Source organism: Ambystoma mexicanum, chromosome 6p (assembly GCF_040938575.1).
Source record: "Ambystoma mexicanum isolate Mex_15411 chromosome 6p, UKY_AmexF1_1, whole genome shotgun sequence".
In the NCBI taxonomy this organism is placed as follows: Eukaryota; Metazoa; Chordata; class Amphibia; order Caudata; family Ambystomatidae; genus Ambystoma; species Ambystoma mexicanum.
The window spans coordinates 99,185,607-100,339,039 of record NC_090935.1 but is presented as its reverse complement, the minus strand read 5'-3'; the positions used below and the strand labels follow the sequence as shown (position 1 = coordinate 100,339,039).

Here is a 1,153,433-nt window from a genome sequence, read left to right as displayed (position 1 = left end):
TTATTTGTGGGAGTTTCTCTTCCCATGTTAAGGGTTTTAATAACCGTATCTGTTTCCTCATGTCAGCTTTTTTGGTTTTGACATCACTATCGAAGACGTGGGCATGTTTAAAGCCATGGCCTTGTGAACTGTTTTTCACATATGTATATTTTTGCATCATTGAAACATAATCCAAGCCTGGACATATGGACAAGTGTTTGTCAAAATCCTGCAGGGAGGCATTAGACCATTTAATTCTATTCCTCCTTTTGTTGGCGGTTACGGTCCCTTTGTAAGTGTCGCAATTGTTATCGCAGTGAGTTTCCTTCTGTTCCCACACTAAACAAAGTTGACTATGATCACTTTCCTTTTTTAATTTTACAGTCATAGATTGGATTATGTTCAGCATTGCAATGTTCACAAATATATAGTCCAATGTTGCTTCAAAAGGACCATTGCGCCACATACTGGCAGCCTGTGTGTCCCCCTCCACTGACCCATTTAGCATAAATAACTGCATATTTTCCATGATTGTGAACCATCTTCTCTCTTCTACCATTGTTTTCCTTTTGCCTTTGTTTATAAGATCACCTATAACCATTATATAATCAACATTTTTTTCTTCGGCGGCGGCAATCTTGGCAAAAACTTCTTGGAGGAGATCAAAGAAGCGATCAGGTGTCAAATGTGACTTTCCCTAATATATATTGACAATTACAAATAGGTGTAACTTAATACTCAACTTGATGGTTTGAATAAAAGGTGTGGTAGAGTCAAACATTGATACTTTAAAGCCCTTTGATTTCTTTACTGATATCAAAAGGCCTGCCATTGGTCTACCACGCGGCAGGCATAATGCTGGTTGCATGAATATTTCATATCAGTCCCAGATGGGAGCTTCCACCATCCAGGTCTCCTGCAAAACCACTATGTCAAACCCATCAAGTTCCGCATTTGGTGTGTTTGTAAAATGCCTGAACCCACGAGTGTTCCAACATATAAGTTGGATTTTTTCTTTTTTTGTAGGTTGTTATGAGCGGACCAACTGATTACGTCTTTCCTCATTTGATAGAGTGAAATTGGATCCATAAATACGTGGGCTCCATTTCTTAGAGCCTATCCTGGCTTCTTCAGTTGTTTGAGGATCATCTTGATATAGGTTGAAGCCCATTTGAAAGAAAGCATCCCTCGAATACCACATTATGTCCGCAAGAATGGTTGAGTGAACAGAAACTCTGGATCGTGACAGATCCTGATCATCCATGAACTCAACTCTGTCAATGTCCGATGTTGTTATATTCTTTAATTGGGGTATCTCTCTGCAGATATTTATAACACTTGATCGATTCAAATCGAACTGTTGGAATGGGTGATCTCTACATTGCAGTATAAAGTAGTGACTGTTCTTTTGGGCCACTACTTTCGACTTGAATGTGTGCTCTTTAGTCATACTCATGTTTTTTTGCCATTGCATTGTTTTCCTCATGTTAACAGTTTCCATTGTCTCTCTATTTGAAGTTGTTATGTTAGATTCAGGACCTTCTGGCATGAGTTTTGCCTCCTTCTTACTTAAGCCAGTATCCATGGTCTCCTTTAACCTCTTGGCCATGTAGTTTTCAACAGTTTTATTTATTTCCTCTCTCATTTGCACCTCGGTTAACCCAGTCCACCTTGAATCTACCAATTCAATATTGGGGGGTGCCTGAGGTTGAAATGTTTCACTTTCTCTTAGTGCTGCTTCTACTGCCACTGGATCACTTAGTGGTTTGTAGAATAGGCTTGGAGTGATTTTATTCGTACCACTTACAGACGTGGTTCTTGTGTGACCACTGATTTCGTTGATGACTTTTGGTTTTTCTGTGATTTCTTTTGTGACACTTGTTATCTTCAGAATTCGTTTATTTCTGGCTCTCCCTTTGACGGTCTTTGCAGCAGCCACGGCCCTTTTTGTCTTGTTTTTAAAGATTGACCCTCTTTATTTTCCTTGTTCTGTTTTGCATCTATTTTTTGCTGGACGTCACTTTGTATTTTTTCACTATTAGAGTCCTCAATGGTTACTACTATGGGTGTCTTATTTATAGGAAACCCACCAGTGTCACCTTTCACACCAATCCGTGACCGTTGCTTTGAGGCTTCTACAGATGTATTGATACCGAGGACCCCACCAGAATTAAACTGCTTTAGCTGCAAGGGTGTCTTAGACCTTCGATCTGGAAGGTCTGGGAGGTGTTCAGTCTGAGTTTCCGAATCTTTTGGCTCACAATGGGCCTCATTACGACCCAGGCGGACTTCGCGGTGCTAAATGCACCGCGAAGCATGGCGGAAAGCCGCCGATAGCGCCATGGGGGTTGGCGGATTTACCGCCCCATTCCGACCTCGGCGGAGCGGTAAATCCCCAATCCCCATTCTGCCCTTCCCCATTCCCATTTTCGCCCCATAGGGTATAATGGGAGTGGGGAAGGAGTTAATTACGCCACCGTAAAATACGGTGGCGTAATTAACAACGAGGTCCCGTAGCGCCATGGTTTTCTCCGGCTGGTAAAACCAGGCGGAGAAAACCTCCATGGCGCTACGGGAACTCGTAGTATGGCGGAGAGGTACGCCATGCACTACGCTGGCGTAACACCCTCTCCGCCAGGGTCCTAATGAGGCCCAATGTCTAAATATTTCATATTGTTGAATGCACTCTCTTGGTTCTCCCATTGCCTGGCAGCTATTGTTTTGATTTGTTAGTTTGTTCAACAATATAGTCTGGTCATTTAATTTTTGGTCCATGGCTTCATATAACTTGGCTAATGACAGCAGGGCTGTGTTCATTGCCAGTAAGATAGGATCGTTCTCAGCCGGACCTAAAGACTCCTCTTCATGGCTTTCAAAAGGCATTATGGGGCGAGCCCTTTCACCAGTAAAGATTGTATCCCTCCTAGGCTGCCTGGGAGTTGGGGGAACAACTGAGCGTGAATTCACAAAAGCTTCTTCTTCAGAGCATTCTGACATGTCTAGGGATATCTTTGTTTTCTGGTTTGCTACTGGACACATTGTACTCTCCTCCTTAACTCAGCATGTTAATGTTGTGAGAGTGTTGAGTTGGAATAGGTGATAGGTTGTCTACTTGCATTAAATCACCTGTGTTTGAATGTACAAATACAACTTCCTCTTCATTTGTCGAGGCAGAGCTCAAATTCATAAAATTGTGCGCTTCCTCGTCTGCTTGACATGTAATTTGTAGGTTTTGACAGGCCTCTCTCAGTCTTTCTTGAGCCTCAGCTGAGCATATCTTTGGAGGACTTTCAACAATTCTTTCAAGTATTTCAGGTGCATGTACTCTGACATTCTCACACCTTTTGCTTTCATGTTCCATAGTAGTATCTGAAAGTGTGTTTCCAACCCCTACACTTGACATTACTGGCATGCTTGCTTTAATAGCAGCTACTTCAATGTCAAGATGGGTGTTCAGCTCGAAGAGCTTATCTTGTTTTAAATGACAGTTTTTAGTTTGTTGCTTTTGAGGAATTTCAACCCACGTGCTTACATTTAGATTGTAATATGATCAGATGTCAGGTACCTTTGACATCAAGCGGTTCCTGTTTTTATTTCCCACTTTCTTCTCTCCTACACAGTATGCCCCCTTTATCTTTGAATGGAGAATAAGAGGTGTATGTGGCGTTACAGCCATGTTTTTTTGACTGCAAGGTAGTTCCCTCCTTAAATAGGGCAACATTCACAGGCGGCGTGCCAGATTTCAACGTATAGGTTACCTTCTCCATTTTATCACAATCGGACACAATTACACCAAACCCCTTCCAATATCGAGTAAAAGTAAATTGCTATACTTTTCTGTCAATACACAAGTGTGCTTGACTTTGTATCACAAATATGTAATTATATCCTCAATATATATTACAACTTCAGTGATCTTTTTCCAGTTGTTTCCAGCACATAAAACAGTGTATTGATGACAGTAAAGATGAGAATAACGGAAATAGCAATAGCCTCTTACCCTTTCATTCCGTGTATCACAATCTTTAGAATTTATAAATAACACATATATGGAGGTGAGATCTAAAATAACATCACCTTAAGGCACGTTGTGCAATCCACACTGCGAATTTCCAATTTTAGAGGTTAATACCTCCAATTAGATGTGTTAGACCAGTTCAGTAACACTCTGGCAACCCAGGTAAACACAATGGGACCGCCAGACAAAAACAGCCAGCTGTGCACCAGAAGGCCGCACACCCGCGCCGCGCACAACGCACAGCGAACAGCAAACAGTACTTAATGGTACTTGGTGCGCGGCGCGGCGGGTGCCCGAAGATGACAGTATTTGTAAAGAAAAAAAAAAACAACGAGCTGTGTGTCACGTCGTCAATGTGGGCAGGACCTCCTTCAGGAACTGCCTTAAACAAAAGGAGATACGAATACAAACTTAATAAAGTTGAAGTGTATAGAGACAAAGCAGACGTAACTGAGCACGAGTCCAAGAGAGTCCAAATAGGTTTGAGACAAACAAGTCCAAATAGGTTCAGGATAGACACAAAGGGCCTCATTACGACCCAGGCGGACTTCGCGGTGCTAAATGCACCGCGAAGCATGGCGGAAAGCCGCCGATAGCGCCATGGGGGTTGGCGGATTTACCGCCCCATTCCGACCTCGGCGGAGCGGTAAATCCCCAATCCCCATTCTGCCCTTCCCCATTCCCATTTTTGCCCCATAGGGTATAATGGGAGTGGGGAAGGAGTTAATTACGCCACCGTAAAATACGGTGGCGTAATTAACAACGAGGTCCCGTAGCGCCATGGTTTTCTCCGGCTGGTAAAACCAGGCGGAGAAAACCTCCATGGCGCTACGGGAACTCGTAGTATGGCGGAGAGGTACGCCATGCACTACGCTGGCGTAATACCCTCTCCGCCAGGGTCCTAATGAGGCCCAAAGAGTTGGACACGTAATCACCTTGTTGTTTAGGAAGTCAGGCGAGCCAAGTGCTGCATACAAAGACGTCCTCCTGGACGATTTACTCTGCATTTGCACAGCACGGCAGTAGGCTAAATGGGAGTCTTGTGCCAGTTTTCTCCAGCTAGAGCAGCGAGTCCAGCAAGAACAGCAAACAGTACTTATAGAGTCTCTCCTTCTGGGAAAGGTTTCAGTAGATGTAAGCTTATCGAGACCAAGTGATTTGTGTTCTTTTTGACTATTTCCTCAAAGACATCTGGTCGCGCTTTTTCAAAAAGTCAACAGAAAGTGAAGCAGCGCCCCGCTTGGGATTTGTGACCTGTGCCTCTAATTCTGGGATGCTTTCATAAGTGTCCAGAATTTCATTGGTGTCGCATTCGTCATTAATGAGCACGTTCTCCTTATTGTGACAATTTGCAACAGCTCGCTGTGCGAGCAGTGCTAATGAGCATATTGTTCTTTCGCTGGTGATGCGGGCACAAAGTGCATCAGCGGTAACATTACAAACCGGGGCGTTTCCGCAAGCCTGTTCAAGAGGGTTAGCTGTACATGGTAGGTTTCTGTTACAGCTAATATCGTTTAGAGCAGTGATTAAGATACCATTTTCCCCAGAAGAGCAGCTCTCATGGCTGGACTGGGGCTTATTAGCATCTTGGCGCAGATTGTTTGACCACGGGGTACCCAGCCCCCCACTTGCCCTTTTGCTTACTTGGGACAGACGTTTCTTTTCTTGGTGGAGTGCGTACATTGCAGCACCCTCCGATTTGCAGCACTGCATTGTTGGGGGTTGCACCCTCAGCGAACAGAGCAAACACTCTGCTCACTCTGCCTCGGCTCTGCCTCGGCAGTGATATTTGTAGCTCCTCCTCCACACAGCGGATGTCAGTTGCCACGAAGAACAGACTCCTGTCTGTAGGCACGGCAGCTCAGCAGAACGTAAAGTTCAGAAAGCAGGTTCTCTGTAAGCAGCAAATACTGTGCTCAATCTGCCTCGGCTCTGCCTCGGCAGTGATATTTGTAGCTCCTCCTCCACACAGCGGATGTCAGTTGCCACGAAGAACAGACTCCTGTCTGTAGGCATGGCAGCTCAGCAGAACGTAAAGTTCAGAAAGCAGGTTCTCTGTAAGCAGCGAATAATGTGCCCAATCTGCCTCGGCTCTGCCTCGGCAGTGATATTTGTAGCTCCTCCTCCACACAGCGGATGTCAGTTGCCACGAAGAACAGACTCCTGTCTGTAGGCATGGCAGCTCAGCAGAACGTAAAGTTCAGAAAGCAGGTTCTCTGTAAGCAGCGAATAATGTGCCCAATCTGCCTCGGCTCTGCCTCGGCAGTGATATTTGTAGCTCCTCCTCCACACAGCGGATGTCAGTTGCCACGAAGAACAGACTCCTGTCTGTAGGCATGGCAGCTCAGCAGAACGTAAAGTTCAGAAAGCAGGTTCTCTGTAAGCAGCGAATAATGTGCCCAATCTGCCTCGGCTCTGCCTCGGCAGTGATATTTGTAGCTCCTCCTCCACACAGCGGATGTCAGTTGCCACGAAGAACAGACTCCTGTCTGTAGGCATGGCAGCTCAGCAGAACGTAAAGTTCAGAAAGCAGGTTCTCTGTAAGCAGCGAATAATGTGCCCAATCTGCCTCGGCTCTGCCTCGGCAGTGATATTTGTAGCTCCTCCTCCACACAGCGGATGTCAGTTGCCACGAAGAACAGACTCCTGTCTGTAGGCATGGCAGCTCAGCAGAACGTAAAGTTCGGAAAGTAGGTTCTCTGTAAGCAGGGGAGTTGCTAGGTCTGGAAAAGATCCGGGGCTAAGCTAATGTCCAGGCTGTCAGGACTCGGGGCTAGCTAGTCTTTTGGCTGTAGCTCCTGAGCTTCTATCCGGGGCTACAGCCAAAAGATCCGGGGCTATAGCCCCCTCAGCCCCCCCCCTAGCAACGTCCCTGTCTGTAAGCAGCAAACACTTTGGTAGCAAGCGAGCACTGTGATCGATTGTTGTCCCGTGCATAGTATTTGTGCCTCCATTTTGTTTCTCAATCACTGGTTAAGTATTTATCGGAGTGCTGCAGCTCGCAGTCCACTGCCTTAATGTCATGATTTTAGCACACTCATAGGTAAGACAAAACCGACCGGCACCTCGGGCTAGTGTCACCAATGCCGAGGGTTACTCTAGCAACCCAAGACATTCATAGAATGTTGCCATGATTTGGTCAGGAATATTGTCATAGGACTAATCAGGGTCATCTAGAACTCCTTCCTATTACACATATGTCAATTATCAAACATTAGAGGTCATCAAATACATCTATAAACAGTGTAACAATAAAACAACTAGCATTTGCACTTGCAATAAAGTTCCTCTTCATAATCATGATTATAAACACACTCTCAGTTTGTTGTTTAGTATTCCTCTATATGCATTCTCTTGTAGAGGTAATGCAAGAGTTGTAAGGGTGTAGAGGTACGAGTCTGACACAGAGGTGGCATATATGTTGGCAATACTCTTCTTCAACTAAGAACAATTGTGACCTACTGCATCCAGAAGAAGGCTTCTCCTGCTCTGGACTCCAAAACAATGTTCAGTTCTTAATGTTCAAATCTTGACAAGAAACCACAATGTCCAAGTATAAGGGGGGAGTCCTTTCCCATCTTCTTCTCTCACCTCACAAAAGAATGATCAAGTCTGGTTCCTGATCCTGCCAGACTTGATCTGCAAGTCCTCTTTTATAAATGGTTGTCTTGTACAAAACAAATATCACACTGCAAATCTGGTTCATTCTCTTGCTAGATTTGACTGTAGTTCTTTCTTTCCCCACCTGCAGCTTTGTCTCACAAGAAAACAATCATCAAAAGCAAAGTCCATAAAATGTATCATCAAGTCTAGTTTACTCCCTTGCCAGGCCTGACTGCAGCTCAGCGGTGCTTCAATACCCTCATCCAAAAAGCAAAGGTCACATAAGTCTAGTTTACTCCCTTGCCAGGCCTGACTGCCGCTCAGCGGTGCTTCAATACCCTCATCCAAAAAGCAAAGGTCACATAAGTCTAGTTTACTCACCTGGCAGACTTGACTATGGTTTTGGCGTACCAACAAAACCTGTTTAACAATGGGCCCTCGCCCCTTTATGTTTTACTTCTTCAACCTTCTTTTTGTATGGGTCCAAGACCCCTCTGGGATGCCTCATGGTCTTCCCAAGTTGTTCTGCGTCTTCTTTTCCTTGCTGGTGGGTCCCTGACCCTTGTAAACTTTCTCTGGACTCTCCCAAATTCTTGTGTGAGTTCCAGAACCTTCTGGATTACCTTGGGGTCTCCCAGACCTGTTCCATAGTGTTTCTCTCATTCTTGCAGATCCCTGACCCTTTTAGGCCTTCTCAGGATTTTCCCGACTTGTCTTGGATCTCAGCACCTTGCTCACGTGCTTCCTTAGACTGCAATGGGTCCTTGACCCTCCAGTACTCTTCTTGTGCACCTTCCCCAGTTTCATATGCATCCCAGACACCTCTCTCAGGTTTGATGTCCCTTTTTGCCACGCCTGGTTCAATAACCGGCCAGGCACTGTTTCTCCTATGTCCACTTTGTATTTCTCCCCAGGGACTGGGATGAGTGAGATGGAGTTGCTATGCTTTACCCAACCCCCTCGCTTGCTCTTTGAGATCCCTGCCACCTGTTGCAGTAACCCCCATACCTTTCGTGGCATTTTCATCTGCCTTTGGAGTCTTTGCGGGACCGTCTCTGCTTGCTGTGGGCTTCCGAGCACCTTCCAGCTCTCTATGTGTCTTCCCGCCATGCTTTCATGTCTGGTATATCGCGGTCGCATCTCCTGCCTCGGTCACGTGGTCCAGCTCCCGGTTGCTACCGGACCTCTGATTCTCCAGCCAAGACAGCTGTGAACACCTCCTGTGTTCGGCAATGGTCAGGCAGCGTTCCTTGCTCTTAGCGGTAAGCCGTTCACCAGCTCTTGGTTCCTCCAGTGAGGGAATTATAGAAGGGGAAGTGGGGTGAGATGAGTGAAGGGACAAAGAAGGAGGAGGTGCATACCATGTTCTCCCACATAGTTGTCACTGGTTCCATGGAGCGTTTTGGTTTCCTTTCCCATGCGATCCACCCGCTGAGTACCATCCCCAGGGGAACAATCGGGTAGTAGCCTCACCAGCCTGGCCTCATGGGACGAGGGCTCCCCCCATGGAAGCAGCAAAGACTGGGATTCGTCACAGAGCATTAACATTGTACATTGTATAGTCAAACAATATACAGTCCCCATTATTAGCAATAATGTAGATGAATACTATCCCAACATCCTACTCTTCTCCTATTAATTTCCAGAAATGTAAAGCCTACCTATAACCAATCAACAGTGTGTATAGTGTAGTGAACCAGAAAAATGAGTCGGGCTAAGATGTGACATGTTCAAGGCTGTTTATTGAAATAATCAAAATACCTACATAGCCCTACCACTATGTGGGAACTTCACTGCCTAACAAACTAAATCTAATGGTGCTCGTTACTTGTCCAAAGGAAATAGTCCTTAGTTTAAACCCTATATATTATCTGGTCCTACCACTTAGAAAACAGAACAGAAATATGCACCAGAGCAAATAGCCTCTATTCTTGGGTTTGCTTGGCCCTGTTACTGGGATCGCGATTTCAAAGTTCTTAATTTGTCACAATGTGGTCTGCTAGCTTCTCTGCAAGCTTTGAACGGCCAGTCTTAAATCTTTATACAGTTCCTCCACATTCCCTCCTTTGCCTGGGAAAAAAGTCTCTTTAATGCAATGCCACATTTCTGACTTGGTGTTGGAAAATGTTCCCTTCTTTGGTATGGGCATGTGAACCCTACTGGTCCTCTCTGTTCCCAGTCTTGCTTTATATGAGTTCTTTTTCCAGGTCTCCCCAAAGCCCTTTGCTCCTCTATTAGGCCGGCTTTAGTGGGTTCTCAGTTGGGCATATGTGAGTTCAGGTTTTCCCAGCTCCCGTAACTTTCTAGGCTTTCCAAAGCCTTGGATAACAATTTCTCTCTTTCCAGGGTACCCAAAGTCCCTAAACCCTCTGGTCAGCTCATTTGAGCAGGTACACGATTGGGCATCTGCCCATTCAGGTTTGCTGGCTCCCGTAACCTTTTAGGATTTCCCAGGCTTTGAACCAGCTATTCACCCCTGTCAGAGGTGTTACCACTTCGGGCAAGTTTGCTTCTCTGGCTGGACGCTGCTCAGCAGCTGGTGTTCTTCTCTTGCAGACATCAGGGATCCGATCTCTCTACTGTGGTATTGTCTCGGCATTTGTTAATGGTCCCCGGCCCACCACGGCTTCTGTATGGTCACGCCACCAGGCGAGATGATCTTTTCACTGCCTACGTCTCTCTCTTCACTTGAGCTTTGTTGCCACTAGCAGGACACCAGCCTTCCGGCGTCTTGCTAGCGATCAGCTCGCTCTTCACGCCACCGCTGGCTCCGCGGTCTAGCGTTGCTATGACCCTCCAGGATGTCTTCCCGTCAGAGGCACGCCACTGTGTAGGATTCTCTCTCCACCATTCCAAGAGCCTTGTTGTTTTATGTACGTCAGCACAAATGAAAGGGGTGTGTTGCTGCTCTTTGACTGTAGAGTTCAGGTGAGATCCAGCATTACCTCAAGCCAAGGAGATTAAAGAAATGTCATTATTTGGAGAGTCCAAAACAGAATTAACCACAGTGTTTGCGATTCCCATGTAGCCAGACAATATACTCTGGACAGGGAGATCCTTGCAAGAATGTGAGTATTTTTCCCCAAGAGGAGAGTCACTCCAGTGAGGTCTCACATTTACAGATCCCTAGGGAGGGTCTTGCTTGGCCGGCTCACCACCCTAGCCTCAAAGGGGGTGACTACCCTCTGGGGAGAAAGGATGAATAGTCCAGATTGGTCACAACAGTCATCTAAAATTTGTCACGGTGCAACTTAAAATTATACTCACAGTTGTGTTATCAAGATTGGAGAGCCAGTAGACAGGTGAGGTTCCAATTACCACTGTAAACACATTAAATGGGAAGTGTTAAAAACAATATAAAGCCATGTATTAGAAATTGCAGGTGAACGCATGGAATACACCTGCTGGATTTGTCCTTTCCTTCTGCTCGCTCATTTGTACATGGAATTATCGTGGCAGGAGAGCTGCAAATAGGAACAGAGGCTTTTGTGCACTCTTTGCCCAGTCCTACCGCAAATCAATCTCAGTGGTTATCCATGCTCTAGAGAGAACCGTTCTAAGGTAACCTATCAAAAATACAGCAGGACCTCTAGTTCATGAAAAGAAAAATGTGTAAATAAAATGGGAAAAATAGGCTTAATTAACCCCCAAAATATAGAAGCAGGCAAAAAATTGAATTTGGAAAGACTGGTTAAGTACCAATTTTAGGCCCAGAGCAGATTTACTCTACTTTAGCAAATGCATTAGAACAGCTGCTTGCTATCATCATAGCGAAACAAGTCAGAAATCATATACAGCCATGTGGTCCAGCTTCTGCCTGCCAGCTCTGGCGTTCTGCATGGTTTCTGATCACCAGGAAACTCAGGAACTCTGTGTGTTACCTTTGCTCCAGAGCTTGTTTGATAAGATGGATTCACGTTTATCTAAACCGCACCTATTTTCTTGCCAGCTAATCCTGACTTGTGTGTGTCAGTACCTGAATGTCTATTTTTGACAGTTGCAACCATCCAGTAGGTCAGTTTCCCATTGACTTTCCATTGCTCCACTAACTAACAGTGAAAATGGCAAACATGTCATTTATTTATTTATTTATTTGACATTTGTATGGCACCTATACACAAGTGTTTCCAGGTGCCACAAGACAAGATGAGGGAGGCGGAACAATGGAATAAAAACAAAACAAAAGATGGGTATATTGGCCTTGTGACAATCCTACCGTGCAAGTGCTTGAGAAGGTTGTAAGTGCAGGAGGTGAGGGGGTAGAGGGAGAAGTGCATGACTGGGGTGCCTGCAGTGAAGGGGGCAGGTAAGCGCTGGGGGCCCAAGAAGGCAAGTTCCAGTGAAATAAAATGGGGAAAGGGAGGATGGGTGCAGTGAGCACGGTGGACTAAGTTGGGTTAGTCTGGGAAAGGGAGCCAGAGGGCAGGTGCTGGCAAAGGATGCAGGAGGGGACTTGTGGGGGATGATCTGGCACCTGTCTGACTCTGAAGGGACCAGTCCCCGGTCATAGCAGCAGAGGGAGAGTTTTTCTGGGAGGGGAGATGAAAGGAAGAGGAGAAAAGGAAAGTCCAGAGAAGTTTCCCGAACTTTAGAAGATCCGCTCAAGTCAGAGGGGGGAAGGCAGGCCATTCCAGAGGGGGGGAGGGGTGGCCACATAAAGCGATCTGCCTCCCACTCTTTACTTGGAGAAACCTTTGACCTGCAGAGAGTTGGAGCCAGAGGACCGAAGGGCTCTGATCGGGAAGCATTTAGGGAGGGAAAGCTGGAAGCAAAGAGGTCCCAGGCCCCAGACGGCATGGTGGATGATGCAGAGGGTCTTGACTTTGATCCTTGCAGTCACCAGGAGCCAGTGGAGAGATTTTAGGATAGGAGAGATGCGGTCCCTTGGCTTGCTGTCCTATTCTGGATTAGTTGGAGGCGACGAAGGTAGGAAAGAGGCAGATTGAGGAAGAGGCTGTTGCAGTAGTTAAGCCTAGAGAGAGTCAGGGCTATGGAGACCTTGAGCTTCTGGGCGGAGGTGAGGAAAGGTAGAAAGGTAGAATGCCCCTGAGGGGGTGGAGCTGAAAGTCGGACTTCTTGGCAAGGTCTGTGATGTGTGGAGAGAAAGAGAGAGAGGAGGTAAAGATTATCCCAATGTTTTTTGCCTCACAGGTGGGTGAGGGGATGGCGCCCGAGGCGTCTGGCCATTTGGGCCTGCTCCCCAAACTGTTATGTTGTCTCCTCCCAAAATTTGACCAGCCCACAGCAAAGCGCAGATCACCCACAATCAAAATATCTACCTAACAGACTGCGTCTCATAGACTTCTGATTTACTGTCAAAATGAACCGTGCAAATGTCAATCCTGATGCTGTCAGAGTCTATACCTGCGCTCCCACACTCAATAATCAGGTTACACGTGATTTTACCGAATGGAAAATAACCAACAACAGTTTTGCCGAAACATTTTTAACGAATGAAATACACAATTCTTTTTAAGTTTGGGTTGGTTCCCCCAACCCCATAATTTCACATCATTTATCTGTGCCCGTCAAGTGGCACAACGAGTAGAGCACTCGCTTCGACTTCCTTGCAGAGCTTGCTAACGCAGGTTCGAATCTTACTTCCGAGGTCGATAAATGAGCACCACACACCGTGGGTAGCGCTATATAAATGCCAAATTATTATTGTTATGCGACCTCAACCCCCTCCCCAAACGTTTTAACACCTTACCCCACCCCTCATGTATATATTTAAAACCAATTGAGTATTTCTTTCGTTATAAATGTTTAGATATAAATGCTGTTCGTTATTTTATATTTGTTCAAATCACTGCATACCCAGTAATCATACCCAAATCGATGCTTTCTTCATAGAATTAGCATTTATATATCAGACTATTTATTTCCCTATGAAGTTGAATGTCCAGAATGGCCAAAAAGTAACTAGAGGTCTGGGATACCTCCTGTATAATGGTGAGATCCAACTGAGATGCAAAATGTGTTTCTTTTTTTTTGTTCAAGGACCCGTATGAAAAGAAATGTAAACACTCCCTTTATATGGTATTAACATGTGTTGCCAGAGCAGGCAGTTGAATTTTTGACCACACTTTGGGTACATTGATTTGCTTACTGAACATAGCTGCTATGAAATGCATTGCTAACAATTCACAGAGAGCTCATTTTCAATCTGATAAGATGTCTGAATGCATAGCGTTTTGCATGTGAAAACCTGCACATCTGTCCATCTCAGGTTTGGCTTCTGTGAGCACTTCATTTTGAAAACAACCTCGAAAATGCTATTGGGTGCACATTTCTACTGGCACAGGAGAACATGGCGCTCATGTTTATGAACTGCAATGAGGAAATGACACTTTCAAATGAGTGCTTTTCATGAGCAAAACCCATCTGGGTTCAAAGCAATAGGAAGTAGTAGATTATGTAAAATCAAACTGATAGCCTGTCTTAGTGTGTAATGCGCTTAAAACTAGCTCATATAGCATATGCAACACCCCCTGTGAGACCTTTTGTGTCAGGAGTTATCACTAGCAGTTTCGGACTTCAGGTAAGTTACAATTACTTCATTGTAAGTAGTTTAGGTCCTCTGTCCCAGACTCTTGGCCTTCTCTTCTTGCTGTGTTTCTTCTGTTCTCAGGCCTCTGTCCTTCAATAGGCCCAGATGTGCTCCACTGACTCCACTTCCTCGCTCTCTTCTTGCTGTGTTCCTTCTGTTCTCAGTCCTACGTCCTTCAATAGGCCCAGATGTGCTCCACCGACACGGGTTCCTCGCTCTCTTCTTGCTGTGCTTCTTTGGTTCTCAGTCCTCCGTCCTTCAATAGGCCCAGATGTGCTCCACCGACTCTGCTTCCTCGCTCTCTTCTTGCTGTGTTTCTTCTGTTCTCAGTCCTCCGTCCTTCAATAGGCCCAGATGTGCTCCACCAACTCCACTTCCTCACTCTCTTCTTGCTGCGTTTCTTCTGTTCTCAGTCCTCCGTCCTTCAATAGGACCAGATGTGCTCCACCGACTTGGCTTCCTCGCTTTCTTCTTGCTGTGCTTCTTTGGTTCTCAGTCCTCCGTCCTTCAATAGGCCCAGATGTGCTCCACCGACTCTGCTTCCTCGCTCTCTTCTTGCTGTGTTTCTTCTGTTCTCAGTCCTCCGTCCTTCAATAGGGCCAGATGTACTCCACCAACTCCACTTCCTCACTCTCTTCTTGCTGTGTTTCTTCTGTTCTCAGTCCTCCGTCCTTCAATAGGACCAGATATGCTCCACCGACTCGGCTTCCTCGCTCTCTTCTTGCTGTGCTTCTTTGGTTCTCAGTCCTCCGTCCTTCAATAGGCCCAGATGTGCTCCACCGACTCAGCTTCCTCGCTCTCTTCTTGCTGTGTTCCGTCTGTTCTCAGTCCTCCGTCCTTCAATAGGCCCAGATTTGCTCCATCGACTCCACTTCCTCGCTCTCTGCTTGCCCTTTTTCGTACTGTTCTCAGTCCTCCATCCTTCAATAGGCCCAGATGTGCTCCACTGACTCCACTTCCTCGCTTTCTTCTTGCTGTGTTTCTTCTGTTCTCAGTCCTCCGTCCTTCAACAGGCCCAGATTTGCTCCATCGACTCCACTTCCTCGCTCTCTTCTTGCCGTGTTTCGTCTGTTCTCAGTCCTCCGTCCTTCAATAGGCCCAGATGTGCTCCACCGACACAGGTTCCTCGCTCTCTTCTTGCTGTGTTTCTTCTGTTCTCAGTCCTCTGTCCTTCAATAGGCCCAGATGTGCTCCACCAACTCCACTTCCTCGCTCTCTTCTTGCCGTGTTTCTTCTGTTCTCAGTCCTCTGTCCTTCAATAGGCCCATATGTGCTCCACTGACTCCACTTCCTCGCTCTCTTCTTGCTGTGTTTCTTCTGTTCTCAGTCCTCCGTCCTTCAATAGGATCAGATATGCTCCACCGACTCGGCTTCCTCGCTCTCTTCTTGCTGTGTTTCTTCTGTTCTCAGTCCTCCGTCCTTCAATAGGACCAGATGTGCTCCATTGACTCCACTTCCTCGCTCTCTTCTTGCCGTGTTTTTTCTGTTCTCAGGCCTCCGTCCTTCAATAGGCCCAGATGTGCTCCACCGACTCCACTTCCTCGCTCTCTTCTTGCCGTGTTTCTTCTGTTCTCAGTCCTCCGTCCTTCAATAGGCCCATATGTGCTCCATCGACTCCACTTCCTCGCTCTCTTCTTGATGTGTTTCTTCTGTTCTCAGTCCTCTGTCCTTCAATAGGCCCAGATGTGCTCCACTGACTCCACTTCCTCGCTCTCTTCTTGCTGTGTTCCTTCTGTTCTCAGTCCTCTGCCCTTCAATAGGCCCAGACGTGCTCCACTGACTCCACTTCCTCGCTCTCTTCTTGCTGTGTTCCTTCTGTTCTCAGTCCTACGTCCTTCAATAGGCCCAGATGTACTCCACCGACTCCACTTCCTCGCTCTCTTCTTGCTGTGTTTCTTCTGTTCTCAGTCCTCCGTCCTTCAATAGGCCCTGATGTGCTCCACCGACCTGGCTTCCTCGCTCTCTTCTTGCTGTGTTTCGTCTGTTCTCAGTCCTCCGTCCTTCAATAGGCCTAGATGTGCTCCACCGTCACGGGTTCCTCGCTCTCTTCTTGCTGTGCTTCTTTGGTTGTCAGTCCTCCGTCCTTCAATAGGCCCAGATGTGCTCCACCGACTCTGCTTCCTCGCTCTCTTCTTGCTGTGTTTCTTCTGTTCTCAGTCCTCCGTCCTTCAATAGGCCCAGATGTGCTCCACCAACTCCACTTCCTCACTCTCTTCTTGCTGTGTTTCTTCTGTTCTCAGTCCTCCGTCCTTCAATAGGACCAGATGTGCTCCACCGACTTGGCTTCCTCGCTTTCTTCTTGCTGTGCTTCTTTGGTTCTCAGTCCTCCGTCCTTCAATAGGCCCAGATGTGCTCCACCGACTCTGCTTCCTCGCTCTCTTCTTGCTGTGTGTCTTCTGTTCTCAGTCCTCCATCCTTCAATAGGGCCAGATGTACTCCACCAACTCCACTTCCTCACTCTCTTCTTGCCGTGTTTCTTCTGTTCTCAGTCCTCCGTCCTTCAATAGGACCAGATATGCTCCACCGACTCGGCTTCCTCGCTCTCTTCTTGCTGTGCTTCTTTGGTTCTCAGTCCTCCGTCCTTCAATAGGCCCAGATGTGCTCCACTGACTCCACTTCCTCGCTCTCTTCTTGCTGTGTTCCGTCTGTTCTCAGTCCTCCGTCCTTCAATAGGCCCAGATTTGCTCCATCGACTCCACTTCCTCGCTCTCTGCTTGCCCTTTTTCGTACTGTTCTCAGTCCTCCGTCCTTCAATAGGCCCAGATGTGCTCCACTGACTACACTTCCTTGCTCTCTTCTTGCTGTGTTCCTTCTGTTCTCAGTCCTCCGTCCTTCAACAGGCCCAGATTTGCTCCATCGACTCCACTTCCTCGCTCTCTTCTTGCCGTTTTTCGTACTGTTCTCAGTCCTCCGTCCTTCAATAGGACCAGATATGCTCCACCGACTCGGCTTCCTTACGCTCTTCTTGCTGTGTTTCTTCTGTTCTCAGTCCTCCGCCCTTCAATAGGCCCAGATGTGCTCCACTGACTCCACTTCCTCGCTCTCTTCTTGCCGTGTTTTGTCTGTTCTCAGTCCTCCGTCCTTCAATAGGCCCAGATGTGCTCCACCAACTCGGCTTCCTCGCTCTCTTCTTGCTGTGTTTCTTCTGTTCTCAGTCCTCCGTCCTTCAATAGGACCAGATGTGCTCCATTGACTCCACTTCCTCGCTCTCTTCTTGCGGTGTTTCTTCTGTTCTCAGGCCTCCGTCCTTCAATAGGCCCAGATGTGCTCCACCGACTCCACTTCCTCGCTCTCTTCTTGCCGTGTTTCTTCTGTTCTCAGTCCTCCGTCCTTCAATAGGCCCAGATGTGCTCCACCGACTCCACTTCCTCGCTCTCTTCTTGCCGTGTTTCTTCTGTTCTCAGTCCTCCATCCTTCAATAGGCCCAGATGTGCTCCACTGACTCCACTTCCTCGCTCTCTTCTTGCTGTGTTTCTTCTATTCTCAGTCCTCCGTCCTTCAATAGGCCCAGTTGTACTCCACCGACTTGGCTTCCTTGCTCTCTTCTTGCTGTGTTTCGTCTGTTCTCAGTCCTCTGTCCTTCAATAGGCCCAGATGTGCTCCATCGACTCCACTTCCTCGCTCTTTTCTTGCTGTGTTTCGTACTGTTCTCAGTCCTCCGTCCTTCAATAGGCCCATATGTGCTCCACTGACTCCACTTCCTCGCTCTCTTCTTGCTGTGTTTCTTCTATTCTCAGTCCTCCGTCGTTCAATAGGCCCAGTTGTACTCCACCGACTCGGCTTCCTCGCTCTCTTCTTGCTGTGTTCCTTCTGTTCTCAGTCCTCCGTCCTTCAATAAGACCAGATGTGCTCCATTGACTCCACTTCCTCGCTCTCTTCTTGCCGTGTTTCTTGTGTTCTCAGGCCTCCGTCCTTCAATAGGCCCAGATGTGCTCCACCGACTCCACTTCCTCGCTCTCTTCTTGCCGTGTTTCTTCTTCTTCCTAGTCCTCCGTCCTTCAATAGGTCCAGATGTGCTCCATCGACTTCACTTCCTCGCTCTTTTCTTGCTGTGTTTCGTACTGTTCTCAGTCCTCCGTCCTTCAATAGGCCCAGATGTGCTCCACTGACTCCACTTCCTCGCTCTCTTCTTGCTGTGTTTCTTCTATTCTCAGTCCTCCGTCTTTCAATAGGCCCAGTTGTACTCCACCAACATGGCTTCCTTGCTCTCTTCTTGCTGTGTTTCGTCTGTTCTCAGTCCTCTGTCCTTCAATAGGCCCAGATGTGCTCCACCGGCACGGGTTCCTCGCTCTCTTCTTACTGTGTTTCTTCTGTTCTCAGTCCTCCGTCCTTCAATAGGCCTAGATGTACTCCACCGACCCAGCTTCCTCGCTCTCTTCTTGCTGTGCTTCTTTGGCTCTCAGTCCTCCGTCCTTCAATAGGCCCAGATGTGCTCCACTGACCCCACTTCCTCGCTCTCTTCTTGCCGTGTTTCTTCTGTTCTCAGTCCTCCGTCCTTCAATAGGCCCAGATGTGCTCCACTGACTCCACTTCCTCGCTCTCTTCTTGCCGTGTTTCTTCTGTTCTCAGTCCTCCGCCCATCAATAGGCCCAGATGTGCTCCACCGACTCGGCTTCCTCGCTCTCTTCTTGCTGTGTTGCTTTTGTTCTCAGTCCTCCGCCCTTCAATAGGCCCTGATGTGCTCCACTGACTCCACTTACTCACTATCTTCTTGCTGTGTTCCTTCTCTTCTCAGTCCTCTGTCCTTCAATAGGCCCAGATGTACTCCACCGACTCCACTTCCTCGCTTTCTTCTTGCTGTGTTTCTTCTGTTCTCTGTTCTCTGCCCTTCAGTAGGCCCAGATGTGCTCCACCGACTCGGCTTCCTCGCTCTCTTCTTGCTGTGTTTCATGTGTTCTCAGTCCTCTGTCCTTCAATAGGCCCAGATGTGCTCCACCGACTCGGCTTCTTTGCTCTCTTCTTGCTGTGTTTCTTCTGTTCTCAGTCCTCCGCCCTTCAATAGGCCGAGATGTGCTCCACTGACTCCACTTCCTCGCTCTCTTCTTGCCGTGTTTCATCTGTTCTCAGTCCTCCATCCATTAATAGGCCCAGATGTGCTCCACCGACACGGGTTCCTCGCTCTCTTCTTGCTGTGTTTCTTCTGTTCTCAGTCCTCTGTCCTTCAATAGGCCCAGATGTGCTCCACCAACTCCAATTCCTCGCTCTCTTCTTGCCATGTTTCTTCTGTTCTCAGTCCTCCGTCCTTCAATAGGACCAGATGTGCTCCACCGACTCCACTTCCTCGCTCTCTTCTTGCCGTGTTTCTTCTGTTCTCAGTCCTCCGTTCTTCAATAGGCCCAGATGTGCTCCACCGACTCCACTTCCTCGCTCTCTTCTTGCCGTGTTTCTTCTGTTCTCAGTCCTCCGTCCTTCAATAGGCCGAGATGTGCTCCATCGACTCCACTTCCTCGCTCTTTTCTTGCCGTGTTTCGTACTGTTCTCAGTTCTCCATCCTTCAATAGGCCCAGATGTGCTCCACTGACTCCACTTCCTCGCTCTCTTCTTGCTGTGTTTCTTCTATTCTTAGTCCTCCGTCCATCAATAGGCCCAGATGTGCTCCACCGACTTGGCTTCCTTGCTCTCTTCTTGCTGTGTTTCATCTGTTCTCAGTCCTCTGTCCTTCAATAGGCCCAGATGTGCTCCACCGACACGGGTTCCTCGCTCTCTTTCTACTGTGTTTCTTCTGTTCTCAGTCCTCCGTCCTTCAATAGGCCCAGATGTAATCCACCAACTCCACTTCCTCGCTCTCTTCTTGCCGTGTTTCTTCTGTTCTCAGTCCTCCGTCCTTCAATACGACCAGATATACTCCACCGACTCAGCTTCCTCGCTCTCTTCTTGCTGTGCTTCTTTGGTTCTCAGTCCTCCGTCCTTCAATAGGCCCAGATGTGCTCCACTGACTCCACTTTCTTGCTCTCTTCTTGCCGTGTTTCTTCTGTTTTCAGTCCTCTGTCCTTCAATAGGCCCAGATGTGCTCCACCGACTCCACTTCCTCTCTCTCTTCTTGCTGTGTTCCTTCTGTTCTCAGTCCTCCGTCCTTCAATAGGCCCAGATTTGCTCCACCGACTCCACTTCCTCGCTCTCTTGTTGCCGTCGGTTCTCAGTCCTCCGTCCTTCAATAGGCCCAGATGTGCTCCACCGATTCCACTTCCTCGCTCTCTTCTTGCCGTGTTTTGTACTGTTCTCAGTCCTCCGTCCTTCAATAGGCCCAGATGTGCTCCACCGACATGGATTCCTCGCTCTCTTCTTGCTGTGTTTCTTCTGTTCTCAGTCCTCTGTCCTTCAATAGGCCCAGATGTACTCCACCAACTCCACTTCCTCGCTCTCTTCTTGCCGTGTTTGTTCTGTTCTCAGTCCTCCGCCCATCAATAGGCCCAGATGTGCTCCATCGACTCCACTTCCTCGCTCTCTTCTTGCTGTGTTCCTTCTGTTCTCAGTCCTACGTCCTTCAATAGGCCCAGATGTACTCCACCGACTCCACTTCCTCGCTCTCTTCTTGCTGTGTTTCTTCTGTTCTCAGTCCTCCGTCCTTCAATAGGCCCTGATGTGCTCCACCGACCTGGCTTACTCGCTCTCTTCTTGCTGTGTTTCGTCTGTTCTCAGTCCTCCGTCCTTCAATAGGCCCAGATGTGCTCCACCGACACGGGTTCCTCGCTCTCTTCTTGCTGTGCTTCTTTGGTTCTCAGTCCTCCGTCCTTCAATAGGCCCAGATGTGCTCCACCGACTCTGCTTCCTCGCTCTCTTCTTGCTGTGTTTCTTCTGTTCTCAGTCCTCCGTCCTTCAATAGGCCCAGATGTGCTCCACCAACTCCACTTCCTCACTCTCTTCTTGCTGTGTTTCTTCTGTTCTCAGTCCTCCGTCCTTCAATACGACCAGATGTGCTCCACCGACTTGGCTTCCTCGCTTTCTTCTTGCTGTGCTTCTTTGGTTCTCAGTCCTCCGTCCTTCAATAGGCCCAGATGTGCTCCACCAACTCTGCTTCCTCGTTCTCTTCTTGCTGTGTGTCTTCTGTTCTCAGTCCTCCATCCTTCAATAGGGCCAGATGTACTCCACCAACTCCACTTCCTCACTCTCTTCTTGCCGTGTTTCTTCTGTTCTCAGTCCTCCGTCCTTCAATAGGACCAGATATGCTCCACCGACTCGGCTTCCTCGCTCTCTTCTTGCTGTGCTTCTTTGGTTCTCTGTTCTCTGCCCTTCAGTAGGCCCAGATGTGCTCCACCGACTCGGCTTCCTCGCTCTCTTCTTGCTGTGTTTCATGTGTTCTCAGTCCTCTGTCCTTCAATAGGCCCAGATGTGCTCCACCGACTCGGCTTCCTTGCTCTCTTCTTGCTGTGTTTCTTCTGTTCTCAGTCCTCCGCCCTTCAATAGGCCCAGATGTGCTCCACTGACTCCACTTCCTCGCTCTCTTCTTGCCGTGTTTCTTCTGTTCTCAGTCCTCCGTCCTTCAATAGGCCCAGATGTGCTCCACCGACTCCACTTCCTCGCTCTCTTCTTGCCGTGTTTCTTCTGTTCTCAGTCCTCCATTCTTCAATAGGCCCATATGTGCTCCATCGACTCCACTTCCTCGCTCTCTTCTTGCCGTGTTTTTTCTGTTCTCAGTCCTCCGTCCTTCAATAGGCCCAGATGTGCTCCATCGACTCCACTTCCTCGCTCTTTTCTTGCCGTGTTTCGTACTGTTCTCAGTCCTCCGTCCTTCAATAGGCCCAGATGTGCTCCACTGACTTGGCTTCCTTGCTCTCTTCTTGCTGTGTTTCTTCTATTCTTAGTCCTCCGTTCACCAATAGGCCCAGATGTGCTCCACCGACTTGGCTTCCTTGCTCTCTTCTTGCTGTGTTTCATCTGTTCTCAGTCCTCTGTCCTTCAATAGGCCCAGATCTGCTCCACCGACATGGGTTCCTCGCTCTCTTCTTACTGTGTTTCTTCTGTTCTCAGTCCTCCGTCCTTCAATAGGCCCAGATGTAATCCACCAACTCCACTTCCTCGCTCTCTTCTTGCCGTGTTTCTTCTGTTCTCAGTCCTCCGTCCTTCAATATGACCAGATATGCTCCACCGACTCAGCTTCCTCGCTCTCTTCTTGCTGTGCTTCTTTGGTTCTCAGTCCTCTGTCCTTCAATAGGCCCAGATGTGCTCCACTGACTCCACTTCCTTAATCTCTTCTTGTCGTGTTTCTTCTGTTTTCAGTCCTCCGTCCTTCAATAGGCCCAGATGTGCTCCGCCGACTCCACTTCCTCGCTCTCTTCTTGCTGTGTTCCTTCTGTTCTCAGTCCTCCGTCCTTCAATAGGCCCAGATTTGCTCCACCGACTCCACTTCCTCGATCTCTTCTTGCTGTCGGTTCTCAGTCCTCCGTCCTTCAATAGGCCCAGATGTGCTCCACCGACTCCACTTCCTCGCTCTCTTCTTGCCGTGTTTTGTACTGTTCTCAGTCCTCTGTCCTTCAATAGGCCCAGATGTGCTCCACCGACATGGGTTCCTCGCTCTCTTCTTGCTGTGTTTCTTCTGTTCTCAGTCCTCTGTCCTTCAATAGGCCCAGATGTACTCCACCAACTCCACTTCCTCGCTCTCTTCTTGCTGTGTTTCTTCTGTTCTCAGTCCTCCGTCCTTCAATCGGCCCAGATATGCTCCACCGACTCGGCTTCCTCGCTCTCTTCTTGCTGTGCTTCTTTGGTTCTCTGTCCTCTGTCATTCAATAGGCCCAGATGTGCTCCATCGCCTCCACTTCCTCGCTCTCTTCTTGCCGTGTTTCATACTGTTCTCAGTCCTCCGTCCTTCAATCGGCCCAGATGTGCTCCACCGACTCGGCTTCCTCGCTCTCTTCTTGCTGAAATGACAAGCCTCCACTGTTTAGAGCCCCCTCCTTTTTATAGGAAAACAGGTGTGTTGGGGTACGCCCACTTGCAAGTGCACTTGGACTCTGTAATGAGTGTTCTGGCATGCAGCGTAACTAGTGGACTGAGGGTGTCCACTTAACCACAATAAAGACATGCAAATCAATGGCTGCACTAACTGATCGCGCTTGCCCAATGTATAATACAACTACAATTGTATTTAACACAATAGACTCAAAGCGTAGAATTTCTATCCATGAGATTGGATGTATTGCTTCCCAATGTACTTCTGATCACAGCCAACACGTGTTTCGACACAACGGCCCTCATTACGACCCTGGCGGATTTTTTCCGCCAGCGACGGACTTTCCGGCCATGGCGCAAAGTCCCTTTACGCCATGGCGGATGGCGGACTTACCGCCCCATTCCGAGGTCGGCGGGGCGGTAAGTCCCCATTGACCCATTTACCCTTCCCCATTCCCATTTCGGCCCCATAGGGCTCAATGGGAGTGGGGAAGGAGTTAATTACGCCACCGTAAAATACGGTGGCGTAATTAACACCAAGGTCCCAGAGCGCCATGGATTTTTCCGCCCGCAAAAAGCGGGCGGAAAAATGACCATGGCGCTCCAGGAACTCGTAGTTGGCGGTAAGGGGTCCGCGCAGCTAACGCTGGCGCAGACCCCTTAGCGCCAGGGTCGTAATGAGGCCCAACGTCTTTTTCAAGGCTGTAATTGATACAGTGGTGTTATGATTGCATCAGTACATGTTGACATTCACATGTACCAAATAATGCAAAATAATATATACATACCATAATTGTAGTTTGAGGAGAATATGGAAAGGAAAACAGACAAGGACATTGAAACTTTAATATAAAGAACACAATATTATGATAATACTGATTAATAATTACCCTATGGCGTGTTTCCTAGTAGCACATACGTATATTTGTTCTCCCAGTCCAGTCCAAGAAGTGATAATTACATAGCAATTCCTAAATGGAATTGGCGAGGCACCCCACGACCCAACCATTTTATTCAATACGTGCTTGTCCATTATTTCCCTTCCTCAAACACCCAGATCTTTCACGACCCATGATTATGGCACCCACATCTATGCTTGTCCTAAGGGACTCCCTGCAAGGCCCCCCCTTCTACGCAGAGGGAACCAAACTCTGCCTGCTTCCGGGGTCTGCCGCCTCCTCCGTGGGTGGGAACACAGCGAACTACAGGCTTGTTGCATCCCTCCCCACCTCTGATGGCCTCCCAGCTCCCCACCAGGGACGCCGAATCCACCGCCATGCTCTGCTGCTTCTCTCTGCATCCTCTGTGAGGTCCCGGCACTCCGCCAACCAGAGGCGTAGGCAGGGTAGGGCCTGAGCATGCAAGGCGCTCCCAAAATCTATAAATGCCCACTCAGTCAATGTCAATTTCAATGTCCCTGCAGTGGACCCAACAACATTAGCCTCAGGCCCCACTTGTTAGACAATCCTGGCTGCGCCTCTGCCGCCACCAAGCAACACGAGCTCCGACAGTGCTCTCCTCACACCCCCATGAATGGTGAAACATGCCAAGGAAGGTCTGATTGTATGGAAGCTGTAAAATGTCAGCGCAGAGGGAGAAAAGAAGAAACAAGACAACAGGAGAACGTACAGTACACGCTAGTTATATTCCATGCAGGAGAGTCTCGAGTTAGAAATCCTGGCACAGAAAGATGGACAAAGTACCCGGTTTCAAATTGGTGGCAAGAGGAATTTTTCCAATGAAATGGAGAATAAAACGAAAGTGTAAAGGCAGTTTTCGCTTTCCTTTTACGCCCCACTTGATTTTATAGTTTCCCTAACGCATAGTAGGGCGGAGATAATGGCCCTCATTACGACCCAGGCGTTGGACCATGGTGCTAATAGCACCATGGTCCATGCCGGTAACTTACCGACTCCGCTAGGCCGGAATGGGGAATTACCGCCCCATTCCGAGGTTGGCCGGGGCGGTAATTCCCCATGCCGCCATGGCCATTCCCCATTCCCATTTTTGCCCCATAGGGCTCAATGGGACTGGGGAAGGCGCTAATTACGGCACCGTAAATTACGGTGCCGTAATTAGCTCCTAGGTCCCTTTGCGGGTTGGTTTTTTAACGCCTGCTAAAGGCAGGCGTTAAAGTGCCACCCGCAAAGGGACCTCGTAATCAGGCGTTAAGGGTTTAACGGCGCCGCCACCTTTTACGGCGCCGTTAACCCCTTAACGCCTGGGTCCTAATGAGGGCCATAACCAAGAGACAATGGGCCTCATTACACGGTAGGCGGTGAGCCATGGTGCTATTAGCGCCATGGCTTATGCCGGAAAAATACCGGCACCGCCTTGGCAGAAAGGGGATTTACTGCCCCATTCCAAGGTTGGAGGGGCGGTAAATCCCCTTTCCGCCATTGCCCTTCCCCATTCCCATTTCTGCCCCATAGGGCTCTATGGGAATGGGGAAGGCGCTAATTACGCCACCGCAATTTTGCGGTGCCGTAATTAGCTCCGAGGTCCCTTAGCGGGTTGGATTTTAACACCTGCAAGAAGCAGGCGTTAAATCCTCCAACCCGCAAAGGGACCTCATAGTACGGCGGTAAGGGTTAACGGTCACCGTTGCCATTAACGGTGACCGTTAACCCTTACCGCCGTCCGTGTAATGAGGCCCAATAAAGCATGTTCCTGTTTCTACCTACCTGGGTCAGCCTGGTTCCTGCTCCTGGTACATCACTGGCCCAGGCACAACTTGCAGGAGGCAAGTTACATCACTGTGCTTTCTTCCCCGTTTAGGAGAACACTTGGTTGTACGCCTGCATGCTATTTTCGAAACCTTGCTTTTACACCGGGCGTATAGCAGGCGGATCCCATGGGAATCCATTATAAAAACAGCTGGCAAATCGGTGAGTAAATACAAGAGTAACAGGGATGTTGCCTTGCTTTACTCTCCACATTTCCACTCTGCTATGAGAGTGGTAAAAATTGCATCCAGGAGACCAGCAACATGTAAGTGGTAACGTTGATGGTCTCCTGCATGCAATTACCATTTCCTTTAAAAAGGACCCCCTTAATGTGGACACAGCAACCATTTTCTCTTTGGATATCCCAGGTGGTGCTCCAAGTGCTACAAAAGGGCCAAAAGGCCTTGCCCTTAATGGTGGAGTAGGTCCAGGTAAACTCTCAAGTCCAGTTCCAGGCACGCTCCGCATTGTAGAAAGCTGACAATAAGCAGAAACCCATTTAATAGGAACAATACTGATAAGCATGGCTGGCTCTGATGGTTTATCCGGCGCCAGTAGGCCCTCACTTCCTGTCTTCTTTGCAGCAGTTCAGCCCAGTGGTCAGTGATCAGCAGCTGGCACTCCTGTTGCTCTGATCTCAGGAGGATCTGGGGAGCTTCTGAAGGTGCAGAAGATGAGATGTCATGGTGCTGCTAGAGTCCCGGACCTTGAATAGCCACTTGCAGGTTTCTGCTCAGCCAGGTTTGTTCTACTCTCACTGTTGCTTGTTCTTGTGAGTACAGCAGGAAATGATATACTAGTTTCTGAAGTTGTAGCCTGGAACTGTCTTTTTGATGTCAGTTTCTTCTGTTTACCATTGAGGGTTGCTGCAGTCACGTGTTGAATTGCTTTCAGCTTCTGACTGTGCCTGCTGCTTTTGGACATGTCTCAGTTCTGTGGGCAATGGTGACTGTGAAGTTCTTCAGGTGTTGCAATCTCAGTGACGGCATTGGCAACTGGAGATGCCTGGGCTTGACTTCAGCCATTGCAGTTGCACTGGTTCAGCGTGTACTGGTGGTTGGAGAATGATTGCAAGTGAGTGACCACATTGGTCCCAGTAATCAGCATGGCGGATCTCATTGTCACGCCAAAGCATGACGTTTTGAACTGGATGGCGTAGAAACAACTGGGTAACACGTATGGTCTTCTAACGAGTGCATCCACCCTTACATCACGCATGGTGCAGTCTGTGGAATTTGACAATTCACAGGGCTGTAGCCTTGTGTTGCCCTGGCATTTATCATGACATGTGCCAACACAACCTTCAAGAGCCCATTGGCAGATGCTTAAACCCTTGTGTGCCACACAGGTGTGTGCATATGGCAATTTATGGCAAGTTGTAGTGATTTGGTTTCCATGTCATCTGTGTATTATGAGTGGAATGGTGACTGAGTGACATGGAATGCTGTGGGTGAGAATGTTGATGTATGGTTGCGAGTTCTGTGTGAGTCAGTTGCCGTTATGTAGCCTACCCGAGAGGATGCCGGTGCATGTTTGCCTGGAGCTCAGATGAACCTGACATGATAAACCATAAATATGTACTGGAACCTCATTAAAGGAACAACTGGAAAATCAAGAGATGTCAGACTCATCATTGGGAACCCAGAGCTTTACACACGTCTTTATCCAGTATTCTTCTTCTCTCTGAGGGCCCCCCAGGTTTGTAGTTCTTGGCAAGGCAGAAGGGCTTGTGTAAGTACTGGAATGTTCAAGACCCAATGGGCCGTCGAAGATGTTTCATCCATAACCCAGCTTAGTTCATTAGCCCCGTCTATAAAGAGGTTTTCTAATGGCCTTCTCTTTCTTTCTGAGCTACAGGCCCTTTTTGTTGCCCCAATGTTTCGGGTGTTATCCAAAGGAAAGGTTACTTTAGGGGTCAGACCATTACTTCCCGGGCTGGGCACCGAAATTCTCCGCCCCTTCCATGAAAGGTGGAGGAACAGTTCCAAAGACTAGACCCCAGGAGGGCCTTCAATTTCCATGTGGACTTGATAAGAGAACAGCACCTGGATGATCTGCTGGGGCAGGAACACATTTATTTGTGGATCTGCCTACCTAGAAAAGTAGATTTGAGTCAGTAATAATCCCCCTGATTGGCTGCCAGTCATGCAGCTTTGTATTTCTACAAATATCCTGGCCAACTTTCAACAGGACCATATTTTTGGTCCCCTTCTGTTTCATAAGCTGCTTATGATATTTTAGAAAGATTGATGCTCCGTGACAGCGCTTGTTCCTACTGAGCTATACCCTGAGTGAGACAACCCAGTCCGCTATGTGCTTCGTTCGTGGACATGATTCTTCCTGATGTACCCGGCAATGGGATTATCCCTCCCGGTTGATACGAATGAATGCCTGTCTCTGAAGGATGCTCCTTTGCTGTTGTATCCTCACACCAGAGGTCGAAGTGGGCGGGAGCGGTTAGGAGTGGTGCTCTTATACTTTTTATTTTTAAGTTTCACTGTTCCTATACTTTTATTTTAAAAAGAAACCGTTCCGGAATGGTTTTGTTTTAAAATAAAAGTGTAGCAAGAAGTTGAAACTTGTCCTTCACTGCACTGCACATTCCCTTAAAGAGTAGGTGTGTTTGTTTGGGGGTTTGGATTGTGCGTGGGAGGGGGTGCAACAATGGGGTTTGTGGAGAGCGGGGTACACTTCGACCACTGCCTCACACCCTTTATATCTCTCGCAGAGCACAAGTCATCCACTGTCTCAGAGAAGAAGCAAGACCCAATAGAGGTACATTTAGCAGCAGCCGAAAGCACGTGGACCACAGAAAGAGATGGAGCTGTGCAGCTGCGCATGGACGCGACGGGACCAGGCTCGGAGCCTCCAGTGACTACACTTCAGATGTTCCAAGACAACCTCGAGCGCTTTGGACACTTGCCCGCAATGGCAGTGAAAAGGGATGGTCAGTGGAAGACCACCACATTTCTCCAGTATCATCAGCAGAGCCGGGCAGCAGCCAAGAGCTTCCTGGAGGTGGGTCTAAAGTCTTCTTCCTTTTTAGAGAATATCCGCTCGTGCGCTGTGTAGGAGGAACTTGAGGTTGGTGTGTGATTAAGCAGAGAGCGTAACACTTCGTCATGCAAATGTGGGTCACCTGGACTGATAGTTGCAGTTATGGTCATAGTTATCAATAGTGCTAAACAAATCATCTCACATATGTGGGGAACATTCTTACTTTCGCTGCTGTCTGCAGAGGCACCGTAAAGAGCATACCTAGGAAAGCATAACTGGGCTTGTCTAACTTTGCCCTAAAAGTGGAGACTGTGACAGTCACAGTGTCTGTGTGCGTTGAGTGGCAGCTGATACATGCACTTTGCTGACAGTGGGCCTCATTCCGAGTACGGCGCTAACCAATGGCGCTATTAACGCCTTGGTTGACGCCGTACCCGGACCGGCAGCGCCTTGGTGGATGGCGGAATTACCGCCCCATTCCAAGGTTGGCGGGGCGGTAATTCCCCAATCCCCATTTACCCTTCCCCATTCCCATTCTTGCCCCATAGGGCATAATGGGAGTGGGGAAGGCGTCAATTACGCCACCATAAATTACGGTGGCGTAATTTACATCAAGGTCCCTTAGCGCCATGGTTTTTAACACCTGCTAAAAGCAGGTGTTAAAACCACCATGGCGCAAAGGGAACTCGGAGTATGGCGGTAAGGGATTACCGCCACCGCTCTCGTTAGCAGTGGCCGCTATCCCTTACCGCCATGCTCGGAATGAGGCCCCGTGACAGGTTCAGACCTGTGACTGCAGGGTGGAGACTGTGACAGTCACAGTGTCTGTGTGCGTTGAGTGGCAGCTGATACATGCACTTTGCTGACAGTGACAGGTTCAGACCTGTGACTGCAGGGTGGAGACTGTGACAGTCACAGTGTCTGTGTGCGTTGAGTGGCAGCTGATACATGCACTTTGCTGACAGTGACAGGTTCAGACCTGTGACTGCAGGGTGGCAGTCACAGTATCTGTGTGCGTTGAGTGGAAGCTGATCCATGCATTGTGCTGACAGTGAAAGGTTCAGACCTGTGACTGCAGGGTGGAGACTGTGACAGTCACAGTATCTGTGTGCGTTGAGTGGCAGCTGATACATGCACTGTGCTGACAGTGACAGGTTCAGACCTGTGACTGCAGGGTGGTGACTGTGACAGTCACAGTATCTGTGTGCGTTGAGTGGCAGCTGATACATGCACTGTGCTGACAGTGACAGGTTCAGACCTGTGACTGCAGGGTGGAGACTGTGACAGTCACAGTGTCTGTGTGCGTTGAGTGGCAGCTGATACATGCACTTTGCTGACAGTGACAGATTCAGACCTGTGACTGCAGGGTGGCAGTCACAGTATCTGTGTGCGTTGAGTGGAAGCTGATCCATGCATTGTGCTGACAGTGAAAGGTTCAGACCTGTGACTGCAGGGTGGAGACTGTGACAGTCACAGTATCTGTGTGCGTTGAGTGGCAGCTGATCCATGCACTGTGCTGACAGTGACAGGTTCAGACCTGTGACTGCAGGGTGGAGACTGTGACAGTCACAGTGTCTGCGTGCGTTGAGTGGAAGCTGATCCATGCACTGTGCTGACAGTGAAAGGTTCAGACCTGTGACTGCAGGGTGGAGACTGTCACAGTGTCTGTGTGCGTTGAGTGGCAGCTGACACATGACCTTTGCTGACAGTGAAAGGTTCAGACCTGTGACTGCAGGGTGGAGACTGTGACAGTCACAGTATCTGTGTGCGTTGAGTGGAAGCTGATCCATGCATTGTGCTGACAGTGAAAGGTTCAGACCTGTGACTGCAGGGTGGAGACTGTGACAGTCACAGTATCTGTGTGCGTTGAGTGGCAGCTGATCCATGCACTGTGCTAACAGTGACAGGTTCAGACCTGTGACTGCAGGGTGGAGACTGTGACAGTCACAGTGTCTGCGTGCGTTGAGTGGAAGCTGATCCATGCACTGTGCTGACAGTGACAGGTTCAGACCTGTGACTGCAGGGTGGAGACTGTGACAGTCACAGTGTCTGCGTGCGTTGAGTGGAAGCTGATCCATGCACTGTGCTGACAGTGACAGGTTCAGACCTGTGACTGCAGGGTGGAGACTGTGACAGTCACAGTATCTGTGTGCGTTGAGTGGCAGCTGATACATGCACTGTGCTGACAGTGAAAGGTGTTGTGACTGCAGGGTGGAGACTGTGACAGTCACAGTGTCTGTGTGCCCTGAATGACATGGGCAGGCACCAGGTGATCTCTGTCCTTACAGTGTCTTTTCCTTTATCCCTGTCTTGTTTTCACCTCAACAGCTCGGTTTGGAGCGTTACCACAGTGTTGGAATTCTCGGCTTCAACTCCCCAGAGTGGTTAATTTCTGAAATAGGCGCCATGATGGCAGGGTGAGTATATAGTCTTTCTCTTGATATAGGCGTCACTCCCTGATAGTGTCCAACCAACACCAAGTAAGGAAAGACACTAAGGGTCAGGGAGCTGTTCTCCTTTCACTAGCCAGCCTCGAATCTATTCTTCAGAATCAGCATTATCACCAAGAAGAGCTCCTAAAGTTCCTAGCAATTACCTCCCACAGTTTCCTCATCTCTGAAATATCTTCCTGGCGCAATCTGGTCGGAAATATTTTTCACCGGCCAACAGGTGGAGCCGGACAGCTATGCGACTGCGCAACAGAGCGGGTCATGGCTCCTCGGTGTCGCCCTGATGATGTACACAGAGGCAAGTCTGCCGTGTCATCTCAATTGCTTCTCTCTGTTATCAAACGCAGATATTTATTATGGATAACACTTTAGTCACTAACAAAGTTGTGTTTAAACTCTGCTGGGTGAGGGACAGATTTGTATCTGACCCGCACCAGCCATCTCTCTGGTTTCTTGGCAAACACCACGACACCGCAGAGCGCAGGTGATGAATTCCAACGCAGTGCAAGAGCAAGGGGCCAGGGGGTTCTTGGCCCACAGTCGAAAGTAATTGGTGAAAAAGGTGCCCGAGATTATTACTCCAGAGAAACAGAAGACTCAAGCCGATGCCTGAAGAGACGCCTTCTCAGGAGCATTCTTTGTGGAAAATGTTGGGGCGCACATCTAAGAGCTCGGTCTCAAGTTCGGAGTCAAGTCAAAGGGCCTCATTACACGGACGGCGGTAAGGGTTTACCGGTACCAGTAAGGGCACCGGTACCGGTAAACCCTTACCGCCTTACTACGAGGTCCCTTTGCGGGTATGTACTTTAACGCCTGCTGTTTAGCAGGCGTTAAAAACCAACCTGCAAAGGGACCAGGGTGCTAATTACGGTACCGCAATTTGCGGCACTGTAATTAGCGCCTTCCCCATTCCCATAGAGCCCTATGGGGCAAAAATGGGAATGGGGAAGGGCAATGGGGAAGGGGGAATTACCGCCCCGCCAACCTTGGAGTAGGGCGGTAATTCCCCTTTCCACCAAGGCGGTGCCGGCATTTTACCGGCATGGACCTAGGTGCTAATAGCACCTTGGTCCTTCGCCTACCGTGTAATGAGGCCCAAAGGCCCTCATTACGACTCCGGCGCTGGACCATGGTGCTATTAGCACCATGGTCCATGCCGGAGTCCGCCATGGTGGATGGCGGAATTACCGCCCCATTCCAAGGTGAGTGGGGCGGTAATTCCCCATTCAGCATTTGCCCTTCCCCATTCCCATTTTTGCCCCATAGGGCATAATGGGGATGGGGAAGGCGCTAATTACGGCACCGTAAATTACGGTGCCGTAATTAGCACCAAGGTCGCTTAGCGCCTTGGACTTTAACGCCTGCAAAAAGCAGGCGTTAAAGTGTGAATCAGGCGTTAAGGGTTAACGGTGCCGACGGCGCCGTTAAACCCTTAACGCAAGTCTTCAAGCCTGATATGGAAGACATTGCCCTGCTACAGACCCAGCTTAGTGATATGACCATCCCATTGGTAAATGGAGGGAAAAGAACTTAAAAGCAGTTGTGAGAGGCTGACTCCCTTTGTGCAATGCCCTGCACCATTGGACTGCATCTAAAGGTCTTCCGTCTCAAGGCTGTATAGTCTCTGCAGAGTCATCTGAATGCTTCAGCGCCTACACTCTGGTCAAGATCAGTCCTTGCGGTGGATCCTATCCAATGGCAAACACCAGCCTGACCATAACCTCCCGCAGGGGTCCATAAGTGGCAGGGTTTTCCTCCATGATCCATTCCTCCAATAGAAAGTCTGTTGATAAATAAAATGCAAGTAAAGCCTGAATTTATGGATGGGTGAAATGGCCAACCTTGGCACCGCGTAGATCATGGTGGATCTGGAGACAAATCTGCCCGCTCCGACCTTCCGCTCATGGCAGGAAATCATTCATTTTTGGCCATTGTACATGTCTAGTTTCATGTGGTGTTTGCTTCGGACACGCACATATTTTGGCCAGTTCGGAGGCACCCAATGTATTGGCCTCCTCTTGAATGACTTATTTGCATACCTGAAAAAAGCACCAACAATGCATACCACCTGAATTGCCAGGAATTTCATCCCGACCAATTCTTCTTCACCAGGCAATGTTGCACCCACCACTAAAATAAAGTCTATTTGTGGTGTAGTTTGCGTATTTACTGAGTTTGTATTTCTTGGTATGTATAAGTAGGAATGTAGACATGTATGTGAGAGCTCTGATCCTTTCCAGAGGGAGAGACCCCCTTGCGGCTTACATTCTTGACGATCCCTCGCCACTCAGAGGACAAGTGAGGGCACCTTCATGCCTAGATAACATCAGAGGAAGTGTAAAGAAAAGATCGACACTGCTGGAAGCCTAGAGATTTAGGTGGACTTCAAAGATAGCTCAGGGGAGAACAGCCTAAAACCCATCTCCTGTGGGCCATCAACCGGTAGGGCAAATCCCTATAAATATACAAGTGGGTCAAACCAGTGGAGACTCTGCTGAGATCCATCAGACATCGGACTGCTGTGTCCCCCAGATCCAGGAGCTGTCGATCTTGGACCACCAGCAGGAGACGGAAAGCATGCCATGCCCAGTATTTCCTGGTCTCCCAGTAAGACGGGGATCTCAGGCACATTCTGAACCTGGGCTGCCTTAAGAATCTTCTACTGTGGAACACATTCAGGACGCTTCTCCATCTCCACTGAGCTTTTGAGCTGCAAGTTTGGCTTGTTGCTTCCGCCCTCCATACCCACCCCAAACATCGCAACTACCTTTGCTTCGGTTTAGCAAGCGCTTGTAACTAGTTTGCAGTGTTCCCGCTCATCCTACCTTCAGGCTCTAAAATGTCCATGAAGGTCATGGTAGTGGTATTGGACCACCCTCTCTGGGCAAAGGTCTACATATTTCCTTACCTGCATAACTAGATCCTCAGGGCTAAGTGAGGTGTATGAGTACATGACTTTCTGGGCATCCAGAACCAAACTCCTTTGGGGACCTACTCAATCGGGCATGGCTGTCTTTCGCCATAGATGCTGTCTTGATGAGATAGGGAACATACCAACTGGAAGTTCAGGAGAAGTCCTTCTGTAACAATTAGCTGGAACTCAGTCATGACAGATTTGCTTGTCCAAGTCCTCAAAGACTACACAATCAATATGTACTACAGCAATAAGATGGTTGGAGTGGGTTCCTTCATTATGTACATGGTTGCCATGTTCCTATGGGTTTTGGGTGACAGTAATAGCGACTTGCCTGGCTGGTAGTTTGAATAGACTTGTGGAAACTATGAGTCATCTCTCACTAGTCTGAAATGAGTGATTTTGGAGATCTTCTCCAGGGGAGGTCTTCTCCGGATTGACCTGTTCGCTTACAGTCATAACAGGAAGTACATCATCTTCATCTGCATGGGGTTCTATTTGGGTGGTCCCCTTTGAAATGTACTTGTGACTGGCAGAGAGTTTGACCTGGTCTCTGAGTTCCCTCCATCCTACGGATTCCTTTGGTGCTGAAGAAGTTCAAGCAGAACTGTGCAACCATAAACTAGAACACTGCGACCTGTGCATGGAGGACCGCTATGGTAGAGCCCATGGAAGGATGTTCGACTGGAGCACAATTGCTGCAGGATACTTTAGACCATGTCCAAGATGCTGACGCTCCATGTCTAGCTTTTAAGAAGAGTAGATATCAGAATAGGAATCGCTCTGACAGGGTGCTTGGTGTGATATATTGGGTCTCCCCAAATACTTTCCCTCTAGAGACCTTCGCTCAGCTACCTCTAACTCCCAGAAAGATAGCTCAGTTGCAACGTGATCGCCTTGGAAGCAAGACGACACAGCAACACAGGTTCGATCCCCGGGTCCGCGCTTAGAAAACTCTGGGTATTAAGGCAGGTTATAAATACGCAACTAAGGCAAACAACTATGCAACTAAAAACAAAGTATTCCTGTAACAGCGCCTCAATGCCCGTGGGCTTTGTGAGTGCTTTAAAATTGCAAATAAATAAAAAATAAAATAATAATAAACTCTTTGAGGGCAAGACACTTCTCCAAGCAGAGAGTCAGGGGTAGATCTCTCTCTTCTGCAGGTGCCTCCCTCTGGAACGGCCTCTCTGCCCTTCTCAGACTTGAGTTGGACCACAGAAATTTCAATAGCTGCACCAAGGGTGGACTGACCTATAGGGAACTCTGGAGATTTCCCAGTGGGCCTCTGCACCCTGGGCCTCTTGTGTGGTATTTGCACATTTTCTCATAGGAAAAGCATTGGGCTTGCTGACAATGTGTCATATGGGGCCTCTTTGAACTTTATTTCCAGGGCCTCTTTTGGTCCCCAGTCCACCCCTGAGCTGCACAAGACCTTCCTTTTTTCCTTTGCCCTTTCCCTCTCATTTCCTTGCTAACCTACCTGTCTGCTGCCCGGACTGGTTGCTTGGTTCCCTCTGAGCCTCACTGGGTAGGTACCAGGCTCCTCGCTGACCAGTCAACCTTGCACTGCCTCCTGGCCTACTGGGCACTTATGGGCTGTAACTGCAATTCCTACAGCCCCTCTGCCTCCTTGCACTACCCAGAGCCGCCCTTCTCTGGCCCTGGCTGCGCTTACTCAGAGTCATGTTGCCCCGATCGCACTTCCCCCTCCCCTCTGCACTTTCCCCCTCTGCCCTCCCCCTGCACTTCTCGTTGTCGCACTTGCACAATCCGAATGACACAAGGCCTGGCTGGCAGGCAGGATCGTTTGTCTTGTGGCCGGCGCCTGTTATCTGCAATGAGGACCACTCACTCGTGGAAGGAGGACATGAGACGTGTTACTCGAAACTCGTTCTTTATTAAACGAACTGCCCCTTCTGACTCGAGGCTCCTCCTCTTCCTCCTCCTGCCTCATCCCCTTAAGCCTTTCCTTAATGCTGCCTTCTCCCTCACAACAGCGCCTAGAAGCACTTGTGTACAGGCACGTTATAAATACCATATCATATCATACATCATACTCTCATCAAGGCTTCCAACCACCAAGTTTATGCTTTTTACTAGGACACGATCATGTGTTCATCACACAAGATTTTTCTGCCTCAGCAGTACAGTAATGAAATGTGTACTTCCATTGGCCAAATCAGTCCTACTTCTGCTAGTCAGAGAGGGGTTCCCCTTCTGGGCATCACCAGCTAGGCAGAGGGGTTTGGCATCTCTGCATTCCTCCACTTAGCATTAGCGTACCCCCACTGTGGCTGGAGAGGACGCTTGGGTGGCACAAACAGTTCCCCAAGTGTTGCTGTTATAAGTCTTCTTTTAGCTTTCGCCATCATCGGCTCCATCAGAAAGAACACGCAGTTAATATTCTTTCTGGTGGATGCGATAATCGCTCCTGCAGATTCCTCGTCCTCCCAAAATTGTTCATGAAACCCTTACAACTTTTGATTTGACATTGTTGCCTCTCCTCTGCTGTTTGGAAAATAACGGGGTATAACTGGGGTGAGTAGAGAACTTCCGGGGCAAGGGCCACCAGTGGCAGGACCGAGTCACTGCAGAGCCGCACAGTGTCACGTGGTGACTGCTACATAGTGCACAAGCCCAGACTGCGCGTGGATGATATTTCAGGGTGGAAGGATATGGGAGGAATCAATTTACGACTACAACCACTTCTCTGCTCTTGAGCCTTCCTTACTTACTCTGTGACGTTACCCAACACCTGTATACATATTTGGCAATTGTGTTTTGTAGGTATCTACTTATTGTAAGGCTAGTATGATGGCCTCAAAGTTCTCATGTATTGAACTGGTGTGAGCAGCAGAGATGTATCGGATCTCTGCCGCGCAGAAGAAGCGTTCACGAGCATCCCACTCAGAATAACAGCAGTGCGCATGCTGACTCAGAATAACAGCAGTGCGCACGCTGACTCAGAATAACAGCAGTGCGCACGCTGACTCAGAATAACAGCAGCGCGCACGCTGACTCAGAATAACAGCAGCGCGCACGCTGACTCAGAATAACAGCAGCGCGCACGCTGACTCAGAATAACAGCAGTGCGCATGCACGCCCTCCGAACCTACTGACTCAGAATAACAGCAGTGCGCATGCTGACTCAGAATAACAGCAGTGCGCATGCACGCCCTCCGAACCTACTGACTCAGAATAACAGCAGTGCGCATGCTGACTCAGAATAACAGCAGTGCGCATGCTGACTCAGAATAACAGCAGTGCGCATGCACGCCCTCCGGACCCACTGACTCAGAATAACAGCAGTGCGCATGCACGCCCTCCGGACCCACTGACTCAGAATAACAGCAGTGCGCATGCTGACTCAGAATAACAGCAGTGCGCATGCTGACTCAGAATAACAGCAGTGCACATGCTGACTCTGAATAACAGCAGTGCGCATGCACGCCCTCCGAACCTACTGACTTAGAATAACAGCAGTGCGCATGCATGCCCGCATACCCCCAGACCTACTGAGTTAGAATAACAGCAGTGCGCATGCATGCCCGCATGCCCGCATACCCCCAGACCTACTGACTTAGAATAACAGCAGTGCGCATGCATGCCCTCCAGACCCACTGACTCAGAATAACAGCAGTGCGCATGCATGCCCTCCAGACCCACTGACTCAGAATAACAGCAGTGCGCATGCACGCCCTCCGGACCCACTGTCTCAGAATAACAGCAGTGCGCATGCACGCCCTCGGAACCACTGACTCAGAATAACAGCAGTGCGTATGCACGCCCTCCGGACTCACTGACTCAGAATAACAGCAGTAGGCATGCACGCCCTCCGGACCCACTGACTCAGAATAACAGCAGTGCGCATGCATGCCCGCATACCCCCAGACCTACTGACTTAGAATAACAGCAGTGCGCATGCATGCCCGCATGCCCGCATACCCCAGACCTACTGACTTAGAATAACAGCAGTGCGCATGCATGCCCTCGGGACCCACTGACTCAGAATAACAGCAGTGCGCATGCACGCCCTCGGGACCCACTGACTCAGAATAACAGCAGTGCGCATGCACGCCCTCGGGACCCACTGACTCAGAATAACAGCAGTGCGCATGCACGCCCTCCGGACCCACTGACTCAGAATAACTGCAGTGCGCATGCACGCCCTCCGGACCCACTGACTCAGAATAACAGCAGTGCGCATGCACGCCCTCCGGACCCACTTACTCAGAATAACTGCAGTGCGCATGCACGCCCTCCGGAGCCACTGACTCAGAATAACAGCAGTGCGCATGCATGCCTTCGGGACCCACTGACTCAGAAAAACAGCAGTGCGCATGCACGCCCTCCGGACCCACTGACTCAGAATAACAGCAGTGCGCATACACGCCCTCCGGACCCACTGACTCAGAATAACAGCAGTGCGCATGCACGCCCTCTGGACCCACTGACTCAGAATAACAGCAGTGCGCATGCACGCCCTCTGGACCCACTGACTCAGAATAACAGCAGTGCGCATGCACGCCCTCCGGACCCACTGACTCAGAATAACAGCAGTGCGCATGCATGCCCGCATACCCCCAGACCTACTGACTTACAATAACAGCAGTGCGCATGCATGCCAGCATACCCCCCGACCTACCGACTTAGAATAACAGCAGTGCGCATGCACGCCCTCTGGACCCACTGACTCAGAATAACAGCAGTGCGCATGCACGCCCTCCGGACCCACTGACTCAGAATAACAGCAGTGCGCATGCATGCCCGCATACCCCCAGACCTACTGACTTACAATAACAGCAGTGCGCATGCATGCCAGCATACCCCCCGACCTACCGACTTAGAATAACAGCAGTGCGCATGCACGCCCCCCAGACCTACTGACTTAGAATAACAGCAGTGCGCATGCATGCCAGCATACCCCCCAACCTACTGACTTAGAATAACAGCAGTGCGCATGTATGCCCGCATGCCCGCATACCCCCAGACCTACTGACTCAGAATAACAGCAGTGCGCATGCACGCCTGCCGGACCCACTGACTCAGAATAACAGCAGTGCGCATGCATGCCCGCATACCCCCAGACCTACTGACTTAGAATAACAGCAGTGCGCATGCATGCCAGCATACCCCCGACCTACTGACTTAGAATAACAGCAGTGCGCATGCATGCCAGCATACCCCCGACCTACTGACTTAGAATAACAGCAGTGCGCATGTATGCCCGCATGCCCGCATACCCCCAGACCTACTGACTTAGAATAACAGCAGTGCGCATGCATGCCCTCCAGACCCACTGACTCAGAATAACAGCAGTGCGCATGCACGCCCTCCGGACCCACTGACTCAGAATAACAGCAGTGCGTATGCACACCCGCATACCCCCAGACCTACTGACTCAGAATAACAGCAGTGCGCATGCACGCCCTCCGGACCCACTGACTCAGAATAACAGCAGTGCGCATGCACGCCTTCTGGACCCACTGACTCAGAATAACAGCAGTGCGCATGCACGCCCTCCGGACCCACTGACTCAGAATAACAGCAGTGCGCATGCACGCCCTCCGGACCCACTGACTCAGAATAACAGCAGTGCGCATGCACGCCCTCCGGACCCACTGACTCAGAATAACAGCAGTGCGCATGCACGTCCTCCGAACCCCCTGCCTCAGAATAACAGCAGTGCGCATGCACGCCCTCCGGACCCACTGACTCAGAATAACAGCAGTGCGCATGCACGCCCTCCGAACCCCCTGCCTCAGAATAACAGCAGTGCGCATGCAGGCCCTCTGGACCCACTGACTCAGAATAACAGCAGTGCGCAGGCACGCCCTCGGGACCCACTGACTCAGAATAACAGCAGTGCGCATGCACGCCCTCCGGACCCACTGACTCAGAATAACTGCAGTGCGCATGCACGCCCTCCGGACCCACTGACTCAGAATAACAGCAGTGCGCATGCACGCCCTCCGGACCCACTGACTCAGAATAACTGCAGTGCGCATGCACGCCCTCCGGACCCACTGACTCAGAATAACAGCAGTGCGCATGCATGCCTTCGGGACCCACTGACTCAGAATAACAGCAGTGCGCATGCACGCCCTCCGGACCCACTGACTCAGAATAACAGCAGTGCGCATACACGCCCTCCGGACCCACTGACTCAGAATAACAGCAGTGCGCATGCACACCCTCTGGACCCACTGACTCAGAATAACAGCAGTGCGCATGCACGCCCTCTGGACCCACTGACTCAGAATAACAGCAGTGCGCATGCACGCCCTCCGGACCCACTGACTCAGAATAACAGCAGTGCCCATGCATGCCCGCATACCCCCAGACCTACTGACTTACAATAACAGCAGTGCGCATGCATGCCAGCATACCCCCCGACCTACCGACTTAGAATAACAGCAGTGCGCATGCACGCCCTCCGGACCCACTGACTCAGAATAACAGCAGTGCGCATGCATGCCCGCATACCCCCAGACCTACTGACTTAGAATAACAGCAGTGCGCATGCATGCCAGCATACCCCCGACCTACTGACTTAGAATAACAGCAGTGCGCATGTATGCCCGCATGCCCGCATACCCCCAGACCTACTGACTCAGAATAACAGCAGTGCGCATGCACGCCTGCCGGACCCACTGACTCAGAATAACAGCAGTGCGCATGCATGCCCGCATACCCCCAGACCTACTGACTTAGAATAACAGCAGTGCGCATGCATGCCAGCATACCCCCGACCTACTGACTTAGAATAACAGCAGTGCGCATGCATGCCAGCATACCCCCGACCTACTGACTTAGAATAACAGCAGTGCGCATGTATGCCCGCATGCCTGCATACCCCCAGACCTACTGACTTAGAATAACAGCAGTGCGCATGCATGCCCTGCAGACCCACTGACTCAGAATAACAGCAGTGCGCATGCACGCCCTCCGGACCCACTGACTCAGAATAACAGCAGTGCGTATGCACACCCGCATACCCCCAGATCTACTGACTCAGAATAACAGCAGTGCGCATGCACGCCCTCCGGACCCACTGACTCAGAATAACAGCAGTGCGCATGCACGCCTTCTGGACCCACTGACTCAGAATAACAGCAGTGCGCATGCACGCCCTCCGGACCCACTGACTCAGAATAACAGCAGTGCGCATGCACGCCCTCCGGACCCACTGACTCAGAATAACAGCAGTGCGCATGCACGCCCTCCGGACCCACTGACTCAGAATAACAGCAGTGCGCATGCACGCCCTCCGAACCCCCTGCCTCAGAATAACAGCAGTGCGCATGCACGCCCTCCAGACCCACTGACTCAGAATAACAGCAGTGCGCATGCACGCCCTCCGAACGCCCTGCCTCAGGATAACAGCAGTGCGCATGCACGCCCTCTGGACCCACTGACTCAGAATAACAGCAGTGCGCATGCACGCCCTCTGGACCCACTGACTCAGAATAACAGCAGTGCGCATGCATGCCCGCATACCCCCAGACCTACTGACTTACAATAACAGCAGTGCGCATGCATGCCAGCATACCCCCCGACCTACCGACTTAGAATAACAGCAGTGCGCATGCACGCCCTCCGGACCCACTGACTCAGAATAACAGCAGTGCACATGCATGCCCGCATACCCCCAGACCTACTGACTTACAATAACAGCAGTGCGCATGCATGCCAGCATACCCCCCGACCTACCGACTTAGAATAACAGCAGTGCGCATGCACGCCCTCCGGACCCACTGACTCAGAATAACAGCAGTGCGCATGCATGCCTGCATACCCCCAGACCCACTGACTCAGAATAACAGCAGTGCGCATGCACGCCCTCTGGACCCACTGACTCAGAATAACAGCAGTGCGCATGCACGCCCTCCGGACCCACTGACTCAGAATAACAGCAGTGCGCATGCATGCCCGCATACCCCCAGACCTACTGACTTACAATAACAGCAGTGCGCATGCATGCCAGCATACCCCCCGACCTACCGACTTAGAATAACAGCAGTGCGCATGCACGCCCTCCGGACCCACTGACTCAGAATAACATCAGTGCGCATGCATGCCCGCATATCCCCAGACCTACTGACTTAGAATAACAGCAGTGCGCATGCATGCCAGCATACCCCCCAACCTACTGACTTAGAATAACAGCAGTGCGCATGTATGCCCGCATGCCCGCATACCCCCAGACCTACTGACTCAGAATAACAGCAGTGCGCATGCACGCCTGCCGGACCCACTGACTCAGAATAACAGCAGTGCGCATGCATGCCCGCATACCCCCAGACCTACTGACTTAGAATAACAGCAGTGCGCATGCATGCCAGCATACCCCCGACCTACTGACTTAGAATAACAGCAGTGCGCATGCATGCCAGCATACCCCCGACCTACTGACTTAGAATAACAGCAGTGCGCATGTATGCCCACATGCCCGCATACCCCCAGACCTACTGACTTAGAATAACAGCAGTGCGCATGCATGCCCTCCAGACCCACTGACTCAGAATAACAGCAGTGCGCATGCACGCCCTCCGGACCCACTGACTCAGAATAACAGCAGTGCGTATGCACACCCGCATACCCCCAGACCTACTGACTCAGAATAACAGCAGTGCGCATGCACGCCCTCCGGACCCACTGACTCAGAATAACAGCAGTGCGCATGCACGCCTTCTGGACCCACTGACTCAGAATAACAGCAGTGCGCATGCACGCCCTCCGGACCCACTGACTCAGAATAACAGCAGTGCGCATGCACGCCCTCCGGACCCACTGACTCAGAATAACAGCAGTGCGCATGCACGCCCTCCGGACCCACTGACTCAGAATAACAGCAGTGCGCATGCACGCCCTCCGAACCCCCTGCCTCAGAATAACAGCAGTGCGCATGCACGCCCTCCGGACCCACTGACTCAGAATAACAGCAGTGCGCATGCACGCCCTCCGAACCCCCTGCCTCAGAATAACAGCAGTGCGCATGCAGGCCCTCTGGACCCACTGACTCAGAATAACAGCAGTGCGCAGGCACGCCCTCGGGACCCACTGACTCAGAATAACAGCAGTGCGCATGCACGCCCTCCGGACCCACTGACTCAGAATAACTGCAGTGCGCATGCACGCCCTCCGGACCCACTGACTCAGAATAACAGCAGTGCGCATGCACGCCCTCCGGACCCACTGACTCAGAATAACTGCAGTGCGCATGCACGCCCTCCGGACCCACTGACTCAGAATAACAGCAGTGCGCATGCATGCCTTCGGGACCCACTGACTCAGAATAACAGCAGTGCGCATGCACGCCCTCCGGACCCACTGACTCAGAATAACAGCAGTGCGCATACACGCCCTCCGGACCCACTGACTCAGAATAACAGCAGTGCGCATGCACGCCCTCTGGACCCACTGACTCAGAATAACAGCAGTGCGCATGCACGCCCTCTGGACCCACTGACTCAGAATAACAGCAGTGCGCATGCACGCCCTCCGGACCCACTGACTCAGAATAACAGCAGTGCCCATGCATGCCCGCATACCCCCAGACCTACTGACTTACAATAACAGCAGTGCGCATGCATGCCAGCATACCCCCCGACCTACCGACTTAGAATAACAGCAGTGCGCATGCACGCCCTCCGGACCCACTGACTCAGAATAACAGCAGTGCGCATGCATGCCCGCATACCCCCAGACCTACTGACTTAGAATAACAGCAGTGCGCATGCATGCCAGCATACCCCCGACCTACTGACTTAGAATAACAGCAGTGCGCATGTATGCCCGCATGCCCGCATACCCCCAGACCTACTGACTCAGAATAACAGCAGTGCGCATGCACGCCTGCCGGACCCACTGACTCAGAATAACAGCAGTGCGCATGCATGCCCGCATACCCCCAGACCTACTGACTTAGAATAACAGCAGTGCGCATGCATGCCAGCATACCCCCGACCTACTGACTTAGAATAACAGCAGTGCGCATGCATGCCAGCATACCCCCGACCTACTGACTTAGAATAACAGCAGTGCGCATGTATGCCCGCATGCCTGCATACCCCCAGACCTACTGACTTAGAATAACAGCAGTGCGCATGCATGCCCTGCAGACCCACTGACTCAGAATAACAGCAGTGCGCATGCACGCCCTCCGGACCCACTGACTCAGAATAACAGCAGTGCGTATGCACACCCGCATACCCCCAGATCTACTGACTCAGAATAACAGCAGTGTGCATGCACGCCCTCCGGACCCACTGACTCAGAATAACAGCAGTGCGCATGCACGCCTTCTGGACCCACTGACTCAGAATAACAGCAGTGCGCATGCACGCCCTCCGGACCCACTGACTCAGAATAACAGCAGTGCGCATGCACGCCCTCCGGACCCACTGACTCAGAATAACAGCAGTGCGCATGCACGCCCTCCGGACCCACTGACTCAGAATAACAGCAGTGCGCATGCACGCCCTCCGAACCCCCTGCCTCAGAATAACAGCAGTGCGCATGCACGCCCTCCAGACCCACTGACTCAGAATAACAGCAGTGCGCATGCACGCCCTCCGAACGCCCTGCCTCAGAATAACAGCAGTGCGCATGCACGCCCTCTGGACCCACTGACTCAGAATAACAGCAGTGCGCATGCACGCCCTCTGGACCCACTGACTCAGAATAACAGCAGTGCGCATGCATGCCCGCATACCCCCAGACCTACTGACTTACAATAACAGCAGTGCGCATGCATGCCAGCATACCCCCCGACCTACCGACTTAGAATAACAGCAGTGCGCATGCACGCCCTCCGGACCCACTGACTCAGAATAACAGCAGTGCACATGCATGCCCGCATACCCCCAGACCTACTGACTTACAATAACAGCAGTACGCATGCATGCCAGCATACCCCCCGACCTACCGACTTAGAATAACAGCAGTGCGCATGCACGCCCTCCGGACCCACTGACTCAGAATAACAGCAGTGCGCATGCATGCCCGCATACCCCCAGACCTACTGACTCAGAATAACAGCAGTGCGCATGCACGCCCTCCGAACCCCCTGCCTCGGAATAACAGCAGTGCGCATGCATGCCCGCATACCCCCAGACCTACTGACTTACAATAACAGCAGTGCGCATGCATGCCAGCATACCCCCCGACCTACCGACTTAGAATAACAGCAGTGCGCATGCACGCCCTCCGGACCCACTGACTCAGAATAACAGCAGTGCGCATGCATGCCCGCATACCCCCAGACCTACTGACTCAGAATAACAGCAGTGCGCATGCACGCCCTCCGAACCCCCTGCCTCAGAATAACAGCAGTGCGCATGCACGCCCTCTGGACCCACTGACTCAGAATAACAGCAGTGCGCATGCACGCCCTCCGAACCCCCTGCCTCAGAATAACAGCAGTGCGCATGCACGCCCTCCGGACCCACTGACTCAGAATAACAGCAGTGCGCATGCACGCCCTCCGAACCCCCTGCCTCAGAATAACAGCAGTGCGCATGCACGCCCTCCGGACCCACTGACTCAGAATAACAGCAGTGCGCATGCACGCCCTCCGAACCCCCTGCCTCAGAATAACAGCAGTGCGCATGCACGCCCTCTGGACCCACTGACTCAGAATAAGACCTACTGACTTACAAAAGTGTGCTTTGTAAATTAGGACTTCTCGTCAGCCCCTCAAACAAAATATTTGGTGTCTTCGGTTATAGTCAATATTTGGCGTATTCTGTTTTATTGACATAACCAAAAAACATCTTTACTCAAATAATCATCTTCTTAATACAGGACACTGGGACAGACAAGAGGTGCAGGTAAAGGGCACGTGCTGTGCCTAAACAAAAAATCCTCTTGAGTGCCCAGAAAAATCACTTTCCTTATAAACATTACAAACATTGTCCAATTATACATGTTCTCATCAAGCCTCAATAACTTCGTCTTTAAATCATACACCTTTCCAACCTGCGTCGACATGTACGTTTCACCCCAGCTAAACAACTTTGAGGGTCTTCATCAGGACGCTTTTGTCCTCCATGTCCTAATATCCCCAACAGTATCGAATAATAGTTTTCGGGGGTAATCGTTTATCAGGGGTCACCCACAACTATCTATACATAAATATTTCTTTAAATTGACTGTTTCCTTGATTGGCCTGCATCCTAGAGCTTCACACACTGTAGATTCCTTTTTATGTTGCCATCTTTTTTCATTATTAGTGCTGGCTCTGTCATCTCAGCAAAACTACAATCATTTGATGACTTGTGGTGTCACATCGTATGTTCTTCAGTTTTCTCCGCCATATATTGATACAGAAGTTAAACGTCCCCAGTTCCTCAGAATAAAGGTTGTTCGATGCTTGCCCGCGTACTCCTGCAGTGTTTTTTGGTACATAGTTCCGTTAGGGCACCGTAGTGACACGCAACGAGGGAGAGAGAAATTGAGAGAAGTAGAGCCAGGGAGAAAATACGTGTGTGTGGGCCTCATCACGAGTTGGGCTGTAGCCCTTAAATGCAGTGGTAACGGTATTACCGCCGCATTTAAGGGCTGGCCCTATCCCGAGCTGCGCACTAAATTGGCTGTTAAGGTTTACATGGTCCAGTGGTAATACCACCGGGCCGGTCGGTGCTAAGGCTATTACAGTCAGCGGTATTACAGCCGGAAATACAGCCCAACTCGTGATGAGGCCCACATGTTTGCTTGCAAAAGAAGCAGACCCATTTGTGATAGGAAGGAGAAATGAAAGAGAAAGAAAAGTAAAGAACAGGAGAAAGACACAGTGAAAACGAGGCGTAGAGAAAGGAAGAGGAATTTGTTTTGCTATTCATGACTTATTCTTGGTAACTGTCCCTCACACACCTGTCATCTATGCATATTCGCTCTTGATAATGATATGATATGATATGGCATTTATAACGCACCTATACACAAGTGTTTCAAGGCGCGACGAGGCAAGGGAGGGGGAACAAAAGGAGGACAGACAACGATCCTACTAGGCCAGGTGTCATTCAAATCGTGCAAGTGCAGGGAAGGAGGGAGAGGGAAAGTCCGTGGGGGAGGGGAGAGGGGAAAGTGCAGTGCAAGGATAGTAGAATAAATAAGATAATGAAACGGCCAGCTGGTGGCAAGTGCAGGGTAAGTGCAGACATAAGTGCTGGTAGGGGGACAGAAGGGATGCAGAAAACAGTCCAGGGGGTTGCCAGGGAGGCAGTGCAGGTGTGCAGGTGGCAGGGCCTGGGCCCAAGATCAGAGAGGGTGGCCAGGTGACCAGTGCAGTTTCAGCCAGGAATTCAGCAGGGGAGAGAGGGAGAGAAAGCGGAGGCAAAGAGGAAGGTTTTGAGGTGCTTCTGGAACCGGAGATGGTTCTCCTCAAGTTTCAGAGAGGCAGGAAGGCTGTTCCAGAGGGAGGCCCCTGCTGAAGAGAGAGATCTACCACCAACCCGTTGCTTGGATAAGCGACTGACCCTGAGGGAGTTGGAGGCGGATGAGCGAAGAACGCGAGAAGGAAGATATTTGGGAAGAGAGAGTTGAAGGTATTGCGGCCCCAGCCCCCAGAAGGCCTTGTGGACAATGCAGAGGGTTTTGAACTTAATCCTCACAGCCACTAGGAGCCAGTGTAGGGATTCCAGTCCTGGAGAGATATGATCCCTGGGCTTGAGGCCAAGGACAAGTCTCGCAGTCCTGTTCTGGATAAATTAAAGAGGGCGGAGAGTAGAGGCAGGCAGATTAAGATAGAGGCTGTTACAATAGTCCAGCCTAGAGAGAACCAGGGCACTGGAGACGGTGAGCTTCTGGTGGAAGGAGAGGAAAGGAAGAATACTTCTGAGGAGGTGCAACTGGTAGTGTGACTTCTTAGAGATGAAATGAGAGGGCAGTGCAGTGCAGAGGGCCTGGGAAGGGACAGGGGAAGTAGAGACTGCGGCAGGATTGGCCAGTTCCTTGCAGATTGTAAAGAGTTCAGCCGAGTTGTTAGATGCCGCAGAGATGCGGGCTTGGATATGAGCTCTCTTCTTGGTTTGGACAGAGAGCCGGTATTGCCTTTGCACCAGGCAGAAGGCCAGTTTGGCAGAGGATGCACATGAAGCATGCCATTTCCTCTCTGCCACCCTACAATTACGTTTTAGGGTGACAAGGTCGGAGTCGTACCAGGCTTTGGCTTTGGGCTTCAGGCGGATTCTCATGACAGGGGCAAGGGTATCAAGAGTATCAGAGATGGCGGAGTGGAGCATAGAGAGGGCTGTGTCAGGATGGGAGTCAGCCAAAGGGGGAGGAGGGGTGAGAAGGTGCTGGTAAAAGCCTTAACTGACACGTGCTTCATGGGTCAGATGACCGAGAAGGTATGTGGCAGGGATAGAGGTGGCTTGGCCTGAGGGGTAGGGTGTGTGAGGTGGGAGGATAGGAGATTACTCCAGGAGAGAGGCGTGGAGAGAGGATCAGAGAGGGGAAGGTCTGAGGATATCAGGAAATCCAGAGTATGCCCTGCAGAGTGAGTCAGGCCAGATGGGAGAATAGTGAGTGAGAGAGAGTCGCAGAGGTCGCGAAAGAGTACAGAGGAAGGACAGGAGGTATCAAGGTGAATGTTGAAATCTCGGAGAAGGAGGAGTTGAGTGGTCGATGACAGGAGTGAGGAGGAGAGGGTATCCCACTCAGAGAGGAAGGAGGAGATCTGACCAGGTGGCCGATAGATAGTAGCCACTGTAAGGGAATGGCTAGGCGAGAGAGAGAGCCTGCAGACGAGGCATTCAAAAGAGGAATAGGACTGCATAGGAATGACAGAGGCAGGAGACCACTCAGGGAAGATCAGGGCAACACCCCCTCCAGAGCGGTTGGACCTGGGCGCAGAGAAGATCTTGTAGCAGTCAGGTAGGAGTGTGTCAAAGCTAGTGACAGAGCTGGCCTTGAACCATGTCTCGGTGAGACCGCAGACATTGAGGTCGAGTTCTTCTAGATGGCAGCAGATATCAGAGGAGTGTTTGACAGCAGAGCGGGAGTTAAGTGTGGCAATATGGAGAAGGTTGCCATCCTTGAAGGACTTCCGGGGAGGGTTACAGATCAGAGGTACGCCCTTTGGAGGTGAAGAGGGTGCCCAAGAGGGGGCATAAGAGGAAGGAGGAGAGGGCAAGGTAGCCAATGAGGAGGCAGAAGGGGGAGGCACGGGAGCCTCGGAAAGGGGGAGAAAGGGGACAGCAGGAGAGGAGAGGAAATTTATGAGGCGCAGGAGGCGTCTGTCAAAGAGGTGAAGGTTGGCCTGAGGACCTTGCACCAACGGTCCTGTTCAAGTAGACATTAATGATGACCTTAGAGGAATGGAAGGAGGCCAGGAGGACGTCCCAGCATGTGCTTCCATTAATGAGAGAAGAGGAGAAGGGAGAGAGCACAGAGAGCATATAAAGAGTCCATAGGTCTGGCGAAGGAACGACAAAGAGGATGTCGGTGAGAGCTTCCTTAGCAGAGGCACTGGTGTAGGTGGCAGCGATAGGGAGGCCTGGGTTGGAGACCAGGATGTCCTTTTTAAACTTCTTCCTACCAGACTTAGGGCCTCATCACAAGGCTGACGGTAACCCTTAAATGCGGCGGTAGCACTATTACCGCCGCATTTAAGGGTCCGCCAGATCATGGCCTTGGTGGATTTGCCCCAGCTCTTAGCTGGGGAAAATCTGCAGCAAATTTGCTGATTTTTGGCGCTATTACCGCCAGCGGGAAATCCGCCGACGCTAAGAGCGCCAATTTTCCCCATTGGGCCTAATGGGGAATGAGGAATTTCCGAGTGGGCCAAATGGGGAATGGGCACTAACCGTTCCGCCAAACCTGTGTTCCGGCGCTAATAGCGCCGGGGGGTTTGGCGGTAGGGCTAATATAAACTCGTGATGAGGCCCTTAGTGAGGAGAGCAGGATAGTCGATAGAAAAGCAGTTGGAGAAGATAGGAGAGATAGAGAGCACCATAGAGTAGGTGGGAGAAGAAAGAGGTACTGGAGGAGGACAATATCAAAGAATAGGCAGACAAGGAGCGAGAGGCAGGCAGATTGTGCAATAGGACACGATGAAGACAATCAGGCTTAGAGTTAACAAAATGCACAGTTATGACAGGAGAGAAGACACAACTAAGTTAGAGAATCCTGAAAGGAGGGAGAAAGGTCTGGGTTTCACAAGCAATTTTAAATACTGAGACCAGGCGAACACACCTAGTTTGAGAATCCCGAAGGAGGGAGATAGGCCTAGGTTTCACAAGCAATTTTAAATATTGAGACAGTGCATGTTATACCAGGCGAACACACCAAAGTTTGAGAATCCTGAAAAGCGGGAGAAAGGCCTAGGTTTCACAAGCAATTTTAAATACTGAGACAGTGCATAATATGAAATTGAATTGAAGTGCTGCAATGAATAGACAGGAGGACAACTAAGTTTGTGGGTCTGTAGGGGGAGCCGGCAGGCAGGGCAGCATGGACCAGTGAGCAAGGTGAACAAAGGCAACAGGCGTCCCCTGCGGACACCTGCAGACACAGCCAGGAGCCGCCACTGTCGGAGTCACCGTTTGCCTATGGGCCCTTATCCGTAGGGGCTGCCGGGCAGAGGGTTGCCCTGGGAGGATCAAGGTGAAGACAAGAGGCCAATCGGGGGCGTGGGATGCGGGGGGGTGGTGGTCAGGCTAAGAGTCCAGAGGGAGGGGAACAAGGAAGAGGGAACCGGGAACACATGGAGGGGAGAGGGGCACAACGGCAAACAAGGAGCAGCAAACACGAGGCAAAACAATTAAGAGGCCCAGAAGGGTCTTACCAGTAGATAGTGGCCACGGCAGGCACCCGCTCAGCTAAGATGTTAAGTAATAGGCAATGAACTTGAGAAAGGTCCCTCGATCAATAGTGACCTGACCTGCTCCTTGGTAGATTCCAAATAGGGCTTGTCCAGAAGAGCAAACATATAGCACAGTGCCGTCAATGCAGTACAACTCTTTTGACTAGAGATTTCTTTGCAATCCTCTTGAATTTTTACTATTTTCCGTGCGAACATGCACAACTTTTTGACCGATAATCTAGGATAGCTGTCTCTCATTCATGGCTCATTGGGGCCTTTTTTCCAATATAAGTTTGCTTGGTAGACGCCGCCGCTCTCCATCACAGAGTCCAACATGCCCAGTGCAACACCCGGCAGGCGTCAGCTCCAGAAAGACATAGGGCCTCATTACACGGAAGGCGGTAAGGGTTAACGGTCACCGGTAAGGGTACCGGTGACCGTTAACCCTTACCGCCTTACTACGACGTCCCTTTTCGGGACCCGACCTTAACGCCTGGTGTAGACCAGCCGTTAAAGTTGGGTCCCGCAAAGGGATCTTGGTGCTAATTACAGTACCGCAATTTGCGGTACCGTAATTATCTCCTTCCCCATTCCCATTATGCCCTATGGGGCAAAAATGGGAATGGGGAAGGGCCATGGAGAAAGGGGGAATTTGCGCCCCGCCAATCTTGGAATGGGGTGGTAATTCCCCTTTTCTCCATGGTGGTACCGGTATGGTACCAGCGGCAACCATGATGCTAATAGCACCATGGTTTACCGCCTTCCGTGTAATGAGGCCCATAGGGCCTCATTACGGGTCGGGCGGTCAGAATTAACAGTGGTGGTAAACCCGCCGCCACTGTTAATTCTGACCGCCCAATCCCGAGTCCTGCAGGCGGGAGGCGATCTTCCCGCCAGGTCTGACCTGGCGGGTTGAACACCTCCTGCCTGCAGGCAGGTTTCCACTTCCCCATTCCCATTGAGTCCAATGGGACTCAATGGGAATGGGGATTAACACCATTCCGCCTCCGTGACTCCCGGGACACCGGGGCTGTAATGCCCTGGTAATTCCCGGAGTCACAGAGGCGGAATGGTTTTACCGCCGCGGTTACCGCCGGACTCGTAATGAGGCCCATAGTTACAATAGGCCCTGAACAGAACTGCCACACAACCACTGTAATGCTTTAAGATCTACTTCATTGTTTCTTTGCAGGGGGTTTCCTGTTGGAATGTACTTCACAAGCTCTGCAGACGCCTGCCTGCACGTGGCCCAGCACTGTGTCGCCAATATACTCATGGTCGAAGATCACCAGCAACTCGAGAAGATCCTGCAGGTGAGCTGGGGACCCCTTTCCCTCACTCTTTGTCAACACACCTTTAGTGTTATTCCGAGCCCGTTGCAACCGCCCTACCACTAGGAAACTGGAGGTGCGTCCTCTATATTCCGAGGCAGTGTTATACCCCATTCTGGTGCCCCATAGGACTGCACTGGGGTTTGGTGGAATAACCACCAGTGTGTAATTCTGTGAGTGGTCGTTCTGCCCTTGTTTGGAGGTAAAGTCACGACGATACCTCCAACCAATTGTTGAAGGTTTTTCCTGCACTTTACCTCCATAGTGACACTGATTCCGTTGCCACCACTTTTTACTGCACTGCCAAACTTAGAATGACCCCCTCTGTGCTTTTTCCAATAAGATCATAAATATTAAGGAGGCGTGGCTGTCTGGAGGCTCCTGAGTGAATAACGAGGAGCCACGTGGGAGATTCACACAGGCAGTATTTATTAGATGCGGCCTTTCCCAGAACCAATCACTTCTGTTCTTTTTGCATACTAAAATAATATAATTAATGGGCCTGCGGAAGGCAGCCTAAAATGAATAAATATTGATTGCAGAAACAATTGTCAACCTTTGCTCAATTTTATTATATGCTTATGTAAAAGAGGGACCTCAGGGGGGTCTGATCTAATGCATCAATTCCCCACAATAAACAGGTGGCCATTGATAGTAATACAGCAAACTCAATGGGGTGTCATTATAGGTTCGCCGGTATCCCACCAGTAATTATGGCGGGATATCAGCAAACCTACCTACCGTTTTCACTGCCTAATATCCCGGTATTACCGGGATATTACAGGCTGCGGAAAGGCTGGCAAATCCCCATTCCATGGAGTCACATTGGACTCCATGGAGGGGATTGCAGGAATTCCCGGCACCAGTATTGGAGTTCCAGGAGTTTGTCCAGGAATGGGGTGTTAGAGATAGGACGTTAGTTTAACGGAATGGAGGGGTCGGCGGAGGGTTTCTTAAGCATAGGGTGCACAAGGGAGTGCAGCCAAGGCTGGAGCGAGAGAGTCAATGTTGTCTGTGATGGTTTCGGAGGGGTGGGGTCCACCTGTTTGGATGAAGCCTTCATAGATTGGACTTGTGTGGCGACCACATCAGGTGTGACTGGAGTGAGAGAAGAAAGGAGAAATGGTGGCGGTGCCAAGGAAGGCTCCAGAGGTGTAGGTGTGTGATGTGGTGTGGAAGTGGGAGAGGAAAGGATGTCCTGGGTTTTTGCAGTGAAGCTTGCAGCCAGGACTGAGCAAAGGTCCTGGGTGGGTGTGACAGAAGAGGAGGCTGCTGCAGGATTGGCCAGTTCCTTACAGACTTTGAAAAGTTCTGCCGTGTTGCTTGATGCAGTGAAGATGTGGGCTTGAAAAAAGACTCTTTTCTTAGTGTGGATCCAGAGTCGATATTACCTTTGAAGGAGGCGGGAGGCCAATTTGTCAGAGGGTATGCCTGATGAATTCCATTTCCGCTCAGCTATCCTACACTTTATTTTAAGGGCAGCCAGATCGGAGTCGTACCAAGAGTTGCACTTATTGGAAGGCTTCAGTCAGACTCTCATGACAGGGGAAAGATTATCAAGGGTGTTAGGGATAGAGAGATTGAAGTTAGCGAAGGATGTGTCAGGGCGGGAGTCAGCCGCAGGAGTAGGAGGCGGAGAGTAGGTGGAGGCAGAGGCAGCCGCTGTCTCTCTTTTCGTGGGTCTGGTGACTTTGAAACTGAGTGGCCGCACTGGGTGTGCCGATGCAAGAGGAAAGGTGAGCTTCCAGTGTGAAGAGAGAAGAGAGTGGTCCGTCCAAGAAAGAGAGGTAGTGAGAGGGATAGAGAGAGGGATGTCGGTAGAGATGAGAGCATCCAAGGTGTGCCCCACTGTTTTCATGGAGCCAGAAGGTAAGATAGAGAGGGAGAGAGAGTCGCATGATTGCAGAAAGGTCTTGAGTCAGGAGAGTCCAGATGGATGTTGCGGTCACCCAGCACGATGAGTTGAGAGGAGGAGGAGAGTAGAGAGTAGAGAGGAGGCCAGGTCAGCCCATTCCGTGAGGAAGAGAATGGACAGTCCTGGTGGCCAATAGAAGGGGGCCATAAGGAGAGAAGATTTAGGAGAGAGTGAGAGCCTGCAGACTAGGCACTTGAAGGAGGAATAGGCCTGAGTAGGGATGATGGACACATGTATCCATTCTGGGAAGATCAGAGCTGCTCTCCCTCGTGTCCCCTTGGGCCTGGGCACAGAGAGGATCTTGTATCCTTCAGGGAGGAATGTGTCACAGTCCTCTGTCCATGTCTCCGTGACGGTGAGTAAATCAAGATCCATGAGTTCAAGGAGGTTGCAGATGTTAGACTAGTGTTGACAGCAGAGCGAGAGTTAAGCGTGGCAATATGGAGTAGCTTGAATTCTTTGAAGGTCTTCCGCGGGGGCTGCAGGGGATGGTGGTCCCTCCTGAGGGTGGCAAGAGAGCCAGAGGGATAGTGTAGGATGGCGGGGGGCCAAGGCCGACAAGGGAGCCGGGACAGTGTGGCAGGGCCAGGGCGTATGTGCGGAGGAGGAGGAGGGCACAGTAGGCAATGGAGTCTGTGCAGAGGTGGAGGAAGGCACAGTGGGCAAGGGAGCCTGTGCGGAGGAGGAGGAGGGCACAGTAGGCAATGGAGTCTGTGCAGAGGTAGAGGAAGACACAGTGGGCAAGGGAGCCTGTGGAGATGAGGAGGTGAGCACAGAAGGCAAGGGAGCCTGCCCGGAGGGAGAGGCACGGTTAGAGAGGCTCGGGAGGAGCCAAAGAGAAGAAGGTTGAGTTGAGGACCCTGAACTATGATGGATCCATTGCGATAGACTCTAATGATGACTCTGGAAATGGTGAAGAGGTCAAGGAGAACCTCCCAGCGAGCACCACCATTAGTGGGTGAGGAGGCGATAGGAGAGAGAAAGCCGACCATGTAGCGAGTCCATAGGTCAGGTGAGTTAACGAAAAAGAGGATGTCTGTGAGCGTCTCTCTGGCAGAAGCCGTGACATAAGTGTCTGCAATTGGAATGCCTGGGTTGGAGCCCTGTAAGAGGATTCAATTCAACACTACAGCTAAGTCAATGCCTAGTCTGGGATACTGAATGGAAACCCTTATTGATATATCTTTATGTCCAGTTCATGCGTTCTGGATGACTACCCCTATATAACACCCCTCTCTTGGAATCCCCCTGACCCCACTGAGACAAGAAGTAGTTCTGTTTTGCAAGTTAAAAGGTTTATTTGATAATTTAAACAATAGATATATATATCACACTTTATAATAATTAATAATTGGATATCACACTTAATCTGAGCAGTAATCAATAATGGATAGTCTGGCACTAGCACACTTGTGAATAGGAACAGAAGAATAAGGTGGTAGAGAATGCTTTGTATAAGTTCAGATGGATATAATGTTGAATGAAAATGCAATACAGAAAATACTCAATATGATTTCAACAAAACAATGTAATCACTTTTCTCTGGCAATCCCCTCCCCCCTTTTATGCAATGCAAGGAAATGGAAGGAAAGCACACAGTTCTCAGAAATGCAATCAAATGTAATTCAGTTCACCCCAGCAAGCTTAGACTACAGAAGTTTGAAACATAGGCCCAAAATGCTTTTATATGTGCTGGCAATGAAGTGAAAAATATGCTAAAATGCTTTTAATTCCCTCTTGAGGTTCAGGGTCAGTGGTATCAAGTTAATATTAGTCCAGGCTCACTCTAGCAATGATTCAGGGATGGTTCTTAAGAGGCAAACGAATTTTTAGCAAGGAAAGCAAGAACTGCTGTTTTCACACGTGGAGAAATTTGCAAATCGCGGCAAATTCGCGAGTGCGTTTTTCGCGATTGCGGCGAAAGTGTATGGAATAGGAATGCGTTTCTAGGTTCGTTGAAAAGCCAAGATTCTAAGCTTTCAGAGGAAAGTTAAACCTAGCCCAAACGGTGACGGAGTTATGAACGATTAAATAAAGGTAGTTTTTCGGATTTTAAATTTTAAAGTTCAAAATGACAAATGACAGCTAGCAACTAGAAATGACAGGTGACAGCTTTACAAATGACAGGTGACAGTTAGGAGGCAGTTCTACTTAGATTAAAATAGATTGAATTATATTATTTTAACTAAGAGATTGGTTCTGCACAGTCTGCTAGGTACTCACAATATATTTTTGAAATAAATGGGCCTCGCCACGGATCTGGTCAGGTTTTAGACTGGACTCTGGTCTGGTCTCTGCACTTCACAGTGATCTGGGTCAGCTCTGCTCTGCTGGTCTAGCCTCTCTGGATTCTGGAGATTGATGGATTTGAAGTCTGGATCTCTGGATGTTGTATGGTCCGGCAGAGCGCGTTGCAGCAAATGGAATTGAATGTCCCTATCTGTCCTGACTGTCTGCTTTTATGTGTTTTGAAAATGGGTGTGTGTGCAGCATCACTAGGCTCTACCCCTCTCCACTTGTCATTGGCCACTTCATCCTCTTCCCCTTGATTGGGGGAATGAAATGAAGTGTCATCATGATGAGGTCTGTTTATGGTACAGAGAACCCACCCCTGTCAAATTACACACAATCTATATTTTGACCCAAAAGACATATTTGCACAGGTACACATTTGTTTAAAATTACATGCACCCATCACATATCACAGGAGGTATACCCTGTCCAAATCTGCTCTTCCTGAGAGCTTGCATTGAGAAATGGCAACATATTTCACTTTTTGGTCAAGTTACCAATATCAGATTCTTACTCGAATTTACCCAAATGTGTGCAAGGCATGCAGGCATTAATTGATGAAGTATCAGACTTTTCACATGCATACATTTTAAGTAATACCCTCTTAACTGCTAGCTTGCCCCCAGATCATGCCACCGGTTCTAAAAACCTCTTAAAATGTGGGCAGAAAAATCACAAGAATTCTGGTATCATTTAAATAATTATGACAAGTCCGTACTATGAGTTATTCCTCTTTTTCTAAAACCATATTCTGGCTACAGGGGTGTGTCTTTTCAGGTCACATGGTACAGAAACCAGTCTTTCCACTTTCTTCAAGCTCAGCCTCTGTCTCTAGTTTTTCCCCCTCCCAGTTTCTGCCAAGAGGAAGCCATTTTTATTACCCCTGCAATAAACCATCTGCCTGGGCCCTGGAAGGCCCATTGTTCAAGAGGAAGCCATTTATGGCCCCCATAATAAAACATTTGCCTGAGTCAGGACAGGGCTTTGTTCAATTTCCTGCAGAGCCCAGGTAATTCAATCAGAGAAGTGTCATATCCCTTTTGGTGGGAGCAGCAAAATGCAGGTCGGCCTGGGAACACAGCTGTTGTGCAAGTCTCAACTCCTGTCGGGGGTAGCTGGTGGGCAGAATTCAGTTCCTTAAGCCAGGCCCCAGCTAATGTCACTTTTTGTTACCCAGTTTTCTGCGTTCAAATAAAACTACCAATTTTTACATATGCAGCTAAAATGCTGATTCTAAGTTTAAACTATGACATTTAAACAATTGCAACCTAGGTGACACTCAAAAGTAGGTCACTCATTTCTTTTAAACATTTAGATTTTTAGTGTCTTTCAGTCCAAATTTACTTAAACTGCTGAAATCCACAGCTCAGCCAGTCTTGTATAAACCTTCAAGTCACTTCAGAATATAACTTTACATTGGATCCACCTCTCAGTAAGTCTTTCTTTGGCCTGCCTTGGGTTCATTTATTCAGTTTTACACAAAAAAGAAAAAAGTCTGGTGTTGTTTTAAACCGCCGGCTTTCTGATAGTGGTGAGTACTGGTAATGCACCCATTTTTGGGATTTAAGAAAATGAATTCCCCACAATTCTAGGTTGCTTTTGGCAATCAGCATTGCCATTCCCAATGGTTTCGGGCTACTGTGTGGGTAGTCCAATGGTGGTTTTAGGCAGTGCCCTTCTGTGCCCATAACATCGGCAAAATGGGTGGCAGCCTATTCTTCATGCACTTCCCTGGGCATTTTCTGGGAATCTCTGGCCATCATGATGTTTTCAATGCCAGTACTGCACAGTTTTTGAGGTAGGGCTTGGATGCATGGGTAAGAACATCCCACAAGCCCCCCTCTTGCGATGGCCATTCTGTTTCACTGATGGGACTCGCAAGACCTGGGATGTTTTTTTCATCATCTTCTTCCAATAGATGGCACAGTTCTGCATCTTTTCCTCCATCCGGTCGGATCGATCAGTTCTCCTCGCCGGTCCTGATGGGAATATTGGGCGGTACCCTGGGCCCCTTGCGTCTCTGCTCCCGGTCTCCGGATCGTCCTCCTTGGCCCGTCTCCAGGTTTTCTTTCTCCTAGGATGACAAAGGAAGAGCGGCAATACCTATTCATGGACATTTTTCCACCACCATTGATATAGTGGGGTGGCATATAAATTTATAGTCAAAACATATGAACATGCACATTTCTTTTTCCCTTCAACAACAAAACACCCACATTGAGAAACTCAGAATTTGATAGGCGATATGTAGGATATTTTAAGTTAGAACTGAATTAATCTGAGACAGTACCCTCTAGGATTCCAGAGGATTCCTCCAGTTGTTGCAGAGTGTGCCTGGGATGGCAACACTTCAACTGGTTAATGTGGACCCACTTGTCTTCCCCCTCTGCCAAACCGCCTTTGGGGATGCGGATCTTATAGGCCACAGGGGAGATTTTGTCTATAATCTCAAAGGGTCCCTTCCATGTAGGCAAAAATTTTCGCTGTTTGGCCTGGTTCCTTTGGAAATTGTATAGATAGACCCGGTCCCCCACCTGATATTCCTTCCTGGAAGTCTTCAGGTCATAGTGGGTCTTCATGCTATCAGCTGATCTTTCTAGATTCCGCTGAGCATAAGCAAAAGCATGTTGAAGGTGTTTCCTTAAATTCTCCACATACTCATGAGTTGTGGAGGCATTTATCAGTGTCTGCTCTTGGGTCCTGTAGAGCAAATGCCGAGGAAGCACCATCTTGCGCCCAGTCATCAACTCGAATGGTGACATTTTGGTTGCAGATGAAGGGGTAGATCTGATGGCCATTAAGACCACAGGTAATCGGATATCCCAACTTGGCCCAGAATCTGCCACAAACTTTTTTAAGATGCTCACAATGGTTCGGTTATATCTCTCTACTGACCCAGAAGAAGCTGGCCGGTAAGCAATATGCAACTTCCTTTTGACCCCCAGTATCTCCCACATCTTTGTCATCACTTCACTGGTGAAGTGGCTACCTCTGTCTGACTCAATCCTTTGAGGTAGACCAAAACGGGAAAAGATGTGGTTAATCATCAGGGCAGCTGCAGTTTCTGCCTTGCAATTTGGGGCTGGGAGACATTCCACCCACTTGGTAAACAAGCATGTCACAGTCAACATGTACTTATTCCCCCTAGCAGAGCGAATCACGGGGCCTACAAAGTCGATTTGTAAATCTGACCATGGCAGTGTCATCCCCCTCTTTTGGAGAGGCGCACGGTGCGTGAGGGATGATGGCTGAAATTGTGCACACACAAGACACCCCTTCAAGTATTGGTCGAGGTCCTGCCCCATGTGTGGCCAGTATGCAACCTCTCTTAAGATTTCCAATGTTGTGTGAAACCCCCTATGACCGGCGGTGGCCGCATCATGGGCGTGACTTAACATCAGGCTTCGGAATGAGGTAGGAACCACCCACTGATCGTGGCCAGCTTTCGATTTCCTTACCAGCAAACCGTCTTGGATTCGGAACATTTTTGGACATTTCATCAACACTCTTAGGTCCTCTTTCCCAATATAATCGGTATCCGTCAGGGGAAAGTTCTCAGGGTCCTCAAGGTGTTGGTAAAACTTACCAATAATTGGATCCCCTTCTGAGCTGTAATCAAATCAGCATCAGGGGTCTCCTTACTCCATTGTGCAATTGAACGGTCGTTGTGAGCATTTGTCTGGGACCTAGTGATAGCAGTGACCTGGATTTCCCCCAACAGGGACTCAATCTCAATTAGATCCCCTTGGATGGCCCCGGTTTTGGCCAGCTGATCAGCTAAGTCATTTCCAGTTTTGTCTGGTCCCTCTAGTTTGGAATGACCCTTGATCTTTTTCCAATAGATGGTCATCTCATTCGAGGTGACCAGATCATCAATGTTTTGGATCAACTTCCCATGTTTCAAGGGTTTGTTGTTAGCACATAACATGCCTCTGGTTTTCCAATTAACCAGGTGCTCCACGAACCCGTTCCGTACATAATCCGAATCTGTGATGATGACCAGTTCGTGGAGTTGATGCTGAACAGCAGTGAGGATGGCCTGATGCACAGCCATCAATTCTGCCACCTGACTACTTCGGGGACCAATTTTGTATCCAGCGGAGGGTTCTGGGGACTCATTCACCCATGCATTCCCTACGCCGGCCACCAGTTCTTTCTCCCCGTCGTTTTCAACATGGTAAGAGCATCCATCCACATAGACAGTGGGCATTCCCTCACACTTGTCCTCTTCAAAGACTTTGTGTGGGGAATTAAGGTATGCCTCCGTGTTGTCCTTGATTTTTAGACTTTCGTCCTCGAGACAGTTTTCTCTGGCACAATCATGCAAGTCAGCCAGACCTTGCGCGAGGGGACTCTTCTTGTTTTGGCCATATCTGACCTCCACAGGAAAGCCTTGCATTGACCGAATCCAGGAAGTAATTCGGGAATTACTCACATTTCCGGCCCGGATTCTGTCACTTTGGAGATATTGCAGAGGCTGGTGTGTTGTCTCCACTATGATGTGTTCCCCCTGGATAAACGGGCGGTAATTCTTCAATGCCCACACCGTCGCCAGGAGTGCCTTTTCACAATCGTTGAATTTTTCCTCCACAGAGGATAAAGTTTTGCTCGCATAGGAGATTACTTTATTGACCTTGTCATGCTTTTGGTATAATACTGCCGTCAAGCACGTATTAGAGAAACCCGTCTCCAGGAAGAACTCCTTGTTTCTGACAGGGTAAGCTAGGCAGGGCGCTTGTGAGAGGCTTCTCTTGAGTTGTCTTACTGCCTCGGCTTGTTCTGGACCCCATTCCCACTTGACCCCCCCCTTCAAGAAATGAATCAGGGGTCTGGTGATCTCTGCGTAGCCCTCAATGAACTTTCTGCTGTAATTAGTCAGTCCAAGGAGGCTCCTTAGTTCCCGCAGAGTTGTAGGGTCTTTCAGTTTCTGAAGTGCTTCCACTTTCTTTTCCTGGAGACAGAGACCCTGAGGAGTAATCTCATGCCCCAAGAAATTAACACGGGTTCTACACCACTGTGCTTTCTGAAAGGAAAGTTTTGCTCCGGCGGCCCTCAACTGCGTCAGAACATAACGGATCTCCGCTATGTGTTCTTCCACAGATGAACTTTTGATGAGGACATCATCTACATAAGCCAGGTTACCCCTCGCACCCAGGTCGGGCATGGCCTTATGTAGGAAAATATTGAACTCATTACAGGAGTTAAGGTATCCGAAGGGTGTCCGGGTCCATGTATACTGCTGGCCCCCAAAGGTAAAAGCCAGCTTGTATTGGTCCTCCCTACTGACCGGCACGGTCCAGTATCCGTTGGTCAGGTCTATTGCAGTGAATACCTGTGACCCCTGAATCTGGGCCAGCCCTTGTTCAATGTAGGGAAGAGGCCATCGGGAAGTATGGACCCGTTTGTTGAGCTCCCTGAGGTCGGCGCAGAGTCTCCACTGGCCGTTTGGCTTTAATATTCCCAGCACCGGATTATTGAAGGTGCTGTGGACTGGACGGATTATTCCCCGGGACTCAAGGTTCTTAATTATTTCAGTAAGGGACTCCATTGATGCGAGAGGCAAGCGATATTGCTTCACAAACACTGGAGTCATGCCAGGGTCCGTGGGGATTGTTGTTGTGTGGATGTCAGTGCTACCACAGTCATATGAGTCTACCGCAAAGAGATCTTGGAAATCCAAGAAAACTTGTTTCAACTTTTGCTTTTGTTCCAGAGTCACACAGGCATCAGCTAGGTTGACTCTCTCTTCCACCATCTGCCTGAAGCCTGGAAAGACTTCTGGTTTGGCTATTTCAGCGGCCTCCTCCAGCTGGGTGGAGAAGTCCCTGGTCAGAGTGCTGATTTGGACTGGAGGTTTCAGGAGGGAAAGGCAGCCCTCATGGACCTGGAAAATCACCTCATCCCTCCTGAAGTCACAAGTCACATCTTCCTTACCATAAGGGCAAGAAGTGTACACCAGGAAGTTCCCCCCATGCCGAGTAAAAATCCTGTCTGGTGTTGTATTGTCATCACTGTCACTGTCAAAGCAGTCCTTGGGGATTGGCCCTAACAGTTCATTACCTAAATCTATGGAAAAATGTCGGTCATCAACCGCCATTCCAATAATGGTGCCTGCGGCTACAGTAATACTCTTTAAGTCGCTGTTATCCACCTCTATTGGAATGGTGTCATGTTCTATGTTGACTAATGGTGTTCGGTTTACCCCTAACCCTTGCTGTTGGAGAGAAGCATTTAGACGTATGTAAGCATCAGGGTTTTGCAAATATTGTCCTCTTTTAGCTTTCACTTCCAGGGAGAATTGTCGGGTCCTTTCTGGGATGGTGACTTCCTCTTTGATCTGAATTTCAACTGCATAAGGTAGCAATTGAGCTGACCTAAATGCTTTTTCTGGATCATCAAAGCCCATGGGATTATCCGCTAATCGGGACCAAGCTTTGAAGTTTATTAGGTCCAAATTAATGGCAAAGTTATTGAGAATGTCACTGCCTAAGTAAAAGGCGGCAGGGACGTCTCGCACGACCCAACAATTGTGGACTATGCTCTTGTTGCCAATGGAGATTTTGAGCATACACCTGCTTGGCAGGAGATGTTTGGAATTGGGTGCTTCCAGGTCCATTTCCCATTTGTCTATCATTTTGAATGTGGGAATGGCTGGATCTTTTGGGAGTTGGCGGAACATGGCTTCGCTGATGAAGCTCTTACCGTTGTTCACACACACTCGAGCGAGAACAGAGTCCTTCCCCTCATTTAACTGAACAGGGATGAACAACTGCTCTCCAATTTGCTGAATTTCGGCTAGGCTCTGAGCTGATTTCACATCTTTCTGGACTATAGGAGTGGGAGTTTCTGATTGTGGATTGGTAAAGAATTTCAGGGTGTTTCCTTCCAGTGTGGAATACCACCTTAAACTGGAAGGAAGGTTGATTTTCAGAAATAGAGAGGACCCCCCATCACCAGTCTGTTGTCCTACTGCTATTACTGTCACGTCTGGAATTTGGTTGTTCTGGAAGTGAAATTCTACTTGGTCAGATTTTTGTTCAACCATGTGGCAGGTGCCGTTTAAACTAACATGGTTGACACTCTGTTTTAATTTTATTGGTCGGCTAGTCTGGGTCCAGAGGACCTTGTTTACGCAATCTATTAGGGGTGACAACCTTCTCAGGAGGTCATTCCCTAGTAAACAAAGGGTGCCCTCTGGAGTCACAACTATGACCGGGTGTTTCAACTTGTGTCGCCCGATCTTAATGTCCAAGTCTGCAGTCCCCTCAATGGGAATTTCCTTCCCGTCAAAGTTCTGCAGTTGTCCAGGAAGAGAGGTGAGAGGAATTTGGTAATTCTCTCCCCTTCCTGCATTCAGTTCATCAAAGGCCCTTCTTCATCAGAAGGGTAGCTTGAGATCCAGTGTCCACCAGTGCCAAAATTGTACCCTGTCCCTGTACTTGTACCGGGGCATAGTATCTTCCCTCCTTCTCCTCAAGGGGGCACAGATAATGCACATTTTTGGACAACTGGTGGGCTAACTTTCTGGTTTTGGACATCGCTAGCGAAGAGATTTGGGCAGAATTCTGTGGAGAGCCTTGGGAATCTGAAAGAAAAAGTTGGCAACTGGAGATCAGAGCCATTGTGGGTTCCCCTGGCTCCAGTTCTGGGGCGCCCCCCCTTTTTGGAGGCAGTCATCAGGATGGGTTTGAACCAGGGGATTTTGGTATTGTGGGTTCTGGGATGAGATGATGGGCGGCGGTAGCTCAGTCTCCGTATCTCCCCAGTCTGGATTGGAATCCCTTGGGGCCCATTTTTCCTTGGGAGGAGTTCCCCCATCTCTGAAGGAGAAGATCCTTTTCCCAGGATCTTCTGGGGATCCTTCTCCTTCAAATTGGAAGATCTGTACCTCCTCCTCAAACTGAGTCTGTTTGGGTCTTTTGTTTCTCCTACCCCCCCTCTGCTCCTTAGGAGGCAGGCTTTCAGGGGCAGGAGATTTTGTTTCCGGTTCCTGGTTTTCCAGGGGCTGTTTACAAGTGAGGAAGGAAGCTTCCTCCAAGGCTTTACACCCCCCTTCCCTTTGTGCCTCCTCCCTGGGAACCGGTGAGTTATCGGGGTGCTGCCCCCGTCATTGTTCTGGAGCACCAGGTCCAGAGTTTGGGGCATTCTGCGGTGGCACGCTCATCTGAGGGTTCTGTTGAGCCCTCAGTATGTGACCCAGATCCCGCGCCATGTTTTGAACCTGGCGCTCTAACTGGGAAACCCGCTCAGGCTGATACAGGGCCCTGTTTTCTCCCCTGGGCTGATCCCGGGAAGGGTAGCTATCCCTTCTTTGGTAGTACCCCTGGTTGGGAAGATTTGGATACCCCTCCACCCTTGGCCTCCCCTCTCCCGGATTCGGTTGTCTGGGCTCAGGGAATTGGGGAAAGAAGGGTGGAGGATTTTGGGGCTGGAAGTTGGGTGGATACCTGGGGAAGAAGTTCTGCCCAGGGTTTGGTGAGTTTCTGCCCTCCTGTGAGAAGTTGGGAGGTAAGTTCTCTGGGTTAGGTGCTTGGCTGGATCCCCCCCCTTGGGCTGGAGGAGTCCACACATAACCCAGGATGGGTCTGTTTCCCTTGTACCGGGGGCTTACATAATCGGAAGAGCGAGGGACCCCATTTGTGGGGCTGCCTCCCTGGCTCCCTGTCTGTGACTGGCCCGAGGACCTTCTGGGCCTAGCATTATTAGGTGCAGGTAGGTTTTTAGGCCCCCCCATCTCCAACTCTAAAACGGGGGTGACCTTTACCTCTGCCACCTTGGCAGCAGCAGGGGTGTTGTTGGCTTTGGGGTTTTTGGGCGCATTATTTTTATTTTCTATTGGCTTCTGCACCTCATAGATCCGGGTCGCCTGTTCAATGACCCAGTCTAAAGATCTTTTCTCGTGAAAATCCCTCACGAGCTGGGTCATTATGTATTTGGGCAAGGCATGGAAAAACGTATTAATAAATTCTCTGCTATCCGTGCGCACCCTTCTTGTGGTCTGTGCAAAAGCACTCTTTAACTCCTGCACAAACTCTTGTGTGGCCTGATCCTCCCCACATTGTAAATTGTAGGCTGCCTTGCGAGCCTCTTGAGGATTTCTATGAGTAGAAAAATGTTTCAAGATGGCCGCCTTATAGGTGGACCATCTTAAATGATTTTGGTCCTCCAGCCCCGCAAAGAAACTAGAGTATTCCGGGGAGAAGGTCCACTTTACATATTGAATACAGCTTTGGCTGTCTTTGAAATGGAAAGTCTCCATCATTTGCTCAAACAACTCTAAGTGCTCCCAAACAGAATACTTTGCGTTCTTATGATAAGGCGTGATGACGCTCCTGATTGCCTTAATCTGCTTTAAGGGGTCCTTAAGCAAGGCCCTTTTTGTCTTATTGGCCCTTTTGGTCCGGGTAACCCTGGTCCATTCATCTTCTGACTCAGAGGCACTGCTCCCAGAGGTTCCCGTCTGTTCTTCCAGGTTTTCCCGGATTCTGCGAGCCTGGGAATGGCTGGCAGAATGTGGGGACCTGGTCTCCTGTGTCCTGTACCGCTCAGAGGAGTCTTCAGATCCCTCCTTGCTGCCAAGATTTATTGGGTACCCCCCCCACTGACCTAACTGGGCAGAGGTTTTCAGGATGCCCTTAATGGGCCTACTCTCCTGGGGTTCCCCACTAAACTGCACTGTGCTTGGGTGCCCATACCCGGATGCCACCCTCCATTCCTGGGTGGTACTGGCCTATGAGCCCCATGCTTCTGGCTGGATAGTAATCTGCCATCCCTGTGGCCCTGTGCTCATGTGCGCCAGGGGACATGAGGGTGGCAGAGTCCAGGGACTGAGAGAAATAAAGGCCTCTGGTACTAGGGCTCCTGGGGTTATGCTCAGGAGTTTCTCTTTCCCAGCGAACCTCATCTCTATCCGCCCCTGCTCCCTGTTGCAATGCAAGAGCCTGCGCCTTCAGTTCCTCAGTTAAGGCCTTACTAGACTCTATCAGTCTCTCCTGCATCGCTACCTGTTGTTGGAGTCTATCATTGTGCTGGCAGAGAGCCTCATTCTCTCTCTGCATTTCCTGATTGGTCCTGGAGCACTGGGCCAGTCTTTGCTGCAGGAGGGTTACCTCCTGAGCTGTGTCCCTATTGGCCTGCTCCTGTCTTGCCAGAGCCTCCTCCACCCTCCTGGTGTGCTCTAGCAAGTCCTGGTGTTCTTTTTGGAGGTCACCCAGTCCCTGGTGGGCCAGGTGATTTTCTTCCATTTTTCTCCTTAAGTGGCAGACTTCCTGGCCTAAGGTGTCCCTTTCCTGACCAAGAGCTTGAATTTGTGACGCCAGGTCGTCCCTTTGCCTTTGGAAGGCACCCGCTTTCTGGCGCTCCTGATCAAACTCTGCCTGGGTATCCAGGTCTTTCAGGATCAGTTTATTGCTCTCCTCTTTCTCTCTGTCTAGTTGGATTTGCAGGGTGGCTACCTGCTCTGTGCATGCCCTGTTGAAATTGATCTGTTGCTCCAGCTTTTTCTGGCTCTGCAGTAGGGAGTCCAAACTGTCTTGGCGTTCCTTCTGCAAAGCCAGAAATCTGGTATCCTGGTCAGCCTTTTCCTGTTGCAGGATGTCCATATCCCTCTTTATTTTAATGATGTGCTGTCTACTCTCATTTTCTGACTCCTGGCTCCCCTGCAGCCTCTGCTCAGAAGAGACCAGGTCAGATTGGACCTTCTCTAACGCCATCTGTCGCTTATTCGCCAGATCTTGGCTTTCAGTACATTTATCCTGCATGTCTCCCATATATAGGTACAGGTATGCCGCTATCCTAACCATCTTGTCTTGTTCATCCTTAGCTTTAGGAGCCATGTACAGTTCACTCAGGGCCACATGTAAGGGACCCTGATCTCTCCATATATCTGACCCTGTTTCCGTGATCTGGGGTGCGATTGCTTGCAACCAGACCGTCTGGTCCTGGTGAGTCCACTCACCTCTCACAAATAACTTATGTAAGAAGTGCTCTCTGGCTATTTTCATGTCTACTAAGGTCGTCATTCTGGAATTTGAGTTCCTTCCTGACTTACAGAAGTTTGTATTTTATTATTGCAAAACAGACCTTTTCCTTAGAGCGTTCCTTTGAGGAGTGCTTTACAGCGTAACACAGCGTGGTGATCCGACCGGATATGTGTATCTGGTCAGCTGGCACACTGTATTAATCTGCACAAATGGTAGATCTAACCCAAACGTCCCGCTTGAGCCCCCAATTTGTAAGAGGATTCAATTCAACACTACAGCTAAGTCAATGCCTAGTCTGGGATACTGAATGGAAACCCTTATTGATATATCTTTATGTCCAGTTCATGCGTTCTGGATGACTACCCCTATATAACACCCCTCTCTTGGAATCCCCCTGACCCCACTGAGCCAAGAAGTAGTTCTGTTTTGCAAGTTAAAAGGTTTATTTGATAATATAAACAATAGATATATATATCACACTTTATAATAATTAATAATTGGATATCACACTTAATCTGAGCAGTAATCAATAATGGATAGTCTGGCACTAGCACACTTGTGAATAGGAACAGAAGAATAAGGTGGTAGAGAATGCTTTGTATAAGTTCAGATGGATATAATGTTGAATGAAAATGCAATAAAGAAAATACTCAATATGATTTCAACAAAACAATGTAATCACTTTTCTCTGGCAATCCCCTCCCCCCTTTTATGCAATGCAAGGAAATGGAAGGAAAGCACACAGTTCTCAGGAATGCAATCAAATGTAATTCAGTTCACCCCAGCAAGCTTAGACTACAGAAGTTTGAAACACAGGCCCAAAATGTTTTTATATGTGCTGGCAATGAAGTGAAAAATATGCTAAAATGCTTTTAATTCCCTCTTGAGGTTCAGGGTGAGTGGTATCAAGTTAATATTAGTCCAGGCTAACTCTAGCAATGATTCAGGGATGGTTCTTAAGAGGCAAATGAATTTTTAGCAAGGAAAGCAAGAACTGCTGTTTTCACACGTGGAGAAATTTGCAAATCGCGGCAAATTCGCAAGTGCGTTTTTCGCGATTGCAGCGAAAGTGTGACGGAGCGGTGACGGAGTTATGAACGATTAAATAAAGGTAGTTTTTCGGATTTGAAATTTTAAAGTTCAAAATGACAAATGACAGCTAGCAACTAGAAATGACAGGTGACAGCTTTACAAATGACAGGTGACAGTTAGGAGGCAGTTTTACTTAGATTAAAATAGATTGAATTATATTATTTTAAGTAAGAGATTGGTTCTGCACAGTCTGTTAGGTACTCACAATATATTTTTGAAATAAATGGGCCTCGCCACGGATCTGGTCAGGTTTTAGACTGGACTCTGGTCTGGTCTCTGCACTTCACAGTGATCTGGGTCAGCTCTGCTCTGCTGGTCTAGCCTCTCTGGATTCTGGAGATTGATGGATTTGAAGTCTGGATCTCTGGATGTTGTATGGTCCGGCAGAGCGCGTTGCAGCAAATGGAATTGAATGTCCCTATCTGTCCTGACTGTCTGCTTTTATGTGTTTTGAAAATGGGTGTGTGTGCAGCATCACTAGGCTCTACCCCTCTCCACTTGTCATTGGCCACTTCATCCTCTTCCCCTTGATTGGGGGAATGAAATGAAGTGTCATCATGATGAGGTCTGTTTATGGTACAGAGAACCCACCCCTGTCAAATTACACACAATCTATATTTTGACCCAAAAGACATATTTGCACAGGTACACATTTGTTTAAAATTACATGCACCCATCACATATCACAGGAGGTATACCCTGTCCAAATCTGCTCTTCCTGAGAGCTTGCATTGAGAAATGGCAACATATTTTACTTTTTGGTCAAGTTACCAATATCAGATTCTTACTCAAATTTACCCAAATGTGTGCAAGGCATGCAGGCATTAATTGATGAAGTATCAGACTTTTCACATGCATACATTTTAAGTAATACCCTCTTAACTGCTAGCTTGCCCCCAGATCATGCCACCGGTTCTAAAAACCTCTTAAAATGTGGGCAGAAAAATCACAAGAATTCTGGTATCATTTAAATAATTATGACAAGTCCGTACTATGAGTTATTCCTCTTTTTCTAAAACCATATTCTGGCTACAGGGGTGTGTCTTTTCAGGTCACATGGTACAGAAACCAGTCTTTCCACTTTCTTCAAGCTCAGCCGCTGTCTCCAGTTTCTCCCCCTCCCAGTTTCTGCCAAGAGGAAGCCATTTTTATTACCCCTGCAATAAACCATCTGCCTGGGCCCTGGAAGGCCCATTGTTCAAGAGGAAGCCATTTATGGCCCCCATAATAAAACATTTGCCTCAGTCAGGACAGGGCTTTGTTCAATTTCCTGCAGAGCCCAGTTAATTCAATCAGAGAAGTGTCATATCCCTTTTGGTGGGAGCAGCAAAATGCAGCTCGGCCTGGGAACACAGCTGTTGTGCAAGTCTCAACTCCTGTCGGGGGTAGCTGGTGGGCAGAATTCAGTTCCTTAAGCCAGGCCCCAGCTAATGTCACTTTTTGTTACCCAGTTTTCTGCGTTCAAATAAAACAACCAATTTTTACATATGCAACAAAAATGCTGATTCTAAGTTTAAACTATGACATTTAAACAATTGCAACCTAGGTGACACTCAAAAGTAGGTCACTCATTTCTTTTAAACATTTAGATTTTTATTGTCTTTCAGTCCAAATTTACTTAAACTGCTGAAATCCACAGCTCAGCCAGTATTGTATAAACCTTCAAGTCACTTCAGAATATAACTTTACATTGGATCCACCTCTCAGTAAGTCTTTCTTTGGCCTGCCTTGGGTTCATTTATTCAGTTTTACACAAAAAAGAAAAAAGTCTGGTGTTGTTTTAAACCGCCGGCTTTCTGATAGTGGTGAGTACTGGTAATGCACCTATTTTTGGGATTTAAGAAAATGAATTCCCCACAATTCTAGGTTGCTTTTGGCAATCAGCATTGCCATTCCCAATGGTTTCGGGCTACTGTGTGGGTAGTCCAATGGTGGTTTTAGGCAGTGCCCTTCTGTGCCCATAACATCGGCAAAATGGGTGGCAGCCTATTCTTCATGCACTTCCCTGGGCATTTTCTGGGAATCTCTGGCCATCATGATGTTTTCAATGCCAGTACTGCACAGTTTTTGAGGTAGGGCTCGGATGCATGGGTAAGAACATCCCACAGCCCAGTATGTCCTTCTTAAGTTTCCTCTGACCAGATTTAGTGATATGAGAGGGATAGGAGATAAACAGTTAGAGAAGATAGGAGAGATAGAAAGCAACATAGCTAGCTACGGTGGTGAGGAGGATACCAGTCTGATGTAATGAGACACAAGGAGGATGGGGGGGTAGGACGCACAGGGGGCGGGGGACAAAGGGTGCACACATGTAAATTCGATTTTAGCACAACAGAATGAAAACACAATGCAGCCACTGGAACAGCTGAATTTGATTTTATCAAAACAGAATGAAAACACAATGCAGCCACTGGGCACAGCTAAGTTCGACTTTAGCGAGGTATTGAGAGTATGAGTCCAGATGGGACAGAGTGAGGAGAGGGATAGTCAGACGTGTGGAGGTAGAGGGTGAGGGTCTTAGTTGTAGGGACTAACCTTCAGGGAAGTGGTAAGAAAGTTTAGTTGTTCGGAGGGTGTGAATAATCTCCTCAGCCTCTGTGTGTTCATGTGGGGTGGGGAAGGGGCCCCCCCAGACCCTGCCAGGCAATGGACAGCAACAGACAGGGCCTTAGATGTGGGCCTTTGATAGGCTAGGCCGGCTCCCACCTCCCGGTCCACGTGATTGGTCAGATATTCAGACAGGCAGCCAATCGGTGCAGCACAGAGGCTCAGGCACAGAGGAGGGTCAGACCCTATATGCGGGCGGCCATCTTCGAAAGGCCAAAGCCACGCTTCCGACAAAGAAAGGTTCATATTTACTATTAAATGTACATTTATTAAATTGCAGGCCAGATGCCTCTCAAGTAGGGGAGATGGACAGTGCCCTGCACCACAAAAAGTGCACTCTTCATTGTTGCGCGGCACGCACGCTGCAGGATTTTACAAAAAAGCTTTTTTAAAAAGCCCACATCTGCAATTAAGGATGTAGCGCTGCAATCTTCTGCCTATTCATGGGTCTTACCTTCTTTCTGGTGCTGGGAGCAAGGCAGGAGTGCTCAGCAGGCTGGAAGATGTATAATAACCCAAGAAAATCTCAGGGACTTCATCTTCCCCTCCTTCTTCCATGGTATAGAACTGCATCTCACCTGCAGCACTTCCCTTAGCATAACCCCGGGTTCCCCTACCAAGGTGATCCTCCCTCGCTCATCCACCCCCAGGGTTGGGATCTGAGAGTGCCTGTCCTCCCCTGGCCACCTGAATAAGGGATTCCAGAGCCTTGGGAGAATACCCTCAGGTTTCTTACACCTGTCATGAGAATCCGTCTGAAGCCTACCTCCAACTGCAAATCTTGACTCCGCCCTCCCCGCCCTGAAACGCAAGTGCAGGGTGGCTGAGAGGAAGTGGAGGGCTTTGGGCACATCCTCTAACAAACCGGCCTGCCGCCTGCTCCAAAGTCAATACAGATTCTCTGTCCTGTCCAAGAAGAGAGTCCACATCCAAGCCGTTTCTCTGTGGACTTTAACAACATGGCCAAACTCTTTAAAATCTGCAAGGTGTTGGCCAATCCTTCTGCAGTTGCCACCTCGCCTGTTCCCTCCCAGGCCCTTTGTATGGATCTGGCTTCTCACTTCACCATTAAAACTCAGGACATCCTATCCTCACTCTACTCTTCCTCTCCCTCTACCTCTCACGGCTCCCCTCTGGCCACCTCTCCCTCTCCTCTTTTTCTCTGACAACACCTGACAAGGTTTCTAGTCCAATTGATGAAAGTGTCGTCCAAACAGTTGCTCCCCTCCTCCTCCAGAACCATCAAGGACCACATTGACACCATTGCTCCATGCTTGGTCGATTTCTGCAATCACTCTTTCGCCACTGGATCTTTCCCCTCTCCCCTCAAGCACTCCCTTGTGCGCCACCTCCTTAAAAAGCCTTTTGCCGATCCTACCCATCTGGCAAACTATCGCCCGATCTCTGTCACTCCTTTCGTGGGCAAACACCTGGAAAAGCTGGCCGTCTCTCAGCTTATTCTCCACACTGAATCTGTTGGTTGTCTCCATGACCATTAGTCTGGCTTCAGAGCAGCCAGAGGCAGAGAAACTTCTCCCTGAACACCCGTGAAGATCTGCTCACTAATCTCGATGCCAGCCTTCCTTCTGTCCTCATCCTCCTTGACCTTTCCTCTGCTTTTGACACAGTCAATCACGCCACCCTGATCAATTGACTCCATGTGAACCTGGGAATCATGGATCAGGCCCTGGAGTGGTTGACCTCCTTCCTCGTAGACCGACCCTCCCAGGTCTACCTTGGGTCCTTTCTCTCCACCACCTCTCTCTCCACATGTGGTGTTCCCCAGGGCTCTAATCTCTCAACCTGGCTCTTCAATGTCTACTTCACCCCTTTGGCTCACCTGATCTCTACCTTCTCCTCTAACTTTCAGTGTTATGCAGATGACACTCTCTTTCAGGATCCCCTCAGCCTCCTCTCCTCTCTCGCTCATTCCTGACCACCTATCCGCGATTCAGGATTGGTGTGCCTCCAACAAACCTGTGCCTTCAGGCCAGTAATACGGACATCCTTCTCATTGGGATCCCTGCTCTTGCATTCCCTCTCTCACTATGGCTGCCCTCCTTGGGCCCTCTTCCCTCGCCTTCCGATGAGGCGAAAAACCTTGGTGTCACATTTGACTCCACCCTCTCCTTCTCTTCACACATCACGGACCTTGCCAGTAAGGGGCACTACCAGCTGCACCTCCTCAGAGTTATTCTTGCTTTTCTCACTTTCCCCCAGTAGCTCACTGTCTCCGGAGTCCTGGTTCTCTCTAGGCAGGACTACTGCTAAAGCCTCTTTCTCAATCTGCCTAACTCTACTCTCCGCTCTCTGCAACTCATCCAGAACAGGACTGCGAGACCTATCCTTGGCCTCAAACCTAGGGACTGTATCTCTCCAGCCCTGAAATCTCTCCACTGTATTTATTAAATTATTTGTATTTATTAAATGTATAAAGCACCTTTGACCAAATGCACTGGCTCTCGGTGGCTGCAAGGATCAAGTTCAAGACCCTCTGCATCTTCCACAAGTCTTTCTTTGGCCAGAACCTGCTCTACATCCAACTTTCTCTTCCAAAATACCTTCCTTCTCGAGCCCTTCGCTCATCTACCTTCAACTCTCTGAGGGTCAGACGCTTCTCCAGGCAGAGAGTGGGGGGTTGCTCTCTCTCTGCTGTAGGTGCCTCCCTCTGGAATGGCCTTCCATGTCCCTCTCAAACTTGAGCTGGACCACCTGAAGTACAGAATCAGCTCAAGACCTTCCTTTTCTCCTCTGCTTTCTCTCTCTCCCTCCCCTGCTGACCTACCTGTCTGCTTCGCCGAGTGGTTGTCAGGTTACCCTCAGAGTATTACTGGGTACCAGGCTCCTCTATGATCAGTCTCCCGTGCATCTAGGCACTGTAATGGTAACCTCTACAGTCCCATGCCTCATGCACTTACCCAGAGCCGCGCTGTCCTGGCTGCACTTACTCAGAGCAATGCTGCCAAGATTGCACTTCCCCCTTCCCTCTCCCTGGCACTTGCCCCTCTCCCTTCCCCCTGCACTTTGCATTGTCGCACTTGCACGATGTGAATGACATAAGGCCTAGTAAGATCGTTTGTCTTGTCCTCCCTCTGTCTTCCCTCCCTTGTCTTGTCGCGCCTAGAAAAACATGTGTAGAGGTGCGTTATAAATGACATATCATATCATATGGCAGTGCAGGAAAAAAGTGTCAGTAACGGAATTACCATCACTTTTCCTGCTCCGCCATACTACACGTTTGGTGCTGGAGTGGAGGATTTAACTCCAGCATTATGTTGGAGGTAAATCCTCCCACTTTCCGCCAGAAAATCGGCAAAATCGGTGGAATGACCATGGCGGTAATTTTGACCGGCAGTAATTCTGTCGAAATCCACAATGGATTCCTATGGACTCCAAATTAATGGAGACTAACACCGCCACCACCACTTGTAATCCTGCGGTAAATCCGCCGGCCCAAGTGGCGGTAACAGTAATTCCATTGGGAGGTATTCCAGCAGATTTACCGCGGGAATTGCCCCCCCAACTCGTAATGAGGCTGATTGAGCAGGCTGGATTGCACCGGGATGGAGTTTCAGAGGACCTGAGTGTGGCATGTGAAGGACTCTTTCCTAGTTTTTTCATTGGGAACCAGTCTATTTTCCAGTCTAGTGATGATCTTACTGCGAGATCACAGTTTGGTGCTTGTGTTTTTACTTTCACCGTCATGTAGGCCGGCGTACCACCAGTGGCGGCTGCCTTGTAGGTAAAGCACGCGGTTTTGCACCAGATTCAGGCCGAGATTGAGAGCCAGTGTAATTGGTGCAAGGTGGGGTTGATGTGGTCAAATTTCCGTGAGCCGGCGAGGAAACCTTTAGGGGGGCCAGGTGAATCTCCGAGAGTCCTGCGACGAGGGTATTACCCCTGTCAGGAGGCAAGATCTAAGGCCTGCGTCACCATTCAGAAGTCTTGAGGTGGGAGGAAGAGCTTAATCTTGTTCCACATAATACCAGCTCAGGAAGACCCAGAAGCAAGTCTGCTTCCTGTAGAGACCTGTCAGGGCTTGGAGGCCTGGGCACAACTCTCTGTTCCATGCTGCCTCGCTGCCCACCAGAAAAATCCTATTATGCGGCGGCCCCTCTGTGGTCTCTGACCTAGGTAAATCCCGTGCTGATACATACAAGCCTCTGTCTGTCCACTGCATCTCAGCTTCACCCCCTGTATCTATCCAGGCTATTTGTTTCACCCCTAACACATAACCGGCTCCCTCTGCCACTCACAATGGGTCTGCACGCTGCCACCCACTATCCTAACCCTCCCTCTCAACTGCACACACTGCAGCAATCAGTCACGTCCATTGCCCAACCCGTCCTCACAGTGTTGCACTCTTCAGCATTGCGTTCTCCCAGCGGTACGCAACAAGTCACCACCCTGGCCGGTAACCACAATCTTGCTCAGAAGCAACCTTCTCTATGTCCTGCCCCTACTGCCAGCTTTCCTTCTCCCCGGCACCCCGAGCCCCAAATCATCAACGGCTGATCGTGCAATGAAACCACCTGCTTTTCTCATCTTCTTCTCTGGGAACTCTATCTCGGTACCCTCTACAACCCTGAACACCTTGACTGGTGTAGGATATATGCCCACAGACCCACATATCACGCCCACTTCCTCCTGCTCCCCTGCTAAACCATTCAGTCTAACATTCCACAATTCCTCCCCCACTCTTATGCAATCGCGCCCAAACCAAGCTACTTCCTGTCAAAGCTTGCAAGCATCCCAAGCCCACTAAGCGGCACTGGCGCCCTGTCCCCTACCTGCCCAAGCCCATGAGTGCCCTGCCTCCTGCTCTGCCCAATCACATGAGTGCCCTTCCACCCATGCTACCCAAGCCCATGAGTGCCCTGCCACGCACCAAACCCATGAGTGCCCTGCCTCCTGCGCTGCCCAAGCCCATGAGTGCCCTGCCTCCTGCTCTGCCCAATCACATGAGTGCCCTTCCACCCATGCTACCCAAGCCCATGAGTGCCCTGCCACGCATCCCAAACCCATGAGTGCCCTGCCTCCTGCGCTGCCCAAGCCCATGAGTGCCCTGCCTCCTTTGCTGCCCAAGCACATGAGTGCCCTTCCACCCATTCTACCCAAGCCCATGAGTGCCCTGCCCCAGCCCATAAGTGTCCTGCCTCCTGTGCTGCCCAAGCCCATGAGTGCCCTGCCACACATGCATCCCAAGCCAATGTGTTCCCTGCCTCCTGCGCTGCCCAAGCCCATGAGTGCCCTGCCTCCTGCTCTGCCCAATCACATGAGTGCCCTTCGACCCATGCTACCCAAGCCCATGAGTGCCCTGCCACGCATCCCAAACCCATGAGTGCCCTGCCTCCTGCGCTGCCCAAGCCCATGAGTGCCCTGCCACGCATCCCAAACCCATGAGTGCCCTGCCTCCTGCGCTGCCCAAGCCCATGAGTGCCCTGCCTCCTTTGCTGCCCAAGCACATGAGTGCCCTTCCACCCATTCTACCCAAGCCCATGAGTGCCCTGCCCCAGCCCATAAGTGTCCTGCCTCCTGTGCTGCCCAAGCCCATGAGTGCCCTGCCACACATGCATCCCAAGCCAATGTGTTCCCTGCCTCCTGCGCTGCCCAAGCCCATGAGTGCCCTGCCACACATGCATCCCAAGCCCATGAGTGCCCTGCCACACATGCATCCCAAGCCCATGAGTGCCCTGCCCCAGCCCATAAGTGTCCTGCCTCCTGTGCTTCCCAAGCCCATGAGTGCCCTGCCACACATGTATCCCAAGCCAATGTGTTCCCTGCCTCCTGCGCTGCCCAAGCCCATGAGTGCCCTGCCACACATGCATCCCAAGCCCATGAGTGTCCTGCCACCTTCTCTGTCCTTCGAACGACTTGCACCACACAGACCTAAACCCATGACCACTTCTTCCCCCTCGTCAGAAGCCCTACAATTGCACAACCTAAGCTCTAGAACTTCCCGGCAACCCGTTGATCCCCAACAGCTCTCCGACCCTATCACAACCAGCACCAGACTGTTTAGACTATCCAGCCGGACCTCACAACCTCCACCACCCAAACACCTTCCCTCTACCATGAGTCTGCATGCCAACTAATCAGCTCCTACTGACCAGAACAAAGCACTTAATTGCGTCCTTATTAACATCAGATCCCTGGGCGCCCATGCCATCATAGCTCATGACCTCATCCTCGACAACCAAATTGACCCACTAGCCATCACAGAATCTTGGCTACATGGTGCCTTAGGCTCTATGTTCAGCACTGATATTCTCCCAACTACTCGATCCACAGAATCAACCGTGCTAACGCCATTGGTGGCAGAGTCATCTGTCATCTACAAATCTGACCTCCATATCCGCTCCATTCCTGTGCCTTCTACTGAGGGATATGAAACGCTATTACTCAAACTTAAGACTAATCCACAGACTTCTTTCACCATTCTCCTGCTCTAGCGGCAACCTAATGCCTCCAGCTCACCTGACTCTCAATTCCCCCTCCTCATAACACCTTTCTTCAATCCAGCCCCCAAATGCATCATTTTAGGTGACTCCCATCTGGGTTTCAATCATCCCATTGATCATAAAGCTATGACTGTGGTCCAAGCCCTCCACGACATGAACTTCTCTCTGCCCCTACCCACATAAAAGGATGCACACAAGAATGCATACTTTCAACTAATTCGACCATCGACATGTCTCTCATCAGCCCAGTCCCATGGTCTGATCATGATCTGATTGAATTTAAACTACATCACTCAAACCCCCCGAACAACAACACCCGACCACCACCCATCCAAATCCTAGCGAGAAGTACTCGGAAGCTCACTCATGAAACTCTTAAACCTACCTTGGTCACTCTCATTGAAACACGGCCTCCAAACTGCAAGAGCCCCAGGGCCCTCGCCAAACACTACCACGACAACCTCCTAGTCATGCTCGATGAACATGCTATCAAATCTCTGAAACCTTTCAAAACCACTAACATCTGGTTCACAGATTAACTAGTTCTGCTCCGCAGACAAAGAAGAGCAAGTGAGCATCTGCATAAGAAACACGCCACCCCAAGAATGCCTCCCTACTTGCCACCGCTTCCAAGACCTTCAATGCTGCCTCCTATGACAACAGATTTAGCATGGCAGGCTCCAACACCAAGGAACTCTTCACAATCGTGTGTGAATTTTAAAACCCTTGTGCAAAAACCTTCTTATTTCAGCCTGACATAGAGTGGTGCACCACTATTCAAACGGGTTAGGACGAAATTACCTAAGTAGAAAAGTCCTACCACCAAAAGTCTGACCCCCATTTATTCGCATATGTATATGTGTGGGGGGTAAAGTTAATACAAATGTATTGGTGTAAGGTGGGGGCACTCTGGGGGGTCTCCCCCCACATACATATATATATGCAGAAAAATTGAAGAAAAAAACAGACTTTTCGTGGTCGGACTTTTCAACTCTGTAATTTCAAGCAAATCCATTCAAACTGCTCTAACGACCAAAATCAATTTACTCTGTAACAAAATAAAGACTAAGAAATCCCTACTCACTGCCAAACCTATGCACCGGTCCATCATAATACTGCCCAAGCCTAGCCAAACCCCACCTCCCCTTGAAGCCAGTCCCTACCTTTTCCTTCCAACCTGTATCCCAAGTAGCTGTTCTGACTACCATCCAGGCCCTCAAACCCTTCAGTTGAAAAGGGGCTACCTGCCCTGCCAACATCATAAAGCTCTGAGCCCACAGCCTTACCCCCATAGTTACAGAATGTGTTAACTCCTCATTTAATTCATGCAAAATACCCACTACTATTAAAGCAGCCTGGGTCACCCCCTACTAATAAAAACTTCCCTGGACCCGATAGCACCTACCAACTACAGGCCCATTACCACAGTACCCTTCCTATTCAAAATCCTAGACCGCATTGCTTGCTTACAATGCCAGCAATTAATAGAACAACACTCTCTCTTTGGCGTCAGACAATCTGGTTTTCGACCGAAACACAGTACTGAAACTGCCTTATCGATCTAAAAATGCAACTTGACAGCATTAGAGATGCTGGCAATGCAGCCACCCTACTCTTCCTAGACCTCTCTGCTGCATTTGATCTTGTGGACCACGACCTACTCCTGCAAACCTTTTCTGTATATTCCACTCCTCACCAGAGGCAGTGCGATGGATCAAATTTTTCAGAGTATTCATTGACAACCACTCAGCCAACCCTATCTCTGTCCTTTTTGGTGTCCCACAAGGCTCTTACCTTTTCCTGACCCACTACGACACCAACACTAAACCCCACTTTGATATACTTGACACCCTAGGCATCAGGTACATCAAATTTGCAGACGACATGCAAATTCTAATCCCCCTCTCCGGCAACTTCACTAATGACTCTAAGACCATTAACAAAGTCTTCTGCATCATTCAGTCTTGGATGGCTACCCATAACCTTTGCCTCAATGATGAGAAGACAGAGTTACTCATTGTAGGCTCTCCCGCTCGCCTCAAAGCTCTCAACCCCTCTTACGCCTCCTTCACCATTGATGGCTCGACCATCCCTGTCCTCCAACATGCCATTAACCATGACGAGGCATGTCAATGCTCTGGCATCATCAACCTCCACACCGCCAAACTTATCTCATTAAGTAGACAATTCCTGAGCCCCAACAACTGCCTCACGCGTTCCAGAGCCATTATCCTGAGCAAACTAGACTAGTGTAATGCCCTATTCAAGGGCACATCCCGTCCAATCTAGCTAAGCTACAGCTGCTTCAAAACAAAGCCTTCCGGGTAGCTCTGGGCCTCTGGAAATTGGACCACATTTCTGCAACTCGACGAGAAGTCCATTGGCTACCAATAAAAGCATTGATTGACTTCAAAACCTTGACTATAGCACACTGATGCATCTACAATGAAGGCCCCATGTACTTGAACCATTGCATCACAAAGAAACAGCCCTGTTGCTCACTCCGCTCCTCTGACCAGCTCACCCTATCTGTTCCACCTTTTAAACTAGCCAAAGCAGGAAGGGTTAGTTTCAGCACCACAGCCCCCGCTCTGTGGAACTCCTTACCTCAGCTCTTAAGAAATTAGCCTTCCTACCCAGCATTCAAGCGACTGTTGAAAACTTGGCTGTTTGAACTTTCTCCTACTTTGTCTGTTCCACTTCCTACTAACGCAATGACCTGTAACGTTTTTACTCTGTTATTACTCTGTTATTACCCTGTACAAACGCTGTGATACCTGTGGGTCTGAGTGTACACAAATGGAAAAAATAAAATAGTTGAAAAGTACGACCACCAAAAGTCAGTTTCTTTTTTTTTTCCTTAATTTTTTTGCATACATATATGTGGGGGGAGACCTCCAGAGCCCCCTCACCTTAGACCTATACATTTTTATTAACTTAACCTCCCCCACACATATACATATGCGAATAAATGGGGGTCGGAGGTTTGGTGGTAGGACCTTTCTACTTAGGTACATTTTGTCCTAACCCCCAATGAAGTGTCAGGATTTTGCAATCTCTGGGGCCAACTTGTTTCTTATTTTGTCAATGGTGCCTAGGACTTATCCTACCTATGGGTCAACGACCACCATATAAATGCATTCTCAAAGCATGTTTGTGCATTGGGGACTGGGTCTCTCCTGTTCTAAAATGATCCCAAATTCTAGCTTTACGTAACAACTAGCTCCAGAATTGAGGAGCAGGATGGTAATTGAGTGATAGGTGCTGCAGCCATTTATCCTCAAATGCAAGTCCTATGGTTGTCCATATAAATATATTTGGTTCATGGTTGAGACAACTTTAATGTTAGGGTGTGTACTGTGAAAACGCAAATAACCACCAATTAAAATGTGTATTATGTATTTCGTAATTCAAGCACCAAACCCCTTTAGCACATGCATATTTGTCAAATATAAAGATCTGCAAATGTGCATATGTTTCAAAAATTCTCTTTAACTTTATGCATAACAGGCAGGGACACTCATTGGTGCTATTTGTCCCTTTCCCTTCTTGTAGGAGTATTTTGAAAGAGCACAATAAGATAATACTGGACTGTGCATCTCGGAATGCTAAACCACAAAATAATGGATATGGCTAGCTAAGGTTTTGATTATTTGCTTTCATCAGTAAGACAACTATAATGTTCTTATTTTGACTATAGTATATACTGCCAATGAGCATTAGAAATGAACATTGAAAAATGTTTAAAAGATCCACTTTATAATCTTAGTACAATTAAATAATGTAATTGTTTCAATAGCTTCTTTTTTCAGAGAGTAGAAACCAATGTGCCTTTAAAAACAACAATTATATGTTGCTTTCCAAGGTACTGTTTAAATGTGCCTGCTGGTCACTGATTTCTTGGTAGCACTGCTGAATCTGCACCTTCTGTGCTCTCTGAACAAACATAAATAATTAACAAAAATAGACAATAACAAACACCCTTTACTCTATGTACAGACATTATATATATTATTTATTGTGCATTTAGTTTGTTTACAAAAAACGTTAAGCACATTTAAATAAAGCAGCAATTTAAGAAAAAGAAAAACATCAAAAAAACATTTCAATATTACAATTTTTTCCTGTCTAGTAGCAAAGAAAGAAACTCATACACATTTAATAAAAGGAGAATTTGAAAGCTAAAAAGTAAAAAATCATTCTGCATTTCTGTATGGCTGGCAAATTCCTTCACTGTTTCCTTCCATATATGGTAGGCAGCTGCAACTATCACTACTGAGTTTGCCCCAAACAGTGGGACCAGAATTGGTCCCCGGCAATGTCCTCAATTTTATGAACAAAATGTACATCCTATACCGTTCTTTCATGTGTCAAGATATGGCGACTGGTCTCAATGTCCTTGTGGCACAGACTACGGAGACGTGCTTTAGCCGGAACGTTTTTCCAGGCACCAGACAGTGATACCCTCAGGCGGCGCTACTCTCGCAGCAGAGCGTCAGCCCAGGTGTGTATATTCAGTCACCCTTTCCATGGAGGCGGATATGCCACACATATTTAGACTTCGTCAGTGTCTGTTTGGCCACGGTCATGGTTTTTGTTTTGGCCACGTTTATACGCACAGCGGGTTTTTACAGCCTATTCCCCTAAGGCACTCATCGAGTGCTGTATTCCGATTTGTGTGTGGTCTAGGATTATAATATCATCAGCGTGCAAGAGCCATGGTATCCGCACGCCATTTATTTTCGGTGGAGCATTTCGAATTTTGTCAAAGACCCGATTTAAATCAGCCCTAAATAAATAGTACAGGATTGGGGCCAAGACCCCCCCCTTGTTTAAGGCCACAGCTTGTGTTTTGGTATTTCGTACGCAGTCCTGCACGATTCAAGCGAACAGAAGTAGATGTGTTAGTGTATAGCTGCTGGATGTACTGTAGCAAGTTTGATCTAACCCCCAGGCTATGAGTTTGCGCCACAGTAGGCCTCTTGGGATAAGTTCAAAGGCTTTACTAAAGTCTATAAGACAGCAGTTTAAATTGGGCTAATTTTTATTTTCTGTTTCGGCGATTAAGTACTGCAATACACACATGTTAGTAGTTGTACTTCTTCCTGAAGCCGGTCTGGAAAGGGCGGAGTATTTTATTTTCTATCGCCCAGTGAGTAAGTCTCTTTAAGAGAATTGTGGCAAAGATCTTTTGACTGGTGTCCATCATTGCTAGTAATCGGTAGTTGTATGGGTCTAATCTATCCCCTTTTTAAAAAATAAGGAACAGCACCGATTTAGACCACGACTCAGGGTTACTACCCCACGATTCCATGTGCTTGATAGTTTTGTTCGGATCCGCGACCCACTGGAACTCCCTACCACCCCACCCCAGAAGCATAGATTCACATCTAGCTTTCCGGAAAGCTATAAAAACTCTGCTGTTTGTATAACGGGGCTCCTGCCCGCTGCAAAGTCTTCGCCTGTGCTGTTGGCGTAACTTTCACCTGCATTGTGTGATACTGTAACCTGTAACCACCCTATGTAACCATCTACGTTTACACTGCAAGGTAATACGCTCACTGTAACCAAGAGCAAAGCATTGGTCCTTGTAACTAGGACACTTTCTTGCAACAGCGCCTCGATGCCTCTGGGCTGCTCGTGCGCTTTACAAATTAAATAAATTAAATAAATAAATAAAATAAAATAGAGCCGAGTGAGTTTTCATGACACTGTTTCGGATACCGTCCGGGCCTGGTGCACGGGAGCTTTTTAGTCTCATTACGATGTTCGATATATTTTTCTATTTCCACATCCGGTTTTGTCGTACATACTATGGGTTCAAATTGATTGAGTGCATATGTTTTTTTGGCCAGTTGTTGTATTTTGAGGCCACATTCTCAATCTAAAACTGCGTTTCAGCCCAGCTCAATTTTGAGCTTGCTTTAATTGCAGCGCTGGCTTTCCGTTGGTCTTTCTTTTTTTTGGCTATCAGGTGGTCAAATGGTCTACTTGCTTTTATGCGGTGATGCATGATATTATCACCAATTTGCCTGCACTTTGGCCTGTCCGTAGTCTTAACCAACTTGCATGTTGTCGCGCTTTTCCCGTAGTGTGTCGTTTATTTCTCTAATATCTAGAGATGTGCATCGTAAGGCATTTCCCCTAGAGTTTGGAGCAACCAGGCACCACATGTACTCAGTAGCACATGGGGTGCCCATGTATAACTCCCAGCTCAGGGTCGCGTGGTCACTCAGCTTATTGAATTTTAGTGCTACCGGGCTGCACCCCCTTTGTGTAATGGGATCGCTTAGGATATAGTCAATATGTGTGCTAGTTTTACCATTTGACCATGTGTATGTCAGGGTAGACAGTCATACTGTCCAATGCAAAAAGTCGAATCCAAAAATGTCGAGAAAAAAAAATTGTCGTAAAAAAACTCGAATGTGTTTTGTTTTATTTGTATGTTTTTTTGGCTTTAGCTAGTAAAAATAAACAGGGGTTTGGGGGAACCCCCCCATTAAAAAATAAAATTAAAAAAAACACATTTGAAATATTTTTTTTTCGACATTTTTGCATTCGACTTTTTTTAATTCAACTTATTCACTATAAACCGTATGTCAGGTGTCCATCTACTGCCGCTTCTAAGGGCAAAAAAAGTAGAACACGGCTTCCTAAAAAGCGTGACCAGGCACACTCCTGTGTTCAAGTGAGGGGGCTAGCATGTGTAAATTCCTGACATTTAGGTCACCAGCTATAACAATGTGGCCTCCTGATGAGATCTCGTGCCATTGCACGGTGGCGTCATCAATGATGGACATTATACCTTCAGTTCCTACACCCTACAGCGGATCGTATACATTTATGATCAAAATTGCATTTTCTTTGTCCTTAGATATTTGTACTATGGTTGGTAGACGTACAGGGGCTTCCTAATATGTGGGAGGGCAGTAAGTTTGTGTGTGTGTTCCAGCCTAGCTCCTATCGAAAGGCCACCGGTTGCACGAACCATGGTCGAAGGAAAGGCATAGTTTTGTACTATCTGGAAGCCACCAATGAAAAAAGATTGAGTGCACCACGTCTCCTGTAATAAGGAAATGTCATTTTCAGGTAATTTGTTCAAAGCCAGCAGGGTGACATAAAAAGGAGCGATAGCCGCGTGTGTTCCAGGATATCCAACTCAATGTTTTACTAGTCAAAGAACGTCAGTTTGCTCCATTTAGAATTCTCTCAGGGAGCCAACAATCGCCCTCCACGATATTATTTACAGCGCTATCCTTCTAGATTTGGAGCGCACGCAAGGCGGACCTCTCTCATATTTGTTCGTCCAACCGTAGTCTTGCTTGATTCGATCCATATTTTGTCGTTTCTTCTTTTTACGACAAAGGATGAGTGATAGTCCCATTTGAGAAAAAGTATCTGCATGTATTTTAAGTAATGCTGTTGCCAAAACTGATGAAAATTTGATTAAAGCCCAGTTTGTACTACTTCCCATACTGGGGAACTCGACGCGTTCGGATCTGGTTTAATTGCAGTATCTGTTGGAAAATTGCCAACAGCTGAGCCCGTTTCAGAAAGCAGCTTCTATTTGTGGGGTTTCATTCCTCCAATATGGCCCTTTTGCCAAGATCTTTTAATGCACTAATGTCCAAGATGAACTGTTCATCTGCTATAGAAGTCCCTGTTTGGTTAGTCTGTTCCGCACTTGAAGGTTGGATGATCGTTTTTATGATCTCAGCGTTTCCTTTCTGTTTTGTGATTTTTAGAATTTTTTTTGGCTTCTGTTTTGCCATTTGCTCTATACATTCGTTTAACACAACCTTGCGAACTGACTCGTTTGGAAAGGTATTAGCAACCATCTTTCTCCCATGGGTGATGTCCTTGTTGCTGCAGATACCTGTTTCACTGTATGTATTGACTTTTGTCGAACATTCCTGTTTGCCCTTTCTTTGTGCCTTAGGAGCAGGTAGACATTTGATAGCTCTGGATACTTTTGCTGAAAGCGGATTGTTTTGTATTGGTGGGTCGAGTTCGATTGCCGGTGGTGCAAAGATCTCCTCGTAGGCCCAGTTTTCTTGGCCATGCAAGTGTCCTGGTTTATCTTAATTGGTTTAGTTTTCGTGGTACTTTGTGGTTTTTTAAAGGCAGGGAGTGATTTTTCTGTCAGGTCTGTAACCTTTGTGAGAGAGCTTTTGAAATCGACTTGTTCCTTAGCCATTGTCGCTATCAGTAGAGTGATTCAACCTTTGCCATTATCATTTTAATCCCATTTAATATTTGCTTCTCTAGGTTGTCCGGCTCACTGTCCTCTTCCCTGTCGCTCGTGTTGTCAACCTCACTGGTGGTGTCAAAGATAGCAGGTGTAATCAAGAGCGACGTCCGGCCAGTTTCATTCGGTAAATTTGATATGTCTATGTCAATGACATTGTGGTCGCAGTTTTGGACATGACACCCCTTTTAAGCACCCCTCAATCCCACACATACCTTTAGCAATGAGTTGTTGTTGTTGTCTATAGCGTATGAATGAGAGAGTTCTGCCGTATCTTCAACCAGAACCGTAGACGTTTGGTCATCACCTTCAACTTTCCCCACATGAAAAAAGTCTGTGATGTTGGCTTGCATCTGGTTGATATATTTTTTTTTACAGTTTTCCAACCGCAGCATTTTTTTTTTTCCCACTGGAATGGAACTTTGTTTTTTTGGATCACGCTATAAAGTAGTCGCACTTCGAAGTGTTGTTCTGCGATTCGGTGCGGACTTCATTTGTAGGAATGACCTGTGTCGCATTTTCAGAAACCCAGGAAATCTAACCTAGTGTCTAGCACTTGGAGTATCGTGTTCCAACTCCGGCAAGATAGAGGCGCAGGACTCAAAGTGCTTCTATTGCTTTATGGCAAGGTGACTGGTCCGGAGAAGAAGACACAACATGTAATAGCAAGGAACACCAGGCTCAAAGGGGCGAGACCCCGCTGCTAGTAATTGTGCCATTTATTTCAGTGTGCTGGAATTACTCTGCGCAACGGTGTAAGCGCGCTTTTGACTCGGTCACAGGGCTCAAAGGGACACGCCCCACAGTCACCCCATGAAAGATGCTGATAAAAAGACAGTCATATAGGCCGGCTAGAATTTTTGCTCAGCCGAAAGGTGTACTCGGCAAGGAGTTTTGCTCATAATTTTCAAGTTACCCTGTCAAAACCGCTGGACAACAAAAGGAACACTCAAGTCCCCGTACTCACAGTGATATTAGTCCGCAGTTGGTCTACCACTGATGATCGTAGAGTGTAAAGCCTGCTGACTGCCGACTGCACACTTAGTAGCCACACTCCCACATTAATAATGAACAAAAATAGACAATAACAACACAGTTGTAGATCCTGGAACCTGGTCCATTAAAGGCCCTTTAGAATCCGAGCACATCTACAGGCACATCCCACAGAGCCTATCTGAACCACCCACTCCTCCGCCTGTACAGACAATGTGCCCTAAGTGTGATGGTGACATTCCAGCAGAACCCATGAGATGGAAATGCCTTACAGTACCAGGCAAGTCCCCACGAAGGGGGATGTCGCTGGAGCTTCTGCTCTCAGTCTACTTTCAACCATAACAGAACACAGCATCCCACACCCCCTTCAAGATACCTGTGTTTTACTCTTGTCAGCAGCAGCTGGAGTGTCGCTAGCAAACTTGCACCCGACCACATGACTTTCACCCAGAAAGATTGAGAATGAGGGCAATCGTGGATAGAGAGATCATGAAAGAGAGAAAAAGAGCATATAGAAAGGACAAGTGAGAGAAAGAGAGAGAGAGCCAGTAGGCGAACCAGAAAGAGAACAGTGTGGGTATTGGTACACCTAGATTTTGAATGGAAAGCCATTTGGATACCATTCCATAGGCTCCAATTAGTGATCACTGTACTTAACCGTGGAGAAGGTGAATAAGTGTATATTTTGTATTTAATTGTTTTATTGTTTTATGTTTGCACAATAGTTTGTATGGTTTTAATGCTTAATCTTCCTTGCTCTGTACTACATCTGGGGTTTGTTTTGCATTGGTTGTCTCTTTGCATACAATTGTAAAACGCATCTGTAATAAAATGCTGAACCTTTGCTTTCTTGCTTTATTTTCAATTAATTTGTGTTATTACATGTTTTACAAATTATTTATGAAACAATCTGATCCCTGTGGACCTGTTCCCTCTGGAAGTCTAACAAATATGTCTTATATTAACTTGTATACTATTCATTAAGATCCAGGACCAGCTGCCTCGCCTGAAGGCCATCGTGCAATACCGCCATGAGCTGAAGGAGAAGAGACCCAACCTATACACGGTAAGACAACCTCCCCGCCCCAAGTGCATGATCTGAGGGAGAAGAGACCCAACCTGTACACGGTAAGGCAATGTCACTGCATCATGTGCATGAGCTCAAGGAGACGAGACCCAACCTGTACACGGTAAGGCAATGTCACTGCATCGTGTGCATGAGCTGAATGAGACGAGACCCAACCTGTACACGGTAAGACCGCAACCATAAAGTGCAGTATTAAGCTGCAAGAGAAGAACCTGTCCAGTGGTTTTTAATAGGTTCATCCTAATCACATATTTCTGGATACACATCGTCCTTGATCTTCTGCTGCCATTTCCTCCCTTCCATCTTTGCTGCAGTCTTAAGATTCAAGTCTATTTTCTAAAAGTGTTAGCTAACCTGGTACTCTACCCCTATTGTAAAAGATGCCCACATCCCAAAATATGTACTGAACAGTGACTTTTACCCATATGCCATGACCCCATTCCTCCACAGTTAGGAATGTCCCTTGGCATAGGGACCAAAGCAGAGCCTGTTGCCAGGCAGCAGTGAATTAGACAAGTCCACATGCGCCAAACTGCATAGTGCAAAGTGTTCTACTGAAGAGACAAGGCAATGTCCGGGAACACTAGGTCTGATTTAAGAATTAGTGTGAAGGTGTGAGTAGGTCTAAGAGATATAGGGTGTACGATGGTTGAATAGAGAAATCTAATCTTCTCTTGGAGACAAAGTAGAGAATTTCAGACTGGTAGAGGCTGCTGCCTGGTCCATATACTTAATATTCTTGCCCTGTTGATATAAGGCTTTTCCTCTCTGTGAAGATAAGTCAACATGCACTTAAAGCCTTTTGGTTCCAGCGTTGCTTTTAAATTGGGTTCTTATATCTCTTATCATGCTGGAATGTAGCATCTAATCGCAGGACCAGGTTTCAAACTTGTGCTGCTTGGGAGCATCGTCCCTTGGCTATGTGATGAATCCTGCAGAGTCATCACCAAACCCCAGCCTAACGTCTCCTCCCATGTGGCCAGAGAAAGGCAGCCGCTACCTGATCCCTCCAATATCAATGCCTACTGTACTGGTCATAAGGAATCATTTAAATCTATACTCCTATTGGCCAAGTGCACACCTTCTAGGTAAGTAATTATGGATAATTGAAAGATAGTTAGTGGGGTGCCGGGGAGAAAAAAACCTTGACACTGGGTTGTGTTGACAAATGTAAAACCAACAGATGTCCACACACTTGTGGAACCCTGCTGTCCCTTGCACACCCTGTTGTTATTGTAAATACAATGCAAACGTTTCTTTTGTAGTAAAACTGTTTTTCATAAAAGACCTTTTCTCATGACCCAATTTTGTGTAAAAAACTGGTTTGGGTTTTAGTTCAATTGTACATGTATGTTTCCACTTTCACACATAAAGTTTTTGATTCATTTGTTCATAGGTTACAATTGTTATTCCTGGTACAGAAAGAATCACTCATTTATAGAAAATCACACAAATTAGTTTGATCACATTCTCAGATTAACTTTTGTCAATGGTCATTAATGGGTAAACAAAATATACTTGTCAAATTCCTCATTATGTACAGGAGTTCATAAAACATGCATTTTTGGAAAATGCTTATTGTATAGCATTCTACGTGTTTCGGGGTAAGTTGTCCCCCTTTCCTCAAGAGTTGTTCACCTCTTCCCTTTTCACCTGGTTGATCTACAATGTATAATTAATGATAAGATTATAGTTTCCATATAACTTTTATCTGTCATATTCAATTAATCATCTTGTAATAATCACCTGGATGTCCAATTCTTCTACTACTGTAATTTTCCACTTTAAATCAATTGTATTCGGCTTATACCAACAGGTGTCCGTGTTCTGTGTTGACAAGAAGCCTAAAATCAATGAAATGAGCCTATTTAAAAAATAGTGTGCAAAAGTTGCACATGCATTTTAATTGATGCTAATCGTATGATAGTTACACAGTATAAAGATCTAATCTACTGCCTGGAGGAGTTTAAAGAAAGGGTTTTACCTTGCTGTTTGGCAAGTTCAAAGTAAATCCTTGTCTTATAATCCAACCAAGGGGATTGATCATTCTTAAATTCCTGGGCTGGCAGGAAAGCTCTTCCACAAGCTGGGGGCTGTTCCCATCTGCGGAGAAAATATTTGGGTTTTAGCGTGATGGGTGCAAGTGGTTGTCCAATGCTCTTGATAGAAAGAGATTCTTACCACCATCCAAAAAATCAGGCTTGGAACGATGGAATTCAGTCTCTGGTCAGTTCAACTTGAAGTTGTAATTTGCTTGTGGCGTATGGTCTGTGGGATGATCCCAAGCATAAAACATAATAAGTATGGATGTCTACAGTTACTCTAGCTCCTAACTTTTTAAGTAGGAGCAAGTCCAGTCAGGTTAGCTTAATTTTTTGCTACCTGATATCATCAATATCGTATCTTTAGATATTTCCTGATCGCCGCGATGACCAGTCTTGCGGTTTCGTGGACAGAATACTACAATTTGAGTTTTGTTGGTATTTACTCTTAGTTCATTGCAATAGATGTAATCGTGAAAAGCACTTAAGAGATTCTGTAAGCCGGAATGTGTTTTGGAAATTAGAACTAGATCATCAGCATACATTAATGCTTTGACCTGGTGGTTATTGAATTTGGGTGAGTCTGAGATGATGTTTTCGAAGGCAAGTTTCACGTCTTGAATAAAATAATTGAAGACAGCTGAGGCTAAAAGGCAGCCTTGTTTTAAACCGCAAGCCATTGGGATGCTTGAAGATAAGCGTCCATCTAATGAAAGGCGAATTTGTATTGAGGTGTTAGTATGTAAAGATGAGATGATATCAAAAAGTGTAGGCAGACAATGATCACGAAGTAATTTGGCAAATAGAAGGGGTCTGCTGACAGAATCGAACGCTGCATGCAGGTCCACAAAAGCAAAAATGATTTGCTGTTTTGTGGCATGGCACTGGGCTTTAAGGGCATTTAGGCAAATTAAATTGATGGAGGTGCCTAAGCCTGCAACAAAACCTGATTGCTGGGGATCACGCAGTAAAGAATTTTTGGTCCATAAATTGAAGTCTCGTAAAATAAATTTCCAGAATAGTTTACCCGGGGAATCCAGAAGTGCGATGGGGCGATAATTGGATGGTAAGCTACTATCGCCATTTTTAAAGATCGGAATGATTAGTGAAGTCTTCCAAGAGGGAGGAATTAATTTATGCTTTAAAATATTGTGGAAGATGTTATAAAGAATATTAGCCCATTCAGACGGATAGGCCTTGAAGATCATATTAGAGAGGCCGTCTGGGCCCGCTGCCCGAGAGGAACTTGCTTTCATAATTTACTCTTGGATATCAGAGATTGTAAATTCAACCTTCCAAGAGCCAGAGATAGCAAATTGGAGGTTATTGTTAGAAAAATCTGAATCAGTGTAGAGGGATGAAAAATGAGTCAGCCAAACTGAGTCTGATACCCCATTGATCTGCAGAGCACCTTGTGAATTAGAAGTCAGGTTATGAAGTAATTGCCACATGGAGCTTGAGTTTTTGCTCTTCATAGCCCTGAACATCGTCTCACTGTCACATTGGTATAGTATGGCTTTTCTACTACAAATCCAATTCTTGTGTCTACATTTAAGCGGGGCGAGATCAGGGAGAGAGAATTTGACCGTAAAATAGCTCTTCGTGCTCTTCGATAGTCGGTTTTAGAAAACTGAATATCCGGATCGAAGGCATGTAAGTGTCGACCAGTCAACCTTCTGGAAGTGGTCAAGGTATTAAGAAAAGGGCACAATAAATCAGAAGAGTGTGAATGATGGTACAGCTGAGCATGACATTCCACACTATTTCCAAATGAGAGCAAAGATGAAAGGTTCCAGCGCACACGAGAACCAACCGAGTTAACAGATAGTTTGGTGAAAAGATGATCTGTGTCGTCCACAAAAATAGACCACTGAATCTTCAAAGAACGTAGATTATGGTCACTATGGGGAAGATTAGTGATGGTGAGACTGTCTATATGTTGAAACTATTTAGCATTCACATAGATGTAATCAATGATGCTTGAGCTAGAGCCACAATGCCAAGTGCTTTGCAGAGGAAGGTCGCCTGGGAACAGCCCTATTTACCATGTAAAAGTTGCGCTGCATCATAAACGAGGACCACATAGATGTGGCTTGATTGGATCGGGCTTGGTTCCAACAATCAAGATTAATGTCACCAAGAACAATTGTGTGTGAAAAGTATGGGGTTTGTAAAACCATGTCAAGGATGGATGCCAAACCATCATAAAAAGATTCATCGATTTGACCAAGGGGATTATGGTAAATATTGACTAGTGCAATAATGAAGGTACGATGTATGATCTTCACTAATTGGATGTGGGCTTGTATTGATGCCCATGTAAGAATAAACAGGCCCATCTGTGAATTGACAGCAACGAGAAGGCCAGAAGATGGTCTTCCCTTGCTGGGTAGAGCCGGAAGCAGAGTAAGGTCAAATCCATCCCATACAGGTGGAGTTAGCAACCAAGATTCCTGTAGAGCTATGATGTGATAGTTAAGAGAAAGAGTGGACATGGAAGTATGTAAATGAGCATGGCCACGAGTATTCCAACTAGCAAGGTTCAAGAATGATGAAGATAAGGTAGTTGGTGGTTAGGACGAACAGGACAAAGAAGATGTTGGACAGTAGGGAAATTTCTTCCCCAAGCCTTGATAAATATTCACTTTCGGCTTTAGAGATGATATCGAATGTGAGGAAGATTCCGGATATAAAGCTAGGAGAAAACCCAACTCGAACAGTTGCATTTTGCAGCGCCAGATTGAATTCCAAACTACAGCTGAGGGGATATGAAGCCTGATCACAGAAGAACAAGTGTCGGATACAAATTCTATCTGATCTATATCATGGGTGGTGATGGCATTCAGGTCCTCGATGTCCCCAAATATATTCAGGACACTTGCACAGTTTAGATCATATTTAGGGAAGTTACCATCTCGACATTTAAGGATGAAAGAATGAGAGAGAGGTCGTAATTATGATGAAGATTTAGAAAGGACTTGGTAATCGCACTGTGGGTAGGCCGTTTTGGCGATGGAGCCACTGAAAACATTCTAAGACATGATCGTAAGATGTTTTCTTCATCTTGCATTGTAAGCACTGTCGAGCTTTGTGTGGAAAGCTCAGAGTCCTCATGACTCAACTGTATTGGACCTAGGCGCTAAGCTAAATAGCCCTCAACAGTGGCTTTTAAATCAAATAATGCAGAAGCAACAGGAATAGGTGTCTGAGATAAAGTTGGAGCAGAAGTTGGCCTAAAAGTGACATGCTTGAGCAACCTGTGTGCTTTTTGTTTGAATTTGCGTAACAGGAGCTAAAGCAGACATCCTGGAGACTGAAGAAAGTGAGGGGTCTGTCGGCATCTGCAGATTAGACAAGCGTCAGTGCTTGCTTTGTAATCAAAGCGAGTATCAGTGATAAGCGGAAGAGTAGAAACAATTGGTAAATTAGAGGAAATGTGAGATGGGCTGGTTTGTAGTTGTTATGATGGTGTCAGAATAACTGACTGATGAGGTAACTCGTGATGTTCGATGGATTGAACCAGCTGACTGAGTGGAGAAAAAGACACTGAATGAGTGACTGAGGTCGGAGAAACTGAGCTTGCAATAGAGACTGGAGGTTCCATATTAGTAGGAGCAAGAGAGGGTTGCATTTGAAGAGGCACAGGAGGAATGATAGAAGGCACAGCAGATGCAGAAGACTGCCCTAAAGCTTTAAAAAAGGCAGTCAGGGTATGTTTTGAGTGTTTTAAGGCGGTCAAATTTTTAGTTTTCTTGACTGCTGGACGAATTCTTCGGTTTAATGGCTTGACGAGGGGAATCACATTTGTTCCCGTAATGGTTACAGAAGAAGAGTTTAAAACAGGTTATTTGGGGCAGAGAGACGAGGAAGGCATTTGAGAAGGGCTGTCTGAGGTTAAGATTAACGGGGGATGAGATCTGGTTCAGAAGACAATACAAGAGCAGATAAAGGCGCAGATGCGGGGATGTGAAGAGCAGGTAAAGACGGGGCAGTGGGGAAAGATTCAGGAGCAACAGCAGAGTGAATTGGTGGTAATTGAGCAGGATCACTTAAGGTGACCTGAGAAATTGGCACCAATGGCAAAGAGGGAACAACAGTAGGTCTAATTATTCCTGGAATGGAAGGAAGATGACTCGTCACAGGAACAATGAAATAATCTAAGGATGGTTGATTGGGTTCATGCTTGAGCTCAACAATAGGATTAGGTTGAATAGTAGACCGTCTTTGTGAGTGGATGGAGGGGAGATTGATAGTAGGTGAAGAACCATCGGCATGCAGCCATTTGGCTAGATCTTCAAATAAGACAGATTGATTCGAGAGTTTGTGATCTATAGTGTCGTAAAGTTTACTCATGGTTGAGATTGCAAGGTTAATGGAAGTGAGGGCAGCTTGGATGAATGCGAGTTGTTGGGGCAGGGCAGCAGAAGATGTGTTTGTGGGGCTCTTGGAGTGGGCATAGCAAATGAATCAATGAGTGGAGATGAACAGATAACTGAGGAATGAATGGAGATCTCAGCAGGAATTTCTTTGTGAGTTTCCTCAAGTTTTGATGAAATAGATGTCGGACTCGAAGAAGCATGAATGGAAATATCTGAGACGTCAGGCTGCAAAGAGGGGAACTGTTAGGAAATCCCAGTGTTCATACTGGAAAACGTGGAAACTACACCATCCTTACTACCTGCAACGGAAACCAAGATGGCGCCTATTTGGTTCCGTTTTTTCCCACTTCTAAGAGCGGGTCTAGTTTATTCCATGATGGCGACCTCCTCACGCCAAACGCTATATCTGTCTTGCTAGGATCCATGTAGGTGCGTTGCTACTCGCTCCACACCCTGTGCAGCCTCATAGCAGCTTTCGCTCCTGCCTTTGCATTCCTTTTCCCCGCCTTCCTGACTTCAGTCCTCCTTGTCATTCTCTCTGTTATATCCTACTTTCCTTTCTCCCTTCCCGCGGCTGTTCCTTCCTCTGCCGTGCTCTCCTCCTCGCTCCTTCCCTTCGAGCGCTTCGGCCTCGCTGTGCTTCTTTTGCTCCACCTCCTTGGACTCCTTGCCACCCCGTTGGGCTTCCAGTTACTCCTCGCTGGGCTTTGTGCAGCCCCTCTGTGCATCTTCCATGCACGTTTAACAACTATGCTCTGGCTGCCATTCTGCCCCGTTGAGCGTCCTGATTACTTACCTTCTCCCGGATTAATTTTCCTGCTGTAAGTCCCGTGCCGGACCTCTTCTTCCCGAACTTGGCTACTCGGCACTGTGTGTCACGACTACTAACAGCTGGACACGTCTCCTCAAGGCACAAAGGACTGTTTACAAGAAACCTTACCTGACCTGCACGTCTTTTGGAGGTATCCAGATACTTCATCAGGTTTTATTCCCCGAGGGTTTCCCGAGGGTGTCGCCCACGAGGCACTTGGAGCCCATTCTCTGGTCTCTTCAGCGCCTTCTGGGAGGCATACCACAACTTCAGTACCACAGGAACCAAGAAGCCAAAGGAAAAAGAACACCAGTACTGTGAGTACTATCTTTATTATTGAGAGTCTAAGAGATAGCGACGCCATGGATCAACAAGTCCAGCAGCTGATAACCGCGGTCCAGTCTCTCAATACCGAAGTACAGACACTGAGAAATGAAAATAATGTGTTACGCCAAATGGTTACCTCACGGAATGAACTTCCCTCTGGGCCCTTACCGATGGGAGAATTTGATGGCAATCCAAAGAGACTTAAAGAATACTTGGACTCATGTACAGTACAATTTACCCTGAAACCCACCTACTTTCCCACTGATAGAGCCAAGGTTAGCTACATGGTTTCGAACATGACAGGCAATGCATTGGTGTGGGCAACTCCCCTTTTTACCACCAATAATCAATTGATGGATTCCGCAGCAGGATTCGTCAATAGCGTTCAGGCCATGTTTGGCAGGAAAGAACTGGTGGTTACGGCTCAAGAACAAATCCTAGATTTAAAACAAGGCAACACTGAATTGCTCTCCTTCATTACTCAATTCAAACAACTCGCCATAGTAACAGCCTGGTCCGATGATGCTCTCATCACAGTCTTTAGAAGAAATGTGTGCGAAGAACTGAAGGATGAGATATCTCGGGTGGCTCGACCCCAAAATCTGGCAGAAATTATTTCCCTAGTACTCCAAATGGATTATCGCATACAGGAAAGAAACTCTGAACGTCGCAAGAATCGAAATAAGCCTCCAGCCTTCATTCCACATAATGATTCCACAAAGAAAACCACCAGACGCGACCAAAGTGAACCCATGCAACTAGGAACTGCCCGTGGACCTTTAACTCCCGAAGAGAGACTCAGAAGGAAGACATTGGGCTTATGTATGTATTGTGGATCTGATAAGCACATACTATCCGATTGCACCTTGGTACCTTCCCGACGTTCGGGAAATGCTACCACCCGTCCATGAAGGGAACCATGAACGGGTATTGCAAAAGTTCCCTAGACTGCCTTCCTACCTCCCAGAGAATGGTTGTGTTACCAATCACTTTACAGTTTCAGGATGTCACTTTAAACAAAATCCCAGCCCTGATTGATTGCGGAGCCGCCGGACTGTTCATGGATTCTGAATGGGCCAATCAAAATCAAATCAAAAGGGTGACCAAATCCGTTGCGATCCAACTTGAAGGAGTAGATGGGACCCCCCTAAGCTCGGGACTCATATTAGAAAACACTATGGAACTAACTATGAGAATCGCATCACACCAAGAACGGATCGTGCTTGATTTGATAAAGGCGGCCCTCTATCCTGTGATTCTAGGATTACCCTGGTTAGTAAAACACAACCCCTACATTAACTGGGCAGCAGCCACATTGTTTCTGGGCTCCAAAGGTTGCCTATCAAACTGTTTATCCAAGGGTGCCATCGGATTATTCACCACCCCTCATCAGGAAAAATGCAAGTCTCAACCACAATCTGTCTCCAATCTTAATCTATTGCCAGAATGTTATCAAGAATATCATAAAGTCTTTTCCAATGAAGAATTCAAAGAGCTCCCACCACATCGCAGTGATGACTGTGCAATTGATCTCTTACCCGACACACAAGTACCTTTTGGAAGAATGTATACGCTCTCAGGACCGGAGAAAGAGGCCTTAAAGGAGTATTTACAAACCCATCTTCATCATGGCTTGATTACTGAGTCTAAAAGTCCTGCTGGGGCATCTTTATTTTTTATTCCTAAAAAAGATTGTAAGGAGTTACGACCTTGTATAGATTATAGGGGGCTAAATCCAGTGACTCGCAAGGATAAATACCCTTTACCGCTGTTACAAGATATTTTGGAAGCAGTCAGAGGAGCATCCATATTCACTAAATTAGACTTGCGAGGAGCATACCACCTTATTAGAATAAAACAAGGAGATGAGCGGAAGTCAGCATTCCGCTCACCCTTTGGATATTACGAATATAGGGTGATCCTTTCGGGTTAGCCAATGCCCCTTCGGTTTTTGAAAGATTTGTTGATCACCCCTGCTATGATTTGCTCCTGCACTCCCTTGTTGTTTATTTAGATGACATCCTTATTTTTTCAAAAACCCAGACAGAACATGTTCAACACGTGTCGGAAGTCCTCAGATTACAAGATAATCACTTGTACGCTAAGCTAGAGAAATGTTCATTCCACCAGTCCACCATGCCTTATCTAGGATATATCCTTTCTGTTGATGGAGCAGCCATGGACCCGAGAAAAGTCAAAGCCATACTACTATAGAAAAGACCCCAGAGCAGTAAGGCTATCCAGAGATTTATAGGGTTTTCAAATTTTTATAGGAAATGTATTCCAAGGTTTTCTCTGATTATCAAACCTTTGACCTCCCTTATCAAAAAGGGAATTCGGTTCCGTTGGACCGATGAAGCTCAACAAGCCTTTTACTTCTTGAAAAACGCCTTTTCGTCTGCTCCCATATTGAGACTTCCAGATCAGTCACAACCTTTTATTTTGGAAACAGGCGGCTCGTCTTCAGCCATTGGTGGAGTACTCAAACAGAAATTTCCCAAAGGTCTCGAACATCCTATTGCATACATGTCCAAAACACTTACACCATCTGAGTGTAATTATACGGTGTTGGAAAAGGAACTATTGGCGGTAAAAAGGTCATGTCAAGAATGGAGACACCTTCTCCTAGGGGCAAAACATCCTATTCTTATCAGGACAGACCACCGGAATCTGAGAGCTTTACAGAATTTCGAGTGCCAGAATAGTCGGCAAGCCCGTTGGGCGTATTTCTTTTCCTCATACGATATGATTGTTACATACATTCCCGGAACAAGCAACCATATAGCTGATGCCCTGTCTCGCAGTTCCGGCGAAGTGGACATTCCAGCCAAAACAGAAAGTATGTTTCCCCAAACGCCTTTTATTTATTTTGTGGCATCTTTATTGCAAGAAGTCCGAAAACAAAGCAAAGATGTTTCTCCACAAGATATAGAACATTATAACTTGACACAGGAAGAAGGCTTATACTACTTTCACGAGCAGTTGTTTGTTCCAAATCATGACCTCAGGATGAAAGTTCTTCACCTTTGTCATGATCACAAAACGGCCGGAAACAGAGGCATTTCTACCACACAGGAACTAATTGCCCATTATTTATGGTGGCCTGAAGTACGGAAGGATGTTAAAAAATATGTTGCCTCATGCCTCACTTGTCTTCAATTCAAAAACCCCAGAAGACTACCCATGGGAAAACTCGTCCAACCAATGCTTCCTACTCAACCATGGGAAAGGATATCAACGGATTTTATAGTTGAGCTCCCTCCTTCCTCCCAGCACACCAGCATCATGGTAACAATTGATTCTTTGACCAAGTTGGCCCATTTCATACCTATGGCTAAATTACCTTCTGCTGCTCAAATGGCTCAATACTTTTTACATACCATCTTCCGTCTACACCTGACTACCAAAAAGTATTTTGTCCGACAGAGGACCACAATATATATCCGCTTTCTGGAATAATTTGTGCCAGTCATTGGGTATACAACACAACCTAACTTCTGGTTACCATCCCCAATCAAACAGCCAGACTGAAAGCCTCAATCAGTCATTAGAACAATACCTCCGATGTTTCATATCAGCCTCACAAGATAACTGGAGTTCCCTGCTACCTTATGCGGAATTTGCGTATAACAACGCCCATCATTCTGCCATACAAATGTCCCCTTTCTATTGCTCCTATGGATTTCATCCCTCTGTCTTCCCAACCAAAGTGCCATTTCCTACCAAGATCCCTTCAGTGGATGCTCTGGTTGCTGACATACAAGCTGCACACTCAACAGCCCTTTCGTCTCTTACGGAGGCCAGAGCTAAAGCCAAACAACAAGCAGACAAGAAACAATCACAGGAACCCAGTTATCAAGCAGGAGATCTGGTTTTGTTAGCCTCAAAATATCTTCCTAAACATTTGATACCTTCAAAGCTTTCCCCTCGCTATTTTGGTCCCTTTGCTGTTCTCAAGAACATTGGTAAGGTAGTATATCGCATCCAATTACCCCAAACCTGGAACAGAATTCATAACGTTTTTCATGTATCACAACTCAAGAGTCACGTTCCTGACAAGTTCCACAGGAAACAAAATGCCCCATCTCTGCCAATACTCTCTCCTGCTGGACCTGAATTTGCAGTCGCGGCCATCTGTGATTCCAGATATCATCGAGGAAAACTGCAGTACCTTATCGATTGGAAGGGCTATGGACCTGCTGATCGGTCTTGGGAACCAGCCTCTCAGGTACATGCTCCTGCGTTGGTCCAGAAATTCCATCGCTCTCATCTTTGGAAACCCAGACCAACGGCCCCGCGGGGGGGCATACTGTTAGGAAATCCCAGCGTTCATACTGGAAAACGTGGAAACTACACCATCCTTACTACCTGCAACGGAAACCAAGATGGAGCCTATTTGGTTCCGTTTTTTCCCACTTCTAAGAGCGGGTCTAGTTTATTCCAAGATGGCGACCTCCTCACGCCAAATGCCATATCTGTCTTGCTAGGATCCAGGTAGGTGCGTCGCTACTCGCTCCACACCCTGTGCAGCCTCATAGCAGCTTTCGCTCCTGCCTTGCATTCCTTTCCCCCGCCTTCCTGACTTCGGTCCTCCTTGTCATTCTCTCCGTTATATCCTACTTTCCTTTCTCCCTTCCCGCAGCTGTTCCTTCCTCTGCCGTGCTCTCCTCCTCGCTCCTTCCCTTCAAGCGCTTCGGCCTCGCTGTGCTTCTTTTGCTCCACCAGTTACTCCTCGCTGGGCTTTGTGCAGCAACTCTGTGCATCTTCCATGCATGTTTAACAACTATGCTCCAGCTGCCATTCTGCCCCGTTGAGCGTCCTGATTACTTACCTTCTCCCGGATTCATTTTCCTGCTGTAAGTCCCGTGCCGGACCTCTTCTTCCTGAACATGGCTACTCGGCACTGTGTGTCACGACTACTAACAGCTGAACAAGTCTGCTCATGGCACAAAGGACTGTTTACAAGAAACCTTATCTGACCTGCACGTCTTTTGGAGGTATCCAGATACTTCATCGAGTTTTATTCCCCGGAGGGTTTCCCGAGGGTGTCGCCCGCGAGGCGCTTGGAGCCCATTCTCTGGTCTCTTCAGCGCCTTCTGGGAGGCATACCACAACTTCAGTACCACAGGAACCAAGAAGCCAAAGGAAAAAGAACACCAGTACTGTGAGTACTATCTTTATTACTGAGAGTCCAAGAGGAACTTGATTGGGGAAAGAGCTGTGCCTTTATGTAAAGGCTGAGAATGAGGATTGACTGATTTAAGCATTGTACTGTCAGACAATGGGTGAGTGTTCATACATGCCTGGGGTGATTGATGAACAACTGGAGAACTATTGACAGTGGAGGAAAGGGCATTGGGTTTGGGAGTAAGGCATTTGAGATGCTTCACTGGGGACTGGCGAAAAGGCAAATTTAGAAGGCATTACTGGGCCAGTAATGCGCAGAGCTAGAAGAGGGGTTAGCGCGATGGCTGTAAAAATCTTGGGGATTGGACTGGCACTTGGTGACATGCGGTGAGGTTGAGAAGAACACAAGCATTGTTAGACATGTTTGTGGTAGGTTTGTAGGTGTGAAACACCATTCAGCAATTATCACAAGAATAAACAATTTTTGTAATGCTAGGAGTTGATCAATAACCTTGAAAAACACGACAGCAAATTTTGCTAATTAAAAAAATGCCACAAAAAAATTTATGAAAAAAGAAGAAAAGAAAAAGAAATAATAATACAGGATAATAAAATGTACAACAAAAAAAATCGAAAATAAAATAACAAGTAATATCAAGTATAAACAAACAAGTCATGAACGAAAGAAAGCAGTAAGCAGTGAATAAAAATGTACCAAACAAGCCACAGGCGCAGACCGCAGCTAACGCGGGTAAGCGGGAAAGCGGTACTTTAGCCAGTACTTTGCCCGTGTGCGTGCACGCTGTGCGCGTGTGCGAGCAATATGTAGCTAGCTAACTACCATAGGCTACCAGCGAGAGCCAATCCCTGCAAGAGTGAGGCGGGATTACTGAGCACAATGTCAATCAATCTGAATGCAGTAGCAATAGTACCTGCTGATAGTGCGCTGAAAATATGTTGATAGTGCGCTTTCTTTGAAGTTTGCAGGACCGAGTGAAATCCGACAGCATAGCAAGAGTGCAAGCGGGAAAGCGGTACTTTAGCCGGTACTTTGCCCGTGTAAGAGACTATAAGACTGTAAAGAGACTATAAGAAAAGGCAGTTATTGGTCAGTCCTCCTTCCAGGAGAGATTGGTGGGGAGAATACGGGAATTAATGTTGCCATCAAGTCTGAAGTTAGTAGTAGAGTTTTCTTCCTGGCAGGCAAGTATACGAGGAAAGGGCTTAGAGTGGTTAGTCCTGGCAGGCGAGTGGACCAGGAAAGAAGATGGTGGTTTGATGAGATATCTTTGTGGCAAAAGAACTGTGTTTAAAGAACCTTTCATCAATCAAGAAAATCCATGTACTTTAACATTTGGTTGACATGCAGTAGAATCACTGAGACAAATTGATGTTTGCTATCCTGACAAAACTGTTTTCTTTGAAGAAGAAGAATTGAGAAAGACTGACATGCTCTTCTGACAAGAAGTAGTTTCTTTGAAGAAGGTGTTACATGGAAAAAGAACAATGGCGTTCTTTGAACTTGTGGTTTTGAAGGAAGGTCAATCATCCTTTCAAGAGGGATATTGTGGAAAACATTGAGTTGTTTGGATTATCAACCAATTGTTTTGAAAGGGAAATAGGTTGTATCACAGTGGTTGAAAAACACATTTCTATTACATTGAACAGAAATGTGATCTGAGTATTCCTGAACTGATCGAGGCGAAGGGAGTACAACCGTGGTCACAATAAGTGCTTTCAAGAACTTTTAAATTTGAAATACAAAACTGTTTTGTTGAACTAAAGTCGGCCATATTTTCCTTGTACTATTGTGTTGTGTGTATTAGTGTGAAGGCCACATATATTATGGACACTAGGTCACTTCTCTTTAGTTTTAGTTTGCTCGGCAGGGACCTCTCTATTAGATTAGGCAAAGTTAGGCGTTTATCAAAACCCCTTTTTATTTTGAATAAATGGCAAACCTCGAGAAAACTTTACCTTTGTGACCGTCTCGCATTTCTGAAGCCTCACGGCCATCCTCACGGCTTTGTGCCAAGCTGACTTTGCTCCCTGGCTATTACCAGATTGTACAGGCCACTACTTTATGCTCCGGCTCCATTTTTATTGGTTGGTGTAGTCATCATGTGCTTTAACTTGTTTAACTCCTCTTTGTGAAGCGCTCAATGGCTTGTGGCCTACTTTGCGCTACAGATGACTAAATACATGTGGCAGCCTCTCCCTGTCTCCCATGGGCACATGCATGTCACATGACGTCCCTCTGCACTCCTGCTTTGTTAGTGCTGATGCCCCTGTAGTGCATAGCGATTTTCTTGGTTTGTCACCAGGACCTCTACAGGAACCATTTTGCCAGTAACCATAACGCCACTTCCCAGTACCAGATATCCACCCAGCCCTTTACTTATGAGAATCACAGTGAAGGGTAAAATGTGCTGTACCATACGGCCATCCTCCAGCAGAGACAACACCTACTCTTTAAGGGAGAGAAGGGACTCTTTGTGACCAGACCCAAGTGTCCTTTCAGAGGTCCCAAAGCAAGTGGACCCTCTATTGGGGAAGAGGCCACTCCCTGGTGCAGGGTGCCTGGCATATCTCCGAGGGTACTAGGCAACCAGGCTTAGTTATGTCCTCTGTCCTACACTCTGCTGAGTGGGTTTAGCTGTCTGGCCACCCTAGTACCATTGGAGGATGCCAAGTACATGTGTGGCCTTGCACCCTGGACATCCCCTAGTCACAGAGAGGGTTATCCCGCCTATGGGTCAGTATTAAAAGACACCCAGTGCCCTTTCCTAAATGGTCCCACTGGTTGTGCAAGGCCCACAGCATCAATTGTATCCAATGGTGGGACTCAGATCCTATGTGCGGCCCTTTAAGACTTTTGTTCCATGGTCTCAGCTGTCCTAGGTTTCAAAGAGAACCTAAATATTCCATAGCAACCCTCTCCAGTCATGGGTTCTCCTTGGGGGAGAGAGCAGCCTGGGGTATTTTTCCTGGGAGCTCTTTTTTGCCCCCCCCCCATACGACCAGACTTCTGAACTAACTCGACCCTATACCACTCTCCACATTTACATAGACCGCATTGTATCTGCCTCTCACCTTGCCCTCTGCTGGCGGGGGAAGAACGACGAATGTCTACATTGCCCCGGTTTCACAATAGTGACTGCTTGGACACAGATGTCTATGGATCTTGACCCTGGTTTTTTTGTCTGCAGTGGGAGGAGTTCATGCAGATTGGGTCAGACGTGCCAGATTCTAAACTGGATGACATCATCGCCTCCCAGAAGGCCAATCAGTGTTGCATGTTGATCTACACATCGGGGACAACTGGGACCCCAAAGGGGGTCATGTTGAGTCATGACAATGTGAGTATCCACTTAGAAAATGCTCTTTTGATTCTGTGGTTAGAAAGAATACAAATACATTTAGTACTGTATATGTGGACATCATTGACTATCAGGGTCGTTATAAAGTCACTGATTTAAACTGTAAGTTAAAGAAAGCACCCTCTGGTAGAACATTTGCTATAAAACCTAAGAAGCTTTTCATGCCTAAAAGACCTGGACGTTTCCACGGCCAGAAGAACTTTCTTGGGGAGGGGAAGTTAAGCATAGAAAAATGGAAAGACTACAATATAGTTTTCTGCAAGTTGGCTGGTGCGGTATTAACATATTCCAACATGCTACTGCACCAGCCAGCTGCAACTTTGCCGGTCTGGTGGCGAAATTACCTCCAGCTAAGAGTTGGAGGTAATTCTGCCACGTCACCGGCAAAAATCACCTGCACCAACAAAGTCTCCCATTGAGTCCTATTAGAGTCCATGGAATGGGGACCTCCATCGGTACCAGCACTAGTAATTCGGCGGTAATTCCACTGGACCGAGTGCTGGTATCAATAATTCTGTTTACTGGTCTCCTGGCGGGTTTACCGCTGGGATACCAGCAAACATGTAATAAGCACTAAAACCTGATCATGACCTAGATGCAGTCGCTGCAAGGAAAAGACTGGAGCAAAGGATAGCTGAAATGTTCTTGATGCTGAAAGGTGGCTCATCATTTCATCCAACATAGTTGGGACCTCGTTGTTTTCAAAGGAATGGGGGCTACCTCTTTACTTGCCATGATCAAATAGCAACAAGGCACCAGCAAATATAGATGGATGGTAGGCTCCCATCCAGCCAAAGAGGCCTGCCAGGCTGCTACCCTTCCATATGTTTACCCACTTGCCCAGCCCCCCAATGTATAGGTGTGTTCTAGCACCATGACCCACCATAGGCATCCCTAAATAAAATGTGCATCTAGTGGGGGCATAACAGAGGGGGTTACAACCCAATTTTCTGTGACACAATGTTGCCCCTGCCTCTGTTGTTCTGGTCTGCAGATGATTGATGCACCTATTAATTGGTTGCCGGCTGTAAAAATAGCCGCTTTACTGTGCATTTTGTAGAGAGGAATGATAATGTATTGAGACAGACCTCTCCATCAAGGTCAGCAAGATGGTGAGCCAATGGTAAGTAGATGTGGAAGATGAGAACCCCAACTCTTCAGACAAGACTAAGGGCAGGAACCCGCTAGCCCCTGTATCAGAGTCCATTGAGTCATTATGCCTGCTATATCAGAGTCCTTTGATTCAAATATGCTTGCTCTATCAGAGTCCAGTGAGTCACTATGTCTGCTCTATCAGAGTCCATTGAGTCATTATGCTTGCTGTACCAGAGTCCATTGAGTCATTATGCCTGCTCTATTAGAGTACATTGAGTCATTATGCCTGCTCTATCAGAGTCCATTGAATCATTATGTCTGTGGTATCAGAGTTCATCGAGTCATTAGGTGACAAGCTTTATGGCCTTGATGATATAAACAATGAGATATCTCAGCTTCTGTGTGCTACGGCATCTGCCCAGGGTGTGTTGTCTACGTTTCCTACGTTCTCTGATATAGATGTACTAGAGGCCATTTAGCGCCTTAAATCTGCCTCGCCGGCTGATGCTATACCCTTGGATCTTCTGAAGGAAGCCTCGGGTGATCTGATTGCCCATATCACTGCTGCTGTAAATGCTTCTCTTACAAGGTGGGGATTCCGTTTATCCTAAGCATGCATTGGTGATTCCTCTGCTAAAGAAGCCCGCTCTGGATCCTGAAGTGCTGGATAATTACCTGCCTAACTCGCTCCTGCCTTTTTTGATGAAAGTCTAAGAAGCACAGGTCTCCCCTTAGTGCTCGACTTTTCTGGAATCCTCTCATTATTTTGATCCCTTTCAGGCTGGCTTTCGCCCTGGGAGAGGCACTGAATCAGCCCTGAACTCAGTGCTAGATGATCTAGTGCGCTTGGTGGATCGGGTGGTGTTGGAGCAGTTTTGTTGTTGGATCTTTCAGCCGCTTTTCACATGGTTGACCATTCCACCCTGATATCCCATCTCTCTGCTGCGGGTCTGTCTGGCCAAGTTCTTCACTGGTTCATGGCCATCCTGGCTGATCGTTCCCAATCGGTTTCTCTCCCCCCTTTTCGTTCGAGTCCTGTCTTACTTTTCTGCGGTGTTCCGCAAGGCTCTACGTTGTCCCTGATCCTGTTTAATGTCTATATTAGGCCTCTCTTGCTCCTCATCCTGTCTCAAGGGTTCCGCTACTACTTGTATGTGGACGTCACCCAAGTCCTGGATCGCCTTCACCTCACTCAATCCGACACGGCGGCCCGGCTGAAAAAGTGCTTTGAGAACTTAGGAGCATGGATGAGAACTAATTGGTTAAAACTGAATGGCAGTAAAACCGAGGTTCTGGTTGTTGGGACTACATCCCTGCTTCGCTTCTGGACTGCAGAGTCTGGCCTGTTTCTCTTGGAACCTCTCCCTGTGCCTACTTCGTCGGTCAGGAACCTGGGGACCAAAATCTTCGCATTTCTCGCTATGGACGAGCATGTTGCGGTGGTTTGTAAAACTGGACATTTAAAGCTCTGTATTCTTTGGAAGGTCCTCCCATTTATTCCAGCAGATTGTCAGGCTCCGGTGGTGGAAGCACTGGTTTTGAATGGGCTTGATTTCTGTAATTCACTCTATCTGGCACGTGCTTGCTAACTGTTAAACCGGCTCCAGTTACTCCAAAATGCAACTGCCAGATCTATTCTTCGCCCCCATTTGGAGTCCATATGTCCCCTTTGCTAAGGCAACTTCATTGGCTCCCTATTGAAGATCGCATTCTCTTCAAGTCCATGTGCATCGTAGATCGTGCTTTTTATGGCCTGGGGGCAGAATATCTGCATGTGAAATTTGTGCACTATGCTCCTACGCGTGCTCTGCGTTCTCGTTCCGCTCTTCTGGCAGTGGTCCCCGGATTAGACTTTCACGGACAGGCGGGCGTGCGTTTTCGGTGTCCGCCGCTAAAGGCTGGAATGCCCTTCCTCGCGCCATACGCAGAACTGTTGATCATCTCACTTTCCGCCGCCTGCTGAAAACTCTGTTATTCTAGTCCTCATTAAAACATGGAAACCCCTTCACGCAATCCGCGCCAAGGTGCCTTTGGGCAAATATGCGCTTAATAAATTAATTTAACATAACATAACATAACATTGTGCCTGCTGTATCAGAGTGTGTTGAGTCATTATGCCTGCTCTATCAGATTCCATTGAGTCACTATGCCAGTTGTATTGGAGTCTATTGAGTCATTATGCCTGCTGTATCAGAGGCCGTTGAACCATTATGTCTGCTCTATCGGAGTCCATTGAGTCATTATGCCTTCTGTATCAGAGTCCATTGAGTCATTATGCCTGCTCTATCGGAGTCCATTGAGTGAGTATGCCTGCTGTATTAGAGTCCATTGAGTCATTATGCCTGCTGTATCAGAGGCCGTTGAGCCATTATGTCTGCTCTATCGGAGTCCATTGAGTCATTATGCCTGCTGTATCAGAGTCCATTGAGTCATTATGCCTGCTCTATTGGAGTCCATTGAGTGATTATTCCTGCTGTATTAGAGTCCATTGAGTCATTATGCCTGCTGTATCAGAGGCCGTTGAGCCATTATGCCTGCTGTATCAGAGACCATTGAGTCATTATGCCTGCTCTATCAGACTCCATTGGGCCATTATGCCAGCTGCATCAGAGTCTTTTGAGTCATTATGCCTGCTGTATTAGAGTCCATTGATTCATTATGCCTGCTCTATCGGAGTCCATTGAGTGATTATGCCTGCTGTGTCAGTCTTTTGCTTCATTATGCCTGCTGCATCAGAGTCTTTTGAGTCATTATGCCTGCTCTGTCAGAGTCCATTGACTCAATATGCCTGCTGTATTAGAGTCCATCGAGTCATTATGCCTGTTGTATTAGAGTCCATTGAGTCATTATGCCTGCTGTATCAGAGTCTGTTGAGTCATTATGCCTGCTGTATCAGAGTCCTTTGAGTCATTATGCCTGCTGCATCAGAGTCTTTTGAGTCATTATGCCTGCTGTATTAGAGTCCATTGAGTCATTATGCCTGCTCTATCGGAGTCCATTGAGTGATTATGCCTTCTGTATCGGAGTCTTTTGAGTCATTATGCTTGCTCTGTCAGAGTCCATTGACTCATTATGCCTGCTGTATTAGAGTCCATTGAGTCATTATGCATGCTGTATTAATGTCCATTGAGTCATTATGCCTGCTATATCAGAGTCTGTTGAGTCATTATGCCTGTTGTATTAGAGTCTATTGAGTCATTATGCCTGCTCTATCCGAGTCCATTGGCCCTCATTACGACCCTGGCGGAGTGGGTTTACGCCAGCGGTATTCGCGGCGGACCCGTCCGCCCTACTACGAGATCCCGTAGCGCCATGGTGAGTTTTACGCCCAGTTTTTACGGGCGGAAAAATCCATGGCGCTACGGGACCTCGTCGTTAATTACGCCACCGTAATTTACGGTGGCGTAATTAACTCCTTCCCCACTCCCATTATACCCTATGGGGCAAAAATGGGAATGGGGAAGGGTAAAATGGGGATTGGGGATTTACCGCCCCGCCAAGGTCGGAATGGGGCGGTAAATCCGCCAACCCCCATGGCGGTATCGGCAGCTTTCCGCCGTGCTCCATGGTGCATATTGCACCACGATCTCCGCCAGGGTCGTAATGAGGGCCATTGAGTGATTATGCCTGCTGTCTCAGAGTCTTTTGCTTCATTATGCCTGCTGTATCAGAGTCTTTTGAGTCATTATGCCTGCTCTGTCAGAGTCCATTGACTCATTATGCCTGCTGTATTAGAGTCCATTGAGACATTATGCCTGTTGTATCAGAGTCCATTGAGTCATTATGCCTGCGGTATCAGAGTCCATTGAGTCATTATGTCTGCTGTATCAGAATCCGTTGAGTCATTATGCCTGCTGTAATAGAGTCCATTGAGTCATTATGCCTGATCTATCAAAGTCCATTGAGTCATTATGCCTGCTGCATCAGAGTCCATTGAGTCATTATGCCTACTCATGATCTCAGAACCTCTACGGGTCTGGCCAAAACACTAAAGTGCTCGTATGTGGCAGTGAGCCAACACGAGCTGAATTCTAAAAACATCTTGCATTCAGGGATGGGCCACCCAGTTACCAAGCATCTGTCGGTCTTACACAGAATTGTAAAACGTTTCTAGTTCTAGTAAATATGGATAGGATGATCAGTAAGGCACCAGGCTAGTTGTCTGTGTTGGTCTACATTTGTTGGTCATTGCTATGACTTTTTTGGAGGCTCTCTCAATTTGTGTAGCTACTCTCCTCTTGCCCCGCTCTGAGTCCGATGCTGCTTTTATTCCCAGGCTCCTGGGCCCCAGTGAGGTACAGGAGAATAAGCTGAAGGCCACTGGCCAAATCTGCATTCACGGGCCATGGGGAAAACCCACGTAGCATGCCCCTCATCACTTCCATTATTCTGATCTACAATATCCTCCCTGCCATATCATGAAAGTTCCCTTGTCCTACAAGGTGCAGCTCCTAACTTCCTCAGTAGTGATTTTCTGTGTGCTTTTCACATCCTACTGGCTGACAATATCAGTCTGATATCAAAGACTGATATCACAATGAATTCATGTTTAACAGTAAAACCACATCCCAGAATCTGCAGATACTGTTTCGGCCTTCAGCCATGCTTCTCTGCAGGGACAGGAATGGTGCAGGTTCGGTCTTTCCTGTAATGCACTGCTGTTTTGGTGACTTAAAAGATTTCAAAAGAACCCCGTCTTCTGGGTGACAACCAGTCTTTACCCTGGTATTTGTGACTAAAGACCCAGATATCTGGGTTGAAAGGATGACAGGGCCGCTGAGCTTCTCTTTATAAAGGCTGTTGGTCCTGCGCAAAAACATGTGATAAAACTTTCAATAACTTCTGACAATACTGATAAATAGCATTGTCTAAAATCTGTGAATTTCCCCAACTTTCTGGTAGCTGCGGAGGACACACTAAGTAGCCCAGATGCCTACGGGTTAGGTGCACAATATAAATAGCAAAATAAATAAATAAATAAATGCATCAGTGCAGCAAATATGGGCTTAAACGTGTGATCCTGTTCAGAGTGCCATGTGTGCTCCTTCAGGCAAGTGGTAGTGTGTCTGGCCACTTCTAAGCACTTTCTGTGCACAGTGTGAGGGGTCAGTAATCCAAGGCGGACAATGGTTTGGTTATTTATCAAAATACGCAATTTTACTCTCACATTAAATATGATAAAAATGCCTCACGATCCCTACTCTGCTGAGGAATTCCATGCAAGGCAAAGCTAAGGGAACCCACTCTAACCGAAGATAACCGACCCTCAAACCAAGCAAGAAATACACAAAGAAAATATATGGCAATACAACATGACTTGAACAACATTCACAGTTTCTGAATAACCTTCTAATGTCCCGCCCCCAGGATTCAACGTCACTTCTGCAAATGTTCAACCAATGAAGGAAATGTCTCAAATTGGTTCTTGATGTTTCAAAGTCAAAGTGAAAGTTCATTCACCAAAGTTCCAAAGACAAAAAAATCTCTTCTCCCGGCCGAAATATCCACTTTCCACTTCCAGCAAAATAGCACCAATGGTATTCCTAGCCGCAATGTTTTGTCACCTCTGCGAGAGGATTAGCCACAGTTCGAATAGAAATGCAATATCCATGCTGTCAGTAATATACATTTCTGTGTTACCAATTAGTATTTCTTTAGTTACAGTTTTTAAAATTCACAATAGTATATTTGTCGGGGTGACTTCTCAGTACATCTGCTTCCACTTCAACAACTCCACTTCTACTTGATATACCATGAGAACCGTTAACTTTGTCTCACAGTACTCCATCGTGTTTAGACTACGGCAATGCTGCATCTACTGACAACCAGATATACCACCACAGCTTTAGAACCTTGGACTGCTACTACAGTACTGTGCCGTGTTTAAGGGTAATTTTTACAGGGGTCACTTCTTTCAACATCCCTACATCGTGAGGGTTCGTTCTCCATAAATGTATGGGGACATATTACAAATCTGTCTTGCTGAATGGGGTTGGTCCACTAACAATAATCATGAGGGGACTTTGCATTTTCCTGTATGGCCGAACATTTCAAAGTCTTCAAGGAACTGGCCAACCATGCAGCAGCCTCTTCTACTGTCACACCCACCCAGAACCTTTCCTCGGCCCTGGCTACACACTTCATCACAAAAACCCAAGACATCCTTTCCTCCCGCTCTTCTACACCACAGCATACACCAACACCGGAGCCTCCCTTGGCCTCCCAGCCTCCCTCCACTGCCCCTCTCTTCTCTCTCACACGTCATACCCGATGAGGTCACCAGACAAGTCCGGTCCATGAAGGCATCATCCAAACAGGTGGACCTATGCCCCTCCAAAACCGTTAAGGACAATATCAACTCCCTCGCCCCAGCCTTGGCTGATCTCTGCAACCTCTACTTTTCCACAGTAGTTTTCCCAACTGCTCTTTAGCAGTCTCTTGTGCACCCTCTGCTCAAGAAACCCTCTGCCGACCGCTCCATTCCGGCAAACTACTACCCTATCTCTCTTACTCTTTTTTTCAGGGTAAACTCATGGAGAAGTTGCCTATCTCTCAGCTGACCCTCCACACTGAATCTATTCGTTCCATGGCCATCAGTCTGGCTTTAGAGCATCCAGAGGCAAGGAAACTGCTCTCCTGAACACCCGTGAGGACCTGTTCTCAAATCTTGACACTAACACTCCCTCTGTTCTCATTCTCCGTGACTTCTCCTCTGCTTTTCACACAGTTAACCACAACATCCTGATCGCACATCTCCTAGACACCCTGGGTATCACAGGTCAGGCTTTGGCATGGTTAACCTCCTTTCCCTCCGACCACCCATCCCAGATAGAACTCAGAGCTCTTGACTATCGCTCTCTCAACCTGTGGCGTTCCCCAGGGATCTAACCTATCCCCCTGGTTCTTCAATGTCTACATAGCTGCCTTGGCACGTGTGATTACCACTTTTAACTCCAATTTCCAGTGTTATGCGGATGACACAAAACTATCTTTCAGGCTACCCTCAGCGGCCTCCTCCTCCTCACTCATATTTGACTGTCCGCTATTCAGTAATGGTGTGCTGCAAACAACCTCTGCCTCAACACCAGTAAGACTGAGATCATTCGCATTCGGACCCATGCTCCTGCTTTCCCACTTTGACTCTGCCCGGAACCCTTGGACCTGCGCCTGCACCCACCTGCAAGGCTAACAACCTTGGGGTCATCTTTGACTCCACTCTCTCCTTCTCCTCTCACATTTCGGACATTTCTAAAAAGGTCTAACTATCAGCCAAACCTCCTCAGAGTTATTCTACCTTTTCACACCTTTCCCCAGCGTCTCACTGTTTCCAGAGCCCTGGTTCTCTCTAGGCTGGACTATTGCAACAGTCTCTTTCTATCCCTCCCTGCTTCTGCTCTGCGCCCTCTGCAACTCATTCAGAACAGAACCGCAAGACTTATCCTTGGCTTCAAGCCCAGGGACCCCATCTCTCCGGCACTGAAATCTCTTCACTGGCTCCCCATGGCTGCAAGGATCATGTTCAAGACCATCTGCATTGTCCACAAGGCCTTCTGGAGCCTGAAACCCACCTACCTGCAGCGTTGCCTACCCAAATACTGTTCCTCACGAGCCCTTCACTCTTCTACCTCCAACCTTCTGCAAGCCGTTTCTCCAAGCAGAGATTTGGAGGGAGATCCTTAGCCTCAGCAGGTGCCTCCCTCTGGATAGCCTCCCAGACGCCCTCTGTCTTGAGCCTGATCTTCTTAAGTTCCGGAAACTCCTTAAGACCTTTCTCTTCTCGTCTCCCTTCTCTCTCCCTCTGCCCTGCTAACTTAGCTCTTTGCTCTTTCCCTCTCTCCCTCCTCTTCCTAACAGTTTGCTGACTGGCCACCTGGTGTACCTCAGAGGACCACAGAACCCGGGCACCCCGCCAATCCTCTCTCGCACTTGCCTCAATACACCGCATCCCACCCTCCCTCACTGCAATGAGAAATAACCCAAGAAAGTGGCTCTCTCTGCACTTACCCCAGTCTCCACTGACTGGGCGCACTTGGACTTCTCCCTCCCTGTGACCGTCTGTGCACCTCCACGATCCGAACGCACCATGCCGGAAGATTGTCTGTCTGTTCTCCCTTGTCTTCACCCCTAATTGCACTTGGTAAAACTGCAGAATGGCCGTCAGACCTTTTTGCTGTTCTCAAATGTTAAATGTTTTATAAGCACTCACTCTTCCTGTGCAGACTTTTATCGTCTCAGAATTTCAAGGGCTCTGAGCGACTTTTGTTTTTTCTCATGTTCCCACCCTCCTTGAGCACTTTGACACACTTGCCTGTGTATAGGCGCTTTAAAATTAATATTACCATTAGCACCATTGCACCATTATTTCACAAGGTATGCACATTTTGAGGATGATTTCGCCATCATTATTGCCATTCTGAAAAAGTCTTTGTCGGACAGTTCTCTCAGGGGCATATTAGGGTCGATGCATAATACAGTGCGCCATTGGCACCTGTGGGTGTCAGTACCCAGCACTACAATTTGTTTTGCAGATACCACCAGGCCTTCCAGATCTAATGATAGGATTGTCCCTGTACTCGGGTGAGCAGTACAGGTTGAAAAATGAAGTCAGTGGGTACCCTGCCCTCCTTTCTGGTAATCTGGGGGAGTGCTTGGGCAAGTAGCTTGATGTCATAGACAAACATGTCAGGGTTGACAGGGATACCTCTCACTGCTACATCACTTGCCACGGCATGCATTACCAGCATTGCTCTTCGAGAGCACATGCCAGGTGTGGCGCAGACAATCCCTTTGTAAATTAAATGGTCATGTTCAATTTGCTAAGCAGGTCCCTACTGAGCAAGTTGACAGGAGAACTCTCTGAATAGAGGATGGGAGCTCGTACAGTCTTCCCTCCCACCTTGACGTCTAGATCCTTTGTGTAAGGAACTGTTAAAATGGCCCCAGAGAATCCCTGCGTGTCGAGAGTCTTTCCTGTTAGTGGGGGGTTTCCTTCACTAATGCACGACTTCTCCGCTCTTGAGTCCACCATTAAAATTAATTGTTTATTGCCTATCTCTGCTCCCACCAGCAATTCCTCTTCTGGACGTAAGGTCACTGATAGGACTGGACACGCAAATGCTCTCTGTGGGGTGTCCTAGTCAGAGTACATGTCTGTCCCAGGGAACAAGAAAGGGTTTCCCCTACCACGGTAGTTCCATGATATGGGGCTGCTGCTCCGTTGGGTGCAGTTGCGAAAGGGTGTCTGCTCTTGATGGGCCGCTGCTTGGGGTGGGGCTGGTGTGGCTGCATTGCTTGTTGTTGGTGTAGTGGGTGGTAAGGCCCAGGGATTTGGGGAGGTAACTGCGTATAGGTTTGGTGAATCTCCTATGCTATTGAAGTCATTCCACGAGCGGGCCCTTGGATGCTACCTGGGTGGGGAAAGACATACTGTTGTTGATTGTAGTTTTAATTCCCTCCCTGCCTACTGCAACATTACCTCAAAAAGTGCCCCAACCTCCAGCACGTCCAGCAGAGTCCAGGCCCACCACCCCTTGGTCCTGGCCCTCCAAATCCTCCTTGCCTAGACCCTCGGAACCCACCTCGTCCTTGTTGCTGCCCTTAATGCCACTGGGGTCCCAAAAAGTGCGGGTTTCCTCCCCACTGTGCTTGCCCGCTGTCCGACCAAACTGCTGCTATGCTTGCCGGGGTCACAATGGAGGCGCACCCCTTTTCTTCCATATGCTCTGTGGGCGGCTCTGTTAATACTGCTGCTACCTTCACTAGTTTATTTTTAACTAGATTTTCTTCCTCTTCCTGCCGCCTCTGAACGGTTTCTTTCTCTCGCTCTTTGATCTTCCTACAATGGTGAGCTATAATGCTTTGAATCTTGGGCCACCCCTTCGCTTCCACCTCCGCTATCTTATTAAGCAATTTCTGCACTTTTTGGGGAGCCCTCTTTTTTTGATGAAATAAACCAATGATGTTGATTGATCCCAGGTACTGCCCATTTCTGCTCTCCACATCTTTTGAACCCTGAGAATATATTGTGCAGCATCCTCCTCATCCCTCATTGTGCATTGCATTATTGATTGTAAATCTGGTCTGTCTGGGAACGTGTGTCGCAGTGCATCCCATACTTGTGCTCTGATCTTGTTGAATGATGCTCCATCGTGGGCATCGTTACTTAGCCTTACTCCTGAGTACCCAGCTTTAATCCACACCATCTCTGCTTGATCTCCCACTGTGGCTACCAACAAACTCTTAATGTCCCCTATTGCTAAGGGTGCCCCTGCTGTGTTTTTCTCAAATGCGTAAATCCATTTCCCTGCCCCCGCTGTCAGTGGCAGGTGCGCCTTGAGGAGGTTATTTTTGTCCATTTGTGCCCAGGGTACATAGTTTGGTCGGCCTGCGCCTTTGTGTATTAGAGGCATTTGCAGTTTTGTCTTTCCTTCCCGTGCCTATGCTATTCTGCTGAAACATTCCCTTAATCTTCCGTCCCATGGGCTCTCTAATGTCGGTGTGGGCTGGGCGCTTGCTCAGCTCCTCCCTCTCCCTCTTCTTCCATGTCATCAAAGTCACTCCGATATTCCTCGTCCCCTCTTGAATCCCAAGCTCCCTGTTTCCCCGTCCTGCTCTAAGTGCACTGTTCTTATGGGTGCACTGTCTATTCTGAACAGGAAGTCGCCTGACTTCCATTCGTCCCTGGGTGGCTGTTGGGGCACCCCTGCGGGCAACATTGGAACCTCTGTCACTCTCGTTGCCTCACATGCTGCCTGTAATCTTGCCAGTTCAGTGCGCATTGTTAGGCAAAGTCTGCATGCAGTACCCTCTGGGACCACTACACACAACTATGACTACAGGTGTAAGCGTAACCAACCTTTGGTATAAGTCTATACCACACAGTTTTTGGTAGCGAGCTGAGCAGCCAGGCTTATCTCAAGAGTGAATGTGAGCTGTAAGGGTGGTCTACAATCACAAGAATTCAGATAGACACTTATACGCAAGGTTACTTGGTAAAACACTTCTTAATTTATTACACAGTCAGTTAGAAAACATTCACTAAAAGGGGCAATCAATATCACACAAAAATATACTACAGTACTTCACACTTTTCGATTCTGTGACATTTAAAATACTTTGAAGTAGGAGCAAAATGGCATTCAGAACATTTGAACAAGGAGCAAAATGGCATAAGATAATAAAACAAATAGTACAGTTACTCTTAAACAGTGCAAATAATTTGAGTTCACCAGAGGAGTTGATTCAATGCAATAAGTAGGCCAAAGTCAATGGGCTAGAGTCTTGTATAGGTAAAAAAACGTTTCTGGTAGTTAAACGGAAAAGTATTTGCCACGGTTCTCAGAAGTAGTTCATAGAAGAAAGGTTTGTATGTCAGGTCACAAGCTGACTAGGCCTGCAAGTTGCCAAAGTTTCATGCACTTTTGCAGTGAGAGGTAAGTTCTCTCGGTTGAGTTTTCACAGTACCTTATTTTGAAGAAAAAGATGCAGCTGAAGACTACTGTTCCTGGCAGTTCCTGCAGGTCTCGCTGTTCCTGAGCCTCAATCATGGGGACAAGAGGGAGGACGTCGGGGGACTCCTGCACTGCATGTGGACTGGTCACAAAGCTGGCAAACTGGCAAATTTTCGATTCCGGTAGCTGTCGTCAAGCACACAAACTGGTGTCCTTCTCCCTGGTTCTTCGGTTTCCTGCAGCACGCTGTGGAAAATACAACCAGCTCCGAGAATGGTGTCCAGGTGGCTTACGAGTTGATTGGTCCCACCAACTCAAAGGGAGAAGTCGTCCTTGAAGGGCTTCTCTGTCGAGATGAACTTGGCTTTTCGGACATGCAGCAGGGCTTCACTGGGCAAACCAACAGTCCAGGAGTTGCAGCAGCCGTCCTCTTCCAGCACGTCTTTGGTTCTTTCGTTCCAGTGGTCGACTCTGCCTTCCAAGCCAAGAGACTTGCTTTTTATCAAGTTTCCTCCCATTCATTCCAGCCTAGCTGCCACTCAGCCTGCAGTGAGTGCATTTGGGTCTCTTAGGAGACTAAGCACAGGGAGTTTTTGGCAACTCCCTCACTTCCTGCCCACCCCAGACACTGAGGCGCCAGAGGCGGTCTTCAGTCCTGAAGCCCGCCAAAGGCGTAGAAACAAAGGGACCAAACCTGGACAAACTCTAGAAGGACCTTTTCAAAAAGAAATGTCGAAAAAGAAGACCGGGACCTGTTTAAACAAAGGGGGCTCAGACGCCATCTTGAAAAACATTGTTCCCGCGATTTTTAGCAACCGGTGTTCGCGGTTCGGAAAAATCATGGTAGTTCGTTGTAAAACCACTGCCGCCAGCCATTTCGATAGAAAAGGGTAGCATTTGACTGCTACATGAGTTTCAAGACATAGGGGATACTAGGTAACCCCTCCAGCACTCTATTGTAAGATAGGGTGACTGGGTCTAGGAATTTGAAAAGACTAGTAAAGTCCATTTCACTTTACTTGCTCTGGGAAACAGTAGTTTATCCCAGAGAAGGTGTTTAAACCTTGGGTCAGCCTAAAAAGCTTCCCTGTGTCATTGCACTGAAGGTGCTGTGTCATACACATGAAAAGATGATGACTATGGAGTTATCTAAAACTCCATAATCAAAAAGAAATAAACACAGAAAACAAACAGAGTCCCAAAATTCAGCAAAAGACCTGGGGTCTCTAAGGTAGAGAGGAGTGAGCACATTTTGAGAATTCTCCCTAACACGCATTGAGGCTAATTTTACCTCTAGGTCTCTTGCGCTCACCCCGGTGTGGGCTGATACCCGTGGGGGTGAGACATATGGTGGGATTTGGGCCGTACCTGGGGTGGCCATCATAATGCCTGCCGACACATATGTCGGGTTTGTTTACCCTTCTGCTGGGCGCGTTGCTAGTGGGTATATTCCCTTTTTCGTCTCCCATTGTTCCCAGTCTCCTCTGTGCTGGTCTTCATGTCACTATCAGATGTTGCCCCATCCCCTTTTGGGACCTCTTTTTCTACGAACATTTTCCAGAGGTCTAATACTTCCCTTCTATTTAGCAATGGTCTCCCCTTATACCATGCGGTCAAGTAGATGGACATATGGTCAGGAGGCATCTGTCAAAGGACCCCTGTTCTGGCCAGGAGTGGGGCATTCCTTCCCCATTTGTCTCAATCACCTATTGATTGTGGTACTTTTACATTTTTTCACAGTATAGGGGCACGGCCTAACAAGTATGGTCTGGGGGTGTGTCCGTCCCTATTGTCATGTTCGTAGGATGTCTTGTGTCGGGGCTATGCTTCTACTGCTGCGCGACAGTTAAAACAGAAATTCGTCCAAACTAGTTAAGTATAGCCACCTTAATCATGTCTTCAATACGAGTCAATACTGTCAATAATTTCCCAGACAAATCATCATTCTCTTTTCCCCCTCACATGTTCCCCACTAGTGCTTCTTCATACACTCCCTACACGCTCTCCTGATGTGCTCACAGAGGTCACACACGCCCCTCCTGGGCCTCCTCTGTTCACGTTAAAGTATACCAACAAAACAAACTAAAATACCAAGCTAAAATAACAACCACTACATTTCCCGAGCTCTCTAATTAAACGGAGCTTCTATGTTTCTTGTTATAATTTTCTCCCGCACTGGTCGAGACAGTGCACGTGGCGGCACCCTCCCCCTCACTCGGGGGGCTCCTGTATTCCTTTTTCCTTATTCTTAATATCCTTTTTTTCTCTGTTTCTATTGTTTCTATGGACCTCATTACAGGTTTGGAGGTAGCCATGCCTGTAATACAGGCAGGCTACCTCCAAACTTGCGAAAGAATCCTCACCCAAGATTTGGCAATTACTGGGGTATTCCGGCCCCGCCGGACCCGGTAACTGCCCTTTCGCGGGTGCCAGAATCGGGTGATCCACATTCCCGTTTGAGCCCCATAGGGCTCAATTGGAGTGGGGATGCCTGTAGCACCGGAACCAATCATTATGGTGCCTGTGCTACAGGCATGCTGTGCTCGCGGGTGGCTTTCATTCCGCCAGGTCAAACCTGGTGGAATGAAAGGCACCCGCAAGCACAACTCGGAGTTTGCCAGTCCGGATACAACGGTACCCGGCAAGCTTACCGGTACCGTTGTATCCAGACCGGCAAACTCGTAATGAGGCCCATGGTCTCTCTTTGTAAGCATCCGGAAGCCTATGGGTTAGTGGCACTATTGAAAAATTCAGAGAGATAGATAGAAATATCCTTTAAAAAAGTAAATGAAAAATAGCCATAATAAATCACTGCAACGTACAAACCAAAATACACTCTCACTTTCATTCACTGCATGTTCACACTCTTCACACTGCTTTACACGCCCCCCCTACTGTGTTAACCCGAGCAGGCTATACTCACATGTTCATGTTCTTATGAAAGCATCCGTTCATGGGGGATCCACAACAGGCCTGGGCCTCTCCTTGGGACCGCACCCTGCTCCAACGAGCAGGCAGGATTTCTGCCAAGACGGCACCCGCAAGGCCACTCAGCTTATGTGTTTTGAGACTGGTCACCGTAGGTTGGCACAGCCCTTCCAGAGAGGCCACCTGGATACCTCTGCAGGTACGGGGACAATGGAATTACATCGGGGGTCACTAAAATGAAGGCAAGACCCTTTTTACGCACACTCCAGAATAAAGACAGCCACCAAGGGAAATAGGCCAGGAGATAGAGTTGCAAGGATAAAAAAGGTTTAATTGTACAGAATACAAAATATCAGCAAAGGACTCTGCTGCTCGAGAGCGCTCTGATTAATCTAAAGACAAGCAGAAGCTTCAAAAGCCATGTGGCATCATCATATACAGTAAAAACAGGGGCTACTGATTGATAGGACTGTATAGATGGGCCTGCTCCATAGGAGATGCCAAGCTACAATTGGTTAGTTCTGTTGCTGTCAATCAGGAACCACATGGGTCAGCTGGGCTCACCTGGCCCCAAGAGGGCAAAGGTATAATACAATGTTACATCTAAACTAACACGCTAAGCTCCCTATTCCATAATTGTGGCATGCACCTGGGCGGCACGGAAAATGGTGTCAGGGGGAAGTGAGGATAAAATACAGTCATTCAGGGCTTTGTTGATACTGCACTTCCCGCACTCAAGGTCTCCACCCTGGGTTTGATCATTAATTTATCCCTCCCTGTACCTCGTGTTACAAAGGCTGTGTTTTATGTTGGAAGAAATATAGTCGCGCATGCTTGGATCTTTTATGGACTCTTCATTTGTGTTAGGTTAGGAGGGTCGTTTGCTTATCATGGAATGCAGAGGTGTGGGGGATGAATCAGTGGTGTGGGCCTAGCATTTGCGTTCGCTGGGTGAGGGTTAAAGGCCTATTGGCAGTTTAGTGGAGATGAATGGATGATGCGTGGAGCCTGGTCTCGTCTCACGCTCTTGCAGGGCACATTCCTCTGAAAGATACTAAATGTTTTCAACAGTGGAGGGACAAGGGGGAAGCGAACATCCGTGAGAACTGGCTGTGCAGATTCATTCTGCCTTAATAAGGTTGTACCCAGTGAACTGAGTTCCTGGAGTTTGGCGGGTGCAGTGCAATTATACAAGCCTTTGCTTCATGGCCTACTGCAAAATGGAGTTTTGCTCTATGTGTTTTCTAGTGCTGCGCATCTACTGTTGGCGCTACATTACTTCTACATTGTGTTTGATGCTGCCGTTTTCTCCCCCCTTATAGACTACATCACTTCATATGGGGTTTGCCTCACCTGAAAGTGTCTAGGGGGGTGGAATATACTCATTTCCATCCCAACAGACTTCTAGACAGGCTTCAACAAGATAACCTTTAAAGTACTTCAACACCTTCAAGTAGGCAAGGCACTCTTCCTCTGAATATCTGGTTACCAGACATTTGGTCGAAAAAAAAATTGGTCGACCAGACAAATGGTGGAACCAATTTGGTCGAAAACCAAATGGTTGAATTTTTTTTATTTTTTATTTTCACCTTTTTTTTTGGGGGGGGGGTCCCCCCCAACCCCCTTTTGTTTTCTAAAAACCCATTTTTGTAAAAAACGAAAACCCGAAAAATAAATATATAATTAAAAAAAAAGATTCGACCATTTGGTTTTCGACCAAATTGCGTCGACCAAATGTCATTCGACCAGTTTTAGGTCGACCAAATGTCTGGACACCTGAATATCTCTCTACAAAGGAGGCAGCCTCTTTGCCTCTCTTGTCTGTCTGCCACAATAACAACCTTGGCGTGCCTTTAAGACTCACATCTCTATGTCTTTCACAGTCTCTGGTACTACAGGTTATGTACACTTCAAAATTGTCTTAACAAGCAGCCAGTTTCCCTTTCCCAGCTTTACCTGCACCTTTCTGCCAGCTATCAGCCCAAGTAGTTACCTAGAAGCTTTGGTGCCACACTCTTTGCTTCAGGTAATACTTGCTCACTTGTATCTTAGGCCACTTGAACTGTTAGTAACTTCACAGTACAGTTAGATTGCTTTCCAACTCTGAGAAGAGAAAGGCTGGTTTTACTGCTAATATCAGGAGACTCTTGGCTTAGGCAATGCTTGTTCTTTTCTTCAGTAATATATACACTTTAACTTCTTATTTGTGGAAGGTCTACTGTGTTTAATTAAAGAATAGAATTCAGTCTTTCTTTAGAAATCACAATTAGGCACACGTGATCACTTCTTAATGTAGTGTTCAGAGTTTAAAGATTGTAAAGTTTGGTATTGAATTGTGTTCCCATGTAAAAGTGAAAAATAGAGTTCAGTCCTCCTTTGAGAATCACAATTAGGCATACGCGACCACTCGTTGATGTAGTTTTCACAAGTCAAAGGTTTTAACAATAATGTTATCAAGGTTAGGTATTCGTTAAGTGTCTTCACAACGTTCACTTTTCTCAATTGGTGACACGCGACCACTTCTTCAGATAGTGACAGTTTTTTAAAGGGTGAACAATGGATTTAAGTTTGCTTGCTTTCTACGTGAATAAAAAGGATTGTTATGCATACGCGAGTGCTACATTTCCATTATTCAGGTCTTTCAGCTTCAACGTACAACTTCTACTCGCTTTAACTCATACACAAGTGAATAGGGAACTGGATACTGTTGCCAGGAATGCTTGTGCAAGGTATTAGAATGCTTTGCTTTACTCACTGGCTTCTTTAACACTTGCTCTGCGGGTTGCACTGCTTCCCTGGCTTCAGCCACGACATCTACTGCTTCTGGCTTCTTAGGGACCCATACCCTTCCTATGTGAAGGCGTCACAAGTCCGGCCACACGTTAATGGAGCCCCTGCCGTTCCTGAGGTGCACGGCTTGACAACTGCTCCTCGCCTTGGTCTCCAGCACGTTCAGTATGCAGGAACCACGGCAATCAGTCTCCTTGGGGAAATACAGCTCTCCTGCACGCCTTCCGCTGTGCAGCCTCTGCACTTCAGAGTTTGGGGCAACAGGACCCTCTAAGAGCAAGCAGGTGAAATCTGCTTGATTTGCCAGCCTCATGATTTCTTCCTTCTGCTACTGCTGCAACAGCTTGCATTCCAGTCACAGTTCCAGCTCCTTTCTCTCCTTCCTATTGCCAGCACCTGAGGGGCCTTTTATACCTTACATGTTCCTTTAGGTGTGGGCTGTTAGGCTTAATTGCAACTGCATGCCTTGTCAGCCCTCTTCCTTGTCCCAATACTTTTGGGATACTGAGATTTGTAAACCCCTTAAGCAAAGTTGTTTCTTTTAACAATTGAATTAATTTTAAGGGTAGATTTATTTCCCTTAAACTCATTAAATGATGGACTGTTGGAATTAGTTGTAACAGAGGAAGATATTGGATTTAAGGCACTTCCTTTAGATCCTTTTACATTATACATTTGGGGGTAAGGAGGGTGTTTATTCTGAGATACCTTGAAAGGTCTTTCCGTTAATAGGGTTTTACTAAAATTTAACAGAACTTTACTCCGGGTCACAGATCTTATGTATCGGTTGGGGACATTATAATGGCAATACACCATTACCCCTTTTGGCAATCCAGCAAGGTACTTCTTTTCAAAGGACAAATACTGTGTCTGCCATTTTGTTGTTACTTTATAATAATAATAATAATAATAATTCTTTAATGTGATACAGATTGAAAATAAATTCAAACTTTACACATAATACAGATTGCATACATTAATATTAACTCGTTAAGAGAAACAAATCAGCAAATATCATAAGCAGAAGAAAATATGTGGTGAAGCAAAATTCTTTAAAATATTTACAACCTAAAGAAAAACAAAATACTCAAATAAAAACAATTGTGTGTAGTTTATAGTCTTTGCCTACACATCAGCACAGTCTTAGCCATATACGCAAGCATTAGACGTCTCGCTAAGAGACACCCTGCCTCGGAGTCGAAATAAAGGTACAATAGATGTGAAACCCCTGCCTGGTCATAGTGTCACAAGCAATCTTTAACCCACCATAATGAGATGTTTCAGATCAAGGAGCCCAGGTCTTTTTTCAATCAGCTGCCACACATTATACAATGCAATAAACAAATGCATGTTGCAGGTGTTAGTGCAATAAATCCAGAATGAAGTTTCACAAATGGTTAGAGGATCATGTACAAATTCCCCAAGATATTTACAGATTGAACGCCCCAGAGTCGAACACTCAGTCAACAAATGCTTGGCTGTCTCCAAACATTCAGCCGATTTGCATACGCGGCAAACTCGCTCACTGGCAGGGATCTTTTCCCTGGCTCCTACGTTATACAGGGTGGGTAATTGCTCCAGACGGCACAAAATAATGAAACGTCTGAGCCTTTTGGTGGGGCAGAAATACAGATATGCTTGTGGTTGCATAAAATTATAAAGTCTATATTTTACGAAATGAAAGGTCTTTAGGCTGCTCAGGTGTGAAAAATTCTCTAACCAGTCCGATACATCCACCTTTTTGCCGAGCGCTTTTAGAACATCCTTAGAGACAATCACCCCTCTGTGCGTCCAGCCTATATCCATGAGAAATTTGGTCATGTCTTTCAGGAGGGGAGAAGTTGTGTTTTTTTTGCTCACTTCTTGATGGATCACAGCCAGTAATGGATTGGCAGGGCTGCTCTTCCTTTTAAAATATAATCCTGCACTCCTTTTGAGTACCAATGCTTTCAGTGAGGAAAGGCCCAATTCAAGCCTAAGTTGTTACTTTGCCTCGGGGTGGACAATATGCACTTTCACGTTTGGAAAGGCGGGGGCTGAGAGGGTTCCTGCAGCCTGAGACAAAGGCTTTTTGCGCCACTTCCAATGCCCTTTCCTGTTTGCAATAGTGGCATGCATTGATTTTTTGTCATAAACCCATTATCTGAATTTTGAATACCTTTTAGGTCAGTGCACCACCACTCCGACTGCTGCCTCTTTCCCTGCCTCGACGGGCTCCTCTAGAACAAGCTGGCCCTCACCTCCCATATTTGAATTTTTGTTTGCATTCATGTATAATCCCTGGATCCCGCCCTTGCTGTAAACTCTTGGACTGAACCATTTCTTTCTTTTGCTCTTGACAAATAACATAATGATTTGCTACTACTGCCACCAGTTCCATGAGGGGCTCTGTTTGCCACTCCAAGCAAATAGTCTTCAGTTGCCGCTGAAATTTCAGCATTAACCCTGGAACTGAATCAGTCGCTACAGCTTTTTGAGACGCTTATGTGGGATTGCATACTCTACAGTGTGAAGTAAACACACCGTTCACACGATCTGAATAGTGTGCTGGGGACTCACCATTCTTTGCCTTACACACATTTATTTTTCCCCATTCTGTTTCGTAGTGCATACCACTGGGATTGTATGTACTGAATTCCCCTAGCTTGTATCAGTTTATTAGTTTTGAGGAACTTTTTGTGCAGATATCATGTTTTTTAAATTGCTCCTTATAGTTTTCTATTTATTCTTATTGTATTTCTTTATTATTTTCTGTTTGTCGCATGAGTGTAGGCTAATACGGAGACAATTAGTTCCTCTACTCCGTCTGTAATCCTTGGAAGAAAGCACACTTGCGCCTGAACTACTTTGCGCCAACGTTGGTGAAAGAACGATTCTCATTCAAGATTGTTGGTTTTATCTGTTTTTATTTTGTTTGGAAGTTTTAGCCCTTTTTGGATGACACATGTTTCAGCGTTTACACTCCGCCTTTTTGAAATCCGGGCCTTTACAAGTTTGTGATTCGCCCTCTAATGGGTATAGTTCTGAAATCCTGGGTTCAATCCCAACTGCAAATTATATTGTTCCTGCTTCACGCGTCGTGAAACCAACAATCTTGAATGAGAATCGTTCTTTCACCAACGTTGGCGCAAAGTAGTGCAGGCGCAAGTGTGCTTTCTTCCTTGTATCAGTTTATAAGTTCCGTTTCTTCAGCACGCCCACCTCTCTCTTGAGCCATTCATTGATCTGATTCCTACCAGTGCAGAAGGGGTTATAGCATTGGATTACTATTCTGAATTCATCAATTCACTTTTCAGTTTCTTCTCTTTTTCGTTGGATACTCACTAGGGAAATTCCTGAAATCCACAGGTGCCCATGGGTCACTTACCATTACCAGAGTGCCAGCAGTGCCAACCCTCCCACCCCCCTGGTAGCTATCTCGATTGGGTCTTTACTTGTGCTATTGTTATGTTGTTTATTACACCTGCATGACTGCACAGGTGTGAGAAGGGCTTGTAGCGGTGGGCGAAGAAGCACTATTTGCTTGTCCAGACATGGCATGCCCTACTTCTGTCTGTCAATGCATTTGCACACTCAGAGCTACTGGGTTGTGGGACTGTGACTGATGTAAGGCTAGACCTTGAGTTTGTGATGCTGCTGCGGGACTGTGCATTCTTGATGCCCCAACACTCTTTGCACCTTGTTAAACCAGTTTAAGAGTTATATTCCAGCATATAGTATGCTGGTTCCCCCTTTCTGGCGTACTGGTCTCTTTAGACTGTCCCTTTGCCAATTTGCCTCTTTTTTTGTTATATTGGGGGTACTTCTGTTTCGGTGTAATGCACCCACTCCACTTTTTGTGAATATCTTTTATTCACTGTCTTTATTTTGCTGCTGCCTTCCGCCACCGGCTCCCTTGCTTCTTCTAGCTCCACCCTCAGTTGCCTTTAAGCTTTTTTCTATTTATTTATAACTAGCTGTCCCCGGCCACGCATTGCTGTGGCTTAGTCTGGCTCTGGCGGTTCTCCAAGTTGAGGCAGTTTAATTTTCCCGGCGTCGCAACACATTCATTTCTTTTCTCCATTAAATTTCAGAGCTTTGCAATAAGGACACACTTCGGTCATGGTGCCGATGAGAACATGCCGGCTCAAACTATAATCATTAGCTGGGTTGTACGGGAATGCAAGGTGATTGTAATCGCGTGATTGCTGAGCACGGAGTCGTGTTTGAAGCTGATCTGCTGTTTCTTGTTGACGTCTTTTAGCCACTCTCAGCCTGTCAAGTTCATTCTGTTGAGAACGAAGCAGATCAGAAACTGCAGAACGTGATTGCTGTTCTCGCAACCGTGCATCCTAAAGTCTGGCTGCACGTCGCTCTGCTGCTTCCTCGGCACGTATTTGAGCCATTCTAAATCGGAAACATTGAAATGGAATCATAAAATAGCATGTGTTGCTTTTACCTCCAACAGATGGCGCTGTTGTGCAGTAAGATGTTCAGTATAGTGTGTGTTGCTTTTACGTCCAACAGATGGTGCTGTTTTTCAGAAAAAGCATGTTTTTACCTGTCTCAGGTGTGACATCTATGTATAGTAGGTATATAAAAACACGCGCCTATTCGAATGCAACGTTGTGTCAAAATTTCAAAGCAATCAGTGAAGAACTTTTTGAGATTTAAGATTTTGAACAAACATTTTTATTTATATAGATACATGTTTCATCCCTTTGATTTTCTTAGTATCCCTGCTTTGTGGATTCCCAATATAACAAACTTTCCCAGAATTTAATTTCCAGCCTTCCCACTGGATCTGGATATGCTACTGAATTAGATCAAATAATGCAGGTTTTCGTGCTGCCCAAGAATAAACAGCAAACAAGTATACTTTAACCTCACTGCTGTACACCAGTGTTAGGCAGAATCACCTGCAGTACCCTTTGGGAATACTACAGGCAATTAGGACTACAAGTGTAAGCACAATTTCACCTTTGGTACAAGCCTGTACTACACAGTAAAGTGGTAGCGATGGCTGAGCAGCCAGACTTATCTCAAGAGTTTAAGTGAGCAGTAGCACAAGTTACACAAAGGACCAATAATACAGTGATTCAAATAGGCACTTACTCAAGGTTTCCTGGTAAAAGAATATACATTTATTTACACATTGACTTCAAAAACATTACACTAGCACAAGCAGCTCAATATCACACACTAATAAACCACAAAAATCCAACCGGAAAGTAAATTAACAAGTTTAGCTCCAAGATGAAGTGGGAGCAAAATGGCACTTCAGATACTTAGAAAAGGGAGGAAAAGACAAGGTTATAAGAATAGACAGCCCAAATACATTCATAGGCAGGGCAAAGGGTTTCAGATACATACAACCAGCAATTCTTCTCAACAGGCCTGGGCCAAAGTCAATGGTTCAGAGTCTTTTGTCTAGCATAGCACAGTTCTGGTATATAACGGTTAAGTCTTTACCACGGAGATTAGAAGAATTTGGCTCGTCGAAAAGTTTGACGAATGTTTAGAGAAGGACGAACCTTCGAAGTTGAGGAAAGTTTCACGCACTTTCTCGATGGCCGAAAATATTTCGGGACCACGTTTGCACAGTACCTTTTGAAACGGAGAAAGCTGTAGCAGAGGCAGTTGTTCCTGGCAGGTCCGAGCAGGTCTTGCCATTCCTGAGCTTCAGTTGTGGGGACAATAAGGAGAACGTCAGGAGGTTCCTGCACTGCCCAGGGATGAGGTGTAAAGCTGTAACAAGATGTCGGTTTTAAGGTTGGAGTGCCTTAAAGTCCCCCTGGTTTCCTTCCCTCTGGCTATCCGGTTTTCAACAGCACTGTGATGAATATTCGACCAGAATAGGACGGTGTCCAGGTGGCTTGCGAGTTGGTTGTTCCCACCAAACTCAAGGGAAGAAGTTAACTTTGAAAGGCTTGTCTGTCGTTAGAGTTTCAGGCAATTCGGACCTGCAGCAGGGCTTCACCGGTCGTCCAGGAGTTGCAGCAGTCCTCTTCTTTCCTCTACTCTTCAGTTCTTTCGTTCCAGTGGTCGACTCTGCTTTCCAAGTCCCAGAGGCCTGCTTTTAAACAGTTTTCCCCCAATCATTCAACTTGGCTGTCACTCACCCAGCAGGGTGGTGTCCTTGCCGGACCGTCAGCCAGCCAATCACACCAGAGTGCATTCAGGTCTCCTAGGAGACTAAGCACAGGGAGTTTTGGGCACCTCTCTCACATCCTGTTCACCCCAGACACTCTGGCACCAGAGGAGGGCTTCAGCGCAGAAGCCCGCCAAAGGGCAGAAAGGGACCAAACCTGGTTTGGAGCGCAGAGTTAAAGGAATGGTGCAGTCAGAAATATTATTGTCCCTATGGTTCGGCCATGTGTTTTTAACCATAAGTCGATCGATTGTACAAACATTTCCTATGCACCTTACTGGAGTTTTCCTCTTTTGAACACAAGCGAAATCAGGCAGCAGGGTGCGGCCATCTTGTGATAATCTTAACAATTGCTGCATCGCCCTGGGTGACCTGCCTTTGCGGCACTAAATCATATCCCCCTCCCCTGAGCCTGACATCACCAAATCATTGATATTCTCCACCTCTCTCTGTGTTGTTACTGGGCAGCATAGCCAAATGCGCCCAGTCGTCACCTACGAGACTAGATGCAGAACCCGGAAAACAACACACATCGTCTCACAACACAGCGCGTCACAATTCAGAATATGAAACTGTACTTTAAAAGGAAACAGCAAGACTGTACAATCGGTAAAGTACATTTATTACACATTAATTGTTTCGAGAACATTCAGCGATTGACATATTCAATCAAAATGGAACTTTTTTTCTTTGCTCTCGATCCGCAAATCTGCAAATGTTTATCGTGAGTCACACACTGTTCCTTTTTGGTACACAGGGTGTTCGTTTTGGGTAAATGAAGGACTTTGGTCGCACGGTGAATTGCAAGGCTGGTGCATCAACTTGGCACTAGACCAACGTAAAGGTTGTTATGTTGCTCCTAATCACTGGTACAGCGTAAGGGAATACTGGCCTTTGTCGATCGTCCCAAAAAAGAGTCAAATAAATCCAGTGATTGACATGTAGCTGCAGCTGGCGGTTGAAGTCTGGAATAGATGACAATTGCAGAATGGCAAGATGTACCTGTTTGCAGAACATAAAAATAGAAATGTGTCTCAGTAGCCAATCTTTATTACAATCAATCATTTTATTTATTAGCGCAGAGGTGACATAATGTGAACCGAGAGAACACAACGTGGAATATCAAAGTACTCCGATATTTGCTTCCAAGGATAGTGCAATGGAGTATGTTCAGCTTTAAATGTAATGCGTAAACTGAGGCAACAATTCGAGGTGCTCACACAATCTAATGATTTATTAGCGTTGAACCAGGTGGAAACGAGTGGTGGTCTACATGCGTGTCGATGCTGGACTGCCCATGTGCCCGGTAGAAAGACCAGCACACAAAGGTTGTACTTGAACTTCATTGCAATATGCCACACAGAACGAACAAGTACAATGTAACCCAGCAATAATGGTCAGCTATTCGTATTTGGACTAGTTCTGGTATAATATCGTCTAAAGAGAAACTTACATTATATTCGGCATTTCCATTCTCTTGTCGTAATGCAGACCGTAATGCAGACTCCGTTCGTGTCAACGATTTTTCATAAACTGAACTTACATGTAACTAGGTCCAGTTTCAGAATGGACAACCTTATCATAGCTTACGTTATTACACCCCTCCTTCAATTCAATCCCTTTCGGAATGGTCCCTGTCTCTCAAAGTCAAAAAACAATAGAACCTTATACTGTGTGTGCGACGCGTTGGCTTCCCCAGCTCCTTAGCAAAAATTCAAAGCTGGTGACCTTCACTCACAATGAACATATATTCTTAGTTTGCAACATCCCGTGTCAACGCATCCATGAGAACTTGAATTTTGAAGCAATGGCCCTGGAGGAAAAAATTGGGGGCTGTCACTGCTCGCTGTTCATGGCGCTGCTGAGGGGTAGGGGAAACTTGCCAATGACAGAATGCGCCCTACTCCAAAATTGTAGTCAATGAAACACAAAAACTGAGTTAAAGTGTGTCTAGTAATAGGCCCACCTCTGCTTATCTCACGGCCTCCTACCCCATAGCATGCTTTCACAGTCAGTACTTCTTGCGTGACTAGTATCTTATGTAGCATAGGTCTCATCCCTTTTGTGTGACAAGCAGATATTCAGCTGTTTGGGGAACTGTATGGCAAGGGAACTGTCAAAACCCAAAGATTTTTACACACTGTTATCCATCGGGCACTAACACGATAAATGAAAGTCTCACAGTAGCTCGACTAAACTGTGAAATGTGAAAGAAATGTTACATTGTATGTCAATCGTAATAATTGTACTATTTTAAAGAAAAGGACTAAGAGGATAGATTTCAAAAGAAAAATTGCATACTTTATTTGGACACTTTATAAAAACATTTTTGGCAAAAATAAAAACAGATGGTAATCATTTGTACCGGGATTTGAACTGCTCAACAAGCTCTGCTTTGGGAGGACATGGCACGTTGGCAATGTTTTGTGGCAATGTATGTGTGCTCTGAACATATTGGTGCGCAATTCCATGATTATGCATCTCTAAGACTTTAATAATAAGATATTTAACTAAATCGAATTCCATTTCCTCATATGCTGGCTTGACCACCCATTTGCTGCTTCTTTTCGTAAAGGCCATAGTGTAGCGAAGCATCCCTAAATTTCACGCAGTCCTAGATTGTTCACGGCCTACATTCTCGTTATGCGCTAATACCGCTCGTAATGTCCTATATTTCATGCCTCCAATGCCGAAATGCAATCTCTTTGGCCTGTACTCTAGGCACATATTGTAGAACACCTCCAAATCTCCTGTGTGACGGAATTATGTGAGTCCCTTCAGATCTCTTGATAGAGTTTTATCAAACACAATCTTCTCAAGGGCTTTGTGTGGAGGTGAAGATGGAATCAACCACTTCTTCTTCCGTGCCTGCTCTGGGGACAAAGGGCCATGTTCACATTGGTGGAAATGTTGGTTTTCTGTCCAGTGGTGAACGTTGGAACAGTGGTGCATTAGTGACCACCATTTTTGCAGTAGAATTTCCACAGACCCATCACATGTCTTGGAGCTCCACCAAAGATGGTTGCTGAAAGACTGGGACCATTGTGAAATACTTTCCAAACCTTTTTTTTCCCTGCAGCCGAGATTTTTTTATTGATTGATTTGGCAACATGCCATACATCAATTTGATGTTTAATATTTGGAAACTGCTCTCTCATTGTCTTGGCTATTGAAACGTGTCTGTCCATGGCTATGCGGTTGATTTGCATTCCCCTCGATTGTAGATATTCCAGTAATTTTATAAAACCAAGTTTCTCCATGGCCACTGAGGATTTACATTCTGACACCTGCACGACCACCGAACTCACAATATTCTTACTTTCCATGTCCTGATAGTGGTATGTGCAGTACTTAGCAGAAAATCTGGGGCTGTCACACTGTCCATCGCCGGCTAGCCTGAACCGTTTGTCGGAGAATTTACTTTGAATAGACAATTGTTCAATTTTCCAAGCTTCACTAATGGCAGGGAAAAGATAATCACGTTGGTATTTGTGGTACTGCGTTTTAGAAATGAAATGGAGTCCCACAAACTGACAGAAACTGGATAACTTCCTGAAACTAGAGCAACTGAAAAGTAAAGCTGCTGCACACAGAAGATTGCCAGCTGCTAGTTTCCCCAGCATCGGTTGAGCGGACCATGAAAATGTTTTATGTAACTTTTGACAGGTGTCATGTATTTTGAGGTTACTGGCTTGTGTTAGACGAGTCACATTCACCAATGGCTTCCCACATACTTCCCCTCTCACTGTATGCACACATTTCAGCATCTTTATAATCTCCATCAAGCTGCTGTTGAATACCATGGGCCTCATTACGACCCAGGCGGTAAGTTACCGCCTGGGCCGTGACTTTACCACCATGGCGTAAACTACGTTTACGCCATGGTGGTTGGCGGACTTACCGCCCCATTCTGACCTTGGCGGGGCGGTAAGTCCCCAATCCCCATTTACCCTTCCCCATTCCCATTTTTGCCCCATAGGGAATAATGGGAGTGGGGAAGGCGTTAATTACGCCACCGTAAATTACGGTGGCGTAATTAACTCCATGGTCCCTTAGCGCCATGGATTTTAACACCTGCTAAAAGCAGGTGTTAAATCCGCCATGGCGCTAAGGGACCTCGTACTCAGGCGGTAAGGTTCGGCGCTGTTTACGCTGCCGTAAACCCCTTACCGCCTGGGTCGTAATGAGGCCCTATGTATTGGGCCTCCTTTATTAGACTGTCATCCTGCATCACTGTTGTTTCGGACTGAACCGTTGTGGACATATCACCCAAACTGGACATACTATAGTTGATATCTTTGTCTAGTTTGTCGGTCAATTGTGTTGATGCTTCAGTCTCTGTCATTTCAATATCTGTTACTTGACCATGAATAGGAGAAAACATCAATGTCGACAGCTTTTTGGGTGTGATTTTTTTTGGCGGGTGTCGATTGTGTCAAGTGCTCTGCGAGTAATGTAAAACTATCTTCTATACATTCAGTTTCATCTTCATCTGGCGGAGCAGTCCCATTGTAGCAATGGTCCAAAAACACTTTGCTGGATTTGCCGGTCACATTAAATTCATTTTCTGGCCATTGGACAAAGGCATCTCAAGTCTGAACACGCCGCGCCTCAATTAATAGTTCCTCCATGGTGAAAACAGTTTGGCAAGCAGCATCTCTCATTTGTGTTGCTGTCTGTGTCTGCATAGTCCGTACTCCATCGGGCAACTACAGGACAGATAGGAAAAAGGATGTTCAGTGTAAATTCAACATACAGTATCTTAAAATTTACATTAAAAAAAGCATATCATGAAGGCCTCAGCACAAAACAATTGCTAAAAATATAAACTGTTTATGACTAACCTTATTTTTCTTATTTTTCTTTGAAACCTTCTTTACTCTAACATCACCATCAGCAAGCTAGTGCACCGACTCGGATCCGCATGCCTCCCGTTCAATATACGGATCTTGTATACATCCCTAGAAAAGAGTATCCATTTAAAATAAGTCATTTGCATTACACATAAAATTAGACCGACTTTCTTTTATTAGAGGGTACTGTCAGTACGCATACCTCTGGCTCCGGATCGACTACAAAGTCTGGCTCCGGATCGACTACAAGGGATGATGTAATTGTAGAGGATGCTCCAGCAACTCCCTGAAACACAGTACTTGAATTAGTATGGATTAAAATATTGGAAACTGAACACACACTTTGGGACGACGACAAAGGTACATATCAATAGCAAACCATGAATGAAACATTGTGTAAAACAATTACACGATATGTAAATATGATCAGATTATCTCGTTCGATGTAACTGTCAGTACCCATACATCTGGATCAACTACAAGGGATGTTGTAATTGTAGTGGACCCTTCAGCATCTCCCTGAAACTTAGTACTTGCATTAATAAGGATGAAAATATTGGAAATTAAACACACACTTTGGAAAGGCGACATAGGTACATATAAATAGCAAACCACAAATGAACCATTGCGTAAAAGAATTACACGATATCTAAATATGATCAGGTTATCTCATTCGATGGAACTGTCAGTACCCATACCACTGGCTCCGGATCAACTACAAGGCATGTTGTAATTGTAGTGGATGCTTCAGCATCTCCCTGAAACACAGTACTTGCATTAATAAGGATGGAAATATTGGAAATTGAACACACACTTTGGAAGGACGACAAAGGTACATATCAATAGCAAACCACGAATGAAATAATTCGGCAAAAGAATTACACAATATGTAAATATGATTACATTATCTCAAATTCCATGCATAAAACAAGTCTGGAACAGAATAGCTAACTAAGATTACCTGATATGCGCTCAAAGTGGTTGATGACTCCAGGCAAGACATGGATGTTGAATCTTGTTGCTTCATATTCGGTGGATAGTCATGGAGTTTTAAAGGGAAAGTATTATTTGATTTAGAAATGCTAATATTAAAAATTGGTGTGTAAGGAGACTGAATACGAGAAAATTATGCGTATGTAAATGCCTAATACAGCATAGTTATCTGTGCCCATAAATCAATTTTCAATGAGGGTTCTAAAAACAAGGACTGATGTTTAGCAAAATGGTCATTATTTAAAAAGCTATACAATCATATAAATATCGAAAGTATTATAAGTGACATTTAAACCTAAAATACCAATCAATCCATTTGGTAACCTGCACACTACCGCAATGCCTAAAGCTAAATCCGGAAGCGCGACTCACCTGTGGCGGCATGTGAACGAATAAAGTCAGAATAGCGTTTGGGAGCAATTTTCGAGTCGTTCTCAGTTGATTCTTCTTTGTGTACAAGGATGTGTCGTACATATTCGGGGTAAAGTGCAGGATGCAGATGCGGTATCGATCGCCACTCTTGTCCTCCAAGACTTTTTTTACTCTACTTTCAAGCTCTGCCGGTGGATATCTGCAATATCTGACCCATTCTCTTATTCGATCTACAGTCTTAGGGAATACATGCATTGTAGTGCCTTCAGATTTGTCATGGGTCTTCGAAGGGCAACCGAAAATCGAACATGCAGGCATTGTTGTAAATTCTGCAAAATAAAGGTCAACATTATTCAAAATTTATTTTGCATAAACATGTGACAAATAAGGAATTAAACCATACATTGTTCAATGCAAGCATTGTTTTGGGCACCACAGCAAAACCAGTGCAGCGTGGGCGGCTGTATTATAGGATAACTTTCACAAAGAATTCATTGATGTGACGAAAATCAGAACATGTTACTCGTCCCTTGAATGTACTATCATGCATGATAACATAACAAATGAAACTCAAGTCAATAGCAATGAGACCAATGAACATAGCACTACTGAGTACGTTAGTTCAAAATAGATAGAAATTTACAAATGAAGGAGATATGATTTGGATACATGCCCTTGCCTTGACCAACAAACAGATTCAGCAAGCAGAGTAGTTAGTGGCAGGAGAACAGGGAGATGTTCACAGGTAGCACACTGACGAGTTGACTCGAAGCGGTCACAGAAGTTCACAGATAGCACGACGACGAGCAGATTAGCATCGGTCACCGGGGTTCTCAGGTAGCACGTTCACGAGTTGACTTGCAGTGCTCGAAGATGTTCTCATGATAAATATCAAGTGGTTTATAAAGAATTACAAAAAGGGGTGTGTTTGTGAATGAATGACGTGTATATGTCGTGGTATTATGTGTATTGCAGGGTTACGGCCTGCTTCAAAGGGAGCCTGCCTGGAGACACGGGGTATGAGGAGGCCATGTGAACAATGACCCCTGCGCGAAAGATAGCTTTGAAGTGTACATGGTCTTTGGCACCTTGGCCGTTCGCGCCTCTGACAGCACCCCATGGCAGCGCACATCCACTGGTGTGAACTAACTTTGATAGTGGAGGGGGGATGGATGGGCCAGGGGCGTGCAGACAAGGCTCCGGAACACTGCTGAACGGAGAGACACTTATGTGGATTGCAGGGGCGCGGCCTGCTTCAAGGGGAGTCTGCCTGGAGACACGGGGTCTGAGGAGGCCATGTGAACAATGACCCCTGCGCGAAAGATAGCTTTGAAGTGTACATAGTCTTTGGCACCTTGGCCGTTCGCGCTCCTGACAGCACCCCTTGGCAGCGCACATCCACTGGTGCGAACTGCCTTTGATAGTGGAGGGAGGATGGATGGGCCGGGGGCGTGCACACAAGGCACCGGAACACTGCTGAATGGAGACACACTTGATTCACTGAAAAACTGAAACAACCATTGATAAAAAATATGTTGTGTTTTATTTTGTTTTTTATTTTGATGGCACAAAACTACTACACAAAGGTCTGGTTGCAGCACAGCGATGGAAAATCCCCTGTACTGACCGCTGTCACTGGGGAAAGATTCTCTAATGGCACCAACTACACAGGCGGGTATTACTCGTCGAACGCGGTGTCCAAGCCTCCCATGAAGCCACCATGTACAAGAACGATAGGCCATCAGCCGGTACCACCTGTGAAAGAGAAAGATACAAACTGTTTTTAAATGACCAAGATAAGTGTATTAAACCTTAGTTGTCAATGACAATTCTTGTATCCAATGGCATTTTTGCCAGAACAAATGCTAACTAGACACTGCACAATATTGAACGACTTTTATACAACTATTACTAGAGAATTGCAAGACTAAATTGATATGACAATGATATATTGAAGTTACGAGAATATAGGAGACAACCATGAAATAGTAGTGGCCTAACTGACATCCCAACCAGAGTATACTTACTCGTTACTTGGATTACGAGGGCGAACTGTTGCGCGAAGTTCGTGCATAAGCAACATCAAAATCCTCAACACTGACCGTGTGAGGCAGGCTGCCCTGAAGTCTGGCAGCTCGGTAACGCATTGCGGCCGTGGCTCGTCTTGCGATATGTAGGACAAGCATCCAGAGTTTTCTCGGCAGCAGCAGTTCTCCTCCTCGGTTGGCATTAGCATGCACCGATTGCAGGTACACCAGGTGGAAACACTGTCCATGTGACTAGGCCCAGACTCTTCATCTGTTGAATCGTCCTCCCAACTGTCGTCCGAAGCCCCATCGTTTCTGCATCTTTCTCTTTCCAGTAATTCCTCCTCGGAATACTCGGGCTCGTACTGGTAGGGCATTATTGTTGCCATTGTGTGGTAAACAAAGAAAAATAATTTATAGCAATGGTACTGGTATCTGTTCACACAGGCTACAAGCAACGAAGGTAGCTGACCAGAGTCCAGAAACGAGTCACAGAATACTCAAAGAAATACAGTGAGAGGAATGGAATAGAAAATCTGCTGTTGTGTGTTGTGAAACAGTCAGTTTATACTTATTGAGGAAAGAGGCGTCCTGCCATTTCCATGGCGACACGTCATTAGCTGAAGCGCAGAGAATGTTGACACGAGATGTGCTTTGGCATTGTGAAATGGGTGGTACGCGACTAGTGTTGTCAGACTCAGGGGCGGGGGATATGATTTAGTGCCCCAAAGGCATGTCACCCAGGGTGATGCGGCAAGTGATAAGATTATGACAAGATGGCCGCGCCCTGCTCCCTGATTTCGCTTGTGTTCAAGAGACGAAAAACTCTGGTAAGGTGCATAGGAAATGTTTGTACGATCGATCGACTTATGGTTAAAAACACATAGCCGAACCATAGGGACAATAATATTTCTGACCGCACCATTCCTTTAAACACAAGAAGGACTTTTCCTAAAAGAAATGGCGAATAAAATTAACCGGAGTCTGTTTTTACAGATAGGTCTTGGGTGCCATATTGAAAAACATGGCTACCCTTGATTTTGAGTTATCGTTGTTAGCGGTCACGAAAAATCATGGTAATTGATCTAAACCACTGCCACCAGCCATTTAAAATAGGAAAAGGCAACATTTTACTGTTACATGAGTGTTTTGACTCAGGGGAAGCTAAGAAGCCTCTCCAGAACTCTATAGGAAGTTAGTGTGTGCTGGGTCAGTAAATTTAAAAAGACTAGTAAAGCCAATTTAACTTTACATGCTCTGGGAGATGGTAGTCAGTCCCAGAGAAGGTATTTAAACCTTGGGGAGTCTGAACGACACTCCTGTGCCACTGCACTGAAGGTGCTGTGTGACACACAGAAAAAGATGATGTCACTGGAATTGCTTTAAAACTCCATAACCAAAGAACACAAAAGTAAAACACACACAAAATGAAAAGTTCACAGCCCCAAAATATAGCAAAAGAGCTGGAGGGCTCTAAGGTAGAAGGAATTAAGCACTTGTGTGAGAAATCTCCCTCACAATCTGAGGGGGAGTGGTCGACTAATCCTATTACTGCCACAGCTGAGGGGCAAGGAAACAACAGCTGCACCCCATCAATAAATCAAGACGGCAAACCAGGCAGCAAAGTTAGTCAGGTGTATTCCAATAACACTGGGCAGAAAAGGACAGGGAAAGGGCCCCAAAAATCAGGGACCCTGAAATCCCAATTCTCAGTCTTTCATAGGGTTTTACACAATGAGGTTCATACTGAAAATCTGTAAGATGCATTTAGCGGGTACATTAATAATAATAATAATAATTTCGCATTTATATAGCACTACGAACCCTCAGGTATCTGAGCGCTGCTTATTATTACCCACGGTGTGTGGTGCTCATTTATTGACCTCAGAAGGATAAAATTGGCCCTGCCGGGATTCAAACCTGCGTTAGCAAGCTCTGCACGGATGTCAAAGCGAGCGCTCAACTCGCGTGCCACTTGACCGGCTAACGTTAACAATGAGCTTCCTAACAGAACACTTGCTCTCTCAACACCAGACTGGAGCTGTACAATTCCACTTGGGCTACCTCGGTCACACGTCTCTGCCTGCAGCAGGTCTTTCCATCATTTCTAATGGGGCCTGATCAGGTGACTAGCACCCATGTGACCCATGTTCCAGTTCTCAAGGAGAGGGAGCCTCACCTTCCTAAGTGATGTCTCGTGCAGAGGCAGAGACTAACGTCATAGCTGAGCGGAACTGACGCCGTACTTTTCCACTTTAACTTATTCTTAACTCAAACTTGATGGCGAGCAGCATCCGTTGAGCATAACTGATGCCATTACTTTTCCACTTTTACTTAAGGTTAACTCAAACTTGATAGAGAGCAGCATCCGATAAGCGGAACTGAACTGTCGCCGTTAACTTTTCGTGCTCTGCAACACTTGTGTACGAGCGCAATATAAATAAAATAAATTAAAAGAAATATCATCTCACAGCATTATGGGCTGCTTTGTTTGTGCCAGCCAATCATAATCTTTAGGAACTTCCACATCACTTTCCCGATGGCTGCGGTGCTGCTCTGCCCATGGCTCGTGCTCGTCCAGGGGCTTGTAAGAAAATATCAAACACTGTATGCTTCGACTGACGTCCGTGTGATAATGTCGCTCTGATGAAGTCGCCAGGTAGGTGACTTTTTTTTCCTGACCGCTGAAATTCGTTCCCCAAATATTCTAGGAGTGGGGTATAGTTATATATTATTACCTTCAATCCCAGAATATTTTGGAATATCACTCGATACCCTTCGACAATGGTTAGTGCCAGACAGCCTCAAAGGGCTGCTTCATTTAGTCATGACTTGCCACTAAATCTCCAAAATAAGTGGATCCATTTTCTGTGGATCCAGATATGTGTTTGTTTTGAAGTCCACGGTTGCTCACGTTGTGTCTCCTCTTTTCATCCTCCGGTGCTGCAGATCACATGGAACACAAAAAGATTTGGTGAAGCCTTTGGGATGCAAGCGCAGGAGATTGGTGTCAGCTACCTGCCACTGAGCCACATAGCCGCGCAAGTCTTGGACATCTGGGCGCCCATATGCTTCGGTGGGACCACCTACTTTGCAAATCCAGATGCCTTAAAGGTAAGCTATTACCTGGAGAGAGACAGAGAGACAGAGAGAGAGCGAAAGAGAGAAAGAGACAGAGAGAGAGGGAGAGAGGGAGAGAAAGAGAGTGAGAGAGGGAGAGGAAGAGGGAGAGAGAGAGCGAGAGAGAGAGTGAGAGAGAGAGAGGAAGAGGGAGAGAGAGAGAATGAGAGAGAGAGAGAGAGAGAGAGAGAGAGAGAGAAGAAGAGGGAGAGGGAGTGAGTGAGAGAGGGAGGGAGAGAGGGAGAGCGAGAGTGAGAGAGGGAGAGATAGAGAGAGAGAGAGAGAGAGAGAGAGAGAGGAAGAGGGAGAAAGAGTGATTGAGAGAGAGAGAGAGAGAGAGAGGGAGAGAGAGAGGGAGAGAGTGAGCAAGCGAGAGAGAGAGAGGAAGTGGGAGAGGGAGAGAGAGAGAATGAGAGAGAGAGAGAGAGAGAGAGAGAGAGAGAGAGAGGAAGAGGGAGAGAGAGTGAGTGAGAGAGAGAGAGAGAGAGAGAGAGGGAGAGAGAGAGGGAGAGAGTGAGCAAGCGAGAGAGAGAGGGAGAAGGAGAGAGATATAGAGAGAGAGAGATAGAAAGAGAGTGTGTGTGTGTGTGTGGGTTTGTGTTACTAGCCTTGTGGGGACTTGGGCAGGGCAGGAAAACACACTTCTGTGGGGACTTGATTTCACCGTGGGGACCTGAACCCAAGTCCCCACATGGTAATGTGTTCCAAACGACTTAAAAAAAACATCTCTGCCAATTTGTACAACTTTGTGGGTGTGTGTGTGCTTGTGTGTGAGAAATAAATATCCATGCGTGCTGTGAGTGGGCTAGTAGGTGTGCTATATTTGTATGTGATTAAGGTGGGCCGATCCACCTTTCGCTTAAGACCTCAGAATATTCACAATGAACGAGTACAGTAAAGAATCATGTCCCAATCATGTCTAAGTGTCAAGCATTTCCTTATTTTGCATTATTTGAAAGAGCCGGCATGATTCCGCTATTCGATGGGTTGTGGTGGTTCTTAAACTCACCTTACAATAATAATAAGCCTTGGGGAAGTGACCAATCCAAGTAGTGTTTACTCACCTTTTACTACTCACTTCGGATACCTGGATTTCACAGTAATGCTCCCTCCCCCAAGCGAAGATGGCTGAGGACTCAAGTCTCTGTCAAGAGGACAAGGTCTTTCTCAATAGAGGTCTCTTCCCCTTTAATTTAAAGGGGCCCAACAGCAAACGAGGTGACACCTGCTCTGCCTAGTGCCCTGTAGTCTGGCTGTTGACTGGCTGTTCCAGTCCTCCTAAGCATCATAGCGCGGTCATAGCAAGGCAGCAACGGAGCGCTGCCCTTAGAGAGCGCACCCAGCTGGTTAAAAGTAAGCATGCAGGAGCTGGGATGGATAGGAGGAGCAGCGGACAGGAGGAGCTCCCGTGCAGGAGTAGCAGAGGAGCAGAGGAGCTGGGATGGATGGGAGAAGCAGCGGACAGGAGGAGCTCCCGTGCTGGAGTAGCAGAGGAGCTGGGGTGGATGGGAGGAGCAGCGGACAGGAGGAGCTCCCGTGCAGGAGTAGCAGAGGAGCTGGGATGGATGGGAGGAGCAGCGGACAGGAGGAGCTGCCATGCAGGAGTAGCAGAGGAGCTGGGGTGGATGGGAGGAGCAGAGGACAGGAGGAGCTCCCATGCAGGAATAGCAGAGGAGCTGGGATGGATGGGAGGAGCAGCGGACAGGAGGAGCTCCCATGTAGGAGTAGCAGAGGAGCTGGGATGGATGGGAGGAGCAGAGGACAGGAGGAGCTGTCATGCAGGAGTAGCAGAGGAGCTGGGATGGATAGGAGGAGCAGCGGACTGGAGGAGCAGCGGACAGGAGGAGCTCCCGTGCAGGAGTAGCAGAGGAGCAGAGGAGCTGGGATGGATGGGAGGAGCAGCAGACAGGAGGAGCTGCCATGCAGGAGTAGCAGAGGAGCTGGGGTGGATGGGAGGAGCAGAGGACAGGAGGAGCTCCCATGCAGGAATAGCAGAGGAGCTGGGATGGATGGGAGGAGCAGCGGACAGGAGGAGCTCCCATGCAGGAGTATCAGAGGAGCTGGCATGGATAGGAGGAGCAGTGGACAGGAGGAGGAGCTGCCATGCAGGAGTAGCAGAGGAGCTGGGATGGATGGGAGGAGCAGCGGACAGGAGGAGCTCCCATGCAGGAGTAGCAGAGGAGCTGGGATTGATGGGAGGACCAGCGGACAGGAGGAGCTCCCATGCAGGAGTAGCAGAGGAGCTGGGATGGATGGGAGGAGCAACGGACAGCAGGAGCTGTCATGCAGGAGTAGCAGAGGAGCTGGGATGGATAGGAGGAGCAGCGGACAGGAGGAGCTGTCATGCAGGAGTAGCAGAGGAGCTGGGATGGATAGGAGGAGCAGCGGACAGGAGGAGCTCCCATGCTGGAGTAGCAGAGGAGCTGGGATGGATAGGAGGAGCAGCGGACAAGAGGAGCTCCCATGTCGGAGTAGCAGAGGAGCTGGGAGGGATAGTAGGAGAAACGGACAGGAGGAGCTCCCATGCAGGAGTAGCAGAGGAGCTCGGATGGATGGGAGGAGCAGCGGACAGGAGGAGCTCCCATGCAGGAGTAGCAGAGGAGCTGGGACGGATGGGAGGAGCAGCGGACAGGAGGAGCTCCCATGCTGGAGTAGCAGAGGAGCTGGAACGGATGGGAGGAGCAGCAGACAGGAGGAGCTGCCATGGATGGAAGGATGGAGCAGAGTGGGATGAATAGGAGGGGGATGGATGGGATGCAGGAGTAGCAGAGGAGCTGTGATGGATGGGAGGAGCAGCGGACAGCAGGAGCTCCCTTGCAGGAGTAGCAGAGGAGCTGGGATGGATATGAGGAGCAGTGGACAGCAGGAGCTCCCATGCAGGAGTAGCAGAGGAGCTGGGATGGATAGGATGAGCAGCGGACAGGAGGAGCTGCCATGCAGGAGTAGCAGAGGAGCTGGGGTGGATAGGAGGAGCAGCGGACAGGAGGAGCTGCCATGCAGGAGTAGCAGAGGAGCTGGGGTGGATAGGAGGAGCAGCGGACAGGAGGAGCTCCCATGCTGGAGTAGCAGAGGAGCTGGGATGGATAGGAGGAGCAGCAGACAGGAGGAGCTGCCATGTAGGAGTAGCAGAGGAGCTGGGATGGATAGGAGGAGCATGGGACAGGAGGAGCTCCCATGCAGGAGTAGCAGAGGAGCTGGGATGGATAGGAGGAGCAGCGGACAGGAGGAGCTCCCATGCAGGAGTAGCAGAGGAGCTGGCATGGATAGGAGGAGCAGCGGACAGGAGGAGCTGCCATGCAGGAGTAGCAGAGGAGCTGGGATGGATAGGAGGAGCAGCGGACAGGAGGAGCTCCAATGCAGGAGTAGCAGAGGTGTTGGGATGGATAGGAGGAGCAGCGGACAGAGGAGCTCCCATGCAGGAGTAGCAGAGGAGCTGGGATGGATGGGAGGAGCAGCGGACAGGAGGAGCTGCCATGCCGGAGTAGCAGAGGAGCTGGGGTGGATGGGAGGAGCAGCGGACAGGAGGAGCTGCCATGCAGGAGTAGCAGAGGAGCTGGGGTGGATGGGAGGAGCAGAGGACAGGAGGAGCTCCCATGCAGGAATAGCAGAGGAGCTGGGATGGATGGGAGGAGCAGCGGACAGGAGGAGCTCCCATGTAGGAGTAGCAGAGGAGCTGGGATGGATGGGAGGAGCAGAGGACAGGAGGAGCTGTCATGCAGGAGTAGCAGAGGAGCTGGGATGGATAGGAGGAGCAGCGGACTGGAGGAGCAGCGGACAGGAGGAGCTCCCGTGCAGGAGTAGCAGAGGAGCAGAGGAGCTGGGATGGATGGGAGGAGCAGCAGACAGGAGGAGCTGCCATGCAGGAGTAGCAGAGGAGCTGGGGTGGATGGGAGGAGCAGAGGACAGGAGGAGCTCCCATGCAGGAATAGCAGAGGAGCTGGGATGGATGGGAGGAGCAGCGGACAGGAGGAGCTCCCATGCAGGAGTATCAGAGGAGCTGGCATGGATAGGAGGAGCAGTGGACAGGAGGAGGAGCTGCCATGCAGGAGTAGCAGAGGAGCTGGGATGGATGGGAGGAGCAGCGGACAGGAGGAGCTCCCATGCAGGAGTAGCAGAGGAGCTGGGATTGATGGGAGGACCAGCGGACAGGAGGAGCTCCCATGCAGGAGTAGCAGAGGAGCTGGGATGGATGGGAGGAGCAACGGACAGCAGGAGCTGTCATGCAGGAGTAGCAGAGGAGCTGGGATGGATAGGAGGAGCAGCGGACAGGAGGAGCTGTCATGCAGGAGTAGCAGAGGAGCTGGGATGGATAGGAGGAGCAGCGGACAGGAGGAGCTCCCATGCTGGAGTAGCAGAGGAGCTGGGATGGATAGGAGGAGCAGCGGACAAGAGGAGCTCCCATGTCGGAGTAGCAGAGGAGCTGGGAGGGATAGTAGGAGAAACGGACAGGAGGAGCTCCCATGCAGGAGTAGCAGAGGAGCTCGGATGGATGGGAGGAGCAGCGGACAGGAGGAGCTCCCATGCAGGAGTAGCAGAGGAGCTGGGACGGATGGGAGGAGCAGCGGACAGGAGGAGCTCCCATGCTGGAGTAGCAGAGGAGCTGGAACGGATGGGAGGAGCAGCAGACAGGAGGAGCTGCCATGGATGGAAGGATGGAGCAGAGTGGGATGAATAGGAGGGGGATGGATGGGATGCAGGAGTAGCAGAGGAGCTGTGATGGATGGGAGGAGCAGCGGACAGCAGGAGCTCCCTTGCAGGAGTAGCAGAGGAGCTGGGATGGATATGAGGAGCAGTGGACAGCAGGAGCTCCCATGCAGGAGTAGCAGAGGAGCTGGGATGGATAGGATGAGCAGCGGACAGGAGGAGCTGCCATGCAGGAGTAGCAGAGGAGCTGGGGTGGATAGGAGGAGCAGCGGACAGGAGGAGCTGCCATGCAGGAGTAGCAGAGGAGCTGGGGTGGATAGGAGGAGCAGCGGACAGGAGGAGCTCCCATGCTGGAGTAGCAGAGGAGCTGGGATGGATAGGAGGAGCAGCAGACAGGAGGAGCTGCCATGTAGGAGTAGCAGAGGAGCTGGGATGGATAGGAGGAGCATGGGACAGGAGGAGCTCCCATGCAGGAGTAGCAGAGGAGCTGGGATGGATAGGAGGAGCAGCGGACAGGAGGAGCTCCCATGCAGGAGTAGCAGAGGAGCTGGCATGGATAGGAGGAGCAGCGGACAGGAGGAGCTGCCATGCAGGAGTAGCAGAGGAGCTGGGATGGATAGGAGGAGCAGCGGACAGGAGGAGCTCCAATGCAGGAGTAGCAGAGGTGTTGGGATGGATAGGAGGAGCAGCGGACAGGAGGAGCTCCCATGCAGGAGTAGCAGAGGAGCTGGGATGGATGGGAGGAGCAGCGGACAGGAGGAGCTGCCATGCCGGAGTAGCAGAGGAGCTGGGGTGGATGGGAGGAGCAGCGGACAGGAGGAGCTCCCATGCAGGAGTAGCAGAGGAGCTGGGATGGATGGGAGGAGCAGCGGACAGGAGGAGCTCCCATGCAGGAGTAGCAGAGGAGCTGGGATGGATGGGAGGAGCAGCGGACAGGAGGAGCTCCCATGCAGGAGTAGCAGAGGAGCTGGGATGTATGGGAGGAGCAGCGGACAGGAGGAGCTCCCATGCAGGAGTAGCAGAGGAGCTGGGATGGATGGGAGGAGCAGCGGACAGGAGGAGCTCCCATGCTGGAGTAGCAGAGGAGCTGGGATGGAAAGGAGGAGCAGCGGACAGGAGGAACTCCCATGCAGGAGTAGCAGAGGAGCTGTGATGGATGGGAGGAGCAGCGGACAGGAGGAGCGCCCATGCAGGAGTAGCAGAGGAGCTGGGATGGATGGGAGGAGCAGCGGACAGGAGGAGCTCCCATGCAGGAGTAGCAGAGGAGCTGGGATGGATGGGAGGAGCAGCGGACAGTAGGAGCTCCCATGCAGGAGTAGCAGAGGAGCTGGGATGGATGGGAGGAGCAGCGGACAGGGCAGAGGAGCTGGGATGGATAGGAGGAGCAGCGGACAGGATGAGCTCCAAAGTAGGAGTAATAGGGGAGCTGGGATGAATAGGAGGAGCTGCGGACAGGAGGAACTCCCATGCAGGAGTAGCAGAGGAGCTGGGATGGATAGGAGGAGCAGCGGACAGGAGGAGCTCTCATGCAGGAGTAGCAGAGGAGCTGGGATGGATAGGAGGAGCAGCGGACAGGAGGAGCTGCCATGCAGTAGTAGCAGAGGAGCTGGGGTGGATAGGAGGAGCAGCGGACAGGAGGAGCTCCCATGCTGGAGTAGCAGAGGAGCTGGGGTGGATAGGAGGAGCAGCGGACAGAAGGAGCTGCCATGCAGGAGTAGCAGAGGAGCTGGGGTGGATGGGAGGAGCAGCGGACAGGAGGAGCTCCCATGCAGGTGTAGCAGAGGAGCTGGGATGGATGGGAGGAGCAGCGGACTGGAGGAGCTCCCATGCAGGAGTAGCAGAGGAGCTGGGATGGATGGGAGGAGCAGCGGACAGGAGGAGCTCCCATGCGGGAGTAACAGAGGAGCTGGGATGGATAGGAGGAGCAGCGGACAGGAGGAGCTCCCATGCAGGAGTAGCAGAGGAGCTGGGATGGATAGGAGGAGCAGCGGACAGGAGGAGCTCCCATGCTGGAGTAGCAGAGGAGCTGGGGTGGATAGGAGGAGCAGCGGACAGGTGGAGCTGCCATGCAGGAGTAGCAGAGGAGCTGGGGTGGATAGGAGGAGCAGCGGACAGGAGGAGCTCCCATGCTGGAGTAGCAGAGGAGCTGGGGTGGATAGGAGGAGCAGCGGACAGGAGGAGCTGCCATGCAGGAGTAGCAGAGGAGCTGGGGTGGATGGGAGGAGCAGCGGACAAGAGGAGCTCCCATGCAGGAGTAGCAGAGGAGCTGGGATGGATGGGAGGAGCAGCGGACAGGAGGAGCTCCCATGCAGGAGTAGCAGAGGAGCTGGGATGGATGGGAGGAGCAGCGGACAGGAGGAGCTCCCATGCAGGAGTAGCAGAGGAGCTGGGATGGATGGGAGGAGCAGCGGACAGGAGGAGCTCCCATGCAGGAGTAACAGAGGAGCTGGGATGGATGGGAGGAGCAGCGGACAGGAGGAGCTCCCATGCAGGAGTAGCAGAGGAGCTGGGATGGATGGGATGAGCAGCGGACAGGAGGAGATCCAATGCAGGAGTAGCAGAGGAGCTGGGATGGATGGGAGGAGCAGAGGACAGCAGGAGCTCCCTTGCAGGAGTAGCAGAGGAGCTGGGATGGATATGAGGAGCAGCGGACAGGAGGAGCTCCCATGCAGGAGTAGCAGAGGAGCTGGGATGGATAGGAGGAGCAGCGGACAGGAGGAGCTCCAAAGGAGGAGTAGCAGAGGATCTGGGATGGATAGGAGGAGCAGCAGACAGGATGATCTCCAAAGAAGGAGTAGCAGAGGAGCTGGGATGAATAGGAGGAGCAGCGGACAGGGGAACTCCCATGCAGAAGTAGCAGAGGAGCTGGGATGTATAGGAGGAGCATGGGACAGAAGGAGCTCCCATGCAGGAGTAGCAGAGGAGCTGGGATGGATAGGAGGAGCAGCAGACAGGAGGAGCTGCCATGCAGGAGTAGCAGAGGAGCTGGGATGGATAGGAGGAGCATGGGACAGGAGGAGCTCCCATGCAGGAGTAGCAGAGGAGCTGGGATGGATAGGAGGAGCAGCGGACAGGAGGAGCTCCAATGCAAGAGTAGCAGAGGAGCTGGCATGGGTAGGAGGAGCAGCGGACAGGAGGAGCTCCCATGCTGGAGTAGCAGAGGAGCTGGGATGGATAGGAGGAGCAGCGGACAGGAGGAGCTGCCATGCAGGAGTAGCAGAGGAGCTGGGATGGATAGGAGGAGCTGCGGACAGGAGGAGCTCCCATGCTGGAGTAGCAGAGGAGATGGGATGGATGGGAGGAGCAGCGGACAGGAGGAGCTGCCATGCAGGAGTAGCAGAGGAGCTGGGATGGATAGGAGGAGCAGCGGACAGGAGGAGCTCCCATGCAGGAGTATCAGAGGAGCTGGGATGGATAGGAGGAGCATGGGACAGGAGGAGCTCCCATGCAGGAGTAGCAGAGGAGCTGGGATGGATAGGAGGAGCAGCGGACAGGAGGAGCTCCCATGCAGGAGTAGCAGAGGAGCTGGCATGGATAGGAGGAGCAGTGGACAGGAGGAGGTGCTGCCATGCAGGAGTAGCAGAGGAGCTGGGATGGATAGGAGGAGCAGCGGACAGGGGGAGCTCCAAAGGGGGAGTATTAAGGTTGAGTGGCATGATCGACGCTTGGTAAGATGTTCTTTGAACTGCAGGGCCTTCTGGCCTCCCTGAATTGTAGGATGGAGGGGGACAGTCTTACCTGCATCAGGAACTTGTCCCAGAGTACGTTGCAGGAAAAGACCTGGTTCCTGCTTTTCCCTTTTTGCAGTTCTTTTCCAGCCTGGTGATGTTCTGGCTTCTGGTGGTGCTCTGGCCTGCGGAGCTGGTGAGATTGTCGGCCAGGGACAGTGGTGTTTTGGTTTTTGACTGCTTTGCAAGTGATGTAGAATATCTTCCAAATGATGTGTGCTTGAAGGGTTAGCCAGTGAAGCTCCTTGAGAGTGGGATGATTCTCATCATCCTTGAGAGTGGGGGGATGAGAATCGTGGAGGAATTTCCCAGGGGACAAGGTGTTATCTGTGACTCTTGCCACTGTCCAGGTGGGAAATGACCAAACTTTGGACAACTGGTCAGAATCTCGGAGCAGGGCAGAGAGCTTTGACCTTGCTGAGGAGCACAAGCTGGTGACGTGCCTTTCTTGGGTCTTCTTAGGGACGCATACTTTGGATGAGCGTCCAGAGTCAATGCTAAAGTAGAGAGATGTTGCCACTGGGTGAGAGTTGAGGCGTGAATCCGGCAAGCTTTATGTCAGTCAGCAAATTCTGGCCTTCTTGGTTGGATTTACTATAAAGATGAATTTGGTCTACATGTAAATCTCTGTGTCATCTCCGTTTTGGCGTATATTGATGTGAGTGTTGGGGAAGTGGACTCCCAGAGGCTCCATGTAAAGGTGGAAGAGGACAGGAGACCGGATGTTGAGCTCTTCTGGGACTCATCTGTTGGACAGGTGGGTGGTGAACCACTGCAGGACTGTTCCTCGGAACTCTATTCACGCGACGTGGATGTTGACGAGGGCTTCATGGTCTACAGTATCGCAGGCGGCAGAGAAATGCAGTTGGCCGGCCAAGCGGGAATCGTAATGTTCATGATTTGTAGAGTGTCATTAATAACTTGGTGGTGCTCTCTGCAATGTGCTGTAGTCAGCGACTGGATCGGGCAGTCCACAGGCAAGATAAGGCATATCAAAGAGGTGTGAATGGCCACCAACCAGGCACTCACGACTAGGCGTACCTTATATTAGGCAGCTTTGGTTCCAAAACTAAAAACAGTTGCCCTGCCACATGGAGCTATTAAGTCAATTAAATGATTTCAGAATAATGAGGTTTAGGCCTTCAGACTGTAAGGCCCTGGGGGGGGGCATTGTTGTGACGTCTCTAATACCAGATGGGAGAAATCTAATTGCAGGTAGGAGCCGTTCATGACTTCCAAATGAAAGGGGCGCTGCCAAATGAGTGGGACAAAATGGTGTGCCACATACGTTGGGGGGGGGGCACAAACACCCTTGCCCCCCCCCCATAAAATTATACCCATGGGTAGGAGAACAAATGTTTCCACTCCTCCATGACAGTGCAGAAAGGAACAACAGGTGCCTGTGGAGTCTGTATTGCGCTATTATTCTCTTTTCCTGATGGTTCTAAAAATAGCTCTGTATATGCAGTCTATTGACGCTGCCTGCGGGTTAAGAAGACACAACACCTGCTGGCCCCTTTTATTAATGCAATACCAAAATCATTACAATGCTAACATTGAGCATTACATCAATTGAGTTTTAATTGAGTTGCTGACAATAAATAAAGATTAAAGAGCATAAAAGGCTCCATATCATTTTAAATCACCCTTGCCAAGGACAATCGTGCTTTCTCTTACCAAAACCTCCTCCAGGACACTTTAACCCACTATGTTTGAACCTATGGACCTGTAGGGTCCAGGGCATGTGGCAAGCTTATGTGCCACACTATTCAGTAAATAAAGCCGGTAGTGCACACTTATTAAAGTGTCTGGAGTCAGCCACCACTCACATAATATCTTTCCATAGCTCAATCTCTTTCTCTCACTCTCTCTCTCACACTCTCTCTCGGTCGCCGCCCTATAGTTAGGCTGAAACCTACGACCCATAGGAAACCTGAACATTCAATTGCTAATAACGTTTGACTTGGTGGACAGATTTGGATGACATTTTCCAAACAAAAGGTTTGTCACTGGCACCCCCACCACAGTCTGGAAATTATGGAAAAAATATGTGGAAAAATGAAAAGGTTATTAAGAATACAAAGGGCCTCATTACACGGACGGCGGTGGACCAAGGTGCTACTAGCACCTTGGTCCATGCCGGTAAAATACCGGCACCGCCTTGGAGGAAAGGGGAATTACCGCCCTATTCCAAGGTTGGTGGGGCGGTAATTCCTCCTTCCCCCATTGCCCTTCCCCATTCCCATTTTTGCCCCATAGGGCATAATGGGAATGGGGAAGGTGCTAATTACGGCACCGCAAATTGCGGTACCGTAATTAGCTCCCTGGTCCCTTTGCGGGTTGGTTTTTAACGCCTGCAAAAAGCAGGCGTTAAAGTCTCCAACCCACAAAGGGACCTCGTAGTAAGGCGGTAAGGGTTAACGGTACCATTAACGGTGACCGTTAACCCTTACCGCCGTCCGTGTAATGAGGCCCAAAGAAACACTGTTAACGGCCTACTCACATTCATTTGCCCATAGAGTAAAAGTCACATTTTTGGTCAGCCGAATCGCAAAAACCGCTGGGCGAATTTGAACCAAATAAGAAAGAACTTGGGCACATAGTGTTGACTCGATTTCCGGGTCAGGTTGGGGCAAATCCGTCCAGCAGTTTTAAAAATATTTGACGGGGGAGGGGATGCCCACTTCTCCAAAAAATATAGCCATATCGCCCATGGAACTTTGCGGCAGAGAGCTTTTCAGAAATGAAAAGACTTACATTTCTTTATTTTTTGGCTCCATGTGAGTGATTACTGCGGTAATACCGGAGCAATGTCAAAACGAAAGCTATTTGGAGGCTGAAAAAGGATGAAATTGCATTGGGCTAGGGGAGGGGGAAAGTGAACACCATGTAAAGTGAAGAGTTGGGGGTGCTCTGGGGAGCTAGGTGCAGATTGAACATTTTTGGATTGTAGGGGGGATACTATGGGAATCTCACAAGATTTCTGCAGCTACAACGTAAGACACGCTCGGAGAAGAAAATGCATCACATGAACTACAGACTGATAGGGGAAATGGGAGAGGAAGGTACAAAAACAGCTCAGGAGAGTTGGAGGAGCATGGATAGAGGAGCGGGGCACTTTGTGAGTGCCTGTGCAGTCCAGGAAGAGTTTTTAATTTTCGGGCATTATCGAGGGAATGAGGGAATACTGGGGGGTTCCCATGGGCATGGGTAGTTCATTGCTGTTATATGTGTATTTCGTTGCCGTTATCGGGGGAATAGCAGGGGAATCCTGCGGGAATTGGAAGAGAGTGAAAAAAGACCTACAGCTACAGTGATCACATCCAGTAGGTATGGTGTAATTTGTCTTTATGTCACTGGCTATGGCCACAGGCCATGGGCCACAGGCCATGGGAAGCGGGCGTCAATATCATGAGGCGGGTGTGCCCACATCCAACAAGCAGATCGATTCCTACTATAGGCGCGCTGCCAGGCCGCAGCACCTAAGTCACTATTCTTACTATTGGTCTATGGATGGCACAACATGACAAGTTGTTATAGTTAACACTGGAAACAGAGCTGAAGGAAAGCCATGCTGCACAAGCAGTTCTATTCAGGACCTGGGAGCAGGGCATTCTGCACAGGGATTTCACCATCGCACTGCTTGTCCTAATATTGTGCGGGCCCTCTGTGCTGCTGACCCCCACCACCACCAGGCTGCTCTGGCACCTGGCAGTGGGTCGCTCTGTAGCTCCGCCAACCCTCCTTGGATGAAAACGGCCATGTGACTGGATCACGTGCCCATCAGGACCCTTCTTTCCTCTTCTTGGGGTTACCTCGTTGGGAGCATCGTCTTCTAAGGGCATTGATTCAAAGGGCTATTCGTTCCTAACTGGTTGTAACTGGTTGTAGTGACCATGCCGCTCTTTCTTGTTTTATTGGCTGACCATTTGCCCTCCTTTGCACCTGTACGCTGTCCATCCTCCTAACACTCTGGTCCACCTTGCAATTAAGTGTCACTGGCCCTCCTCTTTAAGTGCTTTGAGCACTTATTCAATCTTTCATCCGTCGTGCCATATTTAGCATTTTCTTGTTCTGTCCCTGTTGCTTTATCACGAGTTTGGCGGTAACACTGGCGGTATTACCGCCGGCGCTATTAGCCCTACCGCCAAACCACCCGGCGCTATTAGCGCCGGATCCCGGGTTTGGCGGAATAGTTAGTGCCCATTCCCCATTGGGCCCATTCGGGATTTCTTCATTCCCCATTGGGCCCAATGGGGAAAATTCGCGCTATTACCGCTGGCAATTTTGCTGCAGATTTCCCCCCAAGTCAGAGCTGGGGGGAAATCCACCAAGGCCATGATCTGGCGGACCCTTAATTGCAGCGGTAATAGCGCTACCGCCACATTTAAGGGTTACCGCCAGACTCGTGATGAGGCATCTTTTCCCTATGTACATCTTTCCATTCTAGGCCTGCTTCTATCCCTGTTCATTTTACTTCACACTTCTCTGCACCCCCTTTTTCATTGTATACTCAACTTACACAATGTGACCTACCTCCCTTGTTCTCCTACTGCTCCTCCTGCCATATCAATTGTTGTTTGCAATGCTCGTTGAATAGTAGCGTCCCACTACATTCTGAAACCTGGGTCCCCTCAGCTTATACTATCACTGCTGCTTCGCTAACCGCTTCCCCCTCTAATTTATCTCATACTCCTTGCCCATCTGGACTAGGTGGGGGCACAGGCATTCTTCTGCAGTCTTCCTTCTTTCTATCCACTCCTGTTCTCTCCCTTAAACTTTCTTCCTTTGCTTTGAGACAAATCCAGGGAGTTTGTCACCTCTCCTCAAGGGGTAGCCGCCCCCTTTGGGACTAGTGAGCCTGCTACACTTACCATCCCCTGGGGGACAGGGTGAGCAGAAACCCTCTGGAGGTGACTCTCCCTTAGGGGGCAGAGAAATTCATCCCTTTCCCCCAGAGACTAACACCTTTATGGGTTGTATAGGAAATGCGATGCGTAAGAACCCTTTAACAATGGCTGGCTTGGCTTCTGACCCAAACTACTTTTCATCCTCTTCTGGGAGAACAGCAGAACGACCGTAAAAACAGCCTCCTGAAGTCCAGTCCAGTCACGCGAGGAACCAATCAGGAAAGAGTATCCACGCAGCCCGAAAACTTTAATTAAAGTGCAGTGCATATTGAGGAGAGAGGCGCTCGGAGAGACAGAAAGCAAGACATGGGGCCTCATTACACGGAAGGCGGTAAGGGTTAACGGTCACCGGTAATGGTACCGGTGACCGTTAACCTTTACCACCTGATTACGAGGTCCCTTTGCGGGTTGGTACTTTAACGCCTGCTTTTTAGCAGGCGTTAAAAACCAACCCGCAAAGGGACCAGGGTGCTAATTATGGTACCGCAATTTGCGGTACCGTAATTAGCATCTTCCCCATTCCCATTATGCCCTATGGGGCAAAAATGGGAATGGGGTAGGGCAATGGGGGAAGGGGGAATTACCGCCCCGCCAACCTTGGAATAGGGCGGTAATTCCCCTTTCCTCCATGGCGGTGCCGGTATTTTACTGGCATGGACCAAGGTGCTAAGAGCACCTTGGTCCACCGCCTACCGTGAAATGAGGCCCATGGTGTTGCGCAAAGAGGTCCACGCTAGGAGAGCGCAACTGGAGGTAGGCAAGAAACCAGTGCAATGGGGTGTGGCAGCCTGAGCAAGAATGGAGAACCTCAGCAGGCCGAGGCAAAGTCCGGAGGAGGCACTGCCCACAAGGTCCCATACCGAGTAATCGGGAACCAGAAGGACATGTCCACCAACGTGGAGTACAGTTCAAGAGTTGCATGAGCGGCTCTGCATGGAGACGAGAGGCAGTCAGCCTACATAGCCCTAACATGGAGTACTGCTTGTCAGATACGGGTATGTGGTGGCTTTCAAGGAACGGGTGGCAGGAGGCAAGTCAAGAGGAAGGAGTCCCAGAGTGGAGAGGGCGAAGGAGAGAAGCCTCATAGTGGAGAGTGACTGAGAACACCCCAGAGTGGGAGTGAAAAACAGAAGCCCAGAATGGGGAGAGAAGGCGAAAGAATCCCAGGTGTGCAGAAGGAACAGAGCCACCCCATAGTGGGGAGGGAAAGAGAGAGAAACCCTTTGGTGGCCAAAGAATAGAGACTCCTCCAGAGTGGAGATGGGAACGGAAAGAAGCCCCTGAGTGGGGGAAAAGCCAAGAAGCCCCTGAGGGAGATGCGGGGGAGGGATAGAGCAAGAAGCCCAGAGTGGGGAAACAATACAGAGGGATGCCAGGTGTGGGTGAAAGATCCTGGGAGCCCAGAGTGGGAAATGAGCAAGAGCAGACCCCAGTGCCCCCTCAGAGGAAGAGACTGAAAGAACCCCAGACTCTGAGAAGGTGGAATTCGAAGGTCTCCCCAAAGGGAGAAGGACTGTGAGACACACAATTGTCGAGGAGAACCAGAGAGCCCTGGCTGAAATGCCAGGATAGCACTCCAGCCCTACACCAATTATATGTTTTGGACTGTGAACACATGGAAGGGCCTATGGTAAAGAGACACAAGGTGGGAAATCTCACAATTAACCCAGCAAAACCATTGGGGAAGTGCAGGTGAGAAGTCAATCTGAAACACTGAAACCTAACCACTCCGGACCCAAAGGCCCAAAGTAGCACAAACTCCCTGCAAGCACTATAAACAAGGGGAACACGGGAGGAAGATGAGAAAAGGTTTGGAGTGAAGCAGATGCGCTTCTGGAAGCTGTTGTGAATACTGAAGAAACCCACAGTCTGGGAGAGACCTGCTATGAATACTGAAGAATCCCACAGTCTGGGAGGGACCTGCTATGAATACTGAAGCATCCCACAGTCTGGGAGGGACCTGCTATGAATACTGAAGAGACCCACAGCCTGGGAGAGACCTGCTGTGACTACTGAAGAGACCCACAGTCTGGGAGTGACCTGCTATGAATACTGATGAGACCCACAGTCTGGCAGTGACCTGCTGTGAATACTGAAGAAACCCACAGTGAGGGAGAGACCTGCTATGAATACTGAAGAGGCCCACAGTCTGGGAGTGACCTGCTGTGAATACTGAAGAAACCCACAGTCTGGGAGAGACCTGCTATGAATACTGAAGAGGCCCACAGTCTGGGAGTGACCTGCTGTGAATACTGAAGAAACTCACACTGTGGGAGAGACCTGCTATGAATACTGAAGGAACCCATGGTATGGGAGAGACCTGCTGTGAATACTGCAGAAACCCACAGTCTGGGAGAGACCTACTATGAATACTGAAGAAACCCACAGTCTGGGAGAGACCTGCTATGAATACTGAAGAGACCCACAGTCTGGGAGTGACCTGCTGTGAATACTGAAGAAACCCACAGTGTGGGAGAGACCTGCTATAAATACTGAAGAGGCCCACAGGCTGGGAGTGACCTGCTGTGAATACTGAAGAAGCCCACAGTGTGGGAGAGACCTGCTGTGAATACTGAAGAGACCCACAGTCTGCGAATGACCTGCAATGAATACTGAAGAGGCCCACAGTCTGGGAGTGACTTGCTGTGAATACTGAAGAAACCCACAGTGTGGGAGAGACCTGCTATAAATACTGAAGAGGCCCACAGGCTGGGAGTGACCTGCTGTGAATACTGAAGAAGCCCACAGTGTGGGAGAGACCTGCTGTGAATACTGAAGAGACCCACAGTCTGCGAATGACCTGCAATGAATACTGAAGAGGCCCACAGTCTGGGAGTGACTTGCTGTGAATACTGAAGAAACCCACAGTGTGGGAGAGACCTGCTATGAATACTGAAGAGGCCCACAGACTGGGAGTGACCTGCTGTGAATACTAAAGAAACCCACAGTGCGGGAGAGACCTGCTATGAATACTGAAGATCCCACAGTGTGGGAGAGACCTGCTATGAATACTGAAGAGACCCACAGTCTGGGAGTGACCTGCTGTGAATACCGAAGAAACCCACAGTGTGGGAGAGAACTGCTATGAATACTGAAGGAACCCATGGTATGGGAGAGACCTGCTGTGAATACTGCAGAATCCCACAGTCTGGGAGGGACCTGCTGTGAATACTGCAGAATCCCACAGTCTGGGAGAGACCCCCTATGAATACTGAAGAGACCCACAGTCTGGGAGTGACCTGCTATGAATACTGAAGAAACCCACAGTCTAGAAGAGACCTGCTATGAATACTGAGGAAACCCACCGTCTCGGAGGGACCTGCTGTGAATACTGAAGGAACCCACAGTCTGGGAGATACCTGCTATGAATACTGAAGAAACACACAGTCTGGGAGAAACCTGCTATGAATACTGAAGGAACCCATGGTCTGGGAGAGACCTGTTGTTAATACTCAAGGAACCCGTGGTCTGGGAGAAACCTGCTGTGAATATTGAAGGAACCCACAGTCTGGGAGAGCCCTTTTTTCGGAAACCGACGAAACCCAAGGTTAGGGATAGACCCGTTGAGTATACTGAAGAAAAACACGCTCTGGGAAAGGCCTGTTGTGAGTGCTGAAGAAACCCACACTCTGGAAGGGACGTGTTAGGAACATTTGATATCCAATGTCTGGGTGGAGGGAGGGGGGGTGGCCGATTGTGAAAGCTAAAGACACCCAACGTGGTTTGGGAGAGGCCCCATAGTTTCATCAGCATGACAGGCCCTGCCTGGTGTAAAGCAGCACTGTTGTCGTGAGCACTATGTATCTTGAGAATGACACTAAGATGGGAAGGAGCTTAATCCAAGAATCAGCAGAACATGATGCCTGGGAGAGGTCATCCAAGAGGTGGTTGAATCAGAAGACTGAATAGTATCTGGTCTGTGAGTGGACCCTGTAAGAGCCTTCCCAGAAGAGTTGGCTTGTTTGCTTCATTAGTCTAAGGTTTGTATTTTGAAATTTGGATTGCTGAACTCTTTTGTTGGCCAATCTTGGACTATTGGTGTTTGAACGTCTATGACATGAACAGAACTCTCTAAAGGCACTGCACATCTAGAGCAAGCCCCACTTTACGTTGTCCCATCCTGACACTGTTTACTTTCGATACTTTTCATTGTTTGTAGTTTATCCCCTGGTCCCTAAAGGCAGTTCATCCAACCCGTTTCCTGAACAAAAGGCAACAACGCTAGTTGTTGAGCAATACCTATAACCTGTCGTGTATGTCAATCCTCGGCCTTACCACACCAGGCAGTTCAGATAGACGCATGAAAGAGCGGCATAACCATACCAGAAACACGAGATAGCAGAAATGGCCAACTCCCCAGGGTACCTCCTCGACCGGCTTTTACCGTCTAACTTGGAAGAACTTTGGTGGGACGTATCTAATGGCGTAACGTATTCTGAGAATGTCACTCGTGAGCTAGAATTTTACAAGGTTTTTAGTGGCCTGGATATAGGACTAAGCAAAAGCTACATATTCTGCAAGGGATCCCATCGGGGCCTCAGGAACAGAGATTGTTTACTTCTGTACTTGTGCGTTAAGTCTTACACAGTGTTCCCTTCTCTGAATGCAGGGCTCCCTGGTTGATACTCTAAAGGAAGTGCGACCCACCCGATTGTTTGGGGTGCCCCGGGTATGGGAGAAGATCCAAAGAACATTGGAGGACTCTGAATCCACGTCATCTTTTATTAAAAAACGCCTCAGCACCTGGGTGAAGGGTATCGGTCTAGCAGCCTCTCTCAACCTCATGAATGGGTATGTCATATCAAGCATCTGACTGTGTCATTTCATCTTTTTTCGGAGGTAGTGTGTGTAGTCGAACAAGATAAGATGCCCAACTAGACTAAGGCAAGGCATATTAGCAGCATGATCAATAAGTATTGTCATTGATAGAGCATGCAGAGTACCTAATTATGTGTATGAAAATTCAAGGAACAACTATGAACATGTTAGGAGGTTGACTGGATATGTTAAGACATCAGAGGTTTCTCCATTGTTTAGTTTTGTATGAATGTTGGCACCTTGATAACCAAAATACTATTGTAGTGCGATGTGTCTGCATTGGCGTAAGGATACAGTGCTTAGTCTAACTGAACATTCTTCATCCTCACAGTACTTGATGCTGTAGACTTTGGATCATCCATTTACCAGGACAGGCCTGGATGAAGGCAGCATACACAATGAAATGAATGCTGTGTCCCTTTCCTTTAGCAGGAGAGGATCACAACACACTTGCTCTCCCTTTGTTTTTATAACATGTCATGCTGCTGCAATGTCCAGATGTGTGATGTGTTTCAGAGCAGGAGTGTTCCATTAACCTTTTCTTGACAACGATTTCTGGTGGAGACTGCCACCTTCAAATAGAGGACATGGCAATATGCGCTTAAAAAATCATGTCTCGGCACTTACAAGGATGAAGCGCAGAATGCATTTAGACTTTTTATCAGGAAGTCCAGCTGCAAAGTACAATCAGTGCTTTTCTACTATGCATTATGCAATTTCCTTGAACACCATGTCCACTGCTTGCACAATCTAGCAACTTACGGTCACACTGAAAAATCCCTAGAGGTTCTGTTGTGGGCATGTAATGTAAAGTAAAGGCATCCTGTAAAGTGCACCCCACTGACCTTACACCCCTTGCCCTAAGAAGAGGGGAGGCAAGTGCTTTTACAAAAGAAAAATGAGAACTTGATCTGGTCATAATCATAAGTCCCCCAAAAGGTCTACCGTGGGGGGCACGCTTTGCGATTTGGCAGCAGAGGTGTCCATCAAAAGCGGGGCATTCCAACAACATTGATTCATGTATATTTATATATTCACTACAAAAAAAACTTTGTTGAGGGGACGTTATGGTTTAGTTGCCCCATGAAAAACCTGTGGCCTTGACTAAAAAAAATGTTATTTGTGATGTCATCTTTGATGTCCTAGGTGTTAGTCTTAGCAATGCACGTAGATGGTGTGAGTTATGGTTGCTGAGCTTACCATAATGGGGGAATGTGCAGTGTTTTTTGGTTTCACAGTGAAGTATAACATCCCTTTAACAAAGTTTTTTTACTGAATGTACATATATATATATATATATATATAGGGCAGGGAACGAAAACAAAGGGGCTAAACATGTGATGTCGTCAGTGATGTCATCAGTGACATTTAAGATGACATCTTTCATGTTCTGGGTGTTAGTGTTAGCAGTGCACAGTGGTGATGGCAAGTATGGGGGCTCAGTCTGCCATAACTGGCGAATTTCAGGGTTTTTTCGGTTTTCATTTGAACCATAATGGGGAGGGCGAACATTTTCTTTTTTTTTTTTAGTGAAGTGCACAGGTTTTTCGTAGGGCAATTTAACCATAATGTCCCCTCAACAAAGTTTTTTTTGTAGTGAATTTTACAGGTTTTTGGGAGGGCAACGTAACCATAACGTCCCTTTAACAAAGATTTTTTAATTGAATGCCATAGGATTTTAGTAGTGTAACTGCATCATAACAGTACTTTAGCAAAAAGTTTGTACTACATTTATCGGGGTTCTAATAGTAACACATAAGCACACTAGTGTAAAGGAACATTTGAAGTAACTGCCCACCTTCCGAAGAATTCCACATTATCATATGCTGGCGCACAGCATGGGGGCGTGTTCGAAAAGTCATACCCACTTCACAATGACATGTGTAACTGGATGATAGTGCGGAAGTACATTGTATATTCTTGTAGAAACTTGTAACTGGAAAATTTCCGGCGCAGAACTCCACAAGGCAAGTGTGCAACACAATATAAGCAAGAGTGCATACCGAAGTATCTGGATCATTAACCCCCATTCCTCCCCAAAGATTGGGGGATGAATGCCATTAGCAATCGAGATTTTACAGTAGTAAACCGTGGTACCAAGAAAGAGGATTTTTTGTCTTCAACCAGAATGCCTCCGCATTCCCGGCTGAAGAAAACAAATCCTTTTTCAAGATGGCCACCATAGAAAGGGAAGACGGGTGTTGGATAGAAAGCCTTCTTTGCTTTCTATTGCAGGCCGCAGAAAGCAAAAATGAAACTGTGTGACCGTAAAGGCAGCACCACATTTGTGATCCTTGAGAAATGTATGGTTATGAGCAAGACCTTTACCAGAAAGGCAGTCCCTGGTGGACATGGCGACCTCAATGCAATGTTTTGTCCCTTCCAGTAATGGCCAGTACCCACATCCCCGACATTGTGGCCACTGACCATACATAGAGGCTACCCCTCAGAGACGGAAGCTGTACCGTTGATTTGTTATGTACATCACAACACTTGTTAAATATGAAAACACTATCACATGCACAACACAAAGCTTTTTGGGTGTTGTCAATGACCTTTACATACATGTGTTGTACAGGTAGTAATTTTTTCTGTAAAAATGTGTGTAAAAAACGCAAAGGAGTAGTCTACTTACGTTTACATAAAATCCCAAACAAACTCTGTGATGGGAAGCGCAATGACGTTAGAAGTACTGGAAGCAACACCATTACCACTCACCTTTTGACACATAATTTCGTAAGTGGCACAGGTCGAAAGGTGTGAAGATATGTGTATTGGGCGGGTGTAACCATGTATTATTTTACAAACATTTCTGTGCAGCAAACACTTTCAGTGCACCTTACCTCATTTTTCCTCTTTTAAGAAGATACTAATCTTCTGAACTAATGATGTTTAATAGGGCCTCTGGGTGACAGAAATTGGCCTGACGGCACTAAAGCATATGAGATGGGCCTGACCCTCCCGTAGCCAAAGCAAGTGGTATGCAGTACTTTTCTCCATAACGTTCCTTGGCAGCTTAAACAAATGCGCTCATATGGACGTACGTGCCGTGATGTAGCACCTACAAAAGAACACATTACGACCTGCAACGTAGCATGCCACATTGTGAAAAGAGAGTACATTTGTAAAAAAAACACTAACATTTAAGAATTAGTACAGTAATTTTATTTCACAATAAACTGAGCGAAATCATCGCCCTATGCAATTAGTAAAGTAGTTGTGTTTCACAATGAACTGTGCGAAATGATCGCCCTATTCACATTTCCATAGAAGTAGTAAGATTGTCTCTTTGGTCGACAATGAAAATGTTAATGGCCACGTTGGTTTTTTTCACACACAGAAAGTAAGCGTTGCCACCACAGTAATCGTTTTCCTCCCACATTGATGTGCAAGACGACGTCAACCGCTGTGATCTACACCACCAGAAAGGATGGAATGTTACTCCTTATGGCGACAGCAGCGTAAGGACACAGAGGTCCGACACGGTCATCCCAGTGAATTATAACACATAGACAACCAGTGATGAACAGTTGCATTTGACGGTTAAAAAAGCCGTCACTCGCCAGCTGTAATCCATGACAATCACAATAGGGAAGGAAGTATCTGAGGGGGAAAGGGCAAAGAAAACATGTATCAATACGCAACCTTTGGATAATCCAAAGTTGTAATACATAACATTTTCAGTAAAAATGTAATTCAATACGAGGAAATGTACTTGGACCCTATGGACGGGGACAATGTGCAATGTCCATAATGGGAAAAAAAATCGAATGGCACAGAAAGCTGGAACGTCTTTATTATTAATAAAATTTTTGTTTGGAAGTAGGTGAGCGGAGAAAGGGGAAATAAAACATGTATAAATACGCAACCTCTAGACAAAACAAAGTTGTAACACATACTTTTTTTTACTAAATATTAATTTAATTTGGAGAAATGTAGTGGCACTCTACAAACGGCCACAATGTGCAATGTCCATAATGGGGAACAAAAATCTACGCCACATAAACCTTGTAATTCATTAGGAAAAATAAAACATGTTTTCCCAAAGTAAAAATGTAATGTCAATTCGGTATATAAGCGGGAAAAATACACTTACATGATGTGGACCACCTCCATTGCGTTCGCTGCAGTCAGACAGTAGTGTATGTGGAAGTGTGCCTCTTCAGGAACTAATATTTCATGGTCGGTGCAAACGTTTTTGAAGCATAACCTTATCAAACAATATGTTTTTCTAACTGTTACTCCCTTCATTCTTTCTGCTCTTTCCCTGTACCTCAAGGTTAAAAAACAACTGACCCTTATGGGTGTCGATTAATATGCGGCCGTACTGAGCTCGTATTGAAAACAGAAAATTAAGTGGCCTTCACTTTGAATGCAAATACATTCTCATTTTGCAACAACATATCAGCGGCTATTCATGAGAACTGCTACTCCCGTACACGTGCGGAAGCGCTGTGTGTTTGAAAAAGTGCAGGTGGCTGGCTTAGATTTCAAACAGTAGGACGCCAGCCTGACTGCAGTAATGTTGTTTATGTATTGTAAAATGGACGCAGTAAGTTCATTTCGTACAATGAGTAACAAGTTTCACTGTACCGTATGATAGCGCTAACAAGAATACTTCAATGTTTGACTTTCTACTACCACATCTCATTAACGCTCACCTTTCGAAACAGTGTTCCATAAGTGTAACAAGTGCATTGGTGTCTTCTTATTTTAGGTATGTTAGCGGCGATGTCCGCGTTCAACAGAAAACGAAGTAAAGATGGCGGACGTATCGAAACATTAAGACACACTTCACGCTGTGCCACAACCAATCGGTGAAAGCGCAACATGGTCGCGGCCAGCACGCCACGGAATAGCCAATTGCAATATTCTCCATGGAGTGAACAGGGAAGTGTGACCGTGGAGTGGACATAGATATCACTAATTTTTAGAGACATACTTTTTGATTGTTTTTAAGGGAACTACTGGATGGATTGTCACAAAATTTACAAAAGCACGCTTTCGCGACCAAGCCCCTGCCACTGCCGCAAATTTGGTGCAAATCCGTCCAGCGGAAAAAAAGACGTTTTGGGACCCTCCCTATAACTTTGCCCACCATGGACCAAACATCTCCAAACTTTGCAAAATAAAATCAGAGTAGCCCATATACTTTTTTTGCAAAGTTTGGTGAGGATTCGTCCAAGTGGAGCGGAGTTATAAGTCGCCCAAAAAGTGCTCTTTGTATGGAAACAGCAACTCAAACATAATTGAGTACAGCATTGGAGGGGCGCCTAGAAACAGCACTTATTTGGATGATGCAGAGATGCATTCAAAGCAACCAACTCCTGTGTCTCGCCATTAGGAAGAGAGTTCGTTGATACAGTCTGAGCTTGCAACTCACATTCGAGTCGTCTTCGGTTGAACGGTCTGAGAGGAGCATCTGGTACAAACACCCACAGGGGCTGTTCGATTAGTTTGCTCTATTTTGTTTGAACATAGAGACATGGATGGTGAGATTCCGAAGAAATTTCCGGGATGAGGTATTGGCCTTCTTTTTATTTTTGATGTTCTTTGACTTTTTTTCACACACCATAACATGTCTTTTTTTCTGAGTTGCTTTGCATGCGACCGCATCTGATGACTCAATAACTAAATTAGATTGTGTCTCTTTCAGTCTCGGTTCTGCGAGTGGTGCTTCAGTCAGAGGAAGCACCATCACCTCTAAAGGAGAAGAACCAGTCCTTACTTGATGGACAACTTTGGGCGGCAGACCCACAGTCTGACTTGTCGGGATGTTACTTGCAGTCTGTATTAATTCAATGGCTTGTGTGAAGTCAGACTTTCTACCTGTCATGCCTCGCTCTCCTTGCGATACATCCTCTTCTGGTAAACAATACTTACCATCCAGTAGACAGAACCAATATGCATTCAGAACGACAACAAAGCCGTTCTACACTAGATGGAGGCTTTTCAATGCCCTCCTGGGAAAGCGGCGTTGATTACCAAACAGCACCAATAACCACGTGATGATGTTAGTCACGTGACTATAGTATTTAGGTGCCTTTTTCTAACAACACGCCGCTTCTGATTGATGCTTTATGTTCGTGTTTCCTGAAGCCACGGTGAAGTGTTATAACGTTTACCGCAATCAGAATACAACTGTGTCCTTATTTCATTAACAGTTGTTGCTCCATTCAAGACTCGTATCCCGAGACATTTCCATTCCGAAGCGGCTTTGGAGGCGGAGCCGATTCATGTGTCTGTTTCCCTGGCGTGCTTTCTACAGAAAAGAACACAAGTCCCTCCGGCGTTCTATGGAAGCTTGTGAAGACGGAGCCATGCTGTAAGCTTCCCCAGCATTACAAGACGCCAGTTCCACACATTCATAGCGGTGTATTTGCTACCAGTTTACTCGGTACGTGTACTTAGAGTTTGCCCAGTTTATTTTATTATAGAAACCGCTGACTCAGAGTGAATGAGCGTGACTCCCCAGTTACTAATAGAGGGGAGCTGTTCAATTCGGAACATTCAGGTACTTAATACCAACCATTTGTTGTGCATTACTTTCAAGGACAGATTTGGTACTACATCCCAGAGAAGAAAAACTTGTTTTCCAGTGCAAACGTTATTACTTTCAAGGGCAAACTTGTTTCCAGTGCAAACGTCATACCCAATGTTTTGGACAGTTTCAGAAGAGGAGGACATGTTTATGCTGTGTGATTATTTGTGCACAGAACTAGTGGACGCTCTCCAGAGTGCACCAATCCGGGTCTAGTTCGAACCTCGTTCCGTACGAGATTAGATTCCTACTAACATCCCTTTTCCTTGCCGTTGTTTTCTCATTGTGGATCAACTACACTGGACCTTTGCTTTCTTCAAAGACTCTGAATAAGGTTAGTGGAAATCTAGTGATATGAAATAAAGAGGCACCCTCATTAGACATATACTTACCCTGCCCTTCCTATTACACAGATTGGAGAGTGTTTTCTGTTCTTTGCCCTTTTGAATAATTCCTCGTTCTGTCTGTGGTTATCTATCAGGCAGAGGGTGTAATCATTAGGGTTTTACCTTGAGGATTCAGCGGGTGAAGTTGGGGAAGAAATACCTCCGCAGGATCCTAATTGTATCCTTTTATGGTTGTAATCTACTTGTATCCTTTTTTGGTCTAGTTGGTCAAGTCTGTTGACAGTTGAATTACTTGGGCAAACATGTCACCACCCACTTGAGATGACGGGAAAAATAGTCCTCATCTCATCTTAATCATCCGCGCTTGAATAGCATTTAGCATGACTGTATGGGACTTCACTTCTAATGTAATACTTTCATAAAGTGACACACAGGACGATATACCTAGTACATGGACAAGTGGGTTTTTTGGGCTTTAGGCTCTTCATCCAGGATCAGTTTCCTGGTAGGAGAAAAGGAAAAACGATGCTGTCTTGGCTGACACGTTGAGACATAAGAAGAAACAAACAGCTCACATTTGTCAGTCTCCTCAACTTTAAACATTAGAGGAGTTTTGGATGGCGACTCCCGAGTAGCCCCATTGTTTGAAAAACTTGAGCTACCAGTGCGCAACATTTCACCTGCAAACTCAATGTTTCGTTTTTGTACCAAGGCCAGATTTTTGTCAGCCAGTAACAGGCCGTTCTGAATATTCGCTGGAATCAAATTAATGATTGCCGGGCTTGCCGATACTTTATTAGCATGGACTTGTATGGGTGAGATTCCCGCAGACCCCTGCTAACCCCTTCACCGGGCAAAAGGGGGAGCGGGAGCTTGCGTGCCATCTCCAACATCTCATCATAAATATGCACATCAGAGGGTTTCGACAGGCTTTACTGAGCATACATACTTCAGCTCTGCTCCGACAAAACTGGTGGAACATGTTGCAGCGCTTTTGCTTGATAGAGAAGTTGATGTGAACAATGGCAAACTACGTTTAAGTTCTCAAAATATATATTTCTTTCAAAAGTGTAACAGGGAGGAGCATGATGTTCAGTGCTATCTGCAAACAACTATTATATAAGATGGGCTCCCACCTTCTCCTTTTCCAAAGGTAGACATACAATGGAGCTAATTGCCCCTTCGTAAAACTAGGAGTTACTGAAAATGCTGATGTTGAAAACAAAACAGTGGAGCAGTACCAGTATGAGGTAATGGGGAGGAAACCAAGATGCTCTCAGGCAAAGACAGATGTTGGCAGAAACAAAGACAAACAAAACACATTGGCAATAGATTACATTTCAGTTGTTTCAGGCAATTGCTGGCTCCTTTCCAATATCATGGGAGGTGTCCCTGCAGCCCAACGTCTCGCTTCGCTAGCGCTTGCTAGCTAGGGGGTTTTGATGTCCAGACCATAACTTCCTAAACTCTGGGTTTAGTCCGGAGGCTCCAGGTTTTTATACTCTCTCCGGGTCTCCAGGGAAGAGTGTAGAGTCTCCGGGTTTTGTTCATGGGGGAGCGTCCTCACCAGCACCGCCCCACCATGCCTGACGACTCGCTGAGAGAGTCTCTTGCTGTGGTCTCGTTGCGGACTGCAGCACTGTGTGAGAAACCTGAAGGTGTCTCACCCGCTAGTCCCCGGGGATCTGTCATCCAGGTGGCCAGGACACGGCCATCGCTTTTGGATACAGTTCCTGGGGGTGGAGGCATGTGGGAGGATCACCTGGGTTAGGGGTCTTCGGGGAGTGGAAGTGGGACACTGCACGGTGAGACGCGGGATCCCCTTCCCTGTAATAACTTTTCCCCATCCTACCGGTATGATAAATAGGGACTCAACCCCTTTGCCCCCTTTTCTAACACAAACACCTTCTCAGGGACAACTCACTGTGAGGGAAAACAGACAAACACCCGAACCGTATATCTGACATGTCCCACTACAATGGTCAGGCAGGGTCAGGCAATTACTGATCATTACACACACACCTGACTTCCATCACACTTCCCCACATGGATAAAAGGCAGAGCACTAAAGCACACTCTGAGCAAGGCAAAGCACCCAAGGAAGCAGAAGTTCCAAGATGGCAGTTTAATACAAGATGGAAGACAGCAAGACCGAAGAGGATTGCAAGGAGGGAACCACCCTTGACCTTTTCACCGAAAGATTGCATCTTTCATGAGCCTTCGAGAATAGGAAACATAAGACCTGGAATTAAAGCTAAAGAATCCTGCATTATGTGTCGGAGGTACTGGGGCTCTCCCGTGTTGATAGCCAAGGCGGGAGAAGTGTTTGCTGCCATGGTACTGTCCTTGGCTCCTACAACAAAGCAGCACCAGCAAAGTCAGCCCAGCCGGTGAATTGGGGAGACTGATACCAGACCATTCTGTGTGGAAACCAAGGTTGCAAGCGGCAGCATTGTATAAAGAAGATTATTAACAGCAGATTAGTGAATGAACTTTGAAACTAAGATACGATGCTGCAGACAGAGTGGTTCTGCATCACGTGAGTGCGCATTTGAAAGTCACTGTTAGGTATCCAACGAAAAAGTGTGAACGTTAAGAAAGAGAATTGTGAAATTGTTTTTGTTGTTGTTTAATACCTTTATTCGGTTTAAGCCATATCGGTAGATACACAACAATATAGTTACATTTCACCAATAAACAAAATACAGATTAAAAAGATTAACTATGTTACAACAGTATTAAAAAGGCACAATGAATATGTTACTGAGGTAAAAACTACAGGGAGCAAAAAAAAGTATCAATAAAACAAATCATCTGCTGTTGGGATGAACAATGCCAGATCCATCCGTTACAAATAACCTTGTCCTGATTGTATAAATAATTTTCACAGGTTCAGGGGGTTAGCCCAAGAGCCTTATTCCTCCTCAGCCAGAATCTATGAGTGTATTTGGTGATAAAATAAGCTGCCGTGAGGTCCATGGAGTTCTTACAAAGGTAGATAGCTCTATTGACGGTGGAGACCCTGTGCAATCTAAAAAGGGGTTTTAGATAGGTGATTCTAAAATCTTTCAATTTGTCACAAAATAGTAAAAAATGGTCCGTCGTTTCATCCACATTTTCACACATCGAACAAACATTTCTATGTGATCCTGACCAATTTTTAGTCATGTCTCCCAATGGTAAGGATCCTAAGCGTAGTCTCATATTGAATGCCTTTGCTTATGTTGGTTTAATGATGTCCAAATAGCTCTCGAATCCCTGAGACGCTTTATTTGCTAGGTACACTGGGCCTGTGGCCAGAACAAGTATTACAGCCCTCTCACTAAGCTTTTTGTGCCTGGAAAATGCTTTTTTCAAAGCCATTTTAGCATTGCGGTCCATCTGATGGGGGTTCTGCCAATAGGCAGAAGAACTCGGCTGGGACAGCCAGTTTCTTACATGCATCAACCAGGGGATCTTCTGCCAACCCCTCAGCAATAAGACATGCTCCAGTGTCAGGCTGTATGCCTCTAAATCAAGAATACCCCAGATCCTTACCCAATAATAAACAAGCAGGATGGATATTTCCTCATCTATTGGAGGGATGTTACACTCCATACGGGCAGGGCTGATGGGGGGACTCTGTGGGAGGAGGAGATTTGCCTTTAGGAACTTGTTTTCTGTTGTTCTCATGGCTGATGCATCCGCATGCCCCCAAACCTCAATGCCTTCACCTGCGCCTGATGCTCCTGTTAGGTATCCAAACGAAAGGGTGCAAACGTTAAAAGAAAGAGACTTGTGAAATTGAAGTGGTCCTGCAACAGGTCCAGCCAAACCCTGTGCACATTCGAAAGTCTTCGATACTTGATGTAAAATTGACATTGGTCTGAGGGAGACTAATTGTGTTCAAGGGATCAGAGTCCGGCAGAGGGGGTTCATGGGTGGTCTGTGAGTCACCCGAAAAAAAAAGAAGAACCTATGAACATTGTGCAATAAAGTGAAAAGTGAAAGACAGACTTGAGCCCGACAGAGGGAAGTCTGTGGAGAACTTTATGCTGAAAGGATCTGAACCGGCTGAGGGGCTTTCGGGGTGGATAGTGACTAACCGGAAGTGAATACGTGTGACAATCTAGAGGAGAAAAGAACATGTTTTTTTATTTGGTTGTTTAGGCCCGTTGAGTGAAGAGACTTTGGAAGCAAGGAGACTTACGCTTCGAAGGCCCTAATGCTGATGAGTTAACTGTAACCTCATGCTAAAGAAGCCAGAGACTGTGCTGCGCTCAAGTGAACCGCCTTATCCTGTGCTGAAAACATGGGGAAGGGAGGCCAATGGCCTGAAAACCTGACATATCATTTTGAACACTTCCTTCTTTTTCATAACATTATTCCCCACACTATTTGTAATTAGAGTTAAGGATTGGCCGTAGGTTTTTTAGTATAGGCCCATTTATTTTTACAAGACACCATTAGGGCTGCATTATTATTATTTGATGGTCGTGGCTTGCTCCCATCTGTAGATTTAGGTTTAGATAAGCGTTTATCATACCCTTTTTGAAGTTCAATAAACACCCTTGAACTGTGGTCACTTTGTCTGTCTTACTGTTGGTAGCATGCCTTCCTTACAGCTGCCTCTACTTGTCTCTGTGTGTGTATGTGCACCTGTCATGGCGTGGTGCTGACCCTGGCCATGCCCTGCGGTTGCTGAGCTGACAGCTGAGGCACAGCGGGGAGGGACTCCACTGGAGACGATCCATCCATCAACCGCACCCCCCGGTAGTCAGCCCTTGCTTCGGCTGATGATCTGCTGCTGCTTGCAGCGAGTTTGTGCGTGTGTGTGTGTGTCGTGTGAGCCAGCCCCATGAGCCTCTAATTAAGCCTTCATTGAAGGTGACAACAGCAACATAACACTGTGCTCTGCTTGCCTTCCCAGTCTTTTGAAGCATCTGAAACCCATGCTTAGTTTAACACTTTTAATAATCCAGTATTGCTGCTGCTACATACAGTGAAATGTGTGCCCATATTTGCCGCTAGCTTTCATCCACTGCCCTCTCTGGCCTATCAAAAGGCCAATTCATTTCAGCAAAGTTTCAAGCCCTGAACTCTTCTCACAACTCCTGAACTTTACCAGTAAGCCGATCTCAAAAAACCTCAAAATAATCCTTAACACTTTTTTTTATCATTTTATCAACTACATTCATTTAAACATTTTTATATTTGAATACTGGTTGCATATCATGAAGTTGTTTTACTTTCTGTTGATATTCTAAAGGCAGCTCCAACAACTGAGTTTACGTTTTTGACATGTGGGTGTGGCATGTGGGCGGAGCCTTGTGTGGCTATGGGCGGGCATCATTTTCAAATGCAGGCAGGTACGGTCCAGACCCCTCCTCTCCAATAGAGGTGGAAACGGTACTGCTGCTGCTCAACGTGGATGCTCCAAAATCGCTGTGCGCACTGCTTCAAACTGTACTTTTCAAAATAAAGGAGTGGGGTCCAGGTTCTCTCAACTATCTCAATACGCTGTGAAATACTCCCAGCAGTATTCATACTCTTAAATAATCTCTTTCTGTGATAATAGTAGCTGGAACACAATTCCAGAACTGGGCTCCCTGCCATGCAGGTCTACTTGTGCATCTGTCTCTCTCTTCTCACACGAGAGCAAGAAGAATACTTGTGTACAGGCCCCTTCCCCTTATAAATGAGTTATCATATCACATGGGAGGATAGATTAGTAGCAACGTGATCGCCTTGGAAGCAAGACGACACGAAGCAACACAGGTTCGATCTCCGGGTCCGCGCTTAGAAACCTCTGGGTATTTGGGCGCGTTATAAATACGCAACTAAGACAAAAAAAAAACAATTACGCAACTAAAAAAAAAAGAAAAAAACACAATTCCTGTAACAGCGCCTCGATGCCCGCGGGACACAGATGAATGTCTTTATGTTCAAATAGCCATACATTCACTTTGTCACTTTTATGTCTTCACACCTTTACTTCTTCTAACATTCGCTTCGTCATCACAGGGAGAGACCCTGCGTAACATCCCTTCTTTTCTAGCTCATATTCTCACTCCAACCCCCAAGAAAGAAATATTTTATTGGGTTCTTAGTTCGCAGAATGCTTCTAAGCATGGGACTGGGTTTTGGACCTGTGCAGCCCGGGCTTGTCTTGCTTCCAAGACGAGCGTGTTGCCCCTGAGCTATCCTAGCCTACCTTAACCCCACCCCTAACCTTAAAGCTAACCATGACTATATGGGCCTCATTACACGGTAGGCGGTAAGGGTTTACCGGTACCGGTATTTTACCTGTACCGGTAAACCCTTTCCGCCTTACTACAAGGTCCCTTTGCGGGTTGGGGAATTTAACGCCTGCTTTTTGCAGGCGTTAAAAACCAACCCGCAAAGGGATCAGGGAGCTAATTACAGTACCGCAATTTGCAGTGCCGTAATTAGCGCCTTCCCCATTCCCATAGAGCCCTATGGGGCAAAAATGGGAATGGGGAAGGGCAATGGGGGAAGGGGGAATTACCGCCCCACCAACCTTGGAAAAGGGTGGTAATTCCCCTTTCCACCAAGGCGGTGCCGGTATTTTACCGGCATGGTCCACCGCCATCCGTGTAATGAGGCCCTATATCCCTTGACACAATGGGGGTCATTACGAGTATGGAGGTAGCCATGGTGCTATTAGCAACATGGCTACCCCCATACCACATACCGGGCCCGGGTTCCTTGAATGAGGAATTACCGGGTCATTCCAACCTTGGAGGCCCCGGTAATTCCTCATTCAAAAAACCCATCCCCATTCCCATTGAGCTCCCATAGGGCTCAATGTGAATGGGGAGGGAGCTAATAACGGGCCTGTTAATAACGTGCCCGTTATAAGCTCCCTGGTCCTTTAGCGGCTCCCGCTAAGGGCACTTGGTAAAACCAGCCGCCCTTAGCGGGACCCGCTAAAGGACCTCGTAATGCAGCGGTAAGGGGTTAACGGCACCGGCTCCCTTACTGGCGCCGTTAACTCCTTACCGCCAGGGTCGGAATGAGGCCCAAGGACAATGTGAAAACGTAGAAGTGAAAGCATGGAGAATGCAAGAAGAAGTAAACACAAAAAAGAATGAAATGTCTGAAGAAGTGCATGTAGAAGAGGTAAGTCTACATGTTGTTTTCTGGGTGAAGTAAAGGGGGGAGGGTACCATTTAACACAGGTGGCTTCAAGGAGCTGTATGCACGTGACTTTGAGGCGTGGCGGAGAAAAGTGTCAACTAAAAACGCAAAGGGAAGGGCTTAGAGTAATAAGGATGTTGCATGCTTGCTGACCCTGCACGCCTTTGCTTGCCAATGAAGATCTCTTGGCATAACCAATTCGCATTCCTCTGCGTTGCAGTACCGGCTCCAGGCCCTGGGGCTACTCGCTGGCGCATTATCTGCTGCTCAGGAAGTTATATGCCAGGCTGGGCCTTGATCGATGCCTCTGGTGCCAAGCAGGTGCTGCTCCCATCACTAAGGACACGCTGGAGTACTTCTTGGCGCTCAGCATTCCTCTTTTGCAATCCTACGGTGTGAGTGAATGCACCGGGCCCCACACGATGTCGACGCTGAGCGAATTCCGCCTGACAAGGTCAGAGGCAGCTATTGGCTAACGCGATTGCTCTTAACAGGGCATTAAAGTGTCCCTGCCCGTGCACCGTGACGCCTCCTATGTGATGTGTGTTCCTCTGTTGTTCACGTCTGCCGTTTTTGTTGGCCTCGCTTCACGCGGCTCTGTAAGGAAAGGGCGGGTGGGGGCGGGGGGGTGTTAGTGTGATAGTGGGAGAGGCAGATGAGAGACGTTTGTGTTGATGGGAGCATGTCAGACGTTCCTACGTGGCATTCTGTTTCTAAGGCCTAGGCAGTGACACTTCAGAATATGTTATCCTGCTGGGAGAGAGCAAAATGTGATTTCTGTGCTTTGGGTCTGGGTTAACTGCTGTTATGGGATGGGTAATATGAGAAAAGAGGAGAGATAAGACCTATCTCAATGCATGTTGATGAAGCTACTGATAGGCCCATTCTAGCTGTGTATGTGGGACATTTGCCTTTGTGTAAAGTGAAAAAAGATTCTAGAAGATTCTAGAGTGAACTCAGTCCAGGACTAGACAGGCTGGTCAACGAAGGATACATGTATTGGTTGAGGCGTGTGTGCCATTTGTGGCTTCCAGGGAGAAGAGTAGGGTGCTGTGATGGAACTTTGTGTCGGTATTTGTTTGAACCCCTTCTGGTTATGTGGTGTTCAACCTGGGCGAGTTGGTTTTGTTCTCCCCTGGGTTTGTTCGTGAGGGGATAATAGTCTGCGTGGTGTGCGTGGGTTCCAGGAAATGAAAATGTAGTAATGCTCCTGAGTTATCTATAGTACTTCTAATATTATTATTTTTTAGTTAAAAGAATTGTGTTGACTTTGTGAGTGTCGAGCATTAACCGAAGAATATTGCAGGATGAGTCCGCTAGCTAGACCATGACACGCTATAGATAGCCCTGATGAGGTAAAGTCAAGCAGGGGGTTATACCCCATTAATAATGACGTCATATCTGATGCATATACCATTCACTTTGCTGAAGGGCTTAGACGCTGTGATGCAATTGTACAGAAATGGACTTTGGAGGTGACTCTGTCGTTGGTTGATTACAACACTGACGGACTATACATACAAAGCTACATATCAAACACAGTCTTCACCAATTACAAAATGGGGAGGTACAGAGAGAGGGGCCAGTTTGAAGCCAATTTGTTGTAGTTTGAGGGCGGTCTGAAGATTTGAGAAAGAGCCGTCAGGGAGGCAAGAAGCAGACGGAGGCACCGGATCAAGGAGGGATAGAGGAGGTTGGAAAAAGAATAACCCCAGTGCCACCATTGATAGTAAAGAAAACATGCCTGGGAGCCAAAGACAGAGATAGAAATATAAAAGCCCTATTGTTGCCCAAGCAAATTCATTTTGTTTTCTACCTCAACAGCTGTGGAAAGCCGCTCTCTGGGTGCAAGACTAAAATCCTTATGCCCGATGAGATGGGCAATGGGGAGGTCTGCCTCTGGGGGAGGCACGTCTTCATGGGCTACCTCAACATGGTGGAGTTGACAAGGGACGCCTTCGATAAGGAAGGATGGCTGCGCTCGGGGGACATTGGAAGGCTCGACCGGGACGGCTTTTTGGACATCACTGGGAGAATCAAAGGTAAGACTAACATTCTTGAACACCGGGTTTTCCTTCATAGGAAATCCATATGGAAGATGTGCAAATGATCTCTGCATCTCTGCTCAGTAGGTCTAAAGGGTATCCCGTTCTTTATGGAATGGCGTGAATTCTGCAGAGCTATGTCACAAATTCCCAAGGCCGGTTCTAAGGCCCTCTGCTGTAGAGTTCAGGCATTGCCAGGTTGGACTACAAAGAGCGGCTTTTAACTCTTTGCCTGGCCACCGCACCACCAAAACAGAAATTTGCCACAGGCATCAGCAATCATTGCACCGTCCCTGCAAATTCCTTACCACTCCCATCAAGGTGTATATGTCAGAGGTGTGATGGACTGCTGGTGCTCTGTAGTAATAATGAATGGACATTTAATTTTTTTTTTTTTTTGATTTATTGTTAGTTGCTAAAAACAAATCAACCTTTAACATTTTAAGAATAGAAAATCATCCATTGCTTCAGTTAATACAATAAAATTAGAAGTCAGATTTAAAAAAAAATCTCATCAGAAATGCTAAATACAAATATCCTCAAAAAAATATCATAAAAGAATACATTTCCAAATACACAATTTCATATTAATATCTAAACATTTACAGATGTAACCTTTCATATTCATAAAATCAGATAAATCAATATCACAAACCTAACTGAAAACCATAGCTATACACGTCCTTTATCTGACAGATTAATAGTCCTAAAAAAACCGACCACGGCATTCATATCAGAAGTTACCTCTCCTCCTAAACATCTACTCCAAAGATATTCGACATCAACCCGTTCCAGACTGAGAAAGAAATGTTGAAAATATCTTATTAAAATTAATTGAAGCTGAAGACACTCTACGACCAAATGTTTTGTGGTTTCTAACTTGTTTTCTGTGTTACAGAATCTGCAACTCTTTTCCTCTGGTTCTATTTTATTATATCTGAGGAGGATCTGAGGAGGCTCCCTTTAGTTGGAATTAAATTCCAGTGACATCTTAAGAAATCCCTCCTCACACTTCTACTCGGGTAGATAGATAAGAAGGAATCATGGATCTCAGACCCAGGGACGTTATTTTGGTCGCTGGCTGGTAGGTAAGAATCTAGGTGCAATACTCTTTTGTTCAAGGTCTTCGATACCACACAAGGTTCTGGCAAAAAGATTTCCGAGAGGCTGGCTGCAATGACGTGTGTAACGTATGAGAAACTGAGGGGATTTAAAATGGGTGGATATAGCTAATGCTAGGAACTGCCGATAGTTAAGGACGTCTCCTTTCTGCTCCTCTCTACAAGTTACGCTGTGATATCAAGATCGCCTGAGAGCCTGCATCTATGAGAGTCACTAAGTCACACAGTCCCTGAACTTGGACAGGTGTGCAAACCTTTCGTCTTACATTTCCAATTTACAGAGAAAGTGTGCATTAGTGGATAGTTCTGAATGCATAATTTTCCTGTTCGGGGTTTAATGAACTTGGCCTTGCACGCGCCAACTTGTGGATTGCTTCCTCAAGCTAAAGTTCAACCACGTTGGTTAAGGACCCGTTAGAAATCAAAATACATCTCAAAATTACAAATGGAAAAGGGACTCCCCCTCTCTCCTCTTCCTCATGTTCCAGGTCACTGCCTCTTGCCATGAATCTCATGATGTCATCAAGCTTTTCCCTGAGTCAAACTCATATTTCTGTTTGGGATGATATATTGACAACTCAGGCGAGGAAGAGGCAGGGAGCAGTGAGGATCACTCTGACTGAAGTTCAGTATCCACTTCCACAACACCATTTAAGAAAGGGTCTCATGACCACTGACACGGGAAACAACCACAGAATAATGAAGATCACTAGTACCGGGCGACCAACACGTGGTTTAGTTGTTGGAAAAAGTATCATCAAACAGGCAAGTTTAAATAAGAGCCAGCTACAGCTGACAGCAGGGAGAAGGAGAGGAGAGAGCTGCTGACGCCGGACGGCCGCGTGACCCATAACGAAACTGAACGCTACACTGGAGGGAAGGGAAACACGTCGTGGCAGGTGACGTGAAGGCAAACTCGAATACAAGAATAGGAAGCCGATATGCAGACTGTTCACTGCTCGAAGGGAGAGAGCAGCGGGAACCACACGCTGGGAAAGAAGGCACAATTGGAGTGCAGTGAGCACTGGACGGGATTCACGCACAGCCAATCACCCACCATGGTCTGCACAAGACAAGCCTAGAATAAATACAACACAATCTCACCACTTACATGCCCCATAGAAGTCTGAGATCAGGCACCATACTCCTTCTTGTCATTCCCCCTGTCAAATCGACCAGAAGAGGGGGATCCTCCTTTGTTATCTAAACACCCCCTATCTGTATCACGATAGCCCTTTGCATCCGCTGCTTAGAGGATCACCTTGCCTTCCAATGAGTCCCTGACAGAATGCACTGAGCAACGCAGAGAAAGCACTCCAGAAGACCGCAGAACAGGATCTGCACCAAGTCAACGATACAAGAAACCACCCAGGACTAGTGGGTACTTCTCGCGCTCCATTTCGATGGAAGGTAAGCCGCAGGCAAGGACACACACCTGCACGCATCTGGAATCATACGCTACTCGATGGCACATTGCACAACAACTCTACCACTAGAATGCAGCTAAGTCCCACAAAATAAATTTGGTCTAGCTGAACACATAATCAGTCTCCTTGACTCGCATACTCTCGCCACAGCCTTGACAGCACCGACCCACAAGCCAGCTCCACTTGGGTCTCTACAGGGACTTAGCCACCGCTAAGTATCTTCGTACTGGCTAAAATGCACCCATGCATTGTACTCTCCTCTGAACAATCTCTCATACTTCGGACTTCGGTCCTCCAAGGGCTTTCAACCACAGAGCTTTGAGGCCATACAAATGCCATATTACATAACATTACATTACTTGATATCAGTGGTTGAACTAATTATTGGGGCAAATATTCAAATGCACATGGGTCATTGTACTCACTTGTGGTTTGTCTTTTAACGGCATAGCGGAATAGGTAGGAACATCAACAGCCTCAGACAGCTCCACCAGTCTGTCCCGTGCATTCAAAATCCCTTGAGCATGTGATGTGCTATCCAGAGGTTGGTGATCAAATAGTGTGAGATTCTTCCATGCTTGTGTGCCGGCGATTAAACCTTTAGTCATTAAATGAAACAGTAAAGTAAGATCTGTAAATTCTAGGAATTGGTGTGTTTGGTGAGATAAAGAGTATATTATTAAAAAGAAAGGGTAAGAAATAGGGTGGAAATTGCAAACACCTGCCTCAGTTCTAAACTGCTTATTTTTAGAAAGAGAAGAGATCATGAATTACAGAAAAGGGAGGATTTGATCTAAGCTGTTAAATTAAAAAATTCTAGGAAGTTTTATAAAGTTGTTTCTGGACAAATAAATAATAACTCTGGCTGGAGGCATGCATCCCCCGCAGCACTGACACGCGCATTGTGAATAATCATATTATACCTTAGGTAATGGTGACCCAGGGTAAGATTTATTTTGATCATAAAGTCCAACTTTTGTGATGACCTACCATTAGTTTTGTCCACAGCCGGAGCAGCTGAGGCTATTGAGAGGTAGAGCTCACATAGAGCAGTGGGTCCAGCCTGCGTTCCTGTGGACCTCTTTAAGGAGGAGTTCATAATCTCCAGATCTGTGTGTTTAATTCTATACTCACCAGTTGTAGTATGCCAGATTCTTGGTGCCAAGCAATAATAGTTCCAATACACAAGAAGAGCGTTCCGTAATAGGCGCTTCTTATAAAATATTCAGCAGAACTATATGTTTATTTGGAAGACTAGATTTTAACTAATAGAGTCACCTCCCATGTGCTAGTGGGGTTTCCAAAGGGACCAAGTACAGTTCATCAAGACTTCAGATATAATATATCACTATTCAGATATGCCAGACAGACGAACACGTGTTCATGCATGGCCTCTGCGGACATGAACTCAGCCCGCAAAGCAAACTATGGTCGAATTTTGTTACAATGGTCCTGTTGCAGGCAATAGTAAATCTGATCATAGAATTGTACACTGACTACTCAGCAATGGTCGGATGGGGACTTAATGGGGAGTGAACTCCTAGATATAAAGTAGACAAAGGAGTAAGGCAGAGGTGCATATTGGCACCCACCTTATTCCCATTGTACATAAACGATCTAGCTACCGCCTCTATCTTGAAGCTGACGCCCTGGCCCTGGCGGGTGATAAGATTGGCTTCCTTCTGTTTGCGGATGACGCAGTTTTAATTTCTAAGACTCAAGCTGATCTCAATGAACAACGTATGCTCTTTGCTAGTACACATAGAGCAAAAGGTTTGGAGATCAAATATCACAAAACTAAGACTATGGGGGTCATTCTGAGTGAGGTGGTAAGGGGTTAACGGCGCAGGTAATGGTGCCGGAGCCGTCAACCCCTTGCCGCCTCATTACGAGTCTGCTCACGGGAACCCGCTAAGGGAGCCTGGTTTCACCAGGCACACTTAGCGGGTGCCGCAAGCAGACCTGGGTGCTAACAACGGGCCTGTTATTAACGGGCCCGTTGTTAGCACCCTCCCCATTCCCATTGAGCACTCTAGGGGCTCGAATAGGAATGGGGAATTCCTTGAATGAGGAATTACCGGGCCCTCCAAGGTCAGAATGGCCTGGTAATTCCTCATTTGAGGAACCCGGACCCGGTACACGGTAAAGGGGTAGCCATGCCACTAATAGAGGCATGGCTACCTCCTACCTTGTAATGACCCCATATGTTGTGCCAAGGGAATAGTGGACCAAAAAAAGAAAATGATATGGATATTCAAGGTCATCAACTGGGGAACATTGAACCTTACGTCTACTTAGGTTTGGGATTTACTGCAGAAGGGTTACGGGGCAAGCAGGTTAAAAAAAGCACTTTGACCATGATTAAACACATGTGCTGCAATTGCCAGGTTTGCAAGTGGAAATGGTAATAGATCAGATCCAATAATACAGCTCTAACTATATTTAAAATGATGGCAAGACCAGCCTCAATATACGGCACAGAGCGGTGGGGACGAGGCCTTCTTAATGCAGATTTCCATCAGTTACATCCAGGTGTCCACAAGAGCTCTGCACTCCAAGTTAAGCTGAATGCAATATCAGGTCAATGAATGTTTCTGGTTGTAGGAATGTTTCAACCATTTGTACATTTCTAATCATGCAATGAAATGCTTCAATTATGGTTATATTTATTTGAATGTATTTAATTGACTCTGTATGCATGCTTTTAAGGCTTGTAGTTGGAATAAAGCTAACATTGATGATGATGATGTTGATGTTGATGATGATGATGATGGTGCTGACTGTGATGATGATGGTGATGATGATGTTGATGTTGATGGTGATCATGGTGATGATGATGTTGATGTTGATGGTGATCATGGTGATGATGATGATGTTGATGGGGATGATGATGATGATGTTGATGGGGATGATGTTGATGATGATGTTGATGGGGATGATGTTGATGATGATGTTAATGGGGATGATTTATTTATTTATTTATTTTTACATTTATAAAGCGCTCACACAGCCCGCAGGCATCGAGGCGCTGTTACAGGAATTGTTTGTTTTTCTTAGTTGCGTTTTTTTTTTTTTTTTTTTTTTTTTTTTGTCTTAGTTACGTATTTATAACGCGCTTAAACACCCAGAGGTTTCTAAGCGCGGACCCGGGGATCGAACCTGTTGTTGCTTCATGTCGTCTTGCTTCCAAGATGCGCACGCTGCCGCTGAGCTATCCTCCCGGGACGAGGATGTTGATGATGATGGTGATGGGGATGATGTTGATGATGATGGTGATGATGATGATGATGATGATGATGATGATGATGATGATGATGTTGATATTGTTATATGCTGAGAAAAAGAAAAGCTGGATAAGCCATCCAGCTAAGGTTGGTGCTCACGTTAATGCTCAGTGCACTGAGTTACTTAACATTTGTAAATAGTACTTGTATGTACAATAATGATTCATCAGAAGAGTTTGTGATAAATTGTTACGTCACAATTTATTTATTTTGTTGTGTTATATGTATACCAGAATATTTCCTTCCATAGATTTTACTGCGTAATCCAAGTGCTTACAGCCATCCTAGTAGACTGAAAAAGTGTTGTGGTTATGTATGCCTATGCATTTCGGGGGCTAGCTCCTTCATCAGAGCCTAAGCCACATTCTGTTTGTTTAATAGCATCATCAAACCATAGTTTAAATACAAATTCAGAATCACAAACAAATTCACAATTTGAATAAATAATATGAAGAACATTACATACCAAACAGCAAATGTGGTTGTGTGATGAAAAATAGGGAAAGAAACAACAAATACAAACTTCAATGAGAAATGTGCCAATTTCTGAGTCACAATATCAAAAAAGTAAAGGTTCACATGGGCACTGTACCTGTCAGTCAACGATAAATGATCTAATAAAATTCAAAATGGGAAAAGTATATAAATCCATGCATTGACGTATCCATAGTACTGCATATAAAAAGTGTAAATGCTGAATGGGGCCTATATCTGGTGCGCAGATGTTCAAGTTGGAGTAAGAAAAACTCCTACGTGATCTGCGTGAGAAGGATACATAAAGAAGGTTCAGCCATGTGTAAAGATTTAAAGGTGGTGGTTCATAAACAGGTTTCTTAAATTCTATATTCTGTTAGTCTCGAGGAGCCCCTTACCGTGTGTCACTGTCGCTTGCTAATGGTCGAGTCCTCACGGATCCTAAAACCTTAATGGCGTTTGCTTCCTTGTTTTTGTTGTCGCCATGGTGATCCCTGCGTGGCTGTGCGTGATGTCGGCCGGCATGCCGATGCTGCAAAGCCTCGCGTCCCGTATCCCCTTGGAAACAAGGGAACAGGAATGGGGAACAACCTGGCCTTAAGTCAATGCATTGTATCTCAATGTGAGGACGAACACTTTGTGCTTGATTACATATGTAGTTGTAAGATTGCCGACTGCATCTGCTCTCCATTCGGTATGTCTGTTGTGTATTTAAAACCAACTGGTGTGAATGTGGGTATAAATGGTATGCATATTCCACATAGGAAAAAACATTAATAGAAAAGCAGATTAGCGAGTTCTACCTACTAATATGGGAAGCTGATTGGAGTAAGGTGCAGATTAAAAGACTTGCGGATAAACGCAATTTCTCTGCAGGGCATGCAAATAAGGGTCCCTGAAAGGGAAATGTAATCCTATCTAATGTGGTATATGGAAAAAATGTATAGAGATGAACAGTCTCATTACGGGCTCTCCCAGCGTGAAATAGACAAAATCAGAATAATGCTAAAGAAATAAGGTGCTCAAAGCTGAGGGCCAAAAGTTAAGTACTGAAGCATGTGAATGAATATATGATTTAAAGTGGACCATGCAATTAATGGTCCTTATAAGGGGAGTGACGGCATAGTCGTTATTGTGTATGGAGAAAATAATTAACCTTCCTCCTATTTCATCATGTGCTCTCAAATCACGAATGGATATAGTATTAAATTGGGAATTGTGTATATGTTCAATTCTTAGTTCTTGTGGGAGAATAGTTGTCATCTAATATGAATATTTAACACTATCATAATGTATATTAATTCATATATAACATTCTCAGATGGTGACGGAAGTTCACAAAAGACACATGTTGTAGACCAAGGTGCAATTGATTCTCTATATTCCCATTGATCTCATGTTTTTTTTAAAAAAAACTCTTCATAATCTGTGGGTCACTTATACATGGTTTTGGGCTAAGTAATGAAACTAATGATGCAGATAACTTGACATTTTTGTATTCTTGTAATTAGTGTTCGGGTATACATAAGGACTGTATGTAGGAGGTACAACAAATGTTAAAAATAACAGGACCAATTTATATCTGTGTTAAGTCCATTTGGGGCATGAGTTCCTAGTCTGTCTATCCAGAAGCTCTCTCTTTTATCAAGTCACCGTTGTACATTTTCAAGAGGTTCTTGTCTGTGAATGACCTCCAATATCAAGAAGCATATCTGTGCCAAGTTATGCCCCTTCTCTATCCAATGCTTTGGCACTGATGAACTGGTGTTCTTATTGCGTATACATGAGCGGTGCTCATTCCAACGCAATTTTGCTTTCCTTTTAGACTGTCCCACGTAGTATAGCTCGCATGGGCATTTAATTGCATCGATAATATTTGCTGTTTCGCATGTTGCATAATCTCTTAATGACAGTTTTTCTCCAGTGTGTGGGTGATTGAGTCTTTGTCCTTTTTGTATATAGCCGCAATTGCTGCACTGTAAGCACAGGAAGGTTCCCTTGCATTTAGTTTCGAGTTTCTTCTGTGATGGATGTGTTTGTACTAAGTGGTCTCTGAGGTTCTTACTTCGCTGGTGTGCAAATGTCGGTAAATCGTTAAACAAATGCTCAATTCCTTGGTCACATGCTAATATCTGCCAGTGTTGTTTAATTATTGCCTGGATTCGGTTACTCTGCGTAAAATATCTGGTCACGAATTCAAGTGGTGGATCTGTTTTAACTTTCCTTGGTTTAGTGAGTAGACCATCTCTGTTGATGGCTTCTATTTGAGTTTTTTCTTCAACAATTTTGCATTCTTTATATCCTCTCTTAGTGAATTTTTCTCCAATTTTCTGTAATTCCATGATATAGTAGAGGGGTCACTGATGATCCGTTTAACACGTAGCATCTGGCTGTAGGGGAGATTTCATATGAGGCTTGGTTGGTGAAAGCTTAGTCTATGCAACAAATTGTTGCGATCGGTGGGTTTACTATAGATATTAGTTTGGTATCTCCCTTCTGTAGATTTGATTGCAACATCCAAGAAGTGACTGCTATCCTTGGAGTACTCATGAGTGAATTGGATCCTTTGATCGAACATATTGAGATCTCTGAAGAAAGTTAATAAACATTCTTCACTGTGGGACAAAATGTCAAAAATGTCATCAATGTATCGGATCCAGATCCTGTAAGAGATATTCAATTCAACACTACAGCTAAGTCAACGCCTAGTCTAGAATACTGAATGAAAACCCTTATTGATATATCTTTATGTCCAGTTCATGCGTTCTGGATGACTACCCCTATATAACACCCCTCTCTTGGAATCCCCCTGACCCCACTGAGCCAAGAAGTCGTTCTGTTTTGCAAGTTTAAAAGGTTTATTTGAGAATTTAAACAATATATATATATATATATATATATCACACTTTATGATAAATTAATAATTGGATATCACACTTAATCTGAGCAGTAATCAATAATGGATAGTCTGGCACTAGCACACTTGTGAATAGGAACAGAAGAATAAGGTGGTAGAGAATGCCTTATATAAGTTCAGATGGATGCAATGTTGAATGAAAATGCAATACAGAAAATACTCAATATGATTTCAACAAAACAATGTAATCACTTTTCTCTGGCAATCCACTCCCCCCCTTTATGCAATGCAAGGAAATGGAAGGAAAGCACACAGTTCTCAGCAATGCAATCAAATGTAATTCAGTTCACCCCAGCAAGATTAGACTACAGAAGTTTGAAACACAGGCAAAAGTGTTTTGATATGTGCTGGCAATGAGGTGAGGAATATGCTGAAAATGGTTTTAATTCCCTTTAGAGGTTCAGGGTGAGTGGTATCTAGTTAATATTAGTCCAGGCTCACTCTAGCAATGATTCAGGGATGGTTCTTAAGAGGCAAACGAAATTTAGCAGTTCAGGCAACACAGCTATAAGGAGTAGGAAGTCGGTTCTAGGCTTGTTGGAAAGGTAAGATTCTAAGCTTTCAGAGGAAAGTTGAACCAAGTTCCTAGCCCAAATGGTTACGGAGTTATGAACGATTTTGTGAAGGTTGTTTTTTGGATTTGAAATTTTAAAAGTTCAAAGCGACAGGTTACAGCTTGCAGCTAGAAAATGACAGGTGACAGCTTTGCAAATGACAGGTGACAGTTAGGAGGCAGTTCTACTTAGATTAAAATAGCTTGGATTAGATTATTTTAACTAAGAGATTGGTTCTGCACAGTTCTGCTATGTACTCACAATATATTTAGAAATAGAATGGGCCTCGCCATGGATCTGGTCAACAGGTTTTCTTCACTCGCCACGCACGGTCTCTGCGCACAGCGTCTGGGTCAGCTCTGCTCTGCTGGTCTAGCCTCTCTGGATTCTGGATACTGCTCTGCTTTCTAGGTACTGCTACAGGTTCTGGAGATTGATGGATTTGAAGTCTGGATCTCTGGATGTGGTATGGTCCGGCAGCATGCTCCGCAGCAAATGGAATTGAAAGTCCTATCTGTCCTGACTGTCTGCTTTTATGTGTTTTGAAAGTGGGTGTGTGTGCAGCATCACTAGCCAGCCCCTCTCTCAACTACCCATTGGTCAAGCTTTCCTTTCTCTCTTGATTGGGGAAAAGAAGTGGAGTGTCAGAGCGATGTCATTTAATGGCTTGCAGAGAGGACACTCCCCTGTCAAATTACACACAATCTATATTTGACCCAAAGACATATTTCCCCGATAGACAGTTGTTTGGCATTGCATACACACATCATGCATTTACTGATGGTAGCCCCTGTTCCAACTCTGCTCTTCCTGGGGGCTTGGGTTAAAAATGGCAACATATTTCACTTTTTGGTCGGGTTACCAATATTGGATTTGTCCCCGCATTTACACAAATGTTCGCAAAGCATGTGGGCATGAGGTGGTGGAGTGTCAGATTTTTAACATACATACATTTAGAGTAATATCCTCTTTTCCGCTAAAAACCCCCCTGAACATACCACCGGGTCCTAACACGTCTTCAAATGTGCACAGAAAAATCACAAGAATAATGATATCACTTATAAAATTTTCACAAGTCCGCTCTATGAATGATCCATCTTTTTAGATTTATGTTCTGGCCCCCAGGGGTGTGTCTTTTCAGGTCACATGGTATAGAAACCAGTTTATCCAGTTTCTGCCAAGCTCAGAGACCCTGCCCCTCCCAGCTCCTGCCAAGAGGAAGCTGTTTTACGGTCCCCCAATAAACCATCTGCCTGGGCTCTGGAAGGCCTATTGTTCAAGAGGAAGCCATGTATGGCCTCCCCCCAATAAACCTTCTGCCTGGGCCCAGGACAGGCCTTTGTTCAACTCCCTGTAGCTGCTCCACCCCTAATCTAATCAGAGAGGTGACAACTCCTTTTGGGCAAGGGGAAGAGTGGCTGAGCAGGTTTTAACTCATGTGGGGGTAGATGTCAGGCAGAATTCAGTTTCATTAAGTCAGGCCCCAGCGAATGTCACTTTTAGTTACCCAGTTTTCTGCATTCAAATAAAACTAACAATGTTTACATATGCAGCTAGAATGCTGATTCTAAGCTCAAAACTATGACATTTTAACAGTTACAAACTATGTGACACTCAAAAGTAGGTCACTCAGTTAATTTAAACATTTTTGATTTTTGGTAGTTTTAAATCCAGTTTCAGTTAGGCTGCTGCAGACCTGCAGAGCTCAGCCAGTCTTGTTATGAACATTGTTTTGGGGCTCTTCAACTTCCCAGATTTAGTATGCACACATACTTCATTCTGCCAGATGTCCGCTGGTGTTCACTGAGATTTTTGGATGTGTTGCAATGTTTGAAAATAGGCATTTTGAGCTGGCATTCAGGGAAACAAAAGGTGATTTTAAAGTGCGGTTTTTCCTTTGGCACACATTTCACTCATGGCACCCCGGCCAATCCTGCTCGCACTGGTGGGTGGCAAGTTAGGCAACCATTTTAGTGTGCACAAACTGCGCGGTTTTCATAGATTCTGGCGCACATGTGGGCTTTTTCGGCCATCTTGGATTTCCTAAACCCACAGCACCAAATATTGTAGCATAATAGTCCAAACGTGGGTCAGAACACCCAACAAATCCCCCCCGCCCGACTGCACTTGGATTGAGTCGAGGGGATGTCGGGTGCTAAGGATGTTGACCCACGTGCTGGGAGGTCCGCATCATCTTCTTCCAATTCCGCAGATGACAAAGTTCAGCATCCTTTCCTCCATCAGGGGTGTATCAGTCGGTTCTCCTCGCCGGTCCTGATGGGAAGATTGGGCGGTACCCCGGGCCCCTTGCGTCTCTGCCCCCGGTCTCCGGATCGTCCTCCTTGGCCCGTCTCCAGGTTTTCTTTCTCCTAGGACGACAAAGGAAGAGCGGCAATACCTATTCATGGACATTTCTCCCCCACCATTGATATAGTGGGGTGGCATATAAATTTATAGTCAAAACATATGAACATGCCCATTTCTTTTTGCATTTAAAAATGAAAACACCCACATTGAGAAACTCAGAATTTGATAGGCGATATGTAGGATATTTTAAGTTAGAACTGAATTAATCTGAGACAGCACCCTCTAGGATTCCAGAGGATTCCTCCAGTTGTTGCAGAGTGTGCCTGGGATGGCAACACTTCAACTGGTTAATGTGGACCCACTTGTCTTCCCCCTCTGCCAAACCGCCTTTGGGGATGCGGATCTTGTAGGCCACAGGGGAGATCTTGTCTATAATCTCAAAGGGTCCCTTCCATGTAGGCAAAAATTTTCGCTGTTTTGCCTGGTTTCTTTGGAAGTTGTATAAATAGACCTGGTCCCCCACCTGATATTCCTTCCTGGAAGTTTTCAGGTCATAGTGGGTCTTCATGCTATCAGCTGATCTTTCTAGATTCCGCTGAGCATAAGCAAAAGCATGTTGGAGGTGTTTCCTTAAATTCTCCACATACTCATGAGTTGTGGAGGAATTTATCAGTGTCTGCTCTTGGGTCCTGTAAAGCAAATGCTGAGGAAGCACCATCTTGCGCCCAGTCATCAACTCGAATGGTGACATTTTGGTTGCAGATGAAGGGGTAGATCTGATGGCCATTAGTACCAGAGGTAATCGGATATCCCAACTTGGCCCAGCATCTGCCACAAACTTCTTTAATATGCTCACAATGGTTCGGTTATATCTCTCTACTGCCCCAGAAGAAGCTGGCCGGTAAGCAATATGCAACTTCCTTTTGACCCCCCGTATCTCCCACATCTTTGTCATTACTTCACTGGTGAAGTGGCTACCCCTGTCTGACTCAATCCTTTGAGGTAGACCGAAACGGGAAAAGATGTGGTTAATCATCAGGGCAGCTGCAGTTTCTGCCTTGCAATTTGGGGCTGGGAGACATTCCACCCACTTGGTAAACAAGCATGCCACAGTCAACATGTACTTATTCCCCCTAGCAGAGCGAATCACGGGGCCTACAAAGTCGATTTGTAAATCTGACCATGGCAGCGTCATCCCCCTCTTTTGGAGGGGTGCACGGTGCGTGAGGGTTGATGGCTGAAATTGTGCACACACAAGACACCCCTTCAAGTATTGGTCAAGGTCCTGCCCCATTTGTGGCCAGTATGCAACCTCTCTTAAGATTTTCAATGTTGTGTGAAACCCCCTATGACCGGCGGTGGCCGCATCATGGGCGTGACTTAACATCAGGCTTCGGAATGAGGTAGGAACCACCCACTGATCGTGGCCAGCTTTCGATTTCCTTACCAACAAACCGTCTTGGATCCGGAACATTTTTGGACATTTCATCAACACTCTTAGGTCCTCTTTCCCAATGTAATCGGTATCCATCAGGGGAAAGTTCTCAGGGTCCTCAAGGTGTTGGTAAAACTTACCAATAATTGGATTCCCCTTCTGAGCTGTAATCAAATCAGCATCAGGGGTCTCCTTGCTCCATTGTGCAATTGAAAGGTCATTGTGAGCATTTGTCTGGGACCTAGTGATAGCAGTGACCTGGATTTCCCCCAACAGGGACTCAATCTCAATAAGATCCCCTTGGATGGCCCCGGTTTTGGCCAGCTGATCAGCTAAGTCATTTCCAGTTTTGTCTGGTCCCTCTATTTTGGAATGACCCTTGATCTTCTTCCAATAGATGGTCATCCCCTTCGAGGTGACCAGATCATCAATGTTTTGGATCAACTTCCCATGTTTCAAGGGTTTGTTGTTAGCACATAACATACCTCTGGTTTTCCAATTAACCAGGTGCTCCACGAACCCGTTCCGTACATAATCAGAATCTGTGATTATGACCAGTTCGTGGAGTTGATGCTGGACAGCAGTGAGGATGGCCTGATGCACAGCCATCAATTCTGCCACCTGACTACTTCGGGGACCAATTTTGTATCCAGTGGAGGGTTCTGGGAACTCATTCACCCATGCATTCCCTACGCCGGCCACCAGTTCTTTCTCCCCGTTGTTGTCAACATGGTAAGAGCATCCATCCACATAGACAGTGGGCATTCCCTCACACTTGTCCTCTTCAAAGACTTTGTGTGGGGAATTAAGGTATGCCTCCATGTTGTCCTTGATTTTTAGACTTTCGTCCTCGAGACAGTTTTCTCTGACACAATCATGCAAGTCAGCCAGACCTTGCGCGAGGGGACTCTTCTTGTTTTGGCCATATCGGACCTCCACAGGAAAGCCTTGCATTGACAGAATCCAGGAAGTAATTCGGGAATTACTCACATTTCCGGCCCGAATTCTGTCACTTTGGAGATATTGCAGAGGCTGGTGTGGAGTCTCCACTATGATGTGTTCCCCCTGGATGAACGGGCGTTAATTCTTCAATGCCCACACCATTGCCAGGAGTGCCTTCAAACAATCGTTGAATTTTTCCTCCACAGAGGATAAAGTTTTGCTCGCATAGGAGATTACTTTATTGACCTTGTCATGCTTTTGGTATAATTCTGCCATCAAGCACGTATTAGAGAACCCTGTCTCCAGGAAGAACTCCTTGTTTATGACAGGGTAAGCTAGGCAAGGCGCTTGCGAGAGGCTTCTTTTGAGTTGTTTTACCGCCTCGGCTTGTTCTGGACCCCATTCCCACTTGCCCCCCCCTTCAAGAGATGAATCAGGGGTCTGGTGATCTCTGCGTAGCCCTCAATGAACTTTCTGCTGTAATTAGTCAGTCCAAGGAGGCTCCTTAGTTCCCGCAGAGTTGTGGGGTCTTTCAATTTTTGGAGGGCTTCCACTTTCTTTTCCTGGGGACAGAGACCCTGAGGAGTAATCTCATGCCCCAAGAAATTAACACGGGTTCTACACCACTGTGCTTTTTGAAAGGAAAGTTTTGCTCCGGCGGCCCTCAACTGTGTCAGAACATAACGGATCTCCGCTATGTGTTCCTCAACATTTGAGCTTTTGATGAGGACATCATCTACATAAGCCAGGTTACCCCTCGCACCCAGGTCGGGCATGGCCTTATGTAGGAAAATATTGAACTCATTACCGGAGTTAAGGTATCCGAAGAGAGTCCGGGTCCATGTGTACTGCTGGCCCCCAAAGGTAGAAGCCAGTTTGTATTGGTCCTCCCTGCTGACAGGCAGGGTCCAGTATCCATTGGTCAGGTCTATTGCAGTGAATACCTGTGACCCCTGAATCTGGGCCAGCCCTTGGTCAATGTAGGGAAGAGGCCATCGGGAAGTATGGACCCGTTTGTTGAGCTCCCTGAGGTCGGCGCAGAGTCTCCACTGGCCGTTTGGCTTCAATATTCCCAGCACCGGGTTATTGAAGGTGCTGTGAACTGGACGGATTATTCCCCGGGACTCCAGGTTCTTAATTATTTCAGTAAGGGACTCCATTGATGCGAGAGGCAAGCGATATTGCTTCACAAACACTGGAGTCATGCCAGGGTCCGTGGGGATTGTTGTTGTGTGGATTTCGGTGCGGCCACAGTCATATGAGTCTACCGCAAAGAGATCTTGGAAATCCAAGAAAACTTGTTTCAACTTTTGCTTTTGTTCCAGAGTCACACAGGCATCAGCTAGGTTGACTCTCTCTTCCACCATCTGCCTGAAGCCTGGAAAGACTTCTGGTTTGGCTATTTCAGCGGCCTCCTCCAGCTGGGTGGAGAAGTCCCTGGTCAGAGTGCTGATTTGGACTGGAGGCTTCAGGTCGGAAAGGCAGCCCTCATGGACCTGGAAAATCACCTCATCCCTCCTGAAGTCACAAGTCACATCTTCCTTACCATAGGGGCAGGAAGTGTACACCAGGAAGTTCCCCCCATGCCGGGTAAAAATCCTGTCTGGTGTTGTATTGTCCTCACTGTCACTGTCAACGCAGTCCTTGGGGATTGGCCCTAACAGTTCATTACCTAAATCAATGGAAAAATGTTGGTCATCAACCGCCATTCCAATAATGGTGCCTGCGGCTAGAGTAATACTCTTTAAGTCGCTGTTATCCACCTCTATTAGAATGGTGTCATGTTCTATGTTGACTAATGGTGTTGGGTTTACCCCTAACCCTTGCTGTTGGAGAGAAGCATTTAGATGTATGTAAGCATCAGGGTTTTGCAAATATTGTCCTCTTTTAGCTTTCACTTCCAGGGAGAATTGTCGGGTCCTTTCTGGGATGGTGACTTCCTCTTTGATCTGAATTTCAACTGCATAAGGTAGCAATTGAGCTGACCTAAATGCTTTTTCTGGATCATCAAAGCCCATGGGATTATCCGCTAATCGGGACCAAGCTTTGAAGTTTATTAGGTCCAAACTAATGGCAAAGCGATTGAGAATGTCACTGCCTAAGTAAAAGGCGGCAGTGACGTCTCGCACGACCCAACAATTATGGACTATGCTCTTGTTGCCAATGGAGATTTTGAGCATACACCTGCTTGGCAGGAGATGTTTGAAATTAGGCGCTTCCAGGTCCATTCCCCATTTGTCTATCAGTTTGAATGTGGGAATGGCTGGATCTTTTGGGAGTTGGCGGAACATGGCTTCGCTGATGAAGCTCTTACCGTTGTTCACACACACTCGAGCGAGAACAGAGTCCTTCCCATCATTTAACTGAACAGGGATGAACAACTGCTCTCCAATTTGCTGAATCTCAGCCAGGCTCTGAGCTGATTTCACATCTTTCTGGACTATAGGAGTGGGAGTTTCTGATTGTGGATTAGTAAAGAATTTCAGGGTGTTTCCTTCCAGTGCGGAATACCACCTTAAACTGGAAGGAAGGTTGATTTTCAGAAATAGAGAGGACCCCCCATCACCAGTCTGTTGTCCTACTGCTTTTACTGTCACGTCTGGAATCTGGTTGTTCTGGAAGTGAAATTCTACTTGGTCAGATTTTTGTTCAACCATGTGGCAAGTGCCGTTTAAACTAACATGGTTGACACTCTGTTTTAATTTTATTGGTCGGCTAGTCTGGGTCCAGAGGACCTTGTTTACACAATCTATTAGTGATGACAACCTTCTCAGGAGGTCATTCCCTAGTAAACACGGGGTGCCCTCTGGAGTCACTACTATGACTGGGTGTTTCAACTTGTGTCGCCCAATTTTAATGTCCAAATCTGCCGTCCCCTCGACGGGAATTTCCTTCCCGTCAAAGTTCTGGAGTTGTCCAGGAAGTGAGGTGAGAGGAATTTGGTAATTCCCTCCCCTTCCTGCATTCAGTTCATCAAAGGCCCTTCTGGACAGAAGGGTAGCTTGAGGTCCCGTGTCCACCAGCGCCGAAATTGTACCCTGCCCCTGTACTTGTACCGGGGCATAGTATCTTCCCTCCTTCTCCTCAAGGGGGAACAGATAATGCACATTTTTGGACAACTGGTGGGCTAACTTTCTGGTTTTGGACATTGCTAGAGAAGAGATTTGGGCAGAATTCAGTGGAGAGTCTTGGGAATCTCAAAGAAAAAGTTGGCAACTGGAGATCAGAGCCATTGTGGGTTCCCCTGGTTCCGGTTCCGGGCCGTCCCCCCCTTTTTGGAGGCAGTCACCAGGATGGGTTGGAACCAGGGGATTTTGGCATTGTTGGTTCTGGGACAAGATAGTGGGCGGCGGTAGCTCAGTCTCCACATCTCCCCAGTCTATATTGGAATCTTTTGGGACCCATTTTTCCTTGGGAGGAGTTCCCCCATCTCTGAAGGAGAAGATCCTTTCCCCAGGATCCTCTGGGGATCCCTCTCCTTCAAATTGGAAGATCTGTATTTCTTTCACAAAACGGGTCTGTTTGGGTCCTTTGTTTCTCCTACCCCCCTCTGCTCCTTGGGAGGCGGGCTTTCAGGGGCAGGAGATTTTGTTTCCGGTTCCTGGTTTTCCAGGGGCTGTTTACAAGTTGGGAAGGAAGCTTCCTCCCTGGGAACCGGTGTGTTATCGGGGTGCTGCCCCCGTCATTGCTCTGGAGCACCAGGTCCAGAGTTTGGGGCGTTCTGCGGTGGTACGCTCATCTGAGGGTTCTGTTGAGCCCTCAGTATGTGACCCAGATCCCGTGCCATATTTTGGACCTGGCGCTCTAACAGGGAAACCCGCTCAGGCTGATACGGGGCTCTATTTTCTCCCCTGGGCTGATCCCGGGAAGGGTAGCTATCCCTTCTCTGGTAGTACCCCTGGTTGGGAAGATTTGGGTACCCCTCCACCCTTGGCCTCCCCTCTCACGGATTAGGTTGTCTGGGCTCAGGGAATTGGGGAAAGAAGGATGGATGATTTTGGGGTTGGAAATTGGGTGGATACCTGGGGAAAAAGTTCTGCCCAGGATTTGGAGAATTTCTGCCCTCCTGGGGGAAGTTAGGAGGGAAGTTCCCCGGGTCAGGTGCTTGGCTGGATCCCCCCCCTTGGGCTGGAGGAGTCCACACATAACCCAGGATTGGTCTGTTTCCCTTGTAACGGGGACTTACATAGTCAGGAGAGCGAGGGACCCCATTTGTGGGACTACCTCTTTCACTCCCTGTCTGTGACTGGCCCGAGGACCTTCTGGGCCTAGCATTATTAGGTGCAGGTAGGTTTTTAGGCCCCCCATCTCCAAATCCAAAACGGGGGTGACCTTTACCTCTGCCACCTTGGTAGCAGCAGGGGTGCTGTTGGTTTTGGGGTTTTTGGGCTGGTTTTTGTTTTCCACCGGTTTCTGCACCTCGTAGATGCGCGTGGCTTGTTCAATGACCCATTCTAAAGATCTTTTCTCATGAAAATCTCTCACGAGCTGGGTCATTATGTATTTGGGCAAGGCATGGAAAAATGTATTGACAAATTCTCTGCTGTCTGTGCGCACCCTTCTGGTGGTCTGCGCAAAAGCACGCTTTAATTCTTGCACAAACTCTTGTGGGGCCTGATCCTCCCCACATTGCAAATTGTAGGCCGCCTTGCGAGCCTCTTGAGGATTTCGGTGCACAGAAAAATGTTTCAAGATGGCCGCCTTATAGGTGGACCATCTTAAATGATTTTGGTCCTCCAGCCCCGCAAAGAAACTGGAGTATTCTGGTGAGAAGGTCTACTTTACATATTGAATACAGCTTTGGCTGTCCTTCAAATGAAAAGTCTCCATCATTTGCTCATAGAGCTCCAAGTGTTCCCAAACAGAGTACTTGGCGTTCTTATGATAAGGCGTGATGACACTCCTGATTGCCTTAATCTGTTTCAATGGGTCCTTAAGCAAGGCACTTTTTGCCTTATTGGCCTTTTTGGTTCGGGTAACCCTGGTCCATTCATCCTCTGACTCAGAGTCACTGCTCCCAGAGGTTCCTGTCTGATCTTCCAGGTTTTCCCGGATTCTGCGAGCCTGGGAATGGCTGGCAGAATGTGGGGACCTGGTCTCCTGTGTCCTGCGCAGTTCAGAGGAGTCTTCAGATTCCTCCTTGCTGCCAGGATTTGATGGGTACCCCCCCCACTGACCTAACTGGGCAGAAGTTTTCAGGATGCCCTTAATGGGCCTATTCTCCTGGGGTTCCCCACTAAATTGCACTGTGCTTGGGTGCCCATACCCGGATGCCTGCCCATCCATTCCTGGGAGGTACTGGCCTATGAGCCCCATGCTTCTGGCTGGATAGTAATCTGCCATCCCTGTGGCCCGGTGCTCATGTGCGCCAGGGGACATGGGGGTGGCAGAGTCCAGATACTGAGAGAGATAAAGGTCTCTGGTACTAGGGCTCCTGAGGTTATGCTCAGGAGTTTCCTTTTCCCAGCGAACCTGGTCTCTATCCGCCCCTGCTCCCTGTTGCAATGCAAGAGCCTGCGCCTTCAGTTCCTCGGTTAAGGCCTTACTAGACTCTATCAGTCTCTCCTGCATCGCTACCTGTTGTTGGAGCCTATCATTGTGCTGGCAGCGAGCCTCATTCTCTCTGTGCGTTTCCTGATTGGTCCTGGAGCACTGGGCCAGTCTTTGCTGCAGGAGGGTTACCTCCTGAGCTGTGTCCCTATTGGCCTGCTCCTTTCTTGCCAGAGCATCCTCCACCTTCCTGGTGTGCTCTAACAAGTTATGGTGTTCTTTTTGGAGGTCACCCAGTCCCTGGAGGGCCAGGTGATTTTCTTCCATTTTCCTTTTTAAGTGGCAGACTTCCTGGCCTAAAGTATCCCTTTCCTGACTAAGAGCCTGCATCTGTGCCGCCAGGTCGTCCCTTTGCCTTTGGAAGGCACCAGTTTTCTGGCGCTCCTGGTCAAACTCTGCCTGGGTATCCAAGTGTTTCAAAATCAGTTTATTGCTCTCTGCCTTCTCCCTATCTAGGTGGCTTTGCAGGGTGACTACCTGCTCAGCACATGCCCTATTGAAGTCTAACTGTTGCTCCAGCTTTTTCTGGCTCTGCAGTAGGGAGTCCAAACCTTCTTGGTACTCCTTCTGCAAGGCCAGAAATCTGGTATCCTGGTCCGCCTTTTCCTGTTGCAGCACATCCATATCCTCCTTTATTTTAGTGATGTACCGTCTGCTGTCATTTTCTGACTCCTGGCTCCCCTGCAGCCTCTGCTCAGAAGAGACCAGGTCAGATTGGACCTTCTCTAACGCCGTCTGTCGCTTATTCACCAGATCTTGGCTTTCAGTACATTTATCATGCATGTCTCCCATATATAGGTACAGGTATGCCGCTATCCTAACCATCTTGTCTTGTTCATCCTTAGCTTTAGGAGCCATGTATAGTTCACTCAGGGCCACATGTAAGGGACCCTGATCTCTCCACATATCTGACCCTGTTTCCGTGACCTGTTGCGTGATGGCCTGCATCCAGACCATGCGGTCCTGGTGAGTCCACTCACCTCTCACAAATAACTTATGTAAGAAGTGCTCTCTGGCTATTTTCATGTCTACTAAGGTCGTCATTCTAGAGATTGGTCTCTGTCCTGACTTACAGAAGTTTGTATTTTATTTTTGCAAAACAGAACTTTTCCTTAGAGCGTTCCTTTGAGGAGTGCTTTACAGCGTAACACAGCGTGGTGATCCGACCGGATATGTGTATCTGGTCAGATGGCACGCTGTATTAATCTGCACAAATGGTAAATCTAACCCAGAATATCCCGGCTCGAGCCCCCAATTTGTAAGAGATATTCAATTCAACACTACAGCTAAGTCGACGCCTAGTCTAGAATACTGAATGAAAACCCTTATTGATATATCTTTATGTCCAGTTCATGCGTTCTGGATGACTACCCCTATATAACACCCCTCTGTTGGAATCCCCCTGACCCCACTGAGCCAAGAAGTTGTTCTGTTTTGCAATTTTAAAAGGTTTATTTGAGAATTTAAACAATATATATATATATCACACTTTATGATAAATTAATAATTGGATATCACACTTAATCTGAGCAGTAATCAATAATGGATAGTCTGGCACTAGCACACTTGTGAATAGGAACAGAAGAATAAGGTGGTAGAGAATGCCTTATATAAGTTCAGATGGATGCAATGTTGAATGAAAATGCAATACAGAAAATACTCAACAAAACAATGTAATCACTTTTCTCTGGCAATCCACTCCCCCCCTTTATGCAATGCAAGGAAAGGTAAGATTCTAAGCTTTCAGAGGAAAGTTGAACCAAGTTCCTAGCCCAAATGGTTACGGAGTTATGAACGATTTTGTGAAGGTTGTTTTTTGGATTTGAAATTTTAAAAGTTCAAAGCGACAGGTTACAGCTTGCAGCTAGAAAATGACAGGTGACAGCTTTGCAAATGACAGGTGACAGTTAGGAGGCAGTTCTACTTAGATTAAAATAGCTTGGATTAGATTATTTTAACTAAGAGATTGGTTCTGCACAGTTCTGCTAGGTACTCACAATATATTTAGAAATAGAATGGGCCTCGCCATGGATCTGGTCAACAGGTTTTCTTCACTCGCCACGGACGGTCTCTGCGCACAGCGTCTGGGTCAGCTCTGCTCTGCTGGTCTAGCCTCTCTGGATTCTGGATACTGCTCTGCTTTCTAGGTACTGCTACAGGTTCTGGAGATTGATGGATTTGAAGTCTGGATCTCTGGATGTGGTATGGTCCGGCAGCATGCTCCGCAGCAAATGGAATTGAAAGTCCTATCTGTCCTGACTGTCTGCTTTTATGTGTTTTGAAAGTGGGTGTGTGTGCAGCATCACTAGCCAGCCCCTCTCTCAACTACCCATTGGTCAAGCTTTCCTTTCTCTCTTGATTGGGGAAAAGAAGTGGAGTGTCAGAGCGATGTCATTTAATGGCTTGCAGAGCGGACACTCCCCTGTCAAATTACACACAATCTATATTTGACCCAAAGACATATTTCCCCGATAGACAGTTGTTTGGCTTTGCATACACACATCATGCATTTACTGATGGTAGCCCCTGTTCCAACTCTGCTCTTCCTGGGGGCTTGGGTTAAAAAATGGCAACATATTTCACTTTTTGGTCGGGTTACCAATATTGGATTTGTCCCCGCATTTACACAAATGTTCGCAAAGCATGTGGGCATGAGGTGGTGGAGTGTCAGATTTTTAACATACATACATTTAGAGTAATATCCTCTTTGCCGCTAAAACCCCCCCTGGCCATACCACCGGGTCCTAACAAGTCTTCAAATGTGCACAGAAAAATCACAAGAATAATGATATCACTTATAAAATTTTCACAAGTCCGCTCTATGAATGGTCCATCTTTTTAGATTTATGTTCTGGCCCCCAGGGGTGTGTCTTTTCAGGTCACATGGTATAGAAACCAGTTTATCCAGTTTCTGCCAAGCTCAGAGACCCTGCCCCTCCCAGCTCCTGCCAAGAGGAAGCTGTTTTACGGTCCCCCAATTAACCATCTGCCTGGGCCCTGGAAGGCCCATTGTTCAAGAGGAAGCCATTTATGGCCTCCCCCCAATAAACCTTCTGCCTGGGCCCAGGACAGGCCTTTGTTCAACTCCCCCTAGCTGCTCCACCCCTAATCTAATCAGAGAGGTGACAACTCCTTTTGGGCAAGGGGAAGAGTGGCTGAGCAGGTTTTAACTCATGTGGGGGTAGATGTCAGGCAGAATTCAGTTTCATTAAGCCAGGCCCCAGCTAATGTCACTTTTAGTTACCCAGTTTTCTGCATTCAAATAAAACTAACAATTTTTACATATGCAGCTAGAATGCTGATTCTAAGCTCAAAACTATGACATTTTAACAGTTACAAACTATGTGACACTCAAAAGTAGGTCACTCAGTTAATGTAAACATTTTTGATTTTTGGTAGTTTTAAATCCAGTTTCAGTTAGGCTGCTGCAGACCTGCAGAGCTCAGCCAGTCTTGTTATGAACATTGTTTTGGGGCTCTTCAACTTCCCAGATTTAGTATGCACACATACTTCATTCTGCCAGATGTCCGCTGGTGTTCAGTGAGATTTTTGGATGTGTTGCAATGTTTGAAAATAGGCATTTTGAGCTGGCATTCAGGGAAACAAAAGGTGATTTTAAAGTGCGGTTTTTCCTTTGGCACACATTTCACTAATGGCACCCCGGCCCATCCTGCTCGCACTGGTGGGTGGCAAGTTAGGCAACCATTTTAGTGTGCACAAACTGCGCGGTTTTCATAGATTCTGGCGCACATGTGGGCTTTTTCGGCCATCTTGGATTTCCTAAGCCCACAGCACCAAATGTTGTAGCATAATAGTCCAAACGTGGGTCAGAACACCCAACAATCCGTAGGTGGTGACTGTGGACATGATCTGTCTCAAATTTATACATGAAAGTTTTAGCATATGTGGGTGCCATAGTGGCACCCATAGATGTTCCGGCAATCTGTGAGTAATGTTGTTTTTGATACTTGAAGTATGAGTTCTTCAAAATGAATTCTAGTAGGATGATCAAAAATTCCTTATTTGCTTCCAGTTCTTCACATCCAAGGTGAACAGTATATCTGTGGATACATAAGGTATTGCTCTCAGTTGTTGTACAAATGAGTAGTATCTTTTATGTAGGTAGGAGTGCTTTGAATGAGCGGTTGGAGAAAAAGGTCAATGTATTTCCCAATTTGCTGTAGTATACGGTTGATTCCTGCCACTATTGGTCTTCAAGGTGGTTCTTGTGGATTCTTATGTATTTTGGGTAAAGTATAAAAATGTGGGATACGTGGATGTGAGTTCTGTAAGTATTGGTGTGTATGATGGCTAATCCAAGAATTTTCTTCAGCATCATCAAGTATTCTTTCCAGGTCATGCGTGATTTTTATCGTTGGGTCATTGTCCAATTTTCTGTATGTGTTTGTGTCTGCCAGTTGTCTTTGGCTTTCTCTATCGTAATCTATGGAGTTCTGTATGACCAATGGCCCTCCTTTATCTGCCGGTCTGATAGTTATAGATTCATCCCCATACAGTTCTTTAAGGAGTGTTAATTCATGTGGTTTCAGATTCTTATGTTTGGTGTTAGCAAATTTGATTTTCCCAAATCCTTAAATACTTGTTTCTCGAAGATTTCTACTGCAGATGTGTTGCAGGGTGGTACGAATGTACTTTTTGATTTAAACTCCTTATAGACTGAGTCATCTGTCTGGATTTTCTGCTCTTCTAAGCCATCAAAAAAGATTTTTAGTTTCATCTTCCTTATAAGTTTGAGTACTTCTACCTTGGTGTCAAACAAGGAGCTGTCATACGTGGGTACAAAGCTTAATCTTTTTTGGAGAGTGTTTATCTCAGATTGTGTTAACGTTCTTGTGGAGAGGTTAATGACTAAGTTTTCCTCGGTTGGTATCTCATTTGTGGCCCCTCTCGTCCTTTTTCTTTTCCCCCTCCTTGTTCTCTTTGGTCTCTTCCTAAAACCCACCCCCTGCGGTGCTTGCCCTTGCCTGTGATGATCCTGAGGTTTCTGTTGTCTGTATATTTCTTTCTGGTGGAGCTTCTGTCCCAGGTTCAGATTCTGAGCTCGATGTATTGCTGGATGTGTTTTGTCTGGATTTCCTCATTAGTGGTCCATATTTATCCATCCAGGTGTAAACCTCTTCATTGAAGTAATCATATGTGTCTCTTTTGAATTTCCTGATTTTCTTTGTTTCAAGTTCTGATTTATAATCTGCTTATTTATTGTTAATGCCTGATAGTATTTCTTCCAATTCTTCTTTCCTAAGTTTCATAGAATTAGTAAGTTCTTGTTGGATTTCCTTGATCTCTATATCAATTGTTTTTAAATTTGCTGTCAATTCCTGGATGGTAAGTAAGATTAGATTGAGAGAACCTCTATTCAATATTGCTTCCCATTTCCTAACAAACGCCTTACTTTCTTTGCAAAGTGTCGGTCGAAGTTGTATTCTCAATCCCCTAGAGATCCTTTGATTTTTATAATATCTTCCCAAGGTAATACCGTGGAGCTTGCGATTAATTTCTTTTCTGATTAGGTATTCAAGCTGTTTAATTTTCTTAGCTGGATCTTAATTTGTTGAGCTTTCTTTGTTGAAGCCACTGTCGCTGATCAGTCCTAGGATGGTATTTGCTTCTTCAGTGGAGAAGCCTAGTGTTTCTGCTCGTTTGCTAGTCAAAGCTTCTATGTCCTCAAATGACATGCTGTGTATTGTTATATGCCTCACAGTTTAACACCTTCTAGTGAATTTTTTAAATAATGTACTTTAACGTTCAAGTCCTCTTGTGCCTCTCATTCCCTTACTCCCCTATTTGCAATCAAATGGCCTGCCAGTAGCTAGCAAGCTAGTACCCTGAACAAAGAAATGGCTTAACAAAGGAAATGACTTCATGTTCCAACAGCCCCAATTCAGCATTCCCCCTCTGCCCCTTTCCTATGACCCTCTCCTCCAGGGCCAATCTGGCATTGCCACCTCTGTTGTGCTGTTTACTGGTCATCCACAAACAAATCCGACATTGCAAACAAAAGATAACATTCAATCAGCATTTTTGAGGCTCCAACCTCATACACCACAAATCACCAACAATTCAGCACTTAGTTCGAAAATATATGATTAGTAATTGTGTGTGCTTCATAATGGAAAACGGGGGATGATCGTACAGACCAATGGATATGATATTATAAGTTATTTATAACGCGCTCAATACCCAGAGGTTTCTAAGCGCGGACCCGGGGATAAAACCTGTGTTGATCCGTGTCGTCTTGCTTTCAAGGCGAGCCTGTTGCCGCTGAGCTATCCTCCCGATATCCCGATTCCTCCTGTCACATGGATGTAGTCATTTTTACTCCTAGTCCATCCACTAGATTAAATCAGTAAGTGGAAGTGTGCCCTGTAGTTGCTCACTCCCCGTAATGCATGGCATGCTCGTCTCTGTCATCTTTTGACCTGGAAGTGATTGTTTAATGAGATATAAACAGTGTTTTGGGAGAATACGTCGCTGCACTATCTTCCTTCATTCAGTGGGTAAAATTCACAAAATGTGTTCTTTGGTTGCATCTGTTTATGGAGGGGAAATAGGCAGTACCCCTAGAACAGCCTTTATCATGCTAATATTCACAGCTGCACACCTATGTGCCTGCAAATCTCAATGTGCAGGAATGTAATGTTGCCAGTGAAAACCTCTGCAACTCTGCAAAGTTTTCAAAGTTTTATAGATAACTTCATGAAGTATGCGAAGGCGAAGCCCTGCAACTCCACACAGCCCTGGTTTGCGGATATCTACACAGATATCTGTGTATCTACACAGCCCTGGATACTCATATCTCCGTGCTGTCTCATGAACGGAAGTGCAACGTGACTTTTTCAGTTGTGAAACACAATTAAAAAGACAGGTATGCATAGAGATAAAAGGAGGGTGAACATGTGGGACATAAACTGTTGTGGAAAATGGAAGAAGAGATAAAAGAGCGTGAGAGGGCGAGAGACAGAACAAGCAAATAGATAGGGAAGGAAGTGCAATGTGGGGACACAAAATGTTAGACAAATAGTGGGATACATAATACTTATTTTGGAACTGATTAATAAAAGGGTGCAGACTACTTCAAAATCTTTGACAGGCTCCAGCTATGCACCACTTCATATTTAGGTTTCCGGATTGTAAACCAGAATTTTGGGCACAACCAACATGGAAATGTGCTCTTCAGTGGTATGCTGGCATCTTTTGGGCACAGCAAGCATGAACAAGTTTTAACATGACAATGTAGCACATGATTGGCACAGACAGCATGAACGTGTAGTCTTACAGAGACTTTTGGACTATGTTGTGGGAAAAGGCATTGTTAGGGTCCATTTTTCGAAAGTCCAATTAAGGGCTTCACAAAACTGTCCACTGAGGCAGTACAACACTCCACTCTTAGTATAAGGATGTAATACCTGACTATTTGGTAGCAAACACAGAGCAGCCAGGCTTATTTTCAGAGGGAGAGTGGGCTGTAGGAAAGTACAAAGAACCTGTAGCATACAACAGGTTCAAAAGAAACACTTACACCCAGTAATACCCAATTATACACATTTAGAATAGAACACACCTATTCAGGGGGAGTAAAACCACAGATTACTTTTAGATTACTTTCAGTAATTAAAGGGTAGTAGACCCTGTCAGTCCTGCAGTGAAACTCAGTTAGGAAATATAATTGTAAACCATCCCTGTTACCAGGATCCTTTCTGAATAGTGGAACACAATTTCGTGGAACAGTATGAACCTATAACAACATTTAGGATAACCTCCAGTTATACCAGGTGAGTAAGACCAAATGTTGTAACAAACTATTACAGTTGCTTTTCAGATCAGTGGAACACAGATTAAGGTAAGCAATAACTCTTTACACTATCTTAGGATTACACAAAGCAGACCAAGGTCAGTAAAACCCACGGTACACTTATTCAGAATGGCACACAGCAATTCAAGGTAGGTAAAACCCAAGGCAGACTCATTCTAGACCGGCTAAAGAGCAGGTTAGGGGAAGCAAAAACCAGTTGGTGACCTTATACACTTATTTTCTGAAAGAAATAGGTAGGTGAAGCCAACAGCATTACCTTTGGGAGGAGGAGAATCCTAATCATAGGTAAATAAAATAACCCTATGTACTTTTAGGAATGGCAAAACTCATTCTGAGGTAAGAACCTGTGTAACTGCTCATATTTCAGAGGGACAGTTACCAATACAACTCATACATCAGTAAAATACTTTCAACATTGGATACACTTCAAGGCAAAAAGCCTGACCTTGTAAGTCCTTCCCCAATCTTGAAGCATGAGTCTTCTCAGAGGCAGAAGAGGGACCCCAGTGGTTTAGTCGCCAACTTTTGGCAAGGTCAGGCTAGGCACAGAATGCTGAACAGTCAGAGTTCCTGAGGAAGGCTCTTCAAACAATTAAGTACTTTACTTCAAAGTTGCAAAAAGGGTCCAGAGAAGACATCCTAGAGGGATTCCAGCATTTGGCCTGGGTGAACTGGATGAGGGAACTCCCAATCACACGAATCACCACCAAAGCTTCACAGGACTCTTACAAGGCTTACGGTAAGTAATACCCAAGCCAACACAGTACCTCAGCTCAGTAGAGGAGTTTGCAGCTAGACGTCTTCAGGATTTGTAGCTCAAAACCCAAACCTTGAATTCCTTCTCGTGGTGACTGAAGACAGGACACTGGAAGGGAATTTGCAACAGGGATCAACAGGGAATGGCAATAGTTTCTTTGAGGTGGGTCACAGCTCTGTGGTTTTGGAGCATTTTTTCAGGAGTCAGGAGAAGACTGAATATCGTCGATTGGATTCTCAGCGCTAATCTGGTCCAGCACTGTGGTGAGGGAACTTCAAGGATTCATATCAAGTCTGCAGGTCCGGCAGGATGCCACCAAAGTTTAGGCGAGGTTCGGAATTCAGAAGACTGTGCACCACACAATCGGTCGAGGCCCAAGAGTATTGGTATATTACAGCCCAGCAAGGTCACAGCACATCGTGGGATGGCTTAAAATAATGCAGGTCTCTTAAGTGTAGTAGATCCCACTAGACTCTGGGTAGGGGTAATCGTTTTTGGTACCACCTGATTGCTTGGAAACAAGGGTAACAGCAGGCTCCGGTTACACAGCAGCCTCTCTGGTCGCTGGAAATCTTCTCAGCCAGCTTTTCTTCATCATTCTCTTATGATTGGGTCCAGTGGTTCACTACCTCTTCAGCTCCCAGGAGTAGAACTTAATACAGGAACCCAGCCAATCAACAGGTGTGCAACATTCAGCCCTGAGGCGGTGGCAGTCCTTTAAGGACAGCCAACCTCCCAGTTGCAACTGGATCCCAGCAAGCAAGCTGGAAGACAAAGGGCTGCAGAGTTTTGGACTCCTCCATCACTTCCTGCCTTCTCATACGCTCTGGAACCTGGGCGGGATTACCCAAGGACAACATTTTCACAAAGTACTTTCCCACCCTGAACAGTAGGGGAAGGACCAAGAAAGGACGAGCAATCGAAGAATGGCATAAAAAGAAGAAAGGGGACATTTTGTAAAAATGGGCACCCAAGGGTGCCTTTACTGCAGCTGTGGAAACAGCCGGCCAGTATATTGCACCGAATTAGTAAAAAACCGTTCACTGCCACCAGCCATTTAGGTTAAGCTTGTCACTGTAACAGAAATGTTACAGCTGTAGCGAGAAAGGGGATACTGTATCGCCCCAGCACTCCACATAAGATGGGGTGTGCTGATCTCATCAAATAATATGCTGAGAGGATAAAAATATCCTTTCTACCCATGGGGACAGTTGTTCACACAAGGTAAGACAGAGAAAATAAAAAGGGTAGCCCAAAGGGCAACCCAGAAAAACTGCAGAGAAAGTGCAGTCTGCTGCAACAATAAAATATAGATGCCAAAAAGTTGTCAAAAGGATCAAATCAAAAATACACTACGGAGAGTCAATAAAATGAAACCCATAAAAAGAGGAAAAGAAAGGGTGAGTAGGGGGAAATGATTCACATTCACTGGGAACAAGGTAAAATGATCCAGTAAAATGTTCTGGGGGGTCTCACAAGTGAGGGAGTTTTAGCACTAAAATGAAAATCCTACCCAACAGGCATCATGAAAGTATTTTACAGTGCCAATGCTGGCAGGTATTGTTGGAATAGGCAGCATGACGATGTGCTATACAGTGGCTTGGCTGACAAATTGTCATGCTAGCTATCATGAGGTGTGTTTTACAAGGACAATGATGGCATACTTTGTGGGTACAAAGTCATCATGAACGATGTTTTACAGTGGAATTGCTGGCATATTTGTGAGCAGAGGTATCATAAACAGGTGCTTTACAGTGACAAAGGAGGTATATATTTTTGGCACATGCATCATAGAAATGTTTTATCAAATGCTGCTACATACTGTGACCTGCAATCTTTTGGAGTTGTGCATGTGTTACCCTATAGAACCAACTGTAAATTGTATGACTTTTACACCACAAATCCATACAAAATTTGTCCTGTAAAATTCAGCATTTCACCCTATTTTTTAAAGAATGTTCACAGGGGAGAATCTACCTGAGCCCCCAATAGTTGCTTCTATGCTGCATTGCTAAGCTCAGTTGCCTCATTACTTTGGGTAAGTTCCGCCACTCAAAATATCAGCTGCCACTGCTCCGATATAAATGATGAACAGCATTGAGCGATATCTGCTTCCAATGCCATTAGCTTTTGTTTATGACAATATTTGGGGTTTTTGCACAGACATTTATTTGTATGGTAACATATGGTTGGTTTCCAGATACAATCCCCATATTTATGTTTGCATCTTAGTTTAAAATACAGCAAGACATGGCTTACTCGTACCGGTCCGCTTGCTGATTGTCATGTTGTAATGTTGTAATGTAGCTTTCACAATATCTACGCTGTGGTGAATACCAAAATCAAATCTATATTCGTATAGCATTTTGTTAAGGCTTTTTACAACTATCCATATATAAAATGATTATTACCCAATTAAAATTACTGCACATGCTGCCAACCTCAAATTGATGAAGGACTGAGGGCCCCTTATCCGGATTCCCCTCTGCGACCTGCCAACCACTTCAACCACCTACTTATCTTAGTTTCACGATGCAATGCATTGAAGACCGATTTGATTCAGAACCCATGGGGCAGCTACTCTGGCTCTGTTCACTTATAAAGTGGGTCGTCAGCCTTAGGACCTGCTCTCTTCCTGTGACGTGCCCTTATAGGACTGATGTCTTTTGTTCATTGCAGAACTCATCATCACAGCAGGAGGTGAAAATATTCCCCCGGTCCCTATTGAGGATGCTCTGAAGGAGGAGGTGCCCATCATCAGTAATGCTGTGTTAATCGGCGACAAGCGGAAATTCCTCTCCATGCTGATCACTCTGAAGGTAAGTGCGAGAGGGTTCATCCAGTCTGATTGGTCTGAAGGAGGGTGGGAGAGAACCCATTACTCATCCATGCTCCTTCCCTGAAGATGAGAGAGGCGATTGTCCATTGCGAGAAACCTGAAGGTGTCTCACCCGCTGGTCTCCGGAGATCTGTCGTCCAGATGGCCAGGAGATGACCATCGCTATTGATCTAGTACATGGGGGTGGACCAGTGGGGGAGGATCATCTGGGTGAGGGGTCTTCGGGGAGAGGAAGTGGGACACTGAGGGTTGAGATGCGGGATCTCCTTCCATGTAACACCTTTTCCCCATCCTACCTAGGATCTGTAGGAGCTCTACAGCCCCCCCCCCTTTCCTACACAAACACTTTCATACATGGTAGCAGACAACATACTAACACCAGAGCTGTTTACCTGACACTTGGGTCAGGCAGAGTCAGGCAATTAACATTTCGCACACCTGACGGCCCTTTACCTTCCCGTCAGGGATAAAAGGCGGAGCTCAAAAGCACACTTCGAGCAAGGTAGAATGCACGAGAAGACAGCTGCGCTAAACCGGCAGTTCAAAGGAAGGAGGAAAGCGGTGAGACCAGGAAGGACAACAAATGGAGAATTGCCCTTGCCCTTTTCAACTCAGACCTGTGAAGCCTCCAAAAAGAAAATCATAAGACTGGTAGTTACAGCTGGAGTGCGGAGCAGCAGATGTCAATGGTGCACAGAGGCCTCCCGCACTGATAACGCAGGCAGAGAGGCAAGCTGGCTACCGTAGTACTATCCTTGACTCCAGAGAATAAAGAAGCCAAAGGGTACAGCAAAGCCGGTGAGCCGGAGGAAACTGATAGAAAACCGAACTGTGTTGAGCCCGAGGTTGCAAGAAACAACATTTTTTTTAACTTACAAGAAGAAGAACTTGTGTGTGTGTTTGACCGAGGTCCAGGTTCAGAGGGGTCTGGTGCCATGTGGACGCTCATTCGAAAGGCTCTGACCGGCACCTGTTTTTGAAACTACGAGAACCAGAAGGCCCTAGGAAAGGGCAGCGTGTGGCGTCACAGTGGTTCTACAAGGGTCACGTTGAAACCCTTGTACAATCGAAAGTCTCTGATCCATGCCAGAGGAAAGCTAGGGGAAGGGAATCCAGCTTTCCATTATGATTGCGAACTGTGATAATTGGCAAATGTGAACCCAACAGAGGGATGCCGAAAGAAAGCTAGGAAAAGGAAAACCTGCTTTCTGATGAAACTGAGCAATTCATACATTGTATTAGGAATACATGAACTGTGTTGAAGAAAGGCTCTAGTGAATCCGACAGAGGGACGCCCATTTTTACAAGGAGGATCCGAGCCAATCAGAGGGAGTTCCTAGGGGAGAAGAGCAATCGCCCAAGGTGCAAGATCTCCGAGAGAACTTTTGTTTGTTTATTACTTTGAATCAGCAAACCGGCAAGAGACTTTTGCAAGAAAGAGACTTAGCCTCTGAAGGAGTTTTGATATCGTTGAACTGAACTGTGAACCCGAGGCCCAGGAGTGTGCTGTGCTCGAGAGTCCCGCCTTGTCCCGTGCTTCAAGCGTGGGGAAGGGAGACACAGTCATACCATCCTGACTTATCATTTTGTGAACACTTCTTTCCTTTCTGGTGAACTTTATCCCCCCTCTTTTTGTAATTTAGTAGTAAGGATTGTCAATAGTTTTTTTTTAGTATAGGCCCTTTTTATTTGACCAAACGCCACTAGGACTGCCTTATTATTATTTGATGGTCGTAGCTGGCTCCAAATTTAGATTTAGGTTTAGATTAGGCGTTTATCTCACCCTTTTATAAAGTTCAATAAACACCCTTGAACTGTGATCACTGTGTCTGTCTTTACTGTTGCCACCATGGGCCTCATTACAAGTCCGGTGGTCACCCTGCCGGTGCTGCCGGGGGATTGCTGCCGGACTTGCAATATTTGGGGCCTCATTACGACCCTGGCGGAATGGGTTAAACAGCGCCATAAAAGGCAGCGGCCCCGTTCAACCCGTTCCGCCACATTACGAGGTCCCCTCGCGGGACATGTTAAGCACGCCTGGGAAAACCAGGCATGCATACCGGGTCCCGCGAGGGGAAGAGGGAGCAAACAACGGCCTCTTAACGGCCCGTTGTTTACTCCCTCTCCCATTCCCATTCAGCCCTATGGGGGCTGAAATGGGAATGGGCATGAACCGTGTCCGTGTCCGTGTCCTCGAGTGAGGAATTACCGGGCCATCCGAACTCGGAATGGTCCGGTAAGTCTTCATTCCGAGGACACGGCACAGATGCGGTTTTGCCGGCAGCCATGCCGCAAATTGCGGCATGGCTACCGGCATAACTTGTAATGAGGCCTTTACTGTTGCCTGACTTGCTGGAATTACCGGGGGATTAAGACCCTGGCGTTTCGGGAAGTCAGGCACTGGTAAATGTTAATCCCCATTCCCAACGAGTCCCATAGAATTCAATGGGAATGGGTATAACGGAAGCACCGGCACCGTTAATAACGGTGCCGGAGCTTCTGTGAAAGTCAGTGGGCGGGTGCCGTTCCACCCGTCAGGTCTGACCCTGGCGGGTGGGACCTGACCCACCCACAGACTCGTAGTGTGCCGGTCCGGTAACAACGGTACCGGTAGGCTTACCAGCACCGTTGTTACCGGAACGGCACACTTGTAATGAGGCCCCTTGAGTTCCTTACACCATAGTGTAAAGGAAGGTATGGTATCAAAGTAAGACAGACACATGTGATCACAGTTCAAGGGTGTTTATTGATCAGGGGTGTGAAAAACGCCGTTCCACCCGTCAGGTCTGACCCTGGCGGGTGGGACCTGACCCACCCACAGACTCGTAGTGTGCCGGTCCGGTAACAAAGGTACCGGTAGGCTTACCAGCACCGTTGTTACCGGAACGGCACACTTGTAATGAGGCCCCTTGAGTTCCTTACACCATAGTGTAAAGGAAGGTATGGTATCAAAGTAAGACAGACACATGTGATCACAGTTCAAGGGTGTTTATTGATCAGGGGTGTGAAAAACGCCTAACGAAACCTAAATCTAAGATGGGAGCAAGCTACGACCATCAATTAATAATAATACAGTCCCTAGTGGAGTCTAGTCAAATAAAAAGGGCATATGCAATAAAAAAAAATGTAACCAATCCTTAGCGGTATTCCCCAAAATAGTGTGGGATAATGTTCACAAAAAGAAAGAAGTGTTCACAAAATGATAAATCAGGATGTGTAGGCTGTTGGCTTCCCTTCCACACGTTTTTAGCACGGGTCACTCGAGCACAGCAAACTCTTGGGCTTCTTCTGCATGATGTCACAGTTCCTTTCACCAACATCAGGGCCTTCTGTGCCCAAGTCTTTCGTTCAAAGTCTCTTGCTTCAGAGGGCCTGATGTACCAGAAACAACAAAGAAAAGTTAATTTTTAAATATTTAAGTCGGATAATTTTCTCTTTGCCATGGATCTCCCTCTTCCTAACTCAGATCCCCTCTTTGACAATTAGCCCCTCAGCCGGGCTCAGACCAATTTCAGTTCATAGGCATCCCACAGTCAGGTTCACATTTGCCACAACAATATCTTCTTGTGTGAGTTTTACTGTTCACCCCAGATCCCCCTCTTCCAGGCTCAAATCCCCATTTAAACAATTAGTCCCACTCTTCCGGGCTCAGAGCGATTTCAATTCACAGGCAAGCAAAGACTTTTGAATGTTCATGGGATTCAACTTAATCCGTTGCAGGACCACTTCGATTTCACCGTTCAATAATCTTTTACACGCTTTAGGGGTACCAAACAGAGACCTTCGAGTGAGCACCCATGTGGCGCCGGACCACTCTCTATCTGGTATTTATTTATTAATTTATTTGATATTCTTCAAGCGCCACACGCCAGTAGACCCCAGGTCACAAACAAAAGAACAGGCCTGGTAGATCAGAAGGGGATGGGCATAAGAACAGGACTGGTAGATCAGAAGGGGTCAGGCAAAGGAGAAAAATGAAAAAGGGTTGCAGTCTACGGGGAGATTATTCCAATACTTAGGGTTCGCAGACTTCAAAGCAAGTGCCACCAAACGTTTTAGGTGAAAACAAGTCTGAAATAAAGAGAGCGAGTTATTAGAGCCCAAGACTTTAATGGGTTGGCTACAAGAGATTCTTTTTTCAAAGTAAGCTGGAGCAACATCATTTTGGCATTCATAGGCCAAAGAGAGCAATTTATGTTTAATTCTCTGTCTGAACGGAAGCTAATGTAGCTTTTTCCTCCCCAAAGAGACATGGGGCTTCCTTACAAGTTTGGCTGTAGCCTTGCTGGTAAAACCGGCAGGCTGCCGCCAAACGTTTGATTTTTTCCGGCACCCGCGAATGGGCAATTAGCGGGTCATTTTGGCCCTGCCGGAACCGGAATTTGGCCATTCGGGGACGCTGGAAAAAAATGCTCCCCATTCCCATTGAGCCCCTTAAACTTATAATGAGGCCCAGGGTCAGGATTGGCTAAGCCATATATGGCTCTAATGGCTCCATTTTGTACCGCTTGCAAGCGGGCAATATTGGATTGTGAAGTGATAATGAGCAAGCTATTACAATAAAGCCTCAAATTGATGAGGGCAGTATCCACAAGAGATCTATTTTTAATGCAAAGGAAAGGCTTGATTTGATTCAATAATGTAATGATGTATCCACAAGATGAATGTACACTTGAGACGTGTTGTTTCATGGAAAGTTTGGAATCTAGAATTACGCCAAGAGTTTTTACTGATTTACCTACAGGAATAGAATTAACTAGAATCGAGAATCGAGAAATGAAAATACGAGGAATCGAGTTTCTTCAGCTGACGGCCAGTATTAATGACAAGAAGCTCCATTTTGTCATTATTAAGTGCTAAGGAATTATGGGCCATACATGATTGAATTTCATTGAAGATACAGTTCACTTTATTACAATCAGTCGCATATGTGCCTGATAATTCAAAGAGGACCTGGGTGTCATCAGCTTAATTAGCATATTGGGTAAACAAGAGCCCTGTGGCACACCACACGTGGAAGGGATCGGGACAGCTTCAGCATCCTTGAATGCCACTCTAGAAGTTCTATGATTCAGAAAAGAGGAGATTCAATCCGTCACTTTACCTGAAAGATTTGCAACATTAAGCAGCATTTTACGTAACAGATCATGATCTACGAGATGGATTGTTACCTATTTTGGTTTCATAAAGTTCAATCGCATACAAGTTCTTTGTTCAAACAATATTGCGGCTTGCAACCTTGAGCGTAACACAGTCTGGTTTGCTATCAGGTTTCGCCCGACTCACCGGCTATGCTGAACTCAGCGGTGCTTTGCTGTCGGAGTCCAGAACAGAACCCCAGTGGCAATCGTTTCTCCCAGCCTTGGCTATCCATGCGGGAGGGCCCCATGTACCTTTGACACACTGTAAACCGTTCATCATCTGTAATTCCTGGTCTTATGTTTAATTTCCTTTAGGCTTCTTGAAAGTTGCGATCCTCGCTTGAAAAGAGCAATGGTAATTCCCTCCTTGTCGTCCTCTCTGGCTCGCCACCTTTCTCCTCGGTTTAAACTAACATCCAGGAATAGCTGCTTTCTTGTGCGTTTGGCCTTCCTCAGAGTGTGCTTTTGTGTTCTGCCTTGTATCCAAGTGTGATGGAAGTCAGTTATCAGTAATTGCCTGACTCTGCCTGACCCTTGTGTTGGGACATGTCAGGTATACGGATCTGGTGTTAGTTAGCTCACAATGAACTGTCCGTGAGAAAGTGTCTGTGTCGGAAAAAGGGGGGGGAGGGTGAGTTTCTAGGTATGCTATGTGGTATGATGGGGAAAAGGTGTTATAAGGAAGGGGCTACTGAGCCTCACCCTTCAGTGTCCCACTTCCACTACCCGAAGACCCCCATCCTGGTGATCTTCCAGCACTGGTCCACCCCAAGGAACTGGATCCAATAGCGATGGCCATGTCGTGGCCACCTGGATGGCAAATCCTTGGGGGTTTCTCACAATACCCATCACTCTGATGGACAGTGGGGAGAGCTCATCCATGCAGACCACAGTGCAGGGTCAATGTGATCCCTGTGGAAGGAAATGGAATAGCTTGCCTAGATCACTCTGAAGGCAAGAGGTTGGGGCTCATTCAGTCTTAAGGCAAGAGGATGGGTCTCATCCATTATGATTTCTCCGAAGGCAGGACGGTGGGTCTCATCCATTCAGATCATTCTGAAGGTAGGAGGATGGGTCTCATCCATTCTGATCGCTCTGAAGAAGAGAGGATGGGTCTCATCCATTCTGATTACTCTGAAGGCAAGCAGATCAGACTAACCCATTCCGATCACTCTAAAGGCTAGAGGATGGGTCTCACCCATACCGATCGCTCGGAAGGCAAGAGGATGGGTCTCATCCATTTTGATCGCTGTGAATACAAGATGATGGAGCCCATCCATTGTCATCACGCTGAAGGCAAGAGGATGGGTCTCACCATTCCGATCATTGTGAAGGCAAGAGGATTGGTCTAATCCATTTTGATTCATGTGAACACAAGAGGATGGAGCCCATACTTTGTGATCACTCTGAAGGCAAGAGGATGGGTCTCACCCATACTGATCACTCTGAAGGTAAGAGGATGAGTCTCTTCCATTCTGATCACCCTGAAGACAAGAGGATGGGTCTCATCTATTCTGATCCCCCTGAAGGCAAGAGGATGGGTCTCCTACATTCTGGCCACTCTGAAGGCATGAGGATGGGTCTCATCCATTCTGGGCACTCTGAGCTCAGGAGGATGGGTTTCAACCATTTGGATCACTATGAAGGGAAAGGGCTGGGTCTCATCCATTCTGGGCACTCTGAAGGCAAGGGGATGGGTCTAATCCATTCTGATCACTCTGAAGGCAAGAGGATAGGTCTCACCCATTCTGATCACTCTGAAGGCAAGAGGATGGGTCTCACCCATACCGATCGCTCTGAAGGCAAGAGGATGAGTTTCATCCATTATGATCGTTGTGAAGGCAAGAGGATGGGTCTCACCATTCCGATCATGGTGAAGGCAAGCGGATGGGTCTCATCCATTTTGATCGCTGTGAACACAAGAGGATGGAGCCTATCCATTCTGATCACTCTGAAGGCAAGAGGATGGGTCTAATCCATTCTGATCACTCTGAGGTCAAGGGGATGGGTCTCATCCATTCTGATTACTCTGAAGGCAAGAGGATGGGTCTCATGCATTCTGGCCACTCTGAAGGCAAGAAGATGGGTCTCATCCATTACGATCACTCTGAAGGCAAGAGGATGGGTCTCAACCATTCTGATCACTCTGAAGGCAAGAGGATGAATCTAATCCATTCTGATCACTCTGAGGTCAAGGGGATGGGTCTTATCCATTCTGATTACTCTGAAGGCAAGAGGATGGGTCTCATCCATTCTGGCCACTCTGAAGGCAACAAGATGGGTCTCATCCATTACGATCACTCTGAAGGCAAGAGGATGGGTCTCATTCATTCTGGCCACTCTGAAGGCAAGAAGATAGGTCTCATCCATTACGATCACTCTGAAGGTAAGAGGATGGGTCTCAACCATTCTGATCACTCTGAGGTCAAGGGGATGGGTCTCATCCATTCTGATTACTCTGAAGGCAAGAGGATGGGTCTCATCCATTCTGGCCACTCTGAAGGCAAGAGGATGGGTCACATCCATTCTGGCCACGCTGAAGGCAAGAAGATGGGTCTCATCCATTACGATCACTCTGAGGTCAAGGGGATGGGTCTCATCCATTCTGACTACTCTGAAGGCAAGAGGATGGGTCTCATCCATTCTGACCGCTCTGAAGGCAAGAGGATGGGTCTCATCCATTCTGATCACTCTGAAGGCTAGTGGAAGGGTCTCACCCATTCCGATCATTCTGAAGGCAAGAGGATGGGTCTCATCCATTCTGATCACTCTGACGGCAAGAGAATGGGTCTCACCATTCCAATCATTGTGAAGGCAAGAGGATTGGTCTAATCCATTTTGATCCCTGTGAACACAAGAGGATGGAGCCCGTCCATTGTGATCACTCTAAAGGCAAGAGGATGGGTCTCACCCACACTGATCGCTCTGAAGGTAAGAGGATGGGTCTCTTCCATTCTGATCACCCTGAAGACAAGAGGATGGGTCTCATCCATTCTGATCACTCTGAAGGCAAGAGGATGGGTCTCACCCATACCGATCGCTCGGAAGGCAAGAGGATGAGTTTCATCCATTTTGATCGCTGTGAAGGCAAGAGGATGGGTCTCACCATTCCGATCATGGTGAAGGCAAGCGGATGGGTCTCACCCATTTTGATCGCTGTGAACACAAGAGGATGGAGCATATCCATTCCGATCACTCTGGAGGCAAGAGGATGGGTCTAATCCATTCTGATCACTCTGTGGGCAAGGGGATGGGTCTCATCCATTCTGACCACTCTGAAGGCAAGAGGATGGGTCTCATCCATTCTGATCGCTCTGAAGACGAGAGCATGGGTCTCATCCATTCTGAGCACTCTGAAGGCAAGAGATGGGTCTCACCCATTCCGATCATTCTGAAGGCAAGCAGATGGGTCTCATCCATTCTGATCACTCTGAAGACAAGAGGATGGGTCTCACCATTCCAATCATTGTGAAGGCAAGAGGATGGATCTCACCCATTTTGATTGCTGTGAACACAAGAGGATGTACCCTATCCATTCTGATCATTCTGAAGGCAAGAGGATGGGTCTCACCCATTCTGATCACTCTGAGGTCAAGGGGATGGGTCTCATCCATTCTGATTACTCTGAGGCAAGAGTATGGGTCTCATCCATTCTGGCCACTCTGAAGGCAAGAAGATGGGTCTCATCCATTCTGATTACTCTGAGGCAAGAGTATGGGTCTCATCCATTCTGGCCACTCTGAAGGTAAGAGGATGGGTCTAATCCATTCTGATCACTCTGAGGTCAAGGGGATGGGTCTCATCCATTCTGATTACTCTGAGGCAAGAGTATGGGTCTCACCCATTCTGGCCACTCTGAAGGCAAGAAGATGGGTCTCATCCATTAAGATCACTCTGAAGGCAAGAGGATGGGTCTCAACCATTCTGATCACTCTGAAGGCAAGAGGATGGTTCTCGTCTCACCCATTCTGATCATTCTGAAGGCAAGAGGATGGGTCTCATCCTTTCTGACCGCTCTGAAGTCAAGAGGATGGGTCTCATCCATTCTGATCACTCTGAAGGCAAGTGGAAGGGTCTCACCCATTCCAATCATTCTGAAGGCAAGAGGATGGGTCTCATCCATTCTGATCACTCTGAAGGCAAGAGGATGGGTCTCACCATTCCAATCATTGTGAAGGCAAGAGGATTGGTCTAATCCATTTTGATCCCTGTGAAAACAAGAGGATGGAGCCCGTCCATTGTGATCACTCTGAAGGCAAGAGGATGGGTCTCACCCATACTGATCGCTCTGAAGGTAAGAGGATGGGTCTCTTCCATTCTGACAACCCTGAAGACAAGAGGATGGGTCTCATCCATTCTGATCACTCTGAAGGCAAGAGGATGGGTTTCACCCATACCGATCGCTCGGAAGGCAAGAAGATGAGTTTCATCAATTTTGATCGCTGTGAAGGCAAGAGGATGGGTCTCACCATTCCGGTCATGGTGAAGGCAAGCAGATGGGTCTCACCCATTTTGATCGCTGTGAACACAAGAGGATGGAGCATATCCATTCTGATCACTCTGAAGGCAAGAGGATGGGTCTCACCAATTCTGATCACTCTGAAGGCAAGAGGATGGGTCTAATCCATTGTGATCACTCTGAGGGCAAGGGGATGGGTCTCAAACATTCTGAGCACTCTGAAGGCAAGAGGATGGGTCTCATCCATTCTGACCACTCTGAAGGCAAGAGGATGGGTCTCATCCATTCTGATCGCTCTGAAGAAGAGAGCATTGGTCTCATCCATTCTGAGCACTCTGAAGGCAAGAGGATGGGTCTCACCCATTCCAATCATTCTGAAGGCAAGCAGATGGGTCTCATCCATTCTGATCACTCTGAAGGCAAGAGGATGGGTCTCACCATTTCGATCATTGTGAAGGCAAGAGGATGGGTCTCACCCATTTTGATTGCTGTGAACACAAGAGGATGGAGCCCATCCATTGTGATCACTCTGAAGGCAAGAGGATGGTCTCTTCCATTCCGCTCGTTCTGAAGGTAAGAGGATGGGTCACACCCATTCTGATCACTCTGAAGGCAGGAGGATGGGTCTCATCCATTCTGATCATTCTGAAGGTCAAGGGGATGGGTCTCATCCATTCTGATTACTCTGAAGGCAAGAGGATGGGTCTCATCCATTCTGACCACTCTGAAGGCAAGAGGATGGGTCTCATCCATTCTGGCCACGCTGAAGGCAAGAAGATGGGTCTCATCCATTACGATCACTCTGAGGTCAAGGGGATGGGTCTCATCCATTCTGATTACTCTGAAGGCAAGAGGATGGGTCTCATCCATTCTGACCGCTCTGAAGGCAAGAGGATGGGTCTCATCCATTCTGATCGCTCTGAAGGCAAGTGGAAGGGTCTCACCCATTCCGATCATTCTGAAGGCAAGAGGATGGGTCTCATCCATTCTGATCACTCTGACGGCAAGAGAATGGGTCTCACCATTCCAATCATTGTGAAGGCAAGAGGATTGGTCTAATCCATTTTGATCCCTGTGAACACAAGAGGATGGAGCCCGTCCATTGTGATCACTCTGAAGGCAAGAGGATGGGTCTCACCCATACTGATCGCTCTGAAGGTAAGAGGATGGGTCTCTTCCATTCTGATCACCCTGAAGACAAGAGGATGGGTCTCATCCATTCTGATCACTCTGAGGGCAAGAGGATGGGTCTCACCCAAAACGATCGCTCAGAAGGCAAGAGGATGAGTTTCATCCATTTTGATCGCTGTGAAGGCAAGAGGATGGGTCTCACCATTCCGATCATGGTGAAGGCAAGCGGATGGGTCTCACCCATTTTGATCGCTGTGAACACAAGAGGATGGAGCATATCCATTCTGATCACTCTGGAGGCAAGAGGATGGGTCTAATCCATTCTGTTCACTCTGAGGGCAAGGGGATGGGTCTCAAACATTCTGAGCACTCTGAAGGCAAGAGGATGGGTCTCATCCATTCTGACCACTCTGAAGGCAAGAGGATGGGTCTCATCCATTCTGATCGCTCTGAAGACGAGAGCATGGGTCTCATCCATTCTGAGCACCCTGAAGGCAAGAGATGGGTCTCACCCATTCCGATCATTCTGAAGGCAAGCAGATGGTTCTCATCCATTCTGATCACTCTGAAGACAAGAGGATGGGTCTCACCATTCCGATCATTGTGAAGGCAAGAGGATGGATCTCACCCATTCTGATCACTCTGAGGTCAAGGGGATGGGTCTCATCCATTCTGATTACTCTGAGGCAAGAGTATGGGTCTCATCCATTCTGGCCACTCTGAAGGCAAGAAGATGGGTCTCATCCATTCTGATTACTCTGAGGCAAGAGTATGGGTCTCATCCATTCTGGCCACTCTGAAGGTAAGAGGATGGGTCTAATCCATTCTGATCACTCTGAGGTCAAGGGGATGGGTCTCATCCATTCTGATTACTCTGAAGGCAAGAGGATGGGTCTCATCCATTCTGGCCACTCTGAAGGCAAGAAGATGGGTCTCATCCATTCTGGGCACTCTGAAGGCAAGGGGATAGGTCTCACCCATTCTGATCACTCTGAAGGCAAGAGGATGGGTCTCACCCATACCGATCGCTCTGAAGGCAAGAGGATGAGTTTCATCCATTATGATCGCTGTGAAGGCAAGAGGATGGGTCTCACCATTCCGATCATGGTGAAGGCAAGCGGATGGGTCTCACCCATTTTGATCGCTGTGAACACAAGAGGATGGAGCCTATCCATTCTGATCACTGTGAAGGCAAGAGGATGGGTCTAATCCATTCTGATCACTCTGAGGTCAAGGGGATGGGTCTCATCCATTCTGATTACTCTGAAGGCAAGAGGATGGGTCTCAACCATTCTGGCCACTCTGAAGGCAAGAAGATGGGTCTCATCCATTACGATCACTCTGAAGGCAAGAGGATGGGTCTCATTCATTCTGGCCACTCTGAAGGCAAGAAGATGGGTCTCATCCATTACGATCACTCTGAAGGCAAGAGGATGGGTCTCAACCATTGTGATCACTCTGAGGTCAAGGGGATGGGTCTCTTCCATTCTGATTACTCTGAAGGCAAGAGGATGGGTCTCATCCATTCTGGCCACTCTGAAGGCAAGAAGATGGGTCTCATCCATTACGATCACTCTGAGGTCAAGGGGATGGGTCTCATCCATTCTGATTACTCTGAAGGCAAGAGGATGGGTCTCATCCATTCTGACCGCTCTGAAGGCAAGAGGATGGGTCTCATCCATTCTGATCACTCTGAAGGCAAGTGGAAGGGTCTCACCCATTCCGATCATTCTGAAGGCAAGAGGATGGTTCTCATCCATTCTGATCACTCTGACAGCAAGAGAATGGGTCTCACCATTCCAATCATTGTGAAGGCAAGAGGATTGGTCTAATCCATTTTGATCCCTGTGAACACAAGAGGATGGAGCCCGTCCATTGTGATCACTCTGAAGGCAAGAGGATGGGTCTCACCCATACTGATCGCTCTGAAGGTAAGAGGATGGGTCTCTTCCATTCTGATCACTCTGAAGGCAAGAGGATGGGTCTCACCCATACCGATCGCTCGGAAGGCAAGAGGATGAGTTTCATCCATTTTGATCGCTGTGAAGGCAAGAGGATGGGTCTCACCATTCCGATCATGGTGAAGGCAAGCGGATGGGTCTCACCCATTCTGATCACTCTGAAGACAAGAGGATGGGTCTCACCATTCCAATCATTGTGAAGGCAAGAGGATGGATCTCACCCATTCTGATCATTCTGAAGGCAAGAGGATGGGTCTCACCCATTCTGATCACTCTGAGGTCAAGGGGATGGGTCTCATCCATTCTGATTACTCTGAGGCAAGAGTATGGGTCTCATCCATTCTGGCCACTCTGAAGGCAAGAAGATGGGTCTCATCCATTCTGATTACGCTGAGGCAAGAGTATGGGTCTCATCCATTCTGGCCACTCTGAAGGTAAGAGGATGGGTCTAATCCATTCTGATCACTCTGAGGTCAAGGGGATGGGTCTCATCCATTCTGATTAATCTGAGGCAAGAGTATGGGTCTCATCCATTCTGGCCATTCTGAAGGCAAGAAGATGGGTCTCATCCATTAAGATCACTCTGAAGGCAAGAGGATGGGTCTCAACCATTCTGATCACTCTGAAGGCAAGAGGATGGGTCTCGTCTCACCCATTCCGATCATTCTGAAGGCAAGAGGATGGGTCTCATCCATTCTGACCGCTCTGAAGTCAAGAGGATGGGTCTCATCCATTCTGATCACTCTGAAGGCAAGTGGAAGGGTCTCACCCATTCCAATCATTCTGAAGGCAAGAGGATGGGTCTCATCCATTCTGATCACTCTAAAGGCAAGAGGATGGGTCTCACCATTCCAATCATTGTGAAGGCAAGAGGATTGGTCTAATCCATTTTGATCCCTGTGAACACAAGAGGATGGAGCCCGTCCATTGTGTTCACTCTGAAGGCAAGAGGATGGGTCTCACCCATACTGATCGCTCTGAAGGTAAAAGGATGGGTCTCTTCCATTCTGATAACCCTGAAGACAAGAGGATGGGTCTCATCCATTCTGATCACTCTGAAGGCAAGAGGATGGGTTTCACCCATACCGATCGCTCGGAAGGCAAGAAGATGAGTTTCATCAATTTTGATCGCTGTGAAGGCAAGAGGATGGGTCTCACCATTCCGGTCATGGTGAAGGCAAGCGGATGGGTCTCACCCATTTTGATCGCTGTGAACACAAGAGGATGGAGCATATCCGTTCTGATCACTCTGAAGGCAAGAGGATGGGTCTCACCAATTCTGATCACTCTGAAGGCAAGAGGATGGGTCTAATCCATTGTGATCACTCTGAGGGCAAGGGGATGGGTCTCAAACATTCTGAGCACTCTGAAGGCAAGAGGATGGGTCTCATCCATTCTGACCACTCTGAAGGCAAGAGGATGGGTCTCATCCATTCTGATCGCTCTGAAGAAGAGAGCATTGGTCTCATCCATTCTGAGCACTCTGAAGGCAAGAGGATGGGTCTCACCCATTCCAATCATTCTGAAGGCAAGCAGATGGGTCTCATCCATTCTGATCACTCTGAAGGCAAGAGGATGGGTCTCACCATTTCGATCATTGTGAAGGCAAGAGGATGGGTCTCACCCATTTTGATTGCTGTGAACACAAGAGGATGGAGCCCATCCATTGTGATCACTCTGAAGGCAAGAGGATGGTCTCTTCCATTCCGATCGTTCTGAAGGTAAGAGGATGGGTCACACCCATTCTGATCACTCTGAAGGCAAGAGGATGGGTCTCATCCATTCTGATCATTCTGAAGGTCAAGGGGATGGGTCTCATCCATTCTGATTACTCTGAAGGCAAGAAGATGGGTCTCATCCATTACGATCACTCTGAAGGCAAGAGGATGGGTCTCAACCATTCTGATCACTCTGAAGGAAAGAGGATGGGTCTCGTCTCACCCATTCCGATCATTCTGAAGGTAAGAGGATGGGTCTCATCCATTCTGGCCACTCAGAAGGCAAGAGGATGGGTCTCATCCATTCTGAGCACTATGGAGGCTAGAGGATGGGTCTCATCCATTCTGATCGCTCTGAAGGCAAGAGGATGGGTCACACCCATTCTGATCGCTCTGAAGGTAAGAGGATTCTTGCCTCTGTGAGGTCAAGGGGATGGGTCTCATCCATTCTTGTGTCATCTCCGTTACACAGGTGGCGCTTTCCTGAAATGAGCTGATACATTTGTGCAACAAATAAATATATATATATATATTTCTTGCCATTTGTTTAACATTTAGAGATATACGTTCAATGCAGCTTGTTCTAAAGCCACTGAACACAGTCTTTATTTTGCATTTAGTCAATTTCTCACAAAAGTGTTGAACATTTATGCACTTTGTGTCACTGGTGACACAGAAACACTTTTTATCTCTGTGTGGGAAACACTTGGAGTGCTGAAAATTCATCTGTGAACTCACTAGTACCATGCCATTGCAGCCATCTAATTTAAAATAAGAAAACATGTAATAAATCTTTGAGGCTCCAAGGGGGACGAACGCAAAATTTTACCCGACAGAGAGTTCCATGGTATCGGACCGAAAAAGCCATTTGCAAAAAGTTGATTTTCTTTCCTGTGCATATTTTTAACATTTGTAGATATGCATTCAATGCACCTTGTTCTAATTCCCCTGAATAGTCTTGTTTGTGCATTTCTCATAGAGACCCCACACATCATCAGCAGTGCCTGATCGTATGTGAGACTGCCCAATATGGGAAAGCAGCACATGTGATGTACAAACATCACTCAGAAACAAAAGGTGACTCCTGGAAATCCTGACCTTTGACCTGCAAGGACAGCCAGCCAGCCAATCATGACTGGGTGCATTCAGGTTACCAAGGAGGCTAAGGACAGGGAGTTTTGGGAACCTCCCTAGCTACCTGCCCTGCCAGATACACTGGAGCCAGAGGCGGGTTTCAGTACTGAAGCCTGCGAAAGGCAAAGCAAACAAAAGTGTTAAACCTGAGTTGGCATGCAGAGTAAAACCCAAGAAAGACCTCACAAACAAGAAATGGCGAAAAAAGAAGACCGGCCCATTTTGACACAATGGTCCCCAATGGGTGCTACACTGCAGCTGAGGATTCAGCCTGCGGTGGAAAAACACAATGGTAGGAAAATTATACCACTACCACCAGCCCTTTAAAGTAGTGAGGGTAACATAAAAAATGCCCCATTCGGTTTCATTTGTAAAGCTAGCATTAACACACGCATTAACAGAGTTTCACCCTTTGCAATTGGTCTGTTGTTCAACACTTGCGCAGCATCCAAAATGCGCTCCTGCCACCCTTTCAGTTTACCATCACCAGTCTTTCACAACTGTTCTTTCAACAACCCATTCATTCTCTCAATCAATCCTGAAGGCACTCTGTGATAAGGGACGTGGAAGAGCCATTCGATGCCCATTTCCTGACAATAATTCCTAATTAGTTTTCCTTTAAAATGTGACGCATTGTCACTTTGACCTTTTAACGTTACTCTATGGTACGCTGCCACCTGATCTAATCATTTTAATGGTATTCAACTGCGTAGCTCTTTTGCATGGTAATCGTACACGCATACTTACATCCTCTGCTAATTGGCATTGGACCAATGAAATCGGTTTGCTAAATTTGTCCCGGTAATTTACCTCACTTCAACGTACCTTGAATCACATGTGGAATGGATCTCTGTTTCTGATGCTGACCCACTGGACATTGCAAAATCACTGTATTCACTACTTCTAAAGGAACAGTAATTCCCTGATCCTGCCCACTTTATAGTAGCCTTTTCTCCAACATGCCCACTTTTCTGATGTGCCCACTTAGCAATTCCAGATCATCTTCCTCAGACCTTGCGTCCATAGCTCGAAATTTTGGCAAGTTCATCTGCAATAGAATTGAACCAATGTTCCAATGAATCTGTTGCACAATGCACATCCACATGATACACAGTCACTGTACTGTGCATCAATATTTTGGCGATATCTTGCCGCAGTTCTTTTCCCCATAATTCTTCGGCATGAATCTTCCACCCATTCTTCTGCCATGTCGGCAGCCAAACAGCTAGTGCATAAGCCACAGACCACGAGATAGTATGCACGTAACATTGACCAGGATCTTCTTGCTTTAAAGCCTGACAAACTGCAGTACAATTCTGCAAACTGATGCTCTTTCGCTTCCCTGATGTTGTCAGAATTGTCTTCATTTTGGGATTGTACGACTCTGCCTTCCAGTATCGCTCAGTCCTCACATATTAAGCTGAACCATCAGTGATCCAAGCATGTTCAATTTGTTCACTCGTCAAATCTCCATAAGAGACTCCCCATTTTACAGGAGATTCGCAGATTTCTGTATCATCTGGTGGTTCCAAATCAACGAGTGGAACACCAGCACTTTCTGCGCTATTGTATAAAATGCCACGCCTAATGCTGGCACCCTCCTGTTGTAAAGCGCTCCACTGGCCGTGAGCTAGGTTTGCAATGATAATAATAAATATGAATGTCTAGATTGCGGCCTGTCCTTTTAAGGTAGCAGAGCTTGTTATTGAATCATGCATTAAATAATTAATGTGTTAGAAGGCACCGGAGACCAGTCTCTAGTGTGGGTCCGGGATTCAAACCTGCGTTGTTCTGCATTGTCTTGCTTCCAAGACAAATGTGGTGCCCCTGAGCTATCCTCCCAGCCCCAAATGTGTGTATTTTGCTTTTGGTTTTGACTCTTTCATGTTTCTTTGCTGCACTAATATCCAGTGTCTTAGTAATATACGTTAAGTGTTTTCTATTAAGATGGAGGGGTTGTTCTCTGTAACATTGTAACTTTTTTTGTTGACTTTGTGCATTTGTTTTCTAATGATATGGTGCTCATGGTTCTCTTTTGTTTTAGATTATTTTAGTAATGGTCATGTATCTCCCATCCGTCCAGTAGCAAGTGTTGATCAGACCATGTCTGTGATTTGTTTGAGGGTTATCTCAACTCAAGAGATGATTTTAGTGTTTCCATCTTTATGAGTAGCTTTGTTAATCCAGTATTTGCAATTTGCAACCAGATTATTCATGTTTTGTATTAATAAATAATACTTCCAAACTGTGTGTCAATGACAATGATGGTAAGTCCCAGGAGAATCGTGACGGGATTAGTGGTGCAACTGCTGGAAAGCAGCAACCTGGTTATCCTATAGTACCGGACCATGTGACGAGGGTACAGATGAAAGGGCAAGACCATGGGGACAGTATGACAATGGTGAGCAAGAGCGCTGTCAACCCAGAAGAGTATGCTAAGACAACTCTGGGGTCAGTAAGCTTGATAACGGCCCCCGCACCCATCTTATAGATTCCCACTGCTGCCTGGGACTCACTCTAACAATGAATGACATGACCTGCAAATCTTCCTGCCAGTTTGCAGCAAGCTGTGCCAGGCAATGAGTTGCCTGGAAGTGCCCTAGATGTGTGGGCAGAATGGTTTCCAACACTGCAGATCCTTCCAGGATCCTGACTGCTAGATACCAAACCAAAAGGGCTGAATCTGGGCTGACGCCTAAACTAGTGGCAAAGGGGAAGCCCAAGAGGGAAAAGGCATGTCCACTAAACCCAAAACCTCTAGGTATACCTGATGCCCTGCATCTGGTCAGACTCATGCTCCTGTGGGAGAGGATAAAGGGGTTCCAACTGGCCTGGAAGACCGTGACCCTACGCACCGTCATTAACTTCAGAAGGTATTTGCAGAAGGTGGTCTCTCTGTGCTCTAGAGGGGGTGACCATCTTTAGGCAGCTTCAGGAAGCAGGCATGTTCCCAGTTAGAGGGAAAGTCTCTGGGAAACATAGGATCTATCGTGGGGATGGGGTCATGGACTGTGAATCCGTAGGATCTGTTATTGGGGACCACAGAAGGCTGGGGGCGCCATAATCAGCCAGGTCCCTCCCTCCTGATGCACATAGCCCTTGCGGTACCTTTTGCAAGTGACCTTGGGATGAACAAGATGAAGGAATGTCTGGCTCTTTATTTCTCCTGGCTCAAGATGGGGGTTCCAGAACATCATGCCACTAGCCAGGCAAGGTTAGTACTAAGATCAGGGCACTCCTGGTGCTTCTCCCTGTACTGGGAGTACTATCTGAGAGGGTAGGGATTGACTAAGTACCCTTGTACAATCCTACAGTCTCAGGGTTAAGGCAGGTTTTGTACCACCTTCTTTTTCTACAACCAGTAACCCTGGGGAGGAAGGTTAACAAACCTGTCATGAAAGGGATGCCAAACCGCTTTCAGTGTAGGTAACGTGGTGAGAGGGACAAGTCTAAACTCTCAGGCTGGGGTAGTAGGTTCGCCACAGAAGTACAACTAGTCCACATAAAGAACTCTAGAAAATACATTACACAGATAGACTGAAAAATATATCCTTTATTAAAGTAACTCATAATACTATGATATGATAAGATATTTTATTTGTATCGCGCTCATACACACATGTTTCAGAGCGCGACGAGGCAAGGGAGGGGAACAAGGGAGGACAAAACAATGATCTTACTAGGCCCAGTGACATTGAGAACGCGCAAGTGCAGGGGAGAAGGAAGGGGGAAGTGCAAGGGAGAGAGGAAAGGTGGAAAGTGCTGAGCAAGGGATAAAAACAACAGCAACTGGTAGTGCAGCCGGCAGGGGGCAAGTGCAAGGTTTAAAGAACAGACACAGGGTGTTTGATAAGTGCAGGTAAGGGGATTTTAGGGTTACAGATACAGGCCGAAGTGCAGCGGTTATAAGGAGGCAGTGCAGGTGTGTGGCTGGGTGGGCAGAGACCCGGGCCTGAGATCGGAGGGTAGCCAGGTGCACAGAGCCGAAGCAGACAGATCAGCAGGGGAGAGGAAGAGCAAAGGCAGAAGAAAAGAGGAAGGCCTTTGATATCAGCTTTAATAAATACTTTGAGTACTAATTCAAAGTATTAAAAATATATAAGCGTATTATAAAATCAGTAATACCTAAACAAGGACTCTCCGAATCCCAATGTGGGACCTTTAACAAGGGTAAGCACAGAACATAAAAGCGCAGGGAGCCATCAGATCTAAAAAGCAGGTAAGACCCTATGGGCCTCCACCTTGCAGTACAGAGTCCTATAGATCTATCTCACATCTGGTATATGTGGAAGGCCCTGTTACATATAGGTAAGGGAAAGAAGGGGAAACAATGTTACTAAGAGGAAAACACATGCAATAAATCCCTAGGGTTTAACACACTACTCCATATTCATTCCAACTTCAAAGAGCATACAAGGTATTATTGCACAGGTACATATCATAGCGTTATTAACCCATTCCATGGCCTATACTGACGGGTAACGGCCCGGCAGCCCGAGTTAACGGCCCAATCGAAGCGTGGGTGGTTAACGGGGGCTCTGGGATGCTACCCCCGGTGCAGCGCCATTAGCACCCCGGGATACCAAAGCGGTAATTCAGGGTGCTAAAAAAAAGATTTTCATTTCATTCATTGAATGGGATGCTCACGGAATGGAATGAAAATACTTTTCCAAGATGGCCACCATGGTTGTAGAAGGCGGGGCTTCGTACAGAGCCCCTCTCCCATTACCATGGCGGCCGGAAAAGGGAGATGTAGTAAAGCTGCAGCAACGGCGTCGGGTGATGCCACCGCCACAATCAGGTAAGTGGGGTTGGGGAGAGGGGTTGAGATTATTATTTTTTTTGATAAAGGGAAAGGGTGGGTGTCGTAGCAGGCTGGGGAGGCAGCAACGGGTTCCATGGAACATGGGCAGAGCTCGGGATTATCACCCCCAAACCAAGGAACCTGATTGGCCGCGGCCCCCGCCTCAAGTGCTAAAATAATATATTATAGGCAGAGAGAGAGTATGAAACAAATATAAACCCTAACTTAAAGCTTCCAGAAATTAGTAAAACCTTTTAGCGTTTTTACCTGATTAATAAATGTCAAGGGAAACATAATGTCCTTTTTTTCCTCTGCTCAGTGCACTGTAGATCCAGTGACACTGGAACCCAAGGATGAACTGACCCCAGATGCGATACAGTTCTGTCAGCGGTTGGGCAGCCGGGCCACGCGAGTGTCAGAGGTGGTGCGCTCCAAGGACCCTGTGATCTACAAGGCCATCCAGGAAGGCTTGGACCGGGTGAACCAGAGGGCAGTTTCCAGGGCTCAAAGGGTGCAGAAATGGACCATTCTGGAAAAGGATTTCTCCCTGGAAAGTGGAGAGCTGGGTGAGTACGAACGATACCCATTAAAATCTCTCTTGGCGCTTATTGTCTGTAAATGAAAGAACGCAGCTTGTACTGTACTAACATCCTGTGAAGGATTATCCATAATTGCCAGATGCCCAGTGGAAGCGTTGGTTTAACCCCTTAACTGCTGGGCTATTATGCAAGAGGGCACATGTCCAAGCCTGCATCTCTGGAGCCACCAATAACACGGTAAAACTCTTTAAAATCTGCAAGAAACTTGCCAATCCTACCGCAGTCTCCTCCTCTCCTCCCCCTCCCATGCTGTCTGCTCTTCACTGGCCACCCACTTTTCCTCCAAAATTCTGGACATCCTGTCCTCTCAGTCATGTGCTCCTCCCCATCCCCCTTTCTCTCGCCTCCCTTGGCCCCCTATACACTCCTCTTTCTCTCCCATTGCTCCAGCGGAGATCTCTAGAGTTGCCAGCTCTATGAAAGTCACCTGTAAACAGGTGCTCCCCTGTCCCTCCAGAGCCATCAAGGACAACATCGCCTTTCTCGCTCCAGCCTTGTCTGACCTCTGCAACCACTAATTTGCCATTGGCTCCTTCCCTCAACCTGCCTCTTTCCTCCCTTTCGCCCCTTCAACTAATCCAGAATAGGACTGTAAGACCTATCCTTCGCCTCAAGCCCAGGGACCGCATTTCTCCAGGCATAAAATCTCCCGACTGGCTCCCGGTGACCGCAAGGATCACATTCAAGACTCGTTGCATCATCCACAATGCTGTCTGGGGCCTGGGTCCTTTTCATAGCCAGCTTTCCCTCCCTGAATACCTCCCGGCTAGAATCCTTCTGTCTTCTGGGTCCAGCTCTCTGCGGGACAAACGCTTCTCCAAGCAGAGAGTGGGAGGTCGATCGCTTTCCTCGGCTGGCTCCTCCCTTTGGAAGGGACACCCCCCCCTGTAAGCATTGAGCAGGATCTTCTTAAGTTCCGGAAACTTCTCAAAATGTTCCTTTTCTCTGCTTCCTTCCCTTTCCCCCTCCCTGGCTAACTCTCATCTGCTGCTGCGACTGGGGCCTTGTCCCTTCAGCGTCATGCAGGTGACAGACCACCCCCTACCAGTACCCCTAGCATTCTTTGCCAGCACTTTCCCTTGGGCTCCCTTCCCCGGACTAGCCCAAGTTGGTCCTCCCTGTCCACTGCACTCATCCTCCCTCCCCCATTCCCCTAGCACTTGCCGCCTTGGCCCGCCAACACTTGCCCGCCCCCACTCTTAGGGTTACCCCAGTCCTGCCCTTCACCCTCCACCTCTTCCCCCTTGCACTTACCACCTTGTCATGCATTTGCACGGTAGGATTGTCACAAGGCCAATTTAACAGTTTTTGTTGTTCTACTTTTTCGATTCCCATGATGCCCCACCCCTCATCTTGTCTTGTGGTGCCTGGAAACACCTGTGTACAGGCACCATACAAATGTCCAATAAAATAAATAAAATAAAAATAGGATGAACATACGCGTCCTCAGCCACAGGACGTACATAATAATGCTTCATTCATACACAATGTAAATGCATTTTATACTGGTAAATATGTCACAAGAATCATAGGACCTATGTACATGGCTACCCCTTATGTGTCAAATAATACATTGGGCCTCATTACGAGGTTGGAGGTAGCCTTGCCAGTTTTATGGAGGCTACCTGCATACCGTCAAGAAAATCTGGCACCCACGAATGGTCAATTACCAGGGTATCCTGGCCCCGCCAGACCTGGTAATTGCCCTTTTGCGGGTGCCGGTAGATCCCCATTCCCATTTGAGCCCCTGTTCATAACGGTGCCGGTGCTACAGTCTTACTGTGCTCGCAGGGGCCTTTCATTCCGTCAGGTCAGGCCTGACAGAATGAAAGGCACCCGTGAGCACAACTCGGAGTGTGCCGGTCCGGTAACAACGGTACCGGCAAGCATAACTTGAGTGCAGTGTTGTGTCCAAGGGGCTAATAAGCTCTTGATCATGCATAACCCATCCACAACAAAACCAGGAAATTAGAAAAACGTATTTGTTATATAACAGGGTGGCAAACGCCACCCTAAAGATACGATTCATATCGATCTGCATTGACTTTTCCCCAAATTCTTCCTAATAACCTTTGACTAGCTACATAGATTCGGCTGCATTTTTACAAAAAAGCCTGGCACTCGAAGTTTGAGAACTTCCAATGCAGTTCAAAGGTTACTAAGAAAACAAACAAATGCTGTTTTCAACCTACTTCAATCTGTTTTCCCATAGAGAAAAGGTGCTTCCATTGAGCACATGTAGCTTGACAACTGCTGGACGGATTTGCACCAAATGAGAAACAAGTTGGGCATAATGCGTCGCAGAAGTACCTTTTGATGGTTTGCTGTAAATCCGTTTCGTAGGTTTTAAAAAAATCAACAGAAAGGGCTGGTCCCAAAAACATTTGCATATCTCTCCCATGGTGCATTGCAGCAGTGAGTATTTTCAGAAATGAAAATCTGCCTTTTTTTTTATTGATGCAAGCGTTTTTTGTATTAATTTCAGGGAAACCAAGAAAAGAAAGATGATGGGAGGAGGATGGGAGGAGGAACGGCATGACATCATCTTTCATCTCATTCTTAATGTCAATAGTGATGTCATCGATGACATTTGTGATGTCATCTTTGATATCCTGGCTGTTAGTCTTAGCAGTGCACGGTGGTGGCGTGAGTTATGGTTGCTTAGCATACCATAACTGGCGAATTTCAAGGGTTTTTCGGTTTTACTTGGAACCATAACGTCCCTTTAACAATGTTTTTTTACCGAATTGCATAGGTTTTTAGTAGCGCAACTTATCCATAACGTCCCTTTAACAAAGTTTTTTTTACTGAATTGCATAGGTTTTTACTAGCGCAACTTAACCATAACGTCCCTTTAACAAAGTTTTTTTACTGAATTGCATCGGTTTTTAGTAGCGCAACTTAACCATAACGTCCCTTTAACAAAGTTTTTTTACTGAATTGCATCGGTTTTTAGTAGCGCAACTTAACCATAAAATCCCTTTAACAAAGTTTTTTTTACTGAATATACACTTTCATCGTGTGTATTTGGGAATTTTTTACTAGGATTCCCTTACTTTATATACATGTAACATAGAACATACTGAACCCCCCACTAATGATTTTTGAAGGCCACGGACTGTGCGTATGACATTAACACTACCCAAACACTCAGAGGGTATCTGAAATTGTTCTATCATACCATGTAAAAACTGCACAAGTTTAAAAAGCAGCACATAAACACATTATAAGTAATAATAAATAAGCAGTGGAACCTACACGTCTAACACATCAACCATCCATTTAAATACCATATGTAATGAAATGGATTATACCATAACAAAAACCTATACCTCCAACATAATTACCTCATAGAAACTGCAAAGCTAAGCAAATAGTAGACAAACAAAATACAACAAATACAAATTACCAGAAACTAGTAAGTAAACTTCATTTTTCTTATATATTTGTGTACTTTTTGTATGAGGTACAGAACAATTAATGTATTTGTGTTTTTCACACAGAAATGTGCAGTATTTTGGAGTGGCTCGAGGAGAATTTACCGCGTGACGAAATGTGGGAAGATAGCGATAGTAATGGTACACATTTCTCTGCATAAGCAAATAGTCAGTACTTTATGAGTACTTAACATATATATATTTATTTTTAACAGACCATGCAAAAAATTGAAGAAGTTCCACCAAAAGACACAATGCACAAGACCTTGCAACGCATAGAACAGAAAGTGGACATGCTGAAAGATAATTTCAATGGTTTAAAGCAATTTGTGGAGGACCACGTCAAAGGAAAAATTAGATACCACTGTACTACCTTTACCTGTCCCCCCTCTCCATGTCCCAGTGAACTATCCCCAAACCCTCACCAACAAATAAACGTTTCGACGAAACTTCCATCCCTTCATCTCCTCACAACCATCCTCTGCAAACCACTAATACCCCTCTATTTGTTTCAGTTTGTGCTTCCTCCTTTCTTTCTTATTTGCTGTATATGTGCATAATAAAAAAAATGTTATGGTAGTTTTAATGAAATTGATTGTGTCTAATTTTTTTTTTAAAAAACAGTTAAAATGGCCACGGACAGCGCGCCTGTCCGGCCTGTCCGTAATTAACAAAATATGGATGTCCTAATGACAGTACACCTCTCGATAACATTCACAACCAAGATGTAATTGTTCTTAGAACACACCAGCTGTCCGAGATGTCCGTAAATGTACAAAAAGGGGGTGTCCTAAGGACACTATACCTCTCCGTACAGTCCGCAACCAAGATGAAACTATTCTTAGAACACAGCAGCTGTCCTGGATGTCCGAAAATTGACAAATTGGGGGTGTCCTAAGGACACTGTACCTGTCCGTACAGTTTGCAACCAAGATGCAACTGTTTGTAGAACATGCTCGGTGTCCGGGATGTCCGAAGTGAAACAAAATGAAGGTGTCTAAAGGACACTGTACCTGGCCGTACACTGTGCTCACCATCTACGCACATACGCACCAAACCCGTAAGTCATGCGTACATCGCGCCTGTCCGTAACTGTCCGTCTCACTTGTGTCGCACTTTTAATTAGTTTCATGACCCGAACACTGTCCGTAGAACAATCGCGCGCATGCGCACGACCGTTCCTGTGCATTTGTTGTCCTGCGGACACACATTTCCTTCGCGGACGTGTTCACGACGTCATCATTTGACCGCACCCACACTGAGCGTATGCCATAATTTGCACACTTTGCTTCCCCTACATTTGAAAAGAACTTATGCAGACAATCCAAATTATTTTACAGTAAATAATCACCATTTCATATGTCCCAGACAATGGCCCTAGCTTTCCACATATTTTTTGGAACCTTTTGAACGCTTTTGAGTGATCAATATAGTCATGAGGCACACCCCTCCACCCCTATAAACGGCCACACCCCAGAGCTCATCTTCATTGTACTTCTGGCTATTGCAGATGGATTTTTGCTGCCTTTAGTGCTGTAGCAGAGATTACTTCACCAATCCTAATGGCATCCATGGCTGCTGTTGCTACATCAGCCTCAGCACCACCCCTAAACCCTCACCACCACCACCACCTCCCCAAGGGCCAGCAGAGGGGAATATGTGTGAGGATGTAGAGAACGAGGATGAAGAGGATGAAGAGAATGAGGTCGAGGAACTCCCTAGTACCAGCACTTGCCGGGAGTTGTGCGTGTGGCGGTTGTTTACCGTTCATGGTAACGTATCGAAACCACGTGCGAACAATGTCACCTGTAACCAGTGCAATTTGGTGCTGAGTCATGGGAGACGTGGTTTGTACAGCTTTGGTACGACATCCATGAAGCGACACCTAATTTCGTTCCACGGTGCGGACATTCGCATAGTTGTACCATGTAAAGAACGTAGTAGGTTGAGTTCCTCTGCAGCATCCTCCATTTCCGATCCTCTCACCACACGAGACACTCCTGTGGGAGAGCGCATCCCTCCAGCTGCTTCACAGGCCATTTGCGATGCTGTTGACCCTTACCTTTCGAGGGTCACAATATTGTATATGTACTGCGACGCAGTACTCTGCAGGGGGGAGAGTCTTCAAAGTGCTTTCGAGACTACGGTCACAGAGCACCAGAAGAGCTGTTACCTACCTAAATAAGGCCCACCCTACATCTTCCTCTCTCCACCTGCCATTTCTTATCCCCGTGGTTGGTGTCCCTTCCTTACCCTCCTTTCCCTTCCTCTCCTATTGTGTCGGGTGTAGAAAAAGCCAAAGAAATATATAAAACGACAAAAAAATTTCTAAAAAAGGCTTTTTTCAGAGCCGCCTTTCTCAGTTTAAAAATAGAACTATCAAGTAAATGGTGCAGGCCCCTGTGCATTTTTTTAAAAGTCTGTGGACAGTCCGAGGACAGATAGAAATTTGGGGTGCAACCCTAGCAAAACCAATGCACTTTTATCTGGGAGTAATTGGTGGCTCTGAAAAGAGCCTTTTGGTGGTGTTTTGTGAGTTTGAAAAACTTGGATTCGTCAACTTGAAATGCAAAATAGATGACTATACTTCCAAAAAAGGTTGCAATGCATTTTTTAAATTTCAAATAAAAATCTGATTTCCAGCATATGTAAGATGGACTCCATCTCTGCGAAAAATGAATGTGCTGCGAAACATAATGTTTTCATTGTGGAAGGAAGACATGCCAGCATCTCTTAGAAAGGCACAAACAGCCTTATTGGCATTGCGCCTCGCTTTCTCCAATTGTGGACCAAATGAAGAACGCAGCCACATGTGTCTTTGCGCAATACGAGAAAAAATTATTTGGCAATTTGGAAACATGTCCATGACCTTCTCAAGTCCTTCCTTCATTGCAAATTGCAAAGAAATTCCAGACACATGTCCTAAACTGTTCCCTCCACAACAAATTATATAATTATGTCAGGATGACGCTCTGTAAAGTAGCACAGAGAGGTACCAAGTCCAGCCACTTCATTCCACACACTCCATGCCAGTACACTTCCACATGAGGGAATCCAAGATCTACAGATATACCACAACCTTCTGCATGCACCTTCAACCAATGTATCCACGAGTCTCCCAAAATCCAGATAATCTGTTTTCGAGCACACACAGCCATAGCTGTCTGTTCTCCTCTCAGGAAAAAGACGTCCTCACTAAATCTCTCCACACACAACACACCCACTAAACTTTACTGACCAATCCCTAGCTCTGCTCATTCTCATTTGCATGCCTCTCCACCCCAGAATCCTTGTATGTAATACGTGCTGTCCGCAGACTACCGCCATGGCCGCAGACATGTAGAAGATCTGAGCGTGGCGAATGTACATTTAAATAGTGTTCCCCATTTCCCTTTTAAGGTGGGCTCTGAAAAGAGCCGTTTTTTTTGCAGATGCCTGACAGACACCTGTTATTTAGTATTTTTTGGGGGGGGGTTTCCTCTTAGTTTACTCCTAAAATCTTCACATAACCTGTTCCAAAGCAACCCTTACATTCCAAAAGAACATGGCATTTCCCAAAAAAGATAAAGAAACACCATCTGCTTCAAAATAAGCCGCATTACTCGAAAATATGTTCTCGTGGCTATAGAAAAACATACCAGCTCTTAGCATGAAAGCATGCATGCCTCGATTGATTGAACACCTAGCAATGCTTTGATCAGGACAAAAAACAGAACTGTTGTCCCATTTTGCTGTAGGAAGTAATCCAGAAAAAAATTACTTTTGCATTTGGAAGGATGTTAATTACTGCTTGAACCAACAGTTCCAAATCTCCCAACAAAGTAGGGGAACTCACGTAGCCCAAATGGAAAGCACCATAGTGCAAAACTACCACATGGGGACTGTTCATCCCATGCATATCTCTGCAAACTTGGAGAATTGCCTCTACATTGCAGTCAGTCGCAGCGCTCCACACCACCTCCACTCCTCTAACATCGAAATGGTTTGCCACATGCCTGCATTGAGAATAGTGCTGTAAACCATGGACAAACATATCTCCGAGCACCAACACCCTGACTGTCTCCACCTCTGCCATCTTCACTACACACACTCTCTTTCTACACAAAGCAACAACGTCAACATCTGATTGGCTGATCCCTAAAGTCCCCTTTCCATGATGGATTTGCTGTAAAACCCTGTATGTGGCACGCCCTACCCGCGGACTGGCGCGGTGTCCGCGCGGCACGTAACTCTTAGCCAGCCCTTCTACCCTTTCCACATCACTTGCGAATCCATTCCCTCATTGGACACAGCTAGGCAGTCACACAACCATCCACCAATCACATCTAAGACCTCTACATCTAACTACATCATCAGAGTTCCGCACTTCAAATGTACTGTTGATCACTCTGAATACAAGTCTCATATCATTGGAAAGCACCTACTACAAAAACTACTGTGCAAGTCTCGAAGATTTCTACTTACAGCTCCATGCATATCCACATGCATGATTACAAAGTACAGGTATGCATATTTTATTCAGAGTACATGTACAACTCTTATGATTCCATATAAACCAAGTACTGCCACTAAATCTGCATAGCCAATACATACATGCCAACGCGCCTGCTTTAAGCACGACACTCCCGTTTTTTCATTAAAAAAATCACAGTACTTTTTACTATCTCCCGAAAAACCTATACATGCCAACCCTCCCAATTTACGCGCGAAACTCGATTTTTCCTAAAAAATTTCACAATTCTTTAGTGTCTCCCGCCTAAATTAATGCTAATCTCAATGCGATCGTATGAGAAAAATAAACGTTCCCGATTGCTGTGGTGAAATCTCTCTCTCAGGTGCTCCCGATTGTTCGCATGTCAAGTTATAATATGAAATTATTCAAATTTTCCCATCTACTATAATGAACTATCACTTCCAAACCTCTCTGCTATCTACAACACAGCTGCAAAAAAACAAGGGAATTTCATGAACTTAAAATTCTACTCATTTGAGAAGCAGGTTGAACTAACATACTGAAAATAACATATAAAGGCTGCACATAGTCAAATGAAATCCATGCATACACTATGTTCAGATATCAAACGAGAATACTACCACGAAAACATAAAAATCAACGTGTACATTAACATCAGTGCTATAAACACACAAAATTACTAACTTCTTTCTTTTACAATTGCAGTGAAGACCACTCTCCTGAAAACCAACAGCATCTAAACTACAAACAACGTATCCAAAGAAACCTGCTCATTCCACAGAAGAAAATAAGTACAATACTACCTTTATATTCTTACTGTTCCTCAAAGAGACTGTGTGGTTCATTCATGTAATTTACGCACCAAAAAAAACCATCGATTTCTGAACCATTCTGCCCACAAATCCCCATTTATTAAACAGAGATCAACAGGCAGAATGGCACACAAATCCCCGTTTTTTTTAACACAAATAACATATTCAAACCTTAGAATCTTAGTACTACAAAACAAAGAACTGTTTTAATTTTATACCATTACATTTACTATTAATGCTTCTCCTCACCACTAGCTCACGTTCTACTCTCATCTGAACCACAGTGTAGTAACACACAGAACAATATCCTTCCCAACTCATTGTAACTGCCCAATGCACGCACATTCACACATCACCACAAACATCTTCCCTCATACACACATGCACACAGCACCCATACATTGTAAAACAGACCAACCCATAACTTGTTTTTTTTCAACAGACCCCAAAGAATACCTACCAAAAAAAGTCTGTAGAAAGCAACGCAGAAATAGAGCAAATGAAAATAAAAGTGTAAAAAATAAGCATCCATCTCTACCAGAGATTGTACAAAACATTCAAACAAAACAGCTAATGCAGTCATTTAGTGAAACAAAATAAGCTTCAACTACAGAAACTTTGCCTCCTCTATCAAAATGTGAAACAAAACAGAAAATGCTTAACAAGAATTCAGCTACCACTACTGCTAACCCTGCTCCTATAAATCCTCATAGACTAGCAATTAACCATACTAAAAAAAAGTATTTTAGCAAAAATGTTCCGCCACAGAGTCCTTAAGAATCTAATAAGAACAGGAGCGAAATCATCCACAACCCTTAAAACCTACTGTAGAAAATTAATCCTAGAAGCTCTCATAGACAGTGCAATCCTTCTCAAAAGGAAGTTATTTATTTCAGTTTTAAACAGGATGAAACCACTAACAAAACTGAGTACTAAACTACAAAAAAAACTTCTCATTAAACGGAATGTCAACAAAAATAACTTTTTAAATATCTGTGGAGGTGAATGGAGTCACACCAAGACCACAGAACCATATTTTAATGAAGAAGCATACAAACAAAAGCAAACAAACACAATTGCCATCCATAGCAGTGGGCGAGGATATGAAAAAATTAATAATACCATTATGGAACAAGAAACACTGCTTACAAAAATATCCCCAGAAAACTCAGAATGACCTCTCCATTCGACTGAACCAGAACGTCCAGTATACAAATGGCCGTGCACGTCAATGTTTAACATTCCCAAAAAAATCTTTCAAATCTTTACACCAGTTCCTCAATCAGTATGTGAAAGGTAAAGACAAAATCAAAATGAAAGTGCTGCAAAATATGGATACCTGTCCAGTGCGCAAATTCCCAGGACTACAAGGACATTCATATGCCTGGATTTCAGGACCTATTTGCAAAAGCACCTTCATTGATATCAAAATGATATCAACACATCATTCAATTGTAAGAAATCTAGTGTATAAACTGTACTATGCTAAAATTGCTGCTTTATGACTAGCCAATTTAAATAACACTCTTCTGCATGGTACACCCAAATACCTACAAAAAGAAATCAACCGTATCCAGAGAAAATATTTTGGAAGTGAAAGCCACTTACAAAATGCAATACTTTAGAACAGACTAGCAACAATTCTGCACATGTCAACCTTCTATTACACACATTCAAAAAAGAAATACTAAAATTTAAAAGTACATCCGCTGAAGTACCAAACCATGTGTGTGTGTGTTGCCAAAGAACTTTTTACAAAAGTAACACAAAAACTATAGACGTAACATTCAAAATAGAAGACAATGAAGATTCCAAATGGTTTGAATTAGCTCTCTACCTTTTAGCAGAAAACACATACGAAATAAGTGAACCCTTAATATTTTGCAGTTACTGCACTACAAAACTTGAGAACAACCAAACTCATTCACGTGCTATCACAAATAACTTGGAATTATTTCCACTACCAAAGCCCCTGCAACAACTCAATTTGTATGAGAACATCATAATTCAAACAGTACACCCATTTCAAGCAATAATACGCCTTCAACCAAAAAGAGCAAAATTACCTCCCTCAGAATTGGTGAAAGGCATTCGTGGCAAAGTAGTTTATTTACCATTAGATCTGACAGAAAATGCGCACACTCTAGGAGTGCAACGTCCAATAGAGCAATCTTTAATTGTTTTAGTAAATGGTGTACCAACAAAAGACAAATAAATTTGGCAACAACTCGTGGACTTACATAAAGTTAGACAAGCCTTGCAATATCTGAAAAACAATAATGAATACTGCAAAGAAATACATATTGAAGAAAGCTTAAGGGAAACAACTGAAATAATTCAAGAGTCAGCAGAAACTTGTCAATTTGAACTTCTGGATCCTGCTGCAGTATCCAATCTTTTGGACCATTATACAATTCATCCATTGCACTCTAATGACAGCATAGATGATGCACTAGAAACTTACCAAATGCAACAAACCAAAGGTTTGGGAAAAATGTCTAGAAGCTCATGCTTTTCCTCTACTATTTCTACTGGCAAAGGAGGAAGATACGATGATAGACCCACTCAGATAACAGCATCAGAATACCGCTTATTACGAATGTATTCTGAAGATCCCAGATTCAGACAAAATGTGGAATACATATTCCACCTGCTCTTTGAAAGTGAACTAGAAACCCTATGTTACGGAGTTGCACACATATTGAAATCGGGAACCCGCTTTCAAAATATGTCAGCTATGCAATTAATACAAAAAGTGCAAGAAAAATATGAGGTTTTACAATCAAGCATAACAAATCTGTTTGCAAACATGTGTGGTACGAAAGAATACTGGTTCCAACGTCACAGAGATGTACGTTGTATGATCAGAAACCTTGGAGCACCCACTTGGTTTGTTACATTAAGTTGTGCAGAATATGAATGGGAAGATTTACATGATTTCCTACGCATATCAAACAAAAACAAAACCAACATAGATATACTAACACCTGGAAAACTTTGCTCTCTAGATCCTGTTAATGTTTCAAGATATTTCCACCATCGTTTCATTGCTATGCTACACTTTATTTGTAATAAAACTGTTCCTCCCCTCGGAGAAGTGCAACACTTCTTTTGGAGAAAAGAATACAAAGCCAGAGGAACACCACATATCCACATGCTTTTATGGATTAAAGATGCACCTAAATTTGGTCAGGACAGTGATGCCCCTGTTTTGAAGTTCATCCAAAAATATGGCACTTGTGAAATCCATTCACAAACGAGACATAGTGACCTTCATGGACAAATTGTACAATTTCAAAGACACAAATGTGGCAAATATTGTCGTCGCAAATACAAAAACAAAGGGAAATACTGCACCAAATGCCGCTTTGGTTTCCCTAGACCAGTTACAGAAACAGGTGAAGTGAAAAACTTCATGTCTTCAGTTAGACATAGTGTTAAAGGTAAATCACCTAAGAACACGTATTACATAAAAAGAACAGAAGAATCAAAATATATCAATGATTACAATGCAATCATTGCCCTCTTATGGAATGCAAACATAGATGTGCAGTACATTGCAGACAATTCCACTGCAGTTGCAGGATATGTTACAGCCTACTTAACAAAAGCAGAAAAAACAGAGCTTCAAGACCTCTGGAATTACCTATCATTAGACAAAACACTATCTCAGAAATGGTACAGCCTAGGCATAAAAATGCTCTCTCATAGAGAATGTGGGCCCTATGAAGCTGCAGACCGTTTAACTGGTACTGCTTTGTATGGAAAATCTGAAAATATAATATGGCTAAGTCTTGGTCCTGCTAAACCTAGAAAAAGAGTTCTCAAATCATATGAGGACATAGAAACAATAGCCAAAAATGATCCCATCAGCCAAGACATTTTGAAAAACAATTTACTAGACACATACTACCCGAACAGGAGTACCACTTTGGAAACCATGTGTCTATACCACACAGCCCAAAACTTTGCATACATAAATAATATAAAACCCGGTGAAAATAAAGGTAGATATAGAGTGACAGACTGTGAAGGCAGCTTAGTGAAACTTACTAAACAAAGCTTAATTAATCATGCCAAATTGTCATTAAAATCTCCTCAACAGAAAGAACTATATTACATGTCCCTGCTACAACTTTTTAAACCATGGAGAAAAGAAGAAGAGATACTAGATAACTATGACTGCTATGAAGACGCTTTCAAAGCAAATGAAAGCACTATCACTGATGTCAACTTTACGCAGTACAAAACAATGTTGCAGAATGAACAGCAACACGAAGAAGAACTCCAGGCCCAACTAGATAAGGACACTTCCGACAGTAGTCAACCTTCTGTAACAGGAAGCCAAGAACCACTGGGACAGCCACTAATAGCAAATGAGGCAGAATTAGCTGTGACAGAAGTAGAAAACACCAAGTGTCACTATGAAGAAGATACAGAAGACTTAAGTTTACTACAATCAAACCTTAAAGACCAGCGCACCATTTTTGAAGAAGTAACAAAAGAAATTGCACATGGTGTACAACATGAAAATAAAGATTGTACCTGCCAAAATTACAAACCTATACTGCTGTACGTCAGTGGTGAAGCTGGGTCAGGCAAACCATTCTTAATCAAAATCATCAGCAAGTTCCTTCAACAATTGACAAACAACAAACTGTCAGCTGTTGTAACTGCCCGCACCGGTTTTGCTGCCTGAAACATAGGTGTTGTCCCTTTACACCGATTACTATTCCTTCCAGTAGTACACCAAAACAAATTAGAATATTACAAACTTTCTACAGAGCTGCAATGGAACTACGCAGAGTATTAAAAACAAATGAAAATGCTACTAATAGATGAAGTGAGCATGGTCTCTAACCTAATGTTGGCTTTGATTCACCTCAGATTGCAAGAAGTACTTAAAACAAACTACGAAGAACTCTTTGGTGGAAAACACATTATTGTTTTCGGAGATCTTCTGCAATTGACACCAGTGAAAGGTGAACCTATTTATAAAACCTTAGGACACAAACTCTGCCGTAAAACTGTTGGCAGCATAGGAAATGTCAACCTTTGGCAACATTTCCAATACAGAGAATTAACAGAAAACATGCGTCAATCTACAGACCTCACTTATGCCAACATTTTAAAAAGTATTAGAGTTGGTGTACTATCTCAAGAAGCACAAGCAATATTGAAAACCCGGCACATCCATGCACTTTATGGTGATAACGCATGTGCTACTGATGTTATGGAACAATTAGCACACAAAAATGTAAATTGTATGGCCTTAAAGCCAACTTTTGCAAGCTGTTCCAAATTCAATGAAACAATGTTAAAAAAAGAAATGCAACCAATAATTGAAATTTGCTCCACAGACAAACTGGACGTACATGGTATGACACTACCCATGTGTCAGCAAGCCACAACAAGACTAAATACCTTAGAAAATTCAATCTCCAACACAGCTGGGTTGGATAAAATATTAAAATTATCCTTAAATTGAAGAGTAATGTTTAAACGTAACCTTGACGTGGAGCAAGGACTAGTTAATGGAGCACTGGGTACAGTTGTTGGCTTTCAAACATACCCACGTGACAACAACATTCAGTTTGTCAATATTTTCTTTGACAAACTTTCAGAAGTAAAAAGGATAGGGCGCTCAACAGCTTGATTCCTTCTCTTCAAAGACATGTATGCACGTAGAGAACAATGTTCTCTAACACTTGAATATGCAGTCACCATTTATAAATCCCAAGGTCTTACCCTAGACAAAGCATTGATAGATATTGGGAACACAGTCTTTAAAGAAGGCATGAGCTATGTAGCACTATCACGCTTACGTACACTTGACGGTCTATTTCTAATCAACTTTGATGCAATTAAAGTAAACGCTGATATGCCTTGCATTGTAGAATACAATAGACTACGTTCACTGTACGCCCCCATCTGAAATCATATCCTGTTCCACAAAAAGGAAAACGTTGTAAAAGAAAACTAATTCAAACAGAAATGCATCAGGATCTGACTGCAAATCCTTCAAAGAGAGTAAAAGAAGCTAATACTTCATCAATTACCACAACTAAAGAAGAACCTATTAGTGAAAGTAACTCATATACTTCTTCAAAGAAGCAACACAAACTCAGAAAAAATGACTCGGACACAGAACTATCTGGTCCATTCAAATTTTCAAATGTAACTGGTGTAAGTTGCTACGCAAATGTAGCAATGAATATTCTATTTCAATTGCCACCAATTGGCAACAACATTTACTTACACAGTACAGACCAATTGTGTTTGCAAATGTTAGTCCTTCATAGAAACGCAACAAATAATCCTGACAACACGTCTAGTGTTCACAGAATAAGACAAGAATTGGACTACTGTGCTGGAATGGTGAGGTTCACTAAAACTCACAAGAAGATCCACAAGAATTTCTAATGTACTTACTACAAGTACTGGAAAACAAAAACATACCTATAAATGAAATCTTCCAGATTTCATACATGTGGAAACATACATGCACTCTCTGCAACAATGTGACACAGGAACAAATCCCTAATGAGCGCTTTGTGTATGTATCCATCCCTAATTGTGAATCTATTCCAGTTCAGCAACTTGTACAAAATGCAAACCATGGCATATTATGTACTATCTGCAATTCAGATAATCGCTCCACCTTACTAATACAAACACATAGGGCCTCATCACGAGTCTGGCGGTAACCCTTAAATGCGGCGGTAGCACTATTAGCGCCACATTTAAGGGTCCGCCAGATCATGGCTTTGGCGGATTTCCCCCCAGCTCTGAGCTGGGGGAAAATCCGCGGCACAATTGCCGATTTTCGGCGGGATTACCGACGGCAGGAAATCCGCTGGCGGTAATTGCGCAAATTTTCCCCATTGGGCCCAATGGGGAATGAGAAATTCTCGAATGGGCCCAATGGGGAATGGGCAATAACCCTTCCACCAAACCCGTGATCCGGCGCTAATAGCGCCGGGGGGTTTGGCGGTAGGGCTATTAGCGCCGGCGTTACCGCCCAACTCGTGATGAGGCCCATAGTAACTACATAATACTAATGCTTCTACGTTACAATGCAGATGGAACTAAAAACAACTGTAAACTGACTGGATTCACACACGGTCAAGCATCACTTGGTAAGAAAACCTTCACAACAATAGGTATAATCTACCACGCATGAGCCACAACCAATGCAGGTCACTACACTGCATATATTAAAAAGAAATGTGGATGGTTCGAATGTAATGATAGTAGCAGAGATAACCAGCAAATCTTACAAACGCTTATTTAATCTTCGTAAAGCCAAAATTGAATAACTAATCTGTACTTCAACATTAACAAAAATGCAATTAAAAGACTATAAACAGTTAGAATACGCCAACAAGTATCTAACTGGCCCAAGATTATATAACAGCCACACAGATAAATGAACAGCTGTAAATTGTAACAAAATATATACAGTTAGAATACGCCACAGGTATCTAACTGCTTCAAAAATCTGCAACAAGCCAACAGATAGAACATTAACCAGAAACAACAAGTGAACACTGAAAGTAAACAAAACAAACAAATAGTTTGTAGCATAACAAAAAAAGTTTTTTTTTAATCCGACAAGTTTTTTTTCCCACAGACCCAATGATTTGAAAAACAAACACAGAAACTGAGCAAAATGCACAGTACACTGGTTTGTAAACTAAATATGAGGGTTGAAAAAAGCTAAAATGTCTATTATGCAATGTAATAAGTCTTTATAAAATACATACACTAACATGTTCTTTTCTTTTATCACAGAAATTAAAAAAGAATATTTCCTCCAGGTACTAAAGTAGCATTAAAAATATATTGAATCTCAACAAATGAAACAGTAAGTATAATTGCAAACATTTAATACATTTTCAAAACCATATGTGTGATCTATGGCTGTAATATGGTGCGGTGGTTGTGGCCAGGGCCTAGAGTTTTGGGTGTATAGTCTACGGCCTACGGCCTGTGGCCATGCACCCAAGACTGTAGGTCCTAGCCACAACCACTGCAGCATATCAAACCCATGGTGGCTTGTAACTTCACTGCTTATAACTTTGGTCTTGGGTGCATGGCCTTTGGCCATGCATCCAAGACTCTATGCCCTGGACACAACCAGTGCAGTATATGAAACCCATGGTGGCTTATAACGTCAGTGCTTATAACTTCGGTCTTCGGCCATGCACCCAAGACTCTAGGCCCTGCTCACAACCACCTGATAGATATTCGATTCTATGGGTGTATCTATGGGTGTGATATGATGCGGTGGTTGTGGCCAGGGCCTAGAGTCTTGGGTATATGGTCTATGGCCTACAGCCTACGGCCTGCGGCCATGCACCCAAGACTCTAGGCCCTGGCCACAACCACCGCAGCATATCACAACCATGGTGGCTTATAACCCATTATCACACCCATAGAATGAAACATTTTAACTGCGGCATATACTGAATTTGCACCCAAGGCTCTAGGCCCTGCTCACAACCACCTCATAGATATTTGATTCTATGGGAGTGATGTATGGGTGTGATATGCTGTGGTGGTTGTGGCCAGGGCCTACCGTCTTGGGTGAATGGCCTACGGCCTACTGGCCTGCAGCCATGCACCCAAGACTCTAGGCCCTGGCCACAACCAACGCAGCATATCACACCCATGGTGGCTTATAAGTCATTAGCACACCCATAGAATTAAACATTTTAACTGCAGCATATTTTCAACTTGCATGAAGGACTATAGGCCCTGCTCACACCTACCAGATAGATATTTGATTGTATGGGTGTGATGCATGGGTGGGTATGCTGCGATGGTTGTGGCCCGGGCCTATATTCTTGGGTGTATGGCCTACGGCCTACGGCCTTCGGCCATGCACCCAAGACTCCAGGTCCTGGCCACAACCACCGCAGTATATGAAATCCATGGTGTCTTATAACTTCACTACTTATACATTTGGTCTTGGGTGCATGGTCTTTGGCTATGCACCCAAGACTCTAGGCCCTCCCCACAACCACCTGATTGATATTCGATACTATGGTTGTATCTATTGCTGTGATATGCTGTGGTGGTTGTGGCCAGGGCCAAGGGTCTTGGGTGTATGGCCTATGGCCGACGGCCTGCGGCCATGTACCCAAGACTCAAGGCCCTGGCCACAACCACCGCAGCATATCACACCCATGGCGGCTTATAACTCAGTACCACACCCATAGAATCAAAAATGTTAACTGCGCAATATACTCAATTTCCACCCAACACTCAAGGCCCTGCCCACAACCACCTGATACATATTCGATTCTATGGGTGTGATATGCTGCGGTGGTTGTGGCCAGGGCCTAGGGTCTTGGGTATGTGGCCTACAGTCTATGGCCTGCGGCCATGTACCCAAGACTCTAGGCCCTGGCCACAACCACCGCAGCATATCACACCCATGGTGGCTTATAAATCAGTATCACACCCATAGAATCAAAAATTTTAACTGCGGCATATACTCACCACGCGTGTCCTTAGAACAGTTTCAACTTGCCTGTGCACAGCACGGACGGAAATACTATCACTTACGACACCCCTCATTTTCAGTAATTACAAACATCCCGGACACCGCGGGCATGGCGAATACATCAGTAGCACCTGTTGCCTAAACAAATACAGTATTTCACCCATGTCTTACTCCCTAAACCTCCCCAAGCACTCTGACACACCAAAATACTCCCCAAAACTTTATTTTGCCTCTGTTCGCCGCCGTGCTGTTGGTGGATCCAAGATGGCGGGCACATCCGAACAATCTGACGCACATCACGCCTCACTCCAGCCAATCGGCATACACGTCGCGTGTCCGCGGTCATGACGTGAGCCCATTAGCCAATCGTTATCTTGTCCATGGAGCGAAGATGTTTTGGGACCCCCCTATAACTTTTCCACCCCTGGACCAAACATCACTAAACTTTGCAAAACAATACAGAGTGGCACATATACTTTATTTGCACAGTTTGGTGAGGATTCGTCCAGGGGGAGCGAAGTTGTAAGCTGCCCAAAAGGTTCTCTTCCTATGGAAACAGCAACTTAACCATAACTACACATCATCTTACTCGATCTATATGTATACATATATAAATATATATTCACTGAAAAAACCTTTAATGTTAATGTGCAGTGAAGTTGTGCAGATTTAACGCAACAAAGCCCTTGAAATTCTGCATATCTGGGAAGTCATGGCCAGCTTAGCTCGTCTCACTCCTGTTGATGTCCCCCTTAATTCCATGTCCCCCATAATGCCATTTTGCATGTCATTGTGAATCCCTTCTCTTATAATATGTATGTGCTTGTGGGCTTTGCAACGGGAACACGTCGAGTTAAGCGGGTCATGATGTAATATATTATATGATATGGCATTTATAATGCGCTATACACAAGTGTTTCAAGGCTCGACGAGGCAAGAGAGGGATTGCGCAAGTGGCAGGGGAGAGGGAATGGGAAAAAGTGCCGGGGGAGGGGAGGAGGGCAAGTGCCGGACATGGAATCAAAACAAGTAGTGCGGCCAACAGGTGGCAAGTGCGAGTGTTAAAAGTGCATACAACAGGCGTCTAATAAGTGCAGGTAAGGGGACTGTACTGTTGCAGATACAGACCATAAGTGAACGGGTTGCCAGGAGGCAGTGCAGGTGTGCAGCTGTGCGGGCAGGGACCTGGGACCGAGTTCAGAGGGTAACCAGGTGACCAGTGCAGTATCAGACAGGAGATCAGCAGGGGAGAGGAAGAGAGAAGGCAGAAGCAAAGAGGAATGTCTTGAGATGCTTCCGGAATTGGAGTTGGTTCTGCTCAAGTTTCAGAGATGCAGGGAGGCTGTTCCAGAGGGAGGCGCCAGCCAAGAAAGAGATGTGCCCCCAACTCGTTGCTTGGAGAAGCGCCTGGCCCTCAAGGAGTTGGAGGTGGAGGCGCGAAGAGCTCGAGTAGGAAGATATTTCAAAAGAGAGAGTTGGAGGTAATTCGGTCCCAGGCCCCAGAAGGCCTTGTGGACAATGCAGAGGGTCTTGAACTTGATCCTTACAGCCACTGGGAGCTAATGGAGAGATTTCAGGGCTGGAGCAAAATGATCCCTGCTCTTGTGGCCAAGGACAAGTCTCGCAGTCCTGTTCCGGATGATTTGTAGAGGACAGAGAGTAGAGACAGGCAGATTCTGAAAGAGGCTGTTGCAGTAGTCCAGCCTAGAGAGAACCAGAGCTCTGGAGACAGTGATCTTCTGGGGGAATGTGAGGAAACGAGGAATACCTCTGAGGAGGTGTAGCTGGTAGTTTGACTTCTTTAAGACATCAGAGATGGGAAGAGAGAAGCAGAGTGTGGAGTCGAAGATGACCCCGATGTTCTTAGCCTCACAGGTGGGAGCAGGAAGAGGGCAAGAGTGGCTGGCCAGAGAGTGACAGGAAAGTAAGGTGCAGGTGTGCTGATGAGGAGGATCACCGTCTTACTGGCATTAAGGCAGGGATCATTGGCAGCAAACCAATTCAGGATTGCATACAGACAATCACGGATGAGAGAGGGAGATGAAGCCGGAGAAGGGAAGCATGAAAGCGTGCTGAATGTCATCCGCATAGCACTGAAAGTCGGAATATAGAGCGACAATGCGGTTGACGAGAGCTGCCAGGTATTGGTTGAACAGCCAGGGAGAAAGGTTAGACCCATGGGGAACACCACAGGTAGAGTGAGATAGAGGGGAGGATGGACCCAAGTTGGACCTGGAGGGTCGGTCAGAGAGGAAAGAAGTAAGCCAGGCGAGGGCCTGATCAGTGATACCCAGGTTATTTCAGAGCTGGTTGAGCAGGATGGCTTGGTTGACCATGTCGAAAACAAAAGAGAGATCGAGTAAGATGACGACAGAGGGGTGATTGGCATCAAGGTTAGACAGCAGATCTTCACAGATGTTGAGGAGAGCAGTTTTTGTGCTTCTGGCAGCTCTGAAGCCAGACTGATGGTCATGGAGACAACCAACAGATTCAGTGTGAAGATTAAGCTTGGAGATGGCCAGCTTTTCCAGGAGTTTGCCCTGGAAAGGAGTAATGGAGATCACATGATCTTATTTAATGCAAATTACTTCATGACTTCCCACATCTGCTGAATTTCAAGGGGTTTGTTGCGTTAAATCTGCACAACTTCACTGCACCTTAACTAGGGTTTTTTTCAGTGAATTTCAAGCATTTTGTTATACCATAATTTGTTTGCAGGCCACTAACCGTGGCCTTCCTTACAGTAACCTATTAGCCATAGTCTTAAGCCACACCCATTATCCCCCACCCTATTGTAGCTGTAAAATTCAATTTTTTGTATGAATAATTTTTACATTTTTTAAATTCTCATTTAAAAACAAAACTTTTCTCCATAACCGTGGTTAGTATTACACCAATAATATTAATGTGCTACAAATGACCCCGTTTATTTATGAAATAATGCTGGTTATTCATGTGACGCACTTTCCTTCCGGATCCTGTTTTATACTGAAACACCGGTTATGAGAAACGTTCCAGCTTTGATCTTGGTCCCCAGTCCCTCCCAACCCCCTTATTTCACTTAGCGCGCTCTTTTTCCCTCCCCACCTCTAGCCTGATGCAATTTCATCCTTTTTCCTCCTCCAAATGGCATTTTTCCACTTTTCTTTTTTGACTTTTTTTAGAAATAACCCAAATAACTCTTGTAGCGAACAAAAATTTTATTCGGCTTTTACATTTCTGAAAAGCCTCTCTGCTGCAAAGCACTATGGAAGGTATAGAAATAATTTTGGGAAGAGGGGGCACCCCCTTCGTCAAATATATTATCAACTACTGGACGGAATAACCCCAGCCTGCTCCCGGAAATCAAGTCAATGCTTCATGCCCAAGTTGTTTCGTACCTGGTCCATTTCCATACAGCATTTTTGCTGTTCACTGTGTAGGAATTTTTTTCTATGGGGAAACTAATGGGAGTTGGTTGAAAACAGCGTTGGTTGCTTTCTTAATAACCTTTACATTTTTTAACAAATCTTTCCCACAATTTTCAGTCTGTGGACTAGGGAAGGATGGGGTGTGTGTTTGGGTGTGTGTGTGTGTGTGGCAGGGGGTGCGGTGGGAGAGTGGGACGGGGGAGATATCTGACAATCTTTTTGTTTGTAAAATATCAGCCAAATCTGTCATGCAAGTCAAAAGTTATTAGCAATTCAATTTTCTGGTTTCAGCTTAACTAAAGTGTGGCGACCGCTGCACTATAATGGATATGTAGATAGATATATATGTCAGTATATTTAGCCTGACTTGAGAATTAGTGACAGTTTGGCAAATGTGCCATGTGCAATACATTTGCCAAGAAGTCACTTTTTTCAAAAAGGTACATTGGTTGTCAAATCTCCTTCATAGATTCGCAATTGCTCAATGTGCGAGGTCTTATTGGTATAGAACGCCTGCGCTCTGTTATCTGCCATTTTGACTCTGCTAGCTGTAGATCCTTTTTTTGGTCTTGGTGCATAAAAGTACGACCTGTAGGAACTCACCCAACCCATTCCTGGCCAAGCCACCTCCATCACTGCCATCCACCTTGTTGGTCATCCGACCCATGAAGCACGTGTCAGTTGAGGCTTTCGCTGCCACTTTCTCTCCCCCTCCTTCCCCTTTGGCTGGCTCTCACCCTGACACACCCCTCTCCACGCCCTACTCTGGTATATCTGATAATCTTGATATCCTTGCCCCTGTCATGAGAATCCGCCTGAAGCCCAAGGCCAAGTGCAACTCCTGGTATGACTTAAATGCAAGTGCAGGGTGGCCGAGAGGAAATGGCTCGCTTCATGTACATCCTCTGACAAACTGGCCTGCCACCTGCTCCAAAGGCAATACCTGCTCTCTGCCCTAACCAAGAAGAGAGCTCATATCCAAGACTGTGTCTCTGTGGCATCTAATAACTCAGCTGAACTCTTTGAAATCTTCAAGGAACTGGCCAATCCTTCCGCAGTCTCTACCTCTCCTGTCCCTTCCCAGGTCCTCTGCATGGCATTGGCTTATCACTTCATCTCTAAAACTCAGGCTATCCTGTCCTCACTCTCCTCCTCCCCCGTCTCCCTCTATTCCCTGCTCTTCCTCTGGCCCTTCTGCAGCCTCCTCTCCTCCCTCTTTCTCTGCCTTTCCCCTGTTCTCCGCTGATAAGGTTTCTAGACAAGTCCGATCTATGAAAGTCTCATCAAAACAGGTTCACCCCTCTTCCTTCAAAACTATCAAGGACCACATGACTCCCTGGCTCCTACCCTGGCTGATTTCTGCAATCACTCCTTCACCACTGGAGTCTTCCCACCCCCCCCAAGCACTCCCTTGTGTACCCTCTTTTTAAGAAACCCTCTGCCGACCCCTCATGCCCAGGTAACTATCGCCGAATCTCCATCACTCCCTTCCTGGGCAAGCTCCTGGATAAACTGGCCATCTCCCAGTTTAATCTCCACTCTGAATCCGTGGGTTGTCTTCATGACCATCAGTCTGGCTTCAGAGCAGCCAGAAGCATGGAAACTGCTCTCCTGAACATCCGTGAAGACCTGCTCTCCAACCTTGACTCTAACACCCCCCGTGTCCTCATCCTGTTTGATCTATTTTCTGCTTTTGACACTGTCAACCATGCCATCCTGCTCAACCGTCTCCGTGTTAACCTGGGTATCGCTGGTCAGGCTCTGGCGTGGCTGACTTCTTTCCTCTCTGAGTGACCCTCCCAGGTCCAACTTGGGTCCTTCCTCTCCGCTATCTTTTTCTCTACTTGTGGTGTGCCCCAGGGATCTAAACTGTCTCCCTGGTTGTTAAACCAAGACCTGGCACTCCTTGCCCATCCGCATCACCGTTCTCTGCCCCAACTTTCAGTGCTATGCGGATGACATCCAGCACATTTTCAGGCTACCCTCGGCCTCCTCCTCTCCTTCCCTCATCTCTGACTGTCTGTCTGCTATCCAGGAGTGGTGTGCTGCCAATGACCTTTGCCTTAATGCCAGTAAGACTGAGATTCTCCTCATCGGCACTCCCGTTCCCTCCTTTCCTTAAGCTCTCTGGCCGGACTCCCTTGGCCCTCTTACTGCACCTACCTGCAAGGCTAAAAACCTCGGGTCATCCTCAACTCCACACTCTCCTTTGCCCCTCACATCTCTGACATCTCTAAGAAGTCACGCTACCAGCTGTACTTCTTCAGAGTTATTCTTCTTTTCCCCTCCTTCCCCCAGAAGCTCATTGTCTCCAGAGCTCTGGTTCTGTCTAGGCTGGACTACTGCAACAGCCTCTTTCTAAATCTGCCTGCTTCTACTCTTCGCCCTCTGCAACCTATCCAGAACAGGACTGGGAGACTTGTCCTTGGCCTCAAGCCCAAGGATCGTATCTCTCCAGGACTAAAGTCTCTGCACTGGCTCCCAGTGGCTGTGAGGATTAAGTTCAGAACCCTCTGCATCGTCCACAAGGCTTTCTGGAGCCTGGGGCCTCAATACTTCAACTCTCTCTCCCTAAATATCTTCCTTCTCGAGCTCTATGCTCATCCGCCTCCAACTCCCTCAGAGTCAGTTGCTTCTCTAAGCAACGAGCCAGTGGTAGAGCTCTATCTTCGGCTGGGGCCTCCCTCTGGAACAGCCTCCCTGCTTCCCGTAAACTTGAGGAGAACCATCTCCGCTCCGGAAACACCTCAAAACCTTTCTCTTTGCCTCTGCTTTCTCTCCTCCTCTCCTCTGCTGACCTCCTGGGTGTTACCGACACTGCACCTGCTACCTGGACACCCTCTGATCCAGGACCCAGGTCCCTCCCCCGCCAGCATCACACACTTGCACTATCCACCTGGCAACCCCCGCACTTGGGGACTGTTTCTGTTTCCCTTCAGTCCCCCCTATCCCCTGACACCTGATGTCTGCACTTACCCATGCACTTGCCACATAATGGCCGTTACTTATTGTTTATCTATTCACATGTACTGCACTGTCCCTCCCCCCTTCGTACGCACTTGTGAAATCTGAATGACACCTGGCCTAGTAGGATCGTTATCTGTCCTCCCTTTGTTCCCCCTCTTGCCTCGTTGCACCTTGAAACACTTGTGTATAGACGTGTTATAAATGCCATATCATATCATATCATATCATATATCATATCATGTAGCCCAAAGGTTAGTCAGAGCACTAGGGAAAGAGGTGAACGTTCTGAATAGAATGTCTCTGCCAATATCCTGCTTGTTCACTCTTTGATAGATAAGCCAAAAAAGTTTCACTCCACCCTTTACTCCAATACCTCTACCAGGAGTTCATCCCAACCTTCTTAAGAAAATAAAGATGTTCAACTATTCTTCGTTTCTCGAGAGATTGGTGCATCATCACTGCAACACAGTGACGGATGGCGGCGAGGTCCTTGGTGATGCAGTCCGAGTTGTGTAGAGTGTTTTCCTTGTAGTAGTTGACTATGGGGTTGAATTCAACTCATTTGAGGATTTTGGAATGGGGAGGCAGAAGAGATAGGGATTGCTCGGGTCAGGAGTGGGTGTTTTCAGGATGGGTATGAGAGTGGCCACCTTGTAGTAGGCAGCAACCCCCCAGTCGATAGGTGGATGTTAAAAGGGAGAAGAGGTGACAACGGGTGACAGGTGCAAGTGCTTAAACCCTTTGAGATGCAATGCGCTCACTAGGAGTGGCGGTGTTAGCTGAGGGGAGGATTGGTGAAAGTATGTGTAGGGAGGTAGGATGGAAGTCTTATAAGTAGGAGAGGCTAGGGGTGGGGGCAGTATAAAGAGAGGGTAGGAAAGAGAGAATGATGGACAGGCTTTCTTGTATTTAATCCTTATACAGAAAGTGTGGGCTCTAGAATTCTTCTGGGATGCAAAGTCCTCAACAAAGAGGTAAGATCAGGGCCATGTCTTAAAGTCAAGGATAATTTCAGATGGTGAGGTCAAGTAGAGGGTTCATTTAGTCTGGGATCAGGTTTGGCACCAGCAGCCTGAGTGTATACACAATGATGTTAGACAGTGCTGTGCCCAACTCAACAGGTTCAAGCGCAATAGAGTGAGCAAGTGGCGGAGAAAGAACTCAGAGGGAGATCCTGACTTAGTCACTATAGGAAACGAAGGAATCAGGCTTGCCTTTTCTTTTAGTGATAGATGAAGGATGGGGAAGTGAGGGAGGAGTGGGCATGGATATGATAGACTGGATGAGTGACTGGTCAGAGGACGAATATCAAGGGAGAGAGCAGAGACATCAGGAAAGGTGGACAGCAAGAGGATGTCTAGGGAGTTGCTGTGAGCATAGGTTGAAAGGTTATGTAGGTTGACCAGAGTGGTTCCCCATCGGTGATGTTAAGGTCACCCTTAATGAGTGCACAGGCATCAGCCGAAAAGCAAAAATTAGAAGGTCAAGGCCATAGTAGAAGATGTAGGGACTGTGGTGGAGGTAGAAGGCACCCATATATATAACACTATTAAATGATTGTGGGCTATGTAAGAGGACACAGAGGATTTGGGCTTCCCGTGTGTGGATTCTATAAGGTCTTGAATCTCCCAGCCATCCTCCACTGACTCCGCTTGTCTCTGCTTGTCTTCCTCTAGGTCCCACCATGAAACTGAAGCGCTACGCCATCTTAAGTAGGCATGAGAAGGTCATTGATGAGTTCTACAAGCTGTGACAGCCATTCTTCAGGAAGCGGGAAGAAACTGAAGCGCTACGTCATCTTAAGTAGGCATGAGAAGTTCATTGATGAGTTCTACAAGCTGTGACACCCATTCTTCAGGAAGCGGGAAGAAACTGAAGCGCTACGTCATCTTAAGTAGGCATGAGAAGGTCATTGATGAGTTCTACAAGCTGTGACACCCATTCTTCAGGAAGCGGGAAGAGCATACTACGAACTTCAGGAAGCGGTCGGCGCATACTACGAGTGGAGAAAGAATGTTTCAAAAAACTAAAGAGCCTTTTGGTTCCTGAAGCCGGATGGCTCTAGATAGTTTTGCTGATCGTGTTCACACGGTAGCTGTTGGTATTGTTGCCAAAACAAAGCTTGATTCCAGTGTGTGTTTAGTCCTGCAATTTGAAAGTACACCTTGGAGAATCCACTACGTACCAACATTTTCCCCTAGTCACCTCTTTCGTGGTTTGTACCTTTGGCTCCTTGATTGCAATGGACGCGGTCTATCTCATAGCAGGTGTATTTGTGGAGCTCATGTTCACCCCCACAGGGGGATCTTGGCGCTATTGGTGGATAACTTAATGGTACTCATTTGATGATTGGCTCATCCTGAAGGTAATCTCCCTGCATAAGTGGATAGATTTGATTTTTTCAAATACATAGAGCGGTATAGCTAACACATAGGCGGATGGTATGTTCTCTCTCACTAGGCACGGTGTACCAATGAATATTAGGCAGTCTACTGCAACAACATAGCAAACAGTGGCCCCATTAATAAGCACGCAACATTCTGATCTGAACAGGCATGTTCTCTTGGATGAAAAATGAGTGTTTCTGTGTGATTTATTCACTGTAAATATTATGTTATAAGAGTCAATCCCTACAGGATTGTACTTATTTTCTTGTAGAGCAAGTCCTGAAGAAGGACGCCAAGTCTGAACTGCATCAGCTAGGGCTTCTGCTAATCACTTATTCAGCAAATAAAACAGAAAATGATCTGAACACCGAAAACTGAAGTATTCTTGCATTTTATTAACACAAATTATAATTTCGAACTCCTGAATTATCCTCTGATGTAGTCTTCACTAGGCAGCAGGCATCACCAGGCTCAGTGAATGTTTCACTGAGTAATTCCACTCCTTTTTTCCACCTCAGAAGGATGAAGGGCTGAGTGGATCTGCCAGGACTCGAACCTGTGGCCACGAGGTCAAACACAGACCCCTGTAGTGGATGCATTAGTCCACCACGAGTTGGTGGTAGATCTCTCTCTTCGGCAGGGGCCTCCCTCTGGAATAGCCTTCCTGCCTCCCTGAAACGTCTCTGGTTCCGGAAGCACCTCAAAACCTTCCTCTTTGCTTCTGCTTTCTCTCCCCCTCTTCCCTGCTGAATTCCTGGCTGAAACTGCACTGGTTACCTCGCCACCCTTCTGATCTCAGGTCTTGGCTCGCCAATTGCACACCTACACTGTCTCCCTGGCAACCCCCACACCTCAGGACTGTTGTTCTGTATCCTTATAGTCCCCCTACCAGCACTTATGTCTGCTCTTACCTGCACTGGCCACCATCTGCCTGTTCTATTATCTTATTTATTCTTCTTTCCTATGTACTGCACTTTCCCCTCTCCCATCCCCCCGCACTTATCCCTTTCCTCCTTCCCATGTACTTGACCGATGTGAATGACACCTGGCCTAGTAAGATCGCTGTCTGTCTTCCTTCTATTTCCCCCTCCCTTGCCTCATCGCGCCTCAAAACACTTGTGTATAGGCGCGTTACAAATGCCATATCATATCATATCACATATCATATCATATAGGACTTTGCCATCGCCATTTACAGGTACCCCCCGACATTTGCCTGTGGACCCGCTGTGCCCCCCTAAACACAATTTCTAGAGACACCACTGGGATGCATCTGGCGCCTGCTCCTGACAAAAGGAGTCAATGCACCGTTTGTGTGGCCATCACAGGGTCCTTTGCAGACATGTGCTCTGGTAAACATCTTATGCCAAGCATAGACCAGGCCCCTCCACTTCAGTGCTTTCCCCGAACCTTCTCGGCCATTTAATGGAACCCAGAAAATCAGAGCCCCCTTATTTAATTTACAGGGGGCAGAGGATGGTAAAATACTAGGCCTGCCCATCCCTTCCTCTTTCATTAATGAATGCCCTTCCCTGTGTTCTTGGCCTATCATATCTCAGTTCTATAAGCCCCCCTGCCCATTCACAATAAACACAAAAACTGGATAAGTCACTTCAGGTAACATCCCATCTTTGACACCTGAATAATCATCACACAGGGACTGCATTGGTAATTGCTTATTCATTTTGATATATGTGTTACCCCTCTCTTTCTTCTCAATGAACCAGAATCTGTTTAGCAATAGTTAATTTCTCACCTGAGTGCAGGTTTGCTGACTTATCTCCCTCCCTACACATCCATGCACACTGGGAGAGGAGGAAAGTGAGAGTGAGAGAGTTTCTGACAGAGAGAGAAAGAAAAATATATGATATGATGTGATGAGGCATTTATAACGTGCCTGTACACAAGTGTTTCTAGGCGCATCAAGACAAGGAGGGGAAACAAAGGGAGGACAAAATAGCGCTCTTACTAGGACTTGTGTCATTCAGATCGCGCAAGTGTGGGTAAGAGGGAAGGGGAGAAGTGCCAGGGGAGGAGTACGAGAAGTGCAGTTAACTCACAAGTGCAGCCAGCGGGTGGCTCATAAGTGCAGAGAGAAGGGACGGTAGGGTTGCAGATACAGACCCTTAAGTGCTGGGGAGCCGGGAGGCAGTGCGAGGGCAACTGGACATGCAGAAGCCTGGGTCCGAGTTCAGAGGGTGACCAGGTGACCAGTGTGGAGAGCAGTCAGGTGCATCAGCAGGGGAGAGGAAAAGAGGAAGCAGAAGTGAAAAGGAAGGTCTTGAGTTGCTTCCGGAATTGAGGTGGTTCTGCTAAGGTTTGAGAGAGGCAGGGAAGCTGTTCCAGAGGGAGGCCCCAGCTGAGGAGATAGATCTGCCCCCAACTCTCTCCATCGAGAAGCGTCTGACCATCAGAGAGTTGGAGGTGGATGAGTGGAGAGCTCGAGAGGGAAGATGTTTTGGAACAGAAAGTTGGAGGTAGAGTGGTCCCAGACCCCAGAATGCCTTGTGGACGATGAAGAGGGTCTTAGAGAGAGAGGAAGAGAGAAAGGTAGAGTGAGAAACAAATTGACAGAGAGAGAAATAGCAGATGACAGCTGCCTGCATAGGTCAGTAGTAGGAGCGCGGGAAGTAGACACGCCTGTTTCCCTTGTTGGGCCTTTTGAATCTTTGCTATGATTATAATGTTTTGTGATGACTTGTGATGCATGTGGCTATATATTGCTTGATTGTTTGACGTTCTTCCCTATACTATAATCCTCCCAGGTGTCCCACTCAGATTCTACCACTGGGATTTGCTCCCATGTACCCTTTTAATTTGCCTGTGTGTGTCCCACTGGGATTTCTCTCCATGGTGCCCAATGCAATTGGATCCTAACCATGTTTTGCTCTCCGATACCCGATGTAAATCACGTGACTAGCTTCTAGATCTGGCACCTTGAATGCAGGGCCGTTCCTAAGGACTCCCCACCCTTCTCATAAAAGACGAGTCTCTTCCAGAGATGCCAGCCAATACCAAGGTCTCACGGGACATCTCCTCAAAAGTACATTACCCAAAGGGCATCCCTAACAAGACATTACCATGGCCTATATAGGCATACTAACTAAGCCACATTGCATCTGACTACCCCTCCCGTGGCCCGACAGGCATCAAACAACAGAACACTACACTTCTACTATCCGCATCCTAGCACTGTGGGCACACAAGGCTTCCCTCTGGATACAAATGCATCTGTGCTCTCAAGACAACTAGAAACTGAGCTGCTCCAGTTGCTCAGTAGGGCTGCATTAATACGTTCCACCTCTACGCTCCATGCAGACTACACACCCTTTTATTTGGATCGTGTTGCAACTGTTTTAGTGTACTGTATGTATTCATGGTACACCATCTTAACTATCAGCTGCCTTTTCTTTAGGAGTCTAATAAAATAACGTGTAACGTTTAGTGGGATGTGGAACCAAACGTTTTCATATTTATTTATTTATTTATTCTTCATTTGCTTTAGCTGGAGTTTCAAAAGAGAGGACTTGTTTACTCGCTGTCTGGCCAGCACAAACAATGAGCCTAGACCTAGGATTCCCTAGAGTCGGGCAGTCTTGAACATCCAACACATAGCCCTACTTGCCTTTAAAGTTCCATGTTTTGAATATTCTTTGAATGATTACCTATAAATCCCTTACAATAATTGTAACTAAGTGAAAAGCCAACAGAACACACAAAATGACATTTCTGCTTGATCTAGACATGCCTCCTACCATGTTCACCACTAAACCACCAATTTCATAGGAAATCCACAGTTCCACTACTTTTTGTTCCCCACTTCGACAACTGCTTCTGCTACTGTCAGAAGCACTCAGGGCTGTTATTGGTGGCTGAAGCATTCGGGCCTATAATGACAATTGCCTTCTCTCTCAAACCAGTTTACTGCCCACAAAAACGGAACAAAGACAAATTATGGTTAAAAAATAACATTGACAAAAGGCTGATAAAAGTTTGAAAATTAGGGCATGGTTTGGAAAAAAACACAAATTAGGAATGGAAAATGCATAACTCTAAACACACGTTCATTTGGACTACCTGTGGATTTATTTTTAGTCTCCTAGACAAGGCTAGGATTGACCGAAATTACTGCGGTCGAAACGAAATTGGCGTAATTCCCCTCCAATTCTGTTCCACCAGCTGTGGTCCCATAGGACTCCATGGTATGGGATTGCCAGAATCACTGGCACCAGTAGTACCAGTGCCGGTGATTCTGGCAATTATTTGCCAGTAGGGGCCTGAACTCGCAGCAGGTCAGGCCTGCTGGTAGTTCACTGCCCCCACCGGCAAACCTGTCCTTCCCCGGTCCGGAAAAAAATGCTGGTGCCACTATTAATAGCAATATTTCGGACCGGGGACATTGTATTGAGGCCCGATGTCTAGCTTTGATAGGAAAGTTAGTGATATTTTAGGATGTACTCCACAAGTTACCCTTTTGCCAATAAGTCACTTTATTTAAACAACAAACATTGCATTTCAAATCTCGTTCATAAGAAGAGGCACAGGGAGGCCAGGGCCTGATTACAGGGGCTAATCGCCATTCATCCAAGCTCAACTCTTCCTCGTCTCAACACGGATGACCCGTCCTGCCTCTGCGCATTTCTGAGACGAGTAATCCAGTATGATAGACTTTGGTGTGGTTTTGAGGTGTAGGGAAGGGCCCACTTTGAAACAGATAGAGGAAGAGCCCTACAAATGATATTTTTTTAATAACAAAAAGTGTAACGTGCTTTTGTGAGATGTGGGCATCCTTTACGTGATGTGGCGAGGACGAGTAGGACGTAGAGTAATATAATTTCCCCAGTAATCGGGGTAAGGAGGTCATCGAACAGGTGGCAGTCTACCTGCAACTAGTTAGACCTTACCGAAGCAAACATGTTTCACATTCTGAAAAGCATTTCAAATCACTGCCTTGGGAAAACCTTGACATGACCACTGGGCATGGAAGGAAAGATGGAAAGAAGGACTAAAATAAGGAATTCAATATAGCTCCTAAAGGATAGGAAGTGAAGCGCTGTGGAATCAGTAAAGTGTGATTGGCCGGCGCAGGAAGTGCACTCAAGCACTTCTTGAGCTATGATGATTGAATCATGAAGCCATGGAAGTCGGTGTGTCCATCTCTGGGTGCTTTCCTCTGATGTGCACTGACCACAAACAAAACAAGCATGAGAACAGCAGCATCTGTGTTAGACCTTTATTGGTAGTGTCACAAGAGCACAGTGCCTTGATTGCAGTCATAAAGGGGCATAAAGGGATCATTAGAAGAGGACCATGGTTGTGAGTTCAAAGAAAATCATATTGCGACAGTAACAATAATGTCAAGACAATAAGGCTGACATCAAATGCATGAGTCGGGGCCTTAAACATTGCAGCACTCAGGCCTCTTATGTAGCATGCATGTGTTCATGTCCATGTGATCATGTGCATGTATTCAGGTGCATGTGTTCATGTGCATGTATTCAGGTGCATGTGTTCATGTTTTGTCTGGACACCATTATGTCGGCTCCGGTCTGAACTCCTACTACTCAGCCTAATTCCTCATAAAGGTTGCTGCTCCAATCCTGCAGGAGAGAAATGATGAAAAGTTTAAACATTTTTAACAAAAGCACATGACTTTAATAGGATGGTATTCAGGGATTGCCATTCTAAGCAATATGAACCACAGTTTTTTTAAAAATAGGGTGAGAACAACCCTATCAGCCATTTGGGGCCTACACACCATGCCTGTCTATAAAGAAGATGTGGGTGCCCCATGGCATGCCATTGACTACAGACATCACAGAACCATCCATGAAAAGGCCCACTTGAACTGAGAGGGCTACCCTGTGGCCCACCGTTCACTGACCATCCGTGAAAAGGCACACTTGGGCTGTAGAGGGGTGCCCTGTGGCAAGCCATTCACTGCCGACATCACAGACCCATCCCTGAAAAGGCCCACTTGAGTGCCAGAAGGAAGGAGCAGAGAGGAAAGCCAAGCAGTAGGCTCAGGCAATAGCCAAGTTTGATGAGCATGAGAGTGGAGATTAGAGATTTGGTAGTGGGTTTAGTCAGAAAAAGACACATTTTCTGAATGTTAAGGAGGCTAATACGAGCAGCACAGGCAGTGGTAGTGATGAACGGTTGCAGTCGAAGGTCAATATCAAAGAAGACCCCAGGATTGTGACCCTTGGTCATGGGAGCAAGATGGTCAGGTGGGAAGGAGATAGGGGAGGGGAGGGGTGGCATTGGAAGCTGGGAGAAAGATGATTTCCATTTTGAAGACTTCAGCATGAGGGAGCAGAGGCCATCCAGTGACAAATTGCAGTGAGACAGTTTGTAATTCATTCCGGGATGGCCGGAATGAAGCAAGGAAATGAGAGACATATGTGAGTGACAGCAGCAAAAAAATGATAACAAAAACCAAAGGATGAGATAAGCCTTCCTAGGGCCGAGGGGGGGTGATGAGGATCAAGGACTGATCCTTGATGGCACTGACAGGGAGAGGGGGTGGGGTCAGAGGTTTGTGAGTTCCAAGTGATTTTAAAGGATCGACTTTTTGGGTAGTTGGTAATCCAGACAAGAGCGGATTTACAAAACCCAAGGTCTTGGAGAATGAGGAGTGTTGACAGTGATGAAAGCAGCAGAAGAGAGTTTGGAGTGGTGATCATTAGAGAGAAAGTTCCAGACATGAATGAGTGCTATCTCGGTGGAGTGTTCACTACGGAAGCCAGATTGGAGTGGATCTCCAAGACCCTCAAGGTGTTTAGTGATCCTGTTGAAGACCACCTAGTCAAGGACTTTTTAATAATGGGAAAGGTGAGGAACAGCGAAATACTTTGTAGGACGTTTGGGTCAGCAGAGGATTTCTTAAATAAGGGTAAAATAGTTGCAGATTTGAAGGAGGCAAGCAAGAGTCCAGTGGGGAGAGAACGTTTAGAGAGATAGGAGCAAGTGACTGAGAATAAATCTTTCACCATTTGGGGGAGCAAAAGTGTCGATAGTAGTGCAGGATGGGTTGGCACTGCGAAGGATGGGTGCTACGTCAATAGGAGAGGTAGGAGGGAAGTAGTCAAGAGTAGAAGAGGTAGAGGAGAGTGGGGATCAGAAGGAGAGTTGGAGAGGGAGAGAGAAAAGATCTCTGAGAGTGTCCTGAATTTGAGAGATTAGAGAGCAAAAGTAGAAAGCAAAAGTCATTCGCCGAAATGGAGGAGGCAATGGATATTGCCTTGGGAAGTAAAAGCAATGATTGGGGAGTATATGAAGGTTTGCTCGAGAGCTTGCGAAGGGAGGGGATTAGGTTTGTGAAGCAATGGAATTCTTGCATGCTAGGAGTAGCATAGGTGTCTGTCCCATAGGTCAGAGCACATATTACATTTGAGGGCCTGATTTTGAGAGATGATCCAAGGCTGAGGGCGGGGACAGAAAGGTGTGAATGTGCGTGCAGGATGGTGATGGTAAAATGGAGTCATATGTGCACAGGGAAAGCCAGAAAGGGTGGTCAATGGAAAAGGCACAAATAGGGGAAAGAGACCGGAGAGAGGTCCTCACATCCTCAAAGAAAAGGGCACAAGAGTCTGCCTGAATTTCCTCTTACTCATTGAAGAGGGGCGATGAGGAGTCGAAGATGGAGGGACCGAGATGTTAAAGAGAGCAATGGGGTGATCAGAGGTAGAGGGGTCCATGGAGAGGTCAGAGAAAGAGAGCCAAGTGGAGAGAAAGACAAGAACCTGAGAGTGCCCACCAGAGTGTGTAGGATGGTCGTGGAGGGAGTGGACAGACAGAGGGCAGTTTAGTTCAAGGCCGGTGGCCACAGAAGGCTTAGGGAGGTTAAAGATAACAGGTACCTGAACTAACTGCCCACTTGCAACGTCTTGAGGGACCATAGGTGAGCACACTACATGCAAATGCCTTAGCCTAAGGCAGTGCTACCCACGACACCACATGCAAATGCTAGACCCTCAACTGCCAGGTCATGTGGCACCATGCACCCAGCTCCTTGCACCGCTCACCTGGAGGTTTGCCAGTCGTCTGTCTGTTTGGCAGCCGGTGCTCTAAGAATCCATAATGTTACTAAGGTCATCCCTCCATCTGGTGTTGTGTAACACTGCCCAGAAAGCACTCGCACTGAAACTGAAGGAGAAAAGAACATGCGTTACATTCATTGGCAAGATATAGTCCAGGCAGAGGCCAAACACACGGGTATTTGAGTCGGCTCCCTTCAGCCTTCAGTGGTGCCATTGAACGATTTGCTGGTGTTTGTCAGGGCCTTGAAGTGGTGCCTATTCACACACATTATTTCCAACAGAGGCATTCCTTTTTCTTGTCTCTTGGAGTTTGGTAGCCTGTTCTTTTGTATTTTTTCTTACTTTGATCACATATTTACGTTATGGTTAAAGACTAGAGTATAGTACCACAACAGCTTCACAGGTGAATCTTAATTACAATAAAACAAAACAGAATACACTATGAAGAAAGAGATGGCCAGCAGCAGTGACAGTAAAAAGGAACACAAGGTGAAGAGGTGGAAAATACAAGGATGTCAAAACATAGGATCATTCAGTACAGATCAGAAGCTTGAAAACATGAGAACAGGACAAAACATGTGTGTCACCTATGCAGGGGCAACGTTGCCAGTAGGTGTCATGAAAGCAAGGGCAGGTACTGTCAAGCCTTCCCAACCCTCTTCTGAAGTAGAAAGGTACTCTTTTGACAGCTGCTGTAACAGCCAAATCACTGCAGTGGAGATGCTGCTTTTAACAACTACATATCTGCATATCTGTTCCAAAAGAACAGTGTAGGAAGCTTGTGAGACGTGGCACTGCCGTAGACTCGCAAGACTTTCCACAGAGAGTGCGGGAGCCGCGCAAAGCGGCAGACGGGAAATGAAGGTGCCAAACCCACAGAGCAAGTCGCGTTCCCGGCGCTCCTCTTGATAAGGGGCTAAAGACTGCCACAGAACCCCTGAGCAGCCCAGGACACCCATGTCCTGCACCTTCCCCAATCTACAGCCCACGAACATTGTACGGACTCAGTTCTTGTGTTTGGTTACCTGTTCCTTTACTACAATTTATAAAGTTGATACTTCAAGCAGGCTGAATCCTCAATATTATACTACACATAGTAATGAGGAATTATCATCCTAGTGACAGTTTAATCTTTAAACATAGGTGATACCTGGGTTTTGTATATGGTGGCTGGTATTTCCATAATTATTAAAGCCACATCTGATTTTAATCATATGCATGCCAACACTGTGTCAGCAGTGAAACGGTTGTGTGTATTCTAGTCAGACAGCATGTCTCTGCCAGCCAGCAGGACAAGAGACTGAAAGACTGTGCTTCTCTTTTGATTCTTTATGAGGTTGGGTAACACCTCTCCCCAGCAGGACAGCCCCTTAGTATGAGCTGTCCTGGGAAAAGGGAATCAAAGGGCACAACCTAACCAAAAGGACTAACCTCACACAAGGGTGTTGCATGATAAAGGGATTTTGATGCTATGGGTCCAGAAACAGGGCTGGGATAGTGTAGTCAGAGGGATTTGGAGAAGGATTCCACCATCTTGCTTTTCTCTGTACCTCTCCTTCCTGTCTTCTCCATTTGCTTTAGCACACAGTACTTTGCTTATACTGCAAGAAGGAAAACACTTTTTACAAGGACTGGGATTAGAATCCTTAAAGCAGGCTTGCTTTTTGTCCAACACCTGTGGACATTTTCCCATAAAAGAGGGTGTCTCCCACCCCTACTTGGATTCATTTTGGGATTAACTTCTGGACCAGCCATGCCTCGAGGATGAATGAATTTGGACCTTCCAAAAGCCATCTGACAGTGAGGTAAAAGTTATGTGTTCCAAAGCCCAGTCGTGCTCTGCTCCCTAACCACTCCCAAGGCACATTGGGGGTGACCTGCTTCTGGCATATGACCTGCATCATTGGAGGTGAATGACCCCTGCAGGTTTTTGCTGGCCATCCCCGTGTTGGCAGAATAAGAACAAGAGCAAGGACCTATCTTAATACCTGAGCCCCTGGATTGGGACTCACAGCATCCTGAAAGCCAAAACAGCCAGGATCCCTGTTGTTTGCTGTTTATCAATTTAGTGCCATCTATGAACCACGTTCGACAACCGTTGAATCAACAGGACCCAGCGGTGCTCTCTCGAACTTTAAACTGCTGCTGCTGTTTGCACCTTCAAATCAGCAGGACACTGCGTTTTACCAAGCCAAGCCTATCACCCGTTTGGCTCTAACCAACCGCTCATCGCCAGACCTCGAATCGAATCACTGGGAGCTTCACATCACACATCGCTTTGAACCAGTAATTACCAACGATTCGAACAAGCTCGACATCGAATTTCTGCATCGTTTAACTGCACAGACCATCAGGGTCACAGCTTCAAACCATCGCCAAAACTTGACTCGTACCACTGGAGCATCACACCTCAATCCAAGCCATCAATTACCATTGGTCTCGAACCGCTCGATCTTCAAACTAACCCTGGTGATCAATCTGAATTGCATCGAACAGCTTGGAGCTACCGTTTCAAACCGACTCAAGGACCGCTCGACTCTTGGACTTACACGACATCCTGCACCCGAACATGGTTCAAACCGCTCGCACAATGATAAGAAGCCTGGTTTAACACCTTTGAAACACCAAAATCTGAGTATGGTACTGATGGAATGCCCCGGCATGCTTAGTCCACGTTTTGGCAACCTAAATCTGCATAAGCCACTTTTTTGCACCTTTTTCACCAGGAACATTGTGGCATTGTACTTTTACCTTCCCGCTCAATACCCAGAATTGTTGCAGGATATAATTCTGCATTTCTCTGTCTTCTTTTACAGGGGTCGGTTTGGATAATGTTTTACTGGTTAGTTTTACATTGTTCTGCTTAAAGAATATATGTCTATAAAACTTTGGACATTCTTTTATTTTGGACTGTCGTGCTTTCCTGTTGGGGTTGTGACTGGAACACATTCACATCCCTTCTGAGAGCATAGCTGTCCCTCGGCCCACATCACCCCAAAAGGCAAAGGGGTTATATCTCTTACCTTTATGATTGGGATCACTGTTGGTTTGTAGAAGTGTGAGGGTTGAGCATGCGGTTTAGTCAATACTCCTCCTTGTACTCCTGCCGGGCAGAATGTATTTCGTGACAGTGACTCCTACGGTTTTTTGAATAGCAACATGTGGGCTGATCAAGATGCAGTAATCGAAGACGCCCAGACAGTAGACCCACCTCTCGAAGCACGTATCATCTCACTAGTGCCCACTGATCACTAATTATATGGCAATCAAATGAACTGAGTCGTCATATGATATGTTATGATATTAATGGTTATTTAAAATTGTACTTAACACCCAGAGGTTTCTAAGCCCGGTCCCGGGGATCGGACCTGTGTTGCTCCGTGTCGTCTTGCTTCCAAGTCGAGCATGTTGCTCCTGAGCTATCCTCCCGAGACTCATATATAGCATATAAGGAATATCTTCTAGTGGGTGCCCATCTTACTGACATAGATGTATTGTTGTCTGGTCAGACACCAGCCACAGTCGCTTTGTGCAGACATTAGTGGGGAGAAGGAAAAGGCAAGGGGAGAGGGAAGAGAACTGAAGGGCTTAAGCTTCGAAAGCTTGGAACATTTAAGTGCATGAGGAAGGGAGGCAGTGCATCAGCTGAGAGTCCAGCCTGTCCTTCAGATCAGGTCATTGCAAGCATATAGTCCTGCCCAATGATGTCTGAGACGCGCAATAGATCTAATAGTGACATGACTAGTGCAGTGTCTTGCGGAGTTAGTACGTAAGAGATATCGTAGGCTTTTAAGAGGACTATAGTAGGTGACGAATGACGTCTTCATAGCGGCAGCAGACCAAGGACCACCATTACCATCTATGTCAATTCTCAAAGACCAGCAAAATAGAACATTCTTGAAATGCATTGTGTTTCCTGAGAACCGTATCCCCTGGCCCGTTCCTCTGCACTATGACAGAACCATTGTAATCTACGTCTGTGAAATTCTGTTAAAAAAAGGTGTTACTCACTGTTTAACTACAATTTGCTTTCCTTGAAATGTTTCATTTTTGAGTCAATTGCTTCAAGGAAGAATTACAAAGATTGAATACACAAATGAGGGTGAAACGGAAAGCGGAGGGAGAGCGCAGAGAAGGACAAGGGAGAGAAAGACTTATGCAGAAGGGGAAATGGGGAGAAAGTGAGAGAATGCCAAGTAGGAGGGGAAGAATTAAACGAAATGTGATCTGGAAGACTGGAGACAGGCCGATGGACAGAGAGTGTAAAGGGGCCCATGGAAAAGCATTCAGAAAGGCGTAGGGAGGGAAGAGAGGCTTAGAAGGCAGAAGAGGATTGGAGCGGGTTAGAGTAGGAGTGGAGTGCAGAGTAGAGCGTGCCTGAGGGAAAGAGGATGCCGGGCAATGAGAGACGGCTAGTGGAAAATAACAGAGGAGAGTAGTTTGGCAGACTAGCAGGCAGGATTGTGGTTAAGGCCAGAGTGGAGTGGAGTGATGAAGATCAGATTGTGGAAATCTGTGGAGGAATTCCTTTATACAGAGTTTATCTGCTGGGTGTCCCAGCGGGCAATCTCTGCCCCCTTCCTTTGTGGCTTTTCAGTATTGCACCTCATGCCATATTGTTAACGGTGTGCTGGTTCCTGATGCAGGAGGTATACACTGTTCAGTTCCTGCTGGACCTGTTCAGGCGTCAGTTCTGTTGCCTTGGTTGTACCTTAGGTTCCAGACACAGACACCCACTCCTGCTCCTACTTTCCATTCAGAGTGGGGCCCTGCAATAGTAACCAGCCCAGATGGCAAGAGTTTCCCTTGCCCCTGTGGTCATCTCTTCCTCCTTTCTGCATACACCCCAAGCTGGAACCTAGTGCGTGTTTCTTACTTGTACTCCCTGTCCCTTTCTGTTCACTGCCTTTGTTGCCAGTCTGTGGTTATTGTCTATCCATTCTTGTCTGCAGGACTCCTTACACTCCTGTCTCTGGTGCACTTTTTTCTCCTCTGCTTTGTGGTCATGTCTCTGCCCTCATGGCCCTGACAGAGTATGTAGAGGTGTGAAAAGCAGAGAGGAGGAACACGGAAAGAGTAGAGGAGAGAACATTGGATAGAGAAAAGCACAAGAGAATGTGGAAGGGCAGAGGAGAGGGGCGTGGAGAGAAGGAGTAGCTCAGATTGGCAGAAGATTACCTGAAGTACTATCTTTAACTGCCAGGGCAAATGTTGGCTGGTTTCCATGTTGATGGACGCCGACCATGGTGAACTTGGGAAGGCTGCTTGAAGACTGATAAGAACCTGTGAGGGTGCCGTTATCTGTAAGGTTTATCTCCAACAGGGTCCCATGCGCACTCCTCCAATGCCCAGAGAGATTGCACTGCAACGAATCAACAAGTAGAATATTCAAACCCAGCTACTGAAGAAACAGGCATTACAGATGTATTAATGTCCCCATCACAGAACAGATGCTATAAAGCACAATCACTTCTCACCAGGAGCAGGAGGCACAACCAATGAATACCTGCAAACATGATCTGCTACAGAATGCCTGGGGAACTCCATGGCATGAACTCATTACCACTAATACCCTGTGCACATTATGCAAGTATCCATAGGCCTACCCCACGAGAAGTCATTATTCACATATGAGAAGGTATATCCCTCATGCAGCACAAGGCAATCTAGGTTGTGCACATGTATTAATGTATGTATCTAGTGTTGGGTTTTAGGCACCAGCCACAAGGGCAGTCACTTCATAGAGCACCAAGTGGAAGGAGGGGCAAGGGAGGAAGGTCCTGATCATTTACAGCCTTGGAATATTCCAGATCAGATACGTGCAGCAAGTATGGGTGTACTGGGGAAGCACAGCACATAGGAAATGCGATAGCAAGTAGGTGCATCTAGCCTGCATTACCAGGTGTGCACATGCGAAGTATGTGCAACAGTCACTAAGTGTCATGGTGATATCCTGCATTACCAGGTGAGTGCATGAGCAGAAGACGCAACAGTCACTAAGTGCCATGGTGATATCCTGCATTACGAGGTGAGTGCATGAGCAGAAGGCACGACAGTCACTAAGTGGCATGGTGATAGCCTGCATTACCAGGTGAGTGCATGAGCAGAAGGCACAACAGTCACTAAGTGGCATGGTGATAGCCTGCATTACCAGGTGAGTGCATGAGCAGAAGGCGCAACAGTCACTAAGTGCCATGGTGATATCCTGCATTACGAGGTGAGTGCATGAGCAGAAGGCACGACAGTCACTAAGTGGCATGGTGATAGCCTGCATTACCAGGTGAGTGCATGAGCAGCAGGCACAACAGTCACTAAGTGGCATGTGATAGCCTGCATTACCAGGTGAGTGCATGAGCAGAAGGCGCAACAGTCACTAAGTGCCATGGTGATATCCTGCATTACGAGGTGAGTGCATGAGCAGAAGGCACGACAGTCACTAAGTGGCATGGTGATAGCCTGCATTACCAGGTGAGTGCATGAGCAGTAGGCGCAACAGTCACTAAGTGGCATGTGATAGCCTGCATTACCAGGTGAGTGCATGAGCAGTAGGCGCAACAGTCACTAAGTGGCATGTTGATAGCCTGCATTACCAGGTGAGTGCATGAGCAGCAGGCGCAACAGTCACTAAGGGCCATGGTGATAGCCTGTATCACCAGGTGGGCGCATGAGCAGCAGGCGCAACAGTCACTAAGTGTCATGGTGATAGCATGCATTACCAGGTGAGCGCATGAGCAGTAGGTGCAACAGTCACTAAGTGTCACGGTGATAGCCTGTATTACCAGGTGAGCGCATGAGCAGTAGGTGCAACAGTCACTAAGTGTCATGGTGATAGCCTGTATTACTAGGTGAGTGCATGAGCAGTAGGAGCAACAGTCACTAAGTGCCATGGTGATAGCCTGCATTACCAGGTGAGCGCATGAGCAGTAGGTGCAACAGCCACTAAGTGTCATGGTGATAGCCTGCATTACCAGGTGAGTGCATGAGCAGTAGGTGCAACAGTCACTAAGTGTCATGGTGATAGCCTGTATTACTAGGTGAGCGCATGAGCTGTAGGAGCAACAGTCACTAAGTGCCATGGTGATAGCCTGCATTACCAGGTGAGCGCATGAGCAGTAGGCGCAACAGTCACTAAGTGTCATAGTGATAGTCTGTATTATGAGGTGAGTGCATGAGCAGCAGGTGCAACAGCCACTAAGTGCCATGGTGATAGCCTGCATTACCAGGTGAGCGCATGAGCAGTAGGCGCAACAGTCACTAAATGTCATGGTGATAGTCTGTATTATGAGGTGAGTGCATGAGCAGCAGGTGCAACAGCCACTAAGTGTCATGGTGATAGCCTGCATTACCAGGTTAGTGCATGAGCAGCAGGCGCAACAGTCACTAAGGGCCATGGTGATAGCCTGCATTACCAGGTGGGCGCATGAGCAGTAGGCGCAACAGTCACTAAGTGTCATGGTGATATCCTGCATTACCAGGTGGGCGCAGGAGCAGTAGGCGCAACAGTCACTAAGTGTCATGGTGATAGCCTGTATTACCAGGTGAGTGCATGAGCAGAAGGTGCAACAGTCACTAAGTGCCATGGTAATATCCTGAATTACGAGGTGAGTGCATGAGCAGAAGGCACGACAGTAACTAAGTGGCATGGTGATAGCCTGCATTACCAGGTGAGTGCATGAGCAGAAGGCACGACAGTCACTAAGTGGCATGGTGATAGCCTGCATTACCAGGTGAGTGCATGAGCAGCAGGAGCAACAGTCACTAAGTGTCATGGTGATAGCCTGCATTACCAGGTGGGCGCAGGAGCAGTAGGTGCAACAGTCACTAAGTGTCATGGTGATAGCATGCATTACCAGGTGAGCGCATGAGCAGTAGGTGCAACAGTCACTAAGTGTCACGGTGATAGCCTGTATTACCAGGTGAGCGCATGAGCAGTAGGTGCAACAGTCACTAAGTGTCATGGTGACTAAGTGTCATGGTGATAGCCTGCATTACCAGGTGAGCGCATGAGCAGTAGGCGCAACAGTCACTAAGTGTCATGGTGATAGTCTGTATTATGAGGTGAGTGCATGAGCAGCAGGTGCAAAAGCCACTAAGTGTCATGGTGATAGCCTGTATTACTAGGTGAGCGCATGAGCATAGGTGCAACAGTCACTAAGGGCCATGGTGATAGCCTGCATTACCAGGTGGGCGCATGAGCAGTCGGCGCAACAGTCACTAAGTGTCATGGTGATAGCCTGCATTACCAGGTGGGCGCAGGAGCAGTAGGCGCAACAGTCACTAAGCGTCATGGTGATAGCCTGTATTACTAGGTGAGCGTATGAGCAGTAGGCGCAACAGTCACTAAGGGCCATGGTGATAGCCTGCATTACCAGGTGGGCGCATGAGCAGTAGGTGCAACAGTCACTAAGTGTCATGGTGATAGCCTGCATTACCAGGTGAGTGCATGAGCAGTAGGCGCAACAGTCACTAAGTGTCATGGTGATAGCCTGCATTACCAGAAGGGCGCATGAGCAGTAGGTGCAACAGTCACTAAGTGTCACGGTGATAGCCTGTATTACTAGGTGAGCGCATGAGCAGTAGGTGCAACAGTCACTAAGTGCCATGGTGACTAAGTGTCATGGTGATAGCCTGCATTACCAGATGGGCGCATGAGCAGTAGGTGCAACAGTCACTAAGTGTCATGGTGACAGCCTGTATTACCAGGTGGGCGCATGAGCAGTAGGTGCAACAGTCACTAAGTGTCATGGTGATAGCCTGCATTACCAGGTTAGTGCATGAGCAGTAGGTGCAACAGTCACTAAGTGCAATGGTGACTAAGTGTCATGGTGATAGCCTTCATTACCAGGTGGGCGCATGAGCAGTAGGTGCAACAGTCACTAAGTGTCATGGTGACAGCCTGTATTACCAGATGGGCGCATGAGCAGTAGGTGCAACAGTCACTAAGTGTCATGGTGTTAGCCTGCATTACCATGTGAGTGCATGAGCAGTAGGCGCAACAGTCACTAAGTGTCATGGTGATAGCCTGCATTACCAGATGGGCACATGAGCAGTAGGTGCAACAGTCACTAAGTGTCATGGTGATAGCCTGCATTACCAGGTGGGCGCATGAGCAGTAGGCGCAACAGTCACTTAGTGTCATGGTGACAGCCTGCATTACCAGGTGGGCGCATGAGCAGTAGGTGCAACAGTCACTAAGTGTCATGGTGATAGCCTGCATTACCATGTGAGTGCATGAGCAGCAGGTGCAACAGTCACTATGTGCCATGGCGATAGCCTGCATTACCAGGTGAGTGCATGACTAAGTGTCATGGTGGTAGCCCCTTGTTGAGATGCGCTATTGAGTTGAATACATTTTTATTAAGATTATTGAAATATGAACAACTGGTTATAACAGGCAGTAACACAAAGCTCATGCATTACCATAAGAAACATGGTTACGATTACGAGAACGCGCTAATATTACAGTATGAAAGAATAAATTAACATAATCATAACAATGAAAGTAAGTCAACATAGGAGAAACACATACGTTAGCCAATGGGACAGCAATAGGCAAAACATGAGAAAACAAGAAAGTAATAGAATTGTCCCGAATTACCGATAAGCAAAGTTGTACACGTAGATCAGTACAATCTACTGCAACATTGACTAAATAATTTAACGGACGCGATAAGCGATAACATGGGCTCTGAAAGCTGCTTTAAAAGCACACCATTTATTCGCTGTACATGTATCTTCATCAAGGTTATTTAAAGACTACTGTTGTGAAAAGTGAGGAAAGACTGCTCAAACTGCTTATCTTGCAACAGGGTATTATTGAATCTCCATCTATTCGGATGCTTTTTAATATCTAGCAGGTCAAAAGAAGTGATTACTGGAGCGTGGTCAGGTATGATAATATTAGCAATTTGGGAGTCAATTATAGCCCCAGAAAGGGACCTGACTACACAGATATAATCCAGCCGAGTCAGCGGGTCATGGGGGAGGGATTGAAATGTAGAATCCGAATCAGTAGGCGGAGCTAACCACCAAGTGTCCACCAGTCCAATCTCCAATACCCAGCACACAAACAATTTAAGAGCTCTCAAACTTTTAAAAAACATGTTTTGATCTCCTGTCCATGAAGGGATCAATAACGTTATTGAAATCGCCAGAGACGATGAGATTAGTGAGATTAGACTGTAGAACAACCTGTTTCATAGTATCCCAAAAGATAGCATCGGGATTAGTTGCTCCATAAATATTCATAATAGACAGAATATCTGGGCCTATTTACAGTTTAACCCAGACCCACATTCCCTTATTGTCAGAATCCTTATCAATAATTGTATGAGGTCGGTTCTTGTTAATTAGGATTGTGAATCAATTTCTTTACCCCAAATCAGCTGGACTTGCAATAACATCCTGGGCCCAAAAGGTTTTAAACTTCATAGATTTGGGCATGGATAAATGGGTTTCTTGGAAACATGCATTTCTTCAGGTGGGATAGTATCTTATGTCGTTTAATTGGGTTAATTCACAACACATAATTCAACACAATTATAGAAATTCAAAAAGTATCAGATGACAAAAATACATGAAAATATGAGCATAATACAGTAAGGGTATATGGAAAGGGGTCTGGGGGGCAGGCCCTGGTATTGGACCACTTCCAGTGCTTCGCTCTGAAATAAGATGAGTTGGTTGAATGGCTGCAAGGTTAAGGGTAGTAGGAGGTGGTGCCCCCACCTCCTTTGTTAAAGAGTAATTGCAGGGTCCTGGTTACCTCGCACTTGTTTTGCGGAAAAAGGTTTGTTAGCAGCTCCATTTTTTGAGTGAGTTCAGTGATATTTATTTAGAAGAAGACATCTAGTCTTTCGTGGTCAGCCGGCACGTGTTTCGACCCCTAGGGTCCTTATCAAGGCTATCATGTAGGTATATTGGCCCGGATGTTCCTGGGTGGTGTTTCCTGTATAGGCCGTGGTGGAGAGGTCTGTACTGTTGCTGTCATGGATGGGTTGGGTGCCTGTTAGGCTGAGGGATACTTGTTCGTCTGTGTTCAAAGTCCTCGTTTGAGATGCTAATACAATAAGGGTGATGGATTAATCAGGCATTTGAACATTGGTAGCAGTGACATTGAATTGTGGAGGTAGCACCTAACAAACATTGTACGTCATATACAAGTAAAACACAAAAGGAGTAGGGAAGATGTAAACATGTTGATAAATGGTGACCAAAAACAGAGCATGAGGAGAGAGTAATAATAGATCATTTAAAGAGAAAAGAAGAAGAATGTGTCAAGAGGGGCCAATACCGGAGAGGCCATGGGGAAGAATAGGCACCCATCCTACACCCCCGCCAAAATTATTTCAATCATACACACATGACTGAACGCTGCAACACCCAAAAAGCAGGGAAAGGAAATTGAAGGCAACTTATGACCGCATTCAAGAGGGCACGAGAGAGCCCAACCAAGATGGCGGCTCCACCGTGAGCTCTGTGCAGAACTCCCATATTTTCTGCAAAATCAGAGGCCTGAGGTGGGAAACACAACTCCCTGTTGTCGGAAACTGTTTCACCAAGCTACACCGATCACAGCGTGGTGTCTACAGAGTTACGGGGAGTTTGCCAGACGAGGAACCCGTGGAACGGACACCAGGCGGGAAAAGGGCCTTAACCCTGACGAAACATCATCAGTCGGCCAGCAACTTGAAGAGAATATTGTGGGAATGTTCACAGCCAAAAAGAAGATGTGCGGGGTAGATCTTTCCCAACAGCGGCCCGGCAGCTGTGGTAGGGGCAGAGCGACCAGCAGGCATCCCCGATCGAGGCACCAGATCCACACCACGGTGGAAAATCTCGCACCCACACACATTGCGGGACACATGGGCATTGATAACGGGTTTGCCGCTGCGAGGCATGGATTGGGGCCGCGGCGCCACCCACAACCAGGGGGCTGAAGCGCAGCCTGGCTCGGGGCCCCCCGGCTGTGCAGCCAAGAAGAACTGGATCTCTGTGTGGCTGGAGCAGCGTAACCAGCTGCCACGTCAGTAACTGCTGAAGAGCTGCAACCGGAGCAGAGGCACTAAGGAGCCTGCCCCGGTCCTGGACATACAAGCGATCCTCCACTACACACGTGGCAGCGGGACCCTAGACTGCTATCAGGGAAATCCCTGAAGCACATGGACTGAGACGGCGGCCATCCTCCAGCTGCACCCCGGTGAACAGCATTGTAGCCACCTCCGGAGCGCACACAGGAGGTAGCTTGGGGTGAGAGTATCAGCTGCACCGGCCCAGCCATACACACAAACCCGTGGAGGGGCGTGGTGCGGCGTGGCATGCAGCACTCCACGGCTCGCGGGCCCCGGACAACTCAACGCAATCCCCAATCAGCCTCCACACCCTGGGCACATAAATACGTCAATAACGCCGAGCTCAGGGCTGGGCCGGGGGCACACCCAGAGTGCACAACATGGCAGAGACTTTAAATAGCACAGATGATATACAACTCACATAAAGCTGGAGCACCCCCCCCCCACCTTTTGAGTACTGCTGATCAACGGAAGGTGCTACCCTGGGGGGCTGCTTGCAGCAAACACGCCGAACAGCATGCCTAATGTGGCCGAGACAGCAGATCAAGGTGTACAAACACGTGGTTTCTGACTGCTTGCTGGAGGGCCCCGTGAGAAAGCGGGTCTTGAAATTAACACCACAACAAACAACTCAGGGCCCGCACTACGGCCTATCTGCCATGGAGTGAGAGCGCCGGGCCATTACAGATGGACAGCGGGGCAGGTAAGAAGTGTTCTCCACTTCTCTTCACACGCCCAGACCACTGTGTCCCGTTCCCCATCTCCACCTTGCTCCACAAGGACGAGACCCCGGTGAATTGCCACACCCAGGCCCAGCCAGCCCTTTCCCTGATCCCGGCGATGATCTCCCCGGCAGCGCCCCTGAGGCGACCAAGCGCACCCAGCGGCTCCTACGAGGGGTGACAACCCCAACAGTTAGGCTTGGAGACTGGGGGCACCCCGCGCCCCACACATAAGCACGTCGACCAACGTCCCCGCTGTGGTGCAAACCCCCCATAAAGACACTCTGCATGGCATGACAGCTAGCCCTAAACCAGTTCAATTACCCACATGCCCGCAGGGGAGCAGGGTGGCATCTTGAACATCTGACAAATGTCCCAGCCTCCTCATAACTCTATCACACAAACCCTACCCCCGGAACGTCACCAAGCACGACCCTGTCATCAAACATGGAAGCCAGTGCAGCCTTGTATAAAGGAGAGGAAACAACGTAGGACAACTCACCACCATAAACTATTACCTAGTCACAACATAAGCCCATGTTGATAAACATCCACACAGGCTGCTCCCGCCGCAGATATCCAGCGATGTAGCCAGATAAAATAACGGCTTGACCCCAGGGCAGCGACGCACATACCCTAACAGCCACACCGGACTCAGCCAACGGCCCTTCCCAACGACCAAGGACACAAAAGTCAACAGTCATTCTAACCACTACCGCAATTTACGGCAACTGCCTGTCCCACAGCAAGGGATTTCGCCTATCCCTCACAGCGAAACGACCTCCCTGAATCCAGAGCACAACCAAACCAGGAGTATAGAGACTTGGTAGCGAAGTGTGCCGCTCTAAATACAAGCTCCAGTGATCGATGGAGGTGAGTGACAGAGGGCAGCTCTGTTCTCCTCAAGTGTAGAGCTCAGTAGCAAAACTACCATCCGGTAGTCACACTCAAGAACACGACGCATCTACCAACAGCACTCCTCAAGTGACAACCATAAGACACTGAACAAAGCCAACAGGATAACCTCCAGACTCAGCGAGACTACAGCTACACCAATTGCACCCCAAAGGCCCAAACAGACCACCCCTCCCTCCTTACTTCCTCAACAGCAAAAAACCTAGCATGGGCAAATTGGAAAAATCCCAGAGGGAGCTAAATGTTGAGCCTGGAGCCATAGTTAAGGCCCCCAGTCTGCATCCACAATCTGATTCCCCGACGCTAGCAATGGAACAGGATGAAGAGCCAACCCAGGCTACGACCATCGATATTCGTGAAATACTGCTTGAACTCAAAGCTGGAATAGGCAACCTAGACTTCAAACTTGACGCTCTCTCATCAAAAGTCGACCTATTGCAACACCGGCACAGCAAACATGGTGATAGACTGGACTCGGCGCTACAGAGAGTCTCAGATCTGGACGACAGCAACGCTACACTGGTGACCAAGGTGACAGCGCAAGAAGTCAAAGCGGTGGCTGCTAAGAACGAAGACCTAGAAGGAAGGGCCCGCTGCAATAACATCAGGCTGGTGGGGGTAAGAGAGAGACAAATTCTGCAGAAAATGGAAGATTTTGTTGAAACTATGTGTAAAGAACTGTTCGGCGAATCCGCACTATACCACCTATTCGTTGTAGAAAGAGCTCACCGGGTGCTGAACAACCGCCCGATCCAAGGGGCTGTTCCACGCCCTATCATCGCAAGGATACGATCCTAAGACTTACCAGCGACTAGTGCTTTTAAACAAGACCTTTTTTGTAAAAATCGTCAAATGTATGAATTAACTTCAAACTTTTATTTTCCATGAAAAAAATGAAAAAAGGTGAGTTTTGTGTAAAAAAGTGATTTTACTTGGTTTCTTCATCAGACTAAGTTTTTTTGCTCAGACTCGTGTTCAGCTTTGGGCCAGTATGTTTTAAGGATTTTCCATCTATCACCAATAAAATTCTTTGGAGGGTGCAAGCATCACATGATGCTCTCTGAAACAATACACCCTGAATATGTGTTTACAACCAAAATGGGGTCAAACAATCGGGGGAGTCCTCAAACATTAAAAAACACTACTTATTTTTCTGGGCTTGAGTTGAAGGTCAAGCTTTTAGGGTGACCTTTGATTCATATGTGTAGTTTGGGTTGCACATATGACATCTCTGTTACACATGATACGCTTTCCCGAAATGAGCTGATACATACATGTAACAAAAAAATATATACGTATTTCTGGGCATTGTGTTTACATTTGGAGCTATACATTCAATGCAGCTTGTTCTAAAGCCACTGAATACAGTCTTTTTTTTTTTCATTTAGTGCATTTCTCACATATATTTTGAAAATGTTTACACTTTGCGTCACTGGTGACACAGAGAGAAAAATTTGTTTTTTTCTCTGGGAGGTAAACACTTGGAGTGCTGAAAATTAATCTGTGAGCTCACTATTACCATGCCATTGCATCAATCTAATTTAAATTCAGCAAACATGAAATACATTTTTGAGGTTCCAAGGGGGACGAACTCCAAACTTTACCCAACACAGAGCTCCATGGCATTGCATAATAATGAGAGGCGACCACATGATTCCCCCAAGAGGCATTCGCAAAGTAATATTGTGCAGAGCGCATGCAGGTCATCTGGGCAGCAACATGACATGACTTATAGTGAGCAACGCATACTGGTGGCCCTGCATGGACCAAGACGTGAGGGCAATGATTGAAAGTTGCCATGAATGCACCAACAGTGACAAACGACTGAAAGTGAGGCAGGCACCCGTGACACCCACATAAACCCCACACCGCGTCTGGCATAAAATAGGACTGGATTTATTGGCCCGCTGGACGGCATGTCGGTCGACCCCAGGTACGGAGTAGTAATGGTGGACTACTTCTCCAAGCGGGTCGAGATCGAATTTGTACCAGACATCACCACGAGCACAGTAATAGAAGTACTCGGTGCTGTTTTTCAAATGGAAGGGCTCCCTAAAGAGAATGTAACGGACAATGGTGTGCAGCTGGTCTCCAGCGGGATGGAAGGTTTCCTAAAGAAACACAATATCAGTCAGTTGAGAGCAAGCCTGTACCAACCACAAGCCAATGGATTGATAGAAAGGGCAAACCGCTTCCTCATGCGTATCGGGCATGAATCCACACAAGACCGTCAAAGAGGCGGTTGCAGCTCATCGCCTCACCCCAAATACCATCACAGGAGTATCTCTGTTTCAATTGTTGAGAGGGAGAAGGGTCGCATTCACGCTGGTACCACCGTGGCTACACCAAGTCAGAGAGGACGAAGACATCGACATGAGTGACATTGTGTTCTGATTGCAAAGGAACAAAGAGATCATGAAATCTCAAGGCAACAAATGCAGAGCGGTCCACCGCACAGAGGTCAACGAAGGGGACTTGGTAAAAATACGCCTACCTCACAAAGACGCCGGCACAGGGTCCAAATACAGCAAGGCCATAGAAGTAACTCGGAAAGGAACCAACCATGTCCACACCAGCGACGGTAGATGGTGGAACCTGGAAAGAGTGGCCGTGTACCGGAAAAGAACCTCGAACCCCTACCCCTCCATGGAAGCGGGCGATGACCATGAACGATGGAGATCGGGAAGCGGCCCTCAACAACCAGAGACGGATGTCTCCGAAGAAAGCAACCAACGGGAACATGCCGACATGAGCCCTAGGCCCCAGTCCAGAGAACCACACCGGGAGGCAACCCAATGGACCCCACCTCAGTTGAAACACCCCGCATAACCACCTAATCCCCAAGGGCTATCACCAACCAGAACAGACCCCAAAGGGAGAGAAGAAAACCAACCAGGTTCACAGACTTCATCATGGACTAGGAACCATGAAAGGAGGTGTGTGGGGACTCCCTCTCGTGAGATCCCGCCCACGAGATCGCGCGAGACTTCAGGAGCCCGAAACTCACGCAAAAGCACGACGAGTGAAAACACTGCAGAGGCTGGAGAATGCCTGCGACCCCCGGTGCTCCTCCTGAACAGTGACTCAGCCCTCCCTATAGCCTGCAATACCCAGGCCCTTCAGAACTAGAGCGTAATTCTGAGGACAGCCTTCTGGGTGCTCTAGCTGCAGGGGTCTCAACACCCTTGACCCTTGCCTTGCAGTGAAGCCAACTGCAGGAGCCAGAAGGAGAGAACTGTGAGTACTGGCACCATCCCTGCCCAGGACTAAATGCCCCCACTGTTTTACCACTTAAGGTGTCTCAATAAACTCCTAGTTAAATCCCAACAGTGTCCTGTCTTCTGTCCAGGCCACCACATGACCCTTGTTGCCTAGTTACAGTCCATCCAGCGACACATGTTTCGCTCCGCTCAGCCAGCGCCAGTCATGCACGAGATATTCTCACCTGTGCAACGTCCAATGACAGCCAGTTGTGCACAGCATGAGCGGCGCGCGCATACACGCACGCGCATGGAGTTGGGAGCGGGTTCAGAGGGAAGGAACTGCGCACACAGGTCTTTGGGGAGAATGAAAGGAGGTGGGCGAGGGAGTGAGGCTGCCGCGGGCTCTACATTGGCATACATGGCTACCCGTGTGCCCTGCGAGGGCTTCAGGGCTGCACCTGAGTGTATGATTTCTGTGGCCGGAGAGAGCAGGCTACCAGTGGCATTAAAGCTGCACCAATAGGCTTTGTGAAGTCCGGCCAAGGTGTTATCACGAATCCACAATTCCTGATTATATTCACCCGATTTTTATCCGAGCTCACTGAAATTGCATATTTGTTCTAATGGTAAACATTTATTTTTGCAGGCATTTATTGTTTGCTACTGTGCAATAGCGTTGTTTTCAATCGCCAGTAGATGGCGGTGTGGCTCTATTAAGTTCGTATTTCCTGAAAAAGTGAAAAAGTTAGAGATATGTTTTTGATGTTCGGAGTGAAAGATTGACATGTTTTTTTTTTAGAGCAACAGATAGATACAAAGAAAAAAACATTTGCAAAGTAAACAGCTGTGGCTCTTGTGCAGGCATGGGATAGGTATTTGCCACGCCCTGCCATACAGAGACTCCCTGGCCATACAATGGCGACATCTGGAAACCCGTGTGAGTATCTGGGCATATGATGGCCTGGAAAATGCACCAAAACCTTGGCTTTGCCAATGCTTTTTCTTTTTTGACAGGAATTCAATGCAAGGAACAGATGGGAGGATACACATATTGCTTAAAATCAAGCAGCTAAAGGCACACTTGGTAAATGCATATTTACTACACTAGGGACTGATTTAGAACTGATATTAAGCAATCACTTTCCAAAGACTGCTGATGGATAACAATGGCAGACCAATAAAAGCCCAATATGTTACGTTATTGCATGAAAAAGATAGATACAAGATATCCAAGCAGGGTGTGTTTTTCGTGGGGAGGGGCATGCAGTGGATGGGAATGACCATAGGGATAAGCATGGCCATGGATGGCCAATGGGTGGGTAAAAATGCAAACAATACCCACAAGCTGTGTGCTCCTCACACGCCGTCTCCTTCCTAGCTCTCCTGTGCCATAGTTTGGCCCTTAGAGGTGGTGCTGAAATACCGCTGCATTGCCAAAACCAAAGAAATAGTCACAGGCAGCAGCAGTCCAGGATTTGTGATCGAAAGATGAAACAGAGGCTATTGAACCGTTTTCAGCGAAGAGGTGTGGTATTGTGTGTGACTTCTGAAAGAATTAGGTCCAGGAAAGAGTGAAGTCAGCAGAAGGCTGTGATGGGGTTGCCAACAGCAGTTGATCAATCGATTGCAAGCCCCAAGGAACCTGCATACGTTCTATATAGAGGAGGTAGAGCAGGAGTATATAACTGTGTTCCCAGAGAGAAAGAGTTACTACAGTTTTAGCAAAAAACACAAAAAACTTTGTGAATACTGAGAACTATTCTCATCTGTTTTCCCGAAACCTGGCATGAAAGCTGCACTCGAGGACTGGGTTGGAGACCCCAAAGTGGGTCACTAAAGGCAGATGGGGCCATGCCAATGAAGGGTTTGTGAAACTCTAAGCCTGGCTACTCCCATAGACCACATTGAGTGACCCTGGCCAAATTCCTGCCTCTCTGTTTGACCATGTTTACTTGCCTGTCTTACAATGCTTGGAACAAATAAAACAGGCTTATGCAGGGGTGGCATAGGCACTTTCCAGGCACTGCCATAGCGGTTCTTCCTGGTCATAGGATTTCCACAGCTGGCACATGATGCTAGTACCTGGGCATATTATGGGAGCGTCTGGTAAATGCCTATCCAGTGCCTGTACAAGAAACAACATTGCTGACTTGTTTATTTTATAACAGGAATTCAGCACAAGGAACAGATTAAAGGACACACATATTTGCCTATAAATCGGGTGGCTTAAGTCCCACTTGCTTAAGAAACATTCAATAGACCAGCAGCTGCAATTAAGCCATTCGTTTTCAGGACACTACTTAGACATAACATTGGCAGTGCAGTAAAAGCACAGAGCTAGTGGCGGGTGTTTTGGATGGGGAGGGGCAGGTAGTGGATGTGAATGGCCACTGGTACGAGCAGGGCGATAGGCAGCCAAGTATTGGATAAAAAGCCAAGCTCCCATGGGCTGCGACCACCCTTTCATCCCATCTCCGCCGTCCTTCACTTCCCATGCCAATAGTTCTGGCTTGAAGGCAGTGGTTACAGCGCCTCCTGATTGCCAAAACTAAAAATGAACGCTCAGTTTGCAGATTTCATGATGAATTAATCTAACAGCTCCATATGAGAGAAGCTCACTGGAGTGTAAAATCTACTTTCTGATAAAAGCTGTATCTTACCACTCCTTGCGCCGAGGCAGCGAGGGCCACTAGGAGAAAGAGTGTCACCCGGGAGAGGCAGCGGAGGGTCATGATTCCTGAAGAACGGCGGCAGGGATAACCTTCTCTAGAAAGCACTCCTCGTCCTCCCTCTGCCCCTTCTATATATATGCCTGCCTGGCACACGTAGATGGGAAACCCGTCTGCTTGTGGTGTAAGATACAGGTCTTGTCATTAAGGAGAGTTGGGAAACACGGGTGTGCCCTGAAGAGGGAACGCGTCCTGGGTCATTTACTGGAAGAAGCGCCTCGTTAATATGTATGACACATCAGTATTCTGCAATTCGTAAGACGTGCATCACCTTGCTAGCGCCTACAGCCTTCTCCAGCGCTAGAAACCAGGTCAAGATCCCTTCTCCTTGGTTGCGTCAGTCAGGAGGGATAGAAATCCGGGCCCGCCTACTCTAATTGTAGCCCACTCAGGGGAGTTTCCAGCATTGCAAGAATCAGGAAGGTGAGGCACGGAAAAAAGTCCTGCTTCATTTCACCACATATTCACCTTGGAAAATGAATGCTAAACTCACACACAATCGTTCCTGCCTCCATATGATGACTTGCCTCTGTACCATCCCCCTTTAACATTTCAACCTGCAGTGCAGTCAGCGACCTGGAGTGGGACATGGACCCCCGTGCTCCTGCTCTGCTTCTGGCTCTGCCCCTTATTGGGCCTCCAGAGCAGTCAGCGGCCTGGAGTGGGGCATGGAACCGTGTGCTCCTGCTCTGCCCCTTATTGGGCCTCTAGTGCAGTCAGCGGCCTGGAGTGGGAAAGGGAGCCGTGTGCTCCTGCTCTGCATCTGACTCTGCTCCTTATTGGGCCTCAAGAGCAGTCAGCGGCCTGGAGTGGGACATGTAGCCGTGTGCTCCTGCTCTGCATCTGGCTCTGCTCCTTATTGGGCCTCCTGAGCAGTGAGCAGCCTGGTGTGGGGCATGGTACTGTGTGCTCCTGCTCTGCATCTGGCTCTGCTCCTTATTGGGCATGAGGTGCAGTCAGCGGTCAGTGGCCTGGAGTGGGACATGGAGCCTTGTGCTCCAGCTCTGCTCCTTATTGGGCCTCCAGAGCAGTCAGCGGCCTGGAGTGGGGCGTGGAGCCTCGTGCTCCTGCTCTGCATCTGTCTCTGCCCCTTATTGGGCCTCCAGAGCAGCCAGCGGCCTGGAGTGGGGCATGGAGCCTCGTGCTCCTGCTCTGCATCTGGCTCTGCCCCTTATTGGGCCTCTAGTGCAGTCAGCGGCCTGGAGTGGGAAAGGGAGCCGTGTGCTCCTGCTCTGCATCTGGCTCTGCTCCTTGTTGGGCCTCCAGAGCAGTCAGCAGCCTGGAGTGGGGCATGGAACCGTGTGCTCCTGCTCTGCATCTGACTCTGCTCCTTATTGGGCCTCAAGAGCAGTCAGTGGCCTGGAGTGGGGCATGGGACCGTGTGCTCCTGCTCTGCATCTGGCTCTGCCCCTTATTGCGCCTCCAGAGTAGTCAGCGGCCTGGAGTGGGGCATGGAACCGTGTGCTCCTGCTCTGCCCCTTATTGGGCCTCTAGTGCAGTCAGCGGCCTGGAGTGGGACATGTAGCCGTGTGCTCCTGCTCTGCATCTGGCTCTGCTCCTTATTGGGCCTCCTGAGCAGTGAGCAGCCTGGTGTGGGGCATGGTACTGTGTGCTCCTGCTCTGCATCTGGCTCTGCTCCTTATTGGGCATGAGGTGCAGTCAGCGGTCAGCGGCCTGGAGTAGGACATGGAGCCTTGTGCTCCAGCTCTGCTCCTTATTGGGCCTCCAGAGCAGTCAGCGGCCTGGAGTGGGGCATGGAGCCTCGTGCTCCTGCTCTGCATCTGTCTCTGCCCCTTATTGGGCCTCCAGAGCAGCCAGCGGCCTGGAGTGGGGCATGGAGCCTCGTGCTCCTGCTCTGCATCTGGCTCTGCCCCTTATTGGGCCTGAGTGCAGTCAACGGCCTGGAGTGGGGCAGGAAGCCGTGTGCTCCTGTTCTGCCCCTTATTGGGCCTTCAGTGCATTCAGCTGCCCGGAGTGGTACATGGAGCCGTGTGCTCCTCCTCTGCTCCTTACTGGGCCTGCAGTGCAGTCAGCGGCCTGGAGTAGGGCATGGATTTGTGTGCTCCTGCTCTGCATCTGGCTCTGCCCCTTACTGGGCCTGAATGCAGTCAGCGGCCTGGAGTGGGGCATGGAGCTGTGTGCTCCTGCTCTGCCCCTTGTTGGGTCACTAGTGCAGTCAGCGGCTTGGAGTGGAACATGGAGACTTGTGCTCCTGCTCTGCATCTGGCTCTGCCCCTTATTGGGCCTCCAGAGCAGTAAGCGGCCTGGAGTGGAGCATGGAGCCATGTGCTCCTGTCTTCGGCTGGTGCCTCCCTTTGGAACAGCCTCCCAGCCACCTTGAAACTTGAGGAAAAACATCTTCCGTTCCGGAAACTTCTCAAGACCTTCCTCTTTGCCTCTGCCTTTGCCCCCCTTTCTCTCCTGTTGATCTGTTTCTTCTCATGGCATTCTGCACCTGGCCACCATCTGTTCTTTTGGGCCCAGGTATCTGCTCACCCTGCCACCCTCCTGCACTGCCTCCAGGCCACCATCTGCACTAGGGTTTCTGTATCTGTACCCATACTGTCCCCCACCCACGTTTCTTCTGCACTTATCAGATATACCTTTCTGGCTAACTTTTACCTGCCACTTGCTGGCTGCACTACCATGGTTTAAAGCCCTTATTTATTATTTATTCTATTTAATATTTATTTATGTTTTCTCTCCTCTGCTTTGCTCGTTCCACTCCCCCCATCCTGCATTTTCCCCCCTTTTCCTTTCCCTTGCACTTTATCAAATGTCACTAGGCCTAGTAAGAGCGCTGTTTTCTGTTTTTTTTTATCTCTCTTGTTCCCCTCCCTTTCTGCCTGGTCGCGCTCTGAAACACTTGTGTACTAGCGCGATATAAATAAAATATAATTTCATTTCATTTATCATTTCATTTCATTTCATTTCATTTTCATTTCTGCATCTGGCTCTGCTCCTTATTGGGCCTCTAGTGCAGTCAGCGGCCTGGAGTGAGACATGGAGCCGTGTGCCCCTGCTCTGCATCTGGCTCTGCTCCCTATTGGGCCTCTAGTGCAGTCAGCGGCCTGGAGTGAGACATGGAGCCGTGTGCCCCTGCTCTGCATCTGGCTCTGCTCCTTATTGGGCCTCCAGACCAGTCAGCGGCCTGTAGTGGGGCATGGAGCCGTGTACTCCTGCTCTGCATCTGGCTCTGCTCCTTATTGGGCCTCCAGAGCAGTCAGCGGCCTGGAGTGAGGCATGGAGCCGTGTGCTCCTGCTCTTCATCTGGCTCTGCCCCTAATTGGGCCTGCAGTGCTGCCAGAGGCAAGGAGTGGAACACAGAGCTTGCTCCTGCTCAACCCCTCATTGCACATATAGGGTGCAGAGAAGGAGCATACGGCCACACTGCTGCCTGCCGTGTCCGGCTCCAGACCGCTGGACAGGCAGCAGGCGTGAGCAGGAGCACACAGCAACACTTGTGTCCCAGACAGGATGCCCAAAACAAATGTCATGCGATGTAAGAAAGGGCTGGTCTGGCTGCCCCAAAGTGGCAGTTTAACCAAGTAATGACACATCCCATACATGCAAACCTCCTAATTTGCATAGGGATTGCACCAACAGAAGTGACTTCACAGAAAAGGACATTGCAAGGAGCATCATCAGTGTTCAATACTTGGCCGTGGAAGTGACTTAAGAACAAGTTGCCATAATTAAGCCAAGTGGCAAACAACTTTGTGGTGCAAAATACTTAAATTACACTAGTATTATATATGGAGCAATGCTATAGTCATTAGGCTTTTTGTTAAAAAAAGAACAGCATGATATATTAACATAAACTAGGAAGTTAATCAGTTACAGAGCGGCAGATAAGACACAGTGCCATTAAGGGGTAATTCATAGAATTCGGCGCACAAGTGGCGCACGCGGCTGGCGCACAGAGTGCGTTTGTGGCAGTCTGCGCCAGCCGCGTGCGCCAAAACACATTTAGGGGCACAGCGTATTCATGGATAAATACATCCATGAGCAGCCGTGGTGCAGAGTGGCGCAGCGACCCTGCAGCAGTGCCAGTTACGCTCCCAACCCTGCCCTGTGCGCCAAAAACATCGCACAAATCCAGTACATGGCGCAAAGGCCAGTGAACCAGCATACACCCCCCGTGGAATACACGTACTCCGCTCGCACTAGGCCAATAGCGTGTAAAACTTCACACGCACCCCTCGGAATACACGTACCCCACTCGCGCCAGGCCTATCGCGTGTAAAACTCCCTGCCCACCCCTCGGAATACACGTACCCCGCTCACGCTAGGCCAATAGCGTGTAAAATTTTACACGCACCCTTCGGAATAAACGTACCCCGCTCGCACCCGGCCTATTACGTGTAACACTCCCTGCTCATCCCTCGGAATACACTTACCCCGCTCGCGCTAGGCCAATAGCGTGTAAAACTTCACACGCACCCCCCAGAATACACGTACCCCGCTCGCGCTAGGCCAATAGCGTGTAAAACTTCACATGCACCCCTCAGAATACATGTACCCCGCTCGCGGTAGGCCAAAAGTGTGTAAAACTTCACACGCACCCCTCACAATACACGTACCCTGCTCGTGGTAGGCAAATAGCGTGTAAAACTTCACACACACCCCTCAGAATACACGTACCCAGCTCGCGCTAGGCCTATCGCGTGTAAAACTCCCCACGCACCACTCGGAATACACGTACCCCGCTCGAGCCAGGCCAATAGCGTCTAAAACGTGGAAAAAGTCCCCCCTGTGGAGAGGGCTGCCTGCGGGGCATGTCCAGGGGTGAAGGGCTGCCTGCTGGGCATGCCCAGGGGTGAAGGGCTGCCTGTGGGGCATGCCCAGTGTTGGTGGGCTGCCTGCAGGGCATGCCCAGGGGTGAAGGGCTACCTGCGCAGCATGGCCAGGGTGGATGGGCTGTCTGTGGGCTATGGACTGGGCTGAAGGACTGCCTGCGGGGCATGCCCAGGGGTGAAGGGCTGCCTGTGGGGCATGCCCAATGTTGGTGGGCTGCCTGCAGGGCATGCCCAGGGGTGAAGGGCTACCTGCGCAGCATGGCCAGGGTGGATGGGCTGTCTGTGCGTATTCCGGGGGTGCATGTGAAGTTCCACACGCTATTGGCGAGCGGGGTGCGTGTATTCCGGGGGTGCATGTGATGTATCACACGTGATTTGGCAGTGTGTTCCCTCCCAGTGTGCCCCCCCCCAACGCCCCTCAGGCAGCCAACACCACAGGGGACCACCCCAAACCCCTGGCCATGCCCTGCAGGCAGCCCATCCACCCTGGCCATGCCCCGCAGGCCGCCCTTCACCCCTGGCCATGCCAGTGCATGTGGCCAGCAGGCAGGCAGGCAGCAGCAGATGACTGGTGGGAGACTGCTCGGGGCTCTGGGAGGGCAGTAAATCGGCTTTCTGGGCAGGAGCGTGGTCTTCCGTGAGTCGTTGGGTGGCCAGCTTGATACGGAGTGATTTGGCATGTGAAAAAACTGCACGTCAGCGTGTAATTCGAGGAAAGGCCCTTAGCGCGTAAGCGCATATATGACATCACACGTGCGGGCGTTTCCCTGCAACGGGTTGAGGGTCCCACGTGGGTTTCCATCGCTCTGCACGTGCTTTTCGTGTAAAGCGGTGCATGTGTTTTCCAGGCGTTGGGGTTCACACACGATTACTTCACAGCGGGTGGGTGTTGGCTACGTGTTCTTCTTCTACACGCAAGGCAGACGGTGAGTCGCTCACTCTATTTTTCCCACTGTGAGTGTCCCTGTTTGTCGTGTACCCCTTTTCTTTCCGCCCATACTAGCCTGCGTGTTAATCACGTACGTGGTTTTTGGGGTTCCTGGCTGCCACAGCATACTGCATGTGTTTTTTTACACGCACGTGGGCTACAGGGGTCGCTTATCTCTTTTTCTTGCTTTTATGGGATGCCTATCCGTTGCGTGACATGTCATTTCTTCTAGGGGGCCTCTGAATGGGACATTCATCATAGCTGTATGTACGTGTTTGTTGTTTGCGCACACTTATGTAATGTGAAGGGACGCTACCGCCTGCCTTCATGTGGCGGACGTGTTTAGTCCTGTGCGTGTCTTTGGCCGTGCGCGGGTTACCCCTATCCGATTCCATGAATACGTGTGGTTCGCATGCGGGTGGGCTTTCCGTGCACTTCCCAGCAGTACATCCCCAGCTACGCACTTATTTTCACGCATTGTTCCCCATTCTGTGCATTCCGCCCCATGTTCCGCCCCCTTTTTGGTGTGTGCGCTAACGTTGTGCGCTTTCGCTGGGCGCGTCGTGCACAGCGTTCTTGATGTTGCAATGACATGTGCGCCTGTTTGCGCCATGCACGGATTTGGCGCACATCATGGGGAATACACGTGCAGGCACTTCCATGAATCGCACGCGTGCGCTTGCTTTTTCACGCTTGCACCACCTTGCGCCACAATTTTCATTGCACATTTGTTCCATGAATCGGCCCCTAAATGATTTGCCCAGGATCACACACTTTGGTTAAATGGTGAAACCGAGATGTGGACAATTTAAACAACTGAACATATCTTCCCAGGTTTAGTTGAAACAAAGGTTTTGTTTGCATTTCATGTGCTTAAATAATACTTTATTTATACCAATGCCTTGGAAGCAGACCACATTATATAATAAACTAGCCTTTCATAGTAAACTAACTATACACTATATACTTGTTCGTAGAAATATTCTGAGCAATAAGAGTATGGCTTTAGTTTTATTCTCCCCATCCTGCATTCAAAGTCACAATAGCATCATGCAGATTAATGTGAGTCTTACAAATTCCCCTTGGGTTTTAAAGCCATAGTCATTATTTGATACGCATGCAGCATTATGCACCCTCCTCACTTCAAATCACCCCATTTACATTTCTTAAGGTACAAATGTCCCTGTAAATAGTCCCCCCTCCCTCCCATCAGTGCCTATTGCTCCCATTGTAATGCTCTGTTGACACAGAGCAAAGTGTCAGGTCTCTGGGAGAGCCGCTCTGCTGCCAGCCGTTTGTGCCCTGGAAAGGCCGAATCGACAGGGTGGGTCCCACGTCCTGCAGACCCCCTCACAGGCACTCGGAAGCAAAAGCAGGACTTTTGCCATCCCGCTGAGGGGTTCTGCAGATCGCAGACTGACCTGTCATTTCAGGACATTGTCCTGCAAGCCGGACAGCTCTCACATTCAGCACCCTCAGGGTGCCAAATGGGAAAGGTGTCCTGCTGCCAGGAAAAACACAACGTACCCCTTGCTGCAATCTGTCTAATTGCCAGCTTGCAGTAGGCATTGCAAGTCGTTAACTGTTTTACCAGTTGATACAAGGTCGCCTTGAACTTTATTGTTTCCCCACAACTTCAGTCCTTTTTTATTTTTTTTAGTTTATTATACTTTATCTTTGGATTGATTTGTTTCCTATGATGCCTCCTTCCTCATTATTTTGCTTTTTCTTTTCTTTCGTTTTCCTTTCGGCCATTTAGGTCGAGGCTCTGAATGAAGTTTCCAACTGCTATGACGGCTTTCCTGTTGGCCCCGTTCATTAGGTCGCCACCAGTGAGCCTCGTTCATACTGAAGTAGTCTGGGAAGAGGTGACCAAGATGGGTCTTTCATTGCTTCGATAGGGGGCAGCATTCGAGGAGTAGGTGTCTCACGGTTTCACACGTACCTTATTGAAACCCTTTCACGGCTACTAAAGCTTTATGGTGACATGCAGAATCCAAAGTGAGCAATTATCCCCAAACACACTTCACAATTATAGGCTAACACCTACTTAGTGAGTCCCTCTGATGGCGTTCAGAGCAAAATAAACTAGATCAATCTTTCATTAATTTAAATGCAACCTAATAATAAATTAGCTCCTTGGGATGAAAGTTCTGATTACCTGAGCCAATCAGGAAGCAGGATTCTGAGTAAATTCATGGCACTATTTCCGGCTACATGTTATGTTATGTTATGTTAAAGGTACTTGTATAGCGCACCGTCACCAACGGAATTGGTCCCCAGGCGCTCTGGCAGATCTGTAAACAGGAAGGGCGGGTGGGTTAGTCAGGAGGAGGGGAGAAGGAGAGTGGGAGAAGTGATGTGCTGTTGGCAGCTTCAGCTCGGTTACACCGAGTGCTGGGCTTTGGTGCTAGTATCGGATCAGGCGAGGCCTCAAGTGCTGTGGGTGATGATTATTTGTTGTTGATGCGGTGTGGTAAAGTGCGTGCGGATTGCTGGGAGAGAGATGGTTGTGTGGTTTTGTGTGGGTTTAAGTATGCAGAAGATTGAGGGTTGGGTTAGTGGGGTCTGTATCCTGATTCCGGTAATTATGGTTCCTCGTGGGCCAAATCGCTTTGTTGGTGCTGCGCTGATCCAACTATATCATAGTGAGTATTGTTTCGATTGGTAGGTGCGTTGGAACCTTCGGGTGTGGGACTGTGTAGGTAATATCTATTCTCAGGTTATGTAGTGTGACACTGGTCGGTCGAGGCTTTGGACGGTTCAGGGTCAGAGTGGTGTTGATGTGGCGTCCTAGTGCATCCGTCTTGGTGAGCTTGTGTATTCAGTTGTTCATTTCCTTCTGTCCTGACGGTCTTTCCGTTGGTTCTTTGTTTTCCGTGGGGTGAACATCCTTGGGGCTATTGTTTAGTTGTTGTTTTTTGGTTTTTACATGTGTTAGAACAAATGAAAAAAGAGTGACTGAAATATTAACGAAAAAAATAATATACTTTTTTTTTAAATGGGGAGCAGCCCCCACACCCCCATTTCTCCATGCTTGTAACCCCAACCGATGCCCACCCCCCACAACTTTTAACCCTTTACCCCATTCCACATACATTTATTTATCGTAAATATTGCATTCGTCCCCCCCGACCCCCATTATAATCACTGGATACCACTATTTCCCTGTCGGTAATCAGAGTCCGCCTTCCTCACTGGCCGGCCAAACCATTACACTTACTCAGGGTGGCATTGGAGACACATGGGGCGTGCTTGGCGGCCCCCTCTGCATCCCTGGATGCCCCATGGCGCACACTTCCTTCTTCCCTCAGTGCACTAAGGACGGCTCCGTCATCACAGCCCCTGCCTGGCCCAGGCCGCACCGGACACCACTCCCCAAGCCTGGCTCGTCCCTTAGCCTCACACTCCCAGGGAATGGGGGCTATTGACCCGAGTACCCTCGTGGGGCAGGATTCACAGTGCTTAGGTGCCCTAACCCCCCTTAAAGGCCCTATTTTTGCATAGACTCATGAAGCCGTGCTTCAGAGCACCTGATCGATAGACTCCCATCCCCCACAGTCTCCAAGGCCAAATTAAAACACACTGTTTATTAAATACCCCACGCCCGTGCTATTCCATTGTGATCCAGTGTATAGTATTCTATAATTCCACTGCTGTTTAAACAAATTAACCTTTTTACATTCTTGAAATAATCCGAATATTTCCTAGTCGTAAAATGACAGCTGGTACTACACGCATGTTAACACAGCCCGTTCCATTCGGCAGATGCTAGTCCAGTCAGGGTTTTTCCCCCCGCTGTCTCTGACTGGGTCTTACAGGCCAGGTCTATAATGGGGACATTCAAGACTACACTGGAACGGGACTAACATCTTCTGATTGGCATGAGGCCTGTGGGCATCTCTGCTTCTGTAACCCTCCGCTTGCCGGGCAACAGATCTTGTGCTGGAAGCAAACCCCGCCATCCTAGCGTGATACCTCCGCGCCAGTCCCTGCCATCTGTGCAGATCACCTGGCCCTGTGCTCTGTGGTTTAGGGTAACCTCTCAGCCGGCTCAATGCCAACGTCATGAAAAATGGCAACGCCGTTTGGGTGTGAATTCAGCAGTTGGGAGATCCTTGTCTCCGGAGGATAACTCAGGGGCAACGAGCCCACCTTGGAAGCAAGACGACACAGAGCAATGCAGGTTCCATCCCAATGTCTGCTTCGCTTAGAAACGTCTGGGTATTAAGTGCGTTATTAAGAATCGATCATATCGCTGACCACTCACTACCTGTCACCGCTTTCTATCCTCAAATGTAGGCATTTTTGACATAATTCTCCCCCTCCCCCCATTGGACTCTGCTTACTTATTTGTGAAGTAGGGGATGGCCACATACCTCCTTCCATGATATCATTAAAGTCATTCCTAAAGCTGCGCCAAAAGCATAACTTTGTGAAAGTTACAGAACCTTATCTCTCACCAATCAAGTGCATGCACCTTTTATTGAGGCCGTCCCTTGAATAATATAAGCTCCGCCTTCCAGAGGCCACAATTTCTGCTCAATTCTCACCACATTCAACAGCTATGACAGGTGAATGCAGGCCCTGCTTACCTTTGCACTTCTCACTCCACTTAACCCTTACATTGAAGCGCTTTTGCAAACTGATCAGTGAGCGTGGGGGGCGGGGCATGAGGGCTGAGGGAAGGATCATAACCTTGACTTGAATGGCTGGTGGCCAATGCAGAAATGGTGGTGCCTTCATTTGTGGAAGAGGTCAGTGGGAAGCAAAGGAAAATGCGCGCTGGAAAGGTCAAGACTGGAATCGACAGCAACCTTTGCACTGAGGACTTTACTTGGTCAGTGACAGTGCTATCGTTAAGGTTCTCGCTTAGCTGGGGCATTTTAATCCCCCATGTATGCTGTGTTTCTTCCCTTTCTCATATTATTTCCCCTTGCTTGTTGTATTCTTCCCCATTCCCATTTTAATCCCCCATGCTTGCTGTGTTTCTTCCCTTTCTCATGTTATTCCCCCTTGCTTGTTGTATTCTTCCCTGTTCTCATTTTACTCCCCCATGCTTGCTGTGTTTCTTCCCTTTCTCATGTTATTCCCCCTTGCTTGTTGTATTCTTCCCTGTTCTCATTTTACTCCCCCATGCTTGCTGTGTTTCTTCCCTTTCTCATATTATTTCCCCTTGCTTGTTGTATTCTTCCCCATTCTCATTTGAATCCCCCATGCTTGCTGTGTTTCTTCCCTTTCTCATGTTATTCCCCCTTGCTTGTTGTATTCTTCCCTGTTCTCATTTTACTTCCCCATGCTTGCTGTGTTTCTTCCCTTTCTCATGTTATTTCCCCCTTGCTTGTGGTATTCTTCCCCTTTCTCATTTTAATTGCCCCCATGCTGCTGTGTTTCTTCACTTTCTCATGTTATTCCCCCTTGCTTGTTGTATTCTTCCCCATTCTCATTTGAATCCCCCATGCTTGCTGTGTTTCTTCCCTTTCTCATGTTATTCCCCCTTGCTTGTTGTATTCTTCCCTGTTCTCATTTGAATCCCCCATGCTTGCTGTGTTTCTTCCCTTTCTCATGTTATTCCCCCTTGCTTGTTGTATTCTTCCCTGTTCTCATTCTAATCCCCCATGCTTGCTGTGTTTCTTCCCTTTCTCATGTTATTCCCCCTTGCTTGTTGTATTCTTCCCTGTTCTCATTCTAATCCCCCATGCTTGCTGTGTTTCTTCCCTTTCTCATGTTATTCCCCCTTGCTTGTTGTATTCTTCCCCATTCTCATTTGAATCCCCCATGCTTGCTGTGTTTCTTCCCTTTCTCATGTTATTCCCCTTGCTTGTTGTATTCTTCCCTGTTCTCATTTTACTCCCCCATGCTTGCTGTGTTTCTTCCCTTTCTCATGTTATTCCCCCTTGCTTGTTGTATTCTTCCTGTTCTCATTTTACTCCCCCATGCTTGCTGTGTTTCTTCCCTTTCTCATGTTATTCCCCCTTGCTTGTTGTATTCTTCCCCATTCTCATTTGAATCCCCCATGCTTGCTGTGTTTCTTCCCTTTCTCATGTTATTCCCCCTTGCTTGTTGTATTCTTCCCTGTTCTCATTCTAATCCCCCATGCTTGCTGTGTTTCTTCCCTTTATTCCCCCTTGCTTGTTGTATTCTTCCCCGTTCTCATTTGAATCCCCCATGCTTGCTGTGTTTCTTCCCTTTCTCATGTTATTCCCCCTTGCTTGTTGTATTCTTCCCTGTTCTCATTTTACTCCCCCATGCTTGCTGTGTTTCTTCCCTTTCTCATGTTATTTCCCCCTTGCTTGTTGTTTTCTTCCCCGTTCTCATTCTAATCCCCCATGCTTGCAGTGTTTCTTCCCTTTCTCATTTTATTCCACCTTGCTTGTTGTTTTCTTCCCCATTCTCTTTCTAATCCCCCATGCTTGCAGTGTTTCTTCCCTTTTTCATTTTATTCCCCCATGCTTGTTGTTTTCTTCCCCATTCTCTTTCTAATCCCCCATGCTTGCAGTGTTTCTTCCGTTTCTCATTTTATTCCCCCATGCTTGTTGTTTTCTTCCCCGTTCTCATTCCAATCCCCCATGCTTGCTGTGTTTCCTCCCTTTCTCATGTTATTTCCCCCTTGCTTCTTGTATTCTTCCCCATTCTCATTTTACTCCCCCATGCTTGCTGTGTTTCCTCCCTTTCTCATGTTATTCCCCCTTGCTTGTTGTATTCTTCCCCATTCTCATTTGAATCCTCCATGCTTGCTGTGTTTCCTCCCTTTCTCATGTTATCCCCCCTTACTTGTTGTTTTCTTCCCCATTCTCATTTTACTCCCCCATGCTTGCTGTGTTTCCTCCCTTTCTCATGTTATTCCCCCTTGCTTGTTGTATTCTTCCCCATTCTCATTTGAATACCCCATGCTAGCTGTGTTTCTTCTGTTGGGAAGAAAGTAAACCTGGCCCACCCCCTTAGCAGGTTCAGAATGAGACAAGCCCCATTAGGAGAATTATAGTGGACCAAAGGGGAGATGGAAATTATAGTATGCCCGACCCGGTCACCATATTGTGCTTATTAGACGTAGTATATGCATGCAAATAAGTGCTATTTTATTATAAACTAGCGCCATTTTATTAGCCATAGGGGAACAGAAGGCCTGCAAAGTCACGCAATATTCAGAGCGTTCGACTGCATGGAGAAGCCTGATTAGGCTCAACACCACAGTGAGAGGGGCTGCACATCCAACCCCCAAGAAACCCTCCTTTCTCGTACAGGACGTTGCCAATGTGCTTATTTGGAAGGAATGTGCCCTGCAAGGCCATGAGACAGAGCCAGGTGCCTCAATGTGCATGCTGGCTAACACGGTCTCCGAACCCCACCCAGCTAACCACGAGTTACAGCCTCCATAACGGTTCCAAGTGTTAATTCCGCCGCAAAAATATTGCGATGTAAAAATATCACCATATTTTTGCGGTGAAATTCACACATGGTCCCTGCGGGGGGGCAACCCCGCAACCCCGCATCATTTTTTAAGGTGCGGGGGACACCCCCGCAACCCCCGATCTCACATAATATCCCCAACAAAAATACCTCCATAACTGTCTTAGAATCAAGACCCCCTGAATTCTACGATAGTGGATGACCCCAGCCCACAACCCATAGACTAAATGGCCATCAAAAGATCTAAAGAATATGGCTGTGCCATTGTAAGTTCACCACAACATGATTTGTAATACAAGGTACAGGGAGGAATAAATTATAGTTCAAAACGAGGGTGGAACCCTTGGGTGCCGACGATGCAATAAGGAATGAATGGAGGATGTGTGGGTTAATATGATCTAAGCCTTCTCTTATGCCACTCCCCGAGCCTCCCAGGTGCACAGTGTAATGACAGAAAAAACAATGTTGCGCACTTTAGAATTAATTGGCAGTTTGACCCCGGTTCCCTGGAGATGATGAGCCCAGCAGCACCGACGTGGACAAAGACGAACACATGAAGATGGAACAATGGTCTGGCATCCCATTTGGAGCAGCCCCTATATGTGTAGTGCCCATCCAATGTGGATGGTGAAGTGTATCACTTATTATTACGTCACGAGACCCTGTTCAAAAGTATAAGGTGTTGTCCGTGGTCCGATGAGTTCGGAACGTTACGTAGCAGAGTCCTTTGCTGATACCTATTCTGTATGGGAACACAAACTTGTTATCCTTGCAAGAGTTTCTTAGGTCTTTTTCTCTAGCGGGTAGTATTTTCTCTGGCGTGATCGATCAGGGGCGTGCCTTCACTTTTATTTCCCCCTTGTTTGTTGTATTCCCCCATTCTCATTTTATTGCCCTTGCTTGTTGTATTCCTCGCCATACTTATTGTATTTCCCCATTTGTGCTGTGTTTCTTCCCTTTCTCATGTTATCCCCCCTTGCTTGTTGTGTTCCTCCCCATTCTCATTTCAGTCCCCCCCATGCTTTTTGCATTCTTTTTCCACATTCTCATTGTAGGGATGGCATCAGGGCCTTTCAACCTTTTCAAATGCAAGGGGCTTTGATGCTCTGGCGGGCCGCCAGCAACTGCCCCCATGTTGCCAGTCAGCATGCCCGCATTACAAGCTGCATTTCCTGGAGCCCTTCCGGCCGTCACTTCCCATGGGATATACAGAAGTGTTGTCACCTCATTGCCTTATAATTCTGGTTCTTCCACATCAGCCACTGGCTGACAAAGAAGGGTTTATAGCTCTTCACTGGGCATTAAGTGATTAAGATCACAGTTGGCTGTCTGTCTCATGATAATCGGCGGCTGTTGAGCTTAGTTTTGTCGCCTTAGTAATAGAAGCAGCCCACGGGTGCCTCAGATTGCTTTCGCTGTGTGCAGGTGCCCCAACCATCTTGTTGAAATGGGCCCCCACCCATCTTCAGCAGGGCCTGGCTCATTGTATTACTCCTCGCTCCTCACTCTGTTCATCTTCATTGAGCTTGATGTAGCTGTACGCCGCCCCATGAATTTCTCCCAATGCCTGTTCTTGTTCCATTTCCTTCCCATTTTTACTTATTCCCTCACCTTTTCTGATTTTACTTCTCCCTCTCACCCTGCTCCTTTTATTCCTTCTACGCTTGTGTGTTATTTAGACACATCTGTATATCTTTCCATCGTTTCATGGGTGCCACGCCACGCTCAGTATGTTTTTCCATATTCTACCCTCTCTCCACTGTCTGCTGTGATTGTGCTTGTGTGCCCTCTATGTTGTGTGCCCGCTGCGCCGCGTCCGGCTATGCGTTCCCCAAGGATCTGTGGATGAGGCTTGGGATATGATGGGGGATGGGTGTCCCCCTGCTGCGTGACATATGGCGTACAGAAGGAATAGGGAACATCTCCCATGCTCCCCAGCTTGTCCCCAAGCCGTGGTGCCCTGCGTAGCAGCCAATCCTTCCCTCACAGCCCATCATCCACTAGCTGTCCTGGAAACCAAACCTTCCCAAAACCCCACTCACTGCATTAGTCTACAAGTATTGCTTGTGGCATCTTGGCCCTACCTTACGCATAGCGATTGTGCCATCCACTGAATGCATTATTGAGGTGTATGTTTGGTTATGTTGATTTATACCACACACCACTACCACCCAAGGGCAGCCTCCAGGCGCTCATGTATGTTGCTGAGATAGGCATATGATAGTAAATTAGACCGATAAACAAATGGTTTAGGGTGATTACATCGAATCCATTCGTAGGAAAATTGATCAAATAATTAGTTTTGACAGGTTGATTTCTCTGCTTATATATGCATGGGGAAAGCCTCCACAACCCCCCCTTAACCACCCCACAATAATTATTTCCCTAACCCACCCCTGCTCATATACGCAGCAAAAAGTGCCCGAAAATCTGCAACAAATTCTCCTGCGACCAAATAGGCTGCGCAGTAATCTTCCAATCCCTAAACAAATAACTAGACAATCTTTATAATGCCATTATTGGGGCATTTGATGTTAGACTTGGCATAAGATTGCGGCACAAAGATCAGCCACCCAAGAACAGTAAGACCAGCGACAACAGGGTAGAGACCTTGGCCCTGGGATCCCCATCCCCACCCGGACAACCCAGGAGCAGGACCATATGGCAACCAGGAGCTTACGCCCTGGCATGCAGTCATGCCACAGAACTCAACAGAAATACCAACACGTGCAATACGTGCCAATGAGCACATGGCTGAAATCCAGGAAATCCTGGAGATTGGACTCCTTCGGGTCAGTCTTCCCAACTTTTACCCTGGTCAGACATGATACACCAGCAACACACACAATCATCATACAACAAACACATAACAGCAATGACATCTCAGCCCAATGGATGACAGCGCAACAGGACACTGCTCAGCCCAATGGATGACAGCGCAACAGGACACTACTCAGCCCAATAGATGACAGCACAACAGGGCACGGCTCATTCCAATGGATGACAGCACAACAGGACACTGCTCAGCCCAATGGATGACTGCTCAACAGGGCACGGCTCAGCCCAATGGATGACAGCGCAACAGGGCACAGCTCATCCCAATGGATGACTGTGCAACAGGGCACTGCTCAGCTCAATTAATGACAGCGCAACAGGGCAGTGCTCATCCCAAGGGATGACAGCGCAACAGGACACTACTCAGCCCAATGGATGATAGCACAACAGGGCACTGCTCAGCCCAATGGATGACAGCGCAACAGGACACTGCTCATCCTAACGGGTGACTGCACAAAAGGGCATGGCTCATCCCAAAGGAGGACAGCACAACAGGGGACGGCTCAGTCCAATAGATGACAGCCCAACAGAGCACTGCCCAGCCCAATGAGTGATAGCACAACAGGGCACGGCTCAGCCCAATGGATGACAGTGCAACAGGACATTGCTCAGCCCAATTGATGACAGCACAACAGGGCACGGCTCATCCTAACGGGTGACTGCACAACAGGGCATGGCTCATCCCAAAGGAGGACAGCACAACAGGGGACGGCTCAGTCCAATAGATGACAGCCCAACAGAGCACTGCCCAGCCCAATGAGTGATACCACAACAGGGCACGGCTCAGCCCAATGGATGACAGTGCAACAGGACATTGCTCAGCCCAATTGATGACAGCACAACAGGGCACGGCTCAGCCCAATGGATGACAGCGCAACAGGACACTGCACAGCCCAAGGGATGACTGCACAACAGGGCACAGCTATCCTAACGGGAGACTGCACAAAAGGGCACGGCTCATCCCAAAGGATGACAGCACAACAGGGCACGGCTCAGCCCAATGGATGACAGTGCAACAGGACATTGCTCAGCCCAAGGGATGACAGCGCAACAGGACACTGCTCAGACCAATGGATGACTGCACAACAGGGCACGGCTCATCCCAATGGATGACCGCACAACAGGGCACGGCTCACCCTAATGAATGACAGAACAACAGGGCACGGCTCATCCCAATGGATGACTGCACAACAGGGCACAGCTATCCTAACGGGTGACTGCACAAAAGGGCACGGCTCATCCCAAAGGATGACAGCACAACAGGGCACGGCTCAGCCCAATGGATGACAGTGCAACAGGACATTGCTCAGCCCAAGGGATGACAGTGCAAAAGGGCACTGCTCAGCCCAATGGATGACTGCACAACAGGGCACGGCTCATCCCAATGGATGACCGCACAACAGGGCACGGCTCACCCTAATGAATGACAGAACAACAGGGCACGGCTCATCCCAATGGATGACTGCACAACAGGGCACTGCTCAGCCCAATGGATGACCGCTCAACAGGGCACTGCCAAGCCCAATGGATGGCTGCTCAACAGGGCACGGCTCATCCCAATGGATGGCAGCCAAACAGTTCACAGCTCATCCCAATGGATGGCAGTGCAACAGGACATTGCTCAGCCCAATGGATGGCAGCACAACAGGGCCCTGCTCAGCCCAATGGATGACTGCACACCAGGGCACGGCTCACCCCAATGGATGACTGCACATCAGGGCACTGCTCAGCCCAATGGATGACTGCACATCAGGGCACTGCTCAGCCCAATGGATGACTGCACAACAGTGCCCTGCTTAGCCCAATGGATGACTGCACAACAGGGCACGGCTCATCCCAATGGATGAAAGCACAACAGGGCACGGCTCATCTCAATGAATGACTGCACAGCAGGGCACGGCTCATCCCAATGGATGACTGCACAACATGGCACTGCTCAGCCCAATGGATGACTGCACATCAGGGCACGGCTCAGCCCAATGGATGACTGCCCAACAGAGCACTGTTCAGCCAAATGGATGACTGCACAACAGGGCACAGCTCATCCTAACGGGTGACTGCACAAAAGGGCACTGCTCATCCCAATGGATGACAACACAACAGGGCATGACTCATCCCAATGAATGACAGCGGAACAGGGCACTCCTCATCCCAATGGATGACAGCGCAACAGGACACTGCTCAGCCCAAGGGATGGCAATGCAACAGTCCACAGCTAATTCCAAAGGATGACAGCGCAAAAGGGCACTGCTCAGCCCAATGGATGACTGCACAACAGGGCACGGCTCATCCCAATGGATGACCGCACAACAGGGCACGGCTCACCCTAATGAATGACAGAACAACAGGGCACGGCTCATCCCAATGGATGACTGCACAGCAGGGCACTGCTCAGCCCAATGGATGACCGCTCAACAGGGCACTGCCAAGCCCAATGGATGGCTGCTCAACAGGGCACGGCTCATCCCAATGGATGGCAGCCAAACAGTTCACAGCTCATCCCAATGGATGGCAGTGCAACAGGACATTGCTCAGCCCAATGGATGGCAGCACAACAGGGCCCTGCTCAGCCCAATGGATGACTGCACAACAGGGCACGGCTCACCCCAATGGATGACTGCACATCAGGGCACTGCTCAGCCCAATGGATGACTGCACAACAGTGCCCTGCTTAGCCCAATGGATGACTGCACAACAGGGCACGGCTCATCCCAATGGATGACTGCACAACATGGCACTGCTCAGCCCAATGGATGACTGCACATCAGGGCACGGCTCAGCCCAATGGATGACTGCCCAACAGGGCACTGCTCATCTCAATGGATGACAGCACAACAGGTCACGGCTTATCCCAATGGATGACAGCGCAACAGGACATTGCTCAGACCAATGGATGACAGCACAACAGGGCACTGCTCAGCCCAATGGATGATCGTGCAACAGGGCAGGGCTCAGCCCAATGGATGACTGCACAACAGGACACTAATCAGCCCAATGGATGACTGCACAACAGGGCACGGCTCATCCCAATGGTTGACTGCACAACAAGTCGCTGCTCAGCCCAATGGATGACAGCACAACAGGGCACAGCTCATCCCAATGGATGACTGCACAACAGGGCACTGCTCCGCCCAATGGATGACTGCACAACAATGCACTTCTCAGCCCAATGGATGACTGCAGAACAGGGCACGGCTCATCCCAATGGATGACTGCACAACAGGGCACTGCAAAGCCCAATGGATGACTGCACAACAGGACACCGCTCAGCCCAATGGATGGCTGCACAACAGGGCACTGCTCAGCCCAATGGATGACTTCACAACAGGGCACTGCTCATCCCAATGGATGAAATCACAACAGGGCACAGCTCATCTGAATGGATGACTGCACAACAGGGCACTGCTCAGCCCAATGGATTACTGCACAACAGGGCCCAGCTCTTCACAATAGATGACAGTGCAACCGGGCATTGCTCAGCCCAATGGATGACAGTGCAACAGGGCACGGCTCATCCCAATGGATGACAGTGCAACAGGGCACTGCTCAGCCCAATGGATGACTGCTCTACAGGGCACGGCTCAGTCCAATGGACGACTGCACAACAGGGCACGGCTCATCCCAATGGATGACAGCACAACAGGGCACTGCTCATCCCAATGGATGACAGCGAAACAGGGCAGTGCTCAGCCCAGTGGAGGACTGCACAGCAGGGCACTGTCCAGCCCAATGGATCACAGTGCAACAGGGTACGGCTCATCTCAATGTATGGCAGTGAAACAGGGCACTGCTCAGCCCAATGGATGACTGCACAACAGGACACAGCTCATCCCAATGGATGACTGCACAGCAGTGCACTGTTCAGCCCAATGGATGGCTGCACAACAGGGCAGCTACTCAGCCCAATGGATGACAGCACAATAGGGTCCTGCTCCGCCCAATGGATGACATTGCAACAGGGCATGGCTCATCCCAATGGAGGGCAGTACAACAGGGCCCTGCTCAGCACTGTGGATGACTGTGCAACAGGGCACTGTTCAGCCCAATGGATGGCTGCGCAACAGGGCACTGCTCAGCCCAATGGATGACAGAACAACAGGGCCCTGCTCAGCCCAATGGATGACAGTGCAACAGGGCACGACTCATCCCAATGGATGGCAGCACAACAGGGCATGGCTCATCCCAATAGAAGGCAGCGAAACATGGCACTGCTCATTCCAATGGAAGAATGCACAACAGGGCACTGCTCAGCCCAATGGATGACAGCACAACAGGACACGGCTCATCACAATGGATGGCTGCACAGCAGGGCACTGCTCAGCCCAATGGATGACTGCACAACTGGGCACTGCTCAGCCCAATGGATGACTGCACAACAGGGCACTGCTCAGCCGAACGGATCACAGACAAACAGTGCATGGATCAGCCCAATGGATGACTGCACAACTGGGCACAGCTCATCCCAATGGATTACTGCACAACAGGGCACTATTCAGCCCAATGGATGACTGCACTACAGGGCACAGCTGATCCCAATGGATGACTGCACAACAGGGCACGGCTCATCCCAACGGATGACTACTTAACAGTGCACTGCTCAGCCCAATGGATGACTGCATAAAAGGGCACAACTCATCCCTATGTATGACTGCATAACAGTGCACTTTTCAGCTCAATGGATGGCTGCACAACAGGGCACTGCTCAGCCCAATGGATGACTGTAGAACAGGGCACTGCTCAGTCCAATGGATGATAGCAAAACAGAGCACGGCTCATCCCAATGGATGGCAGCACAACAGGGCACTGTTCAGCGCCATGGATGACTGCACAACCGGGCATGGCTCATCCCAGTGGATGACTGCAAAACAGGACACTGCTCAGCCCAATGGATAGTAGCACAACAGGGCACTGCTCATCCCAATGGATGGCTGTACAACAGGGCACTGCTCAGCCCAATGGATGACAGCACAACAGGGCACGGCTCAACCCAATGGATGACAGCACAACAGGGCATGGATCAGCCCAATGGATGACTACACAACAGGGCACGGCTCTGTGGGATGTTTTTACCCATGCATCCAAGCCCTACCACAGAACTGTGCATTACTGGCATTGAAAACATCATGATGGCCAGAACTCCCCTCTGTTAATGTTAATACAAGAGACCATGGCCAGGCCCTCCTTTGGCTACACACAGAGCAAAAACCAGTGCAAAAACCAGTGCAAAGAAATATGGTGCTGTTCAAAATCCGAAATGCATTAATTCAAGACAGCTCCCAAAAAGGGGTGCAGTACCGGCGCTCGACACTAACCGGCGCTAGCGGTCTAAACTCTGACAGGAGGCCTGTCTTTCAGGAGCTGACAAGGAACCTTCAAAGACTTGCTGGTTAATGAGAATTCTTAACACCTACTGTTCCCAGGCCCCACATCAGAAGGCAGTCTGATCTAATTAAAAGTTCAAGAGGCCTCTGTCCATGGGAAGCGGTCACACCTCAGAACTCCACACAAGAAGGCCGGAAATCACATGTTTCTGTTAACCAAATGCAGAGTGGCAAATCCAGACAAAGGATGCCTTCAGCTGAATGGTGTATGCTGATTTTGGGTGTGAACTGTCAACAACAACTGCTTTGGGAGAGACAGGCCATGTGACATCTGAATCAGCCAGCTAGGGGCGGAGGCAAACCATTGTGGATTCAGAGAGCCCAGCATATGTATGTTTTTGCTTATAAAATATTGTATGGAGCTAACAAAAATGCACAATTTGGAGATTCTTAACATGAAGAAGGTCCCTACAATTTGAGACTAAACTCAACTCTGTACGATGTTCTGAGACTGAACCCCGGAATTTATGATTATTGTGGGTACGGTGTTTATGCTAGAGACATGATAACTTATAGTAATATGCTCAGGGAGAGGGTGCAGGTCTGTGTAAAACTGGAGGAAAAGCCAATTTGGCGAAAGTCACTAAAAAACACAAAATATTGTTGTTTCTAAACCCAACCTCATAGAAACATGTGCCTTGAACCAAACTGTACCTTAAGCCATCTGTGATGTGTACATGTAATTTCAACGACGTGTGTATCTGGGAAACCTGTTAGTTATGAAAACTTAATTTTCTAAGTAAAAGCAAAAGGGCGTTTCTTCAATGGATTGTAAATTGGTAGCACTGGATGACTCACAACTCTGTTCCCCAGTCAGGTGACAGAGAATCCTATAGCCTATCAGGATCCTCAGAGGGTTGGGCATAGAAAGTCAGCCTTCTCACCCACTTTCAAAAGACATAAAAAGAGCCACTGAGACCCAGGTAGAGACATTCACTTTCCACTTTCTTGCGAAGCACTTTGACGGGAGACTCCAGACTTCAAATCCAGATAGATCCTGAGATCCAGAATTTAGACTCCAGAACTTAAAGCAGAGGGACCAATCCACAAGCTGAATCCTTTTATTTTATATTATTTTATTGGTTAGATATACTTTTAGCCAAAAGGTTTTGTATAACACAAGGACAATACAACGTATGCAGGTCATCAATACAACAGCTAAAACAACACAATTCTAAAATATATCATCCAATACACATTAAAATTCATCATTCAATACATTTTAAAATCGCCACAATCTTTACATAAAATATGACAAAGTAGTATATTAGGTTGGTGTCGTTACCACGCATAAAAGACATCCATAGTTCAGTTGTGTCCATCATATCGATTGCATTATTAAAAGATTTAAAAGATTTGGTTCTGATCATTGTCAAGCTTTCACAATTCATTATTAGGTGGTAAAGTGACTCATAAACATCGTTACCACATAAACGACATTTCCTCATTTTCTGTGGGATACCAAGTATATCACCTTTGGTTGCCAATGCATTTGTCATATTAAATTTCAATAAAAGATAGGTGCGGAAAGTGCTATTGCTTGGATATGCCACAATATATTTTGGAGGTGTAATTCTGGTTAAATACACTTCTAGATATTGACCACTGTTTGACTCTCTTTTGGGCAGCAATCGTTAACAAACCTGGAGTACTCCAAGGCAACCACTTTCTATAAGATCTTTGCAAAGTGCCAAGAGTACCAACAAGCATATTGCCTTCCAAACGGAGTTACGCTTGCACATACGGCACAATAATCGTGTCATTTGCTAGGGTGAGCACCTTTTCATAAGACAGTACACATTGGCATGTATAGTCACACCAGATACCTTTGATTGCAAACTCCAAATACAGGTATTCTACATTGAGATTGTGTGGTAGCCGTAGTAGCCTCCTCAACAATTTAGCCTCAAATACTACCATGCTTTTGGCAAAAGAGTGACCCCATATCTCAGCAGCATATAAAATCACTGACCGTATTTTGGCCAAATAGATGTTTATAACCGATGTGGCAGAATAACCGCTATTTCGGCCAATAAAAGTACTCAATCCTTTTCAGCAGGCCTCAAAATCTTTTTGCAACCTGATATTCAACAGTCGTGCGAGCTGTGTGATTCTGGCTAGAACCCTGTGCCAAGAACTTTTGCCAAAACCAGAGACCAGACCAGACCGCTGTGCAGTGCCAGAACTTTTGCCAGAACCAGAGATCCAGACCAGCAGAGCAGAGAGAACCGTAGCTAAACCTGTTGACCAGATCTGTGACAAGGCCCATTCCTTCCAAAATTAGGAGTGAGTATCCAGCCAGAGCTGTGCAAACCAATCTCTTAGTTTAAAATAATGTAATTCAAACCATTTCCACCTATTTAGAACTGCATAGAAATCGTGTGTCCATTCTGTAATTTCAAACCTGTGAAAGTGTCATTTGTCATCTGAATCATTATTTCATTTCTGAAATCTACCTCCACAAAATCGTCTATATCTTTTGAACCATAAGTGCTAGGAACGAGATTTAACTTTCATTTTAAAGCTAAGATCCTCAGCTTTCCAACAAAAACAACTGACTTTCTATTCTTTATAGTTTTACTGTAATCGCGATCGACGCACTCGGAAAAAGTGCAGCGAATTGCAATTTGGCCCAGTTTTACCACACGTTAAAAATAGCTGTCTTTTGCTTGCAGCTGCTGAACTCCGTTTTCAGCCGGATAATCATTCATGAATCACTGATAGTGTTGACCTGAACCAATCTTAAGTAGCTATCACCTACCCTGAATCTCCTATAGGGAATTAAAATCATTTTTAGCTATTTTCACTTCATTGCAAATCACATTAAAAGTATTTCTGCATGTTTTAAAAGCATACCGGTTGCTCTAAGCTTGCTAGGGGGGGAACTAGAATTTGTATTGCATTTTATTATATCCCTGAAAATTGTATGCTCTTCTTCCATCTCTTTATATTGCATAGGGGGGGAGTGAATTGCCACAAGGGGAAAAGTGATTATATTATCTCTTGTTGAAACCATATCAGTTTATCCCTGTGCTGCATTCTTTTCCATCATTGCATTTCCTTGAAACCATAAAGGATTCTCAGCTACCGTATCCTTTCTATACCAACTCCTAAGTAATTCAAAAGTGTGCTAGTGTAATATTATTAATTGTTGATCACTGTCATAAGTGTGCTATACAATATTAATTTATTCATAAAAAAGTGATATATATATATATATATATATATATATATATTGTTTAATTTTTCAAATAAATCTTTTCATTTGCAAAACAAACCTACTTCTTGGCTCAGTGAGGTCAGGGGGATTCAAAGAGACTGGCGTTATACAAGGGTTTATCATCCAGATCTATGAACTTGTCATAAAAATATATAAATAAGGGCTTCCCTTGGCATACCAGACTAGGCATTGACTTAGTTGGAGTGCTGAATTGAAGTCACTTAACAGAGTGGGGGCTCGAGCCGGGATGTCTGGATTAGATCTACCACTTGTGCAGCTTAATACAGTGTGCTAACTGACAGGATACATAAATCCTGTTGGATCACCACACTGTGTTACACTGTAAAATCACCCCTCAAAAGAAGGACGCTCTAAGGAGACGGTCTGTTTTGCAAAATAAAATACTAACTTCTGTAAGTCAGGAAGGAAATCAATTTCCAGAATGACGACCTTGGTAGATATCAAAATAGCCAGAGAGCACCTCTTACATAAGCTATTTGTGTGAGGCGAATGGACGGAACAGGACCAGACGGTGTGGTTGCAGGCAATCAAACCCCAGATCCCTGCAACAGGGTCACACATATGGAGAGATCAGGGTCCATTACATGTGGCCCTGAGTGAACTATATATGGCCCCTAAAGCCAAAGATGAGCACGACAAGATTGTCAGGATAGCGGCATATTTATATTTATATATGGGAGCCATACAGGAGAAATGTGCTGAAGGCCAAGATCTGGCAAATAGGCAACAGATGGCATTAGAGAAGGCCCAATCTGACCTGGTCTCTTCTGAGCAGAGGATGCACAGAAGCCAGGAGTCAGAAAATGAGAGTAGACAGTATCTCATTAAAATCAAAGAGGATATGGGTAACCTGCAACAGGAACAGTCTGACCAGGATACCAGATTTCTGGCCTTGCAGAAGGAGTACCAAGAAGGTTTGGACGCCCTACTGCAGAGCCAGAAAAAGCTGGAGCAACAACTGGACTTCAATAGGGCATGCGCAGAGCAGGTAGTCACCCTGCAAAGCCACCTAGATAGGGAGAAGGCAGAGAGCAACAAACTGATTCTGAAAGACCTGGATACCCAGACAGAATTTGAGGAAGAGCGCCAGACAGCTGGTGCCCTTAAAAGGCAGAAGGACGACCTGGTGGCACAGATGCAGGCCCTTAGTCAGGAAAGGGACACCTTAGCCCAGGAAGTCTGCCAATTAAAAGGAAACATTTATAGAAAATCACTTGGCCCTCCAGGGACTGGGTGACCTCCAAAAAGAGCATCAGTACTTGTTAGAGCACACCAGGAGGGTGGAAGATGCTCTGGCAAGAAAGGAACAGGCCAGTAGGGATGGGACTCAGGAGGTAACCCTCCTGCAACAAAGACTGGCCCAGTATTCCAGGACAAACCACGAAGCACAGAGAGAGAATGAGGCTCTCTGCCAGGACAATGATAGGCTCCAGCAACAGGCAGCCATGCAGGAGAGACTGATAGAGTCTAGTAAGGCCTTGACTGATGAACTGAAAGCACAGGCTCTTGCATGGCAACAGGGAGCAGAGGCTGATAGAGATGAGGTTCGCTGGGAAAGGGAAACACCTGAGCATAACCTCAGGAGCCTTAGTACCAGAGGCCTTCACCTCTCCCAGTCCCTGGACTCTGCCACCCCCATGTCCCCTGGCGCTCATGAGCACAGGGCCACAGGGATGGCAGATTACTATCCAACCAAAAGTATGGGGCTCATAGGCCAGTACAACCCAGGAATGGATGGACGGGCATCCGGGTATGGGCACCTAAGTACAGTGCAATTTAGTGGGGAACCCCAGGAGAGTAGGCCCACTAAGGGCATCCTGAAAACCTCTCCCCAGTTAGGTCAGGGGGGGTTCTCATCAAATCCTGGCAGCAAGGAGGAATCTGAACACTCCTCTGAACGTCACAGGACACAAGAGACCATGTCCCCACATTCTGTCAGCCATTCCCAGGCTCGCAGAATCCAGGAAAACCTGGAAGATCAGACGGGCACCTCTGGGAGCAGTGCTTCTGAGTCAGAGGATGAATGGACCAGGGTTACCCGAAACGAAAAGGCCAATAAGGCAAAAAGGACCTTGCTTAAGGACCCCTTAAAACAGATTAAGGCAATAAGGAGTGTCATCACCCCTTATCACAAGAACGCCAAGTATTCTGTTTGGGAACACTTGGAGCTTTACGAGCAAATGATGGAGACTTTCCATTTGAAGGACAGCAGTAGCTGCATCCAGTATGTAAAATGGACATTCTCCCCAGAATACTCCAGTTTCTTTGCGGGGCTGGAGGACCAAAACCATTCAATATTGTCCACATATAGGGCGGCCATCTTGAAAACAAATTCTGTTCACCGGAATCCCCAAGAGGCTCGCAAGGCAGCCTACAATTTGCAATGTGGGGAGGATCAGGCCCCACAAGAATTTGTGCAGGAATTGAAGCGTGCCTTTGCGCAGACTACCAGAAGGGTGCACACGGACAGTAAAGAGTTTGTAAATACGTTTTTCCATGCTTTGCCCAAATACATCATGCCCCAGCTAGTGAGAGATTTTCACAAGAAAAGATCACTAGACTGGGTCATTGAACAGGCCACCCGACTCTATGAGGTGCAGAAGCCCATAAAAAATAAAAATAACGCCCAGAAAAGTCCCAAACCGACCAGCACCCCTGCTGCTGCCAAGGTCGCAGAGGTAACGGTTGCCCCCGTTTTAGATTTGGAGATGGGGGTCCTAAAAACCTGCCTGCACCGAATAATTCTCAGCCCAGAAGGTCCTCAGGCCAGTCACAGACAGGGAGTCAAGGAGGTAGTCCCACAAATGGGGTCCCTCGCTCCCCTGACTATGTAAGTCCCCGCTACAAGGGAAACCGACCCATCCTGGGTTATGTGTGGACTCCTCCAGCCCAAGGGGGGGGATCCAACCAGGCACCCAACCCAGGGAACTTCCCTCCTAACTTCCCCCAGGAGGGCAGGAATTCACCAAACCCTGGGCAGAACTTTTTTCCCAGGTATCCACCCAATTTCTAGCTTCCCAGGTATCCACCCAATTTCTAGCCCCAAAATCATCCATCCTTCTTTCCCCAATTCCCTGAGCCCAGACAACCTAATCCGGGAGAGGGGAGGCCAAGGGTGGAGGGTTACCCAAATCTTCCCAACCCGGGGTACTATCAGAGAAGGGATAGCCACCCCTCCCGGGATCAGCCCATGGAAGAAAATAGAACCCTGTATCAGCCTGAGCGGGTTTCACAGTTAGAGCGCCAGGTCCAAAATATGGCACAGGATCTGGGTCACATGCTGAGGGCTCAACAGAACCCTCAGATGAGCATGCCAGCACAGAATGCCCCAAACTCTGGGCCTGGTGCTCCAGAACAAAGACGGGGCAGCACCCCGATAACCCACTGGTTCCCAGGGAGGAGACACAAGGGGAAGGGGGGTGTAAAGCCTTGGAGGAAGCTTCCTTCCCCACTTGTAAACAGCCCCTGAAAACCCAGGAACCGGAAACAAAATCTCCTATCCCTGGAGGTCTGCCACCCAAGGAGCAGAGAGGAGGTTGGAGAAACAAAGGACCCAAACAGACCCACTTTGTGGAGGAGGTACAGATCTTCCAATTTGAGGGAGATCCTCAGAGGATCCTGGGAAAAGGATCTTCTCCTTCAGAGACGGGGGAACTCCTCCCAAAGAAAAATGGGTCCCAAGGGATCCAAATCCAGACTGGGTAGATGTGGGGACTGAGCTAGCGCCGCCCATCATCTCATCCCAGAACCAACAGCATCAAAATCCCCTGGTACAAACCCATTCTGGTGACTGCCTCCAAAAAGGGGGGGCGGCCCAGAACCAGGGGAACCCACAACGGCTCTGATTTCCAGTTGCCAACTTTTTCTTGCAGATTCCCATGACTCTCCACAGAATATTGCCCAGATCTCTTCTCTCGCAATGTCCAAAACCAGAAAATTGGTCCACCAGTTGTCCAAAAATGTGCATTATCTGTGCCCCCTTGAGGAGAAGGAGAGAAGATACTATGCCCCGGTACAAGTACAGGGGCAGGGTACAATGTTGGCACTGGTGGACACTGGATCCCAAGCTACCCTTTTGTCCAAAAGGGCCTTTGATGAACTAAATGCAGGAAGGGGGGAGAATTACGGAATTCCTCTCACCTCTCTTCCTGGACAACTTCAGAACTTTGACGGGAAGGAAATTCCCATCGAGGGGACTGCAGATTTGGACATTAAAATTGGGCGACACAAGGTGAAACACCCAGTCATAGTAGTGACTCCAGAGAGCACCCCTTGTTTACTAGGGAATAACCTCCTGAGAAGGTTGTCACCCCTAATAGATTGCATAAACAAGGTCCTCTGGACCCAGACTAGCAGACCAATAAAATTAAAACAGAGTGTCAACCATGTTAGTTTAAACGGCACATGCCACATGGTTGAACAAAAAATCTGACCAAGTAGAATTTCACTTCCAGAACAACCTAATAAACTTCAAAGCTTGGTCCCGAATAGCGGATAATCCCATGGTCTTTGATGATCCAGAAAAAGCATTTAGGTCAGCTCAATTGCTACCTTATGCAGTTGAAATTCAGATTAAAGAGGAAGTCACCATCCCAGAAAGGACTCGACAATTCTCCCTGGAAGTGAAAGTTAAAAGAGGACAAAAATTGAAAAACCCTGATGCTTATATTTATCTAAATGCTTTTCTCCAACAGCAAGGGTTAGGGGTAAACCCAACACCATTAGTCAACATAGAACATGACACCATTCCAATAGATAACAGCGACTTAAAGAGTATTACTCTAGCCGCAGGCACCATTATTGGAATGGCGGTTGATGACCGACATTTCTCCATTGTTTTAGGAAATGGACTGTTAGGACCAATCCCCAAGAACTGTTTTCACAGTGACAGTGATGACAATACAACACCAGACAGGATCTTTACCCGGCATGGGGGGAACTTCCTGGTGTACACTTCCTGCCCTTATGGTAAGGAAGATGTGACTTGTGACTTCAGAAGGGATGAGGTGATTTTCCAGGTCCATGAGGGCTGCCTTTCCCACCTGAAGCCTCCAGTCCAAATCAGCACTCTGACCAGGGACTTCTCCACCCAGCTGGAGGGGGCTGCTGGGATAGCAAAACCAGAAGTCTTTCCAGGCTTCAGGCAGATGGTGGAAGAGAGAGTCAACCTAGCTAATGCCTGTGTGACTCTGGAACAGAAGCAAAAGTTGAAACAAGTTTTCTTGGATATCCAAGATCTCTTCGCGGTGGACTCATATGACTGTGGTTGCACCGACATCCACACAACAACAATTCCCAGGGACCCTGGCATGACTCCAGTGTTTGTGAAGCAATATCGCTTGCCTCTCACATCCATGGAGTCCCTTACTGAAATAATTAAGAACCTTGAGTCCCGGGGAATAATCCGTCCAGTACACAGCACCTTCAATAATCCGGTGCTGGGAATATTAAAGCCAAATGGCCAGTGGAGACTCTGCGCCGACCTTAGGGAGCTCAACAAATGGGTCCATACTTCCCGATGGCCTCTTCCCTACATTGACCAAGGGCTGGCCCAGATCCAGGGGTCACAGGTATTCACTGCAATAGACCTGACCAATGGATACTGGACTGTGCCTGTCAGTTGGGAGGACCAATACAAACTGGCTTTTACCTTTGGGGGCAGCAGTACACATGGACCCGGACTCCCTTCGGATATCTCAACTCCGGCAATGAATTCAACATTTTCCTACACAAGGCCATGCCCGACCTGAGTGCGAGGGGTAACCTGGCTTATGTAGATGATGTCCTCATCAAAAGTTCATCTGTGGAGGAACACATAGTGGAGATCCGTTATGTTCTGACACAGTTGAGGGCCGCTGGAGCAAAACTTTCCTTTCAGAAAGCACAGTGGTGTAGAACCCGTGTTAAATTCTTGGGGCATAAGATTACTCCTCAGGGTCTCTGTCCCCAGGAAATGAAAGTGGAAGCACTCCAGAAACTGAAAGACCCCACAACTCTGCGGGAACTAAGGAGCCTCCTTGGACTGACTAATTACAGCAGAAAGTTCATTGAGGGCTACGCAGATATCACTAGACCCCTGATTCATCTCTTGAAGGGGGGGTCAAGTGGAAATGGGGTCCAGAACAATCCGAGGCAGTAAGACAGCTCAAAATAAGCCTCTCACAAGCGCCTTGCCTAGCTTACCCTGTCAGAAACAAGGAGTTTTTCTTGGAGACAGGGTTCTCTAATACATGCTTGACTGCAGTGTTATAGCAAAAGCATGACAAGGTCAATAAAGTAATTTCCTATGCGAGCAAAACTTTATCCTCTGTGGAGGAAAAATTCAACGATTGTGAGAAGGCACTCCTGGCCATGGTGTGGGCATTGAAGAATTACCGCCCGTTTATCCAGAGGGAACACATCATAGTGGAGACTCCACACCAGCCTCTGCAATATCTCCAAAGTGACAGAATCCGGGCCGGAAATGTGAGTAATTCCCAAATTACTTCCTGGATTCTGTCAATGCAAGGCTTTCCTGTGGAGGTCAGATATGGCCAAAACAAGAAGAGTCCCCTCGCGCAAGGTCTGGCTGACTTGCATGATTGTGCCGGAGAAAACTGTCTCGAGGACGAAAGTCTAAAAATCAAGGACAACATGGAGGCATACCTTAATTCCCCACACAAAGTTTTTGAAGAAGACAAGTGTGAGGGAATGCCCACTGTCTATGTGGATGGATGCTCTTACCATGTTGACAACAACGGGGAGAAATAACTTGTGGCCAGCGTAGGGAATGCATGGGTGAATGAGTCCCCAGAAACCTCCGCTGGGTACAAGATTGGTCCTCGAAGTAGTCAGGTGGCAGAGTTGATGGCTGTGCATCAAGCCATCCTCACTGCTGTCCAACATCAACTCCACGAACTGGTTATAATCAAAGATTCAGACTATGTACGGAACGGGTTCGTGGAGCACCTGGTTAATTGGAAAACCAGAGGCATGTTATGTGCTAATAACAAACCCTTGAAAGATGGGAAGTTAATCCAAAATATTGATGATCTGGTCACCGTGAATGGGATGACCATCGACTGGAAAAAGATCAAGGGTCATTCCAAAGTAGAGGGACCAGACAAAACTGGAAATGACTTAGCTGATCAGCTGGCCAAAACCAGGGCCATCCAAGGGAATCTAATAGAGATTGAGTCCCTGTTGGGGGAAAGCCAGGTCACTGCTATCACTAGGTCCCAGAAAAATGCTCACAATGATCTTTCAACTGCACAATGGAGTAAGGAGACCCCAGATGCTGATTTGATTACGGCTCAGAAGGGGGATCCAATAATTGATAAGTTTTACCAACACATTGAGGACCCTGAGAACTTTCCCCTGACGAATACCGATTATATTGGGAAAGAGGACCTTAGAGTGTTGATGAAGTGTTGATGAAATATCCAACAATGTTCAGAATCCAAGACGGTTTGTTGGTAAGGAAATCCCAAGCTGGCCATGATCAGTGGGTGGTCCCTACCTCATTCCGAAGCCTGATGTTAAGTCACGCCCATGATGCGGCCACCGCCGGTCATAGGGGGTTTCATACAACACTTGAGATCTTAAGAGAGGTTGCATACTGGCCACACATGGGGCAGGACCTCGACCAATACTTGAAGGGGTGTCTTGTGTGTGCACAATTTCAGCCAACATCCCTCACACACCGTGCGCCTCTCCAAAAGAGGGGGATGACACTGCCATGGTCAGATTTGCAAGTCGAGTTCATAGGCCCCGTGATTCGCTCCTCTAGGGGAAATAAGTACATGTTGACGGTGACATGCTTATTTACTAAATGGGTGGAATGTCTCCCGGCCCCAAACTGCAAGGCAGAGACAGCAACTGCCCTGATGATCAACCACATCTTTTCGCGTTTTGGTCTACCCCAAAGGATTGAGTCAGACAGAGGTAGCCATTTTACCAGCGAAGTAATGACTAAAATGTGGGAGATACTGGGGGTTAAAAGGAAGCTACACATTGCTTACCGACCAGCTTCTTCTGGGGCAGTAGAACGTTACAACCGAACCATTGTGAGCATATTAAAAAAGTTTGTGGCAGATTCTGGGCCAAGTTGGGATATCCAATTACCTCTGGTCCTAATGGCCATCAGATCTACCCCTTCATCTGCAACTAAAATGTCACCGTTTGAGCTGATGACTGGACGCAGGATGGTGCTTCCCCAGCATTTGCTCTACAGGACCCAAGAGCAAACCTTGATCAATGCCCCCACAACGCATGAGTATGTTGAAAATTTAAGGAAACACCTCCAACATGCTTTTGCCTATGCTCAGCAAAACCTAGAAAGATCAGCCAATAGCATGAAGACTCACTATGATTTGAAGACTACTAGGAAAGAATACAATGTAGGGGACAGGATTTATCTATACAATTTCCAAAGGAACCAGGCCAAACAGCAGAAATTTCTGCCTACATGGATGGGACCTTTTGAAATTGTAGATAAGATCTCCCCAGTCGCCTACAAAATCCGCATCGCCAAGGGTAGTTTGGCGGAAGGGGAAGACAAGTGGGTCCATATAAATCAGCTAAAGTGTTGCCATCCCAGGCACACTCTGCAGCAACTGGAGGAGTCCTCTGCAATCCCAGAGGGGGCCGCTCCAGAGTAATACAAGTCCAACCCTAAAATATTCCACATATAGCCTATAAAATCCTATGATTCTTGAATTCAAATGTCTCCTGATGTATAAAATGTATATGGTCGCCCCACCATTAATAGTGGTGGGGAAATGTCTACGAATATGTTTCTGCCACTTTTCTTTGTCATCCTAGGAGAGATAAACCATGGAGACTGACCAAGGAGGACGACCCAGGGACCGGGGGCAAAGATCCGAGGGGCCCGGGGTACCGTCCAATACTCCCATCAGGACCGGCAAGGAGAACTGATCGATCCACCCTGATGGAGGAAAAGATGCTGAACTTTGCCATCGGCGGAATCGGAAGAAGATGAGGCGAACATCCCAGATCTTGCGAGTTCCATCAGTGAAGGATCAGAATGGCCATCGCAAGAGGGGGGGGCTTGTGGGATGTTTTTACCCATGCATCCAAGCCCTACCACAGAACTGTGCATTACTGGCATTGAAAACATCATGATGGCCAGAACTCCCCTCTGTTAATGTTAATACAAGAGACCATGACCAGGCCCTCCTTTGGCTACACACAGAGCAAAAACCAGTGCAAAAACCAGTGCAAAGAAATATGGTGCTGTTCAAAATCCGAAATGCATTAATTCAAGACAGCTCCCAAAAAGGGGTGCAGTATCGGTGCTCGACACTAACCGGCGCTAGCGGTCTAAACTCTGACAGGAGGCCTGTCTTTCAGGAGCTGACAAGGAACCTGAGTTAGCTGGAAACTTCAAAGACTTGCTGGTTAATGAGAATTCTTAACACCTACTGTTCCCAGGCCCCACATCAGAAGGCAGTCTGATCTAATTAAAAGTTCAAGAGGCCTCTGTCCATGGGAAGCGGTCACACCTCAGAACTCCACACAAGAAGGCTGGAAATCACATGTTTCTGTTAACCAAATGCAGAGTGGCAAATCCAGACAAAGGATGCCTTCAGCTGAATGGTGTATGCTGATTTTGGGTGTGAACTGTCAACAGCAACTGCTTTGGGAGAGACAGGCCATGTGACATCTGAATCAGCCAGCTAGGGGCGGAGGCAAACCATTGTGGATTCAGAGAGCCCAGCATATGTATGTTTTTGCTTATAAAATATTGTATGGAGCTAACAAAAATGCACAATTTGGAGATTCTTAACATGAAGAGGGTCCCTACAATTTGAGACTAAACTCAACTCTGTACGATGTTCTGAGACTGAACCCCGGGATTTATGATTATTGTGGGTACGGTGTTTATGCTAGAGACATGATAACTTATAGTAATATGCTCAGGGAGAGGTTGCAGGTCTGTGTAAAACTGGAGGAAAAGCCAATTTGGCGAAAGTCACTAAAAAGCACAAAATGTTGTTGTTTCTAAACCCAACCTCATAGAAACATGTGCTTTGAACCAAACTGTACCTTAAGCCATCTGTGATGTGTACATGTAATTTCAACGACGTGTGTATCTGGGAAACCTGTTAGTTATGAAAAATTAATTTTCTAAGTAAAAGCAAAAGGGCGTTTCTTCAATGGATTGTAAATTGGTAGCACTGGATGACTCACAACTCTGTTACCCAGTCAGGTGACAGAGAATCCTATAGCCTATCAGGATCCTCAGAGGGTTTGGCATAGAAAGTCAGCCTTCTCACCCACTTTCAAAAGACATAAAAAGAGCCACTGAGACCCAGGTAGAGACATTCACTTTCCACTTTCTTGCGAAGCACTTTGACGGGAGACTCCAGACTTCAAATCCAGACAGATCCTGAGATCCAGAATTTAGACTCCAGAACTTAAAGCAGAGGGACCAATCCACAAGCTGAATCCTTTTATTTTATATTATTTTATTGGTTAGATATACTTTTAGCCAAAAGGTTTTGTATAACACAAAGACAATACAACGTATGCAGGTCATCAATACAACAGCTAAAACAACACAATTCTAAAATATATCATCCAATACACATTAAAATTCATCATTCAATACAGTTTAAAATCGCCACAATCTTTACATAAAATATGACAAAGTAGTATATTAGGTTGGTGTCGTTACCACGCATAAAAGACATCCATAGTTCAGTTGTGTCCATCATATCGATTGCATTATTAAAAGATTTAAAAGATTTGGTTATGATCGTTGTCAAGCTTTCACAATTCATTATTAGGTGGTAAAGTGACTCATAAACATTGTTACCACATAAACGACATTTCCTCATTTCCTGTGGGATACCAAGTATATCACCTTTGGTTGCTAATGCATTTGTCATATTAAATTTCAATAAAAGATAGGTGCGGAAAGTGCTAGTGCTTGGATATGCCACAATATATTTTGGAGGCGTAATTCTGGTTAAATACACTTCTAGATATGGACCACTGTTTGACTCTCTTTTGGGCAGCAATCGTTAACAAACCTGGAGTACTCCCAGGCAACCACTTTCTATAAGATCTTTGCAAAGTGCCAAGAGTACCAACAAGCATATTGCCTTCCAAACGGAGATACGCTTGCACATACGGCACAATAATCGTGTCATTTGCTAGGGTGAGCACCTTTTCATAAGACAGTGCACATTGGCATGTATAGTCACACCAGATACCTTTGATTGCAAACTCCAAATACAGGTATTCTACATTGAGATTGTGTGGTAGCCGTAGTAGCCTCCTCAACAATTTAGCCTCAAATACTACCATGCTTTTGGCAAAAGAGTGACCCCATATCTCAGCAGCATATAAAATCACTGACCGTATTTTGGCCAAAGAGATGTTTATAACCGATGTGGCAGAATAACCGCTATTTGGCCAATAAAGGTACTCAATCCTTTTCAGCAGGCCTCAAAATCTTTTTGCAACCTGATATTCAACAGCCGGGCGAGCTGTTTGATTCTGGCTAGAACCCTGTGCCAAGAACTTTTGCCAAAACCAGAGACCAGACCAGACCGCTGTGCAGTGCCAGACCTTTTGCCAGAACCAGAGATCCAGACCAGCAGAGCAGAGAGAACCGTAGCTAAACCTGTTGACCAGATCTGTGACAAGGCCCATTCCTTCCAAAATTAGGAGTGAGTATCCAGCCAGAGCTGTGCAAACCAATCTCTTAGTTTAAAATAATGTAATTCAAACCATTTCCACCTATTTAGAACTGCATAGAAATCGTGTGTCCATTCTGTAATTTCAAACCTGTGAAAGTGTCATTTGTCATCTGAATCATTATTTAATTTCTGAAATCTACCTCCACAAAATCGTCTGTATCTTTTGAACCATACGTGCTAGGAACGAGATTTAACTTTCATTTTAAAGCTAAGATCCTCAGCTTTCCAACAAAAACCAACTGACTTTCTATTCTTTATAGTTTTACTGTAATCGCGATTGACGCACTCGGAAAAAGTGCAGCGAATTTCAATTTGGCTCAGTTTTACCACACGTTAAAAATAGCTGTCTTTTGCTTGCAGCTGCTGAACTCCGTTTTCAGCCGGATAATCATTCATGAATCACTGATAGTGTTGACCTGAACCAATTTTAAGTAGATATCACCTACCCTGAATCTCCTATAGGGAATTAAAATCATTTTTAGCTATTTTCACTTCATTCCAAATCACATTAAAAGTATTTCTGCATGTTTTAAAAGCATACCGGTTGCTCTAAGCTTGCTAGGGGGGGAACTAGAATTTGTATTGCATTTGATTATATCCCTGAAAATTGTATGCTCCTCTTCCATCTCTTTATATTGCATAGGGGGGGAGTGAATTGCCACAAGGGGAAAAGTGATTATATTATCTCTTGTTGAAACCATATCAGTTTATCCCTGTGCTGCATTCTTTTCCATCATTGCATTTCCTTGAAACCATAAAGGATTCTCAGCTACCTTATCCTTTCTATACCAACTCCTAAGTAATTAAAAAAGTGTGCTAGTGTAATATTAATAATTGTTGATCACTGTCATATTCATAAGTGTGCTATACAATATTAATTTATTCATAAAAAAGTGATATATATATATATTGTTTAATTTTTCAAATAAATCTTTTAATTTGCAAAACAAACCTACTTCTTGGCTCAGTGAGGTCAGGGGGATTCAAAGAGACTGGCGTTATACAAGGGTTTATCATCCAGATCTATGAACTTGTCATAAAAATATATAAATAAGGGCTTCCCTTGGCATACCAGACTAGGCATTGACTTAGTTGGAGTGCTGAATTGAAGTCACTTAACAGAGTGGGGGCTCGAGCCGGGATGTCTGGATTAGATCTACCACTTGTGCAGCTTAATACAGTGTGCTAACTCACAGGATACCTAAATCCTGTTGGATCACCACACTGTGTTACGCTGTAAAATCACCCCTCAAAAGAAGGACGCTCTAAGGAGACGGTCTGTTTTGCAAAATAAAATACTAACTTCTGTAAGTCAGGAAGGAAATCAATTTCCAGAATGACGACCTTGGTAGATATCAAAATAGCCAGAGAGCACCTCTTACATAAGCTATTTGTGTGAGGCGAATGGACGGAGCAGGACCAGACGGTGTGGTTGCAGGCAATCGAACCCCAGATCACTGCAACAGGGTCACACATATGGAGAGATCAGGGTCCATTACATGTGGCCCTGAGTGAACTATATATGGCCCCTAAAGCCAAAGATGAGCATGACAAGATTGTCAGGATAGCGGCATATTTATATTTATATATGGGAGCCATACAGGAGAAATGTGCTGAAGGCCAAGATCTGGCAAATAGGCAACAGATTGCATGATAGAAGGCCCAATCTGACCTGGTCTCTTCTGAGCAGAGGATGCACAGATGCCAGGAGTCAGAAAATGAGAGTAGACAGTATCTCATTAAAATCAAAGAGGATATGGGTAACCTGCAACAGGAACAGTCTGACCAGGATACCAGATTTCTGGCCTTGCAGAAGGAGTACCAAGAAAGTTTGGACGCCCTACTGCAGAGCCAGAAAAAGCTGGAGCAACAACTGGACTTCAATAGGGCATGCGCAGAGCAGGTAGTCACCCTGCAAAGCCACCTAGATAGGGAGAAGGCAGAGAGCAACAAACTGATTCTGAAAGACCTGGATACCCAGACAGAATTTGAGGAAGAGCGCCAGAAAGCTGGTGCCCTTAAAAGGCAGAAGGACGACCTGGCGGCACAGATGCAGGCCCTTAGTCAGGAAAGGGACACCTTAGCCCAGGAAGTCTGCCAATTAAAAGGAAACATTTATAGAAAATCACTTGGCCCTCCAGGGACTGGGTGACCTCCAAAAAGAGCATCAGTACTTGTTAGAGCACACCAGGAGGGTGGAAGATGCTCTGGCAAGAAAGGAACAGGCCAGTAAGGATGGGACTCAGGAGGTAACCCTCCTGCAACAAAGACTGGCCCAGTATTCCAGGACAAACCAGTAAGCACAGAGAGAGAATGAGGCTCTCTGCCAGGACAATGATAGGCTCCAGCAACAGGCAGCCATGCAGGAGAGACTTATAGAGTCTAGTAAGGCCTTGACTGAGGAACTGAAAGCACAGGCTCTTGCATGGCAACAGGGAGCAGAGGCTGATAGAGATGAGGTTAGCTGGGAAAGGGAAACACCTGAGCATAACCTCAGGAGCCTTACTACCAAAGGCCTTCACCTCTCCCAGTCCCTGGACTCTGCCACCCCCATGTCCCCTGGCGCACATGAGCACAGGGCCACAGGGATGGCAGATTACTATCCAACCAAAAGTATGGGGCTCATGGGCCAGTACAACCCAGGAATGGATGGACGGGCATCCGGGTATGGGCACCTAAGTACAGTGCAATTTAGTGGGGAACCCCAGGAGAGTAGGCCCACTAAGGGCATCCTGAAAACCTCTCCCCAGTTAGGTCAGGGGGGGTACTCATCAAATCCTGGAGGAATCTGAACACTCCTCTGAACGTCACAGGACACAAGAGACCAGGTCCCCACATTCTGTCAGCCATTCCCAGGCTCGCAGAATCCAGGAAAACCTGGAAGATCAGACGGGCACCTCTTGGAGCAGTGCTTCTGAGTCAGAGGATGAATGGACCAGGGTTACCCGAAACAAAAAGGCCAAAAAGGCAAAAAAGGACCTTGCTTAAGGACCCCTTAAAATAGATTAAGGCAATAAGGAGTGTCATCATCCCTTATCACAAGAACGCCAAGTATTCTGTTTGGGAACACTTGGAGCTTTACGAGCAAATGATGGAGACTTTCCATTTGAAGGACAGCAGTAGCTGCATCCTGTATGTAAAATGGACATTCTCCCCAGAATACTCCAGTTTCTTTGCGGGGCTGGAGGACCAAAACCATTCAATATTGTCCACATATAGGGCGGCCATCTTGAAAACAAATTCTGTTCACCGGAATCCCCAAGAGGCTCGCAAGGCAGCCTACTATTTGCAATGTGAGGAGGATCAGGCCCCACAAGAATTTGTGCAGGAATTGAAGCGTGCCTTTGCGCAGACTACCAGAAGGGTGCACACGGACAGTAAAGAGTTTGTAAATACGTTTTTCCATGCTTTGCTCAAATACATCATGCCCCAGCTAGTGAGAGATTTTCACAAGAAAAGATCACTAGACTGGGTCATTGAAAAGGCCACCCGAATCTATGAGGTGCAGAAGCCCATAAAAAATAAAAATAACGCCACGAAAAGTCCCAAACCGACCAGCACCCCTGCTGCTGCCAAGGTGGCAGAGGTAAAGGTTGCCCCCGTTTTAGATTTGGAGATGGGGGGCCTAAAAACCTGCCTGCACCGAATAATTCTCAGCCCAGAAGGTCCTCGGGCCAGTCACAGACAGGGAGTCAAGGAGGTAGTCCCACAAATGGGGTCCCTCGCTCCCCTGACTATGTAAGTCCCCGCTACAAGGGAAACCGACCCATCCTGGGTTATGTGTGGACTCCTCCAGCCCAAGGGGGGGGATCCAACCAGGCACCCAACCCAGGGAACTTCCCTCCTAACTTCCCCCAGGAGGGCAGGAATTCACCAAACCCTGGGCAGAACTTTTTTCCCAGGTATCCACCCAATTTCTAGCCCCAAAATCATCCATCCTTCTTTCCCCAATTCCCTGAGCCCAGACAACCTAATCCGGGAGAGGGGAGGCCAAGGGTGGAGGGTTACCCAAATCTTCCCAACCCGGGGTACTATCAGAGAAGGGATAGCCACCCCTCCCGGGATCAGCCCAGGGGAGAAAATAGAACCCTGTATCAGCCTGAGCGGGTTTCACAGTTAGAGCGCCAGGTCCACAATATGGCACAGGATCTGGGTCACATGCTGAGGGCTCAACAGAACCCTCAGATGAGCATGCCAGCACAGAATGCCCCAAACTCTGGGCCTGGTGCTCCAGAACAATGACGGGGGCAGCACCCCGATAACCCACTGGTTCCCAGGGAGGAGGCACAAGGGGAAGGGGGGTGTAAAGCCTTGGAGGAAGCTTCCTTCCCCACTTGTAAACAGCCCCTGAAAACCCAGGAACCGGAAACAAAATCTCCTATCCCTGGAGGTCTGCCACCCAAGGAGCAGAGAGGAGGTAGGAGAAACAAAGGACCCAAACAGACCCACTTTGTGGAGGAGGTACAGATCTTCCAATTTGAGGGAGAGGGATCCTCAGAGGATCCTGGGAAAAGGATCTTCTCCTTCAGAGACGGGGGAACTCCTCCCAAAGAAAAATGGGTCCCAAGGGATCCAAATCCAGACTGGGTAGATGTGGGGACTGAGCTAGCGCCGCCCATCATCTCATCCCAGAACCAACAGCATCAAAATCCCCTGGTACGAACCCATTCTGGTGACTGCCTCCAAAAAGGGGGGGCGGCCCAGAACCAGGGGAACCCACAACGGCTCTGATTTCCAGTTGCCAACTTTTTCTTGCAGATTCCCATGACTCTCCACAGAATATTGCCCAGATCTCTTCTCTCGCAATGTCCAAAACCAGAAAATTGGTCCACCAGTTGTCCAAAAATGTGCATTATCTGTGCCCCCTTGAGGAGAAGGAGGGAAGATACTATGCCCCGGTACAAGTACAGGGGCAGGGTACAATGTTGGCACTGGTGGACACTGGATCCCAAGCTACCCTTTTGTCCAAAAGGGCCTTTGATGAACTAAATGCAGGAAGGGGGGAGAATTACGGAATTCCTCTCACCTCTCTTCCTGGACAACTTCAGAACTTTGACGGGAAGGAAATTCCCATCGAGGGGACTGCAGATTTGGACATTAAAATTGGGCGACACATGGTGAAACACCCAGTCATAGTAGTGACTCCAGAGAGCACCCCTTGTTTACTAGGGAATAACGCCTGAGAAGGTTGTCACCCCTAATAGATTGCATAAACAAGGTCCTCTGGACCCAGACTAGCCGACCAATAAAATTAAAACGGAGTGTCAACCATGTTAGTTTAAACGGCACATGCCACATGGTTGAACAAAAAATCTGACCAAGTAGAATTTCACTTCCAGAACAACCTAATAAACTTCAAAGCTTGGTCCCGAATAGCGGATAATCCCATGGTCTTTGATGATCCAGAAAAAGCATTTAGGTCAGCTCAATTGCTACCTTATGCAGTTGAAATTCAGATTAAAGAGGAAGTCACCATCCCAGAAAGGACCCGACAATTCTCCCTGGAAGTGAAAGTTAAAAGAGGACAAAAATTGAAAAACCCTGATGCTTATATTCATCTAAATGCTTTTCTCCAACAGCAAGGGTTAGGGGTAAACCCAACACCATTAGTCAACATAGAACATGACACCATTCCAATAGATAACAGCGACTTAAAGAGTATTACTCTAGCCGCAGGCACCATTATTGGAATGGCGGTTGATGACCGACATTTCTCCATTGTTTTAGGAAATGAACTGTTAGGACCAATCCCCAAGAACTGTTTTCACAGTGACAGTGATGACAATACAACACCAGACAGGATCTTTACCCGGCATGGGGGGAACTTCCTGGTGTACACTTCCTGCCCTTATGGTAAGGAAGATGTGACTTGTGACTTCAGAAGGGATGAGGTGATTTTCCAGGTCCATGAGGGCTGCCTTTCCCACCTGAAGCCTCCAGTCCAAATCAGCACTCTGACCAGGGACTTCTCCACCCAGCTGGAGGAGGCTGCTGGGATAGCAAAACCAGAAGTCTTTCCAGGCTTCAGGCAGATGGTGGAAGAGAGAGTCAACCTAGCTAATGCCTGTGTGACTCTGGAACAGAAGCAAAAGTTGAAACAAGTTTTCTTGGATATCCAAGATCTCTTCGCGGTGGACTCATATGACTGTGGTTGCACCGACATCCACACAACAACAATTCCCAGGGACCCTGGCATGACTCCAGTGTTTGTGAAGCAATATCGCTTGCCTCTCGCATCCATGGAGTCCCTTACTGAAATAATTAAGAACCTTGAGTCCCGGGGAATAATCCGTCCAGTACACAGCACCTTCAATAATCCGGTGCTGGGAATATTAAAGCCAAATGGCCAGTGGAGACTTTGCGCCGACCTTAGGGAGCTCAACAAATGGGTCCATACTTCCCGATGGCCTCTTCCCTACATTGACCAAGGGCTGGCCCAGATCCAGGGGTCACAGGTATTCACTGCAATAGACCTGACCAATGGATACTGGACTGTGCCTATCAGTTGGGAGGACCAATACAAACTGGCTTTTATCTTTGGGGGCAGCAGTACACATGGACCCGGACTCCCTTCGGATATCTCAACTCCGGCAATGAATTCAACATTTTCCTACACAAGGCCATGCCCGACCTGGGTGCGAGGGGTAACCTGGCTTATGTAGATGATGTCCTCATCAAAAGTTCATCTGTGGAGGAACACATAGTGGAGATCCGTTATGTTCTGACACAGTTGAGGGCCGCTGGAGCAAGACTTTCCTTTCAGAAAGCACAGTGGTGTAGAACCCGTGTTAAATTCTTGGGGCATAAGATTACTCCTCAGGGTCTCTGTCCCCAGGAAAAGAAAGTGGAAGCACTCCAGAAACTGAAAGACCCCACAACTCTGCGGGAACTAAGGAGCCTCCTTGGACTGACTAATTACAGCAGAAAGTTCATTGAGGGCTACGCAGATATCACTAGACCCCTGATTCATCTCTTGAAGGGGGGGTCAAGTGGGAATGGGGTCCAGAACAATCCGAGGCAGTAAGACAGCTCAAAATAAGCCTCTCACAAGCGCCTTGCCTAGCTTACCCTGTCAGAAACAAGGAGTTTTTCTTGGAGACAGGGTTCTCTAATACATGCTTGACTGCAGTGTTATAGCAAAAGCATGACAAGGTCAATAAAGTAATTTCCTATGCGAGTAAAACTTTATCCTCTGTGGAGGAAAAATTCAACGATTGTGAGAAGGCACTCCTGGCCATGGTGTGGGCATTGAAGAATTACCGCCCGTTTATCCAGAGGGAACACATCATAGTGGAGACTCCACACCAGCCTCTGCAATATCTCCAAAGTGACAGAATCCGGGCCGGAAATGTGAGTAATTCCCAAATTACTTCCTGGATTCTGTCAATGCAAGGCTTTCCTGTGGAGGTCAGATATGGCCAAAACAAGAAGAGTCCCCTCGCGCAAGGTCTGGCTGACTTGCATGATTGTGCCGGAGAAAACTGTCTCGAGGACGAAAGTCTAAAAATCAAGGACAACATGGAGGCATACCTTAATTCCCCACACAAAGTTTTTGAAGAAGACAAGTGTGAGGGAATGCCCACTGTCTATGTGGATGGATGCTCTTACCATGTTGACAACAACCGGGAGAAAGAACTTGTGGCCAGCGTAGGGAATGCATGGGTGAATGAGTCCCCAGAAACCTCCGCTGGGTACAAGATTGGTCCTCGAAGTAGTCAGGTGGCAGAGTTGATGGCTGTGCATCAAGCCATCCTCACTGCTGTCCAACATCAACTCCACGAACTGGTTATAATCAAAGATTCAGACTATGTACGGAACGGGTTCGTGGAGCACCTGGTTAATTGGAAAACCAGAGGCATGTTATGTGCTAATAACAAACCCTTGAAAGATGGGAAGTTAATCCAAAATATTGATGATCTGGTCACCGTGAATGGGATGACCATCTACTGGAAAAAGATCAAGGGTCATTCCAAAGTAGAGGGACCAGACAAAACTGGAAATGACTTAGCTGATCAGCTGGCCAAAACCAGGGCCATCCAAGGGAATCTAATAGAGATTGAGTCACTGTTGGGGGAAAGCCAGGTCACTGCTATCACTAGGTCCCAGAAAAATGCTCACAATGATCTTTCAACTGCACAATGGAGTAAGGAGACCCCAGATGGTGATTTGATTAGGGCTCAGAAGGGGGATCCAATAATTGATAAGTTTTACCAACACATTGAGGACCCTGAGAACTTTCCCCTGACGAATACCGATTATATTGGGAAAGAGGACCTTAGAGTGTTGATGAAGTGTTGATGAAATATCCAACAATGTTCAGAATCCAAGACGGTTTGTTGGTAAGGAAATCCCAAGCTGGCCATGATCAGTGGGTGGTCCCTACCTCATTCCGAAGCCTGATGTTAAGTCACGCCCATGATGCGGCCACCGCCGGTCATAGGGGGTTTCATACAACACTTGAGATCTTAAGAGAGGTTGCATACTGGCCACACATGGGGCAGGACCTCGACCAATACTTGAAGGGGTGTCTTGTGTGTGCACAATTTCAGCCAACATCCCTCACACACCGTGCGCCTCTCCAAAAGAGGGGGATGACACTGCCATGGTCAGACTTGCAAGTCGACTTCATAGGCCCCGTGATTCGCTCCTCTAGGGGAAATAAGTACATGTTGACGGTGACATGCTTATTTACTAAATGGGTGGAATGTCTCCCGGCCCCAAACTGCAAGGCAGAGACAGCAACTGCCCTGATGATCAACCACATCTTTTCGCGTTTTGGTCTACCCCAAAGGATTGAGTCAGACAGAGGTAGCCATTTTACCAGCGAAGTAATGACTAAAATGTGGGAGATACTGGGGGTTAAAAGGAAGCTACACATTGCTTACCGACCAGCTTCTTCTGGGGCAGTAGAACGTTACAACCGAACCATTGTGAGCATATTAAAAAAGTTTGTGGCAGATTCTGGGCCAAGTTGGGATATCCGATTACCTCTGGTCCTAATGGCCATCAGATCTACCCCTTCATCTGCAACTAAAATGTCACCGTTTGAGCTGATGACTGGACGCAGGATGGTGCTTCCCCAGCATTTGCTCTACAGGACCCAAGAGCAAACCTTGATCAATGCCCCCACAACGCATGAGTATGTTGAAAATTTAAGGAAACACCTCCAACATGCTTTTGCCTATGCTCAGCAAAACCTAGAAAGATCAGCCAATAGCATGAAGACTCACTATGATTTGAAGACTACTAGGAAAGAATACAATGTAGGGGACAGGGTTTATCTATACAATTTCCAAAGGAACCAGGCCAAACAGCAGAAATTTCTGCCTACATGGATGGGACCTTTTGAAATTGTAGATAAGATCTCCCCAGTCGCCTACAAGATCCGCATCGCCAAGGGTAGTTTGGCGGAAGGGGAAGACAAGTGGGTCCATATAAATCAGCTAAAGTGTTGCCATCCCAGGCACACTCTGCAGCAACTGGAGGAGTCCTCTGCAATCCCAGAGGGGGCCGCTCCAGAGTAATACAAGTCCAACCCTAAAATATTCCACATATAGCCTATACAATACTATGATTCTTGAATTCAAATGTCTCCTGATGTCTAAAATGTATATGGTCGCCCCACCATTAATAGTGGTGAGGAAATGTCTACGAATATGTTTCTGCCGCTTTTCTTTGTCATCCTAGGAGAGATAAACCATGGAGACTGACCAAGGAGGACGACCCAGGGACCGGGGGCAAAGATCCGAGGGGCCCGGGGTACCGTCCAATACTCCCATCAGGACCGGCAAGGAGAACTGATCGATCCACCCTGATGGAGGAAAAGATGCTGAACTTTGCCATCGGCGGAATCGGAAGAAGATGAGGCGAACATCCCAGATCTTCGAGTTCCATCAGTGAAGGATCAGAATGGCCATCGCAAAAGGGGGGGGCTTGTGGGATGTTTTTACCCATGCATCCAAGCCCTACCACAGAACTGTGCATTACTGGCATTGAAAACATCATGATGGCCAGAACTCCCCTCTGTTAATGTTAATACAAGAGACCATGGCCAGGCCCTCCTTTGGCTACACACAGAGCAAAAACCAGTGCAAAAACCAGTGCAAAGAAATATGGTGCTGTTCAAAATCCGAAATGCATTAATTCAAGACAGCTCCCAAAAAGGGGTGCAGTACCGGCGCTCGACACTAACCGGCGCTAGCGGTCTAAACTCTGACAGGAGGCCTGTCTTTCAGGAGCTGACAAGGAACCTGAGTTAGCTGGAAACTTCAAAGACTTGCTGGTTAATGAGAATTCTTAACACCTACTGTTCCCAGGCCATACATCAGAAGGCAGTCTGATCTAATTAAAAGTTCAAGAGGCCTCTGTCCATGGGAAGCGGTCACACCTCAGAACTCCACACAATAAGGCCTGAAATCACATGTTTCTGTTAACCAAATGCAGAGTGGCAAATCCAGACAAAGGATGCCTTCAGCTGAATGGTGTATGCTGATTTTGGGTGTGAACTGTCAACAACAACCGCTTTGGGAGAGACAGGCCATGTGACATCTGAATCAGCCAGCTAGGGGCGGAGGCAAACCATTGTGGATTCAGAGAGCCCAGCATATGTATGTTTTTGCTTATAAAATATTGTATGGAGCTAACAAAAATGCACAATTTGGAGATTCTTAACATGAAGAAGGTCCCTACAATTTGAGACTAAACTCAACTCTGTACGATGTTCTGAGACAGAACCCCGGGATTTATGATTATTGTGGGTACGGTGTTTATGCTAGAGACATGATAACTTATAGTAATATGCTCAGGGAGAGGGTGCAGGTCTGTGTAAAACTGGAGGAAAAGCCAATTTGGCGAAAGTCACTAAAAAGCACAAAATGTTGTTGTTTCTAAACCCAACCTCATAGAAACATGTGCTTTGAACCAAACTGTACCTTAAGCCATCTGTGATGTGTACATGTAATTTCAACGACGTGTGTATCTGGGAAACCTGTTAGTTATGAAAAATTAATTTTCTAAGTAAAAGCAAAAGGGCGTTTCTTCAATGGATTGTAAATTGGTAGCACTGGATGACTCACAACTCTGTTCCCCAGTCAGGTGACAGAGAATCCTATAGCCTATCAGGATCCTCAGAGGGTTTGGCATAGAAAGTCAGCCTTCTCACCCACTTTCAAAAGACATAAAAAGAGCCACTGAGACCCAGGTAGAGACATTCACTTTCCACTTTCTTGCGAAGCACTTTGACGGGAGACTCCAGACTTCAAATCCAGACAGATCCTGAGATCCAGAATTTAGACTCCAGAACTTAAAGCAGAGGGACCAATCCACAAGCTGAATCCTTTTATTTTATATTATTTTATTGGTTAGATATACTTTTAGCCAAAAGGTTTTGTATAACACAAAGACAATACAACATATGCAGGTCATCAATACAACAGCTAAAACAACACAATTCTAAAATATATCATCCAATACACATTAAAATTCATCATTCAATACATTTTAAAATCGCCACAATCTTTACATAAAATATGACAAAGTAGTATATTAGGTTGGTGTCGTTACCACGCATAAAAGACATCCATAGTTCAGTTGTGTCCATCATATCGATTGCATTATTAAAAGATTTAAAAGATTTGGTTCTGATCGTTGTCAAGCTTTCACAATTCATTATTAGGTGGTAAAGTGACTCATAAACATTGTTACCACATAAACGACATTTCCTCATTTCCTGTGGGATACCACGTATATCACCTTTGGTTGCTAATGCATTTGTCATATTAAATTTCAATAAAAGATAGGTGCGGAAAGTGCTAGTGCTTGGATATGCCACAATATATTTTGGAGGCGTAATTCTGGTTAAATACACTTCTAGATATGGACCACTGTTTGACTCTCTTTTGGGCAGCAATCGTTAACAAACCTGGAGTACTCCCAGGCAACCACTTTCTATAAGATCTTTGCAAAGTGCCAAGAGTACCAACAAGCATATTGCCTTCCAAACGGAGATACGCTTGCACATACGGCACAATAATCGTGTCATTTGCTAGGGTGAGCACCTTTTCATAAGACAGTACACATTGGCATGTATAGTCACACCAGATACCTTTGATTGCAAACTCCAAATACAGGTATTCTACATTGAGATTGTGTGGTAGCCGTAGTAGCCTCCTCAACAATTTAGCCTCAAATACTACCATGCTTTTGGCAAAAGAGTGACCCCATATCTCAGCAGCATATAAAATCACTGACTATATTTTGGCCAAATAGATGTTTATAACCGATGTGGCAGAATAACCGCTATTTCGGCCAATAAAGGTACTCAATCCTTTTCAGCAGGCCTCAAAATCTTTTTGCAACCTGATATTCAACAGCCGGGCGAGCTGTTTGATTCTGGCTAGAACCCTGTGCCAAGAACTTTTGCCAAAACCAGAGACCAGACCAGACCGCTGTGCAGTGCCAGAACTTTTGCCAGAACCAGAGATCCAGACCAGCAGAGCAGAGAGAACCGTAGCTAAACCTGTTGACCAGATCTGTGACAAGGCCCATTCCTTCCAAAATTAGGAGTGAGTATCCAGCCAGAGCTGTGCAAACCAATCTCTTAGTTTAAAATAATGTAATTCAAACCATTTCCACCTATTTAGAACTGCATAGAAATCGTGTGTCCATTCTGTAATTTCAAACCTGTGAAAGTGTCATTTGTCATCTGAATCATTTCATTTCTGAAATCTACCTCCACAAAATTGTCTGTATCTTTTGAACCATACGTGCTAGGAACGAGATTTAACTTTCATTTTAAAGCTAAGATCCTCAGCCTTCCAACAAAAACCAACTAACTTTCTATTCTTTATAGTTTTACTGTAATCGCGATTGACGCACTCGGAAAAAGTGCAGCGAATTGCAATTTGGCTCAGTTTTACCACACGTTAAAAATAGCTGTCTTTTGCTTGCAGCTGCTGAACTCCGTTTTCAGCCGGATAATCATTCATGAATCACTGATAGTGTTGACCTGAACCAATCTTAAGTAGCTATCACCTACCCTGCATCTCCTATAGGGAATTAAAATCATTTTTAGCTATTTTCACTTCATTCCAAATCACATTAAAAGTATTTCTGCATGTTTTAAAAGCATACCGGTTGCTCTAAGCTTGCTAGGGGGGGAACTAGAATTTGTATTGCATTTGATTATATCCCTGAAAATTGTATGCTCCTCTTCCATCTCTTTATATTGCATAGGGGGGGAGTGAATTGCCACAAGGGGAAAAGTGATTATATTACCTCTTGTTGAAACCATATCAGTTTATCCCTGTGCTGCATTCTTTTCCATCATTGCATTTCCTTGAAACCATAAAGGATTCTCAGCTACCTTATCCTTTCTATACCAACTCCTAAGTAATTAAAAAGTGTGCTAGTGTAATATTATTAATTGTTGATCACTGTCATATTCATAAGTGTGCTATACAATATTAATTTATTCATAAAAAAGTGATATATATATATATTGTTTAATTTTTCAAATAAATCTTTTAATTTGCAAAACAAACCTACTTCTTGGCTCAGTGAGGTCAGGGGGATTCAAAGAGACTGGCGTTATACAAGGGTTTATCATCCAGATCTATGAACTTGTCATGAAAATATATAAATAAGGGCTTCCCTTGGCATACCAGACTAGGCATTGACTTAGTTGGAGTGCTGAATTGAAGTCACTTAACAGAGTGGGGGCTCGAGCCGGGATGTCTGGATTAGATCTACCACTTGTGCAGCTTAATACAGTGTGCTAACTGACAGGATACATAAATCCTGTTGGATCACCACACTGTGTTACACTGTAAAATCACCCCTCAAAAGAAGGACGCTCTAAGGAGACGGTCTGTTTTGCAAAATAAAATACTAAGTCAGGAAGGAAATCAATTTCCAGAATGACGACCTTGGTAGATATCAAAATAGCCAGAGAGCACCTCTTACATAAGCTATTTGTGTGAGGCGAATAGACGGAACAGGACCAGACGGTGTGGTTGCAGGCAATCGAACCCCAGATCACTGCAACAGGGTCACACATATGGAGAGATCAGGGTCCATTACATGTGGCCCTGAGTGAACTATATATGGCCCCTAAAGCCAAAGATGAGCACGACAAGATTGTCAGGATAGCGGCATATTTATATTTATATATGGGAGCCATACAGGAGAAAAGTGCTGAAGGCCAAGATCTGGCAAATAGGCAACAGATGGCATGAGAGAAGGCCCAATCTGACCTGGTCTCTTCTGAGCAGAGGATGCACAGAAGCCAGGAGTCAGAAAATGAGAGTAGACAGTATCTCATTAAAATCAAAGAGGATATGGGTAACCTGCAACAGGAACAGTCTGACCAGGATACCAGATTTCTGGCCTTGCAGAAGGAGTACCAAGAAGGTTTGGACGCCCTACTGCAGAGCCAGAAAAAGGTGGAGCAACAACTGGACTTCAATAGGGCATGCGCAGAGCAGGTAGTCACCCTGCAAAGCCACCTAGATAGGGAGAAGGCAGAGAGCAACAAACTGATTCTGAAAGACCTGGATACCCAGACAGAATTTGAGGAAGAGCGCCAGAAAGCTGGTGCCCTTAAAAGGCAGAAGGACGACCTGGCGGCACAGATGCAGGCCCTTAGTCAGGAAAGGGACACCTTAGCCCAGGGAGTCTGCCAATTAAAAGGAAACATTTATAGAAAATCACTTGGCCCTCCAGGGACTGGGTGACCTCCAAAAAGAGCATCAGTACTTGTTAGAGCACACCAGGAGGGTGGAAGATGCTCTGGCAAGAAAGGAACAGGCCAGTAGGGATGGGACTCAGGAGGTAACCCTCCTGCAACAAAGACTGGCCCAGTATTCCAGGACAAACCAGGAAGCACAGAGAGAGAATGAGGCTCTCTGCCAGGACAATGATAGGCTCCAGCAACAGGCAGCCATGCAGGAGAGACTGAAAGAGTCTAGTAAGGCCTTGACTGAGGAACTGAAAGCACAGGCTCTTGCATGGCAACAGGGAGCAGAGGCTGATAGAGATGAGGTTCGCTGGGAAAGGGAAACACCTGAGCATAACCTCAGGAGCCTTAGTACCAGAGGCCTTCACCTCTCCCAGTCCCTGGACTCTGCCACCCCCATGTCCCCTGGCGCACATGAGCACAGGGCCACAGGGATGGCAGATTACTATCCAACCAAAAGTATGGGGCTCATAGGCCAGTACAAGCCAGGAATGGATGGACGGGCATCCGGGTATGGGCACCTAAGTACAGTGCAATTTAGTGGGGAACCCCAGGAGAGTAGGCCCACTAAGGGCATCCTGAAAACCTCTCCCCAGTTAGGTCAGGGGGGGTACTCATCAAATCCTGGCAGCAAGGAGGAATCTGAACACTCCTCTGAACGTCACAGGACACAAGCGACCAGGTCCCCACATTCTGTCAGCCATTCCCTGTCAAGATTAGTCAGGCGAGTACAAAGGCAGCGAATATGGCAAGGGAAATGTGCACCCAGGAACTACGACTCAGGTATGCTAGAACCCAGGAGTGCAAATAGAGTGTGACATCAAAACCAATATATGAAAAGGGATGTGGGGTAAGCACCTGACCGCGAGGAAAGTCGGCAAGCGCCTTACCCCCAATTGCTGTTACAGGTACTGACAGCGCTAAACCCACGTGGAGGGCAAGCAATGACAGGATCTGTGTACTAACACTCTTGATGGTATTACATAAGGGAACTTAAGAACTGTACTCACGAGGACGAGATAAACCTCTTGAATGTCAGCTAGCCCACGAATCCTGTTGAAGAAACTGGGACCCCGAAAGGCTAGAACAGCAATGGAAGGAAAACTAAATACCTAAGTGGGAATAGTGTTTACAAAATAGTGAGGAAAACATAAGCATTCACACAGGAGCTAGCTACTACCGCACACCACACCTAATAATCAAAGGGAAAACAAATGCAGAAGTGCAGTGGAAAACATGGAATGGATCCTCTAGAAAGTAAGGATCAGGAGCAGGGAAAAACGAAATAACCTATGCAAACTTCTCCCTACCCCTCCAAGGAAAAGACAGGAAACTAAACTAAGAGGAAGGCTAAGGCAAACGGGTAACAGCAGCAAAGGACAGAGTCAAAGAAATATAGAACACAGACAAACTGGGCTGCATCTAAAAGGGGAAAGCACTGAGAATTGCTGCCTGCAAACAGAGGAAGACAAAAAGGGAAATCAAGGGAGCAGAAATCAATTAGCGCATGAATCCGAAATTCAGGGCGGAGGAAACAAGAAAACAGGAACAAGGAAGTAGGTACAAAGGCAAAGAACCAGGAACCAGGGACTAGTCAAAAACAGGAACACTGCAAACGATGACCAGCGCTGGACTGAAGTAAGACTGAGGCTTTTAAAGCTGCTTAACGAGCACACGCCTCGGGTGTGCTGATTGCTGCACCTGCCGCCACAGCTGTTACCTATCCTCCACCCAACCTTGTGTTGCAAGGGTGGAGGTGGAGCAGTGGGCCAGGCATTCTGGGAAGCATAGTCATTTGGTTAAAGAAGCATGCTGGCTGCCAAAAACCTGGAATGGATCCGGAAGGGAAGTAGCTGGGAAAATAGGGATTTAGCGCTCCCAAATCATCACAGCACTGTAGCATAAAGTTCGGAGGAAAAGTCCAGTAGGGAATAAACCCCAAATCATGCCCCCAAATGGTGGGAACGGGAGCGAAGGGAGCGAGTCGTGACATTCCCAGGCTCGCAGAATCCAGGAAAACCTGGAAGATCAGACGGGCACCTCTGGGAGCAGTGCTTCTGAGTCAGAGGATGAATGGACCAGGGTTACCCGAAACAAAAAGGCCAATAAGGCAAAAAGGACCTTGCTTAAGGACCCCTTAAAACAGATTAAGGCAATAAGGAGTGTCATCACCCCTTATCACAAGAACGCCAAGTATTCTGTTTGGGAACACTTGGAGCTTTACGAGCAAATTATGGAGACTTTCCATTTGAAGGACAGCAGTAGCTGCATCCAGTATGTAAAATGGACATTCTCCCCAGAATACTCCAGTTTCTTTGCGGGGCTGGAGGACCAAAACCATTCAATATTGTCCACATATAGGGCGGCCATCTTGAAAACAAATTCTGTTCACCGGAATCCCCAAGAGGCTCGCAAGGCAGCCTACAATTTGCAATGTGGGGAGGATCAGGCCCCACAAGAATTTGTGCAGGAATTGAAGCGTGCCTTTGCGCAGACTACCAGAAGGGTGCACACGGACAGTAAAGAGTTTGTAAATACGTTTTTCCATGCTTTGCCCAAATACATCATGCCCCAGCTAGTGAGAGATTTTCACAAGAAAAGATCACTAGACTGGGTCATTGAACAGGCCGCCCGAATCTATGAGGTGCAGAAGCCCATAAAAAATAAAAATAACGCCCAGAAAAGTCCCAAACCGACCAGCACCCCTGCTGCTGCCAAGGTGGCAGAGGTAAAGGTTGCCCCCGTTTTAGATTTGGAGATGGGGGGGCCTAAAAACCTGCCTGCACCGAATAATTCTCAGCCCAGAAGGTCCTCGGGCCAGTCACAGACAGGGAGTCAAGGAGGTAGTCCCACAAATGGGGTCCCTCGCTCCCCTGACTATGTAAGTCCCCGCTACAAGGGAAACCGACCCATCCTGGGTTATGTGTGGACTCCTCCAGCCCAAGGGGGGGGATCCAACCAGGCAACCAACCCAGGGAACTTCCCTCCTAACTTCCCCCAGGAGGGCAGGAATTCACCAAACCCTGGGCAGAACTTTTTTCCCAGGTATCCACCCAATTTCTAGCCCCAAAATCATCCATCCTTCTTTCCCCAATTCCCTGAGCCCAGACAACCTAATCTGGGAGAGGGGAGGCCAAGGGTGGAGGGTTACCCAAATCTTCCCAACCCGGGGTACTATCAGAGAAGGGATAGCTACCCCTCCCGGGATCAGCCCAGGGGAGAAAATAGAACCCTGTATCAGCCTGAGCGGGTTTCACAGTTAGAGCGCCAGGTCCAAAATATGGCACAGGATCTGGGTCACATGCTGAGGGCTCAACAGAACCCTCAGATGAGCATGCCAGCACAGAATGCCCCAAACTCTGGGCCTGGTGCTCCAGAACAATGACGGGGGCAGCACCCCGATAACCCACTGGTTCCCAGGGAGGAGGCACAAGGGGAAGGGGGGTGTAAAGCCTTGGAGGAAGCTTCCTTCCCCACTTGTAAACAGCCCCTGAAAACCCAGGAACCGGAAACAAAATCTCCTACCATTGGAGGTCTGCCACCCAAGGAGCAGAGAGGAGGTAGGAAAAAAAAAAGGACCCAAACAGACCCACTTTGTGGAGGAGGTACAGATCTTCAAATTTGAGGGAGAGGGATCCTCAGAGGATCCTGGGAAAAGGATCTTCTCCTTCAGAGACGGGGGAACTCCTCCCAAAGAAAAATGGGTCCCAAGGGATCCAAATCCAGACTGGGTAGATGTGGGGACTGAGCTAGCGCCGCCCATCATCTCATCCCAGAACCAACAGCATCAAAATCCCCTGGTACAAACCCATTCTGGTGACTGCCTCCAAAAAGGGGGGGCGGCCCAGAACCAGGGGAACCCACAACGGCTCTGATTTCCAGTTGCCAACTTTTTCTTGCAGATTCCCATGACTCTCCACAGAATATTGCCCAGATCTCTTCTCTCGCAATGTCCAAAACCAGAAAATTGGTCCACCAGTTGTCCAAAAATGTGCATTATCTGTGCCCCCTTGAGGAGAAGGAGGGAAGATACTATGCCCCGGTACAAGTACAGGGGCAGGGTACAATGTTGGCACTGGTGGACACTGGATCCCAAGCTACCCTTTTGTCCAAAAGGGCCTTTGATGAACTAAATGCAGGAAGGGGGGAGAATTACGGAATTCCTCTCACCTCTCTTCCTGGACAACTTCAGAACTTTGACGGGAAGGAAATTCCCATCGAGGGGACTGCAGATTTGGACATTAAAATTGGGCGACACAAGATGAAACACCCAGTCATAGTAGTGACTCCAGAGAGCACCCCTTGTTTACTAGGGAATAACCTCCTGAGTAGGTTGTCACCCCTAATAGATTGCATAAACAAGGTCCTCTGGACCCAGACTAGCCGACCAATAAAATTAAAACAGAGTGTCAACCATGTTAGTTTAAACGGCACATGCCACATGGTTGAACAAAAAATCTGACCAAGTAGAATTTCACTTCCAGAACAACCTAATAAACTTCAAAGCTTGGTCCCGAATAGCGGATAATCCCATGGTCTTTGATGATCCAGAAAAAGCATTTAGGTCAGCTCAATTGCTATTTTATGCAGTTGAAATTCAGATTAAAGAGGAAGTCACCATCCCAGAAAGGACCCGACAATTCTCCCTGGAAGTGAAAGTTAAAAGAGGACAAAAATTGAAAAACCCTGATGCTTATATTCATCTAAATGCTTTTCTCCAACAGCAAGGGTTAGGGGTAAACCCAACACCATTAGTCAACATAGAACATGACATCATTCCAATAGATAACAGCGACTTAAAGAGTATTACTCTAGCCGCAGGCACCATTATTGGAATGGCGGTTGATGACCGACATTTCTCCATTGTTTTAGGAAATGAACTGTTAGGACCAATCCCCAAGAACTGTTTTCACAGTGACAGTGATGACAATACAACACCAGACAGGATCTTTACCCGGCATGGGGGGAACTTCCTGGTGTACACTTCCTGCCCTTATGGTAAGGAAGATGTGACTTGTGACTTCAGAAGGGATGAGGTGATTTTCCAGGTCCATGAGGGCTGCCTTTCCCACCTGAATCCTCCAGTCCAAATCAGCACTCTGACCAGGGACTTCTCCACCCAGCTGGAGGAGGCTGCTGGGATAGCAAAACCAGAAGTCTTTCCAGGCTTCAGGCAGATGGTGGAAGAGAGAGTCAACCTAGCTAATGCCTGTGTGACTCTGGAACAGAAGCAAAAGTTGAAACAAGTTTTCTTGGATATCCAAGATCTCTTCGCGGTGGACTCATATGACTGTGGTTGCACCGACATCCACACAACAACAATTCCCATGGACCCTGGCATGACTCCAGTGTTTGTGAAGCAATATCGCTTGCCTCTCGCATCCATGGAGTCCCTTACTGAAATAATTAAGAACCTTGAGTCCCGGGGAATAATCCGTCCAGTACACAGCACCTTCAATAATCCGGTGCTGGGAATATTAGAGCCAAATGGCCAGTGGAGACTCTGCACCGACCTTAGGGAGCTCAACAAATGGGTCCATACTTCCGGATGGCCTCTTCCCTACATTGACCAAGGGCTGGCCCAGATCCAGGGGTCACAGGTATTCACTGCAATAGACCTGACCAATGGATACTGGACTGTGCATATCAGTTGGGAGGACCAATACAAACTGGCTTTTACCTTTGGGGGCAGCAGTACACATGGACCCGGACTCCCTTCGGATATCTCAACTCCGGCAATGAATTCAACATTTTCCTACACAAGGCCATGCCCGACCTGGGTGCGAGGGGTAACCTGGCTTATGTAGATGATGTCCTCATCAAAAGTTCATCTGTGGAGGAACACATAGTGGAGATCCGTTATGTTCTGACACAGTTGAGTGCCGCTGGAGCAAAACTTTCCTTTCAGAAAGCACAGTGGTGTAGAACCCGTGTTAAATTCTTGGGGCATAAGATTACTCCTCAGGGTCTCTGTCCCCAGGAAAAGAAAGTGGAAGCACTCCAGAAACTGAAAGACCCCACAACTCTGCGGGAACTAAGGAGCCTCCTTGGACTGACTAATTACAGCAGAAAGTTCATTGAGGGCTACGCAGATATCACTAGACCCCTGATTCATCTCTTGAAGGGGGGGGGTCAAGTTGGAATGGGGTCCAGAACAATCCGAGGCAGTAAGACAGCTCAAAATAAGCCTCTCACAAGCGCCTTGCCTAGCTTACCCTGTCAGAAACAAGGAGTTTTTCTTGGAGACAGGGTTCTCTAATACATGCTTGACTGCAGTGTTATAGCAAAAGCATGACAAGGTCAATAAAGTAATTTCCTATGCGAGCAAAACTTTATCCTCTGTGGAGGAAAAATTCAACGATTGTGAGAAGGCACTCCTGGCCATGGTGTGGGCATTTAAGAATTACCGCCCGTTTATCCAGAGGGAACACATCATAGTGGAGACTCCACACCAGCCTCTGCAATATCTCCAAAGTGACAGAATCTGGGCCGGAAATGTGAGTAATTCCCAAATTACTTCCTGGATTCTGTCAATGCAAGGCTTTCCTGTGGAGGTCAGATATGGCCAAAACAAGAAGAGTCCCCTCGCGCAAGGTTTGGCTGACTTGCATGATTGTGCCAGAGAAAACTGTCTCGAGGACGAAAGTCTAAAAATCAAGGACAACATGGAGGCATACCTTAATTCCCCACACAAAGTTTTTAAAGAAGACAAGCGTGAGGGAATGCCCACTGTCTATGTGGATGGATGCTCTTACCATGTTGACAACAACGGGGAGAAAGAACTTGTGGCCAGCGTAGGGAATGCATGGGTGAATGAGTCCCCAGAAACCTCCGCTGGGTACAAGATTGGTCCTCGAAGTAGTCAGGTGGCAGAGTTGATGGCTGTGCATCAACCCATCCTCACTGCTGTCCAACATCAACTCCACGAACTGGTTATAATCAAAGATTCAGACTATGTACGGAACGGGTTCGTGGAGCACCTGGTTAATTGGAAAACCAGAGGCATGTTATGTGCTAATAACAAACCCTTGAAACATGGGAAGTTAATCCAAAATATTGATGATCTGGTCACCGTGAATGGGATGACCATCTACTGGATAAAGATCAAGGGTCATTCCAAAGTAGAGGGACCAGACAAAACTGGAAATGACTTAGCTGATCAGCTGGCCAAAACCAGGGCCATCCAAGGGAATCTAATAGAGATTGAGTCACTGTTGGGGGAAAGCCAGGTCACTGCTATCACTAGGTCCCAGAAAAATGCTCACAATGATCTTTCAACTGCACAATGGAGTAAGGAGACCCCAGATGCTGATTTGATTACCGCTCAGAAGGGGGATCCAATAATTGGTAAGTTTTACCAACACATTGAGGACCCTGAGAACTTTCCCCTGACGAATACCGATTATATTGGGAAAGAGGACCTTAGAGTGTTGATGAAGTGTTGATGAAATATCCAAAAATGTTCAGAATCCAAGACGGTTTGTTGGTAAGGAAATCCCAAGCTGGCCATGATCAGTGGGTGGTCCCTACCTCATTCCGAAGCCTGATGTTAAGTCACGCCCATGATGCGGCCACCGCCGGTCATAGGGGGTTTCATACAACACTTGAGATCTTAAGAGAGGTTGCATACTGGCCACACATGGGGCAGGACCTCGACCAATACTTGAAGGGGTGTCTTGTGTGTGCACAATTTCAGCCAACATCCCTCACACACCGTGCGTCTCTCCAAAAGAGGGGGATGACACTGCCATGGTCAGATTTGCAAGTCGAGTTCATAGGCCCCGTGATTCGCTCCTCTAGGGGAAATAAGTACATGTTGACGGTGACATGCTTATTTACTAAATGGGTGGAATGTCTCCCGGCCCCAAACTGCAAGGCAGAGACAGCAACTGCCCTGATGATCAACCACATCTTTTCGCGTTTTGGTCTACCCCAAAGGATTGAGTCAGACAGAGGTAGCCATTTTACCAGCGAAGTAATGACTAAAATGTGGGAGATACTGGGGGTTAAAAGGAAGCTACACATTGCTTACCGACCAGCTTCTTCTGGGGCAGTAGAACGTTACAACCGAACCATTGTGAGCATATTAAAAAAGTTTGTGGCAGATTCTGGGCCAAGTTGGGATATCCGATTACCTCTGGTCCTAATGGCCATCAGATCTACCCCTTCATCTGCAACTAAAATGTCACTGTTTGAGCTGATGACTGGACGCAGGATGGTGCTTCCCCAGCATTTGCTCTACAGGACCCAAGAGCAAACCTTGATCAATGCCCCCACAACGCATGAGTATGTTGAAAATTTAAGGAAACACCTCCAACATGCTTTTGCCTATGCTCAGCAAAACCTAGAAAGATCAGCCAATATCATGAAGACTCACTATGATTTGAAGACTACTAGGAAAGAATACAATGTAGGGGACAGGGTTTATCTATACAATTTCCAAAGGAACCAGGCCAAACAGCAGAAATGTCTGCCTACATGGATGGGACCTTTTGAAATTGTAGATAAGATCTCCCCAGTCGCGTACAAGATCCGCATCGCCAAGGGTAGTTTGGCGGAAGGGGAAGACAAGTGGGTCCATATAAATCAGCTAAAGTGTTGCCATCCCAGGCACACTCTGCAGCAACTGGAGGAGTCCTCTGCAATCCCAGAGGGGGCCGCTCCAGAGTAATACAAGTCCAACCCTAAAATATTCCACATATAGCCTATAAAATCCTATGATTCTTGAATTCAAATGTCTCCTGATGTATAAAATGTATATGGTCGCCCCACCATTAATAGTGGTGGGGAAATGCCTATGAATATGTTTCTGCCGCTTTTCTTTATCATCCTAGGAGAGATAAACCATGGAGACTGACCAAGGAGGACGACCCAGGGACTGGGGGCAAAGATCCGAGGGGCCCGGGGTACCGCCCAATACTCCCATCAGGACCGGCAAGGAGAACTGATCGATCCACCCTGATGGAGGAAAAGATGCTGAACTTTGCCATCGGCGGAATCGGAAGAAGATGAGGCGAACATCCCAGATCTTGCGAGTTCCATCAGTGAAGGATCAGAATGGCCATCGCAAGAGGGGGGGGGCTTGTGGGATGTTTTTACCCATGCATCCAAGCCCTACCACAGAACTGTGCATTACTGGCATTGAAAACATCATGATGGCCAGAACTCCCCAGAAAACACACAGGGAAAACATGAAAAATAGGTTGCCATCCATTTTTGCCTCTGTTAATGTTAATACAAGAGACCATGGCCAGGCCCTCCTTTGGCTACACACAGAGCAAAAACAAGTGCAAAGAAATATGGTGCTGTTCAAAATCCGAAATGCATTAATTCAAGACAGCTCCCAAAAAGGGGTGCAGTACCGGCGCTCAACACTAACCGGCGCTAGCGGTCTAAACCCTGACAGGAGGCCTGTCTTTCAGGAGCTGATAAGGAACCTGAGTTAGCTGGAAACTTCAAAGCCTTGCTGGTTAATGAGAATTCTTAACACCTACTGTTCCCAGGCCCCACATCAGAAGGCAGACTGATCTAATTAAAAGTTCAAGAGGCCTCTGTCCATGGGAAGCGGTCACACCTCAGAACTCCTCACAAGAAGGCAGGAAATCACAAGTTTCTGTTAACCAAATGCAGAGTGGCAAATCCAGACAAAGGATGCCTTCAGCTGAATGGGGTATGCTGATTTTGGGTGTGAACTGTCAACAACAACTGCTTTCGGAGAGACAGGCCATGTGACATCTGACTCAGCCTACTAGGGGCGGAGGCAAACCATTGTGGATTCAGAGAGCCCAGCAAATGTATGTTTTTGCTTATAAAATATTGTATGGAGCTCACAAAAATGTACAATTTGGAGCTCTTTAATATGAAGAAGGTACCTACAATTTGAGACTAAACTCAACTCCGTACGAGGTTCTGAGACCGAACCCCGGGATTTATGAATATTGTGGGTAGGGTGTTTATGCTAGAGACATGATAACTTATAGTAATATGCTCAGGGAGAGGGTGCAGGTCTGTGTAAAATTTGAAGAAAAGCCAATATGGCAAAAGTCACTAAAAAGCGCAAAATGTTGTCGTTTCTAAACCCAAGCTCGTAGAAACATGTGCCTTGAACCAAACTGTACCTTAAGCAATCTGTGATGTGTACATGTAATTTCAACAACGTGTGTATCTGGGAAACCTGTTAGTTATGAAAAATTCATTTTCTAAGTAAAAGCAAAGGGGCGTTTCTTCAATAGATTGTAAATTCGTAGCACTGGATGACTCACAACTCTGGTCCCCAGTCAGGTGACAGAGAATCCTATAGCCTATCAGGATCCTCAGAGGGTTGGGCATAGAAAGTCAGCCTTCCCACCCACTTTCAAAAGACATAAAAAGAGCCACTGAGACCCAGGTAGAGACATTCACTTTCCACTTTCTTGCGAAGCACTTTGACGGGAGACTCCAGACTTCAAATCCAGACAGATCCTGAAATCCAGAATTTAGACTCCAGAACTTAAAGCAGAGGGGCCAATCCACAAGCTGAATCCTTTTCAGCCAGCCTCAAAATCTTTTTGCAACCTGATATTCAACAGCCGGTCGAGCTGTGTGATTCTGGCTAGAACCCTGTGCCAAGAACTTTTGCCAAAACCAGAGACCAGACCAGACCGCTGTGCAGTGCCAGAACTTTTGCCAGAACCAGAGATCCAGACCAGCAGAGCAGAGAGAACCGCAGCTAAACCTGTTGACCAGATCTGTGACGAGGCCCATTCCTTCCAAAATTAGGAGTGAGTATCCAGAAAGAGCTGTGCAAACCAATCTCTTAGTTTAAAATAATCTAATTCAAACCATTTCCACCTATTTAGAACTGCATAGAAATCGTGTGTCCATTCTGTTATTTCAAACCTGTGAAAGTGTCATTTGTCATCTGAATCATTATTTCATTTCTGAAATCTACCTCCACAAAATCATCCGTATCTACGTGGTAGGAACGAGATTTAACTTTCATTTTAAAGCTAAGATCCTCAGCTTTACAACAAGCCCAACACTTGCTATTCCTTATAGTTTTCGCGATCCAAGCACTCGGAAAAAGTGCTGCGAATTGCAATTTGGCTCTGTTTTACCACACGTTAAAAATAGCTGTCTTTTGCTTGCAGCTGCTGAACTCCGTTTTCAACCGGATAATCAATCATGAATCACTGATAGTGTTGACCTGAACCAATCTTAAGTAGCTATCACCTACCCTGTATCTCCTATAGGGAATTAAAATCATTTTTAGCTATTTTCACTTCATTGCAAATCACATTAAAGGTATTTCTGCATGTTTTAAAAGCATACCGGTTGCTCTAAGTTTGCTAGGGGGGCAGGGGGGGAACTAGAATTTGTATTGCATTTTATTATATGCCTGAAAATTGTGTGCTCCCCTTCCATCTCTTTATATTGCATAGGGGGTGAGTGAATTGCCACAAGTGATTATATTATCTCTTGTTGAAACCATATCAGTTTATCCCTGTGCTGCATTCTTTTCCATTATTGCATTTCCTTGAAACCATAAAGGATTCTCAGCTACATTATCCTTTCTATACCAACTCCTAAGTAAGTAAAAAAGTGTGCTAGTGTAATATTATCCATTGTTGATCACTGTCATATTCATAATGTGCTATCCAATATTAATTTATTCATAAAGAAGTGATATATATATATTGTTTAATTTTTCAAATAAATCTTTTAATTTGCAAAACAAACCTACTTCTTGGCTCAGTGAGGTCAGGGGGATTCAAAGAGAGGGGCGTTATACAAGGGTTTATCATCCAGATCTATGAACTTGTCATAAAAATATATAAATAAGGGCTTCACGGCGCATCCCAATGGATGACTGTACATCAGGGCCCGGCTCAGCCCAATGGATGACTGGACAACAGGACACTGCTCAGCCCAATGGATGACTGCACAACAGAGCACTGCTCAGCCCAATGGATGACAGCACAACAGGGCATGGATCAGCCCAATGGATAACTGCACAACAGAGTACTGTTCAGCACAATTGATGACAGCGCAACAGGGCACTGTTCAGCTCAATGAATGACAGCGCAACAGGGTATGGCGCATCCCAATGGATGACTGCACATCAGGGCCCTGCTCAGCCCAATGGATGACTGCACAACAGGACACTGCTCAGCCCAATGGATGACTGCACAACAGGGCACGGCTCAGCCCAATGGATGACAGCACAACAGGGCATGGGTCAGCCCAATGGATGACTGCACAACAAAGCACTGTTCAGCACAATTGATGACAGCGCAACAGGGCACGGTGCATCCCAATGGATGACTGCACATCAGGGCCCTGCTCAGCCCAATGGATGACTGCACGACAGGACACTGCTCAGCCCAATTGATGACTGCACAACAGGGCACTGCTCAGCCCAATGGATGACAGCACCACAGGGCCCTGCTCAGCCCAATGGATGACTGCGCAACAGTGCACGGCTCAGCCCAATGGATGACAGCACAACAGTGCACTGCTCTGCCCAATGGATGACTGCACAACAGGGCACGGCTCATCCCAAATGGATGACTGCACAACAAGGCACTCCTCAGTCAAATGGATGACAGCACAACAGGGCACGGCTCATCCCAATGGATGACTGCGCAACAGGGCACAGCTCAGCCCAATGGATGACAGCACAACATGGCATGGATCAGCCCAATTGATGGCAGCACAACAGGGCACGGCGCATCCCAGGGGATGACTGCACATCAGGGCACTGCTCAGCCCAATGGATGACTGCACAACAGGGTATGGCTCATCTCAATGGGTGACTGTCCAAGAGTGCCCTGCTCAGCCCAATGGATGACTGCACAACATGGCACTGCTCAGCCCAATGGATGACTGCACAAGAGGGCACTGCCCAGCCCAATGGATGACTGCACAACAGGGCACTGCTCAGCCCAATGGATGACTGCACAACAGGGCCGTGCTCATCCCAATGAATGACAGCACAACAGGGCATGGATCAGCCCAATGGATGACTGCACAACAGAGCACTGTTCAGCCCAATGGATGACAGCACAACAGAGCATGGCTCATCCCAATCGGTGACTGCCCAAGAGTGCCCTGCTCAGCCCATTGGATGACTGCATAACAGGGCACGGCTCATCGCAATGGATGACTGCACAAGAGGGCACTGCTCAGCCCAGTGGATGATTGCGCAACAGGGCACTGTCCAGCCCAATTGATGACAGCGCAACAGGGCACGGCGCATCCCAATGGATGACTGCACAACAGGACACTGCTCAGCCCTATTGGTGACTGCACAACAGAACATGGCTCATCCCAATCGGTGACTGCCCAAAAGTGTCCTGCTCAGCCCAATGGATGACTGCACAACAGGGGATGGCTCAGCCCAATAGATGACTGCATAATAGGGCACGGCTCATCGCAATGGATGACTGCACAAGAGGGCGCTGCTCAGCCCAGTGGATGATTGCACAACAGGGCACTGTCCAGCCCAATGCATGACAGCGCAACAGGGCACGGCTCATCCCAATGTATGGCAGTGCAACGGGGCATGGCTCATCCCAATGGATGACAGCGCAACAGTTCATGGCTCATCCCAATGGATGACGGTACAACAGGGCCCTGCTCAGCCCAATGGATGACAGCACAACAGGGCACTGCCCAGCCCAATGGATGACAGCGCAACAGGGCACTGCTCAGCCCAATGGATGACAGCACAACAGGGCACTGCTCAGCCCAATGGATGACTGCACAACAGGGCACGGCTCATCCCAATGGATGGCAGGGAAACATGGCAGTGCTCATCCCAACGGATGACTGCACAACAGGGCACTGCCCAGCCCAATGGATGACAGCACAACAGGGCACTGCTCAGCCCAATGGATGACAGCGCAACAGTTCATGGCTCATCCCAATCAATGGCAGCGAAACATGGCACTGCTCAGCCCAATGGATGACTGCACAACAGGGCACTGCCCAGCCCAATGGATGACAGCGCAACAGGGCACTGCCCAGCCCAATGGATGTCAGCGCAACAGGGCACTGCCCAGCCCAATGGATGACAGCGCAACAGGGCACTGCTCAGCCCAATGGATGACTGCACAACAGGGCACGGCTCATCCCAATGGATGGCAGCGAAACATGGCACTGCTCATCCCAACGGATGACTGCACAACAGGGCACTGCCCAGCCCAATGGATGACAGCACAACAGGGCACTGCTCAGCCCAATGGATGACAGCGCAACAGTTCATGGCTCATCCCAATCGATGGCAGCAAAACATGGCACTGCTCATCCCAATGGATGACAGCACAACGTGTCATGGATCAGCCCAATGAATGACTGCACAACAGGGCACAGCTCATCCCAATGGAGACTGCACAACAGGGCACTGTTCAGCCCAATGGATGACTGCACAACAGGGTACGGCTCAGCCCAATGGATGACCTCGCAACTGGGCACTGCTAAGCCCAATGGATGACAGTGCAACAGGGCACTGCTCAGCCCAATGGATGACTGCACAACAGGGCACTGCTCAGCCCAATGGATGACCTCGCAACTGGGTACTGCTCAGCCCAGTGGATGACAGTGCAACAGGGCACTGCTCAGCCCAATGGATGACTGCACAACAGGGTACGGCTCAGCCCAATGGATGACCTCGCAACTGGGCACTGCTCAGCCCAGTGGATGACAGTGCACTGCTCAGCCCAATGGATGACTGCACAACAGGGCATAGCTCATCCCAATGCTGGACTTGAATACTAGGGTTCAGTGTAACCGTAAACTCCTCAGCAGCCCCCAAACCACCTCTCCCTCTCCAAACTCTTCAACTCACCTTTCAATCTACTAGCACCCTTGCAACGCACGCACGAACCACGACCAACAGCTTCATGCCTGCTAGCGCTACAGCCACTACATTGGCATCAGCACTGCTGCCCGGTGCTCAGTCCACTGCACACCAACAGCTCCCCCAGTGCCCGGCACTGTCATCCAATAGGTCGTGAGCTTCCCCGTCCAAATGCAATATATGCCTCAGAGTCACTGGCACCATACCAGTGCTGAGGTCTCGGGTACTTCTGCCAATCACTTGGCAACACAAAGGGTGCTGCACTTACCTCCGCCTCTGTGCCACTTACCCCCAACTTTGCTACCAGAAAATGCCACCAGAAAATGGCATATGAGACTGCATTAGGCATATTATTTCAGTAGCTATATTTATACAATGGCATATAATGGCATTATTGGGGCACCTGAGAGGACACTGGGCATGACATCAGAACCTGCACACGTGTGGCTATACTTTACATACGGTGATCATATGCCAACGTACCCACATACTTAACAAGTATTTCCATCCCTTGCCCAGCTCCTCGCACTATTTGGAGTTCTGAGATGGTGTAGCGTGCCCACTTGCATGGTGAGACCGCACATAACAATGTATTGAGAATCATGATGCGACCTGCCCACAAGATGGAAAAATCAGGCCCATGATTTCAGTTGCTGGGCGTATGATGGCAGCCCCGGGCAAATGCCTATACAGAAGCCAAAGCTGTTGGCCTTTTCACTGCTCGACAAATTCGAGAAAAGGTGGCACCACCTCATCGCCGAAAATAGCAGTGCCACCTCCTGGCAGGAACCTGGTTCCTGTGACGGGAATCAGAACTTCTTCCCTGTGGGAGGTGGGCGGGGCCAAGTACGAGACAATAGGGCACAGTCGTCAGGAGAACTTTATAACTGTACATTTCACAACGACCTGCGTTCCCTCCCAAGAAAGGGGTGGAACAGGGTGCTGGAGTTGGTCACCAGCTACTCCTGCGCCTGGGGCTGCAGAGGGTGAATTGCTAATGTGAAGACTTGCCCGAGCCCTCTGCAGCACCTAGAACGTCACCAAGCCTGCTTCTCCAGAGAAAAGACTGGGAGGTGGATGAGTTACTAAGCACAGGAGTGTCTGCCCCGCCCCCGCTCTAAAGCCTGCATAAAAGCATTAGCTACCGGCTGCACAGCCTCACGGGTTAAGGGGCGTCTTAGAGGGACAGAGGGTAACCCGGAAGCGGATGTGACAATGTGCCTGGTAAACTCGATACACTCGGAGGTATTTACCAGGACGTTGCAGTGTTGCTAGGCAGCAACCATTGGGCTCCTGGGCTCCCTGTTTACCTCACCAGCCCCCTCGCGGGTCTTCACCACCCCATTCCCCCCACAAGAAGCACTTTAAACCGATATTGGTATTTGTGAGCTCTGCAAAACATCAATAAAGTAAAAAACATTTTTAAAACATGAATATTTTGAAATTGCAAAAACACTTTCTTACATCTCTCACGCCAGCTCTTTCTCACACCCATGAGGAGTCGTGAGATAATGGTAAAGCAAGCCATATTTCAGAATACTGCCTGGTTTAATTACCATTATCCGGTCTGGAACAATTGCTGGTAAAACAGGCCCCCCGCTGCAAAAAAATGCTGCAAATAAAGGCACTGGTATTACCTGTGCTGGTAATTTGCAGCAATCCCCCTCATGGAGTCCTCTCAGACTCCATAAAATGGGATTTTACCTGCGCTTCGGCCACCACGTTTATCAGGCGGCGGAAATAGTAGGGTCCGTTTGCCGCATATGTTTGACGGAATTACCGGTGTGATACCGGCAAATTCATAATGACTCCCTATGAATTTTGCATCCATATGTGGCAATTACCACCCGCTTGTAAATGGCGATGTTGCTGAAAATAACCGTTGCCATATGCAGTCATGGCAATAAGGAGCCCCTAATTATAAATTCAGAATTGATGTAAAGACGCCTTTTAGCACAATCGCGTTTTCCCAGAGGATCATGCCCTTGCTGCCTCCGCACCCGCCACTTTGACCATGTAAACAGCTGGGGCCTAGAATATATGGATTTCTTTGTTTCATTTAGTGCATGTCCGAATGGGGCGTTAGCGGGGCAGCCCTGCAAATGATCAGCTAATCTATTGCGGTCCACAATGTCCAGTACAGTCCCAGTAGGCTAGGGGTCGGATACCTTTGGCTATCCAAATGTTTTGGACTACAACTCCCATTAGCCCTAGCTGGCATAGTCAATGGTGAGAGGTGATGGGAGTTGTAGTTCAAAACATTTGGAGAGCCACAGCTTGCAGACCCTTGCAGTAGGCTGTCGGGTGCAGCTGGAGCGATATTATACCCCCTGATCCACTTCTCCCCAAGATCTATGGCTATATATCCTGGACCCGTCTAAGATGGCCGCCAGAGATATGTTGTCCTGTGGGCACTTCAACTTGTCCTTGTTGCCACTGATAGTCTGGGCACTGTTTAATTTTATCTTCCAGGTACCATGCTCTTTACCAAACCATTTTTTGGAGCCTGTAATTGTTCTTTTGAATTTATTTGGCATTACTGGGGATTTGTGCTCCAATGTATGTCTCACTTAAACAATAATGCCTCAGGCCGGGGTTTAAGTGGCCGGTAGCAGCCTGGGAACAAAGTTAAACACCTAAGTGAGGGGTTTATTGCTATTAGTAGCACAGGACAGGTTGCACGGGGCACTGAGGACTCAATGCAGGAGTTGTCTTGACTCACTATGGTTGTCACCATCACCGACCTGTTGCCAATGCTTGGATTTGACTTTATGGACACTTACTTGGTGCTTAACCTTCTCAACTCTCATGCTGGACCTCCCTGGATCTCATGCTCAGGGTGGCCCAGTTTCATGCTGTGCCCATCGTCTTCTTGATTCCTTGCCTGCATCTTCTGTTTCCTGCGACATTATGTGTTTTACTGACCTCTGCAACTGTATTCTGTAAGAGGATTCAATTCAACACTACAGCTAAGTCAATGCCTAGTCTGGGATACTGAATGGAAACCCTTATTGATATATCTTTACGTCCAGTTCATGCGTTCTGGATGACTACCCCTATATAACACCCCTCTCTTGGAATCCCCCTGACCCCACTGAGCCAAGAAGTAGTTCTGTTTTGCAAGTTTAAAGGGTTTATTTGATAATTTAAACAATAGATATATATATCACACTTTATAATAAATTAATAATTGAATATCACACTTAATCTGAGCAGTAATCAATAATGGATAGTCCGGCACTAGCACACTTCTTTATAATCAATGATGAGTGGTTATAGGATGGATAAGATAGAAACAATACTTTTATGGTTTCAAATGAATGCAGGGTGGAATGAAATTGCAGTACAGAAATACTCAATATGATTTCAACAAAACAATGTAATCACTTTTCTCTGGCAATCCACTCCCCCCTTTATGCAATGCAAGGAAATGGAAGGAAAGCACACAGTTCTCAGAAATGCAATCAAATGTAATTCAGTTCACCCCAGCAAGCTTAGACTACAGAAGTTTGAAACACAGGCCCAAAATGCTTTTATATGTGCTGGCAAGGAAGTGAAAAATATGCTAAAATGCTTTTATATGTGCTGGCAATGAAGTGAAAAATATGCTAAAATGCTTTTAATTCCCTCTAGAGGTTCAGGGTGAGTGGTGTCTAGTTAATATTAGTCCAGGCTCACTCTAGCAATGATTCAGGGATGGTTCTTAAGAGGCAAACGAATTTTTAGCAAGGAAAGCAAGGAAGCTGCTGTTTTCACACGTGGCTGGATTTTTAACCAAATCGCAAATCGCGGTAAAACTCGCGAGTGCGAGAATCGTGATTACGGAGAAAGTATAGGGAGTCGGTTCTAGGCTTGTTGGAAAGGTAAGATTCTAAGCTTTCAGAGGAAAGTTAAACCAAGTTCCTAGCCCAAACGGTTCCAGAGATACGGACAATTAAATAAAGGTAGTTTTTTGGATTTGAAATTTTAAAAGTTCAAAGCGACAGGTTACAGCTTGCAGATAGAAAATGACAGGTGACAGCTTTTAGGCAGTTCTGGTTAGATTAAAATAGATTGAATTATATTATTTTAACTAAGAGATTGGTTCTGCACAGTTCTGCTAGGTACTCACAATATATTTTTGAATTGGGCCTCGCCACGGATCTGGTCAGGTTTTGGACTGGACTCCGGTCTGGTCTGGGTCTCTTCACAGTGATCTGGGTCAGCTCTCTGGTTCTGCTAACAGCGGTCTGGGTCAGCTCTGCTCTGCTGGTCTAGCCTCTCTGGATTCTGGATACTGCTCTGCTTTCTAGGTACTGCTACAGGTTCTGGAGATTGATGGATTTGAAGTCTGGATCTCTGGATGTTGTATGGTCGTCGATCAGCGTGCTCCGCAGCAAATGGAATTGAATGTCCCTATCTGTCCTGACTGTCTGCTTTTATGTGTTTTGAAAGTGGGTGTGTGTGCAGCATCACTAGCCAGCCCCTCTTTCAACTTGTCATTGGCCCAATTCTCCCCTCTCCCATGATTGGGGAAGGAACTGTGAGTCAGAGTGATGCTGTAGGTTTTATGGGTCAGAGGATCCTCCCCTGGTCAGTTTGCCCACAAATCTATATTTGATTCAAAATGCACATTTCTCAAATACATAGTGGTTTGTCATTGCATGTACATATTACCTATCACATGAGGTAGTCTCTGTCCCAAATCTGCTCTTCCTAGGAGCTTGGGTTCAAAAATGGCAACATATTTCACTTTTTAGTCGGGTTACCAATATTGGATTTTTCCCCGCATTTACACAGATGTGCCCATGGTGTGTGGGCATTAGGTGGTGGAGTGTCAGATTTTTAACATACATACATTTAGAGTAATATCCTCTTTTCCGCTAAAACCCCCCTGAACATACCACCGGGTCCTACCACGTCTTCAAATGTGCACAGAAAAATCACAAGAATAATGATATCACTTATAAAATTTTCACAAGTCCGCTCTATGAATGATCCATCTTTTTAGATTTATGTTCTGGCCCCAAAGGGGTGTGGTTTCCCCCAGCACAAGGTTGAATTTCTGGTTTTTCCAGTTCTGCCAAGCCAGCTTGCTCTCACAGGCAGTGCTCCTCCCCTTTCCTTCCAGGAGGAAGCCACTTTTACGACCCCCATAATAAAACATTTGCCTGAGTCAGGACAGGGCTTTGTTCAATTTCCTGCAGAGCCCAGGTAATTCAATCAGAGAAGTGTCATATCCCTTTTGGTGGGAACAGCAAAAGGCAGCTAGGCCTGGGAACACAGCTGTTGTGCAAGTCTCAACTCCTATCGGGGGTAGCTGGTGGGCAGAATTCAGTTTCATTAAGCCAGGTTTCAGATAAAATGTCACTTTTTGTTCCCCAGTTTAAGTCAAGACAATTTTTACATATGCAGCTAGAATGCTGATTCTAAGTTCAAAACTATGACATTTTAACAGTGACAAACTATGTGGCAGTCACAAGTCTGTCCCTCAGTTTATTTACACGTTTCGATTTTTGGTAATTTTAAATCCAGTTTCAGTTTACGCCGCTGCAGACCTACAGAGCTCAGCCAGTCTTGTTATAAACCTTCAAGTCACTTCAGAATATAACTTTTCATTGTATCCACCTCTTAGTAAGTCTTTCTTTGGCCTGCTTTGGGTTCATTTATTCAGTTTTACACAAATGTCTGGTGTTGTTTTAAAACGCCGGCTTTCTGATAGTGGTGAGTACTGGTAATGCAACCATTTTTGGGATTTAAGAAAATGAATTCCATCACAGTTCTAGGTTGCTTTTGGCAATCAGCATTGCCATTCCCAATGGTTTCAGGCTACTGTGTGGGTAGTCCAATGGTGGTTTTAGGCAGTGCCCTTCTGTGCCCATAACATCGGCAAAAATGGGTGGCAGCCTATTCTTCATGCATTTCCCTGGGCATTTTCTGGGAAGCTCTGGCCATCATGATGTTTTCAATGCCAGTACTGCACAGTTTTTGTGGTAGTGCTCGGATGCATGGGTAAAAACATCCCACAATTCGCTCTCCCCTCTGTTCTCTGCTCTTTTTCATGGTTTATTCTTTGTCCTCTCCTCCTCTCTCTTCTCCCTCTCTCCTCCCACGCTCCCTTACTTTCTCTAAACACTTACTCAATCAGAATTGTCCCTGGACCTATTATGATAGCAACTAATGTTTGTCGTCCGGCCTAGTACGATAGTCGCTTGTTTTGTTCCTCTCCATCATCCTTTCTCCTCCCCTCTCCCTCACCTCTTGTCAATCTGCGGCTCTACCAGAAATGTCGCCAGGCCTAGTCCGGTAGTCGCCTGTCTGTTTCCCATTTCTTTCCTATCTGTGTCTTTGCTCTTGTCACCAGGCCGAGTACAATAGTTAATTTCACATCCTTTTTGTCCATGGCCTGTAAGAATGTCATTGTATTTTTCCCTTGTTCCCACCCTTGCCTTGAAGCGCTTTGAAACACATTGTGTATAGGCGCTATATAAATAAAGTATCATATCATATCATATGAATGTTACTAATTAGGGGAGAGACAGGCGTGGAATGGAGTGGCGATGAGCTGAGGCGTGAGGGGGGGCATGAGAGGGGGTGAAAGTGCCCTTTAATTGTGCCATGTAGGGAACTGGTGGCTTGAGATTGTTTCCAAGAACAGTGACCAGCGTGGCTCCAAGACAATGAAGATGGACTATGGCGGCGGCGCTGAAAATGTTGGAGTGGAGGCATGACATCTAAATGAAAGGGACCCTATCCAAATGAGTGGGAAAAAATGGTGTGCCACAAACATTGGAGGGAAACCAACACCCTTGTCCCCCCTAAAATGACGCCATGATGGTGGGAGCATAGAGGAGCAATGTCCTAGAAGCCACTGGTAGGCCGGTGACATGGGTGAAACTCCAAGCTGTAAGAGGAAATAAGGCCCTGTGTTTGACCAATCAGGATCCAATGTGTTCCAATTTTGTGTGGACTCCTTAGAGTGGATTCAAGTGATCTGGTGTGTCCTGTATGACTTACTGGCAATACCAAGGTCGTCATGGTTTCTTGTGTGATATTTTGTGCGGACATCAGTAGACTACTGGGAAGATTAATGTTGTAGGTGGGTTGGAGAGTGAGGCCTGTTTGCTGGTAATTAGAAAATCGTTATGGTTATTTATAGTAAAGAGGGTCCACGTGATGACAAATGTAGAACATATGTGGGGAATGGTCTGATTTGTGGGTAAGATCCTGCATGTGGAGTGAAAATATAGATTGTCAAAAATCGAATTTAGAAAGAAATCGATTTAGAAAGACCACTTGAAGACTGCTCCGGGTGGTCTTTCTAAATCGAACCGTCACGCCCCGCGATGCAGGGCTGACAGGCACGGCTGGGATGGAAAAAGGAAGTTGTGAGTGTTACATGTAAGTGTTGTGTGTGTGTGAGTGAGTGCCTGTGTGTTTGTGTGGGGTTGAAAGTAATGTTTGTGGTGGTGATTGGAGGGAGTGAGCGGGGTGTGCAGTTGCGATTGAGGTGATATGTCCCGAGGCGGCGGGCCGACCTGTTGGTAACGGCCAGCTGCCCAATTTAAGGACCCGAGCGCAGCGACGGTCCCTTAACGATGGCAGAAGTGCCATTACCAACAGGGTCGGCCTGCTGCCAATGGCCATATCGTCATTAGCACTCATGTAGTTCCCTACACGGGTGCAAATGGTGTCTTTGTATTGTTTGTGGGGTCATCAACATTGACAACGGACTCCGGGAATCACGCTGCAGTGCCCGGACGCACAGAAATGTAAGTTTCACGAGTGCTGAGAGGTGACGGGGAGGGTGTGAAAAGGAAGGAGGAATGGGGTGGAGAAGGAAAGGGGGCACGGGCTAGCAGCACATAAGCTGCTCGGAACATGGGCTTGTACCAAACAATACAGCCCATGTTCGAGCTTCCTGATTGGCCAGCGCACCCTCCGAAGGTGTTAATGATTGTGTTGGCGTGGTTGCTTGTGCACACATGCGTCAGTGTGTATGTGGTGGGGAACGAGGGGGAATGTTTTCGGGAAGGGAGGCAAAATAGTGATGATAATGCATTTTAAGTCAAAACACAAATCAATCGGAAATAAATTGGTCTTTTTGGTGTGCGGCCTTCAAAATGCAGAATGATCACATGGAACCAAGTTCCTGCACCCATTCCCTGATCCCTACATTGCTCATGTGATCTAAGAACCCTTGTGCAGGGTTGTCATCCACGTCTCCTGTGATGAGCTTTTTCTCTTTGGAGGTTTGGAGGTTAATTATCAGGCGAATTGATTGATTTAGATTTGATATTGATTGGTCTGTGACAATCGGATAGCGTAGACTACCACAAAAGGGGATATCTGCACCATCACCATTTAAGTCTACAGTAACCGGAAGAACTTTTGTTTGGTCCAGAATGGTCCCAGGAGTAGGATCTGCCTATACAAGTGGTCCACCCATTCCAGATTTTAGCAGCCTAATGAGTGATCTATGACCACCTTTACAGGTTAATTTAATGGAGCAAGATTACATTATCCACCATGCAGAAGGGCCCCCATGGCCAAGACTAAACATGACATGTTAAGGGCAACTTATGTAGTGAACTCTTTCGAATGGAGACTGGTTCTATATTATCATTGAAAAGGAGTATGGGAGCCCCTCGACTGAGAACGAACATGGTTCAACTACCCTGTGCTATACAATTTCTTCCACTCAGGAAGGTCTACAAGCACCTTTTAGCTCAATGTACCCTTCACAGAGGAGAAATATCAATTTGCATATCAGTCTTAGTCCCGCCCACAAGGGCAGTCCAGCACCGAATTGCTAAGCAAATCTCCTCTGAACAAGAGTACCACCAGCAACCCTAGACACGTGGTTCGGCCTAGTCGGGCCTCATCAGTGTGGTGAAGCTGAGGAGCCTCTCTAAGACACAGTGAGCAAGGGGTCCACACAAGTTTTACCCAATTGAAAAGGAGTGTGGGAGCTCCTCTACTGAGAAGAAACATGGGTCATGGTCTGCTCACGAGGGTCTACAACCACGTTTTAGCTCACTGCACCCTTCACAGATGGAGAAATACCCATTTGCATATCAGTGTTTGTCCCACCCAAAAGGGCAGAGAAAGACAAGTGCATGGCAATTCTCGCCTGAACAAGAGTACCAACAGCAACCCCAGACAAGGGTTTCGGCCTTGTTGGGCCTCCTCAGTGAGGTGAAGCTGAGCTATATTATTATGGCCACAAACAATACAGACTTCCAGATGTTGTGCTCCCCGGGTTTTTGCCATAAGGTAAGGCATGTGCCTTGTGCATTCAAGGCACACATGTTATAAAGCCATAGGTTTATTCGGGCAGGATGTGTGTGTAAGGGTCATTTATTCTGAGTTCGTAGATGTCTTAAACTGCTGCTGATCATGGCATTCACCTGCGGTGGCAAAACATCTGGGAGCCAAAGGTTGCGAGCCCTCCCTAAGTGGAATAGGAGGAGGAACAGCAACAGGCATAACAACTTTTGGGTTTCCACCAAAGACAACATTGGCTTTACTTTGCAGCTGTTAAGATGGAGGTCTTTCTTCTTCCACCAGAACTTTCTGACTACAAGGAGGATTTTAAGGGCATGGAAGTTTCCCCCTGTCCCCGATGCTTGAGCATAGTCAGGGGTTAAGAAAACCAGAAAGCCCTCAAGATATCAGCTAGAGGGCAGATGCTGACCAGGAGGAGGGGGGGGGGGAGAAGGGACCCCTGAGGGACTTCACCAGTGATTGTATCTGCATAAGAGAAAAATGGGTCAAGTTTGATGCGATAAGTTATTTCTTGGAAGAATAACTTGAAACAATCCTAGGAAGCGTTGCTTGCATGGACACCAGAGGACTGCTTTTGGAGAATGCGTTGATGAAACCAATATCAAATGCAGTAGAGAAGTCCAACATTAATTCATTCATTTTGTCATTTGTTTGGCTCTTTTCGCCATAATTATGTTCCCAACGTGCTATTGGTTGAAACCCCTCAGAGGGACCAAACTCCAGAAATGAGAAAATTGGGAGGTGTGAATATGCGTGTGTGCATTATGGCCATTAAAGTCATGAGAGGGCGGCCAAGGTCCTGCTAGTCACCCATGTCTGAATGGCAACTGAATGGGCGAAAAAGGAGGTATGCTATGAACTAAAGGGGGGGGCTGTGTTTAAGTGGAGAGAAATGATGTGAGTTGCTACAGTTCACATTTCTTGTCGTGAAAGGAAGGTTCATACTTATGGCAGAGGTGTTGTGCAATAGTGTTGGTGTTACATGTGTGTGCAGAGGTGTGTGGGAGAGAGGGAAACAATAGGTTAACTGCACTCACAGCCACTCCTAGCCCCTGGATTCACTCCATATGCAAAGAGCTGTGCTTAGTCTCACATACATGCTGAGTGCTGTAAACGAGTAAACAAACAAACTAATGAATTAATAAATGGATGGACACTCCCCCTCTGGGTGGCTCTTAGAGTGCTACTTTACCATCCCCCGCCTCCAGCGAGGCTCTTCCAGTCCCGCGTGCCGGTCTAGTGCCAGTCCAGAATGCAAGCCAGGCTCTTCCAGTCCCGCGTGCTGGTCTTGTTCCAGCCCAGAATGCAAGCCAGTCTCGTCAAGTCCCACGTGCCGGTCTAGTGCCAGCCCAGAATGCAAGCCAGGCTCTTCCAGTCCCGCGTGCCGGTCTAGTGCCAGTCCAGAATGCAAGCCAGGTTCTTCCAGTCCCGCGTGCCGGTCAAGTGCCAGCCCAGAATGCAAGCCAGGCTCTTCAAGTCCCGCGTGCCGGTCTGCCGGTCTTGTGCTAGCCCAGAATGCAAGAAAGGCTCTTCCAGTCCTGCGTGCCGGTCTAGTGCCAGCCCAGAATGCAAGCCAGGCTCTTCCAGTCCCGCGTGCCGGTCTAGTGCCAGCCCAGAATGCAAGCAAGGCTCTTCCAGTCCTGCGTGACGGTCTAGTGCCAGCCCAGAATGCAAGCCAGGCTCTTCCAGTCCCGCGTGCCGGTCTAGTGCCAGCCCAGAATGCAAGCCAGGTTCTTCCAGTCCCGCATGCCGGTCAAGTGCCAGCCCAGAATGCAAGCCAGGCTCTTCCAGTCCCGCGTGCCGGTCTTGTTCCAGCCCAGAATGCAAGCCAGTCTCTTCAAGTCCCGCGTGCCGGTCTAGTGCCAGCCCAGAATGCAAGCAAGGCTCTTCCAGTCCCGCGTGCCGGTCTAGTGCCAGCCCAGAATGCAAGCAAGGAACTTCCAGTCCTGCATGCCGGTCTAGTGCCAGCCCAGAATGCAAGCCAGGCTCTTCCAGTCCTGCGTGCCGGTCTAGTGCCAGCCCATAATGCAAGCCAGGCTTTTCCAGTTCCCCGTGCCGGTCTAGTGCCAGCCCAGAATGCAAGCCAGGCTCTTCCAGTCCCGTGTGCCGGTCTAGTGCCAGCCCAGGATGCAAGCCAGGCTCTTCCAGTCCCGCGTGCCGGTCTAGTGCCAGCCCAGAATGCAAGCAAGGCTCTTCCAGTCCCGCGTGACGGTCTAGTGCCAGCCCAGAATGCAAGCCAGGCTCTTCCAGTCCTGCGTGCCGGTCTAGGGCCAGCCCAGAATGCAAGCCAGGTTCTTCCAGTCCCGCGTGTCGGTCTAGTGTCAGCCCAGAATGCAAGCCAAACTCTTCAAGTCCGGGGTGCCGGTCTGCCGGTCTAGTGCCAGCCCAGAATGCAAGCAAGGCTCTTCCAGTCCCGCGTGATGGTCTAGTGCCAGCCCAGAATGCAAGCGAGGCTCTTCCAGTCCCGCGTGATGGTCTAGTGCCAGCCCAGAATGCAAGCGAGGCTCTTCCAGTCCCGCGTGCTGGTCTAGTGCCAGCCCAGAATGCAAGCAAGACTCTTCCAGTCCTGCATGCCGGTCTAGTGCCAGCCCAGAATGCAAGCAAGGCTCTTCCAGTCCCGCTTGACGGTCTAGTGCCAGCCAGAATGCAAGCGAGGGTCTTCCAGTCCCGCTTGACCGTCTAGTGCCAGCCCAGAATGCAAGCGAGGCTCTTCCAGTCCGGCATGCCGGTCTAGTGCCAGCCCAGAATGCAAGCGAGGCTCTTCCAGTCCCGCTTGCCGGTCTAGTTCCAGCCCAGAATGCTAGCAAGGCTCTTCCAGTCCCGCGTGACGGTCTAGTGCCAGCCCAGAATGCAAGCGAGGCTCTTCCAGTCCCGTTTGCCGGTCTAGTGCCAGCCCAGAATGCAAGCAAGGCTCTTCCAGTCCCGCGTGACGGTCTAGTGCCAGCCCAGAATGCAAGCGAGGCTCTTCCAGTCCCGCGTGATGGTCTAGTGCCAGCCCAGAATGCAAGCGAGGCTCTTCCAGTCCCGCGTGCTGGTCTAGTGCATGCTGCACCTGCTGTCCCCTCCTCCGTGAGTTTAGAACCAATGGGGGGAAGGTAGAAAGGGTGGAGTCGTCCAATGACAGGAGGCGGTATACAGCCTGCAAGAAAACGGAGGGTTGCATGGACTATATTGGGGCAAAAGCAAAGGATGCTCAGGGGGTTGGGGGCAGTTGGGTCCGAGCTTGAGACCATAAGTATAAGGGTGATAAAGGAAAAGGAAGGGTAACACTGGAGAGGGATTAGGACATGCAGGCGTTGTGCTCAGGATAGTGGGTACAAGAGAGCGGCATAGATGGAGCATCGCTTTGAACACATGTCCCCTGCCTGAGAGACCATGAGTGGTCGCAGTGCCTTGGCAGCTCTGTGTGGGACCCCCGTGCATGACACACAAGCTGTCAAGGCACTGGCACCGCTATTTCTTAGGAAGGGTGTGGAAACACATTCCTACCTTGCTGCTGCGATCTATCGCCCTGGGATTCTTGGGGGCAGTGAGATTTTAAAGAGCGTGAAAGCTGGCAGGACTTTCTTAGCACTCGAAGAGTGTTTTGACCAACACACACTGTCTGTAAATGGTACCCATGTTGCCATGTATCAACTTGGGAAGGATGAAAGGTGGCGTTGCCTTGCCAGGATTCAAATTTGCAACGTGCAGATCGCATACAGGTCAGGTCACAGCAGGGACCGCACAACCCACTGAACTATTTTCCGGAACAACCACACGGCAAAATCATGTAATACACCACCTTAGTGAGGTAAGATGACTGAAGATCACCTGTTGATCCGAAAGAACTGAATACCTACCTCTTGTGGATTTGGGTGTACCCTGGTGACAGATGTGCTCTGGTGTGCCCTGTGTGTGCGTGCGTTTCCTCTGTGCTCACGCTCTGTAGGGCGAAGGCGCCAGAGATGGCGGCGTACGCGATGTGTCAGTGGGGACGCTGAGGCAGGTTCGCTGGGACTCCAGCAGGGCAAAGGATGGCTGCGCTGGACCTGCTGAATTTTAGAGTCCCGCTCTTCATCTTGGCCTCTGTGTTACTCCTATGATAGCTTGAGAGCTTGGCAAAACCTCACTGGTAGGCGGGTTGCGCCTACGGCCCATCTCTATTTGAGTACTGGCTGCTGTGCTTAGCTGAGTAGGGCTAGCACCCATTCCCAGGGCAGTTTCTAGTCCATTTGGTGTCCAGGGCGAAACACTAAATTGCGCCCCCCCTGCGCGTGCCTGGCATGCACGCCACTCGTCACTATACCATGCGGTTAAGTAACTCCTACCCAACATCAATAAATCACTGTTATACACATGAAACAGGTTTTATTACATTGTGATTCAAGAACTTTCTATTAAAATTGCTTTTTATTTTTCTAACAATTAGTGTCTATTTTAATTTCTCATTGACTTTTTGGATCCTTTCTGGTCCATCGTCCAACTGGTCCTTGATTCGTCGCTCTCTTCGGGTCCTTGGCTCTCTTGCATACCTGCCAGGTATTTCCATGTCCTTCGTGACACAGAGCCAGCCCAGGAATATCCTGTTAAATGCTAGGACTGATATTTGTGTGCTTTCAATTATAAGTGTGGGCCTAGAAGGACCACCATGCAAAGTGAAAATCCAGGACTGGCTCATGGCGTCACGCATGGCATGGACCCCCCACTTGGCAGCAAGGCCCTTGTGAGTTGTTCCGCTTTTCTATCACCCCTCTAGTCCTTGACTCCCTTGTGAGTCACTCTTCGCTGCTCAGTCGCCCTTCTGGTCTTGGGCAACCTGGTTGATCGCTCTCCTCTAGTCCTTGGTTCATATGCCCCATCACCCCTCTGGTCATTGGCTCCCTCATGAGTTGCTCCTCTAATTAATCGCTCCTCACATTTTGATGTAGTCATAAAATACCTGGGTGTTTACCGAGGATCATTTTTGGCGAAATAACGGAATAATAGAGTGTTTACAAAGCGCCCACTTGTACTCCTCCAAGTGAATAAGCCAAGTGTGAGGTACTATGGCAGTACTGGATAAAGGACTCAGTCATCTGGTTCACGCTAGAGTTGGTCTGTCAATGTACTGAGCAAGAAGAAAACTCTTTCAGCTCTCTTTAATCAAGCCTTAACATCAACTTTGCACTCGAAGTACATGCCAGTGTTTTTCAAAGCAGTCTTCTGAGAGTTAATGACTTAATTTGAGCTATAACCACTACTGGTGTAGTAAATATGCTTTAACCAGGTCTGCCTTCAGCCAATCGATTTATAAGCACTGTGCATGTCCATCAGTGAAGTCCTGTTAAAACAATCATTGGCAAAGCCAGCAGTTTTTGGCTTGTGTATACATTTTAGGCATTTGCCAGGTACTGCTAATAGATGCCCAGGTCATAAAAAGTATTAATGGACGGGTGCTTTGCTGCAATTTCCTCAGTTCCCTTTCCTTTTGAAAACACAGGGAGTGAATGTTAATATGGTGCATCCACCCTGGTAGAAAGAATGACCTAGTGTGGACCGTCGCGCTACGAAACACACCAACTCAGGGGACAAACCGGTCCTGGGTGTAAACATGATCCCAGACTACAAACAGAAGTTTGGTATGCAGAACCTAGTCATTCAGAGTAGGTGGAGGGCACCAGACCGGATGGGCTGAGTAGTGTTGCCACTGGATCTGGTTTCGCCCAGACAGTGTAGGTTCCCTCTGCTCTGCCCCGGGTAGGAAGGAGAGGAAGCCAGAAGAGGGATCTGTTCAGTGGGACAACCCTTGGCCTCCCCGTTCAGGAGTGGAGATGCCATTGCTGGTCGGCCCCATTGCTCACGCTACTTCTAGTCTGCACCCCCCTCCTCTGACAAAGTTTCAACAAGGTGCCTCTGGGATCAGAAAGAGGCTTCCTTATGTAGGGCGATAATCAGTGCACAAAACAACTAGGCCATTCTTTCTACCAGGGTGGATGCACCATATTAACATTCACTCCCTGTGTTTTCAAAAGGAAAGGGAACTGAGGAAATTGCCCTTCGTGTGGGTTAAAAAGAGTTTTTTTTTTTTAATGCACCTTTGTACCGTGTTTTTAATTGATTTAAATGTGCATGGGGACAGAAAACACCCAGTAAATCTATGGCTCTGTTGTAATTACCACGTGCGCGGCCGGGCAGCGTGCTTTCGTGGTGGCGGCATTTGTTTCTACGCATCAGTGAACATTTGCGTGAATGTGCGCGAGATTTTGGAGGGACTGCTAAAGGGAATTTGTGATTGAATGGGCCAATTAATACTGTGATCTTTAGGGCGGTGCCACCCGTGCCCTTGAAGAGCGCCGCGCCTAAGTCTGGCGGCCTGGAAACACGTGCCAGATTAGCCTTGGAAGGCAACTCAGCGACAGAATAGCCACGCCAGCGATGTAATGATCAAAACTAGGTGAACAGCTTATTGCACGAAATACAAAACCGACAGCAGCACACAGAAGAGCGTGCCAATGGAGCCCGCCCCACGCTCCTGGTGTATAGACCACGCCTAGAACCACACCTAGGAACTAGAAATCAGACACACAATGTAAACTTTCTACTAGTCCAAGGGCACGTTAACAATGATATAAACACTGCTACCGTGACTACTACAACGCACAACACACTGTACCCTGAATACGAAACGTATTGAATTTCTTCAAAACAGCATTTCCTGTTATTTGTATGGCATTGTTTATGAAAGTGTTGCCGAGCCCATGCAACTTTGCAGCAGTGCTGCGCCGCCGAAAGCCCACGCGGAAGTTAACTCCTAACACGATTGAAAAAGGAGTTAACTTCCCCGTGGCTTATTGTTTCTGCACTTCACCTGCTGTAACTATACTTCCGTTCCCCGAGTAGCCCAAGTGTAGGGGGACGGCATCTAAGAGGACACAGCGAGAAGCTGCCCTGCAAAGGAAGCATGCATGCACATTGAAGATCTCGTGCTGCGGGCAAATGATAGTCTAACGGGCATTCCCCCAAGTGAGACTGGGGCCGCAGTAGTGGTGCAGGGCTTAAAGGTCTGCTCTGTTGTGTGTGGCTCGTTTAACTGTGGGCCCATTGCCCCTTTAAGAAAATGTGTCATGACTGCGTCATGATGGTGTTCAGTAAAAGGGACTCTGCTGGCACGTGAGAGGCAGTGCAGCAGAGCCCCAGGAAGTGGTAACTCGTGTCTGTGTGGTCTTTTGTGTCTACTCGCTGTGTCACCACGGCTCCGTGTCTCAGCCTCTCCTGGGTGCCCCCAGAGCTAAGGCTGCCACATGCTGGGTGCCCCCAGCAACTGCCTCCATGTCCGGTGATCCAGATCTGGCAGGGTGCTCCCTGCCACTGGCATGCTGCGTGCCCGCAGCTACATTTTTACACTGGGTGAACCCAGTTTCTGGTGGGACCCGCTCCGGTGGATCGGGAGCAGGCCCCCACATTGGCAACGAGGCGGTCTGGGCCTGTGCACTGAGGTGTGCAGGTTGATGGAAGCCCGTGGGCCACCGAAGAAGGAAAGCGGCGGTCGCCGCGTGTGTGGCTGCGGTGTTGGCCGCACAAAGAGAGTGGGTGTGGCCTAGTGGTTCCCAGCCTGCAGCGGTGAAAGCGGAGCGCGGAGGCCAGTTGGCGACTCCCTGTGGTCTCCGGAGAGGAAGCAGGGAGGAGCAGTTGGGGACTTGTGCGCCCGCTCCTGGGAGGTGATCACAATTAGGAGGAGAGCGGGTGAAGCCGCGGGTGTGCTGCAGCCCGCCCTGTTTTTCCCAGGCACACCACGACATTGCTGTATTAGTGGCCAGCTGACCCGGAAAGGTGAAAACAAAGGCGACGGTCTGTGCCATGTGCTGGGCCTGCGTTTCTGTGTATCTGCGTGCAGGCAGCATGTGAGGCCCTGAAGTTGGCAGGGCGCTGAAACAAGCCCATCACATCTCTCAGCTGTTACGACCCTAGAGCGGATCCGGGTGGCAGGGTGCAAAAGAAAAAAAAAGTTTTTCTTCCCTTTCTTGCCTGGAGTCGCTGACAGGAAACCAAGGGTGGCGGCTCCACGTCAGTGCTTGTGCACCCTGGGATTGAGAGGGCCAGCATCTTTTGCCTTCCCCATGGAGCAAACAGAGCTGCAGTGCTGACAGCACTGTCCATATCCTGGCCTGGGACCCCATCAGCCAGGAAGGACCATCAATTAGGGGCACAAGAAGAACCCCTGGGGGCCCATCCACTCTCCCCTCGCAGCATCCCCTCGCCTTTCACCAGGAGGAAATTGGGAGGGTAGCGGCTCCACAAGGAGTGCTTGTGCACCCACAGTGATGCTCAACTCGCTGTGCCAAGCCATTGGCGTGTCCGCAGGGAGCACAATTTGCACCACGTCCAGATACCATCATTGGGAGGAGGAAAATGAGGGGGCATACCATCAAAATAGACAGCTGGCACCTTTATATCCCTTCGATGTAGTAGGAGCACCTGCCAGTCTTGGACCTTGGTGGACAGCGTGGGTAGAGAACCTTGAGTTATATTTCGAGGCCGTTGAGATCAAGGACAGGGCGAAACACCCAACCCTCCTGTATTCAGCCGGCCCGGCTGTCCAGAAACTCTTTAAGACCTTACGGCCCAAAGACCAGTCATATGACGCAGGCATTGCAGCACTGAACGAATACTTCATGCCAATGGTCAACAGGGATGGTGAACAGTTCAGGATGATATTCGCGAGACAACAGGAATGTGGGAGCCTCGATGCATTTCATAGCAAGCTTCGTGGCATCGCGTTGTCTTGTGCTCTGGGTAACTTCGAGGATGTGATCAGGGCTCAGATCATCTATGGCTGTAGCTCTGCTAAGCTGCAGAAGCAGGTCCTCAGGGAGCCAGGGCTGGGCCTCTACCAGATACTGGAGCTGAGCCGTGCCCAGGAACCGGCAGAGGTGCGCGCCTCGGCTATGGACCTCTCCAGGCAGCAGCTCAAGCTGGACGCCCCCATGCAACGTGTGAAGTTGGAGGAGATGTCGACCGTGAGCAAATAGCAAGGAGGTAGGCCAACGAGAAGAGGGGATTGGCCATGGAGAGAACCAGGTGTCACAATATGCCATCAGTGCGGATGGACCATCCCGCACGCGCTGGAGTGCCCAGCCAAAGAACATACGTGTGGAAGGTGCGGAAAGGGCGATCACTTTGCACGCATGTGCCCAGTCCCAATGCCGGACAGCATGGTCGGGCCTTCAGCAGGAAGTGCATCAAAGGAGGCCGCAGGGAGGAGGCTCCCCAAAACAGCTGTGGTCCACGTGGCAAATGACCACAGGATGAGGCAACAGGGGTGTTGCTAGGTCTTGCAAAGATCCGGGGCTACACTAATGTCTGGACCATTGGGACTCAGGACTAGCTAGCCTTTTGGTTGTAGCCCCTGAGATTCTATCTGGGGCTACAACCAAAAGACCCGGGGCTATAGCCCTCTCAGCCCCCCCAGCAACGCCTCTGCGAGGTAATATGATTATGCGGACGATGAGGATGAAGAGAATGTGTTCTTCCTGTCCTGCAGCACAAGTGGCCACAAGCACCTTCAGCGGAAGCCGGGGGAGTGGTGTGTGATGCCCCAAGGAGGACAGTTTGATCCCGGCATCTTTTGACCCACACATCGGTCGCTAGGCTTCCAGAGGGTGTTTGAACTAGATAGCACTAGAGTTTGCAGTGATTTAGTAGTTAACCTCAGTGGTGTGCAGCCTGGAATGCACCACAGAGGTGGACCCTGTTAGGGGGTTGTTTTATGTGTTTTTGGTTTTGTCATAATAAAGGAGGAGTGTTGTGTGTGGCCCGTTTAACTGTGGGCCAATTGCCCCTTTAGGAAAATGTGTCATGACTGCGTCATGACAGTGTTCAATAAAAGGGGCTCTACTGGCACATGAGAGGCAGTGCAGCATGGCCCCAGGAAGTGGCAACTCATGTCTGTGTGGTCTTTTGTGTCTGCTCTCCGTGTGACTACGGCCTGGTGTCTCAGCCTCCCCCTGGGTGCCACGTGCTGGGTGCTGCCACCAACTGTCTCCCAGTCCGGTGATCCGTACCTGGCAGGGTGCTGGCGTGATGCATGCCCGCAGCTACATTGTTACACCGGGTGAACCCAGTGCCTGGTGGGACCCGCTCCAGTTAACCGGGTGTGGGCCCCACATGCTCCAGCCTGTCCCGCAAGGATGGACGGACCGCAATTTCAAAAACGAATGAGTCCAACGTTCAGCAAACACGACGCGCCGAGAAACCTGCTAAAGTGGATACCATGGATGGCTGGAGACGGAACAATCCAATCTGCACACTTAATGGCCGTTTCCATGCGAATAAGAACGCTTTTGTAGCTCGTGTTGTGGCAGATAAAATAGGAATTGTGGGTAATGAAAATAAAATATTTCCTTTACTGCGCATGCTCTCGGAGTGTTCGTACTGCGTGGGATGTAGCATTCGAGTCACTTTTGAGAAATTTCAATTTTGACCTAAGCAATCTTTCCTCAAGATGTGTGAACCCCCAATGCCCCGTTCTAGCGATGTCACCGTCTGCAGGGGCATCTGCATGGGCGTGGGTACCTGCCTACCATGGGTCCATTTCTAGAAAGTGGTGAATATCTGACTGTAAGTAACCCAGCCGTTACACTGGTTACATCAAATATCATGGATTTAAATCCAGGGATTTTAGAAACCTTACTGTCGAGCAGCAGTAAGCCGGAGCTCTCGGCACAACCCAAAGTGCTGGTGTATAAATCCATGAGTCAGCTTTTGAGAACTGGTAGAAGTGAAGTGAGGGCCTGGGGATGAAGGGTTGTAAGTATAACCTGAAACATTTATGGTGTGGGAAAACAGCTGCGATACCCAGACATTGGGCCTCATTACGAGTCTGACGGTAACCCTGCCGGTGCTACCTGTGGGTTTCCGCCGGACTCTTCAAGTTTTACGGCGCCTGACTTCCCGGTGCCACCGGGAAGCCGGGAGGTCAGGCACTGGTAAAATGTAAGTCCCCATTCCCTTAGAGTCCCATAGAGTGCTAACGGTGCCAGTGCTTCCGTGACTGGTCTGCCTACCGTGGCTGCTGCGCCTGGCAGTGTCACACCTGTCGGGCACAGCAGCTCCAGCAAGCAGACTCATAGTTTGTCGGTCCGGCAACAAGGTTACCAGCACCCATGTTTCCGGACCGGCAAACTTATAATGAGGCCCATTGTGTTGTTCTTGGCTAGGTTTGACATCGTATTATTACTAGAAAGCTGGTCAGCTAAACCCATGACGGTAGATGGGTTTGTGACTTTGTTTTCCGCCACAAGTAACAAAAGCCGGAAACGGAGACACAGTGGAGGACTGGGGACTTTGGTGGCAGAACCTCTCGTTCCTTTTTGTGCTGCGTTATTATTTTGACGCTCGGGATGGGCGCTCGGCGGGGGGTCCAGTAGTAATGCTATTGAAATGGGGCAGTATGAGTGGAAGGCTCCTGTCTGATAAGTTGAACGCTTGTGCCCTACCCTTAATTGAAGACTGTCTCTTGCGTGATAGTACATGTCAGGATGCTTTATTGTTATGGGACAGTTTAATGGCGACTGCGAGAACTGTCTGAAAGAGGCGCCCTCACTATCGCCCTTAACAACCACGGAGGGCAACGTGTTATACAGAAGAATGTAGGGGGGCTCAAGGGCACGCTCATGACCACTGCAAAAATGCGCCCCAGACACACATCTGCAATTACGAATGTGAGATCAAAATGTGTAGAGTCTCTGTGGGGCATTTAAATAAGCTCCCCCCTGTGAGAGCATTCGCACTACAAGGCTGGCTTAGGGAGACAGGGTGACGACCCTGACCTCTGTATTTCAATGCCATCCGGTCCTGCAGATTTGGGCTCTGCTCCCACTTGCCATGTATGGTTTTGATTCGTTTTATGTTTCTGCCAATGCATTTTGCATGCATTTGCTTGGCATTTAGACAAGTTATTTTAAAGGTTGAATTGGCACAGACATATGGTCTGTGGGTAGGTAGCAGCGGTACAGCAAGTCTTCAACCATATTGCAAAGACAAATTGGGTTATGCTTTAAAGGTTGTCCAACTCCAGGCCTCAAGGGCCAGAAACCTGATGGGGTTTCCGGATAGCCCTCATTAATATTCATGAGCAAAAATGTGCAGACATTTAGAATCATCGTATGCAAATGTATCTCATGAATATTAATGAGGGGCATCCTGAAAACCCAGCATGGATCTGGGCCTCGAGGCCTGGAGTTGGACAACCCTATTAATATTCCTGGCAGGAAGAGCAGGAGTGGAAGGAATTGTGTAAAGGGAGTCACACAGACATCCAGGAGGTCATACGCTAAGGGCGACTTGGGTTCCTCCTGAACTGATAGCTGGCTGGTGGCTCTTCTGGATTTAGGCCACAGTGTTTATTTCTATTCCCCCACTTTCTACCAAGCTCACCATGGTTGTGCCTTGGGCTTACCCATTCCATCTTCCCAAGAAAAGCTACTTTCTGGTATAAGTGTATGCACTGAGGCTCGCAATTGTGTTCCCTTCGATTTCAATCTTAAATTGGGGGACTGCTCATGTGACATGCCCCTCACAGTGGAGGAAGATCAGGCTATATCTTCCCCCGCTATGAGGGACTCCTCAACATCAGCACCCTCATTAGGAAGGAGCTGAGTATGAGCACAACTGGCAGGTGAATTTGTATCTTATCTTTTAGAATCTGGTTTTAGCAGCATAATAATTCACAGGTTTCCCTGGAACACCCCAGGGCACCGGTGCTCATTAGGAGTTTGCTGGTATTCTGGCAGTAAATCCTCCAGAATACCGGCAAATGGAATTACCAATAGCACCACTTGGACAGGCGGTAATACCACCTGATTACAAGTGGCCGTTTGCCAGTCTAAATCCCCATTTAATGGGGATTTTTGCCGGTATTACCGGATGGTAATATCAACGATTTCTGGAGGAAAAGGGGAGGAGTTACCTCCAGCGTGGAGCTGGAGGTAACTCCATCACTTTACCTCCACAAATCGTCGGTATTACCTTACGGTAATATCGCTGGAGGTAATACAGGAAAACTTGTAGTTTGACAGTGCAGGAAAAATTAAACGATATTCCTTACACTTTTTTCCCGCACCACCAAACCTTCCGAACAAATAGTCTTTCTTCTATATTATATTGTATTGGGTCTGGGTAGAGGATTACCAACTCGTGGCAGACTTTAAGGTTTATAAACTTGCATAAAGTGACCACGACCCACTGGTATCACCCCTTAAAATCCAATGTTCTACTCTAGCTGGTTCCTGTAAGCTGAGTTCTGTTCACCCCAAAAGTCCTAATTCCGGCTTGAGGTGCCTGAAATGGGAACATTAAATGAGGAAAATAAATGAGAAATTATTATTTCCTCTTCGCTTGTGCCCGTTGGCATTTGTTTAGGGGGCGATCCGCACGGAGGGCTCTCTGAGTGTCTATGGCACTATTTTGAAAACAAGAACAAGTATAAAGTTCCCTACTTGTTCTTGTTGGTCACAACCTACATGCCAAGGTTGTTGGTTTCTCCCCAGCACCTAGAAAATCACTAATAGTCAGTTTCAATTACCTTACTCAATTGACAAATCTATCCAACTAGGTGTGCTTGGTGTAAACAGAGGACTATTATGAAAACAGCCAGGCCGCATCTTCTGCCCTTGGGTCTTTCTTGTGCCCCTTGACCCATGTCCTATGCTAATGGCTCTAAGCCATGAAAAAGCGCTCTTTTAAAAGCTGTGGCGAACACAGTAAGAGACCCTAATGACGTGGCAGTTCACAGGTGTAACTATTAAAAGGGCAATTTCTGAGATAATGATGTGTTTATATAGCGCCTTACGGAACACATATTTACATACAATATCGCCCAACCTAAATTGATACTCATTTATCGACCTCAGAAGGATGAAAGGCTGAGTTGGCCTTGCTGAGATTCGAACCTGCGACCAGCCGATCACGCTCAGATCGCAGCAGCGAGCGCCTTACCCGCTGAGCTATCTTATCCGCTACAGGATGCAAAAGGGCCTTAAAATTGGAAACTTGGAAGATCTTGGAACAGGCAACACTAACTCAAAATGCAGCTGTTTCTGGAGGATTGTCTCCAGTGGTGCAGGTGATCCAGCTGCGGGCCTTGTAATAGCAATAATCTGAATGGACTACCGTGACACCTCTATGTGCAATTACACGCCTCCCTCCTTATTTAAATCACTCCCCGTAATACCCGTAGCTGGCACTCAGAGGCAACTTGACACGACTTTGCTGCATTCGCTTGTGCGGAAGTAAGTACGTCACCACGCTAGACAACTTCAGGTCTAGATGTGGTCCTGCTGGACCTGTTCAAACATAACGTAGCAGAGTCGGATCTGGAGTTAACCAGGATCTTTAGTGTGGCTGCTTTACTTATTTAATTTATTTATATATAAGGAGGTACAATGCTCTTTTGATCACAAAAGAACGTACAATAGATAAGAAATTAGATTTCATGGGAAGCAGTGAGCTCCTTACAATGGGGTGAGTTTGAGGGATATTCTGACCAGGTGGTGCAGGGGCGTAAACGGAACAGTAACCGAGGACAATACTTAAATGGACATACGTAGATTAAGGACAACCAACATTGGACATTTTTAAGTGCAGATAAGCGGTACGGCCAGCTGTGCTCGGGGCGTGACCACGATGGGTGAAGTGCTAGAGTGGAGGCAGAGGAAGTGAGGGACAGAGGCAGGTTAGAGGCGAGGGAAAAATGTTAGCTAGCAGGCAGGTGAGAGGTAGGTTAAGGGGGTAACTCAAAGTCAAGGAGGTAGGCTTTTAGGTTGGCATTCTGCTTATGAGTGTTGGTTTCCCGCATTTTATTTCTTGTATTTATTTATTTATCTGTTTATATAGCGCTGAAGCCCGTAGGCAGCATGGCGCTGTACAAAAACACACATAGACAACAAAAAGAACACAGGACAAGGATAGTCAGGAGGTGGCAAGGATTAAATCCAACAGGATGGTTTGATGTTCTTTGCGGAATGGCAGTAGGGCTTCTTCTTGACGAAGGGTCAGTGGAGGAGCATTCCATGCTGGAGCTGCTAGAAAGGGGATGGATCTTCCATTTCCCTCGAACACGATTGGGCCTAGGACATATCAGTTGTCAGCCGTTGCTTGATCGAAACAATCTATGAGGATGATATTTGGTGAGACCATAGCAACACTTGTGTAGCAAGGTAAGGGTCTTAAAACGGACTCTGGAGGAGACCGGGAGCCAATGAAGGGCTTTCCTACGTTCAGAAATATGATCGCCACGGCCTGCCTTCTTTATAATGCGAATGGTATTGTTCTGAACTTTTTAGAGCTTGCAGATGCTACCTTTGGAGGCTCCTCCAAGGAATGCGTTACAATAGTCAAGGCGAGAGAGGATTGTTGCTCTGGCCAGAGTTTTGCTGTTTTTTTCAGATATAAACATCTTTACTTGTCTAAGCAAATGCACTTGGGTGTCGGAGCTCAGGGATGAGTTTAAGTAAGCGCTCAAGGTTCCGACTTTACCCGGTGTAGGAATGGGGCAACCAATTTCTGAATATCGAGGATTCAATTTAGATCTCATTGCTTGGGGGGCGAAGATTAACAACTCGGTCTTAGAGTTGTTCAGACACATTTGGTGAATATTCACCTACTGTTTAACCTCCTGAAAGATGTTATTGAGATTAGAGTTATCAGAATCATAGTCACCTGTCAAAGGAAGTAGGAGCTGAGTATCGTCAGGATATTTGCTTCTTCCAGATGGTCGCACAAAGACTGAATATAAACATTAAAGAGTGCAGGGGACAGACATGCCCGCCCCCTGGGGGACTCCAAAGAGAATCGCGGTGGGTTGGTGGGATCTTCTGGACTAATACCAATCTTTTTGACCAAAGGGTGTAACACTTACTTTCTTAATGCATTCTGGAACAATATTATGTTTGAAGAGGAGTTAACGAAGCGGGTGAGAAAAGGAGCGAAAAGGAGTTTATTATTAAGGATCATCCTAGAAGGTAGGATATCCCCAGGGCAGGATGTAGCATACATATTTGCCAGGATCTCCTAGAGTTCGGAGGGAGTAGTGGCTTGCAAGGAGAAGGTCGGAGGCTCCTCCATATGTATCTGTTTCGTCTCTGGCCCAGGTAAAACCTGGATGACAGGGGCAGAGGCGGATTTTAAATCAGACGGGGAACCAGATTCAATTTTCTCCTGTGCTGCCGTAATTCTGTCTGCAAAGGCACGCCGCACCCTAGCACAGTCGTCTTTAGTAGACTGGAAGGTCTGAGGTGGGAGGTTAGGCTATTCTTACATCTTCAGGATTTTAGAAAGCACTTTGGGGCTTCTCTTAGCCATGGCTATTTGATTGTCCAAGAAGTTCCTCTTAGCGTCAAGGAGGGGCTCTTTATGGGATTTCTTCAGAGCCATCCAAGAGGCTCTGTGGTGATCAGACTGGGATCTCAACCAGACTCGCTCCGCTTGCCTTTTTTTCCTATGATGCTCGGCTAGGGCGGGTGTAAAGCAACGGTTACTAGATGACCCTTCTCTCACTGAGATGAGCTTGGTCCGTGCAAGCTTGTCAAGCATGCGTGTCATATGTCTTTTATGAGTCAGCTAGAGAATTAGGGCAATCATCATCCGAGGTGTCCTTAAATAACTGCGGGGTCCAAGTCACGAGGTCTGAGGGGGTAATCTTTTTAAGGTTTCTACTTGAGACTTTCTTTAACAATTTACGATGCTTTTTTAGCGAAGATATAGGGTGAATTTGAAATTCAATGAAAAAGTGGTCGGACCAGATGCAGGGCTTCTACCCTTCTAAGGGTAGTTTCTAAATTCTGCCTAAAGACCAAGTCGAGAATGGTGCCTTTACTGTGAGTAGGAATGCGATTACACAGTCAATGAGATTCATCTCAGGATTGGTGGCTTCAGGGTCTGAGTTATCACCTAGCAAGCAAATCAAATCTCCAGGAACCAGAGTAGGCCTGCCTGATTTATTGAAAGGATGTAGTATTGGATACGTTTGTCATTGAAATCGGGCAAGTTGTCTGGGGGGCGGTACACCAGAAGAATATTTAAGCACAGAGTGTCTCAGAGGGAGTACATTTGAGATGATAAAGGTGTAGGTCTTTCCTGGCGATAATTGCCACCCCTCCATCTTTACCAGACACTCTGTTCTGTGCATGAAATATGTAGTTATCGGAAACTGCCAGACCAATGGTGGGACCATTACAATCCTGGAGGCAGGTCTCAGTGAGACACAGTAGATGAAGGTTCTGTTCAAGTATATAGTCATGAACATCTATAGCATGGGAGTTCAGGGATCGGATGTTGGGAAGAGAAGCCCGAAGCGCGTGATTGATCTGGGGTTTGGTCCTGATGGATATATTAGGGGAGTGCGCGATATAATTAATGCTAGCTGTCGCTATGTCGTGGCCAGAATGACTGGTCGACACTGCCAGATGTTCTGCTTCAGAACGAGCAAGATTAATCAGGGAATGCTCTTGGTTCAGGAGAGATACTAAGGGGCCGAGGACATGAGTGATAGACCATTATCATCCGTACCAGTGACGTCTTCAACCTGGGTCGTCGAGTGGCAGTACTTGAATACTGTTTTTGTGTCCTTGGCAGAAGGTACAGATGCAGCAGAGGAAAAGATGGTATCCTCAAGTCTGTTAGGATATTTCTGGATGGTGGATTCCCGTGCTGCCTTCTGGGATGCCAGGAGTAGCAGGACTTGAAAGAGAAAGCCCATCGTTGTACCGGTAGGGACGTGGTCTGTACAGAGCAACTACACAAACAATGATCAGGGCAAAGAAACAGGGGAGAAGCTCGTTTTTGCTGATGGTCACAGAGCCTCCGCCGAGCACATATGGCGAAAACTGGGCAGCATAACAGCGCGAAGAGTAGAACGGCATGGACCGGCGAAGGCCAGCTTGACACAGAGGCGCTTGTGCCGAAGCAACAGACATTTCAATCAATGTTGATGGCAAGCTGGGAAATGTAGTTCCATTGCTTTAATGGAAACTAAACTCTCAGCAGAATCCTATACACGGGTAAGTGAGAGTGCTTATCTCTCTGCATTAACAAAGTCTACAATAATACAGTGGCTGATGTTTGAATCTGACTCATCTTGAAGAAAATCATTATTTGTCCAATTTTCATGAAGGGAAGTAGGTCATGTCAGAGCCACCACTGCCCCAGCTGTGATCAGTGTGGGGTTGGGGTCCCGTAAGAGCCAGTGTGGGCATAAACAATCATATTTCAGGACACTGTTATGTCCACATTGCAGGAAACGAGCTACAGACAGCAGAAAACGCTGCCTGCTAATGGGAACTACAAATCCCAACAACCTCGCACGCTCGCGAGTGGGAAAACTACATGGGACAACGCCCAACGATCTGCGCATGCGCGCGGTGCGCGCACGCATCCCCGCTTGCGCTAGAAGACATGAACCGAAGCGGATGCATCTGCCGAGGGCTCCTGCAGGCTGCGACCCGCGGGGCCATTCCCCACCTGCGAACTCTGCAGGCCCCACGTCTTGGGCAAGATAAGTGCATTCACTTAGAAAACCATTTGTTCTACTGAGCTAAACTGTAGTGCATGCAACGTTGTGTTGTGGGGAGAGCCTCCCAACTTTCAAGTCATCGTGTGCGCCGGACTGGGGAAAGTCCCGGTGAAATTGTGGCAGACTTGTATACCTGGTGTAACTGTTTCATTGCCGTGTGAAGCAACACGGCTTTTGTAGATACTTGGGGGGCAAATCGTCCGTGTGTACTGTTTCGTTGCCGTGTGAAGCAACACGGCTTTGGTACGTACTTGGGGCAAATCACCCGTGAGTGTGCAGTGCAAAGTACGCTGTCCGTGACTAGAGCTCATTCTTGTTTTTGGTTCCTTTATAGCGGCGCCCCGCTGCGTAGGCAGCCAGAACCTGGTATACCGCCGTAGCCTTACGGCAAGAACTGTGGCAGTCGCCAAGCATGCAACCTGGCAGCACCTAACAAAGCTAAGTGGTCATTTGCTTGTTACTTATTGCGTGTGGAAATATTGATAGTGCTAACCTGGGGGGTTGGTTGTGAGGAGAACAACCAAGCTACATTTTGAAGCAAGGGCGTGACTGGAACGCTTTTCACGTGGTGCAAAGTCCTAAATGTTATTGATGAAGCTTGCATTTACGTCACAGAGATTTGGAGCCATAGTTTTGTGTAAAGTTTGGAAGCGTGCATGGGCGGAGTACCTTCGATCTCAGGAGCCCCCAACAGGGCACATCAAGGCGGACCTTTCCTCAAACCCCTTCCTTATCCATTACCCTCTCCTACCACTACCTCCCTTCCTACCCGGTTACCCTAATTCCCCCAACCTATCCAATCCAACGGACCCTGACCCTCTTTCCCCGGCGGGTCACGGTGGCCTGTGTTGTTTTCCAAGCCAGGCTCCAAGACCCAACGGGGAGGTAGGTGTACGTGCTACCTCTGCGCAAGATTGAGAACCTGACAGTAGCGCAAGCCCAAGGATCATTGAGCGCCTGGGTAGCACGACACCATGGAGGAGGTCCTAGGGCTTTACAAGAGTTAAAAGGGGAATTACTGGCTACCCGCCAGGATTATGTAACTTTGGCAGGTCAGGTGCACACACTTACTCTGCCAAGCACCGCCCAAGCTACCCCCTTGCCTAGGGATCATGTTCCACCCACTCCTGTTGAAGTACATGTTTCCACGGAACCTCCCATACCCTTGTCAGCCCCTGAGAGGTAACATGGGGACCCAAAATGTTATAATCAGTTCATTATGCAGTGTCAACTACACTTTATCACCAAACCAAACATTTTTCGTAGTGCCCAGTCCCGGACTGCATTTGTTATATCATACCTGGGAGGGGACGTGGCGTCCTGGGCTACCCCTCTAGTTTCTAAGGATGATACCATACTGTATAGTTGGGATACCTTTCTTGAGGAGTTTGGAAAGATCTTTAACCGTAAAGCAGCAACTTTAATTAAGGACAGGGAGCTGCTCTCCCTACGCCAGGGAGGGAAGGACTTAGTTACTTATGTAACCACATTCAATCGGTTAGTCGTGGAAACAGATTGGCCGGAAGAAAAACGTTTAGCCTTATTTTACCAAGGGTTACGTGATGAGATAAAGGATCTCATAGTACAAGTGGATCCACAACCTGATGATTGTTCCTCCATGATAGACCTTGCGTTACGATTGGATCAAAGACAAAGTGAAAGGAGGCAGGATAAGAGGAAATGGGATGGAAGACCAGTAGCTAGGTTAGATCAACAACCCAAGGCAGCAAAACCTGAGAAACCAGCCGAAGAACCTATGCCAATAGGAACAGTACGTGGACCTTTAACCAAGGAGGAAAAAGATAAAAGACGCAGAGAAAAACTCTGTATTGTGGTAAGGGGGGACACTTTGTTAAAGAGTGTCCAAACAAACCTAAGAAGGATATGTCGGGAAACGAAGGAGCTCGCCAGTGAGGGTGGCCCGGGCGAGCCAACTAGAAAACACCCCAAGACTTTTGGCTAATACCCATCATGTGCAGGTAACTCATGTGACACTCTCAGGTTGTGTAAACTGGGCAAATCAGCAAGTACCCTTGAGCTTAATGGTGGACTCCGGAGCGACAGGCAATTTTATTGACCAAGCCTTAGCATCAAAATTACAAATACCTCTTTGCGATAAGGAATGCCAAGAGGAAGTAAAATCGGTAGATGGGTCACCGCTCACGTCTGGTCTTATAACCAAGCAAACCCGGTGGGTACATTTGGAATGCACCTCCAACCATCATGAGGACATAAGATTCGATGTAATTGCGGCACCTCAGTTTGGAATTATTCTAGGGTTACCCTGGTTAAGAACACATAATCCGGAGGTAAACTGGACCAAGGGCTCCTTGCGTTTTACGTATAGTTACTGCTCAGAACATTGCTGTCAAACTGCAACTGAAATTCCGAAAGTCCAAACAGTGTCAAAGCAAAGGCATGTGATCGGGAGTATGGAAGCCCTACCAGCTGTCTACCAAGACTATAGGGATGTTTTTAGTACGGCCGCTGCAGAAACTTTGCCGCCTCATCGAACATTTGATTGCAGGATAGATTTAGAGCCTGGGGCTGTGTTGCCGTGTAGTCGAATCTATGCTTTAACGGAGGCTGAAAATGAACATTTACGGAATTACATTGAAACCAATTTAGCTAATGGGTTCATACGACACTCTATGGGCCTCATTACACGGAAGGCGGTGATCCAGGGTGCTATTAGCACCCTGGACCATGCCGGTAAATTACCGGCACCGCCTTGGCGGAAAGGGGATTTACCGCCCCATTCCAAGGTTGGTGGGGCGGTAAATCCCCCTTCCGCCATTGCCCTTCCCCATTCCCATTTCTGCCCCATAGGGCTCTATGGGAATGGGGAAGGCGCTAATTACGGCACCGCAATTTTGCGGTGCCGTAATTAGCTCCGAGGTCCCTTAGCGGGTTGGTTTTTAACGCCTGCAAAAAGCAGGCGTTAAAGCACCAACCCGCTAAGGGACCTCGTAGTAAGGCGGTAATGGTTAACGGTCACCGTTACCATTAACGGTGGCCGTTAACCATTACCGCCTTCCGTGTAATGAGGCCCTATGTCCCCGGTTTCGTCACCCTTATTCTTCGTCCCAAAAAAGACCGGGGACTTAAGAACTTGTATTGATTATAGAGCTGCTAGCCATTAAAGCAGCATTCAGTGAGTGGCGTCACTATTTAATGGGGGCCCAACATACTATAACGATCCTGACCGACCACAGAAACCTGCAATTTCTAAAATCCGCCAAGGCGCTTAGCCCCCGTCAACTTCGTTGGGCCATGTACTTTGCTGATTTCAATTTTGTAGTTACATTTCGTCCTGGGGTGGAAAACAGGAAGGCCGATGTGTTGTCTCGTTACCCAGAACTAGACTCAAATTGCAATCAACCGGAAGAGCCAAAACCTATAGTACCACCAACTCGTATCATTGGAACCGTAGTAGTGGACGATATGTTCACAGATATCCGGAAGGCTTTGACTGTACAGGAATTAGCCCAGTGGAATGACCCAAGCAAGAAGAAAACCATAAAGGATGGGCTACCCTTTTTCCGAACAACTCTATACCTACCCACGCCTGCCATCCGTCAACAAGCCATCAAGTGGTGTCATGATTCTCCTTTCGTGGGACATCCCGGAAATGCTAAAACTTGCGAATTGTTAAGCCGACATTTTTGGTGGACCAGTCTCAAGCAAGATGTTCAGCAGTATATACGTACCTGTGAGTGTTGTCTAAGAAACAAGGTAGACCATCAGAAACCAGCTGGACAATTACGCCCTTTACCCACTCCACCGGTACCCTGGCACACGATATCATTAGACTTCATAGTAGATCTACCGTTAAGTCAAGGGTGCACCACTGTACTGGTGATAGTGGATTCTTTAACTAAACTGGCACACTTTATTCCTTGCAAAGGAATTCCTACGGCCCAGGCTTTGGTTCACCTGTTCCTTCAGAATATCGTTCGTTTACATGGCATACCATTACATGTTGTTTCGGATCGAGGAGCACAGTTCACTTCACGCTTCTGGCAGGCCTTTTGCGCCACTGTGGGTATGCAATTAAAACTATCCACTAGTTATCATCCCGAAACAGACGGACAAACGGAAAGGGTGAACCAAACCTTAGAACAATACATACGCTGCATGACATATGACAATGAATCCACATGGGCGGATGTCATTTGGTTGGCGGAGTTAGCATATAATAACGCCATACATGCTTCCACTAAGGTGTCCCCATTTTATGGAACATATGGTTATCACCCACGATTCCAGCCAGTGCCACATTCACCCAATGTTGAGGTACCTGCCATGACCCAGCTTAAAACCCATTTGGAGAGTGTCTGGCGTGGTATTGTAACCAATCTGGACAAAGCTAAAGCATCCTATAGAAAGTATGCAGATCTTCACCGGAACCCCGCTCCTATATATAGGGTCGGGGATAAAGTGTGGTTGAACACGCGTAATCTGCATCTGATAGGCCCACGCAAGTTCCAACCCAGGTTTATAGGCCCCTTCCTGGTAGAAAAAGTTATTAATCCGGTAGCAGTCCGCCTCACCTTACCCACGCAAGTGAGAATCCACCATGTGTTCCACGTGACATTACTCAAACCTGCCCCGGCGTCCATTTGTTCCAAGAAACCTCCCCCGATAACTGTGAATGGGGTTCCTGAGTTCGAGGTGAAAGCGATTTTAGATTCACGCTTTCGTTTGGGACAATTGTACTATCTGGTGGACTGGTTGGGTTACGGGCCCGAAGAACGCTCATGGGAACCAGCGGTAAACGTTCATGCACCCCGACTAGTGCGCATGTTTCATAGGAACAACCCTGCGAAAGCTGGACCTGTTGGGAGGGGGAGTACTGTCAGAGCCACCACTGCCCCAGCTGTAATCAGTGTGGGGTTGGGGTCCCGTAAGAGCCAGTGTGGGCATAAACAATCATATTTCAGGACACTGTTATGTCCACATTGCAGGAAACGAGCTACAGACAGCAGAAAACGCTGCCTGCTAATGGGAACTACAAATCCCAACAACCTTGCGCGCTTGCGAGTGGGAGAACTACATGGGACAACGCCCAACGATCTGCGCATGCGCGCGGTGCGCGCACGGATCCCCGCTTGCGCTAGAAGACATGAACCGAAGCGGACGCATCTGCTGAGGGCTCCTGCAGGCTGCGACCTGCGGGGCCATTCCCCGCCTGCGAAATCTGCAGGCCCCGCGTCTTGGGCAAGATAAGTGCATTCACTTAGAAAACCATTTGTTCTACTGAGCTAAACTGTAGTGCATGCAACGTTGTGTTGTGGGGAGAGCCTCCCAACTTTCAAGTCATCGTGTGCGCCGGACTGGGGAAAGTCCCGGTGAAATTGTGGCAGACTTGTATACCTGGTGTAACTGTTTCGTTGCCGTGTGAAGCAACACGGCTTTTGTAGATACTTGGGGGGCAAATCATCCATGTGTACTGTTTCGTTGCCGTGTGAAGCAACACGGCTTTGGTACATACTTGGGGGCAAATCACCTGTGAGTGTGCAGTGCAATGTACGCTGTCCGTGACTAGAGCTCATACTTGTTTTTGGTTCCTTTATAGCGGCGCCCCGCTGCGTAGGCGGCCAGAACCTGATATACTGCCGTAGCCTTACGGCAAGAACTGTGGCAGTCGCCAAGCATGCAACCTGGCAGCATCTAACAAAGCGAAGTGGTCATTTGCTTGTTACTTATTGCGTGTGGAAATATTGATAGTGCTAACCTGGGGGGTTGGTTGTGAGGAGAACAACCAAGCTACAGTTTGAAGCAAGGGCGTGACTGGAACGCTTTTCACGTGGTGCAAAGTCCTAAATGTTATTGATGAAGCTTGCATTTATGTCACAGTGATTTGGAGCCATAGTTTTGTGTAAAGTGTGGAAGCGTGCATGGGCGGAGTACCTTCGATCTCAGGAGCCCCCAACAGGGCACATCAAGGCGGACCTTTCCTCAAACCCCTTCCTTATCCATTACCCTCTCCTACCCCTACCTCCCTTCCTACCCGGTTACCCTAATTCCCTCCAACCTATCCAATCCAACGGACCCTGACCCTCTTTCCCCGGCGGGCCACGGTGGCCTGTGTTGTTTACCAAGCCAGGCGCCAAGACCCAACGGGGAGGTAGGTGTACGTGCTACCTCTGCGCAAGATTGAGAACCTGACAGGTCAGATCATAAATGTAAGCCCCCCAGGCCATACTTGATTCAGTGACTAAATGGTTTGGCAGACTGGCATGTATTCGGGTGCTCGACTGAGCTAGACCCAATAATATCTTGTCAGATGCACAGTTCAGCTTTCGGGGGAGTGAGGGCGGACGCGAGTGTGCACTGTCGAGCAGATTCTGAACCTCTAAATCTCCAGTCAATCCTTAATAAATGTGTCCCTGGCTCTAGGAGTGTCAGCTATCATCTGGCTTCAAGGTGCTTTTGTCTGGGTTAACAGTGCCACGGTTTGGGAGGCAATCTGATCTCTAGGAAGGCTCAGCACATTTCTGGCTATACTGTTGGAGATGCATTCTAATCTTACCGAAAGGGTGCACCTTGGACAAGTGACTCATCTGATACGTGAATTCCCACTGACACACTCGGTCCTTGTTTGCTTTAAACATGTGCCGGCAGAACCTATTCAACCAATTTTTACAGCCACATTTCATCAGCATCAATTGCCATGAGCTTAACCCGAATCTGTCACCAAAATCTCTTAAACATTCGGTGAATGCAGTGAAAATTCAGGTGATTGAAGGTTTGGCCGAGTTTCTTTGCCCATGCTTATCTGTTACCAGGCTTGCATCCACCCCAATTGAACATAGTCGTAATGTTTATTCAGAGTCTTCTCCCTTACGGCGTCCCATATCGTGTCTGTTTTATGATAGTTCATGTGTGGAAATGTTATTTTTTTACATAGGACATGCAGGCGGATAAGTATAATGTTGCATATGATTTAAGAATTACCCTGTGCAACCCTCTATTCATGGTGATTTTCATCCATACGGAATGGATAATGTATGGCAAAGGTTCTTTGTTCTGCCAATAAAGGTACTCAATAAGCCAAAAAATGCAAAGCACAGGATACAAGAAAAAAATACAAAATGTATTGCAATACTGCCTAGGAAGGGAAACATCCTCAGACATTAAACTTGTAATGGTGTGAGTACAGGCTTATATTAAGTTTTACAGAAAGCAAAAAAGCAACAATTTTGAGCACTGCGTCTTCCTGATTGGCTGCTGTAATAATAATATAAATGGTTCCACGCATTACACATTTTCATGGGCCTGTTCTAAACATGTGGTACAATATCAGATGCATAGGTTAGCTCATTTCTAATGACGTCATTTTGTTTCACACAATTTATGATTGGTCGAAAAACATTAGACACATATAGCTAAATAGATTGCAATTTCCATCGGTTGCCTCAGTAGGCGTAAGAGTGGAGTGGTATGAATACAGTGTCAGAACTAATTATCTGCGTATGACGTAATTCACGTGACACATAAAATATAACTTTTCAGTTCCGTCCCGACTCCTCTTCAGGCTGGCACCAAAACACTACTCTTCGACATGAAGATCTATGTTACATTTTGTAACTCTGCTCAGTGGAACGTACTTGCAGGCCGTTTTCCTGTTCCCATGAGTTACCTTTGCCCTGTCTCTGATCTTACATGCAGGGCTCAGCTGCCAGTGAACTTGGCTCATTCATACACGTACAAATGTGTTAGTGCAGTGCACATAATTACAAAATGGCTTTATTTTCCTAATGCAATGTCTTAGATATGTATTACTGCATTGCCCTTCGGCTCCTGATTAATGCTATGGTATAAATAATGTTCATTTTGTATGGTGTGACATCACAGGTTGTCTTTTATTAATGCAGCATTCATGTGGAGATGTCTGTGTTTCCTAGTATCTTTGAGAAGCCTCTGCTGTAAATAATGGTTTTTGCATAACAATTTGTTGGAATAAGCGCTCTTGCACATCTTTATTTAGTCCACAGATGGCAGTGTGGTACTGTACTCATTGGCCCTCATTACAAGTTTGCCGGTCCGGAATTAACGGTGCAGGTAAAACTGTACTGGCACCGTTTTCTGGACTGGCAAACTATGAGTTCTGCAGCCGGGTGCCGTACAGCCCGCCAGGTCTGACCTGGTGGGCGGAATGGCACCCGGCCACAGAGATACATGGAAACACCACACCATTACCACATGGTGCTGGTGTTTCCACGGTCTCCATTCCTGTGGGGTCATTGGAATGGGGATTAACAGAATTGCTGGCGCCAGATTTACCAGACCACCGGGGTTGTAATGTCCCAGTAAGTCCGGCACCAGTAATTTACTACGGGTCCGGCGGCAGCCTGCAGGTTTTACCGGCATGGCTACCGCTGGACTCGTAATGAGGGCCATTGTATCTCTATGAACATTTCTGGTTGCTCCCTTTTTCTGCCAGAGCACGCCCTTCAGGTTTCTAGCCTGAGAACATAATGTGTTATAGTTTCTTTAAAATGTGGCTGTATGACTTGATAAGCTTGCTTCGTCTCAGCTAATCAGTGCACCATGCCATGTCCTCACCTCCGGGGTGACTATCTTTTTAAAGTTGCATTTATAGTTCACTGCTGGGAGCTGAACTACAGTGGGAAAACGCTGTTTTAATTCATCTTTGTAGTGCTGCCAGCTTCTGGTGACATGAGGTGGTATTCTTGCAATGTTGCAAACTCAGGAATTAATTGTCTGATATCTTGTTCTGAGAGAAGGATCCTGTGCTTTGAGAGAAATGTGACTCCTAGCCTATGTGTTTTGTGTTTAGATAAAGTAAAAATTAGCAGTTTTCTTATTGACTTTTTAAGTAACATTATATGATACTAATCTTGCTATATAGCACATAATTATATTTTATTTGTAGTAGATATGTAATCTGTGTGTGTATCCATTTGAGCCTACCTGCTAGTTTATGATCTGAAGTGGGGGAGGGTTTCTCTCTGAGAAAGGCTGATTACATTTGGAGCTCTCATGTACTGTGCCTAGCTAATGGAAACTGGTGGCACTCCTGCATTCTATCATTCTGAAACACTCCTCTATATTTCTTAAACTGGTGCAAACTACAGCAGGTTTAGGTTAAAAGTACATGGGTGTTTGCCTAAAAAAGGTATTCCCCAGGCTATATTATACCCACATGCAATGGTTTCCTCTACGCTGCTTTGCTCCATGGCTGTGCATGTGTATTGTGGCCTAAGTGAAGTATTAATTCTGATGCTTCACAGTGGCTTCTGTAATGTGTATGTTCTTGCAGGTTTGGTGTGCTGAATGGATGTGCCTATATATACATATTCCCCTACAATAAGCAGCCTATGCCCTTTCACAAGATACATGTAACTGCTTGGACTCCACCGCCTTCATCCTTATATGTCTATTTACAGAGGCCTGTTTACATGTGTGCTCTTTGCTCATGCACTTGTGGTCGAAATCGACCATTTGCATATACATTTACGGGCATATGCAAATGTGTATGGGGAGGGGGTATGGACTAGAGGACCGGTATTGGGGGAACCCCAATTAATAAAATGTGTCAAAATCATGCCGACCCAAAAGTGCCCGAACAAGGTACACATGTTTAAAGGGGCACCTGCGCATAGATGTAGACCCCTTCTACATTGTCTCTTTATTACTTATGTAGCTGATCTATCACACCCAACCTTCCACACCTAATTAATGGCTCTTGGATGACTGGTGTTTATACCCCCTGCCTCTGAAGGATAATCAACACAACTGAGGACCTGTCCTTTAAGAAAATGAGATTGTATTTTTCTTTCTCAGACCTGTGGCCTTTTCATTTCTTCTCTGGGTGGGAATGCCTTTTTGTCTCCTTTTCCCATTGTATCATCTGCATAGTCTCATTACATAGCCAACTCTTGGCTCCGAGATACTTGTGTCAATTGGACTTGCCTCTTACAGCCTGCAGGAACTCTCATCAGGGGAGAGTTTTGACATCACCATTTGGTACAAATAGCCACTTTCCTATTGTATAACCAGCATAAGATCATTTTTGGTTGGAATTGCTGGTGTCAGATGACTGTACGCTTCTGCCAGAAGTACTGCTATGTGACCCTATGGCTTGTAAGAACACCTATCCTTGAATACATTCATGTGCTGTTTCTTTCATAGCGCTGCGAAGCCACAAAGAGCTATGAAACAGGGTAATAGTGGACTAGAGTACAATCATAAAGATACACTCAGAAGAGTAGCCGGTTAAAGGTACACTCGGAAGGACATGAAGAAAAGGTGTACAGGGGCCAATATTCAGGGTATAGACAAAAACACAATACAGCACAAAGAACTCTGTTGGCGTGACAGATTAGAGAAATGTTGCAAATGAAAATGGGTGGAAAACCTCCCATCTCGCATTTACTGCAGCAGCTGTTATTTTGCTTTTGAGCAGTCTTCTTTGGTGATATATACATAGCCATGTTCTGCTGCTCTCTCTGCTGATTCTGGTACTTGTCCACTGAAGCTGCAGAGCTGTTCTTGTCCTGTTTTACTTGCAAGGTCTTCCCTATTCTCCAAGAATCTGGAGAAACAGGAGTCTTGAATGTCTTTGTGTACAGGACCGTGCAGGAGGGCAATGTGTTAATGAGTTGGCGAATCGGAAGCGGCGCTACATTGAGGAGCGGCGCTACACTGAGGCAATATTCATGTCATTTCCACAGGAGATGACCTTCCTGACTGCACTGTTCATTGCCTGGGATGGCTCTGCTATTCCCTACCTTGGATCCCGATTCTGAGCACGTGATAAAAGTAGTGAAGAAAGCAGACATTCTCCCCTCCAGTTTCTAGCACCACCATTCTGAAAAGGGTGGAAGAATTTGAGGGGAGATGTCGTGCTTTCCAGCAGCAAGGGATGCTAAAATCTATCAGTTCGATAGAACCATATGCAGTAGAGGCACTGCAGGTATTTCTTATAAGTCTGCCACCTTTCTAATTTAAGTAAGTTTTCTTAAGCTTTCAGTAAACTATAAAAGTGTTGTTGCAGTCCATGAAATGATATTTTTATGAAGGGAAAATGTGTGCAGCTGTGTATAAAGACACCTCTTAAGTGCCGCATTTTAAATCCTTTTTCTGGGGTGCAAAATCAGGGCCTTTTGAAGGGGGGTGTCAGCTTCCGATTCCACCACTGGTGTAATACCCTTCTTTCTCTCTTCAACCTCCTCACCTGTGGAGTCGAAATCCTCTTCAGCTGGACTGAGTGCTCGATGCGCCGTATAATCCTTTTCCTTTTTTCTAGGTTGAGAGTGTCTTCCACAAGAGGAAGCCACAGTGAGAGCGTGTAAATGCGCCCTGACCGTGTCCCCCTCCCGGGAGAGACAGGAAGGGGGAAAAAAGCCAGAGTAGGCAAAAAACCCCTAGGACCGGTAAGTATCCTGATGGCCGCTGGACGTGATGCAGATGAATGATGGGAGAAAGCAGCAACCGGAACCAGGTGGAATCGTAATGCAGCGTAAAACGCCAAAAGGTAAAGAAGACAAAGTAAAGGCAGAGAGCTGGAACTAAGGAAAATGGAGGTAGAGAGGAAACGAAAGACTGGGACCGGAGTTGGACCGGTATTTAGGACGGAAAGTGTAAGAGAAAAATGCTCGAGGAGCCAAAGGTAAACTGCGTGTAGCAAGACCGCGGCAGCGAGGAAAAGCAGCTGACCGTGGAAGGTTGCAACGCGCTGTGCTCAGGGAGAGGAGTGGTTAAATAGCGCTACGGCGGCGAAGACTAGACCGCATAGAGAGAACGTAGCGTCAGCGTGACGGGAATCAGGAAGTCCCTAAGCGGCAGCGGGGCCAAAGACGCCAGGTGCGGAGGCGGCGCATGACAGTATGCCCCCCGCCAAGGCCCAGGCCACCCGGTTTGCCGGGATGCAAACGGTGAAACTTCCGGAGAAGGACAGGAGCGTGGATGTGCGCAATTGGTTCCCAAGAGTCTTCAGCATGTGAATAACCTTTCCAATGCACCAGGTATTCAAGGCGCCCTTTGCGGTATCTGGAGTCCATCAACCCGGACACTTCATACTCAGGAGCATCAGGTGAGTGAGAAAGAGTGGGAAAAGGACGAGCCCTTAATGACTGTTCGGCACTCTTCAAAAGAGATGCGTGAAACACTGGGTGAATCCGCCTAAGAGAATGTGGCAGCTTAAGGCGGAAGGCCACTGGATTGATCTTGGCAGAAATGGGATAGGGACCGATAAACCTGGGGGACAGTTTAGATGGGCGAGACCATCTAGGAAGGTATTTAGTAGATAACCATACCTTGGAACCAACCTCCCAATCAGGTACAACCTGCCGGTGCCGGTCAGCTTGCCTTTTGTAAGCCTGGAGGCTATCTCTGAGATTCAACTTGGCTTTGTCTTGGATGTCCTTTATTCGGATAAGTGTCTCTTCTACCGCCGGAAGTGCAGGTTTGCAAAAAAACTGTGGAATGATGGCTCGGGGATGAAAGCCATATGAACAATAGAATGGAGACATTTTGCTTGCGGAATGACTGGCATTATTATATGCGAACTCCGCTGTCGGCAGCATATCCACCCAGTTGTCTTGTTCCATATTGGTGTAGCTGCGCAAATATTGTTCTAATGTGGCGTTTAACCGCTCTGTCTGCCCATTGGTATGGGGATGATATCCTGATGACAAAGCGCGCTGAATATTAAGAGCGGCGCATAAGGACTTCCAGAATCTGGAGACGAATTGGCTTCCTCGATCTGATACAATCTTGTCGGGGAGACCATGGAGTCGAAACACATCTTTAATGAATACTAATGCCATACCATCGGCAGTTGGTATACCAGGAAGTGGAGAAAAATGAGCCATCTTGGTGAGAGAGTCGATGGACACCATTATGCATGTACATCCGTGGGACAAAGGTAAGTCCACAATGAAATCTGTAGATATATGACTCCACGGACGTTCCGGGATTGCATCTTGTTGTAGTAGACCTATGGGTTTCTTTGTGTTGTTTTTACTCTGACAGCAGACTCTGCAGGACTTGACATAATGTTTAACATCTTTAGACATATTAGGCCAATAAAAAGCTCTACTAATCAAGTCCAAGGTGCTGGTTTGTCCCCTATGGCCTGCTGTCTTGTGATCATGGCACCAGGACAATATGTCTTTTTGAAGAGGTTTAGATGGTATCCAGATCCTCTGTTTCTTCAGGAACAAACCATCCTTTTGGATCATGCCGCGAGGTTCTGGATGTAAGGAGACAGCTTCTTTTATCCGTTGAAACAGGGAAGAGATAGTGGCAACAATGCGGTTCCTGGGAAACAACTTTTCCGGGCAGGATGAGGCAACATGGGAGGAGAAAGCCTTTCTGGACAGAGCATCTGCCAAAGTGTTTTGGCTTCCAGGAATATACGTGATGGTAAAGTCATATTGTGAGAAAAAATGCGCCCACCGGGCTTGTCTGGAATTGATGCAATCCATTGACTGTAGTACTTGTAAATTCTTATGGTCGGTCCGGATTACAAAAGGGTGGTTGCACCCTTGTAAGAGGTGTCTCCATACTTCACAGGCTTTTTTCATGGCTAGTAGTTCACGTTCTATTACTGAATAATTCCGTTGACTCGGAGTGAGAGTTTTCGATAGATATGCTATTGGGTGTTCCGCGTTGTCATGCTCTTGTAGTAGAACTGCTCCTATTGCTGCGGCAGAGGCATCTGTCTCAACAATAAAAGGTTTGCTTTGGTCTGGCTGGCACAGGATGGGAGCGCTGCAGAAGCTCTTCTTCAAGAGTTGAAAGCTTTCTTCAGCCTGTGGGCTCCAAATGAAAGGCACAGATGTCTTCTTTAACAAATTGGTAATTGGTAGGACAGTGTTGGAAAAACCTGGCACGAAACGCCTATAAAAATTAGCCAGGCCCAGGAATCTCTGAACTTCTTTGACTGAGGAAGGAGCCTGCCAATGGAGAATGGCCTCAACCTTCTTTTGATCCATTTGTACTCCTTGTGGTGAGAGGATAAACCCTAAGTACGGGATCGAGGATACCCCAAAAACACACTTTTCACGTTTGGCCAATAAATGATGTTTTTTAAGGCGCTCCAGGACCTCAGTGAGATGTAGTAGATGTTCTGACATAGACTGTGAAAAAACAAGTATGTCGTCCAGGTAAACCACAACTGAAATAAACAATAAATCAGAGAATATTCGGTCTATGAACCTTTGGAATATAGCGGGAGCATTGACCAGTCCGAAAGGCATAACGTAGTATTCGTATAGGCCGAATGGTGTCCTGAAGGCCGTCTTCCATTCATCTCCTGGACTCACTCTGAGTAAATGATATGCATTGCGCAGATCCAATTTAGAGAAGACTGTTGCTCCCTGTACAGATTCCAAAATGTCAGGAATGAGGGGCATGGGATATCTATCCTTACGAGTGACTTTATTGAGTCCCCTGTAATCGATGCATGGTCTGAGGTCCTTAGAATCCCTCTTTGGAATAAAAAACAAGGGAGCACCCGCCGGGGATTTAGAGGGTCTGATGAGACCGTTGCATAAGTTGTCATCCAGATATTTTCGTAAAGCGTCCTTTTCAGTCTTGGATAAAGTAAACATTCGTCCAAATGGGACCAGGGCATTAGGTATTAGCTCGATAGAGCAGTCCTCCGGTCTATGAGGTGGTAATGCCATTGGAGCGGATTCAGCAAACACCATAGGGTATTCTTCCAATACCGAGTCAATGGAAAGCACCCCTATACTCGTGGGGAGAACAGTGGGTGATATCTTTACCTCCTGGTAATGTGCTTCTTTAAAGCAGTGTGTCTGGCAATAGCTGGAATTAAACTGCAAAGTGTTAGACTTCCAGTCGACATGGGGATTATGTTGTCGCAACCAGGTAATCCCCAAGATAAGAGGAAAATGGGCTGCTCGAATGATGTCAAAAGTAATGACTTCTGAATGTTGAAATATAGACAGAGGAAGGGGTTCGGTTGTCTGAATAATGAGTCCTGAACTCAAAGGTGTGCCGTCTACTCCTTCTACTTTCTGACCGTGGCTGCGGTCTATCCGTGAAGCACCCACTTTGTCTACCCAAAGGGTGTCAGCAAAGTTTCCTGCGGCACCGCAATCCAAGAGAGCCAGCGTCTCTACGGGGCTGCCATTGATAGTGACCTGGACCGTTATAACCATCAGGCGGGAATCTTCAGAAGGGTTCGAGGAATCAATAGACATAGTAACGTAGGGACTGGAAGATTGCCCTCGATAACCCGTCCCCACTAGGTTCGAGGGTTTGCGTTTTCCGCCGGTTTCTTGGTTAGTTCAGTACAAGTATGCACCGTGTGGCGATCAGAGGCACAGTAGGCACATAGGCCCTGTTCCCTTCTCCTCCTTCTTTCCTCAGGTGTTAAAGAACGGCGAGTAGTGCCGATTTGCATGGGCTCATCTTGAGGTTTGGGCACTGCCGAAGGAGGTGAGGAGGTCCTTGAAAAGGAGGTACGTGCTTTTCTTCTTTCTTGCCGCCTTTCTTGCATCCTGAACTCCATCTGAAGGGCGGCCGTCATAAGATCCTGCAGGGAAGTAGGCCGAGGAAAGTGAGCCATTTCATCTTTTAATTCTTCTCGAAGTCCTCTGCGGAACAAAATAAATTGAGACTGTTCAGACCAACCCGTCTCCATGGCCAATCTCTTAAATGAGGAGATATAAGACAGCACATCAAACTGTCCTTGACGAATGTCCATCAATTCTTCACCAGCTGCCATTGAGACTTCAGGTCTCTCAAAGGTTTGTTTAACGAAAGCAATGAATGCATCGAAATTCTGAAGGACAGGGTCATTTCCGGTGACTAGAGGGGTGGCCCAAGCTAGAGCGTTCCCTGTCATATTAGACCCCAGGAATCCAACCTTGGCATGATCTGAGGCGTAGGTGCGGGTTCTGAAGGAAAAATACACCCGGCAAGCGTCAAGAAATTCTTTTAGGGTCTTGGGGGAACCATCATATTTCCCTGAAGATAAAGGCATAGGGGGCAGGTCTGTGTTGGGGGGCTCCCTTACTGCCACCATTTGTTTTAACAGATTGTTTTCAGTTTTCATATTCTGCATCTCTAGAGAAAGGTTTTGTACCGCAGCGATTAGTTCCTGCACTTGCTCAGGAGTAGCCATGATTGGTGTTTGTTGGCGTTGCAAACTGTCAGCTTCCGATTCCACCACTGGTGTAATACCCTTCTTTCTCTCTTCAACCTCCTCACCTGTGGAGTCGAAATCCTCTTCAGCTGGACTGAGTGCTCGATGCGCCGTATAATCCTTTTCCTTTTTTCTAGGTTGAGAGTGTCTTCCACAAGAGGAAGCCACAGTGAGAGCGTGTAAATGCGCCCTGACCGTGTCCCCCTCCCGGGAGAGACAGGAAGGGGGAAAAAAGCCAGAGTAGGCAAAAAACCCCTAGGACCGGTAAGTATCCTGATGGCCGCTGGACGTGATGCAGATGAATGATGGGAGAAAGCAGCAACCGGAACCAGGTGGAATCGTAATGCAGCGTAAAACGCCAAAAGGTAAAGAAGACAAAGTAAAGGCAGAGAGCTGGAACTAAGGAAAATGGAGGTAGAGAGGAAACGAAAGACTGGGACCGGAGTTGGACCGGTATTTAGGACGGAAAGTGTAAGAGAAAAATGCTCGAGGAGCCAAAGGTAAACTGCGTGTAGCAAGACCGCGGCAGCGAGGAAAAGCAGCTGACCGTGGAAGGTTGCAACGCGCTGTGCTCAGGGAGAGGAGTGGTTAAATAGCGCTACGGCGGCGAAGACTAGACCGCATAGAGAGAACGTAGCGTCAGCGTGACGGGAATCAGGAAGTCCCTAAGCGGCAGCGGGGCCAAAGACGCCAGGTGCGGAGGCGGCGCATGACAGGGGGTCCCCTGGAAGTGCCTGCCCTGCGTGCCACATGGTTGCCAGGGCTGTTCTCAAGCCATGAAATAGGCACATGCAAAGGTAGAGGCTTTGATGCCAGACCGCCACATTTTCAATTTGACAGAGCATGGTGCTTTTAAGGAAAGCGTTCTTCCTTCATGGAAGAACGCTTTCCTATTTTTGCATGCACCTCAGAATTGGGCTCCTTGACTTCTTCGATTAGCTTTACACTTTCATAGCATTAAGCCTTTCACTTTCTTAGCATTAAAGTCAGGATTCTCTTTAAAGTTCTGTTTGCATAAATGTCTTTGGGGGTTTTGGACCCTGTGTACCTGTGGAAGATCCATCCTTGCGCCCACCCCGCTGGATTCCTTGAACTGTCTAACTCCGACTTTTGAGCGCCTGATTCTGAAGACCGTGTAAATGGCTTGTTGAAAACCCACCCTCGCACCGCCCCGCCGTGCCCAATCCTCTCACCTCCACTCTGAGAGAGAACGAGAAATGGAGCAGAATAGTTGTTCCAGCGGCCCAGAAAATAAATGCAAAGTCGGCTCAGATGACGCGCCTCAGATTTTCCGTGTGCAGCACACTTCCCGTGGCAAATCGAAACATTGAAAGGGGCATTTATATATTACATGTAGTGATATGGGTCGCCAACCCTGTGCAGATCCACGGTACCTCTACGAAGTAGAAATGTGACGCACTGCCAAAGGGACGTGGCTATATCGTGTTTGCAGCAACAGTAGCAAAGCTGTTTACAATACTGGGGCTTCATTTTATTTTATTTTTGCACTAGAGTGCCATCTTGTGGCTTACAATCAAATAATTTTGAAGGGAGTGCAACATCGTGGCAAAATGATTTGCTTCATTTCTTCCCAAATGACACCTCCCGGGTGCCGTACTTTAGCACCTATTCTTTTTTTTTTTTTGAGGCAAATATGGTTCCAAGTGGGCAGAATGAGCTGGCACTGGCAGCTTTGAGGTTGTTGAATTTGCTAGCACCATTTCCAAGCCGTGAAGGGAGGACCTGGATTGGGGTACCTAAATGGCGGATTACTTTCGTATCCCCAGTGATTCTGGTGCAATGCAGAAAAGTGTCCTTCGTTCGAGGAGCGGCACTTTTCTATTTTTGCCTGCACCTCAGAATCGGGCCCTTTGTCATTTCCAAGGTGCACGTTAGAAGCGGGGTGGCTATCACTTTGCTGCTTGGCGGTGCCCTCATGGGAACACCACCCCTTTTGACATTTGACTTAATCATAGGCCATTTCGAGCATGTGATGTTATGTTATATTATTGATACTTGTAAAGCGCACGTTCACCCGAGGGCATCATGTCATAAACCATTGTCTTTTTAAAAGATAACACCTGATGGTGGACTTCTCGGTATTGAAGGTCAGCCACAAGATTTGATTTCACTCACAGTGCGTGCTAAGTAAATGGTCTCATTCATTAGTTCACTTTTTGCACCACTAACCCACTCACTTACTCTCTCACCCACTCATTCACTTACTCACTCATTGCAATTATTACAAGACTATCCCGCTGCACGCTCTTGATGCTCTCATTCTGCATCAGCGAGGGTTGCTGCGTTTTCAATTGTTCTACGATATGAAGGCACGCCCGTAAACGCTCACACTAGAAACAAATACAACCCGCTAGGGAAAAAGGCCTAAGAAACTCTTGCAAGGATAACACGTTTTATTTCTACAAAAATAGGTGTGCCAGCAAAGAACTCTGCTGTCAAGGGACGTTCTGCCAAAAAAGGGTATGAGCAGATGATTAAAAGGAGGGACAGCGTCATAGGTGACATCATTACATATAGTGAAAACCCGCGCGGCTGGATGGAGCAACCCTATGCGTGGGTATACACTTGCCATATCATATCATACCATGGTCGGCCTGCTCCATAGGGGATGCCAGGCCATTGTTCCCAGCCCAGTCCGTTGTCTTCCATCACGTGGGATCTGCTGGGCTCATTGTCTCCGGGGAATCAAGGCCAAAGGAGCAATTAGTTACATTTGCAAATAGTGCTACTGTGTCATTGTACAGAGCACCTGGCATACTCCAAGACTGGCACAGGGGGAGTATCGAGGTCACACTAACCCACACACACATTTCACTCATCCCGATCGTGTCTCTAGACTTCCAATGCGTCCACCCTTGCTTTTGAACTAAAATGTATCCCTCCCTCTACCTCACATTACAAATCATGCCATTGTAGAATAAAAGTGGGACAACCATACTCTTAGATCTCTTATGGTTGATTGGTTTATGGTCGGTGGTCTGGGGTCAACTGGTATCTCGGAATTCAGGGGTCTTGGGACGGGGACAGTTGTAAGGGCTATACCTCGTAGTGGGCTGGCTGGGGGTATTAGGCCTGCTTCAGCTGTGTGTGCTAACGCGTACACCAAGACACCCCGTACCATCTCATGCCCTTGCAGGGCACATTCCTACTTAGAACAAACATATTGGCAACAATTTTAGAACAAAGGAGATTTTCTGTCCTCTCCCATCAGCGCTTGGGCCTATGCAGATTTCCTCTTCAGGCTTGCAGCCTGTGTTTAACATGCTAAATACTGTTTGGCCAAGCAGGTCCTATACTTCGACCATGGCTACAAAATTACATCTACTTAAATGCGCGCACTATGTTTTAATCAGCTAAATCGTTTATAATATGTCGTGGGAGGACCTTTAGGACTCGCCTAAGCCGCCTAGGGGGATGGGATAGGTTTGCTCCCTTCCCAACAGATACTCCACAATATCAGTAAAATATGAATGCAGCGGCCAGGTGGTGGAGCAGAGAACCTAAATTTGGTAATGTGGTGAAGCTTTCCTTGAAGCTCCTGTTAAGTGTAAGAGAGAGAGAGAGAGGGAAAGAGAGAGAGAGAGAGAGAGATGCTTTACGTCTTGGTCATTCTTGCAGTTTCACCAAAATTACTAGCTTCACATCCAGCACTGGCACAAGGTGCGCTCAGGGAGTGCGGCCGCACAGGCACCCCCCGCACCAGCAAATAAAGGGCACGTTGCCTCCAGCTCAGTCCCGTTAATAGGAACTGGGCCAGAACAATACTTAACTTTACATGAAGTTAAGTATCGGTCTGGCGCCTATTAAAGAATCCCTTAAACACACATTACAAGAACAGCCGGGGGATCAATTCTGAGTATCAGCCGAACAACAGGTGGTGGGTTGGTGCAATTAGTGATGGACACAGGACTCCTCACCGAGGGGTATCTGATGTGTCACTAATCGCACCAAAATGCCAAAAGTAAATATCTCTAGCGCATCCGGCAGCCGCTCGGCTCAGGTTGCTCCTGATCCAGTGCAATCAGAATGTTGGGGGGGGGGGTCACACAAATAATCTCACGCAGGGTGCTAGCAGACCAGGGGCCAGCACTGTTCACAGCAGCCTCCATTCACTGAGCAGCTCCGAATGAGCTCTTTGCATAACGCTGGTGATGCACAGTTAAGTCCCACCTCTTACCTCAGCTTCTCACCGCCTGCTGCAGGCCACCTCTCAGGATGAGTACCCCAAATCCACAGCATCTCCATGCAGCTTTCTCCCTGATACCAATGGCTGTAAACCACTTGTTCCTCTGGGCTGATACCAAGTGAGAAAGCCCCCCGCCCCGATCTTATTATACAAAAAAATACTCCCTGTGCATTCTTTCTCTTAATGTTAACTTCCTTACTCTGTGCATGATGATGGCAAGGTCAGTCTGGCCAAATATCTGTTTAAATAAAAAATCATTTGTGCATAGAGGCTACATACACATGTGGGACACTGTTCACACCGTCATTGGGTTCTGAAATGTACTAATGCCGTCAGAAGCCCACATCTGCAAGGTCAAGGAGCCTTAACATGAGAATGTGCCAGATGTGACTATGTTGCCAAGAAGTCTGTTTTTTCAGTCCGGTGGGTTCTGTGAGAAACCTGACGGTGTCTCCCTGATTTGTCCCCAGGGATCTGTCACCCAGATGGCTAGGACACGGTATCACTATTGGATCCAGTTCCTGGGGAGGACCAGTTAGCAGTGGTCGAAGTGGGGGAAAAATAGTAGTGGAGCTATGGATTTTGTAGAAAAATTGGTGTTGTTTCCAGTGACGGCTGAAATCCCATATCTAAATTTTACACGTAAATTACTTTCAACTACGCACGTCCCCAATAAAGTAACAAGAAGTTTGAGATAAAAGAGGGTGCCCAATAGCTTCCAGTTGGGGGTAGCTCTTAAGTAATGGGCTGCCCTGCAGCAATGGGGACCAGGCAGGGGATTCCGCATGCACGTTGATCAGACTCCCATCAGCACATCACGACATGCATCCATTTTCAATTATGTGTTCTTTCATTATTTACACAAGTACTCCGTTTTGTAAGCTGCTGTCCTTTTAGAACGGGTCGTGTGAGAATGCTATAGGGGTGGACCTAGACTAAAATTTCAGGGTGGGGCGAACTCTTCAAATATTGGAGGAGGCGCTAACTTCAGAGACGGTGGAGGAGTGGCAAACTTACTTGTGTAGGGGCCTCTAACTTCATGACTCATTGTAATGAGACTATTCTAGTGCAGCTTCAATGTTACAAACAGCTCTCTCCTCTATGTCTGAAAACATCCACTTCTTGCAGATCCTGAAGGTCCTAGAAAGTGTGAGAATGGCAGATGGTGTGCAATGAAAGACTCCATATCATAGCATAGCAGAGTGTGGGGCAGTACTCTGGACGAACCAAGCAACTTCAGTGGCTGGGAGCAACAGGGGAGAAAATGTAATGTTGGTTCAACCACAGTTAGTCCGCTATACTAGAATCTCTGGTGCGCTGATTGGCTGGTGAGACTATGTCTGCCTGTCAAATCAAGTCCTATTCTAAGGGTGTAAATGTAATCACTTATACACACTCACATTTTTGCAGTTGAAGCCAGGGTGAGATTACATTATATGCCCAGGATCACACGCTTAAGCTAAACGGTAAACAGGGATTTTAACCCACTGTGCTATTAGGGCACGGCCATCTTCTTCCACGTTTTACTTGGAACAAATATGTAAGTTTTGGGTGTCAATCAAGACCTACAATAATACTGTCCTATAGAGTTTACTTGCAAAATACACAAATTGCACAGTAAAGCATCATGACAACATGTACATTCGTATAGCAGCAGCATGTTGGGCCAAAATAATATCAGTGGACCTTTTATTTTCCACATCCTGAATGGAAAACTATAGGATGCAAAAGGCAAAATATCTATTTACCGTCTTTATTTTCAGCTATTTAAGAAACACTCACAATAAAATAAGTTGTGTCATAAACTCACTTAGGTTTGGAGATTTGTCACAAACCTCCAGCATGACGTGTTGTTATGTATGATTTTAAGAATATTCAACTAAGGATATCAAAGCAAACTTTAGTTTTTAGCATCAAACTATTAGACATTATGGGTGGCCTGGCTGGCCCCTGACCTCCTGCCCGCACCCTGCCAGGAAGAGGCTGTTCATCCCAGGAGACGGCGTTGGCGCTCTGACTTGGGGGGCCTTGGATTAGTGTCCTCGGGGGCAACACAAGCAAACTATCTCAGCAACTCCCCCCCCCCTAAAAATGATTCTCATTCTACCACCTGTATGGGACCAGATTAAGGTAAGAATCACTTTCCATTTACAGCGTACTTTGAACATGTTTAATAAACATTTACTTAGAGCTGTACTGCATTTCCCATTATATTGTAAAAAAGTGGTGCGGGGGTTGCTTGTGTTACCCAGTGCAATGCAGTTTAATTATTCGCCTGTGTGTTTGTTCTATTTTTGAAGCATTTTTATAGTACCAGGTTGCTGGATAGCTTCTAGGCGCCTGGCTATGCTCGCATAGGTAAGAAAAGCAATGGATGCCCTCAGTCTGCGAATGCTCTGGGTTCATGTGGTCTCCAGCTTTACCCATCCGCTCTCAATTGTATTCATTTTCCCCCACGGTCGGACTGGGCCATAAAATTGTCTTGGGCACCAATGAAAAAGTGGCCCACAGTTGCAAATGGCAATTCATTCTTTTTGTGACACTGTTTACCCAAGGGGGAGGTATTTATTTTAAATGGGACAAAAATTGTGCATTTTAATGAATATTTATTCAGCAACACTGGTCAAAACTACTATCCGCATAGTTAAGTAACTCATAAAACTGGCCCATATTGGCCCAAAGTCTCTCACTGCCGCAGACGTGGAAACACGCAGCTTCTGGGTGCTATCCTCTGAACTGAGACTACTGCAGTGCAGTACAATATGTTCGGGTGGGGAGAGAGGGACAGCACTGACCCGTCCTTCTCTCCCGACCCAGCACCTGGCCTGGCCCTGTAACCTCCCGCCCGCACTAAAACGAAATAAAAAATGCTCAGGTCGCGAGAGAGGGACGGCACTGAACCATCCCTCTCTCCCGGCCCACTAGTCATCTGGCCTGGCTGGCCCCTGCAATCCTGCCCGCACACTGCACTGCAGACATATTGTACTGCACTGCAGACTACTGCAGTGCAGTACAATATGCTTGGGTCGGTAGAGAGGGACAGTACTGAACCATCCTTCTCTCCCGATCCAGCACCTGGCCTGGCCTTGTGACCGCTCTCCCGCACCAAAATGAAATAAAAAATGCTCAGGTCGAGAGAGAGGGACGGCACTGAACGTTCCTCTCTCCCGACCCACTAGTCATCTGGCCTGGCTGGCCCCTGACCTCCCGCCGCACACTTCACTGCACTACTGCAGTGCAGTACAATATGCTGCTCGGGTCGGGAGAGAGGCACAGCACTGAACCGTCCCTCTCTCCCGACCCACCACTACACTCGCCTCCGTCTGTGTCCCCCCTTTACCTACCTGTCTGACAGCGCAGCCTGCAGCAGGTAAATTCTAGGCCTGGCTCAGTCCACCTCTGACAGAGGCTGCTAGTCACTGGCCCAAGCTTGCACATAGTGGGGGGCATGTGCAGAAATGAACGGCACTGCACCTCAATGCGCAGGTGTGGGCCAAGGCTCTGCCATCTGACTAATGTCTGCAGCCTGCATCAGACAGTGCAGTGCTGCAACCGTTCCTATACTTTTACTTTAAAAAGGAGCGCTCCGGAGCGGTTTCTTTTTAAAATAAAAGTATAGGAATGGTAATGGAGAAAAAAAAAAACTACAGGAGCACCGCTCCCATCCGCTCCCCCTCACTTCGATCACTGCCAGTTAGGGACGATCACCTGGATGAGGGGGTCCTCTGGGAGTGGGAGTGGAAGTGGGACACTGAGGAGTGAGACGCGGTATCCCCTTTCTTTCAACTCCTTTTCCCACTACTACCATGTAGGATATTCCAAAACACTGCCCCCCTTTTCTGATACGAACACCTTCGCACACCACAGACAATGGACTAACATCCGAGCCGTTTACCTAACATGTCCCAATACAAGGGTCAGGCATTGTCAGGCAATTGACCAGAATCACACACACCTGACGGCCCTTTACCGTCCCACAGGGATAAAAGGTGGAGCACAAGAGCACAGGACGAGCAAGGCAGACCGCACAACAGACAGCCATAGAGGCACGGCAGTTCAAGAGGAGGAGAAAGGCCGCAAATATCAAGAGGCTGACAAGGAGAGATGCGACCTTACCCTTTCCGACCCAGACCCACGAAACCTCCGCAGAAGGAATCGTAAGACCACGGACAATAGCTCAAGTGTGTTGAAGCAAATGTCAATGGTACACGAAGCGTGCCTGCGCTGATAAGCAGGAACAAGGGAGATACCTGCTACCATGGTACCGGCTTTCACTCCAGAGATTCTGAAAAGCCAAGCGGTTCATCACAGCCGGTGAGTCGAGGGGTGAACCGATGAGAACCGAACTGTGTTGAACGAAAGCCACAAAGTAGCAACTTAAAGGAAATTCAAAGAACTGTTAGAATAAAGGAAAGACAAGCTGCAGAGGGATCCTGCAACATATGGGTGCTTACTCAAGAGACTCTGGTCAATCCCGTATTTATTGAAACTGCTAATACCAGAAAGCCTTCGGAAGGCTGCAAAGGAACGGTCAAGGTGGTCATACAGGGGTCTAGCCAAAGCTTCTGTACAGTCAAAAGTCTTTGACCGACAACCCAGTAAAGGCTGCGGGAGACGAATCCCATTTATTGAGAAAGAAGACAGAACTGTAGGTGTGACAAGAGTAAATCCAACAGAGGGAAGTCAACAGTTTTTTTTTAAAAAACAATTTTTATTATTTTTTAACAACACTCCAAACTTAACCGACATATCAGACATTATCGTTCACTAGCTTCTTAGCTTGCAATTACATGTTACTCATTACAGTCCTCCCGCCCTCCCTCCATCCCCATTAACTCGAGCTCCTACTTCAATGCCTCGGATTTCGTTTCTCTTGGGTTAATCCCTTTCACTGGTCTCCGACGTATTATATTCACTGGATTCGACATGGGAGAGTCCCGACATCGTGGCCACCATTTGTCTCCATGCTATCAGGGGTCCCGCTTCCTCCTCCCCTCCCCTACTTACTGCCGTCTCAGCATCTGCCCATTTCAGGAGATCACTCCACCACACCTCTAATCTAGGTCTTTGGGCTGCTTTCCAGCCCATAGCTATTCTCCGTTTGGCCAAGATGTAGGCCAAATCTTTCAGTTTACTGATATGCTTTAGATTGCGTGGTCTGGTAAATCCCCCCAACATACATGCCCATACTGATTCCACCTCTAACTTGATCCCCTTTTAGGACAGGCGTTGTCTAACTTCCACCCAGAATCTTCCCACCTCTGGGCACGCCCAGAACATGTGAATCATCCCAGCGCCCTCCTTCCCACACTTGGGGCATTTCTGGCCGCTATGCCTCCCACCTGGCAAATTTGCTGGGGGTCATGTATGCCCTGTGGGTGACATATAACAGAATTTGCTGCAGCCTCGCATTCCTGGACACCTTCTTATGATATCTCTGGGCTCTTTCCCACTGCCCGTCCTGCATAAGCTCTCCTGCTTCCTCCTCCCAGTCCCGCCTCAGTTGGAGCAGCTCCTTACCCACTCTAGACATGAATAATTCATAAATTCGGGACATTTCGTGTCCACCCTCCGAGATATCATACATCATTTCAATGACCGTGTCGGGTTGTTCTGCTAGCACAGCCTCCAGCCACTTTTCTCCCACTCGTTTAATGATTCTAGTATACGTAATGTATTGTCCCTTGTGTACTCCGGTTTCTTCCATTATCTTTTGGAAGTCTAGTGCTTCTCCCTCTTGCCATATGTCTCCTAGGGTCGCAAGGCCCACCGGTTCCCAGAATTTACGGATCCCTTTCGCCAATTGCTCATCCTCTCCGCACAGCGACACAAGTGGCACCTGCAGGGAGCATGGGGTCGGATTTCCCACTACTTGGCACGCTTTGCGCCATGTTTTCCAGCCTAGTTCCAGAAATCTCACTCGCCCTTGCAGCTATAGTTTAGGTAACCATATCAGTTCTTTTAAGAAGAATGGGTTGCAGTACCTCCTCAGCAATCTGGCCTCTGCCGTCTCGTCTTCGGACAACCATCTAGCTACGTACTGTAGGAGCCCCGCCACGTGGTATATCTCACAATTCGGCAGGTTTATGTCCCCTCTATAGTACGTTTTTTGCAATTTCCATAGAGCCACCCTGTTTCTGGTATTATGCCATATAAAGCCCCTGCATAGGCTCTGGAGTTTCGTGAAGAAGCGTTTAGGGGGCATATATGGGATATTTGTGAAGAAGTGTAGTAACCTAGGCAGGACCACCATCTTGAGCAAGGCCACCCTACCCACCATGGCCAGGGGGAGTTTCGCCCAGAACCCCATGCTGTTCTTGATTCCTTCCACTGCTCTTTCCGTGTTGTGTTGGTATTCGTCTACAATCGTGTGGTAAATATTGATCCCCAGATATCAGAATGTTCTGGTCTGCCAGGGTATCTGCAGGATTGGCAGGTTCCCTGTGGGGCTCCCCCATACCTCCCCAGGGGAAACATGCATGACTTCTTTGGGTTTACTGCTATGCCCGAAAGGGTCGCATAGCGCTCCATCACTTCCAGGACATACTGCAAATTTTCCTCTGGGAAGCGCAGGTATAACTGCATATCGTCTGCGTACAATGATATCAAGTGGGGTCCCCCCTTTGTATGGATCCCTATCTCTCCGTACTGCTGTCTGAGACATATCGCTAGTGGTTCTAATGCAAGGATGCACAGCATGGGGGACCAGTGACAGCCCTGTCTTGTGCCCCTGCTAAGTTGCATTTATCTGAAATTATCGTTCCCGGTTTAACCCTAGCTGTTGGAGAGCTATACACCATCTTCACCCACCTCGGGTTCCCTGGTCCCATCCCGTATTCTTTCAAAGCCGCCATCATGCAAGGCCATCTCACTGAGTCAAAGGCTTTCACTGCACCCAGCAAAACTATTGCCATTTTGCTGGAGTCACCCTCTGTCTGTTCTATGATATGATGGAGTCTCCTGTGATTATCGGATATATTCCTTCCTGGGACATAGCCAGTTTGATCGGGGTGTATGAGTTTGTTTATTACCCTTTTGAGTCGGTTTGCCAACACGGCTGTGAGAATTTTGCTATCCTGGTTTAACATGGATAGGGGTCTCTACGACCCACATTCCATGCTCGGTTTATCGGGTTTGAGAAGCGGAATAATTACCGCCTCCCTCAGGGATTCCGGCAATCTTCCCCTCTCGAACACCTCATTTAGCATAGCTAACAGCGGGGGGAGCAATTCTTGTCTATATGTTTTATAAAATTCACTGGGGAGCCCATCTGACCCGGGGCCTTGCTCATGGGTAAGTGCAATACCACTGTCTCTAATTCCTCTATTGTAATTGGGGCCTCCAGGTTCACCCTTTATTCCTCATTTAATTTGGGTAATCCTATGTCATCCAGTGTCTCCTGAGTCTCCCGTTCTACAGCCTCCCCTGTGTCTTCATAGAGATGTTTATAGAATCTGAGGAACCCCTCGTTCACTCTCTCCTGGGTGTTCCAGAGCTGGCCCTCTTCTCCCGTTATCTCCCTGATTACTGGTCTTGGTGTCGTTTTTTATATAGCCCTGCTAGCAGTCTCCCCGGTTTGTCCCCCCCCCGCGTGTTGCCTTTCGATATATTTTTTATAGTTCAGATTGCAGAGCCTTTCCCAAAGCTCCCCGCTAATTTGTTGTAGTTGGCTCACTTGCTCAGCCTCCTCCTGTGAGGTTCCTCCCCTATTCATTATTTCTTCTAGTTTCTTCTCTGTCTTCTGTAGCTCCCGCTCTATGCCCTCTTGGAGCCCTCTGGATTTGGATACGGCCGCCCCCATCACTACCACCTTAAATGCCTCCCACAAATGCCTCCCACAGGGTTCCTTCTGACTCTACGCTCCCTGGAAGTACCCGATGATCTCCTCCCTTAGGTCCTCTCGAAATACCGAAATACCGAATCCTGCCGGAATTCTTGCTCTGGGGGACTGATATCTCCACTCCAGGACCAGAGGGGAGGGGTCCGATAGTACTCTCGCCTTATAATCTGAGCCCGTCATTTCCCCCACAAGTTCTGAGGCGACAAACATATAATCCAATCTCGTGTAGAGGTTGTACGGGGTGGCGTAGTGTGAGTAGTGCCTATCGTTAGGGTGTTGCTGCCTCCAGATATCCTCTAGCCCAAAGTCTCTCAGCAGGGCCTGTAGTGCTTTGGCTGCGGGCGTGGGTTTATCTACTTTCGTGTCTGACCTGTCCATTTTAAGGCATAGCGTGCAGTTGAAGTCCCCTCCCCAAATAATCGCACCTCCCATATGGGGGCTGATTTTGCTGTATAGTGTCCTGAAATAGGTCTCTGTATCGTGATTGGGGGCGTATGTATTTATGATACTCAGCTCTCTATTCTCCAACAAACCCTGCATCACTATCATCCTCCCATCTGGCTCTGCCGTGGCCTGAAGCATCTGAAATGGCACATGAGGTGCCACCCATGTTACCACCCCCCTGGCGTAAGCTGAGTATGTTGCTCCCATGGTGGTCCCTCTCCACTTTTTCTTGACCACCTCTAGTTTCTCTTTGGTGAGGTGGGTTTCTTGCAGTAATGCTATGTCTACTTTTTGCTGTCTCAAATACATCATCAATTTATTCCTCTTCAGGTAGCTGTTGAGGCCTCTCACATTGCAAGTTCTTATGCTAAGACCTCCCATTGTCATCCATAGTTTATCCCTTCTCCCTCCCTCCTCGTTCTTCTCTCCGATTTTGCTTGGCATGAATGTGGGCTCGTTCCCAGTCCCTTTTCAACTTTAACTCCCCAACTAACTCTCCACCCCCCATTACTCCCCAACTAAGTTCACTCCACACATTCCCTCCCCTGCCCCCACCCTACCCGCCCCCAACTGATGCTCAGCTCCATCCCTGGATCTCAGCCTCCCCTGCATTTGGTCCTGTCTCGGTGTGCCGAAATCAGGAACCCTGCAGGGTGTTACCGGACTATCGGCAACCTAACTAATCTATTCTTGGGGGTATGAGAGCGAGTCTCCTTAGGCTCCTGTCATTTTGCACAATATCTACATGCTTGAGCATTCTTGTTTATGCTGCTCGTGTTGCATCTATCCCAACTGGCTTTGCCCTGTCTTATATTCTAGTCCCAGTGAGTGATTCCTCAGCACCGTAGGTACTGCAGTCTCTGTTTTACTTATCTGCACCGTCTTCTTTCTGAATGTCAGTTTCCGATGGGCAGTTCTGGGTGTCCAGCCACACTGACGCATCCTCTGGGATGTTGAAGAACAGTGCTCTATTTCCGTGGTACACCTTCAGTTTAGCCGGGTACATTAACATGTATTTGTAGCCTGCTTCCCACAATCTTCTCTTCACTGACCCTTAGTTCATTCGGCGTCTTTGCACCAGCACTGTGTAATCTGGGTATGCTGTGATATTCGCTGATGCCCTTTGTATCATGCCTCCCTTCCGGAAGTGTTCTAGGATTATTTCCCTGTCCCGGTAGTTCAGGATTTTTGCAATTATAGGTCTTGGGGGGGCTCCTGGCGGTGGCCTCCTTGTCAGGACCCTGTGCACTCGTTCCACCACAAATCCCTGAGTGAGCCCTCCTCCTCCTATTTCCTGCAGCAGCATCGTCTCAACATAGTCCATTGGGTTCTATCCCTCTGCTCCTTCCGGTAGTCCCACGATGCGTACATTATTTCTCTGGGCGCGTCCCTCCGCTTCTTCTGCCCTATTTTCCAAGTTTTTCACGCGTTGTTCCCGGATGTGGATCTCCGATGTGTGAGACGCGCATGCAGCTGTATTCAGGGTCACTTCCTTTTCCAGTTTGCCTGTGTGGTCTGGTAGCGCTCTGACGTCTTGTCTGAGGAGGTTCACCTCCTCCTGTACTGCGCCAACTTTAAGTTCCAGTGCCGCTTCCAGTTTGACCATGGCTGATTCCAGTTTGGTTTCCCACGCTAGTTTCAGATCCGCAATTGCTTCCAGGATCTGCTGGTCTTTGCTCGCCGTGGCGGTATCCATGGCGGGGGTCTTCTCTTTGCTCCTAGCCCCTTCTGCCGACTGCGGTGTTCCTGCGTATTCTTCCAGCGTGGGTTGCTTGCCCTTTGCCTTGGTCTGTTTGTTCGCTATCTCAGTATTGTCTTATGCTTCTATTTGGGCTCTCGGGAATGTGGTCTCCTGCCCTTCACGGCTAGTCCAAAATCAGCTATTGTGCCTGAGGGAGGATGTACTAGAGGTCCTCGTATTCTGTTCGTATTGTTGCATGATTGGGTTGTATACCGTGTCGCTTCTCGTTCGGCCCGATCACTCCAGGCGGTCCATCACCTGGCCCTTTTCTATGTCACGGTACTCCAGTGTTCCCTTGGCAGCGCTGGTGCACGGTGATGTGCAATAGCGCGGCTTCGCCTTCAGCGGCCTGGTATGTGTCATGGTGCTTGACTCACTGCCACCCTTGCAGCTGCCCATCCCTGTGGTCATCCCAGGCCGTATTGACTGCCTTCGATGCATGATATGGGGGTTGGCAATGTGTTTTGTGTCCCTTCATGACCATCAAAGGGCTAGCTTCTCCCGGTCCTATGCAGTACCATCAATGTCCCCTGATGGGCAAGGCTGTTTTGTTCTATGTCGCTTTGGCAGCTGGTTCTGGGTATGTTTCTCTGGGGACCTTGTTACCCACTATTCAGTGGCTTCAACTTGGTGTTTCATCCAGACCCATCTGCCTGCCTATTTATAAGGTTCTAGCCTGATGGGTTGGCCATCCATTAGGCTTTTTGTTGTTCTACTATTGACTTATCTGCGCTGCACGTGTCGTGGCACTGCTATTTGGGCAGTCATGCGCCACTAAGGGGCGTCCCGTAATTGCAGGCTGGTTCGCAGCGAACAAAAGAGTCTGAAGCAGTCCAGCGCCTGGTGCTATCAGATGCGCACCCATGTGGCACTTATGCTCTCCTGGTTATGCACCAATATCCCAGGAGGGGGGCAGGGCGTCCCCCTAGCGCAGCTTCATTTTGCCGTCCACAGTGCACCCCGTGTGCACTGCCTCGTACATATTTTGTTGCGGCTGCCTCCCTGCATCCACTACTAAAGTGCCCTTCTTCGTTGGTCCACGTATACACTATTCTCATGTGTGCTTCAGTGGGTCTCTGCCCCACTCCTGGGGCACGTACGTTCCCAGCGTATTGCTGCCGGTCCGTGATTACTGTGTTGTTGCCTCGTACAAGTTCTTGTGCGTGAGGCCCCGTCAATGTCCTTCAAATGCCTTCAAATGTTTCCCAGGCATGACAAGCACCCACTAATCAAGGTTTTAAGAATTTCACCTGTTGGTCTCCCATGAACAAGGCTTCATTATATCCAGTATTCATTCTACCCACTGGTCATTCTACCCACTATTCATTCTACCCACTAGTCATTCTTCTCAGCCTGAACAGATAAAACAGGCAAAAAGGGTAGCTATGAAGCAGAATCCAAAGGATGAAAAAAAAACAATCAAAGCGCTGCAAAGTACCCAAGAAGTTGTCAAAGACTGTGAAGGTGAACTCGAGGCTGTGAAGGTGAACTGGTGGCTGTGAATGTAAACTGGTGGTGGGTGGGGCCGCTGAGTGCCAAGCAGCCTCTCCCCTGACCATTTTAATGTATTGTTTAAAGTCGCAGACCTGTCTTGATAGCAGCAGAGATCTGCAGGGAGTGGGTAGCCAGTGTTTGGGCAGCAACCTATAACACTACCGCAGTACTGTGAGTTGAGGTCTGGACACCAGTCTGCACATCCATGGGGATTAATCCTTGGTTAGGCATTGTTGGAAAAGCCATTTTTGGAGAGCTTTGTAGAGTTGAGGAATTGTGGGTGCATTCCGAGCCGATACCGGGATAGAGTCCCAGATGGTGGGTGCATGACAAGAAAAGGATTGTTTGTTGGTTCTCCGTTTGCGGTCGAGCTCGGATTCGAGCTGGTTGGTCGATTTTCTGGGCAAGGAGTATGTGCCTCCAGGTATGTGGAGCTTAGCCCCGAGGTACGCTGGTGAGCTACTCGTGGCTGCTATGCAGATGATGCATGCGGTCTTGACCAGTATCCTGGCCTGGAGAGGAAGCCAGTGTAGTTCACATATGACGGGGTGATTCAGCAAAATTTCTGCACATGCAAAATGAGGCATGTTGTGGTGTGGTGGCTGCTTTTAGAAGGGCTAGGTGAAAGGAAGGGAGCCCCATCAGGAGTGTGTTTTCCCCATCAAAGTGTGAAAGCACAAGTGCCTCCACTACTGTCCGAAAATACTGCAGCGTGATAAAGTCTTTGATTTTGTGAAGGTTGTAGATTTGAAACCAGGCCATTTGGGCATTCTTGTCTATGTGTTTCTATAAAGACAGGCTACTGTTGATGGTGAAGAAAAGGATTTTGAATAATCCAAGATTTGCGTATAAAATCCTTGAAGGCGCATATCATTGAGCCATTGTTGGATGAGTTGTTATTCAGTGGGGGTCCGATGGGAACAACTTTGTCTTGGATGGGTTAAGTTTGAGGTACTCAGTTGACATCCAGGATTGGATGAAGGCTAGGTAAATCACAGAGACGACTGATGCCATGTGGCCATTTTATTATCATAGTATATCATGAGTTTCCACCATGAGTATTTTACACATATTGGTGGATGGAAATATTGGGATCTTTCAGGAGGGTGCTGAGACGCTCCATGTAAAGGTTAGAGGATCGGTGAGAGGGTAAATCCTTGAGGGACTCTGCAAGAAACTGGCACTCAGGTAGAATGAAACATGTTCATCTGGACATCCTGGTGTCTGCCCGAGAGGTAGCAGGTAAACCAATTCAGGACAGTGCCAGAGAATCCCATCCTATTGGCAAAGTGGGAGAGAAGGATGAGTTGGTCGGCAGTGTCAAATGCAGCCAAGCAGTCAATGAGGATGAGGAGGTATGAGCTGCCCTTATCTGTGATTTGGAGGCCATCGTCCACCGTCCTGGAGGGTGTAACCCTGACTGATAGTCGTATAGAAGGTATAGCATTTTGATTCTGGTTAGTAGTTTACACCGACTACATTTTGCAAGATTTCGCTGATAAACAGGAAGTTTATAACGGACCGGTAGTTGCCCAGTTTGTCTACATCTAGGGTTGTTTTGTTTCAAAAGAGGTCGGACGAGACCAGTCTTGAGGGAGCAATGTGTCAATAGCATGGGCAATATAACACTTAGCCAAATGTGCCTGTTGCTAATGATTCATTCAATGCTGAGTTATCTGCGTGCGCACCAGCATGGGGTGGTGGTGCCCATACATCACCCAAGATTACTTCAATACTCAAAACGGTACCAGAGCACAATCGTGCTATATCAGTCTGTCAATTGATCATGACATCAATATAGAAACATTACGTTTCTAATATTCATAATTCTCATCAATATACATTGTTCATATTTATTAGCTAATCATTAGAATACCATTACTACAGCCAACATGTGTTTTGACCCACAGGGTCTTCCTCAAGGCTGAATGTGTTGCAGGCATGTGATTACTTAATAAAGAAGAATGCCCCCTACTTTGTTCTTCCTTCCTCTTCTGAGACTGTGGTCCTCATTACAACTGTGCCAGCCTGGAAACACTGTGCCGGTAACACCAATTACCAGCACAGTTTCCGGACCAGCGCAATATGTCCCATGATGCCGGAAACTACTTTGACGCTAACATGGGCCACAGTGCTACCATTGCCAACAGCACCATGAACGCCAACACTGGCAACCACCAAATGCCATTCCGGAAACACTGGCACAACGGTATTAAGGCAGCATTCTGACTGAGTCAACGCGGAAAAACACCAGCAACAAAATGCCGGTGCCACCATGGAAACCGCGCCGGAAACACTGGCATCGCGGAGCAAGCATTAAGCAGTCTCAGGTGTGCAGCAACAGGTCACAGGTGGCCGTAATCAGCCCAGCTGCACACCATGAGAGCACGGTAAATGTTGAAAAGGACCACACCCACACACCTTCTAATACAACCACGCTGGCAGTCAGGGCAGCAGTCATGGAACTGGAGGACCTCCATGCAAGGCTTCACATATATGAGCAGAAGATGGAAGAGGCTGACAGGCAGAGGAGGATGAGGAGTATGGTGGCAATGCAGAGGAACAATGGGCAGCAGGTAGCACCTCACGGGTAACCACCCATACCCTGCATAAGGGCCGTGTATCTGTCAAGGCCTGGACCTTGACAGATACTCAGATACTCACCCTATATCGCCTTGACAGGGAGACCATCGTCAGCTTAGTCGACCTAATCCATGATGACATCCGGAGCCTAATTGGCCTAATTGGTATCCAGACCACCATACCCCCCTTGCTGAAGGTTGTATCTGTGCTGCATCTTCTGGCCACCGCACATACCAACACACTGTGGGGGAGCTGCATGGATTTCCCAGTCCGGTTTCTCAAAGGTGCTAGTGCAGGTCCTAGATGCCATCCTGCATCACATGTCTGAGCACACTGCACTCCCCAGAACACTGGCCCAGGTCGATGCCACCAAAATAAGATTCCATGCCCTGGCAGGCGTGCCCAATGTACCAGGTGCGCTGCACTGCACGTACATTAAGCTGGTGGCCAGATATGCCAATGAGGATTTATACCGCAACAGATAACTGTTCCACTCACTGAACGAACATTTTGAGTGTGATGCAGACCTCATAATTACACACTGCAATTCACGCTTCCATGTATCCACGCATGACTCCATGGTGCTGCGTAACACCACACTCCCAGGGCACATGGCACAATACAGCGGAGAGCGAACTTCGCTGTTCGGTGAGTGAAAGTACCTACATACACCACACATAGCATGTGCAATTTAGAAGGGTGGGGAAGGGTTGTCCACTTTCACCAGTGCTTGTGCATTTGGCAACAGTATGTGCAAAGAGTGCATGCATGAGCGGGAGGCCATGATTGGCACGTGGGGCATGTGGAAATGATATGATATGATAGGTTATTTATAATGCGCTTAATACCCAGAGGTTTCTAAGCGCGGACCCGGTGATCGAACCTGTGGTGCTACGTGTCGTCTTGCTTCCAAGGCAAGCACGTTGCCCCTGAGCTATCCTCCCGAGACAACATGGAAGGACATACCAACACACTTTGGGCACAGACAGGCACATCACATGCACCACAGGTACCAGAATGCATCACTCCCATGTCACCTACCTCAGCATGTCCACACTGTGCACAACCCCCATGAAAATTGTCGCCCATTGAAAAAAGAATGGAGATGCGTGTGTCAGCCTAATGGTAATGGCCAAGGGAGCTATATGGGTGGAGATTTGGGAGGGCAATTTCCACTGTCCCCCAAAATTAGAAAATTGAAAAGAATAGTGTCATCTGTGCCATTCGTTACAACTTGCGGTAATCCCATGTGATACAGACCCACATCCACACATGGCTGCATTGCTACTACCACCCCAATGACTGTGCCCCCCCTTGTGTCCCTCCCATGCAGGTGAGACTAGATAAGCCTTGATGCCATGGCTAATGACACCTGTCAGGCACCACAGACCTAGCAGGAGCATGCATACAACTGTGCGCACGTCGTGATGAGGTGCACCATAGAGCAGCCCTTCGGACTCCTGAAGGTAAGGTTCTGCTGCCTAAGTAGATCGGGGGTTCATTGATGCACTGTCCCGTGAAAGTAGGCAAGATCGTCCTGGCCTGTGCCATGTTACATAACATGTGCGTTATGCATAATGTTCCCCTGCCCCGGGCCATGGACATGCCTCCAGCGGAGGGGGATAACTGCAGTGACAGTGAGGCGGAGATGCCATTGCCCCATCGCAGGGATGACATGGATGGACGTGAAGCCTGCTATGAACTCATCAGGAATTACGTCTAGCCACAGAGCACAAGCACATGCCCTAAGCCATACACCACATATGACACTGCACAGGGAAGAAAGCACACTTGCACAAAAATAATGAATGTCCAGTCATGATTTGCAATGCAACACCTGGTGTATTTCAAACGTATTTGTAGAATTGAACTGGTGGACCAACCCCCCCTCAACTATCCCTCCCCACACACCCTCCCCAACTATCCCTCCCCACACACCCTCCCCAACTCATGTAAAAATGTCAATACTGAAGTTCAAGATACTCCCATGCCAAAATGTCCAAGGTCTATTTAGGTGCCCTTTTGTCACATGGCCCGCCCTTGTGGTGCGTTGCAGACAGGCTCTGGCTGCTCGGTATTGAGCTAGTGGGCGTGGAGCTGGATGATCAAGGGCCTCCTGCAGGGGCATCCATAGGGACCCAGCCATGCCCTAAATGGCACTGTTCCCTCACAGACCCTCCGAGCCAGGTACACAATGGCTGATGTTGCACGTCCCAGGGCACGTTCACTGCATCGCCAAGTGGCCGCACACTCTCCTGGATTTGCTGAGCCTCAGTACGCAGCAGAGCTGCCTCCTCCCACATCAGGCGGGACTCCTCCAGGTGCTGCTGCACCATGTCTGTCAATTGCTTGTGCTGTTCCTCCATATGGCGCAGATGGCTGTCCATGTCCCTGACACTGGGGAATGATTGGTGTGGGGGCTTGTTCAGGCTGCCGTGGCGGAAGTATGGGGTGTGGTATGTAGTGACCGCGTGGAGTTACCAGCATCCTGTGCAAAATCATCGTCAGTGGAGTCACACACATTGGTGGAGGCAGGTGTGTGGGGATGAAATAGCCATCCTCCTGCTGACCTCCTTGTTGCCAATTGCGACATGTCAGGGGCTGCAGGTGGTGCCTGGCTGATGGTGGATGTGGCTGTTATGGGCATTACGGGTGGTGCCTGGCTGGGGGGGGAAGCAGCTGTTACGGGCACTGCAGGTAGTGCCTGGCTGGGGGTTGTGAGAAACCGGAAGATGTCTCACCTGCTAGTCCCTGGGGGTCTCTCTCTCAGGTGGGCAGGGCACAGCCATCACCTTTGGATCCACACCCTGGGGGTGGACCAATGCGGGTGGATCACCAGGGTGAGGAATCTTCAGACACTTGATGGCAAGACACAGTATCCTTCTCTTCCCTGCAATACCTTTGCCCAATCCTACCCAGTAAGATATATGGAAACTCTACCCACTGCGCCTTTTCCTGCATGAACACTTTCACACGGACAGCCCGCTCTGGGAGAAAACAGACTCACACAGAACCTTATATCTGACATGTCCCACTACTGTGGTCAAGCAAGGTCAGGCAATTAGTGGTAAGCATTCACACCTGACTTCCATTAAACTTCCCCACATGGGTAAAAGGCAGAGCACGAGAGCACAGTATGAGCGATGCAAAGTACATGAAGGAACAGCAGTTTTGAGACAGCAGCTGAACGAGGGAAGAAAGACAACAAACCTCAAAGGGTGCACAAGGAGGGAGATACCCTTGACCTTTCCAGCAGAATGCTGTTACTTTCTAGATACCTTCGGATTTCAGAGCATAAGGCCAAGAACCCTGATGGAAGAATCCTATATTGTGTGTCAGAGATACCCGACGCCCTCCTGCACGGCTGATTGAGTCGGAGAGAAGCAGCAGCCGCCGTGATACCGTCCTTGGCTCCAAGATCAAAGAAAGAGCAACACAGCCATTGAGTTGCGGAAAGTGATGCAAGACTGGTCTGTGTTGAAGTCAAGGATGCAAGTGGCAGCATTGTATACAAAGAACAAGGATAACGATTGCTGAACACATGTGATGAAAGACGCGAGTACAGCCTAACTGCTGATGGATGTTTGAACTGTAGCAAAGAAGATACAATATTTGTGACAGAGTGATCTGGCACTGTGAGTGTGCTCAATCGAATGTTTCTGTAATATATTTAGCCGAGAAGTGGCAGAAACTATAGTAAAAGATAAGGAATACAAACTGGTGTGAATCGAAGTTCCAGAAACGGTTTAAGCAAAACCCATCGCACAATCAAAAGCCATCGGTTTCTGATACAAAGGGATCTGAGCCCAAACGAGAGGGGTGTCCGTGGTCCAAGCCTGAATGAGGGAGACCAATCGTGAACATTGTGTTAAAGGCATCTGAGCACAAACGAGGGGGATCCGTGGCCTGACCCCCAAACGAGGGAGACCAGTTGCAAACCTGTGAATGTGAAAATCCTGATAAGAAAAGACCTTTGGTGTTTGATTGTTAGGTCAGGCCCTCTGCAATAAGAGACTGGGCCTCATTACGACCCAGGCGGTAAGTTACCGCCTGGGTCGTACCCTTACCACCATGGCGTAAACTAAGTTTACGCCATGGTGGTTGGCGGATTTACCGCCCCATTCCAAGGTGAGTGGGGCGGTAAATCCCCATTTCCCATTTTACCTTTCCCCATTCCCATTTTTGCCCCATAGGGCATAATGGGAGTGGGGAAGGCGTTAATTACTCCACCGTAAATTACGGTGGCGTAATTAACAACAAGGTCCCTTAGCGCAGCTAAAAGCAGGTGTTAAAACCTCCATGGCGCTAAGGGACCTCGGAATCAGGCGGTAAGGGTCGGCGCTGTTTACGCCGCCGTAAACCCCTTACCGCCTGGGTCCTAATGAGGCCCACTGTCATTCAGAGAGAGACTTTGGCAGAAGACTCTGATACCTATGCTTTGAACTGTTTCCTCATGGCCAAGAAGGCAGAGTGTGTGTGAGCCTCAAACGTGCCGCCTTATCCTGTGCTGAAAACGTGGGGAAGGGAAGCCAACTGCTCAACTATCCTGACATATTATTTCTTGAACACTTTTCTTTGACCTACATTGTTGTCCCAAACACTTTGTATTTAGAAGTATGGATTGGCAATAGGTCTATTGGTATAGGCCCTTTTGCTCCCATCCTTAAATTTAGGATTATATAGGCATTCCACCAACCCATGGAAGTTCAGTAAACACCCTTGAACTGTGATCACTTGTGTCTACCTTCACTGTTTGATACCATGCATTCCTTAAATGGTGGAAGCAGCTGTTACAGCCACTACAGGTATTGCCTGGCTGGGGGTGGAATAAGCTGTTACGGCACTGCGGGCGGTGCCTGGCTGGAGGTGGAAGAAGCTGTTACGGGCACTGCGGGTGGTGCCTGGCTAGGGGTTTAAGAAGCTGTTACGGGCACTGCGGGTGGTGCCTGGCTGAGGGTGGAAGAAGCTGTTACGGGCACTGCAGGTGGTGCCTGGCTGGGGTGGAAGCAGCTGTTACAGGCACTGCAGGTGGTGCTTGGCTGGGGTGGAAACAGCTGTTACAGGCACTGCAGGTGGTGCCTGGATTGTGGTGCAAGCAGCTGTGACTAGAGCTACAGGTTGTGTCACTTGGGAAGCTGCAGGAGTGGTGTCTTGGGTAGCTGGCCCAGTCCCTGGGCCAGTGGTCCGCGTAGGTGGTGCTGCCATGTCCAGGGTGGTGGTGGTGGTGGTGCATCGAGATGTCTGCCTTCCACATCTGGTTACCCTTGAGGTGCCTGGTCAGCCTCAGTCACTGTCAGATGATGTACCTGAGGGTGGAAGAAAGGCATGATGTTAGGGACCAGTGTGGCTTCCAAATGCTCTGATACATGCAATATGGTGATCGTGTGGTGTGATGTTGAGGTGACATGCCATGGTACATGGCATGGTGCACTCATGCATATGTTTCAGGGCCTCAGCTGCACGTTGTGGGATGTTGTCACATGCAACACAGCTCAAGTGGGACTACTGGTGTGGTGACGTAGCATTTGATTGGGCCCGTGGCATGCAGGTCTGTCCTGGAGTGGGGAATTGGGATGTGAAGAGGGGAGTATCGAGTGGGGGTAGAAGGGGAAAGGCACATGTTGATGGCTGACCCAGTTGCAGGTCCACTATGTGAATGAGGGGTTTGTGGTAGGTCTGGTAGGGACATGGAAGGTCCATGTCGTCCCCATTGCATGGGAGGGTGGCCATGTGTGGGTGCAGGTGAGGGCTGGCATTGTGTTGTAGTGTAAGTTGTGGCACAGCAGGCACACATGCACTACGCAGTGCCAGGGTGCCTTGTGTCTGGGGACATGCATTTTCACTTGGCAGTACAGGGTGCCTGTGCAGTGTTTATCAGGGATTTCAGGCACAGAACGATGTCAGAGGGTCTGGGGGTATGCAAGCAACAGTGCACTGGGTATTTCTTCAGGTGTGTGTGAGTGTGCTTGCAGGGTGTGGGTGTGTCACAGTGTGCAGGTGAAAAAGTGAGGTGGCTTGTCATGTGGGTGGGAATGGGGCCGGCATGAGAGACAGGGCATGTGACTTGGATGGGAGCATTTCGACATGGTGGGGAGGGGAGGCAGTGCTGGTTGTGATTTGGGGGATGAGGACTGTTTAATTGCCATTTCACTGCTGTAGCCTTATGTTGCAGGTGGCAGGGTGGTCAGTGGGTGGTGGTTTCTGTTGGGTTGACGGGTCCATTGTGTTGGACCATGTTTGCCAGCGGAGATGGGTGGTGGTGTTGAGCACTGGGTAGGGCCGCAATGCACTTGGCCATGTGTATATGGCAGGTGTGCTTCCACACTTGGCATGGCCCATCAGTCCACCTTTGGGGCAGCCATGGCAATGGGTGGCTGATCAATGCACATTGCACCTGGCCGTGGCACACCGGTGTGGGTTGGGACTTGTGTATGGGTTAGGTTATTGTTCTCAACAATGTTTGTATCAGCAAGAGTTCTACTGCCTTTGCTTAGGCTCTTTTTTCTGAACAATGTTCACATGTTAATAATTGCACTGCCTTTGCTTAGGCTTTTTCTTTCAACAATGTTCGTATCGGTAAGAACTGCTTTGCCTTTACTTAGGCTCTTTCTCTCATCAACATTTGTATCGGTAAAGATGTCACTGTCTTTACTTGTTCGCTTTCCCGCTTTGCTTTCCTCTGTGTTCAACAGCTCCCACTGCCGAAACGGAAAAGCGGTGAACTTCCCCCAAACTGGCTCCTCTGCACACCATCCCCTTGGGCCTCTACGCCACTCTCTGCAGTCTTCTCACCTTCAGCGTACTCCACTGTGCTAGCATCCGTCAGGTGCCTCTCCAGTCTCTGGCTGTCTCGTTCTCCCCAGTTCGGTTCACCTGTATCTTTTTTAAATGTCCCGGTCTGTTTCTGCCATTTCCAATAACTAGAATGCAGCGTTGGCATACCGTGTCCAGCCATCCTCATTACTCCATTCCTCTTCCTATTCACAGGACAAAAAAGAGGGGTAAGGTAAATGAAGTTCTGGGTCAGAAATACCTGGGAGGTCAGTCTCTATTTTACAATAAGCCATGTAGGAATGTTATAATAGCACATGGGTGCCACTAAAAGTTAAGACTGAAGGGTTGTCTTGACTCAGTCTTTTCCTGTCTACCTGGAGCTTGTCCTCTCTCATGTGATCCTCACGCAGATAACCACCCCCATGGCCAGAGTCAGGTACCTTCTGCCTTTCCATGGAGAGAGGCTTCCTTCCAGAGAATCAGTGATGAGGTTGTCAGATGTGTCACATAGCTCATAGTTCAGAGGGACAGTGGAGGGCTTTCATATTCCTGTGACCACTCATAGTTTAGAGGGGCAGCGGAGTGCTTTCATAATCCTATGATCACTCACAGTTCAGAGGGGCAGTGGAGAGCTTTTATAATCCCGTGAGAGCTCACAGTTCAGAGGGGGAGCTGAAGGCTTTCACAAGCCTGTGACCGCTCATTATTTAGAGGGCACTGGAGGGCATTCATGTAATGGTTTATTGAGAAGCCACCCTCAACACAGGGAGTTCCTTCCCTCCCTACTCAAAGTGTGGCACAACAAACTTTGTAAGGGATTCTTTTATTCAGCCTGATTTGAGACGCATATCCTGCCCCTTGGATCCCTCCCCCTGAGCTACCAATGATCCAAGAACCAGGCTGGTGTACAGGAAATATATTTATATTTATTTAAATTAAAAGTAATAGAAATAGGAATCACACTGAAATACATGCGCCACCTTCTTGGGGGCTCATCATTAAGTTCTTGTTACTGAAATCAATAACCCAAATTAGTTAAAACACAAATCACAATTCTTTACTTTCTACAAATTTCACTTCAAGAAATAATTAATCTGATTAATAACCAAAACAATTATAAATGTTGTGTTGTGCAATTATGATTTTCCTGTGGGCTTAAAAGGCTAGCAGTACAGTTTCAAGATTGGTACAAATACATATGGCAATTATGAATTCACCCACACTTTTGGCTTAAAATAAACAGAGGGTGATTTAGACGTTGCTTTTCAGACCCCCTATTTGGTCGGTGTTGGGGAAGTCGGATAGGAACACTGAAATGATATGGGGAATTTCAGATTTCAGAGCCCCCTCCACTGAAAGGCCTGGGAAAGTAGTGCAAAAAGATTGGACTCATTTAAGAACAAAGACACCCCTCTTCCAAAAAGAAGTTGGGGTCAACAGGGCAAAAGGGATTCCCAATTAAATTATAGGCTGTAGTTTTTCAGTGCACACTGGGAAGTGAACTTTGTTAACTTTAAATTTTAACAAATATCACCTGCAGTATTCCACCAAATGGGGAATTAATTAAATTAATCTTTTAGTTAAATAGGCTAAAGATCTACACAGTTTTGCCCCATTTGTTTTCAGGTCAGATTTATGGCAAAAACGAGTTATGTGGCTCAGCTAATCTTGGGGAATTAAATAAAATGACAGCCAGAACTGCACCATTTTGCACGTCTGTGTGGCACTTTTCTGCCATTTTCACAAAAAAGCATAACAGTTATAAATATGATACATATTGCCCATATTCCTCATTTATCCTAAACCTGTTCACCAGCTCTCACACTTTGAACATATTCAGATCAGCCCGAAAACTATTTTAACAAGCCAATACAGTTCCCTAACTGGTGGGTGCATGAATTTTATATTTCCAAAAATTGCCTGGAAAGTACCTAAAAATGGTACATAAATGAAGAAACTCCACCTTATGGTTGCTGGGAAAAGGGTCTAAATAATAATAGTCATTTTAAATTAACAGTAAATCTTCATGTGAGACAAATGTCAATTCTCCTGCCTTCAGGCCATATGGTCTCACTGGGACAGCCAGTTACCAGAGTTTGTATTATTCTCTTTGTGTTTGCAGCTTGCTCTTTAAAGTTGGTTGCCTATTTGAAGTTGTAGCCCCTAGTCTTCACACCTTTTAGTCATGCTCCAGCAAAGTGGACTGTCCTGCTATCACAGCCTTCAGAGCCATCGAGTCTGGAGAACACTGGGATTTCCATACCTTTAGCTGGACACACTTTATTGCAGTTGTAATCAGATGGGGGATGTAACATCCAGACTAGCAGTGGAGAGTTTTTTGTGAAGTTTGCCCAACGACAAGCCAAAAGGGTTTGCCTTGGATTGAAATTTTCCATGGAAAACAAAGTGGCTCTTCAAATGCCACTGGTATTTTGTATGCAAAACATAATATACATTACATTTTGTCAAAACACAAAATGTCTTCTTCCCTGACAATTTTTATGTTAGCAGTGGTACACTTTTCACATTTAGGGACTCATTACGACCCCGGCGCTAAACCATGGTGCTATTAGCACCATGGTCCATGCCGGGGTCAGCCATGGTGAATGGCGGAATTACTGCCCCATTCCAAGGTTGGCAGGGCGGTAATTCCCCATTCACCATGGGCCCTTCCCCATTCCCATTTTTGCCCCATAGGGCTCAATGGGAATGGGGAAGGCACTAAGTACGGTGCTGCAAATTGCGGCACCGTACTTAGCACCAAGGTCCCTTTGCAGCACCCTACTTTAACGGCTGGTAAAACCAGCCGTTAAGGTCGGGTCCCGCAAAGGGACCTCGTAATTAGGCGCTAATAGGTTAACGGCACCACAGCCTTTTGCGGCGCCGTTATCCCATTAGCGCCTGGGTCGTAATGAGGCCCTTAAACTGTAAATACACATGCCTAGCCATTTTTGTGACAGTGTTTAAAAATCCTGTTTTTCATGTGAAAGGGGCCTTTAATTTTTCTTCTTGCTTTGTGAATTAAAATGCTACTTTTCCTTGGGTAATGAGAGGTAGGCCTTTTTCACAGGGCCCTTTAATTTTTATTTGCAATCCCACACGCAAAGCCGTTTTTGTGTCAGAATTAACACAATCCTGCTCATGTGAAAGGGACTTCAGTTTGGGGTCTATGAATGCACCCTACATGCCTCTCCCACTGTTCTTCCATGGCTCTGTAGTGGGGAAGAGCAGAGTGAGGTTTCATTTGGCGCAATTTCCTTTATTAGGGAGTGGGCCCTCCAACCTCCTCTTCCCTCTTTGGGTTGGAGGGTGTGGCACAGCACCCCTTTTCTTCCTTCTTTTCTGGGGTCCCTGGGGCTGTCACCTGGCTCCTCTCTTACTTCAAGGCTGGAAATGAAGGAGGTTCATTCTCTAATAACAGAAAGAAAAAAAGGTTCACACACATATTTCCCCGGAAGATTTACATAGCAGGTACAACAACAACAGCATACAATTAAAAAAAGGCATTTTCACCTTTTCACAAAACACATTTTAGTTATTGGCTTTCCTTACGATGAGCACCGAATAAATTACTCCCTGATATATATATATTTTTTCATTTTAGTTTCCATCTGATTTTTCATCCTTCCTTTTCTTTCTTCAGTTAGTTCCTCTGCTTGACTTTCATTTGGCTCATCAATCAGTCATGAAGCATGTCTGGGGTGACAGATTTTCAACTGATTTATGTGGACCCATTTTTCTTCTGTCTGTACTTCTTTTGGGATGCAGATTTTGTAGGCAATAGGTGATATTGTATCTACAATTTCAAATGCACCATGCCAACATGGGAGGAATTTCTGCTCCTTGGCCCGATTCCTTTGAAAATTGTACAAGTAAACCTTACCCCCTACTTCACATTCTTTTTGGAGGTCTTTAGACCATAATAGATTTTCATTCTTTCAGCCAAATTTTCTAAATTGCGCTGGACATACGTAAAAGAATGCTGAAGGTGCTTCCTTAAATTTTCAATGTACTCATAACTAGTGAACGCATTTATCAGTGTCTGCTCCTGTATCCTACAGAGCAGATGAGGCAGTAACACAATTTCTCATCCGGTCCTGAGCTCAAATGGAGACATAGTTGTAGCAGAAGATGGTGTAGTCCTAAAAGCCATCAGGTCAAGCGGTAATCGGATGTCCCAACTGGGTCCACAATCTGCCACAAACTTCTTTAAGATACTCACAATTGTATCTCTATCCTCTCTCCCCCCGCTTAAGGCCATGCAGTAGGCAATGTGGAGTTTTTCTTTTTACCCCTAGAATCTCCCGCATCTTCGACATCACCTCACTGGTAAAATGGCTTTCTCGTTCCGACTCAATCCCTTGTGGGAGGCCAAAATGAGAGAAGATCTAGTTGATCATTAGTGCAGCAGTTGTCTCTGCCTTACAATTTAGGGCTGGAAGACATTCTACCCACTTTGTGAACAAGCAGGTCACAGTCAACATGTACATGTTTCCTCTCGAGGAGCAAAGCACTGGCCGATGAAATTGACTTGCAAATCTGTCCAAGGCAGTGTCATCCCCCTTTTTGTAGGGGAGCTCTGTGTTCCAGTGAACTGGGTTGAAATTGATCACACACAACACACCCCTTTAGATCAGCGTTGAGGTCCTGGCCCATGTGTGGCCAATAGACAACCATGTGCAAGATTTCGAATGTGTGAAACCCCCACGTCATGGGTGGGATTCAACATCAGGCTTCAGAATGAGGTAGGTACTACCCACTGCTCACAACCAGATAGGGCTCTCCTTACCAACTAACCATCTTGGATCTGGAACATCTTGGAAAACTTCAACAGCAACCGGAGATCCTCTTTACCGATATAATCTAACTCTGTTAGAGGAGAGCTCATGGGGTCTTCAATGTGTCAATAACATTACCCAATGATTGGGTCCTCTTTCTGTGCAGTGATCAAATCTGCATATTTACTTGAGGGTTGGCTGTTTGGATGAGTTTGTGACCTGGTGACAGCAGCAACTTGGATTTCACCGAGGAGAAATACCCCTGCAGAACTCTGGTTTTAGCCAGCTGGTCCGCTAGGTCATTCCCAGTCTTCTCTGGACTATTTACCTTGGAATTACCTCTTATCTTATTCCAAGAGATTGTCATCTCATTGGAGTTCACCAGATCATCAAGTGACTGGATCAGTTTGGCATGATTTATGGGTTTGTTGTTGGCACAAAGAATGCCTTCATTATTCCAGTTAAGCAGGTGCCCCACAAACCCATTCCTGACATAAACAGAGTCTGTGATTATGACAAAGTTAATTGAGTTGGTGGTCACTGCAGTGACAATGGCTTGATAAACAGCCATCAACTCTGCAAACTGGCTACTTCGGGCTCCTATTTTATAACCAGAGGTTTCCAGGGTATCATTCACCCAGGCATTCCCAATGCCAGCCACTAGTTATTTTTCCCTGTTGCTATCAACATGGTGGAGCACCCATCTCCTGACACATGTCTTCTTCATAGACCTTGTGTTGGGAAGTTAAGTATGCCTCCATGTTGTTGTTGGTCATTAGACTTTTGTCCTCGAGAGCGCAATCATGCAAGTCCGCCAACCCTTGTGTTAGGGGACTCTTCTTGTTTTGGCCATATCTGACCTCCACAGGTGTCATGATTCCTGCCTCTCATGTCCCCAGCCCTCCAAGATGTCAGGCTGGAGCCAGGCCACGATCGCCTACATGGCCCTCAAGGGCCTCTCCATCCCTCCAAAGACCCACTTGGAGTCAGACTTGGCGCTTGTGGCACCAGACTCACTCACTCCCATAGGATAACATTGGGGATTGGACTTGTAGTGCATTGATGGGGACAAGATGGATGCCCCCACATATTTCGTATCCCAGAACTGCATGTGCAGTCTAGTCTTTTTGGGTGTGGTTCAGCCCAGAGACACCTGGGATACCCAGAGACTATTTAAGACACGCCCAAGCTGAGAAACATGCTTTGCATTTTCTGCACCTGCAGCGTGCCACTTACCGTGTTCGGATCAGTCTCCAGTAGGCCTGCATCTTTCCTCTGCGCTCAGCTCCTGCAAGAACAAGAACACCGTTAGGGACAGCCTTACCTTGCGGAGCTTCTGCCCATCATTTATTGCTCCTTCTGTTCTGCAGGCATCTTCGGCAGTGTCATTCGCATCCCGGCACGCCGCTTCCTAAGGAAAAGGGAAAATAACAGAAAAAAGGCATTAGGAAGCATTCAGCAAATCTTCGCTTATTTTTAAAGACTGTACGAGCTTCAAAAGCTTACCTGAATCCCAACCGCTCTGGGGGAACTCTGTGTCTGGAACTTCTCATCCATCTGCAAGAGGGAAAAGACACTCCAGGTTAGCGTGGAAACATCTAGTGGCGCTGCATACCGCGCTTACTCACTGCATTTCTTCTTCATAACCGGCAGCCACGCTGAAAACGTTACGGGACCTAAAAGACACAGAAAAAGAACTCAGTTCAATACAAATACGAAAGGGTCGCATCACGCATTGCGCTCTCACTCACCTTCAGCGGTACTCATCTCAGCAGCACGTCGCCATCCCCGGGCGCCAGCCATCATCTAAGGAAGGAAAGGAACGAAGTTAGAGAACTGTTCAAAAGACTCATTATACTTACCTGTCAGACTTTTGCCAGTGAAGTAACTAGACAGCAATGAGCCCGCATCAATCAACACGCCCCTGTGCAGAAAGCAGAACGGAGAGCACACTTTCCAAGAAAACAAGGTGAGCTGTGGATCAAAGGGAAGGGTTGGACCCCGGAGAAGAAGGGGTTCAAGCACACAGAGACAATAGGGTGTTAAACTCTACCAATCCTGTGTTTCAAGCCCAGTCTCCCGTTGAGTAGACTCCAGGGAAGGGTTCGAGGTCGTAAGAGAGAACAGGCTGAGTGACGTCCCCGTGGATACCAGGTGAGCGTTACAACAGGAAGGCCTTGCATGGACAGAATCCAGGCAGGAAATTCTGGAATTACTAATGTTCCCTGCCCGGATTCTGTCACTTTGTAGATTTGGCAAGGGTTGGCGAGGAGTCTCGATAATGATAATGATGTGCTCCCCCTTTATGAATGGGAAGTATTTTTTTAGCACCCACACTTTTGCAAGGAGTGCCTTCTCGCAGTCATTGAAGTTTTCCTCCACAGAGGACAAAGTCTTGCTTGCTTATGAGATGACTTTGTTGGCCTCATGCTTTTGGTACAATACCGCTGTTAGGCAAATACCGGAGAACCCTGTCGACGAAGAAGAAGTCCTTGTTCTTTATGGAGTAAGCCAAACAAGGAGCCTGGCAAAGGCTTTTTTCAGTTGTTTAACTGTTTCAGTTGTTTAACTGCATCGGATTGTTCCGGACCCCACTGCCACTTGACTCCGGCCTTTAATAAATGGACCATGGGTCGAGTTACATTCTTCCTTTTTCGCTTTGGGATTAAGACCCTCAGGGGTGATCTCATGCCATAAGGAGTCCACTCGGGTCTTACACCACTGTGCCTTCTGAAAGGACAGTTTTGATCCAGCCTTCTGCAACTGGGTTAGAACATAGCAGATTTCTGCTATATGTTCCTCCACAATTGAGCTCTTGATCAAAACATCATCCACATAGGCCAGGTTTCCCCTTTCTCCCAAATCAGCATGACCTTATGTAGGAAGATGTTGTAAACATTGCTGGAGTTTATGTATCCAAAGGGGGTTCGGGTCCATGTGTACTGCTGCCCCCCAAAGGTAAAGGAAAGCTTGTACTGGTCTTCCCTACTCACGGGTACTGTCCAGTAACCGTTGGTCAGGTCAATGGTGTTGTACACCTTTGATCCTTGGATCTGGTCCAGTCCCTGATTGATGTTGGGAGGGGGCCATCTTGACATATGGACCTGTTTGTTCAACTCCCTCAGGTCTGCACATATTCTCCATTGGCCGTTTGGTTTGAGTATCACCAGTACCAGGTTGTTGAAGGTACTGTGGATCTGACGAATTATCCCACGAGATTCTAAATTCTTAATAATCTCCATGAGTGACTCAATGGACGCGAGAGGTAACCAGTATTGTTTCACAAATACTGGAGCCATCTCTGGGGCTGTTTGAATGGTGGTTGAATGAATGTGCAACCACAGTCATGAGTCCACTGAAAAAATATCTTGGAATTCCAGGAAGACCTGTTTAGCTTTTGTCTTTGCTCCTCGATCTCACAGGCATCAGCAAGATTGATCCTTTCCTCAACCATCTGCTTGAAACCTGGAAAGATCTCAGGCTTGAAAATTTCAGCGGTATCCTCCAGTTGGGTGGAGAGATCTCTTTTGCTGGTGTTGGCCTGGACAGTGGATTCAGGGTAGTGGTCCTTGACTCTGAACACTACTTCCTCCCACCTAAAGGCACAGGCCATCTCTTCCACACCATAGGGGCAGGAAGAGTACACCAGGAAATTCCCCCCATACGAAGTAAAAATCTTTTCTGGAGGAATACCGTTGCTGAGGTCGAAACAGTCATTTGGGATTGGTCCCAGAATTTAATTATCTAAATCAATAGAATAATGTTAGGCATTAACTGCCATTCCAATAAAGGTGTTTGTGCCCAAAGTGATACTTTGAGGGTTGCTGTTATCCACCAATATTCGAATGGTGTTGTGTTCTAGGTCTACTAGCCGTATCAGATTTAAATACAAACCTAGTTGTTGGAGATGGGAATTTATATTTATATATGCGTCCGGATGTTTGAGGTTCTGTCATCGCTTCATTTTGAGAGGAAGAGTAAATTGCTGCACCTGCCCTGGGATGGTAAACTCTTCTGGCACTTGAACTTCAACTCCATAAGGCAGCAATTGAGCTGACTGGAATGCTTTTTCAGTGTTGTCAAAGTCCATGGGGATACCCCCTAGTTGGCACCGGGATTTAAAATTAGTTAGGTCGAAATCGATAGTGAATCAGTTGACAAGATCACTTCCCAGATACAAGTCGGAAGGGACACCTCTCACCATCCTACAATTATGTTCTATGCTTTTGTTGCCAATGAACATTTTTAGCATACAACTGCTATGCAGGAGATGTTTGGAATTTGGGGTTTCCAGACCTAATTCCCATTTGTCAATCAATTTAAATGTGGGAATGGTCTGAACTTTTGGGAGTTTCCTGAATAATTATTTGCTGATGAAGCTATTACCATTATTCAGACATACTCTGGCAAGCACAGGCTCCTCTCCCTCCTTTAAGTGAATGGGGGAAAACAACTGTTCACCCTTTTTCTGAATGCCATCAGACTTGGAGCTGGCTTTTTCTTGCCTGGTTTCATGGGACTCAATGTTTATTCTAATTTTGTACTGATGTAAAATGTTAGAATGTTCCCTTCCAGTGTGGATTGCCACCTAAAACTGGGAGGAAGGTTGATATTCAAGAATGGAGAAGGGTTCCCAGCACCAGTTTGTTCTCCTACAGAGATGACAGTGATGTCTGGGACTTGGTTATTCTTGAAATGGAACTCTACATTTTCAGAGCGTTGATCAATTAAGTGACAGGCACCATTCAGGCTTACATAATTGCTACTCATTTTTAATTTGATAGGGCGGTTAGTCTGAGTCCAGAGGACATTGTTTACACAGTCCATCGGAGGTGATAACCTCCTCAGGAGATCGTTCCTGTGAGAAACCTGAAGTTGTTTCACCCGCTAGTCCCTGGGGATCTGTCATCCAGGTGGCAAGGACAGAGGCTTTTGGATCCAGTACCTGGGGGTGGACCATTGCGGGAGGATCCCATGTATGAGGTGTCTTTGGGGTTTTGGAGTGGGACACCGGATGGTGAGACGCTGTATCCCCTTCCCTGTGACACATTTTCCCCATCCTACCAAGTAGGATACTTAGGAACTCAATCCACCCCTTTCCCGACATGAACACTTTCTCATGGACCGTTCACCATGAGCGAAAACGGACTAACACCAGACCTGTATACCTGACATGTCCCAATAAAATGGTCAGGCAAGGTCAGGCAATTACTGATCATTACACACACCTGACTTCCATCACTCTTCCCCTTATGGATAAAAGTCGGAGCACAAAAGCACACCCTGAGCAATGCAAAGCACACAAGGAAAAAGCAGTTCCAAGATGGCAGTTTAATACGAGGTGAAAGCCGGCGAGACCAGAGAGAGTTACAAGGAGGGGAGTGCCCTTGACCTTTTCAGACTGTTACTTTCATGATCCTTGGAAAATAAGAAACCTGACACCTGGAATTAAAGCTGAAGAAACCTGCATTGTGTATCGGAGGTACCCGGGGCTCTCCTGCGTCGATAATCAAGGCAGGGAGGAGCCACTGTGGTACTGTCTTTGGCTCCTACAACAAAGCGCACCAGTAAAGTCAGCATAGCCGGTGAGTCCGGGAGACTGATACCAGACTGGCCTGTGTTACAACCAAGGTTGCAAGGGGCAACATTGTATAGAGAAATCTAAAGTGAACAGTGCGAGAAGCATATGTGCTTAGCAACATGAATATAATTGAAAAACAGAGGAGTGACTGAACATTTGAAGCCAAAAAAGATACCGTAAACAGAGTGGTCCAACGCCACGTGGGTGCTCCCTCAAAGGTCTCTGTTAGGTATCCAACTGGTTGGCAAATGTGAAAAGGAGTTGTGAGATCGAAGTGGTCCTGCAATGAGTCAAGCTAAACCCTGTGCACATTCAAAAGGCTTGGATAGTTTAATACGAACTGAAATTGGTCGGAGCCCGGCTGAGGGAGACTAATTGTGTAATAGGAAGGATCTGAGCCTTGCGGAGGGGGATCCGGGGTGAACTGTGAGTCACCCGAGAAATAATATTCTCTAAATGTTGTGAAAAGGGATTTGAGCCTGGAAGAGGGGTATCCAAAGTAATGATCATTGTAATAAAAGGGATCAGAGGCCAGCTGAGGGGAATCCAGGGTGAAGGGTGAATCATCTGAACTGAGTACTTGCGAGAGGAAAGGAACTTTTTGTTTGTTTTGGTACATCAGGCCCTATGAATCAAGAGACTTTGATAAGTAAAGAGTCTTGGGCACAGAAGGCCCTGATGCTGGTAATTGAACTGCCTCCAAGATGGCAGTTTAATACAAGGAGGAAGACAGCGAGACCGGAGAGGGTTGAAAAAGGGTAGCTCCGTGACCTATAAAGACTGTTACTTTCACAAGCCTTGGAAAGTAGAAACCGAAGACCATGAACTAAGGCTGATCAAACCTACACAGTGGGCCTCATCACGAGTTTGGCGCTAACCCTTAAAATTGGCGATAACGCTATCAGCGCCGATTTTAAGGGTCCGTCAGATCACGAGTCCAAATACCGCCGGCGCCATTACAGCCGGCGCAAGTACAGCCGGCTGTACAAGCGTCGGCTGTAAAAGCGCCAGTAACTATTCGCGCTAAAACATTAGTAATCATGAGTCCAGCGTAGGCGCAATTAGCGCCAGAAAAGCAGCAGATAATCCGCCAAAAATACCCCTAGCAAAGAGCTGGAGGTAAAAGAACACAGGCCACAGCAATAAGGGCTCAGGTGAAACCAATGCAATTCAGAGGCCTACAAAGGACCCACCCATGCACAACACACCCTCCCCAACACCATTACACCAGTAGGAGCAGGGAGGAGACAGCAATAATGGGCCAGGTGAAACCATTGCAATTCAGAGGCCTACAAAGGACCCAACCAATACCCAACACACCCTCCCCAACACCATGCTGCCATTTGGAGCCGGGAGCCTTGATGTGGACTTCTACCTGCTGCGCCTGGAGCTACAGAGGCCAGCCAACCAGGCCAGGGCCCTGGGAGCGCAGGGGGTGGTGGGGATGAGGAGAAGGAGGAGGAGAGCAGCACCAGCAAGGCGGCCAGCCATCCCCAGGGTCAGGCCAACACCCTGGGCCCTGACTGATGGCCAGTTGGTGACTGAATATCGGCTGGACAGGGCAACCATCACCCAGTTGCTGGACACAATCCAGGCCAACATCGTCAGCTGCATAGCCATCAGCACAGCAGTACCTCCGCTAGTGAAGCTCGTGTTTGTGCTACAATTCCTCGGGACTGGCAGCTACCAACACACCATTGCCATGATGCATGGCATGGCCCAGTCCACATTCAGTGCCATGCTGCGACAAGTGCTTGATGCACTGTTGAATCATGTGAATGAGCACATCGCATTGCCAGCCACACAGGCACAGGTGAACCAGCTGAAGGGTCAATTCTATGCCATTGCCCAACTCCCGAATATAATAGCAGCCCTGGACTGCACACATGTAGCACTCTTACCACCCCAGGCACATGAGGCAGCCTACAGAAACCGGAAACAGTACCATTCCCTGAATGTGCAGATGACCTAACCTCACCTTCAGCCACTGCTGTGCCCGCTACCCAGCGTCCACCCACGACTCCATGGTCCTGCGCCACAGTACCCTGCCAGCGTACATGGAAAGGCACCGAGGGCAAAACACATGGCTGCTGGGTGAGTACAAATGTATCCCATAATGCATGTCAATCCACAACTGATGGGGCTGGTCACACACAATGAAATCCATGAATCTCAATAGGCAGCACCATTACTGCAACATTCCCATTCTAGCAGCTTGCACGACAAACCTTGGACATGTGCAACACAGCAGAACACACCCATTCAGGATGTAAAAGACATGTGGCGGCAGAGTGACATATGGAAGGCCCACCACCATAAAGCCTCCTCTGTGAGTAGCACTATGGCTCCCAACACTGACACAGTACACACATCCCACCCTGCCCACCCGACAGTCATGCAAATGTAACACATAAGTTGCCACATCCACAAATGCACCACACATAAGTAGCCTGAGTAATGGCAATGCACATCCCACAAACACTGTCCCCAGAACGGCCAAGGAAATGCATGGAGAACATTAGAGAATAGTGACAACCAGCAAATGCAACTGCAGCCAAAGGGAATGGCAATGACACATGAGTAGATGGAAGGGCCCCCTTACCCATTGACAAGTGAATGAGTACAGTTACATCCTGAAACAGAGGTGTACCAAGTTGAGCGTACCTCATTGATTCAATTCTGCTCGTAGCACAGCACACTCCACAATGTTGTTGACTTAATGACAAGTATGGCAAAATGACACTGCTGACCGAGCTCTGTACACCCACTGGACGTACCTTGTCCCCAAACCGGCTTTCTCTCCCCTGCAGGTGATTCTGGATATTCCCAGTACACGTGGCTCATGACCCCTGTGCGTCATCCACACACGGCAGCGGAGCGGGCATACAACCTTGCCCATGCTCGTGGTCATTTTCTTAATATTGAACTCCACCACTGTGTGATCTTGTGCAGTTTTCTGTGCTGGAGTTCGGGAAGCTGTAAACAAATCTTTGCAGCTCGCAATGAGAGTTCTTCGGGAATCCTCTTTTTCCCCATCTCCTTGCCTGACCCCCGTTACCTGTAAACAGTTCTCAGAACCTGTTTGGAGAAAGGACACCCCCTCCGTTTCAATTCTGTCTCGCTCACATGTTTGGGGTTGAATGGCTTCTGGTTCTGAGTCGGTCTCCATACTTAACCTGTCCCACTCAGGGTATTTTAGTACCCATTTTTCTTTACGAGGGATCCCCCTGGTTTCGAAAGTCTGCTTGCCTGAATCCTCCAGGGATTCTTCTCTTTCAAAGGGGATAATGCAGATTTCTTTCACAAAGTGGGTTGTTCTTTGGCCTCTCCTACTTACCCTTTGCTCTTGGGGTTCGAACATTTCAGGGGTATAAGAGACTCTTTCAGGCTGAGAGGGTTTTAGGGGTTCTGTTTGGGTGAGAAAGGAAGCTTCCTGTGGTGCTTGGCATCTCCCCTCCACCCGAGCCCCCTCCTCAGGAACCTGTGGTTTGTCAGAGGTTTCCTCCCGTCATTTCCCCCCTGAGGCATCAGACCTGGGTGTTGGGGAATTCTGAGAAGCAGGGTTAGCTTGAGAGTTGGACTGAGCCCTCAGCATGCGCCCCAGATCATTGGTCAGTTGCTGGAACTGTCGCTCCAGTTGCTCGACCTTGTCCGGGTGGTAGAGAGGTCTCAAATCATACCTCTTCTTCTCCCAAAAAGGGTAATTGTCCCTTCTCCTGGAGTAGCTCGGGTACTGAAAATTCCCCCCATAATTTTCCATCCTGAATCTCACTTCACCCAGGTTCAGGATTCTACTGTCCTGGAACCGGGGAGAGAGAGGCGGATTGTTTTGGAAGTTCTGATTCAGGGGATATATGGGGAAAAAGTTCAGATTGGGAGATGGGAGATGGAGTGATTCTTCTCTCCTGAGGGAAGTTTGGAGGGAAGTTTTCCGGGGCAGTACTTACCTTATTAGTCCCCCCATTTGTGGCATGCCAGGGGAGTGTACACATACCCCAGGATTGGTTTAGTACCTTTGTACCTGGGACCTAATAGGTGCCAGGGTCAGAGGGATCATTGCTCTGGGCCCCCACCTGGGTACCATTTGATTGGGCTGGGTTGGGGGCCCCATATGCTTTCCATTTTGCTTATTGGCAGGAGGGTTACTTTTAGGCCCCCCTGTCTCCAGATCCAATGGAGGGGTTGTTTATTCCTCTGCCACCTCCGCAGCAGCAGGCGCGTTAGATGGTTTGGGGGTTTGGCAGTAGTTTTGCTCTCATTAGGCTTCTGGACCTCATACATCATGGTGGCCTGTTCAATCACCCAATCCAGGGTCCTATGCTTGTGAATGTCACGCACCAACTGAGTCATTATGTATTTTTGTAGCGCATGGAAATATGTAGTTATGAACTCCCTACAATTGTCGGTGGCATACATGAGGTCAGTTCACATTTGTAGCTGGCAGGTTGTGAATAACAGGTCTGAGGCCCCTGATGGGATGGGAATCTCACCTTCATCAGTAGGCCTTGTCCCACATCCTGATTTGTCAGGGTAACTCAGCGCCTGTTTGTAATTCACAATTTTGTTTGTGAGACTTTCACACCTGCTTCCAGTGCTTTAAGTGGGCCGGGGCCTGCCGGGGCCGGGCCCCGCCAGTCTCCAAAAAGTGGGGCTGAGCCGGGGCCCTGCCGGGGCCCCCCAGTCCCACCACGCCATGGCAGGACGCATTATCCCGCCACGGCCGCAGCCGCGACGGGAGATGCGCCCGCCAGTGTAACGTTAGGCAAGTGGACAGAAGTGCCAGCCAGCCACAGCGTCGCTGAGGCTGGCTGGCACTTCTGTCAGTCACTGTAACTTCCCTGATGACCCCCCATCTGAGGGGTCATCAGGGAAGTAACAGTTCCTTTGTTTGCCCTCGCCAGGTCACTGACCCTCTGTGAACCTGCAGGCTCCATGATCTAATATATAGATTACATCACGGAGCCCGCAGGTTCCCAGAGGGTGAAAGACGCATTGGGCTCTGTGATCTCTGCTCAGAGCAGCGATCACTGAGCTCGAGGTGCCTGTCTCCTTTGGCAAATCTTTATAAAAGATGCCTTGAAATGTGTACATTTCAAGCCATCTTTTATAAACGTAGAAATATTTCTACGTTTATAACAGACGGCTTGAAACGTACACAATTCAAGGCATCTTTTATAAAGCTTTGTCGACGGACAAAACCACCTTGGGTTTTGTCCGTCCTCAACGCTTTATAAAAGATGGCTTGTACGTTTCAAGCCATCTTTTATGAACATAGAAATATGTTACAAATGTCTATGTTTATAAAAGGTGGCTTGAAAAGTACACAAACCATGGTAAGGTAAGCACACAAGTGTGCGTAACTTACTATGGTTTGTACACTTTCAAGCCACCTTTTATAAACATAGAAATATGTAACATTGCTATGTTTATAAAAGAAAGCTTGAAAAATACACAAACCATACTAGTACGCATACAAATATATAAATGCTCAACTACATTTATATATTTGTTTGCGCACCCTACTATGATTTGTGCACTTTTAGGCCACGCCCACAGCGGATATCACGCCCCAAACGAGGGCCCCCCCTCAATTTCTTACCCCACTTAAAGCACTGCCTGCTTCTCTCTGTCCTTATTTCCTGTTGGTATTCAGAGAGCTGGCTTTTTAATTCTGACACTAAGGCCTGAGTAATCTGATGCACCCTTCTCTGAGCTGCCAACCGATCTTTTGTTTGCTGCACCTTTATCTGAAGTGATTAATTCTCTCTCGGTGAGCCTTGTATGCTGCATGGATATTCAAGGCGCTTTTCCTTCAGGAGACTAATCTCTTTCTCATTCCTATAATTCTCTGCCTCTAATAGTTCAGCTTCTATTTGTCTCACATGCCTTTCTAGCTCATTCCTTTCTTCTCTAGTTCTGGTCAGTTCCTGGGATCTGACTGTTCCTTTTCTACCTCCATTTTCAACTGATTTATCCTTTCTAATAGGATGCTGTTATCCTGATTCTAGAGGTCTTTTTCCTGAATCAGTTGCATCCTCAGTTGTTTCAGAGAACTTGGTGAATTTCATCAAACTCCTTTTGGGAGTCAATTTCTTTAAGGATAAATTGACTCATTTCCCTTTCTACGGTCTTGATTTGTTGCTTGAGGGCCACAATGGGCCTCATTATGACCCAGTCGGTCCGGAAAGAACGGTGGTGGTAAAACCACTGCTACCGTTCTTTCCGGACCGGCTGATAAAGAGTCCTGCAGGCAGGAGGTGTCACCCCCGCCAGGTCTGACCTGGTGGGTTTAACACCTTCTGCCTGCAGACGGACATGGAAACACCGGCTCTGTCATAGACGGAACCAGTGATTCCATTGTCCCCATTCCCATGGAGTCCTATGGGGCTCCAGGGGAATGGGGACTTAAACAATTCCTCCTCCGGAATTCCCGGGTCACCGGGGTCGTAATGCCCTGGTGAGTCCAGGAATCATGAAGGCGGAATGGTAATACGGCTCTGGCGGTAACCTGACAGTTTTTCCGGCTCGGTTACCGCCAGACTCGTAATGAGGCCAAATGCCATCTGTTATGAATAGTCTGATCATGACACTTACGTTGCAGTGTGCTAGAATGTTCCACACACTCTTTATGTGCATTTTGCAGTACTGATAACTAGGTGCCGTGCTCTTCACTCTCTTGCTGCAGTGTTTTCTGCTCATTTTAGAGTTGTTGAACAGCATCCTGGGCCTGTGACAGGTCTCCAGCCTACTACATCCTACTAGCCCCACTATTTTTCCAACACTATTGCACTAACAGCAAATAAAAATATAACTGAGCAGTTTGCCGAGCCATTTGTATCTGTTCATCATGAGCAGATGTGGTCACATAAAATGACTCAAGCGCCTTGTGTAACATTCACTCTTCAAGCCAAATATCATTGCTTATTGAGGTAACCTCACACACAAGTCTGGTTTGCCAGTTTCCAGCATCGTCCACAACCCATTTTCCTTTATACAATAATTTAGCTTGGAGATGCTCCCTGGCTTCGCCAATTTGTACAGCAGTCATTTTCACAATGGCTTTTTGCACCTTATTAATACTTTCTTTATGCAGGGGCAAAAATACCCTGCTCGATTTACTCACACAAATCAATTCTTACACAATCTTAATTTTTCACCTATCCACCTCCATGGAACTCAGGGGTCAAGTCCTCGTGGCACTTTAACAAGTCAAAGGTGACTTTCCCTCCACGTTAATGCAATTGCATCAAGATTAGCAGTCTGTCCCAATGCACTTTGTCATGAGTCAGAAATAGCTAGCTAAATCTTGGCCACAAGCCCCCAATTTGTAACTGTTTATTGAGAAGCCACCCTCAACACGGGGAGTCCTTCCATCCCCACTCAAGGTGAGACATAAACTGTTTAACAGATTCTTTTATTCACCCCTACTCCAGACGCATAAAATGGCCATTGTATCCCTCACCCTGAGCTACCAATGAGTCAAGAACCAGGCCAGTGTACAGGAAATATATATATATTTATTTAAATGAAAAGTAATAGAAATCACACTGAAATACATGTGCAACCTTCTTGGCCGCTCTCCAGTAACTTCTTGTTACACAAATCAATTACCCAATTTAATTTTTTTAAAAATACAAATCACAATTCTTTACTTTCTACAAGCTTCACAAATAATGAAACTGATCAATAACCAAAACAGTTATAAATGTAGTGTTGTGCAATTTTTTTTGATAAAACATTTTTTATTGATTTATACAACAATCACATCAACAAAAACAAACATGTCCATTCATAGGCTGATAATAATACATGTATCTTGCCGATCACCAAAAGCATTCCTTACAAACATCTACGTATGCTGTTCAGAGTCTCGTCACCTGTGCTGGGGTTTTCTAGGCCCCCCTCTCTTCCTCCCATCTCCCCCATATTTTGGAGGCTTTGGTAGGGCAGCCTCTTGCGTTGTAGATCCTATGCTCCATCATGGCGCACGTGTCCATAGAAGACCTTTGTCCATTCCCAAGTCATCTGGAGTCCTCCACAGTGTGCCCCTATCTACCTTATCAAAGGCCACAGAAAGGTCCATGGATGCAATATACAGGGCGTGGCTACCTTTCACTTTGGCTTTCTCCTGCAATCTTGCTACTATCAATCCACCCACATCTGTTCCCATAGCTTGTCTAAAGCCTATTTGTCTTGGATCCAAAATGTTGTTTCGCTCAATCCATTTAATTTTTTCTTCCAGGACTATTGCTGTAAATATTTTCGATTCAACATCAGACAACATGATTGGGTGGTAGTTTAAAGGGCTAAGGCGATTGCCCTTTTTAAATATTAAAATTGCATATGACATCTTCCAAGATGTCGGAATCCGTTTAACCCTTGCTATCTCTTTAAACAAGCAATTCACTAAGCTAGCCCATAAATCAATGTTGTGTTTTAATGTAGTGTAACATACATTATTTGGACCTGGTGTGGATGAAGCTTTAACATTTTTAATGTGCTTCGAGACATTCTTTATAGAAATATCCAGCAGCCAGGCCTGGATGCTATTATAGTTAAACATTTTCTGCACATCTGAACAACTATCTAAGTTCTCAAAGTATTTCACCCACACATCTCCCGCTATTGGATTCATTGAAAGCTGCAACTGTGTAACTCCGGTACCATTAATTAATGACCATGTTTTACGTGTGCTACATACCTCCATGGCAGAGAGCATTGCTTCACCGTCTCTTTGTGCCATGTAAGCACGATGCGATATAATCCAATTTTTATATGTTTGTTTGCAATGCTTAATTTTTTTCATAATTTCATCTGGATTGCACTTTCATTTATTTAGACTACGAACCTATTTACGCAGTTGTGACTTTCTTTTTTTTACTTCTTTATCAAACACATGGGCACTTTTAATCACAGGTATTTGATCATATATTTTTCTTACATTTGTTTTATCTAGTGTATGTTGTATATAGTCTTTAAAGGTTCCGCCAGCATATGTATCAATTTCCATTCAAGCGGATAAGACATGTAGTCCTGCAATAATAAAGAATTTACCTTTTCTGGGTTGCGAGGGGTCCATTTAACCCTATTACCTGCTACATTAATTTCCACACGCGTATCACACAGGTCAGCCAACAACTTTTGTTTATACCATGGAAAATGTGTTGATATCATTGCATGGTCACTTTCCTTAAGGCCATGAACTTTCATGTTAGAACTATCTGCGTTAAAGTGGTTGCTAACTATTATGTAATCTAAGATTGAACTCAGACCTCTGGATTGCCATGTAGGAATGTTATTATGCATTGGTTGCGTTCCCCAGCTCGATGTAAATTCCAGCCATAAGCTGCCTCTAAATATCTTGTTAATTGCTGCAGTAGAGTTAGGTCTTATGGATGCCAACGGCCATGAGACATCAGAATGCCCTAAATTACAGTCGGCATTCAGATCACCTGCTAGTAAAAGTGCCCCCATAGGATATAGATCAAGCCATTACGTTATCCTTCTGTTCAACATCTCCAATAAACCAACAAGCTGATCGTTTGAGTATAAGGCTGCATTCCAATATATATTTATTATCATGATGTCTATTTCCATTAGTAATGAATTTAATTTAAATGTAACTATTATTACACAGTCCATTAACAGCTGATTGGTTAGCATGGTGATGTTTACCTCCGATCTATATGACATAATAAGACCACCACTAGGGCGACCAATTGAGCCTTTGTATGCTTTCATATTTATGACACCATATCCATCCCACAACAGGTTGCCGGTCGCCCATGTTTCTTGTAATAACACAAAGTCATGCTCTTCAAGTAGACTCACAATTTCCTTATTAGCAACTTTATGTGAATAACCCCTTGTATTCCAAGATACAAGACTAAACGTCGAGTATTTGTTAAAGTGGTATCTTCGCCAATTTCAAATTCGCTATTGAATCTCTCAGCGACATAGCAAGAGACCTCCATTCCTGCATGTCAATCAAGGGAGACCTTGCGCCTGCTATTGCTGACCTATCATGCACCTTGACAACCGGTACTTGAGATCCAATTCTTTCAGTACCAAGGCCCTCTGATTCTTGTATGTTAAATTCTTGTTTTTTAAGAGCATCAGCACATCTTCATGAACTATCAGTACATCGAAACCTCTCTTCTATAAGGCCCCTGCTTCCTTTAATATCAGTGCCCTTACCAACGGTGAGGTTATAATTAACCTAACATAGTCATACCTCACTTTATGTATAAAGACCACAAGCTGAATATCAGTTAATGTTATTAAACTTAGATCAGGTATTTCACTAAATAGTGATAAAAGGTAATGTAGGTTGAGTGATCTCGGACCATCCTCGTCAAACACATAGTATATTACAAGGCTTGGTTCATTTGGAAAGGCAGGACGTCTTAGATTTTGTATGACAGGCCTCTTAACAACTTTATTCCAATGATTGGAATCAGACGCTGGTGCAGATGTATACCCACCATTTTGCGTAGTGTTGCTTACTGACGCCGTTTGTATCAAACACTCGTTTGGTCCGTTTACATCCATAAGATTATGGTCTATATACTGTCGACTTGTATAAGTCGCATGTCTATAATTACCTTGAATTATACCAGTTGCGTTTGGTAACAGGCATTTTGCTTCTTTAAGTTTTTGATTCAAAATATCTTCTATGAGTGAACTTATATCTGCTCTATTTAATTAAGAGTCCTTTGTTATATTATGACGAGACACCTCATGATCAACGCTTGTTTTATTTTGTGGAGCCTTATTACTCCCTCTTGTCCTAGAACATCATTGGAATTGTAAACATCTAATAATCTACCATCTAAATGTTGACAACTAGAACTATTCATGCTTTGAACATTTCCCTTTGGTAAGTCATTTGTAGTAGGCATCAAACGTTTCGATTCATTATATTTTTGTTTCAAGAGATCTTCAATAATTAGGTTTATTGCTTCACTACTTAATTGGGATTCTTTCAACACATTATTGTTAGACACCTCAAGAGGATCCTTTGAATTTTTTAGTGTTACTTTGATATTGTCTTCATATAACATGGAATTGGTACACTTGGATTTAACATCTGTGTCCATGCATTTGTTTTCAAGTATCACTACAGGGGAACATATTGATGTTTTCACCCTTTTAGATCCTTGTGATGTTTTCTTTCTGCTTTCAATAACAGGGTCCAACTGTATCATAGAAACCACGGAATCCATTTTATCCATAGTGACAGGTGTGTTTGGTCTGGAAGGAGCTTCTGGGTTTTTAAAAATGTCAAAAATATCTTGAACTCCTCTTTCCAGAGCACGTAAATTACTATCGATCCTTTCAGAGGTTGCTTTGTTTTTCAAAACTTCTGAAAGCATATGTGTGCCCTCACTATATTCAGGTGGGAGTAAGCTACCATTTTCAGCAGTAATAGCGACCTCCATTTTGTTGGATGCAATATCGCTAGACTTACTTTGAGCTTGTGCATTCTTACCCTTAACTGCTGCCTGACAATCAGGCCATGCGTCTCGTATGTCCACATTTCTCAGGAATCTACGAGAGGTAACATTACTAGCTTTTGCAATGTTTGCCTGTTTTTTTCTTTGTTTTTTCTCTTTTCTTTTAGAAATGTTTTCTACAAATAAGGAATTGTCATCATCACTTATCAAGGTTAAACCATCAACTTTCATGTTGGCAGCCACTGGATCTTTCGTAGCTTCTACCATAATTGGGTTTATGTTAGCCTCTGGGATAGGACAACGTATCGCATTTACCAAGCACACGTCAGAAGATGACATGTTAGTTTTTAAATTGACGCTGTTCAATGCGTACATATTTTTCGCTGGCTGCTACACTGTTCTTAGTAGCCGCGCCCTTGAAAACAAGCGAGGAGGCTTGCATGATTATTGCAGTCTCGTTGCGTGTTCTAATATAAAATATCATTGATAAATTCAGGCAAAGCAATAAATTCCATCACCATTTCTTTTAATAAGTTCGAATGTGTTTTCAGTTCAGACAAAATTAGTAATTGTGTCTCATTACTTATAGTCTCTACAGCAGCTTCTGTGTATGTAGAACCAACCAAGGTCTCAGTCTCAGCTTCAACCAACATACTCTTATCGAGGTGCTGTGACATAGCCAACAATGAGTTTTCAACAGAGTGGAAGATTTGGGGGGTCTCAACATACTTGAGACTCACGCTCTCAACTTAGTTAGTGTTGCTAACTAGATCGACTAACTGGTGCAACCCGTTCGGATCGACATCTTCTGCAAATAGTGATTGTGAGCTTCCAATCATCTGAACATTAGAACCGTCCTCATAGGATTCCGCACTTAGTCGCTGCTCTAATGAGCATTGTTGTGCACATTCTATATGTTCCTCTGTTAAATAAGGTGAATCTAGTTGAGACACTGCAGCAGCACGCGCAACGCTAATTCTAGTGGCCATTTGGTTAGTGGGCGGCACTGGAGCCAGTTGTGGGTTTACTTATCACTGTTTTCTTGACACTCATGTTTTAACGGTAGACTACTTAACACAGAGCATCCAGGAATCCTCTTACTCATACGATAACTCCACTCACACGTATATGATGTTGATGCACAAAACAAAGGAAAAAAGTAAGCAAAGCAGCAAAAGACACACTTCTTACTAGCCCTACCAGACCCACAGGCTAAACAGGCGAAACAGGCCACTTGAAAGGCCACTTGCTGAGGCGCGCGCGCTGATGGCACACGGCCTTGTATTTTTATGGGGTCCTCCCCTTCAATGGGCGTGGCCTATAGTAACAAAAGTAAATACTATGTTAGTATTGTGCTATATGTATAGATGAAGAAAAGAAAAGTCCTCTATATATATATTTAGATTCACCAAGTCTTTGTGTCACGTGGACACTAGTAGAAACGTTCTTTCTTCCCAGCACGATACGAGTTGATACAGGAAGCAGGGATCGAGTATGCCAGCGTCTCCAGGCGAAACAGACCACTTGGAAGACCACTTGCTGAGGCGCGCGTAATATATTAGGTTCAGCATCTCTGCCATATCCCGTGGCACCAAGCACACATCTATGCAACATTAGGGTGACCAGACGTCCCCGTTTTGCCAGGACTGTCGCAGAATTTGGTACTCTGTCCCCCTTTCTCAAGATTATGTTCCCATTGGAAACTGCAGTGGTCCCGGTTTTTGGTAGTAGGTCTTCATAGCTGGCAGGCAGAAAAGCACAATCTCGCACAGAAGAAATGCTGCATTTTACAATTTAGGATAGTGTTTCTTTGTGATAAATTAATTATAAAGTGTGTTTCTTTGAACAGTAGCACTTAAACCCCCTTCTCATCCAACCACTACTAAAGTGTAGTGTCTTGACAGCCACTTTCAAGAGTTAGTCCTACTTTTATGTTAGTTGACCTGTCCCTGTTTTTTACTTTTGAAATCTGGTCACCCTATGCTATACACACAAGTCTCTTGTCCCTCCTTTAGGCCACGCCCAGCACAATTTGGCTGCACACCTTTCCTGGGCGCCTCTCGATTTTGTATCCGAGTTAAAGCACTGTGTGTAGCATACTTGCCAACCCTACTGATTTAGGCAGTAGGCTACTGCTTTTTAAGCCATCCTACTGCCTACAGATTTGGGTGACACATCCTACCGCTTTTTACAGTGGCAGGTGATTTATGTGACTCTAAGACAATTAATCTGTCTGTGCGGTGGGCGGCTAAGTGATACATTTGAGTGATGGGCTCAAATCAATCCAGTGGCCTGACAGCTTCATGAAAATAGGTCATTGAATTTGGTGTTAACTTCCCATTCACAATGATACATTTTAAACCTTTGAGCATCTGTGATGGGTTGTGCATTTTAGAATGCTCCATTGGTGCCGACAATGTATGCTTTGTAATTTCCTGTGATGCCATTGTTATGCTAAGTATTCTTTTTGAAACTTGAAAAATCCTACATCTTTTTGGTCAGAATGTTAGCCAGTAGTGTGCAGTTGTCTTCTTTAAACGGAGCCTAGGTTTACCAGGAGCCACGGGCTATCCCGCGATTCCGAACTGATGGAAATAATCATGTATATTTGGATGGCAACCTCCTCGCAGCTCCTTTGTTTTTGGGGCGGGGATAAACACGCCGATTTCATGAATGAAAATGGGGGTTGATGGAGCGGCGCAGTGGTGACCGAGGGCCGGCAGAGGGCAGCAGAGCGCAGAGTTCCCTGGAAGGGGGTGAAAGTTGTGAGCTCTGCACGGCTCCTGTCCTACCCCGAGGGCTGGGCTCGTGCCTGCCCGGGACCGGTGCAGAGCCTGCGGGAGCACGAGCAGAGCCAGCACGCCAGCCGCCCCCCGGGCAGTGTGCAGCTTGGGGTCCTGCAGGAAGTGCACCAGGATCACACAGCTTGTGACACAAGAGTCTCTCTAGCTGCACAGAGGGGGGCAGCGCGCGGAGTGAGCACAGCTGGGGGAGTGGCTGCTCGGCCCACACTTGCCTGCATGGGAGGACTCTGAATGCCAAGGGCACTGCTGACTAGACCTCGTGTGACCCGGGCAGCACCCCTGGGACTGGCACCACACTGACCTGCCCGAATCCTGGGGCGGTTCTGACCTGCTGCTGCTGCGTCTTAAGGGTCCCCTGGCGGCATCGCACCTGGACGAAGGGTAATGGGCGACGCAGGCACCGGTACCCCTCGGCCCGCTGGGTCCAGCCCGCAGGACCTGGCCTCCCTCCCGGAGCTGGACGAGCCGCAGCTGCTGGAGCACTTGCGCGGCCGCTTCCTCGAGGACCAGGTCTATGTGAGTACCAGGGCTGTGTGATTGATTGAATGAATGAATGAATGAATGACCGCGCATAGCGCTGAATCTACTCTGGGCGCTTCGGGGGCATCCGCTCCGTGTGAGCCCCGGCCCCCCTCACAACGTCACAGAACGTTAAATGTGGGGCTGTGTGTATGAATGAGTGAGCTAGTGAAATGGCATAGCGTTTACTGGAGGATGGGGGCTATGAGAGTTCCGGCGTGAATGAATGAGTGATCTTGCATAGAACCACTGGGGAGGGGGTGCAGGCAGGGGAACCCCCCCCCCCAAAGCAGTGCTGTGTTTTGCAGGACTTGCCCGTGTTGATAGGTTTTGGAGGCACCCCTGCCTGAAGAAAGCCCTTTCTGCCGTGTGCCCACGCTTCCATGGGATAGCAAGGTTAGTTTGCTGTGCTGTGCTGGTTTGTGGTGTGGGCGTCATTTTCAAGGCATTTCTTGAAACAAAGCCTTAGTAAATATTGATGTCGACTAAACCTGGAAAGTTATGGGGTCACCTGCTTAAGTTGCCCACATCCCGTGTGTAATCCCTAAGCAAAGGCTACGATCCTGGGGAAATCCTTTAATGTAACTTGTAACGCAAGTAGCACATTGATGCCCTCAGGTTAAGAGCGCTTTACAAATGTCAAAATAAATCTCCCTGTGTCGTTTCTGGAGTCCCTGTAAGGAATCGGTGCATAGTTCATGTTATTCTAAGCTTTTATTAAGGTAATAATCATTTGTGGTTTAGTGACTATGGAATTGCTTCGTATATATGTATGCCAGGAACAGTAAGACTGAGATTCTCCTCATCGGCACACCCGCTCCCTCATTTCCTGTCACTCACTGCCCGGCCTCCCTTGGCCCTCTTCCTGCTCCCACCTGTGAGGCTAAGGACCTCAGGATCATCTTCGACTCCACGCTTTCCTTCTCACCTCACATCTCTGACGACTCTAAGAAGTCACACTAGCAGCTGCACCTCCTCATAGTTATTCTTCCTTTCCTCTCCCTCCCCCAGAAGCTCACCGTCTCTAGAGCTCTGGTTCTCTCTAGGCTGGACTATTGCAACAGCCTCTTTCTAAATCTGCCTGCCTCTACTCTCCGCCCTCTGCAGCTCATCCAGAACAGGACTGCAAGACCTGTCCTTGGCCTCAAGCCCTGGGATCATATCTCTCCAGGACTGAAATCTCTGCGCTGGCTCCCAGTGGCTGCAAGGAGTAAGTTCAAGACCTCTGTATTGTCCACAAGGCGTTGTGGGGCCTGGGTCCTCAAAACCTCAAATTCTTTCTTCATGAATATCTTCCTACTCAAGCTCTTTGCTCCTCCAACTCCCTCCTGTCAGTCGCTTCTCCAAGCAACACGTCGGGGGGCATATCTCTTTCTTCAGCTGGGACCTCCCTTTGGAACAGCATCCCTGCAACACTTGAGGAGAACCATCTCTGGTTCTGGAAGCACCTCAACACTTTCCTCTTTGCTTCTGCCTTCTCTCTTCCTCCCCCCTGCTGATTTCCTGTCTGATACTGCACTGGTTACCTGGCTGCCCTCTGATTTCGGTCCCAGGTCTCTGCCCGCCCAGTTGCACACCCGCACTGCCTCCCGGCAACCCTTGCACTTGGGTCTGTATCTGTAACCCTAAAGTCCAACTACCTGCACTTTTGGACACCTGCTGTCTGCACTTACCCTGTCACCTGCCACCTGCTGGCCGCACTTCTTGTTATTGTTTTATTCCCATGTACAGCATTGCCCCCTCAACTTTCCCCAGGCTCTTTTTTCCCCCTTCCCTGCACTTGTGCGATCTCAATGTCACTTGGCCTAGTAAGATTGTTGTCTCCGTCCTCCATCTGTTCGCCCTCCTTGCCGCATCTCGCGCCTTGAAACACTTGTGTATCGGCGCGTTACAAATGCCACATCATATCATAATAGTGTCGTTCACGTATTTCACACTTATTCTAAAGTCACTTCCATGGTGCTTCAAGTATTGAAGACTGATGATGCTCTTTGCACTGCCCGGTCTGCAAACGCGTTTGCACGTTAGGATTTGCATATATTTTGCCCGAAAGGACCTGGAAGTACCTCTAACACAGGAGTGTCCGATAACGGTCCTACAGTTTTGTAATGTTTTTTTGTTTGTGCTTTGTATGTGTTAAAATGCCATCTGCCACTAATGTTACCAAAAAAGTGCATGGGGCGGGGTGGCGAGAATGCCACTGTGTGCGCACTGCACGTCGCTTCTAATGCGCTCCCGCGTCTACAGAGTCCTGCGGAACCATTTTCTAAAGTTGGCCATCCTTCCCCGACGTGCTTTCAAGAGCATTGGTCTATGTAAGTAGACCTGGGAGAGCCAGGGAATTCATGGGTAGGGCCGAGCCGGGGAGTCAGGCTTGGCTCCTACCACGGGCTGAGCCAAGAGCGCGGAAAAGTGAAAAAATCCAAATAAATGCACAAAAAGGAAATAAAATAAATGGCGGCCCAGGTGCCAGGCCCACATTCATTGTAGTAACCTTTTATGCATTTATTTCCATTTTGCCAAACAGGGAGAAGATAGTGGCGCTGTTTATTGAACACCTTTTAGTCAGTGGTTAGGGTCAAAGTAGGATAGTTTTGGACAGAGGACGGACATTTTGGTTGACACCCACCCCCCACGATGAGCCCCTGAGTTAGACTTCAGCTAGGTTGGGCAAACCCTTTAGTTGTAGGGAGAGAGAGAGAGTTCCTTTTCCTTTTTGTTAAATACAAACTCTTGAGTTTAAAAGGCCAGACCTTTGTCCGACTCATTCTTCAGACTTGGCATACCACTTGGACAAATAGTCTACGATTCCGTAGCCATGTGGAGATGGCATGGCTTCAAAGGGACCAATGAAATCCAGTCCCAGCCGTACTCCCTGTGGGGTCGCCATTGGGACGAGCGGTGCCTCCCTCACTTTCGGTCTTGTCACTGTTCAGTCACTCGTGGCATCTTTCCATCATGATCCTTATATCCTGGTCCATGTAGGGCGGCCAGTAGGATTCCCTTACCCTGCGTCTTGTCGTGGTGCTTCCCAAGTGCCCAGAATGGGCTCTGTACGGTAGGATTTACCGGTATCGGGTATTAATATCGCCATATGTATGGTCGCCGTAAATAATATCGGCGGGAAAATGTTGTGGCGATATTATTTGGGTGACCATATATGTGGCGATAAAAAAAACATTTTAAAAAAAAAATTGGGGGTTGCGTGGGTGTCCCCCGCATGTTCCATGCAATAATGTCGCCACAAAAAACGACCATTTTTCAGCGATATATTTGTATGGCGATATTTTTGTGGCGACATTATTACATGGAACCGATTTACCCCATTGCCACGGGGTGTATTATTCGGTCGCCCCAGAACAGTAGGCCATTGTCTTCATGTGTCTCCTCCGCCACCTTCCAGTATGGTCGTAGGCCCTTTCGGAATCCCCCTTTGGTCTGGCCGTCCATTCTTGACCCATCTCATCAACTTTGGCACAGATTTAATCTTTGACTGATTCCTCTAACCAGTGCCTCTCGCTCATTTCCATGAACGCCTTGCTCTTCTAGTCTCCAGCTGATGCCACTAGGCACTCCTCTTGCAAGAGCGTGATGACTTGGCCCGGCTTGACATGCAAACAGCCTGCAAATTCTTCCATCCCAGAATGTGCATTATTTCGTACATGCACTCTTGTAGTTTTTGGTGCTATGCGGGTCAGTCTTGGATTTATTTGTGCCCCCTGGACCTAGCATGTGCCCCAAATGCTTGTGGTTCATGACCAGATGAAGCTTGGTTCCCCCACACGTCCCATGTGCATGCTAGCATCTGTTCTGGGTTGAGTAGTATTTCTCTGCCTTAGACGGTGCCTTAATCGCAAAGGCCACTGCATGCTCCACACCACCTCTCTTCTGTGTAGGCATCGATGATATAGGTCTACCATATCGGCTTGAATGGTCTCAAGCATCGGGCTTCCACTATGCTTTTCCTTCTTCAAATGTCCGTCTTCCACATGTACTCCACCCCCTTCATCAGCAGTTCTCTCTTGGGCGCTGTCATTTCAGAGAACCACAGTACACATTTCACATAATACTCTGCAAGGCCCAAAAACGATCTCAATTCTTCTTCAGTGGTTGGTTCTGGTGCCGTCACTATCGCTTGAAGCACATTTTTCTTGGGGATAATGTCCTCCCGCAAAATCTTGTACTCCCAAATTTTTCACCTCTTTCGCCTTGGTCATGCACTGCTCGCATCGCAATTTAACTCCGGTATCCTGCAATTTATTGAGAAGATTTCTCAGTATGACAGCTTGAATGAATCTCCTCGTCTTCGGCATAAATGAGAATATTGTCCTGGAAGTACGACACATTTCCTATGTTGCGCAGTAACCAGCCATCAACCTCTGGAACACTGAAGCGGCTAATGATCGGCCGACTGCCATTCTCGTATAGCGGTACATGCCGAATGGTGTGATAAACGCTGTCATAGGCCGCAACCCTTTGTGCAGACTAACTTGATTATATGCGTCGTGCAAATCTAGGCGCTTTTTCGTAGCTACTTTGAGTTTTCAACCTAGGTGCATTTTTACCACTATTGTGTATTTTACTCGGGGTGCGTTTCCCACTGCTGTGCATACTAAAAACACTCACAATGTTTGATTAGATGGATTGTTGGCGGTAGGAAAAGTGGTGCATCTAGTTGGATTTTTGGGGGTAGGAAATGGGCCGTATTCAGATGGATTTTGGGGGCAGGAAATGTGTTGCGCTTAGATGGATTGTCAAAGGAATGTGTCGTACCTAGATTGTTTGTGTGGGATTGGAATTGTGTTACTTAGGCATAATACATTTCCTACCTCAGCAACCTATTTATGAAAGACACGCAATGCAGTACACTAAAATGACTTATTGGAGGGAATGTGTTATTCCTGAGGAAGTGTGAAAGTTCGCACATGCTTGCATTTGAAGAAACCGTGTGGTTGTAGTAGGCTTGTTTCTCTTGAAGAACTAAGGCTGGCACTGGCACCCAGTATGGCCAGTGTGCACATTAAATTGATCTGGGAATTGTGCTGCGCCCATGAGGTTAGCCGCCTTTACACCCCTATCTACGCTGGTAATCCCTCCATTACACTTAAAGATCCTAACTCGGCCTTGGTTTCCTGATATCGCAGTTAGTAGACGGCTGTTAGTAACGTGTTAGTAGCGTACGTGGAACCAGGAAGATATCTAGTAAGACTATAAAGGTAGCCTGTCCATAGCGCCTCGAGAACCCAACTATCCTAAATCCTATGTTAGCCGCCTAGTAGATATACTAGGTCAGCCAGTCTATTGCGCCAAGAAGACTTGATGATAGCACCCCTCCCACGATGCCTAGAGTCTACGAGGGTAGAGGTTCATACAGACGTTCGGACGACACAGCGATATCAAACATAAGCTCCATCGGTGCTCTTGGTACGTATAAATGCACCACTTCACGCCAGGCACGGCTATCCATCCACGCACATTAGAATGCGAGTACGACCTATGACAAAATTCGGGCTAGCTGGACACTTGACATGTTTAAGCCTACTTACACCAGATTATGCCTCAATACCCTGACCGCAGTATGCAGCGAAGACCTATGACAAATTCGGGCACGCTGGGCGCATACCGAGTCTCTAGCACTCATGCCATCTCCAGGGCTCTCGGCACCCATCCACCTGCCTGATCTTTGTGGGTTGTTTCTACCAGAGCCTGGCCAGCCCCGCTAAGCCTTATCATGGGCAAATGCCCGCACATATTCTAATCCTCCTCTGTGATCTCCAACACTCTGGACTTCTGTCCACCGTGGGTATTTCCACTACCAGCGTTTTGAGACTAGGGTAAAATGCACTATATAATTACAATACAATACTCCAGATGATCTTGGTGGCATTGCATGCCCAATTCATAAATCCTACCACAGCATTGGCGGTGGCAACAGGCCATGACATGCAAATAAGCACAGTTTCAAACCAATGAAATCCCACTCTTGTTCAAGCGCACCATGCAAGTAAAATGATGCCACCAAGCCAGGCAGCAGAACACAATGGCAGGATGAGGTGGAGGGTGTTCCTGGTCCAACGCAATAAAAGCATCTCAGTGCGGGTCACTGGCTGTCAAGTATGGTACCTGTGGGGGGTTTGGCTGTTTGTCTGCACATTGAGGCTTCACTTCACATGGTGGCAATACAAGGGGTCGCGAGCGAACAATCTAATTATGACTCCGCTTTCTTCATTCACACTAACTCCATTCACCCAACTGAACTCTTGTGTCCCCCCCCCAACCCCCCAGCAGCTGAAGATGACTGTGAGTGGTGTAAGGAGGGCATGGTATCAATAGTAAGACACACAAGTGACCACAGTTCAAGGGTGTTTATTGAACTTCAAAATAACTCTAGTGGTGTCTTGTCAAAATAAAAGAGCCTATACTAATAAACCTATTGCCAATCCTTGCCTCTAAATACAAATAGTGTGGGAAACAATGTTACGAAAAAGAAAGAAGTGTTCACAAAATGCTATATCAGGATGTTCAGGCTGTTGACCTCCCTTCCCCCCACGTTTTCAACACGGTATAAGGCAGTTCACTTTAGCTTAGCACAGTCTCTGGCTTCTCTAGCACAAGGATACAGTTCAGTCCTTAGCATCAGGGCCTTCTGTGCCCAAGTATCTTTGTCTTTCAAAGTCTTTTCATTCAGAGTGCCTGATGCGACAAAATAATAAAAGTCCTTTTCCTCTTTCAGAGTTTAACAAGCATCCAATTTCTTCATCGATTCCCTATTCACCCCAGATCCCGCTCAGCTGGGCTCAGATCCACTTAATACAATGTTCGTACAATATTCTTTCTCGGGTGACTCGTGGTTCACCCCGGATCGCCCTCAGCCGGGTTTGTAACAATTTCAATTTCCCATGTAAATTCTTAACACAAACTTGCTTAACAAAAAGCTCTTAGCTGATCTCCCTCCGCCGGGCTCAGACCAATTTCTTCTACTTTTCATTATATTCTTACTATCGAAGACTTTAGAATGTGCCCAGGGTTTTACTTGTCCCATGGCAAGACCACTTCAATTTCACAATTCCTTTTCTTGTAACATTTGCCACATCTTAGTTGGATACCTAACGGAGTGTAGAGGAGGAGCCAAGTAACCCCACTCCACCTGCCCTACCTACATTACGTGAGAAGTATGAACCAAAGTATGTGACGTATACTACACCAATAAGAAAGCAAGAAGAAGAGCAACAACTCTATGCAGTACCCATAAGAATACCTATACCTAAGAGAATATGGCAAGTAAAGTACACATTGAGGAAACCAGAGCTACATCCAAGACAATATGCTGGCCATGTGAACACGATTCCTGATGAGGCAAAGGCACTGAATGACCAGGATCAATGGTGATGTCATACAAAACTGAATTGATTCCATATAGAAGATAACCAGACCAGAGAGGCAGACGATTATATGAAGAACGAAGAAGTACCAAAGATAAGTGACATCTTGGGATCAAGATTAAGAGACTTATGCCATAAGCGTGATGAAGATACTTAGTTTAAACGTGTACAGATGCAATGAAACGCAAGCAGCAAAGCAATCGTGAAGCTAGCCAAATGCTTATAGTGAATAGATCACGGCAAGCTCCAACATATACATATATACCTCATAGATACATAAGGATTAAATAAGAATGAATTTTTCCACTACGTATATAGCAGTCTTGCGCAACGAGGAAGACCTCAGGCCAGTGTCGCAGTTACAAAAGCAAATTGAATTAAACAGAATATATTTAATGTCTTGCCAGTTGAGAGAATATGGGTGCTCGTTCCCCAGTGTCTAGCTCAGACCTTGCAGACAAGTTCAGAGAATATGGGTGCTCGTTCCCCAGTGTCTAACTCGGACCTTGCGGACAAGTTCAGAGAACATGGGTGCTCGTTCCCCAGTGTCTAGCTTGGATGTAAAATAGCAGGCAGTTTCCAAAGCATTACACGAACCACATATTTGACATGGTGGAGCAGTATGCAGCCCTTAAACAAAAAATGTGGATCATTATAACGAGCTGATCGAAGCAGCTCCTTACTCGACAAGTAAGCTTTTTGACATTCTCAATTCTGTTGGGAAACCTAAAGCCCTGCCCCCTCCATATACTCCAACGGAGGAGGACTGCAAACTCGTGAAAAAAGCATTCGCAGATAAAATACAAAAAGCCAGAGAGGCCATCATTCAGACTCGAGAAACCTCAAAGGAGATGTACCTACCTAACACCGCCGAATTGCAGCCTTAGGAATTTGAGAACTTCAATTTCCAACCAATCTCTGAAGAAGAGATGGTAAAAGTGTTGTCTAAGATGAAACCGTCCTCCTGTGCTGAAAATGTAATTCCTCCAAAAATAATTGTAGAGAACAAGGGACTGTTTGCCCCAGTCCTGTCAAAAATAATCAATGCCTCCTTCCAGGGTGGCATGATACCCCAAGACATTAAAAAGGTGACCATTACACCTTTGCTTAAAAAACCGGGTCTGGATCCTAAGGACCCTGGCAACATGCGACCAATTTTATCCTGAAAATCATGGATAAAAAAGTGACGGAACAACTGCAATCCCATGTTGAAGCGGTGTGCAGTTAATAAGTCGAAAACATTATGTCGAAAGACAGAATGTCGAAGAAAAAAAATTGAAAAAAAATATATATTTTCTTTTTTTATTTACATGTTTTTTTGGGTTCTGGAGGTAAAAAAAAGGGGTAAAACAAAAAGAAAATACAAAAAAGAGGGCCTGGGGGAACCCCCCCATTTCGAACAAAAAGCAACCAAAAAAAGAAATTCAAAACATTTTTTTTCACTTTTTTTTTGAGACATTATGACTTTCGACATTATGTCATTCGACTTTGACTATAAACCCTTGAAGCCAATAACCTACTGCACATGCAGCAATCGGGCTTCCATGCTGAACATAGCACAGAAACCGCGATGCACGACCATGCTATCCATAGTGGATAAGGGCAGGGATGCTATTGGATCTAAGCGTGGCTTTCGATCTTGTGGACCACCAACTATTACAGCAGGTCTTGGAGAAAACAGCAGGATGCTCCAAAGCGGCATTGGCCTGGCTGGCAGATCGAGTAGCCCGAGTACACTGGGAAGTGAAGTTTTCGACTCCTGCCTATATAAGTGCAGGGGTCCCTCAGGGAGCCAGTCTATCCCGTCTCCTCTTTAACCTCTTTATGAAATACTTATGTGTACGTTTAGAATCCATTGACATATATTTTGCAAACTATGCCGATGATGCACAGCTGGTGCTGGAATTAGAGGGTGATTACCAAACAGATAAGGTTAAGATCATGGCTCTATATGACCTAATTGATAAGTGGAAGGTAGAAAATTGGATGTGTTTAAGCAGCAAAAAAAACGAGTTGATGATATTTGGCTCCCAAGAAGCGAGAGACAAGCTAGAAGTAGAATACGAGGAGTTTGTGGTCAAAGACTCTTGTATTAAGGTAGTCGCCCAAGTGAAAACTCTTGGGATGATGATGGAAGCCACTCTGGGGACGGAGGCTCAGACTTATAATTGCACAAAAACAACGCCTATTACATTCGGCTTTTGAGAAAACAACTCGGCCATGATTGCCAGGGCTATCATTCTATCGCGCCTGGATTATGGCAGTTCACTATTACTCATGGGCTCTAAAAAATGCATTAAGAAATGCCATATATTGGAAAATAATGTGGTTCGGGTGGTAAAAGGGATCAACAGAAGAGATCATGTGACAGAAGGAAAGAGAGCACTTCACTGGCTTAGGGTTGAGGATAGAATCCTTTTTAAATCCATGACGCTAGTGCACAGATGCTTGTATGAGGTGGCTCCGTTGTACCTCAGATCTAAGTTCACTAGATACATTCCTAACAGGACTCTGAGATCGGAAGCACACGTCAGGCTGCAGGTAGCGCTTGCAAATCGAGCTATGGGCACCGGAAAATCTTTTCCGGTTCAGGCAGCCCAGCAGTGGAATAATGTTCCTGTGGCTATGCGCCTAGAACAGAATCATAGAATTTTCAGGAAGCACCTTAAGACTCACCTCTTTAAGTAAATCGCCGCATAGGCAGAAGTTCTCTAGTAACCCGGCTGTTTGTCTACTGTAGCCTGTTTTATGTCTCTGTGCCCTGATGCCTGCGTGTTGTCAGCGCATTACAAATGCATAAATAAATAAAGTATTGTTAAAAAAAAGACTTTCCCCATTGTTAGATTTGTTGTCTCTGAAAGCTCTTTTATTTGCAGGGCAAATGGCCTAGCCAGTGCGTGACTGGAATGTAGGGAGAAGCTGTGTAACCAGGTTCTGCAATTAAGGGAAGCTGACCTCTGAAAAAATACAAGAAAATAGATTTTCTGATCGAAATGGTGGTCAACGTCAGATAACAGGACAGAAGGCCAGATGTCAGCATGGCCTCATGACTTCACATGGCCGGCCTGGCTCATTGTCTGCAGTGAGAGATCTCTGTGTAGCCGATGCATAACAACTATTTACGACGGGGGGGCGTGGCCAGCCAGCCATGGAGTAGGACGTGCTCCGATGCGGCTGCTCCGATAGATCTGACATTGATCCTCATAATAACGCACATATGGTCCGAAAACTGCTGAAAATATAAGGGAAGGCGTCGGAAGCAGCACTCTACCAAAGGTGCAAAGGACTGTTCATGTTGAGCGATGATGACCAAACTATGAGCATTGCAGGAGTCGCCTGATGGAACACGGAGTCTCGCATAATGGTGGCGGACAAAGGCGTCGGGTTCGGAAAACACCCCGATCGCCAGAACGACTGAATCCAGCAATCCGCTGTGACTGAGGGGCTCGCTTCGTGGGATGGTTGGTGGCGCACGTTTGGCCTGTGGAAACAGCTCCAAGAGACGTGCTGTTGTGCGATGAGCCCGGGAGAAGAGGAGCCCGAGGCACATTGTTGCTGGTGGCCGCCGAAGCTCGTGTCGACTGGGGTGGCCAGCGCAGCATTGAAATAACAGTGATACACTAGGAACGTGTTACACTGTATACCTGGACTTGGAGAGGCCATCTGCCTCGCTCGCGGGAACGTATCGCCTGGAGGAAGCCGACCGCGATGATGCCCGACCGTGCCGAGGCAGGCCCAGCTGCAAGAGATTGAGGGGCACCGAAGCGTGAGCAGGGCCCCCTAGTGAAGCGGAGATCAGCTGCGAAAGCTGCGCGGGGCCTCGGTTAGAAAATGGTGGGTGCCGTGCGCCTGAGCTTTTAATGTTGCGGCCCCAGGAGTGGAAGGCAGAGACATTAACAGTGCACTGGACTGATTGTAGAGCCTGAAGGAAGGAGTTGGAAAAGGTGTGCATGACACGGTGGGCGGCGAACATTGCCGAGAGATCGAAGAAAGTGGCCTCTGGAGTGTGGTTTGAGGCTGCCGTGCGGGTGCAAGCAATGAGCAATGCCTTTTTTTTTTTTTTTTTTTTTTTTTTTTTTTTTTGTTGAAACGAACAGAGATGCAGCATTGAGGCCTGGAGGCATGTGCAGAGGCTGAATACTGGCACACAACGCTGTGTGAGCCACAAGGTGAGGAACAGCCCTGTGAGACACAAGCTGTGAAGTGAGCACAGGCCACGGCAAAAGTTGGAACTACGCAAGCCATAAGCGGCTGGGCACAGTGAGCGCATAGCCACACAGGGCCCCGGGGACCGGATGAGCAAAAAATAGTGCGCCCTAGCATGCAACGACACAAACTGTATCGTGCAGAGACATAGTCTGTTTGTGCATGAGCCCGGTGAGCATAATCTCACGTAGTGCCTCTATGGAAAATTGACCTAGACATGTGATGGCACTCTGAAATCGTACCACAGCAGCGCAACGAGACTGCTATAGCGGAGACTGAACAACCTGGAAAGGCAACTAAACCAGCAGGATGTCCGTGCGGGGGGCCGTGGGCAAGAACAAAAATAAACAACCTACCATGGAAACCTTCGCTAGGGCACAGCTATCCCCAGCGACCACTGTGCCTAAAGGAGTGCCAGCAACAGCAGAGAGTACTGTAGCCACGGAGAACCATCAGATTCTAGCAGCTATCACAGAGCTGAGGGACTCATGGGGAGCAGCGATGGCGGATCTACGCACTGCACTGGAAGCCAAGATAGACGCAGTAGGCATTGACGTCGCCTTGCTACGACAAGATGTAAGGACATTATCGGAGAGAACGAGCAGCCTGGAAAGTGCAGTGAAAACTAACTCAGAAACCGGCGCAGACAACGCAAAGGAGGTTCACATATTGAAACAGCAGGTCGTTAACCTGGAAAATCGTGCAGAAGAGGCAGAAGGGAGAGCAAGAAAGAACAACATTCGCGTGGTCGGCCTTCCAGAGGGCGAGGAAGGCCAAGACTCCAGACTATATCGAAAATTTACTCTTGCAAGAAATGGGGGCTGAAAAACTCTCGCAAAGATTTGCAGTGGAGCATGCGCATAAAGCCCTCATGAGGAGACCGAAGCCGGGGGCACCCCCCCCGGCCAATAATTGCGAAGATATTGAACTATAGGGATTGCGAGAAGATTTTGGAATACTTCCACAAAGGGGGAACCATTGACAGGGCTTCGTGCACCGTCACGGCATATCCAGATTACACAATGCTGGTCCAGAGGCAGCGGTACAGCTATGTGGCGATCAAAAGAAGGCCACGCGCGGCAGGGATCAAATATATGCTGCTGTATCCTGCGAAGTTGAAAGTGATACATAAGAGCAAGATGTTTTTTTTCCACACTCCCGAAGAAGCGACGACATGGCTAGATCTTCAGGGTTATCCGGAACAGGAGGCGGAACCAGCTTGAGAGTAATACGATATGTTGCCGGGACATTGCATGTAGGGTGATATGCTGCATAGTGGGTACTCCAATGGAAATGAAGGTGATGATTATGTTTGAGGGGTATCACTGGGTACGGGTGACATTTAGAGCAGATACCATGGACCTTGGCGAACTTAAGGACTTGAATATAGTAATGTGCATACATGTGCCAATTGTACAGTTAAGTGTGTTGAGTTTATAGCGAATAGGAGCGGCAGGACGTGAGTACCCTACCCCCCTGTACTAGTTTTAGTAAGCTAGCCATTAGGGCGGCCTTACCCTGCGGAGCATCGAGTACAGGCGGAAGCCAGAAAGTGCTAGATGCGGGGGTGCCTGAGATCCAGGGATGGAGCTGGGCAACAGTTGGGGAGGGGGTTGTTGGGGTTGGGAGAGAAAGTGGGGGGTGGGAGGCGCGGGGTGTTAGGTGTGTTTGGGAAGAGACGGGCGTGGGAAACGGGGGAGGGAGGAGTGTTTGGGGTGTGTGTAGTTAAGGGAAGTTTGCGCTGGGGTACGAGCCTATATAGACGAGAACAGAAACAAGGAGTGGTTTGCACGGCTGGGGTGGGGACATGAGCCATAACAAGCCATGGGGGACCTTAAGATAGTTACGTGGAATGTCGGGGGTCTAAACAGTTATTTGAAGAGAAATAAGGTTATGCTCTACCTGCGAAGACAAAAGATAGACATTGCGCTATTACAAGAGACTCATTTGACGAAAGAGAGACTGGGTATGATTATGAGGAAATGGAAAGTAGTGGTGGTGGGCTCAACATACTCGGCTTATGCTAGAGGGGTCCTTATCTGGGTGGCACTGCATGTCCCCTTTCATGTGTTACAGGAAACTGCTGAAGCAGACGGGAGATTGGTTATACTCGGGATTGGTAGAGAACCGGGAAGTATAGTCAACACATACGCACCCAATCAGAATACAGCGACGTATTTCAGAACCCTGAGTGCCAATCTTGGCATGTGCATGGGAAGTGCGGTAATCTGGGGTGGTGATTTTAACTGTGTACTAGACCCCAGCGTGGACAGATCAGATCAAAAGTCAGATGAACCTGCCCCGGCGGCACGTGTGCTACAAACGCTGCTAGATGACTTTGGCCTGGCAGATGTATGGAGAATGAAGCACTCCCAAGAAAAACAGTACTCTCACTATTCGGCCCCACAACAGCTGTCTACTAGACTGGACTATGTCTTTGCTACGTCAGACATAATGGTGGAAATGGTGAAGGCGGATTATAAAGCGAGAGTCCTGTCGGACCACTCACCCTTGGTTGTCGGCTGGCAATACCGCCCTCCAAGAGCAAGGATCCCAACGTGGCGGCTCTGAGCAGAGGCGCTTAAAGATCCTGTGTTCAAAGAAGATATAAGGGAGGAGATCATAAATTACTTTGAGGAGAATACGGGTAGTGTGGATTCAGCATGCACGTTATGGGAGGCCTTTAAAGTGGTGTTGAGAGGCGTAGCCATAGCAAAGTCTAAAGGTTTGCAAGGCGGTATCCTGACTGACTTGCATGCAGCCGAAAGGGAGTTGGAACAAGCGCAAAGGGAGTCTGGAGATACTGGGTCGAATGCGGAGCTGATACTTCAATTACAACAGACGTGTGGAGAACATTGGGATAGGCAGTGTAAACTGAATTATAAGAAATACATAGGGAGGCAGCACGCGGGTGGTGATAAAACGGGATGGCTTCTGGCGTGGTTATATAAGGGCGAAATTCCCAGACCCACCATTAGGACAATAACAATGGACGATGGCAGTGTAGTTGACACCCAGGAGGGAGTTAATCAGGAATTTGCCACCTACTACAGGGAACTGTATGGGGACGTGGAGGAGGATAGTCAAGAAAGGATAAAAGAAACACTCGAAGATATAGGCCTGCCCAAGTAAGTGCTGAAGAGAGGGAGGAGTTGGATGCACCAATCACTTTAGAGGAGCTAGAAGCGGTGGTGAGACAATTGCCTACCAGTAAGACCCCAGGGGCTTCCGAGTGAGTTTTATAAAGCATACATAGCAGAAGTGCTCCCTCCGATGCTGAATATGCTAAATGAGGCGTTTGAGACCTGGACAGCTGCCAGAGTCGCTCAGGGAAGCAGTTATAATTCCGCTTCCTAAACCAAATAAGCCTGGACACAGATGTGGCTCCTACAGACCACTATCAATGCTGAATCAAGACAGCAAGATACTAACAGCTGTTTTGGCAAGCAGACTGTGAAGAGTCATAGACAAACTCATACACCCTGATCAGACGGGGTATGTTCCGAATAGGAACATAACTCATAATCACATCGACTCCACCGAGTCATCGAATGGGCAGGTGAGAACGAGGGTGACATGGCAGTGGTGTCCTTGGATGCGGTAAAGGCTTTTGACTCTGTCAAGTGGCCATGGCTGCTGGCGGCTCTGGCGAAATATGGGATGGGGCCTGGATACATAAGATGGGCAAAGATGTTATACAGTGCGCCACTAGCCAGAGCTAAGACGGGAGCTGTTATTTCAGAGAGATGGCGGCTAGGCAGAGGTACTAGACAGGGATGCCCATGGTCCCCTATGTTATACATATTGGCTTTGGAGCCTTTGGCTATATATCTCAGACAACAGTATGATACCATAGGCATCGAGGTGGGAGGGGAGCGACACTTGATCTCCTTGTATGCAGACGATTTGCTATTGTACCTGAGGCACCCGGAGGAGAACCTCCAGTATATCTTGGAGGTTATGGGTCGGCATCCGGGCTGTCTGGAATAGCTGTGAATCCTCAGAAGTCTGTACTGTTCCCGTTAGGTAGCTATAAGGGACTCCCTGTAGAGCAGCTGCCGGTGCTGCAAGCCCCTTGGGCTGTCGATACCTTTCGGTACCTCGGGATAGATGTGTATCATACGGTTGAACAAGAACATAAACGCAACACAGAGGTAGCCGTAGGACAAATTGAGAAAAGTATGCAATTTTGGGGGAGACTGCCGCTAGCAATGATGGGGCGTAGTGCAATGCTTAAGATGGTGGTCTTGCCCAGACTTCTGCATTATTTTGGAAACATTCCACACCTCATACCGGGTAAGTTTTTTGCCAAGTTTAATAGTATATGCAGGGACTTTTTGTGGCAGGGCACCAGGTGCAGGGTGACACTGTGGAAGTTGCAGAATTTTTACAAAAAAGGGGGAATACGGCTCCCCAACTATGAGGCCTACTATGTAGCGAGCCAATTGCAGTATGTTGCTAAATGGCTCTCGGATGAAGGAACCCCCGAATCCAGATTGTTCAGTGCAGACTGTGCCCCATTTTATTTAAAGAAGTGATCTGGTTGTCTGACATAGAAATGCAGGGGCGCCCTAGAATGTTGATACTTGGGTGGAGGATCTGGCGCCAAGCGTGCCGGATGATGGAAATCCCGGCTCCGTGCTCCCCGCAGATACCGCTGGTTGCACTGGCCAGGGGTGATGTGCAGCTACGACGGATGATTAGGAACCACTGGGAATCGGTGGGGTTGGCAACTGTGGGTGATGTCGGGAGGGAGGCATCACAAATTTCGAAGAGCTGGGCGAGGAAACCGGTCTACACCTAGGTCAATATATTACGTATCATAGACTGGTACGTGAAATTAAGAAAACTTGGCCCGAAACGATTCTTGAAGAAGAGCCGGATGGTACTGTGGACATGATATATGATATAACAGAGGGAGGGCACGAGATTTCAAGATTGTATGACATGCTGTTGCTTAAGATTGATAGAGAACCAACGCAACTAAGATTAGACTGGGAAACGGAGATGGGAGCCCCGATGGAAGACGGGATGTGGGAGCGTGCTTTGTGGTATCATCAAAAGGTGTCGAGAAACGCTAGGTTGAAACAAATACAATTATATATTACGCATAGGGCGTACATGACACCCCTGAAGATATCAAGGTTTAAAAATGTAGGAAGACAAGCATGTCCCAAATGCGATGAAGAACAGATCGACATGATACACATGTTTTGGTCCTGCCCGGTGGTTGGGTGTTTCTGGAGCGAGATAGCGGCGAAACTTGCGGATAAAGGGGTCACATTGGTTGTAGAGTCAGCCTGGGCCTGCCTACTGGGGGGGTTCCCTAGATCGCAAAAATTAAAGCATGTTAACAAATTGAAGGACTTGGCATATGTGTTGGCTAAGAGGAGGATCGCTATGGGTTGGAAGGCTTGTCATAAACCGCGGGTGGAGATATGGTGGAAGGAGTTAGAAAGGTGGGCGGAAGCGGAGACCATGGTATGGCAGGAGTCCAGTAATATAGGAGGGGGAGAAGAGGTGGGAACCCTATTGGCTTGGAAATCACTGATAGCGGAACTGTTTGGAACGATGCCAGATTTGGCAGATTCCAATGGAAAACAGACCGCACCACGTGGTGCGAATACAGAGTGAACAGACTTGATAGGCTCGTAAGGGGGGTGGGATTTGGGGAACAGAGATCAAATTGTATAATGTACAAAAGCGAAATTGTATTATTGAATCTTGCACTGTATATTTGGTCTGTATTGTTTTGTTGGTTGAAATATAATAAAAAATGTAAAAAAAATAAAAATAAACTATTTACGACCTGCAGCACCACCAACTTCAAACAACAAAGAGGCTTCTCTGAAAATGTCCCGAATTTAAGAATTGGTGAGCTGGTATCTTAGTTTTAGGTTAGTAGGAATGTTGTGCATTACTTAGTGGCATTATTTCCTCACTTAACATGCAGTAAGGACTGCGCCTGAATCTGCACTTAAATTGCAGTATCGCCTAAATTTGAAATTGTGCCAACTGTTTTGATCGGACTTGCAGGCATTTCTATCTCACTTAGTCTCTTTCTCACTCACTCAGTCTCTTTCTCACAATCTGCCCGTGCATCTCTCCGCTTTGCCAGCATCTGTCCTTCCTGCACTAAGCTGATTGCACCTGTTTTAGTTCTCAAGAACTGCATCTCCCGGCAACACCAGTCCTCTTAAATATGTCGGCAGTACGTTTGAAGAGGCCAGTTGTCACTGGTTCTTGTCCAGGCATGCCTCGGCCTGATGCTAGAAAGCTCAGGCAAGACCTTGGTTCTCTCATTGCAGTATAATCATGCACTTGGCAATATTAAGTCAGACATCTGTGATCATTTAAAAATATCTGAAGTTAGCCTTGCTAACGAACATAATCTCTGTATCGGCTTTAAATGAAACTGAACTATCTGTCTACTCACATACATCAAAGGTTGCTATGATACCCCCCCATGACTATTATGATAGTTTTGGAGCAGGCACTGTGCTTACAACACTGCTTATAACCCTGATCCTCAGCAGTCACTGCCTCACCCTCCCTGCCCCCCGCAGCGTTGGCAGATATTAGTAGTAGTGTATCGAATATCCAAGAAGTCCCCTCACTGCTCCTGCAACCCACAGCAGTTAGTTCTGCTACCACCGATAGCTGCAGGATCACAACCATGAAGGATGTATTCTGCCCACATGAGACTGTAGAGATTCCCCTTACTAAGGTGGACTCTGTCCTTATTCAGCACCACAGCACTCAGTCGGCAGGCCTTTCAGCACCAATTGGTAAAGCATCTACTGATGCTTATACCCAAGACGATCTGAGTACTTGTCAGAATATGGCCTCCTCGGATACGGATAAAAAAAATGAAAAAACAGGCCAAATTATAAAAGAAACCTCATGCCGAATTCCACACTGGTCTGCGGTAGAAAGGTGGCGAAGACATACCAGGAACACCTTAAAATGCTGCCTCTTAAAAACCAGATCTTTAATTAGGCACTCAACCGACGTGGCTGAATATATTGCTGATAATGAGCTTGATTTCTGTGCCATTACGGAATCCTGGCTGCATGCTGCAGCTGGTCCCTCCTTAAGTCTGGCTTTGCCCCAAGACTATAATATTCTGAGAGCGGAACAACTAGTTGGAAAAGGAGGAGTTGCCATAATCTTCCACAAATCAATCAAAGTACATCAAGTCCGGGAGGTCGGTATACCTGACTCTGAGGTCCTACAAGTCATTGATCGTATTACCACCTTAAATGACCTGCTGATATACCGGCCGCCAAACAATATGCCAGACTTTCTAACAACATTTTGCGACTATATATCCTCCACAATCAAACCTGAAGAGGGATGGGGAAGCCTAGCGCCCCTTCCCCCTCCTACTAAATTCATGACAAGGAAGAAAGCCAGAAAGCACTGCAATCACCCATTCCATTTTGGACGAATTCCCAATGGACACATGATTGACAAATATGTTGAGAGGTATCCCCTTAGCCGGCCATGCCGCCTGAGGAACATGCAGACCTATCCATGTGTGGATGAAGCGGCACAGGCCGTGATTAAGCTTACCTGTATGGACAGCTTGGACTAGACATCAAGAAGCCATGTTGCTGAGATCGTTGGAGACACCACAACATAGCAGCATTGGACATGAAGCACACATGCCATCTACACTTTGGGACACACACACACGCTTGAATACATGAAGAACACAAGCGTACAGTTCTGTAGTTAGTGGACAGATATAGCCACATACTGTCATTGCTTTTATTATGTTTGCCATTAGCCAAATGCAGCAACCACAAGAGACAGGAAATCCTGAGCACAGCTTGCAGATGCTTAAATGCAATTAACCCGATGGAACTGCAGGATCACCTATGGGACCTTTCAGAGCCAAGTGTGACTAACCCATGGAAATGTAGTATAGCATGGACACTGTAGAAACCGCATTACAAGGTTTTGGAAAATTACAGCAAGCTCCAGGCCTCAGAGCAAGAGATGAGCAGAGCCGATTCATACTGCACAGAGAGCAAGATGTGCGAGACCGGACCCTCAGCCAAGACCAACAGATACAGATAACATTCCAATCCCCGGATGACAAAGGGACCAGCTGCAGAAAAGACTAGTACATCCTCATAATTAAGAGTTGTAAAGCTCAAATTTGTGGTCTCTGAGCATGTGACGCAGCCAAAGCAGACAATGGACAGTGAGCAGCGGTGGGAATGGAGCACTGGTCCCAGGCACAGACAGCGACAAGTATGCAATAATATGCAACAAGTGTTGCGCCAATCAGGAGAGCACTCTCATGAGCTAAGGTGGTGTACACAAGTTATAATGCAGACACATAATCATTCTTGTTAGCTTGAAGCGGTACACAGGGAGCTGAAAGCCCTTGTGGGCCCCAGGCCTGGGCAACATCAGCTGTAACCAATCACTGTTTAGTACCCGAGGGGTGGGTAGCAATGGGCCAGAACCAATGGTAAGCCCACCACACTGCAATAAAGCTATTTTTAGTGACTTTGGGATGGACAAGGCAAGCCACCTGACATGCGAGAGCCAATAGAGTAAAATCTATAGGTGGTAGACTACAATCGTTTGGCCCGATAGGTTTTCTGAAGAAGGGCCCAGGTTGTGACATCATACTGATGCCCTTGGGTAGTAAAACCAGCCTGCGAGCCGAGGAAGAGTGAGATCTGCATGGATTTTCCCTGTTCCTGTGCTGATCCCTGTTGGTTTTGCCTGTAATAAACCACAGTTTGAACTTGCCGTTGAGTGAGTCCTCCGTGTATCCTGGGGGGAGGGAGTTGGGCCCTCCAAGTCCACAGACTTCCAGTGTCCCTCTTGCATACCTGCGGGTTGCTCCCCAACAAACCCAAATACCAAATGATCATAATGGGAGACCTAAATTGGGTCTGGATGACCCTATGGACACACTTGCTAAAGCCACTCAATCAACTCTTGAGGGACTTGACCTTATTCCGCACATTACAGAAGAAACCCACAAGGAGGGGTAGGGGGTGTAGAACCTTAGATAGGGTACTTTCTCATGGGACTCCGGTAGAGAATATAAAAATAATCCCATGTCCCTGGTCAGATCATTAATTTATTCAATTCCAGCTCCCCTGGATAGGTTTCTTAGAAAATCTAAAAGTCTGCCATCAAAAACAACATGCCGTAATCTGCGGAAACCTACCCCATCCTCGATGTTGCCCTTCCTTACCCTCATTTTGGACAACCTGGGAAACTACAACTTGGCTACGGAGCTGGCCAAAATTTACCATGACACACTGTCCATAGCAGTGAATGAATTAGTCCCACAGAAATCTAGGTTGATGAGATTGCAACCATCGAAGGTGTGGTACTCTAATGAACTTCTAAAGCTTAAGCACCAGTGAAATCAAGCACTCCAGGTTTGGAAAAAGTCCTTGTCCCTGGAGGACAAAATAAGCTATGGGGTTGCTGCTAAGGAGTATAAAACTGCCTTCTGTTCAGCAAATAAATCATCATATGAAAAAAGAATGAAGATTCAAGGCAATTATTTAAATTCCGTAGAGAATTGGAAGACCTGCACCCTTTTGCCCCCACAGTTACCAAAGATGTAAATTGGTGCACTGCCATCCAGAATACAATGATATAGAAAATTAAAGGTGAATTCTAGGCACTTTAAGCAACTAGCCTCTTGTAGATAAAGGTGGCAGATGGCCTAACTCTATACCTCAGATTAAATTCAGGGAGGTTGGGGAAGCAGAGATGCTGCACATTCTTGGGAAAATAAAACCTGCTAACTGTAGAGGTGATGTCTGCCTGGCCAGCAATGTGAAATCATGTGCCTTTATCGCTTGCTCCTCTTATCACCAAATTTGTAAACCCCTCTTTCAGAGAGAATTGTGTTCCCCAGAGATAAAACAGACATGGATCTCTCCACTTCTGGGGAAAAAACTCGCTGGATCCAAACCTCACGGCCAGCTATGGCCCTTTTGCAAAGTCACCATTTCTTCTAAAGATACTAGAGAAAACTGCCAACTGCCAAATTCAAGAGTTCCGGGCCCTATATAACATCCTGTGTCCCATACAGTCCGGCTTCAGAAGCGCTCACAGTACAGAGTCCACTCTCTTGGACCTGAAAGTCAACATCTTGCAATACTGTGATAAGGGTGACAACTCGCCTCTGATGCTTCTGGAACTAACGGCGACTTTTGATTTGGAAGATCACGCCACGTTGGTCACAAGATTACAGGACTCTGCGTCATTTTCATGCAATGCATTTTCCTGGGCTCACTCTTTTCTAACAAACAGGATGGCTAGGGTCCATTGATAAAGAAGCTATGGCAGTGGGGTATGTGCTTTCATGTTAGGTGGCACAGGGTCCTGCATGTCACCAACCCTGTTTAATCTCTTTAGCCTGCCTCTGTTTGAGCTGCTGGAATCTAAGGGCATAACTTATGCCAATTATGCAGAGGATACTCTGCCATATTCCACTCGCAGGTAACCACACTCAGGACAACTTGACCATCAACACAATGTATAACCACGTACATCTATCTAAAAGTTACCATGAGGGACCACATCAGCAGACTTGTGTCAAGCACATCTTATTATATAAAGCTTTTGCTCATATTAGACCTTTTCTGACACATCGAATTGTGCCGCTCTACCCCTTGCCATCATAGGAGCTTGTCTGGACTATTGTTCCAGCATTCTCCAGGGCATAGGGGAAAGGCAAAATAGATCTGACGGGTGGTACAAAACAATACAGTTCGAGTGGTCAAGGGACTCAGAAAAAGTGACCACGTCACAGTTGCGAGGAGATCCTTACACTGGCTACCTATTGGTAAGCAGTTTACGTTTAGGATACTATGCATCACACATTGATGCTTCTATGGGAAAAGCCCAGTCTTTTGGCTTCCCATTAGGCACCCTGTGTGGTCTAACAACTCCTGCCTCCTATAGACGTTGAAAGCAAAACTGTCCTTAGTCTTAGCAGGGTGCTTCCCCACAGCAGATCCTCGTCTGTGGAACGCCCTATCTCCTGACCTTAGATCCTCTGCCTTCCTTTCAGCATTTAAACAGAGACTGAAGACCGTTCTTTTCCAATAGCCCGTTGATCTGCTTCTGCTATCTAAAATTATTGTTATGTATTGTCTATGTCCTAGCACTTCCATGCCTATGGGCTCTGTCCGAGTGCTTTATATATAAATAAAATAAAAAGTGTCTCAAAGAAATGTCAGTGGCTTCAGTACCAACTCTCTTTCCCAGGTTCAACCCCACTGGGTTTAGAGAGTCTCTCAAAAAACAAAGGAGGGGTGGATGGCACCAAAGGAGGGGTGGATGGCACAGTTCTATCAGTCCTGCACACTTTGTTTTACTGGTACAGTTGAACTGTTCAATCTTAGGCTGTCAACTTCGAGTAGTTCAATCACTTCCTTAGGCTTTACCCGCCTTGCCATCATTACTCAGTTTACTTCAATTTACAATCTTCTTGTAATGGCCCTGAGCTGGAGTAACTCCCCAGCCCTTTAAGGCGAGTAGCATACCCTGGAGATGGATGGGGATGCAGATTTTATTCATACATTAATAATCGAAACGACTCGGGTAATTTGGCAAAAGGTAAATGGTTTTATTTTCAATTGTCTAAAACCGAGAGTACAACGAACATCAGCGCACTTGCTCGATCCTCTCACCCGGAAGCATTAAAAAACAAAATTGGGTTCTTATACAGAAAAAGTGTCATTAATGACGTTTAACTTGCGTACTACCAATATCATCCTACGTGGCAAACTACAAAAGCCTATTTGCCATAACGATAGGCTCTCAGTGAGTATCTTAAGTATGCCTTCTATATTAGCATGTGTCAGTGAATGAAAGTAATTGGGTACTTAACATCAGGTGTGGCAACTAAGCCCTCCCCTCAAAATGGCCACTATGAACGTCACTAAATGTACAACGTCTCATTGGCTACAAAACTATAGGACCCTTAATTACGTGGTCCCCTAAGATTGGTTGGCACTCCACCCTCCTTTAGTACTTTTCCACCTACGTATAGCAGCAGGCAGGCTGAACAACCAGGTGCTGGTGAGCTCGTCTTGGTACAAGTTTCCCACCAATTAGCATATCAATGCATCTTCACCTCAGTGGTCCAATGTCAATTAGGGCTTTGAAGCGCGTCCTTGAGTGTTCTTAACTCTGAGAAATTAAGGGAGTGAAAGTACAGTCTGCCCTTGTGCATGGGTGTGACCACATCGTTCTCCAACTTCATCCTTCCACGTGACTGGACAACATGAAATCAAGCTTCTGGTGCATTTAAAATACTAATTCTTAATAAACCTCGGACGTCATTTTGTTTTTGTCCATGCCTTCAAAACAGGAGTGCTGTTCTTTCACACGATTTGTATCCAATGTCAGTGTACTCCAGTTTGATAAGACCTTGGTTTTTTGGCTCATCCACTCTGTCTGCCGAAATTCATTCCGGTAATTCAATTGCTTTTTAACTGTGATACACTTTAAATGAGGCCTTCTCGTAACTGTTTAGCACTGCTATAATGCATAGTGGAAACATCCAGCCTTTACTAAATCGTCTTCATATAAGTATATATTGGCGCTTGCTGCAATCTTATTCACTATAAAGCATAAGGCTAGCTTCACGATTACTTTGCTACTTGCGTTTCTTTCATCTGTACATGTGTAAACTAACTTGATATTTTCATCGTTTCCGTGGCATAAGCTTCTCCAGATTGATCCCAAGATGTCACTTATCCTCGATAGGTTTTTTTTATAAAACATTTTATTGTATTTTGATACTCCAACACAATGACGTACAATACATAAACAAAACTTACTTGCATACAGACAGTAAGGCAATATGATTAGACACCATATACATTTAGGCACACTGACATTTATTCTAACGAGTTATGACAGTTCATGCTTTGGATCCTTTATGTGATTACAAAAGTTGTGTGGCAGAGTCTATTGGTTCGGTTATTGTTTTCTTTACATAGTCTGTTCCCATTTTTGCCATATTTTGTCTGCCTTGCGCGGGCAGCCTCTTGCTTGATAGACTCGGCGCTCCATTAGTGTGCTGGCATCTATGTTCGCTATCCGTTGGTCATATTGAGGGGTAACCTCTGATCCCCATAATTGCACAATGGCAATCACTGTGGTCGTTGAGAGTAAGAGTTTTTCAAAACAGGTCATTTCTCCTTCCCCTTCGATTCCCAGGAGAAGGAGTTTCGGTTTGCTTGGGATATCGGCCCATGACCCTTGTCATCCTATAAACGTTTTTGCTAGAAGTGCTGTACTTGTGTGAATTGCCATAGGATGTGGTAAAAAGTCCCCTCTTCCGGTTTACAGCGTAGGCATTTGGGGTCGGTTGTTTTGCCCCAGTTGTATAGTGCTACTCGAGGGTAGTATATTCTGTGAAGTATTTTCAGTTGAATGAGTCGGATCCTAGCAGATATCGCCGTCTCTCTGGGGTACATTAAAGTTAAGATCCATTCCTCGGGTAGTATCGGGCCCACATCTCTTTCCCATTTTGCTTTCAGGCTAGGCATTTCTTTTGTGGCGAAAGAGGAGATTGCGTTGTACATGGTGGATGTGGTTTTGGTTTTCATGCTGTCTATGACTATGTTCCTCTCGATTGGCATGCATTCCGGTATATACACTAGTTTTGTATTTTGAAAAGCGCTGCTTTGCCTAATAGTGTCAGTGGCAATGACTCCCAATGGTCTACGTCTTGTGCAAATTGTTTCTCTATTGGTTGCAGGTTTTGGGTCACGTAGTTTTCCAGTCTATTTGCAATCCAGATGCCTAGGTATCGGAATTGGTTTAGTTCGATTTCATTTGGGGAGCTTTGGGGCGGTATACTGTCCATTCCTTTAACTGGGAAGAGTACTGATTTGGACCAATTCACTCTCAGGCCACTGAAGGCCCTGTAATTTATCAGTATTTGGGTAACTATATGGCAGGAGATTTCTGGGTCGCCTAGATACACCAAAAGGTAATCTGCGTAAAGAGATACCTTATCTTCCCATGTTGGGCTCCATCGGAAACCAGACCATGTCATTGTGCTTCGCAGGATCACAGCTAGTGGCTCAATGATCAATGCGAACAACATTTCCGATAGTGGGCAGCCTTGTCTGGTTCCCTCCCCAGTTGAATATTACGAGAGGACCATCCATTCACCTTCACCTCTGCTATTGGGGTATTGTATAGTAGCTGGACCCAGTTTATGAATTGTTCCCCGAAGTTCATTTTCCTCATAATTATCCATAGTGCCTCCCAGTGGACAGAGTCAAAGGCTTTTTCGAAGTCTATGGTTAATAACGCCAGTGATTGTTGTATAGTGGGTGCTCTTTCAAGTGCTAAATGCAGCCTGCGGATGTTCATCCTTGTAGATCTCTGCGGCATAAAGCCGCATTGGTCTGGATGGATCAATGATGTGATAACTGTTTGGAGTCTATTGGCTAGTACCATCGCTAGTATTTTGGCTTTGCTATTGATTAGGGATATGGGCCTATAGGAGCTACATTCATCTGGGGGTTTGCCCTTTTTTGGGATTACTATCACGGTGGCCTTACGTAGGTACAGCAGGAGTATTCCTACTCTTTGGGAGTATTCAAAAATGTTGAGCAGGTGGGTTGCTATATCTAGATGCTTTATTTTTTTCCAGATGTCAATTGGGAAGCCGTTCTGGCCTGGGGTTTTGCCTGATTGGAGTTTGGAGATAGCTGCCGATAATTCTACCTCTTGTTATTTTATTGTCCAATATGTTGGCTTGTTCCGTGGTAAGTGTAGGTAGATCAGGTTCATCTATTATAGTCCTTTCCACTGGGGTATTTGGGGGCTTGTATAGCTCCTCGTAAAACTTTGCAAAACATTCTGTTATCTCTTGATCAGCGTTTATATTTTTTATATTTTTGACTTGTTGATGTCCTTCGTCTCATTTTTCCAGCCATGCGAGCAATTTGCCAGCTTTTTCCCCTGTTTCATACAGACGTGCCTTCATGGCACTATGCGCTTTCTTGGCACAGTCTAAGGACAGATTATGTAGTTTCTTCTGCGCTAGTGTCAAGGCTCTGTTTAACTCGGGAGTGTTGCTATTATGTGTTCTGTTTCTTTAAGTGCCAGCTTTTTTTCAGCTTCTATGACCTGTGCTTGACGTGCTTTTTTTTTTTTTTTTTTTTTTTTTTTTGCTGTTATCCACAAGTGGATTTCACTCCTCAGAACTGGCTTATAAGCCTCCCATAATGTTCCGGGGTTATCCACAGAGCCTGTATTCAATTCATAGTAGTTGAAGTGGCTGTTTCTATTCTTTCTTGTAGGTCCGGGAACCCCAGGTAATAGGAGTTAAGTCGCCAGGTGGGAGGGGGATGTGGCCTTTCTGTTTTAAGTTCTAGTAGCAGTGGGGCATGATCAGATATACCACGCGGAAGGAGGTGCGCTTTGTGGATATTCTGGGTTGGTAGGAAGAAGTAGTCTATCCTAGACAGTGAGGCATGCATGCCTGAGTGGAAGGAGTATTTGCGTGTGTCGCTGTGTAGGTCTCGCCATACGTCTCTCAAGCCAAGTGCAGAGGCAAAGGTGGCCAGTTTGGTGTTAGTAGTGGGATTTCTCCATTTCATGTGTGTGTGTGTGCGATCTAGGGTGTTGTCCATTACTTCATTGAAGTCTCCACCTATAACCTAGGTGTCTGCCGTATTTGAGGCAAGGATGGGAGTAATTTCTGGTAGTAGTGTTGTTAGGAGTGCCGGTGGAGAGTATATTGCCATAATCGCCAGGGTTTGGTTCCATAATGTCGCATGTATATGTACATATCTTCCACCCGTATCCTGAGTTATTTGGGATATCGTCAGTGGGAGTCTCTTGTGGATTAGTATTAGCACCCCTCTAGCCCCCATGGAGAAGCCTGTGTGAATCGCAGTGCGGTAATTGAACCTTTTGAAAAGGTTACATATCGTTTCAGCGAGATGTTTCAGTTAGGAGCACTATATCTGGTGTGTGTCGGTTTATATATTGCAACACCAGTCGTCTTTAATGCTGGAACCTAGCCTATTCACGTTCCATGTCATTAGTGTCAGGCGTCTATTGGTTAGAGCAGTTTCGGGCGCCATCAGATGTCTGGGTGTTTTGGTTTGTGGATACATCTCGCGGGACGTGATTGTCTTGCGTTGTTAGGGTGTGAGGTATTTTTGACTTCCTTGTGTTTGTTGTGATCATAGAACCTCTGTATGCTAACCGGTGAATAGGAAACTTTTCCCCAACCCCCCCCCCCAACTCCCTATACTCCAACCCCAACTGAAGCATCTGTCATCCCATCATAAACTTGTGAACAATTAAACTTCAACTCGCATATATTAACTCTGTACTAGTTAAGTTTCGCAGTCTGTGTAGACGATGAAGCTTGGCAGTCTAGTACCCTTACTTGATGCTGTGTGCAGGCTTCCTCGTCGGGTGGGGGGGGGTGGGGCGCGGCTCGGGTTTGGCCGCCAGCCGTTGTGCTTTGTGATCCATGGTTCCATTTCGTATCAGGGGTTTCGTTGTATTTACGCTTCCAGCGATTGTTAGCTTTAACTGTTTCAGTTCCCCATTATACATTTTCTTGTTGCGGCATTCCTTCTTGATGTTGTTGGGGTCTGATATCTGGTGGTCTCTCTGGACATGGTCTGTTGCGTTCACCCCTTGAATTCCCTCTTGTGCTTCAATCACCTTATATATGTCTTTCAGCCCAGTTCCACGCTTCTTTAGGGTCTGAAGTGCACCGTTGTGCCATTGTGGAATATTATATATAAGTTGGGCAGGGAAGATTAGACCATATTTAATTTCCATTGATTGCATTCCTGGATCAAAGGATTGACAAGCTTTTTGCACCTCTGGTGAAGTCAGGGAAGAAAGCGATTTTGGAACCATTGTAGGTGATGGATCCTTTCCATCTGCAGTATGGCATCTCTATCCCTATAATTGTGCACGGCGGTGCACCTGGAATGATTCTTCCAGATGGGATGCGATGTGCCCGCTCAATAGAGAAAAATTTGGAAAAGGGTATCGTATGTCTATGAACCATTGCTCGAGGAATGCTTGCCCCCTCTACCTTCTCAGGGAGGCCGAGGATGCAGATGTTGTTGCGTCTCGATCTCCCATCACTTTCATCCACTCTTCCTTCCAGGATTTTAATGTGGTCCAACATGCCAGACATGTGTTGGTTGACCCCCCGCAGGTTGCCTTCAGTCTCTGAGATGTGTGTTTCAGCCTCTCCGGTGCATGAGGTTAACTTTTGCAGATCGTGTCTCAATAGGAATACTTCGGCGCCAATACCGTCAATTTTCTTCTCCATTGATGTTCTGGAGCTGGCAATGGCACCCATCACGTCTCTGAGGGAAATGTCATCTTCTCTGTTCTCTGGTTCTGTCGACGCCGACGGTTCCGGCGAGCGAGACAACGGTGTGGTCGTGTATTGATCTGTCCTGCTTTGTCTGGAGGTTTTCCTGGGTTTGTCTTTCCCCATGTTGTAATTTCGTCGTCGTAGCGTATGTATTTTCTCGTTTCGTGGGGAGGTGGCAGTGTTGGCTCGCAGGTGTCTTTCAGTGTCTTGGATTTGTTGTCCACGGAGTCGTGGAGCCCAGTGGTAGGGGGCGTTGCGTGATCGCACGGCGTGGGCCCCTGCTTTATTGTTTCTACTCTTTGCCAGGAGTGAGTTCAGTTTGCAGGTCTCTATTTGCGGCTGCGTTTGTTGTGGTTGTGCACATGTGTGCCTCCTCCCTGCTTTTAGTGTTCTGCCTTTGCCATTTTCAGATTTGGAGTGTTTACCCCTTTTGCTGTGGCGTGGATTTGTTATTTACGTGCAGTATCAGGTTGCACTGGGACACCGGCTTTGCAGGTAGAGCGATTATTGCGTACCTTTTCAGGTTATAGGACCCCACTTCCTTTGTCTCTCAGGGGGGATTGACAGTTTTGTCTGCTATTGTTTGATTCACACGTTGTGGCTTTTATCAGTTTGCTTGGGACACCTTTCGGTATCTGCGTGCTCTGTCCCACCGTTTGGCACACCGTGGTTTGTTTGGGCTGTTTGTGTGGTTTGTATGACGCTTCTGCGGGCTTCAGTGTGTCCCTGGGTTGGGTGCACCCCACTGCTGGGGTGAGTTCAGGTTTCTGTTGTCGCCCTCGTGCACTTGCGGGATCAGTCGAGTTATGTGTCCTGGTGTGGGGTTACGCAGGATGCTGTCGCGTGTAGTCACACGGTTAAGTGGTGTATGCTGGCAGTCCACCACCGTCTCACTGTTCTGGCTCTTCCGACATTGTTTCCCTAATCTGTTTCAAGTACTGGAGTGGGTGCTTGGATCGGGATTCAGTCCATAACGGGCATTTATAATTTATTGGCTTTCCTCTCCAGCTGCCCCCAGCCAGAGATTTTGTGTTATTAGGCCCTGGTGCAGTGGGGTGCCTGTGGCTTTAGATCAGTTTTGAGTTGATTGCGAGGGCAGGTCAGAGGGATCCTCTCCTATTGCCCGGGCCGCCCACATGTTGTTCGGTTTGCGGTTCTTGTCCTCCCCCGCCCCCCGGGTCTATCTGTGTGCTTCCCACGTTTCAATGCTTGTATGCCTGCCTGGGGCCACGCTGGGTTCACACGTCGTGTTCGGATGCTATCCTGGCAGCTTATATTGTTTAGCGTCCGTTTTACGCCTGCAGCTGCTCCCCCCCCTTACACTCACTGCGTGGGCCAGTTCTTCACTTCCTTGGTTCCCGGGAGTAGCGGAACCAGGTCAGCCCAGCCAGGCAGGCGGGCCGGGGGTCTCTCCCTCCCGGTGCTCCACCGGCAGGATTCAGTGTCCGTTCCCGCCTCCCTCTCTCCTTACCATGGTGGCTGTTCACTCACCGTCTGGGGCTCCGCATCCGTCGGTGTGTGCCGGTCAGCAGGCGCTCGACGTTACACGGAGCACTCGCGACCGTTTGATGTAACTCCTGCCTGGGGATGGAGGCCAGGGGGCTCGGCGCAGGTCGCCGCACGAGGCAGCCCTCTCCTCCTGATGTGGCCACCGGTCTGCAGCTATACGGGTCCGTGCAGGGATCAAGAGACACTCACTGCCTCCAACCTCTAGGGCGTGTGTCCCAGTGTCTGCGCTCAGGATTTCTTTTTGCTGTCTACGTGTGCCTCTGCTTCAGAGTGTGCTCTGTCTTTCTTCGGCTGATTCCTCTGGTTTTAGCCGTCAGTTCTTCTCCAGATTTCAGCGATCCATACAGGCAGTTTCCCGCTTCTGGAAAATGTCTTTTTTGTTCATTTGCACTCATTATTTATTCAGGATATTTCAGGATACGGCTGGCAGCCCCGGGAGTACCGAAGGATCACGTCTCCATGCTGTGCCTGCTGGCCACGCCCCCATCCTCGATACTTTCTTGATGCCGTATAAAATAATCTGCAATCTCTGGTCTCTGCATCTCTTCTATACATGTCCACTCCACTCTGCATGATGTCACCATTCACCCTTGCCGTTTATCTGCTCTGCTTCTTCAGGGATCTCATTTAAACGACTAACATACTTTCTCGAGTGCAGGTATGGCTTTCTCAGTGGGAACCTTGTCTCCCAGATTCTCTTCGGTATAGGTAATCTCACTGGTACTGCAGAGAGTCCATACTCTGCTCTTTGTCGATTCAACTGCTCTGTGCATGTCTCGTACTCTTGTTTCCACTTCATAGGCAACATCTAGGTGAAGTGGTTGAGGTGGGGTTACTTGGCTCCTCCTCTACAACCCCCTATGTGTTTATTACTCCTAAAGCAGCAGGTTTTTCTAATCGAAACCCATGTTTTATGATATAAGACCTCTTCTTGTTCTTCCCAGATTGACATGTGGAAAATCGTTTCGAGGTGCCTTCCTTCCTATTGAATTTATGACCCAATACGCCATGGACCAATCATTGCGACTCCTGAAAGGTTGCAGAATTTTCCACGTTTTTCACAATCGTGAGCTCCATGATGTGGAACAACCAATCATGTCAACCACTCTCCATTGAACCTTCCTTCTCTCTCCCACCCCCCGCTGCCTCTCGGGCATTTCAAAAATAATGTCCTAAATGCAGCCAACCATATCCAACCATCCCCCGGGTCGCTTGACCTGTGCCGTGTGTTGATGATCTTGGTACAGGGTCTTTCCCAAAGTCCTAAAACTTGGCAGTATTACTCCACTGATGAAGAAGACCTCTCTTGATTCAGGCCAGTTATTGCCCTTCCTTTTTTGGTCACCTGCCTTATCTACCCAGCGTCCCGTCTATCCTGCTGGACCAATTTGAATTAGTTTAAGCGATGCTCCTCTCTTTACCCCCTGGAAGTCTGGCTTTCAAGCTGCTGCAGATGGTGTTGGCTTGGGGTTCCTTTTTCATGGCCAACCGTTCCCAGAAGCGTAGCTTGGGGGATGTCTATCCGCCAGGCCCACGTCCTGTTCTTTGGGTGCCAGTGAGGAGATGGTGTTGGCTCGGGCTTCCTTCTTCATGGCCAACCATTCCCAGTAGCGGAGCTTGGGGTTTGTAAGTCCGCCAGCCCCATGCCCTGTTCTTTGGGTGCCAGTGAGTACTTCTGTCACCCATGTTTTGTAATATTTACAGAGAGCCGCAGGGACAGCTGTTTGCTGATCATGGCCTCTCTGGTCACCAGTTGGCTGCTGACACCCAGTTTTACCTGCTACTGTTCCCGATCTCTGACATCCAGCTGCATAAAAGATATTGCAATTTGATGACTCAGCCTCTTCTCAAATGTTAAACTTCCCAGAGCTACTCTTTGGGAGGTCAAGCAGCCAGATTTATGTCCATGTTTGGGTGCTGGAGCTGGTCCGAGTTGGGTCTATTCCCGACTTGGCCTTCCCACTGCCAAGGCTCAGGGTTTCTGTTGGATGTCTCCCCGAAGCTGCAAGTTCAGGAGTCGGGTAAATCTTGTCACCATCAGCTTCTCTCACTGTGTGCCTTGGAGCCGGCCAGTTTAGGCACTCTCTGGGTCTTTCCCACCTAGGCGTGGCTACTAGCCTCACCATTGCCCCATTGAGGGCAGTCCTCCACGCAGCATCCATGGTGGTAATGGGCACCAGGTATTTGGGCATAAGAGGCGGCGCCACTGGTGGCCTCTGGGTCACCCTATCATTTTTAGGTACAAGGCACTACATTAAAAAAACACTTTCCTAGCTCGCCACGAAACCTAACCTGTCACAGTGCCGTAGGGATATACTAGTTGGTAAATCACGTCATCTAGAGGTTCCCAGGCCATATGAGGCTGGGCTTCCCTTGCTTTGGGGAAAGTCCCTGTGAAATTATCTTCTTGAGAAGTTTATGACCTTTGCAGTGTTCTTCAGTGTAGCGAAAAAACAAAATAAAAGCTCTGCTGCTTTTGGCGGCTCGCTTCGCCATATGAAGGCTCGCATTCCAAAAGGGGAGAAGACCAGTAGAGAGGTGTTTGTGTCATTGTCATGATTTTCAAAAAATGTTTTTGAATAAATATTTTGAATGGATTGTGTCCTCCCACGTATTCCTCATCTATGATATTCGTATCTCGCCAGCTTCGCTGCTTCGGAAAACATTTTTCTCGGCAGAGGGCGCTGTGCACGAGGTCGTGGCATCGAAGTCCCTCAACGGTCTCCATAGCGTGTTGACATCACCAGTAGTGTAAGTAGCTCCTGCCGCGCCCGTTGGCTTCAATTCCGTTCTTCCGATAGCTTTACAATTGATTTTACGCCGTGCTTTGTATTTTCCTCAGGAAAATGTTATCATCTTTGACCCCTTCCACTCTTAAGACAGGGTTTATAAAGTGTATCGACTGTGGTTCTAAAATGTCGATCACAGACCCTCACCGTGTCTGCCTTTTGGAGTTTAGGTTCAGACCATCGAACCGGCGACTGTGGCTCCTGTCAGTCGATGACAGAGAAAGCTCTTTGTGAACAAAAAGGTAAATTGGCGGTGAGGCGGGAAGCTTCGAAGGCCTCTTCGAAGAAGCATAGGAAGTCCGGTGAGTTGAAAGACTTGGATCGGCATAAGCACTCAAAGAGGTCTCGTTCTAGGAGTAGATTGAGATGTTCTTTGTCTTCTTCCAAGAAGGTGAAGAGGAGACATAGATCTCCCTCTTCTTCGTCAGATACCTCTACCAAGGTTGTACGATGTCTGACTAGGTCCGATTTCCCCTAGAAAATTGGAAGAATTTAGAGTGCACATGAAGGTCTTTGAGAATGTGGCCCGACCCCCTCAAAGAAACCTCGAAAGAGCCGACCCCCGCTCGCTCCTTTTGGATGATGCAGGAAGGTCAGAAACTACTTTGGCTAAGACCAGTAGTAAGGCAGAAACTCGACATTCTCGACCTGACATTAAAACGTCAAAGGTTCCTTGAGTCGAGTGATTCTCCAACACCGGCTAAGAAGCATAAACCATCGAAGCATTCGACGAGTTTGACGCTGTCAGTGCCGATTGCTTCGATGCCAAAGGAGACATTGACTCTGTTATCAACGCCTTCGAACATTCCTTCGATTTCCCTCAAGGCAAATTCAAGAGCAAGAAAAAAGGAACACACCTTTACCGAAATAAGATTTTTTTTAAAGTCTGTCCTCTATTTTTGAGGAGGTAAGTGTCTCAGAGGAAGATATTTCTCCATTGGTAGTACAATTTGGTACTAGGGATGCACCAGAGGAATTGATTGACCCTGAGTCAAGAATGAGAGATCTTTGTGACACCCTTCACTCTGCCAGTGGCATTGATACGTCACCAGAGTTAGATTTTGCAAATCCTGATCCTGCAGAACATGCAGACTCAGGGTTACAGGAACCTGATGAACAGGGTTGCTGACTATATGGGTTAGGGTAGATACACACCAACCTAGAACAGGATGACATGACCGACATCCTGGACCAGGGCCCCCAAAAAGACCCAGTTCTTCCTTTTCATAGAGCTCTTCAAAGAACAGTGGTAGCAAACTGTGAGGCTCCTGAATCTGGGCCAGCAGTCAATAGGAACTTTCCCAAAAAGTATAGACCATCAAGCTGTGACACTGATTATCTTAGTAGGCACCCTACACCAGAGAGTCTAGTGGTCCAAGCTGAAACTTCCACAAGACAGTCATCCTATTCATCCCTGGATAGAGATGATAAGAAAAAGTGGACGGTTGGGCTCGCAAGGTGTTTACCTCGGGCAGTATGGCCCTTAATTCCGCTAATGTTACCTGTACCCTGGCCAGGTTCACCCATACGCTGTAGGATTGTGTTACGGCGATGGCTGAACATATTCCAGAAGGCAAAAAAATGGAAGGCTTTCTGAATATTGTGAAAGATGGCAAGGAGGCAATGGGAGAAAGTCTCCAATCAGGACTGGATACTGCTGACAGCATCAGAGATCCATGGCTGCAAGCACAGTACTGCGCAGATTTGCGTGGTTGAGGAAGTCGGGTTTCGCCCTGGACATGCAAGCCAGACTACTCAACATGCCTTTTGATGGCTCGAGGCTGTTCGGCAGTACAGCTGATGAGAGCTTAGAGAAACTGCAGTCCTCCAAAACGGTGGCTAAGTCCCTTAGTGCCTCTATGCGACAGCCCGAAAAAACGTATTCAGGCTCATCTTCCTGGAGAGGTCGTTATTTTCGATACCACTCCTCATTTGGTAGAGGAATAGGACAGGCCATGCAGAAAGGTCAAAGAGTTCCCTCGTGGTGGACGAGGAAGAGGTGCGAAATCAGCCTCCGCAGCGGCATCTTTGCCCTCAGCCACTCCTGCAACCGCCTCCAAGTCACTGTGAGACCTTGTCACATGACCCCGGTGGGAGGCAGGATCTCTCAACATATGAACGAAGGCCGGGGCATTACTTCAGATGCTTGGACACTGGAAACAGTAGCTCAAGGTTACTGCCTTCCCTTCCTAAAAAGGCCTCCGGACCATCCACTGGGAACCAATTCTGACAAAATTCCAGCTCCGCTCCTATTGCAGGAAATGTTAACCCTGCCAGAGAAAGGTGCAATAGACATGTACCTGTAGCGGAGAGGAACAAGGGTTGGTCCTCCCCTTACTTTCTCATCCCAAAGAAGGACGGAGGACTGAGACCTATCTTGGACTTAAGAAACTTGAACAAGTTCCTCAGGAAGGACACGTTCAAGATGGTTACCCTTTCTCAGATCCTTCAGGCCCTCCAGCTTCAGGCCTGGATGGTATCATTGGACCTTCAGGATGCTCACTTTCATGTGCCGATCCATCTCAAGCACAGAAAGTACCTGAGGTTTGTTGTTGGTGGTTCTCACTATCAGTTTCGAGTTCTGCCATTCGGGCTGTCCTCTGCCTCGAGGGTTTTCACCAAGCTGATGGCGGTTGTGGCAGCGAGTCTCAGGAGAGGGGGGATACGTCTACCCCTACCTGGATGATTGGCTGATCAGGGCTCGTTCCCCTGAGCAAGCTCAGTAACATCTCTCAATCACCTGCCACTCCGTACACAGACTGGGATTCTCCCTCAAATACAAGAAGTCCCATATGGTACCATTCCAAAGACTACAATTTATCGGGGGAAGTCCTGAATACTTCCTCAGGCAAAGCCTCGCCTCCCGAGGTGAGAGCTCACCACATTCTGCAGATGGTAACAAAGTTCCAGAATGCCCAGCATCTGCCGTCCTTCGATTTTCTGAGGTTGCTCGGTCTCATGGCATCCTGCATTTTTCTGGTGCCAGAGGCCCAATTGAGGATGAGATCCCTTCAATGGGCCATCAGTACTGAGTACTCGGTGGTCCCAATTCTCGGGGGAAATATGTCAGATCTTCTGCAAGCTCCAAGCACAGTTGCTCAGGACCTTCTATGGTGAGCTTGCAACAACAACATCCTCAAAGGAGAATCTTTTTGGCAACCATGGCTGGAGATAACAGTAGTGACGGACACCTTGCTCACGGGGTGGGTAGCCCACACCAATCATCTGACAATCAGCGGTCGTTGGTCTCCATCGGAATCCAAACTACACATCAACCTTTAGGAGCTGAGGGCAATCAGACCAGCGCTGAGGGCCTTCTTGCCCTCTGTACGGGGAAAGAATGTCCTGATAATGACGGACAACATGGTAGCCATGTACTACCTCAACAAGAGTGGAGGTGTAGGGTCACTACCACTGTGCAGAGAGGCAATGCAGCTCTGGTTCTGGGCAATACAAGAAGGAATCTCTCTGTCGGCAGTTCACCTACCCGGAGAGCAGAACACTGTGGCGGACACTCTGAGGAGGCAGAGCACAGTCTCCCACAAGTGAGAACTAGCTCAGCAAGTCCTTCAAGAGATCTTAACCCTTTTGGGGATCCCCTCGGGTGGATCTGTTCGCGACCGGTGCCAACCGGAAGTGCGAACTGTACTGCTGAAAGGAATTTCCTCCGAGAGGAGCGCTAGGAGATGCGTTTGTGGTGAGCTGGGAGTTTCCACCTCTGTACACGTTTCCTCCAGTCCCTGTGATTCCTCACATAATCAGGAGGTTGAGCAAGTTCGGGAAAACCATGATCCTATTTGCCCCAGATTGGGCCATAGGGACGTGGTACCCGGACCTTCTGGATATGTCCATCTGCCCTCCAATACGTCTTCCACAAAGAGAGGATCTTCTCTCGCAAGAGGAAGGTCGAGTTCTCCAGCCAGAGGTCAAGACACTCAACCTTCGCGCATGGTTTCTGAGAGGTTGAGATATAAGGATCGGGACCTCTCGGACGAGGTAATGGAGATTTTGCTTTCGGCCAGAAGGCCAGCAACTAAATCCTTATACTGGTGTCATTGGAATAAATTCAGTAGCTGGTGCAAGGATAAGAATGTGGACCCTTTTCAATGTGGCACTCCTATGGTGCTATCTTTTCTGTTACATTTGGCCAATCTGGGGCTCCAGGTTGAAACAATAAAGGGATACCTGGCAGCGCTTTCGATTTTTAAGCGCTCCTCGGAAGAGGTTTCCTGTTTCAAAATTCCATTGGTTATCCAGTTTTTGAAAGGGCTCACCAATGTGTACCCTCCAGTACCGTTTCAGTTCCCGGCTTGGGATTTGAATCTTGTATTGAAATTCCTGACTTGTATACCTGTTTGAGCCTTTATATTCCTGTACCTTAAGGCTTTTAACACTTAAAACGGCCCTTCTTGTGGCTTTAACATCAGCCCGCAGGGTTAGTGAGTTACAGGCTCTCTCATGCAAACCTCTGTATACTACCTTTCACAAAGACCAGGTTGTACTATTAGTTAAACCTTCTTGCCGAGTAGTTTCTGACTTTCACTTGTCACAAAAAATAACACTCACAACCTTCTACTCTCCTCCTCATTTGGGCAAAGAGGAGGAGAGGTTACACAGACTGGACCCAAAAATGGCTCTGAGTTTTTATATAGCAAGAATGTCAAAATTGCGCCAGGATTACCAACTTTTCGTGGGTTATACCGGTCATAAACTGGGATTAGCAGTGACAAAACAACTATGTCCTGCTGGCTTACTTTGGCTATTGTGGAGGGGGAAAGACCCGCCGGAAGGGCTTTGTGCCCATGCCACGAGGGGTATGGCAACTTTTGCGGCTCTTCAGTGGGGAGTCCCTGTAGTTGATATCTGTTCAGCTGCAACATGGGCATCAATACATACTTTTGTTAAGCATTACTGCTTAGACGCCTCTTCTTCCATTGAGGGATTGTTTTGCAAAAGCTGTACTTCATTCTATCCATGCTAAAAACTAAATGGTACTCCCACCTCCTAAATTATCGCTGCTATGGGAGTCTATCATAGATGAGGAATACGTGGGAGGACACCATCCATTCGAAGAACAAGTTATTTACCAACTAGTAACATTTTTTCGACTGGATGTTCCTCTCACCAGGGGAGTTGCTAGCTCTGGAAAAGACCCGGGGCTAAGATGATATCGGAACTGTTGGGACTGGGGGCTAGCTAGACTTTTGGCTGTAGCTCCTGAGATTCTATCCGGGGCTACAACCAAAAGATCCGGGGCTATAGCGCCCTTAGCAACGCCCCTGCCTCTCACCTATTCCTCATCGCCCCTCCCATCCTACCCCACTGTACAATTTAAACGTTGCGTTTCACGAAGAGTTTACAGTCTGGGGCATGACTGAATGATTAGCTGATTATACAAAATAACCGAACTGAAGCCAACGGCACATCACAAGCTACTTATACTGCTGGTGACGTCAACACGCTACGGAGACCGTCGAGGGACATCAACGCCACAACCTAATGCACAGCGCCCTCTGCCGAGAATTTATTTTACGAAGCAGTGAAGCTGGCGAGATAAGAATTTCATAGATGAGGAATACGTGGGAGGAACATCCAGTCTAAAGAACGTTATAGTTGGTTAGTAACTTGTTAATCTTTTTGAAAAGCAGTTTAAAAAAAATGTCTCGGACACACTTTGGCACAGAGGGGTATCTTAAAGCCATGTTTTATTTTTGTGCCACAGTTTGCCCAGGTCACCTTTTCTTAAAGTACGGCCTGCACGTTTCCAGTGGACTGTGTTGAGGTGCAAATGAAGCACTGGCCGGCCATCTTGTATCAGTGGATCACGGGCTGCAAAGCACCCACGTGGGTGCCGCTAGTGCATTTTGCAGTGACATGCCCTTCAAGAGACTTTTATTGTGAAATGCCAACGGAAAAAAAAGCTTTTCTAAACCTGTTTGAGGGATTGAAATGTAAGCAGGAGAGCAGCAGTTCAGGCATCACCCTGTAATGTGTTGCACACACACCCCCCTGTGCCTGTAAAATTATGATTGGTTATTTATAAAGGGACCCGGCGATCGAACCTGTGTTGCTCCGCATCGTCTTGCTTCCAAGGTGAGTGCGTTGCCCCTGAGCTATCCTCCTGTTCCAAACATTTGTGGGGGGAATGTGTTTAATTTCTTGCCATTTGAAAGTGTATCCCATGTCTGAATTGGGGATGCGATCTGATCTGATATGATCTGAAAAAACCCCTTCCGCCCTATGCTCTGTGGATGTGGGGCTGTGGGCGGGGGGAGAGCGGTGGGGCATCAGAACCTGCATAGCCCCATGTCCGGGGCATCTGTGCCTTATGAGGCTCTGTCCCTTTTGTGTTTGTGCACGCCTTATGCAACTTAAAAATAAAACGAATGAGTATGGCTGAGGACTAGGAGTGCTCCTTTATTCTAATTGGTTTATTTTATGTAGTGCTTCCTACCAAATTCTTCCAGTTTCTTATCGCTGGGCCTTACACTTTATCAGTGCTTGGCACTCACTTTATCAGTGCTTTAGGGAGGCCGGGGGTTTCTGTGACAGAGCCCCGGCAGACTCCGAAAATTGGGTCTGGGACGGGGTCCTGCCGGGGCTCCCTAAAGCCCCCTGCTTATCCGAGCCCACCAGGCTCCTAGAAGCCAAGACTTTTTTTCTAGGGCCTGAAACTCTTGCGTGTCTGCGAGAGGTGCAGCGAAAAAAAAAAGCTTAGCGTTTTCATTGTGTCACAGCACTGGCCCCCTTTCATGGGCGGCGCAGGCGGCCGGGCCAGTGAGGGACACAACACATGTTGGTCTCCAGGGCAATAGGCTGCATTCATTACTTGTCTTACATCGCCAAAATGCGACAAAGGCAATACATGAAGTACATCATTCAATGGTTACGTCATTGTTGAGTCATAAAACCGTGTCATCATTACATCATCAATTACGTCATTACATACTGTAGCGTGTGCTGTGTGCCCATGTCCAATGCTCCCTGGGACGGACCTGAGGGAAATATGTGACCCCCCTAAACCACCAAACAGACCTGCTCACCCCTTGCACGGACCATTGAGGACCGCTCTAAGAGCCCTAGGCATGCCACCTCACCGTTCCGCGCCGAACCTAGGACCCTAACGGAAATCGGCAATCAATCTCCCTTCCAGTGACCCAAAAGGTTCAGCCCCTTGCTCAATTCAATGCAACCTACCGCAACACCCTCTCCAGCTGCTGATCAAAGGGCGGGTGGGAAGACGACACATGCTGCCACAAGCAGCACACGGGTCCTGGGCCGCGAAAAGAGAGGGCGGGCACATTGCGCCCCCCTATCTCTTTATTCCCTCCCAGGAACCCAGGCCTCTACTTCCGGTGCTGGGCGCTGGCACCTGCACATGACGTTACCCTACCGCCCCGTGCTGAGGAGGTGCCTCCCCCTACGTGTGTCCCTTCGCCTTGGCCCGCCTCCACGCCTCCCAACCCGCTGTTTGCCCAGGGCGCTTTCGTTAGAGATGCGGGGATCATCACCCTTGTTCCCCAGGTGAGAAGGTGATGATCGCTGGAGCCCCTCATCTCAAGTGAAAGGGGTGCCTGGCAAGGGGTCAGCGCAGCAATTACAAGAGGGCTGACAATTACCTTACCTGTTAAGCTCCCTACTGTTTTGCCAAATTGGCCGCATGACCCAAGAAGAGAATTCAGATGAAGTAAGTGTTGCTTCTTAATTGCGGCACCGACCCCCTGCAAGGCCACACCCCCTAAGAGCTCCTGCTCAAGCTTGAAGGCCACTTAAAGCACTGCACTGGGATGACGAGGGGCTGAATGTCACGTGGCATTGCGACATCTGACTGTTGCCAAGGTTGGCGCCACGCTGAATTGAAAGGCTCTGCTGATTGGGCTACTGAAGGCTTATTTGCATATCATGTGATTTAATACATGGTGAATTGAGGGTGATTGTAAGCACTCGTCTGTTTATAGGGTAAATTGCCAGAGGCGGGTTTATGTGAGGCAGATTTGCTGACTCTGTATTTGCATATCCTGGAGTTCCGAGTTCTTGGAAGTGTTCCCAGAATTTCTGGCGCAGCTGCAAGTTATCTGCATGCCAGCTTTGCACCTCTCGTCTTGCACAGAGCAGCGATGCAGAGGCCCCTGGCAGGGACGTCATTTCACCAAAATGCCAGGGGTAGCGGAAGTGACATCACATGACCCTTGACCCCCTGATGACATCACAGGAAGTGATGTCATTTGACCCCACCCCAAAGTGATATCGTTTGAATAGATAGAACACGACCTTTTACCCGTTGACAAAATAGGAAGTGGCATCACATAGCATTGTACACTACCAAAAATATGGTTACATATCACTATAATGTGATGTACATTTCATACCTGAATGGATCGCCATATGTATAGTTAAGATCAGTGTGTATGGGCCCATATTACCAAATTACTATGATTGGAAGCAGACGCCCATAACCAAATGATAATGATGTGTTATTATATAGCACTTAAGCTTAAGTGCTTTACATAGAAGAAATATACACCCAACCTGTGTTGGTACCCATTTATCGACCTCAGAAGGATGAAAGGCTGAGTTGTGGTGTTAGAGAACAGACTATATCAGTGACTCAGCCCCTGAATTGTGCCTGAAATAAAACTTTAATGAGTCCAGCAATTATTGTACAGAATTCCAGAAAGACCCATTTTTTGGCATTCCTATTCTTTCTTATTTAGATTCAGTGCTGAAAGTGTTAGACTTGTGGCCCCCATGTTCTTATTTTTCTTCTTATTTGAAGGGGCCTGAACAAGAAAGCTAGCCACTCCAGATTTAAAGAGCCACATGGTGGGAGCTTGCATTGCAAAAAAAAAAAAGTTTTTTTTTTTTTTTTTTTTTTTTTTTTAAGAGGTCGCAAGTGAGACCTCAGAGACCTCTGGCGACCCCCAAATGACGTCCATGGCCCCTGGAATAGTCAAACTTCCACTCTAAGTGCCTGCCACGCCCTCTGACCTTGGTTCCTCCCCCATTGGTGGCAGCACAAAGGCCGATTTGCATATGGTTGTTGCCATCTGGTATTGCTGCTAGCGGGATAAAATAATGGAATGGCAGATTGGGCTGTGCAAAGACAGTAGTTATGATTAATGCAAAGCCTTCCATCCATCAACTTTTTGGTTTGTCTCGTGCTTTGCGCATGCTCCGTTGGGGGTACAGCCGGAGACCTGTGTATGCTTTACAGGCGTGACCTGACCTACACAATGTGTCATGTACAGGTCTCTACCAGGGATAATCTGGCAGGTCGTATGTGTGCTTTATAGGCCTCCCCGGGTCTAACCATCTAGGGATTGGGGACACTTTTACCGGTTACTTCTGAGGGTCACTTAATGGGCCTCATTGATACTTTACTGGCCTTAATGAAATCTCTCTGGATCAGCACATCTAGAATTAACCCCAAAAGATGTATTGCATTGTAGTAGTCATTTATGTAGCCCCTTTTCTCATTTGTATGACCTCCATGCGCTTTATGGTAGGAATTCCCTTGGGGACCAAAGTCCACATATGGGAAAGTTCTAAGAGGAGGCTTCAGATGCTTGTGTGCATTTGGCCAAGATAGGATTTAGGGTTTTTGGCTAGGTTCAGTAAGCCATCCAAGAGGTCAGGCAAGTGGGCAGTGTAAGAGGGGCGGGGGGTCTGTACTTCTGCTCTCTATATGGTAGAGGAGAGGCACAGAGGACCCCAGCCAAGATTCTCTATGAAGTAGTAATGGACGAGCAATCAAGGTCTAGCTTCTCAGGAGGTGATGCAGGCTGGTTCTTAAGTACAGTGTGGTCCCCAAGCACCCACAAAGGAATGTCCACACACTATTACTGAAAATACAGTCTTTATATTATTAAGGTTCAAAGTTTTATATACACATTTACAATAACTCACTTTGTTCTCAATCTATAATGGCAAATATAAACAGTTCTCAGTGGTACCATAACTATCATCGATTTTCATAAAAGTGCATCAACTGTACTCTGGTTAAATGACATACAAATAACTTAATAAAGGTATCCAACAATAGATATAGGAGGAAAGCAGTTGGTTAGAATACTGGCCCCTACCGACTAGACACAGTTCTGTGTGGAGCTCCCCCCACCTGGGGAACCTGTAAAATGAGACTACAGCACAATTCCAGTCCATATATTGTTCTTTAAGTCTTATTTCCTTCTATAATGTTCTACAACACCAAAGTACCTGGAAAAGTAGATTTCAATGTCGGGTCATCGATGGATCCCTCTTGAGCGGCTCACTTTAAAGCAGGAGCCACGGATCGTCGAGATCCCCCTAAGAAAGTGAACTCGGCATCGAGGCGGCAGCTTCGGTCCCAGCGGTGCTTGTCGACGGCGATTCAAAGACCTCCTGCAAGGAAGAGGCATGCAGGGCACCTCGATGTCGAGAGTTCAGGGCCGCAAAGAGTTTGTGAATAACTGTGGCCCAGCAAGTGCATTGAGTCGTCGGTGTCTCCATAGCCGTTGGGTGGCGGGAAACCCACCGGCAGTTGTTCCTCGGCGCGTCAACGGTCTGGCCTTCTTTGGCGGGATAAGGCGGGCGGCGGCGGCGCGGACGAGCACGTCCGGGAATCAAAAGTTCTTATGCAAAGGAGCATGCGGCTCTGGTCGTCAGCGCCCCGGCGTCAAGTGGTCCCCGGTCTTGGGCAACACAACTTATATGGGCCTCCAGCAGCGATGCAAACCTGTGAACCCTGGTCGGCGACGGTGGATGGAATGTCTGGTGCTGATCTTCGTTCACCTCAGCGGTCCTAGTCTCCGGTCGGCAGCCTTTTGAGGGTCTGACTTTCAGGGTGCTCCGGCAAAGGTTAGCGGTACTCGATGGTCCCTCGGAGCACGGGAAGAGGGCGCCTTACCAGGTCCTCTCTCGGATCAGTCTCGATGGCTTTCGGATTTCGTCGAAGGGAGACAACAGTCCACCTTCTTCAGGCTCGGCTTTGAGATTAAGCGTCAGTTTCAACTTCAGCTTCTGAACACGAATTCTAGCAGTGACAGACCCCCAGATATACTAGTTGATATCCCATTCATTCTGCTGGGTCACACTCAGGCAACCAATCGGTCAGATGGGCATTCATGCTGGTAGGCAGCCAATCAGGTGCATAGTGCATTCAGGCCATTCACTTCTCTCCAGACACTCACAACAAGTTATGTGTATTGGGACAAGTACCCAGACATTCAACACTTCACACTGCATTCATACCAGTTTCGGGCAGGGCTGTCTCAGTCATTGTGTCAAACACCAGATACTAGACATCCACAACATAGAATGTGCATTTGTCACACACACCATTCACCCAGGTCCCACCCACAGGCTGTACCCATAACATACAATCACTGGGAAGGCTCCAGCCAGTCTGGCCTGGACTTCACAACAACACCATATATGGAACTTCCACCCAACAGCCAGTCAGGGGGAAGGGACAGAGTCAGGGCTTCCCAGGACTTCGGGAAAACAAGGTAACAGGCAATAGAAGGCAAGAGGCCACAGGGGTCATCTTGTATCCCATCAGGAATCAACTGATTCCAATGGCAGGGCCTGGGTATCCCAAAATGGAGGATACTCAGAGCACCTGTCAAATTCAGCATAGAGCTGCTACCAGCCCATTCCATGCTCTATGGCCCACACACAGGTGCCCAAAAACATACCAAAAACAGGAAGAGCTGCACTGCCAGGAGTCCCACATGGACTCCTGGGCAGAAAACAATACAGAACACAATGAAAACGGACTTCATGACAAGGACAGGGAGGCCCTGTTCCTCCAATGCATTTCCAGCATCACAGGCAGGTGCTGAGGGAAGTAATGACAGTGTCTTCAGCTAAACCGAATATGTCTTAGGTTGTCCCTCTATTCTAATGGAAGTGGTGTTCAGGCAAGTCTGGTATTTCAGTGCAAGGCGGTTCTGTGACCAGCTAGACTGAATTTGGCATAGTCGTAGCTGCGTTCTAGAGTGCGTGGATGGATCGCTGTGCCTGCGGCAGATGTCCACCGAAGTGGTGCGTATATAGATACCTTAAGCTCAGATGTAGCTTATCTTTGATGTTGCTGCGTAATCCGAACTTCTGAGGAAGAAAAAGCCAGCTACCTTCGTAGACATTTCTAGGCACTGTGGCCGACTACCATCAAGTCTACCAAGTGCAATAGACTGGTTGTCCTAGAACACCTTCTAGGCGGGCAGACAGTTTACCATAGACACCAGGCTAATGGGATGCTCTGAGCGCAATAGATAGGTTACCTCTAAAGTCTTACAGCATATCTTCCACTTTCTACACATGCTAACCAAGCCAGTCTAATGTGTGCAAAATCATGGCAAGCAGAATTTAACCACTGTGTGTTACAATTGCTAACTGCGCCAGTTATAGGTGCAGTGGAGGGTTACCAACATATAACTTTGAGCGTCGTGGGCGGGCAAACCATTGTAAGCTAAATTGTTCTAAGTGTACCACCTGCCTGTGCTTTCCACCGGTTGCAATGCCAGGCTACCCGCATATCTGGGTACCACCCCGTGGCTGTCCTTACTTCCTTACTGGTAGTGTAAGCGGGCTGATATCAATCTGTCAGGTCCAGTACCAACGCCCCAGCACATTTGCCAACTATCCTGACTGCTCTTTAAGCACAGAAGGGGCACTCCTAATACATCTCCATGGTGCAATAGCAGTATGTCCTCAAAGGGCTCTAGGCGTGTTGGCCGGTTCACCCTATTTATTTTATTTATTTACACGTGTATAGCGCACAGGCAGCCCCAAGGCATCGCAGCATTGTTACTTGTAGTTACAATACAATACCTCTGACCCTCATAGTGCTGCGGACATGACCCATCCAAAATATCTGCGCAAATGGATATGCCATCGGAGAGTGCAGCACCAATTCCTACCTCACTGAAAATCTATCTAGGTGCAACACATCTACTACCCCCAAAACCATCCAAGTGCAACACATCTACTACCCCCAAAACCATCCAAGTGCAACAGATTTCCTACCCCCAAACCATCCAAGTGCAACACATTTCCTACCCCCAAACCCTCCAAGTACAACACATTTCCTACCCCCAAACCCTCCAAGTACAACACATTTCCTAGCCTCAGAAACCATCCCGTCCCGGGAGGATAGCTCAGCGTCAACATGATCGCCTTGGAAACAGGACGAAACTAAGCTACACAGGTTCGATCGCCGGGTCCGCACGCGTTATAAATATGCACCTAAGACATTTTCCTGTAAGGCCTCGATGCCCCCAGGTTGTGTGAGCACTTTAAAAATGCAAAAAAAAAAAAAAAAAAAAATTTTAAGTGCAACACATTTTCTACCCCCAGAAACCATCTAAGTGCTGCAAAGTTATGATATACATCTGTATGTCTGTCCACTATTCCGAGATCAGACTGTCTCTGCCTTGTGGGGCTGAGAACCACCGCACAAAGGGACGTGACACCCATAATTCTATATTGCCTGCAGAGAATGTCTTTCATGTTTCATTTAGTGTTCATTTTTGGCACAATAAAGTTGTGTTTCATTGAAAAAATATGCACGACTGAATCAGAGGTGTAGTTCACTTTCTCTTGTGTGTCACAGAAAATAGCTAATAAAGGTTAATTTGGATTGAATGCACTCTGAACCAGGAAGTGGATGTGTGCACTTGCTAGAGTCCAAAGCCTGGATTGGCTGTTGATGGAGAGTATCTTTGGTCTATTTTAAGCATTTAATATTATGGTTACTGATTGGATATGTTTCCTTCTGATACATCGGGTTGGCTGTAATCCAGCATATATGCATATCAATGACAAGCATTGGCAATGCCAATGGTAGTGGCTTTTGTATGGGTATGGCATTTGCCAGGTACTGCCGTAGTGGTATTAATTGGCCATTGATGGTAGCAGCTACAAAATGGTGCGAGTACCTGGGCATTTCATTGCAGTCCCTGACAAATGTCTTATACTTGTACACAAGCTGAAACTGTTGGATTTGCCAATGCATGTTTTTAAAAGGACTTCAGCGAATGGTCTGCATATTGATTATGCATGGAGTGGCTGGATGCGGACCTGTTTAAGACCTTTTTGTTACACCAGTAGCAGGTTTACCACTCTAAGTCATTAATCCTCAGAAGATTGCTTTGAAAAAACACTGGCAGGTCCTTGGAACACATTTGATGGTAAGGCTTGATAACGTTGGCTCAAAGAGATCTCATGAGGATGTGTTTACCTCACCCAGGGAGGGGCAGAATATGGGTGGGAATAGTCAAAGGGAATAGCAAAGCCATGGGCAATCATAGGGTGGGTACAAAACCAAACCACACATACACAATGTGTGTACCTCCATATATAACAATTCTCCCTAGCTGTAAGTGGCACTATTGCCACCTATTAGCCAAAACTAAAACGAGCATTGGCAATGCCAACAGTTTGGGCTTTGTTTAGGCCTGGGAAAGGCACTTGCCAGGCACTGTCGTAGTGGTATAGATGGTAGCAGGTGGAAAATGGCACGAGTACCTGGCCATCTAAATGCGTAATACTTGTACTCAAGCCAAAACTGTTGCCTTTGCCAATGCTTGTTTTAACAGAACACGCAGAGTGCTTATAAATAGAGTGGCTGAAAGCAGATCTGGTTAAAACATTTTTATTGCACCAGTAGCAGGTTTAAGCTCTAAGTAAGTAATTAACTCTCAGTTGATTGCTTTGAAACAACACTGGCAGGTACCTACAGTGCAAAGTTTGATGCTAACGCTTGATTAAAGTGAGCTCATAGAGTTCCCATGAGGATCTTTTATGTGAGGGGCGGGAACTGGGTGGGAATTACCACAGGGATTACCATGGCCACGGACAGCCAATGGGTGGGCAAACAACCAAACACCACCTAAAAACTGTCCCTCGTCATCTGCCTTTCCTCCCTATCTGTACTCTAATGCAATATTTTCGGCTTGTAGGTGGTACAAGTGCCACCTAATATGCCAAAACTAAAGAGGGTACTATTGAGATGGACGCCTTCGATTTCAGTCCGCTGTTGGCTGCATAAGGAAGGGAATGGAGGACAGATTGTTAATTCACAACAAGCCATTTAGACTAGGGTTTCTATTACCACAGCTTTCTACAGCAGTGCATCTGTGTCGCATGCCTTTTAAGATTGGCTTCAAAAAGTGCATTGGCTCCAGATGAGATTTCTTGGTGGCCTATGTTAGGGAGGTTTACTTAAGTCCTCCTTTGGTAGGACTAAAGAAGACTTACTCTTAGGTGTACAGGGTTTGAATTCTTAGATTTGGCCTGAACTACCCAATGTGTTTGGCAGCAATGGCTGAGAAGTCAGGCTTAGTCTAGGAGGGACAAGGGCTGCAGGTAAGTGCAAAGAACTCAGGGCACACCTATAGTCTAGATTACACTTTCACACTGTTATGTATTATAAATACTAAGGCAACTAACACAATATTATAATCACAAGTAAGTAAACGTATTTACATGCATACAGTAAGACATGAAAGCATTACTCAAGGAAATGGTAAACTTTGAATGCAGGTAAGTAGCAAATCAATTCTTATAACCAACATTTAGGGTAAGTAACATTGATAATGGTAAGTACTTTGGAGGAATCCTATACTATATAAAGTCCAGCCCGATCTGGGATTGAGAGTCTCAGACAGTGGGGACACTGAGTGTGAAAAGGGCCCCTCAGCAGAAGACTAATGATAGGCAGGCGTTGTCAACAATAGCAGGTTTCTTCTATGTTGCAGGTAGGTAAAATGTTTAGTTTAAAGGTCATTCAGGGAGGTCGCATAAGACCCCCTGAGGGATTGTAGACCAAAGGACCAGTGTCCTTAGGCCTGGAAGAACAAGTTGGGTTGTTCACCCCAATGTGTCTCAAAGCTCAGGATGAGTCTAATTCAACTCAGCAAGCACCCAGGTAAGTACCAAGGGGTGGAGCAGTACCTTTTCATGAATAAAGAAGGCAATGTCACCGGCGGTGAGGCAACAGTAGCTCGTGTTCAGATTCTTGGCCTGGAAAATGAAGAAAGAACTTTTGGAGTGAGCAGACGGTTTGCTTCTTGCAATAGGACACCCAGCAGATGATCTTCGCGATACTTGCTCATTTGGGACGCAACACAGGCTTTGTGCAGCGAGAGTTGTCACATGGCAGGCTTCTGTTTGTCGGCCCCTGGCTTGGAAGGGGAGACATCACAGTAGGACGGTGTCACTGTAGGTCCAGCAGGATGCCATGTAGTTCCAGCTGAAACTGCACGGACGTTTGCAGCTCTTCAAGGGATGGCTCAAAATGCAGCTTGTCTCGATACTGGTTAGGCCCACCAGTCAAGGGGAGGAAGTTATCCGGTCTGGATCTTGAAGATCCTGTAGATCAGAGGTTGGAGCAGGAGCGGTCACTGAGCAGTCACTGGAGGTGGCTCCAGATGTCTTCCTTCCTCAGATTCTTCGTTCTTTGGGTCAACTCTGTTCTGTACCAGGAATGACAGCAGACTCTGCGGGATGCGCCGCATTAATCCTTCTTGACCTATCCGCCGCCTTCGACACAATCACTCAATTCTCCTCGACCGCCTCCACTCACTAGGAATTTGTGGAACCGCTCTTAAATGGATAGCTTCATTCCTCAAAGATAGGTACCAAATAACGATACTCTCCACCTATTCCTCCCAAGCCTGACCAGTCGACATGGGAGTCCCACAAGGAGCATGCCTATCTGCCCTCCTGTTCAATCTCTACTTGATCACCCCCCCACCAATAATTCGTTCACACAACATCCTGTGTTACAACTACGCTGGTGACACTCAACTAATCCTAAAACTCTTGAACTCAAAACCCAACTGCTAACCTGACCTCGCCTCCTGCCTCCTTGACATAGAGCTTTGGATGACCCGAAGCCACCTCTTGTTAAACCCCTCGAGAACTGAAATCATGGTATGTGGCAACTCCGAACTTCTTCCACACCCACTACCCTGGCCATCCACCATGGGCAACTCACGGACCCCCTCTAACTCGGTGAAAAACCTTGGATGCACTCTCGACTCTGACCTAACACACTCGTGTCAAGTCAACAACGTCTTAAAGGTCTGCCACTACCACCTTAAAACCCTTAGGCGCATCTTTCCATATCTCTCCTTTCCCAATAGACTCTCCGCGGTCCAATCAATTGTTATATCAAGACTGGACTATACAATCCCCCTCTACCTCGGAGTCCACGCTTACCAACTGAATAAACTTCAAAGGGCACAAAACGCTGCAGCCAAACTGCTCCTTGCACTCGGCCCAAGAGACCACATCTCCCCAGCCCTTAAGACTCTGCACTGGCCTCCAGTTGCACGAAGGGTGTCTTTCAAAACCCTATGCATCTCCCATCGAGCATTGCATAAAACCGGACCTCAATATCTTCAAGATAAGCTAAAACCCTACCACCCTCCTCGCACTCTAAGATCAAGTTCAGCCGGCCTCCTAGTCATACCTAAGACAAACGCAGGTTAGGCGGATCATCATTCTCAGCCTTGGCCCCCACGCTGTGGAGCACACTCCCACCCCACATCCGCCTAACTGAAGATCTAATGTCTTTCTGCAAACTACTGAAAACCTGGCTCTTCCTCTAAAACCAACCCGTACGAAAACTAACCCAAACAGAACAACAGCATCGCAAATAACAGAATCATTGTACACATTTATGAACTCCAGTTTGTAAGTGTGGCACTTGCTCCGTGTCCGACCTCACCCGCTTCCTCCTATACCTTTTATATAGTTTCCATAGTAGGCCCAACTCTCCCAATCTTTGTGCCTGAGCCTATCCTGCCCATGCAGGTGTCTGTGGGTGGGTAGAGTGCCGTTTTTCTTGGGGAAGCTGAGCCTTAGTTGTTACCACCAGACGCAAACTAACCCAAACAAAATAACAGCATCTCAAATGACACCAATCCAACAAACTACTAGATGCGAGAAATTAACATCTAATAACCCCTAATATAAAATAAAAGAACAAACAGAATGAGTAAAATAGATCAAAGCAGTGAAATGGTTAATAAGAATAAATCATACAAAAACAGTAACAAAATTTAAATTAATGAAATGCTTGATAATTGAACGAAGTGAATGGAGTAGATGAAACCGTTCTAATGGATGAAACGTGTGGAACAGATGAATGCGTAGATCGGAGGAGTGTGTAGATCGGAGGAGTGTGTAGATCGGAGGAGTGTGTAGATCGGAGGAGTGTGTAGATCGGAGGAGTGTGTAGATCGGAGGAGTGTGTAGATCGGAGGAGTGTGTAGAGCAGGACGAGTATGTAGAGCAGATGAGTGCGTAAGTACAGTGAAGTGTGTAGAATGCAGGAGTGCGTAGAGGAAATGAATCTGCAGAATGGATGAGCGTTGAACGGATGAGTATGTAGAGCGGATGAATACGGAAGTGCGGGAGAATGAGTGCGTAAGTACAGTGAAGTGTGTAGAATGTAGTAGTGCGTAGAGCAAATGAATGTGTAGAACGGATGAGTGTAGAACGGATGAGGGTGTAGAGCGGATGAATACGGAAGTGCGGAAGAATGTGTAGAATGCTGGAGCAGATGAATGTACAGACCAGATGAGTGTATAGAGCGGATGAGTATATAGAGCGGATGAGTTTATAGAGCAGATTAATGTATAGAGCAGATGAGTGTATAGAGCGTATGACTGCGTATGAGCGAACAACTTTGTAGAGCTGATCAATGCATATAGCAGATGAACGAGTGCCGGGAGCGGATGAGTGCGCAGAGTGGATGGCTGAACAAAGCGTGATGGGTGAGCAGAACGGGAGAGTGCGCCGTGCAGAAGAGTGCACCGAGCAGAAGAGTTCGCAAGAATGGATGTGTGTGTAGAATGGATGTTTGCGTAGAACAGACCAGTGGGTAGAGCCGACGAGTTCATGGAGCAAACAAGTGCGTATGAGCGAAAGAGTGCGTAAGAAAGGAGGGGTGCGTAAATGCGAGTGAGTGCGTAGGGTGAGTGCGTAGAGCGGATGAGTGCATTGAGCGGGTGGGTGCAGGTGAGTGCGTGGAGCGGGTGAGTGCGGGGAGTGAATGGTGAGCGGAACGGATAGCCGAGCAGAGCATGACGGGTGAACAGAGCGGAAGAGTGCGCCGAGCGGAAGAGTGCGCAAGAATGGAGGTGTGTGTAGAGCGGATATTTGCATAGAACAGACTAGTGGATAGAGCCGACGAGTGTATGGAGCAGACGAGTGCGTAAAAAAAAAAAAGAGGGGTGCGTAAGTGCGATTGAGTGCGTAGAGCGTGCGAGGGCATAAAGCAGACAAGTGGCGTAGAGTGGACGAGTGGCGTAGAGTGGACGAGTGCGAAGCGCATGTAGAGTGGATGATTGCGTAGAGCGGATGAGTACGTAGAGCCACTTAATGCATAGAGCGGACAGAACGGATGATGTATGCAAACAGGTGACTTATGTTGATGGAACGGGCGGCGTATGTGGATGAAACGGGAGACGTAACGTGGATGGAACGGGTGAAAAATATCGATGGAAAGACCGAAGAATGAAGTATGTAGATGGTACGGGTGAAATATGTGGATGAAGTCCATAAAACAACTTAGAATAAACGGAACGGATCAGATTAAATAGAACAGATTCAAATGCATGAAACGGACTGGAGTGCGTGGAACAGACTGGAGTGCGTGGAGCGGACTGAGTCTGTGGAGAGGTCTGGAGTGCGTGGGTGGAGTGGAGTGCATAGAATTGCGTGACTTACATGGAATGTTTGGAAGTGCATAGAACGTTTGAAAGAGCATGTAACCCATCATATCGCCACGCTTACTCTCTTCTTTACACCACCGTTCAAGTAGAACACAGAGGTACTATGACACCATTCGGTATATCTCTTCTCATACCAACATCTGCTGCATACTCCCTATCACTCTAAGTAAACACTGCTGGTTGAACACGCCCGAGCCAAGCGTTCTCCTCAGGCCTAACGCAGCCACATTCGGGCTGGATAAATCCTGCCAGAACGAACACATACCTCTGATCTCTCAACCACCACACCTATCTCTAAGAAGCAGCTATTACACGAATGCCACACCAGCTGCACACACATCCGGTGCTCACACGCACCTTTGACTCTCTCTACTCTCTCTGCAGACTGGAACTCCGGTTCCCAAGGGCGTTCAACCTACCAGCGCCTTCAGACCATACCAATGGTACATAAGGTGCTATATAAATGCAAAGTAACAAACCTGATGAAGGGACATGACAGTCCTGTCATTTTGTACTTTTATTTATTTGAAGAACCGGGATGTCAATTTCGGTCAGAATTTACTTCCACTGAGACATTAAGAAATGGCGGAGGCGTCCCCGGATGGGTGCCTGTGCAATAGCGCAAAAATGAGGACACGTGATGCACCCGTTTTTGGATGTGAACAAGGTGGGACAAATACCAGGGACAGGACCCCTCTTCCCCCGTCTCCCTACGAGCACTGCACCTTTGGAAAGGTGATTGGTTGAGCTACATAAAGAATCTTGTTTTGTTTATAAAAGAACCAATCTGCTTCTGTGGGCTTTTCGTTAAATATTTTACAGAATGCAACTCTCTTGTGATCTCCTTTTTTGGGCATTTCTCAGTTATTGTAATGGGTTTTTATGATGCGCTTATTACCCAGAGGTTTCTGAGCGCAGACCAGGGAATCGAACCTGTGTTGCTCTGCGTCATCTTGCTTCCAAAACAAACGCGTTGCCCCTGAGCAATAGACTCGTGTGCTGTTGCACTCTCCTTCTTGGTTTTAATTGGAGATCTTATCGATTTAGATTGGTTCTTGATGACTGAGGTCACTCTCTCGCAGCGAACCCCCAGAATACTTGCATCCACCGTTTTTTGGATGGTTCTAATCTTGGACTATTTGTAAGTGATGTTCTCCCTGTGGTGGGGGGGGACACGCCAGGCCTGCAGAGGCCCATTCCACTCCTCCCTCCCCAGGGATATGTGGCAGCTTTTGTGTGATTTTTGTTAGCAGGCATCTCGGTGGATAACCAGACAGGTCTGGGCTGACACGTGTGATATCAAACTGATGCAGCTTGGAAAATTATGAGAGCCGCTGGCCACCATACCCTGAACTAGGGCATGCCTTATATGTACAGTTTAAATTGCCACCAGGACAGCCGTCTTCTAATTATGCCGTGTATGCAACATGGGTGCCCATCTTAATTTGCAGCCTCTGTCTGCAGCTGTCACGGGGCACCTGTGACCTTTGAACCTGCTCTGTGCTAATGGAGAGCAAGCTCTGTAGATCAGGCTACCTGGGCAGCTGGTCCCAGGTGTGCACTTTTCTTCTGGCATGGAGCTCTAGGGAAGGGGACTCCGATTAACATTGACCCCTCCGACTCCACATCCCGTGTGCACGCCGTAGGCACTGCATCCCCCACACTCCAGAGAGAGCGCGTGCATCAGAAGTGACCGTGTAGACCATGGGTGCACAACATGCGGGCCAGTTGCGGCCCGCCATGCTGTTTTGTCCGGCCCGCGCGGCACAAAGACTTTCCTAATGGAGGACAGCCCGCAAGCAGCATCGGCCGCCCTCCATTAGGAAAGTCTTTGTTGTCTTCCGGGCCGGACAAAACACTGGCCGTCATTGGCTCAGCACACACGCACCACGTTGCTCCTACGAGCCACGTAGTGCCTGTGTGCTGCACCAATGGAGGGCCAGCACTACGGCTGGCGTGGCCAGTAAGGCTTGATGCCGGAAGGCATTTCAGCCTTAATGGCCACACCAGCCGTAGTACCACTCACCTCGCCAGCGTTCCAGCTTACCTGCCTTCCAGCACGTCCGGTAAGTGGTCTGTTTGTTTTTGTGTGTCGGGTCTGTTCTGCTGTATGTTTGTGTTGCCTATGTTGAGATGGGGGGGTGGGAGATTTGGTGTTGGATGTGTATGAATGTTTGTTTTTGAATGTTTGTGTTGTGTATGTTGAGATGGGGGGGGGTGTTGGATGTGTATGAATGTTTGAGGGTGTGTGTGCTGAGTTGGGGGGGTGGGGGGTTTGGGTCTGTATGGGTGCATGCTTGAGAGTGTGTGTGTGCTGAGTTGGGGGATGGGGGGTTCAGGTCTGTATGGGTGCATGCTTGAGAGTGTGTTTGGTTGGGGGTGAAGGGGCCATGGGACATAGTGTTTGGTTGGGGGTGAGGGGGCCATGGGGCATAGTGTTTGGTTGGGGGTGAGGGGCTCATGGAGCATAGTGTTTGGTTTGGGGTGAGGGGGCCATGGGGCATAGTGTTTGGTTGGGGTGAGGGGCTCATGGAGCATAGTGTTTGGTTGGAGGTGAGGGGGGCATGGGGCATAGTGTTTGGTTGGGGTGGGAGCCATGGGGCAAAGTGTTTGGTTGGGGGTAGGGGGGCATGAGTCATAGTGTTTGGTTGGGGGTGAGGGACATGCGGCATAGTGTTTGGTTGGGGGTGAGGGGCCCATGGGACATAGTGTTTGGTTGGGGGTGAGGAGGCCATGGGGGATAGTGTTTGGTTGGGGTGAGGGGGCCATGGGGCATAGTGTTTGGTTGGGGGGTGAGGAGGCCATGTGGCATAGTGTTTGGTTGGGGGTGGGAGCCATGGGGCATAGTGTTGCACTCCAAGCGTGAACCCGATAACAAAGCTAAAACAGGCACAGTTAGGAGATGTACATCCTTTGCTGTTTGAGGAAACCTGACTCAACGAAGGCCATACTCCTCTTGGGCAACACAAACAGCAAACTATAGCAGTCCAAAATAATGGAATGTCCAATCAAGGGTCAATAAAATATATATAATTTAATTAAACAGACGATATACAATAACTAAATCGAAATAAATGATAACAATGGAAAATATGTAGTACAAAATGTAAGTTTGAAATGCAATAAAAATCGTTACCACTCAAAAACATATTCTTTTTCCATGTGTTTAATACAAATTGGGGGTTGAAAAAGCCTCCTGCCACGCCCCGCCTACCGCCCCACCCACATTTACGTTTCGGCCCACTATAGCCCTCATGAAAGGTACTTTCGGCCCTCTGTCAAAATTAGTTGTGCACCCCTGGTGTAGACCATTAGGGGGAGCGTGTGAGGATAGTGTGCACGGATCCGGGTGCCATAGGGCCAATCTATTCAAATAAAGGTCATTTGGTAAAGCATTGGTGTGCATTCTCTGGGCATCACTTTAGAATATTATAGTGGCCATGAGGAGTCCCTCACCCCCCCCCCCCCCTGATTGTACTATGGCACACTTTTCCCCCCAGAGTTGGCCAGGGTCATGCGTCACTTCACTAGTTTTAACTTGTGATGCTAAGCAAATATACTTTCAAATTCCCTGTTTCCAACACATTTTACAAACATTCTCTCTTGTATGGCACCCAAAAAACTTTTCCGAAAAGAAACTGATTACATTTTGCAACTGTGGGCCCGTTTTTTCTTTTAATGGTGCCCAGGCCGTTTTTATGTCCCAGTGCAACCCTGGAGAGGACCTGTATGAATAGACCAGGGTTCTGCAACCACTGGCTCTCCAGGTGTTTTGAACTACAACTCCCATCACCCCTAGCCAGTACAGTCAATAGTAAGGTATCATGGGAATTGTAGTACCAAACATCTGCAGAGCCACAGTTTGCAGAGCCCTGTAATAGGCAGACTACCCCTGCCCTCTGCTTGCGCAGATGTTTGAAAAGGAAGCTGTTCTGATGTAATCCAGATGTGGGTCCCCCTAATCGTTGCCATGACACTGGGTGTTTCCTGTCTTGTCTTCTGAGGGAGAGAGGGGGAGGGGGAGAGGGAGAGTGAGAGGGAGAGGTGGGAGAGAGAGAGAGAGAGAGAGAGAGAGAGAGAGAGAGAGAGAGAGAGAGATAAGACGTTCTGGGAGGAATCGGATGCAACGATGGAATCTTATAGAGAGGGGGGGGCGTTTGGTGGACGAGGCAATTCTAGTCACGTGACTGTTTAGTGGAATTTCCCAAGGAAAGCGTCAGAGAGCCCGTTCTCCCCGAGGCCACGATCCGGGCAGGTCTGGTGGGTTTTAGTTGTTTCAGCAGGGGAGGAGGAAGGGGGGCGGGGGAGGTGTTGAATTCGATAGTATCCTTGAGGTGTCTGTAGAAAGCTGGCAGTGTCTTGCTGTCTCCACCGCGCACCCACCTTCGCCCTTTAATGAACTCCTGGCACACCTAATGCCAGCACTCCACACCTTAACGCCGTACGGGAGAAGCTGGTCAAGTTCTATTTTTTCTTTTGTATTCTGGGACACGTAGTCCTGGCTTTATAATGGAAAGAACAAACTACCTTTCCCAGAATGCACTTACCGTGATACAAACCAGCCTACCTTCGCCAGAAAGTGGTGCTACTTATAGAGATGTACCTAGCATCAGTGGTGGGGCAGGTCTACAGCACAGTCCATGCAAAGGTTTGTAAAACGGGGCAAAACAAAGTCACTCAGTGACAGCTGATACTGTTAACCAAGTTAAAGGCGCTCAGTTTGGCAACAGGTGAAGTGTTAAAGGTGGGCCCGCAGGAATTGTAACCTTGCAGCAGGCACACTTGCCACTGAGCTGCTTTACCTGCTTTGAGCCGTTGGCCTGCAGGTTACGTACATTTCTTTGCTGCAGGCGCATTAACCTCCTGATCTATTTCACTGGGATTAGAACGTTCGGGGATCTCTGCAGCAGACCTAGTAACTCCTTGCATATAAATATTTTACTTTGATTGGGAACTGTTCGGCACGGAGCATATAACCTTCAAATGACACATTAAGAAAGTGACTTGGAACCTAAATAACCACATTCCCGTTGCTCCACAAACGTGGACGTCAGACCAGCGACTTCTCGTTGCGCCTTTTGAGAGTCCCGCCTCAGCCGCGAGACACCTGCATGTTCACGCGTTCTGCGGTGCCTGCGTACAATGAAAGTGGCAGCACCCTTTGCTCACGTTTTCTATTAATGGCTGTCGGAACGCGACACGGCTGAATATTGACAGGTGCCAGTCAAAGCAGCAGTCAAGGTCCCGTGAACAGGAATCTATTTTGCTTCCAGTGATGAAATAATGAAGTATACTCAGTTTTAGCTGGAATTTGCCCTATTTAAATGTACTCACTTCTTCTAAGATACCAAGCGTCCACCAACCACGCATGCAGAAAACTCAAAAATAGGGCTTGAAGGAGTGGATATTACTTCACAAAAGAGACCTTTTGATCCCTCCTCAAAAGGGGCCTTCACCAGACTTTCACGTTGTGTTTACTGTTGCATGACTCAAGTAGCATATAGTCTCTTTTTTCTTTAGTCTGTTTTCCATTTCGATAGCTTCATAGTCTGTTTGTATTATTGACTGTCACATGACCTTCAAATAGCATATATCGCAGCCCTCTTCTGCACTGATACTTACTGTGCCCAGTCCACACAGACCATGAAGAAATCCCACCCACGACTAAACGCTCTACCCGAGAGGATGGAGTAATGAGGCGCAAGCTTCGGTATCCAATAATCACCGCTGATGGATAAAATCTGTCAGCAAGAAGAAGACAGAAGCACTGACACCATTCTTACTCCGCTACAGCTGGCGTCTCTGCCCGGCTGCACCCTGCATGCAGAGCTGGCCTTGGGACAGCACCCATGGTTTCCTGCCATTAGCCCCCCACCCCACTAGCTGGGGGGTGGTGCGTAGTGAATACGCCAATGTACGCATGCGCGGGCGGGATCGAGGCTCGCACATGCGCAGTTGATAATAAAGACGGTCCGCTGGCAGTTGCCGCCGGGGACCCGAGCAAGTCACACGTCTCCGGCGTGGCTCATTGTGCGAGTGTGTGAGCGCACGTGTGAATGATGGCTGGGGCCCCTGGCACCCCCTGCCAACAGAACAGGGGGGAGTCTTTCCAGGGCTCCCCCGAGGTGGTGCGGTGGGTGAAGGAGCGGCACGTGCCCTATTGAACTGAGATGCACCCGTTCTCGACGCGAGCGGGTGCATTTTCTCACCATAGGGCACGGCTGTCAAACCAGCACAGTGCATCCTTCAGCCCCCTGCTAGTATGACAGTGGCAGCTCTATTGAAGCAATTTAACCCTGTGCTCCAGCACGGAGCGGGGAGTTAATCACTTAGTTAAATACAGCGCTGCTGTTAGTTTTGCAGCAGCGATCTGTTTAATTTGGCACACCCACTCCCCTCCCACCTCAACGGGTGCTGGGGGAGGGCAGTGGGGGCCCCATATTTTGTTGACTTGGCCCAGGCCACTGGTAGTTCTAAGGCCGGCCCTGCCTGCATGCTTGGGCTTTTGCTCTTTTGAAGTAAGTTGGACTTTTCTACTCTTGAGAGCTCGTGCTGAATCTGAAAAACAGAGGTCACAAGTCAAATAGCCCTCTAACTGGTATTTGTCAAAAAAGAGACTGCACAGAGTGATCGTGGTATGCCAAATGCAAGGGAACCCCATTTTATTGCAATAGACTGGGGGAAAAGCAAGATTAAAAGCCAAGCCTTCACTCCTGAATCCTCCACAGTTCAAAAGGAAAAACATATTTGATAGGAAATAGGTTTTCATAACTGTGGCATCATATAGCTCCCGGTCAATGGCTCCCTCTACTAAGCTACATATAGAATCCTATATGTCCCCAACTAGTGATTTGTCACCCTTATCTAAGATCCCACCCATTAACCATCCCATAAAAAAACTGTGCTACTCATAATATTTGATTATTATTGGTAGGCCCTAAATTACTTCTGCAGTGTGGAAAGAAAAAAAAAAAAAAGAAAAGTCATGAGCTCACCGATTAACAGGCAGTCAGACTGTCCATGAACTTGCCCCACTACAAATCCCTGTTTAGAAAATAATGCCCCTAATTATGGCAATGCAAGCAAACGCGTTGGCCATGATATGCTATGATAACGCGCCTGTGTACACGTGTTTCTAGGCGCGAGTGGTTCATGCTCTTGAAGAGTTGAGCCCTCTCCTCTGCTGCATCTGACTTGATGGACCTGTAGGCGTCCTCTACATTGCAACCCTTTGGGTACATTGCAAAGCCTTTGGCCAGACCAGTGACGCTGAGCACCTGGCAGTCCTGGTTTCCTTTACCACATCCGGACACGTGCTGATTGATTTAGAAAATGTGGCCTGATTTGTTTGCATCAGGAAGCCAGATGAAGGACAGGGTACATGCCCATCTTGCCACCCATAAAGACTTGTCTGCCTGCTCTTTCTCTGAATACCCCCTATATCTGCAGTTTCCTTCTGACCCCCCCCCCCCCACTTCCTTTCTAAGTGGGCAGGCAGGAGACACATCTACACGCATGCCCAGCACCCACAGGGGGGCGTGCCATCCCTGTGGTCTCCAGGCCTCTCTGCAGAGCATGCCAGCCCTCTTGCCCAGCCTCATTGACCTTGCTACCAGGGCCGGGAGAGCCCCCACACAGCTACAGCATTCCCACCAAGCTTCCGGTTGAGGTAAACTATGCTCCCCTCCCACAGCAATGCTCCTTTTGACCAGGATGGGGACCTGCCCCACCCATATGGCTGGGACCAAGGAGGTGGCCTGCTTGGCTAACGTAGTCTGAAGCTGTTGGCTTTGCCAATGTTGCTATATCTCACTTTCTCCCCCCCTCTCTCACTCTCTCTCTCTCTCTCCCTCCTCTCGATCTCTCTCGTTCTCCCTCTCACAAATCAAATTTCGGGGTAGCAGTGGTCCAGGGGTGAATATCTTTTTCTAAACCATCAATCAGCCCCACACCTTTTAATACACCAGAATGGATCCGAACAGATTGGATTAAACAAGCATACAATTAAAATGATAAACCTCCTTGTCCGATTTTGGTAACGTGAACAGAACGGCAGGCTTATCTCCTCTAATGGTCGTGGATTGTTGGTTATTTGCAACGCAGAGAAAATACAATTATAACCCAATGATAAAAGGAGTGTCCAGTCAAAGTTGTATACAAATATGGATCTATTATTATCACAACAGACAATCTAATAACCCCACGAAATGCAACCCACCCTGTAAAGGAATACAGAGAACAGACAGTGAAGTCTTCAGATGATCTGCTTAAAGAGGGGCTCCAGCCCTCTTTTAAAGCCAAGTGGGCTGAGCCTACCTTGGTGAACTAATCCTGGGGTCCCTACCAACTATGTTCTATATATGTAAGGTCATATCCAGAGTGCTTTGCAACAGGAAAAGGTAAAGGGGTGCAAATGGAATTAGGGATGTCCCAGAACCAACATGGCAGAACCCTTCTCTCAACAGAAAGCTCTGGGCTCACTGCCCTGTGATACTGGGTCCCACCCACCTTCCTGTCTGCTGTGATCAGAGACGCTCTGGTTAATGCTTCTCTCTGTGTGGTTCCTTTTTTAAAGCAGCAGATCTCCCTTGAAGATGCTAAGAGACCAGACACTCTGGCTTCTGCAAACCACATTCCTGTATCTTATGAATGGGGCCCTCTAGCGGGGGCCTGTCTACTGCAAATAGACTCAGACATGTCAGTTCACTGTCATTAATACTGTGGGGCGGTATCTGGCTTCAGGTTGATTCTGTTACATATGAAAGGTTTGTTTGGTTTCCTGTCTCCTTTGTTAACCTCTGCAGACAGGCCCCACGTGGGCCTGTTTGATGTACCCTCTATTGGTTTGTTAATCGCTTCCACCAGCTGCAAGGCTTAACAAAAGAGCAGGGCGATTCCATGAAGCCATTGTCAGTTCATCGGGCTGTGCATGGCAGGGCAAAGCTTTTCCTCCCCCTCCTTCGGATGACATCATGCTCTCCGCGGCTGTCATATTCCAACTAAATATGACTGAGGCGGACTATGCCTGTAGGCTGTGTCGATGCCAGAGTGCACAGGTCTATGTGTCTGTTGTGGTGTGAGCATAGGAAAATGTGTGTGGATTTTCCCCACGTGTTTTCCTGAGGCAGGTCTACCATCATCCGTTTACTTAAAAATATCAAAAAAGCCCATCCGAGCCCATGTCCACAATGCGGATGGTTGAATTCCTAACACTTTCTCTGCTCTCTCTCTTGCCCTCTCTCCTTTCTCCCTCTCTCCATTCTCCCTCTCTCCTTCTTTCTCTTTCCCTCCCTTTCTTTCTCTTTCCTTCCTTTTCTCTTTATCCCTTTCTCTCTTTCTTTTAATGATCTATTTCATGTAGCCATTGCCCCTTACCTCTCATGACCTAGTCGTTTTAAAATAACGCGTCTAATTTAGGGCAACAGGACTACGTGCTACAAATACCCACTTCCACCGTTACCCAACAAAATAAAGGGTCTTCTGGAACTGCAACGTGTTTTAAATTGAATTTGGGAATATTACCAGTGGGAGTTTTGTGGAAGATCGCGAACAGTTTGTCTTGAAAGGGTAGAACCGAAAATCCCATATAGGTAAACCTTTCACTCCATCTCTATAAGAATTAAAGCGTTCACTGAAGAGACATTGGTGTTAGGTCGCTGATGAATAAGTGGTCATTTTTAGTTTTAGCTTCTTGGTGGCCTAAACATTGGAGTGGAGTTTGGAGGGGGATGTGCTACGAGGAAGGGCAAACAGCTTGTAGGTGGTGTTTGGTTATTTACCCACCCCTTGACCGCCCATGGTCATGCTAATCCCCGCCCACTTCCTGCCTCTACATGCACAAAATACACCCTCCTAGGATCTCTTTGAGCTAGCTCTATCAAGCAGTAACACCAGACTGTGTTCTGTAAGTGCTTTCAGTGGTATTTCGAAGCAGTCTTTTGAGAGTTAATGGCCTAATTAGAGCTTTAAACGTGCCAATGTGTTAACCAAGAGCGCCTTCCGCCACTTCATTTATATGCAGTCGGTGTGTCCTTGCACCAAAGTCCTCTTTAAAAACAATACTTGGCAAAGCCAACGTGATTGGCTCGTATATGTGTTTTAGATCAGCATTTGCCAGGAATGGCCACCATATGCCCGGGTACTTGCATTATTTTGCAGCGGATACCATTAATGGTCATTTAGTGCCTCTCTGGCAGTGCCTGGCAAATGCCTCCACAAAAGCCAAAACTGTTGGCATTGCCAATGCTTGTAATATCTGTAATAGCGAAGCTGGGTGGAATCCATTAAGTGTACTGTACCCCTAATTTTCTTTGCTGTTCTTTAACACTGAAATGCTGCCCTCTCAAAGGCCCTATGGGCAGGGAAGAGACCACAGATGTCACCTAAAAGGCTGCAGTCCAAGCTAGAAGGTGCAGAGGACACATTCCCCAATATTCCAGATCTATCCGGAGGTCCTTTCCTTTCATTAAAGCAGGGATTGGGTGAAGGGAAACATGGATGGAGGTCGCCAGCCAATTCTGTTAATTGACGAGACTTAAGTTGACCTTCACTAGTCCTTGCCCTCAGCGACGTCATTTGGGGGTCGCCAGGGGTCGCAACTGCTACCCTGTGGTCTCTCTTGCTGGCCCTAAAAAAAAGAACAAAAAAGAAATATATACTTCTTTCTTTTTTTTAGTTTTTTTTTTACATTGATGCTCCTGGGCTGTGGCCAGTGCCATGTGGGTCTTTGTTTCTGGAGTGGCTGGCTTTTTATTAGGCCTCTTTAAAACAAGGGGTTCCACAAGTGTAACACTTTGAGCCTTGACCCTAAATAAGAAAGAATAGGAATAACAAATGATTTGACTTTCTGGAATTCCATACAATAATTGCTAGACTCATTAAAGGGGTGAAAGGTCACGTTCTATCGCTTCCCATGATGTCATTTCGGGGTGGGGTCAAATGTGATGTCTCAGAGGTCACGGGTCATGTGATGTCACTTCCGCTACCCCTGGCATTTTGGTGAAATGACATCCGTGCTTGCCCTCTCTCCTACCCCCAGCCAGTGGGCCCCCAGAGCCGGTTTAAAAACAATATTGTTCTGGTGCTCTCCGGGACCTGGGGTGGTAGGGAGGAGGGTACGAGTGCAGGTCCTGAGGGTAATTGGGTAGCGATATTAAGCAATCCATGTTGCTTAATGAAGCATAAATGATGTGGGGGAAGGGTTTAGCCTGTTAATGTTGGATGCATGCAGTGCTTAATTTGTGAGGGTGTTTACCGGGGATCAGCCCCAGCACTTATTTCTGAGCCCCGGCCCTTATTGCCTCTGACTCAGATTGATAATGAAGTGATGGGAGCCAGAGCATCCATCAACCCCAATGAGCAGGTGCGAGCTGTAGATGTAACCCAAATGTGTCGGCACTTGGGAGCAGCCGTGGGTGGTGGCAGCATTGGTGGGGAAGTGACCGCCCACAGTGTCACAAGCTTGCTAGAAAACAGTATTTTCTTACAAATTAAGCATTGGAGGAGGGTATTCTGTCTCCGGAGGCACAGAATTTAAAACCCTTAACAAGATTAAAAGAATTCGCCGTAAAACAAAGGGTGTTGCACGCCCGGATTAAAGGGTAGGATTGGGTTTGGGTAGTTTGCAGGACACTGTAAGAACACTGACCTACTGGTGAATCGCTTTGGACCCTAGAGGCGTATGAAAGTTTCAGGTGTGTGAAGGGGGGCCTTGTGAAAAACACCTTGACGTGGATCCGAATTTTTGGGAACGGCTTTGGCTGAAGCTCCAGTGCTGTTTCTCTTTTGCATAGAGCTCAGTGGATGCCATTGAAATGAGGAAATGCAGGAGCGGGCTATGCTGGTGCTGCAGCTCTGGACTGCTCTTACCCAACTACCTATTCTGAAACCAGTGCAGAGCACCGTTACTGGGGGCACCCAAGGGACGTCATTTCACCAAAACGCCAGGGCTAGCGGAAGTGACATCACACAACCTCTGATGACATCAGAGGAAGTGATGTCATTTGCCCCACCCTGAAGTGACCTCACTGGAAGCGATTTTTTCATGTCATGTGTATTTGCACCCGAGAGTGTGTGTGTGAAAAGTGATTGCTTAGTACACTGTGGGCCCAATGTGTGGAACATTTCTACACGGGTCAAAGTGGGTACTCATTAATAGACCTCAGAAGGATGAAAGGCTGAGTTTGCCTTGCCGGGATTCAAACTTGCAACCTGCAGATCACACACACACACACACACATTGCAGCGAGCACTCAACCCACTGAGCTATCTGTTAATCCTATTCTTTCTTAGTTAGGGACACTGCTCAATGTGTTACACTTGTAGAACCCCCTGTTCTTTTTAAAAGGCCTGAACAGGAAAGCCAGCCACTCCAGAAACAAAGAGCCACGTGGCGCTGGCCACAGCCCAGGAGCTTAAATTAAAAAAAAGAAAACATTAGTATTTTTTTTTTTTTAAAGGGTAGCAAGGCCGACCTCGGGGGTTGCAGTTGCGACCCCTGATGACCCCCAAATGATATCCCTGGGGAACCACAGTCACTGTTCTATTTTCCCTCGCAACTGGGGTTTTCAGAAAATGGGAGAATTGGATTTTCTAAGCATATGGAGAACTGGCAATGTTTCCACATCCTGTTAGTTTTGGCACTTAAGCGTTATAAATGCGAACTTAAAAAATTGGGCCTCAGTCTGATGCAAAAGGGGGGAGGGGATCTGTTAGTCTGACTCAAAATGTACATGGAAAATTCACTAGCACACCAGAATATTTACGAGGCCATGTCTCGCCCCCCAGGAAGAGAGTTTGGAAAGCGAATGAAGTGAGTTTGCAATCTCCTGTGAGCGTCTTGCACCCTCATTTATCGACTGGTCCTTCAGCTCCAATTCTGCCGATGGATTCATGGCCACGAGTCCTTGCCTTCAATGGCCTTCCTTTCTATTTACTCTATATACCTGGGCTATGCAACCGTTGGCTTCCTAGATCTTCTGGACTACAACTCCCATCAGCCCTAGCCAGCATATTCATGGGTGAGGGACCATGGCACTCGTAGTCTGAAGCATCTGGAGAGCTGCAGGTTGCCTAGATCCGCTATGCACACGTGCACGGTGGAGTGCATCTGAATGCGTTTGGTGGTGGCGGCTTGTTTTGAGGGTTCCCTTGTGAGTGTCCTTTCTGCTTCATACGCAAGTCAGAAAAACCTATTCTACGACAATTCTTCCTCTGTTATTTATATATTTTCAGCCTTATTTACATTGTCTGAGTTATATACTAGACAATATCTATATACATTGCTTATTTTATGTGCTGGCAGGCCTACTGTATTTCTGTCTGTTCGTCTGGAGCACTGCGCTTGGCTCTGAAACAGTTATGGGTCTGGGTGTTCGTTTTCATTTTTAGTTTTTCAGTGCATTTCGGTTATTCTGTCGAACCGCAGACCGCGCCCCTTCATCTGACTGCCCCCTTGGTCAAACTATGACCCTACACCCCCATCTTGGCTTATAACAACATAAGGAGGTTTTGAAGGCTGAGGGGATTAAAGTTCTTGCTCTGACTCTATTAATTCAAGCATGTTATCATCTGTTATGTTCGCTGAAAGAGTGTTTTCAGACCTCTGCTGCCCAGGATTTGGAGAAGGCAGAGGGCTCTATAGTTGAGTGCACTAAAGCTACTCGTTGAAGCCGTTTGCCTGCTTTTTGTCAGGTCAGATAATCCTCTTGTAGAGGAAGAAATCAGAACCTAAACTGTCTGTCAACAGGACACATGTGAAATTTAGTTTCAATACCAATACCTGGTATCGTGCGCCTCACCTGCTGTCATTCATCATAATATGAAATCTATGCAAGTGGCACAAACTCTGCTTAAATATCGATTAAATAGAGCCAGGGATGTCATTTAGGGGTCACCAGAGGTCGCAACTGCGACCTCTGTGGTCTCCCTTGCGACCTCTTAAAAAAAAATAAATATATATATATATATATATAATTTTTTATTTTGTTTATTTTTTTATTTTGGGGTAATGCAAGCTCCTGGGCTGTGGCCAGCACCATGTGGCTCTTTACTTCTGGAGTGGCTGGTTTTCTTGTTGTTCAGGACCCTTAAAAAAGAACAGGAGTGCCACAAGTCTAACACTTTCAGCAGTGGCCCTAAATAAGAAAGATTAGGAATAACAAATAATGTGTCTTTCTGGAATTCTATACAATCATTGCTAGACTCATTAAAGGTTTATTTCAGGCACCTTTGCACTGGCACAAACTGAACAAGACCGGACATATGACTTGACGTCAGAATTCACCGAAGGCCACCAAAAACTTTGAGTAAGTAGCTCATGTGTGGCCTTTTGTCCTCTATGATCCAGCCAGAGGAAGATCATGAGTGCTTGTTGTTGAAGCTCTGGAGAAGGTAGAAAAAGGGCTGACTTGTAGAACCATAACCCTTTTATCTCTTGTAGATCCGTGGAAGTGGGTGTCTGTTTAGTGAGTGCATGTTTTATAACCCTCCTGTACCTTTTGGAGATAAAGATTGATCATGGCTATGAATCGTTGTTTGGGTAACAACTTCTCTGCATTGGCCAACGCCGTCCTTTCCTGTCCGGATTCAGGCCAGCTTCTGGAAAGAGCATCAGCCACTCCGTTCAATGAACCTGTTATGTAAGTAATCTGGAAATCAAAAGTTGAAAAGTAATAGGCCCAGCGAGCATGACGTGAGTTATGACATTCCATTTGCTGGAGAACCTTTAGATTTCTATGGTCGGTACGTATGAGGAATGGATTGGTTGCTCCTTGTAAGAGGTGTCTCCACTCTTCACAAGCCGTTCTCATGGCCAACAACTCTCGCTCGAGCACAGAATAATTTCGCTCACTGATGGTAAGCGTTCGTGAATAGTAGGCGATAGGGTGTTCCTGTCCTTCCTTGTCTTCCTGTAAGAGTACCGCTCCCAGAGCGCCACCAGAGGCATCAGTCTCAACTATGAAAGGCTTCGACTGGTCGGGTTGTATTAGAACAGGTGCTGTGGTAAACAGTTCCTTTAGTGTGGCAAATGCCTTCTGGACAGCTGGATTCCAGGAAAAAAGAACACCCTTCTTAAGGAGTGAGGTAAGGGGTAACACTATCTCAGAGAAATGTGGTATAAAGCGGCGATAGAAATTCGCCAGACCGAGAAAGCGTTGAACCTCCTTGACAGATGATAGATCGGGCCATCTGAGAATGGCCTTAACCTTATCTGGATCCATCCGTATACCTGTAGATGAGATTATGAATCCAAGATAAGGTATCTCTGTAACTTCAAATGAACACTTCTCAGGTTTGGCGAACAGATCGTTCTCTCTTAGCCTGCGAAGAACCTCTTTAACCTGGGTACGGTGTTCATGTAGTGAGCTGGAGAATACCAGGATATCATCCAGATAAACTACAACAGATATGTTCAGCATGTCTGAAAATACCCGATCCATGAATCTCTGGAACACCGCTGGGGCATTAACAAGACCAAAAGGCATCACGCAATACTCGAACAACCCCAACGGTGTTCGAAAGGCGGTCTTCCATTCATCGCCATGACGTATCCTTAGCAAATGATAGGCTCCTCGTAAGTCAATCTTAGTGAAGATTTGGGAGTCTTTAACAGCCTTAGGATATCCCTGATGAGTGGCATAGGGTATCTGCCCCGAACAGTAATACTGTTCAATCCACGATAATCGATACAGGGACGGAGCTCCTTGGTACCCTTTTTAGCTACAAAAAACAAAGATGCACCGCCTGAAGACTTTGACCGTCTTATCAATCCGTTGCTGAGGTTGGATTCGAGATATTCCTTAAGTGCAGTCCGTTCCAGTTGGGACAATGGATACATTCTTCCAAAGGGCAAGGGTACGTCTTCCTTCAGTTCGATGCTGCAGTCCTCAGGGCGATGAGGTGGGAGGAGTTTATACATCCTCGTATTCCTTGTATTGCATCGGAATAGCTGATATCGTCAACTGAGGTTCAATTACCAGGCTGGCGGATTGTACCTCTGGGTACGGAACCTTGATACAGTCTTTGCTGCAGAATTCGGGATCGAAACTCAGTCGGTTGGTACTCCAGTTGATGCACGGGTTGTGAAGTCTCAACCAAGGTATTCCCAGTATGAGAGGAAAGTGTGCTGCTCTAATCACATCGAAAGTAATCTCTTCGTGATGATTACCCATAGAAACTCGCATGGGTAGCGTCTCCATGGTGATAGGTCCAGAGGATAAAGGACAGCCATCAACTCCCTCTACTGGTATTGCCTTCTCCTTGGGTTGGAGGATGATCATATTGTTCTTAGCCCAGGTTATGTCAATAAAGTTGCCTGCTGCTCCGCAGTCCAACATGGCTAGAACCGAAATACAACTTCCAGTTGTTGTGGTTAGTGATACTTGGAAAATCATTAGACTGTTGTTCTCTACTCCTTTCCCAGATCCTGTGGGGTTGCAAGGACTTGTGCTACTCTCCCCGTTACCTCCCTTGCAGAGGGACGAGGCTGAGCGTTTCCCGAACGTCGGGAAGGAGTCTCGGTACAATCCTTCAATTGATGTTTGGGAGAACCACAGTACATACATAAGTTAAGTTCTCGCCTGCGTCTTCTTTCGTCTGTTGTCAAAGGTCCACGAGTAGCACCTATCTGCATTGGTTCCTCGGTGGAGGATCTTTCCCTTGAAATCGTAGGAGGGTTATAGTTCAGCTGGCCTCCTCGTGCTCTCTTCCTCTCATGGCGTCTCTCATTAATTCTGTATTCGATCCGTAGAACCAAGGTTACTAGTTCCGCAAAAGTCTCTGGTCTGGCTACTCGAGCTAATTCATCCTTTATCTCATCTTGGAGACCTCTACGGAATAATGTCTGCTGAGCCGTTTACGGCCATCCAGCCAAGGTAGCCAACCCTTGGAATTGAGATACGTAGGATTGTACATCTTGATTTCCTTGTCTTATATCCAACAGTGCCTCATACGTTGAGTACTGGACCTCTGGTCTCTCAAAACGTGTCTGTAAATTGCGAACAAATAAGGCATAGTCGTTCACTGACGGATCGTCAGCCATCACCAAAGGTGTTGCCCATCTTAAGGCATTGCCTGTCAGGTTGGAAATCAAGAACCCTACCCGGGCTCTTCCGGACTCGAAGGTTCTTCTTCTAAAAGAAAAGTACACAAAGCAAGAATCCAGGAAATCCTTTAAGCCCTTTGGGTTTCTGTCGTACTTAGGCATGGAAAAAGGTATTGCCGGTAATTCACCTCTTCCTTCATCCCTGATTGCGGCTTGGTTACGCAATGTTTGGTTTTCCGCCTGGAGTGCTTGCATATCGACTCGTAGGTTTTGGATGGCATTACACATCTCCTGTATCTGTTCTGGAGTAGCCATCTGGGTACTTTCTGGGCGTTGTATACTGTCAAGACTAACAAATTCCCCCTTCTTTGTGCCCAACTCCTCCTCACCTGAATCTCCAGTGGATCCCGTAGAAGTCGACCAATCCTGTCTTCTTCGATACCTTTTCGATTCCGTCTTCTCCTTGGTCTTCTTTTGACGTAAATAAGGACGTGCCTCCTCGGAGGCCACCCTGACCGGATGGGAACCAAGTCCGGTGATCCCCCAGGAGCCAGTCCCAAAACTTCAGGGAAAAAGCCGTCTGGCAAAAAACCCTGTGTAGCAGGTCTTCTCTCCTGTCAGAAGGAGTATCCGATCTATTATTTGTGAATTCCGCTGTGGCGAAAAAGGTCTTTAAAGGTGGATATGTTCTGAAGACTTTGAGGCAATCAAAGGACAAGACCAGATATGTAGTATGGAGAAACTACAAGTTCCAGCAGGCACCACAGGAGACAGGCAACCTTTTGAAGAGTACTGATACCCAGAAGACGCCGTAGAAGGCAGGCGTTGTCTGGGAAAACCGTAAGATCCTAACGGCACCGCAGAAGGTAGAAGATGAGTAGGACCAGTGGCTCTGTGGAGGCTGCGGTAACCGGGGCTTCGGCACAGAACTATAATTATAGCGGTGAAAGAGAGCAGCGGAAAAAAAAGGAACTGGAAGTATCGGACAGGCGAGAAGGGAGCAGAAAAAGTTAAGGTAGGAACAGACAACCGAAGAAAACTAGAAAAGAAACTCCTGTGAACTTACCAGAGTAAACCGCTGTTGAGTATACACCTGAGAGGGGTATCACCACGAGTGAAAGCAGAAGGGTAGAAAAAGGCTAAGGCAAGGATAAGGAGGTAAGATCCTTCTGTAAAACAGAGTAGTACGAGCAAGGGGCAATGAACAAAGTTAGAATTCAACGATGATACAACGCACCGTTGTTATTGTGCGTGATACGTATATACGCTCCAGCCGCCATCTTGGTGGGAGGCTAGACCGATACGTAGACATAGAAGGCAACCATGTTAGGTGTATCTCCACCTATACCATAACTTCCATGGCTGGTGCATAACATAAGGCAAGTTATGACCTGCTGAAGGCCATGTACCTGCAATCGCCTGGACCGAAACCAAAACTATAAGATTGCAAAATCACAAGCTTGGAAACACTTGCTGGGCACAGGGGCTTCAGTAGAGTGGAACTAGTTCGTTACAGTGCTGGGACCCTTGGACTGAGCTTCTTACGGTGGAGTAAAGGATACGGTGGCCCCTGAATATTCAGGGATGGGAAGCGACGACATTCCTCGTAGCCGAGCAATGCAGGAAGCTTTGCTCACAAATGCTGCATCATTGCTCCGTTCATTTTCGTCCAAAATGGCTAACACCCCAAGTGTGAAACTAAGTGAAGATTCGGACGGTTTAGGGTGATTTGGTCGAATACATCTAGCTTCCGTAAAGATGGCTGAACCGATCTGGTTATTGGTCGGGGCACTACAGACCTGTCTTCTCCACGGCTCGGAAACGAGGCCTGTCTAGCTAGTATGCTGATTTTGGGGTTTTTCCTCACCCTCTGTGACTTTCACCCTTTCACGAGCTTCTTGTGCATCTAGGTTTTCCCTTTAAACTCGCACACAATTCATTTCTTGAAGCTCCTTTTGGGCCGCACACAGACCTCTGAAACGTGGGGCAGAGAAAGAAATGTAGTGCTTGCTTATAAAAACCTTTGTAGTGGAAACTTGGCGCTCCATTTAAGCATAAGCTTGCTTTAAATATCGTAAAATCATGCATTGTTTTTAACCTTTATTTCTTCTGAAGGGGAAATTCTGATTTTTCTGCTGGTTTAACAATTGCGTGTCATGTGTATTTGCCCCTGAACGTGTGTGTTAAAAGTGATTGCTTAGTACACTGTGGGTCCAATTTGTGGATTTTTTTGCACGGTTCAAACTGACTTTGCACTGCGCAATAGTGACTTTGCACTGCCGAAACACACCCGGATTCATGGAATTGTGCATAGTGTATGTTTGCTTTTGCAGTGAAAAGTTCGTGCAAAGTCGGTGCATAGTCCTTTTTGGAGTACAAAATGAAATTACTTTGCACTGCAGGAATACACTTTGCAAGGTTCCATGAATCGCGGTTTGTGTTGGTAGTGCAAATTCACTTTTCAGCTGTGCAATAAATTCCCTGAATCGGGCCCTGTGTGTGTGGGTCAATTAGAAGGTACCCCGGTGAGAATGAGGCGCGTTAACACTAAAAGCATGAGGGCTCGGCTGCTTTACACAGCAGAGTATTTTGGTAACGTAAGCATGGCCAAGGATCTCCATACCTGACAAACATATCAGTGATGCGAGTTGTATCACCTTATCACTAACCCACTGTGGTTTGTGCTCATTTCCTATTTTCTTTTTTAAAATTTATTTTTTTACAAAGGTTACCCTAATAAAAGGTTATCTGCAAATATCACCCGTACATATATGTTTGGACAGCAACAGATTTGAATGTGAGAGAGTGCGATTGCTAATCACTTAATTGTGCACAGTTGGACCTGCTGTTTCTCGACTGCCCATGTTTGCCTCTGGCGGTTGGAAAGAGACCCTGGCAGCCTGTGCTCTGCTCATGCCGAGAGCAGAAAGATGTCTGTATGCTGCTGTGCATCCTCCTGACTCAGAGGAAATGACAAATGATACATTGTTTGTAAATGAACATGCCCCTCCAGTGGCAATCTGCCGCCCTGGGCCAAGGCCTAGTCGGCCTAATAGGAAATGCACTATTGATTCGCTGTCTGGTACTTCTCGCCGTAATCTTAACATTACACAGTGGGCTGCAGTTCAGATCCCGCTCCCAAAGAATGCGTGTCCGGCTCTCACTATTACCAGGGCTCACGTCGAGGGTACACGCTGGTGGAAAGAATGCGTGTCCGGCTCTCACTATTACCAGGGCTCACGTCGAGGGTACACGCTGGTGGAAAGAATGCGTGTCCGGCTCTCACTATTACCAGGGCTCACGTCGAGGGTACACGCTGGTGGAAAGAATGCGTGTCCAGCTCTCACTATTACCCCTCAACCCTAGCTGGAAAAATACAGCCTCAGATGTGCCGCTGATAAAAGAAACCTGTACCGTCCCCAATTCAAATGGTGGTGTACCCGAGGCTAGAAATCATTTCAGCAAAACAGGATTTCTTGATGGCAGCATTAATCAGTGAGGTGCTTCACAGCCTGGCCGCTAATGGCCCGGAGACCGTGTTAAGGGCCGGAGGAGTAGTGCCTTTGCTTAGGTTCCACTCGTCATTAATGGCCAGTATAGCTCACTCTGGATGTATGAGGACTATTAGTATTGGCATAAGCACTTTGGGGAAAGCCCCCTTGATTCCGCAGGCGGAAGTGAATAGGAATAGTTGTGATGCTGCATTATGACGAAGGGGTGTCCCCCTGTGCAACTAGGGAGGGACATGTAATTTGGGATTTGCATGGACAAGGTGAACAGGAATAAGGGACAGAGAAGTAGGGGCTGAAGTCGGGGAACGGCTGCGGACACCTGGGTGATCGAGAGAAAGCTGATTGTTGAGGAGATGAGCTAGAAGGTGGAGGTGCAGCCGCAGGTGGCCAAGCTCTCCGGGGCAATACATTGCCCGAGTTCCAATTACCCAAATGGCGGAGCAACACCTCCAGATGCTCATCCCATGTGTAACTCTTTAAAGATGTCTGTGCACTGGGCACGCTCACACTGAGGCTTAGCGCCTCCCCTTCTAAAATTCTCTGGAAAAAAGAAGCAAGACTGCCTTAGGACACCAACGGCATAACTGATGGAGCAGCCATTTTAACTATGAATCCTAAAACGGTCGGAATTGGTACTTATGGATCACGAATGCAAACATTTAAATGTTGGGGTAAGTGTTGTGACAAATTAAATGAGCACCAAGCCCAGTGTGAATGATGAACTTCAAGCATATGTCAAATATAAGGATCTGTAGTAATTCTTCATTTTATGCAAGGCAGCCAGGAAACCTCATTAGTTCTATTTACCTTGCTCAAAGGGGAGTTTTGAAAGAGTACAATAGGAGTCAGTCAAAAGTACTATATCAAATAAGATCATTAAGCAATAAATAAAACCGACTGGTAAAACAAACAAAATATGATAACATCATTAACGCGTGAGTAACAAGCTAAACTGATAAAACACCATAGTGCAATTTAACATGGAAGAATACAAATTGAAATCCTAGCATCGATATACAAACTGTACATTTAATAGATTGAGAATCGTCCATCTAATCCTCAGAGCAGCTACAAAATAATGTTCCGAAGACCAGCAAGAGTCAGAATCCTTTGCCCAAAGTAAATAAAATAAGTGTTATGCGGATGACACTCTGCTTTCCTTCAGGCTCCCCTCAGCCACCTCTCCTCTCTTGCTCATTCCTGACTGTCTATCCACGATTATGGATTTGTTAACCTCAAACGATCTCTGCCTTAATGCCAGTGAGACAGAGATCCTTCTCATTGAGACCCTTGCCCCTGCGTTCCCCTATCACTCTGGCTGCCTGCCTTGAGCCCTCCTCCCTTGTCTTCCTGTGAGGCAAAATACCTTGGTGTCATCTTCGAACCCACTCGCTTTCTCTCCTCACATCTCGGACGTCTCTAAGAAGTCACGCTACCAGCCGCACATCCCCAAAGGGACGCTTCCCTTTCTCACTTTCCCCCAGAAGCTCACTGTCTCCAGAGCCGTAGTTCTCTCTAGGCTGAACTACTGCAACAGTCTCTTTTTCAATCTGCCTTCCTCTACTCTCCGCGCTCTGCAACTTATCCAGACCAGGACTGCTGGATTTATGGTCCCTGGGCTTGAGGCCGAGCATATCTCTCCAGCTGTGAAATCTCTCCACTGCCTCCCGGTGGCTGCAAGGATCAAGTTCAAGACCCTTTGTGTTGTCCACAAGGCTTTCTGGGGCCAGGGCACGCACTACATCCAATGCTCTTCCAAAATACCTTCCGCCTCGAGCCCTTCGCTCAGTTACCTCCATATCTCTAGGGGTTAGACGCTTCTCCAAACAGAGAGTGGGGGGGAGAGGAGATTTCTCTCTCCTCTGCCTCCCACTGGTATGGCCTCTCTGCCCCTCTCAAACGTGACCACCTGAAGTTCCGGAAGCAGCTCAAAACGTTCCTCTTCTCTGCGTTCTCTCTCTCCTTTCCCTGCTGACCTACCTGTCTGCCGCACCGACTGGTTGCTTGGCTACCTTCAGAGACTCACTGGGTACCAGGCTCTTTCTTGATCAATCACCCTTGCACTGTCTCCGGGCCTACCACTCACTTGGGGGCTATAAGTGTAACCCCACAGTCCCTTGTTCTCCTTGCACTACCCAGAGCCCTGCTGCCCTGGCGGCACTTACTCAGAGCATTGCTGCCCTGTTTTCCCCGCCCCTCTCCCTTGCACTTCACCCCCCTCCCTTTCCCCTGGCACTTCTCATTCTCACACTTGCATGATCTGAATGACACAAGGCTTAGTAAGATCATTTGTCTTGTCCTCCCTCTGTCTTCCCTCCCTTGTCTTGTTGTGCCTAGTAACACTTGTGTACAGGCGCGTTATAAATGACTTATCATATCAAAGCTACCCTACGATGAGAGGCGGGTTTAAATCGTAACCAAGGACAGAGAATCCTCTTCCTGGGAAGTACATGGGAGTCCTAAAACCCTTAAAATGCACTAAATCTCCCATAGAACTTTAATTACGACAGAAATTGGACTATTTGGGTTCCGTTTTGCAGTAATCGTAGCTAGAGGAAATTGATCTAATGTATCTTTTGCAAACTCTTTTGTATGTAAAATCTGGAAGGAGCTTGCCAAACCTACAACAGTCTCCGCCCCTCCTCTTGCCTCCCAGGCTCTCTGCAATGCCCTTGCCTCGCACTTTATCTCAAAAACCTAGGACATTCTGTCCACCCTCTCCTCCCCTGCCCCTCCCATTCCCTATCAATCTGTGCTTGCAGACCATTTTTTAACCACCCCACCACCTTCCTTCTCTTCCTTTCCTATTTTCTCTCCTGATGAGGTCGCTAGACGAGTACAATCTATGAAAGCCTTGTCAAAACAGGTTCATCCCTGTTCCTCTAAAACCATCAAGGACCACATTGACACCCTCGCTCCAGACCTTGCCGATTTTTGCAACCACTCCTTTGCCTCAGGATCTTCCCCTCCTCTTTGAAGCACTCCCTTGTGCATCCTCTTCTCATGAAACCCACAGCTGATCCTTCCTGTCCGGCTAATTATTGCCCAATTTCCATTACCCCCTTTCTGGGCAAACTCCTGGATAAGCCGGCTATCTCTCAGCTTAACCTTAATTCAGATTCTTTCTCCATGACCGTCAGTCTGGCTTCAGAGTGGCCAGAAGCATGGAAACTGCTCTCCTGAATATCCGTGAAGATCTGCTCTCCAACCTGGACACTAACATTCCCTCAATCCTCATTCTTCTTGATCTCTCTTCTGCCTTCGACACGGTCAACCACACCATCCTGCTGAACCGTCTCCGTGATAACCTGGGCATCACTGATCAGGCTCTGGTCTGGCTGACCTCTTTCCTCTCTTATCGACCCTCCCAGGTCCAACTGGGGTCCTTCCTATCATCCATCTTCCTCTCTACCTGTGAGGTTGCCCAGGGGTCTAACCTCTCACCCTGGCTCTTCAACCAATACCTGGCAACTCTCGCCCTCAGCATTGCCATTTTCTGCTCAAATTTCCAGTGCTGCGCTGATGACACTCGACTCATTTTCTGGCTGCACTCGGCCACCTCCTCTCACCTCCTCTCACCTCCTCTCACCTCCTCTCCCTCTCTCATCTCTGACTGCCTAACTGCCATTCAAGATTGGTGCGCCGCCAATGATCTTTGTCTGAATGCCAGCAAGACTGAGATCCTCCTCACTGGCACACCATCTCTATCCTTCACCCTCACCCTCTGGCCGGCCTCCCTTGGCCAACATCCTACCCCTACCTGCGAGGCTAAGAAGCACAGGGTCATCTTTGACTTCACACTTTCCTTCTCGGCCCATATCTCTGAGGTCTCGAAAAAGTCAAACTTCCTACTCTGCCATTCCCCTCCTTCCCTCAGAAGCTCACTGTCTCCCAAGCTCTGGTTCTCTCTAGGTTGACAGCCTCTTTCTAAATCTACCTGCCTCTACTCTACGCCCTCTGCAACTTATCCAGAACAAGACTGTGAGACTTGTACTTGGCCTCAAGCCCTGGGATCATATATCTCCAGCCCTGAAATCTCTCCGTGGATGCAAGGATTAAATTCAAAACCTTCTGCATTGTTCACAAGGCTTCCTGGGTCCAAAATACGTTCAGCTATCCCCGCAAATACCTCCCCTCTCGAGCTCTTCGCTCCTCTACCTCTAACCCCTGCCGGGCCAATCGTTTTTCAAAGAAACGAGCTGGGGGTAGATCTCTTTGGCTGGGGCTCCCTCTGGAACAGCCTCCTTGCCAATCTAAAACTTGAGAACCATCTCCGGTTCCGGAAGACCTTCCTCTTTGCTTCTGCCTTTGCTCCCCTTCTCCCTCTCTCCCCTGCTGATCGGCTCTCTCTTGGCACTGTGCACCTGGCCACCCTCTGTCCTCTGGGCCCAGGTACCTGCTCACCCTGCCACTGTCCTGCACTGCCTCCTGGCCACTCCTTACACTGGGGAGTCTATCTGTACCCATATAGCCCCCCCACTTTTCTTCTTTTTCTGCTCTTACCCAATCTGCTGCCTTAAATACAGCACTTGCCGGCTGCACTACCACTCTTTATTGCCTCTATTTTTCTATTTATTTGTATTTATTATTATGTATCTGCTCTCCTCTGCTCTGCACTTTCCACTCTCCCCTTTCCATGCACTTTTCCCTTTTCCCATTTACTTGCGCGTTCTCAATGTCACTGGGTCTAGTAAGATCGTTGCTGTTGTTGATGTTGTTGTTGTTGTTGTGTTGTGTTCTCCCCAGTTCCCCTCCCTTGCCTAGTCGCGCTCTGAAACACTTGTGTATGAGCGCGATACAAATAGAATATCATATCATATATCATATCAAACATCTCTTCAGTTAGTGCTTTCAGCAACCAAATGTCACTGTAAACCTCTGGGTCGCTGCGTCGTGCCTCTATCATTAAATTGGCAGCCATCAGAGCTTTGAAAAAGCCCAGAGGACCTTCTTATTCAAAAGTTCATCACCAGTACTTCTTGAAACTCGAGCTTTCATGTTGGAGAACTGGTTCCGTAACCAGGTAGGACTCCTCATGAATTGGATGCCTTCTTCTCTGTTCAGTCTTTGGAATCTATTATGCCGGGATTTGTTGCTCTTTTCTTTTAGCGTTGACTCTTCACCTACTCGTTCATAAATTGGACGAAGGGTTTGATGAGCAAGAGCTAAAAGCAGCAAATGGGTATCCAGCGTCGCGCAGTAAATGGGAGCCATTCTTGGGGAGTCGGGCGCTATTACATAGCATGCCACAAATGTAACTCTCATGTGAGATGCAAACTATAATTTTCTGTCCATTATATATGACCGTCGTCTATATGCGTCCCAATATTCATTCAAGCCTTTTCTCAAACAACCAGATTTAATATCTGTAGAAATATTTACATGGTACCAGATGGCCCGAGGAGTCATTGGGCTCCTTCTAGGTACAGGCTGGGTACAGGTGCCAAGCCAACCAGGCTCTCCCAGGGTATCACTGGTGAATGGGCACTTATGGCTGAACACCTGATAGTATAGGGAAAGCTAGGGCTTATCTTTATATTTAAAACAAATATCAATGAAATGGCTTATCGGAGTCTGCGTCCTTCTTTAGACCCAGCACAGCATTTACTGCTGGACTTTGTCCTAAAAAAAGTAATTGTGTTTTAGTCATTGAGTCTGAAATGACTCGCCAGGACATGGACATTGCTTGGATCCTCACTGAGCGAACAGAGATCGAGCACACTAATCTCTCATTCGGATTGGACGGGCCTGAAGAATGACTCCTCGGAGCTCCATAATCCTCTACACTGCACCCAGCCTACAGAATGGCGGATTTAATTATGTATTGGTTATTTATAATGCGTCTATACAGCAAATGGTGTTTCAAGGCGCAATAAGACAGAGGTGAGGGACAGGGATGAAACAAAAACGGTCCTACTAGGGCTAGTGCCATTTGGATTGTGCAATTGCAGAAACAAGAAGTGCAGGGGTGAGGAGTGGGGGAGGGAAGTGCCGGTCAGAGCGGAATGCACTAATGCTAAGGAGGGAAAGGAAGTGCAGGTCGGAGTGGCAAGTTCGCAATAGCAGGGTGGGCGGGGGCACGTGTTAGATGAGTGCTAAGGGAAGCCTGGTGCACAAGTGCCAGGAGAGTGCAGGTGAGGATAAGGTCCATGAGCTAAGTGCGAGGAACGGGGCTGGATGGGCTCAAAGGGTGCAGGCCCAGCCAGGCTAGTGCAGGGGGGGTGCTCCTTAGGGAAAGTGCAGGTTGGGGTCAGGGGAGACCAAATGCAGGGGTAGACTGGTCAAGGAGGGCCTTGTGCCATGTATGAGACAAGAAGGAACCAAGCAGACAGTCAAAAAGTGGCAGAGGGGGACATTAGCAGGGGAGGAGGAGATGGGAAGGAGGAAGAGAAAGGGAGGATCTTGAGAAGCTTCTGGAACTTATCGAGATCCGGCTAAAGTCTGCGAGGGGCAGGGAGGCCAATCCAGATGGAGGCACCTGCGGAACAGAGAGATCTAACCCCCACTTTCTGCTTGGTAAAGCATCTGATCCTTAGAGTTTGAGCTAGAAGCCCGAAGGGCTCTAGCAGGGCGGTATTTATGGAGAGAGAGTTGGGTGTAGCGGAGTCTCAGGCCCCAATCAGCATTGTGGGTGATGCAGAGGGTCTTGTACTTGATCCTCGGAGCAACCAGGAGCCAGTGGAGAGATTTTAGGGCTGGAGAGATGCAGTCCCTGGGCTTGAGGCCAAGGGTAAGTCTGCAGTCCTGTTCTGGATTACGTGAATATGTCAAACGGAAGATTTAGGCAGATTGAGGAACGAGCTGTTGCAGTAATCCAGGCTAGAGTGGAGTAGAGCTCTGGAGTCATTGGGTTTCTGGGGAAGGTGAGGAAAGGGAGAATGCCTTTCATGAGGTGCAGCTGGCAGTGGGCCTTCTTGGCAAGGTCTTTAATGTGTGGAGAGGAGAGAGAGAGAGAGGAGTCAAAGATGACACAATGTTTTTTTTGCCTCAAACGAGTATGAGGGTGGTGCCCATGGAGGGCAGCCAAAGAGTAGGGGGGAAGGGAGGGAGCTGGGGTCTCAATGAGAAGAATCTGTCTTACTGGCATTAAGGCATAGAACATTAGCAGCACTGGTCTGTATACCAGTCAGACAGTCGGGAAATGAGAGTGGAGGAAGAGGAGGCAGTGGAGGGAAGCTTGAAGGAGATCTGCGTGTCGTCCGCATAACACTGGAAGTGAGCAGAGAAGGCGGATGTTGAAGAGTCACAGTGAGAGGATAGAGCCCTGAGGAATGCCATAGGTGGAGAGTGTGATGGTGGAGAGAAAAGGACCCAGTTGAACCTGGGATGCTCGTTTAACGACGAAGGAGTTCAACCAGTCCAGTGCCAGGTTTGAGATGCCAAGGGTATCACAAGCTGGTTTATAAGGGTGGCATGATTGACCGTATCAAAGGCAGAGGAAAGGACAAGAGGATGAGAACGGAGGAAGAGTTGTGATCGTGATTTGAGAGCAAGTCTTCACAGGTGTTCAGGAGTGCGGTTTTCGTGTCTCTGGCTGCTCTGAAGCCAGACTGGTGTTCGTGGAGACCGCCAACATATTCAGTGTGTTGGATCAGCTGTGAGATGACCAGTTTCTCCAAGAGATTGCCCAGGAAGGGCAGGAATGGAGATAGGGTGGTAGTTAGCTGGGCAGGAGGGGTCGGCAGAAGGCTTTCTGAGCAGAGGGTGTACATGGCAGTGCTTGAGGAGTGGCGGGAAGGAGCAAGAGGCAAAGGAGTGATTGCAGAAATAAGCCTAGGCTGGAGCAAGGAAGGCAATGTTGTCCTTGATAGTTCTGGAGGATCAGCGGACCACCTGTTGGTAAGAGACTTTCATAGAGAGGACATGTCTAGAGACCTCATACAGTGATATTGGCGAGAAAGATGAGAATAGGAGGGGAAGGGGAGAGGGGAAACGAGGGAGGCCTGGATGAGGGGGCAGGGAGGGATGTAGAGGAGAGTGAGGACAGCATGTCCTGCATTTTGGTTAGAAGTGAGAGGCCAGCACAGTGCAGAGGGTGGGGGATGGCAGAGGAGAAGTAGAGACTGCAGTAGGATTGGCAAGTTCCTTGCAGATTTTTAACAATTCAGCCATGTTGCTTGTGGCCCCAGAGATGTGGGCTTGCATATAAGCCGCCTTCTTAGAGCGGATGGGGAGTCTGTATTGCCTTTGGAGCAGGCGGCAGGCAAGTTTGTTAGATGATGTGCTCCATACCTGCCACTTCAGCTCCAGCTGTGGGATTGCAGATGTTAGCCGAAATCTTCAGTGGCTGGATTCTAGGAGAAATCCCATGATACTGGCACAATCTGTAGGCCAATCCATAAGCAGGGTTATTTTGGATATTTCTTGGTTGGCCATAGACCGACTTCCTGGGAGGTATAAGGTGTAAGCAGTAGTGTTCGTGCTGGCTGGTTGCTGCTAGCCCTGAGCTCCACATGCAACATGCCATGAAGCAGACTGAACTTGGAAGGTGAACGGTTGGAGATAATATTGTTTTCGGACTATGCACTTCCTAAGGAAGTATATGCTATGGGAAAAATGAGTTAGTGGGGATCACCTCCAAGCTTTAGAACATGGGAACACAATGGGACTCTATAGAGGGGGACTGTGGTATAAAGGGGAACACTTAAGATGGTACTGTATATGGGGGGACTGCACTATGGGGACTTTGGTACTGTACAAGTGCAGTCAGGTGGGGACCATGTACTTGGGTGGATAATTAGTAAAGTGCTATACGGAAAAAGATGCCTGTGCCTCACATCTTCTACGCGGCCACCTTTGTCGAGAGAGACAGATTGTGAGAGACTCTGACACGGAGAGTGAGAGGCTGCAAGAGAGACAGTCTGAGGCAAGGTCACTGTGCTGTTTGTGCAGGTTGTGTCAGTGTTGCGTAATTACATGTTGGGGGTGAGAAACAATGGCCCAGGGGGTGCCAGTGGATCAGATGAATTCAAAATCTTCCACCCATCACTCTTTTGTTTTGCGAACGTCACCCTGAGTGCGACACGTTTCCCCAGGCATGGGTCCTGAGCCTATTACACTTGGAGACCCGAACCAACCTCCTTGATGACGCACAATGAGGCTGAAACATGTCTAGGGTTGCTTGTGGTCTCTTGCAGAAAGTATGTGACCTAGTAGTTCGGGATGGACTTCCTCTTATGTGGGTCGGACCAAGCCGGATATCTGTATGGCCTTTCCCCTTCTGTAATGGCATGGCAGGCTGAAGAACAATGGCCCAGAGGATTGCCCAGAGCAATGCATGTGGTTATGGTGGGTTCAGAACCTTCCAGCCATCCCCCTTGATTTTTGGAAACATAGCGTATGGCACCACATTGAATGTGCAGGTCAGGAAGGGATAGGAGGTTGCCAGTGGTTCTCTGGGGAACTTTTCCTTCCTGTGTGGGGAATGCCACCCCATCAGCAGCACAAAGGGTGCTGTTGAAACAATGTTGTCCAACACACTGCTCGATACAGTGGTTCCAATTGCCTCCGTGACATGAGTTGTCTTTGAGCCCACACCAGTGGCTTCGTTTCTCGGTCTACACTTTGGATTGCATGTTTCCTGTGATATCTGTGTGTTGTTTTCATATGCTCTGACTCGTGGTGCATTATGGGTGGGCCAATCAATCTCCTTTTTATACAAGTTTAGTTTTAGCAAGGTTTTCTTGTTTATGTGGACACAGTGGCCGGGTGTTAGAGTGCAGCTGCGACTAATGCTGGGACGCTGCTGCGGGGCCTAGAGACCCAAGATATTGCTCACTGAAGAGACCCAATGAGGCTGAAACATGTCTCGGGGGATGGGGGGGGTTGTGGTCTCCTGTAGAAGGAATGTTGGCTAGCAGTTCAGGCTGGGCTGCCCTTTTGTGGGATGGCACCAAGCCTGATCTGCATATAATCTTTCCCCTTTCTGTAATGGCATGGCAGGCTGAAGAACGATGGTCTAGAGGTTTGCCCAGAGCAAAGGCCCATTTCTTGGCCCGAGCGAAGCGGTCGACTGCCTGGGGCGGAATCCCCCCAGCGATGCAATTGCCCACCCTGGTGAGGACTCGAATTGCCCTGGGGGTGCCCTTACCTTGGGGCGGGCACCATTGTCTTGGGCTGTGCACGATTGCTCGAGTAGAGGAGAGGCAACTGGTGCTGGCGCTGCCTCTGATGTGCTCATGTTACGTGTGTGCTCCGGGTCACCATATGCGCAGCTTTTGTGCCACTGCTTGGGGGCATAGAAGGGTGACTGTTGTTCGTGGCGGCTTTTGGATGCCAGCAGCAGAGTTGCCATGTCTGCTTGTAATAAGCGACTTTGGCCTTGTTTTTCACCAAGTTGTTTTTTTTTTTTTCTGGTCGCTTGTCGCGGGATTTGTCTGCTTATAGTGTTAATTGGCTGCTTATTGTTGTGCTTGTTTCCTCATAAGCACAACAATAAAAACAGTTCAGTTGCCGCTGCAGCTAAGACCAGGTCCCTCCCCCCCTCCTGAATCTCCCCTCATCAGAATGGAGCACAGGAAACTGCTGAGGGGCCATTAGTCACCAAATGTTTTCGTGCCTGCATTCTGATGGGTGGGGAGATGCACTGGGGTGTGGGTAGTGGCCGTGCATTGTAGGCAGCTTTGCCTCTCTGCAGGTGTGCGTTTGTCCAAGGATTGGAGGGATAATGGAAGGGTCCTGGGGAATGCCGAGAGATGGGTCTTTGTGCACGGCAGCTGCAGTCTCATAGTTGGGGGTAGTGCTTAAAGTGGAGCTCAGCCGGGGCCCCACGACCTTACTACGGCCGCCCGACCTGACCACGGCCGTAACCTCGACGGGACATTTGCCCCGCCGCCATAATGAAGATGAGGTGGAGCAGCTGTGACTGAAAAAAGCACCAGCGCTACGATGTGACTGACACTTCTGCAGGAAAAGCAAACTGTAACTTCCTCTATGCAAGGGGTCACCAGAGGAAGTTATATTCCTCAGCCACGACGCAATTTATTTATGCAATGTTTGTCATATACATGGACCCAGAATTTTTATTTATTAATGCAACCTGTATCCGACAAACATTGCATGAATAAATAAATACCCGTATTAACATTGAAACTATCCCACATGATGCAGCCTCCCAACTGCTTTCAGAGGGGAACTGCAGGAGCTGTGCCGGGTGTGCTTCAAGTAAAGGAAAACGTTGCTTGTGGCGAATGGAAATCGGCAGGTTTTAAGAATGAGGTTGCAGGACATTCCCTGGGTTGACACCAGGATGTCCCCACAGGTGAGCTGCTCTTTGACCAATACTAGAGTCCTTGCTCTTCTTAATGAGTCTTGCACAGTCCTCCTCTGCATGAGCTCAGATCGCAGTGCAGACTAACATTGCTGTTGCTAGTTCAGGTGCACAGAAGCCTGGTACGGTTTGCTCCTGTGTACATGACTGGGCCATAAAATTGTATGGCCACCAATGACAAAGTGGCCCAAGGGAGATTTTTATTTTATAAAATGGGATGCAAATTGTGCATTTTAAAGAATATTTACTCAGCAACACTGGTCAAAACTATTAGTCGCATAGTGAACTAACTCATCAAACTGACCCACATGGGTCAAAAAAGTGGTACACTTTGACCCAAAAAACTGTCCCACATCAACATTTTGTGTTTTTGGTTCGGATTTGGGCCTACTGCCCTATAGGCCAGTCTGAGCCTGTATGTGGATGAGTGTTTGTTTTAGAAAAATGAGGTTTGGTGTGGTTTATGAATCCTCTTACTTTAATTGCGGAGAGGGTGATGCAGCGTGGCTGCAGCCTGCAAGGCAAAGCTGTGATTACGGTGGCTCTCGGCCCCATCAGCCCGGTGAGGCAAGTGGGCAAGTGGGCAAGCGGCTCTGAAAGACTGAGCTGGGAGTGACTCAGGCTGACGTTGAGGCCCAGATAATGAACCTATGCACCTGATACAGGTGGTACAGCGACTGGCGGAAAGAACTCAACACCAGCAAGACAACCGCAACGCTGTTCACCAGAAAGAAGATCAAGGAGCACCCACACATCAGCCTCAAATGGGACCATCAAATGGGAGAGCAGCAGCCGCTACCTCGGTGTGACCCTATACAGCAAACTCGACTGGGAAAGCCACATCGACAATATTCAGCAGAAGGCAACAAGAAAGATAGCAGCGCTGTACCCACTCCTGAAGACCAAGTCCATGCCCCTCTGGACAAAGATCAACGTCTACAAGGCGATCATCAGACCAACCCTGACGTATGCCTCCCCAGCATTTATGATCTGCCACGAGCGACACCGGAAGAGTCTTCAGATAGTCCAGAACAAGGCCCTGCGGATATCGTCTGGAGCTCCAATCTTCACAAGGATAGCCGACTTTCACAGAGACCTGGACATCGAGATGTTGGACGAACATCTAGCCAAGCTGAGTAAGAACTTTTGCCAAGGACTGGATCAGAACCCGAACCCTCTGATCGGAAGACTCTCTGCCACCACTGCAAACCCCTTCAACGCTACTCGCGGCCCATCACTGCGAAGACCCTGTGAAACCAGCCCTACTGTGTCAAGACCACCCAGACCAAGAAGAATACAAACCCACGACTACATACTCAACCCGAGAACATGGAGTAATGAGGCTCAAGCCTCGGTATCCAAAATCACCGCTGATGGATAAAAATCTATCAGTAAGAAGAAGCGCGTCCCCTGCCGATGCTGGCGCTCTCCCAGTAGACGCACAGCCGCTCGCTGCGAGTGGTTCCAAGCCGTTCTTTTTATAGTGTGCGGTGCAGGGCTTGGCAGGCCTTGTGCTGTAGAGTTGTCTGGCCAGGCCTGGGAACGGAACCTTGTTGCTGATGAGTGCGAAAAACCACGTCGTGTTTGTGTGTGTAGTCTAAGCTTTTATCAGCACAGCACTTTCGCGATCTTCTCCTCCTCCCCCATACCCCCTCCTCCCTCTCCCCTCTCTGTGAACCCGTCCCTGTCCCCGGTTCTTGCGTGTTTTATGATGACCACATTAACTTTGTTTTTTTTATTTGCACGCTGTGAATGGACCGTGTTAAAATGAGCGCACTCCTTTTCTCGGCTTGGCGAGAGGGATGGGCTGGCCTCTCCCGGAGCCAAGCCTTTGCCTCTCAGGCTGCCCAGGGGCAGGTGCATTAACCCCGAGGCGGTCATGCGGCCGAGCACACCTTGAGCAAACTGTTCCATGCTCAGAAGGGCCCCTGGAGGCGCTTATCAGACCAGCAGCACGTGACATCCGGCACTTGCGTGGCGCAATGCTGCCCAGGCGCAGCGACCTCAGGATTCAGATGAAGGGTGAGGGGTCCCCCGGGTGGGTGGGTGCTCTAGCCAGCGCGCGACCGGAAATGGCAATGACTCCAGTATCGGCGAGGCTTTGTTTTTGCCCTGCACAGGGCCCTGCTGAAGCGCCCCCTCCAGAGCCAGAAGGAAACAGCACGGGGCTCGGCCCTGTCCTGCAATCGCTTCTAGTGCAGCAGGAGGCAGTGTCGCATCCATTCACAGCCAAGGCTTCTAGGTTCACGAGGCGCCCGTGCATCAACACTTAAGATGCGTTTGAGCATTTAATACTCACTAATACTCCCAATGCAGAGTATCTTTATAGATTGGACCAGGATGCGAGTTGTACATATTCCAAATTCAGTGGCCCATTTTTTAACTCTACGTGCTCTTCTTTGCGAAGAACTCCTCTGTTCTCAGACCCCGAACTATAGCGGGGATTACAACATTAAATGTAGGTTTTTTAGAATGTTTTCACGCCATCAGCGTCACCTACTGTTAGATGGGGGAACTGAACGTTATGCCAGTGTGTTGGTTACACAATTGTTTAACTCCTTATTTGCCACAAGTAGACGTGCAGTGCATTCAGAACGTTTTAATTCTTTGGCCTCGGAATCCTTTCACAAAAGCCAAGGGACAGTGGGGCAAGTACTCGCCCACCTGCTCAAAGCCAGGAACAGTGAGGCAAGTACTCGTCCTCCTGCTCAAAGACAAGTGGACAATGAGGTAAGCACCCACTCTCCTGCTTAAAGCCAAGGAGACAGTGAGGCAAGTACTTGCCTGCCTGCTCAAAGCCAAGGGGACAGTGAAGCAAGTACTTGCCTCCCTGCTCAAAGCAAAGGGGACAGTGAAGCAAGTACTTGCCTCTGTGCTCAAAGCCAAGGGGACAGTGAAGCAAGTGCTCGCCTCCCTGCTCAAAGCCAAGGGGACAGTGAAGCAAGTACTTGCCTCCCTATCAAAGCCAAGGGGACAGTACTTGCCTCCCTGCTCAAAGCCAAGGGGACAGTGAAGCAAGTACTTGCCTCTGTGCTCAAAGCCAAGGGGACAGTGAAGCAAGTGCTCGCCTCCCTGCTCAAAGCTAAGGGGACAGTGAAGCAAGTACTTTCCTCTTTGCTCTAAGCCAAGGGGACAGTGAAGCAAGTGCTCGCCTCCCTGCTCAAAGCCAACACCTCCTTGCTCAAAGCTGGGAACAGTGAGGCACGTACTCGCCTCCCTGCTCAAAGCCAAGGGGACAGTGAAGCAAGTACTTGCCTCCCTACTCAAAGCCAAGGGGACAGTACTTGCCTCCCTGCTCAAAGCCAAGGGGACAGTGAAGCAAGTACTCGCCTCCCTGCTCAAAGCCGGGAACAGTGAGGCACGTACTCGCCTCCCTGGTCAAAGACAGGAACAGTGAGGCAAGTGCCTACTCTCCTGCTCAAAGCCAATGGGCAGTGAAGTAAGTACTCAACTGCCTGCTCAAAGCCGAGGGGACAGTGAGTCAAGTACTCGCCCCCCTTCTCAGAGCCAAGGGGAGAGTGTGGCAAGTACTCACCTACCTGCTCAAAGCCAGGAACAGTGAGGCAAGTACTCACCTGCTCAAAGCGAATGGGGACAGTGGAGCAAGTACTCACTACTGCTCAAGGCCAATGGAGACAGTGAGATGAGTCCTAACCTGTCGAAACCGATGGCGATAATTACTGCTTCATTATATGAAATGTGCCCTTTCAAAGCATATTGAAAGGGAACAGGATGCAGCGCCTCGAGTCTATGCCCTAATTATGCCCTAGAAAACGCTGGGGCGTAGTTCTGAGTGATGGACAAACTCGCAGGACCAATCGCTGGCAATCAATGGCAGCCCTTTGGATAGCAGTAAAGGGCAGTATGACTGACGTCATCAGTCTCGAGCATAGTTTGACCCCCACTGTAAAAAACAATGTAGATCTTTGTTGGCTTGGCCTTCTCTGAAGCCGCGAGGACTCTGTGACTTTCAGCCTGCCCTCGTCCACGTCCTCCAGAGCAAACTCTCAGCCGTCAGAGATGACAGAGTCGAGGGTAGGCACTCATCCACTGCTGCAATAAATGAGGTCACTCTAGGAGTGGATAATGAGTCAACAATTTGACGAGATGCGTACGATTTCCACTCGTCAGCTCTTGGACTCTAGACGCCTTGGCCCCAGTCAACAATCCTTAGATATTGGTATCTGTGACTCTGCCCTTAAATGAAAGAACGGGGGCGGGGCGATACGCATCAGCTGGCTCAGCAGTTGGTCACTTATTGAACTATCTCCCTTTTGTAGCTCTCCTATTGGAGGGCATGGTCCGCGTGCCTTCGCAGGGCCATTTGGAAAGCCGCTGGTCGCTGCATGACTTAGCCTGGGGTTCAACCCCCCCCCAGGAAAAGCACAGACACTGCATGCCTGCACACCAGCGGGAAGTTCTGTGAGGTCCAGGAACTTATCTTGGGCGATTTATTGGCTGAATGTTTGATGCCATTGTTGAGAAGATGATCATGGGACGAGAGGGTGGGAGCGTTGGGGGAGCTGTTGGACAGGTCGCGGCTCGACCGTTGGCTTGCATTGTTCAATGGATCATACTGTATTGTGGCCAGACTAGACACTGGCTAGAATAATACACTAATGGCACTGGACACCACACTAGACCATTCAATGGCCGTGGGCTGTCAATGGGTTGGTAAATACCTAAACCAGATCCTCAAACGTTGTGTCCCTACTCGCATGTCATGTCCTTCCTACATGAACTCGAGTGCACTACTTTCGGCTTACAACACCACCTAATGGCCAAAACTAAAATGCACAAATACGGTACAAGCAAAGTTCTATGGTTGGGTGTCCCTGTGGTCGTTGCCCATCTGTTCCTTTGCTGTCCTAGTGAGCGACTTTCCTCTGGCCATTGGCTCCTTTGGTCCACCACTGGCTGCTCCTTGACTTCCTGGTGAGTCACTTTCAAAAGCAAACGAGCAAAAGCCTTCCATTTTCTGTGTGCTGTTTCTGCTTGAAGTGCACATTGAAAGCCTCAAAATTCCACTCATTCCTGGCGTGTCAATGCAATCAAGTTTTCCATTGATTTGAGAAAGATATGGTATCAATAGCTGCGTCAACATCACACGACTTCCCACTCTAACTGAAGATGCATCGCGGCACACCACATGTGCACAGAAAAAACACAGGTTACTAAATGGAACATCCATCATCTGGACCGGTACACCAAAGTAACCCACCAGAGATATACCAACACAACTCCCCACACTTCTTAAGCACCAAGCTGACAGTTCCACATACACCCACACACAAATGTATTGGTAACCTTGAGTGCACATTAACTATTGCGCAAGAAGCGCACCAAATATCTAAAACCTACACCGCATAGAGCTGCAGCTTCAGATCTGCACACATAAACATTGTGACCAAACATTCTTGCCCTCGTTTCCCGCTACTGGATTAGTCTCCTAACCCATGGTTTGCAGACCCTGAAGCTCCTAGAAAGTGAGAAAATGATGTAGATGGGCTATACAAGATGCTACAAAATAGCATAACAGGGCATGGCAAAGATTTGAACTCTTTCTCCCCTTGGCCCCAAGAAACGTTGGTGACCGGCAATAACAGGAGAGAACATTAACATTACCTCTACCACAGTTGGTGTACGAAAGATTCTAGTGTAGCGGACTGACTGGCTGCTGAGACTATATAGTCCCGGGAGGATAGCTTGGCGGCAACGTGCTCGCCTTGGAAGCAAGATGACACGGAGCAACACTGGTTCGATTCCCGGTCCGCGCTTAGACACCTCTGGGTATTAAGCGTGTTATAAATAACCAATCGTATCCTATAGCTGCCTGCCAAATCAAGTGGAATAGGACCGAGGGTGGGGACAGTTCACCAATAGTGAAATTGTACTGACCCTGGAGCGCATGTGTACACTGTTTTTTTTTCCTACTCATTAAATCTGTCCCATTACAAGGTAGTCGCTTTTTCAAATAGTGTGATGGTTGACACTGTTTGAAATAAGAACTCCAATTTTTACAGTCAAATCAGACCAGGATCACACACTTCGGCTAAACAATTTGACCACCTATCCTCCAAGCTTTGCTTGATGCAAATATTTAAGTTTTGGATTTCAAGGCCCACAATGATACTGTCTTATAGATTTCACTTACAAAACACACAAATTGCATAGTAAAGCCACATGGCAAAATGTAAATCCTTTTTGCAACATGTTAAACCAAAAGAATATGACTGTGGCTTTATTTTTCACACCCTGAATGGTGAACTATAAAAGATAATGCAAACCGGAAAAATCTATTTAACCCCACTGTACTTTCAGTGCTTTAAGACACACAATAAAATAAGTGGTGTAATAAAGATAGATATGCAGATTAAGTGTCGTAAACCTCCAGCTCGTCGTTATTCATGATGTTAACATTTGATTAGTGACTTAAATCAAAGTAATTGTTTTGCATGTCGGACTAGTACACATTGTGCACATCACTACATCTTTAAATGGGTGCTTTGTGTTGCTCACTTTAACTATCACAGATTTGCAAGGTTGGAAATGCTCCATCATGCTTATGAAAGGCTCTGCCACTGATAAAAGAAATGTTTGCTGGTCGTTAAGGTGCTCAGGCTGCAGAGCCACGAATGGACGCTCTGTATCTGTGCCTGGCCGTGACTTGGCAAATAGGCAGTGCTTGAATGTCTGGTGGGGGCCGATTCTTTATCTGTAAACAAAAACAAAAAAAGCGACCAGGACACTTTGCTTGAGTCTTTGAACTAAGGGTACGCTCTGTAAAAAGCAAACAAACTAGTGGTACAGCGCAGCAATGATTTATGACACTTCCATCTCGCTAAACACTGATGACCTGATTACTCTTGTGCTTAACCTAAAAGTATGACCAGCCAAAACCCTCGCCAGAATATTACGTGAAGTAAATACCTGATCGTGCTAACCATTAAATCGAATAAACCATGACAAAAAGAGCAAGTTATGTTTTGACATGTGATGTGTTGTGTTTGATGTGCTGCTGTGTGGTTAATGTCAGCCTGGCACGGTGGCACCTTTGATCTTGCCTCACATTTTTCCAGATATCTGAAGAGAGATGCACACAAATAACCCTGTCCCCACATGTCTATTTGAGCTATTGCTGTGTGATGACTCACCATCTGGCAAGGGTGTGAAAGTCTTTTTTGATTTGTATTAAATACAAAAATGACGCAGATAATTCAGTCTCTGAAAGGGTAATCTGCTGATCAGATCCCCATTTCATGAACTCCATGCCAAAAGTATAGTGTGTATTTGTGTCCTGCTGCATCGATATACTGATTTGCAGAGCCTGCTCTACCAGAGGCACAGAGCAATTTCAGAGGTCCCACCCAGCTGCCCATTTGATAGCTACGTTGATAGCCAGGCCTCTGCAGTGCACGGGCTGCATTTAAGTTCTGCCCCCATACCAAAACTATGATGATCATAAACCGCTTATGATGGTGGCAGGGTAAACGCTAAGAATACAGCTCTGACTGGGCAGGGGTTAGGGCAGGGCGCATGGCACTACTTATGACCATTACAGCTGCATCCAATTTGATATCACACGTCTGCTCCTGTGAGCCAAGCTCAGCTGTGGAAGGTGTTGTGTGTTCTGGCCAGACAGGTTGAGCCTGCCAAAGGACGGCACATGAATCTGAATGGCCATGTCTCTTCTTTGATCTCTTTGTGAGGGCAGGTAACACCCTCCGCCAGTGACAGCCGCACAACAAGGAGTTGCCCTCGGCCCAGGCATCAAAGGAGCATACCCATTCAAAGGGCATAGCCTCACACCATTGTGCTGCATTTCTAAAGACCTTTGTTACCAGTGGGAAGGGATGGGGCTATAGTAGACATGAGGGTTCTGTACAGTGAAGGAAGACTTCCACCATCTTGTTTATCTCTTCCTTTATTTCCTGCCCCATCCATGTCCTCTGGAGCACAGCACTTTGTGAAAAGTCCACTTCTTTCAAGAACAGGGATTTGGCCACTAAGGCAGGCTAGCTTTAGCTCAATCACCTGCAGACATTTACCTTCAAAAGTAACTCTCCCACCACTTCTTTGAATCATCTATGAATCCAACCATGGACAAAGATTTTGCTGGAATCCGCTGAGTGAGAGAGCAGTCCTTTCTAATGTCCTCCAGTTGTGAGGTGCAGGCAGGTGTTCCAAGGCAGAGGCAAACTCTGTCCCCTAACCATCCCCAGGAACCATTAGGGAGAGCTCTGCTACTGGAACAAGCCCTGCATCTCTGTCAGCCCCACTGTTGATTAGGACCTCACTGTGTTGCAGGATCCCTGAAGGTGTGTGCCAGCTTTACCTGTGTTTGGGAGCCCAGGAAAAGGACTAACCTTGGCCCTTGAGACCCTGGATTGGAACTCACAGCTCCTGAAAGCCAGAACAGTCAAGATCCCTGTACTTTCAATGTTGACCTGTGATTTGAGTGTGTTCGGCATAGAGAAAACCACCAGGACCTTTCGACACTGTCTTTGGTGCTCATTGTTCTTAGAACCAGTATTTGCTTGTTCGACTCCGTTCGCCGCTGCACTGCACGTCACTGCCTTACCTCGAACCAAAGAAGTACAGCTTCTTTACATTGCTCGGAGCACCGCTTGCACCACCATCTTCTTCATCACTACTCCTGTAAATTGATTGACCCAACCCTGGTGTCCCCTTAACAGCGACCACTGAGCCTCCATCTCAAATCGACTCACCTGCGCATCCTGGTACTAGCTCACTGGCATCAAAACTTGACCACCAACAGAGCCTGGCAACTGCCTGATCTGCACAGCTCGAGTAGACGCTTCGAGACAGAAACCTTTCGACCCTGACTTGACACTAGTTTCCCACTGGACCCCCGTGACTGCAGCATCCTTGGAACCGAAAAATAACCTGTGACTGACACTGAGAAGCCTGGTTTGACACTGCTCAACTGCCAAGATATTTGCATAGGTATTGCTGACTGATATATGCCCCCTTGATCCATCTTTGGGCCCTAGAGACTGGTTGGGTCATTTTATTTTTTATTTATTTTAATTCTTGTTACGCGCCACATGCCCGTGGGCCTCAGGGCGCACAATTTTAATCCCTGTTGCAACCTCAAGAAATATCCTTTTTGAACATTGCAGTCTTTCAATTGCTTTTCACTCCGTTTCGTTACCCAGAGTGCTGCATCCATTATATCTTTGTATATTCTGTGTTACATCTACAGAGGTGGGCTTTTTACGGTGTTTTCTACGTAGTTTTTAATCTACATGGTGTGTTTGATTAAAGTATATATTTTCCTAGAACCTTAATTGGGCATTCCTTTATTTTGGATCTTTATACTTCACTGTTTGGGTTTCTACTGAACCACAATTACTCCCCACTTGAGAGTATAGCCTTGCCACGGCCCACGTTACCACAGAAGGCTAAGGAGGTATTTCTCTCGACTGTGCCTATTTTACCTTTATGATCGTTTTGGCCCTTGGTTTGTAGAAGTGCTGATTAGACGCTTTAGCCTATACTCATCCTTGTGCTCCTCCAGGGCAGAAGTGACTTTGTCACACACTGGGTCTTCTTTGCAAGAAGACTCCAGTTTAGCTTGACCTGACTCAGTGATTCCCCATTTTTAGTTATGGCAAAATATTTTGGCACTTTGTGCCTGGCTTTCCATTTACCAGCTGCGCAGTGATTTTGTATTCATTGGGCTATTGTGGGCTATTTTCCACAGACAATTGAGCTGCTTTTGATAGCGGATCTGGTTCTTTGTCCTCCTGAGGCTGCCTTTCTACAAACACACACCCACTCTCTCCAGCCCCCACCCAACACCCACTCTCTCTATCCCCATCCACCCAGCCCACCGGATGTATACGATCTGCCCACAAACGTTTTTTTTCTACCCCTACCTGCCCACCCCACCCTCCACACACTCTACCCTTGCATGCCCACCCCGCTCTCCACCCCCACCCCGCTCTCCACACTTTCAATCCCACCCCGCTCTCCACTCTCTCAACCCCGCCGCCGCTCTCTCTACCCCCACCCGCCCACCCCGCCGCCGCTCTCTCTACCCCCACCCGCCCACCCCGCCGCCGCTCTCTCTACCCCCACCCGCCCACCCCGCCGCCGCTCTCTCTACCCCCACCCGCCCACCCCGCCGCCGCTCTCTCTACCCCCACCCGCCCACCCCGCCGCCGCTCTCTCTACCCCCACCCGCCCACCCCGCCGCCGCTCTCTCTACCCCCACCCGCCCACCCCGCCGCCGCTCTCTCTACCCCCACCCGCCCACCCCGCCGCCGCTCTCTCTACCCCCACCCGCCCACCCCGCCGCCGCTCTCTCTACCCCCACCCGCCCACCCCGCCGCCGCTCTCTCTAGCCCCACCCGCCCACCCCGCCGCCGCTCTCTCTAGCCCCACCCGCCCACCCCGCCGCCGCTCTCTCTAGCCCCACCCGCCCACCCCGCCGCCGCTCTCTCTAGCCCCACCCGCCCACCCCGCCGCCGCTCTCTCTAGCCCCACCCGCCCACCCCGCCGCCGCTCTCTCTAGCCCCACCCGCCCACCCCGCCGCCGCTCTCTCTAGCCCCACCCGCCCACCCCGCCGCCGCTCTCTCTAGCCCCACCCGCCCACCCCGCCGCCGCTCTCTCTAGCCCCACCCGCCCACCCCGCCGCCGCTCTCTCTAGCCCCACCCGCCCACCCCGCCGCCGCTCTCTCTAGCCCCACCCGCCCACCCCGCCGCCGCTCTCTCTAGCCCCACCCGCCCACCCCGCCGCCGCTCTCTCTAGCCCCACCCGCCCACCCCGCCGCCGCTCTCTCTAGCCCCACCCGCCCACCCCGCCGCCGCTCTCTCTACCCCCACCCGCCCACCCCGCCGCCGCTCTCTCTACCCCCACCCGCCCACCCCGCCGCCGCTCTCTCTACCCCCACCCGCCCACCCCGCCGCCGCTCTCTCTAGCCCCACCCGCCCACCCCGCCGCCGCTCTCTCTAGCCCCACCCGCCCACCCCGCCGCCGCTCTCTCTAGCCCCACCCGCCCACCCCGCCGCCGCTCTCTCTAGCCCCACCCGCCCACCCCGCCGCCGCTCTCTCTAGCCCCACCCGCCCACCCCGCCGCCGCTCTCTCTAGCGCCACCCGCCCACCCCGCCGCCGCTCTCTCTAGCCCCACCGGCCCACCCCGCCGCCGCTCTCTCTAGCCCCACCGGCCCACCCCGCCGCCGCTCTCTCTAGCCCCACCCGCCCACCCCGCCGCCGCTCTCTCTAGCCCCACCCGCCCACCCCGCCGCCGCTCTCTCTAGCCCCACCCACCCCGCCTCCGCTCTATACGCCCACCCCGCTCACCCCTCTCTCTACCCCCATCCACCCCGCCTCCGCTCTCTCTACCCCATCCAATCTCTCTACGCCCACCGCTCTCTCTACCCCCACCCCGCTGCCGCTCTCTACCCCACCCCGCTCTCTCTACGCCCACCCCGCCCACCGCTCTCTCTACCGCCACCCGCCCCACCTCCGCTCTCTACCCCCACGCCCCCGCCCGCCCCACCTCCGCTCATTCTACCGCACCCAAGCCTCTGTCCATTCTACCGCAAACCTCGCTTCCGCTCATTCTACTGCACCAAAGCCTCTGCTCTCTCCACCCCACCCACCTGCCCCACTTACACTGTTCCCGTTAGGAATGAGGAGTTGATGAAGGTAGTTATAAAAGGAACCAGGTCATGTGCCGCTTCCTTAATGATCGGTGCCGGGCAGGAGTCACCTTGGTAGTTGGAAGGTTTTAAATTGCGAATGATGTTTTCAAATTCGGGGATGGTGAGTGGGGTGAAGCTGAAAGGGGTGTGAGAGAAAGAGGCCGTGGTGGTCGTAGGCAGTCTAGTTAGGGGGGAGGTAAGTAAAGTGGTTTGTTTGGAATTAATTTTCGATTGCAGAGTGGTTATTTTATTGAGGAGTGCAGTTTGGACGTTGTTGCACCATGTACTGTCTTTGCAGCAGGTGTCGGGAGCAGTGGAAGGGGATTCGAGTTCTTTAAGGATTTTAAATATCTCCTTTGTGTTGGATTCCGCTTGGGAAATACGCTGGTTATAGGTCTCCTTTTTGGCTTGTACGATCGCTTCCTTGTAATTGTGGGAAGTGATAATGAGGCGATCTTTGTTAGATTCGCAGGGAAGGCTTTTCCAGAGAGATTCAGCCTTACGCTTTTCTTTGCGTAGGACTCTTAACTGCGCGGTGAACCAGGAGTTCAGGTGGGATTGTTGTTTGGCTTTCCGTAGTTTGAGCGGTGCTATAGTATCAATAGTTTTGAGCAATGTTTGTACTAAGACGGTGGGGTCATTCTGTTGAGAAACGCAGTTGTTCAGAATAGGGAGGATGAGGGGGGAGTAGTTTATCCCTGGTAATGTCTTGTTTGTTCCTTGTGGGAATGGCAGGAGCTATAGTAGGTAGGGTGTGAGGATTGGTGGCTGGTATCCCCCCCCCTGTCTGTTCTTGGGCAGCGGTGTGCTTGGCATCCCCCGTCTGTTCTTGGGCAGCAGTGTGCTTGGCATCCCCCGTCTGTTCTTGGGCAGCAGTGTGTATGAGATCCCTCGTCTGTTCTTGGGCCGCAGTGTGCATGGCATCCCTCGTCTGTTCTTGAGCAGCAGTGTGCATGGCATCCCTCGTCTGTTCTTGAGCAGCAGTGTGCATGGCATCCCTCGTCTGTTCTTGAGCAGCAGTGTGCATGAGATCCCCCGTCTGTTCTTGGGCAGCAGCTCGCATGGCATCCACAGACTGTTCTTGGGCAGCAGTGTGCAAGAGATCCCCCGTCTGTTCTTGGGCAGCAGTGTGCAAGAGATCCCCCGTCTGTTCTTGGGCAGCAGTGTGCTTGGCATCCCCCATCTGTTCTTGGGAAGCAGTGTGCATGGCATCCCCAGTCTGTTCTTGGGCAGCAGTGTGCATGAGATCCCCCAGTCTTTTCTTGGGCGCATGGCACCCCCTGTCTGAACTTGGTCAGCAGTGTGCATGAGATCCCCCGTCTGTTCTTGGGCAGCAGTGTGCATGGCACCCCCAGTCTTTTCTTGGGCAGCAGTGTGCTTGGCATCCCCCCATCCCCCGTCTGTTTTTGGGCAGCAGCGTCCATGGCATCCCCAGTCTTTTCTTGGGCAGCAGCGTGCATGGCATCCCCAGTCTTTTCTTGGGCAGCAGTGTGCCTGGCATCCCCAGTCTTTTCTTGTGCAGCAGTGTACATGGCACCCCCCCGTCTGTTCTTGGGCCGCAGTGTGCATGAGATCCCCCGTCTGTTCTTGGGCAGCAGTGTGCATGAGATCCCCTGTCTTTTCTTGGGCAGCAGTGTGCTTGGCATCCCCCGTCTGTTATTGGGCAGCAGTGTGCATGGCACCCCCGTCTGTTCTTGGGCAGCAGTGTGCATGGCACCCCCCGTCTGTTCTTGGGCAGCAGTGTGCATGGCACCCCCCCGTCTGTTCTTGGGCAGCAGTGCGCATGGCATCTCCATTCTGTTCTTGGGCAGCAGTGTGCATGACATACCCCATCTGTTCTTGGGCAGCAGTGTGCATGGCGACCCCGTTTGTTATTGGGCAGCAGCGCGCATGACATCCCCAGTCTGTTCTTGGGCAGCAGTGTGCATGGCATCCCCAGTCTGTTCTTGGGCAGCAGTGTGCATGGCACCCCCCCGTCTGTTCTTGGGCAGCAGTGCGCATGGCATCTCCATTCTGTTCTTGGGAAGCAGTGTGCATGGCACCCCCCGTCTGTTCTTGGGCAGCAGTGTGCATGGCGACCCCGTTTGTTATTGGGCAGCAGCGCGCATGACATCCCCAGTCTGTTCTTGGGCAGCAGTGTGCATGGCATCCCCAGTCTGTTCTTGGGCAGCAGTGCGCATGGCATCTCCATTCTGTTCTTGGGCAGCAGTGCGCATGGCATCTCCATTCTGTTCTTGGGCAGCAGTGTGCATGGCACCCCCGTCTGTTCTTGGGCAGGCACCCCCCGTCTGTTCTTGGGCAGCAGTGTGCATGGCATCCCCAGTCTGTTCTTGGGCAGCAGTGTGCATGGCACCCCCGTTTGTTCTTGAGCAGCAGTGTGCATGGCACCCACCCACCCCGTTTGTTCTTGGGCAGCAGTGTGCATGGCATCCCCAGTCTGTTCTTGGGCAGCAGTGTGCATGGCATCCCCAGTCTGTTCTTGGGCAGCAGTGCGCATGGCATCTCCATTCCGTTCTTGGGCAGCAGTGTGCATGGCATCCCCCGTTTGTTCTTGGGCAGCAGTGCGCATGGCATCTCCATTCTGTTCTTGGGCAGCGGTGCGCATGGCATCTCCATTCTGTTTTTGGGCAGCGGTGTGCATGAGATCCCCCAGTCTTTTCTTGGGCAGCAGTGTGCTTGGCACCCCCCGTCTGTTCTTGGGCAGCAGTGTGCATGACATCCCCAGTCTGTTCTTGGGCAGCAGTGTGCATGGCATCCCCAGTCTGTTCTTGGGCAGCAGCGTGCATGAGATACCCCAGTCTTTTCTTGGGCAGCAGTGTGCATGGCATCCCCAGACTGTTCTTGGGCAGCAGTATGCTTGGCATCCCCAGACTGTTCTTGGGCAGCAGTGTGCATGAGATCCCCCGTCTGTTCTTGGGCAGCAGTGTGCATGGCATCTCCAGTCTTTTCTTGGGCATCAGTGCGCACTGCATCCCCAGTCTGTTCTTGGGCAGCAGTGTGCTTGGCACCCCCCAGTCTGTTCCTGGGCAGCAGTGTGCTTGGCATCCCCCGTCTGTTCCTGGGCAGCAGTGTGCATGAGATCCCCCGTCTGTTCTTGGGCAGCAGTGTGCATGGCATCCCTTGTCTGTTCTTGGGCAGCAGTGCGCAGGACATCCCCCCCCAGTCTTTTCTTGGGCAGCAGTGTGCATGGCACCCCCCCAGTCTGTTCTTGGGCAGCAGTGTGCATGTCACCCCCCCAGTCTGTTCTTGGGCAGCAGTGTGCAAGGCACCCCCCCAGTCTGTTCTTGGGCAGCAGTGTGAATGGCACCCCCCCGTCTGTTCTTTGGAAGCAGTGTGCATGGCACACCCAGTCTGTTTTGGGGCAGCAGTGTGCATGAGATCCCCCAGTCTTTTCTTGGGCGCATGGCACCCCCCGTCTGAACTTGTGCAGCAGTGTGCATGAGATCCACCAGTTTTTCTTGGGCGCGTGGCACCCCCAACCCCCCCCGTCTGTTCTTGGGCAGCAGTGTGCATTGCACCCCCAGTCTTTTCTTGGGCAGCAGTGTGCATGGCACCCCCGTCTGTTCTTGGGCAGCAGCGTGCATGGCACCCCCCGTCTGTTCTTGGGCAGCAGTGTGCATGGCACCCCCGTCTGTTCTTGGGCAGCAGTGTGCATGGCACCCCCGTCTGTTCTTGGGCAGAAGTGTGCATGAGATCCCCAGTCTGTTCTTGGGCAGCAGTGTGCATGGCATCCCCGTCTGTTCTTGGGCAGCAGTGTGCATGGCATCCCCAGTCTTTTTTTGGGCAGCATTGTGCATGACATACCCCGTCTGTTCTTGGGCAGCAGCGCGCATGACATCCGTCTGTTTTTGGGAAGCAGTGTGCATGGCACCCCCGTTTGTTCTTGGGCAGCAGCGCGCATGACATCCCCAGTCTTTTCTTGGGCAGCAGTGTGCATGGCATCCCCAGTCTGTTCTTGTGCAGCATTGCGCATGGCATGTCCATTCTGTTCTTGGGCAGCAGTGTGCATGGCATCCCCAGTATGTTCTTGGGCAGCAGTGTGCATGGCACCCCCCGTCTGTTCTTGGGCAGGCACCCCCCGTCTGTTCTTGGGCAGCAGTGTGCATGACATCTCCATTCCGTTCTTGGGCAGCAGTGTGCATGAGATCCCCAGTCTTTTCTTGGGCAGCAGCGTGCATGGCCATGCACCCCCCCCCGTCTGTTCTTGGGCAGCAGTGTGCATGGCATCCCCAGTCTGTTCTTGGGCAGCAGTGTGCATGACATCCCCCGTCTGTTCTTGGGAAGCAGTGCACATGGCATCCCAAGTCTGTTCTTGGGCAGTAGTGTGCATGAGATCCCCCGTCTTTTCTTGGGCAGCAGTGTGCATGGGATCCCGCGTCTGTTCTTGGGCAGCAGTGTGCTTGGCACCCCCCATCCCCCGTCTGTTCTTGGGCAGCAGCGTCCATGGCATCCCCAGTCTGTTCTTGGGCAGCAGTGTGCATGGCACCCCCGTCTGTTCTTGGGCAGCAGTGTGCATGGCATCTCCATTCTGTTCTTGGGCAGCAGTGTGCATGGCACCCCCGTCTGTTCTTGGGCAGCAGTGTGCATGACATCCCCCGTTTGTTCTTGGGCAGCAATGCGCATGACATCCCCAGTCTGTTCTTGGGAAGCAGTGCGCATGACATCCCCAGTCTGTTCTTGGGAAGCAGTGCGCGTGACATCCCCAGTCTGTTCTTGGGCAGCAGTGTGCATGGCATCCCCAGTCTGTTCTTGGGCAGCAGTGTGCATGGCATCCCCAGTCTTTTCTTGGGCAGCGGCGTGCATGGCATCCCCAGTCTGTTCTTGGGCAGCAGTGTGCATGGCATCCCCAGTCTTTTCTTGGGCAGCGGCGTGCATGGCATCCCCAGTCTGTTCTTGGGCAGCAGTGTGCATGGCATCCCCAGTCTGTTCTTGGGCAACAGCGTGCATGGCATCCCCAGTCTGTTCTTGGGCAGCAGTGTGCATGGCATCCCCAGTCTTTTCTTGGGCAGCAGTGTGCATGGCATCCCCCGTCTGTTCTTGGGCAGCAGTATGCTTGGCATCCCCCGTCTGTTCTTGGGCAGCAGTGTTCATGAGATCCCCAGTCTGTTCTTGGGCAGCAGTATGCATGGCATCCCCAGTCTTTTCTTGGGCAGCAGTGTGCATGGCATCCCCCGTCTGTTCTTGGGCAGCAGTATGCTTGGCATCCCTCGTCTGTTTTTGGGCATCAGTGTGCACGGCATCCCCAGTCTTTTCTTGGGCATCAGTGTGCACTGCATCCCCAATCTGTTCTTCGGCAGCAGTGTGCATGGCACCCCCCAGTCTGTTCCTGGGCAGCAGTGTGCTTGGCATCCCCCGTCTGTTCCTGGGCAGCAGTGTGCATGAGATCCCCCGTCTGTTATTGGGCAGCAGTGTGCATGGCATCCCTTGTCTGTTCTTGGGCAGCAGTGCAAAGGACATCCCCTCGTCTGTTTTTGGGCAGCAGTGTGCAGGACATCCCCCAGTCTTTTCTTGGGCAGCAGTGCGCAGGACATCCCCCAGTCTTTTCTTGGGCAGCTGTGTGCATGGCACCCCCCCAGTCTGTCCTTGGGCAGCAGTGTGCATGGCACCCCCCGTCTGTTCTTTGGAAGCAGTGTGCATGGTACACCCAGTCTGTTTTGGGGCAGCAGTGTGCATGAGATCAACCAGTTTTTCTTGGGCATGTGGCACCCCCAAGACCCCCCCCGTCTGTTCTTGGGCAGCGGTGTGCATGAAATCCCCTAGTCTTTTCTTGGGCAGCAGTGTGCATGGCACCCCCGTCTGTTCTTGGGCAGCAGCGTGCATGGCACCCCCGTCTGTTCTTGGGCAGCAGTGTGCATGGCACCCCCGTCTGTTCTTGGGCAGCAGTGTGCACGGCATCCCCAGTCTTTTCTTGGGCATCAGTGCGCACTGCATCCCCAGTCTGTTCTTGGGCAGCAGTGTGCATGGCACCCCCAGTCTGTTCCTGGGCAGCAGTGTGCTTGGCATCCCCCGTCTGTTCCTGGGCAGCAGTGTGCATGAGATCCCCCGTCTGTTATTGGGCAGCAGTGTGCATGGCATCCCTTGTCTGTTCTTGGGCAGCAGTGCAAAGGACATCCCCCAGTCTTTTCTTGGGCAGCAGTGTGCATGGCACCCCCCCAGTCTGTTCTTGGGCAGCAGTGTGCATGGCACCCCCCCGTCTGTTCTTTGGAAGCAGTGTGCATGGCACCCCCAGTCTGTTTTGGGGCAGCAGTGTGCATGAGATCCCCCAGTCTTTTCTTGGGCGCATGGCACCCCCCGTCTGAACTTGGGCAGCAGTGTGCATGAGATCCCCCAGTCTTTTCTTGGGCGTGTGGCACCCCCCAATCCCTCCCCCGTCTGTTCTTGGGCAGCGGTGTGCATGAAATCCCCTAGTCTTTTCTTGGGCAGCAGTGTGCTTGGCATCCCCCATCTGTTCTTGGGCAGCAGAGTGCATGGGACCCCCAGTCTGATCTAGGGCAGCAGCGTGCATGGCATTCGCAGACTGTGTGCTTGGCATCCCCCGTCTGTTCTTGGGCAGCAGCGTGCATGGCACCCCCGTCTGTACTTGGGCAACAGCGTGCATGGCACCCCCCGTCTGTACTTGGGCAGCAGTGTGCATGAGATCCCCAGTCTTTTTTGGGCAGCAGTGTGCATGGCACCCCCTTTTGTTCTTGGGCAGCAGCGCGCATTGTAAGAGGATTCAATTAAACACTACAGCTAAGTCAATGCCTAGTCTGGGATACTGAATGGAAACCCTTATTGATGTATCTTTATGTCCAGTTCATGCGTTCTGGATGACTACCCCTATATAACACCCCTCTCTTGGAATCCCCCTGACCCCACTGGGCCAAGAAGTAGTTATGTTTTGCAAGTTTAAACGGTTTATTTGATAATTTAAACAATATATATATCACACTTTATAATAAATTAATAATTGAATATCACACTTAATCTGAGCAGTAATCAATAATGGATAGTCTGGCACTAGCACACTTCTTTATAATCAATGATGAGTGGTTATAGGATGGATAAGATAGCAACAATACTTTTATGGTTTCAAATGGATGCAAGGTGGAATGAAAATGCAGTACAGAAAAAAAACTTGATAGGATTTCAGCAAAAGACAATGTAATCACTTTTCTCTGGCAATTCACTCCCCCCTTTATGCAATGCAAGGAAATGGAAGGAAAGCACACAGTTCTCAGGAATGCAATCAATACAATTCGAAATTCATTTCCCCCCCAGCAAGCTTAGAGGAAAACAGGTCGGAGTTTTAAACACAGGCCCAAAATGCTTTGAATGTGGTTTGCAAGGAAGTGAAAAATATGCTAAAATGCTCTTAATTCCCTTTAGGAGGTTCAGGGTGAGTGGTATCTAATATTAGTCCAGACTCACTCTAGAAATGATTCAGGGATGGTTCTTAAGAGGCAAACGAAATTTAGTAGTTCAGGCAACAGCAGCTGTCTTTTTACAAGTAAAGAAATCGGGCCAAATCGCAAATCGCAGCAAAATTTTGCGAATGCGAGAATCGTGATTACGGAGAACGGATAAGGAGTAGGAAGTCGGTTCTAAGCTTGTTGAAAAGCTGAAATTATAAAATTTCAGATGAAAGTTAAACCAAGTTCCTAGCCCAAACGGTTCCAGAGATATGGACGATTAAATAAAGGTAGTTTTTCGGATTTGAAATTTTAAAAGTTCAAAGCGACAGGTTACAGCTTGCAGCTAGAAAATGACAGGTGACAGCTTTGCAAATGACAGGTGACAGTTAGGAGGCAGTTCTACTTAGATTAAAATAGTTTGGATTAGATTATTTTAACTAAGAGATTGGTTCTGCACAGTTCTGCTAGGTACTCACAATATATTTAGAAATAGAATGGGCCTCGCCACGGATCTGGTCAACAGGGTTTCTTCACTCGCCACGGACGGTCTCTGCGCACAGCGTCTGGGTCAGCTCTACTCTGCTGGTCTGGTCTGGGTCTCTGGTTCTGATCAGGTCTGTGGGTCCGGATACAGCGGTCTCCGGTTCAGCTGGTCTCTCTCTGGATACAACACTGCTTTCTGGCAAATGGCAAGAGTTCTTGCAAAGAATTCAAACAGCTCGCCTGGCTGTGAATAGTGGCAATGATTTGAGGCCTGCTAAAGAGGGATTTAGCTTGTAGTTGACCTCTCTGCTACAAATTCTGAAGTAAAGTCTTGGTCTCTGAAGGTGGATAGATTGAAGTCTCTATGTTGGCTCTCTGGAGGTTGATGGAGGTAAAGTATGGATTTTCCCGGCAGAGCGTCCCGCAGCAGGTGGAATAGAATTTCCTCTCTAGCTTCCAGTGGCTCTTTATGTCTTTTGAAAGTGGGTGGGTGTGTGTTCAGCATCACTAGCCAGCCCCTCTCTCAACTGCCCATTGGTCAAGCTTTCCTTTCTCTCTTGATTGGGGAAAAGAAGTGGAGTTTCAGAGCGATGTCATTTAATGGCTTGCAGAAAGGACACTCCCCTGTCAAATTACACACAATCTATATTTGACCTAAAGACATATTTCATAGATACACAGTGGTTTGAAATTACATGCACCCATCACATATCACATGAGGTATCCCCTGTTCAAACTCTGCTCTTCCTGGGGGCTTGGGTTCAAAAATGGCAACATATATTTCACTTTTTGGTCGGGTTACCAATATTGGATTTGTCCCCGCATTTACACAAATGTTCGCAAGGCATGTGGGCATTAGGTGGTGGAGTGTCAGATTTTTAACATACATACATTTAGAGTAATATCCTCTTTTCCGCTAAAAACCCCCTGAACATACCACCGGGTCCTAACACGTCTTCAGATGTGCACAGAAAAATCACAAGAATAATGATATCACTTATAAAATTTTCACAAGTCCGCTCTATGAATGATCTATCTTTTTAGATTTATGTTCTGGCCCCAAAGGGGTGTGGTTTCCCAGGTCACATGGTGTAGAAACCAGTTTATCCAGTTTCTGCCAAACTCAGAGACCCTGCCCCTCCCAGCTTCTGCCAAGAGGAAGCTATTTTACGGTCCCCCTAACAAAACATCTGCCTGGGCCCTGGAAGGCCCATTGTTCAAAAGGAAGCCATTTACGACTACCCTAATAAACCATCTGCCTGGGCCCCGGACAGGCCTTTGTTCAACTCCCTGTAGCTGCTCCACCCCTAATCTAATCAGAGAGGTGACAACTCTTTTTGGCAAGGGGAAGAGTGGCTGAGCAGGTTTTAACTCCTGTGGGGGTAGATGTCAGGCAGAATTCAGTTCCTTAAGCCAGGCCCCAGCTAATGTCACTTCTAGTTACCCAGTTTTCTGCATTCAAATAAACTAACAATTTTTACACATGCAGCTAGAATGCTGATTCTAAGTTTAAAACTATGACATTTAAACAATTAAAACCTATGTGACACTCAAAAGTAGGTCTCTCATTTCTTTTAAACATTTAGATTTTTAGTGTCTTTCAGTCCAAATTTACTTAAACTGCTGAAATCCACAGCTCAGCCAGTTTTGCTATGAACATTATTTTAGGCTCATCCTCTTTCCAGATTTTGTATGCCCACAAGACTTTATTCTGTCAAATGTCTGCTGGTGTTCAGTGAGATTGTTGGATATTCTGCAATGTTTGAAATGGGCATTCTGAGCTTGCCTTCAGAGAAACAAAGGGTGATTTTTAAAGTGCTTTCTAGCGAACAGGCACTGTTGTTTTTCTCTTTGGCACCCCATTTCACTCATGGCTCTTCTGACCCAGCACACCCGCACGGGGGGGTGGCAAATCAGGCGATCGTTTTGGTGTGCGCACAAACTGCGCGGTTTTCATAGATTCTGGCGCACATGTGGGCTTTTTCGGCCATCTTGGATTTCCTAAGCGCACAGCACCAAATGTTGTAGCATAATAGTCCAAACGTGGGTCAGAACACCCAACAGGATGACATCCCCAGTCTGTTCTTGGGCAGCAGTGTGCATGGCATCCCCAGTCTGTTCTTGGGCAGCAGTGCGCATGGCATCTCCATTCTGTTCTTGGGCAGCAGTGTGCATGGCATCCCCAGTCTGTTCTTGGGCAGCAGTGTGCATGGCACCCCCCGTCTGTTCTTGGGCAGCAGTGTGCATGACATCTCCATTCCGTTCTTGGGCAGCAGTGTGCATGAGATCCCCAGTCTTTTCTTGGGCAGCAGCGTGCATGGCACCCCCCCCCCCCCCGTCTGTTCTTGGGCAGCAGTGCGCATGGCATCCCCAGTCTGTTCTTGGGCAGCAGTGCGCATGGCATCTCCATTCCGTTCTTGGGCAGCAGTGTGCAAGGCATCCCCCGTTTTTTCTTGGGCAGCAGTGCGCATGGCATCCACAGACTTCTTGGGCAGCAGCGTGCATGGCATCCCCAGTCTGTTCTTGGGCAGTAGAGTGCATGAGATCCCCCGTCTTTTCTTGGGCAGCAGTGTGCATGGCAACCCCCGTCTGTTCTTGGGCAGCAGCGTGCATGGCAACCCCCGTCTGTTAATGGGCAGCAGTGTGCATGGGATCCCCCGTCTTTTCTTGGGCAGCAGTGTGCTTGGCATCCCCCCATCCCCTGTCTGTTCTTGGGCAGCAGCGTGCATGGCACCCCGTCTGTTCTTGGGCAGCAGCGTGCATGGCACCCCACGTCTGTTCTTGGGCAGCAGCGTGCATGGCATCTCCATTCTGTTCATGGGCAGCAGTGTGCATGGCACCCCCCGTCTGTTCTTGGGCAGGCACCCCCCGTCTGTTCTTGGGCAGCAGTGTGCATGGCACCCCCGTCTGTTCTTGGGCAGGCACCCCCCGTCTGTTCTTGGGCAGCAGTGTGCATGGCACCCCCGTCTGTTCTTGGGAAGCAGTTCGCATGACACCCCCGTCTGTTCTTGGGCAGCAGTGCGCATGACATCCCCAGTCTGTTCTTGGGCAGCAGTGTGCATGGCATCCCCAGTCTGTTCTTGGGAAGCAGTTCGCATGACACCCCCCGTCTGTTCTTGGGCAGCAGTGCGCATGACATCCCCAGTCTGTTCTTGGGCAGCAGTGCGCATGACATCCCCAGTCTGTTCTTGGGCAGCAGTGCGCATGACATCCCCAGTCTGTTCTTGGGCAGCAGTGTGCATGGCATCCCCAGTCTGTTCTTGGGCAGCAGTGCGCATGGCATCTCCATTCCGTTCTTGGGCAACAGCGTGCATGGCATCCCCAGTCTTTTGATGCCACCGCCTGTTGTCTGTACACGGTCAGATTAAGATGGTTGGACAGGAATTCTCGAGCGTTATTTAATTCTTTCTTCCTCTATGTGGGTCACTTTACTTTCTAAAGTAGGCAAGTCCGAATTAAAAAAAAATAGAAACCTCTACGTTTTAATGAAAAGGTTTGAAAACACAAAATCTAATCATTTTAAAATGCAGAATAAACTAAATTTCATATTATTAGAATAAATACCCATAGGGTTCACAAAGGATAACGTGTGGCGAGGCCGCCAAGAAGCGTGTTGCTGGGTGGGGTTATGTGAGGATAAGAGTATGCAGGCAGGGGGTGATGGTGGGAGGGGCGGCGGGGGAGCAGCACTTCCTTTAAAAGAGTTACTGCAGTGCTTAATAAGCAGCTCCTGAAAGGGCCCCGGTGTTAAAGTCTGTATACCTCTGCAAAGGTTTTCTGACAGACCTGCCAGCACGCTTTGCAGCAGTCTCCTGGTGTAGGTAAGGCAGAGCAGTGATCCCTGGTCCCAGTGCCAGCCTGCGAGGAGTCGGGGAAAGGCCAGAGCAGTCAGGGGTGCCTGCTAAGCCTGCTAGCTGTGGACACTGTGTAAACCATGGCTGCCAGGGGCTGCGCGCCCTCGTGGAGCCACCCACACTGCCCTGCTTACCTAGCAGCTCTCCCCGGATAGGCTGTTGGTAGGAGCCCGGCTCTGAAGGTTTCATAGCGCACACAGACCGAGAAGGACATTCCTCGGTGTCTGAACAAGTTACTAAAGGAGCACTTTGTGTGGCACGTGTCTATCCTTTTATTCACCAGAAAGAGTGGCGTGGTCGCCAGATGTGCTGTATTTCGGGCGGTAGAACCTGAACATCGCAACGCAAATCCTGGTTTAATTGATTTTAACTTTGTTTTAGAAGACTACAGCAATGACTCAAGAAGATATTTGAAGCAAGCCTTAAAAATGCAATTCGTCTCATCGATGCCCTGAATCGATTCGCTCCAGATTGTACTGGACCGACCATTGGTAATTATTGGTTCGAGTCAGAGTCGACTGATAGCTCCCGAGCAGGCTTGCCCTCCGGATACTAACCCATGTACAAACTAAATTCAAATCAAGCTAGGTTCACACTCAATGAATACCTAAGAAGAATAATAAAATAAAATGTAGGGATAACGTCAAAGCTTTGCAAACGTTCTAGCTGAGAGGAAAGTGCGTACTCTTCTCTCTTCTCTATTTTAGCCGCTGAGCTCGGGATGCAAACCTTTCAAATCAAGTCCCGCTGAAATGATCAGTTGAACAGATTCAAACCGCTTCGGTAGGTGATCCGGCTCAAACCGGTTTCAAGCTTATCGCTGGTGTATATGGTGTTATGTTACTTGGTCATGCTGTAGTGTGGGTCTTGCGCTCTTCGCCGTAGGTTAAAAAAAATAAGTTATGATTGTTTTTTGAGGGAGCAGATCAAAGGTTGATATCCGTTGCTCTATAGGAGGCAGTCAGTGTTTTATCTTAGTCGAGGGCTGGGTAGTAGTGCCTGGGGAGCCAAGAGGCGTCAAGGGTGGGTGGAACCGAGAGGCGTCGGATTGGTGCCCCCGGCGAAACACTAGACTGCTCCCTTACATTCCCTGCAACTGCACAGGCCACTCCCAAACTGCACCCCTGTGTCGCGTGACAAAACCCCGCCTCAAGTTCAATACATCATAGGGCATACATGAAGCTGATTTCATGACCTTGTAATGACATTCTGTAATTGCAAGCACTTTACAGAGGAAATCGAATGTGAAAATGCAGCTGTTGCTGTCCAAGGAAATGGCACACTGCACTGTAACCAGCCTGCCGAGGTCTGAAGGCCCACTGGCCCTGTCTTGCAGGCGTTCAATTCGTACCGCCCTCTTTTGTATTCCGCAAGAGGAAATTTACTAAACTAACCATATCAATTATTTTCTGATGAATGGACAGTCTGGTACACTCCTGTGGTACTCTTTCAAAATACCTCTGAGACTGGGAAAGGGGACAAATGGCACAAATGAGTGTTCCTGTCTGCTTTGCATTAATTCACAGAGCATTTCAGAAATAGAACAGTGATCAGAGATCTCTATATTTGATAAACAAGCCTGTGATGAAATGGGTTATCGTGTGAATCTTTAAATACATAACGGACACAGGGCTTGGTGCGCACATTCTGTTCACAACACTCGCCCTAACATTAAAATGTTGTAAGCATGAGCCACTCAAATGGGGCACAGGGGCTCTTTTGCTTCTTGTTTCTGGAGAATTTTAGATGAGGAGGGGCTGTGTCTCAGCGTGAGCATGCCCAGCCCCCAATACAGAAACATCTTTAAGGAATTATAGCTATAGACAGGAAAGCACACCCTACACGCGATACCCAATCACCAATGCACAGAAAGGATACACAGAAAGGATTGTACCTCTTACAAACTTTAGCCTGAGCAGTAAGACGCTGATCAAGCATTTTAAACAAAACCGGCTTCTAATGCATGGTAAACAGTCCACAGTTCCTCAGCCACTAACTCCTCCCCATTAGGCAGGCTTCAGGGCTTATTTCTGCAAACAAGAGCAGGCCCAGGCTTTAACAGAGCTGGCATTAGCATCTCTTATTAGTGCTTAGATGCAGCTAAAATCATGGTGTGGCGGTGTAGAAAGGTTGTTTGGCCTAGTGAATGTACACAACTTGTTGATTGCTTTATGTGTTAAAGTGTGGGCACAGTATGGCATACTCGTCAGAGCCACATACACAAAACGTTCTGGTGTGCTATTGTATGGACATGGGACATGTTGGGGTGGACGTTCAAGGTCCCAATGCCAGAAAGAGGTTTACATTATGCAAGTTGACCTTGGCGGGCACTCTGGTGAAGGTGGGCTTGGCGGGTGCAACGGCAGGTGCAGCAGGGAAAATGGGCTGGGTGGGTGCAACAAGGAGAGTGGGCTGGGCGGGAATTTTCGTAGAGGTGGGCTGGGTGGGTACTCTGCTGATCGGGGGCTGGCTGGGTGCAATGGCAGGTACAACAGGGAAAGTGGGCTGGTTCAACGGAGAGAGCGGGCTGCGTGGGCGTTGGAATGGCAAAGAACAATGGAAGCTGTTGACCGCTGGCGAGGAGGAAGGGGGGTGGGGTCTGTAGGTCTGATGGGAACAAGCAAAGGACATCAAAAGGTACAATGCATACAGGCACGGTGTGCTGCATATGCGCTCTACTTACCTTGCTGATCATTTCGCAAGTTGGTGATTGCGTGCAGGGGGTCGGATAGTGATGTCCCGACCGTCGTGGTCTGACTGGGCCAGACAGGGGAGGTCTCAGGCCTTAGCAGTTGGCCTTAGCAGTTGGCCAGTGTCACCAGCCGGCTCCCATTGGTCCTGGGTATGTGCTCAGGAAAGGGCCAATCTGTTTCAATTGGAGGTGGGCTATGGGCCTGCAACACAGCAGCAGGGCAACTTGCAGAAAAGACGGCAGCCATTTTAACAGGCCAAATTCAAGTAAGGGCAAATTTGAATCTTGATAGATTTCAGCAGGGGTCTGCATTACGTTATTAGGAGGTAAGTTCTTCAAATGGAGCCTATCTGAGCTTACTTTAGTGTATATTTCGATTGCTTTTTGAATTTCAGTATTGCAGGTGATGCAGCTCTCCTGAACTGGCCTGAAGGTTTCAGCAGTGATGATGACGCAGCTCTCTTGGGTTTGTATTTGCAATGTCATGAAAATTGCATGTTCAAGGGGTTGGTGCCACAGTGGAAGGCAGCCAATGAGATTGTGGGGTTTAGATCTCTGGTAAGTGTTCTGGAAGTTTGTATATATACTGTATCTGTTCTGTGGTTCAGGAAGAGACTCGGGTTACTTAAATCTCCAAGGAGTTGTCTAGCCTCTCTCGCAGTAGCCGTTGTAAAATAAAACTTGGTTTAATGACAACGTGCATTCACCTCTTGATGTGGGCTATTTCAGAGTACAGAGATCCCCGTAATGATCCAGTGATTAGACCTATATACAACACCCAAAGGCACTGCATGGCAGCGGGCACAGGGACAATTGAACACATGTCCAATGCATAGGAATGACTTAAAATCAATAGGTGCAGAACTCGTCAGGTTTAAATGCTGCGTTTCCCATGCAAAATACTCTGAAAACGTAGGTACAAAACATGGCTTGATGCCCCAAGGAGTACAGAAAGAGAACACATACACAACTCCAAGATATGTCCATACTGTCTAGGAATTGAAACCATCTGTTATCACCAGCATCCCAAGTAGGATAGATTATTAAAATCCATCAGTGATTGTTAATCTGCCTTTTTAAATGCTAAGTTTCTTACATGCCAACATTGTCCCTTTTTTTTTTGTTCTGGAGACATGGGTCCAATCCTGGTGTTAAATTTTGCTTCAGGTATTGCTTACATGAGTTGCCTGCTTAACGTATAGAGGACAAGTTGCGTGCAACATTTTGATGTGGAAGTATATATATATATATATATATATATATATATATATATATCTTAACCAATTCATTCAAAAGAATTACATATGACAAAAGTAAACAAAAAGAACAATACATAAATACAAAAATCCAAAACCCGAAAGATTAAATAAGTTTTAAAATGAAACTCACCAACCGATATAAACATACCAAGTAATTTAGAAATTGGTGGGATATTTGATATTGTTAAAATGATTCATACGATTTGTGAGTGTTGACTTTTGTGTATCTTCATCTCTGGTTTTGATGTGGAAGTTCAGAGATGTACATGTATCTCTGGTGCTGAGAGTTGGCATTGCTCCTGTCAGCACCTCTGCATTGGTGCTTCTTCTAGTTCTATACAAAAGCGTTGAGTTATAGTCTTAATTCCAGAGAGTTCACAGCCTGGATTGCAGTGGGGGATGCTGAGGATGTGCCTCATTACTCCAATTTCTCTTGTTGAGAGTGTTGTCGCAGTTTGAAATGCTTCTTGATCTGTGTTCTTGTCACAGTAGAGATGGTTTCACAGGGTCGGCGCTGTGATAGGCCGTGGGTAGCTGTTGAAAGGATTTGCCATAATCACAGCAAGTTTCTTGATTAGAGGGTTTGTGTTCTGATCCACTCCTTGGCATAAAGTCCTGCTTGCCTTCACTAGATGTTCATCCGGCATCTTGATTTCCAGATCCCTGTGCCGGTCGGCTGTTCGTGTAAAAAGTGGGGCTCCAGCTGCTATCCTCGGGGCTTTGTTCTGCACCTTTTGAAGAGTCCTCTGGTGGGGTTCTGCGCAAGTGCTCCAATGTGAAGCAGAGCCTCTTTGCAAAGAAATTGAACCTCTGCGATCCGGTACGCGGCCGTTTCATGAAAGTAAGTTGCATCACCAGGGATCCAGCTTGAAATTTAAGTGAAAACATTCTCTGCAGTGATGTTTTCAGGAGAAAAATCCAACAGCGTCTGCAGTGTTTTTCTCAGCTAGTTAAGGTTACTTTTGCTCTACCACTTTTGCAAACCATGGTTGGATAACCTTGTTTGAGGGAGATCTACCTGAAAAGACCTCTGCTGTAACAAAGAAAGGTGTACGCTGATCTGCGGAATCGCCACGAAAGCTTTAATGAAAGATGCCTGCTTTTGTTTATACGGGGGGAGGATCCCTTCTGGGGCAAGCCCCTGCATGATGCTGCATTACCTATGAGGGTCGTCGAGCAGTGATAGCATACCTGTGTGTATGATATGGCCCTCTGCTGACTGAGAATTGACTTCTGAGGCGGAAGAGCTGCTGACGTCTGCTTCAGTAGAAGTGGGTGGGTATTCTTCTCTCAAGATTTGTCAGCTTGCAGACTGATTGTAGCACTGGGAGCAATCCTCCTTTCATGGCCGTCAAGACCTGGCTACCCGCATCTTCACGGACGTCCATATCAGGCACTCCTGCCAATGGATGCTGATGGCCCTTGAAGACCCTGCTTTACCCAGAGGCGTTTGTGCACCTTAATTTGAAAAGAGTTCCCATTTTATGGCATTTCCTTGTACTGGGGTCCTTTTTCTGCCCCGTCAGGAAGAGTAGGCCAGAAAACCTCCCTTCTGTCACAGGCCACTCTGCAGAGCTCCCACACTTGGACAATCTGTGTCCTTGTGATGCATTGACAAATCGCTCTCTCTTCTTTGAGGCTGCGTAAAGCCTGGTCTTGCAGGACACAGCCATAATTGACTTGGTAGTGGTTTGTAGTGATGTCTGCTGTTTCTCTATTCACTTGTGTCTGTAAATGTCTGCTGCCTCTGTAAATATGCTTTGGACCTGTTCATAACTGTGGTGGTGCCTGTTCATTCTGTAAATATACACCAGTGTCCATTCAGTCCTTAAATTCCACTGGTGTCTGTTCTCTGTAAGTAATCACTGGCAACACTTTTCCTCATATATACCCACTGATCTATATTTTCTCTGCAAATATCCACTGGTGTGTATTTTCCCTTTATATAGCCACTTGTGTCTGTTTTTCCCTATAAATATCCACGGGTCACTATTCTCTGCAAGCATCCACTGGCATCTCTTTTCCCCATATATATCCACTGGTGTACATTTTCTCTGTAAATATACACTGGGGTTTATTTTCCCTGTAAATATCTACTGACGTCTCTTTTCTCCATATATATCAATCCACTGGTGTATATTTTCCCTTTATATATCCACTGGTGTCTATTTCACTATATATAGTCATGGGTGTCTTCTCTCTAAGCATTCATCTGTGTCTTTTCTCTGTAAATATCCATTGGTGTCTATATTCCCTGTATATATCCACTGGTGTCTATTTTCCATATTACATGGCCACGGTAGTGGCCATGTAGTTATGGTTAAGTTGCTGTTTCCATAGGAAGATCACTTTTTGGGCGGCTTATGACTTTGCTCCCCCTGGACGAATCCTCCCCAAACATTGCAAAAAGAGTATATGGCCCACTCTGAATTTTTCTGCAAAGTTTGGTTAGAATTCGTCCAAGGGGGGCAAAGTTATAGGGGGGTCCCAAAACTTTTTTTCCCCCCATAGACTGAATGGGGAAAAAACTTTGCTCGTGCCTACTGCCCAAACCGCTGGATGGATTTTCACCAAATTTGGACCAGGAGTAGCGGCTTGGTCTCGAAAGCGTGCTTTTGCAGATTTGGTGAAAATCCGTCCAGTAGTTTGTTTTTAAAATGACCAAAAAGTAGGTCATAAAATTTTAGTCATATCTGTGTTCGGTCCGCAGACAGACTTCCCTGTTCGCTCCGTGGCCAGTGTCCTGATTGGCCAATCGGCTTGCGTGATGTCCGCGGACATGCAACAATTTCGCTGATTGGACGGCGCTGAGCGTGGAGGGTGTCAGATTTTCGGTAGCGCCCGCCATCTTTGATTCATGGACGTCCATGGACAACGTGGTGATACCTGGTTTAAAATTTGTCTTTAGTAGAGTGTGTTTGTGTGTAAAAGTGTTTGGGGAGGGTGGGAGAGTATGAGATAGGTTAAATGTTGTGTTTTTTTATGTGGTAGACGCTCTTGTTGTGTTTGACTTGTCCGTGGACAAATCGGCTGTTCTGAAATGTTCTAAATAAACTAAATGGGGGGGGGGTATTCTGAGGACGCAATATGTGTCAGTTTTGTTCGCAAGCAAGCTGAAACTGTTCTAAGAACACTCACTGTGTGCTGAAATGTTGGTAAATAAACAAAATGGGGGTGTCCTGAGGACGCTGTCCGTATTGTTCGATGGGAAGTTGAAAGTGTTCTAAGAACACTCCTAATGTCCGCGGACATTAAAAGTTTCCATACGCCATAGTTGAAATGTTTGACTCTATGGGTGTGATATGCTGCGGTGGTTGTGGCCAGGGCATAGAGTGTATACTCTATGCCCTGGCCACAACCACCGCAGCATATCACACTTATAGTTGCTTATAACTTTGAGACAAAAAGAAATTTATAAGGAACAAAGTTATAAGCCATTATGGGTGTGATATGCTGCGATGGTTGTAATTATTATAATATACTTACTGTTTGCTTTAGTAACTGGAGTACATGTATTTTTTGTTCATTTCTGTGATAAAAGAAAATAGTATTTTATTGTTAGTATTTTGTAATGATTTATTACATTGTATAATCAACATTTTTTTATGGACCCTCATATTTAGTAGATTACAAACCAGAGTACTGTGCAATTTGCTCAATTTCTGTGTTTGTTGATAAAATCATTGGGTCTGTGGGAGAAAAAATAATCCATGTTGGATTAAAAAAAAACTTTTTCTGTTATGCTACAGTTTATTTGTTTGTTTTCCAGTGTTCACTTGTTGTTTCTGGCTAATGCTTTATACATTGGCTTGTTACAGTTTTTTGGAGCAGTAACATATTATTTATTTATTTGGATATTGTAAAGTTTTGGAGCAGTTGGATACCAGTAGGCGTATTCGAACTGTTTATTTTTTATATATTTTAGTGGTATTGATTTATATGTTTGGATATTGTAAAATTTTGGGACCGTTAGATACCAATTGGCGTATTCGAACTGTCTATTTTCTTGCTCTAATTTAGTGGTATTCATTTATCTGATTAGTTGTTGTGGAATCTTTGGGCAGTTAGATAGCTTTTGGAATATTTTAACAGTTTATATTTTTACTTAAGGTTGAAGTACAGTTTAGTTATTAAAGTTTGGTTTTAAGAACATTAAATAAGCGTTTGTAAGATTTGCTGGTAATCTCTGCTTTAGAGTAATGGTACTATCATTACATTCAAACCATCCGCATTTCTTTTTTATATATGCAGTGTAGTGCCCTGAATTGGTTGTGGCTCCTGCATGATAGATTATACCTATTGTTGTGAAGGTTTTCTTACCAAGTGATATATGACCATGTGTGAATCCAGTCAGCATTAGTATTAAGTATTTACTATGTGTTTGTATTACTAATGTGGAGTGATTATCCGAATTGCAGGTAGTACATAATCTACCATGGTTTGCATTTTGTACAAGTTGCTGAAATGGAATGGATTCACAATTAGGTATTGATATATATATATATGAAGTGTGCATTGGGGATTTCTTCTTGTGTCACATTGTTGCAGAGAGTGCATGTATGTTTCCACATGTATGAAACCTGGAAGATTTCATTTATAGATATGTTTTTATTTTCCAGTACTTGTAGTAAGTACATTCGAAATTCTTGTGGATCTTCCTGTGAGTTTATAGTGAATTTAACCATTCCAGCACAGTAGTCCAATTGTTGTCTTATTCCATAAACACTATACGTGTTATGTTTGTTGCATTTCTGTGAAGTACTAACATTTGCAAACACAATTGGTCTGTACTGTGTAAGTAAATGTTGTCAACAATTGGTGGCAATTGAAATAGAATATTCATTGCTATGTTTGCGTAGCAACTTACTACAACTATATTTGAGAGTTTAAATGGACCAGGTACTTCTGTATCTGATTGATTTTTTTTTTTAGTTTGTCTTCCTTCTTTGATGGAGTACTTGGTTTACTTTCCCTAATGGGTTCTTTTATGTTTGTGGTACTTGATGAAGTTTTAGTTTCTTTTACTCTCTTTGGAGGATTTGCAGTGACATCCTGTTGCATTTCAATTTGATTTAGTTTTCTTTTAGAACGTTTTACTTTTTGTGGTATAGAACATGTGTTTAGATGGGCGGGTGTATAGTGAGCGAAGTCTATTGTATTCTAAAATGCAAGGAATATCAGCGTTTACTTTACTTGCATCAAAGTTGATTAGAAATAGACCGTCAAGTGTACATAAGCGTGATAGTGCTACGTAGCTCATGCTTTCTTTAAAGACTGTGTTATGCTTTGTCTAGGGTAAGACCTTGTGATTTATGAATGGTGACTGCGTATGCAAGAGTTTGAGAAAATTGTTCTCTGCGTACATACATGTCTTTGAAGAGAAGGAATCGAGCTGTTGAGCGTCCTATCCTTTTTACTTCTGAAAGTTTGTCAAAGAGAATATTGACAAACCGAATATTGTTGTCATGTGGGTATGTTTGAAAGCCAACAACTGTACCCAGTGCTCCATTAACTAGTCCTTGGTCCACATCAAGGTTACGTTTAAGCATTACTCCGCAATATAAGGATAATTTTAATATCTCTTCCAAGTCTGCTGTGTTTGAGATTGATTTTTCTAAATTATTTAGTCTTGTGGCTTGCTCACACATGGGTAGTGTCATACCATGTACATCTAGTTTGTCTGTGGCACTAATTTCCATTATTGGTTGCATTTCTTTACTTAACATTATTTAATTGAATTTTAAACCGCTTGCACGAGTTGGCATTAAGGCCATACAATTGACATTTCTGTGGGCTAATTGTTCCATAACATCTGTAGCACATGCATTATCACCATAAAGTGTATGAATGTGTCGGGTTTTCAATATTGCTTCTGCTTCTTTAGAAAGTATACCAACTCTGATACTTTTTAAGATGTTGGCATAAGTGAGATCTGTAGATTGCCGCATGTTTTCTGTTAATTCTCTGTATTGGAAATGTTGCCAAAGGTTGACATTTCCAATGCTGCCAACAGTTTTACGGCAGAGTTTGTGTCCTAATGTTTTAAAAATAGGCTCACCTTTTACTGGTGTTAATTGAAGCAGATCTCCAAAAACAATAATGTGTTTTCCTCCAAAGAGCTCTTCATAGTCTGTTTTGAGTACTTCTTGTAATCTGAGGTGAATCAAAGCTAACATCAGGTTGGAGACCATGCTCACTTCATCTATTAGTAGCATTTTCATTTGTTTCAATACTCTGTGTAATTCCATTGCAGCTTCTGCAGAAAGTTTGTTATAGTCTAATTTGTTCTGGTGTTCTACTGGTAATAGTAGTAATCGGTGTAATGTAACACCACCTATGTTGTCGGCAGCTAAACCTGTGGGGTCAGTGACAACAGCTGACAGTTTGTTGTTTGTCAATTGTTGAAGGAACTTACTAAAATTTTGATTAGGAATGTTTTGCCAGAACCAGCTCCACCACTGACGTACAGTAGTATAGGTTTATAATTATGGCAGGAACATTCTTTATTTTCATGTTTTACACCATGTGCAATTTGTTTTGTTACTTCTTGAAAAATGCTACTTTGCTCATTGTTTAGCTTTGATTGTAGTATAGTTAAGTCTTCTTTATATTCACACATGACACGTGGTGTTTTCTACTTCTATCATAGCTAATTCTGCCTCATTTATTATTAGTGGTTCTCCCAGTGGTTCTTGGCTTCCTGTGACAGAAGGTTGACTACTGTCAGGAGTGTCCTTATCTAGTTGGGCCTGGAGTTCCTCTTCGTGTTGCTGTTCATTGTGCAACATTGTTATGTACTGTGTAAAGTTTAGATCAGTTATAGTGCTTTCATTTGCTTTGAAAGCGTCTTCATATGAGTCATAGTTATCTTCTTCTTTTCTCCATGGTTTGAAGAGTTGTAGCAGGGACATGTAATATACTTCTTTAGGATAAGGGGTCTTTAATGACAATTTGATATGATTAATTAAATTTGGTTTGGTGAGTTTTACTAAGCTGCCTTCACAGTTTGTCACTCTGTATTTACCGTTTTTTTCATCAGGTTTTATATTATTTTAGTATGTGTAGTTTTGGGCTATGTGGTATAGACACATGGTTTCCAAAGTGGTACTCCTGTTTGGGTAGTATGTGTCCAATAAATTGTTTTTTAAAATGTCTTGGCTGTTGGGATCATGTTTGGCTATTGTTTCTATATCTTCGTATGATTTTAGAACTCTTTTTCTAGTTTTAGCTGGACCAAGACTTAGCCATACTATATTTTCAGAATCACCATACAGTGCAGTACCAGTTAAACGATCAGCTGCTTCATAGGATCCACATTCTCTATGGGACAGCATTTTTATGCCCAAGCTGTATAATTTTTGAGATATTGTTTTATCTGATGATGGATCATTCCAGAGGTCTTGGAGCTCTGTCTTTTCTGCTTTAGTTAAGTATGCTGTGACATATTGTGCAACTGCAGTAGAATTGTATGCAATGTACTGCACATCTATGTTTGCATTCCATAAGTGGGCAATGGTTGCATTGTAATCATTGATATATTTTTCTTCTTCTTTTCTTTTTATGTAATATGTATTTTTAGGTGACTTACCTTTAACACTATGTCTAACTGAAGACATGAGGTTGTTCACTTGACCTGTATTTGTAACTGGTCTAGGGAAACCAAATCGGCATTTGTTGTAGTATTTCCCTTTGTTTTTGTATTTGCGACGACAATATTTGCCACATTTGTATCTTTGAAATTGTTAAATCTGTGCATGAAGATCACTATTTTTGGATTCCGATGGAATTTCACAAGGGACATATTTTTCAATAAACTGTAAAACAGTGGCATCACTGTCTTGACCAAATTTAGGAGCATCTTTAATCCATAAAAGCATGTGGATATGTGGTGCTCCTCTGGCTTGGTATTCTTTTCTCCAAAAGAAGTGTTGCACTTCTCTAAGGGGAGGAACAGTTTTATTACAAATAAAATGTAGCATAGCAATGAACCGATGGTGAAATTATCTTGAAACATTAACAGGATCCAGAGAACAAAGTTCTCTAGGTGTTAGTATATCTGTTTGTTTTGTTTTTGTTTGATATGCGTAGGAAATCATGTAAATCTTCCCATGCATATTCTGCACAACTTAATGTAACAAACCAAGTGGGTGGCCCAAGGTTTCTGATCATACAACGTACATCTCCATGATGTCGAAACCAGTACTCTTTAGTACCACGCATATTTGCTAATTTATTTGTAATATTTGATTGTAAAACCTCATCTTTTTGTTGCACTTTTTGTAATAATTTTGTAGCTGTCATATTTTGAAAGTGTGATCTTGATTTTAATGTGTGCAACTCCGTAACATAAAGTTGCTAGTTCACTTTCAAAGAGTAGGTGGAATATGTATTCCCAGATTTAGACAAAATGTGGATCTTCACAATACATCCGTAAGGAGCGGTATTCTAATGCTGATATTTGAATAGGTCTATCATCGTACCTTCCTCCTTTGCCAGTAGGAAAGAGTAGAGGAAAAAAACGTGCTTCTATACTTTTTTTCCCATATGCCGATTGGTGATCCTTTTGTTTGACGCATTTGGTATGTTTCCAGTGCATCTTCTATGATGTCATTAGAGTGCAATGGATGAATTGTTTAATGGTCTAAAGTGTTTGATATTTTAGCAGGATCTAGTAGCTCAAATTGACCAGCTTCGTGTCTCTTGCATTATTTCAGTTGTATCCTTCAAATTGTCTTCAATATTAATTTCTTTGTAATATTCATTATTCTCTTTAAGATATTGCAAGGCTTCTCTAACTTTATGTAAATCTACCAGCTGTTGGCAATTTTTTTTGTCTTTTGTAGGTACTCCATTTACCAAGATAATGAAAGATTGTTGCATTGGACGTTGCACTCCTAGAGTGTGCACATTTTCTTTTAGATCTAATGGTAAATACACTACTTTTCCATTAATACCTTTCACTAATTCAGAGGGAGGTAATTTTGCAGTTTTTGGTTGAAGGCGTATTATTGCTTGAAATGGGTGCACTGTTTGAATTATGATGCTCTCATATAAATTAAGTTGTTGAAGGGGTTTTGGTAGTGGATATAATTCCAAATTATTTGTGATAGCACGTGAAGGAGTTTGGTTGTTTGTTTTGTAGTGCAGTAACCATCAGTTATTTCGTATTTGTTTTCTGCTATAAGGTAGAGAGCTAATTCAAACCATTTAGAATCTTCATTGTCTTCTATTTTGTATGATAGGTCTACAGTTTGTGTTGCTTTTATAAAAAGTTCTGCAGCATTATACACACACATGGTTTGGTACTTCAGCTGATGTACTTTTAAATTTGAGTATTTCTTTTTTGTATGTGTGTAGTAAAAGTTTGCCATGTGTAGAATTGTTACTAATTTGGTTTACAGCTATTTCATTCTGTAAGTGGGTTTCACTTCCAAAATATTTTTTCTGAATATAGTCGATTTCTTCTAGTAGGTCTTTTGCTGTACCATGTAGAAGAATGTTATTTAAATTGGCTAGTGCTAAAGCAGAACTTTTAGCATAGTACAGTTTATAAACTAAATTTCTTATAGTTGAATGATGTGTTGATATCCTTTTGATATCATGTAAGGTGGTTTTGCAAGTAGGTCCTGTAATGCAGGCCAATGAATGTCCTTGTAGTCCTGTGTACTTGCGTACTGGACAGGTATCCATATTTTGCAGTAGTTTCATTTTGATTTTGTCTTTGATTTTCACATATTGATTAAGGAATTGGCGTAAAGACTTGAAAAATTGTTTGGGAATGTTCCACATTGACGTGCATGGCCATTTGTACACTAGACGTTCTGATTCAATTGAATGGAGGGGTAATTCTAAGTTTTTATGGCATATTTTTGTAAGGAGTACTTCTTGTTCCGTTATGGTATTAACTTTTTCATAACCTCGACCACTGCAATTGTATTTGTTTGCTTTTGTTTGTACGCTTCTTCATTAAAGTATGGTTCTGTGCTCGTAGTGTGACTCCATTCACCTCCGCAGATACTTAAGAAGTTCTTTCTGTTGACATTTCATTTATTGAGAAGTTTTTTTTTTGTAATTTAGTTATTAGTTTTGTTAGTGGTTTCATTTTGTTTAACACTAAAATAAATAACTTTCTTTTCAGAAGAATTGCACTGTCTATCAACGCTTCTAAGATTAATTTCCTATGATGGGTTTTAAGCGTTGAACCTGGTTTCTCTCCTGTTTTTATAAGATTTTGAAGGACTTTGTGACGGAACATTTTGGCTAAAATACTTTTCTTGGTATGATTACTTTGAACTATATCAAGGTTTAAAGAAGCAGTTTTATCTGTAGTGATAACTGATTTTCTGTTAATTGTTTTTTGGTTTGGTTTACATTTTGATAGAGGAGGCAAAGTTTTTGTACTTCTTCTTTTGTTTCACTAAATGACTGTATTAGCTGTTTTGTTTCAACTTTCTTTACAAATTGTGCTAGAGATGGATGCTTATGTTGGACACTTTTGTTTTCATTTGCTCTACTTCTGCGTTGCTTTCTACGGACTTGATTTTTGGTAGGCATTCTTTAGTGTCTGTTGAAAGAAATAAAGGTATGGGTTGGGGAGTTCTGCAATGTATGTGTGCTGTGTGCATGAGTGTTTGAGTAAGATGATAAAGGTGTATGTAATGGTGTGTGATTTTGTATTGGGAACTACAACTAGTAGGGATGGGTATTCTTGAATTAATGTGTTACTATACTGGGGTTCAGAGGACAGAAAAAGTAAGCTAGTGGTGTGGAGAAGTATAAATAGTATATCTAATGCTATACAATTAAAACATTTGTTTGTTCTATAATTTCTAAATTCTAGCGTTTGAGTTGGGTAATTAGTGTGTCAAAAAATAGGAATTTGTGTGCCATTCTGACTGTAAATCGCTGATTAAGACATGGGGATTTGTGGACAGGATAGTGCAGAATCTCTATTTTTAGGCACAGAAATAGCATGAATTAACCTTACAGTGTGTTTGAGTAATAATATATTCAACGTTCTTTTTTCTAAAATGAGCAGGTTACTTCTTAGTTCTTCTTTGTACTTCAAAGTCGGCTGCTTCTTTTCAGGAGAATGGTCTTCACTGCAATTGTAAAAGAAACAAATGAGTAATTTTTTTTGTATATAGCACTGTTTTTAATTTTTAATTGGCATCCTCAGAGCCTTTCTCAAAGCCATTAAAACGATCTTATTTACATAAGATACGTTGCACCAGTTGAATACATATATGTTCTTAATGAACAAATTGTATTGCAATTACTAACTGTAGCAAATAAAATATCTTTACTATGTCTTGTGAAATTTATAATGTAGCACTGAATACCATTATTCCTGTAACTAAGCTCTTCCACGTAATAGTGCCTCAATGTAATGGGCTGCTTGTCCTATATAAATGTAAGTAATTAAGTAAATAAATAAAGAAATAAAAACAAATATGTAATTGTACAAGTATTATTATTTGAGATTTGAATGTAGTGTGCATGCAATTTTGTTTGACTATATGTAGTCTATATTTCATTTTAAAATGTTAGTTTAACATGATTTGAGTGTGTGTGTGTGTGCATAAAGAAATTCAATAGTATAAAGGTTTGTAAGTGACAGTTGATTTTAGGAGATTGAAATAAAGACAGATTCATTTTACAGATTATACAAGCTAAAAGTCAGTTAGAAAATGTGTTCATGTACTGTACAGAAAATATGCTTACCTGTAGTTTGTGTTCATGCATATGGATATGCATGGAGCTGCAAGTAGAAATCTTGGAGACTTGTACAGTATTTCTTGTAGATGGTGCTTACCAATGATATGACACTTGTACTCCGAGGGATTCACAGTACATTTGCAGTGCTGATCTATGATGATGCAGTTAGATGTAGAGATCTCGAATGTGATTGGTGGATGGTCATGTGACTTCTTAGCTACATTCAATGAGGGAATGGCATAGAGAGTGAAGTGGAAATGGTAGAAGGGCTGTTCATGTTACGATATGTCCGTGGACATGGCGGTAGTTCGCGGACATCGGGTGTTACATCCGGGGATTTTTGGGTTCAGAAGTCATGCAAATGAGAATGAGCACTGAAAGGGATTGGTCAGGAAAGTTTAGTGGGTGAGTTGTGCCAGGAGAGACCTTCTCAGATACTCTTTTTGTTGAGAGAAGAACAGATCGCTATGGCTGTGTGTTTCAGAAAACAGATTGTTTAGATTTTGGGAGACTCATGGATACATTGGTTTAACCCTTTAAGTGCCAAGGGCGAGGTATCTCGTCCTTGACAGTGCACACGCAGTGCCAAGGACGAGATAGCTCGTCCTTTTCGGCACCTTGTTTTGAGCGCAGGGATCGCTCAAAACTCTAATCCACCCCCCGGGCTATGTGAGGGGGAGGTCCCCCCTCACTGCCAGGGGGCTGGATTACCTTCAGTTTCACGTCGGCGTGCGTAACGCACGTCGGCGTGAAACTGAAAGTAAATCCACCGCAGCAGCCATTTTCGGCTGCTGCGGTGGATGAGAAGGTGAGTTCCCTTCTTTGTCAGCCTCGATCTCCGGCTGTATTTCAAGCCGGAGATCGAGGCGGGTATCGTGAGATTCTCCCCTTTCCAACGATACCAATTGTGTGGCATTGCTGCCCGCGGATCGGGCGCAAGGCGCCTCGATCCGCGGGCAGCAACGTCACGGATCAAGTGAAGATCCATTTGTGACGCGGGGGGAGAGGGGGCTGCTTACTAGGTAAGCGGCCCCCTTTCCCCGTGGCCCCAAAGCATGGGGCCACAGCACCAGGGACCCCTGGGGGCAGATGATCACTGCCCCCAGGGGTGAAATAAAAAAATAAAAAAAAATAAATAAAAAGAAATCGAGGGAGGGGGTTTGGGGCCCTGGGGCCCACTGGACCACCAGGGATGGATCAAAAGTGGTGTCCCTGGAAAGGGGACTTTCTCCCCTTTCCAAGGATACCACATATGAGGCATTGCTGCCCGCGGATCGGGCGCAGGGCGCGCGATCCGCGGGCAGCAATGCCAGTGGATCAGCGCAGATCCATTTGTGACGCAGGGGGAGGGGGGGCTGCTTACTAGGTAAGTGGCCCCAAGACAAGAGGCCACAGCGCTAGATACCCCTGGGGGCAGATAATCACTGCCCCCAGGGGTGAAAATAAAAAAATAAAACATCAAAAAAAAATCAAGGGGAGGTGGGAGGGGGTTTGGGGCCACTGGACCACCAGGGATTGATCAAAAAGTGGTGTCCGGGGCACATTTCGGACTTTGCAGGGCTGTCTGGGTAATAAATTCTGTGGCGATGTGCGCAAATCATACCTCTGCGGATTCCCACGGGTGTCCTCTTTTCGGAAATGCATGGGGATCCCTGTTTTCCTCGGTGGCTTGGACACCCGAGGCCCATATTTGTACGTAGTGCCGGTCGGCAGAATGTCTGAGATTTCGCTCTGAAAATAGACTTGGGGTTACTTGTGTTTTAGGCTTTCCCCTTGGCGGTCAGGTAGGTGCACCCACACATGTGAGGTACCGTTTTCATCGGGACACCTGTGGGAATGCGTGACGGTAGGCCATGTGTTCTTGGGGGCGTGTTTCGATGGGTGTGTCGAGCGAAATGTGCGGAAAAAGTGTTTTTTTCCCGACATTTCGGACTTTGCGGGGCTGTCTGGGTAATAAATTCTGGGGCGATGTGCGCAAATCATACCTCTGCGGATTCCCACGGGTGTCCTCTTTTCGGAAATGCATGGGGTTCCCTGTTTTCCTCGGTGGCTTGGACACCCGAGACTCATATCTGTACGTTGTGCCGGTCGGCAGAATGTCTGAGATTTCGCTCTGAAAACATACTTGGGGTTACTTGTGTTTTAGGCTTTCCCCTTGGCGGCCAGGTAGGTGCACCCACACGTGTGAGGTACCGTTTTCATCCGGACACCTGTGGGAGCGCGGGACGGTAGGCCATGTGTTGTGTTTGTGTGGTTTTCATAACGTTTTGACCCATTTGCTGGTGCCCTTTGTCTCACAACCCTTTCTTTTCCCAAATGTGATCTACATTTAGTCGCTGCTTTAGCCACCATACACTTTTGTAACCTGCACAAGTCACCTACCCTTGAAAAGGTCTGCCTGTGTTCTTTCAAAAAATGTATGGCTGCCCTTTCTCACCACATTGGTTTTCCCAATTTACACATGCTAAGTGCGTCTGGTCAGGCCGTGAGCGTAAAACTCCTGTGTACCATGGCTCAGTGTTTGGCTTGTGGTATTGCTTGTTTTGTAAAAACACTACAAAAATTGTATGCTCTCCTAACTACAGGAGTCGGGGGAATGTAGCGGAGCATTGCTTTTCTCAAAATTCATAGAAGCCATTGCCGTACCAAGCCAACCATGTCCAACACATACCTTTTTTTTCAGTCATTTTCCCGCTTTTCCCCCATTCAATGGCAGTTTCCCCTACCTAGTTGTTGCCTGACCTATGCAAATCACCCCTTCCTAAACTTGGAATTTAGTCTACTTTTCAGAAATATATGCCTTTCTGTCCTCCAATTTGGCTTTCCTGCCCTTTTCTTCCATTCCGTCCATGCATGTCCAATTGGCAAAAATGGCAAAAATCGCCTACTTCTCACAAAACGGTTGATAACCACATCAAAATATTTTTTTTTCCATTTCCACTCAACCTGTTCCTGAAAGCCACGAAATTGGGGAACTCGGCACAGCAAACCATTTGTTGCTAGCTCTTACAAGGAAAAAACCACAGGCTTCTTTGTACATCATTTTATTGGCATTTTTTGAAAAAACCCAAAGTTTTCGCACTTTTTCCTTATTTCCTCTCGCCTCCCTACAGCAACCTGGGATTCCTGGGTGGCGTTACGACCGCCTACATGTGGGGAAAAAAAGGAGCCAAATTTGGCCGAGATATCTCATGTAACAAAAAAGTTACAAGCCATTGAATGGCCACATACCAAAATCACCAAAAAAGGCCCTGGCACTGGGGAGAAATACCCATGGCACTTAAAGGGTTAAGGTGCATGCAGAAACCTGTGGAGTAGCTGTAGATCTTCAATTCCCACATGTGGAAGTACACTGGCATGGAGTACGTGGAATGAAGTGGTTGGACTTGTTAGCTCCCTGTGCTACTTTGGAGACAGAGCAACATCCAGATATAATTATAATTCATTGTGGAGGGAACAGTTTAGGACATGTGTCTGGAATTTCTTTGCAATTTGCAATGAAAGAAGGACTTGGGAAGGTCATGGACATGCTTCCAAATTCTCAAGTAATTTTTTCACGGATTGCGCAGAGACAAATGTGGCTTCATTCTTCTTCGTTTGTTCCACAAATGGAGAAAGCAAGGCGCAATGTCAATAAGGCTGTTTGTGCCTTTCTAAGAGATTTTGGCATGTCCTCTTTTCACAATGAAAATATTATGTTTCGTAGTACATACATTTTTCGCAGAGATGGAGTACATCTAACTTATGCTGGCAATCAGATTTTTCTAAGAAACATACAAAATGCATTGCAACGTTTTTCTAGAATTACAGCATCCATTTTGAAGTAGGTGTTGAGTATTTATAATTTTTGAAACACAAATACCTCCCAAAGGCTCTTTTCAGAGCCAGCACTTCCTCCCAGAGAAAATTGCAATGCTTAAGATAGGGCAGCACCCCAAAATTTTAGATGTCCGCGGACTGTCCGCGGACTTCTAAAAAAATACAAAGGGCCCTGCTTCATTTATTTTCACTTCTATTTTTTAACTGTGAAAGGCGGCTCTGAAAAGAGCCTTATTTATTTGTAATTTTTGTTGTTAGGAGAGGAAAGGAGGGTGAAGGGGGGACACCAACCACAGGGATAAGAAAGGGCGAGCTGAGAGAGGAAGATGTAGAGTGGGTTTTATCTGGGTAGTGAGCAGGTCTTCTCGTGCTCTGAGACGATAGTCTCAAAAGCACTACGAAGTCGCTCCCCCCTGCAGAGTACTGTGTCACAGTACATACACACAACTGTGACTCTCGAAAGGTAAGGGTCATCAGCATTATGTATGGCCTGTGAGGCAGCTTGAGGAAGACGCTGCCCCACAGAGGTGTTCCTTGTGGTGACAGAATCGGAAACGGAGGATGAAGTAGAGGAAATCAACCTACTAGGCTCCTCGTAAGGTACAACCCTGCGAATGGCCCCAGAGTGAAATGACCTGAGGTGTCGCTTCATGGTTGTGGTCCCAAAGCTGTACGAACCATGCCTCCCGCGACTGAGTACCATTTTGCACTCATTACAGGTGACTCGGTTTGCACGAGCCTTAGGACCATTCCCATGAATGGTAAATAACCGCCACACCCAAGATTCATGCCTAGTGCGGGTAGTAGGGATTTCCACTACCTCATTCTCGTCATCCTCTTCTTCCTCCTCTGCATCCTCACTCCTGTTCCTCTTCAGGCCCTTGGGGAGGTGGTGGTGGAGGGGGTGGGGGTGGTGCTGAAGCAGGTGCAGCGCCAGGTGGCAGTAGTGCAGCCATGGATGCCATCTCGATGATGGTGTAATCTGCAGGTGGCAGCAAAAATCGCTGTGTTCTGAAGAATAGCCAGAAACACAATGAGAATAAGCCCTAGGGCATGGTCTTTTATAGGAGTGCTTGTACACGGTTCGCGGACATGTGCGCTGTCCGCGGACAGATCGAACCCAATAAAAGGTTCAATAGGTTTCAAAATGTATGTAGAAACTAAACTCAGGATTAGTATGTGGGACTTGTGCTATGGTGAGTTTTAATTGAGAAATATTGTGGATTACTTGAAAATGTACTTTTAAATTGTTCGGGGACACGAACAGTGTCCGCATTCAGAACACGCGATCAGCGTGGGCGCGGTCACATGATCGCTCCACAAACCTGTTTGCAAAGGAAGCGGCTGTCCGCAGGACACCAAATGCACGGACATTGGTTTGTGCATGTGTGTTGATGTCCTACCTACACAGTTCGGGTCCTGAAGTAATTAAAAATGCGTCACACGAACAGTTACGGACAACCGTTTGTTCTTAGAACAGTTTAACTTCCTTGCGAACAACACGGACAGACATAGCGTCCTCAGGACACCTCCATTTTTGTTTATTTACGAACATTTCGGGACACCGCTTGTGTTCTTAGAACACTTTCAACTTGCTAGCGAGCACTACGGACAGGTATAGTGTTCTTCAGGACACCTCCATTTTAATTTAGTTACAAACATTTCAGAACAACCGCGCTGTCCGCGGACACCTAAATTGTTGTTTTTTTTTTTTTTAAACTGAAACTAATTACAACACAATATAAAAGTTTAAGTTTATTTAACATATATTAACAATTTATGACAGAGAAGGAGAGGCAGAAACGGAAACAAAAACAGGAGAATTAGTGGTTTCAACATGATTGGTATCAGGTGAAGAAGGGATGGAAGTCTCATCAAAACGTTTTGGGTTATGGAGAGGGTTTGAGGATAATTGACTGGGATATGGTGAAGAGGGACAAGTACATGTGGGACAATGCTATGAGGTTTTTGTTTTAAAATGATCCTCAACAAAAGTTTTCAAATTATTAAAATTGGTCAACAATAAATCCATTTTTTCTTTTATGCTTTCAAAAGTGTTATCCGTAACAGTTTCTTCAGAGGTATTTTCTATTTTGGTATGCTCTGTACAAAAAATATATATATATATGTTAAATATATATAAAATAATAATAATGAAATGGTTTATATTGTAAAGTGTGTACCATTTAGCTTCACTATCTTCTGACATTTCGTCATGTGGGAAGTGCTCCTCTAGCCATTCCAGAGTACTAGACATTAATATGAGTAAAATGAAGTACACTTACTATTTCAGGTAACATATGTTCTGAATACTCTGTAGGTCTGGCCTTGCTCTTAGTTGTGGAGTGTCTGTTAGGTAATTATGTTGGAAGCCAATTTATCTTCATTTGGTATATTCCATTTTAGAACATATTGCATTTAAATGAATGGTTAGTGTTTTACATATATGGGTTACATTTCTTATGTATTTACTACATATAATATGTATGTGTGCTACTTTGTGAATTTTTTTAATGTTACTATGTTATAATATAACAATTAAACATACCCCCCCAGACTTTTTAGGTAGTGGTACTGTTGTCCGAACATGGCTGTGGACATCAAAAAAGTTTGCTGACATCAAATTCAGTAGAAGGGGTTCAGTATGTTCTATATTACATGTACATAAAGTCAAAGTTATTATTGTTAAGTTGCGCTACTAAAAACCTATGAAATTCAGTGAAAAAAAACTTGTTAAAGGGACGTTATGGTTCCAAGTAAAACCGAAAAACCCCTGAAATTCGCCGGTTATGGTAAGCTAAGCAACCATAACTCGCGCCACCACCATGCACTGCTAAGACTAACTCCCATGACATCAAAGATGACATCACAAATGTCATTGATGACATCACTGATGACATCACATGTCTGGCTCATCCTTTTTTTCTTTTGCTGACATATCTAGGCCACATGGTTTTCTTCAGTAACAGTCAGAAACTAAACATTTTATTTTATTTGTAGAAGTAGCCTTCAAGTAGGTTCTTACAGTAATTCCCTTAGTCCAGTCACATCATATGAAACATATACATAGGGGAAGACAAAAGCTTGAAAGACAGCAATCCTTTTTGTGCATAAAGATAATCAATAGACTTATGAGCACTTTCTGATAGTTCTGTTGTTTTTTTATGGCTGTACGTTCCCTGTATATGGTCATATTTGTATACATTGTACTCACACTACATTCCTTAGGGTCCAATAACATCAAGTGATACATATACATAGGGTAAATAGCAGCTTTGAAAGAGAGCAATCATTTATTTGCATGAAAATAATCAGTTAGGTTATGAATTGTTTCTGCTACTACTTGTGCTTTTTTGCTAACCTCACTTTCCCTGTATATACCCATATAGGTATGTGTTCTTGTCTCTTTGTGTTTTGTCTATAGTAATGCAATTATGTAATACATGGGTTTTATTAGCTACTTATTACATATTTCACAGTACACAAAAATCTATTAAGAAAACAATTATCATTTCACTATTCAACATATTAACATTACAAATATTATACCTTCATCTTGTACGCTGCACACAATGCTATGTTTCTGCATGAGTAGCTTAGTATACTAGATAGAAGCCATAATATAATGCTATTTATATCAATGCATCGTTCAATGCACTAATTAGGGTATGATATTTATTGCAATGATCCTTGGCACTTTTTTCGCAACATTATAATAAGAATTCCTTGTACACATATTTCATGAAAAGTACATACACATGTGATGTCATCTTTGATGTCGTGGGTGTTAATCTTAGCAGTGCACGGGGGTGGCACGAGTTATGGTTGCTTAGATTACCATAATTGGCGAATTTCAGGGTTTTTTCGGTTTTACTTGGAACCATAACGTCCCTTTAACAAAGTTTTTTTCATATATCCAGAGGTGTCTTCTCTCTAAGCATCCACTGGTGTTTTTTCTCTGTATGTAGCCGCTTGTGTTTGTTTACACTCATGTCTTTTCCCTGTAGGTATCCATTTTTGTCTATTGTCTGTAAATATCGTTTGCTGTCTTTTCTCTTAAAATATGTGACATGATCCACTGTCTCTTTAAACTACTGTGTGCACTACTCATTTTAAAGATAAGTGCAAGCTTTAGAGGCACGTGGGGTAATGAGATATTATTCATAAATCCCAGGGATCTCCTGCTACCTTAGGGAGCCCCGGGGTTTGTCTTGAGTTCACCCTCCGCCTTGGGACTAGACTGGACCTGCGGTGAGTGGGGTCCGCAACAAATGGCTGTGGGTGCTGGGTCTTGGGCAGACATTGGAAAGCGATGCATTCCACCCCCACTCCCCATGAGCAAGCCTGTTCCTTTATATCAGAGTGATATTTAGATTTTGTTTTTTTCATTTCCACAGACTTATATCGGAGATATCCTGATTGCCATTAACCCTTTCCGGACACTTCCCATCTATGAGAAGTCGGTAAGTACTTATACGCCTGTTTTCCATTGTAATGTCTGCTTCTCTCTTGGCCATTTCGACTTTCAGAGAGCTGTGTGAGGCAGGACTGCCTAGTACGTTAAATCTAGATCCACAGCCTTCCCCTCGGGCCTCCCAAAGCCTAATCTCGCAGGGAATCCCAGCACAGGCTTGAGAGACTGTAAGGGTGCATGAGAAAGAACACACAAAAAGGAAGGATTTACACACATACATTGTATACTAGCTATACCTGGTGAATCAAAGGCGGATCACGTACATGCTCTCACTCTTATCTCCCTTTCACCCCCCCCCCTCCTAGCCCCTTCCCTCTCCTCCCTCTCTCCCCATTCTTTCTGGCTCACTATGTCTGTGTCCCATTTTATGTGGGCAAGAATGCTAATATACCAACTCCAGGTGCACAAGAAAACCCAGCTTTATTCCGAATACAGTCAGACACTGGGAGAGAGTATAAAAGACAGTCTCAAAATGGCATTAGAAACAACAGGTTTTTAAACCAGAAAATCATCATAGCTGATGTCACAGTTAGTTCTGATCATAAAACCTCTAGTCTCAATTTTTATTTGATTGTTGAGTATATAACATAATTTATAAGTAAACCCTTTTATAATTGGCCCTTCTACAACCAGTAACCCCTTCTATGATCAACGCTCTAGAGATATTTCAATCTAACATGCTATTGGTTGGAATTATACTACATTTGTTGATAAGAAGAACACACTTTGACTGGTCAGTCGTTTGCTCATCCGACCTTGAACACTTTTTTGCAGTGCCAATTATGGGGTGAGGAAGGAGAGATGGGTGAATCGCTATGATCCAGTTTAAAGAAGCCACTCCCCTCTGTTCCCAGGCCTGAGGTCTTATCTGCCGGTCTTGTCTGTGTCCTTGGTGTGTTGTCTGTGTATCTTGTTGTGCTAAGGAAATGGCAGGTGAACTACCTAATTTGGCCTAGAATAAATTACCATTTTGTGGATCACATGATAGAGGATCACTGTTCAGAGCTCAATTCGATTTTACTTATTGGATTTTGTACCATCCTAACGGGTGTGCTTTCCTTCGGCAGCCACTTGGGGTGCTGTCTATTCATTCATTATGGGATCAATTGGCATGGTAGGCACTTGCACCCAGCATTCAAGGATAGGTGTATTTCTCACTGCTACCAATTGAAACTAATGGACTTCTGGTGTGCTAAGCAGAACTACCCTCTGCACTCTGACCTTGGTGTCGGGGGCTCACCTGAGCATCGTGAAGCCTGGAAACTTGTCTTAAGTAATATTATGTCAGGCTGCAGTCTTTCAGAGTTGAGGCCTAGCAGAGTTTGGTCTGAGTAATGGCAGTATTTTTGTTCCCCTTCTGCCATGTTGTGGTCTTCAAGTCTTGCATGTTAATTATCTTGTCTACATGTATGTGTTCTTCATGTTTACGTGTGAGCGTTCTTCATGTCTGTGTGTTCTTTGTGTCTGTTGCGCGTGCTTCGTTTGTGTTGCCATTTCATTATTCCCTGCCTGTATATTTGATGAAATGCAACTACCTATCGCCCTACTTGTATCGCACAATCCATTCTACTCTTAATGATAACGACATTGCCCTTAGTGTTTTACTAACAGCTTACTCGACATTCCTCATCTTATACTTTCGTTCATGTTTGGAAACAGGTGGGGCTGTTGGGGGGCGTGACGAATACGGGTGCAACTCATCTCCATTACCACACTCCCCTCTATGGTCAATTTATTGACCACACCGACATTTTGCTGCATCCTGTCATATCCGTACCTGGGTATGCATATTTTACACTCCCCTCCCCTCAAGCTGCCTCTTTTTTGTATGTATTCTTCTGGACCACATGTCACAAAGTAGCACTCCCTATCTCCTTCACAATTAACCCAGTGCTACATGTAGTATTCATGGGTAGAGAGGCGTCACACACATAGCACCTGGGGGCCCTATTAGTCGTTCAATGACGTGCATTTCATTGGGTTAATTTTTTTGTGTGTATATGCACCACACTATCTTTACCCAGTATTACTGTCATCATGTGCTGCTCTACAGCCTTTTCACTCAGTTTTTCTACACTGTAACAATATTATTTGCAAAACGTAGTAGCCTGGTAATGCCTGGTAATATCAATACCAATACCAGGACTGCTAGTATTTTAAATGTGTTAGTCACCAATGAGAACAGGGCTTTAAACCTGTTGTCCTCATCATCTTCACTGGTTTCTTGAACCATTTTTGTGTGTAAAATTTGCAGGGATGTTATTTCTTCCGACCAGCTCCCATTCTGCTCATCGTGTGCAGGTGTAAACGTGCAGCAGCTTGAGCCAATTTCTGTGTACACGCCTCCCTCCATGGCAGTAAGGAGGTTAAGGACATACCTTTTCTGGGGAGTCATCAATTTGATGGCTCTCAGCTCTTCTTTAATTGCATTAAACCCCTTTTCTGTGGCATACAAGCCCTGTAGTAGCTCATCTAGTTATCTGCCAGCACTTGGCATTTGCTACCCCTGCATTGGAAACAGTTAGGGCTGTTGGAGGCGTAGCCAATACCTGTGCAACTCACATCTCCATCACCACAAAAGTTTCGATGTCAGGTGAGCATTTGCTAGAGCACCCGACAGTGCAGCCAGACAAAATATAAAGGTATCTTGAAAAGGGGTGTGTGTGCTGGTGCTGTTTAATGTAGAATGTGAACAGCAGAGTGACTGAGGCACCTCCTGAGGTGGTGTCTGGCTCGTATTGGGGGCCAAAGGCCAAAGATTGTCATTGCATGTGACCTGCAGGAATGTCACCATAACAATGGTCACACATGATATGTACATGGGAGCATGATTAGCTTTGTGGAGGGGTGCTGAAGTTGTGAGAAATCCTCCGGAGGTGCCAGCTTCAGGGTGTACAGCAGAATTTTTGTGATTCTCCTTTTTTTTTTTCTGGCATATGCAATTGAAATTGCCTTGGTGCTCACAGAAGAGAGTTCATTGATTTTAATGCGAGTGCAATCTTCAGGTGTTATTTTCACCCAATGGTTACAATATCGCTGTGGCTATGACAATAAATCAAATCTCAAAGTTATTTTAAGTTCTCTCGCCATGCCAACAAAAACAAAGGAAAGTGTGAGCTATAATTACTCCGATTCTATTAGAGTTCTAACATTGAACTTGGAAAAGCCGTAGACAGGCTAGTTCTCTGTACTGGTTCGGTGGGTGGCGCTCAACACTGAACTTGGTTGTTGAAAGGACCAGAAAGCGTCCTCAATGGCTTAAAAAAAAAAGCATACAATTTGCTTTTAATGTCAACTTAGTAGTGCTACTAGGCTCCACCACTTCTACATATAAAACTGTCATGTGCAAAGTGGTGGGCGCAATTGTACCCGCCTTTTGTTTTGTTAGTAGGTTGTGCCTCGTGGGACTGTTCCCCAGGGGTAGACGAAATAAAGTATAGTAATCTGGGAGAGAATGGCCTTGCACTTCTCTTTGCCTTCCTAATGGTGACTGGCTAGCTGGGATACCCTCCTGTTGAAAAAAAGAATATGACCCTTTTGAATTACGGATTGAGTTTAACAAACTCATGAGAAAAATCCACCTGAAGGAATACTTTGAAAGGGACAAGGGCTTAGAGAACACTTATGAGAGAACTCTCAACCACACAGGCTAGAGGAATCCATCCACCTTTTGCTCTCCAGCATTCAGCCATTCTCCTGAGTCCCAGGTGTTTCAACACAGAGTACTCGCTGACCTGGAAAAACTGGAAAGAAACAAGCGTAAACCTTTCCAAAACATGACCAGTGCAGAGAAGGAGGCAATTCAATCTGTAGCAACTAATGAGAACATCTTGATTAAAAAAAGCAGACAGACAAAGAAGGCACGATCGTTATCCTTAATCGGACAGACTATATCAGTGAATGTCATAGCCAATTTAACACCAATTACTATGCAAGACTACAAGAAGACCAACCAAAGATCTACAAATAATCATAATGAATAAAGTCTCCAAAAGCAGAAGAAAGAGGGTGGATTTCAAAACAGGAAGCAGAGTATCTGATGAATGCTAAACCCACTATCCCAAAATTCTACTGCCTCCCCAAAATCCATAAAACATTTGTGAATCCACCTGCAAGACCCATTGTGTCCAGAATCATCTCGGTATTGGAGCCATTGGGCCTCATTACACGGAAGGCGGTAATCCAGGGTGCTATTAGCACCCTGGACCATGCCGGTAAATTACCGGCACCGCCTTGGCGGAAAGGGGATTTACCGCCCCATTCCAAGGTTGGAGGGGCGGTAAATCCCCTTTCCGCCATTGCCCTTCCCCATTCCCATTTCTGCCCCATAGGGCTCTATGGGAATGGGGAAGGCGCTAATTACGGCACCGCAATTTTGCGGTGCCGTAATTAGCTCCGAGGTCCCTTAGCGGGTTGGTACTTAACGCCTGCAAGAAGCAGGCGTTAATTCCTCCAACCCGCAAAGGGACCTCGTAGTACGGCGGTAAGGGTTAACGGTCACCGTTGCCATTAACGGTGACCGTTAACCCTTACCGCCGTCCGTGTAATGAGGCCCATTGTCTCAATTTGCGGACCACTACCTTAAGGGATATGTGAAAGAGATTAAATCCTCTTTAAAAGACCATTCTCTCCCAGATTACTATACTTTATTTCGTCTACTCCTGGAGAACAGTCCCACGAGGTACAACCTCGAGTGAAAATAACTCCTGAATAACCTTTGAGTGAAAATAACTCCTGAAGAATATTCATAAGTAGTTCCAATAGAACAAAAACCTGTTGAGAACCTAACCTGTGATTGTATACATAGAGAGAAAAGACTGGAAATAAAAATAATTTCAATCTGAGCTTTGAGTTCTGAGTTTAAAGAACAGAAAGCATATCGTGTTTTGAACCTATGTTAACACCGTACCTAATTCACCTTCGCTGATTGGTATATAATACATTGTACTAATCCTAAGTGCCTTGTAATTTGAACACTTGTATGTGCCATAAGTTTTTTGTGAATGATTTTTTTTTTATAACCATTAAATGTATTTTATGTATACTGCAGGGTGACTTCATAACCTTGACAGTACCTTGAAATGCCAATAGAGTCTCTATCTTATTCTATAATACAGATCTTACCACCCGGAAATAGATGGAGACAGCACTTAGTTATTAGCTCCATAAGTGCAACCTGGGTTTCCTTTCCTATATCCTTTTGACAAATGTAATTACCAGTCTCGTCCTCCTCAAGAGAGAAATGAAAATAATAAAGGTTAAGGATTGGTGGACATAAGATGTCACTTGGGAGGGGGGTAATTATAAATGTAATCTTGAAAACGACCCCACGTTCTTCACTTAGTCTCGCCCACAGATTTATTTCTTTATTTATTAGTTAAACCGGGTCTGTTGTGTACAGACTTCCATAGAGAAGTATGTGCTTGAATAACTCAGCATACTTATTTAACACAGCTGGGTTCTAAATAAGTTCACAATAATGGGTTATTACGCCCTGGTCCTCAGAATCAACACTTAAGGGTCCTTGCAGAGGCAGATACCACCAAGCACAGCTCATCATCCCTTGGAGGCGGCGGGGGGGGGCTGGGGGGGGTGGTGGCAGGTGGGACGTCTCTCCAATGAAACGCCTGGATTCTAAAGTTGGTTGATGAAAGCGGCTGAGTTTACTATAATGATGAAGCCTTTTTGTCATCTCGCCTTATAACTCTTTTCTTTCCGCCCCCGCCTCCTCTGCTAGCCCCTCCCTCAAGTCTTGGAACTTGTCCTCATCTCTGCTGGTTCCCCAGTCCCAGCCTTGTCTTGTGTTTCTTTGCTTCTGACACATCTGCCTGCTCTTGGGCCAGCCACACTTGCATTCCTTACTCCTCGATATAACAAACCAAACTGTCCTCGGTTACCCTTTTAACTGAAATCTTTCTTAACATTTCTTTACTATTCTCTTTGAATTTGCACTCTGGGACCTCCCTAACCGACAATCCTACCTCACAGCAGCCGATTTTCAACAAACGCACCATGCAGCCGCCCTCTCATTCACTGAAGCACACTCCCATTCAATCCTTAATCCCCATTACAGTCGGGCGTGGGCTGGTGGTGAGCCATGGGTCTGGTGTCCCGGCTGCGTAAGCGGTAGAAGCTGCCCCTTACGCTGCCTCAGCACAGCGCCATCCCCCATTCAACCGAACCTCACAGGTCGTTGTGCGTCATCGTGTTTCTCTAGCCCCGCCTCTGATATCCCAGGCGCCACTGCTTATGTGTCCCTTTTGGTATCCTTTCAAAGGTAGTGACTTGGACAAATCCTAGTTGTGCCCTGCAACGCTAGGGGAATTCCCATGGCCGGGTAGGCTCGGGAGCAGAGGCGTTGCTAGAGAGGGCTGAGGGGGCTGTAGCCCCAGATCTTTTGGTTGTAGCACTGGATAGAAGCTCATGGAATATAACTAAAAGGCTAGCTAGCTCCGAGTCCTGACATTAGCGTAGGCCCGGATCTTTTCCAGACCGAGCAACACCCCTGCTCCGGAGGGCCCTTCAGCAATGTAACACAGTGCACTTACAGACATAGACCTGGTAGAGTTCCATTCCCCGGCAGTGGGCGGGTGTTAAGAGGCCCGCTAAGGCAGTGTCCCCTTCTGCAACCATTAACCAAAACTACACGGGCACCCCCTCGGAGGGGAGGACTGCGGCAGGCAGGAACAGTGCAGTGACTGCTGTGAACGCTGCACCGGGGCTTGTACCTGCAGTTGTTTCGGGCCTCCTCCACTCGGGTCAGAAGACCTGTCCCCTTTTAACCAGAACACCCCTGTAGCTCCCCGGACCATGCTGCACAAGCACACTCCAGATGAGTCACGGCAGATGGGGACAGAACATCTGGGTCCTCCTCTGTCCGTTCGTTCATCCGACAGTCCAATTTCTTTTTATTTTTTTCTTTCCTCACTGAAGCGCTTGCCATGCACAGCTTCCTCTCTACTTTTTGAGGCAGCAGTCCGCTTCAAGCTGCTCCTCGCCCCCAGGCAGGAGCTCTTTTCTTTTCTCTCCACACACATACGCCCGGGCTCTCAACGGAATGTGCAGGCCTCGCCGGGTTCTCCGGTGTACGTGGGACTGCCCGTGACATCCCAGGGACGCGGCCGTAGCTTATAGTACGTTCTCATTCCAGCCCACACTGGAGACTCCAGCGATGGGCACCCATTTACCACGGGACATCATCGGCTGTGTGCCGACGGTTGCCAGGGAAGACCCGACAAAGGCAAGCTCTGCAGGGTGGGTGCTGCCTATAGTGTGCTCTGACACGCCGGTCTGCACACCGGTTCTTTCAGACCTCATCACCAGTTGTTTAAGGCCTGCCCACTCCTGAATGCATTCACGGAACAAACACACAGGAGCCAATGAGTCAGATAACTGGCGCACAGCTGTCTGTCTTCTTCTTGCTGTTAGATGGTATCCATCAGCATTGATTTTTTCGGGTTGAGTATGTAGTCAACGGTTAGGATTTTTCTTGGTCTGTGTGGTCTTGTCACAGTTGGGCTGATTTCACAGGGTCTTCGCCGTGGTGGGACACTGGTAGCGGTCGAAAGGGTTTGCAGTGGTGGCAGTGAGGCTTCTGATCAGAGGGTTCCGGTTCTGATCCAGTCCTTGGCAGAAGTTCTTACTCAGCTTCGCTAGATGTTCGTCCAACATCTCGATGTCCAGTTCGGTGTGAAGGTCGGCTATCCATGTGAAGATTGGAGTTCAAGACGATATCCGCAGGGCCTTGTTCTAGACTATCTCAAGGCTCTTCCAGTGTCACTCATGCCAGTTCATCCATGCTGGGGAGGCGCAAAGCCGTGCGCCCCTTTTATTCAGAACTTACACGTGATCACAGCCGTCCCTGTGGCTGATGTGCTGTGATCACTCTAACCACAAACCTGTGACTACACGCAGCGTTGTTGTGAAGTGTTCAAGTTACAACAGTGGGACAGGAAGTTCTCTACTCGGTCTCTTCCGGGTGTGCTGATCACCCAGCATACGAGGCAAGGGTGTTTGTTCCCAAAATGGCAGCCAAGATGGGGGGGATGGTCAGTGGAGTAACTTTGCTGAAAATGTTGGGGGGGGCATGACAACTGAAGGAAAGGGGTGGGGTGAAGGAAGGGCGAATGGTGGCTCTGAGGGATTGTTTCTGCCAAATTGTTAAAAAACAAATGTGCTCGAATGGTAGATTTGACCGAATTCAGTCACCACCATTAGTTTGAAGCCGCAACGATACTGAACATGAAGAGCAGGGGGCCCCCTCAGCCCATGTTCTGTATTTTTGACTATGGCGGTTGCAGGGGTTTCCCCCGCTTCCTCAGCATTGGTGGCAGGGGAACCAACAAATGAAAAAGAAGAAAAAGAAAATGGATGTTGCAGCGTTAGATCTGACCCGCGTTAAAGGGATGGATCTGACGCTGCAGGTTATAGGAGAGGTAGCTTATGGAGAAAAGTTAAGTGGGGGGTCTATGGGTGTACTGGTGGTTAGAGGGTACATGGGTTTGATTTTTTTTTTGTACTGAGGTAAAAACATATTCGCAGTGAAAATGACTACAGTTAATTCCGCCGATTTTGTACGTCTGTCAAACAATCTAAATCCCTCAGGGACAACACTAAACTACTACACCACAAGAGTCCATTGCTGATGCTCTGTTAGAACTTTCAGACTAGTGGCGAATCTTTAAAATTCAATTGGGTCCCCACACATCTTCAGCCGGCCTGCCATGCACCCAGTGACACAACATTACATTGACACACTTAATTTCACTAGAACATACAAACAGTCTATTGTTTATCATTCATAGAGAAACAAAAGTCAACACACATATGCTTGCACACACTCTCACTCAGACACAAATGCACCCAGCACCTCCACTGACATACACTGTGTGCACACAACATTTACATGTACATTTACAATAACACATGGAAACAGTGGTGCAGCGTCAATTGAGCAGACCAGACTTTATCACACCCCCCGCCCCCGATACCTGACATTTTGGGCTATGTTGACTTGACCTAGCTGAACTATAAAGCCATGGCCGAAAGGACCAGATTCACTGGAATGTCAGCAATTTGTCTGATTGTTCCTTTCATTCAAAGGCAAAAACCATTGGTTATTGCAGTGCAGTGGGTGACCAAGTATAATTAGTATAGATTTATAAATGCGTATATCTCCAAACTTGGGTTCTGCACAGCACCTTATATGTCTATGTTGCTGATAGATTTTTTGTACAAGATTCTGACTGATTAAAATTAAGGTATGTTTTCCTGTGTTCAAATGGCTCCAAGCAGTGGAGTACTGAGCGGGAGAGTCGCAAAGGGTGGTCAAGCTGCCCCTCCGTAGCTCTTTTAAGAGCCTGACAGGGACATTTGTCATTGGGACACCTCTCCCATTCAGCACCTCATAGAGGGTGCACAACGGCAAAAGTTTCCTGCTGACAGGACAATGTGTGCTGAGCAATTCCTGCTCAGCACGCTCATTGTCCTGGTAGCAGGACACCTTGCCTCTTCCAAATGGTAGAGGTGTCTCGCTGCCAGGACAATGTCACAAGGAGCACCAGGCAGCAGAGGGTCCTCACGTTGCTCTGCATCAACTGAGTATTACAATGTGAGCCATTAGGCACTGATGGGAGGGAGGGGGGTACTATGAGCAGGGACTTTTGTCCCTTTAGAAATGTGAATGGGAGGGAGTGATTTGATGTGAGAAGGGTGCATAATGTTGCATGCTTTATGAAATAATGACTATGGCTTTAAAAGCCAAGGAGGATTTGTTAGGCTCACATTAATCTGTATGATGCTATTGTGACTTTGCATGCTGAATGGGGAGAATGAAACTAAAGCCGTGCTCCCTTTGCTCAACATATTTATATGACAATGTATATGGTGTATGGTTACTTTACTATGAAAGGCTATTTTATTATGTAATGTGGTTTTCTTCCAATGCATTGCTATAAATAATTGTTATATGTATTATATAAATAATAAGCACATGAAATGTAAAGCAAAACCTTAATAAATATCTATATCAACAAAGCCGGGAAAGCTGTGCACGGTCGCTTAAATTGTCCACATCCCAGTTTCATCATTTAACCAAGTGTGTGATCCTGAGCAAATTATTTAGTCACATTGCGCCTCATCTGCAGCTCTGTAACTGTTTCTGATTCACTTTTGTATCATGCTATTATAATGGAAAATCCTAAGGTTGCTCCACATATAACAATAGTGCAATTTAGGTACTTTGCACCAAAGTTTTGTCACTTGGCTCATTTATGGCAACGTATTCTAAAGTCACTTGAACGGTGCCTCCAAGTATCAACGACTGATGATGCGCCTCCCAATGTCCTTTTCTGTGACGTGACTTCTGTTGGTGCAATCCATATGCTAATTGGGAAGTTTGCATGTATTTTGCTTCAGAGGGCTTGGACAGAGCTCCCCAACAAACATACACAAACACAAGTACATTTTAATTTGTTTTTAAATGTAGCTCTGTTCTGCTTTCAAATGCTGCTTGGGCCACGTCTCATGTTACACTGACCTAACCTCTCCACACTCACGCGCCTCCAGACAGAAACCAAGAAGCTGAATGAGCTTCCTAGTTCCTGTCTGTGTGTCGCATGAACACGAAGCCGGAAAGTGATGCTCTGTGCCGCTAGTCGCCGGAAGTTCTGCTGCTAGTGTGACAGCATAGGCGCCAGGCTCTGCAACACCTAGTTCAGCACCCTGTCTGCTGACTTTGAGTCAGGCCAGCCAGGGTGAGGGACTGAGCCATGCAGGGCATCCCAGCCCTGAATGTGCTGCAGCGCAGCTGCCAGGCATCTCTGCATTATGTAATGAGACCGCACAAGCCTTGCTGAGCACCCCAGCTGGGCTCGTGCTGTCCAATTACATAATTGATGTTTGCAGCCCCCCCTGCCCTCCCACCAAAAGATGGGGGGACAAAAGGGCATGCCACAGAAGTTGGGGGGGACAAAACCCTCTGTCCCCCCCTATAATTACGCCCATGGGGGTGGTATAAAGTGGGCTCTTGGCAGTGGTCAAAATGAGCGGGAGCGGTTGGGAGCGGTGCTCCACTACTTTTAAGTTTTTAGTTTTAAAATAAGTGTAGGAAGCAGTTGAAACTTGCACTTTCAGTGCACTGCACTGAACCTTCCCTCAAGCACCAGGTGCATGTGATTGGTGGTTTGTATTGTGTGTGAGGAGGGCATGGTGATGGGGTTTTTATGGATTGGTGGCAGGCCAGTAGGGAACATAGTTCCACTACTTCTTTTCGTACACTTCGACCACTGGTTCTTGGCCATCCTCTGAACATTGGACCAAGTTTTGAACCCCTTCTGCTCAGACAAGCGAATTGCCCCTGAGCTTTCCTCCCTGCCAGAACACAGCAATTGGTTAACACGTAGTTTGTAGCACAAACTGATCCCAGCAGAAAAGATGCTACTCTGTCCAGCACTTGCATAGCCAGAAATGTAAAATGCACGTTTTTCATTACCAGGTGGCTTGCTACTTTTGACCAATGAAACCCCTGCGCTGTGTACTCATTCGCTATAAGGACGTTTTCCACCTCTACTTGTGCTGCCTCATCCCAGTCATATCCAAGCGTAGGTACAAACACTAGCAGTTACCTGGAAGCAGTGCAGTTTCTAGTCTATTTGGTGCCCATAGTGAAACACTAGGCACGTGCCACTCCCAAACTACACCGTTAAGGGACTCCTACCCAAACTCCGAGTCCTTCACACAAGGGATGAATTGCCATTTGCAGTGGTGGGCCACTTTTTCATTGGTGCCCAAGACAATTTTATGCCCCAGTCCCACTTAGGCTGCAGATAATGAGGACTGGGCACACCAAGAGACCATGACTATGGCATAGGATGCAGTATATACAACCAACAAAGAACACAAGATGCTGAAGGGGTTTTGGAGGCCACATAAGCCAAAAAGGCAATGACAAGGAGGCACTTGAACCCAATAAACAATCACAGTAAAATTCTTCGAATGGGATTCAAGTGCATGCTTTGATGCAGTAAAGTCTGACTGTTGACTTCTTATAAGGATACATGGACCCGGATTATTTATTTATTCATGCAATATTTGTCGGGTACCTGTATATTTATTTATGCGATGTTTGTCGGATACAGGTATCCGACAAACATCGCATAAATAAATAAAGAGTCCTGGCTTAAAGAATATTTACTCGGCAACACTGGTCAAAGCTATCATCAGCATAATGAAGTAACTCATCGCCAGTGCCATGGAAGTGGTTTAAAGTGGAATTGATATACAGTTTGGAAAAGAAGCAGCACGAAAGAAATGGCGTTGCTTTCCACAATTATTTTGGGCATTTCATGGCTTGCAGGGACGCACTATGGGCCCAAACGGGTCTCTGTTTGTACCATGTCGGGGCCCACTGGGCGTCCGCCAATACCCTTCAGTTACCCCCCAATCTTCGAGGAAGAAATGAATAAATACTTAAAGAAAGAGAAACAAGGTCATACAGTTAAACGATTTTAAGTGCTTTTTATGCTGTAATAGTGGCGCTTGTATGAATGCGAGTAAGAGAGTGTGAAGTGTTAACTTGCACACCTGCAGAGAGCAAAGCTGCCTACAATGCACGCCCACTTCCCACAGCCCACTGCACCCCCCTCCCATCACAATGCCAGCACGAAACCATTCAGTGACTAATGGGCCACCATTAGCAGTTTCCTGTCGGCGTTGTGATGGGAGGGGCTGGTCTTAGCTGCAGGGGGACCTGAAGTCTTTTTATTGTTGTGCTTATTCCCTCCACCCCACCCCAAGTGGCGCGAAAGTAGTCAGAGGGAGCCTCTGACTTCTGTAATGTCACGTAGTACTTGTGTACTACGTGACATTACAGTCGGAAGGGGCAGCGCCAGAACCTGACCTGCAGAACTTTTCCCCACGGCAATGCGCTGCCCCACACCCTGGGGAATTTCATCCCCTTCAAAGGCTCCAGTGACCTGGGGCAAATGTGCCCCACAGCGCTACTGTGCACCGGGCAGCTGCCCGCCTTGCCCGGGCCAAGAAATGGGCCTGCCTAGAAGGTCCAGAGGCCGTAGCATGTGAGGTGTAAATCATTACCCAAATGAAAAAGGTGCGCGTAACCGAGCGGCTCAGGCACCGATGCAGGAGGCAGACTGAAAGCCATAAGGGAGGTGTACCTGCTGTAGCACACAGAGGGTAGGGATTTGAGGTTACCAAGACGGTGCACACATGCTAACCTCAACTGAGACCAGAAGAGGGCCATGGTGTTCCAGGGCGTTGCCATTGTCATCCAAGACACCAATGACGTTGCTCTGTTCCATATATAAATAGCCCCTATTGTTCTATATGATGCAACACTATATCCATCACACCATGGGTGTGGCTTTTTCAAAGTACATACCAGAAGAACTGGTCTTTTTGAAATATTTATGGACTGGTAGGATTGGCATGCTAATGACGAATTTCTGAACATCACACACTGATTTGTGAATGTCTGCCTTTCAAGAACTAAAATAGCTAGTTTTGCAAGGCTTTTCTGTAAAGTACTCCAATTACAGGATAAAGATGACACTATTTTAAAATAAATCCTTATAGAAACATGCTTTTCAAAATACCAGAATCTCAGTTGAGGTGTGCCATAAAATATCTCATGTCAGATTGGCTGCTGTACCTCAAAGACTCAAATGCACCCAACAAAAAACACCTCTGTGATCGGCTCACCTGCCTGTAGTCATTGTATACGGTTGTCCACGATGTGCATTGCTAGAATAGAACTGTTTTTGTGTCAAATAAGCAGACCTGAAAATAACCTCACCAGAGGCCTGTGGCATTTGGTCAGCTCTCTCCTGACGAGGGTCCTCTGCAATCAAATTGCCTAAGTGAAGACGGAGCGGGCTATAGAATGCAACTAAGATGTGGGCAAGGAAACGTTTTCAATAACGTAGGTACATAAATATACAGTGAGATAAGATAATCTGCCTAGGACCACAGTATCGGCAGGTGGCCAAGCCACACTGTGAGCTTCAGCACTCTGTTCCCACTGTCTCTAATGTGACCTCCTAACCATCTACTCTGAATATTTGTGCTCTTCATTGGGGTTTGTAAGTGCATTTCCATGCTGGACCCTGCTGCACAGTTTTTACAACCCTTATTAATGTATGTATTTATTTTGTAAATTTCTAAAGCGCGTAAACAGCCCTTAGGCATCGAGGCGCTGTCACAGGTGAAGAACATCGTTACATGAGGCATGTGTCAGACTTTGTGTCTCGACGGTATTTGTACAGTGATATGACACTTGAACATGGATGTCTAAAACTTTGATACTGACCTATATTCTTAACCACTCACTTAGCAACGTGGTTTTTAACTTTAGGTACTGCATGTGAGATATGTGTGTTACCCCAGGAATGGTGAAAAGAGTGCACTTTCTCTATAGCACAACAGGCGTGAGCGGAATGCACAACAGCCCCGAAGCGTTCATTAATCAAAAGGGAACTCAGTTCCCCACAGCAGCCAGGTGACATGATATGGTAAGCAGTGGTCTGCCCCAGACTCCACAAATCCCATCGCTGCGCCCCCTCCCACACACAGTCCAAACCCCCAAACAAACTCACCTGTTATTTAAGGGAATGTTCTGTGCAGTGCACTGAAGTGCAAGCTTCAAATTCGTCCTACACTTTTATTTTAAAACGAAACCGTTCCGGAGCGGTTTCTTTTTAAAATAAAAGTATAGGAACAGTGAAACTGAAAAATAAAAAGTATAGGAGCACCGCTCCCACCCACTTCGACCTCTGATGGTAAGTCATTTATAACGTGTCTGTACACAAGTGTTTCTAGGCGCGACAAGACAAGGGAGGGAAGACAGAGGGAGGACAATACAAACGATCTTACTAGGCGTTGTGTTATTCAGATCGTGCAAGTGTGACAGCGCCAAAGTGCAAAGGAGAGGTGGAAGTGCCAGGGAGAGGGAGGGAAAGTGCGATCAGAGAGCAATGCTCTGAGCAAGTGTAACCAGGGCAGCACGGCTCTGGGTAAGTGCAGGTAGAGGTTACACTTACAGCCCCTAAGTGCACGGTATGCCTGGAGGCAGTGCAGGGGAGACTGATTATGGAGGAGGCTGGTACCCGTTATGCTCAGAGGGTAGCCAGGCAACCAGTCGTTGTGGCAAACTGGTAGTTTTGCAGGGGACGGAGAGAGAGAAAGCAGAGAATAGAAAGGTCCTGAGCTGCTTACAGAACTTCAGGTGGTCGGCTCAAGTTTGAGAGGGGCAGGGAGGCCATTCCAGAGGGAGGTACCTGCAAAAGAGGGAGATCCACCCCCACTCTCTGCCTAGTAAAGCATCTGACCCTCAGAGTTGGAGGGAGGTAGTTGTATGAAGGGCTCGAGAAGGAAGGTATTTTGGAAGAGAGGGTTGGGAAGAACCAGGGCTTTGGAGACAGTGAGCTTCTGGGGGAAAATGAGAAAAGGAAGAATACCTCTGAGGTGGTGCAGCTCGTAGTGGGACCTGTTAGCGAGGTCCGAAAAGGGCTGAGAGAAGGAGAGAGTGGCGTCGAAGATGACACCAGTTTTTTGCCTCACAGCAAGGCGAATGAAGAGGGCACAAGGAGGAAAACAGGAGCAGGGGTCCCAATGAGAAGGATCACCGCATTACTGGCATTAAGTCGGATATAGTTGGAGGCGCACCACTCCTGAATCCTGATTACAGTCAGGAATGAGCGAGAGAGAAGAGGAGACTGAGGGGAGCCTGAAAGAGAGCTGAGTGTCATCTGCATAACACTGAAAGTTAGAGGAGAAAGTAGAGATCAGATGGGCTAAAGGGGCCAAGTAGACATTGAAGAGCCAAGGAGAGATGTTAGAGCCCTGGGGGACACCACATGTGGAGAGGGAGGTAGTGGAGAGAAAGGACCCAAGTTTGACCTGGGAGGGCCGGTCCGAGAGGAAGGCAGTCAGGAAGGCATTTAGAGGAAGGGGTGCACAAGGGAATGCTTGAGAACAGAGGGGAAAGGTCAGGGTCTAAACGTCTCGCTATACAATAGCACAGCATGTTGTTCCGTGTAGGGGCCGGTAGGATAACTCTAGGCAACGGGCATGTCTTGGAAGAAAGACAACGTGGAGCAACACCGTTTGAATCCCGATTCCGCAATTTGAGAATGGTCTCTGGTATTAGGTGAGTAATAAAAGGTTAACTAACATAGCCAGGTTGGGCCCTGGGGGATGTGCCTTGCTTGCCCACCCATTAAGGAGTCTATATCCAAGCCTGCTCTGTCCAAACCTGTATTTAAATCACAAATGTTTTTTAAGTTATGATGCCTGTTATTTACAAACAGAAAATATTCTGCTCGGTCCGAGTAATGGATGAGCTTTCAAAGTCGCAAAGAACGGCTTCAGCAGATGGTAGAAAGCAGGAATCCGAGGAGAGAAACCGCAGTACAAACTTGACATGCAAGACTGGGCTGGAAGGATAGCACAGGGGCAACATGTTTGTCTTTAAAGCAAGACCATGCAGAGCAACACTGGTTCGAGATCCCAGTCCTGCGCCTCTAGGCTGGTCTCCGACATTAAGCACTTTATAAAAGATTAATTAAGATTGGCATGCAAGGAATGCAGTGCTGTGATCCACTTATCTAGTAACGGAACAGAGTCCAACCCCATCTGTTGTGGGGGGAGAGCTGTATCCGCTGACTGAAAGGGTGGATGTAAGTCCAATAATTTGAAGCTTTGCCATTGAACCTCTGTCCTAGGGAAGGATATACTATAACTCTAAAGCCCCCCTGCTAGGTTTCTGTATGGAAGGTGGGTTCAAATGTGATCACTGCCTGTACTGCATCTAGGAGCATGATTTTAATAGAAACGTCCCAAAATGTGAAAATAAATACGTCAAATAATTTGGTCATTTCTTCCTCGTTTTTTTTGTATTCGATCATTTATATGGATACCGTTCGAAAAGGCCCAAACACAAATTGTAACAATTCTACAAAACAGCATAGGTCCTATCATTGGAGAGATATGATAAATCTCCTCAAAGGGATTTCGAGGCACTTTACGCGACCCAATCATTGTATTGAGGCTGCAGAAGATATTCTATGGAGGATTCTAGCCCCCTCAAAAATGGACGCGGCCATCGCAGCAGGGAATGATGCATGCTGGAATGGTGGCACGCTCACCCACAGGTTCTGGTCATGCAGAAAGGTGCTAGGTCTCTGTGGGAAGGGGGCATACAGGACTGTGCTGATACTTGGTAAACCGTTTACATTACAATCATTCCGGGTGGACATCTCACGAGTCCAGCGTTGACCTCCGGCAGTAGGCAAGCATTCACTATGCAAGTTTCCAGTTCTGGGCAGGGCTGACTCGGCCCGTGATCCCTCCAAGATTGATAAATTGAGTAGTATTCGAGTTGATCATGCTCTTACATTGCTTGGAAGCGGGAGGCATGAAGATCTGCACCCAGGTTCAAAATTAAGATTCCATGAGCAGGAGCTAACCACTGGGTGTCGGGCATCACGCAGTAGGCAGCAGCTACCACTAGGGAACCAGGAGCTGGTACGCAGCCCACCATGAATCTTACTTCCACATAAGATGCACACTTCAACTTTTGCCCATTATGTATGATCCATTATATTTATATGGGTCCTAATTCTTTTTTTATTTACTTTATTCATCACCCAAAGTTAATGTCACATATGCATGTTTTTAAGCCACAAGTTTAGTTGTGGAGCCAAAAGTAGCTCCTGGTCACTTTTTCTTTTAAGCTACCCAGGCACTCCTAGGGACAAAGCTGGAGGTAAGTAGCTCCCAGCAATTTCGAACTCTGTATACACAAATTTGATATTTTGTGTTAAAATTTGGGAGTCACCTAAATTATTTCGGACTGACTGGAGGATTCGAGTATAACATGTTGTTTTTCTAATCCAAGCATGTGGAAAACCTTTCGAGGAAGCTTGGGGCCATGGGAGGATTCTTTCAAATGACGCGCTGCTCCCGCCCTCTCCTCCTCCTATTCTTTACCTTTTGCGTTCCCCTTTTCTCCATATTTGCTGCTGTGGCAGGAAAGACTATCCGGGGTCTTCACAGTTGAATACAGTACTTTATGAGCTGGCTTTGTACATATCACTTTTTCTATTTAGCCAAGTCAACCACAGATCTTCATGCTGGTTCAGCACAAACTGTGGAGGGTTTTGACCCATGTGGAATCATTAGACGGGGTAAATATGGGGATTAAGCTGTCGCTGCCCATCATTTTGCCCCAGAACAAAAATAAATAATTGGAGTGGGTAAAGATGGGGATGCCCTGTCGCCGCCCATCATTTCATCCCAGAATCCAGGAGAGCTGCGCAGTTGTGCGCACACCAAAATGGTTACCTAACTTGCCACCCACCAGTGTAAAGAAAGGTCTTTGTTAACAAAATCCACTGTTACTGATGTCAAAAAGTTGCTGAAATCGTGACTCATTGGACCACTTTAAAGATTCAACCCTTTTGTGGGGTTCCACATAACCATTTTACAGTAAGGAGCCCCATCAAAACAATGGTAAGCAAGGATTTACTACCATGTAAGAACCATTCCTGTTTAGAATGCATTAATCCAAGAAAATCCCAAAATTGCATGCAGTACCAACAAAATCCTCAAGGGGGCGCTGGCGGTCTAAACTCTGACAGGAGAACTGAGTGCAGTAGCTGACAAAGGGATTTGACTTAGCTGACTTCAAAGGCTGCATTTTAATTAAAAATTAGCCACATGCTGTTCCCAGAGGCCTGAAGCCTGGGAAACCCTCTCACCTCAAGAGCTTCACACCAGGAGTTAGAATCTCACATGACCTCTTGATTGATAGAAGGCAGACTGGCTGGGAGCTTCCCAGAGACCAAACAATGGCCCCTTTCCTCTGAAAGGAATATGTTGATTTTGACTGTTAATGTCAACAAAGCCCTGCCTGCCCAGAGGACTGACCCACCCAAGTCTTGGAGGCGGACCTCAACACTCTGAGGACTGAATTGAAAGGAAAATATATATTTTACAAAAACACTGATAACTCTTTGTAATCAAATGACGGAAATGTATAACTTTGAGAGCTTTAATTTAAAAAATGTACCTTTAATTCAAGACTAAACTCGAATTTGTGTGATGTTCTGGGGCAAAACCCCATTGTTTATTAATATTACAGACTCCCTGTTTCAGCTAGACAAACGAAAATGCATTGGTATGTGGGTAGATATGTGAGGAACAGTTGTATAAAATTTAATGAAGATCCAATGTTGTTTAGCACATTAAAAAGTGCTAGAAGTTGCCATTTGTGAATGCAAGCTCCTATAAACAGCAGATTTGGGACAGAGTATACCTCATGTGATAGGTGACATGGCTATGTAATTTCAAACAACTGTGTAACTCTGAAGTATGTATTTTGATCATATATAGATTTGGGTGCACAGATGATAAGGGAGGTTCTTCAAGAGATCATAAATGGCTGACATCACTCTGACACAACTTAGTTCGCCAATCAGGGGATGAATGAAAGTTTGACCAATTAGAAGCTGAGAGAGAGGTAGGGTCAGTGATGCTAGAACACACCCACATTCTAAACACATAAAAGCAGACAGACAGGACAGATAGAGACTTTCCAAATCCATCTGCAGCGGGACGCTCTGCCGGAAAAATCCATACTTACCTCCATCAACCTCCAGAAAGCCAAACTAGAGACTTCAATCTATCCAGAACTAAGAGACCAGACCAGAGAGAAAGCAGTGCTGTACCCAGAGAGACCCAGACCAGCAGAGAGAGCTGACCCAGATCACTGTGAAGTGCAGAGGCCAGACCAGACCAGACCAGAGTCCAGTCTAAAACCCTGACCAGATCCGTGGCGAGGCACATTTCACTCAAGAATATAGTGTGAGTACCTAGAAAACTGTGCAGAACCAATCTCTTAGTTAAATAATATAATTCAATCTATTTAATCTAAGTAGAACTGCTTCCTAGCTGTCACCTGTCATTTCTAGTTGCAAGCTGCACTTGTCATTTTGAGCTTTTGAAATTTGCAAACCCAAAAACGACCTTTATTAAATTGCTCATATCTCCGCGACCGTTTGGGCTAGAGACTTGCAGTAACTTTCCTCTGATAGCTTAGAATCGTAGCTTTGAATCGCACCAAGAACCGCATTCCTACCCCTTATAGTTTTACCGCAATCGCGGAACACGCATCCGCGAATTTTACCGCGATTTGCAAATTTCTTCACATGTAAAAACTGCTGCTGCTTGCCTTCCATTTGCCAGAAATTCGTTTAACCTGTTAACTATCCCTGCATCATTGCTAGTGTGAGCCTGGACTAATATTAACTAGATACCACTTACACTGAACCTCTGAAAGGGAATTAAAAAGCATTTCCAGCATATTTCTCATCCATTGCTAGCACATATCAAAGCATTTGGGCCCGTGTTTTCAAAACTCCTATCTGTGTTTTAAACTTCTGTTGTCTAAGCTTGGGGGGGATTGAACTGATTACATTGATTGCATTTCTGAGAACTGTGTGCTTCCTTCCATTTCCTTGCATTGCATCAAGGGGGGGAGGGGATTGCCAGAGAAAAGTGATTACCTTGTTTGTTGAAATCATATTGAGTATTTTCTGTATTGCATTTTCATTCAACATTACATCCATTTGAACTCTGTAAAGCATTTTCTACCACATTATACTTCTGTACCTATTTACCAGTGTGCTACCTTATCCATTTCATCTCAACTCCTTAGTAATTATAAAGAAGTGTGCTAGTGCCAGATTCTCCGTTGTTGATCTTTATCATATCAGATTAAGTGTGCTATTCAATTATTAATTTATTATAAAGCGTGATATATATATATATCTATTTTAAATTATCAAATAAACCTTTTAAACTTGCAAAACAGAACTACTTCTTGGCTCAGTGGGGTCAGGGGGATTCCAAGAGAGGGGTGTTATACAGGGGTAGTCATCCAGAACGCATGAACTGGACCTAAAGATATATCAATAAGGGTTTTCATTCAGTATTATAGACTAGGCGTTGACTTAGCTGTAGTGTTGAATTGAATCCTCTTACAAAACTAGCTAAGACATTGTTGAAGTACAGCCTTTCGAGACTCTGGTTACCATTCCACCACTAGGGGGCTCTGGTCACTCATTGGGGTTGAAGCACCCGCCCTTTCATCTGCTGGCCCTGACCATGGATGCATTGCAAGTGGGAGGGGAGTGTTAATTGTCTTGGGAGGATAGCTCCAGAGCAACGCGCTCGTCTTGGAAGCAAGACAACGCAGAGCAATACAGACTCGCTCCCCGGGTCCACACTTAGAAATCTCTGGGTATTAAGCGTGTTATAAATAATTAATTACCATCCTACAATTTATGCATTTAATACTTTTTTAATGATGTTTATTTATTTAGCTTTTCGCGTATCCCCAGTGTTGCTTATTTATTTATTTTATCCACGCCTGTTTTTACAGTGTAGGTCTGGGGCGTCCTCTATCCGTATGTTCAGCGTGCAACAGAAACCTTGTAGGTTAAACTTAGCGGTGAAGCTCAACCTGCCTTCTCCTCGCTCAGCTCCCCAGCTGTTGCCTCCCAACAGCTGCAGGATAGCATGTAGAAATCCTCGCGACGCGGTTACATTGGGACTGGGCAGAAAGTTAATAATCTCTGGATGAATGATGTGCTCCAACCTCCGAGCCACCAGTAGCACACGTGTCTGTAAATAAAGGGACGCCAGTACGATTACTGGTGTCTAACCTGAGGGCTAGGTGCGCTATACAAATATAATAATAAATAAATAAATTAATGATTATTTTTTATTATTCCGTTTTCTCTTTTTCGTATTGTTGGTGATCGGTAAAATGTGGCTCGTATTTGTCTCTATATAATTATATTTATACTGTAACTTGCTGTACATTTTAGTCTGTAAATTTGCCTTTTTGTATATTTGAAAGGATGATTGTTTTATCCAAATCAAATAAAAAAAAAAAATGTATTATTATTATTTTACCCAAAGCGATGCTGGTTGTCGAACAGCACCAAAGCTGTGCTATTTGCAAACATGGGGGATTATTTCCAAGCGTCCCTGGACGTCTCAATACATTGAGAAACTATCTTCACTAGCAGGTCAGTGTACAGAATCCCTCGTCCAACCAAGAAGCAATGGTAGCTGCTTCTCAAGGCTACGGAAGCAGACATGCTGGACTCTCAGCTGTGGCTAATATTTGAATTATTTTTGTTTTTGTTTTTCAATGCACCAAAATAAATTATAATGAATGCTCTTTTCATAAAAGGCATTGGCGGAGGTGGGAATCGAACCCTACTTCTCCACTTGCTTCTTGCCACTGGAAGTAGGTGCTGTTACTGCGTCACAACATATACACCTATACATTTTTTCTGGTTCTGTTTTGTCCCTGGTATATGTGCCACTTTTTGGTCATCCTAATAAACTGTCTCCCCACTTGTTCTTGTTTGCAATGTTGTACAGACATCCTTTGTGGGAAGGCCTCCGCCATCTGTAAATGCATTTCTGCAAGCAATTTCTTAATGAAATGTACATCTCTGTTCTTCAAATAAAATAAAACTAGCAATATCTTGAAGATAAAGCCAGGACAAGTGCTGAAGAGCATGAACCTGTCCCCGTAGTTCACAATGGTCTCTGCGGCAAAGAGACAACGTGTGCCTGTTTCCATTCATACCATTTATTAAACTAACAAAAACAGGCTAAACCTTTTTTTTTTTGGGTCTTTTGTAGAAGTATTTGGCAGCCATTCACCACTGGGATGAATCCAATAGAGTCGTCATGGATTCCCTAGCTATATGGGGAGGGTCACATGGGAGGAGACGATTAACGGGGATATGTTGTGACTTCATTGGACAAGACTCAGTATTTAATCCTTTCCCATCAGGAAATACCCAAGACCTTAATGGACTATTGTAAGCTGCTTGTTCCCCCTTTAAGAGTAAGCAAAGAAACCTCTTCATCTTCTTCTGACCAACCCCCACCTATGACCTAAATGCACAAACCTCCAAAACAACACTTTTTGCTCTGCGGTACCTTTATGTAAAACTACTAACTATTTAAACATCATGTGTCCAATGACACCCATGGACTCCAACTCCCAGAATCACCCAAATACTGAGACGAGGAGGATGAAGGAGTTTGTAGAAGGCATCAAGAGCTCACATCACAACATGCAGTCTAGTTGTTTTTCTGAATTACCTCTGCGCAGGACATTTAAACCGCACTACTGAGAGGTCAATGCAGGAGAAGACGGCTTCAATGAAAAGGCTTTTGAGTGCAGGAGACATGTACCAGTGTGACGCAGCAGAGGCATCTGTAGAAGAAGAAATGCAGAGCGAGAGCAGGAAGTGCTGTGGAGGCGCTGCAAGAGACTTCCTGGACGTTCGGCAGCTCAACAAAGCAGCGTTCTCCAGACCGGGACTTGAAGGGAAGGGGGCGTGAGACCGCAGAGGCGTCAAGGAAGCTGGAAGGACGTCTGCATCATCCAGAGGGGAACGTGAATGGCCGAGCCATGCCACAGAAGCGCAAGCAGGACCAGAGATGCTGGAGAGAACCAGTCAGTCGACCCAAAGTAAGTGGGGACCCTAAGGGTGTACCGGCAACCTCACCAATGACAATTTGAATGTTTTGAAAGTACTAATACAGACGTTACAAGAGGTTTATTTGAACACAGAATCAAAATCCAATAAGAACTTTGTTTGACTGTGGAAAAGGCAGAGTACAGAGCCAAGGCCCAATGAGATACAAATTTGTGAGATGTAAGTGTGGGACAAAGTTTGAACAAATGTTCCTGCAGAAGAGTGCATCACGGTATATGCACCTTTGGTGATGCAGAAGTCCTAGCATGAGATGGATACCAGGCAACTGAAAAGCATACAATGTCCTGGCAGGAGAGTACACCAGGCAGTAGGAACTGCATAAACAGTGGAGTACACCAGGTGATTTTCAAAGCTAAAAGTAAAACTACAAACAGTGTTTATTGAACCAAAGGCAATACTTGTGTTAAAGATAGACTGGTGCAGAACATGTTGCTTAAACAGGAACATTGTGAATCGAGGAGAGGCACAAAGCAATTGTTTGCAAAAGAGACATTTCCAGCCATTTTCTAGAATCCAGGGGAAGGACCTTCCCTCTGGGTCCAAGGTCGTTCAGCTTGGAGAACATTTCCATTGGAGCATTTCTAACTTTGAGTTGAGAACAGCTTTTTTCCAATGTCAGATTGAAGATCTTTCCTTTCACCCTTTATTGTTTTGCTTGTAGTGCGAGAGTCAGGATAGGATGTTTTGGACACTAGGATGGCTTTTCAGTTATGTACATCGGGACACACACAGATCCTTAGTTTTGGTTTTTAGGTGGGGAATCTCCTCTTTAGAATATGGTCAGAGAGGCATTTTCTGTACCCCTTTTCATTTAAAATAAGTCTTTAGCCAAACAATGATGACTTTGTGTCTGGATTTCATTTCTGGCCCGTCGCGCCACATGCCAGTTATTGCCATCATTTGCTTAGTTATGCACATCATATGGAAGGTTTTACTGGCATGTAACTGCTATTGCCATACAGATGCAAGGTTTTGGTACCCGCACCATTAAACAGTCTGACCACAAATGGCCATTTACTCATGCTGCTCAGTGATTAAATCACTTCTATTCTCGCACCTGCAGACCACAAACCAGGGGTCAGTCTTTGCTCTTGTGTGGTATTACTCACAGCATGGCTGAGGAGGAAGTACACACGTCTCGTCATCCTCCCCCACCCCGCAGCCCATGAAACCCTACTGTAGTATTGAATTTTCTCTCGTCTCCGTCTCCAACTGCTCTTAAAACAAAGCTGCTCATTCACACCTGACTTAACTTTCGCTCCATTTTATAATGTAAAGACGTTGCAGTTGCCAACGGTTTCCAATCAGCTCACTAATGGACGTTTGGCATGTGTTCCCACGCACGTACAGTGGCACCTGTGGTCCTGCATGGTGTTGGGTTGGAGTTGGAGATGGGGGCGAAGGCGACAGTACAGTATTATATAATTGCTCACATTTTAATAGCTGTTTTTTCTGAGCAGATGCCTTGGTTATCCGAATAAAATGTCCTTCTGCTACACTTAGAGATGTTGGTTTGGGTCCCTCCCATGAGCCACCTTTTACTTCTTCAATACACCTACATTTCAGAACTGGGACAGGAAGATTTGTAAGAGGATTCAATTCAACACTGCAGCTAAGTCAACGCCTAGTCTATAATACTGAATGAAAACCCTTATTGATATATCTTTATGTCCAGTTCATGCGTTCTGGATGACTACCCCTATATAACACCCCTCTGTTGGAATCCCCCTGACCCCACTGAGCCAAGAAGTAGTTCTGTTTTGCAAGTTAAAAGGTTTATTTGAGACTTTAAACAATATAGATATATATATCACACTTTATAATAAATTAATAATTGAATATCACACTTAATCTGATATGATAAAGATTAACAACGGAGAATCTGGCACTAGCACACTTCTTTATAATCACTAAGGAGTTGACATGAAATGGATAAGATAGCAACAATACTTTTATGGTTTCAAATGAATGCAATGTGGAATGAAATGCAGTCCAGAAAATAACTTGATATGATTTCAACAAAACAATGTAATCACTTTTCTCTGGCAATTCACCCCCCCCTTTTATGCAATGCAAGGAAATGGAAGGAAAAGCACACAGTTCTCAGAAATGCAATCAAATGTGATTCAGTTCACCCCAGCAAGTTAAGATTACAGATCAGAGTTTTAAACACAGGCAAAAGTGCTTTGATATGTGCTGGCAATTAAGTGAAAATGATGCTAAACTGCTTTTAATTCCCTCTAGAGGTTCAGGGTGAGTGGTATCTAGTTAATATTAGTCCAGGCTCACACTAGCAATGATTCAGGGATCATTTTTATGAGGCAAACGAATTTTTGGCAAATGGAAGGCAAGCAGCAGCTGATTTTTACACGTGAAGAAATTTGCAAATCGCGGTAAAATTCGCGAATGCGCCGAGCGCTATTACAGAGGAAATACAGGTGCTATCACTATCGTTTTGGGGCCCTATGAAAGCCTAGGATCTCAGCTTCCAGATGAAAGTTACTGCAAGTCTCTACGACAAACGGTCGCGGAGATATGAGCGATTTAGTAAAGGTCGTTTTTGGTTTTGCAAATTTTAAACGCAGCACTTTTTCAGTTTTAAAAATGATGGCAGGATAACACAATTGCGAAGCTGCAGTTCTACTTAGATTAAAAATGGATTGAATTATATGATTTTAACTAAGAGATGTGTGCTGAGTTTTGCTGAGTACTCACAAGAGATTTTGAACCGGAAAGCGACTTGGTCACAGACTTCAGTCTGGTCAGGTCTTCCCGAGTTCCGCTCACAGCGCCTGGCCTCTGGAACTGCTCACAGCATCGGGGTCAGCACTCTCTCTCTCTGGGTACAGCACTGCTTCTGGATTCTGGAGATTGAGGGATTTGAAGTCTCTGTTTATCTTGGAGTCCAAGTGTTGGCTCTTTGAAGGTTGATGGAGGTAAGTATGGATTTTTCCGGCAGAGCTTCCAGCTGCAGATGGAAATGAAGCTCTCTACCTAAGTTTCAGTAGTCCATTTATATGTTCTGCAAGTGGGTGTGTGTGTTGGTCATAACTAAACCTGCCCCTCTCACTTGTCATTGGTCCAGCTTTCATTTCTCCCCTGATTGGGGGAGCTAAGTTGTGTCAGAGTGATGTCAGCCATTTATGATCTCTTAAAAAACTCCCCTGTCATCTGTGCACCCAAATCTATATATGATCAAAACACATATTTCACAGTTACACAGTTGTTTGAAATTACATACCCATGTCACATATCACATGAGGTATACTCTGTCCCAAATCTGCTGTTTCTAGGAGCTTGCATTCAGAAATGGCACATATTTCACTTTTTAACTGATTTTGCCATTTCTGACATTGACCCCACTTTACATACATGTGCGCAGGGAGTAGGGACATTAATTGATGAAGTTTCAGATTTTTAACATGTATACATTTAGAGTAATATCCACTTTTCCGCTAACACCCCCCTGAACATACCACCGGGTCCTACCATGTCTTAAAACGTGAGCAGAAAAATCACAAGAATTATGGTATCATTTATAAAATTTTCACATGTCCGCTCTATGAATGATCCATCTTTTTAAAGTTATGTTCTGGCTCCAAAGGGGTGTGGTTTACCCTCAGCACAAGGTTGAATTTCTGGTTTTTCCAGTTCTGCCAAGCCAGCTTGCTCTCACAGGCAGTGCTCCTCCCCTTTCCTTCAGGAGGAAGCCACTTTTTACGACCATTTACGACTCCTGCCATAAACCATCTGCCTGGGTGAAGGGGGTTACATTGTTCAGAGCTCCTGTATTCTGTAGGGCTCCCCTTAATTCAATTATCAGAGAGATGGCATATCCTTAGTGTGGCCAGCAAAAGGCAGATAGGCCTGGGAACACAGTTGTGACTCAAGTTTCACTCCTGATGGGGGTAGCTGTCAAGCAAAACCAAGTTCCTTAAGCCAGACTTTCTGCTAACTGTCATGTTTTTTGTTGCTTTTTAAATTAACTTGCAATTTTACACATGCAGCTAGAATGCTGATTCTAAGTGCAAAACTATGACATTTCAACAGTTACAAAGGCATGTGACACCAAACATAGGTCACTCATTTAATCTAAACATTTTCGATTTTAGTGTCTTTAAATCCAGTGCAACTTAAACTGCTGACTCCATAGCAGTTTTGTTATAAGCATTGTTTTGGGCTCTTCATTTCCCAGATTTTGTAGGCACACAACACTCCATTCTACCAAATGTCTGCTGGTGTCCAGTGAGTTTTTAGATGTGTTGCAATGTTTAAAATAGACATTTTGAGCCTGCCTTCAGAGAAACACAGGGTGGTTTTAAAGCGCTTTGAAGCTAACCGGCGCTACTGTTATTCCTTTGGCAACCCATTTCCCTCATGGCAACGCGGCCTATCATTCTCGCACTGGTGGGTGGCAAGTGAGGCAACCATTTTGGTGTGCGCACAAACTGCGCAGCTTTCCTGGATTTCGGCGCACATGTGGGTTTTCCGCCATCTTGAATTTTCTAAGCCCACAGCACCAAATGTTGCAGCATGATAGCTTAAAAGTGGGTCAGGACACCCGACAAGCCCCCCCCACGCGACTGCACTTTGAATTTGAGTCGTGGGGAGTCGGGTGCACAAGGGTTTTGACCCACGAACCGGTCTGTCCGCATAATCTTCTTCCAATTCTGCAAATGGCACAGCTCAGCATCTTCTTCTCCATCCGGTACTGATCGATCGGTTCTCCTCGCCGGTCCTGATGGGAGTATTGGGCGGTACACAGGGCCCATCACGTCTTTGCTCCCGGTCTCCGGATCGTCCTCCTTGGCCCGTCTCCAGGTTTTCTTTCTCCTAGGACGACAAAGGAAGAGCGGCAATACCTACTCATAGACGTTTTTCCACCACTGTTGAGATAGTGGGGCAGCATATGCATTTCATCATCACGAAACATTACATTCTTATTTTGAAAAAAAAAACAGTATAACTAAGAGACAGTTTCATGCAAATCACAATATTTTAGAGACTAGATGTGGTATGTTTTATGATTGGAACTGAATTAGTCCGAGACAGTACCCGCTAGGATTCCAGAGGATTCCTCCAGTTGTTGCAGAGTGTGCCTGGGATGGCAACATTTCAACTGGTTTATATGGAACCACTTGTCTTCCCCCGCTGCCAAAGGACCTTTGGGGATGTGGATTTTGTAGGCCACAGGGGAGATCTTGTCAATGATCTCAAAGGGTCCCTTCCATGTAGGCAAGAATTTCCGCTGCTTGGCCTGGTTTCTTTGGAAGTTGTATAGATAGACCCGGTCTCCCGCCTGATATTCCTTCCTGGAAGTTTTCAGGTCATAATGGGTCTTCATGCTATCAGCCGATCTTTCTAGATTCCTCTGAGCATAAGCAAAAGCATGTTGAAGGTGTTTCCTTAAATTCTCCACATACTCATGAGTTGTGGAGGCATTTATCAATGTCTGCTCTTGGGTCCTGTAGAGCAAATGCTGAGGAAGCACCATCTTGCGCCCAGTCATCAACTCAAATGGTGACATTTTGGTTGCAGATGAAGGGGTAGATCTGATGGCCATTAGGACCAGAGGTAATCGGATATCCCAACTTGGCCCAGAATCTGCCACAAACTTTTTTAAGATGCTCACAATTGTCCGGTTATATCTCTCAACTGCCCCCGAAGAAGCTGGCCTGTAAGCAATATGCAACTTCCTTTTGACCCCCAGTATCTCCCACATCTTTGTCATTACTTCACTGGTGAAGTGGCTACCTCTGTCTGACTCAATCCTTTGAGGTAGACCAAAACGGGAAAAGATGTGGTTAATCATCAAGGCAGCTGCAGTTTCTGCCTTGCAATTTGGGGCTGGGAGACATTCCACCCAATTGGTAAACAAGCATGTCACAGTCAACATGTACTTATTCCCCCTAGCCGAGCGAATCACAGGGCCTACAAAGTCGATTTGTAAATCTGACCATGGGAGGGTCATCCCCCTCTTTTGTAAAGGCGCCCGGTGTGTGAGGGATGTCGGCTGAAATTGTGCACACACAAGACAACCCTTCAAATATTGGTCGAGGTCCTGCCCCATGTGTGGCCAGTATGCAACCTCTCTTAAGATTTCCAATGTTGTGTGAAACCCCCTGTGACCGGCGGTGGCCGCATCATGGGCGTGACTTAACATCAGGCTTCGGAATGAGGTAGGAACCACCCACTGATCGTGGCCAGCTTTGGATTTCCTTACCAACAAACCGTCTTGGATCCGGAACATTTTTGGACATTTCATCAACACTCTTAGGTCCTCTTTCCCAATGTAATCGGTATCCGTCAGGGGAAAGTTCTCAGGGTCCTCAAGGTGCTGGTAAAATTTACCAATTATTGGATCCCCCTTCTGAGCGGTAATCAAATCAGCATCAGGGGTCTCCTTACTCCATTGTGCAATTGAAAGGTCGTTGTGAGCATTTGTCTGGGACCTAGTGATAGCAGTGACCTGGATTTCCCCCAACAGGGACTCAATCTCAATTGGATCCCCTTGGATGGCCCCGGTTTTGGCCAGCTGATCAGCTAAGTCATTTCCAGTTTTGTCTGGTCCCTCTATTTTGGATTGACCCTTGATCTTCTTCCAGTAGATGGTCATCCCATTCGATGTGACCAGATCATCAATGTTTTGGATCAACTTCCCATGTTTCAAGGGTTTGTTGTTAGCACATAACATGCCTCTGGTTTTCCAATTAACCAGGTGCTCCACGAACCCGTTCCGTACATAATCCGAATCTGTGATTATGACCAGTTCGTGGAGTTTATGCTGGACAGCAGTGAGGATGGCCTGATGCACAGCCATCAATTCTGCCACCTGACTACTTCGGGGACCAATTTTGTATCCAGCGGAGGGTTCTGGGGACTCATTCACCTATGCATTCCCTACGCCGGCCACCAGTTCTTTCTCCCCGTCGTTGTCAACATGGTAAGAGCATCCATCCACATAGACAGTGGGCATTCCCTCACACTTGTCTTCTTCAAAGACTTTGTGTGGGGAATTAAGGTATGCCTCCATGTTGTCCTTTATTTTTAGACTTTCGTCCTCGAGACAGTTTTCTCTGGCACAATCATGCAAGTCCGCCAGACCTTGCGCGAGGGGACTCTTCTTGTTTTGGCCATATCTGACCTCCACAGGAAAGCCTTGCATTGATAGAATCCAGGAAGTAATTCGGGAATTACTCACATTTCCGGTCCAGATTCTATCACTTTGGAGATATTGCAGAGGCTGGTGTGGAGTCTCCACTATGATGTGTTCCCCCTGGATAAACGGGTGGTAATTCTTCAATGCCCACACCGTTGCCAGGAGTGCCTTCTCACAATCGTTGAATTTTTCCTCCACAGAGGATAAAGTTTTGCTCGCATAGGAGATTACTTTATTGACCTTGTCATGCTTTTGGTATAATACTGCTGTCAAGCACGTATTAGAGAACCCCGTCTCCAGGAAGAACTCCTTGTTTCTGACAGGGTAAGCTAGGCAAGGCGCTTGTGAGAGGCTTCTTTTGAGTTGTTTTACCGCCTCGGCTTGTTCTGGACCCCATTCCCACTTGACCCCCCCTTCAGGAGATGAATCAGGGGTCTGGTGATCTCTGCGTAGCCCTCAATGAACTTTCTGCTGTAATTAGTCAGTCCAAGGAGGCTCCTTAGTTCCCGCAGAGTTGTGGGGTCTTTCAGTTTCTGAAGTGCTTCCACTTTCTTTTCCTGGGGACAGAGACCCTGAGGAGTAATCTCATGCCCCAAGAAATTAACACGGGTTCTACACCACTGTGCTTTCTGAAAGGAAAGTTTTGCTCCGGCGGCCCTCAACTGTGTTAGAACATAACGGATCTCCGCTATGTGTTCCTCAACAGTTGAGCTTTTGATGAGGACATCATCTACATAAGCCAGGTTACCCCTCGCACCCAGGTCGGGCATGGCCTTATGTAGGAAAATATTGAACTCATTACCGGAGTTGAGGTATCCGAAGGGAGTCCGGGTCCATGTGTACTGCTGGCCCCCAAAGGTAAAAGCCAGCTTGTATTGGTCCTCCCTACTGACAGGCACAGTCCAGTATCCATTGGTCAGGTCTATTGCTGTGAATACCTGTGACCCCTGGATCTGGGCCAGCCCTTGGTCAATGTAGGGCAGAGGCCATCGGGAAGTATGGACCCGTTTGTTGAGCTCCCTGAGGTCAGCACAGAGTCTCCACTGGCCGTTCGGCTTCAATATTCCCAGCACCGGATTATTGAAGGTGCTGTGGACTGGACGGATTATTCCCCGGGACTCAAGGTTCTTAATTATTTCAGTAAGGGACTCCATGGATGCGAGAGGCAAGCGATATTGCTTCACAAACACTGGGGTCATGCCAGGGTCCGTGGGGATTGTTGTTGTGTGGATGTCAGTGCGACCACAATCATATGAGTCTACCGCAAAGAGATCTTGGAAATCCAAGAAAACTTGTTTCAACTTTTGCTTTTGTTCCAGAGTCACACAGGCATCAGCTAGGTTGACTCTCTCTTCCACCATCTGCCTGAAGCCTGGAAAGACTTCTGGTCTGGCTATCTCCGCGGCCTCCTCCAGCTGGGTGGAGAAGTCCCTGGTCAGAGTGCTGATTTGGACCGGAGGCTTCAGGTGGGAAAGGCAGCCCTCATGGACCTGGAAAATCACCTCATCCCTCCTGAAGTCACAAGTCACATCTTCCTTACCATAGGGGCAAGAAGTGTACACCAGGAAGTTCCCCCCCATGCCGGGTAAAAATCCTGTCTGGTGTTGTATGGTCCTCACTGTCACTGTCAAAACAGTCCTTGGGGATTGGTCCTAACAGTTCATTACCTAAATCAATGGAAAAATGTCGGTCATCAACCGCCATTCCAACAATGGTGCCTGCGGCTAGAGTAATACTCTTTAAGTCGCTGTTATCCACCTCTATTGGAATGGTGTCATGTTCTATGTTGACTAATGGAGTTGGGTTTACCCCCAACCCTTGCTGTTGGAGAGAAGCATTTAGATGTATGTAAGCATCAGGGTTTTGCTAATATTGTCCTCTTTTAGCTTTCACTTCCAGGGAGAATTGTCGGGTCCTTTCTGGGATGGTGACTTCCTCTTTAACCTGAATTTCAACCGCATAAGGTAGCAATTGAGCTGACCTAAATGCTTTTTCTGGATCATCAAAGCCCATGGGATTATCCGCTAATCGGGACCAAGCTTTGAAGTTTATTAGGTCCAAACTAATGGCAAAGCGATTGAGAATGTCACTGCCTAAGTAAAAGGCGGCAGTGACGTCTCGCACGACCCAACAATTATGGACTATGCTCTTGTTGCCAATGGAGATTTTGAGCATACACCTGCTTGGCAGGAGATGTTTGGAATTAGGTGCTTCCAGGTCCATTTCCCATTTGTCTATCAGTTTGAAGGTGGGAATGGCTGGATCTTTTGGGAGTTGGCGAAACATGGCTTCGCTGATGAAGCTCTTACCGTTGTTCACACACACTCGAGCGAGAACAGAGTCCTTCCCATCATTTAACTGAACAGGGATGAACAACTGCTCTCCAATTTGCTGAATATCAGCCAGGCTCTTAGCTGATTTCACATCTTTCTGGACTATAGGAGTGGGAGTTTCTGATTGTGGATTAGTATAGAATTTCAGAGTGTTTCCTTCCAGCGTGGAATACCACTTTAGACTGGAAGGAAGGTTGATTTTCAGAAATAGAGAGGACCCCCCATCACCAGTCTGTTGTCCTACTGCTATTACTGTCACGTCTGGAATTTGGTTGTTCTGGAAGTGGAATTCTACTTGGTCAGATTTTTGTTCAACCATGTGGCAGGTGCCGTTTAAACTAACATGGTTAACACTCTGTTTTAATTTTATTGGTCGGCTAGTCTGGGTCCAGAGGACCTTGTTTACGCAATCTATTAGGGGTGACAACCTTCTCAGGAGGTCATTCCCTAGTAAACAAGGGGTGCCCTCTGGGGTCACAACTATGACCGGGTGTTTCAACTTATGTCGCCCAATTTTAATGTCCAAATCTGCCGTCCCCTCGACGGGAATTTCCTTCCCGTCAAAGTTCTGCAGTTGTCCAGGAAGAGAGGTGAGAGGAATTTGGTAATTCTCTCCCCTTCCTGCATTTAGTTCGTCAAAGGCCCTTCTGGACAGAAGGGTAGCTTGAGATCCAGTGTCCACCAGTGCCAAAATTGTACCCTGCCCCTGTACTTGTACCGGGGCATAGTATCTTCCCTCCTTCTCCTCAAGGGGGCACAGATAATGTACATTTTTGGACAACTGGTGGGCTAATTTTCTGGTTTTGGACATGGCGAGAGAAGAGATTTGGGCAGAATTCTGTGGAGAGCCTTGGGAATCTGAAAGAAAAATTTGGCAACTGGAGATCAGAGCCATTGTGGGTTCCCCTGGCTCTGGTTCTGGGCCGCCCCCCCCTTTTTGGAGGCAGTCACCAGGATGGGATTGAACCAGGGGATTTTCTAGCTGTTGGTTCTGGGATGAGATGGTGGGCGGCGGTAGCTCAGTCTCCACATCTCCCCAGTCTGGATTTGCATCCCTAGGGACCCATTTTTCTTTGGGAGGAGTTCCCCCCTCTCTGAAGGAGAAGATCCTTTTCCCAGGATCCTCTGAGGATCCCTCTCCCTCAAATTGGAAGATCTGTACCTCCTCCTCAAACTGAGTCTGTTTGGGTCTTTTGTTTCTCCTACCACCCCTCTGCTCCTTAGGAGGCAGACTTTCAGGGGCAAGAGATTTTGTTTCCGGTTCCTGGGTTTCCAGGGGCTGTTTACAAGTGAGGAAGGAAGCTTCCTCCAAGGCTTTACACCCCCCTTCCCCTTGTGCCTCCTCCCTGGGAACCGGTGAGTTATCGGGGTGCTGCCCCCGTCATTGTTCTGGGGCACCAGGTCCAGAGTTGGGTGCGTTCTGCGCCGGCACGCCGATCTGAATGTTCTGCTGAGCCCTCAGTATGTGACCCATATCCCGCGCCATGTTTTGAACCTGGCGCTCTAACTGGGAAACCCTCTCAGGCTGATACGGGGCCCTGTTTTCTCCCCTGGGCTGATCCCGGGAAGGGTAGCTATCCCTTCTTTGGTAGTACCCCTGGTTGGGAAGATTTGGGTACCCCTCCACCCTTGGCCTCCCCTCTCCCGGATTCAGTGGTCTGGGCTCAGGGAATTGGGGAAAGAAGGATGGATGGTTTTGGGGCTGAAAGTCGGGTGGATAGCTGGGGAAAAAGTTCTGCCCAGGGTTTGGTAAATTTCTGCCCTCCTGTGGGAAGTTTGGAGGGAAGTTCCCTGGGTTTGGTGCTTGGCTGGATCCCCCCCTTGGGCTGGAGGAGTCCACACATAACCCAGGATGGGTCGATTTCCCTTGTAACGGGGACTTACATAATCAGGAGAGCGAGGGACCCCATTTGTGGGGCTGCCTCCTTGGCTCCCTGTCTGTGACTGACCCGAGGACCTCCTGGGCCTAGCATTATTAGGTGCAGGTAGGTTTTTAGGCCCCCCCATCTCCAAATCCAAAACGGGGGTGACCTTTACCTCTGCCACCTTGGCAGCAGCAGGGGTGCTGTTGGCTTTGGGGTTTTTCTGGGCATTACTTTTGCTATCTACCGGTTTCTGCACCTCATAGATCCGGGTAGCCTGTTCAATGACCCAGTCTAAAGATCTTTTCTCGTGAAAATCCCTCACGAGCTGGGTCATGATATATTTGGGCAAGGCATGGAAAAACGTATTAATAAATTCTCTGCTATCCGTGCGCACCCTTCTTGTGGTCTGTGCAAAAGCAGGCTTTAACTCCTGCACAAATTCTTGTGGGGCCTGATCCTCCCCACATTGCAAATTGTAGGCTGCCTTGCGAGCCTCTTGAGGATTTCTGTGAACAGAAAAATGTTTCAAGATGGCTGCCTTATAGGTGGACCATCTTAAATGATTTTGGTCCTCCAGCCCCGCAAAGAAACTGGAGTATTCCGGGGAGAAGGTCCACTTTACATATTGAATGCAGCTTTGGCCGTCCTTCAAATGGAAAGTCTCCATCATTTGCTCAAACAGCTCTAAGTTCTCCCAAACAGAATACTTAGCGTTCTTATGGTAAGGCGTGATGACGCTCCTGATTGCCTTAATCTGTTTTAAGGGGTCCTTAAGCAAGGCCCTTTTTGCCTTATTGGCCTTTTTGGTTCGGGTAACCCTTGTCCATTCGTCCTCGGACTCAGAGGCACTGCTCCCAGAGGTTCCCGTCTGTTCTTCCAGGTTTTCCCGGATTCTGCGAGCCTGGGAATGGCTGGCAGAATGTGGGTACCTGGTCTCCTGTGTCCTGCGCAGTTCAGAGGAGTCTTCAGATTCCTCCTTGCTGCCAGGATTTGCTGGGTACCCCCCCCACTGACCTAACTGGGCAGAGGTTTTCAGGATGCCCTTAATGGGCCCATTCTCCCGGGGTTCCCCACTGAATTGCACCATGCTTGGGTGCCCATGCCCAGATGCCCGCCCATCCATTCCTGGGAGGTACTGGCCTATGAGCCCCATGCTTCTGGCTGGATAGTAATCTGCCATCCCTGTGGCCCGGTGCTCATGTGCGCCAGGGGACATGGGGGTGGCAGAGTCCAGGGACTGAGAAAGATAAAGGCCTCTGGTATTAGGGCTCCTGAGGTTATGCTCCTGAGTTTCCCTTTCCCAGCGAACCTGGTCTCTATCCGCCTCTGCTCCCTGTTGCAATGCAAGAGCCTGCATTTGTGCCTTCAGTTCCTCAGTTAAGGCCTTACTAGACTCTATCAGTCTCTCCTGCATCGCTACCTGTTGTTGGAGTCTATCATTGCGCTGGCAGAGAGCCTCATTCTCTCTCTGTGTTTCCTGATTGGTCCTGGAGCACTGGGCCAGTCTTTGCTGCAGGAGGGTTACCTCCTGAGCTGTGTCCCTATCGGCCTGCTCCTTTCTTGCTAGAGCATCCTCCACCCTCCTGGTGTGCTCTAACAAGTTCTGGTGTTCTTTTTGGAGGTCACCCAGTCCCTGGTGGGCCAGGTGATTTTCTTCCATTTTCCTTTTTAAATGGCAGACTTCCTGGCCTAAGGCGTCTCTTTCCTGACTAAGAGCCTGCATTTGTGCCGCCAGGTCGTCCCTCTGCCTTTGAAAGGCACCAGCTTTCTGGCGTTCTTCATCAAACTCTGCCTGGGTATCCAGGTCTTTCAAAATCAGCTTGTTGCTCTCTACCTTCACTCTATCTAGATGACTTTGCAGGGTGGCTACCTGCTCCGTGCATGCCCTGTTAAAGTCTAATTGTTGCTCCAGCTTTTTCTGGCTCTGCAGTAAGGAGTCCAAACTGTCTTGGTGCTCCTTCTGCAGGGCCAGAAATCTAGTATCCTGGTCAGCCTTTTCCTGTTGCAGTATATCCATATCCTCCTTTATTTTAGTGATGTACCGTCTGCTGTCATTTTCTGACTCCTGGCTCCTCTGCAGCCTCTGCTCAGAAGAGTCCAGATCAGATTGGGCCTTCTGTAATGCCATCTGTTGCCTATTTGCCAGATTTTGGCTTTCAGCACATCTATCCTGCATGTCTCCCACGTATAGGTACAGGTATGCTGCTATCCTGGCAATCTTATTGTGTTCCTCTTTGGCTTTAGGAGCCATATATAGTTCACTCAGGGCCACATGTAAGGGACCTTGATCTCTATATATATCTGACCCTGTTTCAGTGACCTGTTGTGTGATGGCCTGCAACCACGCATCCTGGCCCTGTTCGGTCCATTCACCTCTCACAAATAGCTTATGCAAGAGGTGCTCTCTGGCTATTTTCATGTCTACTAAGGTCGTCATTCTAGAGATTGGTCTCTGTCCTGACTTACAGAAGTTAGTATTTTATTTTTGCAGAACAGAACTTTTCTTGGAGTGTCCCTTTTGAGGAATGCTTCACAGCGTAATGCAGCGTGGTGATCCGACTGGATGTATGTATCCCGTCAGTTAGCACACTGTATTAAGCTGCACAAGTGGTATTCTAACCCAGACGTCCGGCACAAGCCCCCAATTTGTAAGAGGATTCAATTCAACACTGCAGCTAAGTCAACGCCTAGTCTATAATACTGAATGAAAACCCTTATTGATATATCTTTATGTCCAGTTCATGCGTTCTGGATGTCTACCCCTATATAACACCCCTCTGTTGGAATCCCCCTGACCCAACTGAGCCAAGAAGTAGTTCTGTTTTGCAAGTTAAAAGGTTTATTTGAGACTTTAAACAATATAGATATATATATCACACTTTATAATACATTAATAATTGAATATCACACTTAATCTGATATGATAAAGATTAACAACGGAGAATCTGGCACTAGCACACTTCTTTATAATCACTAAGGAGTTGACATGAAATGGATAAGATAGCAACAATACTTTTATGGTTTCAAATGAATGCAATGTGGAATGAAATGCAGTCCAGAAAATAACTTGATATGATTTCAACAAAACAATGTAATCACTTTTCTCTGGCAATTCACCCCCCCCCCCTTTTATGCAATGCAAGGAAATGGAAGGAAAAGCACACAGTTCTCAGAAATGCAATCAAATGTGATTCAGTTCACCCCAGCAAGCGAAGATTACAGATCAGAGTTTTAAACACATGCAAAAGTGCTTTGATATGTGCTGGCAATTAAGTGAAAATTATGCTAAACTGTTTTTAAATCCCTCTAGAGGTTCAGGGTGAGTGGTATCTAGTTAATATTAGTCCAGGCTCACACTAGCAATGATTCAGGGATAATTTTTATGAGGCAAACGAATTTTTGGCAAATGGAAGGCAAGCAGCAGCTGATTTTTACACGTGAAGAAATTTGCAAATCGTGGTAAAATTCGCGAATGCGCCGAGCGCTATTACAGAGGAACTACAGGTGCTATCACTATCGTTTTGGGGTCCTATGAAAGCCTAGGATCTCAGCTTCCAGATGAAAGTTACTGCAAGTCTCTACGACAAACGGTCGCGGAGATATGAGCGATTTAGTAAAGGTCGTTTTTGGTTTTGCAAATTTTAAACGCAGCACTTTCAGTTTTAAAAATGATGGCAGGATAACACAATTGCGAAGCTGCAGTTCTACTTAGATTAAAAATGGATTGAATTATATGATTTTAACTAAGAGATGTGTGCTGAGTTTTGCTGAGTACTCACAAGAGATTTTGAACCGGAAAGCGACTTGGTCACGGACTTCAGTCTGGTCAGGTCTTCCCGAGTTCCGCTCACAGCGCCTGGCCTCTGGAACTGCTCACAGCATCGGGGTCAGCACTCTCTTTCTCTGGGTACAGCACTGCTTCTGGATTCTGGAGATTGAGGGATTTGAAGTCTCTGTTTATCTTGGAGTCCAAGTGTTGGCTCTTTGAAGGTTGATGGAGGTAAGTATGGATTTTTCCGGCAGAGCTTCCAGCTGCAGATGGAAATGAAGCTCTCTACCTAAGTTTCAGTAGTCCATTTATATGTTCTGTAAGTGGGTGTGTGTGTTGGTCATAACTAAACCTGCCCCTCTCACTTGTCATTGTTCCAGCTTTCATTTCTCCCCTGATTGGGGGAGCTAAGTTGTGTCAGAGTGATGTCAGCCATTTATGATCTCTTAAAAAACTCCCCTGTCATCTGTGCACCCAAATCTATATATGATCAAAACACATATTTCACAGTTACACAGTTGTTTGAAATTACATACCCATGTCACATATCACATGAGGTATACTCTGTCCCAAATCTGCTGTTTCTAGGAGCTTGCATTCAGAAATGGCACATATTTCACTTTTTAACTGATTTTGCCATTTCTGACATTGACCCCACTTTACATACATGTGCGCAGGGAGTAGGGACATTAATTGATGAAGTTTCAGATTTTTAACATGCATACATTTAGAGTAATATCCACTTTTCCGCTAACACCCCCCTGAACATACCACCGGGTCCTACCATGTCTTAAAACGTGAGCAGAAAAATCACAAGAATTATGGTATCATTTATAAAATTTTCACATGTCCGCTCTATGAATGATCCATCTTTTTAAAGTTATGTTCTGGCTCCAAAGGGGTGTGGGTTACCCTCAGCACAAGGTTGAATTTCTGGTTTTTCCAGTTCTGCCAAGCCATCTTGCTCTCACAGGCAGTGCTCCTCCCCTTTCCTTCAGGAGGAAGCCACTTTTTACGACCATTTACGACTCCTGCCATAAACCATCTGCCTGGGTGAAGGGGGTTACATTGTTCAGAGCTCCTGTATTCTGTAGGGCTCCCCTTAATTCAATTATCAGAGAGATGGCATATCCTTAGTGTGGCCAGCAAAAGGCAGATAGGCCTGGGAACACAGTTGTGACTCAAGTTTCACTCCTGATGGGGGTAGCTGTCAAGCAAAACCAAGTTCCTTAAGCCAGACTTTCTACTAACTGTCATGTTTTTTGTTGCTTTTTAAATTAACTTGCAATTTTACACATGCAGCTAGAATGCTGATTCTAAGTGCAAAACTAGGACATTTCAACAGTTACAAAGGCATGTGACACCAAACATAGGTCACTCATTTAATCTAAACATTTTCGATTTTAGTGTCTTTAAATCCAGTGCAACTTAAACTGCTGACTCCATAGCAGTTTTGTTATAAGCATTGTTTTGGGCTCTTCATTTCCCAGATTTTGTAGGCACACAACACTCCATTCTACCAAATGTCTGCTGGTGTCCAGTGAGTTTTTAGATGTGTTGCAATGTTTAAAATAGACATTTTGAGCCTGCCTTCAGAGAAACACAGGGTGGTTTTAAAGCGCTTTGAAGCTAACCGGCGCTACTGTTTTTCCTTTGGCAACCCATTTCCCTCATGGCAACCCGGCCTATCATTCTCGCACTGGTGGGTGGCAAGTGAGGCAACCATTTTGGTGTGGGCACAAACTGCGCAGCTTTCCTGGATTTCGGCGCACATGTGGGTTTTCCGCCATCTTGAATTTTCTAAGCCCACAGCACCAAATGTTGCAGCATGATCGCTTAAACGTGGGTCAGGACACCCGACAGATTCTATCGCAATAGATTTAGGCGAATGCAAAACCATCGCATTTTTCTAACCACATTTAGCTGAAAATATATGTGGGCGGTGGGTAAGGGTGCCTTGGTTTATTTTTGTGCTTGTTCAATATAATATAATATGATAGGTTATTTCTAACACGCTTAATACCCAGAAGTTTCTAAGTGCGGATCCGGGGATCGAACCTGTGTTGCTCCGTGTCGTCTTGCTTCCAAGGCGAGCACGTTGGCGCTGAGCTATCCTCCCGAGAGAAATCGACCACAGGACAAGATGAGCACAGATGCTCCCATTGGGAAATGTATCACCACTGCATATCCGATTCTGTCCCTTCCCTGTTATCAATCGGGAAACTTTTGGTGATAGTTCAGGTGGGTTACTGCAGGCATTTGTAAATGGGACAGCATTGGCCCTTTGATGCACTCACTTTTGATTCATTGCTGCAATACTCACTTTTGATTCTTTGCTGCAATACACGTTCCCTGAGTGTTTCGGTAGAATAGTTTTTTCCGAACCTTATTCAGGGTTCGGACATGACGGGTTGGCGTCAAAATCGTATAAATAGAAGATACTTGTCAATTTCATGTTCAGCCTTGCTGTCAGGAGGTTTGTAGAACAGTTGAAGGAGGGGTACACATGTACATGGGATGGGCCACCTTTTTGTGATTGCTGAGTAATATCCCGGAGGAGATGATCCCAATGGCCACCTTGCAGGACTTAAAAGCCAGTGGTATTTCTGGTCGGAGCGAGAAGAGCCCCATCCTGGAATTTTTGGGGAGCAGGCCGATTACATCCAGGGACTGTATTTGAGTGTGCTCATTTTTGCGACTAAATACTTGTTGCAGGAACATTCTTAGAATCTTTTGCGACAGAAGGACATTTTATTCGGATCATTTTTTGGGTGTGCCATATTTTTTGTCACAATGAAATATAATATGGTACTTTGTTGCGGAGACTACGGTTTGTCTCCTACAGAGTGCATTCTGGGAATTGTAACGGAGCATGTCTGCTTTTTGCGATGAGGTGGTTGCTTGCGAAGAAAAATTCTACACATTATTTGGGGAAAAGAGAGTGCAAAGACTTGTGGTGAAAATGTTTTCAAATTCTTTGCATGAAATCATGTTTAGGGGCTGTAACTGAGCACCGCTTTTTGTGACACAAGTGGGAAAACTAGTTCCAAAGACCTTTCTTTGGATACTGGATTATATGATATGGAGTGATACGGTACTGCAGCATCTGCAGCTCATATTCCCTGATCGTGTGGCCACAAAGAAGTGAACATTTTGTGTGCCAGGAAGTCCCAAGCACCAGAAACTATTGGGGGGAGAGGGAGGCGTGTCGCTAGAGTGATGTTTGCATTGGCCCCAGCAGTTGGATCAGAAGTGTGCATGATCCATGGATACATGGAAGACCTCATATTCCCAATCCGCGCCACCACCTTTGGCCGCGCATCACTCCACTCCAGTCATGCTCGGATATGTGAGCGGCAGGAGGCGGAGCTTTAGCTTACTGGCATCGGTGCAGGAGAGGGAGGGGACTTGGTTACCGATGAGTGGTAAGTTAATTGTGCAGAGGAGCAGGATATGGGACATTTCTGGCCTCCATCTACAACATTGGGGCCCATCCATCGGTGAGGAAGAGAACAAGAATAAGGATGTTGATGACCATTAAGAGCCACTTGTACCCAGGCTGTGACACACCGCGGAAAACCATTGATGCCAAGGAGGATGGCAATGCCACAGTTACAAAGAGAGGAGACCAAGAAAAGGCTACTATTACACAGGATAGTAGCTTGGGAGTTCAGAAAGAGTGAAATGACCACCTGTGGCATCTGCACCACCACCTTGACCATATCACCTTTGCGGCCAGATGAGTATAGGAAAAGCACTCTTCTTGGCCCAGTAGGAACATTCAAAGTGTGGTAGACCCTTAAAGAGGACAAAAAACGCCATAACACCACCTGCCCTCTGTGTATCTGGGAAAGGTGGGGACCTCAACTTTGCAATGCCATATGATGCAACGCCGTGCCACATGATCAACCCGGAAGACCTGAACAGCAGCCACCTCACCACCAGTAGACAGTCGCCATAACACCCCACGACGGCACTGTCTCCACAGAACGTATCGCTGCTTTGCTCGAACTCCAAGGACTGACTGCAATAGTCTGAGATGCCTTTGCAGTTCATCTGATCTGTTCTTGAGTCCTGTCCCTGTGTAGTTTTGCCACCGTCCAAGATGGCATCCTGAAATGAAACCCGTGCTGTGTTTTTCAGTTCTACCTGTTAAACGAGAACAGTAAACCTAAGCATTTTTGGATACTCCAGTGCCTGCTGCAGACGGTGTGGAACCTGCAAGTTTGAATGCCCACCGCAGTTCACCCGCCACACATGGATTTTAGATGGATCCTATTCCAAACTTGCTCACACGACATGAATTGGTCATATAGTCCTCATAGAACTTCAGTTTTCAGTGACTGTCTACTGCAATAATTTGCTGTGGCGCTTTTTCATGCTCTACGACATTAACTACTTTCGGCTACTGTTCGAAAATCACAAGCACCGCACCTGTACAATTGCTCCAGGAATCACATGATCGGCCCCAGGCTGGACATGGAAAGATGGTAAATTGGCAGAACTAACCAAGTGTGATGTGGACTGTGTCTTACTTGATTATCCAGGCTGTGGAATCTCACCACATATCCTCTTCAAAGGATTATATTTTGGCTGCTTCTTTATCCAGCCCAATTAATATCGACATCAGATTCCGTAGCGGCTTGTGGAATTCAGCCTCTACCTCCGCATTTTCCAATAAGTTGTGCCTTATTCCAACTATGACCGAGATGGAATAGCACAACGGCGTGTTACTAGCTGGCAGCGGGTTGCAGGCTGTGCATGAAAACTGCAAATCCGGTGTTGAGTATGGTGGCTGCTTGTTTGTCAAAACAATAGGATGTGAAATGGGTTACTCATTTTGACCCCTTTATGCAATTGGAGAGCCACAATGTGTGGGCACCATCCATCCAACTCTATTTTAGGACAGTCGGTCCACATGCCCCTTTCCTAGCCTCTTGCCCAGTCCCTCACCTGCAAGAGCAGAGTTGGGTGCTGGTACATGGGCCTCTCCTTGGCATCCTCCACTGTCATGGGGTTAAGCTCCCCCGCCTGAAGATGATGTGGCAAAACATGCCAGCATGGACCATCACTTGGTCCCTTCGTGCCTGCTCAAACAGTGTCGCGCTCGCAAGCGACCATCCGTAACAAGCTGGTGTGGAGGTGTTGGCAGCAAAGCCCTGCTAAAGTATGGTGCCACTGCTGGTGGATGGTGCTGTAGGCATGGAGGGCAACCTTTGCTCTTCTGCTATCCACAGTGCGACCAACAGAATACCCTCCTTGTCCTTCCCCCGGTGTGCCAGATCCACTCAACACCTTCTCCCCGCTGAGTTACCACCGCCGCCTCCTCTCCTGCAAGGCATCGTCCGGCAAGGTCAGTAGTGCAGCCACACCTACTATGCAGTCTTCCTCCTGCACCTTCCACCACCTCCCGTGCAGGGGCACCCTGCACGCTCCTCACCCTACTCCACCCCCCTGCAGCAGTGGCCAACCCGACTCCTCTCCACCTACTGAGCCATCCCCTAATGGCACCCCACCGCGGGCAGCCATTGCCTGTCCTGGCCTTCAATTAGCATTTCATGTCCTCGTCCCCTGCAAAGGGTACTTCCTCGTCGCCCCCACACTTCCCCTTGCACATAGGAAGCCAGCCCCAGTTCGTCATTTTAATTCCTTTTTTAAGTACGAGCTCAGGCTATTCAAAGGTGAGAGGCACACTAGGGCACACAAATGGATGAGCGCGAGACCCAGCTGATTATTGTGCAGGGTTCTCGTGCAGTACACACCGGAAGGTGACTCCGGAAGACGCACTCACTGACAAATGGGACGGCGTTCTAGGTTTCTTGCAAACACGTGCGAATAGTTAAATGTTTGTTTTCTCTTTTGGTAAAAGTCGATACAAGAAAAAAAAGGGGAATACGTTGAACAAAGTTTATTTGGCCAAACACACAGCCAAATGAGATGAGAGATACAAAGAGTAAAAGGGCTTTTTTTTTTTATTTACATTTTTTTGTGTAAAAGAGTAAAAGGGCTTTTTTTATTTATTTACATTTTTTTTGTGTAGGTATTTTTTTGTTTACACTATTTTTTGTGGCATAAAAGGAAAAAGGAACTGGGTAATAAAAGAGATTTCTTTTTTTCATTTTTTTTTGGAGAGAAAGTTGAGGGTAAACAATTGAAATGTGCTAGTAGGGCCCCAAAAAACACATATCAAAATGAGTAAATGGTGACCAAGAAGCGCACAACGAATACATGCCAAATACTTGCTACCAAAACTCCTCGAAGTCATGTTGTGTGTGCTTGCCCCGTACACTCTAACAGAACCCACAAAAGCAAAGTGCACGTGACCCCAGAGAATCTCCTTGGGAGACCGGCCCGCCAAATGTATACCTCTGCATCGATCTACTTTGTGGATTAGGGTATCTTGTTGGTCAGTCAACGAGTTCTCCAAACCCCACCAGTGGTATTCGGTGTGAACCATGAGGTTGGCGGCGTGGGCACTTGTCCAGCCTCATTGACAGTGTATCGAGGATTCTGTGGGCAGTTGGCCATGTGCTAAGTGTCCAACTCTAGTGTGGGTACGTTCTACTGCTGCCATTTTGGCACCTTATGTTTTGCCGCCATTTTGAATGCAATGAGGTACAATGAGGTCTCACTCTGCACTTTCACCACCATTGTACCGCCTGAAATATTGCAGGTCAAAATATCCTTTTTGATTAAATCTTCAACTGGGAGCGCCTTAGAAACCAGAGACGGGGCAGCTGCCACATGCACAGCTGTTGCATCTCTATATAAAATGCCTTTGCACTTTGCCGAGCAGGATATAGACCGATTCACTGGCAGCTCGTGAAGCACGTTCTTCCTGTTTAACTCTCTCTGTGTTCGCTGAGCTCTGAGGGCAGCCAATCAGAATGGGCTGGATCGGGGCCACCTTGCTTGTGATTGCAGCCCTGGGCACAGATCAGAGTTTCTCTCATTGCAAAGGTGGCTTTGATTCAGGAGTTGGTGTTGCCAAGGTAGACGTGTTTTCCCATGCATGCCATGATAAAGTTTGGATCTCAGTCCAGCCTTGCAATCTTTCCTGATTGACCCCTCCCCACGCTTGGTTCCCACGTCTCCATCTTCTGTGCTGACTGGCTATGTGGCCACTCTCCTGGAGGCCGTCTGCAGGGTTCACAGGCTTTACAGTAGACTAAATCCAGTTACTCAGACCAGGCTTTATCGCTGAGTTGGTTCCATTCGTTCACACATAAATGAGACTCCATGAGCTGATCTGGTTCGGGAATTCAATAAAGACCGTAAGTGGATTAAAACTGTGTTAATATTTTCAGTTCATGATGAAGGATGGGAAATAACAGACAATGGATGAGGGGTGGGATCGTCTGTCGCGTGGTTTCGCAAGCAGCAGATCAGCCAGTCAAATCTAAGCAGGTTCTTTGGGTAGGTGGCTGTGGAAATCCACCACGTAAGAGCAAAGGAAGCGATGTGTCTAGGCGTTGGTAAAACATCTGTTCCCTTATCACGCAGAAGGCCCCTCAGAAAGAGTCCTACAGGCCGAAGGTTGATCTGTGTTAGAATTTGGTGGGTGGTCAATAAGAGCTTGCATTCCCGTCTGATAAATTGGGACCGGTTGTGGATCTCGTTTATGCCATTGTAAGCAACCTTGCAAAGGGTTTCCACACCAAGATCCATACCGGGTTCTCTGTTGTATAATGTCCTAACATCAGCCAGCCATTGCCTTGATCGTGATCCATCTTCCTTGGCCAATGGACACCATCAATTTGCTGCATTCCGAAAGCTCAGAGCCGCATGTATCATACTCTCTCTATCCTCGAGATAAAAATCCCAGGCCGTAGTCTCTCCTACAGACAATACCATCTCTGTACCTGTGTCTGCAAGCTTTTCTGATGGTGGCAGAGTATGATTTAATAGAGTTTGCGGGGGTCTCAAGTATTTGAGACACTGAGTACTGCCTCTATCGAGGTGTCCATGATTTCCACTTGAAATGTGGGAGACTGAATGGCAGGACCTTGCCCCTTGTTGCTACTGTACGCAGGGTGAGCCCAGAAGTCACAGCTCAGGAGACTTGAGGATTCCCGGCAACTCGCCTCTTTCCCGATTATCATAGGAACTGTGGCAAATGGACCTTGTCTGGCACCCATTAACCCGCAGAAAGTGGGGTGCTCCCTACACCAGACCCAAACCCGCCAACCCACCCACACAAAATGGTCCTTCATATTTGTCTGAAAAAGGTGTATGAAGGGTTTGGAAGCAGTGGGTGTTCCAAACAGATGCAGTGTGCCCTGGTTGGTGCCTGAAAATGGTGATGAAATGGCTAATTTAAATCCTCAGGAGGCAATTCCGAAGTTGTAATTTGATTTCTAGATTTTTCATATGATTGGGTAACGAACAGAGTCAGTCCTTGAAAAGTCCCCATAAATACGAAGACTATCCTTTGATTTGACTTCAGTCTGGGAGCTGAAGGAACCTGTGACTTATACCAGAGTCTTGGGATCGTTGAGGGGAATTTCTCTCCCTGAGTTGGCCCCGGATCAGATTATCTGAAGGGTCAAATCCTTGCTTGAGACCCCCTCCTGCCCTGTCTCGCTGCTTCACGAACGGAGGATAGCACAGGGGCAATGTGCTGGTCTTGGAAGCAAAACCACACAGAGCAACAGAGGTTTGAATCCTGGATCCACGCTTAGAAACCAAACCCGTATCGATATTAAGCGCGTTATAAGAAACCAATTAATGAAATAAAGGAATCATTCTGGCTTACGTTGACCCCTGGAGAAATCTGGGAGAGGTGTGCTTTGCTGGGGTATGATCAAGTGTGTCCAGCTTTTATTATTGATGTTACCAGGCCACAAGACCCAAGGAGCTAGTGGGTCATGTTTCTGTTGATGGTACCATGCCACCTAGGGGCCAGCTACTCCTCATCACACTGTTCGAAGCCACATCCCCCGGCACGTGACATTTAGGGCCTATCCTCCAGCCAGTGCCTCTTCCTTAGTTCCCCTTAAAAAGAGCAGTTTCAAGGTTCTTAAAAGCCGTGGGTCCAAATGCAGATGGAATGCTGCGGTGCATTCAGTCCTCCTAAACACCCAATTTGTGGCTTACCCAAACTGGTGCCTGGACCCATCAATGGGGAGGTTGGTGAATTACCCTTTCGTAACCCCCCCACCACAATATAGTCATTTTAAAAAAAAACGTGTAGAATTTCGGCCTTTTTAGCCCACTGGAGAAATAGCCACACTGATAGATCATTTGCCAATAGAAATAATATCATTTGTAAACATTGGACCAGGAGATATATAAATTAATACACACCTTTTGATCCTGTTATTAACATAAAATACTCTAATAATGAGCTGGGTTACATTTTTTTAGTAAGTGGATTTATAGATAAACCATAATGTCACTCTTTTTAAATTCATACTCCATTGAATGCTTTTTGGAATGAACTTTTAATCGCACACAGACGAGTTAATTATTTGGTACTTGAAAAACAGTCTTTTTCTCTTTTTTTGTTTGTCAGTTATTTTATGTTTTTTAAAATGTTTGTGTACAGAAAGTGCTATAACCAATATGATAAGAACGGTGAACACCGCTCAGTCTTTCAAAGTACAGTACACCAGTTCATAGATATAACATACATCAACATTGCCAAAACAGTTATGGCTTGAGAAGGAAAAACAAAAGACATGTTAAACTTCCAACTCTATCTAAAACATCGTAAAATGGAGCTATAAAATACCCAAGCTACAGGTGAGGACAGTCCAGAGAATCGAGCATGACCATCTGGTATGGAAAAAAGGTAACTCTGGTTTGACATAATGAGAGGCCCTTCTTCAGGACCCTGGATCATGATCGCTGCAGAGGAGGAGAAGCAAATAGTAATCGCTTTGTATCATTTAGAGTAAAGAAACAACTTATTTGTTTCTTGAAAAACGGTAAAAAAATAATTGGTATGTGGAGAGTAAGGGTATGGGCACGGTGTCAACCAGTGTGCAGGGAAGATGGTCTTTGGTAAAGGAGACTGGAGGAGAACTAGGTCATCATATGCTGATGACGAGATGGACCTTAATATTTTGGGTTTGTGCAGGGTCTGAGGGTGGAGTTAACATGTTCGTGGGGGGAGTGGCGAGGAGAGACAACCATGGGGCGTGATACAGGAGTCCATTCTCAAAGTGGAACCAAAAAAGTGGTATTTTGGTTTCACTTTATCTCCCTATGTGAGAGAGGGTATGCCCAGACGTGGGTCCTTTGCTCGCTGCACCATTGGGAACCAAGCTTCACCTCACTGAGGAGGCCCAACAAGGCCGAAACATGTCTGGGATTGCTTATGTTTCTGTGCAGAGGGGACCTGGCTAGCAGTTCGGCCTGGGCTGCTACCATTGGTGGCAGTACCAGACTGATTTGCATATGGCTGGACCCCTTTTGCAATGGCGCAGACGGGCTAAAAAACGGTGGTGTGGAAGGTTGGGCTAAAAAACGGTGGTGTGGAAGGTTACCCAGAGCAATGCCAGTGGTACAGATTAATTCAAAACCTTCCACCCATCACTTTTTTGGTTTCATTCTCAAAGTGGTCCTGTTATGTTCTGCTTATGTTTTTGCATTTGGCCGTACTGTGCTTTCTATTTGTTCTTGCAAAAAAGTCAAACTTGAAATTTAAAACAATAATTAATTGAAAACAATGAAAAAAACCAGATGCAATTATTCTACAAAGAAAAGCCATGAATACAACACTGGTAAAACTCCTGAAAAACAGTTCTGAAAAGCAGATCCAGTTAGCAGATTTCCATTCTCTAGCTCAGACATTTTTCTGGCATCTCCCATCATGTTGGCCGATTCTCAACAGCATCCATTTTGATGTGGTAAACAGTTGTTTGAAAAACTAAAAACAACAGAGTTGGTCATAAGTGTTCATGGCAGTGCCTGCTTCTACTTTGGGATGTGGGTGGTGGGAGACTGGAGAAATGTCATACTTGGGCTTTTGTTCTTTCTCTCTTCTTGCTCAATTCTCTTTCCTGGGATATCTGAGAAACAGTCAACATGGATTGGTTCAAAACAAAACTAAAAGCCTACCTCCTCGCCTCGTGAGTTACCCTCTTAACCTACATCTCATCTGCCTGCTATTTAACATGTTTCCTACACCTCTAACCTGACTGTCCCTCACTTCCTCTGCCTCCACTCTAGCACTTCACCCATCATGGTCACATCCCGAGCACAGCTGGCGGCATCACCTACGTACGCTTAAAAATGTCCAATGTTGGTTGTTCTCCATCTATCTATGACCACCCCTGCATTGTCCCCTATGACTGTTCCATTTACTCCCTTCCACAACCTGGTCAGAATGTCCCTCAAACTCTCCCCATTGTAAGAATCTCTCTGCTTCCAGTTGCCTCTGCTTTCTTATCTATTGTATGTTCTTTTGCGATCAAAAGAGCATTGTTCCTCCTATATATAAGTAAATAAATAGTCCATTTGTGGCCATCTTTGGAAGACTGCCTTGTCCATTAAGTGGAGATGATTTTGGATTACTTGGGTGACAATGGTTAGAATAAGTGGGTAATATCTAATGGAAGCCTAAAGAGAACCAGACCCATATGTAGACATTTGTAAAATATTAAGCCTATCCACACATATTGTCACAATCTAACCCATAAAGGAATGCCTTAATGTTGACAATGGCTTATATGTTATACAGTACAGGCTGAAACATGGCTGTAAGTTTAGAGGGGGACAAGGCTGTTTGCCCCCCCAACCCCAGCTTTTGTGGCACACCATTTTGTTACGCTCATTTGCCAGTGTCCATTTTCATTTAGATGTCATGTTTCCCCATACCCGCCAACATTATAAGCAAAGTTACTCCACTGGGTTGAGATGCAGCAATTATGTTCTTAACCTGGCATTTCCATCAAAAAGGAACACTATTTAGCATTCTTTACCATAACATGCAAATTAAATGAAACAATGTTGGGAAAACAATGGTATTCTGTTCCCATCCATGGCTTGCAAAATATAGTAGCCCACTAGCATTGGCGATTAGTTTTTCATAAAGGGTGAGTACCATTTGCATGGCACTCGACCTTGCTGGCGAGTATGGGGATGTTAGAAACATATTTTTCATGCATTGCAAACACTTTGCCGTAAATGGCAAATGCATGTTTCACTGTGCATGCCTGACAGCATTGCACCAAATATGAAGTGTGCTCATGGTGACCTGCACCATTTTACAAAAAGCACTGATAAATATTTTGTCACCAGTCACCTTGGGGCAAGTGCATTTCTCTTAGGTCGAGTATGTAAACTATGGCACTCGCCCTGCAGGTCTAGGGGGATATTTAAGAATTTGAAAGGCATGCAATCTTTTAGGCTATTGTACTATAAATACCTCCATCTCAAGGTCGCTGTTCAGACCCTGCAGAGTTGAATGAAGCCAGGGGGGGTTCTAGTTTTCTTCAGTATAAGCTTCAGTTACAACCTCTTTTTCACGGGAGAGGCATGTTGTAATCCATTGAAATGCAACTTTCTGAAATCTGTGTTCAGGGGTGACCTGGGAACTTGTGTGTCACACCCAACATGTTCCGAAATGCCTTCTTTCAAAGCTCTGGTGGTGCTGTGCACATAGATCTTAGAGCATAGATATATGATGAGGGAGATGATGAACGTTTCAATCCGATGAGCTCTTGGACTATTTGTGCTTAGCGTCTGGTATTGTGCGATAAGGCACGTGGGCCCTTTAGTAGCCGATTTATGTCTTTGCTTATTTTTGGTTGCTCTTAGAAGTTCTCTCCTTTTTGGTGTTTGTTTTGAATAATGCTTATTCCAGAGTTTCTGTACGATCTGCACATTGTTTTCAATGTTCATGGGCTTCATACATGTAGGAGTCCGATCCGGCACATCCGATCCTTTTTAAAACCTTAAAACCAGAGAGGTTCTGGATACAGTGTCTTCAATTTCACTGTCCCCACTCACTGTATATGGATTATCCGTGAAAGGAATGATCTGTATATCATCTATATAGATTTGGTTGGAGGTCATACGCCAGCAGATATGCCAGACATTGAGCAAACGATAGACCGCAGAGGCAATCCCTTCTAAGTATTCGTTACATAGACGAGCAAGGATGACACCTTGGGACATGTAAAGATGACATTTGATGGATGAGAGACACAGGTCAATATAGTGTACATTTTGACCACAGGCATTATTTACGAGAATACATACTTACATATACACAGTTGTTTGGCATTAGGGTAGCAGCGGCCCGAGTGATAAGGAGGGGGCATACAGTGAAAGGGGGGGGGGGGGCAGCACAAAGGGGGAGAAGATGCTCTTTCAATAGCTAATACTTGACCCTAGTGTTAAATAAAATGTTCCAAATAAACCATAGCAACTCTGTTATCATTAAGTCGTACTGTTGTGGGTGCCTAATGTCCCAGCCTCCCAAAAACTCTTGGCTTTTTAAAAAATAAATAAAGGGCAGAATATTTTGACATCTTGCCATAGTTCTGCTCCTATACTACTTGGCCTTGGGCGCTCCCACCTTCATCATTTCCCTACTATTGTACCTAATTCAATGCGCAGACCAATTATTAGGAATGTAACATCTGGCTCCTCCTGGATACCTGCCCTTTTTAGATAATGGACCTTTACCTTGAGGGAGTCGTACTCTAAATCCTCATTAGCACATGGAGATCATTAGTGACCACCTCACAGCCAATCAGTATGTTTCGAGTGCAGTCAATAACTACTGGTATTGGCTGCCTTCTGAACAATGTATCTTCTGAAGCAGACAGGGAATCCACCATGCAATTTCCAGGCACGATTTATTTCAACAAGACACTTTCTCTTTGGAGGGACCTTTATTTAAAAACATTAAAAAAATGTTTGCTTTTTTATGCAGGTTGCTATTTAACACTTTGAAGAACATGCTAAACATTAGAAAATTGTTTTACTTCTTATAGAGAAATTATTTACTTTTACATGTCATCTAATGCATGCTCATGTTACACCTGTTTCAGTTCAACCAACTTGCAATTAAAATGATATGAAGACAGCCATGCTATTTATATACTATAAATAAAAACACATTTAATTTAGTAATTGTTTGTCCATTTACTTTACTCACTCTTAAAGAATGTTCTTTACTTCACCACTAACACTGTATTGCTACTACCGTCAAGTGTTCGGTAGGAGTCATTATGGCTTAGTAAAATGACCCTCCCCCCCCCAACATATGGCCCAAGGCAGCATAGGTCATTATCCCATGATAATGACCCCGCCCTCAGTCTATAAGGCTATAATATCATTTTGAAATTTAAATGTGCCTTTGGGCCCCTCCTACTGAAAAAGCCTTCTCTCGGCCACTCTGTTTGAGCTCTTTTCTATCCTGTCTCTTTTCTCGTGTCCCCATCAATATGCCGGTGGCAAAGGTCATGATTGACGGAAAGTTATTTCTAAAGAGAATAAAGAAGCCCCGCCCCTTGTTCCCATAACAGGTTTACGGTGACTCCTACGGCCATGAATTGTACTATGCCACCGGGAGCGGGGGGTCTATTGGGAGCAGTGGGTTCCTTCTGGTTGTGGATTTGGTAGAGGTTCCGGGCTACTCACCATTGCATTTCCTTCTACTTTTTCCTTTCCCACCTGTTTTTGCCCCAATCCTTCTCCGCTTTTAACTGTGGAATATTTTTCAACCCTTTCATTTTCCCCGTACATTACTTCCAGCTCCCGACATCCTCTGACCTACCTTTGTAGAATGTATGGCTCCCCTTTTCTGGTGGGGTTCCGCGGTCTGCTCTCAGAAATTCGTTTTCTGCAGAGATGTGTCCACTCCTAGTGTCTCTTCAGTGGCTCCCCCACTTAATTTGTCTTCATTTTCCCTTCCTCTGTCACACTCTTCGTGACCACTCCTTTTCTTTTACGTTTGTTTTATTGCGGTCCCACTCCGCTGGTCTCTTTTTATGTTTAGATATTTGTTTGACCCTAATTCCATTTCACCTTGATTATAAACCTCTCCTCATTCCGTTTTCTGTTTAGAGCAGGGGTCTGCAACCTGTGGTTCTCCAGTTGTTTTGGACTACAACTCCCATGGTACCTCAGCATTGACTATGCTGGAAAGGACTGATTGGAATTGTAGTCAAAGACATGGGGGAAGTCGCATGTTACAGACCTCTTCCTTGGAGTATTATGTAAGAATGCCTTTAGCTCAGTGGCGCCCCACCTTTCAGGCATTCCAAGACCAGTGGTTGTTGGTGTATTGAACAAATGCCCGGGAGAATACATTTCTACTTATTCCCCAAGCCCTAAACTCCCAGGTTATATAGGCAGTAAAGCTGGGTGTGGCGCTGTCGCGTTAGGGTGAGCCTTAAACTGTGGTTCCTCTGGAGGCAACGCCCTTGACCGGGGTACTTGAGGCCTGCTAGAGTATCACATAGGGTAGCTGCTAAGGCAGTTTTTGTACCACTCTCTGTTGAGGATGCTGCAAGCACTAATCCTAGGGGCACGGCTAAAACACCCGGCAAGAAAGGTAAGGCAAACCTCTCTTAACAATGGGTACTGTGAACAGAATGTCGAGGCTTCACTCTCAGGTGGGGATAGTAGGCTGATGCAAATGTAATAATGTCCACAGACATATCGCTAGAAAATACACCACTCTGATATACTGAAAGATATAAACTTTCATACAATCTCACATATAAAGCCATTAGTTCAAAAAGTACTTTAGGTATTAATACGCAGTATTAAAAAGATACCAGGATATTATAAAATCAGTAATTGCCTATACAAGAACTCTCGCAACCCCAACGTCTATATATGAGCCCCCGACATAAGAGGGGAGTAGGGAGAACCATATTGCTTGCAATGGCCTCCCCAATTCCTTACAGTATCCGAAAGAAACATCTGAACCGTGGTTTATGTGGACCACCATAGAATTTGTGGCCACCATCCAAAACCTATGGTAGGGGATGGGAGAAATGGGGAACTCTATTTTACCAACTGAAAAAATAGGTTAGAAATGCCCGAGGCCTTGAACTTTAATCCACAATCATTTATACACTCAGGGCATTCTGTATTCATGCATTGTCTCAAATAATAATACATTCTAGCCATTGAGAAAATAAAACGGTTCTAAACCATACCCACATGCTGCCAACATAACAAAAAAAACATTTTAGCAACGATTTCCTTCCTTGAACATGTAATTAATGGAAGAATACACACATAGCTGCCAGACCAGTCTGTGTTAAGGTACAGTCACCATAATGGAAATGCCGGGCATGACTTTAGAAATGGTTCTAAAATCACAGGCAAGTGCAGTAAAGTATTAAACCTGGTCCAGATCTCGCTGAAACTGTAGGTGATCCAGGAACAATGTGTAGGCGCAGGTAAGTACCCTAGTCCATTTCAGAGCTCCAGTATTAGTTTGCGGTTCCATTTGAATGATTGGGAAAAGTGACAGGGCTATGCGCTGTACTGGAGGCAAGTCTAATTTAACACCACAGGGTAGATTGCCTGGGAGCCTAACTACTGAGAATGTACATGGCCAAATAACCTGGTCTATGGGTAGGTTCCCACTCAAGAGGGTCTATAACCACCTATCACAGAGGAGCAAGGTCCATTTGCATTTCAGTAACCCAGGGTAATCCAGACATGGACCCCTTGCTCACTGTGCCTTGGAGAAGCTCAGCGTCACCTCATTGAGGCGACCCAACAAGGCAGAAATGGTTCTACGTTATTTTGCCGCAGGATTTTTCGTCGCAGGACTTTTCATCCCCGTTTTTTTATTGAAAAAAAACTCATCGGTTTTTTTTTTGTTTTTTTTTTGGGGGGAGGGTGTTACCCCCCCAAACCCACATTTATTCTTTTTCTTTTTATTATTCCCTTTCACCCACAAATATTTCATTTTTAAACCCCCCCCCCCCCAAAAAAAAACAATTTTTCGATTAAAAAAAGGCGATGAAAAGTCCCGCGACGAAAAATCCCGCAGCAAAAGAACGGTATACCGCAGAAACACGCGTCTCAGGTTGCCAGTGACTGCGTTGGCGGCCTTCAACTTTTTCAAAAGAAAGGGGCTCAAGGCTCGGGGGGGAGGCCAGCAACTGCCCCCATATTGTCAGTCAGCAGCCTAATAACACAGCAATATATTTATACATTACTTATTTTCTGGAGCTTGCAGTGTGCACTTTGGAGCGCTTGCTTTACAAGCTCGGTTTGCAGGAGGCAGCCTGGCTGTCACTTCCTTTGTGGTAAACAGAAGATTTATCACCTCGTTGTCTTTCAACACTGGTTGCTCTACGTCAACCACTTGCTTACAAAGAAGGATTCGTAGCCCAATTCATAGCTATTCAGTGTGCATTCATTGTTTCAGCTCCCTGCTGGCTTGCCGTCTCGTGATAATTGCCAGCTATCAATCTTATCTTTATCTGCATTATAATATATTGGCCCTCGGGTGCCTCAAAGTGCTTTCTGCTCTAAGCAAGGGCGGCAGGCAACCATCCTGTTGGAAGGGGCTCCCACATATCTTCAGCCGGGCCCGGGGGTTGTTGATGGTACGCTTGTTAAGATGAGATTTGCCTAGCATTTCAGTGCTGGACTGCCCTTGAGGGTGGGACCAGACCGATATGCAAAGGGATATTTCTCCCCTTTGAAGGGTCATTGAGCTGAAACGTGCTTGTAGACCCTCCAGAGTGGAAGTAATTCCATAGACGAGGGTATATGAGCCATGTTCGTTCTCAGTAGAGGCGCACCGACAGTCTTGTTAAGCAACTCCTTTCCGCCATATACGGCTTCTGCACTCTCCCTTTCTTGCAAGACGGCCATTTCCCCAGCTCTGAGAGGGGCGGCTGTTACTCCTTCCATCCCTATGTACCGACTGGCTCCTGTTCTTGGCCCCTGTCTTGCAGTCGCAGCTGTTGGCCTAATTGCTTCTCTGGAGAAAAAAAAAAGGAGGCTTACAGGTGTAAGTAAGACCTGCAGTTAGGGCCAGCTGGGAAAAGCTCCCTCTGGCCTGGAGTGTCGTCTAGTGACCCGAATCCCACGTTATGGTTGCCAGATGACTCTGTCATGAGGACCACCCTGCTCCACTCCTTGCTTTGACCTTAGTTTTGTTTCAGTCCATTTGATTCAATTGAAGTGACCCAACACTACAACTCCCAGCAGGCAATTGATGAAGAAGTGAAAGCCCGGGACATGGCGTCATTTGATAAACATTGGGCGTGGCGGAGGCAGGTTTGTTATTTCGTAATCCCTGATAAAAAAAAACTCTGTGAAAGAAAAGGCACCCCTGCGGTGAACTTGTATGAGTGCCCAAAGACCTGACTGCAGTTCTGAAAGTGACGACGAAAAGCACCACAAAATGGAGGAGGCAACCAGGATAACCCGGGCAGTGTCTCCCTTTTGCCTCCCTCCCCTTCTCTGGAAAGGGGGAGGTGCCGTGTCCAGCGTGGCAAAACGCATGCAAAGCCAGCGAAACGAGGAAACGTAGGAAAGTTTGGGAATGCCCGCGAAAGGCGGACAAAGGAAAGGGGAGGGGTCTCGCCCTTTATAATCAGGCTGGAACTGCGAGGAAACTAGCATCCAGCCGCCGCGAAGGTCACCAGCTCAGGAGTCGGTCCCGGAAGAAGCATTTTGTTTTTTCGTTTGACGGAGGAAGCGTCTGGAGGAACATCGCGTTGCCGGAGGAAGACGGGGCCCGGAAATAAGCAGCGTTGCCTTGGAGGAAGAAGGATTCGAGCAGGAACGGGGGCGGCGGTGAAGAATACCTTTGTGGATGCCAGAGAACACAGCTTTGCTGCGGGAGCAAGTCCCACGCCGTAGTCATCGTTGGCAGGGCGCAGCGCTGAGTCCGTGGCGGCAGGGGAGAGGAGCGGCGGGACAACAACGAGAGGCAGAGCAAGCAGGAGCTTCTCGCCTGCAGAAGCGGGGAAGCACGGAGTGCTTCAAGGCCGTTGCTGTGTGGCCGCGGCGGCTGACGGCAAAGCAGGTGAGCTGCGGCAGCCGGTTCGGATCGAGCCTGGCAGTGCGAGAACTGTAAGGGACAGTTGCAGTGCCAAAATCATAACGGGTAACTGCAACGTCCCGTTCGGACAGCCGCCAGTGGCGCACCTGTTACGTTCACGGACTTGGGGTGCTGGGGCCCTGAGTTTTAATCCAGTGTCCGGCGCATCCTAGGCAATTTAAAATAATTTTGCTGACATAGCACTAATATGCTAAAAACACAGCGGACCTTGTGGTGCGACAATAGCGCGTCGGACTCAGATCAGAAGGTTGCGTGTTGAGATCACGTTGGGGGCAAGTGAGACTCGAATTTTCACCAGTTGTGCATCTGATATGTGCTTGGTCTTGGAGTGCTGGGTTCCGGAGTTCTAATTCAAGGTCCGGAACCTCCTGGGCAAGCTTTTCAGCATCAGTAATTTGACACTTTCTGAGCAATTCGCTGGGTGCAGAAAACAGCTTTTTATGGGCAGAACTCGCTTCCCTTGGGAACTAGAAGTGCTGGTGGCCTAAACATTAACTCGGGGCAAGCAAGAGGAGCAGGCAAGCAGCACCTGAGCAGCAACTCCTAGCAAGACATTCAGCAACAAACATGGATTTGGAAGCATTTGTAGCAATGGCCAAATTGGTAGTAGCCAAACACGGCTGCAATTGGATGGCGGAAGTGGCGTTGCAACCGGACAATGAGCAGCCAGGCACAAGCGAGTGCCCGGAATCACCGTTGATGCTCAACAATGAAGAGGACAGGCAGGAGCAAGATGGAGATAGGCACGAAGAGGAGGAAGAGGTGCCGTCGGGAAAAAGGAAGAGAGTAAAGACTCAAAAGGCCTTGGCAAACAAAGAACAGGCGGCCAAGAACAAGAGACCTAGGGCGATCAGGGCAAGAGGAAAGGGAAAGATACAGGAGGCTGTGGCCGTACCGGCGCCTGAACCTGTGGAAGCCCCAAGGAGAGAGGGTGCACCCAGCACGCCTGCAACCAGACCGGTGGCTGCGAGGGAAGAAGGCCCCACATCCTTGGAGACGGTGAAAGTTATGGTGATGCAGTGCATGCAAGCTTGGGGCAACGGGGGCAATGGTCAGTTGTTATGTGGAAACATTAATGCATTTAATCAAATGGAGAGTGGGGCGGCAGTATTACAACAGAGGGGTCTGGCACCGGGTATGGGGATAAGGGGCCCGGGGAGTTACCAACAAGCAGGGAGCCTCTCCAGCACGGGGGTTCCTGGGGCAGGGGGCCAAGGGCTGGGGGGATGGCCCATGGTAGCGAGTTTGAATGGGGGAATGCGGCAACCGCCGAGCCAAGGGAATAGCGCGAGGCTTTGGGGCGAAACTGGAGGTGGCAATACATTGCAAACCTCACAAGTACAACAACCCATCCCAATGACCAGCACGGGTTCAGTAATCGGGGGTGGCCCGGATATGCAGTTGGGCGTGAACCCAGGGGGTGCAGCTCAGCCACTCACATGGTGGGGGCAAGGAGTGGCTAATACAGGGGTACCTCCAGGGGCTAGTCCTGTTGTGGGACAGAATGGGGTGTGGGGCACGATGACACAATATGGGAGAACAATGCCAGGGTATGCACCTGTTAGGGTGGCAGTCAATTCTCTATCTTGGCATATACCGCTATCAATCAAGGAACGGGTGTGGAGGAAAGAGTTCATAGAAATCCTGGAACTGGTGGGAATGGAGCCACTGTGAAATGGTCTGAAGGAACTTTCTGAGAAGGAAAAATAGAAGAGAGATAAGGAAACACCCAAAATAGAGGCTAACATACATAATTGGTTAAAGGAATTTTTTGTTTATACTTAAGTAATGATAGAAAAATACCCCCACAATGCTATTGCTATGTTGGCCTATGGCCATTACATCCAGGATATATATTGGAAGCGGGGCAGCGATGGGTGGTTACAGTATGATCGCGCGTTTTTCTTGAAGATGCAGATCTGGCCGGCACTATTTTGGGATGAAATGGATGTGGGGGGGATTATGGATAAGCTGGTTCTCACAGGAGAAGGAAGTGAAAAAGCCACAGTAGAGAAACCCCAGGTGTGGAGGGGTAGGGGCGGTTTCACACGTAGGGGGAGGGCTTACTTTCACGGGCACTCCTCTTGGAATAACGGAGCCAGCTACCAGAGGGAGCAAGCGGATTGCTGGAAGGTTAATTCAGAGGAAGGTTGCCCCTTTGGTGAATCATGCCAATTTAGGCACCCTCGAGGAGGTAGCCGGAAAGAACGCAGCACCACGTCTAGTGAAGGAAGGCGTAAGAGTAGTCCAAGAGAAAAAGATGAAGTCAAGAAAGAATGAGTTTGAAAATAGGTTGACAAAAATGGCACTGAAGCGGAAATGTAATGGTTTGATTAAAATTGGGCTGCCAACTCCAGTTAACTTACAAGCAATGACTCCATGGTTAAATATTTATCATAACACTGTTGATACTAAATTGTTGTGGGAAGGTTTTAGGCGGGGGTTCAGGATCCCATGTATGGAAGTAAGAAAGGGCACAGAAGCATGCAACCTACGGTCAGCTCTAGGGATGCCAGAAGTGGTGGCTCAGAAAGTGGCCAAAGATGTAGCACTGGGCAGGGTTGCTGGGCCCTTCAGGCAACCTCCAATGCCAAACTTAGTGGTATCTCCGTTAGGGTAGGTGCCCAAAAAGGAGGCAGGGCATTATCGGTTTATTCATCACCTCTCATTTCCTGAAGGTGAGTCAGTCAATGATGGGATTAGCAAAGACCTATCCAGGGTGCAATATACTTCTTTTGAGGATGCAGTGCAAGTGGTGAAGGCTGCTGGTAAGGGAGCTCTTATGGGCAAGTCGGACATTGAATCAGTTTCAGGTTACTCCCTATTCATGCAGACAGTCAACATTTGTTGGGATTTAAGGTACAAGAGCTTTATTACTACAAGTGTTTGCCAATGGGTTGCGCCATCTCCTGTGCCTATTTTGAAGCCTTTAGCTCGTTTTTGGAGTTCGCAGTAAAGCAGGAATGTGTGGAAGGGGCAGTGGTTCATTACCTCGATGATTTCTTGTTTATCGGGGTAGAGGGTTCTAAGGAGTGTGAAAATCTCATGGGGATATCTCGAAGACTGATGAAGGTGATAGGGGTTGGGTTCCTCTAGCCAAAGATAAAACAGTGGGTCCAGTTACTTGTATTACCTTTCTGGGGATAGAGATTGATTCAGTGAAAGGGGAATGCAGGCTACCTCAGGACAAGGTTGCAAAACTGAAAGGTCTACAAGGCAAAAAGAAGGCAACCCTAAAGGAACTGCAGGTTCTAGCAGGCTCTCAATTTTGCGGGGACAGTCATCCCGGTGGGCAAAGCATTTGCGAGAAGCGTGGAATTGAAAACAGTTGGCCTGCAGCATGCGGGCCAAAACGTCAGGTTGGGGGCGGAAGTACAGGAAGACCTGGCTATGTGGGACACATTTTTGGATGACTTTAACAGGGTTTTGATTTGGCGTAGCAAAGGTAACTGGGAGGATAACCGCAGATTATTCACAGACCCATCTGGAGCGCTGGGTTTCGGGGCGATCCTTGACAGCAAGTGGTGTGGCTTGGCATGGCGCAAGGAATGGCATCTAAAGGGGATCACTAGAGACCTCACTTTGTTGGAGCTCTTCCCCATAGTGATAGCATTTAACCTATGGGGGGGGACAGCTGGCAAACAGTAAAATCACGCTCTGGTCCGACAATTTAGCAGTGGTGCAAATCATTAACAAACCGCCAATGGCAAAAGGGTTTTACGTTTACTAAGGGAGCTTCAGCGATGCATGCTCATGAGAAATATAGAGGTACGAGCCAGGCATATTCCAGGGGCGAAGAAAACGGCAGCTGATGCTCTCTCTCGTTTATAGCGGGAGAAATTCCGAGAGTGCTGCCCGGAGGCAGAGAAGGCGATGTCCCCTTTCAAAACTCAGTGGTGGGACTTGATTGGGGTAATCCGAGTGCTCTCATCCAGACGGCTCTGGCGCCAGGCACAACAAGGAGGTATAAGGCTTGCTGGGAGCGGTACCTGAATTTCAAACGAGAGGTACTTGGGGAATTGCAGCAAGACTCGCCGGTAAGGGCTTTTGTAGGCTCGGGCTGGCGGGAGGGGAAGACCAGGTCGTGGATGGCGCACCATCTAGCAGCTATTGCCCATTTTAATAAATTGAGGGGGGAGATTGACCCTACTAAAGAACACTATATTGGCATGGCGATGAAGGGGTGGGCTAGACAAGTTCAACAGGGAAGGGATGGAAGGAGACCCATTGACGAGGTCAAGCTACAGAAGTTGGTGTCTTGCCTAGGGCAAATCTGCCACGGGTAGTACGAAGCCACTTTATTCAGAGCTGCTTTTATGTTAGCTTTCTTTGGGGCATTTAGGGTAAGCGCATTGGTGCCAGAGAACAAAGCGGCAAAAGGGATGAGGTTTTTGCAAATGCAGGTTGTGCACTGTTCAGAGCATCAGGTGACTTTATGGCTAAAAAGCTCAAAAACGGACCAAGAGGGCAAGGGGTGCACAGTGTTTTTACAACTCATCACAGGGAGCACGTTATGCCCAGTCAAGGCTGTGTCAGATTTCCTTAAACGCAGACCTCTGTCAGTAAAGGAGGCCCCTCTATTCATCCACCAAGATGGTACAGCGCTGAGTCGCTTCCAGTTTAAAAGCGTGATGGAGCTAGCATTAGAAGGGATTGGAGAAACTGAAGGGGTCTTTGGGACACACTCATTCCGGATAGGGGCTGCCACATCTGCAGCAGCGATTGGCATGGGGGATGTGGCAATCAAGCAGATCAGGAGGTGGAAAACGGGCTGCTTCAAGAGATATATTAGGCCCGAAAAAATGTGAAGTTAAGTCTTTTGTCCTTCATTTTCCCCAGCACCTGCTCGAAGAAGGAGGAGATCAATATGGGTGGTAGGACACTCTTTTGTGTCTAGAGCAGGGGCAAGTTTGTCTAAGGAACAAGAAAAGGTGACGGACGGTGAATTCAGGATAGGTTTGTACGGGGTCCCGGGAATGAAATGGGCACAGTTACAGAAGCAGGTGCACAGATTGCTGAGTGTGAAACAAAGGCCGGACATACGTCATTCATTTGGGGGGGTAATGATTTGACAATCTTAGGGAGGGGGCCCCTCATGCAAGCTGTGATGTGCTCATTACAGGAGCTGGCAGGGGAGCTTGGAGAAACAGAAATTGTGTGGTCTGAGATCATTCCAAGGCTGGAATGGAGAGGTGCAGAAAACCAGGCTGCGGTGGAGAGATCCAGGAAGAAGCTGAACTGCGCAATGACTAAATTTTGCAGGAGCAGGGGTTTTAGTCGGATCAGGCACAGCTTGATCAATCTCAAATCTCCAGAGTATTTCCTCAGTGATGGAGTGCACTTGACTCCTTTGGGCATGGAGCTTTTCTTCTGGAATATCTGCACAAAGATCCTGGAAATGTAGACGGAAGGGGGGAGCCACAGTGGGTGGTAACCCACTCGTGGCGTGGCAGTGTTTGGCCGGACAAACACATGAGACAGACTCCGGATGAGTCAGGAGAAAGCAAGAAGGGTCTTCGCTCTTCTCAGACCAAGCACCCCTTGGGAGCCTAAGCGGCAGGGGCGCCTGGGAACACCTAGGGCTCAGCTTCCCCCAAGGAAACGGCACTCTCCCCACCCAGGCGCACCTGCAGGGGCAGGACAGGTTCAGATGCCAAGGTTGGGAGAGTTGGGCCCATTCTGGACACTTGAGACAGGAAAGGGGGAAGCAGGTTATTTTGGACACGGCACAGTCACCGCATTTTATGAGAATTGTTTCACAAATTTGTGCAGTGTGATTTTGGTTTGGTTTTATTGTGAAATAAAGAAACTGCGGCCTTTTATGCCATAAAACAAACAGGTCTCATTCTATGCTTCCTGGGGGAAAGGGGAATGAGCTATGGGTACATTAGATATGAATGGACGGATGCCAGGGTTATTTTAAGTACACAGGTGGCCATTTTTGAAAAGACGCTCTACTACCAGACGCTGTACAAGCAGCTGACAGCCACGGACAGGGAAATCACATTTGAACCCAGCAGCGCTGGTCATGCAGCGCTCTAACTGGCTCAGAAGTGTGCCCCCATATCTGGCTGCCGCCTATCAGTGTCTATACAAGCTGTCGAACTGCGCCCCCTAACCTTAACTTTCCAAGGTGGTGTCTGTAGGATTGGCCAGGTTCTGTTCGAGAGCAACGCATGAGGTCAGGCATGTGGATGGGTGCTGAGGGAATCTGGCGTGAATGCTAGAGACTCACGATGTGTTCAGCCTGCCCACATTTGTCATAGGTCTTTCGCTGCGTACTGATGTCAGAGGTGTTGAGGCGTAGTCTGGTGTAAGTAGGCATAGTCTGGTGTAGGTATATGTCTATGCGTCCACCTCCAGATTACTGTAGTGCCTGTGGGTCATTTACAGCCTGCCTGTTGGCTTATTGTGTTTTGAAAGAGCAGAATGGCGATCCCGGGAGATAAGGGGATTTGCACAATATCACACAGCATAGTTAAGTGCGAAAGCTGGGAATCTAATACCACTGGGGCGATTGCCTGGCTGCAAAGTTTGATGTTACTAGCTGATGAAGCTAACTCAAAAGTATATGATTTGTGGGTGCAATCAAACGTATCAGCATCATGACGTCATATATATATATATATATATATATATATATATATTTCTGAGGCTTGTGGAATCTGCTTAGATCACATGCTGTGCTGTGCATAGGCCGACATCTAGTGGAAGCTGCGGAGTATTACAGTTTGTTTTTCGAAGTCGAAAAATGGGCGTCGACACAGGGCGTGCCAGTAATACTATCCCTAGTGTGACGTCCCCTGTACCCATGATCCCTCACGCGTCTAGGATCCCCAGATTGTTTTTTTCCGCCATTCTGGTCGGAAGCACTTCAGCGGAGTTCCCTGGCTTTGCCATATTTTCACTCTAAAATAATTCTAATTTGCCCCGTTTGACCAACCTTTCGTCGATCAACATCTCGACGCCGAACCGGGGAGGAGATCAACGTCGATTACCCGACGGATTGGGCCTTGAGGCTTCCGCCTCGGCTCGGGCCTGGGCCGCTGGCCTCGGCCCTACAAGTAGGGAGAGTGGGGGTGGTACACTTCCACACTCGACACCTTATTACCTACACACACTTGCCCGCTGCCCACAGGCGCGTATGGAGGGTACGCCCTTTCAGTTTTGCCCCAAGTGTAATAAGAAATACCCTTGGGTAGATAAGCACGCTACGTGCAACCTTTGCCTACCCAGAGACCACCCCGAAACGGGTTGCAGGGCCTGTAGTAGGTTTAAGGCCAAAACTCTTAAGGACCGCTCCACCAAGCGTTGGGCCCACCACGCCAAGCTAGCAGCTATGGAGGCGGGAGGGTACCTTCAGCGACGGCAGCGACGCCGAACTTTCGGACGGCGAGGGCACCAAGGCGTCGAAAGACAGCCGAACGCACGTCCCCGGCCTCGGAAGGTCGTCCGTCCCGGCGACTATGGGGAAGTCCCCCGGCGACAAAAGCGTTACACATACACACGCTAAACACAAAAAATCCACCCGAGATTCGACGTCGTCGAAACCTCGGAAAGAGGCACAGAAGGAGCGGTCCGAAAGGACGTCCTCTGGGCGGTCCCGGTCGAGGTCGCCGCACGACGTCAGGCAAGCCTCCACACTTGCACAGAGTGCCTCGACCATTAATATCCCGGAAGATCAATCGTCCGGAGACGAACACGACTTCCACGAACACGACTTCCACCCCCAGCCTGCACCCCAGGGAAAGGGTACTTCACTTGGGAGTAAAGAGGGCCCAGTTTCGAAGGCTAGTTCGAAAAACATGGATTCCACCTCCGATCCTCGACGCCAGGCGTCGAAAGATAAGGGAAAGGGGAAACACACTTCCACCCACGGGGAAGGGGGTAAACAGCAAAGGAAACAACCCTTGCAGTCCTCCACTACAAAAGAACTGACCAAGTCTTCTCAGGGCCAATCCATAGAAAGTCCCAGCAAGGTCACCCCAAGCTCAAAACTCTGGTCATGCGAGGACATTGACAGAGTAATGTCAAGGATGTCTTCCTTGGCGAATTTTTTCGACAGACACCCTGAACAACTCCTAGCTTTAAACCCTCAGGGAGATTCTCCCTCAGGGTCAGGGGACCCTATCCCCTCAAATAAAAGACCCCGGGTCGAGACACCATTTAGGCCTTTAGACCCCATCGAGGCCCAACCCTATTCTTACCTCTTCCCTACAGACCAAGGAAACTCTTCCCTTATAGAAGGTCAGGAAATTGACACGCCAGAAGATCCTGCAGGATCAGATTATTACGGCGAAGACGAAGACGAGGATGAGCCAGAAAATAGCCCAGATATTTTCAGAATGGACTCACCAGTCGAAAGGGAAGCCCCAGTGTCTGATTCCCCGATAGATAATCAGCCCCTCCTTAATGAACTGCTCTTTCGGGCAGCTAACCACTTCCACATAGACACACAAGGTGCCCAGGAAGAAAGGGACTTTGCGGAAGAACTAATAGGGGAAAGGAAGCCAGTAGCCCAGACCATTCCCATCCTAAAATCTGTTCAACGCAGAATAGCACCATCCCTTGTCAACCCAAACCTGACAAGACCTGTAAATCCGAGAGTGGAGAAGCTGTTTAAAGCAGCCCAGTCGGACCCCCTATATATTAGAGGTCAACTTAAGCCAGACTCTCTAGTAGTAACCAACACCCGCAAAAGAGCTGGTACACCATTATCTTCCTCTGAGGCTCCCCCCGACAAAGAAAGTAAAAAACTTTATGGTTTTGGCAGGAAAGTAGCTTCCACGGCAGCCTACCAAGCCAGAATCGCGAATTCCACCACACTGTTGGCTAGCTACAACTGTCACCAGTGGGAAGAAGTGGCAGCACTAATAGACTCTGCTCCCGAACCCCTTAAAAGCCAGCTAGCTCGCATTTGTGCGGAAGGAAGGAACGTGTCAGGCTGCACTGTAAAAGCAACTCTGGACGCCGCTGACAATGCGGGTAGACTTATAGCAGAGGGGACTGTCATCAAAAGGCATGCTTGGTTGAGGCAGTCGGGATTCAAAGCAGAAACACAAGCTGCGCTCTTAGACAAACCAGTGGAAAGTGATCTCCTGTTTGGGAAGGCAGTCGAGGACGCTCTAAAAAACGCTAAGAAAGAATTCGACACCCTCAAATCCCTTGGCCAATTAACTACCAAACCACCTAACCAAAGAGGGAATGGCAATTTTCGTCGCTCCCGCGGCCAAAATTCCAATAGAGGAAATAGCTACTCCCACACCCAGGGTACACAGTGGAACACCAGCTCACAACAGTCTACCCAGGCGTATGGTAGGGGTAGTAAAAGAGGACGCGGTAGAGGCAGAGGCAGCCCCAGTAAAGGAGGAGGCACGCCTCCACCAAAGCAGTGACGCTCAGTTCAGGGTCCCTTCCCATGCAACCCCAGTAGGGGGACGAATATCAAGTTTCACCCAGGCATGGGAAGGGATAACATCCGACAGATGGGTGCTGTCAACAGTATCCAATGGGTACTGCATAGAACTACTGCAACGTCCCCTAAACCATCCTCCAAGACAAAAAGTCCACTCTTTACAACATCAGAAGATCCTCCTCGAGGAGATCGCCATTCTGCTAGAAAAGGACGCGATAGAACTCGTCCCGGGACACCAGGTAAACAAGGGTATCTATTCAACTTACTTCCTTGTGCCAAAGAAAGATTTAACAATGCGCCCAGTTTTGGACTTACGGCCTGCCAACAAGTATGTCAAGCCCCAAAAATTCCATATGACCACACTACAAGAGGTAATCCCACTCCTAAAAAAGGGGGATTACATGGCAACCTTGGATATGAAAGATGCCTATTTTCATATTTCCATGCTCCCGGCGCACAGAAAATACTTGCGCTTCAAGGTGGACAGTCGCCACTACCAATTCAAGGTACTGCCCTTCGGGATAGCTTCAGCACCAAGGGTATTCACCAAGGTACTGGCGGTGGCAGCTGCACACCTACGCAGGGAGGCAATCCCAGTGTACCCTTATCTGGACGACTGGCTCATAACGGGGGAAACCCCAGGAATCTGCAGGTCAAACATTCAGAGGACCATCAACCTCCTCCACGAATTAGGCTTCTCCATCAACGAGAAAAAGTCAAGTCTGGTGCCAAGCACCTCAAAACAGTTTCTAGGAGCTATCCTAGATACTCAGAAAGGATTGACCTTCCCTTCGGAAGAAAGAATTCGGAACATACTTCTGCAAATTCCGCATTATCAGTCAGGTCAACAGATAACAGTACGCAAAGCTATGCGGTTACTGGGCATGATGGCGTCATGCATTTACCTGGTCCCCCACGCGCGTCTGCGCATGCGTCCCATGCAGGAATGGTTGGCGAAACAGTGGTCTCAGGCAGGTGGTCAGTGGGACGATCTAGTGGTCGTTTCGCCAACACTAGTACAAAACCTACTCTGGTGGACAAGAGAGAATCTCGCAAAGGGGAAACCCTTTTACGATCCCGAAGTACAGGCAGTGGTGACTACAGATGCATGCCTGACGGGGTGGGGAGCTCACCATCTCCACCACACAGCTCAGGGTCTCTGGTCTCACTCAGTAGCCAAGAACCACATCAATCTGCTAGAGCTTCTGGCAGTATTCCGAGCGCTGCAGGCGTTCGAGCCCCATCTACTAAACTTGTCGGTGCAGATCAGGACGGACAGCACGACAGCCATGTTCTATCTGAACAAGCAAGGAGGGACTCGTTCGCCAAATCTGTCCAAGCTTGCCCAGAAAATATGGATATGGGCACTCAGACGGAACATCTTCCTGTCATCGCAACATGTTCCAGGGGAGCTCAATTCCCTAGCGGATGCTCTAAGCAGAGACTCCCTCCCAGTAGAACACGAATGGGTCCTTCACAAAGACGTAGTAGAAGATCTCTTCTCTCAGTGGGGTTTCCCCACTATAGACCTATTCGCCACAAGCGAAAACAAACAATGCCCAGGATTTGCATCCAGGTTCCCACAACCGGACTCCCAGGGGAATGCCCTGTGGATGAACTGGTCAGGGATGTTTGCGTACGCTTTCCCACCAACTCCTCATCAGGAAGGTGGTGTACAAGATGAACAAGGAATCGATGACGCTCATCCTAGTTGCTCCCATGTGGGCGAGACAACCATGGTTTCCACACCTACGCAGGATGGCGGTATGCGAGCCCATCAGACTCCCAGCCTGGTACAACCTTCTGTCCCAGCAACAAGGTCAAACAGTGCATCAGGAACCCAACTCTATGAACCTAGCAGCATGGCTCCTGAAGTCATAGAGTTTGGACATCTCAAATTACCACAGAGGTGTATGGACATTCTAAAAGAGTCCAGGAAACCAAATACAAGGCACTGTTACTTTGACAAGTGGAAAAGATTCGTTATCTGGTGCCAGAGTAAACAAATCAACCCGGTTGATTGCACTCCTTCCAACGTTGTAACATACATGCTCCACCTGCTGGATGCAGGGTTGGTTTTTAACTCTCTGAAAGTACACCTGGCAGCCCTCTCAGCCTACACCACATCCCATAACAAGGTTTCGTGGTGGAAAGTACCAGTGGTTAAAGCCTTCATGGAAGGAGTAAAGAGACTTCACCCTCCTATCTCGAACCCACCGCCAGGATGGGATCTCAATGTGGTGCTATCTAAGCTCATGGGGCCCCCCTTCGAACCCATGCATAAAAGTAGTCTCAAACACCTGACTTATAAAACGGCCTTCTTAGTAGCCATTACCTCCATAAGAAGGGTCAGTGAAATTCAGGCTCTGTCAGTGCAAGATCCTTTCTTTACTATCCACAAGGACAAACTGGTTTTACGCACACACCCTAGATTCTCACCAAAATTCATATCCAAGTTCCATGTAAACCAGTCCATCGAGCTTCCGGCTTTCTTCCAAAACCCACAAAGCTCAGCTGAGGTGAAACTACACACCCTAGATGTGCGTAGGGCGGTCTTATACTATGTAAATAAAACCAGACCGCTAAGAAAGACAGATCAACTGTTTGTCTCCGTAGCTACAGGCAGAGAGGGGGATCGCGTCTCTAAGGGCGCTATCTCAAAGTGGATTATCAACTGTATACAGCTGTGTTACTCTCTTTCTAAAAAGACTCTGCCTTTTACGCCAAGGGCCCACTCTACCAGAGGCATTGGGGCCACTCTGGCTTTCATTGCAAATGTTCCCCTTGACACCATTTGCAAAGCGGCTACTTGGAGCTCTATTCACACTTTTACTCAGCATTACTGCATTGACACTCATTCCAAGGCAGATACACAAGTGGGACAAGCGGTTCTAAGACACCTGTTTGCTCATGACCCTTCTCACATCCCACCTCCTTCTTCTGGTACTGCTCGCTAATCTATGCACAGCATGTGATCTAAGCAGATTCCACAAGCCTCAGAAGGGATACATTACTCACCGTAATCGTATTTCTGATGCTTGTATCTGCTTAGATTCACATGCGACCCACCCTTCCTCCCCTCCGAGAGAAGGCGCATGGTTGCTTGTAGTCTTACCTTTCTGTCTATCTGCTTGGACTATCTGTACTCACGCTACTCCTCATGCTACCTCATGTCAGGAAAAACACAATCTGGGGATCCTAGACGCGTGAGGGATCATGGGTACAGGGGACGTCACACTAGGGATAGTATTACTGGCACGCCCTGTGTCGACGCCCATTTTTCGACTTCGAAAAACAAACTGTAATACTCCGCAGCTTCCACTAGATGTCGGCCTATGCACAGCACAGCATGTGAATCTAAGCAGATACAAGCATCAGAAATACGATTACGGTGAGTAATGTATCCCATATATATATATATATATATATATATATATATATATATATATATATATATATATATATATATACACTGATAAGGGTGTTATCCATTTAATATCAAATGTATATAAAGATTTGATGTTACTGGGTGATGAAGCTTACATTTATAGTGTTATTCTGGTTGCATTCAAATGCATGGGCTTCATTGTATCATCTATTTATATAATATGATGAGCCTATCCATTGTGTGTCCAATTATATAAGATATAAATGTACATACAAAATGTTGTGGTTTGATTACAATGTTTGGGGTTCCATTAAATGTACAATGGGGTCAATAAACCATCTATCTATAGCCTGTATCAGGGCTCTGATCAAATTTACGTAATAAATATCGGGGGTCAATCAAATTTATAGGGGTTTATGGGCATGGAACCGGGCTTGGCTACCCGTCAACTGAAGCACTTGATGGAAGGTGTCCCCTTGTACTACTCAGTTTATATAGCGAGACCCATTCCCTTGCCTTCAGGTGCAATTGGTATTATTGTTTTTTTAATAATTTGTACAGCCATTCTGGCTTTGCATCTGGATGGTGGTGCGGCGGGAGTCATAGCAAGGATTGGAGGCCTGAAGCTAATGCAGTTGAGCCCTCCCCAGTGACATTAACATCTCTAAATGCCCACACTGCCCTGCTGAGTGGGCATTTGCAGATTTTGGGTGGCTCTTGCCCGCTCAGGCCCTACCCTGTCTATGCCTCAATTTGGGCTGAGGAACAGCAGCCGAATCCTCCAGAGCTGTTGGATTTATTAGGCTAACACCTTTTTGTCTACCAGCTTTCAAGACCCCAGGGCTCTCTTCCTCGGGCGGTTGACATGCAATTGTCAGTGACCTTTAACCAGAATGCAGTCTCCGTGCCCTTCTGCACTGAGATCCTGAGCGGAGGGTATAGCAGTTTGTCCTGTGTTGAATAATAAATACCTCATAATTAAATCACCACATGCACACAGCTGTGGCAGTGTTCAGAGCTGGGCACATTGTCTTACATGCATTCTGAAAGCCATGAGGAATGCGCCAGTACCAAGAGTTCCACTTCCGAAAAACCTCCTCCCCTCCCCCTCCCTTGCTCCACCTGCTTCCCTTCTGCTTTTCCTTCTCCTGTGCATTGCATGTCTGGGGCATGGAGTGGCATGCAGGGTAACCCAGGGGCAAGGTGTACCAAGAGAACGGCACACACTGGTGGACCGAGAGCACAGCATTAGAGGTGTGCCGGGCGCTCTGAATCTCTTTTCGGTGGCAAATGTTTCAAATTTATGATAACAAGCTGGTCGCTTTTGTTGAGATGGATTTTCAGAATCCGCCTTGTGGACAGACCCTGAGAGTCCACCCTATTCTGATGAACGGGGACAAGCAAGAATGTCTCCATCTGTGTAGCGACACTGAATCGTCGCGGGAGGATAGCTCAACGGCAACGTGCTTGCCTTGGAAACAAGTTGACAGGGTTCGATCCCCGGGTCCGCGCTTAGAAACCTCTGGGTATTAAGCGCGTTATAAGTAACCTATCATATCATAACAGCCAGGCTTAGTCTTAAGAGGGCACGAGAGTGGTGAAGGCTTCCATTAAGCACGCAGAGCAATTTTAATTTTAGAACTTAAGCAGAGTGTACAAATATACTGTTATTTAGGCCTTGGACAAATGCTTATCCATGTAGAACCATGGAAATTTAACACATTCACCTTTGTGTGCTGTGCTAAGAGCCCTAACACTTCACTTTTAAATACAGTTAGACATGCATGTCAATGTACGGTCCATGTGGCAAAGCAAATGGAACTAGGTAAGTAATCAAGACTGTGAGAGCTAAAGAGAAGGAAGAAGCTTGCAAATACCTTGCAAAACTTCAGAGTTCAGGTTCTAACCATAGAAGGTTATTTCATAGCTAGAAAATAAGGGGACTAGTTCCGTTAAAATCACAGGAACCAGTACTACGAGTCTTTTCAGGAGGCTGGGAGTCTCTTTAGGGAGATTGCACAGGTGTTGGCTTGAGCCAACATGTAGTTGTAAGTGTTCAAAGTTCAAAAAGAACAAGAGGAAAGCCTTCAGAAAACCTTCTCGAAATCCAATCACCGTAGTGGAGACCACTGTTCAGGAAAAGGCAAGGGAGAGATAGGACTAGGACTGTATGCCCATAGAATCCTATGGAAAAGGAAGGGAGGCAAAAGTCTTATTTATTCACCTCCCCCCATATTCCGATTCACTCGTCCTCCATGGCCCCTCTTCGTGGTGACGAGATGCACATTCAGGGAAATGCTTCTTATTTCATAAACTGGGGGTCTGCAGAGTCCCAGGGCTCAACTCGGGATGGCGATTGTTTCAGTAAAGTAGCCCAGAAGGAAGTCTAGCTAGCCCACAGGATGGGTCCAAGACTATTCCAAGCTCTTCCAGTGGTTGGATCTTTAAGCTGTCATCGGGACTGACATCCCCCAACATCTGGCTACACACAGATCGCCACATTGCCCACAAAAGCAGGGGCTTTTCCCCGGAAAGAGCTTACTGTAGAATCAGGCCACACTAGGGCAGTAAAATGGTCAAAAGGATGGCAAAAGCGCTGGCAACAGTGTTGTGGGAGGGCCATGTTGGAGTATACGTTACTGCGTATGGCAAAAGTGCACAAGACTACAAAAAAGAAAAGACTGCACTAGTATCCGATGCCACCAGCCCATCCTGGACACATCATGCAAGTAACCACAAAGTTACCAGGACTGTGAGACCGGCATGGTATCAAGAGAGCCACAGACTCAAAAGTAACAGTTTGAAAACCTTTATTTATAAACATTCTTGGGTTGGTGGAATGCCCGATTGTCCCCAACTCTGAAGGGGTGAGTCCCTCAACTGATGCTACTAAGGGTCATTGATGTCCGTAAATTCAAAACCAAAGTCTGTCTGTGTCTAAACGTATGCTTGTCCTCACTCTTAGACAACATGTGTCCAGGGAATCTTCTTAAAGAAGAAATTGTGGTTAACAAGGAAATGTAAACCACAGCTGGTTTCAGGTAGTCTTAGCAATATGTGTAGTTCTACCAGTTCAAAATAGTTCAACTCCAAAAGGGTTTCCCCTCAAACCTTCGACATAGGGATCTTGCTGTAGGTCAATAGCGGTCACAATGTCTCTGGGTCTCTTGGGGTTCCCTTCCCCACAATCGATCCTTCCAGTAACAAACAAAAAAAGACAGAGTTCCTGTAAGGCCTCTCAGGGTCCCATTCCCCAGTGTTTAGGCCTCTCTCTTCACAATGTTCAACAATGTCTCTGGTGGGCCTCTTGGGTTCCCTTCAGTAAGCTTCGGCCTTTCTTCTTCAAGTTCACAATGTCTTTTGTGAGCCTCTCGGGTTCTCTTCCCCAAGCCTACGCCCCTCTGGTTTCACACAAAAGTTCACTTTGTTAAGATGCATTGTTTTAACACACAGTGGGGTAGTGTCGGAGACTTTAAAAAATGCTAGGCTTTGGGTCCTCCCCTGCGTGACCAATCTGGCTCCTGACCACTCTCTGTACTCTGTTGCTTCCTTTTGGGACCTTTCCCCTCTTGTGCTCTTTTCCACTCGGACTTTGTTTCTCTTTCACCTTTCTTTCCTTCTTTGGTGCACACCTGCACCATTCTCTCTTTGCTGTGCCTCTTGCACACTCCTCTTGACTTCATCGTGCCCCTGACACCTTCTGCTGTTTGGCCGTTCAGCCTTGCACCTTCCTTTCTTTGTATCGTGCCTCTTGCACTTTCCCTTTTCAACCTGCAGGTTATTCATACATCCTTTTCCTACTTTTGGGTTGCTTGACCCCCTTTCTTTACTTTCTCTCACTTTGTAATTCAGTTTCTCAATCTGCCGTGTCGCTAGCACCCTTCTTTCATGTTATGGGTCGCTAACATCCTCGCTTTGCTTTCTTTTACTCCTTTTCAATCTTTAACCTATATTCAATCTGTCCGGTCGCTTGTGCCCCCTTTCCTGCTCCGGGATGCTTGCTCCCTCACTTTACTGTCTTTCACTTTGCACCCCTTGTGCACTCTGCTTTTTTTTTCCTTGCTTTCTTTTCCTTTCCGCTTACCGCTTTACTTTCTGCTTTCAAGCAGCCACTCCAGCTCCAGAAATCCTTGTGTGCTTTGGTTTGTCTTGTTAACCTAGCGAGACTCGCCCAGACAGTGCGGTGCCAGCAAGCTGCTCCCCGGGATACAGAGTGTGAGGTCATCGTCTCACCACCTTCCCCTCAGACACTCCTGGGACAGACGCATGTCCCACAGAAACTAGCAGTTGCCTTGACAAAGCCAATAAGCGGCACCTTGCATTCCTCCTGCTTCAGAGACACGGCTCCTTCGCCAGGCTGTGACCCCTATGGTACATCGGGCCAGCGCCTCAGCGTCCCGTTCTCTTTCGGCCCTCCCAGGCTTCTCGTGCTGCTAACTTCACGTTCCAACCAGAAAGCCCAGCTGGCTGGTTCTTTTTGGCAGAATCGCACCTTTTATACCTGAAGTAATTGTCAAGAAGAGTCAGGTGTAAGTGGTTTGGGTCGATTGCCTGACTCCATCAGTGGGACAGTCTACTGGTGTTACATGGTAGGCCTCACTTTGTATTCCTATGTTGTTTCTATGGTTAATTCCCTTTGCTCTCAATTGCCTGTTCTTCGTACCAGTACTTATTGAAATGGGGAGGGGGAGATGGGGTGTGATTGGAAATACCCCATTAAGAGAGGAAAGTGGGTCGGTCTATAATCGGTAAAGGGGGAATACCATGCCTCGCCCTTGGGTATTCTCCTCCCAATCCCCCGTGCCGCCCACTCAATTGCTCTCCCACGCTGTCCACCCCTAGGGTCTGGATTCAAAAGTGATGGCCCTGCACTGGCCACCTGAATGAGAGATCCCGGGGTAGTAGGTGGGAGGACACTGTCAGGTTTCTCACAGGATACGGTGTCCCTGCCACACTTCACATAAGGGGATGTGTGCAAGAAAAATGAACACTATGGAGCACCAAGTTCCTACACTGATACCCATAGGGACTGATCAGTGCCCCCAAATCAGATGAGGATTGCAAGGCAAGTGGAGCAAAACGGCTTCGCTTGCCTTCTAACGTCAGGAACAGTTCAAAGCAATTGCAAAAAGAGCAGCCCCTGATGTCTTATGGAGGGAAAGCGTCAAAAAGTAAAATCTTTCTAAACCCCTTTGGTGGCATAGTAGCTGTTTACTGTGAGGGGTCCGAAATGAGAGGCGGACAACTTTGTGAAGGTTTTTCAAAAGATGCCATTTTACTAACTCAAAGTTGGATAAACGCCTCACTGTCTCTAACCTGAAGAGGATTTCCCTGCCTATCAATTTTACCAAAGGAAAAACTGTAACACAAGGTTTCTGTCCCTCACACTTACACATATAACAACTTGACAAGGCAACATCTGGCAGCTTTAATATAAAAGAAATAACAGTTATGTTCAGAACGAGATAACTGTTCCCCTTATAGCCTGGGTGAATTCCCCTTCCCCAGGTTCAAACAGGATATATCCAATTCCAAGAAAGGATAAGAAAATCCTGTCTTGCCATAAATGGTCCAATGAAGTTCTTTTTGTTCCAACTTGAACTCCACCAATAACTCACAATGTCCAAGAAGTTCTTCCTCTTTCCACTTGTAATAAGAGGTTCAACACAACTTCTTTGCATGACACAATATTTCCATAGTTCATTAGGATCAACAAAAATGTCTGTCAGGATGATTCTGCAATAGTTCACAAAATACAATAGTGGTTCTGCTACTTCTTCTTGAATACTTTGCACCACAGTACTTGAATGACTTCCACTTGGTCCACTCACCTGCCAGGTCTACTACAACAACTTCCTTTGTCATGGTGTACTCTCCTGCCAGGACAAATGCAAATACTAACTACTACAAGTACTTACGTGGTGAATGGTTGTTGCCAACAATTTAGCAACTTCTTTTGGTCCACAACATCGTTTGACTAATTCTTTTGGGATGACAAAGACATTGGTGCTGTCTATTACACACTTGTGATTGCCACACACAATGCAGGTTATTTTTCACCCCTCCTGAAAATCGTCTGTCAGAAGGGCAACCGTCCTGCCACTCTTTCCCCACCTCTGCATTAACCAACTGCTGACAATGGTGTTCTATCACTCTGACACTTCCTTGGCTTTGACCATGTGGGTTTAAGCCAGTTCCTCTTATAGCCCCGTTTTTTACACTATACTGGCAATAAGATTTACAAACACTTAGATCTTTAATTGCCCCCTCTTGGCTTTGGCAATGTTGGTTCTTTTTAACTTGCCTTGATATTGTTCTCTTTTGGCTTGGGCAATAGTTATGTACAATGGCTTCTCTTAATATTGCCCTCTCTTGTTGCTGGCAATTATCTGGCCTGTGTGTCTAGTTCTTATTCTGTGTCCTCCTCCTCTTTGTCAGCTTAGTTCTCATAAGTATTATTATTGTTCTTTACATCAGTTTGGTATTCAAAGTAATGTTTGTTTTGCCATTTCACTCCCTTGATATTAGTTCTGTACTTAATGCACCCAGACTTGGGCAGCGTGCGATCCTGGAGTGCCTTGGTGTCACAAGACTCTAGTGAACTCACCAGGACTGGTGTGCACGTCAGTTAACTCTGCTGCCTCCTCATCGTCTGCTGATCAGCACGACCCGGGAAACGTACTCTCTCATTTCTCTGTGGCCTGTGTCAGTTGGATAAGGAGCTCTCCTCGCTCCAAAGGCTCTCTGGTGCTCGCCTGCCATAAGAGCCCGACTCAGTAGGGGGAAGGCTTTCCAACTTCCTGCTTCGCGCCACGTAACGTCTGTAGCTACGGTCTTCAGGGGTCAAGCCCAATGTTTCCCACTGCGCTACCTCTGCAATCTAGGTCTCAGGGAGCAGACACCCTCTTAGGACTGACATCGTTAAACACACGACGGTGGTCCCAGCATCGCTGCTCCTCTACAGCTTCTGCTTCCAATGCAAAATGGAGGTACCACGACAACTCCACCTCCTACTACTGGTCTCTATGGCCTGCACCTGTTTGGGCCTTTTATGCCTCCCAGTCTCCCTCAGGTGTGGGTCATTAACACTATTAGGCTGCAACTTGCAGTCTTGTGTCTCTGCAGCCATCTTCTTCATTCCAGTACTATTGGCACTCTAGGACTTGTCCCCAATATTAAGATCATCTTCTAATAGAAATATCATTATCCCATTCATTTCCCTCCTTAATTATATCACCTAAAGGATTATTCTAAGGATTCAATGAAGGGTCTGGCTTTAAAGAGGAATAAAGATTTTCAGAATCTGAATTGTTAATTATTAAAGAATCTTCTTTGTTATTCCCCTGGGGGTCATAGGAACTACCACTGATATGAAAGTCAATGACTTTAAAAGGGGTTTTCTTACTCCCAATGCATAACTGGTTATGCCAGTTTATACTCATTAAGAAATTTAGCTTTGGGGAATACAATCTCTTTCTGACAACAAGCCATTACATATTCCGGAATCCCTGATATTTCCTTCTTTGAGGAAGACAAATACCACGTCTCACCCAGCAGAGTCGTCCTGTTTCCCTGGGGCCCTTCTCCTCCCAGCTGATCCTCCCAGCTAATACCACCCGAGTGTCAGGATCAGGAAGTGGCTGCCTTCCCCTGGCCACCTCGGAGGACATTTTAGGTAGCGTCTTTGAGGACTCTGCAGGATTCCTCACAGTACTCTTGAACTGTCCGATTGTGGTATTCGTCCTTGGTTGACTGGGGTTGTGCAGTAATTCTTGCAACTTTTTCCACTGGTTTTACATCTGTGAATTTTGGGACCCCCCCTATAACTTTGCCCCCCCAGACAAAACATCCCCAAATTTCCCAATAAAATTCAGAGCTGCAATTTACGTCTTTTGCAAAGTCTGGTGAGGATTCCTCCAGGGGGAGCAAAGATCTAAGCCGCCCAAAAAGTTCTCTTCCTATAAGTTGAGCAACTTAACCATAATTACACGCCCGCTACTGCAGTCCGTGTAATAAGAGATGCGTGCCCTTCCTCTTAATAAGTTCATCTTTTCTACTCTGTCATTATCTATTTGAGAGACAACTGAGAAGGACTGAGTAGATACGACATTTCTTTAAAATAAGATTGGGGTTATGTAAAAACCTGTGTGAAAGATTAAGCGATTAAAGCAAATCAATAAAATAAATTATAAAAGTAAGCTCCCACTACATGGTTTAGAAAAATATTAACCCATTAGGAGGAAGTGCATGCCTATCAGAGAAATCTGTTTGCAGTATTGACGTTCTGCTTAGCAGACAGTCTAATATATCAAGGGTATCTTAATCTGTACCCTGCAGGTTTGTAACTTTGGTCTCGCCCGCCTGGCTCTGGATCACAATTGGTCTCCTTCTCCCCCCTGTGGCCCTCTGTTCCGACTGTGATCTTGATCTTCCTATCTTTTTTTTTTTTTTTTTTTTTTTAATTTTCATTTAGTTTATACAAACTTTTGAAAAACTTTATCTTTAACATAAGATCAACATTCCATCTATAGTCCTTAACTATTTTTCACTAAACACCTTATTGTTCTTCTTCTCTAGACTTTTTCTACCCCTAATTCCTCTGCCTTTGCACCAACAGATATTCTGTCTTTCAGTCTTTTCAGAGAGGTTGGTCTCCTGACCTATAACTGTGTGGGCCGCTGTTTTAGGCGACCACCGGATTCATTTTTAGGCGCTTCTGCAGGAGCTCCAAGAATCGCATTACTGCGATCAGCAGTGGCTTGCTTTTAGTTATGTGTAGTTGTCTCCACCATTCTTCTTCAGATAGCGTCTGATACTTTGTAATCATCTTTCCCATGCAACTATCACGTTGGTCGTTTTAGTTCAGTACAGCTTAGAATGAGGTGTTTTAAATTTTCATCTTTCTCCCCACAGAATCGGCAAAGAGTGTTTTCCCTTGATATCACACGCCTGATTCCTAGGATTTCTTTTGTTTCTAGAATGTTTAGACGAAACATCAAATAATGTTTCCTGAGGTGCTTGCATGGAGCCAGTGCCAGATATTTCTGAAGGGTATTCCGTTTTTTTGCTTCTTTTGGTTGATTTATCATGGACTTTTGACAGGCTCTTCTTTCCCCAATTATGATCCAGTCGAGATCCAGCAATTTTCTTTTTACAAAATCTGGATTATTCCATAATGTTGACTCATCGTCCCTAGCTGTTTGAGGATTTCTCCACATTGCTGTTTCCAGTCTCTTAGGGCCGACTTTTTTTCACCTATTTCGTTTCCCAATAGGATTTTGAACGGTGGTAGATTTGCTTCGTCATGCATTTTCCTAAAGAGCAATAGCTTATTCCATGTAATCCTTGCGTTCAGAGTGGATATTCCTACTTCGTATAGAACACACGCAGTCGGTGTGCTTTGTGGTATTTGAAGAACTTTTTTCCAGAAGAAACCTTCACACCTAGACCATAACTTGTGGTCACAGCCAAACATGTTCTCTGCCCCATAGATCAAGATCGGTGTAATTTTATTTTTGTAAAATTTTCTCACTGGCTCACACGTAAATTTCCCGAATTTCTTCTGCATTACGATCCCTTGTGGGGTTAATTGTTTGCAGCTATTTAACATTTCTTTTACCATTGGTTCGTCATTTATGCTGGAGTTGATTATTGTGCCCAAATATTTTGTAAGATGCACTTTCTCTAGCTTCTTTGATCCCACGAACCAACTTGATCTATACTTGCCAGATTTCCTTCCTCTTTTATTCTCCAGGACTAGGATTTCTGATTTGGCTGCATTTATCTCTAGCCCGAGTTCTTCTGAATAGATCTTCAATGCAGACAATTTCCTCTGTAGACCGATTAGTGTTCGGTCCAAGATCACCATATCATCTGCGTATAAGATGTGATGCAGTTGTAATCCATTGATGGTTGGCGGGAATGAAATCACGTTTGTCAGTGCTTTTCCTACTTCCGAGATGTAGAAGTTAAACAGGGTCGCCCCTAATGGGCAGCCCTGTTTCACTCCTCTTTCTGTAGGGATTGGATTTGACAGATTTCCTTCTTTGTCTAGCCTTATTTGAATGTAGGTGTCGGAGTAAAGTTCTTTGATGGCTGCTATCAAACTCTCATCACAGCCTCTCTTCTTTAAATTACACCACAGGATTTCCCTGTTTACTCCATCAAACGCGTTTGCCATATCAATAAATGCCAGATAGATTTTCTGCCCCGATCGAATGGCATCTATTTTTAGTAGGTTTAATATTAGAAGGTTTGTGCTGCAACCCACTCCCTTTACGAACCCAGACTGTCGGTCATCATAGATGTTTTCGTGATTAATCCACAGTGTGAGTTGTTTAAGGAGCTGAGTTGCAAACACTTTACCTATAACGTCGAGGAGGGCGATGGGACGGTAATTTGCTGGCTCAGACCGTAAGCCTTTCTTGAATATCGGAACAATGATTCCTAATTTCCAGGTTACAGGGATCCTTCCTTGTTTTATTATCGCCTTGAACAGGATATCACAAAATTCCGACCATTCATCGATGTTTTCTTTTAAATCCGCATTCGAGAGGCCGTCAGGTCCAGCGGCTCTGGATGTACTGCTATTTGCAATTGAGGTTCGAATGTCCTCTCTGTCCATTTGTAAGTCCCATGGTACTTTTGTGTGGATCTCCACTGTACTTGGACCTTCCCTTCTTTTAAACAGATTTTTGTAGTGACACTCCCAGTTCGTTTCCGTTACCATATTTGTTATAATCGCTTTTTCTGAGTTAAATGATTCATTTATTAAGGCCCAAAAACCTCTGGAATTCCTTTGGTTCAGCGCTTTCAATATTATCTCTGCGTCGTTTTTCTCCATCTTAGCTCTGTGTAACTTGTGCCAGTTGTTATATTGGTTTCTCACTTTTTTGGACTGGTTTTGATTTGCTACTCCTTTAGTGGCATTAATCGATCTTAATGCTTTCCTCAATTCCCTCTTTTTTTTCGCCACTTCCGGGTCATACTTATGTTTGCAGAAATTTTGGTTCTTTAGAGCCTTTGTTTTTTTAGATTTGTAAATTTCTAGTAAATGCTGGTATTCAATTGCCTCAGTCAGGCCTTGCTCCTGGGATCTTTGCAGTTGCTCAGATATCACCTTAATATTTAATTTATTTATCCTTAGTCTGTTACGCCCAGGTTCCACTGAGATGTCACATCTCCATTGTTCCTTTTTTTCTACTTTTCTCCATTTCCATTCCATTGATGTAATATTATGATCGCTTTGGATGTTTTTAGTGACTGTGAAGGAAACTATTTAGTGTAGTATGTTCTCCGAGACAAAGATATAGTCTAAAATAGATTGCTGAGTTCCTCTTTTCCAGGTCGGATTTGCTGGAATGTCCCCTCTTGTTGTTCCATTAAGCATTGATAGATTTCTATTTGCCATTTCTTCTAGCCAACATTCATTTTTAAATCTCATCCCGTTGATCTTCGTTGTTTTTCGTTGGTCTAGATCAATAAATTTCCTATTGAAATCTCCACATAGGATAATTATTGCCTTTGAATCTTCTATTTTAATTGTGTCTATGGCTTCAATGATATCATCTTCCAGCTTTTGATTGAACTTTGGCGTTGTGTTCCAATATATATTTAATATATATAATTGGTTCGTCAGCTTCTCTGTGGGCTCTGATTGTTCTACGAAAAGCTCCTGAAGGAAAGGTGACAAGTTACGGGCCGATTTTATTCTTAGTCCACATGTTCTTTTGATTAAAGTCAGTTGTCCTGACATAGGCCGCCCTTTTTTTTGTTTTATAGCTGGATTTATCACTACTTCGTAACCGTCCGCACATGGTAGATTAGAGACCCATGTCTCTTGCAAACATATCAAATCTGCCTTGTGTATTGTTTCCGGTGGAGATCCTAGGAGATGTGAAAATCCTCTGGTATTCCACGAGGCTATCATCAGTGTCCCTATCTCGCCATAGCATTAGCTCTTCGTTGTTGAGTTCAGTGATTTTGCCAACCAAGACCACTTTTTCCTTTCATCTACATCAGAGTTTACTTCCGGGGATTTAGAGTTCACTGGACCTAACTTTTCGCGATTGTCCACTGTTATTTTGATTTTCTTCGTCTTTATATCATCGGGAAGACCTGCTACTTCAGTCTCCATTTCAGTGTCTTTAAACTTGACATTAGACACGTATTCCTTTATTCCGCTTTTTTCAGTTGTTTTGATTGTCACTAGATCTTTCTCGTTTATTTTTTGTACTTTAGGTTCTTTTGTTTTTGCATCATCACTTCCCTTTAAGGTGTTGTCTACTTCGTATACTTGGTATCCAACTTCCAGAAGTTGTCTCTCACTCATCATGATCAATTCTGCATCTTTTTTGTTGTTGATGTGTAAGAGTACAAATTTCTGGTTCATCTCAGCCATGATTTCCACACGATCAATCCGAGCACTCTTTATTACCCTTAACACAGGAATTTTTTGGAATATCTGCAGTATTGTGTACCGATTTAGTGGGGTACCACCTTTTCTTCCGTCAATTTTCTCAACCAGTAATCTGTACTGGTGATTTTTTCGTGTTGTTTTGTTTCCGACAATCAAGTTAGGATTTCTTAACTTAGCGGACTCTTCGACATTCCCTCTAGATGCTCCGACTTCTCTTGTGGATTGTTGTAGATTTTCTTTCGGGAGCTCAGTACCGTGCATATTGTTCTCCTGCTCATCTAATATGGGATTTTTTGTAACTTCCCTGATCTTAGATGAGTTTCCCTGCTTCAACATACTCTTCAGCCTTTTCTCTTCTAAGGTGAAAAAGATTTGTGGATCTTCCACCTTTTTTGTAATTTTCTTTGCTGTAAATTGAGGTTTTTTAGGTGTTTCTGGCCACGAAATCACTCTTTTACTTGACATTTTATCTTCTTTCTCTTTCTCGTATCCTTCTGTAGACGGTTTCTGCGGGCTTGTCTCTGACTCACGATTATCTTGTCCAATATTTCTTCCATTTTCGATTGTTTTCACTACCCTATTATTATCCTGGTTTTCTTCAGCATCAGACACACTGTAATCTGCCTGTCAGTGTCATATTGTCTTCAGTCAGGTTTACTGACTGTACTTTTTTATCCACGATTTGGATCTCATCGTCTTTTTTTTTTTTTTTTTTTTCTCCCTTCAATGTCGATAGTTCAGAATTATTTACAGTTATGTTCAATGCTTTAATGTTTCTGAAGAAGTTGGCTGAACTGCGAGCTTTCCTGTTCTTTTTTTACTTGTTGGTTCTTAGATTTTTTATTACAATCATTTGAGTTTAGCTATTTTTGATCTCTTCTCATTACTCACTCCTGAACAGATTTTCGGGTTTTCGAATATATCATACCACTCCCTCATTCTTTTTTCCATGTTCAGTTACAGGCTTAATTCCCAGATTCTTTGTATTTGTATCAATGGATTTAGACGTTTCAGGTGAATTGGGTGGTGGAAGAGCTTGCTCTTTATCTACTTCTTTTTCATTTTGCTGTTTACTTTTCTCAACCTCTTTTTCTATAGGTTTCGTAGAGACAGTCGAGGAGCAAGACCTTGTTTTCTGTGCAATCTCCGCACTATTAAACTCCATCCTTCCACAATCACTGTCATCATGCCTAATTACGAGTTCCTTATCATACAGCAGTTCTGTTGAGATACCCTTATCTCTGCTTCTTTCTTTTTTTTCTTCAGACGGTTGCTTAGTTGCACCAGATTTCTCGGGTAACTCTAATGTTTCTAGGTTGATCACTGAGGTCTGGCTCGTTTGCACTGTTTTTGGGACTTGTGTTGTATTTGAGTCTCTCCTTCTTTCTCGTTCATTTTGTAGTAGCGTAAGGGCTTGCCTTGTCACTTCTGCTAGGAGTTTCTTATCTTCAGAATTATTTCTTAGGGATTCTTTTAAAGCCGTTAGTGAAATATCATTCCCTCGTTTGGCTACCACAATCTCAGAGGTCATTTCCTTAAGGTCTGTCTCCAGTTTGATCATTTTAGAGTTTAGTAGAGCAATCAAAGTTGTTTGGTCTCTGTAGTTCTCATTTAAGTTCTCGTATAGCTTCATCAGAGGCGCAACAGCTATTATTGCGGCAGACATCAGAATTGGACTTAGCTTCGATATTATTTTTTCTACACAGGTCGATGTTTCATCTGTATTGTTTATTCCCGTCAGGGGTATCTCCGTTGATCTCTGCCAGTTTTCATTTCTCAAAGTTGTTGTACCGTCTTCATCGTCCGAATCCATAGATGGGATTAAGGTGGCACGTCGTTTGGACCTTTTAGGTGATTGAGTCTCACCAGATGTATTTCTTCCCATGCTTTCCTCTTCTCTTTGGCCTTTGAGTCTTTTCCTCAGACGTCTGTCCTCATTTTCGGAACTTTCTCTTCTAGGACTTCTCTTTTGAGACACTTTAATCTCCTCATTTCTAGATTCGAATGCTGGCGAGTTTGTTTCTAGGGTCATTACTTCGTGGATACTCCTATGCTTAGGATAGTATAGCTCTGCAGGTAGTGGATTTTCCACGTTGGCGCTTATTTGAGATGACCTTCGAGTTTGCAGCAGTTTTGCATTCATTTTTGCTAGATCTTTTATTACTTGATCCACAATCCCTACTGAGTTTCTTCTTTCTCCTGAATTTGGATTATTTTGTGGTAGCGTTGTTGGTAGTGTAGAGCTTTCTATCCATTCATTTGATGGTAACCACATCTCCCTAGTGCCCTCCATTTTCTCTAGCGCAGTAAGGTGCTCTTTTGTGTTTAGTTTGGCATGGAGACCCCTTGTATCTTGTAGTGATTTGATCAATTGCTCATCTCCTTTGCTCGTGGTTGCTGTTATTTCTATTTTGTCTGACTCTGGTTTATGCATCTCAGCTACCTTTGGCCAAGCCAATAGTTTTAGCGATGAACTCGTTTTTAAATGCTCAACCTTGGCTGCCGCTCTCTGTATCTTCATTAGGCTTATGTTCTTGTCTTCCTATCAAAGGTTCTGTTGGGGCCCTTTTCACGCTTTAGACGGTGGTGAGAAGCTCCACAAACTTACCAATCGGTCCCTTTACTTTACTTTATTCCATTTATAAACCCGGAGGTGTGAGGGCGCGTACAGTACATGCAGCATAGAACATAGAAGTTACAGGTATCAACATATGTCAGCATGGAAACAAATGAAGGGCACAGCCCCGCATATAAGAACATGCACACACCAGCAGGAAACCAAAAAGTCACAACTAGGCATAAGTCAGTGCCACATAAGGAGGAGAACCGAACACTGAGGTACAAGTCAAATTAAAATATTACACAGGGAAGATCCTCAGGGGAGATATTTACCCCAGGTGAAAGGCCGAATCGGACCCCACAAGTCGATCCGATGCTTCCCTCATGGTTCGAGTAAAAAGTTCTGCCTTGTTGAGGACAAAAGGAAACATTCTTGGGAGCCGTCCATAATAGTTACTTATTTGTCCGGTTACCAGGGGTTGTAGGCCTCTGCACCCTGGGAAGGGGTGGACCGGCCTATAGGGGACTCTGGAGGTTTCCTGGTAGGCCTCTGCACCCGGGCAGGGGTGGACTGGCCTATAGGGAACTCTGGAGGTTTCCCGGTAGGCCTCTGCGCCCTGGATAGGGGTTGACTGGCCTATAGGGAACTCTGGAGGTTTCCCGGTAGGCCTCTGCACCCTGGGCAGGGGTGGTCTATAGGGAAATCTGGAGGTTTCCCGGGAGGACTCTGCACCCTGGGCAGGGGTGGTCTATAGGGAACTCTGGAGGTTTCCCGGTAGGCCTCTGCACCCTGGGCAGGGGTGGTCTATAGGGAACTCTGGAGGTTTCCCGGTAGGCCTCTGCACCCTGGGCAGGGGTGGTCTATAGGGAACTCTGGAGGTTTCCCGGTAGGCCTCTGCAGCCTGGGCAGGAGTGGTCTATAGGGAACTCTGGAGGTTTCCCGGTAGGCCTCTGCGCCCTAGGCCTCTATTGTGTGTTATTGCCAAATGTTTCCATAGGAAAAGGGATGGACTTGCTGAACATGTGTGATATGGGGGCCACTCTTCGAGGGCCTTGTTTGGTTCCCAGTCCACCCATGGCGGTCACCTGCAAATCCGCTCCACTTCATCCAATATCAGGGAAATGGGGAGAAATAAAGAAGGGTTGTTGTCTCCCTTACTACAATGGGTAGAGAAGGGCATGGCTGTGTCGTCCTCAGACCCAGGCAATGAGGTCTATGTCCTGAGGAAGATTACCAGGGGCAGAGTTTAAAAGGGGGGGTGTGGAGACGGGTTCCCTAATCGTTGCCCGACATAAAATGCATTGAGACTGTAGTGTACCGTTTGTGGTGGCGGGGCGAGGGGGCATCTTGCCCCCGCACAGGATGCAGAGAGAGAACGTTTTGGGACTTTCATGCCCAGCTGCTGTCCCATCAGCATGGCCCTCCAGGTGGTAGGAAGCCTCGCCGCTCTTCCTGTCTGTTTAAATGCCCCACATGGGCAGTGGCTGCAGCAGTTAAGGGTGGCCTCCTCAGGTCTCAGTCCTGGCTAGCGCAGATTGTGTGATGTGCAAAGGTTATGCACATTTAGCGTCACAAACCGATGCATGCCTTTGTCAAACAGTGACCACAATCAGGTGGGTTTATCTGAAAGCTTCTAATGCGCTGTGTTTGAGTCTGGAACTTCGTAAAACCTACCCGACAGTTTACAGAGGTCTCGATCTGTCCAATGCAAGTTTGCAATAATGATCCATTCCTGGCTTTTAAGCTCATGTGTTGCATCCTGGTACTTGCAGTCCAGCATTAATACTGTGTACGGGAATGCGAAATGACATTTTCTACCAAGCATTAGTTTAGAGCTTGCTTTCCATATATTTTTTAGCATGTATTGTATTTTTATTTGTAACGCGCCGAAAGCCTGATGGCATCAGGGTGCACATAGACACACAGGACAACCGAAAAAACCAGGACTCCGGAGCTGGACTAGGTCCGTGAGGTCTTAGATCGATATCGTCTTTGCAAATAGAACGGGTTTCAGGGATTTCTTAAGACGAAGGGATAACCGCATAAATGAAGCCGCGTGTGAGGAAGGTGTGCAGTGGCTTGCCTGTCTGCATCACTCTGGTCTGGTAGGACTTTGAGTTCGGATCAGCAGCAGTTCCTCTGTCTGTAGCTTGCTGTGCAAGTCGCAGCACGTGCACTTGCCAGGTAAGTGGCTTTCTCCCAGGAGGCCAGGTCTCGAAACCTCCAGAGATCTTGTGTGTCTGTTAGAGCCCTGGAAGTGCATACCTGCCTTTCATCCTTATGCAGCGATGCAAGGAGTAAATATAACCTGTTATTCCCAATGCAGTGCAGCTGCGGCTCTCCCTGTGCTGCAGTGAAGCTCATCTCATGCACCAGGTAGCCTTTAGCCCTCATGGTGGGCTTCTGGGCCCTCTGACCTGGCAGGCACTAGGTTGGGGTGTCTGTAACCAACAGCTGTCCAGATGTTTTCGAATACGACTACTCCCAGTGTTAGCATAGCTGACCTAAAAATATTTGACTTAAAACATTTGATAGAATTTCGTTGACCTTTTTTTTTGGTCAAATTTTAATAAATATATATATGCGGGTGGGTAAGGGTGTAGATTAGGTTGAGTGGAAGTGGGGTGAGGTTACGGGGGTCTCCCACTGCATTTTAGACCGAAAAAAAGGTCAAACGAATACGATCAAATGTGATTAGGTCAAATGTTTTATGTCAAATAGATCCAAACCACTACTCGCATGTTCCCTCGCCATTGACTATGTTGGCTAGAGCTGATGGGAGTTGTAGTTAAAAACATCTGGAGAAGCCAATGGTCCTAAAGGTGCCTGGGCGAGAGCCTTGGCATGTACACAGGAACACTGGCGCCCGGGTTCGACATGCAATGCCTCATCGCCTTCTATAGGACCTGAGACAGGACCACCAGTTGTAGCATCACTCAGGTCTACGGACGATGGCAGTCGTGGCATAAAAGCAGAAGGCACATCTGGCATACATTGAGAAGCACACCATGGTTTGCCTCTGGTGCTAGCAGCGTGAAAAGGGGGATGTGCTGGTAAATATTGTTGACATGCCTTATGATCTGCTTTGTGTCTCGCGAGGACACAAAAGCAATAGCTCAGGGGCAACGCGCCTGCCTTGGAAGCCAGAAGATGCGGAGCAACACAGGTTCGTTCCTCGGGTCCGTGCTTAGAAACCTCTGGGTATTAAGCGCGTTATAAATAACCAATTTAATAAATACAATGAACATGAAAAGGGGGGAGGGGATTCACTGGCATATTGTGTTGGGTTGAGGTTTGATTTGCTCAACTGAAGAGCTAACCTAAAAATCTGATAAGCTAAATAGTGCACCTCAACAAAGCTAACAAGTAATGAAGATTTTTGTGGAGACCCTCTTATGTTATGTTAAAAGATTGTATAGAGCGCTCAAAGGCCCATACTTCAGAAGAGGAGCGTTTTCAAAAGACGCCTGAATTGACGATGGTTCGGGTTACCTCTCAAGACAAAAGGAAGTGTAATGGTTGATGGTCTAAAAGGCGCCCAAAGATCTAACAATATTAGCGCAGCCATTCCACCACTGTCCACCAGTCGAGCCAAGTCGTAGACAAAAACTAGGTCTCTCTCTGTGTCTCGTCCCAGACGAAAACCCGACTAAAAATGGTGCTTTCCAAGAAGGGCGAGAGAATAGGAGAAACCAAAGACTCCAGAAGTTACATAAATAGAGGTAGACGTGAAATGGGATCGAAATTAGCAGGCAAGGTAGGATCCAGCGAAGGTTTCTTCAGAATGTGGATAACTGTGGCTTGTTTCAGCTCCACTGGAATCCCCCCCCGACTGTCGAGACAGATAAACTTTCTGGGAAACCAAGGTAATTAAGCCAGAAGTGATGTCCTTAAAAACTACCAAAGGCAGAGGATCTGAGTGGATGCAGATTTATTTAAAATATTTTTATTGCTTTTGCAGATCTTAACGATCACAAAAACTCCCAAAACCACCCCCTCCCCCCAACTCCCTCTTCGCCTCCCCTCTTGGATGGCAGATTCAGGTTGTCGATAACAAGCTGTGTGCAGGATCACAAAATGTCCATGATTCTGATATTGTACGGGCACCATTGGAGAATATAGTCACTTTTTATGTAGGATAGAATATTCCCCCAGTTGCTCGGAAGGCGTGTGGGATTCCCTGGATTCTTTTTGTCATCCATTCCATGGAGACAAATTTCCACACCTTCTGGAGCCTCTTTCTAAATCTACCTGCCTCCACTCTCCGCCCCTTTACAACTAATCCAGCGAGACTGGTCCTTGGCCTCAAGCCCTGGGATCGTATCTCTCCAGCTCTGAAATCCCTTCATTGGCTCCCAGTTGATGGAAGGATTACATTTTAAACACCCTGCATTCTCCACTAGGCTTTCCGTGGTCTGGGTCCAAAATACCTTCAACTATCCCTCCGTAAATACATCCACTCTCGAGCCCTTCGCTCCTCTAACTCCCTCAGGGTCAGTCGTTTTTCAAAGAAACAAACTGGGGTAGATCTGTCTTCGGCCGGGGCCTCCCTTTGCAACAGCCTCCCTGCCACGTTGAAACTTGAGGAGAACCATCTACGGTTCCGGAAGCACCTCCAAGACCTTCCTCTTCGCTTCTGCCTTTTCCCCCCTTCTCCCCTGCTGATTTGCTTTCTCTATCGGCACTGTGCACCTGGCCACCCTCTGTCCGTCAGGCCCAGGTACCTGCTCACCCTGCCACCCTCCTGGACTGCCTCCGGGCCACCCCTTGCACTGGGGCCTGTATGTGTACCCATACAGTGCCCCACCCACTCCTCTTCTGCACTTATCAGATACTCCCTATCTGACTAACCCAGCAGTTTGCCACTTCCCGGCTGCACTACCACTGTTTATCACCTTTATTTTTTATTTTACTCATTATTTATTTTGTTCTCTCCTATATTCCGCTCTTTCCAATTTCTCCCCCTTCCATGCACTTTCCCCTTTTTCCCTTCCCCATGCACTTGTGCGTTCTCAATGTCACTGGGCCTAGTAAGATCGTTGTTTTTGTTCTCCCCTGTCCCTGTCCCTTCGCCTGGTTACGCTGTGAAACACCTGTGTACGAGCGCGATTATAATCAAAATATTTAATTTCATTTCAGTCAAATATTGTGGGCGCGTTCTTTCATTTCCAATGTTGACCAATTGTCAACCATGCCGCTATAATCAGTGTCATCATTCCTCTGTTGTGTTTTTGTGTACGTTTTCTGGTTGGGGTCCCACATGCCCGCGAGCCATACCTTGTCTTCCAATCTGTCGGCTCCTTGTAACATGTTCCCCGCATGCTTTTTTATTTCCTCCCAGAAAGTTTATATGGATGGGCAACTCCACCGTATATGCTTCCAGTCTCCTACTGCTGAGCATCCCTCCAGCATTGGGATACATTGCCTGGGGTATAGTGCCATTGCAGGACGACCTTTTGCCACATTTCTCGCAGTTGTATGGACCATGTCCGCTTGGGGATTTCATTCCATAGTTCTTTCCACATGTTCCTTCTTATTGCATCCCCCAACATCTTTTCCCACCTCTTCATGTATTTCCATTGGAGTTCTTCTCCTTGTTCGTTTAAAAATGTGTAGAGGTTAGAGATCAGCTTGTGGGTTCCCGTATCAGTTGTCATATATTGTTCGAACAGGGTCAGCTGTCTGGTGGCCTCATCTTTATTCGGGGGGGACAGTAGCCATTGCCTTAGATGTGTATATTGGTATTCCTCTGTGGATTTTATCCCCACCTCTTGTACACTTTCCTGAAATGTCCTGATGTTCTGCCCTTTGTACATGCCCCATATTTTTGTGCACCCACATGTATACAGGTGCTGTAGGCCTTCCATTCCATTCCTGGTTGGAAGTCCGGGTTCCCAAACATTTGAGTGAAGGGTGACGGGGGATGTCCTAAGATTCCCTCTTTTGCTCACTGTGTCCCATGCTTCGATTCCCGCTCCCATTACCTCGCTGACGTTCGTGTTTGGATGCCTGTGTCGCTTGTGGAGCCATAACAGGTTTGATAGGGGATGCAGATTTAAGCCGGAAAAGCACCTTCTCAATCATGTCCTCTGAAAATACTGGAAACTCGGATCACTGATGAGCACTACCCCCAGCTTCAATATCCTGCGAGTTGTCGATGGTACTCCTATAATGGCCGTGAATTTCAGTCCTAATGGTATCAATCTTAGAAAGCAAAAATCGCCAAGATTGCGAGTGGGTCACAGCTGGTTAGAGCTTCTCAGTGGATGACAAAGATTTTGTCATGACCCGGCGAAATTGCCCCTTCTGGACCTCATGGTCATTGTCACGAAGGGCTTGTACTCCTTGTTCCTCCCAACATGGCCGTACCAAGCTCTGTGGTATGCACTAGCTTTCACGTCGTGGCACGTACTATAAATTGGTCACGCCCCTGTGGGTCCGCGCATCTCAACGCTATCTTCGGTAGTGACCCGACGTGTGTTACTCTCTACATTGGTTTCCTTTGATCCTCTTACTTCCTTCCTTGCCCTTATCCTTATCCTGTTCCTGGATCCCCCCCCCCTTCTTACTCGTTCATCGCTATCCTGGATACCCTGGAACCACGAACCTCCCGGAACTCTGAACGCGTCATGCAACCTGACGAGGCTCGGGCGAGCCTATTCAAGACCCGAACCATCCACAGGAAGAGTCCTGCGGCCGAACAAGGGAGATCCCGATCACAGGTGAGACGGGGGAAGATTTACAACAGTTTGAGACGCCAAACGATCAATACGGATTCTACCATGGAGAATGCTATTCAGGACCCGATGCGCGGAATGCAAGAACTTTCCACAGAGATGCAGAATTTAAAAGCCGAGAATGCGGCGCTAAGACAGCTTGTTTTGTCACGTGACCCCGCGAACAAGGACAGCGTATTATTGGGAGGAGAGGTTGTTAAATACGATGGTTCAACAAAGACTTTATGTGGATTCCTGGATTCTTGTTTGGTACATTTTACCTTCAAGCCCTACTATTTCTCAACTCCTAGGGCTAAGGTGGGCTTCATAATATCGCATCTTTCCGGTAATGCCCTTACATGGGCCACTCCTTTACTCAATTCAGGGGATGCTCTCCTGGATGATTATGAAGGGTTCATCGCGGAACTCAAGACCATGTTCGAACGACCAGAGCTGGTCCACGGTGCTCAAGAGAAGTTACTTGACTTCCAACAAGGATCCCAAGACACGTTGACCTATGTTACCAGATTCAAACAGCTAGCCAAAGAGGCGGACTGGCCCCTGGAAGCCAGTTTTACCTTGTTTCGCAGAGGTCTAAATGAAGAGATCAAGGACGAGTTAGCCAGGGTGGCACGTCCTAGTTCATTCCAGGCCCTCCTGGACTTGTCTATGCAAATAGACTTCAGAATCCAAGAAAGAAAGGCCAAAAAGAAGAAGAATAAAGTCTCAATTCAAAGAAACTCCCCAGAGAATACTACAAGGACAGAATCTGCCAAGAATCCGAGCACTGATTCTGAACCCATGCAACTTGGAGCCTTTCGTGGACCAATTTCCCCGCAGGAAAGGTTAAGAAGGATACACACAGGCTTATGCATGTATTGTGCCTCAGATAAACATCTAGTTAAAGAGTGTCCTCTGGCTCCTCCCCGACGCTCGGGAAACGCCAGCTCCCGATCCTAAATGGAGCAAGGTTTCGGGAGAGCGATGTTTGCTCCACATCAATTCCATCCTTGAACTCTCCTGGACAAAACAAATTGGTGATATCACAGGCCTTTTTATCGCCATCCAAGGACAAGGTCTACCCCATACTGGCCTTGGTGGATTGCGGAGCAATGGGAGTCTTCATTGATCAAGATTGGGTCAGAAGTCATAACATTCCATATGAAGCAAGAAGTTTTTCACAGCCAGTGGAAGCAATTGACGGAAGACCTCTTTCCTCAGGACCCATAAGTCTGCAAACAAGGGAGATCCATCTTTCCATAAATCATCAAGAAAGAATTGTGTTTGACATTATAAAATCAGCCCATTACCCCTTGGTTCTGGGCATGCCCTGGTTACAAAGGCACAGTCCACATATTAACTGGACGGCCGGATCCTTATTCCTGGGCTCGGAGTTCTGTATGAATCATTGTTTAAACCTGGATACCTCAGTCACAGCTCCTATAAGTCTACCAAGGTGTCCAGAGACACCACTCATGGTTTCCAATATTGTACAAGTTCCAGAGATCTATCAAGGGTATGCTGATATATTCTCTACTGCCATTGTTCAATCCTTACCTCCACATAGACCCGAAGACTGTGCCATAGATACTGAACCCTCAGCAGTGATTCCCTTTGGCAGGATGTTTATCCTTTCAGAACCCAAAAAGAGAGCCCTCCGGGAATACCTAGACACTAATCTTGAGAACGGCACCATAAGACCTTCAAAATCACCATCCGGTGCTTCATTGTTCTTTGTTCCAAAAAAGGATACCAAAGAGCTTAGACCTTGCTTGGACTATCGGGGCCTAAAACAATACACCCTGAAAGACAGATACCCACTACCCCTGATCTCGGATATCCTTGAAGCTGTGAGAGGTGCAGTGATATTCACGAAACTGGATCTCCGAGGTGCTTAGCATTTGATCCGTATCCGGGAAGGAGACGAATGGAAAACAGCCTTTAGAACACCCTTTGGTCACTTTGAATACCTAGTCATGCCCTTTGGTCTGACTAATGCTCCCGCAGTCTTCCAGTGTTTTATGGATAGGGTGTTCTCTGACATTTTATTTCTCAATGTTATCGTCTACTTGGATGACATATTGATCTTCTCCAAGGACTCCTTGAAACATGAAGAACATGTAAAAGCAGTACTTCAACTTCTCTGTGAAAATCAACTCTTAGCCAAACCAGAAAAATGTTTGTTTCATGTTACATCAGTTCACTATCTGGGATTTGTCCTTAGTTCAGAAGGAACTAGTATGGACCCTTCAAAGGTGAAGGCCATACTGGCTTGGCCCGCCCCAACATCTGTTAAGCAAATAAAACCCTTCCTGGGGCTTGCCAACTTCTACCGGAAATTCATTCCCAACTTTTCCGAGATGGTTCAACCCATTGTTAATCTCCTGAAGAAAGACGTTCCATTTAACTGGTCTATACCACAAGACAAGGCATTCCAACGCTTGAAAGAAGAATTCACTCAGGCCCCTATCCTGGCCCAACCTGACATAAATCGTCCTTTTCTAGTGGAAACTGATGCCTCCAATTACGCCATAGGAGCAGTTTTAAAACAAGAATCCGATGATAAGTTGGAACATCCCATTGCTTATCTCTCATGGACCCTGACCACCAGCGAGACTCACTACTCAGTTCTGGAGAAGGAGTTATTGGCTATTCGTCATGCCTTCACTGAATGGAAACATCTACTCCTGGGTGCTAAATATCCAGTTCAAGTCCGTACTGATCATCGAAATCTTCAGGTCCTACAATCCATGGAGTGCAGGAACAGTAGACAAGCTCGATGGGCCTACTTCTTTGCTCAATATCAATTTCAAATTTCACATGTTCCTGGATCGCAAAACTTGATTGCCGATGCCCTTTTTCGGCGTCCCGACTACGTTCCCTTGGAGGATAAGATCTATCCTAAAATGTTTCCACCCACAATCTTTGTAGCTCAAGCGATCAATCTCCTGGAAGAAATCAGAGTACAGACTCAATTATCTGAACTCTGGAAGGACATATTGAAGAAAAATCCCTGGCGTCTAACAATCAAGGAAGGATATTTATTCAAGAACAATTCAGTGGTCATTCCGACAAAAGAACTTCAACATAAGGTAATGAATCTATGCCATGATATTCTTCACTCCGGCCATGGAGGAGTAACGAACACCTTCCGTTTTATACAAAGACAGTTCTGGTGGCCAGGGATGAAGTCCAGTGTAGTTCAATACATCAAGACCTGTGCTATTTGTAGTCAGAACAAATACGATAATCAGAGGCCGGCGGGTCTGCTTCTACAACCTATGTTGCCAACCAGACTTTGGGAAGTTATTGCCACTGACTTCATTGTTGAATTACCACCTTCCCGAGGATATACAACCATCATGGTAACCATTGACTTGTTCACTCATCTAGCTCATTTTACACCATTGTATAAACTACCATCTTCCTCAGAACTTGCTGGAATTTTCCTGGAACATATTTTTCGCCTTCATGGCCTTCCTTCCAAGATTATTTCGGATCGGGGACCTCAGTATATTTCACAATTCTGGAAACATCTCTGTGTTCTAGGAATCCAACGTGCCCCTTCTTCAGGCTATCATCCACAAACCAATGGGGCAACGGAACGAGTAAATCAAACCCTGGAACAATATCTTCGTTGTTTTGCCACCAAGGTTCAAGACGATTGGTCTCTCTTTCTACCTTTAGCTGAATTCTCCTACAATAGCTCAGATCATTCAGCTCTCAAGATCAGCCCCTTCTATTGCAGTCAAGGTTATCACCCGTCTGTTTTACCATCAGATCTTCCTGAATCTACTCCGGTACCTACCCTTGACTCTTGGATTCAGATGCTGATCGACTTACAAAGAGAGGCCAAGGATCAGTTAGAACAGGCCCAGACTCGAACCAAAAGATATGCGGACTCTAAGAGAAGACCATCACCTTCCTATTCAGTTGGCGATCAAGTCTGGCTAGCCTCGAAAACTGTTACCTCGACATCTACGACCAAACAAATTAGCTCCTCGCTATTATGGTCCATTTTCTATAAAGGAGATCATCAATCCTGTCTCCTTCCGACTTAAGCTCCCGGATTCCTGGAAGAGGATACATCCAGTCTTCCATACGTCCCTGTTGAAACCCTATGTTAGTTCTACTCGAAAACCCTTCAAACCCCCACCTGTTGTTGTGGACGACCAGTTGGAATATGAGGTGTCCAGGAAATGTGATTCCAGGTATAGGAGGGGTCGACTACAATATCTGGTCGAGTGGAAAGGCTACCCCCCTAGCGAGAGAACATGGGAACCAGTTTCTAATTTAAAGACCCCTCGTTTGCTCAGAAGATTCCATCTTATTCACCCAGGCAAGCCTGGAGGAACCAGTCTTCGGAGGGGGCATGCTGTCATGACCCGGCAAAATTGCCCCTTCTGGACCTCATGGTCATTGTCACGAAGGGCTTGTACTCCTTGTTCCTCCCAACATGGCCGTACCAAGCTCCGTGCTACGCACTACCTTTCACGTCGTGGCACGTACTATAAATTGGTCACGCCCCTGCGGGTCCGCGCGTCTCAATGCTATCTTCGGTAGTGACCCGACGTGTGTTACTCTCTACATTGGTTTCCTTTGATCCTCTTACTTCCTTCCTTGCCCTTATCCTGTTCCTGGATTTCCCCCCCCTTCTTACTCGTTCATCGCTATCCTGGATACCCTGGAACCACGAACTTCCCGGAACTCTGAACGCATCCTGCAACCTGACGAGGCTCGGGCGAGCCTATTCAAGACCCGAACCATCCACAGGAAGAGTCCTGCGGCCGAACAAGGGAGATCCCGATCACAGGTGAGACTGGGGAAGATTTATGACAGATTTCACGATAGAAAGCAGCTCTTTAGGTTGATGGAGAGCGCTAGTGACATTCTGAGTGAGGAAGGTCTGCTTTGCAGTGAATATGGACTCATGGTAGGTTTTAGCCACCGGCCTATAAACTGTCTCCTCTGCCACACCATAAGAGCGCTGCCATTTGTTTCCCCGTCTCACCTCCTTGGGGTATGCCTCAGGATTTTCCCTTTCCTCCTGTCCACCTTGCAACCATGCCAGAAGAACTGGGGCCCATGTGCATGGTTTAGTGCCACAATGCAAGCGACAGTCCAGGCATAGCGTGAGATCCTCATTTTGCAGCTCCTTCACATGCCAGCCGGAAAGTTGGGAAACATCACGGAAGCGAAACTAAAGTCTTTCGTAAGAAAATCACAAGAGTGTGATCCCTGTTCCACCCATTGAGCAGGGCAACATGCAGAGTTGTGGCATTATGAGGATCGCCATTATAAATAATACCACTATAAATGCATTGTTTAGAGGCCTCATCTTCTTTGGGCACAACTAGAATGTCAATGTTTTTACAATCGCAACGCTGGAGTATAGAATGTTCATTTTCTTACAGTGGCAAGGCTGGGGTATAGAATGTTCATTTTCTTACAGTGGCAAGGCTGGGGTATATATTGTGGACGCCAGCCTCATGATTTCCTTTGAGCCCAAGAAGATGCTTGATTACTGCTCACTCTGTCATTGAATACACATAGGAAAAACCAGATGCCCCAAAACCACGCCCCAAAAAATGGCCTTTTCCAAATTGCGCACCCCCCTCCTCTACACATTGCTGTCATGCAGGAACCTTTGGATTCTTAAAGGTTTTGCAGAACAACAAAACGTTTGTAGAAAATAGCCTGCCCCCTGGGTGTCTGAAGGTCTCATTTAGCATTGTGTCCCGTGTGTGTCTCAAGGCCTCGTATAGTATCCTGCCCCTGTGTGCCTCAAGACCTCATATAGTATCCTGCCCCCTGTGTGCCTCAAGACCTCATAAAGTATCCTGCCCCCCTGTGTGCCTCAAGACCTCCTATAGTATCCTGCCCCCTGTGTGCCTCAAGACCTCATATAGTATCCTGCCCCCTCTGTGTCTCAAGGCCTCATTTAGTAACCTGCCTCTTGTGCATCTCAAAGCCTCATTTAGTATCCTGCCCCCTGTGTCTCAAGGCCTCATATAGCATCCTGCCCCCAGTGCGTCTCAAAGCCTCATCTTATAGTAGGCTGCCCCTTGTTCGTCTCAAGACATCTTATAGTATCCTGCCCCCTGTGTGTGCCTCAAGGCCTCGTACAGTAGCCACACCCCTGTGTCTCACAAAGCCTCATCTTATACTGCCCCTGTGTGTGCCTCAAGGCATTATATAGTAGCCTGACCCGTATAGTATCCTGCCCCCTGTGTGTCTCAAGACCTCATATAGTATCCTACCCCCTGTGTGTCTCAAGGCCTCATTTAGTAGCCTGCCCCCACATGCAGCTCAAGGCCTCATTTAGTATGCATTTAGTACCATGCTTCCTGTGCGTCTCCAGGCCTCATCTTATAGTATCCTACCCCTGTGCGTCTCAACACCTGATCTTCTAGGAGCCGCACCCTGTGTGTATCAATGCCTCATTTAGTATCATGCCCCCCGTGCATCTCAAAGCCTCATTTAGTCTTCTGCCCCCGTGTGTCGCAAGGCCTCATGGTAGCCGCACCCTGTGCGCCTCAAGGCCTCATTGTATAGTACGCTGCACCCTGTGTGTCTCAAAGCCTCATCTTATAGTAGCCGCACCCTGCGCTTCTCAAGGCCTCATCTTATTGTATCCTGCCCGTGTGCGTCTCAATGCCTCATATAGTATCCTGCCCCCTGTGTGTCTCAAGGCCTCATTTAGTAGCCTGCCCCCGTGTGTCTCAAGACCTTGTATAGTATCCTGCCCCCTGTGTGTCTCAAGGCCTCATTGTATAGTATGCTGCACCCTGTGTGTCTCAAGGCCTCATTGTATAGTATGCTGCACCCTGTGTGTCTCAAGGCCTCATTGTATAGTATGCTGCACCCTGTGTGTATCAATTCCTCATTTAGTCTTCTGCCCCCGTGTGTCGCAAGACCTCATGGTAGCCGCACCCTGCGCTTCTCAAGGCCTCATCTTATTGTATCCTGCCCGTGTGCGTCTCAATGCCTCATATAGTATCCTGCCCCCTGTGTGTCTCAAGGCCTCATTTAGTAGCCTGCCCCCGTGTGTCTCAAGACCTTGTATAGTATCCTGCCCCCTGTGTGTCTCAAGGCCTCATTGTATAGTATGCTGCACCCTGTGTGTCTCAAGGCCTCATTGTATAGTATGCTGCACCCTGTGTGTATCAATGCCTCATTTAGTATCCTGCACCCCGTGCATCTCAAAGCCTCATTTAGTCTTCTGCCCCCGTGTGTCGCAAGACCTCATGGTAGCCGCACCCTGTGCGTCTCAAGGCCTCATTGTATAGTATGCTGCACCCTGTGTGTCTCACGGCCTTATCTTATAGTAGCCGCACACTGTGCTTCTCAAGGTCTCATCTTATAGTATCCTGCCCGTGTGCGTCTCAAGGCCTCATTTAGTATCCTGCCCCCTGTGTCTCAAGGCCTCATTTAGTATCCTGCCCCCTGTGTGTCTCAAGGCCTCATTTAGTATCCTGCCCCCATGCAGCTCAAGGCCTCATTTAGTATGCATTTAGTACCATGCCCCCCATTAATCTCAAGGGCTCATGTAGTAGCATGCCCCCTGTGTCTCCAGGCCTCCTCTTATAGTATCCTGCCCCTGTGTGTCTCAACACCTGATCTTCTAGTAGCCGCACCCTGTGTGTATCAATGCCTCATTTAGTATCCTGTCCCTGTGCATCTCAAAGCCTCATTTAGTCTTCTGCCCCCGTGTGTCGCAAGGCCTCATTTAGTATCCTGCCCCCATGCAGCTCAAGGCCTCATTTAGTAGCCTGCCCCCACATGCAGCTCAAGGCCTCATTTAGTATGCATTTAGTACCATGCCCCCCATTTATCTCAAGGCCTCATGTAGTAGCATGCCCCCTGTGTCTCCAGGCCTCCTCTTATAGTATCCTGCCCCTGTGTGTCTCAACACCTGATCTTCTAGTAGCCGCACCCTGTGTGTATCAGTGCCTCATTTAGGATCCTGTCCCTGTGCATCTCAAAGCCTCATTTAGTATCATGCCCCCGTGCATCTCAAAGCCTCATTTAGTCTTCTGCCCCCCGTGTGTTGCAAGGCCTCAGAGTAGCCGCACCCAGTGCTTCTCAAGGCCTCATCTTATAGTATCCTGTCCCCTGTGCGTCTCGACACCTGATCTTCTAGTAGCCGCACCCTGTGTGTCTCAAGCCCTCATCTTATAGTATCCTGCCCCTGTGCGTCTCCAGACCTCATATAGTAGTCCGACCCCTGTGCCTCTCAAGGCCTCATTTAGTAGCCTGCCCGCTGTGCTGTTTGGATTTTAACCTTACCCACCATCTTTGGGTTCTCGTTCATGGGGGGGCGGGTGGTAGAGTAAATCCAACGCTCAATGTTTACATCTTATTGAGAAGAGCCTTGCTGTCTTATCGCCTTGGCCTATGGCCTGGGCTGCTGTACTTCTCCCAGTAACACAAGTTGTGCTCTTTCTTGGTAGGTGTCGGAGAAGTACCGGAACCATGAGAAGAACTCTCTCCCGCCGCACATCTTCGCGGTGGCGGACCGGGCCTACCAGGCCATGCGCGGACGCCTGGCCACCGGGCCGAAGAACCAGTGCATTGTAATCAGGTAAGAGAGTCACAACAATCCCCCTTGGCAATAATTCCTGAATCTTAGAATGCACAACTTTACAATTAGTAAAATAAGTGTCGGAGCACGAAACCATAACCGCACACTATGCAAAGCGAAAGAAGTATAACCAATGGTCTCGTATTTTGATTTTTGCAAAATAATCATGGGACTAGTAATACAAATCTTTTCAAGGCTAGCTTCTTGCTCTGAAAGCTTTTTCTTATGTAGAATATTTATGAATTATTTGTCCTGTTTGAAAGCAGGCCACAAAAGTGTCAAATTCCGTAATTGTTCCTGGCATATTAGAATTTTAATATCCTTTTCTGAGTATACAATTTTAAAAATAACCAATAACTGGCTCCTCTGACTCCGCCACGGGGATGCTAAACTGCACTGTTGCCTAATGGCTTGTTTTTTCAATTCAGTCCCCACCTTGAATTTTGAATTTTTTTTTCATTTTGAGGGATTTATACCGCGCACCTGATGAACTAAATCGTATTTGGGCGCTGCTGTATCAGGTACCGTTCTATTGCTATATTTACACTTTCATCATATTCTTGTTAGTGCCCCATCCGCTGATCCTAATCTCTAACAGAACAGATAGGTCTTAAGGGCCTTACGAAATGTAGGGAGGGTTTTCATCTCCCGAATCTCTCTGGGTAGTTTATTCCATAATCTGGGGCCGTAGACCCCGCATCGGAGACCTTGTCTCTAGGCAACTATGGTAAGCATATGCATCCCCTCTGGGGGCCTCTGTGCCCCTATGAATGTCCATGCAGTCCAGAATCCTAACCCAACCTCCTCCCCCGTGTCCTGTGATGAAGAGCATGTTGGTGTCTCCCCCAGAATTATTACTGGTGACCCCTACAGACCGGGTTGGATGTCCCTATTAAAGACAGAGCCTCCACCCACCTTATTTTTCATGCTTGATGGACCTGCGGGCACTGTGTCCCTGTGATAAAAATGGAGCAGATTCTATAACAAAGACACCAGCTGGCTCAGGCTCTGTTAATACTAGGCAGAAAGACCATATGAAGGGTTAATGGAGGAGATCTGATGGAAGGGAGTAATTGACAGCTCCTTAGACCAATCACAGAGAAGAGTTGATGGAGATGAAGTTTTCTGATTACAGTTGTCCCTTCTTTGTTTTTGTTTTTTTTTTTTTGGTTGCCAGGAGACAGAGGAGGAGGACTTGAAGAGGGACGGTTTGAACTGGGCTTACTGAGTTAGAGGAAGAGAAAAAAAAAGCGAAGTTGTGCCGTTGCACCAAGTTAACCAGAAGTTAAAGGAATTAAAATTATAGGCGATCGTAAAAAATCGCTATTTAGATTGTTCGTTGTAAGAGTGAGAGAAGCCGAAGAGGGGGAGAGGCCGCAGGAGACGGAACAGCTGATCCGCCGAAGGAAGGAGGCGCGGTCATCGAAAGCCGCGAAAGACGAGCAGCTGATCACACGGTGAGCCCTCCGGAGAGAGAGGCTTCGTTCAAGGGAGGCCGTCAAGACGAACAGCTGATCACCTGGTGAGCCTTCCGGGGATAGAAGTTTCGTTCAGCGGAGCCCGTCAATACGAACAGTTGATCCATCTCGAAAACGCCGAAGGAAGGAAACGCGGTCATCGAGAGCCGCGAAGAAGAGCAGCTGATACAATACAGAGAGCGCAGTGGGGAGGAGTTTCGATCAGTCGAGGTCGAGTGGAGCCATTCAGAAGAAAACATCTGAAGCCGGTAAGAGAGAGAAAAGGAGCGTATTTTAAAATGGGAATGAGTCGAAATTAACGGGAGTTGTTAACTCGGAAAGACTAATACAGTCACTATATAACTGAGAAAAAAGGGGAAGAGTGGACACCAGAGGAACCAAAGATACATGATGAGAAGTGAAAATAAAATAGAATAAGAAGAAGAAAGGTAATCATTTACCTCTTGTGTAATCTCCGACAATGAAGTTACAGAAATAAGTAAATATGGAGATCTGAACTATATTCCCCTAAAGACTTTAATGAATACAAAGAGGATTGGTCAGTTAAATCCAATAAGGAGCTCTTGAAAGAATAAAGACTCTATTGTTAAAAAAATCCGATAAAAGGCAGTCACCTCTATTCCTGGTAAGAGAAAGAGTGATCAACAGAGACGGTAAAACCACCTAGAAGAGAAGTGAAACTGAGCATATGCTAGGAGAGAAGACCACAAACAATAATATAATCTTCATAGAAAAGAAGACTCACCAAGACTTACTTGAAATCTTCTATCCCGCTTGAACAAGAAAAGTCTGTCTTCACCAGAAGACGCATCGAGAGACCACCTGTATCCTTTTATTTGATTTCTGAAAGAGACTATAAAAAAAATTAGAAGAGTTATATGTTGGTAATAAAAGTTACATTGCGAACAAGTTAAAATACAATCTCCGTTTAGCTGTGTTTATTTACCATCATTGTGTATAAACCTCACAATTTGGTGTCAGAAGTGGGATTTAAAAGACGAACACCATGGAGGAACTCATTAAAACGCTAAGTGAGGGGCAACAATTGCTTCAACAGGCGTTACAGTTACAGAACCAACAAGCTCAAGCAGATAGACAAGCATTTCAACAGGCCATACAACTACAACAAGCTCAATTAATGGAGGTGACTACTGTACGACGACATTCCCAGGTTCCAGCATCAGTCTTACAAAAATACGCAATGGGAGAGGACCCAGCTCACTTCTTTGTGAACTTCGAGAGAGTGGCTAGGAACGCTCAATGGCCAAACGATAGCTGGTGTCACTACATAGCACCCCTCATGACAGGTGAGATGCAGAGTGCTTACCAAGCAGCCAATCCAACTGGCGAAACACCGTATGCGGATATGAAACGAGTAGTACTGGAACGCTTGGGACATGATGAAGAAGCGTATAGGATAAAATTTAGAGAAGTCAAGCTACACGCCGAAGAGACCCCGAGGCAGCTGTTTTATAGAGTTAAAGAGTTAGGAGAGAAATGGTTGCAGTCTAACTCCAGTACCGCTCATGAGATGTCAGAGAAAATTGTTATGGAACAGTTTGTTGAAGCCTTACCTTTACCAATGCAACGTTGGGTGCGCCAACATCACCGACCCAGCCTGGTGGAAGCTGTTAACATCGCTTCCGCCTATCAAAAGGCTGGACAAGGCAGGACCATGTCATATGCGGTAAACAACAAACCAACCTCCACACCCAGTTGGAATAACCATTCTCTCAAAACAACCACTGTTACAAGATGGCCGAACTCGATGTTACGTAAGCCAGAGTGGGAGGCTCCTAGAGGGAGACCAACGAGTGAGAGCCCTGTAGGCATCAGGCCCGCTAGTATGGTACCAAAGGGCATACAATGTTTTGAATGTGGTGAGTGGGGACACCTAGCAAGAATGTGTCCCAAAAGAGCTAAAGCTGAACCTATGGACGTGGGAAACATGGAGGCTCTCCGAGAAGGAGAATATCAAGAAGGAACAGCAATACCAAAACCATCGTATTCGTATATTTGCGAAGCAGAAGTTGATGGGAAACCTACAAGAGCCATGGTGGATACCGGCAGTTTGCAAACAGTAGTAAGTACAGAACTTGTGGGGAATACTGGGGACCCGAATACACTAATCCCCATACGTTGTGTCCATGGAGATGTCAAACCTTACCCAACCAAAGAGATTAGTTTAAAGGTAGCCGGGGAACAGATGGAGGTGAGGGCAGCCCTAATGCCAGTATTGCCAGAGCCTCTGCTTATTGGTTCAGATGTTCCCAATTTTTCACGGATCATAAAGTCGATAGAAGAAAGTTGGTTAAGAAATGCACCTTTCGCCCACGAGACAATTACACAGCCTTCAAATAAAGAAAGGAAAGCGAAATCTGAGTTAAGAAAGTTAAAGAAAGTTTGGGCCGAGAAAAATGTTTGTCCCATTGCAATTGACTGGAAAATTGATGAAGCGGGAGATACCTTCAGAATGGCACAAGAAATAGATCCATTATTAGGAAATGCTAGGGCTGCAGTTAACTTAGGGGTATCGGGAAATGATCCCTCTTTTGTTAAAGAAAAAGGATTATACTATCGAACTAGCAAGGATGTCAGTGGAAAAATTCTGAAACAGTTGCTAGTACCCAAGAAATATTATCAAACGGTGTTGGAAGTGGCACATCTACAAATTGGTGAAGGTCATTTGGGAACAGAGAAGACCACCAAGAAAATCCTTGCCAGGTTTTATTGGCCGGGGCTATATGCTCAGGTGGCGCGTTTCTGCCAAGCCTGTCCAGAATGCCAGAAGAAAAATAAAGCCAATGTGAGAAAAGCACCTTTACAGCCAATGCCAGTCGTCCTGGAACCTTTTCATCGGATTGGATTAGATATTATTGGCCCCTTGGAGCCCTCATCCAGAGGTCATAAATATATCTTAGTAATTGTCGACTATGCTACCAGGTATCCGGAGGCCTTTCCTCTTAGGTCTACTAGTGCCCAAAATATATGTGATGCCTTGATACCCTTTATCAGCCGAGTGGGAATACCGAAGGAGTTTGTTACGGACAGAGGATCCAACTTTATGTCATCGGTGATGGAACAAGTGTGTAAGATTCTACAAATGAAGCATTTAAAAACCGCGGTCTATCATCCTCAAACTGATGGCCTTGTAGAGAGGTACAATCAAACCATAAAACAAATGCTGCGTAAAACAGGAGAGCCAGGAGGAAAGAATTGGGACAGGTTGTTACCCTGGATACTCCTTACCTTAAGGAATACCCCACAGTCATCGACAGGATTTTCACCCTTTGAACTTCTGTTTGGAAGATCAGTGAGAACGCTACTCGATGTTTTGAAGGAAAACTGGGAAGAGGAGCCGAGTCAAGAGATCTCCCTTACTGAATATGCCTACCAACTTAAAGAGAGGATAGAAAAGTTACGGAACATTGCCAGAGAAAATCTGTTACAAGCACAAACCAAACAGGAATATTACTATAATCGGAACACTCAATTGAGAACATTTGACAAGGGAGATAAAGTGTTAGTCTTACTCCCGACGTCTGAGAACAAGATGCTGGCAGCATGGAGAGGTCCATATGAGATTGAAGAGGTCCTAGGTCCACTAACATATAAGGTGAGACAAAATGACCGAAGATTCCCAACACAGACATATCATGTGAATCTACTAAAGAAATGGGTGGAACCTATAACGACGGTGGCAGTGATTAATACCAAGGAGACATCTTTCGAACCTTTTCCAAGGTTAAAAGAAGATCTAGGACTGGAAGAGTTAAACATAAATCAAGATCTATCTGAGTTACAGAAGAAAGAACTCCTCGAGTTGGTAAGGAGATTTGCAAATATTTTTTCTTCCTTACCGGGGAGAACGAACATGGTGTGTCATCGTATCGTAACTCAGCCAGGAGAAGTGGTAAGAATTAGACCCTATAGAATTCCAGAGACAAAACTCCAATCTATCAACAAGGAGATCAAAGAAATGTTAGAGATGGGAGTAATAGAACCCTCTCATAGTGAATGGTCATCGCCTGTAGTAATGGTGCCGAAGCCTGACGGAACAGTTCGTTTTTGCATGGATTTTAGGAAATTGAATGAAATTTCCAAGTTCGACGCCTACCCTATGCCGCGAATAGAAGATTTACTAGACAAGCTAGGAAAAGCTAAATTTTTAACAACTATAGATTTAACAAAAGGCTATTGGCAAATACCATTACTCCCCGACGATAAAGAAAAAACTGCTTTTGCCACTCCAGCGGGATTATTCCAATTTACAGTCTTACCTTTTGGGTTGCATGGGGCACCAGCAACATTTCAAAGGCTCATGAATTCAATTCTCAGAGGACAGGAAGAATATGTAGGAGCATACCTTGACGATATTATTGTCTTCAGTCAAAATTGGGACGATCATTTAACCCATTTGGGAAATGTACTTAGTCTATTACAAGAATCCGGTCTACACATAAACCCAAAGAAAACGTTCATGGCTAATTTCTATACTAGATATTTAGGATACTTTGTAGGACAGGGGATGATTAAACCCCAAGAAGACAAGCTGAAAGCCATAAAAGACTTACAATTTCCTACAAATCTCCGACAAGTGCGAGCCTTTCTTGGTTTTATTGGGTACTATAGAAGGTTCATCCCGCATTTTTCAACAATAGCCACACCTCTAACAGATCTGTTGAAAAACACGTCCAGTAAGAAGAAGGACTGGTATACCACAGAGACAAGGAATGCATTTAATAACCTAAAGAATGCTTTATCTGAAAAAGCCGTTTTAAAATGTCCGGATTTCTCAGCTCCGTTCTTCCTACACACAGATGCCTCTGGAACAGGGCTTGGAGCGGTATTGTTTCAGGGGCAAGATGAATCAGAAAGACCCATACTTTTCATAAGCAGGAAGCTCTTACCGCATGAACAACACTATGCTACAATTGAAAAGGAATGTCTTGCAGTGAAATGGGCCATAGAGACATTACGCTATTACTTGTTAGGAAGAGAGTTTACACTGGTGACTGATCATGCCCCTCTGGTTTGGTTGGCACGTAACAAAGATACTAATCCCCGAGTACTGAGATGGTTTTTATCACTACAACCTTTTACGTTCAAGACAGTTCATCGTCCAGGAAAATTAATGGCCCCGGCCGATTTCTTGTCCCAGAACAATTCCCTTACCAAGCGTAAGGGACTAGAGGGGAGGGTATGTGATAAAAATGGAGCAGATTCTATAACAAAGACACCAGCTGGCTCAGGCTCTGTTAATACTAGGCAGAAAGACCATATGAAGGGTTAATGGAGGAGATCTGATGGAAGGGAGTAATTGACAGCTCCTTAGACCAATCACAGAGAAGAGTTGATGGAGATGAAGTTTTCTGATTACAGTTGTCCCTTCTTTGTTTTTGTTTTTTTTTTTTTGGTTGCCAGGAGACAGAGGAGGAGGACTTGAAGAGGGACGGTTTGAACTGGGCTTACTGAGTTAGAGGAAGAGAAAAAAAAAGCGAAGTTGTGCCGTTGCACCAAGTTAACCAGAAGTTAAAGGAATTAAAATTATAGGCGATCGTAAAAAATCGCTATTTAGATTGTTCGTTGTAAGAGTGAGAGAAGCCGAAGAGGGGGAGAGGCCGCAGGAGACGGAACAGCTGATCCGCCGAAGGAAGGAGGCGCGGTCATCGAAAGCCGCGAAAGACGAGCAGCTGATCACACGGTGAGCCCTCCGGAGAGAGAGGCTTCGTTCAAGGGAGGCCGTCAAGACGAACAGCTGATCACCTGGTGAGCCTTCCGGGGATAGAAGTTTCGTTCAGCGGAGCCCGTCAATACGAACAGTTGATCCATCTCGAAAACGCCGAAGGAAGGAAACGCGGTCATCGAGAGCCGCGAAGAAGAGCAGCTGATACAATACAGAGAGCGCAGTGGGGAGGAGTTTCGATCAGTCGAGGTCGAGTGGAGCCATTCAGAAGAAAACATCTGAAGCCGGTAAGAGAGAGAAAAGGAGCGTATTTTAAAATGGGAATGAGTCGAAATTAACGGGAGTTGTTAACTCGGAAAGACTAATACAGTCACTATATAACTGAGAAAAAAGGGGAAGAGTGGACACCAGAGGAACCAAAGATACATGATGAGAAGTGAAAATAAAATAGAATAAGAAGAAGAAAGGTAATCATTTACCTCTTGTGTAATCTCCGACAATGAAGTTACAGAAATAAGTAAATATGGAGATCTGAACTATATTCCCCTAAAGACTTTAATGAATACAAAGAGGATTGGTCAGTTAAATCCAATAAGGAGCTCTTGAAAGAATAAAGACTCTATTGTTAAAAAAATCCGATAAAAGGCAGTCACCTCTATTCCTGGTAAGAGAAAGAGTGATCAACAGAGACGGTAAAACCACCTAGAAGAGAAGTGAAACTGAGCATATGCTAGGAGAGAAGACCACAAACAATAATATAATCTTCATAGAAAAGAAGACTCACCAAGACTTACTTGAAATCTTCTATCCCGCTTGAACAAGAAAAGTCTGTCTTCACCAGAAGACGCATCGAGAGACCACCTGTATCCTTTTATTTGATTTCTGAAAGAGACTATAAAAAAAATTAGAAGAGTTATATGTTGGTAATAAAAGTTACATTGCGAACAAGTTAAAATACAATCTCCGTTTAGCTGTGTTTATTTACCATCATTGTGTATAAACCTCACAGTCCCCTATTGTACAAATAACCCAACTTCAGTTTCAATAATAAATTCATAATAAAAGGTTTATTATTCTGTTTAGCTATCCAAATATCCATAAATTAGGTCCCATAAATGCACTAAATATAAAATTATACAGGGCATAAACAGTTAAAATAATGAATATTTACGAATAAAATTCACATGTAATATATGCCATTGGGGTTTTCTCCTAGTTTCCATGCTTCCCTTTAATAGTTAAACTGTGTAAAAGCAGATCTACTGGTTGGGATTTCTTTACTTTATTAGGGGCATAATGTCCATTACTCCATGACCCAAGGCATGCAAATTTTGGGACATCTTCAACAGTGAAACTTCACTAGGTCACTTTGCTCCGTTACAGCGGATAGGGTCAGCCTTCTCCATATTGGGGAGATCCACCTGCACGTCAGCCACCACACTGCCAAAACTCTAATCTCCACCCTGCTCCTCAGTAGACTGTACTACTGTTCCTGGAGCACCCCCACGAAAGTCTTGCTACCCACAACAAAGCACTGAACTTGCCACGCGTACGCTCCTGCACCTGCCAAGGTGTTTCTCCAGCCTTGGTGTACTGCCACCGTGCCAGGTGACTCTCGTGCACGATCAAACCCTCTTCAGGTTTCTGCTCCCTGTCACTACATCTGTCCATCGCCTCCACCTCCGCCTTCCTCCACTACCCAGAGGACTGCATATCCCTCTGTACCTCTATCGGTTCTACGCTCGCTCTTTAACTCTCAACAAGCTCTCTATCACCCACACATGTACACCACCACTTACTTCTGACTCCTTTCTCTACTGCCCCTTTACCACCGGAACGCTACTGCCTGGAATCAAAGCAGTTGCCTCAGTTTAATTATTATTTGAGACTAGGCTTAAGCTTCACCTGCTAGCCAATGAAGGAACATTCCCTAGCCCCCAACATGATCACCTCCAATCTCTCTGGCCACCTTACACGATGCACAACAAATGTTTATATCCAAGTATGTGTTGTGACAAATCTGGTGTTCCTTCTCCTAGGGAGAGACCTTTCCCAGGGGGCCAGGACGGTGCGTCAACAGTACAATATTCCCCCTGGGGCGTAGCACAGGGGGAGAGAAGCCCCTTATGGGACTAGCGATGACCATCTTCAAAAATGCAGTATTACCCCGCTGAAAGTCCTTCAACCCCTTTTCAGATATTGAATTCCCCTTCCATCTGTCCTGATAGAACTGATATGTTTCATTGTGAAACCAATCCAACTAATTTATTAATTCAGACTTAAGATCTATATAGTATTGACACTGGCTTATTATATGTGAAACCATATACCGAAACGAAGAAGAGGACTGCGAGGATGAAGATCACTCAGGTAAACGGAAGTGAGCAGTCTAGTCCTTTAACAAATCTGATTGGTTCAAGACAGCTCCTAAATGTTACACAGCTGAAGGCCGGAGGAGAATCCCTCCAGGCAGTATTGGCAGGAAAGCAAAGCTGTCGGCTGTAAAGCAGAGACCGGAAATGCAAGGACGACATGCTGTTTTCCAAGGAAGGAAAGAGAATGTACATAGCACGTACCAAATAGACACAGGGGCGTCATAACTTCTCCACAGCAATGCCAAAGCTAGAGCAGACAGCGAGAAGGATGCAGGAAGCTATCGAAAAACAACTGAACAGCGAGCAAGTCCATGGGCTACCGGATCCTTGAGATGGAATTCACTGCCCCGAAGATTCAAACCATTTTGGGGACATGACTGGGACAGACTTTATATTTTTGGACATCCTGACTGTTTTCATTCGTTTTTTTGAGGCAGGGAAACCCCTCTTCGATTTAGGGATAGAGAGGCCTTTATCCCAACCTTTCTTTTTTAATACAATCTATACCCCAAAATATGCCACCCTTGTGTTTGAGCCTTACTACTGGTACCTCATATATGGTGTCACAGGTGGGATCTGACCTGTTTGCCACACACTGGGGGGACCCCAAGAATGTCTAGACTGATGAAGACTAATTCCAGTCCCACAAATTATACACCTGGGCAAAGGTCCGCACAGATCATGGTATCTACCAGTGGGCTGGGTCCTATAGAGAGAACTCAAGAGCCCACTGGGCCAACAAGTGGGAGTCCGGTTTTTCCCCTTCACTGCACAAGCCATTTTACCCACTATGAAAAATGTTGCGCGGAATACTTATAATCTTTTCTTTCCCCATGGGTGCTGAATTCCCAGTAAGCACAACATTATCATCTCCCCAGCACTAAGGTTAGAGATAACTACCAACTCACTTATCTATCTCACTCCTCTAGGTGACAGTAGATGGAAGAGGACATTAAGTGGTGCTGCCTCTTTCCCAATGGAGAGGAGATACAAATTGATACAAATTGACCTCTTAAATTTATCCTACAGTCTGATAAAGATAAAGTGGGGTGAGCTGGTAGTAGTCTTAGTGTTTGAAACCCTCTGGGAAACTCAGTCCCAAACAAATGTTAGGAAGAGAGATGGAGAGAACCCAGAGATACAACCCGGTGGGACCAAGTACATTTTTGTGTGGTTCTAAGCTGGAGGCAAAGCAAAACTCTGACTCTAATTATGATCAGCCCGAGTCCAGACTTTCATGGGAAGGGATGAAACCTCTAAATTCCCCAAAATCTAAGAGGCCTTCTTTCCAGGGGGGAAAGGGAACCCTGATGCTACAGTTTTTACCTCATCCTTCCAAGGCGATGATACTTTGGAATTCAAGGAATTAGAGGTACCCTTTAGCAATGTGAACACCAGTTCCAACCCTAAAAACTTTGAAACATCCGAACCATCGGAAGAAAAATCACCACTGACTTTCCAAATCACTCCATTCCATGTTTTAGCTCCCTTGCGGGGAGCACAAAAACAGTCAAGCCTGTGATTGGTCTTTTCAAACAGTCAAACCTGAGGTTCCTGGGAACCCATCCAAAACGGATTAGGGAGTGAACACCTAGCATAGAAGTGATGCATTAAAAACTTTCTATTTGCAGATAGCTCAAACATAATTTGTTCGTTTTGAATTTGCGGTTCTTCAATTAAGTTGTAATGTTACACTGAGGAGTTGGCATGCAAAGGTTGTTGGGAAATATTTATGGAACCCACACAACTGAGGAAGTTAAATTCCCAGGTGTCCTTTACCCTCCTATCAGGGATTCTCCTGGCTATGTCTGGACTAAGGGAAATGATTCTAGATCCTTCTCTCCAGGAGGATAAACTGGAAGATTTTGAAGTCCCCTCTTCCCTAACTGCCTACTAGAGACCAACTCCCAGGTAGACCAAATGTGGACAAAAAAGGGATACCCGAGATCTCCAGGAGAGTCATAGAATAACCTTATATAAAAAAAGAAGAGAACCATAAAGAGAGTTATCCAGATGTCCAAACATGTTTCTTGTTACACATGAACATCGCTGTTCTTATGGGGAGAAGGACCATCCAACTAGACATTGTGCTTTGAATTTCTTACTCCCTAAGGTAGATCCCAAGGATGATCTGCAATAAAAGGGGCGGGAGCACTATACAAGTAAGAAAGACAATACAGGCGATAACTGGGTCTTGGCAGGAGAGTACACCAAGACCCCTCTCAATTATTGTGAGTGTGGGATTTGCATCCAAATAGAAGGCTCGAAAGAGAGGGGTTTAGAACCCTAGGACTGAGAACATGTACTTTTTGGAGAATCCTTTGTGTTTGCATGAGAGGAAACTGGAAAGACGTTTTTCCTTTTGACGTCTAGGGGTATGGAACGTTAATTTATTGAATCCGTTGGAAGCCCACCTGGCTGAGAACATTTGTAGCCTTGATTAGCATAATTTTCTTTAGAGTGATATGACCCTTGCACCGTTTTATTAGTTTAAAGTGGAACAGACTTTAAATGTTTGGACATCCTGTTAGCACTAGTTCTTTTGAGGCAGGGAAACCCCTTTTAGATTTAGGGAGAGAGAGGCTTTAGCCCAACCTTTCTTGATTAATAAAAGTCTGTACCCTAAAACATGCCACCCTTGTGTCTGAGCCTTACTACTGGTCCTTCACGGTGTGCATGAAATTACTGGGCCAGCGCCTCAATGTCACTCGCTGTCACCAAGTGTCCCCTTGCATTACCCCTGCGCAGCTCAGCCTGCCTCCTCCAACATAATCATTGCATCTTTCTAAGAGCACCTTGAAAAGGACCTGCCTCTACGGTCAGTTTTGAGCTTTGTGGCAAAGGTCACTAATGACCCAAATAAATTCACAAATAAATAGAATGATGCAGAGTGACCCCATTTCTATAGAAACTAAAGCGTTGTGCACACAGGGTGTGAGGGCAAATACATTAAGCCATCGCAGAATCCGTCCTGGAGCAGGTACTTGTCATCTTACTATGAGGGGAAGAGGATTGGTTGTATAAACGGGTGATTTACAGCCCACGGATGTATACAGTCCCTCCTTGATCTTTTTCCTCATGTCTTATCTCTGTATACCTCTGCCCGAAAGCTTGGCGTTCTTAGACTCATTTTCTTTTTCAATTCTTATTTCACACACTGCTCTCTTTTTCCTCTTCGACTTCTCAAAATGTCAGTCTTTTCTCCCACTTAATCCTGCTACACTCGTCATCACTTTCGTCTCCTGTTCTGTTTGACACTGTGATCTTCTGTTGCTCTTGCACTGGCTTTCAATTCATGCCCACACACATTTTCACTTTCTTAGCATTGTCTTGAAGGGTCTCCATGGCTCAGCTGACCCTCATCTCTCATCTTGGTCTTTCTATGCTCTACCCGCTCTCTTTGCCCGGGCCCCAGTTTCTCTTGTCTCTTCCTCGCCCCTTGCCCAATCTCGTTTATGAACTTTTACTCTTGCTGTCCTCAAGCTTTGGAACCCTTTGCAGTTGCAAGTTTGTGCTGCCTCTCCCCCTTCTGTTTTTCAATCGTTACTTAAAGAAAGTCTTTCTTCTGTTTCTTTCTTTTGAGTGGAGTGCTCTCTAAACTTGTAGATTGTTATTCAGTTTGCTCATAATGGTTCTGTTTTACTTGTACGGTGCTTTATGAATTGAATATACGCAAAAACAAACATTTGGAATGGTGGTGTTTGATTTCCTGCACAGGGGGTGCCATGAAATGCCCACGATGAAATCCATCCTGGACTCGCTTGGAACATGTTATGTTATAGAAACACAGCTGATGGGTGGTTATGGTCATTTCCATCAATCCCCTCTTTCTCTGCAGCAAGGAAGGCCATTGTCAAACTGGGAAGGAACACAAATAATGACCATCCAGGAGTTTAATAGTTTCACAAAGCACCTGCTTTGGAACCTATCGAGTTACTTTGAATTTATTTTGGAAGAGTTTAATCCCGATTGATGGAATGCTGTGGCATATTATCCTTTCACCAAAGCCCTCTGGCACATATCAGTCTGTCGTCGCCACGCTGCTCACTTCCGGCTGCCTCAGCGAGACCGGAAATGTAGTCTAGGAGTCTTAGAAGGTCCCCGGGTATGTCCCATCACTTAAACTCTTTTGTTCCAGTGCCATTGTGCCAAGGGTGATCTTCATAAACTATGCCAACTGCAGCTGTATTAATGCCACCAGGAGATGTCATTCTAAGGTGTTGAGCGGCCAGGTTTCTTAAGTGATGTCCAACATGACTCTTTCTCTATTGGCAGCGGAGAGAGCGGTGCCGGCAAAACTGAGAGCACGAAACTGCTGCTGAGGCAAATTATGGAGCTCTGCCAGGGGACCTCGCAGCTGGAGCAGCAGATCCTTCAGGTAAGCAGAGACTGGGCAGTGCAGATGCCAGGGGCTGTGGGAGGGATGCTCGCAAGTCCTGGAGCTCTGAAACACTTGTGTATGGGCGCGTTATAAATACCATATCATATATCATATCCTTAAGGTAAGAGGAGGCTGGGCAATGCAGAGGCCCACAGGGGCTGTGGGAGGGATGCCGGCAGGTGCTGGAGCTCTGCCAGAGGATCCCGCAGCAGGAGCAGCAGATCCTTCAGGTAAGAGCAGGCTGGGCAATGCAGAGACCCACAGGGGCTGTGGGAGGGATGCCGGCAGGTGCTGGAGCTCTGCCAGAGGATCCCGCAGCTGGAGCAGCAGATCCTTCAGGTAAGAGCAGGCTGGGCAATGCAGAGGCCCACAGGGGCTGTGGTAGGGATGCCGGCAGGTGCTGGAGCTCTGCCTGGGGACCCCGCAGCTGGAGCAGCAGATCCTTCAGGTAAGAGCAGGCTGGGCAATGCAGAGGCCCACAGGGGCTGTGGGAGGGATGCCGGCAGGTGCTGGAGCTCTGCCTGGGGACCCCGCAGCTGGAGCAGCAGATCCTTCAGGTAAGAGCAGGCAGGGCAATGCAGAGGCCCACAGTGGCTGTGGGAGGGATGCCGGAAGGTGCGCGAGATTAGCCAGGGGTATTCTTAGCTAGAGCTTTAATTCTGGCAGGTCGATGAAGAACAAAGGGTGTGCATGCAGTGTTAAATGGGTGCTCTAAAGTAACCCCTAACTTGGGTCTCTCGAGGAGGAGATGGCTGAGAAACGGAAGAAGCCAGATACATTAGGGAGGGAAGTGCAGCCTGGGACATTTTGGTAACTGCTCTCTGTAGAACAGGCCAATAGGATTTGTAAGATCTGAATCGTAACGTATGGTAAAAGTTTGTTTTGTGACCGCGCTGAGATCCAGCTCACAGAATAAGGACCTCTACCAGATCCTCCAGGTGCTTTGGTCTGTGATGATCCGTCGGCTATCACTGCGTTATGCCGCCCTGTATGCATGTGTGATGCTTTGACTGTGCTGATGAGTGGAATGCTGCGAGAGCGGGATGTGTGTGAGTGCTCTATGGTTGGCCATTGGCAGAGGCTTCCTGGGCACTGGATGCAAAAGCCTCCAAGTCCTAAGACTTACCTGCATCTCAGAAGAACAGAGCATCTTTCCTTCTGTAGACTAGTCACTGGGAGAGCTACTGACCCACGCAACACTATACAGCTTACAACGCCTACCACCCCTAGCCAGTATAGTCCATGGGGCGGGATCGTGGGAGTCGTAGCTAAAAATATCTGTAGGGCCGCAGGTTTCCTACTATGGACCTAGACAGAGTCTGATGGAAAGGCCCTTACCCAGAGCAAAGGTCTTTCAGACGTGCCTCACCCCACATTCATTTAATTACATTTTCCTGGAAATGTGACAACTCTGTGCGGTTTAATTAGCGGTTAGTACCACTCTGCCGATGAATGTTCTCAAAACATATAAAAGTGTAACGCATTAATGGGGGATATGAGCAACATCGAAAGGAGTGGGCATACTCTTAAATCTACAAACTGGCAACACGTGCAAGATGGCGTCACAGTGAGTTCATACTTAGGACACCTGCCCTGTACTCTACTACGCTTGGCCCAATTCTAAGAAACACTTGCTGTACAGAGGCGTTGTTAAGGGGTTTGGGGGGGGTGAGGGGGGCTATAGCCCGCAGTCTTTTGGTTGTAGCCCCGGTTAGAAGCCCAGGGGCTACAACCAAAAGGCTAGCAAGCCCCGAGTCCCGACAGTCCTGACATTAACGTAGCCCCAGATCTTTTTTCTGACCTAGCAACATCCCTGTGTGAGCGCATCTACAGTTGCTCTTGCTGCACAGACGTTTTAAGGAGCTCTTCAACCGAGTACCAGAGAAATGCGGGGCCACTGTGGATTCCCAGGCTATCAACACTAATAGAGCGGCTAATGCCGAGTGGATCTCGGCATGCCTCATCTTATCTGGGAAGAGCATGCCGAATACCAACTGGGGCAAGATTGACCAGCTGAGTCCTATCGTCCATTCCTTGTAGACCATTGTGTGACGCGTTTGGTGCCTGATGTGAAGAGGGACCTGCTTGGGGCAGGAGTTAGTTGTGTAGGTGGAGAATATACTGTAGGGGGAGCGGATAGCTCGCGACACAGTATGTCTCTGAGGAGGAGCTTCCGACAAGGGTTTGATACTGCTCCTGGCTGCCCCGTGCTGCCATCCTTTCCAGGTCCTACATGAAGTATCACATTATGTGGGTAGTAATTACGGTAATAACATCAAATACTGTTATGATGACCTATTGATAACTGTGTAAAGAGGAGTTCTATGGTGAGCCACTAGATTAATGACGTGGAATAGTTTTGGCGGGCTAAAAATGCCTTGGTGTTTTTGCTTTTTGAAAATTGTTAGCCACTTTCGTGACGCAAGCTCCTACACACTCTTTCTGTTATTGTGATGTACTTCCAAAACCTGCTGATGGATTCCTTGCCCTCAAACGTCTCTTATGAGGAATGTCTAGTTTGCAGAAATAGTGATCGGTAGTTGTATCAAGTTCTGTGTGAAATCTTTAATCTGCATATATGTAAAGTAAAGTAGTCCATGGTAAGCGTTCTTGATACTGAAGTATTTAAGCTGGCTTGCCGCACCCGATGCCCACAACACATAAAGTCCCAGCATCCCTCTAGTCTTTTGGTTACAGGATTGTAGAAGATAGAAGACCCTGGTTGATTATCCACGTCCCCTGTCTGGTGTACATCCGAGGAGCCTGTGAATTTGGCCATCTCCGCCCAGTATGGATAGATCGACTATCTCACTCTTTTAGATCTGTGTGAATCGGGAACTTCACTCGGAATTGCCATGCACTGAGGGACAAACTCCTACATCATCCAAAAACTCTGAAGCCTATTTGATCGAGACAGCCGTTTGTTCATTTGTGTGCCCGACAGTGCTAAGCTTGTCCTTATGCTGATGTGGTTAGTTTAAACCCTTCTTTCCCAATTCAGTCACCAGCTGGTTTAATTTATAGCCACACTTTGTTTCTTTGTTTAATTAATTGATAAGACTTGAGACATATGTATATAAAACTGAATAAGCAATCTATACATTGAAAAGGTCTCCTCATCCAAACGTTGTCGGAGGGATCCACACAATACCTTTGAGGGTCTTCTGAGGGCGCGCTATTCTTTGAAATTTGTTTGGCCCAATCATGAAAGTAATTTGACTAATGTGCTAGTCCTATTGATTGAAGAAATGTGTAATCTTTGAACAAAAATAACTAGGCTTTTATATTATAGATACTTTTAATAATACTTCAGTGGTCAATGAGTTCCATGATGAGCTCGATAGTAACTTTTTGTAAAAAAAAAACGGCCACAAGCAGCCTACATATATTTCCCCCTCCTCGGCTTTTTCAGGAATAAACTATGACCATTATGTTTTAGATATAAAACCCATATTTTGCTGTTTAACTATTTGTTGATATAGCGATTGGATATCCTCATAAGCCATCACGTAATCGATTTCCAAATGAATGTGTGTATTACTAAATGGATAAGTATATCTTCCAAATGATATGCTGATTGTTTTCAATATTAGCATTTATGTTAATTCTTCCTTCAAATATTGTAATGGCTAATATTGGGGTGGTGTTCACGCTGGTCGTAGGTGTCGTACCCAGTTGATCTATCTCCGTTTTTTGAACAATTCCCCATCTTGGCCCATCATGCATCTACTCCCAAATTGTAAGATTTTTTTGCTATCATCCATCATGTGCATCAATATTCCTAACTCTAGTTTGCATTGAAGTCTGTCTTGGGTTCTAAACTTGGACATTGATTTCATGTTAACTCTAGAAACAGCCTAATCTGCAGGCGGTTGGATAGGGCTGAAGCATTTCACAAGGACATGTGGACAAATGTGATCCTGTCCGAGACTAAGCCCACCGGCTTAAGATGCACTAAACGATATGGAAGAATTTGGTCGTGCATGTCCACCTGAAGAAAGTCTTTGTAAAGTTTGAAACTTGTTGATCCTAATGTATACACCTGGGATCTTTAGCTATCTTTTGTACAATATAGGAGTAAGTTCATATTTGAGAATATTCTGTTTGAATTGTATTTAGTGCACTATGGAATGTTGACTCAATTTTTGAACTTTGAATGTTTACACAACTTCAATTACTGATGATTATATTTGTTTTGGAAAGGCAATATTACGTGGGTATTACGTGCAGGAGGAGAAATGTGAGGCACAGTTGTGGTTGCCTCTGCGTTTGTAGGGGGTAAGGCTCCAGTGGGGAACTAATCTGCTGTGTCTTGTGTTGTGGCAGCTTTCACGTTGATTTCCGCATCGTTGAGATCCTGTTTATTTTTTTGCCCAATTAGTCAGTTTCCTTTTCGGGGACTGCCATAAAATTCACAAGCTAAAAATGTGAAAGTCATGCCTTATTTTTGGAAGTTAAAGTACTTCCGTAATACAAACTGGAAGTCAGTTGTTTGGTTAAAAAATAAAATACAGGAATACTTCCCATGGCTTCTGTTTTTGAAGTCGAATTACAAAACTGAAGACAAAGCAGCAATTGGATTTAGGAAAATGTCAATCTTGGCATCTGACCACCGGGAGCGGAGGAAGGGAAAATGTAAATCTTGGCATCTGACCACTGGGAGCGGCTCTCGGCTTTCTCTCGCCGGCTCTCGGCTTTCTCTCGCCGGCTCTCGGCTTTCTCTCGCCGGCTCTCGGCTTTCTCTCGCCGGCTCTCGGCTTTCTCTCGCCGGCTCTCTGCTTCTCTCGCCGGCTCTCGGTTTCTCCAGGCTTCTCTCGCCACCTCTTGGCCTCTCTGGGCTTTTCTCTCCAGCTCTTTACTTTTCCGGGCTTTTCTCGCCAGCTCTTGGACTCTCTGGGCTTCTCTCGCTGGCTCTTGGCCTCGCTGGGCTTCTCTCGCTGGCTCTTGGCCTCTCTGGGCTTCTCTCGCTGGCTCTTGGCCTCTCTGGGCTTCTCTCGCTGGCTCTTGGCCTCTCTGGGCTTCTCTCGCTGGCTCTAGGCCTCTCTGGGCTTCTCTCGCCAGCTCTCTGCTTCTCTCGCCCCTGGAAGTAGTGCAGCAGTTCCACACCCCTGATTCCCTCACAGGTACAGTGATATCTTCTTCCACTCTTCCTCTCGCTGCAGGATAACTTTTTCTAACACTGCGATCCATGTGTATGCCTGCTATTCAGTCTCCCGGTCTCCTTCTGTCGCTGTTCTCTCCACGGCAGCTCCCTCCAACTCGCAGTTTCGTCATGGAAGATCAGACCACGAGATAAGTCCTTTCTCTCTTTTTATCTTTGGCCGCTTGGTTCCGCGAAGGGCTCTTCACTTCTCTATTCTTCTTCCTCATGTCAATATCTACAGACCAACAGCTTTCTTTACTCTTCCGCATCGCAGAATGGTTTTTCTCATACTCAGATGGGTCTACTCTGCAAAAAGTAACTAGGAGCAGAAAGAGGGGGTATAGAGGATGAGAGTGTAATGGTCCTAACAGTGTGTGTTGTGATGTGGTTTTGAGGGTAGAGTGGTAATTGTCATACCGCGCTCTCCCTCGATAGACTTCACCTCTTCCAAGGGATCCTCCCGCTGAGTATTTGTATTTATTTGTGACTTATATAGCGCTTTCAGCTAAAGAGCTGAACAGAGAATATACTTAACAGTACAATAAAATGCAGGGTTAAAAACTACAAAAAGGTGTTCATGGTTATCGTTCTACGGGAAGAAGATGGGTCTTAAGAGTAGTCCAAAATAGAGAGTAAGAAGAAATAGAACGAAAAAAACCTGGACAAGCATTCCTGTGGGAAGGTGCTAGCAAATTAAAAGAGCGAAATCATGATTGGGCACAGGGGGACGAGGAACTCCTAATAGAAATTGAGACTAAGAACATGTGCACGAGAATAAAAAGAGGCAAGAGAGGAAAGGTAAGTGGGCGCAAGTGCAAGGCCATAGAGAGATTTAAAGATGAGTTAAATGAAAGCCAGCCAAGAAAAGACAACGGTGGAGAAAATGAGTCACGAGGGGAAAGAAGGTGTAGGAGACTAATAGAAACATTGAAAACAGGCTTTAAAGGGACGAAGTGAGAGATGGGGAGTCCAAAGAGTGTGGCAGAGCAATAAAATAATTTTGAAAAGATAAGTGAAGAAATCAGAAGCTTGGTGTCATCAAACGAAAGAAAAGTATGAGATTTGCGAATGTTAAACAGATAGCGACAAGTACGTAAGGTAATGGAGATGTGATGAGAAAAGGATAAATCCGTATCAAGATAAAGACCACGAGTATGAGCAAAAGATGAAATGGGTAGTTGCGAAAGAGGAAATGAGACAAGAGGGAGGAGAAGGAGAAGGAATATTATAGTGGGGGGAAAAGAGAACTTCAGTTTTAGTAGCATTTAAGATGAGAAAATGTTTTCCGACATCCAGGATTTTATAGCTAGAAGACAAGAGGTAAGATTATTATGAATCGAAGGTGAAAAGGAAGAAAATTACAGAAAAAGCAGGGTATCCGCTGCATAGAAATGATGGCATAATCCAAAGGGCGAGATGATAGCAGCAAGAGGAGATGTGTAGAGAGAGAAAGGAAAAGATCCTAACAGAACCTTGAGGAACGCCACGAAGAAGTGGTAGTGTGTCAGAAGAGGACACAGCCCAAGGTACCATATGCATTTGGTTTGATAAATATGAACGAAAACAACCTACGACGGAATCAGAGATCCCAAAAAGAGTATGATCCACAGTGTCGAAGGCTGCTGATAAATCAAATAGACTCAAAAGAGAAGAGTGTTTAGAGAAACTAGCAGAAAGCTGGGACTCACAAAGAGCAAGGAGGGCAGTTTCAGTGGAGTGGAGAGGACGAAAGCCAGACTGGTAACAAGGAAGAATAGAGTTTTCAGTGACAAAAGTAGAGACCTGGGAATAGACAAGACATTCAAGAAGCTTAGAGAGATGGGGGGAGGGGGGAGAGAGAAATGGGTTGAAAATGTGTGGGAAGAGAGGGGTCAAGGGAAGGTTTCTTTAGAATGGGATGAATAGAAGTGTGTTTAAATGAGGAAGGCAAGAGTATCACCCCCAGGGGGGACTATCAATTAGCGGCCTCACCTCCCTGGCTCCATCGGAAGACTCCCCGTCTGTGGAAGAAGTGATGAGGCAGAGGGATTCATTGCATCTCTGATCAACAACATTGGGCAATTTAGATCAATAATAGTGATGTCTTAATGCTGTAATAAATGTATCTTTATTTCATCTCATGCGTATCATCCTTCCACATCACCAAATTAGTAAGTGAAGAGTAAAGACATGGAGGGGCCTTCTGTTGGGGAAGTAAATAATCTCAGTCTCTCATAGACCAGGTTTAGAGCACTGCAGTTGTGGACCGATCGTGTCCCCAATATGATAAGAAATGCTTCTGCATGTTACAGATAGACGCGCTTTCTTATCGGCGTGCGCAGGAATCTCGGATGCTTCCTCATTGGGTCTCTTACGCTTCTGGTCAACTGTATTGCTTCAGAGGAAGAGTCTTATCTGTAATTTCCCAATTTCGATCTTAGTACAGCGGCCATAATCTTCTCAGTTCTAAAAAGTGCAAAAGGCAGAAAATATAATTCTAGGTTTAATATGTGACCTTTCGATCAAACGGCATACAATAAATAAAATCAGTCCTTTCATGGCAAATATAATTACTTATATAATAGGTCTTGTGAAAGAGTCTATGGGCTCAAGGGCTACTTGGATTGTGTACATGGACCCCGAGGACCCTCCTTTTACTTTGGCTGTTTTTTCCGGCGGAGCCAATGGGTGGGCAACTGAAGACCCCTCCCCAGATAATGCTCATTCAGCTGGTCTCTGTGTCCCCGTGGCATTTACCACCCAGCTTTGAGCACCACGGGATGCGTTTGCATGCAGCGCTGCGATCCGTGCTGGAAGCCCATCTCCTTGCACGGAGTAGTGCGCAGATTTCCCCACTTTGCACCAAGCTCAGTCTTGGGGATCCTGCCCAATAAGGCACAGGTGGGTGTAAGAGGGTTGCAAGCTTATGTGCATATGTTTGACCCATCAGTAAGCCCCATCACGTGAGCACCAAAATCAGTGTTAATCATAGTTGACTCCAAACCGCTATCCGTCCGCTACGTCTCCATTTCCAAAAGGGAGAACATTGAATCTCCAAAGTGTTCTAGAAATACAGAGAAATAAAAGGCAAATGGCGGCCTATGGTTGACTCAGGAATGGCTGTACTCAACGTCTGGCGGGCTTCTCATTTACTAGTTCAGCTGATGACCCACAGGTGGAATGATAAGTCTTCCTGGGGAAAATATTCTGGTGTGTCCATCAAATGTCTCAAGTCATGTACTGGCTTGAAAACTACATGAATGCCATTTTCAGGAACGTCAGCCCACTGTGTTCATATTGAAGCCATGTTCGTGAGGTGTCTCTACAGCCAGCAGGCATAACCCATTATGAAATTCTCTCATGTAAGCATCAAGACCTATACTAGTGTATGCAGTCCCATTCTATAATGTGACTGCTCTCTTAAAGTTTGGATATCGGTATATTCTTTTCATTAATATTAAGTGTGTGATAGTTAAAATGACGTTTCACACTAAATACAAACATCAAATCGCGTAAAACCAAATACATCAATATGTTGGTTAATGCAGATGAGCCCTTACGTAATTAATCCTATCTACATAAATTATCTGTTTAGTTTATATAAATGCTCAATTTAAAAATGTACCAAACTTAAAACTATTAAATTATAAAATGCAAAATGGTTATCTATTTAGATTCAATTGATTTTATGACTGTCCATAGTTCAAAGAGTGAGTTCATAAGCGATGTATTCTATATCGCTATCGATGACATTCATACTGCGTCACGCTAAGAAGAAAATGCCCTCTGGCTATATTGGGTGGTATGGACACGTAAATAGTCCAATGTAGGGGTCTCCGAGCCCTTTCTCGCAAGTGGAATTTTATCTCACAGAAGAACATTATTTTTGAAGTAGACCCTGAGCATCGCAGCTGGAGAGTACAATGTCTATATCAAACCACTTTAACAATACCACTACCCCCAGCAATCATGCAAAAAGGTGGAGTCATTTATCCGCACTTCCATACAACTACTGGCAAGTCTGTATCCAGGGTACCAACTGAATAGGGTGTGTGTCGCATAGAAGACAGCCATTGTTTAATGTCACACAAATTAATGTCTGTGCCAAATGGTCTGTTTATTTGATCAATGTGGGTTGTAAGGATGAGGTTACAGTATGGTTCTCTTCTGAGTAATGTTTAATGAAAGAGCTTATCTCCGCATTCTGATAACTTAGCTCCAAGATAGTCCATGATAGACCTGAATCCGATTGCTTAGCGCTCCTCTTAGGAGTCTAATAATGGAGCCGGTTCATCCTAGTGCGATGTTTCCCGAAAAGGAAATGCCAAGGCTGGGTGCATCATCTAGGCTTAGTTTGATGCAAGAACACTTATCACATAGATGACCTTCTTCCGGTGACAATTGCTGTGGACAGTTTACAGGAGAAACGTCCATGCCTAAACACCACCTTTCTTTTGGTGAACGTATATACCATGCAGTAGTCGCAGGGAAAATGTCCCTGTATGAGGTTATCCCCACAATACAGTAATACCATTATTGCAGTGGTCTTTCTTCCTAAGGGATTGGGTGTGCTGGTTCCTATGGGGTTTCCCCCTTTTGGAAGCCAAACTTGGTCTTGTTATTGTATAGATGACTGCAGTAACCAATGGGAAATTGTTGAAGACCAACTTACAAATAGTTGACATGTTAATGACTCTGGTGCAAATTTGAATTGTGATTGGTCTTTCCTGTATAGATTGGTATATAGGTTACCTTCACTATGACAAATGGTTAAGTCTATACAGGGAGGATATTGATGCCAGAAGTGCAGGCATCTGTAACGTTGCTGTAGTGGCTGTTGAGATTAACAGCAGACACTGTCATATGTATGTAGGTGCCATTCCAATGCATTAGTAGATTATCGATGTATCGTCTCTGAACTAAGACATTGGCACTGTCATTATATATATAGAGCCTGCGGTAGCGGCCATGTAGTTATGGTTAAGTTGCTAAACCCATAGGAAGAGCACTTTTTTACCTATAATCATAACGTCCCTGTAACACTGTTTTTCCATTGAATTTCATAGGTTTTTATTAGTGCAACTTAACCATAAAGTCCCCATAACAAAGTTTTATCAATGTATGTATATATATATATATATCAATGAAAAAACTTTGTTAAAGGGACGTTATGGTTCCAAGTAAAACCGAAAAACCCTTGAAATTCGCCAGTTATTGTAAGCTAAGCAACCATAACTCGCACCACCACCGTGCACTGCTAAGACTAACACCCAGGACATCAAAGATGACATCACAAATGTCATTGATGACATCACTGATGACATCACATGTGTATGTACTTTTCATTAAATATGTGTACAAGGGATTCTTATTATAATGTTGCGAAACAAGTGTCAAGGATCATTGCAATAAATATACCCTAATTAGTGCATTGAACGATGCATTGATATAAATAGCATTCTATTATGGGGTTCTATCTAGTATACTAAGCTGCTGATACAGAAACATAACATGGTGTGCAGTGTACAAGATGAAGGTATAATATTCGTAATGTTAATATGTTGAATAATGAAATGATAATTGTTTTCTTAAAAGATTTTTGTGTACTGTGAAATATGTAATACGTAGCTAATAAAACATTACTATAGACAAAACACAAAGACACAAGAACACATACCAATATGGGTATGTACAGGGAAAGTGAAGTTAGCAAAAAAGCACAAGTAGTAGCAGAAACAATTCATAACTTAACTGATTATTTTCATGCAAATAAATGATTGCTGTTTCAAAGCTGCTATTCACCCTATGTATATGTATCACTTGATGTGATTGGACCCACAGGGAAAGTACAGCCATAAAAAAAACAGAACTATCAGAAAGTGCTCATAAGTCTATTGATTATCTTTATGCACAAAAAGGATTGCTGTCTTTCAAGCTTGTGTCTTCCCGTATGTATATGTTTCATATGATGTGACTGGACTCTAACAAAATTACTGTAAGAACCTACTTGAAGGATACGCCTACAAATAAAATGTTTAGTTTCTGACTGTTACTGAAGAAAACCATGTGGCCTAGATATGTCAGCAAAAGAAAAAAGAGTGAGCCAGACATGTGATGTCATCAGTGATGTCATCAATGACATTTGTGATCGAGTTATGGTTGCTTAGCTTACCATAACTGGCGAATTTCAAGGGTTTTTCGGTTTTACTTGGAACCATAACGTTCCTTTGACAAAGTTTTTTCACTGAATTTCATAGGTTTTTAGTAGCGCAACTTTACCATAACGTCCCTTTGACAAAGTATTTTCACTGAATTTCATAGGTTTTTAGTAGCGCAACTTTACCATAACGTCCCTTTGACAAAGTTTTTTCACTGAATTTCATAGGTTTTTAGTAGCGCAACTTTACCATAACGTCCCTTTGACAAAGTTTTTTCACTGAATTTCATAGGTTTTTAGTAGCGCAACTTTACCATAACGTCCCTTTGACAAAGTTTTTTCACTGAATTTCATAGGTTTTTAGTAGCGCAACTTTACCATAACGTCCCTTTGACAAAGTTTTTTCACTGAATTTCATAGGTTTTTAGTAGCGCAACTTAACCATAACGTCCCTTTAACATTTTTTTTTTACTACATTTTAAAGGTTTTTATTAGTACAACGTGACCATAACATCCTTTTCAATAGATGAAGACCACTAACATCTTATGTCCTCAAAGTGGGAATGCCGGGTGGTAAAAACATCAAAAAGATTTTCCTTCCTACGCCGGGACGCCTGCGGCGTCTCGGTGTAGGAAGGAAAATCTTTTAGTAAGATGGCCACCAGGCGGGGTGTATAAAGAACACAACGGCGCATGAGCGGGATTGGGGGGGCACAGGGGAGACACATGGGCATGAGCGGGGGGTGAGAGGGAACAGGGTACAAACGGGGCATGAGCAGGGGGTGGGGGGGAAGGAAGGAAACGCAGGGCGTGAGCGGAACACTAGAGAGACACGCAGCATGAGCAGCGGGTGGGGAGGAACATGAGGGAGACACGGGGTATGAGCAGGGGCTGGGGAGGAACACGAGGGAGACACAGGGCATGAGCGGGGGGGTACAGGGCACATACAGGACATGAGCGGGGGTGGGGAGGAAAGGAGAGAGACAAGGGGCTGAGCGGGGGTGGGGGGAACATGAGGGAGACACGGAGCATGAGCGGGGGTAACACGAGGGAAACACGGGGCATGAGCGGGGGTGATGGGAACACGAGGGAAACACGGGGCATGAGCGGGGGGTGGGGGGCAACAGGAGACAGACACGGGGCATGACCAGGGGGTGGGGTCAACAGGAGAGAGACACGGGGCATGAGCGGGGGGTGGGGAGAACAGGAGACAGAGACTGGGCATGAGCGGGGGGGTGGGGAGAACAGGAGACGGACACGGGGCATGAGCGGGGGATGGGGGAACAGGAGACGGATACGGGGCATGAGCGGGGGTGGGGAGAACAGGAGACAGACACGGGGAATGAGCGGGGGTGGGGGGCAACAGGATACAGACACGGGGCATGAGCGGGGGGCGTGGGGGGCAACAGGAGAGAGACACGGGGCATGAGCGTGGAGTGGGGGAATGCAGGAGACAGACACGGGGCATGGGTGGGGGCAACAGGAGACAGACACGGGGCATGAGCGGGGGGTGGGGGGAACAGAAGACAGACACGGGGCATGAGCGGGGGAGTCTGGGGCAACAGGAAAGAGATACGGGGCATGAGCGTGGGGTGGTGGGGTACAGGAGACAGACACGGGACATGAGTGGGGGGAACAACAGAGACAGACATGGGGCATGAGCAGGGGGTGGGGGGCAATAGGAGACAGACACGGGGCATGAGCAGGGGGTGGGGGGCAATAGGAGACAGACACGGGGCATGAGCGGGGGTTGGGGGGGAACAGGGGACAGACACGGAGCATGAGCGGGGGGTGGGGAGAACAGGAGACAGACACGGGGCATGAGCGGGGGGTGGGGGGCAACAGGAGACAGACACGGGGCATGAGCGGGGGGTGGGGGGCAACAGGAGACAGACACGGGGCATGAGCTGGGGGTGGGGGGCAAAAGGAGACAGACACGGGGCATGAGCGGGGATGGGAGGAACAGGAGACAGACACGGGGCATGAGCGAGGGGGTGGGGGGCAACAGGAGACAGACACGGGGCATGAGCGTGGGTGTGGGGGGCAACAGGAGAGAGACACAGGCATGAGCGCGGAGTGGGGGGGTACAGGAGACAGACACGGGGCATGGGTGGGAGCAAGAGGAGACAGACATGGGCATGAGCGGGGGGTGGGGGGAACAGGAGACAGACACAGGGCATGAGCGGGGGGTGGGAGGAACAGGAAAAAGACACGGGGTATGAGTAGGGGGTGGGGAGAACAGGAGACAAACACTGGGCATGAGCGGGGGTTGGGGTGCAACAAGAGACAGACACGGGGCATGAGCGGGTGGGGGGGAACAGGAGACAGACACGGGGCATGAGCAGGAGGGGTGGGGGCAACAGGACACAGACATGGGGCATGAGCGGGGGGTGGAGAGAACAGGAGACAAACACGGGGCATGAGCGGGGGGAACAGAAGACAGACATGGGGCATGAGCGGGGGGTGGGGGAAGGGGAGAGAGACGCACTGGGCATGAGCGGGGGGTGGGGGGGAGGGAGAGAGACGCACGCGGCATGAGCGGGGGGTGGGGGGGGGAGAGAGACACACGGGGCATGATCGGGGGTGGGCGGGAGGGGGAGAGACACAAGGGGCATGAGCGGGGGTGGGCGGGAGGGGGAAAGACACGGGGCAAGAGCGGGGGTGGGCGGCAGGGAGAAAGACACGGGTCAAGAGCGGGGGTGGGCGGGAGGGGGCAAGAGACACGGGGCAAGAGCGGGGGTGGGTGGGAGGGGGAAAGAAACATGGGGCCAAGAGCGGGGGTGGGGGGGAGGGAGACAGACACATGGGGCATGGGTGGGGGGGAGGGAGAGAGACACACGGGACATGAGGGGGGGTGGGCGGCGGGTGGGGAGAGACACACGGACATGAGTCGGGGGGTGGCTGGGAGGGGGAGAGACACACGGGGCATGAGCGGGGGGTGGGCGGTGGGTGGGGAGAGACACACGGACATGAGCGGGCGGCGGGTGGGGAGAAACCCACAGACATGAGCAGCAGGTGGTAGAGACACACGGGGGTGGGAGAGACACACGGGGCAAGAGCAGGGAGTGGGCGGTTGGGTGAGACGAGCGGGTGGTGGGCGGGAGGGAGAAAGACACACAGACATGAGTGGAGGGTGGGCGGTAGGGAGAAAGACACACGGACATGAGCGGGGGGTGGGTGGGAGGGAGAAAGACACACGGACATGAGCCGGCGGTGGGCGGGAGGGAGAAAGACACACGGACATGAGCGGGGGGTGGGAGGAACAGGAGACAGACACGGGCATGAGCGGGGGTGGGGGACTTACTGTGCAGGCGGGATACAAAGCCTCTCATGCGAGGAACAAAGATGGCGGGCGTCTCTGAAGCCAGACGCACTGCACTCTTTCACGCATCCAATGAGAGAGCACGTCAGATGTCCGCAGACATCACACAAGCTGCTTGCCCAATCACCGCCCTGTCCGCGGAGCGAACAGGGAAGTGTGTCCGCGAAGCGAACACAGATATCACTAATTTTTTTTCACTTACATTTTGTCATTTTTTAAAAAACTACTGGACGGATTTACACCAAATAAAGCAAAGCACGCTTTCGGGACCAAGCCGCCGCTCCTGCCGCTAATTTGGTGTAAATCCGTCCAGCGGTTTGGGCTGTAGGCGTGAGCAAAGTTTTTTCCCATTATGCCTATGGGAAAAAAAGAAATTTTGGGACCCCCCCTATAACTTTGCCCCCCCTGAACCAAACTTTGCAAAAAAATTCAGAGTGGGCCACAAGTTTGGTGTGGATTCGTCCAGGGAGAGCAGAGTTATAAGCCGCCCAAAAAGTGCTCATCCTATGGGATTAGCAACTTAACCATAACTACACGGCGGGCCGTGTAATTTATATATAAATATTCAGTGAAAAAACTTTGTTAAAGGGACGTTATGGTTAAGTTGTGCTACTAAAAACCTATGAAATTCAGTGAAAAAACTTTGTTAAAGGGACGTTATGGTTAAGTTGCGCTACTAAAAACCTTTGATATTCAGTGAAAATTCTTTGTTAAAGGGACGTTATGGTTCCAAGTAAAACCGAAAAACCCTTGAAATTCGCCAGTTATGGTAAGCTAAGCAACCATAACTCACGCCACCACCGTGCACTGCTAAGACTAACATCCACGACATCAAAGATGACATAACAAATGTCATTGATGACATCACATGTGTATGTACTTTTCATGAAATATGTGTACACGGGATTCTTATTATAATGTTGCGAAAAAAAGTGTCAAGGATCATTGCAATAAATATCATACCCTAATTAGTGCATTGAACGATGCATTGATATAAATAGCATTCTATTATGGGGTTCTATCTAGTATACTAAGCTACTCATGTAGAAACATAACATTGTGTGCAGCGTACAAGATGAAGGTATAATATTCGTAATGTTAATATGTTGAATAATGAAATGATGATTGTTTTCTTAATAGATTTTTGTGTACTGTGAAATATGGAATAAGTAGCTAATAAAACACATGCATTACATAATTGCATTACTATAGACAAAACACAAAGACACAAGAACACATACCAATATGGGTATATACAGGGAAAGTGAGGTTAGCAAAAAAGCACAAGTATTAGCACAAACAATTCATAACCTAACTGATTATTTTCATGCAAATACATGTTTGCTCTGTTTCAAAGCTCCTATTTACCCTATGTATATGTATCACTTGATGTGATTGGACCATAAGGAAAGTAGTGTGAGTACAATGTATACAAATATGACCATATACAGGGAAAGTACAGCCATAAAAAAACAACAGAACTGTCAAAGTGCTCATAAGTCTATTGATTATCTTTATGCACAAAAAGGATTGCTGTGTTTCAAGCTTGTGTCTTCCCGTATGTATATGTTTCATATGATGTGACTGGACTCTAACAGAATTACTGTAAGAACCTACTTGAAGGATACGTCTCCAAATAAAATAAAATTTTTAGTTTCTGACTGTTACTGAATAAAACCATATATGTATATATATATTCAGTGAAAAAACTTTGTTAAAGGGACGTTATGGTTAAGTTGCGCTACTAAAAACCTTTGATATTCAGTGAAAAATCTTTGTCAAAGGGACGTTATGGTTCCAAGTAAAACCGAAAAACCCTTGAAATTCGCCAGTTGTGGTAAGCTGAGCAACCATAACTCGCGCCACCACTGTGCACTTTGAAAACTTTTGTTGAGGATCATTTTAAAACAAAAACCTCATACCATTGTCCCACATGTACTTGTCCCCCTCACCATATCCCAGTCAATTATCCCCAAACCCTCTCCATAATCCAAAATGTTTTGATGAGACTTCCATCCCTTCTTCACCTGATACCAATCATGTTGAAACCCCTAATTCTCCTGTTTTTGTTTCTGTTTCTGCCTCACCTTCTCTGTCATAAATTATTATTATATGTGAAATAAAGTAAATTTTTTATATTGTGTTGTAATTACTTCCCATTTTTTATTTTTTTAAAAACAATGATGTCCGCGGACAGCGCGCGTGTTCTGAAATGTTCGTAAATAAACGAAAATGGTGGTGTCCTCAAGATCACTATACCTGTCCGTACTGTTCGCTAGCAAGTTGAAACTGTTCTAAGAACCCAATTGGTGTCCTGAAATGTTTGTAATTAAACAAAAATGGAGGTGTCCTAAAGAACACTATACCTGTCCGTACTGTTCGCTAGCAAGTTGAAAATGTTCTAAGAACACAAGCGGTGTCCTGAAATGTTCGTAATTAAACAAAAATGGAGGTGTCCTAAAGAACATTATACCTGTCCGTACTGTTCGCTAGCAAGTTTAAACTGTTCTAGAACATACGAGATGTCCAGAAATGTTCGTTTGATGTTTGACACACTTTTAATTAATTCAGGACCCGAACACCAACGCGCATGCGCAAACCAATATCCGTCGTTTGGTGTCCTGCAGACAGGACCTTCCTTCGCGGACCTGTTCGCGAAGGGATCATGTGACCGCGCCCATGCTGATTGCGTGTTCTGAATGCAGACATTGTTCGTGTCCCCGAACAATTTAAAAGTACTTTTACGAGTAATCCACAATATTTTTCCATAAAAAACTCATCATGGCACAAGTCCAACATAGTAATCCTGAGTTTCTACATATCTTTTGAAACTTTTTGAACCCTTTTTTTTGTGTTCGATCTGTCCGCGGACAGCGCACATGTCCGTGAACAGCGTACAAGCACCCGTATAAAAGACCAAGCCCTAGAGCTTATTCTCATTGTGTTTCTGGCTATTCTTCAGAGCACAGCTATTTCTCCAGCAACTTGCTGATTCGACCATCGAGATGGCATCCCTGGCTGCATAACTGCCACCTGGTGCTGCACCTGCTTCAGCACCACCCCCACCCCCACCCCCTCCACCACCACCTTCCCAAGGGCCTGAAGAGGGGAACAGGAGTGAGGATTTAGAGGAGGAAGAAGAGGATGACGAGAATGAGGAAGAGGAAATCCCTACTACCCGCACTAGACGTGAGTCTTGGGTGTGGCGGTTATTTTCCATTCATGGGAATGGTCCTAAGGCTCGTGCGAAGCGTGTTATCTGCAATGAGTGCAAAATGATACTCCATCGCAGGAAGCACGGTTCGTTCAGCTTCGGAACCACGACCATGAAGCGACACTTGAAGTCATTTCACTCTGTGGCTATTCGCAAGGCTGTAACTTGCGAAGAACGTAGTAGTTTGATTTCCTCTACTTCATCCTCTGTTTCTGATCCTGTCACCACAAGGACCACCTCTGTGGGACATCGTCTTCCTCAAGCTGCCTCACAGGCCATACAGAATTCTAATGAGCCTTACCTTTCGAGGGTCACAGTTGTATGTATCTACTGTGACACAGTACTCTGCAGGGGGGAGCGACTTCGGAGTGCTTTTGAGACTATCGTCTCAGAGCACGAGAAGACCTGCTCACTACCCAAATAAAACCCACATCTTCCTCTCTCAGCTCGCCCTTTCTTATCCCTGTGGTTGGTGTCTCCCCCTTTACCCTCCTCTCCTAGTGTGTCGTGTGTCGTGTCTAAAAAACCAAAAAGAAATACAAAATTACAAAAATCAATAAAAATAAGGCTCTTTTCAGAGCCGCCTTTCACAGTTAAAAAATAGAAGTGAAGATAAATAAAGCAGGGCCCTTTGTATTTCTTAAGTCTGCGGACAGTTCGCGAACATTAAAAAAATTGGGGTGCTACCCTATTGTTACCATTGCATTTTTCTCTGGGAGGAAGTGGTGTATTTAGTATTTTATTTATTTCTATAGCGCACCAGGCCCAGGGGCAACCGGGCGCTTAAGTGGCTCTAAAAAGAGCATTTGGGCGGTGTTTGTATGTCAAAAATAATAAATACTTAACACCTACTTCAAAATGTATAATGTATTTCTAAAAAAGGTCGGAATGCATTTTGTACATTTCTCAGAAAAATCTTGATTGCCAACATAAGTAAGATGGAATACATCTCTGCGAAAAATGTATGTACTACGAAACATAATATTTTCATTGTGAAAAGAGGACATGCCAAAATCTCTTAGAAATGCACAAACAGCCATATTAACATTGCGCCTTCTTTCATAGCAAATAGCAAATTGCAAAGAAATTCCAGACACATGTCCTAAACTGTTCCCTCCACAATGAATTACAATTATGTCTGGATGTTGCTTTGTTTCCAAAATAGCACAGAAAGGTAGCAAGTCCAACCACTTCATTCCACGTACTCCATGCCAGTGTACTTCCACATGTGGAAATCCAGGATCTACAGCTACTCCACAGCTTTGTGCATGCACCTTCAACCAATGTATCCACGAATCTCCCAAAATCCAAACAATCTGTTTTCTGAAACACACAGCCATAGCTATCTGTTCTTCTCTCAGCAAAACGAGTATCTGAGAAACTCTCTCCTGGCACAACACACCCAGTAAACTTTCCTGACCAATCCCTTTCACTGCTCATTCTCATTTGCATGACTTCTGAACCCAAAAATCCCCGGATGCAACTCCCGATGTCCGCGGACATATCGTAACATGAACAGCCCTTCTACCATTTCCACTTCACTCTCTGTGCCATTCCCTCATTGGATGTAGCTAGGAAATCACAGGACCATGCACCAATCATATTCAAGACCTCTACATCATCATAGATCAGCACTGCAAATGTACTGTGAATCTCTGAGTACAAGTGTCATATCATTGGCAAGCACCATCTACAAGAAATACTGTACAAGTCTCCAAGATTTCTACTTGCAGCTCCATGCAACCCAATGTATAAAGCATTAGCCAAAAACAGCAAATGAACACTGAAAACAAACAAACTGTAGCATAACAGAAAAGGGCTTTTTTTTAATCCAACATGGATTTTTTTTACTCCCACAGACCCAATGATTATTAGCCACAAACACAGAAACTGAGCAAATTGCACAGTACTCTGGTTTGTAATCTACTAAATATGAGGATCCAAAAAAAAAATGTTGATTATACAATGTAAAAATTCATTACAAAATACTAATACTAACATGCTATTTTCTTTTATCACAGAAATTAACAAGAAATACATGTACTCCAGTTACTAAACCAAACAGTAAGTATATTATACACTCTATACCCTGGCCACAACCATCACAGCCCATAGTATTTCATAACTTTGTTCCTTATAAATTTGTTTTTGACCCAAAGTTATAAGCAACTATAAATGTGATATGCTGCGGTGGTTGTGGCCAGGGCATAGAGTGTTGGGTGCATGGCCATGGCCAACACTCTATGCCCTGGCCACAACCACCGCAGCATATCGCACCCATAGAGTAAAACATTTCAACTATGGCCTATGGAAACTTTTAATGTCCGCAGACATCACCAGTGTTCTTAGAACACTTTCAATTTGCCAGCGAACAATATGGACAGCATCTTCAGAACACCCCCTACGAACATTTCAGGACAATGCGTGTGTTCTTAGAACAGACCCCCATTTTGTTTGTGTGAACATTTCAGGACAACGCAAGAGTTCTCAGAACACTTTCAACTTGCCATCGAACAATACGGACAGCATCTTCAGGACAACCCCTATAAACATTTCAGGACACCAAGAGAGTTCGTAGAACACTTCAGGACAATGCGTGTGTTCTTAGAACACACCCCCATTTTGTTTTTGCGAACATTTCAGGACAACGCGAGAGTTCTTAGAACACTTTCAACTTGACAACGAACAATACGGACAGCGTCCTCAGAATACCCCCATTTTGTTTATTTGCGAACATTTCAGGACAACGTGAGTGTTCTTAGAGCGTCTTCAGGACACCCCCTGCGAACAGTTCAGGACACCGAGACAGTTCTTGGAACACATTGAACTTGCCATCGAACAATACGGACAGCATCTTCAGGACACCCCCTACGAACATTTCAGGACACCGAGACGTTTCTTAGAACACATTCAACTTGCCATCGAACAATACGGACAGCATCTTCAGGACACCCCCTACGAACATTTCAGGACACCGAGACGTTTCTTAGAACACTTTCAACTTGACAACGAACAATACGGACAGCGTCATCAGAACACCCCCATTTTGTTGATTTGCGAACATTTCAGGACACCCCGAGTGTTCTTAGAACAGTTTCAGCTTACTTGCAAACAAAACAGACATATATTGAGTCCTCAGAACACCCCCCATTCAGTTTATTTAGAACATTTCAGAACACCCTTGATGTCCGCAGACAAATCGAACACAAAAAGAATGCCTACCACATAAAAAAGCACAACATTTCACCTATCTCATACCCTTCCATCCTCCCCAAACACTCCTACACACCAACACACTCTACTAAATACACATTTAGAACAAACTTTCACCGCGATATCCGCAAATCCAAGATGGCGGGCGCTACCGAAAATCTGACGCGCTTCACGCTTAACACCATCCAATCAGGGAACATGTTGCTTGTCCGTGGACATCACGCAAGCCGATTGGCAAATCAGGACACTGTCCGCGTAGCGAACAGGGAAGTGTGTCCGCGGACCGACCACAGATATCACACTTTTTTTACCTACTTTTTGGTCATTTTTAAAAAAACTACCGGATGGATTTTCACCAAATTTGCAAAAGCACGCTTTCGGGACCAAGCCGCTGCTCCTGGTCCAAATTTGGTGAAAATCCGTCCAGCGGTTTGGGCTGTAGGCGCGAGCAACATTTTTTTCCCATTCAGTCTATGGGAAAAAAAAAAGTTTTGGGACCCCCCCTATAACCCCCCCCCCTGGACAAATCCTCACCAAACTTTGCAAAAAAAATCTGAGTGGGCCATATATTGCAAAGTTTGGTGAGGATTCGTCCAGGGGCAGCAAAGTTATAAGCCGCCCAAAAAGTGCTCTATATATCTATCTATCTATCTATCTATCTATCTATATATATATATATATTTCTGATGCTTGTGGAATCTGCTTAGATCACATGCTGTGCATAGGCCGACATCTAGTGATAGCTGCGGAGTATTACAGTTTGTTTTTCGAAACTCGAAAATGGGCGTCGACACAGGGCGTGCCAGTAATACTATCCCTAGTGTGACGTCCACTGTACCCATGATCCCTCACGCGTCTAGGACCCTCAGATTGTTTTTTTCCGCCATACTGGTCGGAAGCATTCCATGGAGTTCCCTGGCCTTAGCCATACTTTTGCAAAATATTGTTATATTTCCCCATTTCTCCACCCCAACGTCAAGTCACCGAACATCCACATTCGATGCCGGCCAGGAGAAAGAATCGACCGTCGAGAGCTGCACGACGGATTTGGGCCTCGGAAGGCCTCTGGCCTCGGCCCGGGCCTCGGAAGGCCTCTGGCCTCGCCCCTGCAAGTAGGGACAGTGGGGGTGGACATACTCTACACTCTTATGGTATATAGGTACATTCTTATATATTCCTACACTTATTAGCCCGCTGCCACAAGGTGCGTATGGAGGGTACCCCTTTCCAATTTTGCCCCAAGTGCAACCGCAAGTACCGTTGGGTTGACGGACACGCCACGTGCAATCTCTGCTTACCGAGGGACCACCCCGAGGCTAACTGCAGAGCGTGTAGTAGGTTCAAACCGAAAACACTAAAGGACCGTTCGATCAAGCGTTGGGCCCACCACGCCAGGCGTCAAGAGGCCATGGCAGCGGAGGGCGCCTTCAGCGATGGCAGCAATGCCGTGCTTTCGGACGGCGAGGGAAACGTGGCGTCAATTGACAGCCAAACGCAAGTCCCCGACCTCGGAAGGTCGTCCGGCAAGGCGGCTATGGGGAAGACCCCTGGCGACACAAGCGCTACCCACAGCACTTCCACAAAACACATGAAGTCCAACCAAGACTCGACGCGCACGTCGAGTACTCGGAAAGAGGCACATAGAGAACGATCTGAATCGGTGTCCTCTGTGCGTTCTCGTTCTAGATCGCTGCATGACTCCAGGCAACCATCCACTGTTGCCAAGAGTGCCTCGCTCCCCAGGGTAACGGAGGTCCGATAGTCGGAAGACGAAGCCGACCTCTATCCCCAGACCGCATTCCAGGAGTCGGCGTCAACAGGTCGCGTTACGGCTGTGCCCGAGTCCCAACCCCCACACTCTAGAGATATGGACACGGTTCCCGAACCTCGGCGCCAGGCGTCGGAAGGCTCAGAAGGGGCGAAAAAACAGGGTAAACGCTCTTCCACCCACGGGGTAGGGGAAAAACAACAAAGAAAGCAGTCTCAGCCTCCTTCCATACCCCAAAAACATTCTACTCCACTTAAACAGATGGACCAGTCTCAGTCTTCTGTTATCCCAAAGACCCCTGTTCAAACCAGTAGGTCTAGTCAAGATAAAACTGGGAAAGCCCTCCAAGAAAGATTCATTCCCAGTTCAAGAGAATGGTTGAGTGATGACATAGACAGTCATGTCAAGGATGTCCTCATTGGCAGATTTCTACACCAAACACCCTGAACACTTTCTCTCTTCTACCCCCGATGGGTCAACACCCTCAGACTCTAAGGATCCTATACCCCCAAGTAAAATGTCCCGGGTTGAAGCTCCTACTTTAGACCCCTTCTATATACAGCCCTATTCTCAATATCAGGGAGATCCATCCTTTTGTGAGGATCCAGAAGTGGGCATGTTGGAAGAACAAACTGGGACGGGCTGCTATGGGGATGATGAGGACCAAGAGGAGGAGGAGGAGGACGACCCAGAAACCTACAGGGTAGATTCCCCAGTAGATGATGAACCCCCGGTTACCGACTCCCCTGTCGACAACCAGCCTCTCTTGAATGAAGTTCTGTCCAGAGTGGCAGAACACTTCCACATTGACCCCCAGGGTGCTCAGGAAGAGAGGGACTTTGCTGAGGAGTTAGTGGGAGAAAGGAGACCTGTTGCCCAGGCCATCCCTATCCTTAAGTCAATACAAAGAAGGATAGACCCTTCCCTTGTTAATCCAAATCTCACTAGGGCGGTAAACCCCAGAGTTGAGAAGCTTTTCAGGGCAGCCCAAACAGACCCACTGTACATAAGAGGGCATCTGAAACCGGACTCCCTGGTAGTTACAAACACCCGTAAGAGGGCAGGAACACCCTTGTCATCGTCCGAAGCTCCTCCCGACAAGGAGAGCAAGAAGATTTATGGCTTGGGCAGGAAAGTAGCCTCCACTTCTGCCTACCAGGCAAGGATTGCCAACTCCACCACCCTGCTGGCGAGTTACAACTGCCACCAGTGGGAAGCAGTCGCGGCACTCATAGATTCTGCCCCAGAACCCTTAAAAAGCCAGTTGGCACGAGTTTCGACGGAAGGAAGAGCCATGTCCGATTGCATATTAAAAGCAACCTTTGATGCTGCGGATATCGCCGCCAGATTGATAGCAGAAGGTACTGTTATCAAAAGGCATGCTTGGTTGCGGCAGTCTGGATTCAAAGCCGAAACCCAAGCTTCATTGATAGACAAACCGGTGGAGCCGGATCTATTGTTTGGAAAGGCGGTAGAGGACGCGCTGAAAAATGCCAAGGACGAGTATGAGACACTCAAATCCCTAGGCCAACTAACCAATAAACCCCCAAACCAAAGAGGGAATGGCAATATTCGGCGCCCACGTGGACAAAATTCCCAGAGAGGGTCTAACTATTCCCAGGGGCCGGGTACACAATGGAACAACAGCAGCCAGCAGTCTACCCAGGGTTATGGCAGGGGTAATAAGAGAGGACGTGGTAAAGGTAGAGGCAGCCCCAGTATCGGCGGCGGCACGCCTCCACCAAAACAGTGACGCTCCGTTCAGGGTCCCTTCTCATGCATCCCCAGTAGGGGTGCGCATTTCCAACTTCACCCAAGCTTGGGAAGGGATCACATCAGACAGATGGGTGCTGTCCACAGTGTCCGCAGGATACTGCATAGAACTGTTAGAGCGTCCCCGAAACCACCCTCCACGACAAAAAATACATTCTTTGGACCACCAGAAGATCCTCCTCGAGGAGATCGTCAATCTTGTAGCAAAGGACGCAATAGAACTCGTCCCGTCACACCAGGTAAACAAGGGTATTTATTCAACTTACTTCCTTATGCCAAAAAAAGTATGTCAAGCCCCAAAAATCTCGCATGACTGCTCTCCAAGAGGCAATCTCCCTTCTAAAAAAGGGGGATTACATGGCAACATTGGACATGAAAGATGCCTATTTTCGTATTTCCATGTTCCCAGCGCACAGAAAGTACTTGCGCTTCAAGATGGACAGTCGGCACTACCAGTTCAAGGTACTGCCTTTCGGGATAGCTTCGGCTCCAAGGGTATTCACCAAGGTATTGGCGGTGGCGGCAGCACACCTACGTAGGTAGGCAATCCCGGTGTACCCTTACCTGGACGACTGGCTCATCACGGGGGAGACCCCAGTAATTTGCAGAACAAACATTCAAAGGACGATCGACCTCCTCTTCGAATTAGGTTTCTCAATAAACGAGAAAAAGTCAAGTCTGGTGCCAAGCACCTCCAAACAGTTCCTAGGAGCTATCCTAGACACGCAAGAGGAGTTGACCTTTCCATCAGAGGAAAGAATCCAGAATATACTGCTGCAAATTCCGCAGTATCAGGCCGGTCGCCAGATAACAGTACGCAAAGCAATGCGTTTGCTGGGCATGATGGCGTCATGTATTTACCTGGGCCCCACATGCGCCTGCACATGCGTCCCATGCAGGAATGGTTGGCGAAACAGCGGTCTCCGGCAAGTGGTCAGTGGGACGATGTAGTGGTCGTTTCGCCAACACAAACACAAAGCCTTCACTGGTGGAAAAGAGAAAATCTGTCCAAGGGGAAACCCTCTTACGATCCCGAGATACAGGCGGTAGTCACAACCGATGCATGCCTGACAGGGTGGGGAGCTCACCACCTCCACCACACAGCTCAGGGTCTCTGGTCTCACTCAGTGGCCAAGAATCACATCAACCTGCTAAAGCTTCTGGCAGTATTCAGAGCACTTCAAGCGTTCGAGCCCTACCTGCTGAATCTGTCAGTGGAGATCCAGACGGACAGCACTACAGCCATGTTTAACCTGAACAAACAAGGAGGGACTCGTTCGCCAAATCTGTCTAAGCTTGCCCAGAAGATTTGGATATGGGCACTCAGACGGAACATCTTCCTGTCATCTCAACATGTTCCAGGGGATCTCAATTCTCTGGCGGATGCTTTTAGCAGAGATCCCCTCCCAGAGGAACACAAATGGTGTCTACACAGAGAAATCGTAGAAGATTTCTTCTCTGTGGGGTTTCCCCACTATAGACCTATTGGCCACAAGCGAAAACAGACGGTGCCCAGGATTTGCATCCAGGTTCCCCCCAGCCAGACTCCCAGAGGAACGCCCTGTGGATGAACTGGTCAGGGATGTTTGCGTACGCTTTTCCACCAACACCTCATCAGGAAGGTGGTCAACAAGATGAACAGAGAATTGATGACGCTCGTCCTAGTTGCTCCCATGTGGGCGAGACAACCGTTGTTCACAAACGTACGCAGACTAGCGGTGTGCGAACCCATCAAACTCCCGGGCTGGTACAACCTACTGTCCCAGCACCGAGGTCAAACAGTGCATCCTCAACCCAACTCAATGAACCTGGCAGCATGGCTCCTGAGGTTATAGAGTTCGGACATCTCAAATTACCACAGAGATGTATGGACATCCTAAAAGAATCTAGGAAGCCAAACACGAGGCACTGCTACTTTGACAAATGTAAACGATTCGTTATCTGGTGCCAGAATAAGCAAGTCAACCCAGTTGATTGCACTCCTTCCACAATTGTCACATACATGCTCCACCTGCTGGATGCAGGACTGGTATTTAACTCACTAAAGGTACACCTGGCAGTGCTCTCAGCATACACCACCTCCCAAAACAAGGTGTCGTGTGGAAGATACCAGTGGTTAAGGCTTTCATGGAAGGAGTAAAGAGACTTCACTCTCCTATTTCAAACCCCCCACCAGGATGGCCCCCCATTTGAACCAGTGCATAAAAGCAGTCTCAAACACCTGATTTATAAGACAGCCTTCTTAGTAGCTATAACATCTATAAGCAGGGTCAGTGAAATTCAGGCTCTGTCAGTGCAGGATCCATTCTTTACAGTTCATAAAGACAAACTGGTTTTACGTACACACCCTAGGTTCTCACCTAAGTTTATTTCTAAATTCCACGTGAACCAGTCCATCGAGCTTCCAGCTTTCTTCCAAGACCCACAAAGCTCGGCTGAGGTGAAACTACACACCCTAGATGTGCGTAGGGCGGTCCTCTACTATGTAAACAAGACCAGACCGCTAAGGAAAACAGATCAGCTGTTTGTCTCCGTAGCTACAGGCAGAGAGGGAGATCGCGTCTCTAAAGGTGCCATCTCTAGGTGGATTAACTGTATCCTGCTGTGTTACCCTCTTTCTGAAAAAACTCTGCCTTTCACGCCAGGAGCCCACTCTACAAGAGGCACTGGGGCCACTCTGGCTTTCATTGCAAATGTACCCCTTGACACCATTTGCAAAGCAGCTACTTGGAGCTCTATTCACACTTTTACTCAGCACTACTGCATTGACACCCATTCCAAGACAGATACTCAAGTGGGACAAGCGGTTCTAGGACATTTATTTGCTCATGACCCTTCTCACATCCCACCTCCTTCTTCAGGTACTGCTCGCTAATCTATGCACAGCATGTGATCTAAGCAGATTCCACAAGCCTCAGAAGGGATACATTACTCACCGTAATTGTATTTCTGATGCTTGTATGCTTAGATTCACATGCAACCCACCCTTCCTCCCCTCTGAGAGAAGGCGCACGGATGCTTGAAGTCTTATCTATCTGTCTGCTCGGATTATCTGTACTCACGCTACTACTACAATCTGAGGGTCCTAGACGCGTGAGGGATCATGGGTACAGTGGACGTCACACTAGGGATAGTATTACTGGCACGCCCTGTGTCGACGCCCATTTTCGAGTTTCGAAAAACAAACTGTAATACTCCGCAGCTTCCACTAGATGTCGGCCTATGCACAGCATGTGAATCTAAGCAGATACAAGCATCAGAAATACGATTACGGTGAGTAATGTATTATATATATATATATATATATATATATCAGTAAGCAATACTTTGTTAAAGTGACGTTATGGTTAAGTTGCGCTACTAAAAACCTATGAAACCCTTGAAATTCGCCAGTTATGGTACGCTAAGCAACCATAACTCGCGCCACCACCGTGCACTGCTAAGACTAACACCCAGGACATCAAAGATGACGTCACAAATGTCATTGATGACATCACTGATGACATCACATGTCTGGCTCCCTCTTCTTTCTTTTACTGACATATCTAGGCCAGTAACAGTCAGGAACTAAAAAATCAGTCATTATTCATATTCAAGTACTATATTTGTAGTTATACTTCAAATATGTTCTTGCCGTAATTCACTTGGGTTTCACTCACAGCATAGGAAACATATATACATGGGGGAAAACACAGATTTGAAAAACAGCAATGCTTTGCGTGTATGAAGATAATCAGTGAGGTTATCAAAACTTTTATAGTTCGGCCTTTTTTTAATTTACTTTCCTGGATATGCTCATATTTGTACACATTGGGCCTCATCACGAGGTGGGCTGTATGTAATGCAGCTGACTGTAATAGCCCTAACACCGACCAGTCCGGTGGTATTACCACCGGATCACGAGTTGGGCCTTAACAATAAATCCCCATTCCTGATTGGATCCAATGAGGAATTTTCGGCGCTCATTATGCGGGCTAATACAGCCGGCTGTAAGACAGCCGAAAACAGGGATTTTCACCTCCAGAAAAAAGATGGAGGTAAAACAGTCGATTTAGCGCCCAACTCGTGATAGGGCCAGCCCTTAAATGCGGCTGTAATACCGTTACCACCGCATTTAAGGGCTACAGCCAAACTCGTGATGAGGCCCATTGTATGCACACTACTCTCCTTAGGGTCCAGTCACATTATATGATAGTTATACATAGCGAAGTAGTAGCTTTGAAGCACAGCGATCATTTCTGTGTATAAAGTTAATCAGTTGGGGTATGAAGATTGGGTGGTAATACTGTTGTTTACTTTATTTTCCCTCTATATGCTCATATTTGTATGTGTTGTTGTTATGTGTGTTTCGTTTTGAATAATGCAATTATGTAGTAAGTGGGTTTTATTAGCTAGTTATTAAATGTTGCCCAGTAGACAAAACTGTAATAAGAAGCATGTATCATTTTACTATTCAACATGGTAAGATGAATAATATTGCACATCCATCATGTGTGTTGCACACAATGCCTATGTTTCTACATGAGTAGCTTAGTATACTGGAAAGAACCTGATAATAGAATGGTATTCGTATCAATGCATTACTTAATGCACTACGTACCTCATGAACTTTATTCCAATAACCCTTCACACTTTTTGATCAACATTACTATAAGAATCCCGTGTACAGACTTTTTATGAAAATAAATGCACATGTGATGTCATCAATGACATTTGTGATATCATCTTTGATGTCCTGGGTGTTAGTCTTAGCAGTGCACGGTGGTGGCGCGAGTTATGTTTGCTTAGCGTACCATAACTCGCGAATTTCAAGGGTTTTTCGGTTTTACTTGGAACCATAACGTCCCTTTAACTACATTTTTTTTTACTGAATTTTTTAGGTTTTTAGTAGCGCAACTTAACCATAATGTCTACGAACATCTGGCTTCATTGCACACATTCCGGAGAATGCCACATGAGCATATGCTGGTGCACAGCATGATGACATGTCCGAGAACCCGTACGCATTTCACAATAAGATCTGTGCTTTGTGGACACTGCAACTACATTTTCTACTGATGTAGGAACTTGCAACTTCAACATTTCCCTTGCTCAGCTCCAATACCTATTCGTACTCAGCCATTTCCCAATCTAGTACACAGTACATACTTTTGGCAAAACTGCTATTTATCTTAAATTGATATCAGCTAAGGGCATCCCCCCTCCCCAAGACACACCACCACTGCTGTAATCAAGGAGCATGAGAAACACTGCCCGCTACCTTAGAAGTAACACACACGCAACATTTTCCCCTGTCCACCTGGCCCTCCATATTAGTGTTTGGTGTCTCTTCCCTCATTTCCCTTGCCTACCTTTTTTTAGCTCTCCTGACAAAAAAAAGCCATATAAAAACAAATAAATGTTCCTTTAGGAACCACCTTTCAGAGGTTAAAAAATAGAACTAAAAAGAAACGCATAGACTCCATCTACTTTATATTTCTCAGTAAAGTACATAGACGCAATAACATTTTCCAACATTTCCATTTGCATTTTGTGTTATGCTAATGGAAACATTGTGGCGGTCAACCTCCGTTCCAGGGACTGGAACGGTGCATAACGGCCCAGCAGCCCAAGTTCTCACCCAATCGAAGCGAGGGTGGATAACGAGGTCTCTGGAACATCATCCTTCCTTTCCAGCCCCTGAAATGGGGGATGAAGGCCATTAGCAGCCTAGGTTTCCAAAGCGGTAACCCGTGCTACTAAAAAAGTGGATTTTTCGTCCTACACCAGGACGCCTTTGGCGTCCCGGTTTAGGAAGGAAAATCCTTTTCCAAGATGGCCACCAAGGAAAGGGATGGTGAGGGTTACGTACAGGGCTCCTCATCGCTTTCCATGGCAGCCTGCAGAAGGGAAAAAGACCCTATGACCATATTACCACGAACACATTTTTCTTTCCTTTCAAATGTATGCTAATTTCTAATAACGTTACCATCAAAGTCAGTCCCAGGTGCACATGGCCACTTTTAATCCTATGTGTTGTCCCTTCTGGTCATGGGCAGTAGCCACATTGTCCGGATCATCACCTTATACCATGACCCCGACATTCTGGCCACTGCCCATGGCTACAGCCTACCCCTCAGTCACCAAAGCTCTAATGGTATTTTGTTTAACTACTTGTCAAATAGGAAAACACTTTCACATTTGCAAAACCATGCTTTTTGATCCTTGCCAATGAGCCTTAAGCAAATTTGCTGGAAAGCCATCCAAGTTTTATTTTTTCAAAACTGTCAAATGAATGCACATACAACCGTCATATAAGCTGTGCACAAAATCTCCACAAACTTTTTAAAATCATTCGAAAGCAAGGCAGAAATATTGCACCCATCCTCCTCACACCTGACCTCCCCAAACATTGTTTCATAAGTTTCACAAGTGCAATGTTAAGAAAATATAAATTTGCAGCGAGGGTTGGACCATGTATTTTTATACATACGTTGATCTATTGCAAACATTTCCAAATCACCTTCCCTCATGTCTCCTCTTTTGGAAACATACGAAATCTGGCAGCAGGGCGCTTCCATCTTGTGCTATTCTCATCCATTGCTGCATCTGCCTAAGGTAAACTGCCGTGACGTCACTAAATCATATGCTCCGCCCCTGACCCTCACATAACCAACCCTAGTGATATTCAACACCTTTCTCGGTGACGTTCCTCTTCAGCGTAGGAAAATGCGCCCATAGTCACCTACGTGACGTGACGCAGAACTCGAAAAGCAACACACATCGACTAACAACATACCTTGTCAGAATTCAAATTATTAAACCGGTCTTTAAAAGAAATCACTAACACTGTACAATTTGTAAATTTCTTTTATTTCACAATGAACTCTCCGAGAACATCCAACTATTCCCATAATCAATCAAATTGCAAATTTGTTTCTTTGCTCGTGGTCGAAAATGTTAATCGTGTTGCACACGTTGTTCTTTTTGCATACACAAAGTGTTCATTTTCAATAAAGCAACTGCTTGGGTCGCACAGTGAATTCCAGGGCGTCTGCATCAACTTGGGCCTAGAGCACCATAAAAGATGTTATGTTACTTCTAATCGCTAGTGCAGCGTACGGGCACATGGGTCCTGAGCGATCGTCCCACAAAACAGTCAGTGAGCCAGCTTTTGATGACGAGGTGCACCTGGCGAATAAAAAATCCATCAGTTGGCATCTGGAATCCATGGCAATCGCAGTAAGGCAGCATGTAGGTATTTTGAAAACATAACAGAAAATAAGTATCAATACCTGACCTTTATCACAATATATCTATTGATTTCTTAATTCGGCATATAGTTTAAACTAACGATTAGCATACACATCAAACAATCTAAAAAAAGACAAGAAGAACGTGGAAACTGATACACAATTGGATATGGTCATATATGACATTTTAAAGAAATATTAGCGTTCAACCTGGGTGAATCTACTGATAGTCTACATACACCTACATTCTGCACTCCCCATAGCTACATAAAAAAAGACAACCACACAGAAAGACAGTACGTGAGTTACATTGCCAAAATAAATGTTCAGCTAATAATAAGTTAATGCTCGTTCCGGTGTACAGTCGTCAAAAGCAAACTTACATGATATTCACTGTCTCCATTTTGTTCGCGTAACTCAGGCCGTGATAATCAATGCGCTCGCACCAAAGATTCTTTCTGAACTGATTTTACATGTTCCGTAAACACTTTTGGAATGCATAACCTTATCAAATGTTCATTATTACAAACCTCCTCTCACTGCATTTCTCACAAAATATTCCCTTTCTCTCAAGGTCAAAAAACAATTGACACTTATAGTTTCTGTCCCATGCGTGGGCTTCCTTAGCTCGCAACCAAAAAATCAAAGCTGGTGACCTTCATTCAGAATCTAAATACATTCTCACTTTGCAACAACATGGCTCAACGCATTAATGAGAACTTGTAGTCGCATACACGTGCAGTGCCGCTGTTTCCATCAAACACTGCAGGTGGCTGCCTCAGATGCCAGACTGGAGGGTGCGCCAGTCTGACTTGAATATTATTTTAAATACATTGTAACACATTTGTCCTTCGCCTGTACTTTACGCACATTATAATAAGGAACACCTCCAAATGTACCGTATGACTTTCGTGACAATAAAACTCAAAATCTTTCTGCCACATCCCATCCTCATCAACCCTCACCTTTCGAAACAGTATTTGATAAGATTAATAAGTACAATATGGTGTGTTGTTGTATGTTCTTGCGGCGATGTCTGCGGACACCAAAACACGGTTGAAAGATGGCGGGCGCATCGGAACAATCTGACGCACTTCACGCTCTTCACCATCCAATGAGGGAACGCGTCACATGTCCGTGGACGTAACGCAAGCCGATTACCCAATCGATGTCCTGTCCGCGGAGCGAACAGGGAAGTGTGTCTGCGGAGCGGACATAGATATCACTAATTTTTTTAGACCTACTTTTTGGTGGTTTTAGAGAGAACTATTGGATGGATTTTCATCAAATTTACAAAAGCACGCTTTCGGGACCAAGCTGCTTCTCCTGCCGCAATTTTAGTGAAAATCCGTCCAGCGGTTTGGACTGTAGGCGTGCGCAAAGTTTTTCCCCCATTCAGTCTATGGGGAAAAAAAGACGTTTTGGGACCCCCCCTACAACTCACCCCCCCCCCCAGACCAAACCTCACCAAACTTTGCAAAAAAAAATTGTGTGTGTGTGTGTGTGTGTGTGTATGTATATGTGTGTGTGTATATATATATAATCTTTCTTTCCAAGGGTGGGGTACCTTCCTCTGAGGCTAGGGAGGGGCGCCTGCTCTGCAATAACAACCCTAGGAGTGGAGGCAAGGGGGGGACCTTACCGGGAGAGACTCCCCCTTTCAGGACAAGGAATCCCGTTCCCATGTGGAACTCCCTCAAACTGGATGCACCATGGCCTACATGCGATGTGTTAGAACACAAGTAAATATGAAGTGTCAAGACACTGACGAAGAAACTCCAAATGGATATTGTTCTCTTGGGAGAAAAGTTTGTTTCCCTGTTAAATTAGGGTGTCCACTTTACTCGGACGTGTATGTTGAAGAACGAGATTCCCAAGAGAGGAGAGAGAATCAGTAGACGATTGAGAGGAACATAAGCACAGGCTTGTAGGAGTGCTACACTGGACGAGAGTGGAGAGTCAGAAATCCCTACGTTTCAAACTCGCTTGCAGGATATGTTCGGGACGTCGGAGTCACAGCAATCCTGAGACGTGAGACATCAACAGTGTGTGAGCCCAAACTAAAACCGAGGTGGTGGCGAGACCACAGAGACGAATCTGTGGTGGATCCTTGGTAAGAACATCGCTGAGAATTCCAGCCGCCGAGACAAGCAGTCTGTCTGTGAGTGCAGTCCAATATGACGTCGTCATGAAAAAGTAAGAGAGAGCAAGAACACAAACATTGTCGGGAAGACTGCATTCGCACCACTCAGTAAGAAGGAGACCCTGTGAGCAAAACCCTCTGATGGTGTTCCCCACCAGGAAAAAATGTAACTGGAAGAACGGAAGGTGCAGGGAGGACTGTATTGACTCAATATATCATACAGCCAACTCGTCACAGTAGAAGATGTGGAATAGAGTTAGCTTTGAATGTAAATGGATACAAAGACTGTGCATCAAGAGAGAATCATTGTAATACACAGCCAACTCGTCACAGTAGAAGATATGAAACCTCGCAAATAAGTAGAAACGAATATCCTGAGTTAAGAGAAAACCTTGATGAGAAACTGGACAATGGGAGAGAGAACCAGTGGGATACAATACTGTGGGAAAGGGGAAAACAAAGTGCTATCCTGAACCAGAACAAAATATTAAGGAGAAGGAGCGAGAGAGCTCAAGAGCCTATAGACATCTACCAGATATAAACCAGAGGGGCACAGGAAAACTATATTCCCCCACAAGGGCATAAACCAACTAAGAGAGCCAGAAGGGATTCAAGGTGAAGAAGGAAAGTGAAAAGTCCTGTTAGGGGAAGTAAAGGGACTAATATAAGAAGTCGCTAGAGACCATCTGTGCATTGTATACTAAAGACTGGTACTAGCAGTACCATCAGGAGACGGGAGTCATTCTCCTGACCTAAGCTAGTTTTTCTCAGTGGTAGTGTCAGTTAGGCTAGATTTGAGCAGGAGACTGGTTTTTTTGGACATTCACAACTCGCAGACAAGCACATTAGTTATTAAAATAGGCAGTGACCACCCATAGACATGGGGGTAGTGCGGCCTTCTATTTTTTTTTTTATAAACAAGTGTATATCATGTCCTCTGAGAGTCTCTCCTTCTGATTCACCACAATAAATATATGTATCTCAACTTTCATGATTGACTAATTACAAATGGGCGTGAACTTCATAGCCGTAGCTGTTACTTACATTTGAAAATGGAAAGGTGCCCAGTCTCGGGAGGATAGTTCAGGGGCAACGTGTGCGCCTTGGAAGCAAGACGACACAGAGCACCACAGGTTCAATCCCCGCGTCTGCGCTTAGAAACCTCTGGGTATTAAGCGCATTATAAATAACCTATCATATCGGCACTGTATCACCTGTTGGTCGATTATTCAAAGCTACAGTACTTGCCTTGCTGCTCATCACAGAACAGTAATGTCATATGATACTAATGTGTTGAGGTCCTAGTAAAATTGGCATTTCATCTACCAGTTAATACCTTCTCGAGTATCTAGCAGACATGTGGGGGTGCTTCTTCTAGGAGTTTAAGAAACACGTGTAAATATTTGCTCTGTAGGTCCTCGTCCAGACATGATGGGTTGACCAGGGGACCTTTGATGAGGGTGCTCATGTTCTTGAGTAGAGCGTACATGGCCTGAACACAAGGATTGCGGCTTGTGTTCCTGAATGCTTAAAGAGCATTTGATTTGGCCCTCATGTGGTACTCCCCTGAGAAGAGTTGAATAGTCTGCTTCGCGTCTCCACTCAAAGTGGTAGAGTGATCGACATTACGAAGTAAATGAGATGTTGTGTCATAAGATTCCCATTTTCAGACTTCTATCCCACCATTGATCAGCTGGCTTAATGAATGCTCTGGTCACAGTGGAGAGCTTATATTGAATCCTGGCATATGCTTGCTACAACCCTGATGTAACACCGTTCTCGGTTGTACTTGCAGAGGCAAAGTGCTATCCCCCTTTTCTGTAATCTTTTTTTATTTTATAACAAACACACTCTTGGTGGTTGTCACACTCCTTGTTAAACACAATTGGTGATTCTAACTTTAATATAGAACAGAGTTGTGATTAGTCAAAACTTTGTCAAATCCCTTGCAAAAGGTTGCTTTAAACCCTAGGCCCAGCTAGCAAGACGAGTAGTCCAGTTCCCAATTGTCACCATAGGGCACATGTAGGTAAGTCTGGATGGCTGGGGCCACTCTCTACTGGGGTCACGTTAACTGCCCCCACAGTGAGTCAAGTACTATCCTGTGGGAGCGTGTGTTGGGCCGCCTGCATAGATGGACCCTATTTCTGCTCTTCTGTTTGAACCCCGATACTCTACACTATCTGTCAACTGGGAAATAAAACAGTGGGTGATTACATTAGACACCTCTCTAAGGGAACATACTATTTTATCAAATACGGTGCTCTTAACATCATTAGAAGTACAAACTTCCCTGAGATGACCTCAGCAAACATGAAATAGGTAACCAGTGCAACTAACCCAAATTTTCACCTATAGCCAATCAAGCATTCTACAGGTGCATGAGCCAAACATGCTACTTACATGTTAAGTTAGTGCTGTATTCAAGTATCTCTTTTCCAAAGTGCTTCATGGAAAGCAACTTTATCCCCCTGGATTTAAAGCTCAGGTCAGTGGCCTATAACAGGCCGCCTCAGCTGGTTATTTAGGGTCGCATGATGCGTGAAGTGAACATTCCACAGAACAGACCGCTTCTGCGAACACGTGCCTATCCGCGGACTCTACGTAGAATTTCGAGTCACTTCTTGTGGGGGAATTGAAAAGTCGCAGAGTCCTGGTGGTCCTGGGTTCTGTGCCTTTTACACCCTTACAGCAAATAAAGTAGTGATGCCGGTCGCCGTTTATGCATGGCTGGCGGCATCATTATAAAACCCCTTTGGATTACACCTGCTTTTTACAGGTATAAAGCATTTGGAATCCATGTGGCTTCAAGCCTCTCTGCCCGTATCACCTTAGACGCGGGTGGAGATCTGGTGGTTTTCCTGCTTGGAGCCGGGGTACTGGGCAGAGCAGATTTTACACTTCATGCCCTCGCCCCATCCGGGAAATCCCAACAAGATGACCAAGGATATAAGAACCAGATGGAGCCGCTCTGCCCACCCATTACATAGCGAGTACATTTGCACCATTTTGATATCCGCCCCATAGTCTTTGGGTAAGAATCTTTCTGGTGACCGCCCTTAACATCCCAAAAAGAGACCTCATCTCCGCAGCCGGGAGGGCAGTGCACTGGCTCTCCATAAGGGAACAAATCACTTTCAAGACCCTAGCCATCACCCACAAATGTCTCAACAACACCGCGCCCCCCCTTACCTAGTACAGACAATCAAAAGATTCCACTCTACAAGGCCAACCAGGATCTCATATGCCAGCTGCCCACACCACCCCAAAATCAAACGCTCCAAAGCAGGGTGAGTAAGGTTTCCATTCATCGTATCCAAACCATGGAACTGCTTGCTGCCGACACTTAAAGCAGAACCTTCCTACCTCGCCTTCCGCAAAACCTGGTTGTTCACCTAGATGCCACCAGGCTCTACTGACCGGAATGAACTGTCACCTCGAAATATTGTCTGTACCCAGCCTCATTGCATGTAGGGCTTCGTTAACTGCAAGTAACTGGGTTGTAACAGCGCCGCAATGCCTCAGGCCTGTTTGTGCGCTTTATAAGTGAAATAAATAAATAGATGTGTAGATTCTCTAATTTCTATATTCACTTCTCAACTCTACTGAAAATGCAAATCATGCCAAGAAAATGAATCGTATCCACTGACATTGCTCTGGGCAACTCTCCAGCCCACTGTGTCCCAGCCCGCCAAGCCCCTTACGAAAGGGGAAAGATCCTATAAAAATCTGGATTCATCCCACCCTGAAAGAGGCAGTAAAGCCTGAACTGCTTAGTTGCTCTCCTCCTGCATTAGACCACAAGCCAGGCGTGACATGTTATGATGATTGATATTTGTATAGCACCTGCTGCCATTGGTATAGCCTCGAAACGCTGTGGTCGATGAATGCCATTCAGAAGACCGTAGTCTTTGCAGACATGTAAATGAAAAGAGCGGTACAATGCGTGCATACATTTATTGCCTAATTGGTGATGTGTAGACTAGGTGTAAAGCAGTTGTATTTAGTCCTGCAGCGCATTGCAAGGCATAAGGAAGAGGGCTGCATCAGTGTATATGTGACAGCTGGACCGAATGATTCATGGAACTCGGCTGTATTCAAATGTGGCACGTTCTCAGTGGTTTCATCAACTTCACTTACCTCGTTGACATTTACTCTTAGTACCACCAATAGGAGGGATGTCATCCCTTACTCTACCTCCAGCAGAAATCTATTGAATATGTGCCCTGTCAATCCCTGAGATCAACTGCCCTGTCCAAACCAATGGGCAACCTCTCCTTCCTAGTGTGCACCGCTTCTCCCTCAACAGGCTACGATGTGGGTATATCAGCATTGCTAGTCAAATACACTAGTCTCAGGATCTTGAAATGGATTCTGTGCACGACCAACAGCCAGTGAAGGTTCTTTCTTCTAAATGAAACTTGACATTTATGGAGGTTCCTGGGCAGCCTTTTGCTCTTTTCTGAGACTGGGGATGTTCTTCTTAGGGAGGCCGCCATAGAGACAGATCCAACAGTCATGCCGTGGGTAACCTCTGCCCTTGCAGAAGTATATCAAAGTCCTTATATGTGGTCAACCTTCCTCAATTTTCTGGAAGTAGTTCCTCGCAGCATAGATGATTCAAGGAAGTGAGGACATTTCTTCCTTGAAAATTACACTTGAGCACCTACTGTGAGGGTGGCGGGAGAGCGACTTCTAAGAAATGGATGATGGGAAAATGCATCTATCTTTGTCCATGGGGAAATCCCAGGAGGATGAGCTTTGTGCATTCCCCCATGGAGAGCTTTCATGTTCATATCCTGGACAACGGGAAACACCTTTCCATCTGCCTGAGGCTGCCTGCAGAGGTCAGGGGACCCACAAGAATCATCCAGGATCTATCTAGGGACTCCCTCTGACAAAGTTACTTTGGGGTTACTTTGGGTGTAAAAGCAGTGTCCTTTGGGAGTCTATTCACCCATGCTTCCAAAGCAAATGGAAGCCAGAGCTAAGGGTTTCTCCTATAGCCTTCTACATTTCATTCTGTGTTCCCTGTTAGCCCCTGTTTGCCACAGGTTGCCACAAAAAAAGCCTCACATTCAGCACACAAACATTATTCAAATTAAACTCCACCACAACACTGCATTAAACATCTAATTGCATATATCTGCATACCTCTCAACTGCCACTCAGCACCTGCTTACACACATGAAATGAATGAACTCACTAGCAAACACTTCCCAGATATACTCTTCCCTACAGTAACATGCTTAAATCCCGCCACACACCTACTATCCCTGGCCTGGTTCCCCCACACTATCCCATCCACCACAGAGACTGCAACAACATCTACCTTGGCGACTTCAACCCCGGTAGTTCCCTTCCACACACCAATCCCATACTGAAGATTATCCTCACTCCTCACCCCTCACCCCTTATGAACTCACACAACTCATCACCTATCATGCATTGCTGGCAACACTCTGGACCTTCGCAAGCAAAACTGTTGTCTCTGTGGATAATACAATCTGGGTATCGTGGTCTGACCACTTTTCTTGCCCTTTCACGCTCACACTAACACACACATTCCCACCATATGACACATATCCCTCTCGCCCACCAGCCAGACAAATCAGACACATTACAACCATAGCCTTCACACCACTCATACTCCTACCCCCTGTAAGGGAGGCATGGTATCACAAGTATGACACTGACACAAAAGGTCCAATTTATGAAACCTTTATTCAATTTTTGAGGTTTGGAAAAACTCCTACTTTGCCCTATAGCTAGGATGGGAGTAGTCTCGACTATCGTCCTAGTTGAGTCTGTCAAATCAAAAAGGCCTATACTAACAAACCTAATGCCTGCCCCATCTCTCTTATACAACAAGTGTGTAAAGGGGAATATGTATACAAAGGAAAGTCAGTGTTTTATTATAAATAATAAATGTGGCTGAGTCAGCTCTCCTCCCCACGTTGGACAGCACGGAATAAGGCAGTCTCCATAGAGAGGATGACGCACTCTGGCTCAGGTCCTCAAAACAAAGGCCTTCCATGTGAAGTCTCTTTTTCCCAGCTTTCAAAACACAGTTCAACTAAAAGTTCAAGCTGGTCTCCCTCAGTCTGGCTCAGACCTTTCAAACACAGCACTACTAGGGGTTACCTTCCCCAAGCTTAATTCCCATCCTTTAGGGGTTCCCTTCCCCTAACTTATCACAATTATGGTCTCCCACAGTCGGGCTCAGACCTTTTCTTCATGTCAAAGACTTTCGAATGTGTGTGGCCTTTACTATAGACCTCTGCAGGACCACTTCGACTTTCCTTTCAATCCATACACTCATGTTATTTGACCCAATGTCTCTTGGTTTGGGTAGTTCGATGTCATAAGCGCAAACCTTTTACTTTCCCCTTTTTCCCCGGGGTTAATTTTGATCAATTCACCTTAAAGTTCATTCACTTTATCGCTTCTTGACAAAAACATTTCAACTTTGACTGAGACTTTCGAATGGGCTACTTTCTTTTTCTGGACAACTCTGCCACTCAGTATCGCTGGCTTCAAAGCGTTTGGTAACTCGAAGTTCAACACAGGTGTGCCTTCCTCCACGTCTCATCCACACGTGTGCAGCCTTTAATTGTGCAGTATATTGTTGCAACTTCAATCTCTGTTTAACAAACACCGGCCTTTCATGTTGCTCGCCAACTCACTGGCTGTGTGCATTCCTTTCTTCACTTTTTAGTTTGAATTCACGAGTCGAGGTTAATACCACAGGCTTGGCCTCTCCTTCCCAACTTTCACTGGGAGGGTTGCTGGCATCCTTGAAACACAATTCAGTCTTCTTGTCTGGGGTACGGCCTTCTCCACGTGTCTTTAACGGCCTGTTGGAGGCAACAATCTTCTGCAGGAAACTCCTGGGGTCCTTGACTATTTGCTCTCGTCCCTCGGTCCATAGCTCTTCCAGTAGGTTCACTTTTGCCCCAGAAGTTCTGCTCTTGCTCGCGTGCCACCTTGCTCAGTGTGTCTCTATGTTCCCTCTTTTATTTGTGTGGGGAGAGCTAATTGGAATCGCATGTATGCATTTAAAGTCAAGTGCCTCACTTTGCCTGACCCCCGATTAGCGTGACTTGTCCAGTGAGATATGTAAGGGTCAGCCTTGTTACTCTGTCACCCTCTTCCTTGGCCCAGTGTTTGCATGGAAAAGTGGGGGGTGGTGGTTGGGACATTGGAGAATCCTATAAAATAGGATGGGTCATGTGCATGGGAAAGGGAGGAATGCCGTGTCTCACCCCCACTCACCGAAGACCCCTCACCCATGTGATCTCCCTGCACTGGTCCAGCACCAGGGTCTGGATCCAAAGGCGATGGCCGTGCCCTGGCCACCTAAGAGAGAGGTCTCCAAGGACTAGTAGGTGAGACACCCTTTGGTTTCTGAACCCCCCCCCCACACACATCAATCCATCCTACTCCACCAATACAACACCATCATCACACATGCACTCGATAAAATTACACCCCTCAAATCACACAAAAAAACAACAATCACAAACCATGGTTCAATAGTTCTCTCCTGACTTAAGCAGGAACCCAGATGCCTAGAAAGAGTCTGGCAACAGAACCCTTGCCCCTCAACCATGGCCCCCCTCAGACACTGCTGCAATAAACATAAAACAGGCATACTCAATGCCAAAGCCACCCATTACTTCCATGAACTCCAATCCACCACCAATCGTACCCAGGAACTATTCAACATCGTCAAGTCCTTCCCTAAACCATCATCCACACCTTCCGCACTCCCATCCGCTGGATGATGCAACTCCTTCATGAACTACTTCAACTCCAAAATACATACCATTAGGAGAGCCCTCACCTCGTTTCTCCCACTCCAAAACATTCCAACACTTGACACCTTCCACCCCATCAACAATGATGCCCTCAAGTTAAGGATTTGTATCAGGAAGCCTGGCTGAGGCACGTGATGTACAGACCAGAATTGCGGCAAAACCTTCACACTTAATGGATGATGCATGCCCACCTCAAGCTGCATCCATTTGCATCACCACCCTTGCTCCCCACTGGCTCAACATCAACTTGCTCCCTGAAAACAACCTCCCCATTACTATCCTACCATACCTCACCAGAATCATGGAATGCTTTGTAACTACTCAACTGCAACAACACATCACCACAAACAACCTACTCAACCCGTTACAATCTGGCTTTCGGGCCTGGACACATCACTGAGACAGCTACTCGTCACATCCTTGATGACCTTCACAGCATCACAGACAAAGGACACATAGCACTACTCGCCCTCCTTGACCTCTCCTAGCCAATAGGATGAATCTTTCTGGCACCGTACTTGACTGGTTCACCCAATTTCTCACTGACAGGACGCACTTTGTCTCCATGCCCCCTTACTGATCAGACCGCACCGCTGTCCACTATGGGATCCTGCAAGGATCCTCCCCATCTTCCTCCTCTTCAACCCATATGTTGAATTCCTTGGACAGACCCTGAGCAAACGCAACGTACATTTCCACCAATATGCATAAGGCGCACAAATATACTTCCAAATTTCATCCTCTTCACAACTCCACAACCTCAAATTCTGTCTTTCCGTCATCACCACCTGGATGGCCACCCACATCCTCAAACTCAACCGTCCCTAAACAGAATGCCATCTCATCTGCCCACCAAGGCACAAGCCGACCTCGCCCCTGGATCCAAGTACTCACCACGGGCATCCCACACATATCCCTCTCCACACCTGTTAAATCCGTTGGCTTCACCGTCGACCCCACATTTCCCTGACACAATACATAGCTGCTGTCACCAAAACGTGCAATCTACAACTACACCTCCTGCTCAAAATCCGATATATCCTTCCTCCTGATGACTTCCGCACCACAGTACAAGCACTGGTTCTCTCTAAGCCGGTCTATGGAAATGATCTCCACACTAGACTCTCCAACACCTGTGTCTCCCTGCAAGACGCAGCAGCCACTCATCCTTTAAACGTTCACACATCAAACCCGCTCTTGCCCATCTCCACTGGCTCGTCATATCACAGAGAATTGCCTTCAAAGTCCTCTGCATTGTAATCAATGCCCCCTGTCTCAAGACTCCATCTTACCTTCATGTCAAACTCAAACCCATCACCCACACAAACGCCAGACAAACCAGCCAACACATTCTGCACATTCCACTCTGCAAACTCACATGCACACAAAAACAAGGATTTGCCCACTGGCCATGCAGGGTATGGAACACCCTACCGCTCCACAAGAGCCTCAACACATACCGGTTTCCCCACACGTAACCCTGCACTCCTCCACTGCTTAAACGTTTTGTAATATTTTTTTTCCACTCCCTACTTTTCAATATTTGAAGCATGTAAGGCACTGCGAGACTGTCTGGGTAGGGCCAGCCCAAAAGAAAATTCTAAAAAATAAGCAAACTAGGACACCACTGTAGCCTTGTTCTATTAAGCCTGGGGCAACCAATGAGGCAGACATTAAAGATCTCACGAAAAGGGTGTGTGACACCATCCACTTTAGATATAGACCTAATTACGGGCAGTTCATAGCAAACAGCTGAGCAGGCCGCCCCCGCCCTGCACCTCGATCCATCGCTCACTGCGTGTTTGCCTAGCGTTGGTGCCACTTCCCCTTGGCACCCAGATTTGACTTTGTTCTTTTGTCCAGGTGTGCTCATATGTAACGATCACTCTTCACCTGGCACTGAGTCGCCCGACGCCCGGCAGCTGGCACCTGGTGTGTGCAGGGGAGAGAAGGAGACAGGTTTTTTTCAGTTTATTTTACAGTCTCCATCCTATGAGGCCCACATTCGATCTGATGGATCTGTGATTGGCCTTCACTGTGTAAGGCGTGGGGTGAAACCACTTGCGTGGACCTACGACTTGAATGTGGGGTTGGGAATGCAGGAGCAACGCACTGGTGCTTGTCCACCATTTTACGCACAGATGCAGCTTGATTGGGAACATTCATGTGCTGTTTGCTGGGATAACGCCAAGATCCGTAATAATGCTCTGTGTGTTGCTCTGTACTGGCTGATAACGACCTGCTGCCCACGTTACTAGGCCTGAGCAGCAGGTTATCACACGGTGCCACCTGCAAGATGGGGCATTTTTGATATTTGCATCCTGGGACGAACATCCGGGATACTAAGGTCCGATTTCTTCTGGCCAACTTTTGAGCCAGCGCTAACCCGACTCGGAAGTGCCTAGCTCTCGCGAGATGCTGAGCCGGGAATGGAAGAGGTGGCGAACACAGAGTTCAGCGCGGGCACAGAGGAGAGCAGTCCTCTCCCGGCGCTCATCCCACTACAGGCAGCATATGGCCTGTGCGCCTCCATAAGCGACACTGAAGATTGCACAGCGGTGACACAACTGCTAATTCTATATATATATAAATAGAGCAGCTACACAACCTTGAGGGTATCTTTGTTGTTCAGCGTAAATGGCAACGAGGAAGTAGAAAAGAACCCGCTGTCGTCATGATGCAAGGTGCAACACCACCCCCACCTTCCTGAAATCTCCAGGTAGGCCAACGATACCATGGCCTCAGTGAGACCCCCTGTTTGTCACGAATGTGGAGGCAGTGGTTGGTGTGGACTTCTCGGCTGTGAGGAAAAGAGTGATTTTCCTTAAAGCATTGGGTGTGGAAGGCCAAAGGATATTCGCCAGTTTAACGTCAGACAGAACGAGGATGACCATGTGTACAATGAAGCCATGAGGAGGATTGTCAAGAGGTTTTCCAACAAGGAGATCACAGTACTACAGAGGATTACCGGATTATGGCCGGAAACAGAAGCCTAGTCAACCAGTGAATGACTCTGACGTAAATGCGTGAATTGGCGGCACTATGTAATTTCTGAACAATGTAAAGAGTATGATCTGTGACATGCTCAGCATACACACGAACAGCAGGAAAGTTCAGTTCACGTTCATCCTTGAGAAAGAACTGCAGCCGAACAAGTCCATACAGATAGTCATAGCAGTAGAAGAAACTATGGGTCACTGCAAGAAGTTTGCTGGAGGCTCGATAAACACAGAGGTGCAGGCTGTGATGTTCAGAGGAAGGAAAGGGAAATCGCCACCTGAGATCAGAGAGAAGTGGGGAAAGACGGAACCCCTTAAGTGTCAAAGATGCGCCAGTACAAGCCACCTGGTGAATGACAGAGTGCCCAGTCCAACTGCAAGAGGTTTGGCCACCTTGTAGCCAAATGCAAATGGTCCATTAAGAAAGTCACATCTGTCCAGTCGGAAACAGTTTGTCTGAAGATGAAGAAAGACCAACCACAATAATGGTTAATAGCTCAAGAGCCAGGACAGAAAAGCTGCATTTCGTTATCAAGGTGGATGGTTATGAGACCAGCGTGATGACTCTGGGTCGGACTTGACAATATTACCCATCCACACGTAGAAAGAGGTGGTGGTAAGAGACAATGTGGAAGTATTAAGCACAACACAGAAGTCCACTGTATACGGAGATGCCTCAGTGAGTTTGTTGGGGTCCATCAACAGCATCATCAAAGGGAGAGCAACCAGGACCAGAGTGTATTTTGCAAAAGAAACCCCAGCAGTCCTAGGGTGGGCTGGAACTCAAAATCAAGCCAGGCCCCAGCAGGGAGAACCAGTGAGGTTGGTAAATGCAGGAGGAGCGCCGGTGTCAAAAGAATTCCCCAAGTTCTCTGATGAGCCTGGTAGAATCAAGAATTACGTACACAAGATCATGGTTCAACCCAACGCAGTTCCAGTAAAGCACAAAGTGCATCCAGTTCCAGCAACTGCGGGGAACGTGTTGACAGTTCGAGAAGATGGGGAGGGAGGGCGCCATTGAAGAGGTGGAGTCCTCCTTGTGGTTGAGCCGGGTAGTGTTGATCAAAAAACTGAACTCGAAAGATCTGAGGGTATGCGTAGGCATTCCCAGTCTAAATTTGGAAGTCATTACAGACAGCTACCCTCTCCCCCCACATAAACGAGCTGATACTGATGATGGAGGACACGGGTTTTTCCAAACTGGACATGAAAGACGCATACCACCAAATGTACTTGCATAAAGAATCAAGGCCGCTTAAAGCATTTATCACCCCATTTGGCACGTATCAGTTTACTAGGATTTCGTCCGCAGCCTGCGCAGTTCAGCGGACGATGGACTCATTGTTACGCAACGTGGGCAACATCTCGTACGTCCAAGATGATATTCTTGTATACGCTGGAGATGACCTGACTCCTGATGTCGTGCTAAGAAGGGTCCTCACCAAGTTACAAGATGCAAGCATGAATGACATGCTACTGCTACATACCAAGTGCTACTTAGGAAGCCCTGTTCCTATGGCATACTAGTCACTCCCAAGTGACCCGCTAAAGGAATTTGGTGAGCCAAATCCAAAAGGAGTTATTAGTTATAGCCAAGAAAAAAACTTTCAAACATGATTTTATACACCGTTCATACACAATATAATATATACAAAATTTAAGATGAATACACAATGTATATCCATTACTTAACTTCTTCAAAATGTTATAAACATAATAAAATACCACCCCCACTATTACTCACAAATTCACCAATCCCATTTCCTTCAACATCCTTAGGACTTCTTGTTAAAGTTTAATTTCCATCACTGAGCCTGTCCCAAAATTCATCAAGAATCCGTTATTTAATCTTTTGAACAAGTGGAGCCCAATATTTCTGATGAAGATTGCGCGGGCTCTGGCAATGTGTTTCAGTGTTTATGTATCCGGCACTGGGCAGATTTCACATAATCCATTATGCCCATCTAAAGTCCGGCCGACCCGCAGAATCTCTTTTGTGAGAATAGGTTCAGATGAAATCTCAAAACATTGCTCTCGTAAGGAAGAATTAGGAAATGTATCAAGATGCCCTGGCACTATGTCCATTGATTTACCAAATTTAGAAAAGGTAGAATTTGGGCAATAGCTTTGCATCCTATCATTAGATTCAATCCAATCTGTTCTCGTAATTTTTTATTTTTTTTTACCCAACCTGGGATCTCCAAAGGCTCAAGTTTAGTTCTACCGCATTGTTCCAGAATAGATGGACATTGTTTTTAGTTTGACTAGAAATGGTACTGACTCCGCAATCATTGCCCTATTTAACCCTTCATACATAGACGGTTTCATAGGCAGAACTATCTTTCCGTATAATGAAACTACCCGCCATTGACACCAAGCCATTTGGAATTCGGTGCTACGCAGTAGGCCCAAATGAGCGAAGTATGTAATATGGTTCCTTATTTTGATCATTTGTCGGTCTTACTTTGATACCATACCTTCCTTACACCGCGTTCCAAGCATCTTATTGTGCAGTGCCGCCCCCAAAGGGTGCTAATTCCGGTTAATGCCTGCTCATGCTGTATTTTTGAATGGATCTTTATTTGCTTTTATGAGTTGATCTTTGGCTCAGTTGATTTTGTTGGTTCAGGCAGCATTTGCAAGGGCCTTATAGCCAGCTGTCCCATGCAATTTGACGTTCCTGGTGTTAATGGATCGGCAGTGGACGAAGTGAGCAGGGATCGGTCGGGAGCGGTGTTTCTCTTTTGTTTTTTTGCGTTATCAGTTTCACTTATTTTTTACAATCATATAAACCATTCCGGAATGCTACTTTTTGAAGTTAAAGTATAACTCTTCACTTTTCCACCTTATAGCAATGGCAACTAAACTGGAATCTGACAGCATAATTATGAAGCCTGTCACATGGCCTGGATGGGCTCCAGCTGGTTCATCTTCACCAGCAGGAGGTGGGGGCGATCCTGGCAACACGAATAAGGAATTCCTGCTCCCAGTCCATCACACCCTGATTTTTGGAATACTTGGCAAGTGGTTATCTCAGGTGAAATGCTAAGACCATATAGTTTGTAAAGGTCCATGCCATTTGCAGGGGATACTCTGTGTGGTGGCTATAGTGGGTCTGTTCTTTCATGCTCCTGGGCAAATGTAAAGTTGTAGTAGGAGACTTGGTGACTAGTTGCTTGGACTATTGCAATGCCTTCCTGGGGCGGTAACTTCATTTAAACTCATCAGCAGCCTCCGGCTGGCTCAAAACGGATTGGGTTCTGGAGGTAGGAAAAGTGATGATGTCCACATACATAGCTGTTAAGGCCAGATATCAGAGGTGGTGCCTAGCCTTATATCTAGAACTTGATTTAGGTGGTGCCAAGACTGTGTTGGAGACAGTGGTCAGTAGGTCATTCACAGACTTTTCTGAGTCTGAAATTGGTAGACCATCAGCAGTTCAGTATTAATTAGAAGCACATAAGTTATAGCAAAATTAAGGCTGTGGTAGGGATGCCGTTCAGAAGACAAAGCTGCACGCATACCGGTTTCGCCGCTGCCCACTTGTACTAAATTTAGAGAGTAAACGTTTGCCCAATTCAAAATGTTGAGACTTAAGGTGGAATGATCGCGTTCTGTATTCCGGTCCCTTATAAGCCTTAAGGTGAAGAGAGACCAGATTCCCAAAAATGTATTTGTAGAATTGACTACAGATAAAAGGATGATTGACCTGAACGAAAAACCCTCCATTGGACTAGCGTGGTCCTGAAGAAGGCTGGTTCTGGATCAGCGGTTGGACTATTGGACCCAACATCTGGTCGGCAGCGTGGAGTACTGTTGGAACAAGCACAGACACTAAAAGGGGATGAAAAATTAGACGTGTTCTAATAAAAATGTAAAGTATTGGGGATGGAGTGGCATGTTTGTCTTGCTCACGTATTACTGAATTTCTTTGATATTTTACATGAGTATCCTTTAATATTTAATACTTTACATTTTATTATGTACACCTGTTTTACTAGGTATGGGTTTTGCACTGTATGTTGTAACTTTTGGAAGTATGAATGTGGATTAACTATACTGACATGATTTGAAACATGAATCAATCAAAAAGTATTTAGAAGCGGTGGATAGTATATTCGGAATCGCCCTGTCCGGTTGTGTTGCTTGACACTATTTGGATACTTGGAAGGGACAGTGAAGAGCCAGGTGCCCCGCTTTTGACAAATAGTGTTGGGGAGAATTCTCCAGAATGGCTAATTTCCCTTACCTACTGAGTCCCTCAGCAGCTTTGCTGGATTTCTAGGATTCATTTTTTTCACCTGGCAAGTGTGTGAGCCTTTTTTTCCCACTGTTACATGTGTTTTGCAGTGTGTGTTTAACATTTTTGTGTTCATAGACTGTGGAGCCTCACCTACTCCACAGGCATCATCTTTTTTTCTGTGCGTCACACAGCAGCTTCAGTGCAGTGACGGAGGGTTGTCTTTTAGACTTACCAACTCGGACTCCATTTTCTGGGACTGACTACTGTCTCCCAGAACACATAAAGTTGCCATTAACTTTATTAGCCTCTCTAACACCACAGGCCCATTACACCCTATCTTACGTAGAGTACTGGAAAGTGTTAATACTTCTCCCTTTTTGTCTGTTTCTCTTGGAGCATTGTTTCGCTCCCTTTTCATCAAGACATGGCTGGTGGCAGTGGTAACTACCCTATTTTTCCTACTGCAGTTATCTTAAATAACCTTGGTATTGTTTTAGGCTATCTTGGAAGCCTCGAACTTAAACCTGCAAGACCATATATGTTTTATTTTGGTTCCGGCTGGGTTTATTCACCATTTCTTTTTGAAAATATCTTTCTCGTGATTTACTCTGTGTGCCAAACCAGGTTTGGTTCCTTTGTTCAGTCTTTTCGAGGTCTTCTACCCAGAAGCCCTCGTTAGGCGCCTGTATGTCTGGTGGGGATAGGATGTGAGGGAGGGGTCTAGGACTTCCTGCACAGGGTCTCCTTGGAGACCCATGTCGCACTCTGTATTGATTGGCTGTGGTGACTGTCCCGGTAGGACAGCCACCCTGCTGTGTGATTGACAGCCAGGCTGTGTGAATGAGGGAAAACTGCATAAAAAGCAGGTCTCTGGGTCTGGAAAGGCAGAGTCGCCACTGGAAGGAAAGAACCAATGAGGAGCTGACGGAAGAGGACCCCTACCATGACTGAACCACCCAGTGAAGCCCTGCTGCAGGTCCGAATCCTCGAACTCCGACAGAGAAGATACTCCAGGAATCTTCTTCCCCTGAGCTAGTGGGACCAACCAGTTCGCCCAAACTGCAAGCCAGGACTCCCTCCTCTGGTTGAATTCAGTGGGCTGGATAGCCAGGAAGGTCGGACCCTGCTTGGGTTTTAAGCAGTGCACCTTTTATTCGTTGCTTTGCTCTGCTGCTGGTTTCTTCCCTGGGCAGTGCAGGACGCTCCAGTCTTCCTACTTCATGTCAGTCCAACAGTCGCTTCAGGAACCGTGAGCCTGCAGGAACTGCCAGGAACGTCTGCCTCATCTACAGCTTCTTCTCCATTTAAAGTTACTGTGCAAATCTGGTTGTTAGTTTCGTTCAGCCGCGGGGAAAGTGTGTGAAATCTTTCTCCAATCTGAGGGCTTGTCCTCTCTATTCTTCAAACTAACTTTTCTGCCAACCAACTTCGTCCGGAACTCTTGGCAAAGACTTAACCGCAAACTACCCTGTGCTGTGTGATCTTGAGCAAAAGACTTTTGTCCTATTGACTTTGGCCCTAAACCTTTTTGGTTTGATTCAATCACTGTAGTTCCTCTTTCTAGATTGCTCAGCATACTTACCTGTTGGTGCTGGTCGATTTCTGCCTAACTTTGTCTTTCCCACCCTTTCAAATTTCTGGAGTGCCTTTTTGCTCCCACTTCGTTTGTGAGCTTAACTTGCCTTGAACCTATTGGGAGTGGTGTGGTGTATTAAGAGTGTGATTTTTTTTTTTTTTTTTTGCCTGCTTTACTTTAGTGAAATGTTATACAACTGATGTGTAAATAAATGTATATTCTTTTACTCCGAAACCTTAAGTCGGTGTGTTCAGGAGGAGAGGAATTCACTGACGGGCCCGTAGGTCAGCGCTCACCCTCCAGAACTTGTAAGACAAGATAGCTGCACCATGTGAGGACAGGGGGTGCAGGATTCACTTACTCCAACACAACTCAATAAGGAGGACTCAGTAAGTTGGCAAAGGGAAGTCTGTTTAATGACAATTACATCAAACAGTGAAACAAATGGAAATCGGCAGCATTGCGATCACCTGTCTCGTTCCGACTTCCTCAAACTTCAGTCGAACAGCAATTCGTATAGGCAAAAATCGTCATCACTGACGTCTAATGTCTATAAAAAATCATCATGCAATATAATAGATTAGGAAAGGTAACTTAAGTATAGTTGTTATATCTGTACATGATAATAGGGCATGCGGATTGGATAACTCTTATTCGGGTGGGCGTCTACACCCATCGCTCTACATTACGCGTGATAGACGTCACTACAACGACGACGTCCTATTGGTTACAATATCTATAGGACTCCAGATAACTTGGTCCATTGGGATTGGGCAGGTTACACCCCTAGACATAAATTTCCACTTTTATTTAGCAGCATGCAGAATGGACACCCCTGTGCCTGGTGTCCCAGGTTTCACCCTGCCTCCCTTCCATCAATCAGTGTTTTAGGGCGACTTATCAATTAGTTGGCTAAGGATGGCCTCTAAACTGTAGTCTCTTATTGGGAAAAGTTACGGCATCCTCGGGTCCTGGATGACATCAGGCGATGGTACTTCTTGGCACCTGGCTGGTCACGTGTTAGTTCACCATGAATCTGCTTCAGTTTCCAGCTTTTAGTGCATTTAATTATGTGTCAGCCTAGCCACCTGCATGGGCCCCCCTTATCTTGACCTTCATGAGGCAGGCTGGTATGCTCTGAAGTTGGAGTCTTGTGAGCCGACACTCTCCTCCCCTTCTCTGGTTGACCTCGATTTCCTAGGCATGAGCTGCTCTTTGTTGAGTTTTGATTCTGCTCCTTCTCTTGCCTTTGGCTGGGTTTTGAAACTTGGCCTGTCGGGCCTCTGGCCGGCTGGGTACATTTCTGCCTTTACAAAATGGAGTCGCACTTGTATAATGTGCCTTATTGAGGTAGATATATGGTTGGCGCTTGCCGCTCTATCTTCTACTAAGCATTGCAAGCAGTATTGATTTCTTAGCATCTTGCGTTTCAAGCCTATTTACACACGTTTAACAGGACGGTTGCTTCCATCTTGTCTCTCTAGCACGGTTTCCTCACGTTGTAACATGGTCTCCTCTCTGTGTCTATTCCATTAATTTTCGTAGTTACTCACACTGGCGTGTTATCTTCGATAGCTGCTTTTATTCATTCACGGGTCTGTTCAGGCCCTTGTCATTTCCACTGGCCTTGCATTAAAGCTTTTGGGGTCTCTTCGTGGACCGTGTGTAGGTACTCCTCATTTCGTATCAGCGGCTGGTATGGCTGTCTAATAGGGTACCATGCTGCCCAGGGTTGTCTGGTTATGGGTGCTTCAACCGGTATGGATCTTCTGATGTATTCTGGGCAGAGTCCCAGTGCAGCTCTTTGTAGGTTCATTTGCTCTTCATACGTCGCATACCTTGGCGAGTACGCTCCTGGTACCTCGAAATGAGAGGAAAGGGTGCAGGCCATGTCTGGGACCTCCTCTACAAGTGTGTGTTTGAATCATAGTAATTGCTGTCCTTTGTGTAACTATTGATACTGCTCACTTTCTCTTAAGATAAGTCTGGCTGCTCAGCCATCGCTACCACTTTACTGTGTAGTACAGGCTTGTACCAAAGGTGAATTTGTACTGTCACTTGTAGTCTTAATTGTGTGTGGTGTTCCCAAAGGGTACTGCACATAATTCTGCCTAACATAAAGCATAGTACACACATACACTCTTGCTGCACCAGTCTCCCGGCAACTGCAGCACTTGCTCCCCAATGGCACATGACCGGTTCAAAGGTCTCGGTTGCATTCCTCTCAGCTGCAGTGACCCAGAGTCACTGCAGATAGTGGCTGCATTTACCTTCCCCACCTCTGAGCCAAAGTCTAATAATTGTTGAGGTTATTCATCTGGTGGCAAGGTAAACTATAAGAATAGGTTATATAACTGGTTATGCTATAGTGACTGATATGCACACCGCTATTAAAGCCATACAAATTTGAAATCATACAAGTGTTAACCCGGATAGCCCGACCAGATGTGTGAGGGCAATGAGCATTTCTGCTTGTTGTTTCTACTTATTGCATTCTTGATAGTTTCATTAAAGGATATATATTTTTATAGAACCTTGATCGGACATTCTTTTTTTTTTTTTAAAAATCTTTATTTACAGAACATTAAAATCACATACATTAGAATATACTCCATGAGACATTAAAATTCCCGATGCAATCAAAGCATTTTACATAACTATGTACATTGCGAGATATAAATCATAGATAACCCCCAACCGAATCCCCAACATCCCCCATTTACCCACCCCACAACCCCTATTTACACATGTACAACACCAGGTCTAGTATAACTGAAGAAATGTATCCCAGATTTTCTCAGATAAACTCAATTTTCCTTCTCTCCTATAAAGCATCCTTTCCATTTCCGCCACATCTCGCATTTCATTCAACCACGTCTCAATATTCAGAGTCAATACAGATTTCCAGTTTCGCAAAACAATTTTCTTACCGATCATTGCCCCTCGGAACAACCACTTCTGACTTAGAGTAAGATCATCCATAGACTCATCACTTCCCAATATCACCATTTTGAAGTCCAAAGCAGGCAACCCCTCAATCACTTCACCACACACCCGACCAAACTCACCCCAGAACAACCTCACCAACCTGCAGTCCCACAACATATGCTCCAACGTACCTGACTCATGTATACACCTCCAACAATCCGAGCTCCCCGACATCCCTCTACTCATCATTCTCTCAGGTGTCCAAAAAATTTGCTTACGTAACTTAATCTGTCTCGACCTCACCGTAAGCCCCAAAGAGCATATCTTAACATTCTCACACTTCCGTTGCCAAAAATCTTCAGAATTATCCGACCCAATTCTTCTACTCCACTCCTCTCTTAGCAAGTCATTACCATTATAATGCGACACAATCTCCTTATATATTCGACTGGCCAGGCCTCCTTCCCTTCCAATTGGCTTTCTTGTAAAGAGACACAAATCAATTCTCCGCTCAAAGTCCACATTCCCAATCGCCCGTTTAAGTTTCATGTAATCAGAGGCATTAAAGTTCTCTATGCTAAAATCCTGTTGCTATTCCCTCGCTGTCATCCAGATACCATTTTTAAACAGATCAGCCACCCAACGCACGCCACTCAAAAACCAATCCGCCCAAAGGTCACCTTACCATTTATCCTAATAGCAGAGTTCAACCATATAGATGCACCAGGTTCCTTAAATGCGTCTATACCCAAATATACACATATATTCTTCCATGAACTCCAAGTTCTCAGAGGATCCTTCTGTACTGTACATATACATTGCACCGGCCTCCCACACACTGTGCCTGAGACGGAATCGCTACTGCTCTGCAGGAGTATATGGCTGTAGTGGCTAAACTGCCTTCTCAGCCCCACACTACTACTAAACCAGCAGTGATGCCAACCATAAAGGTAAAAAGGGCACAGCGTGACGGGTATAACTCCATTGCCTAATCTCTCAGGAGGGGTGTGAAGTGCTCTTATCAGCAACACAAACAATAATAGTGCAAAGACTCCAAATTAAAAGAATGTCCGGGAGAAAGCGAAAGAACGGCTCAGAGGATCCTTCTCACAACTCTGTTTTGAAATAGAAGTCGAGACAGCCCGTGGTGTCAACGGCCCAACGAGGCTAGTTTCAGCCTCCGCCCACACATCACGCAAGTCTTCCACGAAAGGAGCCAAATAATCTGACATGAAAGCCAAGTGATCGGCTCTGAAATTAGGAACCCCTAAACCGCCATTATTCAGTGGCAGTTGCAATTTCCACAACTTTAATTTCGGAGGCTTCATATCCCACAAAAAGTCTTGAAGCAACCCATCTAAATCTTTCCAACATGATGACTGCAACACTAAAGGGAGCATACCCGAAACATAATTAATTTTTGGGGCAGAGATCATTTTGAAGGTGTTTACTTTGCACCACAGTGAGAGATGCAACAGACTCCATCTGTCCAGATCAATCCTCAAACCCACAGCATACAGTTTTAACATTTTCAGATATCAAATCTCTAATCACCGGAGTCATCCATATCCCCAAGTATAGCATTTTATCGGGACACCACCGAAATCCTAAGTCCACCATAAATCTCCTGTCCACAAAATGTGACAAAGGCATGACCTCCGATTTAGTCCAATTGATCTTGAATCGAGAGCACACCCGAAACTCTGCCATTATCTCCATAAGCGCCGGTACAGACCTTTCCAGATCACCAGGGGCCAGTAGCATGCCATCCGCAAATAGCCAAATCTTTTGGTTCAATCCCCAGCTCGAAAGCCCCACCACCTCATCAGCCGTCCTGATAGTCTCTGCCAATGGTTCTAGGACAATCACAAATAACAACGTCGACAAAGGACACCCTTTTCTAGTCCCTCTCTCCAGCTCAAACTTCCCAGATCGCATACTATTAGTGTTAACTTCAGCAGTCGGAATAGCGTACAGCAGCCTAACCCAAGAAACAAACTTCTCACCGAAACCCATCCTGGACAAAACCGAAAAAAGAAAATTCCAATTTACTCGGTTGAAAGCTTTCTCAGCATCCAATGGCAAAAGAGCACAATCTCCCTGCCGGTCTTTCACTTTCTCCCGGGCATTCTTTTAATTTGGAGTTTTTGCACTATTATTGTTTGTGTTGCTGATAAGAGCACTTCACACCCCTCCTGAGAGATTAGCTGGCTCTCGGCCCACATTATCACAAAAGGCAATGGAGTTATACCCGTCACGCTGTGCCCTTTTTACCTTTATGGTTGGCATCACTGCTGGTTTAGTAGTAGTGTGGGGCTGAGAAGGCAGTTTAGCCACTACAGCCATATACTCCTGCAGAGCAGTTGCGATTCCGTCTCAGGCACAGTGTGTGGGAGGCTGGTGCAATGTATGTGTACAGTAGGTGGTGGGTGGGGGGGACTCTGGCAGTGTCTGGGCAAGCAGGGGCAGTGCCAGGATAGTGGTAGGGTGTGGATTGGAGTCAGGGTTTGTATGGGAGTATTCAGGCAGTGTGTTTGTGGGCCACCCAGGGCAGTGTTTTTCTTTGTGAGCAGGGGCAGTGTGTTTTTATGGGGGCAGTGTGCATGGGGGAATAGTGTGGGACAGTGTGTTTAGGGTTGTCTGTGTGTGTCTGTTGGGATCGGTGAGGGAAAGTGTATTTATGGCCTAGGGCAGTGTGAGTTTGTGTGTGTGAGGGGTCAGAGCCGTGTGCAAAGGGGCAAGTGGTGTGTGTGTTGGGTGAGCAATGTGCGTGGGTGGGGCAGTTTGTGTGGGACTGTGTGTCTGTTTAGCTGTACAGACTGCGTGTGTGTGTGTGTGTGGGTGGGTGGAGAGGGCAGGGGCTCTGTGAGTAGCTTCAGTGTATGTGGGGGGCAGGGGCAGTGTGTGTAGGCTTGTGGGGGAGCATCGTATGTGGGGCAGGGCAGCGTGTGTTATGGTTTAGTGAGTGGAGCGGTAGTTTGTGCAGGAAGAGTGGCAGCGTGTTTGTAGATGAAGCATGTGCGAGGTTAGTGGCAGTGCACGTCTGCTGTCAAGGGCAGCCTGAGTGGGGCAGGGTGTGTAGGGGAGGTGGAGGGGTGCCATACGTAGATAGGACAGTGTGCGTAGTAATGACTATTATAACAAGGCCCAGAAATATATCCTTGAATCTGGACTCCCTCCTCTTTCCTAGGCACATCGAGTGACCCCACTCCTCTCCACTCCCCACAAAGCTGGCTAGGACCCGCGCCTCTCCTCTGATCAGGGTTTTCGCCGCTGTCCTGCACTGCCCCTTTCCATGTTTCTCCGCCAAGGTCACACATTCCGAACCGAATGACGCAAAAGTTAGCAAAAACGTCCATATTGATTTGTCGTCTTCCACTGCAGTGCTGGCCTCCCCGTGTGAGGCTCAGCGCCCTTCAGCACCCACAATCAGGCGCAGCTCGTTGAAGATCAGGCAGCCTGGCCTGTTAAAACGTGTCTTCCCATTTCATGAAAAGGAAAAAACAGACCCGAGGCCATGGCTGAGCGTGAAGACGATTCAAACGTGACTCCTGGGCAGGACGCAGCATGTAACCCAGGGTGTTTAAAAATGTGTTCAGCTCTGCGACTACCCACTCATTAAAAACAAGCATTGGCAAAGCCAACTGTGTGGGCGTTTGTGTAGGCATGTTAGAGGCATTTACCAGGCCCCTCCATCATGGTAGCAGATGTAGAATGACGTGATTGCCGGGACAGAGGATAGAAATGCCAGGCAAATGCTCATGTATTAGCTACACACAAACCACAATGCGATATACCCAGGTGACTGAAGGCACACGTGGATAAGAGGTTTCTATTACACCAGTAGCATATTTATGGCTGAAATTAAGCCATTACCTATCAACAGACTTCTTAGAAAAAAACATTGTAAGGCCAAAATGTTATGTTACTGGTTGAAAAAGCTAGTTCAAAGAGATCCTAGGGTGATGTGCTTTGTTTGGAAGGAGCAGGTAGTGGGTAGGATTGGCCATAGGGATGAGCATGGGCAGTGAATGGGTGGGTAAATGCCCAAACCCCCCTCAAGCTGCGTGTCCCTGCGTGCCCCTGCGTGTCCCTGCGTGCCCCTTATCAAATATCAAGTCGCTCCAAGATGTACTCTAATGCAAGAATATTAGCTTATAGGTGGCGCTTAAGCACCGCCTAGTAGCCAAAACTGAAAATGCCAACACAACCAAAATGAAGCAGTTGTAAATCGGGAACCAGCCCTGCAAACACAATCTGTTAGATCCAGTGATGTAGCTCCTACATGGCGGTCTAGACACTGAAGTGTAGCAAGAGGTGTGTTAGTTTATAGAGTCAGACCACTGTGGTGGGGCAATCAAGTGACCAACAATGAGAGGGACCCCATTCAACAGATAAAGGATCCATCCGGGTACATAAGAAACCAATACTCAACGAATCCAGATCTGTGCGCTACTGTGCATGAGCCACAATAACATACCGCCCTCACAGCACACATGCGCTCGTGTCAATTCATGAAGTTTTCGGCACAAATATAAGTAAAAGATACAAAAATTGCAAAACAACTAACGTTTACAAAAGTTTTAAAAAATGTTTGGCTAGTTGATCAGAAGTGATAAGGGTGCATAATGCTGCAGGCTTTATGAAATAATGACTATGGCTTTAAAGCCCAAGGGGGATTTGTGAGGCTCGCATTAATCTGCATGATGCTATCGTGAGATGTTGCATGCAGGATGGGGAGAATAAAACTAAAGCCATACTCGTATTGCTCAACATATTTCTATGACGATGTATATAGTGTATAGTTGGTTTACTATGAAAGGCTAGTTTATTATATAATGCGGTTTCATTGCCAGGTATTGCTATATATAAAGTATTTAAGCACATGAAATGCAAAGCAAAACTTTAATACATATCTTTATCAACTAAACCTGGGAAGATGTGCTCAGTAGCTTAAATTGTCCACATTCTGGTTTCGCCATTTAACCAGTGTGTGATCCTGGGCAAATCATTTAATCCCACTGTGTCTTCTCTTCAGCGCTGTACGTGATTCACTTCATAGCTTATGTAAATACATCATAAGGTTATTTTAAAAGAAAGCCTAATGGGTACTGAGTTGCTCCATATAAAATAACAGTGCAATTTAGGTATTTTGCACCACAAACGTATTTGCCACTAACATGTTCTAAAGTCACTTCCATGGTGCTGCCGTGTATCAAAGTCTGCAATGTCCTTTTCTGTAAAGCCACTTCTGTTGGTGCAATCCATATGGAAATTAGGAAGTTTGTATGTCTTTTGCCCCAGAGCACCTGGACAGAGCTCCAATAGATGAGTTCCCTCCATCTGTAATGATCCTGCAGTTTTAATTTTTTTTGTTGTTAAAATGCCATCTGCCGCTAATGTTAACAAAATAGTAGATTGGGGCAGAGGTGAGCGGTTGAGGGCGCAAATGAGACCGTATGGAATTGCACGCCCTGCATTTGGGCGAAAAGTAACGGGATTTTTTTCGTGGCTCGCCCCCGCCATGCTTGCAATACTTGATACTCCCATGAGTGAAGATGTACACATACATGAATGTCGCCCACACATTTGGAAGGGACTGCACTGTGTGATGGAGAGCCTGGTTACTTGTCTCTTGTACATTAGACTTCAATTAAACGAAAACCTTAACCCTCAGGATGAAAAAAGCGGCCATATATCAGGGAAATGTTAAGCGGGATGAACTGGACAAATATTCCCTCATTTTCAAAACCATGGATCAATGGATGACGCTCACCCACTGCAACCAGCGCCTCGTTAGAAAGATTAACCCTATACTTCTTGGGTCTGCCCCAGATTCATGTACCATCAGCCAAATGCCGCTATTGTGCCATAACCCAAGGAACACCCTAAATGCAAGGATAGCGCTGACCATGAGGCGCTGTATGATCCCAAATGCTACAGCACTGCTGGAACTAACTATAGGACTAATCAGTGGCGCCACCAGCGGGGTGCGGACCGCACCGAGTACGATTATGCTATTTTATTTATATAGCGCCCATACACAAGTGTTTCAGAGTGCGACGAGGCAAGGGAGGGTAACCAGGGAGGACAAAACGATCTTACTAGGCCCTTTGACATTCAGAACGCACGGGTGCAGGGGAGAGGGAAGTGGGAACATGTGAGGGGCAAGGGAGGAGTGGAAAGTGCTGAACACATGAAAGAACGACAGGTAGTGTGGCCAGCGGGTGGTAAGTGCAAGAATAAGGTGTAGACAACGGGTGTCAAATAAGTGCTGGAGGGGGGACTGTAGGGTGGCAGGTACAGATCCAAGTGCAAGGGATGCCAGGAGGCAGCGCAGGTGTGTGGCTGGGTGGGCAGGGATCTGGGCCTGAAATCACAGGGTATCCAGGTGCCCGGCGCCGAAGCAGACAGATCACCAAGGGAGAGGTGGAGAGAAAGCAGAAGCAAAGAGGAAGGTCTTGAGGTGCTTCCGGAACTAAAGATGGTTCTTCTCAAGTTACAGAGTGGCAGGGAGGCTGTTCCAGAGGAAGGGCCCAGCCGAGGAAAGAGATCTACCCCCAACTCGTTGCTTGGAGAAGCGACTGACCCTGAGGGAGTTGGAGGTGGGGGGCGAAGAGCTAGAGTAGGAAGGTATTTACGGAGGGAGAGTTGAAGGTATTGTGGACCCAAGCTCCAGAAAGCCTTGTGGACAATACAGAGGGTCTTAAATTTAATCCTTGCAGCCACTAGGAGCCAATGCAGAGATTTCAGGGCTGGAGAGATATGATCCCTGGGCTTGAGGCCAAGGACAAGTCTCGCAGTCCTGTTCTGGATGAGTTGCAGAGAGCGGAGAGTAGAGTTAGGCAGATTTAGAAAGAGGCTGTTCCGGTAGTACAGCCTAGAGAGAACCAGAGCTCTGGAGACAGTGAGCTTCTGGGGGAAGGAGAGGAAAGGAAGAATACCTCTGAGGAGGTGCAGCTGGTAGTGAGACTTCTCAGACGTCAGAAATGTGAGGAGAAAAGGAAAGCGTGGAGTCGAAGGTGACCCTAAGGTCCTATGGGACTCCATGGGAATGTGGATTTACAGAATTCTGCCTCTGGAATTCCCCAGTCACCAGGGTCGTAATGCCCCGGTGATTCCGGGAATCAGAGGCGGAATGGTACCGGCAGTAGCCTGCCGGTTTTTCCGGCACGGTTACCGCCGGACTCGTAATGAGGCCCATAGTCATCCAAGATGGCTGCTACAATAGAGCTCACTCATAATCAGAAAGTTCCGACATGTGCAGGAATGGATGGGATTAGCCATAGGGATTATATTGGCTAGGGGCAGGGAATGGGTGGGATTGCAACTGTGTATCACTTCTCAAAAGTTATTCCCATTGGAAAAGCATTACAGACCTTCATTCAAAGCCCATATTTGAAGCTCTTCTGTTAATGACAATAGTTTTGGCTTTTAAGGTAGCGCTTTCAGTGCCACTGTAGAGGAGGTCCCAGATATGGCCTGCACTCCAGCCAACCATTTTGAGGTACCAGGAACATACTCGCCAAGATATGACGTATGAGGAGCAAATAAACCAACAAAGAGCAGCGCTAGGGCTCTGCCCAGTGCCCATCAGAAGAGCAATACCTGTTGAAGTGCCTATAACCAGACAACCATGGGCAGCACAGTACCAGCTGAGACAACCATACCAGCAACTGACACGAAATGAAGATTACCTACGGACTGTCCCCGAAGAGACCCAAAGGGCCTTAATGGAAGGCGAGTGGTGATGACACAAGGGTTCGGACAGACTCACAGATGAACGAAACGACAACCAAAAGATGACACGCAAAGACGAAAAGTTATGAATAGAGATGTAATGGACTTAGAAGAAGAGGCGATGTCGAAATATAAAACGTAGCTGTAAAACGGAATGGAAGTATTCAACCAGCTAACGCCTGTAAATAGGCTTGGAACGCAAGAAGCTAAGAAAACAGTACAGCTTGCTAAGCTTAGTAGAATAGAGCGGCAAGCGCCAACTATAGATCTCCTCAATGAGGCACACTATACAAGTGGGACTCCGTTTTACAAAAAGCAGAATTAAGCCCAGGCTGCAAGGGGTGAACCAGGCCGAGATTCATATTCTGGCTAAAGCTAGAAGAAAAGAGAGGAATCGAAACTGAGCATGAAGCAGCTCATGCCTGGGAATTCAAGGTCAACCTAAGGAAGGGAGGAGAGCGGCAACTTCGAAGAATCGCAACTTCAGAGCATAGCAGCCTGCCCCGTTAAGGTCAAGATAAGGAGGCCCAAGCAGTTGGCGAAGCCGAAGGGAAATCAAATACACAAAAAGAAGGAAAATGAAGCAGATTCACGGTGAACTGACACGTGACCAGCCAGGCGCGAAGAGGTACCAATGTCTGATGTCACCCAGAACGCGAGGATGCGATAACTTTTCCTGAGAAGAAGCTACAGTTTTGAGGCCATCCTCCGCCAACTAATTGACACATAGCCCTAAAGTACTGATTAATGGAAGGGAGGCAGGCTGAATCCTGGGGCACACCGCACCTGGGTGTCCATTCTGCACGCTGCTAATTAAAATGGAGATTTATGTCTAGGGGTTTAACTTCCCCAATCACAATGGACCAAATAATCTAGGGTCCTATAGCTAGTGAAACCAATGAGACGTTGTATTTGTAGTGACGTTTATCATGAGTAATGTAGAGGGATGGGCGTAGACGCCCACCCGATAAGAGTTATCCAATCCTCACACTCTGTTAGCATATACAGATATAGCACCTATACTTAAGTTACCTTTCCTGACCAATAGAATTGCATGACCAACTTTGAGTGTAACACGTCAATTGATGACGAGAAACTGCTTTAACTATTGCTGTCTGAATGAAGATAGCGGGAGTTGAGGCGAGACGGGCGATCGCATCACTGTTGATTTCCATTGTTTCCCCGTTTTTTGTACTTGTCATTAAACGGACTTCCCTTTGCCAAACCACTGTGTTGTCCTTATTGATTGGTGTTGGAGTAAGAGAATCCTGCACCCCATCCTCCTCAACGTGCAACTATCTTGTCTTAAAGTAGTTGAGGGCGAGCTCTGATCTCATGGGCTCGTCAGAGGTCGCTCCGCCCTCCTGTACACCACCTAATAGCCCAAACTAAAAATGACAAATACCTTACAGGAAGGAATATTTCCAGGTGTCAATTACTGAGGTTAACCCTAAGCAACCCTAACTCCCTCCATCCCCCACAACTCGCCCAACCTTTCCCAATCTGCCCCTGCCTGTACCCTAGAAAGGATCACACTGTTGGATATTGGGACTCTCCACACAAAACCCATCGCCACGCCCCCTCCCACGCGCAATCCAAACCCCCAAACAAACACACCTACTGTTTAAGGGAATAAAAGTGCAAGTTTAAATGTATTCCTACACTTTTATTTCAAAAGTAAACCATTTTGTAATGGTTTTGTTTTAAATAAAAGTATAGAAACAGTAACGTTAAAAAAAATAAAAAGTAGAGGAGCACCGCTCCCGCCCACTTCGACCACTGCTGAACAGCAGAAGCGCCCAGCACCTGGCATGTCTATGTACATGGAGGCACATACGCTGTGCCATCAGGCAGCGCATCTCCCTCTCGTTCAATTGAACACCATTGTGTAAGGTTTACACAGCTTGCCTGCATACGAGTCAAATACAGTAATCTGAAATGCATTACAATTTTGAGAAGGAAAATGGCTGCCTCCTGCACTTTTGCCACAGAAAATACAGCAAAAGGGATCCCAATGTGTTTGGTTAGGGCAGGGATGGGTGGGGATATATATACTTATGCCATAGTAATAGCCGTGCAGTGGGAGATAGATAACCAAATACCACCGCCAGCCTGTGTGTCCTTCCTCACAACTCCCTTCCTCACAACTCCTCTACCTTCTACCTTGAATTTCTATGCCAATAATTTCAGCTTGAAGATGACGCTTTTATTACCACCAAAACAGACAAAACTAAAAAAGGAATGAATATTTTCTAAATATGACGGGCTTATAATTTCAGATTTATGATGACTCCATTAGAATAAAAACAATGTGTTCAGTATATTTAGATCATATTGCAGTTTTCAACTTGGCGACACAGTAGTTGTTAAAATTGATAGGTCAATGGCTAGAAGGAGTTATTGGGGTGCTTATTCTGCACCAACAGTTCTAATAGTCACCTCTCTTAATCTTGTAGTTATGGGGTAGTCATGATTCGTAGGGAACCTGAAGGTTCCTGGAAGCAGTGCCGGTGACGCAATGACCGCTGCTCTTCAGGTGTAAAGTTCGACTCCGTCTCGCACTACTTCTAAAACAGAAGTGATCTCGAGCATAAAGATGACACAGGCACAGCCCAACCTGTATACCTCCTTCCCCTCGTTAAGGTATCATGGAGACATGGGCAGGCTATAGTTTTCCGGAGGGATGTGGCTAGCACAGAAGCAGTCCAAACACTAAAAGTACGGTAAGTAACTAAGACTATTGTCAGTTCATCCAAAGAGCTTTTCGCTGCCATGTCTACATTTCCATACACAGCTGTACTTTGATAAGTGAATACCTATGGGCTGCACATTATCTTGCCACTATGTTGAGCTTTTCAGCACCTATTTCGGGTGGGCAGTGAGGAAACGACATCCAGCGGAAGGAGAGGAAGTATGCGAGGAAGCATTGGGTACATTCAGGAAATTGGTAAATCAGCTGCGAGTCCCGCTAGCTCAGGAGAAAACTGTTGGCCAACAACGAAATTGACATTCCTGGGAATTGAAATTGACTCAATCGAGGGAAACGTGGGCTCCCTGCATGGAAGGTGGAGCAGTTTAAGGAAGTAGTGCGGGAAATGAAAATAAAGGAGAAAGCAACTGTGGCAGAGCGGCGGATATTGATGAGGCAACTTAACTTTGCAGGGCGGCTCATCCCAGCGTATTTGCTGGGAGGCTGGCCATGAAGACTGGGGATGATGCAGGCTCACCATCGGGTCCGTTTAGCGGCGGGAGTGAATGAAGGATAGCTGCAGGTTTGGAAACCTTCCTTGAATGCTTCAATGGGGTTTCAGTATGAAGGGAGCCCTGGCAGTCTAGCAAAGTGATGGGGCTTTTTACAGATGTCTCTGGAGGTTTGGCGTTTGGAGTGTTTCTGTCGGGAACCTGGTGCGCCAGGTTATGGCCAGTGGCATGGAAAGAACGGCACCTGACGGGGAACATAACGTTCCTAGAACTGTTTCCCATTGCAGTACACTTTTATATCTGGCAAAAGATCATGCTTTGGTGCGATAAGCAAGCGGTAGTGCATGTTATGAACAATGGTGCAGCGGATTGCCCGATGGTGCTTGCTTGACGCTCACCTGGCTGAGACTTAACACAGAATTTAGAGCCGTACATGTAACAGGTTTACAGAACAGCATAGCTGACACATTGTCTCATTTGCAGTGGCGAAGATTCAGTCCGCTCACACCGGGTGCGGAGGACGGTAATACCAGAGGGGCTCTGGGGGTTAGTGAATATGTTCCAGGGACCCTTGTGGATAACTCGTTGGCCCCCAGGTATGTGGCAACGTTACAAGGGTCACTATGACAACTTCATTACAGTAATGAAACCCTGTGGTATGAATTGAGGAACAGGATGTTAGAGTTTATAAAAAAAAAAGGCCTTCACGGCTTGGAAAAGAAGGGCATGGGCTGCAACGAGTTTGGCAGCCGTATAGCAGAGGAGTTAAGGACCCCACAGAGAGTGAGGTTATAAGGGCAGCCATGCAATGCGCGGGGGGCTGGAATGCAGAGCGCCCCATCACAGGCCTCCCATTACATTCCAAAACCTAACAGAAATGATGTGCGAGATTTCACAGGTGTGTGCAGATGAATATGAAATGGAACTCTTCAGAACAGCGTTCGTGTTAAGACTTGTTGGGGCCTCCAGAGTAAATGAAATCACTGCGGCCAACAAGGCAGGTGATGGTCTGGGGGGCGGGGGGGATTTGTGGGCGGCCGATGTGGCGATACAAGGGCAAGTTGGGCTATTGCTGAGAAAGTCAAAGACGGATCAGGCAGGTAAAGGGCAATGGGTGCGGCTGCAGTGTATACGAGATGGCAGCTGCTACGCAGTTTGTTTGCTAAGGAATTGAACATGGCTATGGCAACATTTTATAGGTGGGCTGGCTTTTCAACGATTAGGCATGGGCTGATAAACCTAGGAGTGCATAGTTACTACGAGAAGGATGGGGTTCACCTGTTGGAAATTGTGTTGGACCTTTTTTTATCGAGTTTAGAATATGCCCTGAGAGCATGAAGTTATGAATAAAGAAAAATGGCTGGCAAAGGGGCGGAAACCCATTTTTCTGCTGTGGCGGTTGCACGGGCGATTAGCACTGCTCAAACGAACCTCCTGGCGGAGGTCAAGAATGACCAGGAGTAAATAGCCCCCTCTTAGCCTAACATGACGCAAAGTTGTATAAAGAGGTGAAACCCCAGTTTGGTCCTCTGCTTCCAGCCTTGGCTGGTGGAAAGAAAAGCATAACGGCGCTCTCCGCAGCCCAACCGAGGCGACCGTCAATGTGATTCGCCCAGATCGGGAGGCTCAGGGAGGTTGGGGAGAGTGAGACCTAAATATGCAAAGTAAAGAATTTATAATGAGAAAAAAGAGAGCGGACTGGCGATGAATAAGAGATAAAAAAACGAAGGGGATGGGGGGGGGCGATAAAGAGAGACTAAACGAAAGGTGCTGCCGAACATCCGTGTTATTAAAAATGAATGTGTCTGTTTTGAAGTTTCTGGTTGTAAATATGTAATAATAAACTGTGGCCTTGCTTTTGGCCCACTAAGACGAGTTGGCTTGGCCCCAGTTATTCATCCAAAGTGTAATTGTTGGATATGATTTCAGGGGAGAGCGGCCGGCCTATGTTAAGGAGGAACATGATTGTACAATCAGCCGTGGTAGGGAGAAGCAAAGGCAGATGGATAGTTCATAAGAGGAAAATGTTTATAGAGAATGCATTTAGGGGTTGGGATAAAGGCTTAAATAGTTTTGAGAAACAGTTGGGGTGGGCTTTTAGGGGTCAGAAACAGGGGTTTCTCCCCAAAAAAGAAATGCATTCTCTATAAAAAATGTAGTTATATAATATTCGATATATGTTCATTCTTTATAAAATATTTCTGTATGAAACCATTTAATTGTGTACAATTGGACCAAAAGTATGGTGGGACTCAACTGTACTCTATGTAGGGGAGCAATGATGGATGTGCTGGGGCCATGTGGATTTGAGTGGAAGTGCTCACTGTGAGCTGCATTCCAATCCACAGCAGCAAGGGGTGGAATGTTTACCTGTGGTATGCAGGCATAGCTCTGTGAGGTGGAAACCGGGAAGCGGTAGCGGCCAAGCACCTCACTAATGTCAGCTGTAGGCCACATGTCTAGGTGCAAGTGGAATGCTCTGGCGGTGGGTGACCGAGGTGCGGAGACGAGTCACGAGTCCGCTATGCGCACCCACCCACACCCCGTCACTGCTGGAAACAGCCCAGAGGCAGGTAGAATCCGGACCGACTGGTTCTGCAGGAAGGAGATCTTATGACTGACTTGACGTGCATGACATCCATGAGGAGTCAACTAAGGTGGGGTCGCTTCTCGGAGGCGAGCAGGAAACTGTGCACAGTGCTGGAGGCCCAAAAGCAGCTGCCTGCTGATCACCACTGCCCTTTCCAGTCACTGCAAATAGGCCATACACTTTCAGTCAATTCGTCATTACGTTTGAGTTAATTTGGCAGCACAAATTGGCTTGGGTTGTTATTGTTGTCAAATTGTGCAAGAGTGCTGATGGTTAATAACTGTCTGCATGAAGACTCGCATCAAATGGCACTACCTACTTGACACTGTCTTGCCGGACTTGTGTATTTATTTATTTATTTATTGTGTGTATGTGTGTGTGTAAATTTGTGTGTTTTTAGCATTTGTTGAAGTCATATAACAAGGAAACAAGACTATACGGGGAGGTTTACCCCTCATAAATTCCACTGACTACAAATCCTAAAGTTGTATTATCCCCCCTCCTCCCTCCCTCCTTCTACAACATATGTAAAGTCTTGGGTAGCTCGGAACTGGGATCCTGTAGCACACCTCTAGGCGAGGCCACAACCGGGAATGGTAAAAACACACTGTCCATGCTCCCTTCGGTCAATGGCCCTTCTCTTTAGGGTTTGTAAACCACGAGGCCGGGTCTATTTCCCCCTGTCCTTCGCCTACCCCCTTTCTTTGGTTCCGAAATGATTATGGAACTGCGGCCATTCTGCCTCCACCAAGGTGCTGCTTTCATGAATCGCTGCCGAGATTTTTTCCATGAGGATTGTGTCTTTGGCAGTTACAGCCCACTCCCGCACGGAGGGGAGAAGACTCTTTTTCCAGTGTCTGGCTCGGCAAGCCCGTGCCCCCAATATTAGAAAATGCACCGTGGCCACAGCGTGTTCCAATGCTCGTCGCTTTTCTCCATCCCAAACAGAACCAGGAGGGGGTCCATTGTGTAAGAACCACCTCCTGCATCTCTAATCAAACCCAGCACCTCCGTCCAGTACACCTGCACCCTGGGGCACTCCCACCACAGGTGCCAGTAATTAGCTCTTTCCCCGCACCCATGCCAACAGTGGGGGTCCACTGTGGGGAACATTCTGGAGAGCGTCACCGGGTCATACTGCCACCTGTGTAGCAGCTTTGTTGCGTGCAGTTTGTATTGGCAAGAGATTGACGTTTTAAAGGCCCTTCTGCATAGTCTTCCCCAGAGGCCATCCCCCAACTACAGGCCCAGGTCCCTTTCCCATCTTGCTCGGAGACCTCTGATTGCCCCCTCTCTGGATTCTAGTAAGGCTTTATAGAGGAGGGAGACAAGGCCCCTCATGTCTGCGTGCCCGTCAAGGACCCTCTCGACTGGTGTTGGTTCCCTCTGGATGTATGGCTTCCATCTCTCCGATGTGAATGGCCCCTCAGACACAGGTGCGGTGATAATCTCCCAATACCCAAGGCCTCCTCCTCTAAGCAACTTCTGAATGCTTATGAATGTATTCTTTTGCATCAGCTGGCCCACTCAACCGAGACCAGCCTCGAGCCAGGACAGATAGTGCTCAACCTCTGGGATTGCATCCCTGACCGGTGGGGCCCAAATGTGGCTCATCAGGGAGGGCCATGTGGTCCCCACCCCCTCTCCTGTGGTTAAGGCTTCCCACATGGTTCCCAGTATCGGGAGTTCCCTGATGTGTTTCAGGAGCCTGTTCATTGGGACACAGAGCCACTCGCCAACCGTTGCAGGTAGCAGGTGTCGATTCTCAAGGTATACCCACTGTTTGTGCATACCTTCCTGTAAATAGGGAGCCAGCGCTCTAAATTGGGCTCCCCTGTAGTTACATCTGCAGGTCCGGGAGGCCCACCCCCGCCCTTCTCCTTTGGGAGGTTCAGTATCTCATATCCCACCTTGGGTTTCCGGCCCTGCCAAATAAATTTCGTGATGTGCCGCTTGGCTTCTCTCAGGAGTTCCTCTGGGGCCTTAATTGGGAGCATCTGAAACAGATACAGCACCCTTGGGAGAAAGTTCATTTTGATCGCGTTAAGCTTTCCCATCCATGATAACGGCCCCTTGTTCCAAACCTCCATCTTTACTAGCTCCATCATATAGCTCCATCATACTAGGAGTAATGAAGATTACAGGTAGCTAAGTCGGGCATTACCTCGATGTACCTCTACCTCATCCCAGTACTTGTGTATGAGGCAGAGTGCCTCATACACAAGTACTGCCTCAAGTACAGAGACGAGGAAGAATAGGGCTAGGAGTAATGATGATTACCAATAAGTAATAACTTGAGGCAGAGTGCCTCATACACAAGTACTGCCTCAAGTACAGAGACGAGGAAGAATAGGGCTAGGAGTAATGATGATTACCAATAAGTAATCAAGGCATTAAACACAAGTAGTGGCATAACACCATTTTGGTATATGTTGACTCAACCTGGCTGACCTTCAGAGCAGTTGCCGGACTGAACAGGACACAGATGTTAAACCGCACCTGGGTTTTGCTGTGAACACGGGCCCAGCAATTACTAACGTAAAGCATTTCACTGTTTGTAGCTGCATTCAAATGCAGCAAATAGACTATCAGAGGAGGGTAATTGGCCTGGCCCAAGTCCTTGTCAGGTCTAACAATATTAATCCCAGGTATTTCGCTCCCTCTATTTGGATACGGAGCCCCAGGGGTTCCAGTTATCTCACATTCCTTGTTGCATCGGGTGCAAAGGGGAAAATCACAGATTTACCAACATTCACCTTGAGCCCTGAGAACCTCCAAACTCCTCTATTACCTTCAGGGCTTCTGGGATGGGTTTTACAAATGCAGCATTACGTCGTCTGCATAAAGCCCAAGTTGGAATTCTCTGTCACGCACTCTAATGCCCTCCACGTGGACCGATCCCCTCAAGTATTCCGCCAGTATCTCCATCATTAATGCGAACAGGGAATACAGGGGACATCCCTGTCTCATCCTCTGCTGCAGCTGGAAGGTCCAGGACAATCGGTCGTTGATCGTTAGCCTGGCTGAGGGATGCTCATGGAGGGCCTGGATCGCCCGCATGACCCCCTCACTTAAGCCAAACTTTTGCATTACCCCCTTGAGAAAGCCCCATTCAACCCTTTTGAACGCCTTCTCTGCGTCGATAGCTACCAGAACTGGGTTTCCCATCCCCACCATCGCTTCCCTCATGAGATGTAGTGTTTTCCGCATGGTGTCCGCCCCTTGCCTGCCCCGGATGAAGCTCACCTGGTCAGAGTGAATGAGTTTTCGGCATAAGGCCCTACTTTCTTGTGGCTAGGATTCTGGTAAACAGTTTTGCGGCCACATTTAACAGGGAGATAGGTCTGTATGACTTAGTCCTCTGGGTCCATATCTGCCTTAGTGATGACCGTGATCAATGCCTTCCCAAATGAGGGGGGAGGCTTCCCTGAGGCCATGATGTTCGAGAACATGTCCGCCAAGAACCCTGAGAGCCGTCCCGCCAAGGTCTTAGAGAAGCCTGGCATATATCCGTCTCCCCCCCCCCGTTGCTTTCCCCAGTTTCGGGCCTGCTATTGCTTTCAAGACCTCCTCCTGTGTAATGGGTTCATCTAGGGTGGAGGATTCCCTGGACCCAAGGGACTGGAGGCATACCCCCCAAGGTAGGAATCTAGTGCCTTCCCCTCCGAGGCACCCTCGTTCACATATAGGGTCTCATAGATATTGGCAAATTCCACTGCCACTGCCTCAGCTCCCGAGCTTCTGCTACCTCCCTCCCACTGGATCCTGGTTACCCATCTCACCGCCCTCTGGCCCGAAGCTTTGCTGCTAGCATGGCATCCGCCTTCTCTCGCATTTCTTAGCATTTCAGTTTCAGGTATTGGAGACTGGACAGGACCCTTCCCATCTCAATCTCTTTCAGTTCCTTCTCACCCTCCTCTTTCCCTTCTACGCTTTCTAGGCGTCGAATCTCTCCCCTTAGATTCCGGGACTGGAGGGCTCTGATTCTCTTCTTCGCTGCACCCTCTCTGATGAGGAGGCCCCTCCAGGTTGCTTTCGCTGTGTCCCATACCATCCCCTTTTCCACTTCCCCCGAGTCGTTGCTTTCGCTGCGTCCCATACCATCCCCCTTTCCACTTCCCCTGTGTCATTAAGCTCAAAGTAGGTCTTGATGGCCTCACCCATTTCTTCTCTAAAGACCCCGTCTTTCAGAAGCAAATTGTTACAACGCCACTGGGATTCTCTAGCCTTCAGCCCAGAAAGGGTTACGCCCACCCTCACCATATCATGGTCGTACCAGCTAATTGGGTGGTGTTCACAGTTGCCCATCCTGCTAATGTACTGCTGTTCCAGAAAGATATAGTCTATTCTGGTTCTGGAGCTATGGACTGCCGAATAAAAAGTGTACCACCTAACTGCCGGGTGCGCTTCCCTCCAGGCATCAACCAGTCCTTGATCCCACATGTAGTCTAATAAACTGCCCTTCACCGCTCCACCCGTACTCCCCGAGGGGATGAGGCCACCGCTGTGGTCACTTCCTTGTCCGCCCACATATTAAAGTCGCCCCCCACAATGAGGAGACCCTCCGCCCTGTCCAGGACCTCTCCTATTGCCTCCCTTAGGAACTGCATCTGGCCGAAGTTTGGGCCGTAGAGGGTCGCTATGGTTATCCTGGTGTCTAAATTCCCTGATACTACCAACGCCCTTCCATCTGCTCGGTGCCACACTGTTGGTTCTGAGAGTCTGAGCCTCCTGTGAATTAGGATCCCCACTCCTCCTCTCTTGTCGGGCCCTGATGGCCAGAAGATTTGGCCAATGTGGGGACCTGGGTCGCGTCTCTCCTGCCCTGTTACTGTTCGGGTCTCCTGTACCAGGAGAACAACTAGGTCGGAATTTTTCATCTCTCTCCCCAACAAGGGCGAGTTGAGGCCTTTCACATTCAGCGAGCCCAACTTGAAGTCCTCGACCCGGGCCCCTTTCTCAGGGTGCGTTATCTAGTGCTGTGTTCACTTTCCACCCACCCTCAGTAGTATGGGGCCTTTCAAATCTCCTCGGTAACCCAGATCTGTCCCTCATTATGTTGGAGGACCCCCCTCTCTCCCCTCCCTCCCACCTCTTTCCCCTCCACCTCTGTTTGAGACGCTCACCCTCAGGCGAGCCACTATGGGATGAGAACTGCTACTCCCCATTGTCTCTCATAACACCTCGCCCCCCCCCCCTGTCACAGCAGAGATCGACTGCTCCACTATGTTCTTGTCCATTGGGCTCCACGCCCCGATCCATTCCTCCTACTTCCCGTTCTCCATGTGTGGGGGTATTTGGTTTCTTAAACTTCCTTTTCCCTTTCATCTTCATGGCCCAGGGGCCCTCGGGTCCCTTATGTGCTCTGGGGGCACCGCCTCCTCTGCCCCCTCCTCTGCTGCTATGCCCTCGTTTTTGATGACTTAGAGCACCTGGAGCACTTCTTTACCACCGGTCACCCGGTAATCCACCTCACCCCGCTCATAGGTCAAGGCAAAGGGGTAGGACCATCTATATCTATATCTAATGTCCTGCTCGGAGAGTCACTGTGTGAGCGGGCGGCATTCCCTCCGACGGGCAAGCGTCCGTGCCGAGAGGTCCTGGAATATCTTGATTGTGCCTCCTTCAAAATGAAAATCCCCAGTCGCTTTGCTTTCTCCAACACCTCCATCTTTTCTCTGTATCGAAGGAAGCGTACAACTATAGACTTCGGGCCTCTTCCCCCTCTGTGGGCCCTTTCCAGTTGGACTTCTTTTCCCCCTTCCAGGGTGAATAGTTTATCAGACCCTGCACCTTCCTTCCGACCTCTGCTGCTGTTTCTCCTTTCTGTTCTCTCACCCCCAAAATTCGCAGGTTGCTGCGCCACTCCCTGTTTTCCAGGTCATCCAATTTTAACAGCATGTCTTCTCCCTCCTTTCCAGATCCGTCAGTCACACCTCGTATTTCATGTCAAGGACATCTGCCTGCAGGTGATTATTTTCCATACCCTCTATTTTCTCTTCCAGAGTGTCCACCTGCCCTTGAGGTCACATATCAAGGCCTGTATGTCTGCCAAATTGCTTTGTTTTCCTGCAGTATGTCCTTGAGGTCATCCTTGGTCAGAGCTGGTGCGGGTGGGGGGGTCCTCCCCTGATGCCATTCTAACTGTGCTGGCGCGGGGCGTCTCTTCAGCACTGTTGTGGCATACGGAAGTGCTGGAGTGCTAGGATACCCCTGGTGTATGTCCTACTATTGGCAGGGCCTGTGCCTGTCTGCTCCAGTGTCGTTCTGCTGCTTCCCTCTGGAGGTGAACTCTGAATTTACAGGCCCACATTCATGTGTTGGGTCAGGTCTTTTGGGCCCGAGGTTGTCGAGACCAGGGCCTGTGTTTGGGCCCCTCTGGGTAGGCGTTGCTGTGGTCTAACAATGGCGGCCGGCACTCCTTGTACCGCTTGTGAGGGGTTGATGCAGACCTCTTTGCGGGGGGGACCCTCCTTCCTTGGACCTGTTCACCCCCCATATGACTCTGTTAGGAAAGATTTCATAATTGTATGTAATTTTCCCTCCATGTGTCAACCCCAAAACTTTTTGCTGCTGTTTAGACACCATTGACTGACTTTGCCAGAGAAGCACAGCCTTCAGATGCACTCCTCTGGGCTTTCGCTCACTTTGTATGGGGAAACTGACATGCCCTTAAGACAGTCAGTACTGGGAGACTTTGTTTCCCTTAGTCCTTTCCTCTTGTTGCAGCTTTTGTGCAACATGTAACAAGTGTGCAATGTATCTTACCATACAGCACACTTGGGTCTATAGTCATTTCCAAAGGCCCTAGATACTCTAGCTGGACTTTTTTATGAACTGTTCAGATGTGTCATGGACAGAACTGGTGGCAGCTATCTTTTCGCATTATTTGTAACCCTTTCCTGCCATGTTAGGTGGCCTGGCTCCAAAATGGACATGCCACGAGGTTTCTTTGTCCTGTCCTTAGGCCATCTTGCCCCTTCACCTTCCCCAGGTCGAGTCGACCCGGGTCAGTCCTTATTTGGTCATGCACTTTCCCGCGAATCCCAGTGCTTTTGCGGGCTTCTGCATGCCTTGTGTGTGTGCCTCCAGGATGTGGGCTTGAATGTCTGATTCCAATGCACATCCTGGGTGCCAGAGTCTGGAGTGCCATGAATGCCTGGCACCACCGTGGTCTGTGATTGGTCCACGTATGGAGTGTGTGTTTGTGAGCAGATCTCCCATTGGGTCCTCTTCGTTTTGGCGAGAAGGGAACTTTGGATAAGAGGAGGCCGAAAACACCACTGAACAAAGGATAGGATCCAAGTATCCTGCAACACAAAGCCAGGTCGAGGAACCGCTGGTGACCGGCTGGAAGGTTTGGCACCCTTAGCCCGCTGTCGTCCTGTGGGACCCTTCTGCATATATGGTCACCCTAGAAGGTCTGCGAAGACGCTTCGCCCCATTGGAATAGTGGGACCAACTATTCTTGGCACCTTCATCAAACCCTGCAAGTAAGCTTTCTCTGAAGTGTCCCTGGGCCAACCAGTGGACTGACCAGTTTACCAAGTTGCTTTTATCTGTCACCGCCGCCGTTTTGAGGAGGCCCTTGGTATACTGCTAGCTCTGTGTCCACGGCACCCTCACACCGAATTTTGTACACTTGGCGTTCCCAGGTCTGAAGTGAGCCGAGTGCGCCAGGACCGGAGTAAACGCGGTTACCGTGTTGCCCTGCCGCGACAACGACCTCTGCAAGTTCGCTGCATTTATGATCCTCTTGCCCCTGAAGCCTGCTGCAGTGAAACTGGGCCGATTCCTCCACCCAGAGGGGAGAAATTGCCACTGTGCCGTTTGGGAATCATCGCTGTATCTTAGGAACTGAAAGGTGCTGAGATGTCCTTTTTGCCGCATTCGAACCTGCCAGCGAAGTGGACTGAACTGGCGAAGTTTGGGTCTGCTTGAGTCGGGGACCGGTGAGTACTCCTTACCCCAACCGGTGGCCCTTAGCGCAAGAGCCCATTTTTAGGCACAAGTGGCCCCTGGGTGCCCCTCTCCTTTCCACAGCTATTGCGAAATAGCGACTCCATCCCGCACTCTCAAACTGCCTCTGCCCTCAAGTGGAGGTCCTCCTTGAACAGTAGGAACTTGTTCTGCATCACCTCATCCACCCGCCTGGGCTGCTAGAGACCCCTGGAGAGACCCTATTCCGCCCATTGGCACAAGCGCATGCATGTACTATTGAGCACAAGGCTCCTCTCTTCGTAGGGCTTGGACTGCCTCTTAGTTAGGTGTATTATTGATGTGGAACTGGGTCTAAAGATTACCTGCACTGCCTGTTTCCTTCCCATCTAGGTTGTTGACATATTTCGTGCATGTAACCCTTTAGACCCCAAATGGTCTTGTATATATATTGTATTGGGTGGAATGTATTGGTTTACTTGGTGTTACTGTGATTCTTTTGCTATGATCTATGTTACAAAGGCCTTGTAATAAATGTGTCTATATTTTTGATATAACACCTGTCTGGAGTAATTTGTAAGTGTCCTTGCTCTGAGGGCTCATTGAGGTCCTTCAGTCACCCTCACCCCTCTTGAAACTTAGACTTGACCGCCTGCCATAGCTACCCTGATTGGTCTGGCTTATCCAGAGGTTACCCTGTTCCATGAAACTAGGTTGGCCTTCTGAACCTCTGCCCCTCCAGGTCAGAGTTCAGAAATCCTTCTTAAGAGACTCCTTTCCTGTTCGGCCCTGCCTCTTGCAGAGTCTGGCCACACTTCCAGGGGGCTGTGTACTATGGCGTGGGCACAGACTACTGATTTCTGGGCCCCGACTGGTGAATCGCTTGAGCTAACTGTTTCGTGCTGTGTCCTTCTGCCTGGCTGCTCTCATGTTGTGTTTACACCTCTGTGCTCTGGCAGCGCACTCGCTCTATGTGGATGCCCTTCGTCTCATTGGCGGGGTGCTTGATTGTCCAACCCTTTCCCGTGGCACACATCTCTCTAGGGATGGGGGGGGGGGTCTTGCGATTGCCTCCGTCATTTGAGGCGTCTTGTGTCCACGGGTATTGTTTTGCCCACTGGGACTGTAGACCCCACCTTCGGGGTGACTAGTTCCTCTCTGGCACTTCCTGCCTCGCTGTGGCCTTCAATCCTGTTCTCCCCAGGTGGCTACATCGTTACTGTTACCGGTTCTGGCCCTCTCCCCCGGGGTGTGCTTCCGTTTCGTTTGTGTAGTGAGGGGGGAGCGGGTCCTGGCCCAAGTGAGCTGGTGCCGGACTCAGTTTTCTGCTGTTTCAGCTCCTTGTGATCCCCACTGTTCAGCGGCCCTCCTCGTATCCGTGGACCTTCTGGTCCTGTTTCATATGTCTCTCCTAGGGCAGAGTCTCTCACTCTTCACCCAGAGTTCCCTTCCCCGAGGGCTTCTCGCTCCGCTGTCTGAGTGTACCGGGGCGGTCCTCTCCCTGTTGGGGCTCCGTCCGGGGGCCTCGGGGAAAGCCTTGTAACCCCCTGTATCTCCTCACCTTCTCTGATCGTCCAGGTCACAGCAGGCGGGGAATCCACAGAGGTCTCAGTGGGGCCCGGTAGGGGCCGCGCTCCCGCCGCAGCCAACCGGGGGGGTCCCGTTGTTTGCTCTCTTGGGGTCCTGGATGCTTGAACCTAGTCTTGTGTCCCTTCCTGTGTCACCTCCAGAGGCCCCACGTTGCTGGCGCTCTCGGTGCACACTTTTGCGTGAGCTGCCTCTTGGCCCATCTGCCTGGATGCCGTTGGGGGGCTCTTCCACTCTTCAAAGCATCTGAGCGGCCTCCAGTCCCCCAATCTGGTCTCCTGGTGAAGGGGCTGTGTCGCCTCCATGTTGAGTGTGAGGTTGGCGCTGTACTTGATGCGCCAGACCTCCCAGCCTAATTCGGGTCTTCAGATGATGTCGCTGGTCCGCGGGGGGGCACTTTATGGTGCTCTGCTGGCGTCTCGGGGTCTCGAGGCTTAGCCCAGGACACTGTCGCCGCCGGGGGCGGGCATCTGCTCTATAGGCCCAACGGCTTGGAGAGGAGCACGATCCTTACACAACCATCATGGTACGCGCCCCCCCTGCGGTCTCCTTTTTGTTTTCTTAATTGTTGTATTTGTTTTGCACTACAACTCCCATCAGCACTACCCAGCATAGAGAACTGCGTTGGGGGATTCTTTTTCATATTGTTTTTGTTTTAGACTACAACTCCCATCAGCACTAGCCAGCATAGATGCTTGTGTTGTGGGATTATTTTTCATATTATTTTTGTTTTAGACTGCAACTCCCATCAGCACTAGCCAGCATAGATGCTTGTGTTGTGGGATTGTTTTTCATATTATTTTTGTTTTAGACTGCACATCCCATCAGCACTAGCCAGCATAGTCAATTGTGAAAGATCATGAGGGCCATGGTCCAAAGTATCTGGCGAGCAGACGTTTGCAGACCCCTCAACTGGTCTGTGCTAGTCATAAACCCCAATCGCAACTGAACCACGCCTGTGGATGGTGTGACTGTGTGCGTCCTTGTGTGGCGTGTCTTTTTGTCCCAGATCAGCTTGTCCTTGGGTTGGTCACTTTGCTCTTGATGCTAGTCATCACCTTCTTTGGTGAAACCACAACACGCAGTGAATTGTGAAACCCTGTCCTGCACAGCCCCTTGGGACGGCAGTCTACCCTGAGGCCAACCTGCTTGATGGCCTGGCCTGGCGTGGCCAGTCTAGCCAGGAGGAGAAGACAACTGCCCTGTGCCACCACCCTCTGCCCCATAAATCACCTTGGTTAAGCGTTTCGGTTACTCCCCTGGAGGAGGATCCCTAAAAATGGGTTAATGGCTGTTATTGGGCATATATCAATGCGTGGGACCCCAGGTCTCGCTCTCAGCATAATGGGGCACCCTTGTTCTAAGATAGGAAAGGGTGACCCCATTATACTGCTTGTGTGTTCTCATCTATGTCAGTTTGTAAACTATTCTGAGAGACTGTGTGGCGCCGCTTGGTGCAGCTAATATCAGCGTGAGGGTCGGTGTGTTCTGTATCGCTAGCTGATTTCTTTTTTTTTTGTGGGTAACTTGACCCTCCATTGTGTGATGCATACAATCTGTGTTGCCTCTTGCTGCCTACTGTTTCGTAGTTGTAAAACGTGGACTACTTTTTAGTAAGCTTATCCTTTGAATGTTCTTTAGGGCCTTGTAGAAGATTTACCACAATGATTTTGATGTAGAGGGTTGTTGACTAGCACAGGCCCATTGCGTGGACATCCTGCACTGGCATAACGGGGGCCCACACAGCCCACGTGGTGCGGGGGCCCCACTAGCATATGTCCTAGGAGGGGGGCCCACTTGTAGAGAAAAAAAGAAAAAAATATATTTGTTCAATTCTTTTTTTTTCTTAAATGTTTTTTTTAAATCATTCTGCATTCATAAAGAAATTATTTCTGTAACAGAAATAATTTCTTTATGAAGTAGAGGGACTACAAAAGGAAACTTTCTTTTTGAAGTCTGAGGGTTGCCCCCAGCCCTACGACTTCAAAAATAAATAGTTTATTTGTGAAGTCACTCTGCCTTCATAAAGAATTATTTCGGTCATGGTTCGGTCCTTAACAGAAAGAATTTCATTATGTAGTCTGTGATTTCAAAAAGAAAAAAATGTGTTTTGAAGTAATAGGGCACCCCTGAACCCCATGATGATGATGGGGGGTGGGGGAGTGGGGGGGGGGGTGGGGGGGGGGGTGGGGGGGATGAGGGAGTGGGGGGGTGTGTGTGTGTGTGTGTGTGTGTGTGTGTGTGTGTGCGCGCGCGCGCAGGTGGGTGTGTGTGCGCGCGCAGGTGTGCAACAAAACCTACACTTCGGGGTGCTAATCCTTCAAATGTTGGGGGAGGCGCTAACTTCACAAGTGGTGGGGAGGGACAAACTTATTTGTGTGGGGTCATCGAACTTCTTTACGCATTTTAATGAGGCAATTCTAGTGCAGCTTCAATGTTACATGCTGTTAAAGTCTGAAGGTACCCACTTATGGACTGCTGCGAGAATGAGTGTCTCTTGTTTACTCTCTAACCTTCCAATCCCTCCCCTGGTATGCAAGTACTAAACCCACATCACAATTTAAATTGACAAAAAAATTGGGCATGTGAATGCAGGTACAAACAGTGAAATGCTTTACGTTGGTAATTGATGGGCCCTTGTTAAAAGCGAAACCCAGGTGCGGTTTAACATCTGTGTCCTGTTCTGTCCGGCAACTGCTCTGAAGGTCAGCCAGGTTGAGTCAACATATCCCAAAATGGTGTTATGCCACTATTTGTGGTTAATGCCTTGATTACTTATTGGTAATCCTCATTACTCCTTCCTCGTCCCTGTACTTGAGGCAGTACTTGTGTATGAGGCACTCTGCCCCATACACAAGTACTGGGATGAGGTAGAGCTACATCGAGGTAATACCTGACTTAGCTACCTGTAATCTTCATTACTCCTAGTCACTCTTCCTCATCCCAGTACTTACCTTTGAGGCAAGGAGCCTCAAACATAAGCTCTGGGACAATCAAGAGGGACGTGATGGTAATTTTGGGCCAATGAGCTCATTTTGGAGGTTGGGGTAGGGGGAGAGAGGATGAGTGGGGGCCAGATTGTGCGATAAATCATAATGGTTGTCTATGTCAAGGCTAAGCAGGCAGGATATGTGGTATTAGTGGCTAGAGAGGCATTTTAGTGCAGCCAGTCTAGTCATTTCTCAGTTTGGTATGACTTTTTTTAACTGCACATTTCTGATAAAGCAGTCCTGCTAAGTGTAATTACCGGGCTAGACTGGCATTTGGGTGCTGTCAGTCTAGCCGTTTCTTACTGCGGCATTGTATATTATTTTGGGCATCTGTGATAAAATGATATGATACGATATAAGTCATTTATAACACGCCCGTACACAAGTGTTTCTAGGCGCGACAAGGAACGGGAGGGAAGATGGAGGAAGGACAAGACAAACAATCTTACTAGGCCTTGTGTCATTCAGATCGTGCAAGGGGAAAGGGAGAGGTGGGGGGAGTGCAAGGAAGAGGGCAGGGGAAAACAGGGCAGTAATGCTCTGAGTAAGTGCAGCCAGGGCAGCGCGGCTCTGGGTAGTATAAGGAGGACATGGGACGTTAGGGTTACAGTTACAGCCCCTAAGTGCGTTTACCAGTCGGTATAGCCGACAGGTAGGTCAGCAGGGGAGGGAGATAAAGCAGAGAAGTTTTGAGCTGCTTCCGGAAGTTCAGGTGGCCCGCTCAAGTTTGAGAGGGACAGCGAGGCCATTCCAGAGGGAGGCATCTGCAGAAGACAGCGATCTACCCCCACTCTCTGCCTGGAGAAGCATCTAACCCTTAGAGAGTTGGAGGTAGCTGGGGGGAAGGGCTAGAGCAGGAAGGTATTTTGGAGGAGTGTTGGATGTAGCCTGACCCAGAAGGCCTTGTGGACAATGCAAAGGGTTGTGAACTTGATCCTTGCAACTACCGTGGGCCATTGGATAGATATGATCCCTGGGCTTGAGGACAAGGATAAGTCTCGCAGTCCTGTTATGGATGAGCTGCAGAGGGCAAAGAGTAGAGGAAGGCAGATTGAGAAAGAGGCTGTTGCAATAGTCCAGCCTAGAGAGAAACAGGGTCTGGAGACAGTGAGCGTCTGGGGGGAAAGTGAGAAAGGGAAGAGTCCCTTTGAGGAGGAGCAGCTGGTTGTGGGACTTCTTGGCAACGTCCGAGATGTGAGGAGAGACAGTGAGAGCGGAGTCAAAGGTGACACCAAGATTTTTTTGCCTCTCAGGAAGGCGAAGGAAGAGGGCCCAAGGTGGGTGGCCAGAGTGAGAGAGGCCAAGCAGTGGTAGGGATCCCAATGAAAAGGGTCTCCATCTTAATAGCATTAAGGCAGAGATCATTGGAGGTGCACCAATCCTGAATCATGGATAGGTGGTCAGGAATGAGAGGAGAGGAGGTTTAGGGGAGCCTGAAGGAAAGCGGAGCGTCATCCGCATAACACTGAAAGTTAGAGAAGAAGGTAGGGATCGGGAGGGCCAAAGGGGCCAAGTGGAGGTTGAAAAACCAGGGTGAGAGGAATAGAACCCTGGGGTCTGCCAAAAAGAGCTAGGTGGCAGAGAGAAAGGGACGAAGTTGGACCTGGGAGGGGTGTTCCAAGAAGGAGTTCAGCCATTCCAGGCCTGATCCGTGATGCCCAGGTTCTCACATAGTCGATTGATCAGGATGGCGTGCTTGACTGGGTCGAAAGTAGAGGAAAGATCAAAAAGAATTAGGACAGAAAGAATGCTGGAATCAAGGTTAGAGAGCAGATCTTCAAGGGTGTTCAGGAGAGCAGTTTGCGTGCCTCTGGCAGGTTTGAAGCCATACTGATGGTCATGGAGACCACCAACAGATTCAGTGTGGAGAGTAAGCTGGGAGATAGCCAGCTTTTCCAAGAGTTTGCCCAGGAAAGGGGTGATGGAGATTGGAGGATAGTTTGCCGGGCAGGTAGGATCGGCAGACGGCTTCTTGAGGCATGGGCACACAAGGGAGTGCTTAGGGGCAAAGGGAAACGTTCCAGTTGTGAAAGAGTGATTACAGAAATCGGCTAAGGCTCGAGCGAGGGCATCCATATTGTTCTTGATGGTTCAGGAGAACCCGGGAGCACCTGTTTTAGCGGAGAAGTGAGAGGCCAGAGGCATACAGTGGGCCTGGGAGGGAACAGGGGAGGTAGAGACCACAACAGTATTGACCAGTTCCTTTCAGATTTTAAAGAGTTTGGCTGTGTTAGAGGCCACAGAGACACAGGCTTGAATGTGGGCTCTCTTCTTGAGTGTTATTGCCTCGTCTGGCATTTTGGTACAACCAGTCTAAATATGTCTAAATGTGGCCTGGCATGCTTTACTGTAATGTTATTATGTGTCTACACTGGTCTACATTGAGCAGCCAGTGGGACATGTTTTCATTGTGGCATGGTATTTTTAATAGCAAAGCATTATTATTCCTGTGCACTGTTGGTGACTTGCATGTATTGGATTGGTGTTACCCTACAAAACAATTGCAAACACTCTGGCTTTTTAGCCAATTTTTCTCAGAAAGTGTGCTGTATATTGCATTAAAACATATATGTCTATCTTTCTCTTAGTGCAGTGTGTGGCATACCCCTTCAGCAGCATGTTTGTGTGTTGTGCAAGCGTGATAATCTAGGCCGGCTCAGAGTGTGGCACGACCCGTGATTTGTTGCCATGTTTGGGGGAGGGCCTCAGCATGGCTCGCTGGGTGGCCCCCACATTTTGTGTTACGCCACTGACATCCTGTCACATACCCATGTTCCGATGGGTAATTACTTACCTGATCACGTGAGGGCGGGGGTGCACACTTTTCATGAGGTTAAGACCACTTTTGTTGATGTAGAGTGAGGGAAGGCGATCATGGCATGGTGCAGCCTACTGACGCCGTAATTGACGCTGAAGGGTTTGTGGAATACTGCAAAGAACTGGACATGTCTGTTGTTATCGGGTATTGTTTCTGTATTATATTTGGTTATTTATAACGCGCTTAATACCCAGAAGTTTCTAAACGTGGACCCGGGGATCGAAACTGTGTTGCTCTGCGTCCACTTGCTCCCAAGGTGAGTGTGTTGCCCCTGAGCTATCCTCCCGGTCCATTGGATGATCTTCACCTGACTGATTATCTTTGGGGATTCTATCCTGTTTCACTTTATTCCTTGTGCACTTTCTTGCCGCCTGTCCAGCATTGCTTGCGATTGGCATCCTTCTGCCTTTGGCTTTAAAGCGCAGAGACTGGGACCCTCTGCCCCAGGTGTTCAGTTCTGTGCCATGGGATCCTTCCCGTCTATTGGACACTGTATATATACATGCATGCATGCATACATAAATCTCCCATTGATGAACCAATGAAGGCTTCTCACAGTCTGAGCAAGTGACCATCTCTTCCTGCATCTTCAGAACCGCTCTCCAGGCCCTGCCATTATGCCACCTTAATGGTTGCGATCTGATTCTGCTGGTTCCAGAGGCGTAGACAGGGTAGGGCCTGAGTGGGCAGGGCCCTCCCAAAATCTGTAAATGCCCACTCAGCAGCGCTGTGTGGGCATTTACAGATGTTAGTGTCACTGTGGTGGGCCCAACTACATTAGCTTCAGGCCCCACTTGTTAGACAATCCTGGCTACGCCTCTGACTGGTTTGCGCTCTCTGCTCTCTGGCATAAGGGTATTCTGCCCTGGCTGCACAGCTCATCAGACCGGCTTAGACGTGTGACCGCGCCACACCGTTCCTCTTCAGCTGACCTGGGCTTTCTCCGCACTCGTGGATTCTGGTTCAAATCTACTGCATGTCTTTCAAGACTCTTAGACAACCGAGCTGCTCAATTGGGGGTCTTGGTTATTTCTTCAGAGGTGGTCTGGACTATAACTCCCATCAGACCCAGCCAGCAGAGTCAATGGTAAGGGATCCTGGGAGCATACCTGCCTGACCTCCGGAATTTTTCAGGAGACTCCGGAATTTTAAGCATTTACCGGTTCAATTTTGACATTCTTTCCGGGTTGCGTCATATTTTCCACCTGATTGGCTGCCGCCGCTAGCCAATCAGGTGGAGAATATGCACGAAATGTTCGTGCCCACTGCCTCCACCACTATAATAGTGCTTTCAATCCATGTCATTGGATTGAAAGCACTATTATTTCGGCGGCACCGCTGCCTTCATTTTGCTTACTATAGCATTGAACTAATTATTTTCAATGCTATAGTAAGCAAACTGAAGGCTACAACAACCGAGTTGGGGCGTGTGGGCGGAGCCGTGTGCAAATGGGCGGAGTCTCGTGTGGCTTTGGGCGGGGCATCAATCTCAGGAATTTTGATTTTCAAATGTAGGCAGGTATGCCTGGGAGTCGTAGTCCAAAATATCAGCACAGCTTTAGAGGGGTCCAAAGTGCAATTGTGCACCTCGAAATTCAAAGTGTGTCATGGTTCTGTCTTAAAGCAATGCCTTCCCATGCTGATTTAGGATTCGAACCTGTGTTGTGCCACGTTTGTCTTGTTTCCAAGACAAACGCATTGCCCCTGAGCTATCCGTCCTCCTCTTATGGAGCTGGTAATCCGGTGGCCATTAGACCCTCTACTGACATATTGTCTTGGAGATATGCCCATTTGTGTACTGCGCTTTGCAGAAATTGTTCTCATCCATTTTATAGTATTCTTTTATTTTGCATTGAAGGTTTGTCTTCCTTTCCCTTCCCTTCGTTCCATTCCCTTCCGCAGTTTTTGTTACTAGCATTCTCGTTAAAGTGTTGAGTAAATCTGGAAAATAAATCGTACCCCAACCACCTAGAAGGTCTTTCTTTGCATAAGCCAGACTCAAGCCCAATCGAGACCCAAACTCCAGTGGTATTAGCATAAAGGGTTATGGGAGCGCAGGGTCACTTACTGCCTGATGTTGGATCAATCGTATCGGTGCAGGAATGGCTGATTTGCCCGCGTTCAGGAACAGTATATGAGCTGCACCCACACTAGAGGTACTGTGCGTTGATTTCTGGGCAAGCGCAGTGTGGAAGGCGCTTGTTGCCAATACAGACCTGCGCATTTACTGCTAAACCACCGTCCCTCACAGCTGTTGAGTCGCTCAAGGGGGAGGAGGGGACAGGAGCTATAGCCAGTGGTAGACGTGTACCGACAAAAGTAGTCGGTAGTCTCGGCAGGGCAGAGGGTAGGCGGAAGCATATTACAACTTTACACTTGCACAAGGACATGAATGGACAAATCCTCTGTATAGAATGGTGAATATGGTCGTAAAAAGTAGAGAAATAGTAAACAGAAAAAAATAAGTAGTGGAACACTGCTCCCGACCGTTCCCGCTCATGTCGACCACTGGCTGTAGCCCCCTCTTTTGGTTGTAACCCACGGATCGAAGCTTGGGGGCTACAACCAAACGGCTAGCTCCCCTGAGTCTCGCTATTAGCGTAGTCCCCAGCACAGGCTAATGGGCCTGCTCTCGCCGGATCTAAGATCTGGCATCGGATCTGTACCTGAATCTCAGGATCCGGCTTGCCTCTGCCCCAACCCTGCCAAACAACCGTGCACAGTGCGCTCGTACGTGATCCAATCTGCTCTATAAAGACACACTGTGCACATAGGTGAAAAGTGGCCCTCCCCGGGTTGAAATAATACATGGCCATGCGGCTTTGATCAAGCCGCCAGGGCCAGACCAAATATGTTCCTGTTTAAAAATGGGCTACGGAGGCAAGAAGACAGAAACTTGGGCTCTCAATGGAGCTGAATAACATTTTCTTTTTCAAACCCACCCACCCAAAATCAGAGATAGACACAGAGAACAGACGTCGAGATCGTTTGTTTGTTTGTTTAGTTTATTTGTAGAGCGCTCCGGACCCGTGGGTAGAAGGATGCTTAAGGAAGCGGTTACAGGCAAAAGATATGCATTTACAAGTACATCAATTTACAAAAAATGTACATAGTACAACAATTTACATATAGTGCAGGTATGGTTGCGGCTGTTAGATATTCGGGATGATGGTGGATGCTACTCTTTGTTCAGTAACCAGCCAATAACAAGTTTCCTAAAGATCGGGAAGGACTCAGTGGTTTTAATTTTGAGTGGTATGGTGTTCCAAAGTTGGGAGGATAGCACAGTGAAACTCACGCCTCCTACTCTTTTTAAGGCATATCTGGGCACTAGCAGGCATAGGGAGTTGGATGATCTAGTGGTTCTGGATGTGGATTTTAGAGTGAATTTGTTGGAGAGGTACGGTGGTGCTAGGTTGTTTAAGGCCTTGTAGGTGAGGCAGATGGTTTTGAGGTCAATTTTTTTCTGTATGGAGAGCCATTTGCATGATTTCCTGGTTGTGAAAATGTGTTCGCGGTTTGGGATGTTGAGTGCTGCGCGTAGAGCATTGTTCTGGAGAACCTGGAGTTTTAGTTACAGATTGGTTGGCTCCTAGGTACAGGCTGTTGCAATAGTCTAGTTTGGATTGAATGAGTGCTGTGGCCAGAGTGAGGCAGCTGTCGGGGGATAGGAAGGGTCTGCTTGCCCTGATTAGCTTACCCGTATAGGCAGCGGCTGAGGCGGTTGAGTTGAGTTGTTTGGAGAGGTTGGAGTTGGCATCAAGGTAGAAACCTAAGGTTTTCACACTTTTAGCGATAGGGATGGTGTTACCATCTATGATGATGTTCTTGTAGCTGGGACTGAGTTTAGACAGGTTGTTAGGAGAGCCGACCAGCAGAAGCACCGTCTTCTCATCATTCAGGCAGAGGCCGTGGGTGGCCATCCATGCCTGAATGATTGAGAAGATTTCGTTGATCCAGGTGACGTCTGCATTGTAGTTGCCTGAGATGGTGAGGAGAATCTGGGTGTCATCTGCATAGTTGGTGTAGGTGACACCCAGACGGTCCAATTTGTCGAATAGGGGCATTGTAAATATATTATACAAGGTGGGGGATACACAGGAGCCTTGTGGGACTCCGCAGGTGATGGGGATAGGGTCACACCAAAAACAGAAGACAGCAGGGAAACTCTATACTCTGGACCAGAGTATTATTGTACTACAGAAGTCTGGAAAAATTGTCCAGAGAACAAAACTGTGTTACTTACAAATTATATCAAATTTATTTAATCATGATACAAAAATTTGAAAAATGATTAGTTAATGACACAGTACTTTAAAGAACATGTTATTTCATATCACAACAATGGAGGTACATATAAAACATGGCTACAAATTAGTCCAACATCCAAACCATTCATAGTGCAGCATTCAACCCATACAACATTCAACGTGACCATCATCCAGACAACATTGGCTAAAAAACGACAGTTAATTCATACTGGGGAGCGAGCACAATCCTCACATCCCATCTAATAATTTTAGTACGTTTTTTTTGGTTTTTATAGGAGCAGAAAGACATACAATAGAAAAAAGTTATTAAAACAATCTATCGCAAGGGCAGATCTAAAGATGAACATGTGGTATGGATCACATCCCTTGTAGACAAAATTCATGGGGATCGGGTCAGCAGCAGCTGTTGTGGAGAAGACTCGCATGGTACTATTCGCCAGGAAGGATTGTATCCATGCGGAGGCAGAGGAGGAGAAGTGGGCTGCAGTGGAGAGGTGGTTGCATAAGATTTCGTGGTCAGCTAAATCGAAGGCCGCTGAGGTCTAAGAGAAGTAGGCTGGCTGCATTTCCTTGGTCTTTGATTTCATCAATCTGGCTTTTGAGGTCAACCAGGGCAGTTTCAGTTCCGTGTTGAGGTCTGAAGCCAGATTGACGAATACCTAGCAGTTGGTTAGATTCCAGGTACTCCTGAATCTGGATGTAGGCAACTCTGTCCAAGATTTTTAACAGAAAAGGGACAGTAGTGATGGGTCTATAATTGTTGGTATGGCTGGGTCCAGGGATTGTTTTTTTAGGAGAGGGAGCACCCAGGATTGTTTTAGGTTGTTGGGGACAGAATTGTTGGCAAATGAGAGGTTAATTAACTTGGTGATAAAGGGGGAGAGGTATCTGGCAGCGTCTTTTATTATTTTGGCAGGGCAGCTTTCACCTTTGCAATTAGAGGGTTTTAGGGAAGTGATGATTTTTTGGACTTCTAGGATGGTCACTTTCTTAAAGGTGAAGCCTAAATTGGCTTTGTTGGGTGTTGGTGGGCTTAAGCTAGGGTTGGCGGTTTTGTTGCTGGGGAGTTGACGTTTGTTCTCGATTTTGGTCTGGAGCCCTGTGATTTTATTGTTTAGGGCATTCTGGATGCTGGTGCACCAGGGTTTATCTTTTGAGCAGTTGTCTGGAGGGGGTGTTGGGGTTTTCTAGCTCCTTTAGAATTTTAAATAATTCTTTGCTGGAAGAACCTGCCTGGTCAATCCTGGCGTTATAGGCATCTTTTTTGGTGCGAATTATCTCACTTTTGTATAGCGCGGAGATGTTTTTAAGATTGGATTTGTTTTCAGGAGATGGGTTATTTTTCCATAATAGTTCTAGTTTGGCTTTCTTTTTCCTGAGTAGTTTGAGTTCTGGAGTGTACCACAAATTGAGGTAGTTTATTGGTTTACTTTTACGTAGTTTCAAAGGGGCAATGGTATCAATGGCGGTAGCCATGGAGTTGTTGAAGGTGTTGACTAGTAGGTTAAGGTCAGCATTGTCCGGTAGAGCTTTGAGGGTGGGTAGGATCAGAGGTAGTAGGGCTTCGTCCGTGATCTTGCACTTGTTTCTGGTTGGGCAGGCTGGTGGCAGGGGGCGTTTCTTGCGCGTGGCCTGGTTGGTATGAATTTCGAGTGGGATAAGGTAGTGATCTGTCCATGTAAGAGGTTGGGGGTCCTTGCAGGTGGTGTTGCAGTTAAGAGTTGCTACCCAGTCGAGAATTCTGCCTTTCTGGTGAGTCGGTGAAATGCTGAGTTGAGCGAATCCGTGCTCAGTTAGGGCGTTTTCTAAGGATGCGGCTGGTGCGTCCTTGGGGTCATTGTAGCCTAGGTTGAAGTCGACGAGGATAATAGTTTGTGCTAGTGCCTTGGAATTTTCAGTAATGAGTGCTGTAATGTCTTCCTCGAAGGTTCCCGGAGGGCCTGGAAGTCTATATATAAGGTGTAGTGTAATTGTACTTGTGGGGGAGGTTTGTAACTTGATTGTGAGTAACTCACAGGATTTAAGAGATAGGGTGGAGACTAGTCTGCAGCCTAGTGTAGATTTGGAGATGATGGCTGCACCTCCTCCCGTACCATTAGGTCTGTCGGCTCTAAGGATGGAGTAGTTGGCTGGAATGGCTAACAATAAGTGTGGTCCTGAGGCCTCATGTAGCCATGTTTCCATTAGGGCAAGGAAGTCAAGATCATAGGTTAGAATAGTGTCAGCAATTTCTGTGGGGTGGGCGGCCAGGGATCTGGCATTGAGTAAGGCTCCTTTTAGGGGGAGTGGGTCAGGCGCATTAGGGGTCTTTGATTTCTTCTTAGTTTTGGTGTTGTCTGGTCAGGTGGATGCTGTTTGTAAGGGGCCGCCTGGTGCCTAGTCTGATGTTGCAGATGGTGAGGTTGGGGTTGGTAGAACGTAGGGGTTCTGGAGATTTCAATGTGGGGGGCCCCGTGCGACAAGGAGCACTAAGTGTGCTATGATTGGGAGTCTTGTTAGAGGTCACATTGGCTGGGGAGCTGTTGTCTACGGAAGAAGTAGGGTGGGAGTGGTGGTTGGGTGGAAAAGGCAGCTGGGAGGGTAGGAAGAGCGTTGGGCAGGGGATCGGGTAGTGCCTAGGGCAGCCTAGCTTGGCTAAACCGTTGTTGACGGTTATGAAGTTGTTGCCGGTACAGTGTACATTGTCCGGCATGATTCAGAAAGGGAACGTAGTGAGAGTGAACCGGGTGATCATGGTCTGGGCGCGCAGCTACGCAATGCAAGTCTGGTGCTCACTAGGACTAGGTTACAATGGGACAGTACCTAGATTTGAAAATGCACTCTGCGGATAAATGCTGTGCGATAATAGCTAGGGTACATGCTAGGCATAGAAGTGGAGCAGTAAGTACAATGACAAAAGATGGTGGAGCAGAGATGGGCTGGTTGGGGCTTTACCTATCAGCATGAGTCATGTGTACAGCAGTGTATGTGCTGTAAACACAAAATAGGCTAGTTTCAAATTGCACAGAACAGATCAGCAGATCTATGTTTAACAATCCCGGCAATGACTAAGATGCATACAGCAGAGTATACCTGGACTTGGCAGTCTCAGCAGCTACAAAAATGCATACATCAGAGGGCACCTAGATATGACAATTCCCATCAACGACTAAAATGCATACATCGTGGGCAGCAGTGGCGGCATTGGGTCATGAAGGAAGCTGCCATCAGACACAGGGGTGCAGCACCAGCCAGATAACATAACTGGCCCCACTGGCGTGGACCTGGAAAATGGAACTGCGGGACTATCGTCCCGCTGGTGTCACACCGGTGGCTATAGACAACCTTCCTTTGTGGGGCCCAAGTCCCCAGAGCAAAGATAAGCCGCACACCTGCTGCTGGGAATGGTAATGAGTAGACTGGTATTGGTATTATGTTTGATAAAGCCTAGAGCCTTTTTATTGCCACAACAATCTGTCTCTGGGTAATGATTATGGGTACACTGGGTTGCAATGGTGTCCAACTGTTTATGCTTATCCTCTGTTTACTTCCACACCAAGCTGCAGCTGTGGGCCAGCCCTCGGGAGTGCACAGCTCCCTCCCAATGACATGAGGGTGAAATGTGAACCACTGCTACGTGCATGCCCACACTTCTGGAATGCACCGGAAACAGAGGTGGTGTTCGTGCGTTCTCCACATTTTCACATTATTCACCCGGAAGTGGAAAATAGTCTATCTTGGGGTCATTGCAGCAGGGCAGTTTCTAGCAAACTTCGTGGCCAGGGCGAAACACTAGAATGCGCCCCCTTGACTGGCACACGTCACTTCCAAACTACATCTCTGCATCATATGACAAAACCCTTCTCAATATCAATCATGTATTGCTACACAAATGAAGCTGGATTCATTACATTGTGATTCAAGTAGAAGAATTCTAATGTGGAAACGCAGCTGGTGCTGCCCAAGTAAATGGTTCTTCTGCCACCTGCTCTGAGGGAAGGCATTGCCTGAATGCAGATTCAAACTGTCCCTACTGACACACTACTGTGTGACCAGCTTGCTGGGCTCTGAGGGCCCACTGACCACTGGCCCTGTGTTGCATGCATTGTTTGTACCACCTCACTGGTATTTTGCAAGGGTTAATACTAGACTAACCATATTTTCTGATTGAAGGGTATCATTCCAAGGTCCTATTGTACTCTCTCAAAATACCCCTTTGAGAGCGGGAAAGGAGACAAATAGCACCATTGAGTGTTCCTGTCTGCTTTACATTAAATCACAGAGCATTTCAGGAATATAGCAATGATCAGATATTTCTATATTTGATAAAGTCTGTGAGATAAAGGTAGTATGTGTGAATCGGTAAATACATAAGACACATGACTTGGTGCTCATCACTATTTACAACGCTCCCTCTAACATTCAAATGTTTATACCCGTGAACCGTACATACTCATTCAGACATATTAGTTTTTTGGATTTGATGATATAATGGCTGCAACATCAACCACTCAAACCTGCTATAAGAGCTATTTGGCTTCTTGTTTCTGGAGAATTCTAGATGAGGAAGTGCTGGGTCTCAGTCTGAGCAAGCCCAACCCCAATACAGAAACATCCTCAGGGAAATATATCTTAAGACGGGAACTGACACCCTTGTAGAGGCACCAAATCAGGTGGGAAAAATGTACATTAAGGATTATACTTACTACAAACATTAGCTTGACCAGTAATAAGCCGATGAAGCATTTTAAGCAAACCCGGCTTTGATACGTGGTACAGGATACACAGTTCCGCAGCCGCGCTGTCCAGTTAAACCATCGAATGAAAAAGGATCGAATGCAAAAGGATCGACACAATAGGGGCGAAAACAAAAGGCTTGAATTTTTTTTTTATTATATATTTTTTTTGGTTTTCGTATAGGTACAAAAAATGTTTTTTACCCAAAAAACAGGGGTTTAGACCCCCACTCCCAAAACATTTTTTTTTATAAAAATAAAATAAAGTTCCATCCATTTTTGTTTTCGCCACTTTTGAGTTGATCCTTTGACCATTCGACCCTTTTATTTCGATCCTTTAACCTATAACCCGCAGCCGCCACTTGTGACTATTGCGCAGGCCCAAGCATTATATACCCGAGCTGGCATTAGCATCTCTTATTAATTCTGGCCTGCAGCTAGTGAAACTCATGGTTTGATAGTGTCGAAAGGTTGTTTGGCCTGGTGGATGTACACTTTCAGAGAACCTCTTTGATTTCTTTGCGTTTAAGTGTGGGGACAGTATGGCACACTCCTTAGAGGTAAAAAACACAAACCATTCCAGTGCTCTGTTGTATGGAAATGTGACACATCAAAAAAAACGCCATCTGTGCTGTTACATAGAGGACCAGCACATAGATGTCTTAACAAACAGGGTGGTGACTTGGGCACCGCACCAATAATTGCTGCACACGTATCAAAGCACTGATTTGCCATGAGCTACGGTCTGCACAGTGATACAATGGACTCTGCTGTCTTAATCAAGGCGCCAAGTCACATTGAGGAGCCATCTGGCTGCAGTTGGCATGTTACGAAAATTAAATGTTTGTTGATGCCGAGGGGGTGCATTTAGTCCATGTCTCAAACCAGCCACTAAATAATGACAGTTGACCTTCCCAGGCATGCGCCATATGTAACTAAACATTTTGTTGTGTGAAATAAAGTCATGAAAATAAAGAACGTAGTTTAAAACTTTTTGTGTGTGGCATGTTAATTCTCTTTTAATAAAGCGTACATTTGGTCAGCTAACTGATGCTTTGTGCGGGCCTTCAGAATAAAAATGCCCCATGTTCCCTTCTTATGCATGCGGTGTAAAAGATTACTTCTAAATGGCCCACGCTTTAAAGACTCTATCAATGCAAAGAGCATAAGCTGGACTCTGAGGGTTGGGTGGGGGGTGGGTGGCGGAGGGAGTGTCTCCAGAGCATATTTGAAACAAAGGAATGCTTAACTCTTGACCAGCGGCAAACTCAAAGGCAGATGTATGGGTCAAACCCTTCCTGCACCCCCCTGTGCACCTTAGGCTCTGCTCCCCTGGCAGTCGCCCCTCTGCCCGCCCCAGGAAACTGGACTGCTAGCAGGCCCACGATGTGCTGCTGGGAATTGCCAACACACTTCTAAGGAACTTCATGGGGAAAAAAGTGGCACAAATGACAGGACTCTATATTGTTATCGAAGAGAGGCCATGAGGCCCCTCGCAGAACTATAGTGGACACCTCATGAAAACCAATCTTGCCAATTTCTTGTAATGTAATATGGCATTTGTATAGCACCTGTTCCCATTGCTATGGCCTCAAAGCGCTATAGGTAAACGCCCTCGCGGGACTGAAGCCTGTGGTATTGGAGACTCGTCGGAGGAGTTTAGAAGGCATGTCTAGTGTAGGGCCAGGCGTGTTGCCTTCAGCTGGCTTGTACCCCAACAAACCGTAATAGAGTTCAGTCGCCATTTTAGTCAAACAATAACTAAGTGAAGTCCTGGGAGAACAAATTTTTCTCCTGGGAAATGTCTGCATTAGATTATCAAATGGGAGAAAGGTGCACTAGACTAGTGATTAATAGTTAGTTCCCCTGATGTGGGCCTGGCTTCCTTGGGTGGCTCCTTGAGTGTGTACATTTGTGTCCTGTTTGACTGGCTTTATCGGATATACGGGAATTTTGGACTTCACCTCCTGTCCTTTCTTCCTGTCTCTTGTCACACATCCTATTCACTTATTTTATTTCATTTGGAAATTCTTTATCACTCCAAGGTACATCTTCGAACATCCCTTAAAGCCTAGATGATTGTTTTTTCCATTAATGCCAAGTCCTCAAAATGTCCAAGAGGTGACATCACACAGCCAATGACCTCACAGGAAGTGATGCAAAATGACCTTTCATCTTAATGACACCATAGGAAGTGACTCTACATGGCCTTTGAACCCGATGACCTCACCAGACGATTGGCTTATGTACACAAAGTTGACTAAGCTTACAATTAATACAAATGAAAGTAAATGAAGCAGAGAAAGTATTATTTTTGTTACCAAACACTTGTAATTTGGGTACTGCCTTGATATGCCAAGTGTAACCCCCTATGTACAGAAACTGCCAGTTTAGGCCTGTTCTAGACAATAATGACAATTGATCAAAATGCCAAGGAAATGATACCCTGAGCTCCAAAAGTACTATATTATAACATGAATACAATAATAAAACAATTTTAGTTATGAAATATACTCTAGTCAGATAAACGAGCATGTCGCCAATATATGCAAAGTATGGTGCAATTTATTTATTTTATTCATTGGTCATTTGTATAGCGCCTATAGACAGAAAACAGTGTTTCAAAGCACTTCAAGGCAGGAAGGGAGCAAGGGAACATGCAAAAGAAAACATTCTTAATGGGCCTTGAGTCGTTTAGAATGAGCAAGTGCTGTAAGCATTGAGGTAAAGACATAAAAACACTATAGGGGATGTGGAGACAGTAGACACCAGAACATAGAACAGAACTGTCGTACTAGGCCTGACGGTATTTCAGAGAGTACAAGAGCTATGGCATAAATGGGGAAGGAGGCGGGACAGCTGGAATGATGAGCAGGAGAGTAAGGACGGGCAGAGAAAGGAAAGCGGGTACAAATATGTTGAACAGTCTAAGGATCAAGTTTACCAGGGCACATAGTGCAGTAAGGTGCAATGCAGTACCACACACGAAGGTCATAAGCACAGAAAATTAGTACAATTGGAGGAATGCACAGATGGCAAAGCACATCTGAGTAAAAGAATCCTTGCAATTCAGTCAGGAGTACCTTTAAAAGTGAGGCATCAGGTCAAAGCAGGAAAGAGTCGAAAGGCAGTCAGGAGGAGAGTCATAGCCGACGACCAATGAGCCAGTATGCCTACTGTTGGCAGTATGTTGATCAAGCTCTTGGGAGTAGGGTGCAGAAGTGAAGTTCTGATGATGAGAGGAGACAGATGAGACAGTGACATGGGGGCGACTTCCATCGCCGGACAGAGCCAGACAGGGGCCTTATTGCAGGCCTTGGTGTTGAGGCCGGCTCTCCTCGCCTCCGGCTACCGATAAGGCAAAATGAAAGCGGGGCCAGCCAATTGGAAAAAGAGCGAGTCCATCCCCAAGGCAACCCTCGGATGCACTCCGGTGCCAAAGAAGAGGGCCGCCATTCTGGCGGGGTAGAACACCCATTGGATAACACAGAAAGCAGCCCTTGTACCAAGCGAGATCGATCAGGGAAGGCTGCTGCAGATGTCTACGTGGACGCTCTCGTGGTATAAAAGTAGCACAGGGGTTGGGAGGGGGTAGCAATGTGACCACCGTGCTCAGGGAGAAATAGGGGAAGGAAAGGCAGGCTGCTAATGGGGTCCTTTATAGGCCTTGGTATTGGGGCCTTGTGTACCCAGTCATGCCCTCCTTGCATACCCAGTCATAGCTTCAGAAAACTCAGGCTACTTGCCTACCCAGTCAAAGCCTCAGATGCCTAGCTACTTATGTAACCAGTCAAAGCCTCAGAAATCCATAGCTACTTGCATACCAAGTCATAGCGGCAGAAATCCCTAGCTACTTGCATATCCAGTCTTAGCCACAGAAATCCCTAGCTACTTGCATACCCAGTCAAAGCCTCAGAAATCCCTAGCTACTTGCGTACCCAGTCAAAGCCTCATAAATCCCTAGCTACTTGCGTACCCAGTCAAAGCCTCAGAAATCCTTTGCTACTTGCGTACCCAGTCATAGCCTCAGAAATCCCTAGCTACTTGCGTACCCAGTCAAAGCCTCATAAATCCCTAGCTACTTTCGTACCCAGTCATAGCCTCAGAAATCCCTAGCTACTTGCGTGCCCAGTCATAGCCTCAGAAATCCCTAGCTACTTGCATGCCCAGTCAAAGCCTCAGAGATCCCTAGCTACTTGCCTACCCAGTCAAAGCCTCCGTGGTCGCTAGCTTACTCAGGCATAGCCTCAGAAATCTGTAGCTACTTGTGACCCAGTCCAAGCCTCAGAGATCCATAGCTACTTGCATACCCAGTCATAGCCTCAGAAATCCCTAGCTACGTGCGTACCCATTCCTAGCCTCAGCCATCCCTAGCTAGTTGCGTGCCCAGGCTTAGCCTCAGAAATCCCTAGCTACTTGCGTACCCAGTCATAGCCTCATAAATCTGATCAGATTTCCTCACTGCATTCTGGGACAGGTAGTTCTGGATTCGCAAAGGGGAACTCAAGGACTACAAGTTCCAGAGGGCAATATTGAAAGCCAGCACTGGATTAGAATATCTGGAATGGAGAGGATGTTGAGTTGAGGTTATTGCGTACCTCCTGTGATATTTAGTGGGGTTGGCAGCACAGGATGTGCAGTGGCTCCCCTCCCTCCTTAGGAAACCTGACACCTCAGTCTACTTGTATTTCCCTTGACATTCCTTCGAGTTTCAGTGTCTTCAGAAGCTACAGTTCTCACTCCAGGCTCGGGGTGGGGCCAGGCATGGGCTTGGGAGGGCTAAAGCCCCTCCGCCCCACTTTGAAGCAGCTGGCATCACTCTGCTTTTACGCCTAGCCAGGGCTCAGACCACTAGAACCGGTCACATTTCTCACCTGGAGAGGGGTGCATTTACTTAAACATTTACAGCTGTCCAGGTGAGAAAACAGGCTTTGAAGTGAAAGAGTGCCTGAGGGATATCAGTAGAGTGCCTCCCTCCCTTGCCCCCCCCCACCCCGCCCTCATGTTGCAGCTAAAGGCTTAACTGCTGGCTCAGCTTTTACATGGCTCATGCTTTCAATAATTACCATTAACTAATGTGTATTGCTATGGTTACAATGCAGGCATAACTAAGCAGGTTATGTGGGTGCGTGACTGGTGGGCGAAGGTGTCCGAGTGTGTCTATATCTCTTGGTATTTGTGTGCAGTGCTTTAAGTGGGGTCAGAAGTTGAGGGGGGGGCCTCATTTGGGGCGTGGCTTGCCTGATGGGCATGGCCTAACTTGTAGGTGCGGCCTAAAGAAGTGCATGTGCAAATGAACTGGGGTCGTCTCGTCTATATAACTAAGCGCATACTGCAACACTGCTGGTACAACCAAAACGTGTGGTCCTGGGCAAATCATTCAATTGCACTGTGTCTCATCTGCAGCACTTAGTCCTGGTGTAGTAAATAGAGACAGTGCGATATAATGCTGCAGTATACAGCAGTGAAGCCCCACAGCGTACAGTAGTACCTCCTCAATGTGAGAATATTGTGACTGCGGAAATTACAAGAACCAGAATGCAAAATTAAGGAATCAGAATCCAGTAGTGGCTCGTCATTTCATACCTGAAATGAGACAGGTTGTGTTTTTGAGTAATCATGACCAGTTTTTCAGAATTCTTTTTTTAATTACAGAAATGAAAAAACCTAAACAAATCTCGCTAGGTCTCAATGGCCATCCAATCCTGAACCTCTGCTACCTCTGTCCTATGGAGGCCATAAGCCACTCCAGACATGTGTGAGCCTCATTGGTTGTCATGAGTGACACACAACCAATAGCTCTGGGCACCACCAGCTAAGGGCCACATCTAAGCATAGCCGTGCCACCCAAGGCATCTTGCCATCCAACCTTTTTTGGTATTGTTCATTTAGTGAGTCCCCTTAAGTCAAAAAGGGATCATATTCCTGTGTGGCATGGCGATGGTATGAGGCACTGAGGCTCTCCATCCCTGGCACAGACCCCATCATATTCCTGTGTGGCATGGCGATGGGATGAGGCACTGAGGCTTTCCATCCCTGGCACAGACACGATCAGATTCCTGGGTGGCATGGCGATGGGATGAGGCACTGAGGCTTTTTATCCCTGGCACAGACACGATCAGATTCCTGGGTGGCATGGCGATGGTATGAGGCACTGAGGCTCTCCATCCCTGGCACAGACCCCATCATATTCCTGTGGTGCATGGCAATGGGATGAGGCACTGAGGCTTTCCATCCCTGGTACAGACACGATCAGATTCCTGGGTGGCATGGCAATGGTATGAGGCACTGAGGCTCTCCATCCCTGGCACAGACCCCATCATATTCCTGTGTGGCATGGCAATGGTATGAGGCACTGAGGCTCTCCATCCCTGGCACAGAGCCAATCATATTCCTGTGTGGCATGGCGATGGTATGAGGCACTGAGGCTCTCCATCCCTGGCACAGACCCCATCATATTCCTGCGTGGCATGGCAATGGTATGAGGCACTGAGGCTCTCCATCCCTGGCACAGACCCCATCATATTCCTGTGTGGCATGGAGATGGGATGAGGCACTGAGGCTTTCCATCCCTGGCACAGACACGATCAGATTCCTGGGTGGCGTGGCAATGGTATGAGGCACTGAGGCTCTCCATCCCTAGCACAGACCCCATCATATTCCTGTGTGGCATGGCAATGGGATGTGGCACTGAGGCTTTCCATCCCTGGCACAGACACAATCAGATTCCTGGGTGGCATGGCGATGGGATGAGGCACTGAGGCTTTTTATCCCTGGCACAGACACGATCAGATTCCTGGGTGGCATGGCGATGGTATGAGGCACTGAGTCTCTCCATCCCTGGCACAGACCCCATCATATTCCTGTGTGGCATGGCGATGGTATGAGGCACTGAGGCTCTCCATCCCTGGCACAGAGCCCATCATATTCCTGTGTGGCATGGCGATGGTATGAGGCACTGAGGCTCTCCATCCCTGTCACAGACCCCATCAGATTCCTGGGTGGCATGGCAATGGGATAGGCACTGAGGCTTTCCATCCCTGGCACAGACCCCATCAGATTCCTGTGTGGCATGGCGATGGGTTGGCGCACTGAGGCTTTCCATCCCTGGCACAGACCCCATCAGATTCCTGGGTGGCATGGCAATGGTATAAGGCACTGAGGCTCTCCATCCCTGGCAGATACACGATCAGATTCCTGGGTGGCATGGCAATGGTATGAGGCACTGAGGCTCTCCATCCCTGGCACAGACCCCATCATATTCCTGTGTGGCATGGCGATGGTATGAGGCACTGAGGCTCTCCATCCCTGGCACAGACCCCATCAGATGCCTGGGTGGCATGGTGATGGCTGCATTATGGGGACTTGTACGGAGATGCTAGCAGGATGTTGTAATCTGCACAGTTGTGGTGAGTGTGCACTTTGCTAAACTCTGCATCTGCATTCATTTCCGTTTGAGGGCGTGGGAAGGTTTACTCAGCAGTGGGGAGCCCGGAGCAGCCCACTCCTTGCCAATGCAGTCAGCACACATCGCTATCGTGTGAGCTGCGTCCCCCTGAGAAAGGTATTTTTTAATGTGTTAAAATAGTGCATTTTGCAGTACACCTCTGATAAATTAGGTAAAACGTCACAGTCCATTAGATGCCAAGCCACCAGCAATGCACAGGAACATTTTTATAACGCTTTTCCCACCATATGCCAGTACTAGCAATTGTGCTCACACATGTCCACTGCGGTACCCCTATATATGCCACTTTTCCCACATAGGAACATACTCATGTTTGCTTTGTCCATAATGCCAGTAATGAGACTATAGCAAAGCATGTTTATGCTGGCTCTGCCCACACATGCCAGTATCCACTTTTGCCACATAGGAACATACTCATGTTTGCTTTGTCCATAATGCCAGTAATGAGACTATAGCAAAGCATGTTTATGCTGGCTCTGCCCACACATGCCAGTATCCCCATGTAAGAGCATACTCCTGTTGGCTTTGCCTTAACGCCAGTGGAAATAAACCATGCCACAGTAAGAAAACACATCGTGGCTGGCTACACCAACCCGCAACTCCCCAAATAAGAACTCTCAGGTTGTATTTGCGCCCCAATGGCAGTAAAACATGTAAATTAACGAACGCCCCCACCCCAATGTAGGAACACTTATGTTGCCTTGGGCCTTAACACCAGTAATAAACTGCAATACCATAGTAAGAAAACATGCTCTTGCTGGCTAGCCAGTTAGATAGCTCAGTGAGCTGAACGCACGCTGTTGTAATCAGAGTGTGATTCGCAGGTTCAAATCCCAGCAAGGCCAACTCAGCCTTTCATACTACAAAGTGACATCCCTCATCTCTACCCTCCTCTACGGACCTTGTACTATTTTGCTGCTTTTGCACCTTGTTACCTCTCTCTTACTCTGTACTGCTCACCAAGTTGTACCAGAGCCGTGATACTTATGGGTTTGGGCATCAGTCAACGAACGCAATCGATAAATAAATAAAGCTCATTAAATGAGGGCAATCTTTGGTTGGGGGAAACATTTCATGTAAATATGTTCTCTGTACAGCGCTTTGGCAAAAGCGCTATATGAATAATTTTGTATTTGTATTTATTTTATTTGTATAGCGCAGACCAGGCCCGGAGGCTACCGGGCGCATTTCTTAAGGCAATGGTTACATACGTTGCATACAGTGATGATATATCAACAATAAGTAAGGCATAGAAATAGACATGTGTAGGTGGTACATGGAATGTCAAGCAATGCATCCTTACTGATGTTGTTGCAGCACGTTTTAGCAAGAATCTTAGGCATTGGAGGAGGCGAGCCAGCATTTGGCTTTGTGTTTGAAGAGGTTGAAGGAGGGGAGGTTTCTAATAGTCAAGGGGACAGTATTCCACAGTTTGGCTGCCAGGACTGGGAAGCTAGAACCACCGGCTGTTTGGAGCTTGTATCTAGGTATCGATAGGCTCTGATTCAGGGTAGATCTAAGTGATCGAACTGGAGTGTACATCGTGAATCGTGAGGAGAGATACGTGGGGGCCAGATTGTTCAGGCATTTGTAAGTAAGGGCAAGCGATTTTAGTGAGATCCTTTGGGTGACTGACAACCAGTGAAGGTTCTTCCTAGTATCCGAGATGTGTGCTGATCTGGGTATATTGAGGGCTGCCCTGATGGCGTTATTTTGTATAATTTGGAGCTTGTCTAGGTTGCACTGATTAGTGCCCTGGTACAATGCATTGCAATAGTCAAGTTTAGACATGACCAGGGTCCTAGCTAGGGTAGTGCAATTGTGCGAGGAGAGGAGAGGACGACAGGCTGTGATCAACTTGCAGGTATAGGCGGCGGCGGCCGCAACTGCATTGGTTTGTCTGTGAAGGGAGAGGGTGGAGTCAAGGTAGATTCCAAGTGTTTTTGTGTCTTTAGAAACTTTAGTTATGTTTCCATCAATGTTAAAGGAACTAAACATAGGGTTCAGTTTGTTTAGTCTTTGCTGAGTACCTAGGATGAGGAGCTCTGTCTTGTCATCATTAAGACAGAGCTCATGTTGGGCCATCCAAGTTTGAATGACATGGTAAACATCATTCAAGGCTTTTGAGTCTAATATGTAATCACCCGTGATGGGGATGAGTATCTGGGTGTCATCCGCATAATTTGTGTAGGTAACACCCAGATAGTCAAGCACATCGAATAATGGTTTAGTGAAAACATTGTAAAGGGTGGGGGAAACACACGATCCTTGGGGGACTCCGCACGGGACTGGTGCAGGGTCAGCCGCAGAGGTGGGCGAGAATATCCTCATCTGTCTGTTATTCAGGAAGGATTGAATCCAGTTTGTGGCCATGTCAGAGAAGTGAGCTGCAGTTTTCAGGTGGTGACAGAGGATTTGGTGATTAACCAGATCAAAGGCAGCAGATAAGTCTAGTAGTAGTAGCAGGGCTAGTTTACCTTTGTCTTTGATATCCTCGATTTGGGTCTTGAGATCGTAGAGGGCTGTCTCCGTACCATGCTTCGGTCTGAAGCCGGATTGTCTCATGCCTAGTAGGTTGTTTGATTCCAGATAGTTCTGTATCTGAAGATAGGCTGCTCTATCTAAGATCTTTAGCAGAAAAGGGACCGTTGTGATGGGTCTATAATTGGTTGGGACCTCCGGGTCTAAGGTAGGTTTTTTTAGGAGAGGGATAACCCAAGCATCCTTTAGGTTATTGGGGACCACTCCCGATTGAAAGGAGGCATTGATGAAAGAGGTTATAAAAGGAGCGAGGTCATGAGCCGACTCCTTAATGATCAGGGCTGGACAGGTGTCCCCTTGGCAATTTGTGGGTTTTAGATTGCAGATGATTTTTTCAACCTCCAGAACGGTGAGTGGTGTGAAGCTAAACGGCACCGGGGAGTCGAGGGTTGTTATTTTGGGTGGCCTGGTATTGCTAAATAAAGGGGTGTGGAGGGTGTTTTGTTTGGTGTTGATTTTGGCTTGTAAGGTGGATATTTTGTTGAGAAGGGCATTTTGTATGTTGTTGCACCAAGTGCTGTCCTTGTTGCACGTGTCCGGTGTTACGGACTTGGTCTTGATGGTCGTGTAGATTAGTAAGCCTCCGTCCCCAAGTACCACACAGACAACGAGATATTCAGTGTCTGTGCAGTCTTTGAGGCCACAGGTTTTTTGTGAGCCGTCAGGTCTGGAACCGGGAACAGCCAGAAGGACCCCTGGAGCACTGCAAGGCAATAAGTGACTATCAAAACAATGTGCGTGTTGTACAATAAATACCCAGCAAGGAAAAGAGCACCGCTTACCTAGTGTATAGAAATTGACACCCTGATGGATAGTGGGGCCCTGGACGGGGCTTGGTGTGCGAGACTCTGTGGATGGGCGCACACCGAGGTTTGAGGCAATCCAGGTTATGCAGCCAGGCGAACGCCTTGCAGAGGCCGGTGGCCAAGAATACCAGAACACAACGAAATCCGTGAGGCAATCCAAATCCAAGTCCGAGGTCGTAAAAAATGCAAAGCCAAGGTTCAAAGGTGCCAGAGGAGTAGACAAATCAATCCAGTAGACAAATCCGAGGTCGTGACAGAGTTCAAGCCAAAGTTCACAAATGCCAAGGGTTAGACAAAAGCAATCCAGTAGACAAAATCCGAGGTCGTACACAGATCGTAGGAGCAAGGTTCAAAACAAGGAACAAGAGCCGTACAGTACTGAAAGAGTTCAGCTGTGAAGCAACGCTTCCGTGTTCCTGGCCGCTTTTGAATCCTTGAGAGAAATCACGTGATGCGTGTCACGTGATGCGGAAGCGTTGTCGCCACGTGACTCCTGGCGGTGCTCGCCCCCTCACGTGATGCGTGATCGTTTTAGCCCTCTCACGTGACGCGAGGATCGTTGCAAACGATGTGGATTGTTACGGGCTGCCAGTGGGAGTCTCCATTGTGCTTTCCAGCGCTGGGATGGCCGGTAAACCCCTGGTCCAAACAGTGTCCTGGTATGGCGGGTAAGATGATGCAGTCTCCGACTGCCAGAGTGCATAAACTGGATCCCCTGATGGATTTTGGCAGAGACCGGGCGTGCGGAGGGAGCAGGGAGAGGGTGTGCGGGAGAAAGCGTAACATCCGGTGCAGGAGAGGGAGATACTAGCTCTTTGAGGATTTTGAATAATTCCCTGGTGTTCGATTCTGCTTGGCATATTCGTGTGTTGTATGTCTCCTTTTTGGCTTGTAATATGGCCTCCTTGTAATTAAGAGAGGTGATTAGAAGGGAGGCTTTGTTAGCAGCACTGGGATGGCTTTTCCAGAGGGCTTCAGCTTTGCGCTTTTCTTTACGCATCGCGTTGAGCTGTGGGGTGAACCAAGTGTTCAAGTGGGACTGTTGTTTGGCTTTACGGATTTTTAGAGAAGCTAAGCTCTCAATGGCATTGGTCATTAGGCTGTTATAAGTGTCTACTAGGACAGTGGGGTCCTTACCCTCCTGCTGTGCAGCAAGGGTGTTCAAGCAAGGGAGGATAAGAGGAAGCAGTTTCTCCCTGGTGATATCTTTTTTGTTTCTGGTAGGTATAGCGGGGGCTATGGTAGGTATGGGTTGGGGGTTGGTGGCTGGAAGGAGGAAGGTAATAACATGATGGTCCGACCAGGCGCATGCATCATTAGAGGTGACATTGGTGTTACAGTTAAGGTCGGCTAGCCAGTCGAGCGTTCTTCCTTTGATGTGTGTGGGATCACGAATACGCTGCTGGAAGCCTAGGTTGGAGAGGGTGGTGTCTACTTCAGTAGCCATGTGGTCCTTGGGATCTGAGAGACCTAGGTTAAGGTCACCTAGTAGCAGTATCTGAGAGTTGGGCTTGGTGTTAGTCGACAGGGTGGATGCAACCTCATCTGTGAATGAGCCTAATGGGCCTGGAGGTCTGTATATAAGGTGGAGTGTTGCTGTATTGGTAGGAGAGAGTGATAGTTTCACTGAGAGAGATTCTGCAGAACTAAATTGTATGAGGGGAGCAGCTCTCATAGCGATTTTGTTGCTGTGAATAAAGGCGACTCCGCCTCCTTTCGACAATAACATATCATTACACAAATGCCCCGCATATAAGAACACATAAGTTGCACTCATCAGGTTATAGTCCCACCACATGTAGGAATATGTATGTTGCCTTTGACCTTAACCAGTCAAATAAAAAGCCAAGTCAAAATAAGGAAACATGCCCTCCCCATGTAAGAACACTCGTCATGTTGGCTTTACACTTAATGCAAATACATGCCATGCCACAGTAAGACCAGGCCAGGCCCACTGTGGTATACCCCCACTTCCACTCCAACCCCACCATCACACAAAAACACTCAAGTTGGCTTTCATTAGCCCAAAAACGGCAGTAAAACATGCGATGCTCTCGTCAAATAATGCCCATCCCCAGGCCCCATCCGTGCATATAGACAGAAAGAGCTTTAAGTGGGCCAGGGCTAGGCCCAGCAGTCTCCAAAAAGTGAGGCTGCGCCGGGTACCTGCGGGGCCCCCCGGTACCACCACTTCACAGCGGGTCATTGTCCCGCGACGGGAGATGAGCCCGTCGTCATTGAGTCAGGCAGCTCTGACGGGCAGAAGTGCAGGGCAGTCACAGCTTCACTCCAACTAGTTTGCGGAAAGCTGCGGCATGGCTGGCACTTGTGTTAGTCACAGCTCTGGAACCGCACGGCATCCCCACCATTAACACCCTTTTGTCCCCACTCCCTGTTGTGCCTTTTACAGCGTAAGGCTGAAAGTAAGAGTTCCATTTGAGACGTGCACTGTAACTGGCACAACAGGAGTGGCGACAAAAGGGTGTTCATGTTTGACCCATTAACTCCATGGCGGAGACATTAGCTTCTGAAAGCCTTCACTTCAAGGAAAGCCTGTCATTGAGTAACCTGCCAGGCAGACCAATAGTGCCAAAAAGAGCAGCACATTGTCGAACCGCTAATGATTGGGATTTGAAAACAGCTGATAAAACACGAGCACTCTGTCACTTAAGACACTTCTGATGTTTTACTAAAGGTTTCTAAAATTCAACCGGCAAAGAAAAACATTCTTTTAGCGATACCATATCTCATAAGTGTAAAGTGTGAGCATTATACTCTATAAATGACCTCTATCGAACATTATGGAAGCACACCTTGAGGTCCTGATGTTATCGCAGACAGTATTTGAACACATCCTTTCAACCCCAAGCGCAACCCCAGACATGTTTCAGCCTTGCTTGACTCGAGGTCTCGGCTTACCTTGGTGGATGGAAAGCTCTTAATTAATCATAGCCACTGGCAATTCCTCTGGATACCTTCCATTCCAGAGTTTTAAGTCAATCGGGACCATTGCTCAAGGGTACCAACCAAACGCAAATCAGTCTTTGTCCTGCCACTGCCGGGAGTTCTCCATCCTAAATGCAATTTCATGCCCCACTCTGCAAGGGGATACAAGGAACCCCCGACATATTTGGACTGGGTAGAGATTCGTCAGTGAAGTGCAGCTCGGTTCAGTATGCAAAAAGAGCAGGGGATCCCTGCCACATGCCACACAGGAATATGATGGGATCTGTGCCAGGGATGGAGAGCCTCAGTGCCTCATACCATCGCCATGCCACACAGGAATATGATCCCTTTTTGACTTAAGGGGACTCACTAATATGATGGGGTCTGTGCCAGGGATGGAAAGCCTCAGTGCCTCATACCATCGCCATGCCACACAGGAATATGATGGGGTCTGTGCCAGGGATGGAAAGCCTCAGTGCCTCATACCATTGCCATGCCACCCAGGAATCTGATCGTGTCTGTGCCAGGGATGGAAAGCCTCAGTGCCTCATACCATCGCCATGCCACACAGGAATCTGATGGGGTCTGTGCCAGGGATTAAGAGCCTCAGTGCCTCATCCCATCGCCATGCCACCCAGGAATATGATGGGGTCTGTGCCAGGGATGGAGAGCCTCAGTGCCTCATCCCATCGCCATGCCACACAGGAATATGATGGGGTCTGTGCCAGGGATGGAGTGCCTCAGTGCCTCATACCATCGCCATGCCACCCAGGAATCTGATCGTGTCTGTGCCAGGGATGGAAAGCCTCAGTGCCTCATCCCATTGCCATGCCACACAGGACTATGATGGGGTCTGTGCCAGGGATGGAGAGCCTCAGTGCCTCATACCATCGCCATGCCACACAGGAATCTGATGGGGTCTGTGCCAGGGATGGAAAGCCTCAGTGCCTCATCCCATTGCCATGCCACACAGGAATCTGATCGGGTCTGTGCCAGGGATGGAAAGCCTCAGTGCCTCATACCATCGCCATGCCACACAGGAATATGATGGGCTCTGTGCCAGGGATGGAGAGCCTCAGTGCCTCATACCATCGCCATGCCACACAGGAATATGATGGGCTCTGTGCCAGGGATGGAGAGCCTCAGTGTCTCATACCATTGCCATGCCACACAGGAATATGATGGGGTCTGTGCCAGGGATGGAGAGCCTCAGTGCCTCATACCATTGCCATGCCACCCAGGAATCTGATCGTGTCTGTACCAGGGATGGAAAGCCTCAGTGCCTCATCCCATTGCCATGCACCACAGGAATATGATGGGGTCTGTGCCAGGGATGGAGAGCCTCAGTGCCTCATACCATCGCCATGCCACCCAGGAATCTGATCGTGTCTGTGCCAGGGATAAAAAGCCTCAGTGCCTCATCCCATCGCCATGCCACACAGGAATATGATCGTGTCTGTGCCAGGGATGGAGAGCCTCAGTGCCTCATACCATCGCCATGCCACACAGGAATATGATGGGGTCTGTGCAGGGATGGAGAGCCTCAGTGCCTCATCCCATCGCCATGCCACCCAGGAATCTGATCGTGTCTGTGCCAGGGATGGAGAGCCTCAGTGCCTCATCCCATCGCCATGCCACACAGGAATCTGATGGGGTCTGTGCCAGGGATGGAGAGCCTCAGTGCCTCATACCATCGCCATGCCACACAGGAATATGATGGGGTCTGTGCCAGGGATGGAGAGCCTCAGTGCCTCATACCATCGCCATGTCACACAGGAATAAGATGGGGTCTGTGCCAGGGATGGAAAGCCTCAGTGCCTCATCCCATTGCCATGCCACCCAGGCATCTGATGGGGTCTGTGCCAGGGATGGAGAGCCTCAGGGCCTCACCCCATCGCCATGCCACCCAGGCATCTGATGGGGTCTGTGCCAGGGATGGAGAGCCTCAGGGCCTCACCCCATTGCTATGCCACCCAGGCATCTGATGGGGTCTGTGCCAGGGATGGAAAGCCTCAGTGCCTCATCCCATTGCCGTGCCACCCAGGAATCTGATGGGGTCTGTGCCAGGGATGGAGAGCCTCAGGGCCTCACCCCATCGCTGTGCCACCCAGGCATCTGATGGGCTCTAGGCCAGGGATATAAAGCTCCAGTGCCTCATCCCATCCCCATACCACCCAGGCATCGGATGGGCTCTGTTATGTTATTTGGCATTCATATAGCGCCCTATATATCATTGGTTTGATCGCAAGGCGCTCGTGGGTTGGGTACTGTAGTCTAGGTCAGTTGAGACAGTAGGGTAGAATACAGTGCTTGGGTGCACTCGATATGTGTGCAGCGGTGTGATTTGCGTAATGGTGACTGCATCCTAACACTAGGTGCAGTGGTAGTGAGAGATCAGTTGAATGTGTGCACTCGGGTGGTTGGACTCTGAGGCTGCATTCTGGCAGCATTAGGCCTTTGTAAGACGTGTATGTGTGCAGCTAGGCAGATTTATTTCGTGGGGTATAAGCTGCAGGATGTTGAGGTGTTCATAAGGTATTCGTATGTGAGCAGCGAGGCCGAAATTAATCGAGGGGTATAGCTGTGCTCTATTGTTTGTTGCTGTAAAGTGGAAGTAGGCGAGGTGAGTGTCTGGAGTGGATTATGTACTGTTCCTGTTTACTTTCTGGGTTTCACTGGCAGCGATCTTCAGTTTCCGCGGTAGCGCTACTCTAGATTTACAGGTTGGCCGCCCATGTATTGGGTCACTCTAACCAGCCTCGCAGGTCTCTACTGTATGTAATGACGACAAGGATGATGCCAGGCGTCCTTTTAGCTTGCTGGACATCCCCAATTTGCCAGAACGTTTGGCGGTAGCAGTTCTTTGCTGATGCATTCATATGTTGTAGAAATAAATACTTGTTATCATTGCAATGCTCGTTTATCCTGTGGGATGGATGTGGTTGTAAAGCCTCAGTGCCTCATCGCATCCCTTTGGCACCCATGTACGCAAAGTGTATGCTCAGGGAATCTGATTGGCTCTGTGCCAGGGATGTAAAGCCTCAGTGCCTCATCCCATCGCCATGCCACACAGGAATCTGTAGTACCACTTCCACTCTCCAGCCAATATCTCACTATCTCTGCAAATCACCTCCACAGTCCACCGCTCCTTGCTCCCTCCTGCTGGCCTCTTGGCCATCCTCCACCTCTGACCTGAATAACCCATGTAGAGAAATGGATGTCTACATCCTTGATGGAACCCGCCCCCTCAAAACCAACTTACTGGATTAAGAGCAAGACGACATTGGGCATGACACCAGGTATCATTCCAATACTGCATCGGGTATGTGAGAGACGTTATGCACGTGGAGAACCGTATCAAATGTATGCAAGAACTGTGGTGGCAGGAGATTTGCAGACACCACTGAACATCGAAGAGCAGTAAAGGAAATCTGACGGGTGCATTGTGATGTCATAAGGAGAAGACGCGATGACACACTGAAACGATAGAAGAATACTTAAAGAATGAAGATGTAACTGAAGACACAAGAGTAAACATATATAATAGTGAGAAGAAGGCATATATCCCTAGAGGATGAGTAACCAAATGTGTAATAAATATATGTATGCTGAAACGCATGGTAGATGAGTTACATAGAAGCTTGCTGCAGTAGATAATGACATGGGTGTAGCGGCCATGTTGGGAAAGATGGGCGTCGGCTGTGAATAATAGTAAGCGAAGAGAGACCAAGGCTGCAGAGCTGAAAGATGCTGGAAATACACATTTGTGCATTAACAAAGGATAGCTGTTGGCCGGAGATCAAGTATGCCGAAGCAAGAAGCAATTGCAGGTTACAGAGGGAGTCAACCAGGATAAGCAATGCACGCAGGACATAATTCTCTTAGATGAAGTAAATGAGCAAACATTTGTGAATGCCAACTATTGACAAGAATGCAGAAAGCATATGTGAGACAGAGCAACCAAGTCTCTAGAGGCTGACGAGAGTCATGACAACCAGGATAATTGCATCAAATAGTTCTAAATAGAAAGGCAAGATAGACAAAATCATGGTCTCTTCACATGTGGTGCGAGTCTAGGAAACAAGGCATTTTCATAAGCCCTAGATGAAGAGAACGATGTGCCTTAACTCCCCTAAAGTTCCAGAGAAGAGAACATCCAGCAAGGTCAAGTACAAAGGAGAACCCTTGGCTAAAGGCTTGGTTGATGAGAGATGGTAGACTAATGGGGCAAGTGGGCAGAAGTCCAACAACATTCTCTGCACCTGGGTTTCATTTTGCTTACATGCTGCTAATGAGCTGAGTGTCCAAGGCTTGGAGAGAATGCCAACCAATCATGAGGACCTATGCAATGGTGAACATACATTGTTGCAGGGGACAATCCACTGCTCTTAATCTGCTATATTCTGTATTAGTACCCGGCGAGACTCAAGCAGAATGCAACATGCATTCTGATTGGCTCTTGCTGGGTCGTTACCCCGCCGAGAATCCTTTTGATTCTCAGCCGGATACCAGCTGCCTTGCCTTCGGCAGGTGGTGTGGCAGCCCCTCAGCCAATGAGGATGCTCAAAGCAGGGCCATCCCCACTCGGTGCCTCCACACGGCTGGAGGCTTCCATCGTCCCACGCTGAGGACGTAGGTACTTTTTATTTTTTGTTTTTTGTTGTTGTTTTTTTTAGTTTCTTTCCTTCTCCTCCCGCCCCTCCCAACCCCACTTACCTTCTTTCCTGTCCTCTTTCAGGAACGGACGGGCTGGGAACACTTCTGTTACCAGCGCGTCCGCTCCCGATGGCTGCCATGGAAAGAGAAAACTGACTGTTTTCCCTTTCCCGGCCGCCATTTTCTTGGTTGTTTCTTTTTTTTCTTTTCTGTCCCGAAACGCTGCAGTGTTTCGGGACATAAAAAAATGCTTTTAGTTCCCTGGTCACCCAGATATTGCGGGCTGGGGTACAAATAGCTATATGCCCCTCGCGGCGGGGGCATTACCAACTCTGGTAATGCCCCAGGGCCCATAGTTATAGGCCCAAGCGAAGCCTGAGTCGGTATGCCCCCGCCGCGAGAGGCATATTGCTTAATTATACATAGTTGGAGGGAAGTTCAAGGCATGCCTACCAGAAGAGGGGCAGCCAATGATGTTATGAACACTTATAGAAGCTATAAGTAGATATGTTCCCCTAGCCAATCCCTCGTCCGATAGGTTTTATTATTTGCCATGTAGGAGGACATCATAGCTGACGCACATCGAGGTATAAAGCCTTTGTGTAACCGAAATGTAATTGAATGTGTGAGCTATGATTTCTTGTTGGCCAGGTTTCCCTACTTTGAGCTGATAATTTAGTGTTTTGCCATATTCTTTGAGTCTGTCCGTTTATTTGTGTCTGAGATCATTTATTATGGTAACCCCATTCTGTGCATAAGAATGCTCAAAGATGCTACTGCACACCCACACTGCCTGCTTCCTGTTACTCCCTAATATTTCGGCTTCTCCCTGGGGATTGATTGGCTTTCCCTGCCCCATCAGGCCTGGTCTTCCCCACCCGGTGTGTATGTCCATTGAAAATTCATAAGTAGTCGGCTAATGCCGCTCACTTCCCTTGTGTGGGTTTGTTGAGGAGCCGCCACGGTAAGTATTCGGATACCGGAACTTGACATAAGGCCTCCCCAAGTTAGCTCGGCTGCTACTCGTACACTACTCAAGCTTTATTCTCTGGTGGTCTAGTGGGGTTTGGTCCAATTGTGTGGGCATTTGAGAGCCTTCCCAGAGCCTTGCGATTATAGTCTCTTGGCTGCGCCTACGGGCAGCTCTACCAGGCTTCTCACACCTTTCCGGCAGTATGCCGCTGATGCTGAACGCCTTCAGGGGCGCTGCCTCTATCTTCGTGTCACTTTCTCAGGCGACTGACGTTTCTCATCTTCCCACCTCGCGAGGTGGGGTGCTTATTCTGATTTCTCTTTGGTTTTTCTGCTCTAGAAAAACACAAATTGGCAATTATCTCATTGAGGCATAGTCTGAGAAAACTGTGTACTTGATAACATTCAGGCACAATAGTGGGGTGGGGGGGCAGAAATTGAGGCCCTCTCAATGACCATCATCCACCTCCGGGGTAGGACTGGCTCTATATTTCTCCCTGGTATGCCACCCACCCCTGACTGAGAAGAGTTCCAATCCCCTCATAACAAGGCAAGGCATGTCACAATTTGCTCCACCATAAGAACTGGCTCTGGGACTCGGAACAGGGTTTGAATTCATTATTATTCTATTTTTAATACTGCTCCAGTTCTCCACCATAGAAGTCTCAAAGAATGTTACCTTGCCAGAGTTAAGGTACATTGAATGCCACTCGGGGACAACAAGACTTTATTCCCCTGGAAGGAATTGACCAGAAAATAGTGTGTTACAAGACCGTGTTCAGCAGGCAGTGTAGTGCGAACGGTGGGGAGCTTGACGAGGTGTGTAACGTAAGTGGTCTTGTATAGCTCCCTTCTGAGTTGGAAGACGTTGGAAACGGCAGGGCTCCAGTCAGTGTGGCGTGACGGTCTGAATGCAGTATGCCAGTATGTTCATTCCCCTAGTGTTTTCGGCAGCCGTGGCACAGAGGGACGCACTGAGGGATGCTATGTAGTTTAACTGGGCCAGGTGATGCCCAGCTCTAGTACCATTAAAGGACGCTGTGAGAACCTGACACCCTGGTAGGCTCCTGGTGCGCTTATATCATGGCCCTGGATTTGCTTTGTGCTGTTGTTTCTATGGTTATCACTGCCGTATGAGTGAGCATCTGTCTCGTGTTTACTGGTTGGGCATCTCACACGACAGGCTCGCCACTGGTCTATTTTGGTTGCCTTCTGCTTCTGCCTCAATCCTTCCCATGGTTTGCCCAGTTGATTCTGGGATTACCGTTGTTGCTTGTCCTATGGGATCCTATGGGAGAGGCTGTTGGAATATTATCGGAGTCACCTCCCAGCAGGATTGCCCGCTGATTGCCACCTGCAGTAATTATGCCCCCTTGTCCGTTGAGTTGATTGTACAGTGGTGCCGGTGCTACCGTCAAAGTCTGCAAGCGGGTGCCTTTCCACCCGCCAGGTCAGACCTGCTGGGCGGGAGGGCATCCGGCCCGCAAACTTGAACTCTGCCAGACTGGTACCAATGGTGCTGGTAAGCCTACCGGAACAGTTGTTACCAGACCGGCAGGGTCGTAATGAGGCCCTATGTCTGCTTATTAGGGGACTGGAAGTCAAGCTGGAAGTATTGATGATCCATTCCCATTCTTGACTATGTTAATACAGTCACCAAATTATTCCGATGGCTCCCCTACAATTTCCCCTGGGTTATTTGGGGATGGATGGATGGATGGTGAGCAAACTGTGCATATTGAGCAAATTAGTCCTGGCAAATGGCAATATGTTAAGGAAAATATTATTCGGAAGGTAATTCTATGTAAAATCTTTGCAGATTTCTGTTTATGGGTTGAACAAATGGAAAAATGTGCTCTACAGTTCCATCTGGTCAGGGTCGATAATTTCTGTCAAACGACCAGAAACCCTATCGGGTAGACCAGTTTTGTCAAACCCACCAAAAGGAAACCAGAAGTCTGCTGGCGTGGCTGCAAGTAAGGTAGTTACTGAACATCAGGCTGAATGGTGGCGTTCTTTCTCTGGTCTGCCGTTATCAGAGCCAGTAGAACCCATTTGTGGTATTCTACCGCTGCACCAGAAATCTGTTGGTCCTGTAAGTACCTCACAAATACTGGAGTACCTTAGCCAAGCACTGTCTAGATACAGTGGATATTTTCTGTCCGACTGACCCTTTTGGGTTAAAGGCTGCTTATTTATTAGAGCAAAAACCCTTAAAACACACAAGATTTTACCTGTACCCCAAGCCTTGATTCCTACACCACCTGGAGTATCCGTGGAGCTCACACAAGCACCTCTCTGCTCTTGTCGACCTAATCGCTCCACCAGAAAATCGTGTGTCACCACGAACTCGCGTGGTGACAAATCTTATATGCCTGTGATTCTGGATAAGACTTTGAGAGGATTTGTCATGGATAAAAGACATTTTATAATTACTGATGTTGAGAAGCCAGTAGGGATCGAACTGAAGGAGGCACCTCAAAATGAAGTACTTGCGTGGTTGTGCCAGAAAACTAAGCCTGGGGTTATCAGAACCTGAGACCTGAAGGTTCTTCACGGAATTGTAATATATGTGGTGTTCTCTGAACTACAGAGATTGTGTGTTTGTGGGTTGCGGCAAAAAGGTTAGTAGGTAATGCACAATTATTTAAATTACTATAGCATTATTCTCACTTGGAAATATGTTGAAGATTTCGAATTTCCCAAAGATCTCCCCAGTGTCCTTTTGACTATGTAGGAAATAATTAGATTATTCATTGATAAGAAATGCTAGGGATCCACTCTGGATGCCCACCCCAATAATAAGGGGAATATATAATTCAAATAGATCCCCACCAATGGTTTTATCATGTACTTACTTTAAACCACTCTGGGTCTATGCTCAGGGAAAAGTCATCAGGCCTCCTGAGTCATCTCATGGGAAGCATAGGGACCTAGTTAGACTGCCTCTCCATTGTCAGTTATGGATGGCATCCAGCCTCAATCCCACTTTTCTGGTGATAGGTGGCGCAGACTCTGCTTCACTTCTGGTTCCCTTCAGATTTGAGTCCACCTTTCTCCTTGTCTCTCCCACCTCCTTCCTTCTGTCTCCCTTGCAATGTTGGTTCTTCTCATTTAGCCAGTCTCCCCTCTTCTCACTGTGCGTCTACTTTTAAATTCTCTGAATCACACCCCAACATATCTAAATTATGAGGTGCTAGCTCATTGGTTGATACTCCTGATTGTTGCCCTCCTACATATGACCTAGCCCCTTTCTTCTAATTGGTCCTTGGTCATCTAGGCTCCAGCTCTGGGAGTTCCTGCTCCACCCATCTGAAATAACGTTTCTGATTGACGTGGATACGAACCAAAGAATCTTCAACATGACACTTTTCTTCAATTTACATAGCGGTGTCATCCCCCATTGGCCCCCCAGCCCCTCTTCCGTGAGGGGGATACCAGATACTGGACCATACCATTACTAACCAAATAATAAGCAGACAATAGATCTACATTTTGGAAACGGGTCACAATTTATTGGAGCATAACAAGAGGGGCAGTCCCAGTCCTAAACGCATCATGGTTCACGACCATACTTTATCAAAAGTGGCCCGACAGCAGGGCAATGTCAAAGTTCTGGATGTTCATGGTGTCCCCTTGCCGCCCACGGCTTTTGCAAGGCACCAGACATACACTCCAGCATGTACTGCACGGAGTACTTCATCCTCAGGCCACTGAAACTTGCAGGTGAGGAATCTCAAGTGTCCCTAAGGGACTCGGGGCCCATCGTCTGAGTTTGGCTCAAGTGCGGCCCTCGGGCAACCTGCCCACGATTGAAGCTGTGGCGTACTCTTCTCCCCGGCTAGGACTGCCCTGAACTCCGCCACGCTTTGGGGGTGGCCCGCCCCGCCACCCCCAATGCCCCCATGCTCCACTAAATCTTCCCATCGTTCTAGCTGTAAGACCTTCCAGAGGGCCCCCAGAATGGCTGTGGTGAACAGGCCATTCCCCAATCCAACAGATGCACACCGTCTGTTATATGGTCGGAAGGGACAAAGCAGGGCCCTGTCTGAGTTCTGAATGTCCCCTGTCCCCTAGCCTACCACGGCTTGGACAATGCAGCGGGCATACGCTTCAGGTTGTATTGCATGTCGTAATCCTCCCTTAGACTTCTAAGGGGGCCCATAAGCAGGGCAATGCAAAGTTCTGAATGGTCATGCTGTCCCCTTGCCGCACATAGCAAGGCAGCGGGCATACGCTCCGATTGTCTTGCATGCAGTACTTCTTCCTCCGGCAGGTGTGTCCTACAAAACCAAAGCCCTCAGCCGTGTACATTTTCTGATCCCTCTGTTGAGCCTGCGACTGGACTTCCCCCATGCCCTGTGTGACGCCGTCCTGCGCCATTGCAATCTGGGCACCACCTCCGACAAGATGATGTCGGTACCAAGCAGATCTTGCCAGTGCGCGCAGGCCCATTTCAATCTGAGCCCATGGACGGGCCCTTCCCATGGTAGCCAGATCATGGCACGCAAATGTGCCGTCGGCACCTTGTGGGTTGAACACTAAGGGTGTCTGGTTGGTGGGCTACTTAACCAAGATCTATTGGTAACCATTCACCAGGACAAAGTGTTTTTTTGCCCACATTACACTTGTCCCCCAAGTATGTCCCAGTTCAGCGTCCACCATCCTATAGAGTTTGTCTCCTTGGGCCATAACATGCTTTCCCCTAGTTGCCTTTGTAAATCAGTAGTGGCACTCCAAGCAGGGATGTCATTTGGGGTTCACCAGGGGTCGCAGCTGCGACCCCTGAGGTCTCCCTTGCTACCCCTGTGGTCTCCCTTGCTACCCCTAGAAAAAAAGATTAAAAAAAGATTATTTTTTTAAAACTTTTTTTTGGTTTAACTTTTTTTTTTTTAATATAAACTCCTGGGCTGTGGCCAGTGTCATGTGGTTCTTTATTTTTGGAGTGCCTGACTTTCTTGTTCAGGCTTCTCAATAAAAAGTGAGGTTCCACAAGTGTATCACTTTGAGCAGTGACGCTAAATAAGAAAGAATAGGATTAACACATAATTTGTCTTTTTTGGAATTCTATCCAATAATTGCCAGACTCATAAAGGTTTATTTCCAGGCACACTTCAGGGGGTGAGTCACTGATTTAGCCTGTTCTTAAACACCTCAACTCAGCCTTTCACCCTTCTGAGGTCGATAAATGAGTACCAACACAGGTTGGGTGACATTGTATGTATAAGCGCTTAAGCGTAAGTGCTATAAAATATCATTATCATTTTGCCTTGGATGTCTGCTTGTATTCACAGTAATTTGGTAATATTGTCCTATACACACTGATATTAACGATACATATAGTGATCCATTCTTGTATGACATGTATATCACACTATAGTGATATCGCAACCATATTTCTTGTAGTGTACTTAGGAACAGTATCTGATATCCCTTCCTGTTTTTGTGAAGGAGTGAAAGGTTGTGTTCCATCGCTTCTCATGATGTGACTTTGAGGTGGGTGGTCAACATCAGAGGTCATGTGATATCACTTCAGCTACCCCTGGCATTTTGCTGAAATGACATTCCTGACTCCATGTGCCCTAAAACCTGCCAGTGGCCCATGATTACCTAGTCAATGCTACACTTGATGGTCTATGTGCCCCCACCCCCAAATTGGTGGTGTCCCCATCCTGTTGGTCGATGCCCTTGAATTGTACACAAACCCTAATTTCAACCTTAAGTGTACTTGTGCCAACCTTCGCTTTTGCCGTGACCTCCATCCTGAGGCCGTGTCCCACCGCCTGCCCAACCTCACAGGGTCATGGTGCTGTGTTACTGGGCAGGTCTTTCAGTTGTATGTAGCCACAATTGAAACTTACCAGTGTATGTATGCAATCACCCAATCTTACCGCAAGCATGTACCAAGTGGCGCACCGCCTACCGTTTCAAAACATTTCTTTAGGGTCGTTATGGTGCATTCCCGCCCCGCCCATTAACTTGCACCCAAACCATAACTGAAAATGATAGGTTGCTCCTGCATGCACTCTGTGCATGCAATTGTGGGAGGTCCCACCAATTACGAAAACATTTTGGAGGTCTCAGAGCCGTGTTACTGGACTGAACCTACAGTTGTACATAAAGCAAACTTTGCACTTATCGTACCTTTCTTCCATCCTCCAGTCTTAGCACTGGTATGTCATTGTGGGAGTGTCCCACAGCTTACCAGACCTTTCGGAATCGTAATGCCGAGTCCGGGTCGCACTCCCGGGAGCAGGCGGAGGTGGTCGTTGACGTCCTCTATTGTTTTCATATTCTATGATAACACAATCACAAATATGTTATTCACACAGCAAATATGCAGTGCTGTGACCCCCCCAGCTGGCACCATCGAGAAGTGACCCCCTCTCGGTGGGACCCCAAGTCCCTCAACCTAGGTTCCCATGGCCAATCAGCTGCTGGTGGGCTGACCACCGTGGTATGAACTACGACGCTTCTGCCAGCGTGCAATCCACCAAGCCATCTCCTTTGATTAAAACCTGCCAGTGAACCTGGCTGTGGTCAAAGTTACCACGTAATTACTGTGGTGTTGATTTATACCTATACATTTCGGTCCCACATTTTCCTCTTCTATGCAGGTGTGTCTGCCCTACTGGCCTGAAAGCCCTATCCTGGACACTGGAAGCATGCAATTGGAGGGGCATTGAATGCGGGGTAACCGCACCTTATTGCCTTTCTGTTTTGCCTTTATTCCGTTTTCTATTAAAGTCATTCAGTAAATATAATGGATCCAAAGAAATGGTTTACCCTGTGACCGTGAATTGAACATTGAACCCAAAGTGCAACTATGCTACACCGAGCCCGCCCCATCGGGCTTCGACCGCGCCCCAAAAATTGTCTGACTTAACTGAAAAAATGGCACACAATTGTAACTACCCATTCATTTTCTTTATGACCCAGTACCAGTGGCGGTTACAGGTCATTTGGTTGAAAATAAATGGTCGACAGGACAAATTGTCGACGCAATTTGGTCGAAAGACAAATGGTCGAAATATTTTTTTTTTGTATTTTCAGTTTTTTTTTTTCCTAAACGAAAACGTGAAAATATATATATAAATAAAAAAAAAATTCGACCAAATTGCGTCGACCATTTGTCTGTCGACCAAATGACTGGACAGCACCAGTGGCACCCCTTGCGATGAAGTAAGCTGCCACTCGTGTATTTCATAATCTGCACCAGCAACCCTGGCCGAACTCGAGCGCATCTTGGTTCATTTGTGGCCCCTGGCCTGCGGCCTTTAGGCCATTCCCTGCCTGTCCCTCGACCCTTTTAATTAACCCAAGCCTGCTAACGCCAAACTCCTCCTACCCTCTGTGACCAGTTCTAATGGGTGTAATGCTAAGCTTGGCAAAGTATCGCCCTAAACGGGCTACTCCAGGCTGCCCACCAACCGGATAGAGGTCCACCCCTGCAGATGCGATGCAAATTGTTCATTTTAGACAACATCTACTCTGGCCCGCTGGAGGGGAATTGGGTACTTACACAGCCGACACTTAGTCCAGTCCACCTTGGGTGTACAGGAAAAAAAACACTGTAACCTGTTTGCTACACAATCAACCTTACCACTCATCAAGTGTATCGTGATCGGCTTGCCTAATGATCTTTTCTCCAGTTAGGGCATTCTTGAACCTGTATTTGAACATAAAACACTTTGTTATCCACCCAACGCAGACATAAGGCATACTGTTGACACCCTTTTTGAACTTGTATGTTTTGTCCCAAAACCCTTTCCTTGTGGATAGGTACCTTCCCCCAATACATAAATTCAGTTGTCGCCTGAGTGATTAATTAACCACCCTGCCATTTCCCGGAAATCTTGGTAGGTGCAATTGCTACTTGTCCATATGGATCATCTACCCCCCCCAAGTAATGCCTCCTGAAAAACCCTTTCTAATGGCTCCTGGAAACCAACCAGCATATTATCCATCGACATTCCTCGATATCTAAACCACTCCAGGCCATGCTACTGCCTTCTGCCGAATTGCATTCTGGTATTTGTAGTCTCTTTTATCCAGAAGTGGGGCATATTTGTATCCATACAACCTATACCCCATTACCTAGCTGATGTTGCGATTAGACATAATTTTATCCACCAGCAATGTTTCCGCTAATTTCCCAGTAAATGTGCCTCTTCAAAGAATGTTAAGTCCTGTGGCACGCTATCCTGTCCTAATGACGTAGAAACCCACTTTAAGAAACAATTACTCGGGCCAGATGCATCCTGAATTTTTTGTTGGACGTTGCATAAAACTCCAGACACGTGTGTTACGCACGTTGCTGTGCTATGGCAAAGGTATTTACACTATTCAACTCCCGCGGGAGGGATCAATGACTCACTTCGCACAGCAGTGCCCCCCCCCTCAACCCCTGCAAAGCTACCCGGGGCTGTCCCCCCGCCCCCCAAATGCCTTGGGAGCAAGCCCCTCTGCCCCAAGGCAAGGCGATCAACTCAGGAGAAATGCACGCACCCATCTCTCAAACCCAGCAGTTGTGGGCTGTGTATAAGCCTAAGGGATACGCCAGGCACAATTTCATGGCCATGCACTTGCATCATTCTAGCACCTGCTACCATCGATGGCCAGTAAATACCCCCGGGAAAACGATTCCCTGGCCATGAACTTTGCACCATTTTTTGCACCTGCTACCATCAATGGCCAGTAAATGCCCCAGAAAACACTACCCCATGGCCATGCGCTTGCACCATTATTGCACCTGGTACCATCAATGGCTAGTAAATACCCCAGAAAACAATATTCCATGGCCATGCACTTACACCTGCTACCATCAATGGACAGTAATACCACAGGAAACCATATCCCATGTCCATGCACTTACAACATGCTTGCACCTGCTACCATCAATGGTCAGAATAATCCCCAAAAAACACAGACTGGCAAATGCCTAGAGCCACAGCTTTGGCATGTTAAGTGCCACCTGAGACCATTCCTTCAGTGCGGTGCTTGTAATTCGAGGTAAACTACACGCAGTGCTTGGTCAGCAAACAAACCTTTTTTCTTTTGACGACCTATTTGTAGAAAGTATTCCCTATTTGTGCGGACGTTACTGGAAACCAACTTGATTACTTTGTTTTTGGAAAAACAAACCCCATGCGTGTGAATCCCCTGCGTGTGAAGAAACGCTTTACTGTAAACCAGCCATTTTTCCATTTCCAAAACACTTTAACAACAGAGAGCCCCTTAACCAATGCTTAGCAGATGCATGAAAGCCGCATTATGTAGCAATGCCAGCGGCAAATGCCTAAACGCATTCTGGGTCTTGTAGTCTCGCGGTATACGGGGAACTAAACCCCGGACAGGGGCATGACTGCGTCTGGCATAAGTCGAATCTGGAGAAATAAAAAGCCACTCGGATCTCAATCCTGTGTCAAATTACAACTCCCACAATGCACCAAAATGGGCTCGAAACATTAACCCTAAATGCCTAAACACGTACACTGACCCCCTGTCATTTCCGCCCGCAGCATTGCAACAGTTTTTTTCAAAGCTGCGGCCGTACCTACACCTCACTTGTAACGGCACAACATTGCCACACCAACCTTAGGGGTTGTCCTTCCTTATGCAATCAGACTCCATGATTATTTCTCAAGCACCATATGCTGCCCAGTATAAGGGACATGATCTTTTCCTTGCGCATATCCGCTGGTTAAAAACTGCGGCCATTATGGAGTTCAATTCATGGCGCAAGCATACGTGCGCCCTTTGAGTCCTCATTCCTTAAATCACTTAATTCCACAGTATTACCTCAATTACTGCGCCACATGGCCCTGAACAATTGGGCGTAGAATTCAAAATAAATACACCTGTTCTGGAACAACGCCTCAAATTATGCACCGAAATGTGTGGCGCCGTGAACAAACCTGCTCGTTCTTATGAATGCCCATATGTTTTTAACTTCTCCAGCATGGGGTCTGGCATGGATTCACATGCTCATGAATATTCCCCGTCGTCAGGCCGGGAATCCTTGGTATAGAAAAAAATCAGTATCAGTTTCGTTTCTGATCTCTTTCCTAGTAGTAACCAATCACTGGTCTCTGGGTCATACTGCCCCCAGCCAATGACTGCCCTCTCCCTAAGCCCCGCCTCTGGCAGCCATCCTCAGATTTTTACCGCACGTTCAAGTGTTGGGAGTCCTCATGCTGTAGCTCTCGAGCTTTTGCTCCATTTTTTACTTTTTTCAGGAGATTTTTCTAATTTTTCGGTTAAATAGAGCCTCAAGCTCCACCGTTTCTTCATCCGATCAATGGGGATCCATTTTGGAGTTTTCTACGCCCCTCAAGGGTGATGATTTCGTCGAGTTACGCTTTTGGAGGATTCCAGAAGTTCCGAGGCCTACCCCGGACATGGCCCAGGAGAAAGGAAGCTCGACGCCCGGGAAGTTGTTCAGGACCTGTCCTGGATGCCAGCTTCAGAATGTTTTCAAGGAGGACGAGCATTCGTTATGCCTCTACTGTCTCCATGAGGACAAGACACACACGGAGAAGGACTGCACGTTTTGTGGGAACATGTCGGAGCGGACCATGAAGGATCGCCACCTCTGTCTCACCAACTGGCTGGAAGGGAAGAGACCGTCGGGCGAGAAGAAGAAAAAGAAGTCCGAGCGGTCTTCTAAATCCTGTGAGGGTGCCCCAGCGACGGGGGCCCAACAAAAGGCTAAGCACCACGAGTCCGCGGGCACCGGGAGCGCCGAACGGTCGGGCTCCTTGGCTGCCAGGCAGGGCGCATCCTCCCCGGCGCCATCAACCATGAACCAATGCTCTGGCTCGGGTAAGAGGAAGTCAGAGAACCCGGCGAAGCTTCTGGAGAGGCCCCGGTCGATCTCGAAGATTCCGGCAGAGGGGGAGCGAGGCTCGGACCCTCCCCCCAAGGTGAAGGCCCCAGGCATCCAGAAGGTGACGATGGCCTTAATTCACCCTGCTAAGACCTCGATTGAGGATGTCGCCGCGGCCCTGGCTCAGCCTCTGGAGGCTACACCAGTGGAGGCGCCCTCAGGACCCAGAGTCTCCCTGCCACCGCGGAGGGAGTCGTCTTTCAGGCCCATTGAGAAGACCCCCACGAAGTCCTTGTTGGAAAAGGTGGAGGAGGGGCTGGTGGCCATCGTGGATACGGACACGCCCTCTGAAGAAGAGCTCATCGAAGTCGTGGAAGAGGCCCAGCCCATTGGGAGGGATCCCGACGAGGGCAACAACGAGAGCGACAGGGTCGCCGACAAGGCTCCTCAAGAGCCCTCGTGCCCGTCGTTTCCGGCGCCGCAGGACACTTCAGCGGCCATTTTGTCAGCGATTCAGTCTTTGTGTTCGGAGATAAGGACAAGGTTGCCCCTCCCCCCGACGGAGGTACCCGAGACAGACCCGACGGGGGAACCAGAGCCAGGACCTTCAGAAAGTCCACCGCATAAGAGGAGGAGGACGCATCCTACGCCACCTCTCCCACCTCTGCGCCGTGCTCTGCCTTCCCCCCGGTCTACTACCCACGTGGATGATACAGGCATGGACACGGCTATGACAGGTACAAATGACAACAGAGGCGACGACGGGACGTGTCCCCCTTCGCCCCCTGCTCGGGCGTCCCCGCCCGACGAGATTGGATCCTTTCATGCCATGATTTCCAGGGCATCCGAGCTCTTCCAGCTCTGCCCAGAAGAGAAGAAGGAAGTGTTCCTTTACCAACGGCGCGAGGCTAAAAGGAAGACGGTCCTCGCCGTACCGCTTCTTGATGACATCTGGGATGAGGGGCTCGCCCTCCTCAAGAACCCTGCCATGGCGCCGGCAAAGAGGGACCGGTACGAGAAGAAGTACCGGGTCCCCGACGCTGCCCCCTTGTGCCTTCGGGCGCAACCGACCCCGGATTCGGTCGTCTCGGCGGCGGCAAAGAAGAAAGCTGGGGGGCATTGGCCTCGACATCAACCTCCCCGCCGGACGGCGAGGGCAGGAAGTTGGACACGATGGGACGGCGGATCATCTCATCCGCAGCGACGACTATCAAGGCGGCCAACGCCCTGGCTATCGTAGCCCGCTACGACAGGGAGTTGTGGTTCAAAATCGCCCCTCTGTTGGACTTCCTTCCGGACGCCAAAAGGGCCGAGGCCCTTGAAATACTACAGGAGGGTGAGATTGCTTCGGACCACGCCATCACGGTGGCAACGGACATCTCCGACACCGGTTTCCGTCAGTTGGGCAATGGCGTTTGCTTGAGATGACGAGGATGGGTCAAGGCCACGGATTTCCGCCAGGACGTACAAGTCAAGGTTTTGGACATGCCCTTCGATGGGAACAACCTGTTTGGGAAGGTGGTTGATGAGTCCCTTCAGGCCATCAAGACAGACAAAGACTGCCCGGGCACTGGGAGTGCTCCAACAACGACGGCCGTCCTTTCGGAGCTTCGGAGGCAGACAAGGTGCCTCCAAGGGATCCGGCAGTGGCCCCTCCACGTACCGCCAAGCTACAAGATCTTCGTTCCAGGAAACCTACAGGGGACGTGGCAAGTCAGGTTGTGCCCGTCGTCGTCGACAGGGAGGTCAAGGAGTCAAGGCGGCCTCCAAACAAGATTGAAACGACCGTGGGGTCGGGCCCCTGCCGAAGCACCCCGTGTGGGAGTCCATCTCCACCGACCGTTGGGTGCTGGCCGCCCTGGCCCAAGGGCACGCCCTCTAGTTTCAGAAAAAGTGCCCTCGCGTTCAACCCGTGGCCAGGAAGGAAAATCACGTCCCTCAACTACTGTTGGAAGTAAGGGCGAACTACGCCAGGATCAAGTGGATCGACTCTTCCGACGATGGGGCGAGCCCCAAATCGATCTCTTTGCGACAGCGATGAATTCCAAGTGCCAGAGGTTCGCCAGCAGGTTCCCTCAGTCGAGGAGCATGGGCGATGCTTTCTCATTCCCCTGGGACGGCCTATTTCTTTATGCGTTCCCTCCGCTGCCATTGCTGCTCCGGCTCATCAACCAGCTCAAGAGGTCCCGGTGCAGGATGACCCTCGTCGCACCGGCGTGACTGAGACAGATCTGGTTCCCGGACCTTCCGGACTTGTCAACGTCCCCACCAGTCAAGCTGCCGACGGACGCAGACCTTCTCTCCAGAGAAGGAGGTGCCATTCTTCACCACAACCCGGAGTCGCTGAGCTTGCAGGCCTGGCTCCTGTAGCACTGAGTTTGGAGGGTACGACATCCCGGCCGACTGCAGAGAGGTTCTCGCAAAGGCCAGGGCGTCCTCAACTCTCAAGTGCTACGGACATAAATGGAAGAGGTTCTCTGTCTGGTGCCGTGCACAGAAGATTAACCCTCTGCGGATTACGGCCCCTCAAGTACTGCCGTACCTACTGTCGCTGGCCAAAGCTGGACTGGCTCACGCCTCCATCAAAATACATCTGGCTGCAATCTCCCGATATACCAGGACTACGGGACGGGCTTCCTTGTGGTCTCATCACCTGGTGAAGGAATTCATGAAGGGACTATTCCGATCATTCCCGCCGGTGAAGGCCCCGGCCCCGGCGTGGGAGCTTAATGTGGTGCTGACCAGGCTCATGGGGGCCCCATTCGAGCCTATGCATTCGGCGCCTTTGAAGTTCCTGTCGTGGAAGACAGCTTTCCTCGTGGCCATCACCTCCGCATGACGAGTGGGAGAGATCCAGGCCCTATCTTGCAACCCTCTATACTTGACTTTTCATGACACGAGGGTGGTGCTGAGGACACACCACTCCTTTATGCCCAAGGTGCCGTCGGACTTCCACCTCAACGAGCCCTTGGTGTTGCCAGTTTTCTTCCCGTCGCCTTTGTCGCCGGCTGAGAGGACTTTGCACTCGCTGGATGTAGATAGAGCACTGAAGTTCTACGTGGACCGCACGAAGAGTTATCAGAAGACGTCACAGCTGTTTGTGAACTTTGGGACTGTGAATCAAAGGAAGGCTCTCTCGAAGACTTCCATTTCCAGATGGCTCTCCGGCTGCATCATGCACTGTCACCGGTTGGCAAACCGACAGCTGCCCGGCCGTCTGAGAGCCCATTCGACCAGAGCGATCGCTGCTACCACGGCGTTCCTGTCTGCCCCTGCTGGACATCTGCAGGGCTGCGACGTGGAGGTCGACGCACACCTTCACAATATTCTACTGCGTCGATCGGGACTCCAGGGAGGAGTCCAGGGTCAGCCAAGCAGTGCTGCGCAACCTGTTCGCCTAAGGTGAGCCTGGTGAGGAGGTAAGAGTTGCTTAATGTTGAGTTGTTGTATTGCTTAATGTTGAGCCTGTTGCCACCTCCCCTGGTTGTGCATGTGTGTACTGCTATGTATTCCCTTATTCATGAGCATGTGAATCCATACCAGACCCCATGCTGGAGAAGGAACAAGTTACTTACCTGTAACCCTCCGCCTACCCCTCTGCGGCTCTTCATTTGGTCATACTGCCACTTTACGTGCTACCAAATCTGAGGATGGCTGCCAGAGGCGGGGCTTAGGCAAAGGGCAGTCATTGGCTGGGGGCAGTATGAGCCAGAAACCAGTGATTGGTTACTACTAGGAAAGACAGATCAGAAACGAAACTGATACTGATTTTTTTCTATACCGAGGATTCCCGGCCTGACGACGGGGAATATTCATGAGCATGTGAATCCATGCCAGACCCATGCTGGAGAACAAGTTACAGGTAAGTAACTTGTTCCTTCGCTCCCATGAACAATAAAGGGAACGTGCGGCGCTGAGGCCATGAGCAAATTTACTCATACTTCCGAATGTCCACTTGTTCAAATTACGCATCAGACAAGAAAATGGGACGTCTGGCGCTGAGGCCATCAACAGCCCCATTGGAAAAAATGGAAGCTCAAAACGGCTGATCCTTTACTTTTTCGCTCCGAATCGAGGTGCTCGTTAAATTCTCGCTATTTGTAAAGCAAGGATGAGTGCAAATTAACGCTCCATTTAAACACTGAGCATACCATTGGGAGCAACCATGGGGAGCTTCTGGTATGCCGGAAAAACACTGCACCAATTCAAAGTAATTTGTACCTTTATTTAATTATTTAGCGAGACGCGGTACTGTGTTCTGAGCGACTAAAACATACTGCCCTTTCTCCCTCCTTGATGCTGCCATGTGTAATATCATGCCGGCAAACTCACTTTTCCAGCAACCCCCACCGAATCATGTCACATAGTAGCTGAAATCAACAAAAGCAGTCGCCTCAAAACAGGCTGTGTCATGGGGCAGAGACCATGCACCAACCTGCGGATCCCATCTCCAGCATCGACAACCAAGTACATGAAGCCATCTGTAAACACTTCATCTCTTCGCCTATTGCATCCTATAATGCTTGAAACGTTGAATTCCGAGACCATACGTGCTACCCAATTTCGACATTACCAATTTCAAAACCTGTTGAATGCACAGATACAGCATGTAAGGCATTGATCGGTCCGAAATTACAACCAATTATGCACATTGTATGACCTCCCAGCTCGTAGGGTAAAAACACGCTTACCAACTCATGCCGTTTTGTCCCGGCAACCCGTAAACAAAACAGCCCATGCTTCACATCGAGCCTCCATTACAACACTGCACTACCCGTGCTGGAAAAACAACAGTGCAGCACGGGGGCCATTGTGCACCAAAACACAGTTTGGTGAAGTGAAACAGCGTTGCCGCCAAAATAGAACACCAATGCAGTTCATCGGATTGCGAACATGGTCAAGTGAACAAGATGCCTTGCTGCGGTCTCTTGTACAATTACATTTTCAATAACAGTGGTAATGCACAGGGTGATTGGGCAAGAAAATACTGACATACTGGTAATATGCGGCATGGGGGTTATGAATCGCCCAATTGCTTAATTACTTGAAATATACATCTATGAAGCTCGCATCTACCATGCAATGAAAACACTTTGTAAATTGCGAACAATGAAAATTAATTCCGCATCTGAGGTGCAGCTTGGCGAACAATGCTCTCTTCCGAGTGGATGCATGGGCTGACCCTTCGTTATACGGACAACTGAGTACAACACGGTTCCTGGGTCCCGCCAGGTATATACATGTCATTACCACCCAACGATTCCTTTTAATTAGTATGAACTGTGGGCAGACAAAAAATGCCCCAAATCGGTGTGGCGGCCGTACCGAACAAGCACCACAAAATGGCCACATTTTAGATACTGTAATGATATACTGCGCATAAGTACCACAATCGGCAAGACCCGAGGGCCGGAATGGGAGCACAGGGTGACCAAATAACATCATATAATACCGAAAACCAATGCTTAAACACAGGAGGCTTTCCCTTTGAGGAAACGCATTTCGTGCCCCGTGAACAATCCATCAAACAGGGCATGTGTAGCACCGTAATATTAAAAAACTACAACAATACATCCAAACAATTTGCAGCTGGTGCGGTGACCTGACAAGTGAAACGGAGCCCCAAATCAGTAACGTGGCACGGAGGCCCCAAATCAGTAACGTGAAACGGAGGCCCCGAATCAGTAACGTGAAACGGAGACCCCAAATCAGTAAACAAACCCACTGTGATAATCGAGCCACTGACGACCAAGGGGCTCCTCCATACTTACCGATCCAAAGCAAGGCTGTCTCCATACTTACCAAACTCCAGGGGGGAAGCACTGTGGAGTCCACAGTTGTTCAGGCGGGGGGACTGGAAAGAGGCGGAGCTCCAGTCCCCCCTGCCTTATATACTGTCCCCAGGGCACGCCGGATGCTCTTGGCCTGGAGACACCCCTTCCTACAGGAGGGAGGGACGACAGAACCTAACGAGGGGATGAGGTGGCCAGAGGGGCATCCCGCTATGTGGGATGTCCCTTGAGCGCTCCCTATGGGAGCTTGGACATCCTCTGATACATGCCACAAACTAAATATTTCTGAATTGGTCTGATCATTCAATATTCTGTGTCTGGTGTCGGCATGTGGATACAGGTGCAAATGGCAGATTTGTGTGATTTCTTCAAAAAGAATAAAAATGAGCATCGAGAGATTATATACTGGTATCTGACTCAATAAGATATCCAAATGCCAAATCTCCTATCCGGAATTCATTTATTCTGATAAGCTGTATTCACATTCTAGCTTATAACTCTGGTTTCCAAGGTCGAATTACAAGAGAGGTCCTACCAACAGATTGGGCTTTTCATAAGCATTTCGGGAATATTTGAAGCATCTATGTAGGTGCCACAGTTCTTGAGTTAATGGACAAAATATGATGTCTCATATATTCCAATGATAATTTCGAATTCTCTGCATATTATTAGTTTTAAAAAAAACAGCACATTTCGTTTCTTAAACCCTAGATGTAGTCTGGACCATCTGGATTTCTGTTGACTTAGCCTGGAATAAATCACTGTTGATTGACCATCTGTGTTCTTATCTTCCTTGAGCAGAGGGGATAACCCAGTCCTCTGACTCATCTGACATTATCCTGTAACATGTCAATTGTCATTTGCTACTGGGCTCCACCACAAAACTTAATGTTTATTTGGACTAATATTCAAAGTTCAGATTCATTATCTGGGTCTTTGCTTGCTCTGTGTTGGTCAATTCACCCCAACAAAACTCTTTCCATGCACAGGCAATGGTGGGGGAACTGCACTCAAACCAAGCACTGGGACCTAAGTATCTGGGCTCTTTATGATGAATGTGAGATAAATCTTGCTTAGTGTTTGAATTATAAGCACTTTAATTAGACACGTTTGCCTAATATTCAGGTTTGAATTTATTAAACACTATAGCCGACATGTCTTTTGACCCAACAGGGGTCTTTTTCAAGGCTGTGATGGTAGTGCAGTGTAATTGGCATTAGGTAATGCATCATTGTCCCATGTGATGTGGCCCAAGTGAACACATTGCGAGTCAGAGGTTATGTGACAGTTGTGCATGAATCCACAGATAGTGAGATAAGCAGTGAAGTGTGAACATGGTGCCATGTTTGACAATCAGCGTGACCAACAGAGTTCATTATCTTGGCAGAATTATTGTGTAGTGATGCAAACAGAAAATGATGTAATTCAGCATGTGGTAAACAATCATGAATGCAGAACATGAATATGATAAAAATAGCGCTGTAAGTATCATGTATATATGGCAGAAAGATGAAGCACACATTGTGAAGAAAAATTATAAAAAAGAAGAGAAAAAGGGGGGTAGATTAGTTGTGGATTGGATATTAGATAAGGTAAACGGGGCTATAATGCTGGGGCTTAATTTTGTAAGGATAAAATTGTCTCACTGTGTGTTAATTATCTGAATTGGGAATAACGAGCTCAGGAGGGCTCAGTTGAATAACCTAGGGGTAGAATGAAGAAGGGAAAGGTGATGAGAAGACCAATGTTAATTGCAAGCCGGCGCTGGGTTACCAGGATCAACGAAAAACCCGGGATGCGGGAAGGGTGTCCATGAGAATTAAGGGTATGGCAAAAGTAAGGTTCAGTTCTAAGGCACAGTGACACTGTACCTGGAATGTCGCGATTGCAAGGGCGTGAGCGGGGATGTGGATGGGTTGAAGCAGGCGCTGTGCACCTGGAGGCCTGTCCCATGTAGGCAAGATTGGGGGCTGTTAAGCTGTGTTGCTGCGTGGAGTAGTGGGCGTGAATGGTGCACTCCTCACCATGGTGTGCAGGGCATGAAAGCTGCAAGCATATAGGATGGAGAAGGGATTGTATGGGGGTGTCATTACCGTGCGTGTGAATGACAGAGCGGCAAGTGAGCGGCGAGTTGGGCACTTCATGTTGGGAGAGGCTGATAAGAGTTGACAGCCAACTGGTCGTATGTTAGGTAGGCTGGTTGTTGTATGCATGAGGCAAGCGTGTGAATGTCAGTGAGCGGAGAGTCTGGCATAGCAGTGCCCATCAGGGAGGAGAAGTGAGTGGGTGCCAGCGGGGGTGGCGCTGGTAGACTTGTGAGTGGCAGTGAGGGCGGGTAGGGCACTGCAGCTCACGATGGAAACGGATTTAGTGAAAAGGGGGCACTGCTGCCGAGCGTATGCTCAGGAAATGGGTCGATTGCAGAGTACTGCAACCCGCCTAGTTTCGTTGATGTGGAGAGGAGATGTGCAGCACTGGAGATGGGGGATAAATATTCTCTCAGCTAAAGTTAATCCAAAATTACCTTGTGGGCCATAGAGGCCACTGCGACTCGATGATTGGTCACAACGATCTTTTTATCCCGGCCGCCATCTTAGTTCAATTTTAAATAGTATTTGCCGCGCAACCTGATAAGTTGTGCTGGAGTGGGCGTGTTCATGGTCGAGTGTGTGCACCACAGCAAGTGAGAAAGCATTGCCTGATTTGGTGTTTCTGACATTAGGGCACCCCCTGAACAGGGGCTCCAAGGCATCATAATTGTGTGTTAAAATGTTAAAGGAGCAAAATTGACCGCAAGTATTGTGTGGCCACGGTGCGTGCTGAGGGACGGGGTGGGTGGATGCTCAGTGGCAATAATGGATTTGTGATGGGGTGGCCAATAAAATGAGGTCATTACTGTTGTGTGTTGCTACAGAATACAAGGCCTGACGTCATCTGATGCCGGCGAAGTGTATCTCCTGTCATAATATTTGACAAAATGCAGAAGTCAAGTTGAGAAGAGGAGAGAGCGACAGTGGTCTGGAGAGCATGGGAGTGAAGTTTGATCACAGGAGAAATGGAATCGGTGATCCATGGGTAGTTGAAGCACAAGGTGCTGGGGCAGTAAAAGGGAGAGGAACTCCTAGTGGGTGTCAAGTGATGGGTATAGGAGGGCACAGAGGTCCGGTGACTGTGGAGAGGGCGCAAATGGGTGACACCTGGCAGGGTGAGTGCGGTGTGCCATGGAAAAGGGTAAATGGTAAAGATCGTGCATTAATCGTAGAAGCACATTTAGCTCATATTCTGTGTTGAGACCTTTGCTGACACCTCTGTACTTGTATAGGAGTTTGTCTTCTTGCTGTCTCAATCTCAACTCACAGTTGTCTCCTCTGGTGTCACATTTGACTGTCTAACCCAATAAAGCAGATGTCCCTTCTGTTGTCAAGCTGGTGCTTCTCTTGCCAGTGAGCCGCCAGTGGGCATGTTGTCCTGAGAGCTGAGAAGGCTGAGTTGTTCTCGTATTCTTGTCCTGAGTTCTCTTATGGTGCTTCCAATGTACATTAGTTTGCATACGGAAATGATTACGTATGCCACACATTTGCTTTTGCAATTCATGAAGTGCTCAATCTGGTGAGTGTGTGTGTGTCATTGAATGTCACGTATTTCACATTCTGTGCACGCGGGCACCTGGAGCATGAACCACATTTGTAGAAACCATAAGAATGAGCTTTGGAGAGCCAATTATGGCTCGTCTGTTGGAGTGGTGCCATGTACCATTGACTATATAGTGATCTTAGAGTTGGTGCTTTAGTGAACAACATTGTGGGTCTCGTAACCCATTCTTGGATGTCTTCATCAATAGTGAGCAGGTGCCAATGTTTATTGAGGATGCGCTGTACTTTCAAAATGTTCTGACTGTACTGTTACATATTTTATTGGTTCTTCCGCAAGTGTGCTCTTTGCTTTAGGTGTGAGATGGGTCGACCTGTTGATTGCAGAGGCCAATCTTATCGCCTTATCTATAGTTCCTTCCTTGTAGCCTCTGCTGATGAATCTATCATCGAGCAGTCGGCATTCAGCGAGGCATGTGGTGTCCTTGCTGCAATTCCTTCTGGCGCGGATGAATTCACTTTAGGGTATTTTATTAATGATCGTCTTTCTATGACAGCTAGTGCCAAAAAGCACTGAGTTGACTTCAGTGAGTTTTCTGTAGGTAGAGGTGTGTAGGCCTTCGGTGTCTGCAGTGATTCTTATGTCCAGGAAATCGATGGTGCGATGGCTTTGCGTCCCTGTTAGTGGTATGCCAAATGAATTGGTGTTGAGGTATTCTTTGTAAGAGTGGAGCTGGTCTAGTGTGCCTGACCAAATCATAATGACATCATCGATATACTGATAGCATTTACGGATATGGCAGTTGAAGTCCAAATTGGTAAACACAATGACCTTTTTCGAAATGATGCATGAACAGGTTATCAATTGGAGGCGCGTAGGTTGTGCCCATTGCAATGCCCTTCGTTTGGCGGTGGTATGGGCCAGTGTGTGGTCAATGGCAGTATACAGGGCTTTGACATACAAAGTCACTAATAGGAAGTTGCTTTTCCATTCACTTGATTGTAGGATTAGTAGAGTGTGCATTGTGTCTCTCAGGTAAGTTGGTATTTTTGGTATTTCTGTCTTGACGACGTTGATATATTGAGCGATCAGTTCGGTCACCCATCCAATGGCACTTTGATCCGATTTGAGGAAGTTAAACTCATTGTCGGTCAGAAGTCCTCATTTGTGACATTTCTTGATCAGCTCATTGGCTTGTGTTCTGATGATGTTAGTGTAAAGACCGGAGGGGGGGGTCTGTATTTCCGCTCTCTATTTGGTAGAGGAGAGACACAGAGACCCCAGACAAGATTCTCTATTGTGGTAGCAATGGACGAGCAATCAAGGCCTAGCTTCTCAGGAGGTGATGCGAGCTGGTTCATAAGTACAGTGTAGTCCCCAAGCACCCACAAAGGAATGTCCACACACTGTATCGGTTAAAATAGTCTTTATATAATTAATAGTCAAGGTCGATAACTCACTTTGTACTCAGAAATCAACAATGGCAAATATGTAGTTCTAAAGTGGTACCACTAACTTTATCAGATCTCATTAAAGTGCATACGGACAGAATGACACACAGATCAAAATAAAGAGGAAACCAGCAGTAGAGCGAGGAAGGAAAGCAAGATGGTTGAGCAATGGCAGAATACTGGTAACTACCGTTAAACACAGTTCTGTGTGGAGATCCCCCCCCCACCTGGGCAACCTGTAGAAGAAAGATACAAGCCCAGTCCATATATTGTTCACACTAGACTTTCCAATAGTTCTGCAACCCCAAAGTACCTTGGCGTTGTAGTGTTCCGCGTCGGGGAATCGACAGCCCTTCTTGAGTGTCCTCCCTTTCAGGCAGGAGTCGCGGGTCGTGGAACGTCTGACGGAGAACAGGTCGGACTATGACGATGAAGTGGCTGCGTCGTTCCTAGCGGTGCTCGTTGACGGGGAAGCGTAAATGTCCTGCATGGAAGAGGCGTGCGGGGCACCTCGATGTCAATAGTTCTGGACCGCAAAGAATTGAAGAACTGTGGCCCAGCAAGGGCATCGCGTCGTCTGTGTCTCTGTGGTCTTTAGGTGGCGGGAAACCCACCGGTGAATGCTCCTCGGCGCATCGACTGCCAGGCCGCCTCCAGCAGGATACGGCGGCGACGATGCAGACGAGAGCGTCCTTGGATCAATGAAGGTTCTTAGGCAAACGGGAGCATGCTGCTCCAGTCGGCGACGGTGGTGGACAACAGTCTGGGTGCTTCTCCTTGGAGTTCCGCAGCGATCCCCGTATCGGGTCGGCAGCCTGTCGAAGGTCTGTCTACCAGGGAGTTGAGGCAAAGATCAGCTGTGCACGATGGTCCCTCGTAGCTCGGGAAGAGGGCACCTTACCAGGTCCTCTCTGGGTCAGTCCTTGAGGCTCGGCAGCTTTCAGATTGTGAAGGAGAGCAACAACAATTCTTCTCGTCCAGCAGGGCTTCAAGATCAAGCTTCAGTTACTCCAGTTACTCGTCGTAGTATACTTCAGCTTCTGAACACGATTCCTAGCAGTGAGAGGTCCCTGGATAGTCTGTTGATCTCCCATTCATTCCGCTGGGTCACACTCAAGCATCCAATCACGACTACGGGCATTCAGACAGTCAGGCAGCCAATCAGGCACACGGTGCATTCAGGCCATTCACTTCTCTCCAGACACTCACAACAAGTTATGTGGATTGGGACAAGTACCGAGCCATCCAACACTCCAAGCTGCATTCATACCGGTTTTACGGGCAGGGCTGTCTCAACCATTGTGTCAACCACCAGATACTAGACAGTTGCAACATAGAATGCATATTCGTCACACACTCCATTCACCCAGGTCCCACCCACAGGTCTACTCACAAAATACGGTCATTGAGAAGGCTCCAGCCAGTCTGGTCGGCACTTCCCCGCACTACCATATATGGAACTTCCACCCAACAGCCAGTCAGGGGGAAGGGACAGAGGCAGGGCTTCCCGGGACTTTGGGAAGATCAAGGTAATAGGTGATGGAAGGCAAGAGGCCATGGGGGCTATTTGGTCTCCATCAAGAATCTACCGATTCCAATGACTGGCCTGGTCATCCCAAAATGGAGGACGCTCAGGGCACCAGACATTTCAGCACGGAGTTGCCATCAGCCCGTACCCTGCTCTGTGGGTCACACACAGGTGCCCAAAAATCATACACTAGGGCACAGGGTTGTACCCCTACCCATGGGTGCCATAAGGGTATCCCATGGGTCTGTTCACCAAACCAAAAGAAAGCTGCACCGCCAGAAGTCCCACATGAACTCCTGTGCGGAAAACATGACAGAACACACGATAAAAAGCAGTAAAAGACCAGGATACGGCTCTGTCCCTCCGATGCATTTCCAGTATCACAGTTAGTACGGTCGGATGCCAGACTTGTGTAACACCCTGGTGTTTTTAAGTGCATCTTCGCCATTGCAATGTAGTCCACCCTGTTCATCTGCTTCCTTGATGGTGATGCTTGGACTCTTCTTAAGTTTGTTCAAGGCTCTTAGTTCTTCAGCATTGAGGTTGTTGATGCTCCTGTTCCTAAACTTGCTTGTTATCCTCCAGGTTATGTAAATCTTATGTAACAGCTTTATGAAAGATGTCAATGGTGTTGTCGCCTTGGAGGTTTGTTGTGAATTTGATTCTTTTTCGTAGTTCCGGAATCTGCATACATTGTTCCTCAATATCTAGGTCCTGGAGGATATCTCGTTTTGTAATATCACTGCTTGTGTTGTTTTCTAGGTTTAATAGGTGGTGTGTGTGTGTGTGGTGTCAAGGTTGGTAAGGTTGACATCACTGATCAGTGGTTTGGCTGGTGTATCTTTTTTCCATTGTGTTTTCTTAGCAAAGAAATTCTTGAGTTTCAATTTTCTGGTGTATTTGAGGAGATCAATGTGAGCTTCTGTCAAGTTGGGGGATTTGGTGGGTGCAAAGGACAACCCTTTCTTAAACATGGCTTCCTCGTAGGTTGATAGTTCGTAACTGGAGAGATTAAGAACCACACTCACTTGCGTGTATCCCTCTGCTGTAGTTGTGGGTGTGATTGTGTCGGTGTGAGTGCCCCTTTGGCTTCTGAGTGTGTGCTTCTTACATCCTCCTCTCTTGCCTCTGGTCAGTTTGTTGCTGTATCTACAGCTAGGGGGTCCTGGAAGTGTATGTGTTTCGTGTTGTTCCTGCGATTGCCTTTTTTGTACCTTTTTGATTTGTTCTAAAAAAGTGGCCTTGGTGTGCAATGCCAAAGTCTGTTCCTCTGACATTCTGTTGTGTGCTGGTGTTTCCGTTCCCTTGCTGGCTCTGTAAGGTTCACAGAGATTTCCAGATAAGGGCAGGGGAGACCTTGCTTGCCCTTTGCATCTGATGGGGGAAGCAATGTTTTCAGGGTTGTGATGAACAGAAATGAGTGTTTTTAAATTCTGTATTTTCAATCTCTTGCATCACACATAATACATCGTGATTGGACTGAAATCCTGACTGTCTAGGGTGCAGAATATTTGCTTGCTCCAAATGCCCCTTGAATTGCATAGTTGCGATCTTATATACGATTTGTAATAGAAAGGGGCGTTCGTTATAGGTCTCAGATTGTTGACTACTTTTGGATCCAGAACAGGTTTTTTGAACAATGGGTTTACTGACCCGCTTTTTATACTGTCTGGAACCGTATTGTGGTGAAAGGGTGCACAAGTAAAACGGGTAAGAAATGGTGCAAATAAACCAACAATGCTCAATATGATTTTAGAGGGAACTGCATCTCCAGTACACCTTATTGGGTGCGTCTTTCTAAGATACAGAGATAAAATTGAATTTAAAAACAGGTTGAGGTGAATAATGCAAGGGCTTAGATATATTAGATGTCATGTCCTGGGCCATATTACTAGCCATCTTTGGGTGGGCAAGTTTGATTTTACTTGCAAAAGCCTGTTGAATCTCAATACAATCTTCCTTAGTAGGAACAAATAATTACAATTGTGTGCTAGGTTTCTCTAATTTCCTGAGGATTTCAAAGAGTTTCTTCGCATCATTGTCTGAGTTCTCAATTTGTGCATTAAAGGAATTCTTCTTTGCCTCGTATATCTCGCACCTGAATGACTTTTCCAGAGATTTCCATATAGTCTTATTGTGGTCTGTTCTATCTTTTTCCCCAAATTGGTTCTGCTCGTCTTTTGTCCTGTTTGATTTGTCAAGGCAGGAGCAAACCAACTCCGATTGTTGGGGTCTTTCCCGGATTGTCTTCAATTTCATAGGAGCCACTTGGTCTAGTAATTCATGTTTTCTGTAATCTCAGCTAAGACATACGGTAAATCGAAGCCTGAAGTAGCATTCATGAGCCCACATAAACAATGTTCAAGTTCACCACGTACACCTTGTTTACATTCCTATTACCAATTTCCATACATTCTTTTTCTGGGTTACCTTTGCAGGCAGTGTGAGCTTGAAATTACTAACCTAGTGATCAGACCAAATGCACAGCTTAATCTCTAAAGAACTGAAGTGCAGATTTCTGGATACTACCCCGCCCAGTCCATTTCCTTTGTTATGGGTAGGCGCTCTTATGTGAATGGTGACTTCAATATTTTGAAATGATTGGTCTAAAAATGTGACTTCAGTGTCCAGGGTGTTTCCTGGCCATCAATTAAAATCTCTCTGGATAACAGTAGAGCAATGTGGCCTATTCATGGAGGCTTGAACACAGGTTATTTCTTCATTAAAACTGTGTGTTTCATTGGGTGGGCGGTATCACAGAATAATATGAACACAATTGTTGGGATAGAGCGTAACTTTAAGAAGCATAATTTCACACCCTTCACAAACAACCAGAGACTGGAAGAGGGAGACTTCTGCTTTGCTAAAATAGCCCATCCCCTTCCCTTATTAGTTTCTCAATTTTGGGCATAGAACTTGTTGCCGTCAGGAGCAGCCTAATTAATATTTACTCCACTAGGATCCTTTAACATAAAGTATATGTGATTATTATGAACATAATCCTGAATGTCAATCGCATGTTTGTCCAAGGAGCGAGTATTCAATAATGATACATTAAGGACTTGTCCTCCTATATCAGAATTATCTATGCAAAGCTCTTTATCATAATGTTTAGCTCAGCAGGTATGCACATCGGAATTGTCAAGGGGTACAGTATTAAGGGTATCCTTGGTATGCGGCAAAGCGCTGGCGCTGATACGCCTGACTGAAGTTAATGTAACGCGAAAGAACTACAGAAAGAGATGGGAACTGTAGTTCTAGCACGAAGTTCTTTGAACACACAGAATTCAAAGATTTCCAATTAATCTAGACAGCAGAAACCTAGCAAAACACTTCACAGGGTTCTAAAGCCCCAGAAAAGTTAAGAGCAAGAGCTGAAAACGATTTATAAAACCAGATCATAAAATGTAAATCAGTTAAGGCAAGCAGTTCAAAGTGATAATGTGCAAAATGGAAATGGAGCAGGGCAAAGCTCTTTGCTTACTTCAGAACTAGAGTTTCATCTGTAGTCTAGTCATTTATCCCCAAGCTGCAAAATGCACACACTACCACCATCGCAGATCTGTTTTAGCAAGCTGCTCTTTAGTACATCTGTCACATCCAATGGGGAACGGCCGCATACTTTTTGGCCTAGTCATTCGAATACAGGACACACTTAATTTTCCTGAAATCCGCATTTGGCTGTTTGGCACTTGAGAATGAAAGGCTGGCCTTGTCGCTGCCATTCAGCGTTATCTTTCATATTTCTGCACCTTTGGACCCAGCCTGGCATGGGGCAGTTCACTGTTGGATGTAGCCCACAATAGTGAGTTCTCTGTGTTGGTCATTGGGTGAGAGTTCTGTGGCTAGATAGGTGGATTGTGAGAGGGTGAGTGTTGGATGGATGGATGGATGGATAGATACATGGATTGGTGAAAGGGGTTGAGGGAGGGATGAATGGATGATGAGAGGTCGATGGCTGAGCGAGTGTTGGGTGGGTGGGTGGATGGATGGTTGGTGAGAGGAATAGATTGGTGAGTGAGTGGGACAGTGACTGATGGATGGATTGGTTAAATAAGTGACGTGTAGTTTAAAGATGGTGCCTGAGGTTGGTTTTTTAGAGCCTTATCCTAGTGGACGTCAGAGCCAGCCACATCAAGAGTCACAGTGAGATGACGGAGTGAGTCCTATAGGACCGGCTGTGTCCCAGTACTTCTAGGGTTTCTGAGGTACCAGATGTCCCTGAAGAACAGATGGTCTATGCAAGATCCTAGTAATTTCAAATCTGATTTCTTTACATAACCCACTGTGCCCTCAGTTAAGCTGTGCCTGATTTGAAAGAATCGCTGAGTATTGCATGGATTGGTGAGTGAGAGAGGCCAGGATGGATTGGTTAGTGAACGTGTCGGAGGTTGAGGGGTCGGCGCATAGATTGACCAACAGCAAGTGAGTGGATGAGTGATGGATGCATTAGTGAATGTGAGTGGGTGAGATGTCGAATGTTAGATGGGTGGGTGGAAGAATGTGTGAAAGGACTGGATGAATGAGTTGGTGTGACAGTGAATGGACGGATGAATTGGTGAGATGGTGAGTGAAAGGTTGATTACTAGATGTTGGGTGAGTGGGTGATGGATGCATGGATGGACAGATGGGGGAGTGAAAGGTTGAGTACTAGTGGGTGGGTGAGAGGGTGAGGGATGCACTGGTGGGTGAGTGAAAGGTTGAGTGCTAGATGGTGGGTGAGGTATTGGGGAGCCTCATTAGCAATGCATTTGTAAGTGATGGAGAGTGTCTTGAATTTGATTCTGTCCTTGACTGGGAGCCAGTGGGCATATTTTCTGGCCTCTGATATGTAGGCATGTCTTTTGATGTCACGTGCCACCTGCAGCAGGTTATTTTGAATGGTTTGGAGTTTGTGTAGATTTTTGGATGCATGGATTGACTGGTGGGTGAGTGATAGGTTGAGTGTTAGATGGTGGGGTAGAGATGGATGGATGGATGGATGGATGGGCTGGTGGGCGAGTAATAGGTTGAGTGCTAGATAGTTGGTGAGAGGCTGATGGATGTACTGGTGGGTGAGAGAAATGTTTAGTGCTAGATGGTGGGGTAGAGGGTGATTGATGCATGTATGGGACTGGTGAGTGAGAGGTTTAGCGCTAGATGGGTGGGGTAGAGGGTGATGGATGCAATGACTGGTGGGTGAGGTGGAGTGCTAGATGGTGGGTGAGAGGGTGGTAGATGCTTGGATGGACTGGTGGGTGAATGAAAGGTTTAGTGCTAGGTGGCAGGTGAGGGGGTGATTTATGCATGTATGGACTGGTGGGTGAGTGAAAGGTTGAGTGCTAGATGGTGGGTGAAAGGATGAGTAATGTATCGCATCACAGATGTGTGATGGGTTTGCTTCTGCATAATTGTGAAAAAGGTGTGTAAATCATCAGCCCTTTCAGAAGGTGGTGGTTCCACCCAGTCACCATGACTACTGGAATCTTCTGAAGACCAGGCAACAACTTCTCGTCCAGGAAATAGGACCCAATTCCCACCTGTCACACCTCTTCAACCACGACACGTTTGGGGCAGGTGACCCCTTTCCTGTGACGTCACTCACTCTGGGGGTACTTTGGGCTCTCAAACAGGGCTCATACGTGCAAGTGGAAAGAGATGCTACACACGAAAGAGAGAGACTGGGGGAAGAGGGCAGGGGAGGGAGACACCACACATTGACCTGCAACTTCATAGCGGGTTACTGGGGGAGGGGGGGGCAGGCACTTCCGAAAGCAGGAGCGGGGAGAGGCTCCTGTGCAAAGGGTCAGCCTCTGGAGGAATCTTGAAAACACTGAAGGGGGCGAGGGGGTTATAATTGCAGCGGTGTGAGCTGCTCAACCTTCTTGCAGTTCTCCGCTTAGTGTGTGTTGGACCCCAGTTTCGGATATGAGGAATGGGTGAGATCCATTTCTGAAACATAAAATGGAAAGGGGAGCTCTCTCCAAAAAAATGAGACCCTCCCCGTTATGCTGAGGGCCCCGAATTTAGGCTGTGTACCCAAGCTTTAGGCTGAGGACCCACATTTTACATGGAGTACTCCACTGTAGGCTACTCACTTTAGGCTGAGTGTCCCACCTTCAGACTGAGGACCCCGCCTTTAGACTGAGGACCCCGCCTTTAGACTGAGGACCCCGCCTTTAGACTGAGGACCCCGCCTTCAGACTGAGGACCCCGCCTTTAGGCTGATGGCTCCGACTTTAGGCTGGGGACCCAAGCTTTACACAGCATCTTTCAGGGGCGTAGGAGACGCACAAAATCTGGGGCGGGGAACAGGGGACACCATGGGGACTTTTCTACAGACACAACTATCCCACTCCAAACTACCATAGGGCAGAGTGCCAATCATTAAAGCCCCTGTAAAGATGTGTCATTAGATATATTTAAAAAAAAACGAAAACAAAATATTGGCAGTTTTCTCATCTATTGCACAATATTTAAAGATTATTGTAAACACATTTTCACGAACGAAGTGTTAGAAATAAAGCACGCGTGCACTGCTGGACCAAACCTTCAAACATTTCAGATTTTAAAGCAGTGAGTTTACGGAAACCAAGTCCTCTTAATTCCTTAACTCTCAATGTAGTTGTAGAGAGGGGCTTGAATATTGTTCAATGAACAACTGTTGAAATTGATGAATGTTCTTGAGGGTCACAATAAAAATTGATTTTCTTTTATATAAAAAGTGTCAAATCAATCACTATTTTAATGAGGACTTCCATATGAGGAAATATACTTCCTGTTACACAACAGTCACGGGGAGTATTGAGAATGTAGGGGGGCTGATCGGTCTATTGTTTAAAAAATTCTCCCTTGTCCATGACGGCATATCCTCGATCCGTCGGATCATCCCAGTGATGCATATACATCTTTGTTAAACAAGCTGAAAAATACTCAATTGATGAGGACAAGAACGATGGTAGAAGAGGAATCAATGTGTGTGGCTCACTTAGGATGGGCTGATATCTTTGTTAAAAGGGTGATCACAACAACCATATCTTTCAACCTTGTCCAAGCCTCAAATACAATGCCTTTTGTGCTCTGTCCAGGGCAGATCTCTTAGCGAACAATTGAAAGAAATGCAACACTGCACTTAGTGCAAAGTGCAAATTATGCGAGGAGGAGGATGAACATTAGGTCTTTACATGCCCTGCATATCAGTGGCCAAAGAGGTTGGGAGCGGTGCTCCTCGACTTTTTTTAAATTAAGTTTTACTGTTCCTATACTTTTATTTTTAAAAAAACTGTTCCGGAATGGTTTCATTTTAAAATAAAAGTGCAGGAAGAAGTTGAAACGTGAACTTCAATTCACTGCACTGAACGTTCCCTTGAACAGCAGGTGCATGCGTTTGAGGGTTTGTATTGTTCATCGCGTTAGAGGGGGCAGTACGGATCATAATTCCACTACTTCTTTTTGTACACTTTGACCACTGCTGCATATGAGCCTTAAAGGTCAAGAAGTATTTAACCTAATTTACTAAAAGCTGGTTTTACTGAGAAAGGGAATGCAGCAATGCCCCTTCTTCCAGGGGACTTGAACTGTCATATCACTAAATGAGTGCCTGGTCTTATTTACGGGACTTGACAACAAAGACAGACTATGTGGAGCACATTCTTCTAGGGTGTTACAGGGGCTGCAAGTGAGGAGGATTCCAGATATTTCCTCAGACCCTCCACTGCTCCTTATTGGGGCTGTTTAAATTAGGGGTGAACAGAATGTGACATGTGCTTATTCTTTTCAAGCTGGAACCTCTCCTTTTAGGTGAAACATTATATTCTATATTTTATACAAAGGCAATGTACAAAAATGTGTTTTTTAGTGTTTGGAAAGGAAGCTTTGTATATTATTGTATCTTATCTGATTGTGTTATTTTTATTTTTCAATCGTCGCAAAGCATTAAAGCTTCTCTCAGCCTCATGGCTCGAGGCTGGGACAGTTAAGAGGTCTGCGGTAGCTTCCCCTACTGTGCCCTTTCTGTGGGAAGCATCCTTTGACAAATGTCTACCCATTTTGAGACTGAAGAATACTTGTGGACGCTTGGCTTGATAAGGTTGTTGTGCATAGAGGAGGAAATATTCAGTTTATATGTCTGGGTATTTAACAACCATTTTGGAGCTTCTCCCTGGCTGGTAGAAGAGTGGAATGGAAGAGATGGGAAGGTGGCAGTGGGGGAGATGAAAAAAGGGAGTGGACAAAAGGACAAGAAGAGATTTGTTCTCACATTAGAGTGAGAGTGGTGGGAAAAGATGATCAGGGTGGAGGAGCATCTGGAGGAGGAGTGGGCAGGGCAAGTGCAATGACTTTTGCCCTTTTGACACCCTCCTACTGCCAACTACATGATTCCTGACTATAGCATCCCCTTCCCCAGGGGAGTTGCTAGGTCTGGAAAAGACCCGGGGCTCAGCTGATGTTGGAACTGCTGGGACTGGGGGCTAGCTAGTCTTTTGGCTGTAGCTCCTGAGATTCTATCCGGGGCTACAACCAAAAGATCAGGGGCTATAGCCCCCTTACCCTCCCCTAGCAACGCCCCTGCCCTTCCCCAAAATGTGTCTTCACATGCATGGCCCTGCCACAAGAATTACAACCTGCTGTTTTGGTATCCTATTTTAGATCTTCTTTTGATAAGGTAAAATCAAAATACTCTGACATGTAACCTAACACTCAGGATAATTAGGAGAAATGTATATCAGGCATAATTAAAAAATATTGTACTTTGGCCATCGAACTCCCACACAGCTCCCCATTTCCCACCCACCTTTACAACACAGACACACGTTTCTACAGGAGCCATTTTACTAGGTTGTACTTGGTTAATGTGGGTCACATTTATGACCTATAGTGGGCATATTTAAAGGATATTGGCATGAGGCTTTCACTTACTTTCACCAACCCCGCTTGCTCTCTGCCAGAACTGCTAGATTTGATGGGGAGCAATCCCAGGCTTTGCTTTCAGCATCTTTGCCCCGCCTCCACCTTCACTAAACCAAACATCACATCAGTGAAAGGCAGATGCTGTTGTTAGCTGGCGGTACCTTTTATACTTCTACCATTAGCTCGGAGTTTGTTGTATTCCCCCCACACCCTTCTTTCACATCAGAGATGGCAAAGAAATCCCCAGAAGAGAGGGGGGAATTCCTTTGGGATCTTAATGCCTGGGAGGAGGATAGAAGCAGAACTCCTTCCTCCTGCCATGAGCAGTTGGTATCCTATCCAAAGCACTATCTCGCGATACATTCTTCAACCAGTCTGACTGCTGCCAAGGTGCATCAGTTAGCAATGACTGTGAAAAAGGGACAGCGGTTATGCCTCTCAACCCGGCCACCAGAAGGTAGAGTGGTGAGGTTGCAGAAGCTCTGCTTCAGTTGTGTTTCCTAAATGGGGGGTTTAGTGCACTCTGCAACTGGATGTGTTAACCAAGTTTACCGGCTTGATATTCTTTCAAATGTGCCATTTTCCACAGACCTTGCCCAAAAAAAGCTCCAATGGTGGTATTACGTCTCTGTGTCAAGTTAGGAATTGTTTTGGAATTGTGGCTCACTCCAACATGTCCTTAACTCACTAGACATGTACAGCACCGACTGAAAAAGCGCAAACTATATTCACACGCAGAAAACACAGCACATGCATCAGAATTTCAAAGTTCCCCGACATACAGTAAATGTACAACATCTAAAGCATCATAGCAAGTGACTCCCACACAAAGAATAGATATGGCACAGGAAGCAACATTGGAAGCTTTATTCACACAATAGACAGGCACATTATAGACAGCAACACTACATGCTACTAACACATAGCGACCAGGTAAAGCATGGGTGGCAGCAGCGGTAGCTTCCCATAGGAACACACATTGCAGTGCTGTTGCCTAGGCAACAGCACTGCAAAGTATGAACATTCTTCACAAAAACAAAACCTGGGCAGGGACCATCACAGGCCTCAACCACAAATAGAACAGGTATAGTCTAGAGAGGGTCTGTGCAAGCTTTCCTCAGAGAGAAAGGATGGATGGGGATTGTGCAAGCTTTCCTCAACATCAATTAGTACAGTGATGGCAGGGGATGTACAGCACTGTTCTGTGGGTGGTGCTTGTACATTGCAGCACCAGCGCAGTTTTGTGTGTGTTTGCGTGCAATGCACTTGTGATGTGGTGTGCATGTGTGCATGCAGTACAGTGCTGAGACCATGTGGAAGCAGTGCTGGAGGGATGTGTGTTTAATGCTGTGGAAGTATGTGTGTGCAGTACTGGGATTAGGTTTGTGTGAGGTACAATGCAGTGCTGAGGACAATGCATGTGGTACTATAGGTGAGCTGTGTGTGTACAGTGCAGTGCAAGAGGTGGTGTGTGTGTGTATGCAGTTCAGTGATGAGGGGGGTGTGTGCAGTGCTTGATGCAATGTGTGCAGGGAAGTGTTGTGGCTGTGTGCCTGCATGCAGCGCAGGGATGGTCTGAGTGCAGTAAAGTCTGCAGTGCAGTGGGGTGGTTTGATTGCATATCAATGTGGGTGTGCAGTGGGAAGGGGTGTATTTGCATTGCTGAGCATTGTAGGTGTACAATGCAGTGTGGTGTGGTGGGGTGGGATGCTGCAAAACCCGTAATGAGACCCAATATCCCTTTATACTGTCCTATTAGCAAATCGTATTTCAATATTGCTTCTAGTTGGAGAAGACAACCTTAATAGTTGTATTTTTGCTAAAATGTGCAGGAAAGAGAAACCATGTAATCCTGTGTTTCTGAGAAGGTGAATTTTGCTTGATTCGGTTTTATTACAAAGGCATTAATTTGATTTAGAAAATGACAGCAATTTTATTTGATTGTCAATGCATTTTTATAGGGAATCATACAGAGTCTGATGTAATATTTAGGCCTAACGCTCACATCGTTTCACTATCATTGAAAAGATGCAGATTATTTTGAGTTTTGGGATTTACCCTTCAACCTCTGACAGGAATGTGGGTGGGGGTGTGACAGCATTCAGCTGTACACCCACTCCCCCCCACCCCATACTCTGCAAAGGCTATGACAATGAGCACTGCAAGTTAAGAAAAGCTGTGTCTGTTTGTATTTTGACCACTTGGAAAAGAAATGCACATTTTTAAACAAAACAAAAACAAACCGCCTTGCTTTACAATTGCTAAACCTAAACAGCCCTTCTTTCCCTTTGCTCAGATTGTGGGGGGGATACATCCTATTGTGGGGGGGACAGCCCCCCCTGTGCCTCCCATTTCCTCCACCCATGGCGTCGTTACACAGAGTACCCCACTGTAGGCCCCACACTTTAGGCTGAGGAGCCCACTCTTTAGGCTGAGGAGCCCACACTTTAGGCTGAGGAGCCCACACTTTAGGCTGAGGAGCCCACACCTTTAGGCTGAGGAGCCCACACCTTTAGGCTGAGGGCCCCCAACTTTAGGCTGAGGAGCCCACACTTTAGGCTGAGGAGCCCACACCTTTAGGCTGAGGGCCCCCATCTTTAGGCTGAGGACTCCACACGCCGAGTACCCGCACCTTTAGGCTGTGGACCCGCACCTTTAGGCTGTGGACCCGCACCTTTAGGCTGTGGGCCCCACCTTTAGTCTGAGGGCCCCACCTTAAGTCTGAGGGCCCCACCGTCCACTGAGGGCCCCACACGCTGAGTACCCACACTTTAGGCTGTGGACCCCCACACTTTAGGCTGAGGGCCCCACCTTTAGGCTGAGAAGTCCACTGTGTGCTGACTCAGTGCTCCCTTGTCTAGGTGTTTTATGGAACTCAGTGCATCGACATCTGAAGGATGAAGTATTGAATTTGAACCTGTGCCCTCTATTTTAAACAGATATCTGATCCAACGCCTTGACAGAATCGAATCTCTAACCATTTCCAAGAATGTTCACCATTACATTTCAGTACCTCTTCAGAATACCTATATGCTAGAAACTGGAGCCAGTAAAAAGAAGTATTGGCATTGTAAACAGTTTTGTGTAGGCATGTGAAAGGTACTTGCCAGGCACTGCTGTTGTGGTATTAACTGGCCATCGATGGTAGCAGAAGCAAAATGGTGCAAGCACCTGGGCAAATAATCGCAGTGCCTGGCAAATGTCTAATACTACTACACAAGCCAAAACTGTTGGCTTTGCCAAATCGTGTTTTTAACAGGCTTTCAGTGTAGGAAACGTATAGTGCACATAGACTGGCTCAAGGCAGACCTGGTTAAGACATTTTTATTACACCAGTAGCACATTTACAGCTCCAATTAAGTCGTTCACTCCCAAACGGCTGGTTTGAACAAACACTTGCAGGTACTGCGCACAAAGCTTGATGGTAAGGCTTGAAAAAGCAAGCTCAAACATATGCCAGGAGGATGTTTGGGGAAGGGGGGGCAAAAATGGGGGGAGCAGAAAGGGGATGTGCGTGACCATAGGGATTAGAATCTCCATGAGCAGTCAGTTGGTGGGTAAATAACCAAACACCTGCAAGCTTTGTGTTTCTCTTAGTATGGCTTTTCTTCCTAGCTGTACTGAAATGCAACTGTTTCTGCTTGTAGGTGCCACCAACTAACTAAAACTAAAAATAAGCGTTTGCAAGGTTTGCTTCCAATATGGACCCAATGGGCTAAACTACGTCCACGGGACTCCCATTCCCTCTGCTTAGCCCCAGATAATGAGGTAAGCTGGGGCTCCCCATCCAGACGGCGATAACTGGATTCATTACATATGGTCTTCCTAACTTGAACTTTCTGCTCTCTGGATGACCGCTAAAAATGATCCCACACTATTGGAAAGAATTAGATGGCCTAATTCAATCGTTCATTTGGGACCAGTAACCACCCAGGTTAATCCTATGGGAGCTTCAGCTTCCGTGGAGAAAGGCATTCCTAATTTTCAAGCCTGTCATTTGGCATTTTCTTCCCAATTTCTTGTACTGTTTTTGGAGCTATGATGGGTGCGGATGCTTTGAAATCGTCCAATGCTTCAATTTGGTTGAATCCGGCAATTAAGGATAAGGGGAAGATCTTGTTTTGGCCTGATTGGTTTATTTGTGGAGTGAACTGGATTGGTGATATTTGGACGGATGTGAAGGGGATCCCTGGGGCAGAAGTGTGTCTAAAGTGGAACATTGGAAACTTTTCTGATGCTGAATAGAGACGACTCAAGGAGATTGTTGGAGATGTAAAATGGAGCGATGCAAATCTTGACCTGTTTTCTGCTAAAAGAAGACCAGGAGAAGGGGCTATTGCAAGTAGAGTTTATTAGCATATAGTGGCAAAATATAGAGAGAATATCAAATTGAGAGATGAATGGAGTTTGAGAATAGGTTTCAATATTACTCCAGAGATGTGGCGAGGTATGTGCGGAAATCCGAATCTCTGTCTGCTGAATTTGGTGAGAGATCAAGACAAAGATTCTTCACAGCGTATATTGGAGTCCCGAGAGGTTGATGAAGGGTGGAATGGTTGACTCAAATGAATGCTGGAACAGTTTGAGTGAGGTAGGCACTTTGGAGCATATGCTTTGTGATTGTACACGTGTGTGAGGTTTTTGGGCTGATGTTTGTAGCATGTGTGCGAGAGTACTGGGGTTGGACATTGCTTTGGACTTCAAAATGATACTAGGTAGTGATGAACTTTTGGATGCATTGTCTGTATCGCAGAAAAGATTCTTGTTTAGAGGAGCTTCAACCTGTAAGAAAATGATCATCCACAGTTGGAAGTCTCAAACTGTGCCGTTATCGGCCGATTGGATTGCTGAAATGTATATTCTTGCAGGTATGGAGAATGTAATCTTCAGAAGGCAGAGGAAATTGAAAGTTTTTGATAAGATCTGGAGAAAGTTCCTTGATATGTACTAGTTACATTGTAATTTTGATAGGACTGGGCTGGGGGTGGTTTGGGTTGGGTTTGGTGTGACATTTTCTTTGTTATTGGCTGTTTTTCTTGGATCCTTTATTTCTTTGTTTCCTATCCCAGGGTTGGAGTAATTGTAGAATAAACCCCCTAGATTGTAAAGTGAATGATGTCCATTGGGCTATATAAGTGGGAACTGTACTAGACACACATGCACACGTGCACACGATCAGACCCCTTGCCTAGCTGTCCAGAGGGTCCTGAGATCCAGCTGACTTTCCAGAATCCCAAACCAAGGCTTACTTTGTAAGTAGCAAATACCCCCAGCACTAAATTGCATAATCCTTTCCTTTTTGCAACATAACCCCATTGAAAATCCCATTGAAAGTCCCAAACTGCCGGTATAATACATTAACCTTCTCATAGTAGAATCTGTATTAGCCTGTATATGGTAGCGTATTCCTTTGATAAATCACTCGGTTGTCTGTAAAAATCCTTAGCATTATTTCGAAGTAAAATCAATTAATTCCCCATTTAAATTCACAGTACGAGTTGGTTAAAATCCGAAATGAACCCCCACGTGCCTAGTGTCTTTCTTTAATATCTATAGTCATTAAAGTATAGCCTCAACAGAATTAGTCTCTGTGCAACTGAAAAACGGATTTGCCTGTGTATTGTGTGCATTACCCCACAAACTCCTAAATTGCATCTGTCCCATTGAAAACCCCAAACCGTAGTTCCATTGAGAGTAACCCAGTTTGTCTAGAATCCTATCTGTTATGTGCCTCTGTCCTTGTCCGTGAAAAATGATTTCTGATTTTCGAAGCTAAACCCTTTACCTTAGCTGCCTGTCATGGTTATTCCTGTGCAAAACAAATTTCCATTTGTATTTCTTTTTTGCGTTTGCTTTCTTCCCCAAATCGATTTCCTTACCTCATTTCCAAGTTGTTCTGTGTACTGATTAGTAGTCTCTTTACCCTATCTCCTCAAGTGTAGCAACACAAATTTTCTTTCTAGCTGTCCCATAGCAGTTGCGAGTAGCCGTGCGAGTAATAAAATCCGATTTTGTCATTTTGCTCCAAAAACAGGTTTTCATTTTCTTTTCTGACTTCCCATCTTGGGGTGGTGGGCTTTATTCCAAATCCTATTTTTCTCTCCCTACCTTTACTCCTTTGCCACTGCCTTCCCTTCAAAGGAATTAAGTAGCTGATGTCTGGGGGTGAGTGTTCCAGGGGGAGTGCTTAACCTTGGTGCCATCACTTGCTTTAAAACTGTCTTTTGCTTTTTTTGACACCAAAGATCTGTGTAAATTGTTAGAATTCCTGTACCTATTGTTCTGTAGGAATCATTACATTTGTGTTGCCGCAACACTGGTGGCTGTTGTAACATCGTTTGATTTTTTTTTTTTTTTTTTTACATTAAACCATACATGTATAAACATCTTATTGATACATACCGGCCTGGTTCCAAGTCTATTATGACACAGCGGGTTTGTGAAGGTTGGGTGTGAGACAGGTTGGAGACCTACTCAAATAAAAGAACCTGTTGTTTATTAAAGATAAAATGTATTGTGCGCCACATTCATTGTCAGACGAAGGAGTCCCTGGCTGGAGTGTGTTGTGTAATAAAATTGTGACAAGTGTTCATTAGCTCAGACCCCAAACTCCATTCCAAGCCGTGCCTTCAGCCAGACCTCTCAGCTAAATGCAAGGGCTGCAGTACCTTTCCTTCGATGGAATGTGCCCATTGGGGGGGGGGGGGGACTGACACGGTGGCACCCGTCTTCCGATATTTCCTATCAAATTCACTAGGGCGGAAGATCGAGCTTGGACTTGGCAGGGTGTTGCCTTCCTCAAAGGACCTCATGCTGTCTAATGGCTAAATAGGTATTTCCACATAGGTCTGTGCTTGTCCCACCACCATGGGGGAACATTAGCGCCCCGCCCCCCACCCACCCCATCCTGTGGAGGCATTCCAGGGCAAGGTACTGCATCCATTGTTTTCAGAGTAGAGGTCTGGCTGATAGCGTGGCCTGCCGCCATTTTGGAAGGTAGTCTGAGATCTGAGACATTCGACGATTCTTCGGTTAAATTCAGACGAATTCTCAAAAGGTAGGAGCCATGTAACCAGGTTATGGATGATCAGAATAATACAAGTCTAGTGTATTGAGGACAGCCTTTTAGCGCCACCTTGGCTTGTATTCAGTAAGTATAAGTAGCAGCGCATAAGCCTTCAGTCACCTAAGTCTGCAGAGGAGGAGGAAGGTCAGTAAAAGGCAGAGGGTCTGTTATTTGGGAAGCAGGTGAGTGAGGGCCTGTACATTGGGGCAGGTCCTAGCACACCCACCTAAGGAAGGATCTACTAAGGGATAGGCAAACTCATGGGAATGATGAGCGGTATTTTGCGGGTGAGGGGTCAGAAGACGTTGCCCGTTGTTTCCATGTGGTTAGCTGTGGTCCCCTGGGCAAGAGAACACACGGCTGCTTTGCACACACTTGCTGCTAGAATGTTCTGTCCCAGGATCAGAGATTCGGCCGCGCCTCCCACTGGGCGGTTGCCAATAATATAGTAACTAGGCCTGGTGGAACCGGTATTGTACAAAAGGACCGAATACCAAAAGTCTGACCCCCAATTTTCCGCATATATATATATATATATGTATGTGTGGGGGTTTAAGTGTATAAAAAATGTGTAGGGGTAAGGTGGTGGGGTTGTGGGGGGGTCTCCCCCCACATATATATTTGCGGAAAATGTAAAGGAAATTTGAACTTTTGGGAGTTGAAGCTTTAGGTTCAGTAAAACCACGCAGATCCGTGGAACCTTTCTAAAATAGTTTTAGATTTTTTGGAGTCACTTTAAAGTGATTGCAAGGGCCTTGCGACTCGAAACACAGGTTTTTCTATGAAGTCAGGTCATGGCTAGAACCTCGAGCTGATTTTTCCGCTTTGTATTAGTAGCACCATACATTGGTTTCGAGTGCTTCGAATCGGCTCGAGCATTTAGACTGTGGGTACTGCGCTTTGTCTAGTGAGTGGCTCGGACGGATTGGAGACTCTTCAAGCCCATAAGCGCCAAAGGAGTTTCAAAACAGCTGAAATTATCCAAGTCACCCCAGTTCTAATTTCCACCTCCCTCCAGTCTCCTTGCACCATTATGCTTGGTTTCAAAAAATTAAGAGACCGTATAAAACGTACAGAAATTAAAAAACACATACTTTTTCTCTGATAGACCAGAAAATATAGCAAACACATATACAAAATATTAAGGTGAATGCATTTGCATGTACATTTTTTCATTATAATTCCATTTTATATGTTTTGTATTTAGTATTTAGATGGGTTTATAATGTTTTTTAAAAATGTTTATATTTGTTTTCTCGAAAGCCTGCCCCCACATGAAGCTTGCTTTGGTGGAAGCTGTCCAAGACTGCATGAAGGTCACCCCGAGGGCAGTCCTTATTTAGCCAGTGGGGTTGCACTTTTGGTTCAAATGTTTGATTTTCATAGATTTGACCTTGATTCAATCTTTTCAAAGCACCTGAAATTCGGGTGCTTCAAAGTTGTATGCATTCGGCCGGCTGTAGTGTTAACAGCAGGGCACACTGTGTCACTTAGAATGACTGTCACTGAAACAGCAACTGTCTTTGCCTTACACAAGTTCTAGTCTGCTATGCTCTGGTAGAGAGGCACTAAGTTGGCACCATAATGCGGTACCTGCTTTGTTTTTGTAAATTAAAACTTTATATTTTTTTCTTAAGAATATATTTTTTTTAATTCCGAATTTATAAATGGGGTACCTTGTAAGTTGTGCATAGTCTTAAGGTGGGAGTAGAATATTCAGGGCAGCAGTGATGAGATCCCGCATTGCGGCATCTCGAACCCTGCTTGCACCACAGTGTAGTGGTTCCGTCTAGGAGTTACCGATGTGACCAGGGCAAAGCAGTGGGTTAGGCCAGTGCATGCAAGAGGAGACCTCGCAACTGATTGGATGATGCACTGACCCCTATGGAGCATCTGATAAGTCTACATTTCATGATTCTGATGGTATTGCATTGAGCGATGTTCTCTCCAGAATGATCCTGCACGGTGTTTCTGCATTTCATGATTCTGATGGTATTGCATTGAGCGATGTTCTCTCCAGAATGATCCTGCAGAGTGGGTCTGCATTTCATGATTCTGATGATGGTATTGCATTGAGCGATGTTCTCTCCAGAATGATCCTGCAGGGTGTGTCTGCATTTCATGATTCTGATGATGGTATTGCATTGAGCGATGCTCTCTCCAGAATGATCCTGCAGGGTGTGTCTGCATTTCATGATTCTGATGATGGTATTGCATTGAGCGATGTTCTCTCCAGAATGATCCTGCACGGTGTGTCTGCATTTCATGATTCTGATGATGGTATTGCATTGAGCGATGTTCTCTCCAGAATGATCCTGCAGGGTGGGTCTGCATTTCATGATTCTGATGATATTGCATTGAGCGATGTTCTCTCCAGAATGATCCTGCATGGTGTGTCTGCATTTCATGATTCTGATGATGGTATTGCATTGAGCGATGTTCTCTCCAGAATGATCCTGCAGGGTGGGTCTGCATTTCATGATTCTGATGGTATTGCATTGAGCGATGTTCTCTCCAGAATGATCCTGCATGGTGTGTCTGCATTTCATGATTCTGATGATGGTATTGCATTGAGCGATGTTCTCTCCAGAATGATCCTGCAGGGTGGGTCTGCATTTCATGATTCTGATGGTATTGCATTGAGCGATGTTCTCTCCAGAATGATCCTGCATGGTGTGTCTGCATTTCATGATTCTGATGATGGTATTGCATTGAGCGATGTTCTCTCCAGAATGATCCTGCAGGGTGGGTCTGCATTTCATGATTCTGATGGTATTGCATTGAGCGATGTTCTCTCCAGAATGATCCTGCATGGTGTGTCTGCATTTCATGATTCTGATGATGGTATTGCATTGAGCGATGTTCTCTCCAGAATGATCCTCAGGGTGTGTCTGCATTTCATGATTGTGATGATGGTATTGCATTGAGCGATGTTCTCTCCAGAATGATCCTGCAGGGTGTGTCTGCATTTCATGATTCTGATGATGGCATTGCATTGAGCGATGTTCTCTCCAGAATGTCGAGAAAGATCCTGCAGGGTGTCTCCATTTCATGATTCTGATGATGGCTTTGCATTGACCGATGTTCTCTCCAGAATGTCCAGAATTATCCTGCAGGGTGTGTCTGCATTTCATGATTCCGATGATGGCATTGTATTGAGCAATGTTCTCTCCAGAATGATCCTGCAGGGTGTCTGCATTTCATGATTCTGATGATGGCATTGTATTGAGCAATGTTCTCTCCAGAATGATCCTGCAGGGTGTCTGCATTTCATGATTCTGATGATGGTATTGCATTGAGCGATGTTCTCTCCAGAATGATCCTGCAGGGTGTCTGCATTTCATGATTCTGATGATGGCTTTGCATTGAGCGATGTTCTCTCCAGAATGTCCAGAATGATCCCCCAGGGTGTGTCTGCATTTCATGATTCTGATGATGTCATTGCATTGAGCGATGTTCTCTCCAGAATGATCCTGCATGGTGTCATGGTTGTGAGGCAATCAATTTCACAATCTGGAAGGGGATGGTGAATGCCTGATTTGGCCCATCCAGGATATCAAAACCATTGGCAAAAGGTGTTGCCCTGTTCCCAAGGCTTGACCAATCCTCCCAGACTGATGGTTGGGTTTGCACTCCCTTGCCTGTACTCTGTCACACCCTTCCCCAACGTGGCTCCCCACTCCCTTCACCGCTGTCCAGAGGTTCCCATTCTGGCTCTGCTATAATGAGCATATCTGTGCCTTTTTCCTCCAGGTGAACCCTCTTCTGGAAGCTTTTGGCAATGCTCAGACGGTCATGAACGACAACAGCAGTCGCTTTGGCAAGTACATCCAGCTGCGCTTCCACAACAGCACAGGTGAGCGGGGGGCCCTAAACAGTCACTTTTCTCCTTTTCTTCTCTTGATATTATAAGAATGGATTGTATCGATATTGTAAAATGAACTGCACATTGTAAATTCAAAGGCATTTTAAAGTTTTATTATATTAAACTGGAAACGTAACAAAAATAAAAAATAACGTGGTGATGGGTTCCAAAAGGTTCACTCCAGCAGCTGCGGTTCTAGTAGTGCTAGGGTGAGCGGATTTGGGATTTCTCACTTTGTTTGGATTTCAAACTGGTCGAAATCCCATTTTGCTCCCAAACAAATGTCAACCTCGTATTTTAACTGAAAACATTATGGATGGCGGGTTGGGGTTCGTTATATAGAAAAAGGGGGGTAGTGATGGGTCTCCTCCCACATTTTGTTTAAAAAGAAAAAAGGGGGGCAAAATGTGATTCGACCAATTATTTACAATGTCATGGGGTAAGACGGGCCATGTCCAGCTGCTAAGAGGCAGGTTGCAGAATGCCTAGGCGATGCAGGGCAGCAGGAAATGGGGAGTGGATGAGACCTGTCCAGGTGGTGAGGGAAAGCCCATGGCACAATCCAAGGTTTAATGACATCGGATAGGACATGCCCGGGTCACGATGGTGTGATGTTAGACGAGTGTGGCGTGCCAGCAGATTGGTTTCGTTTGTCGGATGGCTATGAGCTGGGATTTCTGTCCTTTGGTCAGCCACAGTTCTTGGGTTCATTCTGGGAACAGTAGACTAGGAATTCCAAAACCCATGGGTCATCTCAGTCTACGGCCTCCAAGCCATTCTACGCATCTTCATTTGGCCACTTGATCAAAAGCGATTAGGAACTTTGCACAAAGTTCCAGGGTTCAGTCCTTCTTAATTTGGTGACTTTTTTTATTTTAGATTGGCCCAGGAATTTTCACTCCAAGTTTCATTGTTCACTTTCTTAATAGGCTCTAGGAAGTCTCCCTCCAACTCCCTGAGTTCAATGTTTCTTGATTCAGCCTCCTTCTCCATGCCCATTGAAACCTTTCCCTACAAGTTCCAGCAGTCCTCTCTTATCACCCACTCACTTTCTGAAGGTACCCTAGGAACTCTGCTTCTTACTCAGTCAAGCCCCTCACTGTCCCCCTTTTTCCAGAGCTTTTTGTTGGTTGTGCAACCCTACTGGGGTTTGACCCCTTTAGCTTATCCTCGTTCCCCATCTCTTGGGTCTGCTTGCTGCTTATTCTCCATATCCCTACCTCGTTAATCGCACACACCTCTCAGATGTTTAACTCTTTGGTTACTCCCTCATCTTCCCATCCCCGGCCATTCCTCTTTCGCTTCATGTTTGGTGCCATATCACACAGACGTGGCCTGTCATCCTCCTGGTTACTGTACTTGTCCCCTCCTAACTGCTGCCCACTGGCTTGGTAGCTGACATCAGCAGTCAATCCACCTGACCTGGCTTCCGTCTGGTCACGGCACCCAGCATTTTCCAGCAATGCAGCTCCTTCAATATTTCCCCTCTCTCTGGTTCCTTAGTCCCTTTCCTCTGCCATTGTGTTGTGAGTCAGTCACATGACCATGGCAAGGGAAAAACTGCTCCTCATTTAGTTATGTTTTCAATATTGAAGAGTGATTTTTCTCAATAGAGGAACGGGAGAATAGACATGCTTTGACCATGTACCATATATCTAAGTGACGAGAGACTGCAAAAGGGACTCCCTTAGCTGTGTAGAAACCACATATAACCTATCTACAAATTATAACCATGAGCTTATAGGACACATCCATTTTAAGGGGATGAGCTGCTGCGATTCATCGGATCACATCACTTCTCCCCAGGGGGGTGGGGGGGTGATCTTCCCTGTGAGGCTAGGAGGTGAGCCCGCTATGCAACATTTCCCCTTAGGGGTGGTGGTGGAAAGCGGGATCTCACAAGGAGAGACTCCCCTCTTGGGGACAAGGATTCCCGTTCCATGATGGAACTCCCTAACGCTTGAAACCATGAAACCGCTAAGATCTGTAAAGAATCAGGCTGATGGCACTACTGTGTGTTATTGTAATACACCTTCCCTTCCTCCTGTAATGTTTGATACCGCTAAGGCCGCTAAGACCCAAGACCTCAGGAAGAACCAGTGAAATGTCCCGAACAATGCACAGGTAACAGGAGCTACTGGGGACCTGGTAAGGGATTAGGGGAAGGTGAAGATTACATTGAGAGTAATCTCCCCTGTCCCGGTAATTTTATCCAGAATAACAAGACCGAACAAGGCCTCTGGAGTAATCTCCCTCATCTCAGTGATTTTATCCAGAGTAGCAAGAGTGTGAAGTGCGGCGACCACATCAAGAGTGATCTTCTTCGTCTCAGTTGTTGAGTCAAAGAAACTAAACATAAAAAAAGAGACATTGAACTACGAGAATACCAGGGAAAACATCTCCCGTATTCAAGTCTTACAAAGAACCAAAGACAAGTTGAAGTAGTTTTCTTTTGGAAGGATTATACAATATTCAGACAAGTCTTATAAAAACTGTTTCAGGATGTGAACCAAGGACCCACTGGACCAGGAGAAGAGTCATTCTCCTGGTTTTCCGCCAGAGTTGTTGACTCGGAAGCTAAAGTGAAAGGTTAAGATACAGCCTGGTGACTGACGCAGTTAAAGAGGAGAAGGTAATTCTTTTATACCGTAGACTGCTGTGTTGAATTGGATCCTTATAAAGATAAGGAACTATCAGACAAAAGCCGGGATACTGAACTTGTTGCGCCAGGAGAAGGGCGTCATTCTCCTGGTGGAAACTGAACTATTAGGAAAGACTGCCCCTAGGGCTGATCCCCATTAAACCAGGAGAAGGGAGTAATTCTCCTGGTGTTTGTTTGCATTGTTTTAGTGGTAGGGCTAAAGGAGGCTAGTTTGGACAGAAAACAGACATGTATTTAGTTAGACATCCATCCTGATGACGAGCACCCCAGTTATCTTGAGTTGGGTAGGGAAAACCCTTTAGAGATAGGGAGAGGTAGGTATTTTCTTTATTTGAATAAAATGGCAAGTTGACATGCCCCTCCTTTGTCCGACTCCTTCCTGCAGCACGCCACAGAGCTGATGTAGAATAGACAGGTCATAAAGGACAGAATATGAGACTGCCTAGGTGCTGAAGTGAGGCATGTCAAGTTTGAATGACATCAAATGGAGCATGATCTGATGGACGGTGTCAGTGCTATTACATGTTGTTCTTGACAGGAGATTGGACATCACCAACATAAACCATTAAAATTATAGAAAGTGAAACGGGTGACAGGGCAAAGAAGATGGGCCATGTCTATGCTATCAGGGGCAACACCCTGAACATGCCCCGGCAACAAATGACTACTAATGAAATATGACACGGCTATGGCACATAACAGCCAATCAAGATAGTCCACACATGAGACATGGCAAAGTTCTACTTTAGAAGCGGAGACTTTCCCAGGCTATTCGGATGGCAAGATGCAACATGCTTGGGTTTGGAGCGAGTGTCTGGCTTTAACTGGAGCTTTGAATCTCACAGCTCGTTTCACAATTAGCCAAGGAGCATCAACTGCAAAGTGCAAGGTTGCTTGAAAGTGTAGAAACCAGCTGGACCTTTCTGGGTGATGGTTATCCGAACACTTGACATCTCTCCTGAAGGCTGCCAATCATTCCAATTGCGTGTTCACTCCCATCATAATTGGTGGATAGTATCTGAGTTGTATCTGCCCGACCAATCAGAATGCTCTGTTTCTTACAACGTACACGTGCACAGTCTTGCCCTGCGATTGAGCAAGTATTGGTTCGGTGTCCCCCGGGGCACCCTTCTTTTGTTCAGAGGTTAAGCTGAGCCCCTGTGAACAGACAAATGATGTTGATCCGAATCAGAAACATTAGGATGTAATACAACAGAGGTCAAATGAACATCGACTTTGATCCCAATCTTAAGCATTTGGAGGTAATACAACAGATGTAATACGAACACTGATGCCGGTCCCAATCTTAAACATTAGGAGATAATGGAACAGAAGTAATACAAACACCGACGCCGGTCCCAATCTTAACCATTAGGAGTTAATAGAACAGAGGTAATACTAACATCAATGCCGTTCCCAATCTTAACCATTAGGAGATAATAGAACAGAGGTAATGGGAACACCGACGCCGGTCCCAATCTTAACCATTAGGAGATAATAGGAGATAATAGAATAGAGGTAATACGAACACTGGCTCCGGTCCCAATCTTAACCATTAGGAGATAATAGAACAGAGGTAATGGGAACACCGACGCCGGTCCCAATCTTAACCATTAGGAGATAATAGGACAGAGGTAATACCAACACTGGCTCCGGTCCCAATCTTAACCATTAGGAGATAATAGGAGATAATAGAACAGAGGTAATACGAACACCGACGCCGGTCCCAATCTTAACCATTAGGAGATAATAGGACAGAGGTAATACCAACACTGGCTCCGGTCCCAATCTTAACCATTAGGAGATAATAGAACAGAGGTAATGGGAACACCGACGCCGGTCCCAATCTTAACCATTAGGAGATAATAGGACAGAGGTAATACCAACACTGGCTCCGGTCCCAATCTTAACCATTAGGAGATAATAGGAGATAATAGAACAGAGGTAATACGAACACCGACGCCGGTCCCAATCTTAACCATTAGGAGATAATAGGACAGAGGTAATACCAACACTGGCTCCGGTCCCAATCTTAACCATTAGGAGATAATAGGAGATAATAGAACAGAGGTAATACGAACACCGACGCCGGTCCCAATCTTAACCATTAGGAGATAATAGGACAGAGGTAATACGAACACTGACGCCGGTCCCAATCTTAACCATTCAGAGGTAATTCGGCGAAGGTGATACGGACGCCAATCCCAATCTTGAGCATTAGAAGGTAATGGCAATTTTAACCTCCGAACAGGGATCTTTTTACCTTTTTACTTTGCCTTTCGTTGTTCATTAATATTTTTTAATAATTTCTGATTTGCAGGGAAGTAAAATAAGGCACCATTGAACAGTTTTTCCTTTTAAGAGCCCCAAAGCAGAGATATTGTGCCCAGAAGAATGTGTTTTTGAATTTAGCATTCATTAATTTTAGAACTGGTTTAGATAGGGTTGCGAGAGCTAAGCTGTGGGGGGCTCTGGGTTTATTGAATATCCCCTAAACACTCTTGGCAGCTGTGAAGTTAATATAGTGAATCTTGGCAAAGAGTAAGACTTGGGCAAAGGGGGGGCTGATTTAATACAAACTCTTCATTGCGATGCCCCAAGGCTTGGTGACAGTGAATTGGCTTTCTTCTCTACGCCGATGATGTGCTTCTTCGATCCAAGAGCCTGGTTGGGATGGATAATAGGTTTTAAAATTTAAATTCAAAAGAGATGAGGTTTGTTTCTATTGTGAACATTCCTCTGTATTCGGTGTTTGAGTGCAGCTTTATTCTTCTTTAGCGCACTCCCTCCTCTGCATGTCTGGGTCTGTAGGGACCTTGAAGGAATCCTGTCCAGGTCACAAGGTACAGCAAATAATTCATTTCTAATTAATGGGGAACTGCTTATGAGTCATTCATCGTTAAACGGGTGGACAATCAATTCTAACCGCAGACATAATTATACAACATTCATGTGGGTTCTGTCTCACCCACCATACAGAGCATTCTGAGTGACACCGGACCCTCGCCATACAGAGCATTCTGAGTGACTTCTGACACTCGCCATACAGAGCATTCTGAGTGACTTCGGACCCTCGCCATACAGAGCATTCTAAGCCATACAGAGCATTCTGAGCCATACAGAGCATTCTGAGTGACTTCTGACACTCGCCATACAGAGCCTTCTGAGCCATACAGAGCATTCTGAGCCACGCAGAATATTCTGAGTGACTTCGGACCCTCGCCATACAGAGCATTCTGAGCCATACAGAGCATTCTGAGTGACTTCGGACCCTCGCCATACAGAGCATTCTGAGCCATACAGAGCATTCTGAGTGACTTCTGACACTCGCCATACAGAGCATTCTGAGTGACTTCTGACACTCGCCATACAGAGCATTCTGAGCCATACAGAGCATTCTGAGCCACGCAGAATATTCTGAGCCACACAGAGCATTCTGAGTGACTTCGGACACTCGCCACGCATAGCATTCTGAGTGACTTCGTACACTCGCCACGCATAGCATTCTGAGTGACTTCGGACACTCGCCACGCATAGCATTCTGAGTGACTTCGGACACTCGCCACGCATAGCATTCTGAGTGACTTCGGACACTCGCCACGCAGAGCATTCTGAGGGACTTTGGACACTTGCCACGCAGAGCATTCTGAGTGACTTTGGACACTTGCCACGCAGAGCATTCTGAGTGACTTCGGACACTCGCCACGCATAGCATTCTGAGTGACTTCGGACACTCGCCACGCATAGCATTCTGAGTGACTTCGGACACTCGCCACGCAGAGCATTCTGAGGGACTTCGGACACTCGCCACGCAGAGCATTCTGAGTGACTTCGGACCCTCCCCATACAGAGCATTCTGAGCCATACAGAGCATTCTGAGTGACTTCGGACCCTCGCCATACAGAGCATTCTGAGCCATACAGAGCATTCTGAGGCACGCAGAGCATTCTGAGTGACTTCAGACACTCGCCACGCAGAGCATTCTGAGTGACTTCGGACTTACGCCATACAGAGCACTCTGAGCCACACAGAGCATTCTGAGGGACTTCAGACACTCGCCACGCAGAGCATTCTGAGGGACTTCGGACTTTCGCCATACAGAGCATTCTGAGGCACGCAGAGCATTCTGAGCCACACAGAGCATTCTGAGGGACTTCGGACTTTCGCCATACAGAGCATTCTGAGGCACGCAGAGCATTCTGAGGGACTTCGGACACTCGCCATGCAGAGCATTCTGAGCCATACAGAGCATTCTGAGCCACGCAGAGCATTCTGAGGGACTTCGGACACTCGCCATACAGAGCATTCTGAGGGACTTCGGACACTCGCCACGCAGAGCATTCTGAGGGACTTCGGACACTCGCCATACAGAGCATTCTGAGCCACACAGAGCATTCTGAGGGACTTCGGACACTCGCCACGCAGAGCATTCTGAGGGACTTCGGACACTCGCCATACAGAGCATTCTGAGGGACTTCGGACACTCGCCATACAGAGCATTCTGAGCCACACAGAGCATTCTGAGGGACTTCGGACACTCGCCACGCAGAGCATTCTGAGGGACTTCGGACACTCGCCACGCAGAGCATTCTGAGGGACTTCGGACACTCGCCACGCAGAGCATTCTGAGGGACTTCGGACACTCGCCACGCAGAGCATTCTGAGGGACTTCGGACACTCGCCATACAGAGCATTCTGAGGGACTTCGGACACTCGCCATACAGAGCATTCTGAGCCACACAGAGCATTCTGAGGGACTTCGGACACTCGCCACGCAGAGCATTCTGAGGGACTTCGGACACTCGCCATACAGAGCATTCTGAGGGACTTCGGACACTCGCCATACAGAGCATTCTGAGCCACACAGAGCATTCTGAGGGACTTCGGACACTCGCCACGCAGAGCATTCTGAGGGACTTCGGACACTCGCCATACAGAGCATTCTGAGGGACTTCGGACACTCGCCATACAGAGCATTCTGAGGGACTTCGGACACTCGCCATACAGAGCATTCTAAGTGGCTTCAGACAATCGCCACACAGAACATTTTGCGTGATTATTCTCCCTACAGTTTTTTATGAAACAGGGACACTGATGTTGATCAGAATGCCCTGCCTGCCAGCCAGTCGGGGGGCTAAGACATCTGGTAACCCAAATGTATGGAAAATAGTATTGCGAAAAGCCAGTGAGTGTAGATGAAAGCTTGTGGTGTCCTGATTGGCTAGAAGACTATGCATGACCTTCTCACCCAGAACATGCTGGTGTTTGTAAGTGGTTGATAAGCATTGCGTTCTACCCAATCAATGACCTGGTGGCCAGTTCTTTTTCTGCGCCACGAGGCACTTATGCTCTGCGGTGAGCAGGATGGTGGTCACGTCCACACCTAGTGATGACTTTGATAAGGATAGTTCCATGTGTAGTGCCCCCATTTCTAGCATAGGAAGGGATGGGTCATTGTTGGATCCTATCTGAATTCAGCTTTTTGGTACACTGGAGTACAAAGTTCAGATTTGTATGTGACCTGTTTGAAATGAGTTGTATTGTTGCATTAGTGAAAGTGTACATGAGGAATTGAGCTGTTACTATGGCAGGTGTCCCTCAATGTTGACCCTTGTCTCGTTTTTTTCTGTCCACCGCTCACCAGTGAAAAGTGCCAAGATCAACGAGTACCTGCTGGAGAAGTCGCGCGTGGCGCATCAGGATGCGGGCGAGAGGAACTTCCACATATTCTACTGCATGTTCGCCGGGATCTCCGCTGCCGACAAGGAGATGTTCGGGCTCCTGGATCCCACGCTCTACAGGTACGTGTGGAACGCCTCCACTCCCTTTTAGTTAAGATTGCGCTTGGGTAAGACTGCCAGAATGATTGACAGACCTTGATGCTTGGGTGGCATGTGACCATCTCTCTGCGGTGGCTCAATGTGGCAGGATTGGTTAATCCACCACCGTCTGGTGTCCGGCCCAATTCGAGCAGGCAATGTGGTGCGGTGTGAGAGAGCCTCATTTTGTGGTCAGTGGTTCTAGTCCACCTTCCCTCCATCAAAGAAACTGCCCATGAATTCAAGTGCTGCAAAGTGAGATTTTGTGGTGGTAGGTTGCAGGGGACAAGATGTGGTGTAGCTTTCTTTGTACTCTGGAAGTAGTAGATTGATTTTGAATGGCTACTTGGACCTTGTTTTCCTTCTCATTGAAATGTGACCCAGTTGAGAAAAGGACTGGCCGTTATGAAGGGTCTCCTAATGGCGGCTCCTTTCTGGACCTTCTGCTCAAAATGTATGAGGCTGGGGTAGAGCTCTCTTATGCATCCTAGAAGCCCTCTGGATTCTTGAAGGAAGTTTGAACAAACCTGATTAAAGAAAGCACAGTAAACACAACTGACAACCCTTATGAATAGCAGGAGTTGACGGTCTATGTCAAGCCCGGCAGAACAAGCGGCCGAGGAGAGGTCGGTGGACATTACTCACCTCATTCTTATCTTGATGCTGGGTGCTCCCCGCTGGTCCATAGTGCAAGTGTGAGACCTACCTTACTCTACCCCAGGGAGTGTGATACCAGGAGAGGTCCGCGTTGCAGAAGCGCTTCTAGTGGGCGATTATCGGTCTATGTGAACATACCGCCCTTACAATGCTTCAGCTGCATTCCACTTTTATGTCTTTGTTTACATTGGGTGACCACCTCTATCCTTCTTAACCCCCTGATCATCTAAACCTCTGGCTCCATAGCCTCACCTGTACTTCCGCAGAAAAGGAATGCCACTGGTGGCATTTTTCTCAACATTTTGGCCAAGCGCTCTTCTTCATCAGTGACCTGTGCAAGGGAATAGGCTGTACCTAGGTGTGCTTCCTAAAGGAAACTACGGGTCACCGGCTTATCGTGGCCTTATAACCTCAAGATTCAAAAGTTTGTATCCAAACAGCTTAAGAACTTACTCTGGCTTACTTAAGGACGTACCCAACAGGGACCTCTTGTCATTACTGTGAACAGAATCAAGACAGTTTTACCATTACTGGCATTGCGAAATCTGGAAAATTATTCTCTTCTGATGAACCATTGAAAACAAAAATGGGGAAACCTGTGTTGAGAGATTTGAGCAAATGAGAATTAGAGACTTTCACAAATGAGAGATATTGTGATAATCAACACTGTTCTTTGTTGAATCATCATTTGAAAATAGGTGTGAAGCAACACAGTCTAAATAAAAATTAAAATCCGAGAAATCTTTTGGAAACCGAACTTTGTGGCAGCTTCTTAATTGAACTTTCACTCACCAGAAAATCACAAGTAACTTTGAACTAAATGGTTGGCGCATATGAGGACTATTCCCATTCTTATCTAGACTGTACTTATAGCATAACTTCTGTGCAGTGGGTATATATGTTTAGTTATTTAGCAGATTACGGAATACTATAGACAAAGTGGTCACCCCTTCGTCAAGGAGAGATATTCACGTTAACAAGACTGTAATGCCTGAGATGAAAGGTCCTTCTTTGAGAGGCCTTGTTTTGGACAGAAGAACCATTGGTATCTCGGAAGAAAGTCCTGGCTGCAGTCTAGTGCTGGGAGGGGCTGCCTCAGAAAACAGGACCTTACATTTCTTCAGAGGGTCCAAATCAAGGATTGGCCCTCGGCGACTAATACATACTGCATTGTCATTGGCTGCGATCTTCCGTTCTGTCTGAGCCGTTGCAACAAATTGAGCAGTTTGTCACCCGCCAGGGTTCTAAGAATATATAATAGAATGATATGATTGTATTAGGCCTTTTTTTTGTTTTCAGATTATCCTGATTTTGTCTTTTTTAATTTCTGCAAAACTGCTTGTTTTTGGATATCTTGTTTTCCATTATATGTTACGCCTGTTTCTTGTGTTGTGTATTTTAGCGCTCTGAGGCCTATGGGTGAGCTGGCGCTTTACACAAAAAGAAATCGAAACCTCTACTAAATGACTGTGAGCACTGGGTATATTAAATAGGAAAATGTTAATTGAGGAGCCATTGTCAGGATCCCTCTGAGACGTGCAATATTGGAATACATGTCCCTTGGTTTAACGCCGAAACGGAACGTTTGTCATTAAAGCGCAGATTATGCCATATTATGTCTGGCCGCCTGTTCCCATAGAGCTAGGATTAATAATCCGCGTAATCCATATCCGTTTACACGATTCGGCGGTTGGACGTGGCATGAATACTGTACGTGCGATGAAGCAGAAAAGCTGGCGCTCGATAGGTAAGAGTGCCCGGGGTATGAATAGACTGGAAGCAAAGAGGAGCTGCTGTCTAGGAGTAAGCCACGAGAATGCCCAGGAAAATTTCAAATGCCATTAGAATATTATTGATAAAGGTATGCCGTACAGAGTGCACAGAATCCGGCTCAGAGGTATTAGCATTGCCCCGTGATGGGTGGAGGATAGCTCAGGTGCAACACGCTCGCCTTGGAAGCAAGGCGATGTGGAGCACCACAGGTACGATCCCCGGGTCCTCGCTTAGAAACCTCTGGGTTATAAATAACCAATTATTATAATAGGTGGGAAATGTTGGTATGCGTCTTATTATTCATTGTATGTGAGTGTGTGTGTAAGCATGTGCATTTTTGCCAGTTGTGTGCTAATGGAGTAGAGTGATATACTGATCACATACATTTTGATATAGGATATTTGCAAAAGGCTTTATTCAAATATAAAGGCCAGATGGATAGCTCAGGGGCAACACGCTTGTCTTGGAAGGTAGACAACTCAAGCTTTGAAGGTAGACAAGCTTTGGAACGCACTGCCCACCAACCTCAGAGCAGAAACAACCCTCCTCTCCTTTCGGAAACAACTTAAAACTGCTCTCTTCAACTAACTTGTGCACCTGACCATAGCTACTATCTGTATGTACAAGTACTCAAGCATAACTATTACCCAATGTAACCAAGGGTACAACTGATTGTAACTAAGTTTAAGAAACACTGTAACCAGCGCCACGATGCCTTTGGTCTGATGTGCGCTTAACAAAAGCGAATAAATAAATAAACTCAAAGCAGCAAGGGTTCGATCCCGCGCTTAGAGGCTGTACTCTGGCATTAAGCGCCATATAAAAGCACAACTTATTATTTGTATTATTATGAATTAACAAAAAACCTCCTTGTGGCCCTGTGAGGTGGCCCTATGAGGTGGTATAGGGAAGCTTCTAGTTCTTTCCGAGTGTCCTTGCATCCTTGCAAATCCTGAGACTGCTCGGCTGGATCCCACTCTCCCTAAGGATTCTCGGCTGTCGCTGCTTATTCTGAACCCTCACTTGGCTCCCTGTTTTCCTAGGGTGCCCTTCTGTCACTGCCTACCTCTGCTTGTATCCCTATGTCAATCCCGATCCTGAGATCCTATTCTGTAGTGTCACATTGTACACAAGCCAGGAAACCTTAGCAGCTGCACTGAAATCGCTACAATGACCTGACGATACATAGAGGTTGCTTAAACACATTTCTAGACCCTGTGTGAGGAGAATGCAATATTGACCCCATTTATTAATTATGTGCTTTTAAACCTCTCATTTCAATACACCTTTTCAAATAACATCAGTAATTTTAGGAAACTGCCAGGGCCCACTTTAACACTGCCTGTGCCTAACTTAACCAGTGCACATGAAAAGGATTTCATTTTCATTCTTTTAGTTAAATGCAACTTTGAATAAGAAATGTGTACTGTTTCCACCAGTTGTCTTCCCTGTGGCAGGAGTTTATGGCCTTTTAAATAAGGCCGCAGTTTCCAGACCCAGTGCTCCTTCAGCCAATGAAGCTTAACAATCCCTTTTCTTCATTTCGAGAACAAACTGTGCGGTGGCTTTCTCTTTATGAATCATTTCACTCTGCACCATCTGACAAAGAAGTCTGTGGACCTTCGAAAGCAAAGGCCTTGTTGCATCTTTGTACAGTGTTTTCAGCTATTTCAATGAAAGGCATCAGACCTGCATCTTGTATGATGTTAAGACTTGACTAACACAGCCTTTCCCTTTTTTCCGTATCCATGCTACAAGATAAATATTGACGTGGAAAATAAATAGGTTTCCTTTTCTGGGAACAAGGCAGGTTGTGTAACTCAAAGTATAATAGCGAAGACGGGGCCGGGAGGCAGTGCCCCAATGCGCAATGTAAATGAAGTGGTACGGGGTGGGACAATGCACAGTTTGTGTTTGAGGACACTCTAAAATAGAACGCGGACAGTCGAGTAAGCCACAGCCCCCTCATAGTCCAAAAACAATGTGTCATTTTAAAGCTCAATGTGTAAATCTCAAAGTTTCAATTGGGTGGTGATTTTGGGGCGGCGGCACTGGTAGTGCCCCTAGAGCTGGCACCATTGGTGGTAGATGGAGAGGCCGAAAGCTGAGTAGGGGGCAGTGGGCCAAATGCAGCACTGCCTGCCAAGTTGGGTCGACGGCCTTCTTTCTAAGACTCTCAAGAACCCTAAATTCATCACGAAAGCTTTAATTGGGTTTCTCTGTTTTTGTAGGAACCCCGCAGATGAGGAGCCATGGGCATGGCCTTTAGGTAATCTCTCACACAGTTCCCTTAAGACACACGTGACCTGCCCGCATCTTCTCACCGCAAGTAGAGTTGGGTCCAGCGAAGCTTAGGGTGTCCAGATGCTAGACCCCATGGGGAACCGCCTTTTGTTCAGAAACTTCTTCCTAGCAGTACTGCTTACAGGTTTAGATGGCTGTGGCCAGGGGTGGTGTTAGGTCTGGAACAGACCTGGGGCTGCGCTAATGTTGGAACTGTCAGGACTGGGGGCTAGATAGCCTTTTGATTGTAGTTCCTGAGATTCTATCCAGCGCTACAACCAAAAGACCAGGGGCTATAGCCCTCTTAGCCCCCCCAGCAGCGCCTCTGGCTGTGGCGATTCCTAGAAAATGGCACTGTATGGTAAGAGTCCAACGACTTTATCTCAAGTGAATATGGGCAGGTGGCCTGGAATGCTACGCTTGCTCCTTTGTGTTGCCCCAGTTCTGTCTTCCTCTTTCCTTTTATCAGATGTGTGAGAATGTGTACTTCACTGTGCACCATCTGTGATTGGCAACATCAATTCCCAACACGCAGGGGTGCTCCTTTCCATCCTATGACTATGTGCTTGGACTTCAATTTCCAATGGGCAGAGGTGCTCCAGCTCTTTCCCTCCTGCCGCCGATGCACATATACTTCCTTCTGGACAGTCTCTGTTTCTCGAGTCCCAGACCCTCTTATTTGGTCCTCATGTGGGTCCCAGACTAGCAAGGCTGTAACACCAGGTATTGGTTTACTTTCCTGCCAAGTACGTCCATTACCTCCATATGGGTACAGTTCCCAGACTCACAATGCAGCAACACCACAACTTGGTTTACTCTTCTGCCAAGTACATGTGCCCCTTTCAAATGTTTCAACACTCTTTAGGGTCCCAGACCCACTTGTGGTTTTCAGAATTGGCCTCTTATATAGGTGCCGGTCCTAGACTCACAATCCCGCAACAGCACGACTTGGCTTACTCTCCTGCCAAGTACATGTGCTCTTTTCAAATGTCTTAATACTCTTCGGGGTCCCAGACCCGCTTGTGGATTTCAGAATTGGTCTCTTAAATGGGTGTGTTGGTCCCAGACTCGCAATACTGGTTCGCCACAGCTTGGTTCACTCTCCTGCCAAGCCAGTGGTTCTTTTTCACTTCCTTAAGTTACTTTCAAAGCCACAGACACTCTTGTTCTCTGTTTCTCATGGGGGTGCGCGTCCAAGTCTTGCCCGCAGCTATTAGGGTCCCCGGCCCTTCTCAAATGCTTTCCACACTTCTCCCCTGGAATTCCAGCCCTTCTCTGTATGTCCGCATACATTATTAAGTTAGCTGAGATTTTGGCCCTGAAGATAGGAAAGAAGGGTGGGCTTTGGTAAAGAGGGGGTTTGAGATACGCCGGTATCCTACCGCATTCTCTGGGAAGGGTTGGACCTAATCCCGTAAAGGGCTTTCTCTCCCATCTGATCCTCCCCCTGTGTACCACCCCCAGGTGGACTGTTGTGCTGAAGAAACACCACCCTGGCCCCATGGGAAAGGTCTCCCCTCCCCCCATCCCCAGGGGAGAAGGGACCGCATCCTCAGATTCACCATGCTAGACTCCAAGTCCCAGCATGCAAAGGTTCTCAATTCCATCCCTTTTCACTTGTGGCAGGGTACTTGGACATCAACTCCCAACCGGCATTTGTTTTCACTTCAGTCTCTTTTTGGATTGTGGCCAGACAGTTGGACTTCAATTCTCATCAGGCAAGGATTTTTAAGCCTCTATAAATGTGATTGGAAACCTGGACTTCATTACCCAGTGTGCATTGGTTCTCCTTTATGGTAATTTCTTGAAACCTTTTCTCCCAACTGCAGCCTTCAGCATTATTCCTATTACTCACTTTTCGTTAAAGTCACAGAACTGCAAGTTCCATCATGTACTGTATGTCCACCCTCTCTGGGTTAAATTTGTCAGTGCTTTTTTCTTTCCTGCTCCCGAGGGCTTTTTCACTCTTGGTTGTGGGTGCGTTACCCCCTACTTTGGTCTTCGCAGCACATGTGAATGTGGTGGTGCATAAGCCCTTCTCTCGCTTCTTGGATGATCTGGTTTCTTGGATGGCGTGGTCTCTGCATCTGTCATTCTCACTTCACTTCTGGATCTTGACCCGTTGCCATGAGGCCCTGTTACTCCAACCTACGTATTTGAGCTTAGAGCCCTTTGGGTAACGTGCATGCAATGGATGGGATGCAGAATAACACAGACACCAAATAATCGAACCAACTCAGGAGGATGGCAAAGTGTTGCTGTTTTATTATCAATTATCTAAAACGGGGAGTTACAACGGACATCAACGGACGTTTGATCCAGCTCTCTGCTCATTTCACATAAAAACATATTTACATACTAAAAATGTGTCATACATGACGTCACATTACGTGGCAAATGAGAAAAATCTACAAAGTTTTGTGATAGGCTTAAGGGGAACATCTGAGTATTCTTTCTATACGGGCGAGATTATGATTGAATACATGTTAGGTGGACAACTTATACCTACCTCTAAAACATGTTATCTTCAACACTAAGTACGCAGTATATCATTGGCTCTCCAACTATAGGCCCTACGTTATATGACCGTCTATAATTGGTTGGCATGCCTATGTCATGTATGGAACATTTAGTTCACTTAGCAGCACGTAAACTCATACCCAGGTGGCAGGAGGTGGACTTGACTTTACCGCCCCACCCAATTAGCCCAACTTCTCATCACCCATGCCTGCTGCCAAAAAGATTGTCTTTGAACTTGGCCTTGCAGAGTATTCTCGTCCTGGGAATATAAGGGAGTGTGAGCATGCACTGTATAAAGAACCCCAAGCTCAATTATATGTCCATCCTTGGCTCACACAACAGGAGACCATGATTTGGACCATTTTGCATCATTTAAATGTCTTAAATGAATACAACTTGGCACGCTTGGTGTTCTTTCTTCGCACCTTCACAAGGGATGATTCAGCTTCCCACATTCACTGCCTTCAAGAATAGATAACCGGCCTTGGCCGCTTTGACTTGGATACCACGCCAAACAGCCTCGCCATTTATATCCACGATCTCGTCTAATTCTCGCTGCAACACGGTTCTCGGCTCTTCTCTCCATGGGTCCAGTCTTACTAAATTCTTTACACCGATGTCCAGCTTCTATACAGTGGCGGCTTCGCCTGCAGTCTAATCACTACCTATAGCCAGCTTCTAAGGTCACTTAGTCTACTTTCGTTACAGCATCTGTACAGTTTTTGAATGGCTTGAATTTTCTGCAGCTCATCATGCAAGTGTAATCTTTGCTTCGCTTATGAAAGTGTACTTGATTCTTAACTTCGTCATCAGTTTCTATAGGGCCCTTTCATTCTCTTCAGGCAGTCTTCTCAGGGCATTCCCGCTCATTTCTTGTGAAGTCATCAGCTCCTCTTTCACTCGTTCTCATATTCCTTCAGGGAGTGCCTCCCTCAGATTGTCGTCTCTTCGGGAATACATTTGATAGGGTTTCCCAGTGGATATCTTCTTTCATGTATTCGTTGTGATATGGTCACAACTTCTGGTGTCAAGCATGGCACAATCTCAGGCTTCCAACATACAGGAGGTAGGGGGGCGGGATTTCCTGCAGAGTCTTTCAGCTGCTCATCTACACTGTGTCGGTCTCTCATGGATGTCTGACGTTATCTCCTGGAATGATTGTCACCTTTCAGTGCCTTTCGGGATAATGCCTTCAACACATTTTCCGTGAGCAACTGAGTGCCCGCAATTTGACTTTACGATAGTCAATAGGAGAACATTACTGCTTTGATAAACCTAAAGTCAACTAATGATGAGCTTTATACTCTACCTGCATGCACAGCACGCTGAGGGTCTGGCTCAATTTATGACCACCTTAATGAATTACTCGTTACTGCACGGCCTAGCCCCTCCTGAGTTCAAACTTTCTACAGTTTCACCTTCACTAAAGAAGCCCACGCTTGACCCAAATATGGTACATAACTATCGCCCAGTAGCTGGCCTTCCCATGCCAGCTAAACTCCTCAAAAAATGAGTTGCGTTTCAACTACAGGAGGATGTTTCTAAACACCTTCTGCTTGATAGCCTTCAGTCAGGATTCCGCCCACTATATGGAACCGAAACTGTACTAATGACATTCTTTGACAAGTGGCCGAGAATGATGATTTGATATTACTGGTGATGTCGCACTTATCGGGAGCCTTCGATACAGTGCAGCACGATATCCTACTGTCTTGTTTGGTGCCAGTGGTGGAAGTTTCTGACCAAGCCTTGTGCCTGTTCAACTCTTTCCTATCTAACCATTTCCAACGTGTGAAACTTGCAGCGCATCACTCGGGAGCAATACAAATGAAATGTGGTGTTCCCCAGGGCTCCTCTCTATCTCGCCCATCCTGTTCAATCTGTACCGCCAACCTCTCATGATTTGGGTTTCCACTCGTACGCTGACGACACTCAGATTTATCAGAAAGGATCTGAGCTCGCTTTTGCCCATAAAATCAAGAATCTGGGTTGCATCTGGCAATTGGATTTTGGCAGCGAGCAAGAGGTTGGAGCCATGGTGCAATCAGTGTTGTATTCCCTTGCGCTCCCATTCCTCCCGCAAGAAGACCATTCCATTGTGGTGGGGACACTGATCAACTCACGACTTGATTATGGGAATAGCTTGTTCACAGGCATCGCCAGAGGTCAAATGTCACGGCTGCAGAGCACTCGGAACGCTGCAGTTGGACTTGTTTTTAAAGGATCTAAAGCTACTGCTAATTGACCGCTCAATAGGTCCTTCCATTGGCGACTTGTTGAAGGATGGATCAATTTTAAAAATCTTCGCCTGTTTGCAGGGTCTTTCCTCAGATAATCGCTTCTTGGCTAAGATACCAGCCGCAAGATCTGTCTCGAGTAGGGGATAGGCGCTTTTCGATTTATGGCCCCAAATTGTGGAACTCTTTCCCTGGGATCTCCGGAGTGTTGCGGAGTTCTGAACATTTTGGAAAACCTTAAAAATGCCTCTGTTGAAATCATTGTCCTCAGGGGCCTTCTTAATTTGCTCGAACAGTTGTGTTGATGTACATGAGGCTTGTTTTTCTCTTTCTCGTCCACCTGCGCCCAGATGCAGTTTATTCCGTCGAGTGCGCTATACAAATGACCCAAACCACAAGGAAGCCTTTCTGCTCCTTCTCGGTATCTGGTCAGTCAGGACCTCTTCCTTACTCCCCAACCTCCTCCTGGCTGAGTTCTGTCAGTGGCGCCACAGGCCACATCACGTGATCCTGGCCACAGTATCCAGAGTCTGCGGGTTTTGAATGTTTCTGAGAGATACTCCACTACTTCACCTCACACCCAAAATTATCCACACTATACATGTGGGTTCACATACATCACAGCATACTAGAGCAACAGTTTGAAGAGTCATTTTCCAAAAACTGCACCATTCTGGTTTCCCGGGCACCGTTAGCCAGTATTGGATTAAGCCTCTGAGGGGACTTTTCAGGGGTCAGGGGGGTCAGGAAGGCGGTCTCATGTGTTAATAACCCCGTAAATATCGGCATTCAAGAATATAGTCATATTTTTGCGGTGAAATTAAGGCATGGAACCTGCGGGGTACACCCCCGCAACCCCTGCATTATTTTTAAAGGAGTGGGGGACACCCCTGCAACCCCTGCTCCCAACCCCCCCCCAAATTATCCCCCCAAAAAATATTGCCTATTGCCGTTCCAGACGACCATATATACAGCGATATTTTTGGTGGGGATAATATGTAGTGATACCAGGGAGGCCTGGTGATTGACAGCACCCCTTCAGCAAACGCATTGACCTGCTGAGCCACCTTTCTAGGATTGTCAAAATGTTACCGCTGAGCTGTCTCACCAGTTTATCCTAGGTGAATTTGAGGTAGTGTGCAGCCCTCCATGTTTTGCTAGTGCTGGAGGACTCCTCTTTACCAGCGTTCTATGCAGCGCTTTATAGGAGCACTGGACTAGTCAGTTAACAGAACTGTGAAGTACATTTGAACTGGTCTCCCAGCAGGTGCTCTATCCTTCCATAATGGCACTCATTTCATTGCCCAGCTTTTATGAACTTTAGTGAATGGGATTTGTGAGAAGTTTGCAAATGCCACACATATTGAATTAGTCATTTGATGTTATTGGCATTTATACCGCACTCCGCTGCCATGTGCGTGATCTATGGCGGATCTGAAAGAGAGACGGTGGGCTGGTTAGTGAGGAGAGTGGTGAACACGCAAGACAATGTTGCCGTTGTGTTGATGGGTGCAGACCAGATGTATCCTGGCCTGCGTGCTGGTCACTTTTTAGGTGTCGCGTGTCAAAAGCATAGGAGGCATTTGTGCCTGATGGGAGGGGCGGGTGGGCTTGTGAGCCCGTGGTCCAGAATACATTGGTCCAGTGTGTGATATGTAAACTGGTTGTAGTGTGACGTTTGATGTCTGTTGGATGGTTCTTCAATTGCCATGCGTCTCTGGTATAGTTGGTATGAGTAATGTATGCAGGAGTATAGAAGCTGAGCGGGTTACTGCGGTGAGCAGCCGGAGACCACAATGGACATGTTAACAAGGAGTATTTATAAACCAGAAGTCCCATATAGCAGATCATAACACAGAATAGCCTGGCATGAAAGAATGAAACTCGCATGAAGAAGTCCATATGAGGCAAAAACATTGGGTCCTCTACTCGGTCTCTCTGTAGACCGGTCCCATTTCCCTTTCACATTGCCACTGTATGCATTCTCTCTCTCTCTTCCTCTCTCTTTCTCTTTTCCCCCTCATATATAGATACATTTTAGCCCATCTGCCGCAGGGAACCTGCAGGTGTGGAAAGAGTGAAGTCTGGGGGCTTCCTTCATTACCAGATGCTAGGTGCTAAGGATGATGGGAGGCAGGAACGTGTTCAACTCTCGCAACCGTCTCACACCTCACTCTAACTTACTATGGTGCTGAGCGGTGTGTGTCAAATACCGAAGCTGGAGACTAAAGGTGCATGCGGTGGTGAAGCGAATAGGGTGAAGTCACAGTTTGCCCCGCCATCTCTACGGATCTTACCCCATTTGCTAGGCCGTGGTACACCGGGCACAGGCCCAGCTACTACTTGCTATTAAGACCTTTAGAGAGAGGCCCTCTTCCTGTGGGAGCGTAAGTGCTGCAAACGACCTGGGAAGTGTTTGCACATACAGTAAACTCAGGAGCAGGGCAGTTTCTAGCCAACTTGGTGCCCAGGGTGAAACATCAGAATGCATCCCCCACCCCCAGTGACTGGCACACGTCACTCCCAAACTACACCTCTGTTGTGCGACAAAACCCCTCCTCAATATGAATAAATAATTGCTATATAAATGAAGCTGGTTTCATATGTGAAAACACAGCTGTTGCTGCCCAAGTAAATGGTTTTTCTGTCGCCTGCTCTTAGGATAGGCCTTGCCTGAATGCAGTTTCAAACTGTCCTTACTGGCACACTGCGGTGTGAACGGCCTATCGGGGTCTGAGGGCCCACTGACGTGGCCCTGTGTTGCAGGTGTTCTGTTTGTACCACCTCACTTGTATTTTGTAAGGGGCAATACTAGACTAACCATATGAATTATTTTCTGATAGAAGGTTATCATTCCAAGATGGACAGTCTGGTACACTCTTGTACTCTTTCAAAATACCTCTATGAGAGTGGGAAAGGGGACAAATGGCACCAATGAGAATAGCTGTATACTTTGCATTAAATCACAGAGGATTTCAGGACTATAACAGTGATCAGAGATCTCCACATTTGATAAACAAGTCTGTGATAAAAGGATTGTATATGTGAATCTCTAAATGCATAACTGATCCATGGCTTAGCGCTCAAATCATGGTTCACAATACTCACCCTAACATTAGAATGTTTGTAACCATGAACCATGCATGCTAATTTGGACAGCTTGCATTTTTGGATGCAAGTATAAAATGGCTGCCACATCAGCCACTCAAATGGGGCACAAGGGCTCTTTTGCTTCTTGTTTCTGAAGAATTTTAGAAGAGGAAGGGCTGGGTCTCAGTGTGGGCATGCCCAACCCCCAATACAGAAACATCTTTAGGGAATTATATATACAGACGGGGCAGGATACCAGCACAAGAGAGACCCAATAAACAATGCACAGAAAGGCTAAACAGAAAGGATTGTACCTCTTTCAAACGTTAGCCTGACCAGTAATAAACTGATAAAGCGTTTTAAACAAACCCGGCTTCTGGTGCATGGTAAAGGGCTCACAGTTCCTCAGCCACTACCTCCTCACCATTGCGCAGGCCTCAGTGGTTAATTCGGCAAAAAAGAGCAGGCCCATGCTTTATCTAACTAGCTGGCATTAGCATCACTTGTTAGTGCTGGCCTGCAGCTAGTGAAAATCATAGTGTGGCAGTGTAGACAGGGTGTTTGGCCGCGTGGATTTACAATTTGAGGCAACTTCTTTGATTGCTTCATGTGTTTAAGTGTGGGCACAGTATGGCATGCTCGTCAGAGTCACATACACAATATAGTCCAGTGTGTTATTGTATGGATATTGGGCACATCAGACAAAAACAGGTATATGTGCTGTTACATAAGGGAGCACCACATAGACACCATTAACCAACAGGGTGGTGACTTGTGCAGCGCACAAAACATTGCTGCACACTTCACTGCATTGATTGGCCATGGACTACTGTCTGTATGGTGACACACCAGGCACTCCACTTTCCTAATCAATGTGCAAAGTGGCATTGAGTTGCCTTCTGGTGTGCTCGCTAGGCAGTGGCTTGATTCTGAGAGGATGCATTTAGTCCATGAGCCAAAGCAGCCACTAGAAAACTTAAGCAAGTAAATGACAGTTGACCTTTCCAGGGATGCGCCATATGTAAAGTTTTTGTGTGTCAAAGAGACATGAAAATAAAGAAAATAGTTTAAAACTTTGAAGAAAGCATAGGTTTGGTCAGCTAGCTGATAATTGTGCTCGCCTGGTGAATACAAACGCCCTTGTTCAGTTATTAGCACTGAAATGTTAAGCACATACTGTGTACAAACAATGGCTTGGTAAGTGGGGCATCACTTATAAATTGCCCTCTTGAAAGGCTGTCAATACAAAGAATGAGGGGTGCTGGGTGTGTGACTCTAGAGCATGGGTGCACAACATGCAGGCCAGTTGCGGCCCGCCATGCCATTTTGTCCGGCCGCGAGGCACAAAGACTTTCCTAATGGAGAGCGGCCCGCAAGCCACATCGGCCGCCCTCCATTAGGAAAGTCTTTGTTGTCTTTGTTAGACGGAGCGGAATGAAGAAATATTGAACCTCTCCCAGTTCAGGTGAACCTGGAATTACGGAGAGTTCAGAGTTTCACACCGACACGCACATTTTATGAATTGAAGAGCATTTTAGAGATTTGTGGATGCTTTTGTCAAACACATCAGCAGGGCAATACAAATGGATTGTACAGCCGAAAGCGCCCTATCTGCTTAACGGATGCTAGCATTTAAACAGCGGGGGGTGGCGTGGGAGAGGGTGGAAGAGTCACACTCTGGTACCACATGGAATTCCAGGGGTGAACAATATTACATAATCGACTCCTGCACCAGTTTCGCTTTTTGTTGCTTTCATTTATGGATAAAGGTGCTGCGACAGGATTTTAGCAACCAGTGTTTATTAGTTACATCCATTTATTTTACAGTTTTCTAGAGCGTCAAACAGGCACGTGGGTATCCGGGCTGGGCCTTCATCCTGCTCACCACAAGTGTGTGGGGTAAACAAAATTATGAAAAAAGCAGGCTCATAATGCAGGCCCACTACAAAAACGATAGGGGCAAACCTGCCTAGTTTTGGGTTTAGTCTGGAGCAGTGGCGTTGTCAGGAATCAAATTTAGGTGGGGCACAGAGGGGGCCAAATACAAAAGTAGGGGGGCCGCCTATGAAAGGCAATGTGACGTCACAAGCCCTCGTGCAGAGAAGCTTTTGTACACACCAACTACCAAACGTCACTGTACATCGCCTCCCATCAGAATGTCAGCACAAAATCATTGTCACTAATGACCAATCATTCACAGTTTTGTGTGCTACATTCTGATTAAAGGGGCTGGTCTTGACAGGAAGAGGGAACTTAACAGCTCTTCATTGGTGATTTCGGCCCTGTGTGTGTGCCGTGCGGGCAAACACAGCACTGCAGACAGTGCCGAGTGAGTAGCCCAGCTGACGTAGGGGTGGGTGAAAGGGGGGGGCAGGATTTCAGAGGAGCCCACCATGCCCACCCCGCCCTAGCGACACCTCTGTTCTGGAAACTCCTGGTTTCCAGGCTCTTCTACGGGTCTCTGGGGAATAACGTGGAGTTTCTGGCAGTCTTTTTACCACTAGATGTAACTATTGGCCCTTCTTGAATTACATTGCAAAGTAGGTGAGACGGTGGGGGATCAGAGATGCCCATATTTTCTACTACTTTGGGGGTCCCCATGCAGAAATATTTCTCCAGAGGTGCAGAGAAGTTATTGTGCTTCCCCCTGCTACATGGAAAAAAAACTCAAGGGAACACCTGCTGCTTTTACCCTCACCTCAAGGGTGGAGGTAAACATGGTGGTGTTTTCAGTCCATATTCTACCTGTAATCAGGTGGTATTTACTGATGGTGGTATTTCTTTAGAAAACAGCAGTAAATACCTGCAAGCTGTTAATGTGTCAGATGGTAAAAATTGTTGCATTTTCCGGTTGTATACCACCTGTCATCAGGCTGTATTTACAGCTGGCGGTATTGTCGTTGGTAAATTCCACCAAACATGTGATGTAAATAAAACGGTACACCTCCAAAAAGGTGTTATTTTTCCAACTGTCATAGTGTTTGTTTGGGGGTGGGGGCCATGGGGCATAATGTTTGGTTAGGGGTGAGGGAGCCATGGGGCATAGTGTTTGGTTAGGGGTGAGGGGGCCATGGGGCATAGTGTTTGGTTGGGGGTGAGGGGGCCATGGGGCATAGTGTTTGGTTGGGGGTGAGGGGGACATGGGGCATAGTGTTTGGTTGGGTGTGAGGGACATGGGGCATAATGTTTGGTTATGGGTGAGGGAGCCATGGGGCATAGTGTTTGGTTGGGGGTGAGGGGGCCATGGGGCATAGCGTTTGGTTGGGGGTGGGGCCCATGGGGCATAGTGTTGCACTCCAAGAGTGAACCCAATAATAAAGCTAAAACAGGCACAGTTGGGAGATGTTCATCTTTGGCTTTTTTGAGGAAACCTGACTCAATGAAGGCCATACTCCTCTTGGGCAACACAAACAGCAAACTATAGCAGTCCAAAATAACGGCATGTCTAATCAAGGGTCAATAAAATATAATTTTTCTATTTAGTTATTGTATATCGTCTGTTTAATTAAATTATATATAACAATGGAAAATGTGTAGTACAAAATGTAAGTTTGAAATATAAATAAAAATTGTTACCCCTCAAAAACATATTCGTTTTCCATGTGTTTAATACAAATTGGGGGTTGAAAAAGCCTCCTACCACACCCTGCCTACCGTCCCGCCCATGTTTACTTTTCGGCCCACCAGGGTCGTTGCTAGGGGGGGCTAAGGGGCCTATAGCTCCTGATCTTTTGGTTGTAGCCCCGGATAGAATCTCAGGAGCTACAGCCAAAAGACTAGCTAGCCCCCAGTCCCAACAGTTCCGACATCAGCTTAGCCCCCGGTCTTTTCCAAACCTAGCAACTCCCCTGCGGCCCACTATAGCCATCATGTAAGGTACTTTCGGCCCTCTGTCAAAATCAGTTGTGCACCCCAGCTCTAGAGCATCTTGCACGTTGTGTTTAGAATATGCATTCATTTGTTTGCATTTTGCAAACGCATCGCAATCATGCACAAGTTGGCAGAATGATCAGAGTCAGCTTTCTGGGAGGGCCCCTTACTGCACCCATCTCCTGAGCTGTTTAGCTCAGCGCCCTGTGCCTTCGCCCGCTCCGCCGGGCCAAGAAACGGGGCATCTTAGGAGAAGGCTTTGGTGGCTGCATCCGAGGCTGACTCGAAACCGAAGTCCAGGATGAACCAAAGTTGTCAAAGGAATGTTCAGAGTTGGTAACAACGGTGCAATTTCCCGGAGCGGTCAAAGTAGGCCGTGTGCTGGGCGCAGAAACTCTGACGGGGCATGATCAGCTGTTGGGTAGCATGTGACACGCGGAATGGTTTCTCCCAAGTAGAGCGTGCCAGCATAGAATGTAAACCTGTTCCCAGTGCCGAAACTCGAGCCGGGGCTCTCAAGGGTGCGTGGCCAGCCAGGGGGTCGGTGACTCAATTAGGAGGCAACACTTACCTCACCTGAATGTTGCTTGTTAGGTCACGCCCCCATAAGAGCTCCAGCTCAATTTTACAGTAGGGCAGGAACAGGAGGCATTCGGGGTCAGGTAAGTGTTACCGGTCTTTTATTTGCTGCACTGACCCCTGCCAGGCACCCCTTTCACCACTGCATCTCTAATGAGGTGCGTGGGTAAGGGGGTGAGGCAACGCAATGAAAATGCAAGAGCTTCAGGCTTGATTTAAAAAAAAAAAAAAAAAAGGCCTGCCTTCTATCAGCCTGGTGGCCTGGGGTTAGCAGGGGTCATTAGGGAACCCCGCCTCGGAAACAATTTTCGGAGCCTGCATAGCCCCGCCCCACTTAAAGCCCTGCCTGGTCCCATCCACCCATGGAGCACTCCATTGGTCCCCAGGTGTTTGTATATGCTAGCGTGGCGAGACATGGAGCCTCCTGGCCCTCACATCAGCTTCTCGGGTAGTCCCGGCTATTGGCACGTAAGCAGTGACATTTCCCTGAACATGTAATCCCGTCTCCTTGTCATGCTTGCAGAATCCCGTGTGTTCATTTTCCACAAGGCAAGGGAAGGCTCGATTACACGATGAAACGCAAAGGGTGCACTTCCTGGGCTTTGAGCTCTGGCTGACATATATATTACTGACAGGTGAAGTACTAAGCAGATGGCATTATAAAGAATCTTCGGGGTACACTAAATTAAGTCTCAAATACAGCATTTGACTAGAAATCATTTTCACATAATTTGATCAATATTTTGGCATCGTATGTAAAGAATAGGGCGCTTTGACACACAATTTACTTGATATATAAGCGCCTTACAAATGCACAATAAAATGAAATAAATATATGGATGTACCTTTTGGCAGGGGAGTTGCTAGGTCTGGAAAAGACCCGGGGCTAAGTTGATGTCGGAACTGTTGGGACTGGGGGCTAGCTAGTCTTTTGCCTGTAGCTCCTGAGATTCTATCCGGGGCTACAACCAAAAGATCAGGGGCTATAGACCCCTAAGCCCCCCCCCCCTAGCAACGCCCCTGCAAAATTGACCCCAGTTCCTGAATTCAGAGGGGTCCTTGCATCCCAAACATAGCCAATCATTTCACCTAAAAAAAAAAAAACGTGCTCATGCGCACATCTTTCAAAGCATTTGCTATTGACCAACGCTTGAGAAAGTGGTCTGTGACAAAAACAGAGCTCGCTTTGGAGGAGTTATCTATAAACCATTGCAACTGCGTGGCTGGCAAGTGATTGGCATGGCCTGATTGGCATGGCACACGCTGTTTTGCCTATGTTGGCATTTGCATAGGCAGCACAGGAGAAGGTCGAATGGAACCAACCCAACGCTCACTCTAGAATGTGAGTGTGGGGACCTCTACAAGGGATTGTGGACTGGGTTGGATAGACTCTACACCCATGGATAAGTGCCCGACCCAGTGGCTTTGAACTGGTGCGTTTAGTTTTGGCCGCACTACCACGATGAAACTTCTAGATATGTAGGATGAAGGCCGCCCCACCGCAGGCAGTCTTAGACCCCGAGTGGCGTTTAGCGGTGTTGTGTTTTCTTGGTTAGCAACCTTTATAGAGCAAAGCAGTTGGTTTAATTTGTGTTGCCATGGGCTCCATCGCCAACCACAGTCAGCTGTTCCTGACCATCACCAACCTTCACTGACCACTGACTAACATCAAACACAGTCGACCATCACTGAACATTGCCGACCATGGCGGACCATTGTCAGCACTGTCCACCCCACCGTAGGCCAGTGGTTGACCGTTACCACTGCGATCAACCATGGCCAACTGATGCCTCTCCTTTCTTTCCATGGCAGCCATTTCTGTCTGGGTATCGCCTAATTTGGCCAATCGTCACCTCGTAGGCAACTCACCTTTCTCTCTGCCCGGCATCTTGAAGGAAGTTTGCACAACCGAAGCGGTACCGTTTAGCAACGCCAACACTGTTTACTTTGGCAAGGTTTGCTTCGGCCTATCCTGTGGAACAATACGCAGTGGCCTGAAAAATGTGCCTGTGTTCTTATTGGTTAGGTGTTTGGATTTCTTGAATAGAAGTAGGTGATCCAGGTAGAGAAGACATCTCAAGTCAAGGTCATGAGCAAAGACTTCAGCAAAGAGACCTCCTGACTATTCTGTCTTGGTCCTCTTGTAGGAAGGAACACCATGCAGTTGGTTTTATTGCTGCACTGGGGCTGAGTCAATATCCTCAAATATTGATCCTAGAGTTGGAGCCATTTCTTCAGCTGGGGCTTGGTGGGGGTTCCCCGCCACCGCTAGAGGTTGCAGCTTGCCGGCCGCCTTCGAGCAGCGCTTAGGGTGAAGTCAGGGAATCGGCACGAAGGATACTGACCCGCCACCACCAACTGAATGAACTCCATGGGTGCTCCCAAAATTTAACTTGCCGCTTTGTCACGAAGCAGTTTGGACTACCGCAAGGGGGAAACAATGTTTGTGTGGCAGGAAAGCTTGCCACCAGGGACCTCAATGCAGAAACGTTGCAACAGTGCACCTGGGGAACATGGCCTGGTGGAAAAAGGCACTGAGAGAATATGTTTTTGGGGTAGTGCATTTTTAGTTAACGTGGAGTCTTCAATCACCCTGTCAGGGCGGGGTCCTCTTCCCCCTCAGGAACAGCAGAGCTAAGGTGCCCTGCCAGCCTCTACACGCGCGCGCACACACACACACACACACACACACACACACACACACACACACACACACACACACACACACACACACACACACACACACACACACACACACACACACACACACACACACACACACACACACACACACACACACACACACACACACACACACACACACACACACACACACACACACACACACACACACACACACACACACACACACACACACACACACACACACACACACACACACACACACACACACACACACACACACACACACACACACACACACACACACACACACACACACACACACACACACACACACACACACACACACACACACACACACACACACACACACACACACACACACACACACACACACACACACACACACACACACACACACACACACACACACACACACACACACACACACACACACACACACACACACACACACAACTATTTAAATGAGGCTACAATCAAAGCAGTGAACTCAATACCGGATCCGGAACGTCCTCGGGCAGAACACAGCTGACCAAGTATACAAATCTGGTCCCATCGCCTATGCAAACACTGAGGGCAGACGTGCCAGTGTAACTTTAACCCTTTCCGCTGCAGGCCAATCTGTGCCTGTAAGCACCCAGGTTGCGAAGGGGCATCACTCTCTGAAAGCGTGGAATCCGATCTGCCGGACGATTGAGTCCTGCAAGGCCTGCGTCCAGAAAGGGATGGTTTGGCACTCCCTGGAGATCTCAACGTCACTCTCCCTGGAGATCTCAACGTCACACTCCCTGGAGATCTCAACGTCACTCTCCCTGGAGATCTCAACGTCACTCTCCCTGGAGATCTCAACGTCACACTCCCTGGAGATCTCAACGTCACTCTCCCTGGAGATCTCAACGTCACACTCCCTGGAGATCTCAACGTCACACTCCCTGGAGATCTCAACGTCACTCTCCCTGGAGATCTCAACGTCACACTCCCTGGAGTTCTCATTGTCACTCTCCCTGCAGTTCTCAACGCCACACTCCCTGGAGTTCTCATTGTCACTCTCCCTGGAGTTCTCAATACCGCAGGTCTCCATGTCGCACTCCCTGCAGGTCTCCATGTCACACTCTCTGCAGTTCTCAATACCGCACTCCCTGCAGTTCTCAATACCGCACTCCCTGCAGTTCTCAATACCGCACTCCCTGCAGTTCTCAATACCGCACTCCCTGGAGTTCTCAATACCGCACTTCCTGGAGTTCTCAATACCGCACTTCCTGGAGTTCTCAATACCGCACTCCCTGGAGTTCCCAATACCGCACTCCCTGGAGTTCTCAATACCGCACTCCCTGCAGGTCTCCATGTCGCACTCCCTGCAGGTCTCCATGTCGCACTCCCTGCAGGTCTCCATGTCGCACTCCCTGGAGTTCTCCATGTCACTCTCCCTGCAATTATCAACGTCACTCTCCCTGCAGTTCTCAACGTCACTCTCCCTGCAGTTCTCAACGTCACACTCACTGCAGGTCTCCATGTCGCACTCCCTGCAGGTCTCCATGTCGCACTCCCTGCAGGTCTCCATGTCGCACTCCCTGCAGGTCTCCATGTCACAATCCCTGCAGGTCTCCATGTCACAATCCCTGCAGGTCTCCATGTCACAATCCCTGCAGGTCTCCATGTCACAATCCCTGCAGGCCTCCATGAAACACTCCCTGCAGGCCTCCACGAAACACTCCCTGCAGGCCTCCGTGTCACACTCCATGGAGTTCTCAACGTCACACTCCATGGAGTTCTCAACGTCACACTCCTTGCAGGTCTCAATACCAGACTCCCTGGAGGTCTCAATGTCGCACTCCCTGCAAGTCTCAATGTCGCCGGGTGGATAGCTCATGAGTTAAGCGCCAGCCTCTCACATGGGCCCACCTTATTCAAAGGTTGCCCCAGCTCGAGGTTGGTCACTTGCAAACCATTAAATGGGGTAAAAAAAAGAACATCAGTGCTTGGAAGTGAAAGACATCGGACATGAAGCGCTATAACCTATTATAACACATAGCTCTTGGGAGAATGAACCCACATGGCAGCCTGCCCGCTTTCATATCGGCGGTGTCCAAGCCCAAGTCCATGAATGCACTGCCTCCCCCCCTCAAGCTGGCTCTCACTCACCGAACACCCCCACCACGGGAACAGTTTCAGCTTAGCAGCTGCATAATAGGGCTAGGTTTATCCAGGGTGGAGGCATGTGGGCAGGCCTGCCTTGCATGTGGATTAAGGTGGATTAAATGTGTTCATGGGATGACCTGAAATCGGGTTGGAAGGGAAATGAGGTTGGACAACCTTCTCGCTATTGCGCGATGAATCTGTGCTCTCCAACCACTCAGAAATTAAATGCTTTTCCAGGGAAGACCCTACTTGGTAACCGCCCCCCCACACCCTCCTTTTCGAGTTATTTTTAAAGCATTAAAACTTCATTTCAGTATCCGCGCTCTACAGCATGAGACGCCCTTAAAATGGCAGCGTGTGCCACTGGCGTAAGTAAAGCAAACGGGTCTATACGTGTCACATCAGACGGGTATACAGGTGCCCTTACGTTTGTAATGGGGCGGATGAATGGGCAGGAACTACCTTCTGCCCCTACTACGCAAGTACCAATTTCTGCCGCTACCCCTCACCAGTACCGTACAGGCATAGCTCTCAACCATTTGTCTTGCAAAGGTGGGTGAAATCACCCGATTTTGTTTCTGGCGGGTGAGACGCCCATTGGAATGAATGGGCGTGCAGGAGGCCTGGCAGGTGAGTCAGCCCTTTGCAAGGCGGGTGACACCTGCCAAAAGCGGGTGAGTTGAGAGCTATGCCGTACAGGTGAGACACAATATCAGCTAAGGCAGTCTTATGGCCCCATGAGTCTATGGGTGTGAGATGAGACAAACTAAGGCAGGTTCTAAGAGACAATACTCCAAATAGTCAAAGTGCATGCCTCTGCCATAGGTTGCGTGACACAAGTAGGGATGGCGGATAGTAGAAGCACAAGTAGTGTGCTGTACATAACATCGAAGGAAGGCGCATTCCTGGTTACCAAGAGTTGGACTCGCTACACGGATAGGACAGATGGACATATAGGCAGGGATAGATGCAGAATACACGGGCATGGACACCAACATATGGCAAACACACAGAGTGACCGAGATACAAATGAAGGTTGCCAATATGGAGAAGAAAAACGCAGAAGCGCAGCCATTTTCCTAGCACAGAGGCTGCAGCAGGCCTAGAATTTAGCTAGGCATCAGGCAGAGATGTTGCATTCATAAAACACATCTATTTTAGAAGCTTTTGAAGCTGCCCAGGCCGTAGTTCATAGCAAGCGCCAACGTCAGATGCCCGAAAGGGAGTAGTGGATGTGCAGAACGCAGAGACGAGATAACAGTTCCCAGAACCGAGAAGCAATAGACTCCCAAGCTAATTAAGTTACGAAAAGTGCACAAAGAGCTATTGATGTACAGGTGCATAAGATCAGTATGCCAAACACTTAGTCACAATGTGTCTCCAGAACCCTCAAAGAGTACAACATGCACATTAGAATGACCTAAAAACCCCAATAAATAAGAAATTCATTCTCCAAAATGGTCCCCTAACACGTGATCAAAACATGAACACTAGCTATTCATTGCGAGACGAGCACAGATAAGGCACCTGCTGAACTCCGTAGAATACACACACACACAAGACGATAGGCCACATGACCTGGGAATGATGGGAGTACTTCTAATTGGAATTAGTTCAAACCATGTACTTCTCTTCCCCTAACCTATGTGCCACTTACATTTTGGCATCTCGTCATAGTGCCTAAAGTTGATGAGAAAATTGCCAACCAATGGAAATCCCTCTAGCCAAACTGCCCATGGGAAATAATGCCAGTCAATCACTGACCAATGTAGTGAACCTGTTATTTGTGAGGTTCTGGGCTCAGGTGGAGCCCTCAGATAGATTTCACCCACATTTTTATAATCCATATGCACCTTAAGATATTGACCAACTCTAATCCCTTATAAATTCTGTACCCAATTTCGTATTATGACGTAATTGCTGACATACGTTTTGTACAAAAAACACTGACACTTAGTACAATTTTGAGAGCTACTTGTAAGCGATCCATACCGTTAATCTGTGTTTTGAATAAAGCTGGGTTTTAGCGTGCACCTTCTGTACTCCTTTTATTGAGCATTGTTTTTTTATGCTTTTGCAGGCTTTTGGGCCCATCTGTCCACGTTCATCCACATTAATTTCAGTTTTGTAAAGCACATGTACACACTCACTGCGACTTTTTAGCGCTGCTTCAACACAAACATTCAGGATCTTCAAATTGCTATGAGTGTGTGTACGAGGATTCCAAACTCTTCCGAAATTTCAACTGATCATTAGTTGCTTTTAGAGTCGGTGATAAAGGACTCCCACACTCTTGTTTCCTAAGAAAGGTAGGTAGTATTAAAGACATATCACTGGATGTCAAAGTTCCAGCTGGGTTGGTAATATTATATTTTATTCTGAATAAACTGGGCAGAGGACCTTAAAAATTATGTTTCCGTATTGCAATTATATTGGCACTGACGAGATGTTTGTTTTTTATTTATAATGCGCATCATACCCGGGGCTAACAGGGCGCAGCAATTACAAGTATATGCAAAGCTTAGTTACAGGGACATATACAGGAAACATGGATACCTACAATCAACTATATACAGCAGAAGCATATTTACAACATGTACAGTAGGGGATTATATATACAAGGTGGAGTCTGGCAGTGGATAGTTACAAACTGTAGTCATGCCAGTGAACATAAGGTTAGGGCTAATGGTTGTTAGATTTTAGCCATATAATAATAGTATTGGCTCTAAATTTGTGGTAGATTTGGTCTGTTCTTAAACTGAGAGGCAACGTATTCCATAATTTGGATGCTTTCACCGGGAAGCTGTTGCCTCCAATTGTGGATCGTTTGAAGCTAGGTATGGCGAGACGATCTTTATTCACAAGTCCTACTGGTCTAGTGGAGGTCTGCTTGTGGAATCTCTCGGACAGGTAGATGGGTGCAGCATTGTTAAGAGATTTGTATGTCTGCGATAGGTTTTAGGAGGACTTTGTTGTGGGTTGGGAGCCAGTTATTCTGTCGGCTAGACTCTGAAATATGGTCTCTTCTGGATATGCCTGGGGCCGCTCTAAGAGCATTATTTTGTAAGATTTGGATTCTTTTAATGGTGGCTTTGGGCGATCGTAAATAGAGGGCATTACAGTAGTCCAGGTGTGAGAGGATGAGGGCTCTAGCTAGGGTGATGCAACTACTTTCCGAGAGGAATGGCTAACGAGTGCGTATTTGCACGTGTAGGCTGTGGAGGATGCTAGGGAATTGACCTGTTTAGTGAATGACAGGTTAGAGTTGAGGTAGAAGCCAAGTGTTTTGACTTCTTGCTCAACTTTTATAAGGTTGCCATCGATGGAAAATGATACATATTTGGGGCCTAGTTTTTTTAGGTTAGACGGGGTGCCCAGGATAATGAGCTCAGTTTTATCATCATTCAGGCATGTGGTCTCTATAAACCCTGCGGAAAGAGCAATCCTTCTGCACCATCTTGTACCATCAGGAGACTCTGCAGAAGATCTGCATGTTGATATTCTTGCAGTCTTACGTAGAAAATAAGAATTGATTTGGAACAATAAACTTCAACACTAGCCCTTTCCCCGAAGAGAGTTAGGAATTAGTTCAAGTGACCTCTGAAGAATGTGTAGGCCAGGGCTGTCCATCTCCAGGCCTGGAGGGATTTTCAGGAGACCTCATTAATATTCATGAGATAAATTTGCATACAATGATTCTAAACGTATGCACATTTCTGCTCATGAATATTAATGAGGGTGATCCTGAAAACACATCAGGATTCTAGCCCTCGAGGCCTGGAGTTGGACAACCCTGATATAGGCGATAAAGCCAAAGTGTAGACAAGTGGTGTACCAAATAGTAGATTTAAGTATTTAACAGTATAGTAGGACAAGTATTCGGCTGGAGACGAATACGGAGCCAGATAGTGTCAGGTGTATCGACCCATGTTCAAGTTATTATGCTGCAACATTGGTGCTGTGGGCTTAGAAAATCCAAGATGGCCGAAAAGCCCACAATTGCACCAGAATCCAGGAAAACCGCGCAGTTTTTGCGCACACCAAAATGGTCGCCTGACCTACCACCCACCAGTGCGAGCGTGATGGGCCAGAAGCGCCATGAGTGAAACGTGGTGCCAAAGGAAAAACAGCAGTGCCTGTTAGCTCAAAAAGCGCTTTGAAATCCCCTTTGTTTCTCTGAATGCAAGCTCAAAATGCCTGTTTCAAACATTGCAAGATATTCAAAAATCTTGCTGAACACCAGCAGACGTCTGGTAGAATGAAGTCTTGTGTGCATACCAAACAAAGGGGGGGTCTGGGAATCTCTCTACCAGCACAAACACAGCCCAATGACCTGTTCTTGGGTGAATAACCCCTGGGAGAGACTCTACCAAATCTTTAGCTCACTGTCCTTTTCACAGAGAAGAAATTTCCCCGCATATCAGCCTTTGTCCTGCCCAGGGGCAGTCCAGCGCCGCAATGCTAGGCAATTCTCCTCTGAGCAAGAGTACCATCAGTAACCCCATACACGTGTTTCAGCCTTGTTGGGCATCATCAGTGAGGTGAAACTGTTGCCTCTCTAAGAACAGTGAGCAAGGGGTCCACGTCTGGATTGCCCTGTTAACTTAGGGTGAAACCCAAAGTTAATGTATGCAAACAAAGGGGGGGTCTGGGAATCTCTCTACCAGCACGAACACAGCCCAATGACCTGTTCTTGGGTGAATAACCCCTGGGAGAGACTCTACCAAGTCTTTAGCTCACTGTCCTTTTCACAGAGAAGAAATTTCCCCGCATATCAGCCTTTGTCCTGCCCAGGGGCAGTCCAGCGCCGCAATGCTAGGCAATTCTCCTCTGAGCAAGAGTACCATCAGTAACCCCATACACGTGTTTCAGCCTTGTTGGGCATCATCAGTGAGGTGAAACTGTTGCCTCTCTAAGAACAGTGAGCAAGGGGTCCACGTCTGGATTGCCCTGTTAACTTAGGGTGAAACCCAAAGTTAATGTATGCAAACAAAGGGGGGGTCTGGGAATCTCTCTACCAGCACGAACACAGCCCAATGACCTGTTCTTGGGTGAATAACCCCTGGGAGAGACTCTACCAAGTCTTTAGCTCACTGTCCTTTTCACAGAGAAGAAATTTCCCCGCATATCAGCCTTTGTCCTGCCCAGGGGCAGTCCAGCGCCGCAATGCTAGGCAATTCTCCTCTGAGCAAGAGTACCATCAGTAACCCCATACACGTGTTTCAGCCTTGTTGGGCATCATCAGTGAGGTGAAACTGTTGCCTCTCTAAGAACAGTGAGCAAGGGGTCCACGTCTGGATTGCCCTGTTAACTTAGGGTGAAACCCAAAGTTAATGTATGCAAACAAAGGGGGGGTCTGGGAATCTCTCTACCAGCACGAACACAGCCCAATGACCTGTTCTTGGGTGAATAACCCCTGGGAGAGACTCTACCAAGTCTTTAGCTCACTGTCCTTTTCACAGAGAAGAAATTTCCCCGCATATCAGCCTTTGTCCTGCCCAGGGGCAGTCCAGCGCCGCAATGCTAGGCAATTCTCCTCTGAGCAAGAGTACCATCAGTAACCCCATACACGTGTTTCAGCCTTGTTGGGCATCATCAGTGAGGTGAAACTGTTGCCTCTCTAAGAACAGTGAGCAAGGGGTCCACGTCTGGATTGCCCTGTTAACTTAGGGTGAAACCCAAAGTTAATGTATGCAAACAAAGGGGGGGTCTGGGAATCTCTCTACCAGCACGAACACAGCCCAATGACCTGTGTGCATACCAAATCTGCAAAGATGAAGAGCCTAAAATAATGTTCATAACAAAACTGGCTGAGCTGTGGATGTCAGCAGCGTAAGTGAAATGAGATTTAAAGCCACTAAAATCAAAATGTTTAAAATAAATGAGTGACCTACTTTTGAGTGTCACATAGGTTGCAACTGCTTAAATGTCATGGTTTTGAACTTAGAATCGGTGTTCTAGCTGCATGTGTCAAAATTGTAAGTTTGATTTGAATGAATAAAAATGGGAACAAAAGTGACCTTTGGCTGAAGCCTGGCTTAAGGAGATTGAATTATGCCCGGCATCTACCCCCGACAGGAGTTGAAACTTGCCCAGCAACTGCATTCACAGGCCTGGCCTGCCTTCTGCTGCCCCCACCAAAAGGAGATCACACCTCTCTGATTGGATCAGGAGAGGGGTGCCAGAGACTGCAAGGAAACAGAACAATGAACTTACCTTTGCTCCAAGCCATTGCTAAATCAGGGGGTCGTAAATGGCTCCCTCTTGGAAGGAAATGGGAGGGGAACTGCCTCTGTGAGCCAGCTGAGCTTGGAGGAAGTGGACAAACCAGAAATTCCCTCATGTGCTTTGGGAAACCACACCCCTCTGGGCCTGAGCATAATTTTAGAAAGATGGATAATTCATAGTACATAATGGTCAAAATTATATCAATAATATCATTATTCCTGTGATTTTTCTGTGCACATTTTAAGAGGTGTTAGGATTCTGTGGTATGTTCTGGGGGGTAGTAGCGGTAAATAGGGTATTACTCCAAATGTCTGCATGTTAAAAATCTGACACTTCATCATCTGATGCCCATATTCCTTGCGCACATTTGTGTAAATTCTGAAAACGTTTAGAGATGGTGTTCTGGATGAAAAGGGCAGAATTCTGTCAGAAGTGAACACAGCATCGTACAAAGACAGGGATCGGGTGGTTTGGCGCTACAGAAAATATGTTAACCGGACATATAATATTAGAAAAATTGTAGATAGATAAATATGCATTTAAGTCAAAAATAGATTTGTGTGCTAAGTGACAAGGGGAGTGTCCTTTCTGTATGCCATAAAAATGATGCCTGATGACACATGATGACTCACAACTCAGTTCCCCAGTCAGGCGACAGAGAATCCTATAGCCTATCAGGATCCTCAGAGGGTTGGGCATAGAAAGTCAGCCTTCCCACCCATTTTCAAAAGATATAAAAAGAGCCACTGAGACCCAGAGAGACACATTCACTTTCCACTTTCTTGCGAAGCACTTTGACGGACGACATCCAAATTCAGGCACTATCCATAGACCAGAACTTAGAAAACCAGACTGCAGAACTTTGAAGCAGAAGGCCTACTGCAAGCTAAAAGTATTCTCAGCTGGCCTTACAATCTTGCAAACTGATTTTACCCCAGACTTCCAAGGGGCACATCAGAATAAAACAGCCGGGCTGTGCTGTTCGCTTCTGGCTAGAACTTTTGCCGGAACCAGAGACGCAGACCAGACCGCGGTGCCAGTACCAGACCCAGAAAGCAGAGCTGTATCCCAACCGCAGACCAGACCCAGAACAGACCGCTGTGCAGTGCCAAGAACTTTTTCCAGAACCAGAGATCCAGACCAGCAGAGCAGAGAGAACCGCAGCTAAACCGGTTGACCAGATCTGTGACGAGGCCCATTCCTTCCAAAATTAGGATTGAGTATCCAGCCAGAGCTGTGCAAAACCAATTTCTTAGTTTAAAATAATCTAATTCAAACCATTTCCACCTATTTAGAACTGCATAGAAATCGTGTGTCCATTCTGTGATTTCAAACCTGTGGAAGTGTCATTTGTCATTTAAATCTTACTTTATTTCTGAGAATCTACCTCCATTAAATCGTCTGCATGTCCTAGGAGCGAGATTTAACATTCATTTTGAAGCTAAGAACGTAAGCTTTCCAACAAGCCCAAAACCAACTTTCTACTCCTTATAGTTTTTCCGTAATCGCGATCGACGCACTCGGTAAAAGTGCAGCGAATTGCAATTTGACTCAAACTTCTTCACCTGTCAAAAATAGCTGTCTTTTGCTTCATTGCTGAAATTCGTTTTCAAACTGATAATCCCTCATGAATCATTGCTAGTGTTGACCTGAACTAATTCAAAGTAGCTGTCACTTACACTGAATCTCCTAGAGGGAGTTATAATCAGTTCTAGCATATTTTCACTTCTTTGCAAATCACATTAAAAGTATTTCTGCATGTTTTAAAAGCATACCGATTGCTCCAAGCTTGCTAGGGGGGGGGGACTAGAATTTGTATTGCATTTGATTGTATTCCTGAAAACTGTGCTCTCTTTCCATCTCATTATATTGCATAGGGAGGGGAGTGAATTGTCACAAGGGAAAGTGATCATATTATCTCTTGTTGAAACCATATCAGTTTATCCCTGTGCTGCATTCTTTTCCATCATTGCATTTCCTTGAAACCATAAAGTATTCTCAGCTACCTTAGCCTTTCTATACCAACTCCTAAGTGATTAAAAAAAGTGTGCTAGTGTAATATTATCCATTGTTGATCACTGTCATATTCATAAGTCTGCCATCAAATATTAATTTATTCATAACAGTGTGATATATATATATATATATATTGTTTAATTTTTCAATAAATCTTTTAATTTGCAAAACAAACCTACTTCTTGGCTCAGTGAGGTCAGGGGGATTCAAAGAGACTGGCGTTATACAAGGGTTTATCATCCAGATCTATGAACTTGTCATAAAAATATATAAATAAGGGCTTCCCTTGGCATACCAGACTAGGCATTGACTTAGTTGGAGTGCTGAATTGAAGTCACTTAACAATAGTTATCTTTTTAATAAATAAAGCTATGTAGACAAGAAAAACACTTTGTAAATTAAAAACGCACTTTAAAATATGTACGTATATTCTTTATTGCATTTCTTTTCTTGGTCTGCAGAAGATATTTGTATGTACCCTGAAAGGAATTCATTATCCGAAAATACGTTTTTTAATAACAGCACAGTTTGTATTTTTGTGCACTCATATGTGTCGCTTTTTGGGCAGGGCCCTAGTAACTAACACTAGCCCAAGAGTATAGTATGCATGTATGCAATCACTGTGAGCGGCGACTGGGATGCGTCTGCTTGTACTTTCAAATGGTCCTTTTTGGGCTTTCCAGTCTTCTGGCTCCAGCAAGGCAACGAAACACAAAAGGAGTTATTTCATCAATTAGAACCCTGCTGGCTGCTGAAGTGCTACTGAATACAAACTTTTGGGATGCTACCCTGCTGGCTGCTGAAGTGCTACTGAATACAAACCTTTGGGGTGCTACCCTGCTGGCTCCTGAAGTGCTACTGAATACAAACCTTTGGGGTGCTACCCTGCTGGCTGCTGAATTGCTACTGAATACAAGCCTTTGGGGTGCTACCCTGCTGGCTCCTGAAGTGCTACTGAATACAAACCTTTGGGATGCTGGCTGCTGAAATGCTACTGAATACAAACCTTTGGGGTGCTACCCTGCTGGCTGCTGAAGTGCTACTGAATACAAACCTTTGGGGTGCTACCCTGCCGGCTGCTGAAGTGCTACTGAATACAAACCTTTGGGATGCTGGCTGCTGAAGTGCTACTGAATACAAACCTTTGGGATGCTGGCTGCTGAAGTGCTTCTGATAACAAACCTTTGGGATGCTACCCTGCTGGCTGCTGAAGTGCTACTGAAGACAAACCTTTGGGATGCTAAAGCCATGCATTCTACCTGTGGTACTGAGAGGATGCGGCATGTGAATATTGTCTTTGTATTAATTGATAGTATTGTTTGTTATTTTTTGGGTGGCGTATGTTTGTAGTGTTTTGGGGCATGGTAAAATACACCAGACAAAAATATATCAAGAATGCTGATTTTCAGATCTTTATTGTGCAGGTTTATTTAACTTATCTGTTTCACATGTAAGTACCTCCATTTGGGCCAATGTTTCTAAATTTTAAACTTAGATCTCCTTGTCTTTATTACACAAATATCCCTTTTTTAAACTTTCAAATGTTTGGAGAAATATTTCTGCTGAGACATGTGTTTTTGTTTTTAAAAAAAAAGATAGCCACGTTCTTTAGTAACCTCTGTCACTCATACTCAATTCAAAGTTGCTCATTTCGCCAACATGAGAAAGGTGGAGGCCAGGAATTGTTACCTAGGTTTTGATATTATAGGCACATGCCTGCCGCAGACACACATCCCACTGAGCCGTCTTACTTGCTTTATAACCTTAGCTTGCTGGCTTAATACAGTTCTTTGCTGCAGGCACCACTACTTCTTGAGCTGTTTTGTTCAGGGTTTGGAACTTACGGGGATCTTTCAGGGCTCTGCAACAGCCATATTAATCCATATAATTATTTTCTTTGGATTGGGAATTGGTGGGATTGGAGCCTGTACCTTTCAGGTTTCTCTCACAGGCCCATCAGCAAATCCTTAAGTACCTAAAGAAAATACAATTTTTAAGAGCGACTTCATGAACTACTCCTGCTCAATGTTCCAGCTCAATGGTTTTCATCTGCAAAATACAGGGGAGCCCGAAGATACGCAAATACATATTCAGAGTTTTGCTTCAGCTCATGCCTCCCGGTAGACCACCAGATGAGTCTGTCTGTCCAGCACATGAAGGGCAGCGACTTTGTATGCACTTACACACCTCTGCTCTGCCTGTGCTCAATCACAAATGGGACTGCAGCATTTGTTTAATGATCCTATCAAACCAATAAATATGACATGCCTGAATGATTCCAGGCATGCAGTAAAAGAAGTCCTTAATGTATTTGTAGAGGAAACTATTTGGCTTCCAATGATGATTAAAGCATTTGGCTTCAGCCAAATATCTCATTTTCAGCTGGAATTTGGCCGAATACTTAATCAAAATCAAATTTCAGTACACCTCGTCATCACTGACCCCCAGCCTAAAGTCTCCTCCAATGTAGCAGCCGCTACATGATCCTATGGGGGAGGGGGTTCTGAGGGTGGATCACATAGGAGGAGAAGGCCGGAAGGGGAGTGGCGACTCCACAAGGAGAGAAGCGATATACTTCCCTTTATTGTGAAGAGGATCCATTAATTCCCGGGTTTTGATGGCTTGCTGCCATTACTCAAAACCATCTAATTCTAAAATTGAGAAATGCACTGTCTAAACAAAACCACATTCAGCCTTCATGCAGATATAATGAAACTCAACTCTGTGAATCATATGATGTGTATGGTAATTTTAATGTTAGTGCAACTGTTCAACCATGTAATGCAAAATCTATTGAAACTTAATTGGACTCAAGTCCAAGAAATCCTCAAGTACTGCGTCAAGGAAGAGGAGTCAGGAGTTCATGTGGTGGAAATGTGTTTTTGAGAATATTGTGCAGTCTAGTTGTTGAAAGGCTAATCAGCTGTGTGGGACTTTTAAATTCCCAGATCATCTGCAGCTATGAGAATGTGGATGGAGAGAATGTGAATAGAGAGAGAAGGCGGATTGCAAAGTGCACAGAACAGAAAGCATGACTGGTGGCAGAGGAGATCCTATGAATGACTGTAGGAATAGAAGCTTGCCAGAAGTCTGTTGGCAGTGTTTGAGACCAGAGGAATGAAGCACCAGGTGAGAGAAAGCACAAGGTGCGCAGCAGAGCTGTGTATGGAGACGCAGTCCTGCATAGCTGTGTTGGTATTGGCAGCAGAGGTTGGAGGACTTGGAAACACAGCGGTACTCTGCCACTAAAGGGGAGCCGGCCGCTCAGGAGTATATGCCAAGTAAACCTTCTGTAACAGCGCCACGATGCCCGAGGGCAGCTGTGTGCTTTAAAAATGCAAATGCAAACCACTGCACACAGAGCCGGTGAGTCAGCCTTATAGTGAAGGGTGCCCCGGGAAGTGCAGATATACTGAAAAGCATATTTAAAAGTACTTTTGAAAACAGACTGGATAGAAATAAGTGAAAATGCGAATGTTGTGTAATTCTCCTGACTTAAGAGGTCAGTTGGGAGGAATCGGGAACAAGCATTACCAAACCCTAAGAGATTGAAAGAAAGGTTGAATGCCAAATCTTGAACAGGCCTCAGACATTGGATGTCAGTTTGGGGGAGATTGGTAAAAGTAACAGTTGAAGTCAACAGAAGTGTGCTCATAAAGAAGCACAGTTGTATGATAGTTAAGGTGAAAGTGAATGTGAAGGGAATCCTGATAAAGATATCGGGTAGTGAAACCTTTTTTGGATCAGGATACCTGGTAGGAGAGTACACCGGGGGATCTGAGTGGGCCAAAGCGGAGATATTCCTGGCTGGAGAGTATACCAGGAAATAAAGTTTGCAGTTGATGAGTTTCCTGTCAGAAGAGTGTATTGGGAAACTCACTTTGAATTGAAACCCTTTTTGGACAAGGATACTTCACTGGGGAGTACACCAGGGCATCTGAGTGAACCAAACGGAAGATATTCCTGGCAGGAGAGTCAACAAGAAAATAAAGTTTGCAGTTGATGAGTTTCCAGGAAGAAGAGTGCATCGGGAAACTCGCTTGGAATTGGTATGTTGATACGAAACATGGCCATATTAAGTTCTTGTTTCCTTTGAACATTTTGTCAATCAGTAACTTTGAAAAGACTTGCCTTTTTCCATACTTCAATCTCTGTTTTAGAAAATATATTTGTATGGCCATCCTGAAAAGTAGTAAAAACTTTCCTATACCTTATCCAAACCAAGACTGTTGAAACTGTACTTTGTTTCATTCTTAAAAAGTAGAAGAGATGTTCTCTTATCCAACTCAATCTCTTGGAAGGAACAATTGTTATGTCCTCTTGAAAAGAGTATTGGGTCAAAGACATTTGTAAGTCGTTTAAGAGACTGGTTTTGACACAGATCATTGTGAATAGTGTGCTTGAAATAATCTAGGGGAAGGGAGCCAACCCTTGGATACAAGAAACGTTTTTGTTGAAGCTGTACGTTTGAGTTATAGCACTTTTCTATTGAGTTGAACTTTTAAATATTTACCTTGCACATTGTGTTTGTATATAATCGTGTGAGGGTCAGATTGAGTTTGGACACAAGGCCATCCTACTTTGGTTTTATAGGAAGGGACATTCGTGTTAGGATAGGGAAAGTTAGGCCTTTCTGTTAATAAAATGGCTAATGTGACTGCCTCCCATTGCTGACCCCTCACGACCAGCTTCGTTGCTAAATTACTTGTTGGCTGCGCCGACTGGTTGATTAGTAACCTGAGAGTCTCACTGGGTACCAGGTTCCTCCATGACCAGTCTTCCTTACGCTGCCTCCTGGCCTTCCGCACACTTGAGAGCTGTGAGGCTAACCCGTAAAGCCCCCCAGCCTCATTGCACATACCCAGAGCCGCCGCTGCCCTGGCTGCGCTGACACAGAGCATGCTGCCTTGTTCGCACATGCCCATACCTTCCCCCTCTCCCTCCCCCCCCCCTACATTTCACATTCTCACACTTGCACGAATCCGAATGTAGAGTCTTGTCTTCCCTCGGTCTCGCCTCCCTTGTCTTTTGTCAGCTCGAAACACTTGTGTACAGGCGTGTTATATGGTTTATAGTGAAAAAACCGAATTACAAAATATCGAAAACAAAAATCTCGAATCCAAAATATCGAAAACAAAAATCTCGATTTTTTTTTTTAATACGTTTTTATTTCGAAATGGGGGGGTTCCCCCCCAACCCCCCTTTTTTCTTTTTTTTTTCTTTTACCCTTTTTTTATACTTACCTGAACCCACAAATACATATAAATAAATAAATAATTCGAGATTTTTTTTTTTCGAGATTTTGGTTTCGATATTTTTGTGATTCGATATTTTGTTTTCGGTTTTTTGACCGACCACCGTGTTATATATGCCTCATCATATCATGGTGTAGACCGATACATATCGGTTATTCATCAGTTTCACTAGATTTGCTTTTCTGTGAGAGGTGGTGTAAGATTGTGTTATGTGACCTCTAGTGGATGCAAGTAATGTACTGATTAGGATTTGAGAAGTGTTCGTTCACTAAGAACTCAATTCTACACCATTTTTTACTATTGTAATGTATCGATGTCGCAGTGTGTGGGGAGGTTGAGATGTATTTACTCATCGTTTCAGCATTTCTAACATTGACCTGTTATTTGTGAATTAATATGAACAAATCATTTTTTCGAGAAGTGATATATTCAATTTGAGTAAAATAAAATGTGATTCATGTGGCAAAATATTTGTATGGCTGCAGGAAAAACAATGTTGGAAAGTCTGTAGCCGAATGTGTTGCAATGATCCCAAATTAGCCAGCAGTTGCTGTGGCTATAATGCTGATCGCCGTCTCAGAGGTTATGGTCAGGCCCAGTCTAGTAGTGCCCTAATCCAGGGTAGAAGAGTGAAAAGTAACACTACTCCATTCACTTGCGGAATGATGGAACGCGCACCGGCCAACCAAAAACCCAGATATTGCACCATGGAACCTTGTGGACATGTGCCCATAGAAGTGGGCCAAAGGGAATGATACCAGTAGTCTCCAGCAAAACCAACAATCAACTTATTCTTTTTAATCTTTGGCCAAAGACTTATCATCCATTAGTCAACTGCCTTGAGGAGCCCTCCTTAACAGGCTTGCCACCCCCCACGCCCCAGATCCACCAGAATCATCGTATGGTCCGCTTAAGAAGCCATGTGCTCTAATGAGTTTAATCAATGGGCACATGTAAATATTGAAAAGCAGGGGTGAGAGATTGGAACAATGGAAGGGCAAAGGGATGGGGCGCTTCCTCCTTGGTTGCCACCTGGCGCCCTATTAGCCCACCCCGGCACCAAAAGCTGCCTCCGCTAGCGGGTGAAGCCATGTGATGCCTCCAGGTACTAGGTTGCACATCAGACACACCGTGGCCCGTGGCAATGATCTGAAAATTGGGCAGCTAGAGCCAAGCACTTTACCTTGAATGCCTTCTTGGGATATCCAGCGACTGTGTCCCGTTGCATCGCTTGCAGCCGGGAAATGGAGTAATAGTGGGGCTGCTCCACCACCCTCCTTAGGGTGCCCAGAACTGACAGAAGAATGACGTCAGAGCCCCGAGAGGGTGCACACCGCTTGCTGGTTCTCTGAAACCTTTGTGGCATCTATAAAGGGAACAGGGGGATGGCGCACAAATTACCAGGCTGAGAAGGCTCGAGATTCAGCTTCTGTTTAAGCTCTCGGTGGCAGCCAGTGACTTTGGAAGATGGTGGGGTGTCCAATTCTCTGGGCGAATTTGGGAGCGAGGGGTGTACGTGGGGGTTCTCCCCCATGAAATGTTTTGAAAAATGGCTTCCAAAAGGTGCAATTTACTGTCCAACCCCACAGAAATGTGACATAAAAGGCATTAGGTGTTTCATACTAATGCTGGTACATAAAGTCACAAGGACGTTTCCCAGAGACATATTTGCAGTTTTTGCTTATTCGCAACGCTTCCTTCTCCGGTGGGGGTTTTCCCTAAATCATTGAAACATGGTTTAGCTTCCCCATTTTAATAAAAACCTGGTCTTAATAGGACTGGGTGAAGTAACTTTCGGGCCTTCGTGACATTATCCTATCTAGGACAGGTGACTGCGAAGTCAGTGGCTAGTCCATTGCAGAATCACAGAGACAAGTGCCATCAGTCAGCATTTCATCCTGGCACAGCGGGTATTACTGACGGTGCCGGTGCCTGGTGGCACCTTTGATCTCAATTTGATAGACCATGGGGCAGATCTTTCCATGATCTTTGCACGCATAGGCATTTGACCGGGTTTAAGGGGGGAGCAGGCAGTCCTGGGGTGCTTTCGGTCTTTTATATCTTGCTGGCTCATGTTTGCTCAGGCGGCTTCTTTCAGCCCCCATCCCCTTGCTATTGGGGTGTAGATTGCCCCAGGGATGCATCCGTTCTCTTGTAGTAGTAATTCTTCACACTGAGCCACTAGGTTTTATTGCGGGTTGCAATGTCTCCATCGATTATTATGAAAATGGCTTGCAACTGTATTTACATAGTTATTGGTAAGAAATTCCCACCTAGTTACTGTGATCTTATGCACTATTGTGGAAAAACATGCATGCCTCTCAATCCAGCCACTGGTATTCTGCACCCTCAGGAAATACAAGTCTTTCACTCACAATCAGGCCCTGCTCTCTTTGATTTCCTGTTCTCTCATGAAGAAATCCGGTATCCCTGTGTGATTTCTTGTTCTCCCATGAATGAATCCAGTATCTCTCAGTGATTTCTTGTTCTCCCATGAAGGAATCCAGGATCTCTCTGTGATTTCTTGTTCTCCCATGAATGAATCTAGTATCCCTCTGTGGTTTCCTTTTCTCCCATGAAGGAATCCAGTATCCCTCTGATTTCCTGTTCTCTCATGAAGAAATCTGGTATCCCTGTGTGATTTCTTGTTCTCCTATGAATGAATCCAGTATCTCTCTGTGATTTCTTGTTCTCCCATGAATGAATCCAGGATCTCTATGTGATTTCTTGTTCTCCCATGAATGAATCTAGTATCCCTCTGTGGTTTCCTTTTCTCCCATGAAGGAATCCAGTATCCCTCTGATTTCCTGTTCTCTCATGAAGAAATCTGGTATCCCTGTGTGATTTCTTGTTCTCCCATGAATGAATCCAGTATCTCTCTGTGATTTCTTGTTCTCCCATGAATGAATCCAATATCCCTCTATTTTTCTGATCTCTGATGATGAAATCCAGTATCTCTGATTTTCTGATCGCCCATGAAGAAATCCACTATCCCTCTGTGATTTCCTTTTCCCCCATGAAGGAATCCAGTATCCCTCTGATTTTCTGATCGCTCATGCATAAAATCAAGTGCTGCCAATTCCTCTATGCTATTATCCCTATCTATAACCCTGCTGTAATTTTAATTATACTGTAACCTATTTCAACTCTAATCTAACACTATTCGATCCGGCGTCTCTTGCCCTGACTGGCCCTGGCCCTTACTGCACCTTCCTGTTTCTTCAATTGCCTTCACTAGACTGATCCTCAACATGGAGGTGTATGCTGTTATTTAAGAAAAAGGGCCCCCTCTCTTGAACATAGGACATTGTGCAGTTTCCCCTGCTAGAAATTAGTTTGAGTTGATGCTGTGTTGGAAGCAGGAGGGCTGGGCTGGGTAGCAGCATAACAATGTTAATGAAAGCATAGTGCTTTGATGGCAAGGTGATGGGTGCAGGCACAGTGGAAGGCATTGAGAATGCATTTCAGGTACTTTGTGGGAATGTTCAGGGTGCATAAGGTCACAACTTCAGCACTGTCTACAGAGTAAATGAAGGACTTTGAGGCGTTCTGAAAATATCTCTTCTGTTATCCACAGGTACATAAATCACAAATACGGAGGAGCAGAGTTGGACGAGTACTGGAGGAACAAGTATAAGGGCGTGTGCAACGCCATGGACATGGTGGGCTTCCAGGACCAGGTATGTGGGAACAGTATGGAACACGTATAAGGGCGTGTGTATGCCATGGACATGGTGGGTTTCCAGGACCAGGTATGTGGGAGCAGTACGGAACGCGTAGAAGGGTGTGTGCAACGCCATGGACATGGTGGGCTTCCAGGACCAGGTATGTGGGAGCAGTACAGAACACGTAGAAGGGCGTGTGCAACGCCATGGACATGATGGGCTTCCAGGACCAGATATGTGGGAGCAGTACGGAACACGTATAAGGGTGTGTGCAACGCCATGGACATGGTGGGCTTCCAGGACCAGGTATGTGGGAGCAGTATGGAAAACGTAGAAGGGTGTGTGCAACGACATGGATATGGTGGGTTTCCAGGACCAGGTATGTGGGAGCAGTACACATATGTATAAGGGCGTGTGGAACACCATGGAGATGGTGGGCTTCCAGGACCAGGTATGTGGGAGCAGTACGGAACACGTATAAGGGCGTGTGTACTCCATGGTCATGGTGGGCTTCCAGGCCCAGGTATGTGAGAGCAGTACGGAACACGTATAAGGGCGTGTGTACGCCATGGACATGGTGGGCTTACAGGCCCAGGTATGTGAGAGCAGTATGGAAAACGTATAAGGGTGTGTGCAATGCCATGGACATGGTGGGCTTCGAGGACCAGGTATGTGGGAGCAGTATGGAACATGTAGAAGGGCGTGTGTATGCCATAGACATGGTGGGCTTCCAGGATCGGGTATGTGGGAACAGTACGGAACACATATAAGGGCATGGGCAACGCCATGGACATGGTGGGCTTCCAGGTACTGGTATGTGGGGGCAGTACAGAACAGGTATAAGGGTGTGTGCAACGCTATGGACATGGTGGGCTTCCTGGACCAGGTATGTGGGAACAGTACGGAACACATAGAAGGGCGTGTGCAACGCCATGGACATGGTGGGCTTCCAGGACCGGGTATGTGGGAGCAGCACGGAACACGTATAAGGGCGCGTGCAACGCCATGGACATGGTGGGCTTCCAGGGCCAGGTATGTAGGAGTAATATTCCTCATGCCGACTCCGTTCCTTCCTCTGTGTGTCCATTGTCTCTGGAGTTTAAGTCCTACTCCTTATTTACAAACTCACACTGTAAAGTGGGATAAATCCAGTCAACTTTATATAAGCAAATGTAATAAAAATGATCCAGGTCAATTAATGATCCTCACTTGGGTGCGTCTGCACTGGTTTAGAAAAGAAATGAATTCAAGAAAGAAAGTGTAACAACATCATCTTTAGTGATGGAAAACAAAATATATATATTCACTGAAAGAAACTTCAAGATGCAGTTAAGTTGCGCCGATTTTACGCAACAAAACCCTTGAAATACAGCGGATGTGGGAAGTCATGTACAACTTAACTAGGTGCATTTATGTTAATGTCATGTCTGTGTGACTCCCTTCTCTTATAATATGTTTGTGCTCATGGGCTTTGGAACAGGAACACGCCCAGTTATGCTGTAGAGAAATCCAGGTGACTTGATGTTCAGAACATTGCGCTACTTTCTTAATGGGGGTGGCGCAGAGGTAGGATGCACCCTTTTTAGTTTACAAACAACCTTTGATAAGGCAGTCTTGGGTAATATTTTGAACAGGCATTTGTGCCCCCATAAGTTCGTTCATCCTTGTTGGGCAATGTCAGAAACACGTCTACAAATGGTTAATTCAGGGGATGCATTGGAGATTCCCATCTCACATGCAGCATTCTAGACCCCGCCCCCCGACCTTTACTTTCAGCCAAGCAGACATGGACAGGGCCTCATATAAGTGAAGATAAGGAAGGCCTACCTCCAGCACCAAGAGTCCTCCTCTTTCTAAGGCTTTCTTGAGCCTCTGGGGTCAGCATTACTTAGTTACATAACCCCAAATGCTCAGTGGCCCTTTAGGAACCAGAGGCTTGCGCAATCACTGTTAACGAAAGTGACCTCTGCCTGATGCGTGCCAAGCCCAAGGAGATGACACATGGCCTTTTACCAATGCTTCCGAATCCTGGGCAAGACGCACTCGGGCGGCTTTGAGGATAAAGCCGCCACAACCTCAAAGGATTGATTTTGAAAATGATTGCTTTATCACCCGTCAATCTTCCTTATTCTTCAAATCTTCTATGAATTACACCACTCCTGGTGGCCCTCCACATTCTGTCTCTTCTTCACCACTGTACCCCGCCCTTCACCGGCTTCAAGTGTCATTTCCTCCTATGGACTCCATGTTTGTACCTCCCAGCCTCTCATCTGCTCTATCTCGCTCTGATAAGCTCAAGCGTCATTTCATCCTATGGAATCCATGCTTGTGCCTCCCATTCTCTCATCTGCTCTATCTCGCTCTGATAAGCTCAAGCGTCATTTCATCCTATGGACTCCATGCGTGTGCCTCCCATTCTCTCATCTGCTCTATCTAGCTCTGATAAGCTCAAGCGTCATTTCATCCTATGGACTCCATGCTTGTGCCTCCCAGCCTCTCATCTGCTCTATCTCGCTCTGATAAGCTAAAGTGTCATTTCATCCTATGGACTCCATGCTTGTACCTCCCATTCTCCCATCTGCTCTATCTAGCTCTGATAAGCTCAAGCATGGCCATTTTGTTTTGCAGGAGCAGGCGGATATGCAGGCGATCCTGGCCGGAGTTCTTTCTCTTGGGAATGTTTTATTTGAGCCTCAAGAAAGCGGAGGGGTGAAGGTGACCCCCACCTCCCAGGGGTGGCTGAAGGCAGTAGCGGTGAGTGTGGAGGGCTACATAGCCATGTTATGTTTCACTGCTACGTATCTTGCAGTATTTACTCCAGTGCTTACTAGTGTATGCATTGCATACAATAGAAAATTGCCAAAGGACAAAGCTATGTTTTCCCTGCTTGCCAGTGTGTGGCCGATGTATCCTTTGTGCACACCTTTGCCAGTCTGTGTCAGTTAGTGTGCCTTTTTATTCATCATAAACTGGATGGACTGCTCTAACCTAACCTGGGTTCATCAGCTGGTGGTAGATGGCATGTGCTTGTTGGTTTAGGCTTGCTGCGGTATGTGCTTGTGTGACTGGCAGTGATTGAATATGGCTGCGTGCCCTGTGGAGAACGCGCGGTGAGGACGAGGCACGGTCCTGGTTACACGTAACGCGGCCAGATGTTTTGGACTACTACTCCCATGATCTTTCACTATTGGGGCAGTGGAGAGCTGGAGTCCAAATAAAGGGTATGGGCTTTTGCCGACTATGGTCCGCTTGAGTTCTGGTTGGGTCGAATCATAGGCAGACCGAGTGCTTAAAGTGAATCCTCCGAGATCTAGAAGCTTCCTGGGCTGCTCACACTCTGATCGCCTGTATTTCCATTGGCAATTTTCTACTGCGCCACTCGGCGTGACTCGGCCTGCTGCCCTAGTTACTCTTCCCTGGCTTCCTTTTCACTCTCGTCTGCTTTTTAACTTTCTCTGCTTGGTCCTCAAATCACTTCACAATCCTCACCCAGGCGGGAGAGGACGGCAGGCTAAAGGGGGAATCACCAGGCGATTAGGGTTGAGATGAAAGCTGCCGTTTGGGGAAAAATGGCCGCGTCAACAGTGCCTCCAAGATGCTGGCAGTGCTTTGGTTCCAAGTCTTCCCCTTCAGATGCTGTCAGTAGTTGATGGGGTCAGAGGGTGGGGGTGGGGGGTTGGTTGGCGGGTTTAATGAAACCTCATATATGTATTCTAAGATCACTGCTTGATGGAAAAACAAAATTCTTTGGTTCACATCAGGTGGTAAAGGTCCATTTAGTGTGTTCATTTCTAGACACTAAAATGAAAATCTAAGAGTAGATTTAGAAAGTACACAGCAGCTCAGTGTCCTCGGCTCACAAGGGAAAATGATGAGATGTTGCTGGAGAGTGCCAGGGGTAGGCCAGGGTCTTTTCTGGTCATCTGTTGCGACGTGACTCTGATGTCTGCACATATGACTCTTAAGCTTTGCTTAGGATGCAGGTGTTTCTAAGGTTCCTAGTGCTCTGATTATGTGTGTGCTCATCTGTTTCCATAGCACTTTACGCCATGGCGCTTTACACACATTAATGCATTGATTCAATAAATTATATGATGCCATGATATTAAAACACTGGGGTGGAGGTCCTAAAGCAGTGTTTGTGAATGCAGCTCCTAGAAGCTGGTGTTCAGGCGCGCAGGTGCCAGGTCATTCAGGGCCAGTAGCTGGGTCCTACTGGAAGCATTTAATGAGGACTGTTCCCAGGAGGCAATGGCCAGCGTTCAGAGCCATGTTCCTGGGTAGTTCTCCAGAGCTCCCCGCTTCTCCTGGCATGGCTACTCTTTGGAAGAGTGAGGAGATCGCCAATAAATGTGAGACAGTCCCTTCGACCCCCTGCCCGCCATTCCTCCTCACTAGTACTGGAACCAGTTGGTAGAGTTGGTGGCGAATGGGGATTATTTGATTCAATGGTTCTAGCCGACGGTGGTTTCCCTTATTGTATAGCTGTAGCGATTACAATTATTTTTAAATAAATCATTACATTAAAAACATCAACCTATACAAAGATGCTTCATTTGATCATGCATGTATGGGCTTAGCAAGACATGTAGCGTTGAAGACCTCCTACTGGCATCCCAAAGCACTGGACTTGTAGCGTTGAAGACCTCCTACTGGCATCCCAAAGCACTGGACATGTAGCGTTGAAGACCTCCTACTGGCATCCCAAAGCACTGGACTTGTAGCGTTGAAGACCTCCTACTGACATCCCAAAGCACTGGACTTGTAGCGTTGAAGACCTCCTACTGGCATCCCAAAGCACTGGACATGTAGCGTTGAAGACCTCCTACTGACATCCCAAAGCACTGGACTTGTAGCGTTGAAGACCTCCTACTGACATCCCAAAGCACTGGACTTGTAGCGTTGAAGACCTCCTACTGGCATCCCAAAGCACTGGACATGTAGCGTTGAAGACCTCCTACTGGCATCCCAAAGCACTGGACATGTAGCGTTGAAGACCTCCTACTGACATCCCAAAGCACTGGACATGTAGCGTTGAAGACCTCCTACTGGCATCCCAAAGCACTGGACTTCTTTCCAATGTGCCTGAACCCTCCTCCCCACTCTCCACGCTGAGCCCAAGCAGAGTTCTGCAACTTTCCCTAATTCCCTACTCAATGCCATAAAGCAACAAGCATTGGCTAAGCCGACCGTTTTAGCTAGTTACCCGGGAACTGGCATCATATTTCCATTTTAAAGCTGTTGCCATTTTATGGTCAGGTAGTCCCACTGGCAAATGCCTTTCCCATGCCTGCACAAAAGCCCAAACTGTTGGCTTTTCCAGTGCTGTTTTTTAGCATGGATTCATCAGAGCAAGGGGCAGATATAAATCAAATGGCTGAATTGCACTTGCTTAAGACATTTTTTCTTAACAGTCGAAGAACATTTACAGCTGCAAATGGGCCATTACCTCGCAGCCAACTGCTTAGAAATAGCACTGTCTGGACAAAGTTTGATGTTACTGCTTGATAGGCCAAGGTCAACAAGTTTCTGAGGATGTGTTTGGGGAGGGGAGAGGCTGGTAGTGGGAGGAAATGAGTATTGGGATTAGCATGTCCATGGGTGGTGAATGGGTGGCTAAGTAACTAAACACCCACAAGCTGCGTGGTCCTGCTCACGTCATTTCCCTCAAAGCTGCACTCCAAGTCTATAGTTACCCAGATACCCTTGGGTTAGGTGCGCTATATAAAGAAATACATAAATAAAATGGGTCCGGTGTAGGCCACCTTAAAAATAAAAAATCTGCAGCAATAGAGCGATGGGAAAATAATGTTCACCCTCAAAATGGTACACAATTTGTATTCGAGAATGGCTATATAATGGGCATAGGAGTAAGAATTTAATCAATGTTTAGTTGGTCCAATTGCTTAAGACACAAACCTTTGCCCGTCAAGCTTTAATCCATTTTGCAGTTATAGGCGCCAAGGGACAGTTACTTGGCCAAAACTGTAAGAATAATAATCGCTCCTCCTTTGGGATCACCCACCATTCGATACTCTTCCATTCGCCAACTAGACATATGCCTCACGTACCAAGACTCCATTGGACGATTGCCGCCATTTGCTAGGATATCGTCCCTTCGATTCAATGGTTGAGATTTGAGGACGACCTGGAATTATTCGATTTTTACTCCAAATGTGGCTACACAGGAACTAGTCCTTTTACTCTCCTATTTATTGGAATATGACCAGTCTAATGATAAGAGGAAAACCAAAATCGTGATATTTAACAGCATGTAAAAGATTACATACAACTGGCTGTTGAACAATAGTCATGTTAATGTTGTCCCCAACTATGCCTGTCTGGTGGTCACTATTGATAACATCTCGAGAGGATAGCTCAGGGGCAACGTGCTCGCCTTGGAAGCAAGATTACATGGAGAAACACAGGTTAGATCCCCGGGTCCGTGCTTAGAAACCTCTGGGTATTAAGTGAGTTATAAATAACCTATCATATCATGTGATGTAATTGTTATTTGTATAGCGCCTTTAACAATTGGCATGGTCCCAACATGCTGTAGGTTGTACGCTCCAAGTGTGGGTAATTCATCAGAGAAGTTTAGAATGCGTGTGCGCCTTTTAGCCAATACGAAGGTAGGTAGGGGTGGCCCAGTCCCTGCTAATAAAACAAATTGGAAATTCCAAATTAAAAAGTGAGCTACTCCATTAAGCAGGATTTGGCGGCAATTAAGGCTTTTTTTCCATGTAAAATTGCAGATACAATTTAAAACTGCTCGGAGATATCAACAGGGTGAAAATACCTCCAATGATGGTTTAGGAATATAGTAATACGGAGGCTAACGGCTTGCGCGTTGTAGAGATTGCCTGTTGGGAGCTAGAATGTTTAGTGGTGGAATTCGGCATCATTCCCACAATGTTTGCTAATACAGCAAAGGGTGCATTTTCATAGTGAACTGATGCTGGCCAGTGTCAATACTCTGTTGTACTACTCACAGGAGAGCCATTTCACTGCTGCTTTTCGACCACGAAACACCCTCTTATCAAAGCTCGTCTCTGAATGTAAAGTGTGGAGCAAGTCCTCCAGGGTTTTGATACTTAGGACCTAGCTCCTAGAATCTGCCATAAAAAATGAATATTGAACAATAAGGTTTATTTACAGATGTTCCTTTCCCTTAGAATTCCCCTTGAGATCAGCCAGTAATATTAGAGCTCCTTTCTACGTTACTGCTCTGCTGGCCTCTGATTGGACAATATCAATGGAACTTTGTTGGGAGAAGCCGGGGTTAGGCTCTGATTGGTTCATGCTTTCCCGTTTTTTGTTGGGCTTATTTGTGCTCACTAATTTCTGGTTGGGCAAAGTTTCCTGTTTTTAGAGAGTAAAATTGCATGGTATGGACGCCGCTTATTTGTAGGGCTGGTTTTGAGTAGGTTTTGTCACTGCTCTGTTCACAAGAGAATGTAATGTTGCTGGTAAGCAGAATTCAGATTATCGTACTCTGGTGTAGTTAATCTGATGCAATTAGCCTGGAACACTATATGAGAGCCATGTTCTCCTGAACCCACGAATTACTTAATTAAAGTGGGGTATGAAATCACATTGGCATGATTTCTGGCACACTCCTGTTAGCTGCCATTGTTTCATCTGACACATAAAGCATCATGTATGAATTTCTTGCCAGCCACATCAGTTGTGATGAGCAATATATGCTTTTCTTTCCAGTGCTATATGACCACATTCAGCATTGTCTCAGAGCAGTGTGAACAAATTAATATCCATAACTAAAACTATTGTTTTTTTTGTGAATTCACATTTTTCTATATATGAGTACTTTTGCTAGGTACTTTGGCAGATCTTGAGGTCTTGGACTGGTTGATGAGCTCTCTTTATAATGAAATATAAAACTTTTTTGAGCCTATATCTTTGGAAAAAGCGCAGTAAGGTGTACATTTTTACACAGATTTATAAAGAATTGCAGAGGTTGGGTAGGAATTCCCTTCCAAACTCTCTTCAGAGATGATGGCTCACTAACTTCATATGCTCACAAAATGGATTAACTTGTTAGTCGCGCACATGGAAATAATGTGCTCAGGACATTGTACAACATCCACACATAGAGAAAAATAATCAGAGGGAACATTGGTCTAGACTGAGATCTTTGAAAAGTAAGGTAGTTTTCTTGTGGTAATGCATAAAGGGAAATCTGCAAGATTGTGTCGCTCCATTAGGCTGCAAAATAAACGGCTCTGCGCACAGGCAGTTGGGCACATTTTTCCAGTGTAAGTTACTTTGCCTGTCCTCGTTCCCTGAAGTATCCGCTGCACCTGATGACAACTCGTCCAGCTCCTGGACAGAGAAGACAGACCAACTGACCGCCCCCCCTCCGATCTGTCATTTGCTTATTCATCAGTGAAAGAGGACTTCATGCACCATCACTGGCTTCCCACAGCTGAAATTCAACACGACCTTCTCAGATTAGGGGGTGAAGCCCATTTAATCCAGCACCTTGATGGAAAATGTAAAGAAAAGGGTGTACAGACTGCGCAGCTGGCTGGACTCCTACTGCAAAAAAAAATCTAAATCCTGCCCAAGTAAACTCAAGCAAAGTATTCAAGGTCTCACTCAATTGTCACCATGAATAGCCCCCTCCCCTCCGTGTGGCAGCCACTCACATCCTAAACAAAACTAGACTTAAAAAAAAATATATATATACTGGCAGGTGATCGACGGCACCCAGAGGCCCGATCTCGCCTTTAGCAGGAATGTATTGCTAGAGGTGAAGCTTTATATTTATGGAATTTGTATCAACGATGTGTAGGCAACACTTCTGTGCTCCTGGTGGTTCTTGTCTATTAGTGCATGTTTCGAGCTCTGACCCACTCCCTTAACACATGCAGAGTCCATGCAATGCTAGACCATTATTTGGGCATATTTGTAGAGATTAGGGTACTCTGTTGGTTGCCCTACTTGTTCTTCCATGGGTCTTCTTTTAGATCCAGAGACAATGCATTGTGGGAATGTATTTAGTTGTGGCTTTTACGTGGTGCTTAAGCACCACCTCTGAGCTAGAACTATTGCATTAGAGTACAGCTAGAAGGGAGATGACATGTGAGACTGACCAAGAGCTTGTGGGAGATGTTTTTTTTTTATTTACCCACACTACCCTTGATCATGTTAATCCCAAAGGATATTCTTACGCTACTTGCCCTTCCCCGCCAAAAGCACATCCTCCTGGGATTTTTTTCAGCTACCTCTATCAAGCAGTACCATCAAATTTAGGATTGCAGGTGTTATTTCTAAGAACTCTGCTAAGAGTTAATGGCCTAATTGCAGCTTTAAATGCGCTACTGTGTATTATCAAGTGTACCTTCTGCCGCTTGATGATTAACTGTTCCTTGCACTGAGATCCTGTCAAAAACGAGCATTGACAAAGCCAACAGTTTCGGTTTGTGTATAGGCATTTACCATGCACTTCTATAGTATGTGCAGGTACTTGCATCCTTTGCCACTGGTTGACATCTTTTGTGCAGGCCGTACCATTATAGCAGTGAAAAAAAAAAACGCCTATACCCGCCTACACAAAAGGTCCAACTTTTGGCAGGTCTGTGTGTAATGCACACCCACTGCGTGTCTCCCATAGTTTACTGTTGAATGAGTGACACACATCTTCCGATGGCTTACTTCCTCCTTCTCCCCCAGGGCCAATTTGGAGTTCAGGAGGAAGAGCTTCTGAAATGTCTTGTCTGCACCATATCGGTGACCCGGGGGGAGTCGATCCAGAGATTCCACACCCAGCAGCAGGCCGAAGGTAAGAAGAGCTAGAGTGGCGCACACCCCTCTAGCACCTGTACATCCACGCTAACATGCATCCTGGTGATTCCACACCCAGCAGCCGGCCAATGGTAAGAACAGCTAGAGTGGCACACACTCCGATAGCACCAGTACATCCACGCTAACATGCATCCTGGTGATTCCACACCCAGCAGCCGGCCAATGGTAAGAACAGCTAGAGTGGCACACACTCCTCTAGCACCAGTACATCCACGCTAACATGCATCCTGATGATTCCACACCCAGCATCAGGCCGAAGGTTAGAACAGCTAGAGTGGCGCACACTCCTCTAGCACCTGTACATCCACGCTAACATGCATCCTGATGATTCCACACCCAGCAGCAGGCCGAAGGTTAGAACAGCTAGAGTGGCACACACTCCTCTAGCAGCTGTACATCCACGCTAACATGCATCCTGATGATTCCACACCCAGCAGCAGGCCGAAGGTAAGAACAGCTAGTGTAGCGCACACTCATCTAGCACCTGTACATCCACGCTAACATGCATCCTGATGATTCCACACCCAGCAGCAGGCCGAAGGTTAGAACAGCTAGAGTGGCACACACTCCTCTAGCAGCTGTACATCCACGCTAACATGCATCCTGATGATTCCACACCCAGCAGCAGGCCGAAGGTTAGAACAGCTAGAGTGGCACACACTCCTCTAGCAGCTGTACATCCACGCTAACATGCATCCTGATGATTCCACACCCAGCATCAGGCCGAAGGTTAGAACAGCTACAGTGGCGCACACTCCTCTAGCACCTGTACATCCACGCTAACATGCATCCTGATGATTCCACAGCCAGCAGCAGGCCGAAGGTTAGAACAGCTAGAGTGGCGCACACTCCTCTAGCACCTGTACATCCACGCTAACATGCATCCTGATGATTCCACACCCAGCATCAGGCCGAAGGTTAGAACAGCTACAGTGGCGCACACTCCTCTAGCACCTGTACATCCACGCTAACATGCATCCTGATGATTCCACAGCCAGCAGCAGGCCGAAGGTTAGAACAGCTAGAGTGGCGCACACTCCTCTAGCAGCTGTACATCCACGCTAACATGCATCCTGATGATTCCACACCCATCAGCAGGCCGAAGGTAAGAGAAGCTAAAGTGGTGCGCACTCCTCTAGTAAGAACAGCTAGAGTGGCGCATCCACGCTAACATGCATCCTGATTCCAAAGGCTGATATTCAATAAAAAACGATTTCACCTACTGTCTACCAGCTCGCTATCACTCGATGCCTCGGAGGAGGACCAAGTGTTTGGAACATCTGGGTCTCTGACCCTGTGATTGTCAACTCGTTGCTTCTGTGCTTCTTAAATGGTTGGAGATCAGCCTTTTCTTGTTTATAGTGCTGCCACCACTAGAGTGCAATGCTGTTCTTTTACTTTGATGGCCTCTCTCTAGGTTGGTCTTCTCTTCATGGCCTACACATTCCTGGACCGAAGTAGATTATTAGATTGTTTTAATTTGCATCTTGTTCAGAGATCCGGTCATAACTGGGCGATTATGACATTTCCTGATCAGTGCAAAAAGACCACTCCATAGCAGGTGTGACCGCCCTCTCACACCTGCATATTGCAGCCCTTTTGCCATGTTTCTTCTCATCTCTAGAAGGATGTGAGATAGATGGGCCTTTCTTCTGCAGTTGCCTGGCATCTGTTCTGTCTAATGAATCCCTAAATATGATCACAGAATTGTTATGAAATGGAAACCGCCAAACTATTCACCATTCATATTGCATATTGAAGACCAGTACACCAAGTGGCCCTGTGCAAGCGGAACAAGTACCATTGGTAGTTCTGAAGGATCTGTTGTATGTGTACGTGGTCACTTGGAATTGCTAGTGGTTAAGTGAAGGTCTCCAGTGCCCTTGATACCACACTTCTGCCTTTGGTGGTCGCACTACCTGTGTGTCTGCTGGAAAAGAGGGCAGTTTTCGTGGGGTATAAGAAAGCAGATGCAGATCCTGAGGTCTTTGAGTGCAAGCTAGAGGCATCCGAGTCATGAGTGTCCTTCTGGTCCTAGGTGGGCACTGGTGGAGGCACTTGGGTATGTGTTTAATCCAGCGGGGTGAGCCCAAGATCAGTCAGTTGAGGTGAGTGCTGCCGGGACCTAGTTTGTGGCTGATGCGGGGGGGGGGGGGGGGGTGATAGGACTTGAAAGGTGAGCATTGTCATTGCTCTATTAGCGTGGTGTGCGTGTAGGCCTCTCACTGATGGTTGATCGTGTGAGTAATGAAAGGCCAAAAGAGATGAAAACCTTTGGGGTCAGTTGTTTGGGGAGAGGGGAGAATTGAGAATGGTTGTGCGAAAAGTAGTCATTTGGTTCTAGATTTCTGGCCTGGTGTCATTGGAGTAAATGTTGGTCTTTTGGTTTCGACCAGTCCCTGGTCTAGTTTTATATAAGGGAAGCGGGGTGATTGCCCCTGCCCAAGACATCCAATATTCTGGGTTTTTGTCGTTGTTGCAATGCAGGCCAGTGGTGTGGTCATGGAGTATCATTCCAATTTCATTAAAGGTCGCAGGGAGACCGGCCAGAATGAACCCTTTTGTGCAGCACCCGGTGTCAGTTGAATATCCACGTTTACTGGGATTTCTTTCCTGAAGGCCAGTTGTTTCTCCTCTGTGAGCAGAGTTCTGGGCAACCAATTCCAGTGGGGGGAGGAGGACAATCCCTCTGCGGCATTTCATGTTGAAGTGTGGGACCATTACTATGGCGGCGTTACTGGATCACAGCCTTCTCGGTGGCTGAGGTGGATGAGTTGTCTCGATGTCAATGTTTGTGTTTGCTTTAGTTGGATGTTAACAAAGTCTCTGTCGCATCGCGGTCTGCTCGGGCTTCACTCCCCAAGTAAAGTGATGCACTGGGAGTGCTGGGGACTAGAGACCCTCATACTGCCCCTTTGCCCCAAGCTCTCCGCTGAGGCCCTTTCTGCATGTGTCTGTCTCCCTCTGCCTGTACCCCAACTCCCCACATTCCACATGTCCCAAGCACACCCCACTGCCCATGTGCTTGCGTCTATTCACATTGTCCATGGGCCCCAGTCTTTTCATGCACCTTGATCACCTCACACCGTCTAGGTGGACATTTGTCCCAAGTGGCTCACTGCCTGTGTCTTAAGCTCTCCACACATCTCGCACCGTCTTTCCAGAGGCCCCAAGCTCCACACATTGCCAGATCTGTGTTTCAAGCTCCTTACTGTCCATGCTCCACCAACCACGGTCCATGTCTTTTCATGTACCCCACAAACCTTACACAGCCAAGATGTGGGCTCCAAATTCCTTCCTGTGACTTCTGCTTTCTGGCCATGTGACCCACTGAGGCATTCACCCAAACTCCCCTTCACTTGAGAGATGCTCCTCTTTCATAGGTGGACATGAGAGCAAAGGGTAACCACGCGGTGGTCGCCCAGCAAACTGCTGCGGACACCAGTAAGGACCCGTAAATCAAGCATACTGTGGCACAGTAGCTGATGGCAGAGCCATCATTTATTGTTCACCAGGTATTGATTTACAACGTTTTGCAGGATTGTGTTGGCTTCTGTATGAAATGCAATGTGATCGCTCTTGTTGTGATGGAGTGGAGGTCAAAGGTCATGTGAGGTCACTTGAGATGGAAGTTAAAAGCTGGCTAATGCCATTTGTGTACTACTGACTTCGATGAAATGATGCACCAGAAGTTAGGCGGCATCCCTGAAAAGGTTGCCCGACTTTAACATGGCCGGGCAGTGTGGCTCACAGGCCCATGTGCAAGCCGCAAGCACAGGTGTGCCTAATCATGTTGACAAGGCCAAGGGAAGGGTAGGGCTCTAAAATGAGGAGTGTGGCGTTATATTGAGACCCCCCATAACCTGGGGAGTTCCTTCCCACCCCCAACCTAGGAGCCCTGCAATACTCACTTACATTTTGTAGCGTTGAACATAGTCAAATAAATCATTTTCCTGCCCGCTTAAAAGGCTAGCAGTCTGGTTTATAGATTGGTACAAATGCAGATGGCAATTAGGATTTCACCCACACTTATGCTTTAAAATAAACACAGGGTGGTTTAGCAGTTCTCAGCCCCCCTGCACTCCTACTTTGGCCTCTGTTGTGGAAGTAAAAGTGGGATGATTTAAGAATTTTGCCCCCCCCCCCTCCTCCACTCAAAGATCTGTGTTAGGGGAAGTTGGACAGTAAAAACTGGATTGAATTAAGGATTTGGGATTTTCAGCCCCCCTCCACTTAAAGGTCTGTGCTCTGGGAAATTGGACAGAAAGATTGCCCAATTAAATTACTGACTAGAATTTTAGGTGCACACTGGGAATGAGCATTGTTAATTTTGAATTTTACAAATCACCCTGTGGTGTTCTGCCAAGGGGAATTCATTAAATTAATATTACTAGTTAAATAGGCTAAGGATCTATACAGTTTTGCTCCCCCCCCCTGTCCACTATAAAGGGGAAGGTTTCAAGGCAAGCAGACTCCTCCACTCTTTTGTTTACAAATGGCACAATTCTACTTGCATTTAAAACCAAAGTCAGGAAAGCCATGGCATTTCAGGACCCTCTTGGAGGGCACTCAGGGGTCTGGTCACTCCACTCTCAAGGATGGTCCCTAGCTCTTCACTATAGGACCCGGTCAGCATTTAGACATTCCCACCAATAGACCACTGCACCCAGGTGCAATTTCAGCAAAATCTCCTTTTGTTTCCTTGCGGCTGTCGGATGCTAAATTTCAACAGCGTTGTCCCTTCGCATCCACTATATATTTATTTTATTTCTTGTTATGCGCCACATGCCCGTAGGCCTCAGGGTGCACAAAGAACAAGGACAAGACAAACAAAGCCAGAGTCTGGAATGCAAAGGGGCCTAGATGAATCCTGATACACTAATCGGGTTTCTGGTTAAACAAATACATGTTCACTGCCCCTTTGAAGGCTGACGGAGAGTTGGCGGCTCTCATTGTTAGTGGGAGCTTGTTCCATTCTCTGGGGACCTTAACTGGGAAGCTACTACCTCTGAACTTAGCCAGCCTAAACCAAGCTGTTTATAGTTATCCCTAGAATGGAGATGTCGAGATGGATGATAGACAGTCGGTTGCTTTGCCAGATCCAGAGTAGCAATGGAGGTCCAACACTCGATTAGTGCTAAGATCTTTTGGAAGATCCTGTGCTAGACAGGTAGCCAATGCAGTGCCTTTCTGGAATCAGTAATGTGATCCTGTCCATGTAATCCGAAAACTGCACATACTGCACTGTTCTGGGCTGTCTGCAGGGACTGAAGAGTAGCATGTGTTGCCCCTGACTGGAGGCTATTGCGATAGTCCAGCCTCGAGTTCACCAGAACCGAGGCAAGAATGGATCTGTTCTTGAGCAAAATGTAAGGCCTGATTTGGTTAAGGAGCCTAACTACATAGCCACAGGTTGAGCGAGTATGAGATACATGGGCCTTCATACTCCATTACGCATCGAGGTGAACCCCCAACATTTTGACGCAGTACAAAACCAGAATTTGGCTATTTTAAATGTTAAAGCTTTTAGAAGAAGCGTCAAGTTTAAGTCACTTTCCGGTAGCCACAATAAGACGCTCTGTCTTGTTATCCATGAGAGCCAAAGAATTAGAAATCCTCCTGGACTGTATTGCTGCGTAACACCATTAAGGACTTCGGAGTCTTGGATATAGTTGGCAGACAGCTCAAAGACCACCTGGGTGTCCACCGCATAGTTGGTATACTGGACCCCCAGATGGTCCAATAAGTCCAGCAATGGTCATATGTAAATATTAAAAAGTGAGGGTGAAATACAAGATCCCTGTAGGACTCGGCGCTAATGTAGTCAGAGGACGATTGAGCGTCTTCCACTGGTACTCTTGATACCTGAGGGCCAAGAAAGGATGCTATCCAACCGAAGTCTTGTTGGAGCAGCCTACCAGGCCCTTCATCATGTCAACTATGGAATGGTCAACCAGGTCAAATGCTGCAGAGAGATCCAGGAGCATCCGCAGTGCCGGATGTCTTTTTTCTACTATGCTGGCCAATATAGTTTGAAGGTCCTGAAGAGCTGTTTCTGTCCTGTGCCATGCTATAAATCCAGATTGATAAGTGCTTAAGATGTTGTTTTCCTCCAAAAAATCCTGGAATTTGAGGTAGGACACTTTTTCCAAGATCTTGAGCAGGAACGGGATATTGGTTATTGGACAGTAGTTCTTGGCTAGAGATGGATCACAAGCACTATTTTTCAGAAGAGGAGTTACTCATACTTCCTTAAGAGAAGATAGAATCACACCCTCACTGAAAGACCGGTTAACCATCCTAGCGATCCATGGAGTCAAAAAACAAAGATTCCTTGAATATTTACTGGACAGATGAGGCCACTGCAAGCGGTAGGTTTTATATTAACTATCTATAAAAAACACTGCTTCGTAGCATTGTTTAAAATTAAGCTTGGGTGTTAAAGAACTGATGGAGCTTGCTTCTGGTACAGATCCATCTTGCATTGAGATACTAGAACACAGTAATTTTGTCTGGATGGTTCTTTGATGGCCAAGAATGTAATTGGAAAATTCCCCCTGAATCATATACTAGTGATGACACCTTTGAGTTCAATTTTGGGCAGCTCCCTGCAAGAGTTCTCACAACCAGGATTGGACAGTTATCCTTATCCTTCTCTCGCCTCCCAAGTCCATCCTCTCTCATGGATTGGTTTAGGAGTCTTGAGCAGACATATGGCAACTTCCATTTGAACTCCCCTTTTGTTACCGTGTCAACTTTTTTTGCAGAAATTAGTTATGTGGCAAAACTTCAGAAATTACTAATAACTGCCATAATGTATATATTTTCTGATCAGCTAATTGGGCAGAATTTTATAAAATAGCTGTGTCTGCACCATATTGCATGGGCGTTTGGCAATTTTCTGCTGTTTTTACATAAGGCAGAACAGTAAGGAACATGTCATTTACTACCCACATTCCTAATTTTACCCTCCACCAGTTCACCAACTCTCACATTCGGAATATATTCAGAGCAGCAAGGAACACATTTAGCTGGTCATTACAATTCCCTAAGTCACAGGTGGATGCATTTTATTTCAACAAAATCGTCTGGAAATTATAAAATGACACAAACATGAAGACAGTACTACTTATGGTTGCCTAGAATAATGCCTAAATGATACTAGTCCTTTGAAATTAATTGCACATTTTCCTGTTATGCAAATTGTAGGTCTCTGTTCTCCAGGCCATTTGCCATTATGGGCAAGCCTGTGACCACATTTGATTTTTAATTAGTCTTTGTTGTTTGAAGTGCAGGCTACAGATCGTAAACTCCTGGGAGGTCTTGGCAACACAGAGATCCTCTTCCCCACATTCCTGTCATGCACTGGCTAGAACATTTGGCCTTCACAGAACTGTCAACACCCTTCTGAAAGGCAACATTTTATTACAGTTGTAAATAGTGGTGATGCACGAACCAGACTTGCAGTGGGGGAAGCCATTTGTGAATTCTGTCCAGAGACCCACCATTTGTCCTTGGCGGGAAGGAACTCACATATTGCATTTTCTAACATCAGCCTTGATACATTGGCATATGATGTGTTTTACTGATCATGGTTCACTTTGCTTTTGTGCTGAAAGTACAGGGCTGTTTCTTTCAGTCATTAATAAAATACACTTTTCATTATCTGCGGTTTGTCTGCTGAAACGTGGATCTGAATTGTCAAAGTGTGGTAAAATGCTGCATTTATTGCTCAGCCAGCGATGTGATGTGCTATTCCAATCTGCATTTGGATTACATTTTTGTTTTAGCTATCTCTGGATTTCTCCTGCAGAAAGATGCCCCCATAGTCTGCCTCAGGCCTACAGGAACTTTTCATGGCAACAAAGTGGGCTTTTCTTTTCAAATGTTTGCCAGTATTTTTCATGTGAAGCATAATATACATTACCATTTGTCAACACACACCATGTCTTTTCCCTGACATATTTATGTTAGCAGTGGAACATTTTTCTCGTGTCTTGCTTTGTACTTCCAACACACATGCAAAGCCGTTTTGGTGTCAACATGTGAAATTCCTGTTTTTCATATGAAAGGGACCTTTGAATTTATTCTGCCACTTGTGACTTAAAATGCTGCTTTTCCTTTGGTAATCACAGGTAGGCCTTTGTTCACATGGCCCTTACTTGTGTTACTTACAGAACCCTACAGTCTGCCTTAGAAGGCCCATTTGCAGTGTGAAGGTTTTGTTATATGATATGATAGGTTATTTATAATGCGCTTAATACCCAGGTTTCCCCTTTTCGCCCAAGTCTGGCATGTCCTTATGTTGAAAGATGTTCAACTCATTGCCAGAGTGTCTGTATCCAAAGGGGGTCAGGTCCACGTGTACTGCTGCCCCCCAAAGGTAAAGGCAAGCTTGTACTGGTTTTCCCTACTCACAGGTCCTGTCCAATAGCTCTTGATCAGGTTGTCAGTATACACCTTTGACCCTTGGATCTGTGCCAGCCCGTGATCGATTTAGGGAAGTGGCCATCTTGATATGTGGACCCATTTATTCAGCTCCGTAAGGTATGAACATAGTCTCCATTGGCCGTTTGGTTTGATTATCCCCAGTACCGGATTGTTGAAGGTACTGTGGATTGGACAAATTATCCCACAGGTTTTTTTTAGTTTTTAATAATCTTGGAGTGATTCCATGGATGCGAGTGGTAACCGGTTTTGTTTCACAAATACTGGAGCCACCTCGGGCTCCGTGGGAATGGTGGTTGAATGAATGGATGTGCGTCCACAGTCGTATGAGTCCACTGAAAAGATGTCTTGGAATTCCAGGAAGACCTGTTTCAGCTTTTGTCTTTGCTCTTCGGTCTCACAGGCATCAGCAAGATTGATCCTTTCCTCGACTATCTGCTTGAAACAAAGAAAGACCTCGGGCTTGGCAATTTCAGCGGTATCCTCCAGTTGGGTGGAGAGATCCCTTTTGATGGTGTTGACCTGGACAGACGATTCCAGGGATTAGAGGCAGTGGTCCTTGATTCTGAATACTACATCCTCCCTTCTGATGCCACAGCTCACCTCTTCCACCCGGTAGGGGCAGGAAGAGTACACCATGAAATCCCCCCTTGCCTAGGAAAACTCTTACATGGAGGAATACTGTCACCGGTTTTGAGACAATCGTTTGGGATTGGTCCAGTGATTTCATTACCTAAATCAATAGAATAATTTTGGGCATCAAATGAAATTCCAAGAAAGGTTTCTGCGCCCAAAGTGATACTGCGAGGGTCACTGTTATCCACCATTATTCGAATGGTGTCGTGTTCTAGATCTACTAGAGGTGTCATATTTAAATACAAACCTTGTTGTTGGAGATGGTAATTTAAATGTATATAGGCGTCCCGATGTTTGAGGTTCTGTGATCGCTTATTTGAGGGGAAGAGTAAATTGTCAAACCTGTCCTGGGATGGTAACCTCTTCTTGCACCTGAGCTACAACCGCATGAGTCAGCCACTGAGCTCCCCAGAATGCTTTTTTCAGTGTTGTCAAAGCCCATGGGGTTACCCCCCAGTCGTGACCAGGCTTTATCATTAATTAGGTCCAAATTGATTGCTAATTAGTTGAGAATGTCACTGCCCAAATAAAATGTGGAAGGGACATCTCTCACGACCCAACAATTATGCTCTGTGCTTTTGTTGGCAATTGTATTTTATAGCATAGACCTACTAGACAGGAAATGTTTGGAATTCGGGGTTTCCAGGCCTACATCCCATTTGTCAATCAATTTAAATGTGGGAATGGTCTGATCTTTTGGGAGTTTCCTGAATAATTCTTCGCTGATATAACTCAGGCATACTCTGGTGAGCATTGGCTCCTCCACATCATTTAACTGAATGGGAAAAAATAACTGTTTGCCCTTTTTCTGAATATCCATCAGACTTTGCGTGGGTTCTTCCTTGTCTGGTTTCACCGGACTCAAGGTTTCTTCTGATTTTGGACTGGTGTAAAATATTAGGGTGTTCCCTTCCAGTGTGGATTGCCACTTAAAACTGGGAGGAAGGTTGATTTTCAAGAATGGAGCAGGGTTCACATCACCAGTTTGTTCTCTTACAGAGATGACATTAATGTCTGGGATTTGGTTATGCTTTTAATTGTATTTTACTTTCTCAGAAAGTCGATCAATTAAATGACAGTTCCCATTCAAGCTTACATAATACGGTACTCATTTTTAATTTTATAGGCTGGTTAGTCTAGGTCCAGAGGACATTGTTTACACAGTCGATCAGAGATGATAACTTCCTCAGGAGGTCGCTCCCCAGTAAGCAAGTTGGGCCCTCTGGAGTGCGACTATCACCGGATGTTTTAGTCAGTGACGCCCAATTTTTATTTCCAGATCCACAGTCCCTTCGACGGAAATGTAAATCCTGTCGAAATTTTGGAGTTGTATGTGAAGTGGTGTGAGGGGAATTTCATGGCCCTCCACCTGTCCTGAGTTTAATTGGTCAATGGCCTTTTTGGACAGAAGGTCGGCTTGGAATCCAGTATCCACCAGGGCTGATAATTCACACTGACCCTGCACCCTTACAGGTGCATACATTCTGACTTCATTCTCCTCCAGGCTGCAAAGAAAGTGTGAGTTATTTGCCAGTCCGGTGGTCATTTTGTTAATCTTGAACTTCGACACTGTGTGATCCTTGGCAATTTTCTGTGTCAGTGGTCGGGAATCTGTAAAGAAAATTGTACAACTGGCAATGGGCATATTTGGGGAATCCTCTTCCTTCCCTCCCCTGATTCATTGCTGGCCCCCTTTTTGTGAGTGGGAAGGACCCCTCAATTTTTACTTTGTCTGGCTCAAATTTTGGGGTTGAACAATTTCTTGTTTTGGGTCAGCCTCCATACTTACCCTGTCCCACTCTGGGTCTTTTGGGACCCCCATTCCTGAAAGAGAAGATTTGCTTACCAGAGTCCCCGAGAGACTTTTCTCTTTCAAAGGGTTGTACAGAGGTCGCAAGTCATACCTCTGCTGCTCCCAAAAAAGGAAGCTGTCCCTTCTCCCTTTTCTTGCATTAATCTACAATAGTGTACTATAGTGAATTGAATTTGGGCCATGGTTTAGCCTCCATCCCCACTAACGTCTTGAGCTGTCTTTGCACCTGCTCAGGCACCCCTTGGCATAATATATGATGGAACAATCCCACTGTTTTATCCCATGGTTCCCGCGTCTCAAGTATTCATTTCTCTTGACTAGCCTGAATATACTGTAGGGGTTTTCATCTTCCCCATTTTGCCTGCAATAATTGCACTGATGTCCGAAGTGTCTGGATACTGCACCCTAAGAGCGCGCCACACGGCCGCTCGGCAGTTGTTAATTGGCGAACCATAGTGCACCATATTCTGTGTGGTTACTCCTGCGTAGTTGGCACTTTTCCACACTTCATCCGCAACCTCCCCGAGAATGTCCAAAAGTACGCTTTTCATGTCACTCACTGCTAATGTCGTCCCTGTTGTCAATCTCTCTACCTCATATATCAATTTCCCAGCCCCCGCTGTCAATGAAGGTAACTTACACCTCCAGTTATCTTTGTCGATCTGTTGCCATGGTATGTATTGAGGTCGCCCCCCTCCCTTCTCTAATAGTGGACACTGCGGCAGTCCTACCTTTCCACCTTGTCCCCCCATGTCTTTAGTGGTGGCAAACACCCTTGACAGTTCTCCCCTCCTTCATGCTGGGAGATCTCTGAGCCTTTGCAGCCATCGCTTTGGATACAGTTCCTGGGGGTGGACTAGTGCAGCCGGATCACCTGGGTGAGGGGTCTTCGGGGTGTGGGAGTGTGACACCGGATGGTGAGATGTGGTATCCCCCTCCCTGTAACACCTTTAACCCATCCTACCAGGTAGGATACTTAGGAACGCAACCCCCCCCCCTTTTTACAACAAAAACACTTTCTCATGGACAGCCTGCTATGACAGAAAACACACCAACACCCGAGCCATATACCTGACGTGTCCCAATACAATGGTCAGGCAATTACTGACCACCACACACACCTGACTTCCATTACACTTCCCTACATGGATAAAAGGCAGAGCACAAGAGCACACTCTGAGCGAGGCAAAGCACACTAGGAAACAGCAGTTCCAAGATGGCAGTTTAACATGAGGAGAAACGGGGAAACCGAAGGGGATCACAAGGAGGGAAGTTCCCTTGACCTTTTCGACAAAGAACTGTTACTTTGATGAAGCCTCGAGAATGGACCACGAACAGGAATCCAGGCTGAGGAATCGTGCATTGTGTGTCGGAGGTACCCGGGGCCCTCCCGCATCGATAATCAAGGCGGGGAGAATCGCCAGCTGCTGTGGTACTGTCCTTTGTTCCAAGAACAAAGCAGCATCAGTGAAATCAGCACAGCCGATGAGTTGGGGAGACCGATGCAAGACCGGTCTGTGTTGAAACCAATGTTGCAAGCGGCAACATTGTATGGCGAGCGCTGGAACGAACATTGTATGAAATGCAGTGTGATAACCAATACAAGTAAAGTTGAACTGCAGATGAGTGATTGAACTTTGAAACCAAGATATACAATACCTTCGACAGAGTGGTCCGGCACCGCGTGCATGCTCAATCGAAGGTCTCTGTAAGGTGTCCAGCTGAGAGTTCACAAAGTGAAAGAGTGACAAAGGACTGTGAATCAAAGTGGTCCTGCAACGGGTGAAGCCAAATCCCGTGCACAATAGAAAGTCTTCAATGTTGATATAGTAAAGAAAGTTGATGGCAAAGTAGAGAAAGTTGGTAGAGCCCGACAGAGGGAGATCAATTGAAAGCTTTGTGTTAAAGCTAGTTTGTGTTACAATAGATAAATTGGTCCGACCCCGGCAGAGGGAGACTGATTGAATATTTTGTGTTAGAACGGATCTGAGCCCGGTAGAAGGGGATACAAGGTGAACAGTAATTCACCTGAGAAAAGTGTGCATAGGAGAATCCTGGAAGAAAAGGAACTGTATTATTTGTTTTTTTGCATCAGGCCCTCTGAAAGAAAAAACTTAGAATGGCAAAGAGATTTTGACAAGGAAGGCCATGGTGTTGAAGTTTTGAACGGCACCCTTGTGTTAGAGAAGCCAGAGACTGTGCTAAACTGGAGTGTGCTGCTTTATCCAGTACTGAAAACGTGTGGAAGGCTTGAATATCCTGACATATATCATTTCTTGAACACTTTGTTTGCATAACCTTGTTTCCCACACTATTTTTATTTAGAGGTAAGGATTGGCAATAGGTTTATTAGTATAGGCCCTTTTATTTTGACAAGATACCACTAGGACTGCGTTATTATTATTTGATGGTGGTAGTTAGCTCCCATTTTTAGATTTAGGATTAGATAGGCGTTTTTCACCCCCAATTGAAGTTCAATAAACATCCTAAAACCGTGGTCACCTGTGTCTGTCTTACTGTTGATACCATGCCTTCCTTACACTTTGCTGCGCGACATATCCCTAGAATGCGCAGTCTTTCCCCTCTGTCCTCCCTTAGTCCGCCTGTGCCTTTATCGTCTCACCACATTGTGTCTCGGTCTGGACTCCTCCCTTGAGAATGATGGAAGGACCGCCCTACCCCCTCGTCCTCACTCCCCACTAAGTCATCATCGGACCCTTGGTCCCCATGCGCATTGTTAAAGTTCTCCTGGAAGCTGAGACTCTTCACCATTGCGCTTTGCTGCTGCATCTCTTCTAGGTTACTCGGGCGTCCGCACTCCCCCCTCATGGAGGAAGCAATGTCGTCTCTGTTTATTCGTGGGGTAGCTCTGCTACATTTCCCTTCTCGCTCTCGCCTCCCTTGTGCCTCTCCTTCTTCATCACATAAACTTGCTAAATCCATCTTTACTTGCACTTCCCTCATGGCATGCCTATCCTCTTCCCAGCGCCGTCGCTACCTCTAAGGATCCATTCCACTTCCAAGTCTCTTGTACTTCTTTATTTGCACTTGCATTTCCCTCTCTTCTTCTGCCTTCCTTCTTGCTATGTCCTCAATCTCTCTGTCTCTGTGCTTCCCGCTCCTCATGCTTTTGCGCTTCTGCCTTCTCCTTCTCTCTGCGTACTCTTTCGGTCTCTTCCTTCTCCTCTTTCTCTCGTCTGTCTAAATCTTCCATCACTGCTGCCCATTCTCTTGCTTCGTCTGTCTTTACAACCCGCGGCTTCTTGGTTAGGGCCTCCCGTCTCTCCTGCTACCTTCCCATCTAGTTTGAGCAACATCTGTCTGCCTACCCACTCATTCAGAACTATGTGCTCCTTACCCTCCATTCTTCCCCCTGTCCCCATGTCATTCTTCTTTACTCGTGACTGAATCTCACTGCGTTCCTTGCTATCACCACCTGCGCTTTGCGCTCCCTTAGTCCCTTGTCTCGACTCGTCTTGTCCCTCCCTTTTGCTATATGCTGGAGGTGCAAATATGGGATTTGTATACCCTGCCGGCACTCTTAGTTCCCTCGCTGGATATAATCCCTGGGCCCCTGCTGCTGCACCTTCACTTTCGTGTTCAGGAGGAGGCAGGGGAAAAGGGGCCGAGGGCTTTTCGCCACTGGCCTCTTGTTGGTTCAGAATCCATTGATGCCGTGCCACATCCCCCATTGTCCTGAAACATTTTCCACAACCCAAATATAGCCATCCGTTTGCTCAACTTCTTCCCCTTGTAAACCTTTTGTATATGTATGTGTAAGAGTTGCTGCACACATTTGGAGAAGCTCCCTTCTTTTGGCCATGGCTTGGGCAGCTTGCCCACTGAACCTCATGTCTATCGTGCGCTATATTTACAGATCCTGTCCTTATAGCTTGGAAGGGACTTACACAGGTGCTGTAGGGGTGTATCCCCCAGATTCTTACTGGAATACATTAGTTCAATACTTACTTGATCCCACGTTAGTGTTTTCGACACTACCACCGTTCTCAAACACACTTGCTTTTTGACCTTAACACCAGGTGTTCAAATAGCTCTTCGAGCCACAAAAATCACCATCCTCTCTGCTCTTGACCAATACCCTGGGAGTGCTACGTGCACCGCCCCTCTGCAGTTCTCTGCCTCAAAAGGCACACGCACCAGTCCTGTGCCTGCGCCTTCCTCACACCGCCCCAAAACACGTCAACTTTTTAACACTTGATTGTCATTTACAACCACTGAAAAAGTTCTGCAACCCTTGTGCGCTCCAAGTCCTATACACCAACCTGATTGGTGAGGTTACCTCTAAAATACAGGAGAAAAAGAGAAAGCGCAGACACCCGCCACTTCACTGAATTTATCACATTTCCCAACTGCACCAACACCCCAACAATGACAAACATATATTTACATAGCCATCTTCCTACCTCCTAAGATGGGATAACTATATTTCACATGTTCAAACTGTACCTACAGCATCGCCTTTTAGAGAAAAAGCCTCTGCGAGACTTAACTAGAAAAACACCTTCCGCGATTCAAACTAGCTTCACCTGCTAAACCTTATACACAGGGATTCCATCATCCATGACCCGAGCTACAACCCCCAACCCACAGGAAATCCGATATTTACATAACTTCTGTCATCTGTACCCATGAGCCAATCGTCTAAGCCAACTGCCGAAACTGGTCACCCCAATATCAAATGTTCCCCAACCACAAATAATTAACATCCACCTGTGCTTCTTACCACCCAGAGGTACTCGACACCACCCAATGACTGCTCACCCTCTTTCCCCTATTTGCCATATGGCTGCGCCTGTACTTACACTCCGTGATCAGCTGATGTTGCTCCGCCACTGGCTCTCCCTCAGCCTGCTACTCCACCCTTCTGATCTGCTGGGTGTCCCACGTAAAGGAGGCAGGAATTTCTCCAAGGCGGTGCCTGAGGGCCTCTTCATGGTGTGCACCTTCTGTGTCTCTCTCGGTCTCTGTGGGTCGCCTCACAACCCGCCAGCCGTTGCCACGGGACGAGGCAGCTTTGTGCCGATTGATGCCAACCTTACTCTGCTACCACTTTGTAATAGTATGGCAGAGAACAGGGGGGGGTCTGCATCAACGATATCACAAGTTAGCAGAGTATCTAGATGCCATCAGAAACCTACCCCCCAGCAATAACGGAAGACTCAGCCATGGGGCAAGGTTTACTGTCTTTTAATCTCCAATAGACAGGTATCGTACAGGAAACCACAAATCTCTGGCAATCTCAGCTTCTGAGCCTTTGTGAACCAAGTTTTGTATCTTGGTGACGTCACAAACATCAACATCATCCCCAGAAACCTACGGGTGCCCCCTCATTGGTTAGCTCAGGCCAACTTCCTATGGCACCCACATACATCTGGATTCTCACTAGTCTTCCCATGTCAGGTGGCTTTGCCTGAGACTTCCCCACAAAACTATCTACTACTTTGTTGCAGGGTCACACAAAGACAATTGGCCCGTGCAACATTCTACACCACCCCACGATCAGAGCGTTTGAATTGACTAGAGCGGGTCACCCTATGCCTGGGACCCTTTTTCCGTTCACATCGCTCGGTGTACCTTTTCAAGATAATGTGAAAGTCTGTGTGTCCCCATTGCCACTGGTCTGATCACCTAGCCTGAGAGAGTGCCTGCAGTTTGCAGTTGTGGTGGACAACGCCTGCATCAATCTTGTCTGCTTCACTGGCAACAGCTCCTCTTCTCATCATGATTAAATGGCCATTGTTTGGCTCTGCTCGGTCACGTGTGCGAGGACCACAAAATGGAGCCTTTCTGTCTACAATTATGAGGATTTTATTCTGATTTTCGCAGGCGGCTCACTGCCTCTGGGATCTTCCACCTGCCTTTGTCCTTGGCTCGAACGCAGTCTCTGTGCTTCATGCTGCAGCAACTGCACCTGTCCCTCCATATATTTGAGGCATGTGGTTTCACGTATATTCACTACAGACATTATATGGTTTCCCTATGCATTCTAATATCTTCTTAGAGGTTAATCACGAAAGAGCCCTATTGGTTCCTCCTATGTCCCTGTAGCTCCTTATAATTACCTCGATGAATCGGTTGCAAGCTTGGTCCACGTATGTTTGGATTTCTTGCGGTTCTGCATTTGGCTAAAGAAAAGGAAAAAGCTTTTGACAGTATGTAAATGTATCCGTCCTCGATCTACAGAAGGTGTAAGCATGTTCTTCATGTATACGTGTGTGTGTGTGTCTGCGTATCTTCGTGCAGGAATGCAAATTTGCTTCGTGACTAACGCTGCTATGTAATGTTGTCACTCACAACACAAAGCTGGACTTTGTCATCAGTCAGTTTGGTTCATCAATGAGGCACCTGTCTCCTCAAAGCCGCCAATTAGATCGGTTGAAATGTCATCTGAGAGAGTATCTCTTTGCATATGTAGGATACATTGGTGTGGCTGGTTATTGGCGGAACAGCGAATTACATCTTTCTTTCTTCATTCTTCGGGTAGACATTCGCATAGGGGACATCGAAGAAATTCCAGGGACCCTCTCTTCTGGCCCATGTCTGCTACCATTGAAATGGGCTGAGGGGGGGGGGTGCCTTCTGCCTTTCATTGTGCTTGTTGGCAGGAGGGTTACTTTTAGCCCCCCCCATCTCCAGGTCCAATGGAGGGTTAGTTCTCACCTCTGCCACCTTTGCAGCGGCGGGTGCGTTAGACAGCTACGGTGTTTTTTTTGGGTGTTTTTATTCTCAGTTGGCTTTTGGACCTCATAGATTCTGGTGACTTGTTCAATTAGCCAATCCAGGGTCCTGAGCTCATGAAGGTCGCACACCAGCTGAGTGAGTATGTGTTTTGGGAGCACATGGAAAAAGGTGGTCACAAACTCCCTACTATGTGTGTTCTCATCGGGGAGTCTGAGCAAATGTGCGCTTTAGCTCCTGCACAAACTCCCTAGGTGCCTGATTCTCCCCACATTGCAAATTATATGCAGCTTTACGGGCCTCTTGTGGGTTTCTGTTTGAGGAGAAATGTTTTTAAATGGCAGCCTTATTGGGGATCAGTAGGTCCCAAAAGTCATTTAGAACATGCTATGCATTTCACATCATTTCTCATCTGGAATGATGCCCTCATCTGCTCATATATTTCCAGGGGTTAGCATACCGAATACTTGGCATTCTTGTGGTATGGGGTCAGGAAGCTCTTATGGCCTTGATTTGTCTTATTGGGTCTTTCATAAAACCGTTGCTCCGATTCCCGGCTTTTTCTTCCTCTGCACCAGATTACATTCGTTTTCTAACTCGGAACTGCTCTATGTACTCCATTCCCTGTCCTCTAGGTGCTCCCTATCTCTGAGATTTGGAATATCTCTCAGTCATAGGATCTGGACTCCTCTCGCCTGGACCGCAGTGAACTCTCAGGGTCACTTTTCCCGGTAGTTTCTTTTAGGCCCAGGATTACACCGTCTCTTCTTCCCTCCTTTCAGGTAGTCTGGGTAAATCGCCCCAGCTCCTGAATGGATGGAGGTTTTTAATATGCTCTTCCTGGATTGAATCTCTGGCTTTTCCCTTCCAACGAAGCAGGCCAGGCGATCTTTGTATCCTCATTTTATGCGATTCTAATTTACTCCTCACATTCCTAATTTTACCCTCCTCGAGTTCACGAACTCTCAAATTCGGAACATGCCAAAGCAGCCAGGAATACCTTTTAGCTGTAAGTCGCAGGAGGATGAATTTTATTTCATCAAAATCGTCTGGAAATTACCTGAAGAAATGACATGAAAATCATGAGTTATGGTTATCTAGAAAAATGCCTAAATGATAATAGTCCTTTTAGATTAATTACACATTTTCCTGTTATGCAAATTGTAGCTCTCTGTTCCCACTCCCCATTTGCCACTCTGAGCCATCCTGAGACCAGAGTTCTTTTTGTATTCATCTTTGTTGTTTGAAGTGTAGGCTGCAGATCGTAAATGCCTTGAAGGCATTGGCAACACAGAAATCCCGCCTCCCCACATTCCAGGTATGCACTGGCTAGAACATTTGGCCTGCACAAAACTGCCTTCAGAGACTGCAGGTCAGAAAGACCACATTTTATTGCAGTTGTAAATAGTGGGGATGCACAAAGCAGACCTGCAGTGAGGGAAGCCATTTGCGAATTCTGCCATTTGTCATTTGGCTGAAAGGAATTCACATATTGCATTTTCTAATATCAGCCTTGATTCTTTGACATACGATATGTTTTACTGATCTGGGTGCACTTTGTTTTTGCTCTGAAACTACATGGCTGTTTTCTTCAGTCATTAATAAAATGCTTTTAATTATCTGCTGTTCGTTTTTCTGTTGAGAAGTGGGTCTCAGTTGTCACAGTGCACCACCTTTTGATGGGTGTCTGCTTCAGTTTTATTTCTAAGCCAGTGATGTGATGTGCTCCTCCAATCTGCACTTGGATTTGATTTTTGTTTTAGCTTACTTTGGATTTCCACTGCAGAAAGACACCTAGATGCACATTTCATGGCAACAAAGTGGGCTGTTCTTTTCAAAAGTTTGCCGGTACTTTGCATGTGAAGCATAATACACATTTATTGTCAACATACACCATGTCTTTTCCCTGACATCTATGTTAGCAGGGAAACATGTTTCTCTTGTCTTGCTTTGAACTGCCAACACACATTGTGTCAATGTTTGAAACTCCTGTTTTTCATATGAAATGGACCTTTGAATTTCTTTTGACACTTGTGAATTAAAAAGTTGCTTTTCCTTTTTTAATGACAGGTAGGCCTTTGCTCACCGTCTGCCTTAATGGGCCATTTTCAGTCTGGAGGTATTGTTATAAAGGTTGGCAGGTCATTTTTTTCAGTGGGCCCTTCAGTTCCATTGGTTTGGGGCTTTTGATTACACCCCACATGAGGATGAAGGAGGCTGGTGACTGACTGGGAGGATGGAGCCATTATCGCATAGGTGGACGATGGGAGAGCGGGAGGTGCCCTGGTGGGGGCAACAAAGGGGAAGGCAGCAAGAAGGGAAGGGCTGGGAAAAGGAGAACTTGAGCTCGGGAGTAATGGAGAAGAGGAGAAAGGTTGAAGGCAACAGTGGAAGGGAATGAGGAAAATCAGAGGAGACATTTGGAGGAGTCGGACACAAATGAAAGGCAAGAGAAACCTCAAGGGAGTAGAGAGATTGTAAAAGAGAGGCCGCCAGAGAACGGATAGGAGGGGGAAGCCTGTGCATCCGAGAAGCTGCCAGAGAGCAGAAAGAAGGAGGGTTACAAAAGTGAAGAAGAGGGACTCAGTACAGAGGATAGAAAGGAGCCACAAGATTGCAGAAAGGAATAGGAGACTCTTCAAGAAAGCCAATGAGTATTGGAGGGAAAAGAAAGAATTGAGGAGGAGAGCCTGGAGGGGGGCTGCAAAACAGAAAGAAGAAGAAATTAGGAAACATGGGAGAGAATGGAGAAGTAGTGGTAGTGGGGAGAACAGGTAGAGCTGCTATATAGCAGTAGTGTAGGGAACCCCAAGATGGAGGAAAGGGAAACCACAGGAGAAAGCAGAGAACATAATATGGAAGAGAAAGATAACCTAGTCAAAGAGGTAGATACAAGGGAAAGGAAGAAAGGAGCATTATGACACATTGAGGCAGCAGGAAAGATGGATCCATGGAGATGGAAGCAGAATGAAAAGAACAGGAAAAGAGAACAGCAAACTTATTTGGAGCAAGAAAGGTACGAGCAGAAGACAGCAAGTGAGAGAGGGAGAGAGAGATGCTGGGGTGTAAGGCAATGCAGAGAACAAAGCAAAGAATAAGAGAAAATGTGAGAACTCGATTTGTGAAGAGGAGAGAACAGATGGCAGAGGGGAAGTCAAGGAGAGAGGGATGGCAATTTACTGAAAGGAGGATGGGAGACTCGCTAAGGAGAAAAAAGGGCAGCTTTGCAGGGGGTTGGCATAGAATCCTCTGATGGAAAGAGAGGCACCAAAGCATCAACCCAGAATAGCGGAAAGTGCCTGACCCAAAAGTGGGCCAGAATCGCAGATTGCAGAGGGATTGGATAGAGCTGGGGAGGAAGATACTGAGGATACCTCAGGTGCAACGCGCTTGTCTTGGAAGCAAGGCAACGCAGGTTCAAATCCCAGTCCTAAACTTACATTTTGGTCTCCGGGATTAGGCGTGTTATAAAATATAAATTATAATAAATTAATGGTGAGGATGGGTAGAGAAGAATTGAGAGAACACAGAGTGAGTGAAAGGAACAACGCATCCCAAGTAAGAACCAGGGACAGGAAGTGGTTATCACCATGCCAGAAGTGAACTGAGAATCCCATGATCAGGAACCCCCACCTTGCCAAAAATACCCTGAGGACTTAGGAGGAAAGGGGGGGGGGCGCAAGATGGAAACCGTGATGAAGCCCCAATGTGTGTACCCTGAGAAGTCGAAAACCTGTTGGACAGAAAAGCTCCAGCTGTTGCTGAGACGGTTGTATACTAATTGACCTTTTCACAATTGACCTTGGGAGAATTGACCTAATTTAGAAAGTCAATTAGGACATATATGTGGGGGTAAACCCCCCACAACTCCCCACCCAATCCACAACCCTCCGCAGTCCCACACCCAATCCCCTTATATTATTTATAATCCAAAACCAACCCAATACATATATAAAATAACTAAAATAATATAAAGGTCAATTGTGCAGAAGGTCACTTAAGACCACGATAATTAAATCAATTGTGCAAAAGGTCAATTGTAAAAGGTCAATTTGGGTAATACCGCTGAGACAAGCACAGGACCCTCGAGTGGACTGTTACTCTAGGAATATTGGGGCATTTTGAACTGCCCTGAAAATCTATAGAAATGTCTTAGCAGCTGGCTCCCATATCAAGTTAGTACATCCCGTGTTTGAAGTGCAAGGCCTGCATTATTCTATTGAAAGTGGAGTCGCCTACCTAAGAACGTGAGCTTGGTCAACACTTGGACACTTAGCAGCTTGCCTTGACAACCCTGCACATTGGTTCAGCCAAGAGGTCAGGAGTGTGAGGGCCTGAGTTGTTTACCACTGAACAGCTAGATTCCAGCTACCCATCTCCAATGCAAGGAAGTTCTGCGGGATGCTCCGAGTGAATATCGTAATCCCAGAGTCCATTAGTGAGTGACCTCTGACAAACATAGGCTGCAACTCCCAAGGCTGAAAAGGGAAGCCTGGTGACATCTGATCCTCACAGATACAAAAATGTGCTGTGTCTTTCAAGAAAGGAAGTACAGGTACTCTGAACTGGCAAGTGCCTGCCCACTTAAAGCGCTGGTGCAGTATGCTAGGAGGGGAGCAGCACTCTGGCAGCAGATGGACTCTCTAGGTCCTTCTCCCCACATCACGCTCAACAGCTCTTCAGGATGGTGGCCATCAAGGAGGATGGGTGGTCCTCCTGGGGGGAGGTATCAGCAGGTTACTGCCCACCCCCATCCACAGCAGCATCGGTTTCACTGATCCCTTGCATTCAATGCATGGAAGAGACAGGAGGCAGGCTCTGTCCAAGGCTGTAGTTTACCCTTCACGGCCTGGAGGTCACCATCCAGGTGACGTCCGCTCTGCAACCAGTGGCCGTTCATTCATGCTCCCTCCCTCTTGGATCGAACTGCTGCTCATGCATAACTCCTGGACGTTCTGCTCGGCTCTAGGGAGGGTGTACGCAATCGAAGTTTCAAATCCAATCAGATCCCGTCCTGACAGTGCTATGAATCCACATTCCATTTCATGCTCACCCAGGGGTGTTGCTAGGTCTGGAAAAGACCTGGGGCTACGCTGATGTTGGAACTGTCGGGACTGGGGGCTAGCTAGCCTTTTGGTTGTAGCTCCTGAGATTCTATCCGGGGCTACAACCAAAAGACCAGGGGCTACAGGCCCCTTAACCACCCCACCCCCCCCAGCAACGCCTCTGTGCTCACGCCAAATTCATATGCATGCAATGCAGCACTGTCCCACATCAACAGTTTGCCTCGCCTGCCTCTACCCTGGAATCACACCCTGTGTAACACCTCAAGTTCTTATGCTGTGACCATAATACGGGGGGAGGGGGTTCCACACTAGACAGTGCGTTTAGTGTGAACCACCAAAAATAGGCAGCTTAAGATTTGGTAAGCTGCTGCCAATCCCTTCATGGTTCAGTCGCCCCGAAAGGGCCTTTCCCGCGGAAAGATCACCCATGTGGCAGCGGTATAAAACACCGGCAGCAATGAGTTGCAGACCTGCAGGCTGACGCAACCTGCAAGAAGATTGCTCAAGACCCACACAGAGATCAAGATTGCAGACCACGTCATGCCAAAGACCCCCTAGACTTCAGCAGGTGCCAGCATGGCTGTCTCTGCTAGCCTCCGGCTCGGAATAGGTTTCTCTTGGTGAGTAAGAAATGGTGTGCTCTGTGTATGTGGAGAATGGAGTTGGCAAGTGACTCTTTATGCAGGGATGGTAGCTTGCAACTTGACATTTATACCACAGACCACGCGCTACCGTTACGGCCATAAATAACAGGAAACTATGAGACGCACTCACTAACCAGACCACGATCGCTGCACACGAGTTATATATAACAAGAACACTTGTGCTGTAAAACACTTGTGTATGGGCGCAATACAAATGAAATATATCATATCACTCGCCACAATCGGGCGCAGAGAGGACAAACTGCAGCATTAATAAGGATCTCCCGCCACTAAGGGCCTCATGAAGAGTGTGGCGGTATGGTAAAATAGTGGTGATAACGAGATTGCCTCCACCTTTAACACACCACCAAATTAAGACTTTCTACTGAAACACGCTACAATCTGCCTGTTTTTGTGTGGAGGAAATTTCCTCCACACAAAACCATTATTGCATGTGATATTGCTGTATGGTGTGTCGGGATTACAGTATCGGGTAATATTGTCCCCACCAATATCTCAATATATATGGTCATTGGGAACGGCCATAGGCAATATTATTAGTGGCGATCCTTTTTGGGGTAAATGGGTGCAGGGGTTGCTGGGGTGTCCCCCACTCCCTTTAAAAATATATGGGGGTTGCAAAGGTGTCCCCCGCAGGTTCCATGCGGTAATATCGCCGCAGAAATATGGCAACATTGTTGTATGGCGATATTTTTGCGGGGATATTATCACATGGAACCGTGACTACTGCATGCTGTGGTATGCACTCCCCAATGGAGTTCTATGGGTCTCCTAAGTGGGGAACAGCTGAAGGGTCCACAGCACTCTTGACTCGTGCGTAACCTTCAAGTTACCTTGCGCGGTAATAGTAACCATGGTGGCACTTCCACACTCTTAATGAAGCTCCAATAGAAATATCTCCAGCAGAACTCATCCTTTGTCACCAAGGGCTGACAACTTCAACCTCTCATGTAGGATACCTCAGATGTCCGCATGCCTGATGAAGAAACCCAAGTCGCAACCCGCGAGAACATTTCAGCTAGGAATGCATGCCACTGAAGCAGGTGCTCGCAGCCCCCGGTCCACATAAACACTGAGGAGAAGAGAACTCGGAGCGTAAGCCTATCGGATGATAACCAGCCCCATCAGAAGGTGACTCCACAACCGAAAACAAGATACACTGCGGCCTGATTAACGCTCGCTCGTTGGCCTAACACAGAGCCAAGATCTACGACCGCACCAGCTAAGGCGGCACTAGCAAACTATTCCACGCGGCAGCTTAGTAACCAGAGGATAACAAAGTAGTAGCACATGACCCTATGCCAATCATTGTGAAATGCCTAGGGGGGGTAATTGAGAAAATAAGAGGAGGTGAAATGGACGTGGCATGCCAGGAGCGTCTCGGGACATCACGTACTGCAGTTGACTCTTACTTCATCTAGATCCTAACCACCAGACTAGCTGATCTTTCCTCCCATGCACTGACCCTTCACCACCAGACCAGCTGATCTTTCCTCCCATGCACAGACCCTTCACCACCAGACCAGCTGATCTTTCCTCCCATGTACAGACCCTTCACCACCAGACCAGCTGATATTTCCTCCCATGTACAGACTTCCTATTAACAATCCCACTTTTGCAGAAAGGCTCTTTCAGTTTCCAACCTTGTGGCGTTATATGTTCATCTAATAGGTTCTACGTTACTTCATTGGAGTAAATCACCCATTGGTAACTTACTTCGCTGAAATTAGCTTGCAGCTTTTTCTTGTTTTCTTTTTAATGACGGTCTCCCGTGCCTCATCTATCTGCCCTCCTCCCCATCTCTTTCTCCTTCATACCCCCACCCCTCAATTTATACCTGCCTCCTTTTTTACAGCGGCATGGCCATTTCGATTGAGTAAATTAACCCAATGCAATTTTCTTCAACAAAACAGTGCACATAATTATACTTGGAGACTTCAGTATTTGGTCTGAATAAGAAAGGGACACTTCTGCCAAATTATTGAGTTCTTGCGTGGCCCACCCTTGCCATAAACAGATGGTGATGAGGACCATGGGCTTACCAGCGCTGAAAGCCTGTCTACTACACACCTCCCGACGCACGTTGTGTGGAGTGATCGCCTCATAGCACCATTTGTGATCACAAAGGCTAGCCGCCATCACCAGCAGGTGCTGGAAAACCCGAAATCCAGAGGAACTCGAAACGGGAATGGGGGACGCCAAGCCAATCAGCTCAGATCATTGGCTCACTCAGGAACAATCAGAAATTCTCCACTACTGGATTAGCGTATCCCTAGACCGTCTTACACTTACAAAAACAATTCACTGCATCTGGGAAACCAGTAGGAATAAGGCGGTCCACTCCCCTGGAAAATTAGAAGAAACCGGGAAGAATCTGTGCAACCACGTGACAAAACGGAATACGAGCAGCTGATCCTCTACTCTAAGGCAGCAATCTTACTGGCCAAAAAAACTACACTACCCAAGTGCACCAGTAGACAAAGCAACCTCCAGAAAAATCTTCACAAACATCAGCCTTGGGAATGGAATGTGTTTTATTCTCTTTCGGCTTTTCTTGTTGGTATGGGACTGCATTCTAGGAATTGAACATTCTTTTGCTGTCCATTACTGTACATAACCAAGAGACCACCTGAGGTGCCGTGCTAAAGTTCAAGGCAGTCCCACCCCCTGAGGGTGCCCTCCCTTCCCATTCTCAGGGAAGGAACCCCCGCCCTTTGTTGAGCCTCGTTCCCATTACAATTGTCCACCGAAGGCACAGGAAGTCTCTTGGTCTGTGTAATAATTCTCCAAGCGATTTTGGGAATTGTATTTTATGATGATCAGTGATTAAAAAACACGGACTAAAATATATATTTTTTAAAATTTCTTTTTTGAAAGGCATATAAATGCCTGTTCGTCCTGTGCAATTTGTATGGCTATGCAGAGCATATTCAATGAAATGTTCGTAATTAACCTTGATATGCTAATTTCTGGTGACGTTTAATTTTTTAAGGTTTGGACTCTGGGCCCATATGAAGTTCTAGGCTGTTTCCAAAGGCCGTATTGGAGGGGGCGCCAGACATTTTTGGATCTCTTTGCATTGTGTTGTGAGGGGGCCTTCACTTTGGGCCCTGTTGTGGACCTGAAGAGACAGTGGCCTCTTAGGGAAGATGACACGTGGGAAGGGAGGGCACGAGGGAGTGGGGAGGAAAGGTAAGGGGGTTGGGCAAAGGAGGATTAGTTTAATGTTGGAGGTGAATAAAGCAGGTTGAAGGAACCCCTGGTTTCGTGTGATTACTTGGGGTCTGTGTGAAAGGTCCAAAACAGACCCCCCACAGAGGCGTGTCTAGGGACTGGACTCGGGTGGCACGTGCTACCCCTGGAATCTGACTGGCCCCCCAGGTGCCACCCCATTAACCTAAACTATGATGGTTAGGTCTGTGTGCGCTTGTACTTCATGCCACCCCTGCATAAGTCAGTGCCCCACTTGGGCCACGCCAGTCAAGAATCTAGACAGGGCACTAGGCCCCAGATATCCTTGCATGGCCATGGGGTGCCGATTCTTGGGAGCGGCGACCCTGGTGGAGACCAAGCCATGGAACGTCGCCTTCTGGCAGCCTGTACTACAGAAGTCAGGACACAGCTCCTTCCGGCAGCCTGTGCTACAGAAGTCAGGACACTGCTCCTTCCGGCAGCCTGTACTACAGAATTCAGGACACCGCTCCGTCTGGCAGCCTGTTCTACAGAAGGAAGCCACAGCTCCTTCCAGCAGCCTGTACTACAGAAGACGGGACACAGCTCCTTCCGGCAGCCTGTGTTACAGAAGACAGGACAAAGCTCCTTCCGGCAGCCTGTGCTACAGAAGTCAGGACACTGCTCCTTCCGGCAGCCTATACTAGAGAGGTGAGGACAGGACACAGCTCCTTCCGGCAGCCTGTACTACAGAATTCAGGACACCGCTCCTTCTGGCAGCCTGTACTACAGAAGACGGGACACAGCTCCTTCCGGCAGCCTGTGCTACAGAAGACAGGACACAGCTCCTATCCGACAGCCTGTACTGCAGAAGACGGGGTAAAGCTTTTTCTGGCAGCCTGTACTACAGTAGTCAAGACACAGTTCCTTCCGGCAGCCTGTACTGCGGGACACAGCTCCTTCTGGCAGCCTGTACTACAGAAGTCACGACGCAGCTCCTTCCGGAAGCCTGTACTACAGAAGTGAAGACACAGCTCCTGTGGTGTCACGTGCCCCGCCAATCGAGGGTCACGTGACACACAGGAAATAAAGGAATCACCGGAACGGGCGTCATAACGCCAGTCCGGGTTTATGCATTGATCGAAGTGGTCCGCGTGTTTCTTTGCTGCGCCCATCTTCCCCGAGCTGCGCACCAGAGGCCTGCCCTCCCGCGGTCGGACGCTGAGCCAGGGACCCCGGGGGTAGATCATCACACTGGTGACGAGGCGGAAAGAACCCGTGCCTCTGCAACGCACAGCTGCTCATCATCCCTCCGCGTGCCGACGCGACGTGGAGCCGCGTATCATCCCTCCGCCTGGTAATGCGGATTACCAGCTACTGCCACATCTACCCGGTGAGACCACGCAGCAGCCCTACAACACGCCGGGGCCTCTCCCACACGGTCAGATGAGCCGTGCACCACACGTACAACCTCTCCCACATGCCACAAGCCGGCTACAACACTTGGGGCACCAAAAGAAATAAAAAAGTGGATTTTTTTTCTAACAAGACTGGCAAGCAGCAAGCTCCTCCTTACACAACACCCCTCTCACATCACCCAGAAATAAGAGGAAGGGGAGTGTAGCGACCACGCAGGCACCCTGCACTTCGAGGGCTCATTCAAACAACAACCTAACCAGGAAGGGCAGCACCGTGAACCTTCTGGAACATGTCCAGCCCGAATACTAGCCCCACAAGGGCCAGCACAGGTCTATCATCAAGGAGGAGCCTCACCTTAGACCCTCCAGACCCAGCGCAGACAACCTTCATGACGCCGTGTGATCCTTTTACCACAGGAGCCGCTATTAGGTGGGAAATCTGGCTACAGCAATTTGAAATGCATCTAGATGCTAGAGACATTACCATAGCGAAGAAGCGCACGTTCCTCCTACTCAACATTGGAGCAGCCGCCCTGTGCCTATTTAATGTGACCCCAAATCGTGGCAACGACGACAACTACGATGCGGCCAAAGCTACGCTTACTAATATGTTCAAGCCTGATCTCAACCCAGATTACGAACTGTTCCATTTCTACATGGCGAGACAACGCGAGAAAGAGACAGTAGACAAATTCCACGCTCGCCTTCGAGAAATGGTGGTAGGATGCGAGTTCCCGGACGAAGAATTTGCCTTCCGCCTCCAGATCATCAACGGGATATCCTCAGAAAAACTAAGAAGAGCCATCCTGTGTGAGAGAAACATTAGACTCTCTCGCATCCTAGAAATGGCGCGCCTCCGTGAACAAACAGAAGATCAGGTGACGATCATGGAGGCCGCGATCCAAAGATTGCCGCTAGACAGCCCTAGACCCACCGAATACATTGCTGCCATCTCTAAATATCAGAGCAATCGCATGAAACAAGGCCAAAGGCCCAACACAGCACAGGGACGAGACAGGAACTGCAAATGGTGCGGAGGCCCATGGCACAAGGGTGAGTCTTGCCCGGCATGGGGATCCACGTGCAGAAAATGCAACCGCCTTAACCACTATGCCGCAGTCTGTTTGAACCCACCGAACAGAAATGACGCAGCGCAGCAGCCTGCACAAGATCACAGAAAAAAGTTTGCACCCAGAGAATCCCGCCAACAAGAGCGAAGAGGAAAAGCTAGAGCCGTGGACGACTCCCAAAAGTCCCCAGACACGAGCAGCAGCGATGACAGCGACGACAGCTCGTCCCCAGAAGGGAGAGACAAAAACAGACAGAAAAAGGGGAGTAGGTGGACACACCGAGTACACTTGATCTCGGCCGTCGAGCTGCACCGATCACGACAGAAAAAGAGACCGTCATGCACCGTTCTTTCCAACGGAGCACCGCTGAAAGTTGTCATCGACACCGGCGCAACCATGAACGTCATGCCGATGACAGCATACAGCAAGCTCCGCCCGAAGCCTACTCTTCATGAGAAGAAAGTCCAGCTCTATGCCTACGGAAGCAAGAAGCCTTTGCCCGTACAAGGATCCTTCAAACCGGATTTCACCTACAAGAACGCCAACCACAGAGCACGCATCTATGTAGTAGATGCCGGCTGCGAGACGTTACTGAGCTACAGAACAGCAGAAAAGCTGGAGTTGATCCACTTCGCTTTCAACCTTCAACATGCCGAACTCAATAGCATGCTAAAACGACATAAGAAACTGTTCCAAGGCATCGGATGCCTAAAAGGAAGAACCATCAAGCTCCACATAGACCCCACCATTGAACCTAAAGCAGTCAGGCATCGGAGGATTCCCTCCCACTCAAGAGGAGCAGTGGAAAAAGAGCTGGCCAAGCTAGAGAAAGCAGGAATCATAGAAAAAACGTCAGGACCTACCCCGTGGGTCTCGCCCATGGTGGTTGCTCAAAAACCCAAACAACCGGACGCGGTAAGAATTTGTATTGACATGAGGCTTCCCAACGCAGCCATCGGGAGAGAACGTCATGTAACACCTACGATAGACGAGCTTATTGTAGACCTCACAGGGGCAACAGTCTTCAGTAAACTTGACCTTAGATCAGGCTATCACCAACTGAGACTGTCCAAAGAGTCGAGATACATCACTACATTCTCCTCTCACCTCGGCCTGATGAGGTATAAACGACTCAACTTCGGAATATCATCTGCTGCGGAAGTGTTCCAGCACGAAATCCGCAAAGTCATCACGGGGTTGGAGGGCACCACCAATATCAGCGACGATATTCTCGTATACGCATCAAACAAGAAGGATCACCACAAACGACTGGCAGCGGTCCTAACAAGGTTAAAAGAAGCACGCCTAACACTAAACGCCGAAAAATGCGAGTTCAACAAAGATGAAATATGCTTCTTCGGGTATATTTTCAGCGCCAAGGGCGTATCCCCCGACCCGTCCAAGGTACGAGACATAAAGGACACCAAAGCACCCCAATCAGCCTCCGAAGTGAGAAGCTTCATGGGAATGGCGACATATTGCGCACGCTTCATCTCCGATCTCGCCAGCACGGCAAGCCCACTCGGGGAACTAACGCAGAAGGACCAGAGGTGGGAATGGACCACCTCCCACCAACAAGCGTTTCAACAAATTAAAGACACCCTATCCGCGTCCACCACCATGGCGTTCTTCAACACAGATAGGCAGACTGAACTCCTGGTCGACGCCAGCCCCGTCGGCCTCGGAGCAGTCCTAACCCAAACTGACAACGAGGGAAACGTGGTCCCCATCGCGTTCGCCAGCCGAGCGCTTACAAAACCTGAACAGAACTACGCGCACATAGAGAGAGAAGCACTAGCCATCTTATGGGGATGCCGTCACTTCAAAGTGTACCTGTTAGGCAAACAAGCAAAAGTCCTCACAGATCACAAACCTCTGATCCCAATTTTCCGGGGATCCGCTCCTCACCCGCCAGCACACATCGAGAAATGGATGCTGCAGCTACAACCGTACAACATCGAGGTTGAGTATTGCCCAGGGACAGACAACCCGGCAGACTACCTGTCCCGCGGCCTGCCACTGACGGAGAACGGCGCCAAGCGAAGGAAACCGACGAACACGTCTGTCACATAGTCGCCTGCACGAGGCCGCGGGCCCTGACCCTACAGGAAGTAGCCAGTGAAACAGAAACAGACACCATCCTGCAGCATACCACTGCCACCGTCCGATCAGGAAATTGGAAGAACTATCTCACGTCGATGGCCCAGCGCACTGCGTCGGCCCAAGTCAAACTCAGAGCTCTGTTTGGGATCAGACATGAGCTCTCGGTAGCCCCAGAAGGCATCTTACTCCAAGGACATAGAATCGTACTGCCCGAGTCCCTAGAAGATAGAGCTCTCCGCCTAGCGCACAGTGGTCATCAAGGCATCGTCAAAACCACTGCATATCTCAAGTCCCGGATGTGGATGCCCAACATACAGCAAAAGGTAGTAGAGTTAGTCGAATCCTGCGCAGCATGCCAAGCATCCAGAAGACCAGAACACCCCGAACCGATTAGCAGCACCCCAAGAAGCTGCAAACGCTGGGATGCTGTCAGCATGGACCACTGCACAATTGCCGGCGAAGGGTATCTTCTCGTAGTGATCGATGAATTTAGCCGATACCCGGAAGTGGAACACGTAACATCTACTAACGCAGAGACCACAATCCTCACACTAGAGAAGATATTTGCCACACATGGAATACCGAGGAAAGTGAAAAGCGACAACGGACCATCCTTCACTAGTCAAGAGCTGCGCGAGTACTTCAAAGAAGTAAACGTCAAACACCAGCGAATCACCCCAAGATGGCCCAAGCGAACGGTGACGCTGAAAGATTCATGGGGTCACTCAACAAAGTCATCAGAATCGCCAAAGAACAGGGACGCCCGTGGCTGAAAACAGTGTACCGGTACCTGAGAACACACAGGCAAACCCCGCACTCCTCTACGGGGATCAGCCCGGCAGCCCTCATGCTTGGCGTACCCATACAGGCGGAACTACCCATACACCCCCAGTGGATAGCTCCAGAACCAGACATCCCTGCCATGGATGCCACGCAGCTGAGGCGAAATGAGCAAGAAAGCATCGCCAGACGAGCCTGCCACAGAGAGCTGACACCAGGGGACACCGTCATTGTCAAGAATCGAGCCCCGCCTAAGAAAATGTCCCTCAACTTCGAGCTCCAGCCATGGACAGTTAGTACCACAAACCACAGCATGGTCACAGCCACCCGAGGGGGGGAGACAGTGACAAGGAACGTGTCCCACTTTAGGAAGGTATCCCCAGAACTGTGGGAAGAACAACCGATGCCGTCTAGGGAAGAAGCGGAGGCGCCACACTCACCCCCCGGCCAAGTGGCACCGGGAAGTCCAGCTACTCCCGGAATCTCAGACAGTCCACACCAGCAAAGAGAGAGAAGTAAAGCCGAGACTCCAAGGACGGACGCACCGGAGAAAAGGAACACCCGGTATCTTCTGAGAGAGAGGCCCAAACCGTCCTGCCTAAATGGATATGTCGTGGACAGAATAGGCCGGCCGAAGCCTCACTAAGGTGAACTCTAAGCTCAGTCAATAAGTTGTGTTTATTCAAGATGTATGCCAAGTTATGTAAAAGACCAGTTAAAATGTGCGTTTGTTGATAACTGTGCAAACACCTCCAAGTTGGGGAGGAATGTGGTGTCACGTGCCCCGCCAATCGAGGGTCACGTGACACACAGGAAATAAAGGAATCACCGGAACGGGCGTCATAACGCCAGTCCGGGTTTATGCATTGATCGAAGTGGTCCGCGTGTTTCTTTGCTGCGCCCATCTTCCCCGCGCTTCGCACCAGAGGCCTGCCCTCCCGCGGTCCGACGCTGAGCCAGGGACCCCGGGGGTAGATCATCACAGCTCCTTCTGGCAGCCTGTACTACAGAAGTGAAGACACAGCTCCTTCTGGCAGCCTGTACTACAGCCTTCAGGCAGCCTGTACTACAGAAGTCAAGAAACAGCAGGCCGCTCTTTTCATTGCCTCCAAAGCCGCTCCCGGGCCCTTCCCGGCATCCGCTTATTTTAGAAAACCTTTTGCCTGCGAGTCCTTTTTTCATTGAATTCTCAGAAGTGTGGGTCGACCTTTTGCAATGCTCTTTCAGTCGTTGACGCAGCGGCGTGTGCATGTGTAATTCTTTGCAATGCAGAAACCGCAGTGGAGTGTGCCCGCTTCCTGTGGCAAACTGCAGGCCCCGGTGGCTGCAGCAGCGTGCTCATGAATAACTGCGGTGAGGCCGAAGCAACAGTGGGGATCCGGGTCCGCCAGTTTCCCGTGGCAGACGGCAGGCCCCGCGGCCGCAGAATGTGGGGTTCTGCGGCCGTGGGAAACCAGCCCTCCTCCTGGCTGCTGTCAAAAGTTCCCGTCTTGTGCACGCTAAATTTAGCGCATGGCGCCATCTAGTGGCATAATGTAGATGTTACTCTCTCACCAAGCTAAATTAACTCCGAATAGAAGACGCAGCTGTATTGCAAGGTTTATGCTTAGTATTTCTTTGAAATTCTTATAGAAAAGTTGTAGAAACGAAATACAAAATTGAATTTAAAAAAGCTAAATAAAGACCGGTGGAACGCAAAGAAAAGCAGGAGTTCAAACATTTATATTATTTTGAAGTGCCATTTTTGGCGAACGATGTCCTTTGCCCCCTCCCAACCGCAATTGACTTGCAATGGGGCCAGATGGAAGGCGTCAGGGATATTCCAATGCCCCTTGGCGCGACATGCTGGCAGGGCCCTCGGCGTGCGCCTAAAATTGGCCTCAGAAACGACTCTACCTTCGACCCATGTGACTGATGGCCTGCGGCTTATGACGATAAAAGATGCAAATTGTGCTTAACGTTTAGATTGATATTGTCTACAGTACAAATACTGTGCCAGTTTGACTTCAGTGGTTTAACCGCACCGAGGCATGTTCTGAAGGTGGCTGACCCTGCTGCTGCCACAGGGGTACCCAGACCTGGTGGATTAGGTGATCGGAAACCAAAAAAGTGATGGGTGTAAGGTTTTCAATGAATCTGAACCACTGGCATTGCTCTGCGCAACCTTCCACAGCGCTGTTTTTTTAGCCCATCTGCGCCATTACAAATGGGGTCCAGCCATATGCAAATCAGTCGGGTACTGCCACCAATGGTAGCAGCCAGTGGCGTAACACAAGATCTGGGGCTCGAGCCATGCTGAGGGGGCCCCCCCCCCAACTCGGCAACAAATCACGGGTCACGCCACACTCTCGGCCGGCCTAGATTACCACGCTTGCGCAATACGCACAAACGTGCTACTGAAGGGGTATGCCGCACACTGCACTAGGATAAAGATATATGTGTTTCAATGTAATATACAGGACACTTTCTGAGAAAAATTGGCTAAAGAGCCAGAGTGTTTGCTATTGTTTAGTAGGGTAACACCAATCCAATACATGCAAGTCACCAACAGTGCACAAGAACATTAATGTTTGCTATTAAAAATGCATGCCACAATGAAAACATGTCCACCTGGCTGCACAATGTAGACCAGTGTAGACACGCAATAACATTACAGTAAAGCATGCCAGGCCACATTTGGACATTCCTAGACCGGTTGCACCAAAATGCCAGACGAGGCAATAACACTCATCAAGAAGAGAGCCCACATTCAAACTTGCGTCTCTGTGGCCTCTAACAACACAGCCAAACTCTTTAAAATCTGCAAGCAACTGGCTAATCCTGTTGCGGTCTCTACCTTCCCAGTTCCCTCAACAGGCCCCATGCATGGGTTTAGTCTCTCGCTTCTCTGCTAAAACTCAAGACATCCTGTCCACTATCTCCTCTTCCTCTCTCTGCCCCCCTTTGGCCATCTCTCACTCTCCTCCTCCTTTCTCCTCTTTATCTCTAACAACTGACAAGCTTTCCAGACAAGTCCCATCTATGGAAGTGTCGTCAAAACAGGTGCTCGCCTGCTCCCCTGGAACCGTCAAGGACCATATTGACACCCTTGCTCCAGCCTTGGCCGATTTCTGTAATCATTCTTTCCCCTCTGTCAAACTCTTGGAAAAGCTGTCCATCTCCCAGCTTGCTCTCCACACTGAATCTGTTGGTGGTCTCCATGACCATCAATCTGGCTTCAGAGCTGCCATAGGCATGGAAACTGCTCTCCTGAACACCTGTGAAGATCTGATCTCTAACCTCGATTCCAGTATTCCTTCTGTCCTCATCCTCCTTGAACTTTCCTCTACTTTCGACATGGTCAACCACGCCATCTGTGATGCCCAGAACCTGGGTATCACGGATCAGGCCCTGGAGTGGCTGGCCTCCTTCCTCTTGGACTGCCCTTCCCAGGTCCAATTTGGTCCCTTTCTCTATGCCACCTCTTTCTACCTGTGGTGTTCCCTAGGGCTCTACCCTCTCACCCTCGTTTTTCAACCTCTACTTTGCCCTTTTGGTCCACCTGATCTTTACCTTCTCCTCTTTCAGTGTTTTGGGGATGACAATTAGCTTTCCTTCAGGGTCCCCTCAGCCTCCTCTCCTTTCTCGCTCATTCCTGGTGTCATCTTCAACTCTACTCTCTTTCTCTCCTCACATCTCAGACGTCACCAAGAAGTCCCACTACCAGCTGCACCTCCTCAAAGGGACTCTTCCCTTTCTCACTTTCCCCGAGAAGCTCACTCTCTCTAGAGCCCTGGTTCTCTCTAGGCTGGACAATGGCAACAGCCACTTTCTCAATCTGCCTTCCTCTACTGTCCGCCCTATGCACAATCCAGAACAGGACTGTGAGACTTATCCTTGGCCTCATGCCCAAGGACCGGATGTCTCCAGCCATTAAATGTCTCTACTGGCTCCCAGTGGCTGCAAGGATCAAGTTCAAGACCCTTTGCATTGTCCACAAGGCTTTCTGGGGCCGTGGACTGCACTACATCCAATGCGCTCTTCCAAAATACCTTCATTCTCAAGCCTTACGGGTAAAATGCTTCTCCAGGCAGACAGTGGGGGTAGATCTTTCTCCTCTGCAAGTCTCTTCCTCTGGAATGGCCTCCCTGCCTCTCCCAAACTTGAGCCGGACCACCTGAAGTTCCAGAAGCAGCTCAAAACATTTCTCTTCTCTGCTTTCTCTCTCTCCCTCCCCTGATGACCTACCTGTCTGCTGTACCAACTGGTTGCTTGGCTAACCTCAGTCTCACTGAATCCAGGCACTTTCTTGATCAGTCACCCTTGCACTGCCTCTGGGCCTACCACGCACTTAAGGGCTGTAACTGTAACTCTACAGTCCCTTGTTCTCCTTGCACTACCCAGAGCCGCGCTGCCCTGGCTGCACTTACTCAGAGCATTGCTGCTCTGTTGTCCCTTCCCCCCTCCCTTTCCCCTTGCACTTCTCGTTCTCGCACTTGCACAAGGCCTAGTAAGATCATTTGTTTTGTCTTCCCTCTGTTTTCCTTCCCTTGTCTTGCCTAAAACACTTGTGTACATGCGCGTTATATATGACTTATCATATTATATCATAATTTTATCACAGATGCCCAGAAAAATATACAATGCCGCAGTAAGAAACGCCTAGACTGGTAGAACCCAAATGCCAGTCTAGCCAGGTAATTCCACTTAGCAGGACTGCTTTATCAGAAATGCCCAGTTAAAAAAAGTCATACCAAACTGAGGAATGACTAGACTGGCTGCACCAAAATGCCTCTCTAGCCACTAATGCCACATGTCATGCCTGCTTAGCATGGACATGGTCGACCATTATGATTTATTGTGCAACCCCCCCACACATCCCCTCTCCCTCCTATCCCCTACCACAACCTCCAAAATTGGCTCATTGACCCAGAATTACCTCAACGTCCCTCTTCCTTGTACCAGTGCTTACGTATGAGGCTCCTTTCCTCATAGGTAAGCACTGGGATGAGGAAAAGTGGGACTAGGAGTAATGAAGATTACAGGTAGCTAAATCCGGCATTACCTTCATGTACCTCTACCTCATCCCAGTACTTGTGTATGAGGCATAGTGACTCATACACAAGTACTGCCTCATACACAAGTACTGGGATGAGGAAGAATAGGGCTAGGACTAATGCAGATTACCAATACGTAATCAAGGCATTAATCACAAGTAGTGGTGCAACACCATTGAGCTGACTGGGCTTCAGCACTCCCCCACCTCCCCTGAAATTGTGGGCTATGTTGACTTGACCTGGCTGACCTACAGAGCAGTTGCCAGACAGAAAAGGACACCGATTCTAAACGGCACCTGGGTTTCGCTGTTAACCAGGGCCCGGCCCAGCAATTAACGTACAGCATTTCACTGTTAGTACTTGCATTCAAATGCCCAATTAAAATTGTGATGTGGGTTTAGTACTTGCATGCCAGGGAAGTGATTGGAAGGGTAGAGAGGGAACAGGAGACCAGTCATTCTCACAGCAGTCCATAAGTGGGTGCTTTCAAATTTAAAGGAGAAAGTTAACTGCTTCTAACATTGAGACTGCACTAGAATAGTCTAATTAAAATGCGTAAAGAAGTTGGATGCCCCCACACAAATATGTTTGCTCCTCCCCCACCACACGTGAAGTTAGGGCCTCTCCCAACATTTGAAGGGTTAGCCCCCCTGAAATGTAGGTTTTGTTGCGCCCCTGAACAGCACACACACCAATTACCATAAATACACACACACACACACCCAGCCATCAATACATTTAAGTGTGCACCCTTTCACCATACAGGCACACCCAGGCAGCCACCCATACATTTAAGTCTGCACCCTTTCACCATACAGGCACACCCAGGCAGCCACCCATACATTTAAGTCTGCACCCTTTCACCATACAGGCACACCCAGGCAGCCACCCATACATTTAAGTGTGCACGCTTTCACCATACAGGCACACCCAGGCAGCCACCCATACATTTAAGTCTGCACCCTTTCACCATACAGGCACACCCAGGCAGCCACCCATACATTTAAGTGCACATCCTTTCACCGTAAACGCACACACGCATACCCAGCCACCCATTCATTTGTGTGCACTCTTTCACCATGCACTCACACAACCACACGTCATAGGGTTGACGGGAGCCATAATACTTCAAAAATAAATTGTTTCTTTTTGAAGTCACTCTGACTTCATAAAGAAATTATTTCCGTTAAGGACCGAACCATAACAGAAATAATTTCTTTATGAAGGCAGAGTGACTTCAAAAATAAAGTATTTATTTTTGAAGTTATAGGGCTGCCTCCATCCCATGACATGGAGGCCTCCAGCCTGGGGTCTTAATCTCATGGGGTGGGAGGAGCCCCGGGACTTCAAAAAGGTGGTTTCTTTTTGTATTCACTCTGCCTTTATAAAGAAATTATTTTTGTTACAGAAATAATTTATTTCTTTATAATTTCTTTAATTTCTTTATCATTTCTTTATAAAAGCAGAGTGAATTAAAAAAGAAATGTAAAAAAAAATGTTTCAAAAACTTTTTTTTACCCTCCCATGACATGTGGTTGGGGTCCCCCCGCACCGTGGGTGATGCGGGGGGCCCCTGTTACGCCAGTGGTAGCAGCCCAGCCTGAACTGCTAGGCTAGGTCCCCTCTGCATGGAAACACCAGCAACCCCAGACATGTTTCGGCCTTGTTGGGCCTCCTCAGTGAAGTGAAGCTTGATTTCCTATGGCGCAGCGAGCAAAGGACCCACGTCTGGGCATACCCTCTCTCACGTTGTATTTATTTGAAGATCAGGGATGTCAATTTCTATCAGAAATAACTTAAAGTAACACATTTAGCAACGGCAGAGCATCCCCCGAAGGATGCCTGTGCAAAAGCACATGGCTGAGCAGTTTGTGCTGCAACGACCGCAAGACCTTTCTGTCTCAGCCTTTCTACATTACTTCACTGGTTCTTGTGGACCTTGAGCCTCTCCAATGGCTGTCTGAATATTTCCTACAATGGTTTCAATGCTAAAACATGGTAGATATGTGGACTAAAAACTGAAAGCATAAACTCAGGGTACAGCCTTCCAAAGAGAAGACCCATCTGAGTGGTGTGCTGTTGCATTTTATGACCCTTGGGCAGTCGCATATTATGCTTCTCACTGTGCAAAAACATTCTGTGAAGGCTAGGGACTCTCAGTTCACAAAGTCCATCCTCTCTTTCTAGGGTTTCTTGTTGTGAGTTGACTGCAGATGTTCCTCTTGAGTAGTTATCTAAGTGGACTCTTAACGGTTGGAGTGTTTACGGCTTTTGATTGTGTCTCCTTTCATCCGAGATGCCCGCGATTCCATCGCCAAGGTGGCCTACGGCAGGGTCTTCGGCTGGATCGTCAGCAAGGTTAACGAGTTACTGGCGGCCAACGTGGAGGAGGAGTTGGAGCTGAAGGAAATTGGTGAGTGTATTCGGATATTGGCAGAGTGCCTCAAAAGTATCCCTTTGTCAACTGTTTCTCTCCATCCCTCGCTCCTCCTTCCCTCACAATACCGGTTGCGCCCAGGCAGAGACCAGTGACTTCTGTGCATTGATCATGGTGTAACAGGCTGCAACACTGCCGTGACACCCTAATGGTGAAAAGACCATGTACTTAAGTCCTAATGTGTGGGAAATACCAGCTATGCAGCTCTATGGCGACTTGTGTGGTGGTTATCAGTGCCAATTGTGGCTGCAGATCCAGTGGTGTACTCTCTTGTGGTATCCCCTTTGATCTAGCCTCATTTAATGAGGGTGCCCCCAGAATAATGGTGTCCTCTACCTGCCTTTGATGGTTGTATGGTCGTCCACCACATCGGTCATGCATATATCATCAACTGCAGTGCTAATTGGATTCACTTGTGTGCAATGCCGGACATTTTGTTGAGCAAAGCATGTTGATAATCTGAGGCTGAGAACTGTGACGAATCAAAGGAATTTGCCACTTCTCCAGAAAGGGGAACACCCCTCCCCCCTTGTGAGGCTAGGGAGGTGAGCTCGCTCCGCATCACCCTCCCTAGGGGTCTAGGCAAGACTTTCTTTGGGGACAATGAATCCAGTTACTGGGAGGAGCTACCTAGGGGCAGCCAGATCATCGCCTACAAGATGTGTTCCACAACTACAGAAACTCCTAACAATTGGGAAGATGGGATGCCTCCGGGCGGGCGGCTGCAGTGAATAGAAGCCAGAATCGTACAGGCAAGGGACATCTAAAGAGTTAATTGTGCTGCCTGCTTAACAAATGAAAACCCTGAAAATGTTGCAAATGTAATTCCATGTAATGTATGTGCGAGACATTCTATGTAACTTGTACACCCTGTATCAGATGAATCACATGTTTGTAACCAAATTCTTAAGTTCAAGCGCCTGGATACCTCTGGGTTACATACGCTTTATAAATGTTCAAATAAATCTCCCTTTAAAACCTAATTACCCATAAACGGGGACGAGTAGGTTAAATAATAGTCACCCAACATACAGAAATGAGAAAGGCAGAGTCAGCACAAGCTTGAAACTCGCTAGAAGCAGGATCCTGGGGCGCTGAGTAGGAACCCAAGGTGAACGCTAGGACTCCGGAGCCAGGACGCCAGCCGAGCAGGAGAACTCCAATGGGGCAGGAGCCCGAACGGAGGTGGCGGCAAGACCACGAGAACCCTCTGGTGGACAGTCAGTCCCTCCAATGTCACTGACATTGCCGTGTATCAAAGGACACAGAGTGTCCGACACCTTGTCAATGGACAAAAGTACTGCAAAAAGGAGAGAACACTGAAGGAGAAGCACACTGCCAAAGTACAGGCTACGACTGCAGGAGACCGGAGGAGAGGTCCCAAAGGAACAATGCACCGGAAAGCATTTCTCCGCATAATATTGAAGAGAACTAATATAACAGCCTGACCAGAAGCAATCAGTATGTTAAGCAAATAAAACTGTAGAAGTCACGAGATAAAGTTCCCCTTTGAGGAAATGGTTTAAAACTATGAGGATATAAGAACAAATAATGAAAGAGTGAAGAATAATACAGAGAGAAACCAATTGTTGATAACAATACCTTGGGAAACGGGGAGAGTCGTCACAAGCCAATATATACAAGAAGAAGCGAATATAAAAGGAGACATTCCAGTGAATCTGAGTGTAGAGAAATCAGAAAAGTGAAGCTGAACAAGAGGTCAATAGACCAAAATAAAACAATCCACAACTGGCCAAGAGAAACAGTATCCAGTGATTTAATCGCTGGAAATAAACTTTGGGGGGACTCAATGAAGCCACTATCCAACACTTCCCCCACATATTCTGGGACTGGCGTTTGTTTATATAATTGCACCAGTCCAAAAACAAGTTCGGAAAGGTGTTTAGTGCTTTTAACAACAAAAACAATAATTGAGTCACTGTCTTTGAATGTACCAGCGATTTTTTTTTTTTTTTTTTTATTTTTTTATTTCTTTTATCAAATACAACCAAGAGAAACAGGCTGTTCTGACAGAAGGGAGTTCTATAAGGGAAAATTATAACGCACTTGAAGAGTTAGAGAGACTGATTCAAGACATCCCAAGAGAATGTTTGGGGATTTCCTACTAGTGACGAATCCTACAGACTGGAACTAGAAGTACCCTCAGGAGGAGGGAGTCATTCCCCACCTATACGTTAGTTTACATAGTGCTTGGGTCGGTTAGGGTCGTTTTGGACGGCAGACCTTTTCGTTTTGGACATTCATGACTGACGGATAAGCACCTTAGTTAGAAATATAGGCAGGGCCCTACCATGGAGACAGGGAAAGATAGACCTTCTCTTACGTTAATAGAAATGTCCTGAACCATGTCCTTGCAGTATCTGCGTCCTTCTGACCTACCACAGAACCTAATCACCACACCAGCCTGCATCTGGGTGGTAAAATACATCTTGAAGGCCGTGGGAATGCTGGTGTTCGGCCGTGGTGGACATGGAGCAGCGGCGGTGGCTGGGCACTGCCGCCGAGAAAATCTGGCATATGGGGCGGGGGTGGGAATGGATTTGAAAGCCTCGAGGGAAGTGTAGGGGGGGGGGGAGATGCCGGGCAGAGGAAGCAGCCATCAGGCTGCTCTGAAGGCCATCTCGGATTATGGGATTCAACCCGCGATCCGAGCAACTGGATTTTCTGTCTCCCTGCACCCAATGCTAATACAGCATAACACATAATGGAGTTTCTGCAAATGTATAGGGCCCGATTTTCTGAACCTTTCCTGAATCAAGCGATGAGTGGTGCTAGCGCATGACTTTTGTGTTTAATGCAGAAAGGGTATGTGGGGGTGTGCCTTGGCGATATGCACTTTCAGATGCCCGTCCCACCCAAAATACACGCATCCCAAATTCACTAATGTTGGTGGTTGGTCCGAAGGGTAGTGACCATCTTTGGAATGCACAATATTGGCCAGAATCCCTTGGCCCCTGTGCGGTACCCTGTGCTTCTATTAAAAGGCTGGGTGTGGGGGGCGCTGTTGCGCACATCGAGTATGGCTGCCTGAAAGGCGAGCTCCGGCTCGAACGAAAATCCTGCTCAAAATATATCCTTCCAATGCCGTTCTAGACGCTTAAAGAAGGAAGATTCCTGTGTCGGAAGGATTCCTGGACAAACCCTGAAAAAGCTGGGCGTATACGTGGCTAGATCGCTATGCTATCCTGCCCGAAGCGCTTTGGCGGCCGTGAGGAATTGGCGTAGACGCCCAGCAGCTCCGCAGGACATTCGCTGTGTGCCTGAGGTGTGGTGAGGAAGAACAGGCCGCAGTGGGGGAGGGGCGTTGCAGTGAATGCCATATCGCAGAGCCCCGGCAATAAACATAGTGCGGCCGCCCCCCAGCCTGGTGCGTGGTGCCGCCTCTGGAGGACAGCGCGGGTGACCAAAGCTGAATAAACAGAGGGGGAGAAGCATAAATCTGACGAAGCCGCCAGAGGAGCTGTGCACGGCTCTGGCTGGCGCACGACGCGGGACGCTGCAGCTGCTGCCGGAGGACCGCCCCCTGCTTCCCCGCGGAGGTGCTACGACGGAGACACTTCAGAGCGGAGTGGAGACACGCGGGGAGGCAAACTCCTGCCCCTCACAACAAGTAAGTGGGGCGAGGTGGGAAAAGGAACCCCTCCACCACAACAATAAACACCAAGGCGGAAACTGTACCCAACGTGGTGGGGGACCATGGAGGAAGCTCCTTACTGTTCGCCATGAGCCAGTACTGAAACAACGACTGGACAATCACAAGGCTCTGGGTGTATAACATACGGAACGTGGTGGGGGATCACTGGGAGTGACCATTGTGGGCCCGCGCTGGCACTACGAAGGGGGCGCGGGGAGCTGCACCCCCGGCCCATGGTGAAACAACATTGATCGGATAATAACAACCCCTGGTGTGGTGTGGTGTGGCTACCGGTGCCCTAAGGACATTCTGAATTACAGGGGCTGGACTAAACTCCATTCGCCCAGAGTGGTGCAGGGAGGCGCCCCACTGAGAACCGCATTGAGATAAACATCCTGATCGGACTTTGGGGGTCCGCCTGGCAGAGATCTCCACTCCGATAGAAGGAACAAAACAAGGGTGCAAACACCCGGTGCAAGTAGGGGGTGTAAAGGAGTAAGTGCTTCCATACTATCTGCTCCCTTTCCATAGAACAAATACAAGGCTGACTTTAATACGTGGGAGAACACAGTGCACTCTAAGACCATACACTACAACACATGGGCCGCACCGAGAGGAAGGGAAAAAGACCAGCCCAATGGACTCCTTCGCCAGCTCCCAACCACACAGGGCGGCCGACGGGATGCAACAGGCACCCGACAGACAGGAAGAAGACCCCTTGGAGCGCCTAGCAACACTGGTCCAGAACGGATTTATGGTGGTCAATGTCAAACTGGATGACATAGTGGCAACGATTGGATCCCTGAAAGCTAGAGTGGAGAAGGAGAGCATGCGTGTCACAGAAGCGGAGAGTAGAATAAGCACGAACGAAGACACAATTTCACAACATGGCCATGACATAGCCCAACTCCAAACAGAACTACGCAAAACCCAAAGTAAGTGTGAACATTATGAATCAAGATCTCAAAGGAATAACATCCGGATTGTTAGAGTTGCGGAAAGTTTTGGCAAGGGTGACATGGAGCGACAAGTGGAAAACCTTTTGAAGGATATCCTGGGAGCAGAATCTTTTTTCGGAACATTTCCTCGTGGAGAGGGCACACCGCACTCGGGCTCCACCGCCGAAACCAGGGGCACCACCTCACACCATAATAGCACTTCTCCTCAACTACAGGGACAGGGATGCTATACTCAGACTGTCCAGAGAGAAAGGCACTCTACATTTTGAGCATAACAGAATTCATATATACCCAGATTTCTCCACTGGTGTACAGGCCAATCAGTGAAAAAACAACTGCCGATGCGCAATGTACCTTATGCCCTCATCGTCCCTGCGAAGATCAGAATCCAGTATGGTGGTAGAGCCCACTTTTTTGAAAACCCCACAGAAGCCATGCCATACGTGGAGGCTTCTATCCCGTTGCCTCCCAGAGACCGGGTAATTGATCAAAACGCTGGACCACAGCCGGGAAAGGAGAGGCGAGACTCAGCAGACTGACCGGAGTAAACCTTCTAATCCCTGTCACAGGAAGACAGGAACACTTGCAGAGAACGCCCTGGACACAGGTTTATTGTAGCTTCGAGCCGTGAGCCCCTGGCAGTGTAAGCCGGATGGCTGCAGCAGGCTAGCCTCAGGAAAGCTCCATCAGTTTTGGGGAATGGCCATGGGGAAGGTTCCGAGAGTTATCGGGCAGCATCGTCATGTTGGGGGAGAAGATGCGGGTGGGGGGGGGTCAAATTGCCATATGAGACTTCGATATGTTGAGTTGTACAGGATTCGAGTTGAGGGGGATACGGTTCTGGGATCCAGTTGGAGGGGTCCTGCAAGTTACAATTTGTGGTCGCGCCGCTGTACATGACATGCTTCCAAGAAATACTGGGATAAGGAACACAGTAAAGACACACAGTCATGGCACACACTAGAGCGATGACTCAGGGGCCGAAGCTAAAACCTCTTACATGGAATGTTCGAGGGTTGAATAACCGAACTAAATCGAGCAAGGTGGGAGCCTACGTCACTAGGCATAATCTTCGGGTGATCATGCTGCAAGAAACTCATGCACTCCGGAAGGTAAACGCAGAATTCTTGAAGAACTGGGGGCAACATAGATATTACACTGAATACGATTTGGTAAGAGCAAAATAGACACTCAGGGTCGCTATGCCATAGTATGGGGTAGCATTGCGGGGAGGGAGATGGCATTAGCAAATACCTATGGCCCGAATTTAGATGACCCTGATTTTTACATAGACGTGGTACATGAAATAGGCTACATGGGGTGTGAACAGATCCAATGGGGAGGAGACTTTAACACCATCATGGATATCACGCGAGACCGTTCCACTACCAAACACCAAACTCCCTCCAAGACTGCAGCAATGTTACAACAAATCCTATCACAATTGACAATGGTTGATGCCTGGAGATTGCTACATCCACATAAGAGACAATACACGTTTTACTCCTCTGTGCACAACACTGAGTCTAGAATAGATTACTGTCTGGTATCCGCATATCTCATGCACCAGATCGATAACTGTCAGACCACTCCCCCATCACAGTGGAAATGAAACTAGAAAATGTAAAACCCCCGACTAGGAGATGGAGGATGCCACCAGACATTCTTAAGGACCCAGCGGTAGCTGATGCACTGCATATAGAGGTGGAACACTTCTTTGATACCAACAGGGCTTCAGTGGATAGGAACTCAACCCTTTGGGAAACCTTTAAGGTATGGTTGAGAGGAATATTGATCTCTAAGTCCACGGGTATGTTGAAGTCAGTCAGGGTGGAACTGGCGGAGATGGAGAAACGCTTGGGAGACCTGGAAGTGCGATACACAGCTACGCATGAAGACAAAACCCTCTCAGACATTAACAGCAGTCTACTGGAATTCAATAAACTAGCAACTAGGGAACTGCTCTATATGTCAACCCCGCTCAGAGTACGCAGATACGGCAAAGGGAATAGAGCAGGTCATACCTTAGCCAACCTGTTAAAAGCCGAGAGACAGCACACACTGATCGCCAGCATACTAACAGGGGACGGCACAGTGGTCACTAGCGAAGAGGGGATAAATAGAGAATTTACCCGGCTTTATTCAGAACTATACTCTAATCATGAGTTGAAATCAGCCAATGATGTAAGAAAGTACCTCGACAATATCACTCTCCCGACACTGCCCATAGAATACAAACTCGTGCTTGACCAACCCTTAACCACTGATGAGATCACAGAAGCAATCAAGTCGTTGGCCAGTGGCAAAGCACTGGGCTCAGACTGATTAGGAGCAGAGTTGGACAAGGAACTAGACGAGGAACTGGCCCCGGTGCTGCTGTCGGTGTGGGAGGAAGCTATAGAATTAGGAACCCTTCCGCCATCAATGAGAGAGGCTATAATAACAGTGCTCTTGAAACCTAGGCGACCACCCAACGAGATGTCCTCCTACCGACCCCTGTCCCTAATAAATTGCGATGCCAAAATCTTTGCTAAAATCCTGGCCACGAGACTCCTACCAAATATGCCTATATTAGTACACCCAGATAAGTGTGGCTTCATTCCCACCAGGTCTACGGCTCTAAACCTCCGGAGACTGTTTGGAATCATGGCCCAGATAAAACCTGAAGCCCAGGGACGTAGCTGTATCAATAGGCGCTGAAAAAGCATTTGATTCGGTGTCATGGATGTACTTAGTTACAGTGCTTGAGAAATTCTGAATTGGCCCGTACTTCCTGAGATGCGTCAGGCTACTGTACTCTGACCCCAGAGCTAGAGTGCTGACTAACCGTACGCTGTCCGACTGGTTTGGTTTGGGAAGGGGCACGCGACAGGGATGCCCATTTTCCCCCATACTGTTTGCCCTCACAATGGAACCAGTCGCAGCAGCCATCAGGGAACATCAGGGACAGAGGTGCATCAAGATGGCCGGCCTAACCCAATCAATATCCTTATATGCAGACGATACGTTGCTGTATGTCCGGGAACCCGATATACATCTTGGCCCGGCGATGGAAACATACATGAGTTTGCCGAATACTCAGGTTATAAGACCAACAGATCTAAATCTGAAATCTTTCCCCTAACTCCTGCCACGTGGTGCCCGAACAACACACATGGCCTGCAATGGTCCCCCACTAAAATAAGATATCTGGAAATTATCGTGTCAGGGGGAAAAAGCCTCCCTGTACTGACAATCATGAACACCTATTGAGTACTATCTCCACCAAACTCTGCCTGTGGGCAAAACTTCCTATTTCACTTATTGGTCGAGTGGCCATACTAAAAATGGTAATCCTACCGAAGCTATTATATATTTTTACTAACATCTCGATATGGCCTGGTGGACAGTTTTTCGCAGCCCTCTGATCCTTGGTTGTAGAGTTTGTGTGGGGCGGGGGAGGGCGGCCAGAATGAAATGGGAAAAATGGTGGAGGCATATAACAAAGGGGGGCATAGCAGCCCCGGATTTTGAATTATATTTCCTGGTTGTGCAGGCCCAGTTTGCCAGATTCTGGCATGATGACCTGAACACCTCACCTCACATCTGTATAGAGAAACACGCAGCACGCCCGACCGACTTGAGTTCCATCATCTTTAAAGTTAAGCATAAAGATGACTGCCCCTTCGACCCAGTCAGCACAACAGTGAATGCATGGTCTAGGATCTATTTTAGGCTCCAATTAGAAACTCCTTATTACTCGGAAGCCCCCTTCTGGAACTTCTCCGGCATCGCACCATCTTATGACCTTGTTGTTCAGAAAACATGGGACCCAGAGGGAGAATTCAAAATTAAAGACATCTTCCCCAATGGTAAATTCATAACACTCGAAGAATTCAAGGTTTGGATGGGGAGAGATCAGTTGGAAATACTACAATATAACGGGATGCGAATGGCCTTTAAGGCTAGATGTCCTCTATTCCCAGACGAGCCTCCTGGCTCTATGCAGTTGTGCAGGCAAACATGCCGACGTTAAATAAGATTAAAGCCTCCTGGGAACGGACCTGGGAACCACCCTGTCGGACAAGTCATGGGAAAGATACCGTGAACTAACCAAGAGGGTATCCATCAATGCAGGCCTCCGCCTGATCCAATTTAAGGTATTAAATAAATTACACTACACACCTGAGAAATTGCTAAATTTACACGGAATGGCCCTGACAGCTGCCAGAAATGCGGGAGCGAACATGCCGACTCATTTCACATGTAATGGAGCTGCCCATCCATATACAGATTCTGGGGAGAAGTGGCGACCATTCTAGTAGAAATTACAGAAGTCCCAGCAGACCTAACACCCCAAAGATACCTATTCAGAGACATTGGGAAGATCTCAGAAGTCACTAGAAGACTATTTAACGTTGCGTGCGTAGTGGCTAAAAAATGTATATTACAGAAATGGAAGAGTACACACGCGCCACGCATTAATCACTTTCTCAAAGAACTGGCGTATGTCAATGAGTGTGAGGAACAGTATGTAATATCACTCCCGAGGACAAGTAAACCTAAAGACATTTGGGCTCCGTTCAGAGTATATTTGTGCGAATTGGGATCGGCTAGTAGTAGCCCGGCAGGGCCTTGAAATGAGCGGCTACGTAAATATTATGTCTTACTGTATTTCTGTACTTGATAACTAAGTTACTGAAATGTATGGAATGTTGTGTTGATGAGGCGACGTGTACCACAATCAATAAATAAAGTTTTTTTTTAAAAAAAGGCTGTCCGTGAACCTTTTACCTGGTGGGTCACGTGAAGCGCAAAGTAACACCATGTGTGGGGCAGGCTTTAGAAAATTGAAAGCCCTGCGTAAAGTTCTCCATTTGCTCCCTCTGGAAAATTGTACCACATTAGTAACCTCTTCTATAATGTAGTCCGTAGATGACTGCAACGGTATCTACTTAGGAAAACCGTAGCATCGGATTCCGAGACTTCAAGTCCTTCAGAATACGACTGACCTCTTCCCCAGCTCCACTGGTTGCCTGTGGGAGCGAGGATTCAGTTCAAGGTTTTGTGTATTGTGTATTGCGCTCTCCATAATGTGGGGCCTCATTATTTGAGGAAAAAACTGGTGAGGTACTACCCCACTAGAAACACAAATCTTGCTGAAAATTCCCAATTTTCATTGCAAGCGTTTAGGTGGTCGATCCTTCTCAGTACTGGCCCCACCCTATGGAATGCTTTGCCATTCCATTTGACAGCTGAGACCGTATACCTTCCCTTCAGGAAGCTGCTAAAGACCCATCTTTTTGGTTCTCTCACTGCTCCTTAGGCTGTTGCTCCGGTTCTGTAAAACTGCTCCCCCTCAGCGCCTTGATGCCTTTGGGCCATAGTTTCTGCTTTATAAACCTTAAATAAATAACACGATTAAGCAGTAAAACATTAAGCAGTACTGTGCACCTGCTTGTAACCAGCGCAGGTGTCTGCGGGTGCATTTGTTTACCCCTCTGGTAAGAAATGCCATGTACAGGAGTATCACTTTGCTTCAAGCCTCTATAGCAACAGCCATTCAGAGTGTTTTCTCATGAATAGTCTGGGTAATGATAAGTCTCTGGTAAAGATGGAGACTAAGAAGGGTTATTATATTCAAGGATCAGGTCCGGCCGCTCCTGCTGCAAGTGTGATTGGATGCTCGAGACGTCCTAGTGATGCTGTAACACCTTCGTCGATTGGTCCGTAGCGATGTACACCGGAGGAAGGACAGCACATTGGCTGACCCAAAGGCTCGAAGAGTCTCCTCAGGACACAAACTGTTCCTAAACTGCAGAAGGCAGGAGGGGCAGCTTGCACAGGGAGGGATTATTGCCACCGTGGGGCACCACGCTAGCATCAGGCCCAATGCAGCACCAAATCTTCACCTTTTTGAACAGTCAAGACACCAACAGGGCTCTCCTTACCAGAAGGTCTGGGACCAGACGCTGCTCGGTGACCAAAGCGCCCCTCTAGTTGCTTCAAAGAGGCACCCAGTCCCAAAACAGTGTGTGCAAGAGAACATCTTACCTTATTGTCCTGCGTTCTTATTGTTCCTCGCTAGCATCTGAAACGCTGTGGTGGCCGCACCTTTTCTTCGGCTGGACCTAGGCTTTGGAAATCGCTTCCGTTCCCTCTTCGGACCATCACAGATTTCAATTTCTTTTTTTAAGGCCAGTTTTAAAACCTATTTGTTCGCTGAATGTATTTTCGCTTTGCTGTTTGGAATCTTCTTAGTGCCATGATGCCTTCGGTGAATGTTTGCGCTATACAAGAGTGAAATGGATGGATAGATAATAGATAGCTTGGTGCTCTGGAGGGTGAGCCCTTTGTGCGTTTTCTGGATTACTAGTCTTGAAGAAGGTCCATCAGGGAGGCACTGCCATGAGACAAATGTTTCTGTCCAAAGTATGGCAGAGATTCCCCGTTGGCCAAAAGGATTTCTTGGCAAGGTGAAATGTGTCAATGGGAGGGACCATCTGGACTAGAGTGGGCAGCCAGTATCTTCTCCGGGGTACATGGGAAAGAGTAGCTTTCCCCATCTCCAGGTTAGGATGCTGGCAGGTCAATACTTCAAGATGAACCATCCGGTTCCTCTAGTGAAGGAGAGGCCACTAAGCTTGCTACTACTGAAGGCCACAATTACAAGGTATTCTTGCCTTCTGGGGAGTGGGGCCACGGGGCATAGCAGAACAAGCCATATTTCAGTGCAATTCTGGACTTCAAGCTCCATGGGGAGGGTATGGAAGGGGGGGCTGCATTACTGTGGCTCTCTAGATGTTTTTGACTAAGAATCTCATGATCCTCACTCGCTGACTGGTAGTTTTGGAATCATGGGAGTTGAAGTCCAAAATACCTGAACCGTCATCTTTGGTGTCTGTGGAATTAGCCGAGATTTTCTTGCACCTTGTTTTCTAGAGGGATAGCTGATTTACGGATACCGGCCTTTGGAGTCTGTGGTCAGTTTGTATCGGCTCTTTGAAGGCAGACTGGCAAGAGGCTCTGTAGGTTTTATGAGTTAGGCGCAATGCTTTGTTCTCCACCAGGCCTGGTTTGGCAGTCATTGCAACAGTTTGTTAGCTTCAGCAATCCACTCAGTACATTCCAACCAAACGATGAGAGGGACGGAAGAGTTTGAGCCATCTGCAGGTTTGATATGGTTTTGGCTGCCATACACGCTGTTGCAGAAGCTAGCAAGTCATTGACTCTCATGGGGCATTCATGTGTAGCGTAACATGACACACCACCTGTTATTCTTAACATGACAAACCACCTGTTATCGATTCTGGAGGCAGTAGGGCTCCCAGAGGGTATGACTGCAAGTTGGCTCCAAAGGTTGACTGGGAACCAAAAGAGGCCCTGAAAATAATTCTCAAAGTGCCGCATATGACATATTTTCAGCAAGCCCAGGCCTTTTCTTTGAAAATAAAATACAGAAGAGGCCTAGGGTCCAGAGACCCACCGGGAAATGATTTCCCTATAGGCCAGTCCACCCCTGTTTGGCTCTCCTGTATTCCCTTAAAGGCTATTACAGGAATGCTGATGCCACAGTTCAAAATAACAGAAGGCTTTATAAGAAGGCCACCAGTCCAGCAAAGTCCAGGGTAGAAGACAGAACCTGGGAGTCATTGAGTGATTGCATTATGCATCAAGATCATTTAAAATGGCGTCCTCTTGTGGCAGCCAGGCCTGCTTTACCTTCAGAGCCAAGAGCCCTTGAGATGAACATTTTGGAATGGGGCAGCTTCACTTTATGTGCTGAATGCAAGGGACCCGGGAGTGCAACTATCTCGGAGAGCCTGGTGCCGCGAGGTGATAGACGCCCGATTCCAACTTTTTCCTTGAAGCAGCGTTATTCAGGTCTTCAACACAGCGTCTAGATACAAGTGTCACGTCCTAGATTTTGTATTCCGCTGACGTGGACGGGAATCTCTTTTGGGGGTTCGTCGCTGATGGACCATTTGGGTGAAGCATTATTATCCAATATTCGCCGCCCAGTTCGGGTTTTGCGAAGGCCTGGGTAGAATAGAGCAAGCACTTCATTTGAATCTTGGACTTTCCCCATATTGTGACAGGTATAATGCCACGGTGTACTTGGGCTTTATGGACTTATCCAGTGCTTTTTGACTATGTTTCCAGGAATCCCCTCTGGGCCCACCTCACAGAGAAGGTGTTGCTTAATAAGAAGGCTCTGAAGATTGTGTAGCTGTAGCGGATTCTTTTATTCACTTGCTGTACAGCAACTATATACACACAGCAGGTGAATCACTGCCGGTGGGTCGTTAATGTCTTCAGGGTGGGGAGCAGACCTCATGGTGCCTGGAGATGATGGTTCTCCACTGCTGGTGGGTCTTTAATGTCTTCAGGGTGGGGGGCAGGCCACACGGTGCCTGGAGATGATGGTTCTCCACTGCTGGTGGGTCTTTAATGTCTTCAGGGTGGGGAGCAGGCCTCATGGTGCCTGGAGATGATGGTTCTCCACTGCTGGTGGGTCTTTAATGTCTTCAGGGTGGGGAGCAGGCCTCATGGTGCCTGGAGATGATGGTTCTCCACTGCTGGTGGGTCTTTAATGTCTTCAGGGTGGGGGCAGGCCTCACGGTGCCTGGAGATGATGGTTCCCCACTGCTGGTGGGTCTTTAATGTCTTCAGGGTGGGGAGCAGGCCTCACGGTGCCTGGAGATGATGGTTCTCCACTGCCGGTGGGTCTTTAATGTCTTCGGGCGGGAGCAGGCCTCACGGTGCCTGGAGATGATGGTTCTCCACTGCCGGTGGGTCGTTAATGTCTTCAGGGTGGGGAGCAGGCCTCATGGTGCCTGGAGATGATGGTTCTCCACTGCTGGTGGGTCTTTAATGTCTTCGGGCGGGAGCAGGCCTCACGGTGCCTGGAGATGATGGTTCTCCACTGCTGGTGGGTCTTTAATGTCTTCAGGGTGGGGAGCAGGCCTCACGGTGCCTGGAGATGATGGTTCCCCACTCCCGGTGGGTCTTTAATGTCTTCAGGGTGGGGGGCAGGCCTCACGGTGCCTGGAGATGATGATTCTCCACTCCCGGTGGAGCAGCGCCGGGAGAAGGTTTCTCTGCTTGGAGCTCGCGCTGGAGTCTGCCTTTCCGCTCTCTCGTCTCTCCCCGCTCCTGAGCGTCTCACGGGAACTCGGCACTTCCGAGTCCCGCAAGCTCTCTCTACAGAAGGCTTTGCAGGAAGATGTTGCTCAGCTCTTGAGGGAACTTTATCTCGTTCTGGAGCAGAGGCAGATCTAACGGTCGCCAGGCAGACCAATGGCGACCGGGTCCCTGTGCCAGGCCCCGCCCCTTTCACGCAGCACAGGGCCCTTTGCAGCAAAGGGCCCTTTCTGTTGGACATCTTGGACGTCACTCCAGAGTCCAGTCTCCTTTCTTTCTCCCTTCCAATCCTGGGCCAATGTAGGTAGTGGTACCTGAGAGACGACCGTGACGTAGACACGTCTTGTGACGTCCCTACACTGGCCCAGGATTGGAAGGGAGAAAGAAAGGAGACTGTTAGATCCGCCTCTGCCAGGTGACTCAGTGTTATGTGCCGGTGTGGTAGTGCCATGAGGAAGGAGTCGCCAATCGCCATTGCCCGGGCCTAGCTGCAGAAGAGAAGGTACTACTGCTTGAGTCGCAGGAGGCGGTCGTCCAGCAGTGTTTGCGGTCTGCTGCTTACTAAAACAGGTAAGTTTGGCTATTGTGGGGTTGGGGGCTTTGATGGTGTTTTTTTTATTTCCAGTGTTTTTTTGTTTGCAGGCCTTTGCGTGGAAATGGATGTATTTATTTAAAGAGGGTGCGTAATCCGCGCTATGCCACTGTAAGCCGCCTCATGGCGCTGGAGGGAGGGGTGAGGAGTGGAAGTGGAGACAGGTTGAGAGGGTGGAGAGATATGGCAGATTTACTATTTGTTATGTCGTCAGTGCTTCCGAAACTAAGGGGTGTGTAACTGTGTGTTTTCGTTTCGTTTTAAATTCATTGTAGAGTTTAGGCTGATGTGTCCTGAACTGCCCACCTCCTTGACTGTTTGTCTTTGCTGGGCCTCGACATAGCTACTGCTGCGGGGATCAAATGGGACACGTAGGTGGTTGGCCTCTTTATTGACGGAAGTGTGCAGCTTCAGCCACCGCGCACATTCCGTACTTGGCCTCTTTGTGTGGGGGAATTAGCGGATTTCGGTGGGTGATGCTTAGCTATGGGGCTTGCCCAGGTGTTAAAAGCAGTGCAGTCAGTGCCCATCCAGTGATTGTTCTTTCTTCTCTGGGGGTGCTGGGAGAAGTCTAGCCTCTCTGCTCACTCAGTGCTCGGCCATAGGGCCTCCCACCCATTCGCTGCTTGGCCTATTGGTGCCTCTCCCCTGGTGTGGTGAACTCTGGAAGGCCTCAGCAGTCAGTTTTGTGATTCGTTGTCTATTTTGTAATGCGTGCCCCGGGCTGGATGTAGTGACGGATGCCCGTTTGATATGCTGCGTGGCCAGGCCTTGGCGAGGGAAGAGTACTCTATAGAGTTGTCTTATGGTTATTGCGGCCCTGATTCAGAGGCAGATCCAACGGTTGCCAGGCACAGGGACCGTCCCTGCCACAGTGAGTCAGAGGCTATGGGTCCAGCTCAGAGGGGGAGTTCATGGACCGCAGTAGTGCGATGCCACCAGGGGCCCACCTAGTTGCCTCTATGTCTCTCTATCTGTGTTTGTTTCTCTGTCTTTCTTTCTCGTCCTGTCCGCCTTCTTCTCCCTTCCCCTCCATCTCGTTCATCTGTTTCTCTAAAATCCTCTCACCTGCATTTTTATCTCACCCCATCGCCCTTCCCCTTTACCCATGACTTCCTCTTCCATCCTATGTTCTGTCTTTCTTTCTCTTAAATCACTTTCTATAATCTTTCTCACTCCCTCTCCTAGACTCCCTGTTTTTCCTTATTCCTTTCTCCTTCGTTCTCATCCCTCCATCCCACTTCTCACTTACCCCTTTTGTTCCTCTTTCTCAACGCCCTTCTCTAGCACCCATCATTACCTCGTTCGCCTTTCATCATATTCCCCTTGTCCCCCCTCCCATCCGCCTCAAAAGCACTCTTTGTCCCCCTTTGTTTTTCTTTTTCTTTCCACCTAGCTTGCTCTCTTTCACTCCTCACTCCACAGACCCCTCCCCCATGGATCTTGCACCAATCTGGTTTGAAATGATTGGCACAAGACAAGCAATGCCATACCTGATATAACTAGAACACATCTCCCCTTTCTTCCCCCATGGATCTTGCACCATTATGCTGAGTCTATCTGGTTTTAAATGATTGGCACGAAACAAGCAATGCCACGCCTGATATAACTAGAACACATCTCACATATATATCTGTTGCAAAGAGCTAGAAGCTCAGAGGCTACAACCAAAAGGCTAGCTAGCCTCGAGTCCAGACAGTCCCAACATTAGCATAGCCCAGATCTTTTCCAAATCTAGCAACACCCCTGTCTGAAAGGGTGGACTTGTGGGGATAGATGGGCCTCTGTGAAACGTGACTATTTAGGGATCAAACACGTGACTCGCCACCCTAACTTGCTGTTGAGATTCAATGGGTGTACACGGGCATCATGGGCATGGTGCAGCAGTTGCTACCCTGGGTTGCTGCTTGTCAACCCTTCACCCCCCCAATGGAGCATAATCGGGACACTGATAAACTAAAGAGAAATCCTTAGTTTATCAGGAAGCTTTTGTCTTTTTTCAAATGTTACTGTCTGTGGTCAAAGTTGAAAGTCATTAATTTGAGCTTCAGGAGGTGTCCGAGAGAGATTCAAAGTTCTGAAAGGTAAAGCTCGACTGGAGCGTAACTGACCCCTAGGTAACTGTAATAAAGACAACTTCATAAAAAATAGCTTTTGTCCCTAACGTTTGCCATTGTGCACTTGTTACCACAATTAACTCCGCCCACCCAAAGCTCCGCCTCCATGACCCGCCCACCTAGGGACCTGTGTCAGGTGCTGCCCACAGGGCCCTTTGCCTTAAATCTGCCACTGTTCTGGAGGCAAGTGTTCGTTATGGCCCTGGTGGTACATTAAACCACCCATTTCCATCTCACTGGACGGTCACTGATTTCCCTGAAGCGATCCAGTCTTATTTAGGCCTATGAGGCGCAGTTAACGTCCTGAACTCCTTTAGCGTTGCCGTTGTTTTTTTTATATATATACGCATGTTTGGCTATGGAGGGCCTGGCAGTATGAAACCCTTGTACCTCTTTAAATGAAAGTGCATTAGAATGGAGACAGTCAGTAAGTATGATTACTTAGACCTCACTGTTCCTAAACCTATGAGATGGCTGACCATGCTGGAAGGCAGGCCCCGAGAATGAAACCAATACATGCTGCTTTGTTTTCCAGATCAGTAGGAAGCCATCCAGTTTAAGCCATCCTACTTGGTTTACCTGGCCAGAAATGTCAAAACTGTCATGTTATAGGGCAGGCATATGAGGTCATTGCGACAGGTTCAGGGTCTTGATCCTATGAATGGGGAGCACGAACCCCTCCCAATCTGGGGTAGGGCACCTACCAGGGTGTATAGCAGAGCCGGTCCTACGCAAAGGGGTAGGGGGTGACCCAGTCCCTAATACTCCTGAGCATGTATTACACTGTCGGAATGTTGGTACCACTTTCTTTTCCAACGTACCATACGCCTCTTTTCCGGCTACAGTTTTTTACAGTTTGGACATGACCAAAAGAGACACAAACCTCTGTGCTGAGTCCAGAAAAAGCAGCAGCCGAGAGAGGCCAACAGCGAGGCACAGCTTACCAGTAACGTGAAGACCACCCGCCAATCACCAAGGTTCACCACACCGGGGAAAGAGGGCCAACCCGGCGGAATTAAGTGAAGTCGTACCAACAACCCAGGGCACATGACAACAAACGGAAACAGGGCAGGCCTTATGAGAGACTTTACATCTTTCGCATGTGTAACCCAAATCCCTGGGAACAGAGCAGGGGAAGATTGGGCCATGCAGTAGGTGATGCAAGGAACAGTATGGAGAGGGCCTGGAGCAGAGAGGCCTCCTATTTGTTTATCTCAGGAGTGGTGCTGAATAGCACCAAGTGCCCCCTGGATTCCCTTCCAAGCACTTCTATAATAAGACTGAGTGATTTAAAATGACATGCCCAGGAGCACATAGTTTACCTTCATAAAATCTGTCTGTGGTTTGAAGTGTGAGGGAGAAATGATTATGCCAACGGAAGCAAAGTGAACCACTAGCGCACACCAGCTCGAGGGGTCAGGTCACTCACAAAGCCCTATGGGCCTTGATGCCGTATGCGGAGGAGCTACATTTGCAATTGGAACTGGAGCCCCATCCGTGACTCAGGGCCTGGGGCAGTGCAACACCCCTTTTGGCGACCTGTGTGACGTGCACCTGATTTGTCTGCGTCAGTCTTGCTGCTAGGCTGCCTGGTGAGTGCATTGTGCAGTTCTCCCTCTCTTCCTCCCCCCTTCTATCTCTCTGCCCTCTCCCTCCATGGTGCTCTTCATCTCCTCTATTTACTCTAACTGCTACTGCATCACCTATTCTATCTCTCATTCGAAGTTTGGAAAGAAAACGTTCAAGAAAGATCTCCTGGTCTCCAACCCAGACCTGCCCATTGCTGACACTGACCCAGGCAGACTGTCGCTGACGTTCTCTTTGTTGCTCCCTCTCCAGACCTATGGACTCCCCACATGGTCTCTGTCCTCTCCCCTTTCTCTTTGTCGCCCATTATTTGTGGCACCAGATGGGAAGTACTCTTGGCATGTTTCTTATCCTCTTGGTGCATCATTAATATCTATCATAATGGCACTGTCATGGCCCAGGGCTATCAGCCCAACCTCTTCCTTCTTGATGGGCATCTTCCATCTCTCATCAACTTCCTCCCTTCTCCAGCCACTTCCCTGTCTGCCACCCCTCTTGCCTCTTCTCCACCACATCACTGTATCACTTCTCCGAAGACCTTCAAAGTTGCCAACCAGCTTCTCTTAGCTACCCTATACTCTCGCTCTGCTGTTGACGTTCTCACTCTCAAATGGTTCATAGCCAACTCTATCATTGCTTTTGACACACTCCTCCATGAGGGCTACAAGATCCTCTGTTAGCCCCGACATAACCCATCTGGAGGCGGAGTGGCCTTGATCTTCCCTGAATGGGTCCCTACTACTATCATTCACACTCAGACCTACTCTTCCTTCGAATGCCTAGTCTGCAGACTTGGTGTCTCTTCAACCCTCTCATTGACTCTTGCCACCATCTGTGCTCTGAGGGCCTTGGGCATGTGGCGCGTTACAAAAATTTAAATAAATAAATTCATCCACAGGACCCCTGGTCCTTTCTCCCTCCTCCTCTGAGGGGTCTGACCTCACCTCTTCTCGCCTCCACCTCCAACCTTCTCCTCCTCTGGGACTTCAATATTCACCTTGACCCTCCTGATTCAGCCACTGGACTCTTCTGCAGCCTCTTTGACTTTATTTCCCTCTCCATTCATCCCTCCGGTCCGTCGCACTCAGCCGGACATAGCTTGGTTGATCTCATCTCGTTAGACATCTCCATCTCCAATCCTCTCACTACACACCTCTACTGGTCTGACAATGCTCTCCTGTCCTCTCACCTGGATTTCTTAGGTCCCTCGGCTAAGCTTTGGCCTGCATTGCCAGTCTCCTTGTCGGTCATTAGACTGATGAAGCAAGTGTCAGTTGCTGTCTTTGCTGCCACTTTCATTCCCCCTCCCACTCCTGCTACGAATTCCCACACTGTCTCTGCCCTGGCTAAACTTCACCTCTCTATCACCAACAACCTGGACATCCTTGACCCTGTCATGAGGATCCACTTGAAGCCTGCCTCCAAGTACAACATCTGGTATGACTCCGGCCTAGCATCTCTGAAATGCAAGTGCAGAGTTGCTGAGCAGAAGTGGCAGCATCAGAGACATCCTCTGACATACCGGCCTGCCGCCTGCTCCAAAGGCAATACAGACTTTGCATCCGCTCGAAGAAGAGTGCCCATATTTAAGCCTGCATCTCTGGGACCACTAAAAACTTGGGCACACTGTTTAAAATCTGAAAGGAACTCTCCGATTTCTACTGCAGTGCCCACTTCTCCCCTGCCCTACCGGACCCTTTGTACTTCACTGGCCTCCCACTTCTTAACCGGAACACAGGACATCCTGTCCTCACTACTCCACTTCCCTCCCTGCTCCCTCCACAGCTCTCAGAGCTCCCTTGGGCCCCTCTCACCTTCCCTCCGACTATCCTTTCTCACCCATAGCACTGAATGAGTTCAAACACTTCTCTAAGCAGAGAGTGGGGGGGTAGGTCTCTCCTCTGCAGGATCCTCCATCTGGAATGGTCTCTCTGCCCCTCTCAGGCGGTTACATGTCTTTATACCGAGGTATTATATACCGAATCGCTTATATATCGAAACGTATACTTTGAAAACCTGAATATTGATTTTTTTTCTTTTCATTTTTGTTTATTTTTGCGGGTTCGTCCCCCACCCAATCCCCTGTTTCTGACCTCTAAAAATCCATGCCGACTGTTTCTCCCAAAAAATGAACCCTTTCCCCCACCATAAATATATTCGATGTAAGGGTTTTCAATGTATATGTTTAGATGTATAAGTGATTCGGTATATATTTGTCTTGGGACGATAGCTCAGGGGCAATGTGCTCACTTTGGAAGCAAGACGACACAGAGTAACACAGGTGTGATCCCCGGATCAGCGCTTAGAAACCTCTGAGTATTAAGCACGTTATAAATAACCTATCATATCACATATAATTTTAGATATAAAGATTTTATACCCTCTCAGGCTTCAGCCGGAGCAGCTTACGGAAACTCCTCAAGACCCTCCTTTTCTCTTCCACCTTCCCTCTCCCCCTCCCCTGCTAATACCCCCGTCTGCCATGGTGACTGTTCTACAGTGCACCAGTCCACCCCCCTCCTCGCACTTAGCATGGGGACCCTCACCCCATGCAATCCCTGCTACTTACCCTCTTGGCCTCCCCTTAGCGCTCGCCTAGCCCATGTGACCCTCTTCGCACCCCACCCTCCCTCTTCACTTGCACTCTGACCCCTTTACCTTTTCCACCCTAGCACTTTGCATTTCGTGCAATCTGGCAGCCCCCCCTGCACTTCTTGTTACTGCACTTGCTCGATCAGAATGTCACAAGGGCTAGTAGGACCATTGTTTTCTTTCTCCCTTGTCTCCCCCCCCTTGTGTTTCTTGTGGCGCCTTGAAATGTAATTTGTTGTATAGGCACTTTACAAATATCCAATAAATAAAATAAAATAAACCAATTGGAAGATGGAGGTGGCGAAAATCAAAATGGGGGCATAAAAATCGGATACTCAGAACCAAATGGACGAGGGGGTTCGGTGAGGTCGGAAGTAGAGGTGAGAGGTGGCAGACCAAGAGACACATTGCAAGTTGCAGTGGTTTACTGTTCACAGTTGTGGAGGTGTGTGATAAGTGATATATTTTATTTGTATCGCGCTCATACACAAGTGTTTCAGAGCGCAACGAGGTGTAATAATTGTACATAGATATAGGCTTTATTGTAAGTTACATTAAGCTAACAAGTAATGGAACCACTGGGTCCCATCACCCAGGCATAACGGACATCAAGTAGAACACTCATACAGAATTCACACATCAACATTCCAATGTGACATCACAGGTCTCACATTCACAAGCAAGCACTTCACAGCACATCGCCTTCCTTTCCCACATACACTGAAAAACACATCACAACACATCCCGTTCTTACCACAACCATCACTGACACATGCAACACAACACGGCATTCACACATCAAAACATCCACACCGTGCATCTTTTTAACAAGAGATGCAACTCAAAATAAAACTTCAGGGACGCTATCCCTACCTAACTGGGACACTATCCCTACACTCATGTGCAGCGACGCTATCCCCACTCCCGGTCTGTAACCCTTTACTACACTTAACAGGGACGCTATCCCTAAACCTTATGCTAAGGGACGCTATCCCTTCTCAACACGTATGCTATCCCAACACTCCTTTTGAGGGACGCTATCCCTACCACTTACTTGGGACGCTATCCCCATACTGATACTTAGCATCCCTACTTCACTCAGGAACACTATCCCTATGCAGATGAGGGACGCTATCCCTAAACTGGTGTGGGACGCTATCCCTACTTACACACTGGATGGAACCTCCCTCACACTAAGGATGCTATCCCTTGTACATCAAACGGGACGCTATCCCTGCTTCACAATCAGGACGCTATCCCTCTACTTAAACACTGACTAGGGCGCTATCCTCTGATGGGGCGCTATCCCACCACTTCACTTCAATTATGTGACCTACCATCCTTACACTTCTGGGACGCTATTCACTCTTTACAACATTGGCGCCACATAGACGCACCTCGGGCAAATAACATTTGCATTGAAATCACTGTGTAGCTATACTCAGTCAATATATATATGCGGCCCTAAACGTCCATGCTGCTTTATTGGAGCCTGATTTTACTCTTTGCGCATTCCTTCCAGCTCCCTAAAAGTCCTTGTTGCTCTGGGCAACGTAACCCTAGAATTCCTCAAGAGGTTACGTCTAGCCCATTCATCCTTCCTCCCCAGACATGCACCAAGCAACCAAGCAACTTCCTACTTGTTGCCTAAGTTACAATAAGTGTTTATTAAATATCCTGAATGTCCACTTGTACCTGAAAATCCTCGAAGGGTGACACTACTCTTAACACAAACCTGACCTAGCAACATCAACACACCCATACTGCTTGTTGCACACCACTTCTTCACCTCTTTAACCTGTTAGCAGTTCCATAACCCATCCTAAAAACAAATTATCATAACGTGCACCACTAACAGTAAAAGTAAAATCATTAAAGGATACTTTCATTCTCCCGCAACACGGGAGCTCCTCTTCCAAGTCTCATACAGAGGTGCTTTGATCCCTTTTCAACCGGAGCTGCGCTGTCCTTCTGGGATGCTTCACTTCCACACCTGCCACATACTTTGCCTCTAGGCCGTTATGCAGGCCCCTCAACTGCATGCCGTGACTGATCCTTGCTTCACCGTTTCGCGCCTCCGCGCCCTTCACTTCATATCTTTATGAAATTATATGATATGGCATTTATAACGCGCCTATACACAAGTGTTTCAAGGCGCGACGAGGCAACGGGGGGAGCAAAGGGAGGACAGACAATGATCCTACTAGGCCAGGTGTCATTCAGATTTTGCAAGTGCATGGGAAGGGGGGGAAAGGAAAGTGCGCAGGGGGAGGGGAAAGGGGGAAATGCAGTACATGGGAAGTGGAATAATAAGGCACATAAAACAGCCAGCTAGTGGCAAGTGCAAGGAAGTGCAGAGGTAAGTGCTGGTAGGGGGACTGAAGGGATACAGAAGAAACAGTCCTTAAGTGCAGGGGTTGCCAGGGAAGCAGTGCAGGTGGGTAATTGACAGGGCCTGGGCCAGAGATCAGAAAGGGTGGCCAGGTAACCAGTGCAATTTCAGTCAGGAATTCAGCAAGGGAGGGGAGAAGAGAAAGCAGAAGCAAAGAGGAAGGTTTTGAGGTGTTTCCAGAACCGGAGATGGTTCTCCTCGAGTTTCAGGGAGGCAGGAAGGCTGTTCCAGAGAGAGGCCTCTGCCGAAGAGAGTGATCTGCCACCAAGTCGTTGCTTGGAGAAGCGACTGACCCTAAGGGAGTTGGAGGCAGATGAGTGAAGAGCTCGAGAAGGAAGATATTTAGGAAGAGAGAGTTGAAGGTAATGCGGCCCCAGACCCCAGAAGGCCTTGTGAACAATGCAAAGGGCTTTGAACTTAATCCTTGCAGCCACTGGGAGCCAGTGCAGAGATTTCAGTCCTGGAGAGATACGATCCCTGGGCTTGAGGCCAAGGACAAGTCTCTCAGTCCTGTTCTGGATAAGTTGCAGAGGGCGGAGAGTGGAGGCAGGCAGATTTAGATAGAGGCTGTTACAGTAGTCCAGCTTGGAGAGGACCAGGGCTCTGGAGACAGTGAGATTCTGGGGGAAGGAGAGGAAAGGAAGAATGCCTCTAAGGAGGTGCAGCTGGTAGTGTGACTTCCTAGAGACATCAGAGATGTGAGGGGAGAAGGAGAGTGCAGAGTCGAAGATGACCCTGGTATTTTTAGCCTTGCAGGTGAGAGTGGGAGGAGGGCCAAGAGAGGCTGGCCAGAGAGCTCCAGGGAAGGAGGGAGTGGGTGTGCCGATGAGTAGAATCTGTCTTACTGGCATTAAGGCAGAGGTTGTTGGCGGCACACCATTCCTGGATGGCAGACAGTCAGAGATGAGGGAAGGAGATGAGGCCAACGGTAGCCTGAAAATGAGCTGGGTATCCTCCGCATAGCACTGAAAGTTGGGACAGAGAGCGGCGATGCGGTGGGCAAGGAGTGCCAGGTATTGGTTGAACAGCCAGGGAGAGAGGTTAGATCCCTGGGGAACACCACAGGTAGAGAAAAAGATGTCTGAGAGGAAGGACCCCAGTTGGACCTGGGAGGGTCGGTCGGAGATGAAAGAAGTCAGCCACGCCAGAGCCTGACAAGTGATACCCAGGTTATCACGGAGACGGATGAGCAGGATGGCATGGTTGACAGTGTCAAAGGCAGAAGAGAGATCAAGCAAGATAAGAACAAAAGGGGTGTTAGAGTCGAGGTTGGTGAGAAGGTCTTCACGGATGTTCAGGTGAGCAGTTTCCATGCTTCTGGCAGCTCTGAAGCCAGACTGATGGTCATGAAGACAACCAACAGATTCAGTGTGGCGTATCTTCATTATGCCAATCATTGATTTGTTTACAAATATGGCTTGAACAGGATACATTTTCCAGGCTCACCCCACCGTGTCTTCATCACGCAGATGGGTCCTTTCCTCTGCTCAAATGGCACTTTCAGACTTTGTATACAAATCGGACGAACCTTCGCCTGCTCCGCCAATTCGACCCAACGTATCCTGGAATGGAACGGTGCACAACTTAGTTCCAACTCTTCGCCAACACTCCCATGTAGCTATGTGACGTCATCAGATGTGCACACACCATGGAGGCACACCGAGCTCTCCCAGGCCAACGGTCGTCGTTCCGGTACAATACGACGTGCCTACCAATGTACAGGCTGAGTCCTGAGGTAAGCACCTCAACTCACACGCTTCTCCTTCTGGCACTTCAAAGAACATAACAATATATGTATATTTTTAACATTGAAGCCGTGGGGTCTCATATGGATACTCCACCACTGTTTCCTACTTATACCAACTTGGTACTACTTCACTTCCAGCGCTGTCCTGGGCGGTGCTGGAGATTGCTACACCGCATCCACTTGTCGCTGCGCAGATGTTTCTCTTCGCTGGGGCTTTCTTTACTTCCTGGGACCTGCGCTGGGGCTTATTTTACTTCCTGAGACCTGCCCTGGGGCTTATTTTACTCCCTGGGACCTGCCCTGGGGCTTATTTTACTTCCTGGGACCTGCGCTGGGGTTTTCTTTACTTCCTGGGACCTGCGCTGGGGCTTATTTTACTTCCTGGGACCTGCGCTGGGGTTTTCTTTACTTCCTGAGACCTGCCCTGGGACTTATTTTACTTCCTGGGACCTGCGCTGGGGTTTTCTTTACTTCCTGGGACCTGCGCTGGGGCTTATTTTACTTCCTGGGACCTGCGCTGGGGCTTATTTTACTTCCTGGGACCTGCGCTGGGGTTTTCTTTACTTCCTGAGACCTGCCCTGGGGCTTATTTTACTTCCTGGGACCTGCGCTGGGGTTTTCTTTACTTCCTGAGACCTGCCCTGGGGCTTATTTTACTTCCTGGGACCTGCGCTGGGGTTTTCTTTACTTCCCTCTTCACTTGATGCCGTGCAGGTGTTTCTCTGCTTTAGGCTGCCCGTTGGGGCCTGCCTTGGGTCTTTCTTTAAGTTTCCACCCCCCTGGACACTCCTCTGGCCTGCCTTCTGCTCTTCAGCTTCTCTATGCCCTGGGTCTGCGCTGGGACCTCTCTAGCTCTAAACCCATTTAGGATTTATTTGGGGCCAGCCCTTCTTAACCTGACCCGCTGGCTTCTCTCCCTGGGTGATGGGACTTACTTCTGGGACTTTGGGGGGCAGTGGTTCCGTTTCTTCTCCTGTTGCTCCCCCCTCTGCAATTTCTTCTTCAATTTCTTTGCGTAGGTTCTTTGTTTCTTTAATCCTCGTCGCCAGTGTAATAATTGTACATCTGTACACTCTTGTAGTTTATAGACATCAAGATATGACATAAGTGACACTCAAACAGCATTCACACCAACATTCCAACATGACATCACGGGTCTAACATTCACAAGTAAGCACTTCACAACACGAGACAAGGGGAGGGGTACAAGGGAGGACAAAACAACGATCTTACTAGGCCCAGTGACATTGAGATCACGCAAGTGCAGTGTGTGCAGGTAAGGAAGTGTTTGTGTGAGAGAGTGGTACCGATCTTGAGTTTGTAGCGAATGATGTGTGCTTAGCAAAGGGAGTGGGGGAGGTGAGTGCAGGGGGATCGCATACGCCGAGTGTTACAGTGACGGGGAGTAAAAGAGAGCATGAGAGAGAGAGGGAAGAGAAGAGGTAGGAAGGAGTGTGAGAATAACTGATGGCCAAGGTGAAGAGAGGAGGGACCAGTGAGACAGAGAGGTAAGGAAGGAGGAAATGATGTGATGGGAGAAGGAGATGGATAACCTAGAAAGATCAAAGGGGGGAGGCGAGCGAGAGGATAGAGGGAGAGAGAAGCAGCGCGGGTAGGAAAGGAGCGAGCATCAAGGAATGGAGAGGGGACAGTGTGTGGAGACATGTTCCTAACGTAGGCTTAATGGAGCCACTGTTGGACCATCAGTGTAGGGAACCCTTGGGAATACCTGGAGGGAGTGAAATAGACGAGGCTCTGGACTTTGGGCCCCACACTCCAGTCTGGGTTAGAACTAGACAGTAAGTGTTACGGTCTCTAGGTTTTCATTGCTACATAATGTGGGGGGGAGGTGGGTAGGGATGCTTGGGCTAGGGTGGAGGGAACCCAACTAAGGGCAAGGGGGATACTAGGGACCCCTTAGTTTGGCCTTCGTAATTCATCCAGTCTGCGAACATCTAAAGTTGTTCATATAAATACCTGAAGTCCTCATGGTATTTTTGAAGCCATCCATGACCGCATGCTTGTACTGATGTGTTAGTCAGGGTGGAAAGGAATTGTTTGAGGAAACTACTGCGGCTCGCACAGGCGGCACCAGTGTTTGCATCGCCCCTCAAGCTGGGGACAGGCTTTCTGCATGACCATATAGCCCTACCGTCATTACTGCTGGGGTGCTCCAGCTGCCCCCCTCGCAAGCACCTACTACCTTGGACGATAAGTTGACAGTGGTATTTCTATTAGGGTGGAGTGTATATGCTACATGGTTGGCAAACCCATGGCTACCAGTCTACAGGGCTACTTAACTTGTAATTTTATGAATATCCCAATCCTTTAATTGGGACATCTATGAGACTTAAGATGTTATTTTATTTGCATTTAATTTGGATCTTATTTGAATCTTGATAAATCTAAGTATTATGTTGGTTTGTATTATACTTGTATTATACTGTTTTGATTTTGGTGTAATGAAATGTTGTAATTAATAATGTTTGAAAAGTTAATTTCATCAGCTAATCAAATGAAAAAAAATATTTTTAAAAAAAGAATATCCCAATTCACGAAGAATTACTGCTTTTGGTAAAACTCTCAACCAGATCGTCACGTGCGGCAGTGCGGGCCCTTTATTCACTGGTGCCTTATGTCACCGCGCTCGCGGGACGTAAGGCGTACACAACACACAGACCGTCACTTGTCCTTAGCCCTCCTTGTTAGGGGTTGTGAATTGGTCCTCGCAATCTCTCCTATTCAGCTTTAGAAATAACATGCGCCGACTCCATGCTGCGACGTGTCAGTGGAGTGGGCAGGAGGCTGCAGGGGCGAGAGGAGGACTTGTGGCCTTTTGTGTTTTTTTGCCCATTTTACTCCTGCTTGAGGAGGAACAGGCTAGCTCCTTTGCTGATGTCTGACATCACTAATGCACGTTCAGTCGCTCCAGGATGTGGTGGGCTTGCCAGGCTCTGCAGTCACTTGAAATCAAAGGGCCCTGGAGGGTGTGTCTTAATGTGGCAAGATATGTATGTAGCATTGTGTGTATCCTGGGTAATATGTGCTACTGCTCTTTTCCATGTGGTGCATCTTGCTGTTTTTAGCCTTTCCCATAATTGTGAGTTGGATCCCACTCCTGTCTTTTAGACTTCAGTACTGTATCCTTGCATGGAAGAACAGCCTTCTTCCCAACATGCTTGGAAGGAGCCTTGTGGGGCTCTAGGGAGGCCAGCCGACTTTCTACCGCCCCTGCTGGTACCGAAAAGATCCGGTTTGTTTTTTGCAGCCTAGTGTTGGAAGGATGAGGGGGTGAATGAGTGAATTTCACTGAAGTGGGGCGCTGCGAGTGCCACCCCGTCTAGGAGTGGGTGGTTCTGCTCGTTATGTTTGCCGTTAGTGGTCTGGGGGTGTGATGTCTGCTGATGGTTACCTCTGTGTGTTTATTTTGAATAGTCCATGGTTCTCGTTCCAGGGATTTTGGACATCTTTGGTTTTGAAAACTTTGCAGTGAACCGCTACGAGCAGTTCTGCATCAACCTGGCCAATGAGCAACTGCAGTACTTTTTCAACCATGTGAGTCTGTATCGCTTAAGCCTTAAGAATGTCAGAATACCTGCCTCCGCTCCTGTGTATGGTCCAATAGGGACGCTTTCCATGGACACGCATTGTCACCTACACCAGCACAGTAACATATTTCAGCCCATGGTACTGACCCCGCGCCGGCACTCATGCATACATGCTCCTTCTTGAAATGCACCATCCACCCTCCCTAACCTCACTGGTTACCAGTAAATGCACGTAACACCTTCCCTACTCTGGCTGCTAGCCTGGTGTACACACTTTCCTCCACTGCCTGCTGGGTTTCCAGTGCATGCACACTCCTCCCAACCTGGTGATTGGGCTGGGAGTGTACACTCCAACCGCACCGATTGCCAGTACATACACATTTGTCCTGTTTTATGCTGTCTGGTAGCCTCAGCATGCACACTCCTCCTAACCTAGCTGTTAGCCTGTGCATGCACGCTCCTCCCTTCACTGGGCTGGTGGCCCTCACATGCACACTCCTCCTAACCTAGCTGTTAGCCTGTGCATGCACGCTCCTCCCTTCACTAGGCTGTTGGCCCTCACATGCACACTCGTCCTAACCTAGCTGTTAGCCTGTGCATGCACGTTCCTCCCTTCACTGGGCTGGTGGCCCTCACATGCACACTCCTCCTAACCTAGCTGTTGGCCTGTGCATGCACGCTCCTCCCTTCACTGGGCTGGTGGCCCTCACATGCACACTCCTCCTAACCTAGCTGTTAGCCTGTGCATGCACGCTCCTCCCTTCACTGGGCTGGTGGCCCTCACATGCACACTTTGCTGGTTAACGCTGCATGCACCCTCCTCCTTTATAGCCGCAACTGGTGATCTGCGCATGCCATCTCCTGCTCCGCCTGTGTAGCCACTAGACTGCTAACCTCTTTCACGCCTTCTCCTCGCAGCACATCTTCCTGATGGAGCAGCAGGAGTATGAACAGGAGGGGATCTCATGGGAGACCATATCATTCAACAATAACAAACCTATACTGGTAAGGGCCCCTATAGCAGTATTGCGATGGAGAGCAGCTGTCTCCCTCCGCTAAAGCAACCATTGCTTTGTTTAATGTGGTTGGGCTTATTCCTTTGCTTGTCGACGATGGATCACCTGTACCTTTTGTCTCCCCAGGATCTCTTCTTGATGAAGCCAATGGGCATCCTTTCTCTCCTGGATGAGCAGAGCGCCTTCCCGAAGGTAGGTTGGAGGACGAGCATTGGCTGAACACTCCATCCAACACCAGCTCTAGGGCCCGGGGAGTCACCCAATGGAGGCAGAGGAATGCTAAGCCCAGTCCTTAGTTTGGATGGTTCAGAGGCAAATGTTGCATCCGACCATCCAACGTGTTTGATGAAAGGCCCCCTGGTAATTGGGTCACAATGCCATATAGCAGGACTCTGTCGCGAGGGTGGGGAGGGGGTTATCTGATTGCCCCGTGGCAGCACCACATCCTGATTTTATCATATCCAATTCTTTAGTGAAACACAGGTCAAGCCTTTGGGTTTCTTCCATACATTGAGACACAAGAACGAACGTGTTCGAGTCGAGATGGGTGCACGATCCCTGTTTCTGTGTTCGGGCTGTGCATTAGTGCACGATAGTGTCTGGTAGAGTATTTTATTTGGAAGAGGTTACCGTAAAATGGCAACTGTAGGAAACTCTTCCCCTTGATCTTTCACAGTTGGGGTTTGTGGGTACCTACATGCAGTTTAGGTGTCTCAAAAGCTTTTGAAGGGAATGTCCATTAGGGGTGTTCCACCTGAATCCCCCTTTTCAGATCTGCAGTCCCTCCCCACTACATCTCTTCCTCGTGACTCCTCCCTTCTTCGCCTCTCCTGGCTTGGTCAATGTCTAACTTCCTCCTCTCATTTCTGGCTCGGATCCCACCCCCCTTTCCTTCCTGTTGGTCTGTTGCTTCCTTATCACCCAGGTGTGTTGGGTGTGTTTTCCGCTGCTATGTGGCACCCGCCCAGCCTTTAAACCCTGAAAGGGGAAGGACAGCTGCACGTCCCATTCGGTTGACGGTGGACAGATTGCTTCCTTACTCTTCTCTCTGCCTATGAGAGATCTCCCCTTACCCGCTCTAAACTCTGCCATGGCCTCCTCTTACACCGACCTCATACCCTTCTACGCTCAGACCACAGGAAACACCCTTTGGCCCGCCCAATCCCCAAGATAGGCTTCCCCTCAACACAAAATGTCTGCTATTTCAGAAACATTGCCCTCGTAGGGCGCTGGTGGGTTACAAAAACAAAAGGAAACGAATACAAAATGTCATCTTTCACTTCTGAAAATGCATTTTAAAATGTTTTAAAAAATGTTTCTGTTGGCCAGGGGTGGACTGGCTTATAGGGAACTCTGGAGATTTCCCAGTGGGCCTCTGCAGCCTGGGCCTCTTTTGTGTGGTATTTTTAAATTTTCTCATAGGAAAAGTATTGGGCTTGCTGAAAATGTCATATAGGGCCACTTTGAAAATTATTTCCAGAGCCTCTTTTGATCCCCAGTAATTATTTCCAGGGCCTCTTTTAGTTCCCAGTCCACCCCTGCTGTTGGCGTTTCTTCTATTTTGTTCCAGTGTGGGTCGAGAATGGGAGTGAATAGTGTTTTTTCATTGGAGCGAATAGTCTTACTGTCTTATCAGACACAAGTAAGAACACGTGATCTCTGGAATATGATAGACAATGATGAGCCCTGTGTTTTATTTCGTCCATCCCATGAGCAGTGCAGGTGACTGTATATGTAGCCAATGTTTCTTTCTGCAGGAGTAACAAGTAGGCACAATGCAGCGTCCCTCTGTGGAAGCTCTAGTGGGTGTTGTGTGCTGCTTCCTGGCTCCGGGGCAGCCCACTGATGGTGTCGGGATCACCCGACGTGAGAGGTGCGCCGGGTAGCAGCCGGCGAACCTTGAGCAGGGGAGCACCCTACGGCGCCCGGTGTCACCGGGCGCAAGACTCACAATGTGGGGGTGTCGCCCCTAGGTTCCACAGCCGCGGCTCCGAGTGCACTCGGGCCGCGGTATACAACAGGCCACATCCACGTGGCAGGCCCACAACCCCAATAATCACAGACACGAGTTGCCACTTCCTGGGGCTCTGCTGCTCTGCCCTCGCAGGGCCAGCAGAGCCCCTTTTATTAAAGGAGCCCGTGAGCGTCATGACACAGTAACGGCGCTCACTTTACCCAAACAACTAGACCCCCACACAACATCGGGCCAGCCATGCTGTTCGCTGGCTCTAACTTTTTATACAGACCGCTCTGCTGAAATTAGGAGCACCAAAGTGATTGTGTATCCGCACCACGCCACTCTGGAGCTGTTGCTGTAGTTTCAGCATTTCAACCTTGCAGCGGGAGGGCTCATGAGCCCCTGAGTTTGGGGAGCTGTCTTGCGTCGTGTTGATTGCTTGTGTGCCTATAGTAACTATGCAGCTGCTAATATGCCCATATGATTCGCTCTACATGGCTGTAGTAGTGTAATATCTCACTCAAGTCACGCTGCCAGTGAAAAAGATGGGTTTTTAAAATTCAGCTAGGTATGATATTAACCTGGGTACAGTTGTATACCTCAGGTTAATCTCAGATTTGTGTTTATGGTGAGATTTGCATATTTGCTTTATATTTTATATGAATTGCTACATTGTGTTTACATTTTAATGGCATATATCCGAAAAAAGTGCTTTGACTGAGATAAAGTAATAACTGTATAGTGTTGCCAGCTAATTAATAACTGTATAGTGGTGCCAGCTAATTAATACTGTATAGTGGTGCCAGCTAATTAATAACTGTATAGTGTTGCCAGCTAATTAATACTGTATAGTGGTGCCAGCTAATTAATAACTGTATAGTGTTGCCAGCTAATTAATACTGTATAGTGGTGCCAGCTAATTAATAACTGTATAGTGTTGCCAGCTAATTAATAACTGTATAGTGGTGGCAAATGATTAATACTGTATAGTGTTGCCAGCTAATTAATACTGTATAGTGTTGCCAGCTAATTAATACTGTATAGTGTTACCAGCTAATTAATACTGTATAGTGGTGGCAGATAATTAATACTGTATAGTGTTGCCAGCTAATTAATACTGTATAGTGTTGCCAGCTAATTAATACTGTATAGTGTTACCAGCTAATTAATACTGTATAGTGTTGCCAGCTAATTAATAACTGTATAGTGTTGCCAGCTAATTAATACTATATAGTGGTGCCAGCTAATTAATAACTGTATAGTGTTGCCAGCTAATTAATACTATATAGTGGTGCCAGCTAATTAATAACTGTATAGTGTTGCCAGCTAATTAATAACTGTATAGTGGTGCTAGATAATTAATACTGTATAGTGTTGCCAGCTAATTAATAACTGTATAGTGGTGCCAGCTAATTAATAACTGTATAGTGATGCCAGATAATTAATACTATATAGTGATGCCAGCTAATTAATAACTGTATAGTGTTGTCAGCTAATTAATAACTGTATAGTGGTGCCAGCTAATTAATACTATATAGTGGTGCCAGCTAATTAATAACTGTATAGTGTTGTCAGCTAATTAATAACTGTATAGTGGTGGCAGATAATTAATACTGTATAGTGTTGCCAGCTAATTAATACTATATAGTGGTGCCAGCTAATTAATACTATATAGTGGTGCCAGCTAATTAATAACTGTATAGTGGTGGCAGATAATTAATACTGTATAGTGTTGCCAGCTAATTAATACTATATAGTGGTGCCAGCTAATTAATACTATATAGTGGTGCCAGCTAATTAATAACTGTATAGTGGTGGCAGATAATTAATACTGTATAGTGTTGCCAGCTAATTAATACTATATAGTGGTGCCAGCTAATTAATAACTGTATAGTGTTGTCAGCTAATTAATAACTGTATAGTGGTGCCAGCTAATTAATAACTGTATAGTGGTGGCAGATAATTAATACTGTATAGTGTTGCCAGCTAATTAATAACTGTATAGTGTTGCCAGCTAATTAATACTGTATAGTGTTGCCAGCTAATTAATAACTGTATAGTGGTGGCAGATAATTAATACTGTATAGTGTTGCCAGCTAATTAATAACTGTATAGTGGTGCCAGCTAATTAATAACTGTATAGTGGTGGCAGATAATTAATACTGTATAGTGTTGCCAGCTAATTAATACTGTATAGTGTTGCCAGCTAATTAATAACTGTATAGTGTTGCCAGCTAATTAATAACTGTATAGTGGTGGCAGATAATTAATACTGTATTGTTGTGCCAGCTCATTTTGACTGCTACAGACTCTAAAGTTATCCAGGATGTACCAGCTCAGACAGGATATGTCAGGCTTTATGAATAATAGGTTGTAAAATGCGCAAATTCAACTATTTTTAGGGGCGATCCACCATTACCTTCAACCTTCTTAAGGCAGCCAGCCACCTTCGCTTTTGGGACTGCTCAGTGTAATATGGGCCTAGTGCGACACTTGTTCAGGGTTGCCTGTGGTCTCAGTCAAACTCTTTTAGTGGCTGGCATTGCTCTTTGGGAAGTCCAATGTGTTCTAGTGACATTTTGGAGAGGATGTCTAAACATAGAAGAGGGACTTTCAGTTCCCATTCCTTGCTTATCCTCCTGGTCAACAGATCTGTGGCGCGTTCTTTGGACAGCCATGGTTGCTGGATAAGCCGTAAATAGCCTATGGTCTATTTTGGCATTTGCCTGAACGTTTCTAGAGGACTGAACTCTAAAATGTACCATTAATTGCAAAAAATTGAGGAATGCTGTTTAACAGTTTCTCCAAAAAGCAAGATGGGGGAAGCTGAGATGAAGCACTACAAAGTCCAGATCTTTTCACCTAAGCTTTCATGCATCATGACCGAGGTAAAAGGTGAAATCTTTATTACACATTTTGTAGACGTTTTTGAGGGCGAAGATCAGAAGGCAGGTGTGAAAGAATGTCAGCCTTGGGGGTGGAGGGGATGATGCTACATTTTATGGCAAATTAGGTCAGCTTGGCCATCGCTGAACAAACCAGAATATTCTAAGGCTAATAAGATGTTCACTTTCTGGTTGCTTCTATTTTCATCTGTATAATGATCACCACAAATGTTTTATAGCTGGGACGGGTCGAACATTCTGGTTTCTGCGTTCGGGCTAACTGTGCTGTAGACTAGTGCCAAACGGTACCTAATAGACTACTTTGTTTGGAAAAGATTAGCATAAAATGGCGACTGTAGGAATCCAATTCCCCTTTCTTCTAGATCTCTTGACCTAAAGGCAGTTACAGGTCTTTTTTAATAAGGATTTGTAGGGAGTGGCCATTGGTGATGTTCTTATTTACATGTCTGACCGGTGCCCCCCCCACCTCTGCATTTCTGAATCCACTCAATCCTTAGGATGGTTTTAGCCCCTCCCCTTGTTCTCTTCTCCTCGGGTGGGCTATGTCACCGTCTGTCCCCTCATTTCTACCTCGGATCCCACCCTTCTTCCATTCCTATTGGTCTCTACGTCCCATTCCTATTGGTATCTAGTTCCTTAATGCCCCAGGTATGTTTCTTGTGGCTGTGTGCACCGCCTACCCAGCCTTTCAATCCTTAAAGGGAAAGTACAGTCGCACTACTCTACTCCATTCGGCTAAACCTGCGTTGCTGGCAGGCAGCTTGCTCCCCTACTCTACTCAATGGCTGTGAGAACCCTCTCCTTGTCTTAACTACTGCTCTCAACTCTGCCCAATCCTCATCCTACACTGACCTCCTATCCCTCCTTCACCCATACCACTGAAAACTCGTCTTGAAGCCCTGAAGATATCCATCACCTCCAAAAAGTTTCTTTGCCTTCATCTCTTTGCGGATGACTTTGCCTTCCACGTCCCCAACTTCTCAATTACGTGGCAACCGGACTGCCCTCTTATTTCTTCCGCCCACCCGCTCCCTCCTTCTCTCCACAATGTAACATCATTCAGTTCTGGTTACAAGCAAGAAGATCTCAACGTTTGAAAGCGAAAAGAGAATTAATATCACAATCACTACTGAAAAGGAAGGGGAGGCACTGGTTTTATGGGGAGAGGATGAATGCAACTGCAGGACCAACGTGTATCCACGCGCACCTGGTCCAAAGTGTTGGAACGCCATAAATTGTTCTAATAGTCAGAATGCTGGCAAGCCTGGCCTGGTGGCTTGCGGTGGTGGGAGCCTTCACCTGAAACCACACAACCCATTCTTCCGTCTGGTTGCATGTGTCCACAGGAATTTGTGTGCCGCCGGATGTCCCATCTGGACAATCCGCAGGCTTTTTTTTGGTTATGATGAAAAGATAATGATCCGGTGTGCTTGTGAGCTGTGCCTCGTGGTTATTACGTTACAATGTCAGCTATAAATACAGCTTGCAGAAGTGGGAGGAATGTGTAATGAAGCACTATAGATGAAAGGTTTGAAGGAGTTGCCCCAGTGGACTTTGGCAGTAGACTTCCACACAAGTAAGCAAGGCTGCCGTTACCTGGTCATGCCACTTAACTATGGGTAGGTCTTGCCAAAGATCAAAGGAATAACAACCCACCAAGCATCTTAGTGATCAACCATCAAGACATAGGAGGACCATACAGAAGAGCATAACCTGTTTGGACACGAAAATCTTGACTTGTTTTCCGAAAAGCGATCGGTTACTAGTAATAAAATATCCTCGGGAAGAGGAGGGCAGAAAAGAAATGGAGGGAGGGGAAAAGGTGGAGAGACCAGAGGAAGATGGTAAGAAAAGAGTTTCTGTGTTTGAAGCATTTAGATAAAGGACGTCATCATTCACCCAGAACTGGGACCGCAAGAAGACAGGATGAGATAGTCGAGTGGAGAGAGTCGGAGGAAGAAGAAAAAGGAAACAAAGATTTGGGAGTCTTCAGAACAGAAGTGGGATGGCAACCCAAATGAAGAGGTGCGTGAGGATAGAGGAGCGGTATAAAGGGAGAAGAAGACCAAGGACTGAGCCTTGTGGGGCGCCATGAAGGAGAGGATAGGATGGCGAGGTTTTGTCAGACCATGAGACCGAGAACGAGCAGCCACTAAGATGGGAAGAAAACCAGTGTAGAACAGAGGCAGCAAAACCAAAGGAAGAACGAGTAGAAGGAAGAGTAGGATGCTCCACAGCGTCAAAGGCAGCAGATAGATCACACAGGATAAGAATTGAGGATAGCTTAGATCTGTTTCCGTAGAACGGAGAGGCCAAAAACCTGATTTTTAAGGGGAGAGCAGAGAGTTAGAATCATGATAGGAGTAGATTTGGGTACAGACCACCCGTTCAAGCATCTTAGAGAGATAAGGAGGGAAATAGGACAATAATTAGAGAGAGATGAGGGATCTAGTGAGAGTTTCTTTAGATCAGGAATGATAGTTGCCTTCTTAAAGGGAGAAGGAAAAGTAGCAGTGGAAAGGGAGAAGTTGAAGGGAAGCAGCAGAGGGTAGAGTTTTAGAATAAGAGCAGAAGGAATAGGATTTAGATAGGAGGCGGTAGGATGCGCGCGGCAAGAAAGTGGGCAGTTTCAGTTTGAGAGAGAAGAGAACAAAGAGAGGGAAGAATCAAGTTGAGTGGCAAGAAAGAGATGAGTAGAAGGTGGAAAGGGAGGAGAGAAGCTTAGACTCTTGGAAAAGACGCAGATAAAGGAGAGAGCGGCGAGGAGTCCGGTGACGGAGAGGATTTGGTTGAGAAGATGAAAGACCATGAGGATGGGGAGAGTAGGACAGAATTTGGCACCCTGCACTGCTGTCGTCCCGCGAGACCACTCGGCCTCTGATCGAACGAGAAGGTCTGCAAAGGCGCTTCGACCCTTTAGAATAGTGGGAACAACTATTCTTGGCACCTTCACCAAATCCTGTAAGTCAGCCTTCGGAAGCGTCCCTGGGCCATCGAGTGGACAGATCAGCCTACACAGGCTCTGTCACCGCCGTCTGGCTTGAAGGAAGGAAGGAAGGAAGGAAGGAAGGAAGGAAGGAAGGAAGGAAGGAAGGAAGGAAGGAAGGAAGGAAGGAAGGAAGGAAGGAAGGAAGGAAGGAAGGAAGGAAGGAAGGAAGGAAGGAAGGAAAAGATCATCACTAAAGGGGGAGAGGGGAACAGAGGTTAGTGAATAATAAGAAACATAAGGGGTGATGGTCTGGTGAAATATATAAAGTGACATTCGAAAGACAGAAAGAGGTAGCGCTAGAGAGCAGGGAGCGCAGGTATGCATGAAGAATGATATAAAATACCAGTACCACCACCTCGCCCCAAGGCACCAGGGGAGTGAGAGAAGTAGGTAGCGGAACAGGAGAGAAGCAGGAGAAGCAGGAGTAGCAGAGTCTGAGGGTCCCAGGTTTCAGTATTACAGAGAAAGTGCAAGTTAAGATTGAAAAAGTGCCTCATATTGAATGAGACTTGTTGCACACTGAGCATGCGTTGAGCAGCCCAATGAAGACTGGGGTAGAGGAAATGACCGGTTCAGAAGGAACGGAAATAAGATTACACAAGTGGCGCAGGCGAGGGTAAGAGTGTGTAGTTCTCTGGGCAGGCCAGAGAGAAGGAATAGTAGATGGCATGGAAAGTGAAAGATGAAAACTGGCAAGCAAGTAGAGAACACGGCAATAGCGAAACAAGGAGGACAGGGAGAGCAAAGAGACCTCATTAAAAGAGTGCTGGCAATTGAAAGGAAAGCGAGGATGCGAGATCTTAGCAGGCGCTGCAGTTATGATGGCATTATGTCGCCAACAGGGTAGACGATGCCCTTGGAACGGCGCCCTTTCAATGGGATGCCTAGGACTGATGCTTCTTGTTGGGATGGCTCCTCAAGGGCCGGAGCCAGCGGTTTCCATCTGGAGAGATGATTTAAGCTCCTCCCACTTTCCAGGACGCCCAAGTGAAGGGTTCCTGATATGCAGTCAGGTGACAAGTCACGTGACTGCTGCTGTACGTCTCAGGGGGTGGCAGCTGGATGATTGGGGGGGGGCAGCAGAACGGAGGGGCTCTTCTCCCTGTCCTCACCTAGCAGGGCGGCAGGCTCCAGGTAGATGATACAGCAGCCAGGTAAGTCCACATCCATGGGGCCAGATGGGCAGCGAGGCTCCTTCAGCAGGGGGTGTGCTCTTCAGAACACCTGCTGGTCCACTGCCCATGATGCCCACCTTGGGCGAGTCCTGGCTTGTGCAGAGCGTCCTCCTTAGAGGCGCGGATCTGGACCACGTGATCAGCAGCAGGAACAAGGAACACTGGCTGTGACTTGGAAACATCTGACTTGTACATGATGGTACATCCAAAGTATACAAGTTCTGCAACTCTGCTGAGCAATTGTGACTAGATAAATTAGCATGCACCCTAGTATAGTATGCCATGTAATGTCGAGCAGGCTTCCTTAGGTGCTTTTACTACCATAGCTCTCAACCATTTATGTCGCAAAGGCGGGTGAAAACACCCGATTTTACTTTTGGCGGGTGAGAGGCCCATTGAAACGAATGGGCATCAAGGAGCCTTGGCGGATGAGTCAGCTGTTTACAAGGCGGGTGACATCCGCCAAAAGCGTGTGAGTTGAGAGCTGTGTTACTACCCAAGTCAATGTTGGGTTGGGCCATGTGTGTTACATGTCTCTATATCCTTTGTGAAGATTGTGTGGTCTCCTGTGTATGTCAGGCTGCAGATAACACACCTTTCCTCCTTCCGCAGGCTACAGACGCAACCTTTGTGGAGAAGCTGAACAGTAGTTTCAAGGGAAACCCACACTACGAACAGGGGAGAAGTCGGAACACAACATTTACTATTGTGCACTATGCTGGGAAGGTAAGGGGTGTGTTAAGCGCGCGGGCATACCAGTGTGGGGAAGAGAGGTGGCTGCCGTGAAGGCCATGTCCAAAACCACTTCCAGCATGAAAGATGCTCTCCGCCACTAATCCTGTAACGAGTTGGTTCAGAAAGTCTTGCAAGCTTGGTGGTGGTTGCAGGCCTGGGAGCTTGTTGGCCCAAGTGGCAGGATGTGCTCTATGTGCCTGATTGGGTAGACTCCTGCATGGTGTGGTTAAGCAGATATTTGTGGGAGCTGGGATGAAAAAGCTCAGTGAACTAAGGCATCCATAGCGGAAATCTCTGTGTAACCCCAGGGTAATTGCTAGGTATCCCTTGTGCGCGATAAACTGAAAGGTCGATTTATTTAGTATAATCTATATATGTTAAGTCATTTATAATGTGTATTTGCACAAGTGCTTCTAGGTGTGACAAGACCGGAGAGGGAAGACCAGACAAACCATCTTCCTAGGCCTTTTGTCATTCAGATTGTGCAAGTGCTACGACATAAAGTGCAGGGGCAAGGGAGGAGGGGGAGTGCCAGGGAAAGGGAAGAGTGGGGGAGATGCATTGCCCTGAGTAAGTGCCGCCAGGGCAGCTCAGGCCTGGGTAAGTGCAAGCAGGCAGGGGACTGTGCGTAACAGTTACAGCACCTTAGTGCGCAGTAGGCCTGCATGCAGTGCAGGGGAGACAGATCATTGACGAACCGGTACCCAGTAGACTCTGAGGGTAGCCAAGCAACCAGTCGGCGCAGGAGACAGGTAGTTCAGCAGGAGAGAGAGAGTGTTGTACCTCACCTTGCCCGCCACCACCTGGGATGGCATTTTTCGACCACTAATGAGGTCTGCACACTATTGGCGGCAGGAGGGTCCATTTCCCGTTCGCTCGCACACTGTCATGGCGGCTGCAGCGGTTGTTTGCCCATTCCAACATAGCTGCATTTCCAGTTTGCTGGTCTGGAACGCTATTTCAGTGTTTCGAGTGAACAGTAAAGTGCGCCTTATTGCATTCATGTTTTTCTTCCTCTTCTTGACTCTTATTTCTTGCTTTCTTCTGTGTCTTGACCCTTTTGCTTGATACCTTAGCCAGTGCCTTCTGGACTTAGCTGCTCATCTTCTGCGGATTCTGAATCCCGTGATCCTTGTTTTGGATCCCTCTGCCCTTACTGCAACGTCTTGGACCAGAGACACTGCAGAGGTTTTTTCCTTTGGGGTTTTTCCCTCTATTTTGGGTTATCTCATGGGGTCACGAACCAGAATTCTGAACCATACAGGAAGGTAGCATCTGCGGGCGGTAGACCCACTTTCACCAAAAAGGAGGCAAAGATAAGGCCTTGCACTGACAGAGAGAAATCTGAGGAGAAAAGGAATGTCTTGAGCTGCTTCTGGAATTTAAAGTAGTCCAGTTCAAGTGTGACAGGGGCAGGGATGCCATTCCAGAGGGAGGGACCTGCAAAAGAGAGAGATCTACCCCACTCTCTGCCTGGAGAAGCATCTGACCTTCCGAGAGTTTGAGGTAGCTGAGCGAAGGGCTCAAGAAGGAAGGTGTTTGGAAGAGAAAGTTGTATGTAGTGCGGGTCACGGCCCCAGAAAGCCTTGTGGACGATGTAGAGGGTCTTGAACTTGATCGTTGTAGCCAGTGGAGAGATTTCAAGGCTGGAGAGATGCGGCCCCTAGGCTTGAGGCCATGGCCAGGTCTTGCAGTCCTGCGCAGGTATGAACTATAGGATGGGCCTTCCATGGTAAAGGTAACCACTCAAAAGGTTCAGTAAGCGCTCGATATCTGGGTAGACTCGCCACGTTATCCACCCAGAAGAACCTGGAAGTACAACCCATGCTCCTCTTGTTGCAAAGTGTTTGAGCCTAGACTGTCACTATCCATTTTATTGCATCTGCAAGAATCGACAGAAGCCAACTCCCTGAGTGGGCGCACAAACAACAAATCCCCACCAAATTCTGCCAGGTCCATATAATGCACCACTCAGGTGGACACTGCCTGCAGGCATGGCTACCCGCAGACGTCAGAACACAGAAAGGGCTATGACAAATTCGGTCTCGCTCGTCAAATAATTTTCTGCCTACTTACACCAAACACCCCTGACTTCAGAATGCAGCGAACACACCTATGACAAATTCAGACATGCTGTACACCTAGTGAGTCTCTAGCACTCACGCCATCTCTGGACTCCTCTCAGCACCCATCCACATGCCTGACCACATGGGTTGTTTTCTACCGGAGCCCGGGCAGCCCTACTAAGCCTTATTTGACCAAATGCACACAGGCATCATAATCTTACTCCATGACCTCCAACACTCAGGACTTCAGTCCACTGAGGGTGGTCCACTGAGGGTGTTTCTACTACCAATGCATTGAGACTATAATAATGGTAAAAGGCGCTATAGAAATGACAAGTATAATATGAAGTGAAAGGTAAATAAACAGTGCGTACAACATCACAGGTATTTGTTCAGCCACTCAATACAACCCCCTTAAAAAGGTGGCAATTGACTCCTCTCAGTTGATAGTTATGTGGCTATGTTTTTGCACTGCACCACCTCACCACCAAATTAGTTTTAAAGTTCCCCATCCTTGTCTGAGGCATATTGTGTCCCCACACAGAAGAACGGCATAAATAAGGGTAAAGTAGGAGAGGGGGCAAGTGAGGAAGGAGGGTGCACACACTGGGGGGGGGGGGGTGTCATGCGCGAGGGGGGAGTAGTTTGTTATTAGTGTGGATGTGTGTTAGCCCACCGCATTTGGACTATCCTCCTAGGGAGATGCAACACAGAACAGCGAGTGCTGGGTTAGTATTTGAATTGGGATTCCAAGGCACTTTTAGAAGAACTATAGGTCAGAGTTGGAATTAATAATATAATTGTATTATCATGGTCCGATATGTAGATTATATTAATGCCTGTTTTGGCGTCAATGTGTTATAGAACTAACAATCGGTTGTTGAAACAGCGGTCCCATGGCACTTCTGTCTGGTGACAGTCAAGACACAGAACCTATCTTTTTAGATGGCCTCTGAATATTAGAGCTGCATTGGCACTCTGTAGGACTGGAAAGCCAATGCTGAAATCACCTGAGTGTATTTCTTTTCGATTAACTCATGGCCCTTCATGGTATGTCCCATTTAGTGTCCTTTGTGTAGTTTTTCAGTAGGCATTCTGTCTGGAAACTAAACTGCTCTGATTTCGTCTTTCTCATGCATTTGCTGGTGACAGGCCTGCAGAAGGTCGTTGCTGAAATGACTTGGTCATGTCCTACTGTTTGTCCAGGTGCAGTACACAGCCAGTGGATTCCTGGAGAAAAACCGGGACACCCTCCCGGGCAACATCCGTGGGCTCTTCATCAACAGTGTTACACCGTTACTGAGCGTGCTCTTTACAGGTAACCTATGACAGCACTCCCTGAAGGGTGGCTCTCTAATTCACGGCCTCCACAATCTCATTGCATCTGCCTTGACCGTGACATCGCTCTATGTAAGCCATATTATAAGGTTAAACCCCACATAAACTCCACTCCCATTCAGTGCCAATACCTCCCAGCAGCTCTCCTCCTCAAACCAATATGATCCAACCTTTAGTAATCCCCTTAAATCTCCTAGTAGGCCACGAGAACGTCCAGGCAGCCATGGCCAGACCATTGATCTGAGAGGAGCTACCACCGGTGAAAGACCACCTGTATTGAGCAGCGTATGCTTGTACCTTAGAGTTTGAATTAAGGCTATTTACTCTCCTCCCCTCCGGGTCCAACACAACCCCACACCCATACCTTAGCTGCATGACACCAATGACGGCGCATAGCGAGGCCAGAAGAGCTCCCACGTTGCCCCTTTCTGTTTGCCGTGGCAAACGTCCTGTGTCTACTTGATCCTAGTTTTTCCAGGCCGGGGATCCGGGGAAACGAGACATGCAGCGCCAACGCTCTATTGGTGTTACCCATCCAATGTTTGAGCCTCATGTTTCTATAAAGCCCTGGTTCTGCTTCCTGTGTTCCACTTCACCCATTTGCTGCTGCTCTTTCACCCCGTTGCTGCCCCAGCCCACATGCAACACTTCACACAGCGTGTGCTCAGGCCAGTCGTTGAGCTGCTGTCCACCGCCCATACAATCCCTGTCCTCTTGCCATTGTAGCTTTGTTTATTTCAGTAAATGTAATGACCTCCTCATTGACTCAAACAAGGGTAGTGGGACATGCAGGTGAGAGGTGGGGTGGGGTGGGGGGGGGCTGATCACCAGCTGCAGGATTCCTGAAGGATGTCCTTGTCTCAGTGCTTATTGTTCTCTTCTGCTTTTCCATAGCTACCATCTCCAGAACTGGGACCCTGATGCCACACCATCATGCTAAGGTAAATCTGATGCCAATGTCATGCCTATGTCGCAGTGCACCAACATACATGATTTGGAAATAGTATTGACCGGAGATGCTGTATCGATTACATCTCTACCTGTGGTGATTGTGGAATCCCAGACCTGAAGGCTTTCAAGCCCCCTCATATTCCATGTTGACCTAAAAGCAACAGAAGAGTGGCATCAGGGAGTTAATGGAGTACTGCAACAGCCTCTTCCGAAATCCTGCTTCTGCTCTCCGCCCTCTGCAACTCATCCAGAACAGGACTGCAAGGCTTGTCCTTGGCCTCAAGCCCAGGGACCTTATCTCTCCAGGACTGAAATCTCTGCACTAGCTCCCAGTGGCTGTGAGGATAAAGTTCAAAACCCTCTGCTTTGTCTACAAGGTCTTCTGGGGCCTCTATACCTTCAACTTTCTTCCTAAATATATTCCTTCTCGAGCTCTTTGCGCATCCTTCTCCAACTCCCTCAGGATCAGTTGCTTCTCCAAGCAATGAGTTGGTGGTAGATCTTTCTGCGGGTGGGGCCTCCCTCTGGAACAGCCTCCCTGAAACTTGAGAAGAACCATCTCCGGTTCCGGAAGCACCTCAAGACCTTCCTATTTGCTTCTGCTTTCTCTCCTCCTCCTCTCCTCTCATGAACTGCTGACCGAAACTGTACTGATCACTTGGCTACCGTCTGATCTCGGGCCCAGGTCCCCTCGACTGGCAGCTGCACACATGCACTGCCTCCCAGGCAACCCCTGCACATGGGGGCTGTTTCTGTGTCCCTACAGTCCCCACCAGCTCCTGACACTTGACGTCTGCACTCACCCTGCACTTGCCACAAACTGGCTGCACTTTTTACCTATTGTCTTCATTTATTCTATTATTCTTTTGCTGTTGATCCACGTACTGCACTGCCCCCTCCCCCTTGACCCTGGCACTTTTTCTTTTCCCCTCTCCTGCACTTGCACGATCTCAATTTCACTTGGCCTAGTAAAATCGTTGTCTCTGTCTTCCCTTAGTTCCCCCTCGCTTGCCTCGTCGCGGCTTGAAACACTTGTTTATAGGCGCATTATAAATGCCATATATCACAAACCTGTCTCTGTACGAGGGTCATCCATTGATTTTCAGGGTGAAGCTTTCATAGATTCCTTGTGCTGTATAAGTCCGTCCCTCTAGTGTGGGATCCAGAACTGCCTGCAGTGCCTTCCAAAAGATGAGCCAATTATGGAAGTCAACAAATGGATGTCCCTGTAAGCAAACTATTGGCATTGGCCGGAAACCCAGAATGTCCCATCCTTTGGCACGGTCTTCTCCTTGTCTTACCTTCCACCGTGTTTGAGTTGCAGTGTAAGGCAGGAACTCGGTGCTAATGGGTGCCATGCTCATCCCCACTGACACCGCCAGGATGCAGTACCACACCCCCATGACAAGCTCTATTTTTATCAGGGTACAGAGAATTTAAAGAGCTACACAAGAATGCACACCTTCTACAAAACGCTTCTGCATATGTTTGCAAATCAACCTAACAGTTAACCTCCAACACAACTGAAGCGGCCCAACACTATCCTTAAAGCACTCCAGAACATCAGGCTGCAGATGGTTGTCTTTAATGTATTGAGGAAACACACGGTTCACCTGTAGCCAAGAATAAGCCCCTTCTCCACTGTGAACAGGACCCAGAAACATAAGCCTCGAAGGCTACCCTCCTAGGCCAGATCGAATAACAGAAAAAGTCACATCCCATTACTTAGGACTCCGACAGTGTGGGTGTGTCCTATAAAGCAGGGTGTATGGAAAGGGGTGCATATTAACATTTAGGATTACCACCCATTCCTGCTTGAGCATTCCTTGGCATAGAGGCTCACCTGGAGATAGTCCTCCCCAAAGAGGAGCAAGACCAGACAGTCTTGAGCGATATAGGTAACAGATTGCAATTGCACACATCATCTGAGGGTAGTGACCGCTGTGTTAAGACAGTATATGATACAGGTCTTAAAATACTATAATTGAACATGCGGGCCCTATTAAAGCACACGCTAGATGTTGCAACATATATAACCAATCAGGATGTTGACATCTGTGCACTGACTGAGACCTGCTGCAGCCGGACCTACCCCAGCGTTGGCTATTTCACGTGGCTATGGTATTTTTTGTCAGGATAGACATGAGGGTAGAGGTGTGAGGCGGGGGTTGCCTTTATAATGAAATCCAAACTTGAAGTACCAGCTATTGAAGGGAATTCAATTATACAGATACAAATTAGGACAGATACTGAAACGACGTTTAACATGTTTCTGGTCTATAGACCTCCCGTTTCTGTGCCTGAATTTCCAATGCATCTCTGTAATATCCTTCTACCTTGTCTCAAACCGAATACTAAGAAAACTGTCCTAGGAGATTTTAATTTCTGGTTAGACAACAGCTTTGATCCTATAGCCAATATTTAAGAGGACTCTATACAATTTGGGTTTTCAGCAACTGATAGTCCCCCACGCACACAATGGGAAGTACCGTAGAGTGGGCAGCTCTGCATTACGTCGAAATAACAGACTTGGGGGTCCTGGCTTGTACACTTCACAGTAGCCTGTGAAAAGGCTATCAAGACCAAAGCTATAAAAAAGATTAGTACAATCTCTAGGACTCTGAAATGATGGACTCCACACACTCTGGAGCCTTGGCTACTTCCTATGATTCATAAAATCAATGAACTTAAGTCAGTGATGATATTGTTAATGTCTATGCACAGGCAATTCAGGAAGCCACTGACACTTGGCACCCCTCGGGACCAAATATGTTGCTGTGAGTGAAAAGGCAAGGGCTTGGCTTTCCCCGGATCTTCAAAAACCTCAGAGCAAAGGAAACTAAGTGCTTCTGTGCCTGGAGATCCTCGCAGGACACCTACAAGAAGGAGCTCTACAAGGTGGCGGCTAACGAGTTTAAATTAGCAGTTATAGCAGCAAAAAAAAGGTATGTTTGATGATAGGATTGTGAATGCACATTCTGAATCTAAAGAACCTTTTAAGATATTGAGAGAACTGGAAGATGCTTGTGAGGACGAAGATGAGATCCCTATTAAAGACGCTGCTTGGTGTACATTGATTCAGGAAGCTATGCTAGGGAAGCTCAATCGGATAAAGAGAATATTGCAGTCCATAGGGAGATCACTGGACCGGTAGGTAGTGGACTAGATGGGTCCGAACAAACTATGCAAGACCACCAGTTTAATGTTAAACATGTGACAAAATCCAAACTGGCAGTGATGATTGCTGATCTTAAACTGACCATTTGTAAAGGGGATGCATGTCCTGCAATGGTAATTAAGGGTGGTGCGCCCATTCTCATAAGCACTCGCTGTAAATATTTCAATGCCTCGCTTACAGAAAATCATGTGCCAGCAGTTCTCAAGAATGCTTGCATCACCCCTCTAGTAAAAAAGCCAGGTTTATATACCACCACACCAACAAACTATTGGCCTATTACGAATATGCTGTTCCTTTTAAAATGTTTAGATCGGGTGGCATACATTCAGACTTCAGCATATCTGAATGAGCATGTGATTTTTAAACAAATGGCCATCAGGTTTTAGGCAAAGGCACGGTACCGAAACAGCATTACTAGTTTTGAAATCCAGATTACTCCAGACTACGGATAAGGGGCAAACGGTTGGTCCTATCTGCAGCATTTGAGCTGGTTGACCACACGTTGCTGGTCACCAGATTAAAAGGCGTTGCTTATTTCTCCGAGAAGGCCACACTCTGGATTGGTTCATTCTTGAGCAACCGATGGTGTAGAGTATGCAGCAAGGAGACAGAGGCCCAACCAGCACGCCTTGATTACGGCATGCCTCAGGGGTCATGTTTGTCCCCTAACTATTTAATATTTTTACGGCCCCCTTTTTTAATCTTTTAAAAGAGAATAATACTGGCTTCTCTAATCTGATGATACGCAATGTGTCGTTCCTCAGTCTGGGAATCAAGCTGATAATGAAAAAACTAAACGTATTCAAACATGGATGATGGGTAATGGTCTGGCGCGCAACAAAGAAAAAACAGAGCTGATTGTGATCAGCACTGAGAATAAAATACGGAGATCGAGCACAGATTATGAGCAATGGTCCATGGCTGGCTGTAGAATCGAGACACAGAAGAAACTCAAAATGCTCAGTGTCCATCTGGACCAAAATCTTAACATGTGGGCCCAAGTCAATAGTTTAGTCTCTTCTATGGCTTATATTAAATTGTTGGCGTATCTACGTCCCTACATCTCAAGTGAAAATTATGAGACGGTGGACAGGGCCATAGCGGGTCCTACAATGGATTATTGGAGTAGCCTACTGGTGGGCTTAGCCAAATCAGATTGCACAAGACTGCAAATCATTAAAAAAAAGTGTGGTTAGGGTTAGCACTGGCCTTAAAAGGCGAGGTCATGTCTTCGATGCTAGACATAGTTTGCATTGGTTGCTTATTAGTGATTACCCATATGTGTTTGATTAACCCTTGAGTGAAGTAGTGCTTCCTGAATCATGTGTCGGACACTTGGGACCAATAATGTCAACCAGCTGGAAATACCAGCCTTGACCCAGGTCATGAAAGGTGTTTTGTTTTCGGCTGCACCAAAGGCATGGATTGCGCTGCCCCCTGACTAAAGAGCCCTTACGTTGACTGCAATGTTTAGAAAAGAACTGTAGACCCTATTGTTAAGATAATGCTTTTAGTTATATTATTTGAGGACTGTGATATTTCCGGTATGTATTGTACTGGTTTTGATTATTGTGTTGTGTTGTCATCTGTACTATTATGTTTTGCCCCTGTTACTTTTGTCTCCACCCTTAAGCCTCTGGGTCATTGGTGCGCATTACAAATCGATTAAAGTAAAGTCTTGCCATCTTACCTACCTTATTTAGTGACCATTTTAGCTTCCAGGGAAGAGTTAAGCAACAGAACTAAATTGATAGCCATTGTTAGAATTTATAATAATTCTGATGTATTACCTAGTACTACTATCAGCGGGTATCCAGGTTTAGGGCGCTAACGTCACTTATTACTGCCATTGCTACCTACAACATGGTATACAATTTATCGACTTTGGGTATTCTGGAGGTAAAAGCGTTGTCAACCGGACAAGGGACTGGAGCATGATGCGCGGTAATGACCTGTTCCGACGATAAACATGTTGGGCTTGATTTATGCTCCCCGCTAAATGAGAACACAGTTCAGGTGAACCTGGCCATAAGTTACTGCATGTGCAGTGGATTTCCCACCTTGTGTGAAACCACTGACAAAGAGTCTTTTGTTGTAATGGAGACTCCTGTATACAATTTTTGTCTGTATTGAGGGAAAAACAGAACTTTTTTTTTTTTAAAGTGATGAGTTTGGCATGCCGGTGTAGGAAGTTAATAGGATTATGGCTTTGAGACTGGGTACCTGCACCGAAGAAATATATTTTCAGAATGTACTTCTCCTGGTGATATTTCCGTGGCTAGTTATTTCAGAATATTCCTTTCTCGTGTTCATTTAGTGGCGGATGATTAGAGTGCTGATCGGGGTCTATGGTGACGCAGGTGAGGTTGCTGCAATGCGGTATTCATGCTGCTGAACGGTGTGGTTGGCAATGAGTGTTGATGGTGGCGATGGGCTGTTGGAGAGAGGTGGTGAAATGCTTATTTGAGGGGACTTACCTGATGTTGTAGAAGCACAGGTTCTGGTCCTGGGTCCCTCCAATCCTCATAGGTCCCTGTTCTTAATCTGCCCTTCCCTTTGGTTGCCGGCCCAGAGATGCTCTTTGATTGATAGTTAAAAATGGAAAGGAAGGAGCATGGCTAAGCAGGGGCCTAGGTCTCTTGACTTGTATCCACTTGCCCCTGCTCACCAACTGCAAATGAAAAAAGGCTGGAGAGCTGCTTATGTAGGAAAAAGGTACAGCAAACCAAACAAGAAGGCAGCAAAAGATTAGCAGTGATGAAAAGTTGCCCAGATAGCAGTGGTTTTGAGAGATGGTATGTGTAGTCTGGTGTCAGTTATGACGATGTTTGTGCTGGTGGCTCATTATGAACTTGAAGAGAATTGTTGATGGTCGACGGACTGTGGTACCGGTGGGTTGGACAGAGAGTTGTTGCAATGCTTGATTGGTTTGAAGTGGGCCCTGCCGTCATCGTTGACTTTGAATATGGCAGTAGTTGGCATTGGCAGTGTTGATCAGTCGTTTATATGTAGTATGGAGCTCCTTGAGCAGGTTGAGGTCACATCCACTGCTGGACTATTGCCAAGTCTCCTCTTGTTTTCTGAGGGTTCTTTTGTTGAAGGTGAGTTCTTGAGTGTACCAGGGTGCGGAAGGGTGATCTTTCCCTGGGGCATAGGGTTTAATGTTGGTTGTGGAGTTCTTGGAGGAGCGAGTCACTGTCCCGGTTCATCAAAGGTATATCAGCCAATCTGAGGTGGGGTTTAGCGAGGTTGTGCATCAGATCCTCCAATCGGAAGTTCCTGAATGATTGTAAGTCTTGTTCGCTGGGTTTTCGAAGGGTGTGCTTGACTGGGGGTGGTGTGGCAAATGTCAATTGCCAAATGTTTCGACTAGTTGGCAGGATTGAAAAAGCATGACTGAGGGTGGGCAGGGAGTGGATGATGAGGTTGAGAACATTACCTTTCCTGTGAGTTGGGTTTTTTGTGTGCTGTGTGAGGTTCAGAGTATTAAGAAGGCAGTGAAAATGTTCCTTTATTTTCCTCTGTTGCTGGGTTCCCAGGGATGTTCGAGTCACAGAGGAAGACGATGATGATATGTGTGACATACGCAGTGGGCACCGAATCTGTGAAGTCTCAATGAACGAGCTGTTGGACTTGGGTGGTGTGATGAAAGGCAGATACTTCCTGATCCTTTTTTTTATTGCGTCTCAGTCAAAAGATTTGAATTTTCACAAACACTCAGACAACACAATTCATTTAAACACGTATAAAAACTGTATCTGTTGTCATAAAAGAACAAACCTCAATAGCACTCCAAATTAAAACATAGGTCAGTACGTAATGCCTCATTATCAATCTCATTATTCAACTCAGTTACAATAGAATCAAAGCCATAAAGTGATTCAAAATTGTCGAAATAGATGGTTGATCGTTGATTATCGCATGGTTACATTAGACACATTTCAATAACTTGGTCATGAATGAATTCCAACCAGATAAAAAAATGTCAGCAATCTCACCACTTCCATTGTCAATAAATTGTCATTGCCTGAGGCTAGCCTTTCCCAGAAACATTCTGTTTCTAACCACCAATCATTGATTATGAAGTGAGGCAACCTAGACAGCATTGATGCTTCCTGATCCTAACCCTGGGTTGGTATTATCTGGGTGGATCACCTGGAAGGAGAAGGCCCCCAAGGGAATAGGAGGGTTTCGCTAGGAGAGAGGTGGTACTCCTCCTCTTTGAAGGATGAGATTTCCATGATGCCATTAGGGTGAGCTATGCATGATGCCATAATACTTAATGCCTTGTTGTCAGTCAGACACCATTTTCTAAAGGTACCCAAAATGTTGTTAATGAAAGCCATTATGGTCAGGATAAAAATCAGTACATCAATAACCTCCCTTCTTAGAAATATAATCTTTCATTTGGTTTAAATTGTGAAAACAAGAAACAGCCCTTTGTATCTTTAAGACCCCCATATAGAGGTTTGTTTTACAAACCGAGTGAGTCAAACTTAAAGTGAAATATGTGATGAAAAGAAAAATATGAAGGTTGGGGACTTCAAGTCCTTTAATGCCATAGGTATTGGGACAAGGACGAGGTGGAGGAGCTCGGAGGCACAGAACTGCAATATGCAGTCTGGTGTTCCAAAATGTCCACACCTGAGCAGGCATTTTGACTATTTAAATCCCTCTCAGGTGGAGATGAGGAGTGGCAGTAGTAGAAGTTGCTACAAGCGGATGTGTATTCAGCAGGGGCAGAGAACCAAGGATGCCAGGACCACTGCTGTGTTTGTGGCAGGTGATGGCGCTGAGACGGTCATGAGAAGGAGAAGCCCAAGTTGCAGAAGTCACGCAGCGGGAAGCTCCCTGTTCCAGGTTACCCCGTGGGAGCGAGGCGCTCTCCGCACTTTGCGTGCCTCCGGTGGCTGGCTAGCACTGGGACGCAAGAGGAGTAACAAGGACTCATGCTCGGGAAGGCGCGAGTCACAGGACCAAAACAGGAGCTCTCAGAAGCTCCTAAACCAAAGAGAACAGCAGAAGAGGCAGCTAGATACGCTGTTGTGCAGGGAAAACCCAGTGGGTTATCCTTTGACAAATATCTCTGTGGCTCTCTGTTGTAAACCGTTAACCACTTGCCAATCTTTTTTAATAACAAACTAATGAAAAGAAGGGTTTTTGGCCTAACGATTCCGTGAAAAGGAAATGAAAGGAGAATGTGTTTAACTATTACTACCCAAATAAAAGAACAACAATATTTAAGAAAGGCTGCGATTAACATTGCCCAAGGACAGAGGGGGTAGTATTAAACCCACAGTATAACCACCATTGGCAAAACAAAGCAGAGGAAATATCAAACCAGAACTATAACCAGCATTGCCAAAGTAAAGAGGGGGCAGACTATAAGACAGATAACAAACAGCATTGCCTAAGTCAAAGAAGGGTAATTGGAAAAAAAAGGCAAAACCGCTTTCTTGGAGAGAGAAATTTGAATAAAAGACATTATCATTAGTTAATAGGTGTGATAATGAAAACGCAAAGGTGGCAGCGAAGTGGCCCTCCTTGTGAAGAGTGGAAAGGGGAGAGGAATATAACCTGAAGTATGTGTGGAAAATTAAACCGTGGAATAAACCGCATCAATGGGTGTTGAATCCTTATGGAAGAAGTTTTTAATCTTATTGTTGTTGAAAGTCAAAAGACTTTACTGACTTTTTGAAGTAACCCACAACACAGTGGATTTGTAGTAGTATTAGGAGGTTCATCCCGGCAGGAGAGGACACCAGGAAAGGGATATTTAGTGGTTGTCCTGGTAGGTTAGTGAACCAGGAAGAAGACCTTGAAGTACTACATTGTGATAATAGGTTGTGGTGGAAAGAAAGTGTGAACCCCACTACTATGTTTGATGAACTGTGGTAAAACCACCCTGACGAAAACATTGTTGTGTATAAAGAAGCAAGTGTGTAGTAGTCGCCTTTCTCAAGAAAAGAGAAATCCTATTGATATTGTAAGAGTGATGAACTTTGTTGAATTCTAAGACAATCACAACGGCAAGTGAAACCCTCCCAAAGTGAAGGAACTTTGTGTTTGAAGCTGAACTTGGCTATTGGGAGAAACCTTTGTGCATGTTACCTTTCTGAAGTGGAATTTGATTATTGGAGTGAACTTTAGTCATTGGAACTTTCATTTGGAAGTTCCATCTTAAATCCTGAGGATGGCAATCTGACCCTGGTTACAAGAATATTTGGTTCTAATAATTGTGTTGAATTTGAACAGCCATAGGAATACCTAAAATGCTTTTGTTCTATCTATAATTGTGAGGGATAGATAGCCTTTTGTATTAGTATTTTCCTTGAGTCATAGTTTCGTATTCAGGGAAACCCACGCTAGGTTAGGGAAAGCAAGGTGTTTATCACAACCTTTTAAGTTAATAAAATGGCTTCTTGTGAATGACCTTTATCAGGTGGTGTGCCTCGCATTTCTGACCCTTCACAGTGGTCTGTAGATAAGGTTGAAAGTGATTGTGTCCATTTGGGAGAACAGGAAGCGGCAGGAAAGGGGCTCTGATGGAGGCGATGCCTGTGAATGACGGCGAGGCCTCCCCCCATCGTGACAATCTAAATGTAGAATTCTGTAGCTGCTGGTGATGGCGTCTAGCATGTGTGTGGAGATGGATATCTTCAGTTCTCAGTAATCAAGATGACCTCCAAGTCTTGTGTTTTGATAAGGTTGGTGATGTGTCCTGCGTGGTTGATTGCTGAGTGGATGTTCTGCAGGTTTTATTCTGTTTTGGAAGCATACACATCCAAACTAACCTTTCTCTGAGGCTATATTACATGATTCTATGCACTAGCTTTACAGAGAGGCTTTCAGTGCAGACTAAAATCAATGGTGCTTAGCTGTTGTTCCTTGTAGGTCTCCAGTTCAAGTAATAGAAGAATGTCATTACAGATACTTCCCTGGTCAATGCACACAGCAATCTAGTTTATTGAATAACCAAGACCATTCAGTATCGATAATAGGCTAATGAACCGAACGCAGCTGTACATATTCGTTTATCTGTTTCACTGTCAAATCACAAAGTGTTTATATTTTTAAAGTTGCATGAACACTGTTTTTTATCATAGTTGGGCATCATGTTTGTAGGTTTCCAAACTGTGGCAATTACTAGCATAGCATTGATAATATTGGTCCCCTATTTTGACCTTGTAAAAACCTCACACGCGTGCGCGCACAAACTCTCGCACACTCAGTTTATAGTTGACCTGAATGTGAGAGGTGCAGTTAAGTATAATATAGGTGCGATTCAACAGAGCCAAGCGTGATCTACGGCAGCTCTCGGGTACCCCATATTCCGCCATGGCCACCTTAAGGGTGGAGGGATTGCCATGTTTTTGTCTGATCCATATTTGAGTCTGCACTCAACGAGATGGGTTGTATCGCTGTCTCAAACACCTGGGAGGAAAATCAGACTGGTAATGTGAAAACAGAAAGAAATGTGGCAGAACAATGACCTCTGATCACATCAGGTGTGGACTCCTGGCTGATGCCAGGGTGACCTGGCCGTACTAGCCTCAAGGACACTGAGACATCTCAGCGATGTGTCCAATCCTCTTATGGTGCTTTTTAATGACGAGAGCCGTAGACCTGTGATTTGCTTCGGTTCCACCCTACCTTCACTGACTGGTGATTATGTAGAAGAACACATCCCATTAAAAGGCAGTCCTGCATGGATTCCTTTTAGACCTTCCAGCAGCCAGCCTGGAGTTTTCTTCCAATACATGTTGACTCTGCCCATCATAATGCCAGCTCAGTGCTGATCCACTCTGCCCACAACAACCCCCAAGGCTACCGTAGTCTGTTATTCAGCTGTGCTTCTATGCACTTAAGTGAAGCACCAAACAAGCATCATATGTCTGCACTTCTATAGGAGGTTGTGGAAACTACCTTTAAAATAATGCGTCTGTTTCCTCGTTTGCTGCTCCTCATGGGCTTTTGTGCGTTCCTTAGATTGCACCTGTGGAGGACAACAAATTCAACAGCACGAGGAAGCAGTCCGTGGGCGCACAGTTCCGGGTAAGGTTGCTCTACTCTTGGGATTTGTTGGATGTTTCTATTTGGGATGTGTCCCTAAAATGCTCTCTGGATCAGTGGGAACTTGGAGATAAGATGCTGTATCAAATAGTGACCCCTTTGCACGGTCTTCCTTTGCCAGCACTCCCTGGCAGTTCTGATGGAGAAGATGTATTCTGCCAACCCCCACTTCATCCGGTGTGTGAAACCGAATGGCAACAAGCAGCCGGGCATGCTGGACGTGAAGATGGTCCTTGATCAGGTAAGGTGGATCTTGCTTTCAGCTGCTAGATCCTCTTTGCATTTGTTCCTACAACATATTCTCTCTCACTTTTATCTCTTTACAGCGCTGTCTCTCTCTCTTTCTCATGTCTATCCCTCTAACTGGACTCCTCAAAAGGCCTAACTCTGGCCATCTAAAGTTTAAAGGTCAGGACATCCCTTGTTTCTGAGTGTGGGATAATGAATACATGATTTAAGAGGCCCAAGAGATATTCATTGTTCTATTTCTAACACCTGCCACATTCAGACAACACTCTACTTCCTCAGAATTGTACTATATCCAAACCAACATCAATCCCATGTACACATGCAAGCCTTTGACAATGTAAGAACGCCACATGACCCAATCTCTCCTAGAACGCCCGGTCTATAAGTACCAGGTGTGATCTGATTTTGGAAATTCCATATAAAGAGGTAGTACCGCCCTTCTTCTCAGGTAATTCAGGGTGGGAGGAAACTCTTCAGTATCTTGCATATCTTCTAGAATCTCAGGCTACATGATAAACCCAGTTACTTCTACACATTGTGCTTTGGCAAGATGTATTCTGCTGCCTTTTCTTGAGGACCGCCTCTCATTAATCTGCTTCCCTCCTGCAGCTTCGGTACAATGGGCTGCTGGAGACCATCCGCATTCGGCGAGATGGCTTCTCTTGGAGACCGGACTTCCAGGATTTCGTGAAGAGGTGAGTCTACTTGTACAAAATAGTGTGTTGTTGTACATGTCACTGGAACTACTCTCTCCCTTGTGAAACTGGGGTTTGAGTATTTCAATGGAAGAACTATAGAGGGCTTGGATACATGTAGCTGGGAGGGGTTTCTCATACCTGCCAAAAGAGGACAATATTGTTAAACGTAATTAGTTGAGTTTTTCCAAATTATAACTGTCTTTTAGAACTGAAAATGAAACTGATTTAGGTCACGTACAAGTTACCAAACATCAACTAACATATTTTACGCCTTTGCCTAAGAACGGTCTGTTCTTGCAATGGCCCCCTTCACTGGGAAAACCACACATTTAAAAGAGCCATGTATCCGCTGGGACGAATTAAGGGAATACATCCCTTCGCCCCAAGGTAGGAGTGCCACCTCCCCTGTGAGGCTAGGGAAGTGAGCTCGCTCCACAACCCCCTCCTTAGGAGTGGAGGCAAGTGGGACCTCACCAGGAGAGCTCCCCCCACCCCGGAGGCAAGGACTCCTGTTCCCAAGAGGAACTCCCTAATGCTCTCCAAGTGATGGCATATATGGACTTCTACAATATACCAGAATGTTATCAAACTCATGAGGATAGCGTGAACTCATGTTGGGAGTGGCAAGAAATGGAAGGTATCCCTTTAAATTCAAGTCTCCATTGGATTGTGACGAGGAGGCTGAAAAGGGATGCAAAACCAACAAGCAGGAGCATAGAGATGGTTTTGGATCTAGCTGCCGCCTTCGATTTGGTGGAACACTCTCTCCTATTGCATAGGCTAAAGGAAGTTGCTAACTTAAGTGATGATGCAGTGGCATGGACACGTTCCTTTCTGGAAGATCGAGTGGTCAAGGTCTGCAGTCACGATGCAGAAGCATGCCCTGTCCCTCTGCCATATGGTGTGCCTCAGGGAGCCTGCTTGTCTCCCTCATTGTATAACATTTTTGCAGCCCCCCCTGTGTCAGCTGCTACAAAGTAAGGGTGTTGGTTTCTCCAACTACGTGGATTATGTGCAGTATATCATACCTCTTTCAAGCAGTTATTGCAAGGACACACGCAATATTAATGAGATATTCAGACTGATCCAAGTGTGGATGGTGGGTAATGGGCTCGCTCTGAACAATGAAAAAACCAAGCTCATGATTTTGGGCACAAGTACCAGAATTACCAGAATGGAACCTGAATGAGGAGTTCAGCACTGCTGAATGTAAACACCCCATAAAAAAGGACAAAAAACACTTGGCATCTATCTCAACCAAAATCTTAATATGAGTAAGCACATTAGCAACCTTGTGTCTACCTCCTCTTATTATATAAGACTTCTAACCCACACATGCCCTTATCTCACGGTTAAGAGTAGTAAGACGATCTCTAGAACTATAATAGGCTATAAAATAGACTAATGTAATAGCCTGCTGGTGGGAGTTAATAAAGGTGAACTTGCCAGACCCCAGGTTATACAGAACTGTGCGATATGAGCTATTATCAGATAAAAAGTAGGACCACATTTCAGAAGCGAGGAGGGGTCGCCACTGCTTGCCAGTGGAGGCCAGGATATCATTTCGCCTGCTGACAATAGTCCACAAATGTCTGGAGAGTTCTAGCCTGCAATATGACAGAGGTTCATGAAATAACCTACGGTCAAAAACCTGAGATCAGACAATTGAAACCTGCTAGTTGTGCCAAGAGTCAAGCTGCCCAAAGTTGATAAAGAGTGCGTTTTACACAACAGCCCCCAGACTCTGGAATTCGATCCCGTCTACGCTTGGAGGTGAAGAATCCCTGGCCAAGTTAAACTTAAGGCACACCTTTTTAAGTAGTCATCATGTTCTCGCCATCGTCTCTAGTCTGACAGGTTGGGTAGGTTGGGCTTGATGTTAATGAGTATTAGTCCCTTTTTTCCTCTGTTGTCTGTCTTTAGGTGTCATACTCTGCACCCGTATGCCTCCGGGACGTTTTCTGGTTATGCGCAGTATAAATAAATTAAAGTAAAGTAATGTTTGCAAATGTATTTTAATAAGTAAAATATGTTCATAACAAGAACTTTTTTCAATATACATGCAAGGAATTACATTATATTAACAATTAAATATAAAACAAATGCATAATTATCCAGATAAAAACAGTACATAATCACCATTTGTTTTCTCAAGAAAATATCTCTTTAATAAAATATAGTGCTGCAAAACACCTGCCATTTGTACTAGAAATCATAATGTGTTGTGATGCTATTCCACTCGACAGTATCTTAAAATCCACCAGGAGACGGTTAAAATAAAACGGTCGTTCATTTAAAATTTGACATTCCAGTAACAAATGACATATGGTCTCGATAGTCCCCTCCGTTTGACAAAATGTACACATTCTTGATTCACACTCCAACTTTTCCCTAGCCCCCAAAATGTCTCTAGTTGGAGAAAGGTTTAGCCGTGGGCGAAGAAATTGGGATGCCAAAAAGCAAAAGGAAACTTGATTAGGTAATTCAGTATGACGCCCAATGGCCTTGCATCAAGCAAAATTCCTGAGAACAAAAGGTATTTATGGACTGCCTGGATCGTAGATATCCAATCCAACTCAGAATTACTTTTTTGCTTTTTGTGGGGAGTCGCAAATTAGTTCAAAAGTACTCGGCCATAATTTCATAACGGCGGTTCACCCATTTGTTAAGTGGAGAGTAGTTTTTGTTGGCCATGAGCCGCTTCAGCTCCCACCAGATTGTATCCTCTAGTGCTAGCACAATTTTTGATAAGAGTTTATTTTTTCCATAATACACAAACTGCAATAGAGGATTGACCTAATTCATGTCCATTAAACCCCCATTGGAAGTTTCAAAACTTTACACCAAAAACTGCCTTTGAGTTTAGCCCATTTGACTAACGAGCGCAAAGGTTTTCTGCACCGTAAATTATCACTGGGACAATCTTCTTATTGTAGTACTCTATAACTGGTGTCAACAAGAAATAACCATCTTTTTTTGTTCATCTGGGCAGCTTGGACAGCTAAGGAAGTAATTTTATATTTTTGCTAAACTTGTTTTGGTTAAAACTCTAAAATAGATAAAAGCCCAGATATAAATTGAGACACATCCCAATTCAATATTTCCCAGGAACCATTTAAAGTTATGATAATTTCCTGGTCTAAGTTGGAAAACTTTAGTATTATTTACATTTATAATCAGGTTATTAGTCTTGGTGTGTACCTCCAGACCCATGAGTTAGCGTTGCAGACCTATAGGTTTGTAGTCCAACAAAATCATATTGTCTGCATATAAAAACTAATTAATAGATTTGTCAACCAAGTGGGGAGTAAAGCTGCAGACTCCATTAAAAGCACAGGCAATATCAAAAATAAACTAACTAACAAGAAGTGGAGCTAAGACGCTGCCTTGTTTAAGGCCATGCCTACTTTGAATCAGAGCCGAAAGTAGACCTTGTCTATTCAGTCTCACCCGTATGAACAATGATCATATGTAGCAACTCGATAGGACACCCCCATGCCTGTAGTTTTGACCAAAGCCTGTGCCTATCGATGTCATCAAAGGCCATGGAGAAATCATTATACACAGGTTTAGACTTCTTCATGGCTTCCCTCTTAAGTAAACCAAGCATAAAACCAATAGTATTTGTTCCAGTCCCCTTCAGAAAGCCAGTTTGATAAAGGTTCAACCTCCTGTTTGCCTTAGCCCATGTTAATAGATCTCATAATAATAATGATGAAATTGTTTTTCAAAGTGATGTCCAGCAGGCTATAGGTCTGCCATTTGACGGATTAGCCTGGAAGCCCTTTTTGTGAATAGGCACTATTATCGAATTTGACCAAGATTTGGTGATCTTCTGTTCGCTAAAACTCTGTGGAAAATTTCCAGCAAAGTATTTGCCTAAAACACTATTACCATTCAGGGCCTCAGTGGACAGGCCGTTGGGCCCAAGCACCCTGGAATTCTTTACCACAAAAGATTAAACAACGTATAGTTTTATTATCTAAATAAAGGGCCCAAGGTTCTCCTGTAAGAGCCACATTGTGAGATGAATCGTCGCTCGTATACCCATATATTTGTCAAAAGTGCTCTTTCCACTTGTTCTCTGGAATAGAATTTACTTGGGCATGAGATTGGAATGAAGTTTTTTTTACGGTAGCAATGCTTTCATATATTGTGGGCACTGACATCTTGAAGTGTGTTTTTATGGTGGCAATTCTTGCATATATTGTGGGCTCAGGCTTCATGGAGTGTTTTAAGATGGCAGTGCCTGTGTATATTTTGGGCACTGGCATCATGAATTGTGTTATTTGGTGGAAATGCTTTCACATATTGTGGGCACAGGCATCATAAAGTGTTTTCCCGTAGCAATGCTAGTGAATACTGTGGCATCATGCAGATGCATTAGAAAATGGGCCTCTGTGCTGTTGGTGACCTAGCATCCGTTGGATTTTTTCATGCGTTCCGCTACAGGACATATTGTAAATTGGATGACTTTTTATCCAATTATTAACAAAGTGTACTGTAAAATATACAATTGTAATACATTATGTGCCTTCCACCACTATGTATCCCTTTATTTTAATTTTTTTAGGTTCCCTCGCAAAGCTACACTTGGTCATTTAAAATCAATACTGAGAATGGATGTCCCTCAAGTTAAAACATTTACCTGCTGCCACTTTTAACAGTTTAAAAATGTTGTTGAGCTTTTCATTTAACATGTTGAGCTTTTCATTTAACATGAATGAATACGGCAGGTGCACATTTGCTTTATTTTGTATGATTAGATGAATTTTCGTCCATCAGTTTGACCCTTTGTCCAGATTTTGTACTTGCTGTAAGGAAGGCATGGTATTAACAGTAAGATAGACACAAGTGATCATAGTTCAAGGGTGTTCATTGAACTTCATTTGGGTTTGAAAAATGGCCATCTACTCCTATATCTAAAGATGGGAGCGAGCTACGACCATCAAATAATAAAACAGTCCTAGTCGAGCCTGTCAAAATAAAAAGGGCCTATACTAATAAACCTATTGCCAATCCTTACTTCTAAATACAAATAATATGGGAAACAAAGGTATGCAAAAGAAATGTGTTCAATAAATGATATGTAGGGCTATTCGAGCCATTGGCTTCCCTTCCCCACGTTTTCAGCACAGGACAAGGCGGCACACTCGGGCCTGGCACACGCTCTGGCTTCTCTAGCATGAGGATGCAGTTCAAAACCTCAACATCAGGGCCTTCTGTGCCAAAGTCTCTTTGCCATTCAAAGTCTCTTATTTCAGAGGGCCTGATGCAACACAACAAACATTAAAGTTCCTTTCTTCTTAGGATTTCACATATACAACTTCTGGGGTCATTTCCTGTTCACTGCTGGAACCCTTCCGCTGGGCTCAGACCAAATGTATCTACTTTAACACAAACTATTTACTTCATCAAAATCGAAGATTTTCGACTGTGTGCTGGATTTTGCTGGACCCGTCGCAGGACCACTTCGATTCACAATCCTTTTTTCTCTTCTTAACCTTTTTAACTTTCACTGCTGCCACTTCTCAGCTGGATACCTTCCAGAGACCTTCGATTGAGCACCCACGCGGTGCCGGACCAATCTGTCCACGGTATTCTATCTTGCTTTTAAAGTTCAATCATTCATCAGCAGTTCAACATTACTTGCGTTTTTTACCACACGCATTTTAACAATGTTCGTTCCAGCGCTCGCCATACAATGTTGCAGCTTGCAACCTTGGCTTCAACACAGACCAGTCTTGTATTGGTCTCCCTGTTGGGCAGAATCATATGCAGTACCCTTTGGGAACACCACATACAATTAAGACTACAAGTGACAGTACAAATTCACCTTTGGTACAAGCCTGTACTACACAGTAAAGTGGTAACGATGGCTGAGCAGCCAGACCTATCTCGAGAGTAAAGTGAGCAGTATCAGAAGTTACACAAAGGACAGCAATTTACTATGGTTAAAGCAAACACTGACTCAAGGTTTCTGAGTAAAAGAATATATATTTATTTACACATCATTTGTAAAACAATTCACTAAAGTAAAGCAGCAGAAAATCACACTCTTAATACACTACACCACACCCAATAGATTCTGGACAAGTTAAGCTCAAAATGAAGTGTGAGCAAAATGGCACTCTAGCAAATTAAAAGGGAGGGAAAGACAAGGTTATTCACAATTAAGCAGCACAAACGAGTAAGTAAGCAGGGCAAGCTAGAAAAAGCTACTATGGTGAGGAAATCAAATCAAGAGGCCTGAGCCAAAGTCAATGTACCAGAGTCTTTGCAGAGGATCACACAGTTCAGAGTAGTTCGCGGTTAAGTCTTTGCCAAAAGTTCAAAAGGAAGTTGGTCGGAAGAAAATTTACTTTAAAGAATAGAGGACAAGCCCTCGGATTGGCGAAGATTTCAAACACTTTCACTGCGGTCGGACGGAATGAACAACTGGGTTAGCACAGTACCTTTAGAGCCGAAGAATGCTGTAGCTGAGGCAGATGTTCTTGGCAGGTCCTGCAGGCTCATGGTTCCTGAAGCGACTGTCGGACTGACAAGAAGGAGGAAGACTGGAGGATCATGCACGGCCCAGGGAAGAAACCAGCAGCGGAGCAAAGCGGCGAATAAAATGTGCGCTCCTTAAAACCCAAGCAGGGTATGGTCCTCCTGGCTATCCGGATCATTGTAGCTGTGCACAGCAAATTCGACCAGAGGAGGGAGACCTGGCTTGCAGTTTGGCGAACTGGTTGGTCCCACCAGATCAAGGGGAGAAGATTCCTTGCAGATCTTCCCTGTCGTCGAAGTTTGGAGATTCAGACCCCCAGCAGGGCTTCACCGGGAGGTTCAGTCGTGGTAGAGGTCCTCTTCTGTCAGCTTCTCTTCAGTTCTCTCGATCCAGTGGCGAATCTGCATTCCAAGTCCCAGAGACCTGCTTTTTATGCAGTTTCCCCCATTCACAGAGCCTGGCTGTCAATCACACAGCAGGGTGGCTGTCCTGGTGGGACAGTCGCCACAGCCAATCATACATAGTGCGACATGGGTCTTCAAGGAGACCCTGTGCAGGGAGTTTCAAACCCTTCCCTCACATCCTGTCCCCTCAGACATTCACGCGCCTAAGGAGGGCTTCTGTCCAGAAGCCCACCAAAGAACGGTGAACAAAGGAACCAAACCGGGTTTGGCACGCAGAGTAAAACACGAGAAAGACCTTTACAGAAAGAAATGGCAAATAAACCCAACCGGAACCGAAATAAAATAAAAGGGGTCCAGCGGGTTTAAAGTTCGAGGCTACTAACTTAGCCTAAAACAGTACCAGGGCTATTTTCATAGTCCGCGGTAGAGAAAAAATGATACCACTGCCACCAGCCAAATCTTAAAAAAGGTGAACAAAATAATGTTCCATGAGAGACAGACAAAAAGGGATAACTATTAAACCTTTCCAGTACTCTATGGAAGATAGTTTGTACTGGGTCTGTGAATTTAAAAAGACTAATAAAGTCAAAGGCAACTTTACATGTTCTGGGAGACAGTAGTCAGTCCCTGAAAATGGAGTTCAGAGTGGGAAGTCTGAAAAAGACAACCCTGTGTGACTGCACTAAAGGTGCTGTGTGACACACAGTAAAAAGATGCCTATGGAGTAGGTGAGGCTCCTCAGTCCATGAATACCTAAGAATGTACAACACATAGCCAAAAACACATGTAAGAGTGGGGAAAAAAAGGCTCACACTCTTACCAGGTGAACAATATCCTAGAAATCCAGCAAAGTAGGTAAGGGAAATTAGCCATTCTGGAGAATTCTCCCTAACACTCCCCTACTCCAGCGGCTTTGTTTTCACTGACGCTGCTTTGTTCTTGGAGCCAAGGACGGTACCACGGCAGCTTCTGATTCTCCCCGCCTTGCTTGTTGATGTGGGTGGGCCCCGGGTATCTCTGACACACAATGCAGGATTCTTCAGCCTGGTTTCCTGGTCTTCGGCCTTCTAATTTCGAGGGCTCTTGAAAGTAACAGTTCCTTATTGGAAAGGCAAGGGAATTTCCCTCCTTGCGATCCCCTCCTGTTTTGCCATCTTTCTTCTCTCGTTCAGCTGCCGTATCGAAACTGCTCTTTCCTCATGTGCTTTGCCTCGTTCAGTGTGTTCTCATGCTACGCCTTTTATTCATGTGGGGAAGCTTAATGGAAGTCAGGTGTGGGTGTGATGGTCAGTAATTGCTTGACCTCGCCTGACCATTGTATTGAGACACGTCAGGTACCCTGCTCGGGTGTTAGTCTGTTTTCTCCCATAGCGGGTTGTCCGTGTGAAAGTGCTTGTGTTGTAAAGAGGGAGAGCGGGTGCTAGAGCTCCCAAGTATCCTACCTGGTAGGATGGGGCAAAGGTGTTACAGGGCAGGGGATACCGTGTCTCACCATCCGTTGTCCCACTCCCATTCCCCAAAGACCCCTCACTCGGGTGATCCTCACGCACTGCTCCACCCAGGAACTGGGTCCAACAGTGATGGCCGTGTCCTGGCCACCTGGATGACAGATCCCCGGGTACTAGTGGGTGAGACACCTTCTGGATTCTCATATTACCCCAGGGTGTTCCTAGAAAGGACTAATTTGTTTTCCTTTTCTTCAGTTTCATATTTTTGGGATTCTGACATATAATAAAAGTTTTGCCTCCTATGGAATTTTTTTTGTGCAGGTGCACTATAAATGCAGCCACTGGCCCACATTTAGTTTGATAGGACTATACTTCCACAGGAACTGATAATACATTGCTACGGACTGTACGCTGGTGACCCCAGATCCATCTAGTATAGCTAAGAGGCCTGCCTTCATATTCGGAAATGAATGAATGAATGAATGACAGTGGCCTTCCCCTCCCTTAGGATTTTCCTATGCCCTATATATGGGGCAACGAAAGACAGAGCCACACTGAGGCTTCAGAGCTATTGCCTTAGATGCGCAACTCTTCCATGGGGATGCACAGCGAGCCGTCAAGTCTTTGCTCTATAAATGGGAGCAGTGAGGTGAAAAGATACCGTATTTGACATACAGTAGCGCACAATAAGGTAATGTCTATGCAGTATAATTGTAAAAATGATGCAGGGATGAAAAATGCAGTATGTAACATTGTAGGAGTGAGTTCAGGACAATGACTTCAGAAGAAGTCACTCAATGGTCAAGGGTGCAGTTCTCAAGTGCAAAAACAACAATTGTTTGTGATTTCAAACTGAATAGAATAAACTTTTTTGAGTCCAGGCAAATTGTGTTTAGAAACAGTTATCAGTCCAATGATCAAATTGAAGAATTAAAGATGTGGCTCTTGGGACGCAGATAGGGTCAGTACATGCTTACATTTTGTGTCCTTAACCATACATTGTGCCCTTATATGCAAATTCGTAGTTCCCCGCTGCAGAGCTTTGTAGTTTTGGGATCTGCCCAAGCACTAGTCTTGCCCTCAGTGGTGAAAGTGATTGACACACTCGGCACATTTTAAAACAATTGGCGAAGGAAAGGTGGGGAGAACAATGGAGATGGATTTCATCACTGGTTGACATAAAATATACTTGGACTGCCAACAGTGGATTGAGTCAAGACTACCAGCATTTAGAAAAAGTAATAGAAAATCAAGAATTGATGGATCTACATGAAATAAAATGCCCTAACATCCTAGTCGATTTTGTACAGTTTAAGTATGTGCTTTGGGGATGTGGCACTAATCACAACCTGTGCAACTACCAATATTTTGAACTACAATTCCCATGATCCATCACCATTGACTGTGCTGGCCCTGGCAGATATAACGTGCAGTCCAAAACCACTAGAGAGCCAAAGGTTGAAGATCTAATGCAGTTCTATAGTGTCCAAGTATGTCACTTGATAAGACTTGAAAGATGCATGCTGCGTGGACCTGAGCGGCACAGGTTCTGCAAGAAAGCTTCTGTTGGTAGATGCAGCTGGGTATGATTTTAGGGATTTGGGCTAGCTTTGTTTTCACTGTCAAGTGTCAGATTTTAGAGATTTAGTTCTCCTAGAATTCTTTGTTGTGGTTAGTTCCCTTTTCTGGATTTTAGGGATTTAAGACTTGTTATCCTTAGATGATTAATATTGCCTTGCACCACACCTTTCTCAGGAGCATGTGAAGGACGCACCAATGCCTTGTCTTCAGCCATCCTCTTTTGTTTGTTGACAAATGCCTACCTTGATGCAGGAAGTCCAGTTAATGTGCCTAACATAATCCGTTCCAGTTAGCATAGAGATTAATGTCATTTAATTTCTGGGGCATTGCTTTGTGACAACCTCCATTGGGCTTCAGAAGTTGCAGGAAAAATTGCAACCTGCAACTCATAACTAAGGGCAGTGCACGCTCTCGTCCCGAGTTCCAGTGATCAATAGCTTAGTGTGCAGACAAGTGAAACTAGACTCACCCACCACTTCCTACATAAGGTCCATTGGTAGCAGGTGATGCTAGTCCTCGGTCGCAAAGATTTTGCTTCAGCCCAGGAAAAATCTGTTTTTTTAGTCCCTCCATTATAGTACCAGTGGAGGGTCATAATTGGAGATCTTTGACCCCCGGTGGTACAGCACGCCATAGTACTTTTAATCACTGGGCCATGCAAGCTACATAACGAGCATGCTGGTGTGCTGATAAACATTCTACATCTTCACTGCCCTCAGTGGGGGAGGGATTGAGAGGATAGAGAAAGTCCAGGTGTTAACTCTATTTCTCCCTCTACTAAAATGAGAATTCTGAGCCCTGTGACCCTTCCCTTATTCCATAGAATGGCACACCAAATGCCAAAATCCCCTCTTCTACCTGCTCGATGCCTCGGCACCACTTTCTGCGATATCCCAATGTATGTCTATCAAGCTGTCCTCACTATGTTTTGCAGAATGGGGCTTTTTACGCTATACTAAATCTCATACGGGTAAACCTTGCACTAGACTGTAGCACATTGGATTCCCCTTTCGTATGGCACCTGGGATCTATGCCCATTCCAGTAAGAGTGGAGAAAGCTTCTCTGTAGATTCCTTCCACATGTACGGCCGTCTGTACCAGGTGGCCAGTAGTGGAGGCACTTAGGTTCCTAATGTCAGGTATTTACTCTTCATCTTTGCAAATCGGTTTGTTTTCTTAATTGTAAAATATAAATGAGATAATATGTAGACATCAATCTTCTATGAATTTGATATTGTAACAAGTTTGTCTATGGTCATTGAAAAGACCTATTCCAGATGATAGGAAAACTCTTCTTTACCAAAGAGTTTGCCCAATTCTTTTTTAACCACATTTTCCTCTCCACCGTTATTAAATTGTAATTTGTTTTTGTCGACACATCGATGCTGATATTCCTGGAGGAAAACTCAATCTATTGATTTATGTCTAATGCTGTACACATTTCAGATTGTTTGAATGATATGCTGGACTGGAGTACATTTAAATGGATTACGTTTTGATCCAATAATGACTTCTTGAGTCACCAGACATAAGATCGCCATCTTGGATCAAATATCCGAATCTGCGTTTTGTCCTCTTTCCGTAATGCATAACATAGTTTGCCAAACACAATGCCTGAAGGTTTGGTGAGTTCCAAAAGTTCTATATTGGTAAGTAACTAGAATACCTAACACAATGGCTATTGCTTCATCCATAATTTGGACAATCTGTTTCTAAAGTTAAGCTGTCTTTTGCAATTCCAGACAGTACTTGTGCGGTTTATGGCCCCGCAATTTTCCAGAGACTGGGCTTGAGGTAGGCTGTAACGGGTTCAGTACTTCTTAGGGGAAGAAATAGAGAACTCTGTACCAAATAGGTCCCTTACTACTTCTAAATTGTATAAACCTACATTAGTTGCTCCTGCTGAATTTCTTGATGGAGTGCATTCACTGTGAATGAGCAGGGATCTCTCCTGCACCCATGGTTCTCTGATTCCTTAAATCTCGTCTTGGTGTCGAGGCTCCTAGATACGGCCTGGCCACAGTGCGGTGTGAACCCACCTCCATGCTGAAACTTTAGTTACATGAAGAATAAATAAAGACAGTGAATCGGCATGCCGCAGCCAACTGTTGATCTGCGAAACATGTTTCTATATTAATGGGCACCATACAGTGAATTCAATTAATTTCACAGAGTAACTGATTACTCCAGCCTAATGAACATATCGTATAAAATGGCACATCTTCCAAATCTGGGAAGATGCCTATGATTCTGGTCCTGATTTGCATTGGTTAATAAAATCAACCTTTACAAAAATCATTATCAATAGCACAATAACATGCATACCAATTTAATAAAAAGGACAATCAATTTAATAACATCAAATAATGAAAAAAGTAATTAGATTTGTCCTTATGCAATTCATAGCAGCTTAATCTGTTTAAAAAACAGAAGTACTGCTATATTAAGAGAAGTACAAGTTTAATGTAATCAAAAATTCCAGAAATTAACTCTATGAACAAATGTACTAAAATACATAAATCGAAAATGAGTTGGCTCTGTGCATTCTAGGACTATATGTTGTACTGTTTTAATGTTTTCACTGTCCTGACAATATCAACAACATGCTTTATCCCTTGTCCGATCCTTACTTATCCAGGACATCTCCCTTGTATGTATTAAATTGAATCAAAGCCCCATAATTTGTGGCCAAGGATTTAGAAGGAAACATTTTCAAAAGACCCCGTTTCTTATATTCAAACCATAACTGTTCCTATAAAAGGTATCTAAGTTTCAATTGTGGGCTTTAATCACTTTCATAAACTACTTCTTTGTACCCTGCACAGTTGCTGAATCAGCAGTTCCTTTGATAGGTTCAGTCCATTGAAAAGGGACTTAGACTGGTGAGCAAATTTGACCATCAGGTTAAGAGCACAACACTCAAGTCTACAAAAAAGAGTTTACGGCTGGGACAAGGATCTTTCTGTAAAAACACAACAGTCTCCATCTAGCAACTGCTTGAAATGATCGTGTGCCTAGATCATTGCGGATGACAGCAACTGGTCACAGTTTTGAAGGTTTAGTACTCAGCGCCACAATCTCGGTTCAGTCTTTACAAATAAACTCTAACATTGAAAACTGTGTCAACTCGATGCAGTACATCACTTTTGGAACAACTTTCTGCACAAAGTATTTAATCACCTGTTCCAAAGTGAATTTACCATACTTACTCTAGATCCTACACATCTGTGCAGATAGCATGTCGACTTTATGCTCCTGTCTAAATGCTTTATTTCGAGGGGTGCCTATGAGGAAGCATGAGTACACCAGCAAAGATATCTTCTCCAGTTTACTTTTCATCAAGGTACCAGTTATCAAAAGTACCAGTTAAAATGTGTGGTTTTACGTGAGGAATGGATGAGAACATTTTTCCTTGTGTAACTATTTTTAGTAGATGTTTTCCAGCATAACCTTCGAATGTGCTCATCATTCCTGTCCATAAGCAGAATGTCGTCCGCATAGGACAGCCAGGTTAACCTCTGTACCTGAACCTTGGGTGGAACTAAAGCAGCTGCCTCTAAGCACTCCCAGATGTCCGAGACATCTAGGTTAAAGAGGCAGGGAGGTAAAGGGCAGCCCTGCCTCAAGCCCCTGCATGTCTATCTTCCCTAACAGGGCACACAGATGGTCCAGTCGGACTTGTATGTTGGAGTTGTAAGGAACTCATGGTGGCAACAGTAAAGGCAGACACAAGTGATCACAGTTCAGTGGTGTTCATTAAACTGTATAGGTAGGTTGGAAAAATGCCCAATATAAACCTAAATATAAGATGGGAGCAAACTACGACCATCAAATAATAAGGCATTCCAAGTGGCATCTTGTCAAAGAAAAAGGCCTATACTAAAAAAAGAATATTGCCAATCGTTACAACTAAATACAAAAAGAGTGTGGGATAGTGTTCTCAAGAAAGAAAGAAGTGTTCTCAAATGATAAGTCATGGAGCATCATTATGAGTCTGGCGGTAGCCGTGCCGGAAAAACCGGCAGGCTGCCGCCAGACCAGTAATTCCATTCCATCTCCGTAATTGCTGGAATCACCAGGGCATTACGACCTTGGTGACCCGGTAATTCTGGAGGTGGAATTCTGTAAAGCCCCATTCCCATGGAGTCCTATAGGACTCCATGGGGATGGGCACCATGGAAACACTGGTTCCTTCTATGACAGAGCTGGTGTTTCCATGTCTGCCTGCAGGCGGGTGGTGTTACTTCTGCCAGGTCAGACCTGGCGGGAGTGACACCTCCTGCCTGCATGACTCAGAATCAGCCGGTCCAGAAACAACGATGGCGGCGGATTTACCACCACCTTTGTTTCCGGACTGCCTGACTTGTAATGAGGCCCATGATGTTATAGCTATGGGGGTCTCCCTCCCCACGTTTTGAGCACGGAACAAGGCGGGACTCCTGAGCACAGCACAATCTCAAGCTTTCCCAGCTCGAGACTACAGTTCTGTTCTCAGGTATCGGGACCTTCGGTGGTTAAGTCTCTTTTCTACAAAAAAAAGTATATTGCCTCCGAGGACCTTCAAAATAACAAAACAAAAAGTTCCTTTCCATATGTACGTTGGGTAAGGACTTTTCACCCCTGGATACCCCTCTTCTGGACCCCTTTCAAACAGCAGCCTCCCTCCGTCGGGTTCACTACAGCTTGCATTCAAAAGATTAAACCTGCTGCATTCACAAGTTGTTGGGTGATGGCCTTTCACCCTTGCATCTCCCTCTTCCAGGCTCAGATCCTATTTGAATGTTAGCCTCCCTCCATTGGATTCACTACGGCTTTCATGCCAAAATAACATAAGCAACATTTTCTTTATATATGCATGTTGGTTGGTGACTCTTCACCCTTGGGTGTTGACTGTTAACCCCTGGATCCCCTTCTTGCGGTCCCAGACCCCTCTCAAATAGCAGCCTCCCTCTGTCAGGTTCTCTACAGGTTTTCGTCGCAAGATTTCACCAGTTGAATTCACAAGTCTTAATGTCTTTTTAAATAATCCACTGTGGACATCCCTCCATCGGGTTCTCTTTTCAAGACACAGTTCCTTCTACTTTCTCACTAAGTGGGATTCATTTCCCTTTGCTTTCCAATTGCTTGCTGGTCAAAGACTTCCGACTGTACAGAGGTGTTTGCTAGATCCCTGTATGACCACTTTGACCTTTTCCTTGCGGCTCTCCTAAGGCCTTCCGGTATCGGTAGTTTCATCAATAGGTGAATCGACTAGAGTCTTTCGAGTGAGCACCCACATGGTGCTGGACCCCTCTGCTGCTGGTTTTCCTCTTAATTTGCTATTCACAACTTTCATTCAAAACAGTTCAGTTTCTTATCAGTTCTCCCTTCAACTCACCGACTGTGATGAACTGCTTGCCTTTTCTTGTCTCTGGAGTCCAGGACGGTGCCACAGTAGCACGCGTCGCTGCCTGTCCTGATTATCAGTGTAGGAGTGCTCTGTGTACCGTTGACATCTGATGCAATCACACTCTGGCTATTGTTTGGTCTTATGATTCCTTTCACTGAGGCTTCGTGGGTCTTGTTCTGAAAGAACAAGGTCACTTCTCTCTGTGTCGCCCCTTCGGTTCTCACTGTTTTTCTCCTCCTCTTGAACTGCCATCCTGGCATAGTTGTCTTGGTGTGCGGTTTACCTTGCTCATATTGTGCTCTCGTGCTCCACCTTTTATTCCCTGTGTTGAAGGGTCAGGTGTGTGTGGTTCTGGTCAATTGCCTGACCCTTGTGTTGGGATATGTCAGGTAAACGGCTCTGGGGTTAGTCCATTGCCTTTCGTGGTATGAGAAAGTATTTGTGTCAGAAAAGGGGGAGGGGGAGTAGAGTTTCTGCGTATCTTACGTGGTAGGATGGGGAAAAGGTGTTATGAGAAGGGGGATACCGTGTCTCATCCGTCAGTGTCACGCTTCCATTCCCCAAGGTGATCCTCCCGCACTGGTCCACCCCCAGGAACTGGATCCAATAGTGATGGCTGTGTCCTGGCCACCTGGATGACAGATCCCCGGGGACTAGCAAGTGAGTGAGACATCTCCAGGTTTCTCACATACCATTGCCCTTTGCAAGGTGGATATGCATGTACTCCATCCAGGCTCCTTCTTGTTAAAACCTGGAATAGGACAGGGACGAGAGATGTCCAGGAACTCTTGATTATTCCACCGATTGATTTTGATCGGTGTAGATAGAGGTGGAGTAGTTTCACTGGTTTTGCTACAAACATCGGAGTTCGGTTTCAAGGGTTTTCTGGGGTTTCATTGGTTCAGAGCTTCACAATCCCATATTGCAGAATTTTGGAAGTAGTAGTTCGCCTGCCAAGATCTCAGGGGTAGGAAATCTCTGAAGGGTGGGTGGAGATTCCTTTAAGAGAATAAAGAAGATGGGGAATTCCCACCCCAGAATAACTTCGCATGATTAGCCTTTCATCTTAATGTGTACTAGTATTTTAGGGTATACCTCATTGTCTGCATGTACACATGTCACTCTAACTAGTGCTGTGTTATGTAGGTCTTTTGTTGTAACTAAATTGGCCTGTATAGCGGTTTGCTTAGTACCCGAGTCGATCAAAGCCCTTACTTGCCTACTATTCACCCAAGCCTTTTAATATGTGAACTCGGTAGGAGTTTTGCACAAGCAAATGCTAAAGGTCTCTAGCTCTTCCTAGGGTTCTTCCCATTCTTCGCCCTTCAAACAGCTTATTACTATAGGTTCATCTTTGATATTCTTTGGACAGCGTCTAGCTAGATGCCCTGTTTCTCTACAGGAAAAACAGACCAGAAGAGGTTTTCTGCTTCTTTTAACTCTTCCTTTCTACTTTCATCCTTGGCCTTCGGATCAGTTTTCCTGATTTTACTCTCTATCTGGGTATCTCTTCTTTGGCCCTATGTAACCCCCCCCTTGTTTATCTGCTCCCTAAGATTGAGGTCGATGAAAGGGCTTATGATCCCTCTGTTCTTCCCATCGATGGGCCAAATGGCTGTATCCAAGTGGTTTTGTGCAGTCTCAATGGCCATGGCTAGGGTAGATCGATTCAACTGAAGAACAGATTTTTGTAAAAAAGTGGATAAGGAATTCAAAAATTGTTCTAAGGTAATCATCTCCGTCAGTTCTTCTAAGGACCTGTTATTAATCCATACGGTCACCGTGCTTTTAACTCGTTCACCTAGCTCTAAAAGGGGTTTCTCACGGGTTCAACCTAATGGCTTGTAATTTCTGCCGATATAAAATTTGCATGTCTGCCCCACTCTTTTTAACAACCCTTCCTTGATGGATAGGAAGGTGGCTACCTGTACAAGGTTAATTAGTTGATGGGAAGTTTGGAGTTTGCCTTTCAACAAGGGACCCAAATAGCATATTTTAAGGTTTTTTTTCCCATCGCAGTTGTTCGGCCAGGCGTTCGAAGTTTAGAAAAAGAATTCCGAAATCCTCACCTTCAGGATTTGTTTGAACGCCTTGTGGTAGGAAGGGCCTCGCTTGTAAATCAATTAATCTAGTTATATTTTCTTGGAGTCTATTTTCGGCCTGTGTCTGATGGGCTGCTAATTGGGTGATGACATTGGCTAGGTTGGCCATTTCTTCCAGGGGTGTAAGGGTTCCTTCTGTGGTGTCCGAATCAGAAAATAAACAACTCTCAATTCCGTCGGATAAGGTTTCAAAATCCTCAATCTTCTGATTGTGAGTCTGTTTAAGGAGTGGACTGGGGTAAGTTATTATTTAACCCTGATGGTCCAGCAACGGATGAGGACTGGGTACCATGGATAAAGGCTTGGTGCGAGGGGGATTCAGAGCACTAGGTCTGATGAAAGAAAACACGGGTCGAACTTTTAGGATTATTCGGTCTCAAGGCTGTATGTTGTAATGGGTTAGAGGACGGGTGTCTAGTAACACTTGTATTTTAAAAAAACAGATCCCGTTGACTAGGCGGGACAAGTAATTGAGAGGACAACACCTCTTTCAGTGTGGATACACGGTCAGAGTCTAGAAGTTCAACTATTTTGTTTTCCCCTTCTGGTGGTACCACAATTATTAGCATGGGTTTCAATCTTTATCAGTTGAATCATGTCCCACTCCTGATACCATATGTAAGGAGCTCATGGTGGCAACAGTAAAGAAAGACACAAGCGATCACAGTTCAAGGGTGTTTATTAAACTGTACAGGTAGGTTAGAAAAATGCCTAATCTAAGATTGGAGCAAGCTACGGCCATCATATAATAAGGCATCATATTATCCTAGTGGCGTCTTATCAAATAAAAAGGCCTATAATAAAAAAAAAATATTGCCAATCCTTACAACTAAATACTAAAAAAAATATATATATTGCCAATCCTTACAACTAAATACAAAAAGAGTGTGGGATAGTGTTCACAAGGAAGAAGTGTTCACAAATGATAAGTCATGCTGTTATCACCAGGGGTCTGTCTCCCCCACATTTTGAGCACGGGACAAGGTGGGACTCCTGAGCACAGCACATGCTTTCCCAGCGCGAGACTACAGTTCTTTTCTCAGGTATCAGCATCTCCGTGGTTAAGTCTCTTTTCTACAAAAGTCTCTTGCCTCCGGGAACCTGATGTTTTCAAAATAACAAAACAAAAGGTTCCTTTCTGTATGTACATTGGGTGAGGACTTTTCAGACCTAGATCTCTCTTTTCCGGCCTCGGAGCCCTCTCAAACCCAGCCTCCCTCCGTCAAGTTCACTATGGCTTTTATTCACAAGATTATATCCATTTCATCAAGTTGGGTGATGGCTTTCATCTCTGGGTCCACCTCTTCTAGGCTCAGACGCCTCTCGAATGTCGGCCTCCCTCAATCGGGTTCACTACGGCTTGTATTCAAAAGATTTCACATGTTGCATTCACGAGTAATTGGGTGATGGCTTTTAACCCCTGGATCCACTTCTTCTGGGCTCAGACCCCTCTCGAATAGCAGCCTCCCTCCATCGGAGTCACTATGGCTTTTAGTCACAAGATTTCACCAGTTGCATTCACAAGTCTTAATGGCTTTTTAAACAATCCACTGTGGACATCCCTCCGTCGGGTTCACTCTTGTCAACACTACTTTCTCACCCAGTGGGATTCATTTGCCTTAGCTTTTCAATTACTTGCTGATCAAAGACTTTCGACTGAACGGGGGTTTTTGCTAGACCCCTGTATGACCACTTTGACCTTTTCCTTGCGGCTCTCCTAAGGCCTTTTGGTATCAGTAGTTTCATCAATAGGGGAATCAACCCGAGTCTTTCGAAAGAGCACCCATGTGGTGCCAGATCCCTCTGCAGCTGGGTTTCCTCTTAATTTGCTATTCGCAACATTCATTCAACACAGTTCGATTTCTTATCAGTTCTCCCTTCGACTCACCGGCTGTAATGAACCGATTGCCTTTTCTTGTCTCTGGAGTCAAGGACAGTGCCACGGTAGCAAGCATCACTCCCCGTCCTGATAAGTGTAGTAGGGCTCTGTGTATTATTGACATCTGCTGCAACACACGCTGGCTATTTTTTACGGTCTTATGATTCCTTTCACAGAGGCTTCGTGGGTCTGGGTCGGAAAGGGCAAGGTCGCTTCTTTCCTTGTCGCCCCTTCGGTTCTCGCTACTTTTCTCCTCCTCTTGAACTGCCACCCTGGTATAGCTGTCTTGTAGTGTGGTTTCCCATGCCCGTAGTGTGCTCTCGTGCTCCACCTTTTATCACTGTGGGAAAGGGAAAGGGCCGTCAGGTGTGTGTGGTTATGGTCAATTGCTTGACTTTTCCTGACCCTTGTGTTGAGACATGTCCGGTAAACGGCTCTGGTGTTAGTCCGTTGTCTTTCGTGGTGTGAGAAAGTGTGTTGGAAAGGGGGTGGGGGTAGAGTTTCTGAGTATCCTACGTGGTAGGATGGGGAAAAGGTGTTATGGGAGGATATTGTATCCTACGTGGTAGGATGGGGAAAAGGTGTTATGGGAGGATACTGTGTCTCATCTGTTGATGTCCCAATTCCATTTCTCGAGGACTGTTAAGTGACTTCAATTTAGCACTCCAACTAAGTCCATGCCTATTCTGGGATGCCCAAGGGAAGCCCTTATTTATATATTTTTATGACAAGTTCATAGATCTGGATGATAAACCATTGTATAACGCCCCTCTCTTTGAATCACCCCTGACATCACTGAGCCAAGGAGTAGGTTTGTTTTGCAAATTAAAAGATTTATCGAAAAATTAAACAAGATATATATATCACACTTTTATGAATAAATTAATATTTGATAGCACACTTATGAATATAATGTTAATCAACAATGGGTAATGTTACAATTGCACACTCTTTTCAATCAGTGAGGAGTTAGTATAGAAAGGATAAGGTAGCAGAGAATACTTTTATGGTTTCAAGGAAAAGCAATGATGGAAAGAATGCAGCACAGAAATAAACTGATATGGTTTCAACAAGAGATAATATGATCACTTTTTCTATTGACCATTCACTCCCCCCCCCCCATGCAATATAAAGAGATGGAAAAGAGAGCACACAGGTTTTCAGGAAAACAATCAAATGCAATACAAATTCTAGTCCCCCCCCTAGCAAGCTTGGAGCAACCGGTATGCTTTTAAAACATGCAGAAGTACTTTTAATGTGATTTGCAATGAAGTGAAAATATGCTTTAAATGATTTTAATTCCCTCTAGCAGATTCAGGGTGGGTGACAGCTACTTTGAATTAGTTCAGGTCAACACTAGCAATGATTCATGAGGGATTATCAGGTTGAAAACGAATTTCAGCAATGGAAGCAAAAGACAGCTATTTTTGACAGGTGAAGAAGTTGAGTCAAATTGCAATTCGCGGCACATTTTCCGAGTGCGTTGATCGTGATTACGGAAAAACTATAAGGAGTAGAAAGTCAGTTTTGGGCTTGTTGGAAAGCTTAGGTTCTTAGCTTTAAAATGAAATCACCGAATGGACACACGATTTCTATGCAGTTCTAAATAGGTGGAAATTGTTTGAATTAGATAATTTTAAACTAAGAGATTGGTTTTGCACAGCTCTGGCTGGATATTCACTCCTAATTTTGGAAGGAATGGGCCTCGTCACAGATCTGGTCAAGAGGTTTAGCTGCGGTTCTCTCTGCTCTGCTGGTCTGGATCTCTGGTTCTGGCAAAAGTTCTTGGCACTGTACAGCGGTCTGGTCTGGGTCTGGTCTGCGGTTTGGATACAGCTCTGCTTTCTGGGTCTGGTACTGGCACCGCGGTCTGGTCTGCGTCTCTGGTTCCGGAAAAAGTTCTAGCGAGAAGCGAACAGCACAGCCCGGCTGTTTTATTCTGATGTGCCCCTTGGAAGTCTGGGGTAAAATCAGTTTGCAAGATTGTAAGGCCTGCTGAGAATACTTTTAGCTTGCAGTAGGCCTTCTGCGTCAAAGTTCTGCAGTCTGGAGTCTGGTTCTCAGGTTCTGTCTGGATTTGAAGTCGTCCGTCAAAGTGCTTCGCAAGAAAGTGGAAAATGAATCTCTACCTGGGTCTCAGTGGGTCATTTTATGTCTTTTAAAAATGGGTGGAAGGCTGACTTTCTATGCCCAACCCTCTGAGGATCCTGATAGGCTAGAGGATTCTCTGTCGCCTGACTGGGGAACTGAGTTGGGAGTCATCCCGTGTCATGAGAAATCATTTTTATGGCATACAGAAATAACACTCCCCTTGTCACTTTGCACACAAATCTATTGACTTAAATGCATATTTATCTATGTACATTTTTTTCTAATATTATATGTCCAGTTAACATATATTCTGTAGCGCCAAACCATCCGATCCCTGTCTCTTTAAGAGGTTGTGTTCACTTCTAACAAAATTCTGCCCTTTTCATCCAGAACAGAACCTCTAAACTTTTCCTGAATTTACACAAATGTGCGCAAGGAATATGGGCATCAGATGATGAAGTGTCAGATTTTTAACATACAGACATTTGGAGTAATACCCTATTTTCCGCTACTACCCCCAGAACATACCACAGAGTCCTAACACCTCTTAAAATGTGCACAGGAAAATCACAGGAATAATGATATTTTGATATGATTTTGACAATTTTATACTATGAATTATCCATCTTTCTAAAATTACGCTCTGGCCCAGATGGGCGTGTTTAGGTCCCAAAGCACATGGGGGAATTTCTGGATCGTCCCCGCCTCCAAGCTCAGCTGGCCCAGAGGCAGTGCCCCTCCCATTTCCTTCCAAGAGGACGCCATTTACGACCCCCTGATTTAGCAATTGCTTGGAGCAAAGGGAAGTTCATTGTTCTGTTTCACTGCAGTCCCAGGTACCCCTCCCCTGATTCAATCAGAGAGGTGTGATCTCCTTTTGGTGGGGCAGCAGAAGGCAGGCCAGGCCTGTGAATACAGTTGCTGGGCAAGTTTCAATTCCTGTCGGGGGTAGTTGCCGGGCAGAATTCAGTCCCTTTAAGCCAGGCTTCAGCCAAAGGTCACTTTTGTTCCCATTTTTCTTCATTCAAATCAAACTTACAATTTTGACACATGCAGCTAGAACTCTGATTGTAAGTTCAAAACTATGACATTTAAACAGTTGCAACCTATGTGACACTCAAAAGTAGGTCACTCATTTATTTTAAACATTTCGATTTTAGTGGCTTTAAATCCCATTTCACTTAGGCTGCTGACATCCACAGCTCAGCCAGTTAGGTTATGGACATTATTTTAGGCTCTTCATCTTTCCTAATTTGGTATGCACACAAGACTTCATTCTACCAGACGTCTGCTGGTGTTCAGTAAGATTTTTGAATATCTTGCAATGTTTGAAATAGGCATTTTGAGCTTGCATTCAGAGAAACAAAGGTGATTTCAAAGCGCTTTTTGAGCTAACAGGCACTGCTGTTTTTCCTTTGGCACCACGTTTCACTCATGGCGCTTCTGGTCCATCACGCTCGCACTGGTGGGTGGCAGGTCAGGCGACCATTTTGGTGTGCACAAAAACTGCGCAGTTTTCCTGGATTCTGGCGCAAATGTGGGCTTTTCAGCCATCTTGGATTTCTAAGCCCACAGCACCAAATGTTGCAGCATAATCACTTGAACGTGGGTCGATACACCTGACAGGACCCGCCATCCAGGTGATCCTCCCACACTGGTCCACCCCCAGGAACTTGAACCAATAGCCATGGCTGTGTCCTGGCCACCTGGCTGACATATCCCTGGGCACTAGCAAGTGAGACACCTCCAGGTTTCTCACAGAGTGCTGGGCAAGATTTATAACATTTAAGAAGCCCACTGGGAAACCCCAACTTGCCAGCTTTGTCCACAGCACGTTTCGGTTGACCATATGGAAGGCTGCAAACAAATCAATGGTGGAGACCTAGATGTTTCTGTAATCCTTCTGCTCCCAGATGGAATTTTGCAAGCAGTGAATAAGGAAGGCATTCAGAAAACCAGTCTGGCTTTTGGTTAATCTGCGAATATCAATAGCCCATCTCGATGGATCCTTTATTACCAATGCAGCAAATAGTTTACCGTCAGCCTGCTGATCGGTTGGTAATTCTTGGATCCATATGGTTGCCATGTTTGAAAATGGACACAATATAAGCTGACTCCCAGCTCCTTGGCAGCACCCGCCGCCATAAGATCTGTCTTAATAAGTAGTAGCTGATACCTGCCCATAAGTCCACTTGCGATTTAAAAAGCATGCTATTGGGCAGATTGGGGGCCGGGGACATGGGAAGAGCTGGCTTTCTTAATAGCTTGTACAATATCATCCATGCAAAAGCCCACATGCCAAGCGGTCTCCTGCACAGAAAAGGTGGCATCTAAGTCACCAGCACTTTCCTTGTAGACCTTTCTAAAATAGGACCCCCAAGTTTCCTTTGAAATCGGATTAAGTTGGAAGTCTGAATCGCTTCCATCGATGGATTATACCCCAAACACATTTATAATTATTTTTAAACATCACATCCAACATTTGTTCCCTGTCGCGCTGATAAAGGGAGAAGTTATAGTGCCAAACGTTCTTGTGGACTGCAACTTGTATTTTGTAATTGCTCTAATCTTTTTACGGAGGGCTATCTTCGTACCATGGACCTGCTCATCACAGGTGTGTTTGTGTGCTTTTTTGCCCAAATTCCCTTTAATATGGGGATGCATGTACTTGGGAAAGGTTGTTGAATGATTGTAGTCAAAGTTAAGCTAATGTTCAAATTTACACCTACAAACTGTAACACCAATGGTTAAGATGTGGCCTTCGCAAATGTGTGTTAAATTAATCAAATTTTTGGCCAACACAATATTTGAAAATGATGGTGTTTGAATAAATAAATTATGCACTTGTGAAAATGTTCATGATTTTACGTTATTCCACTTCCAATTATCGTCCATACGATCAAAATAGTTTTTTAAAATACGACTAGGCTTTTGCATTTTCGCGTCGCACCACCTTATTCCTGAACCGGATGCGTTAACGGTCAAACTCATTTGCCCCCTTTTAGACCGACCTATGGTTTGTATGCGACTGATAAATATTATTTAGTCTGAGTAAGAAATTGTGAATATCATGAAAAAAACATTTTTACATGTGCACTGGGTGCATTCTACGTGTAACAAAAATGAATATAATGTTGATTTATATCAGTATTAAAAATATATATATTTAAAATGTTGTACATGAATGCTTGTCTCCTTATGTGGTTTCATTGTTTACAGATTAGTTTCATTTGTATGCCTTTGAATAATGTCAAACCTGTTTAAATGTGTTCTTTCTGGTATGCCCTTTGTTTATATAGTCTGAACCCTGACCCCAGAGGGCATATGTTCATTTTTTTTTAATTCGTATTAGACACTTTGACAGCGGGGACACACACACACAGGGTGGTCTTTAACGTGTGGTCTCAGCTACTGACACTGGAAAGGGCCTTACATATAACTCGCCACTGCAAAGAAAGACAATGGACCTCGTTGCAGTAATTCCGCCAGGATACCAGCAAACAGTAATACCGCTACAGGCACTCGGTCCGGTGGAATTACTGCCAGATTACGAGTGCAGTAAGGGTTGTAAATCCCCATTTCATGTAGGCCCATAGGACTCTATGGTGGGATTTGCTGGTATTACCGGCACTGGTAACACTTTACTGGAGGTAATTCCTCCACTCAGCCGGCAAACTTGTAATACCGGCACGTTAATTCCGTACTGGCAAAGTTGCAATGAGGCCCAATGAATGCACAATTGCGATATTAAGAGGGGCTTTGACTGGAAAGCCGTAACTGGCATTTATGAGGTGAAATGACACATACCAGTGTGGGGTGGCCCACACCTCTGCCTGGAGAGGCCAGGTGACCTTAACTCATCCCGTCAGGAGTCCAGGAATATTGGACGATGGAATTCTCAAGGTGGAACTGTAAGATCTCGACTCCTGTGTTTAAGGTCCCTCTCTGCAGCTCTGGAGCTGCTCTCAGGGGGAACTCTGTTGCTGGTGGCTTACTGCTGTTCCTTGGGTGTTATGCAGCATATTGCCATTAATGTATCTTATTATGTATGTATGTTATCACGTTCTCGCCATTTCGCTGTAATGCCATTTTCTTCACTGTGTCTGTGTCTGTCTTGTACATGCCTTGCAACCACTGTACCCTCTACACTGTCAGAAAGCATGCAGGTGCCTTCGGGCTTGGCGAGCTATATAAGCTTCCAAATAAATAAATGTATGCTCGTAGGTCTGTCTGGGAGCGATGGATGCTGGCCATGATGCTGTGAGATTCTGCCAAGGCACTGGGTGGGGCTTTGTGGGGTATCGCTGGCAACGGGGACTGTGACGAGTTGACCTGAAGTGCGTAATTCCTTGGCCACAGTTGTATTTCTGTCCTTGAACTGGTTTCTTTTGATTTCTCCAGGTACCAGATTCTACTTCTGAAGCCCGACCTACCTCCAACCAGGGAAAGGTAATCACTTTGATGCAGTTTTGTGGGCCCTGTTACTCTGTTGGCCATGGTTGCATATGAAGCAGAGAATAACCTTTTCATCTTTTTACTGCTGTACCCAAATCAGGGATGCACATATGATCACCCTCTGAAATATGAGTCCCACCAGGAGTCCCACAGGTGTTCCTTCAGGTTACATGTGAATCTGTAGGCACATAGACCCACTGAGCTTACTGCCTTCTCATTCTGGGAGATACCACAGAAAGGTCTGGTGCAGCACATAAACTCTAGCACATTGTAATACTAACAGCTTGGCTCGCCAGATGTGTTGGCCTACAACTCCCATCAGCCTAAACCAGCACAGTGAATGGTGAGGAATCGTGGGAGTCGTAGTCCAAAACATATGGAGCGCCAGACCGAAGTATTTGGACACCACCATTCTGCAGCAGATCACGAATCAGTGCCTGGATTGTTGGGAAATGTGTGAGTGCAATGCATCTCAGATCAGACATCACATGTGTTGAGCGCTGGTGCAAGCGTAGTCTTCTGCACTATTAGCACCTGTTCTGGGTGGAGCAGCCAATCGGGTTGCTTGAAACTCGAGCATTGGTAGGTGAAAGCCTACGTTCAGACTCAGAGCAGTCAGAGAGCTGCACCCAACCTTACCGCTGGTTATGACCCACCCGCCACCCGGCTTACCCCACAAGGAAAACCATTGGGCTTCTCTGAACACGGGCACATGTCTGCATTCCAAGTAGCCTGCACCCTCACCCTTCCACTGTCGGCTCCAACAGTCAGAAAACAAGCATTGGCAATGCCAACAGTTTGGGCTTTCATGTAGGCATGGAAAAGCACTTGCCAGGCATTGATGTAGTGGTATTGATTGATGGTAGCACGTGCAACATGGTGTGGGTACCTGGGCATCTAATAGCAGTGCCTGGCAAATGCCTAATACATATACATAACCAAAATTGTTGCCTTTGCCAATGCTTGTTTTAACAGGACTTCAGCGAAGGACAAGCTTAGTGTTTATAGAGTGGCTGAAAGCAGGCTTGGCTAACACATTTTTTATGACACTAGTGGTGTGTTTACAACTGCAGCGCCTCCTTGTCTTTAATGGAATCAAGACCCCCCGCGCTATTAGGAGGGGCAATCTTTGGCACAACACTGGCAGGCACTGAGAGTGCAAAGTTTAATGGTAAGGCTTGATTAAAGTGAGCTCCACTAGGTCCCATGAGGAGGTGCTTTGGGCGTGTAAGGGACAGGAACTGGGTGGCAGTGGCTATGGGGTTTAGCATGGCTATAGGCAGTGAATGGATGGGCAGATAACCCAACACCTACAAGCTTTGTGTCACTCCTCATATGCCATTTCCCCCATCTGTACTCTTAATGCAGTAGTTTCAGCTTAATGTTGGTGCTAAAGCACAACCGAATAGCCCACACTAAGCAGTTAGTTTAGAAGTAGGAGGCACAATCGTCATCAGCAGACAGAGGGGAACACTGAGCAACTCTCGGGCGAGGAAAAGCATGGTGTGGAGGGCCTCTGATAGTTTGAGGGTGCTAATGGAGTGCACAAGCAAGATCAGTGCAACAGGAGGATTCGGCTGTGGGCAGGATCAGTAGAGGGTCCTTGTAGGCATTGAGAAGAGTGGGGTCTGGGACTGTGCTGCAATGGCATAAGCAGCAACTCATGATTGCCTTCTGCAGCTGGATGCCTGGGCAGACCCATGGTTGACGACGCGGGGCAGGGGTAAATGTGCAAGCAGGGTAGTGATCATTGATGGGAGAGGACTCTTGCACTAGTGATCAGTATGTGGTGAGCATCTGGGATGCAATGCGCTCACACTTTGCATTCAGTAAAGGGGAACTCAATGGAGTGAGCAAGTGGAGGAAGGGGCTTTGGTCATAGGAGGGGACCATGGAGTTGGGCTTGACTTGACATTTGGTGACCGTTGAGGAAGGGGGTGAGGTGGAAGAATAGTGATGTTGAAGTGGGAGTGGTCAGAGGTGGTGGGGGAGGGGGCAATTGTGGGATCATCGTAGACCATGGTGGAAGATGGGAATGGCCTGTGATGGACGGTTATGTAGGTTGATTAGTGAGTTGTCATACCGATTCCACGTATTGAACTGTTGTCAGTTTGGATGCACAGGCGGTCTGTGGTGCTGTGAGGTGGGGTGGCTTGCTTTGTTCACTCGCACAATGTATGCATTGCTCTCCGCCATTACCATTGTAATGAGAAGCCTCTGCCAGTACAATGCTGTCCAACTTTAACAATTAATTTCACATTTATATAGCGCTACGAACCCTCAGGTATCTGAGCGCTGCTTATTATTACCCACGGTGTGTGGTGCTCATTTATCGAGCTCGGAAGGATGAAAGGATGAGTTTGGCCCTGCTGGGATTCGAACCTGTGTTAGCAGGCTCTGCACGGATGTCAAAGCGAGGGGGATACTAGCTGTGCCAGTTGACAGGCTTGACCACTCTATTGCCTATCAACTATTCACTGATAGGCAATAGAGTGCAAAGTCATCTCGAGTGGCCGCATGCAGGAAATGTGAAGAATGTTGAGGAAACCTCCATATGGCGCTCACATCTGTTTAGATGCCTGTGAGTGGGTGGGTTGTTAGTCCATGAGAATGTTAAGGTGAAGCTGGGCCATGAGTCAGGTTGCTTGAGGTAGTAAGGGAACGTTGATGCGCTCGTGCCACGTATGCGCCTCCCTCAACCTTTGAAAGTAGTGTTGCAGCTGTTCCCACTTTAACCTTCAATTAAAAGGCATTGGACTGCAGGGTTATCTTGAGGGTCATGAGGAAAAGATATTTATAATTAAATTGATAATGGGCCGGATCTCTCATGAGTGTCTATCACGACCACTTTCCTTCATCTCCCGCCACACGCTATAGCTTCCAGCACTCCAGTGCCAAGTACCTGGGTTTGTACCTCTCTCCCTTTGCTGTCCTGCCCCTGCACAGCCCGACTCTACACCTGGAGCTAAACAGCCAGAGTTCTGCATCTCCCTCCTCCACAGATCCCTAATGCTCTAAATCGTGTCTGCAGCCCTCGGGCACAGCCAGCTCCATAAGCGGAGCCTCTACCTGGCCACCCTGGGCTAAAAGTGTGTGCCTCAAACCCTGATGTCTTTGTCATCCTAAAAGCACCCCTCTGCCTAAAGCAATAAAGGGGTGCACACATACATACATACCAGTGCCCCCAGCTATACCGCTATCATCTCGCTATAGATAAGCACTGCGAAGTAAATGTATCAGACTGAGCCAACCACGGATCACTTTCAAGAAAATTGTTGCAGCCAGCTTTAACTCCTGGACCCCAGCTCTGTGGAACACACTCCCCGGGTTTCTTGCTGATAGTAACTCGACTGCTCTCTTCAAAAAAACACTTGATGGCTTTCCTCTTTGACGAAGAACTTGGTTAAAACACTGGCGTTTCTCTCTATCCTATGGACCGCCTCCATATCTTGTCCTTCATGAGCGCCCTGAGGCCTTTGGGATAGTGGTGCTATATAAAAAGTAATCTAGATGGATGGATGGATAGATAGATAGATATATAGATGGATCCAACAGCAAGCAAGTCCGGCAGCAGGTATAGGCTGTCTGCAGACACTTGTGGGGTAAGCGGGCGAGAACATGCATACTTGGGACCTCTCTGTCCTAGTCTTCACCTCACAGCACCCACTAAAGCCCTCAAGTGCATGCCTGGGACCGCTTTGTCCTAACTTCCATCACGCCAGGTCCTAACTTCCCCCACGTCCTTTTCCTACCTCACCTTCACCCTTCCGTCTCTCATATTAACCTCCTTCCCCCTATTCTCTTTCTGTACTGCACTCTGGAGGGGTTTAACTGTCTTGTGCTCTTTATAAGGGACCAACGTACATAGCATGGAGACATTGTGGTGTAGAGTTCAATATAGTGATGCCAGAGCAGCCTTGTTCAGAGTGCCCCTGGGGGGCAGGCAATTTGGAGCACCAGGCAGTGGCATTGCCATGCCTTCAGTGGCAATCTATTTTTTAGTTCTGTTCGATCAATTCAAGTCATGAGCACATGAGTATTTACCAAGAGACGAGACAAGGCGACCATTCTAGATAAGGATACATCTGTATTCTGTTTTATAACAGTATTTGAGAAGTGATGGTCTCTTTGTATGTATTGGAATGCCCTGGTAAGATGTCACTTTGAAGGACACCTTTCTCGCATGATCCTCTTAAGCAATTAGCTCATCAGAAATGTCACCGTGTGCTTAGGGAGGATCCAGGACTAGAACTACTCTGCTCTCGTGGTCCCACCGCTGACATCCACGACATGGAGACTCTGGATCCTGGTGATCCTCCAGGATCTGCTAAACCTATGGCGTATCTGCTATTTCCTCTCTGTTCTGTTGAAGGTGTGGGGTGGGTTGCCACCGTGTGTGTGTGGTCGTGTGTGTGGTCGTGTGTGTGGTCGTGTGTGTGTGTGTGTGTGTGTGTGTGTGGTCGTGTGTGTGTGGTCGTGTGTGTGTGTGTGTGGTCGTGTGTGTTCATGTTTTGTGACAATGTCGGTGTCATGAACCTTTCCAGCATCTTCCTTCCCTCCAATTATTCATGAATGCCAAAACCCTAAGCATTAACCTGAATGCAAACCAACCATGACTAGGCATGTCAATGCCTTGGCATCCGCCACCTCCGCCAAACTAATTTCTTAAAGCAGAAAATGTCTAAGCCCTCATAATTGTCTTACGCTATCCAGAGCGATCAATCTGAGCAAACTGAACCACTGCAGTGCCCTCCTCAAGCCAAATTATAGTTTCTCCAAAATAAAGCCCTGCGAGCGGCATTGGGTATCCGCAAATCGGACCATATCTCTTCCATGCGCAGAGAAGTCCATTGGCTACCAATAAAAGTCTGGATTGGCTTCAAAATTCTTACGATTGCCGCATCCACAATGAAGGCACCACCCACCTGAACCATGACATCACAAAGAAACATTGTCGCCTAGTTCGCTCCTCCACTCAGTTTACCTCAGCAGTTCCTCGCTACAAACTTGCCAGAGCATGGGGTGTGAGTTTCAGCTCCACTGCCCCCATTCTGTGGGAACGCCCTACCCTCTCATCTAAGAAACGAGCCCTCCTGCCCAGCATTCAAGAAATTCTTGGAAACTTGGCTAAGTACAACTAACACCTAACCAAGAACTGTCTAAAACGCACTAACCACTGAACGCAATGACTTGTGTTGTCTTTTTCGTATGATACTACAATGTACATAACGCTGTGATACCTTTGGGTCTGGGCGTTAAATAAATGTTAAAATAAAAATAAATAAAAAATATAGTTCACTGGGACGGGGTTTTGAATGCCATGAACTATGATGGGTGCCATATCTTTGAGATTGTAATCTGAACAGAGATCCACCCAGAGACTATTAGCCCTATTAAATAGCACACCCCTGATGGACTATAGCTTGTCCCACCATAACACCTTTTTGAATTGGATGATTCTGATGGTGACATGCCTTTCAGTTGTAGAGAAACCCAGAAAGACTGGTCCCATTTGACAGGATCAGACCCTGTCACGAGTGGCTAGAACCCGTCTCAACCTGGGTGGAAGGCCTGCCATGGTGAAAGCCATAGCCAGTCCTTCCGCAGATGGGGATGTTGGCAGTGTAGGGCCCCATTCCCCTCCCCAAGTGGCCCCTTATATGTGGGCCGTACCCACTTGCATCACTCCATGCCTCTTGATGCAAATGCTCCCCAGGTTTTCTCTTTGTGCAAGATCCAGAGTCAAAGCGGCAGCTGTATGGAGAAGCCAGTGGAGGGAGCTCAAACCACCAGTGCCCCATCACCATTCCCAAACCGGCAAAGTCAGAGAGATAGTTCACGACGCTGCAGAGAGCTTATGCAGCAGCCTCACAAGCCACCCACTGCTCACCAGTACTGGCGCGTGCAGTGGAAAAATCACTGCAAACACCCTAGATTACCAGGAATGTCAACAAAAGCCACAGCCAACCACATATACTATAGTTATCTTGGGGGAAGCCGTGCCATGGGCCCCTAACTCAAGCCATGTGGGCTGCCGTTGCTGCATCCCGCCACCCCATGCTGAGACTAGGGGTTGGGCTTAATGCCATATATGTACATAACATCTTCTGGACGGAGAAGACCGGGTTAGATTTGGCAGGGTCAGACTACCTTGCAGAGGAGAGGGGGAAAGCATAAGAACGACCCCAGAAAACAGGACTTTGTGGGTCAGAAGAGGAGGAGATGGCAGACTAAGAGACCAGCAGGGGGTGAAAAAGGACTGTGAAAAAGAGCATGGAAGCGAATTATAGAGCAGACAAGATTTTGTTTAGTGAGTGCAAGTATTGAGAGTGTACGTGTTAGACCGGCAAGTGATATTATTAGGAGTAGTGCAGGGACTGAATGTGAAGTAGTTGGGAGCTTGAAAAGGCATGTGAGTAGAAGGTTGATGGGAGTACTATTGTTGAAGAGGGAGATGTAACATCGAATGGTGGAGGCAAGTGGTAGGAGGAGTGAGAGAGTTCAGAAGGAGTGAAGGCGAGAGGAGTTGGGAGTAGGAGAGTAGTCCGAGGAGAACATCAGATAGAGAGAAAGGGAGAGGAATACGTAGTGTGGCAGGTCAGAGGGAGGCCAGAGATGGACATTTTCCATTTTATGGACTTTATTCAACAACAAAAAAGAAATAAACTCCTGATTATCGCTAAGCTATGGGTTTTCACTACCAAACACAAAACTAACTGGGGTGCTCGTCAGTGAGTCTAAAAGGAAGATTCTCTCCTCTGTCCAATGTTGAACTTTTCTGTTCCTACCACTATCCAAAACAACCTAGGCACAGCAGATTGGCTCCCTTGCCCTGTGGTCTGCTTCTCAGCACAGTCACTTTGGTAACTTAACCATAGATGGTTCTTGGCATCATTTTTGACAAATTCATACAGTTCAGAAATAGGGCTCTTCAATTTCTCTCTCGTGTCCTTGACACCTTGTTTTCCTCTTCTGAAGTTAATTATCTCTTGCTCTCCTTTCAATACACGTGATGCTTCTTCTCTAGACAATGGCCACTCTTCCTCCTGACTGGGCCAGTTGAGAAGATTCTCAAATTGATTCACACTTTTCTTTCGTCACTCGACAGTTACTGGGACTAGTATGTGTGTTCCAATAACTATTCACTGCTGCTTCCACTACTTAGTTTTACTGGGACAAGTATGAGGGTACTAGCAATGATTCTCACTTCTCTTCACCTCTTATGTATTATTGGGATGAGACTGAAGGTTCCAGGAATGATTTTCTTCTCTTTTCACGTCTTTAATATTACTAAGACGAGTGTGAGGGTGCCAGTAATTATTCTCTTCTCGTTTCACCTCTTTAGTATTACTGGGATGAGTATGAGGGTGTCACTAATGATTCTCTTCTCGTTTCACCTCTTCAGTATTACTGGGACGAGTGTGAGGGTGCCAGTAATGATTCTCTTCTGTTTTCACTTCTTTGGTATTACAGGGGCCATTGGAGTAGCAGTAATGATTCTCACTTCTCTTCACATCTTTAGTATTACTGGGACAATTATGAGGGTGCCAGTAATGATTCTCCCTTCTCTTCACCTCTTTAGTATTACTGGGATTGTGAGTGTGCCAGTTATGATTCTCACTTCTCTTCACTTCTTATGTATTACTGGGACGAGTATGAGGGTGTCACTAATGATTCTCTTCTCGTTTCACCTCTTTAGTATTACTGGGATGAGTGTGTGTGTGCCAGTAATGATTCTCACTTCTCTTCACCTCTTCAGTATTACTGGGACGAGTATGAGGGTGCAAGTTATGATTCTCTTCACTTTTCACAGTTGGTTCTTTCTTAAGAATGTTCCCACATAACTTCCCCTTCTCCTTAGGGAATGTTGAGTTGCATTCTTTACTGGGACGAGTATGACCATTATACTGGTTATGGTTGTTATCCCTCCCGGGTCTCCCACATTCCCCATTACCTCTCTTGCTTGGGGTTAGCATCACCACGCTTGCGTTCTGGACCGGATGCTTCGTTCTACTATTCAGGCCGGCTTCAGTATCCCAACCCCCCCCCCCCCTCTTTCTCTGCACCCGCTCTATGCTGTCAATGGGTTCATGGTCTTGGTGTCATTGTTGGTCTTAACAGTCCATTGACTCTTGGTCACACCACCACATAGAACCCGCTAAGTTATATGAGGTTTCCGTCGCTCAGTTCTTCCATCTTCAGATATTTCCTCTGTTGCCTTCACTCGCTAGCTCGTTTCCTGGTTTCCAAGCATCTCGGTCCGGGTCAAGTTCTCGCACACAGCCGATTCCAATCTCCCAGGCTTCGTCACCTCCTGTAGCTGGGCCTTCAACGGCGGAGTGCCAGAGTCCTTTCTCTCTTCTGGCAGAGTACTCTGCATTACTCGCCAATCTTCTTCTTTCACAGTATTTAATAGATTTTCTTTCTTACATGTATTTAAGATTTCTGCAGCTGAAAAACATACAGCAATCGGTTCTTCATGGCTTTTTACAATGGAGGCTGTTGTGGTTGGACTGTTTGTCAGTGACTTAGGGAGTTCCTCTTGGAACAGGGAGTCCTTTTCCCCAAGGGGGGAGTCTCTCTCAGTGAGGTCCCAATTGCCTCACAGGGAAAGGCTCCTTCCCACTCCCCGGGAAAAGTGAATGAATCCTGCCATTTATCACAGTAGGCATGATCAGAAGAAGGCAGAGTCTGGCAGCGAGTCTGAAAGGCACACCCTAAAATCCCTTTTAGTCAACTAACAACACTGATAGTGTTGGGTCAGCCTAGGAAGTCACTGGGTAAGTTTAGATAGACAACACATTGGCCTTTAGGTTAGAAAAGGCATAATTTGAACACTAGGCAGAAACTGGCAGTATCTACTAACCTGTGGAGTATGGATACCTGGGTTTGGGAGGGATTGGTGCTTTTTAGATGCAGGGGCGAGACGGCCCGAGCATCCTGACGCAACCTTCAGTAAAAACTCTTGAACTGGACGCCATGCTTCGAGGTTTGAAAGACCTTTCTTTATTTAGAATCGACATTTCCAAATCCACCGCCATGAATATCACTCCCAGAAAATAAGCGACGAGTTGCAGGATGAATTCCCATTTGAGTGGTCAAGCACCTTCTTGGATTATCTGGGGGTTAAAATCGCACCCAAATACGAGGGCTTGTTTCGGGAAAATATCCCACTGTTATGGGCTAAGAGCAGGAAGCACTTGAGGCGGGAGCTCCAGCAGATATCGTAGCTAGACCGCATAGTGGTGGTCAAGATGACCCTGCTGCTGAAATTGCTCCACACTTTCCAGGTTGTGCTGATCCAAATCCCACCTAAAATGATCAAGCAAAGGCAAAGTTTGATTTTCTAGTTAATAAGGGCCAGAAAACTCCCCAGAATTCCCCATAATATTCTTACAAGGGCTACGATACAAGGGGGTCTGGGTGTGCCCAACATACAACTGTGCCTGACGGCTGCTTAGATGAGCCACATTTTGGATTGGACAGCGGAACAAGGGGTCGAGCGGCAAGAAATGGAAGCCGCTAGAACAAGAGGTGTGAATATCTCCGTTCCTGTCCATAGGGGCTATTGCATTGATGGGAAACCTGTTGCCATCGACGCGCTGCTCGTTAGCATGCTGGAAGAAGGGTTGCAGGCAACTAAAGATTATCCGTTGTCTGGGTCCACTTTCTCTGATAAATCAAAACCCAGATTTATGCCCGGGTATCCACAGGAACCCTTTTGCTATCTGGGAACGAGAGGCACCCCTGACATTGGAGAAGCTATGCAGCGAAGACAGAGCCCTCCTGTTTGTACAATGTAAGGACCGCTCCCACTTACTGGAAGCTGAACGCTTTAGATGCATCCAATTGAGACACTGGAGATCACAGGGAAAGGTGAAGGCGACCTCTAGGGGTTTTAAAATCCTGGCTTATGTAGGAAGCGTCGTGTAAAAAGATTTCCCATTGTTCTACATTGCTCAATGATGTACAGAGTGGAGAGCCTCCCATACATGTCTGGGTGGGAGGCTGAGTTGATCACCTCAATCCCGATTGAAACTTGGCACTGCGTGTGGGATAGGATGCAGGGAGGTTCCAGATGCAGAGCTGTGTAGGAATGTGCCCACAAAATGTGTTACCAGTGGTCCCTAACCCTGCATAGATTGCCCTCCAGTTTGCCAAACCCGTCGCGGTTATGCTGGAGAGGATTTGGTGGGGTGGTCAACGTGGGCCATCTGTGGTGGCACCGGGACGGTGCTTCCCCTTGATCCAGCCTATCCTCCTTGGTGGCAGCAATGCAGTGGGACACTACCCAGCAATAGAGAATATCTCCATCTGCTATTGGTGAGATGCGCCTGTGCTTTGCATTCTGGACCTGTTTGCTATTGTTTCAGAACTATTTGATTTATTTTTTCTTATAGTGTATTTTATGATCTGTACATTTAAAGTATACTTTTTTGACATTCGTCTATGAATACAACTTTTTATTTTTATAGTGATATGATGAGACCCTATTTATTTAACTAGATTGCATCTGTTTTGCTGTTATTGGTGTATGCGATGCGGCTTTCTGCGGAGTACAACCTGAGTGGTCAGCCTCTCTACCAAATGGTGAAGCCGGTGCTCTAGTAAATCCCTGATTTGATTTTAGATTAGGGGTTCTTTCTTCTGGAACAACCTTTCAACTGCTGAAAATGTCTCTGCGGCTTTTGGATTCCCTGTTACCCACTGAGCTACTGACTACTTTTCATTGGTGCAGTGAATTCCCCAGAACTGACCTAGCGGGTAACCAACGTTCTCTCCATTACCCTCTAAGGGGCAGCAGTTGGTGAAGAAACATGCCACACCTTTTAATTAAAAGTGGTTCAGACTCTGTATTCATACTTCTACTTGGTTCACCAGGGGGACGGGTCCTCGGCTTTGCCATACGCAACTCGTTGGATCCCCCTTGCTCCTCCGATCGCACATTTGCATGTTATGTTAGAGGTTCTTGTGCCGCACACTGTTGCCATCTGTGTGGTTTCTTGGTACTCTGGTGGATCTGTAAAGCGAGGAGCGAGGAGGGAGGAGGGAGGAGGGATAAGTTAGTAGAATTGAGCAGGAGAAAAGAGCAAGAGAGCTGTGATGTGCTGTTGGCAGCTTCAGTTCGGTTGACACGGTTCACTGAGCGTAGGTGTTTTCCGGTTGGTTGCCGCCATGTGCTTTTTTTGGCGAGACTATGCGTGGTTTGTTTCGTCGTTGTGGTGTAGTGAAATGCGCACGGTTGGTTGTGCTGTAGAGGTATGGCTGTGTTTAGTTCAGCGTTTGAGAGGTGTTTGCAGAAGGGTGCATGTTTAGTGGGGTTGCGAAGTGGCACTTTCCATTCCTACCCCCGCTGTTATGACTGTGTCCCATATCCCTTCCCCCTGGCGGACATTCTGGTGTGCAGCAATGACCACCTCCACGGTTGTTCGCGGTGCCACGCGATCCGTCCGTGCGAGATATTGCTCCCTAACACAGATGAGCTAAGTGAAGGGAATGGCTCATCACCGCTCCACAGGTTCTCAGCTGAGAAAGATGAATCGTCTTTCTAATATTGCAAGAGTGGCAATTGGACAGGGCCAGCCCTCTTCATGGTCTTGTGGCTCATTTTCTCTTGTTTCCCTTTTGTCTTTAGTTGTTTGGCGATCTTGACAAGCACTGACCTGGAAGGATGGAAATGTGGGTAAGTACTAGGAAGAGTGCACGTATTGCACAGGGATCTGGGGGGCTGGCCAGGGATTCTGAGTGGGTTGACGCTCTCCTGTTTGGGCAGTGGACAGCATTACAGAGAAAGTAGGCATCTTCGTATTTTTACCAGTTCCTTAAACTTTTAAAATAATGAGTGTATTTGAAATTGGATCTTGTTAGAGGGAGATTTCTCCCTTGCCAACCTAATGTATGAACGTCACAAAGAGAATCTGCTGTCAATCAGTAGATTGACGGAGCATCACTTGCTTCTGATTGGAGACTTGGTGTAGCACAGTGTGCGCCCTCTCATGCTAAGAGTGCCAGTGGTGTGGGAGGCCAATGGCCTGGCCATTCCTGTGGTAGCAGACACCGTATTTCCCTATGAGGCTAGCATGGTACAGAGCGCAGCATTCAGGGGAGCACCTCACTGGGTGGAACCAGCGAACCCTAGTCTAGAGGGCAGGATTCAAGAAAGCACTTCAGTATTTAGCACTGATTAGGGGGCATCACTCAAGAAAGAGGTCACTATACAGCACCAACATCATCACTGGTGCTATGCGGGTGGAAGGCATGAGTCAAGAAAACACATCACTGCAAAGTGCCAACTCTAGAAAACTGGCATCATGGAAGGGACCTACCCACTGCATAGAATCTAATGCTATGGCACCAGTACTGTTTACAGAATCTATTTCAACATCGCCAGCCCACTGCACAGAATGTAATGTTATGGCACCAGTACTGTGTACAGAATCTATTTCAACATCGCCAGCCCACTGCACAGAATGTAATGTTATGGCACCAGTACTGTGTACAGAATCTATTTCAACATCGCCAGCCCACTGCACAGAATGTAATGTTATGGCACCAGTACTGTGTACAGAATCTATTTCAACATCGCCAGCTATAACACCTAATTGGCTTTTTTTTTTCTTGCAGAAAATGTCGTCTCTTTTTTAAGTACTGGCACCAGGAGAAACTGGCACGATGCCTTCAACGCCTCGATGAAGCTGCGGTTGTCATCCAGAAATGTGAGTAACATTGTATCGCTCTCGGCCTCTCCAGGTATTTTCTGACCTTTCTGCATCAGGGGAAGCGTGAGAGACATATTATCCTTTGAGACCTCTACACGTCTTCTTAAACAATAGCAGAGGAAGCGTAAGCTCTTGCTCTAGGACCCCTCTAGGTGTCTTTTTCTAAGTCACTGAGAAGGGGTAGCCTCTTATCACTCTGGACCTCCGAGTTCAGCTTTCAAACTTTACTTCCTGTAGCATAAGTGAGATAATGTCGAATCGCTAATTGCTCTGGGCCTCCCTAGGTCCGTTTTCTAACTTTACTTTGTATAGCAAAGAAAGTAAACCTTCTTAGCTTGCTGGGTGACTTTTCAATGTTACTTTCTGTAGCCGAGGAAGTGTAACTTCTTATCTCGCTGGGTGACTTATTACCTTTACTTTCTGTAGCAGAGGACATGTAACTTCTTATCTCTCTGGGTGACTTCTTTCTGTAGTAGGGGAAGTGTAACGGATTTCTCTCGGTGACTTCTTAACTTTCTGTAACATAGGAAGTGTAACTTATTATCTCTCTGGGTGACTAATTCACTTTATTTTCCGTAGCAGAGAAACTGTAACTTCTTATCTCTCTGGGCGAATTTTTTACTTTCTGTAGCAGCGGCAGTGCATTTTCTTATCTCTCTGGGTGACTTCTTAACTTTACTTTCTGTAGCAGAGAAAGTATAACTTCTTATCTCTCTAGATGACTTCCTAACGTCACTTTTAATGCAGGGGAAATGTAACATCTGATCTCTCTGGGTGACTTCTTAACTTTACTTTCTGTGACAGAAAAAGTGTAACTTCTTATCTCTTTGGCCTCTCCACGTCTTCATGCCTTTACTCTTGACAGTGAGAGTGTCACGCTATACCAACCATAGACAACCCTTACATTTGATACATGCCGACACTGGTAACACAAGCAGTGATTGGAAAGCTGGGGAGACATGTTCATATTTACCCATTTATAAAAACAATATGGCCGCCGTATTTTGCCTCTTCTGCATTTTTCATCTTCCACCATTACACTGTAGGGAAGGACGTGTGACCTCTTCAGACTCCGGCCCACACTAGCCATCTTGCCAGGCGTGCTCTCTATGGCAGAGGCAGGCTATTAGGTGTGTCACTCATGCATCGCTGTCTGATAGGAAGTGTATTTTTGGTATGCCCTCTTTTGCTCGAAATCTAAAGATCGTGGGCAAAAGAGGCCACACACTAAAGTCTGCAGACTGAAGAGGGGAGTGGGGGGCACAGCCTGCCACACTCTGCACACAAGTGCACGCCAGGGCTGGCAGGCCTTGGCATTCTCCGGAGGAAGGAAGACGCAGGGTGCAGACAGCAGGTAAGTGTGTGTGTGTCACCACTTTGCCATCAGAACTCCATCTGGCAGCCATTGTAGACTAATTGGGACTTGCATTTCATCAATCTAATCAGTCTCAGACAATACACATTCATATTTCTGCCTTTCCTTTTGCAACACTTTGGTACTTCCCTATTTCATTTCGAAAAATACATATACTATAATGCAACTTTCGTCAGTTCTCATGACCTGTCTATTCCCATGCAGCAGTCTCAGAACTAAAATCCCCAGACAACGTGGCCATTAGTGCTGCTTTCACTTACCCAGGCCCAGAGAGGGAGGAGGCAGATCACCTTCAGGTGTGGTGCTGCTAATGAGCCTGCCTCAGCAGAGGGTGGGTCGGTATTTAGGCTGCTGTCTGCGGGAGCATGGTGCACTTGCATTGAGTTTGCTGCCAGCCTCTCGTGCTTTGATCCTGGCATTTCTGCTGTGTCCTAGTGCTGCTGTTAACAGAACTGGCTCCTGCTCCGGTACACTGTGCTTCGTGCCCTGCAGCCCTGCTACTCCGATACTCTGCCCGCACTCCCCTGCCCTCTGCCCTGCACGCCTGTGCTTTCTGCCCTGCAGCCCTGCTCCCTTGTTTGGAGTCAGCTGTTCCCTGTCTGCAGCCCCTTGATTTCTACCACTAATTCTCATGTTTTCATGTTCCTTGCCTGCAGTTCCTTTCTCTGTTCCATTCCTGATATCCTTGTAATCTGTCTGCAGTCCTGCCCTTGTTATTCCAGTCCAGAGTTAGTTCATTGTAGGCCTTGTTACCAGTCTGCTGTTCAGACCTTGTTTTCGTAATCGAGGTTTACCTGCAGTACAGAGTACATATATGCTCTGTTAAATAAGCGACCATACTTCCAGCATTGCCTGAGCGCACTCTCAAGCCCCTCATGCATCCAACATTAGGTATTGTACAAACTTAACATTCTCCAAATCTGCCCTGAAAACACTATAGGACATACCAACTTCCTCCTTCTGGCAGAACTATGGTCCACCAAACGGGATGGACTTCCATGTATGTTATCACAAAGCATTCTTCACCACTGTGTCTGTAGCATGTATTTCCCACTTTCCCATCCTCTTCTCCTCAGCAATTTCTTTGCTTCCAGCAAAGATATGCGAACCTCTGGCAAGGGCACAATGCCACTCTCTATGGACAAGCCCAGGCACTCTGAGATTTCTATGGTGGTGTTTTGACACAGTATAAAAGCAGATTATCATAACATTTAGTTTTCCCTCTCTACCGAGACAACTAAAAGATACCTGCATCCTCCACACACAGCTTTACAAATGCATACACCCACAAACCCCATCTTCATATTCTATATACACAAGCCTTTCAAAGGCTTCTAGTCGGTCTCGGCAGTTTATGTTCGCATGTCCGTACCCGGAAGCGAGACTAAAATTATCCCTCAATCATAATGGGGCAATGTATGTAAGCAAGGGTAATGCCCCCAGTGTCTACTCTGACAGTAGTATCCAAGATGGCACCCTCTTTCCAGTCCAGACACTTTTAAGGGGCAGGGCAAGAAGGCTGCCCACTGTGTACCCTCTCCACTTTACCTACTTCCCCACACACACACAATGGGCCTCATTACAACCCTGCCTGTCCGGAATGAGCAGTGGTGGTAAAACCACTTAATTAGCCAACTGGACAATATACTTTTGGTGAATAGTGCAACACGTATTCTAGGTGCAGTAAAAACCTATAACTACTTTTGTGATAACAAAGTTATACTAGGTGAGTAAAACCTAAAGATGTAATATACAATTACAGGTGCTTTTGAAATCAGGGAACCCCAGATTGAGGTAAGCAATAACTCTGGTAACTTATTTTGGATGGCACACAGCTAACACAAGGTAAGTAATACCCACATACTTTATCTTCACAATGAAGGGGAAAGTAAAACCCAATGTCACACTTTACTGAATACTTATTCTAGGTAGGCAACAACCTAATGCAGACTTATTAAGGACATGGTAGCAGCAATTCAAGGGAAGCAAGACCCAGTTGGGGGGACACTCATACACTTACACTCAAAGGACTAATCTGGTGATACCAACACTTTACTTTTGGGAAGAGGCACAACCTAATCACAGGAGAGTAAAATACCTTCACATCTACTTTCTATTAGACTGGCAAAACAGTTGCTAAGGAAGAAAAGATGTTAACCATACATTTAAGAATAGTGCATCACACATTCAAGATCAGTAAGGACTTTTGTAACTCTTCAGAATTACAATTACTCTTAGAATTACAGTTACCAACCAACTCTTTACAAGTAAGTAACTTTTCAAACACGTATTTTCTTTTCTCGGCAGAAGTCCCAATCCCTTGAAAGTCTTTCCCTTATTCTTGGAGCATGAGTGTTCTTAGTGGCAGAAGGGGGGGCACTAGGACTAGTGACCAACAGGCAGTGTTAGAATATGTTCTTTAGTAGCAAAAGTCAGAGTTCCTTAGGAAGACTGGTAAACAGGTAAGTACTTTACTTTAGAGTTAGAAGAGGGTGCCGGGGATTCACAGAAGACACCCAAGCAGGATTCTAGCAGTGGGACTGAGTGCACTGGACAAAGGACCTCCCAATCACAGAAAACACCCCACAGCTCCACAGAAATCCTAACAGGCTTAAGGTAAGTACATACCCAAGCCAACACAGTACCTCAGCATTGAAGATTTGGAGCAGGAGAACTTCAGGGTCTGCAGCCAAATACCCAGTCAATGGATTCCTTGTCGTGGAGACTGAAAACAAGACCTCAGATGGATCGATGAAGAAGGCTCTAGGCAAGATATCTCTTGCGGCTGATTGCGGTTCTGTAGATTTGGGGTCTTTTCAAGGAGCACAGAAGAGAGAAAATTGCGGTTGAATTCTCATCGTTATAAAGGTCTAGCACTCTGGTGAGGGGACTTTTCAGACTCAATTTGTGCCTCTGGAGATCCACTAGGATGCCCACGAAGTTTCTGCGAGATTCGGAATTTGTAAGACCATGCACCGCACAGCGGCTTGAAGTCCCAGGGTATAGGGGTATTGCAACAACGCAAGGTCACAGCAACGCGTGGGAATGGCTCAAAAAGCAGGTCTCCTTGAGTCTAGTGGGTCTGACCAGGCTCTGGGTTGGGGATCCCAGGTCCATTGGAAGGAAGGGCTATAGCAGGCTCCGGTTACACAGCAGGCTCTCCGGTCGCTGATAATCGTTTCACCCGCGTTTCCTTCATCTTCCTCTTCAGTTTCGGTTCCAGTGCTCGACATATCTTCAGCTTCTAGGTGCCCAGTATTTATCAGGAATTACAGCACAACCCCATACATTCTCGCCCCGCATTTTACAGCCAGCCCCCCACTGGGATTTGTCCCCATTCAAGCAAGGCGTAAAACAAAGGGCTGGGGAGTTTTGGACTCCTCACTCTCCTGCTCTCACAGACAGACTGGAGCCTTGGCGTGGTGTCCAGGGGACACCCGCCGATGATACAAAACACACAAAGGAATTTCCCACCCTGGATGTCAAGGGAAGGAAGAAGAAGCAACAAGAAACCCTAAAACGGTGAATAAAGAAGTCCAGAGACCATTTTAGCAAAGATGGCTCGACGCCATTTTGGCTCCCGCGGTTAGCGTTACCAGAGCTGCGAACAGCCGCGGTAGATGCAAACCATTGTAGTTCATAATGAAACCACTCCCAAAAGCCATTGAAGGTAAACTTGTCACTGTAAAAGAATTGTTAGTTTTAATGTGAAAGGCGATACAGTGTATCTCTCCAGCTCTCCACATAAGGTGGGGTGTGCTGGTTTTACAGAATAAAATGTAAAAGGGATCCAAAGATCCTTTCTACCCTTGGCGACTGTAGTTCACTCAAGGTTAGCACAAGAAAGTTAAAAGGGGAGCATTCAGGGCAACCCAGCAACAACAGGCACTTACTGCCAATAAGTTGTTAAAGATGATATATTTAAAAAGACACTATGGAGAGTCTTAAAAATGGCACCCATAAAAAGAGTTAAAGATTATGTGAGAGTGGAAAAAGGTTCTCACTCACTGAGGTATTAATGAAAAGAATCCCACTAATAAAGCATAAAGTTCTGGGGTTGAACCAGGAAAGGAAGATTTGCCAGTTTTGTGCAAATCTTACCTAACAGCGAGGTCAACAGCTCGACGGATTTGACAGTGCTGGAGAGGAAGTTTAATTTTCGCAGCCCCTCACTGGTGTTGTTTCATATGTCTTCTTGCCATACACATCCCTGATTTCGCCAGATGTCATAACTTAATATTATTTAATTGAATGTCAGTCTTAATCATTTCATTAAAAGGGAAAGGGTATTTAAATGTTTAAGATCTAAACAGCCAGATGTGGTATTCGTCCAAGACCATTTTCAAAATGGGGTGCAATACTTTTTCTCTATCAATGTTAAAGGTTTTCATCAATGCTTCAATACATTTCAGGTGCCCTGGGCAGTCCCCAACTGACGGGACAAGAACAATTAATAGCCTGTCTAGTAATTGACAAGTGACCCAGTTACTCTAATGGGGTAATTACCCCTAATTCAATCCACAAAGGAAATGTAATTATTGCTCAAACAAAAAATGATGTATTTCAAATATATGTTCATGTCAAAGAAAATCCATATGGATAAAAGTATTTTCATTGTATCACAATTTCAATGAACATAATGTTCAACACCAACAATTTCAATTATATTTCAAAAAAGGCAGAAAGAAGAAAAACAGAAAACACATTCAAAATAATCTAATGGATTCATAAATGATTAACACTCAATACATATTGTTTTTTTAACACCATAATGTTTTGCATCATGTCAGATAACACTCCTGAACTTATATCAAAGTAATGAAACGCCAATAAAGATGGTGTATTATTGATTTGAGGAATTCTTCTATAAGTTATACACTATGCTTTTCGGGGCAAACGCCCCTTCAAGGTGCGAGTGTTATCCTTTTCAATATCTAATGGAATAAAAGATTAACAATACAAGGTCACATTTTCAACCACTATCTAGATTCCTTATTTAAAGAAAAACGAATCAAAGAGGCACTAACCTGTATGAGCTTTGCAATATCGCAATACTTACTCCAATACTGGAGCTGAAATAGGAATGTACATCACCTGTGTATTTGTTCTTTTAGATCTAAACCGCAGTCAGACAGTTATAATGAAGAGTTACCGTGTAGAGCAAACTAACCTCATATCTTGCTTGTGTATTTCCGTAACAGCTGCTACTTTAGATCGCTGTGGCAACAATAAATCAGCATCCTTCAATACATAGATTTAATCTGAAATCAAAATGGTCATAATGTCCTTAATTTAGTATAATATTTGAAGCTGAGTCTCTTCATCTTACAATCCTGATGCATTTAGTTGTGTTGCCAAGTTACCATTGTTCAGATATTAACACGGAGCACAGGAAAGGTGATCTGGCTATAAACTAGCCCTCCGTGCTGTGCCGTCATGAATTGTAAGAAACATTACCCATAGCCTATAACATTGTATGAAACCAGTGGGTCATAGAATCTAACCAATTCATCGTTATGTAGCGAGCAATAGCAACGCGTGGCATAGGAATCGGGAGCCGGCTGTCAAGTGAATTTCCTTTGTGGAATGTATTGCGGGTAATTACCCCATTAGAGTCACTCGGTCACTTGTCAATTCCTTGACAGGCTGTTAATTGTGATTCGTCCAAGAAACTCATCTCACCATGGAAGGGGCTGCAAAATTTTAGATGATCTGGGTATGGGGGTATTGTATAGTTGTGAAATTAGATGCTGAAATTAGATACCTTTTTCATGATTAATGCTGACCTAAAAATAGCTAAAATGCTAGCCAGTATGTTACTCCAACATTAATAGATTCCTCTCAAGTAGGCTCTGTTACCAAAAGAATGGCAAGCGGAAATGTGAGGAATATATTGTACGTATTATGAAATGTAAAGAATGCGATGTTCCCCACTCTGTAGCTGTCATTAGATAATGAAAAAGCTTTTGACTGGGTGAAATGGGGTTGTATGTTCAGAACATTGTCCCGTTTTAGCCTAGGGGAAAGATCTATAGATAAAGTCAAACTTGCTCTATATGGAACCCTATGCCAGAGTAGGCTGTACTGGATATGTCGCTGATGGTCTGGAGATAACGAGGGGAACCAGAGAAGGCTGTCCTGTACCCCCTGTCATTTATTTTAGATTTAGAACCTCTCTTGGCTGCTATTAGACCACGTACTTATACTAGAGACACAAAACTGCAAAGGGAGGAACTGAAACTCTAGGCAGGTGTTATTTTTCTTTTTTTTCACTGATCCTACCAGTTCGATACCTGCACTAATGCAGATAAGAAATTCTATTTCCAGTTTTTCAGGGCATACAATCACTTGGCAAAAATGTCAAGCAACGCCCATTTACTGTGTAAGGACAAAGGCTGGCTGTTCACGTCTACCCATTTAAATACCCTGCACGGGATGAAATATTTAGAGGTGAAACTGAATCTGAGTTTAAGTATCAGGGTCTTGGATAATATTTCGCCTATATCATATAGCATTGCTGCAGATATGAAGCGGTGGAAAGCATTAAATGTATCCTTTCGTAGTAAGATTATGACAGTCAAAACAATAATGCCTAAGCTAAATTATATGTTCAGCATACTCCCATTAAAATTATGCACGCCATGTGGGATATGAGTGCACCCTCAAACATGCCATTCCCTGTATTAAAGCAGTGCTTTAAACCTCTAGACCAGTAGGCATGGCAATATGATATATGATATGGCATTTGTAACGCGCCTATACACAAGTGTTTCAAGGCGCGATGCACCTACAATGTAAAAGCAATCGACATGCGGCAAATCCCTGCGTGAAGTAGCTCATATCCAGTTCCCTGCTTGCTTCCCTACTTTAAAAGTGTCATCGATTCTGTGTACATCACTAGGATAAGAACCTGAGGGTGGGGGGAATGGAATTGTCCCTACTCTGATAAGTGGTGGCCTTGTACCCACTCACAACTCTTTGAAGGTTTAAGCGAAACGTGCTTCACATGTATGCAATACAAGATCCTACAGCTCCGGCCTTGGACTGCAGACCAACTCTGAAAGATTAAGAGCAACGGAGATGCACCGAAGGCCATGCCACTATAACTCACGTGCTGACTTCTTGTCTGAAACTACAAGCTTTTTGGTCTGATTTTTATTTGGGGGGACCGCTAGCTGTCACCCTTCATCTGTTCATGTAGAATGATTTTACAGATCCAGGTGGCTTGTCTGGTTGTAGTTGTAGATGGAGGCTGGCGAGGGAGGTCGTGGTAGCTCATCGTGTGTCCTTAGACATTGAAGGAAACAGACTGCACCCACTAAAAGTGACTGCTTTGTGGAGCAGGCCAAAATGGACGTTTCTGGAAATATGTGGTCATTTCTCTGCTTAATTTTCTTAAATTTTCCCTATGTAAAGTTCTAGGCCCCTTGTTCCGTCCATCCACTCCTCGTGCAGGGATAATGGGTCAGCAATGGGCACTAATGGATGTTTAAACCTCCCTAGTTCTCTTAGGTGATACAAGTTTGTGTTTTTCTTAAATGATTGGTTTGATATCGCGGGTTAGAAAGACTTGCGCAGTCTCACCGTGTGAATTGGCAGAATGACGTGATTTGCTTTTGTGATACAACACTTTGTTTAATGTTTCTAAATGACCATGCATAAACATAATGGGTAACCTAATATTACAGGTGGTACTTTCTCAATGATAGTGCACAGAAACACCATCAAGGATTTCCCTCCATTCCTTTTGCTTGTTTGTAAGCATATGATTAGGATGCCTAATCGGAGTAATTTATTTGTTATACGGTTAGCCATTCTGTACTTATACATTTTAATAAATACATTATAAATAATAGAACAAACAAACTTAGTTTTATTCTTGTCAACAAATGTTAACACTTTTTTCCAATGCAATATTTTTACTAACTGTGGCTTTAATGACACTTTACTGGTATTTCTTCTCTGAAATTATTGTTGTTGTTTTCAATTAAGTCAATGTCTGGAAGTTGGAAAATCTCTAATAAACATTAGCTTTGAAAAGAAAAAAAGGTAGAAAGTTGTGGAGGAGGAGTGAGTTGTGTGGCAGAACAGCCAAAGTGCGGAGATGGAATAAGGAGAGGCGGGAATAGGAGGAGATAACGGGCATAGCGCAGAGTAGAGCGGGACGAATGAGCATCCCCAAAGACTTGACCTTGCACCAATTCATCCAGTGGTGGGTAGTGGCTACACTGAATCTGCAGGCATGGAAGAACCAGCTGAGCTAGGGCCGCACTGCCCAGAGGTGGAGAGCAGCTTGGTCAATTCTTTGGTGCTGCACCTCAGATTCTGAAACCTAACCACCTTCTGAAGAGCCAAGGCACCAGGGGTTGGTGGTACGTGTTCCCCACAAGTCCAGGAGGATCAGCACAACATTGTTACATGTCCAGCCTAAGAAAGGCCCTGTACTTGTTGAGAAAAGTGTGGGGCACTAAAAACCTCTACCACAGTGAGTTACTTTGTTGCTGCCAAGATTTTTTTAGGGGAGAGAGAGAAGGAATAAGGACTCTGGTCGTAGGAAAAGCTGATCAATTTGTACCCACCCCAGTACCCACTCTGTGGGGCCAATCAAACCTAATCTCCCTGGTTTTTCGATTGTATCCATTTAAGACATGGGGGCACTTCTTTCACTTTGATTGGTCTGTTGATTTCCCCCCCCCCCCAATCATAACGATCCATGGTGTTAAAAGCAGCGGAGACATCTACAAGCGATGGTTGGATATAAGGTGGCAGGTAATAAATGAAAGAGTGGCAAACCAGTCTGAAAGCTGGACCGGTGGGAAGAGTTCCAAAGCGGGATCTCTAATGGAAGTGCAAAACACTCGAGAGGTTTACGAAAGAGATTTTGTGAGGAGTTGGACCATGAAGGCATGTTTGTGGAGCTGGCCAAACGGTCCCAAGGTAAGTCAGTGAACCGGATAGGCAGTTGTGAAGGAATTCATTTTCCCTGTTCCTTCTTACTTGGCATAACTTTTTATAAATAATAATGCCCACATATCCTCACCAATCTCGAAGTATGTCAGCAATGTTTACTCGCCCCAAGGTTGATGGCTTTCTGCGGATTTCCCTAGAGTCATTCACGCTGAAATGCAGGCTTGCTATAGTGAACATCAGCAACTCTTCTGCTCATGGTCTGTTTTCTGAGGAAGATGGCTGGGATGTCCTGGCTCTCTTCACGCCCAGCACAAGCCTCTAGGCACCTGAATTGTTGAGGCCCTGAGCAGGATGCATGCTATCTGGGAGGTGCTTCTCCTGAAACTGGCTCTACCTTGCCTTCTACACATGCTCGCTGCGCTGTCTGAAGCTCAGAGATTGATACAAATTCTGTGCTTTGTTTTGTGCAGACTACAGAACCTGCTGCTGCCGTAGAAGATACAGGCGCTTTCTGGTGGAGCTAAGGGCCGAGCGTCAGAAGGAGAGGGAACTGGAGGAGAAGATGCGGCTCGAGCACGAAGCGGAGCAGGAGCGGGCCAGACGGCTTGATCTGGAGAGTAATAGTGAGCACCTAGTCTACCCCCACCCCCAATCCTGGTGTACTAGTGCATTCCACCAGTATCTCGTCACCAGATGTAGAGGTGCTCTAAAGTACTTTACACAGATGTTATATCACAAGGAGGGGCTACACAAATGCATATTAAACCAGAACTTAATGTGCTACTAAATGAGCAAACCTCAGACATACCTTTGAAGGACCCTCCTGGGTCTTCATCAGCCGGAAGGCGTTAGCCATCTGTACGATTGGGGAATCTCCTCCATGGCCGTGCCCATGCGGGACTCTTCAATGACTTGTAACTCATCAATACCATGTGACAAGAGGGGACCTATATTTGAGAACTTACTAGGTGCCACTTTTCCATTACTTCGGATTAATTTGAAGCTCACATTGATCTATTTCTAATGCTAAGAAGGGACTCGGAGTCTACAGCATTTCTTTTTTTTTTGTTTTAGTTTGGCAACTAGGTGGCACTTCTGCACCACTTGTAAGCCAAAACGATTGCATTAGAATACAGATAGGGAGAAATGGCATTTGAGGAGGGATACGAAGCTTGTAGATGGTGTTTGGGTATTTGCCCACTCGTTGACTGCCCATAGCCATATCCCTGAGCCCATTCCCACCAGTTCATACCCTTCCTTGCCCAAAACACCTCCTCATGGGAACTTATGATCTTGCTTTAACCAAGCCTACCATCAAACTTTGCACTTGAAGTGCCTAGCGGCATTTTTTAAAGCAGTTTTCTTAAACCTACTAGTTTAATTGGAGGTGTAAACACACCAGTAGTGTCATAAAAATGTGTTCCCCATGTTTGCCCTCAGCCACTCTCTTTATAAAGCACTATGCGTGCCCTTCAAGTCCTGTTAAAAACAAGCATTGGCAAAGCCAACCTTTTTGCCTTATGTATAAGTATTAGGCATTTGCAGGGCACTGCTATTATATGCCCAGGTACTCGCGCCATTCTGCACCCGCTACCATCAATAGCCAGTAAACACCACTATGGAATAGCCTGGCAAGTGCCTTTTCCATATCTACACAAAAGCCTGAACTGTTGGCATTGCCAAATGCTTGTTTTTTAACATAGTGTTTACATGAGGGATCCCAACGTTACAACCCATGCCCCTTCTTCCCCGCCATGTTTTCCCATTCCAGAATTTATTTTATTTTATTACATTTGTTATACGCCCAGACCTGGGGGTATCACGGCGTAGTTGCAGACAATGGGAGAAAGCAATCTTAAATGCAAACACAGAAATACACAGTAATAGCAGTCAATAATATACAACAATGTACAAAATAGCTATGTACAGTTAATTGGAGCGGATTGGTGCTCTGGTTCAGTTAGTACTTGTTGAATTTTGGGAAGGATGTTTCGTTCATAATGTGGGTGGGTAGAGCGTTCCAATGTCTGGGAGCCAGTATTTTGAAGCTACTACCCCCTGCTTTCTCTTTTGTATCTGGGGGTTTCAAGGTATGCGTTTTTATTGGATCTGAGGAGTCTGGTCTGGGGCTTCTTCATGACTATGTTGTTGAGGTATTTAGGTGCTTTGTTGGCCATGCATTTGTGAGTGATGCTCAAGGTTTTAAATAAGATTCTAGCTTGGATAGAGAGCCAGTGGTGGTCTCTTCTGGTGTTAGAGATATGTTCAGATTTTGTGATGCCTAGGGCTGCTCTGAGGGCCTTGTTCTGCATGAGTTGAAGTTTGGCTATGTTGGCTTTGGGGGTGCCAAGGAAAAGGATATTACAATAGTCTAGCTTAGACAGGATGAGTGCTCTGGCTAGCGTAACGCAGTTATTGGCTGAGAGGAATTTGCGGCTGAGTTTGGAAGTGTAAGAGGTGGACGAGGCTAATGTGTTTACTTGTTAAGACATGGATAGTGTTGCATCTAAGTAAACGCCAAGGGTCTTGACTTGTTTAAGAACGGGGATTATGGTGCCATCGATGGTGAATGATTTGAAAGCGGACTCAAGGGTATCGATTTTGCTGGAGGAGCCTAGTATGAGGAGCTCGGTTTTGTCACCGTTGAGACAAAGGCTATTATTGGCCATCCAGTTTTGAATGATTGAGTAGATTTGGTTGACCAGGAGTGAGTCTTGTTCGTGATTACCTGAGAGTGGAATGAGGATTTGGGTGTCATCGGCGAAGTTAGTATAGATGACACCCATGGCATCCAAAGCTGCGAATAGTAGCTTAGTATAGGCATTATACAGAGTGGGGGATAGGCAGGAGCCTTGCGGCACACATGCAGGGACTGCGCTGCAAGAAGCTTTGCCGCCTGCAACAACAACAAAAGCAGCAAACTGAGCTGGTAGCGATGGCTCTCCTCATAGACCTACTGCCTTTCTGGGACTCATGAATGACATGCCTAGGAAGGACTCTGGCGTGACCAGTGCCTATGAAGAAGGACCTCTGTCCAGGTGGGACTCACCGGTTGCCTTGGCTTCCATGGGGGTCATCAATGACTTGAGCCTGGGTGAGAAACCTCAAACACCTTTCCATTGGTGGAACTCATTAATGATCTATATCTCACTGGAACCTCTCCATGACCTGTGCCAAGATGGGATAGATTAATGGCTTGGGCACCATTCATCAATTACCTGTTATTATGTGAACCTCATTAGTGATTTGTACCAGGGTTGGACTGATCCGTGACACATGCCGATATGGGACATATACATGACATATGTCTGGGGGACACATCAAAGATCTTTGCTTAGGTGCGGTTCATCAATGACAGAGTTGTGCACCCATTATTCGCTCCTTTGATGGTGCATTTTAGTCTTATGCAGGATTGGTCGCTGATTTTGTTTGCGTTTGTGTTTTACAGGAGCGCGCACTCCACCCACTCCTGTACCTTTGCCAAGGAAGAAAGCTCCCCAGCACCTCCCTAAGTCGCCGTCAGCTGACTCTTCAACTGGGCCCCCGGTGCCCCGGCCACGTAGCAGGCTTATTGAGGTAACCTTTTCAGTGATATTTTGCCAAGTGATCCAATGGAGCACAGCAGGTGGATTGAAGAGGGTGGAGACTAACACTTGGGAAGAAGGAAAAAGTGTCTGCTGTTGGTAGACCAGGTGATTGGCGTGGAGTGGATATTCGAGAGAGGACTAAAGGAAGAGATAGAAAGGAGACAGCCAGAGTATTGTAGAGATGAAGGCAGGTAGGGAGTGATGGAAGACGCAAGTGGATAGGGCAGGAGAGAGTGTGAAATGTAACTAACAGGTAACGGGGCAGCCATGGGCCATCAGGGGTCTTCTGAATGTTGCTTTTGAGTTCTGCATCCATCGAAGGGTGATTTCCAAAACTTGACCTTCTTGCTTTTCAATGGGATAGGGTTTGCATGGGGTTCTTATTGCTACGTTTCAAATCTCGAAACCTTCTTGCTTTTCTTCTTGCCCAGCAACGTGGCCCTAGTTTTATTGTATTTGCTTCGGATCGATGGAGCACAGTCCTAGCCCACGGGGTGCAAGCCTGGGGTTCACAGGCTGGATAGTTTGTTGGCGCAGGTTAATTAAGCGGAGATGCTATACTTCTGCCTGTATTGCCTTTGGCAGGAGCTGTGCCATCCTACTAGCCCCTTCTACATTACGAGTCTGGAGGGGGAAGAGCGAGGACTGTGTGGTCTTGGGGACTGTGTTGGATGAGTGGAGCAATCTAATTTAACAGTTATGTTCTGATTCCTTTGGAATCTGATGGTCTCTTCCACTGTCAGGATTCCACTGATTCTCTCGCATGCTCTTCTGCAGCCTTCATCACCTGAGGGCCATGCCAATATCACCCATACGGATCCGTACGGTTTGAACCGCCACCACCTTAGATCATGTTTGGTGGTGCATGTACAGTCTAGAACATGTGCGTTTCATTGTTGCTGACCCACTAACGTATTGCATCACTTTCCTGCATAGCTGATGCCTTTTGACAACAAGAGGTCTGGAGGTTCGGGGGCCCAACAGCAAACAGTTCAGGACGAAGATGGGAAGAAGAAATTGAAGCGGTGCGAGACCCTGCGTTGGTTCAGGGACACGCAGGCCCGCAAGGTAATCCACAATGGTGACTACCCCCCTTGGCTGCATGGAATGATCAACCGCAGGTAAGCATGCTTAACTTGTCTCTCCCACTATCATTATGTTGTGTTATGGTACTGGGATTTATACCGCACACTACCCCATTTTGTATTGTCTCCAAGTGCCTGGTGAATCCAAAATAAAGGCGGGATAGTTATGTTATGATATATGTCATTTATAACAGGCCTGTACACAAGTGTTTCTAGGCGTGCCAAGACAAGGGAGTGAAGACCGAGGGAGGACAAGACAACTGATCTTACTAGGCCTTGTATCATTCAGATCACACGAGAAGTGCAAGGGGAAAAGGATGGTGGGTGTCAGGAGAGGGAAGGGGAAACGGGGCAGCGCGGCTAGGGGTAAGCGCAAGGAGGCAAGGCACTGTCGAGACTACAGTTACAACCCTTAAGTGTGTGGTAGGCCCAGAGGCAGTGCCGAGGTGACTAATCAGAAAGAGCATGATACCCAGGGAGATTCTGAGGGTAACCAATCAACCAGTTGGTACAGCGGACAGGTGCCCAGGAAGGTCAGCAGGGGCGGGAGTGAGAGAAAGCATAGAAGAAAGTTTTGAGCTGCTTCCGGAACTTTAGGTGGTCCGTCTCAGGTTTGAGAGGGGCATGGAGGCCATTCCAGAGGGAGGCACCTGTAGAGCTGAGAGATCGACCCCCCACTCTCTGCCTGGAGTAGCGTCTGAACCTTAGAGAGTTGGAGGTAGCTGAGCAAAGGGCTTGAGAAGGAAGATATTTTGTAAGAGAGCATTGGATATAGTGCAGGCCCCATCCCCAGAAAGCATTGTGGACAACATAAAGGGTTGTGAACTTGATCCTTGCAGCCACCGGGAGCCAGTGGAACGATTTCAGGACTATAAAGATATGGTCCATGAACTTGAGGCCAAGGAGAAGTCTTGCAGTACTGTTCTAGATTAGTTGCAGAGGTCGTAGAGAAGAGGAAGCAAGATTGGAAAAGAGGCTATTGCAGTATTCCTGCCTAGAGAGGACCAGGGCTCTGAAGACAGTGAGCTTGTGGGGGAAGGTGAGAAAGGGAAGAGTACCTTTGATGGGGTGCATCTGGTAGTGGGACTTCTAGGTGACGTCCGAGATGTGAGGGGAGAAAGACAGTGGAGTCGAAGATGACACCAAGGTTTTTAGCCTGACAGGTAGGTGAAGAAAGAGGGCCCAAGAAGGGCAGCCGAGTGAGAGAGAGGCAAGGAGGCTGACTAGAAGGTAGAGATCAGGTGGGTCAAAGTGGCCAAGTAAAGGTTGAAAAACCAGGGTGAGAGGACAGAGCCCTGGGGAACGCCACAGGTGGAGAGGTGGCGGAGCTAAAGGAACCAAGTTGGACCTGGAAGGAGTGGTCCAAGACGAAGGAGGTCATCCACTCCAGGGCCTGATCCGTGATGCCTAGGTTCTCACCGAGTCGATTGATCAGGATGGCGTGATTGACCATGTCAAAATCAGAGGAAAGTTCAAAGAGGATGAGGACAGAAGGAATGCTGGAATCAAGATTGGAGAGCAGATCTTCAGGGGTGTTCAGGAGAGCAGTTTCTGTGCCTCTGGCAGCTCTGAAGCCAGACTGATGGTCATGGAGACAACCAACAGATTCAGTGTGGAGAGTAAGCTGGGAGATGGCTAGCTTATCCAGGAGTTTGCCCAAGAAAGGGAATTGGAGTTCGTGCAATAGTTTGCCAGGCATGTAGGATCGGTAGATGGCTTCTTGAGGAGGAGATGCACAAGGGAGTGCTTGAGGAGAGAGGGGAAAGTTCCAGTGGCGAAAGAGTGATTTACAGAAATCGGCCAAGGCTGGAGCGAGGATGTCGACATGGTCCTTGATGGTTCTGGAGGAGCAGGGGAGCACCTGTTTGGATGAAACTTTCATAGATCGGACTTGCCTAGAAACCTTGTCAGGTGTTGTCAGAGAGAAAGAGTGGAAAGGAGGAGAAGAGGGAGAGTTGGCCACAGGGGGCCAAAAGAGGGAGAGGAAGAGGAGATAGAGGATAGGATGTCCTGAGTTTTAGTCATGAAGTGAGAGGCTAGAGCCGTACATAGGGCCTGAGAGGGAACAGGTGATTTAGAGACTGCAGCATGATAGTTCAGTTCCTTTCAGAGTTTGGCCGCATTGTTAGACGCTGCAGAGACACGGGCTTGAATGTAGGCTCTCTTCTTGGACAGGACAGAGTCTGTATTGCCTTTGGAGCAGGCAGCAGGCCAGTCTGTCACAAGATGCGCCCAAAGCCATCCACTTCCTCGCAGCCACACTGCACTTGTGTTTCAGGGCGACGTGGTCAGAGTCATGCCAAGAGTTACACTTGGAGGTAGGCTTCAGCTGGATTCTCATGACCTGGGCAAGGATGTCTAGAGTGTTGGAGATAGAAAGATGGCGATTAGAGATGGCTGTGTCAGAGTGTGAGTCAGCCTCAGGAGTAGGAAGAGCATAGAAAGTGGAGGCAAAGGCATCCACTGACACACGCTTCATGGGCCGAATGACCGAAGAGGTAGGTGGCAGTACTGGATTGGGCTTTGCCTGAGGAATAGAGTTTCAGGTGAGGAGAGTAGAAAGTGGTCAGTTCAAGAGAGGAGTGGTGAAAGGTTTAGAGAGGGGGGATGTCTGAGAAGATGAGAACATTCAAAGTATGTCCGGCAGAGTGTGTCAGACCAGAGGGCAGAATGCAGAGAGAGCATGTCGCAGAGGTTGCGGAAAAGCCCAGAGGCGGGATTAGAAGCTTCCAGGTGGATGTTGAGGTCTCCGAGCAGAAGTTGAGAGGTAGAGGCAAGGAGGAGGAGAAGAGGTCAGCCCACTCTGAGAGGAAGAGGGCGACCTGGCCAGGTGGCCTGTAGATAATGGCCACAGTCAGAGGCCAGGAGAGATGGAGAGCCTGCAGACCCGACATTCAAAGGAGGAGTAGGCCTGTGTAGGAATGACAGAAGCAGGGACCCACTCAGGAAAGATCAGAGCTACTCCACCTCTGGGTCGGTTGGTTCTTGGCTTGGAGAGGATCTTGTAGCCCCCAGGGAGGAGTGTCAACACCCATGACAGAGCTGGCCATGACCCATGTTTCAGTGAGAGCGAGGACATCCAGGTCAAATTTTTCGAGGAGATGACGGATGTCAGAGGAGGGTTTGGCAGCAGAAAGAGAGTTGAGAGTAGTGACGTGGAGCAGGTTGCCACATTTGAAAGACTTCCGTGGTGGGGTACAGGCCTGAGGTGCACCAAGCGGAAGAGGAGCCCGAGAGTGGGCAGAGGTAGAAGCAAGGGGTGGCAGAGGAGCCAGAGAGGTGGGAGAAGGAAGTAAGTTGATAAGGCGCTGGAGACGCCTATCAAACAGGAGGAGATTGGAGTGGAAGAAGGCCAAAAGGGCCTCCCACCGAGTGCCACCATTAATGGGAAAGGAAGAGATAGGAGAGAGAACAGGGACCATATAAAGAGTCCATAGGTCTGGTGAAGGAACGACAAAGAGGATGACGGTGAGAGTCTGTCTGGAGGAAGCACTGATGTAGGTATCCATGATACGGAGACCTGGGTTGGAGAACAGGATGTGACTCTTGAACTTCTTCCTTCAGACTTAGTGAGAGGGATAGGATAGAAGATAGATTAGCAGTTGGAGAAGATGGGAGAAACGGAATTCACCATAGAGGGTGCGAAGAGACGAGGAGGAGGGAGTAAGAGCGAAAGGAGAGACGCACAACCCCGCGTCCCAACGCAGTAGGTACAACAAAAGGGGAGGAAGACTGGGGAGTGGGTCACACTAGGGGTTGCAACAGGGAACAGAAAGGTGGCCCACCAGAGTACAACAGTAACCACAGTTGACGGGGACCTAGGAGATGGAGAGAGCCAATGAGACACAGATCAACAGTACATAGTAGAGGGGCCCTAGAAGTGGGAAAGAAGCCTAAAGGGTTCAGATTCCAAAACACAGTAGAAGGGAACTAGAGGTGGGTGAGAGCCTAATGGGGAACAGATTCACAGATCAACAGTGGGAGAAAAACCTAATGGGGAACAGATTCACAGAGCAAACGTAACACAGTAGAAAGAGTAGGGGGTGCACATAAACACAAGTATGGCTCAGCACTAAGGGGAGCAAGCCTAAGGTTGCGCAAAGACAGCGTTAGTAAAGTTAATAGGATTAAGGGAAGTACGAGCAAAGCCGGGTAGTTTAGTAGGGTGTAGTAGTGGCCTTTGTTGCAAACACCTGCCGCGCTCGACACCACGCCCTTGGTCTTCACGGGCTTTGTAGTAAAGGACCAACTGCGTAGCCTTCTGGGATGCCACCCTTTCCACTTTATTTCTGGGACTGTAGCGGTCTGTGTGAGTAGGACACCCATTCCACTTTATTTCTGGTTCTGGAAAGGCTTGTGTGAGTATGACACCCTCCCCACACAAGCACTCATTTCATGAGCATGCAGTAAACTAGTATGTGTAGCTTTATAGGGGTACATGATTAGATAGGTTATTCATTGCTGTTTCATGGAACTTTGCATCTGTTCCCTCTCATGTGATGCTCAGTGCTTCTTGCAGACACTATTAACCCCTTCTGTAATGTTTTTGCTCCTCTCATACTGCAGGGAGTCTGAGAATCTTCTGGCCGGGAAGCCTTTGGGATGTTTCCTGATTCGACTGGGCCAAAGTAGAGAAGGATACACCTTAACCTACAAGTAAGAAACTGTGCACATAGCTCTTGAAACTGACAACACGCGTTGACCTACAGCGCTGTGCATCCCTGACCACTCTTGAAATTTAAAGCAAATATTATGAGGTTAGAACACTAAAACAAACAGTTGAGAGCATCCTATAACCAACTGTTGAGGTGAACCACATGGGGTGAACCACTACCTGCACTAAATCAAAATGGAGTGCGCCAATTAAAGATGAATTTGCTACAAGAAAGTGCACTACATAGATATCAGATGATTACCCCCCGTTTAACCACTCCTGGGCCAATTTCTCTTAACTCATTTAGAAAATAGTGGTAATGAAGGTAAGTCCTGAAGCTGAGCATCTGATAGGGGGGACTTGGATCTTAGAGTACTTGTGTCTAATTGTAGATATAAGGGATATTTGTTCAGTGATATATGGGTTCCATGTAATAATGTCCCCTCAAAAATATCGCCGTGCAAAAAAATCACCGAAAATTGACCCCGGGCAACCCCCAAACCGTTTTTTTTTTTTGGGAAAACCCCCACTGCCCCTGCCACTATATATATGATCACCTATATAATGCCGCCATGACCTTTTCCTGGCGACATTATATATGCAACCATATATATAGGGACATTATTACCTGATACCGATATTTGCAGGAAGCAGATCGGTTCATAGATGACAAAGGATGTGTTCGTGAAGCCCGAAGTGCCAATAGTTTAGTACTGTGAGGCTGTTCGCCAAAGCCCTACGCAACTATTTATTGAAGTGCACTTAAGCCTATAAGTTCCTGCCAAGAGTGTTGCCCCTTGTAGACTGCATGGAATCGCGACATTTTATGGAGAAATGAATGACTCACACTGCAATGCTATCTACATTTATCAGTGAATGCGGAAAGTACGTAGCAAGCATTGAGAATTAAGTTTTGAGGATCTGACATATACCCGTTCTTAGTAGTTGAAGGGTTAAGGATCTCTTTGGAAGTAACAGCAAAAGAGGCGTTTGGTTCTCCATAGTCTTAACTGGAGTTTCAAAACGTGTTGTGGTGCTTGGAAAATCGACCTTTCATTTATTTATTAAAATGTTTTATAACACGCATAATACTGTACCCGGGTTCGGTTTCTAAGCGCTGATCAGGGATTAGAATCGCTGTTGCTCTGCGTGGTCTTGCTTCCAAGACCAGCATGTTGCCCCTGTGCTATCCTCCCTTCACCATTCTGCAGCTCATCTGGTTCTGGGTAATCAGAAACCTGACCGCATCTCCCCATTCCATCCTGTTGAAACTGCACTGGCGTCTACTTATTTATTTACTTAAAGCTGATTTATAAGGCAACTTCCAAGCAAGGCAGTCACTTTATGGTGCTACAAGTGGGAGAACGGGAGGGTAGAGAATCGATCACCAAGGCCTTGTAACATCAGACCAAGTAAGTGCAGGAGGAAAGGGAGAGGATACGTGCCACAATGTACACACAGAGACCAATAGAAACACAGTCCCATAGGGGACCCAAGTGCTCAGAGAAAGGTACCCTGTTAGCCAGACAAAATGTTCAGTGCATCAAAGATGCCCCAACAAGTATGGTCTAACATAAGCTACAGGGGTCAGAGAGGTGAGTGCATGATCCTGAGACCTAGGACTGGGAGTACAAATCACCCTCTAGAGGAACCCCGTCAGTGGAGCGGCGAGATTGTCCAGGCTGGAATAGGAAGTTTGGCTGCAGTAGAATTTGAATTTGGTGATTTTGTGGGCCAAATTTGGCCATAATTATATGTGGTGGGGGGTAATCATGATACTAAATATAAGGGACAGTCAGGGGGATGTGTGGGGGTGTCCTCTACATATGTTTGCAGGCGAATTCAAAAAAAGAAATAGAAAATAACGAATTTGATTAAAGAAACTCGAACAAATCACCTAGAACCGCCCAGGCATCCAGCTAGTGGCCAGTCAAAGGAAAGGATGGCAAAGAGGAAGCCCAACCCTAAGTGTCAAAATAAATTCCAAGTCCTTTCCTGAAATGGGGTGGCCTTTTTTCCCTCTAAGGGTTGGTGGTAAAGAGTTCCAAAGATAGGCCCGAGCATCACCAAGACAAAGATCCAGTGCCAGGGTTTTAAAGTGGGTAAGATGCGGTCACCAGGTCCAAGCCCAAGGAAGAGCCTAGCTACCTTGCCCTAGATGACTTGTAAAAGGGGAGTAAGGCCTTGAGGAGGCCATGGCAGACGCTATTACTTTAGTCCAACATCGAGAAGACTAGAGACCTAGTGACCACCACCTAATGAGGGAATTTAAGGAAGGGGATCCCATTTAAAATTCCAATTGTGATAATTTGAATTGGCACAAAAGTAGTTCAATCAATGAGGAAAAGTGCAATAGAACTTAAATGATGTTGTTCCAGATATTTAACTCTGGGAATATGTTTATATTTTATTTTGTCATATCTTACAACCATATTGGATGCACAATTACAATGACCAACATGCAAAATAAATGCAGATAATTAATCTACATATAATAAATACTCTATAACCCATAGTGAATAGGCCTTGCAGATATAGTTGCTGGGTCTTCTGTAATGAACCAAAAACCCTACCTGAAGTCCAGTCCCAACTGACCAGGGGAAGACAGACGCTAACTGATCCTAACCCTGGGGGTGGTATTGGCCGGGAGGATCACCTGGGAGGAGAAGAGCCCCAGGGAGTAAGAGGACTCTATTGGGTGAGATGCAGTATTTATCTGCCTCAGAGGAAGAGATGTCGGTGATGCCAGAATATGTAATGGCTTGTTGTCGGAGTGAGATTTCTTGTTCTAAAGCTATTCATCCTGGGTGTGGCGAAACCTGTCTTAATCAAACCTTTATCAGGCATAAAGCTCTCATAAAGTTTCCCAAGGTTATAATGGTAAGAATCCTTGTAGCCAACAAGGGGACGATAAATTTGAGCATCAGAATATTACCATTTTAAGTTCTGATAGAACTAGCAATCCTTTGATTTCAAAACAGTCATTGACTCCTTTTAAATTTCCTCCTGAAAACAGGATCAATAATGGAAGTGAAGTAAATACATTTAAACCTAAGAGCCAGAGAGAAAAAGCTAATTGCAACATTGGGGACTTCAGTACCACAATGCCTAAAGTACTGGGATGCCTAAGATGGATTTAGAGGCATTAGTCTGAAAGATGCAGTCTAAGGAGTTCAATAACCCACACCTGAGAGGGACGAGGGAGTATAAAGGGCCCCCTCAGGTGCAGGTCATTAGAAGTAGTAGATGGTGCAGTAATTTGTGTGACTCCACGTTGCAGCAGCAGTCGAAGTTGAGGGGCAGCAGAGCCGCCGCTGATTGTGAAGCAGATGCCATTGCTGTGTGCAGAGGCTGCGCGGTGGGAAGCATTAATTTGGAATGCTTTGCCAAAAGAGAAGTGTGCTCCGGTGGCAGGCGAGCACCGAAGCACTCATGGAGCAATGAGCTCTATACTCTTGACTGGCATGGGTCGCGTTGAGCAGGAGAAAGCCACTTCCCTTGGAGCGGGAAACAGAGTAAAAAAGAAGACCAGAAGGCAGTGGAGCGAGCATTCGCGTACATATCACCCTGTTAGTTCACTAGTTGAATGCTACCCCAGAACGCTCCATGATTGCCCGCTGGCCGTTGTGAGTAATATTGAATGCCGAATTAATGTTAAGAAGGTGAGAGGGCAGACTGGGCATAACTTTGCAGAATAAGAACATTGGGGGCAATTATAATTCTAAAGGTGACATAAACCGCCAAAGCCAAAAAGGGCAATAGTAAAAGACATTAACAGCAACCAACATTCCCAACTTAAAAGAGGCCAATTAAGAAGACTAATTGTAAATTCTATTGTCACAAATAGGAATAGGCAATACTTAAGAAAGACCCAGGGAAAGGGGGATACAAATCCATTATCGGCATTTGGTTGATATAGGAGTGGGGAAACAAGTGTGGCAGAGAAGCTGCCCTCCTGATAGCCTGTGTTCAGGAGGAGAGCAGCATAATCTGCATTACAATCTGAATGGTGGAATAAACAGAAATGTGTTTTCCCAGAATAAGTAGCCCATACTGAAGTTGTTGAAGCTGGTTTTATTGAAACCAAAATACTTTGTTGTGGCAGAAGAGCTGTCATCCTGATAATTAGTATTCAGGAGGAGAGGAGCAGAATCTGCATTACATGATGCACCAATGTGGTTCATGTCTTTTCAGAAGCGTGTTTATTACTGATGTTTTTGAAAAGTCAAAAGACTTTACAAAGTTGTTTGAAGTTGAACTTTACCACAGAAGTACTTGCAGTAGAGTTGGGAGTTTATTTAGTCCTGGCAGGCAGTGTATACCAGGCCAGGGACTGTGTAATGGTAGACCTGGCAGGTAAGTGGTCCAGGAGCAAGATATGGAAGTACTGTGTTGTGGTTAAAGTCCGTGGAGAAGTAGTAGTGGAAAGGCCACTAAATAATATTGTGAATCATTGCAGAATCATCCTGACCAATACTTTCTGTTGCTATTAAGGAACTGTGAAAGCATCATGGAATCATCCTGACAAATTATTTTCATTGCCAGTAAGGAACTGTGAAAGTGTTCTCTTGGTTCTAAAGAATAATCTTGTGTTGAACCTTGTGTTACAAGTTGAGAAACAAAGATTTATTATTTATGTTGGAAAGTCCCACTGGGCGATTTTTTTGGAGCAAGAAGAAACTTATTACCAGAACTTTGTTATAATATGGAACTTTCCTATTTTGAACTGTGGATATAAATTCCTGCTTTGAATCTGGGGAAGAGTACATTACCCAGGTCACAAGGAGAAACAGTTATTAAGTATATGTTTGGCATAACTGTGATTTTGTTATATTTTGAATTGCCATATATACCCTTTATTGTATGTATAAGTGTGAGGGACAGATTCCTTTTGTTAGTGTTTCCTTTAGTTATTTTGGAAGGCAGGGAAGTTCTCATGATGGTCGGGATAGTGAGGTGTTTATCAAACCCTTTTAAGTTAATAAAATGGCATCTTATGAAAAACCTCTACAAAGTTGCGTGCCTCACATTTTTGAACCCTCACACTTCTCAACAGGTTATTACATAGAACGCCATCTGCACAATAACCTCAGTGCTTTTTATTTCAAACACTGAGCTATGACCGTGTATGTTTCAGTATACCTTTTAGAAAGATTGCAATTGGAATCGACCAGGACAGTCTGTCTTTCTTCTCATATCAAAGGACAATATGCAAATCTCTGTATGTTTCTTCAAGATTATGTAACTAAACTTGTATTGTGTTCTGCTGTGATGTTCTTACTCTTCATCAATAAAGAATTGAATGCTTATTCTTCCTGACAAATCAAAACCATGTGCTTCTTTCCATTCGTTTCACACATGCCTTACATTAGCCCCGGTACCTAGGGCCATATACTGTCATGACAACCCAGTACCTAGGCATATGCTTTCATGAGCAAAAAAGGAATGTACACGTCTGTACGTCTTTGGCAGGAGTGGAACTCAGCCAGAGAAGGATGCTGAGTGTTCAGCAAGCACTTTCTGTAATACATAAAGAAGAGAACTACTAAATGTTTTGATCATAGCATACCTTCGGTCACAACTAAATTAGTATGAGCCTGTCAAGGATATTCAACAAGCCTTTAAAAGCCAACATTAAAAAAAGAACATGTGCTGACTGGACCATACTGTGGCGGGACTGGGTCATGCTTTCATGGACACCATTCTGTAAAGAATGTTGCTGCGGAAGGAATGATTTATTTGTCAAGAAGGGGGGGTGTTAATGTGATTGTGTTAAAAGGGGGCTATGGGGCAGTGTGAGAAGCCTGAAGGTGTCTCATCCGCTGGACCCCAGAGATCTGTCATCCAGGTGGCCAGGACACGGCCATCGTTATTGGATCCAGTGCCTGGAGGTGGACCAGTGGGGGAGGATCACCTGGATGGCGGTCTTCGGAGAGTGGAAGTGGGACGCCAATGGGTGAGATGCGCTACCCGCTTCCTTATAACACCTTTTCCCCCCATCCTACCATGTAGGATATTTAGAACATCTGCTCCCCCTTTTCCGACAAAAACACTTTCTTATGGCATGAAAAACAACTCACACCAGAGCCGTTTACCTGACATGTCCCAGCACAAGGGTCAGGCAGAGTCAGGAAATTGACAATAACTACACACATCTGACGGCCCTCTCCCTTCCCCACAGGGATAAAAGGCAGAGAACGAGAGAACACTTTGAGCAAGGCAAAAAGCACGAGGGAGCAGCTGGTTCTAGGATGGTAGTTCAAACGGAGGAGAAAGGCGGCGAGACATGAAAGGACTACATGGAGGGAAGTGCCCTTAGCCTTTTTGGCCAGACCCACAAATCCTCAGTGAAAGGAATCATAAGACTGGAAACTACCGCTGACGTGTGGTGTAACAGATGTCAACGGTGCACAGGGCCCTCTCACACTGATAACCAAGACGGGGAGACGTGCTTGCTACCATGGCACAGTCCTTGACACCAGAGACTGGAAACGCCAAGGAGTTCAGCACAGCTGGTGAGTCGGGGGGAGAACTGATAGTAAACCGGACTGTGTTAAGCGAAGGAGGCAAATGGCAACATTATATGAACTGAAAGTATTTGTGAACAAAGAACTTGTGTGTTACTGAATGTTTAATAAAACCCAGGGAAAGACCAGATGCAGAGTGGTCCGGTTCCACGTGGGTGTTCATTCGAAAGACTCTAACTGGTCCCCTTTTGTTGAAACTACAAATACCAGGAGGCCTGACATAGGAGGTCAAAGTGCTCATACAAGGTCCGAGTAAAATCTCTTGTACACTCGAAAGTCTGACGCATATTCAAGAGAAAAGCTATGGGAAGTGAATCCTGTATTTTGATGAAGAAAAGTGAACAGTGTATCTGGCCCTAGTGAACCCGACTGAGGGAAGTTAACATTATAGAAGGATCTGAGCCCAGTTGAGGGGGTTCCCGGGAGAAGAGTCCACACCCAATGTAAGAGATTACAGAAACAAACTTTTGTTATTGTTGACACATCGGGCCCTCGGAGGCAGGAGACTTTGTATGAAAGAGACTTGGCCACAGAAGGTCCTGATATCGCTGAAAAGAACTGTAACTGTGATGGAGAAGCCCAGTTGTGTGTTGTGCTCAGAAGTCCAGCCTTGTCGCGTGCTAAAACCGTGGGGAAGGGAGACCCCAGCTTGTAAGAGGATTCAATTCAACACTACAGCTAAGTCAATGCCTAGTCTGGGATACTGAATGGAAACCCTTATTGATGTATCTTTATGTCCAGTTCATGCATTCTGGATGACTACCCCTATATCACACCCCTCTCTTGGAATCCCCCTGACCCCACTGGGCCAAGAAGTAGTTCTGTTTTGCAAGTTTAAACGGTTTATTTGATAATTTAAACAATATATATATATATCACACTTTATAATAAATTAATAATTGAATATCACACTTAATCTGAGCAGTAATCAATAATGGATAGTCTGGCACTAGCACACTTCTTTATAATCAATGATGAGTGGTTATAGGATGGATAAGATAGCAACAATACTTTTATGGTTTCAAATGGATGTAAGGTGGAATGAAAATGCAGTACAGAAAAAAAAACTTGATAGGATTTCAGCAAAAGACAATGTAATCACTTTTCTCTGGCAATTCACTCCCCCCCTTTATGCAATGCAAGGAAATGGAAGGAAAGCACACAGTTCTCAGGAATGCAATCAATACAATGCGAAATTCAGTTCCCCCCCAGCAAGCTTAGAGGAAAACAGGTCGGAGTTTTAAACACAGGCCCAAAATGCTTTGAATGTGGTTTGCAAGGAAGTGAAAAATATGCTAAAATGCTTTTAATTCCCTTTAGGAGGTTCAGGGTGAGTGGTATCTAGTTAATATTAGTCCAGGCTCACTCTAGCAATGATTCAGAGATGGTTCTTAAGAGGCAAACGAAATTTAGTAGTTCAGGCAACAGCAGCTGTCTTTTTACAAGTAAAGAAATCGGGCCAAATCGCAAATCGCGGCAAAATTCGCGAATGCGAGAATCGTGATTATGGAGAACGTATAAGGAGTCGGTTCTAAGCTTGTTGAAAAGCTGAGATTCTAAGCTTTCAGTTGAAAGTGAAACCAAGTTCCTAGCCCAAACGTTTCCAGAGATATGGACGATTAAATAAAGGTAGTTTTTTGGATTTGAAATTTTAAAAGTTCAAAGTGACAGGTTACAGCTTGCAGCTAGAAAATGACAGGTGACAGCTTTGCAAATGACAGGTGATAGTTAGGAGGCAGTTCTACTTAGATTAAAATAGTTTGGATTAGATTATTTTAACTAAGAGATTGGTTCTGCACAGTTCTGCTAGGTACTCACAACATATTTAGAAATAGAATGGGCCTCGCCACGGATCTGGTCAACAGGTTTTCTTCACTCGCCACGGACGGTCTCTACGCACAGCGTCTGGGTCAGCTCTACTCTGCTGGTCTGGTCTGGGTCTCTGGTTCTGATCAGGTCTGTGGGTCCGGATACAGCGGTCTCCGGTTCAGCTGGTCTCTCTCTGGATACAACACTGCTTTCTGGCAAATGGCAAGAGTTCTTGCAAAGAATTCAAACAGCTCGCCTGGCTGTGAATAGTGGCAATGATTTGAGGCCTGCTAAAGAGGGATTTAGCTTGTAGTTGACCTCTCTGCTACAAATTCTGAAGTAAAGTCTTGGTCTCTGAAGGTGGATAGATTGAAGTCTCTATGTTGGCTCTCTGGAGGTTGATGGAGGTAAAGTATGGATTTTCCCGGCAGAGCGTCCCGCAGCAAATGGAATAGAATCCTCTATCTGTCCTGACTGTCTGCTTTTATGTGTTTTGAAAGTGTGTGTGTGTGCAGCATCACTAGCCAGCCCCTCTCTCAACTGCCCATTGGTCAAGCTTTCCTTTCTCTCTTGATTGGGGAAAAGAAGTGGAGTGTCAGAGCGATGTCATTTAATGGCTTGCAGAAAGGACACTCCCCTGTCAAATTACACACAATCTATATTTGACCTAAAGACATATTTCCCCGATAGACAGTTGTTTGGCATTGCATACACACATCATGCATTTACTGATGGTAGCCCCTGTTCCAATTCTGTCGTTTCTAGGAGCTTGGGTTAAAAAATGGCAACATATTTCACTTTTTGGTCGGGTTACCAATATTGGATTTTTCTCCAGATTTATACACATGTACACGGCCTGTCCATACATACTCCAGTAAATTACCATGTCTCTAGCTTAAACACAGAGTCTGTAGTATACATAAATAGCAGGGTTTTGCCCCAGAACATCACACAAATTGGAGTTTGGGCTTGAATCGAAGGTACATTTTTTAAATGAAGGCTCTCAAAGTTATACATTCCTGTCATTTGATTACAAAGAGTTATCAGTGTTTCTGTAAAATATATATTTTGCTTTCAATTCAGTTCTCAGAGTGTTGGGGTCCGCCTCCAAGACTTGGGTGGGTCAGTGATCACATGTGTCTTCTGGCAGGCAGGCCTTTGTTGACAGGAAACAGTCAAAATCAACATATTCTATTCAAGTGCGAGAGCCTATTGTGTGGTCTTCAGGAGGCTCCCAGCCAGTCTGCCTTCTATCAATCAAGAGGTCATGTGAGATTCTAACTCTTGGTGTGAATCTCTGGAGGTGAGAGGGTTTCCCAGGCTTCTGGCCTCTGGGAACAGCAGGTGGCTAATTTTTAATTAAAATGCAGCCTTTGAAGTCAGCTGAGTCAAATCCCTTTGTCAGCAACTGCACTTAGTTCTCCTGTCAGAGTTTAGACCGCTAGCACCGCCTTGAGGATTTTGTTGGTACTGCATCCATTTTTGGGATCTTTCTTGGATTAATGCATTCCAAACAGGAATGGTTCTTACATGGTAGTAAATCCTTGCTTAACATTGTTTTGATGGGGCTCCTTACAGTAAAATGGTTATGTGGAACCCCACAAAAGGGTTGAATCTTTAAAGTGGTCCGGTGAGCCACGATTTCAGCAAATTTTTGACATCAGTAACAGTGGATTTTGTTAACTAAGATCTTTCTTTACACTGGTGGGTGGCAAGTGAGGTAACCATTTTGGTGTGCGCACAAACTGCGTGGTTCTCCTGGATTCTGGCGCACTTGTGGGCTTTTTGGCCATCTTGGATTTTCTAAACCCACAGCACCAAATGTTGCAGCATGATAGCTCAAACGTGGGTCAGGACACCCAACAAGCTATACCTTCCTGATTTATAATTTTTTGAACACTTCTTTCTTTTCTGATGAACATTATCCCACACTAGTTTTGTAACTTAGTGGTAAGGATTGGCAATAGTGTTTTTTTAGTATATGCCATTTTGATTTGACACTAGGACTGCCTTATTATTTGATGGTTGTAGCTTGCTCCCATCTTAGATTTAGGTTTAAATTAGGCGTTATTCTCACCCATTTATACAGTTGAATAAAACACCCTTGACCTGTGATCACGTGTGCCTGTCATTACTGTTGCCACCATGAGTTCCTTACAGAAGGCACCTTAAAAAGAAGACTGGTCCCAGGGATGCCCCTGATATAAAAGGGGTAAAAAGTGGCAACTTCCATGAGAGGAGGAGAAAGGCTTTGCTACATGCCTCATGGGAGAGTGGTGCTGGAGACGCATAAAAAAACAAAAAAACAGGGGTGGTGGAGAGGTGACAGCCAGTGGGAGCAGGGATACTGTGAGTGGCAGATGATGAGCAGGAGAGGGACACAGAAGCAGAGCTTGAGCAGGAGCAGAATGCGTGCAAGCAGTCATGTGTTGACAGAACATGACACAGAGAATAGTGACGCCAATCCACTGTGGCAATATCACCAGATGCAAAACCTACCGACTTATCAGCAAAGATCCCTCCATTGCAAACCCACCGAACTCCACTATAAGAAGACGGCCCACGTGGTGTATCTCATACATTTTAGGAAGTCTTGGGAGAGGAAATATGTAATTGATTCTTGGCAGGAACTACACAAAAACCTGAACACAGACCGGCAGTGAGCGACTCTCTTCAAAACAGAAAAAGCGATGGGGCACCACTTCAAACCAAATGTATGCACCTTAGCCCTTTATGTCATGTAATGATGGCATGCTTGTGAAACGCGTAAGACAGAAGAGCTTGGGAACTCAAGTATTTAGCAACTCAAGTATTTACAGATGCTGCATGTGAGGAGCAGAGCACTTAAAAAAATGTGTTTTAATGTCTCATTGCCCTGTAAAATGAAGCTGGCACTATTGTGAAAGCCAGGTCAACAAGCCCATTACCAGGAAGATATTGAGAGTATGCAGGGAGCTCCTAGCAGCTCTGTGGTGGAATGAATTTCTCCAGACACTGTTCGGTGCTCAGTATGGGCCACCAACAGTCTAAGGTCGAGCAGCCAAAGCACCAACTCCTAGCAGCGCCTATCAGATATTAAATAACGGTGTAAGACTTTGATATTTTGAATAGAAGGTTCACACAGTTGGTAAAAATAGAATCCATTTTAGTAGAAGGCAATTTTATTTTAAGTATATCAAAGTATTTAGAAATTATATTTGGGATCAGTTATTTGTTCAATATGAGAAAACAAATGTTACCCATGAATACCAATAATAAACATTGGAATCCACAATTCTCATATGTGGGCTTTACTTCAAAGCTCGGAGAATAATCAAATCTAACCGTACTTGGTCACCTTTGTGGTTCCCAAAGTCTCTAAAGTGTTGAAATGTAACAATAATTTGAAGCGATTCTATGATTACTACAAGCACAGTTTTGTGGTTGGTGTCACCGGTTTTGACAAACCACACTTTTCCCCAAAAATATTTAAATTGAAATCCCCCATGACACGATACACTGGCTTTGCTGCCTTTTCTAGATTCCCTCAACTCTCAAAGATGCTTGTGTGAGCCTCCTAGCAAGATCACACCATCTGTCCTACTCCTCCCGCCTCTGACTTTACTCCCTCCTCCATCGAGTGCGAGCTGTCCAACTCCTTGCTCCAACCCCCTCCTCCTGCTCATCCTCCTTAACCATCATCCAGCTGGCAACCCCACGCTCTACTTCCATGATGCAGACTACTAATTTAAACCTTTCCAGCTAACGTCCACTTACTCATACTTGGTGAACTGAACCTTTCCACCATATGTAAGACTCTTCAATTACAACTTGACTCCACTCACTCAGAGCACTTAATCTCCCGACTCACACTGTTGGGAACTCTGTTGATGTCAGGTTCCAGGTCTACCTCCCCCTTCTCCTCACCTGATTCCTCGGAAGCCAATACCTGAAGAGCTGTCTCAGACTTCCTGTGGTGGTCCTTCGTCTTCAAAGTCTTGTATTGAGATGCTCGGACCTTCCATTCGTGGAGATAAGATCTGGCCCTTCCGGAGGCCACCTTGGCGGAAATGGAGACCTGCCCTCACGGGCCAGCCTCAATACCAGGGAAAAAGCCCAAAGGCAGAAAAAAACCCTAGTCTTTAGATGGGTTCGATGAGATGGTTCCGAATTCACTGCACAAAATCCAAATGGAAGTAGAAGATGCAAGAGTCCAAAAGGTTCCAGATGAATGAAAGAACAATTCCGCCTGAGCTCAAATTCAAGAAGGTAGGACTGGACCAAGATTAGGAAAAGAAGATAAACTGAAAGGAAAGGAATCCTAGAAGGAAATAGAGTACTAGAATTAGAAAGAAAGTAAAAGGGGATCCCTAGTGTTAGAAGTAAGCAAAGAAAGGGGAGAATAACGTGCATGGGCTGAAACAGACCATGTGGAAAGGAAGGAAAGCCAAGAGAAGGGAAAGTTCTGCTGAACGAAGGAAAAGGCGAAAGGCAGACTCCGCCGAGGAGGGAGCTGCGAAGGACCCGGGAAACAACGCGGTAAACCCGTTCGCAACCCAAGGCGGGTTCAGTAAGCAAGCAAGAAAGAATAGTGCAGGAGGCGCTGAGTTCCCAGTAAGGCAGGGAACCGCAGGTAAGTAAACAAAAGATGAGAGCAGGGAGTAAACAGCGGGCGGAAGGTGACGCCGATGGCAAAAGAGCAGGATGGCAGACGCCGAAAGGATAGTCAGTATAGCTGTACGATCGAGAGAACCGCCAGAGGAGCGGAGAGGAAACTAGAAAAAGGGAAGACACGTAGACAGAGGCGGAGGAAGGAATGAAGGAGAAAACTGGCACGAAAGGGCACTGAAGGGTAATCACTGGAAGAGAGGAAAACGTTACATAGGGCAGCGGAGCGCTGTAGAATAACAGATACAACGCACCGGCTTGTGAGCGGAGTCGGAATTTAAAGGAACTACCGCCATATTGGGTGAGGACTAGAACGACTCACTGTAAGTGACTACAATCCAGCACTCCAACTAAGTCAATGCCTAGTCTGGGATGCCCAATGGAAGCCCTTATTTATATATATTTTTAAGTCAAAGTTCTTAAATTTGGATGATGAACCCTTATATAACGCCCCTCTCTTTGAATCCCCCTGACCTTACTGAGCCAAGAAGTAGGTTTGTTTTGGAAATTAAAAGGTTTATTGGAAAAATTAAACAATATATATATCACACTTTTATGAATAAAATAATATCTGATGGCACACTTATGAATATAATGGTGGTCAACAATGGGTAATATTACAATAGCACACCCTCTTTAATCACTTAGGAGTTGGCATAAAAAGGATAAGGTAGCAGAGAATACTTTTATGGTTCAAGGAAAGGCAATAGTGGGAAAGAAGGCAACACAGAAATAAACTCGATATGGTTTCAGCAAGAGATAATATGATCACTTTTTCCTTTGTGACAACTCACTCCCCCCTTATGCAATAGGAAGAGACGGAAATGAGGACACAGGTTTCAAGAATACAATTAATAATGCAGTTCAATCCCAGTTCCCCCCCAGCACGCTTGGAGAGAACAGGTATGATTTAAAGCAGGCAAAGTCCTTTTAGATGTTATTGCAATAAAGTGAAAAATATGCTAAAAATGATTTTAATTCACTAAAGGAGATTCAGGGTAGGTGATAGCTACTTTGGATTGGTACAGGTCAACACTAGCAATGATTCATGAATGATTATCAGATTGAAAACGAAAGTCAGCAGTTGCAAGCAAAAGACAGCTATTTTGACAGAAAATGAAATGGAGCTAAATTGCAATTCGTGCCACGATTTCCGCGTGCGTAAATCACGATTACGGAAAAACTATAAGGAGTTGGATGGGTTTGTTGGAAAGCCTATCATCTTCGCTTTAGAATGACAGTTCAATTCCGCTTCTAGGACGTGCGGATCAAAAGATAGACGTTTTTGTGGAGGTAGATTTTCAAAAATAAAGTCACGATTTCAGAATGACAGATGACGCTTTTACAGATTTGAAATCACAGGATGGACACACAATTCTGAATGCAGTTCTGGACAGGTTGAAATGGATGGGATAAGATTACTATAGACTAAGAGATTGGTTCTGTACTGCTCTAGACTGGATACTCACTCCTAGTTTTGGAATAGAATGGACCTCGTCACAGATCTGGTCAGGTTTGGGCTGTGGTTCTCTTGCCACCGGACAGCTCTCGGGCCCTCTTGGTTCTGCTCACAGCACGGCCTCTGGTCTGCTATCGGCACTGCACGGTGGTCTGGTGTCTTGAACTGGATCTGATGGGTTCTGGATACAGCTCTGCTTTCTCTGGATCTCGGTTCTGGCACAGGGTTCTGATCTAGAAGCAAACAGCATGGCAAGGCTGTTGAATAGAGTTCAGCTTTTGGGTTAGGCCCCTGCTTCAGGTTTTAGAGTCTGGTCTCTGAATCTATCTGGAATCTGGAGTCTCCGGAGTCTGGAGTCTTTGTCTGGATCTGGTCTGGCAGAGCGCTTCACAGGAATCAGTGAGTAGTGGAAAGAAAAGTCCCTATCTGGGTCTCAGCAGTCTCTTTTTATGTGTTTTCAAAGTGGGTGTGGAGGCTGACTCTTCATGCCCACCCCACTAAGGATTTGATAGGTTAAAGGATTTACTGTCCTCTGACTGGAGAAAGGAGTGGTGAGTCAGAGTGATGCTGTGTTTATGGCTCAGCTGTAATACCTCCCCTTTGGTTTCTCATAGAAAATCAATTTTTCATAACTACCAGGTTTCACAGATACACAAGTTGTGGAGAATACATGTACACATCATATATTACTTAAGGTACATTCTGTTACAACTCTGATTTTCCTAAGAGCTTTAGTTCAGAAATGACAACTTATTCGCGATTTCGGTGGGTTTCGCAATATTGGTCCAGCCCCCAATTTTACACAGACCTACACACCCTCTCTGAGCATATTACTGGAAGTTCTTAGGTTTCTAGCATAAACACTGCATCCACAATATTAATAATTACGGGGCTTGGCCTCAGAACATCCCACAGCGTCCAACTTAGTCTTGAACTGTGAGTGCAGTTTTCATTTTAAGACTCTCAAAGTTGTACATTTCTGTCAGCTTGGAACACTTTGTAAATTGCAATTTTATAAAACATATATTTGCTCTCAATTGAATTCACCCCTTGGTTTATCTCCGCCCCCAGAAGCTTGGCTCTGACTCACATGTCCTGTTTCCCCCAGAGCAGTTGTTCAGTTACACCCAAATCAGCATATTCTATTCAGTTGAAAGAATCCATTGTCTTGTTTTCCTGCCCGCATACCAGGGTGCCACTCCATCTGATTAACATGGCCATGCAATATCCTGCCTTCTGCTGTATAGGCCTGAGGTGTGAAGGGTTCTCATGGGAAAGTCAACCTTTTGAAGTCTGAACTGCACCAGGCTGCCGTCTAGTCACTTGCAATTTAGTTCCTTGTAAAAAAAAAAAAAAAAATACATTATAAACTTTAAAATAAGCAATATCTCCTTAAACCAAGTCTTTCAACATGAAATCACTGGGTGGCACTCTATATGGCATTTTGATGGAATTATCTTGCTTGGCATATTTAGCTTCTGAAATACAGCTCTCCTGTCAGAATTTAGATCGCCAGCGACTGTCGGAGGCGAGCAACGGTACTGCACCCATTTTTGACAGCTGTCTATTTTTTAAAAGGGGATTTTACTTTGACGGCATAGGATTCTTGCTAATATTGTACTGATGTGGATTCTTGCAGTAGAGTAATGTGGAACACCCTCCAAGAAGGTTGGATCTTATTGATGACTTTGTGAGCCATGATTTTAGCAATTTTTGACACCAAATAAAATGGATTTTTGAACAGATCTGTATTCCTTTGCAATCAGCATTGCTTTTTCCAAGTGGTTTCAGGCTACTGTGTGGGTATCCCAATGGTGGTTTTAGGAAGTGATCTCCTGTGCTCACTGACATGGCAAAAGTAGATGGCAGCCTATCTTTCAGATTTTTACTGTGCATTTTTGGATGATTTCTGGCGAGCAGCATGCTTTCCGGTGGCCATTCTGATGTTTCTGCTACCAGCAATTCACAGTACTGTTGTAGAGCTTGGATGCGTGGGTGAAAACATCCCACATCACCAAGGAAATCCATATCTCCAATGGTTCCAAAACTTCCAGCCACCGTTCCTGACAGTTGACCTCAACTTCCTATCCTCTTCCGTTCACTCCTCTGCCCTCTCCGTCAACTTGTCTCCCTAAGATAATTCTCTTCACCATCTTAGTACCCTCCAGCTCTCACACTTCTCACACTCACCTTTGCGTGTCACTAAGCGGAAGTTCCAAACTGATCCCATGGCTCCTAACCTGTACCAAGTCAAGTCCTCCCTCAAAGCGCTCTCTCCTCTGCTTTGCCCTCTACATTGAACTGGACGGACACTTGTTACCTCTGTTCAGTGTCATTATCTTGCTAGAACCTTTTCCCCTTTTAATCTGTGCCCTCAAAAATGGGTGAACAATCAGCTATCGGCCAGCGCAGAATGTCCATGTGCATCCACCGTTGGTGTAAATATCATTCACTAATTCCCCTTGGAAAGTGTTTTTTGATATTGTTGATAGAATTTAATGTACACAATGTATATTGTGAACAAGAAATTGTTTTCTACATTGATGAAGATGTTGACACAGTGATGGTTATTTAACCCTTTGCATAAAGAATCGTTAGGAGCACATTTTAGGTCTGTAGAGCACCATGTTGGTTGTTTGGTGCCCAGTTCATGCCTCATGCTCTAGTTGGTTATCTGACCCTTTTGTCCTCATCCGCCTTCAGTGACTAGTTGACTGGCCTTTGGCCAGCCCCTTTTTACATAGACTTAAGGCCCTGCCTAGGCCCTTGTTCCCTCTCTTGGTTCCTGTTCTGCTGTTTGGAGGAACCATGTCAGCCGACTTGCTTAGGATATTTCTCCAACGATGTTTGCCTCTGGAGGTCCAGTCCGGCTTCCTGAAGACTCCTGCCTCCCCACATCTTCTGGGTCAGGCCTTCCGCACTGGGACCGCTGTCTGGCCCATTTACCACCACCACTCGCAGTTTCGCACCACAATCTCCTACTTGGCTGTAGGATGCTGATGTTGCCTAGAAGTGAGTTGAGGCCTCAGTGCAACACCAGATCAGCGTGGGACATCTGAGGAGGCCTCCAACCACTAGCCCCATCCTCGGATCGTGTGCTGCAGTACTGCCGTAATCTAGACCACCAAGAGCTGTCTTTACAGGTTGTCATGTCTTTTATGAAGGTTGACATTGTGGGAAGATCCTTTGTTTCTTTCCTTGGTTGATTGGATCTTCGCTGTCACATGGTACAGGCTCCTGGATACCAAACTCTGGAAACCACACCTATGAAAAGAAGCCCTGTACTTATTACTAAATGGGAATCGGGATTTACCGGGTCCGGGTTCCTGGAATGGGGAAATACCGGGCCCTCCAAGGTCGGAATGGCCCGGTATTTCCCCATTACAGGAACCCGGTATGGGGGTAGCCATGCTGCTAAAAGCGGCAATGAGGCCCTACTCATACCCCATACTCGTAATGAGGCCCTATGTCCTAGAGGGTCACAGTTAATGTGGAGTGTTGGTGTGGGGAATTTTAAAAAACTCTTCTGTTAAGTAAAAATGTCTACTTCCCTTTTTCTCCCATCCCCTACCTATATGTATTAGGTGCTGACCACCAGGTTTAGGGTCTTTTACATATAACGGGGGTGTGTTGTGTCTTTAGGACACTATGCTTAATTGTGTAGGCCCATAGGGGGCTTTACCTGCTTGCGCGGTTGTGCTGTTTCCTTGTTATCCCCCACCTGTTCAGTTATTTTATCTGTACTTTTGTGTCCACTTGCGATCCCTACCTCAGATGTAAGCCTGGTCACTCTGTCACATTACTTACCTTTCAGAGAGTTTAGGCTTCTCTGATGAATCTGGTGGAGTCCTCATTGATCTCCTGGTGGTGACCTCACCCCGTGTGGCCAGGGGACAGCAGTCGCTACCTGATCCTGACCCTGGGGGCAGCAATATGAGGGAGGATCACATGGGAAGAGATGGCCACCAGGGAGATGTCATGACTCCATCGGGTGAGACATGGTATCCCCCATTTACCCTTGAGAATAACCTCCCCATGTCTGAAACCCTCATGGCTTATTGCTTTATTTCTGCTCCTTTTCCCATGAAGACGAGGGAAACGCTTTTAGTAAAACCTGTGAACCAACTTTGGCAATTTTATGGAATTGCCTTTTTTTCAATTCCACTTCTCAGTCCATCAGAAATGAGTTGCCATAAAAACCTTTTAAATGCTCATGCAAGTTTCATAACTCAATCACTTGCAATGGACGTCAGTTCCCAGAATTCACGAAATACTGAGAGGAAGAAGAGGAGAGATCGATCAATATGGAGCAAGAGAGACGCTCCAACCCTAAAATCTCTCCTCTGGCTCCCAGTGACTTCAAGGATCACATTCAAACCCCTTTGCATCATCCACAAGGCTGTCTGGGGCTCTACATTCAGCTTTCCCTCCTGAAATACCTCCCATCCAGAATCCTTCCTCTGGCTTCGACTCTCTACAGGTCAAATGTTTCTCCAAACAGAGAGTGGGAGGTAGATCCCTCTCTTCGGCTGGCACCTCCCTCTGGAACAGCCTCCCTACCCTCCGCTCAGACTTGAGGGGATCTTTTTAAGTTCCAGAAACTTCTCAAGACCTTCCTTTTCGTCTCATCCCTCTCCCTCCATCTTCATCTTCCCTACAAGAACCTGCCATAGGTGCAGGACCGTGGACAGGGCTATGAGTCACAGGGAAAGTTGATGGCATATTTTTGCACACCACAAAGGACAGCCGACACACTAACCCCTCTGTCTGCCCCTGGGTACATAATGTCAGGTGGCAAATGGCTAATAGACGCAAAAGGGACACAAATCTGGTTGATCGGCTCATGATGCAGAAGGGCGTTGGTAGGAAGATGGGAGTCAAAATCGGTCATTCCAATAAGGTCCTTTGCCTTATTATTGATGATGTCATAGCACAGGGTATCCCCTCCATTGGTGAACATGCTACTGTTTGTGGCCAAACTTTCCTAGGTAATTACATTGCTTCCTACTCCCGGAAGTGTATCAAAAAGGCCACCCAGGTTGTAATACATCCGAGGCTGGTTGAAATCAGTTGGGGCTCTTACAGCCGCTTCCATGGCGTCTTTATATTGCCCCAGGTTTCGATAGACCTCTTCTAAAGGGCGCACAGAATCAGTGGGCTTGCTAGCAAATACCCTGGTGGCCCACGAAAACAAAGTCGGAGGACTTGGACGAGGGCAACCCCCCCTGCTGCCGCTGTCTTCTCACAGCCAGAGTCTTGTGCTGAGATATGGGTATGTGAGGGTCTTGGGAAGCCAGTTGAGTGCAAAAAAGAAGTGGAAGAAAGGGAGAGGTAGGTGAGTGCTCTGTAGTCACTCCAGCATGGCTTCTACGCTCTTCTGCACCGGACTTCGTTACAGGCAACTTTAGCTCGCCTCAAGTCTCTGTGTCCAGGCTGTCCCAAGTTTTGGCCTCGAGCCCCCACAGCGCCGATCACCACTCGGCACTAAACACTGCACCCTTATCGCTGAGGGGTGAATGCTGATCAGATATGGGCAGGGGGGCGTGGCCAACAGAGTCCGGTAACCAAAGAGTGCTGCAAACGCCAGCGCGGCACCAAACGCTGTGCTCTTGCCCCACCACGGGAGAAGGAGGGAATCCTTCACCAGGCGACGACGAGCGAAGATATTTATGCCTACAGAAACTGGTGAGTTCTCATGAGCGCAACGGGGACACCGTGGCGTATCAGCGAAATTGAGATATTGAAACAAGGGAAATTAAGTCACAAATAACCACTTTACTAATGTGCAAATGTACACAGTGGAAATATGAAAAAAGCAGACAGAATATAATATATCTGGCAGAGACATTATCCAATATCGTATACAAGCAGCTTTTGGAGCGGGTAGAAAACCCAAATGGGCAGAGGTCCTCGCAGAGGAATAGAACAGCCATTCACAAGCGTGTAGACATTAGAAGACCTGCCACAAGAGTACACCAGGAAATCTCAAGTGTGTGAAGCAGAAGTCCTGGCAGGAGACTAGAGAAGGCAGTTAAAAAGGATTGTGTAAAACTTGTGTGTGCAAGTGTTGCACTTGGCAACGAGAGGCCCAAAGAACTGTTACAAAGAAAAAATACAATTGTGAAGTCACAGTTGTTTTGCAAGTATTATACATGGCCGAGAAGGGCCCAAAGACTGTTGTAAATAATAAGCCCAAGGAATAAAGAAGGATCCAGGGGAAGGGAACTACCCTCTGGAACCAAGAAGTTTATCCTTAAACATTTGTTTAAGTCATTTACAAACAATTGTCCAGAACAATCAAGGTCAAAGACCACTCCCTTTTTCACCTATGTTAAGTATGTAGTGTGAGGTTCAGAATAGAACGTTTATTTATTACATTTATTACTTGCCCAGTCTCGGGGGTATCACGTTGGACACAGGACAGTTTTTTGTTTTTGACATCCTGACACTGACAGATTCTTAGTTTTGTCTATGTAGGGAAATTCCTCTTAGAACAAGGACAGATGCCTTTTCCTAACCCTTTTATTATCAATAAAAGTATTTAACCAAAAAGATGGCAAACTTGTGTCCGACTCTCATTTCTGACTCCCCACTTCCTTGTCATGTGTGTTAGCATCTTATTGAGGTTGCTGCAAAACAACCTTAACAATCAGCAACTGCAGAGTCTACATTAAGTACAATTCAACAATGCTGTCACTTAAATCATGTATTGTTTCTCTTTGTCACATCACTTACCTGCCGTTCTGTTCGGAGGCTAGGGGCTCGCGGGATCCTATCCTGGATCATCTATCTGAGATGGCGGTTTCCCCACAATGGTTGCTTCAGGGATTCTGCTTGTCAGAGCAACGCCATAGTTTTGGCACTGCTTATTTGCGAATGCCGTGTTCATTGTTCCGAACATGCGCGCAGTCCTGAGGGCTACATGGACATTTCTGCTTGTCCTCCAAACCTCACTTTTGCCCTGTAGCACTATATCAAGAACCGAGCCAGCTGACTCTGCGCTTCTCAATGCGGTTCAAGACTAGTTTGTTCCCTGTTGGCTTACACTCCTTGTGCTCCTTGTACTTCCCCTGGCTCGCTTGGATCCCTGTTCCCTGCTCCTGACTGCCTGACTTGCTTCTTGGTCTTCCTCTGCTCCTTAGGTCCTCTCATGTTCTCCTCCCACCCTCACACCTGTTGCCTGCCTTGGGCTTCTCCTCTCAGCCCTCCTGTCTGCCTTGTGGTTCCCTTCAGCCTGCCTTGTCAGTCTACCTCTCTGCCTTGGGTTCCCTCTTCCTGCCTGCCACATCTGCCAGCCTGTGTATCCTGAGGAGTCCTTTCTGGTTGAGTTTCATTGACTCCAACCTGCACTTCCAAAGGGACCATTTGCCTGTGCAGCCTTCTTACACATCCAGATTCTCTGAGGTCTTCCTTGTCAGTGCTTGCACTGTTCCAACGCCACGTAAATTAGAGAAGCTGGCTCAGTACTGACCCCTGTGTTAGAGCTAGTGGAGAGTATTGGGTTGGTTCTCTGCTCCGCATCAACTTCTCAACACTCCTGTTTGCAGTCTGGCTTTAAGATCCAAGCAAGGGCCCCGGCAAACAGGTAGTCGGCGCCAGCGCAACACCCAGTATAACACTCTTTCAAGTGACCATACCTCATTCACTTGAGGACTGTTCATAAATGCTTGTGTACAGGTGTGTTATAAATGACATATATCATATATTCAGATTATCCCTCCCCTCAGCCATAGACACGCGTTTAATATGGGATTTATCAGTACCGGGACCACCTTCTTTGGTCGCAAATTGTCTTGCAGCACGATTAGGCATAGGGCTTTCATTTACAGATGCCTCCATTGTTGCAGAAATGCCATGGTCACCTACTACACATCCAGTGGGAGTACCATCTCCACAAATGTTGACAAGCACTTATAAGGCATTCTGTTTTTTGTTGGCACTTTGGCAACTTTCGTAGGCACCTGTTCTCTTTTGCAGCTTTTTTGTGTCCTTATACTTGCCAAGAGATGAAGAGTTTGTTGCTACAAACATAGTATTTCTTAATAAAGCTACCTCCCACAGAAATGTGGCTGCCTTAGAAATGTTTGTTTTGGGTTGGTTTCTCTCTCCGGTACAATTTGATCTGGCTCTCCGTCACAGAACAGCTGCTCCCTGAAAAATTTTAAAAGCTTGTTTCACAGAAAAGCACATCTCTAACAAATGTAGTGATATCAAAATTTGTAATGGTGCTCCCACCACAAGTGCTGTTCTCTCTCTCTTTTCTTTTACACTTTGCTTGCTCGTACAGGCCTCTGGAGAATGTTTTATTCAAAATTACATTTATTTTCAAAGATCGTATTGTAGAGCGTGGAATAAAAGAAAATAAATGGGACAAAGAAATCAGATTCCTACTAAAGAAATACATTTACATTTTGACTGCAAAAGGAATTAATGTTCATAGAAAACTGCAGAAAAATGTATGTTTCAAGAGAAACAAAAAATCATAATAAAACCAAATTAAATAAAAATGCAAATATCTACTCTACAACTGGATAGTATCAATCACAAACCAATGGCTTGCTCAAACACTCGTTTTTCAGAAAATAGCAAAATGATTAAGGATAACAAAACCACCAATTAGACTAATTAAAGGAAAAGAAAACTGATTTGTAGAGAAAACTCATGGCTTGAAATAATTGAACTAATTGTGGAATATTTGCCTACCATGAACAATGTCCTGAATTTGTGTGCACTAAGTAAGAAAGAAAGGCAGTGACTGAGTCAGCAGCACGCTGCCCGAGCACTGACTCGGTGATAAGTAAAACCAACAGTAAACCAAAATAACGATTTACATAAAATAAAAGGGTTCAACTACGAAAATGAAGTGCACTTTTTCATCTACATGGGGATTTGGATAAAGGATGGTTTTGAAACTGAGCACACAGGTTCTGGAGGCTTGTCTCTATTCTCCCTCCAACAGAAGGTCTGCAGGCAGCAAATGATGACTCAATTCCATAATTTCCCTTAGAAAGAAGTACGACAGAATTTAGTATTTTCATAAATGTTATTCCGGCTGAGTCAAACATCAAATACTCTTATCTATACGAGTGGCTTGAATTCCACTTCAAAAGTTTCAAACCATTTGGAGTTTCAGAATCAAATGTGCTGAATCGCTGGAGCCCCTTTATTAAGATAAGCTTCAATCTGATTCAAGCCAGTTCTCCCATTCCTATTTATAACCCTGAGACGCATAGGGTTTTAAGGGTCTCATGTGGCATTTATATCCCTGATAAAACCATGAATGATGACTTTTCTGGGAAAAAGCCGGGTCAGCCAGTCAAATTAAAGAAACCTTCAGAGGTAATATTCTGGAGGTGCCATTTTGGAATGTCCACTTCCTACTCACCAGCATATAAGGGACATCCTCAATTATTACACATAAGAGCCATGCTCACAACAGGCATTAATATGGGAAAAACCCTCTCCTTCCCCATTGGAGTGTTCTCATTGGACACCAAGGCCTAAGAATGATTCCTCTGGTAAGAGACTTATAAGTGACCATAGATTGGGTACCAGTGCATAGGGGGGGGTATTACATGTTCCTTATGGGTTTATACAGGTTACACATGATCATATTTGTTAAAGATATATGTGTAGTGTAAGTGTGCAGAAGAAGGAAGCTGACACAAAGGTGACATTTTTGGGGCTAAATACATTTATTTTAAAAAGAAGGCAAGAGGGAAACGGTCTGTCCCTATTCCTAAGAGGGGTTTCCCTGCCTCAACTACAGATAAGGTATCTGTCAGATGTCTGTCAACTAGAATGCTACCTTCCTGTGTCAAGAAAGCCTTACTTGTGTCCCTTACACTAGAAACTAAAGAATATGGCAGTACTGGTCTGGATAGCTCAGGGGCAACGCATTTGTCTTGGAAGCAAGACAACGCAGAGACAACATTGGTTAGAATTCCGATCCCGCACTTAGCTGGCAGTCCTCTGCATCTGATGATCAAAACGTCTGCAGGAGCAGACCAGTGCATAGCAGTGTCAAGAGGCTGAAGGAACATAGAAGGTATCCGGGAATGCTATAGCACAGCCAGAGTATGCTATAAGGCAAAGGAGCTCATTGTTCTGGAAAGTACTGAGACGAAGAACAGGAACCTAGGTAATCCAAGTACTGGGACGACTTGGCCCTGTGGAGCATTGAAGATGAAACCTCTCAGAGGCAAAGGACTTCTACAATGGGGCCAGACACTGCTGGCGATATTGTATAGAAATTGTCACTCTGTCTCGGGCAGCCACGGACGATGGCAGGTTTGCTGTGCACTGAACGTGGGAGATTAAAACTTGTGTTGCTGATCCAGAAGGAGAGGTACTTTGCTTTATAACAGTACACTGGTTTACTGTATACAAAGAGGTTAGTATAGGAAGGGGAGGCTAGAGTATGTGGGATGTTCTCATAAGGGCTATACTCTAGATGGTCGTCCTTCTCCCTAAAAGGGGGGTGGGGGGGGGAGTCCCTCCACATGATATCCTACGACATACCACCCCCAGGGTTACCATCCGGTAGCAGCCTCACCTCCCTGCCTCATGGGAAAGGGCTCCCCCTCTGAGCGAAGTGATAACATCCAGTGAATCGTCACAGTAGATTACACTGAACCCCTTTGTTGCCATATTTACTGACAATTGTGTGAAACCTGAGGGTAGTCTCTCAAGTAGATACCAAGAATCCCTTATTCAGGTGGCCAGGGAAGGATTGGTGCTCTCAGATCCCAACCCTGGGGGTGGACGAGTGAGGGAAGATCACATGGGAAGGGGAACCAGGGGTTATGCTCTGGGGAATGTGGCAGGTGAGATGCGGTATTACACAGAGGAAGATGACGAGGAGGGTGAAGTTCCTAAGGCTTTTATGGGCTGTTCCAGATCAACCTCACTTCCACCCAATGAATCTCCCTTACCAGAATCCAACAACCCTTCTTGGAGTGGGAAACTACATCTCCCAGAATCCCTATTTTCCGGTTGCCTATCCCAGTACTCGGAGTCATTCTTCTCCCCGTCCCTCTTATTATGTCCCAAACTCTGTTAGTTCTCACGATCCCCCCCCCCCCTACTCATTTCACAAACCCTACAAAACTCACCCTTCCGAGTTTATCAACCCCCCCCCCCCAGGACGAGGGATATAATTTCTTATGACACCTTTTCTCATCATACCCAGTAGTACATTTAGAAACTATCCCCCCCCTTTTCTGACACAAGCACTCTCCCATCATGAGAGACAACGGACTAACCCCAGAGCCGTTTACCTGATATATCCCCAACACCAGGGATGGGCAGAGTCAGGCAATTGTCGATAACTACACACACACCTGACTGCCCTTTGTCTTGCCCATAGGAATAAAAAGGCGAAGCACGAGAACACCCTTTGAGCAAGGCCAAACACATGACGAAGCAGCTATTCCAGGAGGGCAGTTCAAATGAAGGAGAAAGGCGGGGAGATCTGAAAGGACGACCAGGAGGGAATTGCCTTTGCCCTTTTCAACCCAGAGCTGCGAAACCTCAGAGAGAAAAAAAGCATGAGGCCCGGGAATTGCAGCTGGCAAATGTTGTCGGATGTCAGCGGTACATGGAACCCTCCCGCACTAATTGCCAGGTTGGGGAGAAGCGGTTGCCATTGTAGTACCGTCCTGGACGTCCGCGGCAAAGAAAACGCTGAGTTAAGCAGAGCCGGTGAGTTGGAAGAAGATGATAATGGACCGGACTGTGTTAGGCACAAGGTTGCCGTGGCAACATTGTATGTGAAGAAAGAAGATAATAGACTGTGGTCTTTTGTGAGTGAAATCGGTACCAGAAATAGTGGGCCGGCGCCAAGTGGGAGCTCATTCGATACGCTCTAGCTGGTAGCCATCTCCTGAAAGAAAGAGAAAGTATTGAACTAAGAACGTTTTTGGTTAGCAAAACTGGAAAGAAAAGCGTGGAGTGTCAAAGTGGTGATACAAGGGTCAAGCCAACCCCCTTGTACAGTCTCATGTCTTTGACATGTCGTGAAAGTGTGCACAAAAGGAAATGTGAAAGTGGCGTTTGTGTGCGGAAGAGGGGAACGTCATGTGATTTTGTGAAACCAGCATCTGTCATAAATTAAGAGTGACCCAGTGAGATGTACATTGGCAGGTGCTTTGGGAAACAGTAAAGTGGAGATGGTAAAGTGGAGAGAATAAGCTGTACAATTGTTTAAAAAGACATTACGACTCTTGAATATTACAAGGTGAGGACCTTTGGTCTAAATGGCAGTATGAACCCAATGGAGGGAATCCAGAACAAAGCTAAGGGAAGTGAATCCCACATTGTGAAAACTAGGTAAACTGTGATAATTTGGCAAATGTGAACCCGACTGAGGGATGCCTGTGAATTGGAGTAAACAGTAAGATACCCATGAACACTGTGATGACGAGCATGAAGCCGACTGAGGGATGCCTGTGAATTGGAGTAAACAGTAAGATACCCATGAACACTGTGTTGACGAGCATAAAGCCGACTGAGGGATGTCCACAGTGAGGGGATGGTCTGAGCCCGATCAAGAGAGGCTGTCGTTAAGGAAAGGATCGAAGCCAAGCTGAGGGGATCCAAGGGTGAAGAGGGATCACACACTGTAAAGAGTCACCAAAGGAACTTTTGTTGTTGTGTACGATACATCACGAACTCTGAAGCAAGAGACTTTGCATGAAAGAGACTTGGGCACAGAAGAGCCGGATATTGGAAAAGGAACTGTAAGCTCATGCCAGAGAAGACCATGAGGATGCTGTGCTCAACATTACTGCCTTGTCCCATGATAAAAAACGTGGGGAAGGAAATCCACGGCCAAAGCGCCCTGACTTATTATTACTTCTTTCATTTCTTGGGAAGGTTATCCCACACTCTTTTCTAGCATAGCGGTAAGGATTGGCAATAGTTTTTTTTAGTATGCTCCCATCTTAAATTTAGGTTTAGATTAGGTGTTTATCTCACCCATTTTTTACAGTTTAATAAACACCATTGAACTGTGCTCAGTTGTGTCTGTCTTACTTTGATGCTATGCCTTCCTTACACTATGGACAAAGAAGGCTCAAAAGATCATTTTATAAAAGCTCTGAATCGTCAGGTTTTAATTTCCAGCTCTGGGGTTGCAGAAAGGTATTTGAGGGACTTTTTTATTTCATTTTAATATCCTTTCACTTGTCTAACAGTTTACAGAGTGGAGACCCTCCTACAGCCTTTGTCCCATGACTGACCCACATTCCTTAAAGACAGGCTTCTAGATTGGTGAGTTAAGCGATTGCTCTGGAGCTCAGTGTGAAACTTGCATGTCATAGGGTTGAAACCAGGAAGGGCCAAGACATCCTTTCATCTTTCTTAGTTGCTACCATGAATACCAGTACGTTTAGTTAACATAACTGTGTTACTTAGTATGCCATGAAAGGGCAGAGGCGTGACCTGCATACTGTAAAAACAAAAAACAGCTTGTCATAGTGTAATGATACATTGCCTTCAAACTTAATGTGTCTATCTACTATTCTTTCAAGATGTATTGAGGTTGAGGCAAGAGTACCTGTTTCAGCAATGTTTGCATGGCTCAGTCATGCATGTTTCACTGGTTCCATGTAATAATGTCCCCACAAAAATGTTGCAGTTTTTTGCGGATACATTATTAGAACATGTGGGAGACACACTCAGAGCCCCCGAATTGTTTTCTTTTTTTTACAAGGGGAGCATGGGACACCCCTGCAACCCTTCCCCATACATGTCACCAGATATAATATTGCCAATGGCTTTCCCCGGCAACATTATGTATGGGGACATTACGTATGGGGACCTTATTACCTGATACAGTTTCACAGTCTCTATGCTGGTTTTATTCTGTCTGAATAGTCAGCTATGTTGCAGCGTAATGTGTTTATATAATTCCATCTGAGTGCCATCAGTGTGACCGGTTCACAGACCTTCTTGGTCATCGCTATAGATCATCCTTGACAGGGTCTGAGGGTTGTGGCCATGCAGCTGAGCTTGACATACTAACCTGGATCTCCTGTTTGATCCCTTAGCGGCGAAACCCGCTGCCGGCACTATATGATTGATATGAAGTCAAATGGCCGGTACGTGATCCCAGGAGAGGACAGAGTGCACACCTCGCTAACTAATCTTGTACAGTATCACAAGACTGTTGGCCTTCAACCATTCATGGAAACGTTGACCATTCCGTGTGAACATGTGAGTACTTTCCCAATCTAGTGGTTGTTGCTTCGCAAGATTCCTCCTTTTTTATCTCTGACACCATCGCTCCTTTGTTATATTTTCATCCCAGTGCAGCCTAAATCATGATGTATTCTGATTTATTATAATGAACCAGTTGAGTTAAATGTTGTTTGCCACTTACTGTTGCAGGATGGGTGACGGAGGTTCCATGTCATAAAATCGCAGCAAAAATGGCACTGGATCAAAAATATTGTTGCAAAAATGCTGTGGTTTTGCTGCCACAACCATGTAAAGGATGCGGGGGGCACCCCCGCAACCTCTGGACCCATTATACCATTTAAGGGGAGCAGGGGACACCCCCGCAACACGTCTCCCCTTAAAGTTTGCCGCAATTTGATTACCTGATACCGTGACGGAGTGTCTCTGGTTATGTCAGGTGTAGCCCATGGCGGTTCGTGTCCTGATGCAATGCCTCCTGCTACTGTGAGCCCGGCCCTTGGAGATTGAACAATATTCCTCCTGATTCTCTTCCATGAATAGGCGGTATCAGGTAATATTATCCCCATATATATGGTCGCCGGGAAAAAGTCGTGGCGATATTATTGGGTGACCATATATATGGGGACATCGCCGGGAAAAAGTATTGGCGAGATAATTTGAGTGACCATATATATGGGGACAGAGGTAGCGGGGGTGTCCCCCGCTCCCCATGAAGAAAAAACAAAGGTTTGGAGGTTGCGGGGGAGTCCCCCGCATGTTCCATCTAATAATGTCCCCACAAAAAAACGGCCGTTTTTCGGCGGTGTTTTTGCACGGCGATATTTTTGCGGGGACATTATTACATGGAACCGAATAGGCCTCCGGGATATCTCCTGCCTGTTGACACCGTCACTTTCCTAGCCCTTGGACGCTACCCACCCCCCTGATTATCTCAGATGCCTATCCCTTGGAGTTGAGCCCTCTGTCCTTGCAGTGTCACAAGCCCATCCTTTGGAGGTTAGCCAAAACCCTAAGCCTGGAGGAGAAACCCTGTCTAATAGTACTGGAATACACCCTAGAGCGTACGCTGCCCCTGTGTATGGTCATGAACCTAGAGACTAACCCTGCCTCCTTGTACTATCGCATGCGTAGCCCTTGCAAGTGTGTCCCAGACGTCTAACATTATTCCGGCATGGAGGACGACAACTGCTAAGGACACGGTCATAAGCCTATTCCGCAAAGGTTAGCTTGTGCGGTTCTTGATACTTTCAGAAGCATAGGTCATCAAGGCTAACCACAGACTAAAGAAACTATCTGGAGTGCTGTCTGTGGAAGCAAAACCAGTGAAAGTTTGAGTGATGCCTGCTGAGTTGTCTGTCGTTGGGCGATCCCCTCGCCCATTAGTGTTTGGGGCAGTCCATCATTCTACCTACCTGTGTTCTAAAAAACAAAAAGTACTGAAGCACCCAGTCATGCCACAACTTTCCAGTTGCTCTAGTAAGTGGGTGCATAAGGGGTACATGTTTACAAGCTGCAGCTCCCACAATCCAACATGTAGACGTTATTTTGGGTGATTTGACGCCAACGCTCCTATTCGGCAAGGACTTGTGGGGTGATTCTATTACGACGAAAAGCTACGGGTTTCTTTACTTTTGCCAACGCTGGCATTTATCTAGTGATGACACTTGGCAAGATAAAAAGGGCTCTGTAGAAAGCGGGGATGTCCACATGAATCTACCTCAACACCCCGCTTCCGAAACTTGGACATTTATACCAGTGAGACGATAGTTCTTCAAGGGGAACAATTAGTACAGGAGATCAAAGGTTAAAGGTAACAGGTACATATGTATTTCTATTTGTGTTGATATGTTTGGGATAACCTAGTGGCAGAGCATTTCCATTTCTACATACTTTACAAAAATTGAGAATTGAAATGTGGCTAGACATGCCACCCGGTTAATATATCTGCACACAGTAGGTAGAGATGCCACCCGGTGGTTAGGCATGCCACCCAGTGGACAGATATGCACCCAGTAGCTAGACATGCCACCCAATTAATAGATCTGCACCTAGAAGCTAGAGCTGCCCCCCCCCCGTTGGATAGGCATGCCACACGATGACCAGATCTGCACCCAGTGGCTAGAGTTGCCACCCAGTGGCTAGACATGCCACCTGGTGGATAGACATGCGATGGGTGGATAGACATGCCACCTGATGAATAGATCTGCACACAGTGGTTAGAGATGCTACCTGGTGGCTAGACATGCGACAGGTGGATAGAGATGCCACCCGATGAATAGATCTGCACACAGTGGCTAGAGATGCCACCCGGTGGTAGGCATGCCACCCGGTAGACAGATCTGCACCCAGTAGCTAGACATGCCACCCGGTGGATAGGCATGCCACCCGATGAATAGACCTGCACACAGTGGCTAGAGATGCCACCCGGTGGATAGGCATGCCACCCGATGAATAGACCTGCACACAGTGGCTAGACATGCCATCCGGTGGTAGGCATGCCACCCGGTAGACAGATCTGCACCCAGTAGCTAGACATGCCACCCGGTGGATAGGCATGCCACCCGATGAATAGACCTGCACACAGTGGCTAGACATGCCATCCGGTGGATAGGCATGCCACCCGATGAATAGATCTGCACACAGTGGCTAGAGATGCCACCTGGTGGATAGGCATGCCACCCGGTGGATAGGCATGCCACCCGATGGATAGGCACGCCACCCGATGGATAGATCTGCACCCAGTGGTTAAACATGGCCGAGCATCCCTAACCCTCCAGTAGGTGCAGTCTACGGCTACTTGATATGTTTTGGCTCTCGCCAATGATCAGTCTGAGCACTTAGACGAGATGTAATTTTATATCTTGCTATCCCACCTTTCCCTCTCCTAGAAAAGCGACTGGGAACCAGAGTATGAAGAACTGAAATTCCTGATCAAATCAAGGTCCTTGGAAGAGGAGGCAGAGAACGCCGAACCTCCTGAGGCTGGCGCTCAGGTCAGACTAAGCATTAAAATGGCCGAGATGTTCACTCCACCACACAAAGGCACCACGCAAGATGATTCCCCATCCATGAAGAGGATCAAGGGCCGGAAACTGAAGAGCAGCTGCCAGCAGGGCATCGATGTCGGTAGCAGCCATGGCAGCGGAAGGGCCTTTCCTCGGCTGTATCCCTCTATACGCCTCGCCATGAGGGAGATCCAGCAGATCTCGCAGGTAATCCTTTGATTTTACTCCCAATAAGCCCCTTTTTCGTATTCATACATCCTTCATGTAGAAAATGTCGTCGATTACAGAACCACTGATCGTGCATGGGCACGCTATCCACACATCCTTGGTAAGGGGGTTGGCATGAACATTTGAAATGTGACCTCCTAAAAGTTCCTGGGAGGATGGCCACTGTTTGCTGCAGTCATTCGTTGACATTTCCCCTGGATTTTTGTCCCGCACCCTACGGTCCATATGCGGTTGGAAGGATTGAAGATAACATACTCAGCTTTTTATAGCCTTCCGCTCACCCTCTAACCAAAATTTGCCTTGGTGTCAGAGAGCCAGATTTGGAAGAGATGGCAGTATTTAATTTGCTCTTTTGGTCTCAAGTCAGAAGCAAGTTTTAAAATAACTTTATAAAATAACATTTGTATTACTTTGTCCATACCTAAAAGGTAAGGTCGAGTTCCCCTACAGCTTCCCTATCCCACATCCACCACTGATCACTATATTAATGTCAGGGGTATTGGTAGGTCTGGAAAAGATCTGGCACTACGCTACTGTCAGGGCTAGCTAGCCTTTTGGTTGTAACCCTTGAGCTTCTATCCGGGGCTACAGCCAAAAGACCTGGGCCTATAGCCCCCTCAGCACCCCACCTCCCCGAGCAACACCTCTGGTGTCAGGTTGGGGTGCAATATGAGGAGTTTGCAATGCAGCCATGCTGGTGTGCAGCAGCTTCAGAGGTTGTGTTGAGAGCCAGTGGCAAGAACTAGGGGCATTCCAAGGAACGTCACTGATTGGTGCAGGGTGTCGGCCAATGCAAGTCCTCGTGTTTGTCCCAGCAGTCCCCATTGGCCATACTGCCACCACAAACATTAATGTAGGAGTACACAATGAAATGTGCATATAGCAGCCACGCCCCCATGACTTGAATTCCGGATCTCCACATGCACCCGTCACACCAGTCCTTACTTGCCAAGAGTGAATTCCAGCTTGCCAACATCGACTGTCCACTACGGGGCCTTGTGATGCAGTGGCTGTGTAATACATTGGTGCCTTGCTGGTGTGACATGTTAATTTGTTTTTGAACAGACTTAACCCAAATTAAAAGGAAAAAAAAAACCTACAACCAAAGGTCAGGCAGTGACAGATTAACTGAGTGCATGATGTTTAAAATAGAACTTCCAACAGTCCAATTGCTTCATTTTTTTCTGTTTTGTTGTCAGACATCCAGCACTGGCAAAGCTTTGTGTAGGCAAGCGATGGGCATTTGCCAGGCACTGCCATGATGCTACTACGTGGCCAAGAGATGGCAACAGCAGGAACATGGAGTGATTGCCTGGACATTTGATAGCAAATGCGTATCTATACACAAACTAAACCGGTTCACCCTGCCAATGCAGTATTTAACAGGACTTCAGTGCAAGAAAAAGATGCAAGAACACACATAATGCTGATAAATCAAGCTGGAGAAAGCACACTGGCTGTAGACCTTTTTATTACACGAGAAGTGCACTTGCAGCTAAAATTAAGCCAATTAATCCCAGGAGACTGCTCACAAATCACAATGATTTGTGTTGCATTTGGATTTCTTCCCCATCACAATCCTACACACCCATGCTATTTCCAATAAAGTCTGAACATTGGCGTTTTGGTGGGAGGGGTCTTCAATACTTCATCATGTATGCCATTGCCTACAACCTCGAAGCATGTTTCCTGTTGCACCTCACCTGGCTGGCAGAGGTAAGTACCTCCCATTACAGGGGCTGATGGTGGACAAGGGGATGTAATGCACGGCTCTGTGTCTTGCCACCTGCTCCGTGGCATAGAGCCATCTCACCTGTGTAAATGGACCCGCTCAGTGCTTGCTGTGGTCATGTGAGACCCTCTTGTCGTGTAACCGCTGTATCGATGAAGCTTGTATAGCACGCAGAATATTTCCGGACTGTAAATACCATACATACCTACCTACCTACCTACCTACAGCCCTGTCTTGAGAAATAAGTGCCAACCTATCTGTGGATAAGCCTCAACTTTGAGGAGTCCTCGAAGACTGTTTTATCTGCCTCAGCGTTTCCCAGGCTTTGAGCGCCAACGTAACTCAAGCACCCTTGCACTAAGCAACACGCCTTCAACCCGCAAGAGACCTTGTGCTCTACCAAACGCTATAGCATTACTCTTGATAACATTGGTATCCCATTTTGATGGCAATGTAACACTGTAGACTCGTGTATACATTCTTAATGGTAGAACATTTTGCAGCCATTGGCCTTATTTGCACATCGCATAAGGCCCCCCATGTTGGAGGCTCAGCTTTCCCTGTGACCGCTCTGCTTCAGAAGACCTTGTGCTCATCGGCTCACCAGTTGGAGGGGATCCTAGATTGTGGCTCTAGTTGTTGCACTTGCATCGAGGCACTGATAATGTGTGAATCGAGGACTCCCTGCGGGCTTCCATTCTATATACGTCCTGTAGGTGTTGGGGTGGTTCGCGAGGGGCACGCGCGTGTCCAGCCTCATTGATGATGGCGCATTTTCAGGTGATATTGTTTGCACCTTAACACTTCTCTCAATTTTCTGGTTGCAGTTTTCTTACACTCCTACGGACACGTCAAAGGACTCCCAACGAAGGGCCACCTAGCATTGAATACCGCCAGACTCTAGAAGCCACTAGAGGTAAGGAAACAGCCAGACATTGACGGTACGCCAGCCCTGCCTCATCAAAAAATGTTACTACCCCTCTGAAAGGGGTCAAAGGGAATTTTGCAATCACTAGGACCTGAGGACTCTCTCGGTTACATGTGATTTTATTGAAAAATGAAACAAAGAATGAATTTTGTACAAACCCAAAACGATTTTTTTTCCCCCTGTTTCTGGGGGGGGGTTCCCCACCCAGGCCCCCATTTTGTTTATTTTTTTAATACTTTCCCCCACCCCAAAAATTACTATTCTCATTCCCAACCACATATGTAAATTTAGAAAAAAAATGTTATTTTGTTTTATAGATGTTTTGGGTTCCTTTAAAAATCATTCTTTGTTTCATAATTCGATAATATCAGTGCATACCATTAGTGTTCTGCTTTACATTACTTATCCATTGTCAAGCCCCCATTGGTTAATTGAGGGCTGTATGATAGATATGTCCATATTGCGTGTCAGTAAATGTATTATTGAATTTAATTCAGATCGGCTAACTGTGAAGAGAAAATCAAGAAGTACAATGTGATGAGTAAGAAATGTTAGGGAGAATTCTGATAAATGTGCTAATTCCCTTCACCTTAGAGACCCCCAGCAACTTTGCTGGATTTTGAGGACTTGATTTTCTTACCTGGAAAGAGTGTGAGCCTTTTTTCCCACTCTCATGTATTTTGATGTGTGTTTTACACTTGTGTTCTTTGATTATGGAGTTTTAGATAACTCCATAGGCATCATCTGTTCATGTGTGTTACACAGCACCCTCAGTGCAGTGACACAGGGATGTCTTTTTAGACTTCCCAAAGGTGTACATTCTCTGGGATAAACTACTGTTTTTCCAGCGAAAGTAAAGTGAAATTGACTTTACTAGTCTTTCCAAATGTATAGACCCAGCACACACCATCTTACAATGGAGTACTGGAGGGGTTACATAGTATACCCTGTGTCGAACTACTCATGTAGCAGTCAAATGTTACCCTTTCCTATTTAAAAGGCTGGTGGCAGTGGTTTTACCGCGAACACCTTTTAGCTAAAAAATCACGGGAGCCATGTTTTTCAAGATGGCGCCTTAAACCCCTTTCTTTAAACAGGTCCCAGTCTACTTTTTTCACCTTTTCTTTTTGGAAAGGTCCTTCTAGAGTTTTTCTCTGCACGCCAAACCAGGGTTGGTCCCTTTGTTCATATGCCTTTGGCGGGCTTCAGGACTGAAGACCGCCTCTGGCGTCTGAGTGTCTGGGGTGGGCAGGAAGGTGAGGGAGGTGCTTGAAACTCCATGTGCTTGGTCTCCTAGGAGACCCAAATGCACTCTGGCGTGATTGGCTTGATGACTGTCCGGCAAGGACAGCCACCCTGCTGGGTGAGTGACAGCTAGGCTGGAATGAACAAGAGAACTGTTTAAAAGGTGGGTCTCTTGGACTGGAAAGCAGAGTTGACCACTGGAACAAAAGAACCGAAGACGAGCTGGAAGAGGACAGCTGCTGCAACTCTGGGACCGTTGGTTTGCCCGTCGAAGCCCTGCTGCAGGTCCAAATTGCCAAGTTCATCTCGACGGAGAAGCCCCTTCAAGTACGACTTCTTCCTTTGAGTTGCTGGGACCAATCAACTCATAAGCCAGCTGGATACCATTCTCTAAACTGGATAGGATTAACCAGGGGGGAAGGACACCAGCTTGTGTGCTTGAACAGCTACTCAAACTGAAGTGACTCCATTTTGTTTGCGTTTTCCGACGATCCCGTGCAGTGCAGGAGTCCCCAGACGTTCTCCCACTTGTCCCCACGACTGAGGCTCAGGAACAGTGAGATCTGTTGGAACTGCCAGGAACCAACAACTTCAGCTGCATTTGTTTCTTCAAACTAAGGTACTGTGCCAACTCGATTGAGAGAACGCCACTCTCGCGGTGAAAGTTTGTAAAACTTTCCCAACTTGCAGGCCTAATCAGCTTGTGACCCAACAATGATTCTTTTTCGCCTAAACTACTTCTGAGAACTTTCGCAAAGACTTTACCGTTTGATACCAGAACTGCTCATTCCTATCCTGAACACTAGCCCATAGACTTTGGCCTAGGCCTATTGACTTGAATGCAACTCTTCTGGTGAACTGAAACTATTTGCACTGTTTAACAAGTATATGTGACCTATCCTACTTACCTTGTGTCTTTTTGCTCCCTTCTAAGTAACTGAACTGCCATTTGGCTCCTATTTCAGGGGAGCTCAAACTGTCTAAAAATCTAGAGTTTTGTATTGAAGTGTATTGGTTTATAATATTAAGTTGCTTCCTTCTAGTCAAATATTTTCTACATGACTGTGTAATAAATGAATAAGTGTTTTTACCAGGAAATCTTGAGTATAAGTTTCTACTTGAAACACTGTGATTATAAGTCCTCTGTGTAACTTCTTGTACTGCTCATATTCACTCTTGAGATAAGCCTGGCTGCTCAGCTCGTTACCAAAAACTGTGTGGTACATACCTATACCAAAAGTTGGTTTGACTTACACCTGTAGTCCTAATTGTGTGTGGTGGTCCTAGAGGGTTCTGCATGCAATTCTGCCTAACAAGAATCACCAACTTGGAGCAAGGGGAGAGAGTGTACCACAGTGTGAGTACATGAGGACAATGATATGGGAACCAGCAATACGCGTGAGAAGAAAATTCAATGGAACTTGAAAGCACGAGAGAGAAGTGTTAGCAGAATGAGCCATACGGAGTGAGTGCTCCAGGGAAAGGAGAGAGACCCTAATTTGTTTCCAGACAAAATGGTTCCTTGAAGAGGAAGGACTGGATTTGATTTTCTCCAGAACAGAAAATGGTTCTCGTGGACTTGAGGGTAATATGAAGATCATTCCAGAAGGGAACTCCTGTAGTATCTAGGATTTAGGACATGAGTTGAAAGTTTGCATGAGCCACAAGATATTGATGTCTTTCCTGAATTTCACGTTGCTCTCCTGGGACCTCAGCTGGTAGGGTATCTGGGTAGCCGAATTGTTTGGTAATTTGGGCAGTTACCTGCATCTAGGGTCCAATTGGATTGGTACTGTATTGTTCTATTGTGTGCTCAGCAGCGGGTTGAGGGCAGGTTTTCAGGGTAGGGGTTATGTGGTGGGTTCTCAAGCTTTGGAAATCGTGTTCTGTAGACGTTCTGAATCGGGGCCTTGGGACGGCTGACGTAAACTTCATGGCAACAATGCTTTGGCGGGACTTGCGAGCTCATGAGAGTGATGCAATGTTCCAAATGCATTCGGGAAGAAGGAATACATAGTTCCCTTGATTCTTTCAGCCTGGTGCCCTCTGTAGTGCCCTTAGCACATGGTTCTGCTAGTTGGTGCATGTAAGGAAATGGCCGGCAGCGTTCTCAGACACTTGTAGATGGCCAAGATAAATTATTGTGATCCCATGGTAAAAATTGCTGCAGCACTCTGGCAAGGTGTAAGCAGGAACACTACAAATGGGTTCACACCTCTGACCGGGAGGGGTCAAGAAAGGTTTCTGGTACTTTAGGTTGCAAAGATCCATGACATATGCAGCAAGAAGAGACACAATGGCTGATTCCTGAGCTGAGGATAGTCCTTGACGTAGGGGATCCTTGCTTTGGGTGGGTTCCATTTGACCTAACTTTCCCTCATTCACATGTCCACTGCAGGTTGACACCACACTGAGTTAAGGAAAGGTTTGGCTCAATTCAGAGCACAATTATGGTGGACAGTGTACATATGGCAAGTGAACATAGCTCACCCGAATTCAGCCAGGAGAACCGTATGAGTTACAGGCAGGAGCCATAAGGCATGCTACAGAATCACATTCTGATGAAGCAAGATGTGTTGGACACACTTTGAGAATTATTCCCAGCGTGCAGTTCATTAGTAAAAACACATTTGTGTATGTCATAAATAGCCTGATATCTGCTTTATAATATTAATGAAAGTCTGGTTCACAGAAGAATCTGCGGTTCCATGAGGCCTTTGGTGAATCTTCAGCTATACACTAAGCAGTGGTCTGAACCTGGGGCTTTACAAATGATTTAGACTTCAACACCCGTGATCCCGCTTCATTGACTTTGCCGCTAAGGCTGGTAGGAAATGTAGTCCAAAATATCTGGCGAGCCAAAGAATACAGATTCCTGCTCTATAGAATCCCATTACCAGCTGTTTTCTGCCCTGTGGCATGTGGTAAATTATACCGTGCATTTTCCCTGGCCAGAATAAACTGGGAACAAGCATGAAGATTGACATACTTAATAATCTGTGTACTCTTTCTCCTCTCCCCATCTCATGCACTGATCCCTATGCTAGACTTTTCACAATCAATTCTCTTTAACATACCAATAACAGATGCCTTGCTATGAGTGAGTCGGTAAAAAGAAAAATCCCGGGTTATTTCAGATTGATTCATTTCTATTTTACCAGAGGATGATTCTTTGACTTCCTTTTTTATACAAATGTCAATTATTATTTCAAACAGTAATCAATTCTCTTACCATTTTATCCGTGTCTGACAACAAACCAATTGTCCAACCCATGGTAATTTTCTGGCCTTAAACTTCTTAAAAAATGTTACAGTAGGAAATAAAAACTGAGGAAAAACTAGAGATTTCTCCCTTCTTAGTGAAGTTCGCAAAGCCCTTTCAACATATCAAATAACCCTTGGGAAGGTTAAAACTCCCTTCTTACTTGACTGGATTAACTCTGCTTTCAACAAGCCCAACAAGCTTTTTTCATTTGTCAATACGTTTATAAATCCCCTCAGACACTGGAACCCTCAGCTTCTTTAGCAAATTAATTCAATACATTCTTTATTGATAAGATTCATGAAATGAATGTAGACCTGCAATCGTTAACACTGCCTCTTGGATTGCAGAACGTTGGTCTCCACCACCAGCTAAATGTTCTTTCATCTTCAAGGGTGCTTTGCAGGAAGTCGCCTTTTATCGATCGAGTAAACTCTAATCTGCTCGTTCCAGTATTGATCTGCTGCAAGCCTCTGTTGCTCGTGCCTATATGGCAGCGTTGATCTGTCATATCACGCATTGTGTTCACTTTTCTCTTGCGCACGGGACTGTTACTTATGATTTCAAAACCTCTATTATTGTGCCCTTGATACCAAAATGGTCCTTGATCCAACTGAATTGAGAAACTACCGACCGATGGCCAAGCCCCCATGGAGGGCCAAGATCCTTGGGGAGGTGAGGGGGTTGGGAGAAGGAATGGTGGGGGTGGGTATGGTTCTATAACAACTAATGGATTTTGTAGAATGCAATAAGATTTTGGAGAACTCCCTTCCGGACTCCGACCAAAACGTGGGGCAGACAATGCTCTGCTCTAAGTCTAGGACTATCTCTTGTATCAATCCGACCAAGGCCATTTATGCTCATCATTTTGGACCTGTCTGCCGCTTTTGAAACCGCGTACCATTCCATTCTTCTTTCCTGGCTCTCAAAAATATTCCTAGTTTCTGGTACTGCTCTGGAATGGTCCTGGTTTCTCCTCGCCGGCAGAACACAGATTGTGAACACCCGTCCTTTTACTTCACTTTCTTCCACAAGTTGCTTGCAGAGTGCCAATGGGACCCTCCTTTTCACCTCTATTATTTAATATGTATGTCATACTCTTGATGTCCCTTGTTCAGAGCTTAATAATCGGTTTCACTCCTATGCACACACGCATTCTAAACTCCTCTGCCAAATTTCTCATACCTTGGAATTCGGTCCCCTGAGGGCGTTCACCTACAACGCTGTGGCACCATACCAATGGGAATAGGTACTATACAAATGGCAATTACATTACATTATATATGTCGATGATACACATTTATTTATTAAAGTACCCAGTCCTAAACAGAAATTTGGCCAACTCCAGCTTTACCACGAAGAGGTTAAATTGTGGTTGACCAATTTTAACCTCTGGCTGCCAGAAGGTAAGTGACAAGTGTTCCTGTAAGATCCAGTGTGCCACCTCAGGAGAGCATTAAGTAGATGGGAGGTGTTCCTGTACGATTCTGTGTGCTACCTCTGGAGGGCAGACGGTAGGTGGAAGGTGTTTGTGCAAGATCCTGTGGGCTACCTCTGGAGGTCAGAAGGTAGGTGACAGTTGTTTATGTACAATGCTATGGGCCACCTCTGGAGGTCCGAAACTAGGCGATAGGTATTCCTGTAAGATTCTGTGTTCCACCTCTGGAGGTCGGAAGGTAGGTGACGTGTGTTCCGGTAGGATCCTTTGTTCTGCGTCTGGAGGTCAGAAGGTAGGTGACTGGTTTTACTGCAAGATCCTCTCTGCCACCTCTGGAGGTCCAACAGTACGCGACCGGTGTTCCTGTAAGATCCTGTGGGCCAACTCTGGAGGTCAGCCACCTGGAGACCAGAAGGTAGGTTACTGGTGTTCCTGTAGGATCCTCTGTGCTACGCCTGGAGGTCAGATGGTAGGTGACTGGTGTTCCTGTACGATAAAATGTGCCACCGCTGGAGGTCAGACAGTACATGACTGGTGTTCCTGTAAGATCCTGTGGGCCACCTCTGGAGGTCAGAACGCAGGTGACGGGTGTGCCTGTAAGATCCTATGTGCTAAATCTGGACGTCTGAAGGTAGGTGGCAGGTGTTCCTGTAAGATTCTCTCTGCCACCTCTGCTAGTTGTCAGCATCACAACACTTGATGTGGAGAAACTGGTTGCAGAACATAGACGGCTTCTGCCACATGCCAGGGCCGCTGTTTCCAGAGTTGATTTCATGTCATGCCCCACCCACTGGAAAACTCCCCAGAAAGATTGCTTCCTAGCCACCCTGTTATAATGCATGTAATTAGCAGGAAAAATGACACCCACACATTGTGATTGTCCTCGTCTGTCTAAACTAACTTTAGAAAGGCAATAACGGCTGCAAAATAGCTCCCTGGATTCAGGCCTCTAGGCCTAAGGAGGCGGGGGAGAGGCTTAGTTCTTGGGTCAAGTGGCCTAGTGCCCTGGGCTACACGCACCCCCCCCCCCCGTCCCCTGAAGGGACCATGACTGATACCGGGGCCCTATACTATGGCATCACTTTGTGCCAATGCCAGGTATTAGCTGTTTCTAAGGTTTGTGCGTCTGCACGTCTGGCCTATATTTTCTGTGTATCCTAATGTTTGCAGGGGTGTTAAGAGGATTCTACAGGTAGCTGGTGGGAGCTTTGCAGTCCAAACCAGGGAGGGTGTAATGATTGGTTGTCTCTAGCAGCACCACCTGAGGCATCGAGTGGCACTACCTTCTATGAAGTTGGTAGGCTCCTGTTTAGCCACTTAAAACAGTGGACCCATTCAGTTACTGTAACTGGGAGGTCAAGCAACGCTATTTTCCGGGATCGCTAAACTCTTATTGTGCCACCTATCATGGTCTGTCAATTTACTGGTACAGAACCAAGATAGGGAAGTAAGTGCACCTTGTGTGATAAAATGAGTCAGCAAATCAAGCCAATTTAGTAATATCAAAAACTAAAACGCAGTGTGTCCATGGTAAGGATGCTGGTCACATAAGGGTATAGGACGACTCCCAAAATGTGAGGTGAACACCATCTCGGTGGCAGGAGGAAAATGCAGAGGGGATTGCCCCAATAATAATTTGATTATTGAATGTTTATAAAGGGGTGGTTCTGGCTTATTGCAAACTCTAGCCAAGTTGGCATGTCTTTCTTTGGTTATCGCGGTGTCCAGCCAAAGGATCGCAAACAAAAGGATCAAATGCCTTTTGTGCGACACCAAAAGGACCGGAAAAAAAAGGGTTGATTTTTAAAAATATATATATATTTATATATTTTTTTAGTTTAGTATGCATAAAAAAGGGGGGTTGGTCGGGGGGGGGGTTGGTCGGGGGAGGGAACCCCCCCCATAAAAAAATAAAAAAAATAAAATTCAACCCTTTTTTTTCGGTCCTTTTGGTTTCGAAAAAAAAGGGCATTTGATCCTTTTTTTTCGATCTTTTCACCTACAAGCAGTTATCGCTCTGAATATTTCTGCGCTTGTCTACCCTACTTTGGGTCGATGGCCACTGAGGGTGGAGTGGACAGATTGCCCGTGGGAGGCCTCTCCACAACCTCCCACAATAATACATGCTTTGCGACTGTCAGTGGAAAACCCGATCACCACAAGTTTGGATCCCAGAGGGTCCAGGCAACCTTCTCCCTATTTGAAGGTCTTAGAACGAGTTCCATTGCAAGGCACCAAGAATTCATTTGTTGCCATTTGTTTTTCTCACCGGGAGACGATTCCACAAGTGTGATTCCAATCCTTTATAAAATAGTTGCTCAATTTAACGTAATATTAATCCCATACATCGCACCAAATTCTAGGGTTCAATGTAAAACACAATGATAGAAACTCACAATAAAACCCAGCCCTCCAGAACAATAAACGCAGAGGGCAGTGCATACATAGTGAGCATATTACCAAAACTGTCAAATCCATCTATTACCAACTCAAACCTTTGCAGCCAGTTCTCCTGCTTTTAGCTGAAATAGATCGGCCAGCAGTTAACAGTGCTGTGGGGTGCCTTCCAAAGGCCCCAAACTAAAGTCGCTTTCATATGAAACGCAGGATTTTTCAATACTGACACAAACACGGCTTTGCATGTGTGATTTGTAAATGAAAACTGAAGTGCCATGTGAAAAAGGCCTACCTGTCATTACCCAAGGAAAAGCAGCATTTTAATTTACAAAGCAAGAAAAAAACAGGAAAAAACAGGATTTTTAAACACTGTCATTTTTTATAGTCAAATGTATTTACGGTTTCAGGGTAAAAATTGTGCCACTGCTAACAGGAAAATGTCAGGGCAAAAGACATGGTGCGTGTTGACAAAAGGTAATGTTCATTATGTTTCGCATACAAAATACCAGTGACAAATCAAAATTGCTCAGCACTACATTTATAATTATTTTGGTTATTTTTCAGTTTTTAATTATTTCTTGAAGTGAAATTGGTAGAAAGTAAAGAATTGTGATTTGTAGCTTTTTTCTTAATTCATTTGTACAATTGATTTCTGTAACAAGAGGTTATTTGTGAGCCACAAAGAAGGTGTGTGTGTAGTTGGGCAATTTATATTGCTTTTAATTTAAATAAATACAAATACATTTCCTTTCTTGGTTCTTGGCTCATTGGTAGTTCAGGGGGAGGGACCCAAGGGGCATGATATGCGTCTGAAGTAGGGCTGAATAAAAGAATACGTTAAACAGTTTGTTGCGTGACACCTTGAGGAAGGAACTCCCCATGTTGAGGGTGGCCTCTCAATAAACCATTACAGTGCACTAGTCAACTCTAAGCTGTACTTCAGTAACACCATCCTTATGGTGATCTCACCTGCCCGCCAAGTGGCACACAATGCAGCCTTTGGACTCCTCTATAGCCTCCCAAAAACTACTCCAATATCTCCATTTCACAGAGGCCTCCATTGGCCCCTGGGCCATGAGAGGATTCTTTAAGACTCTTTGGGCCTCATTATTAGTTTGCCAGTCCGTAAACAAGGGTGCCTGTAAGCTCACCGGCACCCTTGTTTCCGGATCAACGAACTCCAGATCTACCTACCGGAGCCGCTGTGCACAACAGGTCTGACCCTGCCGGGCAAAGCGGCCACGGAAGGCAGACCTGTCACCGAAGCACTGGCACTGTTGGCAACGGTGCCGGTGTTTCCGTGTCCCCACTCCCATAGAGGCCTCATGGACTCTATGGGAATGGGCACTTACATTTTACCGGCTCCTGAATTCCCGGGCCGCCGTAGTTGTAATCTCCCGTTGGCACCGGGAATTAAGGCGACAATAAAATATTACCGGTCTGCCGGAAACCCGCCGGTAGAACTGGCAGGGTTACCGCCAGACACATAATGAGGGTTCCATGTGATAATATCCCCGCAAAAATATTGCCATACAAAACTTTCGCCATATTTTTGCAGAGATATTACCCCATGAAACCTGCAGGGGACACCCCCGCAACCCCAATATATTTTTAAATGGAGCGGGGGACACCCCCGCAACCCCCCAACCCAGTTACCCCATATATTATCCCCACCAGAAATATTGCCTATGGCCGTTCCCGACGACCATATGTACGGTGATATTTTTGGTGGGGATAATATTACCTGATACCATAATGAGGCCCTTTTTTTTCTTGTGTTTAAATGTCTGTAAGGCCTAACATCAAGTTATCTTGTGGTTAAGATTTCCGTTTATCATCCAACCCATCTACTACGATTGGTGGGTCAAAATCTTATAACAATTCCACCCTCTCATTTTGTCCACCATGGAGAAAGAGGTTTCTCTAGTTGGTATCACTACAGAATATCCCCAACAAAAATATTGCTGTAGATATAGCCATTTGGTTCGCCATAGGCAATATTTTTGTTGGGGATATTATGTGGGAGCGGAGGTTGCGGGGATGTACCCCGCACATTAAAAAATGATGCAGGAGGTGTCCCCCGCAGGGTCCATGTGTGAATTTCGCTGCAAAAATATGGCGATATTTTTGCATCGCAATATTTTTCGCAGCGGAATTAAGACACAGAACCCTCGATTTCTGATCCTCGAGCCTGGAATTTGCTACCCCCGGATCCCCGCCAACCAAGACTTTATCGCCATTCAGAAAAAAACTCTGAATCTATGCTTGTAATGGCCCTTGTGCTATACAAAAAATCAAATCAAGCATATGTATGTGCCCAAGTCTGGTTTTCAACAGATTATTAGCTGCCCACCAGTACTGTGGTCACCTCTGTAAGGAGGGCATGGTATCAAACAGTAAAACAGACACAAGTGATCACAGTTCAAGGGTGTTTATTGAACTTCAACTAGGTTTGAAAAACACCTATTTAATCCTAAATCTAAAGCTGGGAGCAAGCTACGACCATCGGTCACAATAAAAGGGCCTATACTATTAAACCTTTTGCCAATTATTCTTAATACAAATAGTGTGGGAAACAATGTTATGCAAAAGAAAAGTGTTCAATAAATGATATGTCAGGATATTCAAGCCGTTGGCTTCCCTTCCCCAAGTTTACAACACAGGACAAGGCGGCACACTCGAGCTTAGCACAGTTTCTGGCTTCTCTAGCACGAGGATGCAGTTCAAATCTCAGTATCGGGGCCTACTATACCAAAGTCTCTTTGCCATTCAAAGTCTCTTACTTCAGAGGGCCTGATCTAACAAACAAAAGTCCCTTTCTCCTCAGCATTCGCATGTACAACTTTTTGGGTGATCTTTCAATTCACCCCGGACCCCCTTTGGGTGGGCTCAGACGAGATTTGTGTATTTTTCCAAAACTTTCTCTATTTCATCAACATCGAAGACTTTGGACTATGCGTTGGATTCACATTTATTCGTTCACTTTCAAATGATCTCCCTCCACCGGGCGCGGATCAAATTTCTATACTTTTGTTACCCTGCAGCAGGATACCTTGAAGAGACCTTTGATTGAGCACCCACGTGGTGCCGGACCACTCTGTCAAAGGTATTGTAGCTTGTTTTAAAGTTCAATCACTGATAGGCAGTTTAACTTTACTTACGTCTTTTATCATGCACGTTTTAACAATCTTTGTTGCAGCGCTCGCCATACAATGTTGCTGCTCCCGAGAAACCTCATATGGGAAGCTTTGGATGTTCTTGATATTCCTGTAAGTCTTCTTAATGCAATTAAGTCTTTATACCACAGGAACAGTACTCGCATTTCTTGGGGACCACACAGTGAAACAACTTACCCAGTGCCTATTTACATTGGTGTAAGGCAGAGGAGCGTGCTGGCCCCACTGCTCTGGAAAAAGATGTTCCCAGCCTGGGCAGTCACACATGGAGCCTCCTCCTATTTGCTGATGATGCTGTCTTGCTGGCTAACACCTCTGCCAGGTTGCAACATCAACTTAATGCATTTGAGAATGTATGTAACATCAAAGGTATGCACATCAATCGTACTAAAATGAAGACCATGATATGTACCCCGGTAGGGCGTGCTTCCCGGCCAGCTGTACACATCTATTTACTGGCACCGGTCGACTCATTTAATAATCTGCGGTTGACTCTATCCAATAGCTTGAAATGGACCAAACATATTGACAAGAGCACCATGACCAGCTTTCGGCACTGTGGTGCAATAGCGGGCCTTGCATCTCTCCTGGAAAGTAAGTAGCTTCAGTCCCTCTTAAGATCTACAGTGCTCAGGAGATCCCCGCTCTTGTATATGTGGGGCCACACTCCTTGCCCCTCTCTTCAAATAGTAGAGAATATATTTTTAAAGCGCCTTCTTGGTTTACCATCAAGTGCACCTTCTGTTCCGGGGGTTTTTGAGGTTGGACAAATCGACATAAAATACACCCTCATGCGCCAACCTGTGTTGCACTGGCTCAAAATGTGGAACTCTGAGGCGCTTGCACTCTACAGAGAAGGAATGGGGGAGGTTTTCATCGATCGGGCGGAAAGCAATTGCCGTGGTTTAGGCATATCACGACTGTGTTAGTAAACATTGGACATGAAGACGTATGGGAGATCCACTAAGCTTGGCACCATGTGCAAATGCAGCATCGAGAATTCTTTTAATGAATGGGAACTGGGAAAGATGAAGGACACTTGCTGCGAGGGAAAGATGGCTACCAACTATCTGTTAGTTGAGACAAAATGGGGCTTGGTACCTTACCTTGATTACCAATCAAGTACCAATGCGAAAAGTATCTTTACCAAGTTTTGCTTAGGGGTTTATTGTTTGCTCGTCTCACAGCCGAATACGACAAGAATTCATCGTCTCTGTCCTTCTTGCCCTAAGATCGCCCTAAGATTGTTGATTAACTGAATTCCATTTTTAATTGCCCCACATTTAAAACTGAGAGGTCCCAATGTCTCAAACTATTGTGAGTCCAGTCTCATGTAAGAACTATTAGTGCTGCTCTTGATGTCATGAAACGATGTTCCGCTCATGCTATGTTTGGGGTGGTTGTAACTTTGTTCCAGCCTACTTTTAAGAAAAGTATTATTTGAAATTAAGCTGCTACGGTAGTGCATATCCTATTTTCTCATGGTGCATTGCACAGAACTTGGTATGCTGTTCTCTACGTAGTGCACTCCGGGCACTGCTACTCTTCATTGGTTTGCCGACTCGCAAACCAGGGATCTCCTCGAGATAACGGCGTCCCTATGCTAGTCAGTTTGAAACTACCGGGTCTCTCTCCCTGGTTCACTTGGTCCTCCCACTTTTATCACGCAGTGATGGGGCTTGCCCAGCTTCTCAGGATAGTCCTTCCTTTGTGTTTGAGTTGTCTTCTTCATAACTCTATTAGGTTTCTTCATCTCAGTGATTGGCAGACAGGCATTCTTCATCACTCCTATGTTCTTACTCTTCACAGTACCAGGCTGATACTTTCCATCTGCAATTACATTACACATATGTAAGAGGAGTCTTGTTGTCTGTCAACTGATAGGATTGTATTGAGTGTTTAAGGATAATGGAAAGTGAGGTCCTCATTGCAATGTGAGTCATTAGCCCCAAGAGGTGAGTCTCTCTCTCTGTGTGGTCTTGCTTATCACCACCCCTTTGGGGAATTTTGCGCAGCGGACTCGCCTCGTTAGCCTCACAGGAAGGGGCTCCACCCTTGGGGAAAGTAACTGAATTCCTTGATTCGTCACACCGGACAGTACTATATTTTGTAAAAGGGAGGTAAGTATTGTAATACTCATTGCTACCCTTTTGAAATTAGTAGACCAAGAATTAAGGACTACGCATGTTTATGAATTTACCAGTTTGTGAGAGAGGAGGATATGCCAGTGAGAGGTCAATTAAATCTTACTTTCCTGTGGAGGAGAGTCAATTGTTGCTCACTTTGCAGTTGGAAACATCAGAAAAGCTATTGAAAGGTATAAGACGGACCCGATTGTGTTGACGGCACACGTATATAACCGGTCTGTTTTCTCTCTTTCGCCACAGATTTATGGTGCTAGCCAAACTGGTATATACCAGCCTTCTTGATGGAGCCCTCCGGATAATGTGGCGTGGCATCACGGCTGCAAGCATGGGCAATGCATTGGAGCAGAATGAGTGGACCGCTGCCTCGCACTACCTCCTCTTCATCATCACTCCAGCGAGGAAGGACCTGGCTCCATCTGCACAGACTTTCTGGATCTCCTGTCTCTTCTCTTGCTGGAACAATTACAGGGAACACGCCAGTGTCTTTTTATATATATATATATATATTGCACACATTTGTAGAATACCAAATAAAATACAAAAATTAATGTGTGTTCTGCCTCATGCTACAATGATTTCATATACAGCCAAATTGCAGATGTTGTTTTCTTCCAATTTCTTAACATCTTACCGATCACACTGTGAACCTCTCTGCAGCAATGGCGACCTTGCTGTACTTCCTGTGCTTCTACCAACATCCATCCCCATCTCAACCTATGACCTGCAGATCCTCTGGTGACAAGAGATCAAGGAACTGGCCAAACGCAGCACTAAATTCAACTCAGTAAAATAACACGATCAAGCGACCTCCACTCCATTAACCAGCCTGACTTCCTGAAAGATCTCTGGCTGTGCAGGGCGTTAACCAGCCTGACTTCCTGAAAGATCTCCGGCTGTGCAGGGCGTTAACCAGCCTGACTTCCTGAAAGATCTCTGGCTGTGCAGGGCGTTAACCAGCCTGACTTCCTGAAAGATCTCCGGCTGTGCAGGGCGTTAACCAGCCTGACTTCCTGAAAGATCTCTGGCTGTGCAGGGCGTTAACCAGCCTGACTTCCTGAAAGATCTCTGGCTGTGCAGGGCGTTAACCAGCCTGACTTCCTGAAAGATCTCTGGCTGTGCAGGGCGTTAACCAGCCTGACTTCCTGAAAGATCTCTGGCTGTGCAGGGCGTTAACCAGCCTGACTTCCTGAAAGATCTCTGGCTGTGCAGGGCGTTATCCAGCCTGACTTCCTGAAAGATCTCTGGCTGTGCAGGGCGTTAACCAGCCTGATTTCCTGAAAGATCTCTGGCTGTGCAGGGCGTTATCCAGCCTGACTTCCTGAAAGATCTCTGGCTGTGCAGGGCGTTAACCAGCCTGACTTCCTGAAAGATCTCTGGGTGTGCAGGGCGTTAACCAGCCTGACTTCCTGAAAGATCTCTGGCTGTGCAGGGCGTTAACCAGCCTGACTTCCTGAAAGATCTCTGGGTGTGCAGGGCGTTAACCAGCCTGACTTCCTGAAAGATCTCCGGCTGTGCAGGGCGTTAACCAGCCTGACTTCCTGAAAGATCTCCGGCTGTGCAGGGGGCGTTAACCAGCCTGACTTCCTGAAAGATCTCCGGCTGTGCAGGGCGTTAACCAGCCTGACTTCCTGAAAGATCTCCGGCTGTGCAGGGGGCGTTAACCAGCCTGACTTCCTGAAAGATCTCCGGCTGTGCAGGGCGTTAACCAGCCTGACTTCCTGAAAGATCTCCGGCTGTGCAGGGCGTTAACCAGCCTGACTTCCTGAAAGATCTCCGGCTGTGCAGGGCGTTAACCAGCCTGACTTCCTGAAAGATCTCTGGCTGTGCAGGGCGTTAACCAGCCTGACTTCCTGAAAGATCTCTGGCTGTGCAGGGCATTAACCAGCCTGACTTCCTGAAAGATCTCCGGCTGTGCAGGGCGTTAACCAGCCTGACTTCCTGAAAGATCTCTGGCTGTGCATGGAGTTAACCAGCCTGACTTCCTGAAAGATCTCCGGCTGTGCATGGCGTTAACCAGCCTGACTTCCTGAAAGATCTCTGGCTGTGCAGGGCGTTAACCAGCCTGACTTCCATCTCTGGCTGTGCAGGGCGGCCTGCAGGGCGTTAACCAGCCTGACTTCCTGAAAGATCTCTGGCTGTGCAGGGCATTAACCAGCCTGACTTCCTGAAAGATCTCCGGCTGTGCAGGGCGTTAACCAGCCTGACTTCCTGAAAGATCTCTGGCTGTGCATGGAGTTAACCAGACTGACTTCCTGAAAGATCTCCGGCTGTGCAGGGCGTTAACCAGCCTGACTTCCTGAAAGATCTCTGGCTGTGCAGGGCGTTAACCAGCCTGACTTCCTGAAAGATCTCTGGCTGTGCAGGGCATTAACCAGCCTGACTTCCTGAAAGATCTCCGGCTGTGCAGGGCGTTAACCAGCCTGACTTCCTGAAAGATCTCTGGCTGTGCATGGAGTTAACCAGCCTGACTTCCTGAAAGATCTCCGGCTGTGCATGGCGTTAACCAGCCTGACTTCCTGAAAGATCTCCGGCTGTGCAGGGCGTTAACCAGCCTGACTTCCATCTCTGGCTGTGCAGGGCGGCCTGCAGGGCGTTAACCAGCCTGACTTCCATCTCTGGCTGTGCAGGGCGGCCTGCAGGGCGTTAACCAGCCTGACTTCTTAAAAGATCTCTGGGTGTGCAGGGCATTAACCAGCCTGACTTCCTGAAAGATCTCTGGCTGTGCAGGGCATTAACCAGCCTGACTTCCTGAAAGATCTCCGGCTGTGCAGGGCATTAACCAGCCTGACTTCCTGAAAGATCTCCGGCTGTGCAGGGCATTAACCAGCCTGACTTCCTGAAAGATCTCCGGCTGTGCAGGGCATTAACCAGCCTGACTTCCTGAAAGATCTCTGGCTGTGCAGGGCGTTAACCAGCCTGACTTCCTAAAAGATCTCTGGGTGTGCAGGGCATTAACCAGCCTGACTTCCTGAAAGATCTCTGGCTGTGCAGGGCATTAACCAGCCTGACTTCCTGAAAGATCTCCGGCTGTGCAGGGCATTAACCAGCCTGACTTCCTGAAAGATCTCCGGCTGTGCAGGGCGTTAACCAGCCTGACTTCCTGAAAGATCTCTGGCTGTGCATGGAGTTAACCAGCCTGACTTCCTGAAAGATCTCCGGCTGTGCAGGGCGTTAAGCAGCCTGACTTCCTGAAAGATCTCCGGCTGTGCAGGGCGTTAACCAGCCTGACTTCCTGAAAGATCTCCGGCTGTGCAGGGCGTTAACCAGCCTGACTTCCTGAAAGATCTCTGGCTGTGCATGGCGTTAACCAGCCTGACTTCCTGAAAGATCTCCGGCTGTGCAGGGCGTTAACCAGCCTGACTTCCTGAAAGATCTCCGGCTGTGCAGGGCGTTAACCAGCCTGACTTCCTGAAAGATCTCCGGCTGTGCAGGGCGTTAACCAGCCTGACTTCCTGAAAGATCTCTGGCTGTGCAGGGCGTTATCCAGCCTGACTTCCTGAAAGATCTCTGGCTGTGCAGGGCGTTAACCAGCCTGACTTCCTGAAAGTTCTCTGGCTGCGCAGTACGCTCTGTAATCCGGTTCCCTCCAGAGAACGGAGCGTTCCAGATCTACAGTTCCCTCTAGTGGGGCATCTACTCCAGGTGCCTCCTCCTCCTCCTCTCTCTCAGGACAAGCGTACACCTTCTCATTGTTTCTCCACACATCCTTCAGCCTTGGAATCCTCATAGTTGCATGGCAGAGACATCCCACAATGCTGCTTTCAAGGGCATGAGAATATGTTCTCCCAATTCCTATAGCCAATCCTTCAGCAGGGATGCAGAGCTGTACATAGGTCTTGAGATCAGTGCTGTCAAAATACCAACCCTTACTGCTCAAGAATGATACAACGGTTTATTGAGCAAAGCACATTACTAAAAATTACAATAAGCATGTACATTTTCTGGTGGAATGTTATCATTCCAAGATGGACAGTTTGGTACACCTCTGTTGTACTCTTTTGGAAATACCCCTGTACGAAAGGGAAGGAACAAATGGCACCAGTGATGGCTCCCTAGCTGATTTGCATAAAATCAAAAAAGCATTTTGGAACTCAAGAATGACCTCAGATATTTGACATGATAGTGATAAAACGGTTGTGTGCTTGAATCACAGAGTACACAATGTACACGGGATTTGGTACTCATTTGATAGTTCACAGCCCTCACCCTCACATTAACTACTCATTCGGACAGACTCCACATTGAGTATAAAGATGAAGTCACGGCTGGCGGCATCAGTCACTCCATTTGCTTCTGAGAGCCCTCCTGCCTCTTGTGGAGATAGAAAAGGTTCTAATTTTTCCTTTACCCAAGACTGGGAGCCTCGCAGAAGGAGGGAAGAGACAGCTAATGCGACACCTGCAGATTTCTGCACTGGGTTGTAGTGAGAGTGCTACAGAATGAGGCGCTGTCTACATTCAGTCGGCCCTAGTGGTCTTTTGATCTTGGCCATCGGGACCTTATGCCGGTGGTTGGGGGCCTTGCCATCCGCTTCCTTGCTGGAGAGCCAGGGTATTTCAGATAAGTCTCACATTGTGAAACCTGTACCTGCCAGGATCCTGTATTGGACTTGCTCTCAATTGTTCTATAACAATGGGGCTTTGTGTCTTTAATTTTCTTGTATTTGGAATTTTGTATAAATAGTGCTGTGATGCCTCTGTTGTGGTGAATGTGTCTCTCTTCACAGCAATGAGTGAACGCCACACACAGCCTCCTCCGCAGCCTGAGAGGCCTCCTCACCTGCAGCAAGAGCAGCAATTGAAGTCACACAGGATAACTGATGGCGCGGGTCTTCCTCTTGCTGGTGTGGAGACGACTGGCCACAGGCAAGCCTTCTCATATGTGATCCGCAGACTTCCGTGCATCTCCCAGTGAGATCTGGGTAGCTTTGCAGGTCCACACACTGTTTCCAAGCCCAAATCTCTTTCAAAAGACATACATCTTCAGGGAGGTTTGGGAGGCGTTCAGGTAAACTTGGGAGGATTGGTGGGGAAAGCATAACCCTAAACTAACACAACAGGCTAGCGAAAGGGGAGAAAGGTAAGGGGGAAGAGATGGTAGGGTGTGGCTCGGTGGGGGGAGGAGGGGTGGCAAGCAGAAAAGGTGTCCTTACATTTGTGGCTGTTAGCCAAGTAGGACAGCACATTAAACCCTGCTGTAAGATATCTCAGTGGGTGAATGCACCTACTGTTGCAATCTGTGTAACCTAGAGGTCCCAGGTTTGAATCTGGGTGGGAAGAACTCAGCCTTTCATCCTTCTGAAGTTGATTAAATTAATAAGGTTGCAGTAGGGAATTGTAAGATTGCAGGTCAGAGCAGCAAAGTTAGTCAGATGTCAGGCATGCCTGGGTACGCCTTTCCTCATTCAGAGGTTGACTCATTCTATATTATTGAGGTTTATAATACTCCACTACAGGGACATGGAACAATGAAACCCTACAGGGCAGGGGTTGCGGCAATCCTGCATTGTGGGCGCCTGAACGTTCATCTTCCAGAAGGACTTCTGGGGTATTTATTTAATAATAATGAGAGTCCATGACTGCAGGCTTATGACCTCAGAAATGCCATTGGGGCGGAGGCAAAACCAGTCCCATGTCAAGCATTTATGATTTAGATTCCGATGTTCCTTAAAGGAATACTATTCAGTCAGGTAGGATTCCGATGTCATGAGCACGGTAGTATGATATAGTATGATATGGTATTTATAACGCGCCTATACACAAGTGTTTCAAGGCGCGACGAGGCAGGGTGGGGGGGGCGAAACATTGGAAAGACAAACGATCCTACTAGGCCAAGTGTCATTCAGATTGCGCATGTGCAAGGGTAGGGAGAGAGGGAAAAGTGCCTGGGGGAAGGGAGAGGGGGGAAGTGCAGTACATGTACATATATAAATGCAAAATAACACAACATAGCACTACATGAGATGGAGGAATAAATACGATGGTAAAGCGGCCTGATGGTGGCAAGTGCAGAGTAGAGCAGACAAGTGCTGGTGGTGGGGGATGCGGGGGGACTGTAGGGATACAGAAAAACTGTCTCTAAGTGCAGGGGTTTCCAGGGAGTCAGGGCAGGAGTGCAAAGGGTGGGACCTGGCCCCAAGGTCAGAAGGGTGGCCAGGTAACCAGTGCAGATTCAGACGGGAATTTCAGAAGGGGAGAGAGGCAGAGAAAGCAGAAGCAAAGAGGAAGGTTTTGAGGTGTTTCCGGAACCGGAGATGATTCTCCTCAAGTTTCAGGGGGGCAGGAAGGCTCTTCCAGAGGGAGGCCCCTGCCGAAGAGCGAGTTCGACCACCAACTCGTTGCTTGGAGAAGCGGCTAACCCTGAGGGAGTTGGAGGCAGATGAGCGAAGAGCCCGAGAAGGAAGATATTTAGGAAGAGAGAGTTGAAGGTATTGAGGCCACAGGCCCCAGCTGGCCTTGTGGACAATGCAGAGGGTTTTGAACTTAATCCTTGCAGCCACTGGGAGCCAGTGCAGAGATTTCAGTCCTGGAGAGATACGATCCCAGGGCTTGAGGCCAAGGACAGGTCTTGCAGTCCTGTTTTGGATAAGTTGCAGAGTTGCAGAGAGTAGAGGCAGGCAGGTTTAGATAGAGGCTGTTGCAGTAGTCCAGCTTAGAGAGAACCAGGACTCTAGAGACGGTGAGCTTCTGGGGGAAGGAGAGAGAGGAAGAATACCTCTGAGGAGGTGCAGCCGGTAGTGTGACTTCTTAGAGACGTTGGCGATGTGAGGAGAGAAGGAGAGTTTAGAGTCGAAGATGACCCCAAGGTTTTTAGCCTGTAAGTTGGGAGCAGGAAGAGGGCCAGCACATAGAGAATAAGCTCATAACGTATGTCTAAACAAGAGGCCTATAGGTGGAGGGAGCGCCATAGATACTGCTGAAAGTAATGCAGGCCCAGGTGACAAGCCAGGGCATCATGTGTGCTGCAGCACCCTTGTAATGTGCAGCCCACCTCTCTAAATAAGGTGACCTGCTCATTTTTCAAAGTAATGCAAATTTAAAATAAATGCATCCACAGCATGCTTTTTTATTTGCAATACATTTTGTGAATTTTCTGAAATAGCAGTGTTTGTCAACTGCAAAAATCGTTAATTTCGGTTTCTATATTAAAGTAACACCAGGTGCAAGCCATTAGCCATTTAGACACTTTGTCTCCTTTGAGAGAATCCCTGAACTTCTGATCTGTTGCATTAACTGGATACTTTGCTTTGAACATGTGCTGGTAGAAAAAGGCCTGTCCTCTTCAACTCCATGTTTGCAGCAGAACTTCATCAGTGTGAATTGTTAGAAATGTAATCTGGATCAGTTACCTGAATCCCTGAAACCTTGGTCGAGCCTGAATCCCCTGAATAGAGTGACAATGCGGGTGATTTTGGGGGTTATTCATCCTCTCCGGCCTAGAGACGCCGCAGAGATCTAATAGGACTAGACTGCACCATGCATAGGTCGAGATTTCTGTGAAGGAAACCCCATCTGATACCATCACTGCGAATCAGTGGATGATGAGTGGTCTGCTCATGATCAGAGGTGACGTCTGCAAGCAAATTGATGCCCTTTCTCAGCCATAGCGCGGCGCATGCAGGGGAAACCACATTGGACAGACTGTCCAACCAGCACAAACTCATTGTCCGGGTGGCTATCCAGATATGACTGCCAGTGACTCCCTCCATACACAGCAGCACCAGAGGTCTCTACCCCGAAGGGATGCACAGCAGGCAAGACTGTGTACTGCCACCTCTCGGGCTGCGAACCCTGGTCCACACGCAGAACACCCCTGCCGTTCCAGTGAGTATGGTTCATTCCCACAGAGCCATGCAGATCTGCTGGAGGACCCTGAGCCACATTAATGACATGCTTCGCTTTTCCATGATCCACAGCCTGGGAGTGAGGGAGGGGTGTGGGGGGTGGGGGGGGGGGTGGCCATGAGGACACCTCAACCAAATCCTAGCTAAGAATGATCCAAGGCCTTCTTAGGTGGCTACAAGATCATGGTTGATCCAGAGGACGACGGTGACAAAGAACAGTGAGGAAATGTCCACTTGAACTTTACCTTCTCTTGAGATTGGGGAGTAAAGTGGCTGTACAAAAAGTCACGATCCATGGGCCCACACAAGGAAATCAACCTTCCATGTAATGTACATGCGTGAGTGCGTGAAGTGCCGGTACTGTGATGTCAGATCATGGAGTTACAGTAAGGAAAGTTCACGGATCAGGCAAAGCCCTGTACTGGCCGATTTAAAGGCCCTGGAAAAATGTCTCATTCTTATGATCTATTGTTATTGTTGTTTTGGGGAAAAAGTAGTTTGAAATAAGATACTTGAAAAATGATTGTGTAATCACAATCACGTCCCGGTAGGATAGCTTAACGGCAACGTGCACGCCTTGGAAGCAAGACGACACGAAGCAACACAGGTTCGGTCCGCGCTTAGAAACCTCTGGGTGTTTAAGCACGTTATAAATATGCAACTAAGACAACAACAACAAAAAAAACAATTACGCAACTGAAAAAACAAACAATTCCTGTAACAGCGCCTCGATGCCCGTGGGCTGTGTGAGCGCTTTAAAAATGCAAAATAAAATTAAATAAAATAATATTCCAGTACACAGATGGCGTAAAGTCAACCGATAAGTGTGGTAAACTAAACCTCCTTCATAGAACAAGAACCACAGAAGGTAAGTAGTTTACATGTAGGTTTATTCTCCAGTTCTTAAGTAGAGAAAGCTCTGGGACATCCATCCATCCAGCCCAGCACATGGTAAATCCCCATTCCCCATTGGGTCCATTGGATCCAATGGGGCATTTTCGGCGCTAATATTGCGGGTTAATACATCCAGTGGTAATACCACCGAAAACAGGGTGCTAAGTGGGATTTTCACCTCCATTAAAAAGCTGGAGGTGAAACAGCCCATTTAGCGCCCAACTCGTGATATGGCCAGCCCGTAAATGCGGTGGTAATACTGTTACCACCGCATTTAAGAGCTACAGCCCAACTCGTGATGAGGCCCATTGACACCAATGTGCAGCTGACCAGATCTTTACCCCTTTCTGGGTCCATAAAAGACTGTCCCGGGCCCCTCTAACTCTTATCCTAATCCCTTAAATTGGGTACCATTTGAGCCTTTTCTTTGAATACAATTGTAACAGAATGCTATCTGCACCGTATGCTACCCTGGGCGTTTTATTCATGCAAAATGAGGATGGTTTTCTCTATTAGAATGGAAGCCACTTTACATGCTTCATGCTAAAAAAGTATAGTACACACGTGTTCTTTTGCCTGGGCCCTGTATATGAATCCTCCAGCAGCTGCCATGTAGTTTGGCCACATTGCAACCATAGAGTAACATGCATTGCTGACAAGATAGAGCTGTGTATTGCCAAGGACTGGTAGAGGTACTTTGGTTAACTATAACATTTCTAGTTTGATATAGAGGCCTATGAGGAGATGCAGGTATAATTGGCAAAACCCATCCAATTTAATTTGATTATCAATTGGTTTCCAGTGACTTAGGCAGTCTAAGCTTTTTTTTTATATTGTCTGGTTCTGGCGGTTTCCCGAACAGAAAATGTTCGACCCAGCCCTAGATGTTCCCTTTGTTCATTGCTGGAGAGAGTTGACGTATTTCCAAGAGGACAGGACATACCCCCATGGGTAGATTGGGAATCAGTGCCACATTGGGGGGGGGATCATAGCCTGGGGATAAATACATACTGGAGTCTTTTTGATCTTGATCTTGGGCAGGTAGGCGAGGGGGTGAAGTATAGTGCCACCCAGGCAAGGCTCCGAGCCCAGAGGAGTGGTCCTCCCATCTTGGAAATACCTTGGCCACTCTTCTCTTCTGTCCCACTTCCCAACTTCCTGTGGCCAAGGCACTCTGAGAGCTGATGTCGGAAAACAAAACACTTGTTATGGCAGCCAGAATATGCCACTTACAGAAGCCCTGCAATGCACCAATCCGCTGAGGAAAAGTGAACCAGCTTTGGGCCATATGGAAGAGCGATTTTGCTGAAGCTTTATTGGGGTATCCATCTGCCCAAATGCCCCAACCTTTGGGGTAACGATAAGGATTTTCAAGAAGGGAGAAATGCCCTCTTCTTACCCACTTCAAGGGAATATTTGAAGTGATGTGTTGTTGAGCAAGGCCTGGCTGACTTCTGCTAGAACTCTACCTGCTGGAAGTGGCACACCTGTAAATTGGTCTCTGGCAACCTTCCTGGCTGACAAGGACAGAGGAGGAAGTTATCTATACTTGAGACCCTGGACAGGGACTCGCAGCACCCTAGAAAAAAAGGACACTGCTTCTGACTCTTAGGATCAGCGCAGTTCGTTACATCAATTGTAAGGATTGAGAAGTTCACTCAAAATGAAAGCCATAATGCATTTTGAAAATGTTGTTTTTATATCATTTATTCAATTTCACTTATTTCAATAATTGCAAAAGAACTGTTAAAGACAAAACATTTTTAAATTGGAATTAATAAGAATATTGAGAAAATATGTTTATGGTTTTCATGTTATTTGTGAATTTCGCAATTTATATGCCAGATTTAATGAACTGCTGGTCATTGAAAGAGTCGCTCGAATCCCAGCACTTTGCGATTGGGCTCTTGGATATATTTAGAATTAGTAACTGGGACAGGTGCCACCAACCTTGTCTCAGCAATGCCCCTTATCCAGAGAATAAGGAGGGCAGGCAGAAACCTGTTGGGAAAGGAATAAACAGAAGAGATTAGTTTTAATCATTTTTCTCTCCATACCGGAGCACCATTTTCCATCTATCACCAACAAAATTCTTTGGAGGGTGCAAGCATCACATGATGCTCTCTGAAACAATACACCCTCAATATGTGTTTACAAACAAAGTGGAGTTCAAATGAACGGTGATGTCCTAAAACATTAAAAAACACTACTTATTGTTCTGGGCTTGAGTTGAAGGTCAAGCTAGTAGGTTGACCTTTGATTCATATGTGTAGTTTGGGTTTCACACATGACATCTCTGTTACACATGTGACAATTTCCCGAAATGAGCTGATAAATATATGCAACAAAGCAATGTATTTCTGTGCATTTTTTAACATTTGGAGATATACATTAAATGCAGCTTGTTCTAAATCTACTGAACGCATTCTTTCTTTTGCATTTCTCACAAAAAACTGTGAACATTTTCGCACTTTGGGTCACTGGTGACCCTGAGAGAACAATGTGTTTTTCTCTGTGAGGGAAGCACTTGGAGTGCTGAAAGTTCATCTGTGAACTCACTATTACCATGCCATCAAGATACATCTAATTTAAATTCAGCAAACATGAAATCCATTTTTGAGGCTCCAAAGGGGACACACTCCAGATTTTACCCGACACAGAGTTCCATGGCATTGCACCGAAAAAGCCCTTCGAAACAAAGTTATTTTTTTTCCACTGCACAGTTTTAACATTTGTAGATATGCATTCAATGCAGCTTGTTTTAATTCCCCTGAATAGTCTTTTTTTCTTTCAAATTAAGGTGTACTGGTGTCAACAGATGTCGGTTTCAGAATCAGTCTTCAACAGTGAACCAAGCAATAAGGCCTCAGACTGGAAATTTCAAGTATTCAAAAACAAAATAAAAGTTGTAATAAATAGGTTAGATACTTATGCGGGACAATCCATCAACACCAGTGGTGGGTTCTGAGTTGTACTAACGCAGTCAGAAACATTAAAACTGTATTTTACATTGACCTGAAAATAAGTGACTTTCAAAAAGCTACCTTGCCTGTCAAATCTTCATAAGATCTTAAGTGGTAAATATATTGGCTAGCAGGCACAGTTAAGTTGCAAATATGCACAATTATACACACAATGCAGCTTGTTCTAATTTCCCTGAATACAGTCTTTTTTTGCATTTCTCCTAAAAAATGTGAACATTTTTGCACTTTGGGTCACTGCTGACACAGAGATAAGAAATGTGTTTTTATTGGCGAAGGAAACACTTATTTGGAGTGCTGAAAATTCACATGCGACCTCACTATTGACATGCCATTGCAGACATCTAATTTAAATTCAACAAACATGAATTAAAAAGCTGACGCTCCAAGGGAGACAAACTACAAATTTGACCCGACAGAGTTCCATGGCATCAGACCAAAAAAGCCCTTCAACACAAAGTTGATTTTTTTCTTTCCTGTGCATTTATAAATATTCAATGCAGCTTGTTCTAAATCCCCTGAATACAGTTTTTTTATGCATTTCTCATGAAGCCCTTGCACATCATCAGCAGGGCCTGATTGTATGTGAGACTGCACATTATGGGAAAGCAGCACATGTCATGCTCAAACATCACTCGGAAACAAAAGGTGACTCCCAGAAATCCCGACCTTCGACTCAAGTCCAGAAAGAAAGTTGTGTTTTGTTTTAGGACATGCCCGTTCATTTGAACCTCACTTGGTTTAAAAATATTGAGAGGTGGATTTTTTCAGAGAGCATCATTGTTTCTCTGGCCTCAGATAGAGTGCTTTTAAACAAGATCTTTTTTGTAAAAATCGTCAAATGTATGAATTAACTTCACTTTTATTTTCCATGAAAAAAGGTGAGTTTTGTGTAAAAAAAAAAAAAAAAAATATATATATATATATATATATATATATATATATATATATATATATATATATATATATATATATATATATAAATAAAAAAATCTTAATTTAAATGGTTTTTTCACCAGACTAAGTTTTTCGCTCAGAATCGTGCTCGGCTTTTGGCCAGTATGTTTTTAGGATTTTCTATAAATCACCAACAAAATCCCTTGGAGGGTGCGAGCATGATGCTCTCTGAAACAATAGACCCTCAATATTTTTTTACAAAGTGGGGTTTCATTGAACAGGAGTGTCCTAAAACATTTTTTTTAAAAAACACTACTTATTTGCACTCTCTGATGTTAAACTCTACCAAAACAGTGGTGCCCTTCTTCCGTACCAAATACTATCTCATCTGTTCTTCTGCCTATCTAGCTCCAACCTGACACACTCCCGTTCTCGTCTTCAGGTAGAAACCTCAGCATCATCTAGGACCCTTCTTTGCATTCATTTGCAAAACTGCAGTAGCGGCTTCCCTCAACCTCATGCACCTCCTTCCTTTCAACACTACCAAGCATCTCCTAACCACTCTTGTCTTCTCTAAACTGGACTACCGTGCCAGGATCCACTTTGGTCTCCCCAACTAAGCTTTGTGGCCTTTCAACAAGATCATTTACTTTGCAACCAGGACTATATTTGAACCCTCCTCTTCACACCTCATACCATAACCAGGCTCTTAATGCAAAATAGGGCCAGATTTGCTGGGCTTTGGAAGACTTTCTCCCACATTTTCTCCTTTGTCTCAGTGATTCCAAGAGGGCCACATTCACCTTGGCACTGGAGTGCCTGGGGCTCTTTCTTCCCATGGCCCTGACCATGTATTTGCCCATTGATTTGACTCTGCATCTGATGGGGCAGGCACCATGTATTTGTCCACTGATTTGACTTTGCATCAGTGTGCTGCTGCCGCCCTGCAACATGGGGTAATGGGGTAGGAACCATGTATTTGTCCACTGATTTGACTTTGCATCTGTGTGCTGCTGCCGCCCTGCAACGTGGGCCAGGCACCATGTATTTGCCTATTTCTGGACCTCCGCATCTGTGTGCTGCTGCCCCCTTGAAACAGGCACTTTGTATTTTCCCATTGATTTGACTCTGTATCTGAGTGCTGTTGCCACCATGCAACTTGGGGCAGGCACCATGTATTTGCCCAATGATTTGACTTTACATTTATATGCTGTTGCCGCCCTGCAACATGGGGTCGGCTTCATGTATTTGCTCATTGATTTGACTCTGCATGTGTGTGTTGCTGCTGCCCTGCAACATGGGGTAGGCACTGTTTATTTGCCTTCTGATTTGCCTCTGCATCCATGTGCTATTGCCGCCTGGCAACATGGAGAGAGGCCCAATGGATGTGATCACCATTTACATCTCTCTTGCACTTGACATATGATGTCTTACTGTTTGCTCGCATCACAATGTAATTCACCTCTTATGCTTCCTCTCTGTAACCTGAATCACTTAATGGAACCATATTCTTAAACTCAAATCGCCTAGATACCGCTGGGTTTTGTGTGCTATATAATTGCCAAATAAAATAAATACATTAAATAAATGTCCTCTCCTGGTTTGCAAATCTAGCCATGGTAAGGCACCACTGTATCTATCCTCCTCTAACTCTACAAGCCTTCTTGTAATCTCTGCTCCACCTCCTACACTACACTACACTTGTGGTACCGCACCCTCCGCTGTGCTTCCTCTCTTCCGCTCTTTCTCTTCTTGCTCCATTGATTTCTTTTCGGCCAGACATCTGAGAAACTGTGCACACCAATTTGTTCAAAACCAACCTGAAAGCCTACCTCCTTGCCACTGAGTTAACCTCTTAGCACACCTCTGATCTTACTTACAGCCAGCATGTTTCCCTTGCCACTAACCTGCCGCTGTTCTTCACTTTTTCTGCCTGCACTCTAGCATTTCATCCTTAGCACAGCTGGCCGTACTGCCTACCTGCACTTAAAAATGTCTTATGTCGATTGTCCTTAACCTATATATGTCCATCCTTGCATTGTCCCTGGTGAATGTTCCATTTACTTGCCCCCACAACCTGGTCAGAATGTCACTTGAACTCTCCCCATTGTAGGAAGCTCACTGCTTTCCGTCAAACCTGATATCTTATCTATTGTAAGTTCTTTTGTGATCTTGTCTTTATATAAATAAATACATAAACACATATCTGGTGATGGTACCTCACATTACTACAGCCGTTCCCTTCCAGCAGGTCACATCACCTGTGCATATAGCATCCTTCCTTCATAAACTAACATAAAACCCGATTAACTAACATATTTGACTGACTGAACATCTTTGACCTTCCCCACTGACGCAATCTTTGAGTAAAAGATATGTCAGCATTTATCAAGTCAGCATTTAGGTCACCTAGTTTCTTCAGTGGTGTCCGCTATTCATCTGAGGATACTGAGGGCAGATCATACTCATGGGTATTTAAGGTCTGCTATTGGGGGTATCAGCCTCCCCTTGGTCGATAACTTCATCTCCTAATGTCATCCCTACCAAGGATCCACCTTATTACCTGAGCCACTGATTTCTCATCAGAAATCACCCCGACCCAATCGCTGGGGGGGGTCTTTCTACTTGTTTGAGCAAGACACGCAACTCAGCGGCCATTGTCCTAAGGCATTTCAGAAAATGTGAGTTCCTTTGGATTGTCAGTGTCTGGTTCTTGGCTGTTACCCTGAAACCTTTTCCCACTGCTAGTTGCCTGGGATGTGCCTCAAACGGTAGGCTCAATTTCCCCCTAGGCCTCCTATTTCGGAGGAGCTCAATGTTCGAGTATAGCATCTTCCTCCGCATGATTTCTCTCATATTTACCTTCAGGCGCTTCTCTGCTTGGAGGCCATCATCAATCTGGAGACATGGCCTGGTGTGGTGAGCATAAATCATGCCTCCCAAACATCTTCCCATGTGATATTCCCATTGAGGTTCCCGCTCCCACATGGCACTGTATTCCCTGTGGAATTGATAGCCGGTTCGCTGCAGATCATCACCTTGTGCCTGCGCAATTCTAAACACTTTATTTGAAGAGCGCAGAAAGCGCTCAGCATCACCAGTCGCCCTAGGCCTCACCATAGTTATGCATTGTTGAAGCCTATCCAGTCTTGTGAGTTATTCGTGGAGTTCCCTTCCCTGAAATGGAACGCCATTGTCGCTTTTGAGAACTTCAGGTAGTTCATGAGCCACAAACATTTTCTCTAAACTCGAAATGACAACTCTGGCAGATGTGGATCCAATTAATTCAACTTCTGGATATTGCGTTCATTGGTCAATAACCACAATAAGGTCTCCTAGATGTTACAACAATCTACTCTTATGTGGGTCCATGACTTGTCACTTCATTCAGGCGATTGTATGGGGGCAACCTACTGGGAGGGAGTAATGCCTGCCACTAAACACAGCTCTGGACTCATTTGTGCACTTGGTCTTCTTGGTGAGAGAACCAGACCTTTTGTCAGAGTCTTGTCTTTGTATTGGCTGATCCTTGGTAGACTTGATGGGCCTAGCATCAGCACCTTTGACACAAGGGTTGTTGGGCTCACAATACATACACCTCTCAGCACCAGTCCCTTTTGGGAGATTAACAGTTCATTCTGAATCTCCCATAGCCCTTGATGTACAGGCTTGGCAACCATTGCCTTCCATTGACGGCCAACTGGAAGTCTCATGGTTTTCATCAGAAGTATTAATGAAGTGGAAGCGTATTTGTACAGAGCACTGTCTCCACAATTTAGAACTGTGATTCAGCGTCTTCGCTTTAATCTCTATTCCACACAAGACATTCTTGCTAGAAGAAAACTCATTGAGCCTAATAAGAACTATTGTAGATTTTGCAGTGATGTAAATATAAGGTAAACGCTGAAACACATCATTGTGGACTGTCCGGCTCACACAGACTTGCGAACAAACTGTTTTAATCGGCATTTGACTTACTTTGGCCTAATGTCTCCTGAAAATCGTTGGCCAACAATTTTGGAAACCAAAGTAATAGAGTATTCGAATTGCAACTTTTAATTTCTTAAATGTATTGAACTTGGACAGGGTCAATGATCCAGAGTTTGAATAATGACTTTTTGTACTGTATTGTTACTGTAGTATATTACTACAGGTTTCATTCAGAAGGTGTGGTCGTGGCCCTTCTGGTGAAATGTATTAACTTAATTAATTTGTTTCAGTAGAATGGTAACATATGCTTTTGGTTTATTAAGTTGATTTTTTTCTGTTTTTCTGTTTTTAAGCATTCTGAGTGTAATTATGGTGTTTTTTTTGTGGTAGATTATTTATTTATTTTGTAAACGAGTATTATTTTCGTCTTTTTTATTACTTATGTTATTGTTTGTGCAATTTAACCATTCAATTTCTTAACAGTTTCTTATTCATTTAATAATTTTCTTACAAATGTTCTGTTCTTCTACATGTTTCATTGACCTTGTTGCTGTTATTCGAAAAATGTTGTTAATTTGTACATTTTAAACCATGTAATGTAAAATTGTTTTGAAAAAGTTGAGTTTACTCAGCTATATTCAATAAAATAAAAAAATAAAAAACGTTTTGGGTGCGGCCATCTTGTGCTAATTTTATCCGTGGATCGATCACCCTAAGTTCAAGTGCGCTCGCAGCAATAACAACATCAATGCATGTCTCGTTTCAACGTTCTTTGTCTGCAAGTTATTAACCTGTCTCCGTGGAAATGGCAGGACGCCGCTTTCCTCAAGAAGTATAAACAGACCCTTTCTGATTAGGCAACACTCTAGTTTCTTAGTAAACAGTTTCACTGTATTTAGTTTAGATCCCTCGTGGCTCGTTTCTCCTCGGTTGAGCTATTTTACTAGTATGAAGCCCCTGCGAACCGTTACTTACAGTAGCAGTACAGATTTCACTTGTTAATTGTGTTTTAGTTAAATCTTTGTTGTACAATGTTAACAATACAGCCCTACAAGTACGAGCCTGAGTATTCAGAGGAGGGACTAGTGGAAAGAGAAGGCTGCCGAAATGATGGGGAATCAGACAATAGTTTGCAAGATCCAATACCCGAGCATAAGCCGCAGCCAAGTCGCATGGGAGACATTTCAACGTGGTTTACATGCATTCATTGCGAGGTCATGCCAACCGAGGTGGAGAAACTGCTGCTGCCGAGAAAACTCTGGATGCTTGGCCTACATAGCCGAAGAAGACACACCACCGCTTTGCGTTACCAAGCTGCATGACTTCAGGGCAGCCTACCTCATAAGGTTCGTGTTGAGGATTATGATGGTGCTTATGCACGAACTTCGCGGAACAGTTTGTCTGCGCGATCCAAGTAACGAGTAAGTATATTCTCGATCTGATGTAATTTTTACTACTGAGACCATTTGAATTTCATGTTTTTCTCCTTCTTTCTCCGAATTATGATCCATCTCTCTAGAAATTCAGCTCTACCTTCCCCAGTGCTTCACACAGCAAGACCACACACACCATTGCCTATCCCCTGTCAGCTCCGTGCGAGCACTGTTCTTACAAAAGTCCTGCCATGCCATTGTTACAATTCTGTACTATCATTACCGAAAGAATGTGCTCTGCAGAGAGCATGAGACTGTGACAAGCCATTTTCCAAGGGTACATTCATCTTGACTAAACTGCCTCTGCCCTCTCAACCCCACCCCTTCCAGTTCAGGGTCTAACCAACCCCGACCCCCCAGTTGCTTTCATGCTGATACTCATCTGACCCCCTTTCACTGACCATTCCAGAACACCCACCACAGCCCTAATGCCGTGCATCAGTATATTCTCCCAAAAGCAACACACGTCCACCTATATCACTAGGATCCAAGCAAGGTAGATGGTAGATCAAACCTCTGTGGTGTTATAATTATTTCCTTTAGCATATAGTGGTGACTTGTGCTGTAAGGGTTCCTGCCTTAATTTTTCTAAGGGCAACTATGCCATCAGATTTTGGATGCACTTTCTGGAATAGGCTGCTACACTTATCAGGTTCATTCAATTTAAATATGTATGTTTCGAGGGGATTGGGTCCTCCGACGTATTCCATATCTATGACATGTAATCACCACAGCTGTGCTGATTACATGTCATGCATATGGAATACGTTGTTGGACCATCCCAACAAAAGAATGTTACCAGTTAAGAGAGTAACTTGTTCTTCTCTTTCTCAGGTGGTACAGGCTGGTGGCCTATCGTTCGTTTACATGGTGGCTTTATGGGAGGCTTGGATACCGTAATCGATGATTAATACCCACCTGTGTCATTCGAGCCATTTGCCACAAATTCCCCAGTGACAGCGGACAGTACAGGGGATTTTCTCATACTGTACTTCAACCTTAAGTATAAAATGTATAGTTTGTTGGTGCCATCAACATCACACAATTCAATAAAATACAACTGAGTAAATAAGGATATTTTTTGAGTTTTTCAGTTGATCAAGAACACGCGCAATCGTCTGGGTGTCATGCTTGAATGGTTGTTTCCCGGGTGAACTGTGAACGAATGGAGGCACCGGAAATAATTTGCAAAGTGGTCACATATTATGCATTTTGATCTAGCTCCACCCTTTCCCTATGATATAATCTGAAAATAAAATACAAAATAGGCACAGAGTGCAGAGGCACACCGGGAAATCTCCAGAGTACCCAGTAGTCCAGTCCAGCCCTGGTTGGTGCACTTTTGCGCTCCTCTTGTCCCCATCCACCCACCTTTCCAGTATCAATGGCATTTTGCACCTATGACTGTGCGCTCCCAAGGGGGCATGGTGGGTGTGACCGCTCAAGTTGTCAAACATTGATGACAACCAGGTTTACATTTGTTTTACAAGCCTGGCCCTATTGCCCCACATGCTGTACGAGTAGGCCTATGCCTGTGCGAATGAAAGGTGGCAAGGTGGGTTCATATGGTAGACTGGAACCATTGCCATGGAGGCAGAGTGGGTGTCTATGAAAACGTCATCCGTTCACAAACACGCCCACTTGTGTAAGCCTTTATAAACACCTTGAGATTTACCTTGAGAACATCTGGGAGATCTACTAGGAATATCGTCATCAATCTACCTGTTCACCGGATACTTGTTCCTCTGCTTGCTGAATCTGCTCATCAGTTCACCAAAGTAAGGGTAAGTCAATAAATTACTTCCCTATGTTCTACCAACATTACTAAGAATGTTTGTCGATTTTCACCAAATGTACCCAGGATTTTTAATGTTCATGTATCTCAAAGACTTATGCATTAGCGATTAGTTCAGGCATTTTCTTCTCTATAACTACCACAATTCATCACTGTGCATTGCAGTAGAATGTGCGGTATAACAATTGTATAATAAAGTTGTTGCAGAGTTCACTGGGCTAGGCCATACAGCTTTTCTGTATTTATTCTAATTAAACTTTAAAGACAAATCTCTGGTGCAAATTGCATTATTCACATTCATCCAGTATTATTCGTTCTAATAGTTCATATTTCTTTATACAGATCTCATGCACTTTTCAAGAATGCCATCAAGTGTGGTTGCCTGTTGCACTTCTGCAAGCCACTCCAAAGTTCAGGGCACTATGCTGCATGTATTCCCAAGGATATTGATTTAATAAGAATATGGTTTATAAATTGCGGTTGTGAAGTGGACGAGATTGAAATTAGGGCCCAGGAAATCAAGGCCGATGTGAGGGCCAATCGATTCCGCGTCTGCAGCCTGCACTTCGTCCAGGATATGTACAACCAGTCAAAGTACACAAACAAAGTTGCCCGCAAGTTCTTCCTAAATTGCTTCCAAATGCCATCCCAACTCAATTTCTGCATGCGAATGGTGAGGTGAGTAGTGAACGTTGAGTTTGTTTGTTGGTATGTGGGACGATTTTCTGCATTACTAAGTATTATCTTCCATCTCTTTATCCACGTCACTGTTCTATTACTCAATATTCCATAGTCACTGGATTCAACACAAGTGTCAAATACTTCATCTTGGTAAACTTCATCTTTCCCCATTTTCTGGAGCCTTTGACCAGTAATTGTGATCCTTGATGAAAACCTCCACAGTGTCCCTTGGAAATTAGGTTTGGGAAATGTGTAGGTTGACATATCCTTCTTCACTTAGTGCACATTGATAGAAGAACAGACACTCACAAGCGATGCAACCACCGACCCGCACAAAGTGAAATGTTATAGCGTTGCACAAGTTCACTTTTCAAGAACTAGTTTTCCTTTTCCATAGTACTATTTTCGTACATTGGGCTGAAAATGAAGAAGCAATATTCTGCATGAATTTCATTTCTAGAGTCAACATCAACTTCATATATATACCAAGTAATTATATTACACTACTCTTTGTATGCGATTGAACTACTTGCATGTGGTATGTTTTCAATGTAAAGATCTCAAAATGTATTATGTGCAGATCTGGCTATTTGTACAAAGTGGCAGGTATGGGTTTGTGTACCTCTGTACCATTGTATGCATTTCAGTTCAGTATGTACCTTCTGCATTGCATTTTTTCTGTTTCATTTAGCTTTTTAATCCATATTAAAACAAGTGCTTTATTATAGGTGGATAGTGGAACTTCGATTACTATTCCGCCCTCCTTTGGAACAGGTCCACAGCTTGAGGTATTTCTCTTCACCTTCAAGAATCACGGTACATCCAAAATTGGATATACTTTGAGACATAAATGTATGTGACCGTGCACCGTTTAAAACTTTTTGATTTTGGTAGTAACGTTGCACCCCTCACCCGCCCCCCCCCCAATGCAGAACAGTTGCCAAGGACACATTACAAAGTAAAATACTTTGCAGTGCAACATTTTTATCATTGTTTTACAGGGTGACCTCAAATCAAGTCCATGTTTCAACTCGGAAAGATATCAGGTGAAATATGAACTGAATGTTATGAATAAGTCACGTACACTTGATTCAAGGTTTTATCCATACTAACTTTCTATTTGTGTTGTGACAGCAACCCTAACAGTATATGGTTCAAAGTCTATGTAAAATACTTAGCTTGTATTTTATTTCTTTGTATATTACTTCATTCAAGGAATGTACACCAGATGTGGTGCATGGAACTGAGGTATACATTTATGAAGTGAAATTGGGCATCACATTGCATTCTGTATACATTTTCTTTATGTCGGTCGCTATCTTTTTCAGTCCGTCTAGTTGTTTTTGATTTGTAGATATGTACTTATGTTTTTTTCCTTTGAAATTAATTTTGCTGTATTAAAACCATATACAAATGATTTTTTGCAGCTTCATGTCGCCGTCTGCAAAGAGAAGGCCACTATTTGGAAGCAAATCAAGAAACCAAGGACAAAGAACGTATCGGTTTGTTTTGCACAAGCTTTTGAGCAGATATTTTTTTTCTTTCTAGTTTTTTAGTTGCAAGATCGTATGTTCTGTACGTGTGCAATACATTCAGCATCTTCTGTTTATTCTTTTCGAAGCCAAGAATTGAGAGGAGCATAAAGACGCAGACGTCGCTTGTAACCAAAGATGTCGCTTGCCAAACAGATTTCACATTGGAGCAACTAATATCTCAGGTGCAGCGCGGCACAGTCAACAAGCAGACTAGTGATGCATCTGTCCAGTGGCCGGAAAATGAATGCAATGTCCCATGCGACCCTTACAAAGTCAGCCTGGACCATTGCTACTTTGTGCCAGGTCGAACACATGAAAATGAAAAAATTATGATGCATTGCAACTGCTTTCTGACTCCTTCACACAATCTACACCCGCTAAAATTGTTCTACCGAACAAAACATTCAAAGTTAGCTGTTTCTCCAATTCATGTTGAATTATCACATTATGAACTGGCCGAGGTTGAAGCTTCAACAAAATTGACTGATGATCTTGCACAAGATCTCGACCTTAGTTTGCAAAGTCTTGAGGATTTGTCCACCACCGTCGACTCTCAAAAATCATTACTACAGGATGATTGGCTACTAACGGAGCAAAAGTACCTTGTGTTTGATAGCTGCCTGATAAAGATTAGACACATGCTCAAATGTGGATACAATCGGGCCCAAATATGCTGGGAGACATTGGTGAATGTGTCTCGCGTATTATAATGCACCAGCCTGAAAATCCAAGCAACCTGTGTTCACCTCCATAATAAATTTACATGGTCTGCTAAACCGATGCTCGGCAAAGTTCTAGATGGTCAACTACTGTGTTCAGCAGTTTTACTGTTCAGCAGATCGACTTTCAGCAGGATTTCCCGTTTTTTTCAGTTTGTGGGTCTCGAGTTCCTTGCTAAAACTCAATACTACACATACCAAAGGGAATTCTTATTCCCTGCTATTCGTCATGCTTGGAATGTTGAACAAAAGTCAATGGACAATACATTCTCTAGCAAACGTTTCTGGCTAGTTGTCGACGGACAGTGTGACAGTCCAGGATTTTCCGCAGAGTACTGCACTTGCCACTTTCAAGACAAGGAAAGTAAAAAAATTGCGAGTTATGTGGTTGTGCAGGTGTCTGAATGTTCGTCTGTTGCCATGGAGAAACATGGTTTCATCAAATCCATTCAACCTCTGCAATCCAGGGGAATGGAAATAGATGTGATAGCCACTGACAGGCATGTTTCAATAGCGAAGGCCATGCGAGATCAGTTTCCACACATTCGGCATCAATTCGATGTATGGCACGTTGCAAAATCAATTAATGAAAAAATTACAGCTGCTGGAAAAAAAAGGGTTAGAAAACCTTATAAAATGGTGTCAGTCCATCAGCAACCATCTCTGGTGGAGTTCCAAAACTTGTGTTGGATCTGTGGAAATACTACTTGAGAAATGGCGTTCATTGATGCACATTGTACCAATGTACATGCATGGACAGAAAACCAACATTTCCACAAATGTGCACATGGAGCGTTGTTGAGAGAGGAGAACAGAAGAAGTGGTTGGTGCCATGTTCACCTCCACACAAAGCACTTGAAAAGATTGTGTACGATAAAACGCTTTTGAGAGACCTGAAGGGACTCACCGATTTCTGTGTCACTGGAGATTTGGAGGTGTTCCATAATGTGTGCCTAAAGTACAGGCCCAAAAAGTTTCACTTCGGCATTGACGTTATGGTGGCGAGAACGGGTTTAGCGGTACTTTCCCATAACAATTACATAGGGAGGGATCAAGTGAGAACTTCAGGAAAATTGGGGGTGCCACGTTACTACAAGACCTTTACACAACAAAGTAAACAATGGGTGGCCAAGCCAATATACGAGGAATGGATTTTGAATTTGTCAAAGATATGATATTGACTGTGTTTCGCCATGCATACTCATGGACTGGAAGCTGATTTTGTTCCCAGGACCCATACAATGCCACATAAAGTTACAAATGAGTCTCGTCCTCCAAAATCCGAACTTGTCATAATGCGTAGTTCTAGATTCAAATGATTTTTAGCTCTCTGTAAAATGCATTCACATTCACATCTGGTGCTGTTATCAATGCCAAATCATAAATGTCAAAAAATAAAATTCAAAAGAAACTGTAATTGAATATTGGACCCCTTGGTCAAACTCCCCTATATTAAATGTGATATCCCGCATCAGAGCTATTGGTTTATACTGTGACTAGTATATGAGTGTTACTAGATCATACAAATATATTGTCCAGTTCATTCTAGTATGTGATTTCTTACAGGAAAAAAAAAATCATGAAAGTTCTCTCAGTACTGAGTGAATGTTGGTGCCTTTGGAAAGGCCTAGACAGAACTAGTGCTCTAGATACAGCGGGCCTCATTACGAGTTTGGCAGTAGCTGTGCCCTTATTAAGGGCATGGCTACCGGCCCCGGCACCCGCGAATGGGCCATTACCGGACCATTACGATATGAATGGGCCGGTAATTGCCCATTCACGGGTGCCAGTATGGCTGGCCTCCCGATCCCCATTCTGCCCGATAGGCCATAATGGTGGTCGGGAGCATGGTTTCACCGGCACCGTTAATAACGGTGCCAGTGCAATCACGAGATCTGCTCGCGGGTGCCGGTCTGACGCCTGGTCAGACCACATATGCAGTTTGGCACCGGCAAGCAGAACTAATGTGGCGGAGAGGTACAACGGCACCGGTACAACTAACGGTGCCATTGTTGCCTTTCCGCCACAGTCGTAATGAGGCCCAGTGAGCATCTGGATGAAGGTGAGATCATTGGAGGCACAAGGCTCCGGGACAGCAGACAGTCAGAGACATTCGATGTTGGCTTTGTTATCCTGTGCCACCCAGGTATGCTCAGACTTCTGAAAACTGCTCTGCCGCCAAGGGCACACCCTACTCGAACAGTGGGAACCAATTTTTCAACTCCTCATGCCCCTTCCTGACTTGACACAGACATCCCAAGTAGAACCGTTTTTTCATTCAGCGGCACGATCATGCACTTTCATCAGCTACTGCCATTTTAAAAACATGTTGACACACTGCTCAGGGATGTGCTATGTCTCCTGTGTTGCATGATGGTTACAGAGAGTACTGACCCAGGCGCCTTTTGGAAGGCCACAGCGCCAGTAATGACATCACACAGTGTCTGAACATGCACCGTTCATTGGTAAGACGGTGTACATAACAGTATTACATAAGGGGCGGAAGGCTACAATTGTTTTTTTGCTCATCCGTCTATTGATTGCAGCATGTGTGAGCTAGGATCATCTCTTCATGTAGCTAATGCTAGGGTCTATCTAACGCTCACAAGTTACATTGCGAAAGACCCGATAATATGCTAGAGCCGGCTGCTCCATCAACTGGTAATCTGCTTGGTTAAATGAAACCGTTATGGAGGAGGGTGAGGTTAGCTTTATTTGGAATTTCCTTTGAAGGCTGATAAACACTTGTGCATTGCATCAACACACACACAATTTGTGAATGTAGACGCGTTAACATGGTGTAACATATATTTACATGGATGTTTCAAGCTGTGCTTCCTGTTCTGAAACACTGTACCACCTCAATGCCTTTTTTCCCCATCACATTCTTTGCTGAAATCGAAAGCTAAACATCTCTGCCTTTTGAATAGGACAATTGCCTTATTGTAATGTGGCCTTGAACGCTAGGCAGCAATTGTTCTAAGGACATAAATTGTGGGGAATACAAAAAAAAAAGATAACTTTAACTATGCTGAGAGCGGACATGTACCGCCAAGTTAGTGTGAAAGTGTGTGATACATCGTATAGAGCGGTTGCTTGAGGACTAACCATGGAATTTCAAATTTACATAACATTTTTATTGGGATTAAAAATGAGTAGCGTGGGGTGCTGTACGCATAATAATTGACAGTGGGGTAAACATTGTGCGTGTGCACTTTGATCACTTTTCGAACAGTTATCCTGCAAGCTTTGTTACAATGACATCGGTCTGGGGTTCAAGCTGAATGGCTGCTATGTTTGTTCTTTGTTTTCTCCATAATTCTCCATCCCATTGGAGCTATACCTACTTCACATCACTCAAATTGTACGCAACTCGTGGCCTCAAGTAGTACACCTTGTTTTCATTTGTGTGTTAAATATTGGTTGTGTTGTGCTTTATGATTAGGTTTCAAACAGTTATGAGTTATGCAGTAACTTGTTATATTAAAATAAAGAACAGCTACTGAAATGTAATTTTATTGTGTTTTGTTCGCAGATACTTTGTACCATACTGCCCGTGTCATAGCTTCCAGGTGCCAGCAGATGGCTTCTGGAATCAACACTGGAGGATTACCATAAGCATTGTTTTTTCGATCAGCGTTATGTGGGACGATCGATATGGCCTTATGTCCATTTGCGTTTCCGGCAATAAGAAGCAGCATGTCAGCATTCATGATGTAAGAGCATGGAGAAGCAAGAGCGTTGGGATTTGAAAGTGCAAAAAAGACATGTCTTCTCCCACACGGACCACCAAGGGGGCGGGGGGGGTCATTGAATTGTTTTGCTGTTTTGGCATATGGCAAGACAAGGACACAAAAGGACAAAGAACATTGAGCGTTCATCGTAATCTGCGTAGCTCCAGAGTCATGCGATCGTTGTCAGCTCTGACTTACCAGCAAAATATAAAAATAGTTCATTTTCATGGAGTTTATAATTTCATGTGAACATTCTTTTAAAAATAAAAGCACTTGAAACATTGTAGACTATTGTTGATGTTTCATTGAAATATTCAATGCGCAAATGCTATTTAGGGCAAGACAGAGATGGTATGCTGTGTGTGAGGATGTCTGATTATCTTGTGTTTATCTTCCTGTTGCTGCGGGCGTGGGTGATGACATGGCACGTTGGGCTAGGCTGGCCACAAACGTAATGAAAATAGGTGGAGCAGATCGTTGGGACAAGTGATGTCAGCTTCGGGGGCGGGTGTTTTGATTTATTGCCGTGAGCACACTTGAACTTAGGGCGAGCAATCCACGGATAAGATTAGCACAAGATGGCCACGCCCAACACGTTGTTTTTGCATGGGTGAAAGTGAGGAAAACTAAGGTAAAATGCATAGAAACATTTTTTACACTCGATCACTGTATGCTTATAATGACTTGCCCGAACGATCGGGACAATAACATTTTTGAGCGCACTATTTCTTTAAACAGCAGGTGTTTGGCAGTTTGGGTTGCATGTGGGAGGGGGCATGGTGATGGGGTTTGTGGGAAACGGGGGCAGACCAGCAGGGAAGATAGTCTGACTACTTCGTTTCATACACTTCAACCACTGTCGCAACCCACACTAAGGAGACAGTGGAACAGGTTGGACATGTGTTGCTTGAAGGCCTGTGAGCTAGCAGAGCGCAGCCAAAACTATCCGGTAACAGGGGCTGGGGCCTGGAGGTGGCTGAAGAGGAGGGGGGCATGGAGCACCATGGAGCAGTGGCCAAGTGAGGGGAGCAGGCATGAGGGTGCACAGCAATATGTTAGGCAGAATGAACATGACCCCGTTCCCACATATGGCAATGTATCATCTCAAACACAATGGCAAACAACCCCAGAAAATGTGAAATGTATTTAAAAAGAATATGTCGTAGTCACATATGTGGCCCCCATTAAACACTCATTACAAAGCATAACAGAGCTGCATAGTTGAACCAAAGGTAAAAAGGACATGTTTTCTGGTACTTTTGGATGACAAGTGGGTAACATGGAGTCAATCGCTAGGGGCCCGAGATCTGAAATGTACTTAAATCCATGAGACTTAGAGTTAAACTCAGAGAGCTCTCAGACATGGAAATAGAGAATGCATTGCACAATGTCTGCTCTGAATTTCAATGCTTGCAGGATAGCTCTGCCATCAGAAGCCCGTGCCCACCTGTTCTTCCTTATAATTTAAATGTATTCCATCAAAACCCCATTTCTGCTGCTGCTGCCTAAGTTAGTGTACGAGTGCCGGATTCCCATTTGGCAAGGGTGTAGCCCTGGCTTTTTACATTTAAAAAAAAATTAATACAATGATATAGATAATTCCATCTCTGGAAGAGTAATCTGCCAATCAGGTCAGCCATTCATAAACTCCATGCTCTGCTGCATAAGTATCCTGCTCTGCAGCGCCTGCTCTACGAGTGGCACAGAGACGGTTGAGAGGACACAAATGAACAGTGAAAGCCAAGTCTCTAAAGCACAGGAGCTGCATTAGAGACATGCACCCCTGTACCAAAATCCTAGAATTATGAGTTTACTGTCCTGGTGGCAAATAAATATTTAAATATAAGATATAGCTGAGTTGTGGTATGGTGGATGGTATTTCTCATAATTATTGCAGCCACAGCAATGTTATGTCACACATGTCAGCCGTGTGAGCCCAGCTGATTTGTGAAAGGATAATGTGTAGTCTCCTCAGATATGCTGTCCTTTCTACTGCTAGCAGGATTGTAGCCTTGGGATTGCCGCTGCTTGATCCTTCGGGAGGTCATTTAACACTCGCCCATGAGAGACAGCCACTCCACAGGAAGCTGTCCTGCGAACAGGAATCAAAGGGCACAACCATTGCCTTGGCTACCTTACAATGTCCGGCTCTGCATTGGTTACTGGAGTGGGAGAATCAAAGGAACTCTTCCCCTTTTTTGACCAACAACATACACAGCATGAATCAGCAAAATCAGGAGAAGAACGATAGAAGTTGAGCAAGCATATATTATTCACCAGTACATTATGCTCCACCAACATGATGGCTCCATTTGTCGTCGTTCTTGTTCACTACTTGGAATAGCTATGTGGTTTATTGACTACATGAATGCCTAGAATTACTTTTAAGGAAAGAAGTACTCAGGTAGCCGTTGAACATGCTCCATAATCTCCAAGTAGCTGGCTGATTGCAGGGCGATTGATAGGATCTCTTGTGAACACATAAGTGTTATTTCTCCGGCAAACAAGATAAGGATGAGCTTCAAGCAAGAAGTAAAATGTGAAGAAAAAGGGTCCAGTGGCAGTAAAGTGGCAAGCTCCTATTAGGAAGATGACGTAGGAACTACATTTCGCATGAGTCTCTTTGCCAGTTGGGACAGGTGTTTGCAATTCTGAGGGCACTTAAGCCTCTCCCTGGTCCGTGCTGCTAGTTGGTGATTTTTTGCGCAGGCACGGGTCGGAGAAGGTAGACATTCATGTCGGAGCAGTAGACTTTGGAATCCCGGGCTCGACGGTGACAGTGCAGTGCTCTCTCTCGCATGAGGGAAAGGTGCCGGCATGAAAAGGTTTCTGCGGGTAGGGTCGTGCGGTGAAGATGCTCTGTTCACCGCCTCTCTGGGCACAGAGGCACGTTTGTTTATTTTATTTATAGAGCGCACCTGGCCCAAGGGTAACTGGGTGCTTGTGTGAAAGGTAATGGTTGCATGGCTTAGTAAATACATTATTATACAAGATAGATGTGATTTAAACAGTCAGGATAAAAATACATAATTACAGGGCATAGTATATACCTTTTATACAGGAGAGATGCAGTTTATATAGTCTGTATATAATTACATGCATGCGTATCTAGATTAGTCAATATGCATGGAAAATCTGTCATAGCATTAGGTCATAGCAGTAGTGACAATGGACTGTAGCGTTTAAGTTTTGTTGAGTATCCACATGATAACGTGGTTTCTGAATTTGTCAAATGCTTGAATAATATGTATGTTCTGTGGAAGTGTGTTGCATAGCTGAGCGGCTAGTACCGGGAAACTGGAGCTGCCCACTCTTTTTAACATATCTCTAGGCACCACCAGACATGGTGTGTTTGAAGATCTAGTGATTTTATTGGGCACTTAACAAGTGCATTTGTCCGTGAGATAAGGAGGGGCTTGGCAGTTAAGCGCCTTGTGAGTGAGGCAGATAGGTTTTAGCTCAATTTGTTCCTGTATGGAGACCCACCGGTGTTTTCTAGTTTCTGATAGGTGCTCTCTTCTGGAGATGTTTAATGCCGCTCTAAGTGCATTATTTTGCATAATGTGCAATTTATTTATAATGGATTTATTGGCACCTAGGTAGAGGCTCTTGCAGTAATCCAATTTAGATTGTATGAGAGCTCTAGCCAGTGTGAGGCAACTAGTAGGTGGTAATAAGGGTCTACAGGCCCTGATCAACTTGCTGGTATAGGCAGTGGAAGAAGAGGTCATGTTTACCTGTTTGATTAGATTAGACTGGGCATCAAGGTAAAAACCTAATGTTTTTACGTTTTTGGCAACAGGAATATTATTCCCATCAATGAGGATACTTGTGTAGTTTGGACTCAGTTTAAGAAGGTTGTTAGGTGAGCCGAATAGAAGTAACTCAGCCTCATCATTCAGGCAGAGACCGTGTGTGGCCATCCATGTCTGAACGATGGTGTAGATTTCTATATCATAGGTTCTTGATAGAGGTAGGAGTATCTGGGTGTCATCTGCATAATTAGTGTAGGTGACACCCAGATGGTCCAGTTTGTTGAATAGTGCCTTTGTAAAAATATTGTACAAAGTGGGCGAGATGCAAGACCCTCTTGGGACAGTGCAGGTGATGGGAATAGGATCATCAGCCGCTGAGGGGTAGAACACGTGCATGGTTCTGAAAGATTGGATCCAGGTGACTGCAGAGCTGGAGAAATGAGCTGCTGATGATAGGTGATCACAATGTATGTTATGGTCTACCAAATCAAAGGCAGCTGAGAGGTCTAGGAGGAGTAAGATGGCCACTTTGCCTTTGTCTTTCAATTCGTCGATCTGGCTTTTGAGATCAACAAGGGCAATTTCTGTTCCGTGTTGCGGTCTGAAGCCAGATTGGCGGGTATCGAGTAATTTGTTAGATACTAGATAGTCTGGAATTTGCAGGTAAGCAATTCTATCCAAGATTTTCAATAATAAGGGGACTGTGATCGGTCTATAATTGGTGGGTATAGCCAGGTCTAGAGTCTGTTTCTTCAGTAGTGGGAGAACCCAGGACTGTTTCAGATTACTTGGGACAGAATTACTGGAGAAGGAGGAGTTTGAGTTTTGTGATAAATGGGGCTAGATCTCTAGCTGCGTCTTTTATAATCTGAGCAGGGCAGCTGTCACTCTTGCAATTAGACGGTTTAAGATATAGAATAGTTTTTTGAACTTCAGGTATAGAGACCTTATAAAATTTGAAGCCTGAATTAATGTGTAAGGTAGTATAGGGGTACTAGTTGTAAGTTGTAGCCTTTTGTCAGCTATTTTGGTCTGGAGCCCATTAATTTTGTTGGATGGGATGTTTTGGATGCTAGTGCACCAGGGTTTATCCTTATTGCACGTGTTTGTCGGGGGGGGGGGTTAGGGTTCTCTAATTCTCTTAGGATGTTAAATAATTATTTAGTGCTAGAGCCTGCTTGGCTTATTCTGTCATTGAAGGTTTCTTTTTTGGTCTGGATTATCTTATTTTTGTAGATGGCAGTGATAGTGGTAGGGGTTAGTTTTATTTTCGGGGGTGGGGGTAGATTTCCAGTGTGTTTCCAGTTTTCTTTTTTCTGTACGTGGTATTTTTAGTTCTGGAGTAAACCACGAGTTCAGATGGGCTTTAGGTTTGCTTTTGCGCAATTTTAATGGGGCAATAGCGTCGATGGCTTTGGTCATGCTCTCGTAAGTGGCGATCAGTGAGTTAGGGTCATTAGTATCCGATAGGGCATTGAGTATTGGGACTACCAAAGGAACTAGGGTCTCTGTTGTGATATTTCGTTTGTTCCTCGTGAGACAAGGAGGTGCAATAGAAGTCTCTTTCTTTTCCAAGTTATTGATGAGGTGGTGGTCTGACCAAACTAGTGGTGTAGAGTCTATTAGAGTGATGCTGCAATTAAGATCTGCTACCCAGTCAAGTATCCTGCCTTTCTCATGGTTGGGTTTGGTGCCAATTTGGGTAAAGCCTTGTTCTGTTAATACAGTAGCTAGGGAGATGGCATGTAAGTCACTAGTGTCATTGTAGCCAAGGTTAAATTCACCTAGAATGATGATTTGCGCAAAGGGCTTAGTAGTGTCAGCTGCTACGGATGTAATGTCTTCTTCGAACGACCCAAGAGGTCCTGGAGGCCCGTAGATAATGTGGATTGTGATAGTATTGTTAGCCGAGGTTTGGAACTTGACTGAGAGAAGTTCACACAATGCCAGTGGTGGAGGGGATGGCTAGTCTTATATTGAGAGAAGATTTGAATATGATGGCTATTCCTCCTCCTCGATCATTAGGCCTGTCCGCTCTGAGGATAGAATAGTTGTCAGGGACAGCTAGGGCAATAGAAGGGCCTGCTGCATCGTGCAGCCAAGTTTCTGTCACTGCAAGGAAATCGAGGTTGTTATTCAGAATGATGTCTGTAATCTCTGTTGCGTGAGCAACAAGGGACCTGACATTCAGAAAAGCTCCTTTCGTAGGCTGCGTCTGTATGCCCATCAGGGATAGGATGGGATTAGTATCTGCTGGATTATTAGTTGTGATAGTTTGAGTTTTGTTTTTCCGCCTAGATTTGTTATTGATGAGTTCGGTGCAGGCTGTGCGAGTGGCCTTATGGCTGTGTTTAACTAGTGAGTGACTGATGGATGGTAGTCTGCCACCTAGTCTATCGTTGCGCTTGGTTATGTCAAGGAGGTTATGTGAGGCCGCCAACGCTGGACATCACATTGCCTGGGGAGGTGCTGGTGAGCCCCCCAGGCCTCAGATAAGTGGAACCATTTTATTGTGAAGTTAATGGGCACATCCTGATTTTCGCGCAAACTGTTGCCATATTCCGTGTAGGGGAGAAATGCATGTCTACCAGGAGTAGCTCGTTCATGTGCAGGTTCTGGGACAGACAGACTCTTGTGGGGCAAGTCACGACCTGCAGTGTGTAGTATTCATAACGATACAAGCTGGATGAACTTAGTCACGGAAAGACAGGGGTTTGTTGCATTGGTCGTGGCTGCTTGCTTTGTTCCTATATGTGTTACCAAGTCATTTCTAACTACAAGCACCCCTCTGCTGGCTGACACGGTAGGAGGGGAATTCTGGGCATATCCATATGCCATATGAACTCTGAGAATATGTTATGATACAAGCTTATGTTGTATGTATTATGGGTTTGTTGCTGCACGTTAGCTATGGCCATCTATAACGTTCTATGTGCTTATGTTTGTGGCTATATCAGGGGTACTAGAGGAAAACAGGAGACAGGTTAATCCTAAATAAGAAGGATTAAGGTTCAGGTTGGCAGGATTTATGTGCGTGTATGACTTTCCCTACGTCCCCTTACCCATCATCATGCAATTTTCTTAAAAATCGATCTGGTGATCCTAACACCCCCTACCTATCCACAACCACTCCCTAACCCTCTTCTCCCCCTTCGGCTGCCTCGTGGTAGTTGTATTCAAAAAGTTCAGGACCTGTGCCAACCAAGGTGGGAGGGGTCACCTGCATTTGACGTCTGTGGCTAGGAAAGAGTTGTGTGATATTCTAGGGGTGTGACAAAGATCAAGGCAGGTAGATTGTGAACTTCGTCACTCGACAGGACCATTTGTTTGTTCGAAAAGATGTTGAGATAATTGTCTAATCTGGTCTAGAATTGCTGCCAGAAGACGTCTAATCGCTGGGCCATTCTTAGGATCTTGGACGAAAGTACATACCCAACACGACGGCCAACAAGAGCAGGGAAAGCTCTGAGTATAAAAACAAAGACAGCAAGAAGTAGTCTGTGTGCGTCAACATCAGTGAGCACCATGTAGCTCATCAAAGAGAAACTCAGTTTGAAACAAATGCGGGAAATGCTCCCTCTTCCAATCGTTGGACAAAAAGTCCAATTCTGGCATCCTTAGCATTACTTTCGAACTCTGAAGTCTAGTGTCAACACACTTCTGAAGCTTAAGGACAATAACTTTTTCCACTCCTTGCTGTAGCAGTTGCAAAGAGTGTTTTTCAAGGAAGTCCCAATCCAAGAACACCAAATTCCTATGGCTCAAAAACAATTGCTGCTTTGCACTCCTACAAAGTAGCTGTAAGAGTGACCATGATGGCGCCACAGTCCAAAGTACTCTCTATCTATCTACTGGATAGTCTCTGCGTCCTTCTTCCTCATCTATCTAGTCTGCACGTGCTCAACTTCTTCTCCTTGACTTACTTCCGAATGGGGTGGGGGTTTGTCGGTCTTTCCAGCATAGGCTTTTACATCACCTTAGTAAATCCACGCTCATCTTCATAGGACTTTAACTGCTGATGGAGTGACGTCCTCCATGATGAAAGGGCAGTTAAATCGAGGCTCGTGCCACTTCCCCGTGAAGTTCCTGATTAGGATTTGATCTCCTGGAAGGAGTCTTGGCATAGGTAACTTCTGAATTTTGGTTGCTATGAGGTCTTCATCTGTGTTCTGAGCTCAGTCCTAACAATTCTGCAGTTGCCTGGGCATCACTTCTAGTCCTCGATGGAGGAGTTATAGGCGTTCTCATTAGCCTCCCTGTGACTAGTTAGTGGGGTGTGAGGTGGTGGTCTGAGCCAGGCTGATTTCTCAATGGATATAATGCAAGGGGCAGGCAATGCAGCCACCCATTCATCAGGGTTAATTTCAATTTGGTTATTCTCTCTGTTCTAATAGGTTCGGTACAAACCAATCTTCTGCAATGGTTGCTGCAAGGCTTTCCCTAGTGATATGCACAGGGTAGTGTAGCAGTTCTAACACCACCCTTAATAAGGTTACAGGCATCACTGGTTTACCAGTGCTGTCTTGTCGCCACAGTGCTTCGGTGGGAGATAGAGAACACCCCCTCTGTGTCCATAAGTCTTTCTCTTCCTGTGGGGCTTCACCTTGAATTCCCATTAGCTGAGTCTTTGGCAAATGATTAAAGCCTTCTCTCATTATCACAGCCATAATTTCTCCTTTGCTTACATAAGGAGTGTCAAAACTCGAAATGTCTGAAGAAGTTGCAACTCTTTTGGCTTCCGCATCCACAACTTGGTTTCTGCGTGAAATTAAGTCAGTTCTCTTAGTATGTTTTACACATTTAACTATCGCTATGGTTGCTGGGAGCTGTAGTGCTTTTATGAGTCTATCCAATAACGCAGTGTGTTGCACTGGAGTGCCATCCGCTTTGAGGTAGCCCCTCCTCTTGTAGGGTGCTTATCCTGCGTGCACAGTTGATGTCACATAAGCAGAGTCACTGTACACTGTCACTTCCTCTCCTTCATATTTCTCGAGCATGATAATAAGCACCACCAATTCTACAGCCTGTTCTGTAAAATTAGATGGCAGCCTTACGCTTGCCACAATGTCAAATTCCCCATTCTCTCTATACCCCACTACAGCTGAGCCAGTCAGTCATTCCCCGTTACTTTGATACATTTAAGAACCATCAATAAAGAGGGTCTCTCCTTCAGGTAACACATTTTCTTTTACACGCAGTACGTCTTCATGAGTCGACATAATTCGCGCAGTCATGCACATGCTCACCCTCTGCCACAGGTTCAGCTACAAATGTGGAATGGTTCACTATTCTGGATCTGACTTTTTATGGCAGGATTTAATATATAACCACCTCATAAGCAGAGGCTCTTTGAGATGTCAGCGTACCCTTAGGATTCTCTAAAACAGCAAACAAAGCGAGTTCAACAAATAGTCATGGAACACCCCATCACTATGCTTGCAGACTTATTAATTGCGAACGTGGCTACAGCCAACGATTGTTCGCAATGGAAGTGATACCTCATTACTGGGTCTAGAATACCACTGTAATATGATAAGGGCTTGTACCCCAATGTAGTTCTCTGTGTGATTACTGCTGTCATAACTTTCCATTCGTGTTCAAGAATAAAACAAACTCCTCAGAATAATTGGGAATTCCTATGGAGCCATACAAATAGCTTTTTTCAATTCATCAAACCCTCCTCCACCTCCTCAGTACATTCAATCTTTTCCTAATTTCCCATGTGCCTTCTTAAGGGCTTGCAACTAGGGTCGTGTACATGAACTATAATCAAATACCCATGCTCTCACATAATTACACAGTCCCAAATACTGTTGCATTTGCTTTATCGTGTGCATGTTTGACGTTTTCATAATCCCTCAGCTCTTTCAGGTGTAACCTTCTTTCCTTCATGAGAAATTAACTGTCTTATGTATAACAATTCTGACAGTATTGCAAATTTCTCCTTGTCCACCTTATATCCCTTCTCTGCTATGATAATCATTAACTGAATTGAGTCTCGTCTGCACTCTTCCTCTGTTGTGCTGCAAACTAAAATGACATCTACGTAGTGCAACACAACACTCGGCAAATCAATATTGCTCAATCCATCTGCAGAACCCTGTTAAAAATCGATGGATACTCACAGTAACCCTGAGTTAAAGGTGTGCTTTTAAGCTTTGTAAATGACGTAAGATCTTGGGAGTCTTTATGCAACGGGATTGAGAAAAATGCATTTTTCAAGTCAATCACCGTAAAAAATCGTGCTTCTGGGGGAATAGTGCACAGAATCGCCACCAGCTTTGGAATTAAAAGAAACTCGGCCTCTACAATCTGGTTAATTGGCCTCATATCCTGAATTAAACACCACACCCCCCCCTTTGATTTCCTGATAGGATACACTGCAGTATTGCATGGTGACTCTGACGTCACTAAGATGCCTTGACCCATCATAGCTGATGGTCTTAAAAATTACCTTGTCTGCCTTTCGAGACATGGGATACTGTCTTGCTTGAGGTAAAATTGCTCCTGGCTTAAGCTTTATTTTGAATTCTCCCACCCCCTTCAACAAGCCTACGTCATATGGGCCCATAGTCCATAAGGAGATTGGTATTTTCTCCATGTCCTCATCAAAAAATGTGGGACGCTGCTGCACTACCACCGTTCTCTGTGGGACCTCTCGCTTTTCTGTCCTAATCCAATAAGTAATGCTCATCTCAAACACTAATTCATCTGATGGATCATCTCTAAACATATCCTCATTAGTGACATCAGTCAATCTGTATCCTTCCCCAATGGCAATCACTGTTCTCCATGGCCTACCCTTATCCCATCCTCCGTGCATGGCCAGTTCCCCTCACACTATCGCTGCCTGTAATTTTAAGGGGAAAACCCCTCCCCCCTCTTCATCCATAGGCATCTGTGTCCTGAACATTAATTAATCACGTATCCTCATAACCTTACCCAATAAACAAGGTAGCTATGTTAACAAAATGTGTATCCCATAGTGAAAAACCTCAGGCTCTAGTGGCTTTCTTTGCAAAGCTATTTGCTGTGCGAATGACATGATAAATTCACTTACATTTAAATAAGGTATTCCTGGTGTAGCACACACTATGACTTCATCAGTAAAAGAAATCATCATGCTTAACTTCATCATTAAATCTCCACCCACTATGTTAACTGGAGTCTGTCTCGAATACAATAATGAACAGACATGACACATTATCCTATAGAGACTGGCAATTTCTCGGTAAAAGAAATTCTGCTTATAGCTCCAGAGAAACCTTGAGCATTCATGGCATTACCCGACAATGAACATTTTCCCTCTCGTATACATAAGCAAGTTGCCCCCGTGTCTACTAAAAAAGAAAACATTTGCCTCCTATTGTGACGTCAACCCTTGGTTCCTCTTGAGGAATGGCATCACCAACAGTACTGAACACATCAAGTCATCCTGTGAGCTGTCCTATTGTGGGAACATACTTATTCCCGTACCTGTGAAAGGATTTCCACCCTCACCCGTGACACCTCCTATTCTGGGGGTCAATAACTGTCCCGTGTTTGAATTCTTCTGTATCTGCATGGGTGAGTGCTGTGACTGCCCTTGCGGTGGATTCAATGGTACTTACTGTGATTGCAAAGCCTGTTGTGTTTGCAGTGCTTCTGTCTAATACACTGTGTGATCTTGGTCAAAAACATCCCTGCCGTGTGGGCTGTATGCTGGAGGATAGGTTGTCCCCCCTCTTGAGAATTGCCCATTCTGAACAGACACTTGGCTCCCACTTGTTTGTGCTATATGTCCTGTCATTACAAATGTCCAACACACAAGAGGGAATCTTCTAACCTGGCCTCCTTGCATGCCTTGATTATCATTCTGTACCTTTTTAAAACCACCTTGGATATTCTGGAAGCCTCCCCTTCCTCTGAGACCTGTTCCTCTGCCTCTCGGGAAAAACCTGCTTCCTCCTTGATCCTACTGCCGTTGGTTATTCACCTGCGGCATACCTGTGTCTGTTGTGATCCTGCCCCTTCTCCACTAGTCAGCATTGCCCCTTCTAGAGCATATTTGGATAATTTATTCTGCACTAATTTAGCTTCCTCAATCTTCCTAGTGTCCTCTTTCTTTTCATTTTTCTCTTGCAACAATCGGCAATGGTGCACGATGGTCAGCTATATTTATGGTCATGGCTTTGCTTCCATATCTCATTAATGTTATTTGGTACGAGATCAGTAACTCTTGCTCTTTTATTTAGGTGTCAGGCAAAGACAGTTGTATTCAGTGTATTGCAATAATCCCGTATCACTTTGCTCCGAAGACTTCAGACCTTCTATATCCCTGATGAATTTCCACAAAAAACTTTAATAATGAAGATGGAAAGAAACATGTTGGGCTTTTGATTTTTGTCATGAACAGTGATGAGTTAATGTGACAAGTCAAGTTTTCGAGTCATTGGAAACTTTATATGTAGCAGTACAGTGTTGTCTAATACTGGCTAGATCATGTCAATTTTGTTAATTTTTGTGATATAAATTTTACATTTGTGTTTTTGCATTTTTTTATAATTATTGTAATTAAGGTGTGTTGAGTTTGGTGAATTTGAAAAAGTGTAGTATGGATGGAGTAGTTGGTGATATGAGTGGTTTTGAGTTTGTTGCATTATGCATTGTGAATGTCAATATGAATTATTAGGTTATTGGATCTTGTTGTGTTTTATTCCTTTTTTATAATTTCGATACATGAGATTTTTATAATCCATATGGGAGTTTTTAGAACTAATACATTTATTTTATTAACATGTTTGTGGATGTGAATTGAATTCTTTCACCTCCAATTGTGAGATGTGCGAACTGATCAATGTTGATATCAATATGTATTAAATATTTGTTTCTGCCTTGCCTTTCACCTAAAGAAGCTTGCTTATCCCGGCCTCTTAGTTGTCTTATATATATTTGTGCTTTCCAGGCATGCCCGAGGATAGACTTGACCTGGAGTCCCCATTTTAGTGTTTTCGCTTCCATACCCACCAGCTTCTTAAGCTGTCTCTGCACTTGTTCTGGCCATCCCTGACACAGAATATGATAGAATACTGGTATAGATTTTCCTCACTGTTCTCCAGTTTCCAAGGACCACTGCTCTTCAAAATTTTGAATCTAAGCAAGCAGTTCTTCTCCGTTCTGCATTTTGCATGCCATATTTGCTCCCATATCTGAGGTATCAGGATACTGTACTATAAGTGCTTTCCAGACAGCCACTCTGCAATTATTAAATGGTGCAGCAATTATTAAATGGTGCGCTATTGTACACTGTGTTCTGTGCAGTGACACCTGTGTATCTGTAACGCTCACCTGATTCCCACGGAGGCGCGGGTCTTGGCAGGAAGGTGTCTGTAACACGAAACGTGATGTGCAGGATTCGGTTGGCTTCTGGGGTCGAACCTCTCCGCACTGTGTGTCGGACTCGAAGGGTGAGGTTTCTGCAGGTGAAATAATATGGGGGTTAAAGGTCTGGGTTGTGAATGTCCCTATCTCTCTCCTCTCAGCCTGACTGTTGAGCCCCCCCCCAGGTCAACGTGCTCACCTTAGATAGGTGAATGCTGGGCTCTCCATCTGCGTCTAGTGCAGGGTGCCGTTGCCAGTTCCTTCACTGGTGAAACGTTGGCCTCTTGACTTCAGAGGATGGGTACCGTCGTTGTCTGCACGACCGGTAAGTTTCTGGACACCTTTACTCTTTATAGTCTTTTATGCGTGGCGGTGAAGCGCCTGGAATTGCGTAAGTATGGCAAGCGCTCTTACTGTCTCTTTCTTTGTCTTTGCAGGCGACGATGCAGAATGAAGAAATCCGGAATTCGCCGTGTGCCGGTAAGTGTAACACTGCTGTTTATCTTTGCAGGTGAAGATGCAGCGTGAGACACGGCCGCTGCCGATGGATCAGGTAAGTAAACATTGCGTGTTAAAGTTCGTTCTGCTAACCTGTTGTTTCTGGTCTTTTGCAGGTGCTGATGTTGATCGGGTACAGGAATGGTAAGTATAATTCTTGCAGGTTCAGGATCCAAAGAAGAAAGGCTGGAACAGACTCGGTGAGCGTTCTGCTGCAGATGCAGAATAACGCGAAGCACATTTCATCCATCGGGTGTGGTTTAAATAGCCTAGGAGTGATGAGGCGTCTCCTTCCACGGCCCCGCCTAGGTAAGAAAAGAGTTCCTGCTTCCAGAAGAGTTCCAGTGCTGTATCCAGGGAGTGGAGCTGCCCCACCCAGGTAAGAAAGTAGTCCCAGTTCACCGAGGACTTCTAAGAGTCTGGTAAGTAAGCAGCATGGTCTGCCACAGGTAAGTCCACCCAAGCACCTTCACACCAATGATGAGCCCGGCGCTTCCAGTGCCGGGACCGATGCTTCTGATGAGCCTGGTGCCACCGGCGCCAGGACAAGGTCCAAATGGTCCCTGTGGGGAGCGGCTGGTGCCTAGGATCAGGGTTAGGGGCCTGCTTCCAAGGACGTTGGGCTGGTCTTGACTCCTTGGAAGCAGTGATCATGACAGTATCCACCCTCAAGGCCCCTCCTAAGTGTGTCTTTCCCGGGGGCTTTGGCTTGTCGGGGTGATTTAGGTGGAATCACTTGACCAGACGAGGTGCGTGGACATGTTCTGAGGGTTCCCAAGACCTTTCCTGGGGACCATTTCCTTTCCAATCAACCAGATAGTATAATTTAGACCTGGCAATTTTGGAGTCTAAGATATTCTTCACTTCGAATTCGAGTTCTCCGTCTACCAAAACGGGTTCTGGGAGTTTAGTCAATCGGGTTTCTGGTTGTACTGGTTTTAATAAGGAGACATGGAATACTGGATGTATTTTCATATGCGTAGGTAATTCCAATTTGGCAGCCACCGGATTAATTATGGCAGATATGAGGTAGGGCCCAAGGTATCTCGGGATGAAAGTGCGGGGTCCTTTTAAAGGCAGGTGCTTAGTGGATAACAAGACTTGATCTCCTACAGCGTAGTGAGGGGCCTCTTTACGGTGCCGATCGGCTGCCTTTTTTAATTGAGCTTTAGCTCTTTGCAGATGGGCAGTGGCTTCCTTAAAGGCACAGGTGATCTCCCTAGGCAAGTGATGCACAGCAGGTGCTTCAATTTCTTGGGGAGGATCCAGGTTGGAGGTTCTCGGATGGTGTCCATATAATAGGATAAAAGGAGTCTTCCCGGTTCCAGAATGAGTCAAATTGTTGTAAGCGTATTCAGCGATCCAAAGAATGTCCTTCCAGGGTTTTTCTGTTTGTTGGAGCATGCAGCGTAGATATTGTTCTAATGTCTGGTTTGTCCTTTCGGTTTGTCCGTCAGTTTGGGGATGGTGACTGGTCGAAAGTCTTACATCAACTTGGGCTAGACGACAGCAACTGCGCCAGAAGTGGGAGATGAATTGACTTCCCAATTCGGAGACTAAAACCGAAGGAAAACCGTGTAAGCGAACAATGTTTTCCAAGAATTCCCGGGCCAATACTGAGGCTGAAGGCAGACCCTTCAAGGGTATGAAGTGAGCCATTTTCGAGAATAGATCCACGACTACTAAAATGGTAGTATATCCCAAGCATGGAGGTAAGTCCGTGATAAAATCCATGGACAGGGTATGCCATGGACAGGGAGGAATGTCAAGTGGCTGTAATAGGCCGGCTGGTTTTTGCTTTTGACTTTTATTCTGGGCACACACACCGCAGGAGATTACAAAGTCTCTAATATCCCTTTTCCATGATGGCCACCAGAAATGCCTTTTAATATTTTCCATGGTTTTGGTAATGCCAGGGTGCCCCTCCATTAGAGAATCATGATAACCGGAGATTATTTGTTTTTGTAGTTTCTCACAGGGCAAGTGCAATCGTCCTCGGAAATATGGTAGGTCTTGATCTACTGAGAATTCTTTTCCCTTTAATTGCCAGTCCTGCAAATCGGTCGGAGTTAGGAGCGATTTCACCGTGGTCTTGATATCTTCAAAAGATTGAGTGCTGACCAAACCCAAAATCCTTTGTTCTGGGATTATGGGTATTGGATCTGGATTGATCAAATGTTCATCTACTCCCATCCGGGATAGGGCATCCGCCTTTCCGTTCTTACTACCTGGTCGATAAGTAATTATAAAGTCAAATTCTGCTAGGAACAGAGCCCAGTGAAGCTGTCTGGAAGACTGAGCTTTGGCTGTCTTTAGATATTGTAAATTGCGGTGGTCAGTCATTACGGTGACTGTGTGTCTGGCTCCAAGAAGATAATGCTGCCAGGCTTTAAAGGCCGATCTGATGGCCAAAAGTTCCTTGTCAGTAATTGAATAGTTAATCTCAGGAGGCGAAAACTTGCGGGACCAAAAGGCAACCGGATGTAGTTGGTTTGTGACCGAATCTCTTTGTGATAACACTGCTCCCATAGCAAGACTAGAAGCATCCGTTTCCATGATGTAAGGAAGTTCTGGGCGAGGATGTTTAAAACAGGTGCAGAAATGAATTTAGCTTTTAGGTCTTGAAAAGCTTGTTCCGCTTCAGAAGACCACTCAAAACGTTTGTTCTTTTTCAACAGAGCGATGATGGGCTGGACTATCCGGGAAAATTCAGGAATGAATCTGTGGTAAAAGTTAGCGAATCCTAACATGCTTTGAACTCCTTTTACAGAGGTTGGTGATGGCCACTTGATAATTGCATCAACTTTCTTTGAATCCATATGGACTCCGTTAGGTGACAATATGAATCCCAGGAACTCGACTTCGTTTGCGTTGAAAATGCATTTCTCAAGCTTAGCAAAAAGACTATGTTGACGCAATCTCTCGAACCTTTTTAACGTGTCTCTGATGTTCTTCTTCAGATGATCAATATACGAGGATGTCTTCAATGTAGACAACTACGCACACGTCAATGAGCTCTCTAAGGACATTGTTCATAAAATATTGGAAAGCAGCAGGAGCATTACACAGTCCAAAGGGCATAACTTGATATTCGAATAGCCCGTACTTGGTGCGGAAGGCCGTTTTCCATTCATCGCCCTCTTTGATCCATACCAAGTGGTAGGCTCCTCTGAGATCCAGCTTTGTGTATATACATGCATCTTTGACTTGGTCCAGGAGTTCAGGGATCAAAGGTAACGGGTATCTGTTTTTAACAGTGATCTGATTCAGGGCGCGGTAATCTATGCAAGTCCTGAGGTCTCCTTCCTTTTTCGGAACGAAGAACAAAGCCGATGAAGCTGGAGATTTTGAAGGACGGATAAACCCGTTAGCAAGGTATTGGTCCAGGTACTGTCTGAGGTGAAGGTTCTCTGGCTCGGTGAGGGCATAGATCCTGCTGCAAGGAGGAGTTGTTCCAGGTATCAGATCTATTTGACAGTCGTAAGACCTATGAGGAGGTAGAGTGTTAGCTTGATCCTTCTGGAAGACGTCTTGGAACTCCTGGTATTCGGGAGGTAATTTGAGAATCTCCTCAGAAGAGACCGCCGCTAATGAAACATCAGGTCGAGGATAACAAGTGGTAGAACACTCTGGAAACTGAACCGTCTTTGCTCGCCAATCAATCTGAGGATTGTGCTTCTCTAACCAAGGGATTCCCAGAATGATCTGGAACTGAGGGGCCTTGATTACATCGAACACTATTCTCTCCCGGTGTCCATTGTGACTCAACAACGTCACTTCTTGGGTGGCATGCGTTACTGGTCCGGAGGCCATCTCCGTGCCATCCACAGTAGTGATGACGTCTTTTACTGCCTTAGGGACAAGGGGTAGATTCATGCTTGATACCATTTCACGGTCCACATAGTTACCGATTGCTCCGCTGTCAATGTAAGCTTCAATTGCATGCAAACGATCCGGACGTTCAGGACTAATGAGGACCATGGGTATCACGAAATGCGAGGTCACGGGACAGATCTTAACGCTCGGCAAGAGGACCTCTACTGTTGTCGGGCGAGGTCGTTTCCCTGCTCAGAATTTGTGGTACAGGTATCCGCGGCTCCTACAGTCTTCTTAGCTGGTTTCACGGGACAGCCCCGAAGAAAGTGTCCTGAATTACCGCAATAGAGGCATAATTGCAGCTGCCTTCTTCTTTCCCGCTCTTTCTGGGTTAAAGGTCCTCTCATGCCCCCTATTTGCATGGGTTCCACAGTGTCAGCTCCCTTATTCGAGGTCTGTGGTTTAGAAAACACTCGGGTATCAAATCTGGAACGATCTGCCTTCCTGTTCTGTAGTCTATGGTCCAGTTGGACAACTAAGTCAATATAGTCCGAACATTCTTGTGGAGGATTCACAACTTGCGCTAGCACATCCTTGAGCTCTCCACGCAGGCCTCTGTAGAAAAGCGTTATTCTCTTGTCCTCGGGCCATTGTGTTTCCACTATGAGTCTATTGAAAGAGGCTATATAAGTCAAGACGTCTTGGTTACCCTGTCGTAATGAGAGAAGTTCATTGTCCAAGGCCTGCCCTTGTGCATGTCTTGCGAACAGTTTCTCCATGCTGGACTGGAAGGCTTGAAAATCGTGTAAAACCGGATCATCCTGGGTGACTAAAGGGATCGACCAATCTGCAGCGCTGCCACTGAGATAAGAAAGCACGAAAGCCACCTTGGCCTGGTCTGTTGGGAATGCAGCTGGTCGACATAAGAAGTGCAGGCGGCACTGGTTGATGAACACTGTGAATTTCTTTGGATCACCAGCAAAGCGTTCGGGCGGAGCCAAGGGCACATTACCGGGCAGATTGATTTGCACTGGATTTGAAGCTGATGCAGAAGGATAACTCCCTCCTGGAACGGGCAAAGGTGTCTGTCCTGCCTGCGTTTGTAACAACTGCCTAGCAAGGTCCTCTGTTCGCTCCTTAGAAATTATCAGTTCTCTTCTTAGAGAGCTCGTTTCCTGGAGAGCTGCATGTACTTCTGCTCTTAATTCCCCAAGCAACTGGGCTAGTTGATCAGTATCTGAGGTTTCCATTGCGCCTGGGTAGGAGTTTTGTGGTGGGCTTCACCTGATTCCCACGGAGGCGCGGGTCTTGGCAGGAAGGTGTCTGTAACACGAAACGTGATGTGCAGGATTCGGTTGGCTTCTAGGGTCGAACCTCTCCGCACTGTGTGTCGGACTCGAAGGGTGAGGTTTCTGCAGGTGAAATAATATGGGGGTTAAAGGTCTGGGTTGTGAATGTCCCTATCTCTCTCCTCTCAGCCTGACTGTTGAGCCCCCCCTCCCAAGTCAACGTGCTCACCTTAGATAGGTGAATGCTGGGCTCACCATCTGCGTCTAGTGCAGGGTGCCGTTGCCAGTTCCTTCACTGGTGAAACGTTGGCCTCTTGACTTCAGAGGATGGGTACCGTCGTCGTCTGCACGACCGGTAAGTTTCTGGACACCTTTACTCTTTAGAGTCTTTTATGCGTGGCGGTGAAGCACCTGGAATTGCGTAAGTATGGCAAGCGCTCTTACTGTCTCTTTCTTTGTCTTTGCATGCGATGATGCAGAATGAATAAATCTGGAATTTGCTGCGTGCCGGTAAGTGTAACACTGCTGTTTATCTTTGCAGGTGAAGATGCAGCGTGAGACACGGCCGCTGCCGATGGATCAGGTAAGTAAACACTGCGTGTTAAAGTTCGTTCTGCTAACCTGTTGTTTCTGGTCTTTTGCAGGTGCTGATGTTGATCGGGTACAGGAATGGTAAGTATAATTCTTGCAGGTTCAGGATCCAAAGAAGAAAGGCTGGAACAGACTCGGTGAGCGTTCTGCTGCAGTTGCAGAATAACGCGAAGCACATTTCATCCATCGGGTGTGGTTTAAATAGCCTAGGAGTGATGAGGCATCTCCTTCCACGGCCCCGCCTTGGTAAGAAAAGAGTTCCTGCTTCCAGAAGAGTTCCAGTGCTGTATCCAGGGAGTGGAGCTGCCCCACCCAGGTAAGAAAGTAGTCCCAGTTCACCGAGGACTTCTAAGAGTCTGGTAAGTAAGCAGCATGGTCTGCCACAGGTAAGTCCACCCAAGCACCTTCACACCAATGATGAGCCCGGCGCTTCCAGTGCCGGGACCGATGCTTCTGATGAGCCTGGTGCCACCGGCGCCAGGACAAGGTCCAAAAGGTCCCTGTGGGGACCGGCTGGTGCCTAGGATCAGGGTTAGGGGCCTGCTTCCAAGGACGTTGGGCTGGTCCTGACTCCTTGGAAGCAGTGATCATGACAGTATCCTGCTCTCGTCCAGATGTCGTCATCCCTCTCCCCAAGGGTAGCTACTAGGAGACCCTTAAAGTCCCCTATGGCCAGGGTATTCCCTCCGGTCATTTTTTCTAATCCATATATCCATTTCGCTGCACCCGACGTTAAGTTGGGTAATTTGCATCCTAAATTGTCTTATCCATCTGAGGCCACAGTATATATTGTGGTCTGGCCCCTCCTTTCTCTAACAAAGGGAATTGTGAAATCCCAAAATCGCAATCGGCTCCCATCGTTTGTCTATCCACAGTCGGGAGAATGGTTCCAGATCGCCTTCTTCCTGGCAATGACCTTAATCTGCTCACGTATGGTGGTGATTCCCCCCTCTCACTATGAGAGCTCACTTTGGATCATTTTGTGCATGCCACAGCCTCTGGCGTTCTTTCTTTAGGTATGTCCAGATCCGACCATTTAACTTCCTTGTCCATCTGAAAACATCCCTCAGACCCACATTCACCAACTCCCTCCTCCCCACAGAACGTTCCCTTTCTTCGTCTGACATATCTTGTCCCCAACTCATATGGCTGGCCTTGTTCTTGTTCCTATTTAGAGGCAGCCTGTCCCAAGACAAAGCTCAGTGCTCTATGCTAAACGGACCTCCCTCCTTGCCCCGTGACTCGGTAATCTCATATTTCCCTTTGCTTTAAAATTCACTTTTTGTTTTCATCTCGTGATATGCTTTTGCGATTCTATCCCCCATATTTCCTGCCTCAAAATCCTCCTCTAGATTTATCCTAGAGGTTCCTGGCATCAGCTCTTGCGTTGGGAAGAACTCCTCTATGTCCTTCCATAATACTACTGTAATCGGTTCAAGGAACTCTTTTTCAATGCAATCAATGTTGCATGCTCTCTGTCTTCTTTCTTTCCTCATCAAAAGCCCTTTGATTCTTTGCTTCTTCTCTAATCGTCTCTTCCTCCTCTTTGCTTCTCTCCTCTAATTTGCCCTAGGCACCTCTTCGTCTTTGCATTCTTTTCTCTCTTAATTTCTGTTCTCCCTCTTCTTCTCTCTTCTTTTCTAGCCTGTCTCGTTCTTCGATCACTCTCTGCCTATTATCATATTTTCTTTGCTCTTCTGCTCTTTCTTCCATTTTTAACTGTTCTTTCTGATACATTTGTTCTCGTCTTTGTCTACTTTCGTTTAGCCTCATCTTTCAATCGTTTCTCTCATTCCCTGTCTTTTTTATCTTGCTCGCCCTGATCTTCCCTTTGCTGCACTTCCTCAATGCTCTTTCCATCAAGTTTGAGCAATATCTGACCGCCCATCCACTTGTTCTGTATGAACGCCATCTCGTCAGTTTTATCTTTCTCTCCTTTCCTTCTTTTAATTTCTCTTTCTATATCTAGGGTCAAGTTTGGTCGTTCGCTTCTCTTTGTCTCGTGGGACTTTATAGATCACATCTTTCTCTGGAGCTTTCTCTGAGCTCTCGTCACTGCTATAAGCAGGTGTTCATACGTTGGATTGCTATATCCTGCCACCGCTTTAAGCTCTCTTAGCGGATATACTCCATCTTTTGCACTCTCGCTGTTTACTTCAGGTGCGGTGGAAGGAGCAGACTCAACACCCCCCTGTTTGTAATGGTTAAACATCCAGTCTTCAGGAGGTGGATCTTCCTTTTCCTCCTGGTACATCTTCCAGAGCTCTAAACTAGCTAACCACTTTTCCAATTTCTTTCCTGTGTACGTAGCATGCAAATACGTGGTCATATGTTGCAAAACTGCCTTTGACTACAATCCCCCTTGTGGCCATGGCATCAATATTTTATCTGCTGTACCCTTAACCCATTCTGCACTGTACTGCTTAAGCTTGGGTGTGTGTTTTGGCAACTGTTTGCACAAGTGAATGAGTAACATCCTCCATCATGACCAGTCTCAATCGACTGTCGATAACCGTTCTTTACACATAATATGCTTTTCAGAAAAACAATACAATATGAGCGTGCACCAATTGGCACCGCTCCAAACCTCTGTCTCACTTTACTTCAGTCTACCTACTCAATCAATGCTCTCAATGATCAAACAAATAATTATTTTACTCTCACCTTTTTAAACACTATAGGTTATTCGAAGCTCTTTAACATCTCACTTTTTCCTTTATACATAATTGTTTGTTGCCTAAATATCCACTATAGATTTTGAAACCATCTCTTCTAAACGTCCCTTGACATATGATCTCTGGGCTTGTTTTATGGATCGCTCCTCTTCTATATACTTTTACAAAACACTTTCTATCATTATCTTAACACCCAACCAACCCTCCGTTACTTTCCCCATTATCATTTTCCCCATGCATTGTGCGTTTGCCACATTTCTCAATCTACTCGCCATTTGTTTTTTAGGTCCTAACCCTCGGGATCATCTCCTCCTTAACCGTCCACTGTAGCCTTTGGTTCGCTCAGCTGCTTGTAGAAACCGGGAGGGGATTCTGTGAAAAAGGGACCCGTCCCACCTGTATTTAGTGACTTGCAAGTTTCTTACTAGTGGCCGCTATCCACAGGGAGCCTTGCGGTCCTCTAGCTAGAGGGCGGAATAAGCTCGATAATCCGAGACCCTAAAAGCTTATTGGGCGATGGGGACTTTAACCATCCTACTTCAACTACCACGTGAACTCGGAGACCTGAGTCCTTTAAAACAAGGCCGCAATAATAAGAGGTGGATAGGGGTGCAGAAAGTACTCAAAACATCAATAATCAAAAAGACTCAGGAAGTCGGCAAAGGTTGTTTCTGTTTTAATATCAATTATCTAAAACAGGGAGTTACAAGAGACATCATCCAACGTCGCAAAGCACGATCTCAACACATTTTAGAAAAAACATAACTTTTATAGTCAAAACTCATCATCACTGACGTCACACTACATTGCAAACTACAAAAACCTACGAGTAACGGTGATTGGCTTTCAGGGAACATCTAAGTATATGTTATATATAGCCCGGGGTTGTGGTTGGGTGTCTAAGTCAGGTGGGCAACTAAACCCATCCCAAGTTAATGGTCCTCTTCATCATCACTAAATACACGACGATCAATTGGTTACACAAACTATAGGGCTCCTTACAACGTGGCCCTCTACAATTGGTTTGGCACACTTATACCCTTCTTGAATATTCCACACGCTAGCCGCACGCAGGCTACCATCCTAGGTGCATGGAGGGTTGGCGTGGCCCTGCTTCCCCACCAATTAGCCCAACATCTATCATCACTCCTACAGTCTGCCAGTCAATTAAGGCTTTAAACTCGGCCTTGCAGAAGCTGTTTGTGCCTGAGAAATAAAGGGAGTGTGGCATTGTTCTGTCTACTGGTTTCGGTGTAGCTTGACCCAAGCTATTTTTGACCTTGATCATGTGACTGGAGACCACTCTTTTGAGCCTTTTGCTGTATTAAATACTATTAAATGATGAACTTTTGACACACTCAGTGTTTATTCATTCTGCTTCACCCAGAGTGTGTTATTTTCTCACATTCGTTGTAGCCTTTTTGACATGCGACCAACTCATTGTGGCCTCGACTTCTTGGTGCTGGGTCAGCCAAACCTTTCTCGAAATTCTCCTTCACCATCAGTTTAATTCCAACTGGGCCACACTGAAATCCCTTCTGATCATGGGGTTTCAAGCCTTGCTAAAGGGCATCATCGAATATCCAAGTTCTGTACATTCCTATATGTATACATTGGCGCATCGCTGCAATCTAATTCACTATGTAGCCAGCCTTTATGATTACTTTTCCCTACTTGCATTGCTCCATCTGTACAGGTGTAAATTGACTTTGCATTTTCTTCAGTGCTTCTTTGCATGGTCATCTTCACTTTGATCCCGAAATCCTGCTTAACTTCAATACTTAATTTTCAGTTCATATAGGATATTTTTATCTTCTTATCACGTGTGTCTTTTCTAGGTGCGTCAGTTCTTACTTCGCATGACATCACCAGTCTCCTTTCTCATTTAGATGCATACTTTTTCCAGAACCCCAGCCAGAAAAGCACTATTTCTCTGTGCATGTATGTAGGGTTTTCTCAATTAATACCTTGTGTCAAAGATTCTTTTTGGTACTTGCATCCTCACTGGCATTGCTTGTATAGACATCCCTGGTTCTGAGCATATAGGCAACATGGGAGAAGAACTTTTGATGGGGGTATTTGGCTCCTCCCCTACACCAGGATGTGACTATCTCCCACCAAGGTAGAAGGAATGATGGAGTGCCCATCGTTCAACCATTTTAAATGCAGCCGATTGATCCAGAAGCAGCAGTTTACAAAGAGGATTGCAAAAAGCAAAGGAAATATCAAAAAAACACACAGCTTTTGCAAACCTATAGCTATCCACTTTCCCATATGAAAGTTATACTTAATCACCATGGGGAAGTGCAGAAAGTGCCAATTCTTAACCTATTTGTTTTGTTAATTTCATCTGATTTTTTGTCACTCTTGGTTGGTCTAGTTCATCCAGGATGTCCCTTAATTACTGCCCACATGCCCACTATACTTCTATGAGTTCTAAATGTCTCCAGCCACCAATCCATATATTCGGGGATGTTCCCTCCTCTCTCAACTTCTCAATTGTTGCTGCCGGGTTATGAGCAATTAATTATTGTCTTCCTGACTTTGTAGTAATGCAATTTTTTTCATCATTACCTGGGAGCATCACACTTGGAGAATGATGGACTTTTATTGTGCAGTATCTCTTTTGTGGATTCTCTTTTGTCTTGTTGCTACAGTAAACATTGTTCTATACTCGTCTAACTCAACCTATCAGTGGCGTTTGGCACAGTTGATCACGCTATTCATCCTTCTAGACTTTCATCTTTAGACATCCCTGGAGGTGTTCACATTTGGTTTCTTCCCTATCACACTGAGTGCATTTATTCTACTTCTTGGGCTGCCAATTCTTCTACCTCCTGTCCTCTACAGTCCTGAGTCTCCCAGGGCTCAGTCCTTGGTCCACTATTCTTTCACGCTATCCACTGTTCCTCTTTCAGCAATTGTTTACTATTTTTGCTTTTCGCCATCTAAATTATGGTAAAACAGAAATGGTGTTCTTTCCTTCATCTTAACTTCCCCCCCTCCACCTTTTTTCCTCCATTCCATCTTCCTCTACTTCTGCTCTCAGCCTTGGCATTATATTCCATTCATGCCTTTCATTTAACTCTCACTGGCTGTTTTTTACTTTTAGCGCCACCAAACTCCTGGTGTCTGGTATTCTCCCATGTATTGCCTATTGTTCATCTCTTCTTCTTGATCTGGCCACCCGTCATCTTGCCCCTTTTGCAGCCATTTTCAATGTCTCTAGCCGCCTCATGTGCTCTTGTTCATCCCTTGATCCTATATCTAATGCTCTTCATTCCCTTCAATGGGTAACCTTTGAGTCTCATCTTAAAATCCATGTTCTCTGTAATGTTTTCAATGTCTGCATGGGATTGCTCCTTCGTATTTCATGTTTTCTGCACTTATCTCTGAGCCCACTCGCTCTCTGCGTTCATTAAGACCATTTTTATTCTCTGTGCAAAGTCCTCCCAGTGCTCAGTCACGCTTCTGTTCTTTTTGTTTGAGCATCTAAATTATGGAATTCCTTTCCACATCATGTCTGGGATCTTACCTTTTTACAGTTCTTTACGCACACGTCTAAGTACTCACTTTCTTTCTTCCTCTAAATGGACATTAAACTTGTATGCTTGTTTCATTTTATCGTGCCGTAACATATCAGTGCTTGGGCAGTAATAGCTATATAAATACGAATGAAAATAGAAATGGGATTCCATGTTTCCACCCAGAATTCATTCAGTTCTGTGCAGTCCACAACTGCATGAATGGAATCGCCAAGAAACCTCCACACCTATAAAATGTATGTGTCTTTACATTTTCTTTTAAAGGATTTTCTGTGTGTAAAATAAAGTCTAACTTGAGTATAATATTGATTCTTCAGCATGGCAGGCATCTTTGCATTTGAGTGCAAGTATTCTATGCAGTTTAACCAGGTTTACTCAGACCCTCCAGCTTATAGCAATTTTGCGATCCCGCAAAATGCTTGTGAAAACGGCAGTTTTGTGCAAAAAGTTGTGAAAAGCCTGTATTGTGCAAAAACAGCGTTTAAAAAAACTTTTTTATAAAAATTAAATCTGCAAAAACTACTGTTAAAAAAAAAATACTCAGGGTGACATGTTCTCAAAACTTTTTTTATGCAAAAAGTGAAATGCGCTAACACATCTCATCACTTGCGCCTAAAAAAAGAGCAGCCCAATCTACAAGGGACACCCGAATGGGCACATTTTACATGCGTGCCCATTCAGATGGCCTTTTTCATCCCCTTGAGCAAATCAGTGGGCGTTTCTGCCAATTTAAAAGCTCATCCCACATTTCCAAGCAAGAAACACTTGTAAATGTGCAGAAATTGTAGGCAACGCTACCTGCACAGGATTTGGGGTTGCCACTGCATGACAGGGTCTTTCCTGACCCTGTCATGCATTTCTTTTATAAGGTATGAACCGCTGCTGTGTCGCTTGCATTTCTGTTCCTCAAACAGGATAAAAATGTGTTTTTGAGTCACATTTTACAGTGGCAGGCCCCTGAAGGGCCTGTACCTGTAAGAGGCGTCGGGAGCATGCAGAACACTGTCGGGAGAGCGCTTCTATTCAAGGTACTAACCATTTTGACCCCCAAAAATCGATTGGTACAATTTGACCTAT

General features: G+C 46.7%; 3 protein-coding genes across 4 annotated transcripts; 2 read left to right on the top strand and 1 right to left on the bottom strand.

Moving 5' to 3' along the window:
- Nucleotides 1-28,426: 28,426 nt before the first annotated feature.
- Nucleotides 28,427-253,671, top strand: LOC138510696 (long-chain-fatty-acid--CoA ligase ACSBG2-like). Its single transcript, XM_069626467.1, has 12 exons — nucleotides 28,427-28,780; nucleotides 31,088-31,176; nucleotides 52,129-52,249; nucleotides 87,843-87,923; nucleotides 103,840-103,989; nucleotides 139,598-139,762; nucleotides 157,660-157,841; nucleotides 172,117-172,350; nucleotides 173,721-173,938; nucleotides 205,223-205,362; nucleotides 226,050-226,296; nucleotides 252,617-253,671. The coding sequence occupies exons 1-12, from the start codon at nucleotides 28,427-28,429 to the stop codon at nucleotides 252,691-252,693; spliced, it is 2,058 nt and encodes a 685-aa protein (XP_069482568.1). The 3' UTR covers nucleotides 252,694-253,671.
- Nucleotides 253,672-258,545: 4,874 nt separating this feature from the next.
- On the bottom strand, nucleotides 258,546-281,088 carry LOC138511236 (avidin-related protein 1-like). Its single transcript, XM_069626779.1, has 4 exons — nucleotides 280,941-281,088; nucleotides 266,548-266,731; nucleotides 261,355-261,475; nucleotides 258,546-258,927 (listed from the first exon to the last, which is right to left on the bottom strand). Exons 1-4 carry the CDS (start codon nucleotides 281,010-281,012, stop codon nucleotides 258,897-258,899), a joined length of 408 nt encoding a protein of 135 aa, XP_069482880.1. The 5' UTR covers nucleotides 281,013-281,088; the 3' UTR covers nucleotides 258,546-258,896.
- Nucleotides 281,089-440,459: 159,371 nt separating this feature from the next.
- On the top strand, nucleotides 440,460-1,126,762 carry LOC138511235 (myosin-IIIb-like). 2 transcript variants are annotated; one of them, XM_069626777.1, is made up of 30 exons: nucleotides 440,460-441,048; nucleotides 573,164-573,229; nucleotides 673,932-674,062; nucleotides 687,877-687,979; nucleotides 841,630-841,732; nucleotides 850,048-850,204; nucleotides 889,111-889,213; nucleotides 891,827-891,952; nucleotides 898,895-899,003; nucleotides 938,228-938,344; nucleotides 966,587-966,687; nucleotides 967,599-967,685; nucleotides 967,823-967,888; nucleotides 977,336-977,449; nucleotides 980,731-980,842; nucleotides 981,757-981,803; nucleotides 992,981-993,046; nucleotides 993,186-993,305; nucleotides 993,923-994,008; nucleotides 1,019,800-1,019,847; nucleotides 1,031,489-1,031,536; nucleotides 1,032,478-1,032,569; nucleotides 1,043,328-1,043,480; nucleotides 1,046,306-1,046,433; nucleotides 1,047,381-1,047,565; nucleotides 1,052,096-1,052,185; nucleotides 1,080,677-1,080,842; nucleotides 1,083,716-1,084,039; nucleotides 1,086,620-1,086,708; nucleotides 1,100,626-1,100,937. In XM_069626777.1, the coding sequence occupies exons 1-29, from the start codon at nucleotides 440,917-440,919 to the stop codon at nucleotides 1,086,671-1,086,673; spliced, it is 3,234 nt and encodes a 1,077-aa protein (XP_069482878.1). In that variant the 5' UTR covers nucleotides 440,460-440,916; the 3' UTR covers nucleotides 1,086,674-1,086,708; nucleotides 1,100,626-1,100,937. The 2 variants fall into 2 exon arrangements, with proteins under 2 accessions (XP_069482878.1, XP_069482879.1); XM_069626778.1 differs by lacking the exon at nucleotides 1,100,626-1,100,937 and adding an exon at nucleotides 1,126,629-1,126,762 and having other exon boundaries at nucleotides 440,782-441,048.
- Nucleotides 1,126,763-1,153,433: the final 26,671 nt, after the last annotated feature.

Bases quoted from the DNA above. Each gene is read 5' to 3' on its own strand.
- LOC138511236 (XM_069626779.1), bottom strand. From the start codon at position 281,012: ATGACCCTCCGCTGCCTCTCCCGGGTGACACTCTTTCTCCTAGTGGCC. The intron at 266,732-280,940 runs GTAAGATACAGC...GATTCGTTGCAG, and splicing joins CTGCCTCGGCGCAAGGAGTG to TGCAATCTCTCTGGGCATTG. The intron at 258,928-261,354 runs GTGAGCGGTGCA...TCTCTCCTGCAG, and splicing joins GACGACTGGCAAACCTCCAG to GATTGGAGCAGCAACCTTTA.
- LOC138511235 (XM_069626778.1), top strand. From the start codon at position 440,917: ATGGGCGACGCAGGCACCGGTACCCCTCGGCCCGCTGGGTCCAGCCCG. The intron at 573,230-673,931 runs GTAAGTACTTAT...CTTTCTTGGTAG, and splicing joins TTCCCATCTATGAGAAGTCG to GTGTCGGAGAAGTACCGGAA. The intron at 1,052,186-1,080,676 runs GTAAGAAACTGT...TTGATCCCTTAG, and splicing joins GGATACACCTTAACCTACAA to CGGCGAAACCCGCTGCCGGC.
- LOC138510696 (XM_069626467.1), top strand. From the start codon at position 28,427: ATGGGGTTTGTGGAGAGCGGGGTACACTTCGACCACTGCCTCACACCC. The intron at 87,924-103,839 runs GTAAGACAACCT...TTTTGTCTGCAG, and splicing joins AGAGACCCAACCTATACACG to TGGGAGGAGTTCATGCAGAT. The intron at 205,363-226,049 runs GTAAGTGCGAGA...TCCTCTGCTCAG, and splicing joins CCATGCTGATCACTCTGAAG to TGCACTGTAGATCCAGTGAC.